Below are 1,153,433 nucleotides of genomic sequence, written 5' to 3' on the forward strand. Positions count from 1 at the left end.
TACTTGGGTGATACGGTGGGTATGGTACGACCAGCAGAGGCGGGAAGGGAAAGGTGCAGCATGTTTATGTGTGTGTATGTGTTGGGGTAGGGGGAATTGGCTTTGAATATGTTGAATTTAGGTGCTTGTGGAGCCTCAGGGAGGAGGCAGTCAGGAGGAACAAGTCAGGGCTGGACGCAGTGATTTCGGGAATAAGCGCAACAGTGGTGGTTGAGAAAGAGTGGATACCATTACCCAAGGAGACATGAACGTGAGTAGAGAAGAAGGCTGAGGAAAGGAACCCTGGACACGCCTGGCAGAGAGACGCTGAAGGACACGAAGACATCGTACACACAAATGACGGTGAATCAGAATTGGGGGCTCGGGAGCTCAGGGAAGAGACAATTTCAAGGAGGGCATGATTAGTAGCATTAAGTGCGGCTGAGTGATTTTGATAAGAAGAGGAGGGTTGTGGGAATAAATGAAGACCAACTAAATGAGAAAAGCAAAGGCTATTTCTTCCGAGTTTGCTGTAGAAAGGTTAGTCAGCCACCATCACTTGCGCTTTGGCAGAGACTCAGAGACAGACAGAGGATCAGGAATGCCTGAGAGTAGAAAAATGGAAGGCTCAGGTGTACCCTGATCGGTGACTTTAGGCATGAGGAAGCTGTAGGCAGGCTAATCAGAAGTGGGGCATCCTGTATGTTTGGTTGGAGCATATTTGGCTTTCTCTGGTTGGTTCTAAGTTGGGAGCAGGAAAAAAAGTTTGGGAAGCTGCCAACTGCCAATTGTTTCAGTCATTAATTAAGTCCTGGCCACTTGTGGCCAGTAGGTACGAAAGTTATTTCACTGGATTGTCAGTAAAGATAGCTATCTGGCTTCCTACAAGTCTGACTTAATATGGCAAGCTGGCTTCCTAGACTGTTTTTTTGTAAATAAGGGGTTAGTTTCCTGGGCAGATGGCTGCAGGTTGTGGATCAAAGTTCTATTTGTATATATGGTCTGGACATTGTCCTTTTGTATATTCAGTCTCTGGGGGGTGCACTAGATTTGGCTTCTGGGCTCCTTATTGAAGGCAGTTTCAGCAATGCCAAGAGAACGGGGAGTAGAGGAGTGAACAGGAGTTCAATAGATGCAGACAGAGCATGTGCTGTCTGCCCTTTCAAAGACAGTTTGCTAAGAAAAGGAGTAAAGGAATAAGCTTCCAAGAAATGTTTTGTTTTTAGCCCTTTTCCTGTTTTCCCTGAGAATACTCACGGACAACAGTTGTGGCTGCAGCATTTACCACAAGATAACTTTGCCACAAAATCTCACTTCATTATTATTTTTGCATCCCTCTAGTATATCAACTTTGGAAACAAAAGACATCATCCTATTTATAGAATTCTGTTTCTAGTAGTGGTATCTCCATTTACCAAATATAGTAATTCTCGATCACTGAAAATGTCAAATCCTAGAAAGCGTAGCATTTCTTTTCTTTTTTTTTTTTTTTTTTATTATACTTTAAGTTCTAGGGTACATGTGCATAACGTGCAGGTTTGTTACATATGTATACTTGTGCCATGTTGGTGTGCTGCACGCATCAACTCGACAGCACCCATCAACTTGTCATTTACATCAGGTATAACTCCCAATGCAATCCCTCCCCCCTCCCCCCTCCCCGTGATAGGCCCCGGTGTGTGATGTTCCCCTTCCTGAGTCCAAGTGATCTCATTGTTCAGTTCCCACCTATGAGTGAGAACATGTGGTGTTTGGTTTTCTGTTCTTGCGATAATTTGCTGAGAATGATGGTTTCCAGCTGCATCCATGTCCCTACAAAGGACACAAACTCATCCTTTTTTATGGCTGCATAGTATTCCATGGTGTATATGTGCCACATTTTCTTCATCCAGTCTGTCACTGATGGACATTTGGGTTGATTCCAAGTCTTTGCTATTGTGAATAGTGCCGCAATAAACATATGTGTGCATGTGTCTTTATATCAGCATGATTTATAATCCTTTGGGTATATACCCAGTAATGGGATGGCTGGGTCATATGGTACTTCTAGTTCTAGATCCTTGAGGAATCGCCATACTGTTTTCCATAATGGTTGAACTAGTTTACAATCCCACCAACAGTGTAAAAGTGTTCCTATTTCTCCACATCCTCTCCAGCACCTGTTGTTTGACTTTTTAATGATTGCCATTCTAACTGGTGTGAGATGGTATCTCATTGTGGTTTTGATTTGCATTTCTCTGATGGCCAGTGATGATGAGCATTTTTTCATGTGTCTGTTGGCTGTATGAATGTCCTCTTTTGAGAAATGTCTATTCATATCCTTTGCCCACTTTTTGATGGGTTTTTTTGTTTTTTTCTTGTAAATTTGTTTGAGTTCTTTGTACGTTCTGGATATTAGCCCTTTGTCTGATGAGTAGATTGCAAAAATTTTCTCCCATTCTGTAGGTTGCCTGTTCACTCTGATGGTAGTTTCTTTTGCTGTGCAGAAGCTCTTTAGTTTAATTAAATCCCATTTGTCAATTCTGGCTTTTGTTGCCGTTGCTTTTGGTGTTTTAGACATGAAGTCCTTGCCCATGCCTATGTCCTGAATGGTATTACCTAGGTTTTCTTCTAGGGTTTTTATGGTATTAGGTCTAACATTTAAGTCTCTAATCCATCTTGAATTAATTTTCGTATAAGGAGTAAGGAAAGGATCCAGTATCAGCTTTCTACTTTTGGCTAGCCAATTATCCCAGCACCATTTATTCAATAGGGAATCCTTTCCCCAATTCTTGTTTTTCTCAGGTTTATCAAAGATCAGATGGCTGTAGATGTGTGGTATTATTTCTGAGGACTCTGTTCTGTTCCGTTGGTCTATATCTCTGTTTTGGTACCAGTACTATGCTGTTTTGGTTACTGTAGTCTTGTAGTATAGTTTGAAGTTAGGTAGCGTGATGCCTCCAGCTTTGTTCTTTTGACTTAGGATTGTCTTGGCAATGCAGGCTCTTTTTTTATTCCATATGAACTTTAAAGTAGTTTTTTCCAATTCTGTGAAAAAATTCATTGGTAGCTTGATGGGGATGGCATTGAATCTATAAATTACCTTGGGCAGTATGGCCATTTTCACGATATTGATTCTTCCTATCCATGAGCATGGTATGTTCTTCCATTTGTTTGTGTCCTCTTTTATTTCACTGAGCAGTGGTTTGTAGTTCTCCTTGAAGAGGTCCTTTACATCCCTTGTAAGTTGGATTCCTAGGTATTTTATTCTCTTTGAAGCAATTGTGAATGGAAGTGCATTCATGATTTGGCTCTCTGTCTGTTACTGGTGTATAAGAATGGAAAGTGTAGCATTTCTACACATGCTGTTCACATCGATCTCGAACAGTCGTTGGCCAAAGACTCATTTGACAAATCTGATTTTTCTGAAATACATGTTTCTGATGATTCAGACAGTTCTGATATTAGTTATGTATAGCAATAACTCCAAGAACAATTTTTATGTTTTATTTTCACATTAAAAATCAGTCTGATTTGCTTCAGCCTCAAACGGCATGTTTATTATAAAATTAAATGAGTGCTGGCAGCGTGCTGCACTTTTTTTTTTTCTAAATAGGAAAAGGGTTAAAAGAACAATAAACCTAGCCCTTGTTACTAGGCAGAGAAGAAACCTGTGAAAAGGGCTGAAAATATAAGACTGCCCATTAGACATCTTCCCCACGGTGTCTCCTAGGAGCCTCAAATTCATCGAGTCTCAAACTGAGTGCACTCTCTCTTGCCACAAAGCTGTTCTGTCTCTACATACCCTGGATTCATTGGTTCACCTCCCTCCATCCCGGCAGCCACTGTAAACCTCCCAACACGTTCTTCTTGCCTGTATAGACTGAACTGATTTATCAAGATATCCAGACAGGGCAATTACAACAGAGAATTTAATTCATGCAGACCCAGCTATACTGGAAACTGAAGTTTTGTTATTACTCAAACCAGTCTCCTTGAAAATTCTGGGATTTGGGTTTTTAAGGATAATTTGGTGGGTGGGGGTTTGAGAAGCGGAGAGTGCTGATTGGTAGGGTTGGAGATGAAACCACAGGGAGTCGAAGCTGCCCTCTTGAGTTGAGTCAGTTCCTGGGTGGGGGCCATGATATCAGATGAGTCAGTTTATTGATCTGGGTGATCATTTCTATCATAGAAATGGGTGATCACTGAATAGATCACTGGGTGATCTATTCAGTGAAAGGCCTGAAAAATAACTCAAGCACCAATCTTAGGTTTTACAATAGTGATGTTATCCCTAGGAGCCATTGGGGAGGTTTAGAACTTGGTGGCCTCTAGCTGCATGACTCCTAAACCATAATTTCAAATCTTGTGGCAAATTTGTTAGTCCTACAAAAGCAGTCTAGTTCCCAGCCAAGAAGGGGGCTTATCTGGGGAAAGGGTGTTATTGTATTTGTTTCAAAATTAAACTGCAAACTAAGTTCCTCCCAAAGTTAGTTCAGCCTATGCCCAAGAATGAACAAAGACAGCATAGAGGCTAGAAGCAAGATGGAGTCAGTTAGATCAGCTCAGTTATAATCTTTGCAAAGGCAGTTTCACCACCTCACAGAGTCACTAAGTTCTCTCTGCCCTACCTTCTAAACATGATCACTTCGACTCTATTCTTCAGCCTCAATGGGATGACTTTGGCTGGGTGCTCATTCTTTCTCAACCGTGCTGATGTGACAGCTGTCAAACTGGTCCATTTCCAACCTCTGCCCATACTGTCTCAAAACAGTTGTCTGAGCTTTCTTGTTTAAATTTAAATAATCTATTTTCTGCTTACATTCTTTCAATGAAACCCAAGGGATAAATCACAAACATCTTAGTATGGCATTTGTTCATTCATTCATTCAACAAATATGAAACACCCACAAGGCACCAAACATCTTGCTATGGGCTGAGCATGCTACAGAGAATCAAATAAATCCTCCTACCTTGTGAAGTTTGCAATCTAGAGGAAGATAAACATTAATCAAATAAGGACACAAATAAATGTTCAGCTATGAGGAATATTAAAGAGGAGAAATAAGGGTACTACGAGAGGGTGTGATGGGAAATTTAGTGGAGATAGGGAGCTCAGGAAAGGCTTCTAAGATGAGGTGAGCCTTGAGCTGAGATTAGAAGGATGAGTAGGAGTTAACTAGGCAAAGAAGAAAGAAAAGAGTATTTATTTGGGGGATAACTTGTGCAAATCTTTGGTGGTGAAAGGGAGTGGGGCCAGCCCAAGGGACTGACATCTGGCCAGTATGGAGAAAGCATGGTATGAGAAACCCTAGAGGAAGGCAGGCAAGGTCAGCCTCACAGGCTGAGCAGTGGTTTACCTTTGTCCCTTAAGTCATCAGAAGTTACTGAAGGAAATCAAACTATACCCCTTATTATAATTTTTTGACATATTTTGAGGTGGCTGCCACAGGAAGAGTAGTCTGAAGTGCCCCTTCAAAAACATCTATTGTGGGGGAAATTTGCATCTGTAGATAATCTCTGTTAATGCAGCCAGGCCTTCCCTTGTCCAGATCTAGGACAGATTAACTGAGTCTGACACCTCTAAAGATCCAAAACAAACATTTACCGTGTATTCTCTCTGAGAGCTGCTACCTGTGAGATTTCATCTACAGAACAAGACCCCCTTTGCGAACCAAGCCTCCTCTTCTCCCCATCCCATAACCAGCCTTGCCACTACATGATTTACCACCATAACCTGTTTTTGGCTATGCTCTGAGCTCACATTCTTTCTGTAATCTCAAGATGGTATATAAGCTTCTGCATCCCAGTGGGGGGCCAGGTCTTCATTCTGAAGGCTCCTGTGTATGCCCATTAAATAAATCTGTATGCTTTTTCTCCTATTAATCAACCTGTCTCATGTCAGTGAATTTCAGCAAAACTTCAGGGGGCCAAGTGTCCTGGTCCCTACATCACTGTTAGATTTTAAGCAGGAGGTAGAGATGGTGATGTGACCAGATATTCATTCGAAAACGTCACGCTGGCTACAGTCTGGAGAGTTAAGGATATAGACCAAAAATAAAATTATAAGCCCCCCAACAATCTGAAAGGGGCCCTCCTCTCGGCCAAGAGCATTCCAAAGTTAACCTGGAAAATTAGCTCAGACCATGATGGGAAGGAGGAGTCAGACATGCCTCATTACCATTAACATCAACACAGACCTGAGGACTGACAGAATAGACTCCAAGTCTGATAAGAAACATTTACAATCTACTGTCTCTGGAGCCTGCTACCCGGAGGCTTCACCTACATGAAAAACCTTGGTCTCCACAACCCCTTATCATAACCCAGACATTCCTTTCTATTGATTCCAGGTCTTTAGATAATAACTCAACCAATTTCCAATCAGAAAATATTTGGATCTGCCAGGGAACCGGAAGCTCCTGCTTTTGGTTGTCCTGCCTTTCCAGATGGAACCAGTGTAAATCTTACATGTATTGATTGATGTCTTAGGTCTCTGTAAAAAGTATAAAGCCCAGTTATAGCCCAACCACCTTGGGCACATGTTGTCAGGACCTCCTAAGGCTGTGTCACAGGCATGTTCCTAGCCTTGGCAAAATAAACCTCTAAACTGATTGAGCCTTTGGTTTACAAGGGCATGGAGCCAAGAAGACAGACATAGAAAGCAGAACAGGTAGGAGATGGGAGTAGATAAACTCAGTAGGGGTCCTGAAAATGGTGAAAATGAATATTAAAGAGCTATTCTTAACAGGACTTAAACATAGGAGGTTTGAGCATAAGAGATCATGGCTGATTTTAGCTTTTCTGTGCACAAAAGTGAATAATGCTCCCATTCCCTGAGGTAGGTAAGTCTGGAAGAAGATCAGTTGGAGGAGTCAGGGTAGATGCTAAATTAATTTTAGACATGTTCTTTTTTAGGTAACTTTTAAATATCCAAGAGACCTCAATGATGCAGTAGGGATACATTAGTTTGGAGCCCATATGAGATATAAAATCTAAGTCATCTACAAAAAATAACTGATAGACGTAGAATAAGAGGAACTTGTAGTGATTAGGTAGAGGGGAAAAAAAAGCAAAGAGATCATAACAGAGAACTTTCCAAACCTAGAAAGAGATATCAGTATTTCAGTACAATAAGTTTATAGAACACCAATCAGATTTAACCCAAACAAAACTACCTCAAGACATTTAATGAACAAACTCCTGAAAGTCAAGGATAAAGAAAAGATCCTAAAAAGCAGCAAGAGAAAAGAAACAAATAACGTATAAAGGAACTCAAATACATCTCGCAGGAGTCTTCTCAGTGGAAACCTTACAGGCCACGAGAGAGTGGCATGACATTTTTAAATGTGCTGAAGAAAAAAAGAACTCTTATCCTATAATATATTCAGTGAACATATCCTTGAAACATGAAGGATAAATACTTTCCTAGACAAACAACAGCTGAAGGATTTCATCAATATCACACCTGTTCTACAAGAAATGCTAAAGGGAATTCTTCAATCTGAAAGAAAAGAATGTTAATGAACAATAAGAATCATCTGAAGATATAAAACTCACTGGTAACAGTAAGTACCCACAAAAATACAGATTGTTATAATTGTATTTGTGGTATATAACCTACTCATATGGTAAGTAGAACGACTAAAAGACCAACCTATCAAAAATAGTAAGTACAACAACTTTTTAAGAAATAGACAGTATAATAAGATATAAATAGAAACAACAAAAAGTTAAAAAGCAGGTGGGATAAAGTTAAAGTTTAGAATTCTTAGTTTTCTGTTTGCTTGTTTGTTTTTGCAATCAGAGTTAAGGTATCATCAGTTTTAAATAATGGATTATAAGATGTTATTTGCAAGCCTCGTGGTAACATCAAATAAAACAGATACTGAAAAAATAAAAAGCAAGAAATTAACACATGCCATAAAAGGAAACCACTTTTGAAGGAAGGAAGGGAGGCAGGGAGGAAAGAAGGAAGAAAGAAAGGAAGGAAGGAAGGAAGGAAGGAAGGAAGGAAGGAAGGAAGGAAAAAAGGAAGGGAGGGAGGGAGGGTAGAAATGATAAAACAACCAGAAAACAAATAATAAAATGGCAATAGTACTTATCAATAATAACATTGAATGTAAATGGACTAAACTTTCTAATCAAAAGACGTAGAGTGACTGAAGGAATAAGGAAATAAGACCCAACAATCTGTTGCTTACAAGAAACACACTTTATCTATAAAGACACAAATAGGCTGAAAACAAAGGAATAAAAAATATATATTCCATATAATGGAAACCAGAAAAGAACAATAGCTATGGTTGTATCAGATAAAATTATATAAAATCTATAAAATCAAGACAAAAACTATAAAAAGAGACAAAGCAGATCATTATATAATGATAATGGGGTCAATTCAGCAAGAGGATATAAAAATTGTGCACCCAACACTGAAACACCCAGATATATGAAGCAAATAGTATTAGAGCGAGGGAGAAAGATAGACCTTGACACAATAATAGCAGGAGACTTCAACACCCCACTTTCAGCATCAGGCAGATCATCCAAATAGAAAATCAACAAAGAAACGTAAGACCTAATCTGCATGACACCAAATGAACCTAATAGATATTCATAGAATATTTCACCCAATGACTGCAAAGTGGTTATTCTCCTCAGCACATAAGTTCTTGTTTCTTTTCTTTAGAAAAGAACTTTCTAAAGAAAAGTTCTTTTCTAAAGAAAAGAAACAAGAACTTAAAGTCGCATTGGCTGTGTTGTCTTCCCACAGTTGTACAGAAGAGAAGAAACAAGATAGTTGACCAGAAAACACACTCTGCAGTGAAAGGAAGTTCTGATGTAAACAGGGAGATAGAAACTAGGCCAACGAGGCCAAGTGATTAAATTACCAGGGCGTAATCCCCCAACTGGGAGGAATCCAAGAGGAAGGAGGAGGTGTGTCCATCTGTGTGAAAATAAAGCATTACATTTAAAAGTAAAGGCATTTTCCAAAGTCCATTGAAGGGCAAATAGTAACACAGTGACGATAAAAGTAATATTACATTCAACATTGCCAGGCATTTCAGGTCTAGAAAACATTACAGATGAAGCAAAGGCAATGATGAGGCCAGAGTTAAGTATGCTATTATATGGGAAAAATTAAGAGGGTAACTCTGAGAGCGGTAGATGGTGACAGTGAAGAAAGTTATGAAACCTGCTTCACCCCACCAGGCATCTCTGTGACTCAGGTCAAGTCTAGGCTCAGAGGAGGTAAGAATGAGCCTCTTGGCCTAAGTCTTCTAGGGCCTATGATTTTCATCTCCCTACTGTGTTACTGTGTTTCTTCAGTGTTTGCAGACTGTCTGATGTGGATGTGTGCTCAACTTGGGGGCACCAGGCCTTCCTGTGCACATAATTATTTTTTATTTTAACCTTGTGATTTCCTTCTTCCTTTCTAGTGGTAACTCTCAGCCTTGAATCTTGGGTATTTAATTGCATTTTTGCCTAGCACCTGGTGCAAGTGGCAATTAGCTTTTTTTTTTTTTTTTTTTTAAACTGAAGTGACAGTCACATCACAGAAAATTAACACTTTAAAGTGCATGATTAAGGCCTGACATGGTGGCTCACGCCTGTAATCCCAGCACTTTGGGAGGCCAAGGTGGGTGGATCACTTGAGATCAGGAGTTCAAGACCAGTCTCGCCACAATGGTGAAACCCTGTCTCTACTAAAAATACAAAAATTAGCTGGGCGTGGTGGTGCACGCCTATAATCCCAGCTACTCAGGAGGCTGAGGCAGAAGAATTACTTGAACCCAGAAGATGGAGATTGCCATAAGCCAAGATCATGCCACTGCACTCTAGCCTGGGTGACAGAGTGAGACTCCGTCTCAAAAAAAAAAAAAAAAAAAGCATGATTCAGTGGCATTCAGTATATTTACAACATTATGCAACCCTATCTAGCTCCAAACTACCCCATCTAGCTCCAAAATGACAATTAGTTTGTGCTGATGTTCAGTATCTCTAATAGCTGCTGTGCTGAACCCTCACCATGTGCCATAAATGAATTTATATATTCAACACAGTAACTTAATACAAGTGCACAATGTACTTAGAATGTCAGCTAGGCTCTGCGCTGAGTTCTGCTAAAAGCATTTAGCATTTATTGCTGTTAGTGCTCAGATGTTCCAAACTTGAAGCACGCTCTATAAGTGAGGTAGGAAAGGTCAAAGAACAAACTGCTGCTATGTTTCTTTCTTCTTGTTTGAAAAGCTTAAAATAAAAAGGACTAATTATTGGATGTTGTCTAGTGTATTTGAAGTCCTTGAAAATGGGACCATCTTATCTGTCTTTGTGCTCCCAATACCCAGTGCAGGACGTTCATCCCGTTATGTAAATTCCCACCCTTACACCCATAGGTAACTTATTTACTTTATATTTGAGGAAAATTCAACTCTCGTGTGTGTTGATTTTTACCTCGAAAATCATGTCTCTTAAAGAGATGAAGGCCAGGTGCAGTGGATCACTCCTGTAATCCCAGCACTTTGGGAGGCCGAGTGTCAGGGGATCACTTGAGGTCAGGAATTTGAGACCAGCCTGGCTAACATGGTGAAACCCCGTCTCGACTAAAAATACAAAAATTAGCCAGTGTGGTGAGGTGGGAGAATCGCTTGAACCCGGGAGGTGGAAGTTGCAGTGAGCTGAGATTGTGCCACTGCACTCCAGCCTGGAAGACAGACTGAGACCCTGTCAAAAAAAAAAAAAGGTAAAAAAAAAGAAGAAATGCTGTGGCTTTAGATCTGGAACGGACATGAGAGAACATTTTACACCATTAATTTACACAGGAGCCCAGAGTGTAGTAAAATCATGCAACATGGAGAAGATTGCCTTGTGGATAGCCCAGGTTTGCAGAGCTCACCTGCCAGCGTGAAATCCTTTGCCTATGTCTCCACTGAGGACACAGTCAGAGCAGCCCACGGATGAGGGATGGCGGTAGGATGGCAAGAAATTCTCATCCAAAGTTTCCTACCTGGGAGACAGTCTCATTTGCCTGGGGGGTTATAATCAGCAATCCTAAAGACAGGGTGATTGAGTTGCTGCTTCCAGGCAGAGACAGGTAAGGGATGCAGGACCAGGGGAGGGCCTGAGCACCCCTACCTGTGCAAGTTTCTCAGATTGCATTTGTCTGCTTGGATTGCTGTAACAAAACACCACAGGTCAGACAGCTTCAACAACAGAAATGTATTTTGTTAGTCTTCTAGGGGTTGGGAAGTCCAAGATCAAGGTGCCAGCAGGGTTGGTTTCTGGTGAGGGCTCTCCCCGTGGCTTGCAAATGGCCGTCTTCTTGCCATGTGCTCATTTGGCCTTTCCTCAGTGCCCGTGTGCTGGGGTTGGGGGAGAAATACTAATCCTATGGCATCACGGCCCCATTCTTATGACCTCGTTTAAATTTAACCTTAATTATTTCCTTAGAAGCCTTTGGTATTATGATATATTGGTTTTTGGCCACAGTTTCTGGCTTATAATTCCCATATCCCATTGTTACAATCTTTTGTTATAAGGCTGGGTGTGTGAGGCCTCAGGGACAGGCTTCAGGAAACAGAATATCTCTCCTGCCTGCCTTCCTTTTTTTTTTTTTTAACCAGTTTATTATATTATTATTATTACTACACTTTAAGTTCTAGGGTACATGTGCACAACGTGCAGGATTGTTACATATGTACATATGTGCCATGTTGGTATGCTGCACCTGTTAACTCGTCATTTACATTAGGTATATCTCCTAATGCTATCCCTCCCCCTCCCCCAACCTCATGACAGGCCCTGGTGTGTGATGTTCCCCACCTGTGTCCAAGTGTTCTCATTGTTCAGTTCCCACCTATGAGTGAGAACATGCGGTGTTTGGTTTTCTGTGCTTGCGATAGTTTGCTTAGAATGATGGTTTCTAGCTTCATCCATGTCTCTACAAAGGACATGAATTCATCCTTTTTATGGCTGCATAGTATTCTATGATGTGTGTGTGCCACATTCTCTTAATCCAGTCTATCATTGATGGACATTTGGGTTGGTTCCAAGTCTTTGCTATTGTGAATAGTGCCACTATAAACATATGTGTGCATGTGTCTTTATAGCAGCATGATTTATAATCTTTTGGGTATATGTCCAGTAATGGGATGGCTGGGTCAAATGGTATTTCTAGTTCTAGATCCTTGAGGAATCGCCACACTGTCTTTCACAATGGTTGAACTAGTTTACAGTCCCTTCCTTACACCTATACAAAAATTAATTCAAGATGAATTAAAGACTTAAATGTTAGACCTAAAACCATAAAAACCCTAGAAGAAAACCTAGGCAACACCATTCAGCCTTGGGCATGTTCAAGGACTTCATGACTAAAACACCAAAAGCAATGGCAACAAAAGCCAAAATTGACAAATGGAATCTAATTAAACTAAAGAGCTTCTGCACAGCAAAAGAAACTACCACCAGAGTGAACAGGCAACCTACAGAATGGGAGAAAATTTTTGCAATCTACCCATCTGACAAAGGGCTAATATCGAGAATCTACAAAGAACTTAAGCAAATTTACAAGAAAAAATCAAACAACCCCACCAAAAAGTGGGCAAAGGATATAAACAGACACTTCTCAAAAGAAGACATTTGTGCAGCCAACAGACACATGAAAAAATGCTCATCATCACTGACCATCAGAGAAATGCAAATCAAAACCACAATGAGATACATCTCACATCAGTTAGAATGGTGATCATTAAAAAGTCAGGAAACAACAGGTGCTGCAAAGGATGTGGAGAAATAGGAAGACTTTCCTTTCACCTGCCCCAAGACGGGACTCTAATCTTTCCCCACTTTTCTGACTGTAGGTCTTCAGACCCTCCTTTGCAAAGGTCCTGCCTCATTCCCTGGGGCAAGGACAGGGTTAGGAGAGCTTCCTGATAGCTGTACACATGGAGGCTCCTGCAGGGCTGGCACACCCAGAGAGGGCATGGAAGCTGCATGCTCCTTCTCCCAAACCTCACCCTACACATGTCTTCGTCTGTATCCTTTGCAATATCCTTTATAATAAACTGGTAAACATAAGTGTTTCCCTGAGTTCTGTGAGTTGCTCCAGCAAATTAATTGAACCCAAAAGGGAGTCAGGCGACCCCATCTTGAAGCCAATTGGTCGGAAGTTCTGGAGGCTCAAAATTGCAACTGGCATCTGAGGGTGTAGGGAGCATTATTGGGGACTGAGCCCCTAACCAGTGGGATCTGATGCCATCTCCCAGTAGATACTGTTGGAACTGAATTGGAGGATGCCCAGCTGGTGTCTGCTGCGTGATGCATGGGGGAAAACCCACACGCATTTGGTCACGAAAGTCTTCATTATCACAGACGTCTTGATGATTATTGTGGTGGTGGTGTGAGAGCAGAGGAAAAATCTAGTTTGAGAGACGTTTTCCCTACATAAGGCCCCATCTCCAAATATATCCACACTGAGGGGTAGGGCTTCGACATACGACTGTGAACGTATGTGGACACACACATTTAGTCCACAGCACAGAGCATGAAGAGCTCATGTGGCCCAGAGCAGAGGCTCATTTAAAAAGCAAACAGGAATCCACATTTGATACCACAAAATGAGTATTTTCTCAGTGCAGCCACAGTCTTGTTTCAATTTACCCAGGCAGGGGCTCAACAAGCCATGCTTTGTTTACGTTTTGGTTTGGGTTTTTGCTTTTGCTTTTGTTTCTTAGCAGTAGCAAGTCAGCACACTGAAGGGGACCCATGACCCTTTGTCCTGATGAGACGGAGGACAGAACCAATGTCTTTTCAAGGTCCCTCCCACCAAATTTGAAGCTAAACGCCAATTCTTTAGACACCAAGCCCACGCGTGCAAACGTCACAGTGTGACAGATCTTACTGGCTCTGCCAAGTGCTGCTGATTTGAGCGAGGGGACTTCTGCACAGCTGGAAACTGTTCTTCCAGGTCATTGACACATGGGACCCACTGGCCAGCACTGGGAGGGGCCATTGCTGGGGACCATTTGACAGAGGGCTGGTGGCAGGCTTCCAGTTTGACAACAGACAGTCCTGAGCTGACATGAATTTGTCCATCTTGTTCTCAACACTGCAGTGAGGACTTCCAGTGCCATTATGGGAAGCTTGAGTGGTTGTACTTTAATAAAAAATTAGTAAGAAATAACAGGGAAAAAATGAAGAGGGCTATGTCCACTCGCACATGTATGTGAAAGAGTAACATAAAGTATTCCCATCTCCCAGATGAGTACTTCTTGCCAGTTCACTCAGCCACAAGCAGAACCACCTGGAATCTCATTCTTAGTTGTCCTATGAGTTTCTATTAAATATTAAATCCACACTTGGGATACAAGGAATGATCTTTCATATCAACAAACACTCCTTTTGGTGGAGTAATCCTGGGTTCCTTTCTCAGAACATTGAATCAATTTCACAAACATTTCTTCACAAGGCTCTTCCCAGGAGCTGTCATGTTTGAACACGGTTCTGCCAATTGTACCCTAGAATTTATCAAAAAAAAAATATGACTTCAAAGGTGAGGTTAATCAGTACAAATCATGGGGATGTTCTAAGGTGACCAAATGTTCTGCTTTGCAAATATAGATAGTTTTACTTCTTCATTTCCATTCTAGGTGCCTTCTATTTCATAGTCTTGGCTAGTTTTTCCTGGCTAGAACTTCCAGTGCTTACTGAATACTTATTTATGCCAGGCACTGTGCTAGTGTTTTACGTGCATCCTTTCACTAAATTCTCCAAACAACCCTGTGAAGAGAATGTCACCACTGATGACATGTTGTGGATAAGCCAACTCGGACTTAGAGGGGTGAAAAGACCTGCTGAGGTTTCCCAACTAAGTCACAGAACTTGGATTTGAACCTGCATCTTTCTGATTCCACAGCCCGTGGTCTTCAGTTGTATTTGCCGGGTTTCTTCTCAGCTTCTAAGGAATTCCTCTGCCCCTCCAAATAGGGACAGGGTGAAGAGCTCCTAATGTCTTCCAGATAAACTGGAGACCCAAATAAGTGTGTGAATAGTAACTATGCATGTATGTAGCTTATGTATAGCAACCCAAATAATGGTTGAGTTTCCATGAAGACATCTCTTGAAGTATGACAACACTGTGCTTCGATACACCCACAGCCCCCACCCTCTGCAACCATGGGTGGGGTTTCTACTCATGATTACTAAAAAGGAGAGGAAGAGAAGAAGGCAAATCCCAGAGCGAAGGGGCTGATGGCTGGATGTGTCTAATGTAGCAAGAGAGAGGGGTGAAGACATACAAAGTGACTATTTTCTTTCCTGGAGGACTGACTCTGAATAATAATGGCAGCAGACTATTCTCAGGTGCTTTGCCCCTAAGAGTTGAGGGAATAGAATAAATGTCCATGTAGCTAACTTCAAATAGTCTGAATATTTCTTTTTTTTCTTTTTTTTTTTGAGATGGAGTCTCGCTCTGTCGCCCAGCTGGAGTGCAGTGGCACACTCTTGGCTCACTGCCACCTCTACCTCCCAGGTTCAAGCGATTCTCCTGCCTCAGCCTCCCAAGTAGCTAGGATTACAGGCATATGCCACCACACCCGGCTGATTCTTGTATTTTAGTGGAGACGAGGTTTCACCATGCTTCCCAGGCTTGTTTGGAACTCCTGACCTCAGGTGATCCACCCACCTTGGCCTCCCAAAGTGCTGGGATTACAGGCATGAGCCACCATGCCTGGCCATAATCCGAATAGTTCTATAGTAGGAAAGGAAACTAATATGCTCTGAGCATCCAAGTTCAACATGCACGCTTACATATTACCCAATACGTATTAGCCATGTAATCCTTCTAGAGCCCTGTGGTGGAACTATTTTAAAGAAGAGGCAGCTGAGTGTCAGCGGAGTTTACGACTTGCTGAAGTCACATGGTTAGCAAGTGGCAGAGCTGGAGCCTGCACAGGCTTGTCTGACATCTTCACTGTCAGCCGGTACTGTAAGATTCTGGCTGGCTTCTCTGACTCCCCAGAGAAAGAGTAAATGGCAATCCACAGTGCAGTTTAAGGCAATCATCTTCAAGCCGAAGTACAGATCCCTCCCTGTCTGACCCCACAGCAAGTCTTTCCATCTGGTACCTGCATTTGGATAATTTTAAGAAAATCAGCCAGGTGCAGTGCCTCACACCTGTGATCCCAGTACTTTGGGAGGCCAGTGCAGGTGGATCACTTGAGATCAGGAGTTCAAGACTAGCCTGACCAATATGGTGAAACCCCGTCTCTACTAAAATTACAAAAATTAGCCTGGCATGGTGGTGTGCAACTGTAGTCCCAGCTACTCAGGAGGCTGAGGCAGGAGAATCAGTTGAACTTGGGAGGCGGAGGTTGCAGTGAGCCAAGATTGCACCACCGCACTCCAGCCTGGGCGACAGAGCAAGACTCCATCTCAAAAGAAAAAAAAAAAGAAAAAAAGAAAGTCAATTTTCAACTCTTCAACTTCTATGACCTCTCTCTCCTAAAAATTGATCGGTCTGAGGCAAGGCTTCGTTTTTCGCCTTTCCCACCTCTCCTGCCAAAATTTTTCTTCTACTATTTTATAAAAAACAAAAACAAACAACAACAAAGGCTTATTATGCAGCATTGTTCCAGGTGTAAAATCCTCCAGGGCATCAAACACAGGAGCAGTTTAAGAAACTATAAACTCTCTTACATTTCATTAAGACATATGTCCACTAAAAATTTTAGTTTTGTGCTTATAATTATTTTTTAAATTTGTAAAATATTTATATCGTTATGTCAAATCATTTATTAATAATTAGAATGGCATCTCAATCCAGAAAAGTTTTAAACCTATACATTTAAAAACATACATATACGTACATATTCACAAATATATTTATCACAGAAACATAGGATAGGGTGATTATACAAGACAAACACAAAACATATAATACATTAAGAGGACTCTTAAAGAGAATTCGAATACAGATACAATGTCAAGGAGAAAAGGGAATGATGTGGAATTTCCTTTTATTAAACAAGAGTTTGTACTTGTATTTTTTAAATGGATGATGGTGGATACTAAATCATTCAGCTGGATACATTTAAGAAAGTTAATAACAGTTATATTTTGAATTGTAGAATTTTACGAAGTTAGATCCTTTACAATTACACAAACTTATGATGAAAAAACTTAGATGTCAATTGAAAAATATGGGTGGGGGTACAAAGTTTTTCAGAACATTTTAGAGGGTATGTAAACCAAAATGGTTATAGATAATTGCTTTGGTATATTCTCATTCTCTGCAAACTAGTCATCTATTAAAAAATATACAACTCTCCATTAGCCATACTCAAATAACTCACTTTGTTAACCTTAACCACGTGGTTGGTTAACAGAGAGTTATTTGCAGAACTTTTTAGCTGTTCTGGAAAGAGTGCGGGAGGGAGAGAGGAAGGGAATGAGTGACCTCATCGTTCGAGACCACACCGAAAATTCCCCACCCACTGGCGAAATGAGCACCCAGGCAGTGGGGCCCCAGTTATTGCTGCCTTATTCTCTTCCCAGGTGGCTTTGGGTCCTAATCCTGTCAAGGCTAGAATGCAATGGTGGGGTTGGTACTTTCTTACCATTGTCAATGGCCAGGTTCACGATAGAGAGTAGCCTGCAAATAATAATGCCCCACAGGTGTAAGGCGAGGAGTCTCCTGTGTTATTAGCAAAGGTCTTTGAAGGACCCAATCCCTCTGAATGCAGAGTGTTCCCTTTATTATTCTACTCCATTAGGCATGTTTTCTTTTGTTCTCTACAAGCGTGGGGCTTTAACTTCTGGAATATTGCATTTCATCGGCTTCTCTTCTCCTCCTCCCCAGGCTACTGAGAATTGGTTGCTGTCCTCAACTGCCCACCCCACCCCTGTTCTTCTCCCAGTCATGGTGAATTTGGAACTGCAAAAGCCTTGTATCTGTTTCAATTATTTTTTAATATAAGATAATATTGGTCTTGGCACCAAGGCTTGACAGAAGTGCTCCTCTTTGCTCTCCCAAAGTGAACCCATTGCTCCCAATTACAGACCTTGCTCCTGTTGCTTTCTCAGCCCAAGTTCAATCCAGTGTGAACATCTCTTCCTCGCCTTTTCTGGTTTATGTTCTGGGCATTATTCAGAATGACCACAAGCCTTGTCATTTCTTCTCATCAAATTCTGACAACGTCCTTAAAATATGGGTTTTGGTAAATCTATAGAGCCCTGCTCTGCATTAACCTATATTGTTAGAACAAGGCTCTCAAGTGGCTGGTTACCTTAGATTTCTTTCTCTCTTTCTTTTTTTTTCTTTTCTTTCTTTCTTTCTTTCTTTCTTTCTTTCTTTCTTTCTTTCTTTCTTTCTTTCTTTCTTTCTTTCTTTCTTTCTTTCTTTCTTCCTTCCTTCCTTCCTTCCTTCCTTCCTTCCTTCCTTCTTTCTTTCTTTTCTCTCTTTCTTTCTTCCCTTTTTTTTTGTAGAGAGGTGGTCTTGCTATATTGCCCTGGCTGGTCTAGAACTCCTGGCTTCAAGCAATCCCCCCACCCAGCCTCAGCCCCTCTAAGTGCTGGGACTATAGGCATGCACCACCACACCCAGTCATCTTAGTTTTAAGAACTTTCCCCTGGGTCTGAGTTAAGCTCTGGTTCCACAATTAGCTTCTTTTTTGGTGGAGAAGGGGCCTTGAACTGCTAGAGTGATGCATTCTGGGATGCAGGGCAGCCTACTGATGGCTCCCGAGTCTGGGTTTGAATCCTAGCTACTCCAAAGACTAACTGCATGATCTTGAGGAAAATTAATTACCTCTTTGAATCTCAATTTTCCTATTTGGAGAGCAGGAATACTAACTCCTGCCTCACAGGATTGTCATGAGGATTAATCAGGATAATGCTCATCAAGTACATACTTTTAATTTAGTGTCTGATCTCTAGCAAATGCCCTAAAATGGTAGCTATTGTTCTAAGTGAGCATGCCTAACAGAATAGTCAAGACTTAAAGGTGAAAACTGTTCATGTAACTCTTTCCTCCACCTGATACTTTGTACTCATATTTTACAAATCTGATTTTTGTTATACTTAAAAAGCTAGACTAGAAATCTTTTTCTTGCTGGCATAATAAATTTTCGTGAAACTAACAAATTAAAGTAGCATTTGCTTTCTTCTATACTAAACACAATCATTTGTTTTACTCCTGAAATCTGAGTCTCTGTTTCAAAGACTCAGTTTTGTCGACTCCTTCTGGGATTGCTTTTCATCAGTGCATTCCCAGAGTCCCCAGCCTTTAGAAATCGCAGGATGCACCAGCCATCATGTGCATACTCAATTTTCAGAAAGCATCTGAAAAAGCTCAGCTTCAGAGATTGATGGTTCTCAGCTTTCAGCTTTGGTTTCTCTCAGCCAGAGCACCATTTGGATATGGGCCTAAGAACATAGTCACACAATGTCAGAGTATTAGTATTAAGTAGGCGATGCCCCTCTTCCTGCCTCTCGGCCTCATTTAGAAAAACACGAGAAAATAAATGTAATCTCCTCATGGTTCCCTTGCACTGCACCACAGCAGGAATGTTATATGATTTCAAATTACTTATTAGAAATATTCCTATGGGTATCGTGTTGAGGATTACTTTTCCGAGGTTATTATAGTGCCTGTATCGTTAGGAAAATGAGGTGTAATTCTACCTGCTATCTCATTCCAAAGACTTCTACCTTTGGACAAAAACCAACTTCCAAGTCAAGGAGGAGGACATCTTCTGTTTCACTCTCACTTTCCATCACATGCTGGAGGATGAGTTGAGGGTGGGGAAAAAACATTTTCTCAAACCCTTTGCTTCTAATAACACAGTAGTGGCTTATATCTCTGCTTTCAAGGGAGATGATGTTGACACTCAGAGGGAGCTTAGAGTCAGAAAAGTCCGGTGCTAAGAATGGAATTGGTCACATCACACTTGCACTGATGAACAGAAAACAAAGATAAATGCTTGTGCAACAATACAAGGCAATGGAATGTAATTACTGGCGGCCAGGGGACTACAGTCACAGGGATATAAACTGTGGAATTTAACTCCCGAGTGATCTTGAACTAGTCACTTCCCCTGTCTAGGTCAGAATATCCTCCCCGGCATCTAGCCGTGTGTATCTGCTGTGTTATCATAGGCATCCATTATCTGCATTTTGATTTACCTCAGGCAAATCTTTCAAATTCTTTGACAGCACTTACCATTTAATTATTTTCCTAGTTGACAGCTCACTCTTTCTTCAGGAAACACTAACATTTTTATTCCTTGCTTTACTGACATATAGATCTTCTAGTATTCACTTGCTTTTTCTGCAACATTCATCCTTGCTGGGGAGCCCCTTGCAAAATGAATGGTACTGCTGTGTTTGCTGCAGAGATGTTTACAAGGGCAGTGCAGCCTTCCCTAAAACCTTTGAAGCCAGCAAGGAAGCCTTCTTCTCCCCTTCTTCCTGTTCACTGAGAAACAAGAGAAGAGGAGAGAAGAAAAGCGCTTCCAAGCTCCAAGTCAGTCCTTCAAAGCAAGGTTCCTTTCCTTGTTGAAAGTGAGTGTCCACAAAATTAAAAAGTATTGGATTTGATTAAAAGCACAAACCCATTTCCAAACCAAATACCAGTGATTTTTTGAATTGTCTTGCTTTTCCCAGTGCAGAAAATTGAGGGCTGACTTCATTTGCATTCACTCATATTTGTCCTTTAAGTTCAAAAGACATAATTGCTCTCTGGCTGTGCAAACGTGGCTGATCTTGACCTACCCAAAAATAATAAATCAAGTCCTTGAAAAGTTTTTGGAAAACATGAAGGGCTCAACAACATTTGTTTGATTCTCATGACTAAGTCATCTTAGCTAAAACAAAGTGAGAACATTATGCAATTATTTAGAGGAAATTCAGGACCTCTGGGACAGCCAATCATATAATTCAGGCAAAAGTAGATTTGGGGGCCTGACATTTGCAGATACTTGCACAACTCTCAGCTGTGTGAGCTGGTCCTGAGAGAGTTCCCACCTTCCATTCGCCCATTTTTCCCATCTTTCTTCACTTCGTGCCTCTTGATTAGTAACAAAATGAATAAATCAAACCGACCCTAGCTTGGCTCTTATGAGATATGCTAAGAGAAATGAATATAAAAAGGAAAATACCAAACTAAAGGTATCCTCCCAAACTTCATTTCTCATTTACACACATACACACACACACAAACACACACACACACACAACTAGACTTGTTGAGCAAATGCGAGCTTAGAAACTAAAGCTCAGGCCCAGATGTTATTAAGTATAAATATTTATAAGAGCCATAAAGATCCTGGCTAAGCTCAATTTTGCCTTAATGCAGCAAATGTTTCAAATTCAGCTCTTTTGCCGTTTGAAGCCTTTGGAAGGCAGGATACAGTAGAAGGAGCATTGCTGTTGGTGAGAGGAGGGCAGCTCCTCTTTTATGTTTTATGGCCAGTTTTTCATTGAGGGGTATTGCTTTTCTCAGAAATCACTTCTTGTGGCCTGTCTTTTCCAAGAAGCCAGAAGAAAGTAGGCTTGCTGTGGCCGTGCATTCGGGGGGCATCAGGGACGCATTCTCCCTGTGAAAGGATACAGGGACACTAGATTCGCTTTGTCCTTCCTCGTTTCAGTTATTATGAAACACACAGCAACATCCTAAGAGCCTCAGCTTAGTCACTCATTGAAGGGGTGTGTGATTATTGTAAGTGGAGCACGCCTAACTCATGTTTTTAAGACTGCCATTTGCACTTGCAAAAATAAGCAGCCACAATATTTAAACAGCTGTTTTAGTCACTTGTAGAGGCACAAGCAAAAGAACCCGTAGGGGCATAAGCTGTAATTTTGTGATAAAACAGTTCAAACTCTATGATCGTTTGGGCTCTGAATTAAGGGTTTGGTTCTCCAGATTCTTGAAGAGGACCCAATGTACGGAATCGTCTTGGGGTTTCCATTTTTTTTTCCTTTCCAAAATTAGGGTCTCTCTATGTTGCTCAGCTGGTTTTGAACTTCTGGGCTGAAGGGATCCTCCCACCTCAGCCTTCCAAGTAGCTGGGACTATAGGCCACCACTCTTGGTTATCATTATTATCCTGAATCCACGTGGTTTTTGGTGAGAGACATCATCTACCTACATGTCTTATCTACCTGTGAACCATGCAATTCCCTGCTTTCTAACATCCCTTTGGTTAATATAGCATGTTAACAAAAAACCTGGTGCACCTCTCTTTACAGCAAGTCCCTGAGGCAGCAAAGTAATACGTTTAAAAGACATATTACTTCATGGGATGATTCGTCTGCATATGGGAATGAAAAGAATCTTGGTTTTCCCTCTAAGATAAGTTCTAATCTGTGAAGTAATTCCCAGTTCTCTGGGAGAATCCTGAAGATTCTTCAGTGTCAACTGGCAGTGGCCTGGGTGTGGACCCCATCTCTCCACTCTTAAGGGAGGGGGCGTCCCGCTGCTGAAAGCTCAGGGATGGAGGCCTGTGGCCCCTCCACAGAGCCTGGCTTTGCTGGGTTCTCAGCAAGGTCTCCCAATGTCCACGCCAGCCCCACCCCGATCTCCTTCCCCCACTCTTTCTGCTCAGCCCCTTTTGTCTACTGGATCTGACAATTCATGACCACGATGAGAACACTGATCTCCTTCGTGGAGGCCTTCATCTGCCGGACACATCTGGGAAGTACTCCGAGGGGCCCACCTGGTTTTCCTGATTAATGTAGATGTAAAAATTTTATCAAGGCTCCTGGCGGCCGGACTTCAAGATGTAATCACAAAATCAATCCACATAGACTAACCGGGCATAGACTTACTAAGAAGACATTCCACAATGTCAGGCACTTAATTAAGCCGCTCTGGCTCCTCTGCCCCGATTGATTCTTTTCTTTCCCTAACAGGTGATGCTGCTCCTCTGGGTGGACAGACCACTCCCCAGACGGAGACCACCCTGCTTTCAGAGCCTGCAGTTTGGTGGGAAGACCACTAGGGGGCACCCGTGCATCATCCCAGTCCCCAGGGACTGGACCGGAAGACCAACAGCATCCCTCTTCCAGCCCCTCAGCGAACTTGAAGGAGCAGCCAACAGCCTGCAGTATCTGCTAGGCTGCATTTTGTTTGCTGAGCTCCAGGATTCTTCTCCGAGCCTCAGGCATGTCTTGAGCATAATCAGAGACTCCTCCCATCTCCTCACCATCCCACTTTTTGCACCTTAGTGGTGGAGCAGAGGACTGCACCTCCGGGGGAACCAGCCTGTGCTCTAGACTGAGCACCTGGGAGTCCTAGCCACGCTGGCTTGCTTGACACAGAGTTTCCCACTGGAAATTCAAAGACTTCAGAAATGGAAGTTTTTAAAAATGTAAGCACCTTGTGAAAAGTAGCCCAGATGAGAGATTGCCAACCTACTGCCCCTTGATGATGCGGAGTTTTTTCTGCATTCATTCATTCAGCCATCGGGTTTATCTGGCATGATTTTAGCACATGACCATTTAATTTATCAAACATTTGTTTGGCACCTATCATGTGCCAGGCATTGTGCTGGGGATATACCTCTACTCTTTGTGCTGGGGATATACCAGTACTCTAGTCATTTATTGAATGAGGCGCTGTCTGACTCAGCCCAGGAGGACATCATCCCGCCAGTCCTCAGTAACATCTCAGTAGACCTGGGCCAGAATCATCAACAGCAGCTTGGGTGCCTGAGGCCCTGCCAATCAAGAAGCAATTCTACTGCCCTGGAACAACAAAGGACTCCAGAGAAGCTCAGACTTCACTGGCCCAGGGCAATCAAGGAGGCTTCATTCATTCATTCATTCATACATTCATTCATTCATTCAGTGGATATTTATTGAGCACCTGGCATGTGCCTAGCAACAAAATGAATCAGAAATAAGCCAGGCTGGAGCAGCATTCTTCATCACATAGAGAGACTGCGCATTTGGTTGTATCTACATTGGGCACCAAAATCTTGACTCTAGTAGCCAGGTAGCATTCACCTAGTCCTGACTGTTCTAGATAAAGCAATCTTGGAGGGCTTCTTTAACTCAAATCTTTATCATGCTGCCAAGAGAATTTGTTTGAAATGATTGGTACTTTGAAAAGAGAAGTACATCTCTATCATTTACTATAGGAGTTTTTGCAAGTTCTTATTCTTGTTCACAAGACTCAGGCAGTGTGATCAAAAGGACTCTTCTGTCATCCATAGATACACTGTGTCCTCTTCTGGTCCCAGGCTATTGGCCATCGAGAGGGATTATCTCTGCTGAGGCTCACATCTTTGGCATGGGTCTTCGTTATTGCGGCCAAAATGAGTCTCATCCAAACATTCAATAGTGTAAGAAATAGGACTTTTCCCATTTTTTCTGTAAGTTAATTTCTGTTTCAAGACACTATTCTACCTGACTGAAAGACATACATTTTCCATTTATCCAGGGATTCCAATCCCCATTTTTCCCAGGGTAATGTTGAAGCTGCATGAACTTGACTAGTGTTGTGACAAGGGGGTTGGAGGAAATGTGGTCCCTGAGTCATGTGTCCATGGAGGTCCCCCTCCCTGCACCCGAGGCATCTGCTGAGCCGGTCCACAGGCACGAGGCTCCCTTTGCCCTGCACCGAGATGTAGAGGTGATGTTCGTTCTGCTGCTCCCATGAGGCTCAGCGCCCCCCTTCAAATCCTTTTTGGGGTCTTGACTTCTCAGGACTCTGTCCAGGAGAATATTCAGGATGGCCCCCCACCTCCCAGCCAACTTCCCTGGGATTTAATTTCTACTCTTAAGGAGCATGTTTTTTTCTAGACACCAGTGGAGGAAGTTCTTTTCCATTTTTGAGGTTTTTCCCTGAGAGAAACTTCCTGTACCTTCTGGTTTGCCTCGGAGGCACCTGACAATAGCTTAGTGGGTCCAGGCTTTGGGAAGCCAAGGTAGAGGAAGCTCCCCTCTGCCTTCTAGATTTTCACAGCTGTGCTGTCTCACCCCGAGGCAATGCAGAGGAGAGGAGAGAAAAGAAGGAAGATTTACCAGGAGAGATTTTCAAAACCAGTTAATATTATCTCCATTAAAATCTCAAAAAAGTTATTCTACCATATCAAGATGTCCACAGTTTTTATTTCTGCATAAGTTCCAAGTTTGCTCTTAGAACAGTTTGTTTGTGGCTCCAATAGGTGCTGCAGAAAGTTTGCTTCCAGATTTACATCCGCTCCCCGAGCCCTGCACCTCTTTTTACAGCAAGTCCCTGAGGCAGCAAAGGGGTAGATATGCTATAGCTTGGTGGGAAAGCCTCTATCCATAGAATTTTGAGCTAAACCCATCACCCGTGAGCCCAAACACCACTTCAGTTCTCTGGTTAAATCCACCACTTAACATCCTTCAGGCTACAGTCCCTTGGGAGCCTCACGGTGTATCTGTGTCACACCTGCCCCCATAAGTAGAATTTACTAGGCTCTGAGAGAACAAAAATAAGAAGCACTGGCTCAGTCCTCAAACAGCTTACAGCATGGGTGAAAAGGACACACCTTATGTGTTTCAATATAAGAAAAGGAGTTTGATTTTGAACACACACTATATTAGCTGATTGCAGAAATTTCTGGAAATAGAGCCATTAAGATGTAGGTGATAATTCAACACAGATATAGGATAAGATTATACTACTGAAAATAGTGAACGAACATCTTGAATATTCCGTGTCCCAGGTGGTGTCCTAATATCTTCACATGCATTCTCTTTTTAACAAGGTTGCTGTTATTATTATCACCTTAATTCACAAGCCAAAAAAAAGCAAAGATGAAGGAACTTGTCCAAGGCCTTGAAGTTGGGGGTCAAGGAAAGGCTGACGGCTCCAGATCCCTGGCCTAAGCAGAAGGCTTTTCCCCGATGTGTCTCCACCACGTGGTTGTGAAGGAACCGGCACCATCATTTGTCTTCTGGATGAACTCACAGCACTGTGTGCGTGTGGCCCCTAGTCAGTGTCATGAGCTGACTTCCCAAAGCTTCCTGGGATGTGGCTGTGAAATTTGATCTTAGAACTTCAATTTAATTCCGCAAACTTTTGTTAAATATCTACAGAAGGTATAGAAGTGATGACGGGATTGAAAGGTGAATCAGACATGAACCCTAGCCATGGGACATTTCTAACTGGAGTAGAAAAACAACTGCAACCAGCTTCATGCTGCAGTGCAGGTACCGAGAACCTCTGGGCTCCTGGTGAGGCTGCAAGACCAGATCCAACACCATGGGCAGCCTCCATGAGTCCAGACGTCACTACTACAGCAATATATCCGTGCAAAAAAATTGCACTGGTACCCCTTACAAATACAAATATGTATTTATTTAATGAACAGAGGCAGAAGCCCATGAAAGCAAAATTGCCTAGAGCCCGGGAAAGTCACCATGTGGCCCTGTAGTGACAGGTAAATATTAACCATTAAACACATATGGGATTTTATAAAGTACAGAAAACATTCCTCAGCTCTGAAGTAAATACTCTGAAATTGGAGGGAATGTTTTATCCATGATCATAAATGGGGATCCAATATCTCAAGTTCCAGCCTTCAGAGGAAAATGATCTTAGAAGCATGAGACGTTGCCTTAAAAGCCCAGGGGTAGAAGAAAGGTCCAAATACCAGCATCCCCCTCGTGAAACCCAAACAGCATCACTGTGGAGTTTCTGTGAAGAATCCAGGAATTGCTGGGAAAGGGGCCTGCTTGTTCTCCCTGCACTGAACGAGGATGTGAGGCAGCAAGAAGCAGTGATGCTCTGGAAACAAGCGAGTGTCCGCCGCACTGCTGGGGACTCCAGGAGAAGGTTCAACAGGCTCACTCGCTGAAACATCACTGCTCGCCAGTGGGCACAGGAGGCCTCGGTGGCTGCTGGCTGATGGTATACGTCAGAGCCTCCCACCTTCGAGAGCCCAAGCTGGCCAGCCGTCTCAGAAGAGGTGCCAAAGCTGGAGCCCAGAGTGTCGGGTGGCTCAGAGGGACTCAGTTGTACAGAGTGGGATGCCAGCCCCTGTTAGCACAGAGGTGGTGGGAGGACAGGCTCTGGAACCCAAGAGAATAAGTGTTCCAGACCCGGCCCAGAGATGGCACCTGCTCCTCAAATCTTCCAGAAGTGATCCTGGATTTTAAGCTTCTTTGAAAGCCCTTACAAGGACTTGTTGGAATGGGGCTGAGGGCAGCTTAGCCAACACCCATGAAGGCTAAGATTAGACAATGACTCATGCTTACAAATGCTGACCGCCCCCACCTCATACCTGAAGTGCAAAGTGACATTTCGTGCCCTTTCCCCAAATAAATCTTTCCTGCACAGCATTCTCTGAGGACCTCAAGGCCTGTCAAGGACTTGGCCCCTCGCTCATTGAAACCACAGTGGATTGCCAAGTTTTGCAGATGTTTGCACTGACTGTTTTATGTTTTGTAATATCCCAGAACCGTTCCCAAGTGATGCTCATCCATTCACCAAGTTAATGCTTAATAAGAATGATCTACAAAGGGTGACAGCTCCAAAAGATGACGAGAGGGAAACAGCCTCCAACGAGAATGGACGAGCAAAATAAATAAATAAATACAGCCCAGCCTCCACACACCGAGGTGCAGAAAAGGGAACGCGTGTGTAGCAATTCCTAAGAAAAAAACAAGAAGGACAACAGTGTTTATTTATGAACATGGGCATGTTTGTGTTTCTCAGGAGGGCTGTGAGACCCTGGCAGGGCTTGGCAGTGCTTGCGCTGAACTCAGGTGGAGATGAAATGTATAGATGGACCAAGGTGAGCTCTTACAGAAGCATGGATCAATTTGATAGCTAAGAAGGGTCAGTTCCCAGAGCAAGAAAAGTTTAACTATGGAGGAAACACACTGATCCCAGAGCTGTAGAAATTGAATAACAATTCCTACTTTTCAACCTGCTGTTACCTGGATAGTCTCATGTACCTGGATAGTCTCATGTTAGAGAAAAATCCTGAAGCCACCGATGTCAGTGTCTCTACAACAAGATAGAAAGACTGGGGATGTTCTGAAGGTCAACCAACAATTTTGTGGCAGGTCTGGGTTGAACAGGCAGATCTCTATTCCTTTTCATTGGTTTTTGACATGTAAAGTGCTAACTGTCTTCACAGCTACAATGTATTACATGTTTTACATATATTGTGTCTATATTCACTTCAGTCCTACAGAAGTGGTATTACTCTCTTTATTTAAAGATGGCAAAATTAAGGCTCGGGGAGAGATTAAGCAACAGACCCAAGGTCACAGTTTATTCAGCAAATATTAGGCCTCTATTTTGTGCTAGGCCTGGGGTTTCCCAGATGCCAAGCGGAGTGAGCACAATTCAGAAGAAGAACTTCCTGAAACGTCTCAGCCAAAACAACCTGTATTTTAAAGAATTTTTCTTTTAAAGGCTAAAACAAGCATGTGGTGCGCCATGGTTTTTTGTGCTAACAGGCTGAATTCCACGTAGAAACGAGAGAAATGCTGAAATTGTTTGGAAGGATTGCAGATGTACGCAGGTTCATTTTATTAATTGAGCAGGCCTGGATGCTAATTCAGTTGCTATGCACCAGAGCTCCCGGGAGATGCATGCCGAGGCAGAAGGACATGCACGGAAATCTTTAAGGAGATTTGTATGTAGTGCAGGTGGGAATTGTGGAGGCTGGGAGGTGTCATGTGGCTGCACATCCATGTTTTGCAGCACAGAATCCGGTTACTTAAAAGTTGTGCCTGCGGTCTGTGCTATTCCCAGCCACACACCAGCTGGGGAAGGATACATATCACAGTAAGAAAGGAATTTTTTGTGTGACTCTGGACCTACCCACTTTGCAGGAATCACAGGCTGCCTCAGTTTCCCCCCAGCTCATCAGGGGTTTGAGTGAGCTCGCTACCTCTGGGTACGCACCAGGCTCCTGCCTGCCCCAGTTGCAGTGGCTTCTTCTCCTTGGGAAGCTGCTGGTGACGTTGAGTCCTGCCATCTACCTCCAGCTGGAAGCTGCCCTAGCTGACCTCCGGCTGCCCTGTCCCTGTCCCACTGCAGAGACTGGCCTCAGGGGTAATCCTGTCTTTCACACACCGCCTCCTCTCACCCAGAGGTCACAGAAGACTGCATCCAGAGCTCGCCTTGTCTGGAGGAGGTTTTAATGAAACAGCTCTTCTATTTATTTGTGTTGCTGCCTCCGTTGCCCGGGGCCATGGCATGGGTCTCCAAGAGGGGAGGCTGAGGTTTGGGGTAGGAGACTCAGAGGGGACAGCAAGCTTTCTCCCCAGTCACCTGGCCCCTGACACTGACCCACTGTCCTTGCACCAATCCTGTGACCTTTCTCCTGTTTTTCTCTGAGTCGAATCCTGGGTTGAGTACAGTTTCATTTGCGCCCTGCAACAGTCAGTAAAACTAAACCGGTTTCCCAAATGTTCACGATTCCACCAGAGGGAAAACAAAGGTCATTCAGTCATATGGAATCTGATTAACACAAAGATCCAGACACGCACTCCTGGATTAAATGCTTTCTTAAGCCACTCCTGCCCCAGGGACGGCAGGAGCTATTTTAACTGTGGTGGAAGACCCGGCGGTTTGCTGAAGTTGCCCAGTGGGATGCATTTAGTATCCATATTTCAAGGCAGCTTTCCTAATGCTATTTTTACATTATGCATTTTTAAAGAACGAAACTATTGCTTGGATTTATAAGGAAAGGAATAGAAGAACCAATTTTATACATTGGAATAAAAGATTTTAAAAATTACTTTTAACAAGAATCAGGTTTACTGAGGTCTAATTTACATACAATTAAATTCGTCCTTTTTAGTGTACAATCTGGCAACAAACAGAGTGCAACCACTGCAATCAAGCTTTCAGCCCCTTCTCTCCACCTCCCAAAAAAGTTTCCTTGGCCAGGAGCCATGGCTCATGCCTGTAATCCCACCATTTTGGGAGGCCGAGGAGAGAGGATCGCTTGAGACCAGGAGTTCAAGACCAGCCTGGGAAACTTAACAAGATCCTGTCTCAAGGAAGAAAAAAAGCTTCCTGTGACTCTTTGCAATGAACCTTCCACCCCCCAACCTCCAGCCCCTGGCAACCTTCGATCTGTTTTCTGGTCCTGTAGTTTACCTTTCCCAGAATATCATATAAATGGAAGCACACACTTTATAGAATCTCTTGTGTCTGGCTTGTTTCACACAGGGGATGCCTTTGAGGCTCATCCACATTGCTGCGTGGATCAGCAGCTGATTCTTTGTTGCTGTTGAGTCATATTTCCTTATATGGGCACACTGCAATTTGAATATCCTTTCACCAGTAGGTGGACGTTTAGATTGTTTCCAGTTTTTAGCTATTGAGAAGAAAGCTGCTATGAACTTTGTGAGGACATATGTTTTCATTTATTTGAGGGTAAACAGCCATTAGTGGGATTGTTGGGTCATTTGGCAAGAATATGTAGAACATTTTTTTTTTTTTTTAGAAAGGGGGAGTTTAGGAATGTTGCTGAGTGGTTCATACAGGAAGTGAAATATCAGAGTGATGAATTTGAAGAGTCAGCTCAGCTCTGGGCTCCATGGTACCTTTCAAGACTTCTACCCATGGCCTTGCTGGGAGTTGGTAGAGTCACGTTATTGCATTGTTGGTCTAGACGCAAAGGAGGGGGCAGATCTGCTTCATTCTTAGGTGTCTCCACCTCTTACTAGTGGCATGGCCTCGGGCAAGTACTTGAGCTCTTTGCGCTTTTGTTTCCTCAGCTGTAAAGTGAGCATTCCAGCAGGGATGCGGTGAGGGTGTTTTGTTCTTTGCTGTGTACTCCAAGCCCAGCCACGAGGACTTTTTTTTTTTTTAAAGTATAAAAGTGAAAAGTGTTGAACAATGCCTGACACATAGCAAGTACTCAATAAACACTACCGGTTTAAAGTCAGAATCAGAACTAGAATTTCAAATGAAAAAGATTGTGGCAGAGTTCATTCGTCTTCCTAGAAAGCACTGATATTTTTAATTAAATATGCTCACCAGATGACATGAAGAACGTGTTCATTCATTCAGCACTTCTTTACTGGGTGCCTGCTGTGGGCCAGGTGAGGAGGCCCTGTCCCTATTCCTATAGAATTTATAGTCCAGGAGGAGAGAGAGGCAGAATGAAAGGCATGTGTTATAAGTAAGTACAAACTCCTCCAGTAAGTGCATCAAAAGAAAGGACAGGGGGCTTGCAAAGAACATCCAGTGGGAGAAGTCATGCCGCTAGCACCACCAACCCACCTTGCATGAGTACCGCGCATTGCAGGCTAGAACTTTAGCTCAGTTACTGACTCTGATTAAAAGGGAGTGAAGTCCAACTCCTTCTCACCTCCTCCCGTGATGGCTGGAAAATCATTTCCTCCTTTGTTTAATATTCATCAGCAAACAATAGCCTGGTGCCCTTTAAAATCAAACTACCGTCCTAGGCATGGAGGAAACGTACAGGCAGGATGCAACATCGCTTCTGCAAGGGAGTTGACAACATCGTGGAGGAGGAGACCAGGCTAATATACGGTGACAGCTCCTCTCCCTGCTGGAACTGCACAGATGAAAAGGATCATGAAACCTTGATGGGTTAAGAGCTAAGCACCATTTCCCTGACCCAGATTTACCAAGGGGATGATGCCACCGGGACTCGGGGCACACACTGGCCACCTTTGCCAAATAGGGCCCACAGACCTGGAGGGCCTTCTCCTAGGGGGCCATGAGGAGGGGTGAAATCCCCTGAGTAGGAGGCCGTGGAGCAACAAAAGACCAGGACTCAGTCCCCCCGCTGAAGCCAGATGGTGTTTGCCAGAGATTTCCAGAGGAAACTGAGTGTGAATAAGCAGCAGTCTGCGGTGGAGATACGCAACATGTCTTGGCAAGTAACAACTGTTTCTGAACATTGGAAAGGCACTCGCTGCTGAGAAGCCACTCCTGATGTGCAAGAACCAAAGTGTCAGTGGGAACCTCCAGGACTTAGAGACTTGCTCTTTTCTTGGCTCTCAGCCAGGTCCAGCCAATGGCAGTGAGTGTACAAATGGTCGTGCTAATATAATCCATGGGTCTCACTTGAGTTCTTACCTCAGTTGCCAGCTGTGCTTTCTGAAGGTCTTCTAAGCACCAAGCATGGTGCTCAGTCCTATGGGGCATCCAAGATGATGATATAGGTTGTGTTAGGTTTTCAGTATCCCCAATTCTTTTAGGGTTCTTCTCCTTCCCCATCCCAATCAGGTGCTGCTATGGGGCCACCCATCATGGTATCCTCCCCTTCCTAATCACGAGACGGTCACGTGGCTCAGCCCAGTCCTTCTACCCGTTCCCCTGGCAACAGTGATTGGACTTGGGCTGGTCATATGACTTGAGTTGGGCCAACTAGAGACTTTTATGGGACTCCTCAATTTGGGACCACAGGTGTGATGCTTTGTGATACACTACTGTACTGAACTGCATTTCTTAGAATTCCCTTTCCTGTATGTTTTCAGATAGGATGGCCCACAAAAGACATGCTTTTAGGAGACTGTGAGGATGGAAAAGAAGCAGTAGCCCTGTGTAGCACACATACCCTTCTTCCCAGTTACCCAAACACTCAAACAGATGCTGCTGTGAAGGAATTTCACAGATGTGCTTCAAGCCCCTGATCAGCTGGCGTTAGGTTACAGAGACTACCCTGGATGGGCATAACTCTCAAAGCCTTTAAAGACAGCTTCAGCCTTCTCCAGAAATGAGCTTCTGCCTGTGTCTGTGGAGCCCCTGCCTGCTTCTGATCTTGCCTTCTTGAAGCCTGCCCTAAAGATTTCTGACGTTCTTAGCCAGACAGTTCCTCACAATCAATCCCTAGGGACGCATGGGTTTGAGTGTGTGTCCTACTGATTCTGTTTGCCTAGCTGCCCCACGCATGTGTTCTCTTCTCCCATTAGACTGGAACTCCTGAATTTCAGCTAGGCTCATTGCCACCCATGGGTTCAAAATTCAAAACAGGCTGGGTAAAATAGCTCAGGCCTGTAATCCCAGCACTTTGAGAGGCCGAGGCAGACAGATCATTTGAGGCCAGGAGTTTGAGACCAGCTTGGGTAACATGGTGAAACCCCGTCTCTACTAAAAATACAAAAATTAGCTAGGTGTGGTGGGGCGCACCTGTGGTCCCACCTACTCAGGAGGCTGAGACCGGAGAATCGATTGAACCTGGGACGTGGAGGTTGCAGTGAGCTGAGATTTCACCATTGCACTCCAGACTGGGTGACAGAGCAAGACCCTGTCTCAAAAACAAACAAACAAACAAACCAAAAAAACCTCAAAAGAGAAATAAAACATGTAGTAGTCCCCTTTTATCCAGAGGGGATACATTCCAAGACACTCAGTGAAGCCTGGAACCATGGATAGTACCTAATCCTGTATTACTATGTTTTTTCCTATACATACATACTTATGATAAAGTTGAATTTATAAATTAGGCACAGAATTCTTGAGCTCTAGGACCATTATCAAGTAAAAGAAGTGTTGCTTGAACACAAGTGCTGCGATGCCGCCTGAGGGCTGAGGGCAGAATCTGTCTTCACATACATTGCACACTATTTTGGCCGATCTCAGCCAAGGTCATGGAGTCAGGGCTGCCCCCTCGGGTGACCTGGGATGCCCCCTTCAGTTTCTACACCCACCCTGACTCCCAGTCACTCACACCCACAGCCACAGCAGTTGCACAGCAGTATGACTTTATTAGAAGCTGCTGAATCAAACACTTTAAAAAAATGAATTTTATGGTAGGTAAGTTACATTGAAATAAAGCTGATATGCAAAAATTGTATTGAAAATAAAGTATCACACAGAAAAACACAAATAATGAAAGGAAACTGAGAATGGCATTCTGGGGAACGAGTACCTTCCCCAAGGTGGAAAGAGGAGGTAGGTAGTCAACAGAGAAAGTGGGTGTTGGGAGAGGCAGGAAGTCCTGTCCCCCCAGGAGGAGGAGCATCAGGAGAAGTGGGCAGGCAGCTACTTCAGGCACGGCCAAGTGGTCAAGGAAGAGTCAAACCAGTACAAAAGGCATGAACCAACCAGGTCACCAAGGTCCCGAAGAGAGCCACGCTGGCAGTGACTTGTAGAGCTGGGTGTGGGTGAGAAGAATTTGAAGAAGTAATAGGGTGAGGTAAGCTCTTTAGGAAGACCTGAGTACATTTTTGGTCCAAAAGCCACTCCCCTCCCTGACTCCCAGAGCTAGTGCAGTGGGAACAGGCTGAGAGGGCAGGAAGAGTGGGTGGCCTGGCCAAGGAGTAAGGACCGTGCTCTCTTCTCCTTTATCTCTGGTAAGCGTTACTAGCAGGCATATTTGCTTAGGATATTAGAAAACTTAGTTTCTCAGGCCTAAAAGCCCTTTGACATGATAATAATAATTGTAACTGATTTATTGAAAGTATAACTCATTGGACGTAAGCATAAAGTGGTTTTATTCCTTCCAGTAACTCCCCCTTGATAATGTCATATTGAAACTTTTTTCTTAAGGCCAACAAAGGTCCCTTCATCACAACATTTTGACCTGATTCTATAATTATTCGGCATTCTTGGTTACTAAAACAGACTTATTTCAGCACTGAGAGCCCAGTCCTTATCATTGAAAGGGGCTGTAACTGCTTTGAGCAAAGGAGTGGGTGTGATTTGGCTTTGAGCCCCCTCTTCAGTAAGAGTGGGCTCCCCAACTCCTGAGCAGGAAGCAGGCAGTCTCCCCTTGTGACTGTCATGGTGGGGCCATGCTCCTGGCCCCTCGGTGCTCATGCTCTGCTCTCCTGGCGACCTCACCAGAGGTAGTTGCCTTCACATGGGCAGTGTGGGAGCTTTCTCGTTGGAGAGGTGTTCAGTTTCATCTCCACCACTGAGACTCATTCAGCTCCACCAGTAATGCCAGTCTTCAACCCATTCTCCAGATGGGATGTTCCATTGATCTTGAAGTGTCCCTGGTGCTCATGCCTCCGATAACCTCTGTGCTCTTTCGTTGCCATAGAAACCACAGGGCTCCTCTTCCACAGCCTATGAGGGCCATGAAGGATCATTTCATGACCCAGCCTGGGCTCCCTAAGAAGTAGGGTTGCCAGATAAAATGTGAGATGCCCAGTTAAATTTAAATTTCTGAAAAACAGGACATAAGTTTTTAGTATACTGTCTCATATAGTATTTGGAGCATACTCATATCACAAAGTTATTTCTTATTTATCTGAAATTCAAATTTAACTGGGCACCTTGCATTTTTATGCATTAAGTCTAGCAACTGTAGAAAGAATCAGACTCCAAGATACGGTTTGCATACAGGAAGTCTATTGGGGAATGCTCTAAGGATCAACACTGGTCAGGGAGGGAAGGCAGCTGAGCCCAGCAGAGAGAAGTTGAACTGTGATGCAGTTGCAACAAAGGGAGGCCTCAGCCAACCCCACACAGGGGCTCCTGAGCTGGGCGACCCTTCAGAGTCATCTCATATTGAGGGAGGTGGTTGGGGCTTTATACCTGTATTGGTCCATTCTCACGCTACTAAAAAAAGACATACTTGAGACTGGATAATTTATAAAGGAAAGAAGTTTAATTGACTCACAGTTCAGCACGGTTGGGGAGGCCTCAGGAAACTTAAAATCATGGTGGAAGGGGAAGCAAACATGCCTTTCTTCACATGGCAGCAGGAAGGAGAAGTGCTGAGCAAAAGGCGGGCAAGAGCCCCTTATAAAACCATCAGATCTCGTGAGAACTCACTCATAGTCACAAGGACAGCAGCATGGGGTAACCGCCCCATGATTCAATTACCTCCCAGTGGGTCCCTCCCATGACACTTGGGGATTATGGGAATTACAGTTCAAGATGAGATTTGGGTAGGGTCACAGCCAAACCATATCAATACTCAACACCGACCATCACTGGCGGGGGGTGGACCCTGGAAGGGGATGTGACCTTGGGCAAGGTGGCACTTTTCAGGAAGGGTGAATCCACAAGTGAGAAGTTCTGCTAAGAGCTGCCAGTCACCAGCACCTCCAGAACACACAAGCTATACCCTGTCAGGTAGAAACCAGGTGCCACTGACACACGCCACATGATCAAAGGTTTCAAAGCAGATCAGACAGAATCCAGTGGCAGGAAAATCTGAATCATCATAAGGACAAAGGGCAAGAGGCCAAAGTAAAAAGAAACTGGACTCCAGTAGACTGGATGATAGCCGTGATGCAAACAATGATTTCGTTTCAGCAAAATTCCATTATCAGCCTCTTGCTGGGTATAAAAGTTGGACACCAGCATATAGGTTTCATAGGAGTTGAAGAGCCTGAAGTGCTTGTACTGAACTTAACCCTCTACCCCACTTAACAATGGGGCCCAGGAGCAGTGGCTCACCTGAGGCCTATAATTCCAGCACTTTGGGAGGCTGCGGGACACAGATCACCTGAGGTCAGGAGTTCGAGACCAGCCTGGCCAACATGGTGAAACCCCATCTCTACTAAAAATACAAAAATTAGCCAGATGTGGTGGTGGGTGCCTGTAGTCCTAGCTACTAGGGAGGCTGAGACAGGAGGATTGCTTGAACTTGGTAGGCAGAGGTTGCAGTGAGCCGAGATGGCACCACTGCACTTCTACCTGGGTGAGGGAGTGAGGCTCTGTCTGAAAAACAAAACAAAACAAACAACAACAACAACAACAAACTAGGGCTCCTGGAGAATCCTTTGCCTTTAGAAGAGGTGCATGCAGAGCTCACATTTGGGAGGCGAGCCTCCAAGTCACCGCAGGCCAGGCAGCAGTGTTGCTTCTCCGAGGTAGCGTCCCCACTGAGGCAACACAGATCCACCCCCACCCCTTCTTCCTGTCCCCTGGCCCTTCCTCTCTCTCCTCCTTTCCTCTGCGGGCCCACCCCATCCTGCCCGTCACTCTCCCGTCCTCTTCCTTTGCTCCCTTGCCCCAGGGTGGGGGCAGGATCTGTCTTTGGACACCCTGGACACTGTTTTGGCCAACCTTAGCTGAAGCCTCCAAGGTGGGGCCTCCCCCTCGGGTGTCCTGGAATGCCCCCTTCACTTCCTAAACCCCCGCAGGCTCTGGCAAACCCAGTCACTCACACCCACGGCCACACCCAGATCTTGTCATCACCGGCTGCTCCCCCGACACCACCCCCCACCCCACTCCATCCTCCCACTTGCTGGCCACAGCCCCGTCATTCCAGCTCCCTCCCCGGCTCCCCTGGGTCCTCCCTAGACCACAGGCCAGCCCTGCAGCTGCTCTCTTACTCTAACTTCCTTCCCTCTAGCTCTTCCTCCCACCCCACCCACCCCTCTTCTCTCTCCTGCAGCCTGCTGGGAGCTGTGGGGTCAGGCATCGGTGGTGTCTCTGGAAGCCACTCAGCAATGAAGGGATCCAAGGCTTCCTGCCTGCCACTCCCGCTCCCTGCAGGTGACCTCCCCTCCTCCTCACATGGAAACACAGAGGCCTTCAAAGAAGGTGGCCCCAGCTTCCTGCCCCTGCCCCTCCTCCCTCAAGCTCCCCTGCACCTCACTCACCTTGCTCTTCCCTCGGGTCTTATAGGAAGGCAAGGCCCTCCCTGTCCAATGTCCCTGCCATCCAGGCTCTGAACCCTTTCTCCTCCTGAGTCTTTAGCCTCCTGCTAATCATGATTCCCATCCATTACCAGGACACTTCTTTTCTACTGGCACATCTTGTCTTATCTTTTTTCTTTTCTTTTCTTTTAATTTTTTTTTTGAGACAGAATCTCACTCTTGTTGCCCAGGCTGGAGTGCAATGGCATGATCTTGGCTCACCGCAACCTCCGCACTTCCTGAATTTAAGCGATTCTCCTGCCTCAGCCTCCTGAGTAGCTGGGATTACAGGCACACGCCACCACTTCTGGCTAATTTCTATATTTTTAGTAGAGACGGGGTTTTGCCACGTTGGCCAGGCTGGTCTTGAACTTCTGACCTCAGATGATCTGCCTGCCTTGGCCTCCCAAAGTGCTGGGATTACAGGCGTGAGCCATAGTGCCCAGCCTGGCCCAGTCTTTTCTGTTGTGTGAACATACTCGAGACCCTCCATAGCCTTTAAAGAATTAATCAGTTGATCCTCTGCTTCCACCAAGGTATCCCCAGGTCTCTGTCCTGTTGGCATTCAAGTTACCTCAGGGAATAAGTTTCCCTTCCACCTACTCCACCTCTCCATCATCCCATTTCAGTCTCTGAAATAGGCCTCCCGTCCCCTAACTTCCCTGCCCCACCTAGGTCCTGGCCCGTGTCAGCCTCTATCTTGGGGACTCCTGCTGTGCTTCTTGGCTCTGTTGACCATTCTCTCCTTGAAAGTCTTCTCAGCCTCTTCCTCAGGCTTAAGGTGTCACCCTTGGTGTTGCCATGGTTCTTTCACTCCCTGCCCTCTTCCTTCCTCCCTCTGCTCATGCCCGTGCTCCCCATGGCTTACTCCTCCCCACAGAGGCCCATGACTCCAAAAGCATCCCCATCCCCCCACCCCACCCTATCCTCTCTGGGGATCTCCAGCCCAGGTCTGCAGCTGCCTCCTAGACCTCCCACCTGGGTGTCCCGGGGGCTCCTCTTCAGCCCAGCATTGTCAAACCCACAGATCTTCTCTACACGGATCCCCAGCCCAAATGTGTGCACCGCCTTCTACCAATGGCTCATAGCCAGAAATCCCGGAGGTATATTGAATTCTTTCCTTTTTCTCCTCCTATATCCAGTCTGGATGGAAAACCAATATACCAGACACCTGGCAGCCTCTCAAGGACAAACAAAAGTTAAACTTTGAGCTTCTCAGACAATGTTCTAATATTATGATTTGCATCTGAGCACTAGCAATGTTTGTTCCTTCCTTCACTCCTTCCCTCACTAGCTCACCCAGCCCCAAGCAAGAGCTGAGTGTCTTCTAGGATCAGCGCTGTGTCTTCAAGATCCTCAATGTGGGCAGCTGCCCTCAGGGTCCTCTGAGCCAGCCAGAGAGATCCAGAAACAGGGAGATGACTGAGTGCATAGACCCGTGCAAGTATGTGCACAGGACACAGACAAGGGAGATACCTGTGTCAGCTCAGGGAGGAGCGGGTGCTTCTTCAAGGAGAATAAAAGCTGTCTTGGCCAAGACATCATGCTCAACAGTGAAATCCGAAAGTCCAGAAGAGTGTTTGACAGGTGCTAGGAGCGCCGTAAATATTTGATGAGCCAGTGAGTGAATGTGTGTATGTTTGTTATAACCCATAGAATAAAATAAGAACCCACGGGTCCATGGTAACATAAATAAACAATTGGATAAATAAACAAATGGGGGCAGGGGAAGGACAGGTCTTCCTTCCAGTAGAATTCCAGCTACTAAATATGGAAGGTATGATGGAAACAGGAAATCACCATTCAGCAAACCCAACAGTAATCATTGTTTCAGGCAGGAATCAGCAATGGATTCTAAGATTAATGCATGGAATGTGATGAGAGACAATATTTATGTATTTTCAGTGGACTTCCCTACAAAGCACTTATTAATTACAAAGGAAAAAATAGTAACGTGACGGTGAAGAAACCTGGCAGATGACCCTTTATCCAAATGATCAAAGTCAGCAAATAAAGGGACATAGGGACCCCCTGAGGATATGATACCTTCAAAGGACACATCACTTCAGTGGCATTCTTTTTTATTTTTTAATTTTTAACATCTTTATTGAGGCATAATTCACCTATCATATAATTCCAGCACTTGAAGATACAATTCAATGCTTTTTGTAAATTTACAGATTTACGTATCACTAGAATCTAAATTTGGAATATTTCCATTATCTGAAAAAGAAGCTCTGTGCCCATTAGCAGTCACTCCTCATTTCCCACCCAAACCTCAGCCCTAGGCAACCTGTAATCTATTTTCTGTCTCTATAGATTTGCCAATTCTGGATATTTCATATTCAGGGAATCATACAATACGTGGTCTTTTGTAGCTATTTTCACTTAGCATAATGTTTCAAGGTTTATTCACAGCATAGCATTGTATCTGGATTTCATTTCTTTTCACTGCTCTGTAATATTCCATCATATGAATAGATCACATTTTGCTTATCAGTTGATAGGCCTTTACGTTGTTTTCACTTTTTGTCTATTATGAATAATGCTGCTATGGACATTCACATACCAGTTTCGTGTACATGTATGTTTTTGTTTATCTTGGATATATATACACATGTGTATCTTTTATCCATCTTTCTATATACATGCATATGTAGGCACATATGTGTATATAAACCACACACACACATACACCCCTAGGAGTGGAATTGCTGGGTCACATAATAATTCTAAGTTTAACGTTTTCCAGAGCAACTATGTTATTTTACATTCCCACCAGCAATGAATAAGGGTTGCAGTTTCTCTACATCCTTGATAAAACTTGTTATTGTCTGTCTTTTTTATTTTTTATTTTTATTTTTTATTTTTTTTTTTTGAGACGGAGTCTCGCTCTGTCGCCCAGACTGGAGCGCAGTGGCGCGATCTCGGCTCACTGCAAGCTCCGCCTCCCGGGTTCACGCCATTCTCCTGCCTCAGCCTCCGGAGTAGCTGGGACTACAGGCGCCCGCCACCGCGCCCGGCTAATTTCTTTTTGTATTTTTAGTAGAGACGGGGTTTCACCGTGTTAGCCAGGATGGTCTCGATCTCCTGACCTCGTGATCCGCCCGCCTCGGCCTCCCAAAGTGCTGGGATTACAGGCTTGAGCCACCGCGCCCGGCCTTTGTCTTTTTTATTTAAGCCATTTCTGGTGGGTGTGAAGTGATATCATTGTGGTTTTGATTTGCATTTCCCAGTGACTAATGATGTTGCAAATTCTTTCATGATCGTATTGGCCATTCGTATATTTTCTTTGGAGAAAGATCTATTCAGATTCTTTGTTCATTTTTAAATTGGGTTACTTGTCTTTATATTTTTGAGTTGTAAGAGTTATTTACATACTCCAAATGCAAGGTTTTTAAAATCATATCTATGATATGCAAATATGTTCTTCCACTCTGTAGATTGCCTTTTTGTTTTCTTGATACTATCATTTGTAGCACAAAAACTTTTAATTTTGATGTGGTCTAGTTTATCTGTTTTCTATTGTGACTTATACTTTTGGTGCCAGATAATAAAGAACCACTGCCTAATTCAAGGTCATGAAGATTTACTCCTATGTTTTCTTTCAAATAGTTTATAGTTTTAGCTCTTACATTTAGGTCTATGATCCAATTAGGGGCTAATTTTGAATTTGAATCCCCTTTTCTGTCTCTTACAGACACTTGTGATAACACGTAGGATCCACCCAGACCATCCAGGATAATCTCCCTATCCCAATATCCTTAATTTAATCACATCTGTAAAGTCCCTTTTGCCACATAAGGTGACATTCCCAGGCTCTGGGGATTAGGACACGGATATATTGTGAGGCCACTATTCAGCCAGTGGCAATGACCTTGGTGAAAATAGTTTACCCACGGCTAGGGTGCAGCAGCAGAATTCAGAGGGCTGAGATGTGCCTGGGACCTGGGTTAGAAGATTCATTTGAGACTTGGCTATGAGGGAGATGTAGGGGAGGGAAACACCAACACTTAAGAATGAGCTTGTATTAGGGTTCTCCAGAGAAACAGAACCATTAGGTTCCCCCTCTCTCTCTCCTTCTCCCTCTTTCTTGGGGGGTACTGAAAAATCCCAAGATCTATAGTTCAAGGGCCAAAGAAGCAGGAGAGCCAATGGTGTAAGTCTCAGTCCAAATCTGAAGGCATAAGAAGACCAATGTCCCAGCCTGAAGACCACCAGGGAGACAGAGGAACATCTTCCTCAGGGCTTGGTTCTATTCAGGCCTTCAACAGACTGGATGAGGCCCACCCACACTAGGGAGAGCATCTGCTTTATTCATTCCACCAATTCAATGTTCATCCCATCCAGAAACACTCCCACAAATACACTCAGAATGGTGTCTGAGCAGATATCAAGGCAAGTTGACACATAAAATTAACCACCACAGAGCTAAAACCAAACCAAGCCAAACAAAACAGGTATCTGACAGGAAGAGGAAGAATAGCCAGTCAGAAAAGGCAGAGGGGAACAGGAGACGATGGTGTCAGGAAGCTCGAGAGGGGCTGATTCAACACGGGACTGTCAGCATCATTAGGTGTCACCACGAAGACAAGAAATGGACTGAAAAGTTCCCTCTGCCTTGGGCATGGGGCTTAGACTTGGCCAGGGTGTGGGGAATAGCAGGGTGTGGGAGAGGGAAGCTGATTTACAGACGTCTGATATGGGAACATGAGCTGCAGATGCAGAAATAGGGATATAGATTATTATTTTTTGTTGTTGTTATTTTTTGTTTGTTTTGTTTGGGTTTTTTGTTTGTTCGTTTGTTTTTGAGACAGTCTCATTCTGTCGTCCAGGCTGGAGTGAAGTGGCGTGATCTTGGCTCACTGCAAACTCTGCCTCCCGGGTTCAAGTGATTCTCCTGCCTCAGCCTCCCGAGTAGCTGGGAATACAGGCAGGCACAACCACACCAGCTAATTTTTGCATTTTTTAGTAGAGATAGACTTTCATCATGTCAGCCAGGCTGGTCTCAAACTCCTGACATCAGGTGATCTGCCCGCCTCAGCTTCCCAAAGTGCTGGGATTACAGGCGTCAGCCACCGTGCCCAGCCTTTTTGTTGTATTTTTTTTTTCTTTTTTTTTTTTTTTTTTTAAGAGATGCAGTCTCCCTATGATGTCCAGGCTGGTCTCAAACTTCTGGCCTCAGGCGATCCTCCTGCCTTGGCCTCCCAAAGGACTGGGATTACAGGTGTGATCCACTGAGCCCAGATGGATATAGATTACTTCTTAGAAGCTTGGCTAAAATGGGAAATAGAAGCAAAAAGCACAGTCTGGGGATGAGGACGAAGGGCCCCAGACTTTTAGGGGCCGAAACCAGAAGTCCCAAAGTCTGCGAGAGAGCAGAGTAGCCTCAGCCCTCCCAGCTAATAATGACATGACGGAAAAGTTGTGGTCCTCAATTTTTCAACTATAACTGAAGGGGCAGCCTCTATTTTCCGTGTTTAGATCCTCAAAGCTATGTATCCAGAGCATAGCATGACCAAGAAAATTCCTGCACATAACCCCAAATATTAGAAAATTAGAAGCATTTGCAAGCCCAGCCCTCAAAGATGGGATGATTTGACTTCCTTTACTCTGGTCCTTGTGTGAGTTAGTGAGTCAGGGAAGCGCTCTGTTGAGAATGACATCCCGCAGCTTGCCCCTGTATGGGTAGAACACCTCTCTTTCTCCTTCTGAACATCTTTCTCTTCTTTTTCTTGGCAAGGGCACAGCATTTGTTTGGAGAAAAATAGGCTAATCTGGAGAAATCGTGATACTTTGATCTTGCCTTTTCTGGGGTTAATTTTCATTCTGCCTTTTAAAAAATGAAGCCATTCTCCCAGTGTTTAGTTTCATCCTCCTTTCTCTGTCTTCCTCACTAGGTTTGTTTCTCTCTCCTCTTCTCTAGGTGCTCTTCCCTGGGCTGTGATGGTTTGTGCTGTACTTTCATGTTCTTCTACCTCTTTGTTCTCCACTCGCTTCACTCCAGCCCCTTCTACTCACCCACCCTGCTTTCCTCTGTTCTCTCCCATTTTGATCAGGAGAAGCTGCTCCCTGGGAATCTGAGACCCTCTTCTAAGCAAGAGCTCAAGACACCACAGCGAGGCCCCCAGAGTCCTCATCTCCCTCTGGAGGGGAAGGCAGGGGACAAAGAAGAGAAGCAGCCCCAGTCCAGCCCGGCTTGTACCCGACACAGAAAGGGCGGCAACCTTCATCAGCCCGGAGGCTGCCGAATCCTAGAAACACATCTGAGTCTGCCTTTGTGAAAGAAAATGATCCTCATGCAGGCAGGTGGTACTATTTTGGAGAACATTTTTATGTGCAATTTAGAGTGCACATTCTACACACAGCTCAGACAGAAATAATCAGTTTAATGTGTGTCTGCACTGTCATGCGGTCAAGCTTTAGGTGAGAGCAGATTTACACACTGAAATCAAAAGGAAATAGCAGGAGCCGTCTTCTGCTACATTCCATGACAATAAATGGTCACGCGATGGAGGGCTGCCAACTCTCCTCTCCTCTCCTTTTATTCCTTCCCAGAAAGTGCCTGCGTTTGAAAGAAAATTAGTTTCCAAGGTGCTTGAGTGCATCTGTTAAATATTGATTGTTATTAACAGGGGGCACATGTAAACAAAGGCTACATAAACAGAAAGATGCCTGGCAGCGAGGAACAAGTATGCTTCTTGTCAGGTGGTTTTCCTTAAAACAAAGCGTAAGGAAGTTTATAGGAATTCTTGAGTGGGTGTTTTGGTTCAAGAAGATGTCCTGTTTCTCTGATGTCAGCTACAGACCGTCTCAGTCAAACCAAGGAGCTTCGTGTTTACAGCACTGGGCATTTGTCACTGTGTGTTATCATTAAGGAAAAAGGGGTTTGCTTGCAAAGGGGCTGGTATAGTAGAGAAATAACAGTGAAAAAACATGGTTCCCAGCATCCTTTTCAGAAAGTTCACCCTCCAAGATTTTTTAAATGCACACACCATGGAAAGCATGTGGGTGCCAATACATCAGGAGGTTAGAAGCCCCTAAGTCAAGCCAGAGGCAGATCTACATACAGGGTAATATTCAAAATATGCATGTGTCACCCTTTGGCTCTCTGAAGTAATGAATCAGTGTGGACTTTGCAAAAGTAGCCGGGCCGAGGGTGCCGGATCGCCACGGTCAAAGACTGCAGAGTTGGAGAGAAGAAAGCTTCAGATGAAAGGGGAGCAGTTCCCTCTGAAATGAAATAATTGTGATACAGGAATTGATTTTTTTCTTTTTTAAGAAAAACAATGTTCTTCCTGCTGTGATGAATTTATTCTGGAGGTTTGAAAGGAAATGTGTCCCCCCAAGAGCATGAGGACCCTGAGTCTGGAGGGTGAAGTCCGCGATTTCAGCACATGTGTTCTCATTTATCAAGGGGCGGTGCTCGGGTGTGAAGGGGGAAAATACCAAGGGTGAAAAGATTCAAGGGGATCAAATTATTTTTCCATTTGTCTCAGAAAAAAAGAAAGAAAGGAAATAAAAGAGGGAAGGAAAATCATTTCATTATGTGGCAACCAAACGCAACCAGGGGTAGCAACCAGAGGTAGCACGCAAGTAGCAACTTTATTCTTCAGAGCAGCTCACTCTAGGGTGTCCTGAGTTTTCCAGGGTGCAGTCTGTGACTGTGGAATTTGCAAACAGCAGGAGCACGAGAACAGAAGCTGCATGGATGTCTAGAGTTGTCGTCTCTCGAATGCCCTCTGCGGCGAACATCCTCCTAGTGCCACCTGGATGAATCACTTCCAGGGGAAGGTGGAAAAAGAAAACTATTAAACTGAACATTGACTTCCATGCTAGGCATTTTATATGCATTTCTTTCCCTCTGAATAAAGTCTGCAAAATAGGTATGATTTTCCCCTTTCTAGAGATAAGCTGAAAATTTCAATTATCTTATGGGCCCTGTTCAGAGGCCCAGCTGGCAGTGGAGATGAGATGGAGCGAGCTAGCAGTGGAGGGGAGATGGAGCGAGCTAGCAGTGGAGGGGAGATGGAGCGAGCTAGCAGTGGAGGGGAGATGGAGCCAGCTAGCAGTGGAGGGGAGATGGAGCGAGCTAGCAGTGGAGGGGAGATGGAGCCAGCTAGCAGTGGAGGGGAGATGGAGCCAGCTAGCAGTGGAGGGGAGATGGAGCCAGCTAGCAGTGGAGGGGAGATGGAGCCAGCTAGCAGTGGAGGGGAGATGGAGGGAGCTAGCAGTGGAGGTGAACTGGAGTGGAGCTTGTCTGCCATCAGCACCAAGTCCTGTTTAGTTATTCCATTCTACCTTCCCAAGGTGTCCCTGACATGTGAGCTGGAGTTCTGAAGGTCCGCTTAGCAACACAGGATAAAGGCCACAAAGATCTCCCTCCCTCCATTGCTTAAATGCTATTTTTATGTATTTATTTATTTTTGAGACAGGGTCTCACTCTGTCACCCAGGCTGGAGTACAGTGACGTGATCATAGCTAGTAAGCAGCCTCAATCTCCTGGACTAAAGCTATCCTCTAGCCTCAGCCTCCTGAGTAGCTGGGAGTGCAGGCATGTACCACCGTGCCCAGCTAATTTTTATATTATATTATATTATATTTATTATATTATATTATTTTATTTTATTTTATTTTATTTTATTTTATTTTATTTTATTTTTGTAGACATGGGATTCTTGCTATGTTTCCCAGGCTGGTCTTGAACTCCTGGCCTCAAGCAATCCTCCCATCTCAAAATCCCAATGTGCTGAGATTATAGGTGTGAGCCACCGCAACCAGCTTTAAATGCTATTAAACAAGGAAAATCAGTAGGTTGGGTGGATGTACTCACAGGGCAGGAATGAGAACACCACGCTGAGACTCATTTGGGGAACGGGAACTGTGCCTTCCAGTCACCGCGGGGTAAGGCAGAATGGAACGAGTCCTAAGGGCCCCCTAACACATCCAGTATGTGATGGGGAGAACAGCTACTCATCAGCACTGGGGATTAACAAGGTCTCATCCGCTGGTCTGGTCGCTTGGCTGTGCTGTGACACCTGACACTGGCTGATGATCAGGGGCTTTGCCAGCTTTAGAACACACCTATGTGAGAAAGCCTTGGGCTCTGAACCTGATTCACTTCCCAGGGGCCCTTCAAAGGGTTAACATTGACCTTCCCCATCCAGGCCCTTACCGTGGGGCCACAGCCTTATTCTAGGAACTTGGTCCCACGCCCTCCACCCTCCACCCTCCGCCCTCCGCCCTCCATGAGCCTTTCTCTCTCAGGCTTCTCCACAGAGGGACATTCATACAATTCCTGTTGGTCATCACCACATTCCAGAATTCCTCTGTGGTCACAGATTGGGCCTCACCTTGACCCTGAGCGCTAGTGCTGGCCTACAGAGAGTTGAAATCCGTCCCCAGGTTTTCAGGGGAGAGAGAGGGATGGGGCTGTCCCAAGCCCAGGCCTCTGCAGTTTTTTGAAACCCGACCCCCTGCTTTTCTTTGAAGTTTAAATGGGGACCTATTGTTTTTTCCTGATAATAATAAACAGGGTCAGGAGAGAGGAAGGCAGATGAGGAAAGAGGAGGAGGGCAGGCACAGTCTTGTCAAGTAAAATTACCCCAACTCTGCCTTTGAAGGGGTGCAGACTTGGTTCTGCGGTCGGCATGAGAGTGAGCGGGCTGGCCGGGCAGGGTGGAATTTGCAAAGAAATCAGGGGTCCTGAAATGTGGCCACCAAGGGAAAGGGGAGACGCAGCCATCCAGTAGGACTGGCCGTGGTCCTGCCGGACATGCCAGGGCAGCCTGGGCTCTGGCCGCAAATGTGACCTTCCAGTCCCTCTCATTGCCTGTTCACTGCCCCCAGAAGATGTCCTCGGCCTCCAGTGAGTGGCCCCAAACCATGAGTTGGTTTGGTCTAAAACCCTTCCCTCCCCTTAAAATGGCAGAAACAAATGTTTGGAAACAAAGGTGAATTGAGAGTGACAGCTCGTGACCTGGCTGTGGTGCGTGTCAAGCCAGTTAGTCCACGCGGCCATCGGACACTGTGCCATCGGGCCAGGGTTGATTCCTGCAGACTGTGACTCTACGAAGCAGCCCGAACTGCCCACCTCTGTTCAGGGGAGACGGGCTCTCCCCACAGCACGAGTGTTTGTGTTGCCTGAGGATCCACAGGCCCTGTGGCACTGCTCCTAGCACAGGACAAGCAGACAGGATGCGTGTGGGGTGGGAGCCCACAGCAAGGTGGAAGCCCTTTCCTCAACCCGAGGCCTCTGCAGAAGGCTCAGCAGTCCAGCAGTCTCAGTTTCCCATATTAAAAACATGGGAGTGGGCCAGTCGTGGTGGCTCATGCCTGTAATCCCAGCACTTTGAGAGGCCGAGGTGGGCGGATCACTTGAGGTCAGGCACTCCTGACCAACATGATGAAACCCCGTCTCTACTCAATACAAAAATTAGCCAGGTATGACGGTGAGCGCCTATAATCCCAGCTACTCAAAAGTCTGAGGCATGAGAATCACTTGAACCTGGGAAGCGGAGGTTGCAGTAAGCCAAGTTTGCGCCACTGCACTCCAGCTTGGGTGACAGAGTAAGACTCCATCTCAAAAACAAAAACAAAAATCATGGGAGGGAGAGAGAGGCAGACTCAGGTTCAAGGCTGCAGCCCCCGTCCCTGTCCCTTACCATGCAAGTGACCTGCAGCTGTTCTCCTTTGAAGTAGACGTGGGTACTACTTGCTGGCTCTGGGGGCTGATGGGATGATTCAATGAGACAACATATGCAACCATTTGAACAGTCCATCGCCTTCCAATTATTAGCTGTCATGATTCAGCTGAAAATCAGCCAAGGAGATCTGTAGAGGGGCCAGTGTTGCCCGGAGCCCGTTGATGGAAAGTCTGGGATTTGAACCCTTGTCTCTCTGGGTAGGCAGCTTTCAGGATGGCTCTGATCATTCTGGCCTCCTGGAATTCACACCCTGGGTAATCCCTCCCCCATATTGTATCCATAGATTCAGCAGAAGTGACCATACGTCCTGTCCACAGTTAGGTGGCAAGAGCCTGTGGCTTTCATCTTGGGCTCTCCAGCTTGGTCATTCGCCCTCGTCCAGGGAGGCCGGCCACCATGCCCGAGGACACGCAGGCCACCCACGGGGAGGCCCAGGTGGTGAGGAGCCAAGGTCTCTGCATTGCCAGCGAGGAACTGAGGCCAGGCAGCAGCTGTGAGCGAGCTGGAAGCAGAGCTCTGGTGTGGCAGCCAGGCTCAGCCAACAGCCCGCCTGGAACCCAGCTGAGCCTCCGGTTCCCATCCCACAGAAACCGCGAGAATAAACTGCGAGGTTTGGGGAAATTTGTTACATAGTCATAGACAAATAACGTCTGCCTTTACATCACACCCTTCAACACGATTTTTCATTTTATTTACTCTTTCAGCGAATATTTACTGAGTACCTGCAATCCGCGCCAGGCCTCGAGTTCAGGGATCCGCAGAAGGCAGGGGCCCGGGGGGTGGGGGGATGGGGGGGTGTGGAGGGGTGTGGGGGGGGGTTGCAGGCGCCAGCCCGGGAGGGGCCAGAAAGGGAACCGGAAGTCTTCGGGGAACTAAAGCCTAAAAGAGGAGTGGAGAAGGCCGTGGGCACGAAGGGCGTGGAGAGAGAAGAAGCAGAGGGGCATGGGGGAGACTCAGAGCCATTAGGAGGGGTGGGTGGGGGACTGGTGGGCTGAGTGTGCGCAGACAAAGAGCTGCTGCAGCTCTCACCAAATGTGTGCAGCCACTGGACCCACAGCTTCTGGGAGCTCCATGTGCGGACTGGACGCCCGGAGCTGATTCTCATCAGGTTCCCAGGAGAAGGAACCTGGGAAGAGGGACCGTTCGTTTCCTGGAACTGCCGTAAGAACGTACCACAGACTGGGGGTGGGGTGGGGGGTGGGGGCAGAACTACAGAAATGTATTGTCTCACGATTCTAGAGGCCGAAGTTCAAGGTCAACATGGGGACAGGGTTGGTTTCTTGCAGACCTTCTCCCAGCCTCTGGGGGTTTCCCCAGAAGTTTTGCTTTCCTCCGCCTCTGCATCCATCACCCACTCTTTGCCTTCATCTGCACCTGTCTCTGTGTCCACATTTCCCCTTTATAAGGACACTGGTCACAGTGGATTAGACGCATTATGATGACTTCACCTAAACTCGATCACCTCTCTAAAGATTTTATCTGCAAATCCTACTCTCAGGTCCTGGGGGTTAGGAATCTAGCATAGCTTTTGGGGTGGGAGGGGCTGGGGACACAGTTTACCCATAGCAGGGTCGTGGCAGGGGTAAGCTGAGGGAAGTCTGTTAGGATCACCCAGAAGTTCATGAATCATTACAGTCTCCGGATAGCTTTTACAACGTGCCCCGTGCCATCAAGGAGGCAGAAACGAAGCGATTCCGCTGGTGTCAGAGGAAGAAGCTACCCTATTTTCCCCGTGTCAGTGCCAGCAAAAACATGGCCCATCTTTCCCTGGAGCCATAGGTGGGGTTGTCTTCAGTAGTGTATCAGGTGGCTGAGGCTGCCATAACCCACAAGCCAAATACCACAAACTGGGTGGCAGGGGACCACAGAAACGTATCTCCCCACAGTTCTGGAGGCCAGAAGTCCAAGGTGAAGGTGTCTGCAGGGTCAGTGTCTCCCGAGGCGCCTCTCCTTGGCTCGCAGACACCTGCCTTCCCGCTGGACTGGAATGAGGTCTTACCCTAATGACCTCATTGAACTCAATTTCTTCCTTAAAGCCCTTATTTCCAAATAGTTAACATTCTGAGATACTGGAGCTTGGGACTTCAAAATATTAATTTTGGGAAGTGGGATACAATTTAGCCAATACCAACTAGCTACAGAGAAAGTCAGTGTTCTTATTGAGGATCAGCTGAGTTGGTCTTTTAAGTTGAGCAGAAGAGTGGATTTCCCCAGGTGGCTGTGGGGAGACTTCCAGATGAAGGTGTCTTAAATCCACACCAGCTTGGAAGTCTCCAGGCCTTTATAGACCCAGCGCAGCACCTCAGTGTTCCTTGCCTGCAAGCTCTCCCCTCGTCCCCAGGTCTGTGGGGATAGCTCCGGGCAGGCTGTTCTGTCTCCCCTGTCATGGTGGACTGGCTGCCGACCCCTTAGGGGCCGAGCAGAGTGGACTTCTGTTTTGACTATTCGTTTTCTCACGTTTTCCCTTTAAACGTAGACTGTCTTCTCTCTCCCTTTCTTATTTTTGTTTCTAACCCCCTCTGTTCCTCGTCGATGTAATTTTAAAGTGAAAACACATGGCTGCAAACCCAGGTCTCTCCATTTACTCAGCTGCACCTACTTATTCAATTTAAACTGGAAGGCCAGTTTACAAACTTTCAAAAATAAGTCCCGGGCCAATGAGGAGAACTGTATAAACACAGGTCTAATTTCATTTCTACTTGTTGCATTTTTTTTTCTCCCTCTCTTGCAAATGACCTTCCTAGTTTAAAAGCCAGAACATATGTGCGTACACCCATATGCACACACACATTTTCTTTCTGGAAGTTTCTTGATTTCTAATTCTGTGACAAAATAAACAGGACTTGAACGGAAAAGGAGAATTTTCAAGAGATGGTTTCCAGCAAACTGTCAATTAACATTAGTGACATCATTCAACACAATATCAGTTTAAAGGGCTTTAGGACAGAGTGTTTGGTTATTAGAAAAATGGCTGAGTTCTGCTTTTCTCCACGAAAGACACATATACGCTAGTTTGTCTAACTGTTGATCCTAATCCTCTCTCACTTTACAAAGGAAAAGGAATGCAGCTAGCTTCAGAAAATAGGGTGAAGAACATATTTCTGGCAGCCCAGCTGTTCATATTTTGGTATGAAGGAACAAATATGAGAACATTAGCTAACCCTGAAAAGCCCTGTAAATAAATTCAACTTGCTTTATTTTATCCTACAATAACCAATACTATAGTCATAGATGTTTTTTATTTGACCCAACTCAGTCACACAGCATTTTGACTTCACATTTCCGGCATACACAGAATCATCCAGAAGAGTTACTGAACTATCAGATATTAATTCCTTGCTATTCACAGGACCCAGGACTACACATTTTCATATTTAATATATGACCCTCCCAAAATGCTTGTTTAGGAACCTGCTCAACATCACCTTAGTAGGTAAGGGGTAGAAGATTCAAAACCACGTCTTGTGAAGACAAAGGCAGTGCTCTTCCTCTCAACTGGGAGGTTCGAACAAGTCTGAGGGCTTGTCACATTTTCAGACGTCACAAATGAACCTCCATAAAGCCATACTTTTGTTACCAACTGAATCGCATGTCCCTGGAATTTATATGTTGAAGCCCTACTCCCCGCATTGCAGCTGTATTTGGAGGGAGGGCCTTTGGAGAGTTAATTAAGATTAAATGAGGTCAAAAGAGTGGAGCCCTAGTAAGATAGGGCTGTGGCCTTATAAGCAGAAGAAGAGAGACCAGGGACCTCCCTCCCTACTCCCTTCCTCTCCCTTCTCCTCCACTCCCACACAGGAAGACGCCATGTGAGAACACAATGAGAAGGTGCTTTGGCCAGGTGTAGTGGCTCCTGCCTGTAATCCCAGAACTTTGGGAGGCCAAGGTGGGTGGCTCCACTTGAGGTCAGGGGTTCGACACCAGCCTGGGCAATGTGATAAAACCTCATCTCTACTAAAAATACAAAAGTGAGCCGAGTGTGGTGGCGCACGCCTATAATCCCAGCTCCTTGGGAGGCTGAGGCAGGAGAATCACTTGAACCCGGGAGGTGGAGGTTGCAGTGAGCCAAGATCACACCACTGCACTCCAGTCTGGGCAACAGAGAGAGACTTCATCCCAAAAAAATAAATAAAATGACAAAAAAAAAAAAAAAAAAGAAGATGCCTTCTGCAATCCATGGAGAGAGTCCTCACTAGAAACCAACCCTGACAGCACTTTGACCGTGGACTTCCAGTCTCTAGAACTGTGAGGAAATAAGTTCTGTTGTGTAAGCCACCCATCTGTGATATTTTGTTATGGCAGCCAAGCAGACTAATACAATTGTGTTGGGGGGTCTTGGCTGGGGGCTGCTTTCCTAGTTTTATATCCCCTTGAAAAAACAGACTTTTGCCCTTAAAAGCATCCTATGTTTTACTCTGTGCAGGAGCCATTATGACAAAACCTGGAGACGTTCTTGAACTTAGGACTTTATGGAAGAAATGAAACATTAGATGATTGGATCCATACTGGAAATGAAAACCATAATACCCTGGGGAAAACAAAACAACACAAAACACTATTAGTGAAACAGGAAAATTATAAAATTAACTTCTGTTTTCTACTTGATTTAAAAACTAGTGAAAACCTTCCAAGAGGTATGACTTAGGGTGTTACTCTGATGAAACCTAAGTTCTGCCCATCCTCAGCCTCTTACAAGGCCACACCCCCCTCACCCTCTGGACCCTGTTCTATTTTGCATATTGCAACAGCAGTTTGTATATCTGAATTTTTAAAAAAGAAATTAGTCTGTAAATGTGCAACTGTTGGGATTCATTTTCAGGACATCCTGTTATCAATATTTCTAAAGAGACTTCTTCCGTGGTGTATTTTCTTATAAACATTTGAGGTTGGTTGTTGGCGAGCTCCTCCTCCGTCGGCTGGACAGTTCTTCGATCATCCCAGTTGGTTCTCTGCGTCACCTCCCCAGCAGAAGAGCGATTGCTAATGGAATCCACAAGGAAACGAATCCCCTGTTTGAGCCAGAGCCCTCCCTGTGTGATATTATTTCACATCCCTCCAGCTGCGGGCATCCGGGGGTGTTATTTAAAAAGTAAAACAAAACAAAAACCATTCTGTGCCTGTTCTTATATGGGCTACCCCGTAATGAAGTTCAGAAAGATAGCTGTTCACTAGTAATCCTGACTGCCTTCCAAACAGCCGCAGAAAATGTAAGCTGGCTCTGCCAACACTGACTCATCGAGTGCTTTCCCTCTTCCTGCGAGGACTTCCTTTGGTACACAGGGGCCTCTGTCCTCTAGTTCTTGGTTTAGTAACAACCAGAAACAAAAACAAGCCTAAGCAGGTTAGGAGGTAACATCTCAGGTGCAACATGGAAGAAGCTTTTCATGAGTTTACTACTATACATTTTTTTTTCTTTTGCCTAAGCAAAACTTATGTATAATGAATGGCAAAAGTGGCCAGGCACAGTGGCTCATGCCTGTAATTCCAACACTTTGGAAGCCGAGGTAGGAGGTCTGCTTGAGGCCAGGAGTTGGAGACCAGCCTGTGCCACATAGTGAGACCCCGTTTCTACAGAAAAATAAAAAAATATATTAGCTGGGTGTGGTGGTGCGTGCCTGTCATCCCAATGCTCTGGAGGCTGAGGCAAGAGGATCACTTGAGCCCAAGAGTTCAAGGCTACCGTGAGCTATGATTGTGCTACTGCACTCCAGCCTGAGTGACAGAGCAAGACCCTGTCGAAAGAAAGAGAGAGAGAGAGAAGAAGGAAGGAAGGAAGGAAGGAAGGAAGGAAGGAAGGAAATACTGAAACTATTTCTTTGTTACTAATAAACAATGTGTAACTGGGGATCTAGCAAGTGTTGTTATGGTTTTAGGAATGGATATTGTGGAAGTAGATTCCTCCTTGACAATCTGAAGTCTCATTGATCCCAGGACAACTGGGCAGCCTGAGACTTGTAGTAGTCAGGGTTCTCTAGAGGGACAGAACTAATAGGAAAGATGATATATATGTGTGTGTGTATATATATATATATAAAAATTTTTTTTTGAGACAGTCTCACTCTGTCACCTAGGCTGGAGTGCAGTGGCGCCATCTCGGCTCACTGCAACCTCCACCTCCTGGGTTCAAGCGATTCTCCTGCCTCAGCCTCCTGAGTAGTGGGGATTACAGGTGCCTGCCACCATGCCCAGGTAATTTTTGTATTTTTGGTGAAGACAGGATTTTACCATGTTGGCCAGGTTGGTCTCGATATCCTGATTTCAGGTGTTCCGCCCACCTTGGCCTCCCAAAGTGCTGAGATTACAGGCGTGAGCCACTGCACCCAGCTGAGGATAGACGTATACATGAAAGGGAGCTTCTTAAGGAGAACGTACTCACACGATCACAAGGTAAAGTCCCACAGTAGGCCGTCAGCGATCTGAGGTGCAAGGAAGCCAGTGGTGGATCAGTCCGAGTCCCAAAACCTCAGAAGTAGGGAAGCCTTCAGTCTGTGGCCAAAGGCTCAAGAGTCCCTGGCAAATCACTGTTGTAAATCCAAGAGTCCAAAAACTGAAGCACTTGGAGTCAGATGTTTGAGGGCTTCCTAGCATCCAGCACGGGAGAAAGATGGAGGCTGGAAGACTCAGCAAGTCTACTCTTCCATCTTCTTGTACCTGCTTTATCCTAGCCACGCTGGCAGCTGATTAAATGGTGCCCACCCAGACTGAGGTTGGGACCACCTCTCCCGCTCCACTGACTCAAATGTTAATCTCCGTTGGCAACGCCCAACACACCCAGACAACACTTTGCATCCTTCAGTCCAATCAAGTTGACACAGTATTAACCATCACAGACCTGATCCTTTTTCCTCACTGGATCAACCACCTTAAACTGAACAAAGTTCCAAGAAAAGATATTTGTATTTGAACTCTTTAGGGTCTTTCTTTTACTTTTTTAAAATGAGTAAAATAAAAACAAAATATAATGCCATTCTTGCTATCAGCCCGGGAAAGAATAAGGGTTTAGGGCTTCTAAACCCTTCTGAGCATGCTGGGTTCTGGCCGCCTGTAGATCATCAAGAAGCCGAATCTCCTTTATCAGCATCCCAGCAGACAACACAAGGACCCTAAAATGCTTTGTCACCAGTCACTACCCGCTTACAAGATACCATTCATTGTCCAGGACTTGGTTTCCACCTTTTGTTAACTCCCTATGTTAGACATTGTCATAATTGTTTGTTCAGTTTATTGTTTACGTTTACTTATGCACTTACCAGGTTCTTGCACAGGATTTCTTTTTGCAGCTCAGGTCTTTCTCTCTGTGATCCTTTCCTTCTGCTTGAAGAATATTAAGTCCCTTTACAAAGGTCTGTTTTAGTTAGGCTCTATGTTTTGTTTTTTTTTTTTTTTTTGAGATGGAGTTTTGCTCTTTCACCCAGGCTGGAGTGAAGTGATGAGATCTCGGCTTACTGCAACCTCTGTCCCCCAGGCTCAAGCAATTCTCCTGCCTCAGCCTCCCAAAAAGCTGGGATTATAGGCACCCACCACCACGCCCAGCTAATTTTTGTATTTTTAGTAGAGACACGGTTTTGCCATGTTGGCCAGGCTGGTCTCTAACTCCTGACCTCAGGTGATCCACTCACCTCGGCCTCCCAAAGTGCTGGGATTACAGGCATGAGCCACTGCGTTTGGCCAGCTCTCATTTTTATTTACCTGAAAATGTCTTTATTTCACTTTTATTCTTAAAAGACAATTTTGCTGTGAGTATAATATGATTAAAATACAACACACTACCTGTTCTTTTCTTCTCACGTGATTTAAAAATGTTATTCTTTTGCCTTCTGGTTCCATTGTGTTTCTTGTTGAGAGGTCAATTTTCTGTCTAATTGTATGGTTTATAGGGTGATCTGTCTTTGCTGTTAGAATCTTCTCTTTGTTTTAGAGGGTCTATATTACCACTGCAATGAATCTAGGCATACATATGTTTTATTTATCCTGCTTGGGAATCATTATGTTTCCAGCATTTAAAGATTCAAGTCTTTTATCAGTTTTGGAAAATTCTGAGCCATTATCTTACTGAATATTGCTTTCTTTCCATTCTTTGGAATTCCAGTTAGATATATGTAGAACTTTTCATTCTATCCTCCATGTCTTCATATTTTTCATCTCGTTGCTTTCTGTCTTGTATTCTAGGCAATTTCTTCAAATCTATATTTCAGTTCACTAATTCTTTCTTCAGCTGAGTCTAATCTGCTGTGTAACCCATTAAGCTCATGTCTTACTAATTGTATTTTTTATTTCCTGAAGTTTGCTTTGGTTAGTTTTGAAATCATCCTGGTCTTTTGAGATGGTGTGTTCTTCTTTTTTCTAATATTTACTCATTTATATTTGTTTTAAATTCATTCTTGTATATTCGTTTTAAATTTATTTTTATATTAATTGTCTTGTTTTCCTTTCCTTAAAAATAACTGATATAGAAGTTAAGAATTACTTATGCAGATAGCAAGGGCATGAGGGTCTTCTGTAAGGCTTTTGTTTTTTTTTTTTTTTTTTTTAAATAAAAAGCAGCCCCAAATCATTTTCTAACAAAGAGCAGCCTGAAAGCTAGGAGCTTGTATGGGTGAATGCCAGCAGGAACTATGGACTAGACATGTTCAAGATGGCAGCTCCATCTTCTCTTCTCTGCCAGCCACCTGTACTGTAAAGGAGTGGACAAGATGACACTGATCAACTAGAAATCCAATTTGCATAAGATTAGGGTGGGGCGACCAGCCTTACCCATACACTATGTAGACATCATACCTGATCAAACCAATCTGTGAGCCCTATGTAAATCAGACGCCACCTTCTCCAGCCTGTCTATAGAATCTGATACAATCCACCACCTCCCGTCTTTTCAGACATCTCTCTCTTTCGCAAGGAACTGCTCTCCTCTCTCCTTTCTTCTATTAAACTTTCTTCTCCTTAACCCACCCACATGTGTCTGTGTCCTGAATTCTTTCTCAGAGCATGACAACGAACCCCAGGGTATATACTCCAGACAGTGTAGCCCCTTCATAACCAGTAGAATTTCAGAATATAAAAATACATATTAAAAGTATACAGCATATTAAACATAATTTTAATACATTTTGATATTTGTAGTTCTCATATTTGTAGTATTTAGGAGTCTAATTCAGCTGTTGATTACTTGTACTGATTTTTATTCCTAGAAGAATGTTTTTTCTCTCTCCTTTCACTCTCTCTCTCTCCCAAGAGCTCATTTTCCATGCAAATTTAATCATGGAAAATTACTGAAGACTAAGGTCCATTTCTCCAAGGACAATTTGCATTTATTTTTTCCAGGTGCCCAAGGAAGTAACAAACCAGATCCACTTTAAATGGAAGCCTTGGCTTGAGGCTTTCAACATCACACAGATCATGGGCTGGGCTGTGATCATGAATTTTCAGTAGAGACTGTTCCCCTTCTCCACACAAAGCCAAAGAGAAACAAATTTGTTTGCTTTTTTTTTTTTCCCTAGTTCACTGTTATACCTTAAGAATAGCCTTTTAGGAATTCTGGCTTTATTGTGTGTTGAGGGAGTGGGTGGGTGCAGGGGAGGCAGGTGGGCTCTGTTCCAACTCTTTAGTTTGGTGGGTCCAAGCTTATCTTTATTTCTCCACAGGGCTATGGAAACGGGATTGGCAAATAGCCTTAGGGTAGTTTGAAGAATTTAGCTTTCAGAATTCACAGCTGAGCTTTGATACTGGCCTGTTGTGAGCTCCCTTACATTCTCATGGGTTCCAACATTTTCAGGTGTTTTGTAATGGGATGGTTTGAGAATAGCGAAGCCTCCATATTGCCAAAATAGAATCTAAATGGTTTGCTCTGATTCTTGCTAAATTGTTTATGTCTCTTTACTTCTTGCGTTATATGCCCTTCTTTATAAACTTAAAATGCAGTCTACTCTGTTTTCTCAATATCCCCATGTCAGGATCCCACATGCCCATTCATTTACTTCGATAGTTTTTCCTTCTAAACTTGTGCCCATTTTCTTCTTAGAACTTCGGGCCTGGATTTCTCATTACCTTTTTTTTATATGAGGAACAACTGGATTTCATTCCCAAACACCGACCATTTCCATATTTCCCTTCACCTTCTGGAGAAACCTGCCATGGATAATGTGACAATTATTTATCTTTCTCTCTGGTCTCTCTATGAACCAAATATTAACGCCCTTATAAAAATCTGCACCACACTTAACAAAAATCAGCGTAGACACTCACAGTCTTTTGATTTTGTACATAGATGTTTGAAGTTCTGTGAAACAAGGATTTAAAAAAAAATCTTCCACATTTACAATTTATAACTGAGTGGTCTGGGCTTGCTTTTAGAAGAACTTATTATAGCCCCCTTGTCAAATCCAATAGGAAGATGGGTCTTCTGTTAAGTAATGAATTATGAGGCTTTTGTTGTCGAGGTCCCTCTAACAAGCAACAAATGCTCTCCCAAAATAATTGGGGCTCCTGATGCCAGGGGGGTTGTTCATTTTTTTCCAGTACCAATTTGTTTTGCTTCCAGGGGCAGAACTAAAGGTATGTTTGGAAATGACAATGAGGTAGAATTTTTTTTTCTGTACAAGAAAAGCAAGGCCAGGCACAGGGGCTCATGCCTGTAATCCCAGCACTTTGGGAAGCCCAGGCCGAGGTGGGCGGATCACTTGAACCCAGGAGTCTGAGAGCAGCCTGGGCAACATGTTGAAACCCTGTCTATACAAAAAAATACAAAACTTAGCCAGGAGTGGTGGTGTGTGCCTGTGGTCCCAGCTAATCAGGAGGCTGAAGTGAGACATTCGCTTGAGCCCAGGAGGTTGAAGCTGCAATGAGCTGAGATTGCACCACTGACCTCCAGCTTGGCTGACAGAGTGAAACCCTGTCTCTTACCAAAAAATTTTTAAAAAAATAAACAACAAAAACAAGCAAAATATTTGAATCTGTCCAACAAAGGGGCAAGGTCTATCTGTGTTCTCTGTCTCTTAAAAGTCCCAGAAAGTAGATTTCTGCTGGGAAGCCTGTAGGTCCATGTTAGTGATAGAGGAAGAGAAGCCTCTATAACCAGAAAGACGTAGTCTGTTTCCATCTTGGTTACAGTATATTACTGAAATTTAAGAGTTAGGAAACAAACAACTGCCTACTTCAACATCAGCAGCTGCATTCTCTGACATTCATTTTTGAGTTCCTTAAGTGCTAATAAATACATTTAGGTTCGGGGACACAGCAGCAACCCTGCCGCTGGGAATCAGTCATGCCTAGGGTGCTGCTGATATTCTGAGGAGTTGAAGTGGATACTAAGGATTGTCTGTTTTTAGAATTGTTCACACATCTCTTCTAGGGTGTGTGTTGCAGTCCATTAAGAGTTAGGTGGGGGCTGGACGCGGTGGCTGATGCTTGGAATCTCAGCACTTTGGGAGCCTGAGGCGGGCAGATCAGCTGAGGTCAGGAGTTCAAAACCAGACTGGCCAACATGGTGAAACCCCATCTCCACTAAAAATACAAAAAAATTTAGCTGGGCATGGTGGGGGTGCCTGCGATCCCAGCTACTTAGGAGGTTGAGGGAGGAGAATTGTTTGAACCCAGCAGGCGGAGGTTGCAGTGAGTTGAGATTTCGCCACTGTACTCCAGCCTGGGTGACACAGCGAGACTCTGTCTCAAAAAAAAAAAAAAAGAAAAAGAGTTAGGTGGGGCTGGGTATAGGGGGCTCACTCCTGTAATTCCAGCACTTTGGGAGACACAGGATAGAGGATTGCTTGAGGCCAAGAGTTCAAGACCAGCCTGGGTAACATAGGGAGACCTTGTCTCTACAGGAAATTAAAAAAAAAAAAAAAAAAAAAAAAATTAGCCAGGCATGGTGGTGCATGCCTGTAGTCCCAGCTATTCTGGAGGCTGAGGTGGGAGGATTGCTTGAGCCCAGGAGGTCGAGGCTACAGTAAGCCAAGACAGGGCCACTTCACTCCAGCCTGAGTGACAGAGCAAGACCCTATTGAGAGGTGAAGCCAGCTGGACTTCTGGATTGGGTGAGGACTTGGAGAACTTTTCTGTTTTACAAGAGGATTGTAAAATGCACCAATCAGCATTCTGTAGTGAGGATTGTAAAATGCACCAATTAGCACTCTGTGGCTAGCTAGAGGTTTGTAAAACGTGCCAACCAGTGCTCTGTAAAAACACACCAATCAGTGCTCTGTGGCTAGCTACAGGTTTGTAAAATTGAATAATCAGTACTCTGTTAAATGGACCAATCAGCAGGACGTGGGCAGGGACGAATAAGGAAATAAAAGTTGGCTACCCCAGCCAGCTGCAGCAATCCGGGTCTCCTTCCACGCTATGGAGGCTTTGTTCTTTTGCTGTTAACAATCTTGCTGCTATGCACTCTTTGGGTCCGTGTCACTTTTGAGAGCTGTAACACTCACCACGAAGGTCCACAGCTTTATTCTTGAAGTCAGCGAGACCACGAACCCACCAGAAGGAACAGAATCCGGACACACTATCTCAAAAAAAAAAGAAAAAAAGAAAAACACAGTAAGGTGGGTCCCAAACTGCCTCCTGAGGAGCACCTTGGCACTGCTTGCGGCATTCCCTGTGTGACCAGAGCACCAACAGCAAAGTCACAGCACCCAAAGGTAAGAGGTCACCTCTTCTCCACATTCATATCTTTTTCTTCTCTAACTTCCCATCCTTCATGTGTCAGCTTCTGGTCATCACCCCTTCCAGGGAGCCCACCCCAGCCTGGGCAGAGATTCTCCACTTTGTGCCCCGCACTCTGCCCACAGCCCTACCAGAGTGGCGATCACAGTATCCATTGGCGTCCAAGGATTTGGCTTAACATGCAACATTTGAGAACCAGGTTATGGTACTTTTGTTGGTGTAACACTGATTTTTCAGGATTTCAATCTGAAGTCATTTATATCTTGATATGCAATTACATAAAATGAAGACATATGGTTGTTACATTCAAGCTAAACAAAGGTGTACATGTTTAGAAAGGGCTCTGATCACAGCCCTTCTCAGTTTAAAACCCCTCCCAAAAGATCTCCCTTGGATTCTCATTGTTTCTTCTGCTTATTCCTCTTTTTCATGTCTCCCCAAAGCAGTTTTGGGTTCCAGTGAAATTCTATCAACTGGAAAATCATTTAGAATGAGGGTGGAGTGGAAACAGACAGTAATGCAAACAGGATGGGGTATGGTGAGGGAATTCGAGGAGTGGATGGCAGCGAGGGGAAGGAGGGAAGGAGACAGGAGCCGGGGAGTTTCCCAGCCTAATTCCCGTCTCTTCACCTGGAGCCAGACACGTCCCTTCTCCCACAGGTGGTTCTTTTCTCCTCTCATCCTCCATCCCCTTCTGTTTTCTTTCTAAGCTAACGCCAGTCCCTGGAGCCTCCTTTCTCCTGGCCTGAGAAAATTTATTTCAGCCTGTACTGTCTTTCCCGATTATCCTACCTGGAGAAACACAGCTGTACTTTTAGCAGGAACAGAGACCAGGGACTAGTTCGGAATAGTTATTTTAGCTAGAGGTACACAGTTTGGACATGGCTTATTTTAAGATAAAATACAGTGTATCAGTATTAATGTGGCGATTTTGGGATCCCAGGATGTGATCTATGAAGTGAGAGACCTGTGTTGTCATTTTGCCTCTGTTTTGCCATCACTCACCGCAGCAGTGATACTTGGCAAAGAAACCATGTGTGCGTTGTTGGACTCCCCCAGTGAACTAGAGGGGTTTGCTTACTGCTTCGAACGTGGGGCTTCATACAGAACTTGGCAAACCGTAAAGACTTAAGACGTAATTGCTGAATGAGTGAATGAATTAATGATGGGGGCAGCCTTCACGCTCAGTGAGGACACCTGTCAGGCTTCTCAACATTCATGAGAGATGGTGGCCCCCGTTTCTTGTATTCATGATTTCTAAAACTTCCAGGTTTGACTGGGCACAGTGGCTCATGCCTGTAATCCCAGCACTTTGAAAGGCTGAGGAGAGCGGATCACTTGAGGTCAGGAGTTTGAGACCAGCCTGGCCAACATGGTGAACCCCCGTCTCTACCAAAAATAAAACAATTAGCCAGGCGCGGTGATGGTGGTGGTGTGCACCTGTAATCCCCAGTACTCAGGAGGCTGAGGCGGGAGAATCAGAGAATAGCTTGAACCTGGGAGGGAGAGGTTACAATGAGCCGAGATCATGACACTGCACTCCAGCCTGGGTAGCAGAGCGAGAATCCATCTCAAAAAAACAAAAAAAAAACCTTCCAGATTTGCCGCCTCCAATACCACCATGGCAGACAGGCCTCTTCAGGCCCCTATGAGGGGAGTTTGTCTGCCCTCAAGTTCTTTGCAATGTGCCAACCTAGAGACAATTTATCAAGTTAGATTTTCAGAAGGCTGCAAATCTGGTCCTGCTCATTTAGCACATCCAAGGGTTTGATGCAATGAGCTGCTTTCACATTGTATCCTTGAATTTTATCAAATGCTCTTTTGGGAAAGGTCACATAAAAACTGCACCTGCTGTAAAAGCATTACTCATTGATTTCTCAGTGCCTCATATATAATGATAAATTTATTTCAGAGTTGTGTGTATGTCCTTGGACAAGATATTTAACCTCTTTGGGCTTCAGTTCTTGTATGTGAACAACTGGAATGATAGTGTCTACTGTACATGGTTGTTGTGAGGATAAGAAATAATGTATTTAAGTCACATAATTGTGCCAGGTACCCGGTACCCAGTAGGGGTATTCAATAGTTTTTTTTCTTCTTCATTTTTTGAGATGGTGTACAATGGCACGCTCTTGGTTCACTGCAACCTCCGCCTCCCAGGTTCAAGTGATTCTCCTGCCTCAGCCTCCCAAGTAGCTGGGATTACAGGTGTGCACCACCACGCCCAGCTAATTTGTTTTTGTATTTTTAGTAGAGATGGGTTTTCACCATGTTGGCCAGGCTGGTCTTGAACTCCTGACCTCAAGTGACCACCCTGCCTCGGCCTCCCAAAGTGCTGGGATTACAGGTGTGAGCCACAGGGATGGCCTCAATAAAGTTACTAATAATAACTGTGATGATGATGATTATGCTTCTCTTTTGTTTTTGACTGTCCCTGGGAAAGAGCAAACTAGGAAGAATAGCAACCACGCTAACCAAAAGGGATGACTGCTGCTATGACTGAACATTGTCAGTTTTGAGATTTGCGGTGTGTGAATCCCTGTTGCATGGGCCTGTGTTTTGAGAGTGTCTTCATCCTCACCCATGGGCCTCATATTTTGACTACTCCATCTCTACTATGGAAGGCAACAGTCTCCTATTTCCTCTCACAACCAAACACCGAAACCAACACATACAGATGCTTGTTTTCTTTTGATGAGGCTACATCCCCAAAAACCCAACATAAGTCAACATCATAGAGTGGAAAATGCATTTAATACCCCAGACATTCATCAAGTGGAAACATTTTAAATCCAAGCATCGTAGGTCGGGTATTGTCTGTTTATTTTATTTTATTTTATCTATTTTTTATTATTATACTTTAAGTTCTAGGGTACATGTGCATAACGTGCAGGTTTGTTACATATGTATACTTGTGCCATGTTGGTGTGCTGCACCCATCAGCTCGTCATTTACATCAGGTATAACTCCCAATGCAATCCCTCCCCCCTCCCCCCTCCCCATGATAGGCCCCAGTGTGTGATGTTCCCCTTCCTGAGTCCAAGTGATCTCATTGTTCATTTCCCACCTATGAGTGAGAACATGCGGTGTTTGGTTTTCTGTTGTGATAGTTTGCTGAGAATGATGGTTTCTAGCTGCATCCATGTCCCTACAAAGGACACAAACTCATCCTTTTTGATGGCTGCATAGTATTCCATGGTGTATATGTGCCACATTTTCTTAATCTAGTCTGTCACTGATGGACATTTGGGTTGATTCCAAGTCTTTGCTATTGTGAATAGTGCTGCAATAAACATACGTGTGCATGTGTCTTTATATCAGCATGATTTATAATCCTTTGGGTATATACCCAGTAATGGGATGGCTGGGTCATATGGTACTTCTAGTTCTAGATCCTTGAGGAATCGCCATACTGTTTTCCATAATGGTTGAACTAGTTTACAATCCCACCAACAGTGTAAAAGTGTTCCTATTTCTCCACATCCTCTCCAGCACCTGTTGTTTCCTGACTTTTTAATGATTGCCATTCTAACTGGTGTGAGATGGTATCTCATTGTGGTTTTGATTTGCATTTCTCTGATGGCCAGTGACGATGAGCATTTTTTCATGTGTCTGTTGGCTGTATGAATGTCTTCTTTTGAGAAGTGCCTGTTCATATCCTTTGCCCACTTTTTGATGGGTTTTTTTGTTTTTTTTCTTGTAAATTTGTTTGAGTTCTTGTAGGTTCTGGATATTAGCCCTTTGTCAGATGAGTAGATTGCAAAAACTTTCTCCCATTCTGTAGGTTGCCTGTTCACTCTGATGGTAGTTTCTTGTGCTGTGCAGAAGCTCTTTTGTTTAATTAGATCCCATTAGTCAATTCTGGCTTTTGTTGCTGTTGCTTTTGGTGTTTTAGACATGAAGTCTTTGCCCATGCCTATGTCCTGAATGGTATTACCTAGGTTTTCTTCTAGGGTTTTTATGGTGTTATGTCTAACATTTAAGTCTCTAATCCATCTTGAATTAATTTTCGTATAAGGAGTAAGGAAAGGATCCAGTTTCAGCTTTCTACTTATGGCTAGCCAATTATCCCAGCACCATTTATTCAATAGGGAATCCTTTCCCCATTTCTTGTTTTTCTGAGGTTTGTCAAAGATCAGATGGCTGTAGATGTGTGGTATTATTTCTGAGGACTCTGTTCTGTTCCGTTGGTCTATATCTCTGTTTTGGTACCAGTACTATGCTGTTTTGGTTACTGTAGCCTTGTAGTCTAGTTTGAAGTGAGGTAGCGTGATGCCTCCAGCTTTTTTCTTTTGACTTAGGATTGTCTTGGAGATGCGGGCTCTTTTTTGGTTCCATATGAACTTTAAAGCAGTTTTTTCCAATTCTGTGAAGAAACTCATTGGTAGCTTGATGGGGATGGCATTGAATCTATAAATTACCTTGGGCAATATGGCCATTTTCATGATATTGATTCTTCCTATCCATGAGCATGGTATGTTCTTCCATTTGTTTGTGTCCTCTTTTATTTCACTGAGCAGTGGTTTGTAGTTCTCCTTGAAGAGGTCCTTTACATCCCTTGTAAGTTGGATTCCTAGGTATTTTATTCTCTTTGAAGCAATTGTGAATGGAAGTTCATTCATGATTTGGCTCTCTGTCTGTTACTGGTGTATAAGAATGCTTGTGATTTTTGCACATTAATTTTGTATCCTGAGACTTTGCTGAAGTTGCTTATCAGCTTATGGAAATTTTGGGCTGAGACAATGGGGTTTTCTAAATATACAATCATGTCATCTGCAAAGAGGGACAATTTGACTTCTTCTTTTCCTAACTGAATACCCTTGATTTCTTTTTCTTGCCTGATTGCCCTAGCCAGAACTTCCAACACTATGTTGAGTAGGAGTGGTGAGAGAGGGCATCCCTGTCTTGTGCCAGTTTTCAAAGAGAATTTTTCCAGTTTTTGCCCATTCAATATGATATTGGCTGTGGGTTTGTCATAAATAGCTCTTATGATTTTGAGATACGTTCCATCAATACCGAATTTATTGAGTGTTTTTAGCATGAAGGGCTGTTGAATTTTGTCAAAGGCCTATTCTGCATGTATTGAGATAATCATGTGGTTTTTGTCTTTGGTTCTGTTTATATGCTGGATTACGTTTATTAATTTGCATATGTTGAACCAGCCTTGCATCCCAGGGATGAAGCCCACTTGATCATGCTGGATAAGTTTTGATGTGCTGATGGATCCAGTTTGCCAGTATTTTATTGAGGATTTTTGCATCAATGTTCATCAGGGATATTGGTCTAAAATTCTCTTTTTTTGTTGTGTCTCTGCCAGGCTTTGGTTTCAGGATGATGTTGGCCTCATAAAATGAGTTAGAGAGGATTCCCTCTTTTTTATTGATTGGAATAGTTTCAGAAGGAATGGTACCAGCTCCTCCTTGTACCTCTGGTAGAATTCAGCTGTGAATCCATCTGGTCCTGGACTTTTTTTGGTTGGTAGGCTATTAATTATTGCCTCAATTTCAGAGCCTGCTATTGGTCTATTCAGGAATTCAGCTTCTTCCTGATTTAGTCTTGGGAGAGTGTAAGTGTCCAGGAAATTATCCATTTCTTCTAGATTTTCCAGTTTATTTGCGTAGAGGTGTTTATAGTATTCTCTGATGGTAGTTTGTATTTCTGTGGGGTCGGTGGTGATATCCCCTTTCTCATTTTTTATTGCGTCTATTTGATTCTTCTTTTTTTTATTAGTTTTGCTAGCAGTCTATCAATTTTGTTGATCTTTTCAAAAAACCAACTCCTGGATTCATTGATTTTTTTTTTTTGGAGGGTTTTTTGTGTCTCTGTCTCCTTCAGTTCTGCTCTGATCTTAGTTATTTCTTGCCTTCTGGTAGCTTTTGAATGTGTTTGCTCTTGCCTCTCTAGTTCTTTTAATTGTGCTGTTAGAGTGTCAATTTTAGATCTTTCCTGCTTTCTCTTGTGTGCATTTAGTGCTATAAATTTCCCTCTACACACTGCTTTAAATGTGTCCCAGAGATTCTGGTATGTTGTATCTTTGTTCTCATTGGTTTCAAATAATATTTTTATTTCTGCCTTCATTTCGTTATGTACCCAGTAGTCATTCAGGATCAGGTTGTTCAGTTTCCATGTAGTTGAGCGGTTTTGATTGAGTTTCTTAGTCCTGATTTCTAGTTTAATTGCACTGTGGTCTGAGAGACAGTTTGTTATAATTTGTGTTCTTGTACATTTGCTGAGGAGTGCTTTACTTCCAATTATGTGGTCAGTTTTGGACTAAGTGTGATGTGGTGCTGAGAAGAATGTATATTCTGTTGATTTGGGGTGGAGAGTTCTGTAGATGTCTATTAGGTCTGCTTGCTGCAGAGATGAGTTCAGTTCCCGGATATCCTTGTTAACTTTCTGTCTCGTTGATATGTCTAATGTTGACAGTGGGGTGTTGAAGTCTCCCATTATTATTGTATGGGAGTCTAAGTCTCTTTGTACGTCTTTAAGGACTTGCTTTATGAATCTGGGTGCTCCTGTATTGGGTGCATATGTATTTAGGATAGTTAGCTCTTCCTGTTGAATTGATCCCTTTACCATTATGTAATGGCCTTCTTTGTCTCTTTTGATCTTTGATGGTTTAAAGTCTGTTTTATCAGAGACTAGTATTGCAACCCCTGCCTCTTTTTGTTCTCCATTTGCTTGGTAGATCTTCCTCTATCCCTTTATTTTGAGTCTATGTATATCTCTGCATGTGAGATGGGTCTCCTGAATACAGCAGACTGATGGGTCTTGACTCTTTATCCAGTTTGCCAGTCTGTGTCTTTTAATTGGACCATTTAGTCCATTTACATTTAAGGTTAAGATTGTTATGTATGAACTTGATCCTGCCATTATGATATTAACTGGTTATTTTGCTCGTTAGTTGATGCAGTTTCTTCCTAGCCTGGATGGTCTTTACATTTTGGCATGTTTTTGCAATGGCTGGTACTGGTTGTTCCTTTCCATGTTTAGTACTTCCTTCAGGGTCTCTTGTAAGGCAGGCCTAGTGGTGACAAAATCTCTAAGCATTTGCTTATCTGTAAAAGATTTTATTTCTCCTTCACTTATGAAACTTAGTTTGGCTGGATATGAAATTCTGGGTTTAAAATTCTTTAAGAATGTTGAATATTGGCCCCCACTCTCTTCTGGCTTGTAGAGTTTCTGCCAAGAGATCTGCTGTTAGCCTGATGGGCTTCCCTTTGTGGGTAACCCGACTTTTCTCTCTGGCTGCCCTTAAGATTTTTTCCTTCATGTCAACTTTGGTGTATCTGGCAATTATGTGTCTTGGAGTTGCTCTTCTCGAGGAGTATCTTTGTGGCGTTCTCTGTATTTCCTGAATTTGAATGTTGGCCTGCCCCACTAGGTTGGGGAAGTTCTCCTGGATGATATCCTGAAGCGTGTTTTCCAACTTGGTTCCATTTTCCCCCTCACTTTCAGGTACCCCAATCAGACATAAATTTGTTCTTTTTACATAATCCCATACTTCTTGCAGGCTTTGTTCATTTCTTTCTCTTCTTTTTTCTTTAGATTTCTCTTCTCTCTTATTTCATTTATTTAATCCTCAATCACTGATACTCTTTCTTCCAGTTGGTCGAGTCAGTTATTGAAGCTTGTGCATTTGTCACGTATTTCTCATGTCATGGTTTTCATCTCTGTCAGTTCGTTTATGGCCTTCTCTGCATTAATTATTCTAGTTATCAATTCTTCCACTCTTTTTTCAAGATTTTTAGTTTCTTTGCGCTGGGTACGTAATTCCTCCTTTAGCTCTGAGAAGTTTGATGGACTGGAGCCTCCTTCTCTCATCTCGTCAAAGTCATTCTCCATCCAGCTTTGATCCGATGCTGGCGATGAGCTGCAGTCCTTTGCAGGGGGAGATGCGCTCTTATTTTTTGAATTTCCAGCTTTTCTGCCCTGCTTTTTCCCCATCTTTGTGGTTTTATCTGCCTCTGGTCTTTGATGATGGTGACGTACTGATGGGGTTTTGGTGTGGGTGTCCTTCCTGTTTGTTAGTTTTCCTTCTACCAGTCAGGACCCTCAGCTGTAGGTCTGTTGGAGATTACTTGAGGTCTACTCCAGACCTTGTTTGCCTGGGTATCAGCAGCAGAGGCTGCAGAAGATAGAATATTGCTGAACAGCAAGTGTACCTGTCTGATTCTTGCTTTGGAAGCTTCCTCTCAGGGGTGTACTCCACCGTGTGAGGTGTGGGGTGTCGGTCTGCCCCTAATGGGGGATGTCTCCCAGTTAGGCTACTCAGGGGTCAGGGACCCACTTGAGCAGGCAGTCTGTCCGTTCTTAGATCTCAACCTCCGTGTTGGGAGATCCACTGCTCTCTTCAAAGCTGTTAGTCGTTTGCCTCTGCAGAGGTTTCTGCTTCTTTGTTGTTGTTGTTTAGCTGTGCCCTGTCCCCAGAGGTGGAGTCTCCAGAGACAGGCAGGCCTCCTTGAGCTGCTGTGAGCTCCACCCAGTTGGAGCTTTCCAGCAGCTTTGTTTACCCACTTAAGCCTCAGCAGTGGTGGGGACCCCTCCCCCAGCCTCACTCCTGCCTTGCAGTTAGATTGCAGACTGCTGTGCTAGCAATGAGGGAGGCTCTGTGGGCGTGGGACCCTCCCGGCCAGGTGTGGGATATAATCTCCTGGTGTGCCTGTTTGCTAAGATCCTTGGTAGAGTGCAGTATTGGGGTGGGAGTTACCCGATTTTCCAGGTGTTGTATGTCTCAGTTTCTCTGGCTAGGAAAAGGGATTCCCTTCCCCCTTGTGCTTCCCAGGTGAGGCAATGCCTCGCCCTGCTTCAGCTCTGGCTGGTCGGGCTGCAGCAGCTGACCAGCACCGATTGTCTGGCACTCCCTAGTGAGATGAACCCAGTACCTCAGTTGAAAATGCAGAAATCACCGGTCTTCTTTGTCGCTCGCGCTGGGAGCTGGAGACTGGAGCTGTTCCTGTTTGGCCATCTTTCTCTGCCCCCCTCAGGTATTGTCTGTTTATAAAAACTGCTGCTGCAGATGTACCCTCCTAGATCCCTCGCCTGCTGAGAGCTCCTGGGCCTCTGGGCAGCCAGCCCCACTCCACCCTCCTTTGGTCCCCAAAACAATTACCTGTAGGGGACCCAGGCTTCCTACTCTCACTTTGTGCTTTGTCTCTGGGGACTCTCTCCTTTAGTGTCAACCCAGCAATGCATTTAAATGCTGGTTTTTGTATTTGATCCAATGTTCTAGTTGTTCCATTTGGGTATGGCATCTAAGTCTTCTGGTCCACTCCATAGCCTGAAGTAGAGGAGGCTTTTTTTTTTTTTTTTTTTTTTTTTGAGACAGGGTCTTACTCTGTTGTCCAGACTGGAGTGCAGTAGCATGAACCTGGTTCACTGCAATCTCTGCCTCCTGGGTTCAAGCGATCTTTCCTCCTCAGCCTCCCAAGCAGCTGGGAGTACAGGTGTGCGCCACCACACCTGGTTAATTTTTGTATTTTTAGTAGAGACGGGGTTTCGCCATGTTGACCAGGCTAGTCTCAAACTCCTAACCTAGGTGATATGCCCGTCTTGGCCTCCCAAAGTGCTGGGATTACAGGCACAAACCACCACGCCTGGCCAAGGATTTTTCCAAATACCCCTTGGATAAACCACTTTTCTGCTTCAGTTACCAATAGCTGATTTTCTTTGTTTCTAGCTGATGGAGGACAGACCCTGTCTCCAAGGACAAAATCCTCTGGGTTTGGCAGATGGTCCACCCAGCTTCCCAGCGTGTTCTGGGCCTGACATTTCAGCTCCCAGGCAGCCCTGCTGGTATAGCTTCTGAACCTGGGCACCCACCACCCCACTTCAGATCATGCAGGGTGGGTGCCTGGAGCCTTGAAGTTCTCTTTGCATCCTGCCAGCTTCCAGCCCTAGCCTGGCACGCAGACCTCTGGCCATAGCCCACAAAGGACTTTGGGGCAGGCTCACAGGGGGTTCCTTTCATCCATGCAACCCCGGGTAGAAAGCCAGAGTTTGGGGTAATCACTCCCCAGCAACCAACCCCCCACCCCCACCGACCTCTCAGGACTGGACAGGGGCAGGGGCCCTGGACACACAGCAGCTGGGGCCGAGGGTCTCTTGCAGGAGCTTTGTGATGGAATCTGTTTCTGTCGGCAGAACTAAGCCAGTAGCTCCCGACTACCTCAAGTAGACGTCCATTCAGATCTCAGCTTTGTTGAACCACCCAGGCACAGGGGAAGAGTTACTTTAGTTGGGTTCAGCAGAAGCATGACGCCCCTGGCTCTGCACCCACGCTGCCTTTGGCCACCCTGGCTACTTTTAGCTGCAGCATCCTGAGTTTGGGGACTTGGGACTATCTCTTCCGGGGCTTCCCAGTCCTCTCTTCTCTGGAAGACAGATGCCAGGTCTTAATCAGGTTGATTTTCGAATTTCAGGAACAAGTAACATTTCAAAAACATCCTGGGCACTGAATTTACTTGAACAAGAAAGACATGAATAGCGTTCACCTACGGTTTCCATACTTTCATCTGAGAGGAAACTTTCAGCACATACAAAAGTCATAACCTCAGAATAAACACAATGGGGTGATTTAGGCACTGGGACAATCTCGCTCTATGGCCCTTATGGGTCTAATTTCTCGTTAGACCAAGGGCATCTTTGTCCTGGGCCCTCAGATCAGGGTTGAGAACGGCTGGTCTAATGACACAAGGGATGCTAGGCAGCCCACCCGTCTGCCCCTGGGGGAGCGTTTGTATCTGCAGCAGGGTTAATTCTCTGTGTTGTCTTAACCAGCCACTGGGTGCCTAGGTTCAACATTATCTCTGGGTGTGTCTTTGAGGCTGTTTCTTCATGGGATTCGCACTCTGTAAGGTGGTGCTACTGCCGGGCGTTGTGGCTCATGCCTGTAATCCAGCACTTTGGGAGGCTGAGGTGGATGGATCACCTGAGGTCAGGAGTTTAAGACCATCCTGGCCCACATGGTGAAACCCCATTTCTACTAAAAATAAAAAAATTAGCCAGACATGGTGGTGCACAGCTGTAAAGTCAGCTACTCAGGAGGCTGAGGCAGGAGAATCAGAGAATTGCTTGAACTGGGGAGGTGGAGGTTACGGTGAGCTGAGATTGTGCCACTGCACTCCAGCCTGTGCAACAGAGTGAGACTCTGTCAATCCCAAGTGTGGGCGGACATCAGCCCCTCCACGGAGGCCTGAATCCAACAAAAAGGTGGAACAAGGAGGGAGCTTCCCCTTTTGCCTCCCACCTGTCTGCTTGAGCTGGGATATCTCATCTCGCCTTCTGCAGTGCACAGGCTAAGATCAACACCTTCAGCTCCGGTGGTTCTCAGGCCTTCGGGCTCAGGAGGAACCACACGACTGGCTTTCCTGGGTCTCTGGCCAGCAGATCGTGAAACCTCTCAGCCTCTGTAACTGTGTGAACCAGTTCCTTATCAAGCCTCTCTCTCTCTATATGTGTGTGTGTGTGTATATTTATATGTGTGCATATATATATGTCTGTGTGTATATGAGTTCATGTGTGTATATATGTATATATTTATGTGTGTGTATGCATATATGTGCATCTGTGTTTATATATGCATGTGTGTATATATGTATATATGTGTGTGTATATGTGTGTGTGTATATATGTATATAGATAGATATTCTACTACAGCTCTGTTTCTCTGGAGGACGCTAATACAGTCTTTCTCATCCCAAACTCCCCTCCCCCACCAACCCCTCCTCACGGGCCTGCAACCCCTCTCCATTCTTGTCCTAACTGGTCTGGGTGTTCATTAGGGGAGGGGAGCAGGATGGGGACCCTGCCACCTACCACCCATGTGGTTGGCCTGGGACAGGGGTCATGACCTCTTTGGGCATGAGTTTCCCAGTAGGATAATAGAGGTGGGTGAATGAGTTGGCCTCTGCGGCCCCTCAGTAACCTTGGGCTAAAGGCTTCTCTCCTCAGGCCCGGGGCCTGTCACCCGGCCTGCCCCTGGGAGGCAGAGCTTGACTCTTCCCCAGGCCTCTGTCAGCCTGAGGGGAGCTGGCTCCGGTCTGTCCTTCCCAGCATTCCTGGCCTCCAGCTGCAAAAGCCCCTCTGCCTTCAGAACCATTCCTGGGGGAAGTTCTTGCCACCAGAGGGGAGGGAAGTACAGTGGCATCTGAGCCTCTAACCACCCCTTTCCCTACCAGGTTTTTGGCTCTAGACGCAGGGGTGTCCAATCCGTTGGCTGCCCTGGGCCACACTGGAAGAATTGTCTTGGGCCACACACACATACACAAACACTAATGATAGCTGACGACCTGAAAAAACAATTACAAAAAAAAAAAAAAAAAGGAACTCATAGCATTTTAAGAAAGTTTACGAATTCGTGTTGAGCTGCATTCAAAGCCATCCTGGGCCACGTGCGGCCTATAGACCACAGGTTGTTCAAACTTGCTCTAGAGGCAAACGGAATACAGTTCATTTCTCCAAAAGAACAATCACGGCCAGGTGCAGTGGCTCATGCCTATAATCCCAGCACTTTGGGAGGCCAAGGTGGGTGGATCACCTGAAGTCAGGAGTTCGAGACCAGTCTGGCTAACATGGTGAAACCCTGTCTTGACTAAAAATACAGACTGGGCATGGTGGCACATGCCTGTAGTCCCAGCTACTTGGGAGACTGAGGCAGAATTGGTTGAACCCAGGAGGTGGAGGTTGCAGTGACCCCAGATGGCCCCATTGCACTCCAGCCTGGGTGACAGAGCGAGACTCCATCTCAAAAAAAAAAAAAAAAAAAAAAACAGAGAAAGGCCCGGCCCGGCTGAGAAGAGAGCTGGCTTTCCCAGTGATGTCAAGTAGCTTCCTGTTTTTGTTTCTGTGCTGACTGGGAAGGTACATTACAAAAAACAGAACTCAATTAAACAAAATGTTTCTTACTAGGTGGTAAACTGAACCTAAATGCAAATTTATGCTGCTGGCCCAGGTTCCCCCACAGAGAACATAGATTTTATAGAAAAAGAGCTCCAGATCCTCCTGGGAGGTTCGACTGTGTCATAAAAACTCCAATTGAGGCCTGAGGGCTTCATTATTTAGTAGTGAAACCTTAGTTATGTGGTACCTTATGATTTGCAAATAATGTGAAATCCACATTCTATTGTATCTATTGCACATCTGAAGAAATTGAGCCTCAGAAAGGTTAGAGGACTTTCCCAGTGCCACAGAGCTGGTGAGCAGGGGAGTTGGGACACAGACCCAGGACTCCAAGTTCCAAGCTGGTATTTTTTAAGAGGTGGGATCTTTTAGGAGGTGATTAGCACATGTGGAGCCCTCAGGAATGGGATTAGTGCCTTTGTAAAAGCGACCCAAAGGAGTTTGTCTTCTCCACCATGTGAGAACATAGAAGGTGTCATCTATGGATAATGAGCCCTCACTGAATACCAGATCTGCTAGCCTTGATCTTGGACTTCCCAGCCTCCAGAATCATGAGAAATACATTTCTGTTGTTTATAAATTACCCAGTTTCTGGTTTTTTTATAGTTGCACTAAGGTGCTAAAGGAGGGGTATGTACAAGCTGTGTATAGACAGCAGGGTACCTACTGGATAGTGGAGGAGAGGCTGCCTGGAGGAGGAGGCACTGGGGCCAGGCTGTCACCAGAAGAAAAGTGCCCATTGGGACATGGCAGCCAAGGTAGTAGACCTAAAAAGCACTGGAGAAAGGGATGAGTGGCAATGGTGGTCCCAAATTCAAATGATGGGCAGACAAATTCGGAGTGGTGACAAGAGCCAGTGCTTTAAAAAAATTTTTTTTTAAAAGTGAACTTCTTTTTATTAAAGTGTAACATAGACACAAAAACGTGTGAAATCATCATTACACAGCTCAACGATTGTTCAGAGTGGACCCATCTTTGTAACACTCCTAGCTCTGAGATAGAGTCCAACACTCCAGAATAACATTCCAGTACCCCCAGATCCCCTCATGGCCCTTACCAGTCACTACCTCTGGCCAGAAGTAACCACCATTCTGATTCTGAACAGCATATATCAGTGTCTGGATTTTTAAAAAAAACTCAACAGGTATATTTGATTATTAGGAACAAAGTTGACAAGAGCATTGTTTTCCATGTGTGTTGACAGATGGAAAAAGCATTTCTTTTGGAACTATATCTAAATGTGGGATTATGGAGTCATACATAGGCTAGGAATATGCTTAGTTTCCTAACAAATTTGGAATATGTTACATTTTTCTAAGCAAGGGTGGAGAGCTGGGGCAGGGAGCTGTATGACTTAAGGGTTATTTGATTTGATCTCGAGTATAAAAAACAAATAAATAATTAAATACAGCTTTGATCAATGTAAGGGGGAGAGAATAGTGTTTATTGGTCATTGACTAAAGCAAACATCCAGAATTGGGACATCTGTAAATATGAGGGCAATTTAGGTTCCCAGAAGCTTGTGGCTGGCATACAAGTGCACATGCTCTTTCATTTCTCGTGGCTTTATTCTTACCTATTGCAAATAGGTCTTCTCTACGATGGAGAACAGGGTTGCTAGTAGTCCCCAATTTCTTATTGATTAGGTTAGTGACTCTGGAAGAAAAAGACTTTTCTTTCTGACTTCAAAATATAAAAGTTTTCAAAAGGGTTCTTATTGGCCCAACAACTCAGGTCATGTACAACCCTGACCAATCATTGAGGTTCCAGAAATGAAGGTGACATGGTTGGCCAGGCCTGAGTCCAGGAAGTTCCAGGGATCTGGTGGTACAATTGGCAGTCCTACTAAATCACATGATGAAAAGAGAAGTTTCCCACAGGAAGATCCGTGGCAGGTAAATAGGGAAAGGGATGCTGAGCAGATGAGGCTAATCCATGATCACCAGACGGTGGGAGGAAATGACCATCTGCTGAATTCTGCCGGGAGCCAGGTGCTTTAGTAGGTGCTTGGCATTTGTTATGTATTTTGATACTCAAAACAATGCTTAATGTAGCTATTGTGCCTATTTTAACTGATGAGGGTGCCAACAAGTTATTCTCAGAGTGAAGAGCCCAGTTACTGGATTTTGTTCTTAGGCAGTTTGAATGGGCTGCAACACCAGAAGCTCTTACCCCAGATCATCTGTCAGCTGTGTTTTCTTCCCACTGAATTGATGTGGGTCAAGGGCAGTAATTAAAATTTTAAAATATTCCCTCTTTTGGTGCTTATTGGAAATTGATTCTCTGAACCTTGATGGAATAGGCCCATGATTGAGGTGGTACTTGGAGCAGGAGGTTCCCTGGCAGGCACTGTCATGCAGGCTGGGAAAGGGTGACATGAAGCTGTAGGCCCTGGAGCAATGAGAAGAGGGAAGTTTGGGGGCTCTGGACCATCTCAGCCAACTTTGTCATTCTGCTTAGGGATGTGGTATTTGTCTGCTTATCTATACATTCCGCAAATCACATTTGTTGAGAATCTACTCTGAATCCAACACTGCCTTAAGGATTTAAGCTTCGTGTTGCCCACGAAGCTCATAGCCATATGGAGGAAAGACGTGAGTTACAATAATGCACTGCTCAGCGCTGTGCCAGGCCCACCAGGGGTGAGGAGGCTAAGGCAGTGGTCAGGGAAGACTTCCCCGAGCAGGGAGCCTCTAAGTGTAAGTAGGAATGTTACCATGTTGTAATTTACTTTAAAATATCCAGTATAGACATGTGATGTGTTAATTTATACTGCATCCTAGGGATAGTCAGTTGCCCTAATCAGAAATATACATTTCAGAAAGGTGTCGTTCCAATACTCCAGCTTTCTAATCCTAAAGAAACTGGAAGCTTTGAGTTAGGATAGTAAATACTAGAAATGGCTTTTCAGCAGGGGAAATTATTGGCATCTAAGTTAGCTTAATGGATGATAGACATGTTCTTTTGTTGATGGAATTAATGATGCTAAATATACATATAAATTCAGTATCGCTGGCTAAAGTATTTGAACTTTCCTACCTCTCCATAACCAGGGTTTAACAGCCTACTGAGGCCTTTAGCAAATACTCTTAGGGTGGTGCCCAGGGCTTGATAGCTGGATGATTGGGTTGGAGGATTTAGACTGCTGATGGCATTACAAGGCTCATGGGATGCTATTTCTAGAATATTTGTGCATCTGCTTTAAGCGTACCTTTCGAAATGTAAAATGGTTTTGAGATCACATAAAAAATCCAAGCTCTGGATTTCACCAAACTCACAGAAGATCTTGCCTGCTTACTAAAATGTGTTTCATTTAAAAGTATCCCAGCCAGGCGCAGTGGCTCACGCCTGTAATCACAGCACTTTGGGAGGCTGAGGCGGGCAGATCACTTGAGGTCAGAAGTTCAAGACCAGCCTGGCCAACATGACAAAACCCCATCTCTACTAAGAATTAAAAAAACTAGCTGGGCATGGTGGTGTGTGCCTCTAATCCTAGCTACTTGGGAGGCTGAGCTAGGAGAGTTGCTTGAACCCAGGCGGCAGAGGTTGCAGTGAGCCAAGATTCCACCACTGCACTCCAGCCTGGGGAAACAGAGCGATACTCTGTCTCAATTAAAAAAAAAAAAAAAAGATATCTCCACACATAGCAGAGACTGTTTCTAAAAGTTGTTTTCCTCATGAAATAGTGAAGATGTGGTGTTTTGGGGGCTAACTTTACCTGCCACAAAAGACTGTGCATGACCAAATTGGGTTAGGTCCATCTGCAACAAGGAAGCAGGCAAGTGGCGCAAGCAGAGAGGGGCCCCCTGGCAGGAGGAAGCTTAGAGTCAGGTGCAAGAGAGTTCTCAGGGACTTGTAAAAAGGCAGGTTTACCAGGGGTGCTAGCTGCTGGGGGCGTTTCCTGAAGGACTTCCGTGCTTTACTGAGCTTAGAATTTATCCCTCAAATCAGTGTTGTTGAAAATGTGCCCAAGAAGTGCCTGGGGTGGGAGGGGAGGCGGGTGGGACTCTAGAGCCTGCTTTTACAAATAAGCTCCCCGGGGATTTTCAACCCAGCAGAGTTTAAGAATACCATTTTAAGCCATTGGTGTTGGTTTTTCGAAGTGCTGGGAGGCACCAGGGGGCACAGGCTGGCAGGGAGGGAGATGACTGGATGGGTGCCTCCGCAGCAGGGCAGAGCATGGATGGGAGGGTACAGGTCAGAGGTCAGGAGGTTTCTGGATAGTCCAGATGACAGTGCTGGAAAGGGCAGGGGCAGTTTCAAAAGACACTTTAGGTAGTGATCAGTCAGTTGGCTGGAGTGCCTGGTAGGAGGGCTGGGTGAGGGAGCCAGCGGGGCAGATGACTGACAGATTTCTGGTGTGGGGATAGGATGGAGAGTAAGAGCAGCAAACCTTCCTTAGGCTACTGTTGGGTCTGCCCCTGGGTTCTGGGAATGCGGATGGAAGCACGGCCTGCAGTTCTGTCATTCTCTGGGCCTGTCTGGGCCACTGGCCCAACCACCCATGCCAATCTATGAGACTGAACCCCCCTTAGCCCACTCGTGGCTGCCCTTGCCAGCAGTGGCTCAGCCTCTCCAGGTCCTCAGTCCCTGCCTGTGCCATGCCTGGTAGCTGATGAGTTCTAGAAGGTGTGGTTTCAAATGAAAAAGGCATTATGTGATAATACTCAAAAAAGGTGCTATTATAACCTTCACTACTTAGTTCCTTTTAAATAAAATAAAGACAATCCCCAAAGTGGATTATGTGGAATGGACAATGAGGGCTGTTTCCCCACGGTCACTGTTGCCCCAAATCCCTGCCAGATGGCCCGGCAGAGCAGCTCGGGTTTCGGCAAATTGCAGAACCTCATTAGGACTCGATTTCATGTTTTTAGCTGCTGTAGGCTCTATATCAGATGATGATGACTTCTGAAGCCTGTGTGACAACACAATGAAAGCATGCTAGTGACGTGTCCGATGAAATCTGAAACAATCCATGAATTCTTTGCATATTTTATTTTTCTTTTTTTGATTTCCAACTCACACACATCTGGCATATTTTACATCTTTGCAATAAAACATGGTTACAATAGCTTAAGGAATTTATATATCCAAAATATTTCACCATGATCTCAAGATGAAATGGACTTGTCTTCCAGATGTTCAGTGTCCTCCCAATTCTAAGCTACAAACTCAAGATATTGCTTTACAGCCTGGTGATGAATAACTTAATCACTATGCTGATTCCCCATAATTTCAGAATTTCATAAATACAAACAACAATGAAGAAGGAATTCAGTGCTAAAACTTACTAGTACAAGGTGGATAACAAATAAGTAATCACATCAATAAATAATGATATGTTTCTGGTGCAAAGTGCCAATACAAAGAACCCATTATCTTGTTTTATCTTTTTAAATAAATGACTGCAAGTGAGTGTAAATTCTGAGAAAATTACATTCCTGTAACATGCCTCATAGCCCTACCGACACAATATGTACATCTATGACGATACAGTCACCAAATATACAAAGAAGAAACATGAAGAAAGTGTATATACCCCTGGGTGTATAACTTGATCAGTACAATGTATGGAAAATCATTTGATAGCCATCATTTTATATCATAAAAGATGAAGTGCCTTAGGCTAAGAATGTGGCTTTTGGTGAGAATTTCACGAGAACCTAAAAGAATAACTTCAGTTTATTGTTGTAATAAAGTCTGACTTGTTATTAAAGAAACTAAGCTATTCAAGAACCAAAGAGAAAAAAAAAAGTTAGCATCAGATTATCCTCCCCTGATGTATACACACCAAGCCAGTGGGATGACTCTGGAAGAGATGTGCAGGTGCTGGGAAGTTATTACTACGGAACTAACGCTCATAACTCCTATTTATACAAGAAAAACCAGGACCTCATCCCTAAGCCCCCTTTCTGCTGTGTCTTCAAATTATGCAGGGTAGGGCTGAATTTTCTTTGTATAAAGTACCCAAAATGGCAAATAATGGCTTAGTATCCAAATGCTTTATGAGCAAATTTCACTTAGAAGGGATGAATTTAGATTAAAAAGTGCAAACTATATTTTGGCGAAAATGTCAAAAATTACTGATGGAGCCCAAATTCAACCCTTTCATACAAGCTGTGTCCTTGGACAGATCTTTCTGTTTCATAGTGTGAATGCACCTGTTCCATCAAGCCATCAGGAGTAAGGAACATGCAAGTTGTAACTCCACAATAAAATTAAGAAACATTTTGTTCTTTATACAAGGTTTTACTTTTACAAAAGTATTCCTTTTAAATAAGATGCATCTGATGTACAAAGTATCAAACGTGTGTGTGTGTTTTTTTTTTTTTCCTCAGCTTGAAAAGAGGCTGGAAATGGGATGCAGGTTAGGTTCAAAGCTTAAACTTTGTAACAACTGGACACAAGGTTCCTCAGAATTGTCAAAAGTCTCTTGTGACACATCCTACAACCTTTTCTCAATAAACAACAATATATGAAATAATTACCAAAACGTCTCCTAATTCATATAATTTACATGATATAAGCTTGCTTGATAGCAGCTGGTGTTCAGTCGTGAAAAAACACACAAAGTAAAATGTTGCTGACTACAATGTACAGCTATTGCTGGGTGTGATGGAATGCACAAACGGAGGTCGATGCAGACGAGTTTTTCCCACCAGAGATATTGCCTTTCCATGCAGCACTTGTGCTCTCAGCTTTAACTTGGCTTTTGGGTCTTTATCTTCAGTATCTGTTCTGATGCTCATAATGCCACCGATTAAAATCTATATTAAAAGCTACAATGCTACCAGAAGCCATGCCAGTGATCAGAGTCCTGGAAAAGCAGAAACAGCAGTTAAGAGTGATATAAAATCATTTCTGTGGTTGCTATTTTATACTAGACAGTATTGTGATCTCAAAGTTTGGCATTTTACACTAGACAGTATCATGATCTCAAAGTTTGCCAAGTCTTATTTTTGTATTTATGGAAGTAGGACTGAAATTTCTTCTTGGTTCTGCTGAGAGGAGCACAGTTTGCCTGCAGACGCCTGGCCAGCCGGCCCTGCTGCAGAGCATGAGGGGGCCACGGAACCACATTTCCAGCCTCTGCTGGCGGCCCCATTTCTCTCAGCAATCACACACGTGCCTGTCCGCTGCCTTGTTTTGGGCATCTATTGGCTTCTCTGAGGATATCTGGCATTTCTTCCTATCTCTTTGACCTTTCTCTGCTTTGCCCCCTTGAATCACTCCACCCCTTGCCCTCTTGGTCCACACTCTCCCTGGACATAAAGGCAATGACGTCTCATCTGAAGCCCCAGATGCTGATTTCCCATTGTCAAGTGGGGGTCACTGCCAGGCTGTATCACAAAACCCTCAGATTCAACACGTCCACCATGAATCACTGGTACCTTCTGACCTTGCTGGTCTTTTACTGGTTAAGTCACCTTGTCTCCTCTCCCTCTCCCTCCTAACTGATCAGCTGTTGAGCTCAGGCTTCTTTTTCGGGGATGTTCCTCCCCAGTCCCACTGCCACTGACTGAACTCAGGTTTCAGGATTTCTGTCTATATAAAGTGTTGCTTCACTTTTGATTCGACACCTTATCCAATAAATACCTTTTGAGTAATATCCCCAATGTATGTTTACCAGTTTATAATTGATATGCATGCGCTATTCATTATAAAATGACAAAATAATCAAAACCAAGGATGAGATTAAAATAGAAATAGAAACTTAGTATCTTTCCCCCCTCCATTTGGAGACCCCCTAATACTACTGCGACTTTGAATATGCTCTTCCCTCCACCCTCTTTGTTCATGCCTAGTGAATGGATAAGCATCTTCTGAGGTCTTTCCTGCCCTCCCCCGCCCTCAAGAAGAGTTCATCCCTTCCTCCTTCTGTTAGTCTGTTCCTGGTGCCCTCATATTCAATGATTATGAGGATCTGAGCTCTCTGGGGTCAATTTCTTACTGTGGATCCTTAGTACTTTGCATTGCACTCAACCTATGGTGATGGCAGCCAAATGAATATACGAATGAGTAAGAGTATCAGGGAAATACTGAAACTACTTACAAACAAAAATCATTTCAAACACTCTGGAAGCACACATATATACAAATAATAACACAATAAACCATTCCCATTTATTTGTAAGTACAGGCTGCTGCACTCTGGAACACTCCAATAATAACCTTAAACCTTCTTTAGAAACAGCCTGGGCTGCAGACCAAACATCCTTTCCCAGACTAAATTAGCTTACAGTGTTTTTCCTGATGACTTCAGTACCATTTTATTATATCATGAAGATGCTTTGTTAACTTTATTATGTGTCTTAATATTTAAAATATTTTAAAACCAATACTGTTATGAGGAATATTACAAGTAGTTGGGAAAAACGTCAGTCAACAAGCTTTTCTTATTTCTGTTAAATAGCAAAAATTAGAAATCACGTGCCCTCTTCAGATTATAGGGTTGTAGTTTATTTTAAAGGCTTAGTAACTTTAGACTTTATATTTCTAATATTACTTTCACTTTATAAGAAACCCAAAGGTAAATTTTAGGAAATAATAAAATCTTATTGCAAATTGAAGAATGGAAAATCATTAATTGATTAACGTTCATATCAACTCTTTCCAAGAAAGAGTTAGATTAAAGGATTAAAGGTTTTTAGGGAAATACAATAAAACAAAATAACGTAAATGAGAAACAGGTAAATGAGAACATGGGGGTAAAAGACCGTTCTGGGTAATGCATGAATGCCACATGCTGTTGAAAGGGAGGCAGCTACAGCCCACCCCACACTGCACTTTGCTGGAAACTCATTAGCTAGAAGTAGGTCTCACACTGAATCCCACCTCTGCTGAAAAATACGTGTTTCCCTCACATCATATAAGCCAGGGTGGCCTGTCTGAGACTAGGCAAGGATCTGAGAACAGGGAACTTGGTGGGAGTAAGTTCTATGTCTTGGGCCCTTAAAACATGTCTGGAGGCGCCTGTTCTTCATCAGATCCATTTCTTTTTTTCCTTCTTATTCTCTTCCTCTGTTTCCCTCTCACTAGAATCCTTACTCTTCCCCTCATTTTCCCCTTTTCTTTGCCAGTTTTCCTTTCATCTGGATGCTGGAATTGCACTCAGAGCACAATTCACCCTTGGTAGAATGAAGAGAGCCTTCAATGACAGTTCTCAGTGATGACACTTGTCCTTGACGCAGCTCACCTCTGGTCATGGGACAAGTCCATTGCTCTAATGCCAGCATCACATCCAGGGTAAATGTACAGTTGCTTGAAGTCACAGGCCTGCCAGACCTCTACTACCCCATTGTCCCCTCCGGTGACCAGGTTCTGGCCATCACTGCTCAGGAGAATGGCCTTCAGAAAAGGTAAAACAAAACAAAATAAAAAACACAACAACCATCTCTCTCAATTTTTCCTAAATAGCCAACTGTCACTACTGAAAAGTACTCAGTACAGTTCCCTTGTCATTATTGACTACTGTTAGTTATTTGTCCAACTTTTATCAAGTTCAATCCACAGAATTCCCAATGTGGAATTCATAGAAGTTCTTACATATACAAAAGGTCTTATTAAAATCAAGATTAAATTCCCAAGAGAATATTACCAATTTAATCCAGGAAGAACCTGAGCATTAAGTAACATGTTTAGTTAAATCCTGAATATTAATATTGTAGAGAATTTTAGAACAAATGGAAGAAGCATATTTCAAAACAGTGTTTAATAATGACAACCCAGCAATTATAATTTATTTGTGAATGAAGGGTAAATGGGTATATATAATTTTTGTTTAGGGTTCTAAAGATAGAAATCTTTGAAAATAAACTCACTTTTAATGTTGTGAGGGTGCAGTGCTGAAACAATTATAAAAGGAGCTTTAAAAACCCTCTTAAGGGTCTAAGCTTTAATCAAACAGCTATCATTTCTGAAGTCTAATTCACTGAGTTAATTACTTGCAATTAAATGAATTTTGAATTTGTTTAAAGTATCAGTCCACATGAAATTATATACTTTTAATCTAGAAGACATCTGGATGGCACAGAAATTCTATTATGAATTATTTAATGTAAAACAATCAATCTTTAATCTCCTGGCTTCAGTCCTACTTAGCACGAAGTATGCAGATTTACCCGTGTTGAATCATTGATCTCCATTTGAGCCAAAAGTTTCCCATTAATGCTGAAATTGCTGAATCGCCCTCGTTCATAGTATATGATACAATGGCCTTCGCTGGAGACAGAAATCAAGCGTGGGAATAAGCAGTTTTCTGGTCCTTCAAGGGCTCTCAGCAAATCTCCAGTGATGGTGTGGACAAGGCAAGGGCCCTCTGCAAAGTGGGGACATCAATGCCAGGGTCAGTTGCGGATGACAAACGACATAGTAGCTCCCACCAACCCAAAAACCTCGCTGAGTGTGCACTCAGATGTGATGAAAGAGGTAGGCTGGCCAGGCCAAGCGCTGATGTTATATTTAAACAGAGCAAAGCCAGAGCACCTGTCACATGTCACACTCCTGCGCTGCACACCTCTTCACCAGGTAAATACTTGGTCTTTCCTTTGTCAGGTAATATTCATAACAAAATGGTATAGTTCACAGATTATGTGAGAATAAAAGATTTTGTGTGCCAGACATTTTTTCTTAATATGCTTTTATAAACTTTTCTTGAAAGTTTAATAGAATTATCAGAACAGCTGCTCATTTTCTCAAGTAGCCTCAAAATTTTACGCATTGTACCACATAAATACATTACTGTCAAGTACATTTTACCTTTTTCTGTCATCTGTGCATAAAATGTAAAAGCAAACTTGAGAAAACTTATTATTTCAACCTACAGAAACATACTTTGTTACATAAATGAATAGTGAGGCAAGAGTGTGAAAGAAGGATAAAGAGTGACATTTGGCTCTGATTGTTTCTGGGTTTCTTCACCCTTACAAAATAGTGTTGATAAGGTAAAAAACTCACTGATCAGTTCATAAAAATTGCTCACTATAGCTTGGTATTATCTATCTATTCCCTTGTCGCAAAAAGATCTCCACAAAACAGTGTATGAATTACATGCTTATTTTTAATTGATCTGAATAGACACATATTTTACAAAGCAAGTGACATTATTAAATTTTGTCCTGATTACTAAAGTAATAGACTTGCCCTATAAAGAATTAGGAAGACACCAGCAATCATCTCTAACGTCCGGCAGCCCCTGCAGGAAATGTCTCTTTCTTGGTGCACGCTATGTGTCACTTACTGTCCTTTTTTTTAACTTCACAGGGTAAAATGATATTACACATATTATGACTTTTTAAAATTAAAAGGCTGAAGATATCCTTAGTGTCCATTTATGGGTTATTTATTCTTAGATACCAAAATTTTAAAAACATGGTGCCAGCCTTCAGAGTCTATCCATTCTCCATAGAACAGCTGAAATGAGCTCTAACAACCAAACCGATCGATCTCATCACCTCCATTAAAAAACTTCAATCGTTTCCAACTAGACTCATTAAAAACAAAAAAAAAAATTACAAATGCTTGCGTCCCAGGCCCCTCACATCCCTTCAGCCTTCTCACTCCTCCAGGTTGTGCACCACGGTGATACTCCAGCAGCAGCCAGGGCTCCTTTCTGCCTGGGAGTCTTCCTACAGAGAATTGCTATTTGAGCCATAACTAGGACGTACGTTTCCTGACTTGCTGAAATGAAATGTCTTCTACAAAAACTCCAAAGAGGCTGGGTGTGGTGGCTCACGGCTGTGATCCCAGCAATTTGGGAGGCTAAGGTGGGTGGATCACCTGAGGTCAGGAGTTCAAGACCAGCCTGGCCAATATGGTGAAACTCCATCTCTACTGAAAATACAAAAAATTAGCCAGGCCCAGTGGTGTATGCCTGTAATCCCAGCTACTTGGGAGGGCGAAGCAGGAGAATCACTTGAACCCAGGAGGCGGAAGTTGCAGGGAGCCTGGATTGCACCATTGCACCCCAGCCTGGGTGACAAGAGCGAAAGTATGCCTCAAACACAAAACCAAACCTCCAAAGAACCAAGTAATCTTTGTTTCCTTTCCACCAACCTCTACACAGCCCCTGGCCTTATAAAGAAAGGGACTTACAGAGGAAGGGGGTCCAAGGCCCTGTATGATGAGTGACCTGACCCCTCACCTCCCCCACTACATCAGGGATACTTTCCCCTTGTCTTTTAAATGTCCTTTATAATGGCTGCATCATATGAATATACTGTAATTTAATTTATCAGTGTTCTGGTTAGAATGCTGTTGACCACAAAATACTATATAAAATTTTATACATATATTAGTGCTAGTAAATATTAATCATAAAAGTAAACATCTACAAATAACTTCGGATACCATTTGTCTATGGGAAGCTTCCTGGAAGAAATAAACTGGCAATCATGCTTAGTGTGAGAAAACCGTCAAGTTCCTAAACATTGAAAATGAAAGAAATGACTTCTGACCTTTAGCACCGCTGATAACAAGCCCAAGTTCTGCACAGACAGAAACACAGACAACCTCATGGTCATGGCCTGTGAGGACGGCTCTTGGTGCAGGATAGTCACCTGCAAGAAAACAGCAGCAGTGAGGCACTACAGACCAATGGCAGGGGGAGAGAGCTACACCAGCAACGCAACGTTCAATAAATACCCATGTTTATTATGTGCATTATTATTAAGCTGTGTGACCATAAGCCACTTACTTAACCTCTCTGCTCTCCTCTTCTGTGAGATGCACATAACTAGCGAGCCTACTATACATGCTGTTTAGATGACAGGACAAGTTAACATATGTGACATGCTTAGAACATAACGGGAGTGGTAATGGCTATTCTTTTTCTTCCATTAGTGTTATGAAACAGGTACAATGCCTGCTAAGGCATTTATCTGTGTTACCTCATGTATTTATGGTAAGGCTCTGTGTCATAGGAACTCTTACGATGCCTAGTCTATCGCCTAGAAACCCAAGGCTTTGCAAGGTGATTCAACTTGCCCAACAGCTAAGAGCTGGAATTGAACCCACTTCGCTTTATCAGTGCGAACCTAGCTAAAAAGTCCAGCTGAATTATATCCCAAAAGCATTTTCACTGCTAACTGCTTTTATAAACTGAAGGACTTAGAGAATATTATGCCTTTTGTAAAAAGTTCTACATTTTTCTCTTTTATTGGAAGGAAATGAGCTTATTCTGCATCACCCATATAGGTTGTTCCATTTGTGATCTTTCTTTTCTAGCACTCGTGTTCCTTGCATGCTTGCCTGTTTTTCTCTGTGAATTCCTATTTTTGGTGGGGTAACCAACCCCAGCCCCCATCTTGTCTCTCAGAGAACCACCCTGTACTTTGGTCTTGGTGCTCCTCTTTCCCAGAGCTGCCTCCTAGGTTGAACTATTGGCCCTCACTGGGGTTGGGGGAAGTTAAATGTTCCAGGGCTGGCAGATGCGCCTCCCCTTGGACAGCCCCTTCTTTGGTGCTTATGGGACTTCTGGGTGCTGGCCAGCTGGACTGCTGATCCAGTTCTCTGCCCACAGTGGCAAGAAGGAAGCCACAGGGAGTTCATGAGGAAAGTGCATAATCATAAGGCCTTACCCAGTAAGGCGCCCCACATCTTCCACTCTGGTCGGCCAAGAGCCCCTTTCTTAAGACCTGCCTATCTTAAGACCCGCCTATCTTCTGTCTCCCCAGGGATTTATGTGCGTTTTCTCAGACCCATCAGCTCCAATTTTGTTTCTGAGGTATCTCTTAGATGGAGTGTGGGAGAAGCGGGACAGCAGTTCATGCTAGCTTGCCATCTTCTTCTAAACACATGGATGTTGCTATAATGTGTTTTGACTATTGGTTGAGTGTCCATTTACAATGTCAGCAGTCCTGGATTTGTCTGAAACATATTTATATAATTTGTTAAATTACGTTTCACACTGCAGGAAAAAGGTGAAAAAGAAACAAATTGTTTCAAAGATGCCCTGGGTTCCCTGGTAAAATAAGCTTTAAGCATTGATAAGAGTTCTCAAAAGAAAGGAAATCAGCATATCAGAGAGATATCTGCACCCCTGTGTTGACTGCAGCACTATTCACAATAGTTCAGATGTAGAATCAACCTAAGTGTCCAACAAATAATGAAAAGATAAAGAAAATGAGATATATTTACATAATGGAATATTATTTTGCTATAAAAAAGAAATCCTGTCATTTGCAACAACATAGATGGAACTGAAGGACATGAGGTTAGGTGAAATTAGCCAGGCACAGAAAGACAACTGTCCCATCTTCTTACTCATATGTGGGAGGTGAAGAAATTGATCTCACAGAGGAAATAAACAGAATGGTGGTTACCTGAGGCTGGCAATGGTGGTGGGGAGGGGTTGGTTAATGGGTAGAACAATACAACTAGATAGATACAGTTAGATAGAAGGAATAAGATCTAGTGTTTGGTAGCAAAATAGAGTGACTACGGCTAATAATTTATTGTACATTTCAAAATAACTAGAAGAGAAGATTTGGAATGTTCCTAATGCAAAGAAGTGATAAATGTTTGAGGTGTTGGATATCCCAGTTACCCTGATTTGATCATTACACATTGTATCATTGTATCAACACATCCCATCAATATGTACAACTATTATGTATCCATAAAAATTAAATCTTTAAAAAGGTATTGGTAAGATTTTATGTGTAATATCAGCTTTAATTTTTCTAAATGATAATTTTAACTTGGAGAGACGAGCATACTGGAAAACCCTGAAATTATACACAATTCATTTATATAAAATAAATAGTTTTGAGACCTTTCCCTAATGTGCTGTGGAAAAAATAAAAAGCAATCTGATCCTATTGCAGGGAATTGAGAAAAAAATGTATAAAACTATTCCTTATGCATGTTATACATTTTCTGCTAGGAAATGAGTTTTTCAAAGGCTCGTGTCTGATTTAGAGGTTTAAAATGTTTTATTTTTTTATTACAATTTCCCCAGATCATCTGAATAAACTGTGGAACTTAACTATTAGGGGATATTGTTTAGGGCCCCTGAAAGCACTGTTTCCTTCTTTAAGTGAAAGGCAAATAAAACGCCATTCCAGGCTTTCTGAGTTGGCAAACCTGCAGCGGTTTGCTTATTTCCTATATTTCATTTAGCTTATTTCCTATATTTCATTTTGTTGCTAGGGACAGATGTCACACACCCCAACAATCCTTCAAAATCCGGGGAATATTCTGTCACTGTCACATCACAGTTGATGGATGTAGCCCAGGGTTAAAGGGCCCAGTGCAGAGGGAGGTGCAGGTGGAGCGCCCCTCTGAGTGCCCCGTCATCGCCCTCAGCCCCACCACTGCCTCCACAGAAGCACTCGCCATGTGCTGGAATGACTAGAACTGATGAAGAACAAACACGTCCAATTTTTAGATTCCTCATAGACATGCATTTGGAAACTCCAAATATTAAAAGGCTTAAAATAAACAAATTCCATCCTCCTTTTATCAAAGGTCATTTCAATATTCTCAAAACGGATGATAAAAAATATACTAGTATTAGATGCTGCTTATTCACATAGACAGGAGAGGTTTTTCAGTGAGATGGTCTCTGGCTTTTAGAGAAATGGGCAAAGAACAGAACTCATGGTTCTTATTTTAAACCTCATTTGTGGGACACTGATATGCAGGGGAAGCTGTGGTCCTTCTGATTTAGAACTAAACAGAGCCAGTGGATTTCTAAGACCTCCGCTCCACAGCAAGAGGATAAACCTCCTGGTATATGACATTCAAATTTTATTTCTGACCCTGGGGAAGTCACTGCAGAATCATGGCAGAAGGTATTTTCATTCATGTTTATACTTAGATAAAATATGATGGAGTTTTTAAAGTTAAAATCCAAGAATAAGGGATTTAGTCAAAGGGTATGGTGGTTTCATTGCTACTATGATTTCAAGATTTATTTCAACATATTAGGTTAGAAATTTGCTGGAATAGCTGAGAAGAACAGTATCGGTCAGGAGTCCCTTCTCAAGACCCCAACTCCTCAGCCACAGGCGGGTGCTGTGGAGGTCTGTTCCAGTTACCAAATATGCTTGGACCTGCATTTCCTAAGATCCTAAGATAATGCAAGTGAAAACATTCTGTGGGTTGGAAAATGTCAAATTCACCCGTGATGTGGTTTCATTTCCTTATGTACTCATAGAGTATTCAGTGAAGAATGGAAGATAGATGTGGTGAAAGTATTTATTCATTCACTCTAACTTCTTTTTCCTCTTCAGAGATAACAATGACTACATTTTCCTCTGAGCCCTGCCACTGCAGGACAACCTCTTCTCTCGAAGTCCTGAGCCCAGACCTAGGTCACAGTACATGACTCCCCTACGCTCACCTTCTAAAAACAACTAATAGTATCATCCACCTCCTCTTCCTCAGGAAGCTAGGCTCTGTGTAAAGCCCGGACACCCCCTGGTCTAGAACTTGAAGTTCTCTGATCAGAACACATTAGCCACTCTGTATATATTGCTTCCAATCTAGGCCAAAGACCTTTCTTGAAGTCTTAGTCCCATAAAGGGAAAGGAAAAGCAGAGGCTGAGTGGCAAGGAGCTCCCTTCTCAGTCTGGAACCCTGGAAAGTCTCCTTGTGTTAGAATGAGGGATGGGGTGGCTGAGTGGTCTACTGCAGAATGGGCTCTGTGCTATGGATGTTCCAATACATCCATTACCATTTGGTCCTCAAAAAGCCCTGCATGGTGAGAACTATTACATATGGAGCTATGCTTCCTCTGATCTTAAAAAGATGGTTTAACATATGCTAAATCCTAGCTAAGATTCTCTGCTCCGAGAAGTGATACAAACTTGTTCAATGTATCTAAATCTAAATACACTCTACAAATCTCTCTGGGCTGTTCATCGCCCATGCTTTCATTTCTTATAATAGCACTGGTTAGTGGCAGTTGTGGAGCTGGGCACCAGGACAGTCTTTTTAAAAGAAGCCTGGATGCAAACAAAGAGAGGGATGTGATTTGGCAGATGTTTGGTGACAGGTTGTGGCTGGCAGGAGGGTCAGCGTCCAGAGCTGAGGCACACACAATGGGAGCCCAGAGAAGGTGTGTGTGCACAGCTGGAGTCTCCTTTGCAATTGGCTTCTCCTTTCACAGTCTGCATAATGCCTGTACACGAGCTAAAAGACTTATTTTTAAAAAGTGGAATAGAAAGGCGTAACAACAATGTGTTATACAAATTACCCAATGAATATTTGTAGATTTGATTAGAAAAGATGAACGGTAAATTCTCTTTCAAAGTTTCACATGGCTATGATTTAAAAATGTTTGTATGTATGTATATCAAACTTTCTATAAAGCACCTTATATGTGGTATAAACATTAAAACTACATACTTTAAAAGCAGATTGGCTTTGAGATGAAGTCCCAATGTATTCTGAGTGTCTGCTGAAGAGACAACAATGTTAACTTGCCTCTCTTGTGACTATCTTGTTGGAAGCTATAGCACGTAATGAGAAATGTCAAGTCCCAAGATCAATGAAATTTTGGACTCTAGGGATTCCACAGGAATAGCATTGATCCTTTTAAAGAACACCAGTCAGAGATGGGTTGTAATATATTGCAAAGAGAGGCTCAAGAGGATAAGCGGCCAAGTCCAAGATACCTACCTGACAAAAAATTCAATCAGCTTTTAGCGCAAATTGCCCACTCTGCTCTGCTCTCTTTCATGCAATAGGTTGCTTCCAATTAAAGTGCGCAAATTAATTTTTATCACTTCCAAATTAGTTTCAGAATTTGTGTCAAAGTCTGTTTCAGATGAAAGCATCTGTCCCTCACATCTTTTCAATTCTGTTATCTAGTTAGGGACCTATTTAAAGTCTCCAAGATAATTTCTGTGTTCAAAGCCACAAGTTTGAAAGAATAACAATGAATAATATTATAAAATACATTAATAAAGCAATGATAATTCAACTCTAACCTACACTAGGTAGCCTTTGCTTATCTCTTTTATGGTCTGAGACTCTCTATCACATAGTCTGCTTACAAATATTCATTATCTTTGTGACCAATTCATCACAATAGTCAAAATGATTAGAAAAAGACTCATATTTCTGAGATGTCTGCATTCTTCACAATATACTTGACACGATAAAACCACACATACTTTCTATACCTGCCTAAAAAGATTTCACAAACATGACATTTTTTCTTTGTGGAATTAATAGAGCTATCTATTACAATATAATAATGACAATGAAAGAGAAACAAATATGTTAAAGTCAGTTGAACTTGAGAAGATTTTGGTGATATGCACGTAAGGTTAAATGATAAATCCTATTGTTTAATGCTGTTGTGATGAACAGGTATGATTTGGCCTCCGTGACACACAAAGCAGTTCCATGTCCACACCAAGGCCAATCCCTGCATTATAACAGCTACTAGGATATTAAGTTACATGCCAGGACTTCCCCCTTCAAGGATAGGTTAATACTTGTACTTAAGGGCATTGTGTCACACACTTTAATACAAATTTAGACATAACTAGCTTTCTGGTCTTGAGTATCAATGTATTATGAGAGAGAAAACACATCTGGCCTGCTTCTCTGACCTGTGAATTGAAAGCTAGAGTAATTAAACTGGAACAGAAAAACATCTCTTTCATATTGTGAGTTTTCTGATAGCAACAACTACATCTATGTCAAACCACAAGCGGGGCACTGATACGACAGTCAATTCAGTGTGTGCTGTGACTGCCTGAAAAAAGAGTGAAGAGACCAACACAGATGGTTGCCCTAGTCCAGCATATATACGCTACTAGGTTAGCTTTTTAAAGAGGTAAGTGAGTCATAAATCAGGCAGTCAACCAATGCTAAACCTGAGATTTTTTTTTTTTTTTACTATTGTGATCATCCTTATGGAAAAAAGCTAAAACCAGTTTGTTTCATAATCATCAATTTGATATAAAGTTAAGCATTTTATGAATGCTTAAAGTATGGTACAAAATATTATCTGATAACAATTCATGATTCATGTAACAAATACTGGACATCCTCAGTATATCCAAGCAGGAGAAGCAGTTTGTGATTAGTATAAAAGTAGATTCTTGTAAACTCTAGAAAGTCAGAGGTTGTGACTTTCCCAGCATTCCCAGCTGCTGAGATAGTACCAGGCACACAGTAGGCACTCAACACATGTTGTTGCTTGACTAATACTTTAGGTGTTTATCTTGTTTATTCTAGAAGAGCACTTTTCCCTTTTATTAATGTGCTATACTATATATGTTCACATTAAATATCTAATAAAGTCTTGACAGGATGAATTCTATGGAAGTGGTTTAGGTTCATAACGATGACAACAGTTTTTGACTAAAACTAAATTCCTATAGATGGAGGTAATACTAAAAAATACATATTGATAATTTTCTGTCATAACATCTTTAAAATAATCTTGTCCTTACTTAAAACTTAAATATAATACTGCTTTTTAACAAATATAATATCCACATTTTTGTTCTTAAGGATTATAAAAACATTTTGTATTACATAGCTCCTGTTGGAAGGAGCTAAATAATTTAAATATTATTGTATCTAACTTTTCTTGCTAACTGATGCACCAAAGCTATAATTGATAGCCATCTTTTGGTTTAAGAGATCATTAGAAAACAGAGTAGTGAACATAGATAATTACTATAATTTAATATTTTTCTTTAGTATTCTTTACCTCCTAGCAGTACATTATATAAAACATCTTATCTCTGCTACTAGATGACAGCTTTTAAGAAACAAATCCCCTTTTTGGAAATAACACTAGCATCATTTCTGGTCTTCATTTCGAATTAGATTTAAAGCTCTATTCTGTTTCTTTTAAATTTTTTCTAACAAGTTCTAATTTTTATCAATGTATATGAAAGATATTACACAGACCTGCTGCTTAATTAAACTTTTTAAAGAAATGCTACACTATTATGGAAATAAAGACAATTTGGAAATATGTGAACATATATTTAGATAACATATACTTGATAATGTACCATTCTTGAGAATAATAAAGCCATCACTGGTCATATATCTTATACACATGTACACATATGCATACATAGACATACTAGAATTCTGTTAAAATGAATTTTTTAAGGACATAGCTTTAAAAAAGAGTAAATAAGGAGATTATCTTACTGGTATTTAGAGTATAATGTTTGTTAATAACATAGAATTGGTAACTAGTTATTTGAACTGGTTGGAAATTAGGCAACATTGAATATCTTTTCCATCAAATCAAGATCACATCTTGTTCAAATTTAGAACAGAGACTCATATGTACAATAGACACTCTTTTTCAGTAGCTATGCCAAGAGGCATATGCTATTTTACAACATAGTTTCTTCATCCACTGTTCAACTCTAGCTATGGGCAACAGGAATAAAACTTCACATAACATTTGGACATCTAATCCAATCTTCCACTATCTTCTCATTCAAATGTATTTTTCCATTCTCTCCTGTACTATGATGGGGCCTTTGTTCTTTTTTTTTTTTTTTTTAATTATACTTTAAGTTCTAGGGTACAGTGGATAACGTGCAGGTTTGTTACATATGTATACCTGTGCCATGTTGGCGTGCTGCACCCATAAACTCGTCAGCACCCATCGACTCGTCATTTACATCAGGTATAACTCCCAGTGCAATCTCTCCCCCCTCCCTTCTCCCTGTTATAGGCCCCGGTATGTGATGTTCCCCTTCCCGAGTCCAAGTGATCTCACTGTTCAGCTCCCACCTATGAGTGAGAACATGCGGTGTTTGGTTTTCTGTTCTTGTGATAGTTTGCTGAGAATGATGGTTTCCAGCTGCATCCATGTCCCTACAAAGGACACAAACTCATCCTTTTTTATGGCTGCATAGTATTCCATGGTGTATATGTGCCACATTTTCTTCATCCAGTCTGTCACTGATGGACATTTGGGTTGATTCCAAGTCTTTGCTATTGTGAATAGTGCTGCAATAAACATAAGTATGCATGTGTCTTTATAGCAGCATGATTTATAATCCTTTGGGTATATACCCAGTAATGGGATGGCTGGGTCATATGGTACTTCTAGTTCTAGATCCCTGAGGAATCACCATACTCTTTTCCATAATGGTTGAACTAGTTTACAATCCCACCAACAGTGTAAAAGTGTTTCTATTTCTCCACATCCTCTCCAGCACCTGTTGTTTCCTGACTTTTTAATGATCGCCATTCTAACTGGTGTGAGATGGTATCTCATTGTGGTTTTGATTTGCATTTCTCTGATGGCCAGTGATGAAGAGCATTTTTTCATGTGTCTGTTGGCTGCATAAATGTCTTCTTTTGAGAACTGTCTGTTCATATCCTTTGCCCACTTTTTGATGGGGTTGTTTTTTTCTTGTAAATTGGTTCGAGTTCTTTGTAGGTTCTGGATATTAGCCCTTTGTCAGATGAGTAGATTGCAAAAATTTTCTCCCATTCTGTGGGTTGCCTGTTCACTCTGATGGTAGTTTATTTTGCTGTGCAGAAGCTCTTTTGTTTAATTAGATCCCATTTGTCAATTTTGGCTTTTGTTGCTGTTGCTTTTGGTGTTTTAGACATGAAGTCCTTGCCCATGCCTATGTCCTGAATGGTATTACCTAGGTTTTCTTCTAGGGTTTTTATGGCATTATGTCTAACATTTAAGTCTCTAATCCATCTTGAATTAATTTTCGTATAAGGAGTAAGGAAAGGATCCAGTATCAGCTTTCTACTTATGGCTAGCCAATTATCCCAGCACCATTTATTCAATAGGGAATCCTTTCCCCATTTCTTGTTTTTCTGAGGTTTGTCAAAGATCAGATGGCTGTAGATGTGTGATATTATTTCTGAGGACTCTGTTCTGTTCCATTGGTCTATATCTCTGTTTTGGTGACTGTAGCCTTGTAGTATAGTTTGAAGTCAGGTAGCATGATGCCTCCAGCTTTGTTCTTTTGATTTAGGATTGTCTTGGCGATGCGGGCTGTTTTTTGGTTCCATATGAACTTTAAAGCAGTTTTTCCAGTTCTGTGAAGAAACTCATTGGTAGCTTGATGGGGATGGCATTGAATCTATAAATTACCTTGGGCAGTATGGCCATTTTCACGATATTGATTCTTCCTATCCATGAGCATGGTATGTTCTTCCATTTGTTTGTGTCCTCTTTTATTTCACTGAGCAGTGGTTTGTAGTTCTCCTTGAAGAGGTCCTTTATATCCCTAGTAAGTTGGATTCCTAGGTATTTCATTCTCTTTGAAGCAATTGTGAATGGAAGTTCATTCATGATTTGGCTGTTTGTCTGTTACTGGTGTATAAGAATGCTTGTGATTTTTGCACATTAATTTTGTATCCTGAGACTTTGCTGAAGTTGCTTATCAGCTTAAGGAGATTTTGGGCTGAGACAATGGGGTTTTCTAAATATACAATCATGTCATCTGCAAACAGGGACAATTTGACTTCTTTTTTTCCTAACTGAATACCCTTGATTTCTTTCTCTTGCCTGATTGCCCTAGCCAGAACTTCCAACACTATGTTGAGTAGGAGTGGTGAGAGAGGGCATCCCTGTCTTGTGCCAGTTTTCAAAGGGAATTTTTCCAGTTTTTGCCCATTCAGTATGATATTGGCGGTGGGTTTGTCATAAATAGCTCTTATGATTTTGAGATACGTTCCATCAATACCGAATTTATTGAGTGTTTTTAGCATGAAGTGCTGTTGAATTTTGTCAAAGGCCTTTTCTGCATGTATTGAGATAATCATGTGGTTTTTGTCTTTGGTTCTGTTTATATGCTGGATTATGTTTATTGACTTGCGTATGTTGAACCAGCCTTGCATCCCAGGGATGAAGCCCACTTGATCATGGTGGATAAGCTTTTTGATGTGCTGCTGGATCTGGTTTGCCAGTATTTTATTGAGGAGTTTTGCATCGATGTTCATCAGGGATATTGGTCTAAAATTCTCTTTTTTTGTTGTGTCTCTGCCAGGCTTTGGTTTCAGGATGATGTTGGCCTCATAAAATGAGTTAGGGAGGATTCCCTCTTTTTCTATTGATTGGAATAGTCTCAGAAGGAATGGTACCAGCTCCTCCTTGTACCTCTGGTAGAATTCAGCTGTGAAGCCATCTGGTCCTGGACTTTTTTTGGTTGGTAGGCTATTAATTATTGCCTCAATTTCAGAGCCTGTTATTGGTCTATTCAGGAATTCAGCTTCTTCCTGGTTTAGTCTTGGGAGAGTGTAAGTGTCCAGGAAATTATCCATTTCTTCTAGGTTTTCTAGTTTATTTGCGTAGAGGTGTTTATAGTATTCTCTGATGGTAGTTTGTATTTCTGTGGGGTCGGTGGTGATATCCCCTTTCTCATTTTTTATTGCGTCTATTTGATTCTTCTCTCTTTTCTTCTTTATTAGTCTTGCTAGCAGTCTATCAATTTTGTTGATCTTTTCAAAAAACCAACTCCTGGATTCACTGATTTTTTGGAGGGTTTTTTGTGTCTCTATCTCCTTCAGTTCTGCTCTGATCTTAGTTATTTCTTGCCTTCTGGTAGCTTTTGAATGTGTTTGCTCTTGCTTCTCTAGTTCTTTTAATTGTGATGTTAGAGTGTCAATTTTAGATCTTTCTTGCTTTCTCTTGTGGGCATTTAGTGCTATAAATTTCCCTCTACACACTGCTTTAAATGTGTCCCAGAGATTCTGGTATGTTGTATCTTTGTTCTCATTGGTTTCAAAGAACATCTTTATTTCTGCCTTCATTTCGTTATGTACCCAGTAGTCATTCAGGATCAGGTTGTTCAGTTTCCATGTAGTTGAGCGGTTTTGATTGAGTTTCTTAGTCCTGATTTCTAGTTTAATTGCACTGTGGTCTGAGAGACAGTTTGTTATAATTTGTGTTCTTGTACATTTGCTGAGGAGTGCTTTACTTCCAATTATGTGGTCAGTTTTGGACTAAGTGTGATGTGGTGCTGAGAAGAATGTATATTCTGTTGATTTGGGGTGGAGAGTTCTGTAGATGTCTATTAGTTCTCCTTGCTGCAGAGATGAGTTCAATTCCTGGATATCCTTGTTAACTTTCTGTCTCGTTGATCTATCTAATGTTGACAGTGGGGTGTTGAAGTCTCCCATTATTATTGTATGGGAGTCTAAGTGTCTTTGTAAGTTTCTAAGGACTTGCTTTATGAATCTGGGTGCTCCTGTATTGGGTCCATATATATTTAGGATAGTTAGCTCTTCCTGTTGAATTGATCCCTTTACCATTATGTAATGGCCTTCTTTGTCTCTTTTGATCTTTGATGGTTTAAAGTCTGTTTTATCAGAGACTAGGATTGCAACCGCTGCTTTTTTTTGTTCTCCATTTGCTTGGTAGACCTTCCTCCATCCCTTTATTTTGAGTCTATGTATGTCTCTGCATGTGAGATGGGTCTCCTGAATACAGGAGACTGATGGGTCTTGACTCTTTATCCAGTTTGCCAGTCTGTGTCTTTTAATTGGACCATTTAGTCCATTTACATTTAAGGTTAAGATTGTTATGTGTGAACTTGATCCTGCCATTATGATATTAACTGGTTATTTTGCTCGTTAGTTGATGCAGTTTCTTCCTAGCCTCGATGGTCTTTACATTTTGGCATGTTTTTGCAATGGCTGGTACTGGTTGTTCCTTTCCATGTTTAGTGCTTCTTTCAGGGTCTCTTGTAAGGCAGGCCTGGTGGTGACAAAATCTCTAAGCATTTGCTTATCTGTAAAGGATTTTATTTCTCCTTCACTTATGAAACTTAGTTTGGCTGGATATGAAATTCTGGGTTTAAAATTCTTTTCCTTAAGAATGTTGATTATTGGCCCCCACCCTCTTCTGGCTTGGAGAGTTTCTGCCGAGAGATCTGCTGTTAGTGATGGGCTTCCCTTTGTGGGTAACCCGACCTTTCTCTCTGGCTGCCCTTAAGATTTTTTCCTTCATTTCAACTTTGGTGAATCTGGCAATTATGTTTCTTGGAGTTGCTCTTCTCGAGGAGTATCTTTGTGGCGTTCTCTGTATTTCCTGAATTTGAATGTTGGCCTGCCCCACTAATTTGGGGAAGTTCTCCTGGATGATATCCTGAAGTGTGTTTTCCAACTTGGTTCCATTTTCCCCCTCACTTTCAGGCACCCCAATCAGACGTAGATTTGGTCTTTTTACATGATCTGATACTTCTTGCAGGCTTTGTTCATTTCTTTTTCTTCTTTTTTCTTTAGGTTTCTCTTCTCGCTTCATTTCATTCATTTGATCCTCAATCGCTGATACTCTTTCTTCCAGTTGATCGAGTCGGTTACTGAAGCTTGTGCATTTGTCACGTATTTCTCATGTCATGGTTTTCATCTCTGTCCATTCGTTTATGGCCTTTTCTGCATTAATTATTCTAGTTATCAATTCTTCCACTTTTTTTCCAAGACTTTTAGTTTCTTTGCACTGGGTACGTAATTCCTCCTTTAGCTCTGAGAAGTTTGATGGACTGGAGCCTCCTTCTCTCATCGTGTCAAAGTCATTCTCCATCCAGCTTTGATCCGTTGCTGGCGATGAGCTGCGTTCCTTTGCAGGGTGCGATGCACTCTAATTTTTTTATTTTCCAGCTTTTCTGCCCTGCTTTTTCCCCATCTTTGTGGTTTTATCTGCCTCTGGTCTTTGATGATGGTGACGTACTGATGGGGTTTTGGTGTGGGTGTCCTTCCTGTTTGTTAGTTTTCCTTCTACCAGTCAGGACCCTCAGCTGTAGGTCTGTTGGAGATTGCTTGAGGTCCACTCCAGACCCTGTTTGCCTGGGTATCAGCAGCAGAGGCTGCAGAAGATGGAATATTGCTGAACAGCGAGTGCACCTGTCTGATTCTTGCTATGGAAGCTTCCTCTCAGGGGTGTACTCCACCGTGTGAGGTGTGGGGTATCAGACTGCCCCTAGTGGGGGATGTCTCCCAGTTAGGCTACTCAGGGGTCAGGGACCCACTTGAGCAGGCAGTCTGTCCGTTTTCAGATCTCAACCTCCGTGTTGGGAGATCCACTGCTCACTTCAAAGCTGTCAGACAGAGTCGTTTGCGTCTGCAGAGGTTTCAGCTGCTTTTTGTTGTTGTTGTTGTTTAGCTGTGCCCTGTCCCCAGAGGTGGAGTCTACAGAGACAGGCAGGACTCCTTGAGTTGCTGTGAGCTCCACCAGTTCGATCTTCCCAGGGCTTTGTTTATCTACTTAAGCCTCAGCAATGGCGGGTGCCCCTCCCCCAGCCTCGCTGCTGCCTTGCCGCGAGACCGCAGACTGCTGTGCTAGCAATGAGGCAGGCTCCGTGGGCGTAGGACCCTCCTGGCCAGGTGTGGGATATAGTCTCCTGGTGTGCCCGTTTGCTAAGATCCTTGGTAGAGTGCAGTATTGGGGTGAGAGTTACCCGATTTTCCAGGTGTTGTGTGTCTCAGTTCCCCTGGCTAGGAAAAGGGATTCCCTTCCCCCTTGTGCCTCCCAGGTTTGGCGATGCCTCGCCCTGCTTCAGCTCTGGCTGGTCGGGCTGCAGCAGCTGACCAGCACCGATTTTCAGGCACTCCCTAGTGAGATGAACCCAGTAACTCAGTTGAAAATGCAGAAATCACCTGTCTTCTGTATCGCCCGTGCCAGGAGTTGGAGACTGGAGCTGTTCCTATTTGGCCATCTTGCTCCGCCCCCCCAAAAGTTTTTAAAGCAGGGGACTTTGTTCTTATCCAACCAAAGCCATTTCCTACTTTTGTAGTATTCCTGTCAAAATGCATAAGAGTTGGGGGGATGGAGTGGGACATGAAGGGTGGAGGTGCAATTCCGTTTCCACCCCTCGCTGTCTCACAGGTTGGAACTGCCCAGAGAGGCAGCAGCAGGCCAAGCAATGTAACATGGCATCTTGTAGATTTCTTATCTACTCTCACAGTATTTTAGTTGTAGATGCACAGGTTTCCTGAAAAACTTTTCTCTCTGTTGGGTTATAAGTATTCCCCAAATTCATGTTTCAGTTTATTTTGGAGTGCTGTGTAAGCTGTGACAATCTCAAGAATCCTGGTTTGTGTACTTGCCATTATCACTTCACAGAAACCTTTCTATATTTTACAGGAAAGCCATGTATTTGAATGAACTATTGAAAGCTTAGTAATTAAAAGCAGTAATTATTTCTAGGCAATCTCTTATCCAGCTCTCCAGTCATTTAGTTTATTGGAAACCTATTATGTATATCACTATGACAGGAACTTAAGATAGAAAGACAGACACTCATTATCCACTTCAGTGTTTTCTTGGGGCAGCAGTCCAAGAACTAATAATTAAGTTCTCTTACATAAATAAAAGTTTCCTTGGAGAAAGAAGCTTGAGAGGCTGTGGATTAAACAAGCATCAACAAATTTATTTGTGTAAGACTTTCAGAGCTTATGTAGAAAGTTTGAGTATAAACAATGTACTCCAAAATTATTTCACGAAGGAGTCCAGCCTCCCCTGATGCTTTCTTCCTATCGTATATCTTAGGGTGCACTGTGGAATAACAATCACTTGAGGAATCCTCCCAAGCAAGGAAACTGTCTTATTCAGTTTTTGCATCCCCAACAATGCCTCATGTGAAGCGGGTACTCACTGTTTGCTAAATGAATAAACGCAGAAATTTACTACAGTATATGGTAGATAGCAATTAGTGCCCTGACTGAGACACAGGTAACATTTCTGAAAATTCAGAGAAGGGAGGGATTATTTTCAGCTGAAAGAAATCATATGAGGTTTAATGGACTAGGTGAAGCTGAAGGATGGGGACATTTGGAGACCGGGCTGCTGAGCAGAGGATCTGGGTAGGGGATTGTTGAGGGGATCTGGAAGTCTCTCCTTGTTGAAGGTGATAGTACTGCTCATTTTAACACTTTGAACATAGCTATGTTCCAGTACAGATTCTGGCCACTTAAGCTTTCATGTTTTAAAATCCTTACACCTTAGGAAAAAACTATTAGGAAAATCAAAACGGCAAAATATATTTAAATATATATTTATATCGTTTGAAAGGACAATTTGATACAAACACTCACTGCTGTTAGGGTTGTCTCCTATGATATGGTGCCGCCCACTCCAGTACCAGAGCAGCAGGGTGGCATCTCGAGATCCGGACACGATGTAGCAGTCTCCACCAATGTATGACTCAGACCTGGCCAAGCATGTGACCACATCCCAATGGCCAAATACAATCTGAGTCAATTTCCCTGCAACACAGAAATGACAGGTTTGCTTCATTTAATCTTTTTCTTCAAATGGTAATAAGTGTAACTTTATCAGATTTTAAAAATTTTACCATATTTATTTTATTTTATTTTACCAGTTTTGTGAAAAGTTCATCTATAGGCTGATAAAGTTACAATGTTATTCAAATCTAGCTACAGGTTGCTTTCTTGCATTGCTTTTGAAAATTGATACAAGAATGTCACTTGAGATTTTTAAGGAAAAGACTTTATTAAATAACACGATCATGATTTTTCTCTTCAGGGTTTGGGCCAGACCAAGGGGAGTTTCAGGATCTTTTACTGCATATGAATTTGTGGGAAGGGAAAAATAGCCCTATTTGTCCTATGAACTCAGGGATCATGCTAATGTTTGGAATAGATGAAGTTATAGTTACTTCACTTACAATGTGAACATTTAATTTGAATCTTGACTATTCAAGTTGGCAAATGATAAAAATGCCTACATCAAGTATGATTTCATATTCAGCTTTGGTTTTAACAATAGTCATTTTGAAGAGAATACGGTGTTTCATAGTTAGGATTACCTGTTTCTGTAGAATAAACTCTGAAGCTCTTATCCCAGAATCCACAGATAAGAATATAGCGATTATCTGCTGTGACCACAAAACAATGTGCATTGATTTGTATACTCTGGTCAACGAGGTCTGTGATCTGCCGTTTGTTTACACCAGAATTATTGGCTAAAAATAAATGGAAAAAAAAATTTGAAGATTCCATATGAGTTTCTCCAAGCACTCATAGAAGGAAAACAATACTTTCATGCTTCATTTATCCAGAAATAGTTTTTTTTAATGGTATGAGATTATTAAGATTCTCCCTTGAGGAATAAAGATTTCCTTAGTAGCAGTGATTATTTATGAACCATATTATGTATTTTAAAATTCTGCCAGAAATTTCAGTTCTCCCTCCACCAATAAATAAAAACAATATGAGGAATTCAAGAAAATTAATTTACAACATAATACAATATTTTAATGCATTTAATTCTTTAGGTGCTCACTACACACAAGTTCATTAGTTTATAAGAATCACATGAGAACTAAATATTGTATAAAGTATGTTATTAAGGAAGAGATATATTAATATTTGCCCCAGTCTGTCATTTTCGGATGGTATTTTTATAATTCCCCTGAAAAAGGAGGGTAGAGATTTGAGCAAGTGATGTTGTTATGTGGGTAGCCCCACAGGGAGCTTCAGGTCAGCAGCTTTACAGGCCTGGATTGTCAACAGACAGAAGGCCTTTCCAGAATGGGCTAGCAGGGGAGGAGAGGAACAAAAAAGATGCGAGAGGGACTGGTGAGGAAAGAGACAGGCAAAGAATCAGTGCAGAGCCCTGGGATTGAATCTGAATAAAGTCAGGAACTCAGAGACACCATCTGATTTCCCCAGTGCCTGTCTGCATGCCAGCCTGTCCCTTACTGCACGCCATCCTTTCAGGATAAATCCCTGGGCTGAATTCTTAAACAGAAATGCAGATGTAGAAGGTCACCACCACTCTCTAACAGCAGTTAAATATAAGTACTACTATTTGTAGACATCTACTAACACTATAAAAATAACTACTAGGAAACATAAGCAATAAAAAAATTATACAAAAAAGTCAGTAAGGAAAAAAAGACCAAAGATCCCAGGCCACTTGAAAACTATACAATTGGTCCTTTACTAATTAGAATAGACCTATTAATTTTTCCATGGTTACATACTAGCCGTATATTTCATTGTCAATGTCTGCTGGAAAGAGAAATAGCTACACTAGACTAATAATATTCTTAATCCTAAACCTTATAAGCTCCCAAAGAAATGTAAATGGTATTTTGTGTATGGGTATAAGTAACTAATTGAAATGCCTGTATCTTATCTTATTTCCAGGTTCAAAGACGAAGGATGAATTTGAATCTAAGAATAAGAGGTTGGGCGTGGTGCCTCACGTCTGTAATCCCAGCACTTTGGGAGGGCTGGGCAGGTGGATCACTTGAGGTCAGGAGTTCGAGACCAGACTGGCCAACACGGTGAAATCCTGTCTCTACTAAAAATACAAAAATTAGCCAGGTGTGGTTGTGCACCCCTGTAATCCCAGCTACTCGGGAGGCTGAGGTGGGGGAATTGGTTTAACCTGGGAGGCGGAGGTTGCAGTGGCCCGAGATTGCATCACTGCACTCCCTCCTGGGTGACACAGTGAGACTCCATCTCAAAACAAAAAACAAGAATCAAAGAATAAAACACCATGACTTTAATATGTAGCTTAATAACTTTTTGTAGCATTTTCAATTTTTTTCTAATTTATCTTACTAATCATTCAATGATACATATAGAACAAACATTACTAAAAACTGTCTTACAGATACGAAACTGGAAGGGCCTAGAAAGACTAAGAAGCTAGCTCTGGATCAAATGGCTAATACATATGTACATGATTATTTAAAAATATTTTGAATGTCTGCTGCAAAGAGTTATAGCTCATCAGTTTGCAATTCACATGAAACATTTGCTTTACAACATGTTAGTTTTAAAAAATTCAGTGATAAAGACTGCCAGAAAAGATGCTCTTCAATATTAGTTTCCTTTTTTTTTTTTTTTGAGACAGAGTCTTGCTCTGTCGCCCAGGCTGGAGTGCAGTGGCACGATCTTGGCTCACTGCAAGCTCTGCCTCCCGGGTTCATGCCATTCTGTTGCCTCAGCCTCCCAAGCAGCTGGGACTACAGGCACCTGCCACCAGGCCCGGCTAATTTTTTTGTATTTTTAGTAGAGACGGGGTTTCACCGTGTTAGCCAGGATGGTCTCCATCTCCTAACCTCATGATCCACCTGTCTTGGCCTCCCAAAGTGCTGGGATTACAGGCGTGAGCCACTGTGCCCGGCCTTTTTTTTTTTTTTTAATTTAAGTTCTGGGGTACATATGCACAATATGCAGGTTTGTTAGGTATATATGTGCCATGTTGGTTTGCTGCACCCATCAACTCATCATTTACATTAAGTATTCCTCCTAATGCTATCCCTCCCCCAGCCTTTAAAAATCTTTTTGAATCCTTATATTTTAAATAATACTGAGCTGTTAGAGAACATTTTAGGCTGAAAGAAAATACACTTTGGAATTATTTGTCTTATTTATAACCAACTTAAATGACCTCCAAAAATATCAAGAAACAGTTGCTTTAATACCAAAAAGTTCTTAGATGTCATATTATGATTTATACAGCTCTTTGATGATAATTTGATATTATTAGCAAATTAATCTTGTGGTAAAAAAATGTTTAACTATCTTATGAAAAATAACTATATATGAAGGTGTGGATAGTATCCATGAAAATTTATTCTTTTTTATTAACATACCAATTAATGGATCCATTTCAATGGGAAGATGGTGGGCTTGATCCAAGGAGTATCCTGGAGCTCCTCTGAGGCCTAAAGATTAAAAAAAAGAGAGAAAAACATGCAATTCTCAGAAAGAAGGAATTTCCTAATGGGCAGTGTTTGATGATGATTTTACAAAACGCATATTTGCTTAAAAATTATTTGGTAAATTTCTCTGATTCAGTTATACTATGCGTCTCTGTAGACAGCTTTACAAAACAATCACAACAGGGACTTCAGGTTTCCACTTAGGATGTAGAAGGCTGGAAAGAGTTTTGTTTCTGTTCTAATGATGAGAAAAAGCTGGATAAATAGAAGATCGTAACATTTATTGAACCCATCAAAAAGCGAAGGTTACTGAGCAATCAATCAGCCTGAAATCAATGAAAGGGCTATGCTTCCAAGCAGGGATGGGAATGAGCCTGGGCTCACCTGGGGCAGGACAGAGGAAGCTGGGGCTGCCATCCAAGGGGGCCTTTTTTTCAACACATGACAAGTAAATTGAAGGTGTAAAATTGGGCCACACCTAAAATCTTAATCTCACTAAAAGCTACTTTCAGAGGATTAATGTTTAGGGCTTGATGAAGTTCATTAGTCATAGTTTTTCACATGTGATTATATAATATATACAACACTTTTGAACAATTTTAAATAAAACTTTAGTCCTTTATAGTTTTTCTCAATGCAAAACATTTCTAGAGGCTGTCTCCTGATAATAATATAGTCATAAATTTTTCTTAAGATATTTGCTGCCTATCTCTGATTGAATGGAAGTAGCATTACCTTATGTTGATAATATCACCAATAACCTTAAAATAAGTGCACTTAGAAACTCTTAGGAGATAAAGCTATGGTACAAATCACTGTATTTTTTAAAGCAATGTAGAGGTCAGTGGAATACAAAGATTCAGGTTATTTCAGCATGACTCAGTTACTCAACTCTGGAGACCGGGGTAGTCCTTGGCTTCCTGGGAGATCTCAAGTGGTGAATTGGGCCAACTAAATCTTTTGGTCATATCCACTTCTGCCCTGGTTAAGGATCAATATGTCTAAATGTTTTTTTTTTTTTTTTTTTTCCCCAAGATGAAGTCTCACTCTGTTGCCCAGGTTGGAGTACAGTGGCGCGATCTCAGCTCACTGAAACCTCTGCCACCCAGGTTTAAGCGATTCTCCCACCTCAGCCTCCCGAGTAGCTGGGATTACAGGTGCCTGCCACTGTGCTGGGCTAATTTTTGTAGTTTTAGTAGAGATGGGGTTTCACCATCTTGGCCAGGCTGGTCTTGAACTCCTGCAATACGTCTAAATGTTTGCCACAGCATTGTGCCGCTTCAAGATGTATTGGCTGGTACTTTCAGGAGTGACTTTGAAGAAACACATGTGAAATATGAAATCACTGGAGAATTTAGATTTTGTCTTTTTGCAAAGATTCTAGCTCTGCAAAAATAGAGCTGGTGCTTGTTTTGTTTATTGCTGTATATACAGTGCTTAGGACTACTTGACACATAATAGTCATTCAAATATTTGCTTGTAAATTACTGATAAAAGAGGATTTGAAGCCAGCATACAGAAACCCACATTCAAACTCACTTCTGTTTGATATAGGAAAAAAGTGGGGTGCATTTTTTTGCAGTTAGGCAATAGCAGAATAGAGTAGGAGAACCTGAATTATTGGTAGAACTGCTTCAATTTGTCAAATATTTATTGAGTACTTAACTAACATACAGCAGAAATGAAGAAGACAGATAGGAGTCACTCAGTTGGGTTTGACAATTAGTTATTTAGTCTGCTGTTTTTTGTAGATAATGTGGAATATGAGCTAATCCCAGCACACTTTTTTACCTTCATTGTAGCTTTTAAGAAATCTTTAGTAAGCGATTTGCTCAGGCACACATACCTACTGTGTTGTGCCATCTATTCACTGCAAACAGTCGGCTGCAAGTCACTGTCACCACTGCGGGGATGGTCAAGTGGGGCAGGGTGTTGGCTGCCACATGGGTTACTGGAGAATTTGAAGGAAACTTCAGCACCATTATCACATCCTGTTGCATCTGATCTTTAAACATGAGCGGACTCTGTGGAAGGAAACACTGTTGAATAGAAAGGGAAGAGAACAGAGGAAGACAAAAGGAATAACACAGTTAGTGAAAGGCCTAGGGAGAATGAGGTTAAACAGACAAGGCTAGCACGAGCCACACACAAGGAAGAAAGGCCACCTACACTTTGTTTTTCTTTTGAGACAGGGTCTCATTCTGTCCCTCAGGCTGGAGTGCAGTGGCGGGATCTCGGCTCACTGCAAGCTCCGCCTCCCGGGTTCACGCCATTCTCCTGCCTCAGCCTCCCAAGTAGCTGGGACTACAGGCGCCCGCCACCACGCCTGGCTAATTTTTTGTATTTTCAGTACAGATGGGGTTTCACCGTGTTAGCCAGGATGGTCTGGATCTCCTGACCTCGTGATCCGCCCGCATCGGCCTCCCGAAGTGCTGGGATTACAGGCGTGAGCTACCGCGCCCATCCCACCTAAACTTTCATACTGGTGAATGTTTGCCCCAAATCGAGCAGCTTTGACTTGGGGATGGCACAGAGACTAGAGAATAAGAATTATGTGAAGTCAGTAATACAGGGACACAGAATCATTAAAGACCAGCCTCAATTCAAGTATCGCCACAATGCAATGTGAAAAGTTAGCTCACAGACACACCCACACGATGTAACACAGTTATTCAATGCAGCTTAAAAATCAGTTTGGTGGGAAAGTCAGTCAAATCAGTGACTCACATTTTTTACATGAAATATAAAGTGAATTGACTAATACTTTCATGTCTATCTGGTTGATCTGGGGTCATGACTACAGTCTAACTAATTAAAATACAATAGCCTCCACAAAGCGGCCGAGCGCTTCCCTGGCAGTGCTCCCCAGGTTCTGCTCTGGCACTGACTGTTTATGGTTGAAGCCTTGTTTCTCCCTTCTAGGCTGGGAGCTTATGGAGGGCCAATGCTTTTTCTTCTTCTTTTTTTAAAAATTATTTTAAGTTCCAGGATACATGTGCAGGACATGCAGGTTGTTACATAGGTAAACATGAGTGATGGTGGTTTGCTGCACAGATCAACCCATCACCTAGGTAGTAAGCCCTGCATATATTAGCTATTCTTCTTGATGCTCCCCTCCTGCCACCCCCACCCCCACGACAGGCCCCAGTGGGTGTTGTTCCCCCTCGTGTGTCCATGTGCTTTCTTCTTTCTGTTTTTAGCCTCTGTTTTGTAAACATCTAGCATATGACTTGACAGAAAGTGGATACTATAAGTCCTACAAAACACTACAAATACCACCATATTAAAAACATAAAGCAGGGAGGTTGGAAATAACCATGATTTAGCTTTCATATATGTTTCATGATGGTTTGCAGTATATATGAATTCTCTGCTAGATGAACTTAGAAAGCTTAGATTTTCTTTATAAACAGTTTCATGCCAATTCAGTCTCCAACAACTTCCCCTAGGAAAGTAATGAATTCTGACTGGGCATATCTCCAGGATAAATATTTTTATTATTATTATTAAACACAGAAAACTAACACGGGAAGAAAACTCTTCTGCCAAAGCATTTCATAAAATAAAGTGTTACAGATATCCTCCTGGACAGTTTATTAAAAATGGTGAGGCTCCAAGGCCACATCTCTGTGTCTACAATGTGGCTGAGGCTTTATACTGCAACAGCCTGAGCTTGGTGCAAACCTTTCTGTTTAGTCATACAGAAGGACCAACTGCAGTCAAAAGAGTTCATTAGTGAGTAACCAAGGGGGACGAAGCTGTTTGGCTGAGCTGTTGTAGGAAGGTTTAAAAAAAAAAAAAAAAAAAAGAGTTTAAACACACACCAGGCATGGCGGCTTATGCCTGTATTCCCAGCACTTTGGGAGACTGAGGGTCCCCAGGAGTTCAAGACCAGCCTGAGAAACATAGTGAAACCTAATCTCTACAAAAAATTTAGCCAGACATGGTGGCACACACCTGTAGTCCCAGCTACTAAGAAGGTTGGGGAAGAAAGATCGTGTGAGCCCAGGAGTTTGAGGCTGCAGTGAGCCATGATCATGCCACTATATTCTAGCCTGTGTAACAGAGTGAGACCTTATCTTAAAAAAAGGTTTAAAACAAATGCATTTAGGTCAGGCTCAATGGCTCATACCTGCAATCCCAGCATTTTGGGAGGCCGAGGCGGGCAGATCACAAGATCAGGAGTTCGAGACCAGCCTGACCAACATGGTGAAACCCTGTCTTTACTAAAAATACAAAAATTAGCCAGGGGTGGTGGTGCGCACCTGTAATCCAAGTTACTTAGGAAGCTGAGGCAGGACAATTGCTTGAACTTGGGAGGCGAAGGTTGCAGTAAGCTGAGATTGCGTCACTGCACTCCAGCCTGGGTGACAGAGTGAGACTCTGTCTTAAAAAAAAAAAAAAAAAAAAAAGCATTTATGTGTTTCCCAAAAGTTTGACTACTGATTTCTTGAAAGGTTAGAGAAAGTATTTGTGACCGTATCTCCAGCGCTTAGCATCAGATCTGACACACAGAAAGGGCTCAATAAAAATTTGTTAAATGACAGAGTAAATGAAAGGTGTGATTAATACTTCCATCACGAAATAACAGCTTATACATTTGTTTACACACACATTATGGACCATATTCCAGAGCTCTTTACTCTAAAATTAGAGTACTTGTTGTCTTGAAGTTCGTCTTGTGAACACATTTTTACCTTCAAGTATTTTTTACTTCAGTAAAAAAATAGTGAAAAATCAGTTTAAATTCTAAAGAAATTGCTCATAAAAATTTTACCTTTTCCAAATTACTTAAAGAAGAAAATGTTTACTATTTGCTAATAATCTGTAAAGAAACTTTTTTAATGGAAATGGACTTTTAATTCAGATTAAAGTGAAAAGAATATGATTCCCTTAGAAAAGGGGGAATAAGAGGTTTAACCAGCCGGGCGCGGTGGCTCAAGCCTGTAATCCCAGCACTTTGGGAGGCCGAGACGGGCGGATCACGAGGTCGGGAGATCGAGACCATCCTGGCTAACACGGTGAAACCCCGTCTCTACTAAAAAATACAAAAAACTAGCTGGGCGAGGTGGCGGGCGCCTGTAGTCCCAGATACTCGGGAGGCTGAGGCAGGAGAATGGCGTGAACCCGGGAGGCGGAGCTTGCAGTGAGCTGAGATCCGGCCACTGCACTCCAGCCTGGGCGGCAGAGCAAGACTCCGTCTCAAAAAAAAAAAAAAAAAAAAAAAAAAGAGGTTTAACCAGTAGCTAATTATGATGATGTCAGCTAACATTTATTAAGAACTTATTGTATGACAGTTGCTGGTCTAAGTGCTATACAGTATTGAATCATTCAATTCTCAGTTGTAGGTACTATTTTTACCCCTATTTTACGGATGCTGAAATGCAAACACAGAGAGGTTAAATACCTTGCCCAAGTCATTTACTAGCTAGTGCAGAGACGGTGTTTGGCCTGTCTGGCTCTGGGGCCCTTACTCTTAACCACTCTGTTCAACAACCTCTCTTCAATAACCATAAATTACCTTTATATTTCTTTCCTTTTCTTCAAATGAACTACTTCCCCTACTGTATGTTGCCCTGAAATTTGGCAATATCATATTGTGTCTGCAATATATTTTTCGCTGTAATTTACAAATACAGTCTAATTCTGGTGTCAGTGTGTGTCTCTATGCCTGTGTGTGCATGAATGAGTTTATGTAGAGGCATACATAGAGAAGATGGCTATTTTTTTGAATCCAAAAGTGGGATCGCTTAAGTAAGGCTTAAAGGTAGATTTACACTCCCTTCTCGGTCTCTCCCTAGGGTATTAGTTTGTACTTAGGCTGAAGAGTTAACCAATAAATTGAGAAACCTTTTAAAATATGCTGTTAAAATCACTATTTTATTTGCTCTATTCCCAGGTATAAAGGAAAGAAAAAAAAAACCTCAACATGCTGATATGTCTTACCAGGTGCATGGCAGAGCTCCGAGGCGGATGTGGCTCAATAAGCAACTGAGATGGCGTCTGTCCAAAGTTCTGTATCTGTGCCTCCATGGCCTGCAGGGGAAGGAGGGTGATTGTCATAATCAATATGCATCAAAGAGAGAGGCCAACACACTCTTTGACAATGCAAGTGTATCCCAAGTCAGCCATGAAAAAAAAGTCCAGAAAATTCAACGGGTGCTCTTTTCTCAGGGTGCAGAATCATCCAAGTGTTAGTATTTTGTAGACAAGCTTTGCTTCTCCTTCCAAACATGCTTCAGTTAACCCAGTCACTATTCTTATTTCCAGAAGCTGGGGTTAAATGTGGAAAAGCTAACCTGTGAATACATGCATGCAGCTAAAGACCAAAAAACACTTTCCACACTAAATACAGCACATATACCTTAATAAAGTCCTTTGTAAGAAGGAACGTATGGGGGTCTCTAATGAAATAAGTTTCTGGAATCTTAACAGGGAAAAAAAGAACGAGACATAAAGCCTACCAATTATACAAAATAAAATTCAGAAAGTTATAGGTTCCAATTAATTCAGAGGACAATCAGTAGAAAGAACACCAAGATTTTATAGAGTAATTAAATATAACAAAACTTTCGTTACAAAAATACATTTTAGCTTTCTATGCTGTTTTAAGATGAATTCTGGAATATTATTTTTAAGGTATAAATTCATTTTCTCAAAATTTTTCCCTGAAATTTTAGAGAGAACTCACCCAAAAAAGAAAGAAAGCTTTCTGTATCCTGAGCTACACACTATTTCATTAAAGCCTATGTAGCTGGAAATGAGATTTTATAGCTTCCAATGAATAAAAATAATTTTAGCCCTCAAACTGTCTGGACTGTACAATATACCTTTCTTGTGTGTGTCAAAGTTCAGTATTTCCTCTATACATAAATTCTATAGGCAAAATCTTTCTGAAATATTATATGTAATTTATGTCAACAAGGAGAAGCATGATATTTACTATGATGATTACTCTGCTACCATGCTATTTTTTTCCCTAAATTGTATGCAATTTGGTTGCACATAAAAGTGAAATATGAAAATCATAGCTAGGTGCTTGTAGAAGCACAGGTAAGTTGGTAGATGGCTCCTGACATAGCACCACCACTAATCTCATTGCTATCTGCAATTCTAATTTATAAAGTACTTAAATTTGAAAATCTGCCCTCCTACACTGCATTTCAAGAAAATATTTATCAATAAAAATGTGAACCTGCAAATTTATTAGCAATATTAAAGGTGAATGCATCATTATCTGCCATATTTTAGCCATCGCGTAAATGGGACTTTGGTTCTTTTATCTGCAGAGGCAATGGGATGAATTATTAAATCTCTTTAAGTGCTGTCCAATTTTTATATATACATTTATTTGCATGGTGTCCACTCACAAGTAAAGTGTGACTATTTAAATTTTATTCACATATGCATTTACATCCTACTTTTTTTCCCCAATGCAAGATTTATGATTATAAAAGGGGAACAGACCATTTCTGGTTAGGTTCACACTTTTAATAACAAACTCTTGAGAATTATTTGGGAAACAAAAGTGGTAATTTTATTGTTAATGCTGCCCTGGTTAGCAAATGTCTAATACCTAGCTTCATATATCATTAACAGCTAAATGTCTCTCTAACAACAGATACTGCTACTCCTGTTTTTACTTCCCAGAAAAAGGACTCAAGTGGGAGTGAGGAGTCAGGGGTAAAATTAAACATGTTTTAATTTCTAGATCAGTGTCTTGCACTTAGTAGGCAGCCTTTAAATGTTTATTGAAGGAATGAGTCAACAAACATGCTTTGCTTGACTCTAGTTTTGTTTCTTAAAGGAAAGTATTAACATGTTCTAGAAAATGTTATGAAATGGATAAAATTTCTAGAAATCTTCTGTGCAGTTATCTTCAGTGAGTCCCAACTCTGACCTTTTTGGATTAAGGCAGAGTACATATGCATGTATATTTAAAAGAGCTCCCCAATCAGGCATCAGGATAAAGATGAGATTGTGACTAACTTTATCCTTTCATTAAGACAGTCAGTTCTCAACACTGAACGTTTATTTCTTTTGGGACTATACTGACTCCCTCTTCCTTGTGATCTACTTTACATGCCTTCATGACCCAAAGGATCTCAGTCCAGTATTTACCTTTTAGCTATCTGGTAATCCTGCCTTCCAGTAATTCCTTACCCTCTGATTTAAAAATGTACAGATCTTTCTGATCCTGAAAAGCATGCTGTCTCCTTTAAGTTCTACTTCTTATTATTACCAAAACATTTGAGGGGGAAGTGAACGCCTACTATCTTTCTTCACCTGCTCCCAATCTAAGATTTTCTGTCCTTTCCCACTTTCAGGGAGTCATCAATGACTTTCTTGTCAAGTGTGCAGGTCCTGTGCACGGGAGGGTTGCCTGGTGACACGCAGAACCCATTCTGCAACCCATGAATTGTTACAATGAAGTAGTTGTTCTGAGAGCTACTCCCTATGTAGGAGAAAATCCTCCCCGAATGCTAACTTTGGGCAGGGATCTAAATCCTTCACCTCCCAGACTCCCTAAATCATAATGAATGCCCTGCATATTCTCACAGCACATTTTTCTCCTTTACTATAGATTTTAACACACAATTATTTATGTATGTCTGTCTGTTCAGAGTGAATCTCTGCAGGTCAGGACTGTGACTTAATAGAGGCTCTAAAAATATTTGCTGAATATATAAGTAGGGCATTTGTATAAAACTGAAACCTAGTCTAGAGAAAGAAAAGCACTTCCGAATTTTTTACTTTTACAATTCAATACCACAAAAACAATTAACAGACATTTGTTGAATGCTTACTCTATGCCAAGGAATACAAAGTCAGATACCAGACTGCCCTCAGGAAGTTAGCAGCCCCCAAAATGAAGACGATGAGTGTGTCAGCGCACATGGTAGGGAGCAGGACCGCAGGGGAGGCAAGCCCAGGCTGCCCTGGGAGCCCAGATGAGTGACAGAGGAGAAGGGAAACAGATTCTTAGGAAAAAGGACAGAGTTCAGGTATGAAGATTAAGTAAGAAGAAGTATGGGATTACGTAAAAAGACCAAATCTACATCTGATTGGGGTGCCTGAAAGTGAGGGGGAAAATGGAACCAAGTTGGAAAACACCCTTCAGGATATCATCCAGGAGAACTTCCCCAACCTAGTGGGGCAGGCCAACATTCAAATTCAGGAAATACAGAGAACGCCACAAAGATACTCCTCGAGAAGAGCAACTCCAAGAAACATAATTGCCAGATTCACCAAAGTTGAAATGAAGGAAAAAATCTTAAGGGCAGCCAGAGAGAAAGGTCAGGTTACCCACAAAGGGAAGCCCATCAGGCTAACAGCAGATCTCTCGGCAGTAACTCTACAAGCCAGAAGAGAGTGGGGGCCAATATTCAACATTCTTAAAGAAAAGAATTTTAAACCCAGAATTTCATATCCAGCCAAACTAAGTTTCATAAGTGAAGGAGAAATAAAATCCTTTACAGATAAGCAAATGCTTAGAGATTCTGTCACCACCAGGCCTGCCCTACAAGAGACCCTGAAGGAAGCACTAAACATGGAAAGGAACAACCGGTACCAGCCATTGCAAAAACATGCCAAAATGTAAAGATCATCGAGGCTAGGAAGAAACTGCATGAATTAATGAGCAAAATAACCAGTTAATATCATAATGGTAGGATCAAGTTCATACATAACAATATTAACCTTAAATATAAAAGGACTAAATGGTCCAATTAAAAGACACAGACTGGCAAACTGGATAAAGAGTCAAGACCCATCAGTCTGCTGTATTCAGGAGACCCATCTCACATGCAGAGACATACATAGGCTCAAAATAAAGGGATGGAGGAAGATCTACCAAGCAAATGGAGAACAGAAAAAAGCAGAGGTTGCAATACTAGTCTCTGATAAAACAGACTTTAAACCATCAAAGATCAAAAGAGACAAAGAAGGCCATTACATAATGGTAAAGGGATCAATTCAACAGGAAGAGCTAACTATCCTAAATATATATGCACCCAATACAGGAGCACCCAGATTCATAAAGCAAGTCCTCAGAGACTTACAAAGACACTTAGACTCCCATACAATAATAATGGGAGACTTCAACATCCCACTGTCAACATTAGACAGATCAACGAGACAGAAATTAACAAGGATATCCAGGAATTGAACTCATCTCTGCAGCAAGCAGACCTAATAGACATCTACAGAACTCTCCACCCCAAATCAACAGAATATACATTCTTCTCAGCACCACATCACACTTAGTCCAAAACTGACCACATAATTGGAAGTAAAGCACTCCTCCGCAAATGTACAAGAACAGAAATTATAACAAACTGTCTCTCAGACCACAGTGCAATCAAACTAGAACTCAGGACTAAGAAACTTAATCAAAACCGCTCAACTACATGGAAACTGAATAACCTGATCCTGAATGACTACTGGGTACACAACAAAATGAAGGCAGAAATAAAGATGTTCTTTGAAACCAATGAGAACAAAGATACAACATACCAGAATCTCTGGGACACATTTAAAGCAGTGTGTAGAGGGAAATTTATAGCACTAAATGCACACAAGAGAAAGCTGGAAAGATCTAAAATTGACACTCTAACATTACAATTAAAAGAACTAGAGAAGCAAGAGCAAACACATTCAAAAGCTACCAGAAGGCAAGAAATAACTAAGATCAGAGCAGAACTGAAGGAGATAGAGACACAAAAAACCCTCCAAAAAAATCAATGAATCCAGGAGTTGGTTTTTTGAAAAGATCAACAAAATTGAAAGACTGCTAGCAAGACTAATAAAGAAAAAAAGAGAGAAGAATCAAATAGATGCAATAAAAAATGAGAAAGGGGATATCACCACCGACCCCACAGAAATACAAACTACCATCAGAGAATACTATAAACACCTCTACGCAAATAAACTAGAAAATCTAGAAGAAATGGATAATTTCCTGGACACTTACACTCTCCCAAGACTAAACCAGGAAGAAGCTGAATTCCTGAATAGACCAATAACAGGCTCTGAAATTGAGGCAATAATTAATAGCCTACCAACCAAAAAAAGTCCAGGACCAGATGGATTCACAGCTGAATTCTACCAGAGGTACAAGGAGGAGCTGGTACCATTCCTTCTGAAAGTATTCCAATCAATAGAAAAAGAGGAAATCCTCTCTAACTCATTTTATGAGGCCAACATCATCCTGATACCAAAGCCTGGCAGAGACACAACAAAAAAAGAGAATTTTAGACCAATATCCCTGATGAACATCGATGCAAAACTCCTCAATGAAAAATACTGGCAAACCGAATCCAGCAGCACATCAAAAAGCTTATCCACCATGATCAAGTGGGCTTCATCATTGGGATGCAAGGCTGGTTCAACATACGCAAATCAATAAATGTATTCCAGCATATAAACAGAACCAAAGACAAAAACCACATGATTATCTCAATACATGCAGAAAAGGCCTCTGACAAAATTCAACAGCCCTTCATGCTAAAAACGCTCAATAAATTCGGTAATGATGGAACGTATCTCAAAATAATAAGAGCTATTTATGACAAACCCACCGCCAATATCATACTGAATGGGCAAAAACTGGAAAAATTCCCTTTGAAAACTGGCACAAGACAGGGATGCCCTCTCTCACCACCCCTGTTCAACATAGTGTTGGAAGTTCTGGCTAGGGCAATCAGGCAAGAGAAAGAAATCAAGAGTATTCAGTTAGGAAAAAAAGAAGTGAAATTGTCCCTGTTTGCAGATGACATGATTGTATATTTAGAAAACCCCATTGTCTCAGCCCAAAATCTCCTTAAGCTGATAAGCAACTTCAGCAAAGTCTCAGGATACAAAATTAATGTGCAAAAATCACAAGCATTCTTATACACCAGTAACAGACAAACAGAGAGCCAAATCATGAATGAACTTCCATTCACAATGCTTCAAAGAGAATAAAATACCTAGGAATCCAACTTACAAGGGATGTAAAGGACCTCTTCAAGGAGAACTACAAACCACTGTTCAGTGAAATAAAAGAGGACACAAACAAATGGAAGAACATACCATGCTCATGGATAGGAAGAATCAATATCGTGAAAATGGCCATACTGCCCAAGGTAATTTATAGATTCAATGCCATCCCCATCAAGCTACCAATGAGTTTCTTCACAGAATTGGAAAAAACTGCTTTAAAGTTCATATGGAACCAAAAAAGAGCCCGCATCTCCAAGACAATCCTAAGTGAAAAGAACAAAGCTGGAGGCATCATGCTACCTGACTTCAAACTAGACTACAAGGCTACAGTAACCAAAACAGCATAGTACTGGTACCAAAACAGAGATATAGACCAATGGAACAGAACAGAGTCCTCAGAAATAATACCACACATCTACAGCCATCTGATCTTTGATAAACCTGAGAAAAACAAGAAATGGGAAAAGGATTCCCTATTTAATAAATGGTGCTGGGAAAATTGGCTAACCATAAGTAGAAAGCTGAAACTGGATCCTTTCCTTACTCCTTACACGAAAATTAATTCAAGATGGATTAGAGACTTAAATGTTAGACCCAATATCGTAAAAACCCTAGAAGAAAACCTAGGTAATACCATTCAGGACATAGGCATGGGCAAGGACTTCATGTCTAAAACACCAAAAGCAACGGCAACAAAAGCCAACATAGACAAATGGGATCTAATTAAACTAAAGAGCTTCTGCACAGCAAAAGAAACTATCATCAGAGTGAACAGGCAACCTACAGAATGGGAGAAAATTTTTGCAATCTACTCATCAGACAAAGGGCTAATATCCAGAACCTACAAAGAACTCAAACAAATTTACAAGAAAAAAACAAACAACCCCATCAAAAAGTGGGCAAAGTATATGAACAGACAGTTCTCAAAAGAAGACATTTATGCAGCCAACAGACACATGAAAAAATGCTCTTCATCACTGGCCATCAGAGAAACGCAAATCAAAACCACAATGAGATACCATCTCACACCAGTTAGAATGGCAATCATTAAAAAGTCAGGAAACAACAGGTGCTGGAGAGGATGTGGAGAAATAGGAACACTTTTACACTGTTGGTGGGATTGTAAACTAGTTCAACCATTATGGAAAACAGTATGGCGATTCCTCAAGGATCTAGAACTAGAAGTAGCATATGACCCAGCCATCTCATTACTGGGTATATACCCAAAGGATTATAAATCATGCTGCTATAAAGACACATGCACACGTATGTTTATTGTGGCACTATTCACAATAGCAAAGACTTGGAATCAACCCAAATGTCCATCAGTGACAGACTGGATTAAGAAAATGTGGCACATATACACCATGGAATACTATGCAGCATAAAAAAGGATGAGTTTGTGTCCTTTGTAGGGACATGGATGCAGCTGGAAACCATCAATCTCAGCAAACTATCACAAGAACAGAAAACCAAACACCCCATGTTCTCAGGTGGGAACTGAACAATGAGATCACTTGGACTCAGGAAGGGGAACATCACACACCGGGGCCTATCTCGGGGAGGGGGTACGGGGGAGGGATTGCATTGGGAGTTATACCTGATGTAAATGACGAGTTGATGGGTGCTGACGAGTTGATGGGTGCAGCACACCAACATGGCACAAGTATACATATGTAACAAACCTGCACGTTATGCACATGTACCCTAGAACTTAAAGTATTAAAAAAAAAAAAAAGAATTAACTTGTCAACAGCATGAAAACGTTTTCTGCCATATAGAAATTTTCCCTTAAAAATTTCCAAATATATGAAGCTAAAAACAACAACAGCAACAACAAAAAAACCGAAAAAAACCTACTGGAACTATGAGATGAATTCCTTCTGTATTATCCAGAAATGTCATTTTAAAAAATTCTACACGTATCTATTTCTCTATACATTGGCCTGCGAGGGTCAGAGAGATTTAATGTTAACTTTGTTCACAAAACATGTATTTGTTGAGTACCTACTACATACTAGATTCCGTTCTAGGTATTAATGATACTGGTCAAATGAAACAGATAAAGATTTCTGCCCTCAAAGAGCTTACATTCCGCCCAAAGTCACACACTGGCATCCCATGGGCTAGATGCAGCTCCCAGACGTGGTTTTTATTTGAGCCCAAATTTACAGGTCAGTAAATGGTACACAAGAAATTGGATTTTTTGGCTTCTCTTGAAAAATTAGCAGATCAGGCAGTACCACATCAGCATTCCTGCACAACTGCCCTTTTGTAATGCCCACCACTCACGTGACCTGGGCACTGCCAAGGCTTGTGTCACTCATCTATTCCCTGTCTGATTCTTATATGCTTTGGGGTTTGTGAGTCCTTTTAAAATATAATAATTAAAACTTTAATTTGTATTACAAGATATCAATTGCTTTGTATTATCTGTTGTACTTTCCAGTAAACACATAATGAGTTAACATCGAACACATGAGCTCATGAGCATGTATAATGCATATGGAAAAAGACTAAAACTTTGGAAATGTCTGTCAGTCTAACTTCATTAAACCTATGTTATCCATTAGTAGAAGCTCCATTATTTTATGTACTATTAATAAGTAAAATATGCTATGCTCTATGATTGATTATAAGACACATTATGATTTGGGAGTGTTGTGATATGAAAATGGTGTGCATCTTAGAATCAATACATCATAGTAACTTTTTACTTAAATAAACAGTGGTATCATGAGTCTTACATATTTCATACAAAGCTAGCATAGGTAATAGGCTTAAACCACTAGATTTTTTAAAACAAATGTGGCTAACAAAACCTTTGATGTTTTACAAATACAAAAGACCATGCATCCATTGGAAGACAACACTTTGGTAGAATAACATGAAAATATAGAGTTGCTTGTATTTAAATAATATTCTTTCTTAATGTTATTAAGAAATCACTGATTTTAGTATCTTGCAGTTAAGATTATTATGTGCATTCACTTTATTTATTCAAATTTCTCGTTTTTTAAGGTTTAAGATAAAAGTGTATAAGGTACACTAATCTTAAGTGTATAGCTTGATGAATGTATATATGTATGTTTATACACTTTTTCAGTTCTTCTAACCACCACCTAGATTAAGACAGAGGACTCTGGAATGCAACTGGAAGGTTCCATATCTTGGTCTGGGTGGTGGTTACATGAGAGAATACATAGACAGTGGTAACCTTGTGTACCTCCCCAGCCAATTATTCCCCCTACCTAGCCCCATCACCCTGTCAAGTTAATAATTATTTTGATGTTTATCATCGATTACTTTTTATTCTTGAATTTTTGATAAATTGAGTAATATACTACATAGTTTCTGTTTTTGCTTTTCTTGATCAACATAATGTCTGCAAGATTCAACCTTGTATGTATCAGTAGTTTGTTCTTTTTTTTCTTTTTTTCTTTTTTTTGCTGAATAGTATTCCCCTGTATTAACCTACCACAATTTATCAGTTCTCCTGTTGATGGATATTTGGGTTGTTAACAGTTTCAGGTTATTATGAATCAAGTTGCTTAGAAGATTCTTGCACATGTCTTTTGATGGAGGTTAGCAGCCAGTTTTTGGAGGGTCTATAGCTAGATATAGGATTGCTGAGTAATCGGGTAGGAGTAAGTTTAGTTTTACTGTCAAACTGTTTCTCCAAAATGGTTTTGTGTATTTATTTTCTGTATTTGTGAACCCAAAATGTAACGGTTGAAGCTGTAAATAAAGTAATGATTTACATTGTGTGGTCTTTTAGGGTACTGATAAATTATTAATAAAACTTGTATATATCAAAAGTCAATTGTCTCATAAAATAATTAGTATTTCTTTACCTGGAATTGTTAAAGTAGAAATGAAAATTAAGTTAAAGAGTGTTAAATTTTAATTGTTATATGGATTCTTACTTATTGTAAAAATTGTTTTGCTATTTATTGAACTAACATCATGCGCTTAGCATTTATTTTTCTTTCCAGCTAAGACCCACCGAGAAACAGGTAGGTTGAACGCCTTGAGGAAGTCCTAAAACATGGAATTTTGTAGGTATAGGCAGAGAAGTAAAGATAAATGTGAACTGAGTTATACACAAACAAAATAAGTAAATCTGAACAGTATGCATAATTTTCAGATTGCAAACACATATATGACACATAATTCAGTTTTACCTGCTTATCTGTAAATAGAGCTCTCATTAAGGAAAAGTTTCTATTAGGAACACTTTCCCTTTTGTCCTCTTCCTACTTCCTGATTCTTCCTGATTATCCCATTCCTTAGTCTGGTGAGGCTCTCCTTTCATACAGTTCTGCGGGACCCAGCTACTAAGTTACAAAATTATGACATCTTCATCGGAGTCCCCTTTTTTCTTACTTAACAAGTTCTCTTGAGTTTTTCTTCTTCCTCATAGGTCAGGGCCACTATGCATGGGTATGGCACAAAGGGGCATGTGTGTTAGCTATGATGTGACATATGCCTTATTCCTTTGACCTCTGTATCTCTTGCTTAATTGTTTTCTTTCCTTTTTGGCTTTCCTTCCAAGAAAGTTCTACCTCCTCTATGAATAAAGATACATACCTGGAGTTAAATCATCAGCAGAGGAAATCGATAAATATACTGTGTGCTCACGTGTTGTACATTTGCTTATTAATATAAAAGACTTCCTACTAAGGTAAAATTAAAAGTGGCAAACAAGTAAGCCAGAATTCAGAAGCCATACCTTCTCTGGTGTGTGGTAGGTAAAAACTTTGGTTAATCTTGTCTTTTCCACATTGCAGGTAGATTTAACCCATTTACATTTTTCTCCATAGAACGATTACAACTGTTTTGTTGTTGTTGTTGTTGTTTTGGGAAATGTAGTTCAGTATTATCTTTCAGATGAAATGCCATCAGGTCTACATAGTCATGACAAATAGCACGAGGGAGCTAATAACATAGGCTCTCAAATGAGCTATTCATCCATCTCCCTGGTCTGTATAAACTTTTAAATTGTTTTCCAGAAAAATCAGCATTTTATAAAGTACTATAGGTTAGCTACCCACAATGCAAAATATCAAACTACATCCAAATAGCAGTAAATTCACTAACAATTTTCAGAAAATTCAAGAAAAAAGTAGTCAAAGTGGTTGCTTGAGAAAACAGAAAAAGATTTTCAAAGTTTCCTTAGCATTTTGTTTATCTCACTGTATAGCTCTTACTTACAAGGCTTTTATTTTAATACATAAAAGTACTCTTTTTTAAACAAAAAAACACAAGTTTGATACAAAATAAAAAAATACACGTGATTGATATCATCTTTCTGTTCCACCTGCAATTCTACCAATGCCAGATAGGAAAAAAATAAACAAAAACAATGGAATTTTAAGTCTGAAATGATAAAAGGAAAGGTTACTTAATGGTAGACTATATTTTAACTGATAAGCTTTTGCTCCTGGTTTATTGTTGTAATAAAACAAGATCATATAAAGCATTACTTTTTAATGCTGGAAAAACAGGAGCAAAATAAATCAAGCAAATAATATCTGCACTTTGTTATTTCGTGCTTTATAAATATTAAACTATATAAAAAATTAAAATGCTATTTTCAACTGCTTCTAGTTTTTCATAGAAACCACAAAATAGAAGAATAAATATTTTTCCTTTTGTTTTAACCATCAACTGCATTAAGGCTAAACCTATTCTGGCAAAATTACTAGAATATTTTAAGCAAATATTTGGTAATCTGAGTAAAAAGGGACCACATTTGCCTTAATTAGTAGATGCTATTGGACAATATTTGAGGGAGGGATTCTGATTTGTCCAGTTACCTGCCTGAATTCTTTTTCTTTCTTTTAGCGCAAATCTAAGCAGAATGATGTGACTTACCTTCTTGCTGATCCCTGCTTCCTCCCTGGCATGTTGAATTATAATAGTGATACTACAAAATTGACTTAACAAATGAATGTGAAAAAGTAAGCACCATTTCCTCCAGACAGAAAATGCTCCATCCAGAATATTTTCTGTCCAAATCAGCTCAATGCCATCAATGACAAGCTCACTCAATTTTTCCACTTAAAATAAGTATAAGTCAACTCAGGTGGGAAGAGTGAGTGCATGTTAATGTAGCTGATTGTGGCTGACCAAGCCTGGAAGCCTTAAATAAGTCTTCTTAGCTTAGAGAAAGGAACAACCCAGGGGGAACAGACGAGTGAGCTGGACACCTTCCTTGGCTCTGGAAGATGCGCCTCCATAGACCTGTGCTCCCTTGCTCTCTACCTTCCCGGTGGGTTCAGCCAATGACACAGCTCAGGAGTGGAGACAGGATTATATGGGTCCTCTCTGCCAAGTCCCATTTTGGCAGTGCCTGGCCGGTACTCCTCTACCTAAGGCCACAGCTCTTGTTGGATAAGCACTTTTCTTGCCAGATTCTGGGAATGGCTCTCTTTCCTTGTCACTTTCCCTTGTTCATCCACTTTACCATGTCTATACCTTTGTAAACAGAACCATTATTAAACTCTCTTCATTATCCTTTAAAAAAACAGTTAATTGTGGTAGAATATATGTAACACAGAATTTACCATCTTAACCATTTTTAAGAGTACAGTTCAGTAGTGTTAAGTACATTCACACAATTGTGTAACCAATCTCCAGAACTCTTCTCATCTTCTAAAACTAAAACGCTCTATTTATTAAACAAAAACTCGCCACTCCCTCTAGTCCCCGGGAGTCACTATTCCACTTTCTTTCTCTATGATTTTGACTAGTTAAGATACCTCATAGAAGTGGAATCATACAGGATTTGTCTTTTTGTGACTGGCTTTTTTCACTTAGTATTAATGTCCTCAAGGTTCATCCATGTTGTAGCATGTGTCAGAATTTCCTTCCTTTTTAAGGTTGACTAGTAATGCATTACACACACATACACCACCCCACATTTTGTTTATCCATTCATCCATCCATGGACACTTGGGTTGCTTTCAACTTTTTTTTTTTTCTTTTTTGAGACAGAGTCTCACTCTGTCACCCAGGCTGGAGTGCAGTGGTGCCATCTCAGCTCACTGCAACCTCCGCCTCCCGGGTTCAAGTGATTCTCCTGCCTCATTCTCCCTAGTAGCTGGGACTACAGGTGCCTGCCACTATGCCCAGCTAAGTTTTGTATTTTTAGTAGAGACCCAGTTTCAACATATTGGCCAAGCTGGTCTCGAACCCCTGACCTTGTGATTTGCCTGCCTCAGCCTCCCAAAGTGCTGGGATTACAGGTGTGAGCCACTGTGCCTGGCCTCAACTTTTGACTAACGTGAAAAATGCTCCTATGGACATAGGTATACAAATGTCTCTTTGAAACCCTTCTCTCAATTCTTTTGGATATATACCCAGAAGTAGAATCTGCTGGGTCATAGGGAATTCTATTTTTAATTATTGAAGGATTGCCATATTGCTTTTCCTAGCAGCTATACCAGTGGTAGCATTTTCTATTCCTACCAATGGTGCACAAAGTTTCCAGTTTCTCTACATCCTCACTAACACTTGTTATTTTCTATTTTGATAGTAGCTAACCTAATGGGTGTGAGGTGGTATCTCACTGTAGCTTTGATTTGCACTTCCCTAATGATGAATGATCCTGGCATATACTTGTTGGTCATGTGTATGTCTTCTTTGGAGTCTTCATTATCGCTTTGAAAGGTAATGTGCTGAGATCCTGACTGATACAAATAGGACTGTTATTCAGGCACAACAAATGGGAGCAATGCTGGTTACGTTTTGCTACATATTGGGGTAGGAATGACCAAAAAAATGGTTCTATCCAAGCAAGGGGCATTTTCAGTGAGGATTTTAAATATTTCAGAGATAGATATTGTAAGCATATAGGAAAGGCTGTAGAGTCTCACTGAAATAAATATTTGTTGATACTCAGGAAGAGAACTGAAATACTCCTTTCTAGATGACTTAGGGATTGGCCTACCTGGAAGCAAAGATTTTAGCAGATGATCGCTTAAGGATTCTTCCAGGCTTCTGGTTCTTTGCCCACTTTGGGGTTAATCATTAAATGGTACCTAAGCAGAGGACTCAACCCACAAATCCTTTACTGTAGGTGAGAAGAATCAGTATGACATCCCTGCCAAATTTTCCCTGGTTGAGTAAGTTTATGTAAGCTAAACTCTATGCTGGCTGATTCAGGAGGTGAAGGAGGAGGAAAACAAGTTGAGTGGGAGGTGGTGGTGTAGGAGCAGGAAGGAGAGACAAGTGGGGGCCTTTATAAGTTCACTGGAAATGTCTAATCATGGGAAAATATTTTTTTAAAAAGCTGAGATAGATTTGTTTGGTGTGTCGAATGACATTGTGACACAGGTTTACCAGGTGCTGGTATAAATATTCCAAATTGAAATCATATACTTTTAGTATACTAAAGTGAGAATAAAGTATTATTGGATGTATTCAGCAGAACAAAATATTCTTCTTGATTTTGACATAAATGGGCAACAGTAATTTAGATATACTATATTGAGACTACAAATGGCTTTAAAGAGGCTCATTATCAATATGTTTAAAATGTTTAAAAATGAGTTCTAAACATCTAACTGAAATGCCTAGGTACTTAGATTGAGTAATAGCTATTTCAACAAATTGAAGCATGCAATATGTTTTGAATAATTGTTAATTTATGCTGAGGTAACAACTGTGTAATAGAAGTGAAATCTATGTTAATAGAAGATGAGGAAATCCCTTCCAGCTATTTCTATTATAAACAGCAGGCTGCAATTTTCACCCTTCTTCCCTTGAGTAAAATATGGCTTTAGATGCTTGTGAAAGTACTTGCTGTTAATTTCTGAAAATCAATAATTAGCACTTCCCAACACCACACAATAAAAATAATACAAAGCGGAGAAAGAAGCACAAGTCACATAAATGACATACATCCAACTTTGACTAGCTGTATTATTTATACTTTTCTAGTGGACGATTGATGACCATAGCCTAGTGAAGGACTGCAGTAATTATGAGGAGGTAAGATAGACCTAAATTAAAGATTTTTTCACTAATCAAAATTAAATGTGTATCATTAATTTCCTTGATACCAATTTCTATATTAAAACCTTATTCATCAAACCTTTGCAATGCAAGCCTTATGGCTCTCAATGCAAATCTTTGCAGTGAGAAACATATAACAAATATATTTGAAAATATATCCTTATTAGTTTTAGGAATCATGGTATTTTTCATGTTCCCAAAATGATCCTTTAGCTTTAAAGAACACCAACTATGTATTTTCACTCCAATAATTAAAATGTAGGGGTTTTCTTTCTATTTGAATTTGGCTTTTGAATCTGTGAAAATTTTCATCCCAGTAAAACATCCAGTAATTACAGGGGGAAATTAAGATGGTTTTAAGAAATCTTTATCAACCACTCTGTGATCATTTGTTGCAATCACTTCTCAGAATAACTACCCAGGAAAAGAACCCTGGACATCCCCCACAGGAAGACAATTAGGCATCACGGCGTTTGTAAATGGATGACCTCGTGCTACAACTCATTCGCGCAGATCAGGCAAGCAGCGTTGACACTCCTTGTCATATCAAAGAGAGTCAGAAATGGGGGACGAAAGGCTGAGCGATAAAGGATTCAATGAAAGAATAAAGAATAATAGAAAGAATTCAAGGAAGGCAATGATTGTACAGGCCCTCAATGTTGTCATTATGGGCCTTTAAATTATCCTTCATTTACATCGTCAGGATGAAAAAGTGTGTCAATTTCTTTTCTTATACATTTTATGAATTCATCTTCTCAGAAAGGCCAGCATTGCAGCTGTTTTGGTTAAAGACACATCTGTCTTCTGGTTCTTGACAGCCCTATCATGTCAATTCTCTGTAGTAGTAAGGAATATTTCAGCAAGAAAATAAAAACTGAAGTAATCTAGCCTACTTCCTACGGGCATACTTTCACCATAGCATATCCAAAGGGAGGTGGTGTTATCTCTGTCAGATTGAGAAAAAGATAGAAAAAGAAACTATAAGCTAAGAAAACCAAGAAATATTAACAGAAAATTAGACTAAAAATGCCACATTTTTACGACTGCTGGCAATATTAAAAACTACTTAATATTTATATATTTCCAGCAAAAATAAATGTGTATATCTATAAATAAATATTGCAGTGGCTCGTCTGTTCTGATAGCTGCCAGCAAAACAGCCCTTTATGATAGGCTTATGTGCATACCTCTCACTGTTAAAAAGAAGCCATTTAAATAATTTTCAGTTTGGCAATGTCAGCTATAGAATGATGACAAGTATTATGACAAGCTCAGAACTTAGTATCTTGTTAATAACTTGCCTGGTATATGCTTACAGCTTCTGTTGAAATATTGACTCCATTTTTTTCCCTTGCTGAACCAGTACAACTTTAATGCCAGTAACAGTGATGCTAATTCATGTGACAATATGAACAGAAAACTAATGACACTAAAGTAAAACTTTTCTTTTTAGATGGAGTCTCACACTATTGTCCAGACTGGAGTGCAGTGGCTCACTACAAGCTGCACCTCCCACGTTCACACCATTCTCCTGCCTCAGCCTCCCCAGTAGCTGGGACTACAGGTGCCAGCCACCACGCCCAGCTAATATTTTGTATTTTTAGTAGAGTTGGGGTTTCACCATGTTAGCCAGGATGGTCTTGATCTCCTGACCTCATGATCTGCCCACCTCGACCTCCCCAAGTACTGGGATTACAGGCATGAGCCACAGTGCCTGGCCTAATGTAAAACTTTTAAAAATATAAAGGATAATAAAGGATATAAATGCTAATACTAATTTAGATCAAGAAAGAATGTTACAGGCAGTAAGTGGGCTTCAATTAGGCCATCTTTATAAAATTTTGGAGACAGTATGGAAAATAAATTTTAAAACCACAATTGCTTCTTTTTACTAAATAATATTAAAAACAAATTAACTTATTTTCTCTGTTGCTAACATCTTTTTTTTTTGTTAAATTGATAGTTTTGGTGTCATATATAAAGAAATTATTAAAACAAAAGTTCTTCTAAGATACTTCATTTAATTATGCCTTTAGGTAATAATGCCTGTGTAGTGCCTTACAGTTTAAAGTATTTTTTTCTCTTATGAATTAGGTATCATCTCTGTCATCACTTTTTTTTAGGTGAGAAAATACAGGTGCATAAAATTTAAGTGACTGACTTAAATGTCACTCAAATACTAATGGTTGAGCTGTGATACAACTTATAACCTCATTCCCATCTTTCTATCCATTTTTGTTGCCTATGGCATACAATGTAATCATACTCTGAGGCAGACAGGTTTGAATAATTTTGTCTATAATCATAATAATTTATTACAGCAATTTTAGAATAAAGTATTTTTCACTTATTTTATAAAAGTACAGTAAAAAATTTTGTGGTCTTCACTTAATTAATAGTAACTACTAATCAATTACTAACTACAACATGACCCCATAGTACCTTTGGAAGCCTCAAAGACTAATAAAATTATATTTTTCTGAGAAGTGATGAGATCAAATGATCAACGAAAGGGATAAGTTTTCTTAAAATCATTTTAATTTTCCTCATATGATTACTGAAAGTTTTACTGAGTTGAAAGTTGTAACAAATTCAAAAGCATAAATCAAATATAGAAAAACCTTTATGGTCTGAAAAAGCGAAATAACCTTAACTTACAATTTTAAGAATCACTTTGAAGCAAGAAGAATATTATCCTAAAATGAATAAAATTAAGTGTATGTTTTGTTATTTTTCAATTGCTAGAAAATAATGCAGTTAAAGAAGCCTTGACTCAAGAACCAGGATACCTGACCTAGGTCCTGACTCTGATGTCACATAGCTAGGTGTCTTGAAAAATATCATTTTATTTATTTATTTATTTATTGAGACGGAGACTCGCTCTGTCACCCAGGCTACAATGCAGGGCAGTGGCGTGATCTCAGCTCACTGCAACCTCTGCCTCGCAGTTTCAAGTGATTCTCCTGCCTCAGCCTCCTGCATATCTGGGATTACAGGCGCAGGCCACCATGCCCAGCTAATTTTTGTATTTTTAGTAGAGATGGGTTTCACCATATTGGTCAGGCTGGTCTTGAACTCCTGACCTTGTGATCCACCCACCTTGGCCTCCCAAAGTGTGGGGATTACAGGTGTGCGCCATCGCGCCCCGCTGAAAACATTATTTAATAAGACTGTTAGGCTAGATTAATGGTTTTTAACTGGGAATGTGTGTGAAATTCCCAGATAATTTTTTTTTTTAAATAAGACTTGCTTGAAGCCTTTCCCTGGATATTCTGAGATGCCCATGGGATAGGGAGGATAGAGTGGATGGGGAGTTAGATGGGTATGGCATGTGTATTTAAAAGTAGTACAGGGGGTTGTGCACAGTGGCTCATGCCTGTAATCCCAGCACTTTGGTAGGCTGAGGCGGGTGGATTACCTGAGGTCAGGAGTTCAAGACCATCCTGGCCAACATGGTGAAACGCTGTCTCCACTAAAAGTACAAAAATTAACCAGGTGTAGTTGTGGGTGCCTGTAATCTCAGCTACTTGGGAGGCTGAGGTGGGAGAACTGCTTGAACCTGGGAGGTGGAGGTTGCAGTAAGCCGAGATTGCGCCGGTATACTTCAGCCTGGGTGACAGAGCGAGGCTCCGTCTCTGAAAAAAAAAAAAAAAAATAGTACAGGGGGAGTGGTGAGGTTTTGATGAAATAGTTTTAAATTTTTGAAATTGGGTGAGAGGTTCATGGAGGTTCATTGTACCATTCTCTGTACTTTTGTAGAAAAAGAAAAAAAAAAAAAAAGCTTTCCAAATGATTCTCATACACCTTTAGTAGAGCAGTGCTTCCCGTTTTCTTTTCTGAGACAGAGTCTTGCTCTGTCGCCCAGGCTGAAGTGCAGTGGCGCGATCTCAGCTCGCTAGCAGTGCTGCTTAAAAGTTAATGTCTCAAATAAGTTGCCTGGGGATCTCATTAACCATATTTAGTAGGCTGGGTAAGCCTGAGAGGCTGAAGTTCTAGCAAGTTCCCAGGTGATGCTGATTCTGCTGGGTTATGGGCTACATTTGAGCATCAAGGTGTTAAAAAACCATGGGACTAAATGATTACCAACCAGAATATCCTCTTTCCTAAGCAGGTCATAGGATGAAGTTTCTTGGTCATCATTTAGTAAGTAAAAATATAAATCAAATCCTACAGTTTTTATTAATATATAAAAATGGATGAGAAAAAATATTCTTTATAATGCTTGGAAAACACTGCTCCAATAGTACAGCTCATATATGAAAAAAGTGCATAGAACATTATGATGTAAGCCAAGACTTCAGACAATTTAAATAATATCTACTATCCAACAGATCTAGTGTTTACATATTAAGAAGAGCTTTGTACCAGAACTGTTCTGTCATGTTTCTGCCCAGAGGCTGTCATGATAAAGTTTATTATCAATTACTGCTTTACAAGTATAAAATAAGTTAAGCTGTCATAATTTTCTCAGCCAGAGTTCCTAAACTGTCAAAGAATGTCAATTTTCAATCTGACATAGAGAAGAAAATTATCTGTTATTCTGACCTCTAATTTCTTGACATTTTAATGCCATAATTGCTGTGGTTAGTGCTGCTTCGTGATTTCACCTGTCAAGGAAGAATGAATCCATAACCTTAAGCCATTTCTCAAACTTTACCACTAACTTCAAAACTCAAAACTTATAGGCAGGTAGTAGAATTTTTTTTTTTTTTAACAAAGAAGACATATATAGATATTCATATATTAAATATTTTTCTTTTTAAATTAGTGTTTAAGCATGAAAAAATCCATCTTAGGCTAGTTGGGGTTTAGTGTAACCATAATTAGCCTTCCTTTGGTTTTATCTATATGAAATGTATAATCTTTGTATTTTAAAAATACTAAGCTAAACATTATCAAATAAAATAAATGTATTGAGCTCAATAAAAGGGTTAATATCCTTAAACTCTGCTTTTTCCAAGAGTCTGTGTCCAACCACTTAGGTGAGAATCAACTCTCTCAAGTCACAACACAGTAATACAAGACCTCCAGGAATTCAACAAGAACGTTTTAAAAAAAGGTATTGTGCCTCCCACACGGTCCATTCACAGGGGTTGCATATAGGTAAGGGTGCATAATGACCACTAAATAATGAATATGCTGTACTTCACTCCATTTTCTCTGGGTTCTTTCTTACAACAATAGATGTATTTACAGAGACAGCAACTGAGGTAAAGTGAAATTGAATGACTTGGCCTCATTTACCCAGCTCACAGGATTCAGGTGGGCTCTTGTCCTTTGGAGGACACTATTCCTCACATTCTTAAATGTTACTGCAGAACTGTCTTTGTGGGAATCTGTTAGCTTCTACTTGGCTAACTGGCATTAACAGCAACGGGAATATATTAGAGGGGTGAATGGTGGGAAGTGGGAGAGGGGAAATTAACTAGCATTCCTTGAACTCCTTTAATCTGTTATGTCTACACTGTACTAAATGGCCCCCTAGTGGTCACAAGGAGACAGAGGCTCTTCCTAAGCAACCTTGAGTCCACACAGGTCCATGGTAAACCTCTCTGCTGATGTTTGCTCAGGCCTCTGGGGGGTGGGGGAAGGGAGGTAAGAGTATTCCAGGCATGCGCTCCTTCACATGTAGTGTTCTAAGAACTGACACAGAATTATAGGGTTGAGGAAGTGGGCAAGGGGTTTGGGGAGAAAGAACATACATTTCACAGTATGACTCTGGGTCTCTAATGAAACCTGAGTGTCTGGCAATTATGTGCTTCGAATGAGCATGCTGAAAGGAGACAGAGTCCTGAGCTGAGGCACCCTAGCAGCAGACAGTCTGCATCACTAGAAGGTCATAAAGCTGTAATACAAGATATTGTTCAGACCATCTATATAATATGCCAACATATGCTTGAACCATTCCCATTCAACAGAAAACAATTTTTAATGTTTACATTTCTATGTAATGTTTCATTAAGAAGTTCTACATTAACAAAGCCTTATATACAATTTTTTCACTGTCCAAAGCAGTGACGTGTTATTTTGTAGAAACAGGTATTTTGATAAGATTCAAATAATGAACACTGTATCCAAGTAAAGAAAGTTTCCGTTTTAATTCCATTTTCAAATTCTTTCAGTTATCTATTTTTAAACCCTCATTTAAATTGGAAAAACCTGCTATTTTGCTGTCAGTTTTAATGCTGCCCTGCACTTTCATCACGTATAAGATGCTTAATGTATTTTATTTTGTATTTAATGTATTAATTTATTTTGTATTTAATGTATTTAATTTGTTTTGCCCAACAGGATTAACTTTTAACTTTCTTTATAAGAACAGAACTTTATTATAATGGGTAAAAATGTATAACAAAATATCCCAAAGCAGAAATGTCTATGACATTTAGAAGTCAAAAGACAATTTAGAGTTGATCTTGGAATATAAAGATGAACTATTACAATTATTTTTTTCCTGATTCTAAAAGGTATCAGCCTTAGAATAATTTCGTTTATAAAGTATTTAATAAAACAGGCATGTGATAAGCAAGGGTATATAGTTAAGAGAATAATTAAGCTCAGAATTTCTCCTACCAAATAATCTGATTACAATTTATACACAACTGGGGATACTCAGTTGGGTGAGTGTAATGATTTGCAGAGAAAATTCCTTATTTCATAATACCTGCCTTCTCTCTCTCTCATTCATTCATTCATTCATTCATTCATTCATTCTGTCTCTATGTTTTTCTCTTGGCTTCAGGCAATAATTTTATCTTCTTGTGCACACAATATGGTACAATATTGCCCCTAATAATATGCTTGCAACGTGTTCTCAGAATATTGCCCTAAGGGTCCAAGGATCAATGATTATGAGGCTCTTCCTTTCCTTTTCCTCTTCTCTGTTTGAACCATGCAAATAGAGTCATTTTAATTTTATAGAGGTATATAAGAAATAAACTTATGAATGCAAATTTTTCTGTAGAGCTTCATTGCTCCAATCTACAAGTTTTCCACCTCTAAAATAAAATATAAGAAAAGCATTCCACTGGCTGGAGATGCAGAAATGATTACTTGTTTTGCATACGACAGATGGCAGATATCTGGTAGAATGGAAGACTGGGATATCACTTCCTTGAAGCAACACTTACGTAGCAGCTGTTGTATCTTCACTCTTTCCACTTATCTAAAATTTTGTGCAATGTAGAAGTGATTTAAGCAATATTTTATATGAATATTTTCACTAAAAATACTATACACATACTACAGCACATAATTCCCAACTGTTAGCCATAAACATTTCAGATTGAGAACACATAGGAATAAAATAGCATAACCGCATCTATTTCATTCATGTATTTTTTGAGTATTCTGTCTAAAAGGTAGAAATATTGCTTTTATTTATTTATTATGTTTTTGAGACAGGGTCTCACTCTGTCACCCAGGCTGGAGTGCAGTGGTGCAATCTTGGCTCATGGCAACCTCTGCCTCCTGTGTTCAAGTGATCCTCCCACCTCAGGCCCCGGAGTAGCTGGGACCACAGGCCTGCACCACCACACCCTGCTAATTTTTGTATTTTTTGTAGAGATGGGGTTTCAGCATATTGGCCAGCCTGGTCTCGAACTCCTGGGCTCAAGTCATCTGCCCACCTTGGCCTCCCAAAGTGCTGGGATTACAGGCAAGAGCCACTGAAATCCCAGCACTTGTGCTTTTAAGAATAGCCACAGTGGCAGATTATTGTAATGTGAAATATTCCTATTTAAATATTCAGCTAGGTTTCATTTATTACTAACACACATAAAGCATTACATATTTTAATGTAAATTTTGAAGAAAAATAAAATATAGAAGTACATTAAAAGTGTCTGCAAGTTAAAAAGGAACCACATACTGGTCTCATTACTTGTTTTGGGCCTTTTTTCAATTTTTCCACATACATCAAGAACCTGAAATCTATGTTTTGTAAAAAGTTACGTTGAAAAAAAAAATTATACAGAAGGAGATGGAATGTCAAATTTGTGTTTGAGAGATGACAGAAATTTTTGGAATTAATATAGGACTTAACACCTACCTCCCTGAGCACAGGATCAGTGATACTATCCAGGTTCACAGAGCCTTCATAAGTCAAGTAGTGAAAAACATTCAGAGCACGAACTGCTTCTGGTCCTCGCTGCTTATAGCCAAATATAAGGTCGATCCACTGATGAAGTTGGCAAGAAACAAATTCACTTTCTAGGGCCTGAAATGAGTCAAGGAAGAAATGAGAGACCATCAAAACTTAGTAGACCTTCATATCCTTTCTTTTTTTTACTTTGAAATATTATATATAAAAAGGAGAATATGCTCTTTACATTTCTATACTTGATTTATATGTGTCAGATCTTCAGTTCCTAGAAATGGAAAAACACTACCTCAGCAGTATTTTACACAGACCTAAATGAAAATTCTCTCTTTCTAAAATGCTAAACTTTCTCTTGGCTCCATTAGGTACACAGTATGATTTAATATAAATAAATTTCTTATAAAAATACACTCATGTTTAGCAGAAAAATAATTTAAAATACCTTTTTTAATACCATGTTACAACAATTTCATTTCTCACTTTTAAATATTAGTTTGAAATAAAGCAATTTTATGAGACACTCTGATATACATTTATTTTCCTGCCTGAAGTCCTCCAGCTTACCTCTGAGATGACTAGCAGGGAATGTCTTTCTTCTGCTATGAATTAACTCAGCTATTATACAGTTTAGGAATTAGTGGGCAATTCTGGATGTTTGCTAACTAATGGGAAAGAAATATAAATTACTGAGAATCAAGGGCCATACTAACTTTCCATAAACAGAAAAAAAAAAAAAAAAGGCCTTTTTATTTCCTAAGAAGCCATCAGAAGCCTCCTAGAGGTCTCTTGACAGTAGGCAGGGAGTCTTGCTCAGGTCTGTGAAACAAGCAGTGATGGTGCATGGCTCACTACGCCTCTCACTTACTGCAGTCATTTATCATCAGCTTCCTGTTGATTTAAACAGGACACGGATTTCAACATGAAAAAGAGCTGGACATCTAGCTTTGTAAATTTCAGCTATGCATAGCCATATGAGACAATTTCTAAATTATGGCTGTCACTAAATATGTGAACAAAGTCATTCTCTGTGATTTCCATGGTGTTGAAACCAATTTGGAATTCACTTAATGAATAAATGATTTCTTAAATTAGATTGCCAAAAACTGCTTTTCATTTTTTAAGTACATAAAATATAAATAATACTTTTCAACTTTTCCTGTGATTGCATTTAACTAGTAATTTATTCCCTTCAATCCCTTTCCTGATTTACTCCTTTCAACATTTTTTGTATTTCATCTACACCAATTAGTGTGGATGTTTCTCATTCAGCAATGTAAACAATGACATTTTGTGAAAGAGCAGTTTCCGTACTAAAGCTAAACAGAATTTCTATACTGTCTATCTCATCCATCTTGAAATAACAGTTCAGAGTAGAACATAGGAAATGAGACAAAGTCCAAAAGAAGAGATGGTTAAAATTCTGTATTATGTCTATATTAGTTTGGTCAATTTGTATAAATGATTTTGTTGATTCTCTATAACTATTCAATTAAGAAAAAGGTCAGTCTAAGTATTTAGTAACATTTTCAGTGTCTGATGCAATAAATGAACGGATTTAAAAATGAGTAAATAGAGGTTCATTATTCAGTAATTATTGCTTAAACCTATTCACAGGAATTCAAATTAGTTATGGAATCAGATATACAATTTAAAAGAGATTTTACCAACATGATCAGCTAAGCAGCATTCATTACAAATATATCTTATAGATACCACTAAAGAAAGGTTCGATGAAATTTACTATTATCTCTATTAGAGTAAAACCATTATTGAATAAAATACCCAATGGAATCATGAGTGGTAGTGGGAAATGATGACTTTTCAATAATTTGAGCTTTTAAAATATATTTTTTCTCTTTTATCTCCATCTCCTATTTTCATTTCCTTCCACTATCTTAGGCAATAACTGTAATGTATTTAATGTTTCTCCTTTTGTTTGCATGTGCCCTTGTAAAATATTACTCATTCTTTTGTGGATATACTTTTGAACTATAAAAATATATAGGGTTAAAATTTTCATTTTGTTCCTTACTTTTCTCACTTAGTATTATTTTAAAAATCTACCTGTGTCACTGTGTGACTAGCCCATTGCTTCCCATGGCTGCACAAAACTCCCCTGGTAACAAACACCAGGCTGCCTCTAATCCCCATGACACAAGCCTGTGATAAATGCCCCTTTTGGATCTTTGTGAGAATTTCTTTGGGATTTATAATCTGGAGTAGAACTGGGAGTGCATACTTAATGTGAGTCATCAATGCCCACTCTCTAGCAGTGCATGACAGTTTCTATACACCTTATCTCCACCAACTCTTAGTATTATCCAGGTTTCTAATTTTGGCCAGCATAAGAGATACAAAATAATATCTCATTGTTTTAATTTGTATTCCTCAAATTACTAACAGATTTGATATCTTTTTAATATGCTTGTTGGTCTTTTGGGTTTCCTCTTCTGTAAATTTCCTGTTCATATCCTTTACTCATTTAAAAAATGGAGGTTCTTGTCTTTATATTGTTGATTTATATATTTAATTTTATTATTATTAATTTTTAGACAGGATCTCACTCTATGGCCCAGGGTGGAGTGCAGTGGTGCGATCTCAGCTCACTGCAACCTCCGCCTCCTGGGCTCAAGTGATCCTTCCACCTCAGCCTCCCGAGTAGCTGGGACTACAGGCATGCGCCACCATGCCTGGCTAATTTTCGTATTTTAGTATTTTGTACTTTTGTATTGCAGGGACAGGGTTTTGCCATGTTGCCCAGGCTGGTCTCAAACTCCTGAGCTCAAGTGATCTGCCTGCCTCGGCCTCCCAAAGTGCTGGCATTACAGATGTGAGCAACTGCACCTAGCCTGATTTACATATTTTAGGTAAGAGTTCCTTGTGGTTTGAAACACTGCAAATGCATTCTCCCAAATGTCATATATCTATTAACTTTATCCATGTTCTTTGTTACATATATTTTCTTAATTTTGAGATCATCAAATCATGTTTTAAAAATGTTTATGCTTTGGGGTTTTGTCTTGAATTACAGAGATAACTATATTTTTATCAATTAGCTTTATATTTATGGTTTTACTTTTTATATTTTGATCTTTAATTAATCTAGATCTACTTTCATTCATATGTGATATTAGATATGGATCCAGTATTATTTTTGTTTATACAGTGAGTCAGTTTTTCCAATACCATCTATTAAAAATTCCTTTTCTCAGAGATGTATGGTGTTATCTTTACTGTGTGAATATATATTTGAAATGAAGATATAAAACATTCATTATTTACAGATAATATCATAATCTACATAGAAGTCCAGCCTCCTTCCTTTTTCTTTTGCTCTCTCTCCTACGTATCTATCATGTCTAGATATGTGTGTCCCCAGCTTTCTATATTTTTCATTTCTATTATTATCTTAATTTATCTTTATATTCTTTTGCTCTCTCTTCTATGTATTTATCATGTCAACATATGTGTGTGTCCAGCTTTCTATATTTTTAATTTCTATTATTACCTCAATTTATCTTAACTATCTTATTTCTTACATATCTCAACATGTGGTAGAATTTATTCTTTTTTTCAGGATTAACTAGGCTATTCAGGAACATTTATTCTTCTTCGTAACTTTTACATTAAGTGCATAGATATATCAAAAGAATTTGATTGGAATGCCAGTAAATTTATAAATTAATTTGTGAACACTGATATTAGGTTTTACTATCCAAGCTCCCCAAATATCTTGATTTATACAGATCATTTTCTATGTCCTTTTTTAGAGTTAAAAATTAAAATTTTGTCCATAAAAGTTTTATCTTAGTGTTCTTGGTTAAGTTTATTCCCAGATACTTCATAAATTTCGATGCAACTGTAACACTTTAAAACTATATTTTATACTTGGTTATTAATGATGTAGAACAATGATACTGATTTCTAGAAGTTGATTGTGTTTGTAGCAACTCTTAGTAGTTACACCTATAACTTTTTTTTCTTATAGAATTGTTCTTAGCCTTAAGAACTACGTAAAACAGCAGTGGTGATGTGGAAAATCCCTGTCTTTTTCCTGATCTTAAGGGTTAAACTCTACTTAGTTCTGATGCAACACACATACACACACACACACAGAGACATATACACATACACAGGCATATACACACACATTTAATAACATTGATAATAGTTCATTTAGAATTTTTATATTTAGAGCTGTATATGAAATGAGCATGCTTTCTTTTTCCTCCCTTTCACTATTTTTGGAATTGAGATCCCATTAGCCTCATAAAACTAGCTGGATAGCTTTCCATGTTTCCTGAAACAACTGGTATAAGAAAATGAATTCATTATCTGTTGAAAATTTGGTAGAATTTATGTGTAATGTAATTTGGGCCTTGAATTTTGGGGGGGTTGGGATGGGAAGATTTTACCATTTACATTTCCGTAAGTCTTGGAAGTCTCAATTTTGACATTTTAAATATTTTTCTCAGTATTCATCCATTTCATCTCAGTTTTAAAATTTATTAGCTCATAGATGCTCATAATAGTCTTTTTTTTTTGCTTTTCTTTTTTTGTTTTTATTATACTTTAAGTTCTAGGGTACATGTGCACAACAAGCAGATTTGTTACATGTGTATACACGCACCATGTTGTGTGCTGCACCCATTAACTCGTCATTTATACTCATCATTTACATTAGGTATATCTCCCAATGCTATCCCTCCCCACTCCCGCAACTCCATGACAGGCCCCGGTGTGTGATGTTCCCCTTCCTGTGTCCAAGTGTTCTCATTGTTCAATTCCCACCTATGAGTGAGAACATGTGGTGTTTTTTGGTCCTTGTGACAGTTTGTTGAGAATGATGGTTTCCAGCTTCATCCACGTCCCTACAAAGGACATGAACTCATCCTTTTTTATGGCTGCATAGTATTTCATGGTGTATATGTGTCACATTTTCTTAATCTAGTCTATCATTGATGGACACTTGGGTTGGTTCCAAGTCTTTGCTATTATGAATAGTGCCACAATAAACATACGTGTGCATGTGTCTATATAGCACCATGATTTATAATCCTTTGGATATATACCCAGTAATGGGATGGCTGGGTCAAATGGTATTTCTAGTTCTAGATCCTTGAGGAATTGCCACATTGTCTTCCACAACAGTTGAACTAGTTTACGGTCCCACTGACATTGTAAAAGAGTTTCTATTTCTCTGCATCCTCTCCAGCACATGTTGTTTCCTGACTTTTTAATGATCACCATTCTAACTGGTGTGAGATGGTATGTCACTGTGGTTTTGATTTGCATTTCTCTGATGTCCAGTGATGATGAGCATTTTTTCAAGTCTGTTGGCTGCATAAATGTCTTCTTTTGAGAAGTGTCAGTTCATATCCTTTGCCACTTTTTGATGGTTTTTTTTCTTGTAAATTTGAGTTCTTTGTAGATTTGTCAGATGAGTAGATTGCAAAAATTTTCTCCCATTCTGTAGGTTGTCTGTTCACTCTGATGGTAGTTTCTTTTGCTGTGCAGAAGCTCTTTAATTTAATTAGATTCCATTTGTCCATTTTGGCTTTTGTTGCCATTGCTTTTGGTGTTTTAGTTATGAAGTCCTTGCCCATGCCCATGGCCTGAATGGTATTGCCTAGGTTTTCTTCTAGGGTTTTTATGGTTTTAGGTCTAACATTTAAGTCTTCAATCCATCTTGAATTAATTTTAGTATAAGATGTAAAGAAGGGATCCAGATTCAGCTTTCTACTTATGGCTAGCCAGTTTTCCCATCATTTATTAAATAGGGAATCCTTTTCCCATTTCTTGTTTTTGTCAGATTTGTCAAAGATCAGATGGTTGTAGATGTGTGGTATTATTTCCGAGGGCTCTATTCTGTTCCATTGGTCTATATCTCTGATTTGGTACCAGTACCATGCTGTTTTGGTTACTGTAGCCTTGTAGTCTAGTTTGAAGTCAGGTAGCGTGATGCCTCCAGTTTTGTTCTTTTGACTTAGGACTGTCTTGACAATGCAGGCTCTTTTTTGGTTCCACATGAACTTTAAAGCAGTTTTTTCCAATTCTGTGAAGAAAGTCTTCGGTAGCTTGATGGGGATGGCATTGAATCTATAAATTACCTTGGGCAGTATGGCCATTTTCATGATATTGATTCTTCCTATCAATGAGCATGGAATGTTCTTTCATTTGTTTGTGTCCTCTTTCATTTCACTGAGCAGTGGTTTGTAGCTCTCCTTGAAGAGGTCCTTCACATCCCTTGTAAGTTGGGTTCCTAGGTATTTTATTCTCTTTGAAGCAATTGTGAATGGTAGTGATTTGGCTCTCTGTTTGTCTGTTACTGGTGTATAAGAATGCTTGTGATTTTTGCACATTGATTTTGTATGCTGAGACTTTGCTGAAGTTGCTTATCAGCTTAAGGAGATTTTTGGCTGAGATGATGGGGTTTTCTAACTATACAATCATGTCATCTGCAAACAGGGACAATTTGACTTCCTCTTTTCATAATTGAATACCCTTTATTTAATTCTCCTGCCGGATTGCACTGGCCAGAACTTCCAACACTATGTTGAAGAGGAGTGGTGAGAGAGGGCATCTCTGTCTTGTGCCAGTTTTCAAGGGGAATGCTTCCAGTTTTTGCCCATTCAGTATGATATTGGCTGTGGGTCTGTCGTTATTGTTTTGAGATACATCCCATCAATACCTAATTTTTTGAGAGTTTTTAGCATGAAGCGCTGTTGAATTTTGTCAAAGGCCTTTTCTGCATCTATTGTGATAATCGTGGTTTTTGTCTTTGGTTCTGTTTATATGCTGGAATACATTTATTGATTTGTGTATGTTGAACCAGCCTTGCATCCCAGGGATGAAGCCCACTTGATCATGGTAGATAAGCTTTTTGATGTGCTGCTGGATTTGGTTTGCCAGTATTTTATTGAGAATTTTTGCATTGATGTTCATCAGAAATATTGGTCTAAAATTCTCTTTTTTTGTTGTGTCTCTGCCAGGCTTTGGTATCAGGATGATGCTGGCCTCATAAAATGAGTTAGGGAAGATTCCATCTTTTTCTGTTGATTGGAATAGTTTCAGAAGGAATGGTACCAGCTCCTTCTTGTACGTCTGGTAGAATTTGGCTGTGAATCCGTCTGGTCCTGGACTTTTTTTGGTTGGTAGGCTATTAATTATTGCCTCAATTTCAGAGCCTGTTATTGGTCTATTCAGGGATTCAACTTCTTCCTGGTTTAGTCTTGGGAGGGTGTAAGTGTCCAGGAATTTATCCATTTCTTCTAGATTTTCTAATTTATTTGCATAGAGGTGTTTATAGTATTCTCTGATGGTAGTTTGTATTTCTGTGGGATTGGTGGTGATATCCCCTTTATCATTTTTTTATTGCATCTATTTGATTCTTTCTCTTTTCTTCTTTATTAGTCTTGCTAGCAGTCTATCAATTTTGTTGATCTTTTCAAAAAAGTAGCTCCTGGGTTCATTGATTTTTTGAAGGGTTTCTGTGTCTCTCCTTCAGTTCTGCTCTGATCTTAGTTATTTCTTGCCTTCTGCTAGCTTTTGAATGTGTTTACTCATGCTTCTCTAGTTCTTTTAGTTGTGATGTTAGGGTGTCAATTTTAGATCTTTCCTGCTTTCTCTTCTGAGTATTTAGTGCTATAAATTTTCCTCTACACACTGCTTTAAATGTGTCCCAGAGATTCTGGTATGTTGTGTCTTTGTTCTCATTGGTTTCAAATAACATTTTTATTTCTGCCTTCATTTTGTTATGTACCCAGTAGCCATTCAGGAGCAGGTTGTTCAGTTTCCATGTAGTTGAGCGGTTTTGAGGGAGTTTCTTAATCCTGAGTTCTAGTTTGATTGCACTGTGGTCTAAGAGACAGTTTGTTATAATTTCTGTTCTTTTACATTTGCTGAGGGGTGCTTTATTTTCAACTATGTGGTCAACTTTGGCATAAGTGCAATGTGGTGCTGAGAAGAATGTATATTCTGTTGAGTTGGGGTGGAGAGTTCTGTAGATGTCTATTAGGTTCTTGGTGCAAAGCTGAGTTCAATTCCTGGATATCCTTTTTAACTTTCTGTCTCATTGATCTGTCTAATGTTGACAGTGGGGTGTTAAAGTCTCCCATTATTATTGTGTGGGAGTCTAAGTCTCTTCATAGGTCTCTGAGGACTTGCTTTATGAATGTGGGTGCTCCTGTAATGGGTGCATATATATTTAGGATAGTTAGCTCTTGTTGAATCGATCCGTTTACCATTATGTAATGGCCTTGTCTCTTTTTATCTTTGTTTAAAGTCTGTTTTATCAGAGACTAGGATTGCAACCCCTGCCTTTTTTTGTTTTCCATTTGCTTGGTAGATTTTCCTCCATCCCTTTTTATTGAGCCTATGTGTGTCTCTGCACATGAGATGGGTCTTCTGAATATAGCACATGGATAGGTTTTGACACTTTATCCAATTTGCCAGTCTCTGTCTTTTAATTGCAGCATTTAGCCAATTTACATTTAAGGTTAATATTGTTATGTGTGAGTTTGATCCTGTCATTATGATATTAGCTGGTTATTTTGCTTGTTAGTTGATGCAGTTTCTTCCTAGCATCGATGGTCTTTACATTTTGGCATGTTTTTGCAGTGGTTGGTACTGGTTGTTCCTTTCCATGTTTAGTGCTTCCATCAGGAGCTCTTGTAGGGCAGGCCTTCTGGTGACAAAATCTCTCAGCATTTGCTGGTCTGTAAAGGATTTTATTTCTCCCCCACTTATGAAGCTTAGTTTGGCTGGATATGAAATTCTGGGTTTAAAATTCTTTTCTTTAAGAATGTTGAATACTGGCTCCCACTCTCTTGTAGCTTGTAGAGTTTCTGCCAAGAGATCTGCTCTTAGTCTGATGGGCTTCCCTTTGTGGGTAACCCGACCTTTCTCTCTGGCTGTCCTTAACATTTTTCCCTTCATTTCAACTTTAGTGAATCTGACAATTATGTGTCTTGGAGTTGCTCTTCTCGAGGAGTATCTTTGTGGCGTTCTCTGTATTTCCTGAATTTGAATGTTGGCCTGCCTTGCTAGGTTGGGGAAGTTCTCCCGGATAATATCCTGCAGAGTGTTTTCCAACTTGGTTCCATTTCTCCCCGTCATTTTCCAGTACACCAATCAGACGTAGGTTTGGTCTTTTCACATAGTCCCATATTTCTTGAAGGCTTTGTTTATTTTTACTCTTTTTTCTCTAAACTTCTCTTCTCTCTTCATTTCATTCATTTGATCTTCAATCACTGATACCCTTTCTTCCAGTTGATCGAATCAGCTACTGAAGCTTGTGCATGTGTCACGTAGTTCTTGTGCCATGGCTTTCAGCTCCACCAGGTCATTTAAGGACTTCTCTACATTGTTTATTCTATTTAGTCATTTGTCTAATCTTTTTTCAAGGTTTTTAGCTTCTGTGCAATGGGTTCGAACTTGCTCTTTTAGCTCGGAGAAGTCTGATCGTTTGAAGCCTTGTTCTCTCAACTCGTCAAAGTCATTCTCCATCCAGCTTTGTTCCGATGTTGGCGAGGAGCTGCATTCCTTTGGAGGGGGAGAGGTGCTCTGATTTTTAGAATTTTCAGATTTTCTGCTCTATTTTTTCCCCATCTTTGTGGTTTTATCTATCATAAGTCTACCAAAGACCAAAGTCTTTGATAATGGTGATGTACACATGGGGTTTTGGTGTGGATGTCCTTTCTGTTTGTTAGTTTTCCTTCTAACAGTCCGGACCCTCAGCTGCCGGTCTATTGGAGTTTGCTAGAGGTCCACTCCGGACCCTGTTTGCCTGGGTATCAGCAGTGGAGGCTGCAGAACAGCGAATATTGCTGAACAGTGAAATGTTGCTGCCTGATTGTTCCTCTGGAAGCTTCATCTCAGAGGGGTACCTGGCCATGTGAGGTGTCAGTCTGCCCCTACTGAGGGGTGCCTCCCAGTTAGGCTACTCAGGGGTCAGGGACTCACTTAAGGAGGCAGTCTGTCCATTCTCAGATCTCAAACTCCATGCTGGGAGAACCACTACTCTCTTCATAGTTGTCAGACAGGGACATTTAAGTCTGCAGAGGCTTCTGCTGCCTTTTGTTTGGCTATGCCCCGCCCCCAGAGGTGAAGTCTACAGAGACAGGCAGGCCTTCTAGAGGGGCGGTGGGCTCCACCCAGTTCGAGCTTCCAGGCTGGTTTGTTTACCTACTCAAGCCTCAGCAATGGCAGGAGCCCCTCCCCCAGCCTCACTGCCACCTTGCAGTTCGATCTCAGACTGCTGTGATAGCAATGAGCAAGGCTCTGTGGGCGTGGGACCCTCTGAGCCAGGCTCAGGATATAATCTCCTGGTGGGCCGTTTGCTAAGACTGTTGGAAAAGTGCAGTATTAGGGTGGAAGTGACCCGATTTTCCAGGTGCCGTTTGTCACAGCTTCCCTTGGCTAGGAAAGGGAATTCCCTGACCCCTTGCACTTCCTCGCCCTGCTTCGGCTCATGCTCGGTGGGCTGCACCCACTGTCTGACAAGCCCTAGTGAGATGAACCTGGTACCTCAGTTGGAAATGCAGAAATCACCTGTCTTCAGCATTGCTCATGCAGAAGAGCTCTAGACTGGAGCTGTTCCTATTCAGTCATCTTGGAACCAGCCATAATAGCCCTTAATTAAATTTAAAAATATTTATGTCTATAGTTATTTACCCTGTTCTATATATTAGAGAGGCAACATAGTGAATCAATAAATAATTGATTGTAGTTAAATAATTTTGTCTTTTTTGTTATAAAATTAAATGACAAAGAAACAATGAGGTAGGAGGTTAAATAAAGTCTTGTCAATTTTTTATCTTGCCACTTACTGTGCAGAAAGAAAAGAAGATACAGTTTACACATTTAAAAGCTAAATCTAGTTCAAAACCAAATGACTATCTACGAATGGAACATTAGCTATCAATAATTAAAATATAACAACTTTTCTAAAACTGAAGCCTGACATTAAGACTCTTTACGATAAACAGTATTGACTGATCATTGGTATCTGTTTATTTTGTTCTTTTCAGAATCGTTTTTATATACAAACCCATTTGGCATTTTGAAACGGGATTTTTAGTACAATACTTACATTGGAAAAATGTAAAGAAATACTTGATCACTAAGCTATTAGTGTCATAATGCTCTTAATCGCTTTCTTTACCCTCTACTTGCATATCTAGAGGCAGAAGCAATTGCGTTAAGCCTAGATAAACCAATTCCCAATCCATAGCTCTGCCCTGGGGATCTGCAAGGAAGGAAATAAAGAGTGATATTTAAACTAGAGAGGATATCTCTTAGATGGATAATATTTCCCTCATTCTAATTTCTATTTTGTCCCATGAGTATTAGATGGTACAGAATTCTTTCTCTAGCAGGTTTGGGGTAAAGCTTCTCTGAAATTTATGAAAAAAAGAAAGTAGACTACTGAATTTAACTGTGAGGAGACAATATTTCTCCTGAATTTTAACATTTAAGAATATTAAATACCCATGTCTTCTTCTAGACCAGAGCAAAAATATTTATTTCCCATCCCTTTTTTTCATTACCTCAAAAATCTGCTTTTGGGATTAAAAAATTCTCTAAATAGAGTTGCATATATTCAAGTAGATAATCAGAAAGCCATATTGTCACTTCTGTAGTGTCTATGCCATCTTCTTTTCATAATTTAACTGCAGTTGTAGCTACTACAACTTCAATAATTCAACTGTTTTAAGCAGAGACAATATAGTTGTCTTTGATGTTTATTTTGAGGGGCTTAAATTATTCCAGTACTTGACTGTTTCTGGATGTATAAGACAGGAGATTATTTCTAGCTCTCACAGCTCTCCACATGGGTTACTACAATATACTTCAAACTTCTTCTGTAATCCAATCTGTCTGGCGCCCTGCTTGTGGGACAGACTTGTCAAGCCATCCTGTCCACATTGCCATTCTCTATTTCAAAGCTGCCACTGCTCCTCCCAGCATAACCTATGTGACTCAGGCCTTTCAAACCTCCATCCCACCTTTCCCCACTGTTTCTCAGGACTTCCTGATATAAATCCTTAGTTTCCCTAGCACAGACACTTCATAGCCCTTAGGCACACAGCAGCTGGTGTGACCTCAGAGCTTTTGCTTTCTTTCTCTCTAGCTTGAAAGCATTGTCTTCCTGCTTTTTGAAGACCTACCCATCCTTCTTACTCAAGTTCAGTGTTTGCTTCCTGTGTTCTCAGCTCTCACTTGTTATTTTCTATGAATTTCTATCCAACACTTTTCATCAGTATCCTCCTGTTACTTAATAGAGTAAGATAACACATGCAAATTTACTTGTGAAATCATTTTACGACAAACTGCGAGGTACTGTACAAATGAATGGGATGATTGTCAATTAGCACTTCATTGTTTCCAAAGTTAATACTATATCCTCAATTAGAATATAAGCCTTTTGAATACAGGGACTTTATCTAATTCTTATCTTGCATTTCCCATAACTCTTAACCTATCATTGGATAATAATTATTTAATAAATATTTATAGGTTTATTAATTAAAGCAGTGGAAAAGATGTGATGGTCACAAAAGGAAGGAATAAAAGAAATGTCAGGAATGAGGGTGGGGCTGGGGAAGAAGCTCATTCATTCACTCAGCAACTATTGATTGGCCATCCGCTTTGTGACAGACCCTCTTCTAGACTGTAAGATTATAGCAGTGAACAAAAAACCCAAAGTCCCTGCAAGAGAGTTGACATTGTAGTGGGAGGAGACCAACAAAAACTAAGATAATTAGTAAGATACACGGTGTGTCCGCAGGTGACAAGTGCGAAGGAAACAGAAAAGCAGGATGGGGAGTAAGGAGTACATGTAGTGGCGGGAGGATTACTGATTTACGGGAGGAGGTCAGGGAAGGCTTCCCTGAGTTTGTGACAATTAAGGACCCTGATGAAGAAATGAAGTGTAAAGACATCTGGGAGAAGAGCATTTCAGACAGAGGGAACATTCATTCGTTCAACATGGAGCACCTGTTATGTGCCAGGCAGTGTTCTAGGCCCCAGGATACTGTGATAAACAAGACAAAACCTCTGATTTCTGGGAGTTGATCCCACTGAAATGCAAATAAAGAAGGTGAATATAGTCTAATCTCCCTCCTGCTCCAAATTACTGACCACCTACCGTATGTCAGACATTAGCCTTGGAGGACACACAGATGAATAAGCATTCGACGTCCTGAAAAAGATTAGAGTCTAGTGGAGGATACACATGTTCTCTGGCTATTTCCGCTGCTTAGAATTTCTGCTAAAGGGCCAAGTTGACAATAGGAACTAAACACCCATGCTTTCGTTCTAGCAGAACTCTCTAAAATGTTCTTCCCAGATGGATTTATCTATCTCTGCTGCTGTAGCCGTCACTACTCTGCACGCTCATTCCCAACCCTTCACCTGCCTCTGTAAGACCAGAGAAACCTGAGGGAAAACGGCCACTGGTAGTAACTCCCAGGGAGATAACAGGCTCAAATTTTAAAATACACCCAGAATCAATAATTTCTTACTACTTTTTTACTGCTACCCCCGGTCCAAGCCACCATCATCTCTCACAATACCTTCTAGCAGATCTTCCTGATTCTACCCTTGCAGAATCATTCATTCCCAACACTGCAGCTAGAGTGATCCTTTCAAAACATAAGGAAGATCAGTCACTCTTCTGCTGAAAACATTGCAAGGACTTTACATTTTACTCATGGTAAAAAGGCAAAGTACTTACAATGGCCTTCAAGACCCTGTGTGATGCTCCCCAACTGTTACTTGGTCCTCTTTTCCTACTGTGTGCCTACTTGCCCACCCTTTCCTGGCCCACTGGCCTCCTTGCCAAGCACATCCCTGCCACTGGCCCTTTGTTCTAATGTTCCCTTTGCCCACAATGCTCTTTCCCTAAGAGAGTCACTTGGTTCCCTCCCTCTGCTCTTCCAGGCCTACCTCTAATCTCCCTTCATAGGGAGGCTGTCCTGACCGCTCTCCCCTGCAGGTACTCATGGTCCCCTTTTCTTGCAGTGTTATCTGCTACCACCGATCACCTTCTAACATACTAGATGTTTCACTTTTAAAAAATTGTCTATTGCCTGTCTCCTTTCGATCAAAAGTAAGCTCCAGGAGGGTAGAGATCCTTGCAAACACATAAAACATCACCCGGAACACTCAACAGATATCTATTCAATAAATACTATCAGTGTTTACTGGGACTGTTTGTTTATTTTGTCTGTGTCCCTATCTAGAGGGAACCTTCTGAAGCCACTCACTGAGTTGCTTATCCTTGTGTTCCCAGAGCCCAGAGCAGGATGAAATGAATCATAGCCCCTTCATAACTATGGAATGAACGAAGGAATTTCTCTACTCTAGCTTCACTTAGAGTAGGATCCATGGCCATTCTTTGTATTTTCCATAATGCCTTGCTCATAACTAGCTCTCAGTAAAGACTTATGGAATGAACAAGTCCTCAATTTAAGAAATAAGGAGGACACTGCAATTCTAAGAGATAAGGTGTCTTATTTCCAAGTGTCATGGTGTGTTGTAAGCTGCACCTGACAGTGATGACTTGAGCAAACCTTGAGAATGACGCTGTATGGCAGACACACCTGAATGCAGTTGAGAGTCTCAAGCTAGGGAATTGGGGTGGCCAACCTGGAGATCCATTCCTTATCTGTGAGGAATATCTGAGCCCCCTCTGGCCCATCTCAAGGAACACAGGCCATAATGGCAATCAAGGCCCTTTGTTTTGAGTTAAATGAAGGTTGCCAGACAGAGGTTGTTGTGGTTGGGTGGGAGAGTGTTAAGTAAAAATGTGGTATAAAGGGCTTTTTGACAAGTGATTGCAGTTCTGCTGTCCAGTCTGCTGCCACCGAGCCATATGGGTCTCCTGTCCAGCCTGCTACCATTGGACTTTCCCCAATAGGTAAGTTCCCAGTAAAACTATGTCATGCTCGTGGCTCTGGGTCTCTTCTTTGGCCTCTAGAACCTGGTGCCATCCCTGTTGAAGTTAATAGGGGTTCAGCACAACACATGGCTAACAGGTGTTCCAGAGATGGCACTCAAACACAAGATGTCTATCTTGATATTTTGAATTCCTACATAAGACTTCCAAAAATTCTTATGTTATTTGCTCAAAATTCTTTTTTAAGCCGGGGTTTTTTAAAAGTAGATTATACCCCAAATGCAAATTTTTACATTTGCATTTGGGGTATAATCTACTTAAAAAAAACCCCGGCTTAAAAAGGAAACATTTTCTTTGAAATACAGACATTCTGTAAAGGCTATAATACAATACGAGCAGAGCCACACTGGAGCTTGGCTTGCCCTGCCTCAGTTGCTGTGCATGCTCTGCTGACTGCAGACAGCCTGCACGTGGCCCAGCAGCACCAGGAATCTGCTGGGCTGAGGGCTAGAGGAGATTATCAATGCACATCCGTGAAAGGGCCGTTTTCTAAAACAAATTTTTAAAAGGGTAGATTATGATGGATGAACCCAGCATTAGGGTAATGTTATCAGAGATACTTTCTATTTCTGTCCTTTGTCAGAAGGTCAGATTATAATCAGGTTAGAACTAAACACAATGCTTTATTAATGTTTCATGAGTAAGTCAGTCGTAATAAACCTAGCTTCATGTGGATAAATTAGACCAATTCTTGATGTATAAACTTAATGACCTTAGAATTCATTGAAATGTCTACTAAAAGTATCTGTATGACTTTTCCAGATTTTCTAGTGAGAGTAAATTTTGTATTTCACAGCTCTTCAGTGAAACATAATTCTTGGCACTGTATTTACAAAACAAACAATTCTAACCAATTGTATATATGTTATTGTCCAAAACTTAAACAACAAAGTACTGCTTCATTTTTAAAAAATAAAAAAATGAAATTAGGTTGTAGACATGTAAAGTCTGCTACAAATGCATCAAATACCTGCTGTTCAATTGCTGGCATGCAATAATAAAGATGGGCATTTAATCATCAATGATATCACTTTTTATAATATTTTGTCATCTTTGCCTTGAATTTCTTAATGACAGTTTGAAAGAAGAGGGAGGGAATACTCATAGATACAGAATACTAATCCATACAAAGAAATGGAAGTTTTTTTACCACTGTGAATGTCATTTCTTTGGAATATATGACATTTTCATTTTATACTTTAGGCTCATTACAAAGAACTCTTTCAAATAACTGAAGATAATCCTAGTCAAAATTATAAATATACTAGAGCACATTTTCTCTAAACCTATTTCATAAGAACTAAATCCTGTATGAATTACCCAGCCAATATAAAGTTAGAAACTTTTAAAGTTACAAAACAACATAAAAAATAAAGCCTATATTAAAGGAATTTATGGAAAATTTAAATACCTGATATTTTATATTAGTGCCTAGACTTTGTATATTACATAAATACTCATCAAATAAACATTCCTTCAGCAAGTATGAACATATGTAGATAACTGGTTAAACTTTTTAGTTTTACCAGAGATATCTCACATTATTTCTGCAAGAGATCAGTATGATCATTTCCTAGCAGTAGGATAAGAAAACCGACCAGGAGTTGGAGCAACAGAAACTATGAAAAAGGTGCTATGAGGGAAAACTTCACGTTGAAGCAGCACAGGAGACACTGAGAGAGGAGCGGCTGCAGAGTCAGGCAGCCACATTTCGCGAGACGTCTCTGCATAGCACTGATGCTTAAGACAGTTCTCAGAGGCAGCAGCGTGGGCTTGTCCTTTGGCTCTAATTCTGAAGCAACTAAGAATGGCTGCTATAGGTGTTGTGGATACAGCTTTTTGTTGATACACAAGGTAGCTTTCCCTTTCTATTCTGTAGGCTTCCTTCAAGGAAAACCCAGAAGCACAACACAGAAACAATGAGCACTTTTCAAGTAAGGCACTCCTACATGTGATCCATTTCACCCGGCACTGCTTCCAGGTGATGCAGAGAACAAAGACTGGGGCAGTTTAATTATCCTGAAAATGCAGAATTTTGTATAAAGCCTTTAGCTCCATGCAATAAAGGTTCAGTTCACAAGTCTTACCAGATTCATTAATTCCTATGATGAAATGACAGGAATTTGGTTTGGAATACAGGGAAACTGCAGTGCCTTGCTTCTTGCATTCCTTCATGAACACAAGTTGGAACTTACTACTTACTATTAAAATGGACTATTCATTTCTGAGAATGTTTTATATTTCCAGAGATGCATAATATGTATCCTTCATATATTAGTTGTAAAACTTAATTCTTTTGAATATGCGAGAGTAAATATTTGAGGAACAGCGGCTTCACTGAGCAATTCTTACAGTTCCTAGTGCGTTGCACACAGCTGGCTGGATTAATGTGTAATTTACAGGGACACTACACAGTGAGGCTTATTTTAAAGAAGCACACTTTGATTAAAGTCTGCTTATCAGCACTTCAGATGTTAAAAAGACAAGTTATAACAGGTAAGAAGTTTACATAAACAGAAGTCAGTTCTTAAACTGGTCATGTTAGTGTCAGGAGTAAATTATTTGCTATATTTAATTATGCGTAATATAAGTACTCCGAGCAATTATAAATTTTAAAAATTGTTACTCAAAATTTGTATTCATGTGTTTTATTCTCTCTTACAGAAAGAGGGAAAACCTACTTCAGAGTTTAAATTGTCTTTATAGTATAATATCATTTTTTCAGGCTATTCCTTTCAATGAATGATCTGTTAATTCTCTAAAACCCAAATGACATGAAACCATCTGGTGAGAATCAGGTTTTTTAAAGAGACTTTTTAAAAGAAAACCTGTGTATTGATCACACGTATACTGAGATAGACCAGAGTGTCACTGATGAAAACTGAATTTTAAATCTGGGTCACAATTAGGTGTTTGGAGGCCATCCAAGCACAGATACATACAGTTTGCAAATAACAAACAAGATATTCCAAAGTTTCTTTATAATTTGGTGATTGAAATATATATTGCAGTAGAAACGGTATTATTCTACTATGGTTTTGTTCGCAAGTCAATCTATAAATTATATTTAATTCAAACTACAGGTGGAATTTTGCAGACTTTAAGATGGAACTAGGGGACAGTACATTCAGAGTTCCAACTTGTGACATCAAGCATGGTTAGTTAGAAAAGCACTTGGGTTCAGACTTTCCATGAACCACTTTTCCTTCCTAGGTCTCAGTCTCCTCATTCAAATAAAGGTGTATTCCAGCTCTAAAATCCCATGACTACAAAGCTTAGAATGTAAATAAATATCATTTCTTCCATTTGTAAAACTGAAGGAGGACACCCTTCCTCTCATGCCAGATGGGCAGAGGGAGCTGGTATTTCCTCAGCTGTAAGTCGAGGGCTTCCTGGCAGTGAAAGGAAGCCTTACGGGTGAGGGTGGAGGGTAAAAGATACAAAAACAGGGACTACAGACAGTCAGGTCCTAAAAGCTGCTGGAGCTGGACCATGATACTAATCTTGGATCAATTCTCATCTCTTCCCATCTTCTGCTCACCCTATGGGACTGGCTTCTGATTTCCTTCTCTTCTCCTGTCTCCTCTCCTTCTCCACAGCTCCTCTTGCCACCACCACTTACCTATCCTGGAGACTGTGAATAAGAAACTGACACCTTGATAAATTGGTGGTATTTGGCATGTAAATTTACCTCAATGGGGCCGAGCGTGGTAGCTCAGGCCTGTAATCCCAGCACTTTGGGAGGCTGAGGCAGGCGGATCACCTGAGGTCAAGAGTTCGAGGCCAGGCTGGCCAACATGGTGAGACCCAGTCTCTATTAAAAATACAAAAAATTAGCCAGGCGTGGTGGTGCATGCCTATAATCCCAGCTACTTGGAAGGCTGAGGCAGGAGAATCACTTGAACCCAGGAGGCAGAGGTCGCAGTGAGCTGAGATCATGCCACTGCACTCCAGCCAGAGCAACAGAGTAAGACTCCGTCTCAGAAAAAAAAAAAAAAACCTCAATGGATTTCAGGTTAATACTTCTTCAGCTAATTTTTTTTTTTTTTTTAAAGACAGGGTCTTATTCTGCCACCCAGGCTGGAGTGCAATGGTGTGATCTTAGCTCACTCTCCGGAGACCTGGGCTCAAGTGATTCTCCCACTCAGCCTCCTGAGTAACTGGGACTATATACCACCACGCCTGGTTAATTTTTCTTTTTTTTTTGGTATTTTTAGTAGAGATGAGGTTTCACCATGTTGCCCAGGCTGGTCCTTGAACTCCTGGTCTCAAGTGATCGATCTGTCTTGGCCTCCGAAAGTGATTTTTTAAGGATTAAAACAATGATGCACCGGAAGTTCTAGCACAGTACCTGGCACAGAATACACACTCAAATGGCACATGCTATAAGCACTATCATTGCCATTATGATATCCTGGTCAAGCTTCCTATCGGGATGACTCAGGACTATCATTAGGGTATGGGGTAAGGTGGCTAAAATTAGGGTATCCATTCTGATTTGCAGCAGTTGTCAGCAGTAAGTCTTGGAATGAGGAAAGAGGAGAAAGAATGCAAGCAGCTACCCTAGGGTTGAAGAGTGCCTTAGGCCAGCCAGATAGCTGTTTGCATGGAAGAAGAAGTGTTAACCTGGTGCTGCCTGTAGTAACATTAATTTACTAAGGATAGTTTTGTCACTTCATCTTTCGCTACACAACTTCCAAATCAGCAGTGGCCAGTGAAACTTGAGGTAGAAGCTAAAGTCACTCCCTATCAGAGCTACAAAATTCACATTTCCTCTAGGGCCTCACTGAGCACTTGACTGATTCTTAAGCCTTATAGTGAGGCCTTGATACAATGAATTATCTGGTTTTGTAGTCTAGAAGAGATTGTAAACAACCAGTTTTCATCAGTATGGCTGAGGGCTACTAAAGGGAACTGTGCTGATAGCTGAGAATCTGAAGAAGAAAGTAGGAAATAATAGATATGGAATGATATCACTTCATGGAATAACAATGGGTTCTCAGGATGGTAAACTCAATTTTTTTAAGTAAAAAATTAAGTGTCATTCTTTGTGTAAAAGAGCAGGGAGCAAAGTAGTTATAAATTTTAGAAAGGTAACCATAATACAAGGAACCAAAACTACTCAACAACAAGGAAACAAATAATCCTATTAAAAATGGGCAAAGGATTTAAATAAAAATTTCTCAAAAGAAGACATACAAATGGCTGATGGACATATGAAAAAATGTTCAACATCTCTAATCATCAGAAAAATGCAAGTTAAAGCCACAGTGAGATATCACCTTATACCTGTTAGATTGGCTATTATAAAAAAGATGAAAGGTAAGTGTTGGCAAAGATGTAGAGAGAAGGGGAACAGCTACACTGTTAGGAGTGGCATAAATTAGTAAAGCCATTTTGGAAAACAATTTGGAGATTCCTCAAAAAAACTAAAAATAGGCCTGACTCAGTGGCTCATGCCTGTAATCTCAGCATTTTGGGAGGCCGAGATGGGAGGATTACTTGAGCCCAAGAGTTTGAGACTCTTCCATCTCTATAACAAATTTAAAAATTAGCTGGGTGTGGTGGCATGTGCCTGTGGTCCCAGCTACTTGGGAGGCTGAGGTGGGAGGATCACTTGAGCCCAGGAGTTCAAGGCTGCAGTGGTCACTGACTGCGCCACTGCACTTCAGTTGGGGCAAGAGTGAGACCCTGTCTCAAAACAAACAAGCAAGCAAACAAACAAAAAGAACTAAAAATAGAATTACCATACAATCCAGCCATCCCACTAGGTATTTTCCCAAAGGAACTGAAATCAATATGCTAAAGGAATATTTGCATTCCCATGTTCCCTGCAGCATTATTCATAATAGCCAGGATATGGAAACAACCTAAGTGTCCACCAACGAATGAATGGATTTTAAAAATATGGTATACATAAACAATGACATAATATTGAGCTTTAAAAAACAACAGGAAATTCTGTCATTTGTGGCAACATGGATGAACCTGGAGGATATTATGTTAAATAAAACAGGCCAGGCACAGAGACACAAATAATGTATGATCTCACTTACGTATGGAATCTAAAAAAGTCAAACTCATAGAAGTAGAGAGTAGAATGGTAGTTACCAGAGGCTGATGGGAGATATGGATAGGGAAAGGGGAAATGTTGGTCACTGGGTGCAGTTACAGTTAGGAGGAATAAACTCTGGTGTTCCATTGCACAGCAAAGTGCAATAATCAATCAATCAATCAATCAATCAATCTATCTATCTATCTATCTATCTAATCTATCTATCTGTCGATATAGCTAAAAGAGAGGATTTTAAATGTTCTCACCACAAAGAAATGATAAATATTTGAGGTGATGGATATGCTAACTATTCTGATTTGTATACATATGTCAAAACATCACAGTATACCCCATAAATATAAACAATTATTAATTGTCAATTAAAAATAAAACAAAACTTAAAAGATAACCATAATGCTTCAAAAAAGTTCTCACTTAGGAAAACCTAGAAACTTCATTTATCTGAAAAGTTTATTTAGCTGGATTGCATTACCACCCAACACACTAGTTGAATGTAGCATTTTCTGCAGATACAGGTAGGTCTTGCTTGTTTAGCTTATACCAACATTAAATATTTGATGGTTTCTCATCAATAATAATAATTAGTTTTTCCTATATTCAAAAAATTTGGGGTATCATACTGCCTAGGGGATTTGTCTTTAAAAGCAAGACTAACTTTTCTATTTCATTTAGGCACATCAGTAATAAAATTATTAATTCTGGGGGCATACAAACTTCTTTGACTATGAAGGACACAAATTCTGTGTCTATAATGAATCACTAAATGTTTTATTAAAATAAATCTAAAAATGTTTTAGCATTCAATAAACACATGAAGAGATGCTCAATATCATTAGTCACTAGGGAATACATGTTAAAATTGTAGGCCGGGTGCGGTGGCTCATGCCTGTAATCCCAGCACTTTGGGAGGCCGAGGTGGGTGGATCACGAGGTCAGGAGATAGAGACCACCCTGGCTAACACGGTGAAACCCTGTCTCTACTAAAAATACAAAAAATTAGCCAGGCATGGTGGCGGGCGCCTATAGTCCCAGCTACTCAGGAGGCTGAGGCAGGAGAATGGCGTGAACCTGGAGTTTGCAGTGAGCCGAGATTGCGCTACTGCACTCCAGCCTGGGCGATAGAATGAGACTCCGTCTCAAAAAAAAAAAAAAAAAAAAAAAAAAAAGTAAAGAGATATTACCTCACATTCACTAGAATGGATGTAATTAAAAAAACAAAACAAAACAAAACAGGTAATAACAAGTGGGAGTCAGGATATTGAGGAATTGGAACTTTCATACATTGCTGGGGAATGCAAGGTCATTTTGAGAAACAGCTGGGCAGTTTCTTAAAAAGTTAAACATACATTTACCACATGACCTAGCAATTCTACTCCTAGGTCTATACCCCAGATAAATAAAAATGTATGTTCACATAGAAACTTGTATATGACTGTTCATAGCAGCATTACTCAAAATTGCCAAAAAGTAGAAACAAATCAAATGTTCATTGACTGATAAATGGGTTAACAAAATGTGATATTCCACACAATGTGGTACTATTATGTAAAAAGTGGAGCAAAGTACCAATAATACCAATACATGCTACAACATGGGTGAATCTCAAAAACTACTCAAAGAAGTCAAACCCAAAGACCACATATTGTATAATTCCTTTTATATGAAATACACAGAAAAGGCAAATCTTTGGAGATAAAAAGTTGATTAGCAGTTGCTTGGGCTGGAGGTGGGCAGGGGATCTTTCTGGGGTGGTGAAAACATTCTAAGATTAGACTATGGCGATGGTCATATAACTGTTAAAATGTACTAGAAATCATTAAAATTGTACACTGAAAACAAGTGAATTTTATGATATATAACTTACATTTTAATAAAGCCATTAAAAATGTTTTGGCATCATCTAAGTGACAGCAAGAAAGTGATTTTGTTACATGTATCAGTGCTTGGTTCTTTTTTATGGTTAACTAGTACTTCATAATATGGAGTTACCATACTTAATTTTAGTTTGTTTATCCATTTACCAGGTGAGAAATATTTGGGTAGTTTCCAGTTTTTGACGAAAGCAAATAAAGCCATTATAAACATTAATGTACTCATAAGAATATAAGTTTTCATTTTTGGGGGGCTAAAACCAAGGAGTAGGGTTGCTGGATTATATGGTTGGTGTGTGTTTATAAGAAACTACCAAACTTTTCTACCAGCAGGATATGTGAATTTCAGCTATTGTGCATCTCTACCAGGGCTTGGGACGTCAGAGGTTTTTTTTCTCCACTTTTAATTTTTAAAGTCATTCTAATGTGTAATGGTAGCTTACTGTGGTTTCAATTTGATTAATTTTAATTTGTGGATTAATTTTTGATATGAGGCATCTTTTCATGTATTTATTTGCCATCTATATATCTTCTTTGCTGAAGATTCTTTTGCCCCTCCTTTAAAAAATTAATTCTCTTAATTTTTTATTTATTTTTGAGTGCTCTTTTAATTTTCTTACAGCAGTGATCAAAGAAGCTAAGTTTTAATAAAGTCCAGTGTATCAGTGTTTTCTTTTATGGGTTGTGCTTTTGTTGTCATATGTAAAACATCTTTGCTAACATAAGGTCACAAAGATTTCCTCCTATATGTTTCTTTTAGATGTTTTATAGTTTTAGGTTTCAAACTTCGGTCCATGATCTATTTTGAGTTAATTTTTTTATATGGTGCGATGTAAGGACTGAAACCCTCCCCTTCCTTTTTTTGGATATAGATATCCAACTCTTTTAGCACCAATTTTTCCAGCACCATTTGTTGAGTGCCAATTTATCTTTATTTTGTTTTATGTTTTTGAGCGAGGGTATTGCTCTGGTGGAGTGCAGTGGCGCAATCTTGGCTGGAATGCAGTGGCGTGATCTTGGCTCATTGCAGCTTTGACCTCCTAGGCTCAAACGATCCTCCCACCTCAGCCTCCTGAGTAGCTGGAATCACAGACACCGTGCCACCACACTTGGCTAATTTTTGTATTTTTTTGTAGGGACAAGGTTTCACCAATTTATCTTTAAAGCCCGTTTTGCCATGTCTATTAATCAGGTAAAGCAAGGAACACAGCAGAACAGCTAAGAAGACAGCATGAGCTATGAGCAGACAGGACAATAAAAGGAGGAAAAACTGTGGAGACCAATTTCTATAGCGAACAAATTATTTTTCAGCGGACGAATCTGGAGGCATTTGACCAATCACTTAGTCCACTGTTTCCTACGTCTGCATTTGGAAGCATCAGTGCAGACCTACTCCTAAGAAGAGATATCACTGAGGACCTTTACTTCCACCTCTCTTTGTTATGACTTCGGCTCATTTACAGAGCAGGCAGCTTCTCACCAAGACCACTGACTAGCTGTGTGCCTATTTCAAAACAGCATTCTGCCCAGGCTTTCTCTATTTGGAGAAGTATTTACATGTGTTATAATTGAGTACTAGTTAAAATACTTAGTTAGGCTTGTTCTCACTGAAATTTGCTATTGGTAATGCAAGATAAAGGAGTTGTTGCAAAAACTGAAAGGTGACATTCACACTCTCTCTCTAACGAGCTATCTCTCTAATGGCTTCTTTTCAATACGAAAAAGTCTCTGCTTAAATAACTATAATGAGAAACTGATCTTAGATAACTGCTTTCAAAAACGCTAATGCCAAATGCCCTATGCTTTTCGCAACACAATTTCGTTAATTTAGGCCTCTACTAGAAACTTAAGACGAGATGGTTTAGATCGTACACATGAGATCCCATTTCCCCAATTTTTAAAAACATATGTCCTTTCCCTGTATCATAGTAAATCTTCCCACATCCTAAAACTTTCTTCTCAAGCTTTTAGTCTTTTATTAAGAAGGCAAATCCCTTTCCTAAAGTTATCTTTACACTGAGTGGAATGGGCACCACTTAAAACAGTACTCTCCTAGCAGGAAATGTGGCCTAGTCCTGGGACTGGGAAACAACAGTGGCCTCCTGCTCATCCAGTCTGCATCACTGCATGTTTAGAGGTCTAAAAAATGTCATATACATTTCCTGGTACATTATCAGTAAACATTAGCAAATTAATAAATGTGAAAGGTCCAGTGGATAATAAAGATAACTACTCTATTTTTCTTTAATGCATATTTAAGCTTGGTATACTTGCAATCTTTTATCTGTGAATGATCTGCATTAACCATGTTCATAATGTTAAAGGAAATAAATAAGTTCTCGACTGACAATTATTAACCTAAAAGTAGAGATCCAATAATCTCAAAGAATTTCACAAAGAAGAGATAATATCAGACGTAGCTGGCATATTGGAAAGAGTATGGCTTGAGAGTTAAAACTTTCCTGTACTTGAATCTGGGTTCTGCCATGGATAAATTATGAAACATGTCTGGCCTTCATATTTCTTATCTGTAAAATAAAAGTTAAAATAACTCAAGTACCAGCCAGGCATGGTGGCTCACATCTGTAATCCCAGCACTTTGGGAGGCCGAGGCAGGCGGATCACGAGGTCAGGAGATCGAGACCTTCCTGGCTAACAACGTGAAACCCTGTCTCTACCAAAAATACAAAAAAAAAAAAAAAAAAAAGAAATTTGGTGGGCGTGGTGGCAGGTGCCTGTAGTCCCAGCTACTCGAGGCTGAGGCAGGAGAACGGCTTGAACCCGGGAGGTGGAGCTTGCAGTAAGCCAAGATCGTGCCACTGCACCACTCCAGCCTGGGCAACAGAGCAAGACTCTGTCTCAAAAAAAAAAAAAAAAAAAAAAAAAATTCGAGTGCCTTGCTTAATGCCTGACAGGTAAGAGGCACTTATTATCAGCACCCATATGAGAATTCTGTTCAATAGCATGATAAACAAAAGCATTGGTCCAACAACTATTGGCCACTTTGCTTGCCTGAGTGAAGGATTCATTCAGTTTGACTAGTTTGTACTTAATAGACTATATGCTAACAGCAATGAGATTATTGCACCTCTATAATTCATTAATTCATTCATTTACTCAGAAATATTTACTGAACAACTAGTATGTGCCAGGCAGGGTTCTGAGCTCTGGAGCTACAGTGGAATGATGTGCCTGAGAGATACTGATATACAGTGAGCTTGTAGGGTTGCATATGGAGAGCTGGTATCCTGACATTGATATTTATAGATAACATTCAAGTATGTAAGAATAATGTGGTGATGAAATACCAATTCTAAAAAGAAACAGAAATTTTCAGAAGTATATATTAGTAAAATATAAGTCATTCACGTTAAAAATATAAATTGAAGAAATAAGCTATTGTTCAAGGGAACAGTATGAAATAACTGCATATATCTGAAAGTGCCAATTTAACAGATTGAGAAGAGAAAGAGATTGGCAGTAAGACTTATGCAAAACATGAAATTTTCTTAAAAAAAAAATAAAGAAGTGGGGAGACCAGATTGCAGATTATCTAGATGACGCTTTTAAGCGTAGGTATATTACATCAGCAACTTTCTAAAATAAAGTACATTAAAAGTAAAATATTTCTTAGAGACAGAAAATATGGCTCTAAAATACAAGAAAATGTGTGACTGACAGTAAAGTCCAAAAGAAAAGTGACAAAAAAACGAGATGGGGGAGGAGAACCCCGTATTTTATATTCTGTTTATATGAAATATCTAGAATAGGCAAACCTATGGAGATATAAAGTAGATTTATGTTTGCCTTGGGCTAGCTGGGGGGAATGGGGAAATCAGAAAAAATCGGGGAAGATGTTCAAAGGTATGGGATTCTCTATGAGGTGATAAAAATACTCTTAAATTGATTGTAGTGATGATTGCACAACTTTGTGAATGTACTAATATACATGATTTTTTTTTCACTTTAAATGATGAATGATTTGCATAGGATATGAATTATATTTCAATTAAGCTATTTAAAAAAAGAGGATTAAGGAATATGTGAATTCCCTCACAATGTGTGGACCTTATTTGAATTTTGATTCAAATAAATAAGCTGTAAAAACAAAATAAAATATATTTATCAGACAGTTGGAAAAACTTGGGAGTGAATGAAACAGGGTTAAAAATATATTTGGCGTCATTGGTTTTATTGATGTAATTCAATAGTACACCTGAGAGGCTGTTCTGTAAAGTGGTTTATTGTCATGTACTATAACCATGTTGGGATTAAAATCTCCTTAAATATGTGTAAAATATACTAAAACCCATCAAATTCCCATATGTGAACATTCTATTTATACATTTCTCATTTGGACACTCAGATATCTGCAATATAGCTTAAAATAATGATGTTTTCTTTTGGGAGGCCCAGGTAGGATGATTTCTTGATCCCTGGAGTTCAAGATTAGTGTGTACAACATAGTGAGATCCCATCTTACAAAAAAATTTTTTTTTTTTTAAATTAACTTGGCGTGGTGGCATTTGCCTATAACCCCAGCTACTCAAGAGGCTGAGGTGGGAGGACTGCTTGAGCCCAGGAGTTTGAGGCTTTAGTGAGCTATGAAATTGCACCACTTCACTCTAGTCTTGGCAACAGGGTGAAACACTGTCTCCAAAACAAAACAAAAAAAGATGTTTTCCATTTCAGAATGTTTATACCCTAAGGTAAGTTTCACAATATAAACATCCCACATATAAATATGTTCTAAATAAATTTTTTCTGTTTTGAGTGTTTTTATAAGTAAAAAAGTGTTCAGATTTAGTCAGTAGACAAAACTAAGAAATAGGCATTTATTTTAAGCACTTTAGAATACATTATATTAGTCAACAGATGCTCATCTGATTGCCTTCTCCTAAGGGAGCAAACATAACTGAATTACCATTGCTTTATTAGTCCTCATGAAAGGAAAATCCACTCTACAATAAGGAATGCTGTCAAGACAACAGTAAAATGTTCTCCTTTTCACTTAAAATTTTAACCTTGTATTTATAGATGTTAAGTGGCAACTGGCAATATTATAGTAAAGAACAGGACAAAACAAAACTACGGAATATGTTAGCTTACTGACGACTGCTCAAGCAAAAGCAAAATCTCTCTTACCATCCTGTTGATCCGCACAAAGTCTTCAGGTTTTTTTGCCCAAGGGGGAAGATCTACATCATTTACCACTACTTCATCTTCTCTGACTCCAAGATTATACCCATTACTGTTGACAAACATCTCTGGTAGGTAGTAGAACTCTGGAATTAGTTCCTATCAGGAATAAAAATGAAGCATATTCAACAAACCACTTTATAAAAAAGTTGAGTAAAAACTATTAACTTATAACTTATTAACACTAAATGGAATAAAATAATTTCTTAAAACCAATATTTTATGAATTTATTCTATTCTATTCTATTCATTTAATTTTATTTAAAGAGCTGAGAAGATAAAGCATTTCTTGTGAACAATTCACTTGAAAATTTATGTTTATGATAGATGATATTTTAAAATGTTACCCATTTTCAATTTTATCCTCCCATAAATTAATGAAGAGAAATGAGTATTCAAATTAACAACAGTTCATAATAGCATTAGAAAACAAATATGTAAGGCTATATAAACAAGTCTATGTTGTGTAAAATCTTTGTCTGAAAATGAACTATCCAAATTAGAAACTAATTGCCAGTATTTGTAACAGATCACATATTTTCTACTTTTCTTTTTAATCTATACTGACAATTACAATATGTGATTTTTTATAAAGAGATTCATAGTTTTTTTGACTTGATAAAGTAAGTTATTTTTATATCAATCACTGAACACAATAAAAGAGATGATACTCAATACGATAATCAGTTTTAAATATTTAATGCATGCCATAGAAATGACAGGTCCTCAGTAAATTGGATGCAAAGACAACTTGTGTTACTTGTATGTAAGTGTAACATAAACAACTGGATTCAAGGCGAACTTGTGTGTGACGTACAGTGTCTAATTTGAGGTTTATGTTACTTTAGAATAAATCTGATATAGAAATGAACTGATATTAATACCCTAAAAGTTTTTGTTGCTGTTATTTAAAAAATAATTGTGAGAAAATTAAAACAAACTGTAGTTCTTATGTGTACCATCTTGATCATCTTTTTTCAAATATCAAGATAGGGTTGTGAGGCTACACATTTATTTGTGTAATATGATCAACATTGATGGCACGACACCTGAAACTTAAATCTGTAGTCTTTCTAGGGATGCATAAAAAAATTAAAACCACCACATACTGAGGTCTTCAAATAAACTGGATCCCTAACTTTCTAGAAAAAGCATATATAAAATCTTTCTCTTCATGAGTTCTCCCACTAAAACTAATATATCTATTTTAAGTGGGTGTTCATTTTAGTAATGCTCTGTGTGAAACTGACCATTACTCTTAAGATGATCACTGTGAACCATAAGAAAAATATAAATGTTCATTTTCTCCAGTATTACGGGTACATCAACAGGTCAATATAAATGATTTTTCTGGATAAATGGAGCTTTGCTTTTCAAGAATTTTAAAATAGAAATCTTTCTAAAATCCTTTACATATTTCTCTGACATTTACTTATGCATATAGTAAAGATTTTTAGTACCAGAAACTGTGATGGGTACTCAGGAAACAACAAATGAACAAGACATGGCCTTACTGTTAAGTAATTCATAGTCTGGCCTATGGGGCAGGTGTAGAACCAGATGGTTATAATACACAATAGCAGCTGTGGAAGAAGGGAGCAGGGAGGAAAGAGCAGGGGATTCTGGGCAAGTCAGGAGAGACTTCATTGGAGATGGGACATTGGAGTTGGAGCATGGCTAAGATGAAAACAAAAAGAGGGGGCGGGGCAGCCTCAGGGAGTTCTACGGAGTGGTGATGAACACAAGAGAACAGGGTATATTGTGGGTAGATTAAGACAAGAGAGAGATGAGATGGTAGGAGGTATATGAGGCCAGATGATGAGAAAAGGTTTATGAAGGATAGGCTGTTTGGATTTTGTCTTACTGGTTTAGAAATTTTAAAAAAGAGTTTTTAACACAGTCAAATTTGTTTTATAGCAAGATACTGGGTGACAAAGTAAACGAGAGATTGGAGAATGGGGAGATGTGGTGTGTATGCATGTGTAGGGAGGAGAAAGAGAGAAGGGCAACTGCTAAGTGTGGACAAAAAGGGGCCCTACTGTGGAACTTAATCAAAGAGGGGAAATATGCAACAGAGACAAAGAGAGGGAATTAGATGGCTCACACTAAGAGCCAAATGTGTATCAGCAATAAACTATGTACAAGACCTCAAGGTCACAATGAAAAAGGAAAAGAGAATTCTAGTGGAATTAATACAAATTAATATAATTTTTCAATGACTCCAATATTAACGGGGAAATGGAGAAGAGGCTGAAAGAAAAACCATATGGCAGAAAACACATAGCAATAACACCCTAAAGGGTCCAAAGTGGGAAGGAACGTAAGCTTGTGCAGCTGCTCGGTTGGGAGCGTGATTTATATGTACTAGACTCACATAAATCAGGTGTTTCCCTTACTGCCTTTCATCAGTTAGTTGTGCTCCTGTCCTATCTCTATAACGAGGCTACAGAAGCTTCCTTGAGGGCAGAGAGGAACGTATATATCTACGTGTATATAGCAAAATATATTTAGTTTTATTTAAACAACTCAAATAGTCTTAATTTATCTTATACCACCTTGGCACTCTATAATGTTTTTCATATATTATTTCCCATTCTTTCCTGTATAAAATATGTGGTCATTATTAACTTACCACTACAATGCGATTTCACTGAAAGTCATTAAATTAGATTCACAAAGGCGCAAGAAACATAGGATGTCATATTTATTAATGTGAATAAAATTTGGGAAAATGCAATTTTAGTATGAATAAAATCTGGGCAAATGAAAAGTTCTGAGCCTATTTTGTGAGGTTTACGTTTTGTTGGATCCTTAGTAGCTCTCAGTGCTATACTTTGCATGCAGCAGGTGCTCATTAAATATTAAACTATTACAGATATTGGATGAAGTTACTTTAATAAGACTAGAAATCTTCTGGGGAATATGCAGATGGTTGGAAAAATGCCTCAAGATGGGGAAAGAGTCAATGAAGGACTTCATTAAATAAAAGGAAAAGGATATCAACCCTGACATGGAATCTACCTTTTAAGGGGAAACTTTTCTGTTTAAAAAATGTTATCTTGTTTATTTTTCAGTTATATTTAAAAGGCTCAGAAGTATAAAATAGCTCAATTTAAATCCAGAAAAAGTTGATTTTAAATTTGCCATCAGAATTGTTCTCTACAGAAGTGGCAGAAGACTAATTTCATTTTCATTTAGGCACTAACAGCTGGCCTCCACCAAAGAACAAGGCAGGCCTACAAGGATCTGTCTTGATGGTTCTTTAGAAGGGCAGGAGGAAGAATACTCCAGTAAGAACATTCAAGGAGGCCCTAACTGGGGCTAGTCATAGAAAGAAGTAGTGTTACCAGGGCCTACAGGACAACGTCCTAAGGACTTTTTTTTTTTTTGGCTCCATTCTTATCAGGCCACCCAAAATGTGGTCATAAATTAGGGCATTAACTAAGATGCTGATGTAAGATGTTAGAGGCTTGATGTTTGAAGGGACAAAGAAACTCTCCCAGATTTCTCATAATGGAAACAACCACTAAACAGACATGTTTTAAACACAGAGAGAAACTCCTGAAGCACAGCTTATTTGCAGAGCCCCTGGAGGTTTCAAAACACCAGAGCTATCAGTGACTAAAGCTCTCTGAACCTCAAGTCCAGAGTTGGGGATAGTCTGGAGTTTTCTGAAGGGGATAGAAGAGGAAGTGAAATTACAAGAAGTCTAGGGAGAAGTAGCTGAAGCAGCAGAGGAGGGAATTTTTTTTTTTGGTCTCAGTTTTATTGTTTTACAATCTTGTTTCAAATAGCAATTTTTATTTAAAGTTAGTATGTAAACACAAGACATTAGTATAATTTATATTCACAATTCCATTATTGAAAAGATTTGTTGTTTTAAAAATATAAACCAAAGAATACGAGCGTTTCATCTCTGGGATTCAACTAGTTATGTGCAAGAAGATGACAATTACTGCATCTGTGCTCCGAGGCCAAGAATCACCTTAAATGCTACCTGTGGTCATTCTGTTCTAAAACAGCAGGTAACATTTATTTTGGTAACTCTCTATGTCTTGGCACTGTCCTAAGTGCTTTACATATATTTTCTTAATCTTCACAACAAGTTTGTGAAGTAGGTATTCTCATTATTCCCACTTTATAGACATGGACACTGAGGTAAAGATCGGGTGGGTAATTTGCTAATGGCTGCACTGCAAATAGGTGGTAAAGCCAAAAATCAAACCCAGATACTTTAAATCCAGGTTTCCTGCTCTTACATTCTGTATTCCGCTGTTTAAAGTGACAATCCAGTCTTTTTTTTTTTTTTTTTTTTTTTTTTTTTTTAAGATGAAGTCTCACTTTGTCGCCCAGGCTGGAGTGCAATGGCATGATCTCAGCTCACTGCAATCCCACCTCCCGGGTTCAAGCGATTCTTCTGTCTCAGCCTCCTGAGTAGCTGGGACTACAGGCATGTGCCACCACACCAGGCTAATTTTTATATTTTTAGTGGAGATGTGGTTTCACCATATTGGCCAGGCTGGTCTCGAACTCTTTACTTTGTGATCTGCCTGCTTCGGCCTCCCAAAGTGCTGGGATTACAGGAGTGAGCCACTGTGCCCGGCCACAACCCAGTCATTCATATGAGTTTACTCTGTTTTAATTTTCTGCAGAGCAATGATAATTTTCTCTATTTATTGCTGTATGCTTGCATGTCTCATCATAATAGAAATCCCAGGAAACTAGGGACCTTGTCTATTTTGCTAAAACTGGTGCCTAACATATAATACGTATTCCGTAAATATTTGTGAAATTAAAAATGAATCAAGATTACTATATGTCTACCATATCCTAAATTTCAGGCATTGAAATGTTGATTAAAAACTTTGCAGGCCCTAGATTTCAAAGTGTGTTTCTCTCTTTTTTTATTTTTGAGATGCAGTTTTGCTCTGTCACCCAGGCTGGAGTGCAGTGGTGCGATCTCGGCTCACTACCACCTCTGCCTCTCAGGTTCAAGCGATTCTCAAGCCTCAGCCTCCTGAGTAGCTGGGATTACAGGTGTGTGCCACCACAGCTGACTAATTTTTGTATTTTTTAGTAGAGATAGGGTTTTGCCACGCTGGCCAGGCTGGTCTCAAACTCTTGATCTCAAGTGATCTGCCTACCTCTGCCTTTCCAACTGCTGCGATGACAGGCATGAGCCACCATATCCGGCTCAAAGCGTATTTCTTAAAGAAGAGGAACCTCACGGCTACCAGTGAGTTGAAGATAAAGGGGGTAGCTGGGCAGGCAGCAGCACTGGGATTGTCCCTTCTTCTGCCAGGGAAGGGCTACTTTATGGACATCAGAATCAAACGGGTCTGAGTTCAAATCCAGACTTCTTGCTAGCCTGGGCAGCTTTCTTAACCTTTTGACAGAAAGTTTCTTGATATGCAACATGGTGGTGATGTCAGCAATGAACTCTTAGGGTAGATGTGAGGATTAAATGAAATAATGTTTACAAAACAATACATTTCAAACTTTATATAAAATACACTCTAGAAGATATTTGGTCTCAATTGTTTTTAGGGGCACAGATCAAAAATATTACTTCTGAGTTTAGAGTTTACCCCGTACCAAAGTGCATCCTGTCATTCAGTTAAAAAGTTCTGTCACTTTGGATGTTTGTGTTTCAATGAATAGCTATGTAGACAGTTCAGATGATGCAAGTATTTTTAGCAAATACGAGGAAAAAAAATAGCTCACAGCAGTCTGAGTTATGTGAGGCATGCAAAAATTCATCAGGTCCAGAGAGACGTGCGTGTGGGACTTCAGTCACTCACGCCACCTCCTCAACCCAAGCCTGGGGAGCAACTGTTTAAAAAGGAATTTTGTTTCTGACCAGCTGCCTTACCCATTATCTTCATGTTCCTGAAATCAGTGATACAAAGAACAATGTATATCCAATAGCTTATCTTATTTTAATGCAAATTCTTGGTAAGCAATTTAGGACCTGCCTCTTCCTTTTTTCTTAAAAACCCATTTATGATTGCTGCTAATCGGAGTGTTTATTCAGGGCTACTTGAATCTATGTTACGGGGTGACCATTCTCAAGCTTTGAGCTCAAATGAACTTTACACTTAATCATATTTTCTGAATATGGTTATTTAAAGTTGACATATATATGGACTAACACATATAACCTAAACTAATCAGATGTATTTTATACATTGCTTGCTCATGAGATTTTGGTTTATGTCTAGACGCACACTTAGACTGTAGAGAATGGTACAAACCAAACTAGTACTTAAAATATTTTTAAAATCGGTTAACTTACAGAGTTTTCTCAGTGTAACAGTCCTCCATCTCACAAGCGAGCCCTTTGGCATCTCCACTTTACTCCTCCCATAAAGAGGTGGAGTCTATTTCCCCTCTCTCTGAATATGGCCTGGCTTGTTTCAACACACAGAATGTGACAAGGTGACACTGCAAGCCTTCTTAGGGTAGCCTAAGAGTTAAGAGGCCTGGCAGCTTTTGTTTTAGTCCTCTTAGAAGCCAGTTGCCACATGCAATTGTGTGGCTCCCTTGCTAGAGAAACATTAGATATAGACAGACATGCCCAGGCAGTTCCTGGCTATTCCAGCCATCTCAGATGAGGCACAAGACATGTGAGCAAAGGTACTGTGGATTCTGCTGCCCAATCAAGCTGCCCCACTGTCTCTGTGTGGCTTAGAGGTTAGCTGTCCTTTTTGAGCCTTAACTCTGATTGCATAATTGTCAATGAATAAATAGTTGTTTTAAGCCTATAGGTTTTGGGGTGATTTGTTACAAAGTAATAAATGACCAAAACAGAAACTGAATGCTCAAAGTGGAGTGTAGAGTAATAAAAAGAATTTAACATATGATTCTGGCTTGGGATGAGGCAGCAGGCAGAAGTGGGAGGGGCGGTGAGGAGCCTGGTGGGGTCTGGAAGATCAGCAAGGAAGTTGTTATTGGAAGCAGTCCCTCTTAAGTAGTGGTGGAAAATTACCATTGTCTTCTGCAAAAATTTCAAAGACAGAAAAAGTACCTAATAAGCATATGCTTCTGACTAAGAAGATTTCCAGGCAGAATGCTGAAAGTGACCAGTGGTTTCATCTAATGCTGTGAGCTATGCAAGAGAGAGAAGCTGTGCAAGAGAGAGAGGAACTCAGGAAGAAACTGTTCAGTTCTGAAGCGGTATTTCAAGAAATAGAAGGGCCTAGAACACTCTCTTCAGTTGGCAAAAGATTCTCAAAATAAGACATAGGTTCAAGATGAAGATCAATTCCAAGGTGCTACAAGTAAAATATGGCCATAGAATAAAGCTCAAATCAAAGGCGTGACTGTAAAACTCTTTTATAAAAGTTAAAATTTCAGGTAGTGTTTTTCAGACTTGCTCAGCTACACAGAGTGATTCGCTAGAGAAAGGGATTCTTAGGGCATTACAAACAGTATCCTAATTTACAGCTTGAAAGAGAGAATCCTGTTCCAAAAGGATTTCTGAGTATTAGCTTTTTCTAATTTGATACACAGAAAGGCTACACAGTTTTAAGCTGCTGTACCAACTTGGGCATATGAGGCTTTGGCCCTAACTTTCTATGGTCAGGAAGCATGCAGAGAAAGATACTCAGCTGCAAACTATGGTTATTTCTTCTGGAAACAAAAGAATGATTCAGAGGGCAAAGCCAGTGTTCCAGAGGAAGTAACCAAGAGCCATGGAAAATAATGAATTAGGGAGCCAAGCCCAGATAACAGACCTGGGCCCTAATCCATGGACAGTCCCTGTCCCTGCAGTCTGGGTAATCGGCAACTTGTTCCTGGCTGGGTTTCAGAACTGCTATGAACCACTGACTGCTGTGTACCTTCCACATCCTCCCCCTTTTGAATGGAGTATCTACTGAAGTTTAACTGTTCTGTCTTACCACCACATGTTGGGTGTACATGGGACAGATAATTTGTCCTTTTAGTTCCCAGGTCTCCAAATTAGGAATTGCTGTGCCTTATCTGTATCCGGAGCTTACATAGACATTGAGATACCAGGTTTTCAGTCTGATAGAAATACTGCAGTGGGACTTGTCGGGAACAAGTTGAGTATATTTTACATATAGGATGAATGTGAATTTTGACCAGAGAGAGGACTGTGGTAGACTGTCTCCGAAGAAGGGCACAGTAATCCTTCCACCCTCAGTGTCCTCTTGAAATGTGACTTTGCCACTCATCTCATCAGGAAGTGGAGTCTGTGTCTACTCTCCCTTATTCTGGGCCGGCCCCATGACTTGCTTTGAGCAATACAATGCTGTGGAAGTAACATGATGTGACTTCCAGGCCTAGGCATGAAGTGGCCTTGCAGCTCCCATTCTTAAAATCCTCTTGGATATGAAGCATCTTAAATAACTGGACAGACTCTGTGCTAGTACTGGCTTCCTCTTTACCTGCCTGAGTGTGAACTTAGGTGACTCACTTAATATTTGTGAACCTCCTTTACAAAATAGGGACAATGACTGCTACCTCATAGGATTGTTTCAAGGACTGTATCAAACAACCGACAAAAAACATGTTTGAAAACTATTCAGTATTATTTTAAAAGATGGGTTTATTTTTAAAATGTGTAAGTGTACTCCTACAGAGGCACATTAGACACTAGATTGCCTACTTAAGATAACTGCTGTTCTGCTGACTCTCTTCCCATTGATAAATTTCTATTAATCAGCTTCTCTTTAAGGAAAAAGTCCAAGTAGTTTAAAATTTCCTGAATGAAAAACAGTGCAGGAAAACACCAAATATTACTAAAGAAATGGCAAAATGAACATTATAGAAGGCATTTTGTGTCTATAAATGTGATTTCTAGTTTACTTTAGCAGTTACACTAAAACCCCATGGTATAGTTAATAGTATTATATACATTCTGTCAAAAAATAAGAACATATCCTCAAATGCAATTTCTAATTTATAAGCTTATGACAAGTTCAAGCTGCTGAGAAATTGGACCTGAAAGTATGTCTTAGAATGATAGAAGACCACTATTAACACTATCATAATTGTATACCTACTGCATCAAATCTGACATTTCAGCTTAATATATTTTGCTGAGAGAGCATACCATTTTATGGCTTCCTAGTGAAATCAAATCCGATTCAGACGTTTTCACTTTTCTAATATAATTCATTGCAAGGTTTTAAAGCTGCCATCTCTTTTCTTCCTTTTTTTTCAAAAGACTGATGCCCTGGCATTCATTAATTCCACAAGAGCTCATAATGGGTCAATGAGTCAATGGCGAGCACCTCCATTAACTGTATTAATTTACACTATGTCACCTTAATGACATTTTGTCACAGCTACCTTTTCTGACATCTACATAGCTATTCAAAAAGTAATATAACAACTTTTGAAGGCATTAAGGAAAATTAGTGTAAGAACTTCAGTAAGTTGAATGTCATTGTTACCAAGACTAGGCTAGAGGAAAGAAATTCAAAAAATAATAATAAAGTAAAAACTAACTGATCTGACTCAACTCCAGAGACCTCTCTCCTGAAAGGTCACTTCAGCAGCACTCCTTCTTCCCAGCTTGTGTTCATTAGCACAGGAAGAGACTGACATTAATAGAGACAGACAGAATAAAACCATCTACTGCATCCTAGTTCTCTCCTATATGATTAACTGACTAAGTTAGTAGACATTGCAGAGATACTTGTCTTCTCTGGAAGTGGAAACACACTTCCTTAAAAAATATATCAAATACTATGTTTTAACAGCCTAGAAATAAGAAATAAAAACTTTAGGTTTTAACACACAAGTAGCAAAACAAGTACTACTCTTAGCAACATATTTTTATCTGATACATCAGGTTTAATCATGAATTCAGAAGATTCTCAAGTTAGCACTAGTTATTACCCAAAAGTCTGATCTTCTCTTTAACACTCTGGTCATGAGGACCCCAAATTCTGATGCTATAAAGGAGAATATAAATATATTTGACTGGACACACACATACACACACGCGTGCACACGCACATATGCACATGCACACCCACTCACACACATTAAACGAACCATAACAAAGCTAAAACGACTGAGAAACCCTACTTGCAATGGAACCTTCTGCAACTTCAAAGATCTTTTTCAAATCAGTAAGAGAAAGACATGTGACCCAACTGAAAAATGAGCAAAAGACAGGAGTCAGTGTACAGGTCAATAAGTACATGAAAAATGCTCAACTTCACTAAAAAAAAAAAGCAAACTGAAACAAAGATAACTTAGTTTTTCACTTGCCAGACTCACGGAAGCTCCATTGTTTAATACAATAGTGATGATGGGTGTAGGGGGTATGGGGAAGGAGGTACCCTTGCACACTGCTGTAAGGGAGTGAATTTTCATCTTTGAGGATGATGGTTTGGCAGTATCTTAAAAAATAAAAAACATATATTGTCTTTGAGCCATGAGTCCCATTAACAAGAATTAGTCTTTAGGTATACAGAAGGAGTCCATCAGGATGTCTGTGCAAAGATGTTCACTACAGCCTTGTGTTTCATAGCAACAATCAGGGAGAAAGATTCTCCATCAACCAGAGATCACATATATAAATTATTGTATATATGTAGCATGCTGCCTTTAAAAAGAAAGGGGAAGTCTACATGGCAAGATATCTAAGATGCATTAACATATAATATGAAAGGTTCACGAGTGGCGGTAAGAGAGCTGAAAATGAGAGCAATCTGTGTAATGCCAACCTGGGGAAATGAGCTTCTTATGAACTAATTAAATCTTTGGGGAAAAAATAAAAGCTGCATGTTTGTGTTCAGTACAGCTGCTTGAGGATAAAAAACAAAAAAACTCCCAAGTTAGTGATATCCACATTGGTCTTTGTCCTGGATGATGTGACCCCAGGAGCCCCCAAAATACAATTAGTAATAAAATGTAAATGTTTCTGAAAGGGTTTTGAAGAGGAAAATTCCTGGGAGAATGTAGAGGAAAAAGCCTGGTACAGGGCATTGGTTATCAGAGACTGATGGTATAAAGCATCAATGAAATTCTCAGGCTAGGAAGTGAAATCTGTAACTGTATATAAAAATTAGAATGACTGACCCCAGTATGTGTGTGGGCATGTGAGGGTGGATCTCTGAATTAAGTTGAAAAGCCAATTTTTGTGTATGTGTGTGCGATGATGTCAAATAACAGTGAGCAGGCATTTTCATTTGAAATAGGCTGATATAATATGGATATAGCTCTGATTTAAAATATCAATAATCTTAACTGCGATAAGAAGCCTTCAATTATAGATAAGAATATTTAATTCACATACAAAATATCTGAGTGCTTTTTATGAACATTGTGTGAATTCTGGATACTACTGTTCAATGGGAGCCTATGGATTCCCATTTTCTGTATTAATTCTCAATGTGTTATTATATAAGAAACAGATTCCCTCCCTGACTTCACTGGTAACAAATCATTTTAAATGATGGCTTATGGATATTTTAGAGTTTAATTCTCAGCAAAGTTTTAAGACAGTTAGAACTTCAAAGCTTGATATAGTAAGGATGCATATTAAATTCTCTTATTTTTTTACAAAGTAAATATGTTGTATGTAAAGTTTGACGACAACAAATAAAACACACAGATATGTTACACTCTACTTGGCTCCATTTCCTTTATTTTCTGCTTTGGAAAAACACTGAACAAAACTTGTATTCATCCTATTATAGTTCATTAACACTAAAATTGCCTTTTACAAATGTTTTGCGAGAAGCATAAATATGTAAATGACAATTTTGATTTTAACTCCCTAACTTTTGTTGGTTTAAGGCTCTAAATGGAATGATACCATAACATTTTTATACTGAGTGACAGTAATGGGAAAAAAATGTGCCTTGAAGAAAATGAGCTTAAAATAAGAAACACATTTGCCTATGCAATAACGTGGCCATGTAACCTTATTATCAGCAAAAAAATGAGACAAATGAGAGAACAAATATATATTATTGCTTTGAATACAATGTTTTTCTTTTTTAAAACAGGAGCCCATATAAATGAATAACAAATCTTTGTAATTAACAATAGTTAAGCAGTACCAACTGTAAAATTACTCTGTTCTCCAGCTGTTTCTGGATATTGTGTGTGTGTTGGTTTAATCTAATGTGGATTGTTGTATAGTATCCCCAGGCACAGTCAAGTAAAAGCTAAGGCTATACAGAAAAGCCTACATTTTAAATGGGTCTTGTCATTAATGCTTTATTAATTGCCCCAGGCTACGCAAACCCCAAGCCAGGCAAGCTATAACAATATGACACATTAAGGTCAAATCCAATTCCTGCTGTGTTTTATGGAATGGACCAAATATTGAGTTAACAGCAGGAAAGGCAATTTATAGGCTTTTCGCATCTCCTGATTATTCGATCTAAATTAGATAGGAATTTTTTGAAATAACGAAAACACCTTCACTGAGTAATAATATAAAATAAATTTCAGTTTATTTTCTGTAATGTTCAAAATTATTTCCTTTAAGGTTATATGTACCATATAATTTTAATATGATGGAACAAAGCTGTAATATAAAATGTCTTATACGTACCCACTTAAAAAATCAAAATTTCCACATATTTTGAAACTTAACGAATATCAACAAATAAAAGAGCCTACCTTTACATCAGAAGTATCTCTCTGACTAGTTCTCCAAGACCTTGCAACGGACGAGAAGGTTCGATCTGGATGATCAAATTTTCCATCATTTGCATTGAGGAAGAAGGTTGTGAAAGGTTCCTAAGCAAAAAACAGAATCAGAAATTTGACCCCTCTAAACACAGCTGCCCTTGTTCTTTTGTGAAACATGGCTATCTTTAAAACCCTCAAGATGTAGAAGCAGAGCAGGGTCCTAGAAAGATGGCCCCAAATTAAGGCAGTAGGAGATGTCTGTCTGGGCTTGACTAGGCCAAGGCAGCAGTTGCCAGTCTGCAACTCTGGCAGGTCATTTCGCTTCTGGTCTTCTGATCTGTGAAATGATGGGGTTCCAGTGCTCTAAGATTTTCTGAGAAATAATTTTGCATTAGTGACAATTCATAAGTTGGATCTTTCTTTCTAAAAATTAAGGCTATATATATATATACACTAACATTGCAATAAGAAAAATCATTCTGATATTGATCGCTGCAGTGTGGAATTAGGTACAGAATATCCATCTTAGATTACCTGTGAAAGACTACAAAAGTATTAGTACCACCTTATGGTCTGATGATGTTTTTAAAATGCAAATCCCTGCTTAAAAACCTTCAATAGCTCTTGGGAGTGATTAGGAGAAAGTCTAAAACTACCTAATTTGTTTTACAAGAGCCTGAATGATCTGGAACCTGCTTAACTCTTATCTCTCACCATTCCTCTCTTCACATTCTAAAATCTTGCCACACTACTCTCACCTCTTGTCCTTTGTATGTGATGTTCCCTAGGCTGGGTACAAACTTACCCATATATTTCACTATTCTGACCTGGCTAAGTTCTTTTCGTGCTTTAAGACTCAGCCATGATGTCATTTTCTCCTGAAAAACTTTCCTTGCGCTACCGCGGCTCTCCAGTGTGCTCAAATTGCAATCTGTATTTCCTCAAACAGCACTGAAACATTTATCACACTGGTTTTAATTGATTGTTAATCTGTCTATATTCCTCACTATGAGTAGGTTCCATATGTATCTTATTCATTGTTTTATCTCCAACACTTAGAACAACTCCCGGTACGTATAAGTTGCTCGATATACAATCTGTTGAACGAAGAATAAACTAAGTACAAATGACAGTAGATAAACCAGACTTTTTTGTATTCTGTGACTATTATCTTTGGATAACACAGTGACTGCCATCCAGCACATGTCCCTATGGCAGAAAACCTAGGAATAACTTTATTGCAATGTCCTAATGCATTTAATTTTAATGCTTTTTCTGTAATTCTTAAGTTGGGAGTTCTCTTGCTGGGAGTTCTTAGGTTGTTCTTATGTTTTTGATGTCATTAAATTTGCTTCCAAGTTTAAAAGGATTGAATAACATTCATTCCTGCTAAAGATTTCTTAACTACAATTATAGCAAAGATAGATACATATTTCCTTTTCCTTGCTTTAATTCTTCTCTCTCAAGTACAGGACGAATGATATGCCATTCCCAGGTTCAATAATGCTAAGAAACCTACATGACATTTTCCAAAATATTTTAGTCCTCCTTTTTTAATACATAATCTCTGCTCATTCCTTTGCATACTTTAAACATACAAGGGGTACATACTTTGTCCCCTTAAACTCCCCTTCTTGCCACTAACCTTAAGGGCTGGCTGTTGGGGTAAAGGGCAACAAATACTGATCTTCCTCAATATCTCCCTGAAATTTAGTATGGCCAGATGTCATCAATTTTGTAAACTTGTAATATGCTGCCACTATTTCATGTTCAGTGTTGGATGAGAAAAAAGGATGATGAAAGAGATAAGATCAAGAATGATAAAACAATATAGAAGTAAGGGAGACAGTACTGATTCACCTGAAAATAAGATATGCATCCAAGAAGTCCATATTGCTGTTTAGGATTTTAAGTGATATGAGAAATAAATAAATGTTAGTGAAATTAAGTTAGAAAAAAATTATATGACAAGTCTTTCACTAATTTATTTGCTTTTTAGATGTTTAATTCACTATCAAAAATAAGGTAGTGAAAACAATCTGTCACTAAATTATATTAATTAAAATGGGGATATAAAAATTCTAGATGTAGCAATGGTAAACTGAATGAAATATGAAAGATTTAAGTTCGAATCTTGGTGGAACTATTTCTCTGTCTTGGGCAAGCTTACTTAACCTTAAGTAACTGTGTCAAGAAACTGTCTCCATTCCCTCATCTGTGTAAACTGGGAACGACAATACCTTGGGGAAATTATGGGATTAAATAAGATTAAATGAAATAACATAGAGAAAGCTTGATGTATCTTACCTGACAGAGTTATAAAAATGACTACCAGCTTTACGCACTATGCCAAGTATTCGCTGTCAGACTTCCCACCAGACTGCCAGCTCCTAAGGCCTTATCTACCTCTCTATCCCCAGCCCCAAGCACAGCACATGGCTCATCATGTTTAATAAATGTTTGTCAAATACACCTAAATATACAAGGTATTGTTGGGAGATGGGAGTATGGTGGGTGAGAGTAAGATACGGGTTTTCTTTTCAGTTCTTAACTACTAGTAGGTTTGACCCAACAGTTGTATCTTCAGAACCCACTTTGTTATTGCAGGATGCTGATGGAAGGCATTTAATTTTCACGTAGGTAGTGGCAGAGATTAATTTAGAGGGATCAGGCTTGTCTCTAGGTTTTTTAACCTATTAAACAGATGTGAGTGAAAACCCATTTATACATGCAAAGCCGTACTTACCATCAGCCGCTAAAAGCTGATCTCCACCTCAACCTAAATTACAAAATCCTGTCTAGTTTTCAACTCCTAACAAAGACATGCCAAGAATAGCACAGATGGGCTTAGTGAAAAGAAATCTGAAATTAAAGAATTGTATTTATTTCTAGTAACAAAGTTATGAATGAAGCTGGTGGCACCTAAAAGCAGAGAATATTGAATTCCACATTTCAGTGTTTTAAGTAGCTTTTAAAAAGATCTGATTAACAACTGTTATAGTGTCACATACTACATTACTGACATATATTCTCATTATTCCTGAAGGCCTCCAGTTGCTACAGTGGTAGAGTGCTAATAGAAATTGATAACCTATTTGTTTATAAGTAAGTATTGATCTTTCAAGCTCTGATTACCGTGGAGATTGCTTTCTTCCATGTGTTTCCCTTTTACCTTCAAGGCACAATGCAAAGCCTTTCTTTTTCGTTTGACCCATGTCTGAATAACATAGAGGATCAGGTGCTATATTAAGCTTGAATAACTTTTATATTTATTTGCCTACCACCTGTCAACTGAGCCATTTTCTATGTGTACATCAATAGATTGGACATTTTACCATTATATTAGAAAAGTTTTAGGCATGCGAGATAAGATGTATAAATGAATAAATACTAAACAGTAATTTCAGAAATTGCAATTCTGGAACTCATTAGGCTTTAAAAAGTTCAGGTTAGGTCCTGCAATATCAATGGCCAATGGCAGACTTTCTTCTCCTAATTACACCCACTCCAACATCATTTCATATCTTCCAATCCTTTTTCAGTGATGGAAAACTAACTCACCTGGCCTGGACTGGAAGTACCTGTCCTTCTGTATTCTATTATACCCCTTAGTCCCGTCGGAAGACACTAACAGCCTTTCTTGCTTTTGGATGATTACAGATCAACTAATTCCATCATGGGCAACTAATGCTGTTTCCCTGCTGCCTCTTCTCTTTACTCAACTTCTTCATTCTTCCGTCTTACATGATTTTTGCTTAGCCATCTCATAATAATCTTTTATGTCCTTTGCTTGTTGTAGTTCTGTTCTTTTCCTTCTCTTCATTGCATTTAAAAGCCAAAACAAACATCATTTATGGGTAATAGGTAGTGCCTGCAACATAACTACAGCAAAGAAAAGATGTATATTTGAAGTGATAGGAAGCATAATAAAATAAAAAGGGAAGGAAAATAACAGCTACTAAGCATTTTTCTGTGCCAGGCTCTGTATTATCTAAGTTAACTGAATCCCTACTATCACCCTTCAGAGTAGGTGTAATTATTCCCCTTTTATATCTGAGAAATTTCAAGGTCACATTCTAACAGATGGAGGAACCATTATTTCTACTGGCCTTTGTCTAATCCCAGAAGTTTATTTTCTCCTATTTCTTTTCCAAGAACCAAGAAGGGTCTTTTAGAATTTTCCAAAAGTTTTCACTAATTAACCTATGTACCTACTATGCACTAGGCTCTTGGTTAAGTATTTCTCATCTTTCTCTGAGTAAATATGCATTGTCCTTAATGCATCAGAATTCAAGATAAACACAACAATATTTTATTCAGTAGCACTATCTTTTGGTTTTAGTTACAACACGTGCAAAAATGTTTCTACTATACATATATACTTTTAAAGACACATTATGGTTTAAAGAGGCTTTAGGGTAAGCTTTCAAAACAAGCCATAATTTACACAGAAAGTTTCAAATTCTAAACATCATTTCCTTGGAAACTATGAAACGTTTGACAAATGAGTTTTGAATAGGAGGGCTGAATATACTGAATTTGGAAGGCGAACCAGTTACTGAGTGGTCAGCAAGTCAGTGAAAAAGATTTAATTATTTCTGTATACATGTTATATGACTAGGGTAAGATGTAAAGTAAAAACATCCCAAGTAAAATGTGTTTTTTAATATTAATATCTGAAGAAACTCCAAAGGCTGCTATAAGTTTATTCATGATTTGCCCAATGGCAGTTGTCAGGAAAACAGTCTTTTCAGAGTCTCATATTGTAGACAAGTGATTTCACTGGTAGTTTGTTTAAAATAATATTTTTAATTTAAAGTAATGAAGTATATAGTTATTTAGCATTTTTAAGCAATTATTATTTTTGTCATACTAAGTACACCGAAACAAATAACAAGTTTAATGACTTTAGATCTAAAAGGCCTAAGGTAAAGGACAGACACTTATTTTAATCTGTATTTTATTTTTGTGAACAAATTCTTAGTGACCCAAATTTTAATGCATTTCCTATTTCATGAACTCCTTGGAATGGGAGTGAGGAAATCACGAATCCTGGACCATTAGGTTAAACGCTTAGTAAACCATGAGACTGATACTTTTATTTATAACCACATGACATAAGATATTTGGGCTGAGTCCCCATAAAAGCAGTTTTATAGGTTTGTCCAAACAGTAGCCACTAGCCACATGTCACTATTGAGCACTCGAAATGTGGCTAGTTCAAATTGAGATGCACAGTAAATATAAAATACACTCTGAATTTCAAAGACTCAGTACCCTCCCTCCAAAAATGTAAAATGTAAAATGCCTCATTTTACATTTTTATATTGGTTACATGTTTAAATGATAACATTTTGGAAATAGTAGATTAACAAATATATTTATTAAAATTAATTTTACCTGTTTCTTTTTTACTTATAAATGTGGCTACTAGAAATTTTAAGTCACATGGTAGTTTACATTATATTTCTGTTGTGCAGCACTGCTATAGACAAGGGCATGTGTGGGATAAATGTGTAGAATATTCTGGCATGCCCTTGCATAGATTCAAGTTTGAATTCCATTTCGCTGGAATAACAAATCAACTTAAGTATAAATTCTGAGTTATGATTTGGGAAAGTGTTTAGCTGATTAGGGATAGATGAGGTTAACTTAAATTAGGCTGTTGATAACAAGTATTTTTATGGAGTCACTCTTGAAGGAGTCTTGTAAATCTGGCTTCAGACTAACTTGATTAGGTAAAAAAAACAGTGAATACCCCTTTATGTATTTCAAAATACTATTGTATATACACTCTCATTTAATCCGTCAAACAACACAGTAGATAACATTTTCTCAGGAAGGACTTCTGACTTTTTTTCTCATCCTCAAAGTACCTGAAAGAGGTGTCCTGCACCACCTGTCCTACAGGTGGTGGCTCGCTAAGGCAATGACTGTCATTGACGGGACCTGAGGTTGTATGAAAAGGCCTCCCAGGGTGCAAATCTCTAGTTTCAATGTTTTCTAAAAATTCCCTTTGCTAAAAGAGTTTTGGTGGCCCCTTTGAGAGTTCCATGTGGACTAACCTGATGGCCTCAGATTAACCGTTTAGCTTAAGAAGTGTATCTCATGGGCTACTTAAGCCCAGCTACATCTTTTCTTGGTTTCTAGGGTGGACCCTAGGCAGCAAACAAAACTTGAACTTCAGTGACTTTTTTTTTCTAGGTTTTAAAAGTTGCTCCTTCTACTGACTTTTTTGTTTCTGGTTTCTGTACAGCTAATAGGTAATTTTCCACTGGTGGCAGTAATGATTGAGCATTTAGTTTTGGTTTTATGGTCTTACCATTTGGTGATCAGTGAATCTAATTAATTAGTTTTTTTGGTATTCTTGTCTGTTTGCCTATTTGTGAGTTCAAATCCATTAACAGCATATTTTATATCCATTATAAAGAAAACCGGATCTTTTGAGATCTTGACTGGTCAATTTTTGTGACTTTGTTTAGTTTTGACCTATGGCTGAAACTGAAGGTTGGAAGTTACAAGCTCTTTATGTGTCTGTGTATCTGGAATTTGAAAAGCATTTGCCTCTTGTGAGTGTGAAGTATTTTCCTACCTCTGGAATTATTATTATCACCCAGAAACTAAAGATGCTCTGTTCTGATTGCTTTATAAATAGGCAATGATATAAATCTAATATTCTCAAAATTAACAGAAAATTAAAAAAGAGAATTCTATACTTTAAAAGTACCAGATTTAAAAAGTATTTCTTAAGAAACTTCTAACTCAGAAACATTATTATAAAAGAATCCAAGTTCACATAATTAAAGTAAATGTTTGGATAAATTAGAATGATTTAATAGCTTTGGTTTAAAAATAGTTTTATGTCTTTTCCTTTAGTTTATCATTACAGAGTTTAGTTTTAAAAATAAGATTTGGGTTTGTTTTCTCAAAAGACTAGTTAGTCCAGACTTTCTTTACTTCTTATGCTGGTGTAGAATTATGAAAGAGATAAGATTTATGCTCAAACAGAATCACAATTCTGACAAAATTTTTCTTAACAAAAATAATTGTAGTTTGTCACCTATCAACGGCTTGCAAGTTACTTAAAATATATTCATACTAAATTTCTGTAGAAAGTTATTTTTTTCCCATAATGGAGAGGATGTTTAAGGAAAACCTACAAACTAGAGCTGTCATTTAGGTTTAGGGAAAAAATATTTTCAAAGACAGGAGATGCAGTTTCATATACTCTGCTTTACCAATGTGTTTCTTGGGCACATCAGCCTCATACAATAGAGTGGTCTGAGGTATATCTTAATAGGGGGAAAATTATTGATTACAAGATTTAATTTAGCATTCTATAGTACTCCTCAGTTGCTTACAGTGCTCCTATCTAGACCAGAATGGAGAAGGCAAGAATAAAGGAAAAGAGGTTTGCTAAGAGCTTTTGCAATAATCTAGGTGAGAGAGAATGGGAACCTAAATTAAAGAAAGTGCCAGAGTATAGAGAAAAGGAGATAGAGATATTTAGTTGGTAGAATCTGTGGATGTCTGATTGGATGTAAGAGGCTGGAAAAATAGAGAAAATATCTAGGAAAAAGCTTCCCAATTTCTAGATTGGGCAGCTGAGTGAATAATCATGGCATTTAACCACAGCAGGTTCATGAGGGAGATGAGGAGTTCATTTATTGAAATGCTGCTTATGGTACTGTGAGATATTCAGGTAGATATATCTAGCAGGCACTTGGAAATACAGGTCAGGAACACAAGAGAAATATTTGCAAAGAAGAGAGAAGCTGGAAATCACTAGCTTATAACTGAATGACACAGCTCAGCTGAAATATAAAGAAAAATCCTGGGGAATAGGAACATCAAGGAAAAAGAATCTGAGCTGGAGACTGAGCAGAACAGTTAGGATGACAGGAGGCAAACCAGGAGAGGATATTGTAAAAGGAACGTTGAAAGAAAATTTCAAGGAGAGAAGATTAGCAATGGTGTGAAATGCTTCAAGAGACATGATAGGTAAGAAATGGGAAGCTCTATCTGCATAATATGTGACCTTCGCAAAAACAATCCAGTAAAGTGATGGATGTGGAACTGAAATCAACCAGGCTAAAGACTGAATGGGAGGTGATAAAGTATAGGCAACAGGTACCACAGTGCATTGCAGGACAGCAGAGGTTGTGCTTTCAGGAATCTGACTATGCAGGGAGAGAGATGGGAAAGAACTGCAGAGTGGGCGGGGGCTGGCAGCAGGCTTTTTTTCTTTCTTTTTTTTTCTTAAACATCAGTGAGACTTGAATATATTTATGTCTTAGGAGAAAGAGAAAAGTAACAGAAAGAGGTTTTCAAAATATTTGGAAACTGGTTGTAAAACATGCTGCCCAAGAAGTAAGAATGAGAGGGCTGGGGGAGAGCAAGTGCCAGTGTGCATCATTTGTGAGGAAGGAGGCAGAGGGTATTAAGAATGCACTCCAGGGCTAGGTGTGGTGGCTCACACTTGTAATCCCAGTGCTTTGGGAGGTAAGGCAGGAGGATCACTGAAGCCCAGGGGAACAAAAGTGAGAGACCAGCCTGGGGAAAACAGTGAGATGCCATGTTTAAAAATAATAGCTGGGCCGGGCACGGTGGCTCACACCTATAATGCCAGCACTTTGGGAAGCTGAGGCGGGCCAGTCACCTGAGGTCAGGAGTTCAAGACCAGTTTGACCAACATGGCGAAACCCCATCTCTACTAAAAATACAAAAATTAGCCAGGCGTGGTGGTGGGCGCCTGTAATCTCAACTACTCTGGAGGCTGAGGGAGGAGAATCGCTTGGACCCGGGAGGCAGAGATTGCAGAGAGCTGAGATCACGCAATTGCACTCCAGCCTGGGTGACAGAACGAGAGTCTGTCTCAAAAAAAAAAAAAAAAAAAAAAATTGCCACGCAAGGTGTTACATGCTTGTAGTACTAGTTACTTGGGAGGCTGAGGCAGGAAGACCCTTTGAGCCTGGGGGTTCAAGGCTGCTGTGAGCTGTGATAGTACTACTGCACTCTAGCCTCAGTGGCAGAGTGAGAGACCCTGTTACTGAAAAAAAAAAAAAGGTATGTACTCAGTTTTGGCTCCTTTATAACTGGACAACTGGTTTGGTTTAAGCTGATAATACCTAGCAATAGATAACTAACTTTCTAATCCAATTTTGCAAATGAGACAACTCATTAAAAAATTCATATTTTGCTACTTTGGAATCTTTAATTTCTACTTTACTTGTCTCTAATCTTTGTTTAGAACAAATTACAACTAATTTGAATTGTATTTAATTTACTTACGTTAAAAATTTTAAGGTAACAAAGGCAAACTAGCTCAATGAAGATACTCACAATTCGAACAAGCCAGGATAAAGTAGATGTTGCTGTTGAATAATGGGTATTATAATGGTAGGGTGGGCTTTGATCATCTTCCCACGTCTCATAACGCTCTGCGTAAAACACAGCTCTCTTTGGGTTCAAAGCACCAATTGGCTATTAAAAGAAAAAAAATTTTGTTTAATACAGTCATATTAGATATCCTAGGTAATAAATCTTTATACTTTCAGTATTTCACTGTTAATTCTTTTTAGCCATACAGCATAAATACATTATTTTCTATTACATTTTTAAACATACCAGATTTTGATATTAATTACAAATCATTACACTTGTTAAAAACTGCCCAAGAGGATGATTCATCGTCCAAAGTTTCTAGACTTTACTAACAGTTTTTGTAAACTAGATTATCAGAGGTGATCTCATTTAAACTGTTAAGGCCACATCAACAGTTTTGTTATTTTCCTATTACTTAATAAGCTACATAATGAACATTTAGCTTGGAATACAGGAAACCCAATGCAGAGAAGGTGAAGAGATTGACCATTTGACAACCATATTAGTGAAAACCTTGTCTTAACAGCCGGTTACCCAGAGTGTGAAAGACAACCCTCCATATGGAACCCTGATAGAATGTTAGTCTTATTCTAGTAGTATATAGATGGAACAACTATCCTTTTTATTGTTAAACTACACACTTAAGGGTGATGGAATAATTCAGGAAATTCAGATTCCCTGGAAAGCATTTTGCTGAGGCCACTAAGACCTCTCCTATGAGTACCACCAACCCTATTTACTGATTATGATGCTAATCCCTATACTGATTTCTTCAATAAAGCATGTGCTTAACTGCATCATATTCTCAAAATTTTAGCACATCTAATTATTAGGAATTTCCAGCACACCATCTTCATGATTTCCAATAGCAAACTGCCTTAGCTTAAGTTTTTGTCCGATTTTGGATTAATGGTATACAGAGTCCGTGCTTATGGTATCAAATAAGCACATGATTTTGATTTAAGTTGCATACTATAAAAGTAAGTAGGTTTACAGAGAAAACAAAAGAAGACTACTAAGTACAATGTCTAACTACTTTATTTCAAAATTTAATATTTATAATCAACTATGAAGATCCCTCGAAGGCTTAATTTTAATAAGAGAAGTAGTAGAAAATTAGTGTTTCAATGGGACACATAATGTTACACAAGGGAGGAAGATTCATTTATAAATTGTTATGAGCCTTTTCTTTTGGCCTCAGGAGACTAATTCAAATAACACAATGAGGTCATCAGCAGTAAAAAGTCTGTTAGAATTTCCATAATAAACTCTTATTTGCAAGGGTGCTTATCCTGAAAATTTAAATTATTTGTAAATTATGTTCATTTTTTGTTAACTTTAATTATGATTAACAAAGACTCAACAATTTATTTATATAAAAGCTGTATTTTTCATGCACAAGAATGTTAATATTTTAAGGTTCCTAAACTTTTTTATCTTCATTTTGTAAAACAAAGTATGATAGTATAAAAATTTAGATTTTTAAAGAATGTTCTAAGGTTTAAACTTTATTGTGTTAAATTTCATTGATTATCTCTCAAATCTCTTTAGATAGATGTAAAAAAGGTAATGTAATTTTGTTAAACATTACATAAAATCTTAATACTATTTAAAACAACATAATTACATTATTGGTAAAAGATTAATTGTTATAAAGTGAAATGAATGTAAAGTCTGTTATGGAACTGAAGTAATGAGTTATTTTATTTATTTATTTATTTATTTATTTATTTATTGAGATAGAGTCCCGCTCTGTCGCCCAGGCTGGAGTGCAGTGGCACGATCTCGGCTCACTGCAAGCTCTGCCTCCCAGGTTCACGCCATTCTCCTGTCTCAGCCTCCCAAGTAGCTGGGACTACAGGCGCCCGCCACCATGCCCGGCTAATTTTTTGTATTTTTAGTAGAGATGGGGTTTCACCGTGTTAGCCAGGATGGTCTCCATCTCCTGACCTCGTGATCTGCTAGCCTCGACCTCCCAAAGTGCTGGGATTACAGGCGTGAGCTACCACGCCTGGCCCAAAGTAATGAGTTTTTCATTTAAAATTACCTACATATTTTATACTTTACTAGATGTTCAGATATGTTTTTCTAACTCAGTAAGTCTATTTTTCAATGTTTAATACTTTGTTCTGTCGTGAATATGCGAATAGACCTTTCGCATGCACAAAATGTCTGTGCAATCCCTAAGGTTTGATCTTATCTGATACTGTTTGTCCTGTAAAATCTCACAAAGCATTCTTTAAAAAGGAGCATGGCTCTTCCTCTAATCTTTTCCAGTCTTCTCTTACATTTCTGGAAAAGGAAAAGTAAAGACTTACATTTTTTATTTTACGCAAGTTTCATCAAAGTCATTTTATTGTAGTGCTTTACAGAGTAATGCTGTGTAGGAAACAGCTGCACAGTATTAAAGTCTGCATATCCCTCCCTTAGACACTTCTTACAATATATTTCTAATTTTGAATTTTTACCTAATAAAGTTAGAAATGACTTTTATGGAACATAATGTAAGTGATTTGCTTTGTACTTAATATTTTTCTATCGTTTTGCTTCTAATAGTCAAACAGCAATAAATAATTAGAAAGCAAAAAGCTTCAAAATGTTTGTTTGGGGAAATGAGAATTTTGTCACAGATGACATATTTTCTTAAGAGATCATAATAGATACCTATCATATCATATTTATCCATCCATCAATCAATTACCTACTTACCTACATATTGACAAGGTTGTAACTTTGCTATACTTTAAAAATTTTAGCAAATACTGCAATGTCAGTATCATTTGATTTATGCCAGATGCATATGGTTAAGAATTCTGGTCAAAAGGTAAGGCTACACTTAATAAAATTTATAAATTTACTTTGCAATATTTTTCAATTTTCATCATAGTTACTACATCAATAAATTGTTTCCTTTTCTGTCAAACAGTGGGCATTTGGATTCAGTGACTTCTGTGCTTTTTAAGTGTTACCATATACAAAAGTTTAACTGAAAGTTTAAACCCTATTTTTAGATTTATTGCTGTTTTGTCTGTTAGTTTTTATGTTACAGGTGAACACTTTAACAAACAGGAAAAAATGGTGCAAAAAATGCAAAAATGAAAAATAACATTTCTATCCCTATAAAACTTTATTATTATAATTCAGTTTTAAAAACTGCCAAAAAGCCTAAATAGCTTGCAAAAAAGCACTATTTCCAACATGAAAGAATTCAAGAAGTGACTAATGTACAAAAATTTGCATTCCTTATAAAATTTATGGGAAATTACATGTGTAGCATTAGGATGTTCACATGAAACACTACTGTAGTTATTGAAGAAATAATGCTGAGAATTTTCTCTACTCTTATCACTCAGTTTCCCTGTTTTGAAGACCAAAGAGAGAAATCTGTCTCAAACTTCAGTGCTACAAAAAGTTTGGTTTTCCTAAAAATAAAAACCTTTGTGACTTTACTACATGAAACAAAAATTCTACCAGAGGTTTGTGGGGATTTACATGATCTTAAGGCTCTGAGAAATACTATTGTAAATATAATTGTTTAAATGTGTTTATTCCAGTGTTTCTCTTTATTTATTTTTTTATTTTTTATGAGAAACACATACTTCTTTTGTTTTTAGAACAACTGTTTAGATGCAATACCTTAGATTGTACTTTGAAAAATTCTGGTACATATTTGGTGTGTATTTCTGCATGCTAACTTTTTCTTTAGTTTCATTTTTCTGTTTTCTCTTTCTGTTCTCTTAGCCTTGATTTATCAATATTTTTCTATCTTTTAAAACCTGCATATTGTACAAAGTCCTTTTCTTAGAACAGGTATATAATACATAAATTTAATAAGCAAAAATGACTGCAAAAATTTTATAAATAAAACATATTGTATAAATGGTATTATATGAAACATCAGAAGAACTTTTAGAGAACATAAAAGTCTGAGCACAGAGTTACTGACTTAAATATATACAAATAAATAAATGTGGATTGATCTGATAAATGGTCAATGTCATCAAACTAGATTATAATTTTCAAGAAAAAAAAAGTTTGTCAAGGAGAAATCGGAGGCCTAGTTAAAGCAATGTCAATAACACTGAATTCTAATATATCATAAAAAAACTGAAAATGATAATGATGTTCATAGTCCTAGCATTCTACTGTTACATAGGCTGAGCATCCCTAATCCAAAAATTTGACATCTAGAATGTTCCAAATTCCAGAACTTTTTGCATGCCAACATGACACCATCTTAAGTGGAAAATTCCACACATATGTACTTAACACAAACTTTTGTTTCATGTACAAAATTGTTTAAAAAAAAAACTGTATAAGATGACCTGCAGGCTATATGGAATATGGTGTATATGAAATGAAATAATTTTTTGTTTAGACTTGGGTCTGTTCCCAAGCTATCTCATTGTGTATATGCAAATATTCTGAAATCTGAAACAATCTGAAGTCTGAAACACTTCTGGTCCCAAGCATTATGGATAAGGAATACTCAAACCTGCACACATAATATGTTCAAGAGTTTACTACTGCTATTACAACTGCCGATGATACTATATATTTGTGAAACATATTGTCTTCACATCCATTTTCTAGACTGATTTTCGTAAGTCTCTGAGGACAGTAAGGCATTCAATATGAATCTAATTTCATGATGAGCAAACAAGTACCTGGGTCTCCACATTCTACACTACTGCACTGCTTTTTCATTGCTAAATATGAAATTCTGATCTTAATGTGACTTTATTTTTTAATAGAGATGAAATCTCACTATGCTACCCAGGCTGGTCTTGAACTCCTGTCCTCAAGTGATCCTTCTGCCTTGGCCTCCCAAAGTGCTGGTATTACAGGTGTAAGCCAGTTTGCCTGGCCCTTGATGTGACTTTTTTCTTTTATAACTACCTACTTAATTTCTCATTCCTCATAGGTCCACAGAAATAGAAGGAAACATTCAGGTCTACTTGACCAAATCCTTACAAATGAGGACACTGAAGAAAAGTCAAATGAAGATCATGTTGCTGGTCAGTGGCTAGACATTTTACAGAACCAGCTGCAGCTCTGTGCTAGATACAGCTTGAAGCTGGGTACATTTGACACATTTGTCTGGCTTCTAACAACAGCTTTTAGTTATCTCAATACTTTTAAGACATTGAACTTCTAAGATATCTAAGTTATCTTGTTATCTTTTGTAATCAAGGGCTTGAAAATCTTTCGATGAGGCTTTGAGAGTTCTTACCTTGTTTTTTCAGTTATGAACTACCTGTCATCATTCTGAAAATTCTGTTATGACAACATAGAAATCATACCTACAGACGCTTCTGTGCTCAAGTAAATCCCCCGGCTCCCTTTTTATCTGACTAAGGAACTTCAACTCATTCTTTTGGAGGTTTTTCAAATTGCATCTGTAAAGCCTTACATGACACCATCTGGTAATAGGCAACTTTCTAACCTTTTTAACCCAGTAGTGTAGCCCTTCGAAGAAACTTCCCGTCTTTTATTCATCTCTTTATTCTCACACCTACAGTACCTGAACCTTTTTAAGTGAGCAATAAATGCTAAATGAATGAAGACTGATTAACCCAATTATATAATATTATATTAAAATTTCCATGTGGAAGTTTTAGAAAAAAATTTTATGCAAAAATCGAAAGACATAACAAAATGAAAAATATTCATAGCACATAAGAGTTAGTTTCCTTAAAAACGTGCTCTTACAAATCAATAAGAAGCTAATGAACAATCTAATTAAGTAAATGAGGAAATGATATGATGAATAGGCAATTCGCAGAATAATAAATGCCAATTTCCAATATATATAAGAAAAAAATAGTACCAGTTCCTACAATGTAATGGATATCTATTCTTTTTTACTGTTTAGCATTCATTATGCCTTCTTCCTTTGTGAACCATTCCTTCCCCACCTGGTGCAGGTGAGCTGACCTTGCTACCTGACTCCCTGGGTGGGCATGGGATCTAGACCTGTCAATCATAATATTTTATTCACATTGGCACTATGACTGCTGCAGGAATGGGCATGTGATTCAACTTGATCGGATGAAACTTTGCTGCAACTATCTGGGAAAAAGCTCTTTTTCTAGCGGGGTTACAAAGACATCATCACTGTAACACAGGGAAGCCTGTTTGAGAATGAAGCCAATGCAGAAAGTAAGAGGTGTGGAACCTGATAATTCTGGTGAACACTTGGATCGAGTTTTCCTGAACTGACCCATCCCTGGATTTCTCAGTTATATGGGCTAATAAAATTTTCATTTTAAATTAAAACCAGTATAAGTTGACTTTCTATTATAGGTAGTCAAAAATTGTAAGTACACTCACAATTGTTAAAAGGTCAGACAAAAACTATTTTTATTAACTAGATTGTCAAAAATTATTGTTTTATAATACTCAGTATTGGAAAACATGGTATCTCACAATGCTGTTGGCAAATAAATTGGCATAAATTTCTTGTGGGGAAAATTGGTAATATTTAAAAAATTCATATAGTTTTGATCAAGTAATTCTACTTTGTATAATTTATTTTTTGAAGAATATACATGACAGTATATCAATAGTTGTCTCTGGGCAGTGAGACTGTGGAGACTTTAGTCTTCCCTATATGCTCTTTTTTTGCTGTTTAATCATGAACTTGGTTTATCTCACAGAGAGAATTTTACATGGCTTTTACAATTATATGACCCAGAAATATATTTCACATGTGAACATTTTAACTTTGATAAATTTAAATTAACTATAGTAACTTTTTATTTTGGCTAGTAAGTGTTATTGACCAAATATTTCCAAATATAAATTTCTATTATTGGCTGGGGCTGTGGCTCATGCCTGTAATCCCAGCACTTTGAGACGGAGGCAGGTAGATCACTTTGAGGCCAGGAGTTCAAGATCAGCCTGGCCAACATGATGAAACCCCATCTCTACTAAAAATACAAAAATTAGCCAGGCGTGGAGGTGGGCACATGTAATCCCAGCTACTTGGGAGGCTGCAGCAGGAGAATTGCCTGAATCTGGGAGGCAGAAGTTGTAGTGAGCCAAGATTGCGCCACTGCACTCCAGCCTGGGTGACAAAGTGAGACGACGTCTCAAAAAAAAAAAAAAAGCTTCTATTACCAATCTTCACTGATATTTGAATCAGCACACATCAAAACCTTACTAGTTACAGTGAGTTAAATGACAACACGAGGAACAAAAAGACAAATCCAGAAGCCTAGCATTGGCATATGATAAACACATGCAAAATATTGGCTGTTATTGTTATGTTCTATAAGATAACTGGCATGCTCTCTTAAATGAGTCAATATTATGAAAAAAAAGCGGGGGTGATAGGGTGACTGGGAGCTATTCTAACCTTAGACAAATAAGACAGAAGAATCAGATGTACTGTGTGGTCGCTGACTGAATCCTGGCTTAAGCACAACAATTTTTAAGACACATGGGAGATAATTAGAAAACCTTGATTATAGGCACAGTGTTAGTTAATATTAGGGAAATGTCATTAGTTTTGTTAGATGTAATGATGGTGATCTGATTATATGGGAAAATAATATTTTTCATACTGAAATATTTAGGGGTAAAGTATGATATATTTATTTAAATACTTTAGTAAACCAATAAAAGCTAAACTGTCAATAATTATAACATGTAGGTATTGGTTAATGGGTATTGTTATTAGGAATTGGTACTTTTTCTTTGTTTAAAAATTTTCATAATAAAGTCAAAATCAATTAAAATAGAGTATAAAAACAAGCAAAACCTTTCCAATCAATTCAAGTCTTTCCTATGTCTTGGGTTGTTCTAAATAAGAATGCTTTAAATGATTTGAAAATTTGTTTCTCTAAAATACGTTAAAATTGTGTTCCGTAAGTGTGGATTATACATTCCCTTTGCAATTTTATACTGTTAATTGGCTTAATATGGCCTTTCATCCTCCGATGAACTTCAGCAAATCAGTACACAATTTTCAAATACATTATTAAGGAACAGAACTTGAAGTCATGAAGCATTAATAAAGAGAAGTGTTGAGTATATTTTTCTATTAATTAAATGTGTTTCTTTTTACACTTTTTCATGGGGTGGAATTGAGTATATTATGAAGAAAGCTAATCTTTGATCTAAAGTTGCAATTTGATTAGCAAAATCTATTAGCACGTGGCTGGGCATAGTGGCTCACGACGATAATCCCCACACTTTGGGAGGCCGAGGCAGGTGGATCATCTGAGGTCAGGAGTTGGAGAGCAGCCTGGCCCACACAGTGAAACCTCATCTCTACTAAAAATACAAAAATTAGCCAGGCGTGGTGGTGCACGCCTTTAATCCCAGCTACTGGGGAGGCTGAGGCAGGATAATTGCTTGAGCCTGGGAGGCAGAGGTTGCAGTGAGCCAAGGTTGCGCTATCGCACTTCAGCCTGGGCGACAAGAGTGAAACTCAAAAAAAAAAAAAAAAAAAAAAAAAAAGCCTATTAACACTTAATTTAAGTTTTTGTAGAGACAGGGTTTGGCTATGTTGCTCAGGTTGGTCTCAAACTCCTGGCCTCAAGCAATCCTCCTGACTCCACCTCCCAAAGTGCTGGGATTACAGGCGTGAGCTACCACACCCAGCTTTAAGCACTTCCACAGGAATGCTAGTCCCACATAGGACTGAAAGCTTTGGAGGTGTGGAATGGCTCACTGACCACATTTCTTTTGACTCCTCTGCTCATATCTGACATGACTGAGCAATGTGCAGGATATTTTAAAAGAACTCATTCTTACTGGATAATAGGGAGAGTTTTTCTTTTTTCTTTTTCTTTCCTTGTTGTTTTTTTTTTTTTTTTTTTTTTTTTGATAGCGTATAAAAACTGCCAGGGCATTTAGAAAAGGTAGAGGCATATAGAAGAGAAATTAATCACTAGCTTTTTTTTTTTTTTTAAAGAATATCCTACCTATGTATTATGGAGAAATAATAGGTAACAAATGGAAGAAAATGCAATCTATATAACCAGTGCAATTTATCACAGCGTTGTGAGGGTAAAGCAAGAAAATCCATGTAAGATGCTTAGCACAATGCCTGGCATATAATAAACACATGCAAAATATTGGCTATTATTGTTATCATTATCCCAAGATAGTTCCCAAGAAAATGAGTTTTACGTATCTTAGTGAAAAGTGAACACTTTCACCTACAAACAGTGGAGCATCTTAAATCTTCATGTGTCAGTTCTAGAAGTTTTCCAGGTATTAAGTAGGATAATGATGGGGCTACAAATTAGTTTCAAGATCACTTCTAACTGCTTAATAATCTGTTTCAGCTGGAAAGAAAGGTTAAAGGAGACTGAATTTGACCTAGTTTTGCATGATAATGCTGTGGTTTAGACACAGAGGTGATATGTGGCTGGTGAAATTAAAGTGCATAAAGCAGGCTCTCTTTTCCTTTCCATAGGTAGGATTCTTCTAAGAGTATACACTAAACAGTGTTCCTGCTGTTTTCAGTTCCTTCTTCAACAGCCTAAAATTTTCAAAGCAGAACAGGCTCTATAGGCTTTTTTTTCCCTCTCTTTTTCTGAAAAGGTGATTCAGTTGGCTGAGTGGGAAGGAACAAGAAAAGAGGATAAAGAGACATTTAGTATAAGCAAACAGAGCCTAGGATTGCTTTGGAAGTTCTGTATAAATCTATAAAGCTCCCTGTCACCCTATTATGTCTCCAACAAGCAACAGTGGAGATACAAACAAACACAAAAACACTTCACTATTTCTGGTTACCAGTGTCTGTGAAGTCTACCTTTTTAGTTGCACTTTTCTTGATCCTTCCATTTTTTCAATTAGAAGGAAAATAGCTTAATATGTCACTGGGTAAACAAAAAAATGACTGTAACTTCTTAAAGGTATGGACTAAGTCTTATTGCCTTTGTATCTCCAGTGTCTGGCACAGAGTAGGTTGGCAATAAATGCTTGTGTAATGAAAGAAAGAATGAATGAATAAAAGTATTAATTTAAATAAACGAATATCCCATGAGTTTAAAACAGTATCCAAACACTGCCAATCAATACCTTGTCCCTCAGCACTGCCATATAAGCAAGTCTAATGAAAACAATTTTCAACATACTGTGGGTTATATGTTAAGGCAGCATTCAACATACATTGAAACAAATATTTCAAATTTGGCAGCAGGGTTATTTGGCAGATAGTATATAATTAAATTTACACATTCACACTTCTATCTTTTATTTTATATCATCCTAACTACTACTAACACACCTAGTATTTTGCCCATACTTCCTGTTTTGTTGTTTAAAATTAAGCATTAGGTAGATTATGATCAAGTAAATGGAATTAATTTCATTTCAGATGTTGTTAACTTATGGTGAAAAAGAAAGATAAAATAACCATAGAAACTTGCTCTAGTGGAGACTGCAGTGAGCCAAGATTGTGCCACTGCACTCCAGCCTGGGTGACAGAGGGAGACTCCATCTCAAAAACGACAACCACAACAACAACAAAACAAACGAACTTGCTCTAGATTGCTGAGTCGTGGATTCCCCACCTTACCAATCAATATAAACTCTTTTCTATGTGGTAGATAGACATTTGGCAGTATCGAGGGTGGATAGTTGAAGAGTATTCACACTTCAGTGCATCCATTTGCATTATCACATTTCAAAGCCTCAAGGCATTATCACTTCCTTTTATTAAGTGGCATAATAATTTGGGAAAATGGTTATGCTTATCATCATCTGTCAGTCAAACAACTCCTGTGTTAACAAAATCTATTTTTTCCACTCGATGAATGGGTGTGTGCATGTGATGTCTTATGTTCATGTCAATATTAGTAGGACTTGGTTTTGTGATGAAACTATTTCACTTATCAGAGGGCATGACTGGGAAATAGGAAAATTCTATTTACACTTTAATGAGCAGAAGACTGTGCTTCGCGTCAAAGTCATGTAAAAACTATACTTTAAGAGTCGAGTTCATATGAGTATCTGTAAATAACTGAAACACTAGCATATATCATGTTGTAAGATAGATTTCACCATAAGGTTACATCTCCATAAGGAATATCTATATAAATCGAGTGGGGAGGAAATCTCTAAACCTACTGTTGGTTAGTGTTGAAAAGATAGGTCAAAGGCAGATTATTTCATCTGCTGTCCCTCATGTAAAACAATAAACATAGCCTCTAACCTGTACACATAATAAATAAAACTTGAACCTATGACGTCTAATAAAATGAGAGGTCTAAAAAAATCTTACTGATAAAGAACTTTTTTTTTTTGCTCCTGTGCTCTCCAAGTGTTCAATTAAGTGGGCCAAAGAAGAAGTAAGAATATTATAAATATAAAATATTTCAGTCTAAATAAATGTGCATCTAAAGTTCTAATAAACATTTAATATAACCTTAGTGTTTTGATGTTACAGTTTTGATAATTTGATAACTCAAATAGATGATAAAACAGAATTATTTATTGAATTCAAAATATTTTATTAAATGGCATTACTTTTTAATTTTATTAGAATAAAAAATAAATCACAGGAATCAAACAAACGTTCACCAGGTTTTTGTCAATCATACCAAAGATAGTGAACTCTCAACTAACAATCATGGAAATTTGCTGTGTCACTGCCACTCACTGAATGCCACTTGTGTGTCAGGCATTATACTAGGTGCCTTAACTACTTTACGGTGTTAAAATCTTTTAACAACCCTATTATGTAAGTATGATTGTGTTCATTTTAAAGATGAGCAAACAAGTTCAGAGAATTTAGAAAACATCTTAAGTTTGCACAATATGTGACAGAGAAACAAATATTTGAGCGAAGCCTACATTCTTTTCATGTTCCAGTTACAACCTCTTGATTTTTTTTCCCAATTCCCATTATTGTTCAAGCCAATTTCAGCTGTGTTTTCTGAAACTTTCATTCAAAAGTTTCCCAACTGATACAACACAGAATTTCATGAAGCCTGTGTAATGTGGTGGTATAAAGAAAGAAAATAAATATTTATTTTTTTGGCATTGTACATTTCATAGTTTCTTAATTCTTTCATATAGTAAAGAATATAGAAATTATTTGGGGTACCACATGTTTATTGAAACAAATTCTAGAATTATTCACTGCTAAGAATTATTACTGGGATCAGGACTCCCAGTGTTTGTATAGAAACAACTACTCTTGTTGTTAGAGGTCTTTTAGAATGCTTTTGGTTATATCATTCAAGTATTTCAATTCTTCCTTGAGCTTCTGAAGAGTAAAACTCTCCATTAATATTTTCATTTGTAGTATTGATTATAACTACAAGAATTTCATGGGCTTCTTAGTGGACATCTCTTCATTGTGATAATATTGCACTATAGTAGTTTTTCCTTCCAATTATATTATTATACTTCAAATGTCATTTTCCCATTAGGCGTATAATAAGATATATTTTCATACATTAAAATCTTGTTTATTGATGGATTTTACACAGGATAGTCTCAGGTTTCTAGCCCATTTGTAAGAAGCTCCTATTAAGAAATTCAATGAAGCATGGGAACAATGCACAAGTAATTTATTAACATATCAACAGGCTTTAATTTGCTAACATTTTCCTATCATGCTAGGGTGACAGAATAGAAAGAAGAAATTGCTAAAGCATGGAATATAGTAAAATTTGAAGAAAAGCTATCTACCTTTTAAGTGCTCATGGATTCCACTGTTCACAGCATGAAGAACTACATGCTTGCAAAACGACAGTTTCTAGTCATATTGCCTAATTTATTTAGGCTCCATCTGTTTACCTGTATTATTTACTTGACACTATATAAAATTAGAGGAGCACATGTGAGGCACAAAAGGAAAAGCTCTGCCAAAGGAAATACACATTACACAGGTTAGCATAAAAACCCTGAAGTGGGCTGGGCTGGGCGTGGTGGCTCATGCCTGTAATCCCAGCACTTTGGGACACAGAGGCGGGTGGATCATGAGGTCAGGAGTTCAAGACCAGCCTGGCCAACATAGTGAAGCCCCGTCTGTACTAAAAATACAAAAAAATTAGCTAGGTGTGGTGGTAGGAGCTTGTAATCTCAGCTACTCAGGAGGCTGAGGCAGGAGAATCGCTTGAACCCAGGAGGTGGAGGCTGCAGTGAGCCGAGATCGCACCACTGCACTCCAGCCTGGGCGACAGAGCGAGACTCCATCTAAAAAAAAAAAAACAAAAAACAAAAAAAGAACCTTGAAATGTTTATATCTTCAGTTACTGTAGAAACAGTGACTTCCTCATTTATTTTAACTCATTTTTTCCTACACGGATAAATGGAAAAAATCTATGATTACCAGCAAATATGTGGTAAATAGATGCCTTCTATAAACCATACTAATGATAATGAGTGCCACATTTTCTTTGGCTGGGCTAGGTTTCAAGAACATTCGAGTCCAAATGTCTTAGCGAGGCTGAGCCTGTACTCCCCAGTGAGGCACAGTCCCCACTAAACCTATCTCGTAAATGCTGGCCTCTCATATTGCTGTTAACTATCTGAGTTTTCATTTTTGCTCTGGGCTGAACTCCCTCCAAGTGGCTGGGAATATGTCTGCTTTATTCACTCCTGTACACTCTTTCACTTGTAGAGTGTTCGACATATAGTACATGTGTGATAAATATTTGTTGACTGAACAACTGAAAGAATGAATAAATAGATGGAGAGAAAAAAGGAGCTTCAGTCTGTAAGTTTCCTTTAAACACAATATCCCAGTTGATTTCGAAGAAAAAGAACTTCCTTCCTTGTTTTAAAAATAATACAATAGACATAATAGTAGTCATCATATGAGGTTTTAATATGCTACCTGATAATCTATACTCTGAATTTGTATCGTATATATATTTTATAATGTCTAAGTAATGATTATTCAATTAATGTTAAATAAAATACATGCAGACAAGATTTTGTCAAAGAGCAAGTTTAACAGTCTAGCTTTCAAAGGCCAGAAAAGGCGCAGGCACAGGCATGCTGAGTTAAAAACCATCTGTGGGATTCATTTTAAATCGGCGGTAATGACGTTTCCCTAATTCACAGAGCTTATGCTGCTCTTGTCCATTAGCCCCTTAGACCTGCCCCTCAAAACCAAATGTATACACAAATACCTTTCAACTTTCTGTGGATTGCTAAATCAGACAATCAAGTCTCATAGAAAAGAGAGATACATTCAAAGTCAATGGGCTGAGACTTTACTACGGCTAACACACATGAACTTTAAGGCAAGCCTCTGGCGTAAGCTTAGACTATAGAGCAGCTTTTTGGGCTTAGTTCCCAGTTCTTCACTGAATTTCCAACAGTTCAGTATCACACTGTAGTTTCCTCTGGATAAACGAGGTAAGCTAATAAAAATTTTGCCTTTTATTTCTTATTACCGTTATGCACCATTTTCTTGCCATCTTTTGGACCATATCTTCTCTCTCATATATAGATAGAAACTTGATAAACTAAACTGACTTTCTTTTCAGTATTATATTTCCCTACAATGTGTGTATTTTATGGTCAATATAACATGCCTTATCATCTAAGGAATATATCACATAAATGATCTGCCATCATATTTTCTACTAATTTTAGGTTTTAAACCTAGACTTTAAAGCCTAGGATATATGAGAAACCTCTCCCTACATGTGCTATTTCTCAAATACCCATTTCATTTTGCCTATGCTAGTACTAGTTTATCTTCTTGTAGCTTAATTCCTGTGCTAAGAATTGGTAAGATTTAGAAACTGACTGTGTAAGTCAGGATAACCAGTTTCACTTTCTTACAAACATTAACTGGCTATTTATACTCTGACAGAAATACTATTAGACTACAGCCTTACGAAGAAAGCTGACTTCTATATGTTTAAAAGTTACCTTTGATAGATCCCTGAAGTTTCCTGGAAGAGTCAGGTCCAATTCTTCTGATTCATAGTTGGTTAACACCCATGGAAATACTGGATATTGGTTCAGATCATTATATGTCCGTCCTAGTAAAGAAAAACAGAAATAAAAATTTGTATACACAAAATGCTTATGAAATAGTTTCTGTTCTTACAAAGCATCTATTGAATTTCAGAAGAAAAGTAACTTTGTATTTATTGAACCATACCTTTAACTCTGATAACAATGCTTTTCAAGTGAATTCATTCAATTGTTTTAAAACATAACCAGAATTACTATTTATAAGATTGTGATAGAGACTACTGGCTGGTTATTGTAATTGATTCTCCTCTTTCTGTGCTACACCACATTTCTCAGCCTCCCTTACAAGTAGCTATGGCCACGGGATTTAGTTCTAATCTACAGAATGTGAGCAAAGTCTCTTCAAGGCTTGGCCCACTGAAACTTCCTGCATGTGTATCTCATCTCTCTTCTGCTGATGTAGATAATATTGCAACCCTGGAAGCAGAGCCTTGTCAGTTAGAGGCCCTGAAAGTAATTATGGAGGAAGTCACCCCAATGACCTGCACATTTGCAGCTTAGGTGACGGTATCCTATTTTATCTTTTAATTATTTTTTATTTTTTTTGAGATGGAGTCTCGCTCTGTCATCCAGGCTGGAGTGCAGTGGCGCGATCTTGGCTCACTGCAATCTCTGCCTCCTGGGTTCAAGCGATTCTCCTGCCTCAGCCTCCGGAGTAGCTGGGATTACAGGCACATGCCACCACACCTGGCTAATTTTTGTATTTTTAGTAGAGATGGGGTTTCATCATGTTGGCCAGGCTGGTCTCAAACTCCTGACCTCGTGATCTGCCCGCCTCAGCCTCCAAAAGTGCTGGGATTACAGGCCTGAGCCACTACGCCCAGCTGTGATGGTATTCTATTATAATGAATATATATCGAGAAATTATGAGTACACAGAATACTATGTTAAACTTATATCAAGAATGAATGCAGAGAATTTGCAAGTGGACAGAAGTACTCTGAAGCTAGGATGAAAAAGTACAGAGGCAGATGTCAATCATACATTTTTTCACTCCTTAAGTTCATGATTTTTTTTTTTTTTTATCTTACGTTGTTTCACCTGAGTGAAGAACTGCTGGATCTTAGGGTGAGTATGTCTGTTTATGTTTTGGTAGAATGTCTTAAACACTTCAGATATGATATTGAGGTACACTGGGAATGTGGAAAGTTTAGGGGAGCAAGCTGTGCCCCCCCCTCATAAACTGGAACTGAAAAAACATAGGATCAGGTGAAATTAAAAGAATGGCTATCAAAGAAACAGGATCCTAAGAAAAGTTTTGTTGAACAAAATTATTTTTTATAAAAATGTGTTATGATCCAATTATCAGTAATTTTCTAAATTTCCATTAAAATTCACACAAAACAGCTATTTCACTGGTATTTAGTGATATGAATTTCATCCAGTATGCCGTGGTTGCACACACCACATGTACTATCACAGTAATATAGATATGCAGGTATTATCTTGTTCATCATCAGGAAATTACATTAAATGATATCTGCTCTTATAGCAGTTGGAAAACATAACTATGAAATATAAAAAAAAAGAACTACAATCTGAGTAAGAACTAAAATCTGCAATTGTAAGCACCAAACCAAATTAATTAATACATTTAGTAAACATTTTATTGATGACTATTTTATCTGTTTATTATATGAAGCTTTGCATTTTACAACTAAACTGCATATTGCTTTAAGTGTATAAACTGCTGTAAGTATGTAATATAGGTGTGGATAATGGCAGCAGAATACTGCTTCCACTTTGCATTTACTGGGATGAGGTTACAGCTAGGTTAGGGCTTCCCCTGTGTTGCCCCACCACAGTTCTCATACAGACCTCTATTATACCTGATACACATCACCGTTTACTTCTCTGCCTCTCCACCAGTCTGTAAACTCATAAATGTCAGGGCTGGGCTGTTTGTTTGTTTTTGTAATCTCTCTGTGTTGGCACATACCATCTGCCCAATAAATATTTGTTGATGGAATGGATATGCATGTGATAAAAATGGAATAAAACGATCCAAATTTCAGAAGATGAACAAACGTAAGTCAAGTAAAGGAAAACTGCAGAACATTATCTTTAGAAGATGAGGATTATGCAAAGGCATAGAGGTATATATGAGAGAGAATGATACTGTGAATGTCTGCATTAAACTAGAAGAAAATGTCTGCAGCTAGGTGGCTCAAGCAATTGATGAACCTGCTTGTATTTAAGTCTATGGTGAAGAAGAATAATGAGATTAAATGAGAGTTTGGAGCCATATTAAAGTCTTTGGTACATGACAATAATCTGCTAAAACAGTACCAATATTGTAAAATAAAAGCTGTACAATTCTAAACTTGAAAATTTATTACCAATAGTTCATATGTATGCTAACCTAGGACACCTGATAGGGCTCATTTTTTTTTTTTTATATATGTATATATACAAAGAGTACAGATTGGCTAGACAGAGCTACTTCTGGGATCCTAAATGGGTCCATGGCAGAGTTTAGAGCTCTTCCATTTTCTGAGGGGAACTGTTCTACTTAAAAATCTGGAGATTTTAATGAAAAGCAAGTATTCTAGTGTGTATTTTTTAACAGAATAATGCTGATGCTACCTATCTAGATATAACATATATTACTTAAATAAATTAATTGATAGATGAAAATCAGATACCACAATTGTTAAAATAATTTCTGATGAAGTTTTATAACTTACATATGAAGGAAAACTGTTAAAATAAAAAGCCAATTTACATAAACACAGTATTTAAATGTACTGTATAAATGCAAATAGCATAAAAATATAGACCATATTTGAAGACCCTAGCCTTTTAATAGAAATGATTTTCTAAGAAAGAAAAGGATACTGCTTGAGGGTAGAGGGAAGGAGGAAGGTGAGGATCCAAAAACTACCTATTGGGTACTATGCTTATCACCTGGATGACAAAGTAATCTGTATATCAAACACCCGTGACATGTAATTTATCCCATAACAAATCTGCACATGTACCGCCTGAGGCTAAAATAAAAGTTAAAAAAAGATATAATGCTATTTTTAGAAAGAAATACAAAGAAGAAAAGCATTATTTAAAAATGCACACACACGTATACATAAAATGAATGATGCCAGTAACCATATTTCATGTCTATTATTCTGTCCTGCATTTTGTTTTTTGCAATTCACTTTAAATAATCTTTGAGTGGTCCTTTGAAAATAAGTGCTAAGAAGAAAATTTTAGTAATTTTTAAATTAGCAGAGGTTTATAGCACTATTTTAATTCTAATAAATATAATAAACTTTATAAATATGACATTAATGCTTATTTTTAATAACAATTTCTGCATAAGAGCCTATCAAAATGGACAGTCATATATGTATTTGATTTTAATAAAAAATGCACAATGTATTTAATGTTACATGGAAAAAAAAGAGTGACTAAGTGGCACTTTGGGGTTTTGCATTGATATGTTTTAATCATGAATTAGCATTACTCCTTTAATTACTTTACTGAACATCTTTGTGAAATGAAAAAAAAAATACTGTTCATTAAATCATCCAAAAAGTGAGATATTTCCAAAGTAATACTTGTTAGGCTCTGGCATACCTAGATATTTATTTACTAATTGTTTTGCTTTTTCTTTAGGATAGTTGATATTTAGTAAATACACTGGTGCTATAATTGGTAGGGTCCTTTCCTTCTCCAGCAGTGGTAAGTATATATATATATTTGTGTGTGTGTATATATATGTGTATGTATATGTGTATACATATAAATATATATGTACACTTTATTTTGCTAACTATGCTTATAAGAATTTATCTTAGAAGATGAATATTAAATACTGCAAGCCTATGACACTAATCTACTCAAATAATAAAAGTGAAACACAGTAAATGAGATCTCAGAATCACTGGATATGTTTCTTCATTAAAAAAAAACTTTTTAATTAAACCATCCAATTTAATGTTTTTATATGGCACTTTGGGTTTGAAGGTAAAGTGATCTAGAGACAGCTGACAAAGAAATTATAACTGCAATTCCTTGGTGAAAATGTTAATGACAGCAAAATATTGTTTAATTAGATGATTGCAGCATCTGGATTAACACTCTTTAAGAGCGATGTTCCTGTGCTTGTCTGCTTCTTCACACTTTACAGACATTTTGTCATCTCTAGGTCATTAGGAAAGAATTTTTAATGATTTTTCTAGAAGCAAGCAGTTCAAGTTACATCTAATTAGATGACAATAATAAGCCCAACACATGCAGTAGCTAAATATATACATAATTAACCAGGGAGGGCTTGTTCATCACAGAGTAAAAAAGTGGAAAATGCTAAACAGGAGAAAAAGGTTGGGGTTGGAGAAGTCGTGCTGAATTCATTAGCTATCATATGAAAAACAACTCAAAATGCTTAAAAAAAATTCTCAAGTTTAACAGGGGATCATTTATACAAAGCTACGTTAGCAGTCACTCTCCTATGTTTTAAAATGCAAGAATTACAGGTTTCAACATCTTTTCCATAATATTATCTAAAAAGGTATAAAATAAGGTGTAGGTTGTATTTTTCAGAAAACGAACAGAAATCAGGTCAATCTGGGAACTGAAAGTTGAAACCACATTTTAAGTAGAACTCTAAGTATCATTAAGATTATTTTACATAATCATCTAAAATTTAATGTTCTTTAAAAAAAAATCAAGTGTTTCACATATAGTTACATAAATTATGCCATATTTCTAAACTGGACTCTCATGTAGTTTTAAAAGTCATGCCTTCAAAGAATATTTAGTGAAATGGAAAAAGCAGAAAGCAAACCTGTATACATTATAGGTTCCCAATGATACACCACACACAGAGAAAGAAAAACAGAAAAATCACCCAAATGTCGACTGTGATATTTACGGTTAGAATTTTGAGTGGTTTAATTTTTAAAGTTACCATTTTTTGTATTTCCAATTTTCTAAAATGAACATTCATTAAATTTATAAATAGAATAAAACAAAGCCTAAGAACACATTTATGGAATTTTAGTTGTCTTTTAAATATGTTTCCTGAATATCTGACAAGCTTCTGTTACTATGTAAAGTATGTTTACAAAACTTACATACAGTAAATGTGAGTTTATTTATATGCAGTTATGCATATGTACACATACCACAGGAGGGTGTAAAAAGTCTGCATAATGCATTAATACTATGATACTGTGACCATGTGCTGTATACAGAGTCTTATTTTTAAAAGCATCTAGAAAGGAGAAAAGTGAAATTGGTCAAGTATGAGACACCTTAAGAAGTGGGTCATAATATGTACTTTGTATTTCATACTAAAATAATATTTTTGGGAAAAAAGATAAATCTGAGAGTGCAAGACAGTAACCAATAATGTAGAGTTTGGTACTGTTTTAATCTAAGTCTTAGAATTATTTATAGAATATTTGTGGAGAATATTTATAGAAAATACGTAATTTATTAGGTCACATTGGCCTATATTTTTAAACATGTGAAGCCAGAAAAGATTGTTTCATCTTTTCAAACAGATTCCAATTCTGTAATACTTCTCTTTAATCCAAGAGGTTTAAAAATCCCTTGTCCAGTAATTCTAGTGAATTTACATAATAGATCATAAAATCCTGCAAATATTTACAAAAATAAATATTAAGTAACTTAATTTCATGGGTATTTACTGAGCAAAACTTTTTTTCTCATTGGGAAGACAAAATGCACATAAAATGCTAAGGATGCCCTATCATAAGAGTCAAAATGTGTGATACTGACAGTGCTATATGAAGATTAATAAAATTAGTTTTAGGTATGTCTTTTAAAGAATATAGATACAGGGCAGTAATTCTCAAAGTGTAGTCCCTAGATCAATGACATCAGCATCAATTGGAGACTTCTTAGAAATGCAGATTCTTGCAGCTCAATCCAAGCCTACTGAATCAGAACTTATGGCGGTGGGGACCAAAGATCTGTGTTTTAGCAATCCTGCTTTGGATACACTGAAGTCTGAGAACTGCTGGTATGGTGGATGCTGGGAGCGTTGATGGCTGGTGGTGTTGATGGCTGGTGGTGTTCAGCTATGCCCATCTCCAAGAATTGCTATCGATAGAAGAAAGTCCCCAATCCAAAGTCATGTCTCCTTCCCAGGAGTCTGCATCCAATGGCTGCAGAGTGGAGGTAATGAAGACCTGGCTCCCTTGCCTCAAGCCAAGACAACTTTGAATGGTTAGCCTAGCCCAGGCACCCCATGGGATCTACTGAAGCCTTTGTCACAACTACACTTACGTCTGAATCCTCCTTCTGCCCAGTTCTAATTTCTTCACTCCCCCACAGATGTTGATCCCAAGGGCTTTTCCAGTAAAAATCCTCAAGCAAATCTCTGTCTCAGAGTCTCTTTCTTTTGATCTAAAGCTTAACTGAAAACAGGGCTAGGTTCTACATTAAAGATAATAATTCCAGGCCCAGATCTAGTGCTAGAATATCAGTATCTACGAGTCATGACAGTAAATAAACTTCAAAGGGTTAATCTGATGAAATGTAAAAGAAAATGACAAAATTGTTTTAAATCATTAATTATTTAGGTTTTAAAAGCAGTTAATAAGTTAAGGCTGGTGACTGAAGGTGAAGTTGTATGGTACCAGGAATATCCTGGAACAGTATGCCGTAGTAACTGAATGAAAACTCTGGAGCTAAACTGCCCAGGTTTGAATCCTGACTTTGTCACTTATTAGCCCTATGCCTTGGGCCAAGTTATTTAGCTACTCTCTACCTCATCTCTTTGTAAAATAGGGATAAGAACAGAACCTAACTCATGGGGCTATTGTGAGGATTAGATGAGCAAATACATATAAAGACCTTAGAACAATGTTTGGCACATTATAAATCACTGAATAATCATAAACTTACTTTCCATGTTTTCTGAGTTCTTATTATTAACAAAGAAATGTTTCAGTAGGAAAAATGAAACAAAACAAAGACATAATAAAAATACGATTATTTTTTCTCAATCTTGATATCAAATAAAAATGTTTAAAAATATTATGACAAAATATAAGCCAACCATTTCTTGGCTTTAGATTACCTAAGAATTACAGTTCGTCAAAAAGAAGACTAACATCCTATCTAGAAACAATAAATCTTAAGTTTCGATCAATCAAATGAAATAAATATTTCCTGAACAATAACTGTATCCCTAAAACAGTGTTATAAACTAGTATGATTATTTTAGGACCCATGTTCGTTGAAGTGATACTGGTACAACTTAACATCTTTAGAGCACCCTTTATTTTAGGATCATAAGAGAACTCTGAAGGGTGATTTGATAAGAAGAGATGAATGGATACACACTGTCCACCAATCAGGAAAACAGGCAAATCTAATTGCTGCACTAACAAGTATTCAATCACGGCATTAGTGAAGCTTCTCTAATAAAACCATCACCCATGTCTTTAATGCTGGTGCTCAGTTTAAACTGGCATTCCTATTTAGTTTCAGGATGATGGCACAGGAAGAATTAAATTAATAGGAATATATCCAGGGAGAGTACCTCAGGATATCCATATTCATAATTTTTTTCAATTGTCATTCTACTTATTAAGGTTTATTTTGCCTGGATAGTCATCCACATCTGACAAAATCCTTGAAGAGTTCATTTAAAGCTCATCTTTTCCAAGAAGGTTTCCTCGAGTAGACTATTTCATATTAATCTCTCACTTCTCTAAACTTGTACTACACTGAATGGCACTTAATCCTGTACTTTCTTGTATGTTTTAAACGTTTTATATGCAAATCTTGTCCTGATAATTAGATCTTAAATGGCTAATGCAATTGTGCTCAAACTTTTTGTATCAGAACCAACTGGAGGGCTTGCTGAAAGGCAGGTTGCCAGCTTCTGATTCACTAGGTTTGAGGAGGAGTCTGAGGATCAGCATCTCTAACAGGTCTCCAAGGTAATAATGCTGGTCAGGGGACTACATTTTGATAACCACTGAACTACAGCAAATTACAGTGAAACTTTTTTGTATAATGATATCATACAAAGTGTCATTTACTCTCTTTTTGCCATACCTGCTGCCACTATACTCATCCAAAATCTTCACCTCACATTTTCTTCTTGGAATGCCCTCTGCCTACTTCCTAGTGAATTCTTAACCATATTTCAATTCCCAATTTAAATGTCACCTATGGGAAGCTTTTTCTGATCTCTTAGTTATAAATAATAGCTTCTAGATTTGACTACTGCAAATGGCTTCACATATACTCCCATTATAATACTTTTTATACATTATAAAATTGCACACAATTTTATATATTCTAATACATTTTAATGGAATTACTGGTATACATATCTGTTTCCTCATTCTAATACTTTTTAGTGGAATTACTGGTATACATCTGTTTCTTCACTATATTACGTCTTTTTAAAGGCAGAAACCATACTTTACTTGCTTCTGTAGTCAGAGAAAATTAGAATATGTGGTACACAGTAAATATTCAGTAACGATTTACTATTACTACTGTAATACTCTCCTTATAGCACTAATGCCAAGGAATCTCAATTTTGATTTATGCCATACATAATTATCAGTTTAATTTTCCTAAAGCTCCACATCGCATTCCCTTCTACTCCAAAACTATACTGACTCCTAAAAACCTCTTTATAAATCTGGCTCTTCTCTAACGCTCCAATATTATATATAATTCTCTACTCCAGACAAGGTATGATAATTCTGTCCACTGAACACACCATATATATACAACTGGCAGAAATTTGTGAAGCTCTTCTCTTTTTTTCTCCCCAAACACATTTTAAAATACCTCCCCTCTGCTGAGCTCATGCAGCATTCACTGTAGCAATGACTCAGCATTTACTATCAGCCGTCCTAAAATGTCTTATTTATGTGTATTTCACTAATTCATCTAGACTGTAAGTGTTCTGTGCTCCTAGTCCCTATTGTTAATTTTTATCCCATTGCTTACAATAGTGAGGCTTTCATGTTTAGTTATAACTAATTGCAAAGGAAGTACCCAGCAAGTTTTGAAAAAATCAGTGGCCTATATAATCTTCATGTTATAAATAAAACAGACTTCAATGATTCAAAAAAGAATAGAAAGTTGCTTTTTAATTCCCATGACAGTCTGCATGCTCTGGCTCAGAAACCCAAAGATTGCCCCAAATAGAAAAAAGCATATTAGGCTCTATACTGCTCAGGTGCAACTTTTAGAAGGGATGACAATGTTATCTCACCCAGATTTAGACACAGCAGCCTTTCCAGAGTTGGACAGATAAAGAGACTCCCAGAGAGTAACAGGCATGAAGTAGGTAGTAGTTAGGTGGTACTGTACCACACTGTGGGAAATTGACCTGACATGAGTAAAATGCAGTGGGAAGGGATGGAGACTAGAAGAGACCTTTACAACAATGAACTGGAAAACATTCCATCCAGAGCCTGGAGAAAATCTTATTTTAGAATAGCAAAACCATTTAATATGATTGCCTGCTACAATGGAAACTGAACTGGAAGTGAGGTATATCACCCTACCCTCCAGTTTTATATCGAACAGTTCCAAATAGCTAGCACAGCCAAGGGACAAAAACCCGTAAGTCCATCTAACAGTGTCTAATGATACTAAGTCTTGATAGGTCTCTCAAGAGCAGATAATACAAAAACCTAATACAGGGAATATGGAAAAATGTTACACAAGAACGTACAGAGAATATCATCCCCCAAAATCAGGTAAAGATCCATACAGCTGAAAATAATACACTGCATGAACACATAATTTCAATAGTTTGAAATGTTTCTTAATTTGCAAAAAGACGGAGAACCCAGAGTATGAAGCTAATAATAACCTGGATTCTGGCTAGTAATTTATATTTGCAAAGATAAGCAATGAATGAGAAATAAAATTGAGTTGAGGTTTTTGTCTTACTCACGTATCATTTAAAAACGGTAATTCATTTTTGAGTTCAAATTAAGAAAAGTATAGTTTATAAGGCTTTTAAAAATGTAATATCTCTAGGAGAATTAATAACAAGGTGTTTATATTTTAAATCACAATATCACTGAGCAAAAAAGCATTCGTAGAGCCAGAGAACAAACAACATAAAAAGCAAGAGAACATTAAAAAATAGTATAAAACAAGATGATATAAGACCAAACATACCAGTTATTACAACAGATGTAAACATATTAAATACTGATATTAAAAGATTAAAAGTCCAAGATAGAGTTAAAAGTTAAAATTCAACTTATGCTCCAGGACAGAAAGTTGGCAGATCTGGGATTCTCTCTCTCTTCTCTTTGGTGCTGAAAGTTACGTTCTTTCTGCTACACCATGCTATTTACTTAAATATGCTAATGAAATTAAGTTCTTTACATTTCAGATGTTTAAATTCATTCTATTTATAAATAATATGCTAACTTAATAGTACAACACATTTCTTTTATCTTTGAGGGAGTAAACAGGTTTATTCAAGATATATATGTGTGTATACTATACATATGAATAAATGCATGTATATATGAACATATATACATGAATGTATTGGTATTAAAATGAAAAAGCATTTTAATATATCAAATAGCTTTATTCCCTTTTGTGGACAAATCAAGTTTTGTCTATTTAATATGTATCTATTTACCCATATTTAATATATACCTATAGTATCTATAGTCACACTTATGTATGATAGATTAAAAAAGAGTAATATTACATAGTTATATTTTTAAAGTAATGATTCAGAGAAGAACACTGCTCTAAATACACGGTTGTGAACATTCATTCATAACAAAACAATAATTACGGTAAGCATCTTTATTTATGTGGTTATTTAAATTCATCTAATTGCAAAAACTTTTTGTAGAGCCTGGTTTATAGAAGTAAACTCTTTGTAATTCATCATGAATAAGGGCTTTTGGAGCTTAAGAAAAAAGATGAAGTACTTAAATCTCATAGACATGTTTAACCACCGACAACCACTGATTTAGCAGAAAACAAAGCCACTACCTCCTTTTGATTTGCAAGCGTGGTACTGTGGAGGTTGATGGCAGTTACTCATAATCTAGAAAATGTAATCTGATTTTGTATTTTTATTTGAAGATTTTAAGAAAAAAAGATGCTGTAACCTAATCATGCCATAATCCAGGTGACATCTGTACTAGGCAGAAACCTGTTGTTATTCTCCTGTCTAGCTGCTATTGCTGAGAATGACAAAGTAGTGAAATTACTTTTCCCATTATTATTTCCAGACACTCTGGCAATGGTTTGTTGACTCTAATAAACCTTCAGACAAAGCTGTCAGCAAAGGAAATGGCAGAAGGAGAGCAAGGAAAAGCCTCTTCAACGATAAATGCATCTAAGAGTTTGGTATAAGCTTGCACAGTTTCTGATAAAATTTAATGTGAGTGCTTCAAAATTTTCTCTAATGCTGCATTTGAATTCCAAAGAGAAAAATGTATTATATCAGGCTACATTACCATGATTTTGATGAACATAAACATATTATTAGATTAAAGAATGAGACATCTTACCTGCAATCGTATTAAGGAACATCAAATATTCGAAGTTTGAAATTTCCCTTCTTTGCCAGCGCTGAGTCATATTGGAAGATTTATAAAGCTGTCGAGGAGTGGCCAATGATATCCTCCTAGCAATTAAGCATAGCATAACAAACATAGTCTCTTTAATTCTTAATTTAAAAAAATCCAGTATTAACTAATATATTAGTTTGGTAATCAATTTAAAATAATTTATGGTTTATCATTCTTAGATGAATTAGAAAATATATTTTAATTGTAGAAATTAGCAATATTTGAGAATTCCATTATGGAGAAGATACACTTAATTACTCAGTATAAAACAATTTGAAAGCAACCTTATTTGTAAAATCATAGCTGCAAATGAGCATTTTACAAATCAACAAGAAAAAAAAGTAAAACTATACTTAAGATAAATCAAGTAGTTTTTAAACAATACAGCAAATCTGCTCCATGTCAACGAGGTAGGTAGACAGGTAGTCAGGTAACTGCTTACATGCATTTGACTTAATGTCTGTCAATGAACATTTTAGACTTGCCTTCACACACAGAGTGTGCACACACGCACAGCATCTGCCTGTACAATATCCCTGCAATGGTGTAAAATATAAAACAACCGGGAACTTTGAAAAAATGCATGAGTCCAGAAGAAGGGACATAGGAACAGCCTAAGGGAATAAACCATGATAATTCGTCCAAATTATGAAACTTTCCAGGTTCAACATGTTCATCTAAAAATAATGAGAGCCGTTGTTTAGAAAAGTATGATAAAGCTATTGGGTTTTTAAACTGATTGACAGGGGTTCTCAAACTTTTTCAATTCATGGCACCCTTAGTATCTCCATAATTTTTCATAGTGCTCCTTGGCCAAGAGAAATATCTTACAATTGTGTTTATTAAGTAGTTAGCTCTAAACAACTCAATAAATATTTAACATCTCAACAACTGAGTAGCTGTTTGAAAACACAATACTCATAAACTTAAAGAGAAATATTTATATTTCATTCTTAAATAACCACATTTACTAATGGGGTGTGTATGTCTGTTGGACACTGCACAACTTCTGAAACCTTGGAATCAGATCTGACACCATCACATTCATTTCCTGTTCCACACTGATTTTTCATGTGGCTCTTGTTTTTGAAAACAGTAGCCACCAAACACCAGTTTCTCAGAGGTGTCACTGAAAAAAATGCAGCCCTATCTAATCATTCTAAGTTGAAACTTGGAACTAACTCGAGCAAATACTTTGTGTGGTATCTGACAAATGTTGCTGTTTTTCCCCAAAAAATTAACAAATGCCCTGCAGTACCCCTGGGAATTCACTGTGATATCTCAGAACGCCTTGGTGTTCAGTTTGGGAACAGACTTAAGGCTATTTCTGTTACTCATGGATTATTAACATGAGTATTCACATGGAATCTTAATAGGCATTGTCTTGTACATAGCACAAAAGATTATCAAAATATCTCTTGCGAAGATATCTTGCAAAATATCTCTTGCAGAGTATCTCTTGCAAAGATATTTTCCGCATTTTATGGTAGATAAGAGTGCCATTCTGCTTGAGTAGCGTTATTCATTCTTTCAACCAATATTTATTGAATTCCTAGTAAGTGTGAGGCTTGCGTATTGTTACCCAGTTAAGTGACAGGTTTAAGCCTAGATGCAGGGTCTCCCCATTGCCACTTGGTACTTCTAAGGATGTATATCTAGGGAAGTATATAAAACTGAGTCTGTAAGAATATTATTAGGAAACTAATAATTAGTTGAGCTTTTGGGGGGAAAACAAACCAAGGACAACAAAATGATGTTTAAAGATAGAATGGCATTATGAATTACAGAGAGACCAAAACTACTGAACCGCTCTTTTGTTTTCAGTTTTCTTACAGAGAATGATCTTCCAGCTGGGCATGGTGGCTCTTGCCTGTAATCCCAGCACTTTGGGAGGCTGAAGTGGGTGGATTGCTTGAGTCCAGGAGTTCGAGACCAGCCTGGACAACATGGTGAAACCCCGTCTCTACAAAAAATACAAAAATTAGCTGGGTGTGGTGGCATATGTCTGTATTCCCAGCTACTTGGGAAGCTGAGGTGGGAGGATCTGCTGAGTCTGGGGACATCAAGGCTGTGGTGAGCTGACATCATGCCACTGCACTCCAGCCTGGGTGACATAGTGAGATCTTGTCTCAAAAAAAAAAAAAAAAAAAAAAAAAAAAGAATGATCTTCCAAATGTCAAAAAGAGACCAAATGTGGTTAAAGGGGAAACAATACTCATAATAGGTAAGAAATATAGTAAAAGAGCTTCTGATTGTTTTAAATGAATTCCGGTCCAGACAAGTCAAAGAATACTGAGGGAAATTATACATGCCATATAGAAACCTCTATTAGTAATCTTTCAGGAATCATTGAGAAATATGCCAGAAGACAGGACATTACTCTTAAAAAGGAAAAAGTTAGACCCATTCGTAAGTTCTTAATGTCAATTCCTGAGTAAATTCTTAAATTGATGACTAAACAAATAGTATGTAAGCACTTGGGAAAGGAAGTAATGATTATTATGAGTCAGCTTAGATTCAATAAGAACAAGTCTTGCAGAACTAACCTCATTTTCTTTGATAGATGAAATGCATTTTTCTTTGACCTGTATTTTATATAAGTGCTTCATTATCTACTAATATCTTAGTTTAATCTTGTCGTTCTACTAGCAAATATCTTGAGCATGTGTATACATGTCAGTGAATTGGTCTTACACTGTAAGCTTAAAGAGAATAGATTAAGTTGCAATACAACGTAACCCTAGCTGAATAGCACTTTAAACGCACTGCTGCAATTAGGCACTGTGTTAGGTTCTGTAGATCAAAGGATAAATCAAACACAGTCCCTGTCTTTCAAATGTCTGTAGCCCATTTAAGGGAGGATAGACAAAGATTAGTTTTCCTTTCCATCCATACAGTGCTGTGCAACAATTCTCAAGGACATAACAATCTATGTGGTAGACACTGTGGTATCTACCTAAAGCCAATCTCCCTTTGTTCCTCATCCACAGAAATCTTCTTTTGTTCATGTAAGAGCTGGCAAAGAAGGCCGGGCGCAGTGGCTCATGCCTGTAATCCCAGCACTTTGGGAGGCTGAGGCGGGCGGATCACGAGGTCAGGAGATCGAGACCACCCTGGCTAACACGGTGAAACCCCGTCTCTACTAAAAATACAAAAAAATTAGCCAGGTGTGGTGGTGACGGCGCCTGTAGTCCCAGCTACTCAGGAGGCTGAGGCAGGAGAATGGCGTGAACCTGGGAGGCGGGGCTTGCAGTGAGCCGAGATCGTGCCACTGCACTCCAGACTGGGCCACAGAGCGAGACTCCGTCTCCCTCCAACCCCCCTCAATAAAAAAACACAAAAAAACAAGAGCTGGCAAAGAATCAGTGGCATCTTTTCCCATAAAACCTAGGGAATGACTGGGCTAAGCCAACGGAACTCACACCTCTCTGGCGGTGATTGTTTTAGGAATGGGAAGGTGACTGTATTCTGGCCAAAGGGACTTGCGATAAAGATTGCTCTAGGTTTCTGAGAAATACATTCCTTCCTAAAACAGAGAAGCTTGAAGAGAAATCCTTTGTGTCTTTTTCCTACTGTAATGCAGTTGTGTGAAGATGTAGTAGCTGGAGAAGCAGTGGTGATTTTGCCAATACAAAGCCAATAGAGTTCTGACATCACTGAACCTCTGAACCAATACCGGCAGCACCTTAACTCCAGATCTTTTATATTAAACACACACACACACCAAAATACCCCTATTGTTTAAGTCATTTTCAGTCAGGTATTCAGTTATTTGGAGCCAAAAACAGACAAACTGATATCAGCAATATGAATAACTACTGATTACGTTTTCTACTTACATTAGTATCTTTTAATAATATAAGATTTCAAAATGATTCTTCTAAAATACCAAGATGAAAATCTAGGAAATGTGGTTACCAGTATACCATAATTAATGACTATTACACTTAATAAACTCTAAGGGTTTTATTGCTTTAATGAAGAAGCATTTATACATGGCATTTATAAAAACATTTATATGTTATTACATAGCAATTAATCATTTATGATCTTGAGGCTTTTGCTGTTTCCTGTAAGATTTTTTAACAAGCAAGAATGTCTTAACTATATGCTAGCTATGATATGCAATCAAGTTTTTTACTTTCTTATTTATATGTATTAAATAAAAATCTGCCCTAACCATTCTGTCATTCTCAAAATAGCTATTTTCATAATCTCTATCCCTACAAATAACCTTCAGAGAAAGAAAATTCTTTGGTCTCTGAAATAATTACAATGTTATAACCACATTTACATTGCTGTAATATTGAGATTGAAATATGTTAACAAGCCATAGATAATATGTAATATGATATAATTACCTGGCTTGTGGCAAACCATAGCTGGTCCCTACTCCAACCCGAGGCAAGCTATAGACAACTTTTTTTACTGTTGCTTGATCAGGGAAATTAAACATAACTGAGGCTGTGGTAAGAAGAAAAAAACAGGGTTTAGAAAACCACAGGAAAGTTAGCCATCAATTTTACAAGTCATCTTCAAGTGCCTATCATGATTTATTTGTAAAGGTAATGGATCTTCATGAAAAATCAGCTTTCAGTATAACTTTATCCATGAGAAACAAATGGGTTCACATTTCAAACAAATTCATTCTTTTTTATTTTTTAAAAAGAATTTATGTTTGTTTAAGCTAGAGCGTATCAGAAATACAGTGGGAAAAATCAAGACATTATCATACCATGTAAATGAATAATACGTAAATATGAGCACATTTTCTTTCAAAATATTTAAGGGGACTTACTTCGGTTTGCCATAAATACTTCCAAAGCAGTGTTTTGTAGAAGGTAACGTCTTGAAAATACAGCTCGTATCTCGCTGAACATCCATTTTCCGTGAAGTCCCTCAGTGTATGCAAGAACCTAAAATAAACAGTTTAAAGGGAAGTGTCAATCAATAAAATATGGATTTCAGATCTTCTCTGACAGTATCTTAGTAAAAGTCAGAAAACTAGAAATGAATTCACTGTCTGTCACAACGCTGTCAATAATTTGATACTGTGTATTTGCAAAATTTCTGCCTTTCTAAATTGTCTCAGTTGGGTCTTGAGGAAAAGAAGGAGTAGAAAAACATATTCAAAGAGAATCTGTGACTTAAAACCAAAAATATATGATCACTTTTCGTTCTTGTATATAATTAATTGGACCAGGTGACCACCTGTGAGACATATATTGTTGGTTCTTTCCACTATCCTTTCTCCCCTTTCTTCCTTGCTTAATGGCAGCCCAGCTACCCCCAAAGTGTCCATATGGTCCACCCCAGGCAAAGGATCATGATTGGTTTAATCCAGGGGTCAGCAAACTTTTCTGTAAAAGGCTGGAGAGTAAATATATTCAGTCTTTGCAGGCTATACGGTCTCAGTTGCAACTACTCAGTTTTGCCATTGTAACATGAAAGGAGCCATAGACAATGTGTAAATAAAGGGGTATGGAGGTGTTCCAACAAAATTTTATTTACAACAAGTATGAGCTGAATTTGGCCCCCAGGACAGAGTTTCGCTGACCCATGGTCTAAGCCAATCATGACAATGTTATTCCCTGCTTCCCCACATTCCCTTGTAACTTTGTGGAAGGACATTAGGCCAAGCACTGGTTAATGAGATCAAAACCAAAAGCAGTTGAGGATGTTTGAGAAAAGCTGATGAAATGAGTCATAGGTAGCTGGCATACCACTTTGCCCTTCCTGCTTGAATGGAGATGTGATAGCTGAAACTGTAGCAGCAATTGTGTAACTATGAGAGGAAGGCCAAGGTTGGCTCTAATACTGAGCTACTGAAACAATCACAGCAACTATCCATATCTGGACTTCTGGTTACCATGTATATAATCTATATTTGATTAAGCTACTGTCCTCAAATCTATAACAAGCACATTCCTTCCTGATACACCAATGTGTATTAACAATTCATAGGGACTTTTCTGCTTGCTTTGGTATGCTCTACTGCACTTATATTTGCTTTGGTGGAAATGAAAACAGTTACTGAGTTTTACATATATTATATTCATTTTACATATATTATATTCATATATACATTTGAAAACAAGTTATGAAGTTTCTTTTTACATTTCCTTTCTCTAGGAAATATAATAAAATACATAAGTGTATAATATTTTGGTCTTTATTTTTCGAAAATCCCATTTTGTAACCCTTAATTCAGTTTTTATCTTTCTCTAGACATTGAAAGGTTTTTGGAGGCAGTCAGATGTCTATTTAAATCCTGAAACATTTTGGAGCCATTCAGACTCCTACTTAACTCTCAGCTCTGCTATTTACCAACTACAGTATTTTGAAAAACAATTATTTGACTCCATCTGGTTTTCGTCATGTGAAAAACAGTGATAGTGATGCCTGGGAATGGTTAGTTTAAGCAGAGACAAAGAATATACAGTATATGACCCTGGCTATTAAGTTCCATTGATGAATTGATATCTCCTTGTTGTTGAGCATCAGGTGACAATTGGTTTTTGGTTTCTAAATGCAAAACAACTTCTTGTATATTTCACAAAAGGGTTATAGTGATTTGCCACAATTTATACTTATACATTGTTAGTTGGCTATAATGGTTTCCATATTTGATTTTCATAGACCAGTATGATTTTTAAAAAGGAAAGGGATAGTGACACAGGATTAACTCTTTTTTTTTTTTTTTGTCAAGTAGGAAACATTTTAAGACAAAACAGCCACAACAACAAAATCTATCTTCAAATATAATCATTATTTCACTAAGGTGCTAAAAATATTATGGCCATTTGAAAACCCAAACAGTAAAGTGAATATAATATCAGAAAAAATGATAGGTCTTCCCATGAAAGTTGTGTTGGCACCCTTATACCAATAGCGTTATGTCAGAAAGATACCTATATCTATATTTCTAGGTTCAGATATATCGATATCTCACATGTGTATATACACACATAGTCATATTTTGACCTATTTTTTCCTTCTGGAGCTATGGTGCAATGACAATTTGACCAAGCTTTTCTTTCCATTAAGGATGTTATCAGTTTTTATGTTAGTTATAGCAAGCAGGTAGCTCCAAAAAGCATGTTAGTTTGACTCCTTAAGTGCATCATGTAAAACTGTATTTTATAAACTGTGCCAATTATTCATTTATGGCCTTCCATATGCAAATTCACCCTTAATCCCTTGCTCTGTGAAAATGAACCTGTGTCCTTAAAATACTTTTCCTTTGCTACCTGGCATAGCATTAAACTTTGTCAGGAAAGGGCACTGAAGAGATCGCACAGGAGGATGGGTTTCTTCTTCTCTGTTCTGGTGTGCTCACTTGGCAGGCGCCTGTTCTCCAGCACTTGGCTCCTGGGACGCATGATGCTCCCAGCACCCAGTGACCAGCAGTTTCCTCAGTACTTCCCTCACCCTGAGCCGTTTTGTAGCAGAGCGCTTCTGTTGGGACACCTCCCATAAATGGCTTCATCAATTCCCTCTTTTTTTACTTTTGAGACAGAGTCTCACTCTGTTACCCAGACTGGAGTTCAATGGCATGATCTTGGCTCACTGAAATCTCCACCTCCTGGGTTCAAGCGATTCTCCTGCCTCAGCCTCTTAAGTAGCTGGAATTACAGGCACGCGCCACTACCACTCAGCTTATTTTTGTACCTTTAGTAGAGACGGGGTTTCACACCATGTTGGCCAGGCTGGTGTCGAACTCCTAACCTCAAATGATCCACCTGACTCGGCCTCCCAAAGTGCTGGGATTACAGGTGTGAGCCACCATGCCTGGCCAATATTCTTTAGAGTTATCTTTATTTCTTACTAGCCAGTCCCTTGTTACTCAATCTCCTGGCATAACTTATATTATAATTATATTACACTTTTCCTGTCTAAATTGCCCTCTGATTCCTCTCCCCTGACTGGATCCCAGCTAATACACAAACTCAGTTTTCCTATCATTCTCTTAGCTACAGCCTGGGACCATAATGGTCCTAGGGACCCACTGCAGCAAGCAAAAAGGAACCTAAGATCAGTAAAGCTTAAACACAAAGAGGACAGGGAGAGATAACAAAATTAAAAGAAAATGATTTTGCTAGTAGCTTCTAAATGGCTTAGGAAGCAAACTCTGAAAGATCCAAAGGTCCAAAGCTATTTTGAACAATGGCAGCATCATTTAAATAAGTGTACAGCCCTTACCAAAGGGGACATGGGAAGAAAAATTATTTTTATATACGCTCTTATATGCTTTTCAAAAAATCTGCCTAATTACTTTACAATAACCCATGTTATATTTGAGCATCTGAAATCCTAAAAGGGCTGATGAAAGACAATGTTCTGAGCCAGACACAATTCCCTGCTAGGAAAAGCCAACAGAGCCTAGGGCCATTTTCTTTTCTTTTCTTTTTTTAATAGCAAACCACCTCCTGCTTTCCCTGCTTGTTTCCTTCAAGATTGATCACGGAGTAAGATTATCCTAAAATTTTTTTATTTAAAAAGAGTTTCGTTCCATAATACATTTTTATTTAAAACATTTTTAGATCTACTCCTCTCAGCTGCCTTTTCTGACACGCAATTTAAGAGTTATCATGTAACTCTCTCTTTTTTTTTTTTTTTTTTTTGTGATGGAGTCTCATTCTGTTGGCCACGCTGGAGTGCAATGATGTCATCTTCTCTCATGCAACTTCCGCCTCCCAGGTTCAAGCGATTCTCCCACCTCAGCCTTCTGAGTAGCTGGAACTATAGGGGCACGCCAACACAACCAGCTAATTTTTATATTTTTAGTAGAGACGAGGTTTTGCCACATTGGCCAGGATGGTCTTGAATGCCTGACCTCAAGCGATCCGCCCACCTTGGCCTCCCAAAGTGTTGGGATTACAGGCGTGAGTCACAACACCCAGCCTATCTTATCACTGTTTTAATTCTGCATATGAAAATGATTAATTTTCTTCTTTGTTTTTCATCTGTCCCCTCCCTGTGACATGGAATAGAGAACAGGACTCTCATCTATCCTATTTACTGTTCGATACACAGTGCCTAAAACAGTGTCTGGCACATATGTGCTCCATATACATTTGTTTGTTTAATAAATCACAATGGGAAACTGATAGAAATAGTACATATGGGGCAGGTTCTAAAGAAATCGTACAAAGTGCGTGCGTTTTTGACTCCTTTGTTAAACCCAAAGAAGCTCTCTCCAATGTGGCCTTCAGACTTCTCATGTTTATGTCCTAATGGTATAGTCCACCAAACACCCCTGCTGACTTTAATCAAGAACCAAAACAATAATCTAAATACAGCTGGTTTCTCTTTTTTAGTAGTTTAATTTGCACTACCATGGAACTTTCGACTGGGTTAGATCCCATTCTGAGAAGACACTACCCTTTACAAAAAAGGATTCCTCGACTCCAGAGGAGTTATGGAAGGGCTTTAGGCTAAGCAATTTTGACTTGATATTATGGACTTATGTCTCTCACATGGGAAAATGTATACTAAGGTATGTCAAAGAATATCATTTGGAACCCCTTCTTGAGCATCAATTTGGTTTCTGGTAAACAATTTAAAACATTTTTGTAGTAACATTAGCACAGGCTGGAAAATAATGCAAAAACGAATGAATTGTTAAGATAAAACACTGCTACTCAGATAAATGTGGTTACTGTGGCTTCCTTGGACTATATCCCAAGGCTCCATTACCCTGTTCTGCTCACAGGCACTGGGAAAGTCCGGAAGCTTAGCAGGAAGGTGGCAGAGTGAGATTTGAGGTACAGCACTAGGAAAGCATGTGGCGGGTACAGTGGAATGCTGTGGGATGGGGGCAGAATGACTGGAGGGGATGCTACTTCAGGCAAATGATGAGTTAATCAATCTGTATACATCTCATAAATGTAAAGGAATATCAATCACAGTCAATTAAATACTGAGTTTATGGTACATTTCTATAGAAATCTGGGCATCAAGCCCAGGTCTGAAATACGGCCTGATACTATAAAATTGTCTTTTTTATTTATACCTTTACTGGTTACATAATTTTCTATAAGTTTAAGGACATTCTATAATAATTCTTTCAGTTTGTTTTTTATTATAGTCCAAGATATTTTTCTAAGTCATTTAAGTACTTTCATGTATACTTGAGGTTTATGGTTTTGTTTTCTTTCTTAAGCCAAGCTTCCCATATCATCTAGCTTGTGCCTGCCTGTTTCTTCAAATTATTTAATATACAATGAAATCTAATCAACAAATACGATCCCAACCAGCTTCATTTTTGAGAACTGAATAAACATAATTTTTGATATATCATATAGATCATAAGCATGAATATTAAAGCATCTTGACCCCAAATCTTATGGAACTTTGTGATTTTCTTACGTGACAACTGATACTGAGCTAACTGCTTAAAATCCAAAAGAAGTGAAGGGAGAGAGTTCACGCCAGCCTCATGCCCTGAGATCTGCCCCTTTCACTTACGAATTTTAGTTCACTTATGAACTAAAGTACATAGAAGGTAAGGTACATAGAAAGTAATACAATACAAATATCACAGAAATCCCTTGTAAACCACCGACCCAAATATGTGCTTAAAACATATTATCTGATGATCACGTTGAAAAATACAAGGCTGCTGTGCACTCATGTGTATCAGACATGTATATGTTGTCAGAAACATGTAAATGACTGTCAAATCACAGATGAAAAAAGTTTTATCTTTTTTTCTTTTTAAGGAAGCTAAATATTGTGCAACCTAAAAAAGTACTTGTTTAGGGATAGCTTTGCTGATCTCAAATCATCTAATACATATATTAGCACAAGTATTACAACTTTTTTCTTTGAATACGAAAAAAAATCTAAATTTTGTTTCCAGTTGAATTTCCTGTTACAAATTGATGAAAATGCTACAGACGGCTGTGCAAACCCTTTTCAGAGTTCCTAAGGTTGTCACATTCAATCCACACTTGCAGTTTCAACAGTTTAATTAAAGGGCTTGTTGTGGTGCAATTTAAAGTCACAAATCCCTATTACTTTTATAATTTCATATAAATTTGGAATTTGTGGCAATGGCTCAGGATTATAGCAAATACATTCAAGAAGAATAGTTCAAAAGAAATTTCAGGTCTACACTGATCACCCATGCTCTTTGTAAACTGTCAGCTGAATGGAGAGGATCCCAAGGCCCTGAAGGAAAGTCCATCTACAAGGTAGGAGAGGCTTGACTTCCAAAATGACCACTTGGAAGACCATGTCTGACGGATACCTGCTGTGTGGCACATGCGGTGACGATGTGCGGAGCAGCTACGGAACACTCCCTTCCCCCCTCTCACCACACGTCTTAGTGATGCTATTTCCCTACCAAAGACGTGGAGAAACGTAAGATAGTACTGGTTCTCTTTCCATCTCCTTTTTCACATTGCCATTCTACCACTTAAAAAATAAAATAAAAAATGGTATTTCTCTGTGGTGTATTGATTGGGGTATAAGAGCTGTTGAGGGGTAGGAGCATCAAATGGGATGATTCAAAATACCTGATGGAGGCATTGCAAAGTGAATGTTTCCAGTGACTGGACTAAAAAAAAAATCCTTTTGCAAGTCAGATGTTTTCCCAATTCTTTACTTTCAAAGAGAAGTTGGATCTAAATGGGCTGTCAATTGAGAGAGAATTAAAAATAACTTCTGACAATAGATCCTTACATGATTTCTAGCACACAACTTGGAAGGACTAGAAAACACTGAATAACGGCCGGGGGCGGTGGCTGAAGCCTGTAATCCCAGCACTTTGGGAGGCCGAGGCGGGCGGATCACGAGGTCAGGAGATCGAGACCATCCTGGCTAACACGGTGAAACCCCGTCTCTACTAAAAATACAAAAAAAAATTAGCCGGGCGTGGTAGCGGGCACCTGTAGTCCCAGCTACTCAGGAGGCTGAGGCAGGAGAATGGCGTGAACCTGGGAGGCAGAGCTTGCAGTGAGCCGAGATCGCGCCACTGCACTCCCGCCTGGGTGACAGAGCGAGACTCTGTTAAAAAAAAAAAAAAAAAAAGAAAAAAGAAAACATTGAATAACATTGTCTATAATACATCTTCGACATCCTATTTACTTATGTGAACAAGATTTTTCAATACCTCTATAAAAAAGAAAGTTATAAGTAGCTCTAATATTGATTCCTATATTGTTCTAGCAATAAATAATATTCATATGTGCATGTGTTAACTATTCATCTCATTAAGAGATGAATTTCTAATATAATTTCAGTTTTTATGCTTAATTATTTTTCAAAGTTCACAATATATGCTGTTGTATGACTGTATGCTGATAATATTTGTAACAATTTATTTCAGAATAAAAATTTTAAATACTTAGAATGTTATGGTCTTAGGAACCTAAAAACCTAAAGCTTTAATCAGTAAGGATATACACTTTTTGCAGAGTAGTATAATATAGTGATCAAAAAAGACTCACAAGCACAAATATTTTAGATTAGGTAAATCTGGGGGAAGAAATTGACAGGAAGTATGAGTTCAAAGAGAGAAATTATATAAAATGTTCATTTGAAAAAACAGCTTATTTGTATATCTTAAAACAGATGATAGTAATCAAATCACTATTCTACTTTATTTATTTTATTCTACTGGATATATCTGAAAAGTAATATAAAAATTTTATTTTCAAATAGTAATACTTAGAACATACTGGATATCACATCTTTTTAAAATATTTAAACTTATGGAAAATTTTGTTAACTTAAACGTGCAATGTGGTATAGAGCTTTATAAAATTCTTTTACAAAATTGGTGAAGAAAAGTTAGAGAACAACTGCTATAGACGACTCCTACACAATAAAGAAATCTTCAAATATCTGGCAGAAGAGTTTCACTTTAGCTTTTTACTCAATTAATAATGAATACTATCATCAAAATAAAAATGTCAAGGGCAGGCACTATAGTTAGTAAAATGTAATATGGACCAAAAGATTGATCAAAGAACCAAATCACTCCATAAAACTTATATGGAAAATAATTAATCCTGATGAAAACAATTCAGTAATATAAAACTGAAAATGGGAAAAGTTGGAAATGGCTTAACTGTGAGGCAAACAAAAATGATCAAGAAATGAAGCTGGAAAAATGAAGGTTTCCAGAAAATACACCCTCAATGAAAATTAAACAATGCTGCTATAACGGTTATTATAAACACAGCTATTATAAAAACAGCCATTATTGGTACATGGACATATGGGTATACAGTGGGGGGGTCAAAACATCCTACAGTTGGGGGAAATATAGGCAGCCCATCCATGGAGAACTTTTGATTTAATAATCTTGACTTTTTCTCTAATTCATCAATTTATAGACCTGCTTATCTTAGACTTAAGGCTTCCCCTGGGTCTTCCTCTTTTACTAGCTGTGAGACCTCAGGCAAGTTCGTTAATTTTTGATGTTTTGGTTTTCTTATCTAAAGATGGTGAAAAATAATGGTACCTAACTTCATGGGGTCATTGTGAGATTGAATGAGATATTAACAGTTCTTTTCAAAAAATGCTCAGCACAGTGCCTGGCACACAGGAAATGCTTAACAAATGTTAGCCTACTACTGCAATTACTCCCTACCTTTTTGTGCATGTGTACAGACACACACACACACACATACACACACACACACACACACACCCCATGCAGACCTCTGGTTCTAATCTTTGTTGATGACATCACCAAAACAGATGTAGAAAATCTGGACCACAGCATATAACCTTTTACTGAACTAAAAGCCACATTTATTGTTTCTTTAGTGGTAGTTTGTGTCCTAGACATTACTGGAATCATAGTACTCAACTCTTAACTACGAAGCCCAGCTATTTGGGACACGAGCTACCAGTCTCATTATTAGTAGTGATAAACTGTAAGAAGGCTTCTTCTTTTATAAACAGCCCATAACTAGGTCAGCTCTTTTCTACCAAGTGTTCTCATGGTTTATCAATTTTATTTCTCTTCAGTTACTTTCATTTAACAAATATTTATAAACTGACCATTTTGAACCAATGGTGAACAGGAGAAGCAGAGTCCCTGATTTCTAGGAGTTCACAGTTTGGTGGAAAATCACAAGTAATGGGAAAAGGCAGGGGAGTGGGGAAAAAGGAAGTACCAAGCAGAAGGAACACCACATATGTAAACATGTATGTAAAGATACATAAACACAGTCCTGGGTGGGGGGCAATGGACCCAGACTGTGTGCGCATATATTGTAAGAAGCACAGAGGTGAAAAATAAAATAAGAACAAAAAGGGTGAGTGGGCAGCAGGATGTGGGGCTAGATCTCACAACTCACATTAGAGTTTGGACTTTGAGAATAATGGAGAGTCGCTACAAGATTTTTAACAAAGCAAGAGGTGAGACAATGAAACTGGCACTTTAGAAATCACTGCTGTGGCTGCAAGGTAGACACTATTTGTGCTACAGAAGTGCAATACTGTTCCAGATCTATGTAAATGGTATTTTATACTCATTAGTTAAGAACCAGGAACTACTCAAAAGAGTATTATTTGTATTTCTCCAATAGCATCTCTTACATTGGGGCGGGTCCTTTTAAATTGATCTATCTTATTACATACATCCTCTAAAAAATGAACTTAATGAGGATAGAGACTGAGTTGTATTCTATTTTTGTATTCCTTATAGAACTTGCACAGAGAAGGAACTCAATTTTTGTTGAGTAAAATATTTTAAAATTAAATTTACAAACAAACTGAGTTGCAGCTGGAGTCCTCTGTGTCTACTTCACCTTCAAACACATACTCTTAAATCATGGCAAAACTCTCAAAACTAAAAATGATACCGGCACAGTTGCTTCATTTTTGTCCTACTCATCAATGTTCTCATGTGTAAATACTGTATCTTTGGCTGTGTTTCCTCATTTTCTCAAATTTGGCATACTCTAAAATCTTTCCTTTTTCTCTCTGCTATTATTTTACAAAGGGATGAGGTGGGAAGACCAGAACTCTATATTACTGAAAATAAATGAATTTCTAGTTTCCAGTATTTCGTTTCTATACTGAAAACATTAACTTCTCTTTGTATTATTCTGCATACTGCTAATTTTTAAACTAGTTATATTTGTATGTCTTCTCTCTATAGACTTATTGATTTTCTTCTATTTCAGATCATTTGGAGTTCTGGGTTAGAGGTTTTTGTTTTAACTAATTTTGTAATAGGGTCTGATTTTACAAATATTATGAATTGTCAAGACACATTATTTTCTCTTTTTAAAGATATTTCATATTACAATTTTAGATACAGCCAGAATGAAACAAGATTACAGGGTAGAGTTGCAGTAATCATTGTTGCAATAGTCAAATATGACTTAATTAAAAACATTTTTTCCTAGTTAACATTTCTTTATGCTAACCTGAAGAAAACTACATATATTACAAATACTAGCGCACTTTTTGATTTTAATCCATTACAGCTTTGAACATTTTTTAAAAATTTGCATCCTAATGTCATGGAAATCAAAATCATAGTACAATGTATGCCTATGAAGCATATATACTATGGTACGTAGTAGGTATTTTAAAAGTGGCAAATGTTACTATTAATAGTAGTATAAAATTCCCTATTTAGCAAAAATGTGCATTCTTCCTAGCTCTTAAATTCTAACAATCGTGAACACTTTTCAGCTCCCCAGTGTGCCATGTTCTGTCACACTCCTGTGCCCCTGCAAATGATATTTCTTCTGACTGGCAGATTCCTTCTGATTTTGTTCTTCTGATTAACTTCTATATGACTAATGATTAAGCTAGGAGACCCTGCTGCTCCTACTGGGAACCCTGTACCCACCTTTTTATAAGATTTACCAAACTATAATTGTTGGTTGACTTCTTGGTGTCTCCCACTAACCTACCGACTCACAGAGGGCAGGAATTCTGTGTATCTCTGCATTCTTCATGCTTAGCACAGAGCCTAGCACATAGCAGTGATTTAACACACTAATGAATTATGAATACTTTTCTTGATTTTTATTTAGTAATAAACATGTGCAGAAAAGTTATTAATCTACATGGTCTATAATGATTAAAACCAGCCATATTAAAATATTCCAGAGTGATTTCCAGTTTGTTACGGACTGGACAGAACATGGGTGATGCCCTCTTTGGAAAAGCTCCTTTGTACCATGTTTATTACCAATGATGCCACCACCCTGGATTGAACCAGGATGAGTACTAACATTAAAAGTACACGTTGAGCATCTCTAATCTGGAAACACAAAACCCAAAATGTTCAAAAATCAGAAACTGTTTGAATGCTAACATGAGGACACAGGTAGAAAATTCCACGTCTGACCTCACGTGACAGGTCACAGTCATAACGCAAGTATGCGACGCACTGTTTATTCAGTGCCTCACGGTGGTTACTGTACAACATCTTACCTTCTAATCAAAACCCATGGTAGGTAGAGACTAAAGCCCGCGTCGTCTGTTGTTGCTGCTGTTTAACAGCTGATCCAGGTATTCTGTGATGTTACTGTGCTGCTTAGTTACACTGAACACATTGTTTTTACACGGTGTTAATAGTGTGTCATATTTTTTTACTGTTATGTGCTTACATATGAATAAGTGTAAGAAAATGATTGCTTATCAGTAGCATATAAATTCAGTTTCAAGAATGATAATGATGCCAAATAACCACAGACTGTCCACATGGGTGGTTGAGGTAGTGACACCTTTGCTTTCTGATATAGTTCAACGCACAAACTTTGTTCCATGCACAAAAGTATTTAAGATATATTGTATACAATTACCTTCAGGCTACATGTATAAGGTATATATGAAACATAAACAAATTTCATTTTCAGACCTGGGTCCCATCCCCAAGATGTCTCATTATATATAGATACAAAATGTGAAAAAATTCAAAATTTGGAACACTTCTGATCCCAAGCATTTGCGACAAGGGATACTCCACCTGTGGTTATCTAAGTAGGGTAACTACAGTCTGTGGTTATGAAAACCATCAGAGCCATGCTATCATGAATTTAGCTGGCTGGTCCAATCAGAGGATCTCTCTTAAGATTTGAATTCAAGATATTCAGAGACAGCCCGAACAGGACAGTGGGAAGAAGCCAGAACACAGTGAGAAAGCAGTCAGCAGAAATCATAAGGCAGCGGGAGTTCCGAGGAAGCAGAGCCAACAACAAAAGAGATGGGTTGGGGTTAGTGGTGCACGCAACAGGTCTCCTGCTCCAGATGAATCAGGTTCCACTTTGCCCTTGAGGTCAAGCCACACTGGCCTTTGTTCAGTCCCTTGCTACATACCATGTTGTTTGCTGTCACAGAGCCAATGCACATATTCTTCCCTCTCCGGAAATATCCTCCCGTTTGCCGAGTTCACTGCTACTCATCTTCGAGGTCTCTTTTTGCTTCTATTTTTGCACTGACCTCCCTAGCTAGGTAAAAATCACCCTATCTTATGCTCTCATAGCACCTATATGAGACAAGTTCTCTTCACAGCACTTACGACAAATGTAATTTTGCAAATTCATTGTATAACTTCATTTTTTAATGTAATCTCCTCCACTAGACTATAAGCTTTTTGACCATTTTTTTCTTCTCATTACTGTATCTCTAGTACTTAGCACATTGCCTGGTATGTTGTAGAAATTCAGTAAAAAAAATCTGTTGAATGACTGAATTAAAGGGTATATATAGACTCTGATTTCTGATTTTGTTCTTCTGATTAACTTCTACTAATGATTCAGTTAGGAGACCCTGTATATATACAGTTATTCTGTAGTAGCAGAAGTATAAACGGAGTAATTGGTGCTATGTCAATGAGTGTCTATCTATGATTGAGGGAGACAGAAAAAAGTGGTTTATTGGAGCTGAAAAAAAAATTCCAGTTTTTCAGAAGTCCTAATCAAAATTTACCATTTGTACTTTACTATGCTTTCTTAAAAGAAACTCTACAGTAGACACTACTGCTTACTTATTCGGAAACCATTCCACTCCTCCTACCCCCACCCCACCTCCCTGCCCCGTTTCCCTGATTAACACAACTCTGATCATATTCAGGTATTGACTTCTCTTACATCACTTCCGAGCCAGGACACACTGACCCCGTGGCCAGTTCCAGGGGTATATAAGATTTAGAAAAGTTTCCACGTGCTGTGAGGGAGCCAGTGGAAGAGATGCTCTCTCATTCCTTTGAATGTTTCTGAGCTTATGTTGATTTTTTTGAAGTGTTGGAGCCACATTGCTATCAGTATAAGAATTAGGACAAACCAAGGATCACTGAGTAAAGACAGGCAATGCACTTGGGTTCTTGACAGCATCCATGACTAGCTGAATCAACCTTGGAGACCACCAGAATCCAGGACTGTCTGTCTGTCTGTCTGTCTGTCTGTCTATCTATCTATCTATCTACCTACCTACCTACCTACCTATGATCTATTTATCTATTTTTAATGAAGCCAGTTTAGAGTGTCTGTTATTTGCAGCTGATGATTTTCTGATATAAAGTGTTATTATCAGATGTTAGTTTCATGTCTCTGTTCTTTAAAGAAGGAAAAAAACATGACCAATACCCACATATACAGGAACTCTCTGTATTAGCTGTTCAACTTTCTGTAAACTTAAACTGTTCTAAAAAAGTAAAGTCTATTGGAATTAAAAAAAATGCAGATATCAAACATTTCCACACTTTATGTTCTAGAATAACTTCTCCCCCTTGTCTACCCAGTAAATGTCTACGATGTATTAAAAACTTACTGCTCATAAAAGCATTTATTCAAAAAATATTGACCATTTATCAAGTATCTTCCAGGTAGGTAGTAGGCTCATCGGGGACCAGAAAGAAAAGATGAATGTGAATTCTTTTTCAGGTTTTAAAGACTTTTCTTTTTCAGTGACAATTAGCAACTGAAAGCTATCATAAAACATGAGTTCAGGGTTTGTGAAGCATATTTTCACTTGAAAACCCGAGTGCCCCTGGGTATTCACAGGTGCTTGCTTCGGGGTCATGAGAATTGATTTTTCTTTGTCTTAAAGCTAGAGCTCCCTCAGCATCACCGTCTCCTGAAGAGAAGTGGTAGAATGAAACATAACCTCACGCAAGGAAATTTGCATTTTGGAAGTCCTTTTGATTGGGTCTATTTTAATGTGTATCTACCTAATATAGTATGAATGTTACCCTTGCCACATTCCCTCATCCTACCAGTATGCAGCAACAAGTATGTACTTTACTAGCACTTAGTTTTGTAGACTAAAGTAATTTTTTATAGATCTGTATGCCATGCTGTAGTAGAAAGAACTTGGACTTCGATGATGACACACAGACTCTAAAGTCTGTGTAACTTCAGGAAAGTTTCCCAGTATACTTGAGACACAATTTCCCTTATATAAAATGGGAACAATTACATCTACTTTGCAGGGTTGCTGTGAGTATTAAATGAAGTAACACAGCAAGTATCAAGTGGAGAGGTGAGCAGAAAGGCTGTGCTACATAGATGTGTTGAACAAATGAATTCACAATCCTCCCCACCCAGACCTTAGTGAACCCTCAGTCAGCAGTGATGGGAGCAGTCTCTGCCTTGACCTCAGCCCTGATCCTTTCAATGCACTTTATTCTCTGATCCAATCTCGGTTTTGTGTGTCACATTGCTCCAATCAGCTCTGATTATTTCCTGGAATTTGTTCTTACATACTACTTACTACAGTTTTGAGTGTTCTGTCTTCTGCATTTGAAGTTTAACATAAAAAGCAAAACAAAACAAAAAACACTTTAAAACACCTTAGTGCTTCAACTACACAATGTACCTACTCAATTTCCCATGGTATTTTTGCTTCTGTTGCCAGTTTTCTACATTAGAAAAATTCTACATTAGAGGAAAATTAGCTCTTCAAGAAATGCAACTCAGTTTAACTGTAAATAGCCCAGTAAATGCCCCTTGCTGGCAAATGAGTATCTTTCACAAATATCTATAATCGGGTAGAAAGATTATTTAGAGATCATCCGACTGGCAGGCAATGAAAACAGTATTTCCAGGGTTAAATATAACCTAAAAGTTTCTTCTGCATTTCTGGAATGCCCTAGGATTATTTTTTTCTCTTCCACTGATTTTTTTATTCTTTCTTTGTAAAGCTATTTGAAGCAAAATACCACTTTGCTGAAAATTTGTCTTTTATTTGTTTCATTTGAATATCATGAGCAAGTTCTCTGATCCTAGACCAAGCCTGTTGGCATAACACATCATTTGTTTATCAAACAAAAATTTAGTCAGTATGTACTAGGATCCAGATATTGTGCTAGGTGATGGGATACATTGTGAACAAGACAGAGATGGCCCCTCCTTTCATGGAGCCCAGCTTTTCTATTTGTGTCTTTATCTGTAAGATGGATAGGATGATACTATTTTACTGGGTTGTTGAAAGAATTAAATGAGCTACAGTACGTAAAGTTCTTATCTCAGGAGTTTCCACGGTAATTACAGAGGTCACGTGTCTACAGGCAAGGGCTGTCCAGAGCACTCACTGCAGAAAGGATGAACTAGAATGGGGATTTTAACTTAGCCCTCAATAGATGGCAGCTCTAATGAGGAATGTGATGCCATTGAGAGCACTGGAGGAAGGTGGTTGTAAGATTAAAACTGCATTTGCAAAGAGCACTCTGGAAGCAGTACGGAGAATGACTTGGAATGAGGCTAAACTATAAATCTGAATGAAGCCAGTAGGAAGTAGAGGAAGTCTGACTTAAGAGAGTTGCAGCAGGTAGGAAGAGGGAAGGAAGAACAGACAGTTCGGAGACAGATAGGGCTGCAGTGTTTTGTTTTGTGCTGAGGTAAAGGTATGAAAGGAGTCTCGAGGGTTTCTGACTCCAGTGGCTAGGGGTTTTCTGCCATTTCCTAGGTTTAGGATTACTGGCAGATTTACAAGTATTGTGAAAAAGATAAGAAGTTCAGTCCAGACTTTAGATATGGCAGTCACTCTGTTTGTTATCACTCATATAAACATGAACTTCCACAAAGAAAATGTGTTAACAATAAAAACGATTAACCTATCGACACCCGACAACTTTAAAGGAATGATAACCAGTGAATAAAATACAAATTAAAATATCTAGTGTTATTAAAGCATTGTTCTCCACTGATAATATAAATAAACCTAATATTATTTTCTCCATATATAGAGGTTATTTCTGTGTTTCAGTCAAAACCCCACTTTAATGTAGAATGTTTTCCCTGGTGGTCAGTATAGTGCGTGGCACACAGCAAGTACTCAATGAATGCAGCTTCGTGGAGTGCCAGTGTATGCTTCTCCAATATGCATATTTAGTAAATAAATAAAAATATATACTAGAGACATCCACATTGGCAAACTAATTTATAAAGGATGCAGCCCTTCTGGTTTAGAATTCTATATAGTAAATAGAGTGTTAATATATGTACCTAATTATATTATAAGAAATGAGCTAGAATTTGAGGTAACAGAGCAGTTGATTTATGCTAGAGAAGAAAGATTCTTCCTGGGTATGTAGGTAAATTAAAAAAAATTCTTATCCTCAAAACAAATGACACTAATATTTAGGAGGAAATTTCATTGAGGAATGAGAAATTAATCTAGGTTGGAAGCAGTGAGAAAGGGACATATCTAAATGTGTATGTGATTTTCATAATACGCATTATAAATTGTTATGTTAACTAATATGGAAAAATAACATGCATGAGACAAACAATACTATTTAAATAATCCCGTCCCACAGACATTGAGAGGGTAACATTTTCCTTTTAAAAAAGCTCAAATAGATAAATCACAGAAAATAGTAAAAATGGCTTTTACTTGACTGAAAACATGCTTAAGTTGATTCATTGTTGGAGAAAGAACATTATATGAAAATACTATATTTTTAATCTATCAGATAGGTAAAAATCCAAAAGTTTGCTAATACTGAGTTTACTGTCAGAAAAACAAGTTCTCACTACATTGCTAGTGGGCTCACAAATAATAAAACATATCAAGAAAATTGTGGCAGCATCTATCCAAATTTTATTTCTATATACCCTTTGACCTGGTGATTTTATTTCTATGAATTTATGCTGTGAATATACTCCCAGAAAAGCAAGATGAAATGTGTACCAGATCACTCACTGCAGCATTGTTTATAATAAGTTATGCACATGACTATTTAGAATAAGAAAGTAAATCTCAACAAATTACTAGTGTCTCAGAAATTAGGTTCTATTCTTCTGAGATCTTTTAAGGTAACTTAGTAAACTGAAACCACTGCACAATTTATTGACAACTCCCATCATCCCCAAGGCCTGAAGAGTAAGGGGCCCTGATGCTGAAGATTCATTAGCTTTACAGTCAATCTACTTCTGGTACTAGAAGTATCTAGAATGATGCATAGACTCAAACTAATTTCTAATTATTGTCATATTTTACTTAACTTCTAAACATTTTTTTTTAAAAAAAGAGATAATAATTTCCTTTATCATACCGTAACTAAGCTTTTTGACTGCACAATCAAAATATTTAATACTTAATTATAATTAACATTGTGATTTGATGTCATTTTTATTTTTACTAGAATATTTGATGTATGTTCAACATTATATTTCAAAATATTTAAAAAGCTCTTTGAATACACGTGGAAAAATACCCCTTTACCTTCCCATTAAAAACAAATAAAGGGTTAATGGTTTCTCTGTTAAGGATTGATATGACTGTATTCAGCTGCTCTGAACCAGCTTTCCCTGAAAGGTACTTTTCATGTGATGAAGAAAAGATATTTTAATGCATTTTGAAATAAAAATTGTAGCCACTAATAAATGACGATGAATCTAAGCATTAAAATGAAATTCAATGATAAATCGAAGCTAAATACAAACTATACTTCCTTCAACTTTTTAGCTCCAAAATAGGGTCTTACAAAGCTGTATTAAAAAAGGAAGTTTAATATATAATAGCTGACAATTTCAAGCTAATCCCTACTCTACTTTCTATGTCTTTTATGAGCCGCCAAAGCAAAGTCCAACAGACAGCATAAGATGAATCTCAGGTCCAGTACAAGCTTTTCAAGCCTAATCAAATGGGTGTAAAAACATATATAAAAAGATGAAAGCGCTTTGCTTTTACATATGGCAAAATAAATCAGTGAGAAGCTGAAAAAAGAAGTGAGATGTTCCATAGGGGCAGGTTAAGTCTGATGCTAATGCTTACTTAAAATGGTGACAGTCTGGAGTAGGAAAGCCTTGCTGGGCTGCTTTAATTTCTCCCTGGAATAGCTCTCTCCCAACCTTCTGCAGCACATCAAAGTCTCTGGAGCTCAATTAAAATTGGATTATATTGAAATGCTCTATCTATGGGAACTGTGTGCTCACTAACACTTTTCTCTCAGTAATATTCCAGATGACAGTTGCCCATCCCAATTTAAACAGTTGTCATAGAGACGGGGAACTAAAGCAGTGAAAGCTAACAATACAAAGGAAAGGTAAGGGCTAGGATTTCTGTGAATGAGGAATTCGATTTTTTTCAGCAACACTACTTATTACACCAATGACAAAGCACATGAGACATAAACATTATTATATTTTGTATCTTTACATGTGAAAGGAAATATAGCTAACAGCAGCACTAAGATTATTTAGACAAATATGATCAGATGTGTTCTATATGGGCATGGTCTATCTACTAAAAATTAAGATAAAATGTTTCTCTTAATGGAAAGCAGCTATCAGCAACTATGATAGTAGAGAGACTAAGGCGAGTCTCTAAGGCACAGATGTCAACAGCTACTTTTTAATTACAGGTGCAACCCAGAAGAATAATTTCTTGGCTGAATATTTTTCTTTTCTTTCCAATACTATATTCTAAAAGTTTGAATTTGGGGTTGAGAATGATAAATCATGACTCTGTAGAAATGTATGTTTCCAATGCACTCCATTTTTGGCACATCTAGTTAGCCTTAAAGGGGCCCTATCATTGACAAAGAAGCATATTTCTAAATTTGATTTTTGAATTTATTTCTGGCTTTAATTAGCAAGTATTCTACAGTCTTCTGTAATTTCTCTTTCTGACATCAAAGCCTATGAACACAGGCAGAAAACTCTGTCAGCTTCCTAAAAGCTCAAGAATGAAGATAGCTTAAATTTCTGGCAGTTCTAAAGAGCAGTGTATTTGACAGTGTAGACTGTTAGTAATGATCCTATGTTTTCATGTAGATGGCATGTTTCTGGCACCATAAAAACTCTTAACCTTTCTTGTAATTGGCTTATCACAAGTCCCAAGGTTGTTTTTCCTCCATTGTGCAGATCACCATGGAAATAGATTAAGTATTGCTATTTTATGAAGTATTACACTATTGTTTCTTTTAAGCCCTCAGTAACGGTGGTTCTTTTTCTCTTGGGAAGACTATGTTAGGATTTTGAACAAGGCAGAGAGCACAAAGTGCAGGCCAAAGGGGAAGGAAACAAAAATGTGTCAGAAAATCTAAAAACTGCACAGATCAAAATTTGTCACGACAAGGCCCTGGTTTAAACCAACAAGAAGGGTCCCTACAGCTTGGGCTTTGACAAAGCACAGACTTTTTATTTATTTATTTATTTATTTTTAGCCCAGCTGTAGAAAACACCATCTAATGAACCTGTCTGGGGCGGCTGTCCCCATCCTGTCAGGCATGTCAGGAAATGACAAGCACTGGGGACAGGCCGCCGCCAGTCATAGACAGGCCTGCCAGCTGGAGGGTTGAGCCCCAATCTAATCACACCACCAGAAAATAACTTTCACGCTTGCAGCTTGACAGGATGGACTTGAGGAAAAAAAATTAGGATTGGAAACAATGCTTTTTGTTTCAATTACATATTATTTTTACACAGTAATTAAAAAGAATCTATGGACACACGCGATCCATGTTACTTCGTATTAATGCAACCAAGTGTAAATGTCACCATTACAGAAAAACAGATATAAAGGTTACTTTGATACTATGAACACAGAGTAAAGAAACATAGACCAGTTCCATCTCTTTCCAAAGAGAAGCCACATCACATTGGAAATTTAATATTGTTTTCAATTCAGCTTATTGATATTTGAATTCCTGATCTTCAAAAACAATCCTCTAGTAAAGATTACCGGGTAGCAGTAGTGCTAATTTTATTTCCCATATTCTAAGGACAAATATGTGTAAAGAGAATAATGGTACAAAATGAGTATTTTCACATGGCAATAACGAATTTTCTGCCTTTTGTGATGCTGGGAAAAATGTACCATTATAAATAAATAAAACCCACTGAGGACATGACAACTTGGGCCGTGTCTATATAACTTGACACGAGGGACTAGAGAGTGAAAGGTTGGAATAAAAACCACATTCTAATGAAATAACTTCTGTGAATTAGATGGTTATTTCAGCATCATATAGATACATCAGAGTATGACTCTGTTCTATTTACATGTCTTTCAAAGTAAAGTTATATGTAATATGCATAGGTTGATTGTTTACTATATGCCCATATATAAAATGCTAATTATATACTAAAATGTACTTTCTAGTACACTTTAGTGTTTTTCACTAACATTTTCCATAGGGTAACTACTGGCATTGGCACTGAAACCAAGAGAGCCAAGCACAATGCTCCATGTGTGTCAGTGTATACAAGTGCACAGCATAGGCTTAAAGTGCTATTTATTTTGATTTCTAAAAATAGACTCCCACTCACACTTACTTTAAAAGTCATAAATCATGAAAGTTAATAGTGGATTGAATATTAATATATTTGCAATACATTCCTGAAAATGTCACTACTGAAAATATGAAGTTAGCATCTAATAACTGCCACTTACTAGCCTGGTTACTTTGGTCAACTTATTTAACCTGTCTGAGCCTTTGTCCTCATTTATAAAATGGTGAAAATCCTATCTGCCTCAAAGGGTTATTGTGAATCAGACAGTGGATACCTAGCACAATTCCTAGAACATAGCAAGTACATGTTTAACAAAGTTATTTACTATCATTATTTCACTTAAGGGAATCCAAAGAAGGGTAAACAACTCAAAATTAGACTTACCCCCTATACAATAATATTATACTCACTTTGAATAGTATATGGAGCTGGATACTGCATCTACTGTGTGAAGAATAAGTCTTTAATCACATTGAAATCACAATCAGCAAACAGAATGCAGTAACCACCCCTGCTCCCTAGAAAAAGACCATGAGTTCCTTAATGAACATAAGAAGATAGGATTTAGTTTTTCTCCCTTAAGATAATCGAGGTGAAGTGGCAATGCATTTAAAATTTCATGTTTTCTTATATAAAATATGTATTTCTAGTGTATAATGATTCTGAGCCTTAAAGTATAATTTTGTCGTTAGTCTGCTCAGTACTGCTTTGCTACTGCATTATTTAATTCATTTCAGGCATGTAAAAGCAAGAAGAGCTGTGGCCTACTGACCCCAATTTTCACTTAAAGAAACAAATTTCCTTTTGCAAACTAAGACAATTTTTCTCCTGTCAACCTTGTTTTAAAATATTAACCTTATTCCCAATACAGTATTCATATTTGTCATCCAAATTTGCCTACAACTGTAGCTTTTATCAAGTTGTGGAATTGCTTCTGGTTCTTAATTTATCTATCTAAAAGAAATAATTGAAAATCCATATTTTCAATGAGCAATCTTTCTTACAGTGTAAATGCACTGAAGAGAATGTCTTCTTTATTTCTGTTTGGCATCAACTAACATGCAGAAAGAGAACAAAAAAAGACAGAGTTTGATTACAGATTTTCTTGATGATGACTAAATTTAGTGTTTCTGAAAATCTGTGTGAGTGGCCTGGCCCTTCTATTAAACGTCATCATAATGGATGTACTTATTCTTGGGGTAAAATTGTTGCATATAGGAAAAACTGAAAATTGAGTAGGAAGCCTAAATTGAACATGATCATATTAGGATAATGCATCCATATAATAATGTGGAGTTTCTAGGGAAAGAGGGAACAGAATGGAACCATTGTGGGGTAAAACTTATGTATTATTTTTTGTTTGTTTTTTAAGACAGGGTCTTGCTTTGTCACCCAGGCTGGAGTGCAATGGCATGATCTCAGCTCACTGCAACTTTCACCTCCCAGTGATGGCAGAGGCAGCCTGACTAGAACAGCTGCTGGGGAGACTCCAGGTGATGCGCGGGAGGTGCGGATGAGGTTGTGTGTTCGGCAGTGCAGCAGGAGCCAGGAACAGGTGGGAGCCCCGGCCCCTACTGAGCTACAGCCGCCCAGCTGTGGCTCTGGACCTGGGCATCCCTGTGTTCTTAGGGGCCCTGGAAGCCCTAGCTCCCGCAGGCTCAGAAGTGCCTGCTCCCATTCCCTGGCCTCTTCTGGCTCCCAGCACCTGTTCTGGTACAGAACAAGGCTGCGGCTGAGCCTGGGCACAGCTGTGACCCAGCCGGGTGTGTGTGTACTTGGGGTGGCACTGACATGCCAGTACCCTGCTGCCTTGGGGCCCCGTCTGGACTTCGGGCATCCAGGAGCTCAGGAGGGAGGACGGGGGTAGCTGAGGGCAGCTCGACATGGGCCTGCAGGCACCTCTCAGCATAAACAGCCTGGGTGCTGTGGATGGCAAGTTGATGGCAGGAGGCAGACCGGTTCCTGGGCAGACAGAGGCGAGTCCCTGGTGAAACCCCACCTTCAAGCCAGGAATGCCGCTCCGTGCCTGCCTTGCCCTTGGCAGGCATGGGATCTGGGCCAGTAGTGCAAGCTTAGCATAGTCTGCCAGGCTGAGTGGGCAGAACAAGCCCAGTGGGCCCACGCAAAACTTGGGCAAAGGCCCCACAGGCCACAGAGGTTTCCAGCTGGAAAAGTGACACTCCAAGGACATTGGGTTCAAGTGATTCTCCTGCCTCGGCCTCCTGAGTAGCTGGGACCACAGGCGTGCACCATCATGCCTAATTTTTATATTTTTAGTAGAGACGGGTTTTCACCATGTTGCCCAAGCTGGTCTTGAGCTCCTGGACTCAAGTGATCCACGGGCCTTGACCTCCCAAAGTGCTGAGATTACAAGCATGGGCCACCACACTGGCCAAAAACTTGTATTTTTTAATATTTTATTTTGTAAAAATGATCAGAAGCAAATATATCAAATTTTATGAAATGTTAAAGTTGGGCAGTTGAGTACATGACATTGGTTAGTTTTTCTACTGATTTGACCATTTCATAGTAAAATAATTTAAAATATCTTCAAAACAAAATGTAGAAGTTCTTAATATAGAACTATATACACATCACACATTTTTCAAATATTCAACTTTATTTAAGCATCACAAAATCACTTTTTGATAGGCTGGACAAGAATTTGTATTCCCATTTTACCAATGAGGAAGGAAAGACTTAGAACTGTTAGCTTATTTCACCAAGGTCACAAAAAGTCTGAATGCTGGGAGAGCTGAGACTGGAGTCCAAATGCTACGGTCCGAACGTTCATGTCTCTCCCTTCCCTCCGAAATTCGTATGTTAAAACCTAACCTGTAATCCCTAAGAGGTAGCGCCTTTGGGAAGGAATTAGTGCCCTTATAGAATAGGCTTGAGAAACCCTCTTCCCCTTCTACTATGTGAAGACACAGCAACAAGGCACCATGTATAAGGCAGAGAGCCTCCACCAGACACCAAATGTGCTGGTGCCTTGTTCTTGGACTTCCCAGCCTCCACAACCATAAGCAATAAAACTCTGCTGTCTACAAATAACTTGATCTGAGGTATTTTGTTATAGTGACCCCAAAAGACTAAGAAACCAAGTATCCTGCCTCAGAGTTGCCATATAGAGTACACTTCCCTCTAAATATGGGAATGTTTTCTCAAGTTTTTTTTTTCATTTGTTATTTATTTATTTATTTATTTAATTTATTTTTTAAGATGGAATCTTGCTCCTGTCATGTAGGCTGGAGTGCAGTGGCACGATCTTGGCTCACTGCAACCTCTGCCTTCTGGGTTCAAGCGATTCTCCTTCCTCATCCTCCTGAGTAGCTGGGATTACAGGCATGCACCACCACGACTGGCTAATTTTTTGTATTTTTAGTGGAGATGAGGTTTTGCCATGTTGGCCAGGCTGGTCTCGAACTCCTGACCTCAGGTGGTCCATCCACCTTGGTCTCCCAAAGTGCTAGGATTACAGGCATGAGCCACTGTACCCAGCCTCAAATTTATTTTAATAATATAGTAATATTTACCACTAATCTCTATAATGATTTAATGCATATCTTGATTGACATTCAATGGTTTGATATACCAGGCACTAAAGCGAGGTAAGTAAATATATTAAGCAATTACATTTAATATCCTTTGACAGTAACAAGATAACTTATTTCTGATATGCATTAATTTGCTTTAAATATTTTCTGAAACATGGTAGGACATTGAAAAGGATAAAGTAATACATTTTGTTATTGAGCATTCTTCTCAATAAATGACATCAATTTAGTTCTCTAAATTGAAAAAAGGATCCACATTGGGGAGCAGAATACACTATGTCCTATCTTTATTATGCTGACTATCTAGATAAAAGCCTTCTGAATCATTCATCCAGGTAATCTATTCTTGCAATACCTTGTGTGCTGATGAGGAATATCCTGATAAGTGCTGTAGTTCTGACCATTTAACATTGTGTAAACAAGCCTTTATTTAGAAGAAAGTTCTTTTATTACTTTTCTATGATACATAAATCAGTAAGTTTAGTTATAGAATTTATGTCCACATATTCTAGTTTAATGTTATTTTAAATAATATTAAATAAAATTCAAGGAGTGTATTTCAGCATTTGTTTTTTTCCTTTGGAAAATGTTTAGCTTTAGTTTGTTGGTTAAGTATGACAAACTCAACGTAATATACCAATCTGACATGAAGGAATTTAAAAATGATATCAATATTCAATGACACAGAATTTGATTTGGAACTTATTTGAACTGCAATAAATAATCTGTGGAGTTATTTTGTTGAGAATGGCTCAGTTCAGTGGAGCTTAATGGAAAACTCTACTAAGTACTTGGGGGAATGGGAGAAAGTGAAAAACAGATGGGAAAGGGAGTACAAGGGCTTGGGGGCACTCCCCGAACTCCCTTCCTCACTCAGACCACAATGTTCATTGCTGACTTGTTCCTTTGGAACTTAACCAAAAGATTCGACTTGTTGTTTTGAAACATACTCAAAAAGAGAGGATGAATCTTTTTCTTTTTCTTTGAATCTGCAGCACAGCCTTTCCTTATGGATTCTGAGTTGATTGGGTAACGTGGTATAGAATCTAGAGGGAGCAATGTGAGGCTTTACATTATCCTCTTTCCAGTGCCCCAAGAAAGACCTTATTCCCAAAGATTTCTTACCAATTAAATACATTTGGGTTAATGTCATTGTCTTAGGAATGAACACAGTAATAGAGAATTTAGGAAATGGTGAATATTTAAAACTACCATGAAATGTGATGAAAATAGAAAGGCAATGTAAATTCTTACTTTTAAATGCTTACAACTATAAAGAAAACTTCATGAATTTGGAATTCAATTTAAATCTTAAAAAAACAGAAAAACATATCAAAGGAAAAAAGCAGAAGGAAATGTAGCTAAAATAAATAGAAAAATCATTAGAAAATTTAAAAGTGAAAATTTAAGAAATCTAAAAACTGGTTCTTAGAAAAGACAAATCCCTGGCAAATATTTTTGAAAAGAAAGAGAAAAAGTACAAATCTAAAAAGCAGGGCTATCATAACTGATATAGAAGGGATTCTTAAAATTGAAAGCGAATGCCTTGGAAAACTGTGTGTCAGTGTATTTATGATGTCAACCCCCAGGAGAGGCAGGCGTCTGCTTTACATAGTAACTCATTGGGCAGCTTCCTCCCCTGAGTGATTTCTGCCACTCTCATAATTCCCACTTTAAGCCGCTGTCTCTCAAATTGAAGGGTCTAGCCCAGACTGCTCATAAGTTGCAGACCCATAGTCAAATGTCCACTAGACCTCTCCAGCTGAATGTCTCAGAGGAAACTCAATGTAGTAAGTCCAAAATGAACTTCTGTTTTCCTTAAAAATCTGTTTTTCTTTCTTAAGAAAAACAAACCCAAGTGCAGGGTGATTCTGATGTCAGAAATGGGCATGAAAATTAACTCTGTACTTTGAGTTACATGAATGCAGGCAACATACCTAAATTCTTGAAGACTTGCATTTCTTATATATAAAACAGTAAAAATAATATCAATCATAGGGACACCAGAGTGATGAAATAGTGGGTGGAAAGGTCTCTGGCACCTTACTTTGTATGTAACAGGTACTCAGAAAGGGTAGTCACTATAATAAAAGTAAGTTTTTGTCATTATCTTAGTGAATGGCAACACTATTCATAAAGCCATCAAACTAAACACTGGGGACTCATCTGTAAATATTCTTGTCATTTCCTTTCTACATCCAACTGGTGGCTAATCCTGTTGATCCCAGCTCCACAATGTTTCTCACATTTGTTCTTTTCTCTTTATGTTCACTGATAACGCTGTCTAAGTCTCTTAGCGCAGCAGTCCCCAACCTTTTTGGCACCAGGGACCCATTTCATGGAAGACAGTTTTCCATGGACCAGGGGGTGAAGGAGTGGGGTGGTCTGGGAATTAAACTGTTCCACCTCAGATCATCAGGCATTAGATTCTCATAGGGAGTGTACGACCTAGATCCCTCCAATGCACAGTTCACGATAGGGTTCATGATCCTATGAGAATCTAATGCTGCCACAGATCTGACAGGAGGTGGAGCTCAGGCAGCAGTGCTTGCTTGCCTGCTGCTCACCTCCTGCTGGGTGGTCTGGTACCATCACGGGGGAGGGTGGGGACCCCATCTTAGTGGTTTTCTAACCTCCAGCAACTTTTACCAATGCCCCTGCCTCCAGATGACTCTGACTCCCACCCCCAGCATCCTTCTTTTTTTTTTTGAGATGGAGTCTTGCTTTGTTGCCCAGGCTGGAGTGTGGAGTGCAGTGGTGTGATCTTGGCTCACTCCAACCTCTGTTTCCTGGGTTCAAGTGATTCTCCTGCCTCAGCTACCCAAGTAGCTGGGATTATAGGCATGTGCCACCACGCCCGGCTAATTTTTGTATTTTTAGTAGAGACAGGGTTTCACCATGTTGGCCAGGCTGGTCTCGATTTCCTGACCTTAGGTGATCCTCAGGTGATCCACTCGCCTTGGCCTCCAAAACTGCTGGGATTACAAGCACGAGCCACCACGCCAAGCCAACCACCCCTTGCATCCTATGGCAAATGCTGCTGCTGAGTATCAGCATCCATCTCTGGGTTCCCCTCATACCACTGCTCTACATCCCCTTGAATCCCTGCTGTTCTCAGAAGTGTTTCACCCCTCTGTACTTCTGCACTCATTGCTCCTTCTATCTGTATGGAATGTCCTGCTCCTCTCTGTCTGACTGCCTGTTGATGGGTTCATATTTAAGAATCTTCCTATCTTCCTCCAAACTGGGTTGGGCATTCTTCTTTCCGAATAGTATACTGAGGAAATGAGAAACCAAAACAGTTAAAGGGGAGAGACTTTTTGGAATTTACGTACCAACCATACCCCCTTTCTCTAAAAAAGCTTCCCCTTACTCTCAGAGGGGTTTCCCTACTTCTCTCTGACCAGAGCTGACTTAGACCAGGGTGAACACTTGTTGCCGAGGCAAACCAATCAAATTCCCTCTCCTTGGAATTTGAAAGTGGAACTTTAGTTGGTAATGGAGTAGCAGTGAGTTACAGTCCCTGTAATGTCCCTGCAGTGACTTTTGGGTTTCTAGCAGGGAGGTCCAGGGACATCTTATCTGTGAGGAGAAACAGCAATGAAGCAGAAGCAGAGACAAAGACCCATGTGGCCCAGAAGGGGACACATCCAGACAAACGGCTTTCCAATCCTCAGTTCCAGTTCTCTCCTCAGGTTCTGCCTGTTCTTGTCATGGGATTTCATGAGCTACTCCTATTGCTTATAATAAATGATCTTTTACATTAAGCTACTTTGAGTTCTATTTCTTGCAACCAAATGATTCCTGAATATTCATACCTGTAATAATAATGGAATCAGAATTAGAACCTGTGGGTAAAATTTTGCTGCCTAAAGCCTATCATATTTTGCCTTTTCCTGCAGGGTTTCTGACTAAGGAAATGTACATCAGGGGAAAAATAAAATGTAAAACAGATGTAAAACTGGGAACTTTTCATAAAAATTAATAGTAACTACTATAATATTAAATAATAATCATTAATAATATTAATGCAATTAATATCTAATATTATTCTCCTTTATTGCAAGGTTATCCTGGCAAGACTTGATGAATTTGGTGTGATGCGAAACCAAAACAAGGCCTCCAACACCCAGCAATTAAAACGCTCTGGAAAATGAGAGCAGAAATTTCCTTCCCATGAGAAGAACAACAAAAGTTTGAGTGGAATTTTCTTCTCTATGGACAAAGAAGACATGTGAGGGAATAAAAGAATTTTTTCTCAACGAAAAATTGTTCTTGTCAGTAAAGATTTGTCCAAAAAACATTGCATTTATAGTATGTCATTCATAAATCTTAAGTTTCAAGAAGAAGCTCTCAAATTGAAGTGATATAAAGACTTAGAGTTTTCCAATAGAAGTTTAAAGGAGTCTGAGGGCTAAAGGGAGAGGACAGTTATGAGAAGCTAGAAGACTGTGTTCTTTTCCTCTCTGGGGTCAAAAGGAAAGAAACCCTGGGTGAAAGTAATCTATAATAGTACTGGAAGAGAGAAATAGGAGAATCAATTCCTGAAGCTGGCTGGAAAAAAGAGAGAGAGATCACTGGTCACTTGGTTGGCATCCCTCAGAGTTTCTGCAGCATGACGTCCTTGGCACCATGCTCCTGTAACCCCGGAGAGTCTAACCTCATCCTCGCTAGCATCACCACAGAAACATCTTCTCTCTAAACCTTTCTCCAGTCCCTTATCCTATAAAAACCCCCTTTCTCAGTACTAAGGAGAGGAAATGTTAGAATCTCGCTGGTATAGGAAGAGACATGGTTGCCTTATCTCAAGGCATTTTTTCACTTAAGTATGATTATACATGGTGACTACAGTGATACTAGGATAGTAGGTACCTTAGGCTTGGCTTCTACCTAATCAAATCACCAGGTTAAATTATGCTCTTCAAATCCAGGTGCGGAAAGATAAATATACAACAGTTGATCTTATAGAGCAAGAGCCCCCAACATCTAGGCCATGGACTGGTACTGGGCTTTACAGCAGGAGGTGAGCCATGAGCCAGCAGGCGCAAACCCTATTGTGAACTGAGCATGTGAGGGATCTAGGTTGGATGCTCTTTATGAAAATCTAATACTTGATGACCTGAGGTAGAACAGTTTCATACTGAAACTATCCCCACCCATGCCCTGGGTCCATGGAAAAATGCTCTTCCATGAAACCCATCCCTGGTGCCAAAAAGGTTGGGGACTGCTGTACAGAAGAAGAAAGTAGAATAATAATCACCAGATGACAGGAAGGAGGTGTGGGGATAAAGAGAGTTTGGTTAATGGGTAAAAACATACAGCTAGATAAGAAGGAATAAGTTCTAGTGTTCAATAGCACAGCAGAGTAACTATAGTTAATAACAATGTATTGTATATTTCAAAACAGGTAGAAGATTCAAAATGTTCCCAACACAAATAAATGATAAATGCTTCAGGTAATATCCCAGTTATTCAGATTTGATCATTACACATTGCATACATGTATCAAAATATCACATGTACTCAATAAATAGGTATAATTATTATGTATTCCTTTAAAAATTTTAAAAATAAATGAATTGTACTCTTCATTTCCTCTGTAAGGCATAATCATTCATGTCTACATTACACTGAATGCTATTTACAAGGCCAAAACTATGTTACAAAATAAATGAAACTAATATTTAATGAATGCCTAGAAAATATGAAAGTAAAAAGAATATCTTTATAATCGAAAGCACTAGCATACAAACATTTGGGTATGTCACCATCATGGGTAGTAATAAGGTCAATGAAAGGGACTTGAATGATCCCACCTTTAAAAGTTTATAAGTTGAAACATAAAATTAGAATCATCTAATAGATGCAAGCAATTGAATAAAACAAATCCTAACCTTATCTAAAACTTAGGAGTATCATTTATTGTATGAGTATGTGGACTAGAATTTTGAAATTTGGGTAATGTGAAGCCAAAGGAAAATTCTTACTTTCCCCCAAAACAAAAAATATATTTAAAAACAGTTTACAGGAAAGGGAGACAAAAGAAGTCTTTACAAACGAAGTTTGGAATTAAAAAACAAGAAGAAAAGAATAAATAAAGAGACATGTAGGCATAAGAAGCAGTCTGAAAGATTGCTTGAAAGGCTAAGTAGAATTGTATTAGTCAATCTGTTAATGTTTGCTTGCTTTTTCCTTTCACAACGAAGCATCAAATTTGCTTAATGCAAAGGGAAGAGAGGAGCTAATTCTATTTTGTTTGTCATGTTCTACATTTGATTTGGACTTACGGTGAATGACGAATTGCTCTCTTACAATCATCTGAGCAGCTGCACGTGCAGTGGAAAGCATCAGCCTCTATGAGGCATCCTGCAACCTTCCCCCAACACCGCCCCAAATCAAAGCTCGGTAGGATGCAGAAAACATTCTCTCTGACCCAAATTATATCAATAATTGGGATCTTGTGACTGCTTCTAGGGCAACCATGTGTGTGTGCTCACCCTGATTGGGCATTTTGCACAAAAGTAGTAAGATATTTTCCTTCCTTTTATAAAACTGCAGGGGGTAAGCTTTCCTTGAGTTTAATAAGTAATACCATTCTACCCATCGTCTGGCATAATTATGACTAATGCTCCCTGCCTCCTCTAGGTTGCGTCAAATACAGGAGTTACAGTGAAGAGCTCCTGCCATATAACATCCCTTTGCTAAGGCAAGAATATGCAGAGCCATGTGGCACAATGGAAAACCATTGACTTTGGCTTTAAACAATCTTCAATTCCATTTCTGGCTCTGCCATTTTACTGCTTTTGTGATTTGGAAAAAGTACCTTTGACTCTCAGAGTCTGCTTTCGCATGTGTTAAATGGGGATAAATAATACCTACACTTTATAGTTGTTATAAGGATTTCATATAATTAAGATTTAGATATATCTAAATATATAATAAAGCGCTCTAATTTCTCTTTTTAATTTTTTCCATATATCATACCTATAACTATAAAGGACTGTTGGTATGAAATGTCACATGAAAAGAGCACTATCTTCTCAAGGAAATAGTGACCTTTATGAAGGTAGGGACTTGCTCACCTCCATATATCCAGAATTAACAAAGTACCAAGGAAAGTACATGCTCAACAAAAGGTAACTATTATGATAATAAATTGCAATGTATAAATGTAAATTAGGAAAGACAATACATTGAAGGATGTCAAATAAATAATCAAAAGGTTAACATTAAATTTCAACATAGTGAAGGCTTTTTCATGTAAAGGAAAAATATTTTTAAAATATTTGATTGAGATTGTCAGATAATTTTATTTAATTCAATTCAACAAATATTAAGTATGTTGTAAGGTTGTTCCAAGTACTATGTGTATAAGATACAATGGCTCCTGCCTTCAAGATGTTTACTGTCTAAGGAAGTGAGTAGACAACTACAAAAATAATAAAAGACAAACTACGATAAAATACATAGTAGAAGGTACACATTGTTTGGAGATTCAAAGATGAGAGAAATACATATATTTGATTGGTTTGGGGCAAGCGTCTTATTAAAGACAATATCTGATAATGGGCCTTGAAGGATAGTTGATCTGCCAAAGATGGAGATGGGAGATAAACTCCAATAGGCTAAAGAGGTGGGAGAGGCTTCTGATGCTGGGCTAAAGAATTTCTAAATAATTCAAATGGGCAATAAGGCCTAGGTGATTAGAATCATGACATCTTTTAAAATTGGGAAGTTAAAAGGAAATTAGAAAAAAGGAAAATTATGAGTTTGGTTTGAGATAAGCAAAGCATACTAAGAGCTAATCAACAGAGCAGGCAGCTAGGAATATAGAGCTGTAGAAGGAAGACAGGACTAGAGGGGTACCTTTGGGATTATCTGTACACAGTGAAAGTTTAAAGCACAAAAAGCAAGTAGATCTCTACGGCAGAGAATATAGGTGACTGAAAGGACACACCTTTGGGGATGGGAGAATACTGAGGGCGAGGCAGACCGAAGAGTGGCCAGGGAACGGGACCGGAGGACTTAGCAAGGAAGCATGTTTAGGATTTTGGAAGCTCTGTCAAATGTTATGCAGAAATCAAGGAATATGTGGACAGGAAAAGGTCACTGAATACAGACATTTGGAGATCTAAAACATGGGATAGACATAAAAAGACAGTATAATTTTGACTGTATATGTTGATATAGGATAGACAAGAGTAAGTGAGTATACAGTAATTGAAAGAATGTGATCTTTGGAACCAGGAAAATTTAGATTTGAATCCCTAACACTTTCTAGTTGCAGGCTTGGAGAAGTAACTGGACATCTCTGAATTTGTTTGTCCTCTGTAAAACAGTGATAATGATATCTAACTCACTTAGCTATTATAACTGTGTTAAGTTAGATAATATATACAAAGTGCCTAGAACAGTGTCTGACACATATTAAGTACTTGGCAAATGTTAGTTTCCTTTCCCTTACTCTACAGAAGACATAAGGCAGAGGATGCTCCTTTAGTGAAGAAACATTTAAGATAATAAAAGACACACATCAAAACTAGCAAAATATCAAAAAACAGAATGTGGCATGAATAACAAATTAAAAAATCAAACAGCAAATGGAAAGCAGATTGGATGAGGTATCTGAAGATGGTTTTATTCTTAGAAGCATCATTTACTATAAAATTACTTGGGTAGACGCATTTAATTTTCTGCTCCTCAAATTTCCCATTTATAGAACTAAAATAGAAATTCTAGTTCTGCTAATCAGAAAATGACAAGGATAAAATATTATAGGCAGACAGAGAGACAGTATGCAATAACATCTAGCATTACTAGATGGTATATACGTGTAACATTTAAGAGCATTACTGCTATGCATGTCTGCGTATGAATGTACACATTAAACTCTTGATTGTTATCTGGATATCAGCCTTGCATGGGTCTCAACTCTCATGGACTCCTGAATCTCAATCCTTTGTTACCTTTCCTGAATATATGAACTTGCTATGTAGACAAGGATGAAATGTAGGCTTCCTGTTCCCAAATTAATCTTTGAGTGAGTGTCTCCATTGGATACATATTTAAGCTTGTAATATGATCATTTTATTTTCCTACTAGTCCAGCACACAGAAATATATATATATTTTAAAGTTTCTACAATGTTTAAGGTTAACTCCGTATCATAAGTAAATTATAATCAGAGGGGATTTCATGCCCCAAAAGGTTTCTCAGATTACAGCAAAACACCTGTGTTACTATTCTGCAACCAGAAGGATAGTGGTTGCTATGTTATAATTGCATCTTATTGTGTGTGATATAATATGTGCTTTGGAGTAATTGGCCCAATGAGAAGTTATAAGAAACAGGTAATTAAAAAAAGATATAAATGGAGAATTTAGTATTTTAAGCTTTTAATTACATCTTTCATATAATAAAGGGAAGATATATTTACATTAAAAAAAAAGTTACTACATGAAAGGGAAATGTACTTAGAAAATGGAGAGTAAAAACTGCTTATAAAATATATTGCCTTTTTAACACAATGACCTCAGCCTAATCAAAATAAGAATATAATGGATTTTGAAATGTTTCATCACAGAACGTGATTCTCTAAATTGAAAATAGCAATTTTTTTGGCAATGCATGGAAAAAACCATTTTGATATTTTATAATTTTGGTTTTTAAAAGCATAATTAATAACCAAAGCTGCCAAACACACATACACATATACACAAAGAATAAACCTTCTGCTGGATTTTTGCTGTGACTTTGGAACATTCAAAAGGTAACAGTCATTATATGTATTTTGATAAAAAGGGAGGTGACTAAAAAACGCCTTGTCAGTTTTCTACTCTTTGCCAGATGCATTAAAATGCAGCTCTGAGCACCTTTTCCCCTCCTCAGTCTGGAATTTCAGGAGCAGAGAGTACAAAAGAGCTGATGAGCAATGAATGCTTCACCCTTCCTCAATTAATCTTGTCTCTCTACCTTTGCTTTTGCTTTCCCTCTACATGAAGGTAATAATGACACCCTCATCCATTATCCTTTTATCCCTGTTATTCTCGTGAAATTGCTTAATAATATGTTACAGATTCGTCTTCACTCACATAGTTCTTCCTGTCATTTGCAGTATATCATCCTACAAACATACAGCCCACTTTCACTGCCCGTTCTTTGAAGATTATTGTCAGTGACATCTTCAGGATGCATTTGGAATCTGGAGCATCATTTCTGTTGCAATGGGGAATTACACTGACTTATCTGTCATTGCCAAAAGCACAACAAGCAATTCAGTGTTAATGCAAAGGTAACACAGGTTTTTATCATGCCGCCAGAACAAGAGCTCTTGTAAATTTATGCTAATGTGGCCCTTTTAGAGTTTAATAACCTCTTACCCTACTGGAAAAAGACCCACACATACACAAACACCTACAAATGCACACTGCCATATACTGGAATGATAAACGATCAACTGGTAATTATTTATTTTCGACCTCTTTTTTGTTTGCACTAATGTTAATTTTTCTTGGAGTATTACATAGATATGGTACAGAAAACAGCAAAAATGAAGATATTCCATTTCAATTACCAAAGTACTAAATTATGTTTGGTGAAAATAATTTTTTTCTCAAAAAATTAATAAAAATTCCTCTATGACCACTATTTTAAGTAGGCTTTTCCATCAAGAGTTCAAGACCACTACAAATGAGCAGTTTTCTCTGATTGAGGGTGGCATTCCAGAGGGACCCAGGCAACCCAGCGTACATGCCAAGTCTGACAACACATGACAAGCTGGTCGGCGTGCAGTAATTTGACTAATTATACCGGATTAGAGCATATTAATGCAAGCTGTTTCTCCAGAGTTAATGACCTGCTGACTGGGTTCTGTTAGGCCCCACTAGGTCTACAGGCAGCTAAAAAACAAAACCCTGTTTTGTAAGCCCTCGTCATTTCACATCAGCAAATGAGTATATCAAACTACTGAGCAGCAAAATGTAAGCGACATTTTGTCTGCTATAAACTCATGCAGTCTTCCCTAACTTTCCACCTCAAGGGCTGCTTTTATATAAAATTGATGTCAGTTTCTTTTTTTTTTTTTAAAGGAGTAGCCAAGAAGTAGAGTCGGGGGAAAAAATAATTTTAGGAGTATGTTATTGTTGGAGGGCTAGAGGCTGCTGTTTTAGAAACAGGTTTATGTAAAAATAATTTTAAATGTATGTTAATTTTATTACACATCTACTACCTTTTCCACGACAAGAATATGTTACAAATAGTTATGACAAAAAAATGATTAATGTGTAATAAAATCTTTTCTAATCTCAAATTATATTTGAAAGATATTTCTAAACCCAATGGGAATTTTAGGTTTTTTTCTTTTTTTTTAAGTAGTTGGATGATTTAAAATTACTTAAATACAGAAAAATGTCACATACGATTATTTTCAAATTATTTGTACATTTTGTTAAAATTGGCCACATTTAACTAAAAACTAGCTGGAAACATGAACATGTTCCTGAATATGTTATAATTTATATACTTTATATCTATACCTCACTTCTGAAAAGATGTAAAGTGACTTACAGGAATATATAAATTATAATTCAAATTAGAAATATCTTTAAAAAACAAGGTGAAAAATAGAAAATGAATTCAGGCGTAAGCTGGATAATAAGAATAAAAAAGCATACCACAGAATCATTTAAACTTCCTGTGTTTGGGGCACAAATTTGTGAACTCCCAACAGGCAATGTTGAAAAAGAAGTAATAGGCCAGGTGTGGTGGCTCACGCCTGTAATCCTAGCACTTTGGGAGGCCAAGGCAGGCGGATCCCTTGAGGTCAGGAGTTCAAAACCTGGCCTGGCCAACATGGTGAAACCCCGTCTCTACTAAAAACACACACACACACACACACACACAAAGCTGGGCGTGGTGGCAGGTGCCTGTAATCCCAGCTACTTGGGAGGCTGAGGCAGGAGAATCGTTTGAACCTGGGAGGCAGAGGTTGCAGTGAGCCGAGGTTGTGCCACTGCACTCCAGCCTGGGCGACAGAGCAAGACTCCATCTTAAAAAAAAGAAAAAGAAAAAGAAAAAAGCAATAATTTCACCACAAAGGTAATAAAGATAAAAACAAACCAGTTCAGGAATAATTGCACAATTATTTCCTAATACTAAAGCTAGAAATAAATTTATGCCAAGCGTTAAAAAAAAAAAACCTGTAGAGTATAATGAATAATGTCTTCAACAATAACCTTACACTGAGTTTCAAGGCTTACAATATTTCCCAAAGCACAACTTAGAAAAATCAATCCTACCATGAGATAGTTCAAGAGAGCCTGCAGCTGCCTTCTGAGAGAAATGGGCTCAGCCGCAGTTTTTGTGGAAGGAGGTCGACCTGTGAGGACCGCAAGGTACCTCCTCCAGGCTGAATCAACAACAGCTAATCCAGAGGTTTGCCAATAGTCTGTGGTTTGGCCTGACTCAAAAATAGGAGTTGAATGAGTCAGATTCTTTCTGCAGAGAACTAGAAAAAGGAAATGTAGAAAGAACTGTGTGGCAGTAGGAACTGAAGCTGAAATATCATAATGTAGTGAGAGGCCAGGGAGCCAAGATAAGACTCAGGCAAGCTGAAAGGGAACCAAAGCTGTTTGAGTAAGTACAGGAAGATAATCTGTTAAGAAAAAGAAAAGAACACTCAGAGATTAGCAGATCAAACAGTTTATGAAAGAGAAACAGAGCAGCTGGTCCCTAAAGCTGGCTGAGCCATTCCATTTTTAAATTCCAGGCCATATATACCTGTAGCATCTATTGCTTGAGGTAACTTGAATGAAGCCTCTTCCATGCAACCAAAGATTTTAACCAGAACAGGAGCCAACATGATAGTCCAGGTTGACAATTTATGCTATTCAGGTTTAATCCAAGGATACAGAATATTTAGGAATGAATGAACCCTTCAACCATCAGGTAATCCTCAAAAAATACTGCTTCATGCAGCCAAGATTTTAATTATACTGGGAAGCTACGGGTTCAAGATTTCACTTCCTGTCACGTATCTGCAGTGCAAACACAACTAATGTGTGTTAGAAATTAAAAGCATGCGCTTTCACTGACAGTTCGACGGGGTGAGTTTGATGAGTTCTTTTAGACACTGAGGTTTTAAAAGTTCCTGAATAGAAGATCTATCTTCAAATAGTCACTGCATAGCTTAGTGAAAACATTCTTTAAGCAAACAAAGTAGAGGCAATTATAAATATCAAAACATCTCCACCGGGCATCAAAAACAACTTTCAGTAGAGGTACTGACAGATGACACAATTTCCAACTATACTTTTTTGTCATTCTCCTAATTATTTGCCAACAGTACTCTCAGGTAACTAATTGAGGTAACTGCTATATTAACAATACACAATACCTAACTTCTTATATTTCAAATAACAAGATATGGGATAATTTTAAAAATATTTGTAGAAGCTTAAAAATTAAAACATTATATAACTTCTTTCAAGAGTGTATTAACATAGGTAATATGATACACTGTAGTGCTGCCTTACTAATAGAATATTTGACTATCTTTGCTAACTGCATATATAGGGAGATACCTACTTGCATAGAGTATTTTAGAGTAAAAATATACATTGCAATCAACGTCTGATGAGGGTTTAGAGATACTGGATGTGTGGATAACAAATCCAGTAATAATTATGCTAATGATTATTTTTTCTTTCTTTGTCAAATGTGTTCCTTGCTCGAAAAATCTGTAATAGGCTCTGTACTTAATATTTCATTGTAGGTTTAAGTCAACTTTAGAGTATTTATGTGTTCTGAGTTGTATGTTCTCTATGCAACATACAGTTGTATATTGATAATCACCAATAAATACAATATTTTAAAAGTCCTTATGTGGTTCAAAATTCTTTAAAGTCCAGTCATTGTAAGCAGAGAATAGCATAGGTATTCCACAGCAACTTGAACAATGCTTTCTGTGCTGTATTGCTTGACAATTGCAGGTTGACTATGTGAATAAATACACCTCAAAACGAACAGTGACTTTCAGAAATAGCCCAAGCTTTTACTTGAGTATTTATTTGAGTTTTTACTTGCGATTGCTAATATTTAAATGGATCACAATTATTTCAAAAGAAACATACATTTCCTTCAATAGCAAACTTGAACGATGTACTTATAATCCACTGTATTTTATTATTTTCATGCTTTCTACTTATTACTATGCCATCTGAAAATCCATTAAGAAGTCATAATAGGACCAAAATATTAAAATGAGGAAAATGAATTTTCCAGGTAAGATGGCATGATGTGTGGAGGCAAGCGTTCTGGACATTAATAAAATCTCAGCTTTATTTCTTACTTCCTACATAGCTTTTAGGTAAGTTAATAAATCTTACTGGACCTCCTCAAACTCTAGTTTTCTCCACTGTAAAATGAGTGCCTAACAAAATTGTAAGGACTAAATGAGATACTATACATGCAAGTTTCTAGCATAATGGTTGGCACCTAGTCAGATGCTCAGTACATGCTTCCTTCTTCCCTCTTTTACCTTCTTTTCTCCTTGCTTTCCCTTTCTTCCTTTGCAAGTTGATTTTATTTTTCTGAGTCAAAAAACAGGCAGTAACATGTAATACTGTAAAAATTCTGGTGCAAGAACTATCTAAACATCATCCTCATACATCCCAGCGAGGTGGCTGTTGCATGGCAGGTCCTTAGTGTTAACGCTTATAACACAAGGCAGATTACTTTTACTAAGATAGGTTAGAACAACAGAGTTGAAAAATTAAGTCAAAATATAAATGGACACTAAGGTATTTAATATTATTTTCATGTCATGGATGCTACAAAAATGCAAAACTATGTCAAGAATGACAGAAGAAAGAGTGGTTGTACGAGGCTGCATCTGTCCTTCCTTAAACTTAAATTTAACTTGTGAATAAAAACCTCTCTAGAACACCTCACTGTTTTTATTGATTTGTAATATAGGCCATGGAAATACACGAGTTCCATGGATTGTTCTTTCAATTCCCCTTTCAAACACTCACAGTCTTAGTCTCCTTTACATAGAAATTCTGGAGTCACCTGTGATACAAACCCACTTCAAATGTTTTCAAAAGTATGTTGAGAATAATTAATAAACATTTAGTGGCTATAAGGAAAAATCTTCCATAGAATTTCATATTCAGATCAGATCTATTGACATTCAAAATCATGAAGTAGAAGTTTGCTTGAAGTCTTCAAGATGAAATTTAATAAATTGAAATGAACTCCCCTTTTAGCTTGAAAAATAAAAAATACTTAATATCCTTAGGCCCTTGACAATCTGCTGAAACAACCCTTTTCATAGTGACTGTTTCCTTATTAAATTCAATGGCTATTTTCAGTCCCTATCTAGCTAACCCCTTCAGATTTGGCACTGTTCGCCAGTCAGTCCATCCTTCTTAAAACCCTTTTCTTGACTTCCACTACCACTCTCCTGATTTTTTCCCACTAACTGTATCTATTCTTTAAATGCCATTTGCAAACACTCCTTCCTATCTTTAAAAGCCTGGCATCCTTGTAATGGAAACAACACAGCAAAGCTTGCTGCCTAGGTACTAGAAGTGGAACACCACAAATGGACTAAGCTGGTGGCCAAATACAAAAACTTAGAGGCCTCTCTCTGGCCTAGCAGACTGGGCTCTTAGCTTTTCCACCATTACCTTCAAATGGACCATTCATGCATTTGCCCACAAACTTAAAGTGACCCTCCTGCCCCCATTCCCTTATATATACTGCCAGTTTCCATGTAAGTGCTCACGTGTTCACTCTCTCTCTCTCCCTGTCTCTACACACGTGCCTCACGTGACCTGGGACAGAGGACTTCCCTCCTGACTCATGGTGCCCTCCCTGCCCAAGATCTATAAGTAACAGCTTTCTGAACATATTTCCTGTTGTGACGGGGTATCGAATTTGTGCCTTCCATTAGAAGAACCAGGTACCAGCCAGCTACCGGCTGGCTTTTCCCTAGGATGCAAGGGGGAACCACAAGGTTGGGTTCGCAGAACCAGAGCCACGGTCAGGCAGGTGTACACCAGACACAGGTCAGACAAGAGACACAAGGGCATCTGCCATTATAAACAGTTACCCACGGGAGGGACTCCTGGTCAGGGCCGGACAATGAGGCATCAGGCCATCTGCAGGTAAAAGGCGTATCCATTGAAAGGCATATAGTAGACAACCATGTCCAGCTCCCCTTCCTTTCCCTTTAGGGCATGACTGCTAGACACTCTGGTATTGGAGCCCCAGTTTAGCTATGGGATCTCCAAACAATCCTCTATTCAACTTATCCAGTTCTGTGACTTCGGTTACCACCCATGTTCTGATGTCTCACAGATTTACCTCACAGATTTACCTGTAGCTGAGACCTCCACTCCCCCCCTAGATCCTAGATCAGATGTCACCACTGAAATGTCTCCTAGATTCCTTCTACTATTTCCAAAAGTAAAGGTATTACACCTCCTATACCCATTCCAGCACTACTTTCCTTTCCTCCAATGGTCATTCTCAGTGAATGTTATCAACCACTCAGCCAGAAATCTGGCAGTCGTCCTCTCTCTCACCTCCCACATCCAGTCAGTTCACAAATGTTATCCACTTTACTCCTGAAATCCACCTGATCTATCAATTTCTGTTTGTTTCACTGCTACTACTTTAGTTTAGGCCATTAAAACTCAGCATTGTTGTCATCCAATTCATTCCTCATACTAACATCAGAGTAATCATTTATTAGAAAAGTAAATCTGCTTGAAATACCTTAATAGTACCTTCCCAATGTTTGTCAGTAAAATGTAAACTCAAATATGGTTTATAATATCCCTCAAAACTGAGCACTTCCCTCTCTGGTCTGATTCTTGCCAGTATCCTGTCCCTTATACTTTCCCACTATATTGCATGTTTTTCAAATCCTTGAGTGTATCATGTTCTTTCTCATCTGCAGCCCTTCATATGTGATGGTCCAAGGACTGGCTTTAAAGTGAAACAGTTCTGGATTCTACCACCAGTTCTACCAGTTTTTAGCCCTGTGATCTTAAGCAAATTACTTAGCTTTTCTGAGTCTCTATTTCTTCATCTACCAATTGAGGTAATAATTCCTATCTTTAAAGGTAGTAATGAAACAAAGTTGTGTATGTAGGTGCTCAACAAGTGATAGTCACTTAATTATTTTAGATAGTGATACTTATCTAGCAGCAATTAATATAAAGGAATACTGGAACTTTGGTTGACTCCAGTAAACACTGTGATATGACTACTAAAATGATCCTTACAATCCTAGAATGAATTATGATGATGGAAAAGGAATAGAGCAATTCCACTGCAACATGTTCAATCAGGCCATTTCTGAGTATATCATTGTAAGGGGTGCATTCAAAATTAAAGAATACCCAGAAGAAGCTTATCTACATGGTAGCCGTGGAGATGGTGACAAGTGAAATTCTGGATATATTTTGAAGTATAGATAATGTGACTTGCTAAGAGACTGTATATGTTGGGTGTGAGAGAAAGTGAGGAGTCAAAAATAACTCCAAGGTTTTGGCTTGAACAACTGGATTGAAAGAGTTGAAAGGAACTGTGATAAGAAAGACTGTAGGTACAGCAATATTTCGGGAATTGGGAAGGGCAGCGGATAAGGAAAATAGGAGTTCAAAACTAGACAAAGTAAGTTTGGTTTATCCATTGGACACTCAAGCAGAAACGCCAGGTGGGCATTTGAATATAAGAGCCTGAAGTTCAATAAAGAGAGTCAGGCTAGAAACAGGAATTTTGGAGTTTTCAGTATATAGAGGATATTTAAGCCATAAGATTACCAGGAGAGTAATTGTAAAAAGAATAAAAAAAGGTACAAGAACTGAGCTTTGGGACACTCCAACATCAGGTGGTTGAAGAAAATGAGAGAATTTTGGCAAAGAAGACTGAAAAGGAGAAGCGAGTGAGGTAGAAGAACAGGAGCAGGGCGTCCTGGAAGGGAAGGTCAGTTTCAATTCAGGATGAGGGTATGATAAATTACATAAATAGAATAGAGATTGGCCTATGGATTTTGTAAAAGGGAGGTCATTGGTGACCTGAACAAAAGCATTTTCAGAGAAGTGTTGGAAGCAAAGCCTATAGTAAGTGGTTTTAAGACAAAGAAAGAAAGAAGTCATTGGAGATAGCTTTAAGGGGGACAAGGAGGACAGTAGTCAGAAGGGGAAAAATTAACAGGACGTCTGTATTGCTATAAACATTCAAAATGGATGGATATTAAAAGGGATGTTCAAGAAAGGAGTCCTACAACGTGGAATTAGACCAGATGACTTAGAAAGTATCTTTGAACTCTATGGCAATGGTTCTATAATTTGAGAAATGGTTTGGAGTTAAGAACACTGACCTAGGAATCAAACGAGCTCTAGGTTGAGTTCTTCTAACTGACTCTATGACTTGTGACAAGTCACATTGTGGCTTTATTTTGAAAAATTGCAATGAAATAATTTATCACAAATTCTAACTCAAACATGTGTGGGGTAATTTACTTAGGATTTATCTTTTGACTGCGTTGTAGGGAATGAGTGAGGGACTGACAGAACACGAACCCATCTGACCCCTGGGCCGTTTTAACTATAGCATTTTGCTATCACAGTTCTTTGTAAGAATTTCAAATTACTCTTGCTGAATCAATACATTTGATTTCTCAAACACTTAGAAAACATAAGGCAGACTTATAAACCTAAAACAAAAATCTTTCTAAGTATTTAAACTACTGCCTTAGTAGTAACAAATCAGATTTATACATTTAATGGATGGGCTTGTAATCTCAGTTCTATGAGAGGCCAAGGCAGGAGGATCACTTGAGGCCAAGAGTTCAAGACTAGCCTGTGTAACAAAGCCAGACCTATTCTCTACAAAAATAATATATATATATATATACATTAGCTGGGTGTGCTGGCGCGTGCCTGCAGTCCCAGCTACTCTGAAGGCTGAGGCTGGAGGATCACTTGTGCCCAGGAGTTTGAGGCGCAGTAAGCTAAGATCGTGCCACCACACTCTGGCTCGGGTGACAGAGTGAGAACATGTCTCAAAAAATAAATAAATTTAATAGATGAATTTGGAAATATATAAGATAATCTGATGACTTAGTATGGATCTGGTGTTACACGATTACAGGAATTTGATTTCTCAAGCCTATCAGCTATTTAAATTTGAATTAAAGATTAATTGAAAGTAAATAGTGTTTTTATATGCAAAATATTTATGAGTACAATCAAATCTGTAAGTTGAACTTACTAAAGTAGAATGCTTTCTGTCTTTAAACCTAATTAATTTAAAATCAATTCATTGAATATTCATTAAAACACAAAGAACTTTAAAAATATCTCACGTATAAAAGATTTCCAGATATTAAAACTGGGGCCGGGCGCGGTGGCTCACGCCTGTAATCCCAGCACTCTGGGAGGCTGAGGCGGGCGGATCACGAGGTCAGGAGATCGAGATCACGGTGAAACCCCTCTCTACTAAAAAATACCAAAAAAAAAAAAAAAAAAAAAAAAAAAAAAATTAGCCGGGTGCTGTGGCGGGCGCCTGTAGTCCCAGCTACTCGGGAGGCTGAGGCAGGAGAATGGCGTGAACCCGGGAGGCGGAGCTTGCAGTGAGCCGAGATCGTGCCACTGTACTCCAGCCTGGGCGACAGAGGGAAACTCCGTCTCAAACAAACAAATAAAAAAAAACAAAAACAAAACCAACTCATTAATACCTCTCAGAGTATTTATTTTATTACATTCACCTTTTCGAGGAGAAAAATGTAGTTATTAAGGGAATGCATTTTTAACCTATTTCTTCAAAATTGTACTCTGGCCATTCCTTCTAAGATGGAATCACAAATTTAAAATACAGCTTCGGGCTCCAGCTTAGGCATAGATATATCCCTAATATAATAGTTAAAAAGTTCGTATTTATGCTCACTACATGGAAAAATGAAGAGTTGAAGGAGAAAGAATAAAACTGGACTACTTAAACCATGAGAAGTAACTGATTACACTCCCAGTTCAGAATTCTTCCATTTCTCACTTCCAATTCTCATACTCCAGAATAGGTTGCTGTGATATAACTAAATTTTAGATTAACTGCGGAGCATTGTGAGCTAGTCTTTAAGCAACAAAGGTCAGAGGCCAAATATGTATCATTGAAATGATAGTTAGCTATTTCTAGGTCTAAATTCAAACTCTATATGTCTATTGTCAACTAATTTTTTTTTTTAAAAGCCAGTTTTTACCTCAATGTTGGATTCATATGAACACAAGAAGCATGATTCCAAACAAGTACAGGTATGTTTTAAATAAATGCGTATCTCAGTATGTATGCTAATGATAATGACATAGCCTCTTTTAAAAATGTTATTTTGAATTCTGATTTCTGCCTGCATTCTTTAAAATAATATATATATTTATATATATTTACTTTAAGCAGTAAATTAATACAAGCCAGTAATTTACTGAGATAAAATTAGGTTCCGATAATCGTAATATTTTTATTTTATACCAAAAAATAAGCAACATTGCATTTAAACATGAAAAACATATTGGCTGGGCACAGTGGCTCATGCCTGTAATCCCAGCACTTTGGGAGGCCAAGCGGGGAGGACTGTTTGGTGAGCCCAGGAGTTCGAGACTAGCCTGGGCAACATAATAAGATCCCTGTCTCTACAAAAAATAAGAAAATTAGCCTGGCACGGGGGCACACCTATAATCCCACTATGATTGATCCCAGGAGGTCAAGGCTATAGTGAGCCATAATTGTGCCAGTGCACTCTAGCTTGAGCAACAGAGTGAGGCCCTGTCTCAAAAAGGGACAAAACAAAGTTCCCTCCTACCTACAATATAAAATACTTAAATATTAACAATATCAGAAAAAAAGAAAAATAAATAAATGAAAAGATTTTTATCTTTTATCTTTACATACTCAAAAACAGCAATTGCAGATAAAGTCAAGTGAAGTCCAAGAGTGAAATGGGATGGGTGTGAGACGAGATAAAATGGTCTCAACGGTGGCAGCCTCCAAGTTGGGCATGCTCAATCTAAACAGGTAGGTGTTACTGAGGTTTCAGGGAAAGGAAGAGAAACAGTTTTAGTTAAGAACTGGTAAGATGTATATTATATTACATAGGAAGAAAGCCACAAAACGCAGAGTTTGTAAACTGGCAGGCTTTAGGTCAAATTTTGCTTCAGATATGCTTTGCTTGGATTGCAGTATTTTTGGTTGTTTTGTTGTTTTTAACTTCAATTAGCTGGCAACATTCTATAGAGGGATGCTCCACATTCTGATTTTATAACACAAAATGTTTCCTCTAAAACAAATATTCACTCATGAATGGATGTGAAGAATGTGAAATATCTCAAATATCCAACTGTAAATGAATATTCATAATTGCTTTCTTCCTAGATAGCATAATATATATCTTATCAGCTCTTTAATGTAAAACTATATTCTCGTATTTTTACATAAATTTTGCACACTTCAGATCATGTACTTGTTCCTTTCTCTTAGGGAATAATCAAAATTGAAAAATAACACAATAACATTTTACTATACTGAAGTCAATTTTAAGCTTACAAGCTATAGAGCAGGAAGAAATAGTTTTTAAATTAGATTCTTTAAAACCAGTGTGATGATCAGTTAATCAGGTTAACAAAAATAAATAAGAATAATAATACCTATATTGACAAAGGAGCAATGACATAAATAGTCCAATATGCTATTTTATATATTAGTACAAAATTTCTGAAGGGAAATTTGGAAGCAATTTGTATAGAAGCCTCAAAAACAAAATGAAGCAAACCATGAATTCTCAATACCAGAAATGCTACCTTAAGAAATGTATCCCGGTAAATGAACAAGTATACAAAAGGGTATTTACAAAATTATACAGTATTTAAAATAGAGAAAATATCAAAAAATGTTTACCTATAGGTGATTAGTTATTAGTAATATATTGTATTTATACAATGAACTGTTATGTAGCCACTAAAAGGAATAATGTAGATCAATACTTATTGATATAGAAATATGTTCATATTATATTGTGTGAAAAAAGTAGGTTACAAAATAATCTTTATACTATGATCTATAAAAATTATATATCTACCTATATGTAGATAAATACATTGAAAATATATAGTATTTTAAATTCTTATATCTGGGCTGTTTGATTATCAGTAATTTCAATTTTGTTTTTTATACTATTATATATTGACTATACTTTAATATTTAAATATTTAGCAAGTATTACTTTTATATTCATACTTTATATTCGTACTCATATATTTATATGAGTACATTGGTTTTGAAAGCAAAACAATGTTTAATTCATTATACGGAAAAAATAAAGACCGATTAATAAAGGTCATTAGTGTGCAGTTTAAAAATATACCTTCAAATTTATATTGCCTGTGATTACACTGGAAACTAGTAAACATTTACATGCAAAAGACAATCATTTAAAAAAGTAATCATCACTTAATCGATGGGGAGGAATTGTGACTATTACCTTAAAAGATAAATGATATCATTAGCTACATTTTAAATCTCATAAAACTTAAAATAACTAATAAAAAATTCAAAAACTTGATTTTAAGCTTTCTAGTTTCCATTTATAGCTCCTTTGGAGCTATGGAGGGAAACTGTGTTATGGACTCTTTTTCCCAAATCTATTTGCAGGCCCAAATCCCATGTACTATATCAGACATAAGCACGGATGTGCTGCTAAACAAGCTAGTGCAGGGATGGGAGGTTAATTTGCCTGGTTTACCAATTTCCGTTTTATAAATCCTACTGTCATAAGCAGATTTCAAGCTACCAAAGTGAGGTCACTGAATGTACAGACTCCCAAACCCCCAGAGGATCTGGTCCCAGCACACTGTTGATTCACTAGTGGAAGATTCCAATCTGCTTCCACATGGTAAGCACATAAATCATGGAATAAACTTTGTTGAAGAAAGAAAAGAAAAAAAAAAAAACAGGGAAAATATAACCACGAAAAAGAAATAGTTTTAGAAGCCACTTACTCATTCCTGTCCATAAATGTAACTTAAAACTAAGCCTAAAACTTTCCTTAGAAATTATAATTATTTATATCTCTTTCCAGATGCCCTTTTCTACATGTTCTCTTACCTAATATATTATCAGCACAAATCTCATTATGTTTGTAAATATTGAGTTCAAAGCATATGCAGAAATATTTTCAGTTCTTTGGAGAGAAAATAAATAAAAATTTTTTATAGCATGATGTTTTCAAAAGGTTAGCCTGAGGTCACTTGCTTAGGAAAACTGACCCTGAACTTGCTGACTAGAACACATTCCCTAATAACAGCACATTCACAGTCGTAAGTTTACATTATTTCCTGTGATTTCTGCCTATCTCTCCATTCCACTAAAGCCCCGGCGGGCAAGGGGGTATTGTTTGAGCTCTCTCTACTGTTTCACTGGCTCAGTCCCTAGCACTAGCAGGTGCTTCAAAAATATTTTTAGAAATAAATACCTTTTTCTCTGTGGAAAGATGTTCACGTGTGTATACACACATGCATGGACACACACACACATACATCCCCTGTGACAATGTGCAAAAAATTCAGAGAGGGGATCTGGAATTTAAAAAGATTAATAGGGGTTCCCGCCCTTGTCATATTGGAGGCTTTGCAGTTGTAGAAGTTGAGGAAATGGAACTTGGCATGGAATGTATAGTTCCATCATCAAATGCTTTATAGACAGCAAGAATTACATTTACCATATATTAACTGTTTTAAGAAAGATAAATGTGTATTCAAAAGCATCACATATAAAAGGTGAGGTGGGCTGTTTATTAGTGCTGGAAGCTGTTGTGTTTGAAGCCACTGTGGTCTAAATATAAACAAAGATGTAACTGAGTGCATATAATCAAGCCTGATCACTGTTTACCAGGCTGACTTTATTACTGGCTCTTAATTCTTAGCAAATCAGAGACTAAAAATACAGCTTTGAAAATTATCAATATTAAGAAGACATTTACATTTTTAAAAATGGAGAGCCCATATATTCTTGAGGATTAACAGTCCTATATATCAAAATGACAATAATTTTTTAATTGAAAATCAATGTTATCAGAAAGCAACAACAATGGCTCACAATAGAGACTCCACTAAACATTTAGCTGGTATTTTCTACACGTTGCTCTGATGAAAAAGGGTAAGCGGTAAAAATGTGCTTCTGAGAGTTTTAAACCATATTGTACAGAAGTCACATCAAATTAATACTGAGGACCATTTAGAGCTTTTATTCTGAAAAGCTTTTGAAAGGGGATTAAACTATGAAAACTCTCATGATACTAAAGTACCTATTAATGGGTTGAGGAGGTAAGAAAGGAACAATGAAAGTGTTATTTTAGATAAATCTTTACTTTGTGTGTAGCAGCACAAAGCTTTGCTCAAGAGGCACAGCAACAGTTCTCTAGCGATATCCCACGCATGGAACTGCTGATTAGCAGAATTCTGTTGTCTCTTCTTTTTAGAAATAGGTCATTTTCTTTAAACAGTGACATAATATGGCTAAATATAAATATATCTTGATGGTATGGACAAAGTGGAGCAAAATGCTATTCCATGTAACACAATTCTGAAAATACTATCGTGAACTCTGTTTTCCTGAATAACAGGTAACTGGTCTTTGCAAAGCCTCTAACAAACTATTCTCCTAAAAATTAGTTTCCATTTCCTATGATAATATTTTATAGAACAAACAATTATGTTTTCAAAAAAAAAAAAAAAAATGAAGAGCCAGGAAAGAGCACAAGGAGTGAGAACACGAACCTAGATAGTTGTCATCTCATCAAAAATAATGAATGCTCAAGAGGTTTCAACTTCATGTCTTCCCAGTCGTTTGTCCAATCACAACAGACTACCAAAAGAGAAAAGAGTAGGCAAAAAACACTCTTCTTTATCAGCCCCAGCTAGCACCTGTAACCTCCAAACAACTATATACCAGCTGATTTGACAAGGCAGCAACCCTCAAAGACAACTGGAAATGTTGTTGCTAGCCTGCTGAGCCTCCATCAGTAAAGGGGCACACCACACCGTGGATGACAGCTTTGTGTCTGTCCCATCCTACAGCCTTTCCCCCTCTTCCCTGACACACAGTCATGCACTCACGTAACAGTCTTATGGCTAATGATGCAAACATGAAGTGTAAAGTCTCCTTAATTTGACCCTTGTTAAACTCCTAATTGGATTGAAGCAGGCTCCGAGTGGAAAGCAACCCTGGATTATTCAGGAAAGCTCTTGCAAAATGAAGCCCAAATTACAAAAGGCTGCTTGGGCTGCAGGACATCACAAAGAATAGGCAATGAATTGCAGCTGTCACTTAAGTTAAAAATCTAATCAATTGCCTTTTTTTAAACAGGTAACTTTTAGAACAGTTTCTTCATTGTGATACTCTTCAGAGTACGCTTGACCCAAATTTAATAAGCTGCTATTAAAGCAGAAGAGCAGCTGTAGAGCAAACACTGTAGAATGAGACTATGCATTCAGGGTCTTAATGATTTTAAAATGACTACAACCATTGCTTCATTCATGAGGAACAAAGCTCATGCTCTCTGCTCAACAATGTCTTAACACAAACTGTCTGAGCAGACAGCGTTCATTTGTCCTTCATGAACTGCAAAGGTCAGCTGCATGGCTGAGGATACAGCAACAGTTTAATTGTGTTTCTTCTGTAGGAAGTCTGAGGGGAGAAACTTAGGAGTCCTTGTATATGAAAACTAGCTTTTCTGCAAGGAAATATACAGCTTAAGTACAGAGACAAGCGGGTGCATGATATGCAGACAGGTGTAAAACATGAAGTAATTATAGAAGCTCAAATTAGTTCTTAGGCCTGAGGCAAAAAAGAGAACAGTGCCTGGACAAAAGGGAATAGCAAATAAGGGTAGCAAACAAAAAATGGCTTGAATGTGTAAATTAGCAAGAAAAATGAGACAGAAAAGCAGCTTTACTCTACTATTATTCCCCACATGAGAACAGAGCAGCTGAGCATGATCAAGAGAGCTTTGGAGAAGAGAGGCAGGCATCAACACCGACTCCAAGCCAAAGAGTGGCAGCTCCGCACTTTCTAGTCAGTCACTCATTATGTGCTGAAGTGCTCTTGAGAAGTGCCTCTTATACTTGACCTATCATATTACTTCTTCTGTAAACACATAATCCCTGCTTGTTAGGTGGTGTCAACACTAGCATTCATTCACTATGGGAGTCTTTTTGTGAATAGACACTTTAGAAGTGCTGCCAAAACCAAAGAATTGACACCATAATAAAACAATTTGAATTTCAACCAGGTAAACAGACTTTATGCTTTGCTGTAAAATGCAATGTAAAAAGCATTACAACAATTTTCTCTCATTTAGAAAAAGAAAACCCAAAACTGCTTGCTATAGCAAGACTGTTTTCTTCTTAAAGTGATTATAATTAACTTGGGTTATAGATCCAAGGCCAGAAATAATATCTATTCTTCAATTGCCTGGTGTGGTCACACAAATTCCACTAAGTAGTCTTTCTTTAAACAGCACCACCACACAAATCTCTACAGAAAGGTCATGAACACCTCGTCAATAATATCAGAAAAGTATATGTCGTCTGTACCAGGCATAGCTGAGCATAAGGTATAAGGGGAAAAAATTAATGGAGCATTTAGCACATTACATTTCCATTCGTGAAGACAGATATCATGTAATTAAACTATAATATGAATTAAACATTTAATGTAGGTAACTGAAAAATATGATTTTAGTATGTTTAAATATACATTTTCTTATGAAGATTCAGATATGAAGCAAAAATATTTTCATAGTGCATTTGCATAAATTAAATAGTCAAGGAGAGAGTACAATTTATTAAAGAGACTGGGGCACTTTGCTTTTGAGCAGCTTTTCTTTAAGGTATCCTGATGATGTAGTCCCCACTCTCCTAGTGCTTTAAGAAAATTATTTCATCCTCTAATATTGCTACAACCAGCTCTAAAATCAACAAATCATGATGTTTTCATGTGGTATGGTAGCTATGTGTCACTATGGCTTACTCCATCAGTCATCAATGCCAGAGGACTCCTGCCTGTGGACCTCTTGTCCTAGGTACTACAAAGGAACCCATTTGCCTAGGGAGGAATAAATTGAACAGTAATTATCAATGATTTGCCATAGCTCATGAAAGATATGTTGGTAATTCTTACTGGACATATAAAAAACAAGATTAGCAATGAGAGGTTTTCAACCCAGAGAGAACTTTCTTTAGAAGATGGACATTACAAGTGAAGTATTTAACCTATACATAAACAGAAAAATATCCTTGTAAGCAAGTACTTCTTAGTGCCCAAGAAAATATCTACTAAGCATCTCCAATGCATTTCCTTTATGAAATTTGATATATATGACTTTTAAGGAAAAGAACTTTTGTGCAAATCAATATATGCTAAGATCTCCAATGTTAAACATCTACCATTAAATAATTTTGCTTCTAAAATACCAAAAATGTTTGGGAAAAAGTCCATATTTAAGCAACACATTCAAGGTAAAAAATAGTAGCCAACATTACAAAGAATGTTTAGTAAGTTCTTAACATAAATATTCCATCCAAGTGGTTTTTATTCTAAATAGACTCTCTTTAAGCACTTGGTAGAAAATTAGTGGAAAGACATAAAAATATTTGGTTATATAATATTAAATGAGATTATAAATATATAGTCTGAAATCACCTAGATACCTGAAAGAGTTGATTCCTCATTTGCCTATCATTAAAAGAGATAATATGTCTTCCTCATTTCTGTACTTCAGGTGCGGTACTCTCTAAATTGATGGGTCAAGTGTTACAAAACAGAGAAAAGACTGAAAGATACTGCACCCAGATTTATGCAGACCTTCCTGATATGCAAATTAATCTCTTATAGGTAAACCAAATAATCTGGATGCTAACTTCTTCAGCACTCTACGGATATCAATTAGTTTACTGGAAGAATAATATGCTAAAATGTACTTCCAGAGGATGAAAGAAAGTCTAACTTACTGCTACAGTATAATTTATATTCTGAGAGAATATAGCAAATGAAATAATTTTTCTTATTAAAATCTTTTTGAAAATTCCACTCGCCAGTAACAAAAACATTGTTTTAATGCAGATAAATATAAATATTAAGAACATCGGGCAAAAGAGATTTATATTTTTCAGTCCATTTTTTTTGTACGTGTATATGAAATCATGGAGTGTAAGCACTTCCTCAATTTCTCCTACAGAAGGTTCCTTAGGCCCTGAGTGAATCGCTTTCAGTGGCAATGTTCACAGCTTATGAGATAACCTATTGGAGGTGATCCTGGACTGGTGATCATATCCTTAATTTTTGTACAATCTGCATTTTGTTTTGCAGATTCTATTTTTAATTCATCTACATATCTAACTAAGCTATTTGCATAATTCACAGTGCGTATGACTAGAGCATAGACTTAGGAGAAAGAGTTGCTCTATGGTTCTTCAGATTTGATAAAGTTAGGAAAAAGTTCCTACCAAACCATAAGGAAGTTGTGCAATAATTTATTTAGAAGTTTGTTAAATTTGTTTGGGGGGAGGGGGCATTATTTTGCTGAGAAAGACATGAGATGTCCTGACTCGATATCGAAGTTCTAGCTCCAGCCCTGGGCGGGGTAGAGGTGCCTGCACACCAAGCTGCTCCAGTTATTAAGGTTTCTCCTTGACTTTTTGAGAAAAGACATATTTCAGGAATTAAACTTATCCTTGCTAAAACAACTATTAAAAACCACTGTTTGACTTTTCTTTTTCTTCTTTTCTTTTTTTTTATTATACTTTAAGTTCTAGGGTACATGTGCACAACGTGCAGGTTTGTTACATATGTATACATGTGCTATGTTGGTGTGCTGTACCCATTAACTCGTCATTTACATTAGGTATATCTCCTAATGTATCCCTCCCCCCTCCCCCCACCCCACCACAGGCCCTGGTGTGTGATGTTCCCCTTCTTGTGTCCAAGTGTTCTCACTGTTCAGTTCCCACCTATGAGTGAGAACATACGGTGTTTGGTTTTCTGTTCTTGCGATAGTTTGCTGAGAATGATGGTTTCCAGCTACATCTATGTCCCTACAGAGGACACGAACTCATCCTTTTTCATGGCTGCATAGTATTCCATGGTATATATGTGCCACATTTTCTTAATCCAGTCTGTCATTGATGGACATTTGGGTTGGTTCCAAGTCTTTGCTATTGTGAATAGTGCCGCTATAAACATATGAGTGCATGTGTCTTTATAGCGGCATGGTTTATAATCCTTTGGATATATACCCAGTAATGGGATGGCTGGGTCAAATGGTATTTCTAGTTCTAGATCCTTGAGGAATTGCCACACTGTCTGCAGAATCTCACCCTGTAACCCAGGCTGGAGTGCAGTGGTGACAATATAGCTCACTGCAGCCTCAACCTTCTGGCCTCAAGTGATCCTTCCACCTCAGCCTACTGAATAGCTGGGACCACAGGTGTGCACCACTATGCCTGGCTAAGTTTTTCATTTTTTTTTTAGAGACAAGATCTCACTATGTTGCTCAGGCTGGTCTCAAACCCCAGGGCTCAAGCAAACCTGCTGCCTCAGCCAATCAAAGTGTTGGGATTATATGCGTGAGCCACCACACCTGGCCTTGTTTGGCTTTTCTACATAGGACTTTAAAAATCCAATTTAAGGAACACCATATATGAAAGTAGAGCCAGGCACAGTGGCATGTGCCTCTAGTTCCTCTCAACTACTTGGGAGGCTGAGGTGGGAGGATCCCTTGAACCCAGGAGTTTGTGTCAGGCCTGGGAAACATAATGAGACCTTGTCTTTAAAAAAAAAGGAAGAACAATACTGCCTATATCTTACTGAACTGAGAAGTACAGTTACAATATTCTTCCTTATTTTGTGCTGTAACTTCCACCCAATGATCTTACTTGTATCCTCTGGAAGATCATGTATAAATATTAATATTCTCCTTGTTATAAACGACAGGCTTTTCAGAGGAAATTATTATATCTTACTTCATCCCCATCTCTACCATCCAAATTAGACTCCTTAGTTGGGTACACTAGCCTCAGTTCTTTCAAATCACATGGCATGGTTTCTATATCATTTATGAATCTTGCCTATCATCCAAAGTATTTGCTGGTTCAGTTTGTCAACCGTAGAAATATTTTTAATTCTATTGTGTCAAAAAATCTTTGTATTATTTTAATCCTTTTAAATTTATTGAGGCTTGTGTTATGGCCTGACACATGGTTTATCCTGGAGAATGTTCTATGTGCACTAAGAAATTCTGCTGTTCTTGGGAGTGTTCTGCAGATGTGTATTAGGTCTGGATGGTTTACAGTGTTGTTTGAGTCCTTCTATTTATAGATGGGCCCTGACTTATGATGGTTTCACTTAGGATTTTTTGGCTTCATAATGGTGCAAAAAGGATACACATAAAATACACTCCTCAATTTATGATGGGTTTGTCAGGATGCTACACCCTTGTAAATGGAGGAGCACATGTCCTTGTTAATCTTACATCTAGTTATTGTCTTCATTATTGAAAGCAGGGTATTGAAATTTCCAACTATTATTGGATAATTTAATATTTCTCCTTTCAATTCTGTCAGTTTTTGCTTTATGGACATTGGGTTTTGTTGTTAGGCACAAAGATATTTATAATTATTATAACTTTCCTATAAGCTAATTTTTTCATTATAAAATGTTTCTCTTTGTATGTAGTGGCTTTATTTAGTGTAAAAGTCTATTTTATCTGATATTATTGTAGCCATCTCTAGGTCTTTTATGGTTGCTGCTTGTGTGGCATATCTTTTTTTATCTTTTTATTTTCAACCTGTCTGTATCTTTGAACCTAAACTGGGTCAAAACACATAGTTAACAGCATCTGGTTGTATGTGGAGAGCAGAGAGTGGATCTTATTTTTATTTTAATTCAGTCTGACAGTCTCTGATTTTTTTTTTTTTCTGTTCTTTTTTTTTTTTTTTTTTTTTTTTTTTTTTTTGACAGAGTCTCACTCTGTTGCCCAGTCTGGAGCACAGTGGTGCAGTCACAACTCACTGCAACTTCAATCTCTACGGGCTCAGCAGGTGATCCTTCCACCTAAGCCTCCTCAGTAGCTGGGACTACAGGAATGTGCCACTATATCCAGCTAATTTTTCCATTTTTTGTAGAGATGGCGTTTTGCCCTGTTGCCCAGGCTGGTCTCAAACTTCTGGGCTCAAGTGATCCATCCATCCTGGCCTCCCAAAGAGCTGAAATTACAGGCATGAGCCACTGTACCTGTCCCAGTCTCTGATTTTTTATTGGACTGTTTAATCCATTTACATTTAATGCTATTATTGATATGGCTGGATTTACATCTGATATTTTGCTTTTTGTTTTCTGTATGTTTCATATCTTTTTTGTTCACCTCTTCCTCCTTTACTGCCTTCTTTTGCCATTCCTTCACTTATTTTTAAACTATATATATTTAGATATTTTATTAGCGATTGCTCCAGGGCTTACAATATATTAGGATGATGCAAAAGTAATTGCAGTTTTTGCCATGAAAAGTAATGGGAAAAACTGCAATTCTTTTGCACCAACCTAATACATCTTAACTTATCAGACTACAGATTTATTTTTCAAAAATATAGATCCTATTTGCTTACCCACAGGATTTGAGGCAGACTTGACTTTTTCCCTCAAGTCTTAATCACATTTTTTTTTTTACCATTGTTGATCAAGAAGGTGCCAAGCAAAATTCTCTAATATTTTGCTCTCATCTAGTCTTCTGACATATCTCACTGTCTCTGTAATTCCTCAACAGTGATTGGTCCTTCAGTCAAACCTCCAAATTCTGTTAGTACCCTGAAGTCATGAATTCATTTAGTGATTAATTACTTTCTTACTATTTTCTTACTTATCATTGGTTTTGTATTCCTTATATTCATATTCATTATACCCTTTATAAAGTTACATAAAGACAAATATGTAGAGTTGTGTTTTTAAAAATATTTAATAAGTAAAGATTTAAAATGGAAATTATGCATTATAAAGAAATCATTAAAGTTATAAAATGAATTCAGTTTTAAAACATGTAAGGATCCTCTGAAGAATAAATTCAGATATATTTAAATATAATTCAAATCATAAAAATATGCTAACTTTTCAGGAATGTATATGTTGCACATGACAATATACCTTTTAAAATTGCTATTTTGTACTCATCTCAAAGTTAAATAACACAGAGAACTGAATAAATTTTAGAAGGGAAATAATCTACTCCAATGCCTTCATCACACAGGGCAGGAAACTAAGCCCATTAATAAAGATTGTATATTTTATTCAAAAAAGAGCAAGCTCTAGAACCCAAGCTTTCTGATTCCTAATCAAGGGCTTCCTCACCCTACTGGGAAACTAAAGAAAGTTATATGATATGAAAACACTTAAGGTAAAAGTATCTTTGGCAGTTTTACATACTTCAAATAAAACATATGAGTAGGTCCTACCAAAATATCCTGTGGACACTTGGGTAGTATTGGAAACAGATAAACTAAAATGGATTATCAGTTGGGCAGACACCTAAAAAACACTTCCATATGGAATGTTAGGGTCTTTTAAAAGAAGAGTCTATGAATTCCCTGGCTCCAGGAATAAATTTAAATAAACTCCCACATCACTAGCTGTTGATGATAGAACTGCTTATCAAATCTCTCAAAAGTATTCAAAGCATTAGACTACAAAGGATTTCATCAAGTTATCTTTTGGCTGCCAAAATCCCAGCAACCTCTCTTAGGCCCATTTGTTTGTTTTGTGCAGGCTCTGGTGACTCAGATTGTCTCCTGTTCCATTCACTTAACAGCATTCATTCTACTCTTCATGGGTCTTCTTTACCCAAAATTCTTTCCCTCTCCACCCAGAATCTTATAACCACTTTTAGCGAATTCAGTATTCATATAGACAATCTATTCTGTACCTTAATCTTAAAATTCTTTGATTTCTTTGTATTTCAGCAGTCTATGCCTATGTCCATGTTCCGCTTAGTAAACTACTCTGCCTATGTTTAAGCTATCTTAGTCACTTATCTATTTAGAAATTTTACTACATCTACTTTTCACCTTCATCTAGGGTTGCCAGGTAAAGAAGGATTCAGCATCGTTATCTCCCATTCCTTTTAGTGAGAGTTTAAACATCTAAATCCTTTCTTGAATCTTACCTCAGTTCCAGTGCTTTAAGTGCCAAGAGAAAACTGAGGCCTAGTTGCATACTCCACCAACTTTAAAAACCACCATCTACAAATTTATCTTCCACAATGCAACAGTTTCTTCCTGCTCCATTTTCAGCTCTCCACCTGTTTATCCTAAACCCAACATCTCACCCTCCACTGTTACAAATACATATGGAATAAAACAAAATGCAATATTAACAATTGTGGAAAAAAGCCATCTCTCATTGTAGCCTCAAGACAATGATACCACTTCTTTCTATTGATCTTGGAGATAGAGAGACCTCCATGATTTAGTCCTTCATTTTAACTTTAACTTCTCCTCTATAGCTTCTTTCTCTATGCCCTAAATATGTTCAAATACCTTTAAAAGTTTTTCTTGCAGCACTTCATAATTACCATACTATCTCTTGCATTTCCTTTATGTGTACTTTTCTCTTTTTAATTTTTATTTCCATAGGTTTTTGGGGAACAGGTGGTGTTTGGTCACAGGAGTAAGTTCCTTAGTGTGAGATTTTGGTGCACCCATCTCTTGAGCAGTATACATTAAACCCAATTTGTAGTCTTTTATCCCTCATTCCCTTCCCACCTTTTCCCCCCGAGTCCCCAAACTCCACTGTGTCATTGTTGTGCCTTTGCATCCTCATAGCTTAGCTTCCACTTATGATTGAGAACGTACAATGTTTGGTTTTCCATTCCTAAGTTACTTCACTTAGAATAGTCTCCAATCCTACTTTTCTCGAAAGTGTATTTTCTACCTCACTTTCCGTCTCCTATTTACTCTTCAATCCTATTGTGATCTGTTTCTGTCTCTACAATTCCACTGATACAAATGTGGAAAGACAAAGAACTTTTTATGTTATTTGAACTCTATGTGGTAGCGGAACTGTTGTCCACTAACTTTTTATTACAACTGTCTTGTGTTTGGCATTTAAGATGTTTCCTCCTTACTTTTCTGAACATTCTTTCTCATTTATTCCTATTGGATCATATTCCTCTGTTTATGTTCCCTAGCATAATTCCTTGTACTTTTTCTCATTCTATATTGTTTCAGATAACTAGTAGTATACATACAAGATGATGGGCACTAAAAATAAATGAAGAGATGATGGTGGCTTGCAAGGACGGAAGCTGTAAAGTTGGTGAGAGATGGGCAGATTCTGGAGGATTTGCTGACACTCTGGATATTGGGTACAAAAGCGAGCGAGGAGTCAAAGATGATAGCTATGTGAGATGATGTGGAGACCACCGAACACACCAGCTTGAAGTTAAGGGGAGAGGTCTTGGCTGGAGATATAAATTTAAGAGTGATCAATGTATAGAACATATTATATTGGAGAGTATTGTTTGAAAAATCCTTCACTCATTCAGGCACTGAGTACCTACTATACGCTATCAAAATAACCAGGAAAATTAACAAAATCTTCCTGTGGGAAGAACAGAACAGATGATATTAATTTAATTATTCATTCAAGAAACACATCTAAGCATGATGCTACATAAACTCAGAAGTCTGGAGACAGAAAAAACTGGGTTTGAATCCTATCTTTGCTAGTTACTGTGTGGTTTTGGGTAATGTAAGTTTAAAAGTACTCTTTTTAAAACACATAAACTTTTTATGTGTATTAATTTATTTAACCTGTGCAACAACCCTATGACACAGAATTATTATCGCTGTTCTACAGATGACAGGAAAAATTAGAGAGGTTCTATCTGATGACTAAGAAAGCACGCTCTGGAGCCTGGGGCCAGATGGCATAGATGAAAATCTTAACTCTGCTAACTCCTAGCTTTGTAAACTTGGAAGAGTTACCTGAATGCTCTATGTTTCAGATTCTTAACAATGAAATGAAGCCAGACGTTTCTACTTCATAGTGTTGAGAAGATGAAGGTACATACAGTAATATAGATAAAGCACCTAGCAGAATAACTTGCAGATAACAAAAACTCAATGTTAGCCAATTTTACCAATTTGTTCTTTGTCTTGTTTAAAGATGTAAAAATGTTCTTAAAAAAACGACCTGCAACTTTTTTCATCAAGTTCCTAAGACATGTTTTCGAGTGTTTAGCTGACTTTTAGGCAGAAGGTGAAATATAAGAAACAGTAACTTCTTATGTCAGGGTACACAGTTAAGACTAGAATTTATCTAAGGCTGGATTAGGTATCTTGTAATGAGATTCAGGAATCTCCAACTGGTCCTTTGGTCGATAATCAGTCTAGCTGGTGATCTACATTAGTATAGGTATTTCACTATGTCTAACTAATAAAATGGTACTTGCCCTTAAGGTTTTTGTTATCTAGGCTCTAGAATATGGTAAATATTAAATACTGAAATCAATAGGTAAAAGTAACGATTCTTAACAATAAATTCTACTATAGTTTCTAGACAACAGAAGATCAAATAGGACATAGCTTATAAAACTACTTAGCTGAAGACGCTCCACTATCTTATTTACTGAGTATAAGGCTTTAATAAAGTTATAGCCTTCTTTTGTTGGCATTTGTGTCTGTCCTCATTCTAGTATGCCCTCAGTAAGCTACCAGATCTTAACCTGCACAACAAAAGTGCCACTCATTGAAACAGTTATAACAGGAAAGGAAAGCAAGTTGATGGGATTTACAGTGTTACAGGCCACTGAATCACTGACTACTTGGTGAGGGCATGTAAAGAAACATCATTTTCAACACTGCTAGGACAGTGAAGCCAGGTTAATGAAACAGCTTTGGAACATGAAAGCTATTCATAAAGTGTTTTTTTAAAACTTCAGATTTCCTTGGGAAACCTAATTAAGAAATAGAAATCTTCCATTAATAATTTTCAATTATTTTACTTGTAGGTTTTATTTCCCAGTGGTACATTTTTAAATAAGCTTTTATTGCTTTATATTTTCTATCCTATTATCTACTTGCAAGTGCCATAAACATTTTGAGATTTAAACAAAAACATAAAATGCTGAAGAACTGGCATTCTTCTCAAGCCTGGGGACTAATAACTAACGTAAAGTTTTACTTTGAAACATGTTTCTCAGCCTTTCGAATACCTAATTTACTTTTGATGTTCATCAAATAAGCATAAAGTAGCTGTATCAACACAATGCTAGGAAAAAATAAGCAGCATAGATTATGATTTGGAGAATTCTTAGGGATCAGAGAAGAGCATAAGAATAAATCACTTAGAGAATTAGCTGTATTCCAGGCTTCATTAGTTCTAATTATCCCCCAAATATGCTCAGCAGAATGCACTTGGGTCAGCTGGGACTGACACACAATAGAGTAGGCAACTTATAAACTCTTCAAAGCACAGAAAGAGTTCATAAAACGACCGCTTGTGCATTTAGATTCATGTGATAACACCTCTTATTGCATAAGCCACCAGATGAAACAGATGGGGTAGCTCTTCACTGGAGAATGTTTCTTTTGTAAAAGCACTGGACTTCTTTATTCCCCATTCAAGACACAAACTGCAAGAAAGCCAAATTTCAGGCAGGCTGTCTTTGTCTTTTATTGCCTAGATGTCACAGCAGTAATAAATAAAGTAGTAATGAAACATCCTCATTGAAAAAAAAAATTTTTGCAAATAAAAACATGTGCCTACACTTAAAGAAATTAAAGGCTTTAAAAAACACAAAAAGTTAACACACGTGTTTTTTTTAACAGCCATACAGAAATAAACACATGTATTTTGTATTTTCAAATTAATTAATATATAATAACATTTTGTATTTTACTACTGATTCTCAAATATGTTCTGAGAATTCTCAGAAAATGTTTTTTCCCAACAATGTATTCATTACTTAAGGGAGGCCTCTTTGCTTTACATTCACCAGTTCACTCTGTGATACTGAATATTCAGTTCTAGGCACTGCGCTTGAAGAAAACTGAGCAGAATGGGTCTTGAGACTACTTTAGCTTGATTTACAAATTTTCACATTGGCTTCAAATTATTAAAAGTATCACTTTTTAAAAGCATTTACCTCTGCTCATGCTAAATTATTTAGAAACTCTTGTTATTGTCAAAAGGTTAAAATATATAGATCAATATGTTGGTGATTCCTATAATAGTCTACAAGTCCTAGGAGCACATCTATTTGCATTTAAAGTTTATTGGCTTTGCTGTTCATTGATCAAGCATGTGGGAAACCTGTAGATTCCATTTGTAGATACAAAATTTATTGACAAAGCAAAATTGATAAATGCCAAAATATATAAAGTATATACTTTATCCCAAATGAGGCTTCTTAGTTACACATTTCGATGAACAACTAGTATTAGGATTTTAAATATTTGGAAAAAAAACTATACAAAGGCTGTGGAGTATTTAGTAAATTCAATGTATCCTGAGGTCTTATTAAGTGGATTAGCTACCTTCTATACTTAAGCTGAGCAAAAACATTAAATTCATTAAAGTTAAATTGTTTTGCTCTGAATATTCTATGTGTAGCTTATGAACACATTTTTAGAAAGAACTTATGCCTATTGATTCTTAAAATAATGATGTGTAACTTGTTATTATAAGTCAAGTCATGGAAAAAATACCTAAAAATAGCAAGATATGAGTTGGATGATTACAAAAATCATGTACTTAGGACTTCAGTAATAATATATTTAAACAAATAAGATATTTGTTGACATACAGAATTTATCTGCACGGGAATGGAGATGCCCAAAAAGCTAATGTGACCCATGGTTCACTATTATTCTCTACTTTACATGTACCAATCCATTCTAGGGGTAATAAATTCTAGGCACCATACTTGAGGAATATCGTGTACCAGAATGGGTCCTGAACAGTGAGGTGACTTAAAATATGCCAAAGGTATAATGGCTGAAAGACTGGAATATGTTCAACTTGGTATATGAAATGCTGAATTTAAAAAGCATGTATCTGTTAAAGGGAAAAGACTATTCAGAAAGGAAAGTAGGGGCCAAAAGGTGAAAGTTTCAAGGGGAAATATTGTGGTTCAATATAACTGTTGTAAGTACAATTAACTATCTGAGGAGGTAGTAAGTTTCTCATTAATGGAGGTAAAAGTAGATGTTAGATAACCACCTCTGGCTATGGTTGTTACCATGGCTGGTAGAGAAAATTCAGACAGTTACGAAGAGGGTTCCTTTCTATTATCCTGCAGAGTTCTTTCCCGCCCTGACATAAAATGTCTGACTTCTGAGGCAGAATTACTTTTTTCCCTGATACTAACTGCATGACACATTTTAGTAAACTTTTCACTGTTTTAATTTTTATGTAGAGTGAAATACAAATTGAGTATGAATACTGATTAGTAACTCTAAGTACTAATTCTATATAAGTACTAATAGAATTCTACTAATAAGTACATAAAATACATAGTCTTTATATAATAATATAATCACATGTATCATTGAAAAAATTTCCTCACATTTTAGTATCTATACCAAAAAATAATTTACTACAGAATAAAAACAACTGGCATTGGCATAGCTTTCTTGGAAATGATTGCACTTAAATTCATGATCAAAGGGAGTTTTCAATGTATCTTGCGCTGAAAAACAATGTTGTGGGTTGTATAGCTCACTGATATTACACAGTAAAACTATGATATGGATACACCTTTATAAAAGAAAAGTATATAAATATTTCACTCAAGTAATTATTGAAATAATTGCTTCTCCTCATCACATTTATAAAGGTATATCCCATTAATCTTGAGTTTTACAATGAAGTGGTTATGTAGATGAATTAGTCCAATTTGATATTCAGTAAACAGTATATGTCTTTCCTAGTTTCTCCCAATGTGATAGATCAATACATTATCCTCATAAAATTAAAATTCATAACATAAAAAGTATCTCAGTATCTACCTATTTAAAAGTATCCTATAAAGAACTCTATCCTTAAAACTCATCAATTATGTTCTTTATGTAAATGCAAGCCTGTAGATTTCTTTTTAGAATAACATTTATATCCTAGTAGCAGTTTCTACGAATTATAGCCAGTTATGGACATATGTAGTCTGGAAACTCTAGTGCTGATGGCAGCCACAGTCAGACAGACCTGGCTTTACAATTACTTGTGTGACCCTGGTAAGACACAACCTTTCTAAACCTCAGTCTCTTTATTTGTAAATGGGAGCTAATATTTGTTGGGAAGATTAAATACTCATTAAATATTGGTCCCTGTTCCTTATCACCCATCTTTCCCAGCTCAGAATTATGTTAAGTATCAAATGAATTAATGGGTATAAATCCTTTGTAGATTGGAAAGAATGTTGCAATTGTAAAGCATTATCTCATTTAATAGGTAATTTATCCCCATGAATTACATTATGGTTAATGGTGTTCATTATTGTTTTGAATAATCCATGTAAGTATAGGTTCCATAACATGATAAATTTCTATAGAACAAATTAATAACTTAAAAGATCATATTTGAAAATACCCAGAGAAAACAATAATTAGCAACAATTATTCTCTAAATCATTTTGGAATAACTCAGTAAGTTTTAATGATATAATATAACTATTGGCTTGGGACAGGCTAGGCTTGTACAAGCAGTGGGAGAACTGAGGCTTTACCATTCATTCAGGTGAGGAGAAGAACATATTTTCCCTCAAAATTTCATCGGCCTATATTTTAGACTAAACAATCTGGAGAATTTTCTCAATTACCTATTACCTGGGTTATATGCAGAGTTCAAACACACGCTCTAGAGTGGTTGTGAAGTATGTCTTACCCAGAGTTTCTTATTTAAGACTATTACAGCATTCAAGGGTAAAACACTGTAAATCATACAAATACTGGAAAATTTTTAAAGTGTTATTTGATATTATTCTGATTTTTGTTTTTAAAGATACAGATATTGAAACTATCACAGCTGATCATTTCATTCTGACACGAGTTTAAAAGGTTAAGTTACTATCTGAAGAAAGGTAATCTGGTTGCCTTTCACAGCAGCCTGCAAGCTCTGCAATCTGCATAGAGAGGGGCATTTGTCATCATTAGCTGAGCTGTGACAGCTGGCACCCAGGGTGTCCCAGAATCAAGAAGTGGCAGAGACACTCTTGGTTTAGGTTGCCATTAAGTATAGTAGGGTTCTTGAGGATCAAGTATATTTTACGAAAGCTTTGTGATGTAACTAACAGTAGTGAACATATTTGAATTTTCCATAACATGAATAATACAATGATAGCACATAATTAGCAGGTTGCCTCTAGACAACAAGATGCCAGATTATAGTATGAATAAACATCTACTGCCTGCCACTTAGAGGTAGAATTCTTTTCAGCACCCTAACAGCTCCAGCAGAGTGGGTTTTTCAGGGCTGGGTGATTAATTAAGTATATTGAAGGAAATACGTTAAAGATGGAGACTATAGTTCTCAGGTATATTTTAAATTTGGTTGTAAATAATGCATAACTTCCCAAGAATTAGCTAAACTGCACACACTCAATATAGCACCCATCTTTTTTTCATAATATGAATATGAAAATTAAAGTAATTCATTTAGATGCAGTCTTCCAATTGGCTGAAGTGTATGTAATTGGTAATATGTATTTAAAAATATTCCTTGGCTAAAGTTTAAAATCAAAATCTTACCAAATGGGTGCCACTATGAGTCTGAAACAGTTGTGGTAAGTAAATCTAGAAAAGAAGTTTTAAAACTTTAAAATGTTATAAATATGTCTTTTAGATCTTAATGTAAAACTATTTATCAAAAGAAAGTTTAAATTATGTAGGCTGATCAGACTTTTGAAAATTTAGCATACCACCACCCCTCTAAAGTCATCAATGCTTGGGAACATAATCAATAACACGGGGTTTTATATTATTATGTAAACTAGTTTCCCACAAATAAAACTAATTTTTGTGTTAATGTAAAATCTATGCAAATACATGCAGTCATTTATCAGGAAAGCTGACAAGCATTCCATATTGGAGGGGAAATGAAACTGCCTCAAGAATAGAGGCAATTAATTATTTCTGTATTTTTTCTTCTTCTGTCTTGAGGCACAAAAGTTATCCATCCAGTTAAAACAGCAAATGAAATAAAGAGATTTTTTTTTTATTTAAACACATATGGCTTTTGCCTGCAATACTGATCACCACAAGGTCTACAGATGCCCGTGGCTAAATTGTACACTGGCAGATGCACACAGGGGAAAACTGTGCTAATGCAGCGTGGAGAGCAAAACAAATGAAGAACTGAAATTGCTAGTAAAAAACAAAAAACAAAACATCCCACATTTTTTCCCCCTGATGAGTTATACATTTTGTTTATCAAATGCAGGTTAAGGTTGCAAAAAATTTAAACTTAGTCTGTTGCAAAAAAGTAAAAAACAATTTTAAATTAGTGAAGGTCTCTCTCTCTCTCTCTCTCTCTCTCTCTATATATATATATACACACACATACATATTAATGTAGGTAAATAAGTATTTTTTTTCTATGGACAAAATGGCTAGCAATAAACTTCTCAATTTCATAATTACAAGCTTATGACATTCAAAGTTGATGTAGTATATGTGACTGAATACATGCTGTTGGAATTTCCAGTGTTATTTAAAAAATCAATTTAGGTACAGTCTCTTCAGGTATTACCAAAACTGTTAAGGGTTATTATGAGACAATCTTGCAGATGTGGATATTACTTCCTGGTGGCAACAAGAATCCAATATTTAGTAGTTGTTTCCTTTTAACAGATTAATACAGAAAATGTATAGAGGCCAATTCAATCTTTTACTATCTTAAACACTGGTGTTATGTGTGTGTGTCTGTACTCAGACTGCATGCATGGGCTATTTTGCAAACCATAAAAAGAGTGTATTTCCTAAAGATGGTTTGAGATTATTAAGAAAGCAATAACTTCTTTCTTAATAGGCCTGTAAGCATGCATAACATTAAAATTTCTATTGTAACTGCCAAATAAAAATATAAAACAGAAAGCATTTAAATAATTTGTATATCTTAGGGGAAGAAATAAAAGACTAGTTGTACTATTCCAAGTTGTAAAAAGGCAGAATATTTGAAAAAGCATCATTATCAATGTCTTCACTCCTATAATTTAATACGTCTTGGTTTAGAGTATTTGTAACCATCTAAATTTACATAATAATGTATATTTATACAAAATTAGGATAATGTATATTTATACATATGTCCCAAGAATGTGCATATATTAAGTAATATTAGATCTAATAAACTCTTTAGCCTCAATTCCTACCACTCAAAGGGAAGGTTAATTTACTGAAAATGTAAAGCAAAAATATTGAGAAATCTTGACATTTCTTTCTCTAGTGACATAAAGCTAGAAACATTACAAATATGCCTCAAATGTTGCTAACTTATATGAGAAACCCTTTCTTTCTTGCATATTTTGATGTGCAAACTGTGAACCTGATTCATAAATCTAACACATATATTCATGTTAGCCACTAAATATTAGGAGTTTCTTTGAAAAATGAATCTTCTACCAAGTATTAATTAGTCACATACATTAAACAACTTTACATAAAATAAAAATTATAAACATATTGCTTATATATCTGAAATATTATTTTATACTTTGCCTGTGTCAGTGTTTTTTGATTAAAACTTGTCTTTAATTGGAAGCATGATAAAATAGTAAATTCTAGGGGAAATAAATAACGGGTGTTACAGTCTAAAGACCTTTTGATATAAAACTAAAACACTCAGATATTTACACATTAATCATAAAATTTCCAAATAAAAATAATGAAATAAGGGCATGAAGAAACATTGTTGTGGTAATATAAATGTTCTACATGTGTGGTAGAGCTTCTATGATGGTATACATTTGTCAGAATTCATAGAATGGCACAATCATATGGAAAAATCATGGAACGCTATTGTATGCAAATTATACATAGAGAAACCTAACTTAAAAAAATACATTTCACAGAAAGACAAAGCTATACATTTTATTTCACTAGGTTCCCACTTTTTTTTTAAATCAGGAACACTACATCTTACAAACTATGCTGTTCATGCTTCTAATTTGACTGGGATATTGAGATAATAATATGGATAAGGATATATGAATATAAAAGTATTAACTATTCATTAGTATTACTTTAGACTTGATATTCTTGACAAATCATTATATGAAAAGTGTGCTTTCAAGAAATAGTACATATTGGTGTACTAAAATGTATATTATTACCATAGTGAAAATAATGAAATGTAACTGGAAATATTATATAGGTATTATATTCTCAGATAGTTATCTCTATACTTATATGTAAAGATATAAAGAAAATTTGTATTTATAAACTAATTTCCTTCTTTTTCTATAAACCATTTATTTTACTGCATATAATATATGTGATAAAAGGTAATCGTTTTCTACTTGATGTAATTATCCTTTTAAATTATTACTCCAGTTACTGATCATTAAAAAAATAAATCTTAGTTTAGAAGAATTACTTTGCTCATTAAAAAATAAGCTCCAAAACTATAAATTAAAAACAGGAAAGGTTATTTTAGACATGTAATCACTGGAAGTTGATTATCTATGTATCATATTCTAGTCTCAAGGTCATGTTGAATATTTTCAGTGGCTTAATCACATACAGTATGAAACAGTAATGAGAGCAATGCAGTCCTGGATGACCTAGTACAGATGTAGGGATTAACATACACTCATCGAATCTGATTTCCTTGTTTTCTCTAAATGCAATAAAAATATAGCATATTAAAAGTACTAAAAATGTAGCCATATACACAAATATATGTAAATTCATGTATGTAAAATCATACATACATTTGTGTATGTGTTATGGGTTAGGAAATACCTAATTTTCATATATTCATATAGAAAAGAATCATGTGAGCCCATTTATCCTGTCTGAATATTTCTATAATATCACAAGAAAATTATAAGCTGAAATCTAACAAAAAGATTTTAGTTTTATTAGAAAGATAACAGTAACTTTCTGAAGGGTTTGTGAGAAATTAGACTATCAGAATCCATATTTCCTACATAATACTCAATAAATTAATGACTTGTCCTTAAATGTTTGGAAAAGGTTAGAGATCACAATTTATGCCGAGCAATAAAAAATTCTTTAGGTTGATAGCCTCCCTTCCCCCATTTTTTTCCCCCATTTTTTTTTTCAGTTTGCAGATACAACTGAAAACATCCTGTACCTCTGTGTACACATGCAAATGAGGTGAGGAAACAGAGACAATTATGAAAATAAGCTGGGCTTTAAATTTCTTTTTCTATCTAAAGAAAGGTTTTGGCTAGAGTTATCCAGTATTACTTCAAGTCTGCAAATCAAGCAGTGGTGGTCAATTCTTAGAAGTATACTCCCAACTTCCATTTTTAATCTCAAAGTTACCTTTCTTTTCAAAAACCTATTAATACCAATATCAAGTTTATTAAGCAACGCTGTAGAGAAAAACAGTACTCTTTACTACAAATGTGACTATATGTGAACTAGGGTGATGAAGAAAACTGAGGCAAAGGCCTTCATCAGTCAAGTGAAGAATAAACAATTTTAAAAAATTAACCACGATTCTCAAAATGTTCTAGTTGAAGAAGTGAAATAGGGTCTAAATTGTGCAAACAGCGACCTCAATCCTCTGTTTGACTTTGAAATAAATCTGATATTAAAAGATGAAATAATTACTTTAAGAAATCACTGAAACCTTGAAAGCTTTTAAGCTATTTTTTGTCTCAAGTGTTCTTACACCAAGAATCACACAGGAAGAAAGGTATAGATGCCATCAAATTAGATTACCAGAAAAATTCTCTCTATTTTACTTTATTTAATGTGACACATAAAGAAAACCCTGCACAAATATCTGTCTTTAATTTCTCTAGTGTAAAAAAAGAAATATATTGTGTCTGGCAGAATGAAACACTTGAAATAGCCTGGGTGCATTTATAAAAAAAAGAAGGGGGAAGGAAATCAGATGCCTACAATGAGCCTTCAAAGCCACTCCAGCAGTAGGGATAAATAATGTAATAAACTCAACTTCATATTCTTTTTATCTCCCCAGTGTAATAAGCACATATTAAAAAAATAAAACTTTAAATTCATGAATACTTGTGAATAGACTAGCAGCTAGCAGATAATGAAAAAACACCAAACAATATCTATGTAAGCACTTAACATGTATGTGTGCATATCCTTTAACAGATACCTCTTTTCCAGATGAAAGGTTACAATTGCTGAGATTTATGAACATGCAATTCAAATTTAAATTAGTTTTATTCTAAAAGAAAAAAATTTTGCATTCTTGTATTTCTCGAACATAACAGAGTTTTTCTTTAAGCTTAATAACGACACTATTTATGAATTGCTTTGTATATCCCATATAAGTAAGCAGGTTTACAGAAGTGGAGATAAGTTATTTAGGAAATAGTACTTGAGGAAAAGTTGTTTAGGTATTGTTATTTTGAACGCTTCGAAGTGTTAAGGATCACAGTATTTAATTATTTTATATTCACTAATACTACTAACATTTATGATAATGGTGTGCTGTGTCCTTATTATTATTTTTTTTTTCTAACTGGTACATTTTAAATCAAGCCTGCCTCATAAACTAAGTAAATGAAATGTAAACGTCAGTTAGGCATTAAAATTCTAAATACCATTAAATATAAGCATTTCAAACTATCATTACATCATGAGATTCTTGAGATTTTTTTTCTTCAATTAGGCCAGTTTTCCTTAATTATCATTCTATTATTAGGTCATGTCAAAGATGTCTGCGTGCATACCACAGAAAATAATTAAGTATTTACATCCGAAAGCATGACACACACACAATTTTATTCTAGTAGCACTAAGATTACATTTTCAACAAAAAATATTGCAAGACTGGTATAGCTGGAGTTTTTTAAAAAACCGTTCACATTAATACATAAACGTATATTAAGCCATCTCGATGTACTGCATAATCATTTGACATAACTAGTTTAATAGGTCAAATGATATTTTTAAAAAATTTACTGAAAAATAGTTAAATATGTTACTCCCATAAAATAAATATATCCCCCAAGCCTAGATTAAAATAGCCTGAATTGCACAAAAACATACTGTTATTTGTAATTCCTCTCTATAGGTCATTTCCATAAAAAAATTTCCGGGATGGAAAACACACTTCTCCGAATAGCTTAATTTTCACTTCAACAATGAGGGGCGTCTAAGATCACTGAAAGGATTCAGCTACAGAAGGCAATTCATTTCACGTGTTCAGTGTAATAGAAAATCACTGTGTTGCAGCAACAAGCAGTACTTGCACTAGAGTATTATTCAATCCAGGGCGCCCAGTTCACCCACAGTGATAACCGCGGACCGGTGAATCCTATGTTATGTAAATCACCTTCAACTCCGTGTGTGAAGGATGCTTAAGGAAGCAGCTTAGAAAACACAGTCCTGGCGTCCTTGAAACTAAATGACTTCACTTTCCTGGAACACTAGATCTAACGAGTTTCCTAGTATACCTTTTCTCACCATCCATTTTTCTTTCTCAAAGTGCAAATCGTTAGTGAAAAGGAGCTGGTTGCACCAATTAGTTTGCACGAAGTGCTTCGGTGTTTAGCTTCGCTTTAACCCAATTAAGCTGCACAGTGAGCCCCGAAGATGCGCCACCTGCGCGCCTGGCTCCAGCCAGACCCGGCCGGCGTCCCTCGCAGGCCCGCATCCTTCCCGTTAGACCCACTCAAGGTCCCTCGTACAGCCCCGGGGACTACCCGTCCTCGGCTGTCTCAGGTCCTTGACAACCAGGATTGTTCTGCAGGTGGCCCAAGAAGGCAAGGGGCGAGGTCTTGGGGCAAGCATCTCAGAGGGCCTGAACCCAAGGGAGAGAGCGCAGGGCGCAGAGGCCCGCGGCGGGCGCTTGGCTGCGACCACACCTGGGCCGGTCGTGGGCAGTCAAGGCTGAGGGGTGCGTGGGCACAGCGTGGCCTGGAGCAGACGTGGAGAGTAAACCCGGACTCCAAGTAAGGTTTTCAAATAAGCTCACGCAGAAATAGAGCGTAGCGATCTTGAGCCCAGAGAGGAAAGTAAGAGGGCACGGGAATGCGGCGCAGCTAGAGAGAGAGGGCGAGCGGACGGCACAGGGCCACCCGCTCCGGGTGAGGGCAGAAGGCGGCGTTTCCCCAGAGACCACTGCACATCTTCGCCGTGGCGGTTGCAGGTTCTCGGGCTCTGATGCGTTTCCCCTCCAACTGCCAAAAGGTAGCAGTGCATTCACCCGAGACGACGGCAAAGCGGGGAGGGGCTTTTTGGGTGTTCCCAAGCCCTGCTCCTAAGGGGATGGAAGGTTCTTGGGAAATAAAGTAGATGGGTGCCACGCAACCCAATGTAATATACTATTTTCAGCTAAATTGGAATCTATCACTGTTGGATAAGGAGAAATTAAATAATAGGTGGCTTTGTGATGCTGTACCTGTGCAAAACACACAAAACAAAAATCAAAAACTTAAGTAAAAAGTGGGATCCCTGAACAAGATCTTATTAAAAGTGGCTCTGAAAGTGCCTACAAACCTGTTACGGGGAGTTATAGGATTTGACTGGAAATATTCTTAATTGGAAAGACGTGGCATCTAAATTAAAGGTAGACAATTAAAAAATCCACCTAGGTTTAAAAACCACGACATAACCACTAAGTAGTATTTTTTCAGTTTCCTGTGCTTTGAGGACACAACTGGACCACCAACTAGGAAGAAAAGAAATTTCCTCCTCCTGTTTCCGGGTTCCAAAATTCAGAAATGAAATGATTTCATTTTTGTTTTCAAAATGATGTTTAAATCCAGAAATGACCCCTAGCTGATTGCAAGTTAATTTTCTTTGAAAATGTTAACCATTTTCCCTTAATTAAATCACACGAAATAGTATAAAATTAGAAGTCTACTGCTAGGTCACCACTTAAGGACACTTAAGACAGGAGATATATCCTTAATTATACATCTGTAAACAAGCCAGAAACCCCCAAACCTTCAAATTTTCAAGATAGTTATCTGTGAGGAGGCTTGATCTCTATGCTTTCACGTGAATTTTATGAACTAAAATTCCATCCCAGAGACAAGTGATTTTTCAAATGTTTCTATAGTGCATATATAGCTTTGTGTCCTGCTTGTAATGCTGGTCAAGTCTACCAAAGTGCAAAGACTGCAGCTGGTGGGGCAGAGGGATGTACTAAATATTTTTTAAACATCCTAACTTAAACGGGGGTAGAACATCTAATACATTCAGCAATTATTTTCAGATTCCTTTCAACAAATGCAAAAAAGGAAAAAACATAAGTAAAAAAAGAGCACACTACCTCCATAACGTTTCAAAAAATCATTTTAACATATAGGAACATCCAGAATGAGAAAATTACACAGGTCCTCCTCCATCTAAAGCCAACTTCCATATGCCAGTAGTCTGCATGAACAAACTTTCAACCTGCATTTAAGAAGACTCCAAGGATTAACAGGCATTAATTATCTTACTCTAAATGCAAGTTAGTGATTTTGTTTTAGAAAACCCCGTCTAGATCACTAATTGATGGATTCCCATTAATACACCTGTATTTGCATTTCAGCGGTAAAAAGACAAGCAGGGTTTTCGGCACAGAAGAGAGCCGCTTTGCCAAGTCTTTTCAAAATGTCAATATGCTTCAAGTAGTACCACAGCTGAGATATTCCTCTTGATTTCCAAACTGTCTAGGTGGCCTGGGTGGTTTTCTGCCGGCAGCAGCCTCCTACCTTTAGTTTGTGTGCCTATATCCATGAGGGGGGATTAATTAGCCGGGTTGGAGCTGAAGGAGGCTGTCGTGACGAGCCCAGTGGCGATTGGCCGCCCGCCTGCCTGGCCCTGCCTTTATAATTTCCACACGAGTGCATCTGGGCTCTTAGACAAATCAACAGCAGCTTCTTCTGACATATACACACGCACACTCACCCCGGACACACTCTCAGCACACTTTTCCTCCATCTGATTAACAGTGCTGCACACACAATGATTACGGGAAAGCGTAAATAAATACGGAAAGGGGTGCTTATTTTGACTACTGGAAGAGCTTTGCTGGGTCTCAGCGCAACTTTTTTTTTTTTTTTTATTCCTGAGAAGGTGATCTCTCCATGCGGTTCTCTCACATAAGGATTCTTTAAAAGAGGGAGAGAGACAAGGAGAGGGGGGAGAACAGTCTTTCACTTTAAGAACGGCTGGGCTCAAAGATAAAAGGAAGGGAAAAGCAGCAGCAGCAGCAGCAGCAGCAGCAGCAGGGAAACCAACGCTGCAGCACTTCCGAGAGGCATTTTTGATCCATTTCTGAGCGCTGCGGCCCGTTTCTCCACCGAAGTTGGCTCCAGCTCTAGCAGCCGCATTGGATCCCACAGCTTACTGCGAGACTCCGGTGTACAATCCGGATCTCTGCCCCAACATGATTGCGGCCCAGGCCAAGCTTGTCTACCATCTGAATAAATACTACAACGAAAAATGCCAAGCCAGGAAAGCTGCCATTGCCAAAACTATCCGGGAAGTCTGCAAAGTAGTTTCCGACGTACTGAAGGAAGTGGAAGTGCAGGAGCCGCGGTTCATCAGCTCTCTCAACGAGATGGACAATCGCTACGAGGGCCTTGAGGTCATCTCCCCCACGGAATTTGAAGTGGTGCTTTATCTCAACCAAATGGGGGTGTTCAACTTCGTGGACGATGGCTCACTGCCCGGCTGCGCGGTGCTGAAGTTGAGCGACGGGCGCAAGAGAAGCATGTCCCTCTGGGTGGAATTCATTACCGCCTCCGGCTACCTCTCGGCGCGCAAAATCCGGTCCAGGTTTCAGACGCTGGTGGCTCAAGCGGTAGACAAATGTAGCTACAGGGATGTGGTAAAGATGGTGGCAGACACCAGCGAAGTGAAACTGAGAATCCGAGATAGGTACGTGGTGCAGATCACGCCGGCTTTTAAATGCACCGGGATCTGGCCGAGGAGTGCTGCCCACTGGCCACTTCCCCACATCCCCTGGCCGGGACCCAACCGGGTGGCGGAGGTGAAGGCGGAAGGTTTCAATCTCTTGTCCAAGGAGTGCCACTCCCTGGCCGGCAAGCAGAGCTCGGCGGAGAGCGACGCCTGGGTGCTGCAGTTCGCGGAGGCAGAGAACAGACTGCAGATGGGGGGCTGCAGAAAGAAGTGCCTCTCCATCCTCAAAACCTTAAGGGATCGTCACCTTGAACTGCCTGGCCAGCCCTTGAACAATTACCACATGAAGACTCTGGTTTCCTACGAGTGTGAAAAGCATCCCCGGGAGTCGGACTGGGACGAGTCTTGCCTGGGTGATCGGCTGAACGGGATTTTGCTGCAACTTATCTCCTGCCTGCAGTGCCGGCGGTGTCCCCACTACTTTCTACCGAACTTAGATCTGTTTCAAGGCAAACCTCACTCAGCTCTGGAAAACGCTGCCAAACAAACGTGGCGACTGGCAAGAGAGATCCTGACCAACCCGAAAAGTTTGGAAAAACTTTAGAGGATGAGTTAATCAAGAGCCGAAATTATTACCCTTCTCAAAGTCCTTATTAAGTGTAAACTTCTGTTCAATTCCTAATATTCCACTCCGCAGTGTAAACAATCTCTTCCTTTAAAAAGGAGTAATAATACAATATTTAGACATCATCTCACCCACCCCCACAAGGGGAGAAAAAGTAGGGGAAGCGGATGGAGAAAAACCCAAAGCCACTAGTATTAGAAGACTTCTTGCCACACGATTTCCTATCTCCCTTGAAAAGTACACCGTAACACTCCGTAAACAGCCCGGTTGTAATGCAAGACAGCGACGAACACTCCGCCTAACTATCAAAGGATTATAGCAATCCTGGTGATTTAAGTGCATCTGCCTGTGAGTAAACACGATTTGGATATGCCATCTGAAAGAAACTGTAATGTATATTTTGATTTGTAACAAATATTGTGATCTCACATTGTCTTTGAAAGTGTGGATGTTGGTGTTTGTGATTTGGTGAACAGAACTTACATTGCCATTCTCGATACTTCCAGACATTTTCCACTAACAAAGTTATCATTTAAAGGTAGATTTCCTCCTGGTACTTTCCTCTGTCTTTGAAAGTGTCTGAACTTTAAAAAGTTTACATTTTGTTTCAAATATTGCTTGTTCTATTTCTTACATTCCATAAATATACTTGAAATGTTATTTAAATATATTCAAAGAAATTTGAATTCAGCTTATATAATAACGCTTGAATATCTGAATTATATATTTGAAAAATGCACTTGAAATACACTGGATAATTACTTTTGTGATTTAGATTTTAATTTGTTGCTGGTTTTTATTTAATTAGATGCTAATAAATGAAGTAAAATAAAAGTTGTCGTGTCTCACTTTAAATTGTTTCCTATCAAAAGATGTAATGCTGCATTTTGAAAATCAAACCCACTTGAATATCTTAAACATTTTGAGAAATATGCTAATGAAATCCTTAAAAATAAAACATTGGAGAAAAGCTCTTTCTGTATAGGTATATAAGATAACGATCTACTCTCAGTCTCTAACTTACTTGTAAGACAATTCCTTTCTACAACAGACACAATTTAAATCTACCTTTGAAAGCTTGCTCTTCTTGTAGCATTTTTGATAATATAAGAAAAAAAGTCTATCATGACAGTAGAGATGACTGACTTATTTTAAAAACTGCATTTGGAGCTGGAAGTAAAAGAAGTCCCATGACTATCCTTTGGAATACTTTAGTAGTCAACAAGTGCTGAAAATGCTGATCACCTATGGGCCTTAAGTTAGTTAATTCAGGTGATGGTAAATTTTTGGATTTTAGCTCTAGTTTACCAATACTATTTTATTACATTTTATATCAATATCTAAATTAAAAACAATAAAGTTCTGGATCTGTGGGAGCATTTGTCTTTGACTATTTTAGAATAACTGCCTCTAAAAATAAAGGAAGATTTTTTGCAAAATGATGCTAGAATTTCTAGCGTGACACTTCATGCTCTTGAATTCTTAACCCCAGAATAGAAGTTTGCAAATTGCACAGTAACATGAAAGTCAAAATATTAAAATAGATCTCAGAAAGTGCTGAGAAAGAGCTACTCTAATACTCTGGTGTTTAAAATCTACACAATAACATTTAATAAGTATGCATTTAAATGGTTCCAATATGTATTTTCTGGCATTATAATCAAAGAAGAATACAATATTTAAACATCTGAGTTCTAGCATATATATTTTAAATCAAAGCTCAGAGAATCAGTTGCTTTCCTCTTAAATCCACATATAAAACCCATTCTTATTTCAGGAGATGGACAAAATGGGTGTACTAATGGAGATGAATTTATATCTAAATGGCTCTCCCCCCAGTTTCCTTATAACTTTTCAATAATCACAATTCAATCTACCGTTTTGAAAATTAAAAGTGATCTTAATAAGAAATTTCTTAAGACCTTTCGTAGTCAGCCCTCAGAGCCTGAGATTCTGGGCCCCAGGGACTTGGGAGCAATTGGCTTAACTACCAAATCTGCCCAAGCGCAAACAAAGGCACTCACAGAAAGACTGTTAAAATGTGCATGCTCTGGTAATACAGGATTTAACTTCATTAATATAGTCTTCAGTTCCATAAAGTGAACATGCTTTTTCATTCATTTTATTTTCTCTGAGAAAGAGGAGAATGTGCTCCCCTCCTCCACTGTCAGGTAAAATCAAACAAAATTGAAAACCACTTCCTGGCACAAAGCCACCAGTACCGTACACGGAATCGCTTTAACTCACTTTAGTGTCGATCTTCTTGAAGGCGGAATCATCCTCATCTACCTCGAAGTAGATTTCTGTCGTGGTGATGGAGAGAGTCCCCTTGGCCACCACCACGGGAGCGATGAGCTGGGCAGGGGTGCTGAGAACCACTGGGCCTGCAAGGCAAGGATAAGGGGAGTCAGGCTGATCCCCTGTGGCCCTTCCTGCTCCCTCCCAGAAGGGTACCAGAGGTTTTTATTGGTAAGGATGCACTAGAAAAAACGGTTCCCGTATTAGGCGGCAAACTCTTTTTTCATGTAAGATAAGGACTACTTAGCTTTTATTCATTACCTTATAACAAGACTAGAGAGAAAAAATGGTATGAAAACCCAGAAGGTCAGGCTACCGAATACCGCTCAATTTCCACCTAGAAATCCTACATGGTTGGTGAGGGGCTGCCATTAACCTACTTAAAAGTGCAGAACGGACAAATGTCCCAATTCTCCACTGAGTATCACTGGCTTTTCCAGAGACCCTAGGCAGTCAGCACTGCCCCCAAGACCAGCCATCGCGCGAAGCCGCTCCACTCAGCAGCAGCGCTCCCGAAGGAGAGGCGAGAGGACGAGAAGGGGGCAAGGATCTAAATGATAAATTCCGCTGTTGTGAGCGGTTTGCCTCTTGCAGGAAGATTAATATCTGTCTCCTAAGGCGCGCCACACACACACATACGCGTGCATACGGACATTACATAAAGTTCTTATGTAGAAAAGAACGAAAATCGTAGTCACTTTCTCACAGAGAATATATCAAAAGGGACGAAAATGTAAGACGCTTGAACAAAACGATTCTCAAAAAAACCGTGCGAAAGTGCTACTTCTCAACTTTTGAAACTGCAGAAACAGCTTCACTAAAAGTGCCTGCCAGGGTGCCTGCTTCGAATTCCCTCAATCTGTTAAGGTTGAAAATCACGAATTACGCGTATAGAATATGAATTCAAATGGGATATTACCTAAATGTTTCCTGTAAAGTCTCCCCAAAGGGAGACATTCTTCGCAATCCTGGATTTGAAACACGATACAACGTTATACATAACGTGGGGATCGGATACAACCATTCATTTGTCGGTAGCAAGGGCGCATCATAATCCCTTCCACTTCTCCCCTCAAATGCATACAGTCAAGTGCGTCACAATAACAGTCGGGGAAAGGCAATAAAAAGTCAGGTTCTCTGCGGCCGCTAGGCCTCGGCCCTCCGGGCGGAGATCCCTCGCGCCGATGCCGCCCTCAGCCCCTGCCGGGCCGACCTCGGGAGACGCGGCCAAGTTGGCCTTCCCTGGCGCAGCACACACCCAATCTGCGACCGTCCTGCACAAAGCCGAGCCTTCCCGAGGCTGCGGGAACACAGAGGGCTGGGCTGGCTTCTGTCGCGATTACAAGGGGGTGGCTAAGGAGCAAACTGTGACAGTGTCAGCTTTCAGCCTGTCGGGACTGCCTGGGCCAGACCCACGCACAGCCCTGTCTTTCATTTCACTGCTCTGGATCCTCGGATAAGCCCCCGGGGCTCGCGGACTCTGGGCTTCGGCCTCTGCCCAGCGGAGTCGGGGTCCACCTCGGTTGCACAAGGTTTTTCTTTGGAAAGGGAGAGGCAGTCGATCTGAAGCACCACTTTAAAGGCTCATCAATCTTAATCTAGGTTGCTCAAGTAATTACGCCCGAATCTCTTGTACGATTACAAGTGGATTTGGGTTTCTATTCCCCAGGCCCTCCTTTGTGTTTATTGGAGGGTCTGTGCGCGCGCTTGGCGGCGCCTCCTGCCTTCCGCGCCCTCCTCCGAATCCCCCAACGCTCGGGCCGGTTCGAACCGCTCCCTTAACCCTTAAGCAACCAGGACGCTCCCTTGGATGCCAGTTTTCCTATTTTCTCTCTGAAGAAATCTATGCGGTTTACTCTTGATTGGGGCAAGGTGAGAAAGGTGATTTGGTTCACACTGGAAACAAAGTTACACATTTTTAGGCATTGCTAAAAACCTCAAAAAAGTCTCCATTCTAAAGACAGAGGACTACCAAGATTTGTAAGAGGTTTCTGGCATTTGGAGACAAATAATGGTCAAAAACACTAAAAATGGCGAATTACTTCTTTCTCCTAAAAAGTAATTTAACGTATCCAAATTGAGAACATGAGAAAAAAGATCGTGAAACATCAAAACCGTACCCATTGATTTACTGAAATACATTACAATTTTTAAGGACACGATCCGTGAACTTTCCACGGGGAGCACATCTTCTCTACTTACTCCTCTGCGTTTCTGAAAGGAGATGGCTTCCTTTAGATTTTACTCCAATATCGTTCTTCCGGGCGTTTATAAAAGGGCTTCGAACTGGTCTTTCTTTAAGAAAGACACATCATGAAATATTCAGCATTAATAGTGTGTCATTTTTACCCTCGTCCTTTGGAAATCTCCAATTACAACTTCCAATTCCATAGCATGTTTAAGGAGCACTGAATCTTTTTGTTGTAGTCTTCAGGGAGCAAACCAGCCGCAGAGAGAATACGGAGTTAATCCACTACAGCAATAGAGAGAGGGGATTATGTTTTAATCCCCTTTGGGGGAGCCTTTGGATTTTAGGGATCCGATATTAAAATGTTTACACAAGGCACAATCATAAGCCAGCAGATCTTCCATATGGTACCTGGTTATTTGAAAACCTCGGATCCCTTTCCAAATAAAAATAGTTTATAAAGAACAGCATCTCTGAATGACGGTGAGATGGTGATCTAGCTGATTCTGTTCTAGAAGATAACTTAAGTAACTACAAATTTAACTTCCTAAACTTTGCTTGGTGTAGTGAGTTGAGGAATGACTGTAAATATATTCATCCCAATCACTACTGTAGCAATAAAACAATAAATTATAATGTCCTCAGCACACATAGAAGTATTGATATTACATGTTAAACAAATGGATAAGACAAAACCTCTTCTTATTGCATTGATGCATATAATAATTTAAAATTCCACCATCTAAAGTGGTAATTAAAAGGAAAATATAAACGTTATTTACTTTTTATAACTGGCAATATAATGCTTAAAAAATACTGTTCCAATACTATTTTTGAAAGAAGGATAGGGGTATTACTTCCCATTTATCTAACCTAAAATGTGAACTAGAACAAAAACCACCCTAGCATAATGAATCTTTAAAATAATAACTTCTCTTTAGAGCCATAAGATCTTTAACCAGTTGAGATGGTAAACCTCATCATGGACCTAGAGTAGAAAGTACACGTTTTATATTAAAAAAGAAACCATTTATCAAATACACTTTAAAAGTAGAATGTTAAATACTTGTGGGTTTAGATTATGCTGATGAAAATCAAAATTTCAAGCCCAGAAATCTTAATAATACACTGACATTTTGGTAAAACTTTACAATTTACAGAATTCTTTTTTGTTTTTTGAGATGGAGTCTTGCTCTGTCGCCCAGGCTGGAGTACAATGGCTCAATCTCTGGCTCACTGCAACTTCTGTCTCCCGAGCTCAAGCTATTCTCCTGCCTCAGCCTCCTCAGGAGCTGGGAGTACAGGTGCATGCCACTGTGCCCAGCTAATTTTTGTATTTTTAGTAGAGACAGGGTTTCACCATGTTGTCCAGGCTGGTCTTGAACTCCTGACCTCAGGTGATCTACCTGGCTTGGCCTCCCAAAGTCCTGGGATTACAGGCGTGAGCCACTGTGCACGGCCACAAAACTCATTTGTATTTTTACAGAACTAATAGTCCAATATTCACAAATTTTAAGTTACTGGATGTGTCAATGCTTTCTTGCCAAAGACCACCAAGAACATATCTGTAGTTGAACAAGTGGGTTTTATTATTCATTGCAGTGAGAGAAACCGACAACAATAAGAACCATGGGGTGACTTAGGGGGTGTTAAAAGACTCATTGTAGGATCTGGATTTTACTTGTGATTTTGGGAAGGGTTCAGGAAAGCAGGGCTTTGCTCTGGATTGGCCTCTGTCAGGCATCAGAAATAATTCTATGATTAAGTATTTCAATCAATTTTATCTAGAGGGAGGGAAGACTAAATGTATGCTAAAGCTCTAATTCAAAAGATGTAGCAGTCACTCATATTAGCCAAAAGAGGGGAATGTCTGGTACTTTTGGGGTATGCACAGTGATCTTGCTTTTGTCTGTGTTTAGTCAAAATTATAAAGTTGTTTTTTGTCTCACATCATCATCATACAGCCCTGTATGAAGTTGGTGCTCTGTGAGGTTGTTTATGTCCAACAAGGGAACATCATGGCCTAGCAGTGAGCTCCAGGCCAGTTCTCAAAAAGAATGAGGCCTAGATATAGGCAGGCCAGTTCCCAGAGGTCAGAGGCTGCTTTTCCTTTTTCTCAACTGCAGGGATTAATCATTTTCGGGGCAGGGGGCGGGGGACGGGAGGGTAAATTAATCATTCTCAGGAGGGGGTAAAATACATTCTAGTGATTAAAAGGTAACAATGGCTATTAAATTTCCTAATAATGATAAGCTTCTTTACAACTTTCAATGTAAAGCACAGCAAAGACTATGCATGGAAAAAGAGTTGCCGTTTAATTAAAACTGGAATTGCTAGAATTATTTGATGACTTTTAATTGGTAAACTATATTTAGGGTACATAAAATTATAATGTATTTTAGAATCGCTTGAATATTTCCTAACCTTAGTTTAATATCGTTAAAAGTTGTATTAGCTATATGGATTTTCTTCATCCTCAATTACTTGGAAACTACATGCTCAATTTGCTTTTAGAACCTGTGAAACCTTATTATTTTTGGATAATAAAAAATTGACTAATCTTAGTAGAATTATTAAACTTAAAATCCTGATGTTATTTAGAAGAACTAAAACTAATCTGAAATTCTTTATGTTCACTGTAAAATAATATTATTCCAAAGAAATTAGGACAAAAATATAAGGAGGGAGTAAATTTTTATAATTATTTTTATAATGTGGTATACTTTCTAGGGAAGTAATTCATAGCATGAGTGACTGAACAAGATATCTATCACTGCTTTGGACTCTTTTTTTTTTTGAGATGGAGTCTTGCTCTGTTGCCCAGGCTAGAGTGCAGTGGTGTGATCTTGGCTCACTGCAATCTCCGCCTCCTAGTTTAAGTGATTCTCCTGTCTCAGCTCCCCAGGGAGCTGGGATTACAGGTGCACGCCACTATGCCCAGCTAATTTTTGTATTTTTAGTAGAGACGGGGTTTCACCAAGTTGGCCAGGCTGGTCTTGAACTCGTGATCTCGTGATCCACCCACCTTGGCCTCCCAAAGTGTGGGGATTACAGGTCAGAGCCACTGCACCTGGCCACAGACTCATTATTTTTAAGTATGGTACAGTCAATTTCCCTAAAACATTCTCCCCCATAGAAACAAAGGAATAAGATGTTTTAATCTCAAAACAAATTACTGAAGAATATAATAAAGTTGTAACTTTGTTTTGGAATCCTAGGAAAGCTTTGGGCATTATGAAAATGGAGGTATTTGTGTATGTGCCAGAGGGAGGGGCAAGTTCTAGAAAAAATACTGCAACAAATTTTAGATTTCCAAATTTTAGATATCCAGGATGGTTCTCTGGGTTTCAGGTGATTGAAGTATCTTAAGAATATATATATATATATATAAAAGTCATAGTAGCAAAGTCTCTAGATAATGACTGTTTTATTTATATACAGAGAATATTGATAGTTGTCCAGATAAAATTTCAGAGTAATGATATTTTGAAATTTTCAATTTTCAATTTTTTTTTTTTTTTTTAGGGCTGGGCATGGTGGCTCACACCTGTAATCCCAGCACTTTGACAGGCTAAGGTGGGAGGATGAGAGGCCAGGAGATTGAGACCAGCCTGGGCAATTAGCGAGATCTCATCTCTACAAACAAATTAAAAAAAAATTAGCTGGGTTTGGTAGCACATGCCGATGGAGCTATCTACTTAGGAGGCTGAGGTGGGAGGATCCCTTGAACCCTGGAAGTTGAGGCTGTAGGGAGCTATGACAGTGATACTGCACTCCAGCCCTGAACTTTTTTTTGCATGGAAATAGTTGCAGAATGTTTTTGCTTGAATAAAATAAAAATATTTTAACAACTCATAGAATACTATGCCTCAAGGGTTATGAATTTAAACTTCAGTACTACTTCCTCCCCAACATATTCACAAAGACACAATGTACCCTCCCCTAAACTATCCATTATAAATATTCTATAAACTCAAATTTTACACAAAAGCTCACTGTTTTCAGAATTGGCCTCTTGATGATCCTAGGTGACTTCTTGAGCATAATCTATCCTTCACACTAAGATGAACAATAAACGATTATCCCCACAGATCATAATTTCCTTAGATTATTATTGTATAAAATGAGACAGATGATAAAGAACACAAATTAGGTGTTTTGAGATGAGAATAAACCTACATCTGAAAAACTCAACTTAGCATAGTCTAAAACAGACATGGGAGGAATGGAGCCCTCTTATATGAACAACTGAATACTGCAATTTAGCATATTATTTGTTCATCATGGTAGATCATTTATTTTTATGCTATTATCTAAAATCCCACCTTAATGTATTTATAATACATATTTTTAAAAAGTACTGAGAAAGACTCTGGTATGCTCTAACTTTAACCTACCATTTATGATTACCAATTTATTTGTAGAGCAGGTAATTCTTTGTTACAAGGAATCAAAAAAAAAAATTGCTGCATTTTCTGCAAAGGCAGTGAGTGATTTCCTAGAAGAAAAAGCTTACAAAGCATATATACTATAAGTAAAATAGCACCGAGTTATTTTCCAGTACAAAAAGTACTAAACAACAGTGATAGTTTTAATGTTCAGTGTGAAAATTTGCTCTGCCTTTTGATTTAATAAGTGAGCCAGCTGAGATTTCTATTTCTAGTTATATTACATTTAGTTCAACATATGGAATATATTTTTCACCTTCTGGAAGAGTATTGACTCTTCTATGGCACTGGGATATCATTTAATGATCGGGAAGAGTAAATTTCTACTAGACTAGATGAGTGAATAAACCAGAGGATATGATTTAAATCTTTGCACCCCCAGGTTGGATTAAGTAGCTTGCCTTTATATTTCCAAAGTTTCCTGGCCATATCATTATGGCACTTATAATATATTAAATATATGTGTTTAAAAGTCTGTTTCTCCTATTTGGCACAAGCTAATTGAAGACAGGGTTTATTATCTTGTCCACCTATCACGTATCTGTCATATAGTATGCAATCTATGTTTGTGGATTGAATATAGAAAATGATATATACCAGTGTTGCATTTATATGTCATAGTAAAAGCTCACTGAAATTAATATATTACATATTTTATGTTTTTCTGAAATTGATTTCAAATTTTTCTTTATAAATATAAAAGATAACTGTTTTAGAGAAAACAAATTTAAAAATATACTGATAACCAAAGAGAGTTATAATTTAATTGATCATTCTAGCTATATTACATGTGCACTATTAGGTTTTAAAGGGCATAATTTTACGACTATCATATTTTTCCTAGTGTATACTTTGCTCTCTCTTTGTAATTAAATGTGTAGAGGCATGTTTAACTCAGCATTCATTCATTAATTCATTCATGTAGTCAACAAAAATTACTTAATGAGTAGTGTATTGTTTTTGCATATAAGGAGAGAATACAGTGGTGTATAAGACATAAATTTTACCCACAAAGAGCTTATAGTATAAGGTAAAGAACACACAAAATAATTATGACATAAGGAAGAAAGGGTTAAACTAAGAATTGTGTAAAGTACTTTACATGATTTATTTCTATTAACATTCCTGTGTGATAGCACTGCTATCATCTCCATTTTACACATAAGAAAATGAGACTGAGGGTTGGAGTGATTTAGAGGTCATACAACTAGTAAATGAGAGATAGGATTCAAATCTGGTGATCTGATTCCAAAGTCAGGGTATTTGTTATATATGTTGCCTCCTACCAAGAAAGGGACAGAAAAAAATTCTAGACATTCACAGAACAATCATGATTTCCAGCCTATTTTTGGTGGGGGAGTGAGCAGTTGGAATAGAATGACGGCAGTGACATCTGTAGTGAGGTGTGATGGATGGGTAGAATTTGGACAGGTCGGGGTCTGGGAGAGCATAGTGAGCAAGGGGAATAGTTTGGGCAAATACACAGTTGCAGGCGTAAATGAGCAGTAAATAAGTCTGGCCAGAGATTAGGGTGTGTAAGGGAAAGCAGTGTGAGATGAAACTGAAAAATCATACATATCCTTGAATGTCAGACTTTGTAGGTTAAGGAATCAAAGATTAGAGCTCAGAAATAATAATGCAGAGCAGTGGGTTTTACCCTTTTTTCTGGGTCACACATTCTTCTGAGAAGATGGATAGATATACGGATTTTTTTTTTCTAGAAAAGTTCACCTATACATTTGTTCATCCTGATTATATAATAAATGAATAATTCATATTTTCAAGAAAAATTAAATTTTTTTCATTTGTCTTCCTTTATCTAAAGATTTTTCTGCATCTGCATTTATTGCTGTTTTTCAGCAGTTTCTGGAAATGTATCTTTCCTCTTGTTTGAGGTAGTTACCCTGTCTATCTGTGCTACTAGGCCTACCCTCCCCTGCCGCCTCTGCTCTCTTATTTCTATCTCCTTTCTTCCCTTCTTTGTTAAGCTCTAGGTATCAGTTTCCATCTCTTAGTTCCTCACTCCTATTCTCTCCTTTAATTTCAGTCCAACCTCTACTTGGGCCAAGCTATTTGGGAAATACTCATTAATTAGTAAGTTAAAAGCTTGGAAAAGTCCATCAATTAAAAAATTCTGCAACTTTTTCTTGTTTGTTTTTTTTGTGATGGAGTCTCACTGTGTTGCCCAGGCTGGAGTGCAGCGGTACCATCTCACGGTAACCTCTGCCTCCCAGGCTCAAGGGATCTTCCCACCTCAGCCTCCTGAGTACCTGGGACCACAGACTCGCACCACCACACCTGGCTAATTTAAAAAAATTTTTCGTAGAGATGGGGTTTCGCCATGTTGCCCGGGCTGGTCTTGAACTCCTGAGCTCAAGCGATCCTCCCACCTCACCCTCCAAAAGTGCTGGGATTATAGGTATGAGCCACCACACCTGGCCTGCAACTTATTTTTAAACTCATAAATTTCCAAACACATTTAACTATAGAGTTTCTTTTTTCTCATTAGCATCTTTCAAAAGACCTGTGTTACAAGGAACATTAGTTTGAAAAGTGCTGAGCCAGAGTTCCTGACTCCTAAGCATAGGAATCTTTCCTTTTCTCTTACCACTTTACTTCCTGCTTGGTATCCTGTTGTGGGTTCTCCTTCATTGGCTGCCCTTTAAACCTTGTGCCACAGGGCATCTGATTTTGGCCTACTACTTCTCTATTTTCTCACTTCCCTTAGGTGATCTTACTGGTTTCCATTATGAACTCCATGCCCACCTTGGCTCTCAAATTTCAAACTTCTATTCTTTTGAAAATTTTGGAGGCCCAACAGGTCAAGCATCTTCATCTCCCACCCACAGAAGACCTTGCATCTGCACATTCCCACACACAGTTAATAGCTTCTAAACCACCTCTCCTCTCAGGCCTGATTCCCCTCATTCTTACTGCCTGCACTAGTCAGTTATTACAGTCCTCCACAAATTACCTTCTAATTTTTTTTTTTTTTGGTAGCTGTCCCATTCTCCCCTTTCCTGCCTGCCGTCAACTTAGTTGAGGCTCTCATCACTGCTGCTTTGGAAAAGAGCCTCCTGTCAAGCTCTTACCTTAAGTCTGGGCATCCTAAAAACATATTCTACACAAGGGCCAGAGTGATTTTTTAAAAAAATTCATCACTGTCATGCTTAAAATCTTTCACAGTCTCACTGTGGCCTTCAGGATAAAATCAAGATTCCTTATGGCACATAAAGTTCCCTCCCTGAGCTTGTCAGTTTCAGCTTCAGAGACTCCCTGCCTCATGCGTTTTACCGAAGTAATTTAGAACTACTGTAGTTTCACACAGAAGTTAATGTTTTAGCATACATTTCCCGCCTTCTGCAACAACTCTCTAAATACTTCTAAATGTTTAACTTATTTTTCAAGACTCAAGAAAGGAAATACCCATTCTAATAAAGGCTTTCCAGAATCCATGTTATTCTAGGACCATTTATTGTGTTGTAATGGTTTCCTTTCTACATTTAGGTTAACTATTTTTTTTTCATTATCTCTTCTCCTCTATAACTTCCTGGAGGGCAGAATTTTGATCATATGTGTCTTTTTACTCCAAGAACCCACCATTATGTCTCACATAGAGTTGATATTCAATACTTATATTTGTTTTGGTGGGATAACCACATTCACCTGAGTGGTTTGGATCTGGCATCAGAGAATAAGAGTCCAAGAGGTCCTTCCAGGTCTTGTCCTTATTTTGTGTGATTCTTGACATTTTCTATTCTAATCTTCTATTCTAAGAGAAAACAATTGACTTGTTTTTATTGGACTGATGACTTGAACTGGTAGAGCATATTCTACTGGAATAACCATTTGTAAATTAATTGCCATGTAAATACTTGTCCTTAGAGCTAACTGTTTAAGTATTTCTATAGCTGCTATTCTGGCTCTGCAACATCAAGTCATGGAAATAAACTAATTAAATAAAATATTTTCAGTCTGCAGAAAGACTTCTTGATCCTTCTGTATAGCACTGCTCTAACTGTAGTGGCAAAATCACTTTGTAAACTTACGTTTGAGTAAGTGGCAAAGTCTTTCAGAGAGAGGACGAGGACACACTTAGGTATGGCAGTGACAAGGTAATGAAGAGCTCACTCTTCCTTCTCTCCAAGTTGCTAACATCCATAATTCAGTACTAGGAAAATTGTTTTGTTATCTCGCATTTTCCCTCAAATGTGATCTAATAAGATGACCCATATATTTTCTCAGTAGGTGATCAATATCCTCATTCACATGCTTAAAACAATGATGAAAACTTAGTCACCTCCATATAGAAAAATATGGTCTCCTGGTAAGTTAGTTATTTATTGCCCTATTCTACAGATTGGTAGAGAGTATGACTATAAATTTGTAGAGGAATTAGTTTATGATAAATTCTCCATACAGAGAAAAAAGTAGAAAATCAAAATGGGTTTCAACTATTACACTGTATTAAGAAAGAACAGATCTTATGAGTATGGTTTGTGAAACACCTGACCATAAAAAGGGTGGCTTTTATTCTTAAAATTAACAAAAAAATGCAAATTATATATGATTTATGGTTGATGTCTACTATTGTGTAAATATGTTTGTTTGTCCCCTCCAAAACCCAGGTTGAAATTGAACCCTCAATGTGGCAGTATTGAGAAGTGGTGCCTTTAAGATGTGACTGGGTCATTAGGGCCCTGTCCTCATGAGTGAATTAATCCTTTTGTGGATTAATGAATTAATAGGTTATCATGGGAGTAGAACTCGTTGACTTTATAAGAAGAAAAAGAGAGACCTGAGATAGCCTGTGAGTTCCCTCGGCCCCTCACATGTGATAACCCTCACATGTGATGCCAGGTGTGGCCTCAGGACTCTGCAGAGAGTCCCTACCAGCAAGAAGGCCCGCACCACATGCAGCCCCTTGACCTTGCACTTTTCAGTCTCCATGACTATATAAAATAAGTTTCTTTTCTTATAAATTATCCAGTTTCAGGCATCCTTTTATAAACAACAGAAAATGAACTAAGATAATGTCTAATAAGCATAGTTGAATTGTGTCTTTTTATTACATTTTTAATTTATACAGTTTGGTTATCAGGGATGTTGTTACAGTTAAGAGTACCTTAGAGTGTTTCATAGATGACAGAATCATGGTTGAAGGGGAACATACGTATATGGAAATAAAAGAAATATGGATTACAGTAAAATGTTTGCACACTCTAAAAGGACCTGTAGACTTTTTGAAAATAATGAAAAGAGGCAAAAAGGCTCAATATTCAAGATGAAGCTTTTATTTACTTTTATAACACCTTAACTGATTTAAAAATTAAGTTAGAAATTTAAATACTTTAGCTTTTATAAGAAATAGGCATGTATTAATGTTGTCTCTAAGAGCATTGTGAATTTTGTGTTTGAAGCTGAATGTGAATCCTTTGGGTATACTATTTATGACTGGGAAAGCAACTTCCTCATTCAAAGAGAGAAAAAAGACTCATAAAGACTCATAAGGCTTTTTCAACATCAAATAGCTTTCACTAAACAACATTTTGATGAGTTAAGTGTGAGTGAGTCAGGGACATATGGATTAAATTTCCCTTGAAATACACATGGGTTTAAAAATTAAGGGGAAAATCCTGAGCAAAACGCATTTTAGAGAATTCAGAATGTTTAAGAGATATTTTCCCCCTAAATACAAGTATCAGGTTGAATAACTTCTAGTTACATTCTGTAACTAAAATGAAATAAAAATAAATATGGAGGAACCTTTCAAAAATACTAGTTTTGTTGGAGACAGAATGTTACATTCACCATATCAGCACTGCAATGCACAGAGTTAGGCTTAAGCAGATTAATTTGAGTCTATCTGCACCGAACATGCTCTCTCCCATAGTACGTATTCAAGTCAACAGTTACAACAAAATTTTCTGTGCTACTGGCTTAGACTCTTATTCTTTTTTAAAGAACATATTCTTAGACAAACTCTTAGATTTCAGAATTCTGTAGTTTATTTTAATTATGTTTTCCCAGAATCTTGAGTTCTTTCTTCTCATATGCTGTATATTTTTGTTTTATTCTCCTTTCTAGCTCAGTTTGTAGGAAACATTCAATTTATATATAAACAACTTTGCCTCTGGTATCTGGATATTTGAAGTTAGGACACTGAAGGTCTAACTGTCAAGCTGATCATTTCAACTGTCTACTTTAATTTCTTAGGGAAGATACATTATCTGCCATAACTTCCTGGTTATTTGAGTTACCCAGAGGTAGTGGTAGCAGAGCTAATTCTCTTGATGACTTTTTTTTCTGTCACAATCTGAGTTAGTAGATATTCAAAAGATGTTAATGGGTAAGTAAATGGGCAAGTGAATGTAGTCAAAAAGACATTTAGGGAGGTAGAAATGGTCAGCCTTAAGAAAAAGCCGACATAATGCCCCCTCTTCCACCTGCCAGCCCTGTTTTCACCACTGGATACCTGATTTTGTTTTGATCAAGTAGAACAACAGCTATAGAATATGTATACAACCTAACCCAGTTTACAAGAAGAAAAACAGCTTGAAAATACATTGCCCTCTAAAAATCAGGGAAGGTACAACCGGGAACTGTCATGCGCAACAAAGTGGGTCATGAAGGAGATGACTGGCACTTCAGAGAGCCTTTTAATAGATCTCCTCCTTACTTCTGTATTTTTCTCATTCTTAATTTACATAATCACTTTTCTGAATTTTGGATTCTTGGTAAGTGTGTGTGTGTGTAAAGAAATGTAAACCTACCATTATGAAAAACACAAATTAAAAATAAATCCAACTCTTACATTTGAATACTTCTTCCCTGTGTTGCTATCTCCCTGTACTAACTACTTTAAAAAAAAAACAAAGTAGCATTACAATCCATTGGATATAGAACACCTTTTCTATTTGCTAAATTTTTTTTTACAGTAACAGTACTTGTGGTATTTTGACGTTATAAATTGGAACTTACAGAAACATTTAGTTAAAATGACACGTTTACCAGAAGCGGAAATGCAATAAAGATTAGCTTAACTTTAGGTGTTCCTATCCTGGAAAATTCAAGTGATGGCTGAATTGAAATTCAGCTTTTGGTATAATTAACTTATACCAAAAAACAAAAGACAAAACAAAACTTATTAAGAGCTACTGAAATTATTTGAATAATTCAGTTAGTATGAGCAGACAGTCTGATAATTTGAGTCCCCAAATATTTATTTCAACAGATCATAAGTTTTGGTTTGTCTTTTGTTTTTTGATATAAACTAATTCAATAATTATCTCAGCTTTCCAGTTTACCTACACAATATTTTTAAGTGGGAACCTTTGAGGGCAAATAATTGTGTTAGGAGATTTCTTCACAGTTCAAAGCTACACAGTATATGAATGCTGTCTTTAAGGGATCTAGTCTAAAAGGACAGAGAAAACATGGAAGAACATCTACAATGCAAGGCTTTATGTGGTATGTGTCTTAAGAATGATACAATCAATATGTTGTGGGGTGGCTAGAATAAAGTAAGACAGATAATAACATGTCTTGGTGAGGATATGGAGAAATCGAAACCCTCACATGCTGCTGATGAGAATTCAGAATGGCGCAGCCTCTTTGGTAAATAGCCTAAAAGTTAAATGTGGATTTATTATTTGACCCACTAATTCCCCTCCTATGAATATACCTAAGATAGATGAAAACATATGTCCACATGAAATCTTGTAAAATGTTTACAGCAGAATTATTCATAGTAGTGAAAAGGTGGAAACAACTTGAATGTCCATCAACTAATGAGCTGATATATAAAATGTGGTGTATCCATACAATGGAATAAGTGCCATAAAAAGGACTACATGCGGCCGGGTACGGTGGCTCATGCCTGTGATCCCAGCACTCTGGGAGGCCGAGGCAGGTGGATCACGGGGACAGGAGATTGAGACCATCCGACTAACATGGTGAAAACCTCTCTCTATCACAAGAACAGAAAACCAAACACCGCATGTTCTCACTCATAGGTGGGAACTGAACAATGAGATCACTTGGACTCAGGAAGGGGAACATCACACACCGGGGCCTATCATGGGGAGGGGGGAGGGGGGAGGGATTGCATTGGGAGTTATACCTGATGTAAATGATGAGTTGATGGGTGCAGCACACCAACATGGCACAAGTATACATATGTAAGAAACCTGCACGTTATGCACATGTACCCTACAACTTAAAGTACAATAATAATAAATAAATTAAAAAAAAATAAAAAAAAATAAAAGAGATGTAAAATTCCCAATAAATAAAGAATGATTCCAGAAAATGTAAAAAAAAAAAAAAAACAAAACAAACAAACAAAAAAAAAAATTAGCTGGGCATTGTGGCAGGTGCCTGTAGTCCCAGCTTCTCAGGAGGCTGAGACAGGAGAATGCTGTGAACCCAGGAGGCAGAGCTTGCAGTGCGTGAAGATCATGTGCCACTGTACTCCAGCCTGGGCAACAGAGTGAGACTCCATCTCAGAAAAAAAAAAAAAAAAAAAAAAGAAGGACTACATGACAAAATATGGAAAGGGCTTGATGACACCATGCTAAGTGAAAGAAGGCAGCCATTAAAGACTATCTATGATTCCATTGCTATAAAATGTCCAGAATAAGCAAATCTATAGAGACAGAAAGTAGATTAGTGGTTGTCCAGGACTGCAAAGGAGGGAACAGGAAAATTGGTGAAGAAAGGCAAATGGTAACAAGGTTTCTATCTGGAGTGATGAAATATTTTAAAATTGATTTTGGTAACAGTTGCATAACCTTGTGAATGAATATACTAAAAAATCACTAAATTGTACAATGTAAAAGGGTCAATTATATGATATGTGAACTATATCTCAATAATGCTACTTCCAAAAAAATGCTAACAAAAATATTATGGAGATGATATGATTGGCCAGTGAATATTTCATCAGTGTTTTAAATGGGTCTAAAAATGCGTAGGGTTTTTAACAGGAGGAGATGGGAGAGGGAGTGGAACAGAGAAATAGAAGGATATTTCAGGTGAAGAAGTTTGGACATTAGTTTGGGCCTATATATATATATATATATCACCTAATAACAATATATGTATATGTTGTTATTAGTAATAGCATATATATATGCAAACAAAAAATAAAATTATTACAATTTACAGAACTGATCATAAAACATAAAGAACCATCATTGTCATTAACTCAGAATTCCCTAACTTAGTAAAATTACTAACTTTTGGAAGAAACAATAAGGAACCCATATAAATTCCAATTCCATTATGTAAACTATTTCTATTGTCACTCAGCATATGTGACAGAACTACCATTCTAAAAGAAATGAAATACATTTCATTGGTGGGATGTCATTTTTTCAATTTAATTAAATCCTTCACTTATCAATTTATATAAATTTGAGTTAATCTTGAATTTCAGTTACTCAATAGTTATTTGAAGAAACAACTTGCTAACGTTCAAATTAAAATAGGTAATCAAGATTTTATATTAAAATTCATTGAATTATACCAATTTCAATGTTTTCAGTAAAAAAGTAAATTGAAATCTTTAGTCACATGGGATTTAGGTACTAATTCACTTTGGCGAATCACTACAAACTAAATATGCAATTAAAGTAAATTAAGTTAGGTTTTATTAATATAATAATTACTTTATTGATTGGCATACGTCTATATTATAATAATATTAGCCATTTGCTACAGTAATACATAATAAATTGGGTAATTAGTAGTCACACACATTTAACTTGCCTCTTGAGATGAACAGCTTGGGAAGAAAGGGAACTAAAAGTGAAACAGAAAATTGTATGACATTTAAAGCTATAGTGTGGAACATTTTGTCTTTATTACAACTAGAAAACTCCAAACAAAATGGAGAAAACATAAGAAAAGGTCAACATTTAAGTAAAATTGTACTAAAAGCAGTCTATTTATCATATTGTTTTTAACTTACCAGATTGATTTGGACCACACATAGACTATCTATAAGCAAAACTAAAATGAATTATTAAACATATTAATATACTTCCAATGTAATGGAACCAGTGTAAAAATTGAGTTATAAACAGAAGATGTCATTTTTACATAATTTTAGAAGAATCTTTAATGATATATACCTACACACACACTCACACACACATTCAAATATACTATTTGGTATATTTTAGTTTAAACCATATACTATGTATTTGTAAGGAAATACATTATTTTGCATACTTCTTAACATTATGCAAGTTACTTAATCTCTTGACCTGTTTATCTTTATTTCTAAAATTGGTGGTAATCATTTCTACCTTATTGGGTTGTTGTTTAGATTAAGTGGGTTACTGCCCACAAATCTGTCTGAACACCTATCCTAACCCTAGGCCTAACTCTTTTTTATTTAGAAAAGTTCACCATATCCATTTGTCAATATTTTCAGCTATAAGGAAAATAGTTTTAAAAACATGAAAATGTAAATATACTCAAGAGTAACTGCTATTGCTATTAAACAGTTTTCAACAGGCAGAAAATACAGACTTTCCTTTCACAGAAAATGTTAAATCTATAATAGCAGCATCATTTATATACAGAAAAAAGCTGGTTTTGATGTCTGGCTCCTAGCACTTCATGCAGGCTATTCTTTGTCTCTCTCTCTCTCTCTTTTTTTTTTTTTTTTAATAAACAGAAATTGATCCTACCTTTTGAATTAAAAAAAGAAAAGAATTAATCTTAACTAAATTAGTACTTTTCTCTAAGTTTTCTGTACTAATTAGCATACTTTCTTCTATTTGAATTTAACTTATTATTACATAATGGCAAATCATAATGCATATCTGCTTATCTGTATGCCTATGTCAGCAAAACAGAGTTTTATAAATAACAGGAAATTGTAGTATGCTAATCAGCAGATTTAGGTTTACCTTTACAATTATAAAAATGATGTATTCTTTCATATCTATTCTAAAAATCTAAGAACTCTAATTACTTTTATATATGTGAAAGTATATTTCTTATACTAATAATACGCAAGCCATTTCATTAAGTTATCATGAAAAGATAAACCTGTAATTTTTATCTCAGAGACTGAAATAGGCACTTTTTACTTTATGTATTTCTGAGATAGCAAATATATATGAGATTATATTAATGTTATACACAGATTTTAGGATTTCTTGGGTTTGTGTTTTTTATTTTTATGTTTATTTATTTATTTATTTTGAGGTGGAGTTTCGCTCTGTCTCCCAGGCTGGAGTGCAATGGCATGATCTCCGCTCACTGCAAGCTCCACCTCCCAGGTTCACGCCATTTTCCTGCCTCAGCCTCCCGAGTAGCTGGGACTACAGGCGCCTACCACCACGCCTGGCTAGTTTTTTGTATTTTTAGTAGAGACGGGGTTTCACCGTGTTAGCCAGGATGGTCTCGATCTCCTGACCCTCTGATCCGCCCAGGTTGGCCTCCCAAAGAGCTGGGAATAAAGGCGTGAGCCACTGCGCCCGGCCTGGGTTTTAATTTGGATTTAAGTCTCCTGTAAGGGTGACATTTTCTTTAGGCAGTGTAGCTCTGTCAGGCTACTTAGAATGACATGTTATGAGTAAGACAGACATTATTATTAAACAAATTTTAATTTCTGCAACAGAGATAACCATGATTTGGACAATAATTTCTTAGGGCAAAAACAGTTACGTATTGATGTAACTGCGTCTTTAACTAATAGCTGATTTCTTAAACTTAAGAATTCTGGCTTGTAATAAAGTTCTAAAAGTGAATTTTATGTAACCTTGTAACTATTATGTTAGTCTAGATTAATAGGCTTCAGCATTTACAAAATGAATCTATTCTTATAAAATATGCAGAATATTTCTGTGGCCCTTCATAAAACATCCATTCCTTACTTTTCCACGGCATTCAAGGTTCAGAGTATATTTGTGGACTGCTGTTTTTAAAATGAACTCTACAGAGTAGGCAGAGGATCCATACTTTAGGACAGCTGTAACACACAAGGATCCTGCTAGAAGAGTATGAGTTAGGACCAGGTATATTATAGATAGGAACAGGTGTGCTCAATGACAAATCCGTTAAAAGAAATTAGAGGAGTCTTGATTCAGTGAATTGGTCAGGAGTCATATAATTTGATTTTAAATAGTTTATTTCAAGCATATTTTCACTGTTCTTTAGGTGTTTGAACTTAACTTTTTTGGGGGCTTTTTTCTTATAAACATAAATTAATATTAATAATTAGCTACCATTAAAGAAGAGAAATATATAAAGGTTATTAGTCTTCGTTGAATTGTGCCACTGGCATTACTGGGCAGTCTTACAATAAATTTCAAGGGACTATGTAAATCTGTATTAACTAATTATCTTCAGTAGGAACAAAGGACCAGCGAGTCAATCTGAACTGTACAATTATTAAACATCTCTGCTAGCATATATGAATAGGAAAGACAACACATAATACAACAAGGGTCAGAAATAACATTTGTGAATTTTCTATATTCTTTAAGATGAAGAATGAGACCAGCAGAAAAGAAAACACATCTGGGGGCAAACAGAATCAATGACCTTCATTAGCTTAAATTTCCAAATGGCCTCAGATAAAAATCTCTGAGCTACTAAAACAAACCACGAAAACAACAAAACCAAAACTTGAACATTTACTTAAGAATTTGAGGCAAACATTTGGTCATAGACTTAAGAGTACATTTAAATCGAAAAAAAAATAGTTTTTATAATACAGAAATGTTAATAATATAGAAATATCTAGGAACTAGCATTAGAGTAAACTTATTAAATATTTTCTTTCTTAATCTAGAAGACGGAGAATAATGTGCTATCTCCAGTTTACAATTAACAGTAACATCTTCTCTTTGAAGATGAAAAGACAACTCTTTCAACCAGTAGAAATAAATCACTAGAGACTTTCATAAAGCCATGCCAGATAATTTTCAGTTCCTTGCAACAAGTGTGATTTTGTGTCAAGAATTATAAATATAAGTCCACCTCTCTATTGCCACCTGCCACCTCAACCTTGTGTGGGCTGCAAGAGAACTAAGACTCAGCTACTTTTTGAGACTCTGAAGCAGGAGTTTTTAAGGTGAGGTTGGGGATATAATTCCACGGACTGATTTTCAGGGGTCAGTGATCACTATAACATTGTGTACAGAACTGTATGTGCCTCTTCATGAAGCCATTTGCTTTCATCAGATTCTCAAAGTGGCTTAAAACTCAAAAAAGGTTATGGGTGAATACGCTAAGATATCCATACCCCATCTGGTCACTGTAGAATCACATCCAGAATTGATCTCAGACATCTATCACAACAAGATAAACTGAGGCAGTAGGGGAAAGAATATCTGCTGGTGGCTTAGGAATATGAGGCTACAGAACAAAACAGGAGTGGAGAGAGACATTCTTTAGAGTGACAAATGGGAGGAAATGGCAAATTCAGTTGGCACCTGGGTGAAGGACCTATTGGCTCTTAAGAGTGTTGGAGACACATGTAAATCAATGAGCCTGTCATCCTGTCCCACTTCCCAATTATAATATAGGCACTTAGATGTGAGTAACTGATACTATTATTATTTCTTCTATATAAAAAGTTGCTCTTCATTACCTAGAAATTTGATGATATTCATTTATTGCCAGTAACATACACATTACTTTGGGGTCTTGTCTTCAATATTAGAAATGAGATAAAGTAACTTTTTAACATTCGTGTGATTGAGCATTGTTACAACCATTGGCACTCATTCATTTACTAGGAGACAGATTTTGAATTCAGTAGCTTTGTGTTCATTTACAACAAATAGGAAAAACATATTTTAAAATTTACCTGCAAGGTTGTCGATTTCTTTCTCCTGTAGCAGACTGACTGCATCATCGTCTCCTTCCAGCATAAGTTCTGTCTCTGCATTCTGGTTCACTATTGCTTGACTTCTGAATGTTTTCTTTGACTTTACTACATCTTCTTCCGTGCCTAATCACAATGAAAATATAATAATTTAGGTTATTATGATTGTTTCTGCTTATAGTAGGTATTATAAATAATTGATTGCTTTATGATAATTATATGCTGCATTTACATATTACTTTACAATTATAGAACATCGTAACCTTCTTTACCTTGTTTGGTTTCCTGTGAGAAACATGGGGTGTGAGGAGCTGTAATCACTGACCCTTATTTTAAAGATGAGGAAACTACATGCATTTTGGAGGAACCCAGCAATTGCTAATGTTAGAGAAAATAACTCTACCACGTCTTAGGATTGGAAGATCCATGTCTTAGGGCTCTAAGATCAGTGTATGTTGCACAAAAGTCTGTACTTCACCCCAAATTTATTTTCTTAAAATCACACTATTTTACATAATCACACTTTGTCTAAATTAGCTAATCAATTGCTAATTAGCTAATTAGCAGATCATTTTTGAAAGTGGATGAGATAGGTATGCAGAAAACAAAAAACCATTCACATGTGAGGGGAAAAATGATTATCATTGGAAAGTTACAGGAAGGCAGAGTTAGAAATGATGGAGACATAAAAGCTTCTTCATAATATCTATTTCTTTAGCAATTAGTGAAATAAATACTGGTTTTTCTGAAATGATAGCCTTATTTTGCTATATATAACAACACAAAAAGCTGGCCGGGCGCAGTGGCTCACGCCTGTAATCCCAGCACTTTGGGAGGCCGAGGGGGGCGGATCACGAGGTCAGGAGATGGGGACCATCCTGGCTAACACGGTGAAACCCCGTCTCTACTGAAAATGCAAAAAATTAGTCAGGCGTGGCGGCGGGCCCCTGTAGTCCCAGCTACTTGGGAGGCTGAGGCAGGAGAAAGGCGTGAACCCGGGAGGCGGAGCTTGCAGTGAGCCGAGATCGCGCCACTGCGAGACTCCGTCTCAAAAAACAAACAAACAAACAAACAAACACACAAAAAGCCAAAACCAAAACACATGAAAATAAGCAAAAAACTGAAATATTGTAAATATTGCAAGATTTAACCTGGCATTAATGTGTAAGTTAGAAATGAATGCATATGAATCCCTCAAGAATTTGACTACTTAACAAATATTTTCATACTTACATTCAGACACCTGCTTTGGCAGGTGACAATTAATATAAAATTATCTGAACTGAAAGCAACTTTTATAAATGCATACACCACCCACACCCACACAAACACCACACACATGAAATACTTTTATATCACTTGAAGCTGAAATTCCATTTAGAATAAAGCATTGTAATTTACTGTATTCTGTATTAGGATATAGTCTTCAAGGAGCAGCATTAACTCGGAAAACGTCTTCGTATCTCATTTGGTGTGGTGGATATATTCCTGGAAATGGGAGCCTTATAAATCAGTCCTATACGGTGTCGTATTATATTTTTAGGGGACATTACGGTGTTGAAACATAGACAATGGCTCTCCAAATGATGTCATGCCTTTGGTCGAAAGTTTACAATACTTTTGGTCAATTCACCCAGGCCCATACCATAGAACTTCCAACAGTCCATTACTGCCTACTGATATTTGCTCAACCATTGTGCTGTTGTTGTTTGAGACAGGGTCTTATTCTGTCACCCAGGCTGGAGTACAGCGGCATGATCACAGCTCACTGCAGCATCGACCTCCCAAGCTCAAGCAATCATTCTACCTCAGCTTCCTGAGTAGGTGGGACCACAGACGCATACCACAATGCCTGGCTACTTTTGTTTTTGGTAGAGATGGGCTCTTACTATATTCTCAGGCTGGGCTTGAACTCCTGGGCTCAAGTGATCCTCCCACCTTGGCCTCCCAAAGTGCCAGGATTATATGCATAAGCCACTGTGCCCAGCCTCAACCATTTTCTTGCAACTACATCTGGCTGTCATACAACTTGCACTGTAAAATAGTTATCTTTTTTCCTTTTTCTCTTTACATTTTGCATACTTCTTTTTCTCAGTGAATATAGGTCAATTCTGTTTGCTAAAATATGAAAAAATTGACTCAAAGGCCACCAGAGTAAAAACACATGTTGAGGAACATAGTCACATCACAATACCATTACAGAGTGTCACTGGCTGAGAGGTATAGTCTGTCATCCTAGCTCCTACTGGATAACCACATTTACAGCACATGGTTAATACATACCATAAATGTATAAAGTAATAGATTGTTAAATATATATTTTGATAAATACTTCAGAGACAAATAGTATTACAAATCAATGCTACATTGGAGGGGAGGGGAATTAAATGGGTTCCATGTGTATTGTTCTTTCACTGGCCCACAGATAATTATTATTTCTGGAATAAAAGATTGGGGATAGATCACTGAATGCTTCAGAACCTTATCTTAATTCTATTTGATTTTTGGTAATATAAAGCCAGCAAAAGAGTAATCTTCTGAGGGTAGCTATCTTTATAACTTGTTTGCTTCCTGGGCAAACAGAAATACAGAGCTTGCATCATTTGAGAACAAAAGAGGCAAATCCAATGATTAATAATTCAGAAATCTCTCCTGAGGTCTTCTTAGCTGTATTTCTGGACTTTGCCTGAATACTATTAACTGAACATTTCTCTTACTGAGCTAATTGTCTCTTGCTCCTTCTCCTCCTCGTATTTTGGCCAACCATGTACTTTAGCAGAAACCTAGGAATTCATCCTGCATGGTGACTGCCACGGCCCTAGTTCAGGCCATCACTGTTTTTGGTCTAGAGGGTGTCAACAGTTGCCTTACTCACACCACCTTCCATACTTTTGTCAGAGTGATTTTTATAAAACACAAATAAGTTGAGGATATTTTCCTATTAAAATTATTCATTAACTCCTCCCAATCAAGTATACCTAAAGCAAGACTTAGACTGGAGGATAAAATCCAAACTTCTTAGCATGGCTTTCCAAGGCCTTTTATCCTCTCATTACCAGTTCTGTGTTTTCACCACACCCTCCTCAGCAATATTGGACCACTTATAGCTTCCAAAATATGTCATGCTTTCACATACCTCTTTACCCATGCTAATGTTATTCCCTCTGCAGGGTATGTTACTACCTTTCCTCCTTGGCCTGGCTAATTGCTACTTGCCCTTCAAAACTCACTTGCTTCAGTTGTCTTTCCTAACAAACCCTACCGCACATTCACAGCTTACACATAATTCAACTGCACTGTATAGGTGTTACCTATGATGTGTCTGTCCTCTCCACTAGGCTGTAGTCCCATTTCTGTAGCTTCAGTGCCTGGCGCCCAGCAGTTGTGCCACAAACATGTGCTGAACTGAAGTTCAAGTTCACCCCACCACCCTATTCCCTTCTCTGATTTCTTAAGAGCCCTTGTGTGTTCTTTCCCTTACGCTTCCACCATACCTCTTGAACCCTGCTACTGCAGAATTTACAGGTATTGTAACTGCTTGCTTATTTATCTCCACAAAAGCCTCCAAGTTCCTTCATGCCTGGAAACATGTTTTTGTCTTGGTATTCTCAGTACTTAGCACGCTGCCTAGCACAGAGCAAACCCTTAAAAATCCTGAATAAATGTATAAACTCAGACATTACAGTTACCCTTGACTATTTCAAAAGTCTGAAGTTCCCAGGATATCTTGGAGTCTCAGTGAGTTGCCTTTAGTTTGTGGCAAGCTGGAGAATCTATGTATTTACAGGAAAAAGAACTTGTTTTTTTTAACAATAAAGTCAAAAAAGCCTTTTAAGTGTGAGTAATCTAATAAAGCAAGTTTTTCCTTATATAAAAATCAGGGGCAATCTTTGTCAGTAAAAAAAGCTTTATATTACTTTTGTATTACCAAAATAAATATTTACCAATGAAGAAAATGTAGTAGAACAAAGGTGAGCTCTGAAATGTATATCGAGCTTTCAATTTTATCCCCTCTGGTTTTAAAGTAGTAAAACAATCATGACTTTAAAAGATATATAGTAAACTAATCCATATCAACACACTAAGCTTGTCATCCTTGTTCAAGTGTTATCAGTTTGCAGCTCAGCAAACTTCCTGATTTTATGGTACTGCACCAAACATTTATCTAAATTAAAGCGTATGAGATCTAAAGGTGCTTTTCAATCACAATATCCTTTATGAATTAGAGTTTCATTCATCAAAATTACAGGCAAAAAGAGGTAAGGTCTCAAAGGGCTGTCTCATTACAAGGCTTGTAAACACTGTCCTTAGGAAGAAAAGGTTTAACACCCAACAAATCAAAATCTGATTGGGAAGAGAATTTATTTGAGATCATCTATCTTCAGAAGACTGTTGGACCGAGTGCACTTTTTGGCCTCTTTAGCCATTCATCAAGAAATTAACAAGCGAATACCACAAACTACCAGAACGCCTTGGATCTGAAAATGTATACTATGTGTAAAGCTGGGTAGGATAGACATATATATGTGCTATGGCCTATGAAAACATTAAAATACCAAAAAATTTAAAAGTTTAAGGAGAAAAAATGCCACTGAATTATAGCTCAAGGAAGCTAAATCCAAAATCATACTTATGTTATTTTCTATATCATGTGACAACACATGAAAGCACTCTATAGACTGACTTCTGAGTAAATATATAGATATAAAGCTCTGTATATGAAAATGTTATGTAATACAGAATATTGCATTGCACAAATCTAAAGTTCCTTTTTCATAAAATTTCTATTAATAACCAAGAATCCATGTGAAAAAAGGTATATTTTAAAGGTGAAGTAACAGCAGAACTAAAATGTTTCTAGTATTGTTACTATATTCCAGTATTATTGTTACTCTTATTGCGATATTTTAAATTACCATTTTAAAGTTTTATTGTTATTTTAAATAAGCATAAGTTAAAATGCAGAAATGACAAACTGGAGACATTAGCTCCTCTTAACGATATCAAAGAATATGTCTACCTGGAATGGCCACACGACCAAGGCAAAGCAATTAGTTCATGTGCTCTTTATGTTCTTTTCTATCGATAAAAATAAACAATTAATGTAAAGAAAAATATAGTATTTTATTTCTGTTTAAGAATTCCTCCTATAATCAACTCTAAAACATCTATACTAATAAAGAAAAAAGTAATTAACAACAATAGGTTAGCTATAAATCATATGTGTGGCTAACACACATAAAAAAGAGATATAACCCCATAATAAGCCAGTTTTAGTGTAGACTCAGCTTTTCACCAGCTTATGCTATTATTATTTATATTGACTGTGGAACTATGGTGTTTTCATTTATTGAAAAGTTATATATAGGTATATTTATGGGTATTTATATATACTTATATACATAGTATATATACATAGTATATATATAGTTATATATAGATGTATTTATTGAAAAGTTATATATAGGTATATTTACATAGGTATATAGAGGTGTATATATATATCTATCTAATATATATCAACCATGGAATAATACATTTTCAATGTTATTTTATTTGTATCATTTAAACATATGGTCTAAAGCTCATGATCTAGCCTCCGCTTATTTAACCTCACTATTTTACTGATTTGGCTTCTTTGCACTTCATATTCTCCAAAAGCAGAATGTTTTTGTCTGTATACATGCCACGTTGTCTCGAATCTTTAAGTCCAACGTATGTAATTTCTTTTACATAAAATCTATTACGTGCCTTTTCCTTCAGGATTCAGTCAGGTTGATTATTTCCATCTCTGTATAACATTTGTATCTTAGAAAGAAGTCATCACATCTTATCATTGTTCATTTTTGGAGTGTTTTTAGTTTAGGGATTCTCTACTGGACTTTAATTTCACTTGTCAAAATAGTATTAAATGTTTGTTGAGTAAATGAAAACACATAAACACAATTTACATATTAGTCATTTTACATGCACATTACTTGTTACTTTTCATGTACTTTACAGTTTCCTCATAAGTGGGAGAGTTGGACTATTTGATTTGCCATGCATAAGTTATTGTTCCCCACCAATATCCATTAGAAACATATTAAAAAAATTCAGACCAACCTCTTAATTTCAGTTTCCAAATTTGCAGAAGAGTAGTATTAAGTATTTTCCACATTTTCTTTCACAGGATCATTGCAAAGTTAAAATGAGACAATGGAAATGTGTGGAGATTGTTTACATAGTATGCTTTCAAAAATGTTTATTAAATTTTTGATAAAATAAAACAAGAGGGTAAAAAGCATACTGAGTACATAATTAAAACTGAAAAGGAACATAGTTAATGCTGTATTGCTTATAATAGTTTTGCATAAGATTTATGTAAAGAGGGGAAAAGAAAAGCTGGCTTATCTGAGGATTAAAAAACTCAAGATAAAGCATGAATCTATGGTCTTGGCACAATACCTATCCAACATCAGGTATTCAACAAGTGATAGTTTTCTTTCCTTCAGTTGGAGTTAATATTCTTCCTTCCACCATGCTGTTATAACAGTGTTTGTATTAATTAAAGCATGAATGAGCCTTCAGCGCTTCCACTAGATCGGATGCTCCCTGAAGACAGGAAGGATAGCATGAAGTACAAGTGTTATGAAGTAACACCTTTGGAAATTGAATGTAGTATAAATAGCTTACATTTTAAATGTAATGTATGTTTTCCATAACTATTTTATTCATTTAAAGATATTATTAAATAAAATTACATAAAGCACCAATGTATTTGACATGTACTTTTAATTTTGCATACAGATATTTAATAATATAAATATGTTTAGCATTCTGGACACTTGAAGGAAAAGAACTACTTTCTCAAGAAGAGATAATGCATTTAATATAGGCTTCCTTTCATCTTTGGAAAAAGATCTTTGGGAGGACACTGGCAAAATTGAAATCTGGTCTAATTTTATTTTTACCTAAAGGTATTATCAGGTAATTCTGTTTCTAAACACTCAGAAATCAGTTGGACAGGATGGCATTCCTTATCAGAGAAGAAATTATTTTCATTATACACCATTTCTCAATTTTTTTTTTTAGCTTGTTCAATGTATTTTGACAAAGTCTACCACTCTTTTAGTAGGAAGAAATGTTGCAATTCATTTCCAAACCTAAATACTTTTTAAAGTGCATTAATTACATGAATACTTCAGGAAATTTTAAAGCTTACTTTTTTCTCATTAAAAATTAAGTCTGAGCAACAAATACCTTTTCAGACTAGTGCTTTTAGTAACTCTATATGATGTTATTTAATTTCCACTAAAAGGAAAAAGATTTAAGATAAATCTACCTCTCAGAAAATTACACTAGATATGACATAATCTTGTGCAATAATATGTATGAATCAATTTATTACTGAGAAGTTTGCAATTTTGAACATTTCAAAAAAACCTGAAAGAATGCTTTTTCTTATACTGAGGAACCTAGTGTTCAAAAACATTTTATGCTTGCCTTAGTTTATCTGTGAGATAAAAGTGATACACACTAGAACAGTCTACTGTAACAATCATTTACTAATAAGTAAATATTTTTCTTTGTAAATCATCTAAATTCAAAGTTTAATTTTGTGTTTCACTTTATAACATATAGTGTATCCTTCCTTAAGAAAAAAATTATGATAATAGGAAAGATCACTTTTCTAATGAAGACTAAGGACAAAAAATTAAATCATCTTCTTTATAAAACAGCATGTTTTTTTTTTAAAAAAGAAAGGAAAACAGACCTTTCAATAGAAAAATCCCAATGGCAAAAATTGTTAGTGATACTGAATAAAAACACTAAATTAGAATGACCAGAAATCTCAAGCATTTTCTCACTCTTTTATACCTGATACTGAGTCAGAAGCCTCACTTTATCAATATAAAATTATTTTATGAAAGCAAGTATTCCTACACATGAAATAGACTGTTTCTATTTGTTGTTCCAAACACATTTTAAGTAAAAATCTGAGTATTTACTAAGCAAGTTTAATAAATACAGATATAAAGTCTGGATAGTTCAACCATCCAATTCCTTCTTTCTTAGTTGTGGATATTTTAGTTTGAATGAGTTGGATCTAACCATGATTCCCAATTCAATTTAATTTTGTTGACAGAGAATATATTGAATAATCCAAAATAGATATTATCTATACCACTATAAAATTAAAAACCTAAGACACCAGCTTCAAATTTATAATAAACTTGGTTCAAAAATGCTATTCCTTACATGGACCAATAATTCATGACACTTATGGTCCATTTTAGCACACGACTATATTACATAAAAGTCAGAGCACAGCATCTTATGTATTTTTACCAAAAAGGAACTTGTACAGACTTTAATTTTAAACTAGATATAAATATTACATCTTTAGGTAGGCTATGTTTTGAAAAGCTGGGGGAAAACAGTTCAGTGGTATAGTAAATGTGCAGCATTAGCAATCTGGGAATTAACACATGGAAATTATCCCAAGTGTTAAATTTGTATTCAGATTAGTTATGCTTGTAAACAATTTATTGGAATTTAAGAAAGAAGAGAAGAAAATGGCTACCTAACACCAACAGTTATTGCTCACTGGAAAAGGACATCAAGGACACTTGCAAGCAAAAGAATTGGATCAATATTAACTTGATTTTCATTTCATGCTTCCCCAACTCCAGTAAGCTGACAATATACTCTGATTATGTGAACTGCCTCAGAGTAACACAGAAAAGGTTATTAGAGCAAGAGGTAGAAATGGAATGCACTTTTTATATTGACAGGCCTGCTAATAGAGTATACTGATTTTCAAAGACATGCAATGCATTTTTACAATTTGGTTCTGACAGCAAAAACGGAATTTCATTTTATTCCTAATTCAAAATATTCATAGGTAAGCAATATTTTTTAGAGCAGACCAACAAATGGGAAATTCATAAACAGCATTTTTAAACAGAAAAATGCAATTAAAAAAGTACAAGAAAATATTATTGAATTTAAGTGAAGCACTATATAAGTATGAAATGTTAACTTAATAATCTTGATGGAGTCAACGTAGAAAACTGCATTCTATGCTTTTTAAAGAAAATTTGATAAACCATATTTTAAGAATATACATGATGGTAAACGCAGACTCTCTCCACATTTTAGACTGGATATTACTTGGTAGGATTTTGATTAGCCATGAAGTTAAGATTTTTAATTATTTAAAATGGGATTTCATTATATTAAAAATCACAGGGCACATTTTACTTGTGAAAAAACATAATAAAACATATAGAAAACCTGGGTCATTTTGGAACTCTCTAAATATCATAAAGAGCAGAGATGATGCATTATTCATCTTTGTGACTATACGAGTACATTGCTTAGCGTTTGGTCCCTATGATAAAATACACACAGAAAAAGACTAACATGAAATAAATACATGGAAATGATAAAGACAGCTATCTTTACATGGATGTCTTCTTTAAATGTTTTTGGCATTTTGTTTTTGGTATTTCCTATAATGAGCATATGTTTTTCTGAAAGAAAGCAAGAAAAGGAGGGAGGCAGGGAGGGAGGCACAAAGGAAAGGAACCTGTATCATGTACCAAGACGGGTAGATGGCTGGTGAGCAACAGAATGTGAGTTAGAAAGTTTGGCAACCATTAGAATGAAAGAAAAGATTAACTGGACAACTTGAGAGTGGGCTGCGAGAGTGGGGAGACTTTCCTGCACAGTAAGTGACATTACCTCAGGAATGATGCTTAGTGTCTTCTTTTTTTTTTTTTTTTTAACATCTAGCATTCCTTGTTTACTAGAGTTTTAAACTTTTTCCATTTCATGTATTTTCAAATAGGAGACAAGTTTATTTTTCCATCTTGCAGATAGCCTATGCACTAAGACAATATTCTCAGTTTTTTATCTCAATCCAATTATTGAGTGATTTTGGTATCCCTCTGGCACATTTAGTAAATGTCAATTCCCTATTTGATCATTGTGATGGAGCAGCAATTTTTGTGAAGGTGGCCTGGGTCATGAAGGTAGGGGAAGGAGCCAGCAACGAGTCAAAGAATTAAGATGGCATTAATGACAACATGGCCTTCATTTGGGATATGGCATATCCCAAACATAATGGCTTTGATAGGTCATGCAAGTTAGCATTTATATTATATTTTAATTACATTATGCTAAAAATGAATGGTGGTTTTGCTCTACACAGCATTAACAACCAGAAATCAGATTACTATAGATTAGAATTTTCAATGAAGAATTTACGATAAGAATTTTAAAAATGTGAGGGAGAAAATCATGATTGTATAGACAATTTAAGGAAAATAAACAGAGAAAATAAATACGGGCTGGTTTTCCATGAGAGGCTTGGTGTCTTCTTTTAAGGCTATCCCAAAGTCCAATGTGGACAATTCACTTTAAAAGTGTGAGATGGTGGAAAATGGGGGCAGGAGACTTTTGAGACAGGTAAGCAATTGGCCCAGAGACATGGAAGAAAGAGATTTTAAGTCTCTTTAATTATTAAAAAATGAAATATCTAAGTGATGGTGCTGATACAGATGATCTAAAAGCACTTTTTAAAACACCAAAACATTTAAAAATATTTTCCTAAATGGCACAGAATACATATCCTGAGAATGATACTAAGTTAATCTGTTCTGATGTATCTTTACAGACAATAGGTTATAAGCGTCAACCAAATATTAGCAGGTAAACTTTACAGCAGAGAAATGTTCAGTAATGCCCTTACAGTTAAGGAAATTCCAAATGCATTTACTACAACACACTGTAGAGTAAGAGACTGGTATTTGGGTTGAGTTAGCTTTATCTATCACTTATTATTTAGCACGTCACCTAATTTCTATGGTTTGTCATTTTCCAAATAAAAATCATTTAATGACAATCCCCTTCACAGCAGGGCCACCACTGTGTTTCAGCCTCATCTTCACACCATTTCCCCACACTATCCTGTGTTCCATTATTCAGTACCATTTTCCATTCCTTGAATACATTATGTTGTATTATGTGGTCCCTTTTTCCACAATGCCACTCTCCCACTCATTGGCTTGGGAAGACTTCCATTCATCCTTTCGACTCCAGCTAAAATATATTTCTTCAGTTAGGCAACCCTCTTTACTGAGCTCTCATAACATTTTTAATACACTTAGATTAAAATATTATAATTGTATATTGTAATCACTTCTAAATGCGATTGTGTGTACACTTTACCAAAAATTAGTCTACAAGAAGCAAGATTTTGAACAATGATCTAAATTAGTTCCATGCCAGTCAGTAATTTGGAAATACCATCCTTCTAGACCTATTTTATAGAAAATCCATCCTTCAATGTTGTTACCCAAAGTGATGAACGGCATGGTTAAAATCTGTTTGTATACCTTAAAATTAACCAATTATCAGGCTGGGCGTGGTAGCCGATACCTGTAATCCCAGCACTTTGGGAGGCCAAGGCGGGTGGATCACCTAAGGTCAAGAGTTCGAGACCAGCCTGGCCAACATGGTGAAACCCCATCTCTACTAAAAATACAAGAATTAGCTGGGCATGGTGGCGCATGCCTGTAATTGCAGCTACTCAGGAGGCTGAGGTGGGAGAATCACTTGAACCTGGGAGGCGGAGGTTGCAGTAAGCCAAGATCGTACCATTGCACTCCAGCCTGGGCAACAAGAGTGAAACTCCATCTCAAAAAAAAAAAAAAAAAAAAAAAAAAAAAAAAAAGGAAAAAAATCAATTATCAATTAAATAAAAAATAGCAACTGAGTAATAAGCACAAAGAATTGTATTAATGTGAATGTTCCAAATGGAACTGATAGAAGTTCAAATGGTTTATCCTCAAATGGTTTTTGTTTTATCTAGGAATATGAAACATCTAAAATAAAAATACTTTCTGAAACCTTTACAAAGTGACTTGTCATCAAATGCCAAATATTAAGGCCATTCAAAGGAGTAAGGGTCCTTTGTCTCCATGCCATGATAATTTCTGTTATCACCTCTGCCTTTACTCCCCTGATAACCTGGTAAATTCATAATCTTGAGGCAATTCATAAGCCTTTACTTGTTTGAAGCCTACTCCAACCAGACTCAGTAAGTCACTGTCTCTCCCTGTGCCCCTTTAGGAACTACTACATCCCTCTATGACAAATGTTTATTTTCTTTATTCCTTTCCATTGGACTAGGGTTATTCAAACTTTGCTACAATCGATATTTTGGGATGGAATTTTGCTGTTGTCATTGTGGGGAGCTCTCCCGTATGTGGTAGGGTATTTTAGGCAGCATTCCTGGTGTCTACCAATTAGATGCCAGCAGTGCACTCCTACCCCCACCCCTGTTGAGAATCACTACACTAAACCATGTGCTGTTAGATGGAAGAAACTGATTGTCTCAATCTCCAAATCCAGCATCTAGCATGTGCATAGTATGTAGAAGTTATTCAATAAATGCTTTTAAATTAATAAAGTTACTCAAGTCCTCTGAATCTGTATAAAGTCTACAAGCTGAACCTTCGACAGAAAACTAAGTGGCTTGTTAGAACATTTATTAATATGAAAAATGCTATATAATATCTGTAAAATGTATTTTGTAAGAATATTTTGTAACTTAGCCTTTATATAACCCATTTAAATTATTTTAAGAGACTGTAAAAACTATTGGTGAAGACAAGGCTATGATACTAAAATATGACACTACACCAAAATGAGCTGACAGACACTTCCTGCATGTCTTTCCCTCTCTCTTTTTAAAAATTTACATCATTGACTTTCAATAAACGATTTAAACCGTAACCAGATTACCTATTTCATTCCAAACAAGGAGATCCAATTAATAATACACAAACCAAAATGGAGTTTTCAATGAACAACAATGAAGATGTTTACTAGAGTCTCTACATAATAGAACCAATAGGTTATTAGGTTTTAAAAAATCAAGTCATCTCTCTCACATGTTATAAGAACTATAAAGTCTTTGAAAAATGTAGTCAGATTACTTGATAGCTTCTTTCTCAACAATTGTATAGCCGTCTTAGTATTTTTCTATTCTCACTGCCTTTCTTATTCTTGATGACTGAAAGTAGCACATTACAGTAGCCATGCATATACCATCAAAACTAATTTAATTCCAGATTCATTACAGAGCTGCTTTTTATTCATCAAGGTCATATCTTGATGGCTTCACAAGCTTAGATAAATCAGGTGTTAAGCAGACACATCTCTGAGGAACATAAGAATGTTCTCATTTGCAGTTCTCAGCATATCTTATTATTTATTGCCAAAGAAATGACTGATTAACTTTGTCATTTTCGCTACATGTTTTTTTTTTTCCTCAGGCTGAAGCAGACTACTACTCTCTTCTATGATGTCTGATCAGACCTATTTAAGATGATGTCTTTGATCACAGACATGGAGGCACTTGTAATCTTAGTTTTTGATGAAATATTGTTCCACTGTAATTTTATGAAAGGGCAACAGAGGCCTAAATAATAATTGACAGTCAAAAAAGACAATTAAACTTACTAAGATTTTGTAGCATTCTTCGACAACTACAATATTGACATGCTAGCAATGCACCAGAATTTGACTAAGTTTTATTTTATTTGACTAAGTTTAAGTTTTATTCTAATATATAAACAATATACAAAACCCTCCTTTTTCGACCATTTCCCTATTAGCTAATTTGCTCAAAAGAAAAAGAATTCTGCAGATCAGAAGATGAGTTTATGAGTTTTAAAATATTTTCCTTATACTGTTCCATTGCTATGGTCTGTAAAACTCATGGTAATCAATTAAATTTTCACTTGTATGAGATTTTACTATTAGAAAACACCTAAATAACACATTAAATACATGCAAAATTAGAACACTAACCATCAGGGAAAAAATTACATGCCTCTAGGTTTTCATTAATCACATTCCAACACCAGAGGCTGAAAGTATATCAAATCACACAAAATCTTTTGCACATGACAACCTCATAAATTATTCAACTCATTAGTATTACTAAAAAAGCATGAAAATCTCCATCAGTATAAAGGATATTTTCCAACTGAAAAAGGTCAACCAAGTTTTAATAATGAAATAAGGGAAAGCTTTTCAAAGTAAATATGAAATAAAATTATTATCCATTATTTCCTTGAAATTACATCCAATTCTGATTGCTCATTTAAAAGAGAGCATTGCCAATGTATTATTAATATATATGAGGCACCAAATAAATTGCCTGAAAATAATGTCACGAAATCCAAATGAAGACTAAATGTTCCTTCCCATCACATGAAAATTTAACTATAATTTAAAATGTTTAGTTGAATTTAGGATATTAGAAAAAATCAAATGACTCAAGATATTTTTATTAAAACATGAACTCTGCAAAATCAGTTTCACTTCTATTACACTAATAAAGGCTTATATTCTTGAACCACCGTATACTTACTACATTAATAGATAAGACAAAATCTATGCCAAATCCCAGGGATTGCATTCATGGTCATGTAAAAATTTCCTAAGGAATTTAAGACTGTTCTCCCAGTGTATACAACATGTTGAAAATTCTGAAAACTTTGATTCCTAATTCAAATACTTCTAGACATTCTGAAAGTTCCATCTATAAAATGTTCTTTCGTTCCTAAAATCTTTTTTGTTGCTACCAGGTAATCAATATAAAACTTTTTGACCAAAGTGTTCAGCAGAAATTCTACACAGTTAGCACTTAACTTTCACAGTAGAATTTAACAATAGGGAAATTGAAATAGTGTCATTATTTAACATAGAGGAAGAGATCAGTTGAATTTCAACTTATTCTAGTAGCTTAGTCAGAATTTGCAGGTTTGTGCTATAAATATACTCTTAATCTCCACCTATGCAACTCCAAAACATTAAATCATTTTGGATGTTAGTCTATATACTGCTAGACTTCAAAATACTTAAACACATTTAAATGTTTAATGACAGACAGAATATCTAGACATCAGGCTATTTTTTTTAATATGCTTTATGTTCGAGGGTACATGTGCACAACGTGTAGGTTTGTTACATATGTATACATGTGCCATGTTGGTGTGCTGCACCCACTAACTCATCACTTACATTAGGTATATCTCCTAATGCTATCCCTGACCTCTCCCCGCATCCCATAACAGGCCCCAGTGTGTGAAGTTCCCCTTCCGGTGTCCAAGTGTTCCCATTGTTCAATTCCCACCTATGAGTGAGAACATGTGGTGTTTGGTTTTCTGTTCTTGCGATAGTTTGCTGAGAATGATGGTTTCCAGCTGCATCCATGTCCCTACAAAGGACATGAACTCATCCTTTTTGATGGCTGCATAGTATTCCATGGTGTATATGTGCCACATTTTCTTCATCCAGTCTGTCACTGATGGACATTTGAGTTGGTTCCAAGTCTTTGCTATTGTGAATAGTGCCACAATAAACATATGTGTGCATGTGTCTTTATAGCAGCATGATTTATAATCCTTTGGGTATATACCCAGTAATGGGATGGCTGGGTCAAATGGGATTCCTAGTTCTAGATCCTTGAGGAATCGCCACACTGTTTTCCACAATGGTTGAACTAGTTTACAGTCCCACCAACAGTGTAAAAGCGTTCCTATTTCTCCACATCCTCTCCAGCACCTGTTGTTTCCTGACTTTTTAATGATTGCCATTCTAACTGGTGTGAGATGGTATCTCATTGTGGTTTTGATTTACATTTCTCTGATGGCTAGTGATGATGAGCATTTTTTCATGAGTCTGTTGGCTGCATAAATGTCTTCTTTTGAGAAGTGTCTACTCATATCTTTTGCCCACTTTTTGATGGGGTTGTTTTTTTCCTGTAAATTTGTTTGAGTTCTTTGTAGGTTCTGGATATTAGCCCTTTGTCAGATGAGTAGATAGCAAACATTTTCTCCCATTCTGTAGGTCACCTGTTCACTCTGATGGTAATTTCTTTTGCTGTGCAGAAGCTCTTTAGTTTAATTAGATCCCATTTGTCAATTTTGGCTTTTGTTGCTGTTGCTTTTGGTGTTTTAGACATGAAGTCCTTGCCCATGCCTATGTCCTGAATGGTATTACCTAGGTTTTCTTCTAGGGTTTTTATGGTTTTAGGTCTAACATTTAAGTCTCTAATCCATCTTGAATTAATTTTTGTATAAGGTGTAAGGAAGGGATCCAGTTTCAGCTTTCTACTTATGGCTAGCCAATTTTCCCAGCACCATTTATTAAATAGGGAATCCTTTCCCCATTTCTTGTTTTTCTCAGGTTTATCAAAGATCAGATGGCTGTAGATGTGTGGTATTATTTCTGAGGGCTCTGTTGTGTTCCATTGGCCTATATATCTGTTTTGGTACCAGTACCATGCTGTTTTGGTTACTGTAGCCTTGTAGTATAGTTTGAAGTCAGGTAGCGTGATGCCTCCAGCTTTGTTCTTTTGTCCTAGGATAGTCTTGACAATGTGGGTTCTTTTTTGGTTCCATATGAACTTTAAAGTAGTTTTTTCCAATTCTGTGAAGAAAGTCATTGGTAGCTTAATTGAGATGGCACTGAATCTATGAATTACCTTGGGCAGTATGACCATTTTCATGATACTGATTCCTCCTATCCATGAGCATGGAATGTTCTTCCATTCGTTTGTGTCCTCTTTTATTTCGTCGAGCAGTGGTTTGTAGTTCTCCTTGAAGAGGTCCTTCACATACCTTGTAAGTTGGATTCCCAGGTATTTTATTCTCTTTGAAGCAATTGTGAATGGGAGTTCATTCATGATTTGACTCTCTGTTTGTCTGTTATTGGTGTATAAAAAAGCTTGCGATTTTTGCACATTGATTTTGTATCCTGAGACTTTGCTGAAGTTGCTTATCAGCTTAAGGAGATTTTGGGCTGAGACAATGGGGTTTTCTAAATATACAATCATGTCATCTGCAAACAGGGACAATTTGACTTCTTCTTTTCCTAACTGAATACCCTTTATTTCTTTCTCCTGCCTGATTGCCCTAGATAGAGCTTCCAACACTATGTTGAATAGAAGTGGTGAGAGAGGGCATCCCTGTCTTGTGCCAGTTTTCACAGGGAATGCTCCAGTTTTTGCCCATTCAGTATGATATTGGCTGTGGGTTTGTTATAAATAGCTCTTATTATTTTGACATATGTCCCATCAATACCGAATTGAGAGTTTTTAGCATGAAGGGTTGTTGAATTTTGTCAAAGGCCTTTTCTGCATCTATTGAGATAATCATGTGGTTTTTGTCTTTGGTTCTGTTTATATGCTGGATTACGTTTATTGATTTGTGTATGTTGAACCAGCTTTGCATCCCAGGGATGAAGCCCACTTGATCATGGTGGATAAGCTTTCTGATGTGCTGCCGGATTCGGTTTGCCAGTATTTTATTGAGGATTTTTGCATCGATGTTCATCAGGGATATTGGTCTAAATTTCTCTTTTTTTGTTGTGTCTCTGCCAGGCTTTGGTATTAGGATGATGTTGACCTCATAAAATGAATTAGTGAGGATTCCCTCTTTTTCTATTGATTGGAATAGTTTCAGAAGGAATCGTACCAGCTCCTCCTTGTACCTCTGGTAGAATTCGGCTGTGAATCTGTCTGTTCCTAGAGTTTTTTTGGTTGGTAGGCTATTAATTATTGCATCAGTTTCAGAGCCTGTTATTGGTCTATTGAGGGATTCAACTTCTTCCTGGTTTAGTCTTGGGAGGGTGTATGTGTCCAGGAAGCTATCCATTTCTTCTGGGTTTTCTAGTTTATTTGCATAGAGGTGTTTATAGTATCCTCTGATGGTAGTTTGTATTTCTGTGGGGTCGGTGGTGATATCCCCTTTATCATTTTTTATTGTGTCTATTTGATTGTTCTCTCTTTTCTTCTTTATTAGTCTTGCTAGCAGTCTATCAATTTTGTTGATCTTTTCAAAAAACCAGCTCCTGGATTCATTGATTTTTTTGAAGGGATTTTTATGTCTCTATCTCCTTCAGTTCTGCTCTGATCTTAGTTATTTCTTGTCTTCTGCTAGTTTTTGAATGTGTTTGCTCTTGCTTCTCTAGTTCTTTTAATTGTGATGTTAGGGTGTCAATTTTAGATCTTTCCTGTTTTCTCTTGTGGGCATTTAGTGCCACAATTTTCCTCTACACACTGCTTTAAGTGTGTCCCAGAGATTCTGGCATGTTGTATCTTTGTTCTCATTGGTTTCAAAGAACATCTTTATTTCTGCCGTCATTTTGTTATGTACCCAGTAGCCATTCAGGAGCAGGTTGTTCAGTTTCCATGTAGTTGAGCGATTTTGATTGAGTTTCTTAGTCCTGAGTGCTAGTTTGATTGCACTGTGGTTTGAAAGACAGTTTGTTATAATTTCTGTTCTTTTACATTTGCTGAGGAGTGCGTTACTTCCAACCATGTGGTCAATTTTGAAATAAATGCAATGTGGTGCCTGAAGAATGTATATTCTGTTGATTTGGGGTGAAGAGTTCTGTAGATGTCTATCAGGTTTGCTTGGTGCAGAGTTGACTTCAATTCCTGGATATCCTTGTTAACTTTCTGTCTCATTGATCTGTCTAATGTTGACAGTGGGGTGTTAAAGTCTCCCATTATTATTGTGTGGTAGTCTAAGTCTCTTTGTAAGTCTCTAAGGACTTGCTTCATGAATCTGTGTGCTCCTGTATTGGGCGCATATACATTTAGGATAGTTAGCTCTTCCTGTTGAATTGATCCCTTTACCATTATGTAATGGCCTTCTTTGTCTCTTTTGATCTTTGTTGGTTTAAAGTCTGTTTTATTAGAGACTAGGATTGCAACCCCTGCCTTTTTTGTTTTCCATTTGCTTGGTAGATCTTCCTCCATCCCTTTATTTTGAGCCTATGTGTGTCTCTGCATGTGGGATGGTTCTCCTGAACATAGCAAACTGATGGGTCTTGACTCTTTACCTAATTTGCCAGTCTGTGTCTTGTAATTGGAGTATTTAGCCCATTTACATTTAAGGTTAACATTGTTATATGAGAACTTGATCCTGTCATTATGATGTTAGCTGGTTACTTTGCTCATTAGCTGTTGCAGTTTCTTCCCAGCATTGATGGTCTTTACATTTTGGTGTGTTTTTGCAGTGGCTGGTACCAGGTGTTCCTTTCCATGTTTAGTGCTTCCTTCAGGATCTCTTGTAGTGCAGGCCTAGTGGTGACAAAATCTCTAAGCATTTGCTGGATTGTAAAGGATTTTATTTCTCCTTCACTTATGAAACTTAGTTTGGCTGGATATGAAATTCTGGGTTTAAAATTCTTTTCTTTAAGAATGTTGAATATTGGCCCCCACGCTCCTCTGGCTTGCAGAGTTTCTGCCAAGAGACCTGCTGTTAGTCTGATGGGCTTCCCTTTGTGGGTAACCCAACCTTTCTCTCTGGCCATCCTTAACATTTTTGCCTTCATTACAACTTTGGTGAATCTGACAATTATGTGTCTTGGAGTTGCTCTTCTCGAGGAGCGTCTTTGTGGTGTTCTCTGTATTTCCTGAATTTGAATGTTGGCCTGCCTTGCTATGTTGGGGAAGTTCTCCTGGATAATATCATGCAGAGTGTTTTCTAACTTGGTTCCATTCTCCCCGTCAGTTTCAGGTACACCAATCAGATGTAGATTTGGTCTTTTCACATAGTCCCATATTTCTTGGAGGCTTTGTTCATTTCTTTTTACTCTTTTTTCTCTAAACTTCTCTTCTTGCTTCATTTCATTCATTTGATCTTCAATCACTGATACCCTTTCTTCCAGTTGATCGAGTCAGTTACTGAAGCTTGTGCATTTGTCACGTAGTTCTCGTGTCACGGTTTTCATCTCTATCAGTTCGTTTAAGGACTTCTCTACATTGGTTATTCCAGTTAGCCATTTGTCAAATCTTTTTTCAAGGTCTTTTAGTTTCTTTCCGCTGGGTTTGTAGTTCCTCCTTTAGCTTGGAGAAGTTTGATTGTCTGAAGCCTTGTTCTCGCAACTCATCAAAGTTATTCTCCATCCAGCTTTGTTCTGTTGCTGGTGAGGAGCTGCATTCCTTTGGAGGGGGAGAGGCGCTCTGATTTTTAGAATTTTCAGCTTTTCTGCACTGCTTTTTCCCCATCTTTGTGATTTTATATACCTTTGGTGTTTGATGGTGGTGATGTACAGATGGGGTTTTGGTGTGGATGTTCTTTCTATTTGTTAGTTTTCCTTGTAACATTGAAGACCCTCAGCTGCAGGTTTGTTGGAGTTTGCTTGAGGTCCACTCCAGGCCCTGTTTGCCTGGGTATCAGCAGCACAGGCTGCAGAAGAGTGAATTTTGCTGAACAGCAAATGTTGCTGTCTGATCGTTCCTCTGGAAGCTTCGTCTCAGAGGTGTACCCAGCCCTGTGAGATGTGAGGTGTCAGTCTGCACCTAGTGGGGGATGTCTCCCAGTTAGGCTACTCGGGGGTCAGGGACCCACTTGAGCAGGCAGTCTGTCTGTTCTCAGATCTCAAACTCCATGCTAGGGGAACCACCACTCTCTTCAAAGCTGTCAGATGGGACATTTACATCTGTAGAGGTTTCTGCTGCTTTTTGTTTGGCTATGCCCTTTCCTCAGAGATGGGGTCTACAGAGGCAGGCAGGCCTCCTTGAGCTGTGGTGGGCTCCACCCAGTTCGAGCTTCCCAGCCACTTTGTTTACCTACTTAAGCCTCAGCAATGGTGGGCACCCCTCCCCCAGCCGTGCTGCTGCCTTTCAGTTACATCTCAGGCTGCTGCACTAGCAATGAGGGAGGCTCTGTGGGTGTGGGACCCTCTGAGCCAAGCATGGGATATAATCTCCTCTTGTGCCATTTGCTAAGACCCTTGGTAAAGCGCAGTATTAGGGTGGGAGTGACCCGATTTTCCAGGTGTTGTGTGTCAAGGTTTCCCTTGTCTAGGAAAGGGAATTCCCTTCCCCCTTGTGCTTCCTGGGTGAGGTGATGCCTCGTCCTGCTTTGGCTCTCGTTCGTTGGGCTGCACCCACTGTCCAACACGCCCCAGTGAGATGAACCCAGTACCTCAGTTGGAAATGCAGACATCACCCATCTTTTGTGTCGCTCATGCTGGGAGCTGGAGGCTGGAGCTGTTCCTGTTTGGCCATCTTGGAACCCTAGAGGGAACTATCGCTACTTTTTTTTTTAACTTTTACATGGATGTCCTGGAAATTTGTATATATAAAATCTTTATATAAAATACACAAAATCTGTTTTCTTTCTTTTTTTTTGAGTCTTTTTTTTTTTTTTTTTGAAACTAAGCTTTCCACTCTTCCCACAATATGATATTGTTTTTCAGATTTTCCAAATAAAACTGCGGTGAATATTTTAAAATAGTTTTTCTTCCCCTCTTTTGAGTCATTTTGTTGGGTCAAGTCCCCAGATGGGGAATTGCTGGGTCAAAGATTATCAGCATTTTTAAGGCTCTTGATGTGCATTGGCAAAATGTTTTGCAAAGGACTTGTTTCCAGCAATCCTCATTTACATTGTTTTAGCAACATACTTGAGATTCTTTTTATTTTTTTACTGCAAACCCACTAACAGTGAATATTACAAGAAAAAGGTTTCTGAGCTCATTTACAATGGATAAATGATTTCTTCTGTACTTTTTTAAAAATCACTTTCACTTTTAATTCAAGTTGCAGGGATAAAATTTTAAAAAAATCTGAAATAATTTCAAACTAATAGAAACATTTCAAATATAGTACAAAACCCCTATTTTTATCCTTCTCTAGGTTTTCCCAATATTAACAAAATCTACTCCCCCCACCCCACTCCTGTACATATCCATTATCACTAATCTTTTGAAAACCTTTTAAGAAGTTGCAGGTATGGTACCCTATTACCCCTAACTACTCCATTGTATTTCTCAGAACAAGAACATTCCTGTGTAAGCACCATCGACCCTCCAACTTTGGAAGTTAGCATTGATAACAATACTGCCATCCAGATCATGGACCCCAGTCAAATTTTACCAACTGCAATCATCTAGAAAAATGTGCTGTAAGGCTGGGCACCATGGCTCATGCGTATAATTCCAGCACTTTGGGAGGCCAAGGTGGGTGGATTGCCTGAGGTCAGGAGTTCGAGACCAGACTGGTGAACATAGTGAAACCCCATCACTACTGAAAATACAAAAGAGTTAGCCAGCATGGTGGCAGGCGCTTGTAATCCCAGCAGGAGAATGGCTTGAACCCTGGAGGCAAAGATTGAAGTGAGCTGAGATCGCGCCATTGCACTCCAGCCTGGGCAACAAGAGTGAAATTCTGTCACAAACAATCAACAACAACAACAAAAAGTGCTGTAATAATCTATCTTGTCTTTTTTGGTCTTCTCCAGTTTGGAATATTTTCTCAGTCTTTGGAATATTTTCTCAGTCTTTCCTTATCTTTTGGGTCCTTGGCACTACAAAATCTGTTTTGAATTAAGTTTTTCAACATTTACTGGATTAAGTGCTTTGTAATAATTATTGACATTTACTTCCTATTTCTTCTGAAGAGATATTTTTGATATAGGTTAGAGTGCACATTAAGAGGCAGGAAGAAGGCACAATACTAAATTTCTCTCATCAATTTGTGATTCTTCCCTCTACTTCTATATATAGATCACTCCAGGGAGAGCTTCCCCCTCACCTTCTCTACATCCTCTGTATTTACTCCCAACTCTCCACTCAGTTCTAAAGTCCATAGTCTTGTGAACTGTGATGAAGGTTACAGGAGAATCATTTTTGGAGATAAAATTGCTTTAGTTCTCTTTAGTCTTCCACTCCCTGACCTTAGAATGACCATGGAGTAACTCCAATAGTATCATGTAGATTCCCTGAATATTGTATAGTATAGATGTGTCATCTTTGTTCTTAATAGGTATAATAAAAACATACTCCTATTTTCTTTTATAAAATAACACAACTCAAGAGGGATAGATAATAGGTTCTGAAAGTTGCTGATGATCCAGATGGAAAATTCTTAAATACTATATTTTAAAATATAGTACACATAAAGAATATTTAGTATCACTTACACCTCTATCTATTTCAAAATTAGGGTTTTTTTTTTAACTTTAGGTTCATTAACAATAGTTACTATTTTATTAAAATATGACTATCAGTTTGAAAAATATTTTATTTAAAGATTTTAAATTTTGTTTCTTACAGGCTTTGACACTGGTTTATTAGGAATTATTTTACAAATTAAACACACAAAGTATTCACTTTTAAGAAGAAATACAAACATTTTTCTTAAAAAAGCCTTTCTTAAAAGTAATCTGTAGACTGTGGAATGTAGTATAATATGAATTCTACACAATTAAAGCTTTGGCAACTCAGTATCACTAATGATATCACTGTAGCATAACCTCTGTTACAAATTGTCTTTATATGTTTCTACTTTCAAATAAGATAAATTCAGGATTAATTGGTAAAAAAGTCTAAATTATTGGTTAAATGAAATGAAGTTTTAATAATTTTAAGCTCATATTATAAAACATGCCACTACTACGTAGGCAGATATTTCTAAGATTCTCTCCTACAGGATCATAATGATAACTTATTTTAAGTTGGTATCAAATCCTTAGAGGGCTATTATCCTTAGGTGCTATTTTTAGTTATTCAAAGAAGACAAAGTATAATTTTTTTCCAGCATATTTTTTCTATAGTTACTTTTACTGTATAAAGTTACTGTGTAACTTTTATCTTAGGTGTAATAGTTTCATACAAAATCCTTATCTATTTTTTAATGATATTTTGAGGCTTATTACGTTATAGCAATTCATAGCTTACTGGGACAAGAAATTTTAAAAGCTTTGCACATTTTGTCTTTTTATTGTTTCCCTGTTCAATTCATTAAGAACATGAATAGTATTACATGATATAAACTATGATTTGATATAATGCCATTTATCAACTATAGTAAATTTTTAAAACAGATGGCTCACTTAGTACTCCCAAATAAATGAAAATTAATATAATAAAATACGAGTAATTGAAGAACAAAAGTGGTTAACAAGTACATGGACAGTGTTCATTACTGGTATTTCCTTAGTGAATGTGGTTTATAAAATTCTGATATGCCCCATCAAACTTAAACTTGTTACAGCACTGAAAAATGGGCAAGTAGACCAAATGTTCCTAAGTATATTTCTTAGCAGAAAGCAATCTAAAGTAGCAGCATTTTTATTAAACTACAAAAATATTTTGATATTTATGATTTATTGTACAATTTATAAAGAACAATTTAGGGTACAGTTCTATTGTAGTGTGATAATTAATGATACTGTAAGTAGGAGACCATCTTTTTCAGACTTGTAGTCCATTGGAGAACTGGAAATTTAAATTGGCAGCTTATAACAAGATTTTAAATTATATTTTATTAAACTGAAAAGAATAGGTGGGATGAAAACAAAATATCATATAAAGAGGTTTTTAATAAAACATTTTTTCAGTTATATATACAATATGTATATGCATACATAAACATATACTCACTGTATACATATGTGTACATATTACATGTGTATATGTATATTAATGAAGTATATGTAAGTGTGTACACAGAAACAAATTTATACATAAAATATATAGGTCTGAGTACAGGATCAGGGTCATTTTTTTATTTACTATGAGTCTTGGTCATCAAAGTTTGAAAGACACCGAAAAAGAAATTAATTTTATTCTTGTTTTAGGATATATGAAAGGGATGTTAGTTAATAACTATGTGAAGTCCATTTATCTCTTAAAAAGAAGTTGAAGGCTATAAAAAGATATCTAGTCCGAGAAATAGTGGGTTGATTAACAGTAACCTAAATGATGCTGAAGGATAAAGCAGAACAAAATATTTCTGACTCATGATATGGAGAACATTAAATACTAGTGAAAAAAAAAAAAAAGGAATTCTCAAACACAAGGAGTTACCTCACATCCAGAAGTATTTTTGTGGAAGAAGCATTGGTACTAACCATATTCTATTGCAGCTTTGAGCAATGCCTCAGCATGAGTGGAGCCAAATGCATTGCGAACAAATCGTCTCCTTCGACGAAGATCATCTTCCCAGTAATCCAAACGCCAGAAATCATGCAATTGGCTAAGAGTAGAGGGGAAAAAAAGTAATCCCTATTAATAACAATGTATAACTGGAAATACATTTTTCTATAAAATTGAAGTTATTTTGTTGGTCTCATTGAAAAATTAAGATAATGTGTATATATATATATACACATTATATATATATACACACATATATAAAAATATATATATACACATATATATATACACACATACACAAATACAAGTGTGAAATATACATATATATATATTCCCTCTACAACTGAAAAAGACTTAAAATAATAACATTCTTATATTTCAGGCATTATACCACTCAGCTCTGCTTTTTATTTTTTAAATTTTCTTATTTCTATTAAAAGCATTAATCATGTGGAGTTTAGTAACAAATGCAACATCAAATTACAAGTATTAATGGTACAGTTTGTTTCTTTTACACTATTTTTAACAAGGGATGTAAATCACAGAATACACCTCACTACAAATAGTTTACAATTTAATGACCATGGTTTCTTAGTAGGCTGAATTAAGAAGTATAAAATATTGCCCACTTGGATTTGGTGGAAAAATGATTAAAATAATGCACTGAAATATTCATTGAAATAATTCCCCACTGCCCACAGCAACCTGAGAAAAATGCAGTTTTATCCATTATTAATAATACTGAACTAGAGCTGCAAAAATTTCCAGTATGTGGTAATTGTCTTGGTAAATTATTATTCTAATGCTAATAGAGTTCTTGGATGATTTTACAGCTTTCAACTAATATAAACCATTAATAGCCATGGCCAACATTGGCCATCACTGTCTTTTATACTCCAAACCAATACTAAAAATCCAGGAGATATTTCAGAAATGATGTAAATAGGCCCATTATATAGCCAATGAAATATTTTGTGATAATGATACAATTTTTGTTTGTTAGTTTAATTTCAGTAAACATTAGTAATAAATACCACTGCTTAAGAAGTCAATTTTTATAATATTCTAATTTTCCAGAGCAGCAGTATTCATAAAAACATATAAAATACTTTCCTAGAAGATTTCACTTCATTAATTATTTTGATATTTTACTGTAGAAGAACACTTTAAGTCTGATTAAGGCAGGACCTATGTATGTTTTGCTCATCATTATATTTCTAGCACAATGTCTGGCACACAGCATGTTTTTACTAAATATTCACTGAATTAATGAAAACATTTTTTTAATTTCAAAAAAAACTATGGATTTTTTTCAATGTCTGGCCATTGAGAAAAATAATTTCATTTTGAAAGGCATTTTAGATTTTATGGCTATATAATTTTTTATCTATAATTTCATTATAAAAACCTGATAGTATAAAGGGCATATAAAAAGAACTAAAATTGTAAGTCTTTAAAGTATACTTTAATGCACTTATTTTTCCTGTACATCATAATTATAACTTAATTCTTCTGTTAAATAATGATTACTTGATGAATAATAGTAATAAACAGTATAGCTCTCTAATTTAAAATAGGATGATTTCTATCCTTACAAATACAAACTAACCCCAGTAATTTAAGGAAGACCATGCTAAAATCAGGCTATATTGATTTTCAGTAAGATTATGTTAAAATTAAGTAACTGAATTCACCAAAAGCCGTCAGAGATCTAATGTTATCTAAAATTTCTAGCCCTAGACATAGTGTTCCCTATTCTTCTGTAAGGGCAGCTGAACAGTTCTGGAAAGGATATATACAACAAACATAAGAAGACTCTGAAGACCTGAACCATACAAATTCTAGAAGATGACACTGGAAAAACTCTTCTAGACATTGGCTTAGGCAAAGACTTCGAGACCAAGAACCCAGAAGCAAATGTAACAAAAAAAGGATAAATAGATGGGACTTAATTAAACTACAAAGCTTCCTTTCGCACAGTGAAAGAAATAAGCAGTAAACAGACAGTGGGAGAAAATTTTCATAATCTATACATTGGGCAAAAGGAATCCAAACAAATCAGCAAGAACAAAACAAACAATCCCATTGAAAAGTGGGCTAAGGACATGAATAGGCAATTCTCAAAATAAGATATACAAATGGCCAACAAACCTATGAAAGAATGCTCAGTATCATTAATTATCAGGGAAATGCAAATCAAAACCACAATGCAATACCACTTCGCTCCTCCAAGAATGAACATAATCAAAAAAATAAAAATAAACAGATGTTGGTGTGGATGTGGTGAGAATGTAAACATTTTACGCTGTTGGTAGGAACGTAAACTGGTATAACCACAATGAAAAATAGTGTGGAGATTCCTTTAAGAACGAAAAGTAGATCTACCATCTGATCCAGCAATCCCACTCCTGGGTATCTACTCAGAGGAAAAGAATTCATTATACAAAAAAGATAGTTGCACACAAATGTTTATAGCAGCACAATTTGCAATTGCAAAAATATGAAACCAGCCCAAATACCCATCAGTCAATGAGTGGATAAAGAAAATGTTATATATATACACACACGTATATATATACACGTATATATACACACATATATACATATATATGTACACACACACACACACATACTTTGGGGACTCAGGGGAAAGGGTGGGAGGTGGCTGAGAAATAAAAGACTACACATTGGGTATAGGGTACGCTGCTCAGGTGATGGGTGCACCAAAATCTCAGAAATCACCACTTATAGAACTTATTCACATAACCAAATACCGCCTGTTCCCCAGAAACCTATTAAAATAAATTTAAAAAAAGAGAAGGCTCTGAAAGGTGAGAGAAGGTAGACTGACTAAGGACCTCAGGACATAAGGAACAACATATTGATGAGTTCTTTTTGCTTCATATATTCCACACTTGGAGGCAAAGAGGCCAACAGCCCAGATAGACAAATGAGTGCAGACAAAAAAAAAAAAAGCAAAAAAAAAAAAAAGCCCCAGCAAAAGCCTGCTCCCTCTAGTCAAAGGACGAGAAAACAGCAGATTAGCAAGATGGAAAACTTTTAGACAACTGCTATACTCCAGCCAAACATCACAGAAAAATTGTGTCCCCACCTGACCTACACCAGCAAAGGATGGCGGTGAAGCCCAGACAAGTACCCTCATGAAGGTGTAATGAGATACCCAACACCCTTGCTGGGTGTTATCAGAGACCACCAAGTAGGCAGCCAGGACTTCATCTCTGCTGGCTGGTAACAAGGTGCCCCACTCACATGGAGTCAGTGGAGACCATGTGGAGAGGCTGGCTTTCCACCTCCCATTGGATAGTAATGGGGCATCCCTCCTCCTCCCCACTGGGGTAGTGTCAGAGGAAGCCTACTGCAGAGTCAGGATTTCCACTGCTGACAAACAACAATGAGGCCAGCCCACCAGTGGACATCACATGGGGACCGGGAACTCCCACCCCCATCAAGCAGTATGAGAAGAGCCCCTGACTCACTGGGTTTCAATGGACGTCAAGTGAAGAACTTAGATTTCTACTACCATGTAGCAGATATAAGACAGTGTCCCCTCTTCCAGATGAAGCATGTTATAGAAAGTCTAAATAGAAGGTTTAAATAAAATAAATTTTCTCAGAAAAAAATAAGAAAAGGTCCAAGTTTCAATCTAAAATCACTTGTCACACCAAGAAGCTGGAAAATCTCCAAGGGTATGCAAAAAGATCACCCCAAAATGCCAACATTGAAATGGTGAAGAATTTAAAGCAGCCATGATTGACAATATGCTTCAATATGCAATTATGAAAATATTTGAAATGAATGAAAAAAAATACCCTTAGCAAAGAAATAGAAACTCTCAGAAAAGAAACAGAAGATGTAAGGAAGAACCAAATGGAAATTTTTGAACTGACATTATATAATAACCAAAATAAAAGCTCAGTAGATGTGCTTAACAGCAGAATGGAAGGGACAGAGGGAGGAATCACTTAATTGGAAGACAGGATAATAGAAATTATGCAATCCAAATAACAGAAGGAAATAGATGAAAAAGTGAACAGAGCCTTAGGGATCTGTGGAGCACAACATGTAGCATTTGTGTCACTGGAATCCTAGAAGGAGAGGAGAAAGTGGGCAGAGCCGAAACAATATCTGAAAAAATAATGGCGGAAAACTTTCTAAATTTGGCAAAGTCATAAATGTACAGATTTAAGTAGCTCACTGAACTCCAAACTAAATCCAAGGAAGTCCATGCTGAGACACATCATAATTAAATTTCTGAAAACTGAGCGCAAAGAAAGTCTAAAGAGCAGCCAGAGAAAAATGGCATCTCATTTAGAGAAGTAAAACAATTAGAATGACAACATATTTTACATCAGAAACAATGATGACCAGAGGAAGTGGCAAAATACTTTTTAGGTGCTAAAAGAAAAGAACTGTCAACCCCAAATCCTATAGCCAATGAAGACACCTCCAGGAATAATAAGTGAATATGTCTTTAGATGAAGTAAAAGCCAGAATATTTATTGCTATCAGATCTAGTCTAAAAGAAAGGCTACAGGCAGTTCTGTAAACATGAGGGAGGTAATAGAAGAAACACTGAAACATTAGGGAGGAAGAAAGAACACAATAAGCAAAATATGACTATCTATAACAGGCTTTCCTTTTCCTCTTGAGTTCTCTAAATTATGTTTTACTGTTGAAACACAAATTGTAACACTGATGTGGTTCTAAGTGTATTTACTGGTAATATTTAAGATAAATATATTATAAATGGGGGAGGGCAAACGGATGTGAAGGGATGTAAAGTGTCTATATTTCACATGGACTGATAGAATGATAGCACCAGTAGACTGATAAGGCTATGCATAAAAAATGTAATACTTAGAGCAAACACTAAAAAAGTTACACAAAGGGATATACTAAGAAATGTAGATAAATCAAAACAGAATTCTAAAAAATGACCAAGTCACCCACAGGAAGGCAGGAAAAAAAACCTCTTGATTTAAAAAAGAATTCTCAAGGGAAAACAAAAAGAACACAGAACTGAATGAAAATCACAATAAAAAATATCAACACTTGTTGGACACAACTAAAGTAGGACTGAGAGGGTAATCTATAGTATTAAATGCATATATTAGAAAAGAAGAAACATTTAAAATCAGTAGTCTAAATTCTCACCTTTAGAACACATAAAAGGCAAGTAGAAGAAAGGAACAATAAAAAAAGCAGAAATCAATAAAAATCAGTGAAACTGAAAACAAAAACAACAGAGAAAAATGAACAAAACAAAGAGCTGTTTCTTTGAAACAAATCAGTAACACTGACACACCTCTGAAAAGACTGACAAAGAAAAAAGAGTAGACACAAATTACCAATATCAGGAATGAAAAAGAGGATATCATTACCGACTCTGAAGACATCAAAAGAACGAGTGGATACTGTGAAAGACTCTACACACATAAATTTGACAACTTAGAAGAAATGGACCAAAAAACACAAATGACCACTACTCACCCAATGTGAAAAAGATAACATGAACATCTCTGTAACAATTAAGGAAATTTAAGATGTTTACTCCCCTCTCCCCAAATCTCCAGGCTGAGATAGTTTCACTGAAGAATTTTATTAAACATTTAAAGAAGAATTAACTCCAATTATGCATAATCTCTTCCAGAAAACAGAAGAGGAAGACACATTTCTCAATAATTATTGTAGCTAATATCACCCCAATACAAAAACCAAAAACAGTACAAAAGAAGAAAACTACAGACCAATATCCATCCTTTATACAGACAAAAAAATTCTTAAGAATCCATGTAGTGCATTACATTAACAGCTGAAGAAGAAAAATCACATGATCACATTAGTCATTATAAAAGGTATCTGACAAAATTTAGCAATGATTCACAATTTTAGAAAAGTTCAGGAAAACAGGAATAAACGGCAATTTCTTCAACTCGATAAAAGTATCGACAAAAAACTATAGCTAACTTGATACGTAAGAGTGAATGACTGAATGTTCTCCACCTAAAACTGGGAATAAGCCAAAGATGTCTGCTGTTACCACTCTTACTCAACAGGGTACTGAAATTTATAGCCAATGCAGTGAGGCAAAAGAGAGGAAATAAGAGGAATAGAAACAGAAAAAGAGGAAATAAAATTGTCCCTATATGCAGATATCATGACTGTCTATATAAAAAATCACGCAAAAATCTGTCAAACACTCCTGGAACTAATGACTGAGGTAAGCAAGGTCACAAGATGCAAGATAGACACACAAATAATAATTCTATTTCTATATACTAGCAGTGAATATGTGGACACAAAAAATTACAATCACTAAATGGAAAGATAATTGGCTATATCCTATTATACTGTGGGACCTGACGGAGGAGTCCTATTACTTTTTTAGACTGCACCTCAGGTTATTCTGGGTTTTAGTCCTTCCGATATCTATATACAGAGTTGTGTGTTGTTCCTTGGCACTTCTGTGCTCTTTTCATATTTTTTGGGGGGTGGGGGTAGATATTAAGCCCAACATTCACATTATTTAAAAAATGTGGCACTCATAATTAACCAATGGATGAGTTTTACAGATTCACAAAACTGAAATGGTCTACAAAATTTTATGGGGATATGTACATATGTATTTTTGAGGGAGAAGTCTAGAGTTTTATTACATTTTTCTAAAAGTAGTTTCTAATAAAGAAATGTTCAGAAACACTGTTATTAGTATAGTTTGAAAGTTTGTGTCCAAATTCATATGTTGAAATCCTTACCTCCAAGGTGATGGTATGATGTGCTGGGGCTTTGGGGAAAGTAATTAGGTCATGAGAGAAGAGCCCTTGTGAATGGGATTAGTGCCCTTATCAAATAGGCTCAAGGGAGCTTGTTCGCCCCTTCCATGATGTGCGGACACAGGGAGAAGGCACTGTTCTATGAACCAGGAGGTGGGGCCCTCATCAGACACCAAATCTACTGGTATTTTGATCCTGGACTTCTCACTTCTAGAACTGTGATAAATAAATTTTTGTTGTTCATAAGCTACCTAGTTTATGGACCAGGTTAAGCATCTCTAATCTGAAAATCCAAAATGTTACAAGATCCAAAATTTTTGAGTGCTGACAAGATGCCGTAAGTGGAAAATTCTACATGTAAGTACTTAACACAAACTGTGTTCCATTGTTTCATGTACAAAATTATTAAAAATATTATATAAAATCTTTAGGCCATGTGTATAAGGTATATATATGAAACATAGACAATTGTGTGTGTTTTTTTTTTTAGATGGAGTCTCGTCTCTGTCACCCAGGCTAGAGTGCAATGGCATGATCTCGGCTCACTGCAACTTGCGCCTCCCATGTTCAAGCGATTCTCCTGCCTCAGGCTCCCGGGGAGCTGGGACTACAGGCTCATGCCACCACACCTGGCTAATTTTTGTATTTTAGTAGAAATGAGGTTTCACCATGTTGGCCAGGCTGGTCTCAAACTCCTGACCTCAGGTGATCCGCCCTCCTCAGCCTCCCAAAGTGCTGGAATTACAGGCATGAGCCACCATGCCTGGCTGACAACTGTTTTTAAACTTGGGTCCCACCCTCAAGATATCGCATTATGTATATGCAAATATTCCAAAATCTGAAAAAAATCCTAAATTCAAAACACTCTGGTTCCAAGTGTTTCAGATAAGGAATACTCGGCCTATATTTTGTTATAGCAGCCTCAATGAACTAAAACATAGAGTAAACAAATAATACTTTCCTTATACCCTCATTTTTCTGATAATATTGTTTACCACCAAGTCATGAATCATGAGAGGTTTTTCTACTGTAGAATAGTATGTTCATAAAAGGCTTATATTCCAACACCATTATATTTGGCATCTGTGCCAGGTTACCAATCTAGGATATCATCATCTGTTTTCTGTTCAAACTCCTTCTCATCTATTTCTTTCCATCCTTCCTTCTATGGTTTTCATTCAAAAATATATTTATTGAGCATCTGTTTTGTGTTAGGCAATATTCTCAGTGGTGAGCATATATTCTTGTGGTAAAACAACATCATGCATTTCTCTTCCTTTCATTCTCACATGTACTTCACTCTGTTTTCCTACTGAAATTCATAAATATACAAGCACATAGTTTTTTCTGTTTATTTAGGGAAACTGCTCCTGCATCACTCCTTTTAGTATTTCAATATAAGTTATTCTTCTGCCATTTTCTTCTGCAACATATGAATCACTATAGAAAAAACAACAGAAAATACTCTAATAATAATGTCTTTAAGAGTAACACATAACAATATCAATATTAAATGTAAATGGGCTAAATGCTCCAATTAAAAGACAAAGACTGGCAAATTGGATAAAGAGTTAAGACCCATCAGTGTGCTGTATTCAGGAGATCCATCTCACGTGCAGAGACACACAGAGGCTCAAAATAAAGGGATGGAAGAAGACCTACCAAGCAAATGGAAAACAAAAAAAGGCAGGGGTTGCAATCCTAGTCTCTGATAAAACAGACTTTAAACCAACAAAGATCAAAAGAGACAAAGAAGGCCATTACATAACGGTAAAGGGATCATTTCAACAAGAAGAGCTAACGATCCTAAATATGTATGCACCCAATACAGGAGCACCCAGATTCATAAAGCAAGTCCTTGGAGACCTATAAAGAGACTTAGACTCCCACACAATAATAATGGGAGACTTTAACACCCCACTGTCAACATTAGACAGATCAATGAAACAGAAAGTTAAAAAGAATATCCAGGAAATGAACTCAGCTCTGCACCAAGCGAACCTAACAGACATCTACAGAACTCTCCACCCCAAATCAACAGAATGCACAATCTTCTCAGCAGTGCATCGCACTTATTCCAAAATTGACCACATAGTTGGAAGTGAAGCACTCCCCAGCAAATGTAAAAGAACAGAAATTATAACAAACTGTCTCTCAGACCACAGTGCAATCAAACCTATCTGACAAAGGGCTAATATCCAGAATCTACAAAGAACTTAAACAAATTTACAAGAAAAAATGAAACAACCCCATCAAAAAGTCGGCAAAGGATATGAACAGACACTTCTCGAAAGAAGACATTTAAGCAGTCAACAGACACATGAAAAAATGCTATCACTGGCCATCAGAGAAATGCAAATCAAAATCACAATGAGATACCATCTCACACCAGTTAGAATGGCAATCATTAAAAAGTCAGGAAACAACAGGTGCTGGAGAGGATGTGGAGACATAGGAACGCTTTTACACTGTTGCTGGGACTGTAAACTAGTTCAACCACTGTAGAAGACAGTGTGGCAATTCCTCAAGGATCTAGAACTAGAAGTACCATTTGACCCAGCCATCCCATTCCTGGGCATATACCCAAAGGATTATAAATCATGCTGCTATAAAGACACATGCACACGTATGTTTACTGCAGCACTATTCACAATAGCAAAGACTTGGAACCAACCCAAATGTCCATCAATGATAGACTGAATTAAGCAAATGTGGCATATATACACCATGGAATACTATGCAGCAATAAAAAAGGATGAGTTCATGTACTTTGTAGGGACATGGATGAAGCTGGAAACCATCATTCTGAGCAAACTATCACAAGGACAGAAAACCAAGCACTGCATGTTCTCACTCATAGGTGGGAACTGAACAATGAGATCACTTGGACTCGGGAAGGGGAATATCACACACTGGGGCCTATCATGGGGAGGGAGGAGCGGGGAGGGATAGCATTAGGAGATATACTTAATGTAAATGATGAGTTAATGGGTGCAGCACACCAACATGGCACATGTATACATATGTAACAAACCTGCACGTTGTGCACATGTACCCTAGAACTTAAAGTATAATAAAAAAAGAGTAACTGTAGATGTGACTATTATTAATAATTTGTAAGCATGATGAGAACTTCATGTTATCCTATTATATATCTATTTATAGTCAGTATAATCTGATTGCTCTAAGAGTTTCAATGAATGTCCTCAGTTTGGTATATAAAAGCATTTCTTTTCATGAGGAAGGGCTAATTTAGATTTCCTGTATTTGGAGAGTACCCTGTTGAATAGACAGGAGCCACCTGTGCTACTGTCTCCACAGTGGCACCGGTAGTCATACTACACTGAAGTCTGTTTGGATTTGTTAGCTTATACATTTATTGTCTCATGCATGATACCTCCAATGATGTGAACTAGGAAGGTGAGTGTGATATCATATGCTTTCTTTTAAGCAGTTTATTTTTTGGTCTTTATAACTTTGTGCCATTAATGACTAAATTATACAGAAACATTGAGCATCATATGTATATTTTGTTCATGAGTGTGGTTATATGAGAACAGTGTACTATTGCAAGAAAAGAACATATGAACAGTCAATAATTAATGAAGGGAAGATTTCCAGTTAGGTTGTATTATGGTAATTAATGTTATTATTGATATAATGATGTTCATTAACTGGAACTTGGTTTTATTTTTAGATAAATAGGGTTTAGACACTCATAGTTTCCTCAATAACATTTTTGATAATTGCATTTTCAACTTACGAGCATGCACTTTATTTTCCTTAAAGCCCCTTGGTCCCCCAGGAATGGTTCCCCTTTATAAGCTACAGAGAAAACTGAATTTACCTGGTGAAGCACTACTGAAAATGTTAATTGGTTATTTAATATGTAGTAACAAAAACTATCCAACAGAACAGAGGAAAGAGTGAAATAAACAAAGGAATATTTTACTAAATATACACATAAAATACATGAGAAATTGAAATTCCCTTTGGCTACAAGAGTTAAGTGGTAATCACTGAGGTCAGGACTTCTGTGCATGAATTCTAATCCCACCAAGATTAAACAAAAACGTTAAGTACTGAGAGTTACAAATGGTTATCCTCTCCTTGTTCTATACACATTTTAAAATTGTACTTTTCTATCACTTTGAACTTAATCATGTTGATGTGACCTCCTCCAGCTAATAAAATGTGAGCAGAAATGAGACATTTCCAGACAAAAACTTTAAGAGCCAATATACAATTTGCAATATTCCCTTCCTACCATTTTAGTGATCAAGAAAATAGGCCAATATTTACTGAGAGCTTTCTGTGTTCTAGGTACTTTTCTAATCATTACATACATATCTACTCACTACTCCACCAGTTTTCATTAATCCTTTTGAGATAGGTACTATTATTAATTCATTGCACAGATGAAGAAATGGAAGCACAGAGTGGTTAAGTAATGTGCCCAAGATGATATAACTAGTTGGTGGCAGAATGTGTCCTCAGGCAGTCTGACTTCCTTGCTTATGCTGCACCGCTTCTCACTGTAAAGAAAGCAACCAGGAAAATGGACTATCTTAAGGATACTACATTGACAGCACCAGCATAGCTGTTTCCTGCCTCTCTACAACCAGTACTAATTACTCTGGATAAACAGTGATAACTATGAAATATGTACAGTACTGTATGTGTAATGTCTATGTTCATTCATTAGTCAACAAATACTTATTGTACAAATCTATGAGCCAAGCCATAGACTAAATACGAGGCATGCACACTAGGTAAATATCAGCATAATTCTAGTCTTTATGCAGCTTTCAGTCTATTTCATAATAAAAACAAACTTATAGTTAAAATTTTTGACAAACTGAAGGAAAGAGGTGAGACAAAGTAATGAAAATGGGGGAACCCACTTGCTGCACAGGTGAATATATAAGTACACATACGAGAATACACTAATGAAACATGATTACAAAATATGTTGAAAAGACACAGTCTATACTTACTGGCACTGTTCTCCACCATAAGAAAGGTCATCACTCTTTCATTTAACATGTCTTGTGTCCTGTTGGATGTATTCCCAGTGATATATAGTACTGCAATGCCGTGTGTTTGTGCATGTATGTGTGCACACACACAAAATCTCTTACCTATAATATGTATCTGTATACATACTAGCGGACTTCAAAAGGTTCATGGAAAATGTGTATTATGAAAACATTATGCATGGATTTCAAATTTTTTGCACCAAAATAAACTTGTACTAACTTGCTATATGTCTGAACAGGATATAGTAAGGCACTAAGAAAGATAAGACATCAGTTTGAACAAAACCCCTCTCAGAGCAACATAAGTCCTGCTAGAACTGAACTAAGAACAAGTACCAAATTTATGGTAAAGTTTGGGTGGAAGAATGATACAATCATTGATGGTTAAAAAAACATTCATGGAAACAATTAAAGAAAGCAGAAGCTTACAAATAAAAAACTTGTATTGTCCCCTTCTTTTCACAAGTGTTGATGGATGACTTTTTAAAGAGACAAGCCAAATGTAGTGGCTCATGCCTGTAATCACAGCACTTTGGAAGGCTGAGATGGGAGGACTGCTTGAGCCCAAGAGTTCAAGACCAGCCTGGATAACATGGTATGACCCTTTATTACAAAAACTAAAAAAAAAAAAAAAAAAAAAAAAAAAAAAAAAAAAAAAAAAATAGCAGGGCATGGTGGCACATGCCTGTGGTCCCAGCTATTCAGGAGGTGAGGCAGGAGGATAGCTTGTACCCAGGAGGTCAAGGTTTACAATGAGCTGTGTTTGCACCACTGCTCTCCAGCCTGGGCAACAAAGCACAACTCTATCTCAAAAAAAAAAAAAAAAAAAAAAAAAAAAAAAAAAAAAAAGAGACAAGATAATGTTGAAGATGAAGCTTGCAGAGGCACAGGCAAATCATCTACAACAATTTATGAAAAAAAATTAATCTTGCTTGTACCCTAATTGAAGAGGACCAATGATTAACAGCACACACAATAACCAATACTATAGAAATCTCAACTGGTTCAGCTTACACAATTCTAACTGAGAAATTAAAATTAAGCAAATTTTCCACTGGATGGGTGCCAAAATCAATGCACCCATATCAGCTGCATATGAGAGCAGAGCTTTCAACAGAAATTTTAAACAAGTAGGATAAAGACCTTGAAGTATTTCTTTGAACAACTGTAACAGGAGATAAAACTTACTATCCTAAAAACAGCACAATCAAAGCAATGGCTACCAAGAGGTGGAAGTGGTCCAGTCAAAGCAAAAGTGAACTGGTCAAGAGCAAAGGTCATGGTAACTGTTTTGTGGGCTGCTCAAGGCATTTTGCTTGCTGACTTTCTGGAGAACCAAAGAATGATAGTATCTGCTTATTATGAGAGTGTGTTGAGAAAGCCAGCTAAAGCTTTAGCAGAAAAATGCCCAGGAAAGCTTCATCAGAGTCCTCTGACATGACAATGTTCCTGCTCATACCCTCATCAAACAAGTGCAATTTTCAAAGAGTTTCTATGGGAAATCAGCAGGCATGCACCATGCAGTCTTGATTTGGCTCCCTGTAACTTCTTTTTGTTTCCTAACCTTAAAAAGTTTGTAAAGGGTACCCTTCTCTTCAGTTAACAATGTAAAAAAGACTATACTGACATGTTAAATTCCAAGACCCTCAGTTCTTTAGGGATGGACTTAATGGCTGGTATCACTTACAAAAGTGTCCTGAACTTGATGGCATTTATGTTGAGAGATAAAGTTTATATTTCTTTATTCCTATCTTTTAATTCCATTTTTCTGTGAAACTTTTGAAGTCCCCACTTACATTTGATATATATCTCAAGCCGTTACTACTATTTTGATTCTTGCCTATGTATTACTGAGCACTTCTTTCAAGGTCTTCTTTCTCTGATACTCAGGGTTGTGTATTACTATATGGTTATTATATCAATTTACATTGCAAATTAATTGGTGAAGTTCCTGAAAAAATGCATCCTTTCTGCATTTAGGAGGTATACTTTCACATTCTGACACTGTAAAGTTATGGCTCAGACAGTCAAATCCTAGTTTTTAGTTCAATGTTTTAAAGCCAGGCTAATTTGTTCCTTCTCCGTGTGACTGCTAAACACGGAATGAAAGATAGGATTCTGTAATCAGAATTGTAAATACATCACTGAGCTGCATTTCAACTTTTTGTTTATATCCCCATTTATTTCCATGCATATCAGTAGGATATAGTCATTATTAATGATGATTCTTGATAAATTCTCTGAAACATTTTGGATTCACACTAGAGGAAGACGATAAATGCCAGTATCAAATCAAACAGGATCCCCAATTAATAATAATGAAACTTTAGGCAAAAAAAGCATGAATATAATTAAATAAAAGTTAGATTGTATAAGCTATACTTAATAATTAGAAAAGTTTGTTATCAACCAAATCAAATAAAGACATGAAAAAAGACAGTGGGTAGGAAAGTAACATTTTGTCTAAAATTTTAATTCCAGTATGTGTTTCTTTTACTACTTTGTTAAGCTGCAGCCCTCTCTACACTTCCCCCTTTGTAGTTTCCGCTACCTTCTGCCTCCCTTTTCCCCTGTATTGCCCACTGCAGCAATAATATATTTTACTTCTCGGCATCACTTTTACTCCAAATTTACTTATTTATCAGAAAGAGAAAAAGGTAGAGCCATTTGGTTAAAGTATGATAACTTACTATTAGTTACATGCAAAATAAAATATCTAGGCGAAAAATACACTATACAAGTAAACTCTTCACTCACAGTGAATTTTGAAATATCATGTTAATATTACACAGTTCTTTTTTTTTAACTTTTAAGTTCAGGGGTACTTGTGCGGGTTTGTTACATAGGTAAACTTGTGTCATTGGGGTTTGTTGTACAGATTATTTCATCATCCAGGTATTAAGCTTAGTACCCAGCAGTTATTTTTCCTGATCCTCTCTGTCCTCCCACCCTCTACTCTCAGACAGGCCCCAGTGTGTGTCGTTTCCCTCTATGTGTCCATGTGTTCTCATCATTTAGCTTCCACTTACCAGTGAGAACATGTGGTGTTTCATTTTCTGTTCCTGTTAGTTTGCTAAGGATAATGGCCTCTAGCTCCATCACCCTACCCGCAAAGGACAGGATCTTATTCTTTTTTATGGAAGCATTGTATTCCATGGTGTATATGTACCACATTTTCTTTATCCAGCCTATCATTGATGGGTATTTAGGTTGATTCCATATCTTTCCTATTGTGAATAGTGCTGCAATGAACATACACATGCATGCCTTTATAACAGAATGATTTATATTCCTTTGGGTATATACCCAGTAATGGGATTGCTGGATCTAATGGTATTTCTGCCTTCGGGTTTTTCAGGAATTGCCACACTGTCTTCCACACTGGTCGAACTGACTGACACTCCCACGAACAGTGTACAAGTGTTCCATTTCCTCTACTACCTCAACAGCATCTGTTGTTTTTGACTTTTGAATAATAGCCATATTCTGACTGGTGTGAGATGGTGTCTCATTGTGGTATTCATTTGCATTTCTCCTATGATCAGTGATGTTGAACTTTTTTTCATATGATTGTTGGACACATATATATCTTCTTTTGAAAAGTGTTCATGCTCTTTGCCCACTTTTTAATTGGGTTGTTTTTTGCTTGTAAATTTGTTTAAGTTCCTAAAAGACACTGGATGAGACCTTTGTCAGATGCATAGTTTGCAAAAATTTTCTTCCATTCTGTAAATTGTCTGTTTAGTCTATTGACAGTTTCTTCTGCTGTGCAGAAGCTCTTTAAAAAGATCCCATTAGTCAATTTTTGCTTTTGTTGGAATTGCTTTGGTGTCTTCATCATGAAATCTTTGCCCATGCCTATGTCCTGAATTGTATTGCCTAGCCTATCCTCCAGAGTTTTAATAGTTTTGGGTTTTATATTTAAGTCTTTAATCCATCTTGAGTTTATTTTTGAATATGGTATAAGGAAGGGGTCCAGTTTCAACCTTCTGCATATGGCTAGCCACTTAGCACCAAATTTACTGAATAAGAAATCCTTTCTCCATTGCTTCCTTTTGTCAGGTTTGTCAAAGATCAAATAGCTATAGGTATCTGGTCTTATTTCTGGGTTCTGTATTCTGTTCCATTGGTCTATGTGTCTGTTTTTGTATCCACCATACTGTTTTGGTTACTGTAGCCCTGTAGTATATTTTGAAGTTGGGTAGTGTGATGCCTCCAGCTTTATTCTTTTTGCTTATGATTGCATTGGCTATTTGGGCTCTTTTTTGTCCTATATGAATTTTAAAATAGTTTCTTCTAGTTCTGTGAAGAATCTCAATGGTAGGTTAATAGGAATAGCATTAAAACTATAAATTGCTTTGGTCAATATGGCCATTTTAATGATATCAATTCTTTCTATCCATGAGCATGGAATGTTTTTCCAATTATTTGTGTCATCTCTGATTTCTTCGAACAGTGGTTTGTAGGTCTCCTCATAGAGATCTTTCACCTCCCTAGTTAGCTGTATTCCTAGGTACTTGATTCTTTTTGTGGCAACTGTGAATGGGAGTTCATTCCTGATTTGGCTCTCCAGCTTGACTGTTGATGATGTACAGCAATGCTAGTGATTTTAGTGTTATGTAGTAATTTTTAAAGGGCGAAGTATATTTATACCAGAAACATTAAAGTGGACGGATACATCTTTTTGATAAAGGGCAGAGCAAATCATTCAAGAGGAAATCTTCATTCTGTCCTTAAAATAATCATATCAGAGGCTTATAGCCTTTTTTTTTTTGGAATGATGCAGAAAGGTCTTCTAAGAGTATTAGATGTCATCATATTTGATTCTTTAATCTGGGTTTTATTTTATTTTGCTTTCTTCAGGAAAAGCAGTTTTTTTAAGAACAAAAAATACTTAGCTGTTGCTTCTTGTCTCTTGGTTATCACTCCCTATAAGCCTAATTTTCTGGTATCTGAAGGAATAAAGTGGTTTTATAGTCTTTAAGGGATAATTTCAATGTGATAACCACAAACAGAAAAAAATAGTTTGGGTGCAGAGGCTCATGCTTGTAATCCCAGCACTTTGGGAGGCTGAGGCAGGTGGACTGCTGGAGGTCAGGAGTTTGAGACCAGTCTGGCTAACATGGTGAAACCCTGTCTCTACTGAAAAAATTAGCCAGGTGTGGTGGTGGGTGCCTGTAATCCCAGCCACTTGGGAGGCTGAAGCAGGAGAATTGCTTGAACCTGGGAGGCAGAGGGTGCAGTGAGCTGAGATTACACCACTGCACTCCAGCCTGGGCAATTGAGTGAGACCCTGTCTCAAAACAAAACAAAACAAAACAAAACAAAAAAACAAACCCATAAACATCTGGTCAGGTTCTATATGCAACTGTAAGATATAAAAGCAGGCATTTTAAGTGTGTTGTCCAGGAAACTGAGCTCAACTCTCACAAAATATTTATTCACAATGTTGATAAAATCTGAATTTCAGCTAAAGGAGGAGGAACAAAATTAACAATTGAGTGTTCAGACAGAGCAGTAGAGTTGTGGTTCTTGAGCTTTCCTTAATCTACGACTAAAGAGGAAGAGCCACCCCACTAGAGCACCACCAACTGATTTCTTGTGGTGGTTAAAGTTCTTAAAGGTCACCAGGTATGATCCTACAGAAAAGATTTGACTGAAACCTGGGTGGGATTGGAGACCATTATTCCAAGTGAAGTAACTCAGGAATGGAAAAGCAAACATCATATGTTCTCACTCATAAGTGGGAGCTGAGCTATGAGGATACAAAGGCATAAGAATGATACGATGGACTTGGGGACTCAAAGAAAGGGTGGGAGGGGGTGAGGGATAAAACACTACAAATTGGGTACAGTGTACACTGCTCAGGTGATAGATGCACCAAGATCTCAGAAATCACCACTAAGAACTTATTCATGTAACCAAACACCACCTGTTCCCCCAAAACCTACTGAAATAAATTAAAAAAAAAAAAAAGATTTGGCTGAGGTGAATGGAAGGTTTTAAAGGTGAAACATTTGAGGAAAAATTTAGTACAATGAGTATGTTTTTTCACTTTAACACGAAGGAAAAAAGTGGTTCCAAATATTAAACAAGAAGGCAGGGCTGGAGAGTAAAAAAGAGAAATAATTTGTTTTTAGCTTTATTCAGTAAACTCTCTATTACCACAAATGTGAAATTGCATTTTCACTCTTTGCATCTTTAACAAGCTCTTCTTCTGACTCAGCTTTTTCTTTTTCTTTTTCTTTTTTTTTTTTCTGGGGATGGCGGGGGCGGGAATAGCATACAAACCTTTTTAGAGCTCATATACACTCTTTTTCTTTTCTGCCGGTAGAGCTAGACTCTCAGTTTACAGCAATCTCAGGGCCAAGATAATTACTTTAATCTTAATTAACAAAATTATAAAATTACTTGTGAAATATCTAATTCCATTGAGCAATTACCACACTTGGAAGAAAGTAGGCATTCTTTCATCTTAGTAATTACTGCTATATTGAATTGAATAGGCTTACATATTCTTAGAAATTGTAATTAAAAATTCTTCCCCATAAGACTTCAAAATTTGATTACTGTTAGAAATCCCACAGAAAAGGACTTACTTTGAGATGAATATCCTTAAATGCGAAATTGTACAATTGTCAATTATTTTTGAAACTACGTCTATCACTGCAAAATCAGTTTTTAAAATCTCATAAAATATTTTATATTAAAGATGTCTTATTAGCTATGTCATATTTATAAGCCTGGTATTAAAATTGTTAAGTTCATGATTTTTACTACAGAAATTATCTAAACCTCAGGTCTTTCATTCACAAAACAGGGAAAAATAAAATCAATTCTGTAAAACTGATAGAAGGAATATATGTAAAGTGTTTAGCTCAGTGCCTGGCACATATAAGTAAGCAGCAGTAGCAGCAGCAGCAGCAGCAGCATGAGACAGTCTACTAAGATATGGGTTTAAATCCCAGCCCTGCCACCTGCTAGGTAAATGATAACTTCTCTGAGTATTCATTTCTCATTCATATGGATGCAATAGTTCTTATAATGCTCTTTTCCTAGTGCTTGCCATGAGTCCACCAACAAATAGTAATTACATCAACTGTCACACAGACTAAAGTGCATGTATTTTTGCATTTCTATTTCTACAATATGTTTTCAAAAAATCCAGATTTGTTTCTTTTCAAACATAACAATTTTTAATGCAACATTTACCGAAGTGATAGAAATACTGAAGTAAATTTCCTATCCTGCTTCTCAGGGTCCACAGAGGGCCCTCTTTCCAGCATCATCTCTCCTACTGCATTATCCAGAATCTTTACTCCCTTCTGACGGTTTCCTCCAGTCTTGTGTTGTTCATTCCTAGTTCTATGCTATTCTTCTCATTTAAATTTTAATGCTTATCGAATTGGCAATTAATTGTGTATTCTTCTTTGTTATGTTTCTAATATTTATTTTGTATCACATGCCATTTCTTTCTCTAAAATACTGTTGCTTGTAAATTTGGCAATTAATCATTGTACTGTTCTTTTTTTGGATCTCAACTGTTCATTTAATGCCTCATGCATTTATACCTTGACACTCTTACTAGATTGTAAGCAACAAGAGATCAGGATATTCGTCTCATGCAGCTGTGTAACCCTACAGTAGTTATAACAGTGTTTGTAAATATTAGGCAGCTATTATTAATATTTGTTATTAATCATATAAACATTAATAAATAACTATTTCAAATAAAATATTTAAATACAATTTAAGTAATTTTATTTTAAATAATTTTTTTATTTATTAATATTTGTTAATGTGATTGCTCTCTCACAGTTTTTTCATGTAATAAAAGTAGACATAAATTTTAAAACAAACTTATGACAGAGACTAGTTTTCAAAGGCAGAGGAAAGCTACTAAGTATCAAACATGCTATGGATTTTAACAAAATCCTGTATGTCCTATTTTGCTTCTCCACCAAGTGAGGTAGAAGTAGTTATGAAACTACTGATAACGGAACTAAAAGTATCACTTTTTGAGAAGCTTATCATTCTTTAATAGGAGGGAATTATTTGCCAGTAACACTTTTAGCCCTAAAAGGAAAATACAACATAGTAAATTAAGAACATGGTGACAATTTAGTCTGCCTTTGTGAAGTTTGCTTTAGGCTATGTAATCATCTCAGTAATTAAATGCAATCTGGCCTATTTGTATTTGATTTTTTCTCATATTTATGAGGCATGCCAAAGAAAAATGTTTCCATCCCACCAAGAAGTTATCAAACACATCTGCTTTTAAGCTAATTAAAAAGTGTACTTGTTGTTTTACAATTAACTTCCTATTTACAAAAGCTCTTAACTTGGCTAAAGTTTTCAATTTTGTGTCCATTCAGAAAACAATCAAACTCTCCACACTCTGTACTTCAGTTTTTTTTCCTATAAATGTCAGTCCTTAAAAATATAAGTCATTTTCAAAGTAATTTTCTCTCCCTGACTTATATTTGCCACATTAAGAGTATTATAATAATAAAAGAACAAGAGCTGCTATTTCAGTATCCATAGAGCAATCTTTTGTTATATTTTTTCTTCCAAATTCTCATTAATGTGGAAAAGTATTTTTAAAAATGGCATTCACAATAGAGAAATGATTTTGTACTTATTTAAAAACTGATATTTAAAGATAACATTTAATTTTGAACTCATATTTACTATTCAGGTATAAAATGTTTTTCTAAAGATCAGCATAACAGATGTGTTTATATAATTTAAACATATTTAAGTATTTACTTCAAGATTTATATCTATTATTGCAATTACATTTAAATTAAATTTTATATTAAAATGTCTGAAATATTTTCTTGTTCACCTTTTGAAGTGGTTTTCAACTATCTCCCCAATTTAGATAATTATCAGAATTTTGCTTATTTTGACTCAATATCCAAAATTTAAATAGTTCATGTAAAATTAATAATGATAACGTTAATACAAACCCAAGATTTTGTACACAGGTTACACAACCTATAATTACAGATGGACAGCTGCACTCTAATCAATTTCGTTATTTCCTCTTTCACATAAAGGAGGCTTATGTTTTTAAAACAATGGCATATAACATGACTAGAAAACTCAGCACACACTTCACAACTCACTAATCCATAATCCATTGATTTGACCTTTAATGGAAGTTTTTTCCTAATTCTAAATACAAATAATGAGCATAAAATGATGTACATTTAGCTGATAATAAACGACCTCTGCCTTCCCTAAAAGCACATTCTTTTCAAAGCAACAGACAGATCTTATTGATTCTGGACTATTTAAAGATGGCAATGACCCTCTGTAAAACAGCTAGAAGATTTTCTCTTACAGATGTCTTAAGATAGAGCAATAGAGGGTATAACAAATGCTTTAGAATACATTTAGGAAGACGTGATTAACTCACTTTAGGGATTCTGGTGAAGTTTTCCACAATAGTGGAAATCTGAAGTAAACAAAACTGTTTACTGTTTTGGTACTCAACATTTCCTAAATTCATTTGACCACACACTGTTTTAGTTAAGTAACAGTTATCGACAGCCCTTTGATTATACTTTGGAATGTGTTGTCAGGGAGATGGTGATTCTTCACTTAAAAATATCATTTACTATGAGTCAGGGTCTGCTAAGCATGTTAGAACAGTCACGCCACCTCCTACTGCTCATGAAGGCAGAGGTCTTTTCTGTCTTACCATTGCTCTATTCCCATTGCTCAGAAATAGTGCTTGTTACAGTGTCTGTTTTTGAGTGACTACCATGCTCTAGCAACTGTGCTAGGAGTTAATACAATAAAGATTAGTAAGGAGTATTTTCTACTTAAAAGCTTACAGTAGTGTGGAGAGGAGAACAAATAGATAAATAATTACAATGTAATGTAATCAATGTTTGAATAAAGTGCTTTGAGGGCACATGTGAAGGAATGATGAATTCCGCTGGGGCAAAAAGAGATAGATGATGTTAGAAATGAGCCTTTAATGATAAAAAGGGATGTGCCATGTGGACGAGGAAAGCACTGCTACTTACCTCCAGAGTACAGCCACACTGAAAAAGAATGAGCCTAAAAACCATCAACTCCCATAAAAACAATGGTTTCTCAGTGATTTTCTCCTAACATAGGAGTGCTCCACAAATGGATAAATGAATTTTGGTTGAGACTGTGATTGCCTTGGTCATCCCATAGTCTGAATCCCATTCCAACATTTCCAGAGAACATTCCAGATTATAAATTCCAGACTACAAATGGAATAACACAGAAAAATTTATTGTGGATTGAGGCAGTAAGGGGAGGGAGGGTTGAATCAGATTTTATAGAGGTCCCAGGCCTGCTTAAAGTATTTTTCTATCATCTTGGATAATATGAGCTCTAAGATTCTTTCCCCTACTTTTTCTCTCAAGGTTGTGATATAATCCTAAAAATATGTATATAATTTTTCTTGCTCTGAGAAAAAGTAGGGCATATTAGATGTCTCTTTTCTTTTTTGCGATTCTCAATAAGATAATTTTTCTGAGTAACAAATATGAGCCAGGTACTACATTATATCCCTTAAACATATAAACATATAATTCTTAAAATAGTTCTGTGATATATGTTTTAATACCCAAATTTCATAGATAAGGAAAGGAGGCTCAAGAAATCATACACCAAGCCCAGCCTGCAAATTCAGCATAGCCACATCTTGTTTTATTGCTCTTTACTTTAGTGTACTCACAGATACTTTTTTATTTTTTTTTTTAACAAATTGAACAGAGTTGTGGCAACCCTGCATCTAGCAAATCTATCCATGACATAGTCCCAACGGCATATGCTCACTGTGTCTCCGTCACATTTTACTAATTCTTGCGATATTTCAAACGTTTTCATTCTTATTGCATGTTATGATTATTTGTCGGCCGTCACCTTTGATGTTACTATGATAACTGTCTTGGGGTGCCACAAACTGCACCCATATAAGTTGGTAAATTTAATCAATAAATGTTGTGCTTTCTGACCGCTACACCAACTGGTGGTTCCCCTGTCCCTCTCCCTTCCTTTGGGCTTCCCTATTCCCTGAGACACAACAATACTGATATTAGGCCAATGAAAAACCCTACAATGGCCTCCAACTGTTCAAGAGAAAGAAGAGGCTCACGCCTCTGACTTTAAATCAAAAGGTAGAAATGATTAAGCTTAGTGAGGAAGACATGTTGAAAGCTGAAATAGGCCAAAAGCGAGGTCTCTTCCTCCAAATGGTTAGCCAAGTTGTGAATGCAAAGAAAAAGTTCTTAAAGGAAATTAAAAGTGCTTCTCCAGTGAACACATGGATGATACGAAAGCTTACATGGTTTGGCTTTGAGGTTCCACTGAAATCTCATCTCCAATTGCAATCCCCCATGTGTCGAGGGAGGGACCTGTAACGATTGGATCATGGGGCCAGTTTCCCCCATGATGTTCTCCTGAGAGCGAGTGAGTTCTCATGAAATCTCATGGTTTTATAAGTGTTTGGAAGTTCCTCCTTCATTTCTCTCTCTCCTGTTGCCTTGTGAGGAAGTTGCCTGCTTCAGCTTCCACCATGATTTTAAGTTTCCTCAGGCCTCCCCAGCCATGCAAACTGTGAGTCAATGAAACCTCTTTTGTTTAATAAATTACCCAGTCTCTGGCAGTATCTTTATAGCAGTGTGAAAACACTAATACAAAAGCAAAATAGCCTTATTGCTGATATGGAAAAAGTTTGAGTGGCCTGGATAGATCACAACAGCCACAACATTTCCTTAAGCGAAAGCCTAATCCAGAGCAAAGCCCTATTTCTTCAATTCCATGAAGGCTAGAAGAGTTTGAAGCTAGAAGAGGTTGTTTCATGAGGTTTAAAGAAAGAAGTCATCTCTGTACTGTAAAAGTGCAAGATGAAGCAAAGCAGCAAGAACTGATGTAGAAGCTGCAGCAAGGTATATAGATGATCTAGCTAAGAACATTGATGAAGGTGGCTACACTAAGCAACAGACTTTCAGTGTAGAAGAAACAGCCTTACATAGGAAGAAAATGTCACCTAGGACTTTCATTGCTAGAGAAATGTCAATGCTTGGCTTTAAGGCTTCACAGGGTATACTAACTCTCTGATTAGGGGCCAATGCAGCTGATGACTTGAAGTTGAAGCCAAAGCTCATTGACCATTCAAAAAATTCTAGGGCCCTTAAGTGTTATCCTAAATCTAGTCTGCCTGTGCTCTAAAAATGGGACAATCAAGCCTAGTGACAGCATATTTGTTTACAGCATAGTTTGTTGAATATTTTAAGCCTACTATTGAGACCTACTACTCAGAAAAAAAGGTTTTTAAAATATTACTGCCCATTGACAAGGCACTTGGTCACTGAGGGGCTTTGGTTGGAGATGTACAAGATGAATATCGTTTTCATGCCTGTGAACACAACAGCCATTCTGTAGCCCACACATCAAGGAGTTATTTCAACTTTCAATTTTGTTATTTAAGAAACACATTTTGTAATGCTATAGCTAGTGATTTCTCTGATGGATCTGGGCAAAATAAATCAAAAACCTTTTGGAAAGGATTCAACATTCCCAATACCATTAAGAACATTTGTGATTCATGGAAGGATGTCAAAATATCAACATGAACAGGAGTTTAGAAGAAGTTGATTTCAACCCTCATGGATGACTTTCAGGAGTTAAAGATTTCAGTGGAGGAAATCACTGCAGATATGGTGGAAATCTCATAATAAAACTTTTGAGGATGAGGAGTTGCTTCTTATGAACAAAGAAAATAGTTTCTTGACATGGAATTTCCTCCTGGTGAAGATGCTGTGAACATTATTAAAATGACAACAAAGCATTCAGAATATTCCATAAACTTAATTGATAAAGCTGCTGCAGGGTTTGAGAGGATTGACTCCAATTTTGAAAGAAGTTCTATGGGAAAATGCTATCAAACAGCATCACATACTGCTGAGAAATCTTTTGTGAAGGGAAGAGTCAATTGATGTGGCAAAACTTCATTGTTTTCTTGTTTTAAGAAAGTGCTACAGCCACTCCAACCTTCAGCAGCCACCAACATCAAGGTAAGACCCTTCATCAGCAAAAAGATTCTAACTTGTTGAAGTTTCACATGACCATTAACATTTTAGCAATAAAGTAGTTTTAAATTAAGGTGTGTTCATTTCTTCAACATAATGCTATTGCACACTTAACAGACTTCTGTATAGTGTAAACTGGGAAACCAAAACATTCATGTGACTTGCTTTATTGTGATGTTCACTGTATTGTAGTGGTCTGGAACTGAACCCACAGTATCTCTGATGCATATATGTATTCAAGAAAAATATACCTATTTAATGACTACTCTATAACAGGCACGATTTCTAGGAGCTGATACAGCACTGATCAAGAGTAAAAAAAAGTCTCTGCCCTCATGGAGTTTACATTCTCCTGTAGTTAAGCAGAGTATGTAAAGAAAATATTTGTGGATAATGGTAAGTATTATGAATAAAATAAAGCTTAGTCATAAGAGAGAGATGGACTAGAAACATTATAGACAGTATGGTTGGGGAAAGCCTCTGTGAGAAGTTGACACATGAGCTGACAGCTCAATGATGAAAAGGATCCAGCCACCCAAAGATTAAAGGTAAAAGCACTGACAGTGGAGAGAGCCTGCAGGGAAGGCATTAAGTTGGATATAAGCCTGGTGTGTTTAACAGAAAGGATGTTAGCATGGCTTAAGCCTAGCGAATAAGGGGATCAAATGTGTTCTGAAAGTTAGGCAGGGGCAAATTCATTTGGGGTCTTGAAGGAGTCTTTGAAGGTTTTAAGGAAGGGGTAGTAATAAGATTAAATTTATACTTTATCTTACTTTGGCTTCGGTGTGAGGAAAAAAATTGTAGTGTTAAAGTGGAAGCTGAAAGACAGGTTAGGAAGATAGTGTAGAAGTCCAGGATGAAGACGCTGGTAGTGCATAGCATTGAAAACAAAGAGATGAGGTCAGAAATGGAATATCTTTCATTGATAGAGCCAACAGGACCATCTGATAGAATACACGGGCACAGAGAAAGTTATTGGAGGAGTGGTGAAGGACAGGAATGAATGAAAAATTACTCCTAGGTGGAGTTCTACTTCTAGTTTGGAGGAGTAAACGCCTCATAAATGGAATCTCCTACAGATAGCAATCATAAAATCTGAACAAAATAGAGGTTACAACAATGTGAATGTTCTGGGAGTAAACAAAAATAGACTCATTTTGGAGGTGAGCAAAATTTGCAGGAATTGGTGAGTTACCCATTTTTGAGCATTTGGATTGAGTACAACTGAAGTCCCTAGCAATGGTGCAAGGTGACTAAGACCCTGTCTGATAAGCTACAAATGAATCTATATGGTTTCAAGGTTTCTATGTTTTACATAAAGTGGTACACTATTAACTCTATGTAAACTGAAATTTAAGGATGTATAAAATAATCCCTATATAACCACTAAAAATATGCTGCAAAAATACATAGCAAAAATCTAATATATAAATTAAAATGAAATTCTAAAAAAATTCAAAAAATTAAAAAAAAAAGAATGAAAGGGAGAATAGAGCACGAACCAGAAATAAACAGAGTAGACACACAGAAACAAATAAATATTAAAATTTTAGAGCTGAATCCAATCACATCAATAATTATAATCAACATCGATAAACTAAACCTTCTAATTGGAAGGCAGAGATCAAAATAGATTAAAAAGCAATACCCACTAGGGTGCAGTGGCATGTACCTATAACCCCAGCTACTTGAGAGGCTGAGGCAGGAGGTTTGTCTGAGCTCAGGAGTCTGAGGCCAGACAGGGCAACATAGCAGGGCCCTGTCTCCAAAAAAAAAAAAAAAAAAAAGCAATACTCAACTATATGCTGTGTGTTCACAAAATGCACTAAAAATATAGACACAGATGAGTGGAAAATAAATGAATAGAAAAGCATACAAATAATAAACAGAAGATGCCAGAGTAGCTATATATGTCAGGCAAAGTTTGCTTTAAAATAAGTACCATTACCAGAAATAAGGAGAGATATTTAATAACGAGAAAGAGTTTAATTATTGAAGAAACATAATATTCACAGATGTGTACTTAGTAACAGAGCCTAAATATATGATGCAAAATTGACAGAATCATAGGAATAAATAATCTCACAATCATATTAGAATATTTTAACATCTCTCTTTCAATAGGTAGAATACAAGTAGACAAACATATTAGTAAAGAAACAGTTTGAAACACACTATCAACCATGTTGACCTAATTTAAATTTATAGAACACTATGCTCAATGAGTGAAAAATGTACGTTATTTTCCAGTGAACATGGTATGTGTATTAGTCCATTCTTGCACTACTATAAAGAAATACCTGAGACTGGGTAATTTATGAAGAAAAGAGGGTTAAGTGGTTCACAGTTCTGCAGGCTATATAGGAAATATAGCAGCTTCTCCTTCTGGGGAGGTCTCAGGAAACTTACAATCATGGCAGACAGTGAAGGGGAAGCAGACATGTCTTACACAAATGGAGCAGAAGGAAGAGAGAGAGGGGGGAGGTGCTATACACTTTTAAACAACCAGATCTCATTAGAACTCTATCAGAGGAATAGCACCAAAGGGGGAAACCCACCCCCACGATCCAATTACCTCCCACTGAGCCCAACCTCCAACACAGGGGATTATAATTCAACATTAGATTTGGGCAGGGACACAGATCCAAATCATATCAGTATGTTTGACAAGATATGCCATATATACTGTGTCCTAAAACAATCTTCAAATTTAAAAGAATTGAAATTATACGGAGTATGTTCTCTGACTACAATGAATTTGAAGTATAAATCAATAACAAGATCTCTATGAACACTCCAAATATCAGAAAATTAAACAACATACTTCTAAATAATACATAGGTTACAAAAGAAAAGTAAAAGTAAGAAGAAATTTAAAAGTATCATTTGAAACTCAATGATAATGGAAGTAAAACATAAATATTGTGGGATGCAGTTAAGGCAATGTGTAGAAGGAAACTTACAGCTTTACATATTTATATTTTGTAAAAAGTAGAAAGATATAAAACCAATGACCTAAGCTTGTACCTCAAAAAATTAGAAAAAACAGTAAGCTTCATGTAAGTAGAAAAAGAAAATAATAACGATAAGAGAAGAAATCACAAGGAATTATCTGGTAGAGAATTTGCTAATTTAGCTGGTTCCATGTCTAGCATGGTTTTGCAAATTTCTCAGGAAGGGAGTTCATGTTCTGTGTTTGTATATATGTACATGTTATGTGGAGGAGATACCAAGATCTAGAATGAATGAAAGGTCTCATTTTCTTTCCAGCGAGTTTGCTCATGTGGCAAGAAAAATACCTTTAATTATTTGAATTTGTTGGTAAATCGAAAGTAAACCACTTTTTATTTGATTTGGAAAATCTTTACAACAACTTAAAAAATGTTTTTAAACATTACAACTTTACTGTAACACTTAAGTTTTCATCAATGATCACATATATAGTTGAAGCTCTACTCTAGTACCAAAAAGAAGGGAGGAAAAAAGGCAGGAAGGAGAAGTAAGGGAGTGAGGGAAAAAGGAGAGAATTACAAAACGCACTTTCCCTTATGTTTTGAAAACACAATCCTTTCCTTCTAGGTAAAGAAATACATAAACATCTGTTCCCAGAAGTAAGCCTTTCAGACCTACACAGTGTTCAGCTGAAGTGCGTGGTGGAGATAGGCCCATCCATCAATGACTGGGAGCAAGAGAGAAAATAATAAGCTAAGACATTTTCTGGATTCAATTAATCCCATATTTGCCTACAAAAAGAGGTACAGATAAGCTAAATAAAGTCTCTGCTTTTCTGGAGGGAAGGATATGCTATTTTCCCCCATTTAATACATCTGTGTCTATACGATGATATAAAATAGTTAAAATAGGAAGGTGAGCCTTAGTCATCTTGGTATGCTGCATATTATTAAAGAATACCTAGAATGGGCTGTTAGTCTCCAGCAGAAAGCTGCTGGTAGCAAAAGTAGTAGTTGTACTGTTTAATACATATCCCCAGGGAAAATAAGCCAATTAGAGAATAACTTCTCGAACGAGGTACATAACTTAAGCCTAGGTTTGCTCTGTCTAATCAAATACAAATTTAAATGCAAGGGAGACAGCATTTAAAGACAGACGATGTATTCCATACTTCTTTCCTTTAACTTGGAAAACCATACACTAAAATTGTATTGCCAATTGTCTTAGTGTTTTAGCTACTTCATAGTTGTAAATTAGGATATCATTGGTATCATTTACATATAGAAATTTCAAATAGGGAAAAGGATGTTTTAGTAGTACCTGAATTTTTCATAAATGTTTGAAACTGAAAAACAAAAGGGACTCTAAATTTAAATCTCAATAAAATAATCAGAAAATTTTCCAAAATAAATGTTTCAAATGATGTTTTGGATTCCAATTTTCACCAAATAAAATACTTTAAAGGAAAAAGCATACCAAAGGATATTAATTTAAATGTTTGGCAATGAAAGCTAAGTTATCATTTTCTTTTTATTCTATGCCATATAATTATCCTAATTTTTGGAGTATTGCACTTCTTATAATTTATCTCAGCTGGGATGAGAGCAAAACTCTAGTGGATGCTCTGCAATTTTACATTTAGTTGTCTACCAGGAGCATTTTAAAAATCATTTTTTAAAATGTGCTAAAATGTGTTTTGAGACGCAGCTTCCACTACTGCTCTAAGTTAACTGTTTAAGGTGTTGTACAGGGAAAAATAATCTATTCCAATTGCTATCTTTCACTTTAGGGTAACTGGACAAATTATATTGATTAAATACAATTTAAAACCAGTCAGTCATATTGGCAGGGTTAGTCTAGAGAGGTTGTAAAAAAGCAGCTTCTCAGAAAGAATGTAGCTCATAATTACTGAATAGGACTCCGAAAGTGCTAGCTCTGGATAACCAACAAATACAACTATAACAGGAAATAATTTCCAATGGAATGTTCAACTGTGGCCTGGGAGGTCATTAATAACCACGATATGTCCTACTTGGACCTTCCTTTTGAATACTGCTAACTCAGTTGAGTTTTTAACTTCTGTACCTCAAAACATCTTTGGTCTAGGCTTGATACCATTCTTATTTTGAAATTATCTAGGGCAAAAAAAGTCCCATTTATTCAAAGACCTGACTTCAATTTTTCCTTTCTAATTGCTTCAGGTTTCACGGCAGCTTTGATCTGCCATTTGTACTGTTAGCATGGTTCTTATGCACAACCCTTGGGATTGAGTATGTTTTGCAAATCATAATTTTTCTCATGTTAGAAGATTAGTATGGTGCAGCTACTTTGTATTATATATCATTCCTAGTAGCATTTAGAGTACTACTCCATAATCAAATAAATTAATATTTCTGCAAAAATAAATGTATAAATATTGACTCTAAGTGGGATAAAGGCAAAACACACACACACACACACACACACACACACAGGCTCAAGTTAGGTTTTACCACCAAATGTTTCCTATAGGCATATTCAAAAATTTACATACTTCAGGGCTAAAGGGATTAGAGATCTGTAACAAAAGTAAAACTCTTACCCGTTTTTGGTCCAAGTGCTTGAATAAATGCCACAATTCCTTATTTAATTTTCAATAATAATTCTCAGTTGCCTTATTACAGTACTAGCAAGTAAACATAAATATTTTCTTTTGCTTTCGTTTTTATGAATGATTAAAGCATGATCTTATCAGTCTCTGTGAATTCTTCTAAATAAAATTAATAAAAACATTGCATACAAAATACAAATATGGTATTTGTAGAAAAGTTTATTTTTATTCATTTATAATAGAAAATCTAAGAGAAACAGTGTGCTTGTGATACCTTCTACCAAGCAGACTGCTATTGTTCTTACGTTTCCCCTATATATAAATTTACCTCCACTATTGACCAAACTCATATTAATGAAAGTAGCATTACATGTGTGGTATTGCTCACAAATGAGATAGAAACAAAAACTCAATTCAGTTGTACAGAAAACTAATTTTCAAAATTAGCATATATATTTGAAGAAAATTTTGTAAGAAATAACTTTCTGATGACTTGGTATGACAATCAATGCCAGAGACAGTTTTCAATTAATATATGTAAATTTCCTTATTTCACTTCTTTAATATTTTAAGCGTAGTGCTCATAAGAATCGAGTGACTAGAAATTACCCTTCTGAATTACTTTTATTTTCCATGTTTCCAATATTCTTATTTATTTATATACACATACTTCATGCATCTACAATGATTATTTACCTACAAACACCCATGTAAATATTAACACACATGTATAATATTCTTTTAAGCAAAGCTTAAGTATGGAACTAAATAGCAAAGCAAGGTAAACTTGTAGAATGTACAACAAATTTGTAAATCTTTAACCATCTTCATTATTCAGTCTTTCTGAATTATGTCTCTCTCTTTTAGATAACTTCCTTTATACCTATAATAACAGTCGCATAATTACAAATTCCAATTCTTCTATATGTACAGCATGAAACTCAAGTAATGAAGGAAAGAAGACTAGGTATACTCTTACAGTGAGTTATTATCTCTAATAACCTTTGAGCTATATGGCCTTCTTCTTCTTTTTTTTTTTTTTTGAGACCAAGTCTGGCTATGTCACCCAAGCTGGAGTGCAGTGGCACGGTCTCAACTCACTGCAACCTCTGCCTCCTGGGTTCAAGTGATTCTCCTGCTTCAGCATCCCAAGTAGCAGGGATCACAGGCATGTGCCATCAAGCCCAGCGAATTTTTGTATTTTTAGTAGAGACGGGGTTTCACCATGTTGGCCAGGCTGGTCTCGAACTTTTGACCTCAAGTGATCTGCCCGTCTTGGCCTCCCAAAGTGCTGGGATTGCAGGCGTGAACCACCACACCCAGACTGCAAGGCCTTCTTACGGCATACGACAAGTGATTTAAGAATTTCCAGGTAAGTATGAAGAAATAAAACCATTACTACTCTTCAATCTGGCATTTTTGTATAGCAGCGATATTAAGAAAATAACAGCACATACATTGTTAACATAAAATGTAAAAAAAGGAGATAATATAATTTGAAATTCTTCAAAGAAATATAAAATCTAGGACTTAAAAAGTGGTGCTTCCTTTATTACTTTGATAAAAACAAAATTTTCCAAAAAATATTCTTGAAGATCTATTATGCTCAAGATACCTATTAGTGCAAGGTACTTACTAGCTGACTTTTGTTTTCAGAAAGTGTATAATCTCTAAAATAGCCTTATTTTAGCATTATTTAAGTTTCCCCATTCCAGTCTCCCACTTCACAAGAATCTGTTCGGATGAACTTGAGACTTCTATCTAGCCCTGATACCTCTGACAGATAACATTTAGTGCCTTTTCTCTGCAGGCATCGATTCTCTAATTGTTTATTCAAGTATTTTAGCAAACATTGCAATTCTACTAGTTTCCCGTTTGGGAAAGAACAGGAATATCTACTTTACTGAATTTAGGTTCTTTAAAAATTTTGTCCTTGTATTTTCTTGTGTCTGGCTCCAAATGGATTAAAGTCTCCAAAGAAAAAGAAAGTGTTAAGGCCCTTATTTTTGCCTTTGAGAAATTAGAAAGAATCCAAATACATCTACCCTGAGTGTCAAGTGCATTAATTTTTATAGAAAAGGTATTAGCACAGAATAGGTCTTAAGTCTGCCACTTCCTGGGTATTTATTGCACTGGGAGGGATTGCTTTATTGCACCTAGAGAATAAGTATACATGAATGAGAAGTGATGAATGGACTCATCTAATATGCTCATAAGTTTCAAAAATCAAAAAGTAAATATTCAAAATAATCTTAGAAAAACTATTGTACAAATATATGTTCTAAAACAAAAACTGTATATCAGAGAGTACTGGGTGCTATTTGTGTACACACACACACATACATACACGCAAATACCCTACAAAAGACATAAACCATAGAAATGACCAGAGGACAGGTTATAGATTAGAAAAAACTGTAATGTTAGCCACAAAAACTACTAAAGTGAGGGAACTAAGAGAGAATAATAAAATTAGTATACTCAGCTAGCAGTTGAGCCATTTATAAAAGGACCACTTTATCTGTGCTCCTTTCTTTTGCAGAATCCAATAAACTGCCATTATATTCCTTTTAAATGGTTCCATTACAAGGATTCTATCACAGCAGACTAATCTCTTGATAATTATAATAAATGCTTGCAATCAAAGTAGGAACCATTTAAAATAGGAAGGAGAAAAGCTGTTTTCCATCAAACTCACAGTTGTTCTGTGACCTTTGAAGCATTCAGCCATAATACAACTTTCTGTCTAATCTTGTTAAAAAAATTTAAGAAAATACTAGATCAATGATCATTATTATTGAGGTATTTTAGCATTTTCTTGGTTTCAGAATTTTAAATTTTTAACAGTAAGAAAGAGAGAGACATTTTTGCCTAGAATACAACTTTGTAAAATTTAAATAATAAAGGATTTGATTAGACATGTAATATTTCCTTAGGGGAAAAAGCAATGGTTATTTTAGAAAACTGTATAATGATGAGCTATTCACAATGCTTATGGGTTTAAGGAAGTATTATTTCCCTAGAAGACAGCAACACTCAACAAAGAAGCTGGGACTGAATTTACTTGAATAAACAATGCTTTCCAGAGATCATATAAGTGCCACAGGCTGATAAAATTACGGGAAATGACTATGAATGATCAGAATGGCTTTCATCTGCATTTTGTTAGACCAAGAATTGATTTCACTTTTCAGCTGTGAACAGCAAGAGGCCAGCTGTGGTCAGAGTGGGAGCAAACTGTGAACCAGGGTTACATTCAAGGAGGAACTGTTTACCAAAAGAAAAAAAAAAAAAAAAAAGGAACCCGCCAGACTTTTCAAGAAGTCTTAGCAAAAAATCTACTCTTTCTAAACGTTTAGAGAAATATATGTAGGGGTTTCCACAAACTGTCAAAAGTGGAGGATCTAATTTAAGACAAAATGAAATCTTTGTGCTCAGTTGTGGGAATAAATAGAATTATGAGGAGAAAATAAACACAGAGAAGGAAAATATAAAATACAATGCCTTCAAGGCAGAAACAACTACATTTTACTTGGTATTCCCAGATGTGCTAAGAGGAAATTTATGACGGCACACTGAAAAGCAAGATTCCCTTTGTGAAACCTTTCACATTTATTTAAGCACAATCACTGAAAATGACCTTTATCCAAACTCTTCACGGCAGTCTTAAAATGATCTAAAATGACTGCCAGATATTCTTTAAATAACATTACTTAACTAAAAGTCATTACCCAGGAGAAATATTAAAGTACTGGCAAGTAAATACAGATCTATGTTGAGCAAAATATAACATAGGCTTAATAAAAAAATTGATAACATATTAAATATCTTTGCCAAAAAAGCTAACATACAATGTAAATTATCTTAGTTTTTCAGAATTTGTATGGTTTTCACATTCAAGGTATCTTATTTGCCTCTTAATGTAGAGAACCATCACAGAATCTAAAAAATAATAATGGTGCTTAACACTACAAATTGTATGAAAAAGTGTTATACCCAAAGGCTTTCCAAGACATGTTGTAACTAAATAACTTTCTATTTTCGCCAAATGGAATAAATTTCTTTACATAATTATTCCACCTATTGTCAAAATGAGTACATAAGATTTGGCCATCTCTCTTTTCTCTTTTTATTTATACTCGAAGTTAAGATCAAAGGTTACCTAGTAGTTTGGGAATAGACAGAGGGGAAAAGCACAGGTCAGGAATAATTGATAGTTGATTAAAAAGATGTGTACTTGTGGATTTGGAAATTTAAAAAAATTCTATCATTTCATAATGCATTTCTGTTTCAGTTAGCAAAAACTGGACACACTCTAGGGGGAAAGATTTTCCTCTATTAAGAGGATGATTAGTTCAGTAAATCATGGCTTTCAGATGATGATGATTACTATATCTCCTTGCAGGGAAAAGGAGAAGGGGATAGGAGGTTCATTTCACCACAAAGTAATTATGCTGAGCCAGAGCGTTACCATTTATCATGGCTGAAAGATGACACTCACTGTTAGCCAAGGGAAACTGCTACTCAAATGCTCCCATCTAGATCAATACACCATGCTTTTTTTATTTTCCTAGCAAAAAGTAATTATACAACAGGAACTTCACAATCAATACCTTTTCAGGCTAACTTAAAGTCGGCTATGTAGGCATGAAGGTATGGTACTGTCAGCTGTCACTGAAGTCTAGCCCATTAAATCCAAATTAAGCCTGTTTTCCTGTGCTGTTAATCAAATCTTTTCTAGTGTTATTTCAAATCCTCAATACTGGTTTCTGACAAATAAGAAAGTGTTGTCAGTTTTTGGTTTTCGTTTTTGTTTTTGGTAATAAAGCATATCAAATTACTATTGACCATGTAACAACATAGAATAGGTGCCATTAATTAATCCATTAGTAATTTTCAAGGAAATAAAAAGAAAAAAAATGAAAAAAATCAATTCGCAAGAAAAAAATCAATGTCCCTACTCAATGAAAACTAAAATACTTCTGGAAGCATGTGTCTTAACCTTCCAGTTGAGGCTCTGACCTTCTTTGAATATCCAAGACCCATAAACAGCACATCTATAATTCTGAAATGTGAAATTGAATTTTTCTCAAGATAAACAATCCTTCTAGTTAGGGAGGTAGAATATATATGATTATACACACACGTATTTTACATACAGGGATAAAAATAGTTGTTACAATCATTTAGAAATCTATCCAAATGTCAATTTGACAACTGCTTTCTATAAGATAGAGCTTAGTCTTATAAACCAATCTAATATATCAGAAAAGGTTAAAGGGCATAAAAAAATCACTACTTCAGTGAAAAAAATTTTGACATCCAATTTTCAAGCTGATTTATCAGTGGAAAGCTAAAATTGATAGGTTGCCATTACTGGGGAGCAGCCTGTCTAAGAAAGCTGTTACAAAACCTCTCGTTTTGATTTAGCCACATTAATCAATACAAACCTATACTGTTTCAATTTTTAAAACATTGATCTTCTGCTATAAGCTTAGGGCAGCCACATTTATCAACAATCATAAAAAACTCGATATTTTTAAAACACATTTAGAAAATAAAATGATCAAATGAAATTCAGGTTTGTTTGCCTTGATGGTTAATCATGGTTACAAACTAATTGTTTAATCTAGTTAACCAAAACATTGAATTTTAAATAATACTTTGGGAAATAACTACTACTTTTCATTTTGCCTGTTCTCAATTTTTAACTAGGTCAACATTATCTTACAGGATTAGATAATCCTATTTTATAATGAGTTATTCTAAATATTTAGAATTAAAAAGAGAAAAATTTTGGAGTAAGTGATTATTTAACATACAAAGTACCTCCATTTGTTAACTAACAGCTGAAAGTGACATTAAGCATTAATAAAGCATTTTTCAAGAATTTCAGACTATGTAGGAAAAATATTTTGGGGACAGAGAACATTTAATTGTTTCTTAACTCACAAATGTATGGATGAAAATTCTGTTAATAAGAATTTTGCTCAAGTCATCCATAATGTACTGGAGAGTTTAAAGGAGAATATCAATATATTTTGCAAACAAAGTGTAAGTATTTGTTGCCATGCTATTAGTATTTAATTGTGAGTACCATTAAGAATCTAGAGAAAATAAACAGAAGAAAATGCTATTATGGAATAATCATGGCCTTTAAAAAGTCTTCCAAATTGACAGCATTCGACTTCAAATTGTATATTTTATTTTTAACATATTTATGTTATCTACTTATAAACATTATAGGTTTTCTATTATATATTTAGAAAATGTGTATTTTAATTAAAACCTGGCACATTAATGTAATTACATGAAATACCATTATATTTACTGTGAATCTCTGTAGAAAATTATATAAAACATTACAAGAAAATGGACGGGATGGGGAAACAATGTAAATCAGTGATGGTAAATGTTATTTATTCAGCTCCACCTTCCACACGTGCATGGCACTATGGTGAACCTTATATAAAGCCAGTCCCTGTCCAGTCAGTATGAAACAGAGAACAGCAATAGAGATTTTATTGCATTAGGCACATACTAAAGACAAAACATTTCCAGTTAACATGTTTTATTTTTTTTAATTATTATTACTTTTAGAGACAGGATCTTTCTTTGTCACCTAGGTTGGAGTGCAGTGATCGTGGCTCACTGCAGCCTCCTACTCTGGGGCCCAAGCCTGTCTCCTACCTCAGCCTCCCAAGTAGCTGGTACTATAGGAACACACCACCATACCTGACTAATTTTCATTTTTATTTTTTGTAGAGACAAGGGCCTTGCTATGTTGCCTAGGCTGGTTTAGAACTTCTGGCTTCCAGTAATCCTCCACTCTGGACTCCAAAGCTTTGGAATTACAGGAATGTGCCACCATTCCTGGCCCAACTAATATGTTAAATAAAATAAAATATTAATTTCTTAATGTCATAAATTGAGAAATGTATGATTTATATTGTTTAACCAGGTAGAAGCAAAATGCTTAAAAAGAAAAAAGCAAGGCAAAAAACTAATTATAAAAAACTGTAATTTGAAAACAAAAATTTTAAAACCTTTACCTCATAGAATAATCAAAACAAAGTACTCTATAAATAATACATACAGAAACTCAAGCCAACCTTCACTTACTGAAGTATAAAAAAGCTGAACTTTGGGAGGCCGAGACAGGCGGATAACAAGGTCAGGAGATCGAGACCATCCTGGCTGACACAGTGAATCCCCGTCTCTACTAAAAAATACAAAAAAACTAGCTGGGCGTGGTGGTGGGCACCTGTAGTCCCACCTACTTGGGAGGCTGAGGCAGGAGAATGGCATGAACCTGGGAGGCAGAGCTTGAAGTGAGCCGAGATCACGCCACTGCACTCCAACCTGGGCGACAGAGTGAGACTCCGTCTCAAAATAAATAAATAAAATAAAATAAAATAAATAAAATAAAATAAAAAAGCTGAACTATTTTAGAACTTACTAAAATTTTAATGTAGCAGAGACTAAAAAAGGTTTTCCTGAAGAACAAAACTATCACCAGTAGAAGGAAAAAATGTAGTACTATAAATGCAGTGTTTAAAACACAGGACATCTGAGCCAACAGTAGCAGGAGTATACTTTCGGAAAAGAAAGGTAACATCAAAAAGTAGATAATATTTTCAGACTGAATCCTGTTTGGTGATCCTCAGCTGAACTCATAATTAACAACGGGAATGGTGCAATATCATATTCTTAATCTTTCCAGAAAAAGTAGTCCATTTGCAAAATGAAGATGACTGAAAATAAGTAATTAAAAAACAGGCCGGGGGCGGTGGCTCACGCTTGTAATCCTAGCACTTTGGGAGGCCAAGGTGGGTGGATCACCTGAGGTCAGGAGTTCAAGACCAGCCTGGCCAACATGGTGAAACCCCATCTCTACAAAAAATAGAAAAATTAGCCGGGCATGATGGCTGGTGCCTGTAATTCTAGCTACTTGGGAGGCTGAGGCACAAGAATCGCTGGAACCTGGGAGGCAGAGGTTGCAGTGAGCCAAGATCGTACCACTGCACTCCAGCCTGGGTGACAGAGGGAGACTGACTCCGTCTCAAAAAAAAGAAAAAATTTTACTCAAAGTTCTAAATGCTGATGGGATGCATTTTAAAAACTGCTTTGTAAAAAGGCCTAAGTAAGACAGCTTTGACAAGAGAAGGTTGTAATCCGCTGAAGAAATAATCACTCCTCTGATTACATACATATAAAGGACTTTTGGAGATATATTACTCTCACATACTTCAAAGGTACTACTTAATGTCTCAGAGATGAAATTTACCGGTTAGCAATTTTTGCTAAAGGTAGAGAGAATCCATTTAGGTATAAAAGTTTAGGATAAGTAAATACTCTTTAGAATATTACAACTGATTCAGTAACAGGACACTGATACAATATTAGCATCTGAAAATTAATATTCATATTGTTCATGTTTTTCTTCCAATTTTCTAACCTTTTCCTTGGTGTCTTAGTGACTTCTGCATGCTACCTCACTCAGTATGGGTGTGACTGGGCCTTGGTATTAGAATCTATTTCCTTTTCAATTTTTCTTTTAATTAGTTCTAGAAATCACTTGGGCCTCTATACTGGATTCACCTTTCGAGATTGACTCTCTGTTGGCCAGCCAGTCATATGCCAATATCTATCTGCTTGGCTTGTTCATCACTATCCCAAACACAGAAGAAACTCAACATTTACTGTAAACATAAAAATATGTTTAAATATACTCATACACACAAATGTGCATTTTTTTCCTGAAATTCTTTTCCTTACTTGTCTTTAAAAATACTGATAAAAATTTTACCAACATTATTCCTGTCATCGAGGTCAAATTTCATGAATAATTTTGGTTATTGTTCATTTTCCTAACTTTTGTATTATATACTACATCCTTCCATGTATTTCCCAGCAGTACAGCTATGTCCAACAGATCCTGTGGACTAACTGCTGTCTCTGGGCTAGGAGGATGCCTGCACGAGGACCAGTCACATCGCTTGGTTATGCCTGACCCTCTCACCCACAATGGTCTCTTATTGCTTTTCTTCTCAGTCTAAAAGTTGTATTTTGGATTATCTCTGCCTTGAGTTGATCTAAAAGTTCACTTAAAAGCATTCTTTCCAGCTACACATTGACAATCATTCCCCTGGGTATGCAAAGCCCTATAGCTCTCTGAATTAGACTGAACTATGTTACATGAACAATCCCTATTCCATCTCTTCACTCTCCCCCTTAAATAATGCTGATAGTTAATATACTGATTAGGCCTATCTTGGTCCTGGCTGATATTATTTTATTTTCTCACTTTAGATAATATACATCCTTCTATTGTCAATTCTGACTGCTCTTAAAAATTCTACCAAGTCATCTAACCTCCCTGAGTTTGAGGTCACCTAATTTACCAAATCAGAGTCTTTCTAGATGGGCAGTTTTGATGACTTACCTCCTCTAAAGCCTATGTCTAAATTTCTCTTCCACGAATTCTCTTACAATTCAAATTTCCTCAAATCTGTAAGGTACTGGTATGTATAATCGGTGGATAGTGAGATGTGTCTCTGGCCAGTATTAATGTATTTAAGGACAGAGGGAAAAGCAACTGTATTGTCAATTAGTGCCTGCTGGTCTACAGTTCTATAAAGGCAGATGGTATGAGGGAATTACGTCCTTCAGTGGCACTGTTCACACGAGAATGATTACTCTTCCTTTGTTTGTAGCAAAGGTTGAATTTGAAATACAGCCCATAAAAGTCTAAACCAGGGGCTTAAGATGAACTAAAGTTTCCCTTGTTAACCAAATTAACCACTTTTACATTTAGTTCAAATTAGTTTATGACATTTTTTATCACGTTGCAAAATATAGGCATTTTTACTATTAAAGTGAATAATATAAATACACTTTTTGGAAAATGTAAACCTATTAAAAAGTTGTGATTTAAAAAACAAGTGAATGAGAAAAGACATTAATGCCTTGCATATAGGCTTACGTAGAAATGATAACAATTCATTCCCTTTTTGCATTAATTAATTTCACAATTATTTATTGATAATTGTTATGTGCAATTAATGTTTTCTAAAAGACAGCATTTACTACTCCAAATGAATTATACTCCCCAAAACAACAAAATTGTTAATTAGTTTCTCATCTATATGGCTCATGTTTCTCCTTTTACCTTCCTTCCAACTACAAAGGCTAGCCCTCTGGTGCTTAAGTACATGTTAAATAAAATAGAATTACATTATTTGTTCTGAATATTAAGAAAACTAAAACAACACCCAAAAAGGAAATGATAAAGGTATTTTCATCATTTCAAATGAAATCTGTGGCCATCTGCCTCTTGTTTAAGCAAGTGCTGGGCTAAAAGGATAAAGACATCATGAAGAGATTCTATGGGATTCTGCTATCATGACTACCACAGAAAATCCTTGTTATCATGTCGTCAGGCTTTCAGTACTAAATGATAAATATCCTGGCTAGCGCCCTATATAAGATGTTTCCCCTCACATTCATCACTCAGAAGTACTATATTGCTTGTTTCCTTTTCTCCAGTGCCCTGTGACCTCATTATAACATTTAGTATCATATGACACGAATGCCTATTATATCTGTCACGGCTAGAGAATAATTGTTGTCTTCCATTCTTCATCAATTTAGTTTTACAACTAAGAAATATAATTAGATATAGAAGAATGTAATTAAAAATGGATAATAAACAAATTATTTTTATGAGTATAAAGCAACACCAGTATAACAGTCACATAAACTGGTTTAGAGAAGGTGAAGAATTTCATTAAGAATTAAGGCGATTCCCTTCTTTTTATTATGAACTCCCAGTTCTGATGTAGTATCACCAAAGGCAGGTCATGACCTCTCAAGATATATTTCCTTATCTGTAAAATTGAGTTGCTTACAGACCAGATAGAAACAGGTCTAATCTTTAGCTGGGCATTCAAGATCCTCCTTGATTGAATTTGAACTCTACTTTGCAGTAGAGTTGCAGTCTTATCTTCAACTACTGTCACTCTCATACTTTATTTTAGATAACTTAATGTTTCTCAGAGAAGCCTGGCCATTTCATCCCATGCTAGTCCTTGGGAATACAAGTCTGAATATTCATGTATGTCTTTACAAAGTATACAGGTTAGTTAATGCCTCACTCAAATATTACTAAATATTGCTTTGTATTAATATTATAAATACCTAAGAATTGGTATGATCTCACAAATGAGACTATAGCTCATTGAGGCTGGGACTGATTCTTATATATCTTTCCATTTTACAAAGTGTACAGCACAGTAGTCTGCTGTGTCATATTATAGAATAGTTGTTTAATGGCACTAATTTGGATGAAAGAGAGTATATATTCCCCCAAATGACATATTAATTGAACTACCAGTTAGCTAACAAAAACTACTACCTAGGTACCAAAAACATTGCCAGAGGGTAGCTACTTAAACTGCCGAGAAGTTTATAGTCTGAAAAGTCAGTAAACTATAGTTTAATAATTACCTTTTGATAGCTTAATATTATAACCACACTCAATTCAATCATTACATTTGTAGAAAAAAAGAAAAATCATATGGCAATTATGATAAAGAAAAAGCATATGAAAAAATACAATACCAATTTAGGATAAAAACTTTTAACAAATAGGACAGGAAGGAAATTTCATTCATTTGGTAAAGAATATGTATAAAAAAAGCAAAAGAAAACAGCCTATGACTAATTGTGGCAAAATATTTAAAACTTTCTCTGTCATGAGGAGCAAGACAAGGATTCTCATTATCATACTCCAGTGTACTGGAAACTGCAGTCATTACAGTAAAGTAGAAAAACAAAGCTATGCAAACTGAAAAAGAAAACTGACAGCATTTGCAAATGATTGTGCTCATAATCTAATAAAATATACGAAATCAAATAAAATATACAAAGTATTATAACTAGTAAGCAAATTTGGCAAGGTTATTGGATAAAAGTCTATGCAGGAAAACAAATTATCAGTCTCAAGCTCATAGTCAAATTTTAAAAAAGGTATCATTTATAGCAGCTTCAAAAAGTATCAAACACCTACAAATAAATCTTATGAAATATCTGTAACACTTCCACACTGAAAACTACAAATTATTATTATTATTATATTTTTTGAGACAGAGTCTCACTCTGTCTTGCCTAGGCTGGAGTGCAGTGGCGTGATCTAGGCTCAATGCAGCCTCCGCCTCCCGGGTTCAAGTGATTCTCCTCTCCCAGCCTCCCGAGTAGCTGGGATTACAGACGCCTGCCACCACACCAGGCTAATTTTTGTATTTTTAGTAGAGATAGGGTTTCACCATGTTGGCCAGGCTGGTCTCGAACTCCTGACCTCAGGTGATCCACCTGCCTCAGCCTCCCAAAGTGCTGGGATTACAGGCGTGAGCCACCGTGCCTGGCCAAAACTACAAATTATTACCAAGAGAAATCACAGATGACCTATACAGAAAGGCATGTATCAATAAATGATTCCAATTGCATATCAAAAGTGCAAAGATATCACTTCCCTCCAACTTGTTCTCTACCTTCGATGCAGTCCCAATCAAAATCCTAACACTTATTATTTGCAGTAATTGGCACGCTGATTCAAAAAATTAACATGAAAATGCAAAGGCCAAGAATCGCCAAGTCAATTTGTGAGAACCACAAAGCTGAAGGGCTTACACTACCAGGTATAAAGATCTATTTATAGAGCTATGGTAATTAAGATAGTGTGAGATTGGTGTAAAAATAGACAAACTGACCAAAAGAACTGTAGAGAGAGTCCGGAAACAAACATCTTAAGTACAGTAGGAAAATGTATGGTCTTTTCAATAAATAATACGTTGACTGAATATCCATGCAAAAAAAAAAGTAATCCTGACTTCTGCTTCGTGCCATACACAATTCCAAATAGTTTTCAAATCCGAAAGTAAAAATCAAAGCAAGAAAGCTTTTGGAAGAGAACGTCTTTGTGATGCCACACTAGGCAAAGATGCTTTAAACAAAAAACAGAAATCACTAACCGTAGAAGACAAAATGATAGATTGGAAGAACTAAAAATAAGAAAGCAAAAGGCAACCCAGAGTAGGATATTTGCAATATATGTATGGAACAAATGCCTCAGATCCAAAATATATACTGATTTCTTACAAAGCAATAAGAATAAAAAGACAATACAATAGAACAATGGACCAAAGGCTTATATAAACATTTGACAAAAGAAGATAGGCAAGTGACCTTTTTTGGCCATGATGAAAGGCACTAGACCTCAGGAAAATGCACTAACACTATAAGGCAATACATCATACTCCCACCTAAATAGCTAAAATGAAAATCCAGAAAATGTAAAGTGTAGGAGAGAATGCAGAGCAACTGAATACTTTGGAAAACTATTCAGCAGTAAAGCTAAACACAAGTCTACACTGTGACTCAGCAATTCTAGTCCGAGGTATATGCTCAACAGCTCTATTCATAAAAAAAAGAAAACAAAACAAACATGTACTCGAATGTTCAGAGCAACATTATTCATAATAGTTAAAATCTGTACAATAAATATATTCAGTTATATTAACACAATAGACTACATAGCAATGATAAACAATCTATATGAAATAATATAAATGAATGTCACAAATATAATACTGGGCAAAAGAAACTAGACAACAATGTTTATACTATATGATTCCACCTACATTTATAAATATAAGGGTAAGCAAAATAAATAAATGCTCTTAGAATTTAGGATAGCCGTTACCTTAGCAGGGTGGGGAATACAGGAAGGGTTCATATAGGGTGTTGGTAATTGCCTGTGTCTTCATCTAGTGTAGTAAGTGCACAGGTGTCTATAGTTTTTGAAAATTTATTTAGCTGTTCAATTATGACATATGTACTTTTCTGTATGTATGCTATACTTTAATATAAAGGAAAAAAATAATTTCTCTTTGCCTTTTTAAACATTCTGTGGGATCTATGGTCCATATCAGTGTGTATTTGAAATTCAAATCCATCAATTTGATTTACTTGTAAAATAACACTTACCCAAGACCTAAAAGGCTCTAACTTGGATTCTTTACCAACAAATAAAAATAAATTATAAAGCTAACTTTATAAGCAGTGGCTAAGTGGCCAGCCAATGTCATGATATGCCTTAAACATACCAGGACATAACCAAAATATGTTTGAATGACTTATTATATTTTCTGAAATTTGACCACAGGTGTTCATTACTGAGTTATGAATTTTTCTCTGTCTCTTAGAATATACTAGCAAAATAGACTTATTTCTGTGAGGCATAGACAGGGTGTTTGTCTTCAGAGGCCAGGCCAGACAGCTGGGCCGAAGAGATGTCTAGAAGCAAAGATATTTGAAATGTGAGGAAGAATGAAGCAAAAATAGACTTTATTTTATGGGCCTATTCCTAGATATACACATACACGCGAGTATTCCTGTTTCTCCCCAAGAGAGTAATATTTGATGATAACATTTTATTTTGTTCTTCCATTCCTAAAGCTATACTGTAATCAGAATAACTAAAATTTACTTGGAAAAAATACTATAATAGGGCTCTCTTTTGAGCTGTAGTCTTTTTTTTTTTTTTTTTTTTTTTTTTTTGAGACGGAGTCTCACTCTGTCGCCCAAGCTGGAGTGCAGTGGCCGGATCTCAATTCACTGCAAGCTCCGCCTCCCGGGTTTATGCCATTCTCCTGCCTCAGCCTCCCGAGTAGCTGGGACCACAGGCGCCCACCACCTTGCCTGGCTAGTTTTTTGTAATTTTTTTTAGTAGAGACGGGGTTTCACTGTGTTTATGGTCTCCATCTCCTGACCTCGTGATCCGCCCGTCTCGGCCTCCCAAAGTGCTGGGATTACAGGCTTGAGCCACCGCGCTCCACCGAGCTGCTGTCTTAAAGTGATTACTGAAGAGCTTATAAAGACCAAAGTAATAAATAAGAAACTTCAATGAAAAGACACAAATCAGTGTTTTTGTTTCAGGCAGGGAGTAAGCTTATGTACCTGTGTATATGTTTACGGTCTATTTGTTTTGATTGGAGAAATGAGAGACAGGGATAACAGGGGTCACAAAGACAGGACTACACTGGTAGAAAGTATCAGAATTTATTGTGAAGTTACTGTAAGGCAAGAGTCAAATGCTTCCAAGATGATAAGATATGGCAAAGCAGTGAGCTGAGAAAGGAATTTAAAATTAGAGGCAACTGCAAGGCTAAATATCAGGGATAGATAGGTACCAATCACTGAGATCTAAGCTAGAGGTTTATTCAATGGAACAAGTAAAGTTAACAAGGTTATGGAATAAGACAGAGCACCTTGTTGCTTTAAGACAGTGACATGTTTCAAATGCAAAACTTTGGAAGCATTAAGTATTTGGGAGACATTAACCATCAAACTACAGTGAATCAAGATTATTGCTCCACAAGAAAGGGATATCCCATCAGACTCGAATCTCCAAAGGATAGTTCCTTCTCATGGCCAGCCTCAATAGTTCAACCTAAATCGACTATGTAGTCCTTCATTGGAAGGGAACTGGATTCTGCCACATCTCCCTTTGCAATCCCTGGACAGTGTTCAAATCAGCTTCCTTCCTAGCCTGAGTTTCACCATTGCTGCTGCTGCTCCTTGCTGTTTATTAGATTAATGCTGTTTTTGATGGATGTCAATCATACTGCCACCACTGTAGCTTACTCCCACAGTTGGTGGAGACATATGTTTCTTCTCTTCACTTTTTTTATTTTGGTCAAAATCTTAAAATTAACCAACCTATCATCAAATAAAACATCACAGAGCACAAACTTCATTTTAATGATCTATTTATCTATGTCTTAGCTCTTTAAGGAATCATGAAAACAAAGGGTATCTAACTATAATAGGCTTTTCATCACCAGAGAATTTATCCTTTCAACAAGATGGAAGGAGGTCCGAAAATCTGCTAGGAATGCGGGACAGGGCCTCTCAGTAGATAAGTTCACCAGTCTGCTCAGTGGGGTACCACATGGTCAACCCGAGGCAGGCTTACAGCAACTTTTCTGCAGCCTCCCTGTGTTACAGCATGAGCCCACAACTTCAAAACCCCTTTTCCTAAACACTCTACGACTCTAAATCTCCTTCTCCTTCCACAGTCTAACCATCCCCTCCATTCTGGACTAATCATCTCACAGTCTAATCCAGAATGGGGGAAATCCTATTCCTCCTCCTGTCAGTTTCACCCTAAGACTCCTGCCTCCTAGAGAATATTCCTCGGCTCTTGAGCAATTGTAGACAACTGGTATAATTTATAGAATTAATGAAAAGAAGCAAAAGAAGAAAAATGAAAAAAGGGGGATCATGACACCAAAGTATTTCTCTTTGTTGTTGAAAAAAGAGTTGTCACTGAACACTGGATTTTATGAATAATAGTAACACTGTAATTATGTTTTAGTTTAAGTGACAGTAGCTCTAAGTAAGAAAAAAACGAGAGAATTCAGGCTTATGAAAACATTTACAGACCCTTAAACTACAGCAGTGCAATTAAATTTAACTAAATTTAAAATGAAAGAGACAACAATCTTAAACCGTGATGAAGGCTTTCACTCTAGAATGACTTGAAACATTCAAATAAAGCGATGATATCAATGAACAAATACCAGACAGCAACTTCAAAATGTGTAAAGGCTCTGTACTTGACAACAGCACCCTTAATGGAAAAGTTAATGTAGCATTGAATAAAAGTGAGCTGCTCCGCTGTTGCAGTAAAAATCTTTAGATCATGGAAATAACGGGTCATTGTTCTTTTCCAATTGCCTTCTTGACCAAAAGCAAAAGTAAAGAAGAAGAATAATAAATATATAAAATAAAATCTTGTGTTTTATAGGGTATCCAATTAGTCCCTGACAACTGTATCCTAGTTAGACAATTTCCCCTCATAAATACTTCTGAGGAGAAAATATGTAACACAAAGGCATTACATTTCAAATATTTAGGTAGAAACAATTTATCTATGAATTGTAAACAACAGTCATATTAATTCAGGTAACTATGAATTAATTAGAAAGTAACTGAGAAATTATATCTAATGCTTTAATAAATTACCTAATATTTCTGACTCATTATATTTAAGATCACTTGTTATTTTGCTGCAAAGACAAAGGTCTGTCATTTACAATACATTTCAGCATCACAAATGCTATGATTTCATGTAGTTTCTAGAAACACAAGTTAACTTGTCACCTTGCTAGATTTTTGCAAAACTATGACATAATCATGCATGTCACTTTCTTTGTATTACATAAAAAATAGTTGCATTTCTTTTATGTAGTGGAAGTAAAGAATAAAATCTGTAAATATGTATGTTTAATCATAATTCAGTTAAGGTGGAAGGCGAAAAACCAGAGTCAAAAATTGAGGATTGATATAATATTATTTTTTGAATAAGTAGGAGACGATTTTCTAAGATTCTCTCTTTTGAAATCACAAAAACATTGTTACCTTCTTAAATTTCATTTTACCAATGTATCAAAAAGTTGCTGAAAAAGGAGCACAAGAATACGATTTATGAGATGACCTTACGTTGAGATGGCATGACTAAAAGTTCTTGAATAAAATAGATGTTTTAGGCTTTACTTAAAATACCAAAAGAAATGAATGTCTACCATGAATTTTAAATCTGATTTTAACTGAGCAAATAAACACAAAAACTAGTAGAAGTGTTCAAAACTTGTGTGTGTACTGCTTTGAAAGGAAGGAAAGCAGTGCAAAAGTGACTAACTATAATTAAATACTGAGAGATGAAAAGCAATCTTATGCACATTCTAATTTTAATAAATAAAAAGAATACTGCCAGTGAATTTTAAAGCCAAAGGTGAATTTCTGCCTTATGGTATTGAAGTTAGTATTGTTTCTCTGGGAAAACATTTATGAATGAACAATACTCTGCCACAGTTTTATTTAGGAAAGTTATTTCTACTAAATAGTCTAGTATGCATTCCTGTGAATTTGTAAAAGTACAATGCCAATTGATAAATGCTTTCACTGGTATAACAATGAGAAAAATAAAGGAAAACCATAAGTAAATGGTTAAAAATCAGAACAGTAAAGATACTTTTAAACTTGTGTAAATTTTATTAGCTTGAAATATGCTGGTGACTATTCTGATGGTTAAATATAATACTGTATATATTTAAAGTAGAAAAACAAGGCAGTAAGTGTTAATGTTATCATTTAGGTTTGCTTTTAAATTTATTACCAATTTGAAATATCCATTTATTTAATACAAATTTCATAAACTGCAGGATTTTGCTTTCTAACTTATGCTCCACAATTCTATGAGGTACAACATACCTTGTTCTATTTCACTTAGCTTTATTATACTTCACAGATAACTGCGTTTTTTCCAAATCGAAAGTCTGTGACAATCCTGTATCAAGCAACTCTGTTGGTGCCATGTAATTTTTCCAATATAGTAATGTGTGATTAGTGATCTTTGATGCTACTACTGTAATGGTTTTGGGGTGCCATGAATGTTGCCCATATCTAACTGTGAACTCAACCAATGAATGTGTGTTCTGATTGTTCCAAAACCAACTGTTCGCCTTGACTTTCCTTCTTGGACCTCCCCATTACCTGAGGCAAAAAATACTGAAATTAGGCCAATTAATAATCCCAATTAATGGCATCTAACTGTTCCAGTGAAAAAAAGTGATGTCTTTCGCTTCAGGTCAAAAGTTAGAAATGATTAAGTTTAGTGAGGAAGGCATGTCAAAGGCTGCTTCCATACCATAAAGGTAAAACAAACAAGTGCTGACATAGAAGCTGCAGCAAGTTATTCAGAAGATCCAGCTAAGATCACTGATGAAGGAGGCTACAATAAGCAAGATATTCAATGTAGAGTTAACTCTGGAATAACATGTGTTTGAATTGTTCATATTCACTTATACATGGGTTTTCTTCCACTTCTGCAAAAAAGACCCCTGAGACAGCAAGACCAACCCTTTGCCTCTTCCTCTTCCTCAGCCTACTCAACATGAAGATGATACGAACAGAGACTTTTATGATGATCCACTTTCACTTAACTTTTAATAAATATATTTTCTCTTTCTTAGGTTTTTGTTACTATTATTATTATCTTTGAGAGTGTCTCCCTCTGTCACCAGGCTGGAGTGCAGTGGCGCCATCACAGCTCACTGCAACCTGTTCCTCCCGGGCTCAAGTGATCCTCCCACCTCAGCCTCCTGAATAGCTGGGACTACAGGCATGCACCACCATGCCCGGCTAATTTTTGTATTTTTTATAGAGATGGGGTTTTGCCATGTCACCCAGGCTGGTCTCAAACTCCTGGACCCAAGCAATTGCCTGCCTCAGCCTCCCAAAGTGCTGGCATTACAGGTGTAAGCCACTGTGCTTGGCCATGACTTTCTTAGTAACATTTTCTTTTCTGTAGCCTACTTTCTTCTAAGAATACAGTACCCAACATATATAACATTAAAGTATGTGTTATGTGGGGCTTTAACATGTCTGACTAGAGGCATCTGGTACTTGCCTCCTCCACAAAGAAGAACCAAAATAGAAAGCAGATAATCACACTTACAATAGATCATCTAAGAGAGAACACTGGAATTCAATAGAGAGGTGACAGGAAACACCTAAGGCAAGGAAGGAGAGGGATATGAGGCAGCCCACTCAGCTGAGATCAGCTGGGAGCCTGGAAAGGCTTCCCAGTATGGGAAAAGGGTAAGTGAGAGACCCCCAGTGGCTCACATTCCCACCATGGACTCCTGCAATCCTAGATTTAGGCGAATCCTTTAGCCCTTGGAGGCTCTGATAATAAAACAAGAAGTTGCCAAGAAACCATGTGATTACACTGCCAGAGAAAAGGAACTCGAAATGATCCCACATACCCCTGAGGCCTAGGCAGCTACATCAAGGCACCATTTTGAGAGCCTAGTCTCCATTAGACTGGATCCTGTCCTGTGACCCAGCAGCCCCTGCATCTCTACATCCTTGGACTCCCATTCCATTCCTTCCATCCCTCACCCACAGCTGCCACTGCTGCTGGCTGCTGCCAACAGAGCTGAGGCACAAGCCATTGGTAGCATCCCCACTGCCTCCAGAAATGGTGCCATTGCACATTTTCCTGTGTGCTGAGGATAGACACCACCGCACAAAGCTGCTACCTGGGGCTGAAGTGCACGCTCCCCAGCTGCCTGCTTATGGCTGCTGCACATTGAAAGCAACCACTCCCTCCCCAGCAGAAAGGCCACAGTGCAGTCGTTGCTATCCCTACCCAAGCAATATCACTGGGGAGCTGCGGGAAAACCTCTCCCTGTCTACTCAGCCAGCATATGCAGGTACCACCAGGGTACTTGAGGATAGGTACTGTGGGCCTGGCTCTGCCCTCCCCAGTGACCAAGCACATTCTCTGGAGGCCTGGAGATCACTCTGTCCTGTCCACCACTGTTGCCACCTGAGTACTTCCCATGAGGGCCTAAGGATGGGCCCACCCAACTTGCCACAACCACCACAGCTAGCACGTACTCCCATATACCACCTGCAGGCCTGGGAATGGGCCTACCCAGCCTGTCACAGCCACCGTCAATGCCAGCATACACCACTTGGGAGCCAGAGGGTTGTCCTGCCATTATTACTACCATCACTCATACCACGCCCATTGCCCAGGGAACCAAAGACCAGCCAATCTGCCTACCTACCCACCTGGCCCTCTGCTGCCACTGCTGGCACCCATGAAAGCCACCTGGAAACTCAAAAATTGGCATGCCTGGACTTGCTAAAACTGGTACCAGCCTATGCCAAATAGGGGGCCAAAGACAGGCAGACTTGGCCTACCATTGTTACCACAGAACCCAAAGGACTGGCCCACTTGCCATCTCCATCTCCAACAAAACTTTACTAAAGCCTCCACAAACAACTAAAGCCTTCCTAAGCTGCTGAGGAAATCATAAACACAACTGATGCTGTTTAAAGCTGAAGAAATTATATGGAGAGTACACTACTGCATGCACCCAGAATCAGGCCAAAGTGCCCTACCCAACAAACACCACAGACACATCTTCATAAACGTAACCTCCACTACAAAAGCAAATTCAAAAAAATGAAGCAGCATCAATTATACTAGATGTGCAGATATCAACATAAGGATACAGGAACTATGAAAAAAGAAAGCAAATATGACATCTCCAAAGAAACAAAATTATGGTCTAGCAGGAGATTCCAAAGAAAAAGAAATTTATGAAATCTTGGAGAAAGAATTCAAAATAATATTCAAGAAATTCAGTAAGATATGAGAGAATTCAGATAATACAAAGAAATCAGAAAGCCAATTCAGAATGTGAATGAGAAATTTACTAAAGAGATATCATAGCAAACAAACAAACAAACAGGAATCCTGAAACTGAAGAATTCATGGAATGAAATAAAAAAATACATTAGAAAGCTTCAACAATAGACCAGCTCAAGCAGAAGAAAGAATTTCAGAACTTGAAGAAAGGTCTTTTGAAACAACCTGGTAAGAAAATAATAAAGAAAACAGAATATAAATAAATGAACAAAGTTCACATGACATAATGCACATCACAAAGCTACTAAATATTTGAATTTTTAGTGTCCCTGAAGATGATGAGAAAACAAAAGAGACAGAAAACCTATTTACCAAATAATAGCTGGACATTTCCCAAGTCTAGTCAGTGATTTAGACATCCTGATACAGGGAGCTCAGGGATCCCTAAAGAGATACAATTTCAAAAGGTCTTCTCCAAAGCACATTATAGTCAAATTGTCAAAAGCTAAAGACAAAGAGAGAATTCAAAAAAAAAAAGCAAAAGAAAAACATCTAACTACTTATATGGAAAACCTAATCAGACTAGTAAGGGATTTCTCAGCATGAACATTATAGGCCAGTGGAGACTGAGATGTCACAGTCAAAAAAAAAAAAAAAAAAAAAAACTGCCGACTGAGGATACTTTACCCAGCAAAGTTATCCTTCATAAATGGAGGAGAAATAAAGTCTTTCCCAGACAAACAAAAGCTGAGGAAATTCATCACCTCTAGACCAGCTTCACATGAAATACTTAAGGGAGTCCTATACTTGGAAGCAAAAGAATGCTATCTCCAATCATGAAAATACCTGAAAGTATAAAATCCGCTGGTAGACCAAACACACATATAAGAAAGAGAAATAACTCAAATGTTACTGCTACAGAAGACCATCAAACCACAATGATAAACAATAAAAGAGAGAAAGGAACAAAGGATATACAAAACAACCAGAAGTCCATTAATATAATGACAGAAATAAGGCCTCATGTATCAATAATAACCTTGAATGTAAACAGATTAAATATTCCACTTAAAATATATAGATTGGTTGAATGGTTTAAAAACATGACTCAACTATATGCTGCTTACAGGAATCTCATCTTATCTGCAAAGACACATACAGACTAAAAATAAAGGAATGGGAAACAATATTCCATGCAAAGGAAAATCTAAAACAAACAGGAGTAGCCATACTTGTATCAGATAAAACAGACTTTAAGTCAAAATCAATAAAAACAAAAGACAAAGAAGGTCTTCATGATAAAGGGATCAACTCAGCAAGAGAAAATAACAATTCTAAACATATATGCACTCAGCACAGGAGCACCTAGATATATAAAGCAACTATTATTAGATTATTATATCTAAAGGGACCAATAGACTCCAATAGAGTAACAGTTAGGAATTTCAACACCCCACATCAGTATTAGATCATCTAGACAGAAAATTAACAACAACAACAACAACAACAACAACAAATTGAATTTAAACTGTATTTTAGACCAAATGGGTCTAACAGACATTTATAGAATATTTCATCCAATAGCTATGGAATATGCATTCTTCTTAATCAGCACATGGAACATTCTCCAAGATTGACTATAAGTTATGACACAAAATAAGTCTCAACAAGACAAGGATGACTATTTTCATCACTTCTATTCAACACAGTACTGAAGTCCTGAACAGAGCAATTAGGCAAGAGAAAAAGTAACGGGCATACAAATTTGAAAAGAAGAAATCAAACCATCCTTCTTTACAGATGACATAATCTTATATCTAGAAAAACCTAAAGACTCCACCAAAGACCTCTTAGATCTGATAAATTCAGTAAAGTTGCAGGCTATAAAATCAACATAAAAAATCAGTAGTGTTTACATACAGCAGTGATGAACTAGCTGAGTAAAAACTCAAGAAGGCAGTCCTATTCACAATGTAACCAAAGAGGTGAACAACCTCTATAAGGAAAACTAGAAAACAGTGATGAACAAAATTGAATAAAACATAACCAGAGGGAAAGACATCCAATGCTCATTGAATGAAAAAATTAACATTGTTAATATCATCATATTACCCAAAGCAATCTATAGATTCAATGCAATCCTTATCAAAACACCAATATTGTTTTTCACAGCAACAGAAAAAGAATCCTAAAATTCATATGGAACCCTAAAAGAGCCTGAATAGATTAAGCAAATCCTAAAGAAAAAGGACAAAGCTGCAGGCATCACACTACCTAACTTCAAAAGAGCATGGTATTGGTATAAAAACAGATGCATAGACCAATGGAGCAGAATAGGAAACCCAGAAACAAATCCATGTACTTACAGCCAACTGATTTTCAAAAAAGGTGCCACAAACACACACTGGAGGAACACCCACTCTCTTAAAAAAAAAAAAAATGGTGCTGGGACAACAGAATATCCATCTGCAGAAGCATGAAACAGGAATTCTATCTCTCACTACATAAGAAAAAGAATTAAAGGTATATTAAAGGCCTAAATGTTAAAACCCAAAGCTATAAAATGACTACAAGAAAATGCAGGGAAACACTTCGGAGCACTGAATATGTGCCTTAGATGGTTTGGTTGTATTTGTTAATTGGTCAGAGGCTGGAAGAATGGATTCTTCTTAGCCATACTTTCTAATCTTAGCATCTGAAAGAAAAAAATACACTGAACTGAGTTAATATATATTAGATTTTAGGTATAATTTAGATAATTCAATATTTTTATATCATTAACAAGTTGCCTCATTTGGTAAATAAGTAGCAAGGAATTACATAATAATAACTAACACCTACTTATATTCGCATGTTTTTAATCTTCACAGCCCAAGTGGCAGGTACTGTGTATTAAAAATAACATACGTGTTAAATGTTAAAAATTGTTCAGAGAGTTATTTAAAATATCTGGAGTATAGATTGTTTAAAGAAATAAACAAACAATAGTAGTATCAATAATAGTAAAGATATTTATAATAAATGAAATAAAAACAAGTAATTTTTGATTGTGTGTAGATAAGATTGCAATTTCAAAATAAAACATATTTTATTGGCAAGATCTTAAGTGGGACAGAATAGAGATAGAGAAGAAATTCAAACAATGAAAAGTGACAAATCTGACAGGTATTTTATCCCTTTAGGCCTGTATTATATATACCCAAATTAGAATAGCACAGATCAGTCACAAAGTCTGAGACAGGAGTATATTTAGGTCTCTTTATGAGATGATTACTATTTTATTGATGAAATCTGGGTTGACCACAGTTAAAGTTTAACATAAAATAATCTGGGTGACAGTAAATTAGACGTAGTTGGAATTTACCTGGGAGGAAAGCTTTATTATTAATACAGATTAAAAGGACCTATATAAGATACCAAATTACATAGGAGTAATTGATTTATATATTTTACTTTAAAGTAGGTATCAACAGATATGATTCTTTTCAAGAAAAATATTACAAAATCCTCTTAAGTGCCCCTGGAAGCATTAATACTTGGAACCAATATTCACATAACTCTACCCATAACACATCAAATTTAATGAAAGGTGAAAATTTTAACAATCCATCAGTTATTGTAGACTTAATTACTGATCCTAAATCAGTTAATAAGGCATTTTGTTAGTTGTCCACTTCGTATGTATTTTAACTTACTGCTTAGTAATGTGTATTACAGTGTCATAAGAACACTTAGCTTATTCAGTTGGATAAGTCTAGTTTACAACCTGTAAAAATGCCTATGTGATAGTTTATAGTTGGCATATTTTATTGCCTGGACTTCAAAAGTCTTTCTTCATCCAAAAGCCAGATGTATTTAATTTTTAAGACTTATGTTAAGACTGAAAACAGGCATAAAATTTCTATTTGTGTAATACTGTATTCCCTAGCTCTGAATGGTATCTTTATTAATAGAGTGTTTTGACTACAATTCGGTAACTATTTACTGAATAATGGTAATAGAAAAGAATGCCAACTGGAAAAAAAAACAGCTTCTAACAGAATGCACAAGGAGATATTACAATTTGTAACTTGTAGATAAATTATGAATCAAATTTTTAGGACTTACCAACTTGAAAGGCTGTTAAAATAGACAAAAATATTCCTGGAGCTCAACTGGCTAACTGTCTAAAAGTAAAATAGTTGACATTTATTTATTGACACATATCCAACTTATCTTCATGGAAGATGCTAATGGTCTATGATTAAATTAGTAAAGATACTTCTACCATCTTATTTTTCTGAGGACTTATATATCATAGTAATATTGCTTTTCTTTTCTGACACGCTTCAAAACCCTCATTTTGTTAGGTTTCTACCTAAGTAGCTACTAAAAATGCTTATAAGGGTCTTTACAGTTATGTTAGACATAATTCTATAATAATAATTCTATAATAATCTTTATATAAAGCATAAATTCTATGGTTTTTCACAGATTTCACATTATATAGCATACTTTTAGTATTTAGAATGTATCATTACCATGCAAAGTACAAAATCTCGTTCAAAAAGAATAGAGATTTTTACTACACTATAGTAAATTACCTTTTTTTTTGTTACATATGAAAATTGGTGAGAGGCAAATGTAACTTGCTTTAAAATTATTTTATCTGACAGATCTATTATGTAAGCAATGGGAATACCCATAGTATTTACTTTTTCAGAGGCTGTTGAATCTAAGTTGTATTTTCTTATTGTTTGTGGACATGGACTCTGGAATATAGTATAGTGAGGACTGAATGTTAATTCCCTTAAGTTTCATCCATTAATTTTCCCTAGTGCGATGGTTAATTATTTTTTCAGTTTTCCAATTTCCTCAATTTTTTTTTCCTGAATACCTTAGTAGCTGCTTACATTGGGGGAAAGAGGAATGTACTGAAGTCAAAAATTTATGTTTGAGGAATTACAAAATTAAAATGAATGAATCAGAGAAAATTAACAATGGAGATATAATGCAATAAAAACACAATGTAAAATAAAGCTATATTAAAACATCATTGCAAAAAAAACCTAATTTCATTATTTTTATAATCATAGGTATACCAAAAATTTTAAACTGCTTTTTAAAAATCCAGTCACAATATGCATATTATCCGTATCTATTTTCTTTTTTAATATATAATAATCTATAAGATACTGCAAACATTATCAGAAAATAGAATACATAATAACTCCTTATGTTCTAGTAAGTATTATCTGTTAGAAAAAGGGGTTGGTATAATAGAATGTTCCTGTAATATTGCTTACTGGCTTATATTTATTCCATTACATAGTTAATTCCTAAAGCTGAAACAATCATTACATTTTGATGTTCATCTGTTTTATTGAACTACCCACAGGGAGATTTATGGGAATGCTATCATGTCAAGGTCGTAGGATTAAGTGAACAGTGATGACAGTAAACAAGCCATTTCTCTATATTCCAAAGAGTTTAACTCAGTTATTTAAAATGCCATAAACATAAATAGTTTTCTCTCTGTATAATGTATCCATGACAGATGACTTCAAAATATAGCACTCTAGGGCAATGGCACTTTCCAACTATGTAGGCAAGTCTTATTATTGACAAATGACACTAACTTACTTGTGAGCACAAATATCAGAAAATGCTCCACAATCTAATGCATACAATTTGAGTGTGCATATAATATAGAACAATATCCCTGTAAACTAATTTACTCTTCGCTTATGAAAAACAAAAATATATGTTGTTATAAAAGAGGATATCTATAGAGAAAAAGGCAGTCAGAATTCAAATTTCTAAACCTTTTAACATGCATTTTCATAATTTTCCAAAAATTTTATGAGTAGAACATTTTGTTTTAGAAAATGTGATACAGAAATAAAAAAGATCTAAACCAAAAAGCAAGCTTCTAAAACAAAAATCACAGCAAGTGTCAAGAGATTTATCTCACTAGCCTAATAATGTTCCATCTTCAATGATTTCAACAAAAATGCCTTAGAATCTGACAAGATTCCAGATGTTACTTTTTGAAAAATACTTTTTGGTTGGGCGTGGTGGCTCTTGCCTATAATCCCAGCACTTTGGGAGGCTGAGGTGGGCAGATCACGAGGTCAGGAGATCGAGACCATCCTGGCTAACACGATGAAACCCCGTCTGTACTAAAAAATAGAAAAAATTAGCTGGGCGTGGTGGCGGGCATCTGTAGTCCCAGCTACTTGGGAAGCTGAGGCAGGAGAATGGCATGAACCCGGGAGGTAGAGCTTGCAGTGAGCTGAGATCGCGCCACTGCACTCCAGACTGGGCAATAGAGCGAGACTCCGTCTCAAAAAACAAACAAACAAAAAACAAAGAAAACAAACAAAAAAAGAAAAACACTTTTTGGTTTGGTAAATGTATATTTTAATAAGCAGCTAAGTTATAGACTAAGGGACTGTGATAGCCTCACTTTAACTACAGATGTTTGTTGTGAATGGGTCAAAAATTTTAAATGTCATGCCATTTGTAAGCCGAGGAGCAGTTTCATTAATGTAGGGAATCCAAAAGCTCATTTTTATTTTAAAACTAATGACTTTTCTGTTGCTGAAAAAGTAGGTTAATATTTGTGAGAGTTATTTTATATTTACATGCTTATTTTCTTCATTATTTGTTGTTTCATGTAATTCTAATCTACGTATTATGCATTTTACAAAGTATTGTACTTCTGACTTACTAATTATCTTAATTTGTAAAAATCTATATATTTTAGAAAAAATCCATCAGAAATGATGATGGCAATCAACTGGCTCATAGAGGCTTCCGCCTAATTTCCTTCATGTCCAAATAACAGACATTTTTGAGGCTGACCCATCCAATCATTATTGATCTGCATCACTAAGTGCTTTCAAATAGTTACTCTTACCAAGGTGACCTGTATTAGAGTTCTATCAGGGTCAGTGAATGTTGACTGGCTTTTAAAGCTCTGTCATTCCATAATATATTTTCAACTCCTCTCCCTTTGCACCTGCATTATGTTTTGTTTTAAGGAAGATCAACTTTGAGATGGGATTCTTTTAAGGCTCCTATTAAATCAGGCAATACTATCTTATACCTCTCCTCATTTGGGATTATCTGTCAGCCTCACAGGCCACTTCACTTATTTACTGAAGACTTTTAGAAGATGCTGACAATCTTCCTTTCCTGGATTTATCTTGGGTAAATCAACAGAAGATTCCATCCTTTCAGTTTCATAATCTGATTACCATGATCTTCAATCCCCCTTACTTTCATGACAACATTCTGGATTTGTCAATCTTGTATTAATTGCTGTATTTCTGAATCTTAAATTCAAACATCCTACAATGTTCCATCCTTTTAAAACACTGATGCTTGTTTCCTTAACTTCTTAATTTTCTGCTCATCAATCCCCTTCTTTCTTTACTTACCTTCTTTAACTACCTCAGACTAAGTACACTCTATTACTTTGATGACTTCCTTACTTGTATCTTAATATTTACCTTATTCTTTTGCCTTGGTGAACCCACCCAGCAAGACACAGCCCTCGAAGAACCCATCTTCAAACTATTTTCAGTGCTTGGAAAAAGACAGCATATACTCTACATGTATTGTTGGACTTGCTGATAGACTATTTGTGTATGTGGGTTGTATAGGCAGAGAAAGGGCTGAAGGAAATAAGTAAATCAAGGATGTTTCCTAGATGCCCTTCTCTGGGAAAATGGGAGAGATGAAATTTGTTGGCCATAAGACAAATACGTTTTGGATATGTCTGAGAAGGTTATCACATGCATAAGTAGTGACCTCATGTCACATGGAGCTATTTCTATTTTCAACTTCCTGGTAGACATTTCCACTAGAACATGCCACAGGCAAGGCAAACTCAACATAATCGTATTCCTTTGCATACCAGTTCCTTCTGCATTTTTCAGTTCCAAGAGTGACATCACCATTCAACCAGTGAAGGATGACAGCAACATTCCTGATTCTTTCCTATTTATTCAATCAGTAAGTCACAATGATTCCACCTAAAGTGAGATTTATGTTTTCTGTCCATTAGAACATTTAGAATTAATCATTTAGCTAGAACATGATGAGTTAAATGTCAAAGGTTCAAATATCCAAGGGAGGAGAAAAAATTGTTCCATGGTTACATAGTACCTTTGAATCAGATGTTTTAGGACAGCTCTAGAAAGGGAAGCCAGGGAATCCAAATGGATCAGAAAAATAAGCAAAATTTCCACGTCATCCTATGCCAACCCTTTCAGAACAAGCAGGATCTTGAATTCAGGACACCTGAGAATTCCCTTATCTTCTCAACAGATATAAGAACTGTTAGTAGATGAATTATCCTAGAAGAGAAGATGGACAGGAAGGCTTTTTGGGGTAAGGAAGTTGAAGTAATCAGGGTTCAGGTAGTTAATTCCAAGGCTGGGAAGGTAATATTAAAAAGGGGTCCTAAAAGTAATAGGGTACATTTACTTTTAATGAAATGGCTGGAACCCATATGGCCATGCCCTAGGTACTACAGCTCCTTGCCTTAGTATAGAAACTAATATAGCATTCTGGCCAGGAACAGACATACCTTTAAGAGCAAATCAAACATGCTCCTAGAGTCCACAGTGAAATAAGAATCCCAGGGCTTTACACCAGTAAAATTATTAAAATATCTGTCTAATTCTGGGGTGTGTATGTGTTTGAGGCTCTATAAATAACTGGGATTAAATTTTCTACCAGCCCCATGGAGGGGCTAGGAGCAAATTAAACTGGATTTAAGTAAATGCTGTAGTATAGTGATTGCAGTTCACATCCACCATAAATGGCAATGGTGAAGGTCTGAAGATAGGGGAAACAGGAGTGGGACCAGGAAGAGAAAGTGAATAGACTGCATGAGAATATTCTAAACCCAGAATCTGCTGAAAAAGCATATAATTTTTACTTTACACTTCCACCTGGTCATTGCTTACTTTATGTTTTCACGCTTACCTTATGTCACTTTAAGTTATTATTTTGTGCCGACAATGCTTATTCTAATTTATTTTAATTATTATTTTGACTTTAAATTCTTGAAACAGTGAGTTTAAGAACTCTTGTTTTGGAAGTGTAGAATATCAAATTGAAATAAAAAAACACATGTTCTCATTTGAACCTGTTATGTACATATACATAGCTCTCATAAAACTATAATATAGCCTTTTGTGAAGCTTTATAGCCATTAAAAATATAATCTATGATGTAAATATATTTATTTCCTAAGCATGTTTGTTTGGTGGGCATGGGTAAGTCATCTTAGATCTCACAGTGTTACTGAGATCACAATTGGTAGACTGTTTAGTCTAACTCAATAACTGTCAATATACTTGTAACAACTATATTCATTGAGTGTAGAGCACATTCCTAGGTAAAACCTTGACATTTTAAATTATATAAAAATTGCTGAGAAAGTTTTTTTTTCTCATTTTAATAATTCATAATCTTTGTTAGAGAATGGTAAATTTATTGTAGGATTATATAAAACACACATATACACATACACACACATATATAAATACATCTAGTACAAATTAACCTATTTATAGGTATAGCTATAGAGAAAGCTAATCCAATTTATGGTCTTGAGACTCTATGACCAACATAATAGTGTTTGCATAGAAATAGCAGATAATCTGAGCTGTAACTTATTTATCTTTATAACAACAATTAAATACTATTTGATGGAAATCTTTATAAATAAATACATAATGTAGAGAGTGACAAATACTAGTGTTAACACCTGAAGAATCACCTGTAAAACCTTTTCCAGGCCATGTATTTTTTAAAGTTTTAAAATATTTTCAAATTTATACGTAGTAAAATTCACACTCTGACTTACAATTATATAAATCTTGACAGATGCATACAGGCATAAAACCACTACCCCAATCAAAATATAGGACAGCTCCATCATCGCGAAAAGCTCTCTCATGTGGCCACTTTCTAGTCAAATCCTCCCTCAGGTGTTAACCCTTGAAAACCACTGCTCTGTTTGCCTACAGTAATGAAGCATCTGTTAAAATATTTAGGTTGCTTTTCTTAATTACAATATTTGTTTCTCACTGTTAGGTTTGAAAAGTGTTTTTTCCCAGTCTATGGTTTTCCCAATCTGAAGGAATGTGGCTTTCTCTCAACAGTCTTTCACAGAAAAAATGTTTTAAATTATTTTTTCTTTTATGGATCAGACTTTTGGTACTGTATTTAATAACTCTTTGCCCAAAACAAGGAAGGTCACAAAGATTTTTCTCCTATGTTTTCGACTAGAAGTCTTATGGTGTTACATTTTGTATTTAAGTCTATGGTCCATTTGGAGTTAAGTTTTGCATAGGGTCCGTGGTGCAGGCAAGTTCCGATTTTTGCACATGGATGTTCAATTGTTTCTGCGCTATTTGCTGAAAAGACTTTATCATTTCTCCACTACATTGCCTTTGCACTGTTGTGGGAAAAACAAAACAAAACAAAGAATGCTTCTTCATTCTTAAAGTTCTAGGTTTTTGTTCCCCTTCTACCTGAAAGAGGTCCTCTGGAATTTCTTTGAGAACATTTCTATTGATGAAGAATTCTCTTAATACTTCATTGAGAATGTTTTAATTTTGCCTTCATTTCTAAAGAATATTTTTGCTGAATGCTGAATTCTGGGTTGCCAATTATTTTTCTGGCCTCCACTTATCTCTGATAAAAAAGTTATCTTTTGAATTGTTGCCTATTATAGGTAACATGTTGTGTTTTCCTGTATTTTCTTTCGAGATTTTTTCTTTACCTTGATTTTCAGAAGATTAATTAGGATGTGTCTAGATTTAGCTTTAATTGTATAATTGTATTTATACTTTGTCATCTCTGAGCTTCTTGAGTCTCTAACTTGACATCTTCCACCTAATTTGATACATTTTCAACCATTTTTTTTTCTGTAAATAATGTTTCTGTACCAACTTCTTTCTCCTCTTCTGATGATTCAGTGTTCAAACTCAGACGTTTTGTGTGATATTATCCCAGAGGTGCCTGAAGCTATCTCAATTTTTCCCTCAATCTGATTTCTCCCTTTTCTTCAATTATAAAATTTTGTTTGATCTATCTTCAAAATCATTTACTCTTTCCTCTGTCATCTTCATTCTACCATTGAGCTTATCCAGTGAATATTTCATTTTAGGTGATGGATTTTTCATTTTTTGTTTTTTTTATATACTTTTTATTTCCCTGCTGAGATCTATCAGTCTATTCATTTAAAAAGTATTTACCTTTACTTCATGGAAGATGATAATAAAGGTGCTTTTAAGTCTTTGATAGTTCCAACATTTCAGTCATCTTGAGAATGGCATCTGTTAACTCTCTGTCCTTGAGAAACGGTGAGATTTTCCTTTGTATATTGAGGAATTTTGGACTGTATCCTGGACATTTATAATATTACCTTGTAGTACACTGGATCATGTTAACTTCCTCTGTAGAATATTTGTTTATTTTTGTTCTGGAAGTCAATTGAACCTTTTAGGTTCAGACAAGTTCTTCCGTGCCTTCAGTGGGTGGCAGGTCCAAAGTCACTTCAGTTTGGGCCTTGGATTTGGGAAACTTAAGAATACTTTTTAAAGCCCCAGATTTCCAAGTCATCAGTCTTCTTCTTAATTCACAGTTCTTTGTATTTCATTATTCTAATGGCCAGTTTTTATAATCAATACAATAATCAGTAATTAGTCATTGAAATGACTACAAGCTTTAGGGTCAGATCAATCTAGACTCAAATCCTACTTTTGTTTCTATTACTTAGCTGTGTAATACTGGGCAAGACATTTGATTTCTATGAATCTCACATTTTTTAATCCGTAAAACAGAAAAAATAATGTCTTCCTTACAGTTGTTACGATGAAAATAAGACATTCCAAGTGAAGTATCAATATAGTTACCATCAATACATAGCTGTGCTCCCAACATCTTACCAGAAAACGAAACCTTAATAGTAATGCTTATATGAAAATGAATAATAAAAACTGAGAACACACACACACACACACACACACACACACACACGCCTATTAAACTCAAGGGGCTATTAAAAACTGTTCACTTAAATTAGGCTGTATGGCTTAATTAGTTTAAGCAACAGGAAATATGATCCAAAAAGCTAAAATAAACAAAGAAAAACTATATACATTGAGCATTATTTAACAACACTGAATCTCGAAATATGCATGTTAAAGGATCTCTCGTAGTTTTCCTCAACACAGAAATAAAGATCATTATTAATTCAAACGCTAAAGTATGTTAGAACCGGCCCCACCACTGAATCCAAAGATAGATGTAAAAGAGATTTTTATGTTATAACTAAACTTTTTTTTCGGTAGAATAGCAAGTAGAACATTATAGGGATGAAATTCCTTCATATTTAACATATACTTGATAACAGGGATATAACAACAATTAGTATTCAATCTCTACACTTAGGAAGCTACAAGTATGTTAAAAAGATAGGCACATTCACATGGCTATAAAACATTAAGTGATATATCACAGATAATTTCAACACAGATAACAACAAAATATGGGGAAGCAGTGTTAGAAAAGATAGAGAAAGCCAAGGGATGCTATAGAAAAAGGTGACATTTGAACTCGGCTATAAATAAGGTGACTATATTTTCCTATTTGTCCGCATATGTATCTTCATATAACAGCCAGACGTTGTTAAAACATAAATCAGATCATGTTATTCACCTGTTCAAATCCTTCTTTGCTTTTCATGCTACTTAGGATAAAGTCACAAATCCTTAACATGATCAAACAGGACTTTTAATCATCTGGCTCATGTTATTCTCCAGTCTCCTCTCAAGCCACTACCCAATATTCACTAGGCTCCAGACAAACTACCCTCCTTTTTGTTCATTTTGTTTTTTAAGCCCAGAGTCTTTGTAATATTTCTCTTCTGAATGGTTTACACGCCACTCTTTGCTAAAGATGCACTACTCATCTCTTTATTTAGCTTAAACAGAGCTCCTTCAAACAAGTCTTTCCTCACTCCCTAGTTTAAAATAAAGCTCCTCTGTTTTACACGCTCCTTCAAAGTACCTGGCACTTTTCTCTCCTATCATTTGCCAACGTTTTATATCTTTTGTTTCCATTTTTTTTTTTTTTTTTTGAGATGGAGACTTGCTCTGTCGCCCAGGCTGGAGTGCAGTGGCACAATCTCTGCTCACTGCGACCTCTGCCTCCCAGGTTCAAGTGATTCTCCCGTTTCAGACTACTGAGTAGCTGGGATTACAGGCACACGCCACCATGCCCAGCTAATTTTTATATTTTTAGTAGAGACAGGGTTTCACCATGTTGGCCAGGCTGATCTCAAACTCCTAACCTCAAAGTAATCTGCCCATCTCGGCCTCCCAAAGTGCTGGGATTACAGGTTTCAGCCACCACGCCTGGCCTATTTCTATAATTACTAATTCAATATCAATCTCTTCTACTAGACTATAAGCTCAGTTGGGGAGAAAGTATATCTGTTTTGCACAAATAGAAGCTCAAGAATTATCTATTGAGGCTGGGCATGGTGGCTCACTCCTATAATCCCAGTATTGTGGGAGGCCGAGGCGGGCAGATCACTTGAGGTAGGGAGTTCAAGACCAGCCTGGCCAACATGGTGAAACCCCGTCTCTACCAAAAATACAAAGAATTAGCCGGGTGTGGTGGTGGGTGTGTGTAATCTCAGCTACTCTGGAGGCTGAGGCAAGAGAATTGCTTGAACCCGGGAGGCGGAGGTTACAGTGAGCCAAGATCGTGCCATTGAACTCCAGCCTGGATGACAGTGTGAGACTCCATCTCAATTAAAAGAAAGAGAATTATCTGTTGATAAAATGAATAAAATCAATACATTACAACTATATATTAGAAGTTAAAGAGTGATTAAGCAGACAGAAAAAAATTTTAAAAGGCTCTTTGCAAAGAATAGACTAACAGAAAAAAGAGACTACTAACAAGCATTGGATATCTATTGTGTCTGACATTATATTAAGCATTTTGCAAACAGTATTTCACTTCTTCATATTAACATAACCCAATTTAGTAGAAACTTTTCATTCCATTTTCTGAATGAGAAAAGGTGAGCATCAGGAAGGGAAAATCTTTGCTCAAAAGACATGAAATCAACAAAAATGGCCATAAATGATAGACTGCATAAAGAAAATGTGGTACATATACATGATGGAATACAATGCAGCCATAACAAGAAATGATACCATGTCCTTTGCAGGGACAAAGATGGAGCTGGGGGCCATTATCCTTAGCAAACTAACACAGGAACAGAAAACCAAATACCATGTGTTCTCACTTACAAGTGGGAGCTAAATGATGAGAACACATGGATATATAGAGGAGAACAACACACATTGGGGCCTACAACAGGGTGGAGGGTAGGAGGAGGGAGAAGATCAGGAAAAATAACGGAAAATAGGCTTAATTCCTGGGTGATGAAATAATCTATATAACAAACCCCACAAGTGTTCCTATGTAACAAACCTACACATGTACCACTGAACTTAAAAGTTAAAAAAACAACAAAAAAGAAGAAAAACAAAAATACCTCTTTGTTCGAGATTACATAGCTTACAAGTCACACAGCTAGAAAGTAATTGAGCTCTTAATGTTGATTATAAAGCTCAAATTCTATGTGGAAAGATTATTTTATCAAACCTAGCTTACATGCCATCTATACACGGTGCCATGATACATGTGTATGGAAACTTTCATGGATTCATTAATTTTTAAATTACGTGTTGAACAATTACTATATGCAAAGTTCTATGCACTGGGGATATACCAGTAAATGACAGTCCATAATATCAGGTAAACAATACTTAAACACTAAATTATATGTCAAGTGATAGGTGCTATGAGGAAGAGTAAAGCATTGAAAATTGAGGGAGTGACGAAGGGAAAAATGCGGTGTGCAATTTTTGATAGAATAGTCAGAGAAGTCCACTCTAATGAGGAAACACTTGTGCAAAGACCTATCTGAGTATATCATACAGAAGGAACAGCATACAAAAGGAGGAAGTGCTTGGCCTGTATACAAAACAGACAGAAGCCAGGGTGGCTGCGGTGGAGTGAGCCATGGGCTGAGAAGATGCATGGCAGGATGTGAGGTCAGACATAACAGTGAAACAAAAGAGGTTAGAAGAATAGAGTTCATAGAAGACTGTCAAATACAGTTTAGAAGTTCAGTAAGATGAACTCCAAACAAAAAAATCAATGGTCACTCTACTATGGAAGAATATTTTTCAGTTACTCCTAAGTATGACATAAATATTCTTACATGCACAATTGTATTAATCCCATTGGATTAGCCTGCAAAATATGGCCACACATTTTTCTTGCATTTGCAAGTTGAGAGCATTATTCTGTAGTAGAAACATACACTGTAAAATATATAGAAGTTGATAATTTATATAAAAACCAAATCTGTAACATTCACAGAATAACAGCATTCAAAAGTAACTTTTGCTGTTAAAACATTTTCTTGTCTTTTTGAGGAACTTGTGAGTCCAGTTAGAATATATAAATTTTTCTATGTAAAATGTTACTGGATTTGTAAACAACTGTTTTAGGTGGATGCTGGCTCTAACACTTTGGTTTCATGCAGGGATAAGTACTTTTTGGCATTTAATAAAGATAAATAAAATATAAAATTATTCCCAATGAACTAGTTTATTTTCTATTATTCCATGATAGGTATTGTCACTGACAAAAAAAGGGCATACACAAAGTATTTATTCATTAATTTGTTCACAAATTTTTTGGTACCTACTATGCATCAAAGCTTATTCTGGGTGCTGGGGATACAATTATGGATAAAAGAGCAAAAAACCTATTCCATTATGAAGCTTACATGTTATTGGAAAACAAAACAATAAAAATAATATTTAAGTATAATATATGAAATTTAAGTATCAAAGTAATAGATGTTGAAAAGCAGGGAAATACAATATAAAATATTTGAAGGAAGAAGTGCAATTTTAGACAGAGTGGCTAGAGAAGGATTTTTTTTTTTTTTTGAGATGGTATCATTTGGAATTAATGCCTGAAGAAAATCTAAAAGTTTGCGAAAGTATTCTAAACAGAGCAAACATGACATGCAAGAAAGAAGCCAGGATGACCATAACAAAAAGAACCAAGAGGAGAGTACTGGGAGAGAGGTTAAAGAGTTAACAGAGACTAAACCATGTAGGGCCTAATAAGTCACTATGAGATCTTATTTCTCCCCTCAGTGAATGGTAAACCTCTGCAGCAAGTGTTCCAAAGAACTTTCTGCAATGACGGAAAGGTTCTGTGATATCTACTATGTTAGCCACCACATGTAGCTACTGAGTACTTGAAATTTGGCTAGTGCAACTGAGGCATCAAAATTTTAATTAAATTTAATTATAATTAATTAAATTTGAATAGCCACACATGACTAGTGATTACAGTCTGGCATAGTACAGCTGTGGAGATTTCTAAGCACAGGAGCAGAGGGATTTACATTTTAACAACAGTCACTCAGGCTGTTGTGCTGAGGATGGACTTTAGGAGGACAGGGGAAAATATAAAAAGAAAGACTATATATCATGCTGGTACAATAAGTCAAGTGAAATATATAAATAAGACTATATATCATGCTGTTACAATAAGTCAAGTGAGAATGATATGGCTTGGACTAAGGTGATCCAAGGTAATGGTGAGAAGCAGTCAAAGCTGGATATGTTTTGTGGCAGTGTCAGTAAGATTTGCTGAAGGGCTCAGTGTGGGATGTGTAAACAGCAGTCAAGGACGGAGCAACATTTATGGCCTCGGGAACAGTAAGAATGGAGTTGCCTTTGGCTGAGATGGAGAAAAATAGAAGAGAAACTGGTTTGGAAGAAAATATTAGAAGCTCAGTTTTCATATGTTAGGTGTGAGATGACTATTAGATAATCAAGTAGAAGATGCCAAGTGGACAGATGAATATACAGACCTGGAGATGGGAGAGATCTGGACTTGCAATAATAAATTTTGGAGTTATCAACATACTAGGAGTATTTTTAAGTTATGGGACTAGATAAAATTGTCTAGAGAGTGAATAAGACAGAAAAGAGAAGAGGTCCAATGATATTAGCTGAGCCCTATTAGTTAATAAAATACTAAGGAGGATTAAACAGAACAAAACCTATGCTTAAAGGTTTAGAGTTCAGTGACACAGTTAGTAAATGATCATAAGAACATTGTGGGTTTTTTTCAGATAGTTGGCAGAAATTAATGTGCAGGAAAGAAGACGCCTGCTCTTCTGAGGGCTCAGGCCATGCTTTCTGTCAGTCTAACGAGAGGTCAGAAAGGTTGTTGACCAGCTAGCACAGGACGCATCTGACATGATACCACATGACTGCTACTACGGAGGTCACTGTCCTTTAGCTGTATTCTAATTACATAAGGAAATAATTAAAACCCAAACCATGTACTGCTTTATATAGCTAAGGCAATATCCTGAATCATACCAGCTGCGTTACTAGCAATATAATGTTACAGTCCTGACTACATATAAGTAAGTATTAAGAGATAAACCCAATTCAGATAACACAAAAGGGAGACAAGGTCTGTAGATGGTAAAATGCTCAGGTTATTGTTAGTGTGTGTAATGGTTAAATTTTATGTCAACTTGGCTAGGCTATAATGCCCAGTTGTTTGGTCAAACATTAGTCTAACTGTTGCTGTGGAGGTATTTTGTAGATATGATTAACATCTACAGTCAGTTAACTTTAAGTAAAGGATATTACCCTCAAGAATGTGGGAAAGGCTCATCCAATCAACCAAAGGCCTTAGCAAAAGCTGAGGTTTCCTGGAGAAGAAATTCTGCCTCAAGGCTGTAACACAGAAATCTTGCCTGAGTTTCTAGCCTGCCAGCCTGTCCTACAGATTTCAGACTTACCAGCTCCCATGATCTCACGAACAAATTCCTTAAAATAAATTTATTTAATGAATATAAATATCTCTGGAGCATCCTGACTGATACAATCTGCCTCTATTTGTACAAGCAGTGTGATACTATGTAAGTTTTATTTAACCTCTTTCAGCTTCAGGTTTTTCCTGGTAAAATGGAGAACACCTCAATGTCACCCTTAATAAAGATGTTCAAGGATAAAGGAAATAATCCATGTAAAGTTCTTAGTATGGTACCTAGCACATAACAAATAATAAATGTTAGAGGTCATGGGTTATTGCTATTATTATGATAAATATTAAGTGTTGACTATTTTAAAGACATATAATTTTACCTTAAATCCAAAAATAATAAAGTTTAAAAAAATCTATCTTACACTCATAATCCCAGGAAGTTGGTTAAATACCATCCTACTCATATTCTAGGTGTTTTTCTCTAACTAACAGTTTTTTTTTTTGAGACAAAGTCTCATTCTGTCACCCAGGCTGGAGTTCTGTGGCACAATCTTGGCTCACTGCAACCTCCGCCTCCTGGGTTCAAGCAATTCTTGTGCTTCAGGTTTTTCCTGGTAAAATGGAGAACACCTCAATGTTCTTGTGCTTCAGCCTCCTGAGTAGCTACAATTACAGGCACCCACCACCACGCCTGGCTAATTTTTATAAATTAGTAGAGACGGAGTTTCACCATGTTGGCCAGGTTGGTGTCAAACTCCTGACCTCAGGTGATCCACCCGCCTCGGCCTCCCAAAGTGCTGGGATTAGAGGCGTGAGCCACCGCACCCGGTCAACAGAATCATTTTTACCAAGGCTCTTCTTAGTAGTGTCCTGTTTACATTTCACCAGCCAACTCTGTCAAACAGAGATTTAATAAACTCTGCCAAACAGAGATTTAATAGAAACATTTAGTGGGGTCAAATAAAATAAAAATATAAAAGGAAGAACATCAGCAATCTAAATATACTGACCTGTTTCACTACTAGTTTTCCAGAAAACTTCATTGTACAGATAACAACAACAAGAACAACAAAAATAATTGTATTTTTGTATCTTTAGGGAGAACATTTGTGATTTATAAACAACCAAATTTTAGTTTTAGTTGTACTACATTACCATAAACAACCATATTTTGAGATGAAAATCTTCCCTTGGTAAGACTGAATAGAAAATTACGAAAGAAAACTTTTTAGAAGAACATATTACTTCTCTATGTATATGCTTATATATGCTTCTGTATAAAAAAGAATGATACAACTTTAATAAATAGGACGAGTTGACTCTAAAAGATTCTTTTTTAAAAAGAGTCACTTCTTATACCTAAACATCTGTTACATATGAAAGACAGTAGACTAAAATACTTGCCTAACCGTATTTTGTATTATGTTGCATATTATTATAAAGTAGACATAACTTCCATTGTAGCTACTATAAAAAGTTTAGATTTTCCCTTAAACTCTTCTGATGAAGAATTATTAAAGATTTCAGGAAAAATTTCAATTAATTTTTTTATATTTTAAATTATATTTTTAAATGACTTTTAAATTTGTAGCCATTTTTTTATTACCAACTATTATAATTAACCTATGAATCGTTATTTACTCTAATTTATTATAACTCACCTATGAGAAACTGCTCCCCAAGCACCATGTTTATTTGTGAGAATATTGAGAATCTTCTGTTTCAGCTGATTTGCTGTTACATGGTCTCGATGTTTTGCAGCACTGATCAGATGGTCACACATCTTTTCTTCCTCTCTTCTATCAGCAGCATACTGGGCACACTGTGACTATAAAGAAATACAAACGATGCACAATAATAAACTTTTTACTGCGTATAAGTAAGGATGATATACATCTAAGTTAAAGGGTAACAGGAATTCAATTTTTTAAAACTCAATGTAATCTTTTGATATTTTGTTCTAAAGAATACATATTGTCACCTTTCAAATATAAAAAGTGCTCTTTCTAAAGTACATGTAAAATAATTTGAATAATATTGAAGTAATTAAAGACTTATGGTTTCTTCCAATTCTGAGAATCTAATTTTTATGTATTTTAGAAGCACAAATATTTACTATAAATGTAAACCTACTTGTTTATCAAGCCAATACAGTATTTCTCACTTAAAATAAGTGGCATGTTGCTGATAATTACATATGAATCAAAAATCTGTCACTTAATTTATACTTTTCCATTGCATGAATGGTAATGTGATATAGAAGAAAATGTAGTCATTTAGGAATTCAGTAGACCTGGATTTTAATTCACAAAATACACAAACTCCATATATTTTAATGTACTCAGTTTCATATTTGTAAATGAGGAGCTGAGACAAGATTTTTTCTACGATCTCTCCACATTCTTAAAATGTAATATGTTCAAACAGTTTCATGAGAACTACAACCTTATTCTTACCTCCCTTTTCCCATAATTATCAGTTGTCATGTCAGCTATCTGACGTGTATTCATTCTTACATTTGTTAGCAACACTGTTCATCAATGGATCATTTTTTGTATTAAAAATATTTCATGTAAATATGAAGAGGAACATTAATTATAAATTTGGTTCTTTTTATTGTAGTTTTTATAAAGAAAACTACAATAAATGCAGAGTAGTGTGACTATAACTTTTAACATTAATAAACTTGTAATACAAGTAATATAACTAGGAAGAAAAAAGTCTCATACATCTGATAAAATAAATAGAACTAGTTCACATTCATCATTACTATGCAAAAATCTATTTCATGGAAGGCACTTGAACATATTCCTCCCATTATCTATTGATATACACTACTACCACAAGTAATCTCTTCTGGAGAAATAACCCCACAGTAATCTAAGAAGGATTAATTCATTTTCCAATTTATCTTTTTGTACAGGGAATCACCAATTAGTACAATGATCTGCCTCAGTAATGAGCTTAATATTTCATTAGTTCACTGGAGAGTAAAATTAAATTTTCATTTTTCTTCCTTAACAATTACAGTAGCTAACTAAAAAAACTTAACTGTGAAGTACCCATCTAATATCAAATATACTTTTCTTCCTAATTATGGGCTGATATGTGGGATAGAAAAATTCCTCAAAAAGTTCTAGCAAAATGTCCTGACTTGTAAAATCTTTTACAATTTAAAAGGGATATCTTTGTGTAAACCACGCACACACATCAACAGCTCTAACCCAAAAAGAAGAGATAGAAACATTCAGGTTAAAAAAATAAGGTACAATCATCAAATAACATTGGCATACAATCAAAATTAGATTTACATTAATATTATATTTTATGTATATAAAATCTAAAAAACACTAAGTCTTCATGTGTCCTCGGAAACCACTTATCACCTTGGGAGTTGACCCACAATGAGGGTAATCTCATTCCTAAGAGTGAAAAATTGGTGTGTGTTGCGTGGGGGATACAAATATTGTTATTTCAGTACATAAAACACAAATGTACGTAAGTACAAAAACAGATGCGCAGCCTATGGGTGGTATTATAAAATTTCTTTGGGATGAGTGGCCAATTAGGCAAAATGTCTAAAAGGACTCCTAGGGAATCGATAACAACAACAAAAACGGTTGAGAAACTGCCCTTGGCCTAATGTCACCTTGGTTAAACATGTGTTAAAGCTCATAACTAATATCCAACCACTTGAAAATCTACTTTAAATGTTTCCACATAACAAATATTGATCTGCTTATATCCCCACAAAATATCTTGATTTTCTTAGTGGAAGTACAGACACTCAAAACTGATCCTGCAGGGAATTCAGTTGAGATTCCAAATCTTATTTACTACCACGAAACTTCACTTTGATAGACACTTAAAGATCACTATACTTTTATTGAAGTTTAAAATATCTGGTATCTTTTCCAGAATATGGTTGCTGCAATTTCACAAGACAAGTGCCTGCTTGTCTCGTGCCTCTTCTGACCGAATGAAGCAGAGGTCATGTGTTTGAAAGCAACAGCAGCTATTTTCCTGTCTCATGCTTTTCAGCTAGCCAGGTCAGAGATCACTAGACACAGTCTATCAACGTGTATGACTCACAGAGCTGCTTTACTGAGATAAAAACCTCATCAAAACTAGAATTGTGGGCTCTGATTTCCAGCTACACCATACTTGTTAGCCTGTTGTATCAGGAGAATAAATTGGTGGGTCATTTATTACTTTCAAGCCCAACGTAAGCCAAACACCAGGGCGCATAAATATTTCTGGAACCTATTTTGTCTTGTAAATGGAATAAACTGAAATAATTAATAACTGTTATACATAAAACATATAAATTGAAAGATTTTTTTGAATGTTATATGAGTTTATTCATATAACTGTATCATATACTCATATCGACCTATTGGTGTGTAAATATCTGCTAGCTTAAAATAACTAAAATTGTTGCATTATAAATTATTTTTTGCATTTACTCTTGAGTAGGTTAGAATAACTTCAGTCTACCAAATGGTTAGGCACATATAGGGCAGAAGGAATGTTTTCATGCTGTAAATGGGGTGAAAATAAATTAGTACTCTGTGTTTGACATTTACTAAAGCTTTTAAAAAACAGGAACAGAAATGCCTTCAGTGAAATTTTCCTTTTAAAAAACATTCTTATGTAAGGTCACAGATAGGTGATTTTTGGCTTATAACAGAAATGCAGAATTTAGTGTACTCCCAAAACCTTACCTCAAACTCTGCATGTTTATGTACATCTTCGGCTCTCTGTCTGTTCAAAATAAACTCAGCTTCATTTGCAACACGAACTATATGGTCCTTCATAGCATGGCACAGTAATCTAAAAAGAAAAATACCTTTAGAAATATTATTCTTAATAGCTTTGGTTAGTCCAATTTTTTTCAATAATCAGATTGCAGTATTTCAAATATATGTTTTAGATAAAGCTAGATATAAAATTAATATATTTTAAATTATGATTCAATAAAATGTGAAATATAGAAAGATGTCATAAAACTGTTGTATCAATTCCTCTGTTAAATAGTGTGTCTTGTGAATCAGCAACTCAGTTAATTCAATTAAGATAGGTTACTTAAAAATAAAAAATTCTGGTTGGAGTGTTTTAAAATGGTTATGCAACAGAACTCACTATCTTAGAGGTAATTTTTCACAGATAAGTTCAATGACCACACTTTAGGAAATCAATAGACTAGATTCTTATGTTTTTTTTTTTACATTGTACCTCAATAAAATTTTTAAAAATATAGGATACCCAGTTAAATTTGAATTTCAGATAAACCATGTAGATTCTTACTTTAAATAATGCAGAATGATAGAACTAAATGACATCTAAATTCTTTTAAATGCTGAGATTCCAAATTCTAATATGGAACTACAGTTAAAGTTCAACCATAGAACCGAATTTTTTAACTACAGAAGTTACTTTTTGAGAAGATTTGAATTAGTTTTTAAATGTGTAGTAACATTTACAGTGAAAAGCCTCTCACTATGTCCTCTAGTCGCCAAATTTTCAACCTCAACAGATACCCACTGTTATGCCTGGGTGTGTTTCAGAGACTTCTAAAATATACAAATAAAATACAAATATATTATTTTCCCTCACTTCCTAACACTGATAATTATTAGTACGTTATACAGTCTGTTTTTTACCCAGCTTTTCTCACATAGCAATGTATCTTGGATATCTTTTCACATGTACACACAGGGAGCTTCTTCTAACTTCTTTTGTAACACGTGGCAGAGATTACTTCCAAAGATGGCTGCAACAACATTTCTCATTCCACATGCTCTCTTTTGCCGTGTGACTTTGTCATTAAAAAATGGAGACTTTTGCTACTCCTTGTTGATCTGGACTTGCCCTGTGACTTCCTGTGAGCCACAGAATACAGCAGAAGTGATGCTATGCGACTCCTGAAGCTAGGACTAAGATGCCAGGCAGCTTTTGATATTTTTTGAACTCTCTTCTGGACTCTGTTGCTCCCCTGAGAGAAGCCTACATGACATGGAGCACATTGAAGAGCACAGAGGTGCTTGGGCTCTCAGGCCTAGATGAGGTCTCAGCCCAAAGTAAGTCACATTCAGGACACTGCAGACCCAGACAGCTCCACATGGAGCCAGAGAGAACTGCTTAGCTGAGCCCAGGCAATGAGAATCATGAGAAAGAAAAAAACTGATTACTGGTTTAAGCCACAAGATGATGATGATGATGATGGAGGAGATGGAGGAGGAGGAAGAGGAGGAAGAGGAGGGGAAGATAATATTGATTATAACAATTAATATCATTTTGTTTTTCACTGTGTCTATTAAAAACAATGATTTGACCTTTTCTAGTCTTCCTCAATTTTTTTTTTTTTTTGGCAAAAAGTAATTACTGTATGTTAAACACACACACACACACACACAAATAATATTTAAAAAGCTACCCTCAAGTCTTTCTGGGCTTTCCTTAAAGGGGAAGCTTAAGAAGTAGTTTCAGTTCCTTTATCTATGACCTTTTTACATTTCATTCTAATCCTCATATTCCTTCATTGTACATTTTTTCTTTCTGGGGATTTTAATCAGAAGTACTATTTCAATAACAGCATTACTTATTTTCACTGCTCATTAATGAAATACATCAACTTTTTTTGCTCAAGTTTTCATAAATATAAATCAGATGGGAATAGATTTAACTTTGTTTTAATTTCTGTACTTACTAAATACTGAGTCCTAGTAATTCCTTCTATATTCTTCACTATATCATGTCTACCTGTGGCAAACTTTCTTCTTTACTGACACATAAATATAAGCAGAAGAAACAAAATATCATTATATATTCTGATATTTCTAATTTATTGTTTAAATATAATTTTAAAAGCATACATATGTCTTTGAGGTAAGCGTGACTATATTGGATTTATTTGTTCTTTCTAATATCAAGGTTGAATTACAAAACATGAAGTTTTCATCTTTCCACCAAATTACTTGCAATATCTTTGTGGCATTTTCTATAAAAACCGACAGGTGAATGGTTCCTTTATTTTAGGGTGGTAATGTAAATACTGAGCAACACTGAATTCACGATAGTTCTCAGTAGAAATCTGTCTAAAATCCATGTCTGCTCGGACATAGATTTAACCACTCCTTGATGAGATTTAGGTTAAATAACTACTCTGTCACTCTAGGACCAGTGGGAATGGTTCTGACAGTATGACAGCAGCACCAGTAAAATCTTGCATAGCAGCAGGATAGGTGCAGATATTTCCTAGAAGCATGGAGCAGTAATCTCTCCAATCTCTTGAGGGGGACATAGGCACATTCTAATGGGAAAGTTGTCTAGTTTTCCATCTAAAAGTTAACCACAACACAAATTATTAAAAGAATACAAAGGTTATGGAAATCTGTTAGGCATGACGATACTTAGGAAAAAAGATAAAAACTCCTCTGTAAATGATGTTGGAGGGCATACAGTCTTAATCACTGAGGGAAATGGAAAATTAAAATAAGCTAAAAAAGAAAATCATGTAAACTTTGATTATTAACTTTTGATCATATTATCAACCTACATTTTGTAGAGGCTTCAAAAGAGAGAAGAGATGTGATATTAGAATATTCCGTTCAATGGCTTTGTCTAGTGCATGCTGAAGGCTGAAGAAAGCCAGGAAGAAATCTAATATGTGCCAATTAGTGCAGATCACAAAACTTAAATAGATTAACAGGAGACAGCAGGAAGGGAAGGGCACATGGTCTGGCTGGTTAATACATATCATTCCCAGGAGCAAAGCAGTGGATTAGCAAAGCAAAGAGGCATGGCGGTGGGGGTGGAGGCTTTGTAACAAAAGACTCCTGTCCTCAGACACACCAAAGAAATTGTATCACTTTTCCAAAGTCTGTTCCCCTATCTTGGGCACTTATGAGTTCTGCCAACTGATCTATGCTGTTTTATTTACAAGAGGAGAAAGTATCTTTCTATGACTCTTGCCACCATTCTGAATGACCCCATTACCCACATGGAAAACACTGATCACAGCAGCGCACAATTCTTTGACTAGTTAACTTGAAAGATCTTCAAATCTCCCTCACTTCAGCAAATAAATCCAATGGCCATAAGTAGCTTCATTTCACAAATCTTCATGCTTTAAGTCTACTCTCAGATCATGATCTCCTATCCTTGCTGCTCTCTTTCCTCTTGTGCTTAAAAATTCACTTCCTTTTGCATCCATCTGGGATCTCACAATTCCATGTTTCAACCACTCTTGCCAACACCTTCACTTAACTCCTGATCTACCTGCTGCACTGGAGTTAAAGATACATAACACTGGGTTAACACACTGGTCTCCTTCCTCAGTCTTACATCTAGGCTGTTAAGGAAAGTAACAAAATGAATTTTGACTGAAGATAAAATCTGTATTTCTTTTTGACAGTCAAATTGTTTTTAACTCAGGTTTTAAGAGGCTACACGAATGTCTTTACTATCCTAAGCTCACTTACTTAAAAAACTAGTATATGTAAATAAATAAATAAACCACTCGGCTGCACTTGGTGTTTATCAGTCTCTTGTTTCCTTAACAAATTATTTTATCTCAAATATGTATATATGCCAAAGCAATATGTTGTTCAGATTGCTTGTTTGTGAGTTTTATAAATAAAGCTGCAGCTTTTCTATACATACTGTTTTTTAAATTAAAATAGTTCAAAATTCTCTTCTACTCCTAATTTGCTAAGAGTATTCTTTCTAATCATGAATGTTACTGACCTTTACTAGATGTCTGCACCTACTAAGATGATCATAAAGGTTTTCACTTTTAATGTGATAAATGAATGACATTTTTAGAAATTTTTAAAATGATGAACAACTCCTGCATTCATGGGATAAACTTCCCTCATCACCCTCTTCCAGTTTGCCCCACATATACATGTTATCTTTTTATACACAGTTGAATTGAGTTCTGCTAATACTTCTATTAGAACTTACAGCTCTATATTCACAAGGGAGACTGGCGTGTGATTTTCCTTTCTCCCACACGTCTTGTTTGCTCTTATAATTGAGATTACACAGGCCTCGATGAACACTCTGGATCACTCCCTGTCTCTGATCTCTAGGAGTTTGTGTAAGTTTGGAACAGTGTTTTACTTGAACATTTGGTAGACTATCCTGTAAACTATTTGGGCTTAGAGTTTTCTCTACAGGAAGAAATTTTACTGATTAACTTCCTTTCATACTTAAAGAACTATTGAGGGTTTTGTTTCTTCTTATTCAGTTATAGGAAGTTGTATATTTTCTAGGAAATTGCTCGTTTCATTTAAATTTGTAATTTTAATGGTATAATGTTTTGATAGCAGTCTCATTTTCTTTTCTAATTAGTTTTGGCTATAATTCTGTCTCCTTTTCATTCTGTGTGTTCACTATTTGTGTTGTTTTATTTTGTTCTTAATCTTAGAAGTTTGCTCATTTATTATTAGTTAATGAATAAACATTTATCTTTGTTAATCTTCTCCACTGTATCTTATTTTTCTATTTCCCTGATTTCTGTTAGACTTCATTATTATCAGCTTTCTTCTACTTTGTGAAGGGGTTCTGTCATTTTCCTAACTTGGATTTTTTTTTTTTTTTTGCAGTTAGAGATTTAGTTCATTAATTTTAGGCTTTTCTCTCAAGTAATAAGCTTTTATGCAAATAGATTTATCTTCAAGTTTCATTTTCCTTACATTCTACAAGTTGTTGTATTTAGTATATCTATTATTGTTTAGTCTAAATACTTTTTATGTTTCTTTGAAATATAAGATATTTAAATGTTCAAAATTCTTTAGCAGTAATGAGAATATTTTAATACAATTTTTTGTTCTCGCTTTCAAATTTAAATTTACACTGGTCAGATATCATGGTATTTATAACACTAATTCTTAAAATCTGATAAGACTTGTGTTGTGATCTAACTATGTCAGCAGTTCCCAACCTTTTTGGCACCAGGGACTAGTTTCGTGGAAGACAATTTTTCTGTGGGCCAAAGTGGATGGAAAGGGATGGTTTCGAGATGATTCAAGCACATTACATTTATTGTGTGCTTTATTCCTATTATTATTACTTTGTAATACATAATGAAATAATTATACAACTCACCATAATGTTGAATCAGTGGGAGCCTGAGCTTGTTTTCCTGTGACTAGACGTTCCCCTCTGGGGTGATGGGAGATAGTGACAGATTATCAGTCATTAGATTCTCCTAAGGAGCATGCAACCTATATCCCTTGCATGCACAGTTCTACAATAGGGTCCATGCTCCTATGAGAATCTAATGCTGCCACTGAACTGACAGGAGGTGGAGCTCAGGCGGTGATGCCAGCAATGGGGAGAGGCTACAAATATAGATGAAGCTTGGCTCGCTTGCTAGTCATTCATCCGCTACTGTGCTGCCTGGTTCCTAACAGGCTAAGGACTGGTACTAGTCTGTGGCCCAGGGATTGGGGACCCCTGAATCATGTGATCAGATTTTACATATGTTACATGTTTGCTTGAGAATAATATGTACTCTCTATGATTGGGTGAAAAGTTCTATATATCAATAAGATCAAATGCTAATTATGTTATTCAAATCCTGTATATATTCACTGAATTTTTTGTCTGCTGGATATTTTGATAACTGAGATAGGAGTGTTGAAATCTTCCACAAAGATGGCAGATTTGTCATTTTCTCCCTGATGTTTCATCACTTTTTGCTTTACACATTTTGACGTTATTTATTTGAAATACATGAATTTAGGATGGTAGCATCTTAAGAAAATTCAACTTTTCTTAACCATATGACTTAGTTCTTCACTAACAATTTTTGCCTTGAAATATTTTTTAAAATATCAATATAGCTATATCAGCTTAGTTTTTTGATGCCCAGTATATATTTTTCTACCTTTTTACCTTCAACATTCTTCTGGCTTTGGGTATGCCTTTAGTGAATGGAACTCACCTGGAGTTTTAATCCTATCTGAGAAATTTGGTTTTTAACTGGAAATCAGTCCTGTTATATTTATTATGCTTATTGATATATAATGTATTTAATTCTAGCCCAATACTTTAAAAATCTTCCATTGGTTCCAGTTTTTTAATGCTTTTTATTGCGGTGGAGAGGGGTTGGTGATAGAAAATTTAGTTTTGATTCCATCTTTTTTACTCCCTACTGATTGGAAATGTATTTATTCTATTCTTTTCATTGCTATGCTTGGGCTTTTACCAGGTATAGTTAACTTAAATAAGTATGAAGTTAAATAATATCATAAGCTTCTTCTACAACAATATTATGTAATAATTCCTTCTAACTTACAAGCTATTGCCCAGTACTGTCGAGTTCAAACTCACATATTACATATCATTGCCCTTTATAAAGACAATTTCTATGTAGATGTACACATATGTGTTCTATGTAGATTTACCAATTAATTTGCATACTTTTATCTTTGTATAGTTTTGTCATTATGAGATTTTCTTATTTTATCCTGACATGCATACATTGTAAGTTTCTTAGTTGCTGTGCTCTCAGGGATAAACTATCTAAAATTATGGTTATCTATAAATGTTCATTTCACACTAATTTTTAAAAAGTATTTTTAAAATTGAGATATATTTCACATAACAAAATCCTCGCCATTTAAAAATGTACACTTTAGTGGTTTTTAGTATACTCACTATCTTGTGTAACCATGAACTATGTGAGTCTAGATCCTTTTTATCATTCTGTAAAAATCCTCATACTTATTAGTAATTAATCTCAATTTCCTCTTCCTCCTTTCTTCTGGTAAGTACTATTCTACATTCTGTTTCTATGGATTTTCCTATTCTAGACATTTCATTTAAATGGAATCACACAATATGTGTCTAGCTTCTTTCAGGTAGCATAATATTTTCCAGGTTCATCCATGTCAAGTCTCAGTACCTTATTCCTTTTTATTGGTGAACAATATTCTGTTTTATACATATATCATAGTTTGTTTACCAGCTCACCAGTTGATGAACATTTGGGTTGTTTCCACTTACAGACAATTAGGAATTATGCTATTATGAATAGTTTTTTTGTGAACATACGTTTTCAATTTTCTTGAGGATGTATCTACGGATCAGATTGCTGGGTCATATGGTAACTCTATGTTTAACTTGTTGAGTAACAGCCAAACTGTTATCCACAGTGGCTGTGCTACTTTCCATTCTCATCAACAAAGTGTGAGGGTTCCAATTTCTGTGAATCCTGGCCAACACGTGTTACTGTCTGTTTTAAACATTATAGCCATTCTAGTGAATATGAAGTGGTATCTTACTGCAGTTTTGATTTGCATTTCTGAGAATCTTCTCATGTGCTCATTGGCCATCTGTATATCTTCTTTGGAGAAATGTCTACTTATATCCTCTACTCATTTTTAAATTGGGCCATTTGTCTTTTTATTATTGAGTTGTAAGGATTACTTTTATATTCTGGAGATTAGACTCTTTTTGATTTGCAAACACTGATTTCAATTCTGCTGCTGTATTTTCACTATCTTGTAAATGAATGTCTTTTGACACACACAAGTTTTAAATTTTGATGACTATCAATTTACTTTTTTTTTGCTTGTCCTTTTGGTGTCATATCTATGAAAACCATTGTGTAATTCAAGGTCATGAAGATTTTTAACTATGTTTCCTTCTAATAGTTATAGTTCTCACATTTGGGTCTTTCATGAATTTTGAATTAATTTTTTCATAGGGTGTGAGGTTGGAGACTAGATTTATTCTTTGACCTGTCGATATCCAGTTGTTCCAGCATCATTGTTGAAATGACTGTCCTTTCAACAATGGTAAGGACAGTCATTCTGAAAAGTCTTGGCAACCTTGTTGAAAATAAATTGACCATAAGTATATGGGTTTCTTTGTGGACTCTCAATTCTATTAAATTTGTCTGTAAGACTATCTTTATTTAGTACCACACTGTTTTGATCACTGTAGCTTTGTATTAAGTTTTGGAATTAAGAGTATAAGTCCTCCAAATTTATTCTTTTAATATAGGTTTGGTTATCCTATATCTCTTGCAATTCCATATTATTTTAGAATCAACTTCTCCATTTCTGAAAAAAGACAGCTAAAATTTTGATAGTATGCACTGACATTATATATAAATTTGAAAAGTACTGTTATCTTAAAATTATTAACTTTTCCAATCCATTAAAACCTGGGAGGTATTTCCATTTATTTATATCCTCTTTCATTCCTTTCAACAATGTTTGAAAGAAATTCAACAATGTTGTGGTTTTTGATGGATAAGTGTTGACATTCTTTGACTAAATTTATTCTTTTTTTAAAAAAAAATTTAATTGTAATAAAATACATATAATACAAAATTTACAGTTTTTAATTGTACAGTTCAGTGGTACTAAACACATTTACATTGTTTTGCTACTATCACTAATAACCATTCACAGAACTTGTTTCATTTTGTAAAATCTAAATTCTTTACCTATTAAGAAATATTAATAATTCCCCATTACCTGCTCCTCCATCCTCAGCCCCTGGCCACCATCATCTCACTTTGTCTCTGTGAGTTTCACTACTCTAGGTACCTCATATAAGTGGAATCATGTGGTATTTGTCCTTTTATTACTGGCTTATTTTATTTAGCATCCACGTTGTAGAATGTGTTAAATTTCATTCCTTTAGAAGGCTGAATAATATTCCATTGTATGTATAAAGAGCTCTGTTTATAGTTCACTTGTCAATGGGCATTTTGGTTGGTTTAACCTTTTAAGTACTGCAAATAATGCAGCTACGAACATAGGTGTACACATACTACTTAGAGTCTCTACTTTTATATCTTTTGGGAATACAAGCAGTAGTGGAATAGCTGGATGATACGGCAATTCTGTTTTAAAATTTCTTAGGATCTGCGATACTGTTTTCCATAGTGACTACTCCAATTTACTATGCCATCAACAATGCACATGTGTTTCAGTTTCTCCATGTCCTTACTAACACTCATTATTTTCTAATTTTTTGATAGTGCCTAATACAGTTCGGATCTGTGTTCCCAACCAAATTGTATGTCAAAGTGTAATTTCCAATGATGGAGGTGAGACTTGGTGGGAAGTGACTGGATCATGGTGGTGGTTTCTCATGAATGGTTTAGAAACATCCCCTTGCTGCTGTTCTCATGATAGAGTGTGAGATCTCACGAACTTTGGTTGTTAAAAGTGTGTAACACCTCCCCTCTCTCTCTTGCTCCTGCTTCTGCCATGTAAGACAATGCCTATCCCACTTCACCTTCCACCATGATTGTTTGTTTCCTGAGGCATCCCAGAAGCCAAGCAGATGTCAGCATCATGCTTCCTTTACAGCCTGCAGAAGACTCTTTTCTTTATAAATTACCCAGTCTCAGGTATTTCTTTATAGCAATGCAAGAATAGAGTACTACAGTGCCTATCCAAATGGTTATCCAGTGGTATCTCTTAGTAGTTTTGATTTGCATTTCCATAATGACTACTGATGTTGAGCATTACTTAATATTATTGTTATATTTTATTATTTTTGACTTTATTGTTAATGGAACCGTTTTCTTAATTTTATTTTCAGATGGTTCATTGCTAGTGTATAGAAATGTAATTGATCTTTGTATATTGATCTCATATCCTGCCATTTTGCTGAACTTGTTTATTAGCTCTAACAGATCCTTTTTTTTGGTAGTTTAAGGTTTGCTATATGTAAGTCCTATCTTCTACAAATAGAGAGTTTCTTCATTTTCAACTTAGACAGTTTTTATTTTGTTTTCTTAATTAACTGCCCTAGCTAGAACCTCCAGTATAATGTTGAGTAGAACTAGTATTAGTGGGCATTGTTGTCTTCTTCCCTTAGGGTGAATACATTCAGTCTTTCACAAATAAGCATGACTTCATTGTGGGGTTCTTTGTTTTGTTTTGCAAATCTCACTTATCAGATTGAGAAAGCTTCCTTCCACTCCTAATATGTTGAGTGTTTTTATCATTAAACAATAGTAAATTTTGTAAAATGATTTTTGTATCTATTAAGGTATCTCCCAGTCACTTCAGCAATATAGTGTATTATGTTGACTGATTTTCACATGTTAAACCAACTATAAATTCCTGGAATAAATCCCTTTTAATCGGGGTATGTAATCCTTTCTTATGTATTGCTGAAGTAGATCTGCCAGTATTTTGTTCAGGATTTTGCATCCATAGTCATAAGATTTGTAGTTTTATTAACCTTTATTTAATAGCATTGTAGACACTGGTTTGTTACTTTTCAGACAGCTTTATCTGGGTTTGGTATCATTCAGTGTAATACTCGCCTCATAAAACGAGTTAGTGTTTCATCCTCTTCTACGTTTTGGGAGAGTTTGAGAAGGACTGCTGTTGACTCTCTTCCGTCTCAAATGTTTGATAGCATTAACAGGGAAAACATCTGGTAATCAATTTTTCTTTGTTGGAAGTTTTGCTAAATTACTAACTCAAACTCCTTACTGTTACAGCAATATTCAGATTTTCTATTTCATATTCAGTCAGTTTTAGTTTAGTGTTAGTTATGTTTCCAGAAAATTTTCCATTTCATATAGGTTTTCTAGTATTGACACACAATGGTTTATAGTAAGTATTCTCTTAATAATCTTTATTCTTTCATTAAGGCCATTAATAATGTTCCTACTTTCATTCCTGATTTTAGTAATTTGGGTCTTCTTTCTTTTTATTCTAGCTAAAGTTTTTTCAATTTTGTTGGTCTTTTTAAAGGATCAACTTTTGGTTTTATTAATCTTTATTACTTTCAAATTTTCTGCTTTAATTATACTTTAATTGCTATTTTTTCCTTCCTTCAGTCTGTTTTGGAAATAATTTGCTCCTCTTATTCTAGTTTGTCCCATTGGGAGGGTGGGAGGTTATGTTAATGTTTTCTTATTTCCCCTTTTTAAAAGTAGTTACTTACAGCTATAAATTTCCTTCTGAGCCCTACTTTAAATGCATCCTATGAGTTTTGATTTTTTTTTTCATTCTCTTCAAAGTATTATATAATTTCTCTCGTAATGTATCCTTTAATCCACTGGTTATTTAGGAGTTTCCTGTTTAACTTCCACACATTTGTGAATCTTTCAAATTTCCTTCTCTTACTGATTTCAAATTCTAATTCATTGTGGTTGGAGAAGAAAAAATGTATGCTTTCAACCTTTTCAAGTTTATTGAGAATTGTTTTTTGGCCACATATGATCTGTCCTACAGAACATTTCATGTGCACTTGTGAAGAACATGTGCCTGCTACTGTTAAATGATATATTCTATAGATGGCTGGGAGGTCTAGGTGGTGTATACTGTTGTTTCAGTCTAGGCATTCTAACCATTATTCAAAGTGGGATACTAAAGTCTCCAAGTAACATATTTGAATTATTTATTTCTCCCTTTAGTTCTGTTTGTTTTTGCTTAATATATTTTATGGGTCTCTTGTTAAGTGCATATAATTTTTAAAACTATGATGTCTTATTGATGGATTTGCATAATTAACATTATATAAAGTCTTTGTCACTGTAATGATTTTTGTATTAAAATACAGTTTGTCTGATATTAGCATAGTCATCCCTTCTTTTGAGTTCTATTTGTATGGAATATGTTTTAAAATCATTTTCCTGTCAACCTATTTGTGTCTATTAATCTGTTTCCTGTAGACATCTTACAGTTGAATCCTTTTTATAAAATCCACTCTTCCAATCTCAGTGTTTTAATTGGAAAGTTCATTTCACTTACATTTAGTGCAATCACCGATTTATCGATAAGAAAGGACTTCTGCCATTTTTCTATTTGTTTTCTATATGTCTTATGTATTTCTTCTTCCATTTCTTGCCTTCTTTTGTACTAAGTAAATATTTTTTAGTGTAGCATTTTCTTTCCCTTGTTATTTCTTTTAACTTTTAGGTTCAAGGATACATGGGCATATTTGTTACATGGGCAAACTGCATGTCACGTGGGTTTGGTGTATAGATAATTTTGTCACCCACTATACTAATAAGTATAGCAGCTGATAGGTACATTTTCTGATCCTCTCCCTTATCCCACCCTCTACCCTCATGCAGGCCCCAGGGTCTGTTATTTACCTCCTAGTATCATGTGTTCTCATTGTTTAGTTCCCATTTATAAGAGATAATATGCAGTAATTGGTTTTCTGTTCCTGTGTTAATTTGCTTAGGATAATGGCTTCCAGCTCTATCCATGTTGTTGCAAAGGACATGGTTTCATTCTTTTTCTTAAGGCTTCATAATATTCACTGGTGTATATGTACCTTATTTTCTTAACCCAGTCTACCACTGATGGATATTTAGGTTGATTCCATGTCTCTGCTATTGTGAATAACGCTGCAATGAACATTTGCATGCATGCGTCTTAATGGTAGAACGATTTATATTCCTTTGGGTATATACCCAGTAATGGGATTGCTGGGTCAAATGGTAATTCTGTTTTAAGCTCTTTAAGGAAGTGCCACACTACTTTCCACAATAGCTGAACTAATTTACACCCCCACCCCCCCACCAGTAGTATATAAGCACATCTCTTTGACTAGTGGAACATATTTTAAAAATTTAATGTCTGTGTTTAGAAAGTTCTAGTCAATGCATCCTCAAGCAGAGTTTCTATCAGTTTGGTTTTTTGCTGTGTGTGGGTCATACTTTTTAATTTGTCTCCTTGCAATGATGTTTTGAGTATTATAATATGGCAACTCTTAAAATCTCATTCTCTCTCTTCCGTAGGATTTGTTGGTGGTGTTTTTGTTATCTGAGGAGTGATTTTTCTTAACTAATTTTGTATGGTTTGTATTCTTTGTCATGTGTGGTCACTGAAGTCTGTATTTCATTACCTTAGTGGTCAACTAATAGTTGAATAGAGATTTCCTTAAATTCCTGGAAAGAAAAAAACCTCCCAGATTTTCCTAAGGAACTCTGTATAGGGACAGCCCTTCAATAATCAACCAGGCAGGTTTCAACTGTACCTTAGCATTCACTTCCTCTTTCCATATTGTTGCAAGGCCAGCAGAAGGTGAAAGCTTAAGGCCTTCTTAAGTCTGTCCAGAGGATGCACATAGCCCCTGGCATGTGAATGACCTTTTAGAATTCCATAAATATGTTAGAGCTTTTCAAAGCCCTTAGGTACCCATTGCCAAGCTGCTCCTCTCAAACTTTTGGTTAACACATTATTTGCCATTAATATATGTGTAATTAATCTACATAGATGTTTCCTGACTTATGATGAAGTTGTGTCCTAATAAACCCATCATAAGTCAAAAATACTGTAAGTTAAAAATATATTAAATACACCTAACCTATCTAACCTAAGAAGTGAAATGTCTCGATAATGAAATTTATAACACATCGATGAAACAAACCAAAGAGAACATCAAAAAATGGAAGGATATCCCATGTTCCTGGATTGGAAGAATCAACAGTGTTAAAATCACCATACTATCCGAAGCAATCTACAGATTCAATGCAGTCCCCATCAAAATACCAATGACATTCTTCACAGAAATAGAAAAAAACAATGCTCAAATTTATCTGGAATCACCAAAGGCCCAGAATAGCCAAAGCTGTCCTAAGTAAAAATAACAAAACTGGAGAAATCTCCTGACTTCAAATTATATCACAGAGCTATAGTAACCAAAACAGCATGTTACTGGCATAAAAACAGACATAGACCAATGAAACAGAATAGAGAACTCAGAAACAAATCCACACACCTACAGTGAACTCATTTTTGACAAAGGTGCCAAAGAACATACACTGGGGTAAAGATAGTCTCTTTCATAAATGGTGTGGGAGGACAACCCGCTCAGGTCCCCTTCCACACTGTGGAAGCTTTGTTCTTTTGCTCTTTGCAATAAATCTTGCTGCTGCTCAAAAAACAAAAACAAAACAAAACAAAACAAAAAAATATATGGTGTGGGGAAAACTGGATATCCATATGCAGAACTATGAAAGTAGACCCCAATCCCTCATCATACATAAAAATGGATTAAAGATTTAAATCTATAAACTCAAACGATAACTGGAGAAAATCTCCAGGATACTGGTTGGGCCAATGATTTCTTGAGCAGTACCCCAAAAGCACAGGCAACCAAAGCAAACATGGACATATGGGATCACATCAAGTTAAAAAACTTCTTCACAACGAAGGAAACAGTCAACAAAGTGAAGAGACAATCCATAAATTGGAGAAAATATTAAATATTTGCAAACCACCTATCTGACAAGGGATTAATCACCAGAGTATATAAGAAGCTCAAATAACACTATTGGTAAAAATCTAGTCATCCAATTAGAAACGGGCAAATAATTTGAACAGATATTTTTCAAAAGAAGACATACAAATGGCAAACAGGCATATGAATAGGTGTTCAACACCACTGATATCAGAGAAATGCAAACCAAAACTACAACGAGGCTGGGCATGGTGGCCCACACCTGTAATCCCAGCACTTTGGGAGGCCGAGGTGGGTGAGTCACCTGAGGTCAGGAGTTCGAGACTAGCCTGGCCAACAGGGTAAAACCCCATCTCTATTAAAAATAGAAAAATTAGCCAGGCATGGTGGTGGGCGCCTGTAATGCCAGCTACTCGGGAGGCTGAGGCAGGAGAATTCCTTGAACCTGGGAGTTGGAGGTTGCAGTGAGCTGAGATCATGCCATTGCACTCCGGCCTGGGTGACTTGGTAAGACTCTGTCCCAAAACAAACAAACAAACAAACAAACAACTACAATGAGATGCCATCTCACGCCAGTTAAAATGGCTTTTATCTAAACTTTAGCAATATCAAATGCTGGCAAGGATGTGGAGAAAAAGGAACCCTCATACGCTGTTTGTGGGAATGTAAATTAGTACAGCCCAGTATGGAGAACACTTTGGAGGTTCCTCAAAAAAGTAAAAATACATCTACCATTTGATCTAGTAATCGCAGTGCTGGGTATAAACTCCAATGAAAGGAAATCGATCTATGGAAGAGGTATCTACACTCCCATATCTGTTGCAGCACTATTAACAGTAGCCAAGATTTGGAAGCATCCTAAATGTCCATCAACAGATGAATTGATAAAGAAAATGCAGTACTTGTACACGATGGAGTAATATTCAGCCATAAAAAAGAACAAGACCTTCTCATTTACAACAACATGGATGTAACTGCAAGTCATTATGTTAAGTGAAATAGGCCAGGCACAGAAAAAGACAAACATAGCATGTTCTCACTCATTTGTGAAATCTAAAAATCAAAACAATTGAACTCATAGAGACAGAGAGTAGAAAGATGGTTACAAGAGGTTGGAAAGGGTATTGGGGGGTTGGAGAGAAGGTAGGGGTGGCTAATAAAAAATTAATTAGAAAGAATAATACCTAATATTGAATAGCAAAGCCGGGTGACTACAGTGTATAATAATTTAATTGTATATTTAAAAATAACTAAAAGTATAATTGTATTGTTTGTAACATAAAGGATAAATGCCTGAGGCACTGGATACCCTATTTTCCATGATGTGATTATTATGCATTGCACACTTGTATCAAAACATCTCATACCCCACAAATATATACATCTACCATGTATGCACAAAAATAAAAAATTTTTAAAATCCAATTAACTAATTACCTCCATCTTTGTCTAATGTGATGAATTATCAATAAACATCTTTTTTCTAATCTGTATTTTAAAAATTCTACAAGTTTTTCTTTTTCCAAATCTTCTTCTTCATTTTTAATGGTCTCTTTATTCATTCTACTTTGTGCTTTATTTTATTTCACAATCCTAACTTTTGCAGCCCTTTGAGATATAAATTCTTTTTTTCCCCTTGGTGATTCTCATGCATATTGGCTTTCAGTTTCACATATTTAGTCATTAAGTATTTATCTACAGATGGTTTGCTTTTGTTTCTGGTGATAACAAGAAGAGTCCACTAGAAACATATCAGCCTCTCTTAAGGATCTTGGCTTAGTCTGATAGTTCCAGGCTAGATTCTCTGCTTTATTTCTGGGGGCAGGTTTAAAATTCCAAAGGCATGTTACTTTAGGCATATTCCCTGAGGGAATTCCTTCCCCTTGGGGCACTAATTTATAGTGGGGAGGGCTGGCCCTGAAGGAGTCCTAACACTTTAAAGACCCATGATGCCTCAATGAGTGTACTCTACATAGAATGTGAACATTCTGAACCACCAAGGTTTGTAAATTTTACCTCCATAATATACTTTAATCTATTAATTCTTTCCAGTGATAATGCTTTTGTTTAAATCTTAATCTTTCCTCACTTGGATTACAACAGCCATATAATTTTCTGCCTCCCTCAATTATCCAAAGTTAAATTTCTCCAATGGCTAACCATAATTTACAAGATAATAGTTAAACTTATTATGATATAGAGATGTCTGTCTACTTCTAAAGTTTTCACTTTTCCATTGGTGTTGTCCAAAGTTAAAGTTTCCAATGGCTACCCACAACTTACAATATAACAGTTAAACATTATGATATAGAGATGTCTGTCTACTTCTCCAACCTTCTCTGCTGCCACTTTAATATACTTATTCTATATCCTTGAACAACCCTTGTATTTCCTTTAATGAGTCATGCTATTTCAGGGCCTTTATATATGCCATTTCTTCTTCTTATAACCCCTGCCACACCCTCATCCCTATAGAGCTAAGAGACCTCTCCCAATCTCTCAAATGTTCTGGATATTAATTTATCACACTATCTTTGCTTTTTCTTTTTATTTTCTTTTAAAACTGTAAACTTTTTCTTTCTAAAACTGTAAAATTCTGTAAATAAAGTACAAAATCTATTTATCTCAGTGTCCAGTATGATTTGCATGGTACCTGCCATGAAGTATGAATTCACCAATAGTATACAGCTAAACGGATAAATGACTGAATGAATGCATGCATATGTTATATGGGAAGAAGGCTAAGAAAAATAGAATATTAATGATAATGTCATTTTTGTTAAAGCTATAGAACTGTACAGTACATTTAACATGGAAAAAACAAGGTAAATAAAACATCAGATAATTTAAGAATAGCTATTATAGAACATTTCCTACTTGGAGTATCTATACAACACAGAAAGTAAATGAAGTGATCTTCATTTTCTAATGTAAGTTTTTCATAGGAAACAGAAAAAGAAAATATTTTATCCAGTTCTATTCTTTTCTGTTTAATAACAGATAAGAGTTGTCATGAATACCAGAAAAAAAAGAGTCAGTTAACAGAACAAAGTGTCCTATTCCAAATGGAGTAGATGTCAACAAGCAGGTTCCGATGTTCTTGGAAGTAACTGATTTTATGCAGTTTGTTATAATTTAAATGCATGTCTTTGACCTCAGACTGTGAGATCCTGCATTTTAAATATAAACAATTTCTATTACTTGATGAAAAAACAAATACATCAATAGAAAAGGCAATAGGCTAGGTCAGACAAATTCATTTTTCATCATATGTAGAGAACAAAAGGCAGAACTAGTTTGTATCTATGTTCTGTTGTTCAGTAGTATTATAATTTTGGACAAATAATTTTCCCTATGTCTTAATTTCAGTTTTTGTCATCAGAAAATGGGAGTGTACTACTTCAGGTCTCCTACAAACTAGGGGAAAGAGTGTATGCCCAAACTGTAAGATTAGATTTTAAGATCCTGATTTATTTAGTGAAGAAGACAGACTTTGATTGGAGATTTAATACTTCAGTGTAATTTCCTCTGGCTCTAAAATCTCAAAAGTCAGTCACGAAGTTTCTGGTGTCACTAAAAAGTACCTCAAAATGGTAGTTCCCTTTTCTGAAAGATACACATTGATACATTGGTCATCTTTATGCTCCTTAGGAGAGAGAAAAAGAGATGGCAGATCTTGCTACTTAGTTATGAAGCTCCATACCAGATTGTGGTGAGAATTCATATCAATTCTGCATATTCATAATCTAGATTTGTAGTCTGCCATATTATCCTAATTATGCTACTAATCAAACTCTTTTTTTGATGCATGACCCAATTTACTCATTTTCATAGGTTGTAAAACTACAAATATCTGAACACTGAGGCATAGTGATGGTATATGTAGCAGGCTATTTTGAGACTTTCTATTTGTGTAGAAGAAGATGGAAAAATAAGACACTAGAGACTTCCCCCTCTGTATAGCTATTAGAAAAAAAAAGATAAGTCATTCTCTTAAAATAGAAATCTTTCCTCGAGGATAAAATCTATCAATTATTCATGCCTTTGGGTCAGTTGATTATATGAACAATTATATAAAAATACAATCAGACCTAACTAGGGATTAATTCACTATGGGAACTATCATTTGGATTGGGTGAGAAGTAGGGAGAATAAAGAGAAACCAAAATAATAATTTTGGAGCTTGAGACTGAAATATAAGGACTTGATATGGAAAGGAGAGAAGCACTGAAAAGAGAAGGCAGGGTGAGGAGAGTGAATTAATACTGGATGAAAACCATCCTTTCCCCGTGGAATGAACTGTTAAAGGAAAGCGCCTAGATAGAAGACCCATGTGTGCTCCTGGGTAGGATGTGAAAGGTCGTCTATTTTCCTCACAATTGTCCAGAGCCTTCAAAATCCAGCTAAAATGCCACTTAAATAAATAAATCCTGATAAAAGCAAATGACATATTATGTTCCAGAAACACTGAGAACTGATTACTTAACAGGCTAAGTGCTTTACAATTACCATCTCATTTGATTCTTACTTCACTTGATATCTTATTAGTTAAGCACAACTAGCCCCACTATACATAAAGAAAAAAACCTGAAACATATTAAGTAACTTGCTCAAAGTCACAGAAACAGGTGACTGTGTTGTTTGGAAAAAGCCATCAGTTTGGTGTGGCTGCTAATAGTTTCCAGAGAGTAAGTAAAGACAAGGGGTACAGAATTAGGCATTCATCTACTGAACAATAATTTACTGTGAACTTTCTTTGTGGTAGCAAATGACAGTAAAATATAAGCATGGTATAGGAGCACTTCATGGAACCTGAAGTAGGTTCCTAATTCAGTGTGAGAAGTAAAGAAGGCCAGAGAAGTGAAGGCCTTCTAGGTAGTGTTACAGAGCCTGAACTTCATAAGTAATGAAACGCTACTGTGATTTTTTTAAAGTCTGGTTTATGGAGACACAATTCACATATAATAAAATTAACCCTTTAAAATGTAGTTTAATTTTGACAAATGCATATTTCATCTAATCACGATCACAATCAAGAACACTTCCCTCATCCCAACATGTTTTGTTATGTTTTCCTGCCATCTGTAGCAAGTGAACTTGAACTGTTTTCTGTACCTATAATTTTGTTTTTTATAGAATGTCACATAAATGGAATCATGTGGTATGTCTTTGCTGTTTGGCTTCTTTCACTTCACATAATCATTTTTTTAAGTTCCACACATTACTGTGTATGTCAGTAGCTCACACTTTTTAAATTGTGGAGTTGTATTTCACTATAATGATGTATCATAATGAGTTTAACCATTTACCTGTTGACATACATTTGGGGTACTTTCAGTCCTTGGCTATTATGAATAAAACTGCTATGAATATTCATATACAGGTCTTAATGTGGACTTATTTTTCATTCCTCTTGGGCAAATAGCTAGGCTTGGAATTATTAGGACATATGGTAAAAATATGTTTAACCTTGTAAAATACTAACAAAACTGTTTTCCAAGTGGGTATACTATTTTGCACTTCCACCACCATGGTACAAGTGTTCCCATAGCTCCACATCCTCACCAATGCTTGGTGTTGACAATCTATTTATTCCCATTATAGTAAGTGTGTAATGTTATCTAATTGTGGTTTGAAATTGAATTTGCCAAATGAGTAATGAGGTGGAACATTTTTTTCATATAGTGACTGGCCATTTGTATATCTTCTTTGGTGCAGTGTCTGTTCAGATTTTTTGCCTACTTGTGTAGATCATCTTTTTATGATTGAGTTGTAAGGTCTGGATTCTCTATTTCCTTCCACTGATCTGTCTATCTTTGCATCAGTGCTATCCTGTCTTGATTATTGTAGCTTTAGAATAAGTCTCAAAGTCAAATGGTATAAATCTTCCAGCTTTGTTCCTTTTCAATTTGTTCTGGCTATCTTAGGCCCTATGTATTTTCATAGAAATTTTAAAATCAGCTGGTTAAATTTCTACCAAAAAAAAGAAAAGCCTGCTGGAATTTTAATTAGGCTTCTGTTGTGTTTCTCACTTTAGAAACAACTAACACCTTAATAATGTTGGGTCTTCAGATCCACGAACACAGTGTCTCCACATTTTTAAATCTATTTGTATGTTAATTTTTGTGGGTACATAGTTGATGTATATATTTAGGGGGTACATGAGATATTTTGATCCAGGCATGCAATGCATGATAATCACATCATGGAGCATGGGGTATCCATCCCCTCCAGCATTTATCCTTTATGTTACAAACAATCCAATTACACTCTTTTAGTTATTTTAAAATGTACAATTATTTTGGCTATTGTCACCCTGTTGTGCCATTGAATACTAGGTATTATTCCTTCTTTCCATTTTTTTGTACCCATTAACCATCTCCATTCCCCCTTTATTTATTTTTATTTTTTGGCAGAAATATGTTGTAGGTTTTATTGTATGAGTCTTCCATATATTTTCAAAGTATATCCCTAAGTGCTTCCTATTTATGATACTATTATAATAATTTATTTTATTTCAATTTCCAATGTTTTATATATGTTAACATGTTTGTTATTATAACTGATTTTGAATATTGATCTTGTATCTTGTGACTTTGCTAAATTTACTTATTAGTTCTAGTAGCTTTTGTTAGACATCTTAAGATCTTCTATTTGCCAAAATGAACTGGCTAAGAACTCCAGTCAAATGCTTGATACAAGTGGTGAGAACATCCTTACCTTGTTTTTGATCCACAAGGAAAGCATTTTGTCTGCCACCATTAATTAAAATGTTAGCTATATATATATTTTTTTTTGTAGATGCCACTTATATTGAGGGAGTTCAACTTAATTTGTAGTTTGCTGAGAGTTTTTTTTTTTTAATATCAGGAATAGATGCTGACTTTTTCAAATGCTTTTCCTACATCTATGACAATGATTGTATATTTTTCTCTTCTGCAGTCTGTTGATATATTACATTGATATATATTCTTTTTAACAAATAATTTCAATTTTTATTTTACATTCAGGGGAAGCAGGTTTGTTACCTTGGTATATTGCATGATGTTGAGGTCTGGGATACAACTGATTCCATCACCCTGGTAGTGAGCATGGTACCCAACAGACAGTTTTTAAGCCCTTGTCTCCTGCTATCTCTCCCTCCTCAAGTAGTACTTAGTGTCTATTGTTGTCATCTTTATGTCCACATTTATCCAATGTTTAGCTCACACTTATAAGTAAGAACATGTGGTATTTTGTTTTCTGTTCCAACTTCAATGTGCATAGGATAATGGCATCTAGCTGCATCGATATTGCTGCAAAGAACATGATTTAATTTCTTTGTATGGCTGCACAGTATTCCATGGTGTGTACATACCATATTTTCTTTATCCAGTCCACACTGATGGGCACCTAGGTTGATTCTAAGAAATGGTACATCATTGTGGTTTTGATTTGCATTTTTCTGATGATTACTGATGCTGAGCATTTTTTCATGTTTGTTGGCTGCTTGTATGTCTTCTTTTTGTATGTTTGATCATGTATCTTGCTCATTTTTAAATGGGGCTTTTTTTTTGTTGATTTGTTTAAGTTCTTTTTTTTAAAATTTTATTTTTATTTATTTATTTATTTATTTATTTATTTATTTATTTATTATTATTATACTTTAAGTTGTAGGGTACATGTGCATAACGTGCAGGTTTGTTACATATGTATACTTGTGCCATGTTGCTGTGCTGCACCCATCAACTCGTCATTTACATCAGGTATAACTCCCAATGCAATCCCTCCCCCCTCCCCCCTCCCCATGATAGGCCCTGGTGTGTGATGTTCCCCTTCCTGAGTCCGAGTGATCTCATTGTTCAGTTCCCACCTATGAGTGAGAACATGTGGTGTTTGGTTTTCTGTTCTTGTGATAGTTTGCTAAGAATGATGGATTCCAGCTGCATCCAAGTCCCTACAAAGGACTCAAACTCATCCTTTTTTATGGCTGCATAGTATTCCATGGTGTATATGTGCCACATTTTTTTAATCCAATCTGTCACTGATGGACATTTGGGTTGATTCCAAGTCTTTGCTATTGTGAATAGTGCTGCAATAAACATACGTGTGAATGTGTCTTTATAGCAGCATAATTTATAATCCTTTGGGTATATACCCAGTAATGGGATGGCTGGGTCATATGGTACATCTAGTTCTAGATCCTTGAGGAATCGCCATACTGTTTTCCATAATGGTTGAACTAGTTTACAATCCCACCAACAGTGTAAAAGTGTTCCTATTTCTCCACATCCTCTCCAGCACCTGTTGTTTCCTGACTTTTTAATGATTGCCATTCTAACTGGTGTGAGATGGTATCTCATTGTGGTTTTGATTTGCATTTCTCTGATGGCCAGTGATGATGAGCATTTTTTCATGTGTCTGTTGGCTGTATGAATGTCTTCTTTTGAGAAATGTCTGTTCATATCCTTTGCCCACTTTTTGATGGGGTTGTTTGTTTTTTTCTTGTAAATTTGTTTGAGTTCTTTGTAGGTTCTGGATATTAGCCCTTTGTCAGATGAGTAGATTGCAAAAATTTTCTCCCATTCTGTAGGTTGCCTGTTCACTCTGATGGTAGTTTCTTTTGCTGTGCAGAAGCTCTTTAGTTTAATGAGATCCCATTTGTCAATTTAGGCTTTTGCTGCTGTTGCTTTTGGTGTTTTAGACATGAAGTCTTTGCCCATGCCTATGTCCTGAATGGTACTACCTAGGTTTTCCTCTAGGATTTTTATGGTATTAGGTCTAACATTTAAGTCTCTAATCCATCTTGAATTAATTTTCGTATAAGGAGTAAGGAAAGGATCCAGTTTCAGCTTTCTACTTATGGCTAGCCAATTTTCCCAGCACCATTTATTAAATAGGGAATCCTTTCCCCATTTCTTGTTTCTCTCAGGTTTGTCAAAGATCAGATGGCTGTAGATGTGTGGTATTATTTCTGAGGACTCTGTTCTGTTCCATTGGTCTATGTCTCTGTTTTGGTACCAGTACCATGCTGTTTTGGTTACTGTAGCCTTGTAGTATAGTTTGAAGTGAGGTAGCGTGATGCCTCCAGCTTTGTTCTTTTGACTTAGGATTGTCTTGGAGATGCGGGCTCTTTTTTGGTTCCATATGAACTTTAAAGCAGTTTTTTCCAATTCTGTGAAGAAACTCATTGGTAGCTTGATGGGGATGGCATTGAATCTATAAATTACCTTGGGCAGTATGGCCATTTTCACGATATTGATTCTTCCTATCCATGAGCATGGTATGTTCTTCCATTTGTTTGTGTCCTCTTTTATTTCACTGAGCAGTGGTTTGTAGTTCTCCTTGAAGAGGTCCTTTACATCCCTTGTAAGTTGGATTCCTAGGTATTTGATTCTCTTTGAAGCAATTGTGAATGGAAGTTCATTCCTGATTTGGCTCTCTGTTTGTCTGTTACTGGTGTATAAGAATGCTTGTGATTTTTGCACATTGATTTTGTATCCTGAGACTTTGCTGAAGTTGCTTATCAGCTTAAGGAGATTTTGGGCTGAGACAATGGGGTTTTCTAAATATACAATCATGTCATCTGCAAACAGGGACAATTTGACTTCTTCTTTTCCTAACTGAATACCCTTGATTTCTTTCTCTTGCCTGATTGCCCTAGCCAGAACTTCCAACACTATGTTGAATAGGAGTGGTGAGAGAGGGCATCCCTGCCTTGTGCCAGTTTTCAAAGTGAATTTTTCCAGTTTTTGCCCATTCAGTATGATATTGGCTGTGGGTTTGTCATAATTAGCTCTTATTATTTTGAGGTACGTTCCATCAATACCGAATTTATTGAGCGTTTTTAGCATGAAGGGCTGTTGAATTTTGTCAAAAGCCTTTTCTGCATCTATTGAGATAATCATGTGGTTCTTGTCTTTGGTTCTGTTTATATGCTGGATTGTGTTTATTGATTTGGGAATGTTGAACCAGCCTTGCATCCCAGGGATGAAGCCCACTTGATCATGGTGGATAAGCTTTTTGATGTGTTGCTGAATCCGGTTTGCCAGTATTTTATTGAGGATCTTTGCATCGATGTTCATCAGGGATATTGGTCTAAAATTCTCTTTTTTTGTTGTGTCTCTGCCAGGCTTTGGTATCAGGATGATGTTGGCCTCATAAAATGAGTTAGGGAGGATTCCCTCTTTTTCTATTGATTGGAATAGTTCCAGAAGGAATGGTACCAACTCCTCCTTGTACCTCTGGTAGAATTCAGCTGTGAATCCATCTGGTCCTGGACTTTTTTTGGTTGGTAGGCTATTAATTGTTGCCTCAATTTCAGAGCCTGCTATTGGTCTATTCAGGGATTCAACTTCTTCCTGGTTTAGTCTTGGAAGAGTGTAAGTGTCCAGGAAATTATCCATTTCTTCTAGATTTTCCAGTTTATTTGCGTAGAGGTGTTTATAGTATTCTCTGATGGTAGTTTGTATTTCTGTGGGGTCGGTGGTGATATCCCCTTTCTCATTTTTAATTGCGTCGATTTGATTCTTCTCTCTTTTCTTCTTTATTAGTCTGGCTAGTGGGCTGTCAATTTTGTTGATCTTTTCAAAAAACCAACTCCTGGATTCATTGATTTTTTGGAGGGTTTTTTGTGTCTCTATCTCCTTCAGTTCTGCTCTGATCTTAGTTATTTCTTGCCTTCTGCTAGCTTTCGAATGTGTTTGCTCTTGCTTCTCTAGTTCTTTTAATTGCGATGTTAGAGTGTCAATTTTAGATCTTTCCTGCTTTCTCTTGTGGGCATTTAGTGCTATAAATTTCCCTCTACACACTGCTTTAAATGTGTCCCAGAGATTCTGGTATGTTGTATCTTTGTTCTTATTGGTTTCAAAGAACATCTTTATTTCTGCCTTCATTTCGTTATGTACCCAGTAGTCATTCAGGAGCAGGTTGTTCAGTTTCCATGTAGTTGAGCGGTTTTGATTGAGTTTCTTAGTCCTGAGTTCTAGTTTGATTGCACTGTGGTCTGAGAGACAGTTTGTTATAATTTCTGTTCTTGTACATTTGCTGAGGAGTGCTTTACTTCCAATTACGTGGTCAATTTTGGAGTAAGTATGATGTGGTGCTGAGAAGAATGTATATTCTGTTGATTTGGGATGGAGAGTTCTATAGATGTCTATTAGGTCTGCTTGCTGCAGAGATGAGTTCAATTCCTGGATATCCTTGTTAACTTTCTGTCTCATTGATCTGTCTAATGTTGACAGTGGAGTGTTGAAGTCTCCCATTATTATTGTATGGGAGTCTAAGTCTCTTTGTAAGTCTCTAAGGACTTGCTTTATGAATCTGGGTGCTCCTGTATTGGGTGCATATATATTTAGGATAGTTAGCTCTTCCTGTTGAATTGATCCCTTTACCATTATGTAATGGCCTTCTTTGTCTCTTTTGATCTTTGATAGTTTAAAGTCTGTTTTATCAGAGACTAGTATTGCAACCCCTGCTTTTTTTTGTTCTCCATTTGCTTGGTAAATCTTCCTCCATCCCTTTATTTTGAGCCTATGTATGTCTCTGCATGTGAGATGGGTCTCCTGAATACAGCAGACTGATGGGTCTTGACTCTTTATCCAGTTTGCCAGTCTGTGTCTTTTAATTGGAGCATTTAGTCCATTTACATTTAAGGTTAATATTGTTATGTGTGAACTTGATCCTGCTATTATGATATTAACTGGTTATTTTGCTCATTAGTTGATGCAGTTTCTTCCTAGCCTCGATGGTCTTTACATTTTGGCATGTTTTTGCAATGGCTGGTACTGGTTGTTCCTTTCCATGTTTAGTGCTTCCTTCAGGGTCTCTTGTAAGGCAGGCCTAGTGGTGACAAAATCTCTAAGCATTTGCTTATCTGTAAAGGATTTTATTTCTCCTTCACTTATGAAACTTAGTTTGGCTGGATATGAAATTCTGGGTTGAAAATTCTTTTCTTTAAGAACATTGAATATTGGCCCCCACTCTCTTCTGGCTTGTAGAGTTTCTGCTGAGAGATCTGCTGTTAGTCTGATGGGCTTCCCTTTGTGGGTAACCCGACCTTTCTCTCTGGCTGCCCTTAAGATTTTTTCCTTCATTTCAACTTTGGTGAATCTGGCAATTATGTTTCTTGGAGTTGCTCTTCTCGAGGAGTATCTTTGTGGCGTTCTCTGTATTTCCTGAATTTGAATGTTGGCCTGCCCCACTAATTTGGGGAAGTTCTCCTGGATGATATCCTGAAGCGTGTTTTCCAACTTGGTTCCATTTTCCCCCTCACTTTCAGGCACCCCAATCAGACGTAGATTTGGTCTTTTTACATAATCCCATACTTCTTGCAGGCTTTGTTCATTTCTTTTTCTTCTTTTTTCTTTTGGTTTCTCTTCTCGCTTCATTTCATTCATTTGATCCTCAATCGCTGATACTCTTTCTTCCAGTTGATCGAGTCGGTTACTGAAGCTTGTGCATTTGTCACGTATTTCTCATGTCATGGTTTTCATCTCTTTCATTTCGTTTAGGACCTTCTCTGCATTAATTACTCTAGCCATCAATTCTTCCACTTTTTTTTCAAGATTTTTAGTTTCTTTGCGCTGGGTATGTAATTCCTCCTTTAGCTCTGAGAAATTTGATGGACTGAAGCCTTCTTCTCTCATCTCGTCAAAGTCATTCTCCGTCCAGCTTTGATCCGTTGCTGGCGATGAGCTGCGCTCCTTTGCCGGGGGAGATGCGCTCTTATTTTTTGAATTTCCAGCTTTTCTGCCCTGATTTTTCCCCATCTTTGTGGTTTTATCTGCCTCTGGTCTTTGATGATGGTGATGTACCGATGGGGTTTTGGTGTAGGTGTCCTTCCTGTTTGATAGTTTTCCTTCTAACAGTCAGGACCCTCAGCTGTAGGTCTGTTGGAGATTGCTTGAGGTCCACTCCAGACCCTGTTTGCCTGGGTATCAGCAGCAGAGGCTGCAGAAGATAGAATATTTCTGAACAGCGAGTGTACCTGTCTGATTCTTGCTTTGGAAGCTTCCTCTCAGGGGTGTACTCCTCCCTGTGAGGTGTGGTGTGTCAGACTGCCCCTAGTGGGGGATGTCTCCCAGTTAGGCTACTCAGGGGTCAGGGACCCACTTGAGCAGGGAGTCTGTCCCTTCTCAGATCTCAACCTCCGTGTTGGGAGATCCATTGCTCTCTTCAAAGCTGTCAGACAGAGTCGTTTGCGTCTGCAGAGGTGTCTGCTGCGTTTGTTTAGTTTACTGTGCCCTGTCCCCAGAGGTGGAGTCTACAGAGACAGGCAGGTTTCCTTGAGCTGCTGTGAGCTCCACCCAGTTCGAGCTTCCCAGCAGCTTTGTTTACCTACTTAAGCCTCAGCAATGGCGGGCGCCCCTCCCCCACCCTCGCTGCTGCCTTGCCGGTAGATCACAGACTGCTGCGCTAGCAATGAGGGAGGCTCCGTGGGTGTGGGACCCTCCCGGCCAGGTGTGGGATATGATCTCCTGGTGTGCCTGTTTGCTTAAAGCACAGTATTGGGGTGGGAGTTACCCGATTTTCCAGGTGTTGTGTGTCTCAGTTCCCCTGGCTAGGAAAAGGGACTCCCTTCCCCCTTGCGCTTCCCAGGTGAGGCAATGCCTCGCCCTGCTTCAGCTCTCGCTGGTCGGGCTGCAGCAGCTGACCAGCACTGATCGTCCGGCACTCCCCAGTGAGATGAACCCAGTACCTCAGTTGAAAATGCAGAAATCACCGGTCTTCTGTGTCGCTCGCGCTGGGAGTTGGAGACTGGAGCTGCTCCTATTCCTGTTTAAGTTCTTTATAGATTCTGGATATTACGCCTTCGTTGGATGCACGGTTTGTGAATATTTTCTTCCATTCTGTAGGTTTTCTGTTTACTCTGTTGACAGTTACTTTTGCTGTACTCGAGCTCTTAGTTTAATCTTGTCCCACCTGTCAATTTTTGGTTTTGTTGTAATTGCTTTTGAGACTTACTGAATGGGAAGCATTCCACTTGATAACTGGAACAAGACATGAATGCTCACTCTTACCACTCCTATCCAACACAGTACTGGAAGTTGTAGCCAGAACATTCAGGCAAGAGAATGAAATAAAAGGCACTCAAATAGGAAAAGAAGAAGCCTAACTATCATATCTTTACTGACAATATGATTCTATACCTAGAAAACCCTAAAGGCTCTGCCAAAAGGCTTCTAGAACTAATAAACAATGTCAGTAAAGTTTCAGGATACAAAATCAATACATAAAAATCAGTAGTATTTCTATACACCAATAACATTCAAGTTTTGAGCCAAATAAAATCTGCAATCCCATTTATAATAGTTCCCCTTCCCCCCAAAAAAAATATCTAGGAATACATCTAAGTTGGTAAAAAATCTCTACAAGGATAACTATAAACCACTGCTGAAAGAAATCATAGATGACACAAACAAATGGAAACACATCCCATGTTCACGGATTGGAAGAATGAATATCATTAAAATAGCCATACTACAGATTCAACACTATTCCTACCAAACTACCAATGTCATTTTTTCAAAGAATTAGAAAAACGTATTCTAAAATTCATATGGAATCAAAAGAGAGCCTGAATAGCCAAAGCAACCCTAAGCAAGAAGAACAAAGCTGGAGGTATCATTACATAACTTCAAACTGTAAGTCGACAGTAACCAAAACAGCATAGTGTTGTTGGTACAACAGACATACAAACCAATGGAAGGGGACAGAGAACCCAGAGATAAAGCTGCACACCTACAGGCATCTGATTGTCAGCAAAGCGGACAACAATAAGCAATGGAGAAAGGACTCCTTATTCAATAAATGGTGCTGGGATAGCTGCGTAGCCATATAGGGAAAGTCAAAACTGAACCCCTACCTTTCACCATATATAAAAATTAACTAAAGATAGATTAAAAATTTTAATTACATTTAATCTCAAAATGTAAGGATCCTAGGAGAAAACACAGGAAATACCATTCTAGACATGAGCCTTGGGAAAAAATTTGTGATAAATAGCCTTGAATGTTATATATACTTTGCATTTTGGAGGATCATTACCTTTTGTTTATGATGATATAACCCTTTTCATATATTGCTGGATTTGATTTGCCAAACCTTGTTAAAAATCACTGCAATTATGCTAATGATGGATATGAGTCTGTAATTTCATGTCTTATTACGTCTTTTTCTAGTGTTGGTATCAGTATTATGATGTCTCATAAAAGGAACTATAAAGCATTACTTCCTCTTTTATTTCTGGAAGACTTTCAGCATATTGGTATTATTTATTCTTTAAATAATAATGTTTCATCCCCATTTACCCTGATGTGATTATTATGCATTGTATCCTTGTATCGAAACATCTTATATATCCCATATACACACATCTACTATGTACCCACAAAAATTAAAAATTTTTAAAAATTAAAAAGAAATATTTAAAGTTGTTTAACATCAACCCAGTTCTTTAGTAAATTAAGTCCACTGCTTTTCTTATACTGTTCTATGAATACGGAAAACTAGACTTTAGTATAATTGATTGTTTTGAAGTCCTCTTTATGAGTAATTCTTTTAAAAAAGGAAAATATGTACAATTTTCATACTCTTTCTGATACAAAGATTAATGTTATAAAACCCTATCGGCATTAATAATTAAGTAAATCACTGGTTAGCACTAAAAAGTCAAGAAAACTTTGACTATTTAAATAACATAAACTTCAAAGACAGATTTTATTTTTTACAACTAAAATTAGGACCACATTCGTTTTATTAGATAATGAAACTCATAAGTTATTTTCTGTTGTTATAAATTTTAATTTTCACCAAAAAAGCCAGGGATGATTTTTTGTTTGTTTGGATTCCACACATTGTGCCTATACTTGCTTAGGTCCTATCTCCTAAAAGAAGCCTTCTGTAATCATTACAGCCCACTGAAATACCTCCTTCTAAAGTCATTGACATTTTTATATCATTTAGTTTGAAATTAGTCATATACTGACTATAATGTTTTGGAACTGTTTAATTTTTTTCTGGACATAAATCCTAATGTCTCAATTATGAGTTACTTGTAAATGAGGAATATGTGCAAAATGTATTTATGTCCCTGCTAAAACTAACTACAAAATGAGTGTTTTCTAAGTATTTATTCAGGTTTTGTTTTTTAAGACATACTGTAATTAATAAGAGTTAAGAACTCCAGGAATACATGTTCATGTATTTCTATTACCTTTGTAATTAAAAAACAGTAACAATAACTTTTTCTTAATCCCTGTTTAGCAGGCACTGTGGATCTTTATAAGAGACATGTTATCGAAGAAATATTCTGGTTTTTCAAATATTGATCTGTACAACAGGACATGAGGAAAATAAATCATTTATGTGTTCTTATTTTACCAACATATGAACTAATCAGTCTATGTAACTCAGTATTCTAATTCTCCTGGCATTGTGGGACTCTTGCATAAACCAAAATCTATGACACAGGTCATGGCTGTATTCCTGTCCCATCTGTCTTGCTCATCTTATGTCCTCACTTCTCACCTTTAGTGCATCCTTTGGTCATGTGTACAACATCTATGCCTTCAGGTTAGTGTGGCCCCATTAGTTCACTTCTACCTGCATCCGTTATTTCACAATACACCAGCCACATATGCAAAGGCCAACTCTAGGCTCTTCTATTGCCAAGTTGATCTTACCTAACAGAATGGTGTGAAAATTAAATAAAAGCTTTCTAATGAAGATATAGATTAAGTAAATCTTGACTGGCTTTTGTATGCAATAAGTAAACCAAGAACAAAAAAAATGTGTCTCTAAGAAATAAGAAATGGAAAAATATGGCAGATAAATGAATACGCCAAAATAGGTAACTTTTTCATTGATTCACTTTTTAAATGTTATGTTTCTTAATGTAATAAGGAGAAAAGTATATTTAAACTTGTTCTCAGAAGAGAAAAAATAATATGCATACATATGTAGATATATTTTAAACATGGTTAAAAATGTGATTTAGGCTGGGCATGGTGGCTCATGCGTGTAATCCCAGCACTTTGGGAGGCTGAGGCAGGTGGATAACTTAATTTCAGGAGCTCGAGACCAGCCTAGGCAACATGGCAGAACCCCGTCTCTACAAAAAAAATAAAAAATGCAGCTGGGCATGGTGGCTCGTGCCTATAGTCCCAGCTACTTGGGAGGCTGAGTTGGAAGGACTGCTTGAGCCTCGGAAATGGAGGTTACAGTAAGCTGAGATCATGCCACTGCACTCCAACCTGGATGACAGAGCGAGACCCTGTCTCGAAAAACAAAATATAATTCAAATATAATTTATGATCACTAAAGTTTGAAATATATTTCCCTATTACTTGAAATCTAACTATTATTAAATGGGACTTTAGTTTTAGATAAATAACATTTTATTTTACCATCAATGTCTAAGGTTGCACGTATAAATCAGAAATACTATTTAAGATGTATGCAGGTAATTTTGTAAAAGTATGTTTGTTAACTAATTAGATGTATAAAGTGAATACAAGAGTGGCAAAAAATGAGCATGGAGGGTTGGCTGGCAGGATGGCCAAATAAGAACAGCTCTAGTCTGCAGCTCCTAGTGAGATAAACCCAGAAGGAGGGTGATTTCTGCATTTCCAACTGAGGTACCCAGCACATCTCACTGGGATGACTAGACAGTGGGTGGTTAGACTGGTTAGACAGTGGGTGCAGTCCACAGCGGGTGAGCAGAAGCAGGATGGGGCACTGCCTCATGTGGGTAGCACAAGGGGTCAGGAAACTCCCTACCCTAGCCAAGGGAAGCCATGAGGCACTGTGCCATGAGGAATGGTGCACTCCGGCCCAGATACTACACTTTTCCCACAGTCTTTGCAATCCACAGACCAGGAGATTACCTTGGGTGCCTATGTCACCAGGGCCCTGGGTTTGAAGCACAAAACTAGGCAGCCATTTGGGCAGACACTGAGCTAGCTGCAGGAGGTTTTTTCACATCCCAGTGGCACCTGGAATGCCAGTGAGACAGAACTGTTCACTCCCCTGCAAAGGGAGCTGAAGCCAGGAAGCCAGGTGGTCTAGCTCAGCAGATCCCACCCCAACAGAGCTCAGCAAGCTAAGATCCACTGGCTTGAAATTCTCGCTGCCAGCACAACAGTGTGAAGTCAACTTGAGACCCTCAAGGTTGGTGGAGGAAGGGGTGTCCACCATTACTGAGGCTTTGGTAGGCGGTTTTCCCCTCATACTGTAAACAAAGTCACCCGGAAGTTCTAACTGGGCAGAGCCCTCTGCGGTTGAGCAAAGCCACTGTAGCCAGACTGCCTCTCTAGATTCCTTATCTCTGGGCAGTGTATCTCTGAAAGAAAGGCAGCTGCCCCAGTCTGGGGCTTATAGATAAAACTCCCATCTTCCTGGGACAGAGCACCTGGGGGAAGAGGCGGCTGTGGGTGCAGCTTCAGCAGACTTAAATGTTCCTGACCACTGGCTCTGAAAAGAGCAGTGGATCTCCAAGCACAGTGCTCGAGCTCTGCTAAGGGACAGATTGCCTCCTCAAGTGGGTCCCCGACCACCGTGCCTCCTGAATGAAGGAAACACCTCCCAGCAGGGTTCGACAGACACCTCATACAGGAGAGCTCCAGCTGGCATATGGCAGGTGCCGCTCTGGGAAAAAGCTTTCAGAGGAAGGAACAGGCAGTAATCTTTGCTATTCTGCAGCCTCTGCTGGTGATACCCAGGCAAACAGGGACTGGAGTGGACCTCCAGCAAACTCCAGCAGACTTGCAGCAGAGAGGTCTGACTCTTAGAAGGAAAACTAACAAACAGAAAGGAATAGTATCAACATCAACAAAAAGGATGCCCACATCCGAAGGTCAACGACATCAAGACCAAAGGTAGATAAATACACGAAGATGAGGAAAAACCAGCTCAAAAAGGCTGAAAATTCCAAAAACCAGAATGCCTCTTCTCCAAAGGATCACAACTCCTCACCAGCAGGGGAACAAAACTGGATGGAGGATGAGTTTGACAAATTGACAGAAGCAGGCTTCAGAAGGTGGACAATAACAAACACCTCCAAGCTAAAGGAGCATGTTCTAACCCAATGCAAGGAAGCTAAGAACCTTGAAAAAAGGTTGAAAGAATTGCTAACCAGAATAACCAGTTTAAAGAAGAACATAAATGACCTGACACAGCTGAAAAACACAACACGAGAACTTCATGAAGCATATACAAGTATCAACAGCCGAGTAGATCAAGCAGAATAAAGGATATGAGAGACTGAAAATCAACTTAATGAAATAAAGTGTCAAGACAAGATTAGAGAAAAAGAATTAAAAGCAGTGAACAAAGCCTCCAAGAAATGTGGGACTCTGTGAAAAGACCAAACCTATGTTTGACTCATGTACCTGAAAGTGACGGGGAAAATGGAACCAAGTTAGAAAACACTCTTCGGGATATTATCCAGGACAATTTCCCCAACCTAGCAAGACAGGGCAACATTCAAATTCAGGAAATACAGAAAACACCACAAAGATACTCCTCGAGAAGAGCAACCCCAAGACACATAAATGTCAGATTCAACAAGGTTGAAATGAAGCAAAAAATGTTAAGGGCAGCCAGGGAGAAAGGTCGGGTTACCCCAAAGGGAAGCCCATCAGACCAACAGCAGATCTCTCTGCAGAAAACCTACAAGCCAAAAGAGAGTGGAGGCAAATATTCAACATTATTCAAGTAAAGAATTTTCAACTCAGAATTTCATATTCAGCCAAACTAAGCTTCAAAAGTGAAGGAGAAATAAAATCCTTTACAGAAAAGCAGATGCCGAGAGATTTTGTCACCACCAGGTTTGCCTGTCTAGAGCTCCTGAAGGAAACACTAAATATGGAAAGGGAAAACTGCTACCAGCCACTGCAAAAATATACCAAATTGTAAAGAGCATTGACACTATGAAGAAACTGCATCAACTAATGGGCATATTAACCAGCTAGCCTCATAATGACAGGATCAAATTCACACATAACAATATTAACCTTAAATGTAAATGGGCTAAATGCCCCAATTAAAAGACACAGACTGGCAAACTTGATAAAGAGTCAAGACCCATCAGTGTGCTGTACTCAGGAGACCCACCATACGTGCAAAGCCACACACAGAGTCAAAATAAAGGGATGGAGTATTATTTACCAAGTAAATGGAAAGCAAAAAAAAGCAGGGGTTGCAATCCTAGTCTCTGATAAAACAGACTTTAAGCCAACACAGATCAAAAGAGACAAAGAAGGGCATTACATAATGGTAAAGGGATCAATGCAACAAGAACAGCTAACTACGATAAATATATATGCACCCAATACAGGAACACCCAGATTCATAAAGCAAGTTCTTAGAGACCTACCAAGAGACTTAGACTCCCATGCAATAATAGTGGGAGACTTTAACATCTCACTGTCAGTATTAGCCATATCAATGAGAGAAAATCAACAAGTATGTTCAGGACTTAAATTCGGCCCTGGACCAAGTGGACCTAATAAACATCTACAGAACTCTCCACTCCAAATGAATAGAATATACATTCTTCTCAGCACCACACTGTACTTATCCTAAAATTGACTGCATAATTGGAAGTAAAACACTCCTCAACCAATGCAAAAGAATGGACATCATAACAGTCAGTCTCTCAGACCACAGTGCCATCAAATTAGAACTCAGGATTAAGAAACTCACTCAAAACCTCACAGCTACATGGAAACTGAAAAACCTGCTCCTGAATAACTACTGGGTAAATAACGAAATGAGGGCAGAAATAAATAAGTTCTTTGAAATCAATGAGAACAAAGACACAACGTACCAGAATCTCTGGGACACACGTAAAGCAGTGTTTAGAGGGAAATTTATAGCACTAAATGCTCACAAAGGAAAGCAGGAAAGATCTAAAATTGATACCCTAACATCACAATTGAAAGAACTAAAGAAGCAAAAGCAAACAAATTCAAAAGCTAGCAGAAGACAAGAAATAACTAAGATCAGAGCAGAACTGTAAGAGATAGAGACACAAAAAAACCCTTCCAAAAAATCAATGAATCCAGGAGCTGATTTTTGAAAAGATTAACAAAATAGACCACTAGCCAGACTAATAAAGAAGAAAAGAGAGAAGACTCAAATAGACACAGTAAAAAATGATAAAGGGGATATCACACTGATCCCACAGAAATACAAACTACCATCAGATAATACTGTAAACACCTCTACTCAAATAAACTAGAAAATCTAGAAGAAATGGATAAATTCCTGGACACATACACACTCCCAAGACTAAATGAGGAAGAAGTTGAATCCCTGAATAGACCAATAACAAGTTCTGAAATTGAAGCTGTAATTAATAACCTACCAACAACAACCAAAAAAGCCCAGGACCAGACAGATTCACAAACGAATTCTACCAGATGTACAAAGTGGAGCTTGTATGATTCCTTCTGAAACTATTCCAAACAATAGAAAAAGAGGGACTCCTTCCTAACTCATTTTATAAGGCCAGCATCATCCTGATACCAAAACCTGGCAGAGTCACAACAAAATAAGAAAATTTCAGGCCAATATCCCTGATGAATATCAATGCGAAAATCCTCAATAACATACTGGCAAACAGAATCCAGCAGCACATCAAAAAGCTTATCCACCATGATCAAGTGGGCTTCATCCCTGGGATGCAAGGCTGGTTCAACACATGCAAATCAATAAACATAATCCATCACATAAACAGAACCAATGACAAAAACCATATGATTATCTCAATAGATGCACAAAAGGCATTTGATAAAATTCAACACCCCTTCAAGCAAAAAAACTCTCAACAAACTAGGTATTAATGGAACGTATCTCAAAATAATAAGAGTTATTTATGACAAACCCACAGCCAATATCATACTGAATGGGCAAAAACTGGAAGCATTCCCTTTGAAAACTGGCACAAGACAAGGAGGTCCTCTCTCACCACTCCTCTTCAACATAGTATTGGAAGTTCTGGCCAGGGCAATCAGGCAGGAGAAAGAAAGAAAGGGTATTCAAGTAGGAAGAAAGTCAAATTGTCTCTATTTGCAGATGACATGATTTTATATTTATAAAACTCCATCGTCTCGGCCCCAAATCTCTTTAAGCTGATAAGCAACTTCAGCAAAGTCTCAGGATACAAAATCAATGCGCAAAAATCACAAGCATTCCTATACACCAGTAATACACAAACAGAGAGTCAAATCATGAGTGAACTCCCATTCATAATTGCTATGAAGACAATAAAATACAAAGGAATACAACTTATAAGGGATGTGAAGGACTTCTTCAAGGAGAACTACAAACCACTGCTCAAGGAAATAAGAGAGGACACAAACAAATGGAAAGACACTCCATGCTCATGGATAGGAAGAATCAATATTGTGAAAATGGCCATACTGCCCAAAGTAATTTATAGATTCAGTGCTATCCCCATCAAGCTACCATTAACTTTCTTCACACAATTAGACAAAACTACTTTCAATTTAATATGGAACCAAAAAAGAGCCTGTATAGCCAAGACAATCCTAAGCAAAAAGAACAATGCTGGAGGCATCATGCTACCTGACTTCAAACTATACTGCAAGCCTATGGTAACCAAAATAGCATGTTACTGGTATGAAACAGATACACAGACCAATGGAACAGAACAGAGGCCTCAGAAATAATGCCACACATCTACAACCATCTGATCTTTGACAAACCTGTCAAAAACAAGCAACGGGAAAGGATTCTCTATTTAATAAATGGTGCTGGGAAAACTAGCCAGAGGCAGAAAACTAAAATTGGACCCTTTCCTTACACCTTATAAAAAAATTAACTCAAGATGGATTCAAGACTTAAATGTAAAACCATAAAAACCCTAGAAGAAAACTTAGGCAATGCCTTTCAGGACACAGGCATAAGCAAAGACTTCATGACTAAAACACCAAAAGCAATGGCACCAAAAGCAAAAATAGACAAATGGGATCTAAGGAAACTAAAGAGCTTCTGCACAGCAAAAGAAACTATCATCAGAGTGAACAGGCAACCTACAGAATGGGAGAAAATTTCTGCAATATATCCATCTGACAAAGAGCTAATATACAGAATCTACAAGGAACTTAAACAAATTTACAAGAAAAAAAAATAAACAACCCTATCAAAACGTGGGCAAAGGATATGAACAGACACTTCTCAAAAGATGTCATTTATGTGGCCAACAAGTATATGAAAAAAAGCTAATCATCACTAGTCATTAGAGAAATGCAAATCAAAACTACAATGAGATCAGATCCCAGAGAGGATGTGGAGAAACAGGAATGTTTTTACACCGCTGGTGGGAGTGTAAATTAGTTCAACCACTGTGGAAGACAGTGTGGCAATTCCTCAAGGATCTAGAACCAGAAATACCATTTGACCCAGCAATCCCACTACTGGGTATATACCCAAAGGATTATACATCATTCTACTATAAACATATATGCACACATATGTTTATTGCAGCACTGTTCACAATAGCAAAGACTTGGAACCAACCCAAATGCCCATCAATGATAGACTGTATAAAGAAAATGTGGCATATATACACCTTGGAATACGATGCAGCCATATAGGATGAGTTCATGTCCTTTGCAGAAACACGGATGAAGCTGGAAACCATCATTCTCAGCAAACTAACACAGGAACAGAAAACCAAACACTGCATGTTCTCACTCATAAGTGGGAGCTGAACAATGAGAACACATGGACACAGGGAGGGGAACATCACACACTGGGGCCTGTTGAGGTGTGGGGGACTATGGAAGGATAGCATTACGAGAAATACCTAATGTAGATGACAGGTTGATGGGTGCAGCAAACCACCATGGCACGTGTATACATATGTAACAAACCTGCACGTTCTGCACATGTACCCTAGAACTTAAAGCATAATATTAAAAAATAATAATAATAATTTAAAAAGAATGTTAAAGAAAACCTGGCATAGGTCAGATTTTATAAGAAAACACATGGAAAAGAAACTTCTGTTTTCCAGGAGCTTCCAGAGATTATTGGCTCCAAATTAAACCAGAATGTCTACTTTAAGGAAACAGTTTCTTATTTTACAGCTTTGGAAGTTTTTTCGTTTTGTTTTGTTTTTAAATACAGGTTTTGTCAAATCAAAGACATAAGAGAAATAAAAAGCAAACCAATGCTTGTTGGTTAAAATATTAACTAGCATTTGTTAAATTAAAGAATACATTCAAATTGGTGCCATACAATCACTAAAAAATTATACTTGGATGCAATATGCTTCTCCTCTTAAAAACCTAAGAAATGCATGGTGTATATTTTCCCCTATTCTAAAGAACAAAACAAAAAATCAGAATCTTGAGAGCTCTAGCTTAAATTCAGTGCTAAACATAAATATGATCTGTTCTTTCTGATGAATATTCAAAAATTAAATTCTATATTATTTTAAAAGAGTGACAAAGGTTTATTTCAGGCAAATGATTATTTAAAAAGATAACTCAAATTCTGTATTTTAAGTAAGTACTGCCTATTTGCCTTATTCTTCAATGCATATTTTAATAATTCAAATTCCAATCATTATTGCCAAGATATTACAGGCAATTTTACATCCCATTAACCTTGCTTTGTTTTAATTATAAAGATCCTTTGTTAGATTCCTTTAAATGATCCAGTTTATAATTTCAGCCTGTCCTAGGGAGTACTTTAATTCAGATGCACATTCATCAACTGTTTTTGTCCTGTTAATTGCAGACAACTGCACAATTGCTTTCTCTAGCTATGATTGATGAATTGTATTCACGAGTGTAGCTGTTAAGTAGGATAAATATTTATAATAATTTCTACTTAAAGATTTTTATCTTCATTCCCATAAGGGCAAATTAAAGGCTGATATTCTAACAACCCAAATAAAGTGAGTTTTTAAATGTTTCATATTAAACCATATGAAAAAGTTGCAAAAATGTTATATGTCCAGGCAAATGGGATAAAAGCATGTATAAAATATCTAATTTGTGCTTTGCACATAATGGGCATCAACATACAGTAGGAAGATAAACAGAGTAATGGGCTTTTTAATGGAACTGTATCCCAGCTACCGAAATATGACTTTTTGAGCCAGAAGTCCGAGTTCATATTTGTGAAAGAGAAAAGTCTAAATCGAAAGAAATGATCCAAACTAAAGGTGGGAGTAAGCAAAATTCTAAATACATATTATATGCAATAACAAAAGTAAAAACTTCCATTTTAAAATATCATATATATTATGTTGAACTTTCTGGGAAACTGAGCAAGAAGGGTGTTACAGTATTCTACAGATGAGAAACAATGTCGGAGGAAGATTATTACTTGCCTGCAGTCTAACAGCTTATCAATGGGAGAAATGATATTTGAACTCAGTAGAATTAACATATGGATACTATGTATTATACTATGCATTGTGGAATAACCATAAAAAGATCTACCACAAATAAACACTATAGATAGGTATATATAAATCAGGGAAAAATTGAGGTACTGGGAGAACAGAGAAAGGCACACAATCCAGATTAGGGGTAGGAAGGGGTTGGTCCTCGGTGAAAAGATTATTTTCGCTAAAGTAAGAGAAGTCAATGTATTAACGCAAATGCCTATCTTCTCTTAACTGTGAACGGCTGAAGAAAACATTACACTATCAAAGACAGCAACCTCAATTGGCTCCCCCAAATTGCCTGGCAAGCCTCTGAGGTTTCTTTAGTTTTTTCTCTTCTCTATTCTTTTACAATTGCTATTTTCAGTATTCTTCACTTTTCTAAAAATCGTATGTACCCTCTCCCAATTTCCTTTATTCTCAGCAAATGACCCTAACTGCCACTTCATAGAGAGAAGGCATCATGTGAGATCTCTGAATTCTTCCACCAATTTAATTGTCTTCATCCTTTCTCAGTGCTCTTCCACTAAAGGCCAATCCTTCTATCTCAGTGCACCCCTCTCAGAGAGTTTATGCTGTCAATATTGCCTTCTTTCCCTCCCACCTTATTGCCTTTTTCCATCAACACTGAAAAATACTCAGGTTCTTCTTTCTAAAAAGTAACCCCTCTCTCCAAATTTAAACCTTATCTACCTACATCAACCACTCTATCTTTCCCCTTCTTGGCCAAACTTCTTTAGAGAAGTACTTGCTGCCTGTATTTCATTTTGGGCTAGCTCTTCAACTCAAAGCAACCTGGCTTCTGTCCCTCTACTCTCAGTAAATCACCACTTTTTCAAAAAATACCTCTCTCAGTTACCTGCTCCCATAGCACCCTCTAATTGCCCTTTACATATTTATTAAACTTGCAATTACTTAATCAAAGGCTGTTGCCCCCACTAGACTGTAAGCTCTAATAGGGTAGGACTTGGATCTACACCCAGCTTCTTCAGCACACAGGTGCTCACCAGTATTAAGTCTGGATGAGATCACCATGACCTCCTTTTGGCTGAACCCAGTGGTCCCTTTAACACTAACTTAAAAATCCTCTTTTTGATCATACATTCTTCCTTAAACACTCTACTCACCATTCTTTTCTTTATGCTTTCAATAAATATTAATTTAACGTGGCAAATAAACAAATATTTCGTTAGCATGCTAACTACATAATAGGCACTATTCCAGAATATAGAGATATGGCAACAAATAAGATGATGAATAAGACACAAGATCTTAAGGAAACACATTTTAGCAGAAGAAATAGATGTAAACAAGCAAACACAGCAGATCATTTGAGATGATGTTATTATGTGTTAAAACAGGATTATGTCATGGGAGTGTAACAACTATGTAAGATCGTCAGGGGAGCCTCTGTGACAGGGTAGCATTTAAGCTGATTCCTCAAATATGAGAAACAACCAATCATGTCAAGATGTGGGAGAAGGGGATTCCCAGCAGAAACAGGAGTAGAAGCGGGGCCCCTGGTTCTCCACTCCCTCTATTCACTCTCCCTGGGCATCACATCTGTATCCTTTCTACAGTTTACCACGAGTAACCTGGAGACTCATAAGCCTAAATCTCCATGCCAGCTCTCTCTTTGGAGAGCTCAGTACTCAAATGCCCATGCCTATTCAACATCTCCACCTGGATATTTCACCAGTACCACAAGTTCAGTGTAACCCAAAAGTGAAAAATTCTCAACTCAAACCTCACTTTCTGTACTCTCCTAGCTAAGTGAACTATACTTATACTGTAAACTGTCAGTTACTAAAGCTGACATCAAAATATCCTTGATTCCTTCTTTCCCCTCTTCCATCCAATATATTAGCAATCATAGTGACTTAACTTCCAAAAGATACTTCAAATTTGTTCACTTCTTCCATCCTCACAGCCACTATTAGTCCATGGCATCGTCTTCTTCAACAAGATTACTGAACCTTAGGTTGGTATTGCTTCAAGTCTTGAGCCCGTGAAACTCTCCACATTGCAGGCTACGCCTAAACATTTTCAATTATTCTCCAGTATCCTTTGCATGGCTTCATGGCATGATCTTTGCTAATGACATGTGCCTTCATGTGGCTGGCATACAACATGCATTTAAATAGCTGCTAGCTGACTGAAAATAGCTTTCCAGCTACATGTCTCACTATTCTCTTGCCCCTAGTCCTCTGCACTATACAATTCCCTCTGCCAAGAATCGTAATTCTACTTTTTTTCTACTTGGCTATCTCCTGATGATCTCTCAAATGGCGTTCCCTTTGGGTAAGTACTCTTTCGAAAACCTTGACAATCCCAGCACTCAGTGGAATGCATCCCTCCAGACTAGGTAAAGTATTCTGCGGTACGATTGCATCATTACCTACACCACTTTTATCACAGTATCCTTGTATTATTGTATGTGTTCATCTAACGTTTGCCTTTCCCCAAGAAACTGGGACCATTTATATCTTATTCCTAACTCTATTCCTAACTCTTATAATAGTATTTGACATGTAATGAGGGCTGAACAGACATTTGCTGCACTCATGCATACATGATTTGTTCTAACATATTTACAACTATTCATGTTTGAATCCTTATTCCAAAATCATTTTTATTTGGAAGAACGAGTCCTATGAAGAATAGGAACAGAAATTTACGAGAGCAGAGAGAACATAATGGACAGAATTTCAGAGATTATTACATGTTTAATTTTTTTTCGTGGGGGAAGGGGAATGAAGTCTTGCTCTCGTCGCCCAGGCTGGAGTGCAATGGCATGATCTTGGCTCACTGCAACCTCCACCTCCCGGGCTCAAGCAATTCTCCTGCCTCAGCCTCCTGAGTAGTTGGGATTACAGGCACCTGCCACCACGCCTGGCTAATTTTTGTATTTTTAGTAGAGATGGGGTTTCACTATGTTGGCCAGACTGGTCTTGAACTCCTGACCTCAGTTGATCCACCCCACCTGGCCTCCCAAAGTGTTGGGATTATAGATGTGCGCCACTGTGCCCAGCCTAGATTGAAATTTTTTTTAAAAATTGTGACTATTTTATTTCCAACCTTTCCTAATATAAATCCCAAATTCTACCACTGACCGATAAAAACATTATCAGAAGCTTAAAATCTCTGATATTAGCAAATTTTCCACCCTCTTCCTTTTCTAAGCCTATTACTACAATCTTTATTTAAGTGCTTAGAGGTTCAATTCTGGTAACTCTTAGGAGAGTTACTGATAATAATAATAATTACATATATATATTTTTACTTCACAGTTGAAATAAAATAATTGTGGATATGTCATTGAGAGCTATTAGTAAAACTGAAAAAACAATGAATAGTTTTTTTTCTATTTATTCATCACCCGAAAACGGATAATAATTATTAGCAACTCTTATCACAATAAAACTCTGTAAGACATAGCAAGTGCTGTTATGTAAAATACTATTTGTGTTACAAAAGAAAACTGGTATTTTCCTGCATCTTTGATGTTGCAGTGAATGCAAAGCTTTTAAATTTTAGATCGGTACTACTGGCTAACATGATTAGGTCACAAAATATCAAAATGAGAAATATAAAATAAGATAAATTGTTATAAAAACAGAAGATATTTCTCAAAATATAATAAAGTGATGGAAAAAATGAATAATACTAAGTGATATTTAATTTTTAAAACTTGGGTATCTATAACATATAGAAACTAATTTTCAAGGACTATTCTTTCACAACTCCCTTTCTTGAAAAAGATAAATTTTATATACAGTAAGCATTATTTCCTCATTAATCTAAAGCTGGTTTCGAATATGAAATAAATAGGTCATGCCAAATAATCATCATATTCCAAAGAATGCAGCGTATCATACAAGAAATTCAAGTTGTAAAGTTTGCAGGTCTTGAGTTGATAGAAGCTATACATGTCACATGGTGACAGCTAAATCTATTTTAATGTGTCCACTGCCAATAAAGCACTGCAAAAATAATAATTAACAACTATTTACCACAAAATGGTAAATGTAATAATGCGTTCAAATGTAATTTTACTTATTGTTTTAATAATAGAATATATACATTTCTACCCGAGAGAGATATATTTGCTATATTTAATATCCCTCACATTTTCAGTTGGATATTGAATGAGTGACATATTCAGATAAAACTGTTTCACATGGACTGAGGAGAGGCTGAAGGGGTAAACACTGAGCACTGCTCTGAAAACAGATGGAGTGGCAGATGGGATTGCAGATTGGGTTCACTTGATCTGTGTAAAACAACTTTACTACTCAGTAAAATGTACTTCAAATCTCACCAAACCTTATAAAGTTTGTCCCTTTATTTCATGCATGGCTTTTTCTTCAAAAATAAATGTTTAGCATTTTAAATTTTGTTAAAGTTTAATTAAGTACCTGTGTGATAAATTAGTTAACTAAAAGATATTTTCTTCCACATTTTTGGAACAGATGGTAGGAAAGAGCAATTGCCCAGTGGAATAAAATGTACACTGACTAGTTGTTCAAAATTGTAAAATTAATTACCTTCCTTCATTGATGAGCTCAATAAATGCAAGTCCTGCATTCTTCTGAATAGAGTTTTGCCATTCCTAAAAGGAGAAACCAAAACAAATGTGAGAAAAGTGAACATTTAAATGAAAGTAACATCTGGTTTAGGGATCACGTTGATGTTGTTAATAACTTCCACATTATATTATTTCCAAATGTCTTTACAAGATTCTAACAAATGTTATTTTGTAAAAAATCAAATTTTAGTTTTATCACTTAGTTTAGAAGGTGCTTTTGGTTCATCAGAAAATGTCAGGCTGGATGCAAACTGAGATGGAAAGTGAGACGCAGGTATAGAGGGCTCTGAGCACATAGCTTCTTTCCAAAAGAGAGCAAATGACCAAAAGAGGCCTGATGTGTCTACATAAGGACTAGAAATACTTGAGATAGAAAACTTTATCTCCTCATACAGAAATTTTACATTAAGATAATAAAATGAACACTAGAAATATAAACTATTAGAAACATAAACATATTTAAATTGACTTGGAAATGTTCTAGTTATATGTGCATTCCAAATTACTTAATGCTAATTATTTAATGCTAATTAGAAAAAAGCTACAAATTAACTTTTTTGAAAATTGTAAAAAAATAGAGTAAACCTATGGCTAAATATGTAATAGATAACTATGTAATCTCTCTTTGCTAATTTAGATTAGAGTATGTTTGTGAATTTGGCAGTTCTCAAGGTCAGGATCATCATTATGAACATAAGTGATTATAATGAAGTGTTTTAGATTAGAAAAGCAAACGCTTATTTTATGCTCTTTAGAATAAAATTTACACACTTGTTTTGGTTTATGCCAGTGATTTCTATTTTGGGGGTTTTAAATATATACATATTTTTGGGTTTTAAATACATATATAAATATATATATTTCAGGTTAAATATATATAGGGGTTTTAAATATATATATATGTGTGTGTGCATATATACATATCTGGTAAAAAGCAGTGTTTTGGATTGAAAATTATATCCCTTCCAATGGTTCTATAAGTAAATACTCCCCAAAGTTCCCTAATGCATTTTAATAGAAAAATCTTTATTGACCAGTCATGGCCCTCTATATATTCTCCTCCCCATGATTTTCCTCATAAGGTGTTGGTTGTACAGAGGTGACTGGCTGCCCTGGCCATGGGTTCAGCTTTACAAAAAACACAGTTTCTGTATCAACCCTTCACTCTACTCCTGATTCCTTTACCTTTAAAGAAATTACACTCATTCTGAAGATAAATATGGTCCCCAAAAGTATTTGTGTACGTGTAAATATTCTCTGCTCTAAGTAAATGTGTGCTAAGAAGAACAAATCCTCAATCTCCCAAGGAGAGAAAATCAACAACTAGTGAAAAGAGATGTGGTAACTTGGGGATAGTACAAAGCCACTGGGTTCTAGCTATCATAACCTTTAACTAAAATTTATCCAAATGACAAGATTGCTATTCCATTGTAGAGAACTTACTGAAACTTTCAAACCAATTCTGTATGAAACAATTGCAGGAAATTTCTTTTCCCAAATTTTTACAAAATTTAAAGCCTCTTTAATATTCTCATTCTATATTCTGTATTTATTGGAAATGAGGATCCTACAAAATATGTACATTTCTCAGAAATACTTCATATTCATTGGGATATTAACTTAAAGAGAAAACTGATTTTTACATAAGTAGACCCATGTCACTATGAAGACTAGATTATTACAACTTCTTACACATGATTTTCTGTGATAGTGTTTGTACACTAAGACTCTTTAGTCACCATAAACTTACAATATGAATAAGATTTTTCAGTAAGCTATTTCACAGAGTACATATTTAGGTATTACATTTGCATCCCAAATTATGCCTTGTCAAAAAAAATCACAGAGTAAATTATCTTTGAATCAATCTAAATTATATGGAATCTGCATACAGCCCATGAGATGTACTAATTTACCTTTGGTGGAGGAACACTAGAAGGAAGTCTGAGCTACACTAAGGAAATTAGAGTTTAAAGTTTGAGAAAGCCAATGAAAGACTTCATTCAATAAATCAGTGTTTTAGAAGAGTAATTTGTCAGTTTTGAGCAAGAGGAAATTGTAGGAGATTGTTGTTACATGCCTTTCCACAAGAGATACATTAGGCGTCTAAATGAGTATTTCAAATAGGGAATAAAAAATAAGAGATGTTACAAAGAAAAGATGCCAAGACTAGATGATAATCTGAATTTAAGAGCTGATATAGAGAATTTGAGATAAAATAATTATTAAGTTTTCAATGTAGATGACTAGGATAATGGTAATATTATTATGAAAATACTGAAGAATACATTTGGGGAAATCACAAACACTGTTGTCTGAATTTGTTGGATTTACAGTGGCAATGGTATATCAAAAAAGAACGTGAATGGGGGCGCCCAAGATGGCCAAACAGGAACAGCTCCAGCCTCCAGCTCCGAGCGTGAGGGACACAGAAGATGGGTGATTTCTGCATTTTCAACCGAGGTACTGGGTTCATCTCACTGGGGCATGTCGGACAGTCAGTGCTGGTCAGTGGGTGTAGCCCAACCAGCGAGAGCTAAAGCAAGGTGAGGCATCACCTCACCTGGGAAGTGCAAGGGGGAAGGGAATTCCTTTTCCTAATCAAGGGAAACTGAGGCACACAACACCTGGAAAATCAGGTAACTCCCACCCTGCTACTGTGCTTTACCAAGGGTCTTAGCTAACGGAACACCAGGAGATTATATCCCACACGTGGCCCAGAGGGTCCCACGCCCACAGAGCCTCCCTCACTGCTAGCACAGCAGTCTGAGATCTAACTGCAAGGCGGCAGCGAAGCTGGAGGAGCGGTGCCTCCATTGCTGAGGCTTAAGTAGGTAAACAAAGACCCTGGGAAGCTCAAACTAGGTGGAGCCCACTGCAGCTCAAGGAGGCCTGCCTGTCTCTGTAGACTCCACCTCTAGGGACAGGGCATAGCTAAACAAAAAGCAAAAGAAACCTCTGCAGATGTAAATGTTACTGTCTGACAGCTGTGAAGAGAGCAGTGATTCTCCCAGCATGGAAGTTGAGATCTGAGAAAGGAGAGACTGCCTGCTCAAGTGAGTCCCTGATCCCTGAGTAGTCTAACTGGGAGAGGTCCTCCACTAGGTGCAGACTGATACCTCACACCTCACACAGCTGGGTACACCTCTGAGACAAAGTTTCCAGAGCAAGAATCAGACAGCAACACTTGCTGTTCAGCAATATTCTATCTTCTGCAGCCTGCGCTGCTGATACCCAGGCAAACAGCGTCTGGAGTGGACTTCAAGCTAACTCCAACAGACCTGCAGTTGAGGGTCCTGACTGTTAGAAGGAAAACTAACAAACAGAAAGGACACCCACACCAAAACCCCATCAGTACATCACCATCATCAAAGATCAAAGGTGGATAAAACCACAAAGATGGGGAAAAAGCAGTGCAGAAAAGCTGGAAATTCAAAAAATTAGAGCTCATCTCCCCCCTCCAAAGGAACGCAGCTCATCGCCAGCAACGGAACAAAGCTGGTTGGAGAATGACTTTGACGAGTTGAGAGAAGAAGGCTTCAGTTGATCAAACTTCTCAGAGCTAAAGGAGGAACTACGTACCCAGCAAAAAGAAATTAAAAACCTTGAAAAAAGAATGGAAGAAGGGATAACTAGATAACCAATGCAGAGAAGTCCATAAACGAACTGATAGAGATGAAAACCATGACACGAGAACTATGTGACAAATGCACAAGCTTCAGTAACTGACTCAATCAACTGGAAGAAAGATTATCAGTGATTAAAGATCAAATGAATGAAATGAAGTGAGAAAGAAGTTTGGAGAAAAAAGAGTAAAAAGAAATGAACAAAGCCTCCAAGAAATATGGGATCATGTGAAAAGACCAAATCTACATCTGATTGGTGTGTCTGAAAGTGACAGGGAGAATGAAACCAAGTTGGAAAACACTCTGCAGGATATTATCCAGGAGAAGTTCCCCAACCTGGCAAGGCAGGCCAATATTCAAATTCAGGAAATACAGAGAATGCCACAAAGATACTCCTCAAGAAGAGCAACTCCAAGACACATAATTGTCAGATTCACCAAAGTTGAAATGAAGGAAAAAATGCTAAGGGCAGCTAGAGAGAAAGGTTGGGTTACCCACAAAGGGAAGCCCATCAGACTAAGAGCAGATCTCTTGGCAGAAACTTTACAAGCCAGAAGAGAGTGGGGGCCAATATTCAACATTCTTAAAGAAAAGAATTTTCAACCCAGAATTTCATATCCAGCCAAACTAAGTTTCATAAGTGAACGAGAAATAAAATCCTTTACAAACCAGCAAATGCTTAGAGATTTTGTCACCACCAGACCCACCCTACAAGACATCCTGAAGGAAGCACTAAACATGAAAAGGAATACCCGGTACCAGCCATTGGAACAACATGCCAAAATGTAAAGACCATCGATGCTAGGAAGAAACTGCATCAATTAACGAGCAAAATAACCAGCTAATATCATAATGACAGGATCAAGTTCACACATAACATATTAACCTTAAATATAAATGGACTAAATGGTCCAATTAAAAGACACAGACTGGCAAATTGGATAAAGAGTCAAGACCCATCAGTTTACTGTATTCAGGAGACCCATCTCACATGCAGAGACACACATAGACTCAAAATAAAGGGATGGAGGAAGATCTACCAAGCAAATGGAAAACAAAAAAAGGCAGGGGTTGCAATCCTAGTCTCTGATAAAACAGACTTTAAACCATCAAAGATCAAAAGAGACAAAGCCATTACATAATGGTAAAGGGATCAATGCAACAAGAAGAGCTAACTATCCTAAATATATATGCACCCAATACAGGAGCACACAGATTCATAAAGTAAGTCCTTAAAGACTTACAAAGAGACTTAGACTCCCATACAATAATAATGGGAGACTATAACACCCACTGTCAAGATTAGACAAATCACTGAGACAGAAAGTTAACAAGTATATCCAGGAATTGAACTCAACTCTGCACCAAGCGACCTAATAGACATCTACAGAACTCTGCACCCCAAATCAACAGAATACACACTCTTCTCAGCACCACATCGCACTTATCCCAAAACATATTTGGAACTAAAGCACTCCTCAGCAAATGTAAAAGAACAGAAATCATAACAAACTGCCTCTCAGAACACAATGCAATCAAACTAGAATTCAGGACTAAGAAACTCAATCAAAACCACTCAACTACATGGAAACTGAACAACCTGCTCCTGAATGACTACTGGGTACATAACGAAATGAAGGCAGAAATAAAGATGTTCTTTGAAACCAATGAGAACAAAGATACAAAACACCACAATCTCTGGGACACATTTAAAGCAGTGTGTAGAGGGAAATTTATAGCACTAAATGCCCACAAGAGAAAGCAGGAAAGATCTAAAATTGACACCCTAACGTCACAGTTAAAACAACTAGAGAAGCAAGAGCAAACACATTCAAAAGCTGGCAGAAGGTAAGAAATAACTAAGATCAGAGCAGAACTGAAGGAGATAGAGACACAAAAAACCCTTCCAAAAAATCAATGAATCCAGGAGCTGATTTTTTGAAAAGATCAACAAAATTGATAGACCGCTAGCAACACTAATAAAGAAGAAAAGAGAGAAGAACCAAATAGACGCGATAAAAAATGATAAAGTGGTATCACCACCGACCCCACAGAAATACAAACTACCATCAGAGAATACTATAAACACCTCTACGCAAATAAACTAGAAAACCTAGAAGAAATGCATAAATTCCTGGACACATACATTCTCCCAAGACTAAACCAGGAAGAAGTTGAATCCCTCAATAGACCAATAGCAGGCTCTGAAACTGATGCAAAAATTAATAGCCTACCAACCAAAAAGAGTCCAGGACCAGATGGATTCACAGCTGAATTCTACCAGAGGTACAAGGAGGAGCTCGTACCTTTCCTTCTGAAACTATTCCAATCAATAGAAAAAGAGGGAATCCTCCCTAACTCATTTTATGAGGCCAACATCATCCTGATACCTAAGTCTGGCAGAGACACAACAAAAAAAGAGAATTTTAGACCAATATCCCTGATGAACATCGATGCAAAGATCCTCAATAAAATACTGGCAAACCAAAGCCAGCAGCACATCAAAAAGCTTATCCACCATGATCAAGAGGGCTTCATCTCTGGGATGCAAGGCTGGTTCAACATACACAAATCAATAAATGTAATCCAGCATATAAACGGAACCAAAGACAAAAATTACATGATTACCTTAACAGATGCAGAAAATGCCTTTGACAAAATTCAATAGCCCTTCATGCTAAAAAATCTCAATAAATTCGGTATTGATGGAATGTATCTCAAAATAATAAGAGCTAATTATGACAAACCCACAGCCAATATCATACTGAATGGGCAAAAACTGGAAGCATTTCCTTTGACAACAGGCACAAGACGGGGATGCCCTCTCTTACCACTCCTATTCAACATAGTGTTGGAAGTTCTGGCTAGGGCAATCAGGCAAGAGAAAGAAATCAAGGGTATTCAATTAGGAAAAGAAGAAGTCAAATTGTCCCTGTTTGCAGATGACATGATTGTATATTTAGAAAATCCCATTGTCTCAGCCCAAAATCTCCTTAAGCCTATAAGAAACTTCAGCAAAGTCTCAGGATACAAAATCAATGTGCAAAAATCACAAGCATTCTTATACACCAATAACAGACAGAGAGTCAAATCATGAACGAACTCCCATTCACAATTGCTTCAAAGAGAATAAAACACCTAGGAATCTAACTTACAAGGGATGTAAAGGACCTCTTCAAGGAGAACTACAAAACACTGTTCAGTGAAATAAAAGAGGACACAAACAAATAGAAGAACATACCATGCTCATGGATAGGAAGAATCAATATTGTGAAAATGGCCACACTGCCCAAGGTAATTTATAGATTCAATGCCATCCCAATTAAGCTACCAATGAATTTTTTCACAGAATTGGAAAAAACTACTTTAGAGTTCATATGGAACCAAAAAAGACCCTGGATTGCCAAGACAATCCTAAGCCAAAAGAACAAAGCTGGAGGCATCATGCTACCTGACTTCAAACTACATTACAAGGCTACAGTAACCAAAACAGCATGGTACTGGTACCAAAATAGAGATATAGACCAATGGAACAGAACAGAGCCCTCAGAAATAATACCACACATCTACAGTCATCTGATCTTTGACAAACCTGAGAAAAACAAGAAATGGGGAAAGGATTCCCTATTTAATAAATGGTGCTGGGAAAATTGGCTAACCATAAGTAGAAAGCTGAAACTGGATTCTTTCCTTAATCATTATATGAAAATTATTTCAAGATGGATTAGAGACTTAAATGTTAGACCTAAAACCATAAAAACCCTAGAAGAAAACCTAGGTAATATCATTCAGGACATAGGCGTGGGCAAGGACTTCATGTCTAAAACACCAAAAGCAACGGCAACAAAAGCCAAAAATGACAAATGGGATCTAATTAAACTAAAGAGCTTCTGCACAGCAAAAGAAATTACCATCAGAGTGAACACGTGACCTACAGAATGGGAGAAAATTTTTGCAATCTACTCATCTGACAAAGGGCTAATATCCAGAACCTACAAAGAACTCAAACAAATTTACAAGAAAAAAACAAACAACCCCATCAAAAAGTGGGCAAAGGATATGAACAGATACTTCTCAAAAGAGAAGTGAAAAACAGTGTGGCAATTCCTCAAGGATCTAGAACGAGAAATCCCATTTTACCCAGCCATCCTATTCCTGGGTATATACCCAAAGGATTATAAATCATGCTGCTATAAAGACACACACACACGTACATTTATTGTGGCACTATTCACAATAGGAAAGACTTGGAACCAACGCAAATGTCCATCAGTGACACACTGGATTAAGTAAATGTGGCACATATACACCATGGAATACTATGCAGCCATAAGAAAGGCTGACTTCGTGTCCTTTGTAGGGACATGGATGAAGCTGGAAACCATCATTCTCAGCAAACTATCACAAGAACAGAAAACCAAATACCGCATGCTCTCACTCATAGGTGGGAATTGAACAATGAGATCACTTGGACACAGGAAGGGGATCATCCCACATTGGGGCCTATTGTGGGGAGGGGGGAGGGAGAGGGAAAGCATTAGGAGATACACCTAATGTAAATAACGAGTTAATGGGTGCAGTACACCAACATGGCACATGTATACATATGTAACAAACCTGCACGTTGTGCACATGTACCCTAGAACTTAAAGTATATTAAAAAAAAAATGTGAAATTTGGAATTATTTACATGGAAATATTGAGTAAGGCAAAAGTCTCCTAAGAAGTATAAACAAAAAGAGGATCAAATATCTAGGCCGAGAAAGTATTCCTAGGCTGGAAAGGATTCACATTTTTAGGACTGCAAAAAGAGGCAATTGAAAGGGACAGAAAAAGATCTATTAAAATTTAAGAACAGAAGCAGAATATTACAGCATTATTTGAAAGAAAACACTCCACATATATACACTGCCTCAGGAAAACAGAAAGATGCAGGACCCTTTAATCACAAATATTACTTTCAAAGTCACTACTTATGATCCTGTTGGCAACCTTATATTAAAGACACAGGCCAATATCAGAAAGGGATAATGGAGGTGGGGGTTGGGGGGAATGAGAGACAATGAAGCGACACCAAAAAAATGTAGTAATAAAACTGGGATATACGAAGATATTGTATACATTAAAAAAGAGATGAAAGTATCTCCCAGAAAATAGAACAAAGAGATAATGAGGTACAAACAAAAAGACACAGAGAGAAAACAAAGGAGACAAAGAAATTAGAGGATCTTCCTTTGAAAGGTCACTATCTAGTAAGTAGGAATTTTACAAAGAGTGAATGAGAAACATTGTATCAAGAAATTATCAAAGGAATTTCAAATATTTTCTAGGATTTAATTATATGACAATATAATTACATAATTATATAATGAATAATATAATACATAATATACCCTAGCAAGTAAATCATCATTAAATTCTAGAACACCAGGGTTTAGAAAGAGACTCGCAGGAAAAAATAAAAGTTTATATAAAGAATCAGGAATCTGAATGAGACTTTTCAACAGCAAAACTAGACGATGGAAGAAAGTAAATCTTCTGTTTATCCTGCTTCCTATTTGTCCTGCTCACCTGTCCTGATGTAGATAGACATCAAATACTTTCATTTGATATATGAATTTAAAGTAACTTCAAGTTGAAATACCAATTTTTCAATATGGGAGTTTAACATCAGCAAGTTTCAAAATTATGAACAGAATAGAACAAACTATGCAGCCAAACTATCAGTAACATATGAAGAGAGGATAATCACATTTTCACACATGTATAAAAATTTATCACTGACTCTTGTTCAAGAACCCACTGATGGTGTGCTCTGCCAAAATGAGAAAATATATCAAACAGGAGAAACAAGTTTATGTTGTGCTAGTCCCCGAACCTCAGGGGCTTAAAACACAAAAGTTTACGTCTTGCTCAAATTCTGTCTACCGTCTGTGTTCTGCTCTACATCCTTATTGGCGTCATCCTGGGAGTCATACTGACTATGTTGTCATTGTCTGGAACACTGTTGGCAGCCAATATGGAGGGAAAGAGAATGGGTCTAAGCATGCCCTGGCTCTTGTAGCTTCCAGCCAAAAGTAACACATGTCCCTTTGCCTACATTCACTGGCCAGAGAAAGTCCTATGATAAAGCCCAAGCTCACTGCAGGAGGGGAATGCAAACCCACCAAAAGCACTCAATAAGACAGAAAGAACTTGTGACAAACCCTACACATATTCTCAGAAAATACATTTAAAAAGAGATAGACTCATATCTAAGAAACGGTAGACTGAAACAAAACAGAGGCAATGGAAATTCTCCAAATAATTGTTAATGGAAGTACCAAAACAGGATTAAGCAGAGGCTGAGAGAATACTTAATGTGCACTAGAGTTAGAGCAGGTTTTTAGTCCTACTGGAAAGTTTGGGGGAAATGTACTAATAGGCATCCAGAAAACTTAGCCAACAAATAAACAGCAAAGAGGCAATTCACTCTAAAAGAAAATAGTTATCTTGGGAAGGAAATGGTGGATAGTTCAGCTACAGATGATACTTATAAGAAATATTGACACGCTGTAAAACTGTGATATGGCTATAGTGGAGACATGCTGACACAAAAGTAGAAACTTTCCCCCATATTTTTTAGTAGGTGGTAGTGGCTATGTTGTAAGAGTGACGTGCTATATATAACAAATTTTAAAAATATTTAAAATAGAAAAACCAAGAATATTAGTATAACAGAGTTATTTCAAAAATATAGTTTACTAATAAAGTAGACAGATAAAAGAGTTGAAAGTGGTTGATTCAGTCCAGTGGATTTCAGTGGTGGAGTAGGGGTCTGTTATTTGTGGGTTATGTACCTTAAACTACATACAGTAAAATTAAAACCTTTTTCAAAAACAATTTTTTAGAACAGTATTAGTTTTACAGAACCATAGAGAGTTTCTGTGATGAATCAGGAGAGACTTGTACTGCAAGCAGGGTAACAGACTGTCAAAAAGGAAACAGTAACTTTATGAGACTACAGAGAGTGAGTCTGAACACAGAAGACTTACGAAAACATTCTGAATAAAAATGTATCACTTCAATTACATGTTTTCCCTTCAAGAACTGCTTTTTTCATGCAAAAGTTAGCTGGGCATGGTGTTGCACACCTGTAATACCAGCCACTCGGGTCTCTGAGGCAGGAGAATTGCTTGAATCAGAAGGCGAAGGTTGCAGTGACCCGAGATTGCGCCAATGTATTCCAGCCTGGGTGACAGACCAAGACTCCGTCACACACACACACACACACACACACACACACACACACACACAGAATTGCTTTTGTCAAGGCAATGTAATTCCTGAATTTGTTCAATGACAATATAACACTGTTGACCTGTATTTGTGTTCAACTCCTCAGAAGGCCTGAGTTGCTCTTTTTAAAAGTTTTCTACCAAAGGCAGAGTCAATATTAGAGAAGGAGAGCCGGTGGCAGAAGTCTTCTTGTTGAAGAGAACATTAAACATTTTCTGACAGTAGGACTGTGTCACTTTCTCATTTTGACGGTGGGACTGTGTCACGTTCTCATTTTATTTTGCAAGTTTTCCATATTTTAAAAATATAATCATTAGAAAACTATCGCTATTCCATTTGCTTGCATGACATTACACTGTCATTTTCATATTTCAGAAAAGTCAGGTATGATGAGGACACAACAGAGGCCCTAAATACTGTGGAGGGAAGTCTGATTGTACTGGGCTGGTAAGTGAGAAAGAGAAAGTGGTAACTAGAGCAAACAATCACAAAAAGCTTTGTGATTAAAGCCAAGAAACAATGGACAGGATGCTCAGAGAAAGACACACGTTTGAAAGCTTTTGTGAAATTTTTATATGAAGAGACTTAATTGTAATTGTGGACCAGAATGAAAGGGTGAAGGAGAGACAGAAAGATTACAAGAGATGGAAGGTGACGGAAATTCTGATGAATGCATACAAGAATGGGGTGTCTTGAAAAGGGGTAAGAACAGTTAATTCTTCAGAAAAAGAATAAAAAGTGTGAAGTTTTTCTTTACTTGTTTATGTATAAAATAGTCCAGTTATTATTCATAAAGGCACCCAGACTTTAGTAACATGGTTGTAAACTTCACTATACTTCTTTCCCAGAAAATCATAAACTCCTTGGTCTTATTTGTCTTGGTCTTTTTGAATTTAAGAGATGTGTGGTTTTAAATTATAATATAATTTTAACTCTGAACACCTGCTACAGTCTGAGTAACATAATAACAAATATTATTAACTAGTGATCTACTGGGTCAATAGTGATTAACATACAATCCACCTCTTGTTATTGTCAGATATATGAAACCAGGTGACTGGTAATGAGACCTCTTAAAATGATACTACTACAGATGAATAATACTAATTGAACATGGTGTTTCTTTAATCCTATAGAAAAATAATCTAACTGGGTTCTCATTTTCCATGAAGACATGAAAAAATATTGCTAATTATGAAAAGAAGAAAGGATTTTTTAAATGTAAATAAGGTATTTTTTGTTCTCCCCGTGCCCTGCAGGAAATTTAAGTCTTCTGTCTATCCCGCTATCTGTCCTGCTCACCTGTCCTGATGTAGGTAGACATCAAATACTTTTATTTGATAGAGGAATTTAAAGTAACTTTAACTTGAACTGCCAATTTTTCAATATGGGAGTTTACCACCAGCTGGCTGAATAGTCTTCTTCATGTGACTCTATGAGGTCAGTTTTACTCTTTATGTGTTTCATGTGCATATTATATCATTAGTTTTTTTTTTTTTTTTTTTTTTTTTTTTGGAGATGGAGTCTCGCTCTGTCACCCAGGCTGGAGTGCAGTGGCCGGATCTCAGCTCACTGCAAGCTCCGCCTCCCGGGTTCACGCCATTCTCCTGCCTCAGCCTCCCAAGTAGCTGGGACTACAGGCGCCCGCCACCTCGCCCGACTCATTTTTTGTATTTTTAGTAGAGACGGGGTATCATTAGATTTTAAGTACTGTATTTTTAAAGGAAGAGCCAGGCTTTATTAGTCTGTGATGACACTAGGACCAGAAGAAATAGATGGTACAACAGTCACAACGACTATACTACAACATTAAGGAAACAAGAGTTTAATTCTAGAAGTTTAACCAACATTGAATGGCAAACACAGAAAAAAACCTTACATATAAAAATGTTTAAATGTTATATTTCCTGGTGCCTTTTTTCCCCTAGGTTCTATTATTATTTTGTTTTCCCAACATGAATGTTTTCTTTTCTGTCACACATGCTCCATTAACATGATATGGCTGGGGCACAAGAGCAGTTATGCAGGTCTTGCCTTGAGCAACAGCCAAAGTGGTTCCACCTAATATTAAGAGAGTATAATTCAGTTTTTGAAGGTTTTTAAAATTCTTCAACTATTTGCAACAATTTGCATAATTTCAAATTACCAAGTAAATGTCTATTAACTACATGAAAAACTATGAACTGCTATTAACAATGTGTAAGGTCACAAAAATGTTATCAATTGTCTTTTCTGAAGAAAGAGAGTTTGAAGTTTTTGTTTATTGAAGTTGGGGTATGAGAAACATAAGACGCAGGCAGTGACTATGCCCAGGATATATACTACATGTTCAGCACCCCCTGGAGTCCGAGAGGAAAACAAAAAATTAAAAAATAACCTCAAGTAATTTAATTCAAAATGTTGAGGAATGTAAGAATAATAAAGTAAAAATGAGATTTTGAAAGTCTAAGAGCATAGGACATTTGTGATTCCGGTGGTTGACATGCGTTACAATCTAGGCCACCTTTCCAACTCCTCCCTACTGCAGCCCACGAGGTGCTGCTTCAAGTAGAAGAGTTGGAGAATTAACGACTTTAGCCATACAGACAGCACTAAAACTAGAAATTTTAAACATAAGTTTTTATCAGTTATTTTCTGGGATTTAGCATAAAACATATTGTGGGCTCTCGTGAGATACAATCTCATGCCGGTTAGAATGGTGATCATTAAAAAGTATGGAAACAACAGATGCTGGCAAGGATGCAGAGCAATAGGAACGCTTTTACACTGTTGGTGGGAGTGTAAATTACTTCAACCATTGTGGCAGACAGTGTGGCGATTCCTCAAGGATCTAGAACCAGAAATACCATTTGACCCAGCAATCCCATTACTGGGTATATACCCAAAGGTTGATAAATCATTCTACTATAAAAACACATGCACATGTATGTTTATTGCAGCACAATTTACAATAGCAAAGACTTGGAACCAACCCACATGGCCATCAATGATAGACTGGATAAAGAAAATGTGGCACATATACATCATCGAATACTATGCAGCTATAAAAAAGAATGAGTTCATGTCCTTTGCACTGACATGAATGAATCTGAAAACTATTATCCTTAGCAAACTAACACAGAAAAAGAAAATGAAACACTGCATGTTCTCACTCGTAAATGGGAAATGAACAATAAGAATACATGGACACAGGTAGGGGAACATCACACACCGGGGCCTGTTGGGGGGTTGGGGAAAGAGGACGGGGAGCGTTAGGACAAATACCTAATGCACGTGGGGCTTAAAACCTCGATGACAGGTTGACAGGTGCAGCAAACCACGATGGCACACGTATACCTATGTAGCAAACTGCATGTTCTGCAGATGTATCCCAGAACTTAAAGTAAAAAAAAAAAAAAAAAAAAAAAAAGCCCATATTGTGGACTCTCATTGTTGTGGTCAATGAAGAAAGCAGAAGTTTATTTTTTTCATCTACCAAATGAGAGAGAGAAAAGGGACAATAAAATATTCTGCACAAGATAAAGTATATTTTCCTCCTCAGAAAATGTTAGGATTGCATATGGTTTTTAAAGCATGTTTAATAATTTGTGAATGACAGTTGTAAAAGGGGCAATGATAATTTTTTTTTAACCATATTTAGTTGAGAAGTCCAATCCCTTTACACCTAGGTAGACAACAGTACACAGTATTGGGTGGCAAACAAAAATGCTTAAGTGTAAAGAAAAAAAATGGAATGAGAAGAAAAATGTATCCTATAGGAAAAGTGTAACAAAGGGCATCTTCCCCATCGGTTATCCCAAGCTACAGATGAATTTTTAGGCCTGACTCCTATGGAAAAGTGCAATACTATGACAAGAATTTATGCTTATTATTGCCCATTTTGATGCGAGTCAGGTCTAAAAATTTCTATTTCTATTGCCCTCTTCCATAGGAGTAAGGTCTAAGAATTTATGCCGGCAATATAACAAATCTTAAAGCATGTAAATGAAATAGGTTTAAAACTCTGAAAATAGGAAATGGGATAAATCCTATATCATCTTCTCATCACTTAATGTTATTTTTATTAATCATGAAACATTGCCTCTGAAATGGAGTTATTTATATTTGCAATACTTTATTTACATGTGTGTGTGAAGTAAATGAGATACACACGGTTTTGAATTTTTTGTAACAAATTTGGATAGGCAATGATTATGTTCTTTTACACTGATGCACATTTCTTTTTTAATTTCAAAAATTTTTTTTTGCTTCTTTTTTTTTTGAGACAGAGTCTCGCTTTGTCACCAAGGCTGGAGTGCAGTGGCTCGATCTCAGATCACTGCAACCTCCGTATCCCAGATTCAAGTAATTCTCCTGCCTCACCCTTCCGAATGGCTGGGACCACAGGTGTGCACCACTATGCCTGGCTAATTTCAAAACTTACTTCTTAAGTGCACATTACTACGTAACTGATTACAAGAGCTTCAAAAAATAATTAGATCAAATATTGAAAGGAGAGATAAACAAAACTTTGTGACAAGAAAAGTACATAGCATAGAGAAGAAACGTTACTTGTTTGTTACGGATGCTGAGATACAAGCTACCTTGAAAGTTAAAAAATGGGATAGAGGTGGACATGGAAGACAATTTTAATCCCTGCCCTAGCACTCTAACAATTCTCTCTGACAAATACAAAGACTTACACATACATGAGAACACATGCAAAGGGATAAGAACAATTTACTGTCATGTCATCAACAACAAACTCTTGGCAATGACAGGAAAAAGGTATATTTTAAAGTCTTATCTTACAAATTATTCCAGAATTTTTTGCCATTTGAGAAAACACACCTACATAGACATATACTCACTTTTCTGCTGAAAACCTAAATGAACAACCTTTTATTTTCATGGGGAAACATATTTAACTTTAGGTTTGAATGCCTGCAGAGAGCTGCCAAGTCTTTAGATAGTTTTGTCACAATTTTTTAACTCTTCAACATGCATGCATAAAATTTCCTGAAGATGAAGGACTTTTTCAGGGAACTGGATCTCATGTTAAGGACCCTTTGAAACTAAACACTTTGAAGACAAATAAGTTCCAGAAGGATGATGATAAAATCCCTATGTTCTCTTCACAATCACTTTATGGTAGTTAGATGGACTAGTCGAAGAAATCTCAGATCCAAAACATAATGCTCCCCATCAGTTTCTCCTCATCTATGTCAACTCAATGTACATTTTTCATTCCCTCTTCTTTGTATACAATTAAATCAACCAATTTAATGTTCTTAGAGATTCAATCCATCATAAAAGTTTTGAAAATATAAAAACATTACAAGGGAAAAACGGAAGAGTAAATTGAGATCTTAAGTCTTCAAGAATTTCAGAAATGATTTTATATTTGTGATATATTTAATATTTATCATTATCTGTCACTAAAATACATAGGTGTGTTTCTTAAAATTTTCAAAGTGAATGTTCATCATAACTGGCATGTTTAGAAATTCTGTGCAATAAGCTGGAGAAGTCAGTAAGGATAAGGAGTGAAGTGAAAAAAACACTCTGCAGGGTGAAAATAGAGATAAGAATTTTTTTCAATGTATGTAAAAAATACATAATGAAAATATATATGGGAAGTATTTAAAGTACCATTTATTTCATTTTCATTTCTTATTTTTATGAAGATCTTACTAAAAGTATTACAGGAAAAACTGAATGTAAGAAATGAATAATCAATAATCAATTCAAAGAGAAGATTACTGATGTAATAGTCAACCATAAAAAAACCATTAGGAAATACTGAAATATATTTAGTTGGTTACTCAAGGAAAAGTTGGCGTATCATATAAACATAAGGAAGCTTCTATAGGACTTTAGGTGATCATTAAATTATGTTTAAAATTGGATACATCTTATTATAAAATGAGTGTATGTATTTGTATTTGTTTATAATAAAAAAGTCTAGACTGTTTTACAAGAAATTTTTAAAAAGAGCGTATGTTATGAGTATATACAACACACATGTTTATATATTAGTTTTGAGTTGTTAAAAAGTTTCTCACATTCAAATGTGTAGTTTAAGATTTAGAAATAATTTATCCATAAATGAACATGCAGCAATAGGTGTGGAAGCCAGTATAAGAACATTAGTGTTGTAGAGAAATTTAGAGATCACCATTTTTAACTAAGTACAAGAATCTTTGACACATAATTAGCTGACCTTTCTTTGAAGACCTACTATATTTTGGACCTCTGAAACAGCTTCTTATACTTTTGGACTACATTAAAATTAAAAAAAAGAAGCATTATATATATACTGGCTATGTATCTATATATATTTTTTATATTTTAAATAACATTTTCTTTTCTCTAGCTAATTTTACTGTAAGATTACAATGCATAATACATATAACATAGAAAATATGTGCTAACTGATGGCTTATGTTATCGGTAAGGCTTCCTTCTGGTCACTAGTGCTAAGCTATTAGTAGTTAACTTTTGGGGGAGTAAAAAGTTATATGCATATTTTTGACTGTGTAGGGGGACTGGCCTCCCTAACCTTCACATTGTAGTGTTGATGGCTATATAACATTGTGAATTTAATTAATGCCACTGAATTGTATACTTAAAATGGTAAAAATGGCACATTTTACATTTTACGTATTTTATCACAATAAAAATAAATAACAAATCACCTTAGCTAATATATACTCCTTTTTATTTATAAAATAACTCAATATGTCATTAGTAATTACCTATACTATGTGCTGGATATTTATACTAGGAGTGGAAGACACAGTGGTAAGCATAACACAAGGCAATAGAAAAATAAAGTGATCTTCAGTATGGTGTAAATTTGTAGCATAACTGAAATGAATAACATCCATAAAGTGACTTCAGAAAACTTCAAAGTTCTGTGTCATCCTTAAGCAGTCTTTTCTTTTGGATTGTTGTAAATAAACAATGTATGCTTTTAAATGCTCTTCATAAATGTTAGTTAAATATATTGAGACTATACAATACCTATTTTCTCCATCGGCTGAATAGAGTTCTTCAGAAAGAAAGGAAATACTAGAAATGCAGCTTATTCTAATGCAAACTGAAATGTGGTGGATAAATAAAATCATACCTTAATCACATATAAGAGCATCTAATTAAAACATATGAACAGGTTCCTATATTTACCATCCAGATTTATGCACTCAGATGCTAAGGGAATGATGGAGAGATTAGAACCTTATAATAATAATACAGAAAGGCTTCATGAAATAAAAAGGTTTGAAATAATTGGGAAGATATGAGGTACAGGAACAACCATATTGGTTTCATTAATACTTGGAATAAAATTTTATTGAGTTACATACACATAGAAATGAACACATGTAAAAAACAGAGAATGTTGAATAATGTCTATCATCTAGTTAGCAGTGCTACATTAGTATCAATTTCCTGGTCTTAATACTCTACTACAGTTATATGTAAGATGTTACTTTTGGAGGAAGCTGAGGGAAGGGTACATGGGACTCTGTGTACTATTTTTGCAACTTCCTGTGAGTCTCTAATTAAAAACAACGAAACCACAGAAAAAATGATCATGAGGAAATGTACAATGGAACAAAAAAAGAGGATACAGAAAACTACTTATTACGTGATAGCTAATAAAAATAAAGCATATTAAAATATGCGTAAGACAAAAATGAAGAAAATCTACCACCAGAAAAGGGAACATGAACTAGAGGGAAAACTTTGAAATATATATATATATATATATATATATATATATATATATATATATATATATAGTTTTCACTATTTTTCAAAATTGTTGTAATTTGTCTGAAAAACTTATACAATGTAGACACAGGAAAATAAAGATTAAAGAAAAATAAACCAAAATACTGGGAGAAAGGGAAATGTGAAATTTGAGGCACAGTATGGAAAGAAATTTTAGGTCAGGGAGGTGGACTTAGTGTCAGGGATCCAGGGATTCAGCATATTCTACATTCCTTCTCTTCTGTCACAGACATTAAACACTCTTAAAAATGATCCTGCAGGTGGCCTAGGCTTATTGATTTCTTTTTTCCCTCAATCTTACTAGAATTGTGAGAAATTAGACACGAGGAAAAAAAGACTGTCATTCTTTTCTATCATTTCTTTCTTTTTTGTATGTGTGTGTGTGTTTTTTTAGACTGAGTCTCGCTCTGTCGCCTAGGCTGGAGTGCAGTGGTGCAATCTCGGCTCACTATAACCTCCACCTCCCGGGTTCAAGAGATTCTCCTGCCTCAGTCTCCTGAGTAGCTGGGACTACAGGTGCCCACAGCACACCTGGCTAATTTTTGTATTTTTAGTAGGGACAGGTTTCACTATGTTGGCCAGGCTGGTCCGGAACTCCTGACCTCGTGATCCACCTGCCTTGGCCTCCCAAAGTGCTAGGATTACAGGCCTGAGCCACCACGCCCAGCCTTAGTTTATCATTTCTAACAGATGAGGTTAGAACTTTTTGTTTATTCATAAACTTTTACCTCTCTAATTTGAAGTGGATATGTGCTAAGTTGTTATATGTACGTGTTAAATGATGTGTGAGTATTGTATGTATTGCAGGTAGCTTAGAAAAAATATTTTATAACATAAAAGAGACTGAAAATGTCTTATACCTGCTAATGTCTCTAAGAGTTTTAAAAAAGAATCGAACAATAAAATACCTCATAGAATTAATCGAAAGTAATTTGAATTATATGCTCTTTAAATCTATGATTAAATTTTCATCCAGGAATGCTATACGTAATTAAGCATATAACAGAGAGAGAGTCTGTCTTCCTGTTGCAATGTGTTCGGTACTGATTCTCCCCAAGATATATTAAATACAATTTTCCAATTATTTTCTATTGATACTCCTTTTCCTTTAAAATGTCTACATTTTCAGTGTATAATTTTCTCCAATTTCTCTAATAATTTTAAATCTTTATTGTTATTTGAGTTGATTATAATCTTTATGCCTCACCGTATTTTCACCTTCCTGTTTAAGTTTTATTTATACTTTAGGACATATTACAAACTTTTATGGCAGTAAAAATTATACAATATAGCCACTCCAAAAGCATTAAATGCCCAAATTAGCCCCCTTTAACTTGGAAATGACATTACACCACAGATAAAAGAGGTGGGGTCACCCACCATCTAGACAGCAAGGTAGGCATTTCTTAGATATTAGAAAATGAAAAAGTGGCTCTTGTAAAACAGAATCTGTAGTCAATGATCATGAACTATCCAATACTGTTTAAAAGTTAGACATTTCTTACTAGCCTTAATTCTATACTATTAACACACTACAATATTTTATATTAAAAATACTCTTGAGGAAGGTATTGCATTACACACTGCCTAGGTAAACAAATAAATATTATATATTGCCTGGCCACTTAATTTCTACTGTTGTTTTTTAAATTTTCCAATTTTTAAAAAAATTGTTTTTGCTATCCCTCTACCTTAATCACATATGGCTACTTAATTTCTGATGTGTTGTAAATGAGGCTGGTAACTGGCTTGAGCAGGTAACACAAGCTTGTCCAAGCTGTGGCCAATGGGCTGCATGTGGCCCAGGACAGCTTTGAATGCGGCCCCACACAAATCCGTAAACTTTTTTAAAACAGTACAAGACTTTTTTTTTTTTTTTTTTTTTTTAGTTCATCAGCTGTCATTAGTGTTAGTGTATGTTATGTGTGGCCCAAGATGATTCATCTTCCAATGTGGCCCAAGGAAGCCAAAAGATTAGACACTGCTGAATGTCTAATCCCAATCTGAAGAGGAATGAGAGACTCATTCCTCTCCAGACCTCAGGTTTCTGAAGAAACAGGGCTCAGGCTGTTTCTTCAGCCCAGTTCTCCTTCTCCGCTTATGCTAAATAGAATACCTTGCACCTTCAGGGCTCATTTTTAGTTCGCCTCAATAAACCTCTCCATGACAATCTTATTGTTGGTACATAGGATTCATTTACTGAACCACACAAAGGTAATTGCTCATTTATATTCAATTTTAAGTATCAGGTCATAATTTTTTATCATTCTTAACTGAATTCAAATTCAGCTTCAAAACTGGCAAGTTTCATCGATAATACTAAACGTGAGAAATGGAACAATGTGTAAGTCTTTAGTAACCATCAAAATGCTTAAAAAATGTAGTCACTAAATAACTACAAAATTAAATGTGACATAACTTCATCATGATAATTAGAATTTCATGATATTTCTAAAGACAATGGGGAAAAAACATCTACTGGTTTTCTTGTATTTGAAATCTTACTACATACAGCAAAAATCCTTTCACTATTGAGTACTTACAATGAATATTTTTTAATAGGCCTCTATGTTCTCTTATCTATGTCTTCGAACCTCAGTCTCAGGTTTATAGCATTTAGCAGAAGAAAAGTGTATTTTTTCTTTTGTACTATTTGACTCAACTATATCAAACTGGAGAAAAAATGAAAAACGCAAATGTTCAAAGGCCAAATCAAAAAAAAAAAAAAAAAAAAAAAAAAAAGATTGTTCTTTAGTTGTGGTTCTTTTATAAGTGTTGTCTTTAGAAGCCCTGGGTTAACGCTTTGATCATATCAGTGAAGTCACTAAAATTCTTTTTATTTAAGTATATGAGGTATTTAGAAAAAAGTAAATTCAAACAAACCACAAAATAATTCATTTTGCAGGCCTATTACTTTATATTACTTATACATCTTTAGGTTTTCAGTGAGAGTAGAAATGACTTACTAAGCATGCATTTGCTTAATCATTGCCTCCAGTCAGAAAGCGCTTAAATACTAAGAATTTTTTAAATATACAGTTTCTCAATTTATAAAATATTTTCTATTGACAGATAAGGCACAGAAAAATGCAAGTGACATCTGCTAAGCTTTACTTACAAAAACTTAAAGAAATGCTATGGGATAACATCAGTCCATTTTTCCTGCAGTATATCTTATGGAGACTTCCTTAAAAAATCTGGAAGTAATTAGGAACTATTATAGTACCTAAAGAAGTTTACTTGAAAACTAAATCTGCTATTCATCAAAGAGCACAATATGGTAAAAATAATGTAATAAACAAATAAGTACACATAGAGAATAAGCACCTCAACCATATCTAATTATAAAACTTTTTTTTAAAAGCTATGATAAAAGATAGTATCAGACCTCTGATATACTGAAGAATCTGTAAAAGACATTGTACTCCCTAATTAAGCTCTGATTTGATACTAAGTTTTTTACTTTAGTTCATTTCACTTCAAAATGATATGAAACCAATTTTTAAAATGCTACTAATGTCAACTTTAATACAAAAGAAAAGTGAAGAAGAATAAATATATTTGTATCATAAAATTTATATCAGAAAAAAATCCAGAATACAGTAAAAAATGTTTTGGGTATTTGTGGAATGATAAATATATCATAATGATAATATTAACAGCTTCTTCTTAAGACTTAAATACATTTTCCACAAAGATGTAAAATTACACTGGGGGGTAGACTGGATATACATCCCTTGGAGTTTAAAAGTTTGCCCATATGAACTGAATTATCCTTGACAAGTACCTTCAGACACTTGTAATGTGATCTCATGTAAATTTAGACCATATTTTGGGCACAAACTATTAGCAATAGTAAGTTTATTCAGGAGCTCAGATAAGAAAGAAAAGCTAATATCCTTAATAATATGTAGTTGCTAACAGGAAATTTCCAAAATGAAAATGAGAAGCATAAAAACAAAATCCATCTAATGTGTTGTAGCAAAGAAAAACAAAATCCTATAAAAAACCCAATATTGCATTTTCTTTTCCCTTTTTAATACTTAGCTGCCTGGTCTCTCAAAAAACTTTTATCTTTCAATAGCTTGTCTAAATTTGGAAAAAGAAAAGCATATTTTATACAAATAAATACATTAAAAATTCCATTTGCAGAATTCTAACTTATTCTAACCAGCATTAAATTACAATATGAATAAGATCTTAGTTTGATTTCTCACTGTGGAAAAAATATATACATAGTATATCAAGATAGTAACTTAAAGCTATTCATTCAGATTTTCAACTATTTTTATTAGTATTAATACTGCTCATGATAATAACATGGAGCTATCAAGACTTACAAAAGGCTGTCTGTAGAGCAAAACAAAAAGTACTCAGAACTCCGCAGCTTTCAAGATTCATCAGGATTACCTACTGCCTTGGCATAAAGATGGCCTACGGAACTATACTAATTCTACAGGGACTGTGCTTCATTCTATAAGAGATGCATTAAGGGCTGTAGAAGAACTGCTTTGGAGAGAGCTATGCCAAGCAGTCTCCACAGCATCATTAACTGTATTTATTTCTCTTTTCAGAGGTATGCTACTGCTATGTTGCCCTGTTAATGGATGAAAATAGGATGTAAATCATCTTGCATTTAAGTAGTATAGAAAAATGGCACATCATTTTAAGAAACTTTGAAGACATGTCCATTTTTTGGTATGTGTGTCCTTACAACTAAAGACATGATTTTAAACATACATGGAGCAATTAATGATCTACAAAGATAGTTCTAGAAGCTTAATTTCACAGTAAAATGGTAAACTTATCCTCCCAAATAGGAATAAAGGAGGATTATTTGTTTCATTAAAAATATTTAGTGGAAAGCATTATTTCAGTTAAACAGAAAATAACAAAAACAATTGGGAGCTATTTTAAAGAATAAGCATATATTTTTAATTTACTTAAATGAGGTGCATTTAATCAATTAAATACTTGAAATATTTAAAAAACTGAATTATTTTAAAAATTCAACTTAATCAAATCGAGAGGCATGTTTATAATATTGCTTTGCTGCAACACTGAAAGAAAGTGCACTGCATAGAGAGCTTAAATTTCTCACTCTTCCTTTCAATCAATATCTGAGGCAAAGTTTCATCTCTAGGGCCCCTAATGGCAGGAATTCCTGGAGCCAGCAAATGAGTAATGTTAAACCTATGATTAGATGATGAGGCCATCAAAGACACTAGATCTTAATGCTACATTCCTCTTTATTTCTCTGAACAGCAGTGAAACACAGGGCTATAGAAGAAGGAATTCTACGCTATTTTTCCATTAAAGCATTTTACAGAACTGTGCATTATTATGAATCGAAAAGATCCAGATAGTCTCTCGAACTCAGGACTTCAACAGTAGGTGACAACATTTTCAAACGCCCTGCAGATGAGCTCCTCACAGGGATGCTGCTTTCTTTAACCTCTTCCTTATCAATATTGTTCCTGGCTATAATGAGGAACATGGGCCTAACAATTTTCCTAGGAATATATTCTTGAAGAAAGTAAACCTGAAAACTGAAAATCAATTGGTAAGTTTTTCGTTTGTTTTGTTTAGTTTTGCTGATGTTTTAGAGGATCACTCGAATTCATATTGTTGTTTATTTGCGAGTTAGCTACAGCTTTAAGCAAACCTCAGGCCAGTAATTAGGAAGAGCTTAGATATATGTTTCTTTCTACTGCGGAAACTATGAATAAAGGTAATAACTGCTTATTACAAACATACACAAGCTCTTATTTCATTCTGACATTACAGAATATTTAACACTAATATGATAATCAGGATAATCAGGACTACTAGGAGACCTGACAGAGCTGGTGAGAAGAAAGACCAATAGGTTCCTATTTAAGTAATCAGAAAATATATTTACATTTATTTTTGGTTTCTCTGTAATTGTTAAGAAGAAACAATACCCAACAATTATCATTTATCTTTGATTCTGATTATTAAAGATAAACAGCTCAAGTAGATTTTTAGAATTTATACTGACATATACAAATTACACTTAAAAAAAGAGAAAGCAGCAAGGTCTTAAGCTATATCATACACTTTGGGCATGCAATTAAAAAACTTACTTTTCATTATCTCAAATATAATAGAGAAGAAGAAAGAAACAATGTAATTAATAATACATTTAAAAATTATAAATTATGATGTTTATATATGCATTATGTATGTATTTTATATACATATATATGATAGGAAACAATGGAAGAATTGAAAGGGTAGGAGAATAATACTGCTAAAAAGAGTAGAAGAAGGGAGAGGGAGAATAAGTCAGTATTTACATGGTAAGATAATCTATATACTAATATAACTCAATGTAAATTACTTTCTCCATCTATGGGATAATAGATGGAAATCTTAAAAATATATAAACATACACTTACATGCACGTACTTTTTATTATTAGTCACAAAAGTCCTCATATATTAATGTAATTGAGTGAATGAGATTTTGTACCTGAGAACAAAGCAGCATAACAAGCTCAACCACAGATGTGCTGGACTTCATACAAACAAGGCCTACAACAAAGAAAGGTTAAAACAAAATGAAATTACAATGGTAGAAATTACCATTCTGAGTTAATTCATTATATAATTTTAATGTATAAAAAAGTTTTCTTTTAAATAGAATTCCTAGGGTAAACTGAATGAAAATGTTCACCTAACATACATTTTTAATAATAATTTAAAACTATTCAGATACACAAGATGATGTGAAAATACTTGACAACTGACTTCATGCTTTGGTTGTTTATTTGGTTGAGGCATTTCTTACATTTAAACAAAATGGGGAAGGTTAGTAAAATCGATGAGCTATGTATAGCTGCTATTACTCCAACGACATTTATTATATGGTTGTTTCCTTGGAGCAAAGAACAATAATCATTGAAGTTCTGCCTAAATTTTGTTCCAAAAGACAAAATTAATTTACAAACAGGTAATTTCCACAGCTTATCAGTTATTAAATAATTTTAAAAATAATAAAAAAGAATGTATGATTAACACATCAATCAATGCTTATAAAATATTGCACTGTTATACTTCCAGTCTCCCCAAATAGATAGCAGAAGAAAAAAAATGGAACGTAATAATGTCTATGTAATAATGGCTACTACTCATTGATCACTTACTATGTGCTGGGCAATATTTAACACATTGGCACAGTGCCTTATGTGCATGGTCTCATTTAATTATCATTATACTCTGTGACACAGTATTATTATTCCCATTCTACAGGTTAAGAACGTATTCTTCCTATAAACAGTTTAAACATTAATTCTTATTATATGTATTGATGAAAAGTTATCAAGATTTTTTCCAATTAAAAGTATGACTGCTGTATAACAATGTATATGATAAGAAAGCAGATCTTAATTGGTAGTTTTTTGAAGTGCCAACATAGAGAATGAGGTAATCAAGTATTAATAAAGCTGCTGAGAGTAAGTTAATTATGATGTTTGGTAATTTAAAAATATTTTCTAAAGTTTTTCACTGCTTTTAAAATTAAAGTAACTTAATAAATACATTTTTTCCTCTTTCAAAAATAACTTCGATGTAACAAGAACATTCATAGTTTTTAGAAATGCTATCATTTTTCTTCCTTTGATGATAAATGTAATTAGTAAAAGCATCATACAGTAAGAAAGGCCATGGTCTTAACATTATTTGTTGCTAAATGGAAAGTCGAAGTGAAACCAGTTATTGTTTCTTAAGGTGATTTCAATAAACAGTCTCAAATGCCTTCTAGACACGAGCATGTATATTTACTGTAGGTAGTGGATAGACACCCTTTTGTGCCCGTTTTGCTAACGACCCTATCTCCTCATTGTACCGACCGACAGAACAAGCTATAAAAACATACTAGTGTTCCATCTCATCAGATCTTTGGGCAGACAGTTAACTAATGAAATAAGAGGCAGATGTGAGAAGCTCATTTAAGAGACAATTGGTGTAATCGATCAGCAATTCTCATGCTCAAGTTCTAGGGAGTCAGAAAGATTAATGGAACATGTATCACCTGTTGGCTACTCAAAGATTTGAATTCTGACAAAGAGAAAACAAGTAAAAGGCCAAATGATCATAATTAAACTCATGTAAATTTAGACAATAAGGCTTTGATATAAAGAATTATTCACATATATTCTGTGTATGAGTTTTTAAATATGTAACAAATTGAAGTAAAATTAGGAAAAACATGAAATTGCATTCATTTCTCAGAAGTCAATTTTTTAAATGAACTTTTAAAAAACACTATGTAACAAGAACATTTATAGTTTTTACAAATACCATCATTCCATCATAAGAAAAATATAAACAAATGCTTCATTAATGCTTTGTTCAAAAGGAATGACAAAAAATTGATACAATAGCAAAATTGCAATTTGCAAACAGTGCTCTCAGTATTTTGTAAAAGGCCATTGTGATTTCAAGTCCATAGAACCTCACACCTTTACTCATGTGTTTTGTCTAATTAGTTTTGGACAGAAGGAACAAATGGATTTTCCCAAAAGCAAAAGAAAAACTAAATGTGACAATGAGAACACAAGCAGAGGCAAATTTGAAAGATCTATCTATCTTCAAAAATTACATAATCACTTTGGTTGGGAGTATTACTAAAAAAAAAGAGGTAAACTCAATGTTTTACTAGAGATAATGAAAATACAACCACTGAATGATGCTATAAGTAACTCTTAAGCTGTATATGAATAAGACAAACATTTTACAAGTGTATGTCTCAAAAAGTTTGACTGTATCCTTTTTGTATGTCACAAAAAATTCATAATCAAATTAATTCATTTGATATCTCCACTTATGAGCAAAATATAGTGTTAGTACTAAGGAGTTTATAGTAATAAATAAGTTATTATTTATACCTTCCCAAGTGCCCATATTTTAATTCAAATTAAGATTATATAAAATTTATATAGAGCTTTAGAATTTACAGGTAACTTACATATATGCTATCTCATTTGAATCTCTTAATAACTGTTTAAACTAGTTATAACTACTTCATTTGATACATAAAAATTGAAGAAATTTGGTGGCTAGCCAAAGGTGTGTCATTCAGTAACTGGTGGAATTGGGACCCAAATTCAAGTCATCCAACTCAAAGCCCATTCTGTTTGCTGCAGAGCTACATAAATAGTTTGGCATTAATAATATGGCAATATATGCTTATGAGACTGGTCATAATGGTCAATTCAAAGTTGAATGATTTTGACAGTTTTCCTGGTCAAAGTAACTTATTGTGGTCAGACATGAGAACAAAAAGCAATAGCTTAAGCGAAAAGCACACACAAAGCAGAGAACAAAGAGAAAATCTGAAAAAAACTTGTATAGCTTGGGGGATGGATGAACAGACTATAAGAGTGTTTAAAAGTGTACTGAAGGGCTAGGGTAAAAATCAAAGATAGATTAAGATTGAAAGAAAGAAAATTATACGGTTTTGAAAGACAAAAGGAAAAATTTAAAGCAAGTTATAAAATGGGAGAAATGATACGAAGGACTATTTATAGCATTCCCATTCTATCATGACAATCTGTGCCTTGTTAAGTAAGAAGTAGCCCCCAAAGGAGCTGTACATATGTGCCTCCCCAGCAAAAATACAGTTAGGAGTATGGGCAAAGTAATAGAATATTTTCGCCAGAAAATATGTATGTTTGCTGGAATAAATATTCTAACCAGAATTACTGATTCGGTACTGCAAACCATATCGCTTACCAGTATAAAATGAACACCTGGAATGTAGACAACAAATGTGTGAGGGCTTAAGAGGAAAGAGGCTTGTATATTTGGGAGATACTTTAACAGTAAGGAAACCGTCCATTAAGAGCTTTTGAATATATTATGAACTACATTGTTGAAAGATGAAGTCAGCTCACCGAGTGGCTAAGATACAAGTACTTGAGAAGATTAATTAGCTGGACAAACTTGAGGTGGTCCAGATCCAGGCAGTAAATAAAACTGATAGAGCTGAGTAAACCATTATCCAAAAAAACTGGCAGTTCTTTTGGGTTCACACTGACTAGGGATAGGAAGTCAATTTCTACTTTCAGAATGACATTCCCTCCCCACTAAAAAAACAAGATAAAACAAAACAAAACAAAAAACTGCCACAAATGATAAACCAGATAAGAAATCTCCAAAATGAGTATCAAGTTAGAAGCTTGGCCTTTGGGACAAAGCTATCTTTATTTAATACAAACACTACTAAAAGGTACAATGATATTATTTTAATAAAGAACTGTCAGACTCTTTTGAGTCAATCTGTGGGTCTAACTTTTTACATCTGTTGAATTGAATATCAAGTTAAAAGAGCCCTAAAGTTTTAAAATACTGTTGAAAAATTCCATCTCTAGCAGAATGTTCCTCATGGTGGGAGATGAAGAATATCACATGTTCTAGGGACAAGAAATAATGCTCTTATATGGAACTCATCTTTTAAATGTTAAAGTTTTCTTGAAGTAAGGATCCAAGAGAGGAGACTCTGACAGACATCTATGATTGCTTTGAATATATAATCAATAAATATTAATTGAATCAATAAACCTATAAATCATTATCAACTGTAGATAAAAATTACATTTTGAGCAATAATAAGAACATCATTTTTTAGAATAAGATCTGAATTCATTCAAAAAACATTTACCAAGCGTATTTCTAATGTGCCTGACACCATGGTAGGTACTAAGTGGGAGGTGGGGCAGATAATGTGAGCAAATAATCATGATAGGGAATCTTAAGGGGTTCATAAAGAATGCAGTGTGAGAAGCACAGGAAGGGTATTAAGCAACTGTGTCTAGGAGAAGAAGTTATGGGGAATGTGACATTTAAGTTGGATAATGCTGAGCCTATCTAAGCAAAAACTGGAAATAAGGGAAGGTCATTCCAGGTGACAGAGAAATGTTTGAGGTATAAAGAAGCATGCAATAGTCAGCAAAATGGAGTTGGAATGTTATGTCGTAGGGTGTGAAGGATGAAAGGAAGTGACTGGAAATGAAGACAGAGAGGTAGGCAGGAAGTAGAGCCATACACGGCATACTATCCTGTCATCACCAGGGAGAAACGACAGGATTTTAAGCAGGGCGCAGACAGAATTAGCTCTATTTTGGAAAGACCGCTTTCTGTCAGCAGTACGGGAAGAAACCAGTAACTAAAAAGTTTAGTTACACGACCGAAAGCTTGAGCTCAAGATGGTGGCAATGTAAGTAGAGACAGGCTTGAAAGGCATTCTGTAATGAGACAAACTATTTTAGACAACTATTTTAACAACCATCTGGGGCACGGTAAAGGAACCATCAGAGTGTGATGATGATACCTTTAACTGAGATAAGGAAAGCAAATAAAGAAGCAAATTTGCAGAAGGAAAAGTGATGAGTTTCATTCTAGACAATATTTCTCCTCACAATAAAAGATACCAATTTATTTTCCATCAAACAGATATGACTATACTTACAATCTGAATTTTAAAAATCAAATATGCCCAGGACTAACTAGTTTTTAGTTAATCTTCTAATGATTTTTAATCTTTTTGTTTGTTTTGGAGGCAAAATCTTGCTGTGTCACTCGGGCTGGAGTACGGTGGCTAATTTTTGTAATTTTGGTGGAGACAGGGTTTTGTCATGTTGCCCAAGCTGATCTGAACTCCTGAGCTCAAGAAATCCACCCACTTGGGCCTCTCAAAGTGCTAGGATTACAGGTGTAAGCCACCAGGCCCAGCCTATTCTTAACTTTAAAAAATCCCCAAACTAGTAGAGCTGAATGGCACTGAAATACTTTGATTTCAGTAACAAATGTTGAGTAACTATAGGTGTGGAAAGGAATTTTGCATGTCCACTGTGCTTCGTGTGCCTTAGTTTCAGTGGTGTGTTCTTCAAAATTCTGTTCTCTCCACTTCTCATGTGGTATGGTGAAAGATTCTAAGACACAGGGTATTACCATAATGAGTGTCTTTTAGACTCCTGTAATACTTAACACATCTCTATCTGCACAACAGTAATTTCTGATATTTTCTACTATTCTTTTACTTTTTTAACCTGAAACATGAAATTATCTTCCTATTCCCTCACTGTGATATGCTTCTCTCTGGGAAATTTACTTTCAATGTTACCATGTAAGTCACCTCAACTTACTAAGATTTAAACCTTAAAAAAGAGCAAAGCAAGCAGTTAGTGTGGCTTTCTAATTCAAAACCAAGAAAACAAACAAAAATCAACATGAAACATCCTTTGAAATAACAATAGGCCTGGCGCGGTGGCTCAAGCCTGTAATCCCAGCACTTTGGGAGGCTGAGGCGGGCGGATCACAAGGTCAGGAGATCGAGACCACAGTGAAACCCCGTCTCTACTAAAAATACAAAAAATTAGCCGGGCGCGGTGGCGGGCGCCTGTAGTCCTAGCTACTCAGGAGGCTGAGGCGGGAGAAAGGCGTGAACCCAGGAGGCGGAGCTTGCAGTGAGCCGAGATCGCGCCACTGCACTCCAGCCTGGGCATAATATTAAGATGTATATAGGATGTATATAGGTAATACTAGTTACTATGTTAATTGAACATTTTAAGGTTTGCCTATGTGTTCTCTCAAGTATTTTATTTTAAAACTGTATTACAAATGGGATCAACTCTAACATTAACTTAAAACTATAATAAAATTCAGTTTTTTGACTAAAAAAGCTTATTTAAATATAATTAAGCCAATACAGCTTACATTCATGTTCAGATTACAAATTTTAACAACAACAACAACAACAAAAAAACCCTGCAAAATACTGTAGAGACAGTGAGAGTTCATGCATTCATTGATCTTTAGTTCACTAAAAACTAAGTTATCACAAACTTATGACAGTCTTACTGTCTTTAAAACAGGAACAAAACTTAAGTTTCTGGATATACCAGATATATTAGGTGGTGGCAAACTTTTTCTGTAAAGGACCTGATAGTAAATATTTTTGACTTTGGTGGCTATAAGTTTCTGTCACCACCACTGAACTCTGGCATGTGGTACAAAGGTAGCCATAGACAATACATAAACAAATGAGTTTGGCTGTCTTCCAAGGAAACTATTTACTCATCCCAAGATGTGTGTGTACATGCATCTGTGTGGTGTGTGTACATGCATTTGTGTGGTGTGGGGGTGTGTGTGTGTGTGTGTGTGTCTGTGTACACATGTGCATGAGCTCGTATGTGTAAGAGAAAAGGAAAAGCAGAACACAAACATATACATACACACCCTTACACATCTAGAGATACTAAAAATCGCAGGGGCAATTATTTCAGCTGTACATCCATGATACTTTACAATTCTGAAACCCAAAAAGCTCTGAAAACTGAAAGCTTTCTTGTAAGATTATCACAAATTCAGTTATCAGCAAAATATCCCCTGAATAATGTGATGCTATTTAAAATTTGTTATTCTATTTATTGTGAAAATCCCTACGTATTACTGTAGGCATGTTAATGTGTTTTATTAGGGAGCTCTCCCAGCCTTTCCTAAAGATGCTATGAAATATATGCATTTACTGCCTTTCGTAGATCCAAAATATTTGAATTGCAAAATGCATCTGGCTTATCAAAAGTCAGAAATCAGTGGTATTGTGTTACATGAGATATTTTGGAAGATTGACAAAGAAATTAATATTATTAATTTCACTTGCAATTTCAAAGTAATTTGATATTACACATTTCCCCATGGAAATTTCAGATGTTTGGAAGAACTAAAAATCAATTTCCATATGACAATGGTTGACTCAGTGCTTTTAAATTGTAATCTCAGAATGTTTAGATTGCTCAGAAACAAAGTTTAATTGTAGTTACACAATACCCAAATAATCATTTTGACTGATTTATTGAAATAAACTCTCTAAATTTTTTGTCATTGTGTTGATACAGCCTAGAAATCTTACTGTGAATATTTTTTATAGTTTTGCTTCTGCTGAGAATTTTTTACATAATGCCAGAACTGAAGTTCATAACACTCACAGATAACTCTTCTACAAAATGACAGATTAAAATACAAAAAGGAATCTATAGTGATGGTTTCTATACAGATTTTAAACTAGTGATATGATTTTAATATGAGCCGAAGAGAATACTCTAATGGCATTATCAGCAATATCATTAACACCTATTATCTGTGAAACACTGCCCCGAGTTTACTCTTTTTTAATTTATGCTTTACAAATTTATTTTAGGAACAATAATTATATCACTGCTATACGCTTTGCACTATCTATAAGGATCTACAAGGAATCCAGAATGATACAGTCTTTGGTCTCAAGGAGATAAGAGACCAGTTACAGAGATAAGACATAGAAATGTAGATTTACGAAGAGTCTAAATAATATGGTACTGAAATAAGGATTACAATAAAGTACTACGCCTCCAAATAACATAAAACAATTATTTTTGAAATTGCATAAGATACTTTTACTCACAGTAGTAACTCAAATTTCTACTACAGGAGGTGACTGACCTGAGTGTCTTGCCCTGTTCTTGACTTCCTAATACAATCACAACAGCAATGAGTATGAATGAAATAAGGGAAATAAGAGACATTTCGCTATCATAAATCATTTGGATCTTGCAATTCTTTTTAGGTTAGAGAATCAATTGTTATTCCTGTATCACTCCTCTGCATCAACTTTCTTTATTTCTCTCTGAGCTCCCTGAAATTTCGAAAGCCTCAATCAAATTCTAAAACTACTAACCTATGTCTGGTTCAAATTTTAACATTGCTCAAGAAAGACTCTGGTCCTAAATAGTTACTAAGAATGATACATGTGTTTTAACCATGTACACATTTCAAGAAATATTAATAATCAAAAGAAGAGAAAATATACTATGTTAGTGATATGATTACCTTACACAAGTAAATAAATAAAAGTGGCTACACTAAGGTTTCTATATTAAAAATAAAATAATTGGCCGGGTGTGGTGGCTCACGCCTATAATCCCAGCACTTTGGGAGGCCAAGGTGGGCGGATCACAAGGTCAGGAGATCGAGACCATCCTGGCTAACATGGTGAAACCCCGTCTCTACTAAAAAAAAAAAAAAAATTTGCCGGGCATGGTGGCAGGCCCCTGTAGTCCCAGCTACTCGGTGGGCTGAGGCAGGAGAATGGCGTGAACCCAGGAGGCGGAGCTTGCAGTGAGCCGAGATTGAGCTACTGCACTCCAGCCTGGGTGACAGAGCAAGACTCCGTCTCAAAATAAATAAATAAATAAAATATAAATCCTTTTAAGCATATTATATATACATGAACAATTTGTATACAGTTTCAAACTACCTAAATTCTGATATTAATTTATTTAAATTCTCAAATAAATATATTTAATAATTACAAGTTCACAAATTTAAATACATTTCAGGTAGCTTTTGTAGTTATACACACCTTTAAGATCTTTATTTTTGTATTGAAAAAGCACTGGTGTTTTTTCTTTCAAATACTTAATATATCATGTAAAATGGAAATGCTATGTATCACTCTTCTTTTCATAAAAAAGACATTCATGAAGTCAAAGAGAAAAAACATAATTGGTAAAAGGAAATTATTTGATAATTATTATAATTAAGGCATAAATCACCAAAAAAAATGGTTTCAGTCTAAAGCAGGCTCAAGTAGAGGTCAGTCAGGTGAACCTCACTTAATTCCAAAAGTACATTAACTTTATACAATAATTATTGCCAAATTGTTGAAATACCCTGAAAAAACAAACAACTTCACAAAGTTCCTTATTTGTGCTCAAAGCAATAAATTCTCAAATGTGATCCAAGTCAAATTTTCTTACCAAAAAGTTAGAGATGAGTAATCAGTACTCATTTAAGAAAAAAGTTAGAGATGAGTAATCAGTACAGTTTCATTCATTCATAGGAATGAAATAGGTTCTTAGAATTTCCTTCAATTTTACAACATTGAAGATATTTCCCAAAGTCACAGAAATTATTATAAGCATATGATTCAACCTAAGGAATAATTTATTGGGATAGTATGCCAAAGACTATATACATTGAATTAAGAAGATTATTTTGCCTAACTAGAAAATCCTGTATCCAAATCACAACTATCCACAATTCAGGGTGAGATCTTAAGAGTCAAATTCTATATTATACACCATAATTCAGTCCAATAATGATACAATAAAGAAGTCAGTATGTGAGTCTCTGTAATTAAAAAAAAAAAACACTTCTAGTGTAAAATATTAGACCTATTATAAACTAAAAGTGGTACTTTTATTACTTAGAATCCAGTTATAATATAATGGAGATCTATTACAAGTGAGTTATATTTTGAAACTGGATGAACTAGATCTAAAAAAGGGCATCAAATAAATGGCAAAAAAATGTCTGCCAAAAAGAGAACCAGTCATTTCCAAGAATTAAAGGCATTCAAAGATTCGATTCTGTAAGTAGTATGTATACTTACCACAGGCCAGGACACAAATATAAAAGTTATGTTCCATATGCTGGAGAAGCCTGAATTCTAATGGAGTATACAGGCAGGTAAACTGATCAGTTTATTGTGATGGGACCCAGTATTACCTCAGAATCTTTTCTGGATATTAACTTGGTAAGCAAGCTAAATGTTGTTATTAATGTAATTCCTATTGTGATTATTAGAAAATTGTGGAATTAAAAAATACCAGTAGGAAATATTTAACTTGAAATAATGAACAGGTATTAATTTCTAGAGAAAAACTGACCTAGCGATTATTCTAGGATCAGTAATTATAAATAATATTATTCAATTTATAAAAGAAAATCTGCTGAAATTAATTTAAACATCTTCTTTTACTCATGAGAGGATGCAGAGTCTCAGATATTCTCCATAACAAAACAAATATGTAAATAGAAAGCACACTTACTGTGAGAATATTTTTCAGTTGAAATATTTTGTTGTACTGCTGTTGAAATTACCTGTATAATCTTTTTAAGTAAATAGTTTATAAGCTAAAAAATATGTTTAATCAGAAGAATATATTTGGTTGGACTTTGTGTAATTAGAACAATCCTACTGAGTACAGAGAGAACAACCTTTCAGATACGGATAATATAACAGGTATATCCCTACGAATTAACTCAGATAGATATAAAATCTCTACTAAAAGAAATTTCAAATAATTTAAAAATTAGAAAATATTCTTCTATGTTAAAATTGTCCTTTAAAAAATCAACCTGACACACCCATGATGGGCAGACAGGGGAAATGGATAACTTCTCCAGGTTTATGTCTTAGGAAATGTCCATTCCCTCAGCTTATTTTTCTCAGGCTTTTCAGCAAAAGTTAGTTCTTGGTGGCTTATTTCTCTTGTGATCCAGTATCCACCTATGTTGTGGTAACTCTTAATTAAGGGGCATGTGTAATGGGAAACATTGTGTTTTGATACCTGAGAAGGACAGACTAAAGAGTGATGGTCAAAGTTGACATGCCCTGGGCCCGACCTCATAGTCTGAAACTAGAGAGCAAGGAACAACATATCTGGACAGCACAGATCAAGGTCCAGGAAAAAGTGTGCCTGTATACTTTCTAACTCATTGTATTGTTTTAAACTCAAATTAGGTGACTATTGCTAATAATCTGAATGTTAGTAATAAGCCAATTAGTTTTTACATTCCTCTAAATATTTCAATGTTAGGGTTTTATCCTGAGCTCTCAGACCTGGGCAATTTTATAAGTATTTCAGAATTCTTTTAGTCTGAATCTAATTTTTAATTAAGTCAAAGAAACTCTGAACTGAAATCAGAGTATCTGGTTTTAATGTAGTCTCTACAAACTAGCTGTGTAAACTTAAGCTAAGACGCTTCACATTCTTGACACTAAATTTCCTTGCTAGTAAATAGATTGATTTTAAATCTTTTTTATTACAGTCTACAGCAATACATTTCATATCATGATCCTACATATGTAACTGAAACAAATGTTTTACAAAATAGTACTTCCTTTCACTGTGATACTGTCATCTATGTTATGCTATGGCATGGCCTGCCATTAAAAACTACTGGCCAGTGCTTGCTTTATTGATTACACTGTACACCTAATGAATCACAGCCTGCAGTCTGAAAATCAATTCTCCAGAGCTGGTCCACTATCTGTTTTATATGGCCTGTGAGCTAAAAATAGTTTTAATATTTTAAAGTTACTGGAAAAACAGAAAGGCAATATTTCATGATACTTAAAAGTTATATAATACTCAAATTTCAGTGTTCATAAAATTTTATTGAACATAGCTGAGCTTGTTCTTTTACATATTGTATGTAGCTACTTGCACGTTACAGTGGGAAAGTTGAGCACTATGACAGAGACTACATGGTTGCAAAGCCTGAAGTATTCATGTTTTGACCCATCTAAGAAATAGTTTGCCAACCCTTGTGCTAAAGCACACATAGTTCTTTCTGTCTTGAATATCCCAGGTTCTAACTCCTTCCTTCAGGTCTTACTGGGCTGAACTGGTACCAAAGAGAAGATGTATGACAGCAGAAATGAAATGATATGGAAAAGTATTGGTTCTTAGTTATTTAGGCATCAAATTTCTATTTAATTATGTACTTGAAAACAAGAATGAAAAGTGGCTAAACCAACAGGCAGTATTTGGTGGTAGCATAAAGATGACAAATCATTTATAGAATCTGTTTTTGTGAGTTCACGGGGTTTTATCTTGTAGACCTTAAGCATTTCGGTTAAATGATGGGACCAGTAAAGGCTCCTAATACTTTTAGCAAGGATTAGGTTTGAACACAAAATGGTCAATTACATGGCATTGTATTGCTATGTGTTAAATTTACAATACAAGAGGTAGAGGAAATGAAGCCACATTCATGCACTTCAAAATTGCCTTTCAACTATCCTTTTTTCTTTCATTGTTCAAATGTATAACATCCTTATTGAATTTGTATAATACAATCTTATCCTTTACTCTCCTATTTAACCCTTGTTGTACACTACTGTTTCTAAATCATATATATACATATATATGTGTGCATATATATATATTTTATATATATGTATTTTTCTTTTTAGATGGAGTTTCGCTCTTGTTGCATGGACTGGAGTGCAGTGGTGTGATCTTGGCTCACTGCAACCTCTGCCTCCTGGGTGCAAGCGATTCTCCTGCCTCGGCCTCCTGAGCAGCTTGGACTACAGGCATGTGCCACCACATTGGCTAATTTTTGTATTTTTTTTAGTAGAGATGGGGTTTTACCATGTTGGCAAGGCTGGTCTCAAATTCCTGGTCTCAACTGGTCTGCCTGCCTTAGCCTCCCAAAGTGCTGGAATTACAGGTGTGAGAGCCACTGTACCCAACCCTAAATCATACTTTAATTTTGTCCCTTTCTGTTCAAATTTTTTTCAAGAATGACTAGAATCTAGGTTTCTTTTTTTCCTTTAGAATATGGGTATTTGGCAAAGTCGCTGCTCCTTTCTTTCTACCCTCCTTTGCATACATATGCTGTTTTCCTTTTTTTTTTTTTTTTTTTTTTTTGAGACGGAATTTCTCTCTTGTTGCCCAAGCTGAAGTGCAATGGTGCGCTCTCAGCTCACCACCACCTCTGCCTACCAGGTTCAAGTGATTCTCCTGCCTCAGCCTCCTGAGTAGCTGGGATTATAAGGCATGCGACACCATGTCCAGCTAATTTTGTATTCTTAGTAGAGATGGGGTTTCTCCATGTTCGTCAGGCTCGTCTTGAACACATGACCTCAAGTGATCCACCCACCTCGGCCTCCCAAAGTGATGGGATTACAGTTGTGAGTCACCACACCTGGCTTAATGTAATTTTTAATAAGTCATGAACAAATATGAGTTTTTCTGGCTCTCTGATGTCTTTACTTCCCTTAATACCCGGTGTCTGCCAGGCTTAAACCTGATCAAGATGTCATCCACATTGGTTTGTGTGTGTGTGTACTGTATTTTTACTTTACCAAATTTTGTTTTAAGAATATAGTTGGAAACAAAGCAGTGTTGAGGTAAGTACCAGCTTTGTTGAATCTTGTCCATAACTAGCTGAATTTTTACACATAGGTATCTCCCATGTTCTCTCTAAATCCCCGCCACCTGGGGCCACAGACGCTTACGTTGCATTGTTATTGTTCTGCATGCATGCTTTCCATTACTCTGTTAAAACAGAAGGAAAACGTAAACAGTTCTCTAAAGTTTTCTTTAAATATGTAATGTAATATTACAAAATTTAAACAAATATATAATCTATTTTATATTCAAAAAGAATCAGAATTCAATTAAAAAATGTGGACTTTGCTTATAACAACATGAGGATGAGCAGAGGGCCATCAGCTACTAAATAAACTCAGGCTAGTATCTTGTAGTCTATTCGCATTTAGGAACTACAGTATGTCTATAATAAGTATATAGATTACTTGGAAAATTTAATCACTACAATATGACTGCTAAGCAATGTATTTCCTTTTTAAAAACTTCCCTATTTTTTCCCAAATTGTTTACATATTTCTCTAATGTGCATTAGTATCCCAGAAAGTATAATAATAAAAGCCAACATTAATTTCATGCTTAGCTTCTTGAAGATTCCATGTAGTTTATCATGAGTAGACATTATAGTCAGCATGCAATTTTTCATAATGTAAAAATATTTCTCATCTCAAAAGAAGTTACATGTATGCCCTCCAAACCAAACTTGTTATTCAATGACATAAATTTAATGAAATATATAGATCTTTCATTGTATTACCTTGTATTTTAAGCACCCAAATGTCTTTTTGTCAAAACAATCCAAGCTCACACCAGGTGCCTAAGAGTAATTCTAAATATGGCCTCTTTTTTTTTTTTTTTTTGGTATTTTCCTGGATCGCAGTTAAAAATTTATACAAATACATCAATTGTATTAGAACAAAAGAGAAAACAATTCCCTTTAAAAATTATCATGGAATATACAACACAGACCATATGTGGTCTTATTTTGTATAACAAAAGTATCTTCTAATCACCATATCAAAGTAGAAGATTGATGTCATATTAAGGGATAAAGTCATCTTATATTGATGAAAAATTACATGTATTCAGTTAGCTCTACAGCAGATGTACAGATACACCATCTACAACTTTTGGGTGGTCATCACTTCTTTTTTAAAATTATTACTCTGTAAGATTTAGGGTACAAGTGCACAACGTGCAGGTTTGTTACATAGGTATACACGTGCCATGTTGGTTTGCTGCACCCATCAACCCGTCATTTACATTAGGTATTTCTCCTAAGGCTATCCCTCCCCCGGGATCTGTCGTTTCCTGACTTTCTAATGATCACCATTCTAACTGGCATAAGATGGTATCTCATTGTAGTTTTGATTTGCATTTCTCTGATGACCAGTGATGAGCATTTTTTCATGTGTCTGTGGGATGCATAAATGTCTTCTTTTCAGAAGTGTCTGTTCATACCCTTTGCCCACTTTTTGATGGGATTGTTTTTTTCTTGTAAATTTGTTTAAGTTCTTTGTAGATTCTGGATATTAGCCCTTTGTCAGATGGATAGATTGCAAAAATTTTCTCCCATTCTGTAGGTTGCCTGTTCACTCTGATGATAAGTTTCTTTTGCTGTGCAGAAGCTCTTTAGTTTAATTAGATCCCATTTGTCTATTTTGGCTTTTGTTGCCATTGCTTTTGGTGTTTTAGTGACGAAGTCCTTGCCCATGTCTATGTCCTGAATGGTTTATGCCCAGGTTTTCTTCTAGGGTTTTTATGGTGTTAGGTCTTACATTTTAAGTCTCCAATCCATCTTGAGTTAATTTAGGTATAAGGTGTAAGGGAGGGATTCAGTTTCAGCTTTCTACATATGGCTAGTTTTCCCAGCACCATTTATTAAATAGGGAAACCTTTCCGCATTGCTTGTTTCTGTCAGATTTGTCAAAGATCAGATGGTTGTAGATGTGTGGTGTTATTTCTGACTCCTCTGTTCTGTTCATGGGTCTATATATCTGTTTTGCTACCAGTATCATGCTGTTTTGGTTACTGTAGCCTTGTAGTATAGTTTGAAGTCAGGTAGCATGATGCCTCCAGCTTTGTCCTTTTTGCTTAGGATTGTCTTCGCTATGCAGGCTCTTTTTTGGTTCCATATGAAATTTAAAGTACTTTTTTTCCAATTCTATGAAGAAAGTCAGTGGTAGTTTGATGGTAATAGCATTGAATCTATGAATTACCTTGGACAGTATGGCCATTTTCATGATATTGATTCTTCCTGTCCATGAGCATGGAATGTTCCTCCATTTGTTTGTGTCCTCTTCTATTTCGTTGAGCAGTGGTTTGTAGTTCTCCTTAAAGAGGTCCTTCACATCCCTTGTAAGTTGGATTCCTAGGTATTTTATTATCTTCGCAGTAATTGTGAATGGGAGTTCACACATGATTTGACTCTCTGTTTATCTGTTCTTGGTGTATAGGAATGCTTGTGATTTTTGCACATTGATACTTTGCTGAAGTTGCTTATCAGCTTAAGGAGATTTGGGGCTGAGACTCTGAGGTTTTCTAAGTATACAATTATGTCATCTGCAAACAGAGACAATTTGACTTCCTCTTTTTCTAACTGAATACCCTTTATTACTTTCTCTTGCCTGATCGCCCTGGCCAGAACTTCAAATGCTATGTTGAATAGGAGTGGTGAGAGAGGGCATCCTTGTCTTGTGCCGGTTTTTTCCAAAGGGAATGCTTCCAGTTTTTGCCCATTCAGTATGATATTGGCTGTGGGTTTGTCATAAATAGCTCTTATTATTTTGAGATATGTTCCATCAACACCTAGTTTATTGAGAATTTTTAGCATGAAAGGCTGTTGAATTTTGTCGAAGGCCTTTTCTGTATCTATTGAGATAATCATGTGGTTTTTGTCATTGGTTCTGTTTATGTGATGGATTATGTTTACTGATTTGCATATGTTGAACCAGCCTTGCATCTCAGGGGTGAAGCTGACTTGACCATGGTGGATAAGCTTCTTGATGTGTTGCTAGATTTTTTTGCCAGTATTTTACTGAGGATTTTTTGCATTGATGTTCATCAGGAATATTGGTCTAAAATTCTCATTTTTTGTTGTGTCTCTGCCAGGCTTTGGTATCACGTTGATGCTGGCTTCACAAAATGAGTTAAGGAGGACTCCCTCTTTTTCTATTGATTGGAATAGTTTCAGAAGGAAAGGTACCAGCTCCTCTTTGTACGTCTGGTAGAATTTGACTGTGAATCCATCTGGTCCTGGACTTTTTTTGTTGGTAGGCTATTAATTATTGCCTCAATTTCAGAACCTGTTATTGTCCTATTCAGAGATTCAACTTCTTCCTGGTTTAGTCTTGGGAGGGTGTATGTGTCCAGGAATTTATCCGTTTCTTCTAGATTTTCTAGTTTATTTGTGTAGAGGTGTTTATAGTATTCTCTGATGGAAGTTTGTATTTCTGCGGGATTGGTGGTGATATCTGCTTTATCATTTTCTATTGCATCTATTTGATTCTTCTCTCTTTTCTTCTTCATTGGTGTTGCTAGCAGTCTATCTACTTTGTTGATCTTTTCCAAAAACCAGCTCCTGGAATCATCGGTTTTTTTGAAGAGTTTTTTGTGTCTATCTTCTTCAGTTCTGCTCTGATCTTAGTTATTTCTTGTCTTTCGCTAGCTTTTGAATTTGTCTGCTCTTGCTTCTCTAGCTGTTTTAATTGTGATGTTAGGGTGTAGATTTTAGATCTTTCCTGCTTTCTCTTGTGGGCATTTAGTGCTATATATTTCCCTCAACACACTGCTTTAAATACGTCTCAGAGATTCTAGTACATTGTGTCTTTATTCTCACTGGTTTCAAAGAACATCTTTATGTGTGCCTTCATTTCGTTATTTACCCAGTAGTCATTCAGGTGCAAGTTTTTCAGTTTCCATGTAGTTGTGTGGTTTTGAGTGAGTTTTTTAGTCCTGAATTCTAATTTGATTGCACTGTGGTCTGATAGACAGTTTGTTGTGATTTCTGTTCTTTTTCATATGCTGAGGAGTGTTTTTACTTCCAATTATGTGGTCAATTTTAGAATAAGTGTGATGTGGTGCTCAGAAGAATGTATACTCTGTTGATTTGGGGTGGAGAGTTCTGTAGCTGTGTGTTAGGTCTGCTTGGTCCAGAGCCGAGTTAAAGTCCTTGATATCCTTGTTAATTCTCTGTCTAGTTGATCTGTCTAATATTGACAGTGGAGTGTTAAAGTTTTCCATTACTATTGTGTGGGAATCTAAGTCTCTTTGTAAGTCTCTAAGGACTTGCTTTATGAATCTGGGTCCTCCTGTATTGGGTGCATATATATATTTAGGATAGTTAGCTCTTCTTGTTGCATTGATCCCTTTACCATTATGTAATGGCTTTGTCTCTTTTGATCTTTGATGGTTTAAAGGCTGTTTTATCAGAGACTAAGATTGCAACCCTTGCTTTTTTTTTGCTTTCCATTTGCTTGGTAGATCTTCCTCCATCCCTTTATTTTGAGTCTATGTGTGTCTTTGCATGTTAGACGGGTCTCCTGAATATAGCACACCAATGGGTCTTGACTCCTTTTCCAATTTGCCAGTCTGTGTCTTTTAATTGGGGCATTTAGCCCACTTACATTTTAAGTTAATATTATTATGTGTGAATTTGATCCTGTCATTATGATGGTAGTTGGTTATTTTGCCCATTAGTTGTTGCAGTTTCTTCATAGCATCAATAGTCTTTACAATTTGGCATGTTTTCGCAGTGACTGGTACCAGTTCTTCCTTTCCATGTTTAGTGCTTCCTTCAGGAGCTCTTGTAAGGCATGCCTGGTGGTGACAAAATCTCTCAGCATGAGTTTGTCTGTAAAGGATTTTATTTCTCCTTCACTTATGAAGGTTACTTTGGCTGGATATGTGATTCTGAGTTGAAAATTCTTTTCTTCAAGAATGCTGAATATTGGCCCCCACTCTTCTGGCTTGTAGGGTTTCTGCAGAGAGATCCACTGTTAGTCTGATGGGCTTCCCTTTGTGGGTAACCTGACCTTTCTCTCTGGCTGCTGTTAACATTTTTTACTTCATTTCAACCTTGGTAATCTGTCAATTATGTGTCTTGGGGTGGCTCTTCTTGAGGAGTATCTTTGTGGTGTTCTCTGTATTTCCTGAATTTGAATGTTGGCCTGTCTTGTTAGGTTGGGGAAGTTCTCCTGGATAATATCCCGAAGAGTGTTTTCTAACTTGGTTTCATTCTCCCTGTCACTTTCAGGTACACCAATCAAATGCAGATTTGGTCTTTTCACATAGTCCCACATTTCTTGGAGTCTTTATTCGTTTCTTTTCACTCTTTTTTCTCTAATCTTGTCTTCATGCTTTATTTCATTAATTTGATGTTCAAGCGCTGCTATCCTTTCTTCAACTTGATCAATTCAGCTATTGATACTTATGTATGCTTCACGAAGTTCTCATACTGTGGTTTTCAGGTGCATCAGGTCACTTAAGCTCTTCTCTACACTGGTTATTCTAGTTAGCCATTTGTCTAACCTTTTTTCAAGGTTTTTACCTTCCTTGCAATGGGTTAGAACATGCTCTTTTAGCTCGGAGAAGTTTGTTATTACCAACCTTCTTAAGCCTACTTCTGTCAACTCATGAAACTCATTCTCTATCCAGTTTTGTTCCCTTGCTGGTGCGGAGTTGTGTTCCTTTGGAGGAGCAGAGGCATTCTGGTGTTTGGAATTTTCAGCCTTTCTGCTCTGGTTTCTCCCCATCTTTGTGGTTTTATCTACCTTTAGTCTTTGATGTTGGTGACCTACAGATGGGGTTTTGGTGAGGATGTCCTTTCTGTTAATGTTGATGCTATTCCTTTCTGTTTGTTAGTTTTCCTTTTAACGGTCAGGTCCCTCAGCTGCAGGTCTACTGGAGTTTGCTGAAGGTCCACTTCAGACCCTGTTTGCCTGGGAATCACCAGTGGAGGCTGCAGAACAGCAAATACTGCTGCCTGATCCTTCCTCTGGAAGTTTCGTCCCAAAGGGGCACCCACCTGTATGAGGTATCTGTCGGCCCCTACTGGGAGGTGTCTCCCAGTCAGGCTGCATGGGGGTCAGGGACCCACTTGAGGCAGTCTGTCCATTATTGGAGCTCGAATGCCCTGCTGAAGGAACCACTACTCTCTTCAGTGCTGTAGGCAGGGATGTTTAAGTCTGCAGGAGCTGTCTGCTGCCTTTTGTTCAGATATGCTCTGCCCCCAGAGGTGGAATCTACAGAGGCAGTAGGCTTTGCTGACCTGCGGTGGGCTCCACCCAGTTCGAGCTTCCCTGCCACTTTGTTTACAGTGTGAGCATATAACTGCCTACTCAAGCCTCAGCAGTGGCAGACGCCCCTCCCCCTGCCAAGTTCCAGCATCCCAGGTCTATCTCAGACTGCTGTGCTAGCATCGAGTAAGGATCCATGGGCATGAGACCTGCCAAGCCAGGCACAGGAGGGAAACTCCTGGTCTACTGGTTGCGAAGACTGTTGGAAAAGCACAATATTTGGGCAGGAGTGTACCGTCCCTCCAGGTACAGTCACTCACAGCTTCCCTTGGCTGGGAAAGGGAATTCTCCAGACCCCTTGTGCTTCCCAGGTGAGGTAACGCCCTGCCCGGGTTCAGCTCACCCTCTATGGGCTGCACCCACTGTCCAACCAGTCCCAGTGAGATGAACCAGGTACCTCACTTGGAAATGCAGAAATCACCTGTCTTCTAAGTCGACCTCGCTGGGACCTGTAGACTGAAGCTGTTCCCATGCGGCCCACTTGAAAGTGATCCATAACCATTCTTCTTGACAAATCATATCTTCTTTGGGTTAAACATCTTAATTATATAAAAGGAAATTTCCATATTGAAATACTAAACTGTGCAGTTCTAAATGTTTGTTTATGACAAAAGAGTATCATTTCTCTATGTGGAGGTTGTTTTCTTGGTAGAATTTAACTGTAATGAAAAAAGTCTTTGTCAACTTCTACATTTAGTAAACATTTGGATTACATTTGGGGGCTATTTAATTTCTATTTATTTGTAAGAAAAAAATAATTTGGACAAGTTCTCAGAACACCAGGTTAAGTCAAAAGGAGGATTCTTTGAACACAGAATCAAGTAATAACTGAATTAGAATATCCTTGATGGTAAATTGAATAAAAATAATGGACACAGAAAATTCCATTTATACTTCCCTCAACCCATGTCTATTCCTAGCCTGTAATTTATCCTTCTAAGTTTAGAAGTTGTCCTTGCTCTGCTCCAAAGCAAACTTCTCTATTTCTTCTGAGTCCTTTCTTAACTCAAGAAAGCTTTTCTGCATTATTTCTCTTACCTCTATCAATCTTCATTTTTACATCTCCAATGGTTCTTTTTCCTCTATGTCCTAACAAACATAGCTTTCCCTTACGTGAATAAAATCTTCAACAGTTAGACAAATCTCCACCAATTTTCCTCTTTTGTTTCATTGTCAAATTTCTCCAACGAATGGTCTATGTTTACTCAGTTTGTTTTTCAAACATTTTACACCCTACAGTTCTATGTCTGTTTCCACTACTCTTCTGAGATCTGTCTCCAAATAAAAGATTCTAATGACATCATGTGGTCTGTTCTTAATCTTCCTTCTGTTGACTACTCTATAATATTGACCACTTCCACGTAGTAAGAGGCAATGTGCATCCCCCATATTTACTGTACTAGTTAGAATATTCAGTAACATGTTAAAGTAATGAGAGATAAAACTCTTGCCCAATCTTATTTGGTCTTTTACTGTCAAATATGTCTTAAGTTGTTTTATCCTAGATACCAATTTTAGTTCAGTTTTTTTCACTTCAGGTCCTATTTTTCTGAAATTTTATTATGACTAGGTATTGAATATTAACAGATGCTTTTTCTCCATTGACTACAAATGAGAAAACAATGTTTAATATACAGATAACCTCCAACTTCTGATGGTTCCACTTATGTTACTTTTTATGTAGAAAGAGTTTATGGGGATGTAACCCCATCATAAGTTGAGGAGCATCTGAATATTCACACAGAAACCATTTCTTGCTCTCCTTTTTTCAATTGTATGTGTCCATGTTTCCATCTGGTATCATTAACCCTCTGCTTGAAAACCGTTTTCTTAACACTGTTACAATACAGATCTGCTGGCCATAAATTTCCTCAGCTTTTCTTGTCTGAAAAAGTCTTCATCTGGCCTTCATTTCTGAAGAATATTTTCACTGAATTAAGAATAACAGGTTGGCAGTCTATCCTTTTAGCACTTTAAAGATGTTCCATTATCTTCTGGCTTGCATAATTTCTGTCTATTTTTGCAAGTGATGTGATTTTTCTTCTGACAGATTTTTTAAAACTTAAAATTTAAATGATCATACATTAAAATGGAATTTGTTACTTGTTTTTCTATATAAAAATATATTTACTAAAAAAAGACTGGAAATGAATATAGAAAATGATATAGATTTTGTATATTATATTTTGTAGATACAGAGGCAAGATTACAGATAAAATTTGGGTCAGTTTTCAAGATTTTATGCAGCAGAGCTACACTGTTTTTTTTTGGTTGTTGTTGTTGTTGGCAATGTTGGTGTTATTTTTAATAGAATTCGTTTAATTCTAAGTTTGTATATTTTTTCCAGTATCTTACTGTGGTACAGTACATAAAAAATAAAACTTACCATATTAGTCATATTTAAGTGTACAAGGCAGAGTTATTAAATTCAGTCATAATGTACAACTTTCACCATCATCCATCTCCATAACTCTTATTTTGTAAAATTGAAACTTTACACTCATTAAACAGTAACTGCCCATTCCCTACTCTCTGCAGCCCCTGGCCACCACTATTCTATTTTCTGTCTCTATGATTTTTGACTACTCTATGTTCCTCATATAAACACGATCACTCATCGTTTGCCTTTTTGTGACTGGTTTATTTCACTTAGCTTAATGTTCTCAAGGGTCATTCATGTTGCATTATATGCCCGAATTCTCTTTAAGAGTGAATAATATTCGCCTGCATGTGTACCACATTTTTCTTACCCATTTTTCCATCAGTGGGTGCCCAGGTTGTTTCAATGTTTTAGCTGTTTTGAATAAGGCTGCAATGAAAATATGTGTACACAAATATGTCTTTGAGACCAGGCTTTCAATTCCTTTGGGTATATACCCAGAAGTCAAATTGCTAGTGACATGGTAATTGTTGTAATTTTTTAGGAACCACCATACTGGTTTGCACATCAGCTGTACCATTTAAAATCCCACCAACAGTTCACAGTGTTTAAGTTATTCCACAACCTTGCCAACATTTGTTATTGTTATTTTTCCTCTTCTTCTTTTTTTTAATAGTACCCATCTAATGGTGTGAGGTGACATCTCACTCTGGATTTGTTTTGCATTTCCCTAATGACTAGTGATGCTGAGTATCTTTTCACGTGCTCATTCACCATTTTTATGTACTTTTTTGAAAAAAACATCTATTCAAGTCTTTTGTGCTTCTTTGAGTTGTTTTTTTGTTGTTGAGTTTTAGATTTTTATATATTCTGGATATAAATCCCTTATTAGATGAAATATTTGCAAACATTTTTCCCTTTCTGTGGAGTGTCTTTTTACCCTGTTGATATTGTATTTTGACCAACAAAAGTCTAAAATTATTATGACATCTAATTTGTCTATTTTTGCTTTTGTTTTCTGTGCCATTGGTGTCCATATCCAAGATATCATTGACAAATCCAATGCCCTGATGTTTTTCTCCTTCGAGTATTTTTATTCATTAAAAAATTTACAGATAAAATGGTATATTTTGTAAATATCATTTTTGGAAGTATATACATATTGTGGAAAAACTAAATCTAGCTAATTAACATATGCATTGCCTTCAACAGTTATTTTTGTGGTAAGAACACTTTACTTCCACCCTCATAGTATTTTTCAAAAATATAATACAGTTGACGCTTGAAAGACACAGCTTTAAACTGCCTGTGTCCACTTATATATGGATTTTCTTCCATCTTTGCCACTCAAGAGACAGGAAGACCAACCCCTCTTCTTTCTTCTCCTACACAGCCTACTCAACGTAAAGGCAATGAGGATGAAGACCTTTATGGTGATCCACTTCCACTTAATGGATAGTAAACATATTTTCTCTTTCTTATAATCTCCTTAATAACATTTTCTCTTTAGCTTATTCTTAACAATACAGTACCTATTAACATATAAAATGTGTTAATTTACTTTATATTATCAATAAGGCTTCTTGTCAATAGAAGGTTATTAGTAGTTGAGTTTTGGGGAATTAAAAAGTTATATGGTATTGTCAACTGCACAAATGGTCAGCACCCCAAACGCAGAGTTGTTCATGGGATAACTGTTTAACAATAGTAACCATGTTGTACTATAGATTTCTTGAAATTATTCCTCTTCTCTAATTGAAATTTTGTATCCATTGATCAGTATCTCCCTAACTCCCATAACCAACCACCCTAGGCCCTGGTAACCAACATTCCACTCTCTATTCCTATGAGTCTAACTTTTTATATTCCACACGAGTGAGATGATGCAATATTTGTCTTTCTCTGCCTGGCTTACTTCATTTAACATAATGTACTCCAGGTTCTTCCATGCTCTTGCAAAGGAAAATATTTCCTTCTTTACATTGACTAGTATTCCATTGTGTATATATAATATATTTTCTTTATCCATTTATCTGTTGATGGACACTTAAACTGAGTACATATCTTGGCTATTGTGAACAATGCTGCAATAAACATGAGAATGTAGATATCTCTTTGACATACTAATTCGATTTCCTTTGGATATATACCCAGTAGAAAAACTGCTACATCATATGGTAGTTCTGTTTTTAGGTTTTTGAAGAACCTCCATTCCGTTTTCCATAATGACTATCCTAATTCACATTCCCGTCAACAGTGAGCAAGTGCTCCCTTTTCTCCACATCCTCGCTAACACTTTTTATCTTTTTGACAAAATTTATATTTAAAAAGGAAGATGATATCTTATTGTGATTTTAAATTGTATATTTCTGATTAGTGATGTTGAACATTACTTACTTGTATTTCTTCTTTTGAGAAATGTCTATTCAGTTCTCCTACCCATTTTTAAATCAAGTTATTTGTTTTCTGGTTTAGTTAAAGTTACTTATATATTTTGGATATTAGCCACTTGTTAGTTGTATAGCTTGCAAATATTTTCTTCTACTCTGTAGATTACTTCTTCACTGTTGTTTGTTTTCTTTGCTGTGCAGAAGTTTTTTAGTTTGATGTAATCCCATTTGTCTGTTTTTGCTTTTGTTGTCCGTGTTTTTAGAGTCACTGCAAAAATCTTTGCTTGGACCAATGTCATGGAGATGTCTATGTTTTCTTCCAGTAGTTTCATAGTTGTAGGTCTTACATTTAAGTTTTTAATCCATTTTCAGTTGATTTTTATGTGTGATGTAAAATGAGGGTCTCATTTTATTTTCTAAACATGGATATTGAATTTTCCCAACACTATTTATTGAAGAGTCTGTCCTACCTCCACTGTGTTTAGGCACCTTTGTTAAAAATCAGTTAGTTGTAAACGTGTGGATTTATTTCTGAACTATCTTTCTATCCTATTGGTAGATATGTCTATTTTTATGTCAGTACAATGCTGTTTGGGTTACTATAGCTTTGTACTATATTTTGCAGTCAGCCAGTGTGATGCCTCAAACGTGTTTTTTTTTTTTTGTTTTTTTTTTTTTTTTTTTTACTCAAGATTACTTTGGCTATTTGGGGTCTTCTGTGGTTCCAGACATATTTTAGAATTGTTTTTTCTACTTTTTCTACTTTTGTGAAGAATGTCATTGGTATTTTGATAGGGATTGCATTTAATTTTTAGATCACATTGTGTAGTTTGAATACTATTAACCTTTCAACCCATGATCACATGGGTTTTCCTTATTTGTGTCTTCTGCAATTTCTTTCATTTATGTTTTATAATTTTCAGTGTAGAGAGCTTCCTTGTTTAAACACATTCCTAAGCATTTTACTTTTCATAGCGACTGCAAATGTTATTGATTTGATTTCTTTCTCAAATAATTTGCTGTTAATGTATAGAAACACTACTGATTTTTTTAAAATATTGATTTGTGTCCTGCAACTTAACTACATGTATTTATTAGTTCTCATAGTTTTTGGAGGATTCTTTAGGGTTTTCTACATGTAAGATCATGTCATCTGCAAAGAGACAATTTAACATTGTTTTTTTCCTCATTTGGATGCATTTTATTTCTTTCTCTTGCCTGACTGCTCTGTCCAGGACTTCTACTATGTTGAACAGAAGTGAAGAGAGTGAGTTTACTTGTTCTGTCTCAGATCTTAGAGGAAAAACTTTCAAATTATCCCCATTGAATATGATGTTAGTTATGAGTTTGTCAAAATGCCCATTACTGTGTTGAGGTATATTCCTTATGAACTTGTTGAGACTTTTTATCATGCAAAAACATTGAATTTGGTCAGATGCTTTTTCTTCATCTATTCAAACGATCATATGTTTTTTGTCTTTCATTATGTTGTTGTGATGTATCACATTTATTGATTAACGTACGTTGAACTATTCTTGCATCCCTAGGATGAATCTCACTTGATCACGGTGAATGATCTTTTAAATGTGCTGTTAAAATGGGCTTTTTGTTGCAGATTTTTACGTCTATGTTCATCAGGGATATTGTATTACAGTTTTCTTTTTTGATAATATCTTTGGCTTTGGTATCAAGGAAATGTTGGGCTTGTAATATGTGTTTGGAAATATTACCTCCTCTGCAATTTTTTAAAAGGGTTTGAGATTAGCATAAATACTTTAATTGTTTAATAGAACTCATCAGTGAAGCCATCAGATCCTGGGCTTTTCTTTGATAGATGTTTTATTACTAATTTGATGCCTACTCATTATTGAGCTGTTCAGATTTTCTATTTCTTCATGATTCAATCTTGGTAGATTGTATGTATCTAGTTTTTTTTGTCATTTCTTCTAGGGTATCCAATTTGTTGGCATATAGTTATTCATAAGAGTCTCTTGTTGCCCTTTGTATTTCTGTATTATCGGTTGTAATATCTCCTTTTTCATTTCTGATTTTGAGTCTTCTCTTTTTTCTTAGTCTAGCTAATGGTTTGTCAATTTTGTTTTTCTTTTCAAAAAAACAACTGTTAGTTTTGTCAATCTTTCCTATTGTTGTTCTAGTCTCTATTTCATTTATTTCTGCTCTGGTCTTTATTATTTCCTTCCTTCTACTACCTTTGAGCTTTGTTTTCTCTTGTTTTTCTAGTTCTTTGAGGTGCACTGTAGGTTGTGTGAGATCTTTCTTCTTTCTTGATGTGGGCATTTATTACTATAAAATTTCCCCTGAGATCTGCTTTTGCTGTACCACATAGGTGTTAGTATGTTGTTTCCATTTTTGTTTGTCCAAGAAATCTTAAAATTTCTCTTTTATTATCTTCATTGACACATTAGTTGTTTAGAAGCATGCTGTTTAATTTGCATGTATTTGTGATTTTTCTGAACTTGTTCCTCCTGTTTTCAATTTCTATTTTTATTCCTTTATGGTCAGAAAAGATACCTGATACAATTTCAGTCTTCCTAAATATGTTAAGACTTATTTTGTGATACATGGTCTATTCTGGAGAATGCTCCATGTGGATTGAAGACGAAAGTGTATTCTGTAGCTACTGGATAGAATGGTTTTATATGTTGGTTAGGTCCTTTTGGTCTAGAATATAGTTTAAGTCCAATGTTTCCTTACTGATTTTCTGTCTGGATGATCTGTCCATTGCTAAGTCAGCTGATAAAGTCTGCTACAGTTATTGGATTGCAGTCTATCTTTTCTGGCTGTGTTGTTAGTGAAGGGTCCAACTACATTCTTTTGCACGTGGATATCCACTTTTCCCATTTGTTGAAAAGACTGCCTTTTCACCAGGGAATGATAATGGCACTCTTGTCAAAAATAATTTGACTGTATACAGGAGACTTTATTTATGGGCTAGAGATTGTATTCCATTGGCTTACATGTCAGTTTCATTCCACTCTACACTGTTTTGATTACTGTAGCTTTGTTGCAAGTTCTGAAATGAGGATGCATGCCCCTCTCAGCTTTGCTCTTCTTTTTCAGGATTATTTTGGTTATTCAGGGTTCCTTAAGTTTGCAAATGAATTTTATGATTGATTTTTCTATTTCTGCAGAACACATTATTGGGACTTTTATAGAAATTGCAATTAATCTATAAATTGCTCTGGGTAGGATTGACATAAACTCTTCCAACCCATGAACGTGGAATAGCTTGCTAATTATTTCTGCCTTTAATGTCTTTCAGCAGTGGTTTGTAGTTTTCGTTGTACAAATCTTACCAGTATTTGTGTAAAGTTTTATCAGTGTTGTCACATGCAATGATTTATGTATTGTCACCACAATCAATACACAATAGCTCCACTGACTGAAGGAATCCTTGGAGGTCTTACCTCACCCATAACTTCTGGCCACCACTAATCATTTTCGTCAGTATAGTTTTGTTGTTTTGAGAATTTCCCCCAAAAAGGAAATATACAATATATCTTTTTGAAAAAAGTTTTCTTACTCACAAGAAAACTCATTGTAATAATGTCTTTGAATTCATCTACATAGTCAGGTTTATAAGTTTGGTCCTTTGTTTCTGCTCAGTAGCATTTCTGTGTTTAAATCATGGTTTGTTTATTCATGAAGGACATTTGTGTTTTTCCATCTTTTGACTATCACAACCATAACTGAGGTGAACACTGATTTACAGGTTTTTGTGTGAACATAAGTTTTCATTTCTCCAGGGAAAACACCCAGAAATGGGATTACTTGGTGATATAATTAAGAGTTTGTTTAACTAAATAAGAACCTTCCAAACTATTTTCCTCTGTGGCTACTATTTTGCATTCTCAAAGTCATGGATGACAACCATGGATGAGATACCAGCTGCTGCATATTCTTGGCAGCACTTGGAAATGTCAGTGATTTTTATTTTAGCAATTCGCATATATTTGTAGAGGTATGTAATGTTGGTTTTAATTTGCATTTACCTGATGGCTAATGATGTTGGCCATCTTTCTATGTGCTCATTTGGCATTTAATATAATCACTGGTGAAGTGTCTTTTCAAGTCACGGTTAAGTGAATTAGCTGTTTGCCTCTTGTTAATAAGAGCTTTTTGAAATTTTGCTGTTTAACCCTGGTTTTAAACATTTTACTTATGTTCCGTGGTAATTTTTATATGTGTTAACCCTGCTCATGGTTAGCTGAATTTCTTGGATATTAGGATTTATAGTTTTCAAAATATTTGGATATTATTTTCCACTCTTAATCCCTTTTTCTTGAAGTCCAAGTCCATGTATATTAAACTGCTTGATTTATGTAATAAGTTTCCAGGGCTCTGGTCTCCATTTCTTTTGTCACCTTTTCTCTGCTTCAGTTTGGAAACATACTATTCTACATCTACGAGTTCATGGTTATTTCTTAATCAGTATAAAATATTTGGCTCAAGTCATCAAATGAATTTTCATTTTAGGCCTTTGTTTTTCATTTTCCAGAGTTCCATTTCTTTCTTTTTTACATTGTCCAATTCACTTCACATTCATATTTTAGTTTATTATTATTATTATTATTATTTTGAGATGGAATCTTGCTCTGTTGCCAGGCTGGAGTGCAGTGGTACAATCTTGACTCACTGCAACCTCCACCTCTAGGGTTCCTGTGATTCTCCTGCCTCAGCCTCCCCAATAACTGAGACTACAGATATACTCCACCACGCCCAGCTAATTGTTGTATTTTTAGTAGAGACGGGGTTTCACCATGTTGGCCAGGCTGGTCTCAAACTCCTGACCTCAGGTGATCCACCCACCTCAGCCTCCTAAAGTGCTGGAATTATAGGCATGAGCCATGGCACCTTACCCATATTTTACTTTACATACTTAAACATCTTTATAGTAGCTGACAATCCTTGCCTTTTAAACCCCTTATCCCTGTCATTTCCCAGAAAGTTTTACAATTGACTTTCCTTTCAGTAGTGTGCTTCATTTTACTGTGTTATCTCATGTCTAGTAATTATGTTTGGATGCTGGGTATTATGAGTATTACATTAAGCGTTTGCATTTTGCTGTATTCCTTTAAAATGTGTTGGGTTCGTTCTCACAACTGAGTTACTGGTGAAACAATTTGACCATTTGAGGCTTGTTTTGAAGATATTTTTAGATTAGATTTAGACTTGAATGGTTCTAGAAAATGCTTGACTCTACAAATAATTTAAATCTACTATTAATGTGCCACTCTTCTGGACTCTCTACTCTCTGTCCCAGGAAATCCATTAGGATTAGCCACTCTGGCTGTGTAGAGAAAAACAACACTTTCCCCTCTGTGAGCTCTAGAAATTTTTTGTTCAAGGTCTATGGTCATATTTCACCCAGTCTTGTGGAATTTTGCCCTTTATATGTGCAGCTTAAACAATTCAAATTTCAAGGGGCCTATAGGCAGATTTCTCAAGCTATTTTACTGTGGTGCTGCTTCTTCTACAAAACTCTGCTCCATAACTTCCTGAACTCTGATCACTGTCTCCTCAACTCAGCAAGAGTTCTGTGATTTACTGGAAATTCCCTTTCTTGCACTACAATCCAGAAAGTGCCTCCAGGCAAATCAGAGAAATTAAAGAGCCCAACTCAATTATTTCTGTTCTCTCAGGGATCACAGTTATCTGAGGCCTATTGTTCAATGTATAACAACTTCTTATTCATATATTTTGTTCAATTTTCTAGTAATTATAATTGGGAAATATTAATAAGTCTACTTCCTGTTATGCCATCATGAGAAAAAGAAGAAATCAAAGTCTTTTAGAGTTTTCTTTCAAAACACTATGTCACTGTCTCTTTTTCCCTGTTCCTGTCAATATCCTATGTAGAGCCTTATATTCAATCAAGACTACTAACGAAGCTTTAACCTTGGCTAAAGACTGCCTTTGTTATTTCATGGGTTTTAGTTTGATTTCCCCATCTCTGAAAGCACCAAGAACGGAGGACAGGATCTTATGTGTTTAAAGTAAAATCCTTAATTGTATACAAAATACTATGTAACAGATATTAAAGATATTCATATCTTCATACTGCATTATAATTTCTATGTGAAGGCAATCTAGCCATCAATTGTTAAAGCACTGATTGTCAATGTTGAGTAAGCTGATGCAGCTAATCAACTGGCCATCTTTTTCCATCTTGATGACTATCCAAATATTCTATATTTTAAATATCATTCCTGAAATAACATTTATTTGGTTGAAGTTATGTTATAACATAAAATCTTGACCATTTGACAACCCAAATAACTTACACACCTAAAAAATTTTAGTGGCTTTTTGAAAGTTATGAGATCTTTTGAGAAAATATCATTTAACTATATTTGTAAAAATTCAAATAATTATCTGTTCATATGCCAATAAGTATCTCTAAAGAATAATTATAATACGTTTTTAAAAACTGCTAATAAAATGTTTTATTTTTAGGGTAAAAATGATTGATTTCAGATTGGTAAGTTTTTGTGAGATTTAGCACAATAGGTGAATTATTTTTCCACTAATGTGAAAATAGAATCTACAATTTACAAAAACTTTAAATGTTATACAAAACATCACTGGTGTATGTCTGTAAAATTTTTTTAAAGTGTTAGTGACCATTTTCTTTAAACAAGATAACTAATAACAACTCTAGGAACTACAGCTGCTCACTGCTAGTTAGGCAGAAATTATGCAAATAACTGAAAATGATACCTGTCAGTTAACAAAATTGATGAAAACTAGTTATCAAAAATAGAAAGATAAATGCTTTCTGCAGTCAATGTAGTTCATTATTAAACAACACAGTAATAAGGTTTAGATGGCCAGGAAATTTTACCAGTTAAGTCTGATGCTGAGCTAAAAATAAAATGAAATTTATTTCAAAACAAAGGTTTCAAGAACAGGTATTCAGGACAGCAGATATTAAACAAAATGGAGAAAAATAACTTCCTATGGCCATTTATTAAGGAAAAGCTTGTGCTTAACATGGAAAGGAACTACAGATGCTGCTTGACTTACAATGGGGTTATGTACTGATAAGCCCACTGTAAGTTGAACATATCTTAAGTCAAAAATGCATTTAATATAGCTAACCTGCTGAATATCATAGCTTAGGCTAGACTACCTAAGACATGCTCAGAACACGTATATTAACCTATTTGTGGGCAAAATCATCTCACACAAAGCCTACTTTATAGTAACATGTTGAATTTCTCATGTAATTTATTGAATGCTGTACTAAAGTACAGTTTCCACTGCATACTGCTTTTGCACCATCATAAAAATTAAAAAAAATATCAAATCATCGTAAGTCAACGACTGCCTATACAGGTATCATATGAGATTTACAAGTTACATCATCATATAATAGTCACAGCCAATTAAATGAAAAATAAACACCAACATTATCAACAGTATCTAAATTTAATTTTTCTGTTGATGATGTTATTACTTCTTATTCTAGGAATGGGGTTGACAAACTGTGGTCTGTGGGTTAAACCTATTCTGCCAGTGTTTTTTTTTATGGCCAGTAAATTAAGAACAGATTTTACAGTTTTTAAGGATCATAAAAATAAAACAACACAAAAACCAAAAAATATGGCCAGGCGCGGTGGCTCATGCCTGTAATCCCAGCACTTAGGGAGGCCAAGGCGGGTGGATCACGAGGTGGGGAGTTCGAGACCAGCCTGACCAACGTGATGAAACTGTCTCTACTAAAAATACAAAAGGTAACCAGGCGTGGTGGCATATGCCTGTAATCCCAGCTACTCAGGAGGCTGAGGCAGGAGAATCGCTTGAATGCAGGAGGTAGAGGTTGCAGTGAGCCGAGATCGTGCCATTGCACTCCAGCCTGGTGACAGAGCGAGATGTTGTCTCAAACAAAACAACAACAACAACAAAAATGACAAAGACTATGTGGCTAATAATACCAAACCTTTGAAGAAAAAGTTTGCAAAATCTTATTTTACAGTACTTCCAATTCATGAAACATTAGGAAAACAAAGTAAAATGTAAAATTCTATACAATAAAAATTTATATTATATGTAAAGTTCATTACAAATAAAACTAATAAATATTAAAATCTTTTGTAAAAGTGAGTCGAAATTCACTTTTGTAAAAGTGAGTCGAGAGACATAAAACATATGAATGCACAGTCTTTCAAATTTCCTGTATGAGTTAACTCATGTTAGATTGTGAAAAATCTATTCACTCAAGTAAGAAAAAAATTGGAGCATTTTCTTTTTATATGTCAGACTTCATTCAATTTATTTTTATTAATCAGATCTGTATGATATTACCAATCTTTGTTTGCACAGGGACAAATGGCCCAACAGGATATAGAAAGTTGGAGTCTGTCACATTTTAAAAAGTAGGAAATAAACTTTTTTAAAGAATGATTTTCAAATAGTTTACCACTTATATACAACTTCTTCCAAAGTATTTTTTTCATTAGATTATTGAACACAGCTAAGTTTCCTTTCCATTTTCTTCATATCATACCATCATATTGTATATTTTAAGCTCAAATTTGTGTAAAAATGGAAACTGTAACCACATGAAGTATGTTTTAAATATCTCAAATAGTGAACATAACCATAGAAGTCATTTACATTGCTGCTCTTAACTAATGCAAATTTTAATAAATTTTGTGATCAAAGTTAGTTAGTTGACTATTTTATCTTGTTACCTCCCAGAAGTGATACAGAAATTAATTATTTATAAAATATTTCAAACAGATTTCAAAATACCAATAGAATTAGCAAAACTAAAAGGGAAAATTCAGAACAGTTAGCATCCAAAAACCTATTTTTCCACAAACAGTATTCAATGACAATTTGACCTATAGGAACATGCCTCATATAAAAATGCTAACAAGTTAAACTTACCCACTTTACTACTATAATTCTATAAAACTGCCATGCTCTTTAACAGAATTTGCCTATCTATGATTTTTCTGTGTAATACTCTATCCACTTCCTTTCTCTCACACACTTTTTAAAAGAGACATTGATGGCAGCAGTGGCCCATCTGGAGTGGCCACTACAAAGACAACAGTTGCAGTGGGGGAGGCATGGCCAGGGCTGTGGGCTCATGGACTAGGTGGGGGCCGGAACAGGTGGGAGCTCCACCCCTTATCAAGTTGGCAGGGCAGGAGCCCCAGGCTCCCAGGTGCAACTGCAGCTGCCCACCCATGGCTCCAGACCCTGGCATCCCTGCACTCTTGGGGGCAAAGGAAGCCCTTGCCCCCACAGGCTTGAAAGTGTTTGCTCCCAGTGCCTGGGCTCCCCCAACTCCTGGCACCTACTCCTGGGCAGAGCAAAGTTGTAGCCACACCAGGCATTGTCACAACCTAGCTGGGTGTGCACATGCTTGGGTGGTGCTGACATGCCAGCCTCATCACCCTGGCCCCCTCCAGACATTGGGTGCTGAAGAGCACAGGAGGGAGGCTGAGAGGGTGCTGAGGGTGGCTTAGCGTGAGCCTGCAGGTGCCCCTCGGCATGAACAGCCTGGGTGCCATGGATATCATGTTGATGGCAATAGGAAGAAGAAAGGCTCCTGGGCAGAAAGGGGTGGGACCCCTGTGAAGCTCCACCTTCAAGCCTGGGATGGCCTGAAGCCTGGGAACCAGTCTCTCAGTTCTGGGTATAGTCTGCAGCCCAGAGTGAGAACTTATGGTGATTTTTCCAGGCCTATCTATGGCCTCCCAAAGATCAATGAGCATGTGCTTCCTCCCTTCTGAGCCCATAAAGACCCCGGAACCAGCCAGACTCACACAGACATCATGACTACCAGCTGCAGAAATAAACTATCCACTTTGGGTCTCCTCGACTTGTCGGGATGACCTGCCAACGGAAAGGAGCTTTCTACTCTGGGTCTTCTCTCCGATGAGAGCTGGACATTCATAGGGACGACCTGCCTGTGCATAGGAGGAACCTATTGCAGGTCTCCTCTCTGCTGAGAGCTGCACACTTATCAGGACAACGTGACTGCATATAGGAGCTACCCACTCTGGGTCTCCTCTCTGCTGGGGGTGCATTTGTCAGGACTATTTGCCTGTGGAAAGGAGCTACTCACTCCAGGTATCCTCTCCACTGAGAGCTGGACACTCACTGGGATGACCTGCCTGCAGAAAGAAGCTACCCACTTTGGGTCTCCCAAGAGTTGTTCAGTTGCTCAATGAAGCTCCTCTTCATCTTGCTCACCCTCTAGTTGTCCATGTACCTCATTCTTCCTAAACATGGGTCAAGAACTTGGGACTCACCAAATGGTGGGACTGAAAAGCTGTAACACAAACAGGGCTGAAGCAACCATCCTATCCCCGCTCACCACACTGAGGGTGACGAGGAGAGAACAGTTGCAACACTCAGGGAGCCCAGACCTAGGGAGTCCCCAAGTCTGGGCTGTGACACCCCTTCTGGGGCTCTGCAGTTTCTGGTGTCTCCAAGCTTCCAGGTGCCATCATCTTGCCCTCATCCAGACATGGGTGCCTGCAGTGGAAGCTGCTTGTGATGCATCTGATCTAGCTGCAGGCCTGCCTAAAGCCAGCTCCTATGCCAGTGCCTAGAGCTTCTCAACCCACCGCAGCAGTCAGTGTGCCGGAACCTGTGCTTGCCCGCTCATGCACCCATCACTGCTCCATGCCTGGCTCGCATGGGATCTAGGCCAGTAGCAGGAGCCGAGTGCAGCATGTCAAGCCAAGTGGGCGGAATGAGCCCAGCAGGCCTGAACAAAACTCAGGGAAAGGTGCCACTAGCCACAGAGGTTTCTGGCTGGCAAAGTGATACCCCAAGGATCCCGTGACAATATCACATTATAATTCAATATGGAAAGAATGAAAGTGATGCTTCACAACAGTCCATATTTATTCCAAAATTAGTGACTAGATATAACCATTCAGTGGGGAAAAAAATAAGTAACGTTTTAGAGTTTGGTAATGGTACTCTATACCTTATATCCCTGAGAGCCAAGCAAGATGAGGTCAATTCATTAAATAATAAATTTGATAACCTAATATTACTGTTAAACAAAATCACATTTTATTTTTAATTTTAATTTTAGCTTTCATAAGCAACAGGTAAAACTTTAGTAACAGAAACTAATCTTATTGTATTATTCCCATTAAATTGTTATTTATATAATACTTCCCTTTGGAGAAATAATCTTCAAACTAATTTTATACTTAAAAAATTAAATATTTTAATGTAACAATAAAAAGGAGAATATTTCTAAGAATCCAGTTCATTTTATTCTTACCAATTTGAAATTTTGGATATAACAATGAGATATATTTGCTGTATCAACTTTAAATGCTTTTAAATTTAGATAACAGAATTTGAACTAAAAATAGGACTGCAGAAGTTATTATAAAGATAGTTAAACTGTCCTTATCTTGAAAAAAGTCTTTTAAAAATAGGAACAAAATTAAAGTACTGTATACACTAATACTGCTATCAAAAGTAAGAAATAGGCCTGGCACAGTGGCTCATGCTTGTAATTTCAGCACTTTGGGAGGCTGAAGTGGAAGGATTTCTTGGGCCCAGGAATTCAAGACCAGCTTTGGCAACATAGGGAGACCCCATCTGCACAAGAATTTTTTTAAAAAATTAGCTGAGTGTGTTGATGCACACCTGTTGTCCCAAGCTAGGCTGAGGCTGGAGGATCAACTTAGCTAAGGGGTTCAGGGCTGCAGTGATCTGTGATCATGCCACTGCACTCCAGCCTAGCAACAGAGAAAGACCCTGTCTCAAAAAAAAAAAAAAAAAAAAAAAAAGTAAAGAATAAAAATGTTAGAAACTTAGTTAAAAATTTTTAAGTTTTACAATATAATTTTAATTGTTTAAGAATTTTATAGTAAGAATATTACCCCTGAAGATTCTGGCTAAAACTGGACCAAATACTAATCAAATGCTTTCATCAAAGGGCAAAGTTCTTATATTATTATAATTATTTCCTCAAAAAGGTAGGAGAAATAAGATCATGTTATTTTTTCAGCTGAAAATTAGATAAGGATGTAGCTACAAAAAATGTTATAAAATATAGGAAATAAATGATAATACTATAGTTTTACAAAAATGTAGTTGACTAATTTACAACACAATATCCCTGACTAAATAACCAGGAATCATCAACTTTATTCAACTTGGACCACGAAACAACTTCATAACTTCATCAAAAGCGTAAGGATATCAGATGACAATCCTAATATACCATTCTTTCGTTCTTTTCTTTTAATACTCCTTACTTACAGAAATGTATAGAAGTATAGATGAAGGGTAAGCAATTTTTTTAAAGGTCAAGATAGTAAATATTTTAGGCTTTGTGAACTACATGGTCTCTGCTGAAACCAATCAACTCTCCCATTGTAGTACAAAGGCGATCTAGATAATACATAAAAGAATGGCCTGCCTGGATTGCAATAAAACTTCATTTACAAAAGCAGATTTGACTGCTAGGTCAGAGTTAGCTGAAACCTGGTATACACCATAATATGATGATGATTAATACACAGTCTTAAAAATACAGGCATCCTCAGAGATACTGAAGGTCCAGTTCGGGACCACTGTAATGAAGCAAGTATCACCATAAAGCAAGTACACAATTCTGGTTTCCCAGTGTATATAAAATTTATGTTACACTATACTGTAATCTACCAAGTGATATCACTGTGGCTAACAATCACAAAGTACATACCTTAATTTAAAAATACATCATTGCTAAAAATGCCCACAAAGAGACACAAAGTGAACACATGCTTTTGGAAAAGTGGTGCCAATAGACTTGCTCCATGCAAGGTTGCCACAAACCATCAATTGGTTAACATAGTATCTGCAAAGCATAATAAGTGAAGCACAATAAAAAGAAGTATTCCTGGGTATATATTTTATTTTCGATTTTCAGGTTTTTTTGAGGGTCTGGGTGTCATTTATTGACGGCAGTTTATACACATTTGTTTTCTTCCCATGGTTGTTTCCTTCAAAGCACAGGCACAGAGCCTTCGAGAAGAGAAGTCTATGAATGAGTGAGCCAGGAACATAGGATGCGCACTCCTTGGCAGGCATGTTCAGCCCTGTCAGGATGCAATCCTTCAAGTTGGAATTCTGTTGGGTATTTGAGAGAGACCAAGGTGGGGAGTAGACAGGAAGTCTTCAACGGGACTCACGTCTTGGTCCAGGCCTCCTCTCTCAAGTCCATCCAATTTTTAGGGACCTAGGGGGCAACATTCAGGCCCATCCAGCTCAACAGGAACAGATTCTTCAGTCCATGCCCAGTGTACACATACCTGCTTCGGCTGGTCACACTGTTAGAGAGAGTCAACCTTAGGGTAAGAGACAGACCACTTCCTCCCTGACCTTGGTTAGCAACTCTCTTCAGCTGCATCTGCGCAGGAACAGCCAGAAAAACTGAGGTCTGCCTTCCTGGTTCAGCTACATATCCATCATCCTCAAATCTTCAATCAACCATGAAGGACAGGATAGAAGCTACACATTACTCAGGCTGACAACTGTGCTCCCCAGTCGATCACACACTGCCCTACCTTTGTTATGACAATTGCCAGTGCCTAGGCCAGAGCTCCAGCAGGCCCCGACCTGGGGCTTAAAGCCAGTCTGCATACATACTTGGGAATTTTTGGCAGGAGGGTTGATATGGTTAGGCTTTGTGTTCCCACCTAATTCTTCATTTTGAATTGTAATCCTCATAATCCCCAAGTGTCAAGAGAGAGACCCGGCAGAGGTGATCAAATCATGGGGGTGATTTCTCCCATGCTGTTCGCGAGATAGTGAGTTCTCATGAGATCTGCTGGTTTTATAAGGGGCTCTTCCCTCTTAGCTTGGCACTTCTCCTTCCTGCAGCTTTGTGAAGAAGGTACCTTGCTTTCCCTTCCACCATGATTGTAAGTTTCCTGAGGCCTTCCCAGCCATGTGGAACTGTGAATCAATTAAACCTCTTTCCTTTGTGAATTACCCAGTCTTGGGCAGTTCTTTACAGCAGTATGAAAACGGACTAATACAGAAGTGGATAAAAAAGTAGACGGATGTGAGAAAAATGAAAGGGTTTCATTTGATAGAGTATTTATCTGGAGTGATTCTACTTTTATTTCCTTCACCTGAAGCCAATCACAAAATTTCACAGTGATTTCTGGTGTGGAGGCAGAAGGTAGGTTGGTGTTAACAATCATCAGGGCTGTGGCCCAGTTGGCCCACTGAGGTGCAGGCACCACTTGAGCAGGTGGAGGAGCATGGACTGCCCCATGGGCAGGTGGGTGACGTTCCAAGAGCACAAGAGCTGGTAAGCAACACTCCTGGTGGCTTTGGGCATGTGCAGCTCCATCAGGTAGTCACCCTGGGGGCCAGTGAGTTGCCTCGGAGCCATATCATAGGCAGAGATGATGGCCGCCTCTTGCTGCGCTCATCCTTTTCCACCTCAAATCTAGCCATCTCTGCTTCCCGCTGAGCTACCTGTTTGGCTTCCACTGCTTCTGTGAACTCCTTCTCGAAGGTCACATGCATCAAGGACACGATGTCCAGGATGAGCCCAGAGGTGGCAGCTGCTCACTCCACAAGGTCATCACTCACCTGCTTGGGGAACAGCTCTCTCTGAGTGATAAGTTCTCCGGCATCAAAGCGAGCCACCACTGATGAGGATCTCTGTAGTGACAGATGGCAGAACACCAGCACACACTCATTGGACACCCCTACCAGGTTGGTGAGGATGTGAGGAAGCTGGCAGTAACAGGCTGGAAGGGGATGCGAGGGATGCTGGCATACTATGAATCTGCTACCAGCGATGACTGGCACAGTGCATTGTTGACAGCAGCAGTGGAACGTCACTGGTTTCTGTACCCATGGGATGAGAAAGTGAGTCCCCTCCCCTACCACAATTTCCTGCACTCCACAGAATCAGTCAAAGAAAACAGCTCTGTGCCCAGCATCCATGTTGTAGAAGGCAGAGTTCATCATGCCTCGTGCAATGGTTAAGGCCAGGCTGAGCTTTGGCAGCCATGTTTCCTTCTGTAGAACCGTTACACTTGCATCCATTCTGATGTCCACATGAATCCCCCATGAACATTAGAGTTATAGCACTGATACCATTCCCCTAGATGTAATAACTACTGTAAATTTATCATCTTGATTGGCATTTATACTTTTACCACTTACGAATGTGTCCCTAAAGAAGATACAGTATCCTTATCCATGTGTTAAGCTTTTATGGTAAATATTGTTTTTGTGAAATCCCATTTCACTACTGCACAGTATATCATTTAATTATCCAATCTTCTTTTAATATACATTTAGGTTGTTCTCAGTATGTCCTGGGTAAAATCACTGTTTTTAATAAGCATTTTACATCTGTATCTTCTTGTGTACACATGCGAAAATTATTCCATGGTATATTCCCAAGAATGAAATTGCGGAGTCGATGTACATTTACAAATTCAACTTCATTCGAAAATGCAAAATTATTCCTCAAAGTGGTTTTATCAATTTAGACTCCCATTAGAAAAGTCTACATCTTTCCTAATAAATGGATTTTAAATATAAATTTTATACTTATTGGATGGGAGTGAAATTGTTTCATTTTGGCTTTATTAACCATTTATGACACTGCAAATGAGGTTGATTTTTTTTTTTACATGTTTACTGACCACTTGTATTTAACCCATCCACAAATTAACAGGTTTTTATTCTTTTGCTCATTTTTTTCTATAGAATTGTGTTTTTCTTATTCATTGGTAGGAGTTTCTTTGTGTAACATAGATATCAACATTTGTTGATTATCATTATTGGACATATACCTTTCCAGTCTATAGGTGAACTTTTCACTTTAATTAAAATTGTTGTAAAATACACATAACATAAAAATTACAGTCTTAACCATTTTAAAGCATACAGTTCAGTAGTGTTAAATATATTCACATCTCCAGAGGCTTTTCATCTTGCAAAACTGAAACTCTATACCCCATTAAACAACTCCTTATTTCCCACCATCCCCAGTCACTGGCAAATAACATTCTACTTTCTATTTCTATGAATTTGACTACTCTAGATAATGCATGTAAGTGGAATCACACAGTATTGTGTTTTGGTGACTTGCTTATTTTACTTAGTATAATTTCCTTAAGGGTAAATTCATGTGGCAACATGTGTCAGAACTTCCTTTTTTAAAGAGCGAATAACATTCCATTGCATGTATATACTACATTTTTTGAAATGCATGTATATGTTGATAGAAACTTGGGTTGCTTCCACCACTTGACCATTTGTTAATACTGCTGCTATAAACGTAGGTCACAAATAATATTTCCTTGAAACCTTGCTTTAAATCATTCTGGCTATAAATCCAAAACTGGAATTTCTAGATCATATGTTAATTCTATTTTTTATTTTCTGACAAAATGCCATATTGTTTTCCATACTGGCTGCACAATTTTACATTCCCACAAAGCGAACACAGTTTTCAACTTCTCCATATCCTTGCCAACATTTGTTATTTTCTGTTTTTTTGATAGTAGCCATCCTAATGGGTGTAACGTGTCTTCTTGTGCTTTTGACTATATCATTTTTAAACTGGGTTATTTGTAGTTTTGTTGTTCAACTCTAAGAGTTCTTAAATATTCTGAATAATAAGCTCTTAAAAGGTATATAATGTGAATATCTTCTCCCTTTCCATAGGTTGCCTTTCCATATCACTCTGTTGATTGTGTCTTTGATGCACAGAAGTTTAAAATTTTGATGTAGTCCAATATATCTATTTTTACTTGTTGCCTATATTTCTGATTTTTGAAAGAAATCATTGCCAAATCCAAATCCAACATCATGAAGCTTTTTTTTTTTTTTTTTTTTTGAGATGGAGTTTAGCTCTTGTTGCCCAGGCTGGAGTGCAATGGCATGATCTCTGCTCACCGCAACCTCCACCTCCTGGGTTGAAGCAATTCCCCTGCCTCAGCCTTCTGAGTAGCTGGGATTATAGGAATGTGCCACCACACCTGGCTAATTTTTTATTTTTACCTGAGAGGGGGTTTCTCCATGTTGGTCAAGCTGGTCTCGAACTCCCGACCTCAAGTGATCTACCCGCCTCGGCCTCCCAAAGTGCTGGGATTAGAGGTGTGAGCCACCACGCTCGGCCATCATGAAGCTTTTATCCTGTTTTCTTCCAAGAGTTTTAAAGTTTTGGGTCTTACATTTAGGTTTTTGATGCATTTTGAGTTAATTTTCGTATATGGAAAAAGGTGAGGGCCCAAAAACATTCCTTTACATGTGGATATTAAGTTTTCTTAACATGATTTGTTGATAAGACTGTCCTTTCATTATTGAATGGTCTCGGTACCCACATGGAAAATCATTTGACCATATAAGTAAGGGCTGGGTTTTTGGTTTGTTTGTTTTTGTTTTTGGCTAGAGATTCTATTCTGTTGGTCTATTATGTCTGTCTTTACGCCAGTGCCATCTTATCTTGATTTGTGGAGCTACGTAAGTAGAAGTTTTAAAATCAGGTCCTGTGAGCCCTCCAGCTTTGTTCTTTCTTAAGATTCTATTGGTTATTCTGGGTCCCTTGAGATTCCATATGAATTTTAAGAGGGCTTTTTTTCCCCCACACAATAAACTAATTAAATAAGATGATCATGTAATTCTTTTCTTTATTCTGTGTGATGCATTATGTTGGTCAATTTTTATATGCTGAACCATTCTTGCATTTCAGTAATAAAATTTACTTGGTTATGGTATATAATCCTTTTAATATGCTGCCAAATTCAGTTTATAGTATTTTGTTGAAGAATTTTGAATTAATATTCAAAAGGGATATTGGTTTTATAGTTGTCATTTAGTACTGCATCTGGTTTCAGTATCAGGGCAATGCTGACCTCATATTATGAGTTTGCAAATATTCTATCCTGTTCAATTTTTTTTGAATGAGTTTGAGGAGGGTTGGTGTTAATTATTATTAAACATTTGGAAAAATGCAACAGTCAAGTCATCTGATCCTAGACTTTTCCTTGTTGGGAGTTTTTTTTATTATTAATTGAATATCCTTATTTGTTATAGGTCTGTTCATGGTTTGTTTCTTCATGATTAAGTCTGGGTAGGTTGTGTGGTTCCAGGAACTTATTCACTTCCTCTATGTATCTAATTTTTCAGCATAAAATTATTCATAGTATTCTCTTATAATCAATCCTTTTATATTTCTGTGGCATTGGTTATAATGCCTATTCTTTCATTTTTTTACTTTATTTGAATCTTCTTTTTTCTTTCCCTAAATCAAGCTAAAGGTTTTTCAATTTTGTTCATAGTTTCAATAAAATAAACTATTTTGGGGGAGGGGGGAAAATGGCAGATAGGAGGCAAGACTGAATTGCAGCTCCCACTTGGATGGACAGAGCAGAATGTGGAGACTCACGTTATCAACTTTTGCTTCAAGAGGAATATGCCAAGAAAGCCAAGATAATTCACAGACCCTTTGAAGGAAGTGGATTGCTCCTGCAGAACCTGGGAGACAGCCCAAATACGGTGAGTGTCCAACTGTGAAAATGGGAAAGGGGGATCATCTGCCCCTGAATGCACACCCTCAATGGGGAATGTGAGGGTCTAGATCACTGGAAAAGATTCTGACATTACCTGGAACTGAGACAATTTAGAGAGCCAAGCAAAATACAGGGTAGAGGAAGCAGCAGGGAAAAGCCCTGTGGGTTCTCTGGGTCCCCAGGGAAGCCATTTCTGACGTGTCCACTGGGCTCTTTGGGGAGGGCTGCCAGAAGAACTGGGAAAAGACTACAGGGAGAAGGAAACCTCCAGCTGAATTTTGTAACAATTCCAAAGGAATGTGAAGTTTCCTGGCCAGAACTTGGGGGAAGGCAAGAATTCGGTGTGAAGACCTGACAGGCAGGAGAGGCAAAAGCCCTGCTTGCTTTCCAGGCCATTAGCCTGGGGTGAGTTCTCAGCCCTGCTCACCCACTGCCTGGAAACAAACTTGATGCTGCTGGAAGACGCATGGTGGGAATGAGACCAGCCTTCTGGGTTGAGTGGGAACTGGGTGAGGCCTGTAACTGCCGGCTTTCCTGCACTTCCCTGACAACCTGCTTGACACAGGAGAGGCAGCCATAATCCTCCTGGGAACATAACACCATTGAGCTGGGAACCACACACCCCCATTGCAGCCACAGCAAGCCCAGTTCAAGGGCTCAGAAATGCCTAATCCTGCCCCCACATGATGATCCTTCCTTACCAACCCTGATAGCTGAAGACAAAGATCATATTCTCTTGTGAGATCTAGGGCCCTGCCCATCTTCCCTATACCAGCACCTGATCCTCCCTATACTATCACAGCTGATGCTCTTTGGAAAGCACCACCTCCTGCCAGCCAGTACAAAACTAGTGCATTAAACAACTACAACTAAGGACCATAAGAGAGTACATTTCCCTCCCCTGCCACCTCCATTGGAGCAGGTGCTGGTATCCACAACTGAGAGAACTGAAGGTTGTTCACATCACATCTGAAGAACTGTGATGGCTCACATCACAGGACTCTGTACAAACAAACCCCAGTACCAGCCTGGAGCCTGGTAGCCCTGATGGGTGGCTGGATCCAGAAGGAAAAAACAATCACTACAGTTTGGCTAGCAGGGAGCCACACCCCTAGGAAAATGGGGAGAATATGACATTAAGGGAGCACTGTGTGGAACAAAAGAATCTGAAGAGCAGCCTTGAGCCCCAGATGTTCCCTCTGACAAAGCCTATACAAATGGGAGGGAACCATAAAAATAATTCGTATAATATGACAAAATAATAGTCTTTAACATCCCCCCCCCTCCAAAATCACACTAGCTTACTACCAATAGATCCAAACCAAGAAGAAATCCCTGAATTGCCAGAAAAAGAATTCAGGTTGATTATTAAGCTAATCAAGGAGGCACTAGAGAAAGGTGAAGTCTACCTTAAGGAAATTGAAAAAAGATGTAAGTTACGACGAGAGAAATCTTCAGTGAAATAGATAGCATACATAAAAAACAATCACAACTTCAGAAAACAAAGGACACACTTAGACAAACGTAAAATGTACTGGAAACTCTTAGCAACAGAATTGAAAACGCAGAAGAAACGAATTCAGAGCTTGAAGATAAGGTTTTCAAAATAACCCAAACCAGCAAAGACAAAGAAAAAAAGAATTTAAAAATGAACAAAGCCTCCAAGTTTGGGATTATGTTAAATGTCCAAACCTAGGAATGACTGGCATTCTCGAAGAAGAATAGAAATCTAAAAGTTTGGAAAACATATTTAGGGGAATAATTGAGGAAAACTTCTCCAGCTTTGGTAGAGATCTACACATCCAAATACAAGAAACTCAAAGAACATCTGGGAAATTCGTTGCAAAAACATCATCATCTAGGCACACAGTCATCAGGTTACCTAAAATCAAGGCAAATGAAAGAATTTTAAGAGCTGCAGGGCAAAAGCACCAGGTAACCTATAAAGGAAAACATATCAGATTAACAGCAGATTTCTCAGCAGAAACCCTATAAGCTAGAAGGGACTAGAACCCTATCTTCAGTCTCCTTAAACAAAACAATTATCAGCCAAGAATTTTGTATCCAGAGAAACTAATCTTCATAAATGAATGAAAGATACACTCTTTTTCAGACAAACAAATGCTGAGAGAATTCTCTACTACCAAGCCAGCAAAACAAGAACTGCTAAAAGGAGCTCTAAATCTTGACAAATCCTGGAAACACATCAAAACAGAAACTCTTTAAAGCATGAATCTCACAGAACCTATAAAACAAAATTACATACAAACAAACAAAAAAAAGGATTCAGGCAACAAATGGCACAATAAATGGAATACTACCTCATATCTCAATATTAACATTTAATGTAAATGGCCTAAATGCTCCACTTAAAAACACAGAATTACAAAATAGATAAGAATTCACCAAACAAGTATCTGCTGGCTTTAAGAGACTCATCTGACACATAAGGATTCACATAAAATTAAGGTTAAAGGGTGGAAAAGGACGTTCCATGCAAATGGACACCAAAAGTGAGCAGGAGTAGATATTCTTATATCAGACCAAACAGGAGAAAAAAATAAAGGGCATCCAAATTGGTAAAGTCAAACTGTCGCTGTTTGTTGAAAACCCTAAAGAAAAACCTAAAGACTCCTCCAAAAAGCTCCTTGAACTGATAAATGAATTCAGCAAAGTTTCAGCATATAAAGTTAATGTATATGAATCAGTAGCTCTGCTATACATCAAGAGCAACCAGGCCAAGAATCAAATCAAGAACTCAACCCCTTTAGCATGGCTGCAAAAAATAAAATAAAGTGCTCAGAAATATACGTAACCAAAAGGTGAAAGTGCTCTACAAGAAAAACTACAAAACACTGCTGAAGGAAATCATAAACACAAATAAAAACACATCCCATGCTCATGGATGGGTAGAATCAATATTGTGAGAATGACCATGACCATACTACCAAAAGCAATCTACAAATTCAATGCAATTACCATCAAAATACAACCATCATACAAAATACAACCAGGACTAGAAAAAACAATCCTCAAATTTATATGGAACCAAAAAAGGGCCCACATAGCCAAAGCAAGACTAACCAAAAAGAACCAATCTGGAGGCATCACATTACCTGACTTCAAATTATACCATAAGGCCATAGTCAGGAAAACAGCATGGTACTGGTATAAAAATACGCACACAGACCAATGGAACAGAATAGAGAACACAGAAATAAAGTCAAATACTTACAGCCAACTGATCTTCGACAAAGCAAACAAAAACATAAAGTGGGGAAAGGATACTCTTTCAACAAATGGTGCTGGGATAATTGGCTATTCACATATAGGTGAATGAAACCCGATCCTCATCTCTCACCTTATAAAAAAATCAACCCAAGATGGATCAAGTACTTAAATCTAAGACCTGAAACTATAAAAATTCTAGAAGATAACATTAAGAGAAACCCTTCTAGACACTGGCTTAGGCAAAGACTTCATGATCAAGAATCCAAAAGCAAATACAACAAAAACCAAGACAAATATGAGGGACTTAATTAAAGAGCTTCTGCACAGCAAAAGGAACAGTCAGCAGAATAAACAGACAACCCACAGAGTGGGGAAAAATCTTCACAATCTATACATCTAACAAAGGACTAATATCCAGAATTTAAAAGGCACTCAAGTCAGTAAGCAAAAAACAAACAATCCCATCAAAAACTGGGTTAAGGACATGAATAGACAATTCTCAAAATAAGATATACAAATGGCCAACAAACATATGAAGAAATGCTCAGCATCACTAATGACCAGGGAAATGCAAATCAAAACCACAATGAGATACCACTTTACTCCCACAAGAATGGCTATAATCAAAAAATCAAACAACAATAGATGTTGGCATGGATGCAGTGAACACGGAACACTTCTATACTGCTGATGGGAATGTAAACTAGTACAACCACTAAGGAAAAGTCTGGAAATTCCTCAAAGAACTAAAAATAGAATACCATTTGATCCAGCAATCCCACTACTGGGTATCTACCCAAAGGAAAAGAAGTCATTATATGAAAAAAATACTTGCGCACACATGTTTACAGCAGCACAATCTGCAGTTGCAAAAATATAAAACCTGACCAAATGCCCATCAATCAAGTGGATAAAGAAATTATGATATATATGTATGATTGAATACTACTCAGCCAGAAAAGGAATAAATTAATAGCATTCTCAGCAACCTGGATGGAGCTAAAGACTATTATTCCAAGTGAAGCAACTGAGGAATGGAAAACCAAACATCGTTATGTTCTCACTCATAAGTGGGAACTAAGCTATGAAGATGCAAAGGCATAAGAATGATACAATGGACTTTGAGGACTCGGGGGAACGGGTGGGAGGGGGTGACTGATAAAAGACTACAAATTGGGTTCAGTGTATACTGCTCAGGTAATGGGTACACCAATATCTCATGAATCACCACTAAACAACTTACTCATGTAACCAAATACCACTTGTTTCCCAAAAACCTATTTTTTGGAAATACAGTTTTTTATATTCAAAGAATAACAATAATCACCTATTGGTTATGTTGAATTTTTTCTATTGCTTTTCTATTCTCTATTTTGTTTAGCTCTGCTCTGATTTTTACTGTTTCTTTTCTTCTATTAGCTTTAGGCTTGGTTTGTTCCTTTAGATCGTTGTTTTGAGGTTTTTTAAAATGTAAATATATATAACAATAAACTTCCCTCTTAGCTTTACTTTACCCTCATGCCATAGTTTTGGTATGTCGTGTTTCAGTTTTCATTTATTTTCTAATTTCCATTGTGAGTTCTCCCTGACCATCAGTTATTCAAAATATGTTGTTTTATTTTTAAGTGTTTATGGAGTTTCAAAATTTCCTTCTAGTTTTTATTTTTATTATTCAAAATATGTTGTTTCATTTCTAAGTATTTATGGAGTTTTAAAATTTCCTTCTACTTTTTATTTCTAGTTTCATTCCATGGTGATTAGAAAAGATACTCTGTTAAGATTTTAATCATTTTAAATGTATTAAGACTTGTTTAATGACGTAACATATGGTCTAACCTAGAGGAAGCTCCATATACACTTGAGAAAAATGTATATTTTGATATTATTGGGTGAAGTATTCTTTATAGGTCTGTCAAGTCCAATTGGTCTGTAGTGCTGTTCAAGTCATCTATTTCCTTATTCGCCTTTTACCTGGTTGTTTTATCCATTATTGAAATTGAGATATGAATGTCTCCCACTATAATTGCAGAACTTTTTGCCCTTCAAGTCTGTTAATATTTGCTTCTTATATTTAGGAATGCACATGTTTGGTACATATAAATTTATAATTGTTATATTTTCTTTGTGAATTAACCTTTTTATCCTTATATATTGCTCTTCTTTGTCTCATGTAACAGTTTCAAAAGTTTATTTTGTCTTATATTAATATAACTATCCCTGTTCTGTTTTGGTTACTATTTGGACAGAATATCATTTTCTACTCTTTCACTTTAAACCTCTGTGTGCCCTTAGATTTAAAGTGAGCGTCTCTTAAAGACAGCACATAGTTAGTTCCTGATTTTTTATCCATTCAGCTAATCTATGTTTTTGATTGAGGAATTTTTATCCATTTACATCCTGAATAATTACTGAAAGGGGAAGAACTATTTTAATTTTGTTGTTTTCTGTATGTCATTGCATTTTTGTCCCTTATTTCTTCCCGTACTTCCCTCCTTTGTGTGTAGCTGAATTTTGTTGTGATGTGCTTTCTCTCTTGTTCTTGTGTGTAATTTCTGTAGATATTTTCTTTGTGGCTATCATGTGGATTATATAAAACATATTAAAGTTATAACAATTCATTTTAAACTGAACAACTTAACTTCAATCGCATATAAAACTTTGTTCCTTTACAGCTCAGTCATTTGCACAAGTTATGTTACTTATGTCACAAGTCGTATCTTTATATATTGCTTACCCAGTAGCATAGATTCATAGGTTTGCTTTTACATTTTTGGCTTTTAATCTTTTAAAACAATAGAACCAAAATTATAATAATAAAGTTTTATATTTGTAATATGTCTATTGCAGACCTTATTTTCATATGGCTTTGATTTAATGTTTAGAATCCCTCCTTTTGAGTTCAAGGACTCCCTTTTGCATTTCTCATAGGTTAGATCTAGTAGTAATAAATGCTCTCAGCTCTTGTTTATCTGGAAAATTCTTAATTTCTTCTCCATTTTTAAAGGAGTTTTGCTGGAGGTAGTATTATTGGTTGACAGTTTCTTTTTGTTTTGTTTTGCTTTTTACTTCATGCGCTTTAAATATATCATCCCACTGCCTTCCAGCATGCATGGATTGTACTAAGAAACCTGGTGATAACTTATAGAGGCTCATTGTACATTACAATTTTCTCTTGCTTTTTCCGAGATTATTTTTGACTTTCAATAGTTGGATTAAAATGTGTCTGTGTGTGTGTGTGTCTGAATTTATCCCATGGGAGCTTGTTGAGCTTCAGTTCATATGTCTGACTCCTAAAATTTGAGAAGTTTTTTAGCCATTATTCCTTCACATATGCTTTCTGCCCTTTTCTCTTTCTTCTCCTTATGCAACTACCATAATACCTCAAGCAACACATCTGCTTCGGCCTCCCAAGAAAGAAAAATAATATTCTATTCAAGTACAAGGGAAAAACACTGAATATTTATGATGTACCAGAATCTAAGTTAGGTAATAAACAATAAGATATTTCCTATTTCAATAAGTATAAAATACTTTTATTAATATTACATAAGTAAAATACCATAGGAGCACAGAAGTCGTGACATTAATTTGCTTAATGAGCCTGAAATGGACTCAAAGGATGAGTATAATTCAGGGGGATTAAAAAAAAAAAAAAAAGGATTCAATGCAGAAAGAAGAGCTGTACAAAAACAAGGAAATGTGATAGTACGTGAACCTCTTTACAGGTTTAGGAAATGTTTTTTTATAGGAAGAAGATAAAGACTAGTTGGGTCTGGAAGGGAGGGTTATGACCAAATTATGAGGGATACTGAAAGTCATTCTTTTATAGAACTATAGTTTCAGCTGGGCACGGTGGCTCAAGCCTGTAATCCCAGCACTTTGGGAGGCCGAGGCGGAGGATCACGAGGTCAGGAGATCGAGACCATCCTGGCTAACACGGTGAAACCCCATCTCTACTAAAAATACAAAAAACTAGCCGGGCGAGGTGGCGGGCGCCTGTAGTCCCAGCTACTTGGGAGGCTGAGGCAGGAGAATGGCGTAAACCCGGGAGGCGGAGCTTGCAGTGATCCGAGATCGCGCCACCGCACTCCAGCCTGGGTGACAGAGACAGATTCCGTCTCAAAAAAAAAAAAAAAAAAAAAAAAAAAGAACTATGGTTTCTAGAGTTTTGGGTTGTATGAACTAGCCAAAATTTAAAGGATCATATTTTAGGGTTGTCAGCTTCTTATACTGCCAAGTTACTGGCATTTAAAAAACAAAACTCGAAACCTAAAAATCGATCATTTGCTGTCATCATTTTATAAAGAAAAGTCATTTTAACATCAGCAAAGAAAGACATAAATATTACATCCATATAGATTAAAAAGTAGGATGTATTAAAATTCTTTGAGCGTAGAAAGTTACAAGATATAATTGTATTCTGCCAAGGGAACACAAAATGAACTTTTAAATATCTAACCTGTTCCAATATTTCATTTCTAGCATAGTTACATTAAAAAAGAAAATCCAAGTTCACCTGGATGCACTAATAACAATGAAGGCTTATTCTTAATGGTCTTTCCACTCAATTCAGAATATCTGAGGTAAACAGAGAAGCTAAAAAAAAAATAGCTCTCAATTACTCTGTCATTTTTCTCTGTGCATTGATGAGAAGAAATAAATAAGAAACAATTTGAATGTGTGGCCATGGAAGATTCTGGAAAGTAGCTACACACAGGGGTTCCTGATTTTCCAATACAGAGCAGTTAACGTAAAATTGCCACAAACTGTCACTTAAGAACCAGTAACATGAGTCTTATAACTTAATTGTGCCTTTGCTCTGGCGGCTAGAAAACTTGTATAGAATTTGTCTTAGTTTTAGTAACAGTGCAGGACTCACTACTAACATTATTACATGACTAACTTTATTCCTTGTTTTATTTCATTATGTCTTTGGTCAGTATTTATACATTTCTGTAAAACCTATCAAATCGTTTTAGGAAAAGATAGATAGCAACAGAAAAAATAAAAGGCTTTTATCTTGTAGGGAATGAGGAAACATTTAAGATTTGTTTTTTTCAATGATGTTTATTGAACTTCTTTATTTTAACAAAGTAACACATGTTACAGAAAAGCATGAAAATAAAAATATCAATAACCAGCATTCTTGCTCCTCAACAGCATCTAACTACAGGAAATCAAAAGAATTAAAAGCAAAAAAAGGAACTCAAGAAGGACCAACTGATAACCTGGTACCTTTCAGACTCCGTAACTATGATGCCACCACTTTCAGCTAACATAATATTTAGGCTACTGTGGAAGGTTTTTATACATGGCTTGATATAAAATTTGTAATGTTAATAATATTTGAAAAACTAGCCTCTAAATATTGTTTTCGGAAATTATTCATTCTCATGAAGTAATTGTAAATATTAAAGTTGAAGGAGAAAAGAGCTAAAGAAAAACCAAATTTTCACCTCAAATGTTTGCATTAATAGTAATGCTAATGACAAAATAAATAAATTTAGAAGGAAAAGTAAATGGAGGGAAAACAAACTTTGAATAAACAGAGTTTGAGGTATCCCTGGAGTATAAGGGTTTAGATGTCTATGCTAGGTAACTTCAACTATGTCTGGAATTCAGAAGTCTGGGTTGAGTTGTTACAGGAGTTAGGTAGAAGCACGGAACATAACGCTTTCAAACGTGTGTCCTCATAAATATGAGGAAGTGGCTTTATAGCAGCAGGAGTAAGACCAGGTATACACAACTACCTCACTGACCCCATTAGAAGAATATGTGCCCTGCAAGTGGTCAGTAGGCCATCTAGTCTCATTTCCCACTCTACCTTTTATAGCACATATCCTATTTAATTTTAATTATTGGTTTTTATGTCTTTTTGCTCATTCAACTGTAAGCTCCATAAGGAATATTTCTCCTGTTTTGAATGAATCAATGAATATATGATTTTGTGTAACCAATCATACACATCTAGAACAAAGCTATATAAATTATACACACAATCTGTGGCCAAGCAATAGTTTTTAAGCTTCCAAGAACTTGTAAAGTTCATTTTGGGGCTGCTTTAAATTAGCACGGTTCTTCTCAGAATCCCATTCTTCAGAGCATTTAATACTTCGCTTTCTAGGTGCGAGTATCATAATGACAATAGTAGCATCCAGGGTGACATTCCTACTTAACACATCAGCAGCCTCCCTACAACACACTAGTTAAAGCCAAATAACCCACTACTTCTCTGGCCCTAATATTCGACTACTGTCCTTCTGGTTCACATGAGACTGGCATTTTTCCTGTTGGTAGATCATACCAAGAACATCTTTCTATCCTCATTTTAGGGTCAATGTACTGACTGTTCTCTCTGCACAGAACACTCCTCTTCTAATAAGCTATAAGGCATTTATTAAGGAAGTTTTATTACTTACTATGTAAGTTTTTGCTCAAATGTAACTTTTACCATGAGGTCTATTTAAAATTGACCACTCTCTTTAAACTTCAACCTAACCTTGCCATTCTGTAATCCCAATTCTCTGTGTGTTGTATTTATCCTTTTACATAACATTTGCTATATTCTAACACCCTATATAATTTAATTATTCATTTTGTTTAATGCTTATTGATTTTGTGTCCTCGTAAGAATATATGCTCCATCTGAAGAAAAGGATCTTTGTCTGTTTACTTATATATCAAAAGTATGTAACATAGTACTTAGCCCAGAAGGTACTCAGTACTTTTGGAAACCTGAGCTCATTATGTGACAATATTCTAAGAGCTTCAAATGCACTGCATAATTTAATCTTCACAAGAACCCTAAAGTGCTATCATTGACTCCAATTTATAGAAAGGAAACTAAGATACAAAGTGGCTAAGTAATTCACAAAGGCCACAAAGTTAAGAAAGTAGTTGAACTAGGATTCAAAGTCTGCTCCAAGATGCTGAGTCTTCCTAATAGTAACACTAAGTAGAAGCAGTTGTGACGATAACAGAACAGGCACAGGAAAACTCTCTTTCTTCTGCAGTAAACAGGAAGTGAAAAGCAAAAAAGATATACAAGGATGCTAAATCCCAGGACTACTTGAAATGGCATCTAAAGCCGTTATTCACCTACAGATCATCTTGATATTGTCTAATTCTTTCTGAAGCTCAGAAATATTTGTAAAACAACATTTTTTAAAAAGAAATAAGATTTTGATCAACCATATTTTTCAAAGCCACTCACCTAGTAAATTTATCTCATTTGGCTCCTTACTCTATTTAAGCTGCTGTTGAGGAGACAACGGCTTCACCAATTCTTTAAGTATTTCTCTAGATTTTTAATGTCTTCTTAGTTAAGGATTCTCACACTACAAATGTTATGTGAATAAGAAAAATCACTTAAAGATGCATGGCTCTCAGAGTCACAAGGAAATGTCAGAGATCACTGCTTAATAAACAGGTTATCTTAATGACAGGATATACGTCAGCCCTGATAAATGGATTAAAGAGCCAAAGCCTCCCATTCTGACACCTTTTCAATGTTCTTCATCTTCAAAGTTCTCTTATTGGTATTGACCATGCAAACATGTTGTTTAAAAAAAAATGAGTGAAGAGAAAACATATTGAATATCTTATTAAAATTTGTGAAGTAATGCCTTTACATTCTTTTGGAAATATATATTCCTCTAGAAGCACAAATTATGCCATGATTAATACATACATTATAGGAAACTAAAATAATTAGAATAGAGAGAGAAATCATACCTTCTATCAATAGCTCTTGTCCATGACTGCCAAGAAGTGTACGAGATAGGAATGGGGCAAAGTCTACAAAAATTTCACGAAGAAGAGGAGCAACTTTTTCTAAAGCTCTTTCAAGTTTTGCAGTGATGCTGTTGAAATTAAGACATAAAAACTAATAAATATAATTCAATATAAAATGTCAAATAAACTTTACTTCTAAATTAAAATCTTATAAATCATAAATGTCCTTTCTATCCCATGGAATAATAGCAAGCTTCATGTATAAGGGACACCCCGTACAGTTTCACATATAGTCATAAGGCTACTGAAAGTTTTCAGCTAAATTGGAATGACTATACTATGAAAAAGATTGGGGTTATGCCACCCAAAAGGGCCAAAGACTGTTCATAGCTCTATGAGTGTCATGTAAACGAGTTCTTATATGCCTTCTCTATGTATCTATCCATCAAAGAAGATGATTTTGAACACTGACAATGTGGGTCACCGTGCCAGTTACAAATAATTTAATTCTTGTTCTCAAGGAGGTATTACCTGAAATCTGGACAAATAAGGGAATAACTGAAATTCACTGTAATACAGTTGAATGCTGTGCCAAACTAGGCATTTTCCATTTCATAAGCCCATTTACTTTTCTTTACAAGCTGCTGTATTACTATATAGTTCACTGTTGAATGTTAATAGTCATACATAAGCACTATTTGACATTCTTAAAAATACTTTGGTACATGTAAAAGTAAAAAATGGGGATGAAGAAAATATTTCTGCTCAGACAAATGAATAACACAGTAACAGATTTATCTGTCTTAGATAAAAAAAAGTGCTTTGGCGTAAGACTGCTTAGACTAGAATCCTGGCTCTATCATACACTAGCTAGGTCACTTTAGGCACATTAGGCTTTCTATGTCTGCAAAATGAAGATGATTGCAGTACCTACCCAGTGAGGATTAAATCAGCTAAGGAATGTAAAGTACACAGAAAAGCACCCAGCACACAGTGAGAGGTCAATAATGTTCACTTTTTTCAATCTACTTTGAACACACCCATATTTACACTCACAAAATGTGATTCTGATACATTAAACAAATCAAAATCAATATATTAGATGAGCACACATTCTTCTACACAGAAGATATGTACAGTTAGCAATTAAACAATGTTACAAAATAATACAAGTTCTGCCACAATGCCAGGTAACATTGTGTTACACATGAGGCAAACATTTATAAATGAAAAAAAGGTAATTAACCATAAAATAATTTGTAATATATTACTAAGGTTTAAAACTAAACTATGGCATCTTTTTAATTTTTTAAGCAATTAAATAGTTATTAGAGAATAATATTGGATGACTTCTTTGCTAAATTGGAAACAGCCAAGTTTCAAATCTTTGAGCACTCTAAGTCTCACCATCAGCACTTCTGTTTAACTCTGTCTCCTCTTACCTGTGTCAACAGCTCTAGAGAAAGGAGAAAGCATGGAGAAAACTCAAGTTTGGTCACTGCCACATATATTTAGAAACTTCTGGAGGAACAATTTTCCATAAGAAAAAGGGATTTGAAGGGGATTTGGCAGACTTACTGAAATTAAGAGATTTCAATAGTCTTTCCTACTCTGTAATTCCTAAAGCAAGGACCTCCTGAAGACACTGCTTCTCAAGCTTTGGTGTGGATCAGAATCACCTGGAGAGTCCATTTAACCAAACTGCTGAGTCCCACCCTAGTTTCTGATTCAGCAGGACTGTGTGTACAGCGAGCATTTGTTAGAAGTACAAATTCTCGTGGTGTTGATGCTACTGATCCAGGAAACACACTTTGAGAATGACTGTTTTAATGAGAGTATTTACTATTAGAAAGAATTAACAAAGAAGCCAGCAAAAGAAAGGCCACCTGAAGTCACTGAATAAGCATAATCACAGGAAGTTATCTGTTAGTGAATACAAAGAGATTCTTTTTTGAATCTACAATTTCATTAATTCCTTCAAATCTCTAAACTCACGTCCTACAGCTCTTCCCAGCTAAACTAATTCCCTCTACTAAGAAATGGTGAAAATGGTAAGAGTGAGTTTATTAAAAGGAGAAAAATCTAGATATAATAGTTTCTGATGCTCAATTCTAAATGAAGTATGATTATTTATTTTTCTTAAGATTAATAAGTGAGAGTAAAATTATTTTAGAAAAATTATTGATTCATGGAGGTTTGCATCATAGCTATTGGATTTAATGGACTATTATTGAGTTAAAGCCAGGAACATTTTTTATCCCAGTTTGAGAACTTTCTCCCCTATTTTACAGATTTCTGTGTGATTTCAGAGGCTTCAGAATTACAAAAATACTGTTACTGGTGATTAAGTTAAATATGAAATAGAAACTTCAATTAATCCGAGCAACTGATTACTTCTGTCTGTAAGTATGTATAAATAGACATTATTTCCAATTATCTTGACTTAAGGGTAATAGTTATTTCTCATGAAGTGAATCCCTATTAAGATTTTTTACAAATATTTTCTTATAAAATTTATTAGAATATTAAATGTTGCTCTTACATATCATCCTGCAATGAGAATTTTAATTTTCTAATGGCGGCAAAGAATATAATATTTTACTCAGCAAGAGATTAGAAGTTTTATGTATATAAACCATTATCAAATAATTCTGCTGGAATTACAACAGCAAAATATTCTAAATGGAAAAACTTCATCCTCATTTTTCACAGTGAAGAAAACAGTTTTTGTTGTTGTTGCTATTTAGAGTCCCCACAATGTATTTCAAACAAGGTTATAAATGCTGTATAAATTCGCTTCATTGTTACACAATTTAAATTCTGAAAGAAAATGGTACGAACACAAACTTCATCCTAAGACCCTCCTTTATCACCTGAAAATAAGGATTAATTACAAAAAATACCCAAAAAAAGACATATTGTGGCTATATTGTCATTTTGTTATTTCTGTTCTCATCTCAAAGAAACACACAATATAAAACTCCTTTTCCCCAATTCCAAGACACATATGAGACAGCTACCTGTTAATATGTTAAAAAAAATTAAAAGCTATGTTAATGTGAGAAAAGCCCATGCCCTTAAGTCCTATAAAAATAAATAAAATTTTCTCCTTAAAATAAAAATACAAAGAACATATAGCCACCAGAATAAAACCAGGTATTCTTCAGCAAATAATTTTGTAAGAAAAACTGGCATAATGTACTGACTTTAGAGGAAAATTCTAAAGAGTAATTTTTCAATTTTCTCTAAAAGTTTATTTTCATTTATTCAAAAACATTCATTTAGGCTGGGCACGGTGGCTCACACCTATAATCCCAGCGCTTTGGAAGACTGAAGAAGGAGAATGGCTTGAGTGCAGGAGTTCAAGACCAGCCTGGGCAACATGGTGACACCCTGTCTCTACCAAAAAATTAAAAAATTAGCGAGGTGTGGTGGTGGGCACCTGTGATCCTAGCTACTCAAGAGGTTGAGGCAAGAGGATCGCTTGAGCCCAGGAGGTCAATGTTGCAGTGAGCTATGATCATGCCACTACACTCCAGCCTGGATAACAGAGCAAGACCCCTATTTTGCAACAAAAAACAAAAACAAAAAAACTGTTTATTTAGTCTAAGACATTTTATGCACAGAAGTAATACAAAAGTGTATTTCCCTATGTAGGGGAATCTGCCCTGCACAGTCTGAGTGAGTTTATAATCTTATACTCTAATAACTTAATATTTGGTTAAGTTCTTGGGCTCTAACCACAGACTTTATCAAGTGTGGGTTGAAAAGCATACAATTTCAAGCCACTCATTCTATTCTCCCCAGTCTATTTTTTCCCCTTAAGTCACACTAATGAAGTGTTTAAGATGCTTGATTGATAACTATTTTGAATTTGGCTAGTTTTCTTAATAGTAAGTATAAACTCTTAAGAAAAAGAATTAAATTACTGGAACTGGAGGCCATTATCTTAAGTGAAGTAACTCAAACAGAAAGGCAAATAGCACATGTTCTCACTTATAAGTGGGCGCTAAATAATATGTACACATGGACAGAATATGGAATGATAGACACTGGAGGTTGATGACTTGGAAGGGTTGAAGGGTGGAAGGCGGGAGTGAGAGGTAAGAAATTACTTAATGGGTACCATGTACATAATTCAGGTGATGAATACACTAAAAGCCCAGACTTCACCACTACGCAATATATCCACAAAACAAAATTGCACTTATATCCCTTAAATTTACACAAATCAAAAATAATTAAATAAATAAAAAGAAAGAGAATTACTTATTTCCATGAAGAAAAGTCCTGTTGCAACTTGAGAAATTATAAACCACTCTTGCAAAATTACCAACTCAAAACAAAATATTCAAAGGAAGTAATAAGGCTTTAGATGAAATTCTATAGCTCCAATGATTAGATTAAAACAATATGACTTAAAACACAAAAGCTTACAATTATGGTTTTTAAAAACTGCAATCATGTTTGACTTTTACCTGTATTGAGGAAGTCTCATTCACAGTTAATTCTAAGAAATTCATATGAATAAAAATATAATCCATGGAAAAAATAATGTATGAAAACCCATGGCTTAATTATTATTACATCTTGTCAAATGTAACTGGCCTCAAGAAATATCCAAGACCATGGTAATTGTAAGTACACAGATTAGTTAAAAAAAATGAAAATTTTTCTCTCCTGTCATCTAAATGAATCCCCTGATAAACATAGTTCATAACAAAGTGATCTTTTCTTAATGGTATATGTTTTAGAATTCTAGAAAAATATAATAGTTCTACTCTTATTTAGGGCCCTACATACATTGTGTATTCTATTTTAACAAACTCCTTATGTTTGTGCTACTTCATAAAGTCATTTTTACTTACTTTTGATTTTATTTACTTTTTGTCTTCTCCTAGGTCTTTAGCACAATGTCATAAATATAACAAACAATAATTTGATTTGAAAGATTAGTGCTTAAATTTCCTATTTCTTAAATCATATAAAATAGGTAGTTATAATAAGAAAACATAGAATAAAAAGAAATAATCACATACCCTTAAGTATTGTACCTAAAAGATTTACTCAGACATAAAAGAAATTATTACATTAGTGAATTCTATAGATTTTTATTAATTGAATGCTCCTATGTAAATGAGGAAACGTAGGCATCGGTAAGTGAACTGATTGGGTTTAGGTAAACACAGATGAAAAGACAAGATTAAGAGAGTATTAATGATAGAACAACCATACATTGTAATGTTAAATTCTTATCAGCTATATATTATGACTAGGAATTGACACGGAATTCAAATACTTTATCTGTTGTCACTAAATTTCTAATATTAAATATAATTTAACATACTAAAATAGCTGATGAGTAAATGTATCCTAAATCTGCAAAACTGTGACATAATTACCTACTGACAATTTTATTAAGTTATAGCTTTCTAAGGTTGTGGCCACTACGGAAAACATGATATTGAAAAAAAATGCTTACTTATTTTATTTCCCTATGATCTTATAAATTTAAAACTGGCATTTTCTTTTTATTACTCCTAAACAGAATTATTTTCAAATGCATGATGAAAAGGTTAAAAAAGCAGATAAAGTTATAGAAGACTAAGAAATTGAAGCTAAATAGAATATTTTTATAAGTAAGAAGTTTACTGCTTTATATCGTAAACTAAATTCCAAGTAAACACTTTTCAAGTTTTAAGATGTGTAAATGCCTACGTGAGCATGATGATGCACACCTCTAGTCCCAATAACTTGGGAAGCTGAGGCAGGAAAATCACTTAAGCCCAGGAATTCAGAGCTATTGTGTGGCATGATCACATCTGTGAATAGCCATTATGTAATGCTTTTGGGGGATGCCCTTAGACAATTAGAAAAGTTGTTTGGAGTGCACTAATTACAAAAGTAAAAAAAAAAATTGATGTAGAACAATTCCTTCTTTCCAATCAACCACTTAAATGACACAAAAGTTAACTATAGTGAAATAAAAATACAAACTCAAGAATGTAAGTCTAACTAAAACCAAACAACAAATCTAGTGATAAAAAGGGTAAGGCTAATTGTGTCTTAAATACTTGACATGAAAATTGTAACAACATTTATCCTCTTAAATAAAATATTTAGCATATTAAAAAAAATTTTAATGTAGTGGGAGCTGTGGTGTCTCACCAAGATCCTCTTTTAGGATAGAGACATTCTTTCCCTGGAGAGTTCTGAGAACTGTGGGGTGATGGCTCACAGTTGAAACCCTCCCTATAGAAGGGAGCTGCTTCACCCAAGGTTAAGCCCCCTCATTAGGAGCAGTGTGAATTCAAACAATGGTCAATTAGAAGGACAAAAAAAAAAAAAAAAGAAACCCCAGTTCCTTTGACCCAATTGAGGACACCTCTGAAGCCATTCCAATTTCAGAGCTTTCCCATGGAGTGGGCTGGAATATCTCTTACAATTGCACCACTTTTCCTTCAGACCAGTCTTCCACTGCCACTTAGTTATAGGTGGTGTTATCAAGAATATTCCCCAGTAAAGCACCTACGGAATTTGTTTTCTGGAATAGCAGTTAATGAGTGTTTTGTAGTATAGTACTTAGTTAAATATAATATTTTTGAATATATAAATTGAAAAATCAATTAAGAATTTGAACTTTTAAAATGAAATGGACTTCTATTTCAGATGCAGAAAACTGGAGTCATTCCCACAAAAATCATAAGAAAAAGCCAGACAATCTAAAGAATTATAACTTTTTTAGGCCTCATCAGAGAGCTGAGGTTGCCAAGCAATCAAACAGCTTGAAATCTGAGGACAGGAACCTCCAAGAAGAGTCAGGATGCATGAACTTTCTAACGTGAGGCAGAGAACAGGAAGAAGCAGCACTGGGCACCACATTAAGTTGGCAAGAAAAAATCAGCTAAATTTTTTTAATAAATTTCTGAAGTCCATGTGTGGACTATAAGAGAATAAAACCCCCAGAGCTATAGACACAAGGGGAGTTTGCAAGAATACCCAGGCTCTTGCATTCAAACCTAACCAGTACTCAGGAGAAAAACTGGAGGCAGCATGGAAGACTGCAGAAAACTTACTTCATTGCTCCAGGTTAAAGGAGGGAGAATTAATTGCTGCAGAAAAGACACAAAGTTCTGCCCACATCCGTCTTCCTATCTCCTCTACAGAACGGAAGCCTTATGCATCTGAGAGAAAGATAACAACTCCTGTCACTTCTGGGGCACAGTAGGAGGCCTGTTGCAGCTGGAGGAAAGGAACATAAAAAACCTTCTACTCTGAGGGAGGGGAAGGGAAACGTTCTGAGTCCTGAAATTTACAGATTCCCAATCATGTAGAAATGCACAAAATCACTGAAAAAGCCCTACCTTCAAGATCCAGGACAGCACTTGACTAAAATGGAGTCTAGACCAGGACAAAAGAGAACCCCATGCCCTTGAACACCAGGCTTGCAAGCACCCAGTAACAGATAATGGTAGTCTATTGCGGAAGGGACTGCATAGTGTAGAGAACCTCTCTGAATCAGAACAGGGTAGAACAGAAATAGCAAGACACTGAAAAACTAGCACCTAACTAAACACAAAGTAAAGATAGAGAAATTTAAAGTCCATGGTATGCAGGGAGTAACAAATACAACCAGAAAACATAAACCCTGTTCAACAAAAGACTAAAATGACTCAACCCCTCTCACAAAAGGCTTAGCATAAGGAGAGGCAGGCCCATTTAGAACACAAATACAACTGTCAGGAGCTACTATCCCATACATGATGTCCAGTTTTCAACTAAAAATTACCTTACACATGAAGAAACAAGAAAAAAAAAAGTCAGAGAAAAATCAATAGAATCAAAATCACAGATGAACCCTATGTTGGAACTATCAAAGAATTTAAAGTAACTATGATTAACATGTTAAGAGTTAATAGCTGAAAAGGCAGACAACATACATAAACAGATGTAAATTTTCAGCAAAAGAAAGAAACTGTAAAGAAGAAACAATGGTAGAAATAAAAAATACAGTAAAAGAAATGATGTGCCTTCAATGGACTTATCAAAAGACTCAGTGAAGCCAAGGAAAACTCAGTGAATTTGAAGACAGGCCAATAAAATACACACATATTAAAACAAAAAGAAAAAAGAATATACACACACTCCGATGGAGAGAGTGTGCACATTGGTGCATTCAAAAGCTATTAAACATTATCAAATAATTCTACATAAATGTGATTGGAATCACAGAAAGAGAAGTGCCATATGCCAAATAATGGCTCCACAAAGATATCTAAACCATTATCTCTGGAACCTTTGAATAAACTATATTACATGGTAAAAAGGATTTTGCAAGTGAAATTAAGGTTATGGGCATTAAAATAGAGAGATTATCCTAGATTATGTAGGTAGGTTCAGTCTAACCACACGAACTCTAAAAAGCAGAAAAGTCTCTGGCTAGAGAAGTACGGCAAAAGAGGAAGGCAGAAAAGATACGTGTAAGGGGAAAACAGATCCCAAGTTTGAGAAAAACTGGATGCATTATTACTAATTCTGAATGTAGGAGGCCACATGCAAGGTGAGTTCTAGGAGATAAGGGAAGGCTCTGACAGCAGGCAAATAAACAGGCCCATGTGTTCTATAGCCATACAGAACTGAATTATGCTGGTAACCTGAGTGAGCCTGGAAGCGCATTTTCTTCCAGAGTCTCCAGTAAGAAATGCAGCCCTGCCAAAGTCCTCATTTTAGGCCAGTGTGACCTGAGTGTTGGACTCTTAACCTACAGAACTGTGAAATAATTAATAAATCAGTGCTGATTTAAGCTGCCAAATTTGTGGCAACGCGTTATTCTAGCAATAGAAAACTAACACAGAGACATACTAGAGCAGAAGAAATATGTGAAGAGATATTGAGTGAGAATTTTCCGAAAACAATGAAGTCATAAAACTACAGATACAAGAAGCCCAGAAAACACCAAGTAGAATTTTAGTAAATAAGTAAAAAAAGAGTATCATAATACACTGCTGAAATTCAAGTATAAAGAGAAAATCTGAAGAAGGCATTCAGAGAATAAAGACACATTCCATAAAGAGGAACAAAGATAAAAATGACATTCTCATTAGAATCCGTACAAGTCAGAAGAAATGAGATGAAATCCCTTTCAAAGCCATTTTAAAAATATATAATCCACAATTCCATGTGTAGCCAAAAAATTCTTCAGAAAAAGATGGTAAAATAAAGACCTTTTTAGACAACAAAAACGGAGGTAATTCATGTAGCTGACTTTGTACTACGAATACTTTTAAATGTAGTTCAAGTATAAGGAATATACCAGACAAAAACAGATTTATACAAACAAGAGTGCTAGAAAAGATAAATAAAACTATAAAATGCATTTATTTTTAACTGTTCTAAAGTAAAATTCACTGTCCAGAGCAAAATAGCAGTGTACTGTTTCTTTTTCTTTTTCTTTTTTGAGACAGAGTCTCACTCTGTCACCCAGGCTAGAGTGCAGTGGCACAGTCTCGGCTCACTGTAACCTCTGCTTCCTGGGTTCTAAGCAATTCTCCTGCCTCAGACTCCGGAGTAGCTGGGATTACAAGTACATGCCACCACGCCCAGATAATTTTGTATTGTTAGTAGAGATGGGGTTTCACCGTGTTGGCCAGGCTAGTAATCTCAAACTGCTGATCTCAGGTGATTCACCCGCCTCGGCCTCCCCAAGTGCTGGGATTACAGGTGTGAGCCACGGTGCCCTAACTACTGTTTCTTCATAAGATATTTAAAAGTAAAATGTATGACAACATTAACACAAAGGATGTAAAAGAGGAATTAGGAGTAAACTGTTACAAGCATCACTATTACACATGAAACTGTGTAATAATATTAAAAACTGATTCTGATAATTTAAAGATTTATATTGTAAGCCATAGAGAAGCCCCTAAAATGTTTAAAAGGTTGTCTTTTATTTTAAGCATTTTAAAAATGTTTGAAATATTGTCTCCAATAAGACAATATTGGAGAGAAAATGAAATAATAAAAAAATACTCCATTAACCCAACAAAGGGCATAAAAGAAGAAAAACAAAATAAAGTACAAATGGAAAGTAACAATGTATTCTAAAACAATTACCAAATTGGTAGATATCAATATAATCATGTCAGTAATTACACTAAACGCAAATGATGTAGAAATACCAATTAAAATATAAAAATTGTCAGTTTGGTATTTTAAAAAAAAGCAGAACTGCTTTAAATATAAAAATGTACACAAGTTTAAAGAAAGGAAAAAAATTACCATCAAAACCCTTCATTAAAATAAAGTCATGTAAGGAGTTGAAAATGTTTAATTGGGTGAGCTTTACGCAACTTAAAAATTACCAAAAAGTTACACATTTTTCTATCATATAATTAAGGATCAGAAGGAATGAATCTGACATAACCCAGCTGAAATCAGTGATTTTAAAAAAACCAAGCCATTTTAACATTTACACTCCATCAAATATATTATCATAAACACAGTAACTATATAAAAATAATGTGGATTTCCACCTTTAATAATAGGCAAATTCTCTTGCTGAGAACAACTAAAAACGCTGGATAAAACCAGAAATACTGCTTTGAGGGAAATGGAGAGTCAAGACAGAAGTCAATTATTTGACCATGACCCTGAAGAAGAAACTCTAAGAAGATGATTTTGGTTTCTGGACCACTCATCTCCCATGGACATGTTTTGGTAGAAGCAACTGAATGACTGAAATTGAACAAAATGTTTAGAGCTCAGAGCCTACTAAAGAGGAAAAAAAGCTTAGAAAACCCCTTATGATTTAAGTTGAGACCCTATAGAACTATACTTTAAAGAACTGGTGAATCAGAAAAAAGACTGGCCCTCTAATCTTGACTTCATTAAGGTCGTTTAGGATTGCTAATGCTTACCAGAAGAAAATGTATTTTTTTGTGGAAGAAAACACCACTTTGTACTTTCATATTATGTTTATAATCTTTCAGATACTACATAGGTTTTTCACATAATAATAACAAGAAAAGACATGTAAGTAGAGAGGAAGATATTACTGAATACCAAAAGTAACACAAGATGACAGAGGTAGCTCTGATAAATAATCAAAGACTTTAGGGTAACTACATTTACCCTAATAGTTAAATATTAACTATTAAAGTTAACTAAATTAACTTAATTAAAGAAATTAAAGACCAAGGAAATTAAGGACCAAGATAAACAATTGGATAAGATAGACAATTGGAAGATAATTTTTTTTTAGATAGAGTCTTACTCTGTCGCCTGGCTGGAGTGCAATGGCACAATCTTGGCTCACTGCAACCTCTGCCTCCTGGGTTCAAACAATTCTGCCTCAGCCTCCTGAGTACCTGGGATTACAGGCACGCACCACCATGCCCAGCTAATTTTTATATTTTTAGTAGCGACAGGGTTTCACTATGAAGGCCAGGCTGGTCTCAAACTTCTGACCTCATGATCTGCCTGCCTCGGCCTCCCAAAGTGCTGGGATTACAGTCGTGAGCCACCACGCCCAGTTGGAAGATAATATTAAACTACAAAAGTCAAATGGAAATTTGAGTACTTACAAAAATTGAAATTAAGAAGTGAGAAGACTTGACACAGCTAAAGAGAGAATTAATAAAGTAGACTATAGGTTAAAAGAAAATACTCAAAATCACTGAGAGAGAAATAGGAGTGGGGGAAAGGATATAGATACATAAGTAAGAAATGTATTTTTAAAACTCTAATTTTTATCTAAGATAAGCTCTAACAAAAGGATAAAAAGAGTCACAAGCAATACCTGAAGAGGTAATGGCTAGGAAGTTTCAAAATTGAATGAAAGTGATAAAACTTCAGATTTGAAAATCTCTACAAGTCCTAAGCAGGGTAAATACAAAGAAAATCCACATCACCTGAAAACATCATAGTAAAACTTATCAACTCCCAAAATACAGAACACCTTTAAAACAGACATCAGGTGGGTTGGAGTGGAGAATAGAAACAATATGACCAAGAATTAACCTATAAAATAAAGAAATAAAACACAGAATGAAAAAAGCCAAAAGACAATAAAATTATATTTTCAAAGCACTAAAAGAAAATAACTGCCAACCTAGAATTCTGTTGGTTCAAAATATCCTTCCAAATATTGAGGTGGATTTTCAAGACGTTTAGAGAAACAGGAACTAAAAATTCATGACAGGCAAACCTGCACTAAATCAAATACTAAGAAGTGTTCTCTCAGAAGAAGAAAAATGATACTAGGTGGAGGTCAGACATTCAGAAAAGAATGATAAGCAACAAAAAAGGATAGTCATTTGGTTAAATCAAAACAGATGTTGACCAATAAAATAAGTAGACTTTCTTGCAGGGTGTGAATTTAAGATGAACATGTACACATGTATACATATGTACACGTATGTCTGCAAAATTTGGAGTAAATTGAGTTAAAACAGAGTAAGGAAGGACCACACATTGTCTGGGAATAGGACCTTGATAAATCAAGGACAACTCCTGCAATTTGGGGGATTATCAATTACACACAGTTTCTCAAAGTGTGTTCTCTGGACCAGCAGCATCAGCATGATCTAGCATGATGGTTAATTTTATGTGTCAATTTTACTGGGTGTCAATATATTTGATTAAACAGCACTCTGGGTATGACTGTGAGGGTATTTCTTCGTAAGATTAACATTTGAACAGGTAGACTAGATAAAGTAGATGGCCCTCCTTCATGTAAGAAGGCTTCATCTAGTCAATTGAAGATATGAATAGAACAAAAAAGTTGCGCAAACTCCTTCTGCCTGAATGTTTGAGCTAGGAATACCGGTCTCTTCTGACCTTTGGACTCAGATGGAAACATCGGCTCTTCTTCAGCCTTGAGCCAGCCAGCTTTTGGATAGAAACTTACATCACTGGCTCTCTTGGTTCTCAGACCTTGGTACTTTGATTAGAACTACACATTGGTTCTCCTGGGTCTTTAGCATACTAACTGCAGATATTGGGAATTCTCAGTTTCCATAATCACGTGAGCCAAATTTTTATAATAAATAATATGTATATGCATGTATATTCATATGAATGTAAACATCCTATTTAATCTGTTTCTCTAAATAAGCTTGACTAACACACCTAAAAACTCGTTAGAGGTGCCCTAAATTCTCATGCCCTACTGAAGTCCTATTGAATCAGGTACCCAATGATCTGTATGTTAATAAGCCCTCTATGTTAATCTGATGCATGCTGATGTTAGAAAACTACTGCACTAAGGAAACAAATAATGTACAACCTTCAACTTAACAGTTTCTTGTTACTTCTCGCTAGTGAATTTTTTTTGGCAATTAAGAATAACACTGATTACTGCCAGAACTTATGAAGAAAAGGAAGGAAGGCAAGGAAGGTAAGACAGGCAGGCAGGCAGGAAGGTAGAAAGGCAGGAAGGCAGACAAGCTGGCTAGCTTAAATAAAGAATATCAAGAATAAAAAGAAGGGACATTACTACAGATTATATGAATGTTAAAAGAATAACATGATAACATTACAAAAAACTTTATGCCAATAAAAACCTACCAAAACTGACACCAGAAAAAACAGAAAATTTTGGGAGATCTGTAACTAATTAAATTGAAACTTTAATTAAGAAACTTTCCTAAAAGAAGAGATCCAGGAGTAGATGTCTTTGCTTGTGAAGTTTGCTAAATATTTCAGGGGAATAAAAGACAAAAAAATAATCTTATAGAAGCTTTCAAGAGATAAATCTATTTCACATTACAATGAAATTGGATTTCTTATAGAAATTGATAATTCTTTTAGCATTTAAAAATTAAACCAATATAGTACACCATATTAACAGGAGAAAAACCACAAGATCATCTTAGTGTATATTTAAAAAGCATAACATACATCACGATAGCAAGTTTTTGTTAATTACAAATATAAGAAATGTATAACATTTATTGAAAATTATATAAATAGGTAAGAGGCATCATAATTAATGATAAATGTTCAATGTTTTTCATCTGAGATGGAGAATGTAAAAAGAATGCCTGCTATAACCATGACTGTAATAAATTGTATTGGAGGTACTGGGTGGCACTGTAAGTTAAGAAAAAGAAATTTGGATTACGGAAGAACCAGGAGTGTGGCGTGACCATGGGGAAGCAAAAGAAAACAAGGAAATATGCGACCATGAAGCGAATGCTTAGTCTCAGCGATCAGAGGCTTAAAGAAAAGGATAGATTAAAACCTAAAAAGAAAGAAAAGAAGGATCCCAGTGCGTTAAAGTAAAGAGAAGTTCCCCAACACCCTTCCTGCTTATTTTTCCAATATAATACACAGCTGGGCCCACCTTACCACATCCTCGTTGATACCAACTTTATCAACTTTTCCATAAAAGCCAAACTGGACTTAGTGCAGTCAATGATGGACTGTCTGTATGCCAAGTGTATCCCTTGTATAACTGACTGTGTAATGGCTGAAATTGAGAAATTGGGGCAGAAGTATCGAGTGGCTCTAAGGATCGCCAAGGATCCAAGATTTGAACGATTACCATGTATACACAAAGGGACTTATGCAGATGACTGCTTAGTACAGAGAGTAACTCAGCATAAGTGTTACATTGTGGCCACAGTTGACCGGGACCTTAAAAGAAGAATCCGTAAGATTCCTGGAGTTCCTATTATGTACATTTCTAACCACAGATACAACATCAAACGGATGCCAGATGATTATGGAGCCCCTCGATTCTAATTCTTATAAGACACAATTCCTCTGCCTTTCTTCAACCAGCTTTCTCTTGTTGCCAGTTCATTACACGAAATGTAGCGGGATTTTTAAGGAATCAGAGAGACCGATGGAGTTCAGGAAGATATTTATTATTTAGGTGCACTGGACCAGTTGGATTAACATCCAAAGGACTGAGCCCTGAACAAAGAGTTAAGTTACCTTTTAAGCATTTTGTGGGGCGGCGGGGCGGGATCTGTGCAGGGGGAAGCATATTATAGAAGTGAGAAAGACAATTAATTGAGACATGCATTACATCATTTCTTTCTTTTCAAGGAAAAACATGTTTTATGACTTGAGTTTATCTGTCTAGTTACCTTGCAGCCGCACAGCTAGAGAAACGGTATTTACAATGCCTGGGAAAGGAGGAGAGATAAGGCTCACTAGCCACAGAAAACAGGCAGTTAATTTTTAAAGGACTCCAGCTCTTTCTCTTTTATCTCAGGGAATTGGGTTCTCTTACATACAACTGAGTTTCTGCTTACACATTTTTAAATTTCTTTTAATTCCTTTTCCAGTGCAATAGCATGAATTATTATTCTGTTGACCTATTAGCCCTATTATGAGCTGAGGGTAGTTAGATATGCTCACTCTTTTTTTTTTTTATTTTTATTTTTCTTGAGACGAAGTTTTGCTCTGTCGCCAGGCTGGAGTGCAGTGGCGCGATCTGGGCTCACTGCAGCCCCTGCCTCCCGGGTTCAATTGATTCTCCTGCCTCGGCCTCCTGAGTAGCTGGGATTGCGGGTACGTGCCACCATGCCCAACTAATTTTTTTTTTTTTATTAGAGACAAATACTTTCGTATTTTCAATACAGAAAAATATGCCTCAGCCTCCCAAAGTGCTGGAATTACAGGCGTGAGCCACCGTGCCTGGTCTGCTCACTTTCTGATGCTGCTTTTTTGTTGTTTGTTTGTATGTTTGTTTGTTTTGAGACGGAGTCTCGCTCTGTCACCAGACTGGAGTGCGGTGGCGCGATCTCAGCTCACCGCAACCTCCGCCTCCCGGGTTCAAGCGATTCTCACGCCTCAGCCTGTGGAGTAGCTGGGACTGCAGGTGCACGCCACCACGCCCAGCTAATTTTTGTATTTTTGGTAGAGACAGGGTTTCACCATGTGGGCCAGGATGGTCTTGGTCTCTTGACCTCGTGATCCGCCCACCTCGGCCTCCCAGGGTGCTGGGATTGTGGGCGTGAGCCACTGTGCCTGGTCACTGATGCTGTTCTGAAATTGATATTTTGTCTCATAAAAATTAGGCCAGGCATGGTGGCTCACGCCTGTGGTCCCAGCACTTTGGGAGGCCGAGGTGGGTGGATCACCTGAGGTCGGGAGTTCGAGACCAGCCTGGACAGCATGGCAGAGCCCCATCTCTACTGAGACTACAAAAAAATTAGCTGGGTGTGGTGTCACGTGCCTGTGGTCCCAGCTGCTGGGGAGGCCGAGGCGGGAGAGCCTCTTGGGCCCGGGAGGCGGAGGTTGCGGTGAGCTGGGATTGCGCCACTGCATTCCAGCCTGGGTGACAAAGTGAGACTGTCTCAGAAAAAAAAAAAAAAAAATTAATGCTGATCAAAAGGTATAAAATCTCAGACAAGAAGAATATGTTTCATACTTTTTTTGAGTTCTGTTGTACAGTGTGGCGCATTATACTTAATGGAGCATTATACATTTCAAAATTGATACTCTCATCACAGAAATGTATTTGAAGTATTGGATATGTTAACTAGCTTGATTTAACTATTCCATACTCTATCTACAATTTACAACATCACTTTGTAACTCATAAATTTGTACAATTATAAACTGTCAATTTACAATAAAAAAATTTTGTTGCATCTTTTTAGAAAAAAAAAAAAGAAAAAGAAATTAAAAGGTGCAAGGATTTTAATGGGGGAAAAAAACTCCCCCATTATTCATGGATGACACAATTATGTATATACATATACATTTTGAAATAATCTATACAAAAATAATTAGGGATAATAAGTGGGTTAACATTTCAGGATATTGAAATGGAAACAATTAAAATAATTAAAATAAAATGTATAAAAGAAACCACTGACAACATGATAAAAATATAAAATTCATTTGTAGCCTTGAAAAAGTAAGATGGTCTAAAATTACCTTCCATGCTAACAGCTAATAAATTAGACAAATACAGGGAACAACTATTTTCAGACACTACAGGGAGTACAGAACAATGAACCCTAAGGAAGGAGAAACCAATAAGGTGAGCTCCCCCATCATCCACATTTCTTTTATGGAGGTATTTCCTACATTATGGCAAATACTGAGTCCTGCAATGTTTTTGGGTTGACGAGACTGAGACTGTAGTTCAAGACAGCCAAGGTGAATAGAATTTGCAGGACAGAGTCCCTGAGACGAGGAAGCTATAAAGAAAAAAATTTCCAAAAACCTGAGTCTTAGGCTGAATAGCAATCTACTTATGTGAAGCCTGAAAGCTCCAAGGGCTAGAATAGAACAATTTTTTGAAAAGAATAATTATGAAGGAGTTGTAACACAAACATCACTGAGAGTGCATAGTGCTGGGAATTGTCTGAATTCCCTCCAGCCAGAAAGGAGAGAGCTCAATAAATACACTGAGCATTCAGGAGAAATTCTAGCAAGTCCACCCTTTCTAAGTGTGGCAAAAGCAATCCAAGAATAGAGGCCTCTCTAAATTTGCCTTAGAAGATCTTAAAAGCATGCCTCATGAGCAAGGATAGCCTCTTCAACAAATGGTGCTGGGACAAATGGACATTCATAGGCAAAAATATGTACCTCAACCTAAACCTCACACCTTACACAGATATCAGCTCAAAATAGATCACAGACTTAAAAGTAAAACAACTTTTAAACCACAAAACTTTACAGAAAATGCAATATAAAATTTGGGAACTCAGAACTAGATGAAGAGCTCTTAGACATGACACCAAAAGCTTAACTATAAAAAGGTAAATCTGACAAGCCAGACTTAAAAAAATTTAAATTTTTCTCTGCTAAAAACCCCATTAAAAGGATGAAACGGAGCACGTCTAGGAGAAAATATTTGCAAACTACATTTCTAAAAAAGGACTTGTATTTGAATATAACAAAAACTCTCAGAGCTCAAAAGTTAGAAAGTGATTCAATTAAAAAATAGGCAAAAGACATGAACAGACAATTCATGAAGGAGACACACTGATGGGAAATAAACATATGAAAAGATGTTCTGCATCTTTATCCATTAGGAAAATGCAAATTCAGAGCACAATAAGATATCACTACATACCTATCAGAACACTTTAATAAATGCTGGTAACAATGAGGAGAAACTGGACCACTCACACATTGCCAGTGGAAACATAAAGTGGTACAATCACTCTAGAAGAGAGTTTTGCAGTTTCTTATAAAACTAATCATATACTTACCAAAGAGCCAATAATCTCACTCTTGGGTACTTATCCCAGAGAAATAAAAATATATGTTCACATAAAAACAAATGTCCATTGTAACTTTATTTTTAATAGGCCCAAACTGGAAAAAACTTAAATGTCCTTTAGTAGGTATATGTTTAAACAAACTGTCATCCATACCATAGAATATGACTGAGAAATTAAAAAGGAACATACTATTAATTCATGCAACAACTTGAATGGATTGCATGGCAGTATTTTTAGTGAACAAAAATAAATGTTAAAATGCACCTCTGAAAAGTGTAGGAATCCAAGAAGAAGTAGGGAAAATTAGAAAAAATATTGAATATAAAAAATAATACATTTGTACAATGCAGGTAAAACAGTGCTTGGAGGAAAAGTTATGGCTTTAAATGCTCATATACCACACCATTAAACAAGAAAAGTCTAAAATCAAAGATCCAAGAGAGGGTTTGGGAAACATCTGTAAAGGATAAGATAGTAAATATTTTAAGCTTTAGGCCATATTGTCTCTGTTACAACTATTTAACTCAGTCACAGTAATGTGAAAGCAGTGATAGGCAATATACGGGCAAATGAGTGTGGCTGTATGCCAATAACTTTATGTACAAAAACTGGTGGCAGAATGATTTGGCTCATGGTCCACAGTTTATAGACACTCAATCTCAGTTTCCACTCTAAGACATGGAAAGAAAAAAGCAAGGAAATGTGATGTAAATAGAAAGGAGTAATAAAAGCAGAATTCATATAATAAAAAGCAAAAAAACCCTAAAAATGTTAATGAACACAGTATCATTTTTGGGGGGAAATCATAATATTGAAAAACAAAAGCTATTCTGATAATGAAAAAATGAGAAAAAACAAAAATTAACAAAATCTGAAATGAAAGAGGGAACATCATTAGAGATCATACTTATATTTTAAAATATTAATAAAATGTAAAAAATTACAAAGAATGTATGGCAATAAGTCCAACAACTTTGATAAGATGGGTAAATTCATTGAAGACAAAAATAACAAAACAGATACAAAAATAAATATATTATATGGATACTCACTTATCAATTTAAAAAACTGAATCTATAACTTAAATTTTCCAAGAAAGAAAATTCCAGGCAGAAATGGCTCTGGTGGTGAATTCTCAAACATTTCAGGATAAATAATACTAAAGCTACAAGTGACATTATCTCATGCAAAGAAAACAAGGAAACTACAGAAAGCGTTAGATAGATTATGTGAATTTAGAAAGTTCTAAACAACTTACCGAGTTCACTAAAATTAAGTGGCAAGATTATAAAATATAAAATCAACATATAAAAATCAATACACTAATACAAAATTGTCCCCTTTTTTCAGTTTTATTGAGGTAAAATTGACATAGGCAATCATTGATTTGCTATTTTTAAAGATAAATTAATTTGCATTTCATTTAATTTCATATAAATGGAATCATACACTATGTACTCTTTTTTGTCTGGCTTCTAACTCCCAATTGGAAATTTAGAGCAAAAAATCTAATATAATATCATCAAACACATGAAAAATTTAAAAAAATAAAAATTTAAAAAGATATAAGAATAAGTACAGGAGCTTTACAATGAAAACTACAGTAAGCTGCTGAAAAATATTAAAGATCTCAATGAATGACAATTTCAAAAGTTTGAATACTCAGTATTACAATGAAGAATCTCCTCAAATTTAAAGGTTCAACAGAGTTGTAATTAAAATTTCAGCAGAATTTCTTTTTTTGCTGCTTTAGAATTGACAAGTCACTTGTAAAATTTATATGAAAATGTAAATTAATCTAGAAAAGTCAAAGCAATTTTAAAAAAGAATAGTTAGAGGACTTATACTACCTCATCTCTTTCAAAACTTAATATAAAGCTACGATACAGGAAGATAGTGCAGCAGTGACATATAGTTCATGGGACAGAATGGAGTCTAGAAATAGATCTACACATAGGTGGTCAATAGGTAATTGAATGATACTGAGGAAAAATAACAGGGTGAGCAGATCTTACTCAACCCAATCTTTATTAAACCTAAGGCTAATTAAGATAGTATGGCTTAAAGACAGAAAAAGAGATGAGGCAGAGCTGTTTGCCAAACCATAATCATGTATATATGAAAAACTAATTTGTGACAAAAGTGACAGAACACAGGGAAAAGAAGTGTCTTTCCAATAAATGGTGCTGGGTCATCTTCATATACCTATTGCTCCTACCTCATTATAGTCACAAAAATTCCAAATGGATTACACATCTAAATTCAAAAAGCAAAGAATAAAGCAGCCAGAAGGTAAGACAGGGCAAAGCTTTTACAACACCAAAAGCACTTATAAACCAAAAAATTGTAAGGTAAATTTAATTAAAATTTACAACTTCTGTTGATCAAAATAGACCATATTGATAATGATAAGTCAAAAAATGGGAGAAGATATATGTATAACATATAACATACAAAGGGCTCATTTTCAAAAAATTAATAAGAAAAAGACCAAAAAAAGCCCACAATTTAAAAAAATGGACTAGAGATTTCAACAGGCAAATCAAAAGAAGAAAACAAAAGACAAATGTATTTAAAAAGTGCTCAACCTCATTTATCATTGGGAGAATGCAAACTAAAAATACAATGGAATGCCACTACACTTCCACCAAAATGGCTACAATGACAGAGACTAAAACTACTAAGTCCTATCAAAGATATGAAGCAACAAGACCTCTCATAATCTGCTGCAGAGTTAGTAAACTAGTACAACCACTTTTGAAAACCATTTGGCATTATCTAGTAAAACTGAACATATACAAACACTATGAATCAGCAATTATACTCCAAATTATCTAACATATACACATTAATGTGTAGTACACACACGTAATAGTAGCACACTCATAGTAATTATAAGTGGCCTTATCTATATAGCAGTATTATTTGTAATAACTAAGATAAGGAAAATTCCAAATGCCCACCATCGGTAAAATGAATTAATAAATTATGGTATAGACACATAAATAAATAAAAGAATAAATGAATAAACTATTGTTATATGCAACAATAGATGAATCTCATAAAAATAATGTTGAACAAAAGAAGTCAGAGACAAACACATACGATGTACTTACATTTACATAAAATTCAAAAACGACAAAACTATCTTAGTATTAAAAGTCAGGGTAAGGAATTGGAAGAAAAGCAAGAACAGTGACTAGGAAAAAAGTGCAAAGCAAGGGTTCCTGGTGTACAGTCTATTTGTTAACTTGGGTGATGATGAGTGTGTTCATTCTTTCAATAAGCTTTTATATTCTGTATTTGTGTTATACCTCTATAAAAACTGTGAATACACACAGTATTCACAGTTTTTTCTGTGTGTATGTGTATACATGTGCACAATTTTACTCCAAGAATGAGGTCCAGTCTCTTCCAGGAATGGCCTTTAATCATGGCAGATACGATAATGTTTGCTTATTCAAATTCCAGTGATGTTATATATAACATTGTAGATCTAATTTGAAAGTTAGTTCATTAGTTAGTTAGTTAGTTAATTAATTAATTAATTAGCGAAAGTTTTGCTCTGTCACCCAGGCTGGAGTGCAGTGGTGCAATCTTGGCTTGCTGCAACAAGCCTCCTGGGTTCAAACGATTCTCCTGCCCCAGCCTCTCTCCCGAGTGGCCGGGATTACAGGCGTGCACCACCACACACTGCTAAGTTTTGTATTTTTAGTAAAGACAAGGTTTCACCATGTTTTCCAGGCTGGTCTCCACCTCCTGGTCTCAAGTGATCTGCCCTCCTTGGCCTTCCAAAGTGCTGGGATTACAGGCGTGAGCCACCACGCCTGGCCTGAAACTTTATATTTTAAACTTTTTATCACCCCCCCAAAGATGCCCAATTTTATCATGTTACCATTTGTACATGTTTGAATCTTTACTGGAAATAGTAACATGCACTAATGACAGTGAATTACTAATACAACAGTAAACATTTAAAATCACTGAAGATCTCTGCTTGGACCAAAATATATCAGAGGTTTTTACATAACAACTAGCCAAAGATATCAGAATAATTGTGAAATGCAATTGCAAAATAATTAATCTTCATTCCCAAGAACTCTTCCTATATTTTGTATTTTTGTGTACTGTTTCGCTACATTTAAAAAGAGTTAAAATGAATAAAAACAAACAGTCATGCATACCTCATATTTTCAGCTGAATCTTCTGGCATTGGAGCAACTGTTTGTACAGCTGGAAGGTTTTTGCTGGTAGCACCATTCACAAAACTAGAAGAGGAGGAAGAGGAGGAGGACCCTGAATCCACGGCACCTGTTCCCAAAATAATAATTTTTAGCCTTAAACATAAATTTGTTTAAAAAAAATTTTATTACACCATTACTATCTGATTTTGAAAGAATTACTCATCAGAATTTCAAAACAGAATTTGACAATCATTTGGCCATTAGTAAGTATGCTAATAAATATAATTTTATATAACAGATGCTGCATTGAAATCTAATTGATTTGCTTACATTAATCTAACAAAACTACATACTACAAATGGGGTATAAATAAAAAACATCAACAAATGAAAAAATTTTTAGATAAAATGAGGCTGATAAAACAATGCAAATTTAGGTGTGAAAAAGTTATCTTTTTATAGTTACACTGCAATATTTTTGGTATTCATCATTTAAGACAGAGTTTGGAGTGAACGATCTGAGCATAAATTTGTGGCACTGCAGCATCAAATGCTGCTTTTGATAAGATCACTGCTTAAGAAGGGCTATAATGAGTTACATTAGTACCTGGTCTTAAAATAATGAGTGTTCCCTCAATGATATAAAAATATAATTTTAGTAAAGATTTTTCTGTAATACGCCACGTAAGTATATTAAATAGCTGTGGAGTTGAGGGACATCTAGTGTTCCAAAATATTATCATCTTATACTAATTCCCATAAAACTGAATTGCTTACTGGGACTTCCACTAGAACATTTTAGAGCACCTATATGCCAATATTTGAAATGAAGAATATGTCCGGCTTAGCTGTTGGCTCACAATTTATACACACATACATACACACACACACACACACACACACACACATTTTTAAGAAGTTTATCACTTACATTTTTATTTCTCATTGTAATATTATATACTTTATACTATCATCAAAACTCTTGCTACCATTACTTTCCATATTCATTCTTAATTCTTAAAATAGAAATTAAAAACATCATGACTTGTCTCATATAAAGACAAAAAAGGTGATTCCATTTTGCATTTACCTAACTCCTAACAAGAATAACGACTTCATTCATATTTTTAAAACCTTTACACTTTCAAAGTATATACTTTAGTAAAAGAAAAGCAGTTTGACTCCTATCTCTAGAAAGCTAAATGAGTATAAAGAATGAAACTCTAATACTGGAAAGACTTTAAAGTCTTCAGACAAGCCAGGTAGAAATATCTATTTATAATACAGATAAACAATAGATGGTCTATTCTTTGACACAATGCCATTAATGACATTTATTTGCCAATATAAATATTCTTAATAGAGTACATTCTACTTACTACAACCCCATAAATGTGTTGTTCATGATATGTCAGATTCAGGTGGTATGATAAACAAGATAGATACAGAAAGCACAAAAAAGAGCTATGAAATTAATAAAAATGGGAAGAATCTAGGCAATGATAATAAACGGAAAGTTCAAGGCTATACAGTCTGGAGAAGAGAAGACTACTATAGTCAGGGAAGAAAAGTCAGGGATCATCTTGCGCTGTATAAATACCTAAAACGGAATCACAAAGATTTGGGTAAGGATTTATTTAGCTGATAATCAACAGGAACATTTCTGTAAATTTACAGAAAAAAAAAAGGTTATTTTAGGCAGACTTTTAGTATTTGTAATGATTTGAAATTTGTTGTTCCTAGATTCATTAGGAATTTGCTGGGCAATGAATTGGATCAAATTATAATCTATGTATATGAACTAATTCAATGTCAAACAACGGTTCTTATTCACATGCACTTTTTATCAAGTTGAGGCTCTTGCATATCGTCAAGGTTCTTAGGGGAGCTCTACCTCCCTTAGGGGATTTAGCAAAGAATATATGTTAGAACTCAACCAATCAATGTCCCCAAATCTGCTTTCTGTCACTAACATTTTTAGTACATCTTGATATTCTTGATATATTTTACTCATTTTTACATATCAAACGTCAGTGTTCAAATTATCCTTTGCTTCTGCTCCCCAAATATCTTTCAGTAATCTGATTTCACTCTGAAAATAAACAGCACCGTTTTGAGAAGACTCAAAAACAATACTGTCCTCTAAAATGACCACTAAAAAATGCACTCTACAACTACAGACAAATTCTAAAAAGTCATAACATAAAATATAACCTTCTTAAAAATTAAGATAATCTTAAATGATTAGGGTATTTTAATTTTTAAGATCAAATAAGCAGAAAAATGAAAATATAGAAAACATAAAAAGATGAGTATCACAAAAATATATAAGGACAATACCTGTTGTATTAATCATACTTTTTGGTGTAGCTCCAGTAGCAGCAAATATATTAGAGGTACTGCCTGTTGGCAGCCCACTTCCAGCAGTAGTGGCTCCCACAGTGGTTACAGCTAAACTACCTGGAGGTGGCTTCTTTACAGGCACCACAACACTCCTGCAAAGAAATGAAGGATTGGAAATAACAAACATGAAGTTGAAGATGAATTCTAATCCCGCTGCAGCAGATATAATAGTCAACATCAAATTTCTCCCTCTTTCTTCTTCCAATTAAAAAAATTTTTTAAACTCCTTAGTCCAGCTTTGTCAGTGGAAAGGATATGGACGTTAAGGATATATATAAAGTGCGTTGACTAATTGATTTGGCCAATATTTTTGTAGACTTTGGAGTCTGCAAACCTTTCTTAAGATGGCATATGGACTGCGATCATAAATCTGGGAATATTAAGAAATTTGTGCTCAAGTTAGGAGATTTTATTTTGCCTATGCACATAGAATTTTTGGTAAAATATACATAAAATATCCATCTTATCCACATCACATTCTCCATGATATTCATAAATATGTAAAAACATAAAACATTTGAATACCAATTCTTTTTTTTTCTTTTTTTTGACATAGAGTCTCACTCTGTCACGTAGACTGGAGCACAGTGGTGCCATCTTGGCTCACTACAACCTCTGCCTCCTGGGTTCAAGTGATTCTCCTGTGTCAGCCTCCCAAGTAGCTGGGATTATGGGTGCGCGCCACCACACTCAGCTAATTTTTGTATTTTTAGTAGAGACAGAGTTTCACTATGTTGGTTAGGCTGATCTCAAACTCCTGACCTCAGGTGATCAACCCCCTTGGCCTCCCAAAGTGCTGAGATTACAGACGTGAGCCACCACACCCAGCCTTTAAATGCCAACTTCTAAAGCTTCTTCATAGTAAAGCTGAAAATTAAACCAAGCAATAATAAACAACATCTAACGGCATAATGAGGTTATACTGTATTTTTATGAACAAAATTGAGTTGCTTTTATAGTAGGAATATTGCTATGAAAGAGAACGGAGATGATAGAGAGACATTTGGTTAGAAGTTTATTTAGTTTTTGAGCCTTGGTTTCCTTAACAGAGGAGTTCAACATTTCCCCAGGTTTCTTTAGCATATTTTAAATGTATTTCATTTAAAAATTTCTGAATTTGACATTGTGTTAAGGTTAAATGACAAATAAATGTGGATATTAGTCAATTTTTAAAAATGTAAACAGAAACTACTTCTCAAACTTAATAAATATCTAAACTTCCTTGAAGTAAAGGTTCATTCTTCTCAAAATTTACAGCACCGCAAACTTCATTTAACAAATATCTTCCAAACCTTACTCAACCATCATTGATTTTATTCATCTACAAATAGATGTATGATCTATTTTAATCAAATGTAATGCTTGGAAATTGGTGACTGATCATACTAAAACATCCAACTTAATCTACAACTTTTTCATGCATCTCTATTTTATACTTATTCAATGAAAAAAATCTCCTTAAAGAAAACTACATCAATGGTCCATTCTCAAGTCTGTTGCTTAAACTTCCTTAATACCAACACATTTTTTCCACAAATAAGTGGTTTTGTTAATATCTTCAGTGACTTCTTTAATGTTAATAATCTAAATTTGTAATAATTATTATTCTTAATTTTAGAAATACTTAAAAAATTCTGTGTGACCAAAGGTATTACAATCTTAAATAGTTTTACTCATGCCAAAAAATGTCTTCACTATCTCCTTCTAGGTACTTTCTTCTTTTCTCTTTAAGCATGTTAGTGTCAAATTCTTCAGACTCAACCTTTAACTCTCAACTATCTATCTAATTACCTAAAGCACACATTATGCTTTCAATCCCTATATTGGCGAGTCCTCATCTAATGCCTTCGTTTATTTCATTGAGAGGCCATGTGACATTGCAGAAAAGAATATAAGATGTGGACTATATTTCAAAACTAAGGCTTGAAAACTGGACCACTCTCAAACTGTATGATCTTACACTTTTTTGAGTGTAAAATGGTAAGACTGATGCTACCTCCTTCACATACAACTGGGGAGATTAAACGAGATCATATTTAAATGGACTTTGTCAATTATGAGGTATATTATAAATGTTAATAATCATTCCCAATGTCTAAAGTGAAATACATTTTTCATCTGTGGGATATAAGGCATCTACTTATAATGATCTACATAAAAATCAATAGAAAAAAGGAACATGCCAATATTTGGGGTTTGTCATCAACATTCTCCTCTCAACTTAGAAAATAATGTGAGACGTACTATTTCATTGGCTCTCCAGGAAGAAAACAAAACCATCAAATGTTGATTTGAAGAGAAGTCATTAGTGAAAGTATAATGCTCTTTTTTCTGCATCTCTCATGATTTTTTTTAGGACAACAGCAGATACAATGATGTTTATTTATGGATCAAGAATCATGAGCTAATGAACAGTGCTATGAGCTGAATTTGCAGAATGTAGAAAAACTATTATTATAAATTTCTGATCTATTGATCATTACTAACTTTGAGCAAAAGCTGTCTTTAACAGACTGGTATCTTGTCGAATGTGGAAGCTATGAGAAATAAGTTATATTGGGAAAAATAAGTTATATGAGTGAGAGAAAAAAATAAATATCTAAATCCTGTAATTACGACTTATCAGTAAAATATAGAAAGGTTAAATGCCTACTTACTAAAACATCTGAAAGCACTGAATTAATAGCAATTGATGTGAAAGCCTCCAAATATTTCATTGCTGGCAAACTCAGCCGTTTGTCGGTATGGCACAGAATCCTAACCCTACAGACCTGGGTTAGAATTCTACCTTCAGCAGTTACTATGTGGTATTGGGCACATAGATCTCTCTAAGCTTCATTCTCCTCCCCATTAAAATGAGATGCATAATGGTAGTATCATTATAAACTTAAGATTGCTATAAAGATTGTTATAAAGATAAAAGGAGGTAACACATATAAAGTACTTAGCACAGTACATGGAATATTCTAAGCAGCCAATACATTTTGGCTATTATGAGTATTGCTATGGCTCCCAAAAGTGCTGATATAGTCTGGGTCTACATCAGCAAAAACAGCCAGACTGAAAGAAGCAATAATCCTCATATACTCTGCCATTGTCATATCTCATATGTGTAGTTTTAGGCACTATATTTCAAGAATAATGACAAACAGAATCATGTCCATAACAGAACAGTTAGGATGACAGTTGATCTGGAAAACAAGTCATGTGAGTAAAGGCTGAAAGGACAGAAAATTACAGTAAAAGGGTGAGAAAAAGTTACAGCATTTTTTAAAAATCTGAATGTATGATAAGAAAACAAAATGAAACTTCCATGTACTTCAACATACCAAATTAGGACCAACAAGAAGAAAAAAAGCTCTGATAATTTTTATGGATTCCAGTTTCTAATCACTGATGTGTCCAAACGGCTGAGATGACCAAGTTACAAGGGTTTAGTTGAGAGAAGTAGGAACCTGTATTTGACTGATTTCTCCGATCTTTTTCTGAATCTACAACATTATGAGTTTGTAAGAACTATTTCCCCTTTAATTCAGATGGCCAAACTGTTTATCTAGGATTAAAGGACTGCACGTTCTTGTCCTTAATATTGTTTCTTCACCAACGCTACTCCTTCCCTTTTATCTCAAACCATTCTCTTTCCTAAGCAATCAATTTTACAATTAATTTGAAAGTCCACACTAACCAATATGTGTTGATAACAAATTAATATCTTTCAAAATGTTACTTGGTATTAGTAACTATTTATATATGAGAGTAAAAATTTTCAACTCTTACAAAACCTTCTATCAGATTGTTACACAGCATTTCACACTGGCTATCTATTCCATCTACACCAAAAAGTCTTACCTAGAAGTCTAGCTACCTACTGTGGGTAACCTATTTAGGGTACATAAACACACTAAAATATATACAAATTTTGGTGGTAAAAACATTTTCTCTAGAGTGAACATATAGTTTTTAATGAATTTCAAAAACATATATAGCCACAAAAAGGTTAAGAGCCATTGAACTAAACTATTCAGGTATTATGCTCTTCTTCTTCTTTTAGATCTGCTATTCATCCTAACAGATACCTTGAATCCTCTACTCCAGTGGTCCCCAAAGCCTTTGGCACTAGTAACTGATACGGTTTAGCTGTGTCCCCACCCAAATCTCAACTTTAATTGTACCTCCCAGACTTCCCACGTGTTGTGGGAGGGACCTAGGAGCAGGTAATTGAATCACGGGGGCTGCTCTTTCCTGTGTTATTCTCATGATAGTGAATAAGTCTCATGAGATCTGATGGGTTTATCAGGGGTTTCCACTTTTGCTTCTTCTTCATTTTCTCTTGCTATCACCATGTAAGAAGTGCCTTTAACTCCTGCCATGATTCTGAGGTCTCCCCAGCCATGCGGAACTGTAAGTGCAATTAAACCTTTTTTTTCCTTCCCAGTCTTTGGTATGTCTTTATCAGCAGTGTAAAAACAAACTAACACAGTGACAGATCATCAGGCATTCAATTCTCATAAGGAGTAGTTAACCTCAATCCCTCACATGTACAGTTCATGGTAGGGTTTGTACTCCTATAAGACTCCAATGTCACCACTGATCTGACAGGAAACACAGCTTGGGCAGTAATGTGAGCAATGGGGAGCAGCTGTAAATACAGATGAAGCTTTGTTTACTTGCTCACTGCTTCCCTCCTGCTGTCTGGTTCCTAACAGGCCACAGACCGGTACCAGTCTGTGGCCCAGGGATGGGGACCCCTGCTCTATTCTACACTTTCTTTACCAATTGAATTTTTTTAAAATCTCAATACTGTGCTTTCCACACAATTTCAAACTTCTATTACACATCTTTAAGACTGTAAACTACAAGAAAAGTGGATAATTCTTTTATACTACATAGAATCTATACACACTCCAAGGCTGTAAAAGTTATCATCAAAATGGTACAAGCCAGGACATATTTCAATCTAATTCACTTCATAAAATATTTCATTAATTGATTATATGATTTTAATAAATTGATACATAATACATGTAAGTGTGAATTCTTCCATCATTGAATTTATCCTATCTCAAAGCTAGATGTGATATATTCACTCATTCATTCAACAAATATTTATTGAACATTGCAATGTGTGTGGAACTGTTGTAAGCTCTGGAGATATAGCAATATATAGAATAAAATTCCTGCTCTCATGGAACTGACGTTCCAATACAGAGATACAGCAGATACAATAACATAAATGAGTAAATACAGTATATCAGATGTTAAGTGCTATAAGAAAAATAAAGCATAGATAGGAAGAAGGAATAATGTTGAAAGGGTGGCTCAGAGAAGATTGACCAAAAAATGGTAGTATTCGAGAGAACACTGAAGGGGGTTAAAGAATAAGCCAGGAGGCTATCTAGAGAAGAGCATCACAGTCAGAGGTAACAGTACAAAGGCTAGTGTGACAAGAGAACACTGGGTGACATGGAAAGCTGTAAGAGATGAGATAAGTAAGAGGGCTCAGCTCACAGGGCCTTGTAGTCCATTGTATAGATGCTGGCTTTTACTCAGAGAGGGATGAGAAACCATGAAGGCTCATGCACAGAAGAGGAATATAACCTTAGGTTACAAGAGGACCACTCTGGCTGCTATGTCAAGGATAGTCCTAGGAGGGACAATGGTTACTGTGGAGAATGACTAGGAGACTACAACAATACAAACAAGAAACGATGGTGGTTTGGAACGGAATGGCAAAGCAAAATCTGGTAAGAAGTGATTCAAATTTTGGCAATATTAAGAAGGCAGAGCAAATAAGATTTAAATAAGAACTGGATGTGGACATGAGAGTAAAGTCAAAGATTATGCAAAAAAATCTGCCTTAAGTAACAGAAAGGACAAGTTGCCATTAACTGAGATAGGAAAGAATGTGGTTGGAGCAGGTTTTTTATACTAATTTTTATACCTCTTTTTAATCATCCAAATAGCAATATTGAATAAGCAACTGGATAGATGAGTCTCTAGTTTAGAAAAGAGGTTCAAACTAAGATATAAATATAACAGTCATCAGCATATAGATGCTATTTAATGCCAGAAGAGTGGATAAGATGGCCAAAGAAGTGAATGCAAAGGGACAGCAAAAGTGGTATAAGGATAGAGTATTGGCAGTCTCCATTAATCAGTTTGGTAAATTTTGTAAAAACAGGGATACTATCTTATCTGTATACATCATGGTTTATCCTAAGTACAAAGAGAGATACTGAAGATAAGAAAGAGCTTTTAAATGGTGACTCATTAAGGCAAGTGAGTTTTATAATTATTCATGGCACATTGTAAGAATCCCTTTCTTTCTGTTCCCTACTGCTGTTTGAGCACGAACAGGGGATTACACTGACAAGTTTAGGAGACACAAGACAAATAGTACATGCCCCATGCCCTGAGGCATATTCCGTAGATACTTTAAGGAATATGACAGACAAACTGACCGTGCAATATATTTCAATAATTGACCTGGTCAGAGTTACGCCCAGGTCCTTTCAGGAACACAGGCTGTGCACAATCAAGGAAGAGTGGGCTGAAATGAAAAGGATCAATAGAAATTAACCAAGTAGGGAAAAGTGCCTACAAAAATTCAATAATAAAAACCTAGTAAGACAAAGAGATATGAAAAAACAAGGTAGGTTAAAGGAATTGCTTTAGATATCTCTGGCGGGTGAAAGGTGTGGACTTTCTATTCCAAACTAAAATAATCCTCCTTTATTATATAAATAACAAGAATTATTTCAGAATTTTCATCAGTTTCACACTTTAGAGAAATGTCTATGGCATAAAATAAATTTGGGGTGAGAAAGGAAACATGGAAATAGTGAGGGCAGTTAGGAGGTAACAGAAAGAATCCACCTTAGAGATGCTGAGGGGCTAATGTAGCTTGAGGATGGAGATGCACCTTTTCTGGGATTCACATCTTTTAGCCAAGCTCAAAAATATCCATCTGTTGCTTTGTGGGGCTAACAATCAGCCCATTTCATTTAAATATAATTTTGGAAATTTATGAGACCTTTTAGAAATCATGTAGCTTTATCCCATATTATCTGAGTTGGGAAACTGAGTTCCAGAGAGCCAAAAAGAATGAATCAAGGTCCCGGAACAAATTACAGAGATACCAACTATTAATATCCAGTTCCCCTAATTTCCAGGTCATCACTCTCTAACTAGGGTATGGATGTTAAATGTATATCTTGAAAGAAAAAGTTGAAACTTAAAAGAGAAAAATAATTTGTTACTGATTCTAGGATAACATGACAATTGACTTCAGTTCGTCAGAAATCACCAGGTGAATGCTCTCATGATTTTATCTATCATGTTTCCCTATTTTGTAAAATATCTGAGAACTGCAATACAAAAAATATGTTTAAGAAACAATAAAGAATTTCATCAAATCACCTATTAATGAGAGATACTTTATTCAGCTCTCTATAATTGCCAGGAGAGACAAAGGCGACAACATTGGGGAAATTAGGACACAAACATGCTCAGTCAAAACTGAATCTTCCAGCAACAGACCTTAAAATATATACTCAGGGCACCTGCAGCTTAATAAAAGCAGAAATTACAGTGGCGAGATGTAGGAAATTATAACTGTAAAGGCTGCAAGATTAATAATCAATTTGGATTACATTTATTTGTTCATCTTTTAAGTGATATGGTCAAAATACTTTTTTTAAAAAATAGAAAGTAATAAGAACAAATTGAAGTCTCCAGAATTATAATTTTTCATAGTTACTTAATTCTAGCTTTAAATAAATCAATGTAAGAAGACCTCATACTCTACTCAACATTTTAAAACGTATTTACCTGAAATTTCATCCTTACCACCAATACCAATATTAAAAAAAACTAATGAAACTAAAGAGAAAAGACCTAGCTCAAGCTTATACTTCATGTTTAATAATATGAAGTCTATCTAAATTGCTTTTTTTGCCCTATATTATTTACAAAATAGATTTTTCTTTTTCAGAGTATTAAACACTAGGAAGCAAGGATATTAAAATTTTGAGGAAAAAATACCTACTAGTTTCCCTGAATATATCAAACCCAGTAATTTGAATACAGGAGGTTTGCAAAATCTAAAAACATGAAGTGTAAGTCTGATGTGTGTTAGCCAAAGAAGCAACACAACTATAAGCTTTGTGTGATATCCTACACTTAAAACAATTTTTATAAACATGCTAACAGTTAAAAATTTATGGGAAGCACACTGCCCTTTTCCATTTTTTTTTTTTTTTTTTTTTTGTCTTTTGTTCAAACTAAGTGGGATCTCTGGAAATCCTAGGAAATTAAAACTGAACCAAACCACACCCCCCCACACACACACACACATATATACACATACACACACACCAAACTCTCAAAAGATAAAAAGCATGCAGATACTTAAGATTAAATTTTTAGTTTAAAAGATAAGTAAAAGGTTAATTGGTGGCTTTAGAGAAAAGCATTACTCCAGAGTAAAAGTTACACAGTACATGAAAAATAATAGCTCAATTAAAACATTTTATAAACCATCAATAAATATAGTAATCTATCCAAAAAGATAGTATTGTTAGGGAACTTGGCAATTTGATTTAAGAATTCTAAAATGATATTATTAGGCTTTTCTGTTAAAAATAAAATCATCATAAATATTTCTCTCTGCCTCACAGTAACAGAACTTTGAAAAAATTGTTAGAGTTTTATGATTGTATTTCCTCTTTACATACAGTGTTTGCTCACTATAGAATAGTACTAGAGGATCTCTAGCATTTTAATACTTCATGAGTACACATCTGTTTGGATCACTGAGTATAATCAAAGATATATATTTAATCTGCACAGATGACTGAAGGAAATAAAAGAAAAAGAATCAGCACTTTCCATATATGTAGAGAACATTTATGTAATATTTCATAATCTGCTGAAATATGTAATAGTAAAGAAAAAAGGTTAATTTTAATTAAGTCTAAATGTTTCTAAGAATTTGATGTTGCAATTTTTTATTATACACTTCAAAACACTGAAATTCACCAATGCTCCATCCTAAGGGCTGAGATACACTCAATGCAGAACACAAGTTAACAGAACTAAAATTATCCAGGTTGTTTTAAGAAATTATTTCCAAATTTAAAATCCAGGATAAGCATAAGGAATTCATTGTTAGCATGTCTGCAATATAACCAATAAACAACTGGTTAACAAAAGTAAAATCCTACATGAATTCTACTGACACTGTACAATATTATTAGGAGTGTGATTTAGTTACAAAGAAGTGACCAACTGAGTTTATATCTACTTTTCAACCAAAGATTAAAATGAAAAATACATTATTGGTAAAGTAAGATCCATGATAGATTCTGGGTTTGAAACTGGTAGCATTCAGGACTTTCATTCTAAAGCCTGTCATCTTGGATTCCATTTTCAACGAATTCAATCTGATGTTAAAAGACATGTCATAACTTGGATTTCAGACTTTAGTGCTTCAGAAATATGTTTATATACCTCATAATGTAATTATAGCTACCTTAAGACAGATAAGGCAAATGGTAGCAATACCCTGGAAGTATAATTGAAAAATGCACTGGTCCAGAAGCACTTGTGGGGATGATGTCTCTGAAAAGCTGCTCAAAGCTTCAGAGTTTGAAGTTAAATTTTTGATGTTGTCACTCTCAATCTATTGAATGGCTGACAGACAATCAAACCCGTCTGGCTGGCTGGCAGCTCATTTTGCTGGCAGGTGGCAAACAATTAGACACACCAATTTGTGCCTCCTGATGACATTAAAGCATGAAACTAAGTTGTATGCAGGGCCTAGTGATTTGTGTGAAAGCATTTCAAAAATAATACTCTTTGCCGTGGCAACTCATTTCAAACTGCCACCTCCCATTATGGCTTTGAGTAGTGAAGACGACAGACTTGAGTTACGTGCAGTGCAAGGCCGCTTCTGTTCAATCCGTCATCAGCGCCCCCTGAGACCTCAATCCCCTCCTTTCATCAATATCACCTCATCATTTACATTTGATAGTACTTGAGCTACTGCATATATTAACTACACTAGAGACTCTTTTCCTAAAAAGAACTGAAATATGCTTTGTGCTCTTCCATTTCATTTCTACTTATGCAATTTAGAATAATGATTCCATTCCTACTGCATTTTGCACAAATGCTATAGGAACATATAGAAAGTTCTATTTTTCTTAAAGCAATATTCTCAAAAGTATAATAAATTTTGAGTATGTAAGAATATTGGCACTCAGGTGACTGCTTTTTAAAGTTTTAATTAAAAAAACTCATTCTAACAATAACCCAAATTAAAACAAAAAAATTTTACTTAATGTTTATTTCATTGGATTTTCATATGTAAACCACAATAATCATCTGTATTTATTGGTTTGTATTTCACCAACATTTAAAGATATAATTTAAAATTAACTAGAATAAAAAACTTAAATTCTTATATATTATCTTATACGCTTTTAGAAATACACAAGTACGCATACTTACATGCATATATTTATACAAACTTATAAACACACATACAGGCATATCGTGAAAACATAAACCAAGTATGTCAAAAAGGTGACATAAATGAGAAACATCATAAGGAACACCCAGGGAACATTACTACATGAATGAACATCCAAACATAATATTAATACCAAAATACCAAAAAAAGAAAAATATTTCTTATATTTTATAGTCCTACCATTTTTTACTTTTTAAAACTTTTGACACAACACATTTTACCTATTATAGCAATTATGTGCAAATATCTTACTACTCTGTAAGTTCATAGAAGATAAAACTAATGTTATTCATCTTTATATTCTGCATAACTAGCGTCACTTACATTTTCTACAACAAATTTTCCAGATGTATCTGTAAAACACTACCAAAAGTGTTTACAGGCAAAGTTTAAATTATATTTGTGTATTAAAAGGGCAATTCGGCCTGGCGCAGCAGTGCACGCCTGTAATCCCAGCACGTTGGGAGGCCAAGGTGGGTGGATCATGAGGTCGGAGTTCAAGACCAGCCTGGCCAAGATGGTGAAACCCCGTCACTACTAAAAATACAAAAATTAGCCAGGCGTGGTGGCAGGTGCTACTCAGGAGGCTGAGGAAGAGAATTGCTTGAACCCAGAAGGTGGAGGTTGCAGTAAGCCAAGATCGTGCCACTGCACTCTAGCCTGGGTGACAGAGTGAGACTCCATCAAAAAAAAAAAAAAAAAAAAAAAAAAGTGTAATTCATCCAAACTGAAATGACTATACCACCACATCCTCTACCCCTAAACTAAAATGTTACTTAGAACAAAGCAATCTGGGTATTTTAGAGAAAGCAATATGGAATACATATTATTTTTTGACTATATATTTTGACATTTCCATTTAGAAACATTTTATTTCCTAATTTGATCTTGTCTTTCTAAAACAAAAAAAAAAATACTTGCTTGTCAATCACCTCATACATATATATAAATTTTTTGTATGAAAAGATGTTTTAAAACATCAGTAACAATGATTTCCTTTAAAAGGTAAGCCATCACAGTTTTTAGTTAATACATTAACATGCAAACATTATTTGGAATAGGCATTAATCCCAGTGATCAATGTTAAGTACTACTGTTAGTAATTGGTGACTAAAATATTCTTCTAATCTTGTACATATTTTTAAATAGTGGAAGATATTAGATGCGTAGGATATTTGGTTCTAAAATATCTTATTCTGCTTCTGTGAACTATCATTTTTATTGAACGTATACTGGAATAAAAAATTAATTGTCCCTTAAAAAATCCCTTGCATGATTTAACATTTGAATGTAGACATATGACATATGGGCCATGTTATAAATAATTTTGATACCTAAAATGCCAAAATACCTTTCAAAAATATTTACTTTTAAATATATGCTTCAAAATACAGCTTTTACATTGGTATTGGAAATCTCATAAAGAAGATGATCACAAACAATTTTTAAATTTTCCACATACTTCCATTTAAGGTTCAAATTTAAATGTTATCACTTAAAGCACGTTATATAATCTCCAACAATTATTATAGTATTTTATAATATTATAATGGAATTTCAGAGCCAGGATAAACCTTGGACAGCTGTGACCCATCCCCTTCCCCATTATATACATGAAACAACTAAGTCCAAAGAGAAAAATAACACCTCAATGTACTGTAGTCCTTTGATAATGGAATATAACCATAATCCATGTTTCCCTACTTCCAATTCAATGTGCCATCCATCATATCACATTGAAACCTCTTAAGATGTATTATTAAGATGTCTTATTATAAGATTAGGTTGAGCCATCATTTTGATTGTCTTTGTAATCAGAATCTACATTAATAAAGCTTTCAAGACCTTCTTTATATTTTAAAATTAACAAAGTCTAATTTTCCTTGTATGTATAAAGCCCAGTGAATAATAAGTTCAGTACCTACCTGTCAAAGGAATGAAACTGCATAGGAAGAATAGCTTGCGCTTCTCTCTTCAATGCTGGATCTGGGTATGGGATAGGTTCAGGGCCACATTCTGCAATTTCAACTGGAGCAGCCACAAGACTTTTCAGTATTTCCTTGACATTGATGCCTTTGGTTTGACTAATGCTAGATATGGATGGTGCAGGCTTCAACGTTTCACTGGGATTTTCAGTTAAGCTCTCTTGTGATTTCTTCACTTCAGATGACAAAGTGGATAAGAGTTCACTCATGGCATCAGGGCCTGTACTTGTTTCTAATTCTGCCCCATTCAGAATGCTAGCCACTTGCTCCTCTCCAATTCCTGAATCTGTATGGGGAATTGAACTTTCTGGCTGAATATCTTCACCAGGAGTTGGTGCTTCCTTTTCTTTTATAGTGTCTGGAAATGCAGCAGGTGTTTCTGTAATGAAAGAAACTAGGTTAGAAAAAAGCTTCGACAGTAAAAATCTTGCATTATTAATAAAATGTTCTCAGATATTCAAATAAAGAAAATAAAACTTGTAAAAAACAAAAAATTGCTAAATGGATGTGTATAGTAGTAACACAACTCAGTTGAAAGATATCATCCAGCCAGGCGTGATGGCTCATGCCTGTAATCCCAGCACTTTGGGAGGCTGAGGCAGGTGGATCACCTGAGGTCAGGAGTTCGAGACCAGCCTGGCCAACATGGTGAAACCCCGTCTCTACTAAAAACACAAAAATAAGCTAGGCACAGTGGCATATGTCTAATCCCAGCTACTCGGAGGCTGAGGCGGGAGAATCGCTTGAACCCGGGAGGTGGAGGTTGCAGTGAGCTGAAATCATGCCACTGCATTCCTGCCTGGGCAACAAGAACAAAACTCCATCTCAAAAAAATAAAAAAAAAAAAAGATATCATCCACTACACCTATTATTTTGTTCAAGGAGCATCAAAATAATCCTCTTGCTTCTTAAATCATCTGGCATTTCAAAACTGATGCCTTCAAAAGCATCAGGAAATAGTTCTTATAACAATTTCCTAAAGCAGCTTATAAATAATAATTATATGATGTTCCCCTCCTATCCTTTGATTGTTAGCTACCAAACAATCATAGAAGAGAAAGTCTTATATTTATTAGTTTCCTTAAAAATATAAAGTCATTTTTATACCTTCTTTGGTACTTCAATAACTAATAATATCTGAAATATTCAAGATAATCGAAGACATTATTTTAAAATTACAATACATAAAATTCTGACACACTTGCAAAATGCAAAGCAAGTCAAACGATTAGTTCTAAAGAATAAATACATTAATAATATAATCATGTTCCTCAAGGACAAGGCCTATATTTTGGAATACTCATGCTGATTCTTCATAAATATAAAATTCAATCTGTGAAAATTAAATCAGAAACATACATGTGCATATAACTATACAGATAATGAAATACACATACAATATTAACAACTAAAAGTAATGAAATCAAAAAATCTTTAAAGTGTTAAATTTCTATTAAATTTCATCAAAGGTTAATGTAATAAAGTTCTCCATATAATGAAATGTTACCAAATTCTAAATGATAACCTTGAAAAGTATATCTCATCTAAGTATAAGAGAGATGACAGTCCTTACTTAATCATTTTGAATAAAGTAAGATACCATTAAGCTACTACATGTAAATTCACTGCAGCTCTTGCTTAAAGTGGAAGCTCAGTAAATGTTAGCTATTTGCATTACTTAAAACTTACATTTAAGTTTGAAAGTTTCACAATCTTTGAAAATGAGAAGCACAGACTAAATTATTTCAAAGATCTCCCAAAAATGTGAAAATCAGTAAATTCTATATAACTTCTCAGGTTTTGTTGTTATTATTTGCTTGTTTCTTTGAATTCAAAGGTTGTTAGGACAAGAAACCAGGAAACTGCCCAACAGGAAAATAGGCTACCTTGATGTCAGTAAGACATCTCAAAAGCTTTTGTGAAATCTCTAGTAAAAACACAAAGAAGTGTTCTGATCATAGAATTGTTGGGTGTGATCACAGCTTGCTGAAAGTTTTGTACATACGTACTAAAAATTAGAAACAATATGAAGGGATTTTGTCAGTAACAGACTCAATTCTTGGGTGCTGTCTATTAAACAGTTTTTTTAATCGCTTGAATTTAGACTAATGGCATGCCATTCAAATTTCCTGAGAGTGTGAATTTATAATACTTTTTTGAGGATAAGCATCAGAAAAATGTTACCAGGTTTTGAAAGAAAGAAAATTCCCCTTTTTTTCCCTCCCCCTTTTCTTTTGTTCCCTTTTCTTTTGAGTCAAATTATACCAAATCTACACATTAAATTAGGAATAAATAACATCTTCATATTATTCAAAATACCTAATATCAAATACTAATTTAAACTAACTTAAAATATGCATTTCTCACAATGCAATGTCATAGTTTTCCTCATATTTAATGAACAGGTTTAAATTTTGTTTGTTTGTTTGGTCAAAGATGATAAGACTGAAAGAACAGATTAATCTGGGGAATATGATAATAATATTCAAACATTCATATTGGATGACCAATGTGAAAATCAGGGTAGATTCTTTACTGCTTCCAAGATTAAAAATTAAAATAACTGCATTTGAGAAGACAATGTCAATAACAGTAGGCAAAGGACTAGAGAAGGAAACAGGTAAGAAGTAAAGACAACAGTTTGGCATTTTTAATAAAACCTTGTAAAAGAAGACTAAGACTTAAATTAGAATAGTAACCCTAGAAATGAGAAGGAGGAGAAGACTAAGGATATTTCTGAAATACCTAGGTTAAGAAAAAAATAGTGGTAATACGTCACTAACTGAGAAAGGAAGAAAATGAGATTTCTTCAGGAGAATAATTAACTAAATTTTGAATCACTTTTAGTCTACAGAATCTCTAAGATACTTATATCTGCAGGTCAAAAGAAGAATAGCCATACATTTTGGGATCATTCAAACTGAGACAGTAGCCGAAATTTTGGAAGTTGATAAAATAATCTACAAATCTAGAAGGAGAAGACGACTGAGGCAGTTATTTTCACTATTAGAGATACCACTGAATATATTTTAACATACATTTGCATCTATAGATTATACATTTTTTGAGTGAAAACAATTGCAGCAAAGTATCAGGAAAGAATTAAATAGTTTAAACAGTAATAGTGACAAGAGGACAGAAAATGTAAATTGCAGAAACACAAACTCTAACAACAACAAAAACAAAACAGTGTCATGGTTACTAGCATGGGCTAATTTTTATAGAGTTTAATTATCAAAAGTCATATAGTTGTGTCTAACACTTAGTGTGATTTTAGCTAATTTACAGATATGGTCTAGCATTTTGACTTTACATTAATATAATGTCTAACTATCATTATATATGACATGTTACATTAACAGCTATACAAAAAGTTTAAACTTCTCAAGTTATATTAGACTGAAATATAAGCATTTCACTAGCAAACAAAATATCTAAGGAAATAAAATCTGATTTGGTGTTCACAAGCTACCACATAAAAAGACTTTTGCCACCAACTACATAGTATTTTGCTTTTCTGCTCAACTATTTGACTTTCAATGGACATTAAAATCTTTAACTTTCTAACTAGATACTTGAAACTTCAATATAAATGTTGACCTCTAGATTATAAAACACAATTAAAACTTTCTAGAAATCAAATATTAGCATATTTTCAAATAGCTCATCAAAATATTTACAGAGTACTAAAAAGTCTCAATTTCATTTTTATTGAGACTGACAAAAAAATGATCTCAAAAAGGAAGTAGCAATTTTGATATTTCAAAGAGTCTTATTCAAATAAACATGTTTTGTAAAGCATACATGCTGTGATATTACATAGAAATAAAATTAAATGCCAATAGGATATTTTATAATAGCAATTAAAAAACAGATCAGTAGTCAAAAAACCTACCTTAATTTCTCATTATGCATTTACATCCTTAACAGAACATGCTCTCAGTTATAAACTTCAGCTTAGATAACTTATGTTTCCAGAATACCTCTTTGTGACACTAAAGTACTTTGAGGATTTAATCCATGACTTAAATAGGAAGTTAGGCATGAACTGCAGAGAAACTATAAATGATTGCATCTGTGTAGGTTATAGTAATCACAGGCATGTACATTTTCAATAGCTCTTATCAGTTTCTGTAGCAACAGGCAATGTAAGCACACAGAACAGAAACATTACTAGCCAGAGTGATCTTAACCTTGTCAGAAACAGGCATTTGGATGCCAGATGCCTCTTTTTCTTACTGTTTTACATCGAATATAATGAGTTCATCTAATACATTTTAAGAAAAATATGGGGACAAGTTCAGCAAATGACATCATATTTACACAGTGACTTCACGTATCACATTCCTTCCTCCAAAAATCCTGTTTTACCATGATTTATGAAGAATTTCAACATGCCTTACATACTAAATTACTGAAATTGTCATTTTCCAAACTCTCTAAATAAGGAGTATCATGAAAGAAACATACAGCACCTTGTTAGTATAGAACTAAAGATATTAAGTTACTTACTTCAAATAATAATATAAGCAAATAAATCACTGTAATTTAAAATAAAACATAAAAAAGCTGTATGTAACTTACTCATTTTGTTTATATTAAATCCATAAATGCAAAATTAATTAAATATCTTAACTCCAAAGAGGAAAAAAATACACAAAAAGATTTTAAATCCTCATTAAAGTTCATTTTAAACAAAAAATACTGCAATGCATTATTTGCATTTTTTTTTTTTTTTTTTTTTTTTTTTTTTGTGAGGCGGAGTCTCGCTCTGTCACCCAGGCTGGAGTGCAGTGGCGCGATCTCGGCTCACTGCAAGCTCCGCCTCCCGGGTTTCCGCCATTCTCCTGCCTCAGCCTCCCGAGTAGCTGGGACTACAAGCGCCGCCACCACGCCCCGCTAATTTTTTTGTATTTTTAGTGGAGACGGGGTTTCATTGTGTTAGCCAGGATGGTCTCGATCTCCTGACCTCGTGATCCGCCCGTCTCGGCCTCCCAAAGTGCTGGGATTACAGGCTTGAGCCACTGCGCCCGGCCTGCAATTGTTTATATATGATTTATTTTGTTTGCTTGCTACACTAAGTGCATGAAAATAATACAATTCAGGAATTAAATATTATTACTAAATTATATGCCCATAAGAGATAAAATGAAAATTAAGAGCCAAGAAAATCTTCTAATTGATGTTTTGACTATGCTGTGTTAACATGCAGGTCCGAGTTTATCCTACTTGGAGTGCACTGAGCTCTTTAGACATATAATGATTTTCATCAACTGTAGGGCATTTTCAGACCAATATTTCTTCAAATTTTCTTTCTGCTCCTTTCTTTTTCTCTTCTTTCCTCTGGGACTCCCAGTATACATATGTTGGTTCAACTTAATGGTGTCAAAAAGGTCTGTGAGGCTCTGTTCACTTTTCTTCATTCTTTCTTTGTTATCTTCCTCAGCATAGGATAAACACAATCGAGCTATCTTCACGTTGCTGATTCTTTTTCTGCCATCTCAGATCTTCTGCTGAACCCCTCTAAGTGAATTTTTCATTTCAGTTATTACAATTTTCAACTCCAGAATTTCTATTTGGTTCTTTATTACATATATCTTTATTGGTATCCTCCCTTCGGTGAGATATCACTCTTATACTTTTAGTTCCTTAGAAAATGCTTCCTTTAATTACTTGAGCTTATGTAAAATAGCTGGTTTAAAGTGTCTGTCTAGTAAGTTCTATATCTGGGTTTCCTCAGGGGCATTTTATATCAACTGCTTTGTTTCCCCTGTGTATTGACCATACTTTCCTATTTCTTTACTTGTCCCATAATTCTTTTTGTTGTAAACTGGATATTTTAAATAACATAATGTGGCAATCATGGAAATCGGACCCCAATTAAAGAGTTTGTTCTTGTTCTGTTTATTCATTTTCCTGAACTAATTCTGTAAAATCTGTTTTCCATCATCTGTAGCCACTTAAGTCTCTGCTCAGTTAACCCAGTGGTCAGCTATTGATTGCACAGACATTGTCTTAAATGTCTTGAACCAATAAATTTTCCACCCTTGCCAGAGGCTCTGTGTGTGTGTGTTCGGGGGTGCCTGCAATGCTCCCATGGTTTAAAACTCTCTCTTAGCCTGTGCTTCCTTCTTGGGCTGGGCCTCAAGGTCAGCCAAAGGTGAGAGACTGAGGCCTTCTCTGGTCTTCCCTGGGCCTAAGTACAGCCCCGGGAATATGGATATCTCATTCTCACATCTGTTTAAGCTTTTAGGCAAGGTTCTTGTTTGCCCCAACTGGCACTATCACTTCAGGCAGTTGCAATGTTAAAAAAAAAAAAAAAAAAATGCTGATTATTTTCAACAAATACCTTGGAGACAGGCTTTTCTCACTAAACAAGCTCTAGATTAGGTCAAATAATAATAAGCCCTGTGAATGAAGCTTTTCCAGGAAGATTCCATACAGTTCAAATAGTTACAATGCTCTAAGGTTGAGACTTTCTAAGGAATTCCAAACCTAATCTACTCCCACTCCTATCCCCAGTGACTGCTAGGCTTCTGGTTTTCAAAACTACCACTGGTGTCTGGCCTCCGGTTTTCAAAGCAACCACAGAGTTGAGGAAAGGTAGATGGCAACAAGGTGAGTTAAATCACTCTAAATCTTGCTATTCTTATAAAGGTCTAGAGTTTTTCTTGAATTAACACCCTCTGGGTTATTGTAAGCCTCTGATTGCTTTCCAAAGAACAGAAAAAGCTGATTTTGACAGTTTTGCCAGTGTTCTCATTGCTCTTTTAGAGAAGTAGTATTTTGGAGGTTCTTACTTTGCTCTTCCCAAAGTCCCACTTACAAGCAATGTTTAGAACTCAAATTTTAAAGTAGTTACAATTTTCACTTATTTTAAATAAATTATTGACTAGAAATTACAATATATTTGTATATATGTATTTTGCTTTTCTCTTCCCCTAGATTGTGCTTTTACTCTTTTTCTTCTCAAAGGAAAAAAAAAAAAAAAACATAAACCCTATTAAAATGTATCATGCACTTTTATAATGCAATGGAGGCAACCAATAACACTAATAATAAAATGGCGACATATACAATTATACATCCGATCAAGGTTTAATATCCAAAATACATAAGGAACTCAGCTCAACAGCAACAAAACAAATAACCCAATTAAAGCACAGGCAAATAACTTGAATAGACACTTCTCAAAAGAAGACAAACAGCTAACAGGTATATAAAAAAATGCTCTACTTCACTAATTATGAGGAATGCAAATTAAAACTGCAAGGAAATATCACCTCACACAGGATGGCTATTATTGAAAATGTGGCCAGGCGCAGTGGCTCACATCAGTAATCACAGCACTTTGGGAGGCATAGGCAGGTGGATCATTTGGGGTGGGGAGTTCGAGCCAGCCTGGCCAAGATGGTGAAACCTTGTTTCTACTAAAAATACAAAAATTAGCCGGGCGTGCTGTTGCACGCCTGTAATCCAAGCTACTCAGGAGGCTGAGGTGGTAGAATCACTTGAACCCAGGAGGTGCAGGTTGCAGTGAGCCAGGATCGCACCACTGCACTGAAGCCAGGGTGAAAGAGTGAGACTCCATCTCAAAAAACAAACAAACAAAGAAAACAAAATGTAAAATATAAGTGTTGGAGAAGATGTGAAGAAAAGGGAACCCTTGTACACTATTGATGGAAATGAAAATTAGTATAGCTATCATGGAAAATGGTATTGAGATTCTTCAAACAATTAAAAATAGAACTACCATACAATTCAACAATTCCACTTCAGGGTATATATCCAAGTGATATGAAATCAGTATTTGAAAGAAGTATGTGTACCCCAATGTTCATTGCAGCATTATTCACAATAGCCAAGATATGGAATCAATTGTCTATTGATGAACAGATGAATGAACAAATAAAATGTATATACACCATGGAATACTATTCAGCCATAAAAAAAGAAACTCCTGTCATTTATGACATGGATGAATCTAGAGAACACTGCATTACATTAAGTCAGACATAAAAAGACAAATATGGGTATAATCTTACTTGTATAGGGAATCTTAAAAAGTTGAACTCACAGAAGTAAAGAGTAGAATGCTGGTTACTAGGGACTGGGAAGATGTTCACCAAAAGAACCAATGTTTCAGTTACAGAGACGGAATAAGTGCTGGTGATCTATTTTACAACATGGTGACTACAGTTAATAACGTGTCAGTAGTTGAAAACTGCTGTGAATAAACTTTAAACATTCTTACCACAAAAAAAAAGATACGTGAGGTGAAGAAGACATTAATTAGCTTGACTTAATCATTCCCTAATGTACACAAATATCAGTATATCACATTGTACACCATAAATACATAAACTAAAAAAAGTTAGTTATGATTACCCTCTTGAAGCATACATTCTAATAAACAATTAAAGAAAGCATTGAATAGAAGAAAGGAAATAAAACAAGATGATATGAGAAAGAATAATAATGGAAAGGAAGCTACTTAGTTACAGGAGTCAGGGAAAGCCTCTTGGAGGAGGTGAATTGAAGAATGAGTAGGCACCAGTCACACAGAAAACTGGGAAAAGAGCCAAAAGCCAGTGACAAAATACAAACATCCTGAGGCATGAAAATGCTTGGCATGATTAAAAAACTAGAAGGTAGTCTGACTGTTTCATAGTGAGCAAAAGAAAGAATAACATGAGATAAAGTTGGAAACATAGTCAATAGTCATCTTATCTAGGGTCCTTGTGAAATGTTACCCTAAATACTACTACAAATTTTATGTCAAGAAAGGACATAATCTGCTTTATCTTTTAAAACAATGAAATTGGCAGTAAAACTAAAAATAAAAGAATAACGATCAGTAAGAGAAGTAAGGAATTCACTTTGGAGGTGAGTATTGTAATTGAGGCAAGTCAGAATTAGAATAGTTTTGCTATGTTAAGGCATTTTAATTTTGTTCCAAAAATTACAGGGAGCCTTTTGAGAATTTTAGAAAGAAAAATTACTTTATTAAAGTTATTATATATTATAAAATATTTATTATATTAAAATGGTATATAAATTATACTTACTCTGTTACTATATTGTATTATATATTAGTGTTATTTCCAAAATTGTCAGTAATAAACTGAGAGAAAGCCCAGAAACAAAAAGTCCAATGAAGAAACTATGGCAATACTTCAAGAAGGGATTTGAGTCTGAACTAAGGTATTACATCAAAATTTAAAAAAAGAGATCAGAGAGCTAATTCAAAAAGAAGCTGAAAGAAGGGAGTGGGATGTGGAGGAGCTGAAGAGTAGTCCAGAAAAGGGTTTCTCAAACTATTTGTGAAAATTTACATTTATCTCCTCAATCCATCATTCGCTGACACATTTAGAAAATAAAATATAAAATTTTATTTACTAATTGTAGTAAATTACTAAAAAAATAAAAAAAATTTAAAACTACACAAAACAAAAGCACAACTGTTTTTGTTATTTGATTAGGCAGACATAAAATTACACATCAATAAATATAATCAGACAAAAATAGCACAAAGAAAAAGAACACAATTATAAAAATGGCCTGTGTTGTTCACCAAAAGTGAACTGGGGATTAATTTAGACAACTACTATTACACTTGCAACTTTTCTTCATTACACATCATAACTAAACAAAAGTTTTAGGTAGAGAATGATCCTCACCTCCCAAATGCCTATATGAATATTTTGAACAAACACTGAAATTATAAATAAAGTTTGTGATGTTGACAATGAGCTTTTTTGCTTGTTAATTTATCTAATCTAAGGCGAACTGGCAATAAAGCAACTCAGGGGAATAATAAATACCTAAATTGTTTTTGTTTTATTTCAGTAACACTCAAAGAGGAGAAAGTAATGTCACACAGGTATGCTGATGGAACGAAAACTCTTCTACATCTTGTATAGTTATAACAAGATGTAAGTTATATTTCAGTGACAGAAATGGATTCCAGATCCATGAATTTGCTATCTGTGAATCTTCTATTGCTAGAAAATAAAATATAAAATAGTCTGCCCAATCCATAAAATGACAGGTGATAATTTGAAAGATGAACAAAATCTGACCATTCCTAAAGACCAGAACACTTAATAAATTTTTTTCTTTGAAAAAGGGTCTTGCTCTGTTGCTCAGGCTGGAGTGTAGTAGGCACAATCACAGCTCACAGCAACCTAAACTTCCTGGGCTTAAGCAATCTTCCCACCTCATCCTCCTGAGTAGCTGGGACTACAGGCACATGCCACCATGCCTGGTTAATTTTTTAATTTTTCGTATAGACGATGTCTCACTACGCTGCCCACCAGGCTGGTCTCAAACTCCTGGTCTCAAGCTGTCCCCTCTCCTCGGCCTCCCAAAATGCTGGGATTATAGGCATGCGCCACCAAGCTGGGTCGATAATTATTATTAAATTGTGAAACATGTCATAGAAATTGTGTACCTCTAAGATTTTAACTTTTGTGTTCTTTGATCATACCTACCATGAAAAAATATCTTTCCCTGTTTGGAAGCATTGAGTTCATGAAAAATATTTGACAGACACTTTCCCCCAATAACCACTGCACTACAGCATGCAGTAAGTTATGATAATCTGCCATAATATCACATAATACAAAGAATAATAGCAAATTTACCACATTGGCCTTAAAGTAATTCAAAATTTTATTATGCTACTAACACCACTGTTCAGTGTAACTGAAACTATTTTCATAGCAAGACTTTCTCGACAACGTGCATTAATATTCTGATACAGGCTCCTTAATCTGGGCAGATACACCAGGATACTTTCCATAGCAGAGCCTTTAGAACACACTCCACCAGACAAACTCCAGAAGATGTCTGCTGACAATCTCATCCTTTTTTTTGGTTTGCACAGTTTAGAGCTAGATGTGTTTGTCAGTCAGCAGTGAAGTTGAGAACAATATTTTTCATTTCATCATGCTGTTGAAAGGTTGCACATTTGTAAAAAATAGTATCTGTACATTCATTAAGTTGTAACAAAAATATTTTGCTAGCTTTATTTGTTCCAAAAATTGCTGTTCCAAATGATTAGCTACTTATGGAGTATGTTGAAGTATCGTATCACCTGGAGCTCGGCGTCCTCTTCAAAACTCATTCAATTATTGGCAGAATTCAGTTCCTTCCTGCTGTAGGACTAAAGTCCCCACTTTCTTGCTGGCTCTCAGCTGGTGAGTGCTATTAGCTATATGGTTTCCTCAGATCCTTGCTCCTTCATCTAAGCAATAAAGATCCTCCTTCATGTCAAATCTCTCTCACATTTCAAGTCTCTTGGACTTCCTGTTCTGTGACCAGAGAAGGAAACCCTCTTCTTTTACAGAGCTCATGCGATTAGGTCAAGCCCACCTGGATAATCACCATTTCTTAAAGGCTAATGTGCCATTCAGCATAACCTAATCACAGGGGTAAACACCATCATATTTACCATCCCAGGAATTTTGCAGAGTGTGTACACAGGAAAACCCTGGAGCTATCACAGAGTTCTACCTATTACAATCTTCTGTTCTGAAGTCAGTCATCTCATGTTACTCCTACCCAAAGATATTATCATTTTGGCTATTGTATTTTTCATCTCTAAAATTGTCATTTTTTTCTTTGTATCTTCCATTTCTCTCCTCAATACGTTAACTTTTTTCCATTAAATTGAAAAATATCTTGAATATACATATAATGGCTTCTATAATGTCCTTATCTGATAATTCTGCCACTTCTGTTGTCTCAAAATCTGTTTCTATTCACTGATATTTTTCTTTTGCTTATGTATCACATTTTCCTCCTTCTTTGCATGTTTAACAATTTTTGTTGGATGTCTAACATTTAATTTTATGGTTTTTGGTAAGGACTTTCGCATTCCTTTAAACAGTGTTGGGGCTTTGTTCTAACTGGAAGTTAAATAACTTATAGATGAGTTTGATGCTTTTGAGGCAAGCTTTTAAGCTTTATTCTAGAGTAGCCTTTATATTAGGCTCATTTAGTCCCACGACTACTAAATTGTGACTCTCCTGAGATCTCTCCTGAGTGCTACCATTATGCATATTAATACACATGTAATTAGGTATCCTTAATTTATAGATGATACTTAAAGAAATGTAATAAAATACAAATATAAAGGCTCTCAATAGCTAGGTATAAATACAATGTTTCATATCTCCATGAAACCTGAGGTATATACTTGTTTATAAACAATTATATCATGAATATTTATTTTATAACAATTCATGAAATAAGAATACCCAAACAGGTCAGGAGATGAGGTCAATATTACCTTTGTAAAATGAGTGGCCAAAGCTCTGCTCAGGAATTAACTTGGCAAGGAATCCATGGTTCAAACTTGGATGAGGGATAGATGGTATGACCACAACTGTGGAGAAAATCATGGAATCAAATTTGAGCCAGCATGTAACAACCTGCAACATGGTCCACTGAAGATCCATGACAATTCTATATTACTGCAACATGCAAACAATACTAGCAATAACAAATGCATTTCTGAAGAAAAGAGGTTAAGTATTAAGAGAAAGAAAATAATACACTTGTTAAGCAGAGTAATTCTAGCAACATACACAGAGACATACAAATACACAAGAAAATCAGAACTAGAAGGTTCACTACACTATTACTTTTTGTACATATAATGGATATAAAAGCATTAAAAATGAAAAGAATTAAGATGATAAGTCTGTGTTTTAAATGGTGAAAAAACATGAACTGGAATGGTAGGATGATGTTTAATCTGAAGAATAAAATTAAAAGTGAAAGTATATTATAATGAAAAATTCTCATGTTTAGGTGTTAAAAGTACATGTATCATGCAACAGCAAAATATTGTAGCTAAACCATAACCCATATCTATATGACATCAATAAAAGGTATATGAAATATGATATGCTTATGAAAAACAAGATGCAGAGATTTGACCACTAATTTCTACTCACTTTTTAAAATATCCATTTTATTTATAAATCATATGCATTTATTTAGGAAAGAAAATTTCAACTACAAATTAATCCAGTGGTATATGAAATAACCATTAGGTTATCAAGGTCTCACTGCAAACAATAGAGAAACAACCTTGATATAAACACCTGGAAGGAAATGACAATGATAGGTGTCCAATATTAAAATGTTAGTTGCCAGAAACTGTGTTTACGCTGTTCAAGTAGAGTGGGCAAAGCTAGTAATGCAAGAACAGATGCAACATGAGCATTTTCTGCAAATGAAAAAGGCAGCATGACCCAAGGTGGTTCATTGTTGTCCATGTTAACTTTCCACAAGTCTTTGATTTTAGTTGAGGCCACTTTGGTATAAAGTTTAGAACACATGTTTGATTATAAATCACTGACAGAATATTTAGATACTGAATTAACTATATACAGTTAAAAAAGAAAAAAATCCAACTTCTGAGCTTGGCTATAAAGATGTGTATTTTGACTTATCCTTGGCATTAATAACTCTATAATGACTTTCTACTTCCATGTTCATAAAGGTTAAAAAAGTAATACATTTAAAAATGTAGGAGTTACTTGTATATTAAATAATGGTATAAATTAATGATTTATATTAATAAATGAGAAACACTGAAACCAAAGCTGTACTGATAAGATGAGAACGTCGCAACTATATAGAAATATCATTCATACATTTTTGTGGAATTAAGGAATACTAAATTAGCATTTCTATACCAACCATTCATAAATATTTGAGGTGATTATGCAGAGGTCCAGTTCAAATCCAGATGTAAAGGTGAAAAAAAAAGGAGATACATCATGGTGAAAATTCAAATAATTATACAATGTTAAGTACCTGTACTTGTTGGTGAATTTATTTCTTGTCTGATGTTTCTACCTGGTTGGCTTCCAGTTCTTGTAGTCTCTCTCTGGGGTTCTAATATGTCACGATACTTGGAAACCATCAGAACCGAAATGAAGTAAACAACAGCCAGAGCTAAGAACTGTGCCTGTTTGCTATCATCCTATGAAAAATGAAAAGACAGTTTTAACAACACTCTAACTTTTTAAAGTATAAGTTCTTAAAGCGCTAGAAACTGCTATTTCATTATGTTTATGGAGGCAAAATATGATATGTAACTTTTATGAAAACCTGCTAAATATATATTTTTATTTAATAAGTATTATTTAACTACAAATATAAAACTCCCAAAATATATCATCTATAGGTTGGAAAGTAATTTCCAAAAACTAGAATATTAAAATTTTATTATTTGCCCTTTTTTGTCCATTATTATCTACTATTTACATAACGACATACTATGTGTGCTTATAAAATACATAGATGGCACAAAGTTGAAAAGAATAATTTAATGTCCCGAATTTTTTAAAAATCAAAAGTTTTATATATTATAACTGAATAAAATTAATAGGATAAAACTACAACTGAAATACATATAAAATCCTAGCATAACTGGAGCAAGAGACTATATGAACACGAAATAGAGGAGAAGTAAACAATGGGGGAGCATTAAACATGAATTTACATAAGCTCAATATGAGCCAGAAGTGTGATTATGGCAGCATGAGAAAAAGTTAATTCAATCTTCAATCATATCAACAGGTAACATTTCACAAATCCTTCTAGACATTGGCTTAGGCAAAGATTTCATGACCAAGAACCCAAAAGCAAATGCAACAAAAACAAAGATAAACAGGCAGGATTAAACTAAAGAGCTTCTGCACAGCAAAAGGATCAGTCAGCAGAATAAACAGACAACTCACAGAGAGGGAGAAATTCTTCACAATCTATACATCCAACAAAGGACTAATAGCCACAATCTACAAGGAACTCAAACAAATTAGGAAAAAAAACAAAAAACAAAAAAAACAACTCATCTAAAAGTGGGCTAAAGACATAGACAATCCTCAAAAGAAGATATACAAATGGCCAACAAATACATGAAAAAATGCTCAACATCACTAATTATCAGGGAAATGCAAATCAAAACCACAGTGTAATACCACCTTACTCTCACAAGAATGGCCATAATAAAAAAAAAAAATTAGATATTAGCACAGATGCCATGAAAAGGAAACACTTCTACACTGCTGGTGGGAATGTAAACCAGTACAACCACTGTGGAAAACAGTGTGGAGATTTCCTAAAGAACTAAAAGAATTAACATTTGATCCCGGAATCCCACTACTGGGTATTTACCCAGAGGAAAAGAAGTCATTATATGAAAAAGATATTTGCACATGCATGTTTATAGCAGCACAATTTTCAATCGCAAAAATGTGGAACCAGCCCAAACGCCCATCAATCAATGAATGGATAAAGAAACTGTGGTACATATACACTACGTCATACTACTCAGCCATAAAAAGTAACGAAATAATGGCATTCACAGCAACCTGGATGGGATTGGAGACTATTATTCTAAGTGAAGTAAGTAACTCTGGAATGGAAAACCATCATATGTTCTCACTCATAAGTGGAAGCTAAGCTATGATACAAAGGCATAAAAATGATACAACGGAGTCTGGGGACTAGGAGGGAAAAGGGTGGGAAGTGGGTAAGGGATAAAAAGACTACAAATTGGGTTCAGTATATATTGCTCAGGTGACGGGTACATCAAAATCTCATAAATTGCCACTAAAGAACTTATGTATTCAAATACTACTGTTCCCCAAAAACCTATGGAAATAAAACATTTTTTAAAAAGAAATAATAGTCCACTATTCTGCACAGCAAAAATGACCTCTAAAACACTGCCAATATTTCAGGCTCCTCATTTCCAAACTCAAAGATAAAATGGAGTTTTTCCAGAGGAGAACAGCAAATGGTAAAAGGTCTGAAAAAAAACTGTCTAACTCAGAAAGCAATGACAGTTAAAACACTGGCTGTGATGTGGTAAGAGAGATAACTTTAAAATAAGTATGCTTCCAAAAATATAACAAGCTGCATGTAACCTTGAGAGCTCTATTCAAAAAGCCTAGATAAACTTCTTCCAGGGAAATAATGATAAGTATCAAGTCTAAATTGTGTGACCTCTAATACACTAGAGTATATCTAAGGAATAAAATGTGAACCTTTATTAAGCTTCTTTTATAAGCTAGGTAAAACTGATACTTTCAAACCAAAACTGAAAGCAGTTACTGTGGCCTACAGATAATAGGCAGAATAAGAAATAAGGAAAACAAATAAGCAATAAATTCTAGTAACTTGATTAACAGGCACTTTATATTACTTCATCTAAGCACAATGCAAACAAAATTCATAATTTATGTGCATTTGTAAGCAAAAAGCAAATAAGACATATTTACTGATGATTTAATAGTGTGAAACAGTCTGGCTAATGGGGAAAATGACCAAAATACATAAAATCTGTTCCGAATTATTCTCAATTTACTATTTCATACATTGTGGGTTACAGTTTTTCTACAGATACTTTGTCTTACAAACTGTTTAAAATGCATATTCTTTGCATTAAAAGCTGATAGGATAAACACAGAGAGAAGTGAAGAAATCAAATACCTAAGCAGTTATTACAAAGGAAAATGAAGCACAATCAGATTAAGAAAAGATACTGACCAAGAACTGATTCACACATTGCTCAAGCTGTGACAGATCATAATATCCCACAATACTTCTATTTCTAACACTAGAAACTCAGTACCAGGCAATCAGAAGGCATTCAACAAATATGTGTAGAATGAATGAATGAATGAATGCCAACTACAGAGTGGCAGAGCTGTAAATAACAGACACTAAACTGCTGTCATAGCTAGACGAAAACCTCCTTTATATATGGCATGAAAAGAGTTAGCTTTTTTTTTTTTTTTTTTAATACAGACATCCTAGACAATTGTGCTTCTTATTTCCAGTTCTGTCAATATAGATAGAGGCTAAACATCTGGGGAATGACTACATTTTTACACAAATTAATTGACTTGCTCAGGTATTTTATTACTGAGAAGACATGAGCTGTATAATGTTTCTCCTATCTGCTTTAAGTGTTGCCATGGTGTACCTTCCCAACAACATCAAGGTAATATAACTTGTGTTAATTGGGTTTATGTTATGTATTAAGCACTAAATCCATATTATCCTAAGCTTCCAGTTAAGGGTTAAGAAAAAGTTAAGACTCAGAAACACTGAGACCACACAACTGGTATAAGGTAGAGTCAGAATTCCAACCCAGATCTTTCCAAAGAATTCTCTTTTCATCACCATATTTCACAGATATAATGACTGCTGGGTTATCCAAAATATTTATAAAATATCCATGAATTTAAGAGAAATCATCATCTACCATATAACCTAATTCAAAATTTACTAACAAGTTAAACACAATGTCACCCTTAATAGAAACTCCTTCAGTATGTTATATGTTACATCTGACTGTGCCTTTGGAGGTGAAGATGTGTTCCATGTTTTTAATCATTCATTCATTAAAAAAAAAAAATCCTTTCCACAGCACATTTTTTTCATGATGACTATTCCCATTTCTAAATGGTTAAACTGTCAGTAAGAACGGTATCTTCTTTCCAAGCTTAGATTACAGTTTAGATTACAGTGAGTTCTTACATTGTGGTTTTTATACTTTACTGTAGTCTCCCTTTTAAAAAAATACCTTCCTTTTTTATTAATTATAAACACAATATAGGTTTATTATAGAAAATTTAAAACTACAAAAAATCATTAAAGGATAAAGAAAAAAATAAAATCTGTTTACCTAGAGATTATCATTGGTGGAATACTGGTATATTTTTTCAGTCATTTTTTAAAAATAAAGATGTACATATGTACGTACATACAATCAGTATACATATGTAATACTTGTGTAATATAAGTATTTTTACATGCTGTTGCTTTCTCTTAAAATATATCATGATCATTTTCCCTTGTCATTAAATTTCCTTCAGAAATATGTGCTTAAAGGCTGAATAAGACACTGCCAAATGACTAGGTCAAGATTTTTTAGGCCAAAATTCTATTATTGGATATTTATAATGTTGCCAAATTTCCTGTAGACATCTCTGATGAAAACATTAAGTTAAACAAATTCTGACTAGAACCACTGGGTTCTAGTGGTTCATTGGGACATCAATATTTGTAAGAGTTTTAACCATACTGGCAAAGAGCTATTTGAAAGCTCAAACACTAGTTTGACAGAGCAGGTTTCGCTGCACCCAGGCAATGCTAGGTATGATCATTTAAAATTTTTTAGTTTATTTAATAGTGAAAAATATATCACTCTTGTGTTAATCTGCATTCTGTTGACTACTAGGGATACTGAATTTTTATCATGTTTGTTGCCTTGTGTCCATTGCCTATTTTTCTGTTGGTATGTTTGGAATTTTCCCAGCATTTTATAATTAATATATATTAAACAGAGTGACAATTTTTCTATTGTACATTCCTAACATACAGCATTATTTTATATAACCTAAACATATTTTAATCATTTTCTAAAGTACAAAGCATGCCATTCAATTTACCGTTAAATATAAGTTTCAAATATAACCTTTCTTCTACATTTCATATAGAATCAACAACTAAGTAAGAATCATCAACTAAAATAAGAAAAACAGAATTCAAAGTGGCTGGTTTATAATAACTATGTTAAGAGATGCTGTCAGCATTGAATCTGATGTGAAACACCATATATGTTTCTATGCAATTTCTGAAAAGGTCAGTCTTACTTTTACTTACCTGGAGTAACTGATCATAAGATTGGAGGGTTCCATGACACCTCTTTAACCTATCTTTTCCCTTTAGCTTTATTAAGCTATCTTTCTAACTCCAATTCCCATAGATACCTGTATTTTTAAAATGCAGATTATTCTTTAATTGCCCCTCCTCCAAAAGCAATTGTCAGTAACACTTAATGAATTAATCCCTTTCATCCATAATGTAAGGAACATTAATAACAAATTTTTAGTACCTGGAAATGGAGCAAGGAATACTAACAAAGAAGTAGATGTTACAAGATAAAATTAATTATAATTTTTCAGAGCTAGTCCTATTTTTAGTATGAAAGCAACTTACATCAAAATTTCAGGCCATTTTTTAAAACTAACATTATCAATAAGTTTTCAGAGAAAGCTAAGGTTCAACCATTTTATAATGAGAAGTATGCAGTAAACCAACAATCCCAGATACTAGGGAATGTCATTTTCATAAGCAGCTTTCTTATAAAACGTATTTCATAAGAATGACAGTAGAAGGTTTATTTCAGGGAAAGCAATCACGGATAACTTACCACATCCCGAAAGACAACAGCACGAAGGCGATTGATATCAACATCCTGAAGAAGTCTATCAGGATCCTTAATAGGAGAAAGGTTACCTGGAACATTTTCCAATGGAGTCTTTAAAAATAAAAAGAATTGTGAATAGACAATATATTACAGACAATATATAGAAGTATCATTTCTTAATTCATGCTAAACTGGCCACATCATGTATGTCCTCCTCTCTGAGTTGAGATTTATTAATAATAATCCTCTATTACAACGCACATTTTCTGTTCTCTACTCATGCCATGGTTTCCATACTAGCATTCTTGTTCTTCACTGGCACAGCTACCCCATAGACTCATAAAGGCAGGTAAGGTTGTGGAAGAATAAAGATTCATCTTGGACTTCAGAAGATTTCCTGAGCCTCACTTTCTCTACCTCTAGTTAACAAATCTCATTGAGTCTCTGGGTTCATTTATCCATCATGCTTTTTATAATATATGAGATTATTATACTACATTACTATATGAGATTTTATATGTGTAACCATTTCATGGTCTATCCAAGGTTAGAAAAGGTAAGATTAAAAAAAATCAGTCACGGCCCATCAAAGCTGAAAGACATTAAAGATTGTTACCAACAAAACATTTTATAGTTGAAGGAACAAACATCTACAAATTTCAGGTAATGTAGTCACATAGTAGACTACTAAGTGAACTAGGTTCCCTGAAACTCAATCAAGTACTTTCTCACTTATACAGTGTGTTAAAAACAGTATAGATTAAATTAGATAACACGTATAATGCAAAATACAATTCCAGCCTATAATAGGTATGTACTTGTTGTTACTCTAACAATGAAAAATAAACAGGGTACTTTCTATTTCTCAATGAATGTCAATCATGATATTCTACCCCAAAATTAAAATGTTTGATTACTTGGTAGCACACCATAGTAAAATATTTAAAGGTTGATAGTATTTGGTTTCCATTACAATTCCAAAACTTCTGGCTATATGACCATCGGTGAGAAGTTAACCTCTCTGAACCTCAGCTACATCATTTGATGTAATAGACTAATAATATTTACTACAGGGTGGTTAAAGAAAATAATACATAATTTATAGCATAAATAACACAGACTTTAAAATCAGAAATATTTTCTTTTCTATATGATATATTTCTCTACCCCAATCTAATTTGATCCTTATAAAGACAACATGATAGGAAAAGCTTGCGTAATTGTTCCTTTTCACACAGTATAAAAATGAGGTCGCATGAAGGTATGGAACTCATGCAAGAAACTTGCAAGAAACTTTCCTACTGTAGTCCCAGCTACTTGGGAGGCTGAGGCAGGAGAATCGCTTGAACCCAGGAGGTTGCAGTGAGCCAAGATTGCGCCATTACACTCCACCCTGGCAACAGAGTGAGACTCCGCCTCAAAAAAAAAAAATTACTCTAAAGTTACAAGGATCTATAACACATAGACACTGTCCTCAAGTACCTGTCTACTATGCCTATACAAATGATATGAGGCATTATTGATGATCCATTTGTATTTAATTTCCCAAGCAAATAAGAGCACTATGGAGTCCTGTGAGCAGCAAATAATATATAGTCAAATTACAAATGTTCTCTGAGAGTAGTGAAATGGAAAAAAGCTACAATACTGCAAATAACCGACTAATAGGATAAATATACAGTCAGTTTGCTTGCCATCTGCAGAAGTTTAAAGCAATAGAACTTTAAGATGAATTAAACTTCTATTTCATACCTTCACTTATTGAGCAAAAAGTTACTGTATCAACATTAAACATGTAATTACAAGTATAATGAGTGATAACAGACCTATGTAATTTTATGAAAACAACAAACAGAAGAAACGACCCTAGACTGACTGGGGTGGTAGTGAGGGTGTCAAAAAACATTTTCCTGAGAAAACGTAGCATTTAATGTAACCCAGTAGTTGCACAGATTTTAGCTGGATAAAAAATAAGGACGAATACTTCATGGAAAGGAAATTATATAAAAGTCTGAGAAGTTAGGGGAAATTGCTTCTTTTGATGGGCTGAGAGCTGCTGCCGGAGAAGTAAGCAAGGACCAGGCACAGAACCTCAGAAAGCATGTTAATGAAACCGGATGTGACACCAAGGGCCAGTTAAGCATATGATAAAGAGAGCTGATTTAGAAAGAAAATTAATAGTATATTTCAAAATACTCCATTCATTGAATGGGGATTCAATGAGTTTTTGTTGACTATTATGCCTACCCATTTAAAAGGAGAATTACTCATACATTAAACTCTGTGAAAATATATGACTATTAAAAATAGAAATAACCATTTTTAGTGCTAATTATAATATTTGTAAGAACTTTATCAAGTAGAATTGTTAGTAACTTCATTTAATAACCAAAACACACAAATCTCAGAAAAGTTAAGTAATCTTGGTAAGAAAATTGTGAAGCAGCCTAGAGCTGCCTGATGAGAATGCCCTTGCTCTCTACCACTGAGCAATACCATGGCACTTTGTTCTCATCAACTTAAAAAAGACTTTTTTCAGGTCAATTATATTTGACCAAAAAAAAAGTTTACTTACCTTCGAAGCTGCTGTGGCAGTCACACTTTGGGGAACTTCCTGAGGTTTACTGCTTCCATGGGAAGATTTATTTCCCCTGTCTCTCTGTCTTTGCCGACATTCTAAACAGTTTCTCACAGCAACACAACAAACTATTTAAAAATTCAAAAACATATTGTTAATATAAATTGTTGACTTTGATATCCTGGAAAAAGTTGCAAGTTTATTTCTTCTTCCCTTTCTTTCCCCTTGCTTCATAAATTATTAATCTTCAAATCAACTAGAGCAATAATTTTTAAAATTATGAAATATAATAGTGAAAGTACCTACAAAATATACATACAGCTAAAAATAAAACAAAATACCCATATACCACCAGCCAGCTGAAGAAATAAAACATTACCAGAGGCTCTGAAACCCCCAGTGTATCCTTCCTTATTCTATTACCATCTGAGCTTCACAGTTCTGAATTTATGGATCAATAAAATTTTTTTAAACTAAAGCTCATATTTGATTTAAAAATTTAATAAAGCTTCTGCCCTTAATTTGACTATCTTGTCGACTCTACTGAGTACAACTTCCCATTTCAGTCAATAATAGAGTACCTCTGTATACTCAAGTATCACAGGTCCCCAAATCCACCTTCCTTCATGTTGGAAAAGTCTCTGGGCTTTGACAATAAGCATTCAATATGTACACATTTTTATTTACTCATTTATTTTAAGAAGCAGTAGAGTACTGTGACAAATAGTACAGAGTTTGAAATCAGACCACCTGAGTTTGAATCCTGTATTTTCCGGTTTGGAGCTGTGTGGTTTTAGGCCAGCTGCTTAAACTATCTGTGCCTCAGTTTTTGCACATGTAAAATGAGGATGAACAAAGTAACTGCCTTAGAGGGTTGCTGTGAGGATTAACTGAATATACAGAAAGTGTTTAGAACAGTAAATAGCATAGGAGGTAATATAAAAGTGTTTTATTATTATTCACTTATAAAAGTTTTCTGTGGTTGATGAAACAACTAAATGTGCTAGTAGTGTTAGGATAAAAATGAAACAGGGAGTAAAGTCTTGGACTATATTTAAAAATAAAAGTGCAGAATAACCAAATAAATGCAGGTTTCAAGATATTGAGCCATTTTTAAAAAATATAATCTCTTTCTCACACAGTTCATTTGGCAGCTCTTGTTATACGTCAATGGAAATGTCCTTAATGGCCCACAGTCAGTTACCCCACACCTCTTGGTTGCCAGAAAGATCTTAATGTGGTCTATCTTTCTCTTAAAATGAATACAAAATGATTCCTCTCAGCTTGCCTGTCTTTAAATAAATAATATGAAACAAACGAAAAAAAGAGGTTTCATCCCACCATTCTTAAACCAAATCTTTGTTCCTTTCTTGAATCAGAAATGAATTTTTGACATAATCTTTAAAAGTTATGGGTGAAAACGGTACGTATCAGGAATGTCCTCCCTATTTCATGCCTTGCAGTTCTTATGTCCTGCTCATGATCTAAGGCAAGTACAAAAAGAGCAGTTTTCTGGTTGTTTTGAAAGTCTAAATAGTGTAAATAAATGTTCCTTTTAAGAGAAGTAGAAATGGTTCTTACCTAAGAAATTCATTCAGATTTACTAAGAGGTTTCAGTGCTAAAGTTTCACTGCCTCACAGATAAAAGGCGAACAGCATGGGTATAACAATGTTTATTAGGGACATTTGTTCACCCCAAGTAAGATTAGGATAGTTTATTTTAACCTTCTAGCATTATGTGTATCTGACATGTTTGTGGGGCCAGGACACTACCTTCAGTATTAGTTTACCAAAATTGGATTCATAAATGGATTTGCATTAAAATCACTTCAATGACAAATTGATAGTCTTACTGATTTTGAAAGAATTTCAAGTATATTTCACTCTTGATTTCAAATTACGAGCCATTAAAGATGATCAGTTCTGTGAAATCTCCAACGTGAAGGCATAATTTTTTAAAATTGAGTAATTCTGATTAATTATAAAAACAATCTCTATATCTCAAGATAATCTCTATATTATAAAATCATCAACTTAGATCATCAATATTTTATGTACCATAGCGCTTTATAAAGCTGATCTGCAGATAATTATTTGACATGCATTACTGTTTTAACAGACTTACCTAATCTTAGGCACTGTCGCATTAAACCTCCAGAAGACATGTTTTTCTCAGCTTCAATCTCACTAAAATTTAGAGAGCTTGCAAACACAAGTACATCAACCATAGCCATCAGCCGGCTGAGGAAAGTTACTGCTGTCTCAGCTGACATGCCTTGTGTCACTTCAATATTTTCCAATTCCGTCTTTAGAAAAGTAGAAGATTTAAGTCTTGTTTAAAATTTGGAAATTTGGAAATATAATACATATACATACATACTACAGGTGAACACAAATTTAATATATTTATCATATTTTATTAATAAAATAAAAGATCAACTAATTCCATACATCACCAGAGCTGGTTACTGAATTTGTTTACTTTACCTATCAATTATCCTTGAATAAAGGAAAAGCCCATTTTAAAATCAACATTAGCTTTAAATGTCTTTAGTTATAAAAATGACATTCTAAACTTAAGATCATTTCACAAAGATATTTAGAGAGAACCACATATATGTACTTATACTAGTTTTGTTTTGTAATTTATAAAGATTTTACATTGATATTTCTTTCCTAAAATCTTCATTCCCATTAATAAAAATATATGCTTTAATTTTTCTTTCCTATAGATTTATGATGAATAATAGGGAAAATATATGGTAATTTAACTTAGTATCAAAATGAGATGGCTGTCAAATTAGAGTACATAACAATTTCTTATCCATTTTAGAGTAAACTGAAACTACCAGGTACTTTACATGTACAATAAAACTCCAGAGTAAAAATAATCAAGATCACTAACTCGTCTACAGATATTTAACTCGTGACTTATAAAACACTAGTAATAAAAAGAATCACAGCATTCTAGATTGGAAACTACTTTCACTACATTTCTGATTTCAGAGGGAATATTACAAAGTATTGTGTTTCTTAAAATGCACAACATTATGGTTTTTTAAACAATGTCAACATTTCTTATTTTGTTTTGCACCGTGGACTATATAGCATTTTAATTATTTTTGTTCCTTATGACCAGGCCACATTTTATCAGTGCCTCAAGGAACAAAGAAAGGGAATACTCTATAAGCAAAAAAAATATTATTTAAATTTTCTGAAAACGGGCACACTAGCCATTCCATTCAACATTACCTCTTAACCAAATGATAAATTCAACTACAAGGTTAGCATATGTAATAGGTATCTACTCCTATTCAATGTTTCATTTTGACATTGTTTATAGCCATCATTATACCTAACCTTCTCCCTCCTTGAAGAAGCAGGAGCATTAACATGGAAATGTGAGCAGAAAACACTGAAAAAAAAAAAACCTCAAAATACTCAAAACATTTCTTGTGTACAAAGTGGGTAATAAAAATGATAGGTGACTACTGCAAGCATTATATAACTAAGCTCAGTTTTAAATGATGTATAAAATGTAACAACCATTCCTCCTTCCATTTAACAACAAAATAGGGTCAAAATCATTCTCTAAAATGAGCCTGGAAAGAGACAGAAATGTGTTTTCAGTTGTTACAACATTATGCCAATTCAGTACACACGGCATAAAGAAATGATTAATTCATTACTTAGACTTTAAAATGCAGATTCTTTACTTCTTAGCACTTCATGAATATACAGCATCACTTCATAATATCAATTAAAATCTATGACCATGACATCATAGCTAACAAGAAAAAGCAAAAAATTCATTTAAAATCTGTTTCCATTTAAAATGTTCTATAAAGGAATGAAGACTTGGCCATTTCTTAGGTCTATCAAGTACTGTAAATAATTTTTCAAACATTAGAATTTAGAATATCCTGATCTGTGTTCTCAAAGAAATTCTTCATCATTTTGAATCACTGAAATTGCAAGATAGCTATCTCTTTATATTCATTATTTAATGGGTTTGAGTGTTTTGACCTATCAAACTATGCTTTCATTTCAAAATGAGTGAATTATAAATAGAATTATTAAGGTGTCCATATAATCCACCAAAATGTTTTTTTGACTGAAAAAATTAAATTTTAAAGTAAAAGGCATTTTTGACACAATAGTCTGAAACAGAATTTGTATTCCATTTTATATAAAAGTAATTTAAAAAATGAAGTATGTAAGCAGCAAAAGATAGGGCTAAAAAATAAAGATCACTCTCATACAATTATTAAATCTTAAAATAATATATTTCATCTAATTTACTTTCCTTAGAACCAATTAAAATCTGATTGTACATATGACTGTAACACCATTGTGTTCATTACGATAGTTTAATCTAGAGATTATTGTGCATAATAAAATAGTAATATATCAATGCATTGGGAAAGTAATCCTTTCAATGACTCTTTTAAATATACAAAATATATGTCTAATGTTAAAGATGATATGGAAACTCAAAATATAACCAAGTCAAAAATTTCATAAATAAGTAAAAATAAAACTTGAAACTGAAAAGCTGAAAATTACTACAAAAGTAATACTAACCTTAGAACCCTGGACATGCATTAGACAAAACAGACAACAGACCAAAAAAGTACAAGAAAAGGAAATTATTAAATTAAATGAAAATACAATGTAAAATTGAAACACAAAATAATATATTTAAAAATTATATTTAATTATTTTATTAAAAGCAAAATTCTCAGAAGAGATTTTCATTTTAGAAATTACATATGATCAAGGTTAAACATCAAATATTTAGACTTCAATTTATTTTTTATTGTAGTAACTCTGCCCAAATAATATATATATATAAGTATAGTCCATATATTAGAAATAATGCATACTCTATTTTACAAAGCAAGTATCTTTTCCTATAATTAATAGAACATTTTAATAAATAAGCTAATATAATGCCTCTGTAAAATCCCTACCTCAATTCTGGTTTAGGCAGAAATGACTCAGGGAAATGAACTATTTATACCAACCTCTAGAATTTTCCATAAGGAAATAATGTAATTTGTTTTCTCAAATATACAGAACCCTTCCTATAGTTGAAAATTCCCAGAAGTTAATAAAAGAATAAAATATTTGAGAGATTATAACTTATAAACCACTTTCCCATGCTAGAAAATAACTTGATAAACTAAACGATGCCTGAATATGAATAAAGGTAATTAAATAGGTATTATACTAAGTTTCAGATTCTTATTAATAATTACATTCATTATATTCAAATATCAGATAGAATTAGGCTTCACAATAAAAATCAACTATTCTTACTTTCTAATTTTTGACAAGCACGTGTGAGTATAAATTTTAAAATATGCTATTTTCATGGTACTTTGTATAGGAAAACACATAAAAGCATCCTGAGAATAGTAAAGTATGATCAGTTCTATGAGATAAACAAAAGAAGAGCAAAACCAACAACATTATTCATAATTTTTCTGAATATATTTATGATATATCCTGATAATAAAAATAAGTAAAGTAAGACTTCGTTATTTTTGGACAAAATAGAAAAAGCAGTTCTTCTCTCTTATAATTATGAAACTGTTAGGAGTGCTGGAAATGTCAGTCTCTACTATTTTTCTGGGACAGAGAAAATTAAGCCCTGAATTAAGTTCCATAATATTCAGTGTTCAGGATGGTTGACCAAAGTGGTCAACTTAAAATCACAAAGTGTGCAATTTGTGGTTGATCCATGTTCTTTGCTTTTCTTTTTCTTCTCCAATTTTTTGCTTTCATTCATGACCAACTTAAACAATATATTAGAGAACAAATGAGAGGATTCAATTAACTAGTCATAGAAACATTAACTAAAAAAATCAACAACAAAAATATTGCTGCTTTCCCAAAGCAAAGATTGGCCAAATTACATACTAAGAGGTCTTTTTTTTTTTTCTCTGAGTACTACAGTTAAAACTATTGGTCTGAGTCAGAGTTCTGAAACTATTTTTGTAATGTATTTTCTATGCTACATATGAAATTAAGTAATCTAGGCAAAACTGAAACTCCCATAAAGTGCTGCTTCTTCAAGTGTACTAAGTTCAAGGTGCTCAACCTATCATTATAAACAATATATATTCTTTTTTTCTTAAGTTTCCATTAAGATATGTTCCTTCCAACTAAGATTAAACAGTTCAAACTTTTCTTCCATGATGATACTATAATAGCAATACAAAAATGTTATCTCTAGTATAAATTACTATACTGATCAACATTTCCAGGGCAGAAAAGAGAACACTTCTATGTCACTCTCATAGAAATAGCAGACAAAAAATATTTGTTTATGTATTGTCTATTGCTGCTTTTGTACTATCACAGCAGAGTTGACTAGCTGTGACAGATGACAATACTGCCAATGAAACCTAAAATATTTCCCATCTGGCCCCATACAAAAAAGGTTTGCGAACTACTGCCATAAACCATTACTATTCCTATTTCTTCATAAAATGCATATAATAAGAATATTCTGAAAAACTATATGTATAAACAAAATTACCAGATCACTCAAACCTTAGTTTCAAATGTCTCCATCTCTCTTCATATATCTAGCATTAAAATTCTAAAAGCACCTACAAGACAATGTTACCTTTCAGTAATTTTCATGTTACCAATGTTTCCTTTTTTTGCTTATCCCTTCCAAAATTCTCTTTTGGCTTTTTACACTTTTAATTTAAATATAACAAGCCCAAATATTCAGGTTTAATTTCCCTCTTTATTCAACCTTTTCTTTCCTAACTTTTTCCCTCTGCTACGTTACAACTTCTAGCAAGAATATTATACAACCCGTAATACAGAAACAACATTCAGCAGTCAGCACCAATCATAGTTCTACCAGATACAAAATGGGAGAAAGGTTTGGCTGTTTCCTTAAGGAAGCAATTCATTCAGAAGACATAAAATCAGGTATGTTGTACAACCAGGCATAGGTCCAAACAGTTAATGGGCCAAAATAACAGAAATACAGAAATTGAGAAAATAAACAAAGGTTTCTATAATTGAATGAATTCCCAAGTCTGTTGAGAAAGTCTAGGTAACAAATAATTTTAAATTCCAAACTATAGTGGTCAAAATTGAATTGTAATAATTTTGGAAGCCAACCTCAAAGCGTCAGTATCTTTATTGTACAATCATCACAAAATAAATAAGCAAATTTGACTGGTGCAATAGTATATATGCTATAGTTTACTTCATTATTTGAATATTCTATCTTAATAGCTAAACATCTTTTGACTTTAAAATTTGGAAAACTATTTAATAATGTGAATATTTTAAACCTATACAAATTTTAATAACCTATTGCTAAACTTTTTTTTATATAAAAAGCTTTTGTTGCATGCAAAATTTAAAAACATTCAATATTACATTTCAAAGTGAATTTCAATACAACCTTTAAAAAATTTCTTCATAACAAATGATAATTTATAAGACATAAAATGCAATTTATATAATCAAGAAAAATGTCACAAAGAAAGTATTGATTTATTCGGTCTTCAATATATAAAACAAAAAAAAGTTGGCCGGGAGGGGTGGCTCATGCCTGTAATCCCTGCACTTTGGGAGGTCGAGACAGGCAGATCATTTGAGGTCAGGAGTTTGAACCAGCCTGGCCAACATGGTGAAACCCCGTCTCTACTAAAAATACAAAAATTAGCTGGGTGTGGTGGTGTACACCTGTAATCCCAGCTACTTGGGAGGCTGAGGCAACAGAATTGCTTGAACCCAGGAAGCGGATGTTGCAATGAGCTGAGATCGCCCTACTGTACTCCAGCCTGGGTCACAGAATGATACTCTGATTTAAAAAAAAAAAAAAAAGGAAAACAGAAGAAAGAAAATGCCCTCTATGTCTCACTATTAGAAAGCATTTTAAAAATCATACATAACTCTCAACTTACCAGAATTTGGTATAAATCAGCAGAGGAAAAGAGAGATGAAAGAAAAGGAGTGGTGTATGTATATCTGCACTCTTCACACACCATCAACCATTTATACTGTTCTTCCTAGCTCCATTTCCTTGGTTCAGCTGCTAATTTGATTAAGGCCCTACTGGTGACTTGCTCTGTTGCATTCCTCCTTCTGAACTGGAATGCTTCCCTTTGTGGACTTCTTGAGCAAAATCATGAATAAAATAGAAGAGTAACAACTGGGGAAAGTGTGAGGATATAGCCTGTGGCTGCTAATGTTGAAGTTTCATTGCTGCTCTGGTGATGGTGGTGGCATTGACAAAAGGACAGTAAGAAAAAGAGTCATATAGAAAAACTTGTTAATGATGAAATAAACTTAGAGATCAACTTGGAAACAGTGTCTCACCAACTAATAGACATCTTAGTAAAATGAAAGATTTCCCTCTGGCAAGGTAAACTTTCTGAGCTTAAGGATGAGTTTCCATACGGCAACAAGAACACGGGTAATATGGGAAGCAAATTTCTATATTCTTTCCCATTGAGCAAGTAGCTATGGAGTCTGCCTTGATATGAATCAAAGATTTTGTTTTTAATGACAACCAAAATATAAAGTTAACATTGACCTATTATATTTTAAATGACATACACAATTAACATTAAATGCCTTTAAAATGTATTAACACATTTCACTGTTTAATATAGAAACAAATCAAGATAAGGCTAGATTTTGTAAAATAAATGTTGCATCAGTAAATAAATGAAAATGTTAAATAACAAGAATTTTAAGAGTTTATTTATACTATAGAATTGAAGAGATATGTAATATCTCTGATGAAGAATGCAATATTCTTCTGATGAAGCATTTATTCATCAGAATTACCAGAGAAATATTTTCATAAGCACACGTAGCTGGAACCCAACACTGATAAACAGAAGTGGTGGAAACAGAAATTTATATGGTCAAAAAGTTCCCTAAAAATTACAGGTCCGTTTAAAATCTGTTTACAGCCTAGACCACCACTGAAATGCTCAAGTCATGTAATTATAAAATATAACCACTAGATGGAGGCAAAGTACTTACAGTTGGTGATGTAGCAGCAGAGAGCAAAGGTAAAATTCCTCCACAAGCAATGATGATGTTGTCTACCATTTGGGAAATGAGGTGAATTGTGTTATGTACAAAAATAATATTTTCATTGCTATTGACAAAATCCATTACAGACTTTGTGGAATGGCTAAAATACAGAAAACAGAAATGAGTATGTATTTGGCTTACTTAAATGAAAAGCTTAGACAATTTACTTAGAATAACAAGTGAAAAATTACAGAATTGTAGGAGCTAGCCATATTTAAAATTAAATTATTATAAAATAAAGCGATTTATAACTGAGATATCATATTACCAAAAACTAAGCATTCATCTCCACAGAATTTTGTTGTGTCCAAGAATATTAACTCATTATTATTACTATTTTGCTTGAAAAACATAGAACTAGATTTCTAAGACATATGACTGATTCAATAAATTTGGCTAAAAATATTTATGTTGCCAAATCTGATTTTTTTTTGTTGAAAGGCAGAATCTTTTAAATATAAAAAGTATGTCTAATGTTAAAAATAATATGGAAAATCAGAATATAACCAATTCAAAATTTTCATACCTACAAATAAAATCTGAAACTGAAAACCTAAAAATTTAACTGAAAGTTTTACTTTGTAGGCGGTTTCAATTTGTCACATCACCAGTGACTTCAGCCCCACCTTTGACTAGTCACATTGAAAAGGTGTACTTGTTAAAGAAGTGACATGATAGGGGAATATAAATAAATCAGTACAAATTCAAGAACTTATTTAATAAGAAAAGCAACAAAATCTCAAACTAAGTTGGTAGTACAGCATTCCCATACAAAACATACAATGTAGATGTCAAAAAAATACACTGCTTTCGTTTGGTGTCAGTCAAGAATATAATTTTTTTTTTCTTTTTGAGACAGGATCTCTGCTGTCGCCCAGGCTAGAGTGCAGTGGTGGGATCATGGCTCACTGCAGCCTCAACCTCCCTGGGCCCAGGAGATTTCCGAGTAGCTGGGACTACAGGTGGACTCCACCACGCCTAGCTAATGTTTGTAGAAACAGGATCTTGCCCTGGTCTCGAACTCCTGAGCTCCAGCTATCCTCCCGCCTTGGCTTCCCAAAGTGCTGGGATATAGGCGTGAGCTACCACACCTGGCCTGAACTGTTTTTTAATGGGAAAAAAAAAATAAGATTAAAAAAAAGAAATTACTCCATGGTCAAAATTAAGTCAATAATTCTCACCCTTTTAGATTTGTGAATTATTATCTATCACTGTGTATCTTACATTTCAAGATGTTTCTCCCCCTCCTAAAAATAAAGTGCTACCTTTAAAAAATTTAAATGTCATTAAATTCTACTTGGGTAATTTCATGAGAGCCCATCAAAGAAAACAAAAACACAGAGTAGGGGTGGATGGAAAAAAAGCTGAGTATCACTCACTTGGAGGCTACTGATATTATAATTATTAAATTACATAATTTATCTCCATACACTGGTCTTCATGCTAATAGTAATATATTTCATGGTATTTAGGTTTCCTTAGTTACCATCTCTAGGTAATTTATCATATAATAATTAGCAATGAAAATATATTAGTATAAGAACAAATTGATCAAATAAAATCAAAATCAAAATCTTTCTATGGCAGACTTTATTGACGTCTTCCACAACAGTCGTAACTTTTTCCCTGCTGACACATATTTTATATTTTGTTCTATTATTGAGCTTGATTGGGTATAGGAAAGACTAGCCTCACCCTAGTTACTAGTTAATTAACCAGTATTAGTCCCTAAAAACCAGTCATTATAATCTCATTTGCTTTTTCTGATGATTAATTTTGAAAGAGGATGTGATCCTGCTGTCTCATGAGACATAAGGGGGATTTTTCTTCAGGGGCTTCTTTTAAAAACAAAGAAGAAAAGAGGAGAATAAAAAGAGAAAGTGAAAGAGGAGAGAGAAGAAGAGGAGGCAGAGGAAAAATAGGAAGAAGAGGAAGGAAGAAGAGTCATCTCTGCCTTTTAATTTGGGCAAGTTTCTCATGATGAATTGATGTTGGGAGTTGAAGCAGCCACCTTGAATCCTAAAAGGAAAATGAGAAGCATAGAAGCCGACATTCCTAAGAATGTTGTGCTAGATCATTTAAGTTGCCCTTGTTACTTATATCCATCAACTTCCTAATTGTATTCATGCCTATGTAAATGATATGCTGTCATATTTAATCTGTTGCACATTTACTATTAAAAAATTAAATTGAAAATTTAGAAAGGCAATGGTTTAATTTATGTAGATTTGTTGTCTTTAAGTTATTATCTTTGAACTGATATCCACTAACTGCTCAAATACTACGGGCTCTGAATTCACATGTCACAGGGTGATTTTAAACTTTAAACAGTATGTATTATAATATTATCACTAATAAATTTAGTACATGGTATTAATTTAAACAGGAAACAAGAAAAATGTGGAAATTCCTTTAGTCAAAGCAGATTTTTGGTTTTGTCAAGTCTCTTTAAAATAGAACAGGCAACGGCAGATTTTAAATATTTGCTTTTAATTTATAAAAAAGAAATATTTCTACCTCCTCCAGACATGTACATCAGTTTCTAATGCAAATAGCAAATCAGTGAGAAGCCGCTGGTGCATTGGAGACCATTTAAACTCAGGAATACGAAACATCGTAGTCCGTGGACCTGGGCTAAACTGGCGCCGCTGTTCTTCAGTCATTGGCATTCCTCGAAATCCTAAATCAACTCGGAGATCTCGGTCTTGTTGGGTGATAGACCGACCCTGCACAGCCTAAAGAAGGAAAAGGTGAATTTTTGTGGAATACAAAAGAAATGCCTTATTTCAAAATGAAACTATGAGTATAGTAAAGTGAACAATGCTTTAATGCTTTAGCATATGACTTTAGCAGTTTAATATATTTCACATATATTATTCACCTGGTAATTCCTTGCACAGGAAACTTTCTGGGCTGAAGTCTCCACTATTGCTTTTACTTTACTATTGCAGAAACTAGGCAAGATAATCAAATACCTAAAGCTAACACCAAAGTTCACACTGAAAACCAGACCCTCTTGACCCCATTAAGAGTCTTTAAATTAGACCACATCACTTCCTTACTGAAGTCAGCATATACAAAGTGAAGTATACTGGATATATGTCATCAACTAATTGTAACTAAAGCACACGATTAGAAAAAATATTACTTGAACAGTTTCAAGTAATATTCAACTTTAAAATCTGTTTCACGTATAATACTTCAATTCAAAAACACAAATGCATTTGGTAAGTTAGAAAACAAACCAGAAAAATGTCTATAAACTCCAAATGTAAAACAGGCAAGCCTCGTGTTCAACAGGCAAGCCTATTGTTCAATCAACAAGGCATGATGTTTTCCTTTATTTTACATCTGTATCTAATTCAGTATTCTCATCTCCTGCCAATTATCACTACAATGCAACTGCCACAAAAAATGGAAATTGGCGGTTACAGAAAAAATAAAAATACTTTCCCCACACACATGATATATTATTAAGGATTCTTACTGGAGTACAAAGACACAAGACAGGCATGGTTTATTCCTCATAGTATAGCCCTAATGGAAACACATTCAATGTATCTTCAATGACATTAAAAGGCAAGTGGGACACCCAGAGGATTAAAAAACCCAAGTCATTAACGAGAAAAGTATTCTTATTTCTTAAACTCTTAACCATAAGGTATTATTTATCCTAGAAAATAAAGAAGTAGTCATAACTCAAAGCTCAACAATTAAAATCCGTATCAGAAAACATCATCTATTTTTAGCTTTATTCCAGTGAGGTCAAAACTGAAGCACTAACATTTCCTAACAACCAGACCTAAGAGTCTTTAATTGTCTTATAACAAATTCCTATTCATGTGGTTGTACAGAAAATTCTCACTGCTAATAATTCTAATTTTTCTCAGCCATATTACCTACCTCACAGGGTTGTTGTGAGGATTAAATCTGAAAACATATAGCACAGTGCCTGGAACATAGTAGGCACTGGATAAATAACAGTTCCCTTTTCCCTTCCCCTTCATTTATCAGTTCAATCTGGGCTCCAAGTCCTCTTTTCTATAATCCACAGAACAGGGTTGGGCCTGAAGCTTAAAAGGTTAAAATTAATCAAGTATTCAGAAGGAAGATCTTGAGTACAAAATGTGTAAATGTGGTCACAGAGTTTAAAATGTTAGAACTGGTAGAGACCTTAGTCATCCTTTAGTACAACCTCTTGTACTATATAAGGAAACTTAGGCCCAGAGAGGTTGAGCAAAGTTACACAGAAGAATGTGGCAGAGTTGGAAATATACTTGAGATATTTTTAATTTCTTATATACATGAAATTATACCACACTATTTCATTCCATAAATTACTATTATGCTATAATTCAATATAAACAGGAAGTAACTGATAAGAAAGTACTCTGTTTTGGTGCTAACAACTCTATCTATTCAAGCATTTTTTTCATTTCTAGAACTCATATAAGGTAGCTTACTTGTGTCGTAGTAGTTGTTTGGATTTTTCGGATTTCTTTTCCTGATTCTTTGCCATCGTCAGACCTTTCAGTATCTGAAATTATACTTCCTGCATCAATATTTGGTACAATTTTGCTACTAGAAGACTCAGTTTCCAGAGTTGTAGCAGTCATTTCAGCATACTCCAGCCCCTTAGCTGATGACGCTAAGTCTCTTTCAGAAATACTGCTCATTCCATCTGAAGTTGTGTGGATTTTAAACTCTTTTTCTTCTATTATACTAGATGTACAAGTTAAGTCTACACTACCGGTCATGTGAGCAAGCAATCCAAGATCATCACTAACACCAAGATGTACTTGTGTGTCCTGAATATTTGGAATAATGTGATTGCTAGAAAGTTCAGGAAGTAGTTTTTCTTCCTGTTTGGGTATTTTATCAAAGAGAAATGATGTACTACTATTGGAAAGGTCTTCTTTCTCATCTGCTAATGTTATCAAGGGACCATTATCCTTTTCTTCATTTTTTTTAATGATACCAACACTTCCATGTACATTGTTCTGGAGTTTCTCAACAGCAGCACTATATACATTATCCAACAGAGATTCAACCTCCACAAGGGCACCATTCTCTCCACCTACTAAAGTCTCTGGTGACAAATCCATATCATCGAGCTTTACTTCTGTTGCTTCCACTTTCTCTGCTTTTATATCTACTAAAAGATCATGTACTTCCACATGTACACCACTTCCTGGTCTATCTGAATTTCCAAGTATATCATCTGACACTTTTGTTGACATGAGTAAGTCTCGAGTATCTGTGCTGACAGGGTAATCGGTCTCACTTTCTGGGCTCTGGCTTTGTGAAAGATCTTCTATCTCTCGAATTTCCATTCCACCTTTTGCTCCCGTTGTCTGTGATGAAAGACCAGAGATGGTGCTCACATTCCCTTTCTTTCCTTTTTTAATGTTTTCCTCTTCTTGTCTTTGATATTCTTCATACATTTTGGCTAGGTATTCCTTATGAGCTTCATAAGTGACCTTAGGAATAAGTAAAGAAAACATTAAGGCATTTTGTACATATCAAAAAGAAAAAAATAAATAATACACATTAAACTGTGGAAATACAAAAAACCATGTCAGAAATTTTAAGACTTCAAAGCTAGCACTTGTTAATCCTAAAGCAAGTGCTTAGTTTCATTAAGGAACTGGAAATAATCAACAAATACAGCTATATATGATTTATTATAAGGACTGCCAAAGTCACACAGATAACTCAGCAATATTAAAAGTTATTTTCTTTTAGGCTGAATATTTCAATGTTACCCAAACCTAATATGCCAGTTAACTTCCACATATTTATGTAAGCTTAAACAGAGAATAAACAGCTAATAATATACAATATCCAAAGTACTATTACTATGTCGGTTTTCACCATCTATTGCTCATATGTGTACCTGTCCCAACAACTGAAGTTAAAAAATTCTCACATATCATTAAATATATAAATTTACAAGCTGTTAAAACATGACAGTTTTATCCTTATATAAGCTGCTCTGAATTTGTTACTTAGGCTTCTTTATTAATAATCAGAATCCTTTTTTTGTACAAAGACCTGCAATGTCTTTTTCTTTCCTATTTTCAAATTTGTTAAAGCAACGATAAATCTGAGGCATTGCTATATTACAAAATGTAAATTTATAATAGAAACAAAAGCTTTTCTAATATTTTTTAAAGTTCATAGTCTTTCTCTTATAGACATAGGTGCTATTAATGTATATTTAAATAAGTTAACAGAATTTTACATTGGGGGAACCATCCTTTAAAGAATATCTCATAATACAAAAATCTCCTTAATTTTACAGAAGAAGAATGCAAGTCCCAAAAGTGGGGGTTGGTAACACATGGCCCATGGGACAAATCTGCTTATCATCTCTTTTGGTGAATAAAGGTTTATTCAAAACCATGATAACCATTTACATTATGTATTGTCTTTCACACTGAACAGCAGAGTTGAGTAGTTATATCAGAGGCTATATAACCCACACAGTCTATAATGTTTACTATCTATCTTATTAAACAGTTTTTCTAACTCATGTTCAAGAAGACTAAATGAGTCTTCTAAAATCACAAAACTCAATTATGGCACAGACTAAATTAAAAGCCATACTTCTGACACCCATGCTTCTTCTATAACACTTCATGATGAGATATCCTAACTCTGAATTTCCAGAATCTAATGTGTATATACTTGTACACTTTAATTCACTATTTCATTTTACCAAAAATCAAATAATACTTAAAATATAGACATACAGATTTTTAAGATTAAAAATAAAGAAAAGATAATGCAATTAAAATACCACTAAACTTAAACACTTTAAATGTATTTATGATTCACTTGGAAATAAAAAAATCTGACTTCTTAAAAAAAGTCTTAAAAGGTATATTTCATACAATAAGTTAAAAATACCATATGGAGCGGACAAAATCTGATACAGAGCCAGGAGAAAAACAGCCGTAAAGGTCCAGGATTCAAGGACAAGCTTTCCCTGCTCCTTCACTCTCTGCAAGGTACAGGATTTCCACACATATGGTGTTAGAATCTTTCACTGTTCTGCAACCCCTGGCGCAGGACCATATGTGCTGAGATCCACAAGCGCAACGGGAGGAGATGGGGATTATCTGCCAGTTTTTCGTTGGAGTTCCCTTGTGTTAAGAAGTTTTATACCTTGCCCCTATTGTTATAATTCATTAAATTAACTATGGAAGCTTTAAAAAAAAAAAAAAAAGTATATTTCAGAGACTATTTCATGAAATAGTCTTCCAAGAACCAGTTAAAAGAGCAAGTGGCTCAGATTAAAGTTATCAGATTTGCTATAAAACAGATGTAGGTCATCTTTGGGTATGAAACTCCTAATTTATAAATTTGGGGTTTGAATTAATTCATCTATAAGCCACTTTCAAGTTCTAACAGTCTATGAACAGTGAGGAAAAAAATACAAAACTGAGATACAGGAATCTGTCAAAATCTAAGATGCCCACAAGATGGCACCAGATGCATATCTGTAGCCATTTAATCCACCGCAATAACTCTGATATTAAAATGTTAAATCCCGTGTTACCTTGGAATGGGCTATTGACAGCGTATCCACCCAGACTCTCCAGCCTCCCCATTCGTATTTTATTGCATGATACAAAAGAATCCGGAAGATATTGTAGACCATTTCAGTAATCTTCTGTTCCTCAGAATTTTTAGGATTGATATAGCCAAGAGAAAACATCCAATCCTGCCACACTGAACACTGCAATAAGCATCTTGTGAGAAAAAAAAAAAAATTGATCTCATTAAAAATACCCAAATTAAGTTAGAATTTACTATTTTGAAACTTTGATAAATAAAATAGTGAAAATATGATCTGACCTCAGTAAAGTAAGGTGTACAGTCATGCTGTACATTATAGATTCTGTAATTGGAATGACTTTCTCTTATTTCTCTACCAGGAAAAATCCTAATTGTCATTCAAAATCACTTTCCTAACTTTCACAGTCAGATTTACTTATTGCTTCTCTACTTTCTTACCACCTTTAGCATTCACAATGTATTTAACACATTATGTATTAATCATTGCTTTATGGTTTTCTTTCCCACTGGAATGTACCGAGACTGTGTACTAAGACTATCTTGTGTAGCACTGGGTCTTACACTGAACACAATAGGCACTCAGTCAATATTTGTTAAATTATAGACTCAGGCAATGACTACTCCAGAGTTCATGGCCTCAGACTCTACCCCATGTTCTAGCTAACTAGCTTAAAAATGAACAACAATCAGCCATAAGAAAAATGGCGTGGAAAGCATAGACGAAAATGAGAAAATCCAACACAATTACAACTGAAAGTTCTATTGGTGATAGATAGGTACCACTAAAAGGGATTTACATTTTAAATAAGAGTTTGTTTATATGTATATTCATATATACAATTAAAATATAATATCCATATATCAAAATAAAAAAATATAAAAATAAATAGAAGTATACTGAATACGTCAAAGAAACATAATATGCCTTTCTGATGATTAAAAGTATTTAGCAATATGGAAAAGATTTGAAATGAATTGAAATTCTAAAAGAGAGAAAATATTAATTATGGAATAAAGTGTTGTTATAGTATCCAAACTGCTTACCTTCTATTTTCACGGCTGTTACTGAAAAGTTTTATCATATCAGATAAAAATAAACGACGAACTTCCATCAGCTCTGCGCTTGGTGTAGAGTTTTTTAACAAAGTTGCCACCACTTTAAGAATCACTGTAAACAAAGAAAAAAACTTAAAGATTTATAACCATATCCTATGCTCAACTCAAAACGTATTACTGACTTTCAAATAAATACTTAGCACTATAAAAGGTGAGTTAAAACTGTCATGAACTCGGTAAACACCATAATGATTTAAGGGGTTAGGAAAAGTTTTGATTTAGTCTCATATGTTGCCATGCGCCGACCCCAATACAATAAAGAACTGCCATTTGCTCACTTGGATTCTGAATTTTCACTGTAGAATCTGGCTCTGGATGTGGTTTGTGTACGACCTGAGTACATACTTGCTCTGTCAAGATCTGAAAGATGAAGAATTTGAACTTCATTTAGAAAACAATTTAAATCACAATTGTAAAATATAGATATACAATGAACCTGCAAAAGAAATATCAATGCAGTCCAAACCAAAAGAAACATCTCTTCTAAAGGGACTTTTTATTTTTTTCCTTCTTTTGAGATGGAGTTTCACTCTTGTTGCCCAGGTTGGAGTGCAATGGTGCAATCTCAGCTTACTTCAAACTCCACCTCATGGGTTCAAGTGATTCTCTTGCTTCAGCCTCCCAAATAGCTGGGATTACAGGCATGTGCCACCACATCTGGCTAATTCTTTGTATTTTTAGTAGAGACAGGGTTTCACCATGTTAATCAGGCTGGTCTTGAACTCCTGACCTCAGATGATCCACCCGCCTCAGCCTCCCAAAGTGCTGGGATTACAGGTGTGAGCCACCGTGCCCAGCCCTAAAGGGACTTTTTAATGAATTCCATATACTTCTAAACTCTTTAACTCTGTATTCACCAAATTTTGTTATTTATACATACAGAACCAGTATCTATAGAAGGAAAGATTAATTAGGAAATTCATGAATTTATTGTTCAAAATGCCTTTTCAGTGTTCATAAAATTATTTATGAACTACTTTTTTTTTTTTTTTTTTTGGAGACAGAGTCTCACTGTGGTATGCAGGCTGGACTGCAGTGGCACAATCATGGCTCATTGCAGCCTCCAACTCCTGGACTCAAGCAACCCTCCCACCTAAGTCTCCCAAGTAGCTGGGACTACAGGTTCATGCCACCACACTCAGCTAATTATTTCTTTCTTTTTTTGTTTTTTTTGTAAAGATGGGGTATCACTTTATTGCCCAGGCTGGTCTTGAACTGCTGGGCTCCTGCAATCCTACTGCTTCAGCTTCTCAAAGTGCTGAGATTAAACGCATGAGCCACCACATCCAGCCCCTACTTCAATAAGTGTGACAAGGGAAAGTTCTTCCTAACAAGAACTTTTAGTAGAGACATCCTAACAATGTGGCTCGTTGTCATTTACTAATGAGTTTTTCAAATTATTTCTTTCAAATACAAAAAACAGTTGACCAAATAAAGGAAAGAGAAAATTCTAAAACATTTACTAACTTTCCCACTAAAATGTGGGAGCAGGATTTTGAACATCATCTTCACTGTTATATTCCTAGTAATCAGCACCAATGCCTGACACACACCAGCACTCAGTAAATATCTGTTAAATTAAAGAATAATTAACTTAATTATATATCAATAATGTATATACGACTGCTCACTGTATTTTAGGCTTGAGCTTGCGTTTACCTCTTACATAAACCCAATGAGGTTATATTTAATAGAGATATCATTTTATATCTGTGATTTAATTTCCTGTTTAGCTTTAACATGGCAAATTCTGAATAAACAGTTAAACCTAAGTACAAAAACTGCTGCAAAACCACCAACATTAGTTGAAAGGACAATTGAACATAGCTGTATTGTTGAAGCTGAAGATGGAAAAAGCAAATTGAGGGAGAGAGATGGTCTCTTCTGATGAGAAAAGGACTATGACATCCAGAGGTCTCATTTTCCTTCCCTTTCTACTCAGACTAAGACAGGACATTTTCATATTAGGAATGTTCATAAAAAAGATATTGACCAGAAATAAAAACTGACCTACTCTATTAAATAATATAGCATTTAATTACCCCCATTCCCCTCATTCTCATACTTTTGATGAAACTAAACACTTCCTTGTTAAAACTAAACAGTGTTTCACAACTTTCTACACAAAGGATCCCACACATGCACTCCTAATCAAATGGAGTTGACATGAGATAAAATTTATTTGAAAACCATATACTAAAGAACAATCACTTATTGCTTGGTATATACCTATAAGGAGTTTTCACAACAACTTGCCCCAAAGACCCTGGTGTGTACCTATAGCCCAGTGGATGAGATCCAAGAAAATTGTGATTATAAATAAAGGATTCAAAATAACTTCGGATGAGCTTAAAAGAAACCAGGACCTACTCTTCCATGATAGTTAGAAAGTGTTTTCAACCAAAAGAGAGGAAATCACATTGCACAGGAAACAAAAGTGTCACCAGTTTTTATATTGTCTTTTTAAGTCCCTACTTTATCATCTAACAATGAAAAGAATAATTGCCTTGTCTATCTAATAAAACTGCTAGGAAGATTAAATAAAGCTCCATATGTGAAAGTGCTTTGAAAACTATAACATATTGAAATACAAGGGTTTTTAAAATGACAAATATATATTGAGAAACTCAATTCAACATGTATTTATTAATATCCAGATATGTGCCCTCCCTCTGCTAAATGTTTGGAGACTGAAAATACATTGCTAGGTGCAACTTCATTTCTAGTAGCAATTTAACTATTGTTCTAGAGGCAGGCATAAATGCATGCCCCTATTAGGTAATAAAATATGATAGACTATCATTAAGAACCTATGTAAGCTTAAAAAGGGAGAAAGGGAATAATGAGATATAAACAAAAAAAGATGAATTTAGACCCAAACATTTTAATGGAAGAGCAGGGCTCAAGATGGGCCCCAAAGGTTTGACTGGATTGGTAAGAAATATGCATAGCAACCCCAAACTCCCAGTAAAACAAAATTGTACAGAGGTTCAGAGCTGGATATGGACATGAAAACCAATGTGTATTTAACACTTATAGCATATCTCAATTCATACCAGCCACGTTTTAAGTGTTCAACAGCCACATGTCACCAGTGGCTAGAATACAGGTAATCAACAGGGAGGGAAACAATAATGAATCATAACTATGGAGGTAACTTCATGTGCTATTTACAGAGATAACACCTGAGCCCAGCATTACACATTGAAATTTCATTTTATAAATGGAATTATTTTGCAATTCATGTGTTACAGAACTTTAGGCTGAAGCAGGAGCTACTGAAGCTATCTTTCTGAAGCACTTGCTCCCCAGCTTCATCATGCGTAAATTCTGTAGTATTAGTAGGCTCAACTATTTGAGATGAGGTGGTTAAAAAAAAAAAGGCAAACTATTAACCCTGCTGTTGCATCTAACTGCCACTGTATTCGGGTCAGAGAATCTGTACAGGTTTGGACAAGCTACCTAACTTTATGACTTTTTTTTTTGTGAATAGAAAGTTTGAATAAGATGGTATCTAACATACTGTCTACCTCTGAGATTCTATAATTTTGAGAAAAAGTTTGATTATTAAGTTTTTTTTTTGTTTGCTTTGTTGTTTTTTTTTTTTGAGACGGAGTCTTGCTCTGTCGCCCAGGCTGGAGTGCAGTGGCACTATCTCGGCTCACTGCAAGCTCCACCTTCTGGGTTCACACCATTCTCCTGCCTCAGCCTCCCGAGCAGCTAGGACTACAGGCACCTGCCACCATGCCCAGCTAATTTTTTCATATTTTTAGTAGAGACAGGGTTTCACCATGATAGCCAGCATGGTCTCGATCTCCTGACCTCGTGATCCGCCCACCTCAGCCTCCCAAAGTGCTGGGATTATAGGCGTGAGCCACCGCGCCCAGCCTAAGTACTTAGTTTTAAAGTTGACTAACTTGTAAAATGATTGCATTCATAAATTGTTATATCCTTACAGTTAATTTTAAAAACACATGTTTTTTGGTTAATTATTACTATAAGGAACAAAGCTCTCATTTAGGTGATAAGATCTTACACTTGGCTCCTTGTGTCACCACCAGATGTTTAATTAAATTAAGGGAACAGTATGCAAAGAGAACCCATAAAGCAAAACTAGTATCACAATGAAGTAATGAAACAGATATTATTGTTGAGATTTACAAGTGGATTAAACATGAAAATCTACTCGTTTTGCCTGCAGAAAACATATTCTAAAATCAAACAACTCTTAAGTGTATTAGAGAGGGCTACAAATCATTAACAAAAGAAAAACATAATTACTCATAATTTAGAGATGGAGTAACAAAGCAAAACTAAAGATACAAATAGAATTTAAAATACAAGTTTTATAAATATTACAATTTCTAAATAATATGTTATAAAATAGCTTTGAGTAATTTCAAAAAGAGGTCCATTAAAGTTAACTCACTTCTTAGTATATATTCTTCAGAATAAATTCACCTGAGAAAACTACAGAGGTAAATAATTTATTGATTTTTTTGGTTTTCAAAATAATCAAGATAGATATTTACATCTTCACAACTTATACAATGTTGTCTGACATGTCCTGCCAAGAATCTGATTTTGTGCCCTTTTTTTTTTTTTTTTTTTTTTGAGACAGAGTTTCGCTCTTCTTGCCCAGGGTGGAGTGCAATGCTGTAATCTCGGCTCACTGCAAACTCCACCTCCTGGGTTCAAGCGATTCTCCTGCCTCAGACTCCTGAGTAGCTGCGATTACAGGCATGTGCCACCACATCTGGCTAATTTTGTATATTTAGTAGGATGGGGTTTCTCCACGTTGATCAGGCTGGTCTGGAACTCCCAACCTCAGATGATCCGCCCACCTCGGCCTCCCAGAGTGTTGGGATTACAGGCACGAGCCACCGCACCCGGCCTGTGACTTAAAATTTATTGTTTATTATATTACAAGCATCTTATCAAATCAAACTTAAAATTTGTTTCAAAGATCACTATAACATAGTCTTTATCCTAATAAGACTTCAAAAAACATTAGTTAAAGTTACAGATTCTTTTTTTTTTTTTTTTTTTTTTAGAGCAAGAGTCTTGCTTTGTCGAACAGGCTGGAGTGCAGTAGAGCAATCTCCCAGGTTCAAGCTATTCTGCTTCAGCTTCCCGAGTAACTGGAATTAAAGGTGCATAGTACCATACATGGCTAAATTTTTTGTATTTTTAGTAGAGACTGGGTTTCACCACTTTGGCCAGGCTGATCTTAAACTCCTGACCCTAAGTGATCCACCCTTCTCGGCCTCCCAAAGTACTGGGATTACTACATGCATGAGTCACTGTGCCTGGCCTCCTATTCTACTCTACTCTACTCTACTCTACTCTACTCTACTCTACTCTACTCTACTCTACTCTACTCTACTCTACTTTACTCTACTCTACTCTAAAACATCATTATCAACACCATAAGTTGGTTCTTCATTATTTCTGCACTTAATTTTACACATTCGTAGAGTTGTAGTAATATTTATTTTGATGCATTGCTGAGATTAAGGTGATTTTCCCAAACTGAAAAAATAAAATGAAGATTCAAAAAACATTTCAAACTCTGGATTATCAAACAACTAATTCTTGCTAAGACTACAAAACTTGATTGATGCTAACAAGATGAATTAAACCTAAACTGCAACTCTGGAAGTGACTTCCTTTTTCAGTTAAATTTCCTTTACTATGTTAATACAAATTAAATTGATACCCATCACACAAGTTAATTTTTTTGCAACTAGATGCGACCCAGCAAAAGATGTAATGTTTAAACTCTGGTGATCCAGAAACAGTAATCTACTGTCCTGTCATTCTAATAATACAATTTGGTTTGGCAGTAGTATTAAAGCTTATGTTAAATACCCTTTCTGCTACTTTGTAGCATTAACAATGCTGACCAATCATTTATGATCTTTCTCTTTTGGCATTTTGCACACTTACATTAACTTTTCTTTTTAGAATATGGGTTCATTATAAACTCAAAGTCCTTGAAAAATTATTTAAAGTAACCATAAACATTATTCTATTTGAAAAACAAATATTATTACTAAAATTGGTCAGAGGCCTGTAAGTTGGTTCTTTCATCATTTCAGGAGCTCTGCCTCATCCCACATCCAGTATCAGAGAATTCAAACTTACCCTGAGTTTTCCTCATCTAAGACATTGGACCAGCAATTATTTGGCTTTGTTTTGTGTAGAATATCACTAGAGACCAAAATCTGGATACCAGGAATACACAGAAGTATAGGTGGTGGGTAAAAACGCTGCTGCACTTGTGTTGAGTCACTTTTCAGGAAGACTAATAGAAATACATATATGTGTGTATACATGTATTCGAAATTTTCTTATTAAAAGGTTAGTACTACACAATGGTTTTTCAAATTCAACATATTATGTTATTATGCTACACTCTTATATAAAGTTCCACTGACTACTCAGACTCTCTATTATGGATAAGAGGTCAAAATAAGCAGATGCTCAAAAATTCACATAGGTAAAACAATGATTAAAAACTTACATAGGCATCATTGACCAAAGCAATTAGTAGGTTCAAAAAATCAAAAGATAAACACACGTTCATCAATATTAGGCAGCAGCTTTCAGAAGCCTAATTTGATATTGTAGCAGGTTTTGATTCAGAGGAGGACTTTAATGCTGTCAACTGAGGAGAGATTCTGACATTTTTGCATTATGCATATATATCATGGAACCTACCTACTTTATGATTATTTATTAGTGGCATGACATATAGCAAATTATTTAACCTGTGAGTCTTAATTTGTCTATTTTAAAAAGAAATAAAAAATACCATTATCATAGGGTAGCTGTAAGATCTGAAACAATGTTCATAAAGAATTTACCATGTTTGTCATGAGAGGTGATCAATAAAAAATAGTTACTATGATGAGGGAAATACAGTATCAGAATAAAGAAAGAAAATGGCCTCATTATACTCTGCATAGGGAAAAGCCATTATGCTAGTACTTATTCAGTTCTGTGTGCAAAATATTGAAACAATACTAAAACATTACTATAATTCAAAAAGGCACTGTTCAGAAAGGCATGGTTTACTACTCTTGTGATTTGAGGAATGATTGACACAAAGTGGGAATATTAAGCTCAGAAACAAACAAACAATTCAGAGTAGTCAGTAGATTTCTTCACTAATCTGAAGAGCAGCCACTCTTAACTGATGAGAACATAAAATAGAGAAAAAATCAAGTAGTTAAAAGTAATATTATAGAGTAGCGGTCAGAAAACTACGGCCCGTGGGCCAAATCTAGCCTGCCACCTCTTTCTGTAATACCGTTTTGCTGGTACACAGCCTGTCTGATTCATCCTGTCCATGGCTGCTTCTGAGCTACAACAGATTTGAGTAGTTGTGACAGACACTGCACAGCCCACAAAGCCTGAAATATTACTATCTGTTCGTTTACCAGAAAAGTTTACCCTTCCCAGCTACAGATATTTTGTGATAAATATATTTGTAAATATAAGTGCAAAAAGCTGTACAAGAAAACTATATTTAGGATAACATTTTATAAAAGTTGTGTGTGCATATGTGTATGAGTTGAGAAATATATATACATATATATATTCTTAAGTATGAATCAGACATAATTGCTAAATTTTATTTTGTTGCATTTCTACATTTTCCAAATTTTTGCAATGATGAATATTAATTCTGATAGAAGAATATAATACAGACTGTAATAAAAAGAACAACAGAGGGGAGTTAAATTTCTCTGTACTGCTGTGGAGCAGTGGTCAGCAAATTTTTTATAGATAAGATCAGATAGTATTTTAGGATTTGTGGATCATATAATCTCCATTACAACTACTTAACTCTGTAATGTCAAGTGACCAATGGACTTTACTTAATGAGTTATGTTCTATTAAACTTTATTTCTGCATAAAGGAAGTTGCCCTAAACCCCCTTGCATGCAACTATTTCTCTTGAGTACATCCACACTCCCCTATCTTGAGTTTGTACTTTTCTCTTTGCAAGAAATCTCCATGCTATCACTATTTTCTGACTCATCCTTGAACTCCTATTATCAAGAGCCTGAACACCAGCTGGGGTGAAGGTCCCACCAGTGTTTGGAAATCTCACCCGGTCCACCAGTATTATCTTTATGATGAGCCAGCCTGGAGCATCATCAGCCCCATTTTAGAATCACTCACGGTCAGTTGTCCCAAGAACAAGTCAAAGCCAACAGTAACTCTCTTTCAGAAAATGGAGTACAATAGCCAAAGAACAGGACCCTACATTTTAATACCATCTTGTAATTAGATCTTTTTTGTGAACATAAGAAAAAATTGACTCAAATATTGTATGTACAGGCCTTCATAGCTCTTTATCAAAACCCTGAGCTTCACAGGAATTCCCACCTTTGTTATGCTCATACCCCTTCCTTTAAGGGAACCAAATGGGGAACCAGATATCCTAAATGATCCCCTTTTGGGAAATATACCTCTCAGGAGCCTTCCCTCACCTCCTAACCTAGACACAGTCTGGCACCCATGGCTTCTCCCTCTTACCCAGCTCCACCTTTAACTCCCCAGTCTTCTCCACTGTCTCCAGCACCCCGACTCTTACTAGTCCGCCTCCTTAACACCCTATATAACCTTCCCTACCAAGGGAACCGAGCCCTGATGGGGTCACCTGCAGTGGTGTTTCCTACCCTCCGAAGAGACCATTCTAAGTTATGTCCACTTACGGAGGTAGCCAATGGGGATGCTGGGATCATTCATCAGGTGCATGTACCTTTGATTTTCAACTAAATTCATGAAGGAATTCTGGGCTTTCTCACTCTCATCTGAGTTAACTTGGGGAGACATTCATATCATCTTGTCCATGCGTTGCACCCCTGAAGAAAAGCAGCATATTTGGGCAAAGGCCCAGGCTTATGATAACAATCTGTCATCTGGGGACTCTGAAGAATATGGTATGGGGGCCACATCTTTGCCTAACAAAGACCCTAACTGGAACTATCAACAGGGCCAAGTTGATCTAAGAAAAAGAAATCATATGGTGACTTGTTTAGTGAAGGGAATGAAAAATATAACACCAAGCCTGTGGACTATAATAAAATAAGAGAAATAAAGAAAGGATGAAAACCCAGCTTTGTTCCAGAGATGCCTGTGAAGGCCCTAAGAAAATACACTAACATTGACCCCAATATTGATGCTTGCCAAACTTTACTTGGGACACGCTTTATTAGCCAGTCAGCACCTGACATCAGAAGAAAACCACATAAATTGGCTTTGGGATCCCAAATGCCTATTAATGAAATGCTTGATGTGGAATTCAATAATAGGGATAGGGCTGAATATGCTGAAAGGACCTAGCATGGCAAACAATGAGATAGCAGCAGGCCCAAATGATAGCAGTCACTATAAGCAGCATCCTGCAACCTCAGGGTCACCCAGAGGTACACTTCACCCATGGACCAAGCAGACCTCCCAGAAAACTTAAAGGTAATGGTTGTTGCTTCAAGTGTGGGGAGCTGTGACACAGTACCAATAACTGTCCCAGCCAAGGGACCCCAACCAGACCCTGTCCTCACTACAAGCAGGAGGGCCACTGGAAAAGGGATTGCCCTCAGCTCCAAAGGGGAGAAGGAAACTTGATGCCATAATGGTTATAACTGAGGACTGAAGGGACCCAAGGTTCCTGGTGGCTCCCACAAAAGCATGGTCATCACAACTAAGGAGCTTTGGGTGACTTGACACGGCAGGAAAGAATAATAATTTCTTAATTGATACAGGGGCAAGTTACTCTGTCCTAAAGGCCAATCTTGGACCTTATCTTCCAATAACTGCATTGTCATGGATGTTGATGGCACTCCAAAATCAAAACACTTTACCTTACCCCTGAGCTTCAGGCTACAAAACTCTATGCCTCATTTCTTTATTGGAATGGGAATTCCTGGCCACAGTTGGAGTCACTTTACATTTATCAGTCCCTGGGAAACATTCCTTTGAAGTACTGGCAATACTTGTTTTTTCATTACCTGTATCAGACAAACAGGAGATTCCTTCCAAAATAAGATCTGGAAATGGAATGACAAGTATGAAATCAAAAAACTCCTGGCAAAGCAATACGTGGTCAGCTAGTGATCACCTCTTTAAAAGACAAAAGTAATTTCCCACATAAGCATCAATATCTCCTCAAACAAGAAGCCAGGTGAGGACTCTAACCTCTAATCAAGAAGTTTTTAAAACATGGCCTCCTAGTTCCACGTCAGTCTCCTTGTAATAGTCCTGTCCTCCCTGTCTAAAAAGAAAATGAAGAATATTGTCTAGTTCAAGGCTTATGAACTATTAATGAGGCTGTAATTCCCCTACATCCTATAGTGCCAAATCCTTCTACCATATTTACCCAAATATCAGAAGACACCAATTGGTTCATGATATTAGATCTTAAGGATGCTTTCTCTTGTATCCCTCTATGCCTTGACTGTCACTATTTGTTTGCTTTTGAGTGAACTAATACTGAAAATAGTATTTCCTGGCAGTATACCTGGGTCATACTGCCTAGGAGCTTTAGGGATAGCCCTCACTTGTTCAGAAATGCCTTGGCAAGAGAATTACGGTAACTAGAGCCAGAAAGGGAAGCATTACTCCAATATGTGGATGACATCCTTGTATGCAGACCCACTAAAGAGGCCTCAGATAAGAATGTTATTCAAGTTCTAAACTTCCTGGGAGAAAGCGTATCCAGTCTCTCCATCCAAGGCCCAGATTTCTAAACTGGAAGTAAAATATCTGGGGTACATCTTAAGCCCAGGAAACTATACCATGTCCATTGAACAAAAGGAAGCTATCTTAAAGGTCAGGCCTCTACAACTGAAGAAGTAACTCAAAACTTTCCTGGATATGACAGGAACTTGCAAGATTTGGATCCCAGGATTTGGAATCATTGCTAAGCTACTGTATGAAGCTCTAACAGGGTCAAAGCATGAACTGCTTGAATGGTCAAGGAAACAACAAGAGGCTTTATGTTCTAGCTGAACAAAGTGGGGTTTGCACAGCAATAAAACACACCTGTTGTTCTTATATTAACAATTCAGGATTAGTTGAACTGAAAGTTCCAAAGGTTTACTAACAGGCTACCTGGCTACATAATTTCAATACAATCCCACTGCTCAAACCATCTGGGACTCCATCAAAGGATACCTACCAACTGTGATGTGGTTCTTTCCTTTGACCTTCAATAGCTCTCTTATTACTATGAATCTTTGTCCTTACTTGTTTAACCTCTTTGTAAATTTTGTGTCTTTTATATTACAACAGTTCCATGTCAAAATGATAGTCATGCAAAGATTCCAATCCCTCCCTTGGATTCAGAGTCTCCTGATGACTCACCCTTAGAGCCCTCAGGCCAGGCAGCCAGAGATTTCCACACCCTTGCGAGGCAAGGCCAACATCTCTAATCAGCAGGAAGTAGATAAAGAAGACCAGCCTTCTCCCTCATCAACCCTTAAGAATAAGAGATGGAAATCTCTGAAGGGGAAGGGGAAATGAAACAGGAATAATAAGGGTGGTTGCAGGAGAATAAAAAACTCCAGGCAGCAGTTTCACATGACTAGCAAAAAGAAACTATTGAAATAGCTGCAGAAGCTAGGGGTTGATAAGACCCTGAAAAGCCAGGATGAGAGCCAAGATAGCTAAGGCTGATGGGACCCACTATGGCACTGGATTTGATGGAGGTTCACCTAGGACCTCATTACACACTCACTAACATACAAAATCACACACCCATCAGTACCATAATGGTTACAGGAACACCCATATTTGGAGTAAAACTAGATAGCATCACAGTTCTGAGAAATATCTACCCGTTTACAGTAATCTTGATGAATATTCCATCCCTTGTTTAGAAGAAACTCATAAAGGTAGCAGCCCTAAAAACCCTTGCATGCAACTCTCTCTTAAGTAAGCCCACACTCCCCTTTCCTGAGTGTGTACTTTTCTCTTTGCAATAAATCTCTGTACTTTTCCTAAAAGAACCCAAACAAACAAAACCTTTTATTTGCAGACCCTGAAATTTGAATTTCATTTAATTGAACACATCCGAAAACACTCTTTTTTCCCCCATCTTGCTCATCATCAATCACCATCAGAGAAATGCAAATCAAAACCAAAATGAGATACCATCTCACACCAGTTAGAATGGCGATCATTAAAAAATCAGGAAACAACTGGTGCTGGAGAGGATGTGGGGAAATAGGAACACTTTTACTCTGTTGGTGGGACTGTAAACTAGTTCAACCATTGTGGAAAACAGTATGGTGATTCCTCAAGGATCTAGAACTAGAAATACCATTTGACCCAGCCATCCCATTACTGGGTATATACCCAAAGGATTATAAATCATGCTGCTATAAAGACACATGCACACGTATGTTTATTGCGGCACTATTCACCACAATAGCGAAGATTTGGAATCAACCCAAATGTCCATCAGTGACAGACTGGATTAAGTAAATGTGGCACATATACACCATGGAATACTATGCAGCCATAAAAAAGAATGAGTTCATGTCCTTCGTAGGGACATGGATGCAGCTGGAAACCATCATTCTCAGCAAACTATCACAAGAACAGAAAACCAAATACCGCATGTTCTCACTCATAGGTGGGAATTGAACAATGAGATCACCTGGACACAGGAAGGGGATCATCACACACCTATTGTGGCAGGGGAGAGGGATAGCATTAGGAGATATACCTAATGTAAATGACGATTTAATGGGTGCAGCACACCAACATGGCACATGTATACATATGTAACAAACTTGCACATTGTGCACATGTACCCTAGAACTTAATGTACAAAAAAAAAAAAAAAAAAAAAAGCCAGGAAACAACAGATGCTGGAGAGGATGTGGAGAATTAGGAACGCTTTTACACTGTTGGTAGGAGTGTAAATTAGTTCTACCATTGTGGAGGACAGTGGGGCAATTCCTCAAGGATCCAGAACCAGACATACCAAAGACCCAGTGATCCCATTACTGGGTATATACCCAATGAATTTTAAATCATGCTGCTATAAAGACACATGCACACGTATGTTTATCGTGGCACTATTCACAATACCAAAGACTTGGAACCAACCCAAATGTCCATCAATGACAGAATGGATTAAGAAAATGTGGTACATATACACCATGGAATATTATGCAGTCATAAAACAGGATGAGTTCATGTCCTTTGTAGGGACATGGATGAAGCTGGATACCATCATTCTCAGCAACGTATCACAAGGACAGAAAACCAAACACTGCATGTTCTCAGTCACAGGTGGGAAATGAACAATGAGAACACTTGGACACAGGGCGGGGAACATCACACACTGGGGCCTGTCAGGGGGTGGGGGTCTGGCGGAGGGATAGCATTAGGATAAATACCTAATGTAAATGATGAGTTAATGGGTGCAGCACACCAACATGACACATGTAGACCTATGTAACAAACCTGCACGTTGTGCACATGTACCCTAGAACTTAAAATATAATAAAAAATTTTTAAAAGAAAAAATAAAATTGAAATAGAAAAATCTCCAAATTAAAAAAAATGTAAAACCTATCCTGTTTGAGGACTGTGCAAAATCTGAAACTGAGTTGATCTGTTCCATGGCTTACAGGAAAAGAAACAGTATTAGAGAAGAGTAAATTTGTTTTTGTTTTTGTTTTGTTTTGTTTTTCTGAAGGGGGCAGAGTCTCACTTTGTCACTCAGGCTGGAGTGCAGCAGCACAATCTCAGCTCAGTGCAGCCTTGACCTCCTGGGATCAAGCAATCCTCCTGCCTCAGCCCTCCAAGTAACTGAGACTACAGGTTAATTCAAAATTATAGTACAATTTCATTCAGAATCTCAGCGTCTGCCTTTCTCAATGTCTCTCATTTTCATTTTAAAAACATTTTTATAAATAAATCTACAATGATGAGATATTCTGTTTGTTTCCTGACCACTGCTCTTCCAAGTTAGGCATAATATTATGGATATTTGGTAGTACCTGTAAGTTTTCTCTTAGCATGACTATAATGCCCTTGTATAACAGATGCAAAGTCTTTTCATCTAAATCTATAACAAAATAATCTACACTCTGCCGTATTTCAAAGTGTGAGATTAGAAATCCATTTTTCTTCTTGTTTAGACACGATGGGTATGCACTGGTATTTAAAAGCAGAAAACTTAGGTTTGGCAATACAGGCGGTACATGAAACACTGTTGAGTTATTACATCTCTGTAATTTCTAGTTTGCCAAGCAACAGTGCAAGGTGAGGAGAACATAACAAATATTCTTGTTACAACTCTTTAACTCTGTGGTTGTGGCACAAAGCAGCTACAGGCAATAGCTAAACAAATGAGTGTGACTGTGTTCACTGAAATTTGAAAATCCAATAAATTTTACAACTCATATATTATTCTTTTTTTGATTATTTTCAACCATTTAGAAATATAAAAAAGCATCCTTAACTTAGAGCCATACAAAAATGGATGCTGGCAGTTAGCTCTTAGGCTAGAGAAAAAAAAATTGGGACCACTGAAGATGAGTTATAGGAAAAGCAGACTTAAGGTTAATGTAAGGGGACATTACTAACATTTTACTAGCATTTAAAAATGAAAGTAGCCACTCTTGTAAGGTAGTATACACATTTTGTAGAAAATACTGAACCCAAAACTGTTCCATTTGTTGGAAGTGATAAAAAAGGAACTTCTAAATTGAAATGATGAGATCCAAAGATGCTTCCAGATATCATTTTTACAAATAATTCTTACCTAAATTTATCCCAGTAGCAACTCTAGCTTAATATTGGCAGTGGATATAGCTAATAGAAGCAGAAAGGGAGAGAGTAGGAAGGAGAGGAAAAAAACAGAGGGGTGGGGATGGGAAAGTAGAACTAATATATAATATGTAATGGATGTAGTTTATGTGAGAAAGACTTTGTGTGAAGCCAGTCAGCCAACCCATATGAGAAGAAAAGCTCCTGGATAGACATAAAGAGATTGGCAAAACTTGTACATGGATATGTTTTAAAATAAAATAAAAATATAAAGTATGTATTCATTTTTTACCATTAAACCATTTTCTGGTTTAATTAGCTTTTAGATTAACAGACCAACTACTCATCTCAATTGCATAGATTTAGAGGGTTTCCACTATATACACTTAAAACTTTCATCACACATTTTTTATTTTTACCTCATAAAGTGTGTTGTATGTGGTGACAGTCACAGTGTTTGTATGCAACATCAGCCTTTCTCCAAGAAGAGTGAAAAGACTATGGGTGTGCATAATTTCAACTTTTCTCCTGGAGAGAAGGGGGAAAAATAAAACACCATGAAACACATTGGATTCTCTGCTCACATGACTTTTAGATAAGAGAGAACAATTTACAAGCAGATACAGAATAATTCAAGTAATTATTTTTATGAACTTCCATCTATAGAAACAACAGTTTGTAACACAACTGTGTCCTAAAGTTCCAAGACTGTTAAAAACTTTTCAAATAAAATATCTGTGTGAACTAAAATGTGAAATGTACAGATTATGGAATATTACATAAATGTCATTGTTATTATTTTCAAATTTCAAATAACTATTTAGAAGTGATTTTATTGGGTTAATACTATTGGTTTCCCCTAACATAGAGACCACATAATTTTTAAATCATTTCTATCCAAATTCAGTTTATAACATAGACTGTAACAAACTTTAACATCAAGAACTAAAATTATGGTTAAAAGTAAATACGATAGCTTAATTTTGGGGTCATAAAACAAAATAATTCTGCATAATTAAAGAGAGTTCATCATTGCTTGTATTTGTGGTCTACCAATGGATTTAAAAAATACCTTTCTACTTAATGTTGCCTGATTTAATTTTGTCCCTCCCACACCCACACTTAGGATAGAAGGTTCCATTAAAGGAACCATCCTAGAACTCTTAGCTCTAGCTCAAGAATTACTACCGGCCTCTCATTTGTGTTACTTCCTTAGAATTCAAGATCTGGGCCGGGAGCAGTGGCTCACACCTGTAATCCCAGCACTTTCAGAGGCTGAGGTGTGCGGATCACGAGGTCCGGAGTTCGAGACAAGCCTGGACAATATGGTGAAACCCCATCTCTACTAAAAATACAAAAATCAGCCGGGTGTGGTGGCACACGCATGTAGTCCCAGCTACTCAGGAGGCTGAGGCAGAAGAATCACTTGAACCTGGGAAGTGGAGGTTGCAGTGAGCCGAGATCGTGCCACTGCACTCCAGCCTGGGGGACAGAGTGAGACACCGTCTCAAGAAAAAAAAAAAAAAAAAAGAATTCAAAATCTGGATCATATTCTCTCCCAGCTCTCAGTATTTCATTTCTTTCTTCAATTTTCTATTCTCTGGTTTTGGCAACTGTGACACAGTCTGACAAAGTAATCATCAAACTCTGGTTCCTTTCTTCCTGGGTCCACATCTATATTACATTTCCAGCCTCTCTTATAGCCAAGTGTGGCTATTTAACTGAGTTCTAGCCAATAAAATGTGAACAGAACAGTTATAGATTATTTTGAGGCCTGACCCAGAGGAAAAGCACTCATGCACATTTTCCATGCTCTTTCCGCAAGCCAGCAACACAGATCCACAGAAGGAAGACAATGGAGCCACAAGGTGGGAGAAGCTGCCTGGGTCTCTAAATCACTGTAAGATAATCAACTGCTTGGGAAAGCCTATTTGGATTTTAAGTGAACATGAAATAAAATACTACCTGGTAAGTGACTAGAATTTTATTATCTATCAGTTATGGCAGCTATTGCTACCATAATTAATACAGAAATCAAATGAACCATTTATGTGGGTACCATTCATCTGCAAAAGGTCTCTTCTAACATCAGCTTCCAAGTGCCACACTCCATAACAAAAGGCACAGGACTGTTGATCCCCTTACCCTATCCACCTCAGTCCAGGCAAGGAAAAAGGAAAATTACCTAAACTCAAAAGGAAGCTAGGGCATCTGTCCTGTGGCTGTGTTTGCAAAACACTTAAATATGACTGAAAAAGGTCAAATGGCTATTAAAAAAAATACAGGGCTAATGAGTATTATGGGACAATGGAAGGGAGGTTTAAATCTCTTCCAACTCACGCCTAGCCCAAGAAAAGGAGGCCTTAAGTGTTCCTTTGCTCCCAATCAGGAAAGAACAAATGACAAAGCACAGACCTTGAAACAGATCTCTGTTACAAGGAGCTGGTAAACATATGTCTAAATTAGTCTATCTGAAGGCCAGCTCAGTGGCTAATGCCTGTAATCCCAGCAGTTTGGGAGGTCAAGGCAGGAGGCTCACTTGAACTCATGAGTTCAAGATCAGTCTGGGCAACCCAGCAAGACCTCATCTCTACTACATAAAATAAAATAAAATAAAATATAAAATAAAATAAAATAAAATAAAATAAAATAAAAAATTAGCTGGGCATGGTGGCAGGCTCCTCTCATCCCCAGTTACTCAAGAAGGGGAGGATGACTTGATTCCTGGAGATCAATGCTGCAGTGGGCTTGCGCCACTACACTCCAGCCTGAGCAACAGAGTGAGACCCGGTCTCAAAAAACTGAACTAATTAATTAAGTAGGCTATCTGAAATTTAGAATACTCTCTTAACTGTGCTACTTCAGCTACCAAAGAAATCCTTGCCCTCTTGATTATCTCCTCCAATGCAAATGGTTATACAGGTGCTTAATTCTAGGTCTGGGGGAAACTTGAAGATACTGTGCATACACCAGGGAAGAGACAAGTCAGCTTCCTCCTATAGTTTGCTTTAAAACAATACTTACCATAAATTTTGCTGCACAGCAGTCAAGAGATAAACAAAATACCATCCATCATATTAGGCAGGAAATGGTGCACTGCCCCTGTACATCACATGATTTTGTTCCTTATAGGACTTCTAATGAAAGACCTAGCTCTGTGGGTTTAGTTCAGGAAAGGCTTCAGGGGGACATTTACTGGAAAAACTAATATCAAAATTACCTTTAAGATCTAAAGAGACTTCAGTTTTAGTGCTAATTTGCTTATATCTTGAGTTTGACAGGACTTCTGCCCACATGGATCAAGAGTGTCATCTATATTTTTACAGAATCTTGTAATCATGCACATTATAGATGTATTAGCTTACTAAACATTCCACTGAAATGTATTTCAATTTTCTTCTTCACAAAACAATCTTTTTGTGGGGTGGTCAAAGATGCTTCTTGTTGCTAGGTATGGGGGCTCATGCCTGTAATCCCAAAACTTTGGGAGGCCGAGACAGGCGGATCACTTGAGGTCAGGAGTTCAAGACCAGCATGGCCAACATAGTGAAACCCCATCTCTACTAAAAATCCAAAAATTAGCTGGGCGTGGCAGCATGCACCTATAGTCCCAGCTACTTGGGAGGCTGATGAGGCAGGAGAGTCACTTGAGCCTGGGAGGCGGAGGTTGCAGTGAACTGAGATTGCACCACTGCACTCCAGCCTGGGCAACAGAGTGAGGCCCTGTTTCAAAAAAAAAAAAAAAAAGATACTTCTTGTAACAAATTCAGAGTATATGTGAAAACAGTAAAGAAAAAAAAAAAAAGAAAGAAAAGAAACCCCATAATTCTGTAACCCGACATAATCATTATAAATATCATTTTATATACAGATTAATTGCTATGCATATAAATCCACATATGACACACAGATATAAATGAGAGGATGAGAGGAATACAATGGAAATTGTTCTAGATAAGGTAATTTATACTTTGTTTACTTTAAATCAACAATATACTGTGTATTTTTCAGTGTCATAAAATACAACTGATAAGAAAAATGGAGCATAATTGGCCAAGCGCGGTGGCTCACACCTGTAATTCTAGCACTCTGGGAGGCTGAGGCGGGAGGATCACTTGAGGTCAGGAGTTCAAGACCAGCCTGGCCAACATGGTGAAATTCTGTCTCTACTAGAAATACAAAAACTAGCCAGGCACGGTGGCAGGCACCTGTAATCCCAGCTACTCAGGAGGCCGAGGCAGGATAATCACTTGAACATGGGAATTGTAAGTTGCAGTGGGCAGAGATTGCATCACTGCACTTCAAGCTGGGCAACAGAGCAAAACGCCATTTCCGGAAAAAAAAAAAAAAAAAAAGAGTAGCATAATTGTTTTATCCATTCACTACTGTTAGCCATTTATGTAATTTCCCATTTTTTTTCTACCATAAATAAAATTTTCCTTTAAACACATCTTTGGGCATAATCATGACTATTTCCTTAGGATAAAAACTGAAATCAGGTCAAAAGCTTTTTATATTTTAATTTTTATGAGACTTTGCTGAACTGACCTCCAAAAATATGTACACTTATATTTCTACTATTAAGGTATAAATGCATTTTACCAACCCTATGTATTATAACAATCAGAAAAATAGTTAGTTTGGTATGTAAAAACTAGATCTTATTTTCACTGACAAGAATTGCTGATCAATTGAAAGTTTCTAAGCATTTATACTACTTCCAAGAACTTCCTGATACTGTCCTGTGACCCATTTTTTATGTGTGTTCATCTTTTTTCTACTAATTATAAGATCTCTAATAATATCAGGAAAATTATTACTTTGTCAACTCATTGACAAATATTCTCCACTTTCTGAATTTCAAGGGATTTTGTGGCAATAAAAGGTTTTTATAATTTTCTTGAATAAAATCTATCATTTTAAGTTTTGATCCTGTCATTTCTTCATTTATACTTAATATTCACTCTTTCTACTATAGCATTTTAAAATGATTTTTATTTTAACTCATTTTTCATAATTATGTAATTGCTTTTGTAAATCATATACAACATAGAAATTCATAAAGTATAGGGAAATAGAAAGTACAACACTTAAAATACTACTACCTAAAAGTAACACAATAAATAACAATAAACATTAAATATCTTTTTATGGAGAATAAGAGAAGGCAAGAAAGGAGAAGGGAAGGAAGAGGGAATAAAGAAGGATAGAAGAAACTCATACTAAATTTTATTTTAAATAAAAAGCATCAAATATAATTTTACATTTAACAGAAAAGAAAGAAAAGGACATGAAACAATAAAAAAAATTTTAAACTTCAGATGACTTTCTTTACCACATGAAAGGCTTTTTTTAATTAAAAATCTTTATGAGGCTTAAAAAAATTATGAGTAAAAACAAAGTGTTACATAATTAATTAAACATTTCACTTTTAGAAAGTATCAGTTTACTCTTTTATATTAAAGACAGATAATTACCATCCTCACACTTTAGGTCACCTAATTTTTGTGAGTTATATTGCTATCTGAACATCAAGGTTTAAAACACTTAAATTATTTTCATCGTAACACTGCTGTTATGTATGAATTGCTGGGTCTTTGTCTATTTCAAATGAATTCACTTCCTTGACCTTGCCTTCGCCATTTCTGGTTTTTCTTTTGACTCAGCTCTCAATTGACTGGGGATGCCATTCAAGAGGAGACGAAGAAGTCTGTCTTCTGAATTCTGACCTGATGTCTACATACTTAACAATCTGGCAGGATATAATGTTCTCGGGTCACACCTTCTTTCAGAACTTGCAGACATTGCCTTATTTCTTTTGGCACTGAATTCAACTGGGAGAAGTCTGAGGCCGGCCAAATGTTTAACCATTTGAAAGTACTTCTTTTTTTGCCTAGTTTTCTCATTTTCTTTTTAGGAACTCTTTTTTTTAATCACTGAACTCTGATTTAAATTCTATATGTCTTAGTGTTATCATTCTCTGTCAAATTTTCCTAGAAGATGGTGTGCTTTTTCTATACATTACTTAAGGGACTATATCTCATTTCCAATAAGAAATTGTTTCAGGCATTGACTTGATCCCTCAGTATGACATATTAATACAAAAACTTGGAATCCCACTTTCATCACAGAACATCAATCTCAGTTCATTCTCCGTGTTTCAAAAAAGAACTATATTCACTCACCAAAAGTACTAAAGAACAAAAACCAGGCATACCCAATCAATTCCTGTCACTCCAATGTGGGGATTATTAAGGGAGAAATCTAGGAATTCTGTTGACTTTGCAGGGATAGAAATGAGGGAAGGATACTTACAAAGTCACTCCAGAATCTTTGGGTTCTTTTTTTTAGCTGTCAACATTTTGAATGCACTGCTTTATGTGATGCTGCTTTCCTTGTCTGGTCACATTTGAATTTGCAGTTTCGGAGGGGGAGAGTCTCTATGTTACTATATAATGTTTATTTCATTAGGTTTGGACAAGGGAAATTCTTTCATCTCTCTTTATCAACTTGATCTGGAAGTCCACAATTCCAAATGTGTATTCTTTGTAAAATGTTTGTGGTTTTGGGTTTTCTTTTTTTTTTGATGGTGGGGGAGGTGCTGGGTGTGGTGATATGGTTTGAAGGCTTCTTCTCCGCCTTCGATCCAGAAATTCAATGATTTCCCACTGCCAATTATTGAATAATTCAAATTTTAATTATGTTTCTAGTATCTAAACAAATACAAATATCAGGATGTGTTTCTGTGCCTTCATTCTACACCCCTTGTCTAAGTTTATTCCTTGATTTAAAGTCTACTAGACTTATTACACTACTCATGATTCTTATTCTTCAAACTTCTATTGACATTTTTACTCATTTGTTCATCTGAGTTAGCTTTTGAAGAGTTTTTTTAACCTTTAAATAAAAAAAATTTTTTATCAGAATGACATTGTTTACAAACTGATTTATTACAATTCTATCTTTATATAATTGAGTGTTTCCCATTAAAGTACACAGCATAGCTCTCCATTTACTGCATTTTTAATTTTTTAATGGTTTTCAGGAAACAATTTATAATTGTATTTACATTTCCAATTTCCTTTGGCTATTATTGTATATATTATTCTGTAGTAAGAAGCAATAGTTACTCAACCGGTAGATATTATTACACTTTCTGTTCTTCTTCAATCTGTCAGGACAGTTGTAATATTATTTCAGATTTTAACCTACATCTCCCCAGCATTTTATTCTGAGGCTAGAATGGAGGGTAGGGCATAGGAACTCAATGCTATATGCACCAATGTTTACATGGAAACTGTATCAAAACACAGTTCTGCACTAAGGGAGCATAGGATAGCTTTGTTGATGATTACTAGTGAAGCAAAACAGGGCATGTTTTGTGCTCCTGTAGTTTTATCTTATTTATTAATAACTTGATGTTGCCCTTCCCATTTTTAATTGATGGCAGAAGTACTATGTATATGTGTGAAAAACTGAATAAATGAACACATAAAAATATACAGAACAAAATGATGTTATTACCAAGAATTAGAAGTGGATCTCTTATATGTCATCCTAATGTACTATATTTTTCTTATAATCATTATAATCTATCCTGTAATTTAAAAAGGCTTTCCTTATTTAAAAGTTTCTCTCTATTTTACCTCAGTGAGGTATGGGAAAGTTTGATTCATTTTGTTGGTTCCTTAAAAACATCAGCTTTGTAGTCAGTGATCCTTTCAACAGTTCAACAGTTTTTATTCTTCTAGTTTCTTCATGTTAGCCTACACCCTTACTAATTTGTACTTCCTACTTCATTGTACTTTAATTAATGTTGTAATGTAAGTACAAAGTCCCTCTAACTTTTAATCTTTATTTTTCAATAATGGAGGTATTTATTTCTGATAAGAGTTTTTGCTATAAAGTACAGAAAATTTTAGATAATTTCCAATTTTTCTTTTATTTTCTTCTATTTTCTAAAGGATATCTTGACACTGCTTCTTAATTTCTACGTAGGTAAGATATTCTGCATAATTTCTTTTTTTACTTCCAATTTTATCACATTATGGTCAGGAAGCAGTATCCAATAAAATGCCTACTTTGTCTGCTTTTTCATTTTATGACCCAGGACATGACGCTTTTTTTTTTTTTTTTCCCATCTTCTTTAGCCATGAAGTATATCCTCAAAAATGTAAGATTGAACATATATCTACTGCGCCAGGTTTTATGAATCTATTACTCAATTTCTCTATATCTGTATGTATTAGTTCAATTTCTCTATATCTGCATGTATTATCAATTGGTCCCATTCTGAGAGAGATAGTCATCTATACCATTATTATATTTTATCAAGTTCTTATTGCATCTCAAATGAATTTTGCTTTATAGTTTTGACACTGCTATTCGATGTTTTCACGTTTATGAACTTAACACTATCTACTTAAATTGTTCCTTTCAAAATACAGAATGTCCTTCCACATTCTCTTTTGAACTTTTAATCTCCGGTTCAACTCATTGTGTTCTGGGCTTTCAAATCCCATCTGATTTTTATAGTGTCAACAAATTTCTGCTTTACTTTTGTTTGCTATAGGTTTCTTTACTCAGTTTTTTTTTAAAACATAATATTCCTGCAGCCACCAACCAACTTAGTATTTCTGGATACCTGTTTATCATCCCATTCTTCACACTCTACTTGAGGATAACCAATAATCAAAAATTTTGGTTTTTATTCCCATGTACGTCTTTATAATTTTAATTAGATGAATATCTATTCATATGCAATTTACAATTCTCTCTTCACATATTTTTGAAATTGAAATAAATTGCATCATTATTATGTATCCTTCTGCAACTTGCTTTATTGCTTTATGTTTGACTTGTGGAAGGTAACTTTACATCATTCATTTTCAGTTCTGAATATATCCAACTGTATGAATATACCTTAATTTATTTTTCTGTTCTCCTCTTCTATGCTGTTTCCAACTTTTAATTAATATTAACAATGTTATATTGAACACTGTTCACACACATGAGAGTTTCTCTACATCAAGGAGAGAGTTCCTTAGTCATAGAGTATAAGTATCTTTATCCTTTTTAAAAATTGTAAATGGTTCTTCAATGTGATTGTAACAGTATATAATTCCACCAGTTATTGGAGAGTTTCCACTGATGTACATCCTTTGTCAACACTTGATACTGTCAACAGTTTTAAAATTTACCACCCTGATGAGCATTAAATGCATGTTTTATTTGCACTTTCTTGATTACTACTGAAATTGAGTATATTACCCATATCTTTACTGCTAACTCAAGTTTCCTCTTCAGTGAATTGTCTGTTTATATTCTTCATGATCCTAACAGATTTTCTTTTTTCTAATTTATTTGCACAATTTTTTCATATGTTTAGGAGACAAATCCATTGTATCCGAGATAAACCGCAAATATCTTCTTTCACTTTGTGCCTTGTCTTCTCACTTTTTATGGCATCTTTTAAAGTACTTTTTATACTAATAGTCAAATTCATCTTTTTCCTATATGATTTATGTGTATTTATTGTTTCAGAAATTCTTCCTTAATCCAAGGTGGTAATATTATTATCCTGCACTTTCAAAGAGTTTTAAATTTTGTTTTTCACATTTTTACTAGCTTTATTGAAGTATAATACACATACCACAAAATTCACACACTTTGTAAATGAACAATTGATTTTAAAAAATTATATCAAGTCATGCCACTATCATTACAATACAGTTGTAGGTCATTTTTATCATCCTAAAAAGTTCCCTGTGTCCACTGGCAGTTAATTCCCACTCCCATTGCTAGCACCATGTAACCACTTATTTGCATTCTGGACATTTAATATAAACATAAGTATATAGTATATAGTTTTTTGCATCTGGCTTCTTTCACTTAGCATAATAGTTTTAGGACTCATTATGTCATCGTATGCATCAGTAGCTTGTTTCCTTTTAATTGCACAATAGTATTTCATTGTATGGACATAAAACATTTTGTTTATCCATTCATCAGCTGATTGACTTTTGGATAGTTTCTAGTTTGGAGCTACTACTAATAATAGTACTGGCTGGGCACAGTGGCTCACACCTGTAATCCCAGCACTTTGGCAGACTGAGGTGGGCGGATCATCAGAGGTCAGGAGTTTGAGACCAGCCTGACCAACACAGTGAAACCCCATCTCTACTAAATATACAAAAAAATTAGCTGGGCATGGTGGCGCGCACCTGTAGTCCCAGCTACGTGGGAGGCTGAGGTAGAAGAATTGCTTGAACATGGGAGGCAGAGGTTTCACTGAGCGGAGATCACGCCACTATACTCCAGCCTGGGTGACAAAGTGAGACTCTGTCTCAAAATAATAACAACAATAATAATAATGATAATAGTACTAAGAACATTCATGCAAAGTCTGGCTATGAACATGTTATCACTTCTTTTGGATACATTCCTAAGTATGGCAACACTTCTTAGGAAATCCTTTTGGAACATGGCTGCAGGATTTTACATTCCATCAGCAATGCATAAGCTTTCAATAAGTAGTCTGTGCTGTGGTTTTGTTTTCATTCAGTTCTAATCAACGTCTAACGTTCTTTATGATTTCTTTTTTGACTCAGGGATTAGTTACGTTCTTTACTTCCAAATACCTTGCAATTTCTCAAATCTCTTTCATCCAAATTTAATTCTGTGTGGTCAGATAATATACTTTGCTTGATTTATTAGTTTTTAAATTTACTGAGACTTGTTTTATATTTTACAGCCCAACTCATAATACATTTTGGAGAATGCTGCATATGCACTAGAAAACAATTTTGTTAGCTTTAGGTGGAGTGTTATATAAATGCCGAAATATTATCCAATAGGATGTCGAACCGGGGTGGTCAAAGCAGGCTTTCATTAATTGTTAGCTATTCAAAGGGGATGCTTCTAACATTTCATTACTAAATAGGACTGTGGAAAGTTTTCAGTAGACATATGTTACCAGATTTAATAAATTATTTTCTATTTGTGGTTTGCTAAAAATTTTTATGATGAATGCTACTGAATTTTATGAAAATTTTTTGCACACATCATAATTATATAGCTATTCTCCTTTGTTAATAAATAGATAAAATGTTGTCCTGATGTCAAACCACCTTTACATTCTATGACTACCCTCAACTTGGTTATGCTGTACACTTTTAAAAAGTAACTGACAGACTCATGTTCATAAGGGAGATTGACCATACCTTTCCCTTATAATTGGATAATCCATATCCAATTTTGGTATCAAGGTTGTACTAATTTTATTAGGTGAAATAGTGGCCAATTCCTTCTTTATCTAGCTAGTCACGGAAAAGTATTTTATAAGTGAATAATACAGCTTTTTGGCCTTGCTGTTACTCTGTTTAATAGTCTTGCTTTCTGTTTCATTCACTTCTGCCCTTCATTATTTTTTTGCCTTCTTAGGCAGACAATTAATGAGGTAAGCACAACTGAGAACCTAGAAAAATGAAAACCTAAGTACCTTTCTGTTTTTAATATAAATATTTACAACTATGAATTTTCTCTAGTATCATTTAGACCAAATCTCACAAGTGTAAATATACATAATTTTAAATATTTATTACTGCATTTTATAATTTGCATAATGAATAACTTCTTGTTATTTAGAAGATACATATTTCTATTTTCTAAGTTTAATTTTTGTCATTGATTTCTTGTTTAACTGCACAGTTTGCAGAGAAAGTCATCTGTATGACAATTTGTTTAAATTTATTGAACCTACTTTATGGCCTCATTTAAATAATTTCTATAGTTTTGTGTGCTTGAAAAGAATGTGTATGGCACTCAAGCCAATGAATTTTTTTTCAAATTATACTTTTGAGATTTTTTGTAATTGATCTTTTAAGGAGAAAAATATGTTAAAACTTGTAAAATACTCTTCCAAATTTAGTCAGTAATAGATTTCTATGACTCACCTACACTAGGTATATATGCATTTGAAACTGTTTTACATTCCTAGTGAATTACATCTTTTTCATAATATGGTGCCCTCCTTCATCCTCAATAATTTTTTGCCTTAAAGTTTATTTTTATATATTTAAATAATGCAATACCAGCTTTTATCATTTAATTTTTCAAATAAGTAAGACATTTATCTAGTTAAAAATATATGATGACATAAAAAGATACCCAGAGAGATTTTACACCCAACTCATCCCTTACATTTCCACATCACTCACGGCTCCCCCATACAAGTGAACACTTTATGATTTCTCATCTCCCTAAAACTTTCCCCTTCTCTTTTAAATGCACTTTATTTTTAGAGAAGTTTTAGGTTCACAGGAAAATTGAGCAGAAAGTAGGGAGTCCCATATGTCCCTACCCGTACATACACACAGCTTTCCCCACTGTCAACATCCCTCACCAGAGTGGTACATTTGTTATAACTGCCTATTAACTTTTCAAATGCAAATAAAAATATATCATTTGTTCCATTCCTTTAAGAGACAGCATTTTTTTAAGTATATCATCACTCTATTCATCAGAGATGGCACCTTTATTAGCACTAAAATCACTAAGTATTTGGGTCAATCTATGAACTGCACTTTGCTCTGTTTATTCACAAATATGTACTGTACTGTTTTCTTTACTAAAATATTATATTTCTTGTAATATTACATGGCTAACTTCCCTTTGTTGTTCTCCTTGTCCTTGTTGGGCTCTGGAGTTTCACTTTGTGGTAAGATTTCATGCTAATTTTCCCTGATTAGAATTCATTTTGCTTCCAAAATCTGAAAAATCAGCTCTTTCATCAATTTTGTAAAACTTTAGTAATTTACTTTGAATAGTGCCTCTTCCTCATTCTCTCTTCCACTTTTCTGTAACTCTTATTAGCCATATTTGAAACCTTTCCTTCTTTCTCTCTCTCTCTTAATTTCATGTTTGTAATCTTGTTTATTGGTGTTGATTTCTAGGTAATTTCTTCAGTTCTATCTCTCAGTTCACCAACTATTTCTGAAGCTTTGTCTAATCTGTTTAATGCTTCCATATAGGTGTTAATTGTAATTACTACCTTTTCATTTCCACAAGTTACTTAGGGTTTTTTAAATCACATGGCTTATTTTAAAATTACCTTGCTTTTAAAGTCTTGTTTCTTTTGGTATGCTTGATTTTCATTTCCGGCATGTGAGAATTTCCTTACTTTTGTGTGCACACCTATATATTTAACAGGATTATTGACATATTTTTATCCAACATTTCTAGGTTTTTAGTAGATCAAAGTGTTTCAGGATATCTAGTTTTTACATCCATCAGTTTTCTAAGAACTCTTAATAGTCACACGTGAAGTCTCTTGCTTTCCAAGGCTTTATCTTTTCCCTCACTCTCTATTTTTCATCCATGCTTTGAGATCTTCAAGTCCGCTAATTAGGGTGAACTGCTTAAAAAATCATCAGCTAAAAGAGCAGAATATTATCTTTGGTGCTCTATTTGAATCTCAAAAGCTCTTTGTACAAATGAAATTCAAAAGTTCCACAACAGCCTCCACCAAAGTTCTAGTTCACCGGGTACATAGTTTGATGATTCTCTTATCCTGCCTCTGACTAGTAGGCCCCTTTAGATGAGTTGCTATTTTTCACTATCCACAGAGTCAAGGTCAAATCTCATGGCTGTGTATTTTAAATGATGAGATCGCTGCAGGCGGTGTCAGGCAAAGCACCCTCTAAACTTACTGACCTGTAGTATAAAACTTAGCAAGCTGTAAGTTCTGCACCATGAGCCCCTGGAACCAGCATGATAGCACTCCAATCTTCCTATACATCAACCTACAAGTTTAAGGATGAGAAGATTTATCCCACCATCCCAGATACTTTTTGGCTTTTTGTGGACTGAAATAGGTGAATTAAAGTTTGTTTTAAAGTTTTAAACTTTGTCTGTTTCTCCTGTAATTTCTATTTTATGAATGTGTCTATTTTATCATTATAAATAATTCTTTATCTAATGGTTATTGCTTGTTGGCTTGTATTCTAATTTGTCCAATATTAAGATCATGATTCCTACTTTCTGCTTCCTTTGTGCTTACATGATAAATCTTTACTCATCCTTTTACTTTTAACCTTTCAAAACCACTTTGGTTTTCTGGTATGTTTCTTGCGTACAGAACTGGGTTTTATTACAGTGATCAATTGTGATATTTTTCTTACAACAGGTGATGTATAAAACCTTTTACATTTATTTTTTATGACAATATGACTGGTCTTAGATATGTCATATTTTATGTTATGCTTACTGATCTTTACAGATTTTTTAAAGTTCCATTACATATATTGTTCTTAGTTTTATCCATACAGATCTTAAATATTTGGAAAGCTCTATAATTTTATAGAACTGCTTATCTCTTTATGAAAGAATAAGTAATCCTACATCTGTTTAAAAAGGGTATTTCCCTACTATGAGAAATCTAAATGTCAGCATATTTGCTCTTAATTTTTTCCTTTCATCTACATCATCAAATTTTAGTCAATAGGCCTATATTTGTAATATTTCATCTGTCCGCTTACATGGAAATTCTGACTCTTTGCACTTGCTCTGCTTTCCTTCTTTTCTCACCCCTCCCAATTCATTTTAACCATAAAACTAAGACTAAAATAAATGTAGGTATTATTGTGATAGATCAGAATTTACTTTTTATATATTAGCATAAATTTATTCAGTGCTCACCAGCTGTCCTTAGCAATACTTTCTCCAGTCATTCCTAATTGGTTGGACTTTATCCCCAGCAATTTCCTCAAAATTTAGTCACAGAAATAATTTGCTGTATGGCTTAAAAATGTTTGACAACATTCTTTTTACTTAAAGGATAGTTTGGCTCCCACTTTCTTCATTTAAGTATCTTATGATTGTTATAGATTTTTGTACTGAAGGTTATTTTGGAGTCTAAAGCCAGACTCATTTTTCTCTTTATTTGTGCACTAATATACAAAGTATTCTTATAATTAAGTCCAGTAACACATCTTGATGCTAACCATTCTAGGTCAGATTTCCCTGGCACACAATATGTCCTCTAAATAAGAATGGCAAAATCTTACATAAAGACTTCATTGAATTATAGATTTAAATATTTGTTTTGTTCCACTGTTCTGCTTTTCTTATTTGGGAACTCTATTTATGCTATTATTATTATTATTATTATTATTTCTGAGACGGAGTCTCACTCTGTTGCCCAGGCTCTGGAATGCAATAGCACAGTCTCAGCTCACTGCAACCTCTGCCTCCTAGGTTCAAGCGATTCTTCTGTCTCAGCCTCCCGAGTAGCTGGGATGACAGGCGCCCACCACCATGCCCGGCTAATTTTTGTATTTTTAGTAGAGATGGGGTTTCACCATGTTGGCCAGGCTGGTCTCAAACTGCTGACCTCATTGATCTGCCCACCTCGGCCTCCCAAAGTGCTGGGATTACAGGCGTGAGCCACCGCGTCCGGCCGATTTATGCCATTATGGTAATTTGTTTTTCTCCCATGTTGCTCATTTTCTTTCTAATCCTAAACTCACGTTTTCATCTATTCATATTATTTGCTTTTTTTTCAGTTTTATCTTCTGTGTATTTCACTATGTTACTAGCCAGAGTTTTGCCTTTGAGAAATTTCCAATTTTATTTTTTTGTGTATAGTTCTTTTCCTCCAGTATTTGTCCAATGTTTCATTAGCTCATAATTAAATACTTCCATGCTATCTGTGCTAGTCTGTTCTCACACTGCTATGAACAAATACCCAAGATTGGCTAATTTATAAAGGAAAGAGGTTTAATCGACTCACAGTTCTGCATTGCTGGGGAGGCCTCAGGAAACTTAACAATCATGGTGGAAGGCAAGGAGAAGCAGGCACCTTCTTCACAGGGCAGCAAGATGGAGTGAGGGAAAGCAGGGGAAATGCCAAATGCTTACAAAACCATCAGATCTCATGTGACTCACTATTACAAGAACAGCAAGGGGGAACTGCCCCCGTGATCCAATTATGTCCACCTGGTCCCACCCTTCACACATGGGGATTACAATTCAAGGTGAGATTTTAGGTGGGGGGACACAACCAAACCATATCACTATGTTAACATTTCTTACAACTATTTTTTTTCCAGAAGGGGACCTTGCTCCATTGCCCAGGCTGGACTCAAACTCCTGGGCTCTAGCAATACTCCTGTGTAAGCCTCCTGAGTAGCTGGATTACTTCTCCAAATTCTGTTTAGTGGTTCTTTTTCAGAAGCTACGTATGTATGTATGTATTTATTTATTTTTAACTTATGATAGCAAATTTTTAAATCTAAATGCTTTATATTCCATAGCAGTATTTTTCTGCTAAGTGCTATTCATATACTGATTAACTTATTTTTCCATGTTTTTTATCTGATACACATGCACTGATGATGTGCCAATTCTTTTGATACAGTCTAATTTACGTGGACCATCCGTCTGCAGGACACTTCCATGAACATGTGTAAAAGAAGGGACAAGGGTAATCTTTTTGCTTTCACAATCCAAAAACTTTCCCTTTCTCTATAGCTACAGAGACAGACTGCTTGCCACAAATATAGCTCATCTGTGTAATTCTTTGTGATATATCTTCTCCTTTTCTGAAACCAATCTGATTTAAAAAAAACTCTGCTATCAGGCATGATATATGTATATCTATTATTTCAAACAAATGATCTATTTTTGTAATTTAAGGTGTGCCTCTCATCTTCAGAAACTATGTACTTTCACTGATACTTCCTATTTGCTATAACTGAACTCTCTCACCACTCTCTTTGTATTTTCTCTTTAGCCTTAACAGCTTTTACCCAACCTTAGCGACTTTAAGCAGCTGATAACCATATTCTGGGGTTCATATATTTGCATCTGTCTTCTACTTGTGATAATATTTGTGATAGAGAGTACATTTTTTACTTCTTGCTGTATCATTCATACATTTTACAGGAAAAGAGGGGAAAATAGGGCATCTTAAACACCATGTTTATACAGGAAATTGTCTGTTATTTTTAATTTGGTAATGAGTTTTCATCTTTTTATAAATTTTTTAATGTGCTTTCTTGACATTTTTAGGAGGCTGCATCTTGGGCTACAATCCTTTAACTTTGTCCAGTCAATTTATTTTAATTAACTGAAGTTAAATAAGCGATCTTTATCTCTTAATATAGAAAGAGCATATGGTTCTTCATTCCCAGTATTCTGTCACCAAGTGTACTTACAGTTCCATGTACGTGTGTATGTATGTGTATGTGTGTGTGTGTGTGTGTGTGTATCCTTTTCTACAATCCTGGCCTTGTTTGAACTATTCCTTATATTCATAGCATATCTAGTCTCCCTTACTTAATTATTGCTTGGAACCAAAATTTTAGAAATATTTAAACTTCTAGGCTATACAGCTTGTTAGACATGCCTTATCTGAATTTTGTGCAGTTTTCATGATTATTACAAATAAGCGCTCTGCAAGTTTAAGTAAGCACCAATAAAAAAAACAAAAAAAGAGGTTAACAGTGAGGTTCTGATAGGAACCTCATCTAGCAGCATTTAAATTATAGTTGCACTACTTCCTTGGCTTCATTTGTAAGGAAAATATACTCTTAAAACTATATTCACACACTGGATAGTGTAGTATGAATTGCAACCATTAAGCCAGCAGTAGTTTCTTACGCCAAAAGTGTTCTTAGAAAGTATTCAAATTCTGGATTTGGGAAAAGATATGAGGTATTCTAGCATCTGTAAGTCACAAAATTAATCAATAAACCCTACTGTTAGAAACTAATAACAAATACCGACTCAGCAGGTAAGCATAAGATCAATTCTCAGAAAGACCTCAACATATACATGGTACTTCCTTGTCAAGAAAGCTTTCCTTGAAATCATTCCTATATGTGCATCGTTTTGTCTTGACAAAATATTTTATTACATCTTCAGAATAGATAATATTTTCTTTTTAGGAAGAATATAGAAATAAACTGTATTATTTAAATTGTAATCTTGTCCCATAATCTACTATTAATAAAATATATTTTATAAAAATTTTTTGCAACTTCTATCACAGAAAGCTATTATTTTCCACTGTTACATTATTCAAGTCAAATTTCATCTCACATTACATATAAAACTCATAAAAACATAATCTCAATAGTTATTTCTAGAATGCATTACGACAAATATCAACTTACTTGTGACCTAAATGCTTCAGAAAGTATCCCAGAACCTTCAAAGCTTGAACCCAAATACTTTCACTTTTAGAAGCCAGTAATTTGTAGATCACCCTAAAAAATACATAAATTATCTTTTAAAAACTTACTAATATTAAAAACAAAAACACACTATATACTTTACAAATAAATTATACATATGTGAAATATAAAATTTATCTGAAGATTTTATTCTCAGGATTATAATTCTTTGGAAAAATTAAAAACTAGCATGCTTTAATCATTTTTCTTTAAACATGTCCTTCAACCACACACTCAAAAGGGCAATGTGACTGGTGTTCATAAGTACTGCCTCCCAACATACTAAACACAATTTTCAGTTCTAAGACACATGCTTAGTTAGGCCACATCTCTTCTCTCTAAGAATTGGCCCCAACATTTAAACTTGATAACCCTATTTTCTTTCTTTTTTAAAATGTTTTTTCTTAATTTTAGTATAGAGGTGAGGTTTTGCCATATTGCCCAGGCTAGTTTGGAACTCCTGTGTTCAAACGATCCGACTACCTCGGCCTCCCAAAGTGCTGGAATTACAGGCATGAGCCACTGCACCCTAACCCTGTTTTCTTGGTATGACTAATTAGACGATAGGTAGGCACCTGCCTAGTTATTTCTCCTTTTTGCGAATTTGGAATGAGGTCTAAGAAACAATATCTCCTCTTTGCTGGGCTCTTGAATTTGACAACTGTTTAAAACAGAAACTAGAACAGCAATGTTTTGTTTCTGTTCAGAAAGGCTAGTCAACATATAGAAGGAAGGATTAAACAGCTTACAGAAAGCAGCAGAGAAAGCAAACTTGTTTCCTAATAGCCCTCCAATTCCTGGTTCCTACTCTAAGATTTTTTTTTTAACAAATATATTATACAGTTTTTACTTTAAAAGCTTGAGAGGTTTTCTCTTACTTGGAGCAAAATAGCCTCCACTAATATACAAACTAACCTATACAATCACTTCAAGTACTATATACAAGTAGGGCCATATTCATTATAATATTTGTAAGTGTTTAGACATTTTATTCCATATTTTTTCTATTAAAAAAAGCAATTTGTTTCCATAGAGTAGAAGGGACAATGACAACTATATACACTGGCAACTAATTCTAGAATATAAGAAGGTTCTTTAGGTGCTAAAACACTATAGTGTGCTTTATTTTATTAAATATGTTTCTTAAAAAATAAAATGCCATTGTATATTTTCAGGTAAAGTACTAAGCTGAACAAGAGAATCTAGTAAAAGATGCAATATAATTTTCACAATTTCAGTGATACTTACAAAGGAGAACAAATAGCTTAAAGTTAATCTCATTATTTTTAGTTTTGTGAAGAGCTTATAGTATTAAAAAAGAAGTTAGTGATACTGCTTCTTTTTCTCTTTTTTAGAGAATAAACTATTAGAGAATAATAGTTAAAGAATAAACTATGAGAATAAACTATGAGAAAAGAATAAACTATGAGAATAAGTGATTAAAGAATAAACTATTAAAGAATAAACTCTGAGAAAAGTGATCATTCCCTTTGGAACTTCTTTTTTTTCAAATCCCACATTCATAAATATCTATGGGTTAACACTGAAATCCATTTTCAAAACTTTTAGGAACCAAGATCAGTAATGAAAAAAGACAAGTTTGAGAATAGCAAAGTCAGACATGTCAAAAAAAAATACATTCAAGAAATCATAAGATACAACATTAAACAGCAAAAATGGTCTTGAGAACCAGAGTAAAAGCTCACAGTCTGGGCCAGGCATGGTGGCTCACGCCTGTAATCCTAACACTTTAGGAGGCCAAGGTGGGCAGATTGCCTGAGCGCAGAAGTTCAAGAGCAGCCTAGGCAACATGGTGAAATCTTATCTCTACTAAAATACAAAAAAATTAGTCAGGTGTGGTGGCACATGCCTGTCATGCCAGCTACTTGGGAGGCTAAGGCATGAGAACTGCTTGAACCCAGGAGGTGGAGGTTGCCGTGAGCCGAGATGGTGCCACTGCACTCCAGCGTAGACAACAGAGTGAGACTCTGTCAAAAACAAAAAAACAAAAAAACAAAAAAACCCTCACAGTCTAAAAATGTGGCTACACTCAAATATAGAATTAGAAGTTCTCACAGAGTTTCTACTTTCTAGGAATAACTTTGAGTAGCAGGAAAAAAAGGTATCAGACCCTGCCCTGGATCAAGAGAAATTATGATTAATGTTGAAACATGAAAATGTCTAGGGCCATCACACATCTACTTACATAGGGATGTGATACCGTATGAATAAGAAATTTACTTTGTTAATGAATGTTTACTTGTAATATACATTATTACTAATTAACAATAATCCTAATTGACCTGCTTAAGCTCACTATATTCAGCCAGCAAATGGTCTAAGCTATATAAGACACGTAGTTGTCTATTCCTTTCTTTGAAAATTTCCAGATACAAAAATACCAATTTTTTGGCTGCTTAGTCCAGTGGTCCGTTATCACAAGGGCTTCCTTAAGCCCAATTAGCATATCATCAGAATTAAACTGAGTTCATTCTTTTTGTTCAACTATTATACTGAACTCAATTGTATGAATTACAACAGACCAGAATTTTCCTCCCAAAATACGTCATATACAACTGTTAGCCTTTAATGGCTATTTTCTAGAATACAGACATTTAAATGCTTCAGTCATTTTCAATATTTTCTATCTAATAAGCCTATTTTTTTCATCTTTTATACTATTCTGAACCAGCTTTCTCCGCATTTTTGAAGTAGAAAAGTTGAAGTGTCAAGGAAAGGCCGTTTTTTAATCTGTGTGATTGTTTTAACACACTGGTGACAATCTGACATGCTCTGCTCATGGTCAGCCATGAGCACAAGTCCTTTTAATCTGTTGTGCTTAATCAGTTCTTTCGTACCATACATTTAAAATACTATGTAAATCCTAAAGATCTTACCAAATAGTACTCTCAATTGTAGAATCATATTTTTGATGTGTCAAAATAATAGAATTATATTTCTGCATTTCTTCATATTAGACAATCTAAGTTTGGTATCTTCCATAAGAGTAATGTGGATATCTTCAACTGATTCACTAAATTTATTAGATAATATAATAAACAAAGCAAAATCTAAGGACAAGGACACTAATTATTCAATCTAAATATAAGTTCAGAAGTGAGTGTAACTGTACTATATTATTAGATCGAACTATATGAAATTGCCATTATTTGGTAAAGTCAGTTAAATATCAACAGTAAAAAATTATAACAAGAGTAAAAAATTATAACAGTTGTTAATCACTAAATGTATAATCTTCTTCAAATAGATTGGCAGCCCCATGAATTATAAACTCAAAGTAATAGGGATATCACAAGTGAGATATGCATACAGAGATAGTGATTGCTTCTCTTTTTTTTTTTTTTTTTTTGAGACGGAGTCTCGCTCTGTCGCCGGGGCTGGAGCGCAGTGGCCGGATCTCAGCTCACTGCAAGCTCCGCCTCCCAGGTTTAGGCCATTCTCCTGCCTCAGCCTCCTGAGTAGCTGGGACTACAGGCGCCCGCCACCTCGCCCGGCTAGTTTTTTGTATTTTTTTAGTAGAGACGGGGTTTCACCGTGTTCGCCAGGATGGTCTCGATCTCCTGACCTCGTGATCCGCCCATCTCGGCCTCCCAAAGTGCTGGGATTACAGGCTTGAGCCACCGCGCCCGGCCAGTGATTGCTTCTCTAATTTGAAAAGGAGTTCTTCAGGTCTAGAAAGTTGTTATTCATTGATTTAAATGGCCAAGTAAAAAAAAAGCACTTAAAAAAGCCCTTGACAGTCACTGATATATTATTTCCAAACTGTTTTTTAAACTCTTTTTCACAATAAATCTGTGGAAATTCATTGCGTTATACATGATATAACCTTTATATCCTGCTCATCCCACTAATTAAAACTCCAGAAAAATAAAACAGAAGAATTCCTTAAGAAGCTAAATTATACGGTTAAGTTCATAAAAATACTAATTAAGAAATTGGATTTCACCTATCTACCAAGTTACTTTTCAACTGCCACAACAAAAGTTGGTTTTCAATTTCTTTTGGTCTTGGCCTCTTATTCCAAAAACATCTTTCATCTCTGTTATTTCCATTGCATTGCACTGCCACTGTCTCAGGTCGTCATCTTTATCATCTTTAATAGAGATGAATAAAATAATCTCCCTGCTGATATTGCTACGTCAGTTTGTCCTTCAACTCATGTTTCACAGTGGTGATTGTAAATCTAACAAAACAGGTATCTGAGCACAACATTTCCCCTATTCAAAATTCTTTTTCATCACCAACTGAAAAAAAAAAAAAAAAAAAAAAAACCACTGAAATTATTACCATTCTATGAACCTTCCAAATCTGGCTATCATCTCTCTCAGGCCTCATATCATAAAATTTCATTGTATCCTCTTTTGGTAAAACGTGCCTTGCTTTTTTGTGTCTTCTTGGAAAAAAAAAAAAAAAAAAAAAAAAAAAGCTCTATTCACAACTTGTAATGTCCTTACTATAGCAAAAACAATTTAATTACTCTTCTTGATTCCTGAGACTACTGTTTATACATACTTCATCAGTTTCCTGAGTATTCGAGGATCAATAGCAGCATTCTCCATTTATTCTCTTATGTGTAAGATTTTGCAATATTTATTTAAATATTCATAGGAGTTATTCTAGGAGGAACAACTGTGCTCCATTAAAGTCTAATAGTAATATCATACCTTATTCCATTTCTTTGATCAAATGCTGGTATCATTGACGCTGGGTGTTCTGACATTAAAGCCACTAGTAACTGTAGCACATCATGAATATTTTCATCCTGCATAAATCAACAAAATTGATTTAAAATTTTACTCTAAAGATTGGCTTAAATAATTAAAATAAAAGGCCCATAACATGTCCTACCTCATGCATCGTAAGTAGGTAATTTAATATACTCTGAAGTTCATCTTCCTTGACCCCTCGATCCTAATTTTTAAAAAATATTTTATTACTTTACATCTAAAATTAAAATTTTAATTTAAAAAAGATGTCAAAATAATCATTTTAAAAGAAAATAAGAGTAAGTTTAATATAGTGATATTTTAACTAAAATCCCCACACATTTCACAATTTATAGACTATATTATTTCAAGTTAATTAAGTAAATATTTAGAAACATATCAATTTTTAAGTCATTAATATTTGATTGACATTCACTATAAAAAGTTAGCATATTTTGACCATCTAAGTATTCTTATGACTATTTTCTAATCACTTACTCTTTCCTTAAAACAATATAAATGCAAGACTATACAGTATCAATTTTTGGGTACTATCCCACAATTTATTTTTATTTTCACTTTGGTTTCCTCTTAACATTTAAAACATCCTACTACAATAAAATGCGTTATGTAAGCCTTCTTAAACTGGCACACAGATCATTCTCTAGAATAAGGGTCAATTATTATAAGAATAAGGGCTCAATTCTTATTCATATGTTCCTTGTCCATTTCTGTCACATCCCTTAATAGGGAAGATTTCAGAGAGCATTTAACCAGAAGTTAGTTAAGTTCAATAAAAGTTAATACTAAGATGTGCAGAATTTTGAAAGCAATTCATCACTTAAAGGTAGCTATTACTAATTTAAGAATAATAATTTTAAAACATGCCAGAAATTCCTTTCTACCTAATATACTGTAATTCTAAATTATATAAAATTATTTTACCTTCAGTATGAGCTGTTTCAGAAAAAGTAGCATAAATGCCCTCAGTGATATAATTTCTTTTTGTGATGGCCGGGGACCATCTAGAACAAAACAGAAAAAAAAAGTAAAAATAAAAAATACAAGATATTAAATAAGCTAAATGCAATTATGTTGGGATACCATGGCATTCTTGAATAATTATATGTATTTAAATTACAACATTTATATTAATGTTATACAATTTTAATAATATGTGAGTATCCAAAAATTAGCTTTCAAATTTTTGGCAACTTCAAATTATTTACTGAATGTCTGATTTTGTGGAAAAAAGAACTTTTTAAAAAGTTGTAATATATTAATATCCATTTATAAATGTATAATCCTCAACTATTTATATTAATACTTTAATACTTTCTTGTTTTTATTACATTAATAGGTTTTCCAATATGTCTTCCATTCTCAATTAAATTTGTCTTCATTTAAGGACTCTCTCCATTTTCACCCCACACATTATTTAACAAAGCACAGAAAAAATGACACTCTGTTTTATTGTAATTATCTGCTTTTCAGCAGATTTCTTCTATGTCACTTGTATACAGAAAATACATATTATTGAGGGCATTTAAGAAATGCTGTGTCAATAAGTGAAAATGAGCATAAAATATTAAGATGTGCATAACAGTTCTATCATAATGTACAAATTTTAAAGTAATTTCAAAATATCTAATTATTTTAAAAAATGAAAATATAATACATGTAATATGCATAATATACAATAAAGAATACTTTTAAAAAATGAAGCTGGCTTCATAAAAATCCTTTAACATTAAGCCTTTCTTGTAGCAACCAGTATTTATCTACTGCTTGACAAGTTTTAAAAGCATAATCCCTTCATGTATAATTTATAGCATCTGCTTATTCACTTAATATTTACATGAAGATTATTACATCTGCAAGCAAGTTATTATCCAAAAAATCCATCCCACCTATTATAATAAAAGAAATATCTTCCCTATTTCCCAGACTGCTCTCCACCTTTTATTGCCCCACTGCCACCAAGATGCACAAAGTACTCTTCTCCTCCTATTGACACTGGTATTACTTTAAAAAAACTTTTCATTGTAAAATATTGCCAATGTACAGAAAACATACATGAACAACTTAATGAATTATCATAAAATGAACACCTGTATAAACACTTCTTTGGTCAATAAATTGAACACTGACAGTAGCCTGACAGGGAAACCCATCAACCACTGGTATGCTGGTAAAGGAATTATCTGCAGAGTGGAGGGATGAGGTCCTGATTTTGAGCATTTATGTATTTCTGATTTCTATCATATTAATAATAATCTGATTTCAAGTTCAAGATACCAACAGTTTAACAAACAGCTCATAAAATTCCTGAATATCTAACAACTGATTGTGGCCCCATCCTGCCCTGCGTGCCAAAGCCCTCACCATGCTCCAGACCTCAGCTCTGTGCCACATTCCTTTTCCTGATCACATCCCCATTCCATCCAAAAACACACAGATACTGCCTTAGTAATAATTTCCTTATTCTTACTTCTATTTCTGCTACCAATTAATAAAATTGGACCAGTTTTATAACATCTCTGTGCCTTAGGTTTGTTTTCTTCTTCATTGTTAGGGTAAGAATAATACTACTGCTTGTCATAGGACGTGGTGTGAGGATAAAATGGGTCAACATATGTAAAGGAATTAGACTAGTACCAGGCCCATTTTAATCATAAGCACTCAAATGTTAGCAATAATCACTTTTATTGTATACTGCACAATACAAACAGCATGCTGCAAAGAAATATATACATATTTGTGTGCTTTGTGCTTGACATAAATCCATTTCTACAAAATAAAATACAAACCGATTTATCTAACAAATATAAAATTGAATGAAAAAACAAATCCCCAAATAACACTATTTATGTAACATACAGAAGCTAAACAATAAATTAGTAATACATACATAAATAGTAAAAGAGCAAAGCATAGTAAAAAAAATAATAAGCACCCAAGTAAAGAAAAGAAATAATGTAAAATTTGGGATGGGGTTATTTCTATGACAGGGAATAGAAAAGAGATGTGATCACGCATGAGAATATTCAGGCTCATTGGGAATGTTCTGTTTCTTAAGCTTAGTGATGTTTAAGTGAGGTTCATTTTATATTTATATTTATATTTATAACATGTTTACATATTACATTGATATATGTAATTATACCACTTTGTGTTCATGATATATTCAAAATAAAGCTTTGAAACACCTATGTGTGTGCATGAGTAAGCTCATGTTTGTATGAGCAGAGAAAAGGCAGTAGAAAGATATACAAGACTGGTAACATTGGCTAGCTGGGAGAGTAGTAACATTTTATTTATAAACCTTTGTATTATTTCACTTGCTACCATAAATACATATTACCTGTCCTATAATACTTTTACTATATCTCAATGCTTCTACAGTTAACTATATAAATCATAATTTAAGAGACAAAAGTGTTAAGTCATAGTCAAAGCAAAAATATCCTACTTCTCAAGGTGAGTGCCTACACATGAACAGTTCTACGAAAGTTAGTGTCGTGCAAATTATCTTTAGAGTGTCCTTAAAAGAAAGCATTTGTTTAAAATGGTATTGAAAAATGCTGTCCTTTAGAAAACTACATACTTCAAGTCAGAACCTTACATTCTACTATATAAAAAAAATTAATTTCAAAGCATTAAAATGTTAAAGTAAAATAATTATTTAAATGACAAAGAAAAATAAACGCTCATTCCACTTTCCTGTCATTTTCATTTAAAATATATGTACTGGTTCTCTTCCTTTCCCTCTCTTTGATGTAGCTACAGCCAGTGAGGCCTCAGGGGCAAGGGTTCTATGGAAGGAGCAGAGGCTCTGGTGATCCCCAGGGTCTTACAGAGCCAAAGAGGCAAGTGAGTCTGGAAGGACTTCCAGGGTCAGGCCAAGGAGACAGTAGAGGTCAGGAGGGTGGCCAGTGCCAAAGAAACAACTGGGGCTGAGGAGACAACAAGGGCCATACAGAGTTAAATCTGAGGGTATGGTTACAGATGACTAGCAATGTTAAAGCTGAGAAGGTTATGGCGTATATATCAAAACACTGGTTTTACAAAGTAGAATAAGAAAATATATAAATGTATTAAAAACAATAGAAGCAAGATTTCTCACTATTGAAGAAGAAAGCTGCAACTTAAAAAGTTTGAGGCTAGGTTGAGCCATGTGGCTTTGGACTGGAATTGAAGGTACTGCTGTGAACTCATGGTTTTAATATAGATAAATCAGTTGAGATATACCTATATACATAGATAGGAACGTCATTTCCTAGATCTGTCCACTAAGAGTATGTAGAAGCAAAGACATTCAAAAACCAAGAAGCACACCTCACATCCAGATCTTGGTTCCTAAAAACCATATCCACCAAGCAAAGCAGGGCTTCTTGGAAAAATGGCTAATTTCAGGGCTGGGATAAGCAAAGTGTAGGACAAGTCAGAAACATCTTGTTTCAGAAAGTAAGAAAGTATTAAAACTTATGGGCATTTGTCCCATAATCCATGTGAAGGGTCCTACTGGCCAAATCTTGAGCATTAAAATAATGATACAACCCAGGAGACAGAGAAACCACAGCCCTAGGACTAAATTCATCAGGCCACTTGTTTCTGTAAGTTTCACTAAAACAAGCCACACCTATTCATTTACATGCTGTCTGTGGTTATTTCTGCAATACAATGTCAGAGCTGACTATGCGCAACAGAGACATTATGGCTCCCTGAGCCTAAAACACTATGTGGCCCTTTGCAAAGAAAGTATGCCAACTGTTCATATAACATATTGAATACATGAGTCCATACTGATATAAAAGATGTCAGATAGATAGATAGATAGATAGATAGATAGATAGATAGACAGACAGACAGACAGACAGACAGAGTGGAGGAGTAAAACAAGTTCTTCCTCACAGCAGATACGCCAACTTAATTATGTCTTAGAAAACATCATCATTTGTCAGTCATCACAATAAAGATAATTTCTAGTAAGAATCATCAACGAACTAAAACAAGTAAACTTGGTTGAAGAACAGGTTATTTATATAGTTTCAATGTATTTCTCCACCAAATATTTATTAATTACCAAAGAGAAGGGAGTGATTTTTAATGAAGAAACCTGGAAGATAACACCTTAATCAAATGTTTAAAGTTAACATCACTTGGAAAAGGACAACTCAACATCATGTGCCTCCTTGACACAATACAAGGAGACAGATACAATATGACTTCTGTAATTTCTTGTAAAAATGAAAAACCTGAATCATCATGGACAAATAGAAAATTCAAATTTAAGGTTATCCAAAAAAAATAACTGGTCTGTATTCTTCAAAAATGTCAAGGTCCTGAAAGACAAGGAAATACTAAAAAACTATTCTACACTGAAGAACATTAAAAGTAAGAATGCAACTAAGCACAACATATGATCCTTAACAGACTTAGGGCAAAAGAGTTTTTTTCCTGGAAAGGGCATCATTATTGTAATTAGTGAAATTTGAATGGGGTCTGTGAATTAGATGATAATATTATATTAATGCTAACTTACTGATATTAATGGGTATCCTCTGGTTATTTAACAAAGTGCCTTTACCTTTCAGGAAATACACAATATTTAGAGGTGAGAGGGTATCATGTCTACAATTTATTATCAATTGATTCAGAAAAAAATATGTGTATGTATCTGCAGGTGTGCTTATATATACATAAAAAGAGAGCATGAGAGAATAGTAAAGGCTAAAGTGGTAAGATATAAAATACTGAGAATCTGGTGAGGGACATATAAGAATTCTTTGTGCAATGCTTACAACTTTGTAACTTTTCTGTAAATTAGAAATTAATATTATAAGGCAAAAATTATTATGTGTGAATATAAGATCTGTTTAGAGCAAATGCTATCATAGTGTAGCATTTAAGAACTACGTCTCTGAGTCAGATGGATATGATTCAAATTTTGGTGCTGGTGGGTTTGTATTGACTTTCAGTTTCCTAATCTTTAAAATGAGGATGATATCAAAAAAAAAGTTATATATAGATGCAGTCTTATGTATGTATATGGATATGTCTATAATTACTATATATATTATTAAATTAATATGTAGAGTGCTTGGCAGAAAAATCTAATAAATTTTAGGCATTACCAACTTAAAAGCAATGGAAGAAGCCATAAAAGGACAAAATAACAGATCTGAGTATAATTAACTTCTAAAGCCCCATTAATAAAATAAAAAGACATAATAAAAGTAAGCTTATGTAAATATTAAAATAGTAAAATGGGAGGCCGAGTTGGGCGGATCACGAGGTCAGGAGATCGAGACCATCCTGGCTAACACGATGACACCCCATCTCTACTAAAAATATAAAAAAAATTAGCGGGGCATGGTGGTGGGCGCCTGTAGTCCCAGCTACTCAGGAGGCTGAGGCAGGAGAATGGCGGGAACCCAGGAGGTGGAGCTTGCAGTGAGCCGAGATTGCGCCACTGCACTCCAGCCTGGGTGACAGAGCAAGACTCCGTTTCAAAAAAAAAAAAAAGAAACACAATCCAAATATATGCTGCTTATAGGAAACACACTTTAGCCCCTGCACTCCAGCCTGGGTGACAGAGCAAGACTCTGTCTCAAAAAAAAGAAAAAAGAAAAAAATTGGAAAGTGCTATTTTTCCTTATCAACGGGATTATTATAAAACTATAATATTCAATGCTATTGTGAGCACGCAAAAGGAAGTACTGTAACATACTACTGGCAAAACTGTAAAATAATATGACATTCCTGAAAAAAATTTAAAATATTTGTCATTAGCCCCCTTCTCAGTAATTTTAAACAAATCAAAGATGGAGGTAAACACATATATAAATGAGAGAATTCTCTAATATTTACAGAATCAAAACTTTAGAAACAATGTAAATGGTACATCCCCTTACATTGCTACATTAAGCTGAGAAAAGAACAAGATAGAAAAATTGAGAAAATCTCAATCTATAATTATAAAGTTTAAATATTTTCATATATGTATGCAATGAGAAACACTGGAAGAAAACATGACAAAATCATATCAGTAATTATTCTTGGGGTTTGGGTCATAAATATATTTTTTCTTCTGTATTATTTTATTTTCTATATTTTTGTATAATTAGAAAAACTGGCTATATTTTCAAAACAAAAAAGAAATCACAGTGAAGAACTAAATTAGTTTCCACTATAGTGAGAACAAAGGATAAATTTGGAAAAAAAAAAATTTAAAAAGTAGCAATCTGAAAATGTTGAAAGCAACTGATGTATTAGAACACACCAGTTATAACCAATATGATTTATCTGTTTTTAATATTATGAAGTATTTTCCTGAATGAAAAAAGCATATAGGCTAAAATAATACTGTTGTTTTTTATCTGATTTTATTCCAAAATAATTTAATATTGAAAAGCCCTAAACTTCTTTACCACAAACCATTCTCAATATGCCAGTTTGCTACATAAGAAAGAAAACATTTCAGTGATTTCACAGTCATGTACACTGCTCACTGTAACAGTACTCAGAATACAGAATAATCATAGGCAAATGTAAATACAGAGGAAGTGTTATACATACCTAATCCTTTAGGTGTAATGCCACTACTGTCAGCAGGATTAATAACCCAGTAGTAATATTTTAAGGTGTGCATTAGCTGTAATACTGTTCCTACTCTGCGTATGGTGGTGTAGATGGTAGCAGTTCCAATAAATTCAGCAGACAAATATGTGTATAGGGAAAGTTGAACCTAATACAGAATATTAACAAATCATCAAAATGAATTTAAAATGCCTCAAGTGCTTATATTATAAATATACATTCAGTTTTAATTTAAATGCGAATTAGTAAAGGTCAAGAGATGACCATTTTTTATGAGGTTCAAAATAACTTTCTTCTTCGATATTATTTATATTTAAAAATATATAATCTGCAATTAACATATTCTAATAAACTTATTATAATAAAGGTAGCCTAATAGCTGTGGCAATTAAATAATTTTAAAATGATTTAATAATTTATTGAAATTAACCTGATAAAAAGATTAAAATATTTTAAAAGTCAACTAAAGCTCTTAAAATACATTTCAGTAGCTTTCAGTGTATAAATTTCTTCATAGCAACAGAACATCAGTCAGCTAAAGCATATCTGAAAACATATATATTTTTGTCATATATCCTAAAACTTCATGCAATTTCAAATTCTCCTCACCTATGGCCATAATATATAGTTCGCTTTCACAATCTGACCATGTGAGCATAGAGATGGAATGTCAGACATCTTGCTTAGAAGAGTTCTCAAAATTCAGATTTGGGCTTAGGCAATAATTAGTAACTTGGTGAGATATTTTTAAACTGTAAAAGCTCAAAATCAAAAAATCCCTCATTATTGATTTCAACTAGGACTAAATCCTTGTATATAAAATAATAAGAATTTTCTGTTATTATCTGGAAAAATACTTATTTCATGTATATATTTATTTTTAAATTAGTATTATTTACATGTCATGATATAAATTCTGCCTTCAAAATGAAAGCAATTTTCCAGCAAAATGATTACAGTCATAATACAATTAGTTCTCTGTTCTCTTTCCTCGTCTTTCAAAAATTGGTATGGCTAATTCTCTTCATTGGAAAAGTATGTATCACATCTAAAGATGTTAGAATGCAATGTTACACAAAGATTATTTTTTACCTATCGTTTCATTTATTTTACTACTTATAAATATTTTGATCTCCTGATACTGCCTAACACAATTGCCGCAGATTAACTATAAAATAAGCTAAAATGTTTAAATGTTTTCCACTGGATACTTTAGATCCAGCAACTATAATGTATAACATTGCACTAAAACAAACTGAGTAAGTATAAAATTCATACCTTTGCAGGTGTATGTATCCAGATGGCTGGGTTAAATAAAATGTGATCACAAAGCTGCTTCAGTAAAGGTGCTCCATGAGATAAACCATCAAGGTATTTTGCAAAAGATAAAAATTGCTCCAGGACAGCTCTAGTTATATGAACTCTTGATGACTAAGAAAGAAAACAGAAATTCTAGCTTGAAATATCCAGAATATCAAATTGTGTAATTTCTGACTTAGTATAAGCACACATGAATTTTTCATATGCTATCCCTAATAAATATGAAATAAACATTTATATTTTCTTTGCCACGAAAATATAATTTTTTAAGATATCTGAAATTTTAGCTATTTCTTTGAGTGATAGCTTGTTATTTGAAGTCCGATCTAAGACAATTATAGATAAATAATTCAAGTTAAATAATGCTACTATTAGATAAAGCTAAGGAAATGAAATATTGTAAACGTCTTCATTTCATTTTTTATAGAAATTGACATACAAGAAGAGATCTTAGACATAGAAATAAAAAGTGATAGTGTTTAAAATATATAAAAATACAGCTTAAAATATGTAAAATACTGCTTAAAATATTATTTCCTTGATCTTCTCTTCTCCCATAAATACCCTATCTTTGGATGACATATGCTTTCATAGCTTCATATAACACTATGTCTATGCTGAGTACTCGCTTCAAGAATTTTCAATGGCTATCACCATGTACCTATTACCAACCGTATTTAAACAACAGACTCTCCAAAATTGAAACCAAACCTTAAAGCTTAACCATCTCATATAGTAGCCAGAAGCCCTATGTGGCAGTTGAGCTGCTGGAATGTTGCAATTGAAAGTGAGATGCGTTGTAAGTATGAAAAAAACTGGGTTTTTCCAGCTCAGAATATTTTTAAAAATCGCATTTTCTTATTGAATAGATGTTGAAATAATATTTTGCATATTATCAAAATAAAACACTAGGCTATATACATTATTAAAATTAATACCACCTGCAATTTTTTACTAGAAAATATTAAATTGCACCTGAGGCTTGAATTGTATTTTAATTGGACAATGCTATCCTAGAATACAATTTCAGATAAAATTGCTATAATATTAAAAAATGCTTTTCATTAAAACTGATAATTCAAACTCAAACATCAAAAAATACATCTACCTACACAAATCTTTTCTTCCTCATCTAGTGATACTATTTTGTAGTATCACTATCCTTTCAATCATAGGGTAAAGAACCACCTACCACTGAGTCCTAAAGCACACATCACACAACACATCTTTCCTCCCTTTTCTTCACTGACTGAAGTCTGAATATCAGTTTAAGATGATCTAAGTTTAAAAGGGATGAAATCGTCTTACCAAGTTTACCTCCCATATGATGTAGTTACATTTCTCATGTTCATAATAAGGACAACTCAATAAATTTGACTTAAGCACATCATGAATTTTCACACTTCCACATAAAAGGTCACAAACTAAAATGATTGCAAATAGCTAACAACAATGTGTAAACTAGAGTAGGAGACAGTAAAGAGTGGTGAAGACCAAAACTAAACCTCTTTGTTGAGTCCTACAGAATATTACTGTGGGCCAATTTCACCCACAGGACACGTTTGCTTCCCCTCCTTTACCATCTTGCTCCCCCAGTTTGTAACACCTCTGCATACATTTCCTTTACCTTAAAGGTAGAGCTCAAGACTTTTAGTCATTTAGAAAATATGCATGTTGATTACTCACTATTAGTCAAGTACGCTCCCTGGCATTGTCAAAAAAGCAGCTAACAAAATTGAAAAAACTCTGCCTCACAGAACATATTCTAAGAGATGATAAGGCAGGAACACATAGTAAATAAAATAAAAAGGAAAAATATGTAACATGTTAGAGGTTACTAAGTTCATGGAAGAAACTATGGTGCAGATAAAACATTTGTAGAAGGATGGTTAACAGGTTTTACTAAGAAGGGGGCATTTAATTGGTTCAAATTATTACAAGGTTAAAAATGATCTCACATTAATATAATAATAATTTTGTGTCTGACAAAATTACCAATGGTGCTTACATAAGCAATAACCTACAAAATTCAAATCAAGACTTAGTACATAATTTTCAATGAAATTCAAATCAAAATTTAGTACATAATTTTCAATGAAAATTTTACAAAAGATGGTGGAAATGATCTAAATAAATAGCTGAGTTAATAAAGGAGGGGAACCAAAACAAACATTTGAGTTTAAAAAGTAAAGAGCAGGTAATCATATTTAAAGGAATATCAATGAAAATAATATAGTACTTTGTAAGGGAATGAAATTAAAATAAGAGATCACTAGTTACTTAAAACTGTAGCCAGCTCCTTCACTAATTACAATTTCACATAGCTTATCTTATACATTCTATTTTTATTCAGTAGTAATGATTTCAAGAACATGATCTGATACATTCTACTCTTACACGTAAAACTCTAAAATAGAATACAGTCATATCCTGTTACTAAACATGCTATGTGACCAGACTGTAGCTCATAAAAAATTGTTCATCATGTCCTTATAAAGAACATTAACCTGTATTATAAAATCAGGCTGACCATTATAAACATATCCACTTGATGAATTCATAATACAAAACAAGTTTGGAACTTGGACCATGATATTAAAAGATATACTAGAAGCAACACAAGGCCTTCCACATTACTTTAAAAAAAAAAAAAAGCCTGTTGTTTTTGCATACCAATTAATGCTGTTGGGTAGCCGATTTGCATTCTAAAATTATTCTTCAGAAAATATTTTTCTAAAATTGTGTCTTTTAATTTCCCTACTCAAAATCCTACTATTCTGGATTGTAAATAGTATATAAATGTATAAATGAATATTCTCTTCAACTGCATGTTACCTTTACCTCTTAGTAGTACTTATTTCTTCTTCCTTGTATTACTGTTAGTGTAAAAAAAAATCTCTTTCCTAATATAAGAAAGATATTATCTTATTCATCTTTTTTCCTCCTGATCCCTATCCTAATTTCTCAGGAAACATTTAACTGAATTAATGTCATATTCAAAAACAGAGTAAGAACAGAATAGGTAGGAAAAAACACAGCCTGGGAAAAGAAGAAAGAAGATCTCTAACTCTGCTTTTAGATGTATTTCCTTTGATTAACAGTTTTAAAATATTTTTATATTTTGGTATTTGTATTCATTTTCTCAAGTAAAGCTATTTTAAAAGGAGATCTATACTTGGATAATTTATAGTTATAAATCTGTAACTTTTAGATGGAAATACAATTTAAATCTCATAGAAAATCTAAGAGATTGTTCCAACATTTAGATTAGCCCATAACGGAACAGGTTATCAGAAACGTTCATTTTTATTGTAGAAACCATTATACATACACACACATATACATATAATGTGAATGAGTATATATTCAATAAATTGTGTAAAACTATTGTAATTGTAGAGGTACATCATAAAGTAGTCTATTATCCATTCTGCTCCTCCCAGGACTTCAAGGTTTTGCTCCAAATAGCCTAATCCAACCAGATTATTCATTTGTTGTTGTTTTGGTAGGGAGTGATAAGGGAGGGTAGCAAGCAATGATTAGCTCAGAGACTCGGTATCAAAGTTTAGCATTCTCATAGCAACAACTGGTTCAATGGTAGGCCAGCCAAGCTCTAAGCTAACCAATCAAATTGGAGAGAAGAAACTTGCTCAGCAATTGACAGGAAGGAGCTCACTTTCTTTACCTGGATGTGAAGGCATACAGCACCAATTCTCTCTGGCAGCATTGTGACCTCAAACAGTATCGGCTTTAGCATAAAATCAACACTGTAGCTGGTACAGTAGAGATACAGACAAAACCTGGGTCTCTGATGACATTATTGAGACCCAGATAACCCAGCCCTGAAAGACAGCTTACTGTTTGCTGCTTTTCCAACCTTTTGCTGCCTTTCCAACATTCCCTGTCCTATTCTCATGCTTGGGATGCTCTATTGCCTACTGGTTTCTAGTTGGGTTTGACTAATTGAAGACATTACCAAGAAATTAAAGGACAGAAAGAAAATGAATTTGGGTATATATTTTCCAGATTTTACCCCTTCAGTACACTTACACTATACTCCTTTCTTGAAGACCACACTCCCATCAGGTACCCTTCTCCTAATAGCTACAACAACTTTCTCTTTGGGTTATACTAAACACTTATTTCCCTCATCTCTTCAAATCTTGCCAAGCTCCCTGTTTACAACTTTTTAAATACCCTTGCATTAAACTCTTCTCAAAAACGTAGGTTGAGTATGCCATCTGTTTCTTGCCAAGAATATAACTGACAAGCCATCTAATACTAGACTTTCAGTTACATTAGTTAGTATATTTTCTTAATGTTTAAGATACTTTGAATCAAATTTTCTACTAACCACAATCAAAAATATCCTATTGAATCACTGGATAACCTCTAAGTTTTCCGTAAGATCATATTTTGGCAAAACAAAACAAAAACACCTTAAAATTTTTTGTGGAACAGTAAAATTTTTATTAATAAAAAGGCCTCTCACATACTCTCTTCCTAAGATATCTTCTATGACAAGGAGATACAAAAGCTAAGTTGCAGTTAACCAGTAACCTGTTATCAGTTAAGCAATTAAAAAATGAAAATTCTATTACTATACTATTAATACTAACCTTGCCACTGATTATTTAAAAACAACACAATGTGAGCATTTCTCTAAGAAAGGTAAAAGAGTTACTCTTTCTTAGGTAATCAGACAAGCATGCAAGGACTTTTCATATACTCAATTCAACAACTATTTACTGAGCCAAGCACTGTTCTAGGTGCTGAAGATATCACAATAAGGGGAGACAAATATATACATACATTGCCCCTGCTTTCATGAATCCTACATTCTAGCAGAAGGAGGCAGAAAATTAGTAAAAAATATAAAACATGCCAGAATGGTGCTACACAATTAGCAGGGTACATAAACACTGATGGTTATGGAAGGAATACTAATTTATTTAGAATGATCAGAGAATATTTCTGTGATAAGGCATCATATAAGCAAAATCCTGAATGAAGCATACAACCATATTCTGTGAGCATCTGAAGAAAGGGTGATGGAAACAATGGGGGAAGTAAATGCAAAAGTCCTTGGGTAAATGCTTACCATTTTATTAGTTTCTAAGGAAAAGGCAAAAAGACCTTGCCTAAAACCGAGAAAGCAAGAAGAGTGGGAAGAGATGATGTAAGATATAAAGCTTATGACTTCATTATGAGAAGGATGAAGACTTGAATAAGATTGGGCACATTTTAGGACAACTAGTCTAACTGCAAGTGAAAAACTGACTGTAGGTAACCAATGGTAAAGGATGATCATGGTTTGAACTAAGATGATATCAACGGACATGGTAAGGAATTGAGAAGTAAGGAAGTAGTAATTGATTCTGGATACGTTTTGACAGTAAGACAACATAATTTCCTGAGAGTTTGGATCTAGAGTGCAAAAAAAGTAGAGTCAAAAAGAATTAACTTTTTGGTTTCAACTACTTGTTGAATGGTAATGCCACTAAATAAGATAAAGAACTCTGAAGGATGAAACGTGTGAGAAAAATAAGTTTGGATAATTTAGTCAAGAAGATTACTAGAAATCCAAGTGGAACTAAAAGTAGGAGAAACAACTGAGGCAATTAGTATTTACAGGATCATGGAAGCTGCAGAAGTAGATAATCTCAATTAGAGTAAGGTACTGTGTAGATGGAAAAGTGAAACGCTTTCCAGGATTAATCACTGGGACAGAACAGTCATCAGAACTTAGAAAGATGAAGCAGAACTAATGAGAGAGAATAAGTAAGAAAAAAAGAAAGAAAGCCATCACAAAACACAATACAATAAAGTATTTCCAGAAGGAAAGAATGTTCAACTGAAATATTCACAGGCCAAATAAGATGAGGACTGAGAAATAATCACAGGACAGATTATGAAGGCCACTGGTGATAAAGACATGAGCCATCTTAAAGGGCATGTAAGAATGAAAGCCAGGTTGGAATACGAGTAGATTTAGGAGTAAACGAGAGTCCAGGAATACAAGGAAGGTTTAAAATCTGAAAAATAATCAATGTAATTCACTAAACTAAGAAAAATGAAGAGAAATCATAATCATCTCAAATACTGCAGAAAAGGTGTTTGATAAAAACCTGTTTATAATAAAGAAAACTCTTAGCAAACTAGAAATAGGTAATTCCTTAATTTAACTAAAAAATCTACAAAAAGTAATCTATTAAAAATATCATACTTACTGGCTAATTATAAAAAGCATTGCCCATGAGATCAGGAATAAGACAGCATGGCCACTATGACAACTTTTATTCAACACTGTGCTGGCAGTTTTTAGGTGGCATAACAAGGGAAGGAAAAAAATAAAAAACTAAACATTAGAAAGAAAAAACAAAACTAATCATTCTCCAATGTTGTTATTGTCTACAAAAATTTTTCTGAAAAAATCTACAAATGACTAGATTTAATAGAGGAATAGAAAGACTGGTATATAAAAGTTCAAAGTAAACATCAATTATAATTCTATGTACCACTAACAAATTAAAAATCAAAAATTTTAATTGCTTCTTGGCCTTTTGGGTAAGATCAAGTGTAAAAAATTAAAATTTTAAGGGCATCAAATAATATTAAGTATCTGGAAATAAATCCATCAAAAAGACAGAAACTGTTCCATAGAGAAAAGTACAAAAGAAAATCTCAATTAATAAAAGAACATACCAAGTATATGACCTGAAAGATTCAATATAGGAAAGATGTCAATATAATACAGTAAAAATCCTCATGTTTTTTGGTGGAAGTTAGTAAGCTGATATATATGGAAATGCAAAGACCCAAAAACAGTCAAGGCAGTCTTCAAGAACAACAGTAAAGCTAGATGACATACTCTTAAATATCAGGCCATACTAAAAAGCTATACAAATTAAAATACTGTTGTACTGTCTGAAACACACCAAAAATTCACAGTCATACATGGTCATCTGATTTATGGCAAAGATTAGACTGCAATGAGATAGGAAATCATCTTTTCAAAACATGGTACTGGGCCAGCTAGATGACATACATGGGGGAAAAAAAGAACCTTGACCTTTATACCTCATACCATATATAAAATTCAATTCCAGATAGATTATAGATCTAAATATGAAAGATAAAACAAAATTTTGAGAAGAAAACAGAATAACCTTATGGCTTCGGGATATGGGTCTAACTGGTCATAAAAGAAACTGAAAATGTAACCTATACTAAAACTAGTAACTTCTGTTTTCAAAAATCACCATTAAGAGAGTGAAAAGGCAAGCCAAAGAAGAAGAGATAATTTGCAGTGTATATCCAATGAAGTGATTACATCCAAAATATATGTATGATTTCCACAAATCAGTAACAATATGACAGACAACCCAAATGAAAACTGTCACTCTGAAGCAGTATTTAACAAAAGAAGATATCCAAAAGTAAAATAAATATACCCTCAACTTTATTGTCATCAGGGAAATGCAAATTAATGTGATCCAAAGAATGGAGGAATATATTTGCTAAACATCCATCTATTAAAAAAACTCCTACAAATCAATAATAAAAAGGCACATATCACAATCATTAAATGGGCAAAAGAGCTAAAGGTATTTCTTCAAAGAACATATATCAATAAATAGCTAATAAGCACATGAAAATAGAAAACAAGCATATGGAAAGATATTCAGCACCACTATTCATTCCAAAAATGCAAATTTAAAATTGATAAGCCATTTCACACCCAGTAGGAGGGCCAGAATAAAAAAGAGACATACAAAACAAGAGTTGGTAAGGATGTGGAAAAATTGGAACTCTTAAATATGGTTGGTAGGATGTAAAATGATGAAGTCACTTTGAAAAACATCAGTAGTTTATCAAATAGTTAAACATAGGACCCAGCAAATTAACTGCTAGGTATCTACTGAACAGAAATAAAAACATATGTCCACATATAACCCAGTACATGAACATTCATGGCAGCTTTATTCATAGAGCCAAAAGATAGAAACAACACAAATGTGTATCAACTGATGAATGGAGAAGCAAAATGTATACGTACATCTAATGGAATATTATTTAGCTATAAAAAAGAATGAAGTTGTAAAATATGCTATAACATGGATACACACTGAAAACATTATGCTAAGCAAAATGGACCAAATACAAAAAGACAAATATTGTATGATCCCACTTCCATGAAATATTTAGAATAAGCAATTCATAAAGCCAAAAAATGAATTATGGGTTGACTCAGGGCGGGAATCATGATGACAGAGGAAAATTGGTAAAGGAAATGAATACCAAAGAAGATAAAAGATTAATTTTCTATAATTATATATGAAAATGTCTAATTTTATTCAAAATCTAGGAAAACTGCAAATTAAAACCACAATGAAAGAGTATTTTGCATCTACTAAATTGACATTATAAGATTTGAAATATTAACATACATTTTTACTTGAAGGCTTTTACAAATATTTCTAACTATAAGCTAAGTTTTAAGTAAAAGAATGTTTACTTTATAATTTTCTGATACATTCTCAGTAAACAAACGAAAGCATATTTAAAGGGGTAAGTCTTCACAGAAATCCTGTCACACACAGTAATCTTACAAAGGCATTTCATATGTTATCAAAATCATGTTAAATGTAGCTTATCATACATCTTCTAAACAATTATTATAAACTAGATATAGAAAAAGAGTATTCTATCATTTAAAAAAATAAGTCAAAGAGCCTTAAGTTCTTAGTAACGTTACGGAAAAAATCATCTCAATAAAGAAATGCTGCCAGTGATCAATCTACTTAACAATCTACCACTCTTCAATCATTAATCCTTAAAGAAAGGTCAACACTTGTTTCAAAGAAAAGACATGTTATATACAAAATACGTATAAAGACATGTAATATATAAAATATAGCATATTTTAGAACTTGATTCTTTTTGTGACTAAATAATATTCAATTGCATGTATATACCACATTTTGTTTATCCATTAATCAATTGATAACATTTCAAATGCAAAACAATTGGAGGTAAAATTAAAACTACTTCAAAACATCTTCTCAATTTTTTTCCAAAGGAAATATGTTTATCCCTTAGTTAAGATCTCACTTCTATTACTTCTCAAATAGTTTCATTTTCAGAGCAGCTGAATATTATGGAGTTAACTAACAGATAAGAAGAGGTCTGAGAGTGCTAATAAAGGGCATAGGTATTTGTTATAAAAAAATTTATTCATGAAATCCCACTTTAACTTTTAAAGGAAATCACGATACAATTAAACTCTTGTGAGATCATAATCAGAAATTCAGCACTCATTATCATAAAAACACAGCTGTGACTAAAGCAAAAGAGGTCATAAAACATAAATGACACAAAATAGGAAAAAGTAAACCCATCTAATTTTTATTGTTTATATTATGTATAGATCAGAAAAAACTACTTTAAATAATATGTAATAAGAGCAGGGAAAAAGAACACAAAATAATGTTTCTATTACTACAAAATAAAAATTTTGACTGCATAATTAAAAAATAACACAAAACCTAACAGGTAAATCCATTTATACTACATATAAATTAAGATTTTTATCTTAATACAAAAGACTTTCAAGAAACAGTCTAAGGTCAGACGCAGTGGTTCATGCCTGTAATCCCAGCACTTTGCGAGGCCAAGGCGGGCAGATCACTTGAGGCCAGGAGTTCAAGATCAGCCTGGCCAACATGGGGAAACCCTGTCTCTACTAAAAATACAAAACTTTAGCCAGGCATGGTGGTGTGCGCCTGTGATCCCAGATACTCAGGAGGCTGAGGCAGGAGAATCGCTTAATCAAACTCAGGAGGAGGAAGTTGCAGTGAGTCAAGATCGTGCCACTGCACTCCAGTGTGGGAGACAGAGTGAGACACCGTCTCAAAAATAAAAATAAAAAATGAAAATAATCTAAGTGAAAAGAAAGCAAAGAAACAACTACAGTACTCCCTCCTTATCCCGAGGCGATAGTTCCAAGACCCCTAGTGGATGATGTACACGATTTTCGGTCTGAGAACTGAGATAGCTACTAAATGACTAATAGGGAGACAGTGTATACAGCATGAAAAAGCTGAACAAAAGGAAGATTCATGTCCAGGGCTTGTTAAAGAGGGACAGCATGAGATTTCATCACTCTACTCAGAACAGCACACAATTTAAAAGTTATAAATTGTTTATTCCATTTGATATTTTTGAACCACAGTTGACCATGGGTAAGTGACACCTTAGAAAGCGAGAGTAGAAATAAGGGTGTACTACTATAGAAAACCTTAAGAGAAATGATACTTATTGCTTGAATATAGATGTACATTTTTTCTTTACTTTTTTTAATTTAAATTTTCTTAATTACACTTCCGATACCCAGTTAATTCCATGTCTACACTCAAATCTCAGACGTTTGGGAATTAGCAAATAGTATAAGTCAATGGAAAGTGAAATTATAGAAAAAACATAATTAGTGGTTGTCAGCTGTCCAACTGTGAAGCTACACAATAAAACCATCAACACATATCACTTACCTTTTCAAGTAAGTAGCCAATGACTAAAAAGCCTTTTCCACCCAGCATCTGTTCTTGCATGGCTACTGAACTTTTAAGTAGTTCAACCAGGAATGCCAAAAGAGTAGCACTGCATGTAAAGTACAGACATCATTATGTAATCATCACATGTTTATTATAAATACAGCATTCCATTTCAGTATTTTATTATGCCAAAAGATAATAACCATATTCAAATCTAATTTCTATTTTACTGACAATGACTATTATGCCTTATATATGAAAGAATGTATTTCCTCATAAGCATGAGAAAACTAGTGTTGTTCTTTACAAATTAAATATAATAAACTGAATCATAACTGTGTAGATTAAACATCAAAGTTTATCTCTACATATATTTATATGTCTGGCTTCAAGTAAACCTAAGAAACATACACATATCATTTTCCATAATAAAGACTATTCTTTTGAATAACAAGCTATTTAAAATTTTAAATATAGATGCAATATTGCTTTGTAAGAACAAGTCCTATTTTTAAATAAACTTTCATTTAGAACTATTCTTCAAAAACACTTGGCTAAAAGAAATCCAGAGAAATATGTAACATGTCACTTATGTCCAGGTATGCCCTAAGAAAAGCTCATGAGAGCAAATAAATTATTTATATAATATTGAAATGAAAAGTGACAATTATGCAATACATAAACAAATACATAAAAGCAGATGAAGAGGTGTCAGACAAAGATTAAGCACTTGATTTGTCTTTGGAATGAATGAAGAAATAAAACAAAAAGAAATGATTGCATTGAATTAAGCTTTGATAATGCATTACTTCACAGTTACATATAATGATTTTAACCAGCAACACTGATACATGAATATAGTATTCTGAATAATGGAAATACATATTCCTTCATTGTATATGCTTAATGTAGCTCATAATAAATTGTTATATACCAGATTTTATCAAGAATTAAAATAGTATCAATTACAATGTTTTATAATATACCCTAAATTACCTATTTATATTCATAAGAAAGGGTAAAACCACACATTTCTAAACATATTTTAAATGCAGGAAGTACTCATTTTTACAAGTGATTCAGACAATTTGGTAATAAGGAAAACTTGAAAATTATTAAAGCCCAAAAGGAATCTGAAGTTATTCTAATTTTTGAATTATTCTAGCTCTTCCAGTTTCAATAGGGATAATACATTTTTCTCCTAATGTGGCTACTTTTGTTCAAATTAGAAATGTTCTCATAACAAGAACCAACAGCAAAATTACCATTATCATTATTATAAAAATTGATAGTTTAATGAATTACATATCAGCTAGACAAAATATAGTATCTAGAAATAAAGTACTTTGTTACAGGAAATTAAAAGTCAATTATATTAACTGACCCTATATCCTTAAACCACAAAAAAAATGTAAACTATCACAAATCAATGATATTCTTTTACTTTGTCCTTAAGCCAAAGATAGACACTTGCAAGAAAAATACAACTACCAAGGAATCTCTTGGGATTTTAAAAAATGTTTCTGTAAAGAAGCACAGCTATTAAACAATCTAGTCCATTTTAAATGAACTGAATAGTCAAGGCCACTTCACAAATAATTGCTAAGTACTGTATTACACATAACACATCTGCCTAGATGTTTAAAAAGAATAAAGAAAACTATGCATAGAGATTACAAAATTTCCTAATCTGTTCGTAGAATTCTTACATACACCGAAGTTAGTGATTTAGTGGGAAAATGGATTCCTAAACATGAGCACTGCCAAAAAGAAAGACTAGAAATGCCTCACAATGGTCCCTATGATCCATGAAAAAAGGCAAAAAAGTATTTCTTACAGTAAATCGCCCTACTATATAGAACCATATAAAATTGCAAGGATGACATGGATTTTCTCATTCTTTTATGTCAGAATAACTACTCATTCTCAAACATCTAATGAGTTACCTCAGACCTCTAAACACAGTGTAGTTCCATTACAAAAACAGAAATATTAATATTATTATTCCAAAATATTAACACAGGACTCTGCTATCCATAAAGTGTTAATTTCACTTCAATATTAACCAGGACACCAATTGAAATGTCAATTGCATTCACTAACAAAAGTAGTTTCAATTTATACCTAAAACCCAATGCAATAGCAATACCACATCTTTGCAAAAAAAAAAAAAAAATCGTTACAATAAGGTATAATTGACATGGTGGACGTAATAGTAAATAGATGGCCATCTTCGAAGAGGTACAATTTCAAACATAATTTAACAAACTTACCAGTAACTAAAATGCATCGGATTGTTGCAGGGCTCACAATAAACTTGCAAAATTCTGTGTACTGCCATACAAAATTTCTCTCCATTCTTGCCTATTTCCAACTCCCCTAGATACAAAGGCAAATATAAAGGATACTTCAGCCCATTCCTATATCTCCTACATACCACTTCCTGTCTAGAACACATCAGTTCATCTGTAGAGGATCTAAATATATACTATAGGATAAACCAAAAAGCAAGTATCTGAGTCAGCCAGAACTAATACAACATAGAACATTCTCTTGAAAAGTATAGCAATACCTGGGAACAGATTTTCAGAGGAGTATTTTACTTCACAGACCAAAAGTATGCTGATTATTATGTCATGATATATAATTGCTAAACTTTTCAACAGACAGTACCATAACACATGTTCTATAAGTAGCAATTCTACTTCAGGAATGGATATGAGTTTGTAATCCTGTATCTTTTTGAGGAAAATGATGCTAATAACCTAGTGGGTGTTTTTTCTTAAAAATAATTACCATCTTGTAATTCTTAATAAGCTTCATTTAAGTTAGAAAATAATATTTATTTCAAGTATCAGATTCTAAAGGGCTAGACCATGGGAAAAAATGAAAGAAATAGTATAATAATACCTCTTATAAATTAGCATATTAATTATTTCTCCAGAGCTTTTTGGCCTTTATTGATAAAGAATACAACAACAGTCTTGGCCCACAAATACCTGAGAATATTTATTAACTATGTATAAACATAACTAATTTGTTTATAATAAAAATATATATATTTCTATTTCATTAAAATTTAAATATGAATTTTGACTTATTTTACTATAACTTTATCCATTTCAATTTGTATTTAACTTTTTTAATAACTAATGTAGATAACTCATGTAATGTGATCCATAAAGTTTCATTACATTTCAGGTACTTATATTATTTAGAACTCAATATATCATAAAGATACACCTAATTCATAACTAAAATGATTAAGAGTGAATATATAAACCTAAGTTCTGTTCAAAGGTAGCTCTCTGAAGACATAAACTGGCTATTCAATTTGGTCTTTACTGAAAAAACTAAGTACCACAACTAGATTGGCTTTTTAAATAACCATCTTTTTATTAAGAAGACTGGAAATACCTTCCATAAAAAGTAAAGATTCCCCCTAAAATCTAATACGTCCTCCCCTTATAAAAGAATGTTGCAAAGTAATTGATTAAGTAGATTAAGTCCCAAATCAGATTTACAGTATCAATAAGGGGGAAAAAATCTTTGGACATTTTCAAAAGGTTTCATCTTTTAAGCCGACTTTAGGACTGAATTACAGTGAAATATTTTAAAAGATGATTACAATTATGTAAAATATTTAATATTATATTTCTATAGTATTTCTCTCACTACATAACTCCTCCTAAATGAGAGTGATCACAGCAGAAATAATTGATTTCATTGTATGTTAATCAATTCAAGTCCACACCCAAGACAATTTCGCATCCAAGATAATTTTCGGTGACACAAAAAAAACTCACAGTAAGTTGTAAGAGCTAATTTCCTTCATAGTTCAACATTAGAAGGGGCAAACCCATATGTTTCTAACTCCAGGTACATTTAGCAGTCACTTTTAGACAACGCCCTCATGAAGATGTGATCTCAGAGAAGACCAATGCCTACACAGGCAGTGAATGCAGTACGAAATAAGGAAAACTGTGAAATGCAACACAGTAAAATACAAGGACAGATGGATACATAAGATAGTACACGAAATCACTAAGTCTGCCCCTAGCCGTGAAATCTCTTCTCAGTAATTTCTACCTTTTCCTTCATCCTGATAAAAAGGCAAGGCAGCCTTATAAGTTGAATTGCTACCACTGTCATGGATATTTAAGAGCATTCCTTTGAGGCTCTATTAAAAGTTAGGTTATTACTCATGTCTTCCTTTGTCTTGTCAGAGATTTTTAATTTTATGTTGTATACCGTATCTTATTTCTGACAAATATAGTTTTAAAAAAGTATAAAAAAGTGCTTGAAACATGTCAATTTATCTTCTGAAGAAAACAAAATGTTAAAATTTTCATATGTAAAAAAATTCATTCTAAATCTCTTATATTACTATATATTAGTATACAGTATGTAACAAAATTTATATAGTTTGAGAGCAGAACGACTTTTTATTATAAGCTCCTTTCATATATTTACTAAAAGCATTCAAAGGTAAAAGAAATAACTTTCACAGTCTAATAGTACTGCAGTTTAACCCCAACTAACATGCCGCCCCTTACAGTGCACTAAATGTCATAGTCCCTTTATGAAAATGTCCTGGGCATTTTACAAATGACAGCCACCACTATAGTAAATATGGATAGAAGAATGCTTTAGAAATTTAATAATGTAACTTCCTAACCCCTAAGGAGAACTTAAGTTCTAAATTGGAAAGAAAAATTAGAAACAGGTCATAATTACACACGGATGATCTTAACTATTTATGCATACTCTAATGCCCTTCAAGGTCAAAACATGCCACAGCAGGAAAGCCAAATGCCCAGACCTTTATCTTGGTGCTGGCTCCACTTTCACCTAAGCCCAAGCCTATTTAACAGAAACAGGATTAACATACACTAGAAGTGCTGGAATTTGCAAATGCAAGAAAATAAAGATAAACAGCTGACTACACAAAGTTGAAACAATTCTTTAATACTTAGGCTTTACACAGGCCAGGAATTTTCTATTCTTTTAATAGTTAATTTTATTTTTTAAATGGTCATACAATGAAATTTCTTTCTCTCTCTCTCTCTCTCTTTTTTTTGTGTGTACCATTTTGAGAATGTTAAATAAATACATAGATTTGTATAACTACCACCACAATCAAAATATAGCCCAGTTCCATCACACCAAAAAATTCACTTGTGCTATCACTTTTCAGCTTTATAGCCGCACCTTCTCAATACCCATAAGCTCTAGTACTTATCCCTTTTCTCTGTCACTATATATTTTTACTTTTCAAGAATGTGACACAGATGGAATCACACAGTCTGTAACCTTCTGAGTCTCCCTTTGTAAGCTCAGCATATTGCCTCTGAGAGGCATCCAAGTAAGTACATATATCGAGTCCATTCTTTTTAGTTGATGAATAGTATTCCATTGTATTAATGGATGTTCCACAGTTTGTATACCCATTCATTTGTAAAGGCATTTGGGTTGTGGAATAGCAATTGTGAATAAGGCTACTATAAACATTCACATAAAGGCTTTTATGTGAACATGATTTTCATTCATTTCTCATAAATAAATGCCCAGGAGTAGAAAGGCTAAACTATACAATAAGTGTAAGTTTAACTTTATAATAAACTGCCAAACTATATTTCAGACTGGCTGACCCATTTGGCAATCTCATCAGTAATAGGTTTTAGTTGTTTTGCACACCTTCACCAGTATTTAGCTCAATAGCTATTTTTTATTCTACTAGGTATATAATGGTATCTCATAGTTTTAATTTACATTTCTCTGTTGGTTAACGATGTTGAACATCTTTTCATGAACTATTTTCACATCCTTATATTCTCTTTGGTAAAGTGTCTATTCTTTTGTCCACTTTTAAAAACTGAATTGTAGTCTTACTGTTAAGGATTGAAAGTCCTTTATTTATTCCTGACATAAATCCTTTGTCAAATAAGCAATTTGCTGTTATCTTCCTCCAGCCTGTACCGTGTATTTTCATTGCATCTTTAGCATAGCAAAAGTTTTCAACTTAGACAAAGTCAAAATGAAATGTATCCTTTTTTTTTAGTGAATTATGCTTTTGTCATCACAACTAAGAAAGCTTTGCCTACCCTAAGTCCCATAAATTTCCTCATATGTTTCCCATAAAAGTTTTACAGTTTCATGTTTTATATTTAGACTTAGTTTTTTGAGTTAAGTTTCATATAAATTGTGAGGTTTAGGTCAAGGCTCATTTGTCTGGCATGAGATTATCCTTCCTCCATTAGACTACTTTTGCACCTTTGCCAAAAATTAATTGTCCATATATATGTGGGACTATTTCTGGACTCTATTCTGTTCCACTGATTTATGTGTTTGCTAATACCACACTGTCTTCATTATTACAGCTTAAAAGTCAGTCTTAAAGTCAGGTAAGTATAATTCTTCCAACTTTATTCTTTTCCAAAACTGTTTTAACTATTCCAGTTGCTCTGTCATTCAACATAAATTTTAGACTCATCTTGTCTATATTAATGAACATATTCACCTGGGATTTTAATTGTTACTGTGTTACATGTATCTACCAATTTAATGACATCTTTATATACTGAGTCCATGAATATGACATAGCCCTAAACTTATTTAGATCTTTGATTGCTGTCATCAGCAATTTGTAGTTTTCAGCACACACATCCTATACATGTTTCATGAAATTTGTATCTCGGTATTTAAAATTTTTGAGGCTACAGTTAATGGCATTTTTAAATGTGGTTTCACATTGTACACTGTTAATATAAAGAAATATAAGTCATTTTTGTATGAGAACCATGTGTCTTGTGACACTAGTGTGCTAAACATGGCTTACTAGTGCTAGAATTTATGTGTAAATCATGTTCTTGAGAATTTTTACATAGACAATCATGTCTTCTGTGAAAGCAGATAATTCTATTTTTTCCTTTATAATCTGTATGACTTTCTTTTTCTTACCTTATTGTAGCAGCTACAACTTCTAATTTGGATTAGATCCATGTACGCACAACTCAGGGCTGCATTTCATTAAAAACTTTTATAGGGTTACTTTCTCATGTTCTTCCCTTTCCATGATATCTCTGATAGAAATTCTCAGTTCTGGGGCTCTGCTTTTCAGTTCTCCTGTCTGGGGCTTTAGTTTCTCTGCTCTGCAATGTACTTCTACAAGCCTGTTCACACCCAAGGCCACTGGCAGAAAAGCAGAGAGATTAAAAAGAAAAGGGTGTTTGTCCCACCCTATTAGGACTCAAGCTCTACTGATCAAAGAAAAGCCTCCCTCAGAGTTTTGGCTTCTATAGGCTTCCATTGGTGATAAGACTACATGAGGGCTGGGTCATGACAGAACAAGGTGAAGAAAAGATAAATTAACCATGCACTCTGTACTAGAACTAGAGGATTTCTCCCAGAGTTGTCTCTCACTACACCCTGGTGCACAATTTCAGGTTTTCAATTTAATTCATGTTGGGGAAAAATGAAGGGGCAAAAAGTATAGTGAACTCACTTCCAGTTCAAAGGCATTGTGAATTCTGCTCTTATTCCCCACTCTACCTGCTATTATTCACTTTTCAGAGCTCTGAAATAGTGGCTGCATGAATTCTGTCCATGTAAGGTGTTATTCTTGCATTGAGTAGGAGAAACAGGGTAGGGTGTGCTCACTCCACCTTAACCAGAATTGGAACTGAATTTTTTGTTTTCTGACTGACTTAAATGAAACTCTAAGCTAAGATGACTCAAAAAATCCTTCTGAGTCCCCACATTTAGATCTCAACATACTAACTGGACAAACTTATTCAATATGCCCAGATATTGGCATACAGCATCACATCGGTTAAAGTCAGGTTTAATACTGCTATGTCATCACATCTCTAATAGTCATCAAATCCTTTCACACCAAAAACCTGTAATTCTAACCAAGAACCATTGCAACCTACTAATTTTACCAGCTAAGAAACCAAGTATGCTAGAGACGATGTTTGTTATTAATAATTCCTATGTCATATGCCTACTTCTTGTGTATACAGAAGACATTTCCTAACCCCATTATAGTTAATTATGTGATTAAATCAACTACATGTTATCAGAAATCTCTTGTGGGTTACAACAATAAAAAACCTATGCATAATTCTCTAGTCCCACTCCTCGCCTCCTATGATGAATACTGGCTACTCTGAAATATGATGGTGAAACCCAAAACCTTAGATTGCTGACGAAACTATATTTGATCACAGGAACACTACATAAACCTTCACTGTATAAAGCCACTAAGGTTTCATGGCTAATTTGATATCATATAACCTACATTGACTAATACAACCAGATTTAAAAAAAAAAAAAAAAAGGTTGTATACTACTATGTATTTCAGAGTCCCTACCACCCTAATATCTAATTTTTATTTATCTTTCTTATCAAGTACTCCAGTAAACTTGACTTGAACTATACTGGAAAAGCCAAAATTTTACTAAGTTCTACTAAAAACATCACCTTGCATTTTCCTAAAAAGAAGCTATCTGGGATGCCTCCAGACCATATAGTTTGACAAATCCACATGGCTATGGCTAACTATGGAAGCTGGATTATATTACAATAGCTCAACGACCATAAAAACTGGCAGGCTGTCATCACAGAACCAGAAAACTGAAAGGACTTATCACTTTCTTAAACAACATCTGTCCAAAGTCCCTATATTGAGTTTTCCTAATGATATTAAACCTGTTACCTTTCTTTTGAAGTATGGAATTATTTAGGGTACATTAATGGAGATTCAAAAGGACAAACAATATCCAATTGCTTACTACAGTTTTCTCCTTAATCTCATAGCAGCTTGCTTGCCTCATAGATTGCATTCAGTTTATGGCTGCAATAATATTGGAAGATTTTTCAGCCTCCATAATAGATTCCTGTCTGACATTAACTATGGTAGGTGATACCTCAGTACCTATCCAAAGTACCAAAATACTGCACCTTTCTAATGCCTGGAAGATAAAAACTCTTCTTCCTCCCTGTGTTACATTACTACTGGTGCCCCATACCAACCCCTTTATTCCAAACTCCAGCTATAGAAAACTTGACCACTTGATGAAAACCAACATCATTTAACAAACCTACTTCAAAATCTTCACCTTACCTCTAATGTAAATCAATTATAGTCTACAAGATTCTCTGGCTATACCATTTGTTCCTACATCAGGTAACAAAAAGTTTTATTTTGCTTCTGAATATTCTGTCCATGTGTCTAAAATTGTGTAAAGCTGATTCTCTCTCTAGAGCATATATCCGTTCCTTTCATAAATGTCGACTTTTGGGCTGTAATGTTGATAGATGCCATGACTTCTTTTATGGTTCTGAAGCTGTTCATGATTTTACACAATCATATAATAAGAATTCCTTGCCTACTATTGAAAAAAATCTCCCTGGCATATTATTTTAATGCTACTTTATGACTTACATCATTTACAACTTCCTTCTGCCATAACTATTATAAAATTCATTGCTGACCAAAAGCTGTATGATGATGTTAATAGTGGCTCATGCTTCAGCCAAAGCTGTAGTCCCTACCACTTCCAAATTCATCCTTTCAATTTTGTGCTGACTGGACTTCTCCAGAGTGTACTCTAAAATTTCCTTACATAAGATAAGGTACCAACTTTAAGGGAAATATTTTTAATATAAATATTTTAATTTTTAAATATAGTTTTAGGCATGAAATCTCTTCCTAGATCAATATCTTGAAGTATTTTCCCTATACTTTTTCCTAGTAGTTTATTGTTTCAGCACAAATATTTAATGGTTAAGACCTCAAAAGTACAGACAACTATAATAAAAATAGACAAATGAGACTATGTAAAACTAAAAAGCTTCTACGCAGCAAAGAAAACAATCAAAAGAGTGAAGAGACAATTTGCTGAACAGGAGAAAATACCTGCTAACTATTCATCCTACAAGGGACTAATATCCAGCATATACAAGGAACTCAAACAACACAACAATAAAAAAAATAACCCCATTAAAAAGTGGGGTAAGGACATGAATACACATCTCTCAAAAGAAGACACAGAAATTGTCAACAGGTATATGCAAAATTATTCAACATGACTAAGCATAAGAGGAATGCAAATCTAAACCACAATGAGGCATCAACTTACCCCAGTTAGAATGGCTATTATAAATAGAACAAAAAATAACAGATGCTGGTGAGGATGTGAAGAAAAGGGAACTTTTGCACACTATAAATTAATACAACCACTATGGAAAAGAGTTTGGAGATGTTTCAAAGAGTTAAAATAGAACTACCATTAAACCCAGCAATCCTGCTACTGGGTATTTATCCAAAGGAAAGGAAATCTGTATATCAAAGTGATACATGCACTTACATGTTTATCACAGCACTATTCACAAAAGCAAAGCTATGAAATCAACCTAAGTTTCCATCAACAGGCAAATGGCTAAAGAAAATTTGGCATATATGCACAACAGAGTACTATTCAGCCATGAAAAGAAACGAACTCATGTCATTTTCAGAAACACAGATGGAGGTGGAGGTCATGATGTTAAGTGAAATAAGTCAGGAACAGAAAGATACCACACATTCTCACTCATATGTGGGAGCTAAAAGAATTGATCACATGGAGGTAGAGAGTAGAAAGACAGATACAAAGTATGGGAAGGGTATGTGGGTGGGAGGGAGAATAAACAAAGGTTGGTTAGTGGGTACAAACGTACAGTTAGATGGTTGGTAAAAGTTTTCATGTTTAATAGCAGTGTAGAGTGACTATAGTTTGCAACAATGTAGTGTACATTTCAAAGTAGCTGGAAGAGAGGGCTTAAAATGTTACCAAAACGGAAATGATAAATACTCAAGGTGATGGTAATGACCAAATACCCTGACTTGGCCATTACACATTCTATGAATGTAACGAATATTCACATACACCTATAAATTTGGCAAAGTGTTTTTATCAACAAAATAAATTTTGAAGAAAAGAAAAAAATATGCTTAAAAACAAGATTCACTATTTTATACTCCACAAATTGTTGTTAGATGATATAAAAAAACTTCTCCTGTTCTTTGCACGTGAATTGGCACAAAAAGTAAAAAATAAAAAAAGTTATGCAAACAAACATTGTTAACATCCTCCAAATTGTTTTCTCAAATGCCTCACACATACTATCATTCCTGCCATATTTGCTACTTGCAAAATGGAGGTAAGCATTTAAAAAAAAAAAAAGCTTGCCCATCTTGAGAGTTATTAATAAATATTTAGATTGAATTTGTTTCTATGAAAAAAAGTTCAAAAAATAATATACGTATTTTATGAAGATAGTTAAATAAATCCATTAACAAAAGCTGTCATATAATATTTAACACCCAGATTCAGAGTACCTTGCCCATTAATAAAGACATTGCAAAGGAATTGTCTCAAGGAGATCAACTTCAACAATATTTTCACCACAAATACCACAGAAAATGCCAAGATAGAATTCAAAAATAATAGCTAGGCTTTGTACAAAAATTAGGCTCTAATAGGCAGATACTCGTAACCCTGATGAGATACACAGCCACCAGAAAAATAGGAATCCTACTACTCCTCCGTGAATTACTGAGGGCGAGGCACGTGAAACTTCCCTCTAAGCCTTCCAGCAGCAAGCCATACTACAAAACATTTATGTATACATATTTCATTCGATGTTTTAAATCATAAAGTAATTGTGTTAAGGCAAACTTTTTAGAGGTATAAAAAGCCATACTGATAAACTTGGGATGATGAATGCCAGCATCTTTGGTCTGACATTGGATCCTCATTAAAGTTCCACCAAGACTTGCTGGAAGGGATCATACCTGGTCCTCTTCACTACTGCATAAGATACCAAAGGTACCAAGTCCTGTATCCCATTTCCAACTATAAAAATATTTGGCAGCAAATAAATGTATGTGTCTCATACCTGACTTCCACATTGATTTCACAGGAACCAATTAGTGTAAACTTTTTACCCTGTGCTTCCTAATAGTACTCATCTACTAGAACTCCTTATGTTCCTAAACCTATTTAAGTCTGGTCTTCAACTATGTTAAGGATGTGCTACCTAGTGTACTTGGCTGAGTTACAAGGGGTACATGCCAAATACCCAAACTGCTGAGTCAGCTTTACCACCCCAAAGGACAATATATGCCCTCCTCTCCCTGGCAAAAATATTTTCTTCTTCCAACCGAGCCTTATCGTGACCTGCCCTCCAATTTCAGCTTGGACTTCCTGATAAAGAATATCTAGAAATTACATAATTAAAGGCAGAGGTTTTGCTCATAACCTCTTTGTCAGAGGAGATATCAACCTTCTTTTTCTATCAGATAAGTAAGATCCCACTCAAGTCCCTGACTACTATCCTCAATAAAGTTATGCCAAAATGATCCTGCAAAGGACTTCCATGTTTCTAAATGCTGGATCTATTAATAGGCACCCATAGGCCACCAAAGGAGAGATCCTCAATGATACCAATTGAAATAATATGTATGACAGTTGTACTAGGAGGGACAAAAGTTACCTGCATGTTCTAGATATGGAACTAAACAATTTTTAAAATTTTATATGGTACCTGACCCCTACACTCTCTTGAGAAAATAATTTGAAGGTGCCATCTCAGCATCAGGCAACAATTGAAAAGGGAGAATTGTGTTGTTCTAAAAACTACACAGTGGAGAAAGAAACAAGCATCTGTACCCATAGTTTAGAAATGGGTAATATTACTATTATAATGATCTACTACTACTATTTCTTTAGTATGGGTACCCATACTATAGAAAATTTATCATTCAAGCCATGCAGTATGTCTTGACTCTTCCTGTAGAAAAAGTATAAAACGACCATGAATTAAGTGAAAATAAATAGTTGCAAAAGGGCTCCCATCCCATGAGAGAAGTAAAATTTTAGGGAAAGTTTTGGAATAGGTTAATAGTGAGGGACCTAACCTACTTTCTAGATAAAATATAACAAACATGATGGACTATTTTCTATTATTTCTATGTAGCTTAATAAATGATTTTATTCTAACCAGCAAATGAGGAATATGTGCTTTCTTAGGTAAAAAGATACCATCCATGCATTCTATATGGGACAAAATAGCCACATTTTTATTAGTATACTATCCACACATTTATTAGTAGTATACTAAGAAAAAAATTGCCAGACTACAGCAGACCAAAACTTGAGACCTATATTCTTTACCACTGAGTTTTAAATAAAATACTTTCTCTTTAAAGCTTACATTGTTGGATTCTGGTTTATTGAATGAATATGTATGTTTCTATCTTTTAACAGTTAATGGTATCTCCAGGTTATATAACCTGTTACTTTATATTAACAGTTGTTTTATGGTTCTATTCCCATTCTCTTGTTTTCTGTATTTTTGTAACCATTACATTTTTAATTTTTACTTTCTCCAGTAAATCCAAAAGAAGGCACATATACTATTTTTAATTCAATGAGAAGTTATCAGAAGGAATTAGAAAAGCATTCTTTATTGTTTCCCACACCTGATTTTGTAACAGAATATTCTACAATGCCTGGCAAAAATATAGACTTTGGCCATCATCTCTAAATTCTGATAGTATTGTCTTGACGTCAGTCTTATGGTATTCTGCTATTTCATACAGGATCATTTTGCACCCTAATTTTTACCAAAATTTTCTTCTAAATTCCTACTAGTAGGTTTTTTTGTTTGTTTGTTTGTTTGTTTGTTTTGTTTTGTTTTGAAGACAGAATCTCGCTCTGTCACCAGGCTGGAGTGCAGTAGTGCGATCTCGGCTCACTGCAACCTCCGCCTCCCGGGTTCAAACAAACCTCCTGCCTCAGCCTTCCGAGTAGCTAGGACTACAGGCATGTGCCACCACACCTGGCTAATTTTTACATTTTTAGTAGAGAGGGGGTTTCACCATGTTGGCCAGGATGCTCTCGATCTCTTGACCTCGTGATCTGCCCACCTCGGCCTCCCAAAGTTTTATAAGTCTGCTTGCCTCAAGTCTTCAGGATATCGGTTTCCTTCCTGTGCACCATAATACTTTTTCATAAGTCCCATGGGAGATTGTATTATTATTCCCAATTATTGACTTTTCCATCTCAATAATAAGATTATAAATGCTTGCCTATGGCCAAAAGACTTACATTCCACTCCCACTTCCAGGACATATATTTTACAACCAAATCCCCTCACTAAATTTGGGCTTGGTTGGTCATTCTTTGGCTAGTAGATTGAATATGACATTCATCTCATTTGACCAGAAGCTACAAGAGCAATTATACTGTTTGACTGAGATTCTTGCACTTCTTTGACACAGGAAAAACATATTCCATATCACAGCTAATCTTTCAATCTAGGACCCAGAATGAGAAGACACAGGGAACACAGCACAACCAGTTATGAACAATTAACTTCTGTTGTTTTACGAGACTACCAGATTTTGAGGTTGTTTGTTACCATAGCTATAATTAGTAAATGCTGGATAATATAAGTTCTATACTGATAGGTTTCTCTGTGCTGATTATTAAACAAGATCTGTACAACCAGGGTATTGGCCAACAAATAATTGGTCATTTGGTATACAGATTGCCTATGGTTCTTCTTATTGTCCACTTGCATGACAGCAGACACTCCATCTCTGTTCTGAAGCTGAAAGCTGGATTTAAGTGCACAGAAACCTTCCCCTTTATTTAGCAGGTAGTAAGACTCCAAGACACCTTAAATGAGGTATTCTGTTAAATCCCCTCCCTAATTTACTGACATTATAAATCCAAGAACTGCAGAAAACCATGTTCCCAACCATACACTGTTGCTGAGGCTATCCCTATTTGTAGCACCTTTTATTCATAAATACATGTTCTAGAACGTCCCTGCTAGCATTTTCCACTCTTTGTCCTTATTGCTATATATAGGAATTTGGGTTTGGAAAAACTATCAAGAAATGTGACTAGAAGAGAGAAGTAAGCATGACCAAATCAGATGCTGACTTTGTTCTGAGGCAACAGGAAACCAATGAATGACCACAGATGTAAATAATTAGATTCGTATTTTAGAAAGATAACTCTTCTAGCCATTGAAAATTACTGGAAAAGGGCAACAGCAATTACTGGATATATACTAGCTGAAGTAATTAATAATGGGAACCTAAACTAAGGCAGTAGCAATATGGATGGAGAGGAAAGGGTAGCTTTGTGAGGTATTTAAGGAATAATATCAATAGCTTATCATAATAGATTGTATGTGACAGATATAGGAACAGCTAATATTTTAATTATTCAAAGGGAGGAAAGTAACTGATGAGTTCTCTTGGGGTTCTAATTTAAGAGACTACCTGGAGACAATGTTCCTCAGTAACATTAGAAAATCAAAAGCAATAGAAATTGGGTAGAGAAGAAGTTTATGAATTTTTATGTGAGTCATGTTAAGTTTGAGATATTTTCCACATGGAAATATGGCACCAATGGTTTATGTGTATAAGCCTAAATTGAAGGCAAGCTAGAGATAAAGCACTGGAAGTTACCAGCCTAGGTAACAAGACTGTGAACTTAAAAATTTGAGTAGAATTAGAAATAAAAACCAATAAAATTATAATACTAAATTAACTAGAATCTCTTTAGTATGCTTTACTAAATCTTTTCTTGAAAATTTCATTCATTACATGTTATGGTCATCACATCTCACCCCTAGATGGAAAAAGAAGAGGGTTTAAACACTTGTGACAATCAGCATTATAGCTACATTCTGTTAAAAGTATTCTGGGTTTCTGAGGATGAATTATGGCATGTGGCAATATTCTTTATAAAGGCAAATAATATTCATTTTAATTTTGGAACTGATACCATTATACCTGCATGCATGACTGTCATAAAATCAAAATAAATGAAGGAAGGTAATGTAAGACAGTTAAAAGAAATGAAATCTATGGCATGAGTAAAATAACAATATTCCTGTTAGAAGATAATAAGAGTGAAAAATTAAAGAAAACAGAAAGTGGAAATGCAAACTAGAAGAAAATTAAGGCAACAAATTTACTGAAGATGTGTCCATGGTCACCAGAATTTCTGCAAAGAATAATTTGTAGTTAACCTTATTGCCAAAAAGGTGCCTTTTTTCCGCAGCAAGAGAGAGGTAGTGAAGGGTCAAAGATAAAGCAGAAACCTTGTAATAAGACAAAGAAAAATTTACAGAGAAAAATTAAGTGCTGAAAACTAAACAACATAAAGTAGTATTAAAAGTGGCTTTTGCTAAATTTAAAAAGAAGAAAAATCTATTTGAAAATTAAATGTAATGTTTCCTAATGTTTCAGACAGAATATTTAATGTATTTTACTTTTTACCACTTACAAATTAATTTGCATAGTGAATTCAATACATATTTCATTTAACTCTGCTTAAATCTCACTAACCAAATTACTTCATTTTTCTCCTCTAATAGTAGTAGTGTAAGTACATCAAATGCATTTTTTGTGCCTATTTATCACTTCAAAAATGTTTTCAGTACCAATTTAGCAATTTTTAAAGGCAAACAAAGAAATATGAATCTTAAGACATGTCAGTGGTACATTCTTTCTGAAAAATCTAAACTAAATATAACTGCATAAAAGATAGACTAATAAAAATATTTTAAATGCTTTTGGAAACTAAATTACTAATTATATTCTATATAGAAGAACAACCACTTCCATAAGAGAAACAATTATTATAAACACGTACTTATTTTAATTCTTTTCCCTATTAAAAGCAATTACATATTATCTTTAAGTCAGACTAAGTTGGATTAAGAATATGTAATTAAATTTTAACACTATATAACAGACATTTTTTCTGAATTAAAAATCAGGAAACATGGTCAGATAAAGGATTTTCATGTCACTTTTAAGTGTATGAGGAAATCTGGCTAAGGCAGTTAGACACTGAAATATTTAAATTTTCCAGATAATTCTGTTGCTTTACATATTACAATAGTACTAATCAGAATATTAGAATGAAATATTTAATTATTAAGATGTTGCTTAATTATTAAAGTGGCTGTAAAATTCAAGGTAATTACTGGAATAACTGATTAATTAGCAAGATAATATTAAGAAATAAATTGTGATTTAAGTTCACTAAACAAACTAATGAGTCATAAATATTCACATTACAAGAGGACTGTTCATATGATAGGACTGTTGACATAAATGCTTTCTAGGATTCTCTAAACACTTTTATATCTTACGTTCCATCATTTTAGCAAACAAACTGTATTTATTGTAATTTTAAAAAATGCTTTTCCCAGAAAAATATTCATATACTTAAGATAATTTATCACTTGAAATTTCTTCTTTATAAAAATTATCATAGTTTATAATAACATTAAAAATAAGTTTTAATAACTAAAAAGCTGTATCTAACCAACAGACTAGTACTCATGGAAAAAAGTAAAAAGAGAACTCATTAAGTGCCAACTATGTACCAGATGCTATGACAGATACTTTGCATGTCTTATTTTAATTCATACTACAATCAGATAAAGTTGGCACTTATTAAAATCATTCCACAGCTGGCAAAAGTGATTCTCAGAGTGGTCCACAGTGGTTTAGAGTAAGGGCTCTAGAGTCAGGCTTTCAGGACTAGGACCCTGGTCCTGCCACTTACGTCTCTGTGATCTTGAACAAATCATTCAATTTTTCTCTTCTTCACCAGCAAATAATTAGATTAAAATGCATGACTGACAGAATTCAAATATACAGAGATAAAAAACAAAACAGTGGCCATCAGGGGAAAGGGCAGCAGGGCTTGGAAGTGGGGAGATGTAGGTTAGAGGAAATAAAGTACCAGATATGTAGGATGAACAAGTACATCTAATGCACAACACGAGGACTGTAGGTAACAGAATTATACTTTGTATGTGATTCATAATAAGTAGGTTTTAGCTGCTTCCCTCCCCCCAAAAATAGGTAACTATGTGAGATGACAGACGTTAATTTGCTTCACTATAGTAACCTTTTTACTGTTTGTATCCCATAACATCATGCTGTATACCTTAAACATACACAATAAAACTTTTTTTAAAAAAAAGTGACTAGCACATGGTAAGTATTCAATAAATGCCATGTACCACTACTACAAACCCATGAATATCCCATCACCTAACATGAGACACTATAAAACAGGACAGGGATTTGAGTCTAAATTTGTCTTCCACCAAAAGAACACTTATGCAATATATCACATTGCTCTCTAATGAAACTATCTCTTGGTGTATTTTTAATTGTTTGATATACAAAACTCAATTCATACCTTGTTCTAGAAAACATAAATTTTTTTCAAAGCAAAGCTGTCTTAGGTCACACGATGAGGAAGGTTTTATTTTGTATCACCTACATAATTACCCATGTTCTTAAAAAAATAGTTCAACGTAAGAATATGTACTCAATAAGATGTATGTACTCAGTAATATGTACTCAATAAGATGTATGTACTCAATAATACATACTCAACAAGAATAGTATGTACTCAGTCTACATAATCATCCAATTCAAAGGAAAATAAAGTTTCTGTTTAATTTCTTGAGTCATTCTAGACACAAGATACAAAAGCTATGTTACTTCAGAGTTTGAGTTATGCTCAAAAAATTAATCACATACACAAAGTTGCACTAGTAATAAATACTAAATTCAAGACTTGAACCCAAGTTTGTCTGACTTGAATGTCCATATATATAATAACTATAAGAAGTGGCCTTCATAATTTAAAAAGTCACAAAAATTATCCAGCAAAAATAAATTCATCTTTGAAGACTCTAGAAAATGAAATTATTGCTTCAATAATTTGGGGTGGTTTTTTGATACAGAGTCTCGCTCTGTTACCCAGGCTGAAGAGCAGTGGTGCGATCACAGCTGATGGCAACCTCCACCTCCTGGGCTCAAGTGATCCTCCTACCTCAGCCTCCCCAGTAGCTGGGGCTACAGGCACATGCCACCATGCCCAGCTAATTTTTTCTATTTTTTTGTAGAGATGGAGTTTTGTCATGCTGTCCAGGCTGGTCTTAAAATTCTGGACTCAAGCAATCTACCGGTCTCAGCCTCCCAAAGTGTTGGGATTACAGGCGTAAGCCACCACCCCCAGCCAATAATTTTTAAAAATTCTAAATCCCCTATATGAAGTAAAAACTCATCAAAGTTGATAAAAACAGTGTAGTAGTGCCAACGGAGGTAAGGCTTAAGAAACACTGAAAATTTTCATTAAAAGGCACTACTTAGCAGAGAAAAGTATGTGGAAGATAAAATGCTTCAGCTTGAAACACAGAGGGCAGAGAAGTAACTTATATGTGGGCTTAGCTCCATTTCTCAAAAAAGCAATTAAAAATTAGACAGTATTGCAACTTTCAGTCATCTCTTTACTATGCAATCAGACTTCCAAAAAGGAGTATATTAAATTTTTTCTGGAAGAGTTAAAAACTTCAAATTGATTATCCTTGATCTAGAACAATTTATTATTGACTAACAATAAGATGATAAATCCTTTTTCAAGGTCCCAATCATCTATACGAACTGATGATATAGCCATAAAACATAAAATTCTATAACCCCTGCACAGTCATGAATCTGTATTTTTCAAATAGAGGGAGAAATCCCACTTAACAGCTTACAAAATCAAAGACTATTTCACCGATGCAAATAGTTTTCTATAATGGTTCCCTATAAAACATTAAATAACAAAAGACTGCATTACTGATCCACACAACTGTCCGTACCAAAGAGCAAATCTCAGATATTTAGGATACTGAAATAATTAATGAAAAAGTAATAGATAAGAATTCAAAATAGCACATAACTAAATCACAGGGTGGCCTGGAATTGAGTATGTATTATATTTAAAGAGGAGAGTGGTATCTTTCTTGTTATGTTTTCTATTGGCAAACTATAAACAGGGCCAGACATAGTGGCTCATGCCTGTAATCCCAGCACTTTGGGAGGCCAAGGCAGGTGACTCACTTGAGGTCAGGAGTTCAAGACCAGCCTGGCCAACATGGTGAAACTCTGTCTACTAAAAACACAAAAATTAGCTGGGCATGGTGGCAGGCGCCTGTAATCCCAGCTACTCGAGAGGCTGAGGCAAGAGAATTGCTTGAATCTGGGAAGCGGAGGTTGCAGTGAGCCAAGAGATCGCACCACTGCAGTCCAGCCTGGGCAACAGAGCAAGACTACATCTCAAATAAATAAATAAACAAACAAACTAAAGACATAATAGACATCACTGAAAAGGTTGGAATTAGTTGATATAGGGAGATATTAGGATGAATGATATAAAAGAACTAAAATCAAAATGAAAATAGGTATGCTGACTCCTCACACTATCTTTTATCTCCATGATGAAATAAATACAAGTTAAATACCAAGATGTAATATAAAAATTAAATGAGTTTTGAAGAAAGACGGTAAAAATAAACATGCATCTTGGATGAATGAACCATATAACCTATTACATATGGTTTTAGCAGTAAGATTTTATAATATATGTATTTCATATTATTTCATAAGAAATATTTAAATTATACATGGATTTTTCTAGCGGCTACTTCATCTCCCACTTCTTTTCACAGTACTGACTAGATTTTAAATTACTGATCATAATGTGTCCTAGTTCACTGAGATGATAAATAGCAAAACATTTTGAATTTAAATAAAGGACTGAAATTTAAAGTTTGATTTTTCCATTAAGCTGAGCTGCCTTCCAATTAGATTATTTAAGATCTACAAGCAAAACAGTATCACAGTAGGACATAACCTCAGGATTCTTTTTCACTTCAAAGCTTTTTACTTTCAAAACTCCAACCTTTACACTATATTGATATAAAAGAAGGCAAGACCCATAGATGGGAAGTGAATGTTATAAATATACAAATCTCATATCTATATTTAGATTTATACTTTACATAAAGTTGTTCCCAAAATAACATTATTAGAAATACTAAAATGGAATTTCATTAATAGGTAATTTAGATAATAATTATGAGAAAAAGTATTTCATTGTACCTTAAATTTTTCCCACACCTTCTAGATTCACCATCAATTCAAAATTAGATAACCCATGAAGGAGCTCATCTATATGTATATATACTAATGAAGCACTATAGTGTTACTTTTGGAATAAAATTAATGCTTATCTATATAACTTGCCCATTAAAATCCCCAAGCAGGGCAATGTGTATAGTCAAAATAACTACTACAATTCATTTTTAAATTCTTTTATGTATAATTCTAAGCTATAACATTAAATTAGAGTCTGGCACATGATTTTTTTTAAATAAAAGAGAAACTATAAAAATGCACATGAAATCACACTCATTAGAAGAGATTTAATTTTTACATAAACATGGATTTGCCACTGGTTAGATTTAAGTCCTCAAACATAAACTATATATAAATAAGGGATGATGCCAATTAATATTATGCTAGACTTATGCCATGACAAAAGCATTATAAAATAGTATCACTTTTTAAGATATAAAATTTGTAATTGCTAATAAATATTATTCTTTTGAATAACTTTACCCTAGTAATTTTCTTCAACCTGACAGGGTTTCATGGTCAATTCAATCCGTGAGTATATGCAAATGATAAGGTCAGGATTAATATTTTTCCCTCAACTACATATTATAATCACTATGCTATCTTTGGTAAGAATTTGCTATTTATTATCAAGAAAGGCATTCCTTTATGATATAACAACCTAAATGTCAGGGTTTTCTTTACTTATTGTATAAATATCTATCTCCGTTAGTTCCAAAAAATTTTTATTAGTACTTTAAGGGCAGAACCCAAATACCATAATACATTTATACAGCACCGAGTATATCATGCATAGTCTAAGTGTGTATAAAATATCAGCAATTGTACATGCAAAGAAAACTTACCAGACAGTTGTTTCTACTTGACTGTCGTTGAGCTGCCGATTATCCAATTGGGCAAAAAGTGGAAAAAGCACTTGAATCCCTCCAATTGAATGAATTGCACTATGAATTGAATGTGTTACTATTGCTTTCACATCCTATGTCCAAAAACAAAAATGTGTATTAAACTTCTATAGAACGATTTTCATCACTATTTCCTTGTTCCAAGTACCTTTATAAGGGAATTAAATAACATAGTTGGACATTTTTAAGCCTTCAATTATAATTGCTATATACATATAAGACAAAAAAGTGAATACCTTTGCTAATCACTTTTAAATTTCAAATCTTAGGTTGAGACATTTTTACACTAAAAATATGAAGTTAAAATCAAATGTTATTTTAAAATCAGAAATACTATTGATGGATTTAAGACAAGTAATTTTATTGTTAGAGAATATTAGTAATACATTCTTAAAGCAAAGTATGTTTTTATATCTAACAATTAACTTATTCAGTTAATTGATTTAATTTCAAAGGCTATATAACATATAATAGATATGGCAGATTTCCTACTAAGGAGACAAAGCCAGGGTAGAGTATATTGCTACAGAAAAGAGAGACATTCTTTAAAGTTTCACTTAAAAGATCTGCAAAAGCCAAAAAGAAACAAAAAATCATAGATTTATAGATGAGCAATGTTTGACATATAAAATAAAGTTACTGTCAAATTCTAACAAGAACATGAAAACAAAGCCACAATTCACACACCTGAAGCATTAGAGCATGTGGGGAATGCACAAAAATTGATGCATTCTCTTTTGGTGATGATTCCAGGCAGAGTTGAGCATCAGTGGCCTTAGCATTATATGTAAAGGCAATGCTACTTGCAAGTTTTCCATCATATAAAACCTGTTTATGATGTTCTGCCAAATGAATATCACTCTCAGATTTAAACTTGAAGGTACTCTGAAAAAATAAAACTAAGGTAAACACTCTTTAAAAGCAATAATTAAACTCAAAAGTTTTAAAACAGAGAAACATTTACAATAATAAACTATTTGTGCACCTTTCACGTGTCAGGGACTATTCAGTGGTGTTTCTTACTTTGTTATTGTCACTTTAATTCAGTGAGAGCTAAGTTTTATTATGACAATAAAGATGCTCAGATCTTCATTTTCTAATTTAAAGTTTTTCATTACTGGCAAAATCATTTCATTAGAAAAAAATATCAAACCTGATATTATATATAAATAGAATTTTACTTGACTACATCATAGCATAAGTTTAATTTTTCTTGTTAACACTTTAAAAAGTATTTACGTAAATAAACAGTGCCTGGCACATGAATAACTTACAGAGAAAAATGACCATCATTTTAGGCTATAAAAAGTTAATATGCAAAAATATTCCTATCCTTACTAAAAAGCAAATCAACCTATGAAATACCAATGACACTCAATAATAATATCACAATATACATACTAAACTCAGAAAAGAAGTTCATTAAAACATGTTATTACTTTCTATGAAAGATAAAAACTAAACATATGCCATCTGTAACAAGAAAGGTATTGTTATACGTGTTTAAAATTGCTCTACAGATATGAATCTAATAATGATAAATAATATTTAACCTTTGCAATAATCACATATCAGTATTACTATTAATTTCAACTTACAATTATGAAAATTGAATGTTACAGAAATTAAGATGTAGAAGGGACTAGCACATAATTCTAAGTCTTCTGATTTATAGTCCATATTCAATGTATCAATAGTGAAATCATCTTAAAATCCTGACTCTGCCACTAATTATCTTTTTCATGCTGAGGAAATCATTTAGCTGATGTGCCTCCAATTTTCTTACTCTAATGTTATAATAAGGTTAAATCAAATGTCCCAAACTCAAGTTCTTATGGGAGGCGCACAGATATGCATAAATGAACTGGGCCAGATGGGAACTTCCTCAAACTGGAGAATGTTTGTTCTTTCTAAAAGTGGCCCCTAAGTCAGTTGTTCAATGTTGCTAGTTCTTCCATATTTTTCAAGAGAAACATGAAATCTGAATTTTTATCTAAAATCACTATATTTTAAAATTTAATTCAAACATTTTAACACTTTGCAGACCAAACATGTCAGTTTTTACTTCTGGACTAGTGTGTAGAGACTATCTAATACAAAACTGGATGCAAACCATTAACTACTAGGCATGTGCCAAGACAAGAGCAACATGAATAATTAAAAATTTGTACACGCTGTAGTCTGAAGTATTTCACTGATAATACTTTTTTTTGAATGAGGATGGTAGTGTTATCACTAGAATGCTTAAGAACTCAGCATATCTACATTAAAAAAACAGTGACTGATTTAAAACACATAAGGTATGTTGTTAAACACTGAAATCAGCTTTCTGTGTCTGCATTTTACCACTGCTGAAACATTTGTATATCCCATTGTCTAGAACAAAACTCTTGCTTTCATTTTGTTCATACTGCTTACACCAGAATTAACAAGTTTTAATATTTTCTCTTAAAAGATTTAAAATCATTTTGTGGAAATGTAAGATATCTAATAAAATCTATTTTTATTTGGAAAAACATTGGTCTTAGTTTTTCTGAGCCCATGATATATACCATACCCGATTTTGGTTTGTAGGAGGAAAACACGTTTATATAATAATTAATTAAATCTAACACTTTTAGGTTTAAAAAAGTGTGTAATGTAATATAAACATAAAATACATTAAATAAAGATAATTTTCTTATCTTCCCTTATTTGTAGCATTAGGTTATTTCTATGTCTTTAAATTTATATATAAAGGCGGATATGCGCAATGGCTCACATCTGTAATCTTAGCACTTTGAGAGGCCAAGGTGGGAGGATCACTTGAGGCCAGGAGTTTTGAGATCAGCCTGGGCAACAAAGAGACCCCATCTCTACCCAAAAATTAAAAATCAGCCGAGTGTGGTGTCACACAGCTGTAGTCCCAGCTCTTCAGGAGGCTGAGGTGGAAGGATCACTGAGCCCAGAATTTTGAGACCACAATGAGCCATGATCATGCCTCTGCACTCCACCCTGAGTGACAGAGTGAGACCCTGACTCTTAAAAAAAAGTTAAAAAGAAAAAATTTTACATAAAAGTATAAGCCTTTATATAATTATCAATATTTATTGTATTATTTCTTTCAGAAGGATTTTCATAGGAAGAACTGTTATATAAAACTGTATGAACAGAACAAGATGAGAATGAGGAGTGATTGCAAATAGGCAGGTAGGATCCTTCTGGGTTGATAGAAATGTTCTAAAATTAAATTGTAGTGATGTCTACACAACTTTTTAAGTTTATAAAAAATAATTGACTTGGACACTTAACATTAATGACTCGTATGGCATGTAAATTACACTTCAATAAAACTGTTACAATTATTTTAAAAGAAGAAAAGAAGGTATGAATATATTTTGTACTAATTACACTCAAACGAGGAAAGTATGATGCATGCTTTTCAATATGGACCACTTCAGCATAACAAAGAAGGTGGGTGGAAGCAAAGCTGTACTGAGCTAAGGAAATGACTCCAAGTGGTTACTGAATCCACAGAAACAAAAGAAGAGATTCATAAATGATAAATCAGAAGATCAATATAACAAAATCTACAAACATATACTGTATCTCCTTTCTTCTCTCAGCTTCTTTAAAAGACACAATTATTTGAAGTAATAATTATGTCATGTTGGGTTTGTAACATACACAGATCTTACATATGTAACAATAATATCACAAAAAACAGAGAAAACAAATAGAGCTATATAGAAGTAACATTTACATAATTCACTAGGATAAAATTAATATAAATCTGAGGCTGATTCCAGTGAGCTAAGATTTATAGGGTAAGCTCTAGTACAATCACTAAGGAAACGTTTTTTTAAGTGAAAAAATTATTTAAAAATTGAAAATGCTATATAAGAAAATAAGCACATAATCCAAAGAAAGCAGTAAAGAATAAAGAAAGAAAGAAAAACACGAGACACACAGCTAACAAAAAGTAAAATGACAGATGGAAACCTAACTATCAATAATCACATTAAAGATGAATGAAATAACCAATCAAATCAAAAGGCAGAGATTGTCAGATTGGATAATAAAATAAGATTCAATAACATACTGTTTATAGAATATTCAAAGGTAAAAACATATTTAAATACATGAGAAAAAATATCAAGAAACCACAAGAAAGCTGGAATGGCTGTGCTAATATCAGACAAAATAGACTTTAAAACAAGATATATTATTAGGTATTAAAAAGACATTGAATAATGATAAAAGGGCCAATCATCAGGAGGATACAGCAATCGTAAACATATGTGCACCCAACAACAGAGCGTCAAAACACATGAAGAAACAGCTGAAGAAATGAAGGGAGAAATACACAAGTAAACAATAATAGCTGGGCATTTGATTTTTTTTTTGGTAGGTCATAGCTTCCTCCATCTTTATTTTCTGATATAGGAAAATACAAGAGTAACTTCTGTTAGCTTTAGAACTTATAAAACCATTCGCTACATAGTTTTCCATGCATAACATCTAAATCCTAGAGAGAAACACATGGTGTTAAATACAGAAAGTGCTGAAGCCCAACAGAGATTTCCTATTAGGTTCAAAATGAAGATTGAAAGCTATAAGTGAAAAGGTTTAAGGTTTAAAAAAAAATAAGAGTTCATGTGAAAAAAACGGGTGGGTGTTAAAGGGAGGAGAGCCCACTTATAAGCAGTGGGAAAGGTACTTCCAGAAGTCCATGTAATTCTCAGGAAAAGGCAAATTTTGCTTATTTTTAGACAAACCATTGGAAAAAAACAGGCTAACAATCATCTCCCGTAGGAATAGTCTAGAAAGTGGACAGGACGGCTTGAAGTGAAACAGCATAACTGGCTCCACCCAGGGTGTCATTTCACCATTAAGGGACTCGATCAGATTTCACTAAGTAGAGTTGTTACGTCACCACCAATAAAAGTCCTATGTTCTTTTGGGGAGAAATATCTGGGTATAATATTTCTACTGCCTCTAATGGTTAAGATTTCAAGTCTTTCTAGGCTCTTCCTCCCTCCCTTCCTTCCTCCCTCCCTCTCTCCCTTCCTCCCTCCCTCCCTTCCTCCCTTCCTCCGAAGCTTCCTCCCTTCCTTTCTTCCTTCCTTCTTTTCTTTCTTTTTCTTTCTTCTTTTTTTGGTAAGATTTGAGGAAAAGGTCAACAGATAAGCAGGATATTTTAAAAGATTTGAGCTGAGTGGGGTCAGTGACCAAAAGATCTATTCTGCAAGTCCAGTTTGCCATATATATATATATATATATACACACACACACACACACACTTTAAGTTCTAGGGTACATGTGCACAACGTGCAGGTTTGTTACATATGTATACATGTGCCACGTTGGTGTGCTACACCCATTAACTCATCATTTACATTAGGTATATCTCCTAATGCTATCCCTCCCCTCTATACTCAACTTTCCATTCATAAGATCAAGAAGGAAATTGAAGATTTGAACAAAAACCAAACAGAACTAACAGACATCTCTAGAACACACCATCCCAAAACAGCATAATACACATTCTTCCAAAGTACACATAGCCGGGCTCAGTGGCTCATGCCTGTAATCCCAACACTTTGGGAGGCTGAGGTAGAAGGATCACTTGAGGCCAGGAGTTCAAAACTAGCCTGAGCAACAGAGCAAGACCCTGTCTCTATAAAAAACTGAAAAATTAGTCAGGCACAGTGGCTTGTGCCTATAGTCCCAGCTACTCAAGAGGCTGAGGCAGGAGCATAGACTGAGCCCAGGAGTCTAAGACTCCAGTGTGCTAGGACTGCATCACTGCACTCCAGCTTAGGTGACAGAAGGAGAGGCCCTGTTTCCAAAATAAAAATGTACACATCAAACATTCTCCTGGATAGACCAAACTCAGGTCATAAAACAAACCTGAATAAATTTATGAAGACAGATGTAATACAACGTATATTATCTGTCCAAACTGGAATGTTAGAAATCAATAATATAAAGGAATTTGAGGAATTCACAAATATGTAGAAATAAACACATTCCTAAATAACCAATGTGTCAAAGAAGAAATAATCAAAAGAGAAATTGTGAAATATTTTAAGATGAATAAAGACACAAATATCAAAATATAAGCAGTTAAGGCACTTAGAAATTTATACTTGTAAATGTTTGTATTTAAAAAGAAGACTTCAAATCAACAACTAAACCTCCCACCTTATGTCCCTGGAAGCAAAAAAGCAAACTAAACATAAAACAAGCAGAAAGAAAAAAATAAAAATAATTATAGAAGAACTTAATGAAATAGAGAATAAGAAAACTGTGAAAACAAAATGAAACCAAAAGCCAGTTCTTTGAAAAGATCAACACTATTAACAAGCCTATAGCTAGACTGATTAACATACTATTATCTCAACAGACACACAAAGCATATTTGACAGAATCTAACACTTTTTATGATAGAAAGCATTGAACAAAGTAGGAGTAGAATGGAACTTCTATCTACTAAAAAAAGCATCTATGAAAAACCTACAGCCAGCAACATAGTGCAATTTGTTGCAGGATGTCAGAGCATAAGAAGGGCAGGAAGGGTAGGTAGGAGAGCTGCTCAGTTCATGATGTCAAAATTCTAAAACAGTGATAGGGCTTCTACCTGAAACAACAAGGAAGAGGTAAGTGGGTTGTGCCTTGACATAAAGTTTCTGAGTATGTGCAAGGTAAGGAAGGTTAAGTACACTAAGGACTTCTCTGTGTAGGGAGTCAAGAGTCTGAAAAGGATGAGAAAGCATCTGCCTGAGAGGAGATGGCAAACCTTGGGAGGCAGCTGAATCTACAGTGGGGGTTGAAAATCATTCATCTGGTGTGTGGCTTGGCAGGTCAGAGCCTGGGCAGGCAGAGGAGGGCATCCTCATGGGGCAGGGGGCGGGGGGCGGTGCCTGGCTCAGGTTGTTGTAGCCTGAGAAAGATGAGAGAATATGCACAAAGGGAAGCAACCAGGCAAGGGAAGGCACAACACCAGCAGGGCAGGGAGCCATTGCCTAAAGGAGTAAGCTAGGATGGGGTGTCAAGAGTTCTAGAGAGGGTAGCATCTGAATAAGAGGGTTGTCCAGCAGGAGGTAAAGAAACCTGGGGCTCCAGAAGGATGGGGAAGGCATCAGGTCAACAGCCTAGCTCAGTATATTGTGCTAGAACTGAGGGAGGGTTAAGAGTGCATCCATGATGGCAGGCAGCCAGAAAAGAAGCCAACACCTGCCTCAGGTAAAGAGAGCATCCATATGGAAAATGAAGGAAAGACTGAGAAGCTGTTTGATGTATTATAATGTAAATGAAGTAAACTGGATCTTTTTACTATAAAAGACATTATACAACAGTTAGCAAAAATTTAATGGGGTCTGAGAATTAAATGTTAGTAACAAATCGATGTTAACCTCTTGATTTCATGTTACACAATATTACGTGAAAGAATGTTCTCACTTGTAGGGACATACCATTCAGGAATGATGGAGCATCATGTCAGTAGTCACTCTCATGGTTCAGGAAAAAAACTGACTGGCATAGTCCTTGTAGCTTTTCTGTAATTTTTATTTTACTTTTAAATTTTAAAATGAGAGAGAAATAAAGAAGGAGATAAAGATTTAAGAGAAAGTGAAATAACAGAAGTGATTTAAAAGAAATGTTAAAGATAAGCAAAGTAAATAAACATGCATAGTCAAGTCTCTGGAGAAGAAAACTAAAGCAAGGAAATAGAAGAAATTCTAAAAGTATAGTACAATAATAATTTCTTAAAATATGAAAAGATGCAAACTACATATGAAAGTGCACACCACATACCTGGGAAGTTAACTCACAATGACCAACCCCAAGATATATCTACCAAAATTACTAGATTTAAGGAAAAAGAAAAAAAAATCCTTCGAACATCTAACAAGACTAAGTGCCTTGTAATGGAGAAGATACTACATTGTCAACAGACTTTCAATACCAATACCCCATGCCAGAGAAAAATTAGTAGCATATTTAAGACATCCAAAGAAAGAAAAGTCAGGGAATGCATTCCTCAAGAAATACTATTTCTATGAGCTCTTCCTGAGGAATCTACTATAGAAACAGCTAAAACACAGCCAAAACACATCAATATAAGGAAATAATATAAGCCTTAAACACACAGGAACTTACAGAACTAGGATTATGTAAGAGTTAAGACAGAATGGTATGTAAAAACTGTGTGTGCTCACAATGCAGATAAGACCTTGTATTAGCTTGCTGAGTCTGCTATGACAAAGTACCAGAGTCTAGATGGCTTAAATAAAAGAAGTTTAATTTCCCATAGTTCTGGAGGATGTATATGGGTGTCAGCAGGGTTTTCTTCTGACGACTCTCGCCTTGGTTTGAAGATAGCCTAACCACCTTTTCTTCCCTGTGTCTTCACATGGTCTTCCTTTTGCATGTGTCTGTGTCCTAATTTCCTCCTCTTTATGAGGATACTAGTCATATCGGATTAGGACCCAATAACTAAATGACCTCACTTAATCTCAATTACCTCTTTAAAGATCCTGTCTTCAAAAACAGTCACCTTACAGACTACTGAGGGTTAGAATTTTAGTGAATTTTAGGGGAACATAATTCACCTTGTAACATACCTCAACTATTTTAAAAATGGCAAGAGGGAGAATGAAGAAACATATGCAAAAACAAATTAACTGCATTTTCAGTCATTATAACAATTGGACATTATTGGTATTGTTATTCTGAGACTGTTCTTTATGTATAATTATGGGATTTTCTAATCTATTATCCTGTGTCTATTTGACAATCAGTATCCTCACTGAAGAAGAAAGGAGATTTAACTTCAAACAGGTCAAGTTAAAACACCACACTCTCCTGCTTTTTCTCATTATTCCCTTGCTTTTCTCATTCTCCTTTGCTGGTTCGTCTGCATCTCCTCAACTTACAAACACTGGCTTTCCAAAGGACTCATTTCTCAGTTATCTTTTTCTCTGAACTCACTTCATTGGTACCCACACCCAGTCCTTTACCTTTAAATCCTGTCCATATCCTGCCAATGCCAAATTTCTATCTCCAACCTAGATGTCGCCTCTGAACTCCAGACGTACTTCATTTTTCCATTTAGATATCTATCGGTCATCTCAAACAACTATGTCCATAACCTATGTCCATAACCAAATATTTGATCTTCTCTGCCAAAACTTATTTCTTCATAGTCCTCCCCATCTCATGAGGACAAATCCATCAGGTCAGTTGTTCGGGCTAAAATTCATGGGGTTTCTTGCTCCTCTCAATCCTCTCTTGCTCCCTTAACCTATGTTCACAGTGACAGAAAATCCTACTGGCACTACCTCCAAAGTATGTCCAAAAGCTGACCTTTCAGAGTCTTAGATATTTTAGATATGCTTTATCAAAAATCTAATCAAGTCTCAATACTTTCCAGAGCTCTTTCACTAAATAACTCCAACAGTCCCCTAACTAGTCTCCCTACTTCCACCTTTTCTCCCTATTTACCATAGTAACCAGAGTGATCCTTTTCAAATTGGTATTAGGCCAGGACACTCAAAACTTTTCAATGGCTGTCCCTCTCACTCAAGAGCAAAAATGAAGTCATAACAATCCTCTGAAAGCATATAGTTGTTTTCTGAATTAATCTTGGACGCTCCCCCTTGCTCCTTCTGTGACAGTCACAGGAACACAGTCACAGTGTTCTTTCATCTGTGAAGTAAGCTTCTGCTAATGGCCTTCCTTCTTGCTCTGGCATTTAACCTTAAAGCTTTTCCCCAGATATCCACTTAGCTAGCATCAACTTCCATCTTTTTTACCTGCTTTGTGTGTCTCATAGCTCTCATCATCACATAGACACTATTTATTTTTCTTTTGTTTTGTTACCTGTCTTCTCCCATGATACTGCACACCCTACTTCTCCAAAATACAGGCAGGGGTTTTTGTTGGTTTTGTTTAATTGTTATATCCCTAACATCTAGAACAGTGTCCACATGTTTAATAAAAGAATGAACAGATGAATTAGTGAAGGCTCATTATTTGTATTTCATTTACCTCACCTGTAGTAGCTAGCATTGATTTATTTTGTTTTTCCTTTCAACTGAGCTTTTGTTACCTTTAATTTGAAAGAGGGGTCTAGAGCATATGCTATAGGTAAATGAAATACTGGATACACATTTACCTATCATTCAAGAAAAGACATGCAATTTTCACTTTGTTAATTTTGCTTTAGCCATTGAATTGTAGTCAACATCATTCTATCAAGACACGTTGTAACATACAGTAACTTTTCAACTATATAGATGCATTTATAGCCTCTCCCCAAATCTTTCCATTAGTTGTCATATGTATTACATGTATATACTCCTAATCATCCAGGTTTTCTTCCTCAGTCAGTAATGACAGTCAAATAACAACAAATTTCTTTAATTTTCTTTCAAAAGCCTTAAAGAATATTTTCACTGGATAAAAAAATTCTATGTTGATTGATTTTTTTCTTCCATTCATAACTTTAAGGATTTTGTTCCACCTCTATGGCTTTCCTGCTTTCTGATGAGATGCGTACAGATATTCAAATTATTGTTCCCTTATCAATGTCTAGTTTTCCTCTGCCTGCTTACAAGATTTTCTCTTTATCTTTGGTTTTCCACACTTTGACCGTAATGTGCCTACTTTGGTTCTCTTTGCATTTATTTTGGTTGGAATTTTCAGAGTTTCTTCAATCTATAAATATAAGCCTTTTACCAAATCTGAGAAGTTTTTGATCATCATTTATTCAAATATTTTTTCTGGCTCTTTCACTTACACTGTGTCTATTAGACCTTTCAAAATTGCCCCATACATCTCCAGGGTTCTATTTTCTTACCCCAATCTTTCATAACTCTCTTCCAAGTTTATATCAATCTATACTCAAGTTCATTTACTTCTCTATCATATTAACTCTGCTAATAAGCCCATACAGTTTTTTAATTTTGATATATTTTTCAGTTCTAGAACTGCCATCTAATTTTGTTTTATTTCATGGTTGACACTTCCTATCTTTTAATTCATTGTAAGTAAATTTTTCTCTACCTCACTAGTTATAATAGACTTCATGTGGTATTTCCAACATGTGGGTTATCTTGGAGTTGGTATATGATGATTTTCTCTTCCCTTGAGAATAAGTCACATTTTCCTGACTATTTTTAGAATAAGTACTTTTGGATTATATGCTAAATTTTGTGACTATTGCTCTGTACAATATTGTAGAGAAATTTTCTGGCCAGAAAGTTTCCTATAAAAGCAAAAAATGGAGATATCAAGCCATGTAGACTGACTGTTCCATATATTGACTACCCTCCAAAGCCTGCCTGCTTTTATTCAATCTCCATAACCCTCAAATAGATGTTATCTACATTATGTGCAGAGTTTGCAAATGGTTATTTGTGAGAATATCAGTTTGTTAGGAGCTCACCCCTCCATACAAGTATTGGAAATCCTCTGAAGTGAATTTTAATTTTGGAGGTTGTGTTATACTTTTTCTCTTATCAGTTAGAACTTTATTATGATATAGCAAATTATAAATACCATTATGTTACGATATTCATAAATGAAGGAGAGAACTCAAAGCTAAATTTTCAAATATCTGGCAATGAAGACTAACTGCTTGCCACAAGGGTTAACGTAACACTGATAAAATATCTAGTAATAATTATAAAATATAAAACTTTTGTTTAAATCTGATTTGCAAGCTTATGTCAAAGGGCCATCTGATACACAAGATTTTATAATCTCGAAGACATTAAATAACTCCAAATAGAGATCCACAGTAAACTTACCTGGTAGTAAATTTTACCATACTAGACAAATCTACAGTGAGATTTTCTGTATTTTAAATATTTTCTGAATTTCTGTATTTTACTTTCCAAACTGAATGGTTTATTTAGTTAATAAGTGATACCCTAACTTATTACTGCCAGAAAATAACCAAGTACAGAATTTTTACTGATAAGCTGCAATGCTCAAAACCAAATGTTCGACAGAACAAAAATTACCTGGCACTCCAGTGACCAACAAGTCAAAATCATTTGTAACAGGCTCCATTGAATATATAGTTTGACGACATTATTTGAAGGTAGAATTAACTTATTTTATTAATTTCGAAGCCCATATGTTGACATGCTATCTACACTAAACTCAGAATCATAAATATTGTCTGACCATTACAATGAAAGAAAGTTCCATATAACTCAAGGCAAAACATATAAATACTATGTTATTATACAACACTAAGTAATTTAAACTCCGTTTGGGATTTATCCGAATGTCCACTAGTTATTATATTCCCTACACCTTAAAAATTCCACTGTAGCCCTCTACCCCTTCACTCACAGGAAGTGACTTTACCAAGATAATTGTGAGTATAATGTGTGAACTACTCAGCTTTTCTTCTATCAAAACACAATCTGATCATATGCATTCTTCCTTCCCTATATTTTCTGAATTCCTACAAAAAAAAGTTTTTTAATATGAAAAATTTTTGCTGATGCCTGTCACGGTAGCAATTGTACTTATAATATTTACAAATTGAGAAAATGCATGTATCCGTGGATTTATCATCAACCCCCACTAACAACAATGGGTGCGGTGAGCTGAGAACGTTCAAAACTTAATAAAATACTCTCTGATGTAACGCCCAAATTTACAGGTTTCTCTCTTAAAAGTTCTGACTTTTGGCACTCTACTGTGTGTTAGGAAAACAAGGATACACTATGTCACGTGAGCTGTGCCCACATGATGACAGGGTTACTGCTCATTATCACTGTTGTTAAAAAGAACAACAAGAAAGACTTGTGAAAAGAATACTACAAATTACAAAATTTGCAAAGCTGTTTAGGACAAAATTTGCTTCTTTGTGAATAGAAGAATTACAAAATTGCTTATATTCAGCCCTTTTCCTTGATGTTGCAAGGAAGCTCCCATCAATTCTGAAATTTTGCATTAGCAATCATATTGGATTTGTATTTTCTTTATATTCTACCTTTTTATATTTCATTTGTTTGCTTGTCACTCTATTCAATATCATTCTATTAGAGCTTAAAAAGACACTGCAAGTATTTTATGAAACAACTCAAATAAGTAGGAAAGAAAAGCAGGCCGCATATTAATAAAAAATGTGAATTACAAAAATATTCCTATGCAAGATCAACAATGGCAGAACCAGGATGCAAACCCAACAAAACGACCCATGAAAGAAAAAGCAGCTGTACAAGCACAAATGCATTTCTAGAGCTAGTAAGACAAAAACAAAAATGATATGGAGAATATATGATAGCAAGTATTGTTACCTTGACATAAAAATAATAGCATTATTATTCTTCAATATTATTATGGTTATTAAAGTCATTGAGAACAAAAGGTATTTTAATATGGGTAAATTCAAACTTTCCTCTCTCTCTCTGTGTCTCACGCTCTCTCTATCTATATATAAATGACATAAAAAGAGAAATATCAATGCAAAAATACAAAGGCCAAAGAAGGAATATTTTTAATATTTACTACTCCTTTCCATAACATAATGTTCACATTAATTATTTAAATTGAGTTCAATAAAAAACCACACTTCCATACAAGACAAGTACTCCTTCAGAATTATAAACACTTTGACGATAATGTGTAATTCTCTTTCAGCTCCAAGTAGTTTGAGACTTCACAATTCCTAATGTGATTTAAATAGAACCCCTATACACTCCCCTAGCCAGGTATACTTCACATTTAAAACTAACTCATATATGTGCATGCTCTATCTTACCGAGAGTCTTTGTTTTGAACGTTTAAAAAACAAAAAAATATGATAAATTACATTAGTTTTGCTAAATTAGTATACTCACTACTGTACCTACTTCCTCACTTAGTGCAATTAAAGCAAAAATATAAGCTAAAATTGAATAATTTCAGGTCCATGAAGTATATTATCTTACTTTCCTTCTAAATCTTTAACTCTTGTTTCCAAGTTACCAGTAATATTAACAAGTTCTTTATTATGTTCACTCTGTAATATGTATATTTCAAATTTTTGTATTTTAAATACTACATTAAGCAAAATAGTTTTATAAGATTATTTCAGAATTGTTAACAAAAGGCATGCCACCAGTATTAGAAAATATTCTGAAGAATAAAAAAGTTTATAAAGAGAAAACAGGTGAGAAAAAAAGCATCTTTGAACCAAAAAGAAACATATAATAAAAACTGACTACATCCTAAAAAAAATAGAAATGACTCTTAAACCATATTAGAGAAAGATTTTCACTAAAAATTATATTACACCATATTTTACATCTAAAACTCTCCATAGAATTTATAAAATTACAGTTATTACTACCTTATATCCAGGTCCTAACTGATGAATTGCAAATATCTGTGCTGGGTTGAGTGCTTCACTGAACACATACACGGCTCCAAGTTGACCACAGAATACCCTATTTGCATCAGCAGTTTCTGACGATCCAAGAAAGCACTTGTCATAGCTCTATTTTTAAAAGTCATAAAAAAAATCAAATGCATTATTTTTAATGACAAAAAGGTTTCAATCCTTAAATTGGCCTCCATTATCAAGAATATTTTAAAATATAACAAAAATAATAGCAGAAAGCATCAATTAAGACTTTATTATTTAAATAATAAATGCCAGTCAAGTTTTTTGGGAAAAATAATCAGTTACATGCACACTTATGTTTAAGCAAACAAACAGTAGCCACCTACTCAATCTTCAGACTTACCACTTTTCAAATATTACAGTTAAAGGCAAAAGAGATTATAATTATTTATTTTAAAAAGTTAAACTAATATACAACTGTAATGATGTATAATGATCCATATATAGAGACATTGATCTGAATCAAGGGAATGACTATTCCAACATTTAATCATGAACACATAGGGTATAATTTTTTTATTCTACTTTATTTTTGAAATTACGAATCTATTCCTCTATTCCTCCATATTAAGTAAAAGACACAAAGCCATTCCCGTATATGAGTAGGAATTACACAGAATCAAATAAACAATAAGACTAAGATCTGCTTCTTAAAGCCAATGATACAGTGCTCTCCACATGAGGAATTCAGCACTGAAGAAGCCAAAAGCTTAACAAGATCCTTCCAGCCTCTACTTCTTACACCCCACCCACCGAAACCAGGGAAAGCAGTCATGGCTCAGTTCCCTTCCCCTATCCCCACAGGCTATTTCACACCTTAGTACGAATAAGCAAGAATTATATATGTAAGAAGTACTTTTGGTACTTCAATAAAGTAAAAAAATTGTGAATGGGGTACAAAGGCAAAAAAAAATTGTTGTCATTAAATACCCAATCTTTAATTAGAAGTATAGGAATTTTAACTGCCTAAAGTATGTATATATGTGTTATTATCTACAATTCTCCACTTCTTAGGGCACTATTACAAATAACCAATAAAGTAAGCCTTTTCTTTCCAAGATACTGTCTTATCATTTAACGAGTCAAGAAGACCACTGGGGTTTCTTCCACTCTATAATAAAATGACTCTGGAGAGAAGATCTCCTCTGCAGAGAAGATAAAAAGGAGAATTTCATCTGTGTATTCTAATTCTGAAAACAACATTCTATTAAATATTTATTGGTTGTGGCTCAACCATGAGTTTCTATGGCAGAGAAAAGCAACTTTTTCTATAAAGGGACAGACAGAAAATATTTTAAACATTGCCTGCCACACCTGGTTTCTGTCCCATTCTGCTTTGATTTGGTTTGTGTCTCTTAAAAAAAAAAAAAAAAAAAAAAAACAACTTAAAAAATTAAAAGCCAAGATTCTTAGCCCCCAGCTTATACAAAACCAGAAACAGGGGGAAGGTCTGATTTGGCTCATAGGGTGTAGTCTGCCAAGTCCCTATCTACAGGACAAACTATGGACCATATGCACATGCTAGCTAAAAGAATACAAAACAGGATAAGCAAATCCCTGCCCTTTGGGAGATGAAAGCCTAGAGAGATGCAAACAAAACTGAGAAATGAATTGTGTTTAAGAGGTAAGTTCTTATAAAACCAGGTATGCTTGAAGGGTTGTATATTACTGAGCTTGGAGGTACTTTCAGCATTAAAACAAACCTTTCACTTTGGCTCTGACAGGTCAGAATGTAGACAACAGAAAGTCCAAAGTAGAGAAATCATAAGGACCCTTGAGGTTTTAATTCTAGTTATCCTCTACCTAGAATCCTACTGTGTCACTTCTTCCACTGCTAACATACTGGTAGAAACTAATATAGTCTCTTTGTTTTATTGCAATAAGCGATTTAAGTGATCTTCCTGCTTCAGTAATTTCCCTTCAAAATATTCTCAATACTGCAGGCAGACTGATGGTTCTAAAATAGAAGCACACATCACTTCTCTGCTGAAAACTTTCCAAGGATTTTTAAGCTGAGTAAGATGCGAAAGCCCAGGCCTTGTTTGCTTATGAAGGCCAAAATGATTTCTGCCTAACCTCATGCCTCCTCCTCCCTCTGCTTCAGACAAATTGCCTTTTCCTTGAACTTTCCTATTCTGCCTCAAAGCCTTTGCACTCACTGTTCCCACTGAATAGAACAAGTTCCCCACACACCTTGCTTGCTCAACTCTTTCTGCTAAAATCATCTCTGCAATATCTGGCTTCTCCCTTCCCTACACCTACACTTTCTGTATGCCCAATTTATTTTCCCCATAGCATTTATCACTATGTAATGAATAATAGTGACTATATGTTATATTTTTGTTTAGGGTCTTCTTATATCTAAATAAGGGGTAAACCACATTTTTTAGTGCTTGATGCTGGAAAATAAGATTCAAGGTTTTTTATCTAAAAAACTTAAAACTTTGGCCAAATGTTTGTTTTTTATCATTAATCATGTCTTTTAGCAATTTTCTTATACTAAATTTAACAATGAAAGATTCATTTTAATAAAAAGAATAAATTTTCTAAGTTTTAAGTTGCTACCAAACTATTTTATAATTCAATTCATATTGTAATGATAGATCATTCTCTCAAATGAAAACACAGACAGAAAAATAAAGACTTACATCATTTGTGTTAACATGCCAAGCCATATCACCATAAGATACCAGTTGTCCATTAACATAACACCGAATTTCACTGTTCCTCCATCGATTGTAAATGTGGACAATGCTGATCATGTACCACTTAAATAAAAAAAAAAGCAAATATATCAATATGTAATGTTTGGTTATTATGGTCTAAAATGCAGTTATAACATTCATAAAACCCTACAAGAATATGCTGACAGGACTATTAATGATCATCTAATACCACTTCATCAAGCTCCCCCTCCAATCTCTCATTTCACAGATGGTAGAAGTAGCACATAAAGAATATTCTTGGAGAAGACAAGAACTACAACCCCTTGACCTCCAGAGTGATATTCCTTCCACTATACCAAGATGTGAAATTGTGGAAATATAATTTATTTGTGTTCATTCATTTAAAATTTACATTGTGCCAGGCACTGCAGACACCCAAGGCTGACCAGTTCTCCTAGAATTTATGAGCTAGTAAAAGAAATATATATGACACAATTAAACAAATGTAGAATTATAAATCATGGTGATTACAGTGAGGAGAAAAAGAACAGTATAAACTGAAAAAGAATAAACTAGGATTCTACTTTGGATTGCGTGGTCAGGAAAGATCTGTCAAAGAAACAACATTTTAGCATCTATAATAAGATTTAGGTAGCTTCAATTTCACAATTTAGATTTAGTAAATCCAGTGATAATTATATAATTAATAACTTAATGTGGGAATATTTATTAAGAATAAATGAATGAGTTCATATTAAGTGCCCATTTTACAGTTACTGGTATCAAAAAGCATTTTAAGTACCTATTTTAATATGGATGGTTTGATATCTGAAACAACCTTTAGTCGCTTGAGAGTTAATAGCCTAAAATTGAGCATATAGAAATATTTTTTTCTAAAGTATAGAAAAATACAAATGATTTGTAAACATTTGAACAAGTATGCTTTCTGAACGGGGGAAAATTAACCGGTTTCTCCCTCCCTCCAAAATATAAAATACAAACTTTCTTCTACAGATTATTTAAATGCACTATTCAATTATTTCATATATATTTTGAGAAATAAAAAGTTATAATAATCCTTAATCACTAAAATATAAGTTATTTCAAGGTATCTAAAATACTTTGAGCAAAATTCAATTTTGTTCATTTCAATTTAGAAAATAAAAATAGACTGGACACGGTGGCTCATGCCTGTAATCCCAGCACTTTAGGAGGCCAAGGTGGGCAGATCAGTTGATGTCAGAAGTTCGAGACCAGCCTGGCCAACATGGTGAAACGCTGTCTCTACTAAAAATACAAAAATTAGCCAGGCGTGGTGGCATGTGCCTGTAATCCCAGCTACTCGGGAGGTTGAAGCACAAGAATCACTTGAACCTGGGAGGCAGAGATTGCAGTGAGCCAAGATTGCACCACCGCACTCCAGCCTGGGCGACAGGACAAGATGTTGTCTCAAAAACAAAAAACAAAAAAAAAACAAAAAGAAAAGAAAAAGAAAAACAATAGTGTGTTAGAGAACTCAAAAAAGTCAGTAATACAAAACAACAGTGTCCTTCTATAAAAGCAAGGTCAGGTCAAGACATTTAACTGTCTAAAATGCACATCCTTTTTTTAAGTTTTTTTTTCATTCCAGGTAATTATTAATTTATTGCAAACTAAGTCTTCCACTTGATTCGAAACCAACATATATGTTAGCCCTGATTAAAATCAGAAGAGAAAATCTTTAATGTAGTCATTTAACAATTGTTTCTAAATAACACAAAATTATCAAGAAGAAACCATAAAAAAGAGCATCAAATAAATTTAAGAAAAATCTTACAGAAGTTTACAAGTATAAGAATTAAAGTTTGCATATATTACCTTCACTGAATTTGAAAATATTCAACCAGAATGCTACCTAAATAACATAGAAGATACAAACTTTATATTGTGGAGTAAAATGTGTAAAAACTTTGCATTTTTAAAGAGAAGGGACACAAATAAATGCCTACATATAGGCAAAGATTTCCTGCCCAAAGACAGTTTTAAGATAAATACTAGATGTAATATTATACTTATTGGTGTACTTGCTATAAAACAAAGTACTCATTCAAACAATACTTACTGAATTCTTACTACTCCAGATAACTCAATGTTCTTACTACTCCAGATAACTCAATGTACTGGGCAGCAAGAATTTTACTTCATAAAGACATGAATTGGATTCCCAAGTTACTAGCTCTATGGCTTTTGGCAAATTACTTAGCATCTCTGAAAAAGGGGAATAATAATGCCTACTTTATGGATTCCTTGTGAATATTATAAATAGATAATATATGAAAACTATGAAGAAAAGTTCCCAATGTATTTGGCACCCATAAATGACATACCATTAACTAAACTGCTATTTTGTTTTTATCTACTATGTCCTCATGATGAGGTTCATTTATGCTAAAATTGATTATTATTTACCTTTCAGAATCATTCATTCATTCAAAAAATGTACTGAGAGCCTACTTTATGCCAAGTATCTTGTCCCAACCTTGGATCATGGGTATATAAAGACAGACAACATATACACACTGAAGGAAGTTTCACTAGAGAAACAGTTATGAGAACAATAGAGAGTATCTAAAATACAGATGTGGGAGTAATACAAGTAATTACTATAAGTAACTGGGAAGGAAAGACAAATAGAGAAGAAAGACTATCATAGAAGTATGCACTGAAAGAATAAAATGAACCGTAAAACTAAGCTTTAAGGATGAAAAGGAATTGTTCAGTAGACAGGGGTTAAAAAAAATTCCAGGCAGAATCTTCATATGATACAGCACAAATGCTTGACAAAATTTTCCTCAGTGTGTAGGTTTAGCAGGAAAAAAAACAAAAACAAAAACAGGCAAAGACCAGTTTGTAAACAGACCTTTAGGAACCTGGCCTTTGTTTTTTTCATAATGTGGTATAACCAAATAATTCTGAGGAGGAAAGTTAAAACGATGAGCTCCATAGTTAAAGAAAATAACTGCAGCAATGTGGAGGTGAGATAGGTAGGCAAGTGTGGATAAAGACAAAACTGAAGAAACACTGCAAAGGTTTAGGTAAGATACCATAAGCCGCTGAACTAAGACAAAGGCATTAATAATTTTTTTTTTTTTTTTTTTTTTTTTTTTGGGATGGAGTCTCGCTGTGTCGCCCAGGCTGGAGTGCAGTGGCCGGATCACGGCTCACTGCAAGCTCCGCCTCCCGGGTTCCCGCCATTCTCCTGCCTCAGCCTCCCGAGTAGCTGGGACTACAGGTGTCCGCCACCTCGCCTGGCTATTTTGTATTTTTTTTTAGTAGAGACGGGGTTTCACCGTGTTAGCCAGGATGGTCTCCATCTCCTGACCTCGTGATCCGCCCGTCTCGGCCTCCCAAAGTGCTGGGATTACAGACTTGAGCCAACGCGCCCGGCCCTGGCTAGTTTTTTTTTTTTTCTTTTCTTTTTTTTTGTATTTTTTAGTAGAGACAGGGTTTCATCGGGTTAGCCAGGATGGTCTCGATCTCCTGACCTCGTGATCCGCCCGCCTCGGCCTCCCAAAGTGCTGGGATTACAGGCTTGAGCCACCGCGCCCAGCCAAAGGCATTAATAATTTTAAAGTGAGGATGGGAGTTAACTAACAGAACTGATAGGAAGTGTTAACATACAAAAGGGGAGTCTAAAATGGCTTCCAATTTTCACTTAGATGGGTAAGGGTACCATTCACTTAAGATAATTAATACAGAAAAATTATTCAGATTTGGAGTTTATCAAGGTTTGCTTTTGGTTATAACAATAATATATGATAAAATTAAATGAATGAATAAACAAATGCACTGATTAATGAGCTGATCCCAGTAAAGACCATAGTACTTATTCACAAGAAAAGTAACTTTTCTCTTTCCTTGGTACATCAAACTGTACTCTACAGATGACACAAGTGAGTTTTTCAATGGTTAAAAAAAAAAAAGCCTAACTTTTGATCTGATATACCTTGACTAAAGAAAATAAAAATAAACTTGGAAACTATGTGTGCATAGTGATATTATGTATATACAGTGAAGTCTGCATTTAGTTTGAGACTCAAAAAGAAATTTATAAAAGGACACAACCAGTAATAAGGAAAAAAATGATCTATATTAAGAATCCACAAGATATATACATATATAAAGATATGAAAATAAATTGAAGATTAAAAAGTACAGCATGATATCAACAGTAGCTAATATGTCTAGAGCACATATCACCATTAGGTAACATGCTAATGGTTTATATCCATTTTCACAAGTTCTAACAGCTGGTTAAGTAGTGCAGCTTGGAAAGCAAAAGTTTTAATGTAAAGATTTCTTTTTGAAAGGCCAGTAAATCTCTTATTAGGAAGGATAACAACAACTTAGCTAGGGCATCTGTGGAAAACTAAAGAAAGGAATAAATAAGAGAATGAACTTATTATAATGAAACACAGTAAAAGCAAATATTTGTGATGTTTCAAGGTTTGTGAGAATCTTCACAGAAGACTTTTTAAAATCCACATCATTCTCTGGACCTGCTCCTAACTAGACCCCTTAGAATCACTGCATATTGAGAGCTTTACAAAGGAGAATGTGTTTTCCACAAGTAAACAGTGAAGAAGACACAAAATAGAAAAAGTGAGAACAAATGGGTTAAAGTGCTTTTTATTGGTTAATGACAATTTCATTTGGTTATAACTTCACTCTAATTGTCTGCATGTGTATTCTTTAAACCACTGTTTCCTAAAATTGTCTGATGAGAAAAGTTACCTAGAATATTTGTTAAAAACACATAATCCTAACATGAAAAATTATGATACCAACAACTGTACTTCTAATCAATTCCACTGAAATTCAAAATAATTTGGCACTTTTAGCAAACTATCTTGGTCTCACCTTAATTCTAATAAAACAGAATTTCCAGAGCAAAGGCAATGTGACTGGTATTAAAATAATCTATTTGTATTAAAAAAGAAAGAATACAACATTATAATGAACAAATATATGTATTCAGAATCATTGCTTTTTAAACTATTTTCTAAGTATATATTAATGAATTATTGTTAAATTGATATTCTTTAATAGAAATGACAGTAACTGACATTAAATATAAAGCAAATATTTTTCGTTAGAATCATGTAAAATTTAAACAAATTTTTGAAAATACCACCCAAAATAATTTCTCTGTATATAGCAAGACACACATCAGATCGTAAGTAACAAGAAAACAAACAAAAAAGATATGAAAAAGAAATAAAGACCTCCCCCTCACCGCATATGGGTTCATCATATCTGTTATGATTGTACCATTAATCACAAAGAGTAAGGTGATATTTCTGTCAGGAGAAGTCAGTGTGCCCTAAAAAATGTTGACAATCTCACTATCATATACCCAAGCAAGAACCCTGAACCTGGAAGGGGACAAAGCCTTAAACATGTGTGACGGGAACTCCTTTGCACTCTGTCCTTGTTTTCTTTCATCTGGACTTTCAGATAGTTTGTTACTCTGACACAAAGACGGAGTCTGGTAGACAGGCAGGAAAATCTCTCTAGAAAATGCCATCTAATTATGAATGAATTATCTCTTATAATTCTAATCATACAGTTGCACAGTTCTCTGCATTTTCTCTTTAGAGCAGTTTTTAAAATGTGTTTTGGCCTTGTCTCTGCTATTATTTAGGATATTAAGTAAAGACACATTTCATGAGCCAAAACTAATAGCACAGCAACATTCTTCTCCTTGAAGCCAGCATTATTAAAGCATCAGAAATTAACAAAACCTTCCATCTTAGGAAACAAGACTCAGAACTACTAGGATTAGGTGAATCTCCCACACACACACAAAAAAAGTAATGGTGCATTGCTTAATCTGAGGGTTTAACATTTAGCTTTTTTAAAAAGGGGCAAATATTTATAAATCCCTAGTGCCTACAATGGTGTCCAATACTCAGTAAATAATAAGTATTTATCGAAAGAATGCCATAGAACAGATCACACTGAGATAATGAGAGACGGTAACAGAAATGCATCACAGAAGATCAAAACACTTATTTTATAGAAGATAAAAATCAAACATAAAAATAAAAAGGAAACACAGACAAGGATAAGAGAAAACCATTAAAAGCATAGGAAAACCAGTGAAAGAGAATACTACAGAGGTTATAAAAGAGTTAAGAATTCTGACATAACAGGTGAGTTATAAAAATATTTACTTTTACCTACCTTGCGTGGCTGAAAATCGTATTTCACACAATGCTGAAAACCTTTCCCTTTGGACTTCAATGATGTGACTATTAAACAGTTGCCAACAAAATGAGCAGAGTAACCAACTCCTTTGCTAGTACGAAAACTGCAAAGACAACTGACAATGGTATAATATCCTCTGATAAAAAGAACTAAACACCTAATGGCTATTAAACATTCTTATGAAAATAAAACTTATTTCCCTGTACAGTAGAAGCAGTTTAATATGTGTCAAATAAAAACTAAACAAAAATATAAAAGGTTTAGTTATAAGTAAATATAAGAAATTTAAACTGGGAAACAAAAGACTATGAAAGCTTTTAGTATTTCAATCTAATATCTCAGAAATACTTAAAAACAAATTAATTGCCAACAAAAACCTACCACCAAGTAGACTTTATCTACTTTTAAGGACCATTTGCAATCAGCAAATACAGAACACGCTTACACAAAGTTCACATTTTAAATAACAATCTGCTCTATAATCCTTTGAAAAGAGCTTACAAATTAAAAACAAAAAGAAAAAAAAACTTGGTCAGAGTCAAGGTTGATAAATAATGCAGCTGATCAAGTAAAGCAGTACATTTTTAGTTTAAAAAAATAAAAAGATGTAACTATGAAATATAGTTGTTTTCTTCTACAGAAGCATTCCCCTTAGCTGTAAATTTAATCACAATGTAGAAAAATGTTTAATCATTGAAAAATGAAGGTACCACTGAAATTAATGTATGACCTCCCAAAATGACCACTCTGAAGTCCAACCCCATTTATGTTTGGAAGTTCAGATGCTTATTTAAAACTTGCTCTCATTTTATCCATATATAATATTTTATAATAGAACTTTAGAAGATAGTAATAGGTCACGTATTTCTTTGCTCACATTTCTGACCCAGCCATTAAACAAAGAGCTTTAAATACGATTCTCTCATTAAATCCTATGGGATAGACACTATTACTATCCTCATCTTATAGTTGAAGACACCAAAAATACAGGGTGAATAGTAGGTGGTGAAGCCAAAACTTGAACACAGGCAGTCTTATTTCAGAGTATTGCAAGTATTAAATGAGTTCATATATATAAACATTTACAATGCCTAGCATATAATATGGCAATCAATGAATGTTTGATGTTCTTATTCATAAGTATGCTGACTGTGCATCATTACTGGCATACTAAAATTACCAAGCTTTCAACCCTTACAGATCAACACATTGTTAGGTTGATCAACTCATTCTAGTTGTCCACACCAAATAATCTTACCTTATAATTTCTTACGTAGTTATTATTAACAATTTTCAAGCATATGTCAGTTATGCTAATAGAACAAAGTAAGTGAAAAGGCAAAAATGAATGAAATCTGGTAAAAGTTTGGAATTTTTTTCAGGGACCAGCAATCCTCACTAAAATTCCCACAACTGATATACATTGAAGGAGACTGGGACAGAAAGTCTGTACCTTTGACTTTTAAACTGTAATTGAAAAAGAATGATAATTGTGAGGCAGATGACCTAGAATCAATAGCAAAATAAATGCATATATACACACATAAATAAAACTGATTTACAGTGTCTTCACAGTTTTAGCATATATACATATATATATATATTCTAAGTTGCCTTGAGACTATACATTTATAGAATTCAAGTACTTAAAGAAAAAAGTCCTAAAATTAAACATTTACTTACCAATAAAGATAAGGTTTATCCTTGTCAACATTAATGTTATTTAATGGATCCATACGAAACCAAGTGTTTAAGGTGAAGCCATTCTGATAAGGCCACTTTGCAATAGGAGGCAAGGCAATTGCCTACAAGGCAATGAGAAAAGGTACAAAAGTATCAGTTAAAGAAATGTGATAGTAGCTAATGTCAAATATGGCTTTTGCAGATTAAATAACAAAGTATAAATATCAGAAAATCACAAACAAATCCATAAAATAAAAGCTAGTATTTTATTAAAACAATCTAACTATACCTAAATAGTATTTGTTGATTATAGAAGCATTCAATTTTCAAATACTCAGTGAATTAGATTTTCTCTCTAGGTTACATAGCAGGTTTCAGACTATACTCCAAGAAGTCCCCATCTAGTTTCATCAGTATACAGTCTCTTACATATAAGCCTCCCAATTTCAGTTTTCTATGGTTTATGCTAGGTTTTCAGTAGTAATCCATTTGGTTAAAGGAGATTGAATATTTAAAGCCAAAAATGACTGAGCTAGAAAATGTTAACGGAATCAATATTGAAGACATGCAAGCATTAAGAGAGAATGTTTATAATGCTAACAACATTGAAACCAAGAAAGGCAAAGCATGACATTTATTACTCAGAAACTTAACCACTGATATTTATAAACAAAAAGGATTCAGATCCATTCAAAAGCAGACAAGGAAAAATAGCAATCAAATAAAATAGCTATCCCTTGAAAATAGCACTCAAATAAAATGTAGCCATTCTAAGGAATAAATGAGAAAGTAGCTGATTATTTCACCTGACTTCAAGAAACATCTGAATGGATTTATTTATTTTCCTAGGCTTTATCCAAATTCTACATAAAAGATAATTACCCATTATGATCTTAAAATTAACCTGTTCCCCAAACAGATCCTCATATTGCTGATAATGGCCTTTCTCAAATAAAACACGGCCCTTCTATGTCAAAAATCTTCTACATTCAGAATAAAATTTAAATTTCTTCAGGTTATACAAGACTTCCCACATGCTATGGCTCCAACAAACCCTTGTGATTTTATCCTCCTCTACTACCCAAACCCACATTCCAAAGTACATCTAAATATACCAGCTATTCCACTTCTTTTACAGTTCCTCTTTCTATACATCATGTTGCTTCTATCCAAATCATTCTTCCTTTCAACAAAATCTCAATTATTCTTTAATGGCAGACTAATATGTTCCTCTCTGTGAAGCTTTCCTGGACTTCAACCTAGCGTGATTTCTCTTTTCAACTGTGTTCCCATAGGTATGAGTACCTAAATCTACAGTGTCATTTATAACTCTTATTGTAACAAGCTGTATTTGCATGTCTAGCCATCAGAGTTCTTCAAGAGTAAGGAATGTAGTATACTCCAAGCATAATGACTGAAGATATAGAAAATACTCTGTAGGTGGCCAATAAATAATCTCAAAGTAGTCAAAGATTTCTAAGTACTTGTTGTTAAAAAAAAAAATACACATACACATGTACGCATGCGCACAAACACACACACATATACACACACACACACACACAATTTCAAATGAAGAGTTAGGCCGGGCGCGGGGGCTCAAGCCTGTAATCCCAGCACTCTGGGAGGCCGAGGCGGGCAGATCACGAGGTCAGGAGATCGAGACCATCCTGGCTAACACGGTGAAACCCCGTCTCTACTAAAAAAAAATACAAAAAACTAGCCGGGCGAGGTGGCGGGCGCCTGTAGTCCCAGCTATTCGGGAGGCTGAGGCAGGAGAATGGCGTAAACCCGGGAGGCGGAGCTTGCAGTGAGCTGAGATCCGGCCACTGCACTCCAGCCCGGGCGACAGAGCGAGACTCCGTCTCAAAAAAAAAAAAAAAAAAAAAAATGAAGAGTTAAACCCTATAGTAACCTTTCAGATTTTAGTATTTAAGCCACTAGTTCAGGCAGTTTTATTATCATACAATATAAATAACATTTTATTGTCAAACAATATGTAACTTTTCTTGACTCTTTAAAACAGGGAATATTTTACCTTGATCTAATAGATGAACTTACATTCCAAATATATAATGAACTCTTAGGATAATAAGATAAACAACCAAAATTTTTAAATGAACAGAAGATTTGAACAGAACATCACAAATGAAGATATAAGAATGGCCAATAAACACATGAAAAATGCTCATCATGATCAGTCATGAATGAAATGCAAAATTAAAACTATGATGAGGTACCATTACAGTAGATTCCCCTCTTATCTGTGGTTTCATGGTTTCAGTTACCCATGGTCAACCACAGTCCAAAAACAGGTGAGTACAGTACAGTAAGATATTTTGAAAGAGAGACAATGAGGGAGGAGAAGGAGGGAGAGACAACACTCACAAAAGTTTTACAATAATATATTGCTATAATTGTTATGTTTTATTATTAGTTATTGTTGTTAATCTCTTTCTGTACCCAGTTTGCGAATTAAACTTTATCACAGGTATGTATGTAGAGGAAAAAAACATAGTATATATTATATACATGGTTCAGTACCATCCACGGTTTCAGGTATCTACTGAGCCAGTCTTAGAACATATATCCCCCATGGATAAGGCGGGACTACTGTACACAACCATTTAAATCCCTCAAATTTAAAAGACTGAAAATGTCCAGGAGGCAGATCAAGTGGGACTCTCATACACAGCTTATGAAAATGTACAATGTTCTAATACAGAAAACAAGTAGACAGTTTCTCATGAAAGTAAACAGGCAGTTACCATAAAACCCATCAATCTCACTCAGGTATTTAATCGAAATATAAGAAAACATATGTCCATAGAAAGACCTGTGCTCAAATGTTCACAGCAGTTTTATTTATAACAGCCAAAAACTAGAAACTCAAAAGTCCATCAACTAGTGAATGGATAGGATGGATAAACTGTGGTATATCCATAAAATACAATACTACTCAAAAAAAAAAAAAAAGACAAGAGAATAAAACAGTAATTAAAACTACAACATAAAAAATTTCAAAAGCATCATGGTAAGTTAAAGAAGCCTGATACAAAAGACAATATACCAGGCCGGGTGCAGGGGCTCACACCTGTGATCCCAGCACTTTCGTGGGCCTAGGCGGGCAAACAGCAGGTCAGGAGTTTGACAGCAGCCTGGCCAACATGGTAAAACCCCGTCTCTACCAAAAATACAAAAATTAGCTGGGCACAGTGGCGGGTGTGTGTAATACCATCTACTCGGGAGGCTAAGGCAGGAGAATTGCTTGAACGGGGGAGGCAGAGGTTGCAGTGAGCTGCGATCACACCACTGAACTCCAGCCTGGGTGACAGCAAGACTCCGTCAAAAAAAAAAAAAAAAAGACTATACTGTATGATTTTATTTATATGACAATCTAGAAAAGGCTAAACTACAGGAACACAAAGTAAATCAGAGGTAGTAAGGAGTGAGGATGGGTAGGGGGGAATGTCTTCCAACAGGCACAAGGGAATTTGGGGAAGTGATGGAATTGTTGAAATCATTATATAGTAGTGGTTGTATGACTTCCAAACTCATCAAATTGTACTTTCTAAACTGGTAAATTTTATTATATGTAAATTAAACCTTACTAAAGTTGACCTAAAAATAAATAAATAAAAATCAGCACATGTATTTAAAACTTACCGCAGCACTACAACCAGGGAAATTGAAAAAAGTATCAGGACCATGTCTCTGTGGCATCTGATTAAGAACTGATAATAATTTTACTGCATGTCTTGGCTGGGGAAACAATAAAAGAAATAAATGTCATTGTACAAATTTAACAACAATACTTAATATACCACGTTAGCCACTGGACTGTTTTTTAACTAGAGAGAAAATTAATTTTAAATCATTTATAAAACATTTACTAAATCATTTAAGAGGAAAGCAATTTCCATTATAAATTCAAGTATATAGCTCTCTAGAGACAAACTTTTGAACATTAAGTATTAATGAACTAATACTGAATACCTTTCCCTCTGACCACAGCTTACCCAGATTCCACTTTCTCCTCGAAGCATGCTGAACAAAAGCTTCAACTCCTTGACAGTGATGCTGTAGCTGGCAAGAACCCCCAACATATCAACTAGAAGATCTTCAAAGGAAAATAAAGTTATTCTGAACTCTAGTCATGAGCTGCCATCTGTCAAGGTAATATACTTTTTGAAAGATAAAAGTTGTCATTGTCATCTCTCTCTATATATATGTATCTAATACAGCTAAATGTCCTCATGAATAGCCATCCCAATTAACAATTTTTAACTCATTAAGTAACCAAAATAATTTATTTCAATTATATGATTTTCCCCCATTAAATCACCAATGCAATTAAGCTCTCTTAGCAGAAATGTAAAATAGATTTTATATATTCCCAGAACACATACACACACACACCACAACACAGCCTGCTGTGTGCAGGGAAAGGTAGGTAAAAATATGAAAATATACAAAGATGTAAAATTGTAAATTGGTTATTGTCAAATGAAAAAGTAACAGCTGACTATATTGTCTTTCAGAATTGTCCATTCTTAATATATTCTTGGTATATTCCTTGGCCCACTAGCAATTTTTACCACTTACTCCAGGTGAGACATTATTCCAAGTGGTTTACATATACTAACCTCACAAATCCTCATACCAAGCCTATGAGGTAAGTACCATTTTTATCCCCTTGTAAAATGAGTAAATTGTGGCACAGATAATTTATTCACATTGCTCAAGAACACAGACCTAGTAAGTGGTAGAATCAGGATTCAAACCCAGACAGTATAGTTTCAGAACCCTCACTCTTACACACTAGTCTGTAAGTACATTACTAATGGTATCCATCATGCTAGTGTGAGTGTATATGTGCATATAACAGACCAGCACACCTAATAATGAGAAAAATTACACATTTAATCTCTTGTCTCTGATTGCTTTCTCTACATATTGTGATTAATACTTCTTCTGCCATTGTTCTTTGCAAGAAATTGAACATCTAAACATTTATACTTCATTTCCTCAATTTCTAAAGCACTTCTTAAGAATGAAACATACTACAAAGGTTATTACAAAGCAATACACATATATATTCTAAAAGCTTATAATCAATTAATAAAAAGGTTAGGTTAGGGTAAGCTGAAATACTTAGTACTGATATATAATGTGTATTATTCAATATCATATCACAGATTAATAACTGGAATTTGAGACTTTAAAAAATATTTCTCATTTGTATATTTCAAAATTGAAACTTAGTATGCTTATTTTCACCAATTAATAATTAATCAATTCATAAATAATTTTATTTAACACACAATAAGCAAGTAATCTCTACAATAAAAGTGTGACAGTGGATATGCCACTTTCAGAGTAATATTTTAACGAAATAAAACATGTCATCACTTAAGCAACAAAAATGTATGAAAATATTAGTATATATAGGTCAAAAAGCATGTTTCTATAAAAAATTCAAGTACTGTAAAAACCCTAAGCTAATATGAAGTATTTTTGTCTTAGTCCATTTAATGTTTCTATAATATGAAGTATTTGTAAGCAATTAGCTGCAATGGCAACCTTTACAGAAGATTTCTTAAAGGTTTACATAAAATACTTTAAAAAAACTTTTTAAAATATTTGCAACATCTAAATTTTTTTTCAAGTTATACAAGTCTTTATCTTATCTCCCATGTATGTCACAAAAAGTAATCTATTAACTTTGTATTTAATTAGAAATGTTTAAAAATTCCTTGCATATTATATATGTAACACAACGAAGCAGCTCAGTTTAATTCTATTACAGAAGATATTTTCTGGAGAACAATATTAAAAACAATCAGAAATTATTTTTAAAAGAGAAAAAAATAGTAATTACTTATATATTGTATATGTAACACAACCAAGCAGCTCAGTTTAATTCTATTATAGAAGGTCTTCTTTTCTGGAGAACAAGATTGAAAGTAATCAGAAATGATTTTTTTTAAAGGAAAAATACTAACACCATGAAATTTTCTCATCAATTTGCTATACATATTTAATTTAGCCACTTCTAGTGACACTTATACTATATTATTAAATAAAAAGGACCCCATTGAACTTAACATACTACAATACATTCAGATATGAATGTTAGTAGTGTTTTGGTGGCTGCCGGTTCTTCCTTAGTATAATATTCAAAGTTTAATTTCTCTATTAAAAAGCAAGACAGAGGTATTTTTCTGACATTTATTCTCTTTTCTCATATCCTTCCAACATCAAGCTCTTTTGAAGGGAAATGCTAGAAATTGCAAAAAGTGAAAGTTTTGTGTTATTAATATTATTACTGAGAAAAAGATAAGAGAATTAAGGAGCTTTATATAATAGCAATGTCAAGATATGAACTTCTATGGTACTGTCACTGTTACATTTCAGTGCTGATGAATTATGTACCAGTAAATTACTATATGTGTAATTTTGGCTCATTCTCTAAACTGCACTCCATAGAGAAGCAGCCAGTTTACAAAAGAAAAAAAAAAGAGCTTAAGCTCAGATATAAGAATTGAAAGATCATGTGATGTCCTACAAAACGTGTACACATAAGTCTATATTAATACATTCCTATTAAGTAACTCTAAAATTTATAGAAATGCTACTATTAATATATCTTTATTAAAAAGGTATTTTAAGAAACAGATGTCTAAATCTCATTTTTCATCAAGTTAGCCATCAGTACCCCATACAGGGACTGCTAAACCATTCTAAAAAAAGATATATGCCACCCTGAAGGTAATTAGATATGATTTTTAATATATTTTCTCAGAAAATCAAATTTTTTGAAATATTTAAATTAAAAGCATTCTTTTTGCAATTTTGCATTCTTTTTTAACCCATTTTTCATTCCATTCTTTCTTGTTTAATGTATTGTTCCATAAATTTTAAAAATAATTAAATGCATAAGCCAAAATGTTAAAGAGTATTCTCTGGTATCTGAACTACTTTCCCGAATCAGGAATGATACTGTGGAGGGTAATATCAGCACTTGTGTAATTACGAAAATGCTTTTATGTCAGAAGATACTTAGGCTGAAAATTCATGGCTTACAAAAAATAAACATTTCAAACTTTAAACTTATTTTCTGGAATGATACTTGCTCTGGAATAATATTCAAAACACTTTTCTGAAATGCATCCAGCCACACAGGAGAATGAGTGTGCAAGGTAGTAAAGGGTTGGTGGTGAAAAAAATATAGATTTCAAAGTTACTGTTTGAAATAACCCAAACAAGCAAAACATTAGTATTTTTATCTTGAAATTCTTGGTGAATTTTATGTTCTAGCCCATAATATATTAGTTTATTTTAATACAAGTTTCTTCCAAAATGGACATGTCCAAAAGATACAACATGCTTATCTAAGACTTTTAGTACCTCCTGTCATAGTTGCATTTATGCCAGATTGAGGGGCACAGAACTAGGAGAATTTGGTAAAATGCTCATTATACAGAACTGTAATACCTATTGTGGTATTTTAATTATGTAAAAGCTTAATGAAATACTACATAAAAAGATACTGTTTATTTTTCTGATAGATTTCATAGCACTCCATGGTACTGAGATTTTCTAAAATTTAGAAAACATCAGTAATTATGTTTGTCTACTACAGTAATTCTGTTTTTCTTCCACTCTTCACGTTTCCCATTAATATAAAAAGTAAAATTTCCATACATTTCCATTTATTTTAAATCAAAGTAGTGTCAACAAATCTACATTACCTATGGAATATAAAGGGAAGTATGTGAAACTTTATAAACATTTAAGTTATACTTTCCTGTCAGACAACCCCATACCTGCTATCATGTCATCTACTGCACTCATTTTCAGCAATACTTGTTCAATTAGCCCAACTTCTGTGCTAGTCTGTAAATTCCGAACACTTTTTCGTAGAATGGCTGTAAACATGCTCCATATTTCTGCTTGACATGTTACATCACAGTGCTCCAAAAGCTCTGTCATGCATGTTATACTCTCAGCATCCTGGATAATAAAGTTCATCTCCAAGTCAAATTCTCCACCAACCAGCTGAAAGTAAACAGAAAGAAACAATGGTGTTAACATGGGAGGCTACTGATAACAGTAGAATGAAATAACAAGAATTCAAAACTACTACTCTAAAAAATTTCCTGGCTTCTGGTATAAAATTAATTTTGATCAAAAGTATAAGAGCTACAGGTAAGTGAAAGGTGTTGTAAGCATTGAAACTAGGGAACAGAAATCTAATTTCCACATAAATGGAAAAGACTGCTTTCAAATCTAGTAAAATAGAGCAAACTACAGCGTGTGATTCCTGGGTGGGATTCAGGAAAACTTCCTAAAAAGAGGGTTTGGCCTTTAAAAGTGATAATCAACAGAAAATATAGAATTTACTAATGATAAATTTTAAGACATGAAATTCATTTTCTTTTTTGGTATTACTAGTCTTACAGATAAGGAGATGTAACTGGGGCATAAACTCCATATATAGAAGATGAAGAAATATGAAACTGATACAACTTATAATAAATACTGAAATAATGGAATGAATGTTAAAAAATAAGTTGAACAGAAATATGCAAGGTCTTGTAAAACTTTTTTTTTTAAAGCACAAATGTGAATTGGGTAAAAGAAAGCTGATTTAACAGCAACACATTTGACTTCAGCATTATGGCAAGTGAGTCCAAAGTCATACTGCCCCTCCTATTTGGTATTTTAAGTACAGTAGCAGACAAATACACATAGAATAAAATGACATAATAATACTCTTTTACTCTCTGCTGATGGAATCCCATAGGAACTATTATATTCAGTTATAAGCATCATTCTTAAAAAAGAACACTGTCAAACTGGATATCCTTTTGGTCTAAAGAATAAGATTTAGGAATAAAATAATAATCATATACAACGCCTCACAAATTTGAAGTCATTGATTCCTTCGTTCATTCAATAAATAATTTATTAAAGTCTAGAAGTTACTGTTCTGGGAACTAGAATATATGAATGTCCAAGATAAAAACCATGCACTAAAAGTGGTAAATTCTAGGAACAAAGATGTATATATATGTATGCATACACTACTTTATTCCAAAAAACACTGAAGGTGGCTAAAAGTTATATAAAGCATGAAGGAAGACATAAAATATGAGTAGATGAGAAAAGAGGAAGCAAAGGAAAAACAAGATTAGGAACAGACAGGGAGTAGAATTAGGATCAAGAAGTAGAATTAATTTCCTGTCACTGAAAGGTATTCACAAATACTGACAGATGACCACAGAATATGAGGTAAACAGGATAAATAGTAATAATACCACCACCTAACCTTACATGGCATTTAGTACTGTTTTAAATGTTTTACATCTATTATGATACTATTATTATCTTCATTTTACAGATAAGGAATCATAGGCACAGAGTTATAAGTACGTTGAAGAATGTTACAAAATGGGTAAGAGACACAGGATCCAAACACAAGAAGTCTGTCTTCATGCAAGTTCATACAAACATTACAATCTCATTTATTTTTTAGGAGGGAGGTGAGGTAAAATGGCAGAACAGAAAACTCCACAGATTGTCCCCCTACCCCTACCACAAGCACACTAAGTTAACCAACAACTACACAGAAAAAAGCACCTTCATAAGAGCTAAAAATCAGGTGAGCACTCGCAGTACCTGGTTTTAACCTCATATTACTGAAAGAGACACTGAAAAGATAGAAAAACAGTTCTGAGTCTCTGACACCACCCCTCCCTGACCCCAGCAGCATGGCTTGGTGCCAGGAGCATCTCTGGGTGCTGGTGAAGGGAGAACAGAGCAATTGTGAGGCACTGAATCCAGTGCCATCTTGTTATAGCAAAAAGAAAATCTGACCAAACTAAGCTGATGTCCACCCACAAGAAGGCATCTCAACCAGCCCTAGCCAGAGGGGAATCACTGATACCAGAGGTCCAAACTTGAGTGCCCACAAACCTCAGTATCAAAGGCCAGAGTACTCTTGGTGTCTAAGTAAAAACTTGAAAGGCAGTCTAGGCCATAAGGACTGCACCTCATAGGTGAGTCCTAGTGCTGAACTAGGCCCAAACACAGTGGACTAAAGTAGCATGGTACACACTGAGATACCAGCTGGGGCAGCTAAGGGAATGCTGGCATCACCCCTCCCCCAACCCCAGATTGAACAGCTTGTGGATACAAAAGAAACCCCTTCCTCTCACTTGAGAAGAGGAGAGGGAAGAGTGGGGAGAAGTTTGTCTTGCATCTTGTTTACCAGTTCTGCCACAGAAGAATAGGGCACCTTGAGGTCATGAGGCCCTTGTTCTGAGCTCTAGCTCTGGGATGACATTTCTAGATATGCCCTAGGCCAGAAGGAAACCCACTGCCTTGAAGGAAAGGACCCAGTCCTGGTAGCATTCATCATCTGCTAACTGAAGAGACCTTGGGTCCTGAATAACCAGCAGTGATACCACGGTACTATGTTGAGGGCCTTGGTGAGTTTCTGAGACTTGTTGGCTTCAGGTGAGACTATGCACATTACCAGCTGTGGTGGCTATGGGGCAAAACTCCTTCCGCTTGATAAAAACAGAAGGAAGAGTAAAGGGCACTTTGTCTTGCATCTTAGGTACCAACACCACCACAGTAGGGTAGAGCACCAAGTGGGCTCTTCGGGTCCCCAATTCTAGGACTTGACTCTTGGACAGCATTTCTAGACCTGCCCTGGGCCAAAGGGGAGCTCACTGACCCGACGAGTGAGTCCAAGCCAGACAGCATTCACCACAAGCTGATATAAGAGCCCTTGGTCCTTAAGGGAATGTCGGTGGTACTTTGGCAGTACTCCTCATGGCCAGGAATGGCGGTGGCTACGGGGTGAGGTTTCTCAGCCTTTGGAAAGGGGAAAGTGGAAAAGCGGAAAAGGGGAAGGACTGTGTCTTGTGGTTTGAGTGCCAGCTCAGCCGCAATACAACAGAATGCCAGGTAGATTTCTAAGGTTTTTGACTCTAGTCCCTGACTCCTATATGGTATCTCTGGACCCGCTGGTGGCCAGGGGGACTTTGTCACCCTGAAGAGAAGGACACAGGCCCAGCTGGCTTTGCTACTTGCTAACTGTAGAGCCCTAGGGCCTTGAGTGAACACAGCTATAGCTGAGGAGTGATTAAGGCAGGCCTTGGGCAAGACCCAGCACTGTGCTTGCTTCAGGTGTGACCCAGCACCTCATGGTGGTGGTGGTGGTCATAGGAGTGCTTGTGTCACACCACCCCCAGCTTTAGGTGTCTCAGAACAGAAAGAGAAAGAGACTCTGTGTGCTTGGGAGAAAGTAAGGGAAGAGAACATGAGACTCTGCCTGGTAATCTAGAGAATTACCCCAGATCTTGCCCAAGGCCATCAAGGTGGTACCTCTACAAGTCTGCAAGAACTGCAGTGTCACTGGAAAGCCTTCCCAAGAAGGATGGCTACAAATAAGCTCAGGCAATGAAGAGTACAATAAATACCTAACTCTTCAATGCCCAGGCACCGAGGAACATCGACTAGCATGAACACCATCCAGAAAAACATTACCTCACCAAATGAACTAAATAAGGCACCAAGAATCAATCCTGGAAAAACAAAGATATGTGACCTTTCACACAGAGAATTCAAAACAGCTGTGTTGAGGAAACTCAAAGAAATTCAAGATAACACAGAGAAGGGATTCAGAATTCTATCAGATAAATTTAACAAAGATATTTAAATAATTTTTAAAAATCAAGCACAAATTCTGCAACTCAAAAATGCAATTGGCATACTTAAGAATGCATCAAGTCCTTTAAGAGCTGACTGGATCAAGCAGAGGAAAGAATTAATGAGCTAGAAGAAAGGCTATTTTAAAACACACAGAGGAGAAAAAAGAGTAAAAATCAATGACACGTGCCTACACAATCTAGAGAATAGCCTCAAAAGGGCAAATCTAAGAGGTATTGGCCTTAAAAAGGAGGCAGAGAAACAGATAGGGATAGAAAGTTTATTTTGAGTAAACCTTCAAATAACATAGAACAACCCAAACCTAGAGAAAATATCCAAGTACAAGAAGGTTATAGAATACCAAGCAGATTTAACCCAAAGACTACCTCAAGACATTTCATAATCAAACGCCCAAAGGTCAAGAATAAAGTAAGAATCCTAAAAGCTGCAAGAGAAAAGAAACAAGAACATACAAAGGAGCTCCAATACATCAGGCAGCAGACTTTTCAGTGAAAACCTTATATGCCAGAAGACAGTGACATGGCATATTTAAATTGCTGAGGGAAAAAACCTTTTACCCTAGAATAGTATATCCAGTGAAAACATCCTTTGACTATGAAGAGGAAATAAAGACTTTCCCAAACAAATAAAAGCTAAGGTATTTCATCAACACCCGACCTGTCCTACAAGAAATGCTAAAGGGGGGTACTTCAATCAGAAAGAAAAGGGCATTAATGAGCAATAAATGATCACCTGAAAATACAAAACTTACTGGTAATATAAATACACAGAAAAACACAGAATATTATAACATTGTTACTGTGGTTTGCAAACTACTCTTATCCTAACTAGAAAGACTAAACGATGAACCAAACAAAAATAATAACTAAAACAACTTTTCAAGACATAGGCAGTATAATAAGACATAAACAGAAACAACAAAGGCAAGTTTTTACTAGTTTCCTTTTTGCTTGTTTGTTTGCTTATGCAAATAGTGTTATCAGGTTAAAATAATGAGTGATAAGATAGTATTTGCAAGGCTCATGGTAACCTCAAACCAAAAATATACAATGGACACACAAAAAATAAAAATCAAGAAACTAAACCACCAGAGAAAATCATCTTCACTAGAGGAAGACAGAAATGCAAGAAAGAAGACCACAAAACAACCAGAAAACCAAAAACAAAATGGCAAAAGGATGTCCTTACTTAATAGTTAACATTGAATGTAAATAGACTAAACTCTCCAATCAAAAGACACAGATTAACTAAATGGATGAAAAAAGAAGACCTATGGTCTGTTGCCTAAAAGAAACACACTTCACCTATAAAGACACACAAAGACTGAAAATAAACAGATGGAAAAAGATATTCCATGCCAAAGAAAACCAAAAAAAAAGCAGAAGTCACTGTACTTATATCAGACAAAAGAGATTTCAAGACAAAAACTACAAAAAGAAATAAAGAAGGTCACTATATAAAGATAAGGGTGTCAATAAGCAAGAGGATATAACAATTTCAATATATACGTATCCAACACTGGAGCACCCAGATATATAAAGGTAATATTATTACAGCTAAAGACAGATATAGGCTCCAATATCATAATATCTGGAGACTTCAAAACCTCACTTTCAGCATTGGACACATCTTCCAGAAAGAAAATAAACAAAGAAGCATCAGAATTAATCTGCACTACAGACCAAATTGAGCTAATAGATATTTACAAAACATTTCATGCAGCAGTTTCAGAATACACATTCTTTTCCTCAGCACATAGATCAACTGAAAAGACACACATATGTTAGGTCACAAAACAAATCTTGAGACATTCCAAAAAAATGAAATAATATAAAGCATCTTCTCTGACAACAACGGAATAAAACTAGAAATACCAAGAGAAATTTTGGAAACTATACAAATACATGGAAATTAAACGATATGCTCCTGAATGACAAGTGGGTCAATGAAGAAATTAAGAAGGAAATTGAAAATTTTCTTGAAACATAATAATAGAAATACAACATACCAAAACCTATGGGATACAGTAAAAGCAGTACTAAGAGGGATGTGTAAAGTGCCAATATCAAAAAATAGGCAAAATATCAAATAGACAATCAAATGCTGCATCTTAAAGAACTAAATGATCAAGAGCACACCGAATCCAAAATTAGTAGAAGAAAAGAAATAAGATCAGAGCACAAATAAATAAAATTGAAATAAAGAAAACAATACAAAAGATCAATGAAACAAAAAGTTTACTTTTTGGAAAGCTAAACAAAATTGACAAATCTTTAGCCAGACTAAGAGAGAGGATCCAAATAAATAAAATCAGAAATAAAAAAAGAGACATTATAACTGATACTACAAAAATTCAAAGGATCATTAGCGGCTACTGTGAGCAACAAATTAATTGGAAAACCTAGAAGAAATGGATGAATTGCTACACACATACAACTACCAAGATTGAACCAGGAAGAAACCCAAAACCCGAACAGACTAATAACAAGTTACAAGACTGAAGCTGTAATAAAAGTCTCCCAGTAAAGAAAAGTCCAGGAAATGATAGCTTCACTGCTGAATTCTAACCAAATATTTAAAGAACTAACATTAATCCTACTCAAACTATTCTGAAAAATAGAGAAGGGCATACTTTCAAATAGAGGAGGAAAGAATACTTCCAAACTCATTCTACAAGGCCAGTATTACCCTGATACCAAAAGCAGTCACAGACACATCAAAAAAAGAAAGGAAGAAAGGAAGAAAGAAAACAAAACAAAACAAAACAAAACAAAACAAAACTACAGTCCAATACCTCTGATGAATATTGATGCAAAAATCCTCAACAAAAACCTGGCAAACCAAATTCAGCAATACATTAGAAAGATAATTCATCATGATCAAGTGGGATTTATCCCTGGGATGCAAGGATGGTTCAACATATACAAATCAATCAATCTGATACACTGATTTGTATATCTGATTGATATATCTGATTGTATATCAATCAGATATACGGATCAATCAATCTGATTCATTCAACAGAATGAAGAAAAACCACAAGACCATTTCAATTGATGCTAAAGAAGTATTTGATAAGATTCAACATCCCTTCATGATAAAAACTCTCAAAAAACTAAGGACAGAGGGAACATACCCCAACATAACAAAAAGCATATACTACAAACCCACAGCTAGTATCATACTGAATGGGGAAAAACTGAAAGCCTTTTCTCTAAGATCTGAAACACAATAAGGATACCCACTGTTACCACTTTTATTCAACATAGTCCTGGAAGTCCCAGTTAGCATAATTATACAAGAGAAAGCTAGAAAAGGTATCCAAATGGGAAAGGAAGAAGTCAAATTATCCTTGTTTGCAGATGATATAATCTTATACCTGAAAAAACCTAAAGATTTCACAAGAAAACTATTAGAATGATAAACAAATTCAGTAAAGTTACAGGATACAAAATCAACATACAAAAATCAGTAGCACTCCTATATGCCAACAGTGAACAGTGTGAAAAAGAAATTTAAAAAGTAATCCCATTTACAACAGCCACACATAAAATTAAATACCTAGGAGTTAATGTACCCCAAGAAGTGAAAGATATCTATAATGAAAACTATAAAACATTGATGAAATAAATTGAAGAGGACACCCAAAAATAGAAAAATATTCCATGTTCATGAATTGAAAGAATCGATATTGTTAAAATATCCACACTATCCAAAGCAATCTATAGATTCAATGCAATCCCTATCAAAATACCAATGACATCCTTCAGAGAAATAGATAAAACAATGCTCAAATTTATATGGAATCACAAAAGACCTAGAATAGCCAAAGCTACCCTAAGCAAAAAGAACAAAACTGGAGAAATCACATTACCTGACTTCAAATTATATTACAGAGCTATAGTAACCAAAACAGCATGGTACTGGCATAAAAACAGACACAGAGACCAATGTAACAGAATAGAGAACCCAGAAACAAATCTGCATGCCTACAGTGAACTCATTTTTCACAAAGGTGCCTAGAACATACACTAGGGAAAAGACAATCTCTTCAATAAATGATGCTGAGAAAACTGGGTATCTGTATGCAGAAGAATGAAACTAAACCCCTATCTCTCATGATATACAAAAATCAAATCAAACTGGATTAAAGACTTAAATCTCAGACCTTAAACCATGAAACTACTATAAAAACACATTGAGGAAAATTTCCAGGACACTGGTCTGAGCAAAAATTTCTCCAGCAATACCCCACAACCACAGGTAACCAAAGCAAACATGAACAAATGGAATCACATCAATTTTAAAAAACTTCTGTGCAGCAAAGGAAACAATCAAAAAAGTGAAGAGACAACTGAGAGAATGGGAGAAAATATTTACAAACTACCCATCTGACAACAAATTAATAACCAGAATACATATGGAGCTCAAGCAGCTCTATAGGAAAATAGTAATCCGAACAAAACATGAGCAAAAGATTTAAATAGCAATTTCTCAAAAGAAGATATACAAATGGCAAATGGGCATATGAAAGATGCTCAATATCACTGATCATCAGGGAAATTCAAATCAAAACTACAATGAGATATCATCTCACCCCAGTTTAAAATGTCTTATATTCAAAAGACAGGCATAATAAACACTGGCAAAAAATGTGAAGAAAGGGGAACACTTGTACACTATGAGTGGGAATGTAAATTAGTACAACCACTGTGGATAACAGTTTGGACATTCCTCAAAAAACTAAAAATTGAGCTACCATAGGATCCAGCAATCCTACTGCTGAGCACACACCCAAAAGAAAGGAAATCAGAATATCGAAGAGATATCTGCACTCCTATGTTTGTTGCAGCACTGTTTACAATGGCTAAGATTTGGAAGCAATCTAAGTGTCTAACAACAAATGAACGGATGAAGAAAATGTAGTACACATACACAATGGAGGACTATTCAGCCATAAAAAAGAATGAGATCCCATCATTTGCAACAACAAGGATGGAGTTGGAGATTATTTTGTTAAATGAAATAAGCCAGGTACAGAAAGACAAACATGGCATGCTCTCACTTATTTGTCAGATCTAAAACTCAACTCAAGGACACAGAGAGTAGAAGGATGGATATCAGAGGTGGGAAAGGGTAGTGGGTAAGTGGGGCTGGTTAATGGGTACCAAAAATATAGTTAGAAAGAATCAATAACATCTACTATTTTATAGCACAACAGGTGACTATAGTCAATAATAACTGTACATTTCAAAATAACATAAAGAGTATAATTGGATTGTTAGCAACTCAATGGATAAAAGCGTGAGTGGATGGATACCCCATTCTTCATGACATGTTTATTTCACATTGCATGTATCAAAACATCTCATGTACCCCGTAAATACAGATAAACCTACCAGAATTTTTTTAATTTATTAAAAAAAAGAATATCTTTAAAGTCGTCTAAGATTAACAATTTTTGGAAACATTTGTCTCAAATTTTGAAATATTACATTATGCATATGTTTTTCAGTATAACAGAGACAAAAGGTATAAGCAACTAGCCCCTCTGAAATTCTGCCCTTTGACTGACCTAGATATTCTCTCTAGTTAAAGGCTAGTTTCACTTTTCATACAAAACAACTTCAACTCCTTCTACTATTTCAGGTTTACTAATGAAAATAGCTACAATAGTGATTAAGAGATTGGCTCTGAATTCAAACTTTCTGGATTCAGATTCTAACTCTACCACTCACTAGCTGTGTGTCTTTAATGATGGCATTTCTTTCCTTTTTCTTTTTTAAGAGATAAGATCTCACTATGTTAAACAGGCTGGTCTCAAACTCCTTGCCTCAAGTGATCATCTCATCTCTGTCTCCCAAAGTGCTGGGATTACAAGTGTGAGTCACAACACTCGGCCTATAAAACCATTTCTCTAAGCCGCAGCTACTTCATCTACAAAAGGCGAATATAAGTTCCTGTCTAAAAGACACCAAAAGCAATAGCAACAAAAGCAAAAGTTGACAGGTGAGATCTAATTAAACTTAAGAACTTCTGCGTAGCAAAAGAAACTATCAATGGAGTAAAGAGACAACCTAAAGAATATGAGAAAATATTTTCAAACTATGCATCTGACAAAGGTCTAATATCCAGAATCTATAAGGAACTTAAATTTACAAGAGAAAAACAACCCCAATAAAAAGTGGGCAAAGGACATGAACAGACACTTTTCAAAAGAAGACATAAGTGTGGCCAACAAGCTTATGAATAAAAAGCTCAATAAAACTGATCATTAGAGAAATGCAAGTCAAAACCACAATGAGACACCATCTCATACCAGTCGGAATGGTTATTATTAAAAAGTCAAAAATAACAGGTGCTGGTGAAGTTGCAAAGAAAAGGGAACACTTACATGCTGTTGGTGGGAGTGTAAATTAGTTCTACCATTGTGGAAAGCAGTATGGCAATTCCTCAAACAGCTAAACGCAAAACTACTTTTCCACCCAGCAACCCCATTACTGGGTATATATCCAGAGGAATACAAATTATTTTACTATGTAAACACATGCATGTAAATATTCACTGCAGCACTATTCACAATAGTAATGGCATGGAATCAACCTAAATGCTCATCAGTGACAGACTGGATAAAGAAAATGTGATACATATACAAGATGGAATACTGTGCAGCCATAAAAAGGAATGATACCATGTCTCTTGTGGGGATATGGATGGAGCTGGAGGCTAATTATCCTTAGCAAACTAATGCAGGAACAGAAAACCAAATACCGCACGTTCTCACTTGTAAGTGGGAGCTAAATAATGAGAACTTACTAACATAAAGAAGGAAACAACAGACACTGGGGTCTATTTGAAGGTGGATGGAGGGAGAGAAGCAAAAAAGGTAACTATTGGGTACTGGGCTTAATACATCCCTGAGTGATGAAATAATCTGTACAGCAAACCCCCATGACATGAGTTTACCTATGTAATAAACTTTCACATGTACCTACAAACCTAAAAAAAAAGTTCCTGTCTAATAGAATTGTTGGGAGCATTAAATGAGATAATTAAGTACTTAGGCACAATGGGAGACATACAGTTAGCATTTAGTTAAGGTTAGCACTTATCAGTTCTCTAACCACCCCAGCTTCCAGCTATTTAAAAAAAAAAAAAAAAAAAAAAAAAAAGGTAGTCACCGATCAAACACCTCTGAAGTATCATGAAACTCAGCAAGCTTGTCTTATGTTTCCAGAAAAATCAAATGTATTGTGGATCATACACTCTATTAGATAATACTCGGACATTTACTGAAACCAACTCAAACATCACTTTTTTACCATACCATTGCCTTACTATAAAACTCCTTTTTGTTCTTTATTATGAGCCCAACTGACTTCAGTCTGTCACTACTGTGAATCTTTAACACTAGTGATTGGTAACTCAGAAAAGGTTCTCGAGAAATAAACCATATAAAAACAAAAGGTTGGAAAATCAATAATATAGACACTTACTGATTGAACCAATAGAAGCAGATAATGAGGTTTATGCCTATGGGCCTCTGTATAAATTTGTAGAATAAAGGGTATACACTTGAATTGTAGAGTATTGAAGAATTTTTTTAGATGAATCTCCTAAACCAGTTGTAACTGCTTTAGCAGAGTCTGGTATAACCAAATAATTACATATGTAAATAGCAGAGATGGGTTCATTGCAGGGGTAACTGGGGGAGCCTGCTTTGAAAGGAATTAACAATTAATATATGTAATTCTAACAATCAGGCTCTGTTACATGAAGCCTGAGTATACATCTTTAACAGCCAAAAACACAATGCCCCTTTCTATGTATCATTTAGCTCTCTGATTTCATTGCTGGAAGCAGTAAAAATATTTACTACAGATGTTGTAATGGGCCTATGCTTTCTACAGTGAGGTGTTTTTATAACCTTTATTGTTAACTTTTAATACATTCATGTTAAAGAGGCTAACTGCCGAATGAAAATATCATCCCAAGATTACGAAAATATTTATTTGCTTGTAATGAGTTGTTTATTAGCAACTAAAGCATATAATAAGTAAAAACAGTTGATCTCCATTGTTTAAGCAATTCTCTAACGATCCTATGAAGAACTACAGTGAGGCTTCATTGTTCTCATAGAAAGAAACTGAAGATAAGTGAGGTTAAGCAACAAGACTAAGGTCACACATAAGTAAACGGCAGATCCAGGATACTAATATAGACTACAAAATGCACTTAATCACTTGCTATGAAGTCAGAAGTGTAGATTTAAGAAAGAAAGAGAGAGGTGATATTTATAAAAGCTCTATGAAGAGTAAAATGAGGAAACAATGATTTTTTTGTGGGTAAGAAATGAAACATCTACACATCATAGTCTATAATTTAAAAGAATTTGTTAAAGTTATTTCAGCAAGAAAGCAGAAGATTTTGAAGGTTCTAGTATAAGAAAATCAAATAAAAATACTTTAAAAACACATAAGAAAACATCTTAAAAAGCAAAGGAAGTGATGTAGCAAAGCTGAAAAAGCTAAATAAAAAACAAAGCTAAATATCAAAAATCTGTTCTTTGAGTTACTTAGCATGTGTAGCAAGATACAAAGCAGGAAATACAGATGAAAAACAAGTTTACACTGTTTAGAAAACAGTTTGGAATAGTGCTGGTTCACAGACACAATTATATTTGTACTTTCACAATACATCATGTGCATTATGCATTACTTAATATTGTATTTGTGTTTTACACATTTTATGTACTTTCAATGATTTGAGAATTTGAAAGTCTTTCAACATCATTTCAAGGTATCCTATACTCCATCATTTACTAGTACATTGCTTACAAAATGTCACTTGTGTCATATCTATTCTTTAAAAATATTTGTAATTCTTTTATCAAAGAATGGGTAAACGCCTAAAATTTGTTTCTATTTTATTATGAATTGTGTATTGTTAAGATTAAGATTATATTGCAATTAAACAATTAAAAAATAAAATAAAAAATAAAAATCTGTTCTTTGAAAAGATGTGTCAAATCACTGTGACCATAGTATAAAAGAAGGATAAACTAGTTGAGACATCCTATAAATCTGAATGCATCTTTGTGATACTCTATTTGCACGGTAAATGGTGTTCTTTTCCTCCAGGCCTTCTAAAAATTCTGAAAGGTACTACCGCTGTTAGAGAAGTGGTCCACAATGATGCTTGCTACTCAAGAATCAGTCTTAAGTGAATTTGTGTAAAATAAAGATCATAGCTGAGCTTTTCAAACTGCAGTAACTTTTATTTACATAAAGTAAATAAACTTTACTGAGTAAAAATTTTGAAATACAAAATGCTGACTTGGAAACGTTGTCTTCTAAGAACGCTAAGGTTTATAAATACTAGCAAATTAAGTACCTTTTGTGTATGTTTTAGGTATAGAATGAGTCTTTAAATAATTTGAAATCTTAGATTTCATATGCAATCATTCGATGTTCATTATTTAAATCAAAGTGAACAATTGTTAAACTGCTGGATTTATTTGCAATTTGTTATTCTGGATAAACTCTAAAATGGTAACACTTTTCAGAAAGCCCAAATTAACTCCCAGCCTCAGCTTTTTCTAATTCCCAGCTACTGCCATAAGGAAAGTATCTACAATACCATCCCTCACTTCACAGAAAATCCTTTATATGTGTTACTCCCTATGCATGACACAGGGTTCCCTCTCAAACCCTGGATTTGTTAACTTCCATTAAATCTACGAATATCAATTTAGATACCACTTAATCCAGAAACTCTTTCCAGTACCCACAAAGATGGCTTTTCTTGAACTCCCATTACAGCCATCCACACCACAGCAGTGGTGTTATAGACTAAATGCTTATATATCACTATATAAACACATATATATGTGCTATATATCATATATAACACATAATGTTATAGACTAAATGTTTGTGCCCTCAACAGTCAAGTAGACAAGAAAAGTTTCTAAGAAAATTGTTCTCTCACCATTGCTGTAACTGAACAAAGGAATATGAATAAGCAGAAACACAAAGAAAGGAGTCCCATACTACACAGTCTTAATTACTAAAAATTTATAACTTTTAATAATATAGTCCATACAACAGAATATTATTCAGCCATAAAAAGGAATGAAGTTCTGATACATGCTACAACATGGATTAATCTTGAAACCTCTTGCTAAGTGAAATAAACCAGACACAAAAAGGCAAATATATGACCCCAATTACATGAAATATCTAAAATAAAGTGGGAGGAATCACTCTCTAACTTTAAGACATGCTATATAGCTATAATAATTCAAGACTGTGTAGCACTGGTGAGTTGACAGACACATAGATCACGAAGCATAAATGAGAACCCAGAAATAGCCCTAAATGATTATCAACAAGTTATTCTGAAGAAAGATACAAAAGCAATGCAATGGAGGATGAACAACCTTTTTAGCAAATAATGTCATAGCAACTGGTTATCAACAGGCCAAAAAACATGAAACTCCACCTATAAGATATTGCACATCTTTTATAAAAATTAACTCATAATTAATCATAGTTTAAATGTAAAATATAAAACTTGTAGAGGATAACATAGCAGAAAATATTCAGGATCTAGAGCCTGGCTACAAGTTTTTAGATATGACACCAAAAGCAGGATTTATTCAAGATAACACTAATAAATTGGGCTTCACAAAAATAAAAACTTTCACTCTGAGAAAGATCATGCTAAAGAGTTGAAAAGATAAGCTACAGACTGGAAGAAAGTATTTGTAAACCACATATCTAATAAAGGACTCATCTAGAATGTATAAAGTACCCTCAAAAATTGATAGTAAAGAAGCTGGCCATTCAATCAGAAAATGGGCAGAAGACATGAAGAAGCATTTGATCAAAGAGGATCTATGGATTGGCACGAAGAGTTATCCCTGCATATATTATCAGAACAGTTAAAACAGAAAACAGTAGTAACAGCAAGTGCTGGTGTGGATGCAAAAAAAAAAAAGTGGATCTGTCATAAATTGCTTGTAAGGACATAAAATGGTAGTCACTCTGAAAATAGTTTGGCAGTATACTACAAAACTAAACATACAGTTAGCATATTATCAAGTAATTTCACTACTGGGAATTTATCCCAGGGAAATGGAAACATAGCTACAACAAAACCTGTACATAATTGTTAAGAGCAGCTTTATTTGTAATAGTCATAAAGTAGAAACAACTAAATGCCCTCCCAACAAATACATGGCTAAATGAACTGTGGCAAGTCCATACCATGAAATGCTGCTCAGCAATAAAAAGGAACAAACTGTCAATACACACAACAACCTGGATAAATATCACAGATATTATGTTGAGTGAACAAAATCAGTCTCCTAAGATCACATAAAATATGATTCTATTTATGTAACATTCTCTAAATGACAACATAATAAAGACAGAAAAGAGAGTAGTAGTTACCAAGAGTTAGGGTTCATGAGGGTAAGAGGATGGGTGTGACTATACTTGTAGTAATAGAATACTTCTCTATCTTGGCATTTTAGGTAGGTAACTGTCAAAATCTCAGCTAACCACCAAAGTAGCAGATATACTGAGTTTAATAAAATATATTATTAATGTTAATTGTATCTGTTTCTTTTGCTTTTTAAATGTGGCTACTAGAAAATTTAAAAGTATGTCTGGCTCATTTTATATTTCTATTGGTAGTGCTGTTTTAGAAGCTAACAATCTAGCTGGCCAATTGAAAGAATATATAAAACACTTATGGAACAATCATTTGCTAAAATGTATTAACCAACAGTTCAGAAATAGAAGAGGATAGTACAATGACAGTCCAATAAAATACATCTTCATGAAAAGATGAGATTTGCAATGGGTATGGATAACTATGAAAGATACTGCCATGCATTTGAAAACAGAAAGTGCCCTGTACTAGAGAAAAAACTAAGAGATATAAAATATAAAGAACAGTGAATATGCTAGCTAAACAAAGCAGGGAACAGTCAGAAAACAGAAAGCAGAGAAATACAGTGAGATTACAAGGAGGTTCTATATTACTCTGTTCTCACACTGCCATGAAGAAATACCTGAGACTGGGTAATTTGAAAAGAAAAGAGGTTTAATTGACTCACATTCCACATGGTTGGGGAGGCCTCAGGAAACTTACACTTATGGCAGAAGGCTTCTCTTCACAGGGCAGCAGGAGACAGAATGAGTGCAAGCAGGGGAAATGCCAGACGCTTATGAAACCATCAGATCTCATAAGACTCACTCACTATCATGAGAACAGCATGATGGAAACTGCCCCCATGATTCAATTATCTCCACCTGGTCCTGTCCTTGACATGTGGAGATTATTACAATTCAAGGTGAGACTTGGATTGGGACACAGAGCCAAACCATATCAGACTCCAAGAAAAAAATGAAAATGTAAAAGAATTTGTTCACTTAGAATAGGAATAAGGAGCTAATTAAAATTTTTTCCAAACAACTCAGCATGTTAGTAGTATGTAAAACAGATTGAAACAGAAAAGAACCTCTCACGGATCATTAGAATAGCATTTATATATAATAACCTGAGTCTGTAAAAAAAAAAAAAAAAAAAAAAAAAAATGAGGATGGAGAAGAAAATCTAAGCGATAGCAAAATAAACTAGCGAGAGACAAGTGAGACTAGTAAGAGAGACAAGTGAGACTAGTGAGAGATAAAGGGTGAGACATCTCTTTTATTCAATTCATCACTCTCCCACTAGAGCTCTCAGTCTAAAACACACACGTCACAGGCATTAAAAAAAAAGAAGAAAACCACAGGCATCACACTATTCAAATTCAAACCGTACTACAAGGCAACAGTAACCAGGTACTCATACAAAACAGACACACAGACCAACAGAACAGATTAGACAACCCAGAAATAAAGCCACACATCTACAACCATCTGATCTTCAACAAAGTCAACATTAACAAACAATGGGGAAAGGACTCCCTATTCAATAAATGGTGCTAGGGTAACTGGCTAAACATATACAGAAGATTGAAACTGCACCCCTTCCTTTAACCATACGCAAAAATCAACTCAAGACTTAAATGTAAGGCCTAAAACTATAAAAGCCCTAGAAGAAAAAGCTAAGAAATAGCTTTCTAGACATAGGCTTTGGTAAAGATTTCAAGATGATGTCTCCAAAAGCAACTGTAACAAAAATAAACAAGTGCGACTTAAACTAAAGAGCTTCTGCACAGCAAAAGAAACTATCAACAAAGTAAGCAGACAACTTAAAGAATGGGAGAAAATATTTGCAAACTATGCATCCTACAAAAAGTCTAATATCCAGAATCTATAAGAAACATGAACAAATCAACAAATAAAAACCAACCCCATTGAGAAATGGGCAAAGGACATGAACAGACACTTCTCAAAAGAATACATACATGAGGCCAACAAGTACATTTGCTCAGCGTAACTAATCATCAGAGAAATGCAAATCAAAATCACAATGAGGTAAGATCTCACACCAGTCGGAATGGTTACTATAAACAAAAATCAGCAAATAATAGATGTTGGCAAGGTTGTGGAGAAAAGGAAATGTTAATACATTGCTGGTGGGATGTAAATTAGTTCAGCTACTGTGGAAAGCAGTTTGGAGATTTCCCAAAGGACTTAAAACATAACTACTTTTATTTTATGTTATGTTATTTTATTTATTTTGAGACAGAGTCTCACTCTGTCACCCAGGCTAGAGGGCAGTGACACCATCTCAGCTTACTGCAAACTCTGCCTACCAGGTTCAAGAGATTCTCCAGCCTAGGTCTCCCAAGTAACTGGGACTACAGGTGTGTGCCACCATGCCCAGCTAATTATTATTTATTTATTTATTTATTTATTTATTTTTAGTGGAGACAGAGACTCGCCATGTTGGTCAGGCTGGTCTTGAACTCTTGACCTCGGGTGATCCACCTGCCTCGGCCTTCCAAAGTGCTGAGATTACACGCATGAGCCACCACGCCTGGCCCAAAATTACCATTTGACCCAGCAATCCCATTACTGGGTATATACCCAAAGGAATACAAATTTTTTTACCAAAAAGAAACATGCACTTGTATGTTCATCACAGCACTATTCACAATAGCAAAGGCATGGAATCATATATAGCTCTACTATACATTATATTTAATATAACTTATTATACAGGACACAAAGATAAGATTGAAAAAAATATGAAAGTCCTTCAAAATATAAGCAAGTTAAGAATATAGTATGAGATCAGTAGTATAATTTCTCATCTCCTTAGGCATCTGACCTGTAGGTGACTTCTCCCATCAGTTACACTGACAGTGTCCCTTTATAAATAAATACATTTTTCTTATCATAAACTTTGGGGAAAAATGTTAAGCACCTTAATGAACTAGTATGCTTTCTTTGAATATACAATAAGAATAGTGTAAGCCACCGTATTATCCTTGTTGCCTTGGTTTCCAGGAAATGAAAAATTAAGGACCAAATTTTGATAACTACATTTGTCTTCATTATCTCCTTTATTCTGTCTTCCTGCCTAGTTTTTACTTTCCTTCCTTTAGTATACTGCTATCTTTTACTGTAAGTCAATTCAAATTATTTTTCAAAGTAGGCACAATCTATATTCTAAAGCTCTTGAGTTATTAATTTCTAAAACATAAATCTTCTTCTAGATAAAGTTATACCTATATGAAATTATACAAAGAAATAAAAATGTAAGCAGAAACATAATTAAGAATCGCCATTTGGTAAACATTTACCATATGCTGAGTAATTTATGTGTATACTCTCATTTAATTCTCAAAATTCTATGCAATGGGTGTCTCAAAATGAGGACACTGAGGTTAGCATACATTAAATAACCAACCCAAGATCCCAAAGCTAGCGTTAGCATCAGAATTCAAATCCATGTCTTCTCAATACAATAAAAAATTAAATATATGAATACCAGAGAAACCATGCCCAAGACATATATATTTATCCCCACCAAGCATTTAACCTTTAAGATCTGCCCCATCAGCATGTATAATAAATGAATTTTAGATAATTGTTTAGTAAATAACAGAAAAATACTTATAATTTACACATGAACATAATAAACATCAATGACCCTGTACCCCAGCTAGGAAACAAAGGTAAGCAAAACAGAAAATCACTTATTTGGTTCCTATTTCTTTTACACTGGTCCTCTCTCAAGTAATTCATATTGGCAATTTTCTGTGGTATAGAAATAACTGTACCCAAGAGTACATCAAATGCTGCTACAAATAGTCTATAAAAACTCTAGGGAAGGGAAACCAAAGGGAGTGACTATCATACTCTAAGTGCCTACTTGAAAATATATCTTTCAAATATATTTAAAACAATATGCAATTTTTCAAAAGTTGTATAACCACCTTTATAACAGCTTTATATGTCTAAAAAATAGATATAGTAAGGATACCTGACTGCCAGTATTTAAGTGACAAGTAAAATGAGTTAAAAACGAAGTGTTAATGGCCCAACAACTAAACGCTTTTAAATTCTTAGTCTAACAAGTAAAAATCCTAATCTATTTCAAAAATGAAAGCATAGTAAAGGCTTCTGCAGACAAATACAAGAGAGAATTTGTTGCTCATAGACTTATACTATGAGAAATGTAAGTAACTTCATCAGAAAGAAGAAAACATATGGAAATTTTAAATCCACACAAAAAACTGAAGAGCACCAGAATGTTAAGTATCTTGTTAAAAAAAAAAAAAAAAAAAAATTCCACAGTTTGAAATCTCTTTAAAACATAATGATCTAAAGTAAAAATAACAACAATGTATTATGGGCTTACGATAATGCACATATAAATAAAAACAATAACAACAGCACAAAGGACATGGAGGGAGAAATAAATGTATACTTTTATAAGGTTCTTAAAACCCTAAACTTGAAGTAGCATATTACTTTTAAGCTAGAGAATGCTAAGTTAACAATGCATATGATAAACTCTAGAAAATCCACTAAACATAAAAAAAACAAAAAAGTGTAGTTAATAAACCGAGTATATGTAAAATGAAGTCATAACAAATATTCAATTAATCCAAAACCAGACATAAAATAAGAAAAGGAGAAAGAAAAAAAAAAAACAGATGCAATAAATATGGAATAAAGAGCAACGATAACTGCCAGAATTGTCACAATATTAATAATTACATTAAATGTAAATACTCTAAAACCATGACCCAAAAGGCAGAGATTATAAGAACGTACAAAATATAGCAAGACTCCATTACAATCTGTCTACCAAAAAAAATGCAGAGGGTCAGCAAACTTTTTCTTAAAAGGCCAGATACTGAAGATTTTAGACTTGTAGGCCGTTTGGTCTCCATGATACTACTCAATTCTTCATCTGTAATTTGAAAGCAGACATAGGGAATGTGTAAAGACAAGGTGTGCCACCATTCCATTAAAACTTTGTAAAGTGAGGCAGCCAGCAGATGGGCAATAGTTTGCCAGCCCGTGACACACACAGAATAACCCTATGCAAAAAAACTCCAAAAAAAGAGGGATAAATTAGTATCAGACAAGTTAGACTTCATAAAAAGAACAATAACTGGAGGAAGGGACGGCGTCTCATATGAAGAAAAACAAAATCAGTTCATCAAGAAGGCACAGCAATCCCACATGTCAATGCATCTAATAATAGCTTTGTAAAGCAAGAAGCAAACCCTATACAAATGAAAGAGAAATAGACAAATATACAATTTTTGTTGAAATTTCAACACACGTCTCAGTAATAGCAGATTATTATATAAAAAAAATCCCCCCATATTAAAAAATCTACCAACAAGAATATAGAAGATTTGCCAAGCACAGTGGCTCACACCTGTAATGACAACACTTTGGGAGACTGAGTAAGGCAGATCACTGAGGTCGAGAGTTTGAGATCAGCCTGGCCAACATGGCAAAACCCTGTCTTTACTAAAAATACAAGAAAATTAGCTGGGTGTGGTGGCGCGCAGCTGTAGTCTCAGCTACTCAGAGGCTGAGGCACAAGAATTGCTTGAAACCAGTAGGCAGAGATTGCAGTGAACCAAGATCGTGCCACTGCCCTCCAGCTTGGGTGACAGAGTGAGACTTTGTCTTAAAAAGGAATACAGAAGATTTCGACAACACTATCAAACAACTTTACTAAATTGTTATTGGGGCATACATACCATCCAACAACAGCAGAAAATACAGCCTTTTAAAAGTGTACAAGAAACAGTCATCAAGATAAGAATATCTGAGATTGCAAAAGAAATCTCAATAAGCTTAAAACACAAATTATACAAAGTATGATATCTGATCACAGTAGAATTAAAAATCAATAAAACTATACATCAGAATAATAATACTTAAGTATGTGGAAACTTACTACAAATAACCTATAGATCAAAGAAGTAGTCCCCAAGAAAACAGAAAATTTTTGAGCTAAATAAAAATGTAACATACCAAAATTTATTAGATATAGCTAAAACGGTGTTTTAGAGAAATTTATAACCTTAAAGACTTACGTTACTACCGAAGCTTTCAAATCAATGACGTTAGGTTCCACATTAAGAAACTATAAAAGAAGAGCACATTATACTCAAAATAAATCAAAGAAAAAATATAACTAGAACAAGAGGGAAAAAACAAAGATATAAAATCCAGTAAAACAATATAGAATATGAGTGAAATCAAATGTTGGTTAGTTCTGTAATTTATCTAGCCAGATGAAGCAGAGGTGTGGGACAGTTGGAGAGGCTGGAGGGAGGCAAACAGAACAAATATAAATTACCACTAATACAAATAAAAGTCATGACTATAGATCTGCAGACACTATGAAGAGGTAAGTGATTCTTGTGAACAACTTTATACCTATAAATCTGACAACTTATATTAAAAAGAGAAATTCATTGAGTGGCATATACTACCAAAGCTTAAGAATAAATAGCCAATCTAAACAGTCCTGTATCTATTATAAAAATTAAATTTGTAGTTACAAGCCTTCCTGCAAACAAAACCCCAGATCTGGATGATTTCACAGATGAATTATATCAATCACTTGTGACAGAATTACTATCAATTCTACACAATCTTTCTCAGAATTTTAATGGAGGCAGGTGGATCACTTGAGGTCAGGAGTTCAAGACCAGCCTGGCCAACATGGCAAGAGTCCTTCTCTACTACAAATACAAAAAATTAGCCGGGTGTGGTGGTGCCCACCTGTAACCCCAGCTACTCGGGAGCCTGAGGCACGAGAATCGCTTGAACCCGGGAGGCAAAGGTTGCAGTGAGCCGAGATTGCACCACTGCACTCCAGCCTGGGTGACACAGTGAGACTCTATCTTCAAAAAAACAAAAACAAAAAACATTTAATGAAAGAAACATTTCAAAACCCATGAGTCAACAATATCATGATAACAAAATCAGAAAAACATATCAAAGAAAACTACAGCCAAATAGCCATCATAAACATAGACACAAAAACACTTAATATATACCAAATTAAATCCAGCAACATATTAAAAAAAGAAAAAAGACATCATGACCAAGTTGGTTTTATCCCAGGAATGCAGGATTCGTTCATCAATTTAAAAAAAAACAAAAAAAAACAAAAAAAAAACTCAAATGACATAATTCCCCATATCAGCTGACTAAAAATGAAAAGCCACATGATGATCTCAAAAGATACAGAAAAAGCATTTGACAAAATTCAAAAATATTCATTATAAAAGCTCTCAGCAAACTAGAAATAGAACTTCCTCAACCAGATATTAATAAAAGGCATCTATAAAAAACCTACAGCTAACATCATACTTAATGGTGAATGACTGCATGCTTTCCACATGAAGATGAGGAATAAAGCAAAGATGTTCTCTCTGACTACTTCTATTCAGTATTATCATGGATGCTCAACCAAATGCAAAACAGGAAGAAAAATGAATAAATTAAAGGCATAAAGATTGGAAAGGAAGATGTAAAACTATCTCTATTCACAAACCTCATAATCATCTACACGGAAAATCCTAAGGAATCTACCCAAAACTTCAAATTTAATAAAGAATTTTACCAAATTCTCAGTATTTAAGATCAATATACACAAATGTATTACATTTATTTATACTGGCAAAGAACAATTGAAACAATAAATTAAAACTAAAAAGAATATCATTTATAATACAGAAAGATGAGATACAGAATAAGTACATCTAAATATTTGTAAAGTGTATACTCAAAACTGCAAAACATTACCAAGATTAAAAAATAGTAATGAGAAAAGAAAAACCTAAGTAGATATATAAATTTACCATATTTAAGTATTAGAAGAGGTCTTGGTCTTCCAAATTGATCTTTCACCATCCTAATCAAAATTGTGCCTGGCTTTTTGTTAGAAAAATCACAAATTGATTATAACATGTATATGGAAATTCAAAAAGCCTACAATAGCCAAAACAAATTTGAAACTGAAGAACAAACTTGAGAGGCCCTAAACTACCAGATTTTATGACTTACAAGGAAGCGACAAAAGAAGACAATATGTCATTGCTGTAAGAATAGACATATACATTAATAGAACATAATAGAAAGTCTAAAAATAAACCCACATAAATTAAAAACCAAATCAATAAATGATCAATTGATTTGAGACAAAGGTGACAAGATAAATAATGGAGAAAGAACAGTATTTACAACCAATAGAAACAACCACATAGCCATATGAACTTTTATCCTTACCTTATATCATATGCAAATATAAGGGTTAATCTGTAAAACTTCTAAGAAAAAAATATTTTCTTGTCTTGGATTACACAAATATTTTTTAAGTAAGCCACAGAAGGACAAGAAAAAAATCAATAAATTAGACTTCTACAAAATTAATATGCTAATGAGAAAATGAAAGACAAACCAGAGCCTGAAGAAAAATATTTGCAAATCATGTATCTGATAAAGGATTTGTCCCCAGAATATAAAAACTCTCACATCTTAATAAAAACAAAAATAAGCCATTTTTAAATTGACAAATGATCTTAACAGATACTTCAAAAAAAACACATAAAAATGTTCTATAAGCACATGGAAAGATACTTATCACCATTAGGCATTCAGAAAACACAAACTGAAACCACAGTAAGCTACCACTATACATCTACTAGATTCAAATCAAAAAGACTGACGATCCCAAGTATGGAAGAGGATGTAAAACAACTGGACCTTTCACACATTTCTTATATGAACACAAAGTGACACAGCCACTTTAGAAAACAATTTGTCAAATTTCATATAACAGGCACTAAACACACATTTACCCATAGGTAGGCCTCAGCACTTTTAGTACCCAAGGGAAATGAAAACATAGGTTTATGGATTTTTACTAAAAATCGTGTACAGATGGAAACATCCCTACCGGAAACAACTAGAAACAACACATTCCTGCTTAATTCTAGTTTCTTCACTTTATTTAATAAAAAATCACTGTATAACCACTATAAATGAAGCACTACACTAAATCGCCACTTTTTTGCCTTTGCTCCTCTCCCACTGCAGCAGATGATCCTTTTAGAACATAAGAGAAATTATGTCACTCCCCTAGCCTAAAGTCTTTCAATGGCTTCCCACTGTTCTTTAACGGAATCCAAACTGTTTCTCACAGTCGACAAAACCTGAATAAATCTTACTCATGTCTACCTCACCAATTTAATCATGTTACTCTCCCTTTTGCTCATTAAAGACTCCAATCACTCAGATTTTAGTTGGTTTCTAAATAGCCATAGTTTCTCTCAACTCTCAGGCCTTTTGCTTACTGTTCCTTCTTTCTAATATGCTCTTAACGGGCTCTTAGAGGACTCTTTCTCATACTTCTCAGTTTGAGTTGCTGCCTCTTCAAAGAGGCATTCACTGCCTACACTACCTAAAATACTGTATGTCTCCATTATTCTGTGTAAAAATACATTATTTCATTCCTAGCACTATACAACCTATACTTCACTTGTGTGTATATTATCTGTCTCCCATTAAAATAAATAAGTGTGTGTGTGTGTGTGTGTGTGTGTATACACATACAAGCTGAAGGAGGGCGGAGCTTGTACTGTAGCTCTGCACTCCATTATATACCCTAGTACCTCCCTCAGTGCCTGATACATAACAGTTTGCAACTGTCATACAAGAAAATGTCCCTTCTAAAATAGGACTCAACTTAACAAATGAGTTGGCAAATGTCCAAGATATCCAAGTTGCTGATGAATAAATTACTACAGTGTATACATCCCAGTTAGATATAATACTCAGACTCTAACAAAATAATAAACTCCATTTTTACCATAAAACTTAAACATCTCTTCACAAGTTATCCTCATCATTTTAGCACATATATGTACACACACAGAGAAATGTATACATATATATATACACACATACACATATGGCAAAACAATTATAGAATATAATTACAAAGAAATTTATAAAATCAATCACATCAAAGTGTAACTCACAAAAGCTACATGAGAGTTATATGCGCATCATTTCTAACCTTTTAAATCCTAATTGTAAACAATACTTGAATATCTGGGATTTTAAGAATTAAGCTCTTTGATATAAAACATAACTTTATTCTAGTTATTTGCTTCAATTCTAATGCAACTGTGTAATGAATGACTTTCAAATGGATGAATAAAAGATAAAGATTATACAAGAAAAACTAATATCTGTATTCCTTATTTTAATCTGAATCTCAAAATTCAGCCGTAATTATAACTGCACTTTGTGAAATAAAATCTGCCAACCTGAATCACTGTTATATATAATGCTAAATGAGGTTATTATGTAAGTTCTCAAATAGAGCACACCGAAGAGAGTATTTTTATGTTATGATTATATTATGAATATAATCATAATATAAAATTTATTAATGTTTATAGACATTTTAAAATGCAGAATTTAACTATATACTAAAATATTTTTGTAATTATTCTTAATCTTCATAATGTTTTTCTTAAGGCTAATTTTCTTATTATTTTTGTTTTTCAGACTATATGACTTGAATTAAATATTTCATTATTGTATCATGCAATATTACCTTACTTGTTAAGAGTAATATAATGCTTTAGTCCACATAAAAGAAAACTGACAATATTAAAAAGAATGGAAAGTAGTTGTATATACTGTTTGTTAGCTTTTGTTAAAGATATCTGGGATGGAATATAGAACCATGCCAGGCAGTTTCAAAATCCCTCTTTTTTTTGTCAAATTCACCTTCCTAAACCACCACTTAGATCACAATACATACTTTCTCAATAACTCATTATTAAATGAGTTTTATGATCTGAATAGCTATATTATTTTCTATCTTATTATCTGAAATCCTGTAATAGCTTCTCACAGAACTACTAATCAGATTCAAATCAGATTCAATGGGGTTAAATGGAAAGAGATCTAGGCCCCTGCTTTTTGTTGTTGTTGTTGTTTTCAGGTCTCATTGCTTTTTGTTGACAAGGGAGGCGGCAAAGCAAGAGCGCAAGGCTGAGGCACTGGGGAGTGGGGCTCTGGGGTCAGTGCTGGATCAGAGGCAAGAGGAGGTGATGGGGTGGTCCTGTCCTGAGTGACACTCACCCCTCCCCAGTACTATACCTGCAACTGCGTCCTGGACTTCATTGCCTGCGCTCCATCTTCTTGCAGATGAGCCTGGAGCCAAAGGTCATGCTGCTGACAGTGGCCCTGGTGGCCTGTCTGGTGCTCTTCAACCTCTCCCAGTGCTGGCAGTGGGACTGCTATGGCCAAAGCCTGGGCAACCTCACCTAGCCCAGTGGCACCACCAGGTGGGGCCCTGCCCCTGTCCCCACATTGGCCTGTCTGGTGCCTGCTAGCACCAAGAAGCTTCTGTGTTTATGGGGAGTAGGTACCTTGCAGGGTGGGGGTGGCAGATGGCCTGGCTTTCATCTTACAGCAGGGACTGAGGCTTGCCCAGGTCCCAGTAGACCCCTGCTTTTAAGTGAAGATTCTGCTAAAACCTTTGAGCAGAAGTTTAGTGAGCTAGATACATCAGTTTACTTCTTCTCCACGCCCCAGTTTCCAGATCTTTAAAAAATAATATTCATCAAAATTATATGACCTCTAAGGTCTGCCGGTTCTATGATGCCAAAGTAGTACAATAATCTACTAAGAAGACAACTGTGAAGTATGCAACAACTTTGGCATCCGAATACATAATGAATTTAGAATCTGAAGACCTAAAAGTGGTAAAAAAAAAAAAAAAAAAAAAAAAAGTTTTAAGACTGCAAGTATGGCACAAATAGACTGCAAAAATTACCAGATGAGGTAAAGGAAAATGAGAAGATTCACTTGTTCAAAACTTCTGTTTGAGAGAAATAAAAAATATATGACTAGAACAATAGAATAATATTCTCTGGTCCCTACAATTCACAGAACCTGCTTGAGATGAAAAAGGGGTTCTTTTGGTAGTAACAGGAAAGGAACGTAACTTCCCAAATAACTGTGTTTATATCCTAGTGAGAAGGCATTTACAAAAATTTCTATTTTAAAAAGCTTTCAGCAAAAATTAAACGCAGCAAATAATAACAATAAATGGGTCAAGCATTTAACTCATGAAGTTGAGAATTTCTAAAAAGCAAAATTGAGTAAATAAAAAGAACTTATACATGTCAAAGCAGAATTTCATGGATCGGAAAATACAAAGATTAAGTGAGTCACAGGAGAAAAAAGAATGACATACGTGACCCTGAGACAAAAAGAAAAAAAACCCGAAAATTAAAAACTAAAAGCAAAATGTAGCAAATAGATTTTTCTTATAAAATACATGTTTAGGCTGGGCGCAGTGGCTCACCTGTGTAATCCCAGCACTTTGGAAGGGCGAGGCGGGTGGATTACTTGAGGTCAGGAATTCAAGACCAGGCTGGTCAACGTGGCAAAACTTCATCTCTACTAAAAATAGAAAACTTAGCCGGGCATGGTGGCACACACCTGTAATCCCAGCTACTCGGGAGGCAGAGGCAGGAGAATCGCCTGAACCTGGGAGGCGGAGGTTGCAGTGAGCCAAGATTGTACCACTACACTCTAGCTTGGGTAACAGAGCGAGACTCTGTCTCAAAAAAAAAAAAAAAAAAAAAAAAAAAAGATACATGTTTAACTCATGCTAATAAATGTGTCTAAAAGAAAAAGAAACTAAAGTGAAATATGTCCGAAGTGTATCTCTGAGCTGTGGGCTTATAAATCTTTTCCATTTATCTTTATATTTATCTTTATATTTTTTCCTATTCCATCAATGTTCTAAAAAGAATATTTGATAATCAGAGGGAAAACAGTAAGTTTCTAGGGGTGGGGGCTGGATATATCTCTCAGGGTTGCGTTATATACAAACACTGGACTATAAACTTCTAACGGTAAGTTCCACATTGGTCTTGTTGACCATTCTATGAGAAGCACCTAAAGAGTATGCACTGAAATATTTGAAACTATTATGTATTATTAAGCAAGTATTTCATATCACTTGTGTGATGCCAGTATATTTGTAAGTAGGTTTAAAATAACATTTAAGTATTTAGTTTTCAACCATCTACCCCTTCTAGTCTATTAACTATCAATTTGATAAAAGAATTCTTGCTAACTCTTCCACGAAAATAACCTATCCCTAAAGAACACAATCAGGAGCCAACCTGCCATTCAACTCTTGACCTCTAGTTCCACACTCCATGCAGTCTCTCACTTACAAAAGAGACTCCTAAGCAGTCTCTTACTTACAAAATGTCTTTTTTGTAGAATAAATTTGTAGAAAAACAATTTGTAGAATAAAAAATTCTTTTTTGTAGATAATGTAGAAATTATCAAGTTTCCAATCAGAACATAAAATAAAGACTAATTAAAAGAGGATAATTGAGTCCAGGAAGACGCTAATTAAGGATGATACGCAGCCAGGTAAAAAAGAACAATTCACAGGCACAAGACTAAATAACCACTGTTTTATTTTTAAATGTTATACAAAATAGATTTTAATTAATCATTAATAGTGGCACAGTCTTTAGATTTGGAATAACTTGGAAATAAATCCCAACTCTGTCACTTAACAAATCCATAATTTGGCATGGAACTTTTCAGAATAACACTGCCTATCTCACAGGACAGCTGCAAGACTAAAGACTCTACCATATGTAAAGTACTCAAAAGTGACTCACCGAGGCTATTTACTTGGTATGGCTTGAAGGTGTTCCCACAAAAGACATGTATTGAAAACTTAATCCCCAATGTAAGATTGTTGGGAATTGGGGCCTAAAGAGAGGTGATTAGGCCATGAGGGTGGAGTGAGTGGATTAATGCCACTGTCATGAGAGAGGGCTCCTTATCAGAGGAATGGGTTCCCTATAAAAGGATGACTTAGGCCCCCTCTTGCTCTCTCTCCCACCCTCTCTTTGCTCTTCTGCCATGGGATGACACAGCAAGAAGGCCCTGGTGAGATGCCAGCACCTTGATATTGGACTTCCCAGCCTCCAAAACTGTGTGCCAATAAATTTCTGTTCATTATAAATTAGCCAGTCTGTACTATTCTGTTATAGTGGCATAAAATGAACTTTAAAAGTACTCAATAAATTTAAGTTGCCTTATGTTTCCAGTATGACATGGGCAGCCAGAACTAAGGAAGGAGGAAAACTTACTGGGAATAGTATCTATAACTTCACTGGCACTATGTACTGATAAACAGATATAAATGACAACTGATTAATACTGTAAATATCAAAGCAATACTGTATTAAAAATTAAAATTAAAAAAACTTTACAGATAGTTAAAAAATTACAAAGAGTGTTTTGAATAGTCATAAAATTTAGTTATTTCCTTTATCATACAACTGTAATAGCACACCTGTGAGTAATTAAGCTTAAGTAAAATATCAAGTAGCCTAAAATGAATATTCCCTGATATAAACATACATACCTAAACTTAGCTTCCATAAATAAGTTTTAGAAATTCTTGGGAGTAGTAAGAGATCAGTATGTAGTTCAAATGTGAATTACCAACTACGGGCATTGCTTCTATTCTCCATAATCTGTAGCTTAAACTATATATAGAAATCAATATCAAACATTTTTGCTAGCAATAAGATTTGCATTTCAATGTCATATTTATATCCACTAATGTAATATATTAATAATTCTGTTTATATCAATATTATATCCATATCAAACACTTTTTTTACTGTTTGACAACTAAGAGCAAATAACAGCAAGAATTTATATATTATAGTATTCAAGGTGTGGCAGTCAATTACTTATTCATTTAAAAGTCTTGAGACGGATCTAATTAAACTTTCTCAATTTATAGATGAGAAGGTGAGGTTATCTCAGTACTCCTCTACAATCCATTTCCCAGGTCTATTTCCTTTTCCATATTACTATTTTGCAGCTTCTCTTCCCTGCTTAAACTTACAGGACCCCCTCCACCATTCTTACTCTTACTGATAAAAGGCAATTTTGATATGTTCTATCATATTAACCCTGTAGGGTTACCAAAATAATCTGCCTTCCCTTCTCTTGTGGATGAACTACCCTTAAGACTATATAGAGCCTACCTTCCACCTATGTCCTCTGCCCTCTACATTCCATACCTGTTCCCCTCCTCAAGAAAACTGCTACAAGACTCATTCCTGACCTCTGACCTGCTAGATCATTCCCATCAGCACACAAACGCAGTAAAATCTATCCCAACTTAAAAAAAAAAAAAAAAAAAAAAAAAAAAAAAAAAAAATCATTGGCTCCACTTCATCCTTGAGCTACTAGCCCTTTTTTTAAAGAAATGGTGTCTTGCTCTGTCACACAGGCAATCATGGCTCACTGCAGCCTCAAACTTCTCGGCTCCAGTCATCTTCCTACCTCAGCCTTCCAAGTAGCTAGGGCTACAGGTGTACACCACCACACCCAGCTAATTTTTTTTTTTCTTGTAGAGACCCAGTCTTGCTATGTTGTCCAGGCTGGTCTTGAATTCCCATTCCCGGACTCAACTTATCCTTCTGCCTTAGATTCCCCAAGCTGCTAGGATTACAGGCACAAGCCACCATGCCTGGCACATCTACTTTTTTTTGAGACAGGTTCTCCATCGCCCAGGCTGGAATGCAGCGACATAATCTCAGCTCACTGCAGCCTCAATCTCCCAGGCTCAAGTGATCCTCCCACCTCAGCCTCCCAAGTAACTGGGACTACAGGTGAGTGCCACCACACCTGGCTAATATTTGTTTTAATTTTTGTAGAAATGAGGTCTCACTATGTTACCCAGACTGGTCTTGAACTCCTAGGCTTATGTGATCCTCCTGTCTTGGCCTCCCAAAGTACTGGGATTATAAGTATGAGCCCCATTTACTCTTCTTTACTGAGTCCTCCTCAGCCCTGGACTTAAAAATTTGAATTGTCTCTCCGTACTTGCGTCTCTTCTCTATCCACATTCACCCCTTAATGACCTCATTCAATCTCAAAGCTTTTTTGGTATCAACAAGATACTAACAACTCACTAATGTATATTTTAACCTCAGACCATTTTGCAGCCTCATATATTTAACTTACCTCTTGTCATCTCCTATTAGCTGTGCAACAGGCATATAAAACTTAACAGGGCCAAGAACAAACTCTTGATCTTCTGCCTATCCCACCTGCAAATTAGATTCTCTAGCAAGCTTTCTAGTTTCACTCAATGGAACTTCCATCCTTCCGATTAGTTAGGCCAAGAACTTAACTCCTGACTTTCTCATAACCCCACATTCAAATGTCGAGCAAACTGGGGTGTCTGTACCTTCAAAATATATTTAAATTCTGGTCAATTCTTTCTACTTGCATTGCTAGCACCCTGATCTAAAAGAGTATTCCTCCCTTGTCCGTGTTACTGAAAGAATCTCCAGATGGTGTCTCCACATCCACCCTCACCACCCAGGATCTGGTTTATTCTGAAATACCAGTTTTAACAAGATCAACGTGAGTGCTAAGATCATCATGTCTATCCTCTACTCAAGACACTCCGGCAGCTTCCCAACAATGTTCTAATAAAATCTAAACTTGTACAGCACTCTACACGATCTCCATCCCCCAGAGCTCGGAGCTAATCTACCACCTCATTTCTGCTCCAACCACACTATTGCTTGGACAGTGGGACAGCTCATTTTTGCCTTTATACTTTCGGTTCCCTCTGCCTAATATCCATATGGCTCTCTCCCTTCAGGTAACTCTTCCAACGTCATCTGATCAAAGAGGTTTTCCCTAACTTTCCTTACTTGAAACAGCTCTCAACGCCCTAGAACTCACGCTCTTTCCCTGCATTATGCTTTCCATAGAAACTTCCACCTTTTGACATACTATGTATTTCAGGTGTATGCTTTATTTCCTATCAACTGTCCCTAGAATGTAACCTGTGTGAGAGCAGAGACTTTTGCTGCTTTGTACACTGCTATACCTCCAGCATTTGGCGCACATATTTTCCATTCATAAATAATGTTTCAATAAATGAATTCAGTCATTCAGCAAATATTTACATAGTCTAATTACAGTGAGCTCTCACTGGGAATTAGAAAGATGGATAAAACATAAAAACAATACTTGAAGACATCAGAGAGCTACCAAGAAAACTAAGACTGCAAAGGCAGATCAAGAGAGAAAAGAAGCCCAGAGAAGTAAGCCCAGACTTTAGGCTATTTTCCCTCTCAAGATAAATGCCCACTGTAAAAGCAACACAGTTAGAGGGCTGAGAACCTGAACAAAGGTTTTAATATACCCATGAAAACAGTGAGACAAAGCTAGGGTTCACAGACTTCCAAGAATTGTCGCAAGTAAGTATACCCTAAAAGTAAGGGTTTAAAAAAAGGTCAAATATATTAAGTGGAAGAAGGCAGTAGCAACAGACCATATTGTATGATTCCATTTAAAATATGTAAATCCATAGATTAGTGGACTGCCAGGCGTTGATGAGATGAGGAAATTGGGAGATGAGTTTCTTTTGAATGTAATAGAAGTATTCTAGAATTAAGTTGGTGATGGTTACACAATGTTGTAAATACAGACCTGCATTATGCCCTCTGAATCCATGGAGTCTCTATGTATGGATTCAAACAACTATGGATCAAAAATATTTGGGGAATAAATGGATGACTGTGTCTCCACTGAACATACACATTTTTCTAGTCACTATTTCCTAAACAATACAGTATAACAACTATTTACACAGCATTTATATTGTATAGGGCATTATAAGTAATCTAGAGATTATTTACAGGATATGGGAGGATATGCATAGGTTATATGTAAATATTAAGCCATTTTCCTTAAGGGATTAGAGCACCCATAGATTCTGGTATCCATAGGAGGTCCTGAAACTAATCTCCCAAGGATACAAAGGGACAATTGTATCCTAAAACCAATAAATTGTATATTTTTAAATAGTTAAAATGGTGAACTATTGGTATTGTGAATTTTATTTCAATAAAAATAAAAAAAGATATAGATAAGTCCTTGCAGAGACCAGGCACAACTTCAAATCATCCCTGTTCTTAATTGGATTGTAATAATCTGTGACTGCCAGGGTCCCAGGCCTACGTACCAGCCACCAGCGTAAATCAAAAGTAATCTTCTCTCAAGGAAGATAACAGTATCCAAAGCCTCAAATCGCCTCTACAATTTTTATATACTTTATTCAGGCATCAATAAAAAACAGCCAGCCATATTAAATGATTAGAAGTGAATAAAAGCTAAGGAAAACAACAGACATATAGGTTCCTAGAAAATGAAAGAGATACACAGATGACTAGATAATGAAGTTATCAGAACCAGATCATAAAACAATAATTATTAATGTAAAAAACAAAATTGAGGGCTGGGCACGGTAATGCACACCAGTAATTCCAGCACTTTGAGAGGCCAAGGTGGGCAAATTGCTTGAACTCAGCAGTTCCAGACCAGCCTGGGCAACAGGGTGAAGCCCCATCTCCACCAATACAAAAAAAAATTAGCTGTGGTACAGTAGCATGCACCTGTAGTCCCAGCTATTCAGGAGGCCGCTGCAGGAGGATCACTTGAGCCTGGGAGGTCAAGGCTGCAGTGAGCTGAGATCATGCCACTGCACTCCAGCCTGGGTAACAGAGTGAAACCCGGTTTCAAAAACAAACAAACAAACAAACAAAAAATTGACTATTTCAGCAGAAAACAAAAAACCATAAAGGAGTATAAAACATACTTTCTCCAACTGAAAAATAAGTGAATTTGACAATTCAATGGTAGGTTTAATAGCACATTACATACAGTTGAAGAAATAACGAGATAACTAGAATACACAACAAAAAAAATTCAGACATATGGACATAGCAATATAAGGACAAAAATAGAGGGGGGAAAAAGGATGTGAAATACAATGAATAGGTCTATCATACCTATAATTACACTTCATGAAGGATAGGAGAAAGAAATAAAGAGGCAGTATTTGAACACAGAATTACAAATAAATTTTCAAGGCCAATTAAATAAAGTTATAGATACCAGAATCATTTCTGATCTATCATCCATTTCACTAATACAAAAAAAAAAAATCACATCTATGCACATTAGAGGAAAAGTGCTAAAAGTCAGAAAGAATTGTTTTAAAAAGTAACAAGGAAAAAAAGATATATTACCTTCAAAGAAGCAGCAACATATTGTTCAAAAACTGAAATAACAGAAGTCATACAAAAACAGAAGTCCTCTACTAAAAATACAAAAATCAGCCGGGCTTGGTGGCGCATGCCTGTAATTCCAGCTCTTCGCGAGGCTAAGTTAAGAGAATCCCTTGAACCCAGGAGGGAGGTTGCAGTAAGCCGAGATCATGCCACCGCACTCCAGCCTAGCCTTGGTGACAGAGTGAGACTCTGTTAAAAACTTTAAAAAGCTAGGAGAGAAAATAACTGCCAACTGTTATTCTATATCTAGGAATATATCCTTCAAACGTGAAGGAAAAAATTAAAAATTGCAGAGAAAGAAAAAGAGACTTTAAAAAGTAGATTTCCAATAAAGAAAATACTAAAATCTATGTTTCAGGCAGAAAGCAAATGAACCCAGATGGAAGCTCAGAAATGCAGGAAGAAATAAAAGCTAGAAAAAGGAAAAACACATGGATAAATCTAAATAAATATTTACTATGTTTATTAATAACAATGATGTCCAGAAGAGCTTAAAAGATGGAAAAGATTAAAATACATCAAAAATAATAGCACTGAATTTGGGAGAAGGATAAATGAAATTAGTGTTTGAAGATCCACAAATTGTTCAGAAAATGATAAAAGTATAAATTTATTTTACCCTTTAATAAATAAAACATGTATGTTATAATATCTAGGGTTACCATTAAAAGAATAGCAATATAATAATTTTTAAGGTTAGTAAAGGGGGATGCTAAATAAAAATAAAAGACATGTAAATCCAAAAGTAGTGGGAAAGAAAAAGAAAAATGTACTGAACCGACATGACAAATAAAAAGCTAATGGTAATATAGTATGCTTAAATTCAAATACATCAATAATTACATTGCATGTAAAGAGACTAGACCCTCCAATTTAAAGACAAGAATTGGCAAACTGGACAGATAGATATTTACATTTTTAAATATACATACTTTTTTTAAACAAAAAGACTAACCACATGCAGCTTATAAGAAATGAAGAAATACACCTTATACCTGAGGAAAACTACAGAATGTAACCCATGGAGGCTATGAAATGGTTCTTGTTTCTTCAAAGAGTTTAAAATGTGCAAGGTAATTCATAAACACAAAACAAAAAAGGGAAGCCTAAAATAATTATGCATACACATATCGGGAAGTATAAACTCTTTTCTAATCTCTGTCTTTTGCCTAACTTATTCTTATTTTTCAGGTCTAAATATGTCACTTCCTCTGGTAAGCTATCCTTGACTCTTCCTTAACTAGTGAACTGAATTAAGTGCTCCAGTTAGGTGCTTCCATACCATCAAAACGATTATCAAGGACACTGTAAGTAACTGTTTCACTGTCTGTCTTCTCCACTAGAGAACAAATGCTATAATACCAAGGAATCAATCTCCATTGGGTCAAGAACTACAAAGGGTCTGATATTTTACCCTACTTGCAAGCTAACAAATTAGCCTGATAGTTTCACAGATGATAGCAAAAGATGTAAGTTTATAGGGTTTAAGTTTATAGAGATTAAAGATTTCATTATTCATTGCACAACAGGCATCATGACCTTCATGTTTGCATTGGTTCCCTCTCTCCTCCAAAGTCTCACAGGGTTAAGGCGGAAGCAAGGCAGGTGGATGCTGCACACACACAGTGAGTTTGCGTCACAGAGAAGGAACCACAAGCTTTGAAAACTACAGTCTTTTAAAGGAGCTGCCAGCAAACCTGTCCAACCTTTGCCTCAGAGAGAAACATCTTTATTATCATGGTCAGAAAAATAAAATCTGCCCTGTGCCAAACATATGTCTATTTCTCAAGGCTATTTCCTGCACCAAAATCCCTGAAAAGATAGTCCAGCACAAACGCTAATACAAGACATGCAAAAATGCCATGGGAAATCATTTGCCCAAATACAGTTTATCATTTCACATGTAACAGTACGATGCTTGGCACATAATTGATAATCAATATCAACTTAATGCATTATAATATATAATAAGGTAATAAAAAACTGGCAAAACAATAAGTGTCATCATAAAACATTAAATCATGTCTTAATTCTCCTGTTTTAAAAAATAAAGACAAAAGCTCTATTTTTATTCTATCATGTGCATAGTTGCATTATATCTACTTTGCAAATTCACACTGTTCTATTAATCTCCTTTTAGATGATTAATTTCAAATGTCCAGACAAGCATTATTTGTTATAAATCCTCTTCTTTTGGATCTTTAACCAGATAGCACCTTCATCTTCATCATGTCATATACCGAGTGGGATTACTATGATCATTTTATTAAGTAGTTGACTTGCTGAAATATATAAGCTAATGCACAGATTAAATAAATGCACTGGTATTTTCCACAGAGAGAAAAATATGGCAATATCACCAATCCACAAGAACTGCTTCCAAAATGGGATATTAGAGCCTGAAAGGGCATAAATGAAACAAGAAATTAGTCAAGGGGAAATAACAAAGTTTGTCAGTGGCAGCAGCACACCTGAGTCTAGTATTCCAGTGCCTTTTTCCCCTTTAACTTCCTTTTCAATCACAGCAAACTATTTCAAACATTCGGCAATTTACAAAAGACTTGAAGACCATAGTAATGATCTACATTAGAAGACAAAGCATCCAATACGACAGCATGGCAATTCCTCAAAGACCTAAAGCCAGAAATACCATTTGACCCCGCAATCCCATTCCTGGGTATATACCCAAATGAATATAAATCATTCTATTATAAAAATACATGCACATGTGTGGGCACTGCAGCACTATTCACAATAGCAAAGACATGGGATCAACCCAAATGCCCATCAATAATATACTGGATAAAGAAAATGGGGTACACATACACCATGGAATACTAATGAAACCATAAAAAGAAATAAGATCATGTCCTTTGCAGGGACATGGATGAAACTGGGAGCCATTAAGCTCAGCAAACTTAACACTGGAACAGAAAACCAAACACTGCATGTTCTCACTAATAAGTGGGAGCTTAACAATGAGAACACATGGACCATGGAGGGGAACAACACACCCTGTCAGGGTGGAGCAGGAGGAGGGAGAGCATCAGAATAAATAGCTAATGCATGCAGGGCTTAATACCTAGGAGATGGGTTGTCACATGCAGCAAACCACCATGGCACACATTTACCTATGGAACAAACTTGCACATCAGAACATATATCCTGGAACTTAAAATAAAATTTTCTTAAAAAAAGAAAACAAAGCATCCTACCAAATATAAATGAGATAAAAACTAAAGTGAAGAAATAAAATGTCTATGGATGACAAATTCCAAGTGTAATATTCCCAAACTACATGGGAACATATAAACAATCACAAACTTGATGCAATTAAAACCATTTATCTTCTTTCCATATCTATGAACTGAAATGAAATTTTTATTTAGACAGCTCTTTATCCTTCCTAAAATCAAAGGTGTGCACTTTAAAAGTCACCTAGTGTCTTGTGGGAGACAGGCTGGGCAGCTGTTTGTCTAGTTCATGTTTCATCCTTTCACTACTTAGGCATTTCTTGTAGAAAGCATATACCTGCATTTTCTGTTTCCCACATTACAACCTCACTCATATACCACATACCCTTTTTTTTTTTTTTTTTTAAGGTGGGGTCTCACTCTGTTGCCCGGGCTAGAGTGCAGTGGGGTGATCATGGCTTGCTGCACCACCCAATCAATTCTCTTACCTCAGCCCCCCTGGAGTAGCTGGGCCTACCAGCACACCCCAGCACACAGAGCTAATTTTTATTTTCAGTTTTTGTTTTGTAGAGATGAGGTTTCACCATTTTGCCCAGGCTCATACTATTTGTTCTGATTATTAATATATCAAACTTTTTACCATCTTTATATTTTCTGTTGATTCAAGTTTTTCTATGTATAATTTTCTTCTTTCCTGCCATCTTTGGACTGAGTGTGTGCATTCTTCATTCACTGTACTGTAGTTGGAGAATGCTCTTAATACTCCTGTTCCATGAAATTTACTGAGGTTTTATTTGTTGGCTTATGGTATGTACATTGCACAATCAACAATTCAAACGTTGAACGAATTGGGCTATGAAGTTTTGCCTCATCCGCCGTATTCACCTGACCTCTCGCCAACTGACTACCACTTCTTCAAGCATCTCAACAACTTTTTGTGGGGAAAGTACTTCCGCAACCAGCAGGATGCAAAAAATGCACCCCAGGAGTTCATGGCATCCTGAAACAGATTTGTACACTACAGGAATAAACAAACTTATTTCTCATTGGCAAAAATGTGTTGATTGTAATGATTCCTATTTTGATTAATAAATATGTGTTTGAGCATAGTTATGAGGATTTAAAATTCACTATCTGAAACCTCAATTACTTTTGCACCGACCTGATACAATATATTTTTGTGGAGTTGTAATACAGTCATTTTCTAAGGCATATGTTTAAATGAGATGGTTTCTCTTTAACTATTAGAAGAGGGGACATGGGGACAGAATAGAGTTCATAGCTTTACTGCTGTTACCAAGAAATATAAAAAGTAAGAGCCTCTCAAGTATAGCCTCATCTCCAGTACTTTCTAAGATGCATCTTTGCTGGTCATTCACCTATTAGTATTTGGAAGATTTCCCTCATTTACTCAGAGTTCCTGCACTGATGAAATTGTGTTCTATTTCTACAAATTTTTCCTCATTGTAGGACCAAACCTTATTGAGTATGTCAGAGAACACTGAAGGCCCAGAGAACCCTTATTCTCTCAGACCTTTCCACAGTCTCCTTGCACCCACAAACTGTATGTAACCTGTAAGCTCCCTACCAACTGCAACTGCTGGTCTCAGATAAGACCCCAGAGCTCCCATTCTGAGGGTACCTGTTTTGGAGGTGAACACTTGCTTGTGGTTTCTGGTTTCCTCAGATCTTAGAATACCCCATAGCTTATCTTTCCTTTAACCATTCCTGGTCACTGGCTATTCCCCCATAATGCTTGCTGCTATCCATTGTTTTACTCATATTCAGTGATACAGGGGATATACTGTCACCTATTTTAATTTTTAATTGACATAATAATTGTGCATGTGGGGTAAAGAGTGATATTTCAATGCATACAATGTATAATGATGAAATCAGGGCAATTAGCACATCTACCACTTTCGACATTTTTCATATCTTTGTGTTGGAAATATTCAAAATCCTCTCTTCTAGCTATTTCCAAATATACAATAAATTGTTAACAATAGTCACCCTACAGTGTTCCTCCTATCTAACTATAATTTTGTAATCACAAAATTACAGTAGCCTTTTACCAATCTCTTCCTTTCCTTCCTCCCTTTCCCAGCCTCCAGGAACTGCTATTCTACTCTCTACTACCATGAGATCAACTTTATTTTATCTTCCACATATGAATGAGAACATGTGGTATTGATCTTTCTGTGCCTAGCCCATTTCACTTACTATAATGACCTCCATTCCATCCATGTTGCTACAAATGACAGGATTCCACTTGTTTTTATAGCTGAATAGTATTCCACTGTGCATATATACCACATTTTCCTTATCCATTCATCTGTTGATGGACATTTAGGTTGATTTCATCTTTTGACTACTGTGAATAGTGCTGCAATAAACATGGGAGTGCAAGTATCTCTTTCATATGCTGATTTTCTTTCATTTGGATATATCTACGTAGTGGGATTGCTGGATCATATGGTAGTTCTATTTTTAGTTTTTTGAGAAACTTCCATACTGTTCTCCACAATGGTTGTATTAATGTACATTCCTACCAACCATGTATAAGATTCCCTTTCCTCTGTATCCTATCCAGCACTTGTTTCTTCCTTCAGTTACCCTAGTTACCATTTTTAATAGAAGTTTGAAGAGATTTAAGAACTACGCCACAAGTCAGACACATTGGCAAGCACCTCTAGTCCCAACTACTCAGGAGGCTAAGGTGAGAGGATCATCCGAGTCCAGGAGTTCAATTTCAACCTCAGCAACATACTAAGACCTCCTCTCTTAACAACAAAAAACTATGTTATCATTACTGCCAAGTGTCTCTCAAGGCTTTTTATTTTTTGAAATTCAAAAGTATACTAAAAAACAAAAAAGGAAAGTAAAAAAACAGATTTAATTGCTATTGATATTTTTGGTATATCTGCTTAAACTTCTTTAGGATTTTAACAAAAAAAATCTGAATAATATGTGATGGCATTTTTAATGTAAAAGCATTTATCTATAAAGATAAAGCAAAAATTTCCACTTGACCTTCACACCTCCCCATCTCAATCCCTTCCCTTCTATTTCCTAAAGGATATAGCTATTAAAAGCTTGCTTAATTGATATCCCTACATTTGTGTATACCTTAAAATGTGTGTGTCTGTTTTATATATATTATAAATATATAATATATATAACATATACAGAGTGAATGTGTGTATCTCTTATAATCCATGTAAAATGTTAACAAAGTATCTGGCACATATAAATGCTTAGTAAATTGTAGGTGGTATTATTATAGCAGTTTATATGTAGATTTATTTTTTCCTAGCCAAGTTTAACGTTAGCAATCGAGTGTACCTATCTTCTCCCAAACAGGATCAGAACCACAGCTTACTATGTTATGGTCCTCTATACTTCCTCTCCCAATTCCCATGTAAATTTTTCAACTATATTTGAATGTAACAGCAAGTTTTACTGCTTTCTTTGTGCATCATTACATACTGAATCCCATTATTTTCTCCTGGTTCATTGCTCTTCTTGCTAGAGTACATCCATTAGTAATTCTTTCAGCAATGATCTATGAACAAGATAGTTTCTGAGTCCCTGTATGCCTGAAATTGTCCTTATGTCTATCTTATTCTAAAATGTTAATGTCTGGTTAGGACATTACTAAATTCAAAAGTATCTTCCCCTAGCCCTTAAAGATATTATTGTACCCAATTTTGCTGCAGATAATCTGTTGATAATCTAAATACATACAAATGTATGTAGACAGACAGAAGGAGGATAGATACAGACATACCGATGGATGATGGGCATCACAGTTTAGTTTGCATTGTTCTGATTACCAGTGAATGTAAGTACTGTATAATGGTTAAGAGTCTGGGCTTTGAAATAGAATGCCTGTGTTAAAATCCAGACACTGCACTTACTGGATATATAACCTTATGCAAGTTACCTAAACACATATCTGTGTTCAGTCTCACATCTGTTAAGTGTGGATAATAATAGTGTCTATCTCATAAGGTTGTTGTCACGTTAAAGGGAGATACTCAAATAAGTGAATTCAAACCCGTAAGGTTGAGTCAAAAAAGAAAAATAATCCCAGAAAAATTCACATCAGGTTTCCACTTTTATAAAGCTTATTTATTGGATTAAGAAAATGTGGCACATATACACCATGGAATACTATGCAGCCATCAAAAAGGATGAGTTTGCGTCCTTTGTAGGGACATGGATGCAGCTGGAAACCATCATTCTTAGCAAACTATCACAAGAACAGAAAACCAAACACCGCATGTTCTCACTCATAGGTGGGAACTGAACAATGAGATCACTTGGACTCAGGAAGGGGAACATCACACACAGGGGCCTATCATGGGGAGGGGGGAGGGGGGAGGGATTGCATTGGGAGTTATACATGATGTAAATGATGAGTTGATGGGTGCAGCACACCAACATGGCACAAGTATACATATGTAACAAACCTGCACGTTATGCACATGTACCCTACAACTTAAAGTACAATAATAAAAAAAAAAAAAAAAAAAACTCACTAATGGCAGGAAGCATACATAAGAACAATCATGGCAAAGCAGGTATTACACAGATTTCAAAGTGAGAACACTCTGCTGAAGGAAAGTGATTTTTAAAAACGTAGTCTAGAAGCAAAATACCTGGAGAATGTCACGCTCTTCACTCGCTGTAAGGTACAGAGGACTCGTGAGAACAAAAAGCACTTAGATTTCAGGTAAGGGGGTAAAGAGAGTATTGGGGGAGAGCTGTGAGAATACAAATTTTTTTTACTGAAAAGGAGCCAAAGGATAAATGTTTGAGGTGATGGATACCCTGTTTACCCTGATGTGATTACTACACACTGTACACCTGTATCAAAATATCTAAAGTACTCCATACATATATTCTCCATATGATATAACCACAAAAATTTTTTAAAATATATTTATTGACTAACCAAAAAAATAGTACAAAAGAAGGATAGATTCTTACCCCAATTTTGTTCATTATTAATATCTATAATATGTCTCTAGTTCTACCAAAAGGATATAAGCTTGGTTAGTTACATGACTTTAACAAGTTTATCTCACAAGCCACTGGCACTCTGAAAAAGGTACTATGATGCATTTTCATTGGTTTCATTATAATAAGGTCTTTTGAAAAAATTGTCACTAAGCAAAAAAATAACATAACTTTGGGCTACTAGAAAATCCTTCTTAGCTCTTCATAAGTACAACAAACAAGCACCCAACAGTAGAAGTAAATTGGACATGCTGCCAGAAATTACAACAATGAATGCAAATTTGAATACTAGCTTCATAGTTCTCAGTCTCAAAAGTGAGAACCTTAAAAGGTAAAAAGATTTTTGGATAGTTTCAGTAATACTTGGTTGGGAAAAGACTGGTAACAATACAAAGAATAACTTTATTCTTAGTTTTTCCTAAAAATGAATTATTAATCAAAAATATAAGGTGTATCATGTCAGTAACTCATAAATTACTGACATTCCACAGCATAAATATTTTTAAACAACTACATTTACATGTAAGAGTTTTTGATATATTAGCTTGCTGGTCTAGAAGCAAAATAATTACCATTTTGGGGAATAAAATACTAAGGAAGAATGAGTTCATATATCAATGTGCAATGGAATCAGAGTATCTGCATTTTAAAACTGAAAAAGATGTTACAAACCATCCATTGGAATTGCTCCCTTCATGGAGAGCCTAGCTAGACTTTCATAGAGTTAAATGTATACTGTTTAAACTACTTTTAATGTTTCAAAAAGTATCACATATCATATTCTTGAGAACTAGAACTACATGAGCTAAGTGAAACATCATCTTTTATTCTTCACTGACTATAAAGGTAATGTTAATCTAGTTATCTCACTGGAAAACAGTCATATTTATTTAACAGAAATAACAGTAGAAACTGGAGAAGAAGGTAAGGTAAGAAATACTTTTAAAAATTAAATGTTGGTAAATCATGGAATCCCTACACCAAGGACAAAAACTAAGGTAACAGACAGGTAGAATATTCAAATTTCCTTTCTAGTCCAGGGATCTTGCCTATCTCCACACTACTTTGAATACAGGACATAAATAATAGATTTTGCAAATGTCAAATGTTTACAATAGTGACCATGGAGCAATGAGATTACTGGCAATTTTTCATTTCTTCTTCACATATATTTTTAAATGATCTGCAATGAGCATGGTATACTATTATAATCAAAACATACATGTACACACACATACACACACTCACACACACACATTTAATAGTGAGTCTTCCTAAAACAAAATCTGATAATTGTACAAATCATGTTCAGAAATATGATTTTTCCACACTTCCTTTTCTATTTACATAATCTGGGAGTATGCTTCCTCATTTATAAAAAGAGGATAATGGTTGATTCTTACATTATGTTTCACTAATTATTGCTGGGACTACTCAAAAGATAGAAGTAAAAGTAAATCTACTATAAATCACTTCTAAAAACCAAGGTAATTTTGATTATAATATAAATTCTATCATGTTGACAATTATACACAGACAGACAGACACACACACACACACACACACACACACACACAGAGGTGAAAACTCCAACTCCTCTGACTACCATTTCAGATATTAGCATTCAATCAATATTTATTAAACCCTAATATTGGCAAAAGTTCAATATAAGGCAGCAAGTATCTACCACAGGATGAATATGAATGTAAAATAAATACTAAAATCTATCAATAGTTTTCTAAAAATTTTATGCAATTTTATATTTATATAGCAAGATTTATTTCATTATTCAGGATTGCTTTTCCAAGTAGCAAGCAACTTTTTAAGCTTTACAGTAATAAACACACTTTGTGAAGTAACTACAAGGTTATAATTTGCACATTCAAGATAGCATTATATAGCAAATCTACTAGATTAGGAATGGACATAGGCCTAGATCCCAATTCTGACACGGTTTCAAATTAGTATTGTGATCTTAGGCAATTCATATAATTTCTCTAAGGTGGAATTCCTGCTTTTCCAGGCTTCAACAGCTACAAGTAACAAATGCTCAGTCTTTGAGCTAATTCTGGTCAAGCCCAACAGAATATCTAAAGGCTCACGCCCCACTAGCAGGTAGGACTGAGAATTCATCTTTCCGCCTTATGCGGAAATTCAGATATTCTGGGAGTAAACTTTTAACCTGTTAAATAAAATTTGTAGGTGGCCATTGATTTGGACTAGGCTCCTCTACTGAGCCCAATAGACCAAACTAATATGAAGTCATTCATGCTGAATGAAACTCGAGCGTGTACTCATGTAACAAAAAGCTGAGTTTATTAGTTACAGCATCTGAGCTTTAGTCAACTGTTGACAGTCAGCTGATTAAAGTGAGACAAAACACCTAGCCATAACCAATTAAGTTGTTCCTTTTGCCCCACCCTGTTTTCTGTCCATACATGCTAGGTGAACAGGTAGCAGGCAGTTCTTAGAACCTATTCTAGTTCTGAAGGCTGACTAATCGCAAATCATTGTTATTGGGTTTTGTTTGTTTTTTACTCAGGCAACCTCTGATAAAGTTAAACATGCTTAAAGTTTTTCTTTCTCTTTTTTTTTTTTTTTTTTTTTTTTTGAGACAGGCTCTCACTCTGTCACCCAGGCTGGAGTGCAGTGGCACAATCTCAGCTCATGCCTCAGCCTCCTGAGTAGCTGGGACTACAGGTATGTGCCACCGCACCAGGCTCATTTTTTTTTTTGTATCTTTCATAGAGATGGGGTTTCACCATGTTGGCCAGGCTGGTCTCAAACTCCTGACCTCAAGTGATCCTCCTGCCTTGGCCTCCCAAAGTGCTGGGATTACAGGCATGAGCCACCAAACCCAGCCAGTTTTTCCTTTTTAATATCCGTAATGCTTACTTGGTTTACCTCGCTCTGGAAAATGGGCTTCTACCCTTGTTTCCTGAGCTAACTCTATTCCTCCTGCCACAAGGTCGGGGCAGAGAGAACCTAGGGCTGAGGTCCAAACCACCCAACAAGCTCTCAGCAATCAATCCTCTCACTTTGAATGTGTGCATTCCTTTCCAGCCACTGACTGACCTTGTGTTTCAATGCATATAACAATTATTTGAAATCATTAAGTTATCAACTATTCAAATACAAAGTCCATAATGCCTACCACGTCAGATACTTCAGGTAGCAGAACCAACCAAAAACCACCCATATGCACCAGAGTCTCAGAAAAAAGATGACTTGGACTTCCAGCCATCTGCCAAGATTCAGAATTAGCAACTTTAATATTTTAGCTGAATTCCCTGTTGTAAGAGGTCCCTTCCTATGCCAGCTTATCAATGAGGTACCTGGTGGTCACGGTTTACAGGACTAATTACAATGAGTTTTATTACTCATACATAACAGTAAAGGTAGGATTTTCTCCATATTCAGGAAATTTTAAAAAATCAATGACAAAAATATGGTAAGCTGTATCAGAAAAATAACCATTAAAAGTAGTTACATACATAGGAGGAAATATCAATAGATATTTTCCTATTTTCTTAAAAGGTCATCAAGGACGCCTCATCAACTCTCTCAATTGCTGGAATATTCTTATGTCTGTCTCACTCTTAACTGTCACTATGTTTTTCCTTTTATTTGAAATAAATCTCCCCTATTTAAAGCTACATTTTCATTTTCCCATTCATTTATTAAAACAAATAACTGATTAGTATAAACTCATTCCACATAATTAAAATTAATGTAAGGTATCCCTTTGAATTATTTCATATAAACCACTAAACTTCATTTATTTACTTTTTCCTTATAGAACCTTCTTTTTCTTTTTTCCTTTTTTTTTTTTTTTTGAGACACAGCCTTGCTCTGTCAGCCAGGCTAGAGTGCAGTGGCATGACCTCGGCTCACTGCAACCTCTGCCACCCAGGTTAAAACAATTCTCCTCCCTCAGCCTCCCAAGAAGCTGGGATTACAGGCGCCCACCATCACACCTGGCTAATTCTTGTATTTTTAGTAGAGACAGGGTTTCACCATGTTGGCTAGGCTGGTCTTGAACTCTTGACCTCAAGTGATCCACCTGCCTCAGCCTCCCAAAGTGCTGGGATTACAGGCATGAGCCACCATGCCCAGGCCCTTATAGAAGCCATTTTTGATAGTTTTAGGTAATATTTTACTGTTTATACATATCTTTTCAAAAGAACCATAATCAAAATTGAGCTCAAATAGGGGGGGGAAAGTACACGGTAGAAATAATTACAGTATTTCCTCCAAATGAAAATTTTTGTAACTGCCTAAGTGCATACGGGACATAATGTTACTCACTATAGCTCATTTCAGTGATAGACATTATAGCCTGTAGGCACTACTCTATGTTATAACCGGGTGTCATACACAAACCATGAAAAAGTCATCATTTATCTTGGTTATTTAGTTTTGGAGACTCACTTCCTCACTCTGAGTCAGAAGTAGAAACTGGTAGGGATAGTCTCCACACTAATCTTTGGCAGTTTATTCCTCACTGAAAATTAGCTAAATGAAATCCTGAATAATCAATTCATCTCTGGATTTATTCATTCCAGCATTTATTGAGCATCTACTATATGCAAAGGTCTGTAACAGATGCAGGAAATATAGCAGTGAACACAAAAATACTGCCTTATACATCTTACATTGTAGCAAGGTTAAACAGATATTCGTAAGTAAACAACTATTTTCAACAATGAGAAATTCTACAAAGGAGAAAATGAGGATGCTATTGGTGCATATAATCTTATTAGGAGAGGCCATGAAATAACTGAAAAAATAATATCTTGGCTGAGATCATTAGGATGAAAAGAAAATATCCAGAAGAAGATGAAAGGGAAATGAAGAGGAGAAATTAAAGCAGAAATAATAGAGTCACCAAATGAATAACCTCTAATAAGATACGATATAAGATGTTAGTGTGACTGCAATATAGACAGCAAAGTGGGGAGAGGAGCGAGTAATGACTGCAACAGTAGCAGGAGACGAGACTCGTCAGAGATCATGCAAGGGCTGAGAAGTCACATTAAGAATGTCCAGCCTTTACCTTAAAAAAAAGTAAGAATAAACACTGAAGGGCACTATTCCCCTCTCAAATACCTCATTGCCAAGTCAAATGTTTAACTCTTATTTATATATTTCATCCTTCCTCCTTTTCTCCCCATTAAGGGACTACAGATTCCAAAATTATTTGCTTCTTGGCCAGGCATGGTGGTCAGGAGTTCAAGACCAGCCTGTCCAACACGGTGAAATGCCGTCTCTCCTAAAAATATAAAAAATTAGTCACGCATGGTGGCATGCACCTGTATTCCCACTTACTAGGGAGGCTGAGGCAGGAGAATAGCTTGAACCCAGACGGCAGAGGTTGCAATGAACCGAGATCACGCCACTGCACTCCAGCCTGGGTGACAGAGCTAGACTCTGTCTCAAAAAAAAAAAGAAAAAAAAATTATATATATATATATATTTGCATCTAACCTTCCCCAAACGGAAGGTTAAGGTTTTATTGATTCTCAGTGCCAATTTTCTGAGGGGCCCAGCACTACTATGCAGATGGTTAATCTAGCCATAAAGATGAGTCTGAACTCTTAGCAAAAGTAAAATGTACTAACAGACCACTAATGAACATCTGTTGAAACTTATATACAAATAGACCAAAGATCCCTGATGCAAAAAAAGGTTACTTAAAATAGACTAGCTGAGGCCAGTCACAGTGGCTCATGCCTGCAATCCAAGCACTTGGGGAGGCTGAGGTGAGCGAACTACTGAGCTCAGGAGTTCAAGACCAGCCTGGGCAACATGGTCAAACCCTGTCTCTACAAAAAAAAAAAAATTAGCTGGGCATATAGCATACACCTGTGGTCCCAGCTACTAGGGATGCTGAGGTGGGGGGATCACCTGAGCCCAAAAGCTCAAGGCTGCAGCAAACGGTGATTACACCACTGCACTCCAGCCTGGGTGACAGAGACCCTGTCTCAAAAAAAAAACAAAAAGAAAAACAAATAGACTAGTTGATAGTGTAGACTGACACTGTTGACTGATCAATTCACAAACACAAATTCTTACCAACAGCTTCCTACTACAATCAAGGGGACATAATCTCCATTTGCTGCCTAAGCTGTTTTGAAAACTTAAGCAACAGGTAAGAACTAAGTATTTTCTTATGTTTCAGCTCTTCTTCCAGTTTTGGGTCATTAAGTTGCCAATATGAAATATCTGTAGAAGACAGGGAATTGACCAGTTCACATAAAAATTTCATAAACTACTGGGGTAGTCACCCAATTATATAAGTTGGAAATCTTAAAATCAAACATTATAAAAGAAGGAAGAAAGAGAAAAGTTAAGGAAAATATTAAGGTTTCCAAACAGACCTGGCTCTATGTTTCACATCATCTCTCTCGTTCTTACGTTAAAAATGAAGCAGAAAGCACAGTCCACCTACATTCCCTTCCCATTTGCCTGAAAACACCTATTGATCCTTCAAACTGACAGCTGGATGTAATATTCCTTCATGATACTTTCCTTACATTCTCCCCTCTTCCACCCCACCCAAGTATGCCCATAATCTCTAGCCCAACTAAAATCAATCACACTTTCCTTGCTACCTTCCTTCTAGGTAGAAACTTCTAGGATTGCATTTATCACACTTGTTTACAGCATTTGTTTCTTTGGACACATGTGAGTTCCTGAGAGGAGGGCTCTATATCTCTAGTATACATATTTCCAACGCTTGGTAAAGTGTCAAACATGTATAAGGGGCTCTGTAATATTTGTTGGGTGAACTCATGGCATATTAACCTTTTTTTCTTTTTGAACTTAGGATATAGGCAGGATCTAATAATGGTGGAGTAGGTCTTAACACAGCAAAGATCAGAAATATAAATTCTTGACAAAATATTTTTTAAAAGCCATCTAAAGACACCCCCAGACAAATATGTAACAAAAGGGGGCTGACACATGTAAAAGAAGGAACAGCATTAGGTAAATTTCCATTTCTTATGATCTATATACTCTGGGAGCAGACTCCAATGTATTACCTAATGCATCATGAACCAGAAATTTTGGACAATAACAGCAGCTTAAAAGTGAGAGAAGAAATCCTAGACACAAGAGCACTAAAGAAGCTCCAAATAAATTTTGGCCAAATGTCTGGCTGAACCATGAGCTACTCATGTGCAAGAAATTTCAGCTGTTGCTATCTCTTCAGTCTGCAGCATGAGTTCAGCCAAGTAAAATGACACCTTACAATTTTTCAATAAAAAGTAAGACGAGCACGACAAAATGCCAGGTCTCTACAAAGCATCAAGCACAGTGTTTAGAATATAATCCAAAATTATTTGATATACAAATAATCAAGAAAATGTAGCCCATACTTAAGATAAAACACAAACAATAGAAACCAACACTGAAGTAACTCAGACGCTGGAACTGGCAAAGAATGTTAACCAACTATTACAACTAGGTTCAAGAATGTTTTCTTAAAAAAAAAAAAAACCCTCCTAGAGAAGGAGTAAAAAATGAGAAATCATAGCAGAGAAATAAAACTATTAAGAAAATTATAAAACTATAAAAACTATTAAAAAACAAATACAAACTCTAGAACTGAAATATATGGTATTTAAAGTAGAAAGTTCACAAGATGGGCTAAACAGCAGATTAGAGAAAAAGAGTCAGTGAAGTTACATCAATATAAATATTTAAACTGAAAAAAAAAGAGAGACAGGAGAAAGATTGGGGAAAAAATAGGCTGTCAAGGACCTACAGTACAAAAATCAAAAGACCTAACATAATTGCAAGTGTAAGCCCCCAAAAAAGAGGAGGAAGAGAGTAAGTAAGTAAAAATATTTATAGAAACAAACCAAATTTTTCAAACACTTGGTGAAATATATAAATTTAAAAATTCAAAAAAATTGTCAAAAAGATAAGGTTCAGAAGCCAAATACCTGTAAATCAAGGGTAGAGGAAAGCTTTTTAAAAAGCCAGAGAATGAAAGTCATATTACATATAGAAAAACAATGACTGAATGACTACTTTCTTCTCATCAGAAAAAAAAAAAAAAAAAAAACCAGCCATAAGACAGTGGTACATTTTTTTAAATGCTGTCAATCCCAAATCCTACACCCAAAATACATCCTTTAAAAGAACAGTCAAATAAACACATTTTTAAATTTAAAAGAAAGAAAAGAATTGGTTGCCAGCATATCTTTTAAAAGTGCTTTTATAAGGTTCTTCAGGCTGTAGGGAAATGATACAAGACAGAAACTTAGATATGCTGGAGGGAACAAAAAGTAAAAGAAATGTCATGCATATTGGTAAACATGAAAGAATACATATCCTTAGTATACCTTTAAAATATATATGACGGCTTGAAGTGAAAATTATAGCACTGTGTACTGTATATTGATGTGATCTATCTCTGTGTCCCCACCTAAATCTCATGTGGAATTGTAATCCTCAGTGTTGGAGGAGGGGCCTTGTGGGAGGTGAGTGGATCATAGGAGTGGACTTCCCCTTTGCTGTTCTTGTAATAATGGGTGAGTTCTCACAAGATGTGGGTGTTTAAAATTGTGTAGCACTTCCTCTTTCACTCCCTCTCTCCTTCTCTGCCATGTGAAGATGTGCCTGTTTCCTCTTCACCTTCTGCCATGACTGTCAGTTTCCTGAGGCCTCTCCAGTCATGGTTCCTGTACAGTCTGTGAAATTGAATCAATTAAACCTCTTTTCTCTTCATAAATTACCCAGTCTCAGGTAGTTCCTTACAGCAGTGCAAGAATGGGTTAATACAGAAAATTGGTACTGGAGAGTGGGTTATTGCTATAAAGATACCTGAAATTGTAGAAGCAGCTTTGTAACTAGGAAAAGATACCAGAAAATGTGGAAGCAGCTTTGCAACTGGGTAATGGGCAGAGGTTGTAACAATTTGGAGAGCTCATAAGACAGGAAGATGAAGGAAAGTCTGGAACTTCCTAAAGACTTCTTAAACTGTTGTGACCAAAATGCTGATAGTGATATGGTCAATGAAGTCCAGGCTGAAGTAGTCTCAAGATGAGGAACTTATTGGGAACTGGGGCAAAGATCACTTTTGTTATCCATTAACAAAGAGGTTGAAGGAATTCTGCACCTGCCCTAGAGATCTGTGGAACTTTGAACTTGAGAGAGATGATTTAGGATATCTAGCAGAAGAAATTTCTAAGTAGCAAAGTGTTCTTCAAGACGTGGCCTGGCTGCTTCCAACAGCATATGGTCACATGCATAAGCAAAGAGATGATCTGAAACTGGAACTTATATTTAAAAGGGAAACAGCATAAAAGTTAAGAAAATCTGCAGCTTTACCACATGGTAGAAAAGAAAAGCCCATTTTCTGGGGAGGAATTCAAGCTGGCTGTAGAAATTTGCATAAGTAAAGAGGAGCTGAATGTTAATAGCCAAGACAAGGCAGCCCCTCCTATCAAAGGCCCAGAGGCCTAAGGGAAGAATGGTTTTGAGAGCAATGCCCAGGGCCCTGCTACCCTATGCAACCTCAGAACACTGCTCTCTGCATCCTAGCTGCTCCAGCTCCAGCTGTGGCTGTGACTAAAAGGGCCCCAGATACATCTCAGGCCACTGTTCCAGACGGTGCAAGCTGCAAACTTTGGTGACTTGCACGTGTTGCTAAGCCTGTGGGGGCATAGAGGTCAAGAGTTAAGGCTTGAGAGCCTCCGAACGGCTATCAGAGAATGTACAGAACTGTCTGGATATCCTGGCAGAAGTCTGCTACAGGGGCAGAGGCCTCATGCAGAATCTACTAAGCAGTGTGGAGGGGAAATGAGGGGTTGCAGCCCCCACAAAGAGTTCCCACTGGGGCACTGCCTAGTGGAGTTGTGAGAAAAAAGCCACCACCCTCCAGAACTCAGGATGGTAGACCCATTGATGGTTTGCACCACGTGCCTAGAAAAGCCACAGGCACTCCACACTAGCCCATGAAAGTAGCCAAGGGGGCTGTACCCTGCAGAGCCAAAGAAGCATAGATGTCCAAGGTCTTGGGAGCCTATCCCTTGCATCAGTGTGCCTGCATGTGAGACATGGAGTCAAATAAAATTATTTTGGAGCTTTAAAATTTAATGACTGCCTTTCTGGGTTTTGGACTTGCATAGGATCTGTAGCCCCTTTGTTTTGGCCAATTTCTCCCTTTTGGAAAGGGAACATTTGCCCAGTGCCTCTGGCCCCATTGTATCTTGGAGGTAATTAACTTGTTTTTGGTTTTACAGGCTCATAGGCAAAGAGACGTGCCTTGTCCCAGATGAGACTTTGGACTTGGACTTTTGAGTTAATGCTAGAATGAGTTAAGACACTGGGGGTCTGTTTGGAAGCCATGACTGTGCTTTGAAATGTGACAACGACACAAGATTTGGGGGGGCTAGATGTGGAATGATATAGTTTGACTCTGTGTCCCCACCCAAATCTCATGTTGAACTATAATCCTCAATGTTGGAGGGTCACCTAGTGGGAGATGACTGGATCATGGGGGCAGACTTCCCCTTTGCAGTTCTCATGACAGTGAGTTCCCATAAGATTTGGTTAAGAGTATGTAGCACTTCCCCCTTCACCCTCTATCCTGCTCCACCATGTGAAGATGTGCCTGTTTCCCTTCACCTTCTACCATGATTGTAAGTTTCCTGAGACCTCCCCAGCCAGGCTTCCTGTACACCCTGTGAAAACGCGAATCAATTAAACCTCTTTTCTTCAAAAATTACCCAGTCTCATGTAGTTACTTATAGTAATGTGAGAACAGACTAATACATGTATTGGGTACATATGTGTAGGTATAATACACATGACAACTACAGCAGAAGAAAAGAGGAAGATAAATGACTTTTAGTCATTGTCAGGTTGAAGATTTCTATTTTTTAAGTGAAATAGTATGGTAATAACTCTAGACTGTGAAAAGCTAGAGATGTAGAAGAATCATTAAAATAATAACGCAGGGAGATATGCCTAAAAAACAAATACATAAAATAATGAAATTCTAATCAACTAATCCAAAGAAGGCAGAAAAGGAGGTACACAGGAAGAAAAAATTAATGGGACAAAGAAACAACAAACAGTAGTAGGATGGAAGGCCTAAATCCAATATCAGTAATTACATTAAATACTATTAGAACATAAATTTTCCTATTAAAACACTGAATGTCAGAATGGATTTTTAATTTTTATAAAGACTCAGCTATATGCTGTTTACAGAAAATAAGAAAATAAAAAATTCAGAAATAGTAAAAGAACAGAAAAAGATACAGCATGCAAATAAACAGTAACACAGATTGTGCAACAATATAACTATTAGATAAAGTAAACGTCAAGACAAGAAGTATCACCAAATACAAAGAACATTTCATAATAATACAAAGGTCAGTCCAAGATGGCCGAATAGGAACAGCTCCCATCCGCAGCTCCCAGCGAGATCGACACAGAAGATGGGTGATTTCTGCATTTCCAATCAAGGTACCTCGCTCATCCCATTGGGACTGGCTGGACAGTGGGTGCAACCCACAGAGGGCAAGCCAAAGCAGGGCAGGGCATCACCTCACCTGGGAAGCACAAGGTGTGAGGGATTTCCCTTTCCTAGCCAAGGGAAGCTGTGACAAATGGTACCTGGAAAAATGGACACTCCCGCATAAATACTGCGCTTTTCCAACAGTCTTAACAAATGGCACACCAGGAGATTATATCCCACATCTGGCTCAGCGGATCCCACTCCCATGGAGCCTTGCTCACTGCTAGCACAGCAGTCTGAGATTGACCTGCAAGGCAGCAGCCTGGCAGGGGGAGGGGCATCCACCATTGCAGAGGCTTGAGTAGGTAAAAAAAAGTGGCCAGAAAAGCTCAAACGGGTAGACCCCACTGCAGCTCAGCGAGGCTGGCTACCTCTGTAGTCTCCACCTCCGGGGGCAGGGCATAGCTGAACAAAAGGCAGCAGAAACTTCTACAGACTTAAATGTCCCTGTCTAACACTCTGAAGAGAGTAGTGGTTCTCCCAGCACGGCGTTTGAGCTCAGAGAATGGACAGACTGCCCCCTCCCTGAGCCCCGTGTAGACTAACTGGCTAACTGGGAGACACCTCCCAGTAGGGGCCGACTGACACCTCATACAAGCGGGTGCCCCTCTGGGACGAAGCTTCCAGAGGAAGGATCAGACAGCAATATTTGCTGTTCTGCAATATGTGCTGTTCTGCAGCCTCCGCTGGTGATACCCAGGCAAACAGGGTCTGGAGTGAACCTCCAGCAAACTCCAACAGACCTGCAGCTGAGGGACCTGACTCTTAGAAGGAAAACTAACAAACAGAAAGGAATAGCATCAACATTAACAAAAAGGACATCCACACCAAAACCCCATCTGTAGGTCACCAACATCAAAGACCAAAGGTAGCCAAAACCACAAAGACAGGGAGAAACCAGAGCAAAAAAGCTGAAATTCTAAAAACCAGAGTGCATCTTCTCCTCCAAAGGATCGCATCTCCTTGGCAGCAACAGAACAAAGTTGCATAGAGAATGACTTTGATGAGCTTCAGAAGGTCGGTAATAACACACTTCTCCAAGCTAAATGAGGATGTTCAAACCCATCGCAAGGAAGCTAAAAACGTTGAAAAAAGATTAGACGAATGCCTAACTAGAATAAACAGCGTATGGAAGACCTTAAATGACCTGATGGAGCTGAAAACCATCGCACGAAAACTATGTGATGGATGCACAACCTTCAATAGCCGATTCGATCAAGTGGAAGAAAAAGTATCAGTGATTGAAGATCAAATCAACGAAATAAAGCAAGAAAAGAAGTTTAGAGAAAAAAGAGTAAAAATAAACAAAGCCTCCAAGAAATACGGGACTATGTGAAAAGGCCACATCTACGTATGATTGGTGCACCAGAAAAATGACAGGGAGAATGGAACCAAATTGGAAAACACTCTTCAAGATATTATCCAGGAGAACTTCCCCAACCTAGCAAGGCAGGCCAACATTCAAATTCAGGAAATACAGAGAACACCACAAAGATACTCCCTGAGAAGAGCAACTCCGAGACACATAATTGTCGGATTCAGCAATGTTGAAGTGAAGGAAAAAAAGTTAAGGGCAGCCAGAGAGAAAGGTCAGGTTACCCACAAAGGGAAGCCCATCAGACTAACAGTGAATATCTCGGCAGAAACTCTACAAGCCAGAAGACAGTGGGGGCCAATATTCAACACTCATAAAGAAAAGAATTTTCAACCCAGAATTTCATTTCCAGCCAAACTAGGCTTCCTAAGTAAAGGAGAAATATAATCCTTTACAGACAATCAAAGGCTAACAGATTTTGTCACCACCAGGCCTGCCTTACAAGAGCTCCTGAAAGAAGCACTAAACATGGCAACCAACAACCAGTACCAGCCACTGCCAAAACATGCCAAATTGTAAAGACCATTGATGCTATGAAAAAACTGCATCAAATAATGAGCAAAATAACCAGCTAACATCATAACGGCAGGATCAAATTCACATAATAATATTAACCTTAAATGTAAGTGAATTAAATGCCCCAATTAAAAGATACACACTGGCAAATACAAAGAGTCAAGACTCATCAGTGTGTTGTATTCAGGAACCCATCTCATGTGCAGAGACACACATAGGCTCAAAATAAAGGGATGGAGGAAGATCTACCAAGCAAATTGAAAGCAAAAAAAAGCAGGGGTTGAAATCCTAGCCTCTGATAAAACAGATTTTAAACCAACTAAGATCAAAAGAGATAAAGAAGGCTATTAAACAATGGTAAAGGGATCAATTCAAAAAGAAGAGCTAACTATCCTAAATATATATGCAGCCAATACAGGAGCACCCAGATTCATAAAGCAAGTCCTTAGAGACCTACAAAAGACTTAGACTCCCACACAATAATAATGGGAGACTTTAACATGCCACTGTCAATATTAGACAGATCAACGAGACCAAAGGTTGATAAGGATATCCAGAAACTCAGCTCTGCACCAAGCAGACCTAATAGACATCTACTGAACTCCCCACCCCAAATCAACAGAATATAAATTCTTCTCAGCACCATATCACACTTACTCCAAAACTGACCACATAGTTGAAAGTAAAGCACTCCTCTGCAAATGTAACAGAACAGAAATTATAACAAACTGTTTCTCAGACCACAGTGCAATCAAACTGGAACTCAGGATTAAGAAACTCACTCAAAACCACTCAACTACATGGAAACTGAACAACCTGCTCCTGAATGACTACTGGGTACATAATGAAATGAAGGCAGAAATAAAGATGTTCTTTGAAACCAATGAGAACAAAGACACAATGTACCAGAATCTCTGGGACACATTTAAAGCAGTGTGTAGAGGGAAATTTATAGCACTAAATGCCCACAAGAGAAAGCAGGAAAGTTCTAAAATTGACACCCTAACATCACAATTAAAAGAACTAGAGAAGCAAGAGCAAACACATTCAAAAGCTGGCAGAAGGCAAGAAATAACTAAGATCAGAGCAGAACTGAAGGAGATAGAGACATAAAAAACCCTTCAAAAAATCAATGAATCCAGGAGCTGCTCTTTTGAAAAGATCAACAAAATTGATAGACCACTAGCAAGACTAATAAAGAAGAAAAGAATCAAATAATCAAATAGACACAATAAAAAATGATAAAGGGGATATCACATCAATCCCACAGAAATACAAACTACCAACACAGAATACTATAAACACCTCTATGCAAATAAACTAGAAAATCTAGAAGAAATGGATAAAATTCTGGACACACACACCCTCCCAAGACTAAACCAGGAAGAAGTTGAATCCCTCAATAGACCAATAACAGGCTCTGAAATTGAGGCAATAATTAATAGCCTACCAACCAAAAAAAGTCCAGGACCAGACAGATTCACAGCCAAATTCTACCAGAGGCACAAGGAGGAGCCAGTACCATTCCTTCTGAAACTCTTCCAATCAATAGGAAAAGAGGGAATCCTCCCTAACTCATTTCATGAGGCCAACATCATCCTGATACCAAAGCCTGGCAGAGACACAACAAAAAAAGAGAATTTTAGACCAATATCCCTGATGAACATCAATGCAAAAATCCTCAATAAAATACTGGCAAACCAAATCCAGCAGCACATCAAAAAGCTTATCCACCATGATCAAGTGGGCTTCATCCCTGGGATGCAAGGCTGGTTCAACATATGCAACACAGTAAATGTAATCCAGCATATAAACAGAACCAAAGACAAAAACCACACGATTATCTCAACAGATACAGAAAAGGCCTTCAACAAAATTCAACAGCCCTTCATGCTGAAAACTCTCAATAAATTCAGTATTGATGGGACGTATCTCAAAACAATAAGAGCTATTTATGACAAACCCACAGCCAATATCATACTGAATGGGCAAAAACTGGAAACATTCCCTTTGAAAACTGGCACAAGACAGGGATGCCCTCTCTCACCACACCTATTCAACACAGTGTTAGATGTTCTGCCAGGGCAATCAGGCAGGAGAAAGAAATAAAGGGTATTCAATTAGGAAAAGAGGAAGTCAAATTGTCCCTATTTACAGATGACATGATTGTATATTTAGAAAACCCCACCGTCTCAGTCTAAAATCTCCTTAAGCTGATAAGCAACTTCAGCAAAGTCTCAGGATACAAAATCAATGTGCAAAAATCACAAGCATTCCTATATACCAATAACAGACAAACAGAGAGCCAAATCATGAATGAACTCCCATTCACAATTGCTTCAAAGAGAATAAAATACCTAGGAATCCAACTTACAAGGGATGTGAAGGACCTCTTCAAGGAGAACTACAAACCACTGCTCAAGGAAATAAGAGAGGACACAAACAAATGGAAGAACATTCCATGCTCATGGATAGGAAGAATCAATATCATGAAAATGGCCATACTGCTCAGCCTAATTTATAGATTCAATGCCATCCCCATCAAGCTACCAATGAGTTTCTTCACAGAATCGGAAAAAACTAAAGTTCATACGGAACCAAAAAAGAGCCTTCACTCAAAACCACTCAACTACATGGAAACTGAACAACCTGCTCCTGAATGACTACTGGGTACATAATGAAATGAAGGCAGAAATAAAGATGTTCTTTGAAACCAATGAGAACAAAGACACAATGTACCAGAATCTCTGGGATACATTTAAAGCAGTGTGTAGAGGGAAATTTATAGCACTAAATGCCCATTAAATAATGGTAAAGGGATCAATTCCTTTTAGGAATTTCCTTTGGCCTTGGGAGGGTGTATGTTCCTTTGGCTGAGGATTTCCTTTGGCCAAGACAATCCTAAGCCAAAAGAACAAAGCTGGAGGCATCACGCTACCTGACTTCAAACTGTACTACAAGGTTACAGTAACCAAAACAGCATGGTACTGGTACCAAAACAGAGATATAGACCAATGAAACAGAACAGAGCCCTCAGAAATAATACCACACATCTACCATCATCTTTGACAAACCTGACAAAAACAAGAAATGGGGAATGGATTCCCTGTTTAATAAATGGTGCTGGGAAAACTGGCTAGCCAGATGTAGAAAGCTGAAACTGGATCCCTTCATTACACCTTATACAAAAATTAATTCAAGATGGATTGAAGACTTAAATGTTAGACCTAAAACCATAAAAACACTAGAAGAAAACCTAGGCAATACCATTCAGGACACAGGCATGGGCAAGGACTTCATGTCTAAAACACCAAAAGCAATGGCAACAAAAGCCAAAATCGACAAATGGGATCTAATTAAAGAGCTTCTGCACAGCAAAAGAAACTACCATGAGAGTGAACAGGCAACCTACAGAATGGGAGAAAATTTTTGCAGTCTACTCATCTGACAAAGGGCTAATATCCAGAATCTACAAAGAACTCAAACAAATTTACAAGGGAAAAAAAAACCAACCCCATCAAAAAGTGGGAGAAGGATATGAACAGACACTTCTCAAAAGAAGACATTTATGTAGCCAACAGACACATGAAGAAATGCTCATCATCACTGACCATCAGAGAAATGCAAATCAAAACCACAATGAGATACCGTATCACACCAGTTAGAATGGCGATCATTAAAAAGTCAGGAAACAACTGGTGCTGGAGAGGATGTGGAGAAATAGGAACACTTTTACACTGCTGGTGGGACTGTTAACTAGTTCAACCAGTGTGGAAGACAGCGTGGCTATTCCTCAAGGATCTAGAACCAGAAATACCATTTGACCCAGTGATCCCATTACTAGGTATATACCCAAAGGATTATAAATCATGCTGCTAAAAAGACACATGCACATGAATGTTTATTGTGGCACTATTAACAATAGCAAAGACTTGGAACCAACCCAAATGCCCATCAATGACAGACTGGATTAAGAAAATGTGGCACATATATACCATGGAATACTATGCAGCCATAAAAACGGATGAGTTCATGTCCTTTGTAGGCACATGGATGAAGTTGGAAACCGTCATTCTCAGCAAACTATCGCAAGAACAAAAAACCAAACACCGCATGTTCTCACTCATAGGAATTGAACAATGGGAACACCTGGACACAGGAAGGGGAACATCACACACTGGGGCCTGTCGTGGGGTGGGGGGACGGAGGAGGCATAGCATTAGGAGATATACCTAAAGTGAATGACGAGTTAATGGGTGCAGCACACCAACATGGCACGTGTACACATATGTAACAAACCTGCACGTTGTGCAAATGTACCCTAGAACTTAAAAGTATAATAAAAAAGAAAAGAAAAATTTCCCAAAAACATACAGCTGAGTTAAAGATCTGTCTCTAGGATAGACAATGAACTCTTACATTTTTAAAAATTTGCAAATTGGCAAGATATTTGAACAGGTACTTTCCAGGGGAAAATTTTTCTTTTGTCTTTTTTTCTTTGAGACAGAGCCTTGCTCTGTTGCCCAGGATGGAGTGCAGTGGCTCAATGTCAGCTCACTGCAACCTCCACCTCCCAGGTTTGCGTGATTCTCCTGCCTCTGCCTCCTGAGCAACTGGGATTACAGGTGCACGCCATCATGCCCAGCTAATTTTTGTCTTTTTAGTAGAAATGGTGTTTCACCATGTTGGCCAGACTGGTCTCGAACTCCTGGCCTCAGGTGATCTACCTGCCTTGACCTCCCAAAGTCAGGCATGAGCCACCGCACCCAGCCACCAGGGGAAAACTTTTAAATGGCCAATAAAGGAATGAAACAGGGCTCGACATCACTGGCCATCCCAGAAATTCAAATTAAAACCACAACAGGGTATCAATATGCGGCCATCAGAATGTCTAAAAGAGCTGACCGTATGAAATGCTGGGGAAAAGAGATCTTTCATACATTGCTGAAAGTACAAAATGTTTTAATCACTTAATAAAATGGTCTGTCAGGTTTTAAAAACCAAGCAATGCCATCTCTCTGACCTGATAATTACATTCTTAGGTATTTACCCAAAAAGAATAAAAACATATATCTTAAAATGACTTATGGGTGAATGTTCAAGGAAGTTTTATTCATAATGGCCAAAAACTAGAAGCAACCTAGAGTTCCATGAATAGGAGAATGGATTAGCTTACTCTGGTATATTTATACAATGGTCTGCAACTCAGTAAAAGTAGCAAATGTTGATAAGCACAACATGAAAAAACTGCAAAAGCATTCTGTTAAATAAAAGAAGTTTTACTCAAAAGGGTTCATTGATGCTGTTAAGACTCCATTTATACAAGATTCTGCAACAGCCAATACTATTCTATGGTGGGAAAAAATCCTCTGACTGTCTCTGGGAGTATGGAGGAAGGGATTAACTGGAAAGGGGTATGAGGAACTCTCTGGGATGACTATAATGTTCTAGGTTTGGATTACTCAGGTACATGCATTTGTCACAACTCACAGAATATTAGACTTAAGATAGATGTTTTCACTGTATGTAATTTTATGGTGGGGAGGTAGCCAAATATTGAATTTCAGTTAAAAGATATAGTGTCAACCTAGTTTAAAATGGATCCAGAAAAAAAAAGACAGATTGATGGATGCCTAAAAATACAGATATGTGATAAAGTTATTTTGGTAAAACGTAAAGTATAGACTCTAGGTGGTACATATATGGGTGTTCACTATAAAATTTTTTCAATTCTTTCTATCAGTAAATATTAGTTATCCGAAGCCTGTGCGCCAGAACCAAATCTTGCCATTAATAATTACAGCTGACTTAAGAGTCTTCCAGAATTTTCCTCAAAGTCATTGTTACTTACTTTTTGATCAGCACTGCTTCGAATATGCCCATCCCAAGGTTTGAAGACTGATTAAAGAATAACTTTAGGCAGGATGTGATGGCCCATGCCTGTAATCCTAGCACTTCGGGAGGCCAAGGCAGGAGGATCACTTGAGACTAACAGTTTGAGTCCAGCCTGGGCCACATAGTGAGACCCGTTCTCTAAAAAAAATTTTTTTTAATCAATTAGTCAGGCATAATGGCAGCTATTCAGGAGGCTAAGGCAGGTGGACTGCTTGAGTCCACAAGTTTGAGGTTACAGTAAACTGTGATCATGCCACTGTACTCCATCCTGAACTACAGAGCAAAAACCTGTCTCCAAAAAAAAGAAAGAAAAAAGAACAACTTTAAATTAAAAGTGTATCCTTCTGTCCTTTCACAAATAGTGATTGAATGCCTAGTGTATGGCAGGTATAAGAAATGTGAAACAAAATCCTGAACCTCATTAGCCTTCATCTGGAGGGGAAAATGACCACAGCTATCAAAATGAATTAGATTACTTCTCAGTACAGATTAATGTTAGCATCTATTCTGTTTAAATAGTTATGTACAATTCAGCCAGGCATGGTGGCTCACACCTGTAATCCCAGCACTTTGGGAGGCTGAGGCGGGTGGATCACCTGAGGTCGAGAGTTTGAGACCAGCCTGACCAACATGGAGAAACCTCATCTCTACTAAAAATACAAAATTAGCTGGCCGTGATGCTGCATGCCTATAATCCCAGCTACTTGTGAGTCTGAAGCAGGAGAATCACTTGAACCTAGGAGGCAGAGTTTACGGTAAGCCAAGATTGCACCATTGCACTCCAGCCTGGACAACAACAGCAAAACTCTGTCTCAATTTAAAAAAAAAAAAAGAAAAAGAAAAAGAAAGAGAGAGAAAGAAAAGTTCTCTAGAAGCAAAACAGTGTTTAACTACAAAGCCTCAAAAATCTGAACAATTTTCGTAGAGAAAAAAGCAGCACAGGATGGTTTACAAGAGGTACAATGAACAAAAGAAATAAAACAGCTCTATGACTCAAGCAGCTCCTCATGTTGTAACCTAACATTCAATGCCTTCCATGCTTAGGCCTCACCTTAGATTTTCACTTCATCTCATACATCTCTCCTTTATGAAGTTTTGTCTGAGTCTCTGCTCCACGAAAAAAAAAAGAAACAAAGAAAAAAGAAAAAGACATCTATCCAATCCTTAGAAAGTCATAATTATTTGCAATTTTTTTTAAAATTTTTTATTTCAATAGGTTTTTGGAGACCAGGTAATGTTCAGTTACATAAATAAGTTCTATACTGGTGCACACATCACCAGACCAGTGTACACTGTACCCCATATGTAGTCTTTTATCCCTTGCCACCCCCCATCCTTTGCCCCAAGTCCCCAAACTCCAATGTATCATTCTTAGGCCTTTGTGTCCTCATAACTTAGCTCTCACATATGAGTGAGAACATACGATGTTTGGGTTCCATTCCTGAGTTACTTCACTTAGAGTAACAGTCTGCAAGTCCATCTAGGTTGCTGAGAATGCCATTATTTCATTCCTTTTTATGGCTGAGTAGCATTCCATGGTATTTATGCACCACATTTTCTTCATCCACTCATTGGTTGATGGGCATTTGGGAGGATTCCATATTTTGGCAATTGCAAATTGCACTGCTATAAACATGCATGTGCAAGTATCTTTTTCGTATAATGACCTCTCTTCCTCTGGGTAGATACCTAATAGTGGGATTGCTGTATCAAACAGTAGATCTACTTTTAAGTTCTCTAAGGAATTTCGACAGTTTTCCACAGTGATTGTACTAGTTCACATTCCCACCAGCAGTGTAAAAGTGTTCCCTTTTCACCACATCCACACCAACATCTATTAATTTTTTATTTTTTGATACGGCCATTCTTGCAGGAGTGAGGTGGTATCGCATTGTGGTTTTGATTTGCATTTCCCTGACAATTAGTGATGTTCAGCATTTTTCCATATGCTTGTTGATCATTTGTGTATCTTCTTTTGAGAATTACCTATTCATGTCCTCAGCTCACTTTTTAATGGGATTGATTTTTCTTGCTGATTTGAATTCTTTGTAGATTCTGGATATTAGTCCTTTGTTGGATGTATAGATTGTGAAGATTTCCTCCCACTCTGTGGGTTTTCTGTTAACTGGTGATTATTTCTTTTGCTGTACTAAAGCTTTTTAATTAAGTCCCATCTATTTATCTTTGTTTTTGTTATATTTGCTTCTGGGTTCCCAGTCATGAAATCTTTGCCTAAGCCAACATCTAGAAGGGTTTTTCCAATGTTATCTTCTAGATTCTTTATGGTTTCAGGTCTTAGTTTTAAGTGTAAGGTGAAAGATAAGGAACCAGTTTCATTCTTCTACACGTGTCTTGTCAAATATCTCAGCACCATCTGTTGAATAGGGTGTCCTTTCGCCACTTTGCTTTTGTTTGCTTCGTCGAAGCTCAGTTGGCTGTATTTGGCTTTATTTCTGGGTTCTCTATTCTATTCCATTGGTCTATGTGCCTATTCTTATACCAGTACCATGCTATTTTGGTGACTAAGGCCTTATAATATAGTTTGAAGTTGGGTAATGTGATGCTTCCAGATTTCTTTGTAATTTTCTCACAGAACTTAAGAAATTATGTCGTTAGGAAGAAAACCAGTAAAAGGCTTGGGTCTTGTGCAGCCATTTCTACCTGCTTGACCTAGGGAAGTTACTTAATCTCCTTTCCCCATATGTAAATTGTGGATAACAGGACTTTACCTCAAAGTGATAGTGTGAGGACTACATGCTTAGCCTCATGCATGAGGCTAAAACTGTGAAAACTATTGTTCTATTTTTTCTCCTAACAAGCCTAATTCAGTATCAACAATGTTTAATAGGTATTTAAGTAAAAACATTTCAACTGAACCAGCAAGTGAACAAGCTATTTCATGTGCTGCTAACTGGTAGAATATTGCTGTAGTCCATATACATTTAAGTACTTGCCATTTGTGTTTAAAGATGATACTAGCAACTCATCTGTGACTACTGACAAAAAGAATAAACTCCACTTTGTTTTACTGAATTTTGAATTTATTCTATCACTAAAATATTATTTTCCCATTACCCTCATTTCATCATCAATTTTGTATTTATTCATACGGGCAATTCTCTTTATTCTCTATCCTCTGCTTACAGTAACATTACCTAAGCAATAAGATAGTAACAAACTCAAACTCTCTATCTCTATTAAAACAGTCAATTATGGCCCACTGCCAGTTTTCCTTGTTTGGAGGCTTTTTAAATGTTCATCTTTGTGACCATCATGTACTTTGAAGTATACATGAGGTTTCATGTATACTTTGAAATCTCATGTATACTAAGAAATGAAACTAACAAGATAAGCTGATAAATTGATATCAGCTTGTTTATTCATTCCATTGTGAAACGTCCAGGTAAGAAGAGGAAACCACTTCTACTCTGGCAAAAAGAAAACAGAGGATTCGGGCCAAGATGGCCAACTAGAAGCAGCAATGGTGCATGGCTCTCAGAGAGAGGAATGAAAGGGGCGAGTAAATACAGTACCTTCAACTGAAACAGCCAGGTACTTGCATTGGGACTAATCAAGGAAACAACTCAACCCATAAAGAACAATGAAAAGGAGATAGGATGACGGCCCACCTGAGAGTGACATAAAGCCAGAGGAACCTCCCCCACCAACGGAAGTGGTGAGTGAATGTGCAACCCAGGAAACCATGCTTCTCTCACAGATCTTTGCAATCCTCAGGTCAGGAGATCCCTTCATGAACCCACTCCAGCAGGGCCTTCAGTCTGACACAAAGAGCTGTGTGGAGTCTCAGCAGAACAGTCACTCAGACATGCACAGGGGCCCAGTTTTGCAGACTCTGGCTCTGGGCATCCTGGCAAAAGTGACTGCAACTCCAGCAAGGCAGGAGGTAGGACTTCAATACACACCCCTGGGAAGGGGGCTGAATCCAGGGAACCAAGCAGTAATGGTCTGCGGACCCCACTTCCATGGCATCACACAGGATAAGACCCACTGGCTTAGAATTCCAGCTAACCAGGGGCAACAGCGTCACCACTACTTAGGAAGGAGTTCCTGTGGGGAGTGGGGGCCACCATCTTTGCTGTTTGGATGACTCAGCTGTTCCAGCATGCAGGCCCTGGAGAGTCCAAACCAATCTAGGCCAGAAGGAATCCCCCAGCGCAGCACGGCTCCTCTACCAAAACGTGACCAGACTAATCCATTCTTCATCACTGGGCATGACCTCACAAGGGGGGCCTCCAGACACCCTCGCCAGTGTTCTCTGGCCAACGAAAACTTCCTGGGACAGAGCTCCCAGAGGGAGGGCAGGCTGCCATCTTTGCTATTTGGGCAACTCAAACATTCTAGCCTCTAGGTTTTAGAGAGCCCAAGCCAACTAGAGGCAGAAGTGGTACCCCAGCACAGCACAGCTGCTCTATGAAAGGTGACCAGGCTGCTTCCTTAGCAGGTCTCTAATCCCGTTCCTCCTGACTGGGCGAGACCTCCCAGTCAGGGTCTCCAGCCACCTCCTACAGGTATGTTTAGGCCAGGCACAAGTCCCTACCTCCCTGGGATGGAGCGCCCAGAGGACGGGGCAGGCTAACATCTTTGCTGTTTCACAGCCTTCACTGGTGATACCTTCAGGTAGGTACTGGAAAATCCGAAATGACTAAGGACTGCAGTGGACCCCCAGCAAACTACAACAGTCCTGTGGAAAAGCAGCCAGACTATTAAAAGAAAAAAAAAATCCAAAGGTGAGCAACCTCGAAGATTTAAGGTAGCCAAGTCCATAAAGATGAGAAAGAATCAGCACAAGAACACTGAAAACTCAAAAAAACCACAGTGCTCTCTTTCCTCCAAATGATCGCATCGCTTCTCCAGCAAGGGGTTCAGAACTGGGCCGAGGCTGAGATGGCTAAAATGGCAGAAATAGAATTCAGAATATGAACAAAAACCAGGCTGGTGTGGTAGCTCACGCCTGTAATCCCAGCACTTTGGGAGGCTGAGGTGGGCAGGTAACTTGAGGCCAGGAGTTCAAGACCAGTCTGTATTTTTAGTAGAGACGGGATTTCACCGTGTTAGCCAGGATGGTCTCAATCCCCTGAGACCCCTAATCCACCCACCTCGGCCTCCTTAAGTGCTAGGATTACAGGTGTGAGCCATCACACCTGGCCTAATTTTTGTATGTTTAGTAGAGATGGGGTTTCATTATGTTGCCCAGGCTGGTCTCAAACTCCTCACCTCATGTGATCTGCCCACCTCTGCCTCCCAAAGTGCTGGGATTACAGCCATTACTGGCCAACATGGTGAAAACATGTCTCTACTATACAATACAAAAATGAGCCAGGCATGGTGGTGCGCACCTGTAGTCCCAGCTACTTGGGAAGCTGAGGCAGGAGAATCGCTTGAACCTGGGAGGCAGAGGTTGCAGTGAGCCGAGATCACACCACTGCACTCCAGCCTGGGCAACGGAGCAAGACTACACCTCAAAAACAAACAAAAAACAAAAACAAAAACAAAACAAAAAAAAACTTTACTGAGCTAAAGAAGCATATTGCAACCCAATGGAAGGAAGTTAAAAAATCATGATAAAACATTGCAGGAGCTGCAGACCCACAGAGAGTAACATAACTGACCTGATAGAGCTGAAAAACACAATACAAGAATTTCATAATGCAATCACAAGTATTAATAGCATAATAAGAATAGATCAAGCAGAGAAAAGAATCTATTCTCAGAGATTGAAAACTATCCTTTTGAAATAAGACAGGCAGACAAGAATAGAGAAAAAGAATGAAAAAGAATAAACAAAATCTCTGAGAAATATGGGATTGTGTAAGAAACTGAATATCTAAAACTGACTGGTGTACCTGAAAGAGAAGGGAAGCATGGAATAAAGCTGGAAAACATATTTCAGGATATCATCCACAAGAACTTCCCCAACCTAGCTAGACAGGCCAACACTCAAATTCAGGAAATGCAGAGAACTCCAGTAAGATACTCCATAAGATCATCCCCAAGACACATAATCATCAGATTTTTCAAGGTTGAAATGAAAGAAAAAATGTTAAGAGCAGCTAGAGAGAAAGGCCAAGTCACCTACAAAGGGAATACCATCCAAGTAACAGCAGACCTCTCAGATGAAACACTGTAAGACAGAAGAGATTGGGGCCCCAATACTCAACATTCTTAAATAAAAGAAATTTCAACCCAGAATTTTGTATCCAGCCAAATGGAGGTTCAGAAGCAAAGGAGAAATAAGATCCTTTTTAGACAAGCAAATGCTGAAGGAATTTGTTACCACCACACCTGCCTTACAACGGCTCCTGAAGGAAGCATTACATATGTAATGGAAAGACAAGCCACTACAAAAACATACTGAAATACACAGGCCAGTGACACTCTAAAAGGTATCACACAAAAAGTCTGCAAAATACCCAGCTAACATCTTGTTAACAGGATCAAGTCCACACATATCAATACTAACCTTAAATGTAAATGGACTAAATGCCCCAATTAAAAGACACAGACTAGGCTGGGCACAGTGGCTCACGCCTGTAATCCCAGCACTTTGGGAGGCCGAGGCGGGCAGATCACAAGGTCAGGAGATCGAGACCATCCTGGCTACCATGGTAAAACCTTGTCTCTACTAAAAATACAAAAAATTAGCCAGGCGTGGTGGCAGGTGCCTGTAGTCCCAGCTACTCGGGAGGTTGAGGCAAGAGAATGGCGTGAACCTAGGAGGCGGAGGTTGCAGCGAGCTGAGACCACGCCACTGCTCAAACAAACAAAAAAGACATAGAGTAGCAAGTTAGATAAAGAAACAGAGCCACTTCTATGCTGTCTTCAACAGACACACATGCAATAATATACATAGGCTCAAAATAAAGGGATGGAAGGAAATCTACCAAGCAAATGGAAAACAGAAAAAAAACAGGAGTTACAGTACTAGTTTCTGACAAAACAAACTTTAAACCAACAAAGATCAAAAAAGACAAAGAAGGGCATTACATAATGGTAAAGGATTCAACTCAACAAGAAGAGCTAATTATCCTAAATATATATGCACCCAACACAGGAGCACCCAGATTCATAAAGCAAGTTCTTACTTAGAGACCTCCAAATAGACTGAAGACTCCTACACAATAGTGGGAGACTTTAATACCCCAATGAAAATACTGAACAGATTATCAACACAGGTAATTAACAAAGATATGATGCAGGACCTGAACTCAGCCCTAGATCAAGTGGACCTGATAGAAACCTACAGATGTCTTCACCCCAAAATAACAGAATAATATATTCTTCTCATTGCCATATGGCACTTACTCTACAATCAATCACATAATCAGAAGTAAAGCACTCTTTAGCAAATGCAAAATTGACATCATAACAGTCTCTCAGACCACAGCACAATCAAATTAGAACTCAAGACTAAGAAATTCACTCAAAACCATACAATTACATGGAAATTGAATACTCTGGTCCTAAATGACTTTTGGGTAAATAATGAAATTAAAGCTGAAATCAAGACATTCTTTGAAACAATGAGAACAAAGATACAATGTACCAGAATCTCTGGGACATAGCTAAGGCAGTGTTAAGAAGGAAATTTATAACACTAAATGCCTATATTAAAAAGTTAGAGAACTCTCAAGATAACAACTAACATCACAACTAAAAGAACTAGAGAACCAAGAGCAAACAAATCCCAAAGCTATCAGAAGACAGGAAATAACCAAAATCAGAGCTGAATTGAAAGAGGTAGAGACACGAAAAATGACTCATAGGATCAAAAAAATCCCAGAGCTGGTTTTTTGAAAAAAATAATAAAATACATAAACGGTTAGCTATACTAGTAAAGAAGAAATGAGAGAAGATTCAAATCAAATCAGAAATGGTAAGGAGAAGACTTCACAGAAATACAACCAACCATCAGAGAATATTATAAACACCTCTATGCACATAAACTTAAAAATTTAGAAAAAATGGATTAATTCCTCAACACACATACCCTACCAAGACTGAACCAAGAAGAAACTGAATCCCTGAACTGACCAATAATGAGTCCTGAAATTGAGGCAATAATAGCCTACCAACCAAAAAAAGCCCAGGACCAGACAGATTCACAGCTGAATTCTACCAGATGTGCAAAGAAGAGCTAGTATCATTCCTATTGAAACTATTCCAAAAAATTGAAAAGCAGGGACTCCTCCCTAAGTCATTCTATGAGGCCAGCATCATCCTGATACAAAAAAAAAAAAAAAAAAAAAACTCCAAGCTGATATCCTTAATGAATATCAATGCAAAAATCCTCAACAAAATACTGCCAAACTGAATCCAGCAGCACATCAACAAGCTCATTCACAATCAAGTAGGCTTCATCCCCAGGATGCAAGGTTGGCTCAACATACAAAAATCAATAAATGTGGCTCACATAAACAGAACTAAAGATAAAAACCATATGAGTATCTCAATAGATGCAGAAAACGCTTTCAATAAAATTCAACATCTGTTCATGTTAAAAATTCTCAATAACCTGGGTGTTGAAGAAATATACCTCAAAATAGTAAGAGCCATCTATGACAAACCTGCAGCCAACATCATACTGAATGGGCAAAAGCTGAAAGCATTCCCCTTGAAAACTGGCACAAGACAAGGATGCCCTCTTTCACCACTCCTATTCAGCAGGGCAATCAGGCAAGAGAGATAAATAAAGGGCATTTAGAGAGGAACAGAGGAAGTCAAACTATCTCTGTTTGCAGATGACATGATTCTATATCTAGAAGACCCCATCATCTTAGCCCAAAAGCTTCTTATCCTGATAAGCAACTACAGCAAAGTCTTAGGATACAAAATAAATGTACAAAAATTGCTAGCGTTCCTACACATCAACAGCAGTCCCACTGAGAGCCAAACCACAAACAAACTCCCACTCACAATTGCTACAAAAAGAATAAATTACCTGGGAATACAGCTAATTAGGGAGGTGAAAGATCTCTACAGGGAGAACTACAAACCACCGCTCAAACAAATCAGAGATGACACAAACAAATAGAAAAACATTCCGTGCTCATAGACAGGAAAAATCAGTATCATTAAAATGACCATACTGCCCAAAGTAATTCACAGTCTCAATGCTATTCACATTGAACTACCACTGACATTCTTCACAGAACCAGAAAAAAACTACTTTTAAATTCAAATGGAACCAAAAAGAGTCTGAATAGCCAAAGCAATCCTAAGCAAAAAGAACAAAGCTAGAGGCATCACGCTATCCAACTTAACTATAATACAGAGTTACATTAACCAAAACAGCATGGTATTGGCACAAGAACAGACACACAGACCAACAGAACAGAGAACCCAGAAATATGACTGCACACCTACCACTATCTGATCTTCAACAAACCTGACAAAAACCAACAATGGGGAAAGGATTCCCTATTCAATAAATGGTGCTGAGATAACTAGCTAGCCATATGCAGAAGATTGAAACTGGACTCTTTCATTTTGCCATATACAAAAATAAACTCAAGATGTATTAAAAACTTAAATATAAAACACAAAATTATAAGAACCATGAAAGACAACCTAGGCAATACCATTCAGGAGATAGGCATGGGCAAAGATTTCATGATGAAGACACCAAAAGCAACTGCAACAAAAGCAAAAATTGACAAATAGGATCTAATTAAACTAAAGAGCATCTGCAGAGCAAAAGAAACTATCAACAGTGTAAACAACCTACAGAATGGAAGAAAATTTTACAAACCATGCATCTTACAAAGGTCTCATATCCAGCATCTATAAGCCACTTTAACAATTTTACAAGGAAAAAAAGCAAACAACGCCATTAAAAAATAGGCAAAGGACATGAACAGACACTTCTCAAAAGAAGACATACATGTGCCCAACAATCACATGAAAAAAAAAGCTCAGTATCACTGATCACGAGAGAAATACAAACCAAACCACAGTGAGATACAACCACACACCAGGCAGAATGGCTATGACTAAAAAGTCAAAAACCAACAGATGCTGGCAAGGTTGCAGAGAAAAAGAAATGCTTATGCACTGTTGGTGGTAGTGCAGATTAGTTCAACCATTGCAGAAAACAGCACAGTGATTTCTCAAAGACCTAAAGACAGAAATACCATTTGACGCAGCAATCCCATTACTGGGTATATAGCCAAAGGAATATACATTGTTCTATTACAGAGGCACATGCATGCGTATGTTCATTGCAGCACTATTCACAACAGCAAAGACATGGAATTAATCTAAATACCTATCAATGATAGACTGGATAAAGAAAACATGGTACATATACAGCATGGAATACTATGCAGCTATAAAAAAGAATGAGATCATGTCCTTTGCAGACACATAGATGGAGCTGGAGGCCATTATCCTGAGCAAACTAACACAGAAAACAAAATACTGTATGTTCTCACTTGTAAGTGGGAGCTAAATGGTAAGTATACACTGACATAGAGGGGAACAACACACACTGGGGCCTATCAGAGGGTCAAGGGTGGGAGGATCAAAAAGAATAACTAATGGGTACTAGGCTAATACCTGGGTGATGAATTAATTTGCACAGCAAACCCCCATGACACATATTTACCTATGTAAAAATATCTCCCAAAAGCACTCTACCTGCACATGTACCCCTGAACTTAAAAGTTAAAAAATAAAAAATAAAACCATCAAGCCAGAAATAAAAGAAAAAACAGAAATCAAAAAATTTAAGGTTTTTTTTTTAAACCAAAAAATTTTAAATGTTCATTCATTAACCTATTATACAGCAGTAAGTGTCAAATTTCTAATCCCTCACTGGACAGCTCTCAGAATGTGGAACCTGCCTAGTCACTGGCCCATTAAGTCAAGGGAATAAAACTCCAACCCAAGGCTCTAATTCCTTTCACTATTTTGAAAACAAGAGTGGGATGCAAAATATAAATGACAGAAGGTAAACAGCATTCTCAACAAAAACATCACTAATCAAGGAATGTGATGAAAATCATGATCACTCAGGAGAATAACACCTACCAGTTGTGATCCAGTAGGTAGTTTTCAAGCCTTCTTAGTAAGAGGCACAAAGTGGACTTAACTGAAGTCCTTCTCAATTGATATGAAATGGATATCAATTTCATATTAATATCACATTAATAATCACAGCACATGTGTTGAAAAATTTCCTCACTCTCATAGCACCTTTAAAAAATCTATGAGTAGTGCTACTAAAAATAAATTTTAAAAATTCTATAAAATAGTATCATATCAGCAAAAAGTTTAAAATAAATAGAAGATACAGTTCAAATGTCACATTCTTTCAGCAGTTTTTCACATTTTTCTAAAGCAAGGGTCTGCAAACTACTACCTAAAAGTCAGTTCTAGTTCAATGTCTTATTGTAAGTAAAGTTTTATTACACAGCCATTGGCCATTCATTTACATATCAGTAATGGCTGCCTATCGTATAATTTAAAATATATATTTGGTCTTTGTCCCCAATTGCTGGCACAGAACTTCAAAAATCTTGAGAATGTTCTGGGTGATAAGAGTGTCTTTTGCTATTCATAACAAGACTCTTTTGACCATAGCTGAGCTCATGCTAACAAGGTAACTCATGTTGGGGCCCTTAGATAGTTTCAAGGGAAGGGCTGGCCAAGTCAAAAAAACTAAGCAAGTGAGTAGAAGGCTGGTGCTTGAGTTCAATTACATGGCCCATAAATCAGGTCACATAATTGAAGCCTTGATAAAAACTCAAACAACGAGGTACAGGAAGCTTCTCAGTTGGTGAACATGTCAATCTGCTGGGAGGGTGGCACGCCCAGCAAGGGCATGGAAGCTCTGTAGCTCACTCCCTCTCAGTGCCTTGCTTATACATTTCTCCCATTTGGCTGTTCCTGAGCTGTTTCCTTTATAATAAAACTAAAATTGTAAGTGTTGCACTTTCCTGAGCTCTGAGTCATTCTGGTGATTACAGAACCTGAGGGAAGTTGTGGGAACCCCTGAATTTGTGGTCAGTTGAGCAGAAGTGCAGGGAGCCCATTTCAGGCTGGCATCTGAAATAGAAGCAGTCTTGTGGGACTGGTTCCTTAACTTGTGGAGCCTGTACTAACTCTAGCTAATTAGTGTCAGAATTGAAAGATTTTGCCTCTAATTTAAGAGGTTTGCACTGATTCTATGTAGTATCAGGATTGAACTGAATTTTAGGACACCTAATTGGTGCCAGAGAATTGGTGTTGAAAAATGATGTATTTTCATTTACATGGCTGCCTTTCCACTACAACTGCAGGGTGAGTAGTTGTAATAGACACCATATGGCCCACAAAGCCTAAAATACTTGGATCTTTATAGAAAATGTTTGCTTACCTTTGTTCTAGAGAGTCTTTCACAGCCTCCTGTTTCACACATTTTTGGTCCATATCTCTAACACACTACCGATTATATTTATGTATTTACATTTATATGTATTTACTTGTGTATCTTTCCCAGGATATTACTACTTGAAGACACAAAACAGTCTCATTAATCATTATATCCTTAGCACCAAATCCTTGGTATGTGGTTGACAACAGCTTAATAAAATATCCACTCCAAAAAGAAGCTTCTTAAAGCATGTTTCTATTGCAGTGCTTCTTATCTACTACTTTGACTAGGCCTCAGTTTTGCTTTTAAAAAAAAAAAAAAAGGTAAAAGAAAAAAAAGTACTTAAAAAACATAATTATTAACATGTTAAAGCCTACAAAAACCATAGATATCTAACCCAATCTTCCTTTTCAGTCAGGAAAATAAGGCCTAGAAGACTTAATTCAGTTGCCCGACTAATCAGTAGCAAAGACACGATTAGAAACCAAGTTCAAAATTAATAATCTTTACACTAACAATAACCTTTCTAACACCAAAAATGAAAAGTAATATAAATAAAATTAAGCTTTGTTCAAAATATCTTCCAAAAGCACTCTACATTCAGGCTATTCAGAGTACAAGCCAATGAGGAGACAGAAGTAAAATACGAATCAACATTCTGCTTCCTTCATCAAGAAAGTCTTATTATGAGGGAAAAAAAAGAAAGGTTAGTTAAAAGAAATAGTGTACTTAGCACAGATGATTTGCATTCTGGCACAAGTTCCTTATCTCCTCTTAGAACAGCAAATATTTCACAAATATGCAAACCTCATCTGTGGACCACATTTTGACTAATAAATGTGCTAAAAGAACATGCAGTACAGCAGCAGAAACAATAATAGAATGATCTATCATATATAGAATTCTTTCATATATACAGTTTCCACTTACAAGGGAAATAAAAGGAAAAATAACATCATTTACCTCATTTTCATGTATGTGAGAAAATACAGGTACACACATACACACACACACACACACACACACACACACACACACACACAGAGAGAGAGAGAGAGAGAGACCGAAACACAGGCTCAGAGATATGTAACATAGCTCAAGGTCACAAAGCCATGAAAAGACAGACCAGGATTTGAATTCAGATTAGTCATACCACAAAGGCCAAGTTATTTACAGAAAACCAGGACACAAAAACTGATTGGATTCAAATACTATTTATTCATTAATACTATAAATATAAATGTAGAGAGTCAAGTACATCAGCTTATAGTTATAATAGACCTAAGAGAAGCAAGTACAAGTTGGAGCTAGAAAGAGGCACCCCCCAAATTATATACACTTCACTACAGAAGAGGTGGTGCTCTCTGACCAGTCCTATTTCAGGAAAAGAAATGTAAGAAACACTGAAAGGATAAGAGGACACTACTCTATCCAATCAGATGAATCTACATGCAATGGGCACACTACTTTACTCATACCACTCTCTTATAAAAGCCTCTTGCTCCATATTGCCCAAAGTTCTTAGCTTCAAATTGACCAAACTTCATTTTTCTTATATACAAATGGGAATACAAATGCCTACATCATAAAGTTATTAATTGAGAATACCATATTTCCTTTTTTCCAAGAAATATTTTTTTAATATTTTAACATTTCTGAAATAAACATGTAACTCATAATTGATGTATACCTTTAATGTAATTGTTGGCAACAAGCCCCCCAAAATCTGGCCATAAACTGGCCCCAAAGCTGGCCATAAACAAAATCTCTGCAACACTGTGACACGTTCATGATGGCCATAAAGTCCACACTGGAAGGTTGTGCGTTTACCAGAACAAGGGCAAGGAACACCTGGCCCACCCAGGGTAGAAAACTGCTTAAAGGCACTCTTAAGCCACAAACAATAGCATAAGGCATCTGTGCCTTAAGGACATGCTCCTGCTGCAGTTAACTAGCCCAACCTATTTCTTTAATTCGGCCCATCCCTTCATTTCCCATAAGGGATACTTTTAGTTAATTTAATATCTATAGAAACAATGCTAATGACTGGTTTGCTGTTAATAAATACGTAGGTAAATCTCTGTTCGGGGCTCTCAGCTCTGAAGGCTGTGAGACCCCCAATTTCCCACTTCACACCTCTATATTTCTGTGTGTCTTTACATCCTCTAGTGCCACTGGGTTAGGGTCTCCCAGACCGAGCTGGTCTCAGCATGTAATAGTGTTTCTTCTCACAAAGAGCTGCTACTAATATTAAATCAAAAGAGTCAACAGCCTAGCAACATACCTTACAAAACCTTGTAACTAGTTTATCATTTTATTACATTCGGTACAAACAAGCAACAACAGATAATTCTGGTTTTGGAAACAACTGTTTTCCAGAACTTTTGTTTATATGTAAATATACACATTTAATGCATGATCTTTATTTCTCCTCCTCCCACCACTTGCCATCCAGGAGACCCTGATCATGGCAACTGCAGTTTTGCTAACCATGTCATTTGCCAAATATGTGACTCCTGAGGTTAAGAGACAGATGTGAGTTACACAAGGATCCATAAAAAAAGATAGAAGCTATATCTAAAGAATAGGTTTGAATTTTCTGGGAAAGAAAAACACTTCTAGGAAGAAAACACTATTTAGAATACACAGTGCCAATTCAAATTTCCTTATCTGGAATGCCCTCACTCCACCAGTCTACTGTGCAAACTGCGGCTGACCCTTTCAAGCCAATCTCAGGGGAATCCTCCACCTAAATGTCTTCCCCAACTGCTTCAAATAGTTCATCGCTTTCTTCTCTGTAATACTGTGGTATATAATACACTTTCACTCAAAGTCACAAGCAAAGGAAGGGTGGAGCCAGGATTTGAATTCTGACTAGTCCTACCACAAAGGCCTGAACACATTATTTAGTATTTTTTGATTTACACATTAGTTTCCCTTATTAGAATTTGAAATCCTTAAAGATAAGAATCAACTTCCCAATCCTGTTCTGTCCTTAGAGTTGGGCATACCATCCCTATACTATGCTCCCATCAACTACCTAGAAATAGAAGTACGTTTAAACTAATCTGCTTCTCCTTACCAAACGGTCTTTACAGTTCTGTCAGGGTTGAAAACCATACAAGAATGCTGCTGACATAATACTATATAACGTTAATGAAGACCATAATATGTATCACCAAGTCTGAAAAAAATAGACAAATAACCAAATTTACAGTAACTAGTTTCCTAGATAAGTCATTCCTAGAACACTTCTGTGATGGGTCCTCTACTCTAGGCACTGATTTGGAGCACCAAAATGATAGTCACCACAATAATCCTTTCCCCATCCACTGTTTCTATTGCCCTCTGTTCCTAGTTCTGCTCCAGTACTAACCTGATCCAGCTGGGACCAAGCACGTACCTACTGATGGACCCAGGGACACAGATAATGTTCTCCCCCTGCTCTTCCCTTTGTAGCCCTGCTCCTTCTGGCCCATTGCCATTTAAACTCTGGTTAGCTAAACACAAATAGGTATCTGCAGATTCTCTTCAGGACAGTCCAAGTCCACCTGTAAACAACTCCTTTTTGGTTTTTGGGCCCCAAAATCACTCTCAATAGTGCAGAGACAAAAACAAACACACCCTGAATCGTGCGTTAGTAAGTAATCTATACAACATTTCTTAAATGGAACTAAGGAACATGTGCAACCCCAAGGAGCCGTAAGAATAATTAAATTCCAGAAAATAAGTGTAGTAGTTTATTATGACTAAAGACTGTAGCGCTATGAGAAAAAATAAAATGTCAGTAGAAAGACAAGCAGGGGCAAATTATGGCATGCCATGTATATCATAGTACTGAGTTAGTGTTTGTGTGCCAAGTGAAGATGCGAGTGATTTTGTGCCTGGGTATGCAAACAGGTTCTTGAGGGCTTCAAGAATGAAAGCTTCAATATATTGAGACATTCAAAGCTAAGTGTGCTGAATGCTTGCCATAGTAAACATGATAGTTACCACAAAAGCTATCAACATGTGAAGCTATTTCCATATCTTAATTTCAATCAGAGTACAGCTTGGATTCGAGACAGTTGCACATTAAATTCCTAAGAATTCTAAAAAAGAGGCAGTAAGCATAGCAAGTACTGCCTCTGTCTGAAGCTTAATTTAACAGTTATTTGCTATGAAATCTTGGAAGAATTGTTTCACTTTCTTTAACCTTTAGTTCCCTCATCTATAAAACTACCAAAGTCATAGGGGTGTTGCATGTAAAACACTTAGCAAAATGCCTGGTACTTAATATAAGCTTAACAGAGGTTTATTGTTATTTTTATTATTATTGATATTAATAAAGAAAAGTAAGACCTAGATCTTCTACAAACATTGCAGCATGTATTTTTTAAAGGTGTTCTCTTTTAATTAGCTGGAGTCAAAACTATTTGGGCTTTTCCAGTGATACTACTGAACCAACAGTGCCTTTGGATGCACAGATGAAGGCACATAAGAATAAAAACTCGTAAGAAGGGGAAAAAAGAAAAGAGTAGAAGCATGGAAAAGGATGAAATAATTCAAAGTAAAAAAGCAATGGGTTTACAAAATAGAAAACAGTGTCATTTTTACAGGAATTTAAGTAAAGCATTACTAATAAAAGATCTTACATTTTTATCACTATCACTCATTTTATCCTTATTTTCACTTGGTTAAGACCAGCTATTACAGGCTGCACTGTATCCCCCCAAAAATTCATATGCTAAAGGTGAGGACTTCAATATTATGAATTTTGGGGGGAACACGGTACATACTAATGGCACTGCATTTGGAGATAGAACCTTTAAAGAGATAAGCCAGATAAAATGAGATTATATGGATAGGCCCTAATCTAATGTAACTGATGTCCACATAAGAATAGGAGATCAGGACATAGACACACAAAGGAAAGCACATATGAAGACACAGGGAAAAGATGGCCATATGCAAGCCAAGGAGAAAGGTTCAGAAGAAACCAGTCCTGTGGCCACCAGAACTGTGAGAAAATAAATTCCTATTGTTTAAGCCACCCAGTCTGCAGTATGTGTCATGACAGCTCCAGCAAACTAATATACCAGCCAAACCCAAGAGACTCACATTAATATAACCAAAGAGGTAATTGCTAGACTAGAAAATCAGAGACCTGAAATCCAGTTCTACAGTATGGCAACTTAAAATCGAAGTATCCCACATTAAATCAGTAATTTCTCTGTGCCTAGGTTTCCACATCTGAAAAACTAAATAATCTTTAAAATCTTATCAAACACCAGCATTCTGGAGTTCTAGTATTCCATTCAGAATCCTGTTTAAAATATGGTACCCCTGACAATTAATACACAAAGTAGCAATCTAAATACCGGAAGACAGACTTGTTCTGATAAGAAAATCTTCACAAAACACATCATCTGCTTTCCAGGTAAAGTTAGAATTCCTTCTTGATTTCTGGTTTCAATAAGCAGGGAATACAGGAATTTCTGTCAAAAGTGTACATTCACTTATATATATTTTTATAGAGCTCACAAAAAGCAGTTGTTTATTTCATTAAGAAACACAATATAGCAAATAATATATAAAAACATATTGGGAATAAGAGTACTCTCATTGAACTGTGAAACAAACTCCTACATTTCATTCTAATAATTGTTTCCTCAACTCTATAACAATGCTTTCAATTTTCCTTTCAAAGTATTTGCTGACAATAAAATGTATTTTAATTTGTTGCCATATTGATTTCCATGAATTATTTACGCAATTTTTACCAGAGTAGGGAGAACAAGTTTCTCCCCAGTGGTTTGTGGTTTTTAAATTGCTGCTATTAAGTCAATGCATCTGTTAGGATGAGGTTTACTGACATATAACCAGAAAACCCAAAGTATGAATGACTTGAACAATATAAAGGTTACGTGTGTGTATATATACACACATATGTACACACATATGCATACATAAAGAGGGCATGCTAGAATATCTTTTAGTTTCTTTCTATACTTCTAATGGTTCCTCTAATTTTAAAATCTTAAAAATTTCAGAGATCTCCAGACCACTGATAGCCAATACAAATACAGTGCAAGTCACAGATACAAGCCATACATGTAACTTCAAATTTTCTATTAGCCACATTAAAAGAAAGATGTAAAATAAGACAGGTGAAATTAACTTTCATTTTATTAACTCAGTACATATACCCAAATATCCAAAATATCATTTCAAAATGTAGTAAATACTATGAAATCATTGAGATATTTTACATTTTTTTTACACCTAGCCCTCAAAATTAAGCGTGCATTTTATACTCTAAGGACATTTTAAATGCTCACTAGCCACATGTGTGGCTAGTGGCTGCCATGCTGGACCACACAGCTGTAGCCAGATCTAGCCTCTAGCCATCTTTCAAAACTCAACTCAAGCATCATCACCTTTATAAAGACTTACCTTGACTGACTTGGCAGATTTCTTTTTTCAGTGTAGCCCACAATACTCTAATTGATTTCTATGATAGAATTTACACATCCCATTGCCCATATTTCTCACCTTCTACAACTCTATAAACTCCAGGGCAGAGACCTTATCTTGATCATTGTATCCTAAGTGCCTAGCTTTACATACGGTAAGTAATCAATAAAAGTTTGTGGGATAAAATGGATATGTGACCAGATACGAAGTTAGATTGAAAATGAATACACATATTTAAATCCAACAGACTGGTATTTATATGGGGGTGGGCGCCGCAGGAGGGGAAGCCACAGAGAAACAGCTCGGAGCAAAAGAACTATTAATAGATAATCTGTGAGCTAAATCTAGTAACCCATACTGAATAATTGAGTCAAAACTGGACAATGATATAATTTAATAACTTATGAGTGTATGTTAAACATTAATACCTGATCATGTCCTGATAATAATATAAAGCAAAACTTTTATAAGACTTGTGGCTTTTTCTCAGGAATAAGCTACATTAATAGAGTCCCTCTTTAACAACTAATAACATGCCACAAGTGTGACACATCTAATTATTAAATTTTATTCCCATAAACTTTCTTCCCACTAATATAGCTCTAATCTTTTTACATACACAGACAATAAATTAAGGTTCTAAAATATAAAATGCGTATCGATCCAAAACTACAACTTCTTTCATTGGAATTCAAATCTCTGTTGTAAATGTCTATATCCTATATTTTCTAAGCAGGTCATCTTCAATTTATTTCAGAGTTTGGCAGCATAATTTTTCAATGTAATTGGGTTCAGCTGTCACAATGAGTGGCAGTTTGTCATACAGTAACTAAAATATGTTAGTTTATCTTTCAGAGTGCACATCACTAATAAGGTTAAACATTATTTCTAGGATAAAATACAGTCATCCATCACTTAACAACGGAGATAAATTTTGAGAAATGCGTCATTAGGTGATTGTGTTGTTGTACAAATATCAGAGTGTACTTAGACAAACTTAGATGGTACAGCCCACACACACAGGCTCTATGGTATGGCCTATTGTTCCTAGGCTACAAACCTGCACAGCATGTTACTGTATTGCATAAACAATTATAATGCAACAGTATTTATATATCCAAACATATCTAGATATAGAAAAGGTACAGTAAAAATATAATATAAAACATAAAACATGGTACACCTATAGAGAGCACTTAACATGAATAGAGCTTCCAAGACTGTAAGTTGTTCTGGGTCAGTCAGAGTGGTTGCATGGTGAGTGAACGTGAAGGCCTACGACATTACAGTAACCACTACAGACTTTATAAAATGTATATACTTGGGCTACACTTAAATTACAAAAAAAGTTTCTTTCTTTAATAATAAAGTAATCTTAGCTTACTATAAACTTTTTTACTTTATAAACATTTTCATTTTTTTAACTTTTTGACTTTTATAATAATTAGCTTAAAACACCAACACATTGTGCGACTATACAAAAATATTTTCTTATTCTATAACCTTTTTCTATGTTTACCTTTTTTAACTTTTTAAACTTTTTCGTTAAAAACTAAGACACAAACACACATTAGCCTAAACCTACGAAGTATCAGGATCTTTAAGAACACTGTCTTCCACTTCCACATCATGTTCCACTGAAAAGTCTTCAGGGGCAACACCACCCATGGAGCTGTCACCTCTTGTAACAATGCCTTCTTCTGGATTACCTCCTGCAAGACCTGCCTGAGGATGTTTTACAGTTAACTTTAAGCATGAGTTCATGCTAAAATAATGATAAAAAGTAGAGTATAGCAAATACACAAACCAGTAACATAGTTGCTTATCATCAAGTACTATGTACTGTACATAACTGTATGTGCTATACCTTTATACAACTAGCAGTGCAAAAGGTTTGTTTACATCACCATCACCACAGTGAGTGATGCATTGTGCTGTGACATTATGATACCTCTGACTTTGCTAGGAGATAAGAATTTTTCAGCTCTATCGTAATCTTATGGGACCACCATTGTATACGTGGTCCACTGTAGACCAAAATGTCATTATGCAACATCAGCAAATCTGACTAAACCCTATTTGCTCAACATACTTCCTATTATACTTACATAAATGGGTACTTTCAAAGAGAAGAATGCTTCTTCACAGCAACTCAACAGGCTCCTAAAATACGTATGTCAGTCACCCTAAATATGAATGCTTTGTTTTAATCCTAAGGCCTGGTTGAGAAACTGTTAATAGTTCAAAACAATTTTATGACCATTCAACGAATCTTGAACTGCTATGTAGTATTAATGAGGCCAAGGAAATGGGATTACACTGCCATTTGAATCTATACTTAGTACAGTCCAGTATTAAAAGACTGCACCTATAATCCCACCCAATTAGAGCTTCCTGTCTGCCAGGTGGATGACTTTAACAACAATAGCAATGAAACAAGCATGTGAACAGATTAACACCTAGAAAAAAAAAAACATAAAATTCACACCTTAGAATATTTTATTCCTAGAAATAGATACTCTAAAGAAACTTACAATATGAAAAGTCACATTTTGGTAAAAAATGAATCACTGAACCTCAACTCTTAAAAAACACAACAAGTAAACATAGTACTTCATAATTAGTTACTGTATTATTACATATAATACTATTTGACCTGGCTTCTAAGGTATTTTTTCTGTAACATACTTTTAATTTTTAATGCAGATAAACAGAAAACTGTAACTCAATTTGCAGAAAGGACAAAACAATTCCTTTAGGCGGTGGTGAGGGGACAGGAAACCCTTACAGAAGAAGAAAGGTTTGACAAAATAGTACTGCTACCAAAACAGTTAAGGAAAAATCCGTATTCATGGTGATCCTGTTCTTAGAATACTGAACTGTGTCACACTCCCTTGAATTTTCTTCTAAGTTTTCGCAAGCCATTTAACTCTACTTTGATGAACTATTGCAATTTTTGGAAATCAAATTTTATGAGACCGCAAAAATTAGAAATAAGTTCCAAATACCTTCAGTTTGCTTACTCTCATCCCTTCCTCCACCTTTTCTCTTAATCATTTTTCACAAATGCCTGGCGTTCTAGCTCCCACTCTCAACGGCAGGCAGTAAAAACCAAAAGCACCTCCAAACTCCCCAGGGCCTAAACTTACACCTATGCATTTAAACTATAACTCTATTCATGGTGTCAAATATCCTATTATTACTATTTCTTCAAATCCTGATCCGATTTTTTAAAAATTAATGTGTATCAAATGTTTACTATATATCAGGCCACAATATCTGACTTTACCAGGCATTAGGGGGTCTCCTCCCATTGTCACTTCCCCATCACAACTTAATCTGAATCTGTCATCCCCTTCTTACTGATAAATAACTTCTAATTTCATTATAAATAAAAAATAATCATTTTTACTCCAAAGATAAAGGACAAGTGACTATTATGATGGTTCATAAAATCATGTAAAATATGAATTTGTCTCCCAAAGTCCCCAATATAAGACCGAATAACTCACTTACCTCAGTTAGAACAATGTTATCTAAAAGAAATATAATGTGAGGTACAAATATAATTTTAAAAATTTTAGTAGTCACACTAAAAGAAATATAAACAGGTAAAATGAATTTTAATAAGTATGTTTTATATATAATAAAATAACCTAAAGGCAATATATCTACAACATGTAATATAAAACATTATTAATAAGATATATTTTTTAATTAAGTCTTTGAAATTCAGTGTGTATTTTACACTTAAAGCACATTCAATTCTCAAAAGCCACATTACAAGTGCTCACCAGCCACAAGAAATGGGCTTCCACACTGGATAGTAAAGCTGTACACAAACAAGAAGCAGCAGAACTTTAGAACAAGAAGCAAACAAGGAGACAAATACAGCTATAAATAGACTCAAAAGAGGCATAAATATATCCATGACTGAAAAGCCTTGAGTACGTTATTTAAGCTAGGACTATAATAAAAGTAAAAAATTGTATGTTGTTTCTTAAAAATACAAAAAGAAAGGGGTTGTAGCGAAAACACGTATCTTCAGAAGTTGTATGTTATATAAAATAAGTTCAAACAGATATTGGTCATGCTCTCTAGAAGCCTATAATTAGACAGGTAGGATGAAAGATAAAAGTTTTTGCTCCATCTTTTTTTATTTTAAAATTCAGATTGTTTAATGTAACATGTTTACAATCTCTTAAGAAACAAATGAATTACAAGTATTTTGCTTTAGATAAAGGAGGAGTTGGGATAAAATCACTGCTGAATGTTTAGTAAGGAAGTGAAATCATCAGGCTTAATCATACATAACAAATTAGTTTTGTTGTCCATACATCGATTTTTAGGTGACACAACAAAAATTATACATGTGTGAGTGTTCCTGTTCTTTCTTTTCCTGTGCCAGAATTCTGGCTTGGCCTGCTGAGTCTCTTCACCTCCCTCATCTTTTAAGATTGTCTTCCCAGTTTAATTATTTTAAGCTTTGTAATAAAGATGAAGGAGATGGAATACTATGAAAATACAGGGTTAGGGCTGGGTGTGGAGCATTACAGAGAAGTTTCAAGAGAAGAGAATCAAGAGTAGCTCTATTACGGGAACAAAACTAATGCAACGGAAAAAATAAATTTTTATATAAATATCACTATGGTGGGTATATATATACACACATGTGTATGTATGTGTGTGTATGTGTGTGTGTATATATTCTACATGATATTAAATAAATAGAACTAAATAATCTGAGTCCTATAGAAATTACTTTTGACCAGACGCGGTAGCTCACACCTGTAATCCTAGCACTTTGGGAGGCCGAGGCAGGCAGATCACCTGAGGTTGGGAGAGGAGAAATAGAAGTTACTATTTAATGGGCACAGGATTTCAGTTTGAGAAGATGAAAAAATTCTGGAGGTGGATGATGATGATGGCTGAACAACAATGTGAAATCACTTAATGCCACTAAACTGTACACTTTAAAATGGTTAAAATAAACAGTGACTATGATTAACAATATTGCACTCTGTATTTCAAAATAACTAGAAGATTTTGAGTGTTCTTACCACAAAGAAATGATAAATAGATGAGGTGATGGACATGCTAAGTACCCCAATTTGATTTTTACACAATGTATACATCTATCAAAACATCACATTAGACCCCAGAAATACATACAATTATGTGTCAATTGAAAACAAAATTTTAAAAAGGGTTGAAATAAATTATATGCTACATATATTTTACTTCTATAAAAAATAAAGATATCAAGACTTTGAACAAATCAGGCCAGCCTGGGAATGAACCTAGAATAATGACCAAAAAAAAAAAAAAAAACCACTTGTACTGATTTTCAAAGTCATAGTTTTTTGCTCTCATAAAAAATTGATTATTTGTATATAAATTTCATTTTTTATAAATGCAAAACACTAATATCCTTAAAAAGTTCATCATTCATCTCAAAGACTACTGAAAATAAAAGTAAATGCCAAATGTTAATGTTAATTTTCATGTATTCATCTTTACATTCTCTTCAGAAGTATAATATACTCAAAATTAAAGTCCTCTTTTTTGCCAGTGAGCCATTCCTTTATTTTTGTACTTCATTCATTTAATATTTATTAAATGCCTACTATGTGCACAGTTTATAATTTTTCTGCAATGGGTATAACAATGTATCTTTCAACAGTCAAATAAAAGGGAGAGTTGATAGAGAAAATACATACCCCTTATGATGGTTAATTTTAGGTGTCAACTTAACTGGGCCAGAGGGTGCCCATATATTTCATTAAATATGATTCTGAATGTCTGTGAGGGTGTTTTTGAATGAGATTAGCATTTGCATTAGTATACTGTATAAACAGATTGCTCTCCTTAATGTGGATGGGCCTCATTCAACCAACCAGTCAAAGGCCTGAACAGAACCAAAGGCTGACCCTCCTTCAAGGAGGGGTAATTAACTCCTCCTAACTGAAGGATATGAATGGTCAACTGTACTACTAGAATTAAGGGGAAAAAAATGATTTCTACAAAAAGAAAGTTGATTTAATTTACTGTAGTCTACAGTCAGCATTAAGGCAAAAAACCATGAAAACACTCCCTCGTGGCTCTTGTCATTGTACAAGCTATCCCTCTGTGGAAAGTTGTTCTTTTCCTGCTCTTTTAATCCTGGAACAGTTACTTACTTGTCCTTCAAGACTCCTTTCACAAGACATCTACCCATGAAGCCTTCCCAACTCCTCCAAGCAAAGTTAGTAACTCCATTAATGTTTCCACAGCACTTTGTTTATATCTCTACAATATTACTTTTATCCATTATAATTTATCTGTTTATTCTTCCATTCTCTGTTCTGAATTTCAAGTTATTTGAAGGTATGAATTATGTTACTCTTTTATGTACCCAAGAAGTATCCTGACTCTAGCAATAGCACACTAGATTAGGATTATTCAGTAATTTATTTTACTATCATTTTAAGTATTCTGAACCTGCTGGAGTAAAAACAGAAGTTTCCATGTAAAAGTTATAAAGCAGAAAATGAGCTGAAGCAAAGTGGAACTACAGTCATCAAGATAAAATGAAAAAAGAAGTGGACTAAGGGTCAGGGAATCTGGGTGTTAATCCTAGTCTGTGAAGGACCACAGGATCTGAACCTACCTGGTTTTCAGTTTCCTCATCTATGCAAGTGAAAGAGTCAGGCCATTGACCAGATCTGAAAACATTGTGACTCTTTACCAGTCTCAAATATCAAGAAAACTTTTTGAAAAACATAAACCATGTATTTACAGTGGGCCCTCTGAATCCATGAGTTCTATATCCATAGATTCAACCAATAGGGGATCAAAAATATTTCTTTTAAAAAATGGATGGTTGCATCTATATTGAACATGTACATTTTTTCTCGTCACTTCCCTAAACAATGCAACATAACAACTATTTACCTAGCATTTATACTGCACTGGGTATTATAAGTAATCTGGAGATGATTTGAAGTACATGGGAAGATATTCATTGGTTATATGCAAATACTATGGTATTTTATACAAAGGACTTGAGCATCCATGGATTTTGGTATCCTGAAGGGTCCTAGAACCAATCTTCCATGGATACCAAGGGACAACTGTATACATGTAGTTATACCAATCATCCGCCACCCAAAAATAAAAATAAAAACTGAAATGTTAAAGCAAGAGGCAAATGTAGAAATTAAAAGAATCAGAATAGCCTGCAAAGCTAAGATTTGTACACAAGCTGGACATGACTAAAACAAGCAAAGTAACTATATCAAAGCTGAGAGAAAATGTTCAGAGTAAAGTTCACTAAACACCACAAAATGCCAGATACTATGTTAAATACTTGTACTAGCAAGGTAAGATAATGTTCTGATCCTCAAAAGATTCAGAGCCTCTAGTGCCGTCTGATAAGTAAACAAACACAGTTGTCCCTGATATCTCTGGGGGATTGGTTCCAGGGCCCCCTGTGGTTACCAAAATCCATAGATTCCCAAGTTCCTGGTACACAATGGTGTAGTATTTGCACATAACCTACACACACCCTCCTGTGTACTTTAACTCCTCTCCAGACAACACCTAATACAATGTAAATGCTATGTAAATACTTGTTATACTATATTGTTTAGGGCAGTGATCTCCAACCTTTTTGGCACGAGGGGCCAGTTTCATGGGAGACAATTTTCCATGAATGGGGGCTTCAGGGGGGATGGTTTTGGGATTAAACTGGTCCACCGCAGATCATCAGGCATTAGATTCTCATAAGAAGCACACAACCTAGATCCCTTGCTTGCGCAGTTTACAATAGGGTTTGCTCTCCTATGAGAATCTAATGGCACCACTGATCTGACAGGAGGCAGAGCTCAGGTGGTAATGCTCACTCACCCATGGCTCACCTTCTGCTGTGTGGCTCAGTTCCTAATAGGTCCATGGCCCAGGGGTTGGGAATCCCTGGTTTAGAGAATAATGACAAGATTTAAGTCTATACATGTTTAGTACAGACGCAACCATCCATTCTTTTGCTCACATATTTTCTATCCAAAGTTAACTGAATTCACGGATATGGAACCCATGGATATAGAGGGCCAACTGTAATTTAAAATAGAATGTGTAAGTACTAAATCTGAAATATGTATAAAATTCTATGGGAAAGCACGGGTTGGGAGGAATAACTTTTAGGGGAATATCAGGGAAGATGTCACTTAAATAGGGTAAGAACTAAATCTTGAAAGATGAGCAGTTCTTTAGACAAAAAATGGAAGAATATGATGACTTGAGAAATGTAACAATTATCAAGTAACAGTCAATATATTATAATAAAAGAAACATTATTGTACTGATAACTCATATCTCCTAAGGTTAAAAAAATTTAAATACTTAATTTAAATTCAAGGACTTTGACAGGGTGATCAAGTTATAAAGAATTAGTATAAATTAACTGAAATAATTCTATGTCATTTTATAATCAAGTATCGTTTATATATTCAGAGTTGAAAACACTTCTCTTTTAAGATAGCAGACTTGCTTAGCTCAGAAAGACAATGACTTTATTTCACTGACTCTTTCACATTCTAGGTCAAGATGATTAAATAAGACAACACAGGTCATATGCTTAACACAGTGCCTGACATGTAAAGATTCTATCACCGTCATCATCATCATTATCAAAGGTAATGGTGTATTTAAACAGCAAAACTTGGAAATGGAAGATCCAGCTTTGGATCTCATTCTGCTACTAAGCAATTTTGCAACCTCAGACAAGTTCCTTAACCTCAGTTATAGTTTAGTTATTATACTAAAGTAAATCCCCATTTACTTCAAAGGAGTTGGAAGAGGACATTAAAAACGTAAGATATGAACCCAAACCCAATCTATAAATGCCAATTCCCTTCCCAGATGTAAAAAAATTAAATGACATAAAAATATGTATATGCCATCTTTTAATCTGCTGCAAGTTATTTCTCTCAGAAAATGAAAGTATTTGCTAAAGAGAAATATATGTAGATATTTTTACTCCCATAAAATTTGCTATTAATCAATGTTTGCTCTACCTTCATAAACTGAAAGAGAAATCACAATTACTAGAAATTATTATATCCAGATGCTAGTATATTCCTTCTATAACTCATTTATTTTATTCAAGTAAACATTGTATATACAGTGGCTCAAATAATTACCTCCAATATATAACAAGAAAATCACGAATTTACTTTTTCTGTAAATATATTAATGCATACTATTATTCTGGTTCAGAGTAATCTCTCAAGTATCCACATTATGCCCAGTGAAAACATAAAATTCAAAGCCATTTACCATATAACCAATTATTTCCCAAAACTCAAATATTAATAACTCATGGTATAGTTCTTGCTAAGTCACTTTTGTGTATAAATCCATTAAATTGACCTGCATTCATTTTTAATTTCCTCTGAATAGCCTGTCCTAAGTTGTCTATGGGACACATTCCCTACAAGAGAAGCAACTCACTGAGGCTGGCTGCTCCCTCCCCTTCCAACATCATCTCTTCATACATGCTGTCTTTGGGATAATTTCTAAGTACTAGTTACATTTCCTTAGCAATGGGAAAGAACTCTAGCTTTGGAACCTGAAGGTCTAAGTCCCAGCTGTGCTACTTAGTACCTAGATAACCTTGTCTAATTACTTCACATTTTCTACAGCCTTAGTTTCTACATATGTAAAGCAGAAATGGTATGGTATTTATAAAAGGAAATTATTCTAAGGATTAGAGAACACTGCTGTGTTCAATTCCACAAGTGTATTGTAAACAGTTAAGAGCTATTAAACTATAGGCTAATATTATTTTCTAAAATAGTCATAAAATAGTTTGTAATCCTTTAACTTGCCCCTTAGACTTGTTACCCAAGTAGTCTTCTAAATATTTAAGCAAATACTCCCAGAGGGAGCTACTATTTGCCTTGGATCACCATTCATGTCTTACTACATCTACATGTGAAAGTCAGCCACCTGAGAGAAGAGATGGAAGAGACTCCACACAAAGGAACTCCTGTTACCTCTTGTCTCTTCCTTCCCCAGTTTCTCACCCTCCTCAAAGAAAGAAATCAGAAAAACTACCTCAGGCACTGATAAAGACTATGCAGGATTCAAGACAACAGATCTCCTGTGCTTCAGCAGGACATCATGATCTGTGAGTACCTAAGAGTCCCCTCCCTGACAGGTCACCAGGCTCAGGTACTCCAAGCTAAAATAGGACAGATCAGTTTTAGTAAGTCATTACTTCTTTCTATAGTCAGGTGATTCTCTGGACCAAGATAAGAATTAAAACAATAGTAAGTACTAAGTAAAGTTTACTATATACCAAGCACTTTACATATATTAACCCATTTAATCTGTACGACCTGCGTATCTATCTTACAAGGCTGAAATCCCATTTTACACATGAAGAAACTGAGGCACGGTAAGTTTTAATAGCTGTTATTCCATAACATGGACGTAAAAATAATATATTTAATGTTTTCCTATTGTTGAACATTTAAGTTGTTGCCACATACGTTACATCATAAAAATACACTAAATTTTCATACCTGTCCACAGGTATTTTTTCCTTAGCCTAAAGAACTAAGAATACATTATAGAAACCTCTTTAAAATCCTTGATACATATTGGTAAAATGTCACTCAGAATAGCTGTAACAGTTTACGAGCCCAACAAGAACATTTAAGATTATTTTAACTTGCCCTGGCAAACAATCATCACTTCTTTTTTTGTGAGACAGGGTCTTACTCCATCACCCAGGCTGGAATGCAGCAGCATGATCACAGCTCACTGCAGACTCAACCTCCAGGGTTGTTGCCTAGGTTGGTCTTGAACTCCCTGGCTCAAGCAATCCTCCCACCTCAGACTCCCAAAGTGCTGGAATTACAGGCATGAGCCACCATAACCAGCTGGTCATTTCTTTTTAATCACTTCTTTTTCATGTTATCTGTTACCTTATGTTCTTATTTAGCCAAAGTGAATATTTTTCTATTAATTAACCATGTATATTTCTTCTTTCTTGAAACATATCAAGTCCTTTGACAAGTAAACATTTTTCTTATGATTCATCCTGTAATATTTAATACCTGAAGTATTTTTTTTTTAAATTTAGAATATTAGGAATCTTTGGGGGCACAAATGGATAGAAAACCACCTCAAACTGGCTTAAAGCAAAGTGATGCACTGAAATATCTGGAGATAGAACTGACTTGAGGGGATCCAAAGCTGCCATCAGCAATGTATTGCTTGGTTTTAGGTGCCTCTTTAACGGCTCTGTTTTCAAGTAGAATCTGCCTTCATGGTGCAGATGGTAGTCAATTCTAGACTTACATTCTAACATTTTCAGCAACCCCAGCGAAAGCACCTTTTTCCTTCTTCAGAAAGAAATTATCAAACTGTCTCAGAAGTACAGCTAAATTTTATAACCAATACCAGTTACTGTCGGGCCAGACATCAGTTTCTGTGTCTGGTCCAGAAAAGCAGGATAAAGTCCAATGATGCCCCAGACCATAAAAATCAAGAATGACTCCCTAAAAGAATATCAAAAAATCGAGAATGTTAACAACAGAAAGAATGGATGCTAGGCAGCCAAAACTGGCAGAAATCTGTAACATTATAGTCCTTGGCTACCCACCCATCTCAGACACTCATTTCTTTTCATACATATAACTACTTACATATCCATGTTTAACATGGCTATCTTAGACACAATAGAAAGTGTACTTACCACCTCACCAGAGGATGAAAAAAGACAAAGTCGAATTACTGCATCTAACCTCAAGTCTGAAATTTTTGTGTTATGATAATATTCTTCTTGGTGATACCTCAAACCTGACCAATTATATAGCTATGTAATAAATTTAACTACACCCTCTAATTAATATACAATGGTAAAAGAACATTAAGTAACAATAACTGCATTTAGAAGAGTGGAGAAGGTTAAAGAAACACCATGATAACTAATTCAAAGCATAAACCATATATCATTGGTCAGAGTAACAAGAATTCCCTGTCCTTGCTAATGGAATTCCTTGGGTCGGCCAATGTGAATACATTCACTACCACTATCTCAGAAGATCTCACTTCTTATCCTCCATAATGCAGATTTTCCTTCTAGCAGCTATACTGCTGGAGCTTAGAAGTGCCTTAGAAGTAAAAGAATACAGGCCTTTGTTTACCAGGCTTGAGGTTTCTCTCCAAGTATGGCTTCCCTAAAACTTTGATAAGTTTTTCGTCACTTTACTTAAGTCAAAGGACTTGAATTCGCAACCAAAACATGCGATCCTGTCAGGATCTTGTCAGCTTTTAAGTTTCAGTCTCATAGCAACAGGCCTTCCCAGTACTCTTATCCCCTTAACCCTCAGCTTAATGATCTTCCTTGAAGCAATGTGAAACAATAAACTGGGTGAGGAGGCACAGCTATTCTATCATTTGCTCCCTGGTTGTATCGTATTTTAAAGCTCTTCACAACTGGATTACTGTTACTTTGGTCAGAAGGCTGCCGTATGCTGCATGAGAGGCTTGGGAGAAGCTTATCAGACAGAACTTTATCTGGTTCTAATTTAAACTCTTGGCTTTCCTCTTACCAACTTTAGCACGGGGTAAAAACTTAGGGCTTTATGACCTACAAAGCTTTAATATTCTAATTCCCTACTATCTTGGATGGCAGCTACAGGCAGAAAGAGCCTCTCTGCCTTGGAAAAGCTACATTTTCTTTCTGCTTTGCTTTCAAGCACCCTAACTTGGACCAAAGTTAACTGCTCTCTTAAAAGACATTATCAAAGACCCCAAAAAGTGACCAAAACATTCCAACATCCCTAAAATTCCAACCTCAGTAGTTCCATTGACAAAGATAACACAGGTGACAATTTAAATAGCTGCTCTGTAACTCCTTAAAAGGAACTGCTAGAGGATCACAAAGTTCTCACTGCCTTCCACTCCATTTCAAAATCTAAGGTCTGTTTCCTACAATGTGTCATTTCCAGATACTAATGTCTATGTTACTGGGGATTCTTTCTGTTTACAAGTGAAAAAAAAAGCCCAACTTACACTGATTTGAAATAAATAACAATAGTAAATTTTAAAGGAAATAATTTAATGGTTAGAAGATAATCACCACAGACAAAAAGAACTCTACGTTCTCCAACAGAATCATGAGGCTGTTTGCTTCACACTTGGTCAAATTCTAAGACAGGGACCTACAACTCTTTAAGAATTGACACGGCCGGGCGCGGTGGCTCAAGCCTGTAATCCCAGCACTTTGGGAGGCCGAGACGGGCGGATCACGAGGTCAGGAGATCGAGACCATCCTGGCTGACACGGTGAAACCCCGTCTCTACTTTAAAAAATACAAAAAACTAGCCGGGCGAGGTGGCGGCGCCTGTAGTCCCAGCTACTCGGGAGGCTGAGGCAGGAGAATGGCGTGAACCCGGGAGGCGGAGCTTGCAGTGAGCTGAGATCCGGCCACTGCACTCCGGCCTGGGCGGCAGAGCGAGACTCCGTCTCAAAAAAAAAAAAAAAAAAAAGAATTGACACATTCAGCATCCCCATCAGAATGCCTTCCAGCACAATTCCTGGAACCTACTCTGGCTCGCTACCCTTGAGTTAAATGTTTGTCCCTGAACCAATCACCACTTTTCTTGCCACACCTGGCTTAGATGTCTGACCCTCAAGGCAGGCAGTGGGGTCGACCCACCTAAACCAGTTGAACTACAAATGGGGAATGAGTGAATCATCAAAGGAAAACTGAGGTACCACTACAAAGAGGTGAAATGTATGCCAGACACACAAGAACAAATTCACTATTCTTGGCAATATGACAAATGCTTACAGTATTTTCTATAATTTCTCTTCAATGCATTACGTATTTTCTTTGTTAACAACATGACCTTGTTATGTGATTATATTTGATTATAAATAAAAGTTTACTGAAAAGTTTTTACCAGATTCTAACTTATTAACGGATGCCAGTTCAGAATAACATCTACATATGCAGTAATGCCTACACAGCCAGGTAATATTATACACATTGAACACATATTTCTAGTTTGAAGAATAAGGAATACATGAAGTTTATATGAGTTGAGTTTATATATGAGTTTATTTCAGGATCCTAGGTCTGGACCGTAATGTTGAACATAACTTCAGAAACTGACCATAATCATTACTGCCTATGATAGTGTCATGCACACTACAAATGCACTTAACTTATCCAAGGCCTAGAAATACAAAAAATAAAGATACATAAAATCAGTTCCTGCCCTCTTGGAGTTCACAGCCTAGGAAGGGAAACACACATAAATAACTGCAATGCTACAGGGTGATATGTGATGCCAAAGAGATATGCTGACATTGTTTAAAGACAAGAAATGGAAAACCTGGAACTAATGCATAACAATATGTTCCGTATATAGAGAAAAAAAAAAAAAAAAAGCAGATGACTGAATTTTATAATACAGCTATACCAGTGACACAAAATGGGGGCTAAGTCTGTTAGACCCAATAAATTCTTCCACACTGTCTGGGAAAAGCATAGCAAAAGAGTAAAGAAGCTTGAGATATTTTTAATTAACAGCACAGTATTTGCCAAAAAGCAGCTAGCAATACACAAAACATTTATTTAAAATTAATATAAATTGATAATAGACTATAGAATATTTGCTGCCTTAGTGTCATTATATGACTAAATTTTCTATGGAAAACCTCAAAACTCCTTAAGATATTGAAACTCCGAGCATTTACATGTGAATCCTGAATTTTATTTTCCATACCCAATCATGAGAATAAAATACAATTCAAATTAATATGAAAAGGCTTACATATCAACATAAATTAAAATGCATGAAATTATTTTAATATAAATGTGGTTTTATTAGTATTAAGGACCTCTATGATTCCAAGATGCAACTGTGTATTTTTAAAATACATATAATTCAAATGCAGAAGACACCTTCTTTGTAAAATTCTAAATATCTTTAAAACGAAAATTATGACTATCAATCTGCAAAATTTAAAAAAAAAAACTCTAAGGAAGAAGAGTTACTGCCATATTCAAGTACAAAAAACACCTTGAAGTTACCCTTTTAACAAAAATACCATGATCCATAAGCCAAGATGAAAGAAACTCAGTAAACCACATATCCCCTCAAAGCATCCTGTCAGGTTTCCAGCTCAGCCAACAGCATGCCACTTAGAGTGTAAAAAAATAATCAGAGGAAATATCATTTTCTACAACTAGACACACTGATACAACTCACAGTAACTCATGAAAAAAAATTACAAATCCATGAAAAAATTTCGTGAAAAAAATTTCATGAATTCAGTTATTCATAAAAAATCTTCAAGTCTATAATTCCATAATTATAATCATAGAATTATACTATAACACATAAGAAAGCCACTCCAAAAAAATTATGAATTCTTTCACTAAGTAAATATTAATCCTCTATTATAAATATATTTTTCTAGAAATTTATGTTTATAAAAGAAACTTCCATGTTATAAACAACGATAACACATATTTACATAGCTTTTACTTCAAATATGAATAAAGCTTATATAAACATATGTTAAGTGTGTTTACAAAAGAATAGATTAGTTTGATTAGGGAGTATGCCAGCTTTACAACTGAAAACAATCAACAAAATCTCTTCTCTATAGTTAAATTCTCTTATATTGCCACTTTAAATAATTCCTCCAGAAGCCAAAGTTTGTTAACGATCAGTTTCTTTCATTAGTAGAGCTACAATGCAAAATCCTTGACAATACAGACTGTAATTTTATTCACAAACTAATTTACCTATCTTCCTAACATTATCCATTCCATATTTCAATGTTTTAAGTCAACTATAACATCATTATACAAAATACATACATCTCTAATAAAAATCACTCATTTTATTGCATATCACATTGGTGATTCTTCACCAAACTCCCACAAACCACCTAGTAGTAAAAATGGTCTCTAGACCTTTGGGAAACAAAGCAGAAAAATTACAGCCACTGCTCTGTTGAAGAAGTCCTACACTTTAGTGCATGCTTAAACTTCACTCTGCCCAGCTTTTAATTCTTTGGCCAAGGCATGTGAGAAATAGCACCTAGAAACCAAGTATTTATGAGTATCCTCACATAGGAAGAAAAAATATACAGGAAAACAAAGAAAAATGTACTGACAAAGGTGACTGAGACAAGGGTATTGTTTAAGGTAGAAACTCCTCTTTTTTTTTTTTTTTTTTTTAAGTTTCATTAGTTCTTTTTTTTCTGTCATTCAGGGCACAGTAATAGGTATTTCACTATTTTACCTTACATTTTTATTTAAAGTGTTAAATTAAAACTGAAAATTTTAAAAAAATTCATTTTAGATTTAATATTAAAGGTTTCCAAACTCTAACGAATCACTGAGTGTCCTATATGGATTTTACTGGTTTACTTATTACATAAATAGAATTAAGTTTGATAATTCGTTTTTTAAACGCCCATGACTTCCACATATTTTTTGAGAATCCACCTAAATTTTCATATGACATTTTCATGAGTGTACTGCACAATAAAGCCCTAAATCTACAGTTCAAGAAATATTGCACTTCAAATGACTAATTTATATTCCGTAATTAATATAATTAACAACTTAGCAATAAACAGCTCCTTTTGTCATTTATTCTTTTCCCCAAAAGTTTCTATTGAAAAACCTATTGCATTCTTTAAATACATACAAAGAAATTTTAAACCTCTTTAAATTTAAAATATCATTGCAGTTACAAAGTCTTAAGTAGATTTTGGATACACTATCTCAGTATTTATTTCTAGTGACTCTAAGCTTAACTGTAAAGTTCTCTGAAATGTCTGCATACTGAAACTTCATGCCAGATTTTTACTGCTCTGAAGAGTTAAATTTCTTTTTCATCTCAAGAAAAACATTTCACTTCCTTTCTTAGTCTACCGTCTATCTAAAAAACCCCATCTGTGAAGAACTGATTCAGCATGCATTGCTACTGCTGCAGAGTCCAAACTGGTTATATATTCAAATCAGTTTCCAGGTTGTGAAAGCTATACTGCCTCTTACCAGGTTAAAATGTATTAAGTAAGCATAGGAATACTTACTAAAATAGCCTAATATAATCTAACATAAAAATGATATTGGTTAGATCAAAACTGGAACTAAAAATGTGTTCCTTTAAATTACAGAAATACAGTTACCTGCTAACATACTAACAGTTGGAGATTTCATTTATCTTCTTTTAAAAAGAAATGGCAAGTACTGACCTCTTATTTGCAACTAGTTAAAATTTAAACTCAAGAAAACCATATTTCCAGTAGTGCCCTGAAAAGAACTTGGTTATACCAACTTAGTGACATTCCCTCAAACTTACACTGACTTTTCATGATGATTTATTTGAAAGGCACACAGAAGTAAAAACAGGTGTTTTGTTTTAAACAACAATGAATATAACGAAGACAGATAATCTCCTTTGACCTGACACACTAGCAAAAGGAAAAAAACAGCTTCAACTTTTCTGTGCATTTAGGAGGTTCATAAACCGTAGACATTATCTAATGCATGTCTCAGGACACCAGTGGTGTAGCTGCGGCTTTCTCTCAGTTTTCCAATAAAGTAAAAATAATTGCTTAGCTGAAAAATGACTGCATGGGTGTACAAAGCACCCCTGTAAGCATACTGTTATGTTCCTGTGACTCCACACCAAATACAATACTCAACTGATTGCTCCCGATTTATGTCTTGCCTCCCAAAGCCCAACCTTTCAGTATGTCAATGACTAGATATTGCAGAGAAAACTGTTTAAAAAGCTTGGCTGCAGGGGGGAAAAAAAAAACTCCATTTACAAAGCACTAAATATGAACTACTGTTAATTTTCCTCGATTTATGATTCTCATCTCCTTATTTCTTTCCATTTCTTTCCCTGACATCTTAAACGCTTCTGAGCCTCTCTGTAGATAGCGCAAAACATTAAGTCATACACACTTCTGCAGTAACTCTTTCTTATCATGAAAGAAACCAAAACCTAGGGCTGCGTTTCAAACCTTTCCTTTAGTCTTTACCCACATGCCACGCTACTGAAGGTAACCACAGAAATGAACCTGTATGATCTGGTGTCCTCACACACCTTGTGTGCACAAAAAATTACTAAGAAATCAGTATATTCAGGGCAACATTACAAAGAAGGGACGGCTGCTTCAGAGATGGAGGGGGATGGATAGACACAACACTCTCCATCATGGCCTTGGAATATTTAAAGACAGATGCAAAACTGCATCATTTTCTGTCTCCCTCGAAAACATCACACCCCAGCTGCTCAAGTCGGAAGCTAATGTGCTTCTCACATCTCAGCAGCACGGGGGAATTTAGGCTCCAGGGGCAAGGCTGTCATCCTCCGAGAGCGACACCACGGACAATAAAGAGTGTGAGAAAAAGAACCCCAGAGAACAGGAGGCCTCCTCACCTCCTAACTAAACTCTAAAGTCGACCCAAAACCTTCACCGCGGGGACTGGTTTACTCGTGGTCCTAAAAAGTGATAAGAAGCGGTGTTAAGTTGGGCATTGCGCTCAGGTGGCAGGAGAGGACCAGAAAGAGGAGAGGAGGGAGGTGGCGTGGTTCCGGCAGCGCGCAGGCAGGTCACCCGCTGGGCAATACCGGCTGAACGCTCTGTGCTCCCAGGGACGCGCGGCGCGTGTGACCCTTGGGGTGGCGGGTGGGAGCGAAAGGCGCTAGGGACGGTGGATGTGGGGACTGGGGAAGCAGATGGAGAGCACGCCTTTTCCTTACCAGGTTGAGCACCGTCTCCACGATGTCCCTGTTGCTGACCTCTCCGACCTGTATGAGTCCAATCAACACTGCGAATTTCATCCGGATGTTGCGGATCGGCACCGAAGGGTTAATCATCCCCGCGGGGAGCATCACCGAGCCGGAGCCGGACGCCCCCCTTAGCTCCCCCATCCCGCTGCCCCCGGTGCCGCCACCGCCGCTGCCCCCGCCGCCTCCGCCAGCGGCCCCGACGGCAATGAGCCCCACGGGCTGAGGCTCGAGCCCCGGGCCCGGGCCCGGCTTCTCGCTCGCCATTGGCCCCCCTCCTGAGGAGAAGGGAAGAGCAGCGGCGCTGCCGCCGCCGGTACCGTTATACCTGCCTCGGCCCCCGCCCCCCGGCCGTCGCCTCGGAGCCCCAGCATCCACCAGCGCCGCGGCGCCGGGCCCGCTCCCCGCCTGCGTCTCAGCCCGGCCCGCTCCGGCGCTCTCCCCCGCGGAGGCGGCGGGGGATCCGCAAGCTTATTCTCGGCGGTGGCGGTACCGCTAACCGCTGCCGGGCAAGCGGCCGTGCCCGCCCAGCAGGTGTGCCGCTGCCGCCGCCGCTGCCGCTGCCGCTGCCTCTGCTCTCTCCCTCTCCCGGTCCGTCCGGCCCGGCCCGCCCCCCGCGGAGATGCTGCCGCCGCTCCGAGAAGCCCTAGGACGCGAGCAGCTGGCCACGACGCTGGCCGATGCTGAAGCTCAGGCTGTGGCCGATGCAATTGACGCTGCTGCCGCCGCTGCTACGGGCGCCACTGTTGTTGTGAAGCCCCGACGCCGCCGCTCACTCCGCCATGTTGCCGCCCCCTGCCTGCGGTAGCGGCCACTGCGCCTGCGCACAGCCTCCGGGGGGGCGGAGCCCTCGGTGCACCCCCTCTTTCGCCCTGCCCTCCTTCTCTTCCCACCCACCCACCCTGACACCCCTTGTCCCTCCCCCAACCACCCTGAACGGATAGACAGGTGAGCAGGTGCATGGGGACTGCTGCCAGACACTGGGGCAAGCTGGGAGAGGCGGGGCGGGTAGTGGCTTCCTTGTGGTTTTTCCCTTGAGGGTGGATTTTCCCTGTGGGGAAGGACACAGTGTGCGTGTCTTGCCTTCACTGCCACCTCCTCCTCCTCTCAATATCCTCTTGCTGGGAGGAGGTTCCTCATCTCCGTTGTTGCATCCAGCTGCTGCTACTGCGAGTGCCACGTGCCTTGTAAGGTAGGGGAGTGGCAGACGACCTCTTTCGGCCTCTCTTCGCCCTTTCTCGCAGTCCTGTCAGCCTGCCCTCCCTAGAATTTCCCGAAGAAAAAGTGGCTGGCAAAGCAGAAACAAACGCACGGGGTGGAGGCGGGCGGGGCGGGGGGGCGCGATCCTGCATTGTCGGGGGAAGAATACAGATGGAGCGTAATGGTGCTTCTACAGCCATGAAAGAGGCTGACACCTGCACACTCAGGCACTACTTAAAATAGAACTTGTCAAACAGTGAGCCTCTCTGGATCAAGCTCGGAACAACAAACAGCTCTTGAACTCACCTCCCAGCCTAAAAAGGCTGCAGTGTGTGACACTGGGGTAGTTTGGTGGGAACGACAAATCCCACACTTTCAAAATCCCTGACGATCCTCAGGTATGATGCCAATTATTGATGTTTCCTTTTTTCATAGGCACGTACAATTCAGAGGACTTTCGAAATTATCTGAAAACATGGGTGATTCTCACTGCCAGCCTTGATCTGTGAGAAAAGTACGTATCTATGTCTGCACAGACACAAGAGATAAGAAATAAACCTTTAATTTTAAAAAATTAAAATGTACCCAGTAATCATACTGCTCGTATTGAATTAAAACTAAATAGGCATGACTATTCCTTGAAAGGAAGGATATAATTTTCTTTAATATTTCATGAGGTCTGCACTTTTCAGTAAAGATTATTGAAAGCCACCAGAAATATTAGGTATCTTGAGGTATATTCAGATCGTTTTAATTGTCATCTCAAATGAAAAAGGTCAATATACAAATCCACCATTATCAGTTTTGTTATTATTCATATTTAATTGGACCTGCCAGTCAAGTTAACTCCCAGGATATGGGAACATGGTAAAATTCTAAGTACCACAGGTTATAAAAAAAGTTCCTCAAAACCAGTGCTTAGGATGAATTCTTGGTTGCATGTCTGTTTATTTGTTTAAACTTGCACCAAAGTGATTGGATTATTAAAGTAGTTAAGCAAACACTTCTGAAAGCAGTGGTAACTAACATGTCCATTTAAATTAAATAGCAATTGAATTATAAAATGCTAGAATGCTTGAAACTGTATGGGAAATTTACAAAACATACAAGTCATAATAGTATGACTTGAGATATACTATATAATTGAAAAATCCTGTAACATTTATATCCTTCTACTACTTTTTTGTCTGTCCCAGGTGAGTATCATCTGCTTTTAAGAGTACTGTTTCATTTGCAAATTTAAAATGATATCTTTTTAAAATACATAAATCTAGATTGAAAGGTTGTCATACTAAGTTTTTTTACCCACTGTGCATATATCTATATGGCAGCAGGTTCTACCTTTTGCTATTTTTAGATTTCTTGCATGAGTACTTTGAGAGACAGTGACAACCTGAACTTCCTATTTCCTTTCTGAATGAATAGCTTAACATCATTTTTAACATTTCCATTTTAATTTTTCTTGTGTTTTTTCTTAAGCAGTATGTGTGTGCACTTGGTTATATTTTTCTGCTCATTTTTCTTTAGTGAAGATAGTGAGTGGGTAAAGGTAGTATCACCATTTCTAAGTAGGAAAACGCCACTTCTTTTGCGTACTTAATTCAATTTCAGAGATGTTTAGAAGAGCTTACCAATTAAAAAGTTTTCTCCAGTGGACGATCAGCTCCTCCCAGGCGCTATGATACTGTGGAAAGTGCATGATTCTTTGAGTCACACTCACAACTTACTACCTTTGCAGTCTACTTAAGCTATTTGAGTTTCGTCTCCTCATTCCTTCAGTAGGGATAATAATACGTGTCCCATAGGAAAGTGAGAATTCCATAAAATAATTTCAGCTGAGCAGCTAGCATATAGTCAATGTGTCTTTGTATCTTTAGTATACAGGCATGTGTATTGTGTAACCTATAAACACATGTAATACCAATTATAACCACATACAATTACAATTATAACCACATATAAGTCTGCATAATGGCACAGTTATATGTCTTCCATACCATCCCAAAAATGTAAAGTTTAGAAAAGTCAGCAGGTCTGTTTCCTTTTGGCCTACAAAACCTTTTTCTGGAAAGTGTACAAATAACTTTGCATTTATATTAACAATATTTTGAATTAAAAGCTACATAATAATAGAAGATACCTAATCTGTATATTTTTAAATCTCCAGATTAAAAATACATTTTATGTGGTGAATATTAATTCTGTATGCATTTTTGCATACCCCTACTTCCCAGGGACAACCATTCAAAGATAAGAAACCTGTGAATCTGAGTTTCAAGAAGCAATATTGCAGAGAGGTAGAGAAGTCATGCCCTAGATTCAATGGAACCTGGATTTGGATTCTAGTTCCACCAACCACTTATATTTACTTAAATTTACAGTATGGTGTTGGGAAAATGACTTTAGCTTCAAAGCTTCAGTTTACTCAACCCAAAATAAGGATGATAGTACTACTTCATAGGATTAAAGGAGCTAATACATTTAAGGTACTTAAGGTAGTGTAGCAAGTGTCAATCAATAGTGTTTCCCTTCATTGACTGTTGGAAAAGACCCACAGTTATTTTGTGTCATTATTTTTGTTTTTTTTTTTTCATCTACCTTGCCTGACTTGTAATTTACATTGAATAAATGTGTTCAAAAATGAATGGATGGAAACAGCAGTTCTCCACACTAAATATTCCCACTTCCTTCACCTGTTCTTTAAATAACAGATTTCTTGCTTTTCTCTAAACTTTATCTGAACAGAATATTCCAAATTCGGTGTGGGTTTGGACCTGTATAAAATAGAGGGAAATTCTTACCCCACCCTCAACCTTTAGCAATATAGCTCCTGTTAATGTTGCCCCAAATCAAATTAGATCTGTTTGGTTTGCTTTGGTTTTGGATTTTTTTCTTAACATGACACTGATGATTCATGTAATGTAATGATTCACATTTGGCACGTGGTGGGTTCTCAAATAATGTTGGTTCCATTCTCCTCTCATATTGAAATTATTATCACCAGTAAATTAGTTATAGATCTGCCCATTCTTCCTGGCAATAGGTCTAGCATTCATCCCATTTTTTTCATCCTCACTGCAGCCACCCTGATTCAGATCCTAGCCACTTCATACCTCTGTCTCCTCTTTTCCACACTCACTCTTCTCCAGTCCATCCTTACGTGGGTAATCTTCATAAAGCTCCATCTTGATGGACAGATTAGACCATCAAGGATTAATTAGGATTAATAAAGTTTTACTTTATTAACCACAATAGCTGCATGAAATAATTATCAACCTGAAAAACAAGCTTTTTCTTTTGTTAACTTTTTTTAGCAGCAACATATCTACAATTTGTAGCTTTACATGTAGATTTTGAGATATAAAGTACAAAATTGTACATATCAATTTAAATTTAAATTTTATTTGAAGGCCAGGCATGGTGGTCCACGCTTGTAATCCCAACACTTTGGGAGGCCAAGGCAGGTGAATCACTTGAGGTCAGTCGTTCAAGATCAGCCTGGCCAACATGGGGAAACCCTGTCTCTACTAAAAATACAAAAACCAGCCAGGCATGGTGGTGGCCACCTGTAATTCCAGCTACTCAAGAGGCTAAGGCAGGAGGATCACTTGAACACGTGAGGCAGAGGTTGCAGTGAGCAGAGATCACCCCACTGCACTCCAGCCTGGGCAAGAGAGCGAGGCTCTGTCTCAAAACAAAAAAAAATATTTCATTCAAATTTTCTATGTAATTTTCCATTTAAATTTCATCTGCTAGGAATTTCTTCATCCTGATTATATCACGCAAATAATTTATTGTCTTATTAGCCTATGTGCAAATTTGGGAACATTCCTTCTATACCTCCATTCAAATGTTTGATTGAACAGGATGGAAGCAGCTCAGTAGTCACCAGTATCACTCTGCTTGAATCAATTCACATTCTTCAAACTGTGGGTCCCAACCCATTAGGGAGTCATGAAATTGATTTAGTGGGTTGCAACCAGCAGGGGTTTTTTAATGAAATGAATAGAAACACACAGAATGAAAAATTTCAAAATATATTTTGTAAGGGTAAGTACCGTTTTATAAAATCTGTTTTAATTATACGCACATATACATAAAAATACATATGTAGGCCTACTAGGTAATGACGTAATATGTATTTCTTACTGCAAGTTGTAGTCAAAAAGTTTAAAAACTGATTTAAGTTGTTTATAAGCACGTGTTTAGTATAAGCCTTCAATAATAAATTAGCTACCATAGTGTTCTAATAACTAGCACACATATTCCTCTGGCTTTTCCAAAGGATACCATAAAGGACCTTGACAACTGTCTAGCTGCAGTCTGGATACTCTCTGTTTCTGTATCTGAGCAAAATTAAATGAAAGTATATCGATGTGAAGTATTTTTACTGGTTTTGGCAATATTAAGCTACTTGCTATAGATTTTCGAGAATTAACCTCCCCCTGCCTTTAGCACTTCAATCCTCTGGCACTCCTAGTTCTCTATGACTCCTCAAAGACCATTGAGAGTTGTTCAGTGATCTAGTTTTCAGATTCTTTTAGGATCGGTGGATGCAATTTGCCCTACCTTGGGGACTTGAAGTCATTTAGCCTCTCTAGGTATCTATTTAGAGTTTCTTCATCAAACTTAAATGTCAGTTTCTTCCAACTACCACTACTTCTTTTATCTTTTTTGCTCCAGTAATTTTCCTCTTAAAGAGGGAACACAAACACAAAATAGAAATTCTATATTTGTATCCTAAGTTGACCCAATTTGGGAATAGTTAAAATGTTGATGCTTACCAACCAATAAATATTTGTATGCCAAAAACTAAACTAATTGAAATGAGTGATTCTGGATATTTCCTTTAGAAAAACATTGTGTTGAGACATGGAAAATTAATCAGCAAGTATTTTAAAAATGTCAAAGAGTGCTAAAATAATACGTATTCTGGAATCTTAAATGAACTAGATATCGTACAAACACCCTAATGCAAACATGTACCCGTAAACATCGCATAAATATGCATACAATTGCACCATCCACACAGACTTATTCACCATTAAATTGTCATACCTCTGCCCATTCTTCCTGGGAGTGGGTCTAGCATTCATCCCATTTTTTTCATTCTCACCGCAGTCATCCTGATTTAGATTCTAGTCACTTCATACCTGGTCTCCTTGTTTCCACACTCACTCTTCTCCAGTTCATCCTTACATGGGTAGTCTTCCTAACGTTCCACCTTGATGGAGAGATGAGTGGTCCAGAATTTTACTTTATTCATCACAATAGCTTCTACATACATGCACTGCATCTGTGAAAACATCACCATCACCAGTAATTCTCTTTGCCTAAGAAATTAAGTCCTTTCGGTACCAAACACCCTGCATACTTTAGCTTATTTTCTAGTTTTATCTCATTCTCTTCCACAGGAACTGTATACCACAGATCCCAACCCTTCTCAGTGTATACAACTCTTTTTATCATTAAAAAAAATTATAGATTGTTAGACTCCTACCTGACAAATGTATTCCTTTAATATCCATTAATTGAGAAAATTTACAGTGATGAACCGCTACTTTCAGGTTGATAATGCTATTTAAATAATTTTTACTTAAAATCACACATCTACATATATTTGAAATACATATACACACCATTTTGGGTTGAATTGTGTCCACCAAAAAGATACATCCAAGTTCTAACCTCAAGTACCTGTGAATGTGACCTTAAGACGAGATAATGGAGTGACGTGGGCCCTTCACCAAATACGTCCATGTCCTCATAAGAAGAGAGGAGACACACAGACAAAAATGCACACAGAAGGAAGATGATGTAAAGACAGACAAGGAAGAAGGCTATGTAAAGACAGAGGCAGAGATTGAAGTTAAGCAGCTGCAAGCTGAGGAAAGCAGAGGATTGCTGGGAACCACCAGAAGCGAGGAAAAGGCAAGGCAGGATTCTTCTCTAGAGCCTTCAGAGACAGCGTGACCCTGCTGATGCCTTGCTTTCTGACTTCTGGGCTTCCAGAACTGTGAGAGAATAAATTTCTGTTGTTTTAAGGCCTATAGTTTGCAGTACTTTGTTACTGCAGCCCTAGGAAACGAATTCACCTGCATGTGTTTAACTTTTATTCTGTCCACAAACAATACCTGATGTATGTAAGTATTCATGGATCACTGTCAATAATTCCGAAGTCCCCAGGTGGGAAAACAGGGTTCAGCCAACATGAATTTCTCTCTATCCCCAATTAATATACTGTGCTTTCCTCCTTTGGTGCCTTACTCATTTTCTTGCTTCTGTCTACTGCGCTATACTTCTCATCTCCCCTACTGAAATTCTTGCTAGTGAAAGTGCCGTTTTCATGAATACATTCATGTTCCCACCCAGATGAAAGTGATCTAAGGCCGGGCGTGGTGGTTCATGCCTGTAATCCCAGCACTTTTGGAGGCCGAGGCAGGCGGATCACGAGGTCAGGAGATCGAGACCATCTTGGCTAGCATGGTGAAACCCCGTCTGCACTAAAAAATACAAAAAAAAAAAACAACTTAGCTGGGCGTGGTGGCGGGCACCTGTAGTCCCGGCTACTCAGGAGGCTGAGGCAGGAGAATGGAGCGAACCCGGGAGGCAGAACTTGCAGTGAGCCAGGATCACGCCACTGCACTCCAGCCTGGGCAACAGAGCGAGACTCCATCTCAAAAAAAGAAAAAAAAAAAAAGAAAATTATCTAAAACACTGTACCCAATTCCACTTTTAAAAAAATTATTTTTCTTTCAGATAGCATAGGTTGACAAATTTTCACTTAAATTAATAATTTTCCTCTTCTCTGCCTCCTTTGCCAACAGTAAGAAATTCATGTTAATATATGTAGTCACCTACACAACTCCTTCAGTGGACTTCAAAAAGAAAGAAAAACTATACATAAAATGTTTCACGCTAACAAACAATGCAGTAAATCTCTTTTAGTTTTGCGCAGACATCTGTTTTACCGCAGTTGCCATTGCGGTTGGTATACATAGTCTGGAGAAAGAGAAGTATGTTAAAGAAAGGAGTTGATTTAATTTTTACTGGCTGCTTAATTGTTTAAAATTGTAGGTGTCACACACTGATTATCTCTTATCTGCCACACACTTTTACATGTGTTATTTCTAAACCCTTACTATAGTCTTTCAAGTAAGTTATTTGTTAGCCCCATACTAGGACATTAGTCTAAAGAGAAGTTCTGTCAGTTGTGTGAAGTCACACTTAAGGAAGTGACACAATTAGGATTTGATCCTAGTTGTGACTGGTCGAAGCCACAGCTTTACTCCTATCCCACACTACCTATACTGGGACCCAGACCAAAACCATTACTAATTTCTACCAAATTGACCAGACGAAAGATACTAATGAGACCAGGACAGGTCGTTTAAAATGAACATCATCATGTTTTTGTGTGTATATTTGAAAGCGCCCCACCAAAAAATGATATCTGGAGCCAATCTGGTCTTATATCTCTGTCTATGCCAAGAAAGATTCAGAAAATGCCATTAGCCTTTCTGTTTCCTGGAAATCATTTTAATCCTAGAGAAAAATCACTTGGAATAAACAAATTATTTTAATTATATTCATTAAAAGTAACCAAAATTTAATTTCATTCTTACATTAATATATCGTTCCTTATGTTTTTCTGGAAAAAAAATGTGTAATCTAGTCCTTGTTGAAAAAGGTTATAATTACATATCTATATATTTATAATAAAAAATCACACACCCTGGGTAAGGGGAGAGAAGAAATGCTGTGAGGAAATATCTGAGGATCCTTTGGAATAGGTATCTCATTATTAGAATCTCTTCAAAATAGGTGATAGCATCTTTACCAAACTCTAGCTCAACTGAGAAACTTCATAGAACAATCTGAGCCTAGTAGTGGTGTATAAAGTTTTGGATTAGAGCCTTTCTCTGCTGCTAGCAGCCACGGATTAACTGGTGGAAGAATGGCTTGAAACAGCCACTTCATTGACCAATTAGCAGCTCCATTGTCATGGAGAAAACTGGAGGCTTATACTTTGATTTCCCAGAACTATAATGTGTCTCTTTTCACTTAACAGACAGAAGGGTCAGGATCAGAAAAGAGAGGTAAAAAGAAAGAACATAGTATCTGACCTTTCCTTTTTATCTGAGAGTCTAAACTTAAATATTCTGTAATATACATTGTATATAACCCCTTTGTTATTAATGTAAAAGTGAATCTTAAAGAATTAAGATGCTTAATCATATTTAGTATTTAGGATTCTGTTAAATATACACAAATGTGTATATAAAACTTCACTTCTGTCTCGCTGATCTAAAATTGTGAGAAGTAAATGAAATGTGATATGTTAGCCACAGCTTCATCACTAGTGTCTCTGTTTATATTAAAACAAGCTCAGGCAGATTTCTTTTGCTATGGCAAGAACACATAACATAGCGTGTTTCAGGCTATTTGCATTCAGTGAAGCATAGTAAGCATAGTGGGCACCTGGTTTGCCCTGTCCTCATAATTCACACCACAGTGTTTTCTTTCATAAGCACAAGAGAGCTCACATGATTCCATTATAAAATAAAACATTTCTCCCAAACATTTCACTGTTTGTTTGTTTTGTTTTTTGCCATCCAATCCCCATTCTAATCCCAAACAATCCTTCAAATTATGGTGTAGTGGCTAAAAGAATGGGTTTTGAATTTAGGGAGATTGGGTTCAAATCCAGAAAAATTACCTATGAGCCTATTTCTGAACTTGTAAAATATGCGGTAGTCTTCCCTTATCTGAGGGAAAGACGTTCCAAGACCCCCAGTCAATGCCTGAAACTGCAGATAGTACTGAACCCTATATCAAACACAGGCAGATAATTTTTGGTTTTGTTTGTGAGAGCACAGGGGTTCTCTCTGCACACTATGCCTGGCTTTATCATATGCCCTGCAGCATTGCCACATAGCACCAGAGTTAATCCGTCCTTCTGTGTTTTATGCCCTTGTGCCTCCTTTACGCTTTTATGAATGTGGGTTCTATTAGGCATCTCCTTCCAGATGAGCCTGGTTTCATCATAATTGAAGACTTGCTTTGAATGGTATCCTTTCTCCTTAATCAACTTCATCAACTCTGCCAGAAATGTGGCAGTAGCTTCCTCATCAGCAGATGCAGCCTCTTCCATAATTTTTATATTTTTCAGTACAAACCTATTCCTGAGTATGTGTACCCATCTTTTACTTGCTGTAACTGACTAAGTGTTACTCCTTTTAGAGGATCCCTTGCTGAAGTCTTCAGACAGGCTCAGTGTTCTCTGATGGAACACATTGTCATCAATTGGAACATGTTTCTGTTCATGTCTTCCACCCACAAATGTAATGCCTTCTCCATCTTAACTAACACTTATCACCAATGTGACCATGACTTTTGCAGTCTGAGGTGCGACAACAAAACTAGCAAGAAATTCTTTTAACTTCACAATTTCACATTTAGAAAATTCATGCTTACAATAGATCTTAGCAAATTCAGCATACAATTTTTTTCTTTTCTTATTAAGAACTTTCACCACTTCACTTAAAGGAAGCACTTTAACTTCTCTTTGGCATACCCAAATTGCCAACATCACTACTCTTGCATGTTGAGGTCAGTAAGTAAAATAAGAGTTCCTTGAACACGGCACTGTGATATTGTGACAGTCAATCTGATTGCCAAGATGACTACTAAGTGACTAAGGGGCAGGTTGCAGGTACAATGAGGATACACTGGACAAAGGGATGATTCACGACTCAGGCAGGATGGAGTGGGATGGTGCAATATTTCATCATGCTACTGAGAAAAGCATGATATGCAAAACTTATTAATTGTTATTTCTGGAGTTTCCCATTTACTATTTTCGGACCACGGTTTACCGTGAGTAACTTAAACCATGGAAAGCAAAACCATGGAATAAGGGGGTACTATTGTAACTACCTCATATGTATTGCTTGGAGGATTTACAGAGATAACACATATAAAGCATTTAGACAGTGCCTGTAATAAGTGCTCAACAGGTGATTATAGATTAGCACAAAAAGAGGGCTTAGTACAGTTTTTGTGAGTTTTCACATTACATAATTAAATACACTAATCTCCACATATTTTCTCTTCATTCATTAACTTGGCTTTCCCTTCTTCAAAGAGCAAATGGGACATCAGTGTCTTCTTTAGTGTTTTGTTTGTTTAATGAATAGCCTAATATATATTCAACATTTGTTTATCTTACGATAGCCTTAATGATTTCCATCCCTATCTTAAACTTAAATGTTTTATCCCTTTAATTACATTAAGTAAAATTGGCAACATAACTTTTCTTTGCTTTTTGCTAGTCATAGAGAAAGAAGGCATATTAGAAACTAAGTCTTTTTCTCTGCAACTTTATAAAAATAAAAAGCCAAAAGAACAAAGACATAATAATAACAAAATACTTCCTTATAATTTACTAGCCAATAGAGTAAACAGTCTACCAAAATATATCTGGTGGTTTAAACCAGACTTTTCGATATCTATTTCCTTTTCCTTTTCATTAAAAATCTTTTGTTACTGCTTTCTTTGTAAACAAGCTCAGTACTTTAAGTTTATGCCAAGACAGAGGGTTTTCCCTGATTTCCTTCTTTAAAGAAACAGTGGCATTTCATGACATTAACTTTTCGAAATTATTTCTTAGGTGTGTGTGTTGACATTGACCCACAACACTGTGGAAGCATTCATATGGTATGCACTTCTTAGCTATGGCTAAGATTATCCATATTGCTTCCAGTTTTTTAAATGTGAGTTAACAACAGGTTTTTGTACCTCTACTTTCTTTTCCTATCTGTTACCTCTTTGGAATTATCCTACCCAGAATATTTATAAAAGTCATAATGTCTTTAAGTAGTATCTAGCAAGTAGCCTTCATTCACTATAAATGTCATATGATTAATTTTTTCTTAAAAAAAAAAAAAACTCTACTAATGCCTAAACTGAAAACATCTCATATTGGATCACTATAAAACATATTAACTTTACACCTGTTGATATTACTGTTAACTATTTTGAAAGATAACTATAAAGACATAGTTTCAGCACTCTTAAAATTGGGAAATGTAATCTGTTTGATGTTTAAGAAAAATGCCAAAGGAAATATAATCACATATAACACAGAACAGATTTAAGAGCAGAGATGCAATGGAACTTAGAAGGCAGCCACTACAAACAAAAAGTAGTTGATATAAACAACAAATAGTCAATATAATTGATACATCAGCCCTTTGAGCTTTGTGGCCATAAGTCTTAACCTAAAATGAAATACAAATTTACTAAATAAACTAGTAAATTAATAATTTTTTACAGTAACAATTCTGTAGCATTCATTTTAGAGTCATCAGAAAACATACTAATGACTATCCAGTGAGGAAAACATGAAATGGGATAACTTTGAAGAGACATTATGTATTTCTAACAATACAAGTTTGTTAAATACATGAATTCTATGTGTAAAAGATTGTGTGTCTGTTAAATAATATAACATATATGGCCTTTTTAATAAGGTTAGAAAAACTTGAAAATGAGTTCAACTAAAGAGAACAAAAACTTTAGGTGAAATACATTGAATTCATGTAGCATCTTATAAGTACCACGTGCTAACCGATTATGCAATGAGAGCCACTCATGTGGGATCTAATAGTCTTCATTCCCTAGAAACATAATAGAATTTTATAAAAGCCTAAAGGAGAGCTAACATTGTATTCCTTACTACAGTATCTATTGAATGTATTTTGCAAACCATGTGTAGTTTCAAGGTACAGGAAATATAGCGGTAAATGAAACAAAGTCCCTGTCCTCATGTAGCTTATATTCTAATTGAGGTCACAGACAACAAACTAGTAAAATCTATATAAATAATATGATTTCAGAAAATGATACTTTTATACGGTATTTATTTTTATGAAAAAAATATAGTCTTGTAGTACTTTGTTATATGATTTTTTCCTGACTACATTAGCACTACTTGAAGGCAGGGACTATAGCTTATAAATAAACTCTGCAGCAATATACTATGCTCATTGATTGATACATGGTAAGTACTTGATAAATATCTCAATTAAGGAAAGAAAGGAGGAAAGAACTTAAAAGGTAAAAATTCTAACAATTCAATACATTCAATAGTTTAATACAAATTACTTACATTACAAGGCAATATAACATACTAAAGGAAGAAAAACAAAAAATTTTAAAGTCAGAATAAAATCATTCCTCTAAAGGACTGCTAAATTTCCTAAAACATGATTTTGGGGGAATAATAAGGTCCTCAAAACTAGCATTCGAAGTATTAAATCACACTGTGGTATTAAGTAAATTATTTGGCCTCTTTGAGTCTTGATTTTCTTACCAATGAAATGGGAGTGAATAGCTCTCATTATAGAAAGGGGTTGTAAGCAGAAGCGAGATAAATGATCCTTTGAAAAGTACAAAGTATTACAGAGAAAGCAATAGCGTTAATTCTGGCAGCAATCTGGAATGGAGCAGTAATTCCAGTAATCTGGAAGTACAGGCAGTAGTGAGTCATGGCTGTAGACTCAGAGCAGGGAACTGGTTTGGATAAAGTGCATGACAAGTTGTGGGGGATGTTAAAAGGAGCTAGGCAGGTTCCATGTCCAGAGATAGTGCTCAGGAATCAAATGGCAAGGAATCAAAACTGCTCACACAAGCCACAGTTGGGGCAAACCTGAAAAGACAGTTGCAGTGACCATGGATCCTCAAGAATGGAATAGGAAGGCAATATAAAGTTTGATAAACAGTCAGGAATCTGGAAATGTGATGAACAAAAAGAAGGATAATGTAAACAAGAGGCCAAATTTGAGATCCTCAAAAAGCAGCAAGACAGTTTTGTGCGTCAGCTCCGGTGTATGTATAAGGATCCTTTAAAGGAGAGCATTGACTCCTGAGGAGCAGGTGCTCAGGATTACATGGCTGAGGCAAGGAAATGTAGGTGGAGCTAAACCAACAGTTTCTCCTCAGGAAAATTCTGGCAATAAATATCTTAGCCAGTTTTTAGAAGAATCTTTCCAGTCATCCATTTTCTAATTGGACAGCAAGATAAAACTTCATCCGATGTCTAGAGAAATTTCCCTTGGGGTTTACACCATGTTTTCATGATACCACAAAATATTTTGAAAGTAAAAAAACTCAGTCGGTGATGTATGCACTAATTATTCGATCCTCAGTATGTATGGTCTCAGCTGGGAACGAAAGCATTGCCTCCTCTCTTGTTGACCTGAGTTTACTAAGTAATTGGCTAAAGTTAATTAATGAATCAATTGTACTGTAGCAACATGCATGTGAATGCTAGGCAAAACCCTCCTGTGGATGGGAGAGAATTACTGTCATTAGGTAACTGTTAGTTTGCTTTCTATCTCCACATTCAAAACTGACCAAGGAATGCCACTAGCTAGACATGTGTAGTGATTACCAGGGAACCTCAGACCAGGCTCACTCAGGACTGGCTACCTCCAATGCCAGTAAGGAACCTGGCCTCAGCAGCAAGCTGTTGTTTTCTGTATCGTGTATTTCTTCTCCAACCAATTTTGTTCCCCTTGGTTCCTGGTAACCATTATGCCGTTAGGTTAATGGATCATTGGTTTATCCACCTGTATGTTGCCTGAATTTTGGCCACTCAACCATGCGTTCCTGGTGATTGGGTTTACAAGTACTAGTTTCCTAGGTCCAGCATCACATTCAGATAGCTGTTAACTATAAATTGGTGTGGTAACCATGGTATGTCAGCATAGAGATGGCCCCACTCATTCAAAATATATTGGTATTGGTGGCTTCAAAAAATTGTATTTTTGTTATTGACATATAAAACAAATAAATGGCCAGATACAAAATTGTGCAGAACCCAGATTATCTAGTATCTAATAAAGAATAAAGAATATGTATTAATGTAGATATATTTATTTACATATTAATGGCTTTTTTCACATTGGCCAAATTTTTCAAAACAGTTACGTATTAAAAATTGAGGTATATGGAAATTCTAACTAATAGGTCTATAGTCATTCTTGGGGTGGGCATTAACACTTTTTGGTAACTTGTGTAAGTTAATTATAGTTGAACTTCCTAATTAATTAATTCTGTAAGTTAATTTTCAGTTTAACTTCCTAGAAGCTTTGATGTCTTTTTTCACCCTCACTTTAAAATACACACGATAGTTTAAATATATCACATTTGGTCAACAGTTCAAATTGTTTTATTATTTAAAACATGTAGAAAATATATACTAGTTAAAATTCCTTTGAAAAATTCTAATACAGAGGAATCATATGGCTATGTTTGGAAAGATAATATTTCTTTAAAAATGTGTTGTGTTTTATGTTTTATAAATTTTTTGCAATTTTATTGCAAATGGTTATTTGCAATAACCATTACTTAAGTTTGATTGAAGAATTTCATGATTTTTATGTTTTACTTTCTTGTATTGAGAAATAGTGGTCCATTGTTGGGCTGTATTTAAAATTAATGTGTATAAAACAAGAAACATTTAATTACAGTTATTAATTTTCCACGTGTAATATGTGTATTTGACCTAAATCAGTATCTTTTATCATATCAGCCTCACATATAACAAGAATAATAGCAAGGACAGCAACAACAAATTTGAATGTTTCCTTTGTGCCTATGCTCCTAACTCTGTTATACTCATTCATATAAACCTAACAATTAATTTGAAGTTAGACACACAGGATTTACTCATCAGTATTAGAGCATTCGCTGCTATCCAGGAAGATTACTATCCCTGGTGCTGAAACTGCTCTATGTAGTCCTTGTGGTTGAAGAATTAAAACAGTTTCTCTTAGACATTTCCTTTCATTGAAATTATGAATTGGATAAATGTTCATACCTTAAGTATTAAATTTCACATATGTTAACATGTTAATTAATATAAGATTAATATTCTACTTATGACTATGTTTTAGTATTGAAAAATGAGTTTCTGTTGAGTTTCATTAGTTTCTAGAGAAAACAATGGTTTAAAAATGTTCAGTACATAAGACATTGAGGAGTCTATGAATGTTCCAGAAATCTGAAAACATATACCACTAATCAAAGTTTCTCCGTTCACATTGACTGGCATTTGCCTTAGGTGTCAGAATTAATGGATTTGTGTTAAAAATAAACACCTGAAATCTAATTCCCTAACTGCATTATAACATACTTCATTACAAGTACTTAGCTTTAATTTAATGCTTATAATGACTTTAAATTGTAGAAAAATGGGCTTCTCCTGAGACGACTGCTTTGTTGATCCTGACTTGGGGTCATAAGCCAGAAGTTAACTATGCTTTCATACATTCTTGTAAGTAGAAGTACAGTGTTGGTGTAAATTCTCCTTAGATGGATATTTAAGCCCAGAGGAAATAATGGTAATTGGCACCATATGACCATATGCAATTCATATGCATATTTATATCAAGAAAAGAACATTATAGGTCTGGTGAGACCCTATTTTGTTCTGACGGTGTCATCTGTATTTATGTGTCTATTTCGGGAATTTGGAAGTCAAGGGATTCTATGCTGGATTGTGAAGCATCTGTTTCTGCTTGATGTAGCTACTCAATTTTGTATTCTTGACTAATAAAATCATAAACATAATGCAACCTCTGTGTGTGTGCTCTCCTTCCACTAATTTATACTTTACCTAAAAGTATTGAATGTGTGTGTTATGTAACAGTTTCCTATAAATGATATTAAATTTTTGTTGGTTTTATTCAATAAAGTTTTAAGTGTTTTCTTCTCTGACTACATTACTTGTTAACAAGAGATTTCTTTATTTTTAACTGAAAACTTGAAGCAAGATTATCTGGGTAACTCTTTCAAACAGAATTGTGCCTGTATTTTGGGATTGAATATATTAATTTCTTTTATTGTTTTAATAGGACATAATTTTACAAGACAAGCCACTTTTTCAAAGCCTGCTTCTCCTCCCGTTTTCCCTATCTGTGTAATTGGCACCTCCAACCCCTGTAGCCTGCCTCTGCTCTGTCTTAACCAAATTCTACTGATACTACTTCCTAAGTATTTTTCAGCCCTGTCCTTCCTTTCCATCGCGATGAACTCATTTCCAGTTGAAATCTTTATGGTACCCTCCCTGGATTATTGCAGTATTCAGAGAGTTGGTCTCCTTACCTCAGGATTCACTTCTTCTCACCTGTTGTTCACAGTGACATCAGAAAGATATTTTAAAATGATGAACTAGAATTAATTACATAAAACACACATATACACATAAATAATACTTAAATCCTTCAGTGATGTTCCACTTACATAAAATATAACATAGGAGGCACTTTATGTTCTGGCCTCAATCTTTCAATTCAAACTTGTCTCCTGCCACTATCTCCTTTGAACATTGTATTCCAGCTACTTTAGAATAATAATAATATATAATATTCATAGAGCCCTTCCTGGGTTCCGATCACTGTATAAAATACTTCACATGTACTATATCATTTAATCTTCGACAACTTTATTAGGTAGGTACTATTATTATCTATATTTTATAGATAAGAAAAAAGAGGGTAAAAACCTGCCAAAGTTACAAAGCTTAGAAGTGTAGCAGTTGGGATTTGAATGTAGGCATCCTTCCTCTGCAGTCCACAGTGGCTTTCTTGTGCCAAAAGGCTTACAGTTCCCTAGACTTGACATTTCTCAAAATCTGTGTCTTTCACATGCTCTTCCAATTGTCTGGAAAATCTTTCACAACCTTGGTCTACCTGTGGTACTCATGTTCACCCCACAAGACTTGTCTCCATCTGTCCCCCCTCCATGAAAATTTCTCTGAATCTCAGCACTTTGGGAGGCCGAGGCGGGTGGATCACCTAAGGTCAGGAGTTCAAGACCACCCTGGGCAACATGGTGAAACCCCGTCTTCACTAAAATAGAAAAATCTAGCCAGGCATGGTGGCACACACCTGTAATTCCAGCTGCTCAGGAGACTGAGGCAGGTGAATTACTTGAGCCTGGGAGACAGAGGTCACAGTGAGCCAAGATCACACCACTGCACTCCACCTTGGGCTACAGAGTAGGACTCCATCAAAGAAAGAAAGAAAGAGAGAGAGAAAGAGAGAGAGAAGAAGGAAAGGAAGGAAGGAAAGGAAGGAAAGGAAGGAAAGGAAGGAAAGGAAGGAAAGGAAGGAAGGAAGGAAGGAAGGAAGGAAGGAAGGAAGGAAGGAAGGAAGGAAGGAAAAAAAGGAAGGAAGGAAGGAAGGAAAGGAAGGAAGGAAGGGAAGAAAGAAAGATTCTCTGACTCCCTGGTCAGGGCTCATGCCTTGGCACTGAGGGCATCTTGCAAAACTCAAGGAGGTCATTTGCTGTAGCAGATAGAAAATAAGTGATGTGAGATAGGCCTGAATTGGATTTATGGCTCTATTGCATATTGGTTTTGTGATTTGGGGAAAGTTATTTAATCTCTCTGAATTTTAGTTTCTTTAGGGATTAATAGTACCTTTTCCAGGGAGCTGTTATTAGGATGAGACAGTGACCAGAACATAGCAAGAATTCATTAGTGCCCTCACCACTCTTCCTCCGTTGCAGCCCTCAGTACCTGAATGATAATCATGCATCGTCTCATTGGCCTGTGAATTGCTCCCCCTTTCATCTTTGGCTCTGCAGTATTCAGTGTCACTAGTAAAATGTGTGAAATGAATGAATAAACAACCGATGCTTAATACCTAATGACACAAGTGAATGAATCCTTTTGTTCATTTTATGGCCAGAAAGATAGTGTAATTAAATAATAACAACTAGAAAAAAGAGAAACTCCAGCTATACTTTGTCCTTTTCTCCAGTAGCATCTAAAACTTTTTCCTTCTATTAAAAAAATTATCACTGAAGGATCTCTTTGAATGTGTCTTGAATTTTATATAAGCAGATGATCACAACTTAACATAATATTGGAAGATTATATCATTTTAAAAACTAGTTCATGGTTTTATAGTCTTGGAATATCTAGCTAGCTACCTACCTACCTACCTACCAATCTGTCATCTTCAAATATATTTAGGCTGCTTTCCTGAGGCTATTTTGTTATTCCATTCTTTCATTTTTTCAAGATCCTGATATTCCCTGGTGTGTTGGGTCTAGGTATTTATGATTAGGAGAAGAAATGATTCAGTGGCAGCTCCCCAGGATTTTGAGTTATGAGATATGAAACTAGAAATTGCAACTTATGTGGATTGATTGGAACACTGTGTATTACTGCTTCTATGTCAACGTCTCTTCTCCCTTGTTTATATGTGTTTAGTATGCATTTCAAGCACTATGTATTGGTGAACATTTGAACCCAAACCATATAACAATAGAAAATGCCATAGTTGGAAAGGCATAAGAGGTCATTCTAAGTGTGTGAACAAGTTAGAGAACTACAAAATTAGAGATCATCATAGCTAGATTCCAGACAGACTTCATTGCTTTTCACAGAAATTAAGCCATAGATAATCATGACAGGTTGAAATAGGTCATGATTTCTAAAAATACAATGTCATGTAAATTACCTATGTAAGCACATTAAAATATTAATTATTTGAAAAATAAATAGCAGGTCCTCAGAATAGCCCTACCCATAAGTATATAATAAAAGCATGAGTTCAAGAGAAGAATGTTAATGAAGCTGCCTGTCTTGGTTTCTTTAATAAGATTCTTCTATTCTGCTTTCTGGAACTATTATGTTCCCATTATAAACTTTGTACTAAGTTAAAAGTAAGGCCCCTTCCCCCCACCTTTTTTCTGTCTTCCTGGCTCTCCAGTCCCAGGAAGTTAAAAAGAGTCAGAAATCCCATCTTCTATGAAGTTTGGGAGAACAGTCAAGATAGGCTATAAAGTGTTGCACTTATAATCCAAGCGTCTTTCTGCTGATAGTAGAGTTTCATTATCCTTCCTCAGATATATGCAATGACAAAAATAGGTAATAAGAAAGTGTGCACCCAAGTAACTCTTTGAGTATATAAGGGCTGATCAAGGTGAAAGAAGAATTGCTTACGCCTGTAACCCCAGCACTTTGGGAGGCCGAAGCAGGTGGATCTCTTGAGGTCAGAATTTCGAGACCTGCCTTGCCAACATGGCGAAACCCCGTCTCTACCAAAATTACAAAAAATATCTGAGCATGGTAGTGTACACCTGTAATCCCAGCTACTCAGGAGACTGAGCAGGAGAATTGCTTGAACCCAGAAGGCGGAGGTTGCAGTGAGCTGAGATCATGCCACTGCACTCCAGCCTGGGCAACAGAGTGAGACTCCATTAAAAAGAAAAAAAAATGGCAAAGTATCTACTAACCTAAAAAATGCACAGCCTCAGTTCTCAAAGAGTTTATGTTCTAGTATCGTGTCAGTTCCATATATAATTTGTTTATCACAACTGCACACCCTTACGTAAAGGAAATGCACAAGTTGAGATGTTTATTTTGGCTAGAAAACTGAGAAACATTAATAGAGGGAATTTGTGAACTGTCTTTTCAAGGAGGTCTTTAAATGGAATGTATTCATGATAATGGTAATGTAGGGCTACCTAGAGTTAGAGGGAAAAATTAAACAAGTTTGTTTTTTTTTATTTAACTTTTGGAGTCAGTTATCAGGAAAGCATTTAAAAGTAAAGTCTAATTCAAATCTTCCTATCCTGTGTGCTCTGCCTCTCATCTCTGTTAGGTTGAAACTCCATCAAAGACTGACAGTCACATGAATGGAGTGGAAAATATCCTCTAGTTTATTTGTTTCTGCATTTTTTTCTTTAATGTTCCAACTCACATAATGATAAGTTTAACATGAAAATTAAAAGCAATCACATGTAATTCTCAATATCAGAGTAAATGAGTGTGGCTGCCTCCTCACCAATACACAGAATGCATTGCAGTTTTCCCAGCTGCCCTTGCACCTTCTCAACAGCCACATGACCAGCTTTGGTGACTGCTGCATGTCAGCGAAGGGAGTATTTTCTCCTTTTCCCCAGCTGACATGCAGATGTGGTGATGAGCTCTTTTGGGTCACAAAGGCCATGCTTTAATTATTGGATAAAAGAAAAATAGAAGATACGCAAGTACTGACCGCCCTGTAAAGCTATGCCACCTTAACAACTTGTTCTATTATGTGACCAGGAAATAGTCTCTATTCTTGTCTAAGCCACTCTTATTTTGAACTTCTGTCGCAACCACCAAACCTATATCTTAACTAACACAAAACTTTGTACCTGGAAGAGAAACTGAACAGAACAGAATCTGAAATATGTGGCATTTACTCAGAATTCCCCAGCAAGTGACAGTGATACAGCTGGTGGGTTTAGCTAGGCCATGGACAAATGTTTGTTAAAACCACCACTTATGATGTCATGGAAGGTAGAGCACATGCCATCTGAACCTCTAACCTCTAACATGGAATAAAACATTTCAAGTGTTTGGCATAAGATGCTTGCTTCTTGCTACTTTTAGTAAAGGCTCCAAGAGAGGAACTCAAGCTGGAGCTAACCAACATAAAACAGGGCAGGAAAGGACTATAACTACACTAAGAAGACTCTCTGCCTGTGACTTGAGATTGAAGTTGGCTAAAGTCTGGGAGGAGCTTCACAGTAAGCCTGTCAGCTACTTCCCCACACTGAAGCAGCTGTAAGAAGTGGCTCTGAAGAGGCTGCCCTAGCAGGAGATAAAATTGTGGCCCCAAACCAAGGCAACCAAACAATGAATATCCCTAATCTGAAAATCTTAAATCTGAAATAATTCAAAATCTGAAACTTTTTGAGCACTTACATGATGCTCAAAGAAAATGTTCATTGGAGCATTTCAGATTTCAGATTTTCAAATTAAGGATACTCAACTGTATATACTCAAGTATAATGCAAATATTCCAAAATCTGAAAAATATCCAAAATCCAAAATACTTCTGGTCCCACACATTTTCAATGAGGAATACTCAACAAGTATTTTAAAAGATCAAAATAAGGATCAGAGAATATGGATATTTAAGCTTACTGGTTTTTTTTTTTTTATATGGAACAGTTGAGGCCGTTAAAAAAATGTCTAAGACATAGGCAGTGGAAGGTTGAATTCAAGAAAAAGTCTCAGAGCTGCGGAAATGAAGAACCTATGAGGTTAAGGTGTTAGATGAGTCAACCACATGAATGTGAAAGGGAAGCCAAATGAGAAAATGATGTCGCTTGTGTGGAGAGGAAGTTCTGGAATAAATGTGGCAATTGTTAGAAGACATCATAGTTAAATGGATAGACAGTAAAGAAGGGGCTTTTATATTAAAATAGAGGAATAGTGGTTGGGAATAGGAAATATGGAGCTAAAATTATGCCAACCCACTTGAATTAAATAAATTCTATGATACCTTAGCCTTTGGGAAAATGACCAGCCTTCAGTTGAGCACATGTCAAGGGAAGCAATGTCCCCATGGAGGTAGCTGCATTTTAATTAAAGCAAAGAAATGGAGGGGATGTCCTCTAATGAGGTTTCCAGTGAAAATATTTGGGAGGGAAGGAAGTTTGATTCAGAAGTAAAACACAGAGCAGGATGGAGATAAGACACTGGAGAGCATAAATGAGTTGAGTTTTCAAAAAAACAGAACAAAATTTTTTGAAGTCAGTTGCCTATTATCTTCCCTCATAGTTCTTAGGAAGCTATAACTAAAGGCTTCTAAAGAACTCTTCTCTGTCCATAGGGTACAGAATAAGTTTATTTCAAAGATCCCCTCCTCTCAGAGTTGATTATTTGACTTAGGGCAAAAGACTGAATGTAAATAGTAGCAAAATTCCTCTGATATTATTGTAAGGAATAAAATAATTTTGCTCTGTAAATAAAATAGAATCTTTTCTAAAGAGAACTGACCAAACTCAATTTTAGGACTGGTCCTAAAATTCAGAAATGCCTTTCCCATATTGCTTAACTGTGCCTTTTTCACTGGAAATGAAAGTGTTGCCTTCAGGAAGCACACCTCCCCAGAGATCAGTAAAATCAATGAGAAATTCAATGTCCATTTGTCAGAGAAGACATGTGAAGTTTGATGGGTTTCTTGGGACTGGACAACTAGTGAAAGATTCTAAAGCAAAATTAAGTGGAGCATAGAAACCAAAAATCTCAAGAGATCTTTGAAGAATGAAACGTGAACGATGAGGACAAATTTAAAGAACTATTGCTGGCATAGATGTTAACTTCCAGAGGAAAGTGGGCATAGACTATCATACAAAACAAGAAACACAGAAGAGAATATTAGCACCCTGTTGCAAAGGAGAATAGCGATGCTTAACTGGTAAGTATAATGCAAATATTCCAAAATCTGAAAAATTCCAAAATCCAAAACACTTCTGGTTCCATGCATTTTGGATAAGGGATACTCAACAGGCATTTTAAAAGATCAAAATAAGGATCAGAGAATGTGGATATTGAAGCTTATGAGCAAAGGAGAATATGAAAAAATGTTGGAGGACTTTTAAAAATGTATAAATGAATTAATGGATGCAATTAGTATTATGTTAAAAATCAATCATTAATAGCCACTTGCCATGATTGCCAGCCCCTTTGATGAGTACTAATTTCAAAATTATTAAGGAAAGGCAAATATTTAGACTTATACAGATTAAAAGAAAATATTTTCAAAATTTCAAATTTAAGCTTATAAATGTTCTAATCTACTTTTGAATATGTATTCCTGACCCAGGATTGGTTTTGCCAGGCCCCATCATTCTAATGACTTTTTTTTTTTTTGGAGACAGAGTCACACTCTGTTGCCCAGGGTGGAGTGCAGTGGTATAACCTCGGCTCACTGCAATCTCCGCCTCCCGGGTTCAAGTGATTCTCCTGCCTCAGTCTCCCACGTAGCTGGGATTACAGGCACCCACCACCACACCTGGCTAATTTTTGTAGTTTTAGTAGAGATGGGGTTTTGCTATGTTGGCCAGGCTGGTCTTGAACTCCTGAGTTCAAGTGACCCACCCACCTTGGCCTTCCAAAGACCTGGGATTACAGGCGTGAGCCACCACACCCAGCCTTCTAATGACTTTTAATACTACTTCCCAACACCTACTATGTGCCGGCATGCACATGTACTTACAGCTGTTCCTCTTAGAATCCCATGTGTTTCAGAGTCCTCTTTTTCTTTAATCTTACCCATAAGTAATAAACTATAGCCCTCTTTTGTTAGACTCATTAAAGGAGAAATACTACTTAAATACTACTTACTTAAAGTAGAAGACCGACTTAAAGGTAATCCTTTTGTCACAGTAAATGGGCTCACCCTATCAAGTCTAAAGTACTAAGAAATTTAACACAGTTTAAAAGTGGTAACACAGTTTGAGTCCAGACTTAACTAGGCAATTTACAAACTGTGCAGACAGGGTGTTACAGAGTCTTGGTCACATTTCTTGAGGCAGCAACAATTGTACTGCATATGGTTCCTTCAGATGTTCTATCTATTTTCCTGCTAACGTAGAGGAGATTCATGAACCTGCCATAATGGCATACTTATTTTTTGTTTCTGCTCATGGGTGATGCTAAAGAAGATAAAATGTCCAACAAAGAGATCTTAGAGGAATCCAGTCTATTATCGCTGAAGTTGTAATCATTGCAATTCAGCTGTGAAAACAAAAGGCTGCAGGATTCTTGAGAGTATGCCTCAGGATTCACTAAAGTGGAAAACTGCAGGTAGAGAGAAAAACACATGAGGATGTGAAAACTACCACATAAGTCTTTATTTCTCAATGCATAAATCCAAATTGGAGCAAATGCAAAGGTTTTTACAAACGTTCACGGCAACATAACTGTCCCTTAGGGATGACCTGCTTCATTTATTAGTCAACAAATATTTATTGAGGGCCAACTTCTAGGCAGTAGGGATCTAGCAGAGCATGAAACAGAGGAGTTCTCTGCTCTTACAGACCTAACTTTGTATGGGAGCAGACAGACAGTAGTGATATGTGCAATGAAGAAAGCAGAGCAGGGTGATAAGTTAAAGGGTTCTGAGTTGGGATGGCATTCCTTCAGATTGGAGTGCCTCTCTGAAGAGATCATATGAAAATAAGTAATAACAATAGAAAGATCTGAAGTAACAACATTCCAGGCAGAGGAACTCCTATCTACACTCACAACCTAAAATGGGAGTCAGTGTGGCTCCTTTAGGAAACATGAAAGAACCCAATGACTGGGGAATATTGAGTAGATAATAAACTACCACCTGCCAATTGCCTTAAATATCATATGAATTACCAAATTTCTCAGAAGTTCTATCAATCATTTAACAAAAATATTCATTAATTTCACTTCAATAAGTATTATTTAGGCTATGCTAACTATTGGGGATGTAAAGGTGAACGAGTCATTATCTAGGACTTCATGTATAACAAAAGAGATGAAAACAATTAGGAAAAAAAAATAAGTGCTTTATCAGAAGTGGTATAAAATGTGTTGAGAACAACAATTACATACAACTCTGTCCATTTGGATCAGTAAAAGAAAACATTTGGGTTGGGCCGTAAAGAATAAATAGAAGCTTAGCTTTAGAAAAGGAAATAAATGACCTAGACTTCTTTACCGAAAGCCTAGCATATACAGCAATTGCCTCGCCTCCTGGGGATCTTCATCTGAATACCCCACCTCATCTAGATTTAACTGAGGCCAAAAAGAAATTTTCTTGCACCAAACATGTTTCTCATCCTATATTCTGCGTTTTAGTCAGGAGTCTCACTCTGAAAACTGATTATTTACTTTACTCCCTCCTCTCCCCAGCTTCTAAGTCCACTTCATCATCAAATATTGCCGATTCTACCCTTAGATAGCTGGTCAACTTTTCTCCCCTTCACTATGCTTTCCCTTCATAATCTTCCAGATGAGACATCTTTCTTTCTGGTATGCACCTCATATCTCCAAACCAAATTTCAAGTCAAGACACCCAAAAATCCTACTTATGGTTATGATCAAAAAGCACATATGGACTTAAGATATAGGGCATGTGGGTTCTGCCATTTATCTTCCAAGGCCTGTTTCTGCTGACCCTGTTCTTGATTCTTCATCTCTCTGAAGGGGGAAAGGAAATGAGGGGTCAGAGAAAGGGTCATTCTTTAGGTCACTGTTTTCTACTGAACAGGATTACTACAGCATTAAGAAGTTCTATACTTAGAGCTGGGAAGCTCAGCCTTATTTGTCTTCTTTACATTTTGTCTGCTGCATCTGTCTCTAGGATGTGGACTAGACAGGGCTTGGATCTTGCGGGTGATCACAGTCAGATTTCTCTCTTTTTCTATTTCGGATTCCTTATACATTTGTCCGTTGGCTAATAAACTAAAACAAATAGATAAATTAAACTAAGGCTTACCCTAGCTACTTAGGGATATTTCTTTCCTTCTTTAACTTTCTTCCTCAATCTAGCCACTTGGAAAGGTCTGTATTTATGAGGGTGGAGGGGTGGACAGGAGGTTAGGGTGGGGCTGAGTAGGGGTAAACAGCTCAGCATGAATGAAAAAGCCATTTGGGTCAATTAGAATTTTAAGACTTTCTTATGTTAACAACTCTGTTTCTTGAACATGGCTGCATTCTTCTGCATCCCTGCCCCCTCCTATGGCATGCTCCCATCGACATATTTTTTTTTCCTCCCTCTCATGGCCTGTCTCAACTAATTCTCCAAGCTTCAGCTCTGGGACCACTTCTTACAAAAGCCCGTTCAAGCTCTCATGCTGCTGCTGCTGCTGCTGCTTCTTCTCCTTCCTCCTCCTCTTCCTCCTCCTCCTCTTCTTCTTCTCCTTCTTCTTCTTCTTCTTCCTCTTCTCTTCTTCTTCTTCTTCTTCCTCTTCCTCTTCCTCTTCCTCTTCTTCTCCTTCTCCTTCTCCTTCCTCTTCCTCTTCTTCTTTTTCTTGAAGCACTTTATTTTATGGTTTTTACATGTGGTACACTAACCCCCATGGACTAGAAACTCCTGGAAAGTAAGCCTGATGTCTTATTCATTGTATTTACTTTCATACTTGCAATTACCTGCTACTTTAGAGATTCTCGGTTGCTGTGCTGAAAATCTTCAGGGGTGTGCTACCAACTTTTCAATGATGTGAAAACTTTATTTTACTATATAACTAAGAACATACATTGTTACAGTAATGTCTGCGTATGACACACAGAGTTGAGTGGATGGTAGTATAGAGTTGAGTGGATGGTAGTATAGAGTTGAGTGGATGGTAGTATAGAGTTGAGTGGATGGTAGTATAGAGTTGAGTGGATGGTAGTATAGAGTTGAGTGGATGGTAGTATAGAGTTGAGTGGATGGCAGTATAGAGTTGAGTGGATGGTAGTATAGAGTTGAGTGGATGGTAGTATAGAGTTGAGTGGATGGTAGTATAGAGTTGAGTGGATGGTAGTATAGAGTTGAGTGGATGGTAGTATAGAGTTGAGTGGATGGCAGTATAGAGTTGAGTGGATGGCGAGGTATAATTTGCTGCACCTAAGAGGCTTGGCGTTCCTAAAATCATATTTTTAAAAAGATCTGAATAATAACTGAAAGAAAAAATGGCCGTTAAAGACAAAAATTGACTGCAATTGCTGTTGCAATGGCTAAATTCATATCCAGGGTGGATGGATATTTTATTTTAAAAGTACCTTGATAGGTTAGACTGAGAAAACAAGGAAAGATAAATTGGTCTGTCAAAGAAAGACTGACTGGCAGCATTCCATGGGGCAGAGTGAGTTGTGGGGCCGGGGTGAGGATGTAGGAAGTGAGTGGAGAGGAGATATGGGGCTGCCGGGGACTGAACCAAGTAGATGGACTTGAGCAAGAGACACAAGCAAGACTGGGACCTGGCGCAAGACCGGAGAGAACTCCCATGGAAGTCTTTACATTTATGCTTTATTCCCTTGGTTTATGGAAATAGTCATAATCAGTATCCAACTTTGAGATTTTTTCCTTATGTTATTATATCCTCAATTACATAAAGCCTTCAAAAAAGTTTGCTACACACAGCAGCCTTTTTCAAAGCAAGGCTTGGAGAATAAAAGAGCAGAGCTGATACCCTATGTGGGACAAACTGTACAGCAAAATAATAGCGATCGTAGGATTAGTGTCACTGTTCTGGGGATGTGGCTGTTGGCTTTCAGCCCTATTCCTATCCTCTCATGCTATCCTTTAAATCACAGGAGATTGAAAGGCTACAAATGATATTTGCTAGATTGCTTTGCCTAAGAGTTTATGGTTAAGCATAAGCAGTGGCCCAAGGTAGGCATTAGGTAGGCTATTAGGGGAAGGGTGGAAAGAGGAAGAGGCCATTTTTTTCCGCCCTGCTTGTAGCAGCAGCTTGGACAGTAGCGGTGGCAAATAGGCAAGTGTAGGCTGCTGGGTTCCTGGTCAGGCAGTTTCGGCAGCAGAACTGGCAGCACAGCACTTACAGGTTCTGGCTTCAGTCGCAGCAGCAGCCACAAAAGTAGGCATCTTCTGGCCTCTCCGCGCCTGTAGTGTCAGTGACAACGCAGGTGCAAAACTTACCACAGAGTGCAGCAACACAGTTGCAGCAGCAGCAGTGGCTGCTCTGGCAACCTCAGCATCCACTCTAGGTAACTTTATTTCCCCTTTGTTCCTCCATCCCTAGGTAACCATGTCTTTCCATTTTTGTTCTTTTAGCCGTGCCAACAGTTTTCTGACACGTTCCTTGTATTAAGTACCCCCTGTTAGAAAATGTGATGGTTAATTTTGTGTTAACTTTACTAGGTAACAGGTGCCCAGATATGGTCAAACATTATTTTGGGTGTTTCTGTGAGGGTGTTTTTGGATGAAATTAACGTTTGAATCGCTGGACTGAGTAAAGAAAATTTGTCCTCCCCAAAGTAGGTTTAATAGAAACCCGTTTCTACTAAAAATACAAGAATTAGCTGGGTGTGGTGGCAGGCATCTGTAATCCCAGCTACTCGTAAGGCTCGGGCAGGAGAATTACTTGAACCCAGGAGGCAGAGGTTGTAGTTAGCCGGTATTGTGCCACTGCACTCCAGCCTGGGTGATAGCAAAACTCCATCTCAAAAAAAATTTTTTTGAAAGTTTAAAACAGAAACAAAACACCAACTAACGGACAACTGTAGCTTTTAACTACATAAATGAGCATCAAACTAAAAAGGTTTATTCTCCAGCCTGAAGATCTCATGGAATTTGTCTTGGTAGGTTTTAAACTTTCTTCTGACCTGTCACCCCTTTCTTTTGTCTGATTTCTCCCTTTTGGAATGGGAATGTCTATCCTATGCTTGTCCCACCACCGTATGCTTTTGAAAACACATAACCTGTCTGGTTTCACAGGTTTATGGCTGCAGAGGAATTTTGCAGCAGGATAAAGCATACCTCCAATCTCACCAATATCTGATTTAGATGATGTTTAGATGGAACTTTGGACTTTGGAGTTGATGCTGAAATGAGTTAGGGCCTTTGGGGTTGTTGGGATGGAATGGATGTATTTTGCATGTGAGAACATCAATTTTGGAGGGCTGCAGAAGAAATGCTATGGACTGAATTGGGTCCCCTCCCCCCACCCAAATTCGTATGTTGAAGCCCTATGCCCAATGTGACTGTGTGAGGAGGTGATAAAGATAAAGCAAGGTCACAAGGGTGGGGCTATAGTCCAACAGAGTTGGTGTCCTAAAAGAAAAGACAACAGAGCTGTCTGCCCTGTGAGGACACAGAGAGAAGGTAGTTATCTGCCAGCCACACAGAGCCCCCTCACTGGGAACTAAATCAGCTGGCATCTTGGTCTTGAACTTCCTAGGGTCTAAAACTGTGATATATAAATAAAATAGATAAATAAATCTCTGTTGCTTAAGTCACCCAGTCTGTGGCATTTTATTATGGTAGTTTCAGCTGACAAATACAGAACCCTAGACTGGTTTCTGCTTTTTAACTGGATAACAACTAGCATGGAAGCCATAAATAATGGTTCATGGTCAAACCACAGTGAGAAAGCAGCTGCAACATCTGAGAAAATGTGCACCCCCAGGAGGTGCAAGAAAATACTGATGGAGGAGAAAGGAGAGCACTGGCATCCCAGAACTTATAAAGAGGAGGAGCTGTTTTATTTGGATATTATCAAAAACATGATATCAAATTTTAGAAAATTTTGGGATGTCTGGATTATGTGTGTTTACTATAACATAAAAAAACCCTTCTGTTTGAGCATATAAACGAGGATCGTCAAGGAAGAGACTATTTCTCCTTCTTCAACAAGGCCTCAGTGTAAAAGTGTAAACAGCTAAATAGTGTGCTGACTGGACACTTTCACAGACACTATGAGCCATGATAGTCTGGGATTTCAGTGTAATTATTGCTGACTTGTGTGGCACATTTAATCTCTCCAGGTTGTTGCTCAAAAGAGTTGGTTTTCAAGGTATACTTGGAAATGTAAGAGGACTGAGAGTCATCGTTTGCATAGTAGACCTCCAATAAACATATGTTCACTGATTTCTTAACCTTGTATAATCTTTGAGAAATATTACAAGTATAACATCACTATCTTTTTCTGTAATCTAAAGAATGTTTCAATTAAGCCTCTGTTCAACTGACATTTATGGTGGACAGTAATATAAAATTATGTTACTATGATAAATAAAAGGAAACATAAAATGTTATTTATTGCAGAATATCTGTGGCACCAGCTTGAAAAGTTATAAATGTTCATCTTAAAACTGGAATTAATAATCAAAAGGAACATTTGAATTGAACCAAAAATAGTATAGGTTATTGTTTTGAATGAATGAGCTAAATTGAGAGCATTATAAAACTAAAATGAATTATTTTTAAAAAATTGAAAGTTTAGGGCCAGGCGCAGTGGCTCAACCCTGTAATTCCAGCACTTTGGGAGGCCGAGGCGGGTGGATCACTTGAGGTCAGGAGTTTGAGACCAGCCTGGCTAACGTAGTGAAACTCTATCTCTACTAAGATACAAAAATTAGCCAGGTGTGGTGGCAGGCACCTGTAATCCCAGCTACTCATGAAACTCAGGCAGGAGGATCACTTAAGCCCGGGAGCCGGAGGTTGCACTCCAGCCACTGCACTCCAGCCTGGGCGACGAGTGAGACTCCGTCTAAAAAAAAAAAAAAAAAAAAAAGAAAGAAAGAAAGAAAGAAAAAGAAACAAAACACCAGCTAATAAACAACTGCAGTTTTTAGAGCCTATTAATTAATGGCACAATACAGCAGAAGAGTTCTGTGAAACTAGAGGGAAAGAAATATAAAAGTGCTTTATGTAAGCTATTAAAATGGCTGGCTATATAATCCTTCATACTTAGAAAATATAATTTTATTTGTGGACCTTCAAATAGTAATAATAAATAACTCATGGTGGTTTTTTTCTATTGTCAGTATTTCCTGGAATATCACTTTTCTGACATATTTTTATTGCAATATAATTTAACATATCATAAAAATAACCCTTTTAAAATGTACAATTCAGTAGATTTTAGTATATTCAAAGAGTTGTGCACCCATCGCCGCTATTTAATTTCAGAACATTTTTTATCAGCCCCAAAGAAACCCACACTCATTAGAAATAACTCCCTGTTCCCCAGCCCTTGATCCACTCTCTGGCTGTGGGTTTGCCTGTTCTGGACATTTCATACACATGAAGTTACACAGCATATGGCTTTTTTTGTCTGGCTTCCTTCACTTAGCATGTTGTATCATGTATCAAGATTTTAGTTCCTTTTGTTGTCATGCTGCCTTTTTATTAGTGATATTATTTCAGTATTTCACCAACTAGTTTAATTATGAAAAGCTTCTGGGTGTTTTTCCAGTCAAATCCCCTCGTATAGTAGGCCATCAGCTTACCCCTACCAATGGAAGCTGGATTCCCATTTGATGTTATTTGAAGAGTTCCAAGCAACTCTTCCATAAAATTTATTTTTTATTTTTTAATTTTTTCTGTATTTATTTTTTATTTATTTATTTTTTTAAGAAACTGGGTCTTCCTCTGTGGCCCAGGCTGGAGTGCAATGGCATGATCACAGCTCATTGTAACCTTAAACTCCTGGCTTCAAGTGATCCTCCTGCCTTGGCCTCCCAAAGTGCTGGGATTATAAGCGTGTGCCACTGTGCCTGGGCAAAAACAAATTTATTCTTCCTATCTTCTCACACTACACCTTCTCCTCCTGTTATATTTCTTTAAAACTCGTCACTAAAATTCATCCTATTATCTTTACAAGTTCCTTGTTTGAAAGGATAAATATACCCTTTAGAAGTATAAATGAATTGTAATACATTTTCAGTCGACCAGCTTAGTTTCATCACTGACAGTAAACTAATAGTGCTTAATTTCACAGTTTAAAAATAGAGACTTTAAATAGAGGAAGAAATGAGATAATAATTTTGAAGTAACGTGCTTTTTGAAGCAAAGGTGTCCTAGAGTCTCCAAGCACCTGACAAAAGCTTTTAATTCGCCCAGCAGTCATTTACTGAACCCCTAGTTCAATATTGTCAAGCCCTGTCCTTGGAACTCAGACAAAGTTGTATTCTGCCTTTAAGAAATCCACAGTCTTGTATAGGAGACAAACATGTAATCAAGCCCAATGCAGAGTTATTGAGTGCTGGGGTAAATGTATTAACAGAGAGTTATGAACACATGGGAAATTAAACCCCGACTGGAGCAGGAAGATCAAGGAAGACTTTCTGGAAGAAGTGATGTGAGAAGGGTCTTTAAAACTAGGTACATGCTAGCTAGATGAAGAAAGGGGGAAAGTATTACACACCAAGGAAGCAGGACCATAAGTAAGCCCAGGAGAATGAACTCATAGGCAGTATTCAGAAATGTCAAATAGACCAGTAGGGTGGCTGAAGGGAAGGGGAGAGAGGGGAGATGAGATTTTAAAATGGTAATAAGAATTGCTACTATCAAAAACAGATTGCTGGCTGGGTGTGGTGACTCATGCCTGTAATCCCAGCACTTTGGGAGGCCTAGGCTGGTGGATCACTTGAGCTCAGGAGTTCAGGACCAGCTTGGGCAACATAGTGAAAACCCATCTCTACAAAAGAAGGAAGGAAAGAAGGAAGGAAGGGAGGAAAGAAGGAAGGAAGGGAGGGAAGGAGGGAGGGAGGGAGGGAAAGGAGGGGAGGGGAGGAGAGAGGGAAGGAAGAGAGAGAAAGAAGAGAGAAAGAAAGAAAAAAGAAAGAAAGAAAGAAAGAAAGAGAGAGAAAGAAAGAAAAGAGAAAGAAAGAGAAAGAAAGAAAGAGAGAGAGAGAGAAAGAAAGAAAGAAAGAAAGAAAGAAAGAAAGAAAGAAAAAGAAAGAAAGAAAGAAAGAAAGAAAGAAAGAAAGAGAAAAAAGAGAAAGAAAGAAAGAAAGATTAGCTGGGCATGGTGGCATGCTCCTGTAGTCCCAGCTTCTTGAGAGACTGAGGCAGAGAGGTTGCAGTGAGCTGAGATCATGCCACTACACTCCAGCCTTGGTGACAGAGACCCTGTTTCAAAAACAAACGAACAAAAAACAGATTGCTTACTATGTGCCTAAGTACTTTATATGTCTTAGCTCATTCTATGCTGACAACGATCTTATCACATGTGCTATCTTATCTCTATTTTGTGGATGGAGGAAACTGAGGCATAGAAAGGTTAAGTAACTTTTCTACACTCTCACTAGTGCTGTGGAGTGTGATGCCAAAGTATTAATGATGGACTTAGTGTGTCTAGCTGAGGAGTCTGACCTTTACCTTGAATGTAATAGAACCCTGAAAGGTTTTAAGCAGGAAGGTGACCTGACATGAGCAGATTTACAGTTAAAAAGTCACTCTGGTAGAGATTGGGTAGGAGAAAGGGCTTGTGTAGTCTAGAGGCTGAGAGAACAATAATCCTGGCATAAAGCAATGAGGGCCTAAACCAAGACCATGGCAGTGCAATAGAAGGGAAGAAAAGAGCCCAAACATGTACATTTAGGAAGTAAAATCAGATTCTCAGGCAATGGGGATAGAAGAGACAGAATGTAGAATGGCTGGAATACTAGGTCCTTGGATGAATGTGCCTTCAACTAAGGGAATACAGAGGGAAGAAGGGCTTCTAATTCATGTTAAGTATGAAGTGTCTAGGCAAGTTTCAGGTAGAAACTCTTTTCCATAAAGTCATCATTTCTTTTCCAATAAAGATGACATTATGTGAGTCCAGAACCCAGTGATAATGTCTGAGCTCAGTAGAAGGAGCTGGAGGCATTGGGTCATACATGGTGGTAGCTAAAGGAAAGCAGAGGCTTCCTTGTGGTCACCTAATGAGAACCATATGGATGGAAGAGCACAACGCAAAAATCAGGTCCTGAGCAGTGGCAGTAGCATTACTGAAGGGCAATTGGAAGAGACTGCATGCAGGAGACAGAAAGATGCTCAGAGAAGGAGATGATACTTAGGCAAGTATGACATCACTAACACTAAAGTGAGAGTTTTAAAGAGCGAGTGGGCAGCACATTGAGCCACATTGTAGTTCAATAAGACCAGGACACAGTCATTGAATTTCATAAGTTGAGGATAAATGATGACTTTATAGAAAGGAGTTTCAGGGACTAGAGTCTGACTGCAGCCAAGAGTGAATGTGATGGGAGGAAGTAGAGGAAGTCAGCATAGAACCACTCTTGAGGCTTGGCTATGAAGGGAAGGAGAGTCAGGAGAGGACACGAAAAGGAGGAAAAGAGAGCATTTGAGTGAGAAGATTTATTCTGACCACATGTCTACACACGAGAAACATTCTAAAGCATCATTTTTAGTTTTGCAGCTGTAGGCAAGTAAGTAAGAAACTGACACACCATTTCTAGAGTTTGCTGAGCAATAGAATCTGCAGAATCCTCTGTCGCCTTTGGAGCAAGAAGGACCCTGATGAGATGGCAATGTGAGGCAAGAGAAGGGAAAGATTACCTTCAGCTTCCTCTGGAGCCAAGCTCAGCTGGGGGAAATTCCTAGCTTTCCTGTAGGCTTGGAATTAACTAGGGAACTAGGTAGCTGAGGTCCTTGCTGGCTTGTCAGCCATCTCACAAGAAGTTTCTCAGTGGGGACAAGACCTCATGTCCTAAGCCTGTGAGGCAGACCTTGGAGGATTTAGCACATATGGGTCACCTTATTGGATTACCCAAACCAGAAAGCCACCCTAAGCCTTTATAGGCTGTTATCCACCATCTACCAGATCACTCCAAAGAGCTGGCAGTGATAAAACACCAGAGCCAGAGACTAGACTAGCGAAGGACTCTAGCTAGCAGCAAGACCCACCTGAGGAAGCCACCTTACAGCCACCGTGCAGCCTGTCAGGTAACACATCTCCATTCCCTCCTGCTGCTTCGTGCAGGGTGTTTTAATCGCCTCCTATTTACCCTTTGGTGCCTTAGAGTTATTGGGATAGCCAAACACATGACACCCAACACCAGGCAGAGGAGGTGTTGTAACTTTATTAGTTACAAGTCCTCATAACCTGGGGAAGGAGAACATGGCACGCCATGCGGGGTCACGTGAGAGTTCCACCCGAAAACTGAGTGAACAAGCCAGGGCTGGGAAAGGCAGACTTTGTAGTATCAAGAGGGTAAGGTGACTCCTGATTTCTGTGAGAGAATGTGATTGGTTTGTGTGAAAAATTCCTCAGGCAGGTAGGGAACTGAAACCCACTACAGGGATAAGTAGAAACGGTGCCTGGTGCCCTGACTAAGGAGGGTTATTTGACTGGGGGACCTCAACCATGGGAGGAGGAGGTAAACTTGGGATCAGGCCATTTGAGGTCCTGCTGATTTTTCCAGATGTCAAGTCAACACATAATATTGGATCTTAATTTTAGATCGTCCACCACACAGGTGTTGGTGGCCTCCTAAGAGTTTGATGGACAGTGGAGGGATTATAGGCACAGAACAAGCATTGAACTAGACAGCAACAGAAAATAATTACACTTGGATTTGATTGAATATTTACCTGAGAGATGCTCAATTTTAAATCAGCAGAAACTGAAAAATTTACTGGGATGGACCAAGTTTTCTGATTGGACCAATTTAGTTTTTCTGCTGCTGAGCAGTAACAGGGCTTGTCAAATAAAAGTATGTGTAGTGGCCAGGTGCGGTGGCTCACGCCTGTAAACCCAGCACTTTTAGGCCAAGGTGGGTGGATCATGAGGTCAGGAGATTGAGACCATCCTGGCCAACATGGTGAAACCCCATCTCTACTAAAAATAAAAATTAGCCAGACGTGGTGGCATGCGCCTGTAGTCCCAGCTACTCAAGAGGGTGAGGCAAGAGAATTGCTTGAACCCGGGAGGCAGAGGTTGCAGTAAGCCGAGATAGTGCCACTGCACTCCAGCCTGGGTGACAGAGAGAGACTCCGTCTCAAAAAAAAAAAAAAAAAAGGATGTGTAACCATTAAAGAGAGTTTACGTTTCCACAGAGCTGATTGGTGACATCCGATTCATATTCACCTTGCGCATTGTTAAACATTGCGAAGGGGCTGTAGAGAAGGTTGGGGTGCTTCCAGGAGAATGCTGAAAACTGTCTGCCGAGAAGCCTCACAGGTGACATTACCTTTGGTGAATTTAACAAGGCCCCCAGTCTGGCCTTCAGCCCTGTCAGTTTCTCAGAGTGGAAAAGCCTCTGGAAAGATGATTCATGGCAATCTACTCACAAGAGGCCTGGGTAATATATAGTGGGAGATATCCAGTTCTAGTTGCTGGAGTGCATGTATCCCCACCCAGGATGTTCCCTTGCTGAGATTAGGGTACCGAGGAAGATATACTAACAATTAGAATGTTGATCAGTAAGCATGGAAGAGATTCATTGCTCTGTGGCAATGCCTAATCAATCATTTCTACTTCACCTACAGAGATGATTTCCCAGTTACTGGGAAGTTCATTTTGCCCATATTTAGTGTTTCTCTCTGGATCATGCTGAATAAACAGTGCCTAGTTCTCCATCAATCCTTCCCTTTGTAAATACTCCACACTGACCCAGACTGGGATCCATTTACCTTCTGTGGGCTTCCTCAGCATTCCCTAATCATCTACAGATCAGACAATATTTTAATTGCTTGTTTACTGGTCTGTCTCGTTCTTAAGACTGTAAGGACTGTAAGACCTCTAGGTCTTCCTCAGCACTCTTAGTTTTGGTTTACCCTGGGGAACTTCAATAGCTCTGTTTCTAAACAATAGAATGTCTGCACCTTGAATTCCACTCCCACATCACTGCAACCCATTTCTTTGACCACCATGGATGTAGAATCACTCATCCAATTTCCACTGGAAGCAGGACTGAGTGGAATGAGAGGCTGTCCTGGTGACAGGGCTGAGGTTGAAGGGGGAAAGGTTAAGCTGAATTAGAAGGCCACGTCACCAAAGGAAGCATCGGACATGACAGCCTGGGGAGGGGGCCCAGTCACCCTGCTGACAGTGGCTGTTACATTGGAGAAACACTGGGAGGACTTGGAACATATGCTTTGACTGGCTCTTTTTCCGTAGATGCTAGAGAAATGAATTTGTTCTTAGATGGACTTTAAAAGGGCTTTTCAAAAGTGAGACGCATACTGGGATCCTTGGTCTGATATATAAGCAAGTCTGGAATATAGCAAGTGCCCAATAATTAATTGTTAAATGAGTTTTTAATTGTTTATTTTCCTTATTACATTCCCCAAAATTTGAAGTTTAACATTTTAAGGATAAAATAGGAAAGGACACTTAGCTGTGGAATAAACTTTTTGGAAACACATTTAACAGTAACATTTTGGTAGAATAAAATAAAATTGCAAATCATTAATCAGGTTTCTTTTTCAAAGGGTCATTTTTTTCATAAATGTGGATAAATATTGGAATTACTTGTCAAGAATTTATATTGATCAAATAGGAAAGTATCTTTAAAAGAAAAATTTCATAAAGAAGTAAAATCTTGACTCATACAGATATAAAACAAACATGTACTAAAGATCTTACTTAACTCATAGATCAGTGAGAGAACTAGGCAGATATTATAAGCAATTCAAAAGAAAATCCAAAAACAATCAATCAAACAAAAAACCAGACACATTTCTAGATCAAGACTATTGAAATAAATGTGTAAACAGAGACAAAACTATTTTTTTCCGTGGTGGGAGAATTGGTCCTTCTATCAGACAGTTCAGTTGCATGTTTTGCAATGTCATTAGCTACCTATAAATTACAGAATTGGAAGAAATCTATACAATCAGAATCAAATAAATGGAAGAATGTACTATAGACAATAGTTTATATTGAAGCACTAATTTTTTAATAGTCTCAAAGACACTGACATTTTGATACTCCAATTAAACAATATTGCAATAATGAATTATAAAAATTCAGAAGGAGTCTGATTGCTGAGTTTCAGGCATCAACATTGTGTTGATGAAAAAGAGACTTGGGGCATTGTGGGAAGTTTTTTTATATCAAATCCTCTATATATAGTCTAAAATCACATATCAGCCAACTACTACCTATTCTATTCACTCAAGTAGTTTATGTTAGTTACTGAGTTAGCAATTATTGGAAACTGGGAGCTTGTAGATCATCAACTACTTTGAATGAAATTTTGGCAGAATATTATCAGAAAACAGAGTGAATTAGTAGGTAAGAACTTACCTATTTGCTAGCATTTTTCTACAAGAAATTCCTTTCAAAGTAAACATAAGTGGATATTTAAAAATATGTATTTCCAAACATTCAAATGCCCTTACCTCTAAGATATACTTGCAGAGGATAACATTTTTCAATTACTTTCTTGGGTTCAGTTTCCCTATCAAGAATTAAAACACTAACAATAATTTAATTTTGTAGGTTGCTTTCCAGTGTTGGTTTTTATTGTTTCTCTTTAAAATAAAGTATCTGAAATTTGTATTTAAGGTCATTTTTATTCCAAAGTAAACTCATTTTGATATATTAAAATCAGCTATAATATCAACTCGGATTAAAATATTTATAATCTGGTGCCTGATTGGTCTAGAGTAGTAAAACTTTGCTCTGATATTTTTACATCACAAGAAATCTGAACAAATTATAACAGGTGTCTGAGTGATAGATAAGACTGGTTACTCTCCTCCTGTGGTGTTGAATGCATTGGCTTGATTTGTGCCTCGTGAGTTATAAGTAAAGACACCTGATGACTTGGCAGGCCCCTCATTCACTGAAAGTCAGTGCTCCATTTTCCCAGGTCCCAGGGAACATGAGAGAAGCACTATTGAATTAAAGAGCTAAGGAAGGAGGAGAAGTAACTGCAATCATTTATTCCAGCACCAACACTAACCTTCATGGGGATTGTCTGGTTGGAGAATTGCAAATACTTGCCTTGTGTACCATCATTCAACATTGATAATTTAACACATACTTTTTCTGCAGACCCAGAAATAGCCTCAGAATCCTAAATATAATGCTCACGGCAGCCACTGCTAATAAATCAGAGTTGACATGCAATTTAGAAATTATTTGCCATCCTAGTTCCACATCTTATTTAAAAAATTTTAAACTCCCACAAACACCATGAAATGGGCAATGAGTGACAGGATCAAAGATGATTCTTTCAGAAGTCATAGAATGACAGCCCCCAGGCAGAACCCAGGCTACAGATAGCTCTTGTTTGGCCTAATTCAATAGTGGTTTTGTTTGTTTGTTTGTTTTTGGGGCAGGGGGAATTACTAGTTGTCGGCATTAAAACATCAGGAAATTTCATACAAATATTTGGATTGCTGTCTTTTCTTTTATGATAAGATTTGGAAACACTGGACTATTATTTCCACATTTCAGTGACTGGCTAGATCTGAGAATTCACTTTCCCCTAAAGACACACAAGCTCACAACTGCTGTGGATCTCACTCATCTAACTTCTTGCTGGCATACGTGACCGGAGTAGCCTCTGTAGGCATCCGAACGCACAGCCCCTGCTTGTTCAACCGTGACTCTAAGTTTCTGTGGCACCTGCACTCCGTCACCAAATTTTGAGGTTTGTGAATAAAGAAAGGGACAGGATTTGCAGGCCCCTTTTCAGGTGCTAAGGTAGCTCAGAGATGAGCAATGAGGGCAACGAGAATTCCTAAGTTAGCTTCTTCCCCTAGGGTTCAAACCCTCAAAGTAGGGCACAGAGTTCTCAGCCAGGAATGAGGAGTCCAGAAGGCCCAGATCCCCTCAGGTGCCAAATGATTTCATTTCAGTGAGTCTGGCGTGGTGTCAGCAGCCTTGCATCTGTCAATGAGATGTCATCATGAAGCAATTACGAACACAGCCAGGGGTAAGAAAAACAAAAATAGATCCGAAAAAGGTTTTATGAGGGTCTATGCATTTAGAAGAAATGGTTGCTCAGAATACGCTGGCCTAAGCTTCAGGGAATGCTGAAGGATACTTCTAACTCCTTTTAGAGTTAAGGAGTTCTTAAGACAGCTTAGAGACCTCGGATGCAACAGGGTCAAGAAAGCTTAAGAAAGTGCAAAACCTTATGTTAGTCATAGGAGTTCTAAATGCTGTAGTTTCTGGGTTCTTACCTTTAGCTTCCTTGCGGTTCTTCTAAAACCCCAGGCATGCTCCAGTCTCCAGGCCTGTTCCTTCTGTTAGTCTTTGCCTGCAACACTCTTCCTTCCTTTGGGACTTTGCCTGAATGACTTACAGCCCTCTACCCTAGCTCCCAATCTCTCCTTTTTCCTTTTTTTTTTTTTTTGAGTATTCACAGCTGTATAATGTATATTTAACTTCCTCATTTTGTTCAGGGCAGGTGTTCCTTTTACTAGTTGGATGAGGGGAGAAAGTTTTGTCTGTGTTGTTCATTGACAGATAGATACAGCCAGGTACACAGTCAGTACTCAACTGGGGTGAAAATGACTTGAATGCAATAAATGCATAGCACTATGTCTTGCAGACTATGTAGAGTTATATCAGATTTCCCAGACCTGTGGGTTTTGAAAAAAGCTGGAGGCATGGATGACAGAGTGTAATCTCCCCAGTCTCTCACATTTCATTATTTAAAAACTGCTAGAAGTCTTTATTAGGTGAGAAGTGGAAACTCCAACACACCTTCCAGGCAATGGGTTTCTTTGTTATGGAGATATATACCTTTAAGTTATGCAAATATAAAGAAAAGACCTCTTGAAATAGAGAAGCAGGTCAAAGGAGTTTAAATGGCTTTGGGGAGGAGAATGTGAAAGGCACAATGGTTCAAGACAGACTTGCCACTTTCCCTGCTTGAAGGAAAAAGAAGCAGGTTTTTTTGTGTGTGTGAAAGACAAAATAAAACAACCCATTTTAACCTTGGGAACAGGCTCTATGTTTTACAGTTATACCAACTATTCTCTATAGTTTTAATGGAGAAGAAAGCCAGTGACAAAACAAAAGACATTTCGTTTTCCTGCTTAGGTGGTGAGGTAGATGGGTGTTGGAATGATACCCTAGGTAAGGTTAAAGGCTAAATTCTCACTTAGGCCATGAATGTATCCACCTTCAGCAATTGCAGCTCCCAGCATCAAGGCAGAAGATGGCAGCTGTTCCGTGTTCTAAGAAAAGTTGCTAGGTCGAAAAAGAGTGCCTCTAATTTACTCAAAATCCGTACTGGGAGAGATCTATGAACATGAATTATTTTATATTATGGGTCATTATCATTTAGTGTCCAAACCTTACACAGCAGACAAAGCCTGTTAAAGAGATGAAAAATACTTTAAAAATAATATGCTCATCTATTTTAATATACTGTGCAGCAATCATAGGAGGTTAACAAGAAAAAAATCAAGCACGACTATTAAAAAATGACTGTATTTTGTGGGGCAAGTCTATGGCATTCTGGAAAGATGGTACAGTAGAGGAAGTAACATTATAGTGTCAGGTTATTCCTTATTTCTATATGCAGTAAAAAAAAAAAAAAGTCACCTTAAAAAGGAAAATAATAGAACCCAAACAATTAAGTTCCCAAACGAATGAGTACACCAGTTAATACTCCTTGGCCAGTGAATAAGAATTGCACCATCACTGGGGAAAACAGAGTCAATAACCTGGAGAGGAAACTGTGTTCTGAACCTGTTAATTCTACAGATGAACTAAAGATATTTCTGGAAGCTGTGAAGAAGAGTAAGTAAGCAACTGAAAGAAACCTGAGAACAACATGTGTCTCCTTATGCATGAAAACACTAACTGATTAATTACAACACAAGAGAAAACAAGAGACCTAGAAAATAGTTGAGGACATCTATCAACAAATACTATTGGTAGATGAGGAAATTTTAAAATGAAGAAAGTCTCATTTGAGGGATAATTTAACTTTAAAAAAAAAATTAGACTGGCAGCACACCTCATCAAGTGTACGTGAAGCTATAAAAATATCAAAGACAATTAAAATGCATTTGGCAATATTTACTGAGATAAAATAGCGAAAGAAGAGTAACAAAAACTAACAATGTGGTTCATAACTGATGTTTTATCGTAAATGAAAAAAGCTTATTACTTAAAAAATAAATCAGTCCAGGCGCAGTGGCTCATGTCTGTAATCCCAGCACTTTGGGAAGCCGAGGCTGGTGGATCACGAGGTCAGGAGATCGACAGCACCCTGGCTAACATGGTGAAACCCCATTTCTACTAAAAATACAAAAAATTAGCCGGGCATGGTGGCAGGCGCCTGTAGTCCCAGCTATTGGGGAAGCTGAGGCAGGAGAATGGCGTGAACCCAGGAGGCGGAACTTGCAGTGATCCGAGATCTCGCCACTGCACTCCAGCCTGGGCAACAGAGAGAGACTCCATCTCAAAAAATAAAATAAAATAAATAAATAAATTTCTGCCAATTTTATATGTGAGGTTATGAATACCCACAGTCCATGTGAGAAATGGTCAAGAGAGTAAAGATATTTTAGAATCTTGATTTCCCAAAGGGAGATAGCATATTCCCCTTTTTGTGTGGGAAGATACTAGAAATCCAAAGTGAGAAAAGAAGGAAGGATTAGGACAGAAGATGTTTTGAAATACCCATGAAGCATTCTTTCCTACCATTGGAAAATTACTGTGCGCAGTGAGAAAATTTTGAAGGAAATGTGTTGTGCTTGTGAATGATGTTAAGTCAGGAAAAAAAGATGAAGGATATCTGGTTTTGACACAAGTAAAAATGAACAATTAGAAGTATACATTTCACTGACTACTCTTATGCAAATAAACAGTTCTAAGGTAAATGAAATTGGAAAAATAAATAAGGTTCATTATTTTAAAAGCATATATGCATGTAGATCAAGGATAATCAGAAGCATATGGCAACATGAAAATATACCTACATACAGGTTTTTAATGTATGTATGTGTATGTGTGTGTAGTTATATGAGAGTGATACTAATCCTGAAAGCGATACTATAGAAAAGGAGGACAAAAGATAGGGACAAAAGTATCACAGAGCGCTAAAATAACTCCAGGATTGTTTGGGCAGTGGCCATGAGGCTGGACTTCTGAACATATTTCCCTGAGATGCTTTGGGAAGAACTCTTAATATGGCTTAAAATTCATACTCTTGAAATTTGCCCTTATGATGAATTTGATCTTTTCTAGGGGAATATACACTTGTGAAGGGATTTTATAGGTGGTAGCAGATTCACAGACTTTTTAGTCATAAAGCAATAATTCAAATTTTAGCTTTTGGTGAATTTTAAATGGTGGCAAATTTGGGGGATGGGGCATTGAAAAACAATGGAGTCTAATTGGTTCATTTATCATATATATGATAAGTGTAAAATCATGTAAAAATATATGATAAATATATACATTTATTTATTTATTTACTTATTTTATTATTATTAATATTTTTTGACACAGGCTGCAGTGCAGTGGCGCAATCTTGGCTCACTGCAACCTCTACCTCCCAGGTTCAAGTGAATCTCATGCGTCAGCCTCCTGAGTAGCTGGGATTACAGGTACGTGCCACCAAGTCCAGGTAAGTTTTATATTTTTAGTAGACACAGGATTTCATCATGGTGGCCAGGCTGGTCTCAAAGTCCTGTCTGTCTTCAAGGGGTCTGCCCTCCTTGGTGTCCCAAAGTGCTATGATTACAGGCCTGAGCCACCGTGCCCAGCCTCATTTATCATATTAAATCTCATAAGAGAGTTCCATAAATGCAAGGGGTAAGACTCATTCTGAGGAATTACTTACTTCTCTGACTTCATTTGCCAGAATTTTCCAGCTCTTGGCTCATCTAAGATTTGTGAATTTAATCCTTGCAAAAAGTCTTCCAAAAATTTGCTAATTTTTTGTTTGTTTGGGTTTTTTTGAGATGGAGTCTCACTCTGTTGCCAAGGCTGGAGTGCAGTGTGGCTCAACCTCGGCTTACCGCAACTTCCACTTCCTGGGTTCAAGCGATTCTCCTGCCTCAGTTCCCTGAGTAGCTGGGATTACAGGCTTGTGCCATGATGCCCGGCTTTTTTTTTTTTTTTTTTTTTTTTGTATTTTTAGTAGAGATGGGGGGTTTCACCATGTTGGCCAGGCTGGTCTCAAACTCCTGACCTCAGGCGATCTGCCTGCCTTGGCCTCCCAAAGTACTGAGATTACAGGCATGAGCCACCATGTCCAGCCAAGCTACTTGTTTTGACTCTTTGTTTTTGTTTGTTTGTTTGTTTTTTGTTTTGCGATGGGATTACAAGCGTGAGCCACCCTACCTGACCTTGACTAACTCTTTATTGCAAAAACAAATTATAATCTTTGGTGAACTTATTTCTATATCAGTTACACAGGTTACAGCAAACATATTATTTTTTTAAAAATAAGAGGAAATAATAGGCCATATTATAATAGGAAAAATAAAAATTATGTTTTTTAACTGATGAAAGATATTGTGTTATTAAAAAACAAAATGGTGCACACACACGGTAAAATACACAAAACAAGGATTAACAACGACCCTGAAAATGTATCTGCTATTCTTTTGTGTACTTTTGATTCTGTTCTGTATCTTTGCTTGAACTTGGACTGAGGGTGCTTGGTAGGTAGAAGAGATACTCATGGAGTGAAACTAAGAACAAATAAGACTTATTTGTGTAAATATTATGGGATGGAAGAAGTTGGAGAGAGAAAGAAGGTTGCCAAAGAATTGCAAAGTATGCTTAACCTGCTGGGGAACAAATTTATAGCTACAGATTACAGCTTTGAATTTAAAAGAGCTAACTGAACCTTAGTGAAAATATAGAAATATTGGTCCAAGGAGATTTTAAAGAAAATCTTGAGTCATAAAAACCAGAAGGGATTCCTAAAGGAAGACATGTAGCAACAAGTCAAATGATGAAATTTGTTTATACCATTAACGCCTACACTCAATAAAGTCACCTGGGACTTTAGTGGAATATGCAAATTATTCTGGAATTTGAAAACTAAAGAAGTTTAATTTGTATAATTGATAGAAAAAAAAGGCAAATGTGAACTGGGACTGGCACATGGAATTGCAGAACTGTGGGTCTTTGTTTTCGCCTCAGAAATAGCTTCAAAATCATTTTTATAACTTGCATTGGTGGGGTTTGGGCAAAGTAATCTCGTGCATTTCTGACAGAACAGGATCTTGTGCAGAGCATCCAGAGGCCTCAGGTCCTTGCCATTAGTTAAGACACATGATTCTGGCCTTTGTGAATTTTAGTTTCCAACCTATAAAATGAGGAGCTAGGACTAGGTGATTTCTTTTCTTTTCTTATTTATTTATTTATTTATTTATTTATTTATTTATTTATTTGAGAAGCAGTTTCGCTCTTGTTGCCCAGGCTGGAGTGCAATGGCGCGATTTCAGCTGGCTCATTGCAACCTCTCCCTCCCAGGTTCAAGTGATTCTCCTGCCTCAGCCTCCCGAGTAGCTGGGATTACAGGCATGCACCACCATGCCCAGCTAATTTTGTATTTTTAGTAGAGATGGGGTTTCACTGTGTTGGCCAGGCTGGTCTTGAACTCCTGACCTCAGGTGATCAGCCTGCCTCGGCCTCCCAAAGTGTTGGGATTACAGGCATGAGCCACTGTGCCCAGCCTAGGACTAGATGATTTCTAAGGTTCTTCCTGGGCGTGACTCTATGTGTCATGTTTTTAGTTTACTTAAGTAGACTAACATCGAAATGTCTGTTTAAATTTAACTAAGGAGAACTAAAGGGGACATGCCAGATTCTGTTAATGAAACCAATAAAAAGTTTCTGGGGGAAAAAAAAGAAAGCCTTCTTATATTGCCTTCTGGAGTCAATAATGGTTCAAGTATTTTCTTCTTTTAAATGAAGGTCTAGGGTTGATATTATAATTACAGAGATAAATTATGAGGACTCTGCATGGCACAGTACTACACATAACCATCTAGATTGTTCAGTTGCACACTGTTTCACCTCCAGCTGGTTAAACCTCTCTAAGCCATAATCCCTAAGCACATTTAGTCTTTTCTGGTGGGGCTCCAAGGTTCAATCTCCTGTTATTTTAAAATCAAAACTGTACACTTTGCAGTCACCTGATTAAATTCTTAACACAGAAGAATTCTAAATTCTAGAACCAAAACACTTTAAGTTGTTCTCATCACTTAGCTCTTTTAAGCTGGGTCAAGATTTATAAGGATCTTTTAGCCTTGTGTCATTTAGCTTTGACTCTTGAAGCTCCAATAAACTGCTCTATTCTTGTTGGTTTACTATAGCTTCTAAATGTGTGTTGATTGATTATTACTTATATTAAGGCTACACCCACTGACACTCCTCCCACCTACACACAAAGGAAGTCTGTTACCTCTTTGTCCTCTCCTGGCAACTTCAAAATCCTTCTGTTCTGGGCCAGGCGTGGTGGCTCATATCTGTAATCCCAGCACTTTGGGAGGCTAAGGCGGGTGGATCACCTGAGGTCAGGAGGTCGAGACCAGCCTGGCCAACATGGCGAAACTCCGTCTATACTAAAAATACAAAAAATTAGCCAGGCATGGTGGTGGGCACCTGTAATTCCAGCTACTTGGGAGGCTGAGGCAGGAGAATCACTTGAACCCAGGAGGCAGAGGTTGCAGTGAGCTGAGATTGTGCCACTGCACTCCAGCCTAGGCAACAAGAATGAAATTTCGCCTCAAAAATTAAATAAAACAAAATAAAATTAGCCGGGCATGGTGGCAGGTTCCTGTAATCTCAGCTACTCGGGAGGCTGAGGTAGGAGAATTGCTTGAGCCCAGCAGGCAGAGATTTCAGTGAGTTGAGATTGCGCCACAGTACTCCAGCCTGGGTGATAGAGTGAGACTCTATCTTAAAAAAAAAAAAATCATCCTGTTCTGGTATTATTATCTGCCTCCATTCCCAATGATCTGATGTGAGCAAATGAAAGTGGGGAGAAGGCAGCTCAAATGCAGACAGATAGAACTTAGAATTATTTATTTTTAATTTTAAGCTTTATTTGAGACAGGTTCTCACTGTGTTGCCCAGTGCAGTGGCATGATCACAACTCACTGCAACCTTGATGTCATGGGCTCTAATGATCCCCCCACCTCAGCCTCCCAAGTAGCTGGGACTACAGGTGCACAACACCATGCCTGGCTAATTTTTAAACTTTGGGGGGATGGGGTCTCAGTTAAATAGGTTGGTCTCAAACTCCTGGGCTCAAGCAATCCTCCCTCCTCAGCCTCCCAAAGTGCTGGAACTACAGGTGCTACAGGTGTGAACCACCGCATCCAGCCAGAAGTTTAAAAATCATTTAAATTTAATTTAAATCATTGACAAAAATTGAGCTAGAAATTTGACTCTGATCTTAATGGTAGCCAAAATCACATGTATATCAGGGTTACAGAAGGGAAAACATATTACACCTTTAGGAGAGAAATTCCTCTGGCTTTATATTCTAAGTGAAATTTCTTGAGCGTGGCATCACACTGAAAAAAAATCTCCCCAAATAAAATACATTTTTTGAGTTTATTATTCCTTCAGTATAAGTTAAGGGCATGGATCTTAAGGGAAACTCTGAAAGAATTTCTGGAAAGCAAGACAAATAGAAGCATATGAAGCTTGGTGTGGTCTGGCCTAATCCACAGAAAAATAGAAAGACTGTTCTTCAGTCTGTACTATGTCTCTCAAATAGGATTTTGATATAAATATATACTCAGGTCTATATTTCTGATTCTCAAATATCACTTATAAGGAGGATACACACTTCTTAACATTTTCTTCTATATCCCATTCACTTTCTACTTCTCTGTAGGGGCTGCCAGATCTCTCTCTGTCTCTCAAACCCCAGTTTTCCTGAAAAGCTTGTCACACAGCCTTAGTCTATACATATACTTTTTCCGCTTCTACCACCTTCCCTTTTCTGATTCTGCACACCAAATTCCAAATAATCAACTGGCAAAGCAGAATCCTTCTCAGAAGGTGGGGAAGGGCAGAAGATGAGACAGACAAAATCTGCTTTCACAAGGAGGTCAGTGGCAAAGAGCTATCCTCTGTTATTAATTTTTACTCAATCACACATGCATTATCTTTGTTAAACTTAATAATAATTCTCTGTGGTAGTTATTGCTTTCCTATTTAAAACCAGGAACCTAAGATTCAGAGAGTTCATGGACTTTGCCCAGGATCTCATAAACAGCAAATAGTTTACTGGGCATTGCTAACCCTTGTTCTTAGGTCTTGTAAGACCATGGAGGGCAAGTTTTCCATGTGACTGGTTAAAGAGAGATCCACATCCTCTAAAGACTGGGGAAGTCAATGGTAACGTTGACATCATTTTATCAAATGGAAGGCCCTAACTTAGGCTCTCACGAGCTTCAGTGGCTTCCTCACTTACACATGGGGTCGGGAGCCTGCATACCTGTCATCCCTAAACCAATGTGACATACGGTGTGGCAGGGTACAGTGATTACACATATAAGCCATGGAGAAGTTATTCATCACAATCTTATATTTTCTTTTCATGTATGTTTGCATAGTTATGTGTTTGGGCATCCCCAAGAACACCCTCAGTTTCAATGACTTGCTAGAAGGGCTCATAGACTGGCAAAAGCTGTTATACTCACAGTTATGGTTTATTACAGCAAAACGGTACAAGTTAAAGTCACGGAAACTTGTTCTTACAAGGAAAGAACAAGCACAAGTTTCCAGTTATCCCTTCCCTGTGAAGTCATATGAGCAGTACTGAATTTTTCCAGCAATGATGTGTGACAGCACAGAGTATTGCCAAACGGGAAGTTCACCTAAACTTTGGTTCCAGGGTCTGTCTGTCTGTTTGTTTGTTTTGAGACGGAATCTCATTCTGTTGCCTAGGTGGGAGTGCAGTGGCACAATCTCGGCTCACTGCAACCTCCACCTCCTGGGTTCAAGAGATTCTCCTGACTCAGCCTCCTGAGTAGTTGGGACTACGGGTGCGCACCACCATGCCCTGCTAATTTATTTTATTTTTATTTTTAGTAGAGATGGGGTTTCACCGTATTAGCCAGGATGGTCTCTATCTCCTGACCTCATGATCCGTCTGCCTCAGCATCCCAAAGTGTTGGGATTACAGGGGTGAGCCACTACACCCAGCCGGTTCCAGGGTTTTAAGTGGGGGTTGGTCATGTAGGCATGAAGTTCATGGTGTGACTGACCTTTGTTACTCAGTTTCCAGTTCCTCCTGAGGTCAAAATGACACATCATGGCTCAAGGCCACCATACATCATGCCAATTAGTCTAATTTCATCCTGCCAATCAAAAACTAAGACCAAAAATGTTAGGTAATTTGTGAAAAGTACCAACAAGTTAAGAATCTATGTGTGTGGCTGGGAGTGGTGGCTCATGCCTGCAATCCAAGCACTTTCAGAGGCCAAGACAGGAGAATCATTTGAGGCCAGGAGTTCAAGACTAGCCTAGGCAACATAGTGAGACCTTGTCTCTACAAATTTTTTTTTTTTTAATTAGCTGGTCATGGTGGTACATGCTTGTAGTCCTAGCTACTCAGAGATTGGGGTGGGAGGATCACTTGAGCCCAGGAGCTGAATGCTGCAGTGAGGTATGATCGCTGACTCCAGCCTGGGAAACAGAGAGAGGCCCTGTCACAAACAAACAAACAGACAAACTGTGTGTCTGTTCAAAGGGCATTTTATAACTGTGTGTTTAAAAATGGATCACATTATTTAGTTGACAACAATAACAACAGCAGCAAACTATCCCTCTATGGATACATCTCTTAAGAAATAGCCTGACTGATGAAACAAGGCTGCTGAAAGCAAAATGGAGCAAATTTTTGCAACTGTGGAAAAGAGTGAGATTACATAGCAATTTTGCTGGCCTAAGTTAGAAGAAGACGAGCAAACCGACTTCATTTATTCATTGGCTCATATCACTATTTTCACTGGAGGAAAAAAAGGAACAGAGGAGGCTTGTGGATAGCAAACCATGTGTTTAGGAATTGACTTAAATTTTCAGTGGAAAAGGCAAAACACATGCAGAAAAAAAGTCATAGTTCTATATTGAATGTAAACAGCTGTGTTTTGGGAATTTATCTAATGTTAAATTTAACATTTAGATCAATTAGTTATTGCTATGTAGCTATCTATTCTAAAACTCAGTGGCTTTACAGAAATAATTTATTATGATTAGTGTATCTGCAGGTCATCTGGAGATTAGGATTGGCTGAAATGGCTCTGGTTCAAGTGTGTCTCATGCTTCTTAGACCAGCAGAATAGCATTGGGGCATAATTTTCTCGTAGCAAAGGAAGGTGGATGAGAGAGCAAGTGGAAAAACTCAAGGTTTTTTAAGACCTAGTCTACAGACTGGCATTTGCCACTTCCAGCCCAGCATCACAGGGCACAAGAAGTCACGTGGTGTATTAGTGTCCCATGGCTGTCCTAACAAAGGTCTACAGACTGGGTGGCTTCAACAACAGAAATTTATTATCTCACAGCTCTGGAGACTAAATGTCCAAGAGCAAGGGGTTGACAGGGTTGGTTCCTTCTGAAGACTGTGAGGGAAGAATCTGTTCCAGGTCGCTCTCCTTGCCTTGGAGATGGCTGTGTTCATGTTCACATAGTGTTTTCCCTGTATGCATGTCTGTTTCCAAATTTCTGCTTTTTACAAGGACCCCAGTCAGGTTGGATTGGGCCTATCTCGATAACCTCATTTTAGTTGATTACCTCTGTAAAGATCCTATGTCCATATAAGATCATATTCTGAGGTACTGGGAGTTAGGACTTCGACATATGAATTCTGGGGGGACACAATTTGACCCATAATAAAGGGTCAAGCCCAAAATAAAGGACTTATAAACTGAACCCATAATGATGAAATGGCAAGGGATGTGGACGCATAAAGGGACGAGGAATTGGGGTCTTAATAGTTTAGACTCTAATGAAGTGCATGGGGTTGGAAAACTATGGGCCATGGGTCAAACCTGGCCTGTTGCCTGTTTCTGTAAAAAACATTTGATTGGACCACAGAATGGTCATTTAAAAAAATGTATTGTCAGTCTGCTTTTGTGATGGCGGAGTTGTATAGTGGTAACAAGAGACTGTATGGCTTGCAAAATCTAAAGTAATTTTTATGTGGCCCTTTCCAGAAACAGGCTGCTGACCTCTAGTCTCGCCAGATCAGTAAGGCTTAGAGAATAATGACTTTTCCCGAATTAGAGTAACTGTCCTCATGGAGCAATGAGGAAACATTGTTTTTGGCGCAAGGAGTTTTGTCTTGTGGCATCAGTTTTGCCAGGAGGTAGCTCTGTAACCTTGAGCAAGACCCTTAGTTTCTCTGTCTCTGTTTCTTATCTGGGAAGTCAAGGAACTGGTCATGTTGCCTGCCTGGCTGCTTCTCCTGAAGTATAACCAGACATTAAACCTTGAGCTACTAAAATGACTGCATTGTACAATTCAATAAAGAAGATAGCAGAATTGTAGAAAAATATTATTCCCCTCCATGGGCCTGTATCAATTCTTTTAAAGAAGTAAAAGTTGTATATATTTTGTGTATTGGCAATTTTGCTTACCGTGGAATTGGATGATATTTAAGGTTCTTTCTTTTTCTTAATGTTAAGATTCTATGAAATCAAACATGAAAGGAAGGTGAATATGTAAGATGTAGCATTGTTAGACAGAAATATGCTTTATTCTGATGGAATTTTATTAGGCCATTTTTGCTGCTCTGAGCATCAGAATCTTAAGATGTTGTTGTCAGAGAAGCCCCATTTGGTCCTGCTGTCCATACGTAATAATCAGAATAATTTAATTCAGAATTTTATGAAGAATCAGAAGAATGTGTTAAGTAAGACTACAGCTCCCCTGTGAGTGGCAGATTGAAAAACATAACTCCAGTATTTTATAGTGCCTCCCACCAAGAAGTGTAGTCTCTTTTCCTACCTCTTGAATCTTGCTTTGAATAGATTACATAATGGAACTGATGTTATGTAAGTTCAGAAATCTAGGCCTCAAAGGCCTGTGCTTTCTTGGAATGTCCCCCAACACCACTCTCATGTAAGGAAGCTGATCTAGTACACTGGAGGATGAGAAGCCAGAGGAGAATTGAGATTGCTCAGGCTACAGCCAGTGCCAACTACCAGTCATGAAGAATGAGGCTAAGGAAAAAGTTCCAATTCAATCGAAATCACCTTTTGTGTGCCCCACATTTCTCTAGTCCCATACTAGCTGCCCCAAAACCTCTACTTCAGAGTTTATTTTATGTAAATTATAGAAAAGTTTTTACTATTTCCTCTTGCTTAAGTTTAAATTACAGCCTTTAGCTATAGATTTTTTTTTTTAAATCAATTGATTTCTATGGGAATCTTTTCTTTCTTCCAAGTATGCTGTGCAAAATGCTGACTACCTACTTTGGGTAAGATGTGACTTGCTGCAGTTTTCTGCATCTCTAACAAACATGAACACGTGATTCTACGTTTCTTCTGCAAGATCAGCACACTCTTCAGTGGTGGTGGGAAGGGCATGTATATCCTTGGAGCAAATAATAATTTCCTGCACGTTGTTCGAGCTGGAAACACATCTCCTCTTGTGCTAAGAATGTCATAAAGATTTCATCTTGTCTGCAAACTTTGATTTGTCATGACTGCCTGGAGTAATAGTAAGAAGTATTGGGAGATCACATCTAGGATCAGGCATAATTGATTGGCAATGTCTTTCCTGGAGAGGAAAGTGGCCCTTATGTATATTCCGCATTTTCTACTGTTGACTGCAGTACTTTCTATGAAATACAATTAAACAGCTCTTGTCCTTTAGTAGTAGTAGCACTAGGAAATTTCTATTTAATCTCTTCATTTCCTAGTAGGTATAATTTATGAAGTTACATTAGCTAGGCTAAATAAAGTCAAATTAAATTCTTTAATAACCAATATCTTTAGAGATGGTAATCTCATCAAAAGTGCAAAGATTATTATTTGGTCATTTTTATTTACACTAACTCTTTATTTTTAAAATTTTATTTGTTTATTCATTTATTTATTTTTTTTGAGACAGTCTTGCTCTGTTGCCCAGGCTGGAGTACAGTGGTGTGATCTTGGCTCACTGCAAACTCTGTCTCCTGGGTTCAAGTGATTCTCCTGCCTCAGTCTCCCAAATAGCTGAAATTACAGATGCATGCTACCACATCCAGCTAATTTTTGCATTTTTAGTAGAGACGGGGGTTTCACCACGTTGGCCAGGCTGATCTTGAACTCCTGACCTCATGTGATCCACCCACCTCAGCCTCCCAAAGTGCTGGGATTACAGCCATGAGCCAATGTGTCTGGCTACACTAACTCTTTAATAATCACATATAATAGTGGTTTAATCCATGGCAATATTTTATAAACAAATAATGTTTTAAACTATAAAATAAAGCTATAGTGATAAAATTGCAAAAAGTTGCAAAAATTGAGAGATGATATACTGCCGGGGTTGCAAACTATGACCAGTGGCCCAAATCCAATCTGTCGCCTGTTTTGGTAAATAAAGTTTGATTGGAGCACAGCTAGGCCTATTTGGTTCATATTGTCTATGGCTGCTTTTGTGCTACAATGACAGGATTGAATAGATGCGAGGGACCAGCAGAGTTGAGTAGCTAGCTGTAATAGGCACCCTATAACCTTCAACACCTAAGGTATTTACTGTCAGATCTATTACAGAAAAAGTTTAACCTGATGGATTCACATAGTTAAGGATCTAACATTTATTGATCATTCTCCATATTCCAGGAACTGTGATGAACATAACCCTTTGAAGTGCTCTTTTCTATGTTAAAAAAAAAAAAAAAAAAAGGTTTTATCTGAAGCAGTGGTTTTTAATTCTATCTGCACGTTAAAATCCACTGAGTAGAGTTTCTGAAGAACTAATACTAAGACATGACCCACCTGGGACCTGGGTATTGTATGTTTTTGAAAGGTACTGTGCCAAATCTAATGTGCAACACAATTTTGAAGCATTGATCAGGGCTACTATTTTTTGAACTATTTACCCTTCTAGAGGTTAGATGATATCACTACCCAGTTTGACTCATAGTGACTCAAATATCATATAAAAAGTAATCTGAAATAGTTTCACAAAATAAAAAAATAAAAAGTTTCAAGGAGTGTTCCCTGTTAATCCGGATTGTGTGAGCCCAGCCAGTAGAATTCTTGCTGATATGAGTTCAAGTTTCTTATTTACAAAGTAAAATCATTTCCTCCACAAATCTTCAGATTAAAAAAGAAAACAAAAACTAATTATCAGGCTAACAAAAAAATCACTTGAGTCTTTTTTTGTGTTTTGCTTTACTTCCTTACATTCTTGAGTTATCTACTTCAGAAAATAGAACTCTGTAAAACTATATCCTTTTTTACTGTTAGAAAATGAATTCACATTGCAATACTTAGAAAATATTTGGGAAATTGGGTAAGATACAAAAAAATTAAAGTCGAGTTAGCTAAATATGAATCATTTTTTCTAGTTCAACATGGGGCAAATTATAATAGACATCCCAGAAATAGTGGACCAGGAAGCTCTCTCACAGCTTTGGTTTAAATATGACAATCATGCATACTCTCATTGTCATGTTTAGTGCACCAGTGACTTGCCATGGGTTTAAACAATGCTTTTAATTAGTCATGTACCAAAAATTTCCATAGATATCTGAAAGCAACATTTGCATGGATTATTGGAATTACACAAAGAGGGAAGTTATTTATAGCTCTAGAAACACGCTTTAGGATACTTAATTTCAGAGTCATGTCTTGAGATCTTCCTAGGAAGTTAGTGCACCACTGGTAAAAATTATACATTTATGATGTAATATTTTAACACTCCAACAGCTATTTTAAGCATATGCAGAACCAAAAATTTGTGTCCATTTTGCCAAAATCATACTTTCATCAGTCTGTAAATTCGGTTTTGGCTCCACCCACCTATCCTAGTGCCAATTTTTCTCCTTTGTTACTATCTCCATCTGAGCCTGAAATTTCCTCTATCGTCAAACTAAGAAAACGTGGAAATCTCCATGTTAGAGATATTCTTGCAGATCCTTAAAAACACAAAAGAAAACAAAAATGCAATTTAGAGAGAATATAAGGATGAAAAGAGTCCATTCTATTTTATTCATTTCTCTCTCTCTCTTTTTCTCTTTCCTTCCTTCTTCTTTCTTTTCTTTCTTTCTTTCTTTCTCTTTCTTTCTTTCTTTTTCTTTCTTTCTTTCTTTCTTTCTTTCTTTCCTTCTTTCTTTCTTTTTCTTTCTTTCTTTCCTTTCTCTCTCTCCCTTCCTTCTCTCCTTCCTTCTCTCCTTCCTCCCTCCCTCCCTCCCTTCTTTCTTTCTCTCTCTCTCTCTCTTTCTCTCTCTCTCTCTCTCTCTCTCTTTCTCTCTTTCTCTCTTTCTTTCTTTCTTTCTTGTCTGTCTCACTCTGTCACCCAGGCTGGAGTGCAGTGGTATGATCTCCACTCACTGCAACCTCTGCCTCGCCTCCCAGGTTCCAGTGATTCTCATATCTCAGCCTCCCGAGTAGCTGGGATTATAGGTGCCCACCACCATGCCCAGCTAATTTTTGTATTTTTAGTAGAGACGGGGTTTTGCCATGTTGGCCAGGCTGATCTCGAACTCCTGACCTCGGGTGATCTGCCTACCTTGGCCTCCAAAGTGCTGGGATTACAGGCGTGACCTGCCACGCCCGGCTGAGTCCATTATATTTTAAACAATTATTTGTACTTTTCTAATCTTATTTTCCACAGAACTGGCAATAGCATCATGAAAGCCATTGTACACATCATGCTCCATGAATATCTGTTCTCTTTTCTTTCCATTTTTTGGGGGGCGAGGGCAGGGTCTCACTCTGCCATTCAGGCTGAGTTTCACCAGACTGAAGTGCAGTGACGTGATCTCAGCTCACTGGAGCCTCTACCTCCTGGGCTCAAGCAATCCTCCTGCCTCAAACTCCTGGGTAGCTGGGACCACAGGTGTGGTCCACCATGCCCGGCTAATTTTATTTCCTGTAGACATGAGGTCTCACCATGTTGCCCAAGCCAGTCTTGAACTCCTGGGCTCAAGCGATCCTCCTGCCTGGCCTCCCAAAGTGTTAGGATTACAGGCATGAGTCACTGCGTCCGGCAAATATCTGTTTTCTGTGGAGACTAGTTTTCCTCTAAATGACATATGTCTGGGCGTGGTGGCTCATGCCTGTAATCCCAGCAACTCTAGACGCCAAGGTGGGAGGATAGCTTGAGGTCAAGAGTTCAAGACCAGCTTGGGCAACATAGTGAGAGCCTGTCTCTGCATGAAAAGGGGGAAAAAAATTAGCTGGTCATGGTGAAGAATGTCTCTAGTCCTAGCTACTTGGGAGACTGATGAAGGAGGATTGCTTGGGCCCAGGAGTTGGAGGTTCCAGTGAACTATGATCTTGCCACTGCACTCCAGTCTGAGTGGCAGAGTGGGGTACTGTCTCCAATAAATAAATAAATAACTGACACATAATACATTTTCCTTTGCAGAGTAAGTCAAAGTCCTTGGCTTGCTTCCCTGAATTGTTCCTGTCTTGGCACAGGACCCCAGACGCTGCCAGAAGCAGTATTTTCCTCAGTAAGATACATAGATATTTCCTGACAAACTATTATTACCATTTTCAGAGAGAAAGTACCAAGAAGCACAATGCAAGTAAATATGGTAATATATGCAGGAAAGAAACTATTCTAATAGTATATGTGAAGCACTGATATGTACTTCACATATGTTATTTAATGCTCATAAAAACCATCATGTGGATATTATTCCCAACTTTACTCTGAGGAGTTAGGTCAATTTTTCAAGGCCACACAACTAGTAAATAATCTGTTTTATAAATAGTTCTATATAGCTCACAAGTGGCCAATTAACATTAATTAAAATCAATATATTCTAAATTAATGAGCTTTTGCTAAATTTGGAAACCACTTTTAATTTTCACATATATGTCTCAGTACGTTATAGGCATATGGATGGGTAATTTCCACCTCCACATCAGAAATGTAAGTAACTTTCTAAAAATATCTGTTCATACAGAGTAACTTCCCACTACTTCCGAAGAATAACTTAGGTCCCTTTATGGTGTCAATGCTCTGAAGCTAAATCCTTTTTCTTTAGTTGAAGAGTGTAACTTTGAAAATTATGGTAGTTTGGTATCTTACAACTTATTGCAGTTCTCTGCAAGTTCATACATTTTCTACAGTGAACAGAGAATACAAATGTAGCTAAGTGTTAATTAGAAAGAACATCTTGAGTGTAAACATTAAAAATTGATCACCTTCTGTGAGCAATTTAATTTATGAGCATTAACATATTCTAAGCTGATGTCTTGAGTTTTACTAGAACATCCCTTAGTGCATAATGAAGGGGAAGAAGGAAGAACCCTTCACATGCCCGTATTCAAATTCCTCATTTCTCAGTCACTGTGGGTGTGCAGATTCTAAGGTCTTCAGCATCTCTCTCACAGCAACAGCTGCAAGGGGCAGCAGCCTCCCCGCATCCCTGGCCTCCCACAGCTGGGTTCCTGCCATCAGCCCTGACACACAGTAATCGCTTTTGGCAAAGTGGGAGACCTGTGGAGTGGCTTCAGCAGCTTTCCTTTCCTTTTGGGTTATACTAAATCATTAATGAATGCATTTATTTATTGAATTTTCAGCTTGTTCAGTAAGGTGTAGCAGAGTGTACGTATGAGAGAATGGAAAAAGAATAAGTTAAATTTCATTGCCAAAGTCAGCCAACTACCTCCATGAGCTTAATTGAGAGAATATTTTTCCCCCTTAGTTTCAGAATCTATTTTCAGTGTCATGATTCTGATATTAAATTTTGAAAATGTCACTAAATATAAATAATGCTATTTAAAATGTGGATTCAGTGAAACTTGTGGATTTCTCTTTAGAATGTCCTATGATATTCCCTACCTTTTATTTAGGGCCTTCACTACTCTCAGAAGTTAGGTGGGCCAGTGCTTTTCTGATGCTTCCTAGCTGCTCAGAGCTCCATGCAGTCATTCTGACCTTTCTGCCTGCCTGTCTTCTACTCTACGAAACTCATTGATTCTCTGTTCTGTTCCTTTAGTATTAGACGCTAATAGGAAATCTAATTTGTTAATCTACCGTGGCCAGGTGTTATCAGTTGACAATAATAGTGCAAGGAGGCACAAAGGTCCCTACTTTCAGATAGTATTAAGTGATTTCAATGTTGAGAGTTGGGCAGTCTTTAAAATCAAGTTGTGTAGACAGTTATTTAGTCTGCACACAGAATTCAGTCTACTCTGTGTTAATCTTTGTGTAGGAGAGGCGGAAATAAGTTCAGACAAATTCTTAAATGTATTAACCTCATAATAACCAAGAGATGGTTTTAGAATGGACTTGGGAAATAATTTTTTATTTTTTAAAATGCATATTCTAAATAGGGTAATATTTTAATGAAGAAATTTTGATTCATAAACACCAATATGGAGATTTAGTAAATAATCTTAGTATGTGTTTATGTGTACAAATGGCACTATTTATATTTAAAATAAAGCTTTAATTATTAGCTCATCAAAAGAAAAGTGTATTGAGTAGTGATGGGCTCTGGCTTATTTTAGCAGGTGACTTAGTGGCAGGTTGCTGGTGCATAATTGTTGGTGTTATTCTTCAAAGATTGACCAAAAATAACAAGATAATATCCAAATGGAATTCTAAAGGACTAAAAATATAATGGAGTTTGAAAGAGAGAGGTTAGTTTTATTAAATTGTCAAGAAAATAAGTGTAATAATTTAACAACAGTTTAATCATCAGTGAAATTTTTTTAAATGGTATTTTTAATTGGTCTCATTCAAATTTAGTATTCCTTTGGAATGTTTTAGGGTAATGGAGCAAAAAATTATTTATTTCCCCAAATCTTACAGGTTTAAGGACTAATTTCATGGCAGTACAGGGAATTTTTCATTTAAAAAAAATTGAAGTTTTTTGTGTTTCATTTTTTAGCTCTGGACTGCTGTACATTTAATCTGGATAAAAATGATCTTTCTATCATCTGATGGATATCTATGTCTGATTATTGCGATAACTATTTCTAGATATTTTTGCAACTATTTCTAGATATGTTTGCCAACTTTCGAAAAATATGCATTTATTCACAGCAATAAAAAATAAGTTGGCATGATTCAAGGTTCTTGAAAAATTGGATGATACTATTAATTTAGCCAAAATTTGCATATGAAAATTAGACTTTAGTTGGGTAGTAAAATTTATGTTATGATTTTAATTTCTCAGAAAATAATTAAATGAATTCATAATGTTCCAGTGGGCATTTTCCAGTTGGCATATTAAGGAACTAGGGATGAAGCTGGAGGCTGAATATAGTAGCACTGGCATGGAGGGACTGGCATCTGGGGGAGCAGGAATCAAAGATGTGGCAGAATGGGAATATACCAGACATTGGTGCCAGAACAACATTCCAAGTCCCAAATCAGCCACTTTGTAGCTAATCAACCTCAGAACACCACTGCCAAATGGGAATACTAATACCCATGTCACAGAAATGTTGTGAGGGCTGTAGGAAACTGTGTGAGGAATTGTTGGGTAAAGCATTACACAAATGAGTTATTACAACCTAGGAAGAGCAGGGGAAAGATAGGGCATGTTTTGTCCTCTCCACCCCTATCTCCACTAAACCATCTTGATCAGGGATTATTTGCACAGGGAACAGAAATTTATCCAGAATAGCTGGATTAAGGAGGATGTTTTTAGTTTTGAATGAAAGCAACTCATTTAAATTAAAGGGAAAAAAAGAAATGTATTGGCTCATGGAACTCGAAACCTGAGGTGCTTAAAAAGTTGTTGTCAGGAATTTTTCTAATTTATAGCACCTCTTGGCTCTGCTGTCCTCTGTGGTGTTTTCAAGCCCAGGCAAGCCCTCTTCACGTAGTGGCAAGAATGGCCCCAGTGGCTCTGACCTTATAAGAAGCTTCGTGCTTGAGATCCTAGAAGAGCAGAGACAGTTTCCCCCATTTCCCCATTAGTCCTCAAAAAAGGAGTCCGGAGTCCAAGTGTCATTCAGAGTAGGTTGTCTCCAAACATCTGAGTCCGTCACTGTAGGGGGAACATGGGATATTTTGATTAGCGAGACTAAGGGGCAGGAGAGGTGGGACCTTGTGATCTATTGCACCACCAGGAAGAGAAGGGACAGTTCCTAAAACGACAGTACCCAAACACATACTGGGCAGACAAAATGTATCAGATCTTCAGTATGCTGATTCAACTGAAAAGGGGGCTCATTCTTGAAGGGATAAAAAAGGAATCTTACAGATGTTGAAGGACAGGAAATGAGATATAATTGGGCCACACAGGGATTGGAACAGAAAAGTCTGCCTGAAGACTAGGCCATGTTGGGTTCCCTGTTTTATGTTCACATGGCGTCCTGAACTTTCTCTATCAGAACATTTGTGACTCTTCATCATAATCAGTTCCCGACAGTCCTTTTTATAGGACTTCAAGCCCGCTGAAAGCATGGACTTCTATTGTCCCATTTACTGTTGAATCCCTAGCACCTGTGGTAATGTAGGGATCCTAGTAGGTTCAGCACATATTTGAATGGATGAATGGATAAATAGAGAAATGCACCAGCTCTCTTCATCTCTTATGGTACCAGGCAATCTGTTATCCTTGAATGACTGCTCCATTCATATCTTTCTGTCTGCTGTGCACAGACCCCTCTGCTCTCTCCAGGTGTGCTTGTCCTTGGCTTTGTCTGGTTGTAGTACTGACTTGGCCCCGGTTTTCTATGTCCTTTTAGCTCTAGAGTCTCTCAGTTTCCCAAATTGAAATTTAAGAGAGGCAATAAAATTAGTCACGTTTTGGGTCAAGTGTCTACGCCTTATCTAAGCAAATGCAGGCCTGTGTGGTTAGCTGCTATCTAGGGCTGCAGAAACCCATCTCTACAGCAAGATCTCTAGGCATTAACATATCCATCCCTCAACACTCAAGTGGTCTAGGGAGGAAAAGTGACATGATCAATCTGTCTCAAATCTGACTTAAGCAAATAAGACATGCTCCATCCCTAAAAGCCCTATTCATTAGCTCCCTTCCCCTTCAATGCCACTAAGTGGCCTGGCATCGTCAATATTATCTAAGTCTGCTGTAAGAAGTGGTTATACCCTTCATGGACCATGGCTATGATGCTTCCTGTCATTTATTCATATATTCAGTCAATAAATAAGTTCCTGCTAAGGCAAAAGTCTCTAGACTACATTCACTAGGAGAGGAGAGGGATACATAAGAAGTAAATGGTTTTGCTCATGGCCTTGAGATTCTTACAAGGAAATCATTCACTCTTTCAGTCAGTATTCATTGAGCTCTAAGCTCCTAGTTAATGTTAGAAACTATGCAAGAAGTCAGAATAAACAAGGCAGACAGCCCCGGTTTGCACAAAGCGTATTTTAGTGGGAAATATTCAAATAATGATTTTAACATGTCGTGCAACTTGTGATAGAGGAAAAAGATGTCATAAGGAAGTTAATAAGAAGAGAACCTCACTTCAGCTAAGGGATTGGGGATTGCCTTCCTGAGAATATGGCCCTTAGGTGGGAGTTCTTTTTAGCCTGGTAAAAGGAGAGAATTGGAGATAGAATATTCCAAGCAGGGAACACCAAGAGTAAAGGCCTGGAGGAAATAAAACACATCCCACCCCAAGCCCACCCCACCACATAGTATATAGAAACCGGTTTGTTTTGTTTTGTTTTTGAGACAGGGACTTGCTCTGTCACTGCACTTTGAGGTTGCAGTGCAGCCTCAAACTCCTAGAGTAAAATGATCCTCCTGCCTCAGTCTCCCAAGTAGTTGGGACTACAGGTGTGAGCCAACATACCTGGCTAATTTTTAAGCTTTTTTTGTAGAGACAGGGCCTCGCTATGTTGTGCAAACTGGTCTTGAACTCCTGACCTCAAGTGATCCTCCCCGCTTGGCTCTACTATATCTGACCAAGAAACACTTTCATTTTAGGATAATTGTTTATATTAAATATATACAGAATAAAATTTTCATCATGCCTTTCTTGTTTAGCAATACACCATGAAAATCCCTTCAAATCAGTTAGTATAGATCCAACTTATTCTTCTAAGAACTGCATCCTATTCCATGTTGTAGATGTACTGCAATTTATTCAATGATTCCCAAATGGATGGATCTTTCTTTGTTTCTGTCATTGCCACTAAAGCGATGTTGCATAAATCTCATATTCTTCAATATACTGGAAATTTTCACTTTCTGGGAGTGTGTTGCTGGGCCTGAGGTATGTGTATTTTACATTTTAATACACATACCAATTGCTTTCCCAAAATGCTATTGCAATCTGTATTTTCAACTATTTTTTGAAGGCACTGTTTTTTAAACTATATCCCCAACAGCAGTAGATAGAATCACCATTTTAAATTATTGTTAGGTGATATTTCATTGTTACTTTGTTTGTATTTCCCTGACTTTGGCAATGAAACTGTCTTTCATATGCATAATAGTGATTTGGGTTTGCCTTTCTTTGAATTGCCTATTCATATCCTTTTCCTATTATATTTTCACGAATTTCTATGAGCTCTTTGTTTATTGCAGATATTAATCTATCATGTGTACAAATTTTAAAAATCTGTTCTTCAGTCTGCTGACTTGGTTTTGCATATCTTTTGTCATACAAAATTCAAAATTTGGATTTAGTGAAACATGTTCATTGTCACTCTTAGAGAGTTGGGCTTTCTGTTTGGTTCGTTTGTTTATTTATTTAGAGATGAAGTTTTGCTCTTGTTGCCCAGGCTGGAGTGCAATGACACAGTCTCGGCTCACTGCAACCTCCACCTCCCAGGTTCAGGTGGTTCTCCTGCCTCAACCTCCCGAGTAGCTGGGATTACAGGTGCCTGATGCCATGCCCAGCTAGTTTTTGTATTTTTAGTAGAGATGAGGTTTCACCATGTTGGTCAGGCTGGTCTCGAACTCCTGACCTCAGATGATCCACCTGCCTTAGCCTCCCAAAGTGCTGGGATTACAGGTGTGAGCCACCTCATCCGTCTCTTTCTGTTTTCTTTAAAAAGTCTTTCCAAACTCTAGTTTATACATACAAGCCAAATTTCCCTTAATAGAATAGTTATTATATCATTTTTACATTCAAGTCCTTTATCCACTTAGAATTTTGTTTTAGGATTGTGTGAGACAGGGTGTTACTTCTAGATGGATAATCAAATATTTCAACATTATTGGCTACTTAAGCCATCTTTTTTTGAAACTGAATTGAAATGTTATCTTTATAATGGATTGCGTTTTCCTATAATTTGGGATATGTTTCAGGCTTTTCTGTATCATTGGTCTATTTGTCCATTTCTGTGTCAGTACTGTGCTGTTTTGATTATAGTGACCTCATGATATATTTAATATCCTGTTAGGCAAGCCCTCCTCTTTACTACCCTTATAAATAATTTTCTTCATTATTCTTGGGCATGAATTCCTCCATATTTACTTTAATATATTATTATTCAAACTTTTCATCTCTTCAGAAGTGGAACTATAATTTGAATTTCATTTCCTGCATATATTAATTTGAAGAGACTTGACCTTTTTTTTTCCTTTTTTTTTTGACAGAATCTTGGTGTATTGCCCAGGCTGGAGTGCAGTGGCGTGATCTCGGCTTACTGCAACCTCCTGCCTCGACCTCCCGAGTAGCTGGGATTACAGGCGTGTGCCACCATGCCCAGCTAATTTTTGTATTTTTAGCAGAGATGGGGTTTCATTGTGTTGGCCAGACTGGTCTTGAATGATTGACATCAAGTGATCTACCTGCCTTGGCCTCCCAAAGTGCTGGGGTTACAGGCGTGAGTGACCACACCCAGCCAAGAGACTTGACATTTTAATGATAATATGTCCTCCTGTGCAAGGATTTAAAATCATTTTCCATTATCTGGAACATTTTTTTGTGTCATTTACTAACATGTGAGAGTTTTCTTTATGCAAGTCCTATGTTATTTTTGTTAAATTTATTTTTAAATGTTTTATTTAATAGTTTTCATTGTCATTGTGAGTGTAATAGTTTGACTAGCTTTTGCTAATAGAGGAACAAAGTAATTATTGTTGGTACATTTATTATGCATTCAACTACCTTACTAAATTTCTTACTAAATTCTAGTAGGGTCTTACTAAGGTCTGTTATTCTTTAGGTATACAATAATGTCATCAGCATATATAAACTAAGTTTTTATCTTTTCTTTTTCAATTTATACGGATCATTTAATTTTCCTCATGTATTGCATTTTCTAAAACCTTGAAATGTGTTGCATAATAATGTTAGTATTAAGAATCTCTATTTTGTTCCTGATTCTAATGAAAAAGGCTTTATCATTTCACAATTTTGAAATGCTATTTTGCAATTTATTTTGGTGGGTGGTTTTTATCATATTTAAGTAGTTTCCTTTATTACTATTTTACTTGGAGTTTTTATTAGTAACAAAAAAGAATAGCTGTTGAATTTTATCAAAGGCCTAGCACCTACTGATAGAATCATTCTGTTTTTCTCCTTTAATTTGTTAATATAAAGTACTATATTAGTAAATTTCTTGGTTGTGAATAATTCTTGAAATCCCAGAATAATTTTTGCTACAATACTTAAATCTATTTGTTAATATTTTAATAAGAATTTTTACATCTTAATTCATGTTTGATATCTTCCTGCAAATTTTTATATCCTATCATTATTATATTTTATTCTTTCATCTGTGGTAACTATTACTTTTATTCTGAGGTTTCTTTTTCCTTTTCCTTATTTTTTGTGATTTGATAGTTACTATTAATTCCCTCTTCACCTTCACCTCCCCACTTTAATTTAGAAGTGCCTTGTAATTTTTCATTCAGCTAGTGGTTATCATCCTTTCTCTAACACTCATAAATGTTTATTTATATATTATTGTGTGACGGTAAGAAACTACTTTCCCCAATTACTACAAGGTTTTTGACCCAACTCAAAGAGAGGTGGTTTTAGAATAATTTTACTTCCCTCACTTCTGACTCCCCCATACAAATAGAACTTCCAGAAAACTTGTACCTCACTCATTTCATCACCCCTTTTGTTACTACCACCTACTTCCTAGGTTTCATTGAGTTTTTTTTTTTTTTTGAGATGGGTCTGGCTCCATCACCCAGGCTGGAGAGCAGTAGCACAATCTCAGCTCACACAGCTTCAATCTCCCAGGCTCAGGCGATTCTCCCAACTTAGCCTCCATACTAGCTGGGACTACAGGCACACACCACCATGCCTGGCTAATTTATTTTATTTTATTTTTTATTTTTAGTAGAGCCAGGGTCTCACTTTGATGCTCAGACTGGTCTCGAACTCCTGGCTCAAGTGATCTGCCTGCCTTGGCCTCCCAAAGTGCTCGGATTTCAGGGATGGGTCACTGAGCCCGGCCCAAGATAATATCTTACTTTCCAAACTGTTACAGGCTTTCTCTTATAGCATAAGAGTTTTATTGCAAGAATACTTATTTAGGACATGTTTTATTACATTCCTAGTTATCATCCATTTAATCTTAAATATGCATATTGCAGGTTAAATATTCACTGCTGTTTCATCTTCATCTTTCCTTTTCTTGAGGTCTTTCTTCTTACTAGTTTGCCATCTGATTATACTCTTCTCAGTGGAATTCTCCGAATTCTTGCTTTTTGGCAAATATCTTACCTTTAACCTGGCTGGTAAATGGTATATTGGATGTTTTCAAGATTATTAAGTGGCTGTCGTTTTCTCTCTAGGTCAGTTAATAGTAGTTCATCATAGTATTTTGTCATTTTCTAGGTATGTAAAGGAGAAGTCAAGCCTTTCTGATATTTTGTTTGTTTCATTTTGTTTTTAAATTGTTCTTTTGGAAATCTTATAAAAGTTTTAAAAAAATTTTTAGAGGTCAGAAATTTTACCTGGGCATGCTACCTGTGTGTCTTGCATGGAACTCAGGTGAGCACTTCACATCTATTCTCTTCCATTAACTTGGGACATTATTTCTTTTTATGTGCATGATTATTGCCTTTTCTCGATGATTTTTTTTTTCCCTTGGAACTCCTGTCATTCTTGTGTTATATCTGCTGGATCTGTGTGCCTAGTCTCATGTTTCTTCCCCATCAATTTTAGCCCTTTATACTTTTTTCTTTTTCTTTTTGTCAACAATTTCTTCTACTTGATCTTCCAGGTTACTGATATGAGTATCATATTTTTTGTTTGAAAATTATAGATTTTAGTTCCTGTTATGGGCTGACTTGTGATGCCCTTCCAAACCCTCCAATTCATGTGTTGAAGCCCTAACCAATGTGATGATATTTAAGCATGACGCTTTTAGGGAGATAATTAAGGCTAAATGTGGTCATAGGATGTGGCCTGAATCCAATAGGACTGGTATGATTTGAGGCTAAATGTGGTCATAGGATGGGGCCTAATCCAATAGAACTATCCTATTGGATTAAGAGGGAGAAACAACATAGAGCTCTCTCTCACCTCTGAATGCAGAGGAAAGGCTATGTGAGGACACAGCCAGAAGGGGGTCGCCTACATGCCAGGAAAAGAGACCTCACCAGAAACCAAATTTGTCCACACCTTGATCGTGGACTTCCCATCTCCAGAACTGTGAGAAAATAAATGTGTGTTGATATCCAGTCTGTGGTACTTTGTTAGAACAACCCAAGCAGATTAATACATTTCCCAAGAGTCTTTTCTTCCATTAGGTATGTGTGACGTTGAATTTCTCCATGTATTGCTGTTACTGTTCAGTTGTTGTTATTAGTAGTATTAGTAGCAGCAGTAGTAGTAGTATTTTGGTTTGGGTTGACATCAGTCTTCGTCTGTAGTTCCATTTTGTCAGAAACCCTCCCTCCTGGATGTTCTACCTCGGCTTCCTCGCTCTGGTTGACGTGTCACTCTTGGGTAGGTTTATTGTTTTCTTTGCCCTCTCACTGGGGGTCGGATCCTATTGCTGGGATAGCAGGATTCAACTTCTCTGCTTCTAGATCTCTGTAACTTTAAAGGCTAGCACTTGGCCAGTATCAGAGGCAAAGAGGGTGCAAAAGGGAACTAGTCGCTGTGGGAATAATAATATAAAATTCAGCTGGAAGAAACTGAAAGTGATGTATTTATTTCTGCAAATCCAAAAGTAAGTGGCAAGAAATTTCCCACCTTTAATTGTTCTAGATGTGCTACAGATACTGAAATTAGCTTTTATCTGCCTTTTACAGGACTCCTAAAGAAAGCACTGACTCCAGGGACCATTCTAGTCCAACCTCCACTGCTAACAACTGAGGATGGGCTGTCCCTTAACCTCAGCATGCCCTAGTTTCTTTATCTTTAACAAGGGATAAGAATACCTGCCCTACTTGCTTGATAGAGTTGTTGTGAGATGAAAATGAAAACAACAGAGCAAATTTTAAAGTGGTGTAAAATATATGATGTGATTTGACATTACCATAGAACATACTGCATTTTAAATATGAATGTATGTACAAATATTCCTTCAGATGTGAGGATTCTATGTTTCACATATCTTTATTCTTGTACTGAAGTCACTTTGCTTTATTGTTCTAGCCTACAAAAGGAGAAAAAAAGAGAAATTGATGTGTGCTAATTTTTTGCTAGTTGGAAAGTACACTTTTATACAGATAATCTCAAAAAAGTAAGGATTATGCACATTTTACAGGGGAGGAAACTTGATAATGGCCCAGCAAGAATTTGAACTCACTGGTCCTGACTTTCACAATGAGCAGTACTTGTTTTGCCACCACTTGAACTCGCCACAGTTGCTCCCTCACTCTGATTCCCTCTGTCACTCGGATCATTCTTGTTATGTCTTGTCTTCTCAGTTACGCCCTATCTTCATTATATGTCTGCTATGGTTTTCATGTTTGTCCTTTTCAAAACTCATGTTGCAATTTAAGCCCCAATATGGCAGTATTGGGAGGCGGGGCCTCTCAGAGGTGATTGGGTCAAGAGGGTTCTGCCTTCATGAATGGAGTAATCTTTTTGTGGCTTAATTGATTAATAAATTAAAAGGTTATCATAGGCATGGTACTGGTGGCTTTATAAAAGAGGAACAGAGACCTTAGCTAGCATGCTCAGCCACCTCACCATGTGATGCCCTGAATCACTTCAGGACTCTGCAGAGGGTCCCCACCAGCAAGAAGGACCTCACCAGATGCAGGACCTCAGCCTTGGACTTCTCAGCCTCTGGAACTGTTATAAATAAATTCCTTTACTTTATAAATTACCCTGTTTCAGGTATTCTGCTATATCCCACAGAAAATGAACTAAGATAATGTCCCTCTTTACTGACTCTGTCCTCTCCTTCATAGGCAAACTTAGTGAATAAATGGTCTATCCTTGATCTCTCCATTTCTTCTTTTTACTCTTTCTCCACAAGGCACTATAATTTGTTTTCTACGCCTACCACTTCATTAAAACTGCTCTCTCCAAAGTCACTGGTGGCCTCTGTGTCCCTAAAGCTAGTAAATACTTTTTAGTAATTGTCTTGTTTGACTTCTCAGTGGTGTTTTATCGTGTTAACAATGCAGTCCTTCTTGTACATTTCTCTGAATTTCACTCTCCTGGTTTGTCTCCTGCTTCTCTAGTGGAATTTCTTGGTCTTCACCAAAAGCTTCCTTTCTTCTCTGATTTTTAAAATACAGTGTTCCTCTAGGGTCTGGCTATTGGCACTCTCCTAGGGACATCCCAGTGTTGCTATCTATATGCTGATGACACCAGAATCATTTAATTCAGTCCAGGTTTTTCTCTGGACCTCCAGGCATGTATATCTAAACTACTGGACACTTTTACTTAGAGGTCTCATGGGTGCCTCAATTTCATAAAGTCTTCAATTGAACTTCCTGAATCTTATGTCCCTTAGCTCAGTAAATAGAACCACCAGCTATCTGAGTGCTTGCATCAAAAGCCTAAGAATTTTCCTTGACTCTTCCTTCTTGCTCATCCCCCATAATTGGTCAGCCCCTTAAACATTGATAAATAGCTCTCAAATCTATGCTAAATCTATGATAAATAGCTCTCAAATCTGTTTCTCTTCATCACTGTATCCACCATCCAGTCTAGGCAACCATTGCTGGCTTGCTGCGCTTGTTTTTTTTCTAATTTATTCTCCATTTAGCATCCAGAATGAGCTTCCTAAAATGCAGATCTCAGAGTAGAACATCAAACAGGTGGAAACCTAGTTGGTTCTTGAGGTCCAGTTGGAGAGAGTTTACAGAGGGCTTCCTGTAAGTCTGGAGCCAAGCAGGTAAGATTAGAGTACAGTGACTCCTGAAGAGACCATTGTAGGAGGATTTCAATGAATTCCTAAAACAAAGTGAAGGGTAGACTGTGAAAATGTTTCTAAAATGATCTAATACTCATTCTTTTCCCAGAGGGATTACAGAACAGAAGCTGAACAGGTGGTATGAATTCTCTTTGCCTAAGGAGAACCGGGAGTAGAGTTTTCAGTCCTGTATCCCAGCAGCAGAACCTGAACCACAGTGATAGAAAACTAACTTAGCTAAAATACATTTTTCTATCCTCCTTTCTATTTCTCTTTCTTCAACATTTGAATTTATTGTTACATTTATCTCCAGTTCAGGCCATAATGACAGATTTTAATGTAGTTCTAAGTAAAGAGCATAATTTTCAATTAGATGCTGTGTAATTAGTGCCTTTGCCTGCATACCCCCCTCACCTTCTCACCTCTCTCCTCTTTTTATGCAGGCAGCATCACAGTCTCTCTAGTTCATTGCTCTCTTTCTCAGAACACCATATAGCATGAAGCTTTAGTACAGCTCATTTTAGGACTTAATGATCCCATGCTTTTCCTCTTGAAATCACCTTTTCATAGTCAAAAGTCATCTCAGGCCCCCAACATTTCCCATAAGAACTTTAACAATTGGCTTCTTAGCTGGCATCCCTGCCCCAGTTTGCATCCCCTTCAATCTATCCCCCTCTTTGCTTTCATAATCCTCATTTTAATCTGCAGATGGGTTCCTTGTTTAAATCCTTCAATAGCTATCATTTGCTTTCAGAAAGAAGTCAAAGGCTTAGACTGGCTGACAAAATCTTCCCCCTCTGTCCTCATCACACTGTACCCTATCCCCATGTTGAAGTACTTGGAGTCACTGATCACATTGTTATTGCCCCATTCATCTGAATCTTTAGACATCCCATTCCTCTGCCTAGAGTTCCCTTCCACCTTCATCTGCAAACCAGACTTCTGCTCAACCTAAAGGCTCAGGTTAAAGATTGCCTTAAGTGCCTTTCTAAACCTCTGGGTTAGATCTGACCATTCCTTCTTGGTGTGTTTACTTGTATCTTATTATTACCTCTAAGATTGCACTCATCACACACTGTAGAAATAAATGTTTACTAACATGTCGAACTCTCCTACCAAATCAAATGATCTTTGAGTTTTGGATGGGACCTAGTACACAGTAGATGCTCAACAAATGCTGGTTTTGAAAGCATATGAATATGACATACTTTTCAATGTTCCATTATTATGTCTTTATTTTTAGATAGATGTGATAAATGAAAGAATAATGCATGACTTGCTCCTGTACTCTCCTCAGTGATTCACATGAAGCCTGCTTCCTAAATCATTGCCTTTATTCTCCAAATTTGTCAACTAAAATTCAGCCTAGTATTTATAATCATGCTTAAGTCTAACTTTGTATTCACTTAGGGGTTTGAGCCTGATCAGAATAAGGAGCTGAATGGAGAGGGGAGGGAACACATCAGCAAGTGAGAGAGCCTTTGCCTTTGAGTGCATTGTTCAGATAATTCTCTCAATCTGCCTTTCCGGTGTTCCAAATCTACTACAAAGGAGGCCTGTTATAAAGAGGGGACATTTGGCCACATTGGAAAAGCAAGCCTATCTTCTTGGACTAATACAGTATTCCAGGGTGTTGCACACTGTGCCACTTCAGCTGAGATAGCACCAGTCCAAGGTGAGACAAGAGTTTCCAACAGATCAAGCCACTCACATAAACTATACACGTGCCAAAGCCCAGATTCAGCCTCGCCCCGCCTGTATCTTCTTACTCTGCTTCCAGTTTGTCCCATGGATGTCCCTGCTGCTGGCTTGTACCCATGCACCTTCCCTGCTGCCAATTATGCTCATCCACGTGGCTGTAAGGAGTTCCTGCTGGTCTATTGAGCCTAATTGGTATCTTGTTGGCAGCAGTTTCAGGGCATCCTGGGGTAGGGATTTAACCCTTGCTTGATTGGCATGATGCAGAGGCACCTAACTTGCAAGTGTAGAATCATATCACATAAATGAATGCACTGTAACCAATGTAAATAAAACAATTTCTGAATTCCCTGTGACTTGATCTTAAGATGATTCAAGAATTGGCTCCCCTCCCCACCCCTCAGGAAACCATCATAATACCTAAGAGTTAAGAGAAACAAAGGAGAGGGGGAGTTTAGATTTTGCCATTTCTTGTATGGAGAATAGTATCAACTGGTTAGAAGTCTTCAATACTGAAAAAAAAATTACTTCTGTCAAACCAGAGAACAGATGGTTTGTCTCTAATAAATCAGTTTTGGTGGAAATAAATATTTTATTTTCAAAGATATACAAGGACATTTAAGTTTTTTTTTTTTTTTTAAAGATTCTTTACTTTGAAAAAGTGTCTTTTTCTTTTTTAATGCTCCATGGTAACATTATTAAACTGTAGGCACAAAGAAATAGCTACCATTGGGACAGAAAATCAAACTTCAGCAATATCTTTAATTTTACATAAAATGCCATATCACGTGCTTTCATCACATGCTTTCTTACCTGTGTATATTTTTGGTTGGTATTTATATTACATTTTTAAAACCTCTTCAAAGCAAAACTTTCCACTTAATATGGAGAAATAGATTATAGTTTAAATGTAATGTATTTTTATGTATAAAACAAAAATTGTCTGGATTATATATTTCATTAAAATTTAAATAAGTACAAAGCAAGACTCTTCATGCTTTAAACTCTTTGAGTTTAGATAATTATAAAAAAGAGTCTACAAGCTAGAAATATAAATACTTCCAAAAGTGATATAATGCCAACCAGGATAGCTCTTGTCATGTTGCTCTTTTGTCTGTGTGTGAATAGGTAGCGTGTAGCACAGTGCCTGTCCAGAGCGATCGTTTGTTAAATGCCACTGGGATACAGATATGTGTAAAGAAAAAAAGATAAAAGAGGCGATGCAATGATGTAATGAGGATCTTGATTTAGATTTCAGGGTCAGTAAAGGCTTCTCAAAGACAATATGTATGATATTTTATGTTATTGATTTATGGATATGATGATAAATTATGGATATTACCTTGTCTGCTAGGTGCTGCAATTACTTTTCAGTTTGTGTTGTGTTTTTTCCTTTGTCGATAGTGTTTTTGCTACAGAGGAGGAAAAAAACCTTAGATTTAATGAGTCAAATCTGTCAAATTTTTCCCTGTGGATTTTGGGTATCTTGGCATATTTAGGTTTCTACCAAGAAGATGCTAGTTATTTGGACCTTATCCAATAACTAATTCTCAGACAAAGACTATTCCTTCTTTGAGCACTGGTGGTCCATCTTAACACTTGTTCTGGCGTTTCCAGGGACATGAGAGCATATTGAAGGAGCAGGGGAAGGCAAACATCAACTCTGAGCAAGGTGACAAATTCGCTAAACCGTGGTCGAATATGTATGAGTAGAAGATAATGCATAATTGTGTTCATGGATTTTACATTCAAGAGAATTGAGTGAGGCTGTGGGAAACTACAGAGAACATTCTCCCCCAAAGCCCCTTGTGGGCGGCACTGGATATCTTGCTGATACTGTCTGATTCCAAAACTCGGGACAATCGCACTTAATTTACGTTGATTGTAGAAGCTCAAACGTTGCTGACTGCTTGGCTGCTAGTTAGCATCCTAATTATCAGTTAACATCTTAGGAAGGATTTGTACATGGTCAACTGGGAGTGAGACCCAGAAGGAAAGATAGCCTCCCATCTGCTTATATATCTCACATCTTTTACTCAATTTATCCTTATATATTTTGCCCTGGAGGGGAGTTATAGTATGTTTTCATATTATAAATATGGAAACTCTAAAAGAGAACAGAGAAAGTGACTTGTCTCAGGTCATAGAGCTAATTAAAGGGAGAGCTGCATCTGGGCCCTTTGTCCCTGACTCTCGGAAGCTTGGGGTTTCCAATTCTGAGACAGCCTCACAAAGTAGAAGAAATTCAGTCATGCAACCACACTTGCTCGCTTCTTCACCTGGTAAGTACTCTCTGCAAAGAAATCCGAGCTGTGAAAATATCAAAATCAGCTTCAAGCACGGGAATGACTCAGCAGTATACAAGCTAGTAAGAGACATTAAAAGCATCATTAATTGGTTTAACATTTTAAAAGCTCACCGTAACACTGGCACTTTCAAATATGGTCTTATTAGTCCAGGCCCTTTGGCTATCTGTACCGACAAAAATTGATTCTTTTTTCAAGCTCATTCACAGAAATCTTTTTTCAAGTGCTTGAATTTCTGTAGGAGACAAAAGGTCACATTCTTATTCATAACCAAATTTGAAGAGAGTTAGAACTAACCTGTACTGGGGAAGATATCCCTAACTCTGATAATACATTTTCCCTTCTGGAAAAGAAATGAAAGCACATACAAAATTTATTTTCTCTACAAAAATTATTCCCCACCCCTGTGGCTTTCCCCAGGGTGAATGTAGTTAAAATATCATCTGAACAGTTTGAAAATCTAAAACAAAAATTAATGTAAAACCAATATGTGTTCAATGTAGATGCAGGGGAGGGAAAATGTCTTCTTTGTCGTCTTAGGTTCATTGGCTGGGGCTCCTGTAGCAAAAGACAGATTAACAAGATAAAAGCATATGCATTTATTTAATATAAGTTTTATGTGACATGGGCGTTTTCATAAAAAAATGAAGCCCCAAAGAAGCAGTGAAACCTGAGTGTTTTTATACGAGGTTTGATGGAGGGTGGATAGCTGTGGGGAAATATAACAGGACAAAGGGGGTTGAGCAGACTGTATAAAATTGGGGGAAATTTAGCAAGTCCTGTTCATTCAGCTTCCTTTCTGTGTGCCTTTATCTTCAGAGATTAAGACGTTCCTTTCCTCTGGGTAGAGGAAGGGCACCTCTCACAGGCGGGTTTTAAGACCTGCTTCACGGGAAGGTCCTAGGTTTTATGACCTACTTCAAGAGAGAAGAGCAAGAAGAGTCAGCAAGACATCCTTGCTTCTGTTGTTTTCTCGAATTCCTTCAGCTTAAAGTATTAACTATGTCAAGACGCCACATTTTGTGGTAGTATGTCCTGAACCCCATCATAGAAACTCTGAAATATACTAGGCCGGGCGGAATGGCTCGCGCCTGTAATCCCAGCATTTTGGGAGGCTGAGGCGGGCAGATCCCTTGAGGTCAGAAGTTTACCAGCCTAGCCAACATAGCGAAACCCTGTGTCTACTAAAAGTACAAAAATTAGCCGGCATGGTAGTGGGCTCCTGTAATCCCAGCTACTCGGGAGGCTGAGGCAGTAGCATCGCTTGAAGCCAGGAAGCAGAGTTTGCAGTGAACCGAGATCGCGCCACTGCAGTCTGGCCAAGGTGACAAAGTGCGACCCTGTCTCAAAAAAAGAAAAAAAAAAAAAAGGAAAAAGAAAAAAAAGAAAACTTGAAAAATACCAAAAAATCCAAATCACCGAATCTCACAGTCTGAAGAGAACTATTATTGCAATGTAGTGATTTTACATACACACACACACACACACACACACACACACACACCCTCCACACACGTATGGGATAAATGATTAAAGCCATATTGTATGTACTACACAGGATGGCACGAGAGTGCATATGTGGTGTTATTTCCCACCTTTCAGGCCAATGGCAGATATTTAGTGGCCACAGCCTTCCTTCCTGCTGAGCCCAGATGTTATTTCAGAATAACCTTGAATGCAGCACTCCGCATAGCCACTACCAAAAAATTTCAAAAGCTTTCCCTCGTGTATATTGTTTTGTATCTTGACTTTTTTCTCCACCACTCTTTTCTGGTATACATTTTCCCAAATCATTAAGAATAGTTTGAAATTATAAAACTGCATAATATTCCTATAAATATACAAAACTCTAACCCTTAGTGTGGAGTGTGTGTTTTTTTCTATAAATTTTGCTGTTATAAATAAAGCTGTTGTCCATATCTTTATACTTAAATTTAGGCTGAAACTCTTACTATTTCCTAGGGAAATTTTGCTAGTCTCACTGGGCCAAGAATTGAAAACATTTTCATAACTTTTACTTTATTTAACCAAGTTATTTTTCATAAAAATTAGACCAATTTCATGAGAAAATGTAAGAATCCTGGTCCTAATGAGCTTTTACCAACACAAAATATTAACACATTTCAAGTCTTTGTTAGTTTTCTAACGGGGAAAAAGATACACAGTCTAAATTTGCAATTCTTTTTCTGTTAATAAGGTAAATTGTCTGTTTATATTTTAGCTCACATGTCTACTGGGATGCTAGAGTTTTATTCATTGATTTATATAGATTATTTGTATATTATAAATATAAATGCTTTGTGGATGCTGTTATTTCTCGGTTTTAATGTAGCTTATGGTGTTTACTAACATATGGATCGTTTCAACTTTTATGTAGTGAAATCTGTATACCTTTTACTTTGTGATTCATTTTATTTATTTATTTATTTATTTATTTATTTATTTATTCATTCATTCATTTGTTTATTTACGCTATTATGTTATGTTACGAATGGGGAATGTTCTTCCCCTTCCAGAAAGAAGAAAACTATTTACCTAAATTTCCTTCCAGCATTCTTCCAGTTTTAAGAAGAATGAAACAGATCATAAGAAAATATGGCTAAAGAAAGCCATGTCTATGCCTTGTAAAATTTGTAATAGGCCAGGCAAGGGAGAAAGTAGCTTCCTATGAAAGGTGTTTTAAGTGAACTGAAAAATTCTGGCTTCAAAATGGCAATCTTCTCACTCGTCATTACAGTGCTGTAGATATAGGCCCTGAAGGCTCTTTGTTTTTTATTCCCTCTTCATTAGTGAAAACTATCATATCACAGTTCTTAGCTATCGTATTCATTACTGATTAATATTGCAAAGGATCTAATAACCCATTAGTGCAGGGCCCAGGAGGAATGGTGCCTGAAACCTGTACTTGGGTACAAAGGGCAGAAAGAGGAGCAAATGCTGCAGGCTGGGAAGCAACAAAGGTAAATGCTGCTTGGTTCACAGCTGCTTGGACCTGACACTACCAGGAGAGTTGCCAGGATCCATAATGATTTAGTGCAGTTCTTACTCCTGCTTCAGAGCATATGTGAACAGAGTATTAGAAGTCCTTTTGATTCTTTTTTTTTTTTTTGAAACAGAGTTTCAATCTTGTCACCCAGGCAGGAGTGCAAAGGCATGATCTCGGCTCACTGCAACCTCCGCCTCCCGGGTTCAAGCAATTCTCCTGCCTCAGCCTCCTGTGTAGCTGGGATTACAGGCGCCTGCCACCACACCCAGTTAATTTTTGTATTTTTAGTAGAGATGGGGTTTTGCCACGTTAGTCAGGCTGGTCTCAAACTCCTGACCTCAGGTGATCCGCCCACCTTAGCCTCCAAAAGCGCTGGGATTACAGGCGTGAGCCACTTCTCCTGGCCGAGAAATCCCTTTGATTCTATCATCGAACTTTAAATATCACTTACTCCTTTACTGTTTGATCAGTGACAGGCTAAGACACTTTTGCTATCCTGTCGCCCACATGAAAGCTTTATTTTATCGGAGTAAAACTTCCTGACTTGTGCTTTCCATACTAGAAAGTGCACCTGTCTCACAGTAATACAAATATTAATAATAGCTGCTGTTTATTAAGCACTTGTTTATTTTTTAATCTTAATCACCCCATGGGATAGATATTATTATCCTGGTTTTTTAGATAAATCCTAACTCTCAGAGAGGTAAAAACACAACCTGTCCAAGGGCACATACCATTTCATAAGATATTTATGGAGTGACTTCTCAGCGCCAGCGCTGTTTTAAGGGCATTATCTCATTTAATGACCACACTAATCATCTCAGGCCATTTTAGGAATGGAGAAACAGAGGCTTAGGAAGGTTAAGTATGTTACTCTAGGTCACACACAGCTAGAAGGTGGTAGAATTGGATTTAAACCCAGGCACACAAACTCCAAAAGCCTCTTCCCTGCCTTACTAATTGCTATGTTAACCTGTAAGTAGCAGAGGTGAGATGCAAAACCAGCTCTGACTGATTCAAACAGGAGAGGCCCTCAGATTTGGTGACTAAGCAGTGATGCTTTGTAATCACTTGTGAGATATGTCACATCACTTGAATAATTAAAGCTAATCATTACAGCATGAAAGTTTATGATCTTGTACTTTAAAGATCCTTAGAATGTACTGAAAATTTCCTGTGTCGTTTTACTTCGTTCTAATGTATCTTCTTAATGTGGAAAAGGTGGAATAATTCCTGAATTTTTACACTAGGAATCCAGACAGAGCAGAGCAGGGAGAGCTTATCTATGCTCCATGATGTTGGAGTCTCACCAGTGGTTGGTGGTTCGAGTCAGCTAGAGCGGTGGTTCTCAAACTGTGGTCTCCAGATCACTTGGAAACTTAGAAAGGCAAATTATCCAGTCCCACCACAGATCGACTGAATCAGAAACTCTAACAGTGGGGCTCAGTCGTCTATGTTTTAATGAACCCTCCAGCTGACTTTGATGCATGCTAAAATGTGAGAGCCAATGATCTAGAGGCATCTTCACTCACACCTATGCATTATAGCTAGGGTGACTCAAAAGGAGGGGTCAGCTAGGGCTGTCAAGCAGAAACCTGTGCATGATCTCTGTATGTGGCTTAGGCTTCTCACAACATGGCACCTGGGATCCCAAAGGGAGTTTCTCAAAAAGAAAGCATCCAGAGAGCAAGAATTTGAGAAACAGGTGGAAATTGCATGGCCTTTTCCAGCCTAGCCTCAGAAGTCACCAAGCATCACTTTCGCTCTATTCTCTTGTTGACGCAGTTACAAGCCTGCCCAAATTCATGAGGTGGAGACAAAGACCCCACCTCTGGACAGAAATGCCCAAGAATTTGGAACCATATTTTAAAACCTCAAGAATCTGGCCTCTGGCCAGTTTCCCAGATGCAGACTCTGCTTATAGGCTCCTGCAAAGTCTCATTGTATTTGGCATCGGGCTCAGATCCCAGACCCACAAGAATGTGATGTGAATAGTTAATATCGAATATGTTGTGGTGGAACATAGGTTGAGAACCATTTCTCTTAACCATTCCATTGTATTTCTCTTAAGAGGATTTTTTGAGAGTTTAATGATACATGTGATTAAAAATATATATAACATATAATATAGAATAGTACCTAGAATGTGATTTCAGTGAGTAATTTTTATGCAGAGTTTTAAAATTTAATATTTGAACCTTTCCTCGTATTCCTTAACATTGATATATTTAGTTTCACGTAATGTTCATTCTCAACTTCTCTGTATGTAACACACTGTAACTCAGCATAAGACTCTGATGAATCATAGAAGACATGACATAGAGAAGCCATTATCCTGGATATCTTTGAATACCATATTTCTTATAAACAATTGCCACTCAGAACCTTAGGAGGCAGTGGTTACTGGGAATAGTCTGGGATAATAGAAGCTAGTGACCTCTTGACTTGATCATTTAAGCTTAGATGAAAAAAGCAACTCAAGTGCTTTAAAGTCACACTTCCTAAATTCTAAGTAACAATTTAAATTCATCTTCTCTAGGAATGATACATGAATTTTCAGGTGTTCAGATTTCGTGCCTATTCTCAGTTTAATTTAACAATACAATATAAATGAGAAGGTTTAAGAATATGTACTAAGGGTTCATTCCATATACAGAAGTTAGCCTAGAGCCTTGTTTTGATAAGGAAATGAAACTCTAATATTATGCTTTTTATTATTTAGCCAACTGTTATATTCACCTTTTAAAAAAATTTCTAGTAAGTGGAACTTGGAGTTCAAACCAAGCACTGGTAGATCATCCCTTTGGCTTCTATGTTAGGATGTTCTTGTGTTGCTGTCAAGAAATACCTGAGATTGGATAATTTATAAAGAAGAGAGGTTTAGGCCTGGCACGTGGCTCACGCCTATAATCTGAGCACTCTGGGAGGCCAAGGCGGGCAGATCACAAGGTCAGGAGTTTGAGACCAGTCTGGCCAACGTAGTAAAAACCCGTCTCTACTAAAAATACAAAAAATTAGCTGGGTGTGGTGGTATGTGCCTGTAATTCCAGCTACTAGGGAGGCTGAGGCAGCAGAATTGTGTGAATCTGGGAGGCAGAGGTTGCAGTGAGCTGAGATCGTGCCATTGCACTTCAACCTGGGCAACAGTGCGAGACTCCATCTCAAAAAAAAAAAAAAAAAAGCAGCAGCAGCGAGGTTTAATTGGTTCACAGTTCTGTACGCTGTCAGGAAGCTTTCACTCGTGGTAGAAGGTGAAGGGGAGATCCTTACTCCTCTCTGTCACATGGTGAGAGCAGGAGCAGGAGCAAGAGAGAGAGAAGGCAGAGGTCCTAGACTTTTAAACAACCACATCTCATGTGAACTAATTGAATGAGAACTCACTCATCACCAAGGGGATGGTGCTAAACCATTCATAAGGGATCCACTTCCATGATCCAATACCTCCCATCAGGCCCTACCTCCAACATTGGGAGTCACATTCCAACATGAGATTTGGAAGGAAGAAACATCCACACCATACTGGCTTCCTTTTTATTCTCTGAAAACAGTGCATCTGTATTTCCCCCTCAAGTGAATTGGATATGTCTCTTTAATTCTTACCATATATACTATCTTTGGACTTGTTAAGTTTTCCAGGAACCATAAAACTGACATTAAAACATTTTAAAATATTTTAATTCTAGGTACTTTACATTGCCGCCATCATGGCACAGGAATTTTTAGAGAGGCTGAAGTATAAAGTTATTCTGTCCAGTTACCAGTGGACAGAATACTGAATCCCTACAGTAACTGCAAATGCACAGTGATTGTTGTTTAAAGCATAATACAAGCTAGTTAGTGCACTTGCAATGAAAGTCTTGAAGAGTGTGAAAAATGGTGACCATCTGTAATGTTCTGTTGTGATGTAAACACACATGTGTGAATAAGCTAAAAGTGGAAAAGTGGGGGGGTTTATCAGGAGAGCAAACAGATTCCTGAAATACTTCTTAATCATTTGTTGTATTGTATCTGAACTCAGATTTTTCCTAGTCTTCAATAGTTTCCATTACCTTCCCAATTTTCTTTTATTCTTGTCTTTCACTTCAAATGAGTGAAATTGTTTCTTTAAATCAATCCATTCAGCTTTTCATTCATTCACTTACTTATTCATGCATGTCTTTATTCCATCAATAGCACTAAACGAGGAGCAGAAAGTCTAAAAATGAAGAAGACATGGTTTTTGTTTCCCAGGAGCTCAAGGACGCAGATAAGTAAGCAAATAAATATTAAGGTGTGGTGGGTACTCTGATAAGGGTAGATACAGAAGTCAGAGTGGCATTTGTTATGTATGTTAAACTGTGATTAGGAGTGTGGGATAAAGTCTTTTTTTTTTTTTTTTTTTTTTTTGAGACAAGGTCTTGCTCTTGTCCCCCAGGCTGGAGTGCAATGGCGCGATCTCAGCTTACTGCAACCTCCACTTCCTGGGTTCAAGCGATTCTCCTGCCTCAGCCTCCTGGGTAGCTGGGAATACAGGCACCTGCCCTGCTAATTTTTGTATTTTTGGTAGAGATGAGGTTTCACCATATTGGCCAGGCTGGTCTTGAACTCCTGACCTTGGGTGATCCGCCTGCTTCGGCCTCCCAAAGTGCTAAGATTACAGGCATGAGCCACCGTGCCCTGCCTGTGAAGACTCTTTTTTGACATCTGAGTTTGGTAAGAGTTGAAGAAGAAAATGTTGGGATAGGATAGAAGTATTGGGCATTCATAATATTCCTTGGGAAAAAACATTTTGAATTTTGATTCTGCCATCTAGCATATTAGTTATCCTCCTCTGCTAAGTCACATACATGTTTTGTGTCATCTGTATGTTTCTCGGTAGTTGGTAAAAATATTCAACAGGAGAAACTAAAGGCAAAACGAATACTGAGACACACTACTAAAGTCTCCCTCCATTACTTAATCATCTATTAAACTTCCAAATTGAATTATCTTTCAATCCACATTTCCCATCAAATTCACAAAGATATTATGAGAGACCTCTTAAATGCTTTGCTGTGATTAACATATGTTCTATAGTAGTTAGTCTTTGGTTGCAAATAATGGAAAATTCAGACTCTATCAGGTTAAATAGTAAAAACATGTATTACATAATTATAAGCCAGAGGTAGGGTAGTTCCAAGATTGGTTAATTTAGCAGCTCAGTGACATCAAGGAACTGGAATCTTTCTGTTTTTATGCTCTGCCATCCATAGTAGACTGGCTCACCTTTAGGCTTGTTTTCCTCTGGGTCATAAGATAGCTATGGTAGTTCCAGGCATCACACCCAGAAAACACTAATAGGAGAGGGTATAGGGCATCTTTTCCTGTGTCATTGTGTTTTTCAAATCAGTGAAGAAGACTCTCCAGCAGACTTCAGTCTTATATCTCATTGCTCAGAATTGTACACATGCCCATTTCTCCTTTTTTTTTTTTTCTGAAGAAAAGGGGGGAATACACGTGCAGAACGTGCAGATTTGTTACATAGGCATACATGTGCCGTGGTGGTTTGCTACTCCTACTGACCTGTCCTCTAAGTTCCCTCCCATCACTCCCCAACCCCCAGCAGGCCCTGGTGTGTGTTGTTCCCCTCTCTATGTCCATGTGTTCTCAGTGTTCAACTCCCACTTACGAGTGAGAACATGTGGTGTTTGGTTTGGTTTTCTATTCCTGTGTTAGTTTGCTGAGGATGATGGCTTTCAGCTTCATCCATGTCCCTGCAAAGGATATAATCTCATTCTTTTTTATGGCTGCATAATATTCCATGGTGTATATGTACCACATTTTCTTCATCAGGTCTATCATTGATGGGCATTTGGGTTGGTTCCATGTGTTTGCTATTGTGAATAGTGCTGCACACAACATACCTGTGCAGCACATGCCCATTTCTAAGATAGCCATGATTGGTATAGACTAATCAGCATTACTGCTCAGCTAGGAATCAGAATATTTTTCCTACACACTTGACCGCAGAGGTAGGGTAGACAAATGAAACAAACAAAGCAGTGATCCTCCAGGATGGAAAAAAAGTTGAGAAGGAATGAATTTGGGGTAGACAACCAATAGCGCTTGCTATACCAATGGCAGTGATTCCAAAACATGAACAAATAATGTACCTCCTATACAATAGCATGCATTTTGCAGAACATCATTGACATCGTCATATCATTATACAATAATTTTTCAAGTAAAAAAATTTGGTGTTTATGTCTGTCTCTACATGTCAAAAGCAATAAACATAAAATTTGGGTGAGATCATATTTCTGAGATTTTTTCACTTTATTTCTTTACTTACTATTTTGTTATATGCCAGTGATTGGTGGTAGATAACTGGCTATGGCTATCAAATACTGTTTAAGTATAGGAAATAAATTCTATCTATAGATTTGCTTTTTTTCCCATGATTTTAGCATGATTTTTAAACATCCTTAGTATTATGGAGCAATACAGACCCATTGCATTTCAGTAGTAGTAGTTACCAAGTTGAATTATTTACAAATATTACCTCGTATCTACAATTTCTGCTTCTTTTTCTTAGTATGATTTTTAGACATACTCAACATTTAATTTGGTTGAAGGGTTAGAATACGAGGGTGTATAGTGGAACATTTGCATTTAAAACATTTGGGATCCAAAAGTCTTATATTAAAAGCAAGAACAAAATAAAGAAAAAATCCCTCAGACAAATAAAAACGAAGGTCTGACCAGACATGGTGGCTCATGCCTGTAATTCCAGCACTTTGGGAGGCCAAGGCAGGCGGATTTCTTGAGGTCAGGAGTTCGAGCCCAGCCTGGCCAACATGGAGAAACTCTGTGTTTACTAAATATATAAGAATTATCTGAGCGTGGCCGTGTGCGCCTACAATCCCATCTACCTGGGAGGCTGAGGCATGAGAATCACTTGATCCCGGGGGACGGAGTTTGCAGTGAGCTGAGATAGTGCCACTGTACTACAGCCTGGGTAACAGAGTGAGACTCCATCTCAAAAAACAAGCAAACAAAAACAAACAAACAAAAAACAAAGTTTCCTTCTAAGTGTGGAGTTTCAGACATTAGTGAACAGAGGTAAGGCTGGCCTCAGCCATTCCAAATGTATGCCCTGTAGGACGCTTCCTTCTTCACTCACTAGGTAGGAGTGACATTGCTGAGAAGAATTACATATTGGCTAGGAAGGGGCCATACTGTCAGGGAACACTGGGCAACACTTCAGTGTCTCCTCCAGATTTTCAAAAATGAATTCTACATTTGGAAAGTCAATTTTTTTTTCATTTTCATAATAATGGAAATGAAAAAGCAAGCATCCAAGTGATTTCAACCTTTCGTTGGAAGCTGAATGGTTGCTGATTGCTGTAAGCTGAATTCTGTTTTATTTACCTAGTATTACTGTTGTTACTAGGAAACCATGCTTCATCGTTTAGCATTTTATTGTGGAAAAGAAAATGACCAATTATTGCAAAGCTATCTTGATGTGTTATTTAGCCTTTTATGTTTAAAGCTTCTGCATATTTTTCTGAGTGTTATTTTGTGATGAATTAGGTGACACATATTTAATTTCTATTCAAAATTATTTGTATTAGCCCTCCCAAAGCTGATTTATATTTTACATCTTAGTCGATTTATCTTTTATTTTGAAAATGTTTGTGAATCTGTTCTAGAATTGAGGAACTTCTCTAATGAGTCACTGGGTGGTTTAAAGGTCATTGTTATATTGCTCTCTACCTGCTACTGTGGAGCTCTTTGGTTATAAGCCCTCAGTGAACTTCTCTGATGAAAATTGCATGGACCCTAAATCATTCATTGTGTTAAGTGCAAAATTTATCTGTTGTATCTGATTTATGGTGATTTATTATTCTTATAATACTGCATACCTTTGGGAAACCACTTTACAAGCATGTATTAATTTTCATATCCCTGTTGAAATTTTCTATATTACTGCAGATGAATTTATATGTTATTTTCCAAAGCTACTCTTCAGAGGGTTTGGAAGGTAAAATTATACTGGTGCAACAGCAATAATCGTTGTGATATTTTAGATTTATATAGTTCTTTCCAAAGAATTATCTCCCTTGATTTTATGCTTATAATAACCTTACAAGATATGTTATGAGATCCTATTCTTTCTGTACTTATAAGCAACAAAATGGACGCTCAGACAAGCTATGCAAAGTTTCTAACATCAGACAGCTGGTAAGTAGGAAAACTGGGACTTGAACTTAGATTTTTTGGCTACAAATCAGTGCAGTTCTCGGCATACCTATACAATACTGTTACTGTGATACACCCACACACAAACACACAGACACACTTACTTCTCTGTATTCTTTGAATTATGGTGAAAAATGTATCCTTTTGTAGGGATTTTGCAACAATCCCTTTGTTGCAGGGATTTAATCTGAATTTTTATTTTAAATCAATGACAAGTGAAATAGATTCAGTTCAAATATTTGAGTGCCTACAACATTCCAGGTTCTGTGTTAGGCGCTTATATATACATTTCGTCTATATTATCTCATTTGATACTCCTATGGGATCTTCCAATTTCATTCCAATTCTGGCATTAGATAATTATTGAGTGTCTGCCATACACAAGACACACATTGTTTGTAGAGGCTCTCATTCTTCCAGATGGTGAAATTGGGTTTTCATGCCTATTTTGCGTCAAAGTTAGGTGAGCAACACTGAATTTTATAGTAATGTAACTGACTTATTTGAAGAATCCTGTTAAAATGTACAAATAGATTTTTCACATAAGCTTACATTAGCAACTCCTTAATTTATGATTCTTAGTTTCTCTAGTAGGAATTTTATTAATCATTTAAAAATATTCTGTTTGCAGTGGAAGTTGCAGTGGTGTTGCACAGTTTTGTGTCAGCCTTTGAATAAAAGTCTGGAATTAGGGCTTGAATTTGGTTATCTAGCTTTCATTTGCCTTATTTATATTGAAAAATGTATTAATCTTGAAAGTGCAAACAGTGGCAATGTCTTTCCCAAATGGTTAATGTGATCGTTTGTGATTAAGGCTACTTTTAGGACTCATCAGCATATCTTTGGCCGTGGAAACACACTGAAATCTGACAGATATATTTACAATTTGAATTAGCTCCTTGTGCTGGGCTACTGAGGCATGAAGAACAGAGTCAGAGATTTGGAACCCTATAGTATGAGGAAAGATAGTAGTAACGAAAACATTAAGGGACATTTTTTCAGCCGGAATAATTGGGAGCTGCTCACCATTGGCATAGTGGCCCCATTGGCTATCTGATAAGGGGTGATATCACATTTCTCTGCCAGGTCAGGTGTGTGTGTGTATGTGGGTGTGTGTGTGTATGTTTAAGGACTGCAGCTATTATGAGTTGACTCCTTTAAATAAATCCCCCGGACAATGGCTATCTGCCTATTTACAGCATTGTGGTTGCAGACAGACTAACCTTAACCAAGCAACACACACAGCAAAGGGAGTGATAGACCAAGGCTCTGCTAATGACAGATGCAATATTTTACAAGAAATGGGACTGAGAAGACTTCAGTAAATAATTACTAAACTTCTGTAATTTATTTAATTTATTCTACACATGTATCTAAGAATCTAGTGTGTACCAGTTCCTGTATTTGACTTGGGGAAATAATAAACAATAAATGTCTTCTGACCTCAAGCACCTTTTAGTTTGGTATGGGAAAGACAGACACACAAAGTAAAATATGATATAAATAAATATAATGGAATATTAAAAAAAATCACTTACCATTACCAAGTCAGGTTATTGCAGGAATGCAAGAAGGATTTAGTCGTTGAAAATATTTTAATATTATTCACCATTTTATTAGATTAAAAAAGAAAAATCATATGATCATCTTCATTGATGCCAAAAAGGCGTTTGACAAAAATTTAACATTTATTCTTGATAAAATATCTTTGTAAAATAGAAATAGATGGACACTTCTTTAGCATTATAAAATAAATACATGTCAATGCTAACTCCATTATTATGCCTCGTTGGAACATTAGAAGCATTCCCATTAAAGGCAAGAATAAACTAAGAATCTTGACTGTCAGCATTATAATACATTATTGTTCTGGGTGGTTCTGCCAACACGGTAAGGCAAGAGAAAGCAAATAGGGTGAGAGGACCCCATGGCAGTTTCCAGTTCCATACATCAGGAAATGAGCAACTTCCTCTTCCTGTCTCTTGGGATTCACATTCCTGGCACCTGGCCACTCTGCCGTGAAGACCCCTGAGCAGGCTGTGGGGAGGCCCACATGGACAAGGTCACAGCCCCAGCAGCTCTCAGCTGATGGCCAGCACCAACTTGCCGGGTATGTGAGTGAGCCATCTTGAACCTGGGTCGTCCAGATGCTAATTAAGCAACCCCAAATGATCCTGGGGAGCAAAAATGCCGCAACTCTCCCATCCTCTGCCCCAATTGCACACCTGTGAGCAAAATTAATGTTTGTTCTTATTTTAAGCCACTAAATTTTGGAGTGGTTTATTAATGCTGCAGTGGGTAATCAGAAGAAAGTTTCAGTACCCGGAAGTGGGGTGCTGCATAACAAACCCTTAAAACAGGGGCATTGGCTTTGCAATTGGGCTGCAGTCAGAAGCCAAAAGGACCTTGAGAAAAAATGTCAGTAAAATCTTCAAGTGCAGCAAGAAAAGTGTAAGCAGAAGCCAAAGGGTCCGGTAGGATGATGGTGAGAGACCACATTGCAGGATGAACATTCTTTTCCAACTGCTTTTAGCCAAGAAAAGAAAATTACTTAGATTAGAGGCTTCACTTCAGTGACTAAGGGCAGAAATAATGTTGTTTTTTTCGGTTTTGAACAAAAATATCCTACCTTCATTTCACTCCTGATTCTGCATAGCAGTTTCTTAGTTTTTCAAAGTAATTTCACATATATGATCCTATTACCTTAAATAGCCCACTGAAGTAAGCAGATCACACACTATTGTATGATCCCATTTAAGATCAAGAGGTTTAACGACAAGCACAAGTCACGCAATTATCTGGGGAAGAGGCAGTACCAGCCCTGGTTCTCATTTCTCCTGAATCCACAGAGAGTTGTTTCACCAAAGTGGCTGGTAATTTTACACTTGCTACAATTTGCGCAGGAGAAGGGGGAGTCCCAGGGGCTGGAGAACAACAGACATAGCTAGGCAGGACCCTGTGTGACTGTCTCCCAGTAAGTCCCTTTCAGGACACACATTCTGGGAGAAGCAGAACATTGTGGTTGCATTGACTTCTCTTTCCTGTCCCACATCTTTATATGCTGAGTGTAGTTCCAAATAAATGTTTCAGGTTCTGGAGGGTTGGTTTTTCCTCCAAGAACTTCAATGTTTGATGAGTTTGGAAAGTGAGAAGCTGATAAGAAACATACCCAACACAAGTTGCTATTAGATTGCTTTTAAATTATTTCCCTAAAATTCATACTTAAAAGTGAATATAGGATAGAATTTGCAGGTCCAATTATGTATGATGTTCCTTTTGTAAAGAAGTGGAACCTGCTGGCTAGAAGGATAGCAACATATGTGGGTGGGTCTTTAAAGAGCTCACCTTTTGCAGGGCACCTGGTTCTTTAAGACAGCTGTAAGAAGACTACACGTTACTTTTTTCACCACTGAGATGATGCAAATACTGTAATAAATTACCCAATAATTTTTACTGAGAGTGGAAGATAATCAATAGGTCTGAAATAAGCAAGAGCATGAGGTAACTTCTTACTCTATGGATAGCTGAGAAACTATATATATAAGATAGTTTCTGAACTACGTTAATCTCTTCAGTTTCTTCCTTTACTTTAGGATTGGCGCTGCTTCTCCAGCCGCCTGACTTCCCAGAGCGTCCCTGTTCAAATATTTTTATTTCCAGTAATGGAAAAGAATATCTGCTTGACCAAACTTTAGTTTTGCTCCTGAACCTTCTCCTAGGTCCTTCTGTTCACTTCCTTGTAAAATATAGTTTTAGCAGAGGACCCTGTTAAGTCAGTTTATCCCTCACCCTTAATATCTAATCAGGTTTCTCAACCTCTACCCTGCCCCAGGTAAGGTCTGAGCACTGCGACTTGCCTTTGGCAAGAATCTTGTGAGGTCAGCTTACCCAGAATTCCTCTTCCTCCTAATGTTTCCTCTTAGTAATTTTCCATCTTCTGACCTCCACCCTGAGCTTTGGCTATAAATTCCCACCCGCCCGTGTTGTATTCAAAGTTGAACCCAATCTCTGTCCCCCACTGCAAAATCTGATTGCAGTGGTCCTTATATCTATCATGATGGTCCTAAATAAAGTCTGCCTTACTGTATTTTAACAAATATTGTGAGCAATTTTTTTCGTAAACAGTTAACAGTTAAGTTTAGATCTTAATCAGATCTAAAGAATCTGATTTTAAATCATTTTAAAGATCAAATCATAAATCAAGCGTGTGGTGACCTTCAGCCTTAAAGAAGCAGCATTGAATTACCTGAGGCATAGGTCAGATTCAGTAGAAACAGCCAGGCCTTGTCAGGGAAGTCTATGCACTGTCCATGACCACTATAGATTGCCACCTGAAATTATGGTGTCAATCCTAGAGCACTTTGTAATCTATCAAATGTTCTACAAATATGAGCCATTAACAGAACTGGGTTTCAATAAGGTGTTCCAAGAAGTCAGACAATATCTATGCACTCTGGAGCCAATTCTTATGTATGCTAATATTGAAATGAAGATTAAATATGAAGACAATCACCATCAGTGATGTCGATTATACTGAATGAATTAAGTCAGTGCATTTGCTGAAAAAGCACTGAAGGGCAATATGTCACTCTAAGTTTACTTAAGTAGAAAGTCAATAAAATACCTCAATCCCAAGGAAAGTGTGTGAAATAGATTGCAGATTTTGCAGATGAGAAAATGAGATTGAGAAAGCATGCTAGAGACTTTCATTTCTTGCTGCCTCACTGCTGCCTGAGTGTTTTGGATGGACTTACTGCCTGTGTGGCCAGGTTCTCCCTGGCTATAGTTCCTGTGCTAAGGTGAACACTTGGCTCAGATTTGCTTGCCACTGACCTGGGACTTGAATGGATGATTTGGCTTGAAAAGATGAGCTACCACAATATAATTTTTTTCTCTCTGGATGTGGAACCAGGGAATCTAGCAGTGTGCAAACCCATGTTTATTGCAGCATTATTCACAATAGCCCAGATATAGTAACAACCTAAGTGTCCATCAATGGATGAATGGATAAAGACAATATTATATAATATACATACATGTATATATATACATATGTATATATACATGTGTATATAAAATAGAATACTATTTGGCTATTAAAAAGAAGGAAATCTTGTCACTTGTGACAACATGGACAAGCCTGAAGGACATTTTGGTAAGTGAAATAAGTCAGACACAGAAATACAAATATTGTATGCTTTTACTTATATGTGGAATCTAAAAAAGTTTAACTCATATGAGCAGAGAGTAGAACAGTGGTTATCAGGTGCTGGAAATAGGGGACATTGAGAGATATTGGTCAAAGGGTGCAAACTTCCAATTATAATACATCAATTTCCATTACTACCCATGCTGTATCTAAGATTCCCAGTCAGTTCTGGGTCACGTTTTTTGAATGCCAGTAAGTTCTGGGCATCTAAGGTAGAGCATGGGTGGTGATGGAAATTAATTTAGTTGTAAAAATTGTTATACCATGTACACCCTATCAAATTATCATATTGTATACCTTGAATGTACATGATCTTTATTTGTCAATTACTTTTTTTTAATGAAAGAAAAAGCTGCTCAGCAGGAAGTCACTAAATTAAAGATCTGCAGGCCTAGTAAGTAGGCTGCCATGTATGGTCAGGTTTAAGATGAGTAAATAGAAAACTTGAACAATAGAGAATCACCAAAGTGGCAAGAGGGGTGGGAATGAGAGAAGTGACTGCTCCCCACAGTTTCCTTGGATTCTGCCTGTCCTTTGGCAGGGATGTTTTTCCTTGGTTTTCTATAATACTTTGCTGAATTTACAATAAATTATCTTTCTTAGGAGAGTTTGAGTGATTATTTATAACAGCCTAAAGTAGAGCAGAGAGGTTATATAACTTGCTGGAGATATAGCTAATAATTGGGGCAAAAATCAGGCATGCATGATCTTTAAAATCGCTCCTAGCTCTAAGCTCCATTCCTTTCTCCTAAGGAACTTTTCAATATTTACTAGGAACCTCCTGAAAGATTCAAAGAATGGGTCACATTTTGTGAATGCCAAGCAGCATGGCCCTACATTAAAAGGGAGAGCTTGGAGCAACTTTCAAATTAAGCCACACAGGCAGCCACCTACTTTGTTAATGAACATTGCTGTGGCATTGGTTTTAAGGAAAGACTAATTTCCATCAATGCCTTAAAGAGACATTATAAATTATCACTTGAAGAGTTTACATTCCCTTTCAAGAGCAGTCTCTATCTTCATTGCAACAACCTGTGCTTTTCCTGGAGAGACCGTGCCCACAGTTACTATTCCTGTAGAACATCATAGGCTGCTGTGTCACTTTTGTTGTAATGTAATCCAGTTCATGTTTATTCTGTTTTACGGTTAATGTGGGGAAACAAGGAGCAGTTGAACAACTAGAATGAATTAAATCTATAAGAAATATTTCACCTTCAAGAAATTTGTTCTGAAGTGCATTTCTTTAGATTTCTGATGTATTTGAATCAGACATTTGAGAATACCAAAGGCTCTGTCAGTTATCACCAGGGAATGCATTTAGAAATATTTTTCAATTTGGTGATCACAAAAGAAATTTGACATACATTTAAAAACTGTCAGTTTATCATTTTGTGGTTATCATGAAGGAGAAAATACATTGTTACAGAGTTTGCTATAAAAATCAATTTTGTCATTGTCTTGGGTATTGCAAATGCAAAGACCATATTAAACTAAAGAATTTATATAATCTTTATAAAGAATTCTGTAGTAAACCAGATACGTGAACTTGTATGATGTACATAAAATGTGTGGCTATGGATATAATTTTGCGGATGAATGATACAATCATTCTAATATCTTCATTACATCTCACACTTTTCCATCCATTGTTTTGAAGATAGAATAGATGATGCCATGATCTGTTGTGCAAGAATGGCTTAGGGATTACAGTGACTACATTTTCCAGTGTGCAAGTTTCTTTTTGGTTGCTTTACAATGTTAAATTAAAATTCAATATATTAAATGTGTATTAGTCTGTTCTCACACTCCTAATAAACACATACCCAAGACTGGGTAATTTAGAAAGGAAAGAGGTTTAACTGACACACAGTTCAGTATGGCTAGGGAGGCTCAGGAAACTTAAAATCATGGAGGAAGGGGAAGCAAATATTTCCTTCTTCAGCTACTCAGCTACTCTGGAGGCTGAGGCAGGAGAATTGCTGGAACCCGGGAGGCGAAGGTTGCAGTGAGCCGAGATGGCGCCACTGCACTCCAGCCTGGGCAACACCCGTCTCACAAAAAAAAAAAAAACAAAAAAAACTACAGTTGACTCTTGGACAACATGAGTGTGAATGTTGCAAGACTACTTACATGTGGATTTTTTTTTTTAAACCACACAAAGATTGAAAATAGAGTTATTTGTGGAATGCAAAACACCTCTATACGGAGGGCTGACTTTTCATCTGTGCGGGCTGCACAGGGAGGGCTACAGGACTTGAGAGCGCGTGGATTTCAATATATGGGGGACCAGGAACCAAACCCCTGTACATACCAAGGAACGATTTTATATTACTTTTCAAAACAATTGTGAGTGAAGTGAATTCACCCATGAAAAGAACAGATCAATAAATTGGGATAAAACAGTAAAGGCAACAATATGTTGCCTTTAAAGGACCCATTGAATCAAAGTGACAAAAGAAGGTCAATTATAAGTCTAAGTTTTTAAAAAAATGCTGCATTTCTTGTCCTGATAGTGCACTGTAGACTGCCCATTTGTGTGTAACAGAATTCCCGTGCTCAGTTCAAGATACACCAGCAAGAACTTCCATTTGGAGAGAAGGGGTACTAAGTACAGAATCTTCCTTCGGAATTTCTAACACTTAGTCTGATTGGAGGGGATAAGAACTGAACTGATAATTAGCTAGAGTTCTTAGAGCTGAGAAAACAAAGGAGAGTTAAAGCATTCTGTTTTTTGTGGGGAACTGCTCTATTAGTGGATTTTACTAATAGAGAGACTTCACCCTGGGTTCCATCTTCATAGATTTGTCAATACAATCAAATTCAGATGAAGCCTGGGAATTTGTAATTTTCATAGGCTCTCTAGCAATTCAGACATGCAATTGGGTCTTGGCCCAGATACAGCCTATGTAAGTATTATGTGATACAGGGAATATGGAACAGAACCAGCACCAGCCGGAACCATGTGAGAATCTTGACTCTCTCTAAATATGCCCTTTAGTCGAGGAATACACAGTGGATATCTCCCATACATCGGCCTGGGAGGAGCTTCTGAGTGTCTCTCTGACCTGGCAGTTGACAATTGTACTAATGTTGGCAGCCTCTAAGGTTAGAAAGTCCCCTTCTGCTTCCTAAAACAAACGGTCAAAGTAAACCGTGGAAGTACTGTTAGCAGGCAGAAAGCCTCTATATACAACGTTGATCGAATTCATATTAGCTTTCCCAATGGCAAAAAATCTAGGGACAGAAAATGTGCGTTACAAGTTAATTTTGCTGTCTGTGTTAGCCAAGTGAATGCCGAAATAATTCTCTGTATTTTAGGAACCATTGCTACTTTCCAACAGCTCCTTGACATACTACATAAAATGTATTTTAATTATGTTTCTTTCCTTGGCCTTTGCCCTTCCAGGCTTCTTACAAAAAGCAGCAAAATCCTCTACAAACACTCAATGCTATTCTATTTTAAGAAGCAAGAGATCTAGTAGTTTTGCCAGCATACAGTCATATTACAGAATTATACTTGGCCTTATCTATGGATTTTAATTTTGAGTGGAAGGATCTATATACTAGTTATCATTTAATTTCAGGCTTAGAGTAAAAATAGAAGGGTTTAATAATGCACACCCTTCTATTCTCCAGTTTCCCCCACTTGGAGCTCCTGCCCTTCTAATAACAATGACTGTCAGTCTCCCTCTGTCTTGTGAGTCCTTCAGTGTTAAAAACGTCTGTAAACTTCTGAAACAGCGGGTCTCTAACCTTTTGTGTTTGCCTCATGCTTTTGGTAACTGAACTTTTTAGGGGGATAAAACTAAGAGGTTTACATTTTCAGTCTAGGATATTTGCAAGGTATATCCTGATTATTGTTTTCATGAAAATGAATGTTAGCATCAAAAAATAGTGAGACAACTAGATATTATGTGGCTCCTGATGTGATGCAATATGAAATTCACAGCATGGCCTACAAACTAATTTTTTGCCAGAAATACTTCACTAAAACTACTAAAGCTTTTAGATCTGACTTCCAGCTTACAGAAAATATAGGGGACAGGAAAAGAGTTAAGTGATATCATGAGAAAACAATCAGATAAATCCGGAAGGTGGGACATTGTATGGGAGATCTGGCCTGGATTTGTATTTAACAAATCAATGTCATGAGAAAAAAGTGTGTGTGTGTGTTTGCGCACGCGCGTGTGTGTGTGTTTTGGGAGGAGGATTACTGTTCTTTACAAAGAGATCAGAGAGACATGGCAATCGAAAGCAATGGGTGGTTCTTGATTGCATCCTGCTTTCAGCAAAAAAGCTCTACAAGATATTTTTGGAATAATTGCAGAAAATTGAATATGGAATTGGCATTAGATGATATTAAGGAATAATTGTTAATTTTTGTAGGCATGATGATGCTGTATTTATATGGGAAAATGTTCTTATTTTTAGAGAGGCATATGGATACATTTAAGGGTAAAATGCTTGACATCTGAAATTTACTGTAAAATATCTCAGTAAATAAATTAAAAATTAAAAGAGAAACAAAATTAAAACAACATATATGCTAATATTTAGCAAGTTTTCAATCTAAGAAATTGGTATTTTGGTGTTCATTATACTAGTCTCTCTATTGTTCTCTCTGTTTGAAATTTTTCGTAATAAAATGTAAAACAAGCAGTAAGTCTCAAATATCTGCAAATAAGACAGTAATGAATGCAAAAAATTGCTCTCTCAGAAAAACATTTTATATTCTCCAGTTAATTCTACCCACTCACCCCCTTTTTATTGAAGTATCTATAGTTCTTTTAATCACTTTCACTCATTCACTGAATATTTTAGCATTTAATTCACTATTTTCCCCCACCACTACCATTGGCATTAGGTGAAGTAACTTCAAACAACCACCCAGTACTCAGGCCTCTGGGTTCCTTCATTTCCTCAACTGTGATATTCCTTTCCTCCAGCCCACCTCAGACCCCTATTCCCATTGTCACATCCTAAACCTTGAACTCTACTATACCCAGAATCACAATTTTGAACATCCTATGCACTAACTACCATTTCTTATATTTCTGGTGTCCTCATTCCAACAATTCTTTGACTCTGTGCTAGGGACCTCCCATTCATTACCTTCTCAATTGTTTTGCTTACTGTCCTCCAATTTTGCAATAGCATCCATACTTCCCATAGCCCAATACTATGATACTGCCTTTCTCTGTACCCTCAAATCCCTCCTCTTCATCTCCCTTCATTGTACTTGCCTCACAAAATCCCACTTTAATTAAACCCAAGGCTCCAACCTCTGGGTCTGCCTCTGAGCAGCTGTGTGTGGCTGGTGGAGAGCACACAGCCATGCTGACTGGTGTCATCTTAAATCTTGGACCACAAACCTCAAGTGAGCCCTTGAGACTCCCTGGTAATTCCACTCTCCTCAAACCTCCAAAACCACTGTCTTGTTTCTCATTCTCAGCGTGTCAGATTGCTTCCTATTTTACTGAGAACTTAAGAGTCATTAGAGAACTTCTTTATCTTCCCACTGCAAAATCCATTCTTATACTTTCACCTTTACTCATCAATTTAGCCTGTCTTTTTCAAGGGTGGATAACCTTTTCCTTCTCTTATTTGGGCCAGTTCTTTCCTTTTGTGTACTGGAACTCATCCTGTCTCAGCATTTAAGGGCTTTGGTCCTGCAACTTCCTTCTTTCTTGTGTATATTAGCCTGTTCTGTGGGCTGTACAGGAAGCGTGGTGCTGGCATTTGCTTAGGGCCAGGGAGCTTTTACTCATGGCAGAAGGCGAAGCAAGAGCAGGCATATCACATGGTGAAAACAGAAGCGAGAGAGAAGAGAGGAAGATGACACACACGTTTAAGCAGCCAGATCTTGGTGAGCACTCACTATCACAAGGACAGCACCAAGGGGATGGTACTAAACTATTTGTGAAAAATTGGCCCCCATGATCCAATTAGCTCTTATGAGGCCCCATCTCCAACACTGGGAATTACAGGTCACCATGAGATTTAGAGGGGACAGATATCCAAACTATATCATCGTGTGTCAAATTTCCCCCATAAACTGGCTTAGCATCAAGAAGGCAACAGCAGCTCTTATTCCTTAATCCTGTTGTTGGTTTCCACATTACAGCAAAATTCCATGAAAGCCTTGCTTCAACTTCTTAACTTCCTTTCTTTGTTTCTCATTCCCTAAAATAAAGAGCAGAATATAATGAATATCTTTGTCTCCACTACGAAATATTAGAATCCAGAACTAAAATATTTAGAAACACATTTAGAGCTCTTTTATCTCTCTCCCGGATCCCGTCTCCCCGTTACTCTGTATCCCAGAGAGCACTAATGTGACACAATGAAAATAAGCTACTCATATCTTGTGCTGTAGGGAACAAAGTTGATGATGGTCCCAGCTGACTCCCTTCTGGATTTACTACTGTTACCTGCCTTCCCCAGGCAGGTGAGGACTAAGCAGGATAGTGATAAAAGTTCAGGTCAGTATCTGTTTGATGCAGGACTTCTCTAGTAGGTGACTTGGGCTCAAGGACTCCTCATTGGTCTGGCTACAACTTTCTTAGACCCCTGCTGTAGTGTGAGATTTTTGTCTTCCAATCCTTTTACTTTTCCTTTTCTACTCACAGGGATCAGACCCACACTGTGGTGTGAAGGTTCTTTCAGTCTCCTTCTGCTTCTTCTCTTTATATTTCACAGCCACTTTCCCTCATAAGTTTCTTGCACACCTAATCCATCTTGGCGTCTGCTTCTTGGAGAACCAAATGAACACAGGCACTATTGTGATTTGGGTGTTTATTATTTTTATGTCTATTTGTCTGTCCCTCTTTTATATATAAATATGTTATTGTTTTATGTTATTAAATTTTGTATACAGCCTTCTGCAACTTGCTCTTCTTTGTACAATATTTAAGATTTACCTGTGTTGAAATATGTAGCTCATAATTCATTCTGACTGCTGTATTAATACATTATATAAAATACCATAATTTATTAATTCATTCTCCTGTTAATGCCACATTTATGTTGTACCAACTTTTTACTATTATAATGTTGCAGTGAACACTCTTTTACCTGTCTCCATTGTGCACTGCTGTAAGAGTTTCTCAGGGATATATAACTAGGAGTTAAATGCTGAATCATAGGATAGGTGTAACTTTGACTCAAGATTGACCCAAATTGCTGTCCAAATTGAATTGCGTCAATTTTCACTCTTACTAGCAGTCGAATGAGATGTTCTTGCTTCTCTACATTCTGTTCATCTCTTGATAGCATTAGACTTTTTTATTTTTGCTAATATCATGGCTGAGAAACATTATAGTATGGTTTTAATGTGCATTTCTGATTATTAATGAGATAGAAAATCTTACTATCTGTTTATTGGCCCTTTGAAGGCACTCTTCTTTGAAGTATCTCTTCAAAGCTTTTGCCATTTTTCTATTAGGTTATTTTTCTTATTGACTTATTGAAATGCTTTACATATTATGGATACTAATGTTTTGTCAGTTACATTCATTGCAAATGTATTATTCCAGGCCGTGATGTGTCTTTTGACTTTGTTTATGGCATCTTTTGACTCACAGAGGTTTAGAATTTTAATATGGTCGAATATGTTAATATTTTCCTTTATCCTTCTCTTACTCCTTCTCTCTTTCTCTCCCTCCCTCCCTTCTTTCTTTCATCCTTTCCCTTCTTTCTCCTCTCCTCCCTTCCTCTTCTTTCTTTTCTTCCTTCTGCCTTTCTCTATCTCTTCCCCCTTTCCCTTCCCTTTCCTTCCCTTCCCTTCCCTTCCCTTCCTTCCTTCCTTCCTTCCTTCCTTCCTTCCTTCTGTTTTACCTTCCCACCCCCCTTTCCTTTGCATCTTGCTTCAAAAATCTGAATCTATCTTGAGATCATAAATATATTAAATATACTCCTATAATTTATTCTAGAATAATTAAAATTTGTCTCTCACTTTTAGAGTTTCATTGTGTCTGGAACTGATTTTTGCATATAGTTAGGTAACAATCCGGTTCACTTCTTTTTTCAATTTGAATAATGAACTCAGCATTTTATATTAAATAGTTTATTCTTTCCTTGCTGATCAGTAATCATGTCATATGTCAGATGTCATATATCAAGTTTCCATAGGTATTTGGGTTTGTTTATGAGTTCTTTATCCAATTTCAATGATCTATGTGTCCATTCTTGCACCACTGTCATATGTTTTAAAAATTACTACAATTTTATAGTCTTGCCATCTGTTTTTCTTCTTCAAAATCATTATGGCTCTTCTTGATCCTTTGCATAGCCATATAAATCTACTATTAGCTTATCACATTCTATGAGAAACCCCGTTGAGAATTTGATTGGAATTGCATTTAAGTATCCAATTTAATCGGGAGATATGGACATCTTTGCAAAACTGACTCATTCTATGCATGATTGTAGCTTATCTCTTGATTTATTCAGACCTTTATTGTCTTTCCATGAAGTTTTACAAACTTATTCTTAAATGCCTTTTTTGTTGCCATTGAAAATGGCTTTTTTTAAAAAAAAAATTACTTTCTGTTTGTTTTTGTGTATAGCAACCCTATTTATTCTTAAATGTTGATTCTATATCCAAAATTATTGCTGATCTCTTTGATTATAATGTTTTGATTATATATTCTTGGCTTTTCTATGTGACAATTATATCATCCATTAATGAAGAAGTTTTATTTCTATTTCTTCTCCTGGTGCTCAAACTAACACTCCAATATCAATCTCAAATTAACCCATCAAATGAGGGTTTGGTTCTAACCACTGTACTGAAACTGTTTTTACCAAAGTGATGAATACCCTTCCTGTTGCTAAATGCACAGTTACATCTCAGTTCTTGGCTTACTTAACCTCTCAGCAGCATTAGGTAACAAAGATTATGCCTTCCTTTTTGAAAGTTTCTTCACTCAGTCTCTGGGACAGCATCTAGTCTTAGTTTCCTCTTACATCCTTGGCCACCTTATTCTCAGTCTGGTTTCTTCTCATTTCCTAATCTGTCAGTTTGGATGGTCCAGGACTCAGTCTTTCAAATTCCTCTCTCATTCTCCAAGTGATTTCATTAAGCCCCACAGGCTGATAACTCAAATTTATATCTCTGGTACCAGTCTCTCTTGATATCCACACTCTTATATCCAAATATCAACTCAGCCTCCTTACTTGGAAGTCTAATAGATATCTCAAAATAAAGAAATGTAAAACAGGTACTTTCTGTATCTTCACAATCAGACCCTTCCCGAGTTTTCTCCATTGTGGTAAACAGCACCACCATTTATCCCTTGCTCTGGCTAAATCCTAGGAGTAAATCTGAATTTCTTTTTCTCCCATATCCAACATTCAATTTATTTGCAAGTTATGTTGGCTCAATTTTATAAATATATCACAGATTGGAGCACTCCTCATCACTTCCTTTGCCACTGCTTTGATCTGAGTGACTATGATTTTATTCCAGAACTGGCTATTCTGCAATAACTGCCCAGCTCTTCTCCCTGTTTTCATCTTGCCCTATTACGATCTATTTTTCTCACAGTAGTCAGAGTGATTTAAAAATAGAGATAGAATTCTATCTTTTTTTGTCTCAAAACTTCCCAATGATTTGCTATCACACTTAGAATATAATTCAATGTGGTATATTGGCCTATAAGGTCTGATAGGAATGAACCCTCGGTGACATTTTTAAAATTCATTTTTATTTGTTTATTTTTATTTCGATAGTTTTTTGGGGTACAGGTGGTTTTTGGTTACCTTAATATGTTCTTTAGTGGTGAATTCTGAGATTTTAGTGCAGCCTGGGTAACTTTTTGACTTTACCTTCCACAACCCCTTCACTTACTCTATTCAATTCAAATTGGTCTAGTAGCTGTTCTTCAAACTTAACAAAGTCACGTCTACCTCACGACCCTTGTACTCACTATTTCTTATAATTTTAGCTACAAAATTCCTGCCCCTTCCCTATTCTCCTCTTACCCTGCTCTATTTTAATTTTTTCTTTATAGTACTTATCCTTTGACATATATTTTGTATAGTTATTTATTATTTGTTTCTTCAGTGAGAACATAAATTCCTTGAGGGCAGGTGCTTTCTGTTCCTATACTGCTGCATTGCTAGTGCCTAGGGAAGTGTTTGGAGCATGATAGCGGTCAATAAATGTTTCTTGAATGAGTAAATGAGTAATGTCTCCTAGGACTTAAAAAAATACAAGCATAACTCAGAGATATTGCAAGTTCAGTGTCAGACCACTACAGTAAAGCAAATATTGCAATAAAGCCAGTCATGTAAGGCCAGACACAGTGGCTTATTGCCTGTAATCCCAGCACTTCGGGAGGGCGAGGCGGGTGGATCACTTGAGATCAGGAGTTTGAGACCAGTCTGGCCAACATGGCGAAACCCCGTCTCTAATAAAAATACAAAAATTAGCTGGGCGTAGTGGCGAGTGCCTGTAATCCCAGCTACTCAGGAGGCTGAGGCAGGAGTATCACTTGAACCTGGCGGGCACTGAGCTAAGATCGCACCACTACACTCCAGCCTGGGCAAGAGAGAGAGATCCTGTCTCCAAAAAAACAAAAAACAAAAAAATAAGTCCCAAGAATTTTCCCCCAGTGCATATAAAAGTTATGTTTACACTGTACCACAGCCTGTGCAATGACATTATGTCTACAAAATGTATATAATTTAATTAACAATACTTTATTGCTAAAACACACTAAGGATCATCTGAGCTTTCAGGGATTTATAATTTTCTGCTAGTGGAGGATCTTGTCATGATGTTGATGGCTGCTGATGGTTCAGGGTAGTAGTTGCTAGGGTTGCTGTGACAATTTCTGAAAATAAGACAACATTTGAAGGTTTACACATTGATTGACTCTTCCTTTCCTGAAATATTTCTCTGTAGCATGCGATACTGTTCGATAGCATTTTACCCACAGTGGAACTTCTTTCAAAATTGAAGTCAATCTTCCCAAACCCTGCTGCTTTATCAACTAAGTTTATGGACTATTCTTAATCTTTTGTTGTCATTTCAACAATGTTCACAGTATCTTCACCAGGAGTAGTTTTCATCTCAAGAAAGTACTTTCTGTTCTCATCCATAAGAAGCAACTCTTTATCTGTTCAAGTTTTATCACGAGATTGTAGAAATTCAGTCACATCTTCAGTCTATACTTCTAATTCTAGTTTACTTTCCATTTCTACCATGTCTGCAGTGACTTCCTGTAATAAAGTCCTGAATCCCTCAAAGTCATCCATAAGGATTGGAATCAACTTCTACCTCCCGTTAATGTTGACATTTGACCTCCTCTTATGAATCACAAATGTTCTTAATGACATCCAGAATAGTGAATCCTTTCCAAAAAGTTATCAATTTACTTTTCCCAGGTCCATCAGAAGAGTCACTATCTATGGCAGCTGCAGGCTTATGAAATGTATTTCTTTAATAATAATATTTGACAATAGAAATGACTTTGCAATCCATATAGTAGAGGATGGATGTTGTGTTAAAAGGCATGAGAACAACATGAATGTCCTTGTACATCTCTATCTGGGCTCTTGGGTGACGATGAGCAGTAATATTTTGAAAGGAATTTTTGTTTTTCTGAGCAGTAGGTCTCAACAGTGGCTTAAAATATTTAGTAAACCATATAAACAGATGTGTTGTCATCAGGCTTTGTTATTTCATTTCTAGAGCACAGGCAGAGTAGATTTAGTATAATTCTCGGAGGCCCTAAGATTTTCAGAATGGTAAGTGAGCACTGGCTTCAACTTAATGTTACCAGCTGCATTCGTCGTTAACAAGAGAATGAGGCTGTTGTTTGAAGCTTTGAAGCCAAACGTTGACTTCTCCTCTCTATGAAAGTCCTGGATGGCATCGTCTTCCAATAGAAGGCTGTTTCATCTACATTGAAAATCTGTTGTTTAGTGCAGCTATCTTTACCAATTATATTAGCTAGGTCTTCTGAGTAACATGCTGCAGCTTCTCCATCAGCACTTGCTGCTTCACCTTGAATTTTATGTTGTGGAAACGGCTTATTTCCTTAAACTTCATGAATCAACCTCTGCTAGCTTCCAACTTTTCTTTTGCAGTTTCCTTACCTCTCTTAGCCTTCATAGCATTGAGTAGAGTTAGGGCCTTGCTCTGGATTAGGTTTTTGCTTAAAGGAATGTTGTGGCTGGTCTGATCTTCTATCCAGACCACTCAGACTTTCTCCATAACAGCAATAAGGCTGTTTTGCTTTCTTATCATTTGTGTACTTACTGGAGCAGCACGTTTAATTTCCTTCAAGAAATTTTACTATGCTTTCACAACTTGGCTGTTTGGTGCAAAAGACCTAGCTTTTGGCCTATCTCAATTTTTGACATGTCTCTGTAACTAAGCTTAATCATTTCTAGCTTTTGATTTAAAGTGAGAGAAGTATGGCTTTTTCATTTACTTGAAAACTTAGAGGCCATTGTCAGGTTATTAATTGGCCTAAATTCAATATTATTCTATCTCAGGGAAGAGGGAGGACTGAGGGTGGGGAAAGGTGTGGGGGCACAGTTGGTCAGTGGAGCAGTCAGAGCACACACAACATTTTTCCATTAAGTTTGCCATCTTATATGGGTATGGTTCATGTTGGCCCCGAACATTTACAATAGTAACATCAAAGGTCACTTATCACAGATTTTCACAAAATATAATAAGAATAAAAAAGTTGGAAATATTGCATGAATTACCAAATGTAACACAGAGACATGAAGTGAGCACATGCTGTTGAAAAGTGGTGGGTGATCGACTTGCTAAACACAGGGTTGTCACAAACCTGCAACATACAAAAAACGCAGTGTCTGTCAAGCACAATAAAGAAGTGCAGTAAAACAAGGTACGTCTGTATCTAGAGTTTTCGTTTTTGAACTCAGTTGCCTTTTGGCTCTCACAATTTGAATAGAACAATTTCCTGTCTTATTTATATAGGAAATATATATATGTACACACACACACACACACACAGAGCAAAATTTTTACCTTTTCTTGTAAAGATAGAATCTTCCTTCAGTTGTGATTGGACGATTGCTTTTATCTTTTTATTCACAGCAAGTGTTTTTGAAGTCCACTCTGTTGTATCACTATACATTTAACTCAACATTTTATTTTATATAAAGCAACTTTGGTTAGAAAAAAAAAATTTACACAGTGGTCAAAATTTGGTGGCACACAGTGGAAGCATTGACTGTCTAGAATGTGATCTTGGAGAAAATATTGTCTATGGTAAAGTCACATTTCTAAGAATGTAGGCTAATAATCTCTGCTGATTGAAAGAAAATCTCCAGGTGGTCTCTGCTTTACGAACTTGGTTGTCTTTGTAATCATATTGTAGTTGGGCTGCACATTTACTCATACAACTGAAGTGTGCAAAGAAAATGTAGTTTGGCTCCTAAAGAGTTTACTTTCTAAAACAGATCTCATCATCATCATGAGCCTTACTGAACTGCAGAGAAGGCCTTGAGTGATTTCTCAGTGTCTTTGGGTTTAATGAGACGCTGTGCAGGGTGGTTGCTGTGTGTGTGGAGCATGAGTGGTTTTAATTGTGGATGTTTTGAAAACACTTGTTATTAATTCCTTTCTTTAAAGGACTGAAAAGGCCATTGCTTGTAGATAAATGTTCAGATTTCAGAGTCCTTCCCTCTGGGTGAAGATCTTTATGATGGCTCCGTGTGTGGGTCTTTGGCTTACCCTCTAGGTCCCTGCTTACCTGTGCCATGATGATGTCCCTTGTTTCCCTGGCCCCTGCTGGCACCTGGGGCATCTGCTGCTGGTGAGCTCCTGGTCTCTTCTCTGGGCTCAGAGGCTCCTCCCTGTTGATGGCCCCATCTGAGTTTCACAGCCTCACTGCTCTGTCTAGTGATAATGTGACTTTGCCCTTTGTGTAGCAGCTCCCTCTAGGAAGATTCCTGGCCAGAGTCTTAAATACTTTGTTCAACAACCAAGAGCTATGCAGGGTTTCACACGACATGGAAGGCAAGCACGACTCAGGGGCATTGACTCAGTCTTCCTTTTAGCTGAACTATGCTGCACAGCCTACCGACCATAGCAATCTTGTGAGGCTGCCCCCAGCAGGTGGGGGAGAGGGAGAGTGGGGGATGCAGTCTCCTTTCTACAGCTGCAAAGGTAGCATGGGGAAAACAATGAGAAAAGTACAGAGGACCAGGCTATAAATCAGTGAAGACAGATTCTGTTCGAAGAGTCAATTTGCCTGAATCTTTGGGAAAAATACATGACTTCTGTTTTCTCCATAGATTAAGTGAAAATCAGGCCTTTTCTCCCTAACTGAGAAAGAATTATGATTGGTGAGATTATGGCCATGAAGCACTTGCAGATCTTAACAACACTGAGTGTCAGTTTACTTAACCAATAATAGCTTTTTGACCTGTTCAGTACGTGATGACTTCACTGGGATGTTGTCAGGCTGGGGTGTGGGGAGACCCATGCAGAAAATTGAGGAGGAAACCCAGACACATAGATGACTGTGCCCCTCCCTCTCATCTCTTCCTGCCCCTTTCTACATGGGCCTGTCTCCTCTTCCTTTCTGACAGTGGCCTTCCTGTATCATAGCCACTCCTCCCTTGAGATGGAACTACTTTGTTCCCTTCCTTTGTGTCATAATTTTAGATCCAATTCAAAAAGGGAAGCCACATTACTGATTATATAAGATTCAAAATCTTACTCATTTTACATTTGAAAATGATAGTATTAAAACCAGTTAATTGTAATTTATTAAAATGCTGCACCAGGAATCTTTGAGATTTAGGCTTTCTATAAACAGTCATCAAAGGGCTATTCTGAGAATTCATGGAAAAGTGCAGTGGACGGAGCCTAGAAGAAAGCCTGACTCGGAAAACTTGGCTCAGTACCGGCTCGTTGCCTCTTTTGCACCCTAGGAGAGTAATGGATATTTTCCCCCCTACAGCATGAGTTATTTTAATTATGGATGTTTCAAAAATGTTTGTTATTAATTCCTTTCTATAAATGATTTAAAAAGGCTGCCTCTCTTCTCTGTGCACTTAGTTAAAAGCTTTCATCCTTAATGCAGGCTCTATAGAAGAAAATGTTTGGAAGAGGAATCACGTACAAGATATGCCAAAAGCTGTTACTGGTTAAGTAAACGGATACTCAGTGTTATTAAAATCTGCAAGTGCTTCATGACTATCATCTTGCCAATCACCACAATTCTGTCTCAGGAAGAAAATGCCTGATTTTCACTTAATCTATGGAGAAAGCAGAGGGAAGTTATGTGTTTTCCCCAAAGACCCATGCCAATTGACTCTTAGAATCGGTCTTCACTGATTTATAATCTGACCTTCTTATAGTTTGCATCTCTAGAATGTTGAATTTGATCCACGTTTAAATTAAATAGAAAAGTTGATTATTTTTATTATTTCAAATTTTAGGGCTGGGCAATGCTTATTTTGATTTTGATATTTAACAGAAGAGAAGAAAATCTGAACTATCAGAAGAAAGTAGCGCTAGACACAATTTCCAGGGCTTGCATCAACCTGCTTCCCCAGGCACTTGGTTCAAAGCATTTCAGACTTAACACAGGCCCTACAGAAGAAAATGATGGAAAGAAGGATCATGTACAGGAGATGGCATGAAGCTATTAGTAAAGAGTAGTTCCGGAAAAATTGAAAGTAGCCTTCCAGAGATTATAGAGTTTGTAGCCTTCCAGAGATTGTAGAGTCTGGAAGTAGGTTTCCAGAGATTGGAGAAGCAGTGAGTGCATTTTGCCATCTCTTAGTTGGGAACAATCAGTCAATGTTAGACACTGAGATTCCTTAAGTGAATTTTTTTTCTACTCAGTGGGAGTAAATTGGGCTCAGAGGACAATTGTAGTGTTTTGCTAAATCTTGGAGGAAAGATTTAGAGTTAAGAATGCTTAACTCTATGTTTGAAAGCAGGACACTGAATCTTGAAATAAAGACTCAATGGGCCGGGCCCATTGGCTTATGACTGTAATCCCAGTACTTTGGGAGGCTGAGGTGGGTGGAGCACAAGGTCAAGAGATCGAGACCATCCTGGCCAACATGATGAAACCCCGTTTCTACAAAAAATGCAAAAATTAGCTGGGCATGGTGGCGCACACTGGTAGTCCCAGCTACTCGGGAAATTGAGGTAGGAGAATCACTTGAACCCGGGAGGCGGAGGTTGCGGTGAGCTAAGATTGCACTACTGCACTGTGGCCTGGCAACGGAGTGAGACTCTATCAGGGGGAAAAAAAAAAAAAGACTCAGTGTTGCTGCCTCTCCTGCAGCATGGAACAGAAATTGAGTTTCTGTGTGTCACTTTGTTAGAATAATTCAATATTTATTTAATACACAATCGTTTGTTTATTCCTTCTGCAAACATCATACTACTGAGAATATCTAATAAGACACAGACTTCTCCTTTGAGGATGAATCCCTGTGTGTGCAAAGATTTATCTGTAAATGGGTAGATTAGGGAGGGCTAAAAGAGGACATCACTGATTGGAAATCTTATAGTAACAACATTGTATGGTTGCTACAGAGAGGTTGTACAGAGAGGATTTTTGATAAATTAGAAAATCTTGGTACAGTAGGAGCCCTCCTGGTCCAAAAGAAAGTACCTCTTAGTTGAAAATACTGAACCAGGTAATCAGAAGATAGCATGAGTGGTACTGGGGAACTTCTTGGAGAAAAGTGAGTAGAACACGTTCTGTAGTGACCATCCCAGCAGACTCTTGTCTCTTGGAAGAACTTACTATTAAAATATTTCTCATACTATCAGTCAGTGATAAGGAAGGACACTTATTATGGAAATTTTGGGAACATTAGGTGTCTATAACTGTCTCTAGATAATATATAATATTTATTTCATTTTTAGTTCTAGTAAAATAATTCTTCTGAGATTTTCTTAGGTTTTTGTGTAGGATCTTAGGTCAAAAGCCAAGTATGACATTATCATACAACATGTACAACAAAGAATTGTATGAAGAAAAACTAAGAATGAGGACTATATAAAATTTTATAAATTCCTTATTTATTCATCCATCTATTCATTCATAAAATATTTATCAAGTATCTCCTACATACCAGGCATTATGTTGACCATTGAAGGCATAGCAGCAAACCCTATCTTAAGAAGTGTGCAGTGGCCGGGAGCGGTGGCTCAGGCCTGTAATCCCAGCGCTTTGGGAGGCCGAGGCGGGCAGATCACGTGGTCAGGAGATCGAGACCATCCTGGCTAACACGGTGAAACCCCGTCTCTAGTAAAAAGTACAAAAAAATCGCTGGGCGTGGTGGCAGGTGCCTGTAGTCCCAGCAACTTGGGAGGCTGAGGCAGGTGAATGGTGTGAACCCAGGAGGCAGAGCTTGCAGTGAGCCGAGATCGCACCACTGTACTCCAGCCTGGGGGACAGAGCGAAACTCCGTCTCAAAAAAAAAAAAAAAAAAAAAAGTGTGCAGTGTTGCTTCCTCAGGTATTGAATTAGGCAGGAATGAAGAAAAGATATTATGAAACCCTTTTCTCTTAAAGTCTGAGGTGAAGTTTAGAAGTAGGGCCACGATATTCACAAAAGATTGTTGCTCTTTGTCCTGCCCAAGCTGGCTTTAGGAGAACTTACAGCCATCTCCTAAGAGTTCTGCATAACCCTGGGGATATCTTGCATCTGTTCCACATGGAATTTAGTTTTCCCCTTCTCCACAATACAGTTACAAGGTCTTTTACTTCTGCTTAAGTTAATGGTAACAACTCTGCTGCCTTGTCACCTGCCATTTTGCTGATACCTCCAAAAACTACCCACCCTGTTCTCTTCCACCCTTTTCTTCTTATTTGGCTGAGAAACTAGAAACCTTCATAAGAGAATTCCATCATGTTTCCAAAACCAAGTCTTCCAGTCTCTTAGCAATGTTACAATGGACAGACTCCTCCACTCCTATTTAAGACCAGCTTCTCCGCTTGAGCTCTGGATTCCATCCTCTCATAGTTTCCATTTAGTCGGGCATTTGGCTCCAGGAATGATCTCTTCTTTTTTTCTGTTTTTCTCTCCTGTGAGTATCCCTCACTTTTACATAATTTGCATCAGTATGAAAACATAATGCACACAGAATGCTTAGGGCCGAGCCCGTGCACAGTGAAGGCTTACTGCATGTTGGCTATTAGTGTTGTTATTACCAACATTATCATCATCATCTTCTTCAGGATCTCTTTACTGAGCTTTCTCACAATAAGAAGCATCAGACCTTTCCTACTCAAGTGCTGAAAAAATTTACTCCAAAGATTGTCACCAGGACCAACAGTTAGGTATACAAGGATCATAAGAATGGAAAACAGGCTCCTAATGTTTTCTGCCTTTATGTAAATTTTTTTCAGGAAATCTACATGAAGAAAGAATGAGCCACACCATAAAGTACGTGTGCTTGCATGGTGGTTAATAGGGAGAGCCCAATAGAAAAGTTAGAATTTTAAGTGCTGCCTTCCGTGGCAATTTATTTAGAGAAATCCTAAAACTGCAAGTGGAAAAGTAGCTTAAAAAAAAAAAATTCTTAACTCAAGAGGAAGAAAATTTTTTGAGTGTGAGGATAGGCACAGGACATGCCTTTTCTCTTCAAGGAGTTGCTCTAAATTGTAAGAACATATAGAATTTTAAAAAATACTAGGGGATTTATTTGTGGGTTCTCATGGTTATTTACCTGGCTAGTCCTAAAAATGTACCATTTTGGAGTAATATCATTTAAAATTAAGTATGACAGTTACTTTGATTTGAGGGTCATATATTCAAAGACTTCTGGTGCTCCTATGTTGAGAGCTGTGGAACCCATGTGAACCTGGTTAGAAGGCATGCTGAAGCTATGTTCAAGTACAGAGAAAGGTATAGGTTGGGAATTCTAAGGACTGGGACTCTGAAAAATCACCCAGGAGCAAGACTGACCGCTAGAGTGGATGCTTTAATTTTTGCAATACTGTGTCTACTCTCCCTTCTTGTAGTAACAGCATTCCATCTGTGCTGTGGACAATCACTCCTCTTCCACTGGATATAGTCAATAGTGGTGCTTGTCTTCCTCTGGCCAGTGGGTGAGCACATGACCTGAGCTTGTCCAATTTGATGTCTTCTCCCTGGAATTGAAGTCTTGGGGAACGCATCCAAGGTAAAGTCATCTCAGTAGTGGCCTCCTGAAGAGTTTTCCCCTTCATTTTTGCTACCTCAATGCCCAGGACAGCTCTGGTTTTTGGCCTTCTGATTTTTGGAACTTTAGATTTTCTTTTAGCTCTGTGAACTACTCAACTTTTTTCCCAATGTGTTTAATTTTTCTTCCACTAAAGAAGCTCAAAATGATTTCTGTTGTAAGCAACCAAAGAACCTTAATGGACACACACTCCCACCCTAAGTGAGCAGACAACTGGCAGTTGGCCAGTAGTAGTTGAGATGTGGATACCTTCCCCAGGAAATTATGTTTGTTTTCTGGGGATTCAATTTGAAGGTGAGGTGAAATGAGAGGCAAATCTCATGATGGAATAGGAATCCATCCTGCAGTGGAAGTTCTGAGGGCTGAGCCCTTTGATCCCAGGGAAGAGTGAGGATGGGAGTGGGAGAATTTGGAAGAACTAGGCCAATGAATTGGGATCCTGGACAAATTACTTGGGGTTAGGAGAGTACTCCAGTCTCAGTAGAAATTGAGATTAACTCCTAAAACCAAAACAACCAAACGGAGTGGTGGCGATAACATTACAGCTTGGGGTGGCACCTTCTTTGGGGCTCCCTCAGGCTCATCAAGTCATGGATTTAAAAGAGTAGGACCAATTCAAGAATGACCCAGTGGGGGGCAATGGAGTGCCCAGCAGTATGATACAGAGGAGTCAGATGGAACTGGCTTCAAAACCTATGCTCAAAATCTGGGCTCTTTCCCTGGTAATGATGAGAATTGGGGAATTTCTTGAGGGTTGAGATAAATATGTCTTCCTCTGTGATGTTTTTCCTGCATTTTCCCTTTTCTATCTCCCAATGCTGTTCTGGAGACTGGGTTTTGATGCCTGTGCTCTGTGCCCTACTGGTGATCTCTACATTCCCTGTCACAGTGCCCATGAACTTCATTTTACTGCATTATTCGTTTGTCTCTCCAACCAGATTGTAAACTTCACACAGCAGCAGTCTTGTCTTTCTTGTTCACCTTTGTATTTTCAAAATCAAGCACAGTGCCTGACACATAATAAAAATGTGTTGACTATGGAATAACTGAAATGGAAGCAGAGGAGATATAAGAGAGGTGGAAGGTGATTCTACACAAAGCAAGGCAATGGAAAGTTCTTTTTACTTCCTACAGTCTTACGTTAAGTAGTGTATTTATGAAGTGCTATATCTGAGGTCAATTCTAAGTGACAACCATAAGAGGCCCCCTGGCAGTAATTATGGGACTCTTAATAAGTTAAAACTTTCCTAAAGCCCGTTAAATATTTTCACATAGGGTGTTTTTTATTACACCAGACCAATCTGTAAGAAAATGTTCAACTTCACAATGACACATTACGATTTTAATAGCACCTATTAAAGGGCTTTGCACATAATAGTTGTTCAGCAACTATTTGTTGATGGAGCAAATATATTAAGCAAAATTGGCCACTTTTCATAAAACATTTTAAAGGCTAAGAATGTCTATTTACTATTTAATTATACAACAACTCATTACTGCAAAAGATTAAATGAGAAGGTTTTAAAGGGAAAGAATCTTTTTTTCCTGACATAAACTTTGTATCATAACCTCTTCTTGCTCATTTAACCAATAAAGTTTGGATTTTCAACTGGATTGCAATACATGTTGTCACCTGACACAAGCTTTCATAAAGGAGCTTTGATAAATCTGAACTGCACACATTAGCTGTGTTAAGGTCTTAGTCCTACCTGAAAGGATATATCCGTTTGCTTAGCAAGAAAGGGTCACTTTCTTCCTCTTGCTGGAAAAGCTTGTAATATTTTAAAAGGTAGATTTGCCAACAGACTTCTGTCTTTATAAATCATCATAGACAGTGATTCTTTGCAAAAGAAGTTTCATGTAATATTTATGTAAGCTGCACATGACCTCAATTGAAAGCAAAGATCAGAAAAAAACAGCATCCCTATTGTTTGACAGAACACTTCAGTATTTTTGTCTGTTATTACTTACTGAGGTTGTATGTTATCTTTTTATCTTGTATGGAATATAAGTTGTTTATTTTAAAGCTAGGTTACAAGGAAGTATAACATTTCCTTTTAAAATCAATACTATTTTATTCTTTACTTGTAGAAAATCTCTTTCAACAAAGAGGAAACCAGTGGCAGAGCTGAGGATAGAATGAGTGTGGATAAGTAGAAGAGTAAGATGTCCTCTAGCCACTCGCAGAGTTGATTCTGGGAAGCATTATGGAAGCAAATGGAGAAGATCAGGGTTCTGATGGTCATGTTTAATAAGCACATACTGGCTGGGTGGAGTGGCTCACGCCTATAATCCCAGCACTTTGGGAGGCCAAGGCAGGCAGATCACCTGAGGTCAGGAGTTCAAGACTAGCCTGACCATCATGGAGAAACCCTGTCTCTACCAAAAATACAAAATTAGCTGGGTGTGGTGGCGCATGCCTGTGATCCCAGCTACTCAGGAGGCTGAGGTAGCCTCAGAGATTGTGGTGAGCCGAGATTGCGCCATTGCACTCCAGCCTGGGCAACAAGAGAGAAAGTCTGTCTCAAAAAATAAATACATACATACATACATACATAAATACATAAATAAATAACATAAAATAAAAATAAACATGTATCATATTCCAACATTTCAGCTCAAAAAGAAAATTATGGGGTTCTAGCCTGGCTTTTAGAACTTATTAGCTGTAGGACCTTGGGCAATTTATTTAACTTCTCAACCTCTTTAAACTTGTGATTGCTCATAAAATGAAACATAGAGTCCTGAGCTGGCTGTCCTGTAGGAGAAGGCTTCTGCTATCTTTCCTGCTTTCCACTCCCTCCCTAGTGCTGCAAGATCCACTCATATTCACTCCACATTACCTCCGCTTATTTTCTTAATGGTGCTTTCTGTAATAATCTCTTTAGTTTGTTGGTTTATTTATTTTGCTTGCCTTCACCAGAATATAGGTTCCATGACAGAGGGATCTTGGGTCTTATTCTTACTATATACCAAACACTAGAACAAAGCCAGGAAATTAACTGGTATATAACAATAACTGGTGGATGACTTCTGGGTATATACCCAAAATAATTGAAAACAAAGACTAGAACAGATATCTATACATACATGTTCATATTTATAGTAGTGAAAAGGTGGAAGCAACCCAAGTTTTCATTGATGGATAAACAATAAATGAGATATATACATACAATGGAATATTATTTAACCTTAAAAGGAAGGAAAATATGACACAAGGTACAACATGAATGAACCTTGAAAACATTATGAAGTGAAATAAGCCAGACACAAATGGACAAATATTGTATGATTCCCACTCATGAGTAGATTGTAGAGTATTCAGACAGAGAGTAGAAAGGAGAGTGGTGGTTTCCAGGGGCTGGGCAAGAGGGGAATGTGGAGTTGTTGTTTAAGATACAGAGTTACACTTTGGGAAGAGAAAAAAGTTCTAGAGATGGATGGCGGGGATGGTTGCACAACAATGTGAATGTACTTAATGCCACAGAACTGTATACTTAAAAGTAATTAAAATGGTTCATTTTGTGTTATGTCTATTTTATCACACAAAGGTATTGGCAGATTAATCAACGTGGAGGTCCTTCACATAAGCAGTTGTCACTTCCTGGAACACCATTCTTTGTCATTGCTCCACCCCCACCATACTGCCCCCTCATTCTTCCACCTGGCCAACTCCTATTCATGTAGCAGCTCTTAGCTTAGATCAAGGTTTCTCATCAGCAGCGCTTTTGACATTCTGGACTGCATAATTCTTAGTTGTTGGGGGCTATCCTGTGGTGAGACTTGGAAACGGGTTTAGTAGCATCCCTGTCTTCTCCCCAGAGCCCAGTAGCAAGTGCTTCCCCAGTTGTGGCAAACATGTCTCCAGATACTGGGAAATGCCCTAGGGATGGGGAAGGGGCAGCAAAATTGCCACTGGTTAAGAAACATTTGTTTGGATGTTACTCTCACTATCTCCAAAAGTCTGGGCTAAAAGCTGCTTCTGTGCATCCATTCTACCCTAGTGCCTCTGTTCCACCCTATCTTTTCCAGTTAGGATACTCATTCCTCTCTGAGGCCATCACAGCATCTCCACCACTAGACTGGCAACCATAGCACCCTACACAGGACCTGGAATACAGTAGATGCTCAATATATATTTGTTGTTTCATTGATTTGAATAAAATTTCCTTGTCTTCAAAATGAAGATAATATCTGATTGCTTCTCAGAAATGTTGTGAAGACCATTTCATAAGAGAAAGACTTTTTTAAAAATTATAAGGCCTTATATAAGAATGAATTCACATCACTATTGTTATAAAAATTTTCACTTAATGCTTCCTATAGTTCATGTGCTCTAGTTAAACAAAGCATTATATCTTACATAGCTCAGCTATATCACCCAGTAAGTCAGTGGCTGAATTGGGATAAACTACTATCGCTAAGCATAATTTTATCTTTAGAAGCTCTGTCTGGATATATAAAAAGACTTGGGTTGGAAATGCACTAAAAAATTGTTAACTTGGGGCTTGATTTTTGGGAGAAAAGAACAAAACCACAGGCAAAAAAAATGGATTTATTTGGGCTTATGAATTTTTTTTTTAAAAAAACAGTTCTATACATCACGAACAGATTTAAGTACAGAAAGAGAAATAAAATTGTGTCCATTATATCTATTCTGATAGATATAACGGAACTGGCTGGGCGTGGTGGCTCATGCCTGTAATCCCAGCTCTTTGGGAGGCTGAGGCGGGTGGATCACTTGAGGCCAGGAGTTTGTGAGACCAGCCTGGCCAACATGGTGAAACCCCATCTCCACTAAAAATACAAAAATTAGCCAGGCTTAGTGGTGCATATCTGTAATCCCAGTTACTTGAGAGGCTGAGGCACGAGAATCACTGGAACCCAGGAGGCGAGGGTTGCAGTAAGCCAAGATGGTGCCACTGTACTCCAGCCTGGGTGACAGAGTAAGACTCTGTCAAAAAAACAAAACAAAACAAAAAAAAAACAGAAAAGAAATAACTTAGAACTGTTGTTTTACATCTGAAATAATCTTTGTTGTTATTAAGACTCTGTCAAAAGAAAAAAAACAAAAAAGAAATAACTTAGAACAATAGTTTCACATTTGAAATAATCTTTGTTGTTATTTAGAGTCAATGTGTATCATAATCAGAGAGTTCATGTTCGTATACAAACAATGAGGGAAGCAATGTATTTCAGATCACAAGCTAAAATAGAAGAAACACATAGATATAATGAGCATTAGAAAAATTTAGAAACAGATAATGTATTAAAGACCAGAGCAAAAGAAACAATTGCCTGAAAAGAAAAATGCAAATAATATTTTTGAAAGAATAATATATTTTAATGAATGAAAAGCTTACATTTGAATTATTTATTAAAATTATTTTAAACAGGAGAATATGGAGGAGTTAAGATGGTAATTATGACTTTTACAGTTCATCTTTCTATCTGTCCATTCCCTCCCCATCATTTATTAGGCATTTATGTGAGAGGAACTGCACCCACTCCAATCCTTTTCCAGTATGTCTTTTGGAATTATTGAAGTGAGAAGGTAAAAACTACATTTCCCAGACTCCTTTGCAGCTAGTCTTCCATATGCCTGCTTCCTCAAGTATGCCTGTGTAAAGAGTGCCTCAGCACGTGGCTTCCAGGCTCTGCGTATGAGATTGGCACCCTCTGGAGTTATGCAGAATGGCACCCTTTTATAATAAAGGTGAGAATTGGAAGGAAGATTTGAGTAATGAGTAGCTGATGTAGAATCTTCTGGTAACTATGGTGATGAAATGTTTGGTTCTTCTGAAAGCACCCATAATGAAGCTGCTGGTCATTATATCACCGGTCTGGGGCAGTGGGAATAAAGTTTCCTTTAGAATAGTCCCTTACAGGGACAGTCTGAAAGTTGTTAGTTGAGTAGCATTCAAGCTATACACCCTGCCAGAAGTTTTGTTAGTTGTCACAACCTTATAATAATTCTCTTTTTGCATAAACTAGCTACATTGAATTATGTTTCCAGAAACTATGGATTCTGATGGAAACAACGTATTATCGCCAACATCTGTAATAGGTACTATAGATGGAAAATGGATTTATGCTTAACTCTTCTTTCTTGCTCATTAATGTTCATCCTGAAAGATTCTGTAGTCTTTTGGAGAGGGGCAGCAGCAGGCGTGCTAATAAACAATAACAGTACAATTTAACAGGTGCTGTTATAGATCTGTAAGTCACAGTGAAGTTGGAGCATAGAAGAGGAATGGCATAGGAAGGTAATAGACTAGGGAAGGTTTCACAAAAAAATGTATCAATTGCATTAAATCTTTAAGAATGAATGGAAGTATCTCAGGTGAAGAAAGTGGAAAAGATAATCAAGAAGAAAGAACAGAATGTTGAAGTTATGGAGTGATGCAACAGCATAGTATGTTCAGCAAATTGTAAGAGTTTTGCTACATAGGTAGGATACGAAATTGATGTCAGGGAGATAAATGTAGGAAAAACGGTGGGGCCTTGTCTGCGAGACTTAGAGGTTTGACTTTGAGGGCTTTGAGCAGAGGAATGACATGTATTTCAGGAAGATTCCTTGGGAAGCTATGTGTAGAATAGACTGGGGCAGGAACACTATTGGAGGCAGGGTGCAGGGAAGATTTAAGAGACTACTGCAACCACCTAAGGGAGAAATGGTGAGCTGGGATACAAACCATGGAGAGAAGCAGACGGATTAGAGAGATTGTGGTCGCTGGCTTGTGACAGGAATCCAATTAACCTTAGTTGAATGGGATACAATGTGGGAAGGAAAGAGTTGAACATAACTAAAGGGTCTTGGTTTGGGTGAACAGGAAGAAAGCGAGCGTGCTTTTCAGTGAATGCAGAGAGTTTGTCACCAGTGTATTTAGTCTCTACCTCTATTTAGGAGCAGAAAACACATGATAATCTATATTCTGATATATTCTTTCACTTTCATCTATCCACTCACCCATTCATTCAACAAGTATTTATTATCATTGATGTTCCAAGCACTGGGATAGGCACTGTGGAGTCCTCGGTGAACCAGGCAGCTTGCAGTCTAAGCAGAATAGCAGACATAAGACAGTTACAGAATAATTAATACAGTCAGGATGAGTGCTCTGATGGACAAACCCAGGATATTTGAGGATAGGAAAGGTTTAGGGGGCATGTGGGCCAAGAAGGGAGGTGGTGTGGAATTATTATTGGAGTAGTGAGGAAGCATTATTGGAGTAGTGAGAATAAAACTTGTTTTTTTCTGAAAAGTATTGCAAAAAAAAAAAAAAAAAATCTAACACACTATCCAGGTTTCATAAAGGCCAGTGTACTTATGTCTTGCAGACATTATGCTATGGTGTCATTGTTGGAAACTTTCCTCTATGCAAGGCAAAACCTATCCATTCATCCTCCCTTCTGCTGCTTTTAGTAGAAATACTTCTGATTAATTATTAACTAGCAAATGTATCTCTAGAACACCACACTAAGTGGTAACATATTAAGGAAGATGAATTTGAGGTGCTATTCACACTTCTTGAGGGAAGGAAGCTGGACTCTGCCGACAACCAATCCCATTAATCACTTTGTTAGATTTACTATGTGGTTTAGTTTGTTTTTCAGTGGGGATTCTTTTCTCCATTTGAAAATAGATACTTTCTACAGATAAAGGAAATGCCTACAAGATTTACAGTGATGCCAGCCATACTAATTTATAGAGAAAGGATGCATGGGTTACTAGGAAGAACGTTTATGTGTCTGTATACCAATCTAAGTCCTACATTGGTCTTGGCTATCATTTCCAAATGACACTGTCTCCAGGTATATCAAACTAATTAAAGAAACCTGAAATAATGTACAATATTTAATTGGCCTACAGCAGTGTTTTTCAAGCTGCAGATTGCAACTCATTAGTGATTTGTGAAATCAATTTAGTGGGTTGTGATGAGCATTTTTTAAAAGAGGAAATAGGATAGGAAAAGAGGGCAACATATCAGAGAATATTGCACACATAAAAAATAGTGTTTTGTAAAAGTTTGTTTTATATATGTACATATACACTTCTCTGTAATATGCATATGTATGTAATACATATGCACACATATATGTAATACACATATGTATATGTATTATGTGTTTTTACACATACGGACTTATTTATTTAGGCATATACTTGGTTAATATGTAAAATGTCACAGATGTTTTAAACCTACAGGCCTGGGAAAAGAGTTCTGAAAGAAGCTCCTTTCAGTCAGATGTGCCATTAATAAAACAATCACAAATTAATTTTTTATTATTCCTTAAAGCATATTGGGAACTTTTCAATTAAAAGTTTCAATTAATGTTTCAATTAAAAATTATGTAATGAATTTAAGCTGTAAATGAATGCTGGGTAAAACAAGAAAGTAAACTTACTCTTGATTTGGTAAATATATATTTGATATACTAAACAAAGTTCTTTAAAACCCTTAAGTCTTACTAATTTTGTTATTTACGAAGAGTTCTATTTCTTTTTACATTAAGGAATTCTGTATCAAATATAGGAGAGGGATTGACTCATTTTTGTAAACACACTAAATATGGTAGCCCAGAGGAGATTAGCAATTGAGACTTTTGAGTTCTGTCTTTATACCTGACAACAGATTGGTTTGTATTCTATGATGGTACATTACGAATGCCTTTTTTCTGCCCCATATTTACAGATAGAAATACTATTATTTAATTGATTTACTATGTTTTATAGGTAGGAATTTTTAACATAGCCAATTGAAATTATAGTTTCCAGTCACAACTATTGACTGGCATTCTTTTCTATTTCTACCATATGAAAAGGCAAAGCTATGGTTAACATTTTGTTCTAAACAAATAAAACACATCAATGTTCCTAACTGTATCATCATGGCCATTCTTCAAAGGCTCCTGCTTTTGACTTCTTATAGAAATTTTAATTCATTCCTTTTTAACATCAGTCTTATCATTTTCACTCTTCTCTGCTCAGTCTCTAACATAGCCTTCTAATACTATGACTAGGCCTGAAAAACAAGTGGCTGTTTCTATATAAACCCTCAGGGCTGATTCTAGTTAATAGTATACAGATGCTGGTCATTTAATGCCTTCCTACAACCCCATTTTAGAAATCTTGCCCGACACATAGTCTGGAAGGGGCAACCTTACTGCAGTATGATTCCTCCCCCTGAACAGAGCTGATTGGAGAGGGGTGAATGCTTGACCCAAGCTGGGTCGATCAGAGTGGAGGCCTTGTTGGCCATTAAGATAACTTGGTCTTGTCAAGCTGGGTGGAGTCACTAAGTACCATGGCAAACCAGAGCTGTCTACCTATCAAGATTAGGGGAAGAAGAAATAACAGTTTTGAAGAGAAAGTTAGAAAGCTAGAGGCCAGAGTAGAGAGGCAGAATGGAGGGAAGCCACATGGCTTTGAGAGGTGGAGGGTAATGTGACGTTTAATATTGAGTGTCAACTTGATTGGATTAAAGGATGCAAAGTATTGTTCTTGGGTGTGTCTGAGAAGGTGCTGCCAAAGGAGCTTAACATTTGAGTCAGTGGACTGGGAGAGGCAGACCCATCCTTAATCTGGGTGGGCACCATCTAATCAGCTGCCAGTGTGGCCAGAATAAAAGGCAGAAGAACATAGACTAGACTAAGTCTTCTGGCCTTCATCTTTCTTTTGTGCTGGATGCTTCCTAACCTTGAACATTGGACTCCAGGTTCTTCAGCTTTTGGACTCTTGGACCTACACCAGTGATTTGCCAGGGGATCTCAGGCCTTTGGCCACAGACTGAAGTCTGCACTGTCAGCTTCCCTACTTCTGAGGTTTTGGGACTCAGACTGGCTTCCTTTCTCCTCAGCTTGTAGACGGCCTATTGTGGGGCTTCACCTTATGATTGTGTGAGTCAATACTCCTTAATAAACTTCCTTATATATATACACCTATCCTATTAGTCCTGTCCCTCTAGAGAACCCTAATACAAGAAACATTCTCTTCCAGTTCCTGGTCTTGTGTGAACTGCTCTCTAGTTTGCTTTCATCTCTGGAGGCTCTGAGATCCCACTTTTACTTAATGATATGGTTTGGCTATGTCCCCACCCAAATCTTGTCTTGACTGGTAGCTCCCATATTTCCCAGGTGCTATGGGAGGGACTCTGTAGGAGGTAATTGAATAATGGGGGGTGGATCTCTCCCATGTTGTTCTCATGATAGCAGATAAGTCTCACGAGATCTGATGGTTTTATCAAACAGAATTCCCCTGCACATGCTCTCTTGCCTACCGCCATATAAGATGTGCCTTTGTTCCTCATTTGCCTTTCACCATGATTGTGAGGCCTCCCATGGCCTCACAGCTATGTGGAACTGTGAGTCCATTCAACCTTTTTCCTTTATAAATTACCCAGTCTCAGGTATGTCTTTATTAGCTGCATGAGAACAGACTAATACACTTAAGCTACTTGAAGTAGTTTTGTTTCTATAAACTGTAAATTTTGTAAATGTGCCCTGATTAAGATATTTCCCTTTGTCTCATTCACTTTTTTCCTCCCTTATTTCTTCGCTCTCCCTGTAATTCACCCTGAAAGTCTTGTTTCTCATCAAACTGAAAAATATTGGCAATGGTAGAAAACCAAAATAAAGACAAAGAAAAATGATTGTGTTATTTAGGCAAAGTTGAACTGAAATGTGTTCACATTTTTGAATTAAGAAATTTAAAAAGAGTCAGGACTCACCACTTATTCAACATATGATAGTAAAACTCATCTCTATGTCTCTTTTTACTTCTAGTAACTATCCCAGGTCTTTTGTGAACACATCTTTTTAAAAAAATTTTGGTCAACATATGAAGCTGAAGATGTAATTCCTACAAAATAAGATTGTGTAGAGCAATACAACTTTCGATTAGAATTGATCTTTCTTTAGAGTCTGAAATCACCATTGGTTTGAACAGCACTTTGCCTTAAAAAAGGAGTTAATTTCATACCAAAATTAAAGGGTCAGTACTTAATATAGGATTTTCTCCTTGATAAACAACTAGTCTCTGAGAAATATGATTTCAAATAACTCAGTATGCTAATAGTTACTAATGTTATTACAAATATTACCCTTATGAAAAGTTCTATTCTGTTGATCAAATATACACTTATTTTAATTATTATCAATATCAAAAATTTAAGTATTATAGAAGTTTTTGTGGCCTAGGAACATTAAGTGATAGCTTCAAGAAAAAGCCTACATCTTCTGTCTTAGCATTTAAGAATGATAATTTTGCTGCTGTGGTTTGAATGTGTCTCCCAAAGTTCATGTGTTAGAAACTTGGTCTCCAGTATTAGATATTGAGAGGTAGGACCTAATGGGAGGTGTAGGTGCCCCCCATGACACCCTCCTCATGAACTGATTAATGCTAGTATTTTGGGAGTGTGTTTGTTATCTCAGGAATTGGTTCCTGATAAAATGGTGAGTCTGGCCCCCTCTTGCCCTCTCTTGCCCTTTTGTGTCCTACCATGGGATGACACAGCAAGAAGGCCCTTGCTAGATGCTGGAGCCTTGATCTTGGACTTCCTAGCCTCCACAACTGTGAGAAATACATTTCTGTTCATTGTAAATTATGTGGTCTCAGGTATTCTGTTAATAGCAGCACCAAATAGACTAAAACAAGTGCTCAATAAAAACCCAACATATAACCAAATTACAGTAACGATACTCATAGAAAAGACAATTTTAAATCCATTTATCAGATTCTTTTTTAACAATTTCAAAGATCTTAAGTAATTATGCCATTCATTATTTTATTCAGGCCATTGGTGAAGAATATAAGAACAAATGATTTATAGGAAAACACATTGGCTGGGTGCAGTGGCCCACACCAATCATCTCAGAACTTTGGGAGGCTGAGGTGGGAAGATTGCTTGAGGCCAGGCATTCAGGACCAGCCTGGGAAACATGGCAAGTTCCTATCTCAACAAAAGGTTAAAAAAATTAGTTGGGTCTGGTGGTGCATGCATATGGTTCCAGCTACTGAGTAGGTTGAGGCAGGAGGATCACTTAAGCCCAGAAGTTTGAGGCTGCAGTGAGCTAGGATCACACCACTGCACTCCAGCCTGGGCAACACAGCCTGACCCTGTCTCTCTCTCTCTCTCTGTCTCTCTGTGTATAGATAGATAGATAGATAGATATTTAAAAATAAGAAAAAAAAATTGGTAAGTAAGACATCTACAGGATACTCACTTTCCACTATGTAAGCAGCCCTCATTCTATGGCTCCTGTGGCCAAGAGTTCAATGCATTATACCTCCACTGATGAGAACAATGCACCTTAGAAATTCTGAATTCAGTTTCAGCTGTGTCATAGACTGTGTGTAGTAAAAGTTATTTTTTTCTTTATATTTCTATTCTTTGGTACAGTGATTGAAACTAAACTATTTCTTTCACATGACAGAAGGTGCTTTGAAAATAAAGAAATGAGATACGTGTTAAATATTTGCATTGGGTTGTAAATGCAGGGTAAGATGTGATTTACTGTTGTTTACATGTTATGAAAAATGTCTGTATTGTACCTATGTGAAGCAAAACTAATATACTGAAGGGAGTTAGGTGAGATTAAAAGCAATAGGTACACAGCAAGACATTCCTTAAAGAGATAGTTATTTGCAGTTTATTGTGCATAAACAATCATTATATGATCTGTTGAGCTACTTGTATGCATTTTCTTTGCATAGTCCTTGATTGTGAGGTTGAGAAAGGCCATTTTTGCCTGTTGAGTGTCGCTAGTAAAAATGGCTGGAATTTAACTCCAGGGGATTCTCTGAGTGTAGTTGATAATTGATCCACATTAAAATGAGCTTTGTGAATGAGACTGATGAAGTCCATTACACCAGCGTGTCTAAAATAATTATCCTACTCTTAAGAATACATTCCTGAAGAACTAGTCTTGTACATACCAAAGAGACAGAAACAGTTGGGGGTTTTTCAGTTCATTTATATTCACTGCCAAAATCTGACCATCATAATAAAGCATTCCCTCAGTCCAAAGGAAAGAGATGTTATCGTGGCTCCTGTTCCATTCTATTTGAAAGTACCTCATCCATTCCATTGCATCTGCATTTGCCATCACGCAACCTACAGTCCTGTTGGTATTCAGTCCTTAGGAGAATACTAATCGTTTTATGAGATTTAGAAGTGCTTGCTATATGTTATTCTATGGAGTGACCTTGCATTTATTTTTTTTCTGGTAAGTGGAAAGAGGCCAGAGGTGGGCACTCTGAAGCACAACTAGCAGGGCCCAGGCATTGTAGGCGCTATAAAGAAGAATGTTGAGGAGAACTGAATGCGCTGATTAACAAAGATGCTGCAGGAAAGAAATTTCTAGAGTAAAATGTCCTGACTTTAAAACAATCTTTTCTTTGGTTGGTTTATTTTTTATTTGTTTATTTGTTTTAAAATAATTGAAATGGCTGTACTTGTCAGAGACAACATCCTGTTAGCCACAATCTTTTTCAGTGAAGGAGAGAAAATGCATTTGTTTTGCCTATTTGACTTGAGAGCTGTGAGGCTGCCAAAGAACAAGACTGGAATTCCCCTGCAGCAATAAATATTGCTGTGGATTAAAGAAAGAAACATTTCTTTTCCCAAAGTGCACTCTTTATAAATAGAAAGCAGATGCAGAAACAGAAGAGTGAGATATTACTCTTTCTGAGAAGAGGAGTTCAGTTGGAAGCTCCAAGACATTGGAATCCAGAGATTAAGGCAGAAAAGGGGCCAATGTGGTCAGAGATCCTTTCTCTAATAATAGGTATTCACATGAGTTGGTCGGCTCCATTTGCGTGATACACATCTAAAAAGAATATTTATGTTCGCAATAGAAGGCATATTGTCTTCCTATGAGTTACAGAAGAGAACTCACTGCCTCAATCACCTTTGTTCAGACACTTCAGTTTGTTCCCAGGATCTGACAAGGAATGCTTTAAAATGGCTGTGAACTGAATGTGCTTTTTGGTAACCAACATGCAATGCAAATGAGTACCCCAAATATTCCTCCCAGGGGCAGAATTCAAGCAGTGTGGGTTGCCTGGAGTGCCTATTTGCATGTCAATCCCTGTGGTCTTCCTACTCACAGTTACATCACTTGATAGCTAAATTTTAGTTCCAGGAGTAAATTCCTGACTTTAGAGAGCAGAAGCATAGACTTGGTGTCTCCTCCTTACTTTTGGTAACCTCTCTCATTACCTTTTTACTCTACTGTATGTGCACTTCTGATGAGCACCAAAGCCTGTCCATTTCTAGGGACCAATGGAAAACTTTGCCTTCACCCTCTGAATGTTTGCTGAAAATCAACTGACAAAAGGCAGATTAGTGGGAGAAAAGGCACACAAATTTATTAGCATGCACAGGGGAGAACCACAGAGTGATTATCCCACCATGAATTGGGATAGAGATGCTGACATACCCTTCTTCTTAGGGAAAAGGAAGGTGGGGAAATGTGGATTATTTTAGGGGATAATAAATGATATTTAGGGGAATTCAATGGTCTTGAAGAATGTACAAAGGCCTGGAAAAAGTCTGTTGGGCTTGCAGAGCAGACAGTGGTTTGTGACAAATATGTCCAAATGTGTAGACAGACTTTGGTCTTTCTTCTTGCAATGAGTTAATAAAAACTCAGGAAGGGATCAGAGGTCATTGTTTTCTTTTTGGCAAGTCTGGACTTCAGGCAGATAAGGGAAGTTCAGAGAACAACTTCATCCTGTGCTTTGGGAAAGAAAGGATTGAGAGACAGGAAGCAGGGAAGCTCAGAGAGATCTTGAGGCTTCTGCAGTTCAGCAGGTGAAAGCCCTGCATTTTCGGTTATTGGCTTCTGAGCCCCAACAAGTTCCCCTGGGAAACTGTTCTATGGTTTCCTTTTTCTTACTTTACTATTTATCAGATTTTCAGAGCGCATGCCCCACTTTGGGGTACTTCAAATAGATGTGAAGCATGCTTCTTGTCACATCTCCAATGGTTGAATAGTCTCCAGTGAGATCATTAAAAGTGAGGGACTGCCAGGTACAGTGGTATGTACCTGTACTCCCAACTACTCAGGAGGCTGAGGTGGGAGGATGGCTTGAGCCCAGGAGTTCAAGGCCAGCCTGGGCAAGACGTCTCAAAAAAAAAAAAAAAAAAAAAAAAAGGAGGGACTAATTGAAGATGGCTCCTGATCTTAGATTTATTAGTTTTATTTATTAGTTATTTATACTATTCTTCATCTAGAAAAGATTTGAAGGGCTTGTTTCATTCACTTGTGAGTAATTAAGCATCTCCACTGTCCTTATTTGGACCTATTTTTATGTATCCTTTTTATATTTGGAAATAGTTTGGCATTTTCTTTGGAATATGGATGCAGGGGTAGAGTGGAGATGTGGGCATCACAACGTCTTCAGTCAACACGTCCTTATTTGAAGTGGTCTCTGGCATATATTTTCATTGTTCCTTTTGCAATTATTTTAACTAAGTGTTTGTTTCAGAATCTATTAGCTCTCAGGAGGATATAATCTAGTAAAGATTTAATCATGCATTTTATATATTCTTTTGACGTGCCTTTTTTAAAAAATTGGAGGAAAATCTTCTTTCTGGCAAATGAAATGCCCACCCCATGGGTAATGGCTTATATGTTATAGACCTGGTGGACTGAGTTCTTCTCTTACTGAATGGAAAGTGACCTTTGAAGCCATAAGAAACCTTTAGTTGGCAACTTTGGGTGTTAAACACATTAAAGTATTGAGCACAAGAAAAACTAGGACTTTATTGTAACTTTTTATATTTAGAAATAGTTTGGCCTGTTCTTTGGAATATGGATGCAGGGGTCTAGTGAAGATGAGAACATTATCATTTCTTCAGTCAACAGGTCCTAGCAAGGGTTCCGTATTTGAGGGGTAGTGTTATTGAAATTGAAAGTGGTTTTTCAATATAAAAATATGGCACCTGGCAATTTAAAGTTACAGTACATTCCAAGTTCGAAAAGCAATTATTCTGAAATACCTCACTCAAAATATAGCACTAGTTAAGTTACAGACCAACTAACTAACTTTTAAGTGAACTAGAAATCACTGTAGGTAAATGTTTTTCTGACTTCAATGTGGAGAAGGCTTTTTAAATTTTACCATGAAGAATATAGGTAGGCCTCACTACATTAAAAAAATTCTATACTTCAAAAAACATTTTCCTCAATATTAGAAGATAAACATCAAATTGAGGATAAAATTGCAAAATATGTGGGAGGTAAAAGATTACAGCTTTGAAAATATAAAGAGTACTGAACAATCAGCAAGAAACTAATTAAACTTGGTAAATTTAATACAGATGCTTGTCTTTATTTTTAAAGCCCCACTGAGTAACAATAAAGGAATATTTTAAAAAAGAACCTACAAAGACAAAAGGACAAGGAAGTAGACAACTGATAGCTAGAGATATTAATCAAATTTTAGGAGTCAAAAAGCAGATGAACACGTGGGAATTGATGTCACAGAGCAGAGAAAGCTGACACCTAACTGTAAGAGACAAATAAAATAAGAAGGAACAATAGGATTAACTGAATACTAGAAAAGCCAGGAATTGGAGTCACCAAGTACTTCTGAAGGTAGAAGTGTGAACCTAAGTGGAAAACCAGTTTGGTTAAATGTCTTTAAAAGGATAAGCTTGAGACACTCAGACCTACTTCCCTATGTCATACAGTAATGAGACTCCCCTCCCTCAGTACAGTAAAATATTCAAGTTCTACTTTTTGAAGACACTGAAACACGGAGTAACCAGCCCTAGGAACATCAGACAAACCTGAGGGAAGGGGCAATAGGCCACAGGGGAAGAAAACAATTGCCTTTTTTTCTGCTTGCATCTGAGAAGGATGACAACCAGGTTTACTCCTCTGGAGTTCCCTACAAAATAGCCAGACCTTCTCAACCACTTCAGAGTGGGATCTTACAGTCAATAAGCTCTTCCTGGACAACAGGCTTACTAGTCCTAGGTTTGCTGTCACACTTTTAAATTTGGCTCAGTTACCAAGAATCACTGGTATTTGACAAAAGCCTCTCATCAAATGAACCAACAGATGACAGAAGAGATGATGTGGAAAGCAGAGAAAAGCTTAAAATGAAACTATCATTAGTATCTTCAGAGATATAAGAAAATATTTTGATTCTAGTAGTAAAAAAATACATTCCAGCTATATAAAGAGGGGACATATAAAGAACAATAAACAGCCCTTGGATATTGGAAATATGGCAGAAATAAATATAATGGAAAGATAGGAGGATACAGTTGAGGTCAGATAAATAGAGATAAATAGAACAAAAAGATAAAGAATTAGACAATAGGAACACGTATAGGAAAATAAGATTATTCTGAGGTTCTAACATTTATATAACAGAAATGTTTATTATATTTATATAATATAAATGTTATATAAATGTTATATAAACATTTCTGTTATATAAATGTATATAACAGATGAGGAGTTCAGAGAAAATAGAAGAAATAATGCAAGAAAACTTTTCCAAACTGAAAGATATGAATATAAACACTGAACAAAATTTCCAAATACCCACAAAAGCAATACTACTACTAATAAAAGCCATACCAAGGCACATTTGCATAAAATATCAATACAATTAGGAAAAAGAGAAGATTCTGAAAGCTTCCAGAGATGATGATGATGATAACAGTAATAATAGTATTCACATACAAAGGATCAGGAATCAAAGGGACATTTTTCAATAGTGACACTTGGGACTAGACAACGATGAAGCAATGCCTTCCAAATTGTGAAAGAAAAGATCATGAACCTGGATTTTTATACCCAGGCAAACTGTCAATCAAGTATGAGAGCAAAATACAGAGCTTAACAGATGGTCTAAAAAAATGTCTTCTACATGTCTTTTCTCAGGGAGATTCTGTAGGATATGCTCCATGAAAATCAGTGAGTCACAGAAGAAAAAGTAAAATGAGATCCCAATTTAAAAAAGAGGAAATTCCTATAATTACCACTTTATAGCAGACAAAAAGGACAACCAGTATAAACTGGAACTGGAGGATGAAGAACCTTAGGGGAGAAGTTTCCAAGAAAATAATAAAAGGGAAACTGTACAGAAAAGCCTTTTACAGAGTTGGACAATGTGGTCAGATCAAGCCAGAGATTTAAAGAAAGCCAAGTAAGAGAAATAAATAAAAATTAACTCAATGGAAAACAAAAGTTTATATTTAGGAAAGGATATATAAGTATAGGATACTTTCTGACTCACACATGAGCAGTGCTGTTGTTCTCTATCATGATACTCTTATTTGGTTTGAAATGGTCTTTCTGTATTCAATGTGAAAGATAAAATGCACATGACAATTAGGTGATTATTTTATTCAGGCTGTTGCAACAGGGAGAACATTCCTCAATGAGGAACTTGTCAAAGAAAAGGAAGGGGAGCCTTGAGCTTTACAGAGGCAGAAAAGAGTCATCAGCAAGTCTTATCAGAGTCATGAAGAAGAATGGAGATGGGTCTTGGCTAACTCACCGAGGAAAGGTGGAGGCAGAACTTATCTCCAAACGCAGGACAGCAAAAAGATCCTTTGCTGGTTGGTGGTTTCTCAATATACAAAGGGGTGGGGGAGATTTCTCAATCTTCCCAATCATCCCTGCTTTGTGGAACACATGGCTCAGAAAAATTTCAACATTGTCAGTCTTCCCCCTTTTTCAAAAGGATAAATATCCTTCGTCAACAGAGAACTCATAAATGATCATACACTTCCTATATGGGGCAAAGCGGTGTCTAAGAACTTGTGTCTCCAAGATTCTCATTGGCATTGGTTCTGTAAAATTAGTTGAACCACCTGTTGAAAGGTGGTATCAAAGGTCAGTTGTTTTAGGTTCCTGGAGATCAGGCCCTTTAGAGGAGACATGCCTAAAATAAAAAAATATATATATATTGTGAAAGGTAAACTGGAGGGTAACTAATCCATTGGATTCCAAGTGGATTTCCAATGTGGTAGAGGAAAGTCTTCTGGTTATGTGGTACTACCTGCTGAATATCTTGAATGTCATTGCTGTTGGTGAAGTTATCTACAGTCTTGGTTTCCTCTTATTTAAGGACATGCATGACTCAAGCCCGTCAAAGGAATTCCCTAGTGGCCCAGATAGAGGCTTATCCAAAGAGAAATCTGGCCCCTGCATGATCTGCTGTGATGGTGAGTCAATCAAGGTTAATAGCAAGCCATCTTCTTTAGACAGGGGATGGAGAGTGGGAAGTGGGGGTGGGGTGTGGAGAATGGAGGAATGGCCAATTGCAAGGCAAACCAGAGTCCTCATAATCATCTGGGCAGTTGAGTTTTAGTCTTAGTGGTGCTGAGTCAAGCAGGAGAGAAAAAAATTGGATAAGTTAGTGGAGAGCGTTATAGCCAGATAGTGAAGGAAACTAAAAGAATTAAAAAGTTGGTGTGGATTGACATTTTGAGCAAGTAACAGGCTCCAGTATAATTTGCAGATAGATAACAAAACTGATTTTTCCAGAGTGGGAGGAAGTCAATTAAGTAGCCATTAGACAAGCCAGTATGCATGTCCATCAGTTACCTACAATATACAATTGTGCAAATATGTGCAACATGCTTCAAAGACAGTGAACAAGTCTAGAATTTGATAACATGGAATGGTATGCTATAGACAATGCATAGTTTTCCAAAACACAAAATTTCTCTCATCTCTCTAAAGTCATACCCTCAAAGATGTTAATGGAAAAAACAAGCAGTTTAAAGAAATTTATCCTGGACCAATATGAACAACCACAGTCCAAGGAAATACAGTCTCAAGATTCCTGAGACTGGGTACCTGAGGTGGTCAGATTACAATTTGGTTTTATATATTTCAAGAAGGCAAGAATTGCAGACAAAGCCGTAAAACACATGGAGGGTATACATTGGTTTGGCCTGAAAAAGTAGCATATCTTGAAGTGGGGACATACGAGTCATAGATGGATTCAGAGATTCTTTAATCTGCAGTTGGTTAAAGAAATGAAATGTTGTCTAAAAACTTGAAGTTAGCAGAAAGACCTGTTTAAGTTGAAATAAGGATGTATGTCAGAATCAGCCACAATATGACCTGTTTAGCAAGACTGATGGCTACAGATGTGCATTAACTCCTGCCTGGCATGGCCTTAGGACTTGTTTATAATTTGGTACTTTATTGCAACTAAGAGTCTGTTTTGTCTTGGACAATGTGGTCAGATCAAGCCAGAGATTTAAAGAAAGCCAAGTAAGAGAAATAAATAAAAATTAACTCAAAGGAAAAAAAAAGTTTATGTTTAGGAAAGGATATATAAGCATAGTGCCTTGAATTCGTCTCTCCCTTTAACATGAGTTGTTTAAAAACAAAAAACACAACTATGTGACAAAGGCTGTGTATGGCCTACGAATTCCAACACATTACTACCTGGCCCTTTATTTAAACATTAGTACTGGTCAGTCGTTGAGCCTAAATGCCAAAAGGCAGGGGTATATTGAGGTGTGTTCAACCTCCCTTCCCATCATGGCAGGAACTCAGTTTTTCAGATTTCTTTCCAGTCTTCTTGGTCAAGAGAGTCTGTTTGGTAGGTGGGGGGCTTAAAATTTTATTTTTGGTTGATAATAATCTCAAAGAAACGTTATTTTTGATAATAAACTAAGGCTAGTCTCCTTAGATTTGACCTGATTACTTACATTGGCGTAGCAAGAATAATAATTTACCGTGTAGGCCTTCTTAAGTTTCTTTGATGAATGTTTTCAGAAGGAATTTCAGATTAGTCTTTTAAAAGCCTCTTGAGGATAGGAAGCCAAGCCAAGAATTTGCTATTATATTTTACCTGTAGTTCTTGTAAATCCTCCATTCTGGAGGTCCACAAAATAAACTACAGTTCCTGAATCTGCCAAGAAGTGACCTTCATTATTACCTGTAAGACTGACAACTTATAAACCAGATACCAGGCCAGTCCCAAAAGGGCTTTGCAAAGCATTGCCTCCATAAAATCAACCTTTGTTTCTTAAAAGTGTTTGTTCATATTTGATTAAAAGAATTTCATTTTCCAACATGACATTCCAGACAAAGCCTTGGTTGCACAATGTTTCTCATTTTGTACTGATAACAAGTAGGACAGATTCTTAATTAATCTATGGAAATAACTACATTGCGATGAAAATAAGAGTATTAAATAAGAGGTTCCAAATTCTGGAGGGGTTAGTCAGGAGGAATAAGATATATTATCATCTACAAATGTTTCATTTCAGTTTACAGAAGCTGAGTCTACTCGATTGTTGAGTTCGAGGTAGCTTATAAGGAAAGCAAAGGAGCTTCTTTGTATATCCAGAAAATAGAACATTAAAATAGCAATAATATTCCAGAAAAAAACCCACAGCTATCTCTGATCAGGTCATTCAGTCCTATGTAATTAACTCTTGTTTCACTTGATCTTGGGTTAGCGGTCTCATGAGCCCATCTGTTTCTGAACTATGTTCTGGAAATCCCGATTCATTCCATGGATGTGGTCTCAAAGTTGCGTAAGTGATGCCATAAGTCTGTGCTTTGGAGTACCTGGTATAGTCCTTTTCACAGGCTCTGAGATGATTCGTCTTTGTTGAAGATGAAGCAACATTATCAAACCACAGCTGACTTGGACCAGGACAAATAAAAGTCTCTTTCTGGCCTCTAGCTGGTTGCACTTTCAAGGAAGCATCAGAGTGAAACAGAAAACCACCTGTAGATGACAAGGGACTTAAAACTGCTGTGGTTAACTTCACACTGGTAAGTTCCAAAAGTGAAAGATCTGATGAGAGTTCATTACAAGAATAATGCAAGTGTAAAAAATATTTTTGATTGTTTCTGTGGCATGCAAAATAAGAGAATAATTACAATTTAAAATAATATAGATAAAATATTCATAAACATAATAATTAGACCTATTTTAAAGAATAGTATACCTCATTAATAAAAACAGATGATCATAATCATTTTAGAGAAAAAAAATTGAGATATATAATAATCCTGACATAATAGGCCATGAATATGCAAAGACTATAGTAAGAATACATCAAGAATATATATCAAGTAAAGAGATTCACTAAGTCTGAGTAGGTCTTAAATATCTTTATATGTTAGTAAAATACTACAGGTAAGTAATATAAAAATCTCTAATTGAAAACCATGGGCTTTGAAGATGCTAGATTCAAATTAAATAAGTAAAGTTGTGACAAGTCACATGTTAAAAAGTAACTGAAATTATGATTGATAACACTAGACTGTTGTTGCCTAATAATAGGCAAAGCAGTGCCAAGATTCGAATAAACAGAAACGTATAATCAATGGTGAGGGCGCTGGCAATTCTTTAAGAACTTCCCAAACAGCATATAATTACTGAAATCCTTATATTAATAAACATTTACTCATACAAATTTAACCTAGGGAAGGCTGAGCATCTCTTCATATTTAACATCTCTTCCCATGCAACTCATTAATAGTAATATTCAAATAAACCTAATTATTTCTAGTACCTCTCTTTTCACATGACGAGCAAACAAATCCTTTGTGATTTATCTGGGGAATCTCAAAGATAGTTTTAAGATGCAAGAGATATGATTTAGGTTGTGATTTTGGAAAGGAAACATATAAAAAATTTTCAGAAGATTTGAATGCTTGATTAAGATGAGATCATGGGATCGTTAGCTATGTATGATCATGGGATACCTGCCTATTAAACCTTAACTACCTATTAAACCAAAGTGACAATAAAAGTTATAAAAGTAAACATAAGAACTCTAGTGGTTAATTGTATGTGTCAGCTGGACTAGCTAAGAGATTCGTAGATAGCTGGGAAAACATTATGTCTAGGTGTGTTTTTAAGGGTATTTCTGGGAGAGATCAGTATTTAAATTGGTAGATAAAGCAAAGATCGCCCTCACCTATGTAGATGGGCACCACACAATTTGTTGAGGGTTTGAACAGAATGAAAAGGTAGACAAAGGATAAATCTGCTGTCTGCTTGAGCTGGAACATTCATCTTCTCCTGCCCTAGGACACTGGAGCTTCTGGTTCTCTGGCCTTTGGACTCAAACTGGGACTGGGACTTACAACATTGGCTTCCCTGGTTCTCAATTCTTGGAGCTGAGGCTGGAATTGTTAAGTGGTAACTGGGCTTTCCTGGGCCTCCAGCTTGCAGACAGCATATTGTGGAGGTCTCAGCCTCCATAATTATGTGAGTCAGTCCCTATAATAAACCTCTTTCTAGATATCTCTATATATCCTTTTGATTCTGTTTATCTGAAGATCCATCCTGATACAGGAGGTATCATTATTGGAAAGAATCTGAGTTTTTGTCTATGTGAGAAATCTTTGTTTTCATAAATAATCAAGGAAAAACAGTAAACATAAACCGTGGAAGTTATTCTGTAAGACATAAAATCCTTGTCATCCAGGCAGATTGCACAGAAGGTAAAGAATAAACTTTTATAACTGCCTATCAAGACCTGACCAATAATCCGAGATAATCTCAGTCTTTTAACAGAGAGAAAACTGAATTCCAGTTTTGCATCAGTATATTTGATACTAAAGCTTTTTTTAGAAAATCCTGTAAATAACTCATCAAACCATAGCTAGCACTGATCAGGACAAATAAAATTCACTTTTCTTGAACTCTCTATATCATTCTATAGCTATACCTGTTTTTTATAATACAAGTTTTCAAAGTGGCAAAAATGAACATATTCATTAACAAACTCCAAATATAGAGCTTCTCTATATGCTATAAAAATAAATAACAAAAAGTGTATAAACTTAAAATTATACTTGATAATTAATGTTTCAGTTTTTCCTCTTACTTAGAGATGACCTAAGTATCTAATGAATATCCATTAATGTACTCATTTTGTATCAGTCCAAAATTTTAAATTACCAAAAGATCTTGGAAACTATCATCAAGCCGACATATTACAAAATATAACTACTGTTGAAATAAAGTTTGTTAGAATAAATATTTAATTTGGTTAAACACGGATTGGCATCTTTCATAGCCTTAAACATTTAGTAGAAGTAATGTTAGTTTATTTAATCATTACACCTGTATAAGTTTAGGAAAAACATATCCAAGCAGAATAAATATGTCATTTAACTCACAGAAGACATAACTATTTTTATTAAACCAACAACATTAAATTAGTCTCATTTGCAAAATATTTATCCAAATTATGTGAACTTGAATTCCTAAAACATTTGGGTTAGTTTCATTAAGAATGCCCCCTTTTTGGCACACGGAAATTATTGGAACTTTAATTTCCAACATTTCTGGGAATTTTAGGAATATTCAGTTATAAAGCACTTACCTCTGTAAGTCAATCAGAATAGAGCTCTTTTAATTTAAGATATTTTATAATCTAATTTAATATCACTTGGAGGCAGGAAAATATACACTCACACAATGATATTTAAAGGCTTTTTTGAATTACAGGTCTAAACATTTATGTGGTTGAGAAAGAGCTTGTTATAGCTTAAATGTCATGATTTCAGCCATGGATCAAACATAAATTAAGAAATAGAAAACTTACCACTCCAGATACCTACTTCTCAGTAGGCATAAAATTCTTAATTTATTTGGACTCAGACAGGGAAACAAACAAATGCCTTGAACTGATCTCTCCCTTTAACATGAGTTGTTTAAAAACAAAAAAACACAACTATGTGACAAAGGCTGTGTATGGCCTATGAATCCCAACACATTACTACCTGGCCCTTTATAGAAAATCATTGCCACCCTGCAATTCAAAGACCTCTAGATGTTCTCAGGAGAATCTGAATTCATTTCTTACAAATGTACAAACTAGAAAGGGTGTATAGATTTTGAATCCTAAACAGGCCTTGAAGACCACTAGTTCCAGAAATTAAGATGTTTCATTTACAAGAGCTTAGTAAAAAAAAAAAAACAAAAACCAAAAACCAAAACAAAACAAAAAAAACCCCAAAACTCTTAAGAATCAAGAAAGAAGTTTGTACCACAATAATTTATTAGAAAAACAAGAGATGGTGACTCATTATGCCCTGCCCCAGGGAGATGAGAAGAATGTTGGTTGTACTAGAATGGGATGGGTGGTCTGTCTTTGGAGGAGGTCAGTGGACCAAAAGGAGGAGAATCTTGTTGACCATGTGGAGAATGTGCTAGAATGGGGTGGCTGGTCTCTCCTTGGAGGAGGTCAGTGGACCAAAAGGAGGAGAACCTTGTTGAGCATCCCCTGCCAGCCCCATGAAGACAAGTCATTGCCTGCTGGCCACATGCAATTGGAATGGCCACTGTATGATGTTTGAACTGAGCAGTCAGGTGTCCTTTTCCTTATTAGGAGTGAGGCTCTCCTTCCACAGCTGCCTGAAATTACCTGGGATCATCCAGCAGAAGGTACATCCTGACACTTTGTGGAGCTCCATTCAAACTGCCCCATGTGGATACCCTTCTTTGTAAAGGCACAAGATGTATGGGTTAGGAACAGGTGGGGATAGCGGGGATAGGCTTTAATCCCAGGAAGATGATGATGGTACAGAAGACAAAATGCATGTGTATATTTGGGTAGCCCTGCACAATAGTGAAACTTACTCCCGTCACATCTTGATAAAATGAGAGAAATAAGCCCATACAGCTGTTACAGAGATTAAATGAGATAATGAATGTTAAACACTTGGAACAAGGCCTGGCACATAATCAGTGCTCAATAAATGATAGTAATGCCATCTAAAATGACTTTTTAAATTAAATTAGGGCAATAAAAAGCAGCATATCTGGGAAATGGTACTTCATTTATACCATAGAAAAGCTGCCTTAGTCTGTATTGTGCTGCTATAACAGAACACGTGAGACAGAGTCATTCATAATGAACAGAAATCTATTGGCTCACGGTTCTGAAGACTGGGAAGCACAATATCAACGTGCTGGTAGCTGGCAAGGGCTTTCATTCTGCGTCTAACATGGTTGAAGACATCACATGGCAGAAGGGTAAAAAGAGAAAGAGAGAGGCAGAGAGAGAGCAAGAGAGAGAGCTGAACTCACCCATTTATACCTGCGTTAATCCCACCCACAAGAGCTAAGCCTACATGGGCTAATCACCTCTCAAAGGTCCCAACTCTTAATACTGTTACAATGGCAATTAGATGTAAGCATGAGCTTTGAAGAGGACAAACATTCAAACCATGGTAGAACCCTTCATTGAATTTCATTCAATCTTCAATCATTTGGCCTACATGTATTATGGGAAAAGTACTAGGTTCTGTAGAGGGACCATGTCTTGAATAGAATAGGATAAAAATATGTGCAAAAAAGTGTATAAAAGACAGTGTGAAATAAATGCAATAAAAGTTATATAAGAATTTCAATGAAGTAACGTTAAGAACTCCTTAATCTCCCTAGAGCTTTCTTTTTATTTAACTAGATTCCAATTTTGTTTCCAATATATTTTTCTTAAAATTGAAAAAAAATGTATTTTCTTTGAAAATAAAAATTCTGATATATTTTATATCTTTTTTGGCCTTATTGGGAGAAATTTTACAGCCTTCACTAAATCAATCTTGCGAGTAAGGACAGCCCATGACTAGACATGTCTTCTCAAAGGTGTGTAGATTACACTGCATTGAGGACCTGTGAGAGTTAAATATCAACTTTTTTCCTACTTTGTCATGATTAATTGTTTCTAAATCCAAATTATGAGAAGTCATACTCTGAGTTCTGGGATAGTGTGGTTGCAAAGCTGATGTTTAAAGAATTTATAATGTGGCTCATGCTATATATGGTTACCATGCTCTACTCCAAAACAAAAATTATACATCAGTGGAAAGCAATGTATTATCCATAGCACACCCTTCCAGGCTGTGCTACAGCCAACTCTAGTTTTGATAGATGCAAGAGGCAGATAAGGGGAAAGGTCCCTGGAGAATCTTCAACTGGCCTATGCACTGGGAGGGTGGGGTAGAGCCTTGAGAAGTTTATGCCCTTTGCAGTGGGAAGGAGCCTGGCCTCTCTTGTTTCTGGTGGTAACTGGGGATTCAATCTGTGGGGCGGCAAATCTGTTAGCAGGACTCTGACTTTGCTGAGAGTCCCTGTTTCCCCTTTTTTCCTTTTCACCCAATAAACCCCACTCTACTCACCCTAATGTGTCTGCCTGCCTAAATTATCCCAGTTATGTGACAAGAACTTGTATTTTCCTACAACAGTTTGTTGCCTTTGAGCTATTTGGCATGGGTTTATAAACTGTAGATAACTGATAGACATGTAGACTCCATTGTTTCCAGCACACTTCCCTGTTCCTTGTAAAACAAATAAGCAAACAGAAAACAAAACAAAAAGTTTTATTCCCATTAAAATTCAATTCCTTTTTATTTATAAGTTTCTTTTTTTAACTTTTCATTTGAACTGTTTATAACATCTGCCTGTGCTAAAGAAAACATTATTCTGACACTTGTTAAACAGTAAAGTAGACTTCATTCAGGACTGTTTCAAAAGATGTGGAGACTATCTCAATAGGGGAGAGGGATTAGGCTCAACTCTGAATACAGTAAAGACAGCCAGAGATTTATAGTCAATGAACAGCATGAGGGGCCAATGGATGGAAAATGTACTAAGAGGAGACATCAAGGGTCGGAAGGATTTTTGCAAAACCAACTTGACAGGAATGTTATTAAAGGCAGGCCAGGGTGATCAGAGATCGAGGATTATCCAGTATATCTTGGGATTCTCTTGAAACTGACTTAGAAGAATTCTAATTTCACTAAAATTGGGTTATAAAGATCTGGCAAGGATGGGAAATCAAAGTTGAGACCTAGTGGAAAAGAGGCTCAGAGAAGCCTGACTAAGGTTTGGTCAAGGAGCAAGACTTTGACATCTGGTTCTCTAATACTGAAGAAAAAAAATTTTTTTTGAGACAGGGTCTTACTCTGTCACCCAGGTTGGAGTGCAGTGGTGCAATCTCGGTTGACTGCAACCTCCGCTTCCCAGGCTCAAGCAATTCTCCTGCCTCAGTCTCCCAAGTTCCTGGGACTATAGGCTCGCACAACCATGCCTGGCTAATTGCTGTATTTTTTGTAGAGACAAGGTTTCACCATGTTGGCCAGGCGTGGTCTGGAACTCATAGGCTCAATCTACCTGCCTCAGCCTCCCAAACTGTTGGGATTATAGATGTAAGCCACCACACCCAGGCAGAAGAAAATAAAAATGTTTAACACATACTCATTTTTGTATCTGTAGGAAAGATGTGATTTTACCTTTTTCTGAAACTTATCTTTTAATACAGAGAAAGCATTTATTTGTAGTGTTAACCAAACACATCTAAGATACATAGTGACTGAGTTATCTATTTGAAAGCTCCAAATTCCCAACACTATGAGGAAAACAGGTATGCTAAGTTATTATGTCAAAATGTTCAAGTAGTCCAGGAATACATTTTATAAACAACAGAGCAAAAAAATATATCAATACATAGATACTAAATTTTTAAAAATTTTAATTAAAAGGAGACTACTTGTAACTTATGAATTCAACTGACATTCATATAAGATGAACATTTCAGGAAATAGAAGTTCTTAAATGTTGATTATGCTATTTCCATTCAGTAAGAAAATAGTTACCATGGAAATAGTGTATATGGTATTTCACTTCCACATTAAAAAAGCTTCTAAAAATGCATTTAGTGAACACTTGCTCTTGACATAGTCTGAAGATGCAAGTCACTCATAGAGAATTTGACATTTTAGCTTAGAGTCATTGTATTATGGCAATTTAAGATTTTCTCATTTCATGATAAAATAACTTGAATAAAGCTGACTTGTTTTAGGGATCTGTATAGCCTATATACATTATGTGGCTTTACTCCTAAACTAAGGCCATATTGCTTGAGCATCCCCCTTCTCTTCTGATTCCACGTTTTTCTTTAGAATGTCAGGTCCTTGTGGGGGATTCCTATTTTGGTCCAGGGACAATCACATAAGGTTAATCAATTAAACATTATCTGATAAAGCTGTTGATCCTGTGTCAGAGCACAGCTAGAAGTGCTGGAGTAGGAAACTGGGTTCCCTGAAAGTTTTGAGACTCAGAGTTCTTAGTCTTAAGTACTAATTTTCCATTTCCATGAACCCCTTCTGGGGCATGCCATCACACATGTTTTAAGGATTAGCCTGGCTGAAGCTGGCCTCTGCCCCTCATGTTGCATTGCAGGCTCTCTAACCTTTCCTAGCTTTGCTTTTCTATCATCAACACCTTTTCTAGCTGCACTCACTCCTCTGGAGCCCCTTATGTTCTGTCCAAAAACAATCACTCATTTCAGCTAGGAAATATATTGATCCTGGGTAAGGAAGTAGCTATTAATTTTATGATTTTAGCTCTAATGTACCTTTGGGGTTAAGAATGGATTGTTTAAAGTGTGGTTTCTCTGATGTTCTGTAGATCTTTCCAGGGCTGTTTAAATATTTACAAGCAAATGCAATGTTGAGAGACCAGCAGAGGTGCAGTGTGGTGGAAAGATTACAGCAGCAAAAGCCAGAAGGTATTCCAGTTCCAGCTTTGCCACTGCATTAGTCTGTTCTCATGCTGCTAATAAAAACATACTGAAGACTGGGTCATTTATAAAAGAAAGAGGTTTAATTAACTTATAGTTCCACATGCTGGGGGAAGCCTCACAGTCATGGTGGAGGCGAATGAGAAGCAAAGGCACATCTTACATGACAGCAGGCAAGAGAGCTTGTGCAGGGGAAGTCCCATTTATAAAACAATCAGATATCATGAGACTTATTTACTACTAGGAGAACAGTATAGGGGAAACTGATCCCACTATTTAGTTATCTCCATCTGGCCCGTCCTTGACATGTGGCGATTATTACAATTCAAGGTGAGGTTTGGGTGGGGACACAGCCAAACCATGTAATTCCATCCCTGACCCTCCAAGTCTCATGTCTTCATATTTCAAAACCAATTGTGCCTTCCCAACAGTCCCCCAAAGTCTTAACTCATTTCAGCATTAAGCCAAAAGTCCACAGTCCAAAGTCTCATCTAGGACAAGGCATGTCCCTTCTACCTATGAGCCTGTAAAATCAAAAGCAAGTACTTCCTAGATACAATGGGGATACTGGCATTGGGTAAATACACCCATCCCAAATGGAGGAAATTGGCCAAAACGAAAGGGCTACAGGCCCCATGCAAGTCTGAAATCCAGTGGGGCAATCAAATCTTAAAGCTTTGAAAGGATCTCCTTTGACTATATCTCACATCTAGGTCACGCTGATGCAAGAGGTGGGCTCCCATGGTCTTGGATAGCTCTGCCCCAGTGGCTTTGCAGGGTACATCCCCCCTGCTAGCTGCTTTCTGGGCTGGCATTGAGTGTCTGCAGCTTTTCCAAGTGCGTGGTGCAAGCTATCACTGGATGTACCATTCTGGGATCTGGAGAACAGTGGTCCTCTTCTCAAAGCTCCACTAGGGAGTGCCCTAGTGGGGACTCTGTGTGGGCGCTCCAACCACACATTTCTTTTCTGCACTTCCCTAGCAGAGCTCTCCATGAGGGCTTTATTCCTCCAGGCAGACTTTTCCAAACATCCCCTGAAATCTAAGTGGAGGTTCCCAAACCTCAATTCTTGTCTTCTGCATACCTGAAAGCCCAACACCACATGGAAGCTGCCAAGTCTTGGGGCTTGCACCCTCTGAAGTAATGGCCTGAGTTCTAATGTTGGCCCCTTTTAGCCATGGCTGGAGCAGCTGGGACACAGGGTATCAAGGTCTGAGGCTGCACACAGCAGGGGGGCCCTGGGCCCAGTCCATGAAACCAATTTTCCCTTCTAGGCCTCTGGGCCTATGATGGGAGGGGTTGCTGTGAAGTTCTCTGACATGCCCTGGAGACATTTTTCCCATTGTCTTGGTCATTAACATTCAGTTCCTCATTACTTATGCAAATTTCTGCAGCAAACTTGAATTTCTTCCCTGAAAATGGGTTTTTCTTTTCTATCACATCATCAAGCTGTAAATTTTCCAAACTTTTATGCTGTGCTTCCTTTTGAACTTCGCTGCTTAGAAATTTCTTCCTCCAGATACCCTAAATCATCTCTCTCAAGTTCAAAGTTCTACAGATGTCTGGGGCAGGGGCAAAAAGCTGCCAGTCTCTTTGCATAACAAGAGTGACCTTTACTCCAGTTCCCAACACGTTCCCCATCTCCATCTGAGACCACCTCAACCTGGACTTTATTGTTTATATCACTATCAGCATGTTGGTAAAAGCCATTCAACAGATCTCTGGGGAGTTCCAAACTTTCCCACATCTTCCTGTATTTTGAGCCCTCCAAAGTCTCTAGGAAGTTCCAAACCTTCCCACATTTTTCAGTCTTCTTCTGAGCCCTCCCACATACTTACCCGTTGGAAGTACTGGGTAACTGCCTGTTACCCAGTTGCAAAGTTGATTCCACATTTTTGGGTATCTTTACAGCAGAGCCCCACTACCCGGTACCAATTTACTGTATTAGTCTGTTCTCATGCTGCTGATAAAGACATATCTGAGACTGGGTAATTTATAAAGGAAAGAGATTTAATGGACTTACAGTTCCCTTGTGGGGAGGACTTACAATCATGGCAGAAAGTGAATAAGGTAAAAAGTCACTTCTTACATGGCAGTAGGCAAGACCACTTGTACAGGGGAACTCCCATTTATAAAACCATGAGATCTCGTGAGACGTATTCATTAACAAGAGAACAGCATGGGAGAAACTGCCCCCATGATTCAATTATCTCCACTTGGCCCGCCCTTGACATGTGGGGATTATTACAATCCAAGGCGAGATTTTGGTGGAGACGCAGCCAAACCATATCAGCCACTGACTAACTGTGGGATTTGGGTTATGTCAAAGGCAAAATAGAGCTTGATAGTTCTTAAAGTAGTAGAAAACAGATTTTATTCAGGGCCATAGTAGTAGGGAACAAGAGACCTCAGTATAGAACTGGGCTTAATTCCAAATACAGCAGGGGAATATGGAATTTATAGCCAAGGAACAGGATGAGGGGTCAGTGGACTGACAATTACTAAGAGGAAATTTCAGGGGGAAGGGAAATTCTTGCTAAGTTGACTGACCTGGATTCTTGCTAAAGGCAGGTGAGGCTGATTAGACATCACCAGGGGATGGAGCTACTCCCTTTAGTCTTTGCCCTCTTTTCCCCTTTTGTGGAGATGCAGATGGGAGATCTTGATGCCAGATGAAAAGTGTATCCTATTACTCACCCACTAATGGCTCCATTTCCCACAATGGACCAAGTGCAAGCTCCTTACCATGACAAATTCAGTCCTCCAGGGCCTGCCTCTCCACCTCTCGAGGCTAATTTCTTGTCTCTTCTGGCCTTACGCTTTGTTTCACCAGGGCAGCCCTGATGAAATAGCTGGGAAAGTTCTTTTTCATACTGTTTTCCTTTAGTCCCTTATTTATTTATAGGCACAGCTGCTTAAAGAAACCAGATGACCCGGGATGGTGCCAAGGCTTCATGACCCCTAACTGGATACCAGAGGGAGATAAGACCCCCCAAACCAACCCAAACTGGAATAGATGACCTCTAGTTGCCTTTGGATCATTATCATATCATTGTAATGCTGAAATTCCCTCTCCAAAATGAAAATCTCCACCATTTTATATACATGGGTTGCATGAAGATACATGTTTATGAATTGAGCCTGTATGGCTGGCACCCTGCCCTGGACATGCTAACACTTTTCTGCTATCCCTATATCCAGCCCTTAAAAAACGCATGCCTTCTATTGTTTGGGGAGTAGGGGTCTTTAGAGTGGAAGTTCACTCCTTCTCCATTTCTGAACAGAAATAAAACCTGCTTGCCTTTTGTTCCAATTGGATATTCTTTATTTGCAACCCACACAAAGTAGGGAAAGAACTTAGTTTACCAGTGACACAACTCCTAGTATTTCCCTCAAATACAACTGATAAAATTATATATTTTAAAACTCTGCCAGTAAAATGGGATAATTCCCTTTACCCCTGTGTGGGACTTGTGAAGGGGTGGCTCGTTTACTTAGCCTGCAGCTCTCAAACCCTTTGCGAGAGGGGGAGCATGCAGGTGAGCAGGTACAGAGGCTGGGATGAGTGCTTCTGGGTGCTGGCAGGAGTGGAACTCTGTGGCCCCGTGGCAGTGTCTAGGGGTTGCCCGTGATCCCAGGAGCCCCAGAGGGTGTGTGTTACAGTGTGCTCCTTTAGCTTTGTCATCCGTGGATGGCTTAAGTGTTAAACAGCTCAGTAGAGGGTCAGTGTGACAGCCTTTTGCACCCACACCCAGGTCCTTGTCCAACATCCAGGAAGAATGAGGTAACATGAACAAATTTGAGGGTGATGAATGCGCAGGACTTTACTGAGGGTAGAAGTGGCTCTCAGCAGGATGAGGAGCTGGAAAGGGGATGGAGTGGGAGGGTGGCCTTCCGCTCTCTGGGGAACTCCTCTCTGATCATTCCCAGCTGAACTCATCTCCAACAATAGTGTCTGATGTCCAGCTGCTGCTTCTCTTGACCTTTAGACGCTTCTCTTTTCTACTGCTCTGCTACACTACTCTGCTACTCTGTTGCTCTGCTGCCCTTTTGCCAGTGGAAACTGGGGGTTTTATGGGTACAAGATGGGGGGCACGGTGGGCCAGGCAATATTTGGGTGGGAAAACATGAATGCATGTTCTTACTTCGTGCCGTGGATCTAGGCTTGAGGGTGGAGCCCTCGCCAGGGACCACACCCTTTTCTACCTAGTATTTCCCTGCCTCCTGTCCATATCACCAGGACTAGCCTTCTATTCTTCTCTCAGTCCTCAGCTCAAGTGTAACCTCTTTCAGACTCTTCTTTGACCCCTCTGCCTTGGGCCACAGATGCTCCTAAGCTGCCTAATGTGTTCTACCCATGTTTTCATCCCTGTGCTCATGGCCCGGGATTGTATAGTCATCTGCTTGCTTGTCTCCTTCCCTACTGGGGTTATGTGCTCCTGAGGGTGACACTGTGGCCTTCTCTCTGGCAGAGGGAACAGCATGTCACTCCTGAAAGAGGAATCAGCCTTGGTAGGGTTGTGAAACTGAAGGAAATTCGGTGCAGAAGTTGCTTGGAGTTGTGGCAAGGGCTTAGGGGATATGATGAGGCTCATGGGGTGGGCAGTGGCCAGACTCAGAAGCCTCATAAGTTGTGGCCCCATTTTTGAACTATTTTTCCTCTTGTTAATAGCAGTTGTTTGGCTATGTTACAGACAACAATGAGGTGGATAATAAATGCCATGATTTTTGTCTTTCTGGTAGAGAAGCTAAGGAAATGATTTGCCTCTTCATTTGGGGAAAAAAACCAGCTAACAAAGGGAGTGGTTGTAAACAATAGAATTAATTGCCTCTCCTAGGACCATTATTTGATGCCTATTTAAGGCTATTAGATTTTATTTTAATTAGTCCATGGAGCATCTCATTTGCATATATTTGCATATGCCTCAGTGAAGCCTTTAAGGGATTTAAGATGACTTCAGCTGATAGCAAACCTTGCCTTCAGAGCCTAACATCATTGAAATAGAAGGTAGCTTTTAAAATAGCTCATAGAGAACAAAAGGAAGTGTCTTAGGACAGAGATGTGGCACAGAGGTAAAGATTCTCCTTCTAGGGAGATCCTGGAGAAAAGGCCAGTTTCCTGAACAGCAAGGACTTTGTCCATTCAGATTTTGCAAACCAGGTACCTTTGAGTGGCCCAGCCCCAGGGATGCTTGTTTAATTGGATAGCTGGTTGGATGGGGCTAAATTATTAACAGTAACACTAAATTGTGTTCTTTTTCGCAGTGGAAGACAGGAGCTGCCTTTCAGACCTGATTAAGAGACTTGTTATTCTGAGACAGAGTAGGAACAGGGTGTTGCTTCAGCTCACCTCCACTAGAGAATTCTTTCAAGCATTCCCACTGATCACAAAACCCACACCACTACCTCACTGACATCACACCTGCTAATCCTGAGGCTTTGGTCATACAAAGAAAATAACCATTCTACATTGTTCCTCTGTGCTCTCATAATGTTTAATCATACCTTTTACTTAAAAAAATTCCAGGAATGGGCCTTAGGGGATCCAATTTTTTTTTTTTTTTTTTGGTGGCAGAATCTTGCTCTGTTGCCCAGGCTGGAGTGCAGCGATGCAATCTCAGCTCACTGCAACCTCTGTTTCCCGGGTTCAAGCAATTCTCCTGCCTCAGCCTCCCAAGCAGCTGGGATTACAGGCACTCACCCCCAAGTCCAGCTAATTATTTTGCATTTTGTAGAGACGGGGTTTCACCATGTTGGCCAGGCTTGTCTCAAACTCCTGATCTCAAGTAATCCACCCACTTTGGCCTCCCAAAGTGCTGGGATTACAGGCATGAGCCACCATGCCCAGCCAAGGTCCAAAATTTTGAACCAACGTTGTGGAGTATCCTATCTTGAGAAGGAATGTTCAATAATAATAATAATAATAATAATAACTACTATTATTTTGAGACAGGGTCTTGCTCTGTTGCCCAAGCTAGAATGCAGTGGTGCGATCTTGGCTCACTGCAACCTTTGCCTCCTGGGTTCAAGTGATTCTCATGCCTCAGCCGCTGGAGTAGATGGGATAACAGGCATGTGCCACCACACCTGGCTAATTTTTGTATTTTTAGTAGAGACAGGGTTTCAACAATTAATTTATAGCCTTGTTGCTTCCAGCCAGACCACCAGGTGGCCTGTTACTCAAGATAACCATGGCAACCAGATCTGCTGACCTGCATCTTCTACCTGTCCTGTGCTTTGCCCAGCCCAGCCAGTATACCCTTCCCCTGATGTCAATTCCCACACTTTGCCTAATAAAAAATCCCAACTGGCTCTTGTCGGAGAGTCAAATCAGGGAATTCTCTCTCTCTCTTGTGCTGCCTCCCTTATGCCCAGGCACAAGTTCCAGTGAAGCCTTGTCTGGGAAAACTCTTTTGCCTTCATTTCAATTTCTATTGCATTGAGAGCCCAAGAACCGGTGGTCTATAACAATTTCATGTCAATGCAGTATTTTCTTTTTGAGACTCGGGGTCTTCAAGGAGCTGGTAAATTGGAACCCCTTGGGAGGAGTAAATGAGACTTCAGAAGCATTCCTGGGGAAACCATGCTCACCTGTGAAGAAACTAGTGGGAAAGATGTACCCCTATCAGGGTGTCTTAGCACTAAAGTGGTTTAAGTAATCTGCTTAGACGGAAGGGAGGAGAAATCCAAACTTCATAAGATGTGCTTAGAAGCCCTCTACAGAAAGAGTTGAGAAGATAGAAATTGTATATCATAGATGTTGGAACAGATTGTGGAAGACTTGGAATTGGGCTAAATAAATAGTGATCAAGTATTCTATCTAATGCACCTTCCTGGGGTATCTCTCTACCTTTTATTGGCTTTGAGCTATTTTCAACTCTGTTAGTTGTTGAAAACTAGCAATGGAAATGACTCTGATTCATAAACATGCAAATGAGTTGTGTCTAGTAGAGAGATAATTGATTTTCTGTTCATTCCCCACCCTCTAAAAGCTAATTTGTGTCTATTTGTAATTTAGTCTCAGCATTCTTTTTGCCTACATAGATGGAATTCTTTGAATTTTCTTTTGACACTATTGGCATATGTTGCTGGTTCTCTAATTAATACATTGAATAATTTTTTTTTTTTTTTTTTTTTTTTTGAGACAGAGCCTCATTCTGTCACCCAGACTGGAGTGCAGTGGCTCAATCTTGGCTCACTGCAACCTCCGCCTCCTAAGTCCAAGTGATTCTCCTGCCTCAACCTCCTGAGTAGCCGGGATTACAGTTGCCCACCACCACGCCTGGCTAATTTTTGTATTTTTAGTAGAGATGGGGTTTTGCCATGTTGCCTAAGCTGGTCTCAAACTCCTGGCCTTAAGACCTCCACCAGCCTCAGCCTTCCAAAGTGTTGGGATTACAGGCATGAGCCACCACACTCAGCTTTAAATAAAATGTTTAATATATGTTCATTTTATATTGGTATGAATTATGATTTTACCTTAAGCAGCAACACACTGTCCTTTAACACAGGTCAGGGGAGTTTTAAAGGGTGATCATAAATTGTTCCTAAGGATTATTTTGGATCACAAAAAAGAGAGGCTGGCTACTTTTTGTTTTGGCTTGATTAATTTACATAGGCTGAGTAAGATGTCTTAATTAAACATATGAGCCTCTTTGAGTGTGGTTAACCAATCTAGACGTATATGGTGCTGAACAATTATAAGACCAGAGAATTAACTTCTGTCTGGAAGTTTCATAAAGAATCTCAGGTGACATTTTCAATAGCCTCTGTTATTCTAAAGATTAAACAAAACAGCCTTATTAGTTCTTGTATTCTGACACTAGAAAACCAACCCAAAGAGATTTTTCTTACAATTGTCACCTGCAGTACCTATAAATTAGGTTGGCTTCTTTCGTCCTCCACATCCCAACAATCTGGGCTAAGCTTCCTAACTCTCTCTACTTCCCTTAAGTCTAGGAACTAGAAAGCCACAGATCAGGTAGCAGCCCATTTCTTAGGAAAAATTTGTGGGCATTGGTTCCACATATGAAGTACAATCCTTATTATTTTTATTTTATATTTTGGTAGAGACAAGATCTGGCTATATTGCTTGAGCTGGTCTTGATCTCCTGGACTCCAGTGATCCTCCCACCTCAGCTTCCCAAAGTGCTGGTATTGCAGGTATGAGCCACCATGCCAGACCAACAATCCTTATTCTTTAATGGTGGACTTGTCACCAACCTTAGAGCCTAAAGCACCAGTAGAGAATCAAGAATAATTCTAAGAATTTCCAAAGAAATGAAATCTGTGAAATTTCCCTCATCAGTTCAGCACATCCCGCTCTCACTTATGTCTTGTTCTGCTGCCTTGTAGGTCTGCAGAACAGTTTTCCTGAAAGTGCTCTGCTTCTGAACTAACAAGCACCCTTGATATCCTGATTGAGTTCTCTAGTACAGCTTCATGATTGCCTAAGTAATGTTGAGTTGGCTCCAAAGCCTGTACTCATGAGTCGATTTCTTAAAATATCAGTAGTTATGAGTACCTGGTTTAGTTCATTCCATCAGGCTCTAAGACTGTTTTTGTCAAAGATCTATTTTCTTTTCCTTTTTTTTTTGGTCGGGGGGGAGGTGGAGTTTCACTCTAGTTCCCCGGGCTGGAGTGCAATGGCACACTCTCTACTCACTGCAACCTCCGCCTCCCAGGTACAAGCGATTCTCCTGCCTCAGCTTCCCAGGTAGCTGGGATTATAGGTGCACGCCACCATGCCCAGCTAATTTTTTAGTAGAGACAGGGTTTCACCATGTTGGTCAGGCTGGTCTCGAACTTCTGACCTCCGGTGATCCACCCGCCTCGGCATCCAAAGTGCTGGGATTACAGGCATGAGCCACCGCGCCTGGCCCAAAGACCTATTTTCTATCTTGAGGCTTATAAGCTTTCAGGTGAGGAAGTCAGAAAAGTGGAAATCATCTCTTGATGATAAGACTAAATGACAGCCAAGCGATCTCAGCTCACTGCCACCTCTCCCATGTTCAAGCCATCCTCCTGCCTCAGTCTCCTGAGTAGCTAGGACTGCAGGCATCCACCACCATGCCCCACTAATTTATTTTTATTTATTAATTTTTTAAATGGAGTCTCGTTCTGTTGCCAGGATGGAGTGCAGTGGTATAATCTTGGCTCACTACAACCTCCACCTCCTGGATTCAAATGCTTCTCCTGCCTCAGCCTCCAGAGTAGCTGGGACTACAGGCGTGCACCACCACACCCAGCTAATTTTTATATTTTTAGTAGAGATGGGGTTTCACCATGTTGGTCAGGATGGTCTCAATCTCTTGATCTCTGATCTGCCCTCCTCAGCCTCCCAAAGTACCGAGATTACAGGTGTGAGCCACCATGCCTGGCCACTAATTTTTGTATTTTTAGTAGAGATGGGTTTTTGCCTTGTTGGCCAGCCTGGTTTAGAACTCCCGACCTCAGTGACCCACCTGCCTCAGCAAATCCCAAAGTGCTGGGATTGCAGGTGTAAGCCACCACGCCCAGCCCATCATTCTTTCTTAAGTGTTTGACCGATGTTTTCTCTCGGCATAAGAACATACTGTGGATAGCAAAGGCACTGACAAATCTTCAGAGTCTTCAATCTGTTTTGCAAAAATGTACAATCTATAAAATATATTTATATTAATAATGGTTTATTTGTAGAACATTAACCTACGGAAGACTGAGTTTCTCCTTTATTTAGCAACTTTTCTTGACAGCTTTTGCCATGATGTGGAGCTACTTAAGAAATAAGGAGTTTATTAGAATTTCTCATTATTTCTGCCACTTCTCTTTTGATAAGATGTGGTAGGCGAAATCATGGGTCCACCAAAGATCTTCACGTCCTAATCCCCAGAATGTATGGATGTGTTAGTTTATATGGCCAAAGGGATATTGCAGGTGTATGATTAAGCTCAGGATCTTGAGATGGAAATTATCCTGGATTATTGAGGTGGGCCAGTATAAAACCTCTTTATATGAGGATTATGTAAAATATAAGAGAGGAGAATGTGGTGGGATAATGGAAGCAGAGATTGGAGTGATTTACTTTGGAGATGGAGGAAGTGTCCACAATCCAAGGAGTACAGACAGCCACTAGAAGCTGGTAAAGGCAAGAATATGAATTATCCCCTCGGATCCTGCAGAAGGACCCAGCCTCGCCAACACCTTGATTTTAGCATATTGAAACATTCCTGACTTCTGACTTCCAGGACTGGAAGACAATAAAATTTGTGTTGTTTTAAGCCACTAACTTTGTGGTAATGTGCAAAAGCAGCAATAGGAAACGAATGCATAAATTTATAAAAACCACAAATATTTGCAATCTCTCAGAACCCCTCAGGAAAAATCCCAGAGGTCGTTTAGGTATAAAAGACATCTTGAAATTTTTTTCCCCCTCAATTTTAGAATCTGATCTTGAAGAGACAAAAATCAAAAGAGCTATCAGAGGAAATTTACTAAAAGAGAATCATAGATGTCACAGTACATGAATAGTTTTAGCTGGGCTATGCATTAATCAAAGTGACAATGAAATATATTAAAGTAAATGCAGAAGAAGTTATCATGACATTCTTTTTTTTTTAAATTGAGGATATTACTAACTCAGCCAAAGGAAAGAAAATGATTCTAGTGACACATGGAATCTCTGCTACCTGAGAAGATTACAGAGTAACCCTTCTTACCGCTTGTTAAGAGCAGACAAAATAATCCATGATCAACTTTAATGGAAAGAAGACCAAATTCTAATTTCATATTAACATTGTATTTGGCTGTAGAAGAGTCACAGAACTCTTTCTGTTTTTTTTAAAATTTAGGAATTCTTGAATCAAAACTAAGCCAACTTTGCCAAAGTTTTAACATGTGTCATGCTTATTTTTACATTAATTATTAGTATTTATTATAAAGCAAGGCAACAAAATCATTTTGCACATTCTTCTACAATTGTATGTATCTATGCAAGTTTTAATCTTCACAATCTTTGTTCATGTTCTGGAGTAAGATACTTAATTTTAGGACAAAATTCTTTCTTTTTTTTTTCTTCGTAAACACTCCGTTACCTTTTATCCAAAGTTATATTTCTCTGCCACTCTTTTTCTAGCAGTCTTTTTTTTTTTTTTTTTTTTTTTTTTTTTTTGAGACGGAGTCTCGCTCTGTAGCCCAGGCTGGAGTGCAGTGGCCGGATCTCAGCTCACTGCAAGCTCCGCCTCCCGGGTTCACGCCATTCTCCTGCCTCAGCCTCCCGAGTAGCTGGGACTACAGGCGCCTGCCACCTCGCCTGGCTAGTTTTTTGTATTTTTTAGTAGAGACGGGGTTTTACCGGGTTAGCCAGGATGGTCTCGATCTCCTGACCTCGTGATCCGTCCGTCTCGGCCTCCCAAAGTGCTGGGATTACAGGCGTGAGCCACCGCGCCCGGCCTAGCAGTCTTAATCACACATATTAATTTTAACTTTTTTTTTTTTTGAGATGAAACCTCGCTCTTGTTGCCCAGGCTGGAGTGCAATGGCGTGATATCGGCTCCCCGTAACCTCCACCTCCCGGGTTCAAGCGATTCTCCTACCTCATCCTCCTGAGTTGCTAGGATTACAGGCTTTCACCACCATGCCTGGCTAATTTTGTGTTTTTAGTAGAAATGGGGTTTCTCCATGTTGGTCAGGCTGGTCTTGAACTTCCGACCTCAGGTTATCTGCCTGTCTCAGCCTCCCAAAGGGCTGGGATTACAGGTGTGAGCCACCGCACCTGGCCATTAACTTTAACTTTTAACTCAAGTAAGTAAAGTAAGCAAACTTCATTGCTGTCTTACTTTCAGACAGCCACAGCCACCCCAACATTCAGCCACCACCACCCTGATCAGTCGGCAGCCGTCAGCGTCAAGGCAAGATCCTCCACCTGCAAGATTAGGACTTGCTGAAAGCTCAGCAAGTTACTTACTTTAGTTAACTTTTAACTAAGTAAGTGTTCTGTTCGCTTTCTAAAATGCTCAAATTTTAGAAAGTCAGCAGAAGACGCCCAATATGATTTTGTATAATCACATGTATCATTTTATCACATTTTTAAAATGGCAAAAATGATGTCTTCATTAACACAGAGTTTTCAATTTTGCCTTCAGGGAATACAGACATGTCTTGGAGACATTATAGGTTTGGTTTCAGACCACCACAATAAAGTGACTATAGCAATAAGGAGAGTCACATGAATTTTTTTGGTTTCCCAGTGCATATAAAAGTTATGCCTACACAAGATTGTAGTTTATGAAGGGTGCAATAGCATCGTGTATAAAAACAATATACATATCTTAATTTAAAAATACTTCATTGCTAAAAATTGCTAATGATCATCTGAGCCTTCAGCAAGTTGTAATCTTTTTGCGGGTGGAGGATCTTGCCTTGATGCTGAGAGTTACTGACTGATGAGAGTTGGGTGGCTGTTGCTGTCTGAAAGGAAGACAGCAATGAAGTTTCCTGCACTGATTGACTCTTCCTTTTACAAAAGATTTCTCTGTGGCATGAGATGCCATTTGATAGCATTTTATTCACACAAAATTGAAGTCAGTCCTCTAAAACCCTGCTGCTGCTTAATCAACTAAGTTTACAAACTATTCTAACATTTTTCTTGTCATTTTAACAATGTTCACAGCATCTTCACCAGGAGTAGGCTTCATCTCAAGAAACTACTTTCTTGCTCATCCATAAGAAGCAACTCCTCATCTGTTTTAAGTTTTGCCATGAGATTGCAGTAATTCCGTCACATCTTCAGGCTCTACTTCCACTTCTAGTTCTCTTGCTGTTTCCATCACATCTGCAGTGATTTCCTCCATTGAAGTCTTGAAATCTCTCCACGTTACCCAGGGGTTTGGAATCAACTTCTTTCAAACTCCTGTTATCATCGTCATTTTGACCTCCTCTTATAAATCACAAATGTTCATAATGGCATCTAGAATGGTGACTCCTTTCCAGAAGGTTTTCAATTTACTTGGCCCAGATCCATAAGAATCACTATCTATGGCAGCTAAAACCTTATGAAATGTATTTCTTTAACAATAAGACATGAAGGCTGAAATGAATTGTTGATCCATGGGCCACAGAATGGATGCTGTGTTAGCAGATTGAAAACAATGTTACTCTCCTTGTACACATCCATCAAAGCTCTTAAATGACCAGTTGCATTGTCAATGAGCAGTAATATTTTGAAAGAGATCTCTTTTTCTGAGAAGTAGGTCTCAATGGTGGGCTTAAAATATTCAGTAGACCATTTTGTAAATAGATATGCTGTTATCAGGGATTGTTGTTTCATTTTTAGAGCACAGGAAGAGTAGATGTAGCATAACTCCTAGGATTATCAGAATTGTAAGTGAGCATTGGCTTCAACTTAAAGTGACCAGCTGCATCCGTCCCTAACAGGAGAGTCAGCCTATCCTTTGAAGCTCTGAAGCCAAACGTTGACTTCTCCTCTCTATGATGATGGCATCATCTTCCAATAGAAGGCTGTTTCATCTATATTTAAAATCTGTTATTAAACTGGATGCAGTGGCTCACACCTGTAATCCCAGCACTATAGGAGGCCAAGGTGGGCAGATTACTTGAAATCAGGAGCTTGAGACCAGCCTGGCCAACATGCTGAAACCCCATCTCCACTAAAAGCACAAAAATTAGCCAGACATGATGGTGGGCACCTGTAATCCCAGCCACTCAGATTGGGGGTGGTGAGGCAGGAGAATTGCTTGCACCTGAGAGGCAGAGGTTGCAGTGAGCCGAGATTGCGCCATTGCACTCCAGTCTGGACGACAGAACAAGACTCTGTCTCAAATAATAAAATAAAATAAAAAAGCCTGTGACTTAGTGCAGCCACCTTCATCAGTTATTGTAACTATATCATCTCATGACTAGCTGCAGCTTCTCCATTAGCACTTGTGCTTCACCTTGTATCTTTTTGCTACAAAGGTGGCTTCTTTCCTTAAACTCATGAGCCTGTCTCTGCTAGTTTCTAAACTTCTTCTGCAGCTTCCTCACCCCTCTCAGCCTTCACAAAATTATAGAGAGTTAGGACCTTGCTCTGAATTAAGCTTTGACTTAAGGGAATGTTGTGGTTGGTTTGATCTATCCAGACTCCTTAAACTTTTCTCCCTAACAGCAATATGGCTGTTTTGCTTTTTCATCATTTGCTTGTTTGCTGGAGTAGCACTTTTAATTTCCTTTAAGAACTTTTTCTATGTCTTCATAACTTGGCTAATTGGTGTAAGAAGCCTAGCTTTTAGCCTGTCTCAGCTTTTGACACGTCTTTGTTACCAAGCTTAATCGCTTCCAGCATTTGACTTAAAGTGAGAGACGTGCAAATCTTCCTTTAACTTGAATACTTAGAGGCCATTGTAGGGCTCTTAATTGGCCCAATTTCAATATTGTTGTGTCTCAGGGAATAGGGAGGCCCAGGGAGAGTGGGGAGAGAGAGAGAGACAGAGAGAAATATGAGGGAAAGGTCAATTGTTGGAACAGTCAGAATACATATATGTTTGTGTATATACATATTCACATACCTATAGACATGTGTATTCATAGATATGTGAAAAATTATGTTTGCTGACCAATGTTTTAGTATTCTCCTGGTAGAAATTATCCAGATATCCAAAGATTATTCATTAACTCAAGTTAATAATAATCTATGTTCCTCATGTTAACTAAGGATCTTGAAAATTATGTGAAAACTGATGCACTATAGACCATAATCACTGTTGATGTAAAAAATGATCGGAATATAACCATGCTTAATTGAATAAATAATTTTGTATTTTTCATAATTCAAAACTTTGTGAAAGTATGTTGGTTTGTCTGATTAGTAAAATAGCATAAGAGTTTTGAGGAATTCAGATTAAACAGTGTATTCAAGAGAAAACAAAGATTTATTGTGATAAGTTGTGTTGTATTATGTTCTACATAGATAAAGTCAGACAGAAGACAAATAGCTGTTTCTAAACCAAAGTGATTAAACAAGTTTAATATGTCTAAAAAGTCACTCTGATTACATAAACCTGGATTCTCTTATAATAATGTTTGTGAAACAGCAGTTTCTGATTTTCATTTGTTCGTTTGTTGGGGATGTGGGCAAAGCATATTTGAGGTATTAGAACTTTAGTTTTTTTCTAGGCATTCTGGGAATATTAGATTTATGGAAAGATTTATTATTCTCTATAAAACAATCAGAACAGAGCTTCTTTGTGAGACTTTATAGTCTATTTTATTAATACATTCCAGGTGTCGTTCAATATTTCAAGCTCGCATAACAAGAGAAAAAGGGTTACAAGTTATCTGGACTGAGAGGTCGCTGCTTCAGTTCTACAGCATCAGCCAGAGGTTAAAGGTGAACTTAGAATCACAACTGACAGTCTCAGATCTCAAAGAGCAGTTCCCCTTTCCAGTGGGAACATCTTAACGTTGATTTGAGCTAACCAATAGTCTGACAAATAAACAAAAGATGAACAAACCAGATCTACCTCTGACGCAATCTCTATCATCCATTTGGACATATTGATGGGGAACACCTCTAAGCTGTCAAAATATTAACTTGATTGTCATACAAATATAAAATGAGCACGCATGAAAGATTTATTTAAGTCATGGTGAAGGAACCAGCAGGGTGATAAAGCCAGCTCAAGATGCTTTTGAGGTACTGAGTATTTAAAGGCAATGAAGACAGAACGTTGGAATAAGGTTACTAGGTTAGATAGAAACTGATTTATGTCTGATAGCACAATAAAAATATAACCTTTGGTTTTTTTAAATTCTGCACATAATTCATTTCATCTCTATCGGACAAAAATCTCCAAGTTACTATGTAACTTCACAGAGTCTAGGCCCTAATCAGTAGTACATAGTATGACAAAAAAAGATTCAAGGATTCATTCTCTTGAAGAACTAAATAATCCCTGCATGGGCATATCAGGCCAATGATTCAATATGCCATTGAATTAAGACGGGCAGCCATCCTTTTATAGTAATCCTTCTTATCCACAGCGGAATATGTTGCAAGGCCCCCAGTCGATGTCTGAAACTGTAGGTAGTACTAAACCTTACATATGCTATTTATTTTTCCTATGCTACATACCTATGATAAAGCTTAATCTATGAATTAGGCATAGGAGGCAGGAGATTAACAACAATAACTAATAATAAAATAGAATAATTATTATATGCCAGCATCACTACACTTGTGCTTTGGGGCCATTATGAAGTAAAATAAATGTTACTTGACCACAAACACTGTGGTACAATGACATGATCTGATCACCAAGTGACAAAGTGACTAATGGGCGGGAAATATAGTGTGGATCTGCTGGACAAAGGGACAATTCCCATCCTGAGTGGGATGCAGTAGGAGAGCGCAAGACTTAATTATACTTCTTAGGATGGCATGCAATTTAAAACATATACATTGTTTATTTCTGAAATCTTCCATTTAATATTTTCAGACTGTGGTTGATCCCAGATAATTGAAACAGTAGAAAGTGAAACTTAGGTAAGTGGGGACTATTGTACCTTATTTTCAAGTTTTTGTTAATTTTATTAATATAAGTTGCTCTTGTAGTAGGCTCCAGGGAACTTCATGGACTTGTAGATTTCCACATTCAGGAGGGAAAGGTATCTTTCCTGCATTCAACACAAATATTTGACATTTATTATGTACCAGGCACTGCACTAGTATGGCCCTGGCTGTATAGCCATGAACAAAACATACAAAACTCTCTGATGGCCCTAATATTCTAGTGGGGGAGGTAGGTGATAAACCAGATGTATTCTCTGTCAGTGGGAGATAAGGGCTGTGGCAGATGTGCCCTTTTAGGAAAGGTGACCCAGAAAGCATTCATGGAAGTGACATTTGAGTCTCATCTGAAGGAGATGAGACATTGATGAATTTCTACCAGCCCTAACTCTGCTTAAGAAACAGGACACCTGTGATAAAAATTTCCCTTTGTAACCAGGCCAGTTGAGACTGGTTAGAACCAAGATAGCTGACCCAACAACTTCAGCAAGACTTCAGGCTTCATTACAATCTCATTGCCATGCTAGATGAGCACCATGACTGTTGATAATTGCCGTGACAACAACCGGAAGAAGCCATGAAAGGACAGACAGGAAGGTGGCGCTCTGGTTCCGGAAAGTTCACCACCCATTTCTGGAAAGACATGAATACTCTTCCCTTCACTTTTAAGGTCCAACCCCTTCATTAGAGAAACCCTATATTTTAACCCACTCCTTAGTCAAGAAGTTGACTTGTGAGCCTTGCTCCTGCGTCTCGAGTCCATGGCCAGCAAATAAAGCCTGCACTGCTTAACACTCACTTTCGGTTTTATGTATTGGCTTTGTGACACCAAACGGGGAAAGATCTCATCTGTTGGGGGACTGGCTTTGTGAGTAACAGGAGAGTGCCAAAGTGTCACACAGGAAGAAGGAGTCGATGCTGTCCTCCGGATTTCTCCTGAGTTTTGGAAACTTAGGAGAGAGAAAGCCCTCACAGCCAGGGGTGGGCCTGGATGGCACTTGAGGCAGAACTTTGGACTTGTTACTGTTGTCATGCGCGTCCATGTGAAGAGACCACCAAACAGGCTTTGTGTGAGCAACACGGCTGTTTATTTCACCTGGGTGCAGGCGGGCTGAGTCTGAAAAGAGTCAGCGAAGGGAGATAAGGGTGGGGCCGTTTTATAGGATTTGGGTAGGTAAAGGAAAATTACAGTCAAAGGAGATTGTTCTCTGGCGGGCAGGAGTGGGGGTCACAAGGTGCTCAGTGGGGGAGATTTTTGAGCCAGGATGAGCCAGGAAAAGGAATTTCACAAGATAATATCATCGCTTAAGGCAAGGACTGGCCGTTTTCATTTCTTTCGTGGTGGAATGTCATCGGTTAAGGCGAGGCAGGGCATTTGCACTTCTTTTGTGATTCTTCAGTTACTTCAGGCCATCTGGACGTATATGTGCAAGTCACAGGGGATGCGATGGCTTGGCTTGGGCTCAGAAGCCTGACAACTGTTGTTGTCCATGGTTCTAAAAAAGTTTGGTAAGGTTTGGGTTTGATTGTAGCTTGTAGGAGACTTGGGGCTCACACTAATTACTTGTGATTTTTTTAATTTACAGATTATATTAATTTTGAGTGCCAAAAATACTTAAATGACAAAATAATCATCAGATTCTCTTAAGAGCTTTATTTTTTTAGTGGAGTTTAAAAATTTTTTAAACTTGTATTTTTAATTGATAAAAGATAATTTATGGGGTCTGTATTTGTGGGTTATGATGTAGTGTTTCAACCTATCGATACATTGTGGAATGATCACAAAGGTCTCTCCTTTTCCTCTTCTTTCCTGTGCCCCAACCAGCCTCTAATAACCACTGTTCTATCCTCTACTTTTTTGAGTTCTGCTTTTTTAGATTCCACATATGAGTCAGTCAGATTCTTTTATGGACCTTAAAGTGATGCAATGACATGAATGCTCTCTCACTCCTGCCTCAACCTGTTTCAGAAAAACAAAACAAAACAAAAACAGTAATTAAAAGTATGTACTGAAAAGTACACAATGCCTTAGTCTTTCCCTCTTCTTTATAAGCATATCTGGAAGTAAAGTGCACCTGTCATTGATTTGGGTCTTAAAAATCCCTATTTTTGGCCGGGCGCGGTGGCTCAAGCCTGTAATCCCAGCACTTTGGGAGGCCGAGGCGGGCGGATCACAAGGTCAGGAGATCGAGACCACAGTGAAACCCCGTCTCTACTAAAAATACAAAAAGTTAGCCGGGCGCGGTGGCGGGCGCCTGTAGTCCTAGCTACTCCGGAGGCTGAGGCAGGAGAATGGCGTGAACCCAGGAGGCGGAGCTTGCAGTGAGCCGAGATCGCGCCACTGCACTCCAGCCTGGGCAACAGCGTGAGACTCCGTCTCAAAAAAAAAAAAAAAAAAAAAAAAAAAAAAAAAAAAAAATCCCTATTTTTTCCATAGTTTAATTTCATTTCTACAGCTGAAGTACCACTAATGATATATATGTCAGGTAGACAAGAGTGGAAATATTAATTGCCAGTGCTTCGGTCCAGTTTGTATGTCGGTAAGAAATGTCAGTGATAGGCAGCATGTACTTCTTTTGATGTTGGTGAGTCAGCAGCACTGAGGGCTTGAATAGAAGCAACCCAAGTACATGATGGGAGATACTTGGGTGTAATTGGCAACACTGGTAGGGTAGTGAACCAATTAGTTTGATAACTCGAGAAAGATCTCTCAGAAGAGCATATTATCTTAGAAATACTAATGGAACAAAGTAGTCTTAAAATAGCTGGGTGCGGTGTCTCATGCCTGTACTCCCAGCAATTTGGGAGGCCGAGGTGGGTGGATCGCTTGAGGTTGGGAGTTCAAGACCGGTCTGGCCAACACGGTAAAACCCCGTCTCTACTAAAATACAAACATTAGTTGGGTGTGGTGGCACACACCTGTAATCCCAGCTACTAGGGAGTCTGAGGCAAGAGAGTTACTTGAAGGTGGGAGGCGGAGGTTGCCGTGAGCTGAGATGGCACCACTGCACTCCAGCCTGGGCAACAGAGCAAACTGAATCAACAACAACAACAAAAACGGGCCCTTTGTATCTTTCAGTATAATTTTCAGAAGCACCAGGTTGCAGCCTCTGCAGTGTCATGGTAGTAGTGGATCTGAGTCAGCAATCCAAGGGGATTTTCAATTTCAATTGACATTAACCTCTTTTCTCCTCCCTCTTTTTTTTTTGTTTTTTCCAAATCAAATGGACTCAAGTTATTTGTGTACTTACAAGATTATAAACTCCTCGTAGGCACCTGTGTAGCACTTGGCATATCACAGTTATGCAACCAAAGTTTGCAGAATTGAATAATGAAGGACGGAGGAATGTGCCACCCTCAAATATATCACTTTGGCATAGGATTATTTTGAGCTAAAAGCAATTGAGAAGAAACAGATACAAGAAAAGCTCCCTGCCTTCCCCCAGTTTTCCTAAAAGCAAGATGTAAATTTGTACAGGTGTCTCCCTTCTCCTCTCTACCAAGGAGGAAGTTAATCACCAGAGACAACTCTAGATGCTTGTCAGCTTTCAGATGTTTGACTGCACAGGGAATCTACATAACAAACCTTACTAACTAGCCTTTATCTTCCATTAGCTTCCCTCGTATATTTACCTTCCTATAGTTTGTTGCCCTAGTTTTTTTTTTTTTTTAATAGAGATGAAGTCTCTCTATGTTGCCTATGCTGATCTTGAACTCCTGGGATCAAGCGATTCTCCATCCTCAGTCTCCCAAAGTGCTAGGATACAGGCATGAGCCATCAGGCCCAGCTTACACTAGAAATTCAGTCTTTTTCCTTTGTCTCTCTAAAATTTATTGTTTATTTGTTGTGATACTATATACACCCAAGTCTTAACCACCTTTATTGAATTACTCATCACTGAGTATTCCCATGTATATGCAAGATGCTCATGTTAAACTCTGTTTGTTTTTCTCTTGCTATTTCATTGTCAATCTAATTTGCAGGGTACCAGTTGGAGAACCTAAGATGAGTAGAAGATAGAATTTCTTTTCCTCCCCAAGAGTAGCAGCATTGGCACTGAATCTGACACCACTTACGGACACTGATAATGATAGTAAGAGCTACTGACAGCCATGTGGATGGTGCCAGACACTGAGAAGGTGCTCAGCAGGAGTGCTCTCACCTACTCCTCTCAGCCACTTTATGAGGGAAACGTAAAGGAGAATCCATAGCTACGAAGTTAAGTAGTTTGTCCAAAGTTATGTGGCATTTATTCGTCCTAGGCTTGAGGTCTGAATCCTCCTTCTACCATGCTACTTACTCTGCCTCCAGATAATCGTGGTGGTTTTTCATAACACCCGAAACAAGAAAAAGGAAAAATGACTTTAAAAGTTCTTGCATATTATAATCTCATGTTAAAGCACCAAATAAGGTCACTCATGGAAAGAACCTTTAGCACAGATTGAAAAATGAGGACTTTTTACTTTTATAGCTGTGTCCCACTTAGAATCACTTTTCATCTAAAAAAAAAGAAGCAATTTCATGAAGTGCTAATTTTAATCAACTTACATCTGCATAAGGACTTCCAGCCTTCTCTTGCATATTCCAGTACATAATTCTCCCCTTTCCAGGCTAGACAGCACTGAAAATATTTACAACTGGACTTGTGGTTGCATATACCAGTGAAAACATTAGACTGTCCTCTCCCATTTCAAAGACCTTCTCTTTTTCTGATTATTATTTATGCAGAAGGGGCTTCCTTAGTATAGCAATACATGTTAAATGAAATTAAAAATCAGAGTAAATTTAAGGCTCTTTTGCCTGTGAGAAAAGTTTGCCCATTCTGTTTATTTTCTCCTAATATGGTTATGAATTTCAGCAATTTCTGAGTTGAGGTAAAAAGAGCAAACATTTTGTTTTGTTTTAGTCTTTGTAATTCTGATATGCTATAGTGGATCCTACAATGATTTTCACCACTCAATATAAATGATATAGTTGGACGCAGTTGCTTTTGTTAAAGTAGATGGCCTTTACTGCCCTAAAATGATTTTAAGGCTCAAAAGTGGAGCATTTCTTTTTCCACTCTCAGAAATAACTTCAAAATACACCTTTTCATTTCAGTGGTTAGGAGCTAGGTAAGTTCTTAGCAGATATAAACCAAAATTCGATTTTTTTTGGAAGCACGAATCTGCTTTCTAAGGACTCCTGACACCCCATTATGCACTGGAAATCAGAATCGCTTCTCCACCCTCATGTCATGAGATTGTACCCACTCAATATTAGGAGCTCAGGAGTGCGTCTAGTTCCTGACACTTAGTGAATGGTGTCCTAGGAATGGTTGTGCATGATTTTCCTCGTTTCAAACATATATGTTCTCTTCTTCCTTTTCAGGCTCCAGGCGCCTTGATGAGATTGATGAATTTTCTTTTTTAAAACAAACAAACAAACAAACAAAACCATGCATTTGTGTTACCATTTCATTGTTATCCTGAGCCGATTTCATTGTTTGTTTGCTCCAGCCATGGAATTCAGTAGACTGAACATAAGCTAAGTCTCAGAAATAATACCTTTGAAAATCATCCTGATTCCTCCCCTGTCTGAGTCATAGAACACAAGTCTCCTCCAAAAATGGTCCATCTTCCAGGCTCCTCAAGGTTTCTCTGATCCTTCCTCCCTCTCTTTCCCCTTTCGGTTCTCCTTTTGTATACACAGACTCACAGAGACGTGTACAGGCATTCTGCCTTTGTTTCTCTTTCTTTCCCTGTTGCCCCAAACTTCTTAGTGGTCACTGACAGGTAGCGAGTGGCTCTTGATGCACTTCTCCCTTCATGGTGGTGATGAGATGTTTAACTGGTTGAGGGTAGACATCACTGAGGGACTGGAAGAGGTAGGACTGGACCAGGTCTGAACTTGCAGGGTCGTTGTTCTTCCATGACTGATCCTCCTGTGCTCAAGGCTACACATTATCTTTTTTGTCTAATAATTGTGTATCTCCACTACTTTCTTAGGTCTGCCTGTTTTTTCCTCCCTGGTAGGATAATAGATCAGAATGTTTATGGAACACCATGGCTGTTCATTTTCAAAGAAATTAGTTTGTGTTGCAGGCATAACTAAAAAATCAATCAGGTAATTGCTGGTGGACGGCATGTATACCCAAACGTGATTTAGCCTGGTTTATCTTTATTCTCAAGGACTAGTCCTTTAAATATAAACCTCTTTAGAAGGTTTAAGACACCAACATGATTCTTCGCTAAAGCTCCAGATAAATGATGCCCTATCTGTGTTTACAAAGGCAATAAAAATAGACTACAGGATGGTTACCTGGTCAATTTAACAAATCAGAATGAATTGTTTTTAAACTTGTCTTTATATCTGTCTTTAGGAAGATAAACTTAATTATCTCTCTTCCAAATGTGCATTCTTAGCATCTTCATGATCTTAATTCAACTTCTTCATCACTCAGAGGTCAATATATGGTATACCTCTTTTTCTTTTTTTAAAATAAGAAATCTACATTTAAAAAGACATTTTCCATGAACTTTACAATGTGTAAGGAATTTGAACAACAATTTGGTTATTTTGTTTACCAATGCCATTGAAGCAGGTAATTGTGAATATGCTGGGAGATGGGCCATTACCAACTCAAATGGGTAATCATAGATATTTGGGAGAGATCCTTGCCAAGCTGTGATAGGAAGATAATAGCCATCACCAAGCATCATTAGGCATTTACAGTTTTATTTAAATGAAACAATAAGCTTATGTTTTCTGGACATAAATACTTACACAGAACAAGCATCTCTTCATGTGACCTTTAAGTTACATTAGTTACAACTACCATTTATTATGAATTTTACATGTACATTATTGTCAGGCTAAATACTTTTATCATTCCCATTTTATAGATGAGAAAACCAAGGTGCATGTCTTTCATTTTCTTCTCTATGTTGTTTTTGTGAGTCAAGGTTTTTATTTTTTTAAATTTTTTCATTTGTGAAATCAGGTATATTGGAAACTTTGGAGTTGAATAGGGCTTAGTGAGTTAATGGACTATGTGGCATATTTATTAAATCAAGAGAAAAGCACTCTAAATATATAACCTTATGCGCAACATAATCAGAAATGGTAATCTCTTATCCTGTTTTGGGAGACTTAATAGATAGTAAATTAAAAACCCTCCAATGCGCAATGTGCTATGGACATAAACGTGTGGAAATACGTTTGTTTACTGCACTGAGTTTTACATACCCTAATGAAAGAACATTTTAGAAAAAAAGTGACTTTAAATTTTAAAAATTCTTTTACTTATTTTACTCCATTTTGCCTTTTTGACACCATAATGCTTGAAAAATTATAAAAAATTTAAAACATATGCAAAATCAAAAAACTAGTTTGCTTTCTACCATATCTTATCCAACCCAGTTTTCCTTCCTAAAGTCAACCACTCTAATGAGTGTAATCAACATACTGTGTATTCTTCCAGAAAACCTTATGCACAAAATATTAGCAGGACATACAGTCTGCTTCTCACCTTTTTCGTTTTTTGCTTGGCAATGTATCTGATAGATTGTTCTAAATCAGTTCATAAGTTGTTTTTCATCTTTTAAACAACTGAAAATATTTTGTTGTCTGAACAAACCATAATGTATCTAACATGTCTCAGACTTCAACATCTTCCCAGAGGAAGAAACAAAAAGACTCTCATTTTGTTTTCTCTCTGTTTTTCTCATGTGCTGGGGCTTGACTTTACCTAGACACTCACGTCACTTATCTGCTCCGCTGTTCCTGAACAAACACAGCATGTGTGACATGGATTTACTTTTCCACATTTACACAGCATCACATCTGCTTGCTAACTTACTTTGACAATGAATAGAGAATTTGGGATTGTTGTCATAATCTGCTGAAAACCAAATTGAGGTTCATTGATCCTGGGGTCTTGAACCAACGTGTCATTTAAGTCATTTTCATTCTGTCATCCTGTCCAGGAGGAATTCAGTTTTTTTCCACAACAATCTCTGTCTGGATGAATGGTTTAATCCATACAATTTTAAATAAATTTGGTTATTCAATCTAATAATGAGCTTTGTCAGAGTCAGCATATAAATATTATTATGTAAATATATGCATTTCGAAAATGCACTGAAGCTTATTTTTTAATTCAACAAAAATACAATGAGTGCACTATTACAGGTGTTCAGCTAGGTATGGAGATACAAAGATAAATAGGGTATGGTTTTTGCCCTCAAAGGCAAAATTTATATCATAAATTTTCAGAAGCATATACAAAGAGGTAACTTCTAGTATTTTGAAGGTAGAGGCTTGATTTTGTCTTATGGGGTTTTACATTTGTTGGAAACTTATATACATTAAATTTACTGTGTTAAAAAGTAATTGGGGTCTAGTTAGGCTATCTGATCCTCAAATACCTGAATGATTATAGTCCTCCAGACCAGACCAATCATGCAGGGAATTACCTTGAGGCAATGGTAGCTTCTAAGTGTACTATGAAGCACGTTATCTCAGAGATCAAAGAGCAGAAAGGTTTAGGGGCCAGTTAAGATACTTGTATCATATAGTTTACTGAATCAATTTGAAATACACAAAGAGAGTCAAGGGTAAGGAGATGGGGTAAGTTAACATTCTTAGATTAGGGTCTAAGTGGACAAAGGAACACAATACTTGAGTCCTGGGTATCATAATGTTCGTATATCTTCTTTCTTTCTCTTACTTGCCAATGCTGAGAAAATGGATAAAAAATGAATGTCAGCCTTCCTTGTCAATAATGTGATTATGAGAACCAGAGGTGAGGTTTGAGTTACAGGTTCACAGACAAAAGGAGTCCTGATCCAATGATACATGCTTGTTCTACACAAGTACATATAGGCCAGAATGAGACCGTAGTGGGTATCATCAATAGGTGGCTGAATTTGAGGGTGACATAGCTGTCATCCTAGAGGTACCATGATTTGGTTTTTCCATATATTTCTATTTTGTCTTAAACAAAACTCCTTTATGCACCATTATAATTTTGGTTTATTCTATTGATCAATGATTGGCAGGCCTTACACGTTACTATGTCTATATATAACTTGCCACATTAATTTTACCAATGTCTCACAAGTTACTTGCTTACCCATTATCTATACTTAACACGTTCTCTGAGTTTCACATATTTCTTATAACTTTTGTTAAATATGCCTAACAATTATTACAAATTCAGTCCATCCTGTTTCTTTTCTTGTCTTCTATAGCAGAATTGAATATTCTTAAACAGTACAGAAAATGTACATTTATAAGACCTTATTCTTGAATTCCAATCCATGTTCTACATGATGTTGGCCTTAATTTCAATAGTTCCAAACTGAATTTACTGTCTTTCACGCTAAAAGACTTTTTGGTTATTCTCTATAATGATGAATAGTGTGAATTTTCCCCCAATCATAAAGTTACCTTTGCTTGTTTCCTCTTTATCAGAATCACTAACGCCTGTTGCTCTTTTCTTCAGCCTTTTATCTTCTCTCCTTTACCGCTGCCACAGATGTAGTCCCAGGTTTTCATAATTTCTTTTTGGAGCTATTAAAATAATATATTAATTAGTTTATATGTTCAAAGACTCTTCCACTTGCTGCCAGCTATTTTTCTCCAATACAATCTGATTCCTGATTCCCTGTCCAGTATTTTCCTGATATGGTTAGGCTTTGTGTACCCACCCAAATCTCATTTTGAATTGTAATCCCCATAATCCCCATGTGTTGAGGGAGAGACATGGTGAGTGGTGACTGAATCATGCGGGCAGTTTCCCCGTGCTGTTCTCATGATAATGAGTTCTCATGAGATCTGATGGTTTTATAGGTGTTTGACAACTCCTCCTCCACATGCTCCTCTCTCTCTCTAGCCGCCTTGTAAAGAACAGACCTGCTTCCCCTTCTGCTATGATTGTAAGTTTCCTGAGGCCTCCCAAGCCATGTGGAACTGTGAGTCAATTAAACATCTTTTGTTTATAAATTACCCAGTTTAGGGCAGTTCTTTATAGCAGTGTGAGAATGGACTAATACACCTCCTATCCCAATCCTTCATCCAGGATTGTCATTTCTCCTAAAAATCAAGCATGTTCATATGTATGAACACTGGCATGTGTTCTTTTTTCCTTAATTTACTTTTGAAATAATTATAGGTTCACAGGATATTGAACAAATGATATAGAGAGATCCTAGTGTACTCTTCATCTAGCTTCCCCCAGATACATATTTTTTTTTATGTTTGGAATACCCCTCCCTTGCTTAACTACCTGGTATATATATTTTTTGGCGATGGGGTCTAACTATGTTGACTAGGCTGAAGTGCTGGCTATTCACAGGCATGATCATAGCTCACTGCATCCCCTAACTCCTGGTCTCAAGAGATTCTCCTTCCTCAGACTTCCAAGCAGCTGGGACCACAGACATGTGGCACTGCACCTTGGTATAATCTCAAATATTTTTTAAGCTTCAGCTTCAATGCCATAATGTTGTCTTCACTTCTCCCCGTCAGTCCTGAGTTAATCACTTCTTCCTGGATGCTGATACTTCCCTCAGGACCTCATATCTATCTTCTCTGACAATCCTTTGCCACTATGAAGACAAGAACTGTGTTTTATTCATCTTTGAGTCCCTAGCAACTAACTCAAAGCACAGCACATGTTAAGTGCTCAATAAAAATATGTTGAATTGGCCAGTTGCTGTGGGTCACACCTGTAATCCCAGCACTTTGGGTGGCCAAGGTGGGTAGATCACAATGTCGGGAGTTCAAGACCAGCCTGGCCAATATGGTGAAACCCCGTCTCTACTAAAAACACAAAAATAAGCCGGGCATGGTGGTGGGCGCCTGTAGTCCCAGCTGCTCAGAAGGCTGAGGCCAGAAAATTACTGAACCCAGGAGGCAGAGGTTGCAGTGAGCTGACATCACACCACTGCACTCCGACCTGGGTGACACAGCGAGACAAAGTCTCAAAAAAAAAAAAAAAAAGGAAAAAAAAAGTAGAATTCCATTTCTAGAAAATGGGATGTAAAAATCCAGTTGTAGAAAACAATTGCATTTAGTGGGTGATATTTTAACCAGGGCTGTTATTATGGATTCCTTTCTATATGATCTGTTCTGTGGTGAACAGATCTTTGCAAACCTACCCTCAAAAGGCAAGGAACCTGAGGGGCAGAAGAAAGAGGCTGACAAATCCAGTATATCAGAAAGAAACGTAAATATTACAATAGGGACTTACCAACAGAAGCCCTAGTCTTGGATAGCTGTCAGGAAAGATGGTGGATCTCTACACTATCACCCCCTCAGACCCAGGACTCATATACCATAGGGAAGGAATGTGTAGGACAATTGTAGGGAAAGGCAAGAATGCTATAGGTATCTGCCTAAGGGCAGGATTTACAGTAACAGTAGATAAAGTAGAAATCTTAGAGAGTTTCCTGGAATGGGGAATAACCAGAAATTAACATGGTGAATTAGCATCTAAGATGGAGCTGTGGCCTTCACATGATCTTTCTTAGAGAAATGTAAAACATAATTCAATTTTCAAAAAATATTTACTACCATGTTCTTGAGTCTACCTATTGAGTAGTATGAGATAAATATTGAAACACCTGTTCAAATGGAAAATTCCAGTCTGAAATATGATTCTCTGTGCTTATTGTTCCAAATATATAGTAATAATATCACTCCTGGGATTGGGGATTCTGACTTGACTCATACTTCCTTCTCTGGTAGAAAAGTTGCATGTGATCTGAAAGCACAGAGGCCCCTGCAGGCTCGGAGTTTGAACTAGGAGGCCACATGAACACGTTGGTCGGACCTCAGTCTCTCCTAAAGCTCTGTCTCACATGTGCCCTCAATCAAGTCCTCTGATCTTTTCCTATCTGTCCACCTCAGCTGTCCATCCACAGGAGGGAGGCAGCTGGCCACAGTGGCTGCAGCTGGCACCCATTGTGAGAACTTTGCTGCGTTGGGAGAGTGGCCATGTGCTTCCTTGCTGGTGTCCATCCTTGGCCCACAGCTCACCATTGCTGCACAGACGTTGTGATGCAAGCCATGATTCCACTGGCCATATCCTCCAAAAACGTTTTCATTAGGAGTTTTTTTTGTTTGTTTGTTTGTTTGTTTTAAGGCAACACATTGACATTGAGGTTGTGAAGACTGTGATGGCAGCAGTGAGGAAGATGATGAAAGCGAGAGCATGATACCATCAAGGACATAGGTGAACACAGTGTCTTTCATATGGACACTCACTTCCTCAGCTACCCCGGTGAAGGGTCCACCACCAGTGCCATGCCAGCCTGCCCTGGTTTGCTTCATCACATCCAGCACCTGGCCATACCTCTGGACTCTGGAGTCACATCCTGTCCGTTAGACTCTCAAGCTTGAATACAGTCTCGTAAGTTTCCTCACCAAAATGGCCTATCTCATTCCTTTCTGGGGAAGATTAGACCTAGTCCCAGAGGCTGATTGAGAATAGAAGCCACCCTGTCCTTTCTCTCTTTCTCTCTCTCTCTAGTCTTTTTCAAGTTTCTTTTCCCCCTGCACAAACTCTTCTTATTTCTATCAGTCCAAATACTAAATGCTCCTGTGAATACCCTTTCTGCAACTCTAGGTGAGGTATAGCTGCAAGATCTTGCTGCAGGTTTGTTAAGTTGGAGGTAGGGCTGTTATTCCTAGGATCACAAGTCCTTTTAAAGAAAAATACCATGTTCTGAACATTTAACACAGCTTCTTTTTGCCTTTGGTCTTTCATTAATTTAAAAAGAAAAAGGAAAGCATTTTGGGGGTTTTCTTTGTTTGGGTTTGTTTGTTTTTGAGGTGCAGGGGCAAGTGAAATACTCCTTCACCTGTAAATTAGAAACAGAAGAAACAGACTTTATGTCTTCCTGTTGACCTCAATAGCAACTGGTCTTCAGAAATGATCACACAGACATTTCTATAACTGAGTACTTAGGTTAATTTTCTTCTCCTGACATCTTGGAAGTGAAAACAAGATTGGTTTATTTTTTTAAGAGACGAGGTCTTACTCTGTTGCCCAGGCTGGAGTGCAGTGGCACCATGATAGCTCACTGCAGTGTCGACCTCCTGGACCCCAGTGATCCTCCTGCTTCAGCCTCTTGTGTAGCTGGGACTACAGGTGTGTGCCATGATGCCTGGCTGATTTTTAGACTTTTTGTATAGATGGGATCTCACTGTGTTGCCCAGGCATGTCTCAACCTCCAGGCTCAAGCAATCCACTTACCTTGGCCTCCCAATGTGCTGGGATTACAGGTGTGAGCCACCATGCTGACCCATTAAAACAAGCATCTTTCACTGGTTTCAAGGTCCAAACCAATGGATTGAGTGACACAACACTTTTATTCTTGACAGGTGATGTTGAAAGAGCAGTAGGAGATAACTTTCAAGTGGGTCTTAGGAGGATTGAAAGGTGGATTCAGATATTCCACCTTTCTGCAGGGTGAAATATTTCTCTTGTGAGTAAATCATTCAAAACAATAGACCGGGAGGTGGATGAGTACTGTCAGTCAGCACATGCCCTTCTGTTCTGTGGAAGAACTTACAATAATGGTGATTGGTTGAATAGATAGTTCATTAAAGTAAATTTAAATGGCCAGAAAAGCAAGTTAGGATTTTAGAACTGTTTCAAGAAGAAAAGCAGTTTGTAATATGATGTTTTGGAGTTCATAGACTAACTCACTACAAATAAAATACAAATCTATGGGATGATGGGTATGCTAAGTACCCTTATTTGATTATTATACAACATACACATGTATCAAAACATTCAATTGTACCCCACAAATATGTACAATTATGATGTACCAATTTAAAAAATTCACTGGGTAAGATTGTCTTATTTGTAGAGAGCATATCAGTGAAGAATCTTAGGAAGTAGTAAGTGTTTTTTTCTGTAGAAGCCATTCCCTCATCTAATCCTATACCATGTTAGTACCCTAGGCTGATTGTAAAAATGCAGCACTGAAGAAGTTTTCATTTAAAGAAATAATTTCAGGTATTCCATTTTTGTTCTTCACAGAGGTTATTTTTGGTGGAATTTTATTGCAAGTGTAGTTATTGTTCCTTATCTGGCAACATTCTCTTGTCAGTTCTATTTTTGGTCTCTTTCCCTCCTCTTACTTATAACTGAGACCACATCTTGCTTTCCATCCAAACAAAATCTTCTCTTTGAAATCGATAAAATTAAAATGAGAAAAGTAAGGAGAAATATGTAAGTTCAACATTTTATTTTCTTATTTCTAAATAGAGTCTTAAAACTATAATCCATGTTTTGAGATTAGACAAAATGCTTTTTTAGTTTCATTGAAATATCCAACATAAAATTTACATTTATTGGTTACTGGTATCATGGTGGTAGGTTTCTCAGAAGTTCAAAGCTGATAATTACCTCTGCAGAAGAAAGTACTCTTAGATACTCTAAACTAGCAGTCCCCAACTTTTTGGACCAGCGGTTTCGTGGAAGACAATTTTTCCACGGTCTGGAGTTGGGGTTTGGATTGGGGATGATTCAAGTGCATTACATTCATTGTGCACTTTATTTCTATCATTACACTGTAATATACAATGAAATAATTATACAAATCACCATAATGTAGAATCAGTGAAAGCCCCTGAGTCTGTTTTCCTGCAACTAGATGGTTCCATCTGAGGGTGATGGGAGACAGTGACAGATCATCAGGCATTAGATTTTCATAAGGAGCATGCAACCTAGATCCCTCACATGAGCCGTTCACAATAGGGTTCATGCTCCTCTGAGAATCTAATGCCACCACTGGTCTGACAGGAGGCGGAGCTCGGGTGATGTGAGTGATGGGGAGTAGCTGTAAATACAGATGAAGCTTAACTCGCTTGCTCACCGCTCACCTCCTGCTGTGCAGTCCAGTTCCTAATAAGCCACAGACCAATACTGATCCATGACCTAGGGCTTGAGGACCAGTGCTCTAGGCCAGTACTGTCCAATAGAAATATAATATGGGCCTCATTTATAATTTAAGATCTTCTAGCCACTATGTTTAAAAAGCTAAAAAAGGATATGTTGATTTGAATAGTATATTTTGTTTAATCCAGTGTATCTAAAGCATTATCATCACAACATGTAATCAAAATGTAATATTTGACATTCTTTCGTATCACACTAAGTCTTCAGGATCTCGAGAGCATTTTATATGATCTCAATTCTGACTGGCTGCATTTCAAGGGCTAAATAGCCCTTGAAACCACATGTGATTAGTGGTTACCATACTAGATAGCACAGCTCTAGAATATAAGTATAATAAAATTAGTACATGTTCTAAATATATACACAACTGTATATAGTTTTAAAACATACTCCCAGCAATGTTAGATTTTTCTTAACATAAATTTTTTTTATTAGATTGTGGAATCTCACAGATATTAAGACAGGCATATTATAGTTGATGGATATTTAAAACGAATGTAATTTATAAATTATTTTTAAAAAGAAAGGCACAACTTCTCTTTCATGTGTAGATTTATGCACATGTATCAATTGAGTTTCTCTGTCTTGTCTTAATTTTGATCAATAGCTTTCCATAGTCTTTATCACTTCTTAATGGCTTGAGTCTTCTTAATTTTTCTTGTTAAAAATATATTGAATGAATAAATTCAGGAGTATAGCAGTTTTAGAACCAACAGTGCAATTTTTTCAGTTAGTTGAAAGCCCACTTTTCTGATAGGCATGGCTTTAAATTTACATTTAGAAACAAAATCATTTGCTTTTCCCTTTGGTTAATGACTGTTACTAGGATGAATGCATCATATTCTTTATTAGTGTCTTACTTTTTCTTTCCATTTAAAATTCTTTTCAAGTCAAATTCACCTTTCAAGACTCAGATTGGCTCTGAGTATCTTAAAATTTCTGCTGAAATAGACCCATAACATTCTTGGATTTGACACAGTCTTGCTCTAGGTATTTTCTTTAACAGTGACAGAAAGTCACTGTTCTCAGCGACACTGGAGATCAGGGTGTGAACTTGGGTTTCACTGGCTTTGAGACCAGAATGCGAGTTAGGAGAGTCAACAGCCCGAACACTGTGTCTCACCCCACTTGTTTTCCCCACTCACCTTTATAATGTACTAATTCAATTGCAGAGATAACACTTTTTTGTGTGCAAAATGTCCTTATGGTCCCCAAGTGTAACTACAAGGAGAGAAGTAGGAAATTAAAATTCCTACTAAATTAAAAATTCTTAAATAGTTCTTTAGCAGAAAATAGCATGTTTGGATACGCTGAAAGAAGGGTATTGAGTATATTAATACATAGATGTGAGCAAATTGCCAGATGGAAAAAAGAAAAAGTGATATCTGAAATCAGTTAGTTAGAGTTCCCAGGGGTGCAAAGGCTGCCATCTTTGAAGACAGGAGCCAGCGAACTTTCTGGAAAGGGCCAGGTAGTAACTATTTTAGGCTTTGTAGGCCATGTAGTCTCTGTCACAACTACTCAGCTATGCCATTGTAACTTGAAAAGCAGCCACAGAAAATATGTAAATGAATGCACATGGCTGTGTTCTAAAACTTTATTTACAAGCAGAGGCTGTTGGTTGGATCTGGCCCATGGACCATAGGTTGCCAACTCTGATAAAAGAGATAAGCCTCAAGAAAAGATCTGTTTAGTAGCTACATCACAATGTTCACCTCCTGTTACTTGGGAATACCTGCACTGTGGGAATAACTTTCTCCTGAATCATGTCACATTTCCCACAAGGAAACATGAATTTCTTATGCATATTCCCATACCCCAAGGCAGCTATTTTATTAGGTAAGATACGTGTTTGGTTGTTTAACAGAAGCTGGAAAAATAGTGCCTTAAGCAAGAGAGAAAATAATTTCTGTTGCATGTAACTTCCGCATGTAAGCAGGCTAAGGCTGATGGGTGACTCCTGGGTGTTACCTCCTCTTCATCCCATCATGGCTCATGCCACCCAGTCTGCACTGTGGCTAGAAAGAAGAGGAAAAAGGAAAGGGGTAGGCGTATCCCTTCTCTTTAGGAGTGTAGCAGCCAAAAGGAAACATCCCCTTCGCCATCTGAAGTTTCACTGAGAAATCAACTGACAAAAGGCAGATTAGTAGGAGAAGGCCTACAAAATTTATTTTAATGTTCAAAGGCACAGGAGAATTGCATGAGATTGATTACCCAGTAATCCAGTGAGGTGCAGATGTATAAACGAGGTATACCCTTCTTCATAGGGGAAGAGGAGCTGGGGCGAATGTGGCAATTTGAGGGATAGTAAGTGAAGTTTTGGGGAAATGAATGGACTTGGAGAACATACGGTGGCCTGGGACAAAGTCTGTTGGACATGCAGAGCAGACAGCAGCTGGTAAATGATTCTCTCTGAAAAACTAAATGGGGCTGAAAGACAATGGTTGGTGGCAAACATCTGTCAGGTGTGTTGACAGACTTCAGTCTTTCTTCCTGTGACCTGAGTTCAGTTAATGGCCACACCTGGAAGGAACCAGAGATAATTGTTTTCTTCTTTGGTGGATCCATACTTTTGGCAGATAAGGAAGGTCCAGACTTTAGAGGACAGACAGCTTCATCCTGTGCTTTGGGACAGACAGGATTGAGAGACAGGTGTGTGTATGAGGGGGAAGATCAGATATACCTTGAAGTTGCTGTATTTTTTTTTTTTTTTTTTTTGAGACAGAGTCTCACTCAGTTGCCTAGGCTGGGGTGCAGTGGCATGATCTTGGCTCATTACAGCCTCTGCCACATGGGTTCAAGCAATTTTCATGCCTCAGCCTCCCAAATAGCTAGGATTACAGGTATGTGCCAACACACCTGGCTAACTTTTGTATTTTTAGTAGAGATGGGGTTTCACTATGTTGTATAGGCTGGTCTCAAATTCTCGGCCTCAAGCGATCTGCCTGCCTCAGCCTCCCAAAAGTGCTGGGATTACAGGCATGAACCACAGCAGCCAGTCAAGGTTGCTTCTTTAGTCCAGCTTGTCAAAGTGCTGTATTTGGGGTATAGGTTTCTGAGCCCCAACAAGTAAAACATTGAAGTTGCTCACATCATTTCCGTTCACGTCTCATTGGCTAGCACTTAGTCACACAGCCTCGTCAATATGCAAGACAGGGATGGGCTAAGAAATGTGTACATATTCTGGGCAGCCATGGGCCTACATAAAACCAGGGCTTCTATTGCCAGAGAAAAGATCAATGACAACTGGAGGGTGGGTGGCAGTCTTGGTTGCAACTAACTATTCTGTTTTCATCTGAATTGTAGAACAGTATTTGTACTGTGTTTACTGGGTTGGAACAGTATTTGTATTTATAGAACAGTATAGGCCTGAAAGGATTCACTTACATTTTAATGTTATATTTTATTGTGTTTTATGTTCCAGATTGTATGCTGTGATATTTGGGAATAGAGGTTGCCCTAAAGTCTTTAGAAGTATCTTCAGAAAGTAGTAACAGCTATCTTCTATATATGGCTAGAATACTGTTTTAGAACTTATGTGGCAAAAGCATCTTGCAACACTGCCATTTTCCCTTTCTGAGCCTAAGCAGATATTGCTAATAAATCACAGCATTCTTTTCCACTGAGGCCAGACTGAGCCTTAGAGTCTTTTATATCCTCCTCCAGACAACCTCGACCATTCACAGAAAGTTGGGATGCAGTCACCTATTTATTTGACTTCTTGGCTTAAAGTTTTATCATTCTTTTTGTATCTTTAACATCAAACTTATCTGTAGATGTTGATATGCCAATATATGAATGGAATGCTGTTTTTTGCCTTTTAAGTAAGTCAACTCTCCTTTCTTAACTTTTGTCAGATTTTTATCTTGTTCTCATTTCCAGATCATGAACTATATCTCATTTTTATATAATTAACTTTAGTCACAAAACCAAAAGTGCAATCATTTTATTCAACCTCCTAATTTTACAAATAGAGAAACTGAAACTCCAAAAGAGGAAAGGACTAACCCACAGGCACACAGCTAGAAAATGGCAGGTTTGAAACCTGTCTCCTGAAACCCCGACTCCTCTCCTAGAACTCTTATTTTTCAAGGTCAAATCAATAAGTGACAAGAGTAATTGATAATCAGTAACCATTATGATGGCAGTTGGGTGAAGTAGAATAATAATAGAACTTTAATTTTTCAAGTTTCTATTTCTTGCATGTGTAGGCAGGAACCAACATATTTCACTTTTTCTTATATCAAAGAAATGGTATCCCGGGCAATATTTGCTCCCATGTTCGACTGCTTCTAGAACTTTTCAGATTTTATAAAATGAATTTGACATTGTCAAAAATAGAATTTGAAGGCTGCTTTCTAGGACATCCTCATTTTGCTTAGGCTATAAAGAATGGTGCGGCTGTTCTTGTAATACCTTGGCATTTTCTGTCTCAGTAAGATGCCTTTATGTGATATCCACAGCGATGACTTTTGTGTAATATTTTCCACATGAATTTATAATAGCAATTTTGAATTGTTTTTAGTATATTTTGACTCATGGACCTATCAGTTTATGTTGATTCGCATTTTACTTAGAATTCCTTGCTCACCCCAAATTGCTGGTACTCTCTCAGGGAAAGCTGTGCACTTCAGTTCTCCTTATGTGCAAACAGTTTCTCAGCAGGTGTGCTACTTATAACTACTGTACATGAAAGCTCTCATCAGTAGCCAAGTAGGGTTAGATTTTTCTCAGACTTTCAAGAGCAGAAAAAAATCTCAGCAAAAATAAGTACAAAAAAGAGACTATTTATAGACAAGTAAATCTAACTATAGTGTGGACATCTAAGAGAGTATAATCTTTAAAAAAACAGATATTTTAAAAGATTGACCAAATCTTTCGATTAAAACTTTAATTTAATCCTCTAAGTATCAAAACTTCTGGCACTTTCACATGATAGAAAAAAATGAGTCTAGTACAGTAAACCAAAGGAAATTTTGATAAGGAACATTTCTTGATTTAACTATTAATTAGATTAAAAGTTTAAAAGACACTGAGGAATTTCCATCCTTTCATCTTCCAATTTTAAGGAAAGAGCTTAAAAGCAGTTAACTTCATGAGTATAACCAAAAGACTGAAAAGTAATTTGAGTACAATGTAGCTCAACCTTAAGCCCAGCTTCTTTTACCAAACCTTGAAAACATTGTATCCTCTAAGACAATGCTCTCCTCTATACTAAAACCATACTCAGGTAAATTCAGAAATGCCTGGCCATCATTGACAGAGTCTCCCAGGATGCATGGTACCCAATTTAATATTGCTACTTCCAAGTTGGCCAACAGTTTATTTACCTAGTCAAAACCCTTCTGAATAGATAAGCAACTACCCACATGAGGTGGGGAAGGTGGGGGGAAACTATCACAGGATAAAACACAACATAGACAAAGGCATGGAGGTGTGAGAGAGCATATGCCATTTTGGTTGTTTTGTGTGGTGGGGGTATATGGTGAGCGGGAATATGTGGCAGAGAATTCAGTTCAATAATTCAGAAAATATTAAGTGACTCTGGTTAGCTTGAGCAGTGTTCTGACACTCTTAGGATGCAGAGATGAATGTGACACCGTCTTTGTCCTTGAGTAATTCATGTGTCACACATACATTATAATCAGGTGAGGGTGGGTACAAGAGTAGAGGAAATGTCAGGTTCGTTTGTTCATGCTCATTCATTTACAAAAAAGGCAGTGCCGGCCCTGATGCCAGGCATCATGCTGGGGGCAGAAGTACCTACAAAGGTGAGCAGCAGTGCTCATTGCCTTCTTAGAGGGACCACATAGCAGAACCTCAGCCTCAGATCTTGATCAAGCAGTTTTAGTAACATGTATACACCAGCAACTGTGACAAGTGTCACTCAGAAGTACCAAGTCCTAAAGAACCTGTAATGTGGGATTTGTTGTAATTAGTCAGGTCAGGGAGGTAATTAGTGTAATTAGTGAGGTAGTAAATTGTATTTACTACCAGTCCTCTTACACAATAGTTTTCCATGCTTGAATTCTTAATTTGCTTTATCCTTTGGATGCTTAGAGTTCATTTCAAGCGATTTTTGAAAGGTTACCTGGGTAACAGATTGTCTGAGCCCTTGTATCTCTGAGAATATTTGTCTTCTGGTTTCATAAATGAATGACAATACTCACATAGAAAAGTCTTAATTACAGCTCCACTGCTTAAACTCTCTAGAATTTCAGTCCTTGTCTTTTGGTAATGTAATTTAGAATTCATGTATTAGGTCTTTCTAATGTTTTCCTTTTAGGCAGCTTTATTTTTCCATCTGAATCATACAGTTTTTTTACATTAAAACAATTTTGGCAGTTTCTTACAAAACTAAACGTACTCTTACCATATGATCCAGCAATTGTGCTCCTTGATATTTACCCAAATGAGCTGAAAACTTATGTCCGCATGAAAACCTGCACATGAATGTTTATAGCAGCGTTATTTGTATTTACCAAAATGTGGAAGAAATCAAGATGTCTTTGAGTAGGTGAGTGGATAAACTGTGGTACAACAGACAATGGAATATTATTCAGTGCTAAAAAGAAATGAGTTAAAAAGCCATGAAAAGATACGGAGGAATCTTAAATGCGTATTACTAAGTGAATGAAGCCAATTCGAAAAGGCTACATACCATCTAATTCCAACTATATGACATTCTGGAAAGGCAAAGCTATGTAGGCAGTAGAAGAATCAGTGGTTGCCAGGGGTTAGAGGGGAGGAAGGGATGAATAGATGAGGCACAGAGGACAGTGAAACTACTCTGTCTGATACTATAATGCTGGGTACATGCCATTACACATTTGTCCAGACTCAGAGAATGCACAACACTAAGAGTGAACCCTAATGTAAACCATGGGCTTTGGGCAACAATGATGTGTCAATGTAGGTTCACTGACTACAGCGAATGTTCAAAGCTGTTAATCATAATAGTCAAAAGAGTGGAAACAACCCAAATGTCTGTCAACTGATAAATGGCTAAATAATATGAGGTACATTCTTACAAAGGAATATTATTTCTCAATTAAAAGGAATGAAGTATCAATACATGCTTACAGCATAGATAAATCTTGAAAACAGTCTACTCCAGGAAAGAAGCTGGTCACAAAAGACCACGTTTATTATGGTTCCATTTATATTATATCTATAGACTAGGCAAATCTATACAGACAGGAAGTATATTACCTGTGTTGGGTTTAGTTTCCTCTTCTTCTTTGTTGAGGTGGAAAATTAGATTGGAGATCACCTTCTATTTTTTTTTTTTTTTTTAAGGAAAAAGGTGTTTACAGCTATAAATTTTCCTCTGAGCACTGCTTTCTCAGCATCCCATAACTTTTGTTTTATTGTGTTTTTGTTTTTATTTATATCAAAGTATTTTTTGAATTTTCTTTGTGATTTCTTCTCCAACCATGGGTTATTTAGAATTTTGTTGTTTGTTAATTTCCACATATTTGTAAATGCCTCAAATTTCCTTCTGATATTAATTGATAATTTAATTTCATTGTGGTCAGAAAGCATATTTTGCATAATTTTGATCCTTGTGAACTTACTGAGACATGTTTAAGGCCTAGTATATAATCAACCTTGGAGAATGTTCTATGTGTACTTGTGAAGAATGTGTAATCTGTTGTTGCTGGGTGGATTGTTTTATAGATGTCTGTTCGGCCTAGGTGGTTTATGGTGTTGTTCAAGTCCTCTATTTCCTTGTTGATCTTCTCCCTTGTTCTATTCATTATTAAAGTGGGGGTAGTGAAGCCTCCAACTATTGTTGTTGAATTTCTTATTTCTTTAATTCTGTCCTTTTTTGCTTTGTGTATATATTAGGTGTATACATGTTTTAATTGTTATCTTCCTGATGAATTGACCCTCTTGCCATTATGAAATGTCCCTCTTTAACTCTAGAAACATTTTTCTTGTTGTTGTTTTAAATCTACTTGGTATGATATTACTACAGCCACTCTGGCAGTTTGACAGTTGACATTGATCTTGTTTCAACACATAGCAAATCTCAAAGTAATTGTATCTAGTAAGATACAGTAAAGATGAGTTCACCAAATGATTAAAAATTAATTTTTCATAACTGTACAGCTCGGCTACGGTAAACATATTGTTGACTTTAGATGCATAGGGATATAGCACTGTGTAATTAAATTATACTGCCATGCTGAAGAAAGAAATGAAGCATAGAGCTTGAACAATTCCCTCGCATGTTCGTACTGTCATTAAAATATTCTCCACATGCCTGAAGTGTTTGGGTCACATTCTCCTATTAAGCCTAAAGGGTATTTATTATGATTTAGCACAAGACTGAAACTATCAAGAAAAGACTATCTTCATGCGTCAGCTTAGATCATTAGCTTATGGCACTTCTACCTGATTGAGGATTCACAACATACTATAATTAATTAATCTCTATATTCAACAAATATTTACTGAACATCAACTACTTGTTGACCCTGATTTAAGCACCTGGAATACAATAAATGAACAAGACATACATATTCTCATGGAACTGAAATTCTAGTGTGAAGATTAAACACACAAATAAGAATTTTTCTTTATTACAGGTTACATGAAGAAAATAAAACATGATGGTGTGATAGTGAATGAAGTGGGGGATATGGATCAATTTTAAATGTGTTTGTCTGCAGAAGTATCTCTGCAGAGTTGGCATCTGAGAGGAGACCTAGTGATTAGGATCAGTTAGATGAGTTAGAGAATGACCCAGGTAGAGTGACCTGCAAGTGCAAACTCCTGAGACCAGAATAGGGCTGTCTTATTTAGAAAGTATAACAAAGGTTGGAGCACAGTGAGCATTGGTTGGAGCACAGTGAGCAAAAGAGGAGAGCTGGGAGAGGAAGTCAGAGAATAGACAAAGATATTAACAGAAAGCCCACACCTTAAGGGACGCAGTAAGGAATTTGGATGTTATTCTACACGTACTCAGAAGTCATTGGGGGGTTTTTAACCAGACAATTGATGTGATGAGTGTTTTACACACCTTATTTTGGATTTGGTGTGAAGAACAGATATTAGGATGGGGCAGGTCTGCAAGCAGGAGATAGTTCAGATAGGAGATCACACAGTGGCTGATACCAGGTATTTGCAATAGAAACTGAGAAGTGGGTGGAATCAGGGTATATTTTGAAGGTAGATATGATTCCTAGGTTTTGTACCCTAAATTGGGTTGTAAATTTAATTGGATTATAGCACTATTTACTGAGATATAGAAGAGTACTGGGGTTAAGAAACAGGTTTTGGAGGCCAACACACACATACACACACACACACCCCAATAACAAAAAGGCAAAGCACACACGTTCTGTCTTGAATATGTTAAGTTGGAGGTGTAAATGTTAAGTTTACATCTAAGTGTAGATTGTAAGTAGTCCATTAGATATTAGAGTATGAAACTCATCAAGGAGGTTGGGCCCAAATACATAAAATTGGATGCAATTAGGTATCATCTATAGCTATGGGAGATCATCAAGAGGGAGAGCATAGATCAAAGATAGAAAAATGATGAAGATTGACTCCTGGGACCTCAGATGGGGGTCTTGCAGAAGAGGAGTGGCCAGTAAAGTAACTGAAGAAGAATGGACAGGGAAGTAGTAGGAAAGCTAAGAGGTGGGTTTCATGGGAACCAAGAGATAGAAATATTTCAGGAAGGAGAGCCTGTTCACTCTGTAAACTGTTGTTTAGAGAGTGCAATACGGTCAGCGAATTAAAGATTGTCTTTGGTAGAAGGGGAGTCACTGGTGCTTGGTTATGGGCAGTTCCACTGGGTTGGAGTGTAAGAGAGAAAGCCTACTGAAGGGGATCAAAGAGATGTCTGGAAGTGAAGCCATAGGGGCAGTGGATGGTAGAGAGCTATTTTAATCAGTTTTGCTGTAATAAGGAGCAGAGAATTGGGAGCAATCTTTGTGGAGGATTGCAGGATCATGGGAACACTCGTTAAAGAAGGGAGACCCTACAGCAAATGTGTATGCTCATGGAAACAAGAAAGACACTAAAAATTCCAAAGAGAGTCAGAAATCCTTGAGAAGCATAGAGAGGATCTGATCCAGAGCACAATGTGGTAGACTTTGCTGGGAAGACAAACGCTTCTTCCATTGAAACAGGAAGAAAAGCAGAGTGTGTGTTTTCCAACACAGGTGGAGATGATGCTAGGAAGATAGGGGAATTCCTATATGGTTGTGTCTAGTTTCTCAGTGAAGTATGAGGTAAGGTCATCAGTTAACAGTTATTATAACAAGTGGGTTATAGGGAATATTGGGGATCAGAAAACAGATGAAAAGGTGTTAAAGGGACCTCTTGAAGAATGGGAGAAATTTGCTTCTAGGGAGCATATTAAATTTATGAGAAATTTTTTGGAGCTGTTTGAAATTTAAAGAGAGTCCAGTTATCACAGCTACATTTATTTTCTCCAGAGCATTTTGTCAGATAGGCGGATAGTTCATGTGGTGTTGCTTATTTTCCCAAGTGTGTGAAAATTTATTTAGAGGATCACGAAGCAATAATGTGTGAAATGTGCTTATCACCCTGCCCCATATACACACGTATCTATACATACACATCATTCACATGCGTACTGCACTCTCATGTGTGTTCACACACACATCACACTACATACACACACTCACCACATTCACAAGCTCTATTGTACATACTTCTTGCAATAAACTTTTATTTATTTATTGAGACGGAGTCTCACTCTGTCTCCCAGGCTGGAGTGCAGTGGCACGACCTCGGCTTATTGCAACCTCTGCCTCCTGGGATGAAGAATTTCTGCCTCAGCCTCTGGAGTAGCTGGGTTTACAGGCGTGTGCTGCTATGCCTGGGTATTTTTTGTATTTTTAGTAGAGATGGGGTTTCACCATGTTGGCAAGGCTGGTCTCTAACTCCTGACCTCAAGTGATCCGCCTGTCCTGACCTCCCAAAGTGCTGGGATTACAGGTGTGAGCCACAGCTCTTGGCTGCAATAAACTCTTAACACTTTATTGCTGTTTTTGAAGTAGCTGAGAATTGAAGAGGCCTTGTAGTTTCTTCTCGATAAATCATTGTCCTCCCTGTTTTTCAAGTGTTTTAAAAATGATCATGAAATAGAGGTAATTTTAGGATTCCATTATGTCCCTTTGGGTCACCCCTTTGTTGGAATTTGCCTTTGGAGCTTTTTCCTTTGACATCTAGCATCCTACGTCCTGGCTGTCACCAGATTGTCTCAGGCAGTGAGCCTTCTCTAGACTTTCCACACCCACCCATCACCCCTGTTCTCTCACCAGCATAGCTAGATTCAGGCTGTGCGACCTATTGTGTGGTATGGGAACAGTAATAATTTATTGTGAGGATTAAAAAATATACTGCACAGAGAATGCCCAGTTTCATGTGCAGAGTACGTTTTTAATAAATGCCAAAATAAACTCTCTTTCTCTCTCCCTCAATCTCTCTCTCTGAATATCTCTTACCTATTTTACCTGCTCTGGTCATATTTCCTCAAGTATCTTCATTTAGCTAAGCAGTTTTTACTACTATTAATTAACTACCGATAATAGAATTTAAAATTGTAGTTCTTTGGGAAATACTGTGAGAATCTATGTGGACTCCAATAACAGGGCTTCAGGTTGACAAAAGAGGTATATTTTGAGCATGCAGACCTTTTCATTTGACTCAAATTCTGCAGAAGGACTGACTTTGAGCATCATGGATTAAACTAAACTATAACACTGAGCAAAGAAAATTAGAATATTTTCATGTCTTGGTTGTTAGAGTACTTGATAAATATAAGGAATTATTAGGCCTTTTGAAATAGCTTTGAAATAACACAGATTTGTGCTGTATCCAAGGATTCTTGACAATGTAACAGAACAACATTGCAGTAAAAGGGGAAAAAGGTGTTGTGTCACTGAATAAAGTCAAAGGTATTTCTTTAAAAATAATTCCCTTGGGAGTGTGGTTGATACCATCACTTCATTTCACGTTCAGCTCCTGTGACAAAGGCTGTCACCTTTGCTCCTCAAGTCCCAAGAGGAAAGTCATTCTTGGTCTCTAAGGACAGGGGGTTTTAGATAAATGCATCTTATTTATGAGCTTCTTCTCCCTTCACTATTATTCTCTATGTGGTCTGAAAACAATACTAATGACTAAGGTAAATCCTGAGTGGTAACAGAAAGTAACAAAACGTAATCGTGCTTTTTTAAAGTTATGCCATTGAGCACATTAGCTTTTTGTGACTTGCGGCGCATAATAGAATTGTTCAGAGGCAAACCTGAGACTTTGTGTTTTGATCTTTTACACTTCCCTTCTATTCCCTAGTTCTTAGAAACGCTAACAAACTATATATTATCGATTATGTTAAAGTGTGTACTGGCAAGTGCAAGTAATACTACACTTGTATTGATCAGCAGCAATGGCTCATAATCTATGTCGGTTATGGCTGGCCCAGTGCAGGCATTGTAACCATGTCATATTATGCATGCAAAACCATGTTCCTTTGGTTTTGATGATATGCGAAGTAGCAGACTGTTTTCTTAGTTCTCATAAGTTGAATTTTCCCCTGAAGACTCATTATGGAAAAACATGTTAAAAAATGTGGTGTCATTACAAGATTGTTCTCACTTGGCAACAAGCAACAAAAGGAAAAAAAAAAAAAAAACATTTCTGACAATTTCTGAAATGCGATCATTAGAAATCACCCTCTGAAATTAATGAGATTCTAGAAAAAGCCAAGCGCTTAAGAGATCATATCATGTATACAACTTGATGAGGGGTTTAAATGGGGACTGATTATTTGCTAAGTGTAGGCAGTGGTTTCCATGATCAGCTACTTTCTCACTACTGCTGCATGATGAAAATGGAGCAGATCCACAATTATAAACATTGAACGGATTACAGAACATTCTGACCTGGAGGAAATTATATGTAATTAAATGAAAAACTAACGCTTTCGTTTTACTTATCTAGGGATAGTCCTCTCTCCTTCTCTGCCTCCCTCCTTCCCTCCCTCCCTCCTTCCCTCCCTCCCTCTCCCACCCCTTTCACTCTCTGTCTTTGAGATGAGGAAATATTTTAAAAAACAGCTACAAAGGAGTAAATTCTCCCACCCGAACACTTCAGTCTCCCATTTAGTGTTTCTTGTTTTTCCCCATCTGTTGACTCTCGTATCTCCCCCGCTGTTGTGGTCTCCACCTGGCCCGGTGTGAGTTTTCTCCGGCGCGTCGGTCTCCATGGAGACAGACTGCTCCAAGGGCGGCGCCCTGCACAGTTTCTAGCCAGGAGCCTCCCCGGACCTTTCGTGGGTGGGTGCAGCCTGTTTCTGAGCACAGTAGAAAGGAGGAGGAGTTGCCTCATCTACAGAGGAACAAAAATGTGTTTGGGACCTAAATTCCTCCCTCCCTGTGGTCCTGCAGATGCAGTTGGATAAAACCCTGAGAGGAAAGTTGGGACGCTCTGTGTTTCCTTTGCTTCGGTGTCAGGAGAGCTAAGACAATTGCCAGAAGGACCCCAGGGGGAAGCAGAGTCAGGCACAGAACAGAAGGATAATTAAGCATCTCTCTTACAAACTTACATCAGCAGTCCAACTGTGCATGGGAAAGGCTGTTAACTAGAAACCTGGAGAAATATATGGTAACTGGGCACATATTCCACCATAAATTACACAATTATTCTGAATAGAGAAGTATTAAAATCCATAAAAATTTGTCTGCTAATAACTAGAGCAACTGGGCCATTAAAAAAACTGTCCAAAAAATTGCTTATTTTACAGAGAAAGCTTACAGGTTTATAGGAAAGCATAAATTCATTGAGAGCCTGTTGTGCTCACACTGTGGACATTCCAGCGTTTTAATTTGTTTCTACGAATGGCAATACTTCCACACAGGCATGATCGGAAAGTTTTAGCATTCGATTTTTAGAGCTGAATAAAAACCTCAACTTGCCTATGTGATAGAAGTTTTAATGTTTAGTGAAAAAAATAAGTGAATGTGATAGACGTTGAGCAAATGCCAATTCTTATAATTCCTGGGTATCAAAAATCACTCTGGTATTGGAGACACCAGAATTGACGGCCAAATTCCTTTGTGTTCTAAGCAGAGTTCTGCGGAATGACATTATTAGCTCCTTGGTGTGCACTGATATCTCGGGCATCTGGCTAAATCCAGCATTCAATTTTTGGTCACTGTCTTGCTGGAATTCACTCTCAATTTGCAGTCATCGTTCTCTGAATTACTGCTTTTAAATTGATCTTTTTTTTTTTTTTTTTTTTGAAGCTCACATCTCTACCTTCTGGATGTGCAGAAAGAAGTGTCTATAAAACAATAATGACTAGCATGTATGATGTGTGTTACAGTTTGCAGTGCCTCTCTGAACATACCTGATTTCATCTGTGTCTTACAGGAAGGCTGAGAGATAGGAACTGTTATGATAATTGAGGCCCATAGAGATGAAGTTATATGCCCGAGGTCACAAAACTAGTAAGACCCAGTTCTTTTCACTTCAGAGCCTATGCTTCGCTACATGCTCCTTAACAGTTTCTTAATGCTAACCATAGGTGTTCTTTCCTTAAAGAGTCATGAAGACACTAGATTGCAAATCACTAGAGGACAGAAACAAGATTCTATAGTTCTCTTGGAATGGTGCCTCAGTACCGTGGTCACCTGTGTGTTTCTCCTCTGCAGGATACAAAGAATTCCAGCTGTACTTATGTACCACAAGACATGATGATTCCTACGAACTTTCTAGGAATGAAAATGATAAATCTCTTCAATTTCAGCACTACTCCTTTGATATCTATGCAGTGCCTGCCAAAAGCAAATAACCAGAAATAAGTGGCTCTTGGAATCCTAAGACTCTAACCAAGCTGCTTTTCTTTTTGGTTTGGTAGGAGGAGAGCTTGTGTTACTGAGACAGCCCTGTTTGGGCAGGCTGCACAGCTCTGTGGCTAGAATGCTACCCTAGCCTTTTCCATGTGACTCTATAAGTGATCTTGGGCTTGTCATTCCTAGCCCAGGGCTTAATAGTGTCAATGGACAACCAGAAAGCTTGTCCAAACAGCTAGTGACTAATGGGTCTCATTTATCATTTAGTTTTCTCACTGTTAATAATTTAGCAAATAATAGTTCAATGACTACTGCAGCAAGCATTGTGCTCAGTGTATGTAAAGAACAATAAAACATTGTTCCTGGCATTAAAGACGTCATTGTCCAATACATTTGCCACTCATATGAACTTATAAATCCTGCCACTGATGGATGGATTTGAGACTTTGCAAGAGAGAAGCTGAAACACTGGGAAGGCATTTAACTCTGGTTGTCTAAAATCATGTGAACTGGTGACAAAGCTAGACAAGGGATCTAGTGTGTCCCCAGGCCTGTCTTCCACCACTGGACTGCCTTGTAAAATATGGTTGCATCATCTCAGGATGAAGAGCAATGCTGATTATTGGCTAATTTTGGCTTAGTGAGGCTTCGTTATCAAGTGCACTTCCTGAGACTCCTGTATTTCCTGGTTTAATTGTGGCTGATGACGTACTTGTAACCAAGGCACTCGGCTCAGCCCAAGCACTTCTATCTGGGTACCAGGGTGCCTGCCAAGTAAACAGGCACTTTTCTGTGCTATGTCTGAAAAAAAAAAAAAAAAACATGCAAAGAATAGGGCATCATGGCAGATGGGAGGCAGGACTAGATTGCAGCTCCGGACAGAGCAGCATGCGAAGGCTTGCATTGTGAATTTTATCTCCAGATCAACTGCAAGAACAAACCGGCAATCCGGAGAGGACCCAGAGACCCTCTGAAGGAAGCAGACTGCTCCTGCAGGACCTGGGAGACACCCCGAACACTGTGAGTGCCCCAACTGTGGAAGTGGGAAAGGGAGACCCGCGTCTCCCGAACACACACCCCCACTGTAGAAGATGAAGGTCTGTTTGTGGGAGAGGTTTCTGACTTTACCTGGAGCTGGGTCAAGTTGAAGAGCCAAGGCGAGTGAAATACAGCAGTAGAGGAAGCAGCAGACAGGCCCTGGGAGCTCACTGGATCCCCAGGCAGCCCATTCCTGCCTAGCACCACAGGGATCCATCAGGAGGGTGGTCAGAGGAGCCTGAGGTAAAACTCCACAGGGAGAAGGAATTCTGTAGCTGAACTTTGTAACAATTTGAACAAGGCAAGAATCCTCCTTGCCTGAACTCAGGGGAGGGCACGAATCCCGGCTTGCAGAGTCCGCGGGAGCGGGGGGCAGGGGCGGGGAGAACCAAAGTCCTTTTCTTTCGCAGCTGGGAGCCAGATAGCCTCAGGCAAGTTTTCAAGCACCTCTCGCCCTCTGCCTGGAAACAGACTGGGGCTGTTGAGGGGGCACAGTGGGAGTGAGACCCGACCTTTAGTTTGCATAGAAGCTAGGTGAGGCCTGTGACTGCGGCTTTCCACCTCTTCCCTGACAACCTGCATGACTCAGCAAAGGTAGCCATAATCCTCCTAGGTACACAACTCTCATGACCTAGGAATCTCTCCTACATCCCCCACAGCAGCTGCAGCAACTCTCAACCAAGGAGAGTGAGCTCAGACATACCTAGCCCCGCCCTCACCTGATGGTCCTTCCCTACCCACCCTGGTAGTGGAAGACAAAGGGCATATAATCTTGGGAGTTCTAGGGTCCTGTCCACCGCAGGTCCCACTCCACATGACTACAGCTGATGCTTTATGGAAAGCGCCACCTCCTGGCAGGAGGCCAACCAGCACAAAAATAGAGCATTAAACCACCAAAGCTAAGGACCCTCATGGAGTCCATTGCACACCCTGCCATCTCCACCGGAACAGGTGCTGGTATTCAAAGCTAAGAGACCCATAGATGGTTCATATCACAGGACTCTGTGCAGACAACCTCCAATATCAGTCTAGAGCTGGATGGACTCACAGGTTGGCTAGACCCAGAAGAGAGACAACAATTACTGCAATTCAGATCACAGGAGGCCACATCCATAGGAGAAGAGGGAGAGTGCTACATCATTGGAACACCTTGTGGGACAAAAAAATCTGAACAACAGCCTTCAGCCCTAGACCTTCCCTCTGACAGAGCCTACCCAAATGAGAAGGAACCGGAAAATCAACCCTAATAGTATGACAAAACAAGGCTCATCAACGCTCGCCTCCCCAAATCACACCAGTTCACTAGCAAGGGATCCAAACCTAGAATAAATCCCTGATTTACCCAAAAAAGAATTCAGGAGGTTAGTTATTAAGCTAATCAGGGAGGGACCAAAGAAGGGCAAAGCCCAATTCAAAAAACAAACAGGAGGTGAAGGGAGAAATATTCAAGGAAATAGATAGCTTAAAGGTAAAACAATACAAACATTAGGAAATTTTGAACACACTTTTAGAAATGCAGAATGGTCTGGAAAGTCTCAGCAATAGAATTGAGCAAGTAGAAGAAAGAAAAACAGACCTCAAAGACTAGGTCTTCAAATTAACCAATCCAACAAAGATAAAGAACAAAGAATAAGAAAATATGAACAAAGCCTCCAAGAAGCCTGGGATTATGTTAAACAAACAAACCTAAGAATAATCAGTGTTCCTGAGGAAGTAGATGATTCTAAAAGCTTGGAAAACCTATTTGGGGGAATAATCAAGGAAAACTTCCCTGGCCTTGCTAGAGACCTAGACATCCAAATACAAGAAGCACAAAGAACACCTGGGAAATTTATCTCAAAAAGATCTTTGCCTAAGTGCATTATCCAAAGTTAAGATAAAGGAAAGAATCTTAAGAGCTGTGAGACAGAAGTGTCGGGTAATCTATAAAGGAAAACCTGTCAGATTAACAGCAGATTTCTCAGCAGAAACCCTACAAGCTAGAAGGGATTGGGGCCCTATCTTCAGCTTCCTCAAACAAAACAATTATCAGCCAGGAATTTTGTATCCAATGAAACTAAGCATCATCATATACAAAGAAAAGATACAATCAGTTTCAGACAAGCAAATGCTTAGAGAATTCACCATTACCAAGCCACCACTACAAGAACTGCTAAAAGGAGCTCTAAATCTTGAAACAAATCCTGGAAACACATCAAAACAGAATCTCTTTAAAGCATAAATAACACAGGACCTATAAAACAAAAATACAAGTTAAAAAGCAAAACAAAAAAGAGTACACAGGCAACAAAGAGCATAATGAATGTGATGGTACCTCACATTTCAATACTAACATTGAATGTAAATGACCTAAATGCTCCACTGAAAAGATACAGAACTGAAGAATGGGTAAGAACTCACCAACCAACTATCTGCTGCCTTCAGGAGACTCACCTAACACATAAGGACTCACATAAACTTAAAGTAAAGGGGTGGAAAAAGGCATTTCATGCAAATGGGCACCAAAAACAAGCAGGGGAACTATTCTTATATCAGACAAAACAAACTTTAAAGCAACAGCAGTTAAAAGAGACAAAGAGGAACATTATATAATGGTAAGAGGTCTTGTCCAACAAGAAAATATCACAATCCTAAACATATATCTACCTAACACTGGAGGTCCCAAATTTATAAAACGATTACTAATAGACCTAAGAAATGAGATAGACAGCAACACAATAATAGTGGGGACTTCAATACTCCACTGACAGCACTAGAAAGGTCATCAAGAGAGAAAGTCAACAAAGAAACAATGGATTTAAACTATGCCTTGGGACAAATGGACATAACAGATATATACAGAACATTTCATCCAATGACCACAGAATAAACATTCTATTCAACAGTAATGGAAATTTCTTCAAGATAGACCATATGATAGGCCATAAAACAAGCCTCAATAAATTTAAGAAAATTGAAAGTATATCAAGCACTCTTTCACACCACAGTGGAATAAAACTGGAAATGAACTACAAAAGGAATCTTCAAAACCATGCAAATACATGGAAATTAAATAACCTGCTCTTGAATGAGCATTGGGTCAAAAATGAAATCAAGATGGAAATTAAAAAATTATTCCAACTGAATGACAATAATGACAGAACCTATCAAAGGTCTGGGATACAGCTAAGGTGGTGATAAGAGGAATGTTCATAGCCCTAAGCGCCTGCATTAAAAAGTCTGAAAGAGCACAAACACACAATCTAAGATCACACATCGAGGAACTAGAGAAACAAGAACAAACAAAATCCAAACCCAGCAGAAGAAAGGAAATAAACAAGATCAGAGCAGAACTAAATGAAATTGAAACAAACAAACAAAAAAATACAAAAGATAAATGAAAGAAAAAGCTCGTTCTTTGAAAACATAAACAAAATTGATAGACCATTAGCAAGATTAACCATGAAAAGAAGACAGAAAATCCAAATAACATCACTGAGAAAAGATAAAGGAGATATAAAGATCATTCAAGGCTACTATGAACACCTTTACACACATAAACTAGAAAAACTAGAAGATACAGATAAATTCCTGGACAACTCTCCTAGCTTAAATCAGGAAGAATTAGATACCCTGAACAGGCCAATAACAAGCAGTGAGATTGAAACAGTAATTAAAAATTACCAGCAAAACAAAGTCCGGGACCAGATGGATTCACAGCAGAATTCTACCAGACATTCAAAGAATTGGTACCAATCCTTTTGACACTATTCCACAAGACAGAGAAAGAAGAAACCTCCATAAGTCATTCTATGAAGCCAGCATCACCCTAATACGAAAACCAGGAAAGCATACTACCAAAAAAGAAAACTACTGACCACTATCAGGATGAATATAGATGCTAAAATCCTTAACAAAATACTAGCTAACCAAATCCAACAACATATCCAAAAGATAATCCACCATGATCGAGTGGGTTTTATACCAGGGATGCAGGAATGGTTTAACATATGCAAGTCAACAGATGTGAAACACCACATAAACAGAATGAAAAGAAAAAAACCACATGATCATCTCAATAGATGCAGAAAAAGCATTCGACAGAATCCAGCATCACTTTATGATTAAAACCCTCAGCAAAATTGGCATACAAGGGACATACCTTAATGTAATAAAAGCCATCTATGATAAACCCACAGCCAACATAATACTGATTGGGGAAGAGTTGAAAGAATTCCCTTTGAGAATGAGAACAAGACTAGGATACCCACTATCACTACTCCTCTTTAACATAATGCTGGAAGTCCTAGACAGAGCAATAAGACAAGAGAAGTAAATATTGGGCATCCAAATCTGTAAAAAGGAAGTCAAAACCCTAAGGACTCCTCCAGAAAGCTCCTAGAACTGATAAAAGAGTAAGTTTCCAGATACAAGATTAACGTACACAAATCAGCAGCTCTTCTATATGCCAACAGCGACCAAGTGGGGAATCAAATCAGAAACTCAACACCTTTTACGATAGCTGCCAAAAAAAAAAAAAAATGGTTAGGAATATACCTAACAAAGGAGTTGAAAGACTTCTACAAGGAAAACTACAAAACACTGCTGAAAGAAATAATAAACACAAACAAATGGAAACACATCCCATGCTCATGGATGGGTAGAATCAATATTGTGAAAATGACCATACTGCCAAAAGCAATCTACAAATTCAATACAATCTCCATCAAAATAGCACCATCATTCTTCAGAGTTAGAAAAAACAATTCTAAAATTCATATGGACCAAAAAAGAGCCTGCATTCCTGAAGCAAGACGAAGCAAAAAGAACAAATCTGGAGGCATCACACTACCTGATTTCAAACTATACTGTAAGGCTATAGTCACCAAAACAGCATGGTACTTGTATAAAAATAGGCAAATAGACCATATATCTCATATATATGAGAGAGAGAGAGATATATATCTCATATGTATTATATATGTATATATATGAGTTATATATATCATATGTATTATATATGTATATATGTGATATATATGAGATATATATGATAGAATTCTACTCAGTCATAAAAAGAAATGAATTAACAGCATATGCATTTACCTGGATGAGATTGGAGACTATTATTCTAAGTGAAGTAACTCAAAAATGGAAAACCAAACATTTTGTGTTCTCACTAATATTTTACATTCTCATAGGAACTAAGCTATGAGGATGCAAAGGCATAAGAATTATACAATGGGGCCTGGCATGGTGGCTCACACCTGTAATCCCAACACTTTGGGAGGCCGAGGCAGGTGGATCATGAGGTCGGGAGATTGAGACCATCCTGTCTAACACGGTAAAACCCTGTCTCTACTAAAAATACAAAAAAAAAAAAAAAAAAAAAAAAAAAAATTAGCCATGCGTGGTGGCAGGTGCCTGTAGTCCCAGCTACTCAGAAGACTGAGACAGGAGAATGGCGTGAACCTGGGAGGCGGAGCTTACAGTGAGCCGAGATCTCGCCACTGCACTCCAGCCTGGGCAACAGAGCGAGAATCTATCTAAAAAAAAAAAAAAAAAAGAATTACACAATGGACTTTGCGGATTTGAGGGGAAGAGTGGGAGCAGGGATGAGGGATAAAAGACTACAGATATGGTGCAGTGTATACTGCTCGGGTGACAGGTGCACCAAAAGCTCACAAATCACCTCTAAAGCACTTACTCATGCAACCAAATACCACCTGAACCTCAATAACTTATGGAAAAATAAAATTAAAAAAAATAAAAACTAAAAAGAAAAAGAAAAAGAAAAAAAAAGCAAAGATGAAGCCAATGACCTAATAGCTTTAATTCAATGCTTCACATACAATGCCATTTGGCTTTTAGTAACTGTAACGGTATAATAGTTATTGTCTTTTATTAACATATAATTATCTCTGTACTGTGTGAAGATGACAGTTGTAATCTTCTATTCATTCTGAGATGCTCACGGACCTCAGTATTCTAACTGGTTATGTGATATCACTGGAATACTTTCATAGTTAGCATCAATATTTGTGACTATGTTGATAGCTAACAGTGGTAGTGTATTTATTACATTTCATATGGTACTTATATATTTAATATTCAAATGGTTCCAAGTTCAGAGGAAGAGCTGGGGAGTGAGATTGTGGAGAGGGTGGTGGAGAGGCTGATATGGTTTGGCTGTGTCCGCACCCAAATCTCATCTTAAATTGTAGCTCCCATAATTTCCATGTGTTGTGAGGGGCCCTGTGGGAGATAATTGCATCATGGGGGTGTTTTCCCCTATACTGTTCTAGTGGTAGTGAATAAGTCTCATGAGAGCTGATGGTTTTATAAGGGCAAACGCCTTTTGCTTGGGTCTCATTCTCTCTTTGCCTGCCATCATGTACAACGAGACTTTTGTCTTCTATCGTGATTGTGAGGCCTCCTCAGCCACTTGGCACTGTGAGTTCATTAAACCTCTTTTTCTTTATAAATGACCCAGTGTTGGGTATGTCTTTATCAGCAGCATGAAAATGGACTAATACAGAGGCCAAGGGGAGAATTGGGTGGTCCATCAAGCCAGTGTTCCCAGATTGAGGACTCTTTGAGCCAGCCTGTGTGGCAGTCATTCCAAAGATGATTTGAACCAACCTACTATGCTTCTTTGGCTGAAGCCTGTCCTGAATGGCCCAAGTTACCAATACACACCACTGCTTTCTAGAGCAGGTCCTTGTTATTCTAGGGTATCAATTCCTGATTTCTCCAGAGCATTGTTGTCATTGCAACTTTCATCATTGCCATAGAACTGTCAGGTAAAACTGATATTGGCCCAGCCACCACCAGAGCATGGACTACTGTCACTGCAGAGGCTCATGGCTATGTGTTTCGCCAGCACACAGGGCCTCTCCTCCCAGTGTTCTGGCCTCTGCACTCTCACAGCTGGTGGACCTCATGAGGTTCCTTGGGTACCATGTCATGTGTTGCCTCTCTTCAGTGCAGGGCTCAGACCAAGCCTGCCACTTGCTTTACCGGTGGTATATTTCAGCACAGTCCTCCAAGCCCAAGGCCACTAAAGTGGGGCACAGCCTACAGGTCCTAGTTATGCTAGAAGGAGACACATCATTTTCCCCATCTCCCTCTTTTTAAAAAGCCTCTCTTTCCTGTTGTAGTGACCACTTACAGTTTCCTTATTACCCCTGTAAGATGGGCTTCCCTCCTTTCAAAAACTTGTCACCTCACACAAATATAATGCATTTTCAGGGTCTCTACTGGAACTCTGGGCCATATGTTACTAGTGAGTTATGATACTGTGATCGTTGTGATAGCCTAGAGAATAGCTAGTGATCCAGTGTGCAATATGCAGCTAGGAGTCAGGGAACTAAGTCAACGTTATTGCCCTTGAAGGCCTTAATTGAACTTGAGACTTTGAACTCACGAGTTTTGTGTTTGTAGCAAATAGGATCTGATTTCTGTGTCAACGTAAAGTTTGTCCAGTTCTTAAAACTTTTAAGATCATTTGATAAAAATGAGCTGAAATGGAAGCTCAATTTGTTTTCTGTGTAATAGATCATGTTCAAGGCTTTTTTTTCCCCAGTACAGCTTGAAAACCACCTGACAGTAATTAAATTATTCTAACATCTCACTCCCACCTCCCACACACATTTTCCCCTTTTGTTTTGTTATTTGGTGGGGTGTGCAATTATCTTCTTTTGAGAAACAAGCACAGCCACCCACAACTACACATGTTAGCTGTGATTCTGAACTTGTGGCAATGGGAAGGAGGCATCCTTTCCCTTTTTCTCACAGGTTGTAAACTGGTTATTCACATTTTCTTTGATGAGAATTTTAAGCACCGAGCCCTGTCTTCATAAACGCATGCAGCAGATGGTTAGGAATATTGTGTGATAAGGAAAGCTGGCCAGTTTCTTCGGTTATTTTCACCTCCTGAACGTATTCCAAAGAAATGCAATGGCATATTTTAGGGTGTGTCTGTACAAAGCCTCTTTCCTTAAGTATGAATATAATTTGCTAGTGTGTTCCCCTTAAGATGGATTCCTTTGGGGGATGTCTCCGTTGTAAGTGATCTTGTAGCATTTTCATATAAAATTAGACTTACGTTGAAAGCTCTCCTGGGTGTTGCTGCCTAGGAATTAACCCAGCTGTTCTTCTCTGCACTCAGGGAGACTGTGAGGTAGGAGGCAATGAAGCACGATATTTAGATGACTCCTAATGACCTTCATGTGTACTCTCTGTGTGGTGAGATCATCCACATGGAGGAGGATAGAAGTTTCCAGGTCACCCTGGAGTCGGTTGCTCTGTGAACTGACTCCACCATTTACCAGCTTGGGGGCTTCAGGCATGTTTCGTAGACTCCATATGCTTTTGTAAAATGGGAATAGCATTACTACCACCTGGGGTTATTGTGTGATGCAAAAGACATTGGTGCAGGTGAAACTGTTTTTTTCATAAAAGAGCTCAATAAAAGCTCATGAAGCCAGCGGATCAGTGATAGAGAAATAGAAGCATGCATCTGGTTGTTATGCACAAGTACTTTCTGCTGCAAAGACATTTCAAAGACATTCCTTTAAGGAGAGTCTCTTGCTAGCTTGTAAGACCCTAGAGGGCCTCAGCCCAACTAACAATGTTTCCCGCTCTTATATTCCTTCCTTGTATGCTCCCTTGTTTCTGACTGTTGCTTCCAGAGAACATGCAGATTAATAAATTGACTCCGAAGTTGTAGTTTCAGGGAAGACAAGTAACAGGCCTTTGGGGTCAGAAGAGAGCTCCCGGTGGGTATGACGGTGGTAGCTACAGCAGCAGTGAACCTCCAGGGCAGTAGTGGGATACAGTCCTGACTAGATAACGGATCACCCACTATTTTGGATTATCTCAAATATTGGTTAATTCAGTAATCAGTGGGTGAAGATAATAAGCTATTTTACTACATCATCGCTATCTCATTAGCATACCCAGCTTCTGTATGTTTGTGGGGATTGTTTTTCTTTTTTAAAGACATCCAGGCCTCCTCATCTCATGATTTTTCTTTATATTTATATCATTTATCATACACGATTTTTAGGATTCTTTGTTTAGATTCCTCCACTCACCACTTATATAGATGTATATGTACATCTATAGCTACAAGCTACAACTTTATGGATATGGTTTAAATTACTTGCAAAGATAATGTCCCTGAAGTTAGTCTGAATATCTGAATGCAATTTTAGATGTTCTCTGGTAAATTCATTTTTAATTGTATAGACACTTCATCTCCCCAGTCCAATGGCCATACATATGGATTTTTACATTTAAAATGTTTGGATCAATTCTCTTTAACTTTGGAAAGGTGGTAATAATATATCCATCAAAACATCAATATTAGAGAGAAAGGGTCAGTTGCTTTAACAAAAGGCAGAGTGATTTAGAGGTAATAAACCAGATACCTTTTCTGGTGTAGATAATGGTCAATCAGCTCATGCAAATATAAATTGAAAGAAAAATAGGCCGGGCGCGGTGGCTCAAGCCTGTAATCCCAGCACTTTGGGAGGCCGAGACGGGTGGATCACGAGGTCAGGAGATCGAGACCAACCTGGTGAACATGGTGAAACCCCGTCTCTACTAAAAAATACAAAAAACTAGCCGGGCGAGGTGGCGGGCGCCTGTAGTCCCAGCTACTCGGGAGGCTGAGGCAGGAGAATGGCGTGAACCCGGGAGGCAGAGCTTGCAGTGAGCTGAGATCCGGCCACTGCAACTCCAGCCCGGGAGACAGAGCGAGACTCCGTCTCAAAAAAAAAAAAAAAAAAAAAAAGAAAAATAAAGTCATGGACATCGAGGAAGTTAAAAGTTTTTATTCCTACTGACAACTCCGGCTTTACAAGTGTTTGGAAATAGTCCACTTCTTTTTGTTTGTTTGTTTTTGTTTTTGTTTTTTTGAGTGTAAGGGATTCCACATTCCCCTTGTCTTTGAATCAGTAATGGTGTTTCGAAGTCCACTGTTAAAAGGCAGATGGCCTTTGCATTGTAAAACCTTTTGAGTTAATGGAGTTGAGGGAGATGGAGGAAGACCTCAGTGGTCCTGGACTAGACATTCTCGAGGATCTGAGGAGTGGGGCTGATCTAGAATTCTAAGGTTACATTGCCTGATAGGGTAGCCACTAGCCAAATGTGGCTACTTGAATTATTTAAACAAAATAAACAAATTTAATAATTTAAGATGAAATAAAATAAATTTCGTTGTGGTAGCTAGTGACTTTCAAGAGCTAAATAGACACACTTGGCTAGCAGTTGTCATATTGGACAGTACAGAGATGGACCATTTCTCTTTGCAGAAAGTTTGAACAGCACTGCTCTAGGGATTGTCCTAAGGAGTCACGGAGCATAGGTTAGTGTGAAGCAAGAGTCTCTCCGAAAGGAAAGAACCGGTGAGATACAGGTATTATTGGCTAAGATAAACAGAAACCAAGGCCCGGGTGTTTATATAAGCAGAGGCAGAGTAAGAGGTTAGCCATGTAGCTGAGGCGGGCAGGTAGCTATTGCAACAACTGGCAAGTGTTGCAACCTAACCTGTTCACTAGGGTTCTGAGGCATGGCAGGTCCAGCTATCAGAATACCTGTAAACTGACCTGGCATGGTGAAAACAAAGGGCCCCCATGGTCATTTCTAACGCTGTGATCTGAAGCCAGCCTGAGATAGAACTATGGACCCAGAGACCAAAGTTGGGTTATGCATGCGGCGGATCATTACTTGGAAAATTCACCGATAAAGATATGAGCAAAACTCATGGAAATTGGTTGGAGGAGAAGCATCTGGACAATGGACCAGTCCTCAGACAAGAAGAGTACACACATATCTGGCCCTGATTTTGCCTACTTCATAATTTTTTCCTTTCTTTCTTTCTTTCCTGCCTGCCTACCTGCCTGCTTTTCCTTCTTTCTTTCCTTCCTTCCTTCCTTCCTTCCTTCCTTCCTTCCTTCCTTCCTTCCTTCCTTCCCTCCCTCCCTCCTTTCTTTTTCCTTCCTTCCTTCCTTCCTTCCTTCCTTCCTTCCTTCCTTCCTTCCTTCCTTCCTTCCTTCCTTCCTTCCTTTCTTTCTTTCTCTTTCTTTCTTTCTTTCTTTCTTTCTTTCTTTCTTTCTTTCTTTCTTTCTTTCTTTCTCTCTCTCTCTTTCTTCTTTCTCTTTCTTCCTTTCTCTCTCTTTCTCTCTCTCTCTTTCTCTCTTTCTTTTCTTCTGAGATGGACTTTTGCTCCTGTTGCCCAGGCTGGAGTGCAATGGTGTGATCTCTGACTCACTGCTACGTCTGCCTCCTGGGTTCAAGCCATTCTCCTGCCTCAGCCTCCCAAGTTGCTGGGATTACAGGTGCCTGCCACTATGCCCCGCTAATTTTTTGTATTTTTAGTAGAGACAGGGTTTCACTATGTTGGCCAGGCTGGTCTTGAACTCCTGGCCTCAGGTGATCCATCTGCCTTGGCCTCCTAAAGTGCCGGGATAACAGGCATGAGCCACTGTGCCCGGTCGCCTACTTCATAATTGTATCTAGTCCTGGTTCAAGGTAGGATGGAAAAAGATTAGATCCTTCCTTAAGATCATCATATAATGTCTTTGATTAGATGACAATTTTTCAGAACTTTTGGAAGCATTTTTCTTTCTTTATATTCATGCTATCTCACTCATTCATTCAACAAATATACATTGACTGCCTATTACATGTCATGGGATACAGCAGAAAATAGGAAAACTCCTGCTTTCAAAAAGGTTATACTTTAGTGGAAGGAAACAGACAATAAACTGACAAATAATTGGTAAAATATACATTTCATGTTACCATCTGATAGATATTTACTATTATGCATACATATATATACATATATTTATATATTCTATGCAGTCATGTACCACACATTTCTGTCAATGATGAACTGCATCTCTGTGGTCCCATAAGCTTATAATACCATATTTCAACCATGCCTTTTCTAGGTGTAGATATGTTTAGACACACAAATACTTACCATTGTGTTACAGTTGCCTACAGTGTTCAGCACAGTAACATGCTATACAGTTATACAGGTTTCTAGCCTAGGATCAACAGTCCATACCATACAGCCTAAGTATGTAGTAGGCTATCCCATCTAGCATTGTGTAGGTACACACTTCGATCTTCCCATACTGATGAAATTGCTTAACAATGCATTCTTCAGAATGTGTCCCTGTCATTAAGTGGTACATGACTGTATAATATATAACATATTATATACTATATTATACAAACACATATAACACAATATATTTAATATTTATTAAATATTAATGATATATTAATTATAAATATAAATATTAATAAATATTACATGAATTTATTACATATTATATATAATGTATTATATATAATATAATAACTGTTGTGGAGAGTAATGAAGCAGGAGAGGAGACTGGGAGTGTTGTGAGTTTAAGCAGTCATAGAAGGCATAGTGGTCATGAAAGACCTCAGTAAAGGTGAAATGTTGGCAAAGACCTGAAGGAGGCGAAGGGACAGTCTATGCAGATTCCAGAGGGAAATGAGTTCTAAGTAGAGGGAATAGCTGGGTGGGAGGCTAGCTTATGTGGGGAACAGAAGGAGGCTGCCTGGCTGGAGCAGAGTGAGGAGGGTGAAGTTGGCTGAATATGAGTAAAGATCATGTCTTGTGTTCGTAGGTCCATAGGAACATCACCTTTTGGTGAAGAAAGCCCTTTAGAGGATTTTGAGCAGGGGTTGATATGACCTGATTTACACTGAAAAAGAATCACCTTAGTTGTGTTTTGGGAATATTATACATATAAACAAAGATGATAACAGAGAGACCTGTTAAAGATGATTGCAAAAATTCAAGGAGTGTTGATAACGGCTTGGAACACAGTGGTAACAGTAAGGCAACATTCTCAAACATTTTGTCGTAGAACATGTTATAGTACTAACAATTCCTGGGGACCTAACAATTTTTTGTTTATGTAGACTATATCTATTAATGTTTACCATATTAGAAGTTAACATACATTTATTTAATTCATCTATAAATGATAATACTAAATCTATAACATATTAGCTTATTATTATGAGAAATAAACATATTTTCCCAAGGAAAAAGTTAGTGAGAGTAGTGGCATTGCTTTAGAACTTTGCAAATCTCTTTAATGTTTGGCCTAATAGAAGATAGTTGGATTCTTATATCTGCTAGTGCATTCAATCTGTTGTAATATGCTGTTTGGTTTGAAGTCTATGAAGAATACTTACCCTTAAGAAATATGTCCTTGGAAAAGGGAGGAGTTTTTAGATAATAATAGATATTCTTCTTTGATATTCTACCAAAACTTAAAAGTAATAGTTCTTCAAGGTTAATTGCAACATGGAATCTGAAATTATATCAGTGAACTTGTTGTTATGATGTTATGCTAAAATCCATTAAGCTGTCTTGTACTGTGAATACACTTTTACCTATAACTAATTTGATAGCGTCATGAACTTGTCATATCAGTTTACTGAGTTATGAGATTTTCCAAATGTTGACACATTGTATTGTACAGTATAAAAATATCACATTCACTAATATCATCACAAATCTCATCAAAATTTTTTAAGCATTAGGAAACTGTCAATCCCACAATGATGGATATGAGTCTTCCAAAATTTGAACTTTCCCTTGAAATCTTGAATTTTGTCATTAGTGACAAGTTCTGTGATTTTTTTTTTCTTAAGGTGACAAGTTACCTTTGTTCATTTTTCAAGTGAATATCTGCCAAATATCCAGGGTGGATGATGACAGTTTATCAAAGTGTTTCTTTTCAGTCATGGAAAGAAACCATGGTGTTCCATGGAAAAAAATGGTTAGCTGAATTTGCAACACAAACAATTCCACAAGTGTTTCAGCCTGTGACAAAGTGATTTGTGTATATTTCCCATGTTGTCACCCACCATATTAAAAAAGCATGTACTCAAAGATTGATATTTAACAAAGTAAAAAATCAGTACTCTTTTATTAAGGACATTCTTAAGTGAAACTGGTGTCTTTTTCTTCTCCTTCCCTCTCCATCCCTCAGTGTGTGGCACTGAGGATTACAAAATCACAAGTACAATTTGGGGCATGCTATGTGTGCATGTGTACTCTCCAAAATTCAGATGCTACTAATGTGATAGTATTAAGAGGTAGGTCCTGTAAGAGATGATTAGGTCGTAAAAGCACCTCCCTTGTGAATGGGATAAAATAGGCTGCATATAGCATTTGGCTGGCTTGCCCTTCTGCTCTCTCCTGTGTGAGGATGCCACATCACCCACCACTTGATGATGCAGCAATTAGGTACCATCTTAGAAGCAGAGAGTAGACCTCACCAAACAAGCAAACTGACCAGTACCTTGATTTTAAACTTCCCAGTCTCCAGAGTGGTGAGAAAATAAATTTCTGTTCTTTATAAATCACCCAGTCTCAGGCATTTTGTTACAGCAGCACAAAATGGACCAAGATAGTTCCATTGCACCAAGGTGCCATTCATTACCTCGATATATGCTAAAACCCCAACAGTTTCATCTATCATTGTCTTTGTGCCATTACTGCAAATGTCAACCAGTGAAAAAGTCAAATAATATTTCAGTATTATAAAGTTTTTTTTTTTTTTCTTTCTCTTGAAGTCACAACTTCGCTTTGCTGGGCTATCTTTAATGAACACTTTGTGGACTCCATGAGAAGATCTTGGAGACTCCCAGGGGTTCATGGACCACAATTTTAGAACCACTGCCGTAAAAAGTAACATCATCTTTTTTTTTTTTTTTTTAACACATTTTGAAGGATTTGTTGATATTTTAGGGAGTAAGAGAAAAATAGAGGAATAGTAGAGGAATCTAAGATAACTCCAAGGTTGATGGCCTGAGCAACTGGAGAATGGTGTCACCATTTGATGGGGAAGACTATGAAGGGAGCAAGAGGTAGGGTAGGGTGGGGAGAACGGGGGTGGGAAGAATGTGTTGGGTAGAGAAGATCAGGAATTAGGTACTGAGCTTTTTTGCTGTCTCTGTCTGTGCCTCCTTGTTTGTGGTTTTGTTAAGTTTAGAGTGTGAGAGGATTTAAGACTTATTCTGCCTTTTAAGCATCTAAAGTGTCTGATAATTTACACAGTCATGTTTGTTTGTTTGTTTGTTTGTTTTAAGTTAACAGAAGCCACCTGACTGTTCTTTATAGCTAATGTGGCTTTCTTGGTTCTCTTTTTAAGAACTTTTCTTTCATTTGAAAAATTCTTTGCTTAGGACTCTATAAAACAGTTGTTGTAAGTATTTGGGTCAAAGAGTTCTTTGAAGATCTGACAACAGGTATGGACCCTGAGTGTGCTACAGTGCAATTCTGATGCTAACTACCTAGGCTTCGCATCCAACTCCACAGGTAAGAGCCCCACCCACACAAGAGTGTCCTCACTTTAGATGCTGGTTGCAGGCTGTAGGTCCCCAGGCTACCTGCACTTCTGACCAACTGTTTAAAAATTTGGAGATTCCCACAACCCAGTCAGGTCTGATCATTCACTAGGAACTCACAGAATTCAGGAAAGCACTAACAATTACAGTTTTATTATAAAAGTTACAATTGAGATCCAGTCAAAAGAAGAAACATTTACCATGGGATCTAGGAGGGTTTCATAGAGTTTACATTGTCCTTTCCTCATGGAGTCTGGGAACGTAAACCCCTTGCTCCCTCTCCCCACCAATCGATGTATCAGTGTGTTCACCAACCAGGAAACTCACATGAGTCTTGGTGTCATATTTTTTGGGGAGTTTCATCACATAAGCATGATTGATTGACTCATTGGTCATGTGGCTGAACTCATGTCTATCCCTCTGTTCCCCCACAGAGGTTAGGCTGGCCCAAGCCTCAACCCTACAGTCACGTGGTTTGTCTCTCTGGTGGCCAGCCCTCATTCTGAGTCCTCTCATTAGTATAAACTGAGATGTGATCCAAGGGACTCACGAATAACAAATATACTACTATCACTTGGGAAATTCCTGGGATAGAAGCTCCATGCCAGTAACCTAGGATAAAGATCAGACAAATTTTTGATTACAAGATAGCTCTTTTTGTAGAAAATGTATATGAGCCCAGTCAAGTTTTGCTTAAAATGTCAAAGGTTAATGGATACCTGGAAAACCGCAGATTAAAAACTCCTGGTTATAAAGTCATAGACAGGCTTTTCAAATGCAGAGTTGAGCACTGTTCTCCAGCCTTAAACTTACAAGTGCATAAAAAGATCCAAGCTTGAGGCCCAAAGACAGCATTCAGAGTCGCAGAAATGCTTTGAATAATCCAGCCAAGGTTAACTACAGAAAATGTAATAGTTTTTAAATGCAATAATATATAGGTTAATAAAAAGTGTTAATTTGTAGGACAAAATGGGAAGAACGGAAGGTTTTAGAAATTCTGATTGAGTGAAATATTAAGGGTTACAGAGTTTCTGCATGTGTAGCTTAGAGCAAGGGATTTTAAGCAGGATTTGCAGTAATGCTGAGTTTACTTCAGCAACCCCATATGAGCAAACCCCATTGCACAATAGATTAGGCTTTCTTCACACAGTGCACTCAGTACATTTTTACTGATTTATTGCAGCAGGAGTTTTTGGTAAATGAGATGAAAACTATTCTTTCCACTGGCCTATAACTGATGACTGGTCATGTGCATTAGACAAGGGATGGCATCTGACTCGAAGAGACCTTTTCTTGAAGCAATTTGTCCTTGAGGTCATGAGTAGCTATTGTATTCCCTAAGCTTACGGGTCTCGTGGAACACTTTTTGAAAGAACTATGGTGTTAACTCAGCTGAACTAGCCAAATTCCAAACAAGCTAATTACATTCCTTCGAACTTAAATTCCATGATTTTTCACAAACTCCAATGAGATAGGCTCTTTTAGTACTTGATTATTTTTTTATTTGACATTTTAGAAAACAGACACACTACACATGTGAAGTAGTAGATGAAAGTTAGTATCCTTGTCAGATAATTGATGTAAAGTTGTTTTAATTGTGCTTCTATTCCACAAACAATGAGTTTTTTTTTTTTTTAATTTTACTTTCTCTCAAAAAATGATCATTTTTTTGTCTGGAAATGTAAGATAAACTCTTTAAAATGGTAAGGAGAAAATTTTACAGATACTATTCTAATTAAAATGCAAATACTAGTGAGTCTATGTAATGTAGGAGTCAATGAAAGAGGATGTACCCGTGTTATTATATCATGGAATAAGTACTTAGTTGGGCTTATGTAAATCTTATATTGGAAAGTTGTATGAAAACAAGTCTAATTTTCAGTGTCTTCTGTATCAGTCAGTATTTTAATGATTCTACACAAAGCAAATAGGCAGAGTAGTTCTTTAAGGAGAATCATTGGATCCCTGTTGGAGGCATTCACGTCCAAAGATATACATCATTATTCTTCTCTCCTTATTCTGATTTTCAAGAAGACATTTTGTATATGTGTGTTTGTGTGTGTGTGTGTGCATATGCATGTGTACGTGTGAATAAATTGCTTTTCAGATGTTAACTTCCATCTCTCTTGCCTCCTTCCCTTTCCATCTGCTAGCATACCTGGCCTTTCAGCCCCAGATTTTATGTCCCTTTGACACAGAACTTGCAGTTAGGGATCAGAAATCTCAGTTGCTTCAGGATCTTTTTTCACAGCACTCTAAACTGGCTATATGTTTTAGAGGTCATTGGTATGTACCCACATGATGTTTCCATCGCAATTAGCTTATTTGATCAGAACAATAAATTCATATGCCAGTGTGTGAGTAGACTCACATGTACACAATAAGAAATGCAATGTGTACCTTCTGTTTCTTTTACTGACCAGCCTTGATAAAGACATTTCTTTTTCTTTTTCTGCTTGCTTAGAAATAAGGGAAAGAAGGAAAGAAGAAAGAAAGGCAACAAAGTGATGTTGCTGGCTTTTTTGGCATTCTGTGTAACTGAAGATTGTGATGGTAGAACAGTCGTGAGTTAGCTCATGTTTCTTCGTGAGCCAGGTGGTGAGGGCAGCCTACTGCTCCTGCTGAAAAAGTCAATGGAAATAGAAATGTTATTTTAGAGGAATTCTCTTCTCTTTTCATAATCCAATTCAGTGTGATTCCAGGAAGAATGGAGATGTGAAAGTTATTTTTCAATTATTTAAGATATATATTTAGTAAATGTTCTAGCCACTGATTTTCTTAAGCAGAAAGAACTGCTTTGCCAAAATCATTTGGGGGACCCTCTCACTCTTGGGATTACTTGTGTTAATTTCAACTACATTTTAGCTCTTAAGGGCAGGGATGATAGCTTCAGTATCTTTAAACTTGGCTACTACTAGATACTTAAGGGTAATTAATTGATGAAATAAATGACTCTTGAAAATAGATCTTTCATACTAAATAAAATGAATGTGTAAGAAAGTTTAGTTATTATACGAGATAAAATTTTTTGGCAAGAGTTTTTACTTGGTAGCTTTACATCACATTGCCTGCTCTGATCACCCCTGGATTAAATACTTGCTCTAGAATTTTGGGTGTGCGTGTAAACCTAGTGTCCAGATTTTTCCAACCTACAGACATTCGAAAATTGTTTTGGGGATTTATATTATTAAATGCAATAATGGCATCTGATGCAATTTTAATTAAAGCAGTTAAGTATGGAAATTATTATTTAAATCTTGCCTTCTAAAAATGGAATTTGAGGGGCTCTATGTGCCTATGTAGGCAGCCTTTGAAAGCGGCCTTCGTGATCCCTACCTTCTAACACTGATTTATGCTCTTGGGTAATCATTTCCTCCTGAAGTGGGCTGCACTTATTGGTTCCCTTGTAATGAATGGGATACAGCATGATGGGATGTTGCTTGTGAGATTAGTTTATAAAAAGACTGTGGTGGCCAGGCGCGGTGACTCATGCCTTTAATCCCAGCACTTTGGAAGGCCGAGGCGGGTCACTGAGGTCAGCAGTTCAAGATCAGCCTGGCCAACATGGTGAAACCCCATCTCTACTAAATATGTATATATATATATACACACACACACGTACACACACACAATTAGCTGGGTGTGGTGGCATAGCCTGTAATCCCAGCTACTTGGGAGGCTGAGGCAGGAGAATCCCTTGAATGCAGGAGGTGGGGGCTGCAGTGAGCCAAGATCGTGCCACTGCACTCCAGCCTGGGTGACAGAGTGAGACTCTGTCTCAAAAATAAATAAATAAATAAACAAATAAAAAGAGAGAGAGGCTGTGGCTTATGTCTTAGGTGCTCTCTCCAGTTTTCTCTTGTGAAGGAGGCCAGCTGGCTACCATGTCATGAAGCCCATGTGACTGGGTTTAGAAGTGGATTTTTTTAGGCCTGAGAACAACTATGTGAGTGATCTTGGAAGTGGGTTCTCCCCTGTTAACTGTTGAAATGACACTGTCTTTGATCAACACCTTAATTGCAACCTCATGAGAGAACCTGAGTCAGAAGCACCTACTTAACATTCCCAGATTCCTGAACCACAGAAAGCATGACATAATGAATGTTACTGCTTTCAGCTGCTAAATTTTGGAGTAACTCATTACACAGTAATAAATAATTAATACAGTACATATCAGGCCTAGCAGTTGGGAGAGAACAGATAATCAAAGCTCATTCATCTATCTTTCAGTTAGTTTATCCTCATCTGAGCATCAGTCATAGCATTGACTATTACACTGTAAATTAAAAATATTTTCTTCATGTACTGCATATTTTATATCCTTAATGAACCATTGATCAATTATAGGAATTATAATATATTAATGCTTAAATTCTCAAATTCCTGATGATTTAAAAATGTTATGCTCCATATATAAGAGATATATATATATATATACCTCAAAATGATCAACTGATTTGTAAATTAGAGTTATCTGATTCAAATTCATTGATTAATTTAGTAAGATTTATTAAGCAGCATTCTAGGCCCTGAGGATACAGCAGGGAACAAAACAGATAAACGCCACCATGGAGTTTATATTCTAGCTGGTGGAGAAAGAAATATATCTGTCTGTTGCCACAATAATGCTGCAAGACAAATCACACCAAAGCCTAAGAGCTTAAATTAACTACTGCTATTATTATTTTTTAATAGGGTTAGGGTCTCACCCTGTCACCCAGGCTGGGGTTTAGTGGCACAATCATGGCTTACTGCAGCCTTCAACTTCTAGCCTCAAGTGATCCTCCCACCTCAACCTCCTAAACAGTGGGGACTATATGTGCACCACAACACCCACCTAATTATTATTATTATTTTTTTGGTAGAGATGGGATCTCATTATGTTGCCCAGGCTGGTCTTAAACTCCTGAGCTCAAGTGATCCTCCTGCCTCAGCTTCCCAAAGTGCTGGGATTATAGATGCGAGCCACCATGCCCAGTACAACCACTCATTTGTCTAAGGGTTGGCAGGTGGGGCTTGGCTTATCTCATCAGGGCACGCTCATGTGTTTGGGTCAGATCTGGGCTTAGCTTGTAACAAAGGTAGAGAAGAGAAGCAAAAGAGAGAGCAGAGGTGCATGATGCCTCTTGACCTCAGCCTTGACACTGAATCACTGCTGCTTCCTCTGCATTCTCTTGGCCAAAGCAAGTCATTGGTCAGCCCATGTTCAAGGAGTGGTAAGAAAGACTCCCCCTCTTGATGGGTGGAGCTGTAAATCATTTTGCAAAAGGTGTAGATACACGAAGGGCAATACATTAAGTAAAATACATGGTATGTCTGACAAGAAGATAGAAGATGGGGTAGGGAGTAGAGGCGGGTGACATTTGGGTAAATCCAAGCTGAGAAGTGTCGGACGCATAAATGATCCAGGCAGAGCAAGTGGAAGGACTGGCAATGGAAATGTGGCAGACATATTTAAGTAAGACCAGTGTGATGGGAGTAGACAGAACAAGGAGAGGAGTGGTATTTTGGGAAAGCCTCAAATGCCACTGTAAGAACTTTGGCTTCATAAAAAAGTCACTTCCAAGTCTTGAGCAAAAGAATGCTCTGGGAGTCTGTGTTAAGATAGACTGTAGGTGAGGCAGGGGCACAAGGAGGGAGAACAGGTGGAATGCTATTGTAATAATCCAGGAGACAGATGATGATGCCTTAACTAGAATTGAGTCCATGGAGGTGGGAAGAAGCAGTTACGTTCTGGATCTTTTTTGATGGCAGAGCTCATGAGTCAGCCACTCAGTCACCTTTGTATTATGTTTAGGAATAGAATATAATATGCATAAATATAAGCCAGTTGATTGCTTTCTTTTCTGAGTAGAAAGATCCCCAATAAAAGGTCCTGAAAACATTTTTTCTCTATTTTATACTGTAATTAAGAATAATTAAATCTACAATTAAAAATGTATTTGTCTCCCAAAGTAAACATGATAGATCATTTTAAGTTTGTTAAAACATCATATTTATCTCTTAGAGTAAATTCAAAGTAAATAAACAATGTGCATCACCTGTTTAAAAGGTGAAATAGACAGTTGCTTTTATGTATGTTACAAATAGTAAAGGTTTTAAAGGAACTGTTATAATACTATCCTCAATAATACGCTGATATCTTGAAATTATTTATTTAATTTTTTTACAGCATTGTTGAAGTATAATTGACAATAATATTGACAATGTACATATTTAACTTGTACAGTTTGATAAGTTTTGATGCACATACACACACATATATATGTGAAATCATAACCACAATTAAGGTAATCATCATTTTCATCTCCTCCCAAAGTTTTCTTGCATTCTTTTATAATTTCTTCCTCTGTTCTTTCCTGGCCTCCCGCCTCAATTAACCACTGATATCCTTTATGTGGCTATAAATAAGTTTGCATTTTCTGGGATTTTATATAAGTGTACTCACACAGTATGTACTCCTTTTTGAAATTTTTTTCCAATTTATCTTTTTTTTCTTTCATGAATTGTGCTTTTGGTGTCATGCTATAAAATCGTTGCCTAACCTAAGATAAAAAGAATTTCTCCTGTTCCCCCCCTCCCCCCAGAAGTTGTATAGTTTTATGTTTTACCTTTAGGTCTGTGATCCATTTTGGGTTAATTTTTTTTTTTCTTTAGATGGAGTCTTGCTCTGTTGCCCAGCCTGGAGTGCAGTGGTGTGATCTGGGCTCACTGCAACCTCCGCTTCCTGGGGTGAAGTGATTCTCCTGCCTCAGCCCCCAAGTAGCTGGGATTACAGGTGCCCGCCACTGCACCAAGCTAATTTTTGTATTTTTAGTAGAGATGGAGTATTGGCATGTTGGCCAGGCTGGTTTCGAACTGGTAACCTCAAGTGATCTGCCCGTCTTAGCTTCCCAAAGTGCTGGGATTACAGGCATGAGCCACCACGCCTGGCCCATTTTTTGGTCAATTTTTATATGGTATGAGGTTTGGATCAAAGTTTACATTTGTGCATATGGATCTGCAATTGTTTCAGCACCATTTCTTGCAGTCTATTCTTTTCCCACTGAATTGCCTTTACTCCTCTGTAATGATATGTTTAAGTTCTGTGTCTCCAACTAAATCTCATCTTTTTTTTGTTTTTTTTTTTTTTTTTTTCTCTGAGACGGAGTCTTGCTCTGTCACCCAGGCTGGAGTGCAGTGGCCGGATCTCGGCTCACTGCAAGCTCCGCCTCCCGGGTCTACGCCGTTCTCCTACCTCAGCCTCCCGAGTAGTTGGGACTACAGGCGCCCGCCACCTCGCCCCGGCTAGTTTTTTGTATTTTTTAGTAGAGACGGGGTTTCACCGTGTTAGCCAGGATGGTCTCGATCTCCTGACCTCGTGATCCGCCCGTCTCGGCCTCCCAAAGTGCTGGGATTACAGGCTTGAGCCACCGCGCCCGGCCCAAATCTCATCTTGAATTGTAATCCCCATAATCCCCATAGGTCAAGGGAGAGACCAGGTGGAGGTAACTGAATCATGGGTGTGGTTTCCCCCAGGCCTTTCTCCTGATAGGGAGTGAGTTCTCGTGAGATCTGATGATTTTATAAAAGACTCTTCCCCCTTTGCTGATCGCTTTTCCTTTCTGCCGCCGTGTGAAGAAGGTGCCTTGCTTTCTCTTCACCTTCTGCCATGATTGTAAGTTTCCTGAGGCCTCTCAAGCCATGCTGAACTGTGAGTCAATTAAACCTCTTTCCTTTATAAATTACCCAGTCTCAGGCAGTTTTTTACAGCAGTATGAAAACTGATTAATACGTCTGTCAAAAATCAGTTTTCCACTTCTAGCACTCTGTATCCTGTTCATTGATTTATTGTCTATCTATATACCAATACCACACTGTCTTATTTTTTTATTTTTATTTTTATTTATTTTTTTTTTGAGACGGAGGCTCGCTCTGTAGCCCAGGCTGGAGTGCAGTGGCCGGATCTCAGCTCACTGCAAGCTCCGCCTCCCGGGTTCACGCCATTCTCCGGCCTCAGCCTCCCGAGTAGCTGGGACTACAGGCGCTGCCACCTCGCCCGGCTATTTTTTGTATTTCTTAGTAGAGACGGGGTTTCACCGTGTTAGCCCGGATGGTCTCGATCTCCTGACCTCGTGATCCGCCCGTCTCGGCCTCCCAAAGTGCTGGGATTACAGGCTTGAGCCACCGCGCCCGGCCCACACTGTCTTATTAACTGAGGCTTGCAATAAATCTTAAAATCAGGTTATGTTAGTCTTCCAACGTGGTTCTTTTTCCAAGTTGTTTTGGCTACTGTAGGTCCTGTTCATTTCCATGTAAAATTTAGAATGATCTTATCAATTTCAACACCAAAAATCCTGCTTAGACTTTGATTAGAATTGTACTAAACCTACAGATCATTTTTGGGGAAAACTGACTTGTTAATGGTATTGAGATTTCTGACTTATGCCTGAGGGATAGCTCTTCATTTATCTGTGTCTTAAGTTCTCTCAGCAAAGTTTCATAGTTTTCAGTGTATAAGTATTACACATATTTCATCAGATTTATCCCAAAGTATATTATATTTTTATGGTATTATAAATTACATTATGTTTACATTTCAGTTTCTGAATGTTAATTGTTAGAATATAGCACCATAAATTGATCTCTGTAGATTGATGGATCTTGTATCGTGAAATGTTGCTAAACTCACTAGTTCCAATAGGATTTTTGGAGATTCATTTTATTTTCTCCATAGATGATCATGATATCTGCACATAAGACATTTTTACTTCTACCTGTTCAATCTGGGTAACATATTTATTTATTTCATCTTGTTGCACTTATTTGAACTTGCAGTACATTGTTGAGTAGAAGTAGTGACAGTGGATGTCCTCATCTTACTCCTGATGTTAGTGGGGGATGCATTCAGTTTTTTATAATTAAGTATGATGTCAAGAGTAGGTTTTCCCTAGACAGCTTTTATGAGGTTGAAGAAGTTCTCTTATATTTCTAGCTTGGGGAGAATTTTCTTTTAATCAGGAATAGATATTGGATTAGGCAAATGCTTTTTCTGAGTCTAGTGAGAGATAATTATTTATATTACTTATGTAATTATATTAATTATATGTCTTGACTGTATTTTGTTAATATGATGCAGTGCATTGATTTTTAAAAGTTAATTATGTGGTTATGTGGTTGTGATTGTTGTAATTGTTAATATATTACTGGATTATTGGATTCTTTTTGCTAAGTTTTTTTTTTTACTGTTTTGCGTCTATGTTTATGAAGGATTTTCGCCTGTAGTTTACTTTTTAAGATAACATCTTAGTCAGGCTTTAGTATCAGAGTAACGCTAGCCTCATAGAAAGAGTTGGAAATTATTTCCTCCTTTCTAATTTTCTGCAAGAGATAGTGTACATTTGGTATTTCTTCTTTAAATGAATGATAGAATTCACTGGTGAAACCACTGGGCTTGGAGTTTTCTTTGTGGAAAGTTTTTATCTACAAATTTAATTCCTTAAAAAGGCATAGAGATATGTAAAGGATGTATTTCTCCCTGGGTAAGCTTTGGCATCCAGTGTCTATCAAATAGTTTGTCCATTTCATCTAAGTTGTGAATTCATAATATTTCCTTATTTTCCTTTTAACATTTGTGGAATCATTAGTGATGTCATGTCTCTTATTCTCAACAATGGCAATTTGAGTCTCCTTACTTTTTCTCCCAACCATTTGGCTAGAGATTTAGTCATTTTATTGATCTCTCAAAAAATCAGATTCTGTTTTTATTTTCTGTTCTCTAATTCATTGACTTCCACTCTGATTTTTATTACTTCCATTCTTCTTCTTACCTTGGGCTTCATTTTTAATTTATTTCCCCACTTTCTGAAGGTAGAAGTTGAAGTCATTGATTTGAGATATTTCTACATTTATAATATGCATTTTTAGTGCTATGTATATTTATTTCAGTTGTAACTTATACATTTTGATATGATATGTGTTTTCTTATCTACTGTTTTAAAAATAATTTTTTAAAGACAGGGTCTCACTCTGTTGCTCAGGCTGGAGTGCAATGTCATGATCATAGCTCATTGCAGCCTCAACCTCCTGGGCTCAAGCAGTCCTCCAGCCTCAGCCTCCCAAATAGCTTGAACTATAGGCACATGCCACCATGCCAGGCTAATATTAAAAAAAAATTTGTAGAGAAGGAGTTTCACTATGTTGCCCAGGCTAATCTCAATCTTCTGGCCTCAGGTGATCCTCCTGCCTTGGCATCCCAAACTGCTAGGATTCCAGGCATGAGCCACCACACCCAGCCTAAAGAATACTTTCGTTTTTCCCTTTCAAATCCCCTTTGACCAATTGATTATTTATAAGTATGTTATTTGGTTTCCAGACAATTGAAATATTCTGGAGATATTTATGTTATTGATGATTAATTTTATCTCATTTTAGCCAGGGAACATATTAATATTTTGTAAGGCTTAGTTTCTTTTGAATTTACTACTTATTTTAATGCCCTGCATATGATCTATCCTGGTAACATTTTCATGAGTATCTGAAAAGGATATGTATTTTATTGCTTTTGGATTGTGTATTCTAAATATATCAATTAGGTCAGTAGGTTGATAATATAATTGTCTCCTTGCTTAATCAATTATTGATGGAGGTTATTGAAATCTCTGACTATAATTATGAATATGTATATTTCTCCTTGTACTTCTATAAGCTTTTCCATATATATTTTGAATTTCTGTTATTATGCATAAATGTTTAGGATTATTGTATCCTCTGATTGTACTGACTGCTTTATTATTATAAAATGACCTCCTTTATCCCTCTTTCAGAGTAAAACTCTTTTCTCTGAAATATACTTTGACTAATCTTAATATAGTAACTCCATCTTTCTTTTGATTATAATTAGCATGATTTTTATTTTTTACTATTTTACTTTAAACCTATTTGTTTCTTAATATTTAAAGTACATTTCTTGTAGGCAGCATAGAGCTGGTTCTTACTTTTTATACAATCTGATCATCTCTGCCTTTTATTTGGGGAAGTTCATACTTCTTACATTTAATATGATTATTGATATGGTTAGGTATAAATCTTACTATTTGTTTTATAGTCATCAATTTATTTTCTATTTGCCCCATTTGTTGGTTACTTGTCTTTTTTTCCCATAGAAAACTAATAATGGTGTAAAATTAAACATAGGTGTAGCTATCTCTGTGTAGATTAAGTTAACATTTAAATTGCTTTGTATTTCCCAAGCACAGCCATAGCTCATGCTGGAGGGGATATATACTATTGCATAGGAATAGGAAATTGTATGTACCTAAAATTATCTTTTTTTGTTTGTTTACACGTTTTCCAGCTTATACCACTGTAATGGATGCTACATAAAACCAAAGGCCTTATTTTTTTATTTTTTTTTTAATCGGAGCAATCTCTAGCACATATTAGGTAAACAACCAACACTTGTTCATTGATAGAAACTAGTTAGATTCTTGGAATGACAGTAGAGAGATCACCTGAGTCTAATACAGGTAAAATGAGGGCAGAGCTAACAGTTGAATCTTTTTCAGGTATCTAATGTCAGAAAGGAATTTTAAATAAAAGAATAAGATCACAGCAAGGAGTAAGGGCTGATAAAAAAATTGTGATTTAAATTTGATAGGAACTGGCAAAGAAAGAAGACAGGAGATAACAGAAATCACACATGAGAGTGTCTCCAAGGCTGCTTTAGTGCTCATATGGTCTAAGGAAACTTTCTTTTGATGGTCTATGTCTCATTATCAAGGTTATGCCTCTATTGCTCTTAAATAAGTTAATTTATCTGTTCATTGGGTGAATATTTTTTAGTACTTTTTGTTGTTGTAAGATTAGTGTAGAGTTATCACAGCTTAGTAAGGAGATCTATTTACATTTATAAATATTATAAGGCACTATGATGAGTAGAATAATGGGTGTGTGTGTGTGTGTGTGTGTGTGTGTGTGTGTGTAATCTGGGATAGAACCACAGAAGACTGGAAGAAATCTGATCACCTTTCTCAGGAAGGCAGGTCAGAGAAGACTTATAGAGAAAGTCCTAAAAAATCAGTAGAGTTTCTAAAGCGAACAAAATGAACAAGGTAGTAAAAGGTATTATAGTTAAGATGCAAGAAAATGTGACAAGGCCTAGAGTGATGGAATAGTGTGGCATATTTCATGTATAACAAAGAGGTAAGAGAAGAATCTTACGTCTGCTGATTATTAACTATATATTCTTGAACAAGTTACCTGCTGTTTGAGAGCCTTACCTTCTCTAGCTGTAAAATGGGAATAATAATATCTGCCTTCCGGTATTTTTATGAAAATATTTATGAGGCATTTATATGAGATATATATTTATATGAGATATATGAGAGGCATTTATATTTAGATATTTAGTATTTTATCTTCTCCTGTAATTGATGCTCAATAAATTATCACTACAACTATTTCTACTATTACTATGACTCTCAGTATTTCTGAAACATAAAGCATAAAAAGGGGACAAAGAACAACGTGGAAGGGCAAGAAAAATTTAGGCCAAGAACAAGAGCCTTGAATATAATACCAAAAAACTCCAGTTTGACCCTGTGGCTTCTGGGGAGTTAATTTTTAAAGGATTTTAGGATAGGATTAATATTTTTTTAAACTGGCTGGTCAGAGTCCTGTTCCTAACACCAATATATTGGAGGCAATTGCATTTCAGAGAGTAGTCAGCTCACAACTAAAAGCTCGCTAAACATAATACACAAAGTACGTAGTTACAGGTGGAGCATGTAGCAGGTTCTGTAAAACAGGTACAGAACCTACATGTAGCAGGTTCATGTAAAAACGTAACCTAACAAACATATATATAGAAAGAGAAGTAGATAGAATTTCACTGCTGACTTATAGTTAATATGTTATTCACAATTCACACAAGCAAGATCTCTTTTCACTGGAGTTAGACTGGTTATTTCTCATATTTCTGGCTTCTCTAACTCCCCACCCCCTACCCCAATAAAAAAAAAGATACCCTGTACTATGTTTTATTGAATGTTTGTCCACTTGTAATTGTAAACTTATACTTAATCAGCAGTGCTGGATTCACGCTGAAGTAACTGACTGGCTAATTACTCTCCTGGGAATGTGGCCTTAGATTAATCATTATAAATAATGGGAAACCAGATAAACTGACTCTTGTTTTAGAGCTTGTATCCAAAACAAGGAAGAGGAACAGTATTATTTTTATAGTTTTAGCTTCCCTTACTTTCTAGATGCTGCAGCTGTGTCCTCATTGTATTTTACAGCCAGAAAAAAAATTACCCCTCAGCAGTTCCTATAATTTCAAATTTATAACTATGGCCAGGGTAGTTCACCCATAAGCCAACTAGAAATAAAAATAGAGGAGATAGACGCATCTGTTGGAGTGATTTCTTAACTGCAGAAAACATTTTCCTTTCTTTAAAAGCAAAGCTGTAAAATCTGTATAAATTCCAAGTCGTAAACCATGAAACTCTAATTTTTCCACTTCTCTAGTCACTTTGAGTAAATGATTTTGCATATGTGGGATGTCAAAAATCAACAAAATGTTCCAAGGGAGTGTGAGAGGTTGATTTTGACTATACAAAAATCTTTTAAGTGATAGCAAGAAGATATTTCAGGTAAATTAGAATCAAAAAGAATTCTATGTTGCTTGGCACCAAAAACTCTGTATCTTCAGTTCGTGTTTTTTTATGCCTTACAAGTACATTTCAACATTTTATTTCATTGTTTTAAAGTAACTATGTATTTTCTTAGTAATTTCAAAATTAACCTTCCTTTAAACCTGTGATCTGTATTTTAAAATAAAGTCTTATTTGGATATACTGATAGGGCTATTTAAATAGCTCTTATAAAACCATTATTTAAGGGGAGAAATCCGTTAGCCTCAATAAGTCAGACAAGAGTAATTGTTTTGCTTGAATATTCTGGCTATGATTCTATCAAATTTCCTCTTCACTCTGCCTGTGTAGAACAAACTTTAGCTGACAAAACTGCTTTGTATTATATAAAGAGTGTAACCTCTGATTCTTTGCATGATAAATCCAAGAGTAAATCATATGGAGTGGTTACCACTCTTGCAGCTGGAACTTCTCTGATTGAAATTCACACACGTATATTTTGGGAAATGAGAGGTTTTACCATCGAGTACCACATAACACAATCCCATCACTTTCCACAAGCCAGTAAAAGCGAGCACAGTAAAACACAAGTGCTTTTCAGATAATGTCTTACATCATCACATAATCATTCTTCATCAGTCTCAGCTCTTTTAAATATGATGAATATGAAGACTGAGAAACAGCAGGACACTCATGCCATGGGTGGAAGTAGACTGGGAAGTGGCATTTTTTAATGCAACTGTCATCCCCTCTCCTATGCCTGATGCCACAGTATGTCTGATAATGTGAAGGGCTCTGGAAGAACCTTTGGCTCTGGGTAAAGCCTGCAGCTGTTGAACCAGTCACCCACGGAAAATAATTTTACTATCATCAGATTGTTTGCTTACCAAGTTGCTTCCAGTCTGTATATTCTTTTGTTTCTTTGTTCTTTCACTTACTCATTTATTCAATAAACATTTTAGTGCCTCCACAGCTTGGAGGGTTTAGTCTGTGTGAGTGGTAATCAAGACCATTGGAGGAGGCTTGGTTTCTTCTTTCTGAGCTAATCAAAAGGATAATTGAGTTGGGAACAATTGAGTTTGCATCATGGATATAACTTTAGAAACTTTACTGAACACTTAGTTTAAATATACATATATCAAACTACAGTGTCTATAAAGATTTGATAAGTTTAGTTTTTTTAACTAAATAAGTTAGATTTGATATGTTTATGCTTAGTTTGTAAATTGCAATCCTTTCTCACTGAAACTCAAGTAACTGAAAATAGAAGGATGGGGTTTAAGATCTCAAACTTCAGGCAAAAATTCGATCAACCCCCAAGTCAGCATCAATCCTTGCCAAAATTGCAAATAAGGAGAAATCTGTCCTTAGTACCTCCCAAGTGGAAATTCCCCTTCCCTTCTTTCATAATTAATTCTTGCAGATTACAGTCAGCTGTATGAGGGGCTCTTTAAAAAGTTCATGGAAAATGAATATAATGTTTCCACCTTTTGGCTATTGTGAATAATCTGCTGTAAACGTTGGTATACAAATATCTGTTTGAGTCTCTGTTTTTAATGCTTTTGGATATCTGTCTAGAAGTAGAATTGCTGGGACATATAATTCTGTGTGTGACATTTTGAGAAGCCTCCAAACAAATTTTTATAGCAGTTGAGCCATTTTACATACTTAGCAAAGTTTTAGGAATACCAAATGTCCTTCAGCACATGAATAAACAAATGGCGTTACGCACATACAACCATAAAAGGAATGAAGTACTGATACACATTGCAGCACAGATGAACCTTGAAAGCATGATGCTAAGTGAAAGAAGCCAGACACAAAAGGTCCCATCTTACATGATTTCATTTTTATGAAATATCAAAAATGGGTCAATCCGGAGAAACAGAAAACAGGTGGGTGGTTGCCAGGGACTAGGGGAAGAAGGGAAGGGCAATAACTGTTTAACGTATGTAGGGGTTTCTTTTACAGAGACAAAAATATTTTGGAACTAGGCAGAGGTATTTGTTACATAAAATAGTGAGTGTACTAAATACCACTAAATTGTCCCATTTAAAATTGCTGATTTTATTTTCTGTGAATTTCATTGTAACAAAAAATATAATAACCAAGTGAAATATACATAAAAATTTAAATATAGTAATTATGGATATCAAAAAACGAATATAATGAAAAAACTGTGCATGAATTTCAAAAATTTTTTTGCACCTAAATAAGTTCATACTAATTTGTTGTAACAGGCTGTAGTTGGAGCCACTGAGAGGGATAAGACTTTAGCTTGAAAAGAGCCTCAATTAGAATAACATGAGTTCTGCTAAAATTGAAGCAAGGACAAACATCTAATGTATGGTGAAGCTTGGGTAGAAGAATGGTGAAATCATTAATACTTCATGAAAAGTTTATAGAGCCAATGCCCCAAAGAATAAGCAGTTTACAAATGGATAACTCATTTTAAGGAGGGATGAGATGATGTTGAAGATAAAGTCCATAGTGGCAGACCTGATTGTTTCCTCCACATCAATTTTTGAGAAAATGATTAATCTTGTTCATGCTCTAATTTAAGAGGACTGATGATTAACAGCAGAACCATTAGCCTACACCATAGATATCTTATTTGATTCAGTTTACACAGTTCTGACTTAAAAATTAAAATGAAGCAAATTTTCCACTTGATGGGTACCAAACCTATTGTGCTCAGATCAGCTGCAGACAAGAGCAGAGCTTTTAGGGGAAATTTTAAACAAGCAGTATCAAGATCCTGAAGCATTTCTTTGATGAAATGCAACAGGAGATGGAACATGGCCTTACCAGTATTATCCTGAAGACAAAGCACAATCAGAGCAATGGCAACTAAGAGGTAAAAGTGGTCCAGTCAAATCACAAGTGGAAGTGGACACTGAAGGCAAAGGTCATGGCAACAGTGTTTTGCGATGCTCAAGGCATTTTGTGTGTTGACTTCTAGAGGACCAAAGAATAATAACATCTGCTTATTATGAGAATGTTTTGAGAAAGCTAGCCAAAGCTTTAGCAAAAAAATAAAATAAAATAAAAAAATAAAATGCCTAGAAAAGCTTTACCATAAAAGTCCTTTTCCTCAATGACAATGTTCCTGCTTATGTCTCTCATCAAGTAAGGACAATTTGGTGAGAATTTCAATAGTAAATTATTTTTCCTCCACCTTGTAGTCCTTACTTGGCTCCTTCTGACTTCTTTTTTGGTTTCCTAATCTTAAAAAAAACCTTAAAGGGCATCAACTTTTCCTCAGTTAATAAGGTAAAAAAATAATGCATTTATAATGGTTAAATTCCCAGGTCACTCAGTTCTTTAGTGATGGACAAAAGGCTGGTATCATCAGTTACAAAGAGTCTTGACCTTGATGGCACTTATGTTGAGAAATAAAGTTTATATTGTTTATTTTTATCTCTTAATTCTTTTTTGCCATAATTTTTTTGAAGTCCTCTTACATGAAAGAAAAATATTTCTCAGGAGTCTATATAGTTACTTTTATTTTGGTGTGAATTTAGATCTGCGTATTACCTTTCCCAGAATTATTTGTATTTTATCAAGGATTAGAGATAAGGCCATCCTTTGTTAAAAGAAATTCTAGTTAAATGACTGTGTCTGGAGACATTTTGGAGATGTGGGTTCATTCTCAACAACAGCAAATGACTTATTTACATAGGCATAAGATTAGCCTTTCCCATAGCACTCATTGATGGATTAACTGGTAAAATGGGCTTAACTTCCTTTCTGCTTGAAGAGGAGCCAACCCTTGGGTTCACATGACTATTTGTATCTTCTTTACAGCAGTATTTGATGAGAGTTATTCAATGAATCACATTTCTGAATTAGTACAGAATATATGATTTGTCATAGATCTAAAAATAGTGGCAGTGATGTGTTACCAGAATGACTTCAAGGAGGAAATGATTGATTGTAATTAGAAAACAAACCACATACCAAGCACTCAATCATCACAAATCTTACAGAAAAGGAAACCTCTATTAGGACATAATTATACATAGCACTCACACACCTGTTATTCCATTTATAGAATCCTTTGTCTTCTGAAGAATGACTGGAGTGATACAGAAGAAGAATACATGTTCAAACAAGAGACAATGGGAAATGGTCTGACTTCTCATTAAATACTTCATCAGTCTCCTGTTATAGCAGTTCTGTCTTCATTCAACTGCTTGAAAACTCTCTTGTGTGCTATTTCATATGCTTACAAACCCTGTGCCTTATTGGTTTGTATCTTTGGTGCCATACATAAAGCCTAGGACTAAGGTGCTCACTAAGTGTCCCTTGAAGGCTGAATAAATGTATACATGTTGAAAAGAGTCAACCAAAATGTGTATGAATAGTTACTGAGATAATTCACATGACAAAAAAGAAGGAGCAGGAGATTAAAAAAAAAAATTCTACCTACATTAGAATCTCATGTATATCTATCATTACCTGAAGTTGGAGAATCTCCAAAGTTCGCAAATAAATTTGTTTCTTCTGGTGAATTCTAAGTGGAAAATGCAATTAGTAATTAGATTTTCAATAGTATATTATTCTCCCTTCATTATCTTTTTAAAAATACATGATTTAAGCTTTTGTTTTAGATTAAGAGGTATACATTCAGGTTTGTGACATGGGTATATTGGTGATGTTGAGGTTTGGGGGACAAATTATCCCATCACCCGGGTAGTGAGCACAGTATATAATAGGTAGCTTTTTGGCCCTTGTTGCCCTCCCTTCCTCCTACCTCTGGTAGTCCCCAGTGTCTGTTGTTCCCATGTTTATGTCCACCTGTACCCAATGTTTAGCTCTCATTTATAAGTGAGAATACATGGTATTTGGTTTTCTGTTCCTGTGTTAATTCACTTAGGATAATGGCCTCCAGTTACTGCAAAGGACATAATTTCATTTCAAATAATTGTCTATTATTTCATGGTGTCCATGTATCACACGTTTAAAACCTAATCCAGAGTGGATAGACACCTAGGTTGATTCTATGTCTTTGCTAGTGTGAATAGTACTGCAATGAACATACAAGTGCATGTGTCTTTTTGGTAGAATGATTTATTTTCCTTTGGATATATATCCATTAATGGACCTGATGGGTTGAACGGTAGTTTTGTTTTAAGCTCTTTGAGAAATCTCCAAACTGCCTTCTGTAGTGGCTGAACTAATTTACATTCTCACCAACAATGTATAAGCATTCTCTTTTCTCTGCAGCTTTGCCAACATCTGTTTTTTTTTTTTTTTTTACTTTTTAATAATAGTCATTCTGACTGATGTGAGATGGTATCTCATTGTGGTTTTAATTTGTATTTCTCTGATGATTGGTGATGTTAGTATCTTTTCATTTGTTTGTTGGCTATGGGTATGCCTTTTTTGGAGAAATGTCTGTTCATGTCCTTTGCCCATTTTTGAATAGAGTTGTTTGTTTTTTGCTTATTGATCTGCTTAAGTTTCTTATAGATTCTGGATATTAGACCTTTGATGAATGCATAGTTTACAAATATTTTCTCCCATTCTGTAGGTTGCCTGTTTATTCTGTTGATAGTTTCTTTTACAGTGCAGAAGCTCTTTAGTTTAATTAGGTCCCACTTGTCAATTTTTGTTTCTGTTGCAGTTGCTTTTGAGGACTTGGCCATAAATTCTTTCCCAAGGCTCATGTCCAGCATGGTGTTTACTAGGTTTTCTTCTAGAGTTCTTATAGTTCGAGGTCTTATATGTACTTGTTTAATCTATTCAGAGTCAACTTATGAATGTGATGAAAGGTAGGGATCCAGTTTCTTTCTTCTGCATATGGCTAGCCAGCTATCACAGCACCACTTATTGAATAGGAAGTCCTCTCCACATTGCCTATTTTTGTTAACTTTGTCAAAGGTCAGATGGCTGCAGGTGTGTGACTTTATTTCTGGGCTCTCTATTCTGTTCCATTGGTCTATGTGTCTTTTCTTATGTACACAGTACTATGTTGTTTTTGTTATAGTAGCTTTATATTATAGTTTGGAGTTGGGTAATGTGATACCCCCAGCTTTGTTCTTTTTGCTTAGGATTACTTTTGTTATTCAGGTTCTTTTTTGGCTTTATATAAATTTTAGATTAGTTTTTTTTCTAACTCTGTGAAAAATGACATCGGTAGTTTGATGGGAATAGCATTGAATTTGTAAATTGATTTGGGCAGTGTAGCCATTTTAATGACATAGATTCTTCCAATTCATGAGCATATAATATTTTTCCATTTTGTTGTCATCTGTGATTTCTTTCAGCAGTATTTTGTAATTCTCTTTATAGAGACCTTTCACCTCCTGGGTTAGATGTATAACGCAAAAACCACATGATCATTTCAATAGATGCAGAAAAAGCTTTCAACAAAATCTAACAAACTAGGCATCAAAATATAATACCTCAAAATAATAAGAGCCATGTATGACAAACTTACAGTTAACATCATACTGAATTGGCAAATGCTAGAAACATTCCTCTTAAAAATGGGAGCACAACAAGGATGGCCACTCTTGCCACTCCTATTCCACATAGTACTGGAGGTTCTAGGCAGAGCAACTAGACAAGAGAAAGAAATAAAAGGCACCCAAATAAGAAAATAAATTAAATTTTCTTTGAGGATGATACTATTCTATACCTAGAAAGCCCTAGAGACTGCAAAAAAAAAAGTCTCCTTGAATTGATAACTTCAGTAAAGTTTCAGGATACAAAAGTCAATGTGCAAAAATCAGTAGCACATCTGTATACCAAAAACGTCCAAGCTGAGAGCTAAATCAAGAATGTAATCCCATTGACAATAGCCACAAAAAACTTTGCATTTTCTTATACCCACAATTTATTAATTTCTCTCAAGAAAACAATCAACCAAGTATGCATTTTATACTTCCAGTTTTCTCAGCACTGTACTGATGTTGTAGAACACATAAGTAGAAATATAAAATAGTTTCTATTCTGAGATGCCTACGCTATTTGGAAAAGCAGAAGCAACACATGTTGAAGTAGAAAACCAGAGAAGGGAAAGAGTACATAATGGAGAAGGATGTGCCTTTAGCTGTCTAACCTTCTCTCACCAACAGCTTTTCTGGAAAGTCAGGTCTCTAGTAGCACTGATCTTACTTGAGTTGTTCAAATCATAAGGGCAATAGGGTCATGAGATTGTAAATTATGTTGATTTTCCTTGCCACCCCGCTATCAAATTTAAACTGTCCAGTGAGGCTTCATTTTCTTCATCACAGCATTTTTTTTTTTTTTTTTTTGAGATGGAGTCTTGCTCTGTCACCCCAGGCTAGAGTGCAATGGTGTGATCTCAGCTCAGTGCAACCTCCGCCTCCTGGGTTCAAGCGATTCTCCTGCCTCGGCCTCCCGAGTAGCTGAGGTTACAGGTGCCTGCCACTGTGCCCAGCTAATTTTTGTGTTTTTAGTAGAGACGGGGTTTCACCATCTTGGTCAGGCTGGTCTCAAACTCCTGACCTCGTGATCCACCCGCCTCGACCTCCCAAAGTGCTGAGATTACAGGCATGAGCCATCGCACCCAGCCGTATTCATTTATTGTTTTTTTGAGACGGAGTCTGACTCTGTTGCTTAGGCTGAAGAGCAGTGACACAATCACAGCTCACTGCAGCCTTAACCTCCCAGGCTTAGGTGATCCTCTTACCTCAGCCTTCCCAGTAGCTGGGACTACAGGTGCATGCCATCATGCCTGGCGAATTGTTTGCATTTTTTGTATAGACGGGGTTTTGCCACGTTGCCCAGGCTGGTCTTGAACTCCTGGGCTCAAGCAATCTGCCTGCCTCGGCCTTCCAAAATGCTGAGATTACAGGCATGACCTACCACAGCTGGCCCATTATAGTATTTTGTATAGATTTTTATTATAGGTTTAAACTAAGAGGCTGTCACAAAACGAATAATTGAATTTATTACATTAAGAATATACACACATGCAAGGAAAGACTTGGGGCTCCATGTGTTTTTTACACCAATAAAATTGGGGCCTTTGAGATAGATAACCTCTCAAGATGCAGTGTGAGAAGTGGATGCTTTATTTAATTTGTAAGTTACCTCTCATCTTACTGATGGAATTTCCTGAATCCCCTTCAGCTTGGATTCTTTATCTATCTTTTCTTTCTTTCTCTTTTTGTCATATTAATTCATGGCAAACTTTTGCTTTCTAAATTTAGTTGTTCCAAATGTAGATCATTTTATCACTGATCAAATCATCTAAGAATTTGCTTTCAAGTAAGTTTTTATATTTCATAATATGCAAGTACATATCACTTTCCTGAAGTTTTTATTCATCTCAGTAGTAGGAATACTAAATGTTAAATGAATAACAACTGAAACACTATGCCAAAAACATTTGAATTGACATCAATGGGGCACTGAATATTTCAACAAATGGCTAATGGTTCCTAAAAAACAGATCCCCTCCTTTGGTTGCATAGTCTCGCTCATACAGCAACTATAAAATTGATGATTTGAGCCCTAAAACTTCAGGCTCCTGTGACATGCAGCTTGAAGAGTCCTTGACAGCTTACAGAACGGCAATTTCTGAGAGATTGTCACGTGATCAGAGTCAACATTCTATCACAGCTGCTAGATTCAGCTTCCTTTTTTTTTTTTTTTTTAAAGAAAATGAACCAGCAAGTGTTATCTTCTGAATATTTTTCTGAAAATTATCTCTATGTTAATCAGACACTCACCACCCACTCTTCCTCCTGTTACCTGCACCTCTAAGTGCATGCTGGGGAAAGCCACAGAAAAGCATGTCAGCCTTTCTGTTGCTTGCAACCTTGCCATCTTAGCTAAGACCTAAATGGGCACACAATTGGGGAACAATTAATGTAAAATGATGTGGCATTTATTGTGTATACACTTGGCATTCAGGAGGAAAACGATAACAATTGGTGATGTTAGCACAGGCTTTGTGGCAATCCTGGCATCTAAGCTGTATTTTGAAAGACTGGTGGATTTTAGCAGTCAGAAGGGAGGAGGATTGGCATTGTATGTGGTGAGGTCAGCAGCAAAAGCCTGACTGGCAGTGAGCAGAGGGCATGGAGAGCCAGGGTGAAGAATGCACTAACTGGAGGAGAGATTGCCTGTTGGGAGCTGTGGGAAATAATTTCAACTGGCCTGTTGTGTCCCATTATGGAGCCTTGGGATCCAACCAGTAGAACTCAGGCTTGGTGGGCAGGCTAAAAAGGAGATACCAGTGACTGTAAGTAAAGAGGCAATATGATGGAAGTCATTTAAAATGGAGACCAGGGTGGCAGATGGAACAGTGGCTAGAAACCAAGTGTGAAGCATTATTAATAACCAAGGTACTGTGTGTCATAAATAACCAATATACCATGCTATGCACCGACTATGTCCTTTGATTTCACAATGATTTATTTATTATACCATCATCCTCATTATCTAAAACAGAACACTACAATTTCCTATGCCATCTGTGAGCCCCAAACGGTCATAATGAACCACAAATGTTCTAAAAAGGTGATGTACTAAAAATAGCTTATCATACTTGTCAGCAGGCTGCTTCTGTGGGTACTATGACATTTGATGTAGGAATGGCTACATTTTGCTATGTCTTGTGTAATTATATTTCTTACAGAGACTATAAGACTATGAAAACATGCCTCTCTAATTAAACACCTTGATGGTTAATATTTTAACTTACAGTCGGCTAGGGGCAAAAACAAACAAACAAACAAACCAAAAAAAAAACAAGAGCATACTAAAAGTAAGTTTTCTTAAAATGAGTTCTGGCTAGCGTAATATCTATGACATTAGGAAACATCCTCCAAAATCCTTGTTGAACACAGGAAAATGTCAATTATTTGGATGTATTTCTGGTGAATGTTAAAGACTATATATTATTTTATTACCAAATATTGCCCTCCTTCTTGACTCCTTAAGGAGAGTTCCATTAAGAGGTCCTGCCTAGTGTGCTTTCACCATTCCAAGAGAAGCTGAGTCGTCTCAGCAAAATTAGGAGTTTAATTTTAACCATTGAAAATGACTGTCCTTATTATACACACCTCTGATTGTCCAAACGGTTACAGCTAACTAAAAAGGCAATAAGCCAAAAAGTGCACTGAATTTCATCAAATTGAAGGTGCCATTGATTGTAAGATGCATCATTATTTTATACACTACTAAGAGAGATAAAACACTACAAATCATACCATGGCACAGTGCTTCTGTCTAACTTAAAATTAAAAAAAATTATTTTATATTGAAGCGCTTAGAGTTATTTAAGATAGTTTAAAATATCACATGTCACCATTTCCTTTAACAAGGAAAATATAATGAAATAGATGGGTTAAAGTATTCCTAAAACTCTTCCCATTTATGGTCTGACTCTTCTAAATCACTTTTTTTCTTTTCTTTCTTTTTTTTTTTTTTTGAGACAGAGTTTTGCTCTGTCACGCAGGCTGGAGTGGAGTGACTGGATCTCGGCTCACTGCAAACTCCGCCTCCAGGGTTCACGCCATTCTCCTGCCTCAGCCTCCCCAGTAGCTGGGACTACAGGCGCCCGCCACCACGCCCAGCTAATTTTTTGTATTTTTAGTAGAGACAGGGTTTCACCGTGTTAGTCAGGATGGTCGCGATCTCCTGGCCTCGTGATCCACCGCCTCGGCCTCCCAAAGTGCTGGGATTACAGGCGTGAGCTACCCCTCCTGGCCCTCTAAATCACTTTTGACTCAGATGCATCAATACCTGCATTTTTCTTTGCAATATTATTCTCTATGCCATCGAGAGCCTTGTTGATGCAGCATTTCTTTAAGGAAAGCTCCACTGTATTCTCTAGGATTTTCTTCCAATCCACCAAGTTTGATATTGACACTTCATCATTTTGTTAATAACAGGCAATAGCTGGGACTTATGCTGTTTCTTCAAATTGTCATTAAATGATTTTAAATGAAAATGTTGCCAAGTTGCAGTTGTCCAATAAGGTCACGACGAATAATAATTATCAAGGAGCTCATTCCTGAACTGTTTAGACACACGTCGAAGTGCCAAGAACCAGCAGAATTGATGGGTAACTTAGTGCTTCTGCGCCTCTTTTGTGGAATTTACTCAGCCCACCATGTGCTCTGCTGTTTTGCACCTTTTTTAATGGGAAGGGGGAATACACAGTGATACTTTTTGAGAAATACCTTATTCTTAGATTTTTGTGGTTTAAAATTAAACATGAAACCAACCTCTGGCCACTGGTAATTTTTTACAGCATCTAGTATCACAGATAAGCTACTTTTTGTAGCCCAAATGCATGACTTTGACTCCTGGATTTTATAACATTGATAGTTTAATTTCAGGGCATATCAAAGCATGCTGGGGGTTCATTAGAGTTTTCTATTTGACTAAACTCAATTTCATTTTTTTTTTCAAATCACCTGTGTTGGAAGTTAAGTAGCTCCTGTTCCAAGTCAGATAGGAGTTTTGTTTGACAAAATGCTGTTCAATGCCTTAATGATAGTCTTGCCTGATGTACCAATCTGTCACATCAATCTCTCATTGCTTTGAAAATTCCTTATCCATTCTAACGGATGTTGCAATTTCTTCTGCTTTCATATGTATTTCTTAGGTGTGATTGCCAATTCTTTTCTATGTGTCTCAGTAACAAAATGTAACATAGATTCACCTATTTGTGAGTAACTTCTTTCCTTAATTCCTACAAAGTACATGGTGGTTGTTTTTGCAAGAAAATATAGAATTATAGTCATTCTTCCAATAATACATTTTTAATTTACTTAGATAAAATTTATATCCCGCTGCCATTTTCATTCATTTCTTTGTACACAGCAGCTTTTCATATAAATGCCGAATCACAGTGTGTAAACTTCCTGAAGACATTTTAAACAGTAATTCAAATAGATGCCTATGTATCAATGCATATCACTTACTTGAAATGATAACATGAACAGCCCTAACCAAATGTATATAGGCACAGCTATATCATGGCTGGCCATCAGCTATTATGACATAAGCAATGTAATAATAATGCTCATTGGAATGAGCAATCTCGTGGGGAAAAATAAAACTTGACCTGTATCCATAATAACCAGTTTGAGTGGGTCTAAGGATCAGGACTGGGGAATGAGAATGAAAGATGGGCAGTAGAAGTCAGGTTGCAGGAAGAGATGGTAACATCTCTGCCCAAGAGCTCCTCTGTAAGGTCTGGTAGGTATCACCAGACTCAGACTTAGCAATGAGGCATGTGCGTCAGTGCAGAGGACCCAACAACCCTGCTGTGTGGGTCCCTCTACCTTACCCAGGCCTCACATTGAGGAGAGAAGGGTTCTCACTTTGCCTGAGCTGGTGTGGTAATGAAGATGGTGAATGCTATGCTCACTGTCGGTAGATGCCTGCAAAGAAAGGGCTGGTTAGTGAGAACATCTTGGCTCAGTATTCAGTCTCTGGGAATTTGCAAAGAGAAAGCATAGAAATGTGTTTCTTTCTTAATTTCTTTGCTCCTCCTCAGTAGATTTTGCAATTGGATCCTGAATGTGGATGCTGCCTCTGTAAGTAGGGGTGTTGTCTATGAGTGTATCCAGAAATGACAACAAAGTTTCAGACCCAACATATCTCTCCCATGGCTGTGTTGCTGATATTTGCAATTTTGCCATTACAGATTCCTTCTTACTTCACTTTCTGGGATCTATTTTGTAATCAAATGATCCTGTGAGGGGTTAACACAACATATGCTAGCCACTGGAATTTGATCATTAACACCACAGTGTGAATTACTTTCACAGATGAGTGCCTTCTGGGATGCAGAAATGGACAGATATGAATGCATAGAATTGCTTAAGGCACAGGAGTGAAAGGACACTTGAATGACAGGGCTAATGAGAACTGAGATAAAACTTAGTTTTAAATTTTTCTGTAACAAAGAGACCACAAAAGACAGTGACTCAAGGATTAGAAAGGGTTGCCCCCTCCCACCCCCCCCACATAAGAGTCCATGGTGAATGCCCAGGTTTACAGATGTTCGGTCCTAAGAAGACTTATCACTCAGAAACAGGTTCCTTTCATCATGTAATTGCTTTCGTCACCATATCTAATGATGTGTTCTTTGTAAAAATCCAGTCCAAGCCGTAAGTACCAGACATCTACAGCAATGTTGTCCAAAAGAACCTTCTGCAATGAGATAAATGTTCTCGATCTGTCCTATCCAATAAGGTAGCCATTAGCCACATGTAGCACTCGAAATATGGCTATTGTGACTGATACACTGACTTTCAAATTTTGTTTAACTCAAATTTAAGTAATTACATGAGGCTAATGGTACCCTACTGGATAGCACAGATCTTGACAGTAGGCAAGTACAGTTGATAGGTGACAAAGTGCTAGCAGCCTTCACTCTCAGCGCCTCCTCGGCCTCAGCGTCCGCTCTGGTGGTGCTTGAGGGGCCCTTCAGCTTGCCACAGCACCGTGGGAGCCCCTTTCTGGGCTGGCTGAGGCCGGAGCCCCCTCTCTCTGCTTGCCAGGAGGTGTGGAGGGAGAGGCGTGGGCGGGAACCAATGCACCAATTGGTACTGTGTATCTAGCTAACTCTGTATCTAGCTAACTAGCACTCTATGACTCTGTGTCTAGCTCAAGGATTGTAAATGCACCAATCAGCACTCTGTGTCTAGCTCAAGGTTTGTAAATACACCAATCAGTACTCTGTGTCTAGCTCAACGTTTGTAAATGCACCAATTGGTACTCTGTGTCTAGCTAACCTAGTGGAGACTTGGAGGACTAGCACTCTGTGACTCTGTGTCTAGCTCAAGGATTGTTAAATGCACCAATCAGCACTCTGTGCCTAGCTCAAGGTTTGTAAATACACCAATTGGTACTCTGTATCTAGCTAACTAGCACTCTGTGACTCTGTATAGCTCAAGGATTTGAAACGTACCAATCAGCACTCTGTCAAATCAGACCAATCAGCTCTCTGTAAAATGGACCAATCAGCAGGATGTGGGTGGGGCCAGATAAGGGAATAAAAGCAGGCTGCCGGAGCCAGCCAGCGGCAACCCCTCCAGTCCCATTCCACAGTGTGGAAGCTTTATTCTTTCACTCTTTGCAATATATCTTGCTGCTTCTCACTCTTTGGGTCCACACTGCCTTTAAGAGCTGTAACACTCACCAGGAAGGTCTACAACTTCACTTCTGACGGCAAGACCAGGAACCCACCAGAAGGAAAAAGCTCCAGACACATTTGAGCATCTGGAGGAACAAACTCGGGACACACCGTCTTCGAGAACTGTAACGCTCACTGCGAGGGTCCGTGGCTTCATTCTTGAAGTCAGTGAGAACAAGAACCCACCAATTCCGGACACACAGTCATGTGCCGCATAACAAGCTCTCAGTCAATGATGGACTGTACTTATGAGAGTGGTCCCATAAGGTTATGATACCATATTTCCACTTTACTTTTTCTGTGTTCAGACACACAAATAGTTACCATTGTGTAACAACTGGCTACAGTATTCAGTACACATGCTGTACAGGTTTGTAACCTAGGAGCAATAGCCTATACCATGGAGCCTAGCTGCATAGCAGGCTATACTATCAGGTTGGTATGAGTACACTCTGATGCTTCCACAATGACAAAATTGCCTAATTAGGGTTTTCTAAAAACATACCCTGATTAAGTGATGCCTTACCATATTTTGAAATATCCAGTAGATTCTTGCTAACTATAGTCATGCTACAGTGGAATAGAACACCAGAACTTATTCCTTCTATCTAACTTTAACTTTGTACCTGATGACCAGCCGCTCCCTTTCTCCCGTCTCCACTACTCGACTCAGCCTATGGTAATCACCATTCTACTCTCTACTGCCATTAGAATAACTTGTTCGATTACACACATGAGGGAGATAATACAGTATTTGTCTTTCTGTGCTTGGCTTCTTTCACTTAACACGATGTCCTCTAGGTTCGTCCGTGTTAACCTGAAAGCTCAGAAGAGTAGAATTGGCACATGTGTCCATTGCATTCCCGGTGTGTCTCATGGAGCCTGGACCCTGAAAGAGAATCAGTTTACCGTTTCATCTTGTTGTTACAGACACCCTTAGATGTGGGAACAAGGCCTTGGATTTGGTGAGGGGCAAAAATTTTAGTAGAATGGACTAGATAGAACTTTAACTTCTTCCGGCTTAGCTACCCTGGCAGCAGCAGAGTCCGTTGTAAAAGAGGGATAGTTGTATCTATGATTTTTTTTTTTCTGATTTTCATTCTTTGTCCTTTGCAGACTCTATAAAAATAATCCCTAAAGTAAACCTAATGATGCATTGCTTTCCTCTTACCAGTCTTAATGCCATGGCAAATAGAGGAAGTGCCTTGTGTTTTAATACATTGGAGTCACTTGTGTTTTGTTCTAAAATAATTCTTAAATAGAAGGAAATACTTTAAGCTATGTTTTTATTTTCAGAAAACCTACACAATCTCTTAAAGAAGTAGAGTGAGTTAGTACTAGTTTGCCAGAATCATAGTGAGATATAGATTGGTTGACAAAATTAACTTCCTAGGACACATGTGGCTTATCACATGAAAGAACACACACAGTTTTCTACCATAAACAATTTAAAGTAGTTTGCTGTAGAAAACATTCTTAGTGTCAAAGTTACAAATCACCAGTTCTTGGAACTATTAAAATAAACTCTTCTCTATTATAGGAAAACATTTTCCCCTTGTTAGCAAGCAGGCTTACATGGTCAACTTTATAATAACAAGTTAAAGAATAAGTATAAACATGTTTTAAATTCTAGGATGACAAGTATGTAACATTTCAGTACACTTTTCCTTATCTGCCTAATAAGATGTAATGGCTAGCTGAATGACCATCTACCTTCTCAGAGAACCTGTTTGAACCATATTCCACTGCTTCAACGTTTCACTAAATCTGTAACGTTTTGATCTTCACTTACACTTTCTAAATCAGGGTGATGTAACATCTGGAAGAAACACACAAAAATAACTAGGAAAGGGCACAAACAAAATAGGAGGCAAAGCACTTTCAGCAAATGCAAACAAAATAAAAGCAGAGTGACAATACAAATTTGTAAAAAGTAGAGTTCAAATCTCAGAAAATTAAATGGGACATAGAGGGTTATAATATAATAACTGAAGGTAAAATCTGCAAAGAAGAAATTATCATTTTAAACTTTTATGTAACAAACAATATAATGGAAAAACATAAAATCTAGAAGCACAAGAACTTGATAAAATAATCAGAGTATATAAAAATATATTTCAAAGTTAGAAGACAAAATATATAAGGATACAGATTTTTATAAATTTTCATTTTTAATTTCAAATAAAAATGTAATGTATGCTTATTGGGCAATAACTTTAAACAACATGGAAGTGTAAAGTTAGAAAAGAGAACATCTCCGTTACACTTCCCAATTCTACACGCTGCCCAGAGATGACTTATATTTCTATGTATCCTTCCAGGTCTTTCCTTTATGCAGTCATAGATCTTGTTAGTTTATAAAAATAAATTTCCTTGATCCATGGTAGGGACTTACTGTAATTTGTTTAGTTATTTTCCTACTGATAGATTTTAAGATGCTTCCAAAGGTTTATTATAAACAATGCTTCAATGAACATCTTTATACAAATGTATTTGTACATATGTGGGATGTTTGTATGATAAAGACAAAAGAAGTGGAATTTTTGGGTCAATAATATGACATGGGACCAAATCAAACTTGATAAGTTGTTGCCACGAATTGTGAGCAATAAACCTATGTTGTAAGGCTCTGAGATTTTGGGTGTTATTTTAACCGCAGCACAACAGGTCATTGAGGTACAATGACCTTTTTATTTTTCTCTAGGAATCAAACTACCTAATGTTTCATTAGGTAGTTTGCTGAAGCCTCCTGCTTGTCACCTTTAATAAAATTAGTGGTTATGGTTAAGAAAAGTCAAATCCACTTAAAAGTGTTATTGAATGGATTTATAGTATCTCATCCTGTATTTTTCTCAATGAATTAGTATTAAGATATCATTCCTGCATCACGAAAGTGAAGTGAAATTTACTAAATGTTTTTTGTCATCTATCAAGATGATGTATGGGTTTTCTCTTTTAATCTGTTCCTGTAGATTTCCCTAATATTAAAACATCCTGGAATCGGCCCTACTTAGTCACGATGTGTTATTATTTAACAGAAGGCTAGAGTTAATTTATTAATACATCAAGTTCCATATATTTGCACTAGCTTCATAAGTCATATTTGTCTATGATTCTTTTTTTCTCTTCCTGTCCAATTTGGATATCTAGGTCATGCTAGTCTTGCAAAATTAGTTGGAAAATTATATTTTTCTATTCTCTGAAACAGCTTAAATATGACAGGAATTATGTATTTCTTGAAGGGAGAGCCCCTTTGTAATGTAGCTACTTAAAATTTTCAGTATTGTCTATGTTGTCTATGTTTAAGGGTTATTCAGTATTTCTATTTCTTTTAAAATTAATTTTGACAATTTGTATTTCCTAGAAGAGGCTGTAAATTGTACCATAAGTACCACCTTCACCTAGAAGTTTTAAAGTAAAACTTTCTTTTTCCTTTCTAAAGCATACGAAATGTATTTCCTTGTCTCTTTAACCCAAGTATTACTTAGCAGAGCGTTTTTAACTTTCTGTAGCGCGGCTGGGATGCTCCACCACTCCATAAACACTGTCTCCCTCATCCTTCTGTTCAAAACCCTGTGGTCAGAGAATGGGGTTCCCAGTATTAGACCTCTTACAATTGTTATTTAGCTGGAGTCCTCAGCCCACAGGCTGAGAACTGTCAGTTCTGACTTCCAGTCCTCTACTGAGGCTGGTTACCTGCTCTTGGTGCATACTGGGTCATTCCTTTTGCCTGGGATGCTCTTCTTACTGTGATCTTCTATTCCATGTCCTAGGATCCTTTCCCACCCATGCCGACTCCTCCTGGAGCTCTTCCCTGATCATTTTTGTTAACAATGATCTCCCCAGTTCGTAACAAGGGTGTCCACTTGATCACAGTCAGCAAATCATATCATGCTTATGTCATTAGCTCCTAAATGATTTTATGGCCCCATGTCTTGTAGATTACAAAGAACTCAACAAGTAGTAGCTACAATTAGTCTTAGATTTAAAAAATTAAAATGTCATATAATTTGAAATGACAGGTAAAAGTTTCTTGTTCACTGTCAGGATCACCTCTTCTTAACTTCTTGATTTCTATCAGTATTATGATTAGATTAGTGTTATGTAAAGGTTTATAAAGCTTACTTTCAGTTTTGTAATTATAATTAAGTCCTTCATGCTTTGTCTTTCATTTGCTTCTAAATCAGCGGTCAGGCTGGGCGCGGTGGCTCATGCCTGTAATTCCAACAGTTTGGGAGACCTACATGGGTGGATCACTTGAGGTCGGGAGTTCAAGAGCAACCTGGCCAATGCGGTGAAACCCGGTCTCTACAAAAATTAGCCGGGCATGATGGCAGATGCCTGTAATCCCAGTTAGTCGAGAGGTGGAGGCAGGACAATTCCTTGAACCTGGGAGGTGGAGGTTGTAGTGAGCCGAGATCGCACCACTGCACTCCAGCCCTGGGTGACAGAGTGAGACTCCATCTCAATAAATAAGTAAATAAGTAAATAAATAAATAAAATAAAATAAAATAAATCGGGTCAGCAAATTATAGCCCATAGGATAAAACTGGCCTCCTGCCTGTTTTTGTACAGCCTGTGAGCTATGAGTGGTTTTTACATTTTTAGATAATTAAAAAAGTAAAAATAAGATGACTATTTCACGACATGTGAAAAGTATATGAAAATCCAATTTCAGTGTCTGTAAATAAAGTTTTATTGAAACACAGCCATTCCTTCATTTGTGTAATGTCTATGGCTGCTTTGGTGCTGCAATGGCAGAACTGAGTAAATGCAACAGAGACGTATGACCTCCTAGACCTGTGGTATTTACTCTCTGGCCCTTTACAGAACACATTTGCCAACCCCTGTTACAAGGACCCAAAACCAATAAACACCATTCACAAATTAGCATTTCTCATCTGCACTCCTCAGGCAGCCTCCTCACTGGTCGCCGTGCTTCCATTCTTGCTTTCCTCCTCTCCATTCTGCACTCAACAACCAGAATGATCTTGCTACAACATCCCTGAATCCTGCATGTTGTTTCATGTGGGCTGAGCGTGCAACGCTGAGAATTTTTGGTGGTCAATATCCCCACATTCTAAAGAGAGATGCTGGACCAGTTTTGCAGTTTTGTCCGCCTTCCCTGGCCCGTAGACCTGAGCAGGAGGCCCCAGCCTTGACCCTGCTCTCCTGGCCAGTGTTCTGACCTGCCCCATCCCAGGGGACAAGGTGTCTGCAAGGCCTTGGAGACATATTTTTTTTTCTGGAAATTGTATTTGTCATTATTCTTTCTTCATGACACTAAAGTGGTCCAACTTACGGTATTGTTTGTTGAAATAAAAATACTTTGTTTTGAAGATGATTTTCTTAGCAGCATCCAATTGAGGGCAAGAAAATCCTGGGCCACCTCCATTTTTTTTGAAGGCCCTGATATGTTTTTTAAAATGTGGCAGAAACATGACATTTTGTATCTGTCAAAACACATAGAACTGTATGACACAAACAGTAAGCCCTAATGTAGACTATGGACTTTAGTAATAATAGTGTATAAATATTGCTTCACCAATTATAACAAGTGTACCACAATAAGCAAGGTGTGAATAATAGGGGAAACTGGGTAAGTGTGAGTGTGGGAAGGGGTATATTGGAACTCTGTGCTTTCTCCTCAATTTTTCTGTTAACCTAAAATTGCCCTAACCATTAAAGTCTATTATAAAAAAGGAAGAAATACCAGAACTGGGTTACTTACATAATATTTTCCCTACTAGTATTACAACTTTGTTTGAATGGCACTATTCCCAGTTTTAAAAACTACATTTCCTAGCTTCTGTTGCAAAAGGGATTGACTTGAGGTAAAGACTTGCTCAGTGAGACCTCAGTGAAAGTCATCTGGAGGTAACTGAGGGACAGATCTTTAATGGGAGGTCAAACCCAACTACCATTTGTCCTTTGGCCCTTTTCTCTTCTCCCTTCCTGCCTGTAATGTTGCAAAGAGGCTACAGCATGACCATGAGGGAGGGCCAGATATTCCCAAGAGTTTTCAGCTGAGATTTCCTTGAGCTGCTATACTGGCCAAACTTAAGAATGACCAACCTTAGGATTGTTTTGTTTTATTAAAAAAAGAGAAACCCTTATGTTATTGAAGGCACCGCTGTTACTTGGGGTTTCTATGAAGGAAGCTCAAATGATTAAAAATCTCAAGAGTTCAACCATTTGGGTGGATCTCTGACTGTGGGCATAACCTGCTTTGAAGTTAAATGTGAAGTCCTTTGTGAAAGAGATCCCAAAGCCCTGGGGCTGCTCTTTCCCCCGCCCCATCCCATAAGTGGCCTCCCCTCACTGAGCCTTCCAAGGTGCATGATGCACTAGGACAGTGGATTCCTAGATGTGTTGCATGGCTGGCATCTCAGGATTTAGAATGCTCTTTTTGGACTCTATGGTTAGTTGCATTACATTATGAAACTAATGTCTTTCTTGAGCTTTTAATTTTTTTGGTGGAACACATAAATTTGTCGGGGTCATATGTTAGGTAAACTTTTTTATTGCATGTATAAAAAATTTTTATGTAGGCAGGGCGCAGTGGCTCACACCTGTAATCCTAGCACTTTGGGAGGCCGAGGTGGGTGGATCATAAGGTCAGGAGGTCGAGACCATCCTGGCTAACATGGTGAAACCCCATCTCTACTAAAAATACAGAAAATGAGCCAGGCGTGGTGGTGGGCACCTGTAGTCCCAGCTATTGGGGAGGCTGAGGCTGGAGAAAGGACTGAACCGGGAGGTGGAGCTTGCAGTGAGCCGAGATCACACCACTGCAGTCCAGCCTGCGTGACAGTGCGAGACTCCATCTCAAAAAACAAACAAACAAACAAAAAACAAAAAAATTACCCCAGCATGGTGGCACACGCCTGTAATCTCAGCTACTTGGGAGGCTGAAGGACGGGAATTGCTTGAACCCGGAAGGCAGAGGTTGCAGTGAACCGAGATCCCGCCACTGCACTCCAGCCTGGGTGACAGAGTGAGACTCCTTCTCAAAAAAAAAAAAAAAAAAAAAAAAAAAAAAAAATTATTTTATCTTCTCCTTTGAGTGAAAAAGAATTCTAGTTTTATGTGTTTTCCTCAAAATATGGAAGATGTTGTTTCTTTACCTTTTGGGTAATAAGGTTTACTGGCACCGCTGATACTGTAATCCAGTGTTTTTGACAAGAATTATGATGCCAATTTGCTTATTATTCCTTTGAAGAAATTTGTTTTTTCATCTCTGTGGAAGTATTTAAGTTCTTGTTTTATGCTTGGTATTCTGGTTTCATGAGGGTAAATCATTTATTTTCTTTTTTCATTAGTCTTGCCCACACAGTCCATCTGAAGATGCCTGGGTTTTTTGCCAGATGTAAGCCTAGTTTTATCCTGTTGGCCTCAGTACTAGCCAGTACTTTAAGTTTGAGAAAAAGGTATTACAGCATACATTGCCAAAGGGAGAAGTTGCCAGAAATTTGCGTTTACTTGTTCAATAGAGAGTTTTCAGATGATGTACATGAGAGATTTCAGTAGGAAGGCAGTGAAGTTTTTTAGAATTTGGCAGCCTCAAGGTTTGGAGAATAAGTGTTTGCATGAGAGTCATGAAAGCTGTGTTCTAGGCCAGTCCCTACTTAATAAAGTTTAGAATGGATTTCACTTTACTACAAAATGGGGAAGTGGGACTTGATGAGCTTATTGGTCCCTGCCAGGAATTTAAGATTCTATTCAGTGGTTCTCAAGGTGGGGTTGGGGTACTAGCATCTCCATTAGGGACAGTTTGGAAATGTGTGAGTTATTTTGGATTATCATAATGACTGGTGGCCACTTTTGGCATTGGTGTAGAAATGACAAACATTTTGCAGTAAATGGGAAAGTCTCGCAAGCGAAAAAAGAACTGTTCACATGAAAATAATGCGAGATGCAGGAGCAGCCGGCCACCGGGTAATTTCGTCTGCTTAATGGAATCTCTTGTGTTAGCCCTTCATGTTGGAATACCCCCAGCTGGCTGACAGAGAGGTCTAACTTTGGCTGCAGATAAACCCCACTGCTTCTTTGCCTCGGACAGCTAAAATTGAGCCTCTCTATCTTCCTGACTCACAAGGTCGGCCTTCTTTTCTTTCCCTAACAATCAATAACCTTGCCACTAAACAAGTTTGCATGTTTTTGTGTCATTTTTCCTATCCATCTCAATACATCCATTCTGTTCTAGCACTTTCTTCAAAAAGACAAAAAGACTCCGGAGAATAAACGTTGTTCCCCATGAGTGAAGTGGAGAAAGTGCGTGTTAAAGAGGTGTGTTCTTAATCCATGGAGCCCAGGGAATATTGAAAATGTTTAGATTAAGGAAGGCTCTAAGCAGGACAAGGTCATTGGCATAATGATTTTACATTTGTTCAGTTTACCTAAGGGGAAAGAACTTCAGATTTGGAAAGGCAAAGAGCAGAAGATTAAAGGCTACTAACTGGGGTTCGTCTTTGCTGCACTTTCATTAGCTTTGTAACTTGTATTGACTTAAATGTAATTTGAAGATTCACCATTTCATAGTAAAATATGTGTTTTGTGTGTTGAAGCCTGCTACTGGCTTGGTTCAAATGCTCCTTAGAGACACATTTTAATGGAATCAGGCCATTTCAAGGGAAATCTGATTATTCAGGAATAAACTTACGCAAGTGTCTATATAGCACAACCTGAGGTTCCAAGGAGTATGGGAGGCAGCAACCCATGGTTGGGCCCCTTTGTTCCTGTGCTCATAGCCTGCCTCCAGCTGCCCTGGCTTTCTGTTTGCTTCTAGGAATCTAGGCCCTGTCTACCTCTATAGTCATTTCCTCTAAATCTTTTCCCCTCTACCTCCTTTTAGTTTAGTTACACTAAACTGCTATTTTTCCAAATGAGTTTCATCTCTCAAAAGTTTGACTGATGCTGTTTTTCTATCTAAATTGTTCTCTCATCATTGTCACTCTGCTTAGCCAACTCCCATTGATTCTTCAAATCTCAATTTAGGAATCATCTTCCCAGGACACCTTCCTTTCTGTTCCTAAACCTGACTCCATTATAATCCTTCTCCAGGTGCTGTCTCAGAGAATTACCCTGGGAAGATTCGCTAAAAGTGCAGACTGCTGGCACCTAACCAAGATCTATTGCATCTGGGATGGGTCCCAGGAATCCACAGTTTTCACAGTGTGTGTGTGTTTGTCTGTCTTTTGTATTAGATGATAAACAGTTTGAGGGCAGCATTGACAGTTGTATTTCTAGAAACAAACAGGGTCTGACAATATAGTAGGTATTCCATACAATTTTTGTTGTTGTTGAAGCAATGGTCAAGTTACTCTGAAAGCACAATCTAAGACCTGGAATTGAGTCCTGGCTCAACCACTTGGTAGGTGTGTACTTTGGATAAATTACCAAAACTTTCTGACTCTCAATTTCTTTATCAATGAAGTAGAATAATTCCTACTCACAAGTGCTTTGAAATGAAAATGAGACATATATCATTATTATTAGCCCTGTCAAAAGCCAAAATTACAACGAATTTAGTTTAAAGATCTTAATTAGCTTTTAGTTGTGTTTCTAAATTGGGCAACATCTCAACTTATAAAATAGAATAAATGGTCTGATAACCTGAGCAGAGGAGGCTGAGTTTTAGACAGAGAGAGGCCGAGGAAAGCAGCAACAGAGAAAAAGCGGATTGGTCATTTCAAAGTTACTTTCCTTGTAAAGGTTAAAGCAGAGGAGACTTTCTTATCATGTTCAAGATAACCTGGCCTGTTTGGGGATTTGGCTATTACCTCTCTCTCTCCTGATTTCTCAGAAGGAAAACAACTTAGTTTCAGCTTGTCGGTGTGGAATTTCAGCATGAGTGATTCCATTTTGATTTACTCTGTTAGGCCTGGTGCAGGAGCTCCACCCGCATCAATGGACTCCTGTAACTTTTATTTAACAGCCCAATAGATTTTAAGATGGAGATCTTTAAATCTCTAACACTAAGAGATATAGGATAGGAAAAATTGCTTCCTTCTATCCTTCTAGGTTCTTTGGCTGGTCTATGAATTAAATTGACATGAGACAGATGAACAGGAGCAAAACCATTTTAATTATATACATACACATGGGAGTCCCACAAAAATATGAGACTCAAAGAAGTGGAGTAAGGGTTTGGTGTTTCTTTGTGGTGGTGGAGGTAAATTATGGGAAAGTAAGGGGTAGAGGAAATGCATAGTGAATGAAGCTTGTCTTGTTATGTAGTTAAGTCTCTCAAGTGTCAAATTTTCTCAGAGTAGCTCTCTTCCTGGTACAGATAACTAGTTACTAATGTAAATTTTCCTTATAAATGTAAATTTCCTATATGAAAGGGGAAATTTATATCCTTTTTAGGCAGTTGATGAGGAGGTAAAGTTTCCTTGTGTTAGCTTGCTCTTAATTTCTTTTAGCTCAAAATAATCAATATGCCATATTTTGGGTGACATGTTCTGAATGCCTTCAGAGGCTAGGAGGGAAACTCCCAGGATTGAAGGATTTTTATAGGCTGACTTTTCAAAACACTATGTGGATTGAAAATTTGAGCAAATTAAAGCCAGAACTAGAATAACTAGCTTTTCTGATTATCCCAGTTCTTTTGCACTGACCTTCTGGGCTGTTGTTTTTCTGGATATTTTCTGGTTCAACATTTCATAGTCTTCTCAGGCAGATAAATAATGGCAAACAGGTTGAACAAGAGACTTATGTCTATGCCAATTGAGTTGTTTGCCTACAGGAACTGTTTTCTTTTATTTGAAACAAGCATCTGTCTGTCTATTCAATCAACATCTGTGTGAAGCGCTATTTGTAGTAATAATAATATCATTTTTTAAAAACAGACTGTGTGCCAGCCATGATGCAAAGAACTTTCTGTGCCCTTTCTCCATTCTCATAGCCAGGATTTAAACCTAGACTGTCTTACTCCACAGCTGTCTGTGTTAAATATCCTATTACTCTACTCCCACTGATTTCACATGCCTCCAGAGATATTGCAGGAAGAAACACAACAGTGAATGAAAAGAAACGCAAAATAATTCTTCTTTAATTTAGAAACATCCCCCATGACATTATTTTTCAAGGGATCAGCAAAGTCAGTTGACTGGTCAGTATGTGCTTCTGATCTTCATTCCCATTGCACGATTTTCTTCTGATATTAGCCACCCTTGGTTCCTGCAATGGATTGAAAAAGGGGATTTTTTTCATAAAGGACTTGCACTATATAGAAGATACATAAATGTTTTGGAATTCATAGCTGATCTTAAAGTTAATAAGACAGGACAATTGTAGCCTACAGGAAGCCTCGAGGTGGTCCAGTCTTAGTATGTGTCAGATAGAGCTGGGTTGGGATGATTTCCAACCAGAGGTATGACTATTTTGAAAGTGGAAACACACTTATATTTATTTTGACTTTAAGAATGTTTCTGACTTTACTTAGTCACTACCTTAGAGAATGGTAGAGATAATTATATTGGTTTTTCGATGTTCAATTCTAAAGCATTGTAATGCTGTACTGTGTTGGTATAAGCACTACTAAATGGGATGGCTTTGAAATCTCGTGCCAGTTCCAATTTGCTCATGAAACTCAGTTATTTTCCTTCTGTTACAGTTGAAAATAGTTCCCTACAGTTTCACCAGAAGTGGTCTGTTTATTCTTGGTCAGATTAACCCTTCACAGTCCAATTGATTTTTTGAAGATTTTCCTGGCTCAGTTTGCCAAGCAGAAGAGTTGCAAATTTTGGGGGATTTCTGAAATGTTTAGAGCTAATCAACATCTTTGCTTTATGATTTCTGAGATATGAAAGCTGGCTCTAAAATGTGAAGTGTTAACATGGATAGTGTTGCCTTTCCCTATCAGATTATTTAAAGTTTTTATCAGTCATAACTGAATAGGAGGGGTGAGGTTATCTAACAAATCTTTAGTACAGATTGAGGTCATAAATTAAAACACCATAGTGAGAAGTTTCCATACTGGTATAAACAAATAATTAAATGATTGTAGCCTTCAGAGTAAACAACTCCACAAGTCAACACGCAGGCTGAAAACACACACACACACACACACACACACACACACACACACACTAAATTTTAAAGCCTTTCACTATATTTTTAGAAACCAGCAGGTTTTCCACCAAAATTGTTTTTTTATGAGTTTGAAGCTGTGAAGGATATATAGCTTATTTGTAATCATTATTTTCAAGTGAATAATAAAGGATGAATAAAAGTATTAGACATTAGTACATACTGAAGAGGAAAAAAACCATTATAAATTAGTATGTATTGAATATCAGTAAATACTGAGCCTGGTAACTAAATAGGGTATCAATAATTTATGATCACATCTCAAGGCAAGTTACATTGAAGAAAAACTTGTAGATTGGAGGGAAAGTGCCTAACCCCTAAAATTTCCATGTAAGAGTTAGTCACTGTTAAAAGTGTCACTATATCAAACCATAATAAAATTTTGTTTTCTTCTTTAGTGTTACTTTCATAGTGGAAAACATGCCTTTTAAATGTATTTGATATTTATGACAGTACAATCACTAGTGAATGATGATCTATTAGTGTTGATAGCGACAAGAGGCAGCCATCTCGTGCCAACAAATGCCTCGGTATATGGGGGTGGTTCCCTGGTGAAACCCCACCTCCAAGCTAAATATAGTTTAAAGTCTGAAAGCCAAGCTACAAGTTAAACCCTCCCACCAGATTGAGACCTTGTCTTCCTGTTTGGCAAGCTTTCCTCTGATTGGACCTCACCCTTCACCTATTTTACATATACCTACACTTTCCTAATTGGTTTTCTACACTGTCATGCCCACCTTTGAGTGGTGTCTTTGCTTTAACCTTTCTTACATGCTAACAAACCAATCAGCATGCACTCCCCATTCTGAGTCCATAAAAGGCCCCAGACCCAGCCACTCGGGAAATTTCCCGCCTCTTGGTAGGGAGACCAACCATGCATCCCCTCTCCAAGGAAAGCCATTTTCATGGCTCAATAAAACTCTTCTCCACCCTCCTTACCCTTCAATGTCCAGAGTATCCTTATTCTTCTTGGGTGCAGTACCAGAGCTCGGGAACCACCGGATGCAGGTACAAGCTATAACTCAGGGGATCTGGGCCATGCCAGCGTGGCTGAGGGAGACCTGGGTGGAGTGTCACTGGCTGGGGGTCCCCGGCTTGCAAAATGACCAAGAAGAAAAATCCTGCATCAGTGTTAGTGACAGTGAACTTAGTGATATTTTAGAGTTTATCTAATTCTTATGTAGAAAATAGTCCAGTAACATAGGCTATAAGTTTTCTTCCTGATTTTTACTGTAGGTTTGTTAGCATGTATCCAAATACTTTTCTAGAATAAGTAAGACTATGGTCTTCATCACGATAAGAACAAGTCAGACATCAGAACGCATTCTGACGTGGGAAGGCTTAAAGGCTCTTCCATCAAACTGAAGTGCTGGGATTAGAGCGGAAGGCTCTTCAGCAGGGTGGATACTCACTTGGATGATGCCAAACAGATATTCATGGTTTAAAAAATCCAAAAAAAATCAGCTCCAGTTTACAAAATCAGAAATCTACGTTACAACATGCATGGGGTGGTAGGAAGGAAACAAAGAGATTTGTTAAAGCATTCATTTTGATGATTACACAATTTCCAGAGGTAAATTGGCTTTTTTCCAAAAAGATGAGTGTGTTAAACAAGGCAAGATAGTCTAAAAGGGCATTTTATATGATATTTCCACATCATACGTTCTTTTAAGTATTTTAATGGGGAAAAACTTTTATATTTGAATAAACATCTGATTTGCTAAGGTTTTGCGGTGCATTTATGTCATGTAATTAGTTTTGTTGATGGGCAGCCTTGATAGCTGTTTTGATGTGTAATTTGTTTGAAACTATTAAAAGGGCTTTGCTGAAGGTTTAAAACAGTCTGAAATAGCCTCAGAGAATGTTAGGTGTTGCTATTTTAATGAAGCGAAGTTTTGAGTTTGGGATTAAGTCTAGTGAAACCAAAATAATTTGGCACTTTGGGAAATGAAATCTGTGAACAGCATTGAGAGAAATTTATAATTCACTCTCTCTTTTGGCTTCCTATCCTTCACTCACTAGTGTGAACCTTTAGCTTAATTTGATAACTTTTTTTTCTTAAAGTGTATGCTCTAAGAAGGGTTTCCCTGTTTATCTATTTTATTTTGAAACACAGTTTCACTCTGTTGCCCAGGCTGGAGTGCAATGGCACGATCTTGGCTCACTGCAACCTCCGCCTCCCATGAGAATAAGGCATTCTCATGCCTCAGTCTCCCGGGTAGCTGGGATTACAGGCACGTGCCACCACACCTGGCTGTATTTGTATTATTAGGAGAGATGGGGTTTCACCATGTTTGTCAGGCTGCTCTTGAATTCCTGACCTCAAGTGATGTGCCCTTCTCGGCCTCCCAAAGTGCCGGGATTACAGGCATGAGCCACCGCGCCTGGCCGGTTTCCTCTGTTTAAAATATACTCTGTATTTGTTTTCTCTGCCCCACCCAGTGAAGCAATGAGTGCTCTTTTAAGAGGCAAGTCAGTGAGTTTCCGATTTTTTCTCCAACATACCTTCCCTGCTCTGGTCTGGAGGCCACCGCAACATCTTCGGTATGCTTTTCACCTCGCTGTCCAAGCCTTTGGTCTGATGCTTGGTGGAGACTATTTTTCAGTGCTGATTTTGCTAGGAAGTTGTCTTTGGTTTATTCCCATTCCTGTTTTAAGAACTCTTACCTACCTAGCTCACCCTTGGGCTCAGGTCCCAGAATCCCAGCTGGCCAGGCTTTGGCAAGTGGAAAGTTTCTCTCTGCTTGTTACTAGGAGAGGGTTTCCAGGTAATCGCTGGTCTTGGGTGATCTGCAAAACTGCTGGTACACTTTCTAGTTTCAGGGTTATGTGAAACATTCTGTTCTATAAATCAAAAGATAGTTTTTACCCCATTAATTTCTTCTTGGGTTTATTAAATTTTTTTCCTAGCAGGAGTTGTATGAATCACAGACAATCTGCTTGCTGCTAGGCTGGGATTTTGCTGTGAAAGGTGGAAACATCACTGCATGCACGGGTTACACTTAGTTAAGGTGTGTGAATATATTACTTTTTTTTAAAGTTGTCTTGTCATGATCCTGAGTTTTCTTATGAAAAGGAAGACCAGAAAACATAATTAGGGTCCAGGGCATTAAAAAAATAACTAGAGTTATTTCCCTACAATCACCACAATTTCTAATGTTATTAGTTTCACGTGAAGTGATTATTTTGTTTTTGTCATTATGAATTCTGTATCACAAAAATTTAGATTAGAAAGTATAATCTACTATGTGAATTGTTTCTAAATGTATGTGGCTTGGACCAGGGTTTCATCTTGTGCAAGATAAATGGAGTTGACAAAGGCTTTCATATTTTAATGTGAACAAATCAGAGTAGAACATTCAGAGTCAGAGATGAAAGTCATATAATGCTTAGTACTCTAAAACCCGTGATTCATAATGGTGAATTAAGGCTTTCATTTTTAAGAGTGGCCTATTAGTGGGCAAATCCCTCAGTAAAATGATGTGTTATACAACAAACCATTAATATCTTTGGGGGGACTCACTTATCAGATTATTTTCCAACATTAGAGTTGGCTGACATGGAATAGTATACATAACTGGTAAATTCTGAAAAGAGCCTAAGAGAGAAGGTCAACCTGAAGTCTCGTGTTGTATACCTGTCCTTACCCTCTTGTATTATTCTATATGCTGAAAACAGGTATTTTATTCATATTTGGGGTTTCCTACAATATCCGCTTTCTTCCATAAAATATCGAAAATCTTTTAATGCTAACAGTAAGAAATGAACATGACTTACATGCTTTTGGTCTCCTGTAGAAAGATTTTTGAACTTCTTGTTTTAGGTAGGGGTTGACTTTATTTTGAACAATTAACACTTTATTATAATTATTTATTTACTTATATCTTTCCCTACCCAACTGTGAACCTCTGTGAGCCCCTAGTTGACAGGGAACATGATGCATCTAGCTCAACACTTAACCTATACTAGATGTTTAGTAAACATTTTTCCACATAAATTTATTAAAAGATACGCAACATTCAGTCAAAATGATTATACTGTTGAGTTTTCTTTTCCACTGAAAAGGTCTTCAGTGGCAAACAAACAAACAAACAAACAAACACTGGCTTCTAAAATACCCGTGTTCAAAATGTCTGCCCAGAATGTCAGTCTCATCTTTAAGCAGGTGGCTCAGTCGTTCTTCAAGAAAACAGCTTTGTGATGTTGTATAAATACAGTCAGAGCTTGATTGTCCAGTCTTTCAAAATGTGATGAATTGTCTCTTTCCCTGAGAGGTGAATAAATCATTTCAACCTCATAAATCTTAGTAATCCATTTTCTTTCTAGTTTTAAGAATTTCCATGAGTAGCTCACACACGGGGCCCATCAAACCAAGACAGTAGGAGAGAAATAGGGAAAAATAGAAAGGAGAGCTAAAGTGAAAACTGAGAAAAACGTTGGCAAGCTTTTGTGTGTGCTCGGCTGGCATGCATGCAACATGGTTTCTGTGCCGTCTTTGTCACATGGGGCCTTGGGAAATAGACTCCCAGAGGAAAGATCTTAACTGGTGAGTTGAGTGTTAAGTAGAATGCTGGTTACCAGAAAGGGGTGCTGTTTGGCTCTCACCATCGACAGGACTCTGGTTGAGTGACATCTTGGGAGTCTTCATCTTCATCCCGGGAAGGAACAACCTAAAATTTACCTGATGAATGAGCTGCCCATCTCCCCAAACATATTTACATATTAGCCATGTTGATGTCTGCTTTTGGTGTTGTGTGGACTTGGGTACAGAAAAGTCTTTTTATGCAATTACATGCAATTTGGATGCAAAAGAAGGTTGGGGTTTTTTTTTGTTTTTTTTTTGTTTTTTTGTTTTTGGTTTTTTTGGGTATCCTTTTGTAACTGTATTCTGGCTGCTGCATGGTTTATTTCTCAGAAAGGGAAAAAATGAAAGATATAAAGTGCATTTTCTCTAAATACTATAACGATAGATAGATATTTGCTTTGATGTAGTATTCAAATTCATATGACACCAAGAAGTATTTGAATTTTTCTTATAAGTGATTACTTAGGTGTTTTCAGTGGTCACTGGTTTATTTATGACAATATAAGAATTTAAGTTTAAGTAAATTCTAAAGAAAATTATTTTCTTGCAGATATAAGTTTTTTCTTATATGCGTTATATACTAAATTAATATGCTTTTATAATTCAACAACATTCATTGAAAATATACTTATTAAGAGTCTGTTATGTGTCATACCCAATCCTGGGCATTGGAGATTGAGATGATGCTATGATTTGAATGTTCGTGATCCCCCAAAATTCATATGTTGGAACCTAAGACCCAAAGTGATAGTATTTAAAGGTGAGGATTTTAGGAGGTGATTAAGTCATGAAGGCAGAGCCCTCATGAATGGGATTAATGACCCTTTCAAAGGGCTGAAGGGAATTAGCTAGGCCCCTTTTATGCTTCTGGCCCCGCCTCCATGTGAGGACACAGCATTTGTCTCCTCTGGAGGATGCAGCAACAGGCGCTATGTTGGAAGCAAAGACAGGGCCCTCATCAGACACGACATCAGCCAGTTACTGGACTGTGAAATTCCCAGCCTCCTAGAACTGTGAGAAATAATTTTCCATTATTTATAAATTACCCAGTCTTAGGTATTTTGTTACAGCAGCACAAAGAAAGACAGATGCCAATAGGAAAGATTATGTTTCTTCTGTTCTGGCATTGAAGTACTGTGGAAATCACCAATGAACATTTAACGATCCTAATAATATCGTCCATTTTGTTCACTGTTCTATCCTCACACTTTCAGTAGTGATGGATGTATAACTGGTGCTCAGGAGGTGTTCATTAAGTGAATATTATGAGGCCAGTGTTATGATGGTGGAAATGCAAGGGTGCCACGGGGAGTCAGGATGTTTTCTTGAAGGAAGCCTTATCTCCAGTCTGCCCTGAATGTTAAGTTAGAGCAGCGCCAAACGACCCAAAACAGCAAAAACAAAAACATCATAGTAACACTTTTTCTGTGCTTACATGGAGTTTTCCAGATTATTTAGTTATGTCATAGTTTTTTTTTGCAGGATCAATAAGCAGAATCTAAATTTCCAGCCATAAATAAATTTATACAAGAAGATATCAACCAAACAGCATATCATTAGAGCTAACAGATTGATTTCAAAAGATTCTGACATGCAGTTAGTAAATTTGTAAAATGAGTGATACAGTTTTATTTGCCGTGTTCTCTTTTTCCCACACTTAATGTGATAAACTTTGTTTCACTTTACTCCAAGCACAGGGCTGAAACCAATATAAGAAATAATATGGATATTTTTGCTGGATATCATCAGCAAACTTTCACATCTTTTTGAGAGTTTTAGGTAAATATTAAAAAGGATTAAAAATTATGTGAGGGTAAATGTCAGTAGAAAACTGTCCTAAGGTTAAGTTTCAACCAATTAGCCATGTTTATTGAGTTTCTAGTATGGAGAGTGATTAGAAGTCCAGATTCTGGGGCCAAACTGCCTGAGTTGAATTTCAGTCTCTCCATGTAGTAAGTGGATTCCTCAACTGTGCCTTCCATTTCTTCCTTAGAAGAATGACAACAACCATACTTGTTTTGAGGATTAAATGAGAACATGTGGATTGCCTTAGAATAGTGCCTGGACCATTGTAAGAACTATGTATTAATCATTATCATTTTTTCCTATACTTTATTTTGTATGCATTGATTATGTGCCACATGTGAGATATTATGTACATTCCAGCATGTACAACTTTGTCTTGAAGATCATAATCTAATTGAGGAGAAAAAAACCTAAAATACATGAAATAACTAAACAACCATAAGTGTTCAATGCTGTGATATAAAGTTTAAGGGCAATTGAAGTTGAGATAAGGGGAAAGATCTGTGTGGGTTAATAGTAATATAGAAAGTAAAGAATTTATAAAGTAAAACAATAGCGAGCATCGATGGCAACCTAAATTACAATATATTCTCAGCATTGTTAAAATATAGATATGGGGGTCAGGTGTGGTGGCTCATACCTGTAATCCCAGTACTTTGGGAGGCTGAGGTAGGAGGATGACTTGAGGCCAGGAGTTTAAGACTACCCTGGGTAACATAGGAAGATCCCATCTCTACTAAAAATTTAGAAAAAAAAATTAGCTGGGACTGGTAGCATGCGTCTCTAGTCCCAGCTATTTGGGAAGCTGATGCAGGAGGATCATTTTAGCCCAGGAGATTGTGCCACTGCACTCCAGCCTGGGCAATAGAGCAAGATGCTGTCTTTAAAAATATTTTTAAAAAATAGATATGCTTTAAAAGAAAACACTTTCGGCCGGGCGCGGTGGCTCAAGCCTGTAATCCCAGCACTTTGGGAGGCCGAGACGGGTGGATCACGAGGTCAGGAGATCGAGACCATCCTGGCTAACACAATGAAACCCCGTCTCTACTAAAAATACAAAAAAAAATTAGCCGGGCGCGGTGGCGGGCGCCTGTAGTCCCAGCTACTCGGGAGGCTGAGGCAGGAGAATGGCGTAAACCCGGGAGGCGGAGCTTGCAGTGAGCCGAGATCGCGCCACCGCACTCCAGCCTGGGCGACAGAGCGAGACTCCGTCTCAAAAAAAAAAAAAAAAAAAAAAAGAAAACACTTTCTCTGGACCAATAAGAAGAAAAGTCTCACTATTCCTTCATTATTTATGCCTTTAAGAAGTTATTTATTTGTATAAATTTATGGGGCACATGTGCAATTTTGTTGTCTGCATAGGTTGTGTAGTGGTCAAGTCAGGGCTTTTAGGGCATCTGGCACCTGAAAATAATGTACATTATATGCATTAACTAATTTATCATCATGCTCCTCCTATTTATGCTTTTAGTGAAAGTCTGACAATGTGCTATGCATGTGGTGGGTGTTGGAGAAACAGATGAATAAACACACTGTCTCTGCTCACAGTCCCTGGAAGGGAGAGGCTGAGAAACAAGATGCTGTGGTATAAAGCAGTGAGGAAGACTGTTGGTGTTTTTAGAGCATGAGGGAGAGACAGGGGCGGGGCACCAAGAGGAGAAGGGGATACAGAGATGGAGGCTTCATCAATCTTTCAGATGGTCAAAGTCACAAAAGTGGAAGCGTTCACCCAAAGGACACTGTCCAGCAGAGAGAAGAGAGCTGAGAAGGAGGTTGATGCATCTGGTATGCACCTCCTGCCCATCTTGGGATGGTAGCAGCACAGAGAAACTGAATGAGAAAAATGAAGTCTCTTAAACATGAAGGCTTCATTTCTGACAAGGATCTTCCTCTTTAAAGAAAAACATTAAATGTTAAATCAGTAGACACGGTAAAGTATTGTTCCTAATTCTTCACCTCCTTTCCCTTATGGAATTGTACATCCATGCTTTTTTACCTTGTGATCTAGTTCCTCTTCCAGATTGGTCAGGACATATTTCTTATGCCCACGAAAATTGGGCATGGCCATATAATTTGCTGGCCTGATAGCATGCTAGGGGATGTAACACAAACAGAGGCTTTAAATTTATGTCCATGTTTTGGCTTTTCTTCTCGGACTTTTTTGATTCCTCATGAGAGAAGAATACCCCAGGTGTGGCAACACTTTCAACCTGAACCCCAAAAATGAGCAGCCTACAGCTAACTAGAACCTTGGAGTCCAGCTTTTCTCAGCTATGCCTAACCTAGATCAGTGGAAGCCCAGTCAACCTACACACATGTGAGCATGAAATTAATCGTTAGTTATTATAAGCACAGAGATTTTCAATTCATTTGTTACAAAGCAAAAACGGAATGTTATAGCATATATAATCTGGAAGGTCATACTTCTATTCAAATTAGCCTTTGTTTGTTTTTAAATAGATAAATACTTATTTCACTGTTATTGAGAATTGGATGTGACTATCTTCAGGCGACCTACTTCTTAGCATCAAGATGCTCCTGACAGTGCAGGAAATTAACTCAGGCTGGCAGGGCTGGTAGAGTGAGAGAGAACTAACAACCAACCAACCAACTAACCAACCACTCCTCTACTCTTTCAACATCATACAGGTGAGGGAATGGGAATGACTAAGAGGTTAGGCAGAGTCTCTTTATTTTACTAATTTTAATTAGATAATGACAATTTTTATTAAATACTCATATTCTTGCAAAACATCAATAAGTACAAAAATCATAATTTAGAAAAATTTGTAATATAATTTAGAGCTTCAAAAAGACTATACTACTACATTTGGGAGAAGATTTTTTAAAATTATAGAGAAAATATTTTTCTGAAATAGTTATTTTTTAATTCAAAATACCAACCTCTAAGAAAAATAACTTTTCAGAAGTATATTTAATATAATTATTCTAGTATAGTCACACATTTCTTAAGTCAGTATTGACTATTCCCAGGAAACAGAAAGTAGTAACATTCTTTCTACTGTCAACATCCTACAACAAAAGAGACATTAAAGCTGTCAGAAAGTAGTAGTTTACAGTATGTTTAATTAATCTTTAAAAATGATAAGTATGTGAAGTGCTAGATATATTAATTAGCTTAATGTGATCATTTCACAATGTATACATATATCAAAACATCACATTGTACTCCCTAACTATATGTAATTTTTTTTCTAAGAAGTTTACTTTAATAAAGCTGAAAGTGGGCCGAGTGTGGAGGCTCATACCTGTAATCCCAGCACTTTGGGAGTCCAAGGTGCGTGGATCACCAGAGGTCAGGAGTTCAAGACCAGCCTGGCTAAGATGGCAAAACCCCATCTCTACTAAAAATACCAAAATTATCTGGGCGTGGTGGCACGCACCTATAATCCCAGCTACTCAGGAGGCTGAGGTGGGAGAATCTCTTGAACCCAGGAGGCAGAGGTTGCAGTGAGCCGAGATCAGGCCACTGCACTCCAGCCTGGGTGACAGAGTGAGACTCCGTCTCAAATAAATAAATAAATAAATAAATAAATAAAAATAAAGCTGAAAGTGGGGAGGACTGTATCATGTTTAAACCTTGATTTAATGCAGTTAATTCATTTACTACATACAAATTTCTTGTTGATAGAACTTTTCCGTATAGTTTCCTGAAACAAGCCAAAGCCTATGTTCTTCAACTACTGATGGGAATTTCCTTTGCATCATGGACTAGCCTCTAGCTCTGTTGAATTCTGGCTCAGAAAGTTTTGTGAAATGGAAGAACCATGACAGCGATGCCAACCAAAATTTTTTGTTCATAGACTTAAGATAAAACCAACTATTCATTGAAAAAAATACTGAAAATTCTCATAAACAAACATATATACACACATGATTCAAAGTTTAACATAGCTCAACTCAGGTTTAGCTCATCAAATGTTAATGAACACATGTGAAAGGTAAGAGAGTTTCTTAATGTGATGTTAAATTCTTTGTGGGAACAGAATAGCATAGTAGTTTAAAATAAGGGCTTCTGGAGTAAGTTTGCCTGGATTTTATCCCTAACTTCTCCTCTTTTTAACTGGGTGACCATTTTTAGACTTATTGGGACTTTATTTCCATGTCTGCTAAGTAGAGATAATAATACCACCTACACCAAAGGGTTGTTGAGAACATTAAGTGAGCTAGTAAATGCAAAGTACCTAAAACAGTGCCTGTCACATAGGAACTAATAAATGTTGACTAATGCATTTGCATGACAAATGACTAAAATCTTAGAGACAAATCGAATATATCTAAAATGTTGTTCCAGTTTAGTTCCTATGCTTACTCCTAATTTATGTCTATTTTATTCAGATTCACTCCCTCTTAAATGAATACCTTAGGTCAAGGTATGCTGGTAAATAGCCTACTTCAATTCAGGCCATGTTGTTTCCATTGAACTAGTTATTGGAAAAACTTGAAACTTTTGTTTTCCAGAGCATTTTGAAATTTGGAATTGCACATAAGCACTGGAGATCGGTATTTTGTGATTTCCACTGGTTTGCTATTATCTTCAGTGAATTCAAACACATGGGCATTATTTGTATAGAATATAGTACCAAATGGAAAGTACGATCTGTCTTCATTTTTTATCATCCTGAGAACAATATCATGGTTATGGTAGAGACACTTGGTGCTCACTGAATTTCCACGTACTTCCCTGCACTTCCCAGCCTCCTCTGCACTTGGTTTGGGGCAATCGACTGTGAGCAGAAGAGATGTGAATCACTTCCTGGCCAAGGCAGTTAAGAGGTGTGTGCCCCCTCCATTTCTCTCTTCCCCTGTTGTGGCAACTTTGGAAGACACGACTTGAGATGGAAGTGCCAGATGATGAAGGGAACCTAGAGCTATCTAACTCACTAAATGTTGAGCCTGGAAATCTGCATAAGACTTGACTTATGTGAGAACTAAATATGGTGTCACTAAGATTCTGAATTTGTCTGTTGTAGGAGCCGCATCAGTTACGGAGAATAACAAAACAATGGTCAGCTGAGAATGAGCTCAGTTAAGGCCATGTAGTGGTCCTTCTAATGACGATGGAGAGGGAAAAAAATGAGTGTGACTTGTAACCCTAATAAAAGATGGGGTTGGATGTACTCTTATTTCTTCATGGAATTGCATGTAAACTATAGTCCAATTGCCAAAATAATTTTAAAAGAAGTTTTCATCTTTTACTTGGATCTTTTGAAGAGCATTAAATGAAATCCCACTTATCTCTTCAAACAGTTCTCAAAAGCTCTTTTTCTCTCCTTCTAAATATGCCTTACAGCAGTGGACTGTGAGGTGACATCCATCCTGAAGATCATACCCCTCTAGTGGCTTTGTTGATGTCAAAGCGAGGAAACAGTACCGTATTAGTCAGTTTTCCCAGCATAGCTCGTCAAATATTTACCTAGACATTTACTCTCCTCACTGTCCTTCATAGTCACCTAGAAGCCACATTGTCTTTGCTGATGTCACTATACACATGCGTGCACTCACCTATACACATGCAGATCTAGCTATGAATGATTTCATGACCTAAGTGGTATAATGTATGTGCTTGCCTATCTATCTATCTATCTATCTATCTATCTATCTATCTATCTATCAATCAATCAATCATCTGATGTTGCGATATATATCACACTGACAGCATGCAGTGATTCAGTGAAATTGCTACCTAGAACACATTTACGTTTAAAACAACTTCTGGTCCTAATTAATGCCCAAAATACCCATATCTCTTCATAAGCAGTGAAGCATAATGTAAGTTAAACACATAAAATCCTTTATTTCAGTGTATGTACACACACACACACACACACACACACACACATATACAAGCCTTATACACTTTGAGACAGAGTCTGGCTCTGTCACCCAGGCTTGAGTGCAGTGGCATGATCTTGGCTCACTGCAACCTCCACTTCCCAGGCTCAAGCAATCCTCCCACCACAGCCTCCCAAGTATCTGGGTGCTGTAGGTGAGTAGGCATTCCCTACCATGGCCAACTAATTTTTGTATTTTTTGTAGAGATGGGGTTTTGCTGTGTTGCCCAGGCTGGTCTCGAACTCCTGAGCTCAAGCAATCTGCTCAGCTCAGCCTCCCAAAGTGTGGGGATTATAGGCAGGAGCCACTACACCTGGCCAAGGCTATTATTAAAACCAGGAGAAAATGGATCTAGATTTCCTTCACCATTCAGGAGCGTATAAAGAGAGTGTAAGCCAGAAGTGTCAGGAGACCCACCACGTGCCCTCTCACCGTGAGCTCCTGACAACTGCTTCTGGACCCCATTAGAAAGTTCTTGCTCACATCCTCAGTGACAATGCCAACTTACCAGCTCTCTTTCTCTGTTTCTGTTTCTGGGGTAAGAGTGTATAGCAATACCCCTCCTGTGACATCCTTGCTTGTTACGTGTTAAAGGGAGGTGAAATCACATATAACCTCACATAACGACAGAAACAAATTCCACATGCTTAAGAAGGAACGTGACTTTCTTCATAGACAAAATATATTTAAGACAGTGAGGGGCAATGGTTGAACCTTAAAGAAATTATGCTATGTGAGATAAGCCAGATACAAAAGGACAAATATTGTTTGATTCCTCTTCTGTGAAGTGCCTGGAACAGTCAAATTCATGGAGACAGAAAGTAGAATATTGATGACCAGTGGCTTGGGGGAAGGAGGAATGGGAGTTATTGTTTAGTAGTTGCAGAGTTTCAGTATGAAAAGATAAGAAATTCTGAAGTTGGATGATGGTGATGGTTGCACAATAATGTGAAAGTATTTAATGCCACTCAAGTGTATGAAAAATGGTTTAAATGGCAAATTTTGTATTATGTATGCTTTACCCCCCACAAAAAAAGATAACGAAGGGCATAACTAACCAATTTGAAATATGATGAAAACTCTGGAGTTGGAACAAATTACTTCCCCTCAGTCACCAAAGTCCATGCTATTGGATTGCAGAGGGGCTTACTTCATTTCCTGTCTCTCATCTAGGTGCCAATTACAGAGGTGACCCACATACGCTATTGAACAGGGATCAATGGAAAGATGGAGTGCTCTTCTCACTATTAAACATTGATCTTGAAGAAGAAAAAGTTCCAACGCAGATATATCATTTTCCTTTGTTTATTTCCTATCTAAATAAATTAGGAGGCTAAATGAGATGAGGAATATTTCATTGATAGGATATTAATCATTAGATAATAGAGACCATGAAAACAGCTCATCAAAATTCATTAATGTTTGATTAGTCCCAGTTTGGGGTAAGACTCTTTTGATTTCAAAAATAATGGTCTGTTGCAGTATCTGGTAGCATATTGCTGCAGTGCATAAAAAACACTGGGGGAATTTAATGCTTTAAGTAGTATAGTGTTTCCAGTTTAAGTTTATAGGTGCTCTAGGGGTTGATTCTCATTATCTTGGGGTGCCTTCTGCACTTCTGTCTGTAATGGGATTTTTCATGAGGTTCAGTGGATCATAGATTAGAGAATCAAAGAGTTACAATTCTGAAGTCTAGGCAGGAAAACTCAGTATTATCTTCTCTTGAAAAATTTACTGGACCCCAAAAGTGGAAGGCTATCAGAATAAAACTTAGCTGGCTTTCCTGGCTTCTCTTGTATGTCTTGTGGACAATTGTCTCTCCTCCCCCATCCTATTTTCCTCAGCTGGAATGTTTTCCCAGTGTCTACCTGCCTGTTTAAATTCTAACCGTCCCTCAAGACCTGCTGGAAACCGTGTCAGCCACATCCCCTTCCTCAGTAACCCAGCCCTCCTGGGATGTTCTTGTGTTTTCTGAATCACTCATTTAGATTTAGCATTCATTGAACTTGGACATTTGATTTTTTTTCATAAGAAATATGTGTGGTAGCCAGTTTCCAAGGTGACCCCCAATAATCTCCATCTCCTGGTTTTCACACATTTGTGTAGTCCCTTCCATATTTTATCAGGGTTGGTCTGCGTGACCAACAGTATGTGGCAGAAGTAATGGGATGTCCCTTCTGATATTAGGGTATAAAAAGACTGTGGCTTGAGTGAGACTCCATCTCAAAAAAAAAAAAAGACTGTGGCTTCTATCTTCGGTGTTTGGGTGTGCTCTCTCGCTTGCTCTCTGTCTCTCCCTCCCTCCCCCATTCACTTTCTCTTAGATCGCTCCCCCAGAGGAGAGTCAACCGCCATGTCAGGAGACCACTTAGACAAACTATTGATAGGTAAGGAGCTGAGGTCTCCCAGCTCCACAGGGAGGAACTGAAGCCCGACAACAACTTTGTGACTGAGATTGGAAGCAGGTGGAGCCTTTGAATGAGACTGCAGTTCCAACCGATAGCTACACTGCAGCCTTCTCAAACATCTTGAGCCAGATTAACCTAGTTAAGCTGCTCCTCAATTCCTGGCCTATAAGAACTGTAAGGTAATAAAAGTTGGTTATTTTAAGCCCCTAAATTTGAATAATTTGTTATGTAGCATTAGATAATGAATGCAGTACCTTATCTCCCGAGCTAGACTACAATCCTTCAAGAAGGATTTCTAGCTTCCAGCTGATTCTTCAGGATGTCTGTACATATCCATTGGATTGAAGAGAAAGGTAGATAGATGGATAGCTATTTTTATCTACCTCTGTGAACTTTTTCACAGATACTAACCATTCTGAACAATGTTCTGTGAGGTGGGTAAAAGAAAATTGACAATACTAATCCTATTTCAATATGAGTGGAATCAGTTGAAGAAAATACTTTAAACATGGAGCTAAAACTTGGCAGAGGCTGGTGGCAAGGCCCTGAATTTATAATATAATCCACTAATGTAATTTTTTTCAAATCTTTTCATTCCACACACTTTCTGGAAGTCCTCTGGTGGCCTCTTCAGCTGTGGTGCCCTCTGGTTCTTTGCAGGCACCGCCCTCGTGCACCTGCCGTGCACCTGCTCTGTGGAGTTCTGCTGCTCCAAGCTCCAACGCCCGGCTATCCTCAGCAGCATCACACCACATACTGAAAAATGCCTGACCGTGACCCATTTTATTCATCGCTTCTTTTTTATTTGTCACAGATACTATGGTATCAGATAAAGATAACACCACAAGGCTGTTACAAAAGGAGAAGGAGAACATACCATCATATAGAAATGTTACAAACTAAAAATTGAAGAGTACCCTCTCTGCCTCTTTATCATCAATCACTTTGCTCCAAGGTGCTTTGGCAAGAGAGATATTTTGGGACAAACAGTAACCGATATGAGGAACATGTGTTGATTTGCTGCATCTATGATATAACTAATAACAGATGGATGTTATTTATAAACTCTTACGTATTTATCCTAGTTCTTTTGAGCCCCTTTCTATTCTGGGTCTATCAGCTGTTGCTGTTTGGATAATTAATTACACAACCAAACTCAATGTAAAATTTTGAAATGTACACTTCCTATAGGATCTGCGTATTAAATTTTCTTGTTTGTGCTGTTGAATATTTTATATGCTACTTACAGCCTAAGGCGCTTGCGTGCACACACACACACACGCACGCACACACAAAATATGCTGATTGGATCAGTTTTTTAAACTTAATTTAAGTTTTTATTTAGTCACAATCCTTAAAAAAATACTCCCCACTCCTAATACGACCATATCTGTTTCAGCAACAACAGAACTAATCAAAGAATGTGGCCTGGATTATCATGCACAGCTTTTAAATTTATAAGTTGCTCAGAATCATTATTGAATGATTATTGATAATATGGTTTAGAAAATAAAACTCTTGAATCAGTTAAGCTTAATTGGACCCAAGATGGCATTCCACTCCTAGCCTCTCTCTTTGTAGAGAAATAGAACATTTTTGTAACCAATAAGCAAATTGACTATTGAAACAGCAGACGTGTACTATCCTGAAGATCAAGGAAGGGAGGTGGGTTGGTGGGAGGGAAGGAGAGGGAAAAGGAGAGAAAGGGTTTTGTTTTTATGACTACATGTGAATATTGCTACAATCAGTACAGTTGAGCTTAAATTCCCCTTCCCAACTCTGAATTCAAGTCTATCTGGTTGGGATAGAGTGAGTTTGGTTGGAAGAGGAGTATTTAAATGAAAGTCGTAGAAAGTCAGGAAGGGTTTATCCAGTTCTAACTGGTACTTCTTTTTTCCAGCTGAAAAGTTCTCAGATTCTAAATTTCTGCCCTTTTCGAAATTATCAAAGAATGTCAAAGGAATTGTTTTTAAATTCATCTTTATGTCCAAATGGCTGCGAAAGAACCTGAATGGAGCCATTATCAATGGACATGGCGTTTTCTATTCAGCAAGAGTTCAGAGCTCTAAATAATCATTAAAACTGGCAATGGGATAAATAAAAAAAACCGTATAGATAAAAACAAAGTGTAATGTGTTAAACATATTCTTTAAAAATAATTTTAGTATCTTAAGGCAAGGTGCAACCAAACAAAAAATAATAATAATTTTAGTCATACTCCAAAAAAATTCTGTGTCCATAAAATTCATTGCTGGAAAAGCAATTCTTAATATGGTCTTAATACTGATGTGCTTTAAAAAAAATAAGACATTAAGCAGCATTATGGATGGTCAGAGGTAGGCTACACAAGGAAACAAATGGATATTTAAAAATTGGCCAGCGGCCTCACCTGTATTTCTGGCACTGGTAGTATAAGAGTGTCTTTAAATTATTCCTAATAGGCCAGAGTCCTTGAATTATTGATGTTGAGTGATGTGGAGATAGACTGAGACTCTACGTAGGTTCAAATACTCTCTCTACATGCCTTTTCTACTTAGTGATTTCTTAGCTAGGATCTGAGATGCTCTCATCCTATAATTATCTTATGTTTTAAATGTTCTTTTGTAAAATTAATCGATGGTTTTTCTATTGCTTGTTTCTAAAAACTCGTAGATATTTAGTGTGTTTACTCTTAAATATTTGCTGCTACAATATTAATACACATTTGTGTTATGAAGATGATCTTATTGTATCTGACTGGCCTCAGTACATACCCGGTAGCCAGGAGATGGTGCATCTCTGTGAGGTCCCTTTTTGAGGACTTCCGAAGAGGCAGTCCATAAGAGGGTAAGGGTATAGGCTTGAAAATGACCATGCCTGGGAGAAGGGTGGAAGGTAGGGGTTAAGAGTATGTATTCTAGAATCAGACTGCCTGGGTTCAGTGTAAGTCAAGCTCCACCAATTATGTGTTAAATGATCTTGTGTATATTACTTAAACTATTTGTGTCTCAGTTCTCAAACATATATGGGAAATTAATAATAGTATCTTCCTTGTAGAATTACTGTGAGATGACATATGTAAAATTTAGAGCAATATCTTGGCATACTTGCAGTCAGTCACTATTTATTATTATAGTAACTATTACCATGAAAAGGTTCAAATTCCAACTTTATCACATACGAATATGATTTTGTGTAATGCCTTAACCTGTCAGTTTGTCCATCTCTCAAAGAAGGATTATAAAATCTATCTCACAGGGTTGTAATGGGAATGAATGGCATATCATAAAAAGTGCCTAACGGAACTTAGAACTTGAAGTATGTAAGTGCTTAATTGGTGTATACACTCCATTACTGTAACTTGTTCAATGGTTTATTTCTCAGAGTCCTGACCAGTGTCGCTTGAGAGTGAGATTGAACTTGAGCTTTACAGGAGGGAGGTGCATCAGTTTGAGAGTCCTAGACAAAGTTTTACTAGAGCTGAGGAAACTCAGAGGGAAACCCCTTCCCCCAGCCAACTTGTTCCACCCTGGCGTATAAGTCAGAATGCTAGTGGGAAAGATGGTGGGTGGCTAGACTGCTGGGAGAGGTAACTTTCTCATCTCCTGTTGGAAGTTTTTAAAGAGTTGTTGAACTGGTGATTTTCTAGAAAAGTTGTCCTGAAGATGTGCTCCAAGGACTACTGCGAGTCCTTGAGAACCTTTTGGGGTTCTGTGAACTCAAAAGTACTTTTATGATAATATTAAGAGGTTATTTGCTTTAATAAAGTTTAATTTATAAATTAGACACAGTAAGAGATTAACAATAATAACTAATAATAAAATAGAACAATTATAACAATATGCCAGCATCACTACTCTTGCACATTGAAGCCATTATTAAGTACAATAAAGGTGACAAACATGAGTGTTGCAATATCATGACAGTCGATCTGATAACCCAGGCAGCGACTGAGTACCACAAGGGTGGGTAGCACAGATAGTGTGGATATCCTGGACAAAGGAATGATTCATATCCCAGGCAGGATGGAATGAGACAGTGTGATATTTCATCATGCTACTCAGAATAGTGGACAATGTCAAAAATTTGAATTGTTTATTTATGGAATTTTCCATTCACTGTTTTGGGATCATGGTTGACCTTGGCTAAATGAAACTGTGGAAAGTGAAACTGGGTAAGGGAGAACTGCTGTATCAATAGATATAACTCACATAAAAAAACCCCAGCTCTTTGGGGTCCTCAATAATTTTTAAAGATGTAAACACATCCTGAGACCAAAATGTTTGAGGTTCACTAACCCGGGCAAAGGGGACCATCCTATCTGAGAATTAACCAGATTCTGTCTCTAGGTATTTAATGTTAGAAACTGCCTAGAATACTCATCTGTTTCCCTGAATCTTTGCCTTCAAGTTTCCAAACTCTTCTGCAGCCCATCCTAATCCAAATTAGGTCTGTTGACATGTTTTCCTCCTACAAATGATAATACAGTTGATTACTTTGTAGTTTCCTTTGACTGCCATCATTTTTAGACTTTCCTGAGACTCTAGTCTGTTTGATTGGATTTCAGCGACATTCTGTTATTCCTGACTGGATTCTGGACACATCCTGTTTCTCTAATCATCACGTTTACAATCAACCTCTCAGGGTGGATCATTTGGTTTAGGTTTCTCAAGGTTAGTGCCAGAGTGCGTTCTTTTTCTAATTCGGTCTTTCAAATTTTGGGTCATTTTAATAGCGCTCCTACCACTGCACTTATTGTGCCAAATACATAAATAATAAAAGCTTAAAAAGTAATATGGAATTTGTCAAGAGTTTCCAAGTTAAATTCAGTGGCTGGTCTTTCCTATCCTGAATTGTTATAATCATAAAAGTCTGATAGGCTTATTCAGATACATGAAAGGACATCTGGAAAACAAAGCCGTGTGACTCTTCATTTGAAGTGCTTATGAAAAGCTGTTAAAATGAATTAATTTGAAGAGCTTGGAAATATATCAATACTGTGTGAGGCAATCATGCAAATTAATATGGGCCCAAGGTCCTGGGTCAAACTGGGTAAGGCCCAAAAGAAGTTTGACTTTGAGCAAGTAAGAATGTTAATAAATCTTTAAAAATTATCTACATTTACCGACAACAGGCGCTTCCTTTTGTTAGATGTTTCTTTGCCCTTACCTACAAATTAGAAAGACTAGTAATTAATAAGGAGGAGGGAGGGATGAATAGGCAGAGTACAGAGGATTTTTAGGGCTGTGAATCTACTCTGTATGATACTCTACTGGTAAACACATGACATTATACATTTTTCCAAATATACAGAATGAACAACACCAAGAATGAAACTTAATGCTGATTTGGGTGATAATGATGTGTTAATGTAGGTTCTGGTGGGGGAGGTTGTGGTTGGTGGTTGGTGGTGGAGAGATTATGCATGTGTAAGGGCAGGGGATATATCGGAAGTCTCTGTACCTACCACTCAGTTTTGCTGTGAACCTAAAACTACTCTAAACCATCATTCTGAGCAAACCATCGCAAGGACAGAAAACCAAACACTGCATATTCTCACTCATAGGTGGAATAATGAGAACACTTGGACACAGGGTGGGGAACATCACACACCAGGGTCTGTTGTGGGGTGGGGGGAGTGGGGAGGGATAGCATTAGGAGATATACCTAATGTAAATAACGAGTTAATGGGTGCAGCACACCAACATGGCACATGTATACATATGTAACAAACCTGCACGTTGTGCACATGTACCCTAGAATTTAAAGCATAATAATAATAAATAAATAAAGTCTATGAAAAACATACGCATGTCAAGTTCTGAATTTTTATAGGCTTTATGTTCTACACTACAAAGTTTAACACTTAATTATATACAACCATATTTTATACTCAAATTAACTTATACTTTCAGTCTTTTTAAAAATATTAGACTAGAAGTTCAAAGGTTTTCTAGTTTCAACTCTGGTTACTAGTTGTACAAATCTCAACTTTTAACAATGGAAAGTGGCCATAATCCTTTCACTTATCAGATTGTTGTGAAATTTGCCAAATTATTCATAAACGATGAAGTGTTCTAAAGTTAAAGATCTTATTAAAGTCTTCCTGGGGGAGTACCTGCTTGGAATTGGGTTTAAGTCCAGATTTTACTAATTACTAGCTTATTGGTTATGTATTTGATAAGTCATTTAGCCTTTCTGAACCTCGGTTACTTCACTGGTTTGAAAATAACCCTGAAAAAAAATCCAATTCTCTCTTGAATTTCTCCCAACTAGTTCTAGGGGTGCTTACAGAGGTGTCAAGGGCACCCCATGAAATTTTCTGTTGCTTATCCAGGGATCCTCTCACTTCCCTCCTGTACTTCTCTGCCTCCATGTGGTGACATCTCCCTTGACTCCAGCAGCTGCTGACACATTATCTCTTGCTGAGTAGCAAATTGCCTGAACATTTTGTGGTTTAAACAATAAACCATCTCACGGAGTCTGTGGGTCAGGGATTCAGAGGTGGCAGTGTAGCTGGGAAGTCCTGGCTCAGAGCCTTTCATGAGGTTGCAGTTAGTATGTTGCCTGGGAATGCAGTCCTCTGGAGGTTCCACTGGGCCGGAGGGTCTGCTTCCAAGATGGTTCACTCGCGTGGCTGTTGGCAGAAGTCTTCAGTTCAACAGTGTGCTAGAGCTGGCTCATGCCTGCTTCTGAGAGCCAGCTGTTAAATTTCAGGAATTTTGTAAGCCAATTGTTAAACACATCCATTATTGAAAATTAAATCATGTAAAGTTAATTTAAGTAAATTATATTAAAAGCAAAAGTAGTAAATACTTGTTAAAACCTTCAGCAGAATTACATTTAAAGAAATTTAATTGAGCAATGAAATGATTCACAAGTCAGGCAGCCCCCAGAATCACAGAAGATTCAGAGAGACTCCAGGGGTGCCTCATGGTCAGAACAAACTTATAGACCAAAAAAGTAAAGTGATGGACGGAAATCAGAAGTGATGTACAGAAACAGCTGGATTGGTTACAGCTCAGCGTTTGCCTTATTTGAGCAGGGTTTGAACACCCAGCAGTGTAAGAGCGGTTGAAGTAGGGCTACTGGGATTGGCCAAGACTCAGCTATTGTTTCAGGCACATACTCCTGAATTAGGTTTTCAATCTTGTCTATCTATTAAGTTAGGTTGCAGTTTGTGCAGAAGGACTCAAATATAGAAGTATGGAGTCCTTCTCAGGCCATATTTAGTTCACTTTAACGTACTCAAAACTCATCACTTCCTAATAATTTTACCTTTTTCTCCTTTATTTGTGCTCCTGTGGTTATTTATGTGTATTGTAACTGCCCAATGGGCTCACCTTGCCTGCTGCCTAGACAGAGCCGATTTACCAAGACAGGGAAAGTGTAAGGGATAAAGAATAACTAACGCAGAGGACAGCTGTGAGGGAGACTGGAGTTTTATTAGTACTCAAATCAGTCTCCCTGAGCATTAGGGGGTCAGAGTTTTTAAAGATAATTTGGCAAGTAGGGGTTCGGGAAGTGGGGAGTGCTGATTGGTCAGGTTGGAGATGGACTCATAGTGGGTGGACGTGCGGTTTTCTTGCTGTCCTCTGTTCCTGGGTAGAATCACAGAACTGCTTCATCCAGATGACCAGTCTGGGTGGTGTCAGCTGATTCATCCAGTGCAAGGTTTGCAAAATATCTCAAGCACTGATCTTAGGTTTCACAATAGAGATGTTATCTCCAGGATCAATTTGGGGAAGTTCAGACACTTGCAGCCAGAGGCTGCTTGACCCCTAAACCTTAATTTCTAATCTTGTAGAGCTAATTTGTTAGTCCTACAAAGGGAGACTGGTTCCCAGCTCAGAAAAGGGTCTTTTTGGGTAAGAACTATTATCAATTTTGTTTCAGAGTCAAACCATAAGCTAAATTCCTTCCCAAAGTTAGTTCGGCCTATGCCCAGGAATGTATGTGTACAGCGTAAAGGTTAGAAGCAACATGGAGTCAGTTAGATCTGATCTCTTTCATAATTTCCTCAGTTATACTTTTCGCAAAGGCAGTTTCATTGTATCTGCATGAAGGAAATGTTACATAGTTGTGTTCTATTGCACATCTCATTCCATTTCTGCATTCAGTGACCTTAAACAACCAGCTTGAAACCAGCCACAGTGGGAGTATTTACATTATGGATATCAGCAAATACTACACATCAGAACTTGATCTATTTTTGTATTGATTTTTAGACTTTAGAAAGTGATGGAGAAATAGTAATAATGCAGATTAAACTAGAAATATGTCACATCAGTAGCTCTTACTCTGTGAATGACACAAAAACTTGAAGAAATATTCTTCCTGGATTTGTAACTACTATCCAGTTCAGCAAAGAAATCTTTCATGCTACTGACAAATAAATGAAGTGACAACATACGACTTTGTTACTTCGCTTTTTATTTGTGTAACTGAAAATCTTAACCGACATTTATGTCAGAAATTCGGCAAAAATAATCAATGAAAACGCTCTGTGAGAATCAATTAGCCATAGGTTATTTAAAATAAAGACTATAATTTTTTTCATTATTTTTAAAAATTGTTTCCCATACATCTTTTACAATGGTAACATTACCAATAAACACACACAGATACACATATGAGTGTGTGGGTGTGTACACACCTTTTTTAAAGAAGAGGCAAATATTAGATAGGCAAATAGCACACTACTAATTCAATTCCTCTCCCACATATCCTCTCCATAGGGCTACTTGAGAATCCTTACAATATAGAATCTGCTTTCTCTAGAACAGTGATCCAAGAGAGAGTGTAAAGTTAGAAATTGCAATGTCTTTGTGACCTAGCCTTGGAAGTCCTACTTTCATTTCTGCAATATCTTAGTGATTACATAAGTGAGCTCTATTCGGTGCTGGAGAAGACTACACAAAGATGGAAATTCTAAGTTGGGGAACATTAGGGAATATTTTGGAAGCTGACTACTATAGTCTACCTCCTGGATCCCAGTGATTCATACCTATCCCACATGCAAAATATACTTACACTCCTCCCAAGTTTCCCAAAACTCTCATCCTATTATAGCCTCAGCTCAAAGTCCAGATTTCATCATATAAATTAGGCACAGATACAGACATGGGTCCTCAGGTATAGTTTTTCAAATAGAGTTCTGTGAGTACAGTTGCTCTTGATCTGAACACCTGTGGGAACTAAAGAGAAAAGCTATCTTCCTCTAAAATGCAACAGACAGTGGTGGGATGGGCATAAGATAACTGCAAAAGACATTCCTGTTCAAAAATGTAGAAAGCAGCAGGCACATGAGAGTCAATGGTCTGAAGTCAAAATGGGCATGTTTTGGAAATTGCTTGATTGGGATGCAGTCCTATTTCTTCCCCCATTGTTCTTGGATCTGCCCACTGGGCTCCTGGTACTTCTCTGAGTCATTTGTGCATTTGCATGAAAGGACTATCAGCTGTTTTTGCAGCTGTGTCGTTTTCACAGCCTACTTCCTACCAGTAGAATTTTGGGGATCCAAAGTCCTTATTTTTGGTTCATTTTGTAATGTTTCTTTCCCTTTCCGTACAAAGTAGTGGTGTCTGTGCCACTGTAATTGTCTTAAATATTTGTGGGCACCTTATTAGACAAAAGCCCTGTCTGAAAATCATTTTGAGACAAGTCTTTCTTTAACTTGAGCTTCTGCTAAGATTGTTAAAGGAATTTACCCTTGAACTTCTGAGAAACTCCGTGGTTTGAGCAGTTTTCTGTGGCACCACGTTAGATTTAGAAAAGGTCTTAAGGATTTACAGCCACACCTTCAACTTTATTACAAGACTATGTTTTCTGAGGAGTACCTTGGATTGGATCTTTGCCTGGAAGCCATTTCATAATTTTATCATTGTTAGTCATCTGGTGAGGTTGGGGATTTTCAGAATCAGACGTTCCTGTTTCCTTTTTGTCTAAAAGTCTTTCATTAAGAACAAAGTTTCAGTTAGACAGGATGAATAAGTTCTGGATATCTACAGTTAAAAATTGCTAAGAGAGTAGATCTTAAATGTTATCACCATGAAACTATGATAAGTATGTGAGGTGATGAACATATTAATTAGCTTGATTAAATCATTTCACCATGTATACGTACATCAAAACATTATATTGTATGCCATTTTTATTTGTTAATTATACCTTAAAAAGCTGGAGGTAGGGGAAGAGGATGAGTCTTTCCTTTAGCTTATTTTTGTCCATATTTTGCAATATGCAGCAAGAAGCACACCAGTAGCACCTTCCACACTCCGTCTTGGAATTTCCTTTGCTAGGTCATGCCACTAATGTGGTACATTTTCCACTTTTCGCGTAACTGCAGGAAATAGTGTTGCTAAACTTTCTGATGCTAGATAACAAGCAGCCTCTTTCCCCCACTTTTCACTAACTTTTTTCTATATCTCCTTAAAGCCTCTACTCATACCTTTCTGAAATACAAGCTGGCTTCTAATAACAGTGTGTTTACACATGTTACGTGTTTCATAATACTTTTCCTAAAGGCTTTCCATCTTTTGCTCACTGCCTTTTCCAAAGCCACATTCATATTTTAAGTTATTTATTTTTCCAGTACCTCACTTCCAAGTACTAAAGTACCCAAATCTGTATTAGTTATCTTTTGCTGTATAACAAAGTACTCTAAAACATAGAAACTTAAATTAATAAACATTGGTCATTTCACATTTTTTGTAAGAAATTCATAAAGTTAGACTGAATGGTTCTGGCTTAAAATCACTCATGGGGTTGATGTTAAATTTTTGGCTTGGGGTGAAGTCAACCGAAGGCTTGACTAGGGCTAGAAGCTCTGCTTCCAAGATGGCTCAGTTTCAAGGTTGTTGGCAGAAAACCTCAATTTGTCACCGACTTTTTGGCAGGAGCTCTCAGCTCCTTACCACGTGTCCTATCATAGGACTGTTTGAGTGTTCATGGCAGCTGACTTGTCACAGAGCAAGTGTTCCAAGAGAGAGAAGGAAAAAAAAATTATCTCTGCAATGTCTTTTATGACCTAGCCTGAGAAGTCATACACTAACATTTCCACAATATTCTGCTGGTTTCATACCTTACTTATGGAGGGGATTACATTATGGAATGAAAACCAGGAGGTGATCACTGCTATCTTAGAGGCTGGCTACTATCGATGCCAGCATCATGCCACAGATGTTCCCTGAAGATGTCTTGCTCCTGGGGATTCCTGAATACACCAGAGCAGTAAGTGCTGCTCTCCGTGTCTGGGCTGAGGCTGAGAATTACTGAGGTTGAGATTGCTGATGTCTCATATATCCACAGTATACATAAGGCACTTAGCATACTACCTGGGGCCAAATAAGCATGGCAAAAATATTTTTTCTTGCTATTCTTATTTTATAGAAGATGCATCATTTTTCAGCACAGAAGAACAAGTAGCAGCCTCTGGCACAAATACAGGGGATAATCTTGCCCTCCCCATGCCCATTAAAATTGTAGTTAAAAAAAATCTAGACCCTTGGGTTTCACTGGTCCCCTTTGGCTGAGTCCCTGGGGAAGTTGGGCCTGTGAGCTATCAGAAAAATGAATGCTGCTTCCTTACAGTCCAGCGACTAGCCTCTTATCCTTGAACCAAATTTCTGCCCCCCACCTCCTCTTTTTTTCTCCCAAATATTAATTGTGTCACCACTCATCTCCAGCTAGAGTCCCTTTAAACCTTCATTCAAGTAATGGCTGCAGCTTCTGCTTTAACTCCTGGCTTTCTGGCACGTGCCTGAATCATATTGTGCTTATGCTGGGACATTACCTACTAAAAACACTGGAAGCAATTAAAACACTGAGGAACAAGGTGAAAGTTAAGTTTGGAATACAAAACTCTTAGGTGACCAGAAAAGCAATGCATGTTCTCAATCTAGGGAGCTGTGTATTAGTCAGGGTTCGTTAGAGGGACAGAACTAATAGGAGATATATATATCCTATTAGTTATATTATATATATAGGATATATATAATATATGTACTATAATACATATAATAGGGTATATATATGTTAATATAGGATTAACATATATGATAAGATATAGTATATACATGTTAATACTTAATAAACTCCCCTTTATATGTGTATAGTATTATTATTAACAATAATACTATATATATTTATTTAGTTTATTAAGTATTAACTCATATTATCACAAGGTCCCACAATAGGCCATCTGCAAGCTGAGGAGAAAGGATGCCAGTCTGAATCCCAAAACTAGAGAACTTGGAGTCTGATGTTCAAGGGCAGGAAGCATCCAGCACAGGAGAAACATGTAGGCTGGGAGGCTAGTCCAGATGTGTCTTTTCATATTTTTCTGCCTGTTTTATACTCTGGCCACTCTGGCAGCTGATTAGATGATTAGACCCACCCAGATTAAGGGCGGGTCTGCCTTCCCCAGCCCATTGACTCAAACGTTAATCTCCTTTGGCAACACCCTCACAGACACACCCAGGATCAATACTTTGCATCCTTCAATCCAATCAAGTTGACACTCAGTATTAACTATCACAGGCTGGTTCCATCTTTTATCTATAGCTCACTTTTGAGGATCCATACTCAATCTCAAAACATAAATGGTACCATTGTTGGATATTATTTTAAAAATTATATTCATTTGAGGCAAAAGATTGCCTTGAAAGTATCTACATTCAATTTCTCTTGCTTTCTTCCCCACCTTATAAAAGTTAAATGTGATATAATAGACTCTTCTGTTTGATTTCTGGATGAAAATTAGAATGAGAATCAGAGAAGTGTGGAATTGTTTGAAGAGTTTGATGCATGACATTAAAACTATTCTCAAAGCACAGTTGCTCAAGATGAAGAATGCTGCTCAATGCCTTACTTAAAGACAGTTCAGGTGCATCCTTTTGGAGCTGTCTTGTCGTGTATCTGACTCCACCACTGGAATACTCCTGTGATTCTGGTTTCTGAATCCATGCAGAGCCCCACACTCAGTCACAACTGGATTCCCTGAACTGGGATCACACCACAGAAAACAGATGGACAACAGCATTTTATTTTTATTTATTTTTTATTTTTTGAGACAGGGTCTTATTCTGTCACCCAGACTGGAGTGCAGTGGCATGGTCATAGCTCATTGTAGCCTCAACTTTCTGGGCTCAAGCGATCCTCCTGCCTTAGCCTCTCAAGTAGCTGGGACTACAGGTATATGCTGCCACACCTGGCTAATTTTAAATATTTTGTAGAGACAGGGTCCTAGGCTGGTCTCAAACTCCTAGGCTCAGGGATTCTCCCTTCTCAGCCTTTCAAACTGCTGGGATTATAGACATGAGCCACTGTGTTTGACTGACAAGAGCATTTTAAAAATAGTGATAGTGACCACATAGACTGTAGGTTATGAACACAAATCCTACCATTATTTTTGAAATACTCAAATAATAAAGTATTTCATGGAAGCAGCCTAGAATAGTTTAAAATGCCATAATATAAGAGAAAGTTCATTGTTAGGAATAAAAACTGACATTGACAGGGACTGTGATTTATTATTTGGCCTCATTATTTTAGGTTGTCTTTGAAGCAGATATACTCAGAGTTGACCAACTCCTCCTATGTCTCTTTGGAGGCATCACATGAGACCGATGCGGGTAGAGGTCAGGGAAAGAGGTCAGGTGTGGGGGAATTTCAGGAAGTTAAGAAGGAACCACAGGCCTGATGAAGAAGAGAGCCTGGGACCTGCAGTGAAGCTATAAAGGGAAGGAAAGGAAAGCTGAGCAGAAACAGGTGAATGGAAGAACAGAAAACCAAACACCGCATATTCTCACTCATAGGTGGGAATTGAACAATGAGAACACTTGGACACAGGAAGGGGAACATCACACACTGGGGCCTGTTGTGGGGTGGGGGCACAGGGGAGGGATAGCATTAGGAGAAATACCTAATGTAAATGACCAGTTAATGGGTGCAGCACACCAACATGGCACATGTATACATATGTAACAAACCTGCACGTTGTGCACATGTACCCAAGAACTTAAAGTATAATAAAAAAAAAAAAAAAAGAAAAAAGAAAAAGAAGCTGAGCCCCAGGCATGTAGAATAGTAAGTGCTGGGTGTTTGTCCCTCACTTACTATTTTGTGGGCCCAACTGGATTCATTTCTTCCTCTATTCATTTGTTCATTCTCACCACCTTTTCTGGACAGCTACTCTGTGTCAGAGACTGTGCAGGCTCTGCAGAACAAATCACACTGTTTTAGGCCTTAGGTTTCAGCTCCACTCTGGCTAACATCTATCAAGTCTAGTTCAAGGCGTTGTCCATTCACATAATCAATACCTTAAATACTAAATACAGCACCCTGTAGCAATCCCCAAACAGCCAAGTGTGTATGCTTTTAAACCACAAACCACAGTAGAAAGAGAGCTTCTGATCCACTCCTTTCAAAGCAAGGCTTCAGGTAGTCCTGTGTATTTCATACCTCAAAGGCAAAAGGATGTGTGCAGCCAAATAAAAAGAGGCTAGAACTCTGAGAACATTACCTGGGGGGTTATGTGAAACCAGCTGTAGCAGGAGAAGCGATACTGATCTTTGCTCTTGAGAGGTCAGAGCTGATTTTCAGCCTGTGCCTCTGAAATGATTTTCACGGCTGACACGGTTGCAAGCTCTGTCAAAAGCAGATGGCTCCCTGGAATCTATTTTATTGTCTCCATCTCTGGCTTCCCAGCATTCCAGTTCTGTAGGTGGGCCTCCCACTCCTGCTTTTTTCACCCTGGAGGTGTGCAGTAATAGGTGCTCTACAAGTGCAGTCTGTTTCTCTTCCATAGCTTAGTCTTTGCGGTATTATTAAAGATCATCTATAAAAAGGTGATAGTCATCATTTTCCATAGCCATTAGACTAAAGCAGTCATTAATCCTGTTAAATACTTTCCAAAGTAAAAGGAAAATAAGAGAACAATCCAAGCCATCCAGGCCTTGTTGCAGCCCTGGTGATGAAGTTTGCAGACAGGAGCAGCCCTCACACCTCACGCCTACGCTGTGCCTTGTGTGGGATGGGGAGCTGCAGCCCTTGGAACTTATCACTGTGACAAAATGACTGCATGGAAATGAAAAGAAACTATTCAAAACGTATTTCAGCTAAAATTTCTTTGGGTTTGTGTTTCAGTATTGCCATGCTGGTTGAAGTGTGTGGAAAAGGTTCCCTACTTTGAGTCTAAGTTTTGCGATGAAACAAATTTTTCCATTAAATGACACCTTAATCATCTTTGGCAACCCTTAAAGGGATGTCTAGGATGAGAAAAGGGGAGCTTGGAACTACTCTGCAATTCTGATTATCTAACCACCCACACTTTATAACCATACTCTTATTAATCATACTTTTAATTTTCAGAAAGTTGCTTAATTTGAACTCAAGCAACTGCACCAGTTTCCTTGTTTTAGATAAAGCTGGTTTTGTTACTTTTTGTTTTTAGTTACTGTGTTGAGCATCAGGCAAGTCAGTATATCAAAAACAAAATATTGGTCTGTCTTTATGTAAGAAAATGTGCTTATCTCTAAACCTGAAAGGATTGAGCAATTAATTGAGTCGTTGCTGTGCATTTAATTACATTTTACATTAATGATTAAAATAAACTGTTAAAGTTTCTAGAAAAAAAACCTCATATTAATTATTTGCTAAAGTCAGAGGAAAGCTTGACCCATCTGAGAATTTGAGTCAAAGGTCTGCCCGGAGTGATTATATTAAAAAGAAGGAGAAAAAATCTCTGTATTTTGGCACATAAAGCTTGGAGGACTTTGCAGTTGCTTAATTTTGCTCTTTTTCTCAGATGGAAATGTACCTTAGGCAAAGACAATTTGTTTTTGATAATTTTTCTGCATTGGTTTTTTATGATTAAGTGTTATTCTCCAGCTATTTCAACTAATTATCATTGTCTCCCCAAAGGCTGATGAAACGAGGAATCTGAGCAGAATTAGGATAATTTTACTCCATGGCTTATTAGGCATCCACAGGCAAGTGTTACTGTGCTAAGTACTGTATCAAGCAAGTTAAATAGTTATGATCCCTGCCTTCCACACCATCAGTCCGGAATATTCACCACAGCAGCCCACATAATCATAGGCGAGGGTAAGCAGCTGTGTGCTCCATGGAGGAAAAATCATATCTCAAAAGGAAGGAGGTGATATTGACATCATTCAACCATTGAGTAATCTCAGTTCTTTATGTGGAAGTATGAATTGGTACACTGGATTAGTGGAAGGATATAAGGGAGAGGTGGGCCAAGAAAACTGTCATTTCACTTGTAACAAGACCAGCCATACTTTGAACCTGCCATTTTCTGGTTCCTCCCTGAGCTCTGATGTTTATTTTTGTTTGCATGCATTCTCCATTCTCTTTCGTATATAGTGTCTTTTCTGTGAATTGAGGAATGATGAAAATACTGGTTGAAGAGAATACCTACCTTTGCTAGAACTTAGTTGCACTTGGCAACCTGTTGTCGCTTTGCATGTGGTAAATAATCTAAAAGGCACACTCTCTGGAGCACACACATTTAGAATGTGGAAGAATGAATAAAAAGTCTATATTTTTGTGTATAATCACTTTTTGAAGTATCTGCATCAGTAAATTTAATTATCTTCCCAGTCAAAAAAATTATGGTGATAAAACTTTGTGAGTGGAAAGAGCTCAACAAAGACCTAAGAAAAATTGAAAAAGTGACCCATTGCTCTGCCAATGGATCAGGGGATTTTTCCTTAAATATTTGAATTTAATTGGTTGAGGGTGGGACCCAGGCATCATTAGATTTTTAAAACTTCACTGCTGATTCTCATGTGCAGCCAGACTTTAAGTATATAGAGCGTTAGGACCAATATATATATTTTCTATTACAGTGATTAGTAGGAGAAACCCAAGAAAAATTTTCCAAACTAATTTGATTAAAAAATAAAAATACTATATAACAAAATCTGCTTAAGAAGTCGATTCAGTTATATATAGATGATTTCATTTTATGACACTAAAATATTATTGCAAAACTAATGGAATTCAAAATAAAAATTAAAGAGTTATTCTATAATTATATCACCTAGAGAAATCAAACTTTTTCCCTTTAGTCCTGGTTCCCTTACATATCTGTCATCACATAGGAACCATACTTAAATCTTCACTTTGCTGCTTAAATAAAAACATAAGCATTTTCCTACATCCAGTGCATTTATTACGTGGCATTGTAATTGCTTCTGTATTTATCCACATCTTCCAATAGACTTTCCAAAGCTCCTTGAGACTAAGGATAACATTGTTTTGCTTGTTCTTGTATTTCCAACTTCTAGCATAGTTCTGGTGTGTGTAGTAGATAATATTTGTTACATGAACTAACATTCTTTCCTATGATTCATATTAAATTAGGTAGGTCAACTAAAGTGCTTAGAATAAGGCCTAGGACATTGAAAATTCACAATAAATGTTAGCTATTATTTGTTTTAATGAATTTTGATGGCTAAATCCTATTTTATAGAGTACATATGATTTCTTGAACATGTATTTGTTTTTACACATTTGGGCTCTTTCCCATTTTTCCAACATTATAAATCTGATTAAATGAGTGTTTTGATGCATATATCTGCTTTTTGATTGTTTTCTATAAGTTTTTCAGAAGGGGAATTATAAGATCAATGAACAGATCATTTTAATAATTTTGAAAATTATTGACGTGTTACTTTCAAAATACTTAGTAATATGGAAAATCTCAAATGTGTAGAAAGTAAACAACATAAATGCTCCTTGATCTATGATGGGGTTACAACAGGCAAAATCCATCTTACGTTGCAAATATCCTAAGTCAAAAATACACCAAACACCATGGTTTAACCTAGCTGACCTTAAATGTGCTCAAGACACTCTCAGTAGCCTGCAGCTGGCAACGTTATCTGGCAACACAGGATGCTGTAAAGTATAGGTTGTTTAACCTCATGATCACGTGACCTAATGTCAGCTGCTGCTACCCAGGATAATAGTATATCATACCATGTATCATTAGTCCAAGAAAATTCAAAATCTAAAGTGCAGTTTCGACTGAATGGGTATTACTTTCACACCATGGTAAAGTTGAAAAGTCATAGGTTGAACCATCATAAATTGGGGATCATCTGTAGCATAATGAAACCCCACAAATCTATTAATCAGTTTCTACAGCTATCAACATTCTGCCTTTCATGTTTCATCTATGCCTCACCCTATTCTCTTATTGTATGGGTATACTCGCAGTTTGTTCAGTTGGTCACTCAGTCATAGACAGTTGAACTACTTCTAGTTTTGGCCATTATGAGCAAAACTGCCATGTTCATTCATGTAAAAAAGTTTTTAAAATATTTTCTACTTTTTTTCTGGGGTAAATACCTATGTGTAAACTTTTGAGTTTTTGTACAGTTACGTTTATAAGAATCTACAAAATATTTTTCCAAAACAGTTGTGTGATTTTATATTCTCACTAGCAGTGTATGAGAGTGCTGGTTGCTCTATATCCAGCAACACTTGGAGTGGTTAGACATTTTCACTATTAGCCAGAATGGTAACTATATTGCTATCTTGGGGTTTAACGTGAATTTCCCTGATAACAGTGAGGCTGAATATCTCTTCGTGCTCTTCGTGCCATTCATATATCTTCTTGTGTGAAGTAAATGTTCAAATCTTTTCCCTATGATGTTACTGGGTTTTTGGCCTTCCTATCCTGAAATTTATTATATGTTCTGGATGCATGTTATTTGTCAGAAATATGAACTGAGACATTTTCTCCTGGTTATTGGTCTCCTTTACATTTTCTTAACAGTGTTTTTTGAAGAGCAGAGGTGTTTAATTTTGATGAAAGCAAATTTATTACATTTTTCATGGCTCACATTTTGGTGTCCTAAGAAGCCTGGTCTTCTTTAAAGTTGTGTAAATTTTCTCTTACATTTTCTTCAATAAGTTTTTTAGTTTTAGGATTTATGCTTAGGTCTATGAACCATTTAGAACGAATTTTTGTGTGATGTCAGTAGGATTGCTGTGTTACTTAAAAAATACTATTACAGAAAATCTCAAACATATGGAAAATAAACAGAATGTAGATGTTCCTTGACCTATGATGGGCTTATGGCTTGGCAAAACCCATCATATGTTGAAAATATCCTAAATTCATCTCTTTCATATGGATATCCAGTTGTTCCATTACTATTTGTTAAAAAGATTATTTATTCCCCTTGCACCTTTGTTGAAAATCAATTCACCATATATTGGATTATACATGTACATGTATAAACAGAGTAGCATATGAACCCTTCCCCCATTACCTAGCTCATCAATGATCAGTATTCTGCCATTCTTCTTTCATCTGTGCTTCCTTACTTCCCTACCACTAACTATTCTTTTAAATTTTGGGGGGGGGGGTTAAAAAATCAAATATCAAATGTATGGAGATAACATGTCCATACATTTATTCTAAGTGTTTTATAGTTTTAACTCATATTTAGATCCATTATGCATCTCGAATTAATTTTTTGCATATGATATGAGGCAGGGGTCAAGGTTAATTTTTTTCCTATGTGGCTATTCAGCTATTCCAGCACATTTTTGGAAAAGATTTTCCTTCCCCTATTGAGTTGCTTTGATACTGCTGTTGAAATTCAACTGGTCGTAAGACTGTGGATCTATTTCTGGCTCTTCTTTTTTTTTTTTTTCAATTATCTATTTGTGCCATGTTACATTTTAGTGCCAGTTTTGGAAACTGTATTACCATCGGCAATGAATATTTAAATGTCTGAGGTAGTTTCTTGTTAGATTTCCTCAGAAGATAAGTTTGAATTGGAGATACTAATGTAATTGATTTATTGAGGGTGTGCTCTCTGGAGTAACCTGTAAGAAACTGAGGGAAACAGGATAGGGCAGAAGAGTAACCTAAGAAAAGTATAGTTTCAGGAGGAATCTAACCTCAGCCTAATTCCATAGCAAGCTCTGGAGCATGAGTTGCACCCCAGGGTCTTTTGCCCAGAGGTAAGGGGGCTGAGCTGTTGTACCTCAAGTCAGTTGGTATTTGCCGTTGGCCATCTTTGCAGGGAAGATGCCACCTCCCAGGAGTCCCAAGGTGAGTTAGCTCCAGCCAGTCAAGGGCAGTCTCTGGAACAGAATGAAGGATGAGCCTTTAGCAGCCAGCACTCATATAGCAGGGGGATGGGTGGATCGCCATAGAGAAGCACATCTAGGGGCAGCAGCAGCATCTGTGACAGGAGCATTTTTGAGGACAGCATCAGCAAGAATAGTATCCAGGCTTTCCACAAAAGTTTTATCCTGCTCCTGTCAGAGCACCATTTTGTGACCTTGGAGAATGCAGGCTGCCATTTTACCCATTTATTTCTTTAGGTCAGCACTTGTACTATTTTAAGGCAAGCCTTTGTTATGATTACGGATAGAGTTGAAATTGTACAGCATTTAGTAAGTTAATATTTACTTTTTTAATATGGTGTGTAGGCAAATAAACGGCCTTCTCTGTCATCATAAATATGTACATTTAAGATGTATTCTTGTCCATGAATCGAGTAGTGATTCTAAAACCACGATACTCTTTATGGCTTTTAGAAATCAAAACTTAAACATGGAACTTTAAAATTTACAGGGATCTGTTGTACTTAAAGCTTGTATTTGTGGAATTGGCAGCTTTCTACTTGGTGTGAAATTTGACCCAGCAGCTTTCATCATGAACTCAACTTTTCTAGTGGACACCAGGGAACACTTCTGATTGCTCAAGTCTCTATTTGAATTTCTGAGTTGGCTTTGAATGAGACCAAAAATAGAATTCTGTGTTGCTTTGAATAAACAAGCAACCGTAACGCTTCACTGTTCTGTAGCAATATCTGCTTATTAAGGAGACTGTCATGTGGGCAAGTGAGCATTCAGCTGGAGTGGCTCTGTATTTTTACCTTTCAGCCTCATTCAGATTTATAAAATGTGGAGAACTCTAGTGAAAAACATATCCTCATAGGCATATTTACATTTTTAATTTTTTTGAACATATGAAGTTATATCTAAACCTGTTAATATGATAAAGCGTGTGAAATTGCTCTGTAAATAGCAATGTCCCATGCAAACATGAATTGCTGTTAATATTATTTCCTAAAAGTGATCTATAGACATTGATGTCACTTGAAGGCAAACCTCATCTGTTTCATCTCATAAATGAAACAATTTGACTTTAATATCTTAGGAAGGGAATATTTGGTCCAAGTATAACTCAGGATAAATCATGCCAAAATAGACACTTGAGATGCATACATTTATTATATTAATGAATATAACTAAATAGAGGAACTCTTAAATAGGTTTAGCCAATATTTGGTCTCAGTAGAGAAGGTATGAAAGGTTGCCTAGGAATAAAGTCTATCTAGTCATATGAATTAGCTCACTGAGCAAAGAAATGAAATGGTATAGGAAATCAGTTTAGAAGAATCATCTACATTTTTAGCAAGTTGCATGGGGTTCAGTATTTCCCCTTAGCTATAGACTTGACAATCTTGTCCCATTGCTGGTTAAGGTTATTGCTATAGAAGTCAGTGTTAGCAAATATACCTCTGCCATCTTTTTCTCCATTCTGTGACTAGAGCAGACATTACCAATGATCATGGTTTTCCGCACTCATTTTCCATTCAGACTACCAAATATTTTAAACACCCTGCTTTAAGCCCACTTTGTTATGGGCTGAATGTTTCCCTAAAAAAAAAAAAAAAAAAAAAAAAATCATATATTGAAATCCTAATCTTTAACATGATGGTGTTAGGAGGTGGGGCCTTTTGGGAGGTGATTAGGTCATGGACGTGGAGCCCTCACAAATGATATTAGTGCTCTTAACTCGTTTGTCTCTTCCATCATGTGAAGACATAGCAGGAAAGTCTAACTATGAAACAGGAAACAGGCCCTCATCAGACGCTAGATTTGCCAGAGCCATGACTTTGGACTTCCCAACCTCCAGAATTGTAAGAAATACATCTGTGTTGTTTAGAAGCCACCCAGTTAATGATATTTTGTCATAGTAGCCCCAACTGACTAAGACACAGTTGAAGCATGTGATGTAGAAGCTTTTTACCATCCTTGTTTCAATTAGTTCTCGAAGGCAGTGTGAAAACAATGTTTATTTTGTGCAATATAGTCTTAAAGGATGTTGTTATTATGAGGGGGAAAACAAGTTTGGTGGACAAAATAATTTGAGTGACATTGGGTTAAACTAAGGTAAGCAGGGCTCAGGACTTCTCTGAACATTTCTAAATTAATGTGGGTTGTAACACTCCATGAGAGGGTCATGGAATTTAACCAATGAATACTAGACATTGTACTTTTTTATCAATAAAGAATCCTGCAGATATAGAGTTTCAAAAACATATATAGTGGGAAAATTGGTTTATAGTGTTTCTGTATTACTAGATGTGACTTACCCTTGGTATTTACAGAAAGGGTTAATGGCTTTTTGTGGCAGCTTTGTACTGTTTCAATTTATTTAAGACAGAGCTACATTTCCCAGCAATCTCCCTTCCTATGTGGTCCTGGTTTAACAATGGCCACAGAATCATTTAGCACATGATTTGGAGGGCAGAAGTAAAGAGAAGCTGTATTGTTAACACTCTGAAGATCAATTTAGGGGCCAGGCACTGTGGCAGTTCATGGTCATCCACCTGCTCACCTTGTGGGAATGGGGAAGCATCTGGATCTGTGGTTCTTTCATATCTGGAGATACTCCTCCTTCAGCTTCTCAGAGTTCCAGGCCAAGTGCATGTGCAATTCCATGGGAAAAAGATGCCAACTTCCCCTCAGGTCACTTACAGCATCGAGGTTGGAGTTGGTGAGAGACAAGTTCTAGTTTTCCTGTGGATTTCAGTACATTCCTGTAGGTTGTAGTGTGTTTTTGTTCATCCATATCCAGCTTTCTTTCCTGACTGGTAGACTGGCTCTCCTAGCATGGCTTTAAGCTCAACACTAGATGCAGAGGCATCATCTGTCATATACTGCTCCATCAAGTCCCACAACTAATGAGGTCTAACCCTATAATCACTTTCTTAGTTTGTATAGTCCAGAGTGGTTCTGTGTCTCTGGTCAAAGCTGAACTGATTCAGTAATTAGTACTAGAAATGGTTTCAGAGGAACAGAACCTTTGAAAGAGAGGCCTCTGGGTTATCTAAATTGAGTTCCTGATCTGATGAAATCTAATGACAATAATGACCTTGTTTACATTGGTAAGGGGGTCACTGGCAGTTCATGGCAGGGAGCACAAAACCATCACTTAAATTATCACCTGCTCTGTCTTGTAATCAAGTACTTATAGAAAGAAGGTAAATCTTAGGGTGACCATGTATTTGCTACTGTCGGATATTTTGTTGTGAATAAAGAGTATAATAGGTTCGACTGGTTACTTCTATGGCCACTCACTAGTGAACTCGACAATTTTTGAAAAAGAAAATGAGTTCAAAGATTTACATTTCCAATTCAAGATGTAGACTGTCACAAGAAGTCTTCTATGATTTCCCTAAATGAAATTCTTGTTTTATGTAGCCACAGATTTCTAAAAAGCAGATCCAGAATCTAATCTGGTGAATGACTGAATTACAATTTGTCTGTATGTGTAGAAGGGCAATGGCATGATTGGGGACTGGGGTGGATCTTTTTTTATGGCATACGAGTCCCCTCCCTCCAAAGAACAAAATGGTAATTCTTACTGATGTAGCTGGTGAGAGACTGTTTGCAGGATTCCTGTGTAATTTTTAACGGGCATACTTGACAAGATTTTGAGACCATTTTATCTGCAACAACCATTGAAAATATTTGCATCTGTAAATTACTGAAATAATACATTCTGAAGTCAAGAGGAAAGGATATACCATCAATGGACCTTACGCAGCATGACAAAAGCTCACCTTGCTAAACTAGGATATGACCAACATAGGGCAGCCTTGGACACAAAACTCAAAAACATAAGTGACCAACCAAGTGACTTTAATAAATGGACTTTGATGATAAACTTCAATCTAAGGCCCATACTGAAGACGTTTAATGGTTCTAAGTGGTATTAAAAAATGGGCAAGATAAGGAATAGTGTGCTGTAATGGAAAAGAGATGGGAAACATTGGAGCCAGACATTGGCCTTCTTCTGGATCTTGGCTCCAACATTTATTAGCTGTGTAATCTTTGACAAGGCACTTAGTTCCTCCACTATAAAAATGAGAATAAATTCACCTGGCAGTGATTTTTTAAATGAAGATTAAATGAGGTAAAGTCTAAAAGTATACGTGGTAGGTGCCATAAACTTTTCTCTCCCAAAACTGTTGCTCAGTTTTCTTCTAGATATTATTTTAGGCAATTAGGAACGAAGTGTACACTTTTACAGCAATTAACTACATCGCTGCTTCTCAAACCTTAATATGCATTTGATTTACTTGGGATCTTGTTAAAATGTAGATTGTGCTTCAGGAGATTTGGGGTAGCGCCTGAAATTTTGCATTTCTAACACGTTCTCTTGTGACATTAACACTGCGTTCCGCAGACCTCTCTTGAGTAGCAGGAGTTAAATCGTGGTAACTGTTTGTTTTTGTCACACAGAGGGGGTGCTATTGGTTAAGGACCTAATGATTCAGGAATGGGATGGCTTTCAGGTCAGCTCAGATCTTGGGGTGAGTAGTCTGCTTAATCATTGTTTAATAGCCCGTGGTTTGGATGAAATGATGACTAGGATGACTGTACCAGAAATTCACCCAAAATATACACAGGCTTCTATATGTGAACACAATCTTAACTCCTTTTTTAAAAGCTGATGTAAAGAGACTTAAATTTGTGACATACTCTGTCGCTTAAAATCTATTTTACCTATTTGAAATGGGAGATTTTTGTTTGTTTTTATAAAATAAAGAATCAAGTATATGGGTGGAGTTCTTGTTTTTGTAAAATAAAGAATCATGTATGTGGATGGAATTCTTTTGCGTGGTTTTTGTTTTTACCCTTTGACAGATGCAATCAAGGCCGTTAGAAAATACAAAGACCTGCTTTTAGTTGAGACTTTTTTCAGTAATTTCGCATTGCAATCTTTTCATTTTTTTTTTCAGGGCCTGAGTTGCAGAACATTGGTAATACCAACTAATTTCATGGTTTGTGATTGAACATAAGACTTTAATTCAATTGTGGACATTTAAAAGATATTTTAAACAGCAAGCACAGTGCAAATTCTTAATATTCAGACAGAAATGAGGCATTGTTATTTATAATACTGGAAAAAAAGCTTTGCAATCACCTAGTCATTAGGTTTTTAAAAAATCCGTCACACTGGAGAAGACTTAATCCATGCAATGTAGGAAGAAAAAGATTACTGTGAATTGAATTTTAGAGGGCAAAGATTACTAAAAGAAAAACTCAACCCTTGCTGAGAAATAATCATCTTAGAAATACTAGAGGCACACATACTCTATAAATATGAATGGGTTGATGATTTCGTGAATCTTCATGATTCTTATTTATAATCTTTTGAGCTTTCATCTTGTAGCTAAATTCTACCTACATTTTATTTCTTGAAGAAAAACATTTCAAGCAAAAATGATTTTTAGAAAGATGGCTAAAGACCAATTTCCAAATGTATTCAACAAAAGAAAAATACTAAACATCAAACCTCCATCTCTGGGCTTCCAGCTGTCTGACAAAGCACACACATCTTCTAAGCAGAGTATAAGAATTGTAGTCACATGGCTTTCCTTCGCTCTATTTGACATCAGACATCTGGGTGGAAGCGGAAACGCTCCATCACTCAGCTTTTTCTAAATAATAGATATGAAGCTTCTTGGACGTAATGAACTTGGAAGACCAAACATTTTTCAGTTCTTTTTTGGAGGTCATAATACCAATTTAACTTTCTTTCTTAAAGTCTTAACAAATTCCAGCTTTAAATAGGAAGCAATGTTAAAGACTTTGTCATTGAAAAGAGGGTTTCAAATACACTGCCACAGGAAAAGTGTTTTGCTTTTTGTAATTGAAAAGTTAAGGCTACAAAAATGAAACGTTAATCCTTTTATTAATAAAGTTCCAGGTTAGATGATTCCAATTTTGAATTCCTAACGCAGTTTTTCACTCTGTACTGTTCTCTGTAAGTGGTAAGTGACATTCTGTTTATTCAGTTCCTAGCCCCTTCTGTCATGGAAAGAGTAGTGAAATTCACATCTGAATGAATACCTGATTCCAGTCCTAACTCGACCAGTAACTGGTTCTATGACCCTGTGTGTGTTGCCCTGACCATAGCTTCCTACTGTGTAAAACAATAACATTGATGATAATTAAAGTTCACATTACTGAAGATCTGACGTGTTACATTTTTGTGTGTTATCTCATTTACTCCTCAGAACCACACTATAAAGTAGCTTCAACTATTTTCCCTTTTGTGCAGATGATAAAACTAAAGCACACTGAAGTTAAGTAGCTTGACCCAGACCATGAAGCTACCAGGTGGTAAAGTAGTAAGAAGTAACCAGCAAGAAGTGAAACTAAGATGAGAATGGCTCTCCTAGACTCCAAGTCTGTGGTCTTTACTACTGCACTCTTCCGACACAGCTAAGTGGACTGGCTGATATTTGCAACTCTAAAATGATGACCCCATTTCTATTTTCCTTCAGGCAAATGTCTACTCAAACTATTAAGCAAAATGGTTTTTCATTTTATTTTTTAATATTTCTAGGGATAACATGTAAATAATGTATTATGAAAGTCTTGTGTATTCACAGTTATAAAAGATATTTCTTTTTATTTTTTAAGTATACTCTTTGGATACAATTCCAGCACATCTCTTTAAGTATGCCTATTTAAGATAATGTGTCACATATGTGAAAATAAGCCATCTTATCTCCTTTCTTTCTTAGGATAAATATTCTCAACATTTTTCTCTCATGTTCTCACTAATCCATGTTTTTGCTTGTAGCTTTGTTGCTTCTCCTCTCCCCTCTACAATATCCCCTTATTCCTCTTGATCTGTCCTGTCAAAATGTATACATTCATTTATTCAACACACACTGAAGTGCTACTGTGTCAGGTCTTGTCTTAGATGCTGACAACATCAACATCAACAATTCTCCCAGAAATGTATAGGCTAATGACCAAGATTAAGTAACTGATTGTTAATATAATAATATAGAATATATAAGTGTATGATCCTGTGTGCCATACAAATACTCAAATGAAGTCCTTCCTTCACTGGGAAGTTAAGAGAAAGTTCCCTGGAGGAGGGGATGCTTGAAGTGGGTCTTGAAGGGCGAGTAGATTTTGCAGGGAGAAGCAGAGGAAGGGAATTCAGAATAGATTGGACATTATGTGCAAGCCAAAGAGGCATGAGAGAGCACAATGTGGCTGGGAAATGGGTCGTTGGAAATCGTTCAAACAGCTCAGGTCAGGAATGCAAGAAATGAAGCTAGAGAGTGGATGGAGTTCCGGTGATGAAAGGCCTGTGTGTTGAACGAAGAAATTTAAACGTGGCTCCCAACACTTTGGAGAGCAAGTGAATGATTTAAAGCAGGGCAGCAACAGGATCTGAGTGCCATTTTCCAATCGTCCTCCTGAGAGAGAGAGTGCCAGGATATATCAAAGATGGTGCAGAGACGAGATTTTCCTTTTTTTTTTTTTTTTTTTTAATAGGAATGACTATACCAATGCCAGTTCCTGACATCAACGGGGAAATTTCATTCAGAGCACCCTCTTTAGCAGAAATCACTATTTCTCAGAACAGATCTTTTTTTTTTTTTTTTTAATCAGGACCACCAGGTCTGATGAGGTGATAGGGCTGATGGGGAAAGGCAGTCACATGGAAATGTGAACAGGCAGAGCTGGGGGAGTAACTTGACTGTGGAACAGGCTTTTCATAGGAACTGAAACCACAATTTTATTGTAACAAACATGAGATGATTCAGTTTAGTTCAATCTCCAAGGGAATACAACCTCTGCGTGGAGAGCCAATCAGGAGTATCTGGGGAGATATGCCTACAGCTGCATTGGTGGCAATCTTGTGATTCCAGCTGTGGGAGTGGCTGCAGAGTCCTAGGACCCCTGCCATTGACTGGCGCTTTGCAGAGCAGGATGAAGCTTCCTGAGAGCTGGGCAGATAAAAAGGGCCTGAGCATGGGGACCTGGCTTGGGGAGGGAACCATCAAAACGGTGGGCACTCAAGTGTACTGACAAAACCAATGCAGGCCCTGGCTGTGAGGTCTAACTAATATTTGGGTTAAAGGTGAGAGGAAAATCTCAGGATCATGTCAGGACCTAGAAATATCAAATACTGCCTTAGAGTTGCGGAACTAAGTCCCAACCCTTGTCCCTAATGGAGCGCTTATTCTGTCACACCTGATTATACTTGTCTCAGGAGCTGAGATTGTAAAGTTCTTCAATGCCTGCAGCCAATTAGGGCTATACAGGCTGGATTTATTAGTAAAAAAGTCAGTATGTATCAGTCAGGTCCTGGCAGGATGAATTAACCCAATTAACCCTGATTCAAAGGTTTAACTGGAGACCATTTAAGAAGGGATTATTTTCAGAGGCAAGGTTAAAGGAACCAGTATGAAATGCTGAAGTGCTCAGGTGCTAGCAGGAGCAGAAATCTATTCCTTACCCTAGAGCTGAAGGGCAAAGGGGACCACTGCTGTTGAACCCTGTGAGAGCTGTAGCCAAAGAAGAGTGCTCACCCACAGGCTGTGTGATCCCAGGTAGAGGAGTCCAGCCCCAAATCATGGCTCAGTCTTCTATCAGCGCCTTCAATTAGCCAACCCAAGCCAGTGGGCAAGGGTGGTGAAGTGGTTGACAGAAGTCAGCCTCCCAAAGCCCAGTAGGACAGGAGATGATGGAAAATTGATCTGGAGAGGAGGACATCAGAGAATGCCCATCACATAATACAACTGAATATCACACATGACAAACTTGCTCTTCAACCTGCTCCAATATGGCTTCATCTTCCCACTCCAGTGACCCCACTCTTGTCAAAGTTAACAACACATTTGTATTAGTCTGTTCTCATGCTGCTAATAAAGACATACCCAAGAGTGGGTAATTTCTAAAGGAAAGAAGCTTAATTGACTCAGAGTTCCACATGACTGGAGAGGCCTCATAATTGTGGTGGAAGGCAAATGAAGAGCAAAGTCACATCTTCCATGGCAGGAGGCAAAAGAGCATGTGCAATGGAACTCCCATTTATAAAACAATCAGATCTCATAAGACTTATTCACTACCAGGAGAACAGTATGGGGGAAACCACCTCCATGATTCAATTATCTCCACCTGGCCCTGCCCTTGACACATGGGGATTATTACAATTCAAGGTGGGATTTGCGTGAGGACACGGCCAAACCATATCATTGCACTCCTGGCCCTTCCCAAGTCTCATGTCCTCACATTTCAAAATCAATCATATATTCCCAACAGTGCCCCAAAGTCTTAACTCATTTCAGTATTAACTCAAAAGTCCACGGTCCAGAGTCTCATCTGAGACAAGGCAAGTCTCTTCTGCCCATGAGCCTGTAAGATCAAAAGCAAGTTAGTTACTTCACAGTTACAATGGGGGTACAGGCATTGGGTGAATACGCCTTTTCCAAATGGGAGAAATTGGCCAAAACAAAGGGGCTACAGGCCCCATGCAAATCCAAAATCCAGTAGGGCAGTCAAATCTTAAAGCTCCCAAACGATCTCCTTTGACTCCATGTCTCACATCTAGGTCATGCTGATGAAAGAGGTGGGTTCCCATGGTTTTGGGCAGCTCCATTCTTGTGGCTTTGCAGGGTACAGCCCTTTTTCTGGCTGCTTTCATGGGCTGGCATTAAGTGTCTGCACCTTTTCCAGGTGCATGATGCAAGCTGTCAGTGGATCTATCATTTCAGGGTCTGGAGGACAGTGGCCCTCTTCTCAGAGCTCCACTAGGCAGTGCCCCAATGGGGACTTTGGGTGGGGGCTCTGACTCCACATTTCCCTTCCACACTGCCATAGCAGAGGTTCTCCATGAGGGCTCTGCCCCTGTAGCAAACTTTTGCCTGGACATCCAGGCATTTCCATACATCCACTGAAATCTAGGGGGAAGTCTCCAAACCTCAATTCTTGACTTCTGTGTACTTGTAGGCTCAACTCTATCTGGAAGCCACCAAGTCTTGGGGCTTGTATCCTTTGAAGCAATGGCCTGAGCTCTATGTTGGCCCCTATTAGCACTGGCTGGAATGCAGGGCACCAAGTCCTGAGACTGCACTAAGCAGTAAGGCCCTGGTTCTGGCCCACAAAACCATTTTTTCCTCCTAGACCTCTGGGCCTGTGATGGCAGGGGCTGCTGAGATTACCTCTGACATGCACTGGAGACATTTCGCTCATTGTACTGGTGATTAACATTTGGCTCCTCATTACTTATGCAAATTCTTGCAGCTGGCTTGAATTTCTCCTGAGAAAATGGATTTTTCTTTTCTATCACATCATCAGGTTGCAAATTTTCCAAACTTTTATGCTCTGTTTCTCTTTTAAATTTAAGTTCCAATTCCAAACCATATCTTAGTGAATACAAAAAACCAAATGCTTTTAACAGCACCCAAGTCACCTCTTGAGTGCTTTGCTGATTGGAAATTTCTCCCACCAGTTGCCCTAAATCATTTCTCTCAAGATCAAAGTTCCACAAATCTCTAGGGCAGGTGCAAAATGCTACCAGTCTCTTTGCTAAAACATAGCAAAAGTCACCTTTGCTACAGTTCCCAACAAGTTCCTTATCTCCATCTGAGACCACCTCAGCCTGGACTTTATTGTCCGTATCACTATCCACACTTTGGTCAAAGCCATTCAACAAGTCTCTAGGAAGTTCCAAACTTTCCCACATCTTTCTGCCTTCTTCTGGGCCCTCCAAACTGTTCCAACTACTACCTGTTACCCAGTTCCAAAGTCGTTTCCACATTTTTAAGTATCTTTCCAGCAGCACCCCACTCCACCAGTACCAATTTACTGTATTAGTCTGTTCTCATGCTGCTAATAAAGACATACCCAAGACTGGGTAACTTGTAAAGGAAAGAGGTTTGACTCACAGTTCCATTTGGCTATGGAGGCCTCACAATTATAGCAGAAGGTGAATGAGGAGCAAAGTTACATCTTACGTGGTGGCAGTCAAGAGAGTTTGTGCAGGGAAACTCCCATTTATAAAATGGAGTTCATCAGATCTCATGAGACTTATTCATTACCATCAGATCTCATGAGACTTATTCATTACCATGAGAAGAGTATGGGAGAAACTGCCCTCGTGATTTGATTAGCTCCACCTGGCCTTACCCTTGACACGTGGGGTTATTACAGTTCAAGATGATTGGGTGGGGACACAGCCAAATCATATCAACATTCAAGTTGCTGAATCCAAAGAATACATCTCAACCTTTATCTTGAACTCTCAGGAGCATTTGGCACAGCTGCCATCCTTCTTGAAACAGTCTCTTCTCTTGGCTTTTGTGACAGCACATTTTCATAGCATTCCTCTTTCTCTGTTCAAGAGCTGAATGCTCACAGGCCTCAGACAGAGGTACATCTAGGATTTGTGGGGCCTGAAGCTTATACACTGTAGGTACGTTATTTACGTAAGACAATCTAAAATTATAAATGCAAAATTAAGTATGAAAGTAAATATTTAATCAGGGAAAAAATTATAACAGACTTTGAAAAGTTTATACATAGGACAATTTTTAAAAGTTTATATGTAGGACAAAAGTTTAATACAAAGGACATCATGAAATTTAAAAAATAACATACAGTAGGCTGGGTGTGGTGGCTCACATCTGTAATCCCAGCACTCTGGGAGGCTGAGGCTGGCAGATCAAGAGGTCAGGAGATCCAAACCATCCTGGCTAACACGTTGAAACCCCATCTCTACTAAAAATACAAAAACAAAATTAGCCTGGCATGGTGGCGGGCACCTGTAGTTCCAGCTACTTGGGGGCTGAGGAAGCAGAACAGTGTGAACCCGGAAGGCAGAGCTTGCCGTGAGCTGAGATCGCGCCACCGGGCTTCAGCCTGGGTGACAGAGCGAGACTCTGTCTCAAAACAAAAACAAACAAACAAACAAACAAACAGTAATATTGTTAGCTAACTATCTGACATGACTCTATAACTTTTCCCTTCTACAGGTTTGGCTCCCTAGTTTTCGGTCAACTCTATATGATGATAATTTAGGAATATTTTCTATAGACAGAACAGAAAAATAATTCAGTATTTCTTCTAGTGGAACAGAATTTGTTGAATATTATGTTTACTTTATTGACTTTCCTTTCAACTTTCTAATTTAATGTTGGTAGTGCCACATAACATTTTGGGATAGTAAACTTGTGCAACCTCTGTTAAGTTTCTTTCATATTTAAGTTGTAAGGATTTAGGGCATTTCAAGTTTTCTTGTACAGTAATTACAATCACTCTGAAATGTTAGCAATGCTCATTAACTGTTTGTCATCAAATGTTAATCACAAAAGCCCTTGGATAGTTAAGTAAGTTACTGCTTATTGCAGTGGGGTAGCATGAGATTTATGTTATCTTGGTCATATTCAGTATTTTGCACTAAATCAGCAAGAGATTTAGTTTCTTTCCAATGTGCCGATAAAATTTACTCCTGGTCATTAATGGGATGACGAAGCAATCCAAAGTCTATTCTTTACTTCTACTCTGAATTTATCTTTTTCTATGAATGAAGACCTGCTTTGGTAGATTTTAATATTATTTTTGTTAACATTTTATTTTTCATGTCAGAATAATGTCTGTTGATTTCCCCTCTTATCTTTATTATTTTTGTTTCATAGTTCACTATTATTTTTACCAGAATTTCCCCTTATATCATTTTATAAACATGCTTAAAAATAACAAAAAAAGAAATTCTTTATATCAGTCCAATTAATTCTGGTTTTTTTTTCCACTTATTTTACTGACATGTTACAGTTACAAATGTCTCAAAACTGCAGTTAAAATGGTACATTGGAACTTTATTAACATTTCAAATAAACTTTTTTGCTTTTTATTTATGTTCAAGTTTCTCTTTCAGCTCTTCAGAAATACATTTTAGAGTTCTTGAAACATAATTTACTCCTATTACAAGGCTTGAGAGCAACTTTGTAATGGGGACATCATCTGGTTACACTTAGATTCTTAAAAAAACAATCATGCTTATAACTGTTGCAACCTATTGAAGTGGTCAACAGTTTTAGTGTTGTGGTGGCAGCTTTTTCTCCACTGTAATTAAAGAAACTGTGCAATGCACATATTCTGAATAGCTATTAAAGTTTTTAAACAGCGCTTGCAGCCCTTTGTCCTCACTTTTCACAGTTATATTGTCATGCGACTGGACTATCTGTGAACTGTAGCTCAGTGGCAGTTACAATTGCTCAAAACTGGTTTCACTTTGTTGACTATAGAAGCATTTTACATGTCCAATGCCTTCAGATGGTGAAAAACTTAAAAATTACCATAGAGTTTTTCCTTATTAAAGTAAGGCACAATAATTGCCAACTGGCCTGTGCCTGTCACATCTAATGTAGAATCTAGAAATAAGATGGCAATCAGAGGGATCCTGGAAGCCACTCCTAGGCGGGACAGCTTAGCAGCAACTTGCTTAACTATCCAAGGAAGAGACTGAACCACAGAAACGTGGCTTACTGTATCCATTAGATATATTCATAACTCTACCTCCACTTAGTTGAGTTCTGACCTTGGCCGCCACTCCAATACTAACTGATGATGTAAAGATAAATTGCTAAATCTGGCCCTGGTTTGTGGAAGGACCCATTGCAAGTGAATCCTCTGGCCTTGAGACTCAGTTCCTAGGGAGATTTTTCTTCTCTACCCATTCTCTCTTCTTCCCTCATAAACATGTACAGTCCCCCAATTTCAAACCCCTTCTACATTCCAACAAATTTCAAACTTTTAGCTGTAGATATAGTCAGTTACCAACTTGAGACTTTTACTTGGGTGTCTAATATTCCTCTCAAACTTAGTATTTTCAAAATGGAGTCTTTGATAGCCATCTCCCCAACCCATCTCTTCACCCCCACTATCATGCCCAAAGTGGCTCCCTCCCCCATCTTCTTCTTCTCAGTATATAGAAACACCATCCACTTAATTGCCAAAAGTCTCCAATGTAGAGATTATCCTTGCTTCCTTCTCTTCCCTCCTTCCCTTTCTGAAGATGACTCCTTTCCCTTACTGAAGATGACATCAACAGCAGCAAGTTGATATCGTCAACTCCAGCCTGCTACCTTAAGCCAGGCTGCTATCATATCTTACTTCTTGGTCTTCCACTCTTGATATTTTCTAATCTTTTCTTTACACAGTAGATATTATTTGGATTATGTCTCTTCTCTGCTTAAGACCCATCACTTGGCTTCCCCTTAATTCAAATAAGAAAGCTTTAATGATTCACTGTAACTTACAAGGTCCTGCTCATCTAACCTTATCTCATTCCACTCTCCAATTTGTTCATGAAGCAATGGCATATTGGGGTTTTCACGTTCCTTAAAAACACCAGGTCCTTTCCTGCCTCAGGATCTTGTGTTTGCCTTTGGGCTGTAATGACTTTTGCCACTTCTCTTCATCTTATTTTCTAAGTCTCAAGGCAAAGCTCACTCTACAGGGAGGCTTTCCCTTGGCCCAATATCTAAAGTGGCTTTCCCCAGGTACTCTGTTTCATCACCCTTCATGTTTCCTGCATAGCACTCAGTTGTGATTATGTCATTATTCATTTCTTATTTGTTGACTGTTTACCCCACAAGAATGTATGTAACATGAGAGGAGAGTCTTGGACAACATTACTCACCAGCAAATCCTCATGGACTAGTTTGGTGCTCATACCTAGTAGAAGCTAAATAAATACTTATTTTATTGTTAAATGAATGAATATTTGGTCCTTTTTTTTCTTCCCTGTAAAATGAGTAGTGTAATTCTTACCAAATAATAAAAAGGTAAGAATTAGTGAAATCAATATTTCAATTAAAAAAATATATATATTTATATATATATTTATATATATGATATATATATATATTTTTTTTTCTGACTAAAGTTGTGCTCTTCTGGCCAGGCACAGTGGCTCATGCCTATAATCCCAGCACTTTGGGAGGCCGAAGAGGGCAGATCACTTGAGGTCAGGAGTTTGAGACAAGCCTGGCCAACATGGTGAAACCCTGTCTCCACTAAAAATACAAAAATTAGCTGGGTGTGGTGTTGCATGCCTGTAATCCCAGATACTTGGGAGGCTGAGGTGGGAGGATCACTTGAACCCAGGAGGGTGGAGGTTGCAGTAAGCCATGATTGTGCCACTGTACTGCAGCCTGGGTGACAGAGCGAGACTCTCAAAGGAAAAAAAAAAAAAAGAAAAGTGCCATTCCGTAAATTTCTCCTTTTCTTTCCCCTCTCCTCCCTCTCCTTTTCCTTCTGCTCTCCCTCCCTCCCGCTATGCACTCCTGTGACGACACCTATTATCATGACTCTACAATCTACACCTCTAGTCCTACCTTTCACCCTGAGCACTAGACCTGAGTTTCCAACAAAGCAAAATGGAATGAAAGCTTTCCTTCAGATAAAGCTGTTACTTTTTTTGTATTAATAACATCGACATTTCTCCCAGACACTTGGAGTGTCATTCTCTGTTTTCACCTTCTGAAACAAAGTGGTTAACAAGTCTGTCTTACAAATGTGCTTTGGGTTGGGCTTTTGCTCATATTCAGAATTTCACTATTCAGGACCTTAAGCCTCATGGCCTTCTAACACTATTTCTTCTGATCAAAGTATTCTTTCAATTACTATCTGGGTTGTCTCTGGGTTATCTCTTTAAATATACTTTTTGTGTGTGTGTGTGATGGATGCTTGCTCTGTCACTCAGGCTGAAGTGTGGCACGATCTTGGCTCACTGCAACCTTTGCTTCCCACATTCAAGTGATTTTTGTGCCTCAGCCTCCCACGTAGCTCGGATTACAGGCGTGTGTCACTGCGCCCAGCTAATTTTTGTGTTTCTAGTAGAGACGGAGTTTCACCATGTTGGCCAGGCTGGTCTCAAACTCCTCACCTCAGGTGATCTGCCCACCTCGGCCTCCCAAAATGCTGGGATTACAGGTGTAAGCCACTGCACCTGGCTTATATATAGATCTTAACACTCTCCTGCTTGGAGATATTTGAAGCTTTCCCTTAGCTTCAGATTATACACCGAACTTCTGAGCAAGGCCGTCAAGGCTCTCCATAATCTGGCCTCCATTCATCTCTAGTGTTCTTGTCCATGATAACCCATTGCAGCCTGCACTCAGTCACACGGGATACACCTTAAGGTTCCTTACTATTTGAATTAATACATGCTTTATGACAGAGTTATCTTCTTCTGAAATGTGTACCAGCTAAAACCTTAACATTTAAGAAGCCCCACTCAAATACTATCTTCCCCTAAAGCCATTCTGGTTGACTTTCATCTGTTCTTTGTTACTTTGCTACTAACGCTTTTATCACTTTCTTCCTTACAGCCTGGGTTGTTTGTTTGTTTTTCCCTTGTATTTAAAAATGACCGCAGAATACAAGTTCTTAGAAGATTTCAACAATTAAAGAATTCAGAAGTATGTTGAGTAAATAGACATACTTCCTCTTTTTTCCAATCCTCAGTTCCGGTTTTCTCCTAGAGAAAATGAGTGTAACTTCCAGAACTTTCTTCATGCCTTGATAAATGTCTGTTTTCAGAACCCTAGATGGGTGATAATGGACATATGACCTCACAACCTGCGTCTTCACTTGGAAATGTTTTTTGGACATCTTTCTTGCCAGTAGATAGGGATTTGCCTTCTCCTTTCCTACCGCTCCGTTGTAGAAGTCACAGACACTACTGATTGTCCTCCAATCATCTTATTTTTTGTCTACAGTAATAGAATCTGAGTCCTAACTGGGCACATGAATGTCAGGAATGAAGGCTACATTTCAGTTTCATTGTATTCAGGCATGGCCGTATTACCTAGTTATAGCCAATAGAATTAAGAAAATGTCTAGTCATCGCCAATAGGATTAAGGAAGGGTCTAGTCGTCTAGTCGTAGCCAATAGAATTAAGGAAAGGTAGTTCGTGTAACCTTTGGGAAGTCCTTAAAGGGAAGGGCGTATTTTTCTTCTTCTCTTTCTTCCTTTCTGCTGGCATGAATATAGATGTGATGCCTGGAACTGGAGCAGCCACTCAGGTTTATGATAATTTTGGAAAAAGAGGCCATATATGATAGGGGAACAATGAATAAAAAGAAAAAGCCTGGACCCTTGACTCTCTAGAACACCACTTCAGCCTTGGACTGCATACTTCCGTATTTTTAAAAATAAATTCTTATGTATTATAGCACAGGACTTATAAGTCCCCATTTTTCTTGCAGTTTTTAGTTTTTATTATTTTTTTAGAGATGGGGGTCTTGCTATGTTGTCCAGGCTGGAGTGTAGTGACTCTTCACAGGTGTGATCATAACTCACTGCAGCTTTGAACTCCTGTGCTCAAGCAATTCTTCTGCCTCAGCCTCTCTAGTACTGGCACTATAGGTATGCTCCCCTACACAGGGCTTTTCATTTTTACATAGATAAAAGATAAACTTTCATCTTGTTTAAGCCACTATTATTTTAGATTTTTTCCTGTTGCAGTTGAACCTAATCTTTAATAAATGGTCACATCTTAAAGATTTTGCTAGTTATACCATATATTTTTTCTCTCCTAGTCCCTAAAGTCTTAAAGGGTTACCTTTGGTCTTATTCATCTTTGTCTTTTTTTGTCTTTATCTATCATCTAAATCCCACAAATACCTAGCACAGTCTCTGGAACCTGGTCAAAGTTCAATCAGTATTTGTTAACTTGAATTAAACCTGTTTAATGCTGATCATGAGATTTGCAGCCTCTTCACACCATATGAACAGGGGAAAAAAAAACAGTGTGAAATAGTATAATTCCTAAACTGCAACAAATAAGTGGACTCCCTTCCTCTTGAATTTAACCCATAATACTGCCACAACAGCAAAGCTGATACGTTGGTAATTAAAATATTTATCTTAGTGAAGTCTGAAGGGTTTTGCTTAGTTTTCAAATCTCTGTGTAATATAACTACATCTTACTTATCCAAATAAATGTCTCCTATGAATTTCTAGGCCTTGACAGCTTCTTCTATAAAATTATACTACAATAGTTCTTGTGTGAAAGTGGAGGGTTGGACCAAAGCAGTGGTTCTTATTCTTTTGTGGGTCAAAGGTAGGAAGACCATATAACTTATCAACTGAACTGAAATACTTTTGAGAGTGACATGGGGCATTATTAGTAATCAAGCCAGGACAATGGGCATAAAGATGACTGTCCTCAGCAAACTGTGACATGAGCTCTGCTTGTCATAGGCCTCTTTGAGAAATGAATAAAGTCCTAGGCTCTTTCTTCAGAAAATGCATGTTCCCTAAATTTCACATTCAATTTGAAGAGTCCATGACACATGTCAGTCTATCTATGGGATTTGAAGGAATCCACTTTCCTAGACTAAGAACTCATGGGTCAAATAACCCCAACTTCCATCTTCATGAAAGTTCTGTAATTCCATCAGTTTAGTATGGTGATCAGGAGACTCCATGAGTTATTGGCACAGCGAATTCTGGCAAATTCTCACTCTCTAGCGGCTCCATCCTGGGCTGCAGATCAGCAGTGGGCATGCCTTTCCACTACTACTTGGGCTTTATACTTTAAGGTCTTAAGATGTAGCCTCTCTCCATGGCCACACATGAAAAAGGAAGAGACTAGACAAACCATCACAGTAAACTTACTTCAGTCGCACAGCAGCTAAATGCCAAGGTAAGCTGCTGCCAAGAACTCTTTGTCTATCTAAGGAATGGAGCTGGCTAGGGGCTTTCCGTCGTGTGCTTTCCAACTCTACCAGTCCTCATTTCCCTTCTCCTGGCATCCCCGGACCAGTGGTGCTGACACAGTAACTGTGAATGGTTTCCTGTGCAGGGAAATGTGGCACTCAGTCATATTCAACTTTCAGTGTCCACAACACCGGGAATTTTGAATGCAAATGTCTGTTTTTCAATTGCATATGAAATCATGGACTTGATTTTCCATTTCAAAAGCATAGGTAAGAAATACTGGCAGTTTGAAAAGTATTTAGAAAATGAAAATCAGGATGACAAAGGAAGGAGTAACTTTAAATTCATAAAGATAAAAAAGGAAAGGAGAATATACCTGAATGAAATCCAATAAATAATGTGGAATAGAGATGGTTATCATTTTAAAAGGTTTGAACCCTCATTTCTATTGCCAAGGCAACCATCACATTATGGAATTGCCAAACAACAAAGCAAAAGCAAAAATAATTGGAACAACAAAACTCTAAAGGAGGACAATTTGTGTAGAGATGGGAATTTAATAAACAAGAATATGAAAAGCTGCTTTGTTCAAACTAAATTTTTACTTGTAAGCAAAAGAAAATATTTTTGGAAAAATTAATATTCTCTTTTACATTTTTGGAAAAATATCAGAGAAAATATAACATGCTATTCAAACTATGTATTAGATCCTACTGAATTCATATGGGATTTTTTTGGTCCATGCTCTCAAAGATGTGGGTGTTTCATACGCATTGATATTTAATATTTATTTAAAAGTCTGTGTGATCAGCATTTTATTAAGATACTTCTTTCCTCCAGAAATTTTACTTTTAATTAAAACAAGTGGATAGATTGAACAACTCTTATTTCTTTTTTTGTTATTTGTAAGAGGCACTTTATCAAAGGACTAGGTCCTAAGCATTCAAGATAAATATTGCATGGATTAATTTCAGAAGGAATATGGTAAACAGCTACCTGGATGTTAAGAAGTAATAGTCATCACCTGATTTTTGCTCAAAGCTAAATAGGAGCTAAGCATGTATACTTACGTAAAGTTTACATCAGGCTATGCAGAAACACGTATCTTTTTTCAAGCTATTTTCTAAAGTTCTTAGATTTTGTTATTCTTTTCTTTCTATCCATCCAACCTTGATCCTCAACTCCAGCAAACACACACACACACACACACACACACACACACACACACACAGAGAGAGAGAGAGAGAGAGAGAGAGAGAGAGAGAGAAATATAGGAGGAGATGATAGAGGCTAAGCTATTATTAACTTGAAAGTCTTTTAGTGTCCCTGGGGCAGTTTGGAAAACAATCATATAGTTTTGTATCATTGGATGAATGTCAGTTGCTGCCCAGTGTTTTAACCCTTATAAGGGCAGCCTCACTGATGCATTTGTCCAAACACATTTTGTATAGCATCCTTACTTTCATGTCCCAAAGTCCTATCATTTGATTGCGTGGAGAAAAACCACAATGTAAAGGCAATCGACTGTTCCGACAATTCATCATGCCAAATGAGGAGAAGATTGCATTTCCATACCAAAAAGCCAGGCAAGACATGAAGGATTCAGGTGCTCCCCTGAGGATCTGTGACTGGAGTAGGAAAATCCAGCAGAGATGGCAGTCAGCGCCACCCTGAGCCTGCTTTCTGTAGTGTGTATCTGTGCCACAGGAGGACTCCCTTGGTTCCTGACCCAGTTTCTCCCTTAGACTTTGTTCTCAAGGACAGTCTAAAGCCCTGGCAGTCGACTTGTCATGAGAACCATTGCATTGCTGTAATACACCTGCTGGACCCCCTCTTGCTCCACAAAATGGTCAGCATAGAAATGAACAAATCTATTCTCTTTGGAAATGTCCCCAATCGGCTCACTTGCCCTGCTTGCAGCCAACCATGGGCTATCACGTGTATCTGAAAACCAATTAGAAAGGCTGGCCTCTTCCAAAAATTTCACCGTAATAGCATGCTTGCCAATCAGACATGGCCTCACAGGAAGCTCTCTTTTACTTGATAAAGCTTCCTCTCCTTTCTAACACCCTTGAGCCTCTGCTGAAATGATGACAAGGCAGATGCGTTTCCTTGCTGCAAGTCTGTAAATAAGCAACCTTTGTTCATGTTGGCTTGGACTCCTTTTGCCTTTGACAACTTTGATACTGCTCCTGTCATTCACATCTGTTTTCATTTTAGCTTTGTCTACAGCCTCCCCCATGGAACGGCCCTCCTGTGCCTGACCCCAGGCATACATGCTGCTGCCGTACTCTCTTTTAGGGACTGGCTTTTGGGTATCAGGCTTGCGACACAACAGTGAATGCAGCCACCATGAGTCAGGGCCAGGATCAGTCTAAGAGGGATGGTGCAGTGGTCAGTTTCACTGGTTCCTTGTTGCTGTTTTCATGACCGTTCTGTCCTATGCAAGAAAAGGGCATCTTTTCCATCTGTGTATCCTCCAGGCCCGGTTTTCTGATCTTCCTGATCCTGCGAGTTATGCTGTGGGTTTGATTAAATCTTTTCTGCCTACATGAGTTTGAGTGGGGTTGTTTCACTTGCCAAAAATCTCCTGATAGAGACAGTCTCTTTGAAAGGAAAAGGAGTTCAATGTCTAGTTCTCTTGGCCTCACCGGGCAAGCTGCTTCCTGAAAGTGCTGACCTCATTTCTTAAAGGGATACATAAGCATTTATTCATATGATGGGATTTCAAGAGGGTGAAAACAGAGCACTCGAAGGTGGTTGCAGGGCACAGAAAGGGTGTCCAAGGGCTTCAAATACTTCCCTTAAGGCCTGTCCTGCTTACAAGAAATGCAATCAGGGGGAGCAGAATGACGCAGAGAAGTCTGGAAGCTCAGGATTGCATTAAGCGACTTTCCCATATGTGAGTTATTTGTCTATTGGAAATAAATCTATCTGAATGCTGTATTGATCTCCTTGCCTGGCTGGCAAAAATCCCAGTGAGAGGATTTACCACTGAGGATGGCTCTGGGTCAATGCCTTCATAATGATATCCATTTTTAGAGGCTCCTTTGGAGTTTCGAAAATGCTTAGATGAAGTGAGTGGTTTCTGGATCGCTATAGCAGTGAGATATTCTACTTTGGCTTTGGGAATCAGAACTACAGTTAATTAATGCCTTTCCTTCAGGCTGAGAGCAAGAATGTTACAACACCTGAGGCTGCATTCAACTTCAGATTAGCATATATTACATCCAGTGATCACTGAAAATGCTCTAAAGACTTGCAGTGACAATTTCAAACCAAATCCAGTTTACGACTGCTTTGTTATCTGTGAAATGCATTCCGAATGCAGAAGGAAAAGGCAGCCAAAGATAAATGACCCTGTTTTATTATTCTGCATTTGTTATCAGTATATCTTAATTACTTTTCCTAAAGTATGTGTTTTTGATATCAATCTGTGAAATATACTTTTTGGGGGCTTGTTTTTTGAGAGGATCTTGATTTTAGGGAAGATGAAGCTGAAGGAAATCATGCTAGAAAGTTTAGTGTTAGTGAAATTACGTTGTCTCATACATATATGTATGCATATTCTCTAAATCAGTGCCTTTAGTTCTGGATATAAAATAGCTGAATTGTGTTGTTACTTTTTCAATGAAACCTTAAGGTTAAAAACACTGAAGTGAGAGAGGGAGAAAACAGGAAAAGTCAGGCATTCTTGGGAAATGACAGTGATACTCTTTTTTTTTTTTTTTTTTTTTGAGATGGAGTCTCGCTCTGTTGCCCAAGCTGGAGTACAGTGGCGTGATCTCGGCTCACTGCAGCCTCCACCTCCCCAGTTCAAACAATTCTGCGACCTCAGCTTCCCAAGTAGCTGGGATTACAGGAGCCTGCCACTAAGCCTGGCTAAGATAGTAATATTCTTCATCACTGATTTATTCCCATAAAGATTTTTTAGTTGCTTATAAGTGCAACACTGTGAGTGAGCAGCATGGAGACTTAAGCATGATTTATTGTTGATGTCACACAAAACCATAAATAGCAAAGATCTTAAAGTAATTTGGAGGACAAAGTCTAAATAGTTGCATTAATCTCTTTATTTCAGACATTCCGCTAGCGTACTATCTGACTTGTAGTTGGCACTCAGCAAGTATTTTAATACATAAATAAATGATATAATGATCTTGGAGGATGTGTGACATAGGTCAGCTTTTCACCGGGTTTTGCAGCCTTTTTTTTTTTTAATAAAGTGATTAATTCAGCAAAAGTGATGTGAGGAACTACTTTGTTTCAGGGACCTCAGAAGTGGCATTGAATCAAACAAGAGTTCCTGCCGTCTGGGGCCTCACAAGACAGCGGAGGCTGAGAACTCTTCTGTTTTCTGGTAATCTGGTGCCCCACTGATCAGTTTCCACCTGAGATGTTGGAAGGGTGGTACTAGCTTTGGGGGACTGGGCCCTGGTTGCATGGATACCAGCTAATCAGGGAGTTGAGGCCTTTGAATTTGAAAACCTTCTGAAACAAAGGTACCAAGAAAAAAGGAATACGATGAACTGAGAAAAGAAGTAAGAAAGTTGCAGTGAACCAAATTAGACTAACCAGAAAGATGAGAAGCTGGTTGACCCTAAATCCTTGATGCGCACTCAGTGACTGCCCTGTGAAACCAGAGCAGATTACAGTATCTCGAACAGAATGGGCAACCTCTCCTTATAAAGATTTTTCTAATTAATCACGAGGCATGTTACCAAGAAGGCTTGTTTAGATTTGTTTATTTTAATACACTAATAAAGCCCAAGCAGAACAGAGAGCAAAATCAGGTCTTAACCAACAACAAAAGCAACCAGACACCTGGTATTACTGCTAACGTTGAACAGAACTGTTCTACTGTAACTGTGACCCTCTGAATACTGTCTATCAAGCATAACCTGTTGATTTAAAGCAGAATCCATAACTGTTTACTAAATAAAATTATATAATTATTATTGGCACATCTTTTTATTAATTTTTTTGAGGTGTTTCTCTCATTGAAAGTATATTTTCTTTTTTTTTTTTCTGATTTGTTTTTCTCATTTTTGATCTGTCTTCCATCTGTCGAGGTTTACTAGTTTGAATCTCACACGGGTCGTTGCCCCCACTCTCCAAACCCTTTGCCCCATCCTCCAACCATGCTATTTTTTACTTCTCTAGTTCTTAAAAGATCTATAACCTTCCATCTTGTCTGGGCTTAAAAATGATTTGATGGCCTTTGTGTTTTCTTTTTCTTATGGTAAATTCATTATATCCAATCAGATTTAAAGAGCTCCATGTTGTATATCCAAATTATTTTTGCTCTTTCTCACTTATTTCCATCCGTATTCCAATTATCCTACAGCATTCATTTCCTCTTACCTGTGCTATTCCACTATGCTAACCTGATCTATTACAATATGCTAACCAGTAGTTTCTTTCTTAGTTCCATTTTGCAGATTAAAACCAAATTAATCATTATAAAACAAAAATGTGATCATGTAGCTTCCTGTCCTTCAATTTTCCATGACATTTTATTTCTATCAAAATGAATACAAAGTCCATAGATTGGCACCCAGATTTCCACACTCTGGTCTTATCTCTATTCTTGGATTCTTCTTTTTTTGTTGTTGTTTCTAGTTTCCTGAAACATACCCGATACTCTGCCAACTGGGTTTCATGTTACTGTGGAACTGCACAGTCCATTGCTGTGGCCACTAGCCAGCAGTGATGTAAGAGGAAATATATAAGTGTGCAATGGATAGACTACAAATAAAAATAGAGTTTAGACCCACAATATGCAGCAACTAGCCCAGAAAACCAACAAATCATCTATAGTAACCAGCGCGGGAGGCCAGCCTACTATCTGTAAGTCAGATTTGTAGGAAGTCAGACTGATATCTCTAGCAACAATCCAGGAAGCCAAACAATAATGCCTGTAACAATCAGCCCCAGACAGCCAGGACTTGATTCACAACTGATAGCTTCTATAACGTTTGTTCTGAGTTCCAACTTAAGACCAACCAGGAAAAGCCAAAAATGTACCCCTAACCAATAACATAAGATGCTGTGTTCTAGTTAGCCTGCCTGCAGCTTCCCCCCTCCAACAGCCTCTGCATAGGGCACGCCTGAAGCCTTCCCTTTCTTCTACTCTAAAGCTCTCCCACTCCTCTGCCTGCATTTGAGTCTCTGCCAAAACACAGAGGATGCTGCCTGACTCCTTGCTGCAGCAAGCTCTAAGTAAATAGCCTTAATCTGTTGTCTGTTTTCATTTGGTGGGTCTTCATCTATTTCCATATTTTATTAAAATTACATAAAACTGAAAGTTAAGGTCTTTAGTTACACTAGCAAATTTCAAGAGCTCAATAGCCTCAGGTAGCTAGTGGCTACCTTATCAGATAGCATAGATATGGAACATTTCTATTATCCCAGAACATTTCACTGGGCAACTCCACACATGTCTAGGGTTTCCTCACTGTATGTTACTCCTCCTACTTAAATTGCCTTCCTCTCACATTTTCACCTGTCAAATTTTTACTCAGCCCTCATGGACTAGATTTAACACGTCCTTCAAGAAGCCTTCACTGACTCCTCTATTTAGATGACATTTCTAATGACTTACATTACACTTTTCTTCTAGCTCCATGATCTCTTCCATCCTGCTGTATGGTAGACTTCTGCCTCTGCAACAGGACTTAGTTACATTTTACCCCACAGAATCTTGTGCTTAGGACACAGTAGGCCCTTAATAGCTTTTTTTTTTTTTTTTTTTTTTTAAACTTACATGTGGTTTGTGGGAAAATAAGGGTCATATTGACTTACTTTAAGTTGTCATGGAATGATAGACGGAATTGCATCTTCTGTTTTCCATTTGGGCACATGGCTTTGTTCTTTTCTCCCTGTTTTTGCATCTGTTATCCTTTAGACCGCCTCATTTGCCACTAGGAGTATGTTTATAAAGTTAGCTGGGGAGTAGTTCAGAGTCTCCTTTGCTGTTTCTTAAAAGTCATGTGTGCCTTCAAAGCCTTTCCATGGGGCGACTGCTGGGAAGGAGGCTACAGGTCTAGGATTCTCAAGATACTTTGAAGGTGGATGGCTTTTTAATATATTTTCAAATACCAGACAGAGCCATAACTCGGCGAATTCTTCATGTTTTCCCCTTGCCTAGAATGTGACCTAGAGCTTCTCCACCCTTATATCATCTCTGTGCCTGGTACACTTTCTGCAAAAATCAGGTCAAACATCACATTGTCTGTGAAGCCTTCATCTGTCTCACCAAGTGGAGTCACTCCATTTGGCGCTTTATCAGTATCTGCTTGCACATCTCTTTATTCTCACATTATGGTGGGTAAACTTAAACGCTAGTTTTCAAAGTAATGCTGCTAGGAAGAATACATGCTGCCAGCAGAAGGAAATTTGCCCACTTCCTTTTCAATGGTTGTTGCTGCTATTATTTTTAGATACTTTAGAATAAAAGGCACTAAAGCTCAGAGAGTGAACTCTACTGTTTCTCCCTGCTTCCACTGACCTAAATCCAAGGGTCAGGAGCACATCATTCCCTCGAGTGGAGGTAGCAAACCGTTTCCTTATTGCACACCAGTAGATTATTTGTCTGAGGGAAAGCAATTGCTATTCAGTGGGTTCCTGAGGTTGGGAAATTTGCAAGAAACAGAAATTGACCTGAGTATTGGAACTTAATTTTTTGCCAGAGGGCATGGGGTATCCTGGAATAGGGGGTGAGACTGTGATGCTAGGTCACTAGTTGGGATGAGACATAGAGGAGGGGAACAGTAGGAAGAAATGGAGCCAGAGAAGAACATGAACCATCCATGTGGGACACTTATGGAAGGACTAGACAGAGGGGCTTCTTTCTTTTGAGAATTCAAGAGAGTGAGATGCCTTGTGGAACAGGAATTTATTCTATCACCATTAGCCTCATATTTTGCCAGGTTATGCAGAAATTTCTTGAACCCTTCAACAAAGAACTACCTAAATCTTTATTATTGTTCAGTGCTATTTAAGCAAGAAAGCATTTGTAGTGGGGTAGGTGTGCCCTGCTTGTATACTCATCAAACATTGGCCTACATTCTCACCTTGGGCTACTGAATGCCAGGATAGAGATACCCAGCTGGAGAAATAGTGCGAATATGCTCTTTTATGTTGTGTCCTCAGAGAGTGTAGACAAAAGAATGTAATTTGTACACAAATTAGCATAGAGTTACAATAATAATTCATTCATTTATTCAATAACATTTGGAATAAACTTTGGAAAAACGATTGGCTTGGCCTAGGTGGTGAGTGACTTGAAGGCTGACACTGCGTCCTGTCTCTTTCTCTGTATCCCAAATGCAACCACAGTGCCTGATTCATGGTGGATGTTTTTTAAAAAATTACAGAATGAATTACTGGGCTTGTTGATTTCTGAGACTCAATCATTGGGCTAGAAGTAAATGCACTAGCCATTCTGTTGAAAGATAATATAGGAATTTATTTTCCAACTCATATGCCTTCTTTTTCAGTTTAGACAAAGGCTGGAGGAAGAGATACAGATGTAACTTGAACAGCTATGGCCAGAATCCTCTTGAGAAGACAAATGATAGAATTATAGCATCTCAGAGCTGAGAGAACCTCAGAGCCCACTGATTCCCTTTCTTTTATTTTGTGGATGAATATACCAAGATTCAAATAGTTTCCACATGACTTTTAAAATGTGAAAATATTCTTTCAGAGTCTTGCCAACTGCTAGGTTAATTTAAAGGTGTAGGCTTCGTAGTTCAGATTCCCATTTCATCTTAGAGTTCATGAACCCTTTCCACTCAGATATAGGTCTGGGTGTGGTGCTCATTGTTTTTCCTCCTTTTATCCTGCTCTTTCAGCCTACTTACCTAGAACTCAGCTCACTCCCACCCTCCACCTCCTCCTCTCCTGCTGACTCTGAAAGAAACATACATTCAGCTTGGGCACTCCCTCTAATCTCTCCATTCACCTTTACCATCACCCTGGCATCTGGCTCCAAGCTTCCCCCAACATATAGAGGACTTTGAAGAAGACACCGTCATTTAATTATGAAAACATGTAGGCTTTTCTTTTTGCATATCTGAACATTTTATAATAATAGGATTAATTAGAGAAGTTTTTGAAAACCGTAACTGCATTTTTAAAAATTTCTTTTGCATTTTACCAGACTAATGTAGAATTGTCGTGGGTTACTCAAGGAACAAGTCTGAGAAGCTGATTTGTATTAGTTTTTGGAGTAGGATATGTAGGAGTTGATCATACCTTGAGCTGCTCAGATGTTGCTACAGTTTCTCCTGTGGTTCTTCTGGGGTCTAAGTGTCAGCACTACGACTCTTCCTGTTACATTTGGGGTTCTGTGGTTGCTCCGAGCAGCCAGGTCGTGCTTGGCATTCCTTCTCAGGAAGCCATCCCAGCCAGAGCCCCAGGAGAAAAGGCAGACCCTGGATCCCGGCCCCCAGTTATCTTATGTCCTGGCTTCAAAGACTGAGCTCTAATTTCTTATTTAAGCTGCAGAAGAACTGTAACTGCCCAATGGGTTCTCCTTGCCGTCTTCCCAGATAGTGCCAATTTATCAAGACAGGAGAATTGCAATAGAGAAAGAGTTTAACTCATGCAGAACTAGCCGAGTGGAAGATTACAGTTTTATTATTTAAATTAGTCTCTCCAAAAATTTGGAAAGCTAGGGTTTTTCCAGGATAGTTTCGCAGGCAGGGGAATGGGTGCTGCCCATTTGTTGGGGATGCCATTATGGGGAGGTGGAAAATGCTCCTCATGTGCTGAGTCCACTTCTGGGTCGGGGCCACAAGACCAGTTGAGTCAAGAGTCAGGGGTTTAGGTGGGGCCATCTGTTTGGCAGAAATGCAAAAACCTGAAAAGACATCTCAAAATGTTAATCTTGGGTTCTACAATAGTGATGTTATCTGCAGGAGTAATTGGAGAAGTTGCAAATCTTGTGTCCTTCAGAATAATGGCTGGTAATCGTTTACACCTACATTTTAGCAGAATCCAGGCTCCTCTCATCCTTCTAACCTTGGTGCCTTTTATTCATTTTACAAGGGCAGTTTGCTTCGTGGAAGGACCATTCTTATTTAAACTATAACCTTATTTTCTCCTAAAGTTAACGTGGCCCAAGCCCAGGAATGACCAAGGGCAGTGTGGAGGTTAAAGGCAACATGCGGGTTGGTTAGATCAGATTTCTTTCACTGTCATAATTTTCTCACTGTTACAATTTTCAATGGCAGTTTCAGAGCCAACTAATAATGTGTTTAACACATTAGGGTTTGTTTTGTTCTTATAATAAGAATCCTGGAAGTGAGTAGTAGCAGGGTTCATTCGATGGCTTGGTGATATTGGAAGAAAACTTTTCCTTTACTAACTTAGTTCTGAGGAGTCAGGCCCTGAGAATTAATAAATAGATTAACAGAAGAAAAGTTGATCACACATTGAGGAGTACTAAAATACACTACCCCAAAATATACCTTTTTGGCACATGGATTATTTTGAGCTGAGGGCCACTGAGAACCAGCAGACATAGACTCCATGGCATCTGTATCCTACCAGGCAGAAAGCCGAGCCAAACTTTCAGGATGCAAAATGAAGAAAACAGGAAAGCAATACTCTTCCTGGTGTCAACCAAAAGAGTCAAACACTGTAAAATAATTGAATATATTTATTTTGAGCTAATGGTGAGTGACCACAGCCTGTGACACAGCCCCAGGGGATCCTGAGAACATGTGCCCAAGATGATCCAGCTATAGCTTGGTTTTATACATTTTAGAGAGACATAAGACATCAATCCTATTAACAATACATGTAAAATGTACATTGCCTTGGTCTGGGAAGGGCAGGGGAGGACTTCCAGGTCATAGGTGGATTCAAAGATTTTCTTTTTTGTTGTTTTGTTTTTTTGGTTTGGTTTTGTTTTGAGACAGGGTCTTGCACTGTTGCCCAGGCTGGAATGCAGTGGCACAATCTTGGCTCACTGCAAGCTCTGCCTCCCAGGTTCACACCATTCTCCTGCCTCAGCCTCTGGGGTAGCTGGGACTACAGGTGCCCACCACCATGTCTGGCTAATTTTTTGTGTTTTTAGTAGAGATGGGGTTTCACCATGTTAGCCAGGATGGTCTTGATCTCCTGACCTCGTGATCTGCTGCCTCAGCCTCCCAAAGTGCTGGGATTACAGGTGTGAGCCACCGCGCCCAGCCGATTCAAAGATTTTCTAATTGACGATTGGTTGAAAGAGTTTATCTAAAGACCTGGAATCAATAGAGGGAGTATCTAGGTTAAGATAAGGGGTTGTGAAGACCAAAGTTCTTATTATGTAGATTAAGTTTCCAGGTAATAGGCTTCAGAGAGAGTAGATTGTGAATGTTTTCTTATCAGATTAAAGAGTCTGTTCTGTCAGTCTTAATGTCTCTGCTTTAATGTTAATGCTGGTCAGCTGTGCCTGAATTCCAATGGTTGGAAGGTATAATGAGGCATGTCTGACCACCCCTTCCCATCACAGCCTGAGCTGCTGTTTCAGGTTTACTTTAGAATGCCCTTGGTCAAGAGAAGGAGTCCATTCAGTTGGCTGGGGGACTTAGAATTGTATTTTTGGTTTACGTTTGGAGGGAAAGGATCAATAACCAATGAATTCTCAGAACCAAATTAATGACAGTCACAATCCAAAGAAGGAATTCTTACATGTGTTTTTCTCCTGTTACTATAAGTTTGGAAAGGAAAATACAAACTTTTACCCCTTCATTTGATTGGTCCCTGCAGACAGAATCCTCAAACCCATTTTCCTTTAGCAAGAGGGTTACGAAAGCCAAGGTTCTGAATGCCCCTTTGAGTTACTGATCCTTGAGTACTCCAATGTGTTACATGCACCACGCAGACATTAGTAAACTTGTTTGCTTTTCTGCTGTTAATCTGTCTTTGGGCAGTCTAATTTACAGGGCCCCAGGTGGAGAACCTAAGGCGAATGAGGGAAGACTATTTCCCTCCCTCAGACAAGCAATCAGAAGCTCTCTCTGAGTCTTCTCCAAACAGCCAGGAAGGGTTTGTATTTACAGATCAGCATAATAAAGGAGTGGTTAGGGCTTTAGTGGGGATGTATGGGAGGCTGTGATAAGGCTTTATATGATTTCTCATCCTGGTACTAATAGTCATTCTCCTTTCTGTTTGGAAGCTCCCTGGAAGGGGAATTATTGTGGCTCAGTTGTCACATCTAGGTGCTGAGGGTTAGCCTTCTTTCTTCTAATTGGTGGCTGAATTCTCAGAAAGCTCTGCTAAAACAAGGGAAGTTTAGAGATGCCCTTTTCTCCCTCAGCTGCTGTGTGTTTAGATGTTCTCAGTTTAAAGTAATCTTTACGCCATTCTGGTCGTTGGTCTCTTCAGCATCTCATGTCATGTTTGCAGGAAGGTGGTGGGAGCTGCTGAGCTTTTGGAGCAGGTAGTAGCAGGGGTGATAGGGTTTGGCTCTGTGTCCCCACCGAATTCTCACCTTGAAATGTAATCCCCATAATCCCCACATGTCAAGGGCGGGACTAGGTAGAGGTAATTGAATCATGGGGGTGGTTTCCCCCATGCTATTCTGGTCATAATGAGTGAGTTATCATGAAATCTGATGGTTTTATAAGTGTCTGGCATCTCCCCTGCTTGCACTCACTCCATCCTGCTGCTCTGTGGAGATGGTGCCTGCCTCTATTTTGGTTTCCACCATGATTGTAAGTTTCCTGAGGCCTCCCCAGCCATGCGGAACTGTGAGTCAATTAAATTTCTTTGCTTTATAAATTACCCAGTCTTAGGTACTTCTTCATGGCAGCATGAAAAAGAACTAATTCAGGTGGTTTCCTTTTCCTTGTGGCTCTCTCTTTTGGTGGGGGAAATCCCTCCCTGAAGGCAGGCATCAGAACAACCTGGAGAGCTTTGTAATGCCATAGAGTCTCAGGGACTTGTTCTGGAGATCAGAGTGGGTCTGGGATATCACCGTGTTGGGAAACATGCGGGGAGGGGTCTGGTATCTCAATTATAAAAGCATCAGTTAGGTCTGGGATATGCTCCAGGAGGGAGGACGCAAGCACCGTGTCTTTGAGCAATCTTTGCACACAGCTCCTGGGTATCATTTGCATGGTGTCACCTCTCAGAGTATTTAAACATTATGGAGTTTGTTTACTCAGATTGCAAATTCATTCTGTAATCCCAGTGCTTAGCCAGTTTTACCCAAGTTTATGGGTACCTGCTTGTGTGTACTTGCGTCTGGATGTAAGTAAGCTGTTATTTAGCTTGTTGGTCCTCATAGTTAAAAATAAGGTTTTAAAATCATTCTATCACCAACAGGGCCATTACATCAGTAAGATGATAATTTCAGAAGCAAAGGACACTTTGTCAGAGGTGTGTGAACCAGAGCAACTCCATGTTAAAGAGGAGCTGGGTAAAATGGGGCTGAAGCCTACTGGGCTGCATTCCCAGATGGTGAAGGCATTCTAAGTCACAGGATGAGATCGGAGGTCATCACAAAGTACAGGTCATAAGGACCTTGCTGATAAAACAGGTTGCAGTAAAGGAGCTGGCCAAAACCTACCAAAACCAAGATGGTTACAGGAGTGACCTCTGGTCACCTTCACTGCTATACTCCCACCAGAGCCATGAAAGTTTACAAATGCCATGGCAACGTCAGGAAGTTACCCTGTATGGTCTAAAAAGGGGAGGCATGAATAATCCACCCCTCGTTTAGCATATCATCAAGAAATATCCATAAAAATGGGCAATCAGCAGTTCTTGGGGCTGCTCTGTCAACCATGTAGCCATTCTTTCATTCCTTTACTTTCTTAATAAACTTCCTTTCACTTTGCACTGCTGACTTGCCCTGAATTCTTTCTTGTGTGAGATCCAGGAACCCTCTCTTGGTGTTTGGATCCAGACCCCTTTCCTGGTCCCTACAGACAGAAGCCTCAAATCCCTTCTCCTTTAACGAGAGGGTTAAGGTGACTTAGCATTCAGTTTCAGGTGACGTTTTAGTATGATTAATAGGGGCTCTTTGGGCAAATGTGCGTTTTGTGGATTTTGAGAGGAAAAGACAGGTGATGGGAAGGTGCCAGCACACGCAGACACTGAGGATATTGAGCAGAAATGTGATGCTGACGTGGAGCGACTCTGGCCTGAGAGACAGAATTTGATTCTAGGACCACAGAGTAGCTGCACAGTTCTGCAGGCCCTAGCCATGTCACCAAGATCGCCTCTGCCTGAGTCTCAGTTTTCTCCTCTACAAAATGATCATCACACTTTTTACTTTCCATAAGATAATGGGTGCAAATATGTTGAATAAACTGTGAAAAGAAATTCTTTGTGATTCCCAAATACACAGATGAACAGAAAAGGGGTCAGGTGAATCAGATAGAGGGGTCAGCCTCTTAATGGGGGACTGCTTTTCTGTCTGTCTTTCAAACAATAGACATGATTCTACTCATGCCCTCATGGGCTCAGCCTACGGTGCAGGGAAACTGGGCCCTCGCTAGGAGGTAAGTTCTCATTATATTCCATGCTTTGCTTGGAGCCAGGACATTGTTTTATATTATTTCATGCACCAATCTGTTACAGGTAACCTTTCCTTGCAAAATGTGTATGTGAAGTGAGATAAACTTTTCTAAATATTTCCAGGGAGGGAAATCATTCAGACTATTTACTCCTTATGTTTGGTATAACTTATAAAGGAACTGAGTGATAGAAATGTAAAATTAGTCTGTTCTTTGGATAGTAGAAATCTATAAGAAACACAGAGCAGTCTATTCAAGTCCGCCTTTGGGGAATCATAGATCAAGATGCAGTGGTCAAATGTGAATTGCTTCATCTGAAAATGACACAACCATTTTAGTATGATATGGGCTGGCAGCTGTGTCTTATAAGCCTGGGTTTAAGAATATTTACAACCCAGTGGCTCTAGAGTCTTGAGGGATTTTACTTCCTTTCTGCTCCACAGTTGTTGGTTTTTCTGACATTGATTTCTGTAGCTGCATTCAGCTTTACCCAGCAGAGATGGAACATAGTTTCACAAATTTTAGTTGGAAGATGCATTTCTAGATTTTATTTTGTTTGTATTATTGTGAGGAGCTTCTGACAAGTGCCAACCCAGTGAAACAGCTAATTTATCTGCGATCTATTGAGTACATTGATATCAGGAGAAGCGAGAGGGATTTTAGAAATTTCTTTGGTTTGTTTGCTTACATTTCCAGTCCTTACCTGGACTGAAAGTTTTGGGGAAGACCTGAAAATCCACAGCTCAGTGGAGAAAGTGGAGAGGCAGACGGCATTGCTTTGCAGAGACACCTCCCTGTTTCCTGACTTCTGATATTTACAAATCCTTATGTTTAAACAATCTCAAGGACAACTTTTCGGGGAGTGCATCTCTAATTGTTCTAACTGTAGGTGGAAGCGAGTGAAGCCTGCTAACTTCGTTTTGTATTTCACCCTGTAAGTACATTTACTTTCAAATCACTGTGTGTGTTTACGATTCTAAAATTAATCATATGTTGAAACCTCTTCTAATTCCTTAGCTGCTTTTGGCTGTAAAACCTGCTGATATTTGGAATAGATGATTTTCCAGCACATATTTACCTCCCACTTTGGAATCCTAAGTATATCAGGGAGGCTCTCCGAGTAAAAACATGAGACTCAGGAACACAGTCTTTATGAATGGAGCCCCCTCTCAACAAGTTTTTGGAATATGGAAGCTGAAAGACGTCTAACTGTCAGGAGCAAGGCGAGGAGCCTCATGCTTTATGTACTTTGGTGTCTGCGTAAGTGATGTTAAATCAGAGAGCACAGCCTTCAAAGCCATCTCACACTTCTGCTACAGAGGCAATGGTGCTCACTAGAATGTCTGGGCTTGCACGGAGGCCAACCAGCCTCAACCTTCCAGGTCTCCTAATTACAGGTGGAAGAGAGGAAAGCAAATCTAATAAGGATTCCTTTCCTGGGCAGTTATTTTTGAATCACATTTAGGTGACAGTGATTATATTCAAGTGTGTCCATTATGTTTAAAGGTGACCTTAGGGATGGTGAGAGTTTTAGTTCCTTCCCACAGTAGGGCTGGCCTCTGGCTGTTGCAGTCAAACTTTTACACCTCGCTCCCTTGTGATCAGCAAAATGCCAAGGGACAAAGTGACATTCACAGGCCCTGAGAATGAATCTAATCCACGACCTTCGCCTCATTAGCAGCCTGACCTAACCAATCAGAGAAAAGCCTGCCTTTGATTCTGGTAGCACAGGCTGTGACAGCGACTGAGATGGGCTCCTTGGTGTGGCTCTAAGATGCATCCCTGGTTCCCTTTGAACTGCTTCGTCAATGCAGACATACCAATTTAGGTTGTCTTTCTGACTCTCGGTAGCTCTTTCTGTCTGTAATTAAAATGGCAAAATGTTTGTTATCCACGGACATAAAGTAAACACCAGCAACTTTACAATCTTTATTTGCTTTTTCTCAAGAATATGCCCACAGATTCAGTGCTCACAGATGTGCACTGAAATCTAATATCTACATGTTTAGAATTGTTTAATTTAAAAAATTTAACTATTTGTTTAAAATAATTTCAGATAGACAACAAAGTAATAGAATAGTACAAAGAATTCCAATATACCTTTCACCCAGCCTCCCAAACGTTAACATGATACATAATATTTATATAATGATAAAAACCAAGAAATTAACATGATGTGATACTATTAACTAATCTATAGACCTTATTAAAAAATTTCTGAAGGATCACACATTTCATTTAGTTGCCCCAACCTCTTAGTCTCTCCCATTCTGGGACAATTTCTCAGTCTTTCTTGAACTTTTATGACACTTGTGAAAAATAAGAGTTAGTTATTTTGTAAACTTTCCCTCTGTTTGGGTTTGTCTGTGTTTTCCTCATGATCAAATTGATTATGCGTTTTCAGCAAGAATATGACAATAGTGATACTGTGCCCTACTCGGTGCATCTTTGTTTTGTTTTGTTTTGTTTTTTGAGATGGAGTCTCACTTTGTTGCCCAGACTGGAGTGCTGTGGCGCGATCTCGGCTCACGTAACCTCAACCTCCCAGATCCAAGTGATTCTTCTGCCTCAGCATCCTGAGTAGCTGGAACTACAGGCATGTGCCACCACGCCCCGTTAACTTTTGTATTTTTACTAGAGACAGGGTTTCACTCTATTGGCCAGGCTGGTTTTGAACTCCTGACTTCAAGCCTCCCAACTCGGTGCATCTTATCAGGGAGTATGTCGTGTTGATACATGTACCTGCTAGTGATGTGAGCTTTGCTCACTTTGCTAAGGTGGTGTCTGCCACTGTGAAGGTACTATTTTCCCCTTTGCTGTAAATAAGTTGTGGAGAGATCCTTCAAGACTGAATAAACATACTGTTTCTTATCATGCTCATTATCATACTCAAATCTTCAGATTTTTGCAGTTGAAAAATATTAATGGGATCACTGCCTATTATTTTCAAGACATGCTACAAAAATTAGAATGTCAGGGTGAGAATAAAGCATTTTAAGGTGTAAATCCCACTTTGTTATTGTTATGACTGGTCTTTATTTCACTGGTATCAAATTGTAGTTTGTGATCTTTGGCACTTTCTTATGTTCTTTTCTTGGGTGAAAAAATTAAATACATAGTACATGAACAAAGATGTTGTTTCAAAAATTTACTGAATAACGTTCACGTATTCTATATGTCTGGATGCAGTCCTCTGCCTCCCTCCTTTCCCTTCTCCCTTCTTTTATAAACTCACTGAGGCCTCCAGTATGCCAGTCCCAGGTATAAAAAGGTGAGAAAACATAGTCTGACCTCCAGGAGTGCCATGTTACAGGCACCAGGATAGCACATACTTAGAATGGGTGCTGGAGTATTGGTAAACTGGGTTAGGCCTAAGACCCTTTTATCCTGAAAGCACAAAGTGAAAATCGAGGCACAGATTTACAAAGGATCAAGGTGAAATCAGGATGAGGGTTGGAATCTGAGAAAAGTAGTGCTGTCTATAGGGTACATAGCAAAGCCTTCTATCTTGCCTTTGTGGCTTTTGCTGCTGTATGGTTTCCCCTAAGGGCTAATAGCCATTGGATTCTACAAAAAAGAAAGAAAGAAAAAAAAAACCAAATTAACTAGCATGAATGTGATCGAGTGGGTGTCCCTCCCTCAGAGATAGTGAAAAGTCTACAGCACGGCTGGTTGCTGGGAACCAGAGCAGAGAGAAAGAAGCCAGAAGATGACCCTCTTTGAAGTCTTTAGACCATGATTAGAGACTGGCTCTTCTCTGCTTAGTCCTCAGTCCTTTGGGAAATGGCAGCCCTGAACATAGTTTATACCATTAGAAAGATTAGTGGAAGGGTCTCAGGACCTATAAACCCTGTTGCATTATTAAAGCATGCCAAGTTTTAACCAGTAAATGATGTGTCTTTTCACTGTGATTTAAATAATTTCTCCAAATATCTGGTTTCCCAGAATTTTAAAAATAGATTTGAGGCATCTCTTCATGATTTTTCAGTACATCATGTTATTTTGATTTTTTTTTTTTTACTGTGATAAAACATATAAATGTGTCATTTTTACAAAAACTGAAGAGGTCAATTCATCCTATAAAGTGATTAATCATAAGAGTGATAAAATTATGCCTTCACCAGGTAGATGTGCAGCAACGTCTCTAACAGGGAACTCTTCATGAAGAAAAACTTGTAGAGGCAGGAAAACATAATTCAGAATATCTGTAAAAAATTAAATAGGATAGTAATTATTTGTTTTAAAAATGGAGATTCTATTTCATTTCCTGAATTTCTTCTGACTGCATAAGAACATAGAAAAATAAACACACCATTCATTTCATTCTACTGAGCTATATACCTGTCAAGTCATTTAGCAGAGTAACAATGCATATTGTTGACCATTCCAGTTTCCTCTGCCCTTTTATTCTAATTTGGGTACCTCCTTCCTCTGTTTTTATTAGAAGACTAAATAGACCTGGATTGGAGATTGAAAAGACGTCATGACGTCATGACGGCCAGTTGAATGACTTCATGGCCAAGGCTTCAGAAGAAAGCTCTGACTTCCTGGGAATCTCATTTCCCCCAGTCCCCTGAATCTCCTTTGAAAAGCAGTTTTTGCTTCATAAGCCATTTCTGAGCACCCCACTTGCTGCCATGGGGGTTAACAGTTGCTAGGTGAGGAGAAGGAGCCATTTTTTCCTAGTGTTCTTACTATGCTGTGTACGTCGTCTCCAATGTGAAGGGTAGCAAACATGGTAGCTAGTCATCATACATTGTGAATCTAGCTCTTTCCAAGTCTCTGGGTAGATCAGCATATTGTTAGTTACTAGAAATCTGATAGCCCTCCTAAGTGTTTATTAATTATTTGTAAATATTATTAAGGCTTCCCTAAATGAACAAAAGGCTCTTTAAAACATGTTTAAATTTAATACAAACCAATCTTTATAGAAATGTTTGATGTAATTCAAATCCACTAATACAATGACATGCCATTTATAAATAAGATACCCATATCAGCTGACGTCTACCTCATTCTTCTCATCTTACCCCTTCCCATCTTCTTCTGCTTTTAATATCCTCTTTAAATATTATTTAAAAAGTATGACTAATTGGGTTGACTAAAAATGTTGCATCTCCCCACCTTGTTTCCTTCAGAAATGTTTGGCTGCACCTTCTCCATTTAATCTGAGCCTATTACCAAAATAATTTATCAGTTACCAAGTGGGATTATACAAGGTAAGCAGCAAAAGTAGGAAAAAAGGCCAGGCACAGTGGCTTACACCTATAATTCCAGCACTTTGGGAGGCTGAGGTGGGCAGATCACAAGGTCAGGAGTTCAAGACCAGCCTTACCATTATGGTGAAACCCCATCTCTACAAAAAATACAAAAAAAAAAAAAAAAAAAAAAAAAACAAAAAACGCCAAGCCTGGTGGTGCATGCCTATAATCCCAGCTACTCAGGAGGTTGAGGCAAGAGAATTGCTTGAACCCAGGAGGTGGAGGTTGCAGTGAGCTGAGATCACGCCACCACACTCCAGCTTCGGTAACAGAGCGAGACTCTGTCTCAAAAAAAAAAAAAAGAAAAAAGAAAGAAAAAAGAAAAAACTAGGAAAAAAATGGCCCAGATAGAAATGGGAATGTGCTCACCAAATCATAAACAACTGTAGGACTCGTACAGCCCCCTTACAACTTCAGTCCATGCTCTTGAGTGAAGGGGGGTGAGGGAGCAGGGGGACAGTATATTTTTGGTGGCAGAAATGAGCTGTCTTCAGGCACACTGAGAACACAGTTTTTAGAGCCCTTGGGTGTTATCACAGGGGCTTCCTATGGTGCCCGAAGCGACTGCAAGCAGAGGCTGAGTCTCAGGTGGGCAACAGGGTGCTGTCCTAAATAGCCCCAGAGGAGAGCTGTGGTGGTGGCAACTCTTGCCAGGATTGCTGTGACCCAGCCCTCCTGCGGGGTTGCCCTTTGTAGCCTGCATCCTCCTGCTGGCATCAGCTGCATCTACATTGTTTAAACACACTCCAGTTCTTTCCGTGTTCCAGAACTGCATTGAGTGATATTGTTACCGGAAAAGCGTCTCCATCCAGACCCCAGGAGAGGGTTCTTGGATCTTGCACAAGAAAGAATTTGGGGGCCAGGCACAGTGGCTCACGCCTGTAATCCCAGCACTTTGGGAGACCAAGGCAGGTGGGATCGCCTGAGGTCAGGAGTTTGAGACCAGCCTGCCCAACACGGTGAAACCCCATCTCTACTAAAAATACAAAAAATTAGCCGGGAGTGGTGGCGGGCGGCTGTAATCCCAGCTACTTGGGAGACTGAGGCAGGAGAATCGCTTGAACCCGGCAGGCAGAGGTTGCAGTGAGCCAAGATCGCGCCATTGCACTCGAGCCTGGGTGACAAGAGCAAAATTCAGTCTAAAAAAAAAGAAAAAAAGAATTTTGGGTGAGTCCACAGAGGAAAGTGAAAGCAAGTTGATTAAGAAAGTAAAGGAATAAAGAATGGCTACTCCATAGGCAGGGCAGCAGCATGGGCTGCTGGTTGCCCATTTTTATGGTTATTTCTTGATTATATGCTAAACAATGGGTGGATTACTCATGCCTTTCCTTTTTAGACCATATAGGGTAACTTCCTGACATTGCCATAGCATGTGCAACCTGTCACGGCACTGGTGGGAGTGTAGCATTGAGGACGACCAGAGGTCACGCTCACCGCCACTTGGTTTGGGTGGGTTTTATCTGGCTTCTTTATTACAACCTGTTTTATCAGCAAGGTCTTCATGATCTGTATCTTGTGCTGACATCCTATCTCTTCCTGTGACTGAGAATGCCTTAACCTCTTGGGAATGCAAACCAGTAGGTCTCAGCCTCATTTTACCCAGCTCCTATTCAAGATGGAGTTGCTCTGGTTTAAATGCCTCTGAAGTGTTCATTTGGAGAAATTTACTTACCAGCTAGATACAGTGAAGGTTTCCAATGTAACATAGAGATGGGAGTGAATGGGAAGCCCATAAAGAGGAGGCAAATGCTTTTAAAGTATCCTTGGCAGGTAAATTGATACGCAAAGAAAGAGTGAAACAGTGAACTACTGTAAAGTGTCATCCCATGGAAAGCCTTATTAGTGTAGAACTATTCTGATATTTTTCCATAACTGTGCAAAATTTAAAAATGCAAAATGGTACATATACTATAATTATGACTCCAGAGAAAAAACAAACATTTGTGCATATTACCAAGACTGAAAGGAAACACAATAGAATGTTAAAAATGCTATTTCTGCATGGTGGGAATATGGATGAATTTTGTCTTCTTTTCTCCTTTCATTTCCCACATTTTCTATAATAAGCATGCATATCTATTCATAATGAAACATAACAAATAAACTAAGACACACACCCACACACTGAAAAGATATTTTTAAAAAGAATTTTAAACCACAAACATCCTTATTGCTGGGTTGATATGGAGCCTGAAATTCCCATTTTTGGGTTAAAGTCTTGTCTTTAGGACGATCTCATTTTACAATATAAAATACTACTTAGTAGAAGCAACGTTAATCCATGAACACCTTAGTATAAAAACGTGCAAAAAATGTATCTGTTTTTCTAGCCTTGCGGACTGTAGAGAGTATGAATCCAAGGGTGGAATGGAGAAATGCCCAGGTCCTGGAATTTTCAGCCTGTGGAGGACACCGCTCTCCAGCTAAATGCCTAAGAGGACAGAGACCTTGAAGTGGTTTTTAAGGCAGAGAAAAATGATACGGGGTTTGGGGTGGCTTAAGGAGAATGAGGCAGGAAGAGTCACAAAACCAAGCCTGCTTTACATCTTGTCTACATCGAATACTGCAGCAAACATACTTGTTCATGCATTTGCACAATTATCTGACTCTTTCTTCAGAATAAACCCCTGAAGATGAGAGCCCTGCGTTAAAGGGTGTGGATAACCTAAGACTTTTGATAGGTGATTTCAGGCACATTCTAAGTGCAAAGTGCTCTCTTTACTATTGCCTATATGCCGGATGGAGAACACCTAGTCCTAAATAATTTCCGTGAGACTTCACATCCAAAGGAAATGCCAGTCAGTACCCAGAACCTCACTGCTGACTCCTTTCTCTGAAAGGTGCCAGTTAAACTCTTCTTTGGCTGAGCGTTAGGACTTTCAGGAGGATTTAAACAGTTGAAGTGATTTTGAAGTCATTTATTCAGAGGAACAGCTGAAGCCATCTTAAGGCCCGCACCTTCACCAGGTTCCAGGCAGCCAGCTCTGGATCTCAGCTTGTATTGCAAAGCAAACCTCTTTGTTTACAGCCGTCCAATACGACTGTCTACTAGGATCAAATTAACCGAAAATAAGCTCTGGAAGGCTGACAGCTTTAATTGTCATTTAATAGACCCGTTTCCTAAACTCCCTAATATCTTGTGTTGACTGTGATTACAGAGGGTCCCATGAGTAAATCTGATTTAAATTGATGCTCAATTTGGCCAGGACTGAAGAAATACTGGGTGGCAATTGTGGAACAAAACTGGGTAAAATTCCTTTCATCTTTTGGTGGTTAAAGTACTTGAACTTTAATACCTAAATACAGCCCATCTGGAATCCTTAAATGAAAGCTTTAATTCTCAGAGAAAGGATTTGAAGGTCTCTTTGTCTTCCACTGAAGGTTTTAAGAGGCAGTCAGCAATTAATAAATGAGATCATCGGCAAAATAAAATTCTTCTTTAAACCGAATTTTAATAGGCTCGTATCTCAACCTGGGCTTAGCGGTGTTTAGGATGAAAGGATGCTGGTTATTTGTATGACCTCTGGGAGATCCAAAATGACTGGGGGGAAAGAAATTACAATCCTTCAGCCATTCATGCTTGGAAAATTACTTTCAATAGGCACATAAATTATCCATGTCTTGCTTTTCTTTTGGGGAATATTCAGAAATTACCAGAAAGCATATAATGGATCAATATTTGCTGCACTGGTTATCTTTTTTATTTTTTTTGTTTCTCTTTCCCCCAAGTTCTCTGTTAGGGTCATTGCATTGCTGTCAGTTAAAAATGTCTGAATAGCTCGTCTTCACACGAGGTATTGCTCTGCTTTTCCAGAGCTATCTGCTGTGACAGATGCAGGGTATACTTTTAACTGCATGTGGTTCTCATTAAATCTTCACATGAGATTGAGGCCTGCCACATAAATTGGCGGAGCTTCTCTTAAGGATTATGAATCACTTGAGGATTATGTCCTTTTTATCGCTGTAGTCTAAAGGCAAGTTCATTACAAATATGAGCCAGACAAGAGACCCTACAGGACACTCCCATCAATAGCCTTAAGGCTATTTCTGCAACTTTTAAGGAAATGTAGTACTTAGGCCATGTCAGAGGGTGAGAAATGATGTCCCTGAATCCCCAGCACACATGTACACCAAAGTACTTAGATGTACTAGTGACACTGAAAAAATCACTCTCAGATAGAAAAATCTTTTGAGAATCGATAAAGTGTTACAGTCTCCACAAACAAGGATTAAGAGCCACCCCAGGCTGTAAGAACAGGACAATGTGATAGGAAAAAGAAAAATCAGTAGTTAATATCTCATATGGAAAACAAAATAAGTTTCTGAATGGCAGCTCGCATTTTTTGGGGCACACGATTCTTTCTAGTTCTGTATGGACTTTACTACAAGCTCTTTTACAAAGAAACAATTGTGATTTAAATATAAAACCAACAGAATTTGCTGCGGTGAAATTTTTTGCCCTTATTTGCTGATTGAATAAGAAGCTAATATAAAAGAACACATTTCCTTTTTACGTATGTAAATAGATGTAGAACATAATGTGAATCTGAAATAATTAAACATTTTTCAAACTTCTGAAAAAGACTCACGATACAGCCCTGTGGTTGAGAAAGATATCCGTTTATTTTCCTGAGATTCAAAAGCAGGGGCCGTGAGCTGGAGCTCTTTGCCCATTTGAAGTAAATTGTCTTGACAGTGCATAAGGGAGAGAAGAGTGCTGAGATAATTGGGTTCAAAACAAGTATTTGCAGAATGGAGACAGGAAGCTCTCTGTACAGATTAAAAGATGGGCAAATGAATGATTGGGTTAAAGGTTCTATCTGAGGGAAGATACAAATACGAATCATAATTCAGTTAGACAATCAAAGGGGAGAGAATATATATCTGAATATTCATTCAATAAACAAAACTACCCATTGTGTGTATAGCTGAGCATATGCCTGGTCAGGCACAGGCAGTAGGTAGTGGGCATCATTGGGGGAGCCCTGCCTGCGTCCACTCAGTCCTCTCTGAAGATCACTTGCAGCTTTAGTGGGCACTCTGCAACCATTTTGCCAGAGGATGTTCTCTGGCCACAGGAGTGCACCCTTGCCTGTGCACTGTGTAGGTTGGAAGCTCTGCGGAGTCAAGCAGTCGTGCAAGTAATCCCCCAACAATGTGGAACATGAGCTGGTGGATGAACGTGCCTTGGTGGGACAATCTGGGATGTGAAGTGCGGTATTTTAGAAGGTCCCCAGTGGGATCTCAGCATGGTTGCCCACAGTAGGAACTTCACTTGCTTTCCTCCCTTCCTTATCTGGCTTCCCCAGAGTGCCCCGATGCTTCCTGGGATCATGTCCCAAATAAACTACTTGCACCTGAATTCTTTCTCAGGCTGTGCTTTCGGGGGGAAATCCAAACTAAGATATAAGCTGAATGGATGTTTGATGGAGAAAAATTGGGGGACATTTGTATTAAAATATTGATCGTGTTTGATCTGCACTCAGAACAGAGTTTAATATAGAAAAGGGGGATATTTTATGGTGTGAAGGAATGAGGAAAAGTCATGAAGAAGAAAGCTTGAGGGCACTAGCAAGATTTACTCCCAGACTGGGTGTGATGTGTAATTGATTAAAAGGTTTAAATGGAACATGGTCCTTGGTTTTGAGGATGGTCGCAAAGTTTGCATCATCTGTAATGACCAACAACAAAAATAAGGGTGAAAGATTTTTGGGGAAAGCCCCCCAGAGAGTAAGTAATTGTGTTTAGCATGTGAAGTCCTTAGAATTTCAGGTCTTTCCCTCAAGTTCCCATATCATTATATTCTTTCCAATTGGATGATGAAATATGCACATGCATATTTACATTTTTCTTCCTATTTAGAAAAACCCCAAGGAGGGGAAATGAGGGAAGGAGACCTCCACGTTTTGCTGGGCACAGGCAGCTATTGACTCCATGGTGTATAATGTGTGTTTTCTGCCTTCTTTAAAAACTTCAGGAAACAAACACAAAAAAGTCATATTACAGGATCACACCTGCTATAAGCTTTAGGCTGACAAGGACATGTTAGAGCTGTTGATTCTTATAAGAAGTATCTTAATTTAATTGGATCCTCTTGGCATCCAACAACATCCATTAACCTCGGCAGTTTTTGAAGCTGATGATACATCCTGTTCCTCATATGGTATCATGTTTTAAATCTCCCTGCATAGACTTTGTACAGTTTCATAGTTCTACTTTGCACGAATAAGGACGTTACCTTTCTGGGGGCATCTTCATGAGTCGATGACTCATAGCGTTCAGGTCTGCTTTCAAGGTTAGTTGAGCGAGGACATGACAGCATAACAACAGTAAAATGGAAATGATTTTTCCATTTTTCCAACGAGCCTCTCTCACCATCTGATGTGTGGAATTTTTTCCAGCTTTCACAGCTGAGGCATTGCTAATTGTTGAATTTACATTAAGATTGTAAGCTCTGGCAAGCCTGAAATTCATTTTGGCTCATTTCCTCAGCCTCATTCCACAAATAGTACCTCCAGCCCCAAATGCTAAGGCCAAAGGAGAAAGATCCCGAGCTGTGTAAGGCAGATCTTTGGCCTTTTTCTTACTATAGCAAGATGCTTTCTATAGCAGTGAAAAGAATTCTAAACATTGGAAAATGTCTCCTTATGTGCGCCTTCTCTGTGTCACTGTAGACCAAATTAGTTCACATTAGGGTAGGCGGGACTGAGATTTTTCCTACCAGGGCAATTTGTGCAGAGGGAGGGTTACTGCTTTTAGGGAAATTTTGATCATTTCCTTCCAGTTTCTTTCAGTTCTAGCAACTACTCAGTTATGGTGGCTATGTGGGAGGTCGATCCATGTTTAAATCAACACTGATTTAACAATACAATCAAGCCTTTCTTCAGAATTCATGTGGTGATAGCAAAAACAATTTCAAGGGTAAACGAGTATTTTTTGAGGGTGGGGATTTTTTTTGATGCTGAAAATACATTGAATAGTGGGGCTTCTCTGAGTTATAAAGAACTAACATAGACAAGTTTAAAGGGCATGATTTTTTTCATATGATTTTAGTTGATTCTGTTAAAAATGGAGTAAGAAATGTCATAGGAAAGAGCCACACGAAAACCCACTCTACTTTTTTCCTTCTTATTAAACATGTGCTGTCATTTCCTAAGGGCAATTAGGATAAGCAAAAGTTTATTCATCTTAAAGTTAGCTTCCAAAAGCATTAGTCTGCATTTAGTGGTTTGGTAAACATATACAAGTTCAACTACCTGCATCGACCACGATATTAAAAATGTGATCATTTTTCCTCTGCATTTTTCCCTAGACGATGAGCTGTTATTATTTTACTTTTTCAATGAATGAAGTGCCTTTGGATGTCAGTTATCTAATTAACAAATCATCCAATAGTTAATTGCCAAGGTAAGAACAAAGGAAAATGTAAAAACAAGACAAATCATCTCCTTCTCCAAATGAGAAACTCAATAAAATATGGTTGGTTTAATGGATTCCAGAAGGAGAAAAACACAAAACCAATAAATAATTAATTTTATTCTCTTTTTAAAATTGTTTTGGGATTATGGAATGGACACAATCATAAACAACTGGGGCAGTTCAGTTCTTAAATATATTTGCATGTAAACAAGAGGAAAAAATTGTACTAGGGTTATTTATATGTTAATGAAGAGAGCAGAGAATGACATTAAAACCTCATGATAACCTTTTTCCGGATGCCTCAGTTTATAATAAGTTTCCTTTGAAGGGAAAGGACTGGATGTGTAGGCCTAACTTTAAGTACTCAGACTGGAGGCAACACTGGGAAGTGGAGGTGAGGAAAAAAGGATGATGTTATGGGTTATTTGTTGCTGAATAATAATTCACTTTAAAACATATGACTTGAAGAACAGTCATTTTATTGTCTTTTATAACTGTTGTGAATTGCGAATTCAGGAAGGGTTTAGCTGGATGCTACTGTCTTATAATCTCTCCTCTGATTGTAACCAGACAGTGGTTGGAGCAACAAAAGTACAAGGGTTAGGGGTGGAGGAAAGTAGGCTGAGGGTGAGGTGGGTGGAGCAGCTGCACAGTGGCCGGGCATCTCTCACTCAGGATGCAGCTTTAGTGCTTCCCCTTGCCATCTTTTCACTTAACTAGAAAAATAAAAACAAGTAAAATCAAGTTGGGCACAAAAGGAATAGGGGCAGAAGAGGTGAAATCACATCAAGTTTGGGCTTCCGCACCACATGGCAGTTTCAGGGCAGCTGGACGCTTGCTTGGTGGCTCAGGACTCAATGCCTATGTTCCAGTGAGGGAGATTAGCTTCATCATTTATAACCTAACCTGAGAAACCACTCCGTGTAATTTCCACCATGCTCTATGGTTACCAGCCAGTCACAAATCTGCCCGAACTTATGGGAAGAGGAAGAAGAATCCACGTCTTGATGGAGAAGTGCCAAATTTCTGGAAAACCTTAGGTAGGACACAATTCTTATGCAACTGCAATATGCAAAAATAGTAGGAAATATCTTATGGCCAGTTTTGGAAAATACAGTATTCCATAGGTGGCCAGGTAAATCTTGGAAACAACCAGGTATTCCTTCAGTAGGTAAGGGATAAATTGTGGTACATCAAACAATGTAATATCATTTAATGCCGAAAAGAAATGAACTATGAAGCCACGAAAAGACATGGAGGAATCTTAAATATATATTACTAAGTGACAGAAGCTAATCTGAAAAGGTAATGGACTGTAATATTTCAACTATATGACCTTCTGGAAAAGATAAAACTGTGGAGACAGTAAGATCAGTGGTTGTTAGGGGCTGAAGGGAGGGGGAAGGATGAATAGTGTAGGGGTCAAGGAGCCCTCTGAATTTTCGCTAAAAAATCAACTCACAAAAGGCACATTAATTGGAAAATAGGCATACAAATTTGTTTACATTCACACAGGAGACACGGTGATTTCTCCAACCCCCACTGGGGTGCAGAAGCTTATACACCATCTTGAGGTTACAGAAAAACAGAATGAGTCCACAAGAATACCTCCTGGTCCTAAGGTTTTCCAAGAAATCTTAGGATCCTGGCAAAGCAAACTATGTGAGTAGGGACAAGAGGAATTCTGTTGAGGGGCAATGCGTGATTCCTAGGGAGGATTCAATAAGCTTGAAGAGCATACAGTTGTCTGGGACAAAGTCTGTTGGGTTCGCAGAGTGGACAATGGTTTGTGATAAAAGTCTGTCCAGGTGTGTTGATAGACTTCAATCTTTCTTCCTGGAATCCAGGTTCAGTTAATGAAAACTCAGGAAAGGGGACAGAGGTCATCGTTTTCTTCTTGGCAGGCTCGGACTTTAAGCAGATAAGGGAACAAGATAATCCTGGGTTTTGGGAAAGAAAGTGGCGCAGAAGAGGTGGTGGGAAGGTCAGAGAGACATTAAAGCTTCTTCAGTTCAGTATGTCAATATGCCATATTTTGGGATATTGGTTTCTGATCCCCAACAATAGGCAGAGCACAGAAGATTTTTGTGGCAGTGAAAGTTCTCTGTATGATACAGTGGACACATGCCATGACACATTTGTCCAAATTCATAGAATGTAAAACACCAAGAGTGAAATCTAATGTACACCAGGACTTTGTGTGATTATGATGTGTCCAATGTAGGTTCATTGTCATTTATTACACTCTGATAGGGGATTTTGATAATGGGGGTCTATGCCTGTACAGGGACAGGGGTATATGGAAAAAAATCTCGGTCCTTCTAACTTTGCTTTGAATCTGAAACTGCTCTTAAAAATAAAATCTTTTAAAAAGGAAGCAAAGAAAGCAATGGTGTGCACTGCCTCTGCCTACCCTCCCCATTCGGCCAGGCACAGCCATCTGCTCATCACCTCTTCTGCCCCTATATTCCTTTTGAGCCCAATTTGATTTGACTTGTTTTTAGTTTCCTAGTTAATAGTTTGTGGATCTGATGTAGAATTTGCTGCTTTGGCTACTCGATTTGAACCCTTCCTAAACTGGGCATCAGCTCCCAGTTCAGTTTCTGGCTAAGCCCCTTTCTTCAAGCATTTTGTGTGAGCTCCTGGCATCTGAGCTCCTGTTCTAAAGGATCTCTCCTTCCTGCTGCTCTGGCAGGTAAGTCCCTGTTGCCCCATGAGTGCCAAAGGAGATTCAGCTTGGTCAGGACTGGGGACTTGGAGAAGACCACATCAGCTTGGTGAGGCCTGGGGAATCACATGTTAGCATGTGCATTTTGTATCAACTGGATCTTTGAAGAGTTGGTGAGGAGAAAGCTGAAAAAAAAAAAAAGACAAAAGATGGGTTTGTGCATAAAAGCTTAGACCTGTAAGAACATTAAAGATCATCTCATCCAGCCCACATTGTATGGGGAAGAGAATTGAGGCTCAGAGAGATCTACTGATTTCCTCACCAACATTAGTACCAGGCACTTGAATTAAGGTCTCCTCGTTTCTGTGTAGGCATACATAGAAAAAGTTCTTCAAGCACCAAACACATAGTCACTAGCAACACACTTTTGCTTTATTCTTCCTTAGAAGAAACTGTCAGTGAGCATTCAAATACTTTTGTTAACATTTCTTTTTAATCTCCTAAGGAAATAATACTCTTGGTATTTAAAATACAAGGTCCATTTAGGTACTTTGAAATGATGGAAACAGTATGTTTCCTCTTGGACCAACCCTACCAGGGATTCAGGAACACCTGTTCATCTTTCAACCCCTTATCCTTGGGTCCATCTGTCTACTCTCAGATTTGGTTAGCACCTGAGGTTTGATAGAGATCAGTTGGGATCAACATTGGTGATGTGTCCTCACGCTGCCACTATCTTGGGCAAATTTGCTTCTGAGCTGCAGCCAACATTCGGGGCCCCTTTGAGAGTCAAGTTTTCGTCAGACTGTCCTCTAGCATCCCCAATATCACAAGGTTCAGCTAGTGGGGAAAGGCTGTGGGTAAAGAGTTGGCTGCCAGAGGATTCTAGAACTTCCTCTCCTGCCCCCAGGCTTTCAACGCAGAGATGTATAAAAGAGTAGATACGGCCAAATGAGTCCAAGGTAACATCTGATTTCTTTCCTCAGGAGATTCAATGAGATGATGTGTCACATGTAAACGTTGAGAAGTTAAACACGAGTTAGTTACTGGAGTGGCTGCAGGCTATAATGGCATGCCATTTGAATTCAGAGCTAAGTCCAGTCTTAGCGACATCACCTAATGGCTGAGAGAGCTTGGCAACTCAGTTTTCTTTATTGAATTTTATGTTCCTGGTCTATAAAATGAGACCATGCCTGGGCTGAATTGTGTGTTCCCCACATTGACATGCTGAAGTCCTAACCCCCAGTACCTCAGAATGTGAGTATATTTAGAGACAGGGCCTTTAAAGAGAGAGCTGAGGTAAAACGAGGTCATAGCGTGGGCTCTAATCCAACATGATTGCTGTTCGTACAAGAAAAACAGATTAGGATACTGATAAGCACCGTGAGAAGATACTGGCAAAAAATAGCCATCTTAAAGCCAAGGAGAGGGGTCGTAGAAGAAACCACTGTGTTGCCATCTTGGTTTTGGACTTCTGGCCTCCAGAGTTATGAGAAAATAAATTTCTGTTGTTTAAGCCCCCCAGCCTGTGGTACTTTATTACAGAACTTTGTTATGGCCCTAACTGCCCTAACAATGGAAAGATTAAAAAAAAAAAACTTAAATCACTTTCCGAATATAAAGCTGTCAGTAAAACACTAAAGGTAGTTACTATCCCTAAGTTTTAAGAGATTGAAGGAGTTGGAGACTTGTGGAATTGGGCAGAGCTAAAAAGTGCACAGCTATGGAAATTTCTCTAGGCCTCCAGGAATCAATGTGTTGAGAGGGTGTTTCTTGACTTGGGCTCATCTAATAGCAAGATGTGATGGAAACTGACTTGCTATGTCTGGCCAGGCTGTGTCAAGAAACCCAGACAGAAGAAAACAAGGAAACTCTTTGTACTTCATGTATAGATTAATGATTGTCTTTCAGTCCAGAAGGGGAATCTTGTCCCTTCCTTGTCACTCAGAATTCCCAAATATAGCTGAGTTGGTGGCAAATTTCTAAGAAAACGTTTTAGCCGTGAAATGAAAGTGTTACTCTTTAGGAAAAGGAAATCACCTTGGATTTTGTAAGGGGCAGAATAACTGCACTGAATTCTAGATGCTCATTTTTATTTGTGTTGGATAGGAGTAATCTTTCTAGCCTATACTTTTCAACTCAGTGTTTATTTAGTCAACCTCTTGGAGAACTGAGCACTGCCCTGGTGGAGCATTGTAGGGTGGATGGAATGCACAGAAAGCCACGAGTCCTTGCTTTGCAGCTGGTACAACATAATTGGTGTTAGACTGACAGCAGCCAGACAGTCATGCATCGAGGGAGTGTGCAAAGTAAAAGAAAAGCACGTAAGGTTAAGCAGAGAAAGAAAGTTCTGCACTTTTGTCTTTTGGTCTGAGAAGGCATCTTCTTAGCATCTGTGTAGAGGAGTCAGTAATTTTCTATTCAAAAGACATGGAATCCATTATCTAAGGTTTCACAGCAGTTTTTAATTTAGTAACCTCCTCTTCCTTCTCTCTTCCCCTCTTCCTAAGCCGTGTTATATTTTCTTTGCACAAGTTTTCATGAGCTCTGCCTTCATCAAGGGAATTGTAATGAGAACCCTCGAAAAAAGGATTATTAACTTGGAGGCTGCATATGAAAAGAACACATTTTAAAGCAACTTTTGCTTGACATCTCAATTTGTAAGTCAGTTTTGTTTTTAAATAAATAAATAAACCTAGAAGGATTGAAGCACTTTATTTGGTAGAAATGAGCAATGCAAAAATTATAGTGAATCAGAGCATTTTATCATCAGTAGAGTGCCTTGATCAACCTAAGATGAAGGTAATGCGTAACTATAAATGGTTCCTTTTAATCAGATTAATTGTGTTGCTATTTGGGGGATGGAAGCTATAGCATCTGAAATTC

The 1,153,433-nt window shown here is 37.0% G+C and overlaps 2 protein-coding genes, 5 long non-coding RNA genes and 1 pseudogene across 14 annotated transcripts in view; 3 read left to right on the forward strand and 5 right to left on the reverse strand.

Moving 5' to 3' along the window:
* Positions 1-78,714: 78,714 nt before the first annotated feature.
* LOC105486020 (neurobeachin) lies at positions 78,715-826,161 on the reverse strand. 6 transcript variants are annotated; one of them, XM_011748656.3, is made up of 58 exons: positions 825,601-826,161; positions 725,827-726,058; positions 722,017-722,117; positions 721,664-721,759; positions 717,998-718,119; positions 716,291-716,417; positions 710,048-710,167; positions 707,346-707,492; positions 693,692-693,889; positions 692,945-693,078; positions 671,029-671,137; positions 660,437-660,589; positions 659,138-659,306; positions 652,502-652,581; positions 651,699-651,761; positions 651,515-651,612; positions 646,770-646,862; positions 629,013-629,121; positions 614,070-614,151; positions 613,720-613,843; positions 612,656-612,848; positions 609,555-610,571; positions 607,609-607,826; positions 605,038-605,191; positions 598,130-598,310; positions 596,002-596,132; positions 593,430-593,537; positions 588,014-588,182; positions 586,476-586,571; positions 574,121-574,559; positions 561,599-561,753; positions 559,260-559,386; positions 536,882-537,009; positions 482,829-482,890; positions 457,613-457,677; positions 413,191-413,299; positions 410,128-410,294; positions 338,792-338,916; positions 313,842-313,985; positions 293,321-293,457; positions 215,897-216,014; positions 215,460-215,562; positions 211,039-211,154; positions 199,427-199,539; positions 184,529-184,669; positions 175,175-175,294; positions 162,506-162,658; positions 134,401-134,568; positions 111,713-111,775; positions 111,295-111,384; positions 107,195-107,387; positions 105,280-105,351; positions 102,475-102,630; positions 101,741-101,911; positions 86,194-86,295; positions 83,860-84,056; positions 82,935-83,086; positions 78,715-80,555 (listed from the first exon to the last, which is right to left on the reverse strand). In XM_011748656.3, exons 1-58 carry the CDS (start codon positions 825,892-825,894, stop codon positions 80,465-80,467), a joined length of 8,895 nt encoding a protein of 2,964 aa, XP_011746958.1. In that variant the 5' UTR covers positions 825,895-826,161; the 3' UTR covers positions 78,715-80,464. The 6 variants fall into 6 exon arrangements, with proteins under 6 accessions (XP_011746958.1, XP_070937748.1, XP_070937745.1 ...); XM_071081644.1 differs by having other exon boundaries at positions 79,414-80,555; positions 561,617-561,753; positions 825,601-825,909; XM_071081645.1 differs by lacking the exon at positions 651,699-651,761 and having other exon boundaries at positions 79,414-80,555; positions 825,601-825,909.
* On the forward strand, positions 289,423-292,682 carry LOC105486017 (mab-21 like 1). Its single transcript, XM_011748654.3, has one exon. It carries the CDS (start codon positions 289,973-289,975, stop codon positions 291,050-291,052), a length of 1,080 nt encoding a protein of 359 aa, XP_011746956.1. The 5' UTR covers positions 289,423-289,972; the 3' UTR covers positions 291,053-292,682.
* Positions 550,983-553,488, forward strand: LOC105486018 (rRNA-processing protein FCF1 homolog pseudogene; annotated as a pseudogene).
* A 318-nt stretch (positions 826,162-826,479) lies between the features above and the next one.
* LOC105486016 (uncharacterized) lies at positions 826,480-842,466 on the forward strand. 2 transcript variants are annotated; one of them, XR_011615043.1, is made up of 3 exons: positions 826,480-826,575; positions 827,263-827,341; positions 828,995-842,466. It is a non-coding gene; the product is annotated as an uncharacterized lncRNA (long non-coding RNA). The 2 variants fall into 2 exon arrangements; XR_011615044.1 differs by lacking the exon at positions 826,480-826,575 and adding an exon at positions 826,611-826,819.
* A 133,536-nt stretch (positions 842,467-976,002) lies between these two features.
* Positions 976,003-1,012,273, reverse strand: LOC105486015 (uncharacterized). Of its 2 annotated transcripts, XR_003019006.2 has the most exons (4): positions 1,012,041-1,012,273; positions 994,357-994,565; positions 990,546-990,668; positions 976,003-983,072 (listed from the first exon to the last, which is right to left on the reverse strand). It is a non-coding gene; the product is annotated as an uncharacterized lncRNA (long non-coding RNA). The 2 variants fall into 2 exon arrangements; XR_011615045.1 differs by lacking the exon at positions 994,357-994,565 and having other exon boundaries at positions 1,012,041-1,012,270.
* Positions 1,012,274-1,029,830: 17,557 nt separating this feature from the next.
* LOC139359190 (uncharacterized) lies at positions 1,029,831-1,043,920 on the reverse strand. Its single transcript, XR_011615046.1, has 3 exons — positions 1,043,789-1,043,920; positions 1,041,868-1,042,022; positions 1,029,831-1,029,967 (listed from the first exon to the last, which is right to left on the reverse strand). It is a non-coding gene; the product is annotated as an uncharacterized lncRNA (long non-coding RNA).
* A 22,268-nt stretch (positions 1,043,921-1,066,188) lies between these two features.
* Positions 1,066,189-1,069,834, reverse strand: LOC139359135 (uncharacterized). Its single transcript, XR_011614911.1, has 3 exons — positions 1,069,716-1,069,834; positions 1,068,150-1,068,304; positions 1,066,189-1,066,298 (listed from the first exon to the last, which is right to left on the reverse strand). It is a non-coding gene; the product is annotated as an uncharacterized lncRNA (long non-coding RNA).
* A 78,576-nt stretch (positions 1,069,835-1,148,410) lies between these two features.
* Positions 1,148,411-1,153,433, reverse strand: part of LOC139359191 (uncharacterized) — a 10,917-nt gene continuing 5,894 nt past the window's right edge. Inside the window, exon 3 of the long non-coding RNA XR_011615066.1 lies at positions 1,148,411-1,148,595. This is a non-coding gene — a long non-coding RNA (uncharacterized lncRNA). The remainder of the gene's footprint in view (positions 1,148,596-1,153,433) is intronic.

The sequence above is a fragment of the Macaca nemestrina genome, chromosome 16 (genome assembly GCF_043159975.1).
Source record: "Macaca nemestrina isolate mMacNem1 chromosome 16, mMacNem.hap1, whole genome shotgun sequence".
Taxonomy (NCBI): domain Eukaryota; kingdom Metazoa; phylum Chordata; class Mammalia; order Primates; family Cercopithecidae; genus Macaca; species Macaca nemestrina.

What these genes read in the sequence shown, in the direction of transcription:
- LOC105486017 (XM_011748654.3), top strand. Translation starts at nt 289,973, where the DNA reads ATGATTGCGGCCCAGGCCAAGCTTGTCTACCATCTGAATAAATACTAC.
- LOC105486020 (XM_011748656.3), bottom strand. Translation starts at nt 825,894, where the DNA reads ATGGCGAGCGAGAAGCCGGGCCCGGGCCCGGGGCTCGAGCCTCAGCCC. An exon ending in AGTATTTATGGCAAACCGAA is followed by an intron (nt 215,563 to 215,896) that starts GTAAGTCCCCTT and finishes TTCTTACCACAG; the next exon opens with CCTCAGTTATGTTTAATTTC. An exon ending in TTACAAAGGACTTTATTAAG is followed by an intron (nt 111,385 to 111,712) that starts GTATATGTGCTG and finishes CTTCCCCTGCAG; the next exon opens with GCCATGGAGGCACAGATACA.